Source organism: Polypterus senegalus, chromosome 11 (genome assembly GCF_016835505.1).
Source record: "Polypterus senegalus isolate Bchr_013 chromosome 11, ASM1683550v1, whole genome shotgun sequence".
NCBI lineage: Eukaryota > Metazoa > Chordata > Cladistia > Polypteriformes > Polypteridae > Polypterus > Polypterus senegalus.
This window is the reverse complement of record NC_053164.1, coordinates 154,395,436-155,485,435: the sequence shown is the minus strand read 5'-3', so window position 1 is coordinate 155,485,435 and position 1,090,000 is coordinate 154,395,436. Positions and strand designations below refer to the sequence as shown.

The 1,090,000-nt window shown below is 38.4% G+C and overlaps 3 protein-coding genes across 8 annotated transcripts in view; 2 read left to right on the top strand and 1 right to left on the bottom strand.

Moving 5' to 3' along the window:
* The window catches only part of ptn (pleiotrophin), a 347,933-nt gene extending 15,835 nt beyond the window's left edge, over positions 1-332,098 (top strand). Inside the window, exons 2-5 of the mRNA XM_039769955.1 lie at positions 192,475-192,575; positions 237,584-237,757; positions 253,803-253,964; positions 331,842-332,098. Of these exons, the coding sequence (XP_039625889.1) occupies positions 192,475-192,575; positions 237,584-237,757; positions 253,803-253,964; positions 331,842-331,897 (493 nt within the window). The 3' untranslated portion in view covers positions 331,898-332,098. The remainder of the gene's footprint in view (positions 1-192,474; positions 192,576-237,583; positions 237,758-253,802; positions 253,965-331,841) is intronic.
* Positions 332,099-390,016: 57,918 nt separating this feature from the next.
* Positions 390,017-1,046,177, bottom strand: chrm2a (cholinergic receptor, muscarinic 2a). 6 transcript variants are annotated; one of them, XM_039769949.1, is made up of 6 exons: positions 1,045,816-1,046,177; positions 858,840-858,954; positions 783,138-783,226; positions 571,473-571,523; positions 508,784-508,827; positions 390,017-399,631 (listed from the first exon to the last, which is right to left on the bottom strand). In XM_039769949.1, the coding sequence occupies exon 6, from the start codon at positions 399,569-399,571 to the stop codon at positions 398,090-398,092; it is 1,482 nt and encodes a 493-aa protein (XP_039625883.1). In that variant the 5' UTR covers positions 399,572-399,631; positions 508,784-508,827; positions 571,473-571,523; positions 783,138-783,226; positions 858,840-858,954; positions 1,045,816-1,046,177; the 3' UTR covers positions 390,017-398,089. The 6 variants fall into 6 exon arrangements, with proteins under 6 accessions (XP_039625883.1, XP_039625884.1, XP_039625885.1 ...); XM_039769950.1 differs by lacking the exon at positions 1,045,816-1,046,177 and adding an exon at positions 1,042,036-1,042,136; XM_039769951.1 differs by lacking the exon at positions 508,784-508,827.
* A 35,798-nt stretch (positions 1,046,178-1,081,975) lies between these two features.
* On the top strand, positions 1,081,976-1,082,284 carry LOC120538623 (uncharacterized mitochondrial protein AtMg00860-like). The gene has a single exon (XM_039768010.1). It carries the CDS (start codon positions 1,081,976-1,081,978, stop codon positions 1,082,282-1,082,284), a length of 309 nt encoding a protein of 102 aa, XP_039623944.1.
* The last annotated feature ends 7,716 nt before the right edge of the window (positions 1,082,285-1,090,000 follow it).

Sequence of the window (1,090,000 nt, the reverse complement as noted above, 5' to 3'; positions counted from 1 at the left end):
AGGGAAGCTAAATGGGGCCCCATAGGCAAGTGTATTCAAAATGGAGTCACACAGCCCTCCCTTAGATCAAAAATGAGTTGGAAGGAGGAAGGAATCCTTGAGTAAATATTATTGACCTCAGCAGTGGCTTAAATAGACAAAGTTTGCAAAGGGAGCTGTGGAGAATGAAAGGCATGCTCAAACTTCACTGATGCTGGCAACACTGGAGCCCAATAAAGATAAACTGAATCCTTCAAGGGCTGACTTAAGATAGAAAATCAGGGGGAAGCACTGGTAAAAAGCTTGATGTTTTCTGGATATATGTGTGCTCTGTGTTTTGTTTTCTTATAGATATTTTGGTTTGATATTTAGTCTTATCTCTTTTATATCATCATGTCAAATCTCTCTTTTGGAATAATGTCCTTCTAACAATAACTGTAATGACATCTGGGTTCCTAACAGGGAGTTGTAGCCTTGTGTCCTTCTAGCAAAATTAGTTCTTCTCTGGCCTCAGCAGCTTGAAACTACTTTATGGCCAGGGCTAATCTGAGTATAGAATGGAGAAGAGAGTTGGGGCAAAAGTTCAACTGGAGAGAAAAATATAGGAAGGTGAGAAAAGGAGGGCTTGATGCTAGTTTGGTGGGCAAATAAGTGAATCATCCCATATACAAACAGGGAACAAGAGCCATTGAGATCAACCAAAAGAGGCATTCATATTACACCTATGTTCTCCCTTCCCTGTGCATGAGATAAAGTAATTTGTATTTTCTATTAAGCAAAATGAAGTAAAGTCTTTTAATACATTCTTGTTTACCTTAGCATTAGTGAGGTGAGATGTGTTGCATTTTTGCTAGACACAATTTTTCAGATTTTCACTATATTCATACATGTGACAATACTACAGAACTATTACTACTTCTGTTAAACTCTCCCATTGTGAGATGCATACATCATTGTATGTCATCTCTTTTGGCTCTGGTAGTTCCTCATTGGAACTTTAAGTAAAGGAATGGCATCCTTTAATTGAAAACAAATGGCAAAAGCTTTATGAACTTCAAGTTTCTGACTCCATGACTATGGACCTAAAGATACCTGTTTAATGTGCACACTTTAATGAATCCCCACTTATTAAACATTGCTAATTTCAGTATTGCAAATTCAAACCTTCACTACTTTTTTTATATATATATATATATAATTTTCTTATTTTATTTTTACAAGAGGAAACTGTTTGATGCTTCTGTCATTTACTTGGTGTACCATATAATCAGACAATATCTTTGGATTTGAAAAAGGTACTGCCCTCGTTAATACAATATTTTGGGATGAAGTGGCTATCCATCAGTCTGATTGAGGCCAATTCCTTCCCCGTATAGATCAGCACAAAAGTTCTAGGGGCAAGTAATCCCATGATGAAAAGAAATTCCTGAAAAGCACAGGATGCTACTGCTGCCTTCCAGGCTGAAAAGGATTACAAAGCTATTTCTATTGGTCTGTGGGAATTTAGCAAGGCAGGAACCCCTCTTTAGTTAAAGAAAAAAAAGTGAAGTGGAAACATCAGATTTGCTAAATTGCTCTTCCAGACTTGTGAAATAATGTCTTTAGGTCCAAGGAACTATAATCTATCTATCTATCTATCTATCTATCTATCTATCTATCTATCTATCTATCTATCTATCTATCTATCTATCTATCTGTCTGTCTGTCTGTCTGTCTGTCTGTCTGTCTGTCTGTCTGTCTGTCTGTCTGTAAGGAAGTTAAGAAAATGGATAGATGGATGAATGCCTGAATGTAGCAGATCATGTTTTATTTATTTTGGCAGATGGGAAAAATGGCTAGGAAACAAACTAAATAAACTACAAATATAACAGGAATGAAACGAAGAAGGTTTAAGGGGCAAAACAAAAGAATACTTAAGAAACAGAACAAAAATCAATTGCTAAATACAAGAGAGAATCCATTTACTAAGCCCTTAACTACTAAATGCTACAAAACTTTACATTATAAAACATTATGCTAAAATCAAAAAGTCAAAAAAGCAAGAGCTAAAGTCAAAACTGTCATCAAGAAAAGAGTTCAAACAAAATTCTCTCTCATGAATCGCCATTTATTTTTATTTAAAGGGGAACAGACAACAAAGCTCATGTGGGAGCTTTGAAAAAAAATTACGGTGTGGAATGAAGCTGCCATTTTCATATAAATAACCTTCCAGTATGTGATGTTTCACTTGTGATGGTATTTGCTCAGTGTTTCATGTCTATTTATTTATAGTTTATTGTTGTACTCTAAAACTTGCCAGACACCACTGTGAGGCTTGCATTTTAGCTTTGCCAGCAGGGTTGTATTTTAAAAGTGAGACATTACGGTAGTTGAGTTGTGCTCTATTATTTATGAGGCACTGTTTATTGTTTGGTTTATTCTTAATACCACACTCACTCTATGCTGTAACACTTACACTAATTAGTGATAAACACAATTTATTAATTGACTTTAAAAGACTGCTGATTTAATTCAAATAGCTTGATTTACTTAGTGCTGATGAATGAAGTAACACTTGATAAATAAAGAAGGTTTTGAATTGAATTTGTACTGCATATTGTAAGCTTATTTGGAGCAGCATATCAGTATAGACTACTTTTAACGATAATTTATCCCCTAAATAGTGCCTGATAAGTTTTTTTGTGATTTTTTTTTTGTGTGGAATCACTTGACTCTTTGTGGGGTTCTTTACTGTGTGCTTTTGATGGTGTATTTTCTCTCACTTGTGAATTCTTCTTGTCTTTTACTTTCTACATACCTTATGTTTTTTTTTTTAAGTATGTCCAGTTAATATTATTTTTGTGTTCTATTCCATTTCTGAAATCTATCACCTGTTCACGTTTGGAGTTGATATGTAGAGTTTTTGAAAAATGTCATATTTGAATTTTTCGGTAATTGACAAATATAAAAATAGACAATAACAGACAATATAAAAACTGAAATTGTAAGCATTCTCTTTGCATTTGGTTGCAACTTTAATTTTGTCTAAAAAGAACTTTTACTATTTGTGGTGAAAGTCTCAACATGCTTTGAACTTGGTTGCTGAGTCTTATGTGTTGAAGCATGAGTTAGTCTGGATGTGTTCATGAAGGTACCCTGTGGTAGACTGGAATCCTTCACAAGGCTGGTTGATACTTGCCAAGTTCCTGGACAGAAAAAAGTGGTTTGAAAAATGGATGAATGCATAAGAATTAGACTTTAGTTGTTGTGCTTTTGTTTTGCTTAACATACCTTATCCTTATTAAACCCCCTCAATCCAGGTTATGTTTACAGGGTGGACAAAAGTCTGTCTTAGCACTGCTAAGCAAAAGCAGCCTGGCTCCAAACCAAAATGGCTATGTCTGAAATACTAGCTGGGGCATGGTATAATAGAGACCCAGCAACTAACAGTATGCTCAACAACGAGGGTTTGTAGGTTGTTTGGGGAACACATGATGAATTTGAACTCGCTAGTTATGCTAAACATCATTCTACAGTACATTGAAAACTGCCCCAAGGTACTTGTCAAGTACAGAGATTTATCATAGTTTTTTTTTTTTTTTCTTTTATTAAATTAGAGCAGTTACATTGTTAGTGACTTCTCAGGTTCGCAGGGGATACCAAAAATTCTGCAGTCCACCTTGATATCTTAAAAAAACAGAGCATACTACCTACAAAAACAAATGTTTGAGAAACACTTGTTCAAAATAGCAGCTGCAACCAGTTCTGCTGAACACTGCTCTGTTAAGGCTATTAAAAATGCAATTTAATTTCCCTGAAGAAGCATTCAACACTGGAGCTGGAGCAAGTTTACTTTCTTTTGTAATGGACTCTCCTTGTCCTGGATTCATCTCATGGTGAATACTTAAGGCATTGCTCTTCAATGCTCAATACTGAAATACTTTTACTTGGGGCAAATGTCATTACTAGCCATGCCTAGAGTTTTGATTCCAGACATGGGGGTAATTAGATGTATCTTTGGTTAATATTGCTATTTGATTTTTCAAAGTGAGTTTGGCTTCACTTTCTCTGCACGTAAAAACAGAAAGTCACACTAGGTGTCTTATATGAAGATCTTCTTTATCTTCTTTTCCTTTTAATGTTTTCTTCATAGGGATAAATTGATAGACACCTTCATGACAATGAGTACACTTAAAATAAATGGTACCTTCAGACATGGTTTTGTGCTGGTTTTATAAGACAATGTACCAACACATAGTGTTACCATAAATCACATAAATTGTACTAATTTACTATACCTGATTTACCATAATTATGCTACAAAGATCATTCAAATTAAGCTGAAATTAGCAAAGATGCAAACAATTATTTAGAATGGGACTATATGTAGATCATTAAAAGAGCATATAATGAAATTTTAAAACTAAATGTGCATTTTACATTGGAGCATGTTTTCAACATACAGTATTATATTTATGTCCATTTTGTAAAAAAATAAATGACTCAATATTATCTTTAAATCATATTCCCTGACATTACACCTGAGCATAATTCAAGCTATAAAAACAATGCTAAAAGCAGTAGTCCTGGGCATTGCCCAGCCAACGTTATAGCTGCGTCTTCTCCTTTCACCTGTAGACATGACTAGTAATAACAGTGTCTTGTCAGAAACGTTTTTAGCAGCCCAAGTGTTGCATGCTCTTGACAGTGATATGAGCAGAGATGTTGAGGAAACTCTCATCACCATTGATGCCAAAGTGAATCTGTCTTCAGTCAGTGAAATTGAAACAAACAGTGAAACCGAAAGTGAGACAGGTGAATCTGAAAGTGATGCTCGCTCGGTATTTGTATCATTATACTTTTTATACTTCTCACTACATACATAAAGTGTTTTGCACATTTTACAGTAAAAACAATTTTAAAAAAACACTTTTTACATGCTTTTTTAAGAAAAAATGTAACTTGTTGTTGATCCACAGATCATTTGCAAAAACTAAACATAATTTCTTTTAATAAACAAGCAAAGAAGTCTGATCTTTGGCATTATATGTAATAGTGCACTACTGCAAAGTCTTTATAATGTGACATTTTGATCTCCACACATACTGTAAGCTTTTACAGAAGATTAACCATTCTTGCAAGACAATACTCTGGATGCATCCATATTGTATCAGTATCAGAAGTACTGGGCTCAGTATCACCCAGTATTGGATCAAAAAGAAAATCAGCAGTATTGCCCATCACTTGTTTCAAAGCTAAAATTTAGAAGATGTGCTAAATACAGTTTTGCACACACTGATTGGGACATAGGTTCTATCCTAGATCAAGTACTGCACTGATAATGTCACTGTAGAGAATTTTACCCATGTCTTCCCCAACCAGAAACCCAGCAAGGTTGGGATCTCCTCTAAGACAGTTACACAGCCTTCAGATCAGGTGATGGTGCTCTGTATAGTGCTGCTAGAGCCGAGCTGAAGAGAGGAATAGAAGAAGCTAAGGCAATCTATAAGAGGAGAATAGAAGTCCATCTCTCAGAAGAATACCCTCGGCATGTGTGGCAGGGAATACTGGACATCATCAGCTACAGGGGCTGCAATACCCTTGGAGGCCTTGCTGGCAGAGGAAGTGAAGTACTTCTTTGTGCGTTTTGAGATGATACATCAAAACACAGTCGCATTCTCTCTGCCCTCCCCCCTTAGATTCTAGCACCCAGACATTTACTTTACAGGAGCATAATATTGGGTGGGTGCTAAAGTGAGTGAACCTGAGGAAGGCTGCAGGTCCCAATGGGATATCTGGAAAGGTGCTAAAAGAGTGTACTGACTAGCTATCACACATTTTAACTAGTATCTTCAATCACTCCCAAAGACAAATCGTCATTCCACTCTATTTGAAGTCACCCACCATCATTCCTGTACCCACAAAAATCAGCCAACAACAGTCTCAATGACTTGCCCAAAAGTACTTATGTCTCACATTGTGAAATGCTACAAGAGATTGGTTTCACTCTACATCAAACCCTGTCTCACTCCCACATTTGATAAACATCACTTAGCATACAGAGCAAACTGGTCCACTGATGATGCCATAGCCACACCTCTCCACACTGCACTGACCGATTTGGAACACTGGGAGAGCTGTATGTTAGGATACTTTTTTACCTGAATCTTTGCTTTTAATACTATAATTCTATTCCATTAAGTAAACTGTCTGACCTAGGTTTCCCCCGACTCTTCTGCACATAAGGACTTTCATATCAATCGCCCTCAGACAGTGAAACTTGGCCTCCACTTTTCCTCAACTCATTTGTTCAGCACCGGCTCTCCACAAAGCTGTGTGCTTAGTCCATTGAGGGTTGATTTGTTTCCAACCAAGTCTTGTAAAACTTGACTTATTTGTACAGCACTGCATGTTTCTCTAAGCTAAGCAAACAGAACAAAGGAATTATTTATATACAGTATACACTCTTTATGCAGACAGTAGGTGGTGTAAAGTTTCTTTTTTTTTTAATTTGTTTTCCTCTTAAACTCTACTGGCCCCTTGGTAGTTCAACTAATACATATTAACATACATATGTGAATTGTAAAAAAAAAAACTGTGTGACCAGGGGCCTCATGTATAAACGGTGCGTACGCACAGAAATGTTGCATAAGAACGTTTCCACGTTCAAATCGTGATGTATAAAACCTAAACTTGCCGTAAAGCCATGCATTTTTCCACAGTACCTCATACCCTGTCGTACACAAGTTCTCCGCTCGGTTTTGCAGACTGGCAGCACCCAGCGTCAAAGCAGTACTACTGTCCCTTTTTGGTTATCCTTTATTTCTTAGAAGCACATTCCTGACGCGGCTTTATAAATACACCGAAACTAACCGCATATTGTTTATTAGTGTAATACATCTGATTGTAATTAACCTGTAACAATATAATACTCCAAGGAATAGCCATAGTATTCCAAATATCATAGCCGATTTAGTGTTGTTACTGTTACTGCACCTTCTTTTTCTGCTTTCAGCTGCTTCCGTTAGCGGTTGCCACAGCGGATCATCTTTTTCCATATTACTCTCACTGCACCACTCGGAGTATTTACAGTATATCACTGTATCTGAGTGGTGAATCACAGCAGCAGCTGATTGGAAAGAGAATTCTCGGGATACAGCATGAAGCACACGCTGCCTCAGCCACAGCAAAACGCCTCAGAGTCTTTCCTGTAAGGACCTCGTAATTCAAAAACAGTTTCATCCCAAGAACTTTAAACACAGTCAAGCAGTCCATCAAGTGCTCCTTGTAGAACTGTTTGTACTTATAAGTACAATTACCTCACTGTAAACTTGCACTTCCGTTATAATATTGCACAACCTGTGTCACTTTATAAAGCACATATTTACATACGATGACGATATCATTTTTAAGATGAAATGTAGCAAAATATGTTGATTATATTATACCAGATAAAACTAACTTAATTTAAATAATATGTATTGTGACTAATTAAACATGTGAGGACACGGTGCCGCAGCGCAGATTGATCTTGATTGATTGCTGTATGCTGGAAGGATAGATGGATAGAATAATTAAACACGTACTATTAAGATATTTCAGTGTTTCTTAAAAGTTTTGAAGAGTCGTCGTTGTAAGCTTACAGATGGCTTAACGTCTATTACAGAGCTGATTGTGTGGCAATTGGGTATTTGGGAAAAGAAAAGTAATGACATGAATTGAAGGTTAGTACGTTTGAAAGAGACAGTACTGCCATCATGTTCCCATGTTTAATAACATGCTTTCATTCCTATCATCATGAAAAAGATATCACGTATACATCTCAGTATTTTAATTATTCAGACAGCTGTAATATCACGAATGTAATGGATTCTGTGTCCTGTCGGAGGAAGAGAAAGCCGGTTTAAGAACCACATAGTGATTCACACACAGAGCACAAAGAAGATCAAATACAAAACAAAGCATTTAACGTGTTACTTTAGTTACGATGGGATTTGAGAAACTAGTAAATTAATCGATTTTAAGATGTTAATGATGTTCTACTTTAATGACAAAATAAACTACATGATTAAAGTGAAAATTTCAAGATTAAAGCTGACAGTTCCTGCTTTTTTCCCCAATGTGTGGCAAATTTTTTTTCGCTGTATCCTAATAAGCTTACATACAACACTCAGACGTTGGGCTACGACTAGCCTTTTCATGGCGACTTGGATATGTGACAACTTCTTTTTTATTTCGGGTACTGTGTGACTTGGTGGACTTGAGCTTTCGAGTTCTTCTTTTCTGTCACTCGATCGACTTCCTTTTGTTGATTATACCACTGTTTAAACCAACAAATAGTACGTTTTTCCTTGCCTCCACTTGGTATTCGCTGAAATTCTTATATTTTCCCCCGTGCTTTTCCCTTTGTCTTTTCACAGAAGGCTGAGCTTAAGGGCTATTTATATTGATTTGCACATTCATAGAAGCGTAATTCTGGGAGGATTTGGGGCAGGACAGAAGGCACGTGCACGAGCGTTACTTTCCTCCCTGACCAGGATTTATGCAGCGGAAGAAGTTGGAGTACGCACAAATTCCTGCATCTGCGTAAGCACATTTCAGCTTTTGTGCTTATGTCATGTTATAGTGCGAATTCTACACATGGCGTTATGCATAAGGTCCCTGGTGATCTCTTCTTGTAAAATACATGATTTCTTAAAGTAGGCATTTACATCCTACAAAAGCATGACTACAAGTAATGTTTATATTGGGTCAGCTAATAAAAACATAGTAATATAAATAGTAGTAATAATAAAATGCATATAATACAGATTGCAGCTCTTCAAAATTTTCTCTGACTACTCAGTTTTTTCCCCACATGCAAAAGATGTGCATATTACAGCAATTTTAAATTGGCTACATGTCAGTGTGAGTATAGGTGTGATTGTACTGTAAATACACCAAGCAATGCTGCAAGGTCAGGCTCCAGACCATGTAAAACTGAATTGTATTAAGTATGTTTATGAATGTTTTGTTCTAAAAAGAATGTCAGACATTATAAAAAAAGCCTTTTATGCCTTATAAGATAACAAACATGCTAAGTGGAATCTTTGAATTGGAGACTGATGATAAAGCTAGTAGATTCTTTCACATTGCCGTCTTCAGCCAGAATTTCCTAGGCACACACAAAGTCAGCAACTTAATATACTGTCCATTATTGTAAAAACATTGTTTATTGGTTTACTTTTTAAAAAGAACTTTTGAAAAAGGTAATTAAAAGAGCAAGTACTATGTCCTCCTGCTGCTTCCATTGTTGCTGTGATTTAACATCTGACTACCCTCCTGGTGAAATAATTCCTTCAGCAATTCAGCCTTTGGACATTTTGATACTAACTAAGTTGTGAAGCTATGATGGGAAGGGCTGTGAATATGAACACTTAGAAGAGTGTGGCCAATTTGTTTTAAGTTAAATTAGAATGTTTTTTTGAAACATTCAAGTAGCTTGACCTTTCATAGGTAATTGTGACTTTTGTGTGTATGAAAGGATTAAGTTCTTACTCAAGAATGCCAGTTAAAAGAAACATCTTAAGGGTTTACGTATACTCTGCAAAAGAAGTTTCCATTGTGAAGTAAGCATATACTCTCTTAATATGTTCTTCATACGGCATACAATATAACTTATTTTAATAATGTAGCTTTTTACTTTCTGTCTTGTCTGTGCTGTCTGCCATCTCAAACCCAATCAAAGAATGCCTCACCCTCTATGTCTGTAGAGTTGACCTGCTGACGTGGGTATCACCTGCCTTACATGTCTCCTTGCTGCTCTTAGTGTGCAGTTCCTGCGTGGAAACAATTTTTACTTCTGCTGTTCCTGATCCTGATTGTGATCCCAATATTTCATCTGACATTCTAGTTTTTGACACTTTAGTTTCTGTACCCAAATTCTGATTGCTCATTTTTGCATTTGTAACATTCATCAGAGCAACTTTCTGGAAATGAACTCTGTTTTGTGCTGGTTTTTGACACTTACAGTAAGTACTTTTCCTCTGCTACTCAATGAAAATATCAACAATCCATCCATCATAAAGGAAAAAATACTGTATGTTTTAATTTTTATATATCTAGCTGGATCATAACTTATGCACTACAGAATTGTGTCCAATTGGACTAACATAGCATATACATATTGTGTATATCTGCCAAACCCATTTCAGTAAATATACCTATTATTTTTACTTTGTAAATTTCAGATGCACATCAGGGTAATGTTGACAGAAGCACAACTACCAATCTATAATAATACTGTAATAATAATACTATAATAATATAATAATACTAATAATAATACTGTATCTTTACTACTAATCTACAGTAGGTCAAAGTATTTTCTGGTTCAAATTTAATTTTCAATTTAAAAGAAGATCGGTCCCCACACTAATCCCTGTGGAGTCCACACCATAATCTTACCATACATGCTATTCCATGTCAATTACTGTATGTATTGATTTATATATCACACCCTGAATACCTAACTGTTTTAGAGGGATAATGAGCCTTGGATGGAATATCTATTCAAAAACCTTAAGAAAGTACAAGTAAATTATGTTTCAAATGTTTTACTTGGTTCCTCAAAACTGGAATCTATAGTAGAATGTTATTAAATTGGGATCTTCCATGCTCAAATTCCTACTGATGGCGCCCTAACATAACCCCAGAAACTTACTGGTTTCATTACAATTTACAATTTAACTGGCTTAAAATAACCAGGATTGATGTGATCTCCTTTTTTATATATAGTTATGCTGCTTGCAAGCTCCTATGCTTTAGAAATATTCTTAATTTTCAATGACCTTTGAATAATAGTGCAATGGTGTGTGGTGATTGACAACATTAACCCAAAGAATTTTACCTGGGTAGGAAAACCTCCTCTTGTGAAGTTTCAGGAGGAATGATCTTTTGGTTTCCTTCCTTCCTGCTCAAATTTTCAAGACAGCGCATAAACAACTCAGAAGAGCCCAGCAGATCCATTTTATGGTCTTTGCTGAGCTAGACTATACGTTTTCTGCTTGCCACATTTTTGACACCAATGTAATGCAGCACAAAAATTTTTTTTTGTTCACTTCATTGCTGTTTTTATTAGCTGACAGTCCTTAGACTTTTGCCACACTACGTTTCAGAGTGAGGTTTTTCCTGTTAAACCTTTCATTCTTGATTGTAAAACTACAAAACACAATACAAAGGGTGCTTTCAGTACAATGTTCACACCAAACAATCAATCAATACAGAAATGCATTTAGAAACTTAATTAATTGTAGCAGATACACTTCTTAACTAACATTCATAAAATAAATATTTAAAAGAGAAACTTACAGGCATATCTTTGCCAAGGCTTAACGTGAAAGAACTAGTGTCATGAACAGCGTTCAGAACTTAACTACACTGCTTTTATAAGAAAGGTGAACTGAACAACTTGACAACGTCAATACTTAAAATGATCGCTAGGTGCAAACCTTAAAATAAAGTGTGAACAGAATAAAGTTGGTTACAGACAGAGTGTGGCAGGCTCTTCTTTTTTATAGGCTTTCCTGTGGATGGTTCTGAAGTTGCTCATTTGAATAATGGAATGTTGGGTCATACTACTGCTATTCAGTACCGATGTCATCCCCAGCTGATACAAAAGTCAGAACCATTACAATATGGGTTTTTTTTTTTTTGCATAATACATACGTATTTTGAGGTTTCTGAGATAAATGTTGTCATTTTTTCATCCTCTTCAGAGCAACACAAATTATGTAGACATGCTGGTTCATTGTCAATATGTATTATTAAACGCTGGTATTCTTGGTTCATTTACCTACCCCTTGACCTTCCTCTTACTGCTAAAATACTGACATAAAGTTTTAGGGTTTGCTTTTTCGTTATTATAAATATTGTTTTCTAGCTGAACTTTGGCTTTCCTTATTTTCATTTAAACTGTTACTCTCATGAAATCATAGGTCTTAAGGCAACCACTGTTATTATTTTTCTCTTACAATGGACAACTGCAGCAATAAAGAAAAGTGTTCTTACAGGTAGCCTTGTGAGAGTTACATTTAGGGATATTGAGATTTAGACAGGAAGATCAACAAGTGTGTACACTGGGACGTAAAAATTAACAACATTCATATTAAAATGTATCTAAGGTATATTTTGATTTCACTTGAAATGTTACTCACTAGCAACATTCAATCAACCGCACCTCTAAAATGCCATTACAGATTAAGAGACTTTTGTAATTTCATTTAATTATTTATTATTTACTAACTCAAATGACAATTGGTTTTGTTAATACAGTAGATATTTGTTAAAACTTATAAGGTACTTACTGTATATTTTATGAAAATTATATCAATACCTTGTGCAGTAAAGAAAAAATAAAAAGGCAATATTTAGTCAATATCAGAATTCAAATATTTTTGCTTGTGTATGCTTATAAAGTGTGATGGGGCACCCAGTTCAGGACAAAATGTCAATCAGAAAGGTGAGCTCCAAGGCAGCTGCATAGTCACTCAAGGCCTTATGAAGCCTTAAAAGATATGCAATGGAAGGAACCACACAAGTTTTCTAGCCAGTACAATGTTTAAATCACTGTTAAGGTGCAGTTTAGAAATTATTAGAACATTAGAACAATCTAGACAAGAACAGGCCATTCAGCCCAACAAAACTTGCCAGTCCTATCAACTTATTTCTTCCAAAAAAACATCAAGTCAAGTTTTGAAAGTCCCTAAAGTCATACTGTCTACCACACTGCTTGGTAGATTATTCCAAGTAGAAGAACTTACCCCTTAGCAAGTTTCCAACTGTGTCCCCGTGTTCTTGATTGACTAATTTTAAAATAACATAATAATCTATCCTCATAATTCATCCCCTGTAGCCCTTGAATCGGCCTAGTTACTCTTCTCTGGTCCTTTTCTAGCACTGATATGTCCTTTTTGTAGCCTGGGGACCAAAACTGCAAACAGTACTTCAGATGAGGCCCCATCAGTGTGTTATAAAGCTTGAGTATAACTTCCTTGGACTTGTACTCCACAAATCATGCTATATAACCTAACATTTTGTTTGCCTTCTTAATGGCTTCTGAACACTGTTGGGAAGTCGATAATTTAGAGTTCACTATGACAACTAAATCCTTCCCAAAAGGTGTGCTCTCGACTTTCTGACTGCCCATTGTGTATTCAAACCTAACATTTTTCTTCCTATGTGTAATACTGTACATTTATTGACATTAAATTTCATCTGCTACAGATCTGCCGAACCCTCCATGCCAAGTCCTTCTGTAATAATGTAACAGATTCCAAATTACCTGCTAATCCACCTAGCTTGGTATAATCAGCAAACTTAACCAGCTTGTTACTTATATGCCTATCTAAATCATTTATATATATTAAAAATTGCAGTGGTCCAGTACTGCCACCTGTGGAACAGCACTCTTAACATCAGCCAATTTTGAGGTTCCTCACACCATCACCCTCTGCTTCTTGTGGCTGAGCCAATTCTGCACCCATCTAAAAACATCACTCTGAACTCCCACTTCTTTTAGTTTGATGCCCAACTTCTCATGTGGCACCTTATCAAATGTTTTCTGAAAGTCAATATAAAGTATATCATATGCTCCACTTTGATCATACCCTTTTGTTGCCTCCTCATAGAATTCCAGCATGATAGTTAAATATCACCTCCCTCTTCTGAACCCATGCTGACTGTTCCAAACAAACTCATGTTCTTGCCAAGCGTTGCTCAATCTTATCTTTAATAAATCCATTAATTTTCCTGTGATGCATGTTACATGTTATTGCAGGAGCTCCAGCTTATGTAAATAGAAGGAACAACCAGGTACAAAATATGTAGTATTCCTCATGACACTTTGAGGTAATAAAAGAAGTTGCAATACCTGCTAGACACAGAGATCCTAGAAGCTTTTCTATGAGACTATGCTGTCCCTTTGATCACTGGTTCCCAAACTCGGTTCCGAGAGGCTGCGGGGGCTGCAGGTTTTTCTTCCAAACCAACTACTGTTTTTAATTGGACTCTTAGCTTAATTAAGTGAGCTGTTATTTCCTAGTTTCTGTGTTTTAGGGTCAAAGAAGAAATTACAAAAGTAAGTGTATAACTACATTTTAATAAAAATTAACCAGGTATAAGTGGATAATGCATTTTTTACTCATTGCTTATGTTCATTTCTAATTTCCCTTTATTGATTAATTAGTGGGTCTGATGCTGACGTATTTGTAACTTTTCATCATTTAATGTTGTTCACCCAGGTGTCTGCTTTACTTGTTTTTAATTGTCACAATTAGGATACAATGAAGGGTGCAGACTGTACAGAATAAGGGAAAAATAATAGGAAAACAACAAAAGCAGCTAAGCATTTAAAGCTATAGAAAATAATAGAATTTTTTTTTTAATTTTATTAATTTTATTGCAACCATTCCATACAAATCAATCAATTTTTACAAAAAGTAGAATTAAGAACAAGTCGACCCCCACCCCTGAAAAAATAGAAATATTTCTAAATGTCTTATAATGTGAAAATCATACTGCTGTGCTTTCCTGAATGTGGAGTAAGAGAAGATAAATAAACAACCATCTAACTATCCATTCATCCATTTTCCAACCCATTGAATCCAAACACAGGGTCACAGGGGTCTGCTGGAGCCAATTCCAGCCAACACAGGGCGCAAGGCAGGAACCAATCCCAGCCAACACAGGGCGCAAGGCAGAAACCAATCCCAGGCAGGGAGCCAACCCACCACAGGACACACACCCCAAGCACACACTAGGGACAAATTAGAATCACCAATCCACCTAACCTGCAGGTCTTTGGACTGTGGGAGGAAACCGGAGTATCCAGAGGAAACCCACGCAGACACGGGGAGAACATGCAAACTCAGGGAGGGCCCGGGAAGCAAACCCGGGTCATCTAACTGCAGGGCAGCAGCGCTACCACTGCGCCAACCACCATCTAACTAAATGAGATCAATTATTATCATTTATTGTGAAGCTGGTTGGAACAAAAACCTGCAGCCACAGAGGTCCTCAGTATTGAGTTTGGAAACTACTGCTTTAGAGATTACGGACAGTTATAAAGCTGCCATTGAGTTCTGGCCCTTGAAGATGAAGAGGATAAGTTAAGGTGCAGAGACACCAGGAATCTCTAGGCAAAACTTTAGCCTGGTGGTCCAGTTACAAATAGGAGAGGCTCCAGACCTAGAAGTAATTCTGACTGGGATCAATAGTGGCAATGGGAGGTGATAAAAAGTTAACTTTGGTCTAGAAAACATAGAGCTCGAGGTCAGTAGGACAGGTGTTGACAAGAGCTTGAATAGTTGGAGGAAGAGAGGCCACGGGTTTTGGAAAGAGAGAGAGAGAGAGCGGCAGAGAGTGTACTATGGGAGGTGATAGCAGTGTGAAGAATATGCAAAGTAGGAAGGGCACCAGCCACCCTCTGATTAAAAGAGTGATTCACCTAGCTCAGAAAGGCCACAGATGTGCAAAAACTTGATATTTTATTAATTGTGTACTTCATTTTCTCTTCTGTTTGAACTGTGTTTTCTTGCCATAAAATAATTACTTTAATAATTAATAGGTATTTTGAATACTTTAGCATTATTTTAGATTTGAGAGCTCCCTCGTCTTTTGCAAGAGATAAAAACAGGGTCCAGAAGGAGAGAGACAGATTATGGTATGAGAAAAAAAGTCATCAATATTCCACTAAATATTCCTAATGTAATAAATGGACCCAATGTGAGAGAGGCCGAACCTTGTAATAATTTACAGGTGACTAAAAGGTAAGAGACTCAAAATTATTTAAGGACTCCATTCTGTTTAAGAGAACAAAAAAGATCAAGGTTGTAGTGGGTCTGTGTGTCTTCAGGCAGCACTGTGTTCTGGAAGACATTGGATTTTCTAGGGCTGTCTTTATTTGCAAACTGATTCTGGTCCTTTTCTAAAAAGTAATCTGATGTGAGGCTTAAAATTTACTTCTTATGAAACTTCCACCAAGTCTAAGTTAATGATGTGAGTAAAGATATTGAGGAGACATAAAACTTTTTCATTGTTGGCTGACTGGTGTTTCATTTTGCACAGATGCACAAGCCATCCTATCATTAAAACAGGCACAAGAGCTAACCCTATTTACATGCTGTTTCCTTTACTTTGGTACCATTTCCATTAAATTCACCATTCTTAATATAAAATAGACATTTGTTAGTTTTGTTGCAGGTTACAATAAGTCATTCTGTCACAATATTATCTCTTAAAGTCATTGTAATCTGTTTTTATGTATTAACAGTAGTAATTTGATCTCCAGTATGTCAAAATAACTGATTTAAATAGGGTGTTACCACAATATGAACAAATATAACTGCCCCCCCCCTTGTTAGTTTAACGCTTTGACTGATTAACATCAATAAAAATACATTTACTTTCTGTATATAGTAAGTTTAATATATTGAATGCAACTCAAAGTTAATCATTTTAAAATATATTTGATTACTAAGGGGTTCGCCCCTGCTCGCTTCACTTGCCACCCCCCCGGCCTGCCGCTGCTTGCTGCTGCTGCTGTGTCGCATGAGCTGCATCTCGTGCAGCGCTTCAAAAATTTAAAAGCTTGTAAAGTAACTGTCATTTTATCTCACTGCCTTATCTCTACAACGTTCTACTTCGTCATCTACTGTTTGTCTTTTATTTCCGGCCTCAGACAAGGTTAAATCTCTTGGCACAAAGTCTCGTCTCACGGGACGTGAGTTCTTGATATGTTTTAGTTTATAATTTAAAAACGGAATAAGAATCTGACAATCTAACAACATCACATTAAAGTTTGATAGATTCTGAAAAGAATGATATCAAACATATATATATATGTAGGTTAAAAAATAAGCTTGATTTCAAGCGTGACAAAAAACATCACATACAATCATTGCACAGAATCACGGTGGTTAGCATTTTATATATATAGAGTAGATGAAAAATAAATGACATGCCCATGAAATGCATTTTTAAAATAACAATAAAGTATTTACAAATACCATATGCAGAGAAACTCAAAAGTTATTTAAATGAAGGTGTGACTTATTATTACTTTATTATTTTACAATAGCTATGTCCAGATGGCAAAAGAGAAGAAGAAAACAAAACCTCCAGGAAACTCTAAGATTCTGATGAAAATTTATCTTTGGGATCCTGTTGTTTCTAGTATTTTTTTTAATATACAAAGACTGACTGAATCAAGTCAAATGGCAAACCTTTATTATAACTCCCATCCCCCGGACATTTCTATATTGCCTATGCCACCATCTATCATAGAATTTAGGATGTCTGGCGATCTTTATGTCACTGTAGAAGAATTACTGTTTGTCTCAAGTTAATGACACTATCCATAGGACTGGTGAAAAACTTCAAAAATGATGCTGTGGCACATATTGCCGAAATAGGATACCAAGAAAGTAAAAGAAAAGGGAAGAGAAGTAAAAGAAATGATGATCATGTTAGCTGCCATAAATGATACTATACTGTACATTTGAATGCAAGCAATCTATAAGCTAAAATCATTTCAGCATGCATGTCAAACTATTTTCAGCTCAACAAGAGCTAATTATACCTGCAACAATATCAAAGGGAAAGAAGCATTATGATAAAAAAATAGGATTAATTTGTTCAACAGGTCCACTTCATTGCGTGATCCCCTTACTCAAAATGCAATAGTATAACACACCACTTTACATGCTAGTAGTGGTTTTACACATTTGTATTTGACACATGGTCACAATATGAGGATTCCATTTATTTTCTCAGAACTACAGTTGTATCACATGTAGTGCTACAAGTAACGTGATAATATCAGCACTAGACTGATGGAGTGGTGCAGCAGTTGCACTGTTGCCGTGTACTAAGGAGATCAGGGTTTGCATCATAGGTCCTCCCTGCGTGGAGTTTGCATGTTCTCCCCTATGTCTGAGTGGATTTCCTTCCACAGTCCAAAGACATGCAGGTTAGGTGTATTGGCAGTAATAGCATTGCCCCTAGTGTGTAGCTGGTGTGTTTTTTTTTCCTGTGATTGAATGGCATCTGCCCAGGGTTTAGTTCTGCCTCATGCCCTGTGCTAGCTGGGATAGGCTCCAGCAGCCCCCGTGACCTTATTCAGGTCTAAGCAGATTCAGGGCCGGTGTCACCATTAAGGTGAATTAAGAATTTGCCTAAGGCAGGGGTCCCCAACTCTGGTACTGGAGGACCCCAGTAACTGCAAGTTTCCTTCCTAACCCTTTTCTTAATTAGTGACCTGGTTTTGCTGTTTAGACCAGGACTAGACTGCTGGGATATTGTTTTAAAATAGGCATCATGTGCAATGGATTTGTTCTTATCTGCTGTGTAAAAATGCACTGTCCATGTTTAAGCTCAGCTCGCTGTAGGCAAACTGCATTCCCTTTAATTGATTAAAGAATTGAAAATAATTCTAGTTTTTCTTACTAGGTCAAGTCAAGTGTTAATATTTAAATATGCATGAGACTTGCGTCTACATGTGGAGCACCATGAAATGGCAATTTAATTAAAACCTAGACTAATATTACGTTTATACCAGCACCAAATCTGTGTAAGTAAAGGCAGTAGCAGTATAAACATGGAATTAGTTTTATTAGTTTACCCCAGAAGTGAAATTAAATATGCCTTCCCCATGTAACTTGGCAACCTGTATGTCCCTTTGTCTATTCATCAATCGTAGTTTGTTACTGGAAAAAGGTGATGATATTCCTCAGATACAACTGACATAGAATGAAATGGAAAGATCATGTCTTTTCAAAAATCTGATGTAAGCACCTGCCTATAGAGAACTGGAAGTTTTCATATCCACATAGGATGCTGTCTACTTTTCTCCTATTTAACTTAGACTGTTCATCTCATATATTTTTAAAAGTGTGAAAAAAATATGTAAAGATTAAAAATGATTAAAATTTTTTATCTGAAGTGTTACCAAAGACATGTTTGTGTTATTTCCTTTTTTATCCTATTTTTTTCTTTTCCTATTTCTTTACCTCCCTGAAATGTATCAATCCGTTGGTCCAGCTGGGCTCACTTAAGAGGTTGCTTAGCAATGTGAGGCCCACATTTAGAAAGTAGCAACTCTACAGTGCAGACTGCTAGATGTTTTCTTCCATTCAATTTTGTGACTAGCACTCTCTGTAAACAAGAATTTTTAGTTTTAATCAAGGTTATATCTCTCAGCAGCGGGTGCTCTGACAGACCTGCCTGGTCCTTTAATGTTGGAGAAAATATCTTTCAGTAGAATTAGATGGCAGCTTGCATTCATAGTGACATAAGAAGCTGAACTCCACTTTTTGTAAATATCTAAAAAACTTAATTAACCTGTCTGTTTCCTCAAGATTTAAAGCTTTTAAGATTTAGAGTGTGTTCCCACATAATTAATTAACATAAAACCATTATATTTATAGATTTTTGATTTGAAACGTTTTTAGTCTGTGAAGTTTTGTCTTCACACAGCACCAGCAGACAAAGTAGGAGGGACAGGAAATCCAAATTAAAAAAAAAAAAAAGATGGCAGCATGATGTGTTTTAATTTATTGATTTATTTATTTGTTTGTTTGTTTGTTTTTAAGCTAATTATCATCACCTTAAAAATTCTCTCAGTTTTGTAGAGGTCTAGGATTGTTTTATAAAGAATCTGCTGTGTGATTATTGTACATGGCCTGCCTTATTACTGGGTTTTTTCTCTTAGCATTTATGTAACATATTTTTTTGCTCTTTTCTTTTTTTTTTGGGGTGGTTGCTATGCATGTTTCAATTGCCTAAGAATGAATGGCACCATAATATAGTGATAGGTAGTATACTTATGGGCACTGGCATTTTGCAAAATGTTTTTGTACGGTTTCTGTTCTCATTGCTATCCTGTGACAATTGGTAGTTACAGCTCATAATGCCATCATCTCAACATTCTAGAGCATTGAGCAATTCCTAGATGTCCAAGCTTCGAGACTGAAACAACAAAAATGTTTGAAGTGATAGTTAATATGTGTAATTCACTTTATGTTGAAAATCTCATTCATGTGATTTGATTTTATTCTTGAAATTGCATACGGGGCTTAATTGTCCTCCTTAATAAAAGGACAAGTGTCTGTGTGTGTGTATAATCCAGTTACTATATCTCTGCTATATGCTATTTGTTATGGGATTCATAAAAGCAGTGCTAATGTTTGTGATATATCTGTTGGAATGAAAAATGTAATGCAGTTTATTACTACATGTATTACAAACTGCATTCCAGTAGAAGGTGCACTGCAAATGTTAACACTAAATATGCTGAGGATTATGTTGATTACTTAGATTTCAATCCATCTTAGATGGAGTAGCATGCTAGTGTTGGTATATTTTGACTACAGTTATTACTTCTGCTAGAATTTATGATTTTGAATTTGTTCTCATTTATGTCCATCTTATACTGCAGTATTTCTTCTGCCACCTTTTCACCAAGGCAGAAGAGGCCTAACAGACAGAGAGGACATCACAACTAGCAATGGAGAGTTAAGTCAACATACCAGTGAAGGAAGATGAGAAATGTTTTGGATGGTAATTACTAAACACCTCCAAAGTAATTTCAATGTGGAATCAGAATGAAAGTGCAAGTTTGCCATTTTTAAAGCAGTCTGGACATATTCCTTCAGGACTATATAGGGCAGGTGCCCTGGTAGCTTTATATGGCTGCTATTCTAAGTTCTAGCCAGGAGTCCTTTTTGCTAAAGAAGGGCTGTTCCTGATATGAATAGTGAATTTTGGATTTGGCTAGAAGTAACATGGGACAATTTAGAATTATTAATTAACCTAACACACATGTCTTTGGGAGTGAAAGGAGAACCGGAGTGCCTCAAGCAAAATCCATGTAAACATAAAGAGAGTATTTAAAACCAATACAGAAATTGATCAACTGCAGAACTGGAATCCATGATACCAGAGTCATGAGGCAGAAATGCTAACTGTTGCACCACCATAACACCCACACAAATAAACAATGTCTTGTGTATAACAAATCAGAATCAGAATTCACTTTATTGTCCAAGTACACTAATGAGCACTAGGAATTTGTCTTGATAGTATTGATGCAACAAACAAGGACAAAACAAACAACAATAGATAAATAAAAGAAGGTAAAATATAAAATGATAAAATATGATGCAGCATGCAAGGACAAAAATAAAGAGACAGTAGGATTAAAATGTAGCCTATTGTGTAGGTATACATAGATACTGATTAGAAGCTCAGACCTGATTAGTAAGAATAACTTCACTTGGAAGAAAACTGTTTAGATGATGTGTTGTTTTAGCTTTATCTGTAAGATGTTTGCCGGAGGGAAGTTCTTTGGAATAGGTGAGGCCTTGGGTGAGTTGGATCAGCACTGATCTTTGCAGCCCACTTCCTTACCCTGGGTTCATTGGATATCAGGTAAGTTACAGCCTATGATCTTTTCACAGGCTTTGATGATGTACTGCAGATTGGCCTTAGCCTGAACAGAGGCAGCAAAAAACCAGACAGTTATAGATGAGGTCAGAATGGACTTGACTATGTAGAATAAGACCGATATTGCTTGAGGGAGATTGTATTTCCTCAGCTGATGTAAAAAGAACATTCTCTGATGGGCTTTCTTAATAATGCATATGATGTTATTGCCCTACTTACGGTTCTGTGACAGCACAGTGCCCAGAAACGTAAATGATTCTGTCATCCCAATGGCTGAGCCATTATAGCAAGTGAAAAGTGAAAAGGTGACTGTTTCCTGAAAGCAATGATCATCTGCTGAGTTTTTTTTTAATGTTAAGGACCAAATTATTATGGCTGCACCCCACTGTCAGATTTTTCACCTCGTATCTGTATATAGAGTCATCATTGTTTGAAATGAGGCCTATTAGTGCGATGTTATCTGAAAATTTAAGAAGTTTGACAGACAAATTGCCAGAGGTACAGTTATTTTTATATAGTGAGAACAGTGAGGAAAAGACACAATCCATGTAGCGCATCAGTACTAAGGGATAATGACTCGGGCATGCTCAACCACACATACTTTTTACTATCTGTAAGAAAGTCTGTGATCCAATGGCAGATTGAACTGGTCAGGTTTGGGTGAGTCCTCTATACACTCTTAGTTATTAGTTTTGACCACATAACTGGGTGCCACATTAGTACAGAGCACAGAGAAAATCTGCAAACTACATACAGACAATGATCAGGCTGGGATTTAAACCTCAGTTTCTTAAATTGTGAGGCAGTTGCACAAACTACTGCATGAACCACATCTCAGTGGTCAGTCAGAGGTCTTTTTATATTATTTTATGATATATTAACTAATGTATTACATATGTAGTCTAGCACATTTTGTTTTGTTGTTACCGTTTTATTGTTCACTGATGTTAACAGTGTTGACGTTTATCTATCAATTTATCTTTTCAACCTCAAAAATGTTTTTTAAAGGAATTGTTCTTGCTTTTTAAAAACCATTGACATGGCAACTTCAGTTGTCTTAATAAAATAATGAATAAGTGGTTGCCATATACAGTATACTGTATATTGTATAAAATGTAACATTCTCATTTATGAAAATTGTTCATCAATATAGTAGATTATCGTAAAATTTCACATCATTCAATCGCTAAGTGTTGTGTGACTCATAGGTATAAGAATGGGTTGCTAGGAGCACAGCACCCAAAGACTGTGTTTGGTTATTTTACAAAGATGAATCAAAATCACTTAAATGTAGTTTAAATATATAATCAGCTGAAGGTTTTTTTTAATTGTACTGTGATGGATAGAACATTTTTTTTAATGATGTTAAATGTACATACATTTGAGCATCAGCTAATCCAGACCCTGTTATGGCATCATAGCACAATATTAAAGTTGTCTCATCATAGTAGACCTAAAAAAATGGCTACTGTGAAGAAGCACATTTAAGGTTTTATTCATTTTTTATTCACAAATATTGTTAATAATTTTTAAACCAGTTAAATGTATTCAGAATTGACATAATAATACAGAGGACTACTTTTTTTGCATGTGTATTGCTTCAAAACTGTTATTTCCAGATAATGCTTAATGTTGTAGCCAACACAAACTTGATCCATCTATAAGAGCAGTTTACATTTATGTAAATATTTTCAGTAGCAGTTCTTTTTTGTTTTTTTTTTTTTGTTTCTAAATGCTGAATGTGAGTTGATTCTTTTTATTCTGAACAAAGGTCTCTTGCTTTAAATACTTGCCTTTGAATAATTTAGATTTCTTTTGGATAAATTATGTCTATTTGCCAGCTTCTTGATCTTTACTAGCCAGGTGCACTTGTTCTTGGCAAGCTTGATGTACTCACATTAACCAGTGAATGCTAAACTCACATCTAAAGTTCCATCTGTTAATATATATCAGCCTTTGGGTGTTGGTGGAGTTAGATTGCAACAAGCTTTATTGTTTTTTTATGATCCATCTTCTTAATGTTAGTCCTTAACCAGCCAACTACCTCAAAACTTTATGCTACAAAGGGTATGGCTAAGGTGTTGATAGCTGCTATTTTATTCCTTGAACTCAGCTCTATTTTAATTATTTGACAGAGTTATTGATAGTACACTCTTACAATGTTCTCTGTCATCTGGGTGATTTAATTACTATGACTCTCCTCTACACCAAGGTACTTTATAGTGTTTGTCGGCATCAAATTAACCACTCAGGATTACTTCTTGAATCTTTCATGATGTTCTTTTTGGCCCTAGTTAGGTCTTCTTGCAGAGCAGTAAATTGCTTAAACCAGAAGGTTTGAAGTTTATCTAACCCAGGGGATTACAGGTTGTGAGTCTGCTTTATGAATTCAGCAATCTGTTTAATTGTGAAGTCTGATCATGCATCTGTCAAAATATCCTCATGGTCCCTTCTCTACTGGTTAATCTTTTATGAACAATTTTATCTTTAAGGATTCTATGTCACAAGTTCTTTACTTTTTTATGTCAATATGTTCATCATTCATATAACAATAAAACCTTTTACCATCATCATCGAGGAGCTTGTTTAGATGGTGGTGATTACTCCTCTTAATATACTGTCTTAGCTTCAGAGCTTTTGCCTGGAGTTTCATTTGAATATTAAGTTTCATTTCATCAGTTTTCTTATCTGCTTTGTATTTCTTCAGTTTGTTGCTGGCCTTCAAGTGGACTTTTACTAGATTACTAGACCTTTCCTGTGTAATCCAATCATCTTCTAAATGATCTTTTTCCATGCAGGCTCTTTGTGGACAGACAATAATGGTGTTTTCTCCGTGACCTCACCAGCTATGGCGGCAGCAGGTGCTCATTGATTACAGTGAGGTTTAGACAGTTGGCTTGTGCCATATTCACTAGTGCAACATTTGCTATAGGAATTGTTACACAGATCTCATGAGTCTAACTTTTTGACTTTGTTATACACTTTTGCTGTAAGTCTTCATTTCATTTATGATTGCTTTACCCCTACTCTATGTACATTTCCTATGCTTCTTTATCATTGAGAGATGAAGATGCCACTACCTCTTTGGCATAAGCATAATAATAGCACCTCATCCTCATATTGTTCGATTAAGCACTGTTGTTTTGTTTTCTTTTGAATTGACTTTTACAATTTTGGTGTTGGATCAGACAGGCCAAGGTTAGAAACAGTCTGAATTTGGGTACAATCTGATTGTTTTTAAACATTTTGTTGGTGGATGAAGGAATTGTGAGATAATGACCTATGATACCTTGTTTTGTTCCTTGCCACACAGTTTAGTGTCCACGCCAACCATCCCATGGCATTCTATGGGGTGCTGCCAAGCCTCCACTCCTTTGACTAATGCTGTCATACCCCGGCCTTGGAGTAAGTTCGTTGCTCCTGCTCTAAGACTCAGCAGGAGCATTCCTCAGCCCCCTTGAGCACCAGCCACATGCTTCTCTCTCGGGGCTCATGTCCATGTCCACTTGCTCCCTCCCATCTTGCACCAGTTCTGTTTTGCTCCTGCCATCTTTCTCTTTCTCATGTAACCTCCATTCTTTCTCTTCTGCCACTATTTCTTCTGTTTTCCTTTTACAGTCCTCATTCTGCCATGCAGGATTTCCTTATATTGCTGCCTAAGTGGGCACAGTTGCGAGGAGCCGCTTCCTCCGCTGCACCAATGAGGCACCTGACTGATCCACCCACCTCTGCAAATCTGCACATGTATGCAGCATGATCAGCCAACACCTCAACTAACCGCGGAGCCTGATTTTTTGGGGCGTTATTATTTATTTAAAATTAGCACCACGGACCACTCATCACACTGTATTGAATGTAATTTTATTTTACAAATTATAAATCCTTTTTGTTTTCTAATTAGTTTGCTGAATTAGTTTAACCCCTAAGGGGTTGTTGCCATTATTTCACCTAAATTACATACCCAAAAATAAAGACTCATTATTCTGCTTATTTAATAAAGAAGCTCCAGAGGGTAAGAAGAGTGAGTATAACACTGCAAATTCTTAAAAGATAATCATACAAATTTCATGTCTTACTGCACGTGAAACATACAGTCCCCATGTACTCTGACAGAAGCTTTGTGCATAACATTGCATAAAGTTGAGCAATCGAACATTAATTTATTTGCTGCTTTTTATTTGCAGCTGTGACATGTAATATGAAAGGCCAATCACAGACACCTATACATCATTGGAATCCTTGAAAATCAGCTATCCAAAGGTAATGAGTCTTTCACTATATGTGGCTCAGCAAGCATTCATTTTTATTTAATATTTTTTCAGTTTGTTATATACTTTAATAAAGTTTTCATAAAGTATGTAGATCCCAGTCAAAATTTCTTGTATGTTTTTAACCATTTTTTTTATTTTTGCAATACATTTTTTTGTGCTATTTATTAAAATTTGACAAATTCTTCATTTATGTAGTTTTTGGTATTACACTTGGTGAAAAGCACTATACAAAAATAAACTGAATTCAGTGTAGCTATGTAAGTTCAATATACAGATATCTCATCAAATGTCAATCTTCTTCATTTAGCCCTTTTATCTCTATATATAATCTTCATTTGGATCTTGATCTTTGTTTGTCCGCGAATAAATTAGAAGAAGAAGCACTAGATGGCAGTAGAGAGACAGCTAAAACATAGGCATTGCATTAAGAATCTCCTCCAGGCTTAGACTACTGCAGACTGTAGTACCCCAGTCACACCTCAAAACACAGACATTCAAACTAAACAAATTGTTGTGCTTTAAATTAACTAAAGAGATCTTCATTTAGATCTTGATCTTTGTCCATGAATTCCACGCATGCGTAGACCACTTTCCAGTTTAGTACGTCGTTGTTACTCACGGATATCAACAATATGCCGGAATAGCAAAAGGGGTGGTGGACAGTGTTACGCTGGTTAGCTCCTGAGGCCTGGTTAGAGAATGAGATTGCCGAAGATAAAAGGTACATGCCTACGTAATATATGAATGAAAGAAAGACAGTGGGTAAAATGAATGACAACGTAACAGCACGTTCTGGAAATTATTATTGTTACATTGTAGCCGGTGAGTGCTGCGCGTCTCACAGTTGTACAATGGCTTGCTCACATGTCAGTGAAGTGATCTCTATTTATGCTTTAAAGAGCCTGGATACCTATGTGTTCCCCTTTTATAACCATTGCTCCGTGTATATTGCCTTACTCTTTGGATTACCACAAAGCAACCTGCGAGATTGAAGAAAGGTTGAGAAGACATCGTGAGAGGAAACGATAGTGTCATGAAAACGAGACGGACTGTGAACGGACAGAAGCAGAAATGCTCCTACACCACCACATAATTACTATTCGGACAGTGATTCCGAGTAGGCCGTTCTTATCGAATCAATGTCCAAGGGTTTTCTTTTGTAATTTTGTTTCCCTTATAAAAAATCATAATGCTGTGCGATGAAGGGCCTAGTTCATGACTGGCAGCCACGTTTAAACAGGGAGCCCCTCACAGACAACTTTAACACGCACAACGTAGTTGGGCGCACATGGCTAGTTTTAAATATATCACTAAGGATATATCTGGTCTACAGAAAGCTTACCATTCATAAAATCCTGTACATCCTGGCAAAACCCTGGGTGAAAATCATGATAGGTAGAGGGGTGTGAGATGAGGATGGATAAGAACAGAATTGAGGACAACTAGCCACCAAGCCTGGTTATTAAATAAGAATAAAGAAGAAGGAGATAGGTAATAATTAGTGGATAGACTATAAATACCCTTTGTCTGTGTGACTTTTCTTTGAATATTTTAGTTACCTTTTATATCTCAAACATTATTACTGTATAATAATTTGTTTGGCAATTCTAAAACTGCCTATTATGAGCAGTAGTAGTTGAAGTATTTGCAGAGTTATTGTCATGTTTACAGAGTAAAGCAAAATTTGCACTTACACACATCAACATGCAACCTGAATTAATGAACAATGGCATGGACTGGCATCCTATCCAGAATTTTTACACAGAAATCTTCTATGGCTCCCGACAATCCTCAAATAAAAATACTGGATTTAGAATAAGATTGATGGAAATAATGATTAGTGACAAGTAAAGAAAAAATTGCATTTACCAACGTTGCTTTAAATGTTGTAAATCAATGCAGCATAACATTAACTGTGCATGAGGTAGTGTACAGTGAAAAATCAGCACGTGCTGGCAACTCATTTATTATTTTAATGTAATTGGAAACCCAGGATGTTATAAATTAAGAAGTACTGAAGAAATGCTAATCATATGCTTTGTAAAAAGCTTTCTGGTTTAGTGAAACCAAATATTACAGATTAATTTTGCTCACAAAATGAGCAAATGCATAGACCACATCATGTTTTGCTTTTCATCTTCATTAACAGGGATTTTGACTTTTTTGGAGTTTCTCACAACACAAAAGATATTACAGACATTGTTATCAGTAACTCAAATTTCAATCCTAACTAAGCAAAAAGTATAAAAAACTTTAATTTATGTGTCGTATTTCAGCTTTCACAGCATGCACTGCTCCTGTTCAGCATGTCAACACTTTAGGCTAGAAGCAAAGGCCTATTACCTGAAAAGTTTGAAGTATCGCCTGGACAGCTGGTAACTAATAAATGTAATGCCTTGACAGGTGTCAGTGTGAACAAGCTGTGGCACTGTTACTCTTCTCCACCATTTATTCCCTCTTCTTTTGTGACTTTCCTAGTTTCATGCTTGATTGTGCTCCACTCCAACTCGTCAATAATAGAATGAAGGCATATATTCATTTTACAGGTCTAGCCTTGTAAAACTACAATAAGATCTAACCGTTTGAAAGTGAGTAATAAAAAGGGAGTCTATCATTGTACAGTGGTATAAGGCTCTAGATAATAAAAAAACACTGGACCAGAAACCAGTTCATAAAAAGGCATCCTCACTTACAAACTAACCCTCACTCAATGAGGGAACATTTTGAGCAGATAATCAATTTATCATATAATTTGGTCAGATATGCTTGTAAAACCAAAATTTGAAGAGAAAAAATTATGCAGACTTAGACAGAACATAAAAACACCTAATAGAAAGTGACTAAACTATCATCCAAGAATGAGATTACCTAGAGGGCAATTCTGGCCAAGTCAGGTGTCAGAATAGCACACAAACCCACAAACAGTCTGCGCACAGTCCTCTTTAATGCTAAAAAGAAGAAATCAACAGCAGAAACATGAAATGCAGTGTACAGCATTCCATGCAGTTCGTGCTCAGCGGTATACATTGGACAAACTTCAAAAAAGAATCGCAACACGTATACAGGAACACCCCAACGCTGTCAGAAGATAGGACTCACTATCATTGATCTATACACATACTAAATCAACAGGGCATACATTTAATTGGGAAAATGTACAAGTAAAATTTAAAGCCAATACTAAAAGTGCTAGAGAGCTGGCTGAATCCTGGTTATCAAATGAGAACGCCATCAACAGACACTTAGACATAAATCCAGCATATGCAAACTTAAGAAGAACTTATTCATAATAAACAAGACTTTACACCCAATTACCCCAAACCTTAGCCACCCCTGACCTCCACGTAATTTATTGTTATATATTGCCTTTGATTCTTGTAAGTCTAAGCATTATCCTCTGATGAAGACCCCTGGTAGGGTTTGAAAGCTCAGGAATAAAAACTACTTTATGATACGTGATTCATTCTCTCCCTTTGTAAACGGTAATGCGTAAGGTGTGACTGAAGTCTGATTGGTGACTACTTTTTCTAGTATTTTAGAGAGAAAGGGTACATTTGAAATAAGTTTATAATTATTTAGTATTTGTGGGTCTAGGTCTGACTTTTTAAGTAATGGTTTAATGACTGACACTTTTAGTGCATCAGGTACTGTGCCATGCAATAATGAACTATTGGTAATGTTTAGAATAGGCCCCGCAAAAACATCCATTGCACTTTTTACTAGTTTTGTTGGCACTGGTTTTATTTTAGAAATTAAATTTAAGACTTCTTGCTCAGTTATAGGATTAAAATTACTAAAGTGCTGAATGCAATGTGAGGCAGGGTCTGCTAAGCTAGTATACGGTTTGTACAGTGATGCTGAAAAAGTTCAAAAAGTCTTTACTGCTAATATCTGTTGATATTTGCACTGTATATCTGAATTCCCATTTGTTAATTTAGCAACTGTTCTAAACAGTACCTAAGAATTTTTATTATTGCTATCTATTATTGTAGAATAGCATTCTGAGCGAGCTTTAAAGAGAGCTTTAATACTCTCTGTACATGCAATTTGAAAGACATGTAGCTTTGTTGTTTTCCATTCGCACTCCAGTTTTTGACGCTCTAATGTAAGAGCTTGAGTGTTTTCATTAATCCAGGGAGAGTTTCTGCATGCTTTGATCACTTTTGTTTTAAGGGGAGCCACTGTGTCCAGAGCATCTCTCAAGGTCACATTATAATGTGATGTTAGCTGATCTAAATTGTTTTCCATGTTTACACTTGACTTACTCAAAGTATCTATAAATTTTGAAGCAGAATTACAATCTAGATGTCGCATTGTCTTTGTTTTAATCTGTGAGTGCCTTGACAAGGGATGACTAAATCGAATGTAATTAAGTAGTGATTGGAAATAACTTCAAAAAATAAAGTAAAATTTACATTTTAATTTCAACTTTGTAAGTTATAATTAAATCTAATGTGAGGTTATGATTATGAGTTGGACCTTTGACAATCTGACAAAATCCTACTGAATTTAACAAATAAATTAAACATTTGCTTAAAAGTGTCAGTTTCCACATCAGTGTGTACATTAAAATCCCCCATCAGTAATACGTGATCATAATTTATAGCCAAATCAGATAGAAGGTTGCTAAATTCAGTCATGAACAATGAATATGACCCTGGTGGTCTGTAGACTAGCACTATAATTGTGTTGGAATCTGTTTTAATATTTAAAATGAATGCCTCAAAGGATGTAAAGTTGCCTACATTTTTAGACGTGATTTGCATTTTGTTGCAATGAATTATTCTAAGACCTCCTCCATGACCATAATCTCTAGACTAGGGGCACCTCAGCTAGGGGAACAGTGTCACATTTACTAAGCCAGGTTTCAGTGAGAAGACACAGAGCAGATTTTGTACTTAATATAATATCATTTACCTAAACAGCTTTACTGCCAAGAGAGCGAATGTTCAATAAGCAGCATTTAAAAGTGCATGCTTCTTTCTGAACTGGTGATATATTTTTTGTTTTAATTTGAAGTAAATTTCTATTACAGATGCCTCTGGTGGAGGGTCTGGTTTTATCCCTTGGTCTAATTATACACCTTATTTTTTGGTTATCAAGTAATTTAAGGTTTGCATCAAGACTAAATTTACTGGATGCCCCACAACAGGGATTATGGATAACAGCTTCAGGAAAGTAACAGGTGGGGTAAACAACAGATCACGTGACTGTGGATAGTGCACTAATCAGTCAACCAGGCAGTTTTGCTGTCATATTTTGGGGTAATAAGATCCCTTCCAGTTAGAATGAAGACCATCTCTTTTGAAAAATCCAGGCCTTTCCCAAAAATCATCCCAATTACTCACAAAAGCTATGCTTTTATTTGCACACCAGGGGCCTCATGTATAAATGGTGTGTACGCACAGAAATGTGGCGTAAGAACTTTTCCATGTTCAAATCGCGATGTATAAAACCTACACTTGGCATAAATCCACAAACTGCGATGTATAAAACCTACACTTGGCATAAATCCACAAACTTTTACACGGTACCTCATACCTTGTCGTACGCAAGTTCTCCGCTCGGTTTCGCAGACTGGCGGCACCCAGCGTCAAAGCAGTGCTACTGTTCCTATGTGGTTGCACCTTATTTTCCTTTATAAATACTTATAAATGCTTTATAAATACACTGAAACTAACCACGTATTGTTTATTAGTGTAATGCATCTGATTGTAATTAACCTGTAACAATATAATGGTCCAGGGAATAGCCATAGTATTCCAAATACCATAACTGCTTTAGCGTTGTTACTCTAACTGCACCTTCTTCTTCTTCTTTCAGCTGTTCCCATTAGGAGTTGCCTCTTTTTCTATATTACTCTCACTGCACCACTCGGAGTATTTATATAACTGTATCTGAGTGTGAATCACAGCAGCAGCTGATCGGAAAGAGAATTATTGGTATACAGTATCAAGCACACGCTACCTCAGCCACGGCAAAATTATTCAAAGCCTTTCCTGTACGGACCTCGCGGTTCAAAAACAGTTTCATCCTAAGAACTTTAAACGCACTTAATCGATTGCTCCTTGTAGAACTGTTAGTACTTATAAGTACAATCACCCCACTGTAAACTTGCACTACAGTTATAATATTACACAACCTGAGCCACTTTATAAAGCGTGTATTTACATATGATGACAATATCATTTTTAAGATGAAATGCAGCAAAATATGTTTATTATATTATACAGATAAAACTTCACTGGGACAGTCGTGAAGGATAGAATAATTAAACATGTACTACGAAGATATTTCAATGTTCCTTAAACGTTTTGAAGAATCGGCACTCTAAGCTTACAGATGGCTTAACGTCTATTACAAAGCTGATTATGTGGCAATCGGTTACTTGGAGAAAGAAAAACAAGGACTGCAGGGACAGCTACGCCAATATATATTGAATATAAAACAGAAAGAGAAAATAACAACACAGATAAAAATGCAGCGTCAAATTTCAGCAAAAGTTAAATGCTTGTGTCATGGACGTGGCCATTTTTATTTCCGGCACTGTGCAATTTTGTGAACGCTATGTCACTCGATTAACTTCCTTTTGTTGATTATACCACGGTTTAATTAAACAAATAGCATGTTTTTCCTTTGCCTCCACTTGTTATTCGCTGAAATTCTTATATTTTCCCCCGTGCTTTTCCCATTGTCTTTTCACAGAAGGCTGAGCTTAAGGGCGATTTATATTGATTTGTATATTCAAAGAGGCGTAATTCTGGGAGGAGTTGGGGCGTTACATAAAGCGCGTGCACGAGCATTACTTTTCACGCTAATCGGGATTCATGTAGCGGAATAACGTGGAAGTTGGAGTACGCACAGATTCCTGCATCTGGATTTTTCTGTGCGTAAGCATATTTCAGCTTTTGTGCTTACACCATGTTATAGTGCGAATTCTACGCACAGCGTTATACATGAGGCCCCTGGTTTCTAGCCAGCAGTGAAGGGAATGCAATCTGATATAAATCAAATCCCCTCTATATAAACTTGGTAAGGGGCCAGATACAACTAAATTACGACATTTTCTTTTAGCTTTGGTACATAGAGAGATGAAGTTCCTCTTTAATATCTCAGATTGCTGTAAATAAATATTAGTGCCAACATGCAGCAATAAGAAAGATACTTCATCGTCAGCGACACGGTCCAATTCAGCCTCTATGTCAGAAATCTTGGCCCCCGCGAGGCATTTAACATTAACTGCTGGTTTAACATAGTTTGGAATTCTAACATTCTGCTCTATGGAATCGCCATTTATGAACACTTTCTTATTCTTAGTTTCCACACGCGCGCTGCGAAGTGCTAAGAATCTGTTCTTGGTCCAGATTGGTGACTTGGGTGCCGAGGGACTGAATTTTGGCTTCTTAAACCCCTGTCTTACTGTTACCCATTCACCCTGTGGCTGAAATGGTGCTGCTGACTTTGGCCACGCACTGACTACAGTGGGACCTGGAGAGACTGAATTGTCTAAACAAAAAAAATCGATCAAATTTTTGGTTTGTCTGATTACTATCAGGTTCTTTACGTGATCCTCTAATTTACATATTTTTCAGACCAACTTTAAATTAACTAAACACTTTTGGCAGATGAAGCTGTCTACACTGTCAGCTGTAAAACCTGAACTGTACATGCTGCAGAACACGCAACATATAAACGTGCCCTCAATGGGCAGAGAGCAGATAGAACTTACGTTTAGAGCTGATATCATCTTTTCCATTTTTGTAGTAACTTCAGCTCTTTCCACGTTCAGCTTAATCACCAAGAGACCATCAGCTTTAACTTTCCACCACCCACTGAGCGATCGACTTTGATTTCTCATGGCAGTTAGTTCTCCTTCGTTAGCTGTCAGCTTTACTTCAGTTGAACTTACTCGGGTGTTTGCGAAGGACTACGTGCCTGTGGGAGACACTGCTGCTCTGTGCTTCCACTGCTGACGCTCGCTGCTACTCTGAAGAGTTGTGGCCTGAAAGAGAGAGAAACAATATGTAGACAATATCTTACCAGTGATATATATCATAATGTTTTTTGTTTATCTTATTGATTTTCAGAACTGTATTACAATCAATACATTCCAAGTAAGTAAGAGATAAAGTACTCCATAACTGTACCCTTTTTGTACACATCTGGGGCCTCATGCATAACACCGTGTAGAATTCGCACTATAACAAACGCACAAAAAATTCCAGATGCATAAATCTGTGCAAATGCCAGCTTCCACGTTCTTCCGCTACATAAATCTTGGTCAGTGTGAAAATTAACATACATGCACGTGCCTGCTGCCCCACCCCAACTCCTCCCAGAATTACGCCTCTTTGAATATGCAAATCAATATAAGTAGCCCTTAAGCTCAGTGGTCTGTGAAAAGGCAATGGCAAAAGCGCAAAGGAAAATAGAATTTCAGCGAATACCAAGTGGAGGCAAGGAAAAACGTACTATTTGTTGGTTTAAACAGTGGTATAAACAACAAAAGGAAGTTGATCGAGTGACATAGCGTGTTGGAGAAGCTCAAAAACTCAAGTTCACAAAGTCGCACAGTGCCCGAAATAAAAGAGAAGTTGTCAGATATCAAAGTCACCGTGAAAAGGCGAATTGTAGCCCTCTGTCTGAGTGTCATATGAAAGTTTATTAGGGTACAGAGAAAAAAAAAGGCACACAATGGGAAAAAGCATGAAATGTCAACTTTAATCTCAAAATTTCCACTTTAATCATGTAGTTTATTTTGTCACTAAAGTAGAGCATCATAAACTTCACCTTAAAATAGTTTAATTTGATAGTTTCTCAAATCCCATCATAACTAAAGTAGCACGTGCTTTGTTTTGTTTTTGATCTTCTATGTGCTCTATGTGTGTGAATCACTATGTGCTTCTTAAACTGGCTTTCTCTTCCTTCAACAGGACACAGAGTCCATTACATTCGTGATATTACAGCTCTCTGAATAATTAAAATACTGAGATGTATACGTGATATGATTTTCATGATGATAGGAGTTAAAACATGTTATTAAACATGAGAACATGGTGGCACAATGATTGTTCATGACTCACGGAAGATGCTTGCTGCGCCTTGCGCAATCTTTGATGAAATACTTTATTGTAGCAGTACTGTCTCTTTTAAACATGCTAACCTCCAGTTCCTGTCCTTACTTTTCTTTCTCCAAATACCCAAACACCATACAATCAGCTCTGTAATAGACTTTAAGCCATCTGTAAGCTTATAATGCAGATTCTTCAGAACTTCTAAGGAACATTGAAATATCTTTGTAGTATGTGTTTAATTATTCTGTCCATCTATCCTTCCAGTGTTGCTTCAGCACCAGCAAGAATACAGTGCGAGGCAGGAACAATCCGTGAACAGAGTGCCAGTGGCTCGCTAGCAATGTGGCACTGTGTCCTCACATGTTTAATTAACAATATAGATTATTTAAATGAAGTTAAACTTTTATATGTATAATATAATAAACATATTTTGCTGCATTTCGTCTTAAAAATAATATTGTCATCGTATGTAAATATGTGCTTTATAAAGTGGCTCAGGTTGTGCAATATTATAACTGTATCGCAAGTGAGGTAATTGTACTTATAAGTACAAAGCGTTCTACAAGGAGCACTTGATGGACTGATTGAGTGCGTTTAGAGTTCTTGGGATGAAACTGTTTCTGAACCGATTGGAAAGGCTCTGAAGCGTTTGCCATATGAGAGCAGTTCAATAGACAGCATGGCTGAGGCAGCATATGCTTGATGCTGTATACCGATAATTCTCTTTCCAATCAGCTGCTGTACAGTTGTGATTCACACTCAGATACAGTTAAATAAATACTCAGAGTGGTGCAATGAGAGTAATATGGAAAAAAATGATCTGATGTAGCAACCCCTAATGGAAGCAGCTAAAAGAAGAAGAAGAAGGTGCAGTGAGAGTAACAACACTAAAGCAGTTATGGTATTTGGAATAGTTTGATCATTCTGTGGACCATTATATTGTTACAGGTTAATTACAGTCAGATGCATTAAACTAATAAACAATATGCTGTTAATTTCAGTGTATTTATAAAGCTATGTCAGGGATGTGGGTCTAAAAAACAAAGGGTAACCCCATAGGAACAGTAGCACTGCTTTGATGCTGGGTGCCGCCAGTCTGCAAAACCGAGTGCAGAACTTGCGTACGACAGGGAATGAGCTACCGTGGAAATGTGCATGGCTTTACGGCAAGTTTTGGTTTTACACATCACAATTTGAATGTGGAAACATTCTTACGTAACATTTTTGTGGATTTAGTAATCAATAAAATATGTTGAAATTTACTATAGGTTATGAATGGTGAATGGTGTATCATGTTCAATTAATCAAAATACACTATTGTTAAATAGCTGCCAGTCTTTGAAACAGTTACCTGTAACATTTTATTTTTTTTTTAAGTAAAACAGGAAATCCCACACTGTGTTATCATATGGTGTCTAGGATTTATGCAGTTGATCAATATACAACAGAATATTAGCAATATAAACATATCACATTAAAATGTTGTGTAGTATGCCCCATCCTGTATTACACTATAATAGTCCCTAAACTTCTGTCTGATAAATAAACAAATAATTTATTTCAATATGATCTGAAAAGGGAGATTTCCCCTGTAGCCCAGTGAAGCAGATCCCCAATGACATTGCTCACAAGTAGGGCCTTGATCTGTTATGGATAGTCAGAGTCATAAGAAATGTGTATGATATACAGTTTTGAGCTGAGATTGCCAGTTTCTCACACTGGAAAGAAAATCACATTTTATCTAGAGTTGACATTCCTTATCTGAAAATCTAAACAGTTATATTTCCAACACTGTGCAATTATACCAACATATAGCTTATAGATACTAACTCCATTTACTATGCAATACTTTGCACTTTTTTATGTTATATTTTGTTGTTGGAGCAAGTAAAGGGATAAATGAAGTTCGTTCGTTCGTTCGTTCGTTCGTTCGTTCGTTCGTTCTATCTATCTATCTATCTATCTATCTATCTATCTATCTATCTATCTATCTATCTATCTATCTATCTAGGCTACGGAGTTTGGTTATGTTTTATCTGGCAAACAATGAAAGGTTACATCTGAGGCAAAATTTTTCAAATATATTGTATATATGCAAATCACTGATGATGCTAAATATAAATGTTTTTCACGTATTATTTTTGGTCCTAATGTAAGCTATCCATAAGAGTAGTTAATAAAATATTTTAACACATTCCATTATGTTGATAAACTTGAACAGATCTTCAAATTGTTGTATAATTTTGAATTTATATATTAGGTTTTATATTTTCCAACTCATAAATTTCAAAAGCACACTTTAAACAAAAACCTAGGTGTGAGTACTTCTGTGAGGCCTAGAAACAAAAATCATCCTGACCCAAAACATAAAAAGCAGGCTTCTAAAAAATATCAGAATAGAGGAAGAGGAGGGAACCATTTAAAATCCTGCCCAAAGAATAAAATAGAGTTCCCTCACAAAGAAGATTTGCTAGCATAGGCAAGCCTTAGAGAAAACAAACCCAATTATGAAATCCAAAAATAAACAACCAAGCAGAAAAGCAAAAAGCTCTGAAGTCAGAATAATTAAGAAAATGTAAGTACTTTCAAAAATATTCAAAATATAAAAATCCAAGAATTAGCTGATTAAATATAAGAAAGAGCTAAAGGTTGTGGGCAATCCCACAGCTGTAGCATTAGGAGGCCATGTCATCTAAGGCTCAACATAAAGAGGATAGTGTAAATAAAACAAAGAACAATAACTAAGAAACTACTTCTGGTAATAAATCATCAAAGCCCTAGAAATAGAAAAAATATAAATAAAAGAAAAACAAACAGAATTTACAAAATAATGTTTAAAAGACAACAAAGAGTAAATAAAAAGATAAGAAACTTGTACCAGGAAGAAACCCTGGTAACAGCATAAATGTTGTGATTGCGGCCCACAAAATGGCCGAAAGTGTTAGGTCCCTAAAATATAACCACCAAGCAAGCCAAAATCCTAAATAGCCTACCGAGATAATGTACATTCTAAAGCTGCCTAATTTCATACTTTACAGGGTAGCTTCAGCCTATTTTGAACCAAATGGGGTTGGCTTCAAAAGTTGAAAAAAATATATGCACAATCCCAGAATAATCAAAATGCCCTTGTGGTGTAGTGGGTCCACAGCTCAAGTCTAAAAGGACACTTTTTAAGTAAATAATTGTCGCTCTCGCGGCTTAGAGAGATGGAGTGATTGTGTGGCCAAAGTGGTTCCTGGGGTGCTTCCTGATGCAGATGATTCTCGCTTAAGTGCACAGGTGAGGAGTCGTCCGCATCTGTAATTTTTGCCAGGAGCCGCTGATTGCTACACTCTGATCCACGTCCTCGTGATATTTAATAGATGCGCGAGGCGGCTAGAGAGGGAAAACAGGAAAGAATGGGAGGTTAATGAAGAAGGAAGCAGGAAGGCGAAAGCCAGTGCGGGAGAGAGAGCAGGCTCAAGAGTTTAATGCAGCTGATAGAAAGCCCCGAGTGAGGTGTTTGGCCAGCATTCAAGGGCTGATGGTTGTGGTTGCTCCTGCTGAGCGATTGTTTGGAGCAGGACTGACCGGGAGAAAGGTTGGTTCGTCACCGCAGTGAAGGAAGAGGATTCGAGGAGGCTTTGGGCTTGTTGAGCCCCAGCATGGGTGCCCTGGTTGCTGGGGAAGGAAACCCAAGTCTCGGTCCGGCTGTAGCCTGACGTAGCCGGGGATCGGAGGGCTCCTGGACCAGTAAAGGGGGAGCTGCATTTTACTGGTAAGGTGACTCCCCTGTTGCGGAGCCTGTAGGGGAGAAACAGGGGAGACGCCAGTAGATAGATAGATAGATAGATAGATAGATACTTTATTAATAGACGAATACACTTGGCTTTGTATATAAACAGACTGCTTCCAGCCATTGTTTTAACCTCCACAATTCACGCTTTTTTATGGATTATTTATTTAAGGAACTGTGATGCACTGCACTTTAATTTAAACACTGTTTTGAGTTTTGTTGTTTTAATAAAAGCACTTTGCACTTTTTGCACCATCCCCTTGCTTTGTTGTGCCTCACTGCCTAGCTCATCGGTGTCATTACCGACGGTGTTGGGTTCAAGAGCTCCCAGAAGCCAAATGGAAACATGGAGTAGAACCACAGCCGTTACAGGGGACTTGACTGTTGTAAACCCCAGATTTGTAGAGAGATAGGCAATGAAAGGACTAGTTTTGTTATCCGTCATCACCTGAGAAATTCCATAAGGCAAGGGGCCACCAGTTAATCAGGTGTATGAGAAATACTATGTAACTAAGTGCTTTTCTGTAAAAATATTCTGTACTTGTAATTTTATTTTTTTATACCAAGGGATAATATTATTTGCAGGTAGTGTGTTGCAGTGGTTAAGGCTTTGGGCCTACTACTGACACTGTGTGACCATGAGCAAGTCAATTCACCTGCTTTTGGTCCAATTGGAAAACAAAAGAAATGTAACCAAATATATATTAAACATTGTAAGCTGCCTTGAATAAAGGCACCAGTCAAATAATAAGGAATAATATTACTATTAGGTCACTGGAGCTGCCTGCTCTTGAACACCCAACATACAATTGTCCAGGAGTAAAACGTTCCTCTATTAGATTGAAGCCTGCTTTTTCCTTGTGACTTGGCTTTTATTGATGATCACTGTAAAAGCAAAATATTAAATATGTCACTGAAAATGTCATCTAATTGGTTTCCATAGGTTTTTTACAAAATGCTCTGAACGATTTGTGGACATTAACTAATTTAAAAGTGGTTCTCACAGAAACTAAAGGACAAATCAAAAAATATTTAGATGATCAGGAAGGGAACATGCAGATGAAGCTGGATTACATTTTACTTTGTAGTCTGTAAGCATGCCTAAACTTTGTTACAGCTGCTAAATTCCACCTCTAGTGTACTCCTGTACTAACCTCAGCTTAGTCACTTGCTTTACTGAGTGCATATCTCCATTTTCTGTATGTTTCCATGTCAACATTTCAATATGCACTGCTTCATGTCTTCAGTAAATTTGTGATATTACTATCAGTAAATTTTTTTATTTTCATAGATTAACAGCCATCAACACATTTTTCATGAATCTTGTTACAATGTCTACATACGCATCCAAATCTGATGAGGATTCTATAAATATGTCCCAGTTTACACACATTCAAAGCAGTCTTACAGCTTATCCTGTGCTTCTTTAGTCTAGCATTGTGCCACTTGTATTGTTCAACTTTCAGTCTCTGCTTGTAAACTGGCAGCAGAGCACTGAAAAGTGAATTGACCTTCTGAAATGTGGGTACTGTGGAAGTAACAAGCACCTTTTTTGCAGTGACCCAAAGCATTACTACTACATTCCTTAGGGTTGCTTTGTTGAAGTCCCAAGCAACAATAAATAATTCCCCAGCATGTAAATGCTCATATTTTGTGGTAGTAGTGTACAGATTATTCAACATACTGTTTATGTTGCCTGCAGAGGAAAATAAACAGCACTCAGAAAAACACCCTCATAAGGAAAAACAGGCAACACTGAATAATAAATATTCCTGATCAGGTGAGCAATTTTAGAGAAAATTTTAGCACTCATGCACCATATATTGTTCACCAAAAAATACATTGCATCTCCTTTGCTTTTACTTGACAGTTCATTTCTATTGCATAAGCCCGTTTCCATGCTCAAATCGCGATGTATAAAACCTAAATTTGCTGTAAAGCCACACAAATTTTCACACCAGCTAAATGCTTGGCGAACGCAAGTTCTCCGCTCGGTTTTGCAAACTGGCAGCACCCAGCGTCAAAGCAGTGCTTTTGTTGCAGTGTGATTTCCCTTTCTTTTTTAGATCCACATCCCTGAAGTGGCTTTATCAAATGTACTGAAATTAACCGTATATTATTTATTAGTTTAAGGAATCTGATTGTAATTAACCTGTAACAATATAATGGTCCACAGAATGGCCAAACTATTCCAAATACCATAGCTGCGTTGTGATAAACATTATATACACAAACATATTTGGTCTGAACACACACCACAATGACTTAAAAGGAAGAAATATTGAATAAAAGAACCCTTTTAGCATTTCTTGAACCCCTTCTACTGAGTAATTAATTTGCTGAAAAGTACTCAGTGTTAGTGTGTCAGGGAGAGGATGTGCAGAACTGTTCATAATGGCACTCAGTTTTGTTTCAATTCTCTCTTTTGCTACTACCTTCAAGGGGGTACAGTGTGCATCCCATAATTGAGCCTGTCCTTTTAATTAGCTTGTTGTTTCGGTGGGACTCTTTTAACGTCATGTTACCAGACCAGCATACCACAGTGCAGAAGATCACACTGACCATCACAGAGGTATAAAAGATGTAAAGTGTATTTAGCCATGTACTTCAGCAGTGCCCAGTAATACCCTGTGATTGTGACTCCTGTACAACCTTTTAGCTGCTCAAACTGCAAAGACTTGTGACTTTCATATAAATCCTTGATATAGCATGTGACACAATTGCTCCATGTTTAAGTAATATGTAAGGATTATAGGACCTTGCTGATTGATGTCTCTTAACCCTGTTGTCATCAGTTATTTTTAGAAGTTTGTGGTCTGATGCAATCCATTTTGAAATATAGTGGTAGTTAATGCTTAGTTTGATTTAGTTTTCTTCATGGATATCATTCGAGTTTTACATTAATGGATTTTAGTCTGCCACTGATTTTGCCATTTTGTGCAATACACCTATAATTCAAAGTAAATGCTTAATTACAGCAGACTATAAACACATACGGCATATACCATACAATATGTCTAGGCCAGAGATTTTCAGCCCTTTTTCTTAGTGTAGTACCTCCAAGAATTTAAATACAATAGTTTGAAGTACTGTACTATCATTTTCTTACAGTCTTAAATTTTAAGTACTGAACTCTTATTAGGAACAACTAAAAATGATATTTCTTCACGCCTCTGCCTAGTATTACACATAGGGGTTTTAACAAGTGATTATGGATTGTTTTCTGTGTGGTTGTGCAAGTCTTTAAGTTTTTCTTATGCACATCAATGATCATTTTAATTAATTCCTTTTTAATGTAAGAACAGTTGCATGGTTTGAGAAGGAGTAAAATTTAGCCTAAAATTTCTAAATTATTAGTTTACAAAAATTTTATACTCACATATGAATCCAAAACAAATGAAGCAGAAAAATAACTGAAGTTATATATAAGTTCAGTTCATAAAAACAGGAAAATAACTATTAATTATAAAAGAGTTTCTCAGTTTTTATATGGTCATTATTAATATTGGATTTTATTTTAGATAACTTCCAGCACAGTTCTGCTTCTAACTTAATTTAGCCAGATCCTAAATTTATTGACCAATTCTTGGCTACTCTGTCTGAAACAATAGTGTTCCACTGCTGATTAATATTAATACAGTGATCCCCGGCTATATTGCGGTTCAGCTGTCGCGCCCCCGCTACATTATGGATTTATTAATATTATTATTATTATTACTAGGGGGCTCTGCCCCCTGCTCGCTTTGCTTGCCCACCCCCAGGTTTGGTTTACCGGATAAACAATTTAAAGAGATTATTTTCATGGGAATTGTTACATATGCATTATTTTCATTTTTACTTTAAAACTTTTGTAATAACAATATTTGTCCTTTATTTTGTAATGTTTAGTCTGGCGTGTCTCGCCATAGAAATAATAGTGTGGCGCACTTTGGTTTGAACCTGAGAGGGACAAGGTCCACAGACGGTCTAGACATGTCTGAAAAGGATATGACTACCTGGAGAAGCTGGCATAAAAGTAACCCAGTGATCACCATGTTAGAGCACTTTGGATACAGTATGTCTCCCGGCTGCTAGACTTTGTCTGCCCTGTGTGTATGGTTGATATGGTGGATAGCGGGCATACAAGTCACCTCTGAGGCAGAGAAGAGTGGGCAAAGGGGCGAAGCAGCTGGGAGATACCACCAAAATGCTCACTAAGTGCAACCTCTGCAAATGCTCTGATCTCTGAGCTCTTTTCTACTGGCTTCTCTGGTGGTCCAGCCACTTTGGGCAGTTGAGCAAATGTATAAAAAATATACTGTGTTATGTGTTTGTGGTTAGGATTTTGGTTACATAAAGTATGCCACTATAGAAAAAAGGTTGGGAAACACTGATCTAGACAATAACATAAGGCTAAATTCTTTTGGCAGGCTTAGTGAAATGACTCAATTTAGGCAGAAGCTAACTGAGAAATTTTCAGGCCTAAAAGAAAGGAGGGCAAAGTTTATGTTCAAGGAAATATAGGTATCCAGATCATAAATAAGATTTAGGTTAAACTTTTCCTGTGGGTGTAGTACAAAACAGGTTGAGGAGTGACTTATGTTTTAAGATGTGGAGGGGTCTATGGATCTTACAATGTGAATTTGTGCCCAGATGAGGTAAGCCTGCAAATTTGCATAGGACTGGGCAGACTGGCATAACGTGTAGAATAAAATCAGGGTCAGAATGACTCTGTGGATGTGCTAAATGATAAACTGGGATGCTGGACTTGAGAACATATCAGAGAACCAGTGATTGTATGATGTGGATTTATAGAATACAGAAGAAATGGCCAAGACTCTATTCGAACTCTATTATACCAGTGGCAGAATAAGATTGAACTTATTCTATTGGATGTGTTATAGGACAGATGGGAGTCCACGTTATTAGAAGATTACAGAGGTGGAGGTGCGGACATTATGGTGTGGGTTTTAGCTGAATGGGGAACTGGGCAAATTGGCAGAAAATTTGACAAGGCTGAGGGAGTCCTGTGTATGAACAGTTTGGGTCTTTAAGCTAGACTGGGTAAGGTTATGAGAGCATTTGGTATATAAAGCTGGTATAATTTGCATAACACAGATAAGAAATGTATTAGGTTGCACCAATCAACATGCACACCCTAAAACATTATAGATCTAAAGATCCCAAAATAGTTAGATATATTAAAAGTCTTTGCAAACATCTAATTATTAAATAAGAAACTCTTACTATTTTGTTTTTAATTTTATTTATTTTATTTTATTTTTACTACAGTAAAAAGTTGAAATGTCATATGATCTCATAATTTCCATGGTAAAACGTGTTGAAAATAGTTGGTACAGAAAGTCTTAGATGCACAGGAAAGGGACACTTAAAAACATAGACTCGCACAAGATTTTCAAAAAACAATTTGCATAAAATAGAATAAAGTAAAAAGTAGAAAAATATAATAAGTACACAGAAATAAAGCCAACTAAATTTTATAAATTTCAGCGCCTATAAAAATTTTCAGCTGGGACAAAATTTTATTTTGCAAACTGCCAGTTCGTTACACGAATGAGAACAACTAATGATATGTACCACACAAAAAGAAAATTCACTTGTTGGTTATCAAATATCAAAGCAAGGCCAGTGTTTAACTAAGCAATTTACAGGTAACTCTTCTATATGAAGTCTGCTGCAATGCTGTCTTACAGGAGGATACTGTGCATAGGCCCATAGATTCACATATCAGCTCTTTCCTTGTGTGCAGCAATTGTGTGCTTCTGTATGCAGTGATGACATGCTGTAGATTTCCAGGGGGGATGGTTGCTGGGTGTTTAGTGACATGTTGGCAGCAGGTAATGTTCTGACTCAAACATATTACTTGAAATTTTATCTTTATTCATTCATCCATCCATCCATCCATTATACAGACCACTACATCCCAACTACAGAGTCACGGGGGTCTGCTGTAGCCAATCCCAGCCAATACAGGGCGCAAGGCAGGAAACAAACCCCGGGCAGGGCACACACACACAGACCCACACAAAAGGGGCAATTTCGGATCGCCAATGCACCTAACCTACATGTCTTTGGACTGTGGGAGGAAACCAGAGCACCCTGAGGAAACCCACACAGACATGGGGAGAACATGCAAACTCTACGCAGGGAGGACGGGAAGTGAACCCAGGTCTCCTAACTGCGATGCAGCAGCACTACCACTGCGCCACCATTTACTAATTCATGTATTTATTCATTTTCTCTGACTTACTAATTCCAACTTTGTGCCACAGAGGAACAGAGTCCATCTTGACAATATTGGAACAAATCTTTTTTTAAAAATTAATTAATGTGCTCACAAGTTTCAACATTTAGTAAGGCTGGTATACAAAATTAACTCATTAGGTCACAACAGTAAATTATCATGTTTGCATTTAAAGTTACAAATTTATAACTGAGTTCATTTAACTTAGATGGGCTTGTCTTACTAGAACCACCACTGGTCAAATATAGTACTGTATTTATTTAATAATTTTTCTCTAAATAAACTTCATATGTTGATCTTCAGGTTAATAGACAGTATATGACAATTCAGTCTGTGGGATTTATTCATTTATAAGTTCTTGACTATGAAGATTTAACTATTGCACTACTGTACCTCTCCGTAGTGAAATGCTATATTAGAAGTAAATCTCTTTTCAAATGATCTGTTTGCACAAATGTTTATAGTATGGTGGGTTTTTTTTTTTTCATTATATATATGAATTATAGCATTTATTAAAAACAATTATGCAAAAGACCTACAACTTAAAAATGTTAATTTTATTTAAAAAGTACACTCATTCATTATGTACTAACAACAACATAATACATGATTACAAGCATCCAATTTCACTTTTTAATGAAAGAGAACAAGTTTTTAATTTTTTTTTCAAGACTCAATTGGGGAAAAAGGCATAATCTTTTCAGTGACCCTAACCACCCTCTCCCCCACCTGCTCATCACCTCTATCACAGAGGTTACCATGGAAATAAAATGCTGCTGTGAAAAAATGTAGTCATCCCACCTCCGCTTCTTTCAGTAAAATCTGGACTCGAGTGAATGAAGCTCATTCATTAAAAAATAGAATGAAGGGGTAGAAAGGCATTCTGAAAATAGGACTGACCAGGGGAAAAAAGGCAGCATAAAGAATATAATTCTGTTTTAGTATGATGTAGATGTTATGAGGTAGGAACTCTTTAGTCTATTGATCTGTGTCCCTACAGGTACCACATAGTGTTACATTTTCACTCACACACCAATTAAACTTTACAGGAATTTAATTGGAACTCTCTGAACGCAGTTGACACTTTAGACTATACCAGAAGTAGAAGCTGCTTTCTTTTATTGTGTAAGTACACATTTTTATTTATGTTTGTGTGTGTGTGTGTGCATGTGCATACACAGTATATACATACATACACACACACACACACAAGCAAAAAATTGCTTAGAAAAACACTACATTGATATCTTTAACTATAGTGTGTTTCAGAGCTGCAATGGTTGAAATTGTCACATTTAGATATACTCTATATTTCGTTTTGGTCTTTTCTGTTTTCACTTAACACTTTGTCTATACTAAATATGTTTGAGAATGATCTAAAATGATTCCAATTAAAGCAGTGTGTATTGTTTTAAACCACATTCCATGTTCTTTATATTGTAAACCCAGAGTGCAATATGTTATCACAGAAATTAAATGAAAACACAAGACACAAATACAAATTTGAGTACGAAGCAGTGTTCAATATGCACAAAGAAATAAAACATATACTGCACTGTAATATGTACATTTTGCTACTGATCCTGTTTTTTACTTCACTCTTGAACCTGAGATCCTGGATTTGCTGTTGTTTCACATTAAAACTGTTAAATATTAATCGCAACAAACAAGAGCTGGTTTGCTTGCTGATTAAACATAATGGGAAGTAACTGTTATATTTCCGATTGTCCTTTTAATTACATAAGAGCTTTAAAATCAACACTTCACAAAGCATTTTCAGTGTCTTTTGGAGAATGTTACCATGACACAGAATTCCTAGCATAAAGGCAAAATGAAAAATAAGTATTAAGTTTTATAAGTATTATGCCTTCCAAACTATGTATTTATGGTACTATGTGTGACGAAAACCTTTCTAATGTTTATGCAAAAATTACTCTTAAAAAGTTTCCAATTGTATCTTTTTGTTCTTGTAGAATTCATTTTAGTCTTGATCCACTGTACTTATTCCCTTCATAATTTTAAATTTTTTGATTGCGTCTACTCTTAATCTCCTTTTGCTGAAACTGAAAAGGCTCAGCTCTTTTAATCTTTCCCCATAACTCATCCTCTGTCACCTTGTAATTAGCCAAATTACTCTCTTCTGGTCTTTTTCTAGTGCTGCTACTGTATGTCCTTTTAGTAGCCTGGAAAACAAAACTGCACACAGTACAACAGATGAGGTCTAATCACTGCATTATAAAGCTAGACCATAGCCTCCTTTAACTAGTACTCTACATATTGTGCTATATAACCTAACATTCTTTTCAATCATTCTCTCAATCAACCCCCACAGGAAAGCCAGATTGCCTAACTGGCAAGCTTCACAGGGGTAGGTGTGAAGGTGTTTTCTGCCCCATTGCTCTGAAGTATAGCTGTTTGGAACTGGCTTGTATCAGAAACCTTTAAGTACCATGACGCCCTATTAGCTGTAGGGGTTGGACAGAAAACCTATCAATTTGCTTGCTTTACCTCCCTCTCTCTATCTTACCAAATTGATGAAAGACCATCTCATGCCATGAACTGAAAAGGACAACACAATGAAGAGCACAGCTTGGCAGTCATATTGAGACAAGCATGCGGCATCTTCTGAAGAAAGCTGGCCACAAAAGGATGCCTTAACTAGAGACATTTAGTAACTAACAAGTCTGTGTGCCGCCTGAAACTACACATCAACATTTATCAGGTTGTTTGGTTGCCAATATTCAAATGTACTTGAGGCATTCTGACAAAGGCTACATATTAATAATACAAAAGGGGAAAGTAGAGTAAAATATTACTCTACCGAGACAAGAATGTATTGTATCTGGTCCATTTTGGTTTGTAATAATATTGTGTAATATGTCTAAATTGTGAGATTGAGGGTGTTATAGTAGGGACCCAGGTTGGAGTGGCAGTGGAGGACCCCATTCTTATGATGGCATGACAAAAGGTAATATTACTCCCACGTTGCCTAGTACATTGAAAATAGACATGTCGTCAATGATGTTTCTTTTTCTTCTGACTTTTACGAAGTTAAACCTTGCCTCGTCAATGTACATAAACTCTTGCGGGATTTCTTCACCATCCTTTTGCAAATGTCTCTGAAATACAATAAAAGACATTGTGTAGTTCAATATTGGTCTACTAAGCAGTAAATGTACATGTAATAAAGTTATTTGTAAAGTGCACAATACTATAATAAAGTGAACAGTACTTTCCTCCACTTACTCATGCCATAGATCTTTCTTCTTGTTTGAGTTTCTTTCAAACAGCATTCAATAAAGTTGTTTCATTTGAACTTGATGTTTTTAAGTATTCGGTCAGCACTGACACAGAGACCTGTTGGATGTAATTGAAAATTGTCATTGATTTTGTTGGTTTGAATCTCTCTAAATGTTATTGCGGCCAAATCCACATTTATAATTACTGTCTCTTACTCTTGAGTGAATTTGGGGCTCCTTCGTCCTTGGCATTCTCAACCCTCAATCCTAAGTGGACCAATAAAATACATGTAGGCTACTGTAAAATATCACAGGAATGGGATACCAAAAAGTGCTGATGTAGTACATACAATAAGCTACTGATTTACTGTAGACAAAAGACATATTTTTCACCTTTCACCTTTTTCACCTGTTCTTGATGAAATGTCAATTACTGGTGCTACTGTATATCTGCTGAGATATGGCTGAACTTTTAGTCCCTTCTCCTTCATTGTTAGTATGTGGTTTATCACATAGTCGATTAGGGTAGCGTGAATTTAATTTGATAAATTTATTGTTCTTCCTTCTTGCATGTATCCTCCCCCTCTTCCAGGTGGTCCTCTAACTCGTTCTTGGCCTTCTCCTCCATCTCCATTACACAGCCTTTCTTTCTGTTCTAAGTAAGAAACAGGTGAAATACAGTAAAATTAGGGTAGAAGTTTTGGTATTTCATTTATTTACACTTCTGTGTAGCAATGTAAGCAAAACATTTTGTTGTGAACATCCAGACCAACAGGTGGCATGCCTCTTTTCCCTCTGAAATGTGCAAATGACTGAAGCCACTGTTGATTTCTACACATGAGGCAGTACTCTTTGCCCAGCCTTTCTCTGGGACAGACCATGGATGAACAAGAGTCAACAAGAGTTGCTCTCAATTTATTTGGGAGATGTTTTGAGCACCTTCTACCACTGCTTACTCTTATTCCCCTATCTTCACACACTCCTCTACTTACTTGCACTCTACTACCTGCCCATTCTCCCCTACCAGCACCCACTCCTCTATCTGCCCCTTCTTCTCTACCATATATTCTGCTTTGTAAACTCAGCTAATCTCTGCTTCTCCCTAGTACTGTAGTATGTTGTTTTTCTTTGCCATTGCTTCAGCACTCCCACCACACACATCTTAGATACAAATTTTCTACACTTGTCTCCTTTTTTAGCAAGTAGCAAGCTTACAATTAGGTGAACTAATTGGCGAACAGCATTTGTTTAACTGAGTAATTAGATAAATGATCTGATGGCAGTCTCTCAAGAAATGATAATATGATTTGACATGATGAAATGATGCAATTGAGAGTTGTGCGCAAAGATTAGAAGTTTTCCATGTGTTTTTAGATCATTGTTTGTATTTTTGTTTTTTTAATCCAACAATATTTTACCATTGATTTAGTGTAACTTCTTATTAGTTTACACTACTATTTTAAGTGTTTTGAGACCATGTATATTTGTTCTGAAAAATATTTTAAGTAGATTGAGAAAAACTGTAAGCCCCAACTAGTTCATAGGTGTGGTCTTTGAAAGCCAGTGCTTTGAAATGGTAAGGAGTGATATACTTCTGTATCTAATGTATACAATTCTGTTTAGTATTTTGCAAATAACTGTTGTCAGAAACTCCACACAGAGTCATAGCAAGGTTTGGGGCAGCCACCCATATATTTGGTATTCTGGATGCAAACTCGAAAATGTTATACAAAACAGAAATCAGGGAATAAGGGAAAGGTGGAGGTTTTTAAAGGGGAAGATAGGAAGTGAAATCAGAGGGGTCAGGCTCATAAGGGTCTTCAGCCATAGGCTTGAACCCGGACGTGACATTAAAGGGGCCGGAGCCAACAAGGTCTTCCTCTATAGGCTTGGACCCAGAAGTGACATCAACAAGGCCAGGTGAGATCTCCCGTGGATGGTCTGCAGGAAAGCGAGGAAAAGAATCATTGCACTCTGCCACATCCTGGTCTAACTTGGAATTGCCCTTACTCAAGCCCTTTAGCTGCCTCACATGCACACGTGTGTGACAATGCCCCCCCTCAGCCCAGACCCATCAGGTCAGGCAACCCTAACCGAGTGGTTGTGTACCCGAGAAAGAGCATCGGCGTTGGCGTGGAGAGAGCCCAGACGATGAACGAGCAAAAACTTGTAAGGCTGTAGGTCAAGAAACCACCGGGTGACCCGTGGATTTGACTCCTTGTGCAGACCTTTCACTGTAAAGGTGCATGGTCCGTGACAGGGATGAATTCCTGGCCCAACAGGTAGTACCTCAGTTACGTAATCACCCATTTAATCGCCAAAGCCTCCCTCTCCACCGCCGCATTCCTGGTCTCTCGTTCCAATGGTTTCCGGCTCAGGAACATGATGGGGTGTTCTACACCATCGATGCTTTGTCTCAGCACGGCCCCCAAGTGTCCGTCTGGAGGATGACAGGTAAAGAAAAGTTTAGCTTTTCAGTCCATACCTCAAAGTTTAGGGCCCTCTTCTTTGTCAAATCAGTCAAGGGCTCTCTCTGAGAACCGGGGCACAAACCAACGGTAGTACCCCATCAACCTGAGAAAGGCTTGGACCTACTGCTTGGTTCACAGATGGGGCCATTTCAAAAAGGCATCCACTTTGGAGCACTGTGGCTTCATGGTACCCCGACCCACCAGGTAGCCTAAATACTTGGCTTCGCTCAATCCAAAGAAACATTTCTTGGGATTAATCTGAAGTCCAGCCTCACCAAGTGTCCACAATACCACTTTTACCTGCTGTAGGTGTTCCGCCCATGTGCTGAAATAGATGACCACGTCATCCAGGTAGGCAGCACTGTATGAGTTATGAGGCCTGAGCACTTTGTCCACCAGACGCTGGAAGGTTGCCCCGTGTAACACAAATGGAAGGACAAGATACTGACAGTGTTAAAGGAACCTGCCAGTACTCCTTTGTCATGTCCAGTGTGGTCAAATACTGAGCTTTTCCAAGCCTCTCAAGGAGGTTGTCCACTCGTGGCATTGGATAGGCATCAAATTGGGAGCTTAGCGACCAAGACAATGGGACTGGACCAGGGACTATGACTTTCCTCAATTTACTCTTAGTTCCAGCATGTGCTTGATCTCAAGCTCCACTTCAGCTCTTTTTGCCTTGGGAAGACGATATGGACGTTCTCGGACTATAACCCCGCGGTCTGTCACAATGTCATGCTCAATCAGAGAGGTCCTTTAGGGGTTTTCACTCACTACCTCATTTGATATTTGGACTTCAGTCTTCACACATTATACTCTTCATGTCAAAATTTTGTTGTTAGTTCAAAAACATGAAAAAAGTATGTCATTTAGGTATGTGTCCAACATTTCTTGCATTTCCTGTCAATCTACATTTACACAAAACAGACAACAAATGTATGTGTTCCAAATATCAATATATTATTTACCCTATACAGCTCCAGGTACCTCACTCCCACATAATTAAGGCTTGAGCAGGGAGAGCTTTTTGCTGTTTCTGCGGCATGGGTGTGGGATTGAGTGGGGTGGGATAGCAGGCTGCTTATGCATATTTTCACATTTACAAAACAAAAGACACTGAACCCTTCATCTCACTTTAGCTGGAAGAATTAACATTGTTAAGATGGATATCCTTCCTAAACTTCTCTTTTTATTTCAAAACATTCCAATATACATCAATAGATCATTTTTTAGGAAATTAGATTCAACCATAACCTTGTTTATTTGGAATTCAAAACATCCACGTATCCAAAGGTTGAACCTACAAAGACCTACGGTGGCATGGTTCTACCTAACATTCAATTTTATTACTGGGCAGCAAACATACAAGCTATAAAAACCTGGACATTGACACAAATACATGAATAAAAACAGGCTTGGTCCACAATAGAAATAAAATCCTACAGTACTTCCTTATATCTTTGCTTTGTACCCCAATAAATACAAGTTATTGCTAAAATTCTAATAATCCAATTGTGCTTCACTAACTCAGAATATGGAACCAATGTAGGAAGTATTTTAAGACAAAGAAGCTTTTATCTCTGGCACCTCCGTATGATAACCACCTTTTCTAACCTCTCAAACATATGCAGTTTTTAATGCCTGGAAAACATTCTGGATTAAATCACTTAGAGATCTGTACATAGACAACATCTTTGCATCCTATGAACAATTACACTCCAAATTTAACTTTCCAGCAACACATTTCTTTCATCCATCTATTATCCAACCCGCTATATCCTAACTTCAGGGTCACGGGGGTCCACTGAAGCCAAACCCAGCCAACACAGGGCGCAAGGCATGAAACAAACCCCAGTCAGGGTTCCAGACCACACGCGCACACACACACACCAATCACACACTAGGGACAATTTAAATTCGCCAATGCACCTAACCTGCATGTCTTTGGACTGTGGGAGGAAACCGGAGTACCCGGACAAAACCCATGCAGACACAGGAAGAACATGCAAACTCCACGCAGAGAGGACCCGGGAAGCAAACCCGGGTCTCCTAACTGTGAGACAGCAGCACTACCCACTGTGCCACCCCACATTTCTTTCACTACTTTCAAATTCGAAACGTTGTTAAACAGAACCTGCCTAATTTTCCTCACCTCCCAGCTACCTCTATGCCAGAAAAAATATTGCTCAGTCTCGAGGACTCAGACAGCATTGCCATAATATATTTACAGTTACAGTATGTTTTACAGTCCCTCCCTTTCAAAGATCCAAGAGAACAGTGGGAAAATGATCTCTTACTCAACATTTCAGAAAAGGAATGGAAAGCAGCAATGCGCAGAATTTATTTGAGCTCCATATGCGCAAAGCATAGAATTATTCAACTCAAAATTACATATTGAGCACATCTCTCTCATTTAAAATTGTCCAAAATGTTTCCAGGGCAAGATCCAATCTGCGAATGCTGCAATCAAGTTCCGGCTTCATTGGGCCGTATATTTTGGTTCTGCACCGAATTACCATCATTCTGGACCAAAACCTTTAAATGCCTTTCAGACAACCTTGGTGTCACAATCCCTCCTAACCAACTAACAGCTGTGTTTGGTGTACTCCCAGATGGGTTTAAAGTGGAGAAGGACAAACAAACTGTAACTGCCTTTACTACACTACTGGCGCGTAGACTTATCTTGCTCAATTGGAAGAATCCTAACTCACCTATTCTAAGTCAGTGGGTAACTGATGTTATACTATTTAAAACTGGAAAAAATGAAATTTGCACATAGAGGATCTGTACAAAACATTTTTAAAACCTGGCAGGATCTAATCAATAACATTTTAGAATAAGCATTTAAATTGAGGAAGCATTTACTCCATTTATCTTCATTCATTTATTAATGTATCTATTCACTTATCTTTACTAGCATAAAGTTTTACACTGCTGGCCTAGCTCTCTTTCTCAGGGGTGGGGGTTGATTTGTTTAGAAACTTTTTTATTTATGGTTTTATTTATTTTGTAAGACTTGAGTTATGTGTATGGAATGTTTGTGTTATGTATATGGGAAAAAAAATTGTCATGGAGAGGTGCAAAGGGATTTAAGGTGGCCCGGGATTGCAAGTTTTTTCATAGGCTTCAGGAATGCTAGTGTTCATATCCTATACTAAACTGCCATTAGAGTCATATCATTAGAGTTATTCCTTTTGAATCATAGATGACTTGCATCTTGTCTTGCCGGGTGACACGCCCACAAAGAAGTGCAAATGGCAACAGTGACTAAACTCCCTTCCCCTTCCCCATTCCTGTGTCCAACTCAGGAATTTTGAGCTAAGTGCCATCATAGATTTCCAAAGATAAATTGTAGACCTATACCTGTAGACATTTTTTTCAGTTTTGAAGCTTAGCTATTTAAATTTGAGTTTGGCAGTCCTGTACTGTGTGCATCCAGGAATTTGCAGATTTCTTATCTTTTAATGGTGTCACACTTTGATAGACTACTGATTCTGGGGGATTTAAATATTCATGTCTGTTGTCCAACAAAACTTTTGGTTAAAGACATTTTAGGTCTGTTGAACTCCTTTAATTTAGCCTAAGTGGTTTCAAGTCCCACACATCAGAAAGGTCATGTGTTGGACTTAGTTCTTACTCTTGGCCTTTGTGTAAATAATGTGGAGATATTTTCTGACCAATATCTCTACATTATTTACACAAAGGCCAAGAGTAAGAACTAAGTCCAACACATTGAATTCAAATTCTTGTGCCTGCCCAGGAATTTCTCATAACACCAGTGTTACTTATGTTCAATAAATGCTGAATTTGCACTACAGTTTACTGATACCTTTTTAAACATTCACTTACCTGTGGTGATAGAAGCCCTCTCTGGGTGTTCTGATGCTCATAGCGTGGTTAGGCCCCTAGAGTTGACTTGTGAGCATTTACTGGACCAGATTGCACCCTTTAAAGGAGAGCCAGGGTTAAGGTCAGAGTACGGATCTGGCTAAATGATATTACTCATGCTAACAAGGTAGGAATGCGGTCATGGTGAGCACTGTGAAATTCTGAAATCTCGCTTGATGCTGTACCAAGAGGTGAGAGCAACAAAATCAAATTATCAATCGGATTTAATTACAAATGCTGCCTTGAGACCTAGAGTGCTTTTTAACACCATCAACACTTTCTTCAACCCACAGGACAGCAGCTTTCCTGTGAGTTTGCCAAAGACATACAAGTTATTCCTACACTTCTTTATAAATAAAATCCAGGCTATTCGGTCTGGCATTATCCGGCCAGCTGCAGATCATAGTGCGTGGATTTCATCTTCCCTTGGGATAGTGCATAGCCGGCTATCCTGTCAATGTTTTACCTGCACACCCATTTAAAGATTCTTTTGAAGTAATTAGTTCACTTGTTTTTGCCATAATTAAAACATTTTTAAAAATGAGGGAAATGCCTGACAACTTCAAGCATGCAATCTTTCAGTGACTACTAAAGAAACCTATTATGGATTCCTCAATGCTTTCAAATAGGCCTATCTGTAAGCTCCCCTTCCTGTCCAAAATTATGGAAAATGTGGTTTATGTGCAATTACTGTCATATTTAGAGGAAAAAAAATCAATGTGATGTATTTCAGTCTGATTTTTCTTTTTAAAAAAAATTCATAATACAGAATTTGTTTTGTTGAAGGTGACTATTAATATTTTATTAACCTTGTGTTCTTGTACTATTTTAGTACTGCTGGAACTTAGTGTGGCTTTTGATACGGTGGACCATGGGGTTCTTTTAAACTGGCATGAGTGTGAAGTCTTCATTCAAGGATGTGCCCTGAAATGGTTTGTGTCTTACTTAAAAGTTAGATCTATGTTGGTTAATGTAGTGGATGACTTTTTCCAGCTAGCTGCCCTCATATGAAGGAGTACCACAAGGCTCTATTCTGCCCCCTTATTATTTGCCTTATATCTGCACCGTTTGGGGTCCATATTTCAAAAACACAATTATCATTGTTATGCTGATGATATCCAGCTTTATCCTAAAGTGAATTGATGATATTAAACTTTGAATGGTCTAAAATAAAAAAAAAAAACTAGAGGTTATTATCTTTGGCTCTACTTCTGTCCCTAATGAAAGTGTCACTCACCTAGGCTCAATGACAGCAAAAATTCATAATGATGTCATGAACTTGGGTATCATCTTCAAGTCGTCACTATGTTTTGACAAACAAATCTACATGGTATGTGATAGAAAACCGGGGTGTTAGCAAGCCCCAACCCCTAACATGAACACACAATCACAGTCCCGGGTTCAAATAAAGGTTGATTTATTCACCTTAATTCTTCCAACTAGTAAGAAAAGCAAAAAAAAACAAGTTTTCTTTCTCCACAATTCACACTACAACAGTTTCTCTCACCACCGCACTGCCCTCCTCCAGTCAAGTGTTGCCTCTGTACCTCCCATCTTTGACTCGCCTGGATAAGGCAGTGCAGTCCCTTTTATTACAGACCGGGCTGTACTTCTCGTGCCAGGGCAAATGCCCAATGAAAGCACTTCCAGGTCATGGAAGTCCATTACAACAGGGAGCTTGTCTCCCTGCAGTGCCGTCTCATAGCACCCAGTGACCCTAGAAGGGCTGCCCTGACGGACCACATTTCCTGACATGCACTGCTGGCTTCCCACTGGGCACGGACATCCGGGTCTGCTGCCATCTAGTGTGCTGGGGGAGAAAAAAGCCCCCAACGGCATCTTTCTATTCAGTGGGCTGTCTGTCCGTGTCTTCTGGTCCTTCCTTCTGGGTCTGATCCCTTTATCCTCCCTGGCTGGGATGTCCATCTGCCTGTTAGGAGCCTCCCTTCTGGGTAAGGAACTATCCCCTCTTCTGGCCAGAATGCCCATCCAGCCCCTGTGGCATCTACAGGTGGTAAAGTCCAGCTTTTACCAACTAAGGCAAGTCTCAAAATTAAAAAACTTTTCTTACACAGAAGGATTTGGAAATGGTGAATCATGCTTTTATTACATCTCGGCCAGATTATTGCAATTCCCTATATGTGGGACTGCCCATATCTGCCGTGTTGCTCCTTCAACATCTTCAAAATGCAGTAGCTAGGTTTCTAACCAGCCCTAGAAAAATAGTGCATATCTCATCTGTAGTGCCCTTTCTGTCTGGCTACTAGTGAGATTTCAGATTGATTTAAAAATTTTAGTGTGTTTTTAAGACCTTGCATGGTTAGTATCAGAATACATCAGCAATCTCCTTCATCCCCTCTCGAGAATGAGGCCTTAGAGGTCATCTGCTCAAGTACTCCTTGCAGTTCAATGATCACTGTTTAAGTCTAGGGGTGAAAGGGCTTTTTCAGTTGTTGCTCCTAGGCTTTGGAACTATCTGCTGCTCTGCATCAGATCTCCTTCTGTTGAGGTTTTTAAGACTCGTTAAAAACCAATAAGTAAATAAAACTTAGATCATTGCACTCGCAGAGTTTCACTCTTGGGGCACACGTTAGCACTGGCAATGCATGGCATGGAACTGCCTCATTCCATTGTTTGAAGCGGCTCAAAGCACAGACAGACATTCTGTTTTATTCCAATTTATCTGTACAGAAATGTTCATTAAGAAAAAAGAAACACCTTGGGGGAAGAACCCCTTTAAGGCTTGTTTTGATTTTGCTGCAAGGCACATGGCTAATTTACGTGCATAATTGGCCCTGTGGTGTTGTGTGTCATTGCATAGGAATCAGTATTGTATTTCCACTGACAGAAATTGTTATATTCTCATTATGGTCAGCTAATGTACACGTTCAATGAAAATACTGCTAAGTTGTTTATTTATTTAAAAAAACATGCTGGTGGAATTCCAAACGTTTTTCTTAACCTTTGAGGCTTTGGGCCCCATTTTTACCTTTTGAAGTTCACTGACAACACACATACAGCAATCAAAGAGCTGGGATTGTTTGGGGTTGAAACAACCACCAGTGTAAGAGTGGGGTTTCCCCTTGGTAAAATTACAGTAGTGAAATTAGAGAGAGGGAAAATATTGCACAACATTCTTAAGAGCCATACAGCTTTTCTTTATTTCTTGAGACCCTGTGATATGCGTAGCTATGTTTGCAACAATTTGATACTAAGCATATGTGAAACGCCTGTGCATGGTTGCTACAGCTCTGTGATGTTATAATGGCCTTGCAAAGTACCATGGTTGTGCTTGGAAAATATGTTCACGAGTCCTGCATGACCAACACAGATTCTGTCCTTGTTCTGGAACAATGGACACAGATATACAGATATTTGAAGAGTCATGAGGTTCATTATGTGATTACCAATTCCATGTACATGTACTTTTGTGGATTTGGAAAAACTTACAGCTGTGTATCAAGTAGTGATTTATGAGAGACATTTTTGAAAAGTATAGGGGTTTATGTGTTGTTGCTGTGTAACATTAGTCCCTGTATTTACAAAGCAAGTGTTTGCATATTTTGTATTAAATGTGACCCAACCAAAACCTTAAGTTGCTACATAGGTTTTCTGGTACTGTACTCTGTGACAGAGTAAGGAACTGAGAAATATGGATGGACCTTAGAGTACAACTCTGCTCCTCCAGATTGAGGTGAAGTACTTGGAATGGTTTGGGAATGCAGTTAAGATTTGTAAGATTTGACATTTTATTGGAATAAGCATAATAACCATTATGGTTATGCTATTCTCAGTTGCTTAAGTGTATTAAGGTACAATCATGTCTCTGTGGCTAAGGATCAGTGCTGGTGTCTGGAAGGTTGCTGGTTCAAATCCTGTTATTGCTAGAAGGGATCCTACTCTGTTGGTCCCTTGAGTAACACCCTTAACCTTAAAATTGCTCTGGATGTTGTACGATGGCAAACCAGATGCTTGAACCCCCAAAGGTTAGGCAAAAAGACAATTTCCCCTTGTGGATTAACAAAGTATATCAAAATCAAATACTGTATATCTCAGCCTTCTGTAGCCTACACAGTATTTAACTCATTAATGGCATCAGATATTTGGAAATTTAGACATCTCTATGTTGATAATTTATGTGCATCATTCGAATAATCAAAGTTCAAATGTATTCTTCTAGTAAAAGTCACGCATTTTGTGAAAATAAACTTGCCTAACTTTACTATTCCTCCATCTGCCTGTGCATTTGAATCTCTATCAACTAGTGATAATTAAGCATTGGGGTCTCTGAATTAAGAGCAGGTGGGAAGCTGTCTTACGCAAAAATTAAGTAGTAAAGTCATTTGAATAATTTAACATATAGTTAAAATGATTATAGCAATCACAACTTAGTTATCATCATCAAATTCACATCACATTTTTCATGACATAATCAATGCAATTTCTTATTTAGAAATTTTGTTTTCTTTCGTCCAGGAGTCACTAGCCTGTTTACAGGTTTTTAGGCAGGACCTTGGTCCTTGCAGTGTTTTTGGCATATCTTTGCTAATGTGTGTTCATGCCTTGGAGCTTGAAGGATAGAGCCCTTTTAAGTGACACAGTGGCTATTTTTTTTTCTCTAATGCAAATTAAAAGGGGTGCCAATATGTACACTTTATTTTGGAGTAGATATCATGAATCACATTGATTACTCATTTACAATTTGATTTAGTGATTTGCCCATTCAACTGTTCAAATCCATTGTCCTAGGCAGGTGACTGCTGTCAACCTTGGGAGGGATCCTAGCTTGGAATAGTCAAATCATAGCTATATTTCCTTTAAATTATTGAAAAACCATTAAAATGGGTTAAGACATTGGTCAAGCATGTCATAATAAAATGAATAATCATGAACTGGCGTTTTGGAGTAGGAGATCTGTGAAAACACAAGCACATTTTTCAAGAGCACTGCTGCCTGAGGGAGCCTTGCAGCAGTTTTAAAAGTACAGTTTGCAAACAGAAAACTAAGCAGATTTTCTAAATATAAAAAAAAATCTGAAAGACAGTGTAGGTTGGCATGCTTTTTGCCGTTGTCTGAAAAAGATTCTGTTATTTGGTGCTCAATATACTCTTAAACATTGGACCTATTTAACAATTTTTTATTGAAAACTTTATTTTATATTTCAGATACAATATATGTTAGAATGATATGTAAGTTAAAGAGACAGTGCTTGGATTAAGCAGTTTTGGAAAAAGACTATATATATAAAAATATATATAACTGGGTAAATAGAAAATTAGTAGAGGATGAATGGTTTCAGCAAATCTTTATCTCACCTTTAATGAAATACTTGATTTAAGAATTATTTTAGGACACTATGGACTTTGTGATGTATTATTTATGTGATCTGCTGGAACAGTTTGTGAAGGAGCAGTTGCTATGTATTTTTTTTCATCTATCTTGTAGAACACTAGAGTAATAACATTGTTTTGGCATAGTTCTTCTGGTATTACAAGGCAGGGATATCTTTCATGGCTAGGGACAGTGCCTAGCAGGTTCTTACATAGCTTTTGCTGGACCTCATGCTAGTGTGAGGGAAGGATCAATACCTGGGACAGTATGGCTTCCCATGTATGAATATCTGATATCTGGGCTCAAAATCAATTCACCTTTAATAAGTCAGTGGGTAACTGATATAATCTGTTAAAAACTCTTTAAACATATGGAAATCTCACTAGAATAAGTATTTATACTGGGGGAAAGGACATTCTCTTTTCTCTGTTGTTTTTTTTGTCCATGCTGTTGGTTTGCCTCTCTTCATGGGTTGGGGTATAATTCTATTCTATTAAGTTTGATTTGATTGTATGGAATGTTTTTATCTTCATTTTATGAGTTTGACTTGACTGTTAGCAATTATATTTTACTCCAAAACCTCAAAAAAAGTAATTATTTTATTCAATCTACTAATGAATGTAGCTGCATTTTATTGTCACTCTTATTTTTGAATATGACTCATTGTTCCAAAATATTAACAAAATTGTGATAATTCACATAACGTTATTTTAAATGCTCCAACTTTCAAATCAGTTAACCAAGTCCCTGACCTGTGTGTATGTATGTATGTATGTATGTATGTATGTATGTATGTATGTATGTATATATATATATATATATATATATATATATATATATATACACACACCTATCTACATTATATATACACACACATACATACATACACACACACATATATATAATTTGTGTGTGTGTATGTATGTATGTGCATGTATACTGTATATGATGTAGATAGGTATGTATATATATATATATATATATATATGTATATGTAGATATGTATATATGTATATATATATGTAGATATGTATGTGTATGTATGACTAAAACCGATTATAACAGCAGCAATCCAAGCTGTGAGAAAACACTAAAAAGGAGGCATGTCAGACATCGTGGTACATTTTCTGAGGCAGCTATACGAAAACAAGTTCATGACGCTGCGGCCAAATACACAAAACAATTACTTTGACAATCATGTTACGTTATTTTCAAAATGTTTCCTATTCTTTTTCTTTACTTCTTTAACACAGTACTTCTCTGCTGCGAACCGCGGGTATTTTGCTATCTATATATATACACACACATATACATATACAAACATATATATATATACCCTTTGGGGTGCGAGCAGCTGTTGCTGGGGGTGCCAGAATCTATTGAGGAAGAAAAATGATAAACATTATTTGTACAAAATTTTAATTTATCTATCCATTCCTAAATAATTAAATGGGCAGGCTATTTTGTATCAGTGCAATACGCTGCTTGTTAAAACGGATGACTCCTGCTCTTATGTGCACTTAGTGCTGTGTGGGTATTATGAACTATCGTATCTGTTCAAGTTCTATTTAAGTTTTAAATATAAGTAATTTTTATTTAGTCGACAGAAATATGTTTGGTAGGAATGTAAGTTAAATTTAACCTCATATTTTTTCATACTTCTTCTCAAACTAAGGGTTGAGCGCTGATTTATATATATAGAATATTTAGAAATAGTTTTACTGTCAAATAATGCAAACAATACGCGGCACGTGTTTCACCCTAATTCTGGGCTCATCAGGCGTACACACTCACTGCACCCCTTGTCGGGAATCGAACCTCGGACGTCAGCGCTAGAGGCGAAGCCTCTCGTGTTGTGCCACGGCATGTGGTTCGTTTATTTGACAGTATGTAGATCAGGAGAGATATACAGTATATGTATATATATATATATATATATATATATATATATATATATTGTCACAGACAACTGGGGTTCTGACCCAGCAGGGACGTCTAAATGGACCGGAAGGTCATAAGAATAGCTTCCGGGCCACAAGGGGGCAAACGCCCTGGAGCAGGAGAGGACCACGGGAAAGGAGAAAAAAGGGTTCTGGACTGTTTGGACCCGTGGCCACCGCCAGGGGGCATCTTAAGCCTCCTAGAACCTGGGAGAAAATTACTTCCGCCACACTTGGCAAGATGGCGGAGGAACCTGCCAGGGATGCCCGGAGTGCTCCCGGGGCAAAGGGCAACACTTCTGCCACACCATCAATAATAACTCATAAACTTGCAATATTATTTAGGAAAATCGCAACATTTTACTCACCAAAAATTCGGATTATTTGTAAACAAAATCCATCCTCCTCTCTTTTCTCAAAAACAGTTCAATTACTCTGTCATACAGATTATCCGAGCGCTTCAGTTCCATTAAAAAATCCCTTTCTATTGCATTCGAAGCTAATGCTGAAAGGCAAACCCGCCCTATGGTATTACTGGCATAAGTTTGAATTCGCTTTAGGGCTGAAAATGTCTGCTCGACAGAAGTAGTGTACACGGGAATGCTCACCGCCAAATATACCAATGTGAGCAGCTGCCCCATGCTCTCATTTAGATTTTTCTGATGAAGGAAGTCAAGGAGATCAGTAGGAGATTTTCCTAAAAAATCATCCATGGCATACATTACATTCAGTTCGGTTTTTAACCAAGACAGATCAAAAAGTGCTCCGTGGCTCTTGTGTTAAACTGGAGAAGGCTGCATGCGTGAAATTTTTCTTGTATTCCCGAAACTTCTGGGGCTCGAGGAGCATGACAAACATCAGGTTTTCGTGGTCTTGAAATGTGGTCTGTGTCTGGCAAATAATATTGTCCAGAATCCTGCCATGGAGTTGACCGTAGTGCACGCGATGATCTTTTACTTGGAGCGTTTGCAGTGTGTTCAGTGGCCTCATAGAGTTCCTCATATCGGCTTCTATCCAATTAATGGGTCTGAATACGGTGACGTTGCCACACGCCTGACACCAGCTCAAAATCTGATTGGTTGAAGCAACAGGTTAATCGACATTTATTCTGTGTTAGAGTGCCTACACAATGGATTGTGAAAGCCTCTCTTCCTGGCAACAAATGATGGCTGAAATTTGATTGGTTGAATGCCTTAATATGAAACTCCGCCTCCCACGGCTATCGAGCTGCAGTATATTACAGTACAGTATATGGACGAAAATATGTTCCAGTTATGACCATTACGTGTAGAATTTCGAAATTAAACCTGCCCAACTTTTGTAAGTAAGCTGTAAGGAATGAGCCTGCCAAATTTCAGCCTTCTACCTACACGGGATGTTGGAGAATTAGTGATGAGTGAGTGAGTGAGTGAGTGAGTGAGTCAGTCAGTCAGTCAGTCAGTCAGTCAGTGAGGGCTTTGCCTTTTATTAGTATAGATGTGAGCTCCTAGATGCTTACTGTATATTTTGCCTCCTAAAGTCCAATGTCATTTCTTCAGTCTTGTTGACATTCAGCAATAGATCTACAATGATGCTGATGTCATTTCACCAATTTAATGATTGTCATCCTCCCCAGATAGGTGTCCTATTACCATAGTATTATCAGCATACTTGATTATGAAACAATTATCATTGTTGTGTCTCTGATCAATGGTATAAAATAAACAATAAAGTTGCTGATCCTATAAACCTAAATTCATCAAAATAAAATCGAGTTAAGGTATGAAGATCCCTAAAGTTATACTCTATACCATACTGCTTGGTAATTTTATTTAATTTGTCTATAGGTCTATTTTTTGGGGAAAAGAAAGTGTAATGTTTGTGGAAAATTAGCTTTCTGAACTGTGTCTTGGTATTCTTGTTGAAGAACTTGTTTTAAATTAACAATTGTACTAATTCCCTTCATAATTTAAACTTTTGAATCACATTACTTTTTAATCTCTACTCATACCTCATTGTTCTGGCATTAGTCTAGTCACGTTTCTTTTTTATAATATGCTGGCTAAAAATGTACACAGTATTTTGCATGACAACTCTCTAGTCAGTTATAGAGCTTAAACATAACTCTCCAAAAATGAAAATAGAATAAGTAGTAAAAAGAATGGAACACAATGTTGAGTTGCTCGTTTGTATCACTGAGTGATTCAGAAATTATCCTGAAACATAAACAAATAGTAGATAATATGTAAGGTAATAGACAATGTAGTTCCTGTACACTTCTTTTTGCACAGTAATCAAAAATTATCCTGATAAAGCAGAGTTTCTGTAATTAAATATTTTTACTACATATTCCAAGCATTTCTTTGTTATGGAGCTGTGGGCTTTTGGGCTATTGTTGTTTGGACTGTACAGCTTGAAAAATCTGAGACTGGGGTAATGACTGACTGTTTTCAAAGATAACATATACAATACCACACCTTTGGAACAATTTAGAGAAAACATGGGGAGAGCTGAAACAACTTCAAAAGTCACCATAATATGCCATATGGATGCACTGCTTTGTTTGCTTTGACCCGGTGGACATTGGCCTTATCTGTTAATTTTCAATTATGAAATATTTGGTTTGAAAAAATGTTATTTAGTTAATTAGTGAAGAGCTGGATGCCGATCATTCCTTTTTATTATTTTTTTAAGTACTGTGGGAAACAGCCCAGACACAGACAGGCAGACACCGATGGTTTACACCCAAACACACGTTTATTATACATAACTTCTATTTACAAGTGTCCCGCACACAACCCAGTGCCAATGCACCAATCAACCTTAAGTCCAGGCCTCTATCACAATGCCCTTCTCTCTTCCTGACCGTCTACAATCCTCTATTCCAGGTTTCGTGCTCTTCCACCCGACTCCAGCTATCGAATAGAGGGAGGCGGCCCCTTTTATGTTTACCCGGACATGCTCCAGGTGCCTCCCGATGAACTTGTTGCCATCCAGGGCTTTTCAGGCATCCCGGTGCCCCCGGTGGTGACCACGGACCCCTGTAGGGTTGAGCTTCCATACTCTGTTCCCATGGTCCCCATACCAACCAGGGTGGCTGCCCCCTCGTGGTCCGGAGGAGCCATAACCCATCTTCTGGTCCTTCCGGGGGTCCCAGCTGGGTACCGCCCCCAGCCGCTCGCCACAGTACCTAATCCAGTAATATATTTTAGACAATTCCAGAACTACTTTTGAGTGTTGTCATTTGTAATGTTTTTTAACTCATATCTCATTTGGACTATGAACTTATTCTTCTTTTTAAAACTCGCTGCTTTCTAACTTATTATCCTGGAGAGAAAGCTGCTTTACTAAAGGAAGTGATTTAATATCCTTGGTTATTAATGGCATACTATTTTGGTGATCTTCGGTAGTTTTCTCCATAGTGGTCGCTGACTGACATAAATTCAAATACCTACTGACAGTATAAAAGGCATCATTTATTGACTGAAGATGTCAGCAATTCCCAAAAATTACAGAATCACACTCTTAACTCTGCTATATTGTCAATGCTTCAGTTCTATTACGGCTGTTATTGTTCTCGTTGCAGTTTCTGCTTGCATTTTGGTACTAAGTAGTTGGCTACTCTGTAGTGGGATTTTTAGGGCCCAGTGGTATTCCCATCACATTTGACCATGCAGTGAATTAAAAAAACATTCAATAGTTAAATTATGCACCATAATTACACTAAAAGTAAATTCTAGCCCTACTAATCAATCTCACATGCACATCTTAATGTGTCTTGCAATCAAGTGTTGAGAAATGAATAAAAGATGTAAGTATACATTTAGTTTTAATCATGTTAAAATGTATTAAGTTTACTACAAATGTTTTTAACATTCGCAGAGTGTTTGCACATAGCTGTCATTATTGCCTCACTGCCTCAGGGTTTACATGTTCTCCTCATGCATTTTTGGATTGATTGGTGTCAATGAGTGTGCTTAACTGTGTGTGATTAATGTTTTAACACTAAATACTAGAAATCTGTCAGTAATACTTATCAATTAACAAAATAAATGTAACCCTTCATGTGCTGTGAAATAAGTAACATCTATCCCCTTTTTCCATCGCTGTCCAAAGCCCCCAAATATTCATGAAATGAACATGTGCCGGTCTACCACCAGATCCCATTGTTTCAAAATATCTATTTGCAAAAAACTGAATTAAAACTAAAAAATGATTTATAAATTTCTCTTACTGGATTGCATGCAGCATACTCTTTTCTGATTGGCTGTGCAGTTTTGCCTGCAATGTACTAGTGTACCATTTACTACATTTGCTTTTTACATTACACCCAGTACTGTTGCAGTATTCACTAGCTCCCTGTGGCCCTAAACCAGTCTGATTAAATTTAGCCCTCCGTAAATGCAGCATTAAACATATAATATCTTCTCAATTCTTGTCTGCTTAACCTTTTTCTCACTGCCCCTAGACTATGAGACATGTGCATATATGATATTGCACCGAACACAGATGGCAACATCTTTGTGAAACAGCACAATATTTTTTTTTCCAAATACAGTGAATAATGTTCCATTAATATCATATGAATCTATCTGCTTATTAATATCCATGTGTAATCCATTATCTGTAATATCTGCACACACAACGCTGATGACATTTTCTCTTCCGTACTGTGATCCCCAGGATTAAAAGTAATAAAGTCACAAAAGACATTCAGAAGACACAACAGTCCTATGACAACATTTGAACACCTCTCAATCCACAAAATGGTGACAAGAAATAATGTCAATCATATTTTCCTTGCAGGAATGCTTGAAAATGCAGGCAAACATTTAAAATTGGCAAAAATGCTTAAAAATGCTTGCAATATGGCACTAAAAATGTAAAAAATGCCAGACTAATGGTGGAAGTTAACAATGTTCAAGTTTGAATGGGCCCCTAAAGAGCCAACAGCATGGCTGGAATCCTGTGCGTTTCTCACAAGATAGGGATTTCGCAGGTACTATAATTGTAATCAGGCAAGTCCAAAGATGTATATGTCAGGTTATGTTAGGTTAACTGGAGATTGTATCTCAATCCAGTAGGGTTTGTGCATAAGTGCACCCTACAATGGACTGGTGCCCTCTCACTTAACTGTTAGCTCTTACCTTGTGCCTGGTAGTGCTGGTACCAGGTTTGGCCCCCAGTTACTGTCCTTTGACTTAATTGGGTTTGTTTCATTATGTCAAAATTGTATGTCAATACGTATTTTCTTTCATTCATCCCTATTTTATAATGTGGAATACCTGTGGAAATTCTCCCTGTCTTTCTGCCAAATTCATACAAAATATCTTCAAATATTTCAGTCCTTTATTGCAGGCTCACTTAAATGTATGGTATTCATACACATAGAAGGTTAAATGAGGGGGTCACACAGAATACTAAATGGCTGTAAAAGTCTAAATTACTATTGCTGAAAAGGTACCTTAGAATCAACGGCACATTCAAAAAATCATATGCAAAGAGTGAAAGCTCTGAGTAATTTCTGAACAGTCAAAGGACAGCAAGAAAAAAGGTCACATTACAGTATGACAGCTAAAAGTCAGACAGAGAAAAAGAGAGAGAAGACAGGTGGTAGAGGACAGCATCAGGCAAGCAGCCTGTGGAGGGGGTGCCAGGTTGTATTGACTTGCTGCATCTACAAAATGATGATCACAAATCAGACTGAAAGTAAGTCAAAAAATAGTATATATACTGCTATAATTATTAATTTAGTTCAAGAGTGACTGCTGGAGATTTGAGCAATGAGCAATACTTCTCAAAGTCTGGGTATAAACAGACTTCATCAATGTTGCATACGCTAAGCCACAAGGCAGAGTTACTTCCATTGCATCAGAAGGAAACATCCTCGCCTGTACATCAGAAACTGGCAAAATACATTTGCTGTTTGCAGAGGGTGTGCCCCTTGTTTTCTGTTGTTGATGGTAAGTGCACACAGTACAAGCTTTATACGTAAATATATTTTGTTGTAATTCTTCTCTTTATGATATCTCAGCCTGTTTAGTACATTCCAAATAGTTATTCTAGAACGTAGTCATTAAAGAGCTGGCATATGTACTACATGGCATGAGCTGGAAGTTCAGGAATATTAAGAAAACAGTATAGCACTTCCTTAGCAGAAGAGAAAGATAAACCATTTTAACTCTGTATTGCATTCTGAATCAATCAATACAGCCACATTTATTTTTAAGAACAGCTGCTTTGTCTGAGAACTTTAGGAACAAAGACACTGTGGCATTATCATCTAAGATGCAGGATGAAGATAAAAATGAGACACTCAAGAGATTCAAAGTTGCTCTATCATTTTCATCCTCTGTTTACAGATTCCTGACATGAGCTGTTCGTCAACTAAGACAGCAGAAGGTGGTACATAACTAGCCAAACCTTGTAAAGTAAAATACAAAAAGTGGCTAGGCAGCTCAGCTTACCCATACTATAATTCACGTAACTGTAACTCATTTAAATATTTAGGACCATCAAATGGGTTTCTGTCCCTCAGCCTTTTGTTTCTTAAATTTTCTAGAGGTAATGTTGGTCTCCTATGAAATGTGCTGTGGGTTGCAACACTAAAATATTATGTGCACTGATGCAGCTTTATCTGTTTGCAGGTCCCTCTTCAGGGTATGAAGACCAAAATGCATTATGACATTCAAAACAATCTCAACTCAAAGTACTAAGCGTTTGAATTGAATAATAAAAACTTCACAGATGTCATTCCTTTTGTTATTTAAGTTAATGACTGGGGTAAATGGACCACTTTCTTTGTAGTCTGTGATTTGTGTAAAGCATTTACCTCACATAAATGAGTAACAAATCCAAATGCCTATTACAGGCTGAGATGATCAATATCACTTACCTATACTAGTCATTCTGAATCATACCACATAATTCACTGGTAGAAATTAAGAGGAATTGCATTATTCACACAAGGAGTTCTGAGAATGTGGAAAAAAAAAATACTGAGATGACACAGATAAATCTTGACAACTTTTAAAAAGTATCTGGGTGAGATACTGAGACAACTTAGCTACTGGCTAACCAAATGAGCTTGATGGACTCAACAATTTCCTCTTATTTGTCATACTTCTTTTACTCTAAACTTCTCTAAAAAAATATGTTAATATTCCTTAGTGTAAACCACTTGTTTATATTGCATTAAACCACTTACCAATATTATAATGAATTTATAAAGTATGCTGTGACAGACAGCAGGGATGAGCTGATATCCCGGCTGGGATAAATTCTGTTTTCTTACCTGGCAGGGAGGACAGTGTTTTGGATGGTCTGGGAGGGACAACTGCCTAAGAGTACATGCTCCCCCAACATGTTGGGTGGCAACATTCCTTGGCCAGTATGGCCATTCATGTTCCTGCAGGCCATGCTGGAAGCTGCAGTCCCATGGGATAGCCCTTGTGGACTCTATGTGTGCCAACAGGGAGAGCTGTTGGGGAGGGCTGTCCCTGCTTTCAGGGATTTTTGCCTGACCCAGGAATACTTCCTCTGTGACACACTTGAACATAAAAGGGGACTCTCCATCCACCCAGGATTCATAGTCAGGATAGGAATTAAACATGGCTTGCCTGGATAAGGATAGAAAAGGAACAGAGAAGAAAAGAAGAGGAAGAAATGTAGCTTATTGTTAGTCCTATGAAAATGTTTAAAAAAAATAAATAAATAATAAATAAATAAAAACGGTCATTTTGAATCTAGGACTGTATTTGGTGTAATTGTGTCAAAGGTTTGGGGGTCTGTAATGCACCCTAGTGGCCACAACACATATTCATTAATTTTCATACTTGCTACTCCAGTCCAAGGGTATGTTGTTTCAGGCCCTGCTCTAGAAAAATTTGGTGTAATCCATGAACCAATTTTTGAGTTGCCAATTACCTTAGCACACATCTTTTTGTACTGTAGGAATTAAAGTATCACGAGAAAAGCAAATAAGGACATGGAGACTGCTATCATGGTTGGGTGAGATTTAAGCTCAATACGCAGGATTTATAAAGCAAAACGTTAAACCTTGGGTCACTGTGTGGTAGCAAGTGTTATTGTATGTAAAAATACTGGCAGTTTGTCCAGTCTTTGAGGTATGGCTATGATCTGTGAGGGTGTGGTTTTTTGTAATGGATGATTCATTGTTTATTTGATAAGATCAGAGGTACAGAAGTGTATGATGGAAGATACATTGCTGTTATGATCAGAATTATAAGAGGAAGTTTATGAAATATCACTAATTTTTGGAAAGGTGAACATAAAAATTATAAGTCTGGGACAGTGTCTATTGTGTTGCTGAAATGAAGCTGTGTAACTAAGCAAAAAACAGCATATTTCTACCTGATTAAGTATGTAGTATTATGATAAAAAAATACACCATTTGAATAGTAGAGGCCCATTAATCTTCAAATATAGTATATAATAGAATATATAATAGAAGATGATTTTGTGTCATTGCACTCAGTCCTGATTACAACATCTCCAGCATAATTCAACTGGAGAGAATAATGCAGACTTTTAAAAGAAATCACAGACTTCTTACAACTGACATTAAAAAAAAAAAAATACCTAAAATGTTCCAGTCAAAAAAAAAAAGGAAATGTAACCAATTGTATCTAAAATGTTCTAAGTTGCCTTAGATAAAGGCATCAGACAAATATGTAAATAATAAATATGACAATAGCAATTAAACAACAATTGAAGTATTTGTTTTAATTTAACAGAGCTGTTGTACTTTTTTCACCAAAGGTTGGGAAAAAGGAAGTTTTATTTTTTATTAATAGGGTACTGTTGTTTTAAAAGAAATCAAATCTGAGGGAGCTAGCACCTCCTGCTGGATATACTGTGTCACCATCATTCAAACATTACTCTTTGCAATGATTCATTCAGACAAAATGAAGCTTCCTAAATTGAGGATCAGATTTCCATATTGTCTCAAAGGTTAATTGACATAATTAAATCCGTTGTGTATTTCTTACAGCATGTAAACTGGAAAAAATCATGATTAGGATAAAACTCATTCATGCTTGTTTTTGGGAAACTTCTGAGGTAATGCAGATGTGTTTGCAACAGTTTGCAACATGGCAGTCCCTATCTTATTTAGTGGGGTTATTTATTTATGGGGTGTTGGATTCTTCCAACACATACTACTAAGAAAATTAAGGATTGATATTTGTAAATTTAAAAGGAGAAATGAAAATGTTGAGTTTCTAGTTTCCCATATTGCTACAATATTTTCCAACCCTTTTCATTCTGATCACGCTTATTTAATGTTTCTGGTTACTGATTTTGCAATTTCAAGTCCCTAATACTCTTTCTACTAATTAGTGGTTAGATTCATTGGTTACACTTCATGGACTTTTCTACAAGTGAATGGTGGGGCTTATGAGAATGTCTGAAAGATTGCTGCTGGCATGATGGTGTTTTGTGTGTTGTACTAGGGTTGTGACAAACAAATGTGATTAGCCAAAATGTGGTTCATTTGCATGTTTAATTGTTTTGCTTTCCTGACAAACTGAGGAGCCCATCTATCTAGGAGAGTATTAAAGTAGAAAAAGTGTCAGTTCAGATATCTGATCTGGGTACCCACTGCATCTTTTTTTGGATATGTATTGGACACAATCATTTAGAACAGGGGTGCCCAAACTTTTTCCTTTGAAGGGCCAAAAATCAAACTTGACTGAGGTGCCGTGGGCCAAAAGTAAATTTTGCATCATATATCAAACTGCATTACATTAAAGTTGCTATGGTTTCCCCTTATTTATTTCATAATATTTAAAATAAATATAAAACAACTTTAATCTGATTAACTAATGCAATTTTATTTGTAAAGTTTTGCATTTTAATGAACTTATTACAATAAAAACAAACAATCTGCAAGTGTTCAATGTACAATACAGTTCAATGCCAGACACACTAGTCAAGCTGTAAGCAATAATAAATCCATTCGGTTGCAATGTCCGTGACCTAATGAGAGATATGAAACTGGTCCTTATTTTTCAGAAGTTTTTCAAGATTGGGCTGTAGCTGACTTACAGACAAAGACAAGATATTTTGTAGGTGAGAGTCAGTTAGTTTGCTTCTGAGTTTACTCTTGTTCAAGTTCATCAGACTGAAAGTCTGCTCGCAGAGGTAGGTACTGCCAAACAGAGACAGCATCACTTGTGCCTGCTTGCACATCTTTGGGGACCTGTTTGCTGGGACACATTTGTAGAAGTCTGTCAAAGGAAGAGATGTGAACTTGTGTTTCAGTTCTGAATCACACTGAAGATCAATTAGTTCCATCTGAAGATCATCTCCGACTGCATCCACACTGATGGTGAAGGGTTGAGCAAACAACTCAAAGTCAGCAGTGTTGTGTCTGAAGTCCTCAAAGCAACTGTCAAACTCCTGGATAAGGTTGCTGAGAACAGCATCATATTCATGGACCTTCTCTTTCACCAGGCCTACCTCTCCAAGACAGGGAAAATGGGCTAAATTTCCTGCATGTGGGGTGAGAAACAGAACAGTGTGAGGTTGGAAGTGAAACGAGCAAAGCAGGCATGTAAAACAGAGGAAGAAAAAAATAGAATAAATAACTAAAAAAAGGAGGAAATTATTATTTCATGACAATTTAAGAAACAAGCTAATTTTAAGCAAATTTTATCAGCTTGAAGTACAACAAAAACACAAATGCTGACATGACTGATTATAAATGCAAACTCCACATATAATTCTAAATATAATTACTAATAATATAATTATAATTGCACATAAAATTTCCTGAATATTATAACTGTAAATGTTACGGTTACCTGCTGAGAGATGTCTTTTGAGCAGCAGTAGTTTTTGTTTGAAGGCTCTGACGTGATCAAAAAGCTGGGTGATAATTTGGTCCTTTCCCTGGAGCTGAACATTCAAAACATTGAGCATCTCTGTTACATCCACAAGGAAAGCCAGGTCAGAGAGCCATTTCTTATCAGTGGGCACTTGAATATTACCATCCTTGCTTTCCTGAAAAACTCTGATCTCATTACGCAGATCAAAAAATCTCCGGAGAACTTTTCCTCTGCTGAGCCATCTGACCTCCTGGTGGTACAACACATCACCATATTGCGCATCCATCTCTTCCATCAGTGCCTTGAACTGTCAGTGAGAAAGCGCCTTGGAGCGTATATTGTTAACAATTTTGACGACGTCACGCATCACATCCACAAGCCCGACAGATTTAGCACATAGTTGTTCTTGATTTAAAATGCAGTGGTACTTAACAACTTTTCCTCCACATTCACTGACTTTCTGAGACACTAATGTAGCAAGGCCAGATTTCCTCCCTACCATTGCCGGCGCTCCGTCAGTTGTAATGCTAGCCATCTTCTCCCACTTTAATTCATTTTTTTCCAACACTCTCTCAACAGCAAAAAAGAGATCTTGTCCTTTAGTAGTACCAGAAAGGGTCTCAATGCCAGCCAGCTCTTGTGTGACTTCAAAAGTTTCATTTACTCCACGCAAAAACACCAACAGCTGTGCGGAATCGGATATGTCGGTGCTCTCGTCGCAGGCTATTGAATAGGCAGAGAACGCACTTGACTTTGTCTTGATTTGCTCGCCAATGTCTTGAGCCCTGTCCTCTATGCGTCGGGTGACAGTATTTCTTGACAGGCTAATTTGTGAGAACATTCGTACCTGAGAAGGACAAACTGCTTCTGCAGCCACTGCAAAACATTCCTTGATGAACTCTCCAGTAGCGAAGGCTCTTCCACTTTTAGCAATTAGAGCGGAAATCTAATAACTGGCCCGTGTGCTGCTTTCTTGTGCTGTTAAAGGACGTAGCAGCACGCTCTGTTCGAATCGAAGTTTAGCAAGCAGCTCGTTTGCAAACTAGACATACTGCCTTTGATTTGACTTCAGTGAATAAAAACTCGTCTTGCCAAACTTTTTTAAAATTTCTCTTGTCTGTGTGCCACCGCCTTGATTTCTCCATTATTGCGTTTGTTAATTTGTTGACGTTAATTGACGTGGAGTGTCGCAAATCAAATTAATTTACATTTAATTTAAACATTTAATATCAGTTTACTCTTTTGTAGTTCAACAATAAAACAAACAAAAATGTTATGTCAAACTACAAATGACGATCTGTGTCGAAGGCATCATCCCCCTCTTGGATGGTGTGGTGGGCCAAATCAAACATTACCATGGGCCAACTTTGGCCCGCGGGCCCTAGTTTGGGCATCTCTGATTTAGAAGAAGACCCTGTCTGCCTACATCTTTTGGTCAAGGGGCATCATTAGCATTTTTAATCAGTTCCAAAAAATGTCAGTTTCTCAGCTCTCCCATTCACTCAGGCATCAGAAACAACAAGAAAATACTACTGTGGGTGAGATTTTCTGGTTGTCAGCATTAGACCATTCAGTTTAATAAATCTTCAAGAAAGGTTTCCTGCTGAATGTGTGTAATCAATACCTTTTAAATTTAGACTTCACCTTTGATTATGATTTTTTTCCAGTGTTCAGTGCTTTTTCTTGACAGGTTGGGTGATCATTTGTGGTGACATTTGCAAGTTTGCAAGTTTGCACCATTAAAGCCTATCTATTTGTTATGCCTTTCATGGATTTTCAGGGCACAGAATTATGTGTAATGTCAGAGTTATCATTAATTTCACAGTTTTTGTATCTGTTTTAAACCTTCTTTCAAATACTTGGATTGGTGCATATTAATTCAGCATGAGCAGGAACACTTAATAAAACTAAATAAAAAGAAAATCAAGTGACGGTGAGATATGAAGAAGGCAGATTTGCCAGCGTTTGTGTGTCAGATCCCTGGGTGGGCGGTAGTATGTATCGTGATACCTTTACAAGTATCATAAATTACACCAGCTGTTACAGACTAAAATCAAATGTATGTTTTTATTCTAAAATAGTAAGAATAAGAGCAGTTCACTTCTCAAAAAGGAGTCGTGTGGGATCAAACTCATGACCTTTTGCTTACCAGTCAGAAGTTGATACCATTAAGCCACCAAGGCAGTTGTAGTAAATGCGTGTAAATTTGGCATGCTAACGCTGCTTTTTTTCTGCAGTTATATTTTTGAATAAAAGCACACTTGTTCTGTTATATTTGTGCCTTTTGTGAAAGTGTTTCTTTGATATTTGAACTTCCGGCTTCATACATTATATAGTTTATGCCATTACTAGTCATTTACTACTAGAATACGAAAAATGTTTCTGTTTTAAAAATGTGTTTACACAGATTGCTGTAGAAACGGAACACACATGAAATGCGTGTGTTCCAAATAACGATCCATTATTTCCACCCTAAAACTGCACTTCACTCCCAGATAATCAATCAAAGCATGAGCTGGGAGAAGTTTGTGCACGTTCTAAGTGGGTGGGGGGGATGGAATAGCTGGCTGCTTGCAGATTGTCTTTATCGGCACATTTAGAGGACAAAAGACACTGGTGGAGAGGTGCAGACAGATTTAAGAAGCGATTTAAGGTGGGACGGATCTACGAGTTTTTTCGCAGGCTCTGGTAATTCTAGTGTTAAGGAAGTCAATCTCTATTTGCTTAAAAATATATGTGTTATCAGGTTTGCAGTTTTATTGACCTCCTGTTCATTTTCAAATGTGTTTAAACTACTTAAAACTTAAACTACTTCATGCCTGGATATGTCTAGGAACAATGTGTCATGTGAAGAGGTAGCTATGCACCTTTGGTTTAGCAGAAGGCAGCAGAACGTTATGTTAAACATGAGGTTCCCATGGCTTATATCTCTATATATAAGTGTGAGATCACAGTAGATCCTAACACATCTGGCGTCCTAAACATACAAATGACAATGAAGCCAATAAAGAACAGAGAAAAAGAGAAAGAGTTTTGTCCTTGGAGGAATTGTGAAATGTTTTCTGTAGATGAGAAGGAAATGGTGACCAAGAAGATGCCAGCGACTCTTTTCTGCATAGAGTGAAAAAGAGAGACCATGCAAATCCAATAAACCACCATTAAACCTCAATTTCCAGAGTGTAGTAGGAGAGAGGTTAAAGCTAGAGCAACAGTGGGTTCTGCTGCACAAGGAAGGGAAGAGATATAGTATATAGTATGCACTGCAGATAAGTTACTTTAAGAGGTAATAAGGTCCCAGGAATGAAGGACCACTGGACAACACTAAAGGGCAATCTAGTCTGATGTTTCTCCTAACAAAGACAGCTGTTCTTGATGGGGAATTGAGCCTGCTATGGCAATTAAAGTAACCTTACAGTATGACAGCCAGATGTAAACTATTTGAAGGAGACTCCTTGGCTGGAGATGGAGTTTAGAGTCTTGACAGAAATAGAGAGTGAGAGAGGAAGAAGGAGGGAGGATGCTATTAATGGCAAATTGAAGGTGAAAAAGTAAATGAGCCATCACTTTGGGCATCAAGGATTTTATTTATTCAGGCCATGTGACATAGTGTCATGGGCATTGAACTTTAAAGCATAGCACACTATTTAAATCTCTTCCTCTGACAAACTGCATGTAATCTGAATTTGATTTCACCTTAAAATGTTAACATAAACAATTCAGTAATAGCTGTAATGTTACAACATGCTTTCATCATAGGGAAGGTACTTTATACATTAAAAAAGTAATTTCTTTAACTGCTCATTTGTGCTTTGTGCTCTGGATGTAGAGAAACAGATTACAATATCCTACCTACACCATACCCTATATATGTGAAGTTTGAGTATACCTTCCATACACACCCCAGAACTGTATGGAATTTCTTCAGGTATTCCAGTTTTCTCTTAAACAGCAACTGCATGCAAGGTTTGTTAACAACGGTAAATTGGCAGAGTGTGGATAACATGTTCTCTCCAGTGGACAGGTGTTGCTTTATGTCTTGTCCAGACACTAAACAGAACATAAATCCTTACCTTATTAATGAACTAGACTAAACTGAATAATTTGACATGTCAATAATACCATCAGCTACATGTCTCTTTTCTTGTAAAAGCTACTTGTAAATTGTGTATCACTATAATTTGACATGTCAATAATACCATCAGATGTCTCTTTTCTTGTAAAAGCTACTTGTAAATTGTGTATCACTGTTATTGTGACCCATATTTTTACTTCAAAATGCCTAAAAACCAAAGTTCACAATAATGATGGTTATAACCACCAAAATAAAATCTCATTTGCAGGTTTATTTAACATTATATCACAAATATCATACAGAAAATATATTTTTTAGCTAACCTAACACAAAAACTAAATCAAAATTATTTGTAATATAAATGTTAGTAAAAAAACTTGAATGTTGTGCCTAAATTTAAAATACCTATTGCTGTGAAAACTAGACTATTTTATTTGTAAATTGACAATAGCACCAGTAGAGGGCAAGCATAACTTGCCTGTAATTGCAGAGGGAATCACCATTTTCTTTTATAGACAGTTCCTTTGTGCTAACATTAAATGAGGATGGCACCAGCATATGAAGCTGCTTGCATTTTTACGTCATTTTCAATGCTTCTTCACTCAAATGTTAAGCTTTGTAATTATATCTAAATACAGCCTTAGGATCTGAAAAACAGTATAAATGTGAACTGATTGTCTTGAGAAGGAGAACATTTGCAGTGCTATGCTTTTAAAGTGCAGGAACAGGTAAACAAGAAAGAAAATACAGCAAGCTTCTTATGGTCAGATTAGATGAAACAAAAACAGGCAGCAGTTGGACTGGGTCCAATCACTCTGGAGTGAAACTGAGTTAAATTTAATGGCTTCTTGGAATTAAAGAAAACATGTATGCATAGCATAGAACTGCATTTTATCTCTGTAATTTATGTAACAAATATATTTTTAGAATTTCCTAAGGTTGGTCTGCAGAGGAAATAGAGAAGGGGTTAAAGAATGCTGCCACCCCCTAGTAATGCACGTAATTATGACCATTTAAGCCGGTCAGCTGCTTCTAATGCGCATGTGTGTACAAATATATATGTAATATATTTGCTCTATATATTGTATATACCACACTCCTAATGCAATAAACAGCAAAACATAAACCAATATTTAGATTTTTATTTTTTTCTACATTTCCTGACTCCTTCCCTAAGCCTTCCTGAAACTGTAATCTTCTCTCAGTCCTGATGTTGTTATCTGGGGTGGCAAAGGGCATTAATTTATTAATTTTGCTTTGCTCTGCTTTTATGTTTGCTGTCTTCTTTAGAACTGCGTGAGCTATTCAAAGAAACAAATGAATGGGAGCCTTTGAGTGCAAGTGCTGGACCCCTTTATTAATTATAATGTTTGTTTTCCTGCCAATTCAATTTTGGAAAATAACACGCAAGCTTATTCAGTTATGTATATCCATTTGTATAATTAATGGATTGTGTCTGCTGCATGCCCTAATATTATGATGCTGCAATCTGTCTGTTCCTAGACCTTTGGATGTAGAAATATGAAAATATTTCAGTTATGAATTATTATGGGGGATAACTTAAGGCAAGTATAATGTATATCCTTTTGTGCAACTTAAACTCTTTCATTGGTAATAGAGTACCTGTTGCCACTTTTTGTACCAGTGATTCACCATCATACTACATTTGCTGCCTCAACACAAGTCTGATGTGTTATGTGTTTGGTTTCTATTCCACAAAATGCCACCAAATGGCTCATATTTTCTGAATACAAAGGCTTGACTAGCTTTACCTTTGTTATTATTATGTTTCCCATCAGGTCAAACTTGCTTTTCACCAATCATACACAGAACGTGATAGACTTCTATAATGGCACAATCCTCAGTCATGAAACATCCTTAAATTAATAGATTTTTAGATATTTCATTTTTGGCAAAGTTGCACAAATATATAATTTGTATGAACTTTATGGGGAAATCAAGGTCTTTATTTTTTAGCATTTTCTTTACTATGAGGAAGGTTACATTATAGTTTTACTGATTAATACAAAATAACTCAAATGCTATAATAAAGTCAGGACTTCGCCAAGGTGATAATTCATTTGTGGGATCTAGGATTGCAGAAACTCCTAATCCACTAGGCAGAGTTCCACAAGCAAGACACTAAGAAGTCCTTATATCATTCCTCACTCAAGCTGCCTTTGTAAAGAGAAAAGTGTTTTTTTTATCTATTACTAATTGAACTTATCATATAAAGTGTGCAGTTCCCTATTGCTTATATCACTTAATCTAAACTAATCATAGGAACACTGTACAGCCAATGCTACTTCAAAGTCATGAGACCCTAAAACAACTGAGCTAGCATTCTGCTGAACAAAACAAAAGTCTAGAGTGTTGGTAAACATGTCTCAGGTAGCAAGCAATGGTGCACAAATAATGATCTGAAATATTGGCAGGTTAAAGAAGTAATTTTATATGGATCCAGATGTTCTGTTGTAGTACTACACAAATGTTCTACTATTCACATTTAAAAAAAATAAACACAAACTTGAATCTTTTGCTCACATGGTCTGCTAACAAACCTGTATAAATATCATAGTGACCTCTCCATAATGGGTTCAGAAAGGAAGACATAGCAGGACAAAAGTGATTGTAGAACAGTTTACTCATAAGTAGAATACATGAATGTAAAACAAAACTGAAGAAAATTTAACTGGAACTGTTATAATTATCTCTAAATCTGTCATTGTTGTGGCCCTGAGAGACACCCTAAAAGAAAACTCCAGTTGCCTACACATAATCCTCCCTCCCCTTCACGTCACCTTTATATACCACACCTTCTCATTGTTCCCATCTCCTCCGTTTAAGGTACCACGTCTTTTTTTCCTTCTAGTGTATTATTTTGCTGATGGCAGTCCTCCTTGCTGCTGTCTGCCCTTACCGTTAGATCTGGCAGTCCCTCAGCCGCAAGGCTTCACCCATGCTGGGATGCTACAATATGAAAGCTATCGATCTTACATAGTCGGCTGTTATTTTAACCAAATGAATGTTTATTATTGTACCTATAGTGGGTGGAGTGATTGTTTTAACACTAGAATTCCTGAAGCCCAAAAAAAAAACTCGTAATCCCAGCTCACCTTAAATCCCATCACACCTCTCCATCAGCATGTTTTGTTTGGTAAATGTGTCAATAAACACAAACAGCAAGCAGCCTGTTGTCTCATCCCTTGCCTTGATGAAGCTTAGCTCAGGTACCAGCTTCTCACAGCTCAAGCCAAGGCACCTTCTCTGCATGTGAGATCTGGAGTTGTATAGGGTAAACAATACAGTATATCATTTTTCGAATACATGCATTTCATGTGTGTTCCATGTCTACAAAGATCTGGGTAAGTGTAGGATGAAAGGAAACAAAAGAAATGCTGAACACATACATTTAGGTCCCACTTACATTTGGACCCTATTTAATAAGTCACTTGACACACACACATTAGCATTAGCTATGCTCAACTCATATTCTGTTCTTTCCTAAAGCATCACAATAAATACTCATACACATACCAGCAGCATTTTATTCTTGAAAGAAATGGTGTCCTTTGTATTTTATAATTATCAAAAGAAGAAGAAAGGAAAAATGTTTTCCATATTTATAAAAAGTTTTATCAGCAAGAGTGGAGACATTTCCATTATACCAAATATTATACATATTCAAAAAAGTCCTATTTTAACCCAAATTATCTCAGAGCTATAGAAATTGATATATTTCTAATTTTGTGTGCACAATATATTTACCAGTATATTTCAGATAAAGTAGTCCTACTCACACATTATCTCTCAAACATCCATCCATCCATTTCCCAACCCATTGAATCCGAACACAGGGTCACGGGGGTCTGCTGGAGCCAATCCCAGCCAATACAGGCGCAAGGCAGGAACCAATCCCGGGCAGAGCACCAACCCACCGCAGGACACACACACCCAACACACACTAGGGACAATTTAGAATCCCCAATCCACCTAACCTGCATATCTTTGGACCAGTGGCGTAGTGTGGGGCGCCCACCTGGGGCGGAGGAAAATTTCACTGCCCCTTATTTAGGTATTTCAATTTAAGAAGACTAAAGAGTTCAAGACTAAAATGTACAGTAACTCTTTGCCGCCCCCAAAACGCTACGCCACTGCTTTGGATTGTGGGAGGAAACCCACGCAGATACAGGGAGAACATGTAAACCCCATGCAGGGAGGACTGGGAAGCGAACCTGGGTCTCCTAACTGTGAGACAGCAGCGCTACCACTGCACCACCGTGCCGCCCTTCTCTCAAACATAATTTGTCATTTTCAGACACAGTGAGCATTCTTCTCATGCATTTAATCACTCACAACATTTTCCCTGAAACATGCTTGATGAATTTGACTGCTGTTCCTCTCAGGGCAGTCACACTGCCAATGTCTATATCTTCTACAGGCATAACACTTATTTCTCCCACGTCTTCCACCACAACTTCAGCCACATCCAGACTGTTTTCCCGAGTAATAAGCCATCTGTGTCACTAATAACGTAGCCTAATGTATGCTGCCTTTCTAACTTAGATTTTAATGAAGCCATCTCCTTTTGTTTTTCCCCTTACCTCCGTTAAACTAGAATATCATTCATTATTTACTGAGACCTTTTACTATTTCCACTCAATATCATAGTCGCAATAATCACCCAATTCTATCTACTGTCTATCTACTTATATGTCTATTTACTTACATACTATGACAAGAAACAAATCAATTTATGAATTTAAAAAAGTAAACAAGTTAACTGCCTCTACCTTCACACTCGGCTCTCACTCATTTTACTGGTCTGGACAAAGAAACACACAAACAAGACCATCCAGCTCAGCTGTACACAGCTCTGATCTCCGAATCAAGGAAACTTTATTGGAAAACCAAGTTGAAGACAACAAAGAAGAATCTTCTGTGGCAATCCGATTTTGCAACAACAAGGAAATTATCCAACAAGCAGGAAAACCATGCGTCAAGAAACTACAATCACAAAGTGTCTAACCAATTCGGCTCTCAGTCCCAAGAAAGTCTACACACACACACACACAGAAAGCCTACAAACTCTATATATTCTCTTTTTACCTTAAATCACACTTATTCTACTGCTTGCAACCTAAAACAGAATTTCCAGCATTATCATAAAAAACACCTGCTGTTGAAATATCACAAAGAACACCTGCTATTTTCCCTAGAAAACCTGCATGGCCACCTTTATCAGCATTACACTCTACTAGGACCTTTTGCCAAACTGGGAGATCTGGGCCAGCTCCTCCGCCATGCGTCTTGACTCTGCTGGTGATGGAGGAGACTTCTTCCTTTGTCCTTAACTATTCTTACACTGCTGGTGAACTAATCAGCCACGGTGTCCAATCCCTAACCTAAATACAGTAAAACAATCCTGTTTTAATCGCTTGGGGATGAACATGCCTTATGAATGATGAGCAAAAACTGAGAAGTGATGTTCAATAAGATACTACTGATACATGACATGAAAAATGAGAATGTACTAAATGACTAAAGATGCATGATATGAAGTAATACTGATATGTGATTATTATTAATAAAAGAATAAAAAAGTGATGTCCTAAAATGAACACCATACTAGTATTCTAAATTCTACACTAGTTCAGTCCATAGTTTTAGGCCTTTTGTCATATGCTAAAAAACTGAAAACAGAAAGACAAAAATTAGCTTATATTTAAGTGAAAATAACTGGTATGTCATTTATGCTATTCTGTTCAATATTTTCAAATGAACTGAAGTATACGAAAAAAAAAAAACATCAGAATTACATAAGATCAAAATTACATTACATCAAAATTGGCCCAAGTGAACACATTATGATTTACTTTATGCCTTCTAACAGCCTGTATTTCTTTTGGCCTTCTGCCATTGCATGGCTTACTTTAAAGTTACTGGATATGGCACTCATTGCATGTGTTGGGTTCCTTGCCCTGTAACATCCTGATAGAATCTCTACTTTCTCCCAAAGCCTAATCTCTCTCTCTCATTCATGTGTCTCATACTTCAGGAATAACTGCCACATGTCCTCCCATACTGGTATGCAGAGATTATCTCTCATTATCAGTGTAATGCTTCCTCCATCTCTTCTGAAAGTTTTCTTTGGGACAGCCCCCGGCCTTTTGCTAATTTATTGGAGATCTGTATATAGTGTTTAACTTTAATCACCCTATGGTGGATTGCATTAGTTTCTTTCTTTCTTCACACAGTGAGTCAAAGAAGAACAGAATATTTGCCACTTCAAGATTAGTTCAGAAGATAAATAGATAGTGTTTGAGCAATACAATCAGAACATCAGAATAATCAACAATGCTTAAGGCACAGAAACTAGATGAAGCAGTAATCCTTCTGATAGCAAGCAATATGGCAAGCTTTAGGCTCAGGTGAAACATTCATTTTTTTTTATGGATGCAATCAAAGTGGGCTATATAGAAATATGCGAAACAAATGTTTGCATTAAACATGACTAAATAAAATTAGGTGAAGATGTGAATCTTTAGATTTGAAATATCCATCTTCCTTAACCCTTTCTAACCAGTATCATGCACATGCAATATAAGTATTTTAAAAAGCGTTTCAAGAAGAAATGTTTTGCCTGAATTGGCTCTGGCACTTTACTGTAATTGCCTTTAGAAAACGGATACATGTATGAATTATGATGCCATGAAATTCAAGTTTTTGAATTCTCTTTCTCACACTGTGAATCCTGCAATGCCAAATGTATGTTTGTCAGGGAAAGTGCATAGACATGGGCTTTATCTTAACCCTACCATTTTTTTGTTTTTACTTTGGATTTTTTGGTCTGGATATTCTGATTTTTGGCATATCCCACATGGCATCCTGCCTATTTATTGTTCACATCAGTGGCGGTCATAATATTATCAATCATAGAAAACTTCATTCATCACAAGGTCATTGTATTTGTCTTAATGTGCTTGACTGTTTCTCTTTTAGGCCTAGCCTCTGTTAGCCTGTTCATATACTATATAAATCTATAATCTCTCTACTTATTTCTATTAAAAATTGTTGAAATATTTTGGCTAGTGACCCATAACTCGCAAATCTTTTATCAATTCATAAGAAGCTTATTATCTGTCCTGTCTGATGGATATTCACTGTGTTTTAGTCCACAGTGATGTATTCCATTTGATGACTCATCCATGTTTTCATTCTATTTTCAGAAGCATTTTAGGTCACTGTTGCTACGAAAGCCAAATATTATTTTGGGCCTTCTAACATCAGTTTTGATTTGTTTTTGTGTGACAATAAAACGTCTCATTACAATTTTAGATAGATTGTGCATATTTAAATACAGCTGGAAGTATTTTCTTAAGTGTCCAGAAAACTGTCACATCACAGCAAATTTTAACCTACTCTGTGTTTTGAAGTTAAAAAAGCTACATCCGTACTTGAAGCTCTCCAAACATTGTCACTTCCTATTTCTACCCATCTACATGGGATTTTTACCCATTTTGAGGTGTGAAACACATGTGCATTATATCAGTTGTCAGTGCTAAACTAGCCCAGGGCAGGTAACTGTAGGTGTTTGTGGTTTTGCCCTGTGATGTACTGGGAACTCATACAGGGTTAGTTCCCATCTTGCATCATAAATAGTCAGAATAGATAGTTGCATGTAACCCTGAACTACCAAACAGATTGCTGGGTAAGTTAACAGTCAACTCTAGAAGTGACACGATAATGCAGTAGATGATGCCATTGCCTCACAGCTTTAGAATCCTAGTTTAGAATTACAATCCTGTTACTGTCAGTGTGGAGATAACACATTCTCTTCACATCTGTTTTTGATTTTGTTATGGTGTATAGTAAGCAGGGTGGCGCAGTGGTAGAGCTGCTGCCTTGCAGTAAGGAGACCTGGGTTTGCTTCCCAGGTCCTCCCTGTGTGGAGTTTGCATGTTCTCCCCGTGTCTGTGAGGGTTTCCTCCCACAGTCTAATGACATGCAGGTTAGGTGCATTGGTGATTCTAAATTGTCCCTAGTGAGTGCTTGGTGTGTGTGTGTGTGTACCCTGAGGTGGGCTGGTGTCCTGCCCAGGGTTTGTTCCTGCCTTACACCCTGTGCTTGCTGGGATTGGCTCCAGCATACCCCGGTGACCCTGTGTTAGGATATAGCGGGTTGGACAATGACTAACTGACTAACTGTATAGTAGGCATTAATGACTTAATTATAATATTCTGCATGATAATTTTTGCTTACCTAAGCAATATTATATGAAGCAGATTTTTTTTAAGTATGTTTTTTTTAAGTGATTACATCTCTTGAATGTTGTTGGGAATAATGCCTCCTTGACCCTGGCCATGAAAAGCAGAAAGGTGATGTTCAATACATTGCAGTTGTACATGAAGAATCAAAAATATCAAACAAACAAACATTTCTTAGTATTTTATCCGTTTTATTAAAAATTTTAAAGTCTGTAATATTATGGTAGCTTTTAGGTGGCCTGTTTGATATAATTCTTAATGTTAATATATGAGTAATTGTGGATTTTTATTTTCACAAGTATTGTGTTTTAAAATCTCAAGTACTATGCCCCATTAATGTAACTGTTATTAATTGAATTTGATGTATCCCTGAACATAGCACCAGTCCATCACTCAGTGTCTACCCATCAATAATTGAATTACAGTTTTATTTAGGTTTATAGATTCATTATTTTCATGAGTACAAAGTAAAGTGACATTCTTGGATGTGCCAATGAAAATGTAACATTTTGCCACTCTCTAGCTTATCCTGAGAGCTTGGGGAGGCAAGAACCAAACCTGGTCAAGATGTTAGTTCATTGCAGGTAGGGGTGTATGATATTGGCAAAAAATTATATCTTGAAATTTTCTGGGACTTTGATAACAATAATTAGACAACAATTTGCATCTTTCAAAAATATGTTTTTAAAGGTCTTTTTTGATCTAGCTTGGTAATGATAGTAGAATATTAATTGTAGCTTACAAATGAGATTAAGTGAAACAACAGTAAAGAAAAACAGGTCTAATTTATTAACTTAAAGCTTAAGTAAAATAATACAAAAACATTAAAATCACCAGTCAAAATATTGCTGAGATCAAACACTGCAAGGATGAGTAAACCATTTCAAAGTGGCCTATAGGATTTACACAAAACAATTGTACAAAGACTAACAAAACTATTTTAACGAGAGCATTTTATACAGGCACTTACCCTTAATGTAATCAAGATATGAATCTTGGGAATAATATAATAATCATAATTGAAATACAGGGCATGGATATTACGGCCTGGATAAACATAAATTGCTCTACTGTATGGTGAATTGTGCACAATAAAAGCAAGAACAAAAATCTAACACACTGTACTATAGTGTAAAAATCCAAAGTTCTATCAAATACTGCACAGCAAAAAAAAAACTATAGCATTTGTAAACAAGTTCTGTCATATATTGCATAAACATACAAAAAAAAAAACAAACCTATGACATTTTCAAACAAATTACTACCTTCAACTTCTGTCCAATATTGCACAAAGACATCAGAAAAAATTAAACAATTGTAAAATTCTACTGAGGAAATTTCAAGTAGGCTGACTGAAGCACCAGTTTGTCCACAGCATCCGGCTTCAGAGCAGCACTGTTAAATGTGACAACATTATCTCCAATACTGAAAACCCTCTCAGAAGGGCTGCTTGAGACATGGATGCAGAGGTACTTTTCTTGCAGTTTTCCAAAATTTACGGTAAATGTACATCTTGTGTTTTCCCCAACTGAAGAGAATTTACATCACTGTCCACCTCAGGTATCACCAAGTACCTCTTGGATCTCTTTTTTAATAGCATTGTGCAAAGACACACCTTCTCTGAATTTCAATGTTTTTTTAAATAGCTGCTAAAAGACTTTTCTGTTTTTTGCTCCCTCCCTTGTGTCTTCACCTGCTCCAACTTCTGCAGCCATAGAGGCGGGATGGGGAAGGATGAAGAGGCCGGGATTTGTATGAGTTTTAAATAATTAAAGAAAAATAAAGTGCTTAGACATCTTGCGAAACAAAACACGCCTGATAGGCATAGAAATAGAAATAATCTGTTCAAATGAATTATGTAATTTGTTTGAAATGATTCATTCAAGCAGATTTTTTTTTTGGCTGACACCTATGGGGCTCCGTACTAGATCAGGTTTTAGATGGTGAGTCAAGTTAGTTGTTGAGCTATCCTTATTAGCAAATGATTTCTAACATAATTTGTAGATTACTGTCTTTTAAGCAACACCATTCTTTTCAAAGCCAAACCACCTCCAAATGGTTAAAGATGATCCACGTCTTGCAATTAAATCTAACAACGTAGATTGCAAAGTTGTTTATCTCTAGGCAGCTACACTAGCTTCACTTGGGGTGCAAGGACCATGCATGCATGCACAGTAGTCTATCTGGTTAGGTTACATGAGACAGTGAACGTGTGGATTCCCAAGGCATGTTTTTGATTCTTTTTTGCAAAGTGAGTGACATACTTGATAATTTCAGCTTGCCCTTCATTAGAACAATTAAGATATTATTGTAGACAATACATATCGCACACTCCTACAAGGGCTCCTACACCCATTATAATTTACATTAATCCATAATAATTTCACTAACTGCCCTAAAATGCAAGTCTTTGCAATGTGAAAGAAAAATCAGAATACCCTGAATGGGGAAAAGAAGTTCTATAGTAAGACACACTCAAGTACACATACACACATTCTCACTGGGCTTGTTCACAATTGCCATTAGTCACATGTCTTTGGAATGTAGCAGTTCAACCTAAGTACCTGATGAAAAACCCATGTAGACACATGGGCAAAGTGCAGTTTTCAGCCAGACAGGAACTGGACCAGAAAATATAGCATGTCACTGATTTTTAAAAGTTTCCTGACTGCTAAAAGTCCAATTTTATATTATAAGATACCATTTTATTTTTTAAAAGTTTACTTGAAAAGCTTAAAGTAGAAATTTATTAATGTAGAAAATAAATTGAAACTAGTTGTGAGATATAAATGATTATGTTGGTAACCCTAAGGCGCATAAGATGCATGTTTACTAGTAAAAATTTCAAGATACATTGTTAGTCGCAAAACGTAATTATGAAATGGAATAATTTAATGAACAAAGTGTAATTTATATATACAGTATAAAAGTCAATGTATGTGTAACGGCCAACCCCTTACCCAGTCAGCAGCTACACTACCAAGACCTGTGGCCTAACCTATAAATACCAAGTCCCCCCCAACCTTGGACAAGGGAGGGCAGAGACTGGCCACATGAATAGTGTCTAGCTTGGTGTTAGTGCTAATACCCCTTTGAACCTGGAAATTAACGGGACCTGTTTGAGAAATGATTTGGACTGGACCTAACCATTTAGGCGCTAGGTTGGCGGAGAACCGTTTGCAGGCATCCGAGAGATGGTGAGCTCTAATACAGACCAAATCACCTGACTGAAAGTGCGCTTCCTTACTCCGGGCATTATACAACTTGGCATGTCTGGATGTCGAACTCACCAACCTTTGTTGGATTCACCGCCGCAATTCCTCAAACTTAAATAAATTATTGTAGCTGTTGGTTTCTGGACTAGGGGCTCTGGGAAGGAGTTGATCAAGCAGGCCCTTCAGCGCGGGGAGCCATTTATCCCAATCCTGATGGCGTTCACCCACATATCATGTTCAGTTTTCGGTTCACTCACTCTGTCATGTTGGCCTGGGGATGGTAAGCTGTTGTCAGGCTTTTCTTCACTCCCCAGGCTGTGTAAAGTTCATCTAATACAGAGCTTGTGATCTGTGGACCCCAGTATGAACGGTTTTCCTCGAGCTGGTAACTGGAAATGGCCCCATCAGGTCAACTCCCAAAGTCTCTCCCGGTCCATCAGAGATTGTCGATTGTAAAAATCTTGCTGGTTTACCAGGTGGGTTTTTGAGCTGCAAGCACGTTAAGCACTTCTTCACATGGTGGCAAACGTTTTTCCAGACAGACGGCCACCATGCAACCCCCAGGATCTTCAACAAAGTTTTTGTCCTTCCAAGGTGACCACCTAAAGGACTGTCATGACAATAGCTCAGGAAGTCGGGGATGAGCCCTTCTTGGGACCACTAGTTGGTGTTGTAGACCCCCAAGGGAGGATAGAGTGATCCTGTACAGAACCCCCTGGAAGTCCACGAAGTGTACCCAGTCGGTGCGCTGCTGCTCCAGTCCCTACCTGATGTTCTGGCAGAATGGACTGGTAACTTGTGTTTCATCCAGGTCTTGAAGGCTTCTCGGCAGAGGGCGGACCATCTTCTTTGCCTCTGCCAAACACACCATCCTTGGTGGCTCTGATGCCCTGGACAGAGCATCAGGCACGATAATGCCACAGCCCTTCCGATAGGTCACCTTGAAAGTAAAGTTCTGGAGTACCCAAGTACCCGAGGTCTTCGGGTCATTAAATACCCAGGTCAGAGCGTGATGGTTTGTGTACACTTCAAACTCAACCCCCTCCAGATAGTGTCTCCTTTTTCCACAGCCCACAACACTCCTTTTCAGCTGTTGAATAATTCAGCTCAGTGCCGTGCAATCCTCGAGACGCATATGCAATGCCATGTTCAGACTGTAGGATTTTTTGAGTGAGCACAGTGCCAAGCCCCAGGTTGCTGGCATCAGTTTGTACCTGTAAAGTGAGCTGAGGATCTGGCTGGGCCATAACTGGCAGCTTTTGAAGATGGCTCTTTAGTTGCTCGACCGCGTCCTGGCACTCCATTGTCCACTCCCATGCGACATCTTTTTTCCTTAAATAGTTCAAGGGAGGCGCTATATCAGCCATCCTGGGGATGAACTTGTGATACCACCCCACTAACCCAAGGAAACGTTGCAATGATTTCAAATCCGTGGGTGTGGGATAGTCCCGGATGGCTAAGGTCTTCTCGGGGTCTACAGCGACCCCCTCCGATGAAAGAATGTGCCCGAGGAAGCGGATGTGGGGTTTAATAAAGGTACATTTCTTTGTGTTCAGTGTGAGGTGCGCTTGATGAAATCGTTGGAAGATGGTGTCCAAGTCCTGGAGATGTTCTTTAATAGAAGGGGAGTAAAAAATGATGTCATCAATATAAACAAAGCAGATCTTGCCTATCAAACCCCTCAGTACTTGTTCCATGAGCCGCTGGAAGGTGGCCCCAGCATTTTTAAGCCCAAAAGGCATGACTTTGAATTGGGACAAGCCTTCGGGGGTGATGACTGCCGTCTTCTTCTTACTCCCCTCATCCATCGCCACCTGCCAGTAGCTACTGCAGAGGTCCAGTGTGCTGAAAACTACAGCTCCATGCAGTGACTCCAGAATCTCATGAACCTGGGGCATGGGATATGCGTCCAGGCTCGTCTTCCCGTTAACCCTCCTGTAGTCCACATAGAAACGATAGGAGTCATCAGTTTTCTTCACGAGGACTACAGGGGACGCCCAGGAGGAGAAAGATGGCTCGATTATTCCCTCGGCGAGCATTCGATCCAGATGTTCTTTAATTATGCCCTTCTTTAGTGGAGAAACGCGGTAGGCTCGGTGCCTTACTGGAATTTCGTACGAGGTGTGGATCACGTGGGTAACCCCACAGCCGAATCCTAATTTTTCAGTCCACAACTCAGCCCATTTCTTCAGCACCGGCCTCACCTCTTCAGGCTGTACCTCACTATACCTCAAGGGGACTTTGCCCAGGGCCCTGTGTTCAATCCCATCTGTCAATATGAACCGGACAGACGGGGCAGATGTTAAATTGTTTGACGGTTGGCTAATCCTCTTCCAAATGCTTTAACGTATTAAGGTGTGATGACTCCCCCACCACATCATCCACCTGCCACCCCCACAGCTTCACTAGGACGATCAGGAGGGTCATACTTGATTGCATGATGGCAAGATTGGCTTCCGACCGGCATGGTTTGGCTCACTGGAGTTTTAGGGGCTGTGTTTCTCGTGTACTGGCTTGTTCTTTGTTCCAGTACGTTTTGGAGTTTCCCCAGTCCCGTTCCACTTGCGAGTCCACTTTTACCAGGTCTTCCACCAACCCCACAACCCCCCTGAGACCCTCAGCTAACCATGGGTTACAGGCATTAAGGATGCGGCGGACCACCTCTTCTTTAGACATAGCTGGCTGCCACTTCAAATACAAAGCCCGATATTCATAGACGAAGTTCCGGATGGATTGCGAAGGCAGTTGCATGGATCGCAGCTTGTCCCCCAGTTGGATTCGTAGTCTTCCGGAAGAAAACCTGCAAGGAAAGATCGGTGAAAGGATCCCCAGTCTTCAATATTCTTCTTCGTTGTCAGCCACCAGCTTTGCACCAACCCCGAGAGGGAGTCCCATATCACCCCCATAAGCTCTTCTGATGTTAAAGGGTTAACAGCCAGATACGCCTCCCCTTCTTCCATAAAGTTGAGGACATCATCGATGTTATATTGAGCCCCCAACTTGGGAAAGGTGAGGTGCACCCCAGGGACGGAGGGCCGGTTGATGAATTCACAACCCCCCACAAGACCCGTATGGCGTAGAATGGCAGGGTGGCTGACGTAAATTCTGGAGACTTCTTCGGACCTTCCCCTGAAGAGATTCTTGCCAGCGTTGATCTCGCCTCTGGAGGCGCAATACAATTTCCCGCCCCAGGAGTTTAATTTGATCATTTATATATTCTTTTATTTCCTCCTGGGAGCTGCTGATCCGAGCCTACAAGGTATTTTCGCACCCGAGCGCACTTTCAGCATCCTCACGGACTTCCTCATCCAGCCGGGTGAGTTGTTGTGCTAGATCTTCCCATGGAGGCAAGACATCCTCCAGACATTCCTCTTCAGCTCCATGGTGATCTTCGAGGTACAGCGACTGCAATGAATCCACCACCTCCTGCACCACTGAATACGCCCTGACCATGACGTGCCGTGCCCCGGCTACTCCTTCCACACACCGCGGCGAAGCAATGGTGTCATCCTGCTCAGCACGTATTAAGGATATGTTGTTAATTGGGAAAATTTTTTAAAGGCAGACAGCGATGGTATTTTAAATATTCCTCAGAGAGGCCACCACTTATGTAACGGCTGACCCTAATGGCCTGGATGAATTACTGAGGCTAACTTATAAATACCAAGCCGTACCTCTAACAAATAATATTTTCCCCTCAATCGATGGTTTAAACATAAGCACACAAAAGCAGATATGTAAAAATAGGTGGATACATTTATTAAATTAAACACAATAACAAAAAATGCAAATTTCACACGTAGAAAATATATGTATAAATATGTATATCTCTCCACCAAAGCAGCAACGTGAAAACACCATATATACAATAACAAACCCTCCCTTGCACCTGTAACATAACAAACACAAAACACAAATAACAACAATGAATGAATACTGTAATGACAATGATCGTGAAGTTGAGTCCAGGTATATTACGGTCCTGAATACGGATGACTGATTAACAAAGAATGGATGTGTTTGAATCTCCCAAAAAATTGGAACAATCTCACTGTGTTTCCTCGGCGTATGGTGGATAATGAAGTTCAATCTCGGCGTTTCTGGTTGATGATTGAGCTGAAGTGAATCCGGCTGAATGAGAAACAAACTGGTTACAAATCGCGATGTGAAAAGTAGCAGGAAATGATGGTTTGTTGTCATTAAATGAAATCTCTGTCTTTCTCCTTCCTTCTCTTTCCTCTCCTTTTCTTCCTGATCGTTTAAATAGTAAAGAGACGGATGTAACTGAATGTGAACAGGTGCTTTCCATCCTGGTGTCTCTCACCCTAATCCATCCCCTCTGCACTTACGGGGACAACATTTACTGACATACACATAATGAACGACGATGAAAATAACACACATATCAAATACATTATTACTATGTAGGCCCACTACATATGTTTGTGTATGTATGTATGTTCCAGCATCACTTCCAAATGGCAGGAGCAATTTTCATGAAACTTGGTGCACATGTTTCTCATTGGTCGTAGAGATAGACAGTTCCGAGAATCAACTGGATGATTACATACATACAAGACCTCAAGACAAGCACATTAGTGAATCTTCATTGTTTTTTCATTTATTTTAATTTTTAAAGTTGTGTTTTTTTTTAAATTATATTTTTCTCAAAACGCTTTATTCTCCTCCCGGGCAACACCAGGTATCTCCGGCTAATGTTATTTAAAACATTGAGGAAGATGAAATGAAATAAGCACTTACAATCTGCCATATTTTTCCTCAAATTGTATTATTGTATGCAATACAAGATACAAATCTTCAATTCACCGCACAACTGTGTTTATGAACAAGCTAACATTGTTGAATTCCTGCATTTTTTGGGGCACTTTATTCCTGCAACTTTAGTGAGGCACTGTTTTATGAACTCACCGTCTGAGAATGTTTCCCATATCGGGCAGTGAGTTGTGCTACCTCATAACTGGCTAATGTGGCATTTTCTTGCGTTTTGTTAGCACGGAAAAAATACTGTTGTTGAGTTAGCAGACTACCTGCCATTTGCTTAACTTTCTGTTCTTGCCAGGTAGTATTTATTGTTTCATTTATTTCCATTTCTTAGATAAATTGCTCTGGAGGAATTTCATTTTCAAACATACAGTAATACACTTTTGAACTAGTAAAGGTCATGATGATTAAGGGTTTCATAGTGCAGCATAAGAAAGACAGGTATATCAATGACTACTCAAATTTTGACCCAGACAACATCAGTATAGAGTTTGCAAATTACTCCATGTCTGTGTCAGTTTCTCCTTCATAATTTGCTTTCCTTTCACATTCGCAAGGTTGCCACTTGTATGCAAGAGTTTTGTGTGCCATCTTAGATTTCTATCATCATTATGCTCCATCTGCCTGTGACCCTGTAATGGAGTTTGCAGATTAAGAAATTCAAAGGATGCACAGAAGAAGTAAATAAAACTAAGAAATGTTAAACACAGGGTCAGTCAATTTTAAAGGATCAATAATTTCTTTTATCTGATGGACATCATAATTTTGGGTTTTAAAGTCTGTAATTAGTCCATTTCAGAGGCTGAATATGACATGTGACGCTTTCATAAGTGATGACAGGTCCAGCATTATGAAAGTTCGTATTTTCAAGCCAAGAGTCAATTTTTCCTCCATTTGACATATTTTCTCTCAAAGCCAATGATGTCCACTGCCTTTGAACAATTAATGACATGTGTCCTTTACTGACTTTTTCCATTGTTTTGCCTTCAGTTTGCCCACTGACTCTCAGCTAGGAGAGGTGGACATCATAAATTTAGGCTTAATATAGATTGCTGCAGCTAGTGTTGGTGTGGTAGATGAGAAATCTGTTCAGACAATAGTGAGCATTTTTTGATAACACTGATCATTAGAAATGTCTGGAAATATAAATTAATAACTAAATGTGGTTACTCAGATCAGTAAAAGACAGTGGAAGTACAGACTGGATATTATTTTTCTCTGAATTTTCAGATTGTTGCTCTTAAAGAGCCCAGCTTTTTAAATTTTTCAAAGAATGCGGATGTTTATGTAAGGCTCGTATACCCAGTATACATGTGCTGAGTTGGAATCAGCATATACCAGTGTAGAGTTTACATTTACATTTCTCTTTCAGTTTTTGCCTTCTCTCTTATTCTTCTCTTGTCCCCAATATTAACCTAGTGTGAAAAATATACTGTAAGACTTTCTTTTGACACAATGGCAACCCAGCTGGCAGCTCCTTGTGATCCGAGAGTTAGATCAAGTGAGTCTAGAAAGTGAATGAATAAATGGAAACTGTGGTCAATCAGTTGGTAGTCTTCTACTGGGAAAACTGTGCTGTGGAGGGTGAATGTTTCAACAACAGATAATGTCTGTTCTTACTTGTTTAAGGTCAGGCTATTTTTTTCTGTATGGTGCAACAGTCATTGTTAGAACTTAATGATATATCTCCAGAATTAGTACTAAGAGAGTGCAATCAGTTGTACATTTCATGTTATCCCTTTAAAAACCTTAGTTTTTGTGTTCAAACCTGGAGCTCCCAGTTCTTCCTTAAGAGAAGAATGGTAATGTGTTAAATCATTCTAGAAAAAGTGTATGCCTTAACAATTTTCCTAGTTTTTATTTTACAGAACACGCCGTGGAATAGGAAAATTCACTGATAGGTTGCCACCAATTTGTTTAACTAGACTGCTGTGTTTGAATCCCATATAATGTGTGTATGTAGTCTGCATGTTCTATTTGTGTTTTTTTCCCTCTGTGTGATAACAATTTCCCTTTCACATCCCCAAAAATGTGCATGTTAAGTTAGATGTAGATTCTATATTTACTCCACCACACATCTTTGTGAGTGTGTTTGAATGCGCCCTTCCATTTGATGAACTGGTACTCGATGCTGCCTGGGCAGGTTGCAGACACCACAGACACTGAACTAGTAAAATTAGGTCTGAGAATACAAAATTACATTGCGTTATTTTAGAATGCATCACTTATTCATAGTCTATTTTGTAGACCCATTAAAGAGGTATGGTTAGCTGGGTCCTATGTTGGCCACAATGGGTGCAAGGCAGCACCCCAGACTATTTAGCGTCACCATTCAGTCTTGCATGCTTACTTTTGAGAGGCTGGAGGTAAGAAAATTTCTAGAGGAAAACCTACGTGATTGAAGTGAGAGAATGAGTAAACTGGCTTAGATTTGCTGCTTATGTACCACCCAGCAGAAATTAGCTGTTAATAAAACACTTATTGTCATTTAAAGATATTTCAAATCTTAAATTGTGTTTACAATTTCTTACAAGACACTTAATGTACAGGTGTTTCTAATCCCTGTCCTCAACTCTAATTATACATTCTGTATGTACAGGCCAAAGAAGCAATCAATAAACATCTCATAACAATCAGTACTTAAACATAGATGCAAGATATATTACTAAAAGAGCATTTACACAATACCCTGATGAGTTAAGAAACACTCTGACTGGAAAAAGCATGCAGGAACTGCAGGCAGCTTAACTGATCAGGGCAAATAACACAAATCCAAATCTCCAAACAGCTGGCAAAAAGCACTACATCTGTTACCTTACAAACAGAAAAATGCTTAACCTTCTTTGCATAATCCCACCTTTTTAAATATTCCGGTCAGCTGCTTGCCTGTTTTAACAGCCTGTTTTCTCCTTTCCAAATGGGACCGAGAGTTGCACTAAGCCCTTGTGTGCCAAAAGAAGAAGCAGCTCCTCTAACCAGTGCAGTGCTATACAGCCCCAAAAATAAACACAAATCAAGCACTGTAATTTTATCAGCTTATTTTATTTTGCACAAAAGACACATGATTAGATATTAAAACAACTACATCGACTCTAATCTTAGTCTACATAAAAAATGGTCTCAACTGTAAGAAGTTTAGAAAACAATGATGAGAAAAAAAAAAAAAAGTTATAACCAAGTGTAACAATATAAAGGCTTACCTGTAGCAGGGTGATATTTGTTTCTGCCATCAGAAAGGAGTCAATTATTTTAAACATTATATTCATGCTCTGTCCAACCATCTATTTACTAAACTCAATTTTCAATTGCAGCTTTTGGCACAAGGCAGATCGAATGTTATTTACAAACTAAGGTCATAAAGCTTATGAAGCAATTCGCCCAAAAAGAAGAAGTCTGCATTGTTAGCACCATTGCTTTGATCATGTACTGAAGTGACTTTAGCTGCTGGTGGAAGCTCCTGTTGGATTTTACGCAATTGTTGTTAGGGTACTGCCTTGCCCAGAAATGGCTCCATAAGCTTTATGACCTTAGTCTCAGAAAGTCTTTCTCCCGTGGGATGACTGGGATCTTTTCCTGAATAAGGAGATGCATTGTACATGTTCTTTGTCAGCACACCTGTGTTGATCAACCACAGGAAGCTCTGCAGTCCACTTGTGACTTTACGTTGTAGGAAGGTAAGTAAATAAATCAAAGTAAATAGGTAAATAACATTCGATCTGGCTTTTATATAAGTAACATATAAATGTTTTTTATATAAAGACCATCATAAAACATAATCATAAACAAGACTTTTCACGATACCTTGGTGAACTCTGTAGGCCCTGCTGTTTCGTTGAAGACATACGAATGGCAGATTCACTTGTAAGATGATGCCCAACCTCTTGCTGCATCGAAACGATGTGATCTTTCACCTTTATGCCTGGTGCAGCTGACTGGACGTTTCTTGCGGGGAGGGCTTCTGTTCTTTTTCTCCAATGTAGATCCCTTATCCTAATCTGAGTTCACCTCTGTTATAGCACGTCTTTATTTGAAAACAGTGTCAGATTGGCGACAACATGAACGTGACTGAGAGAATAAAAGTGAATAATAAAACAAAATGCTAACTTTTACAAGTACCATAAATTTACACTGGCTGTTACAGACTGAAATAAATCAAATGTATGTTTTTATTTTATAATAGTAATAATAATAGCTGCTCACAACTCAAAATAGTTAATGCTTGAAGAACATGGGATCAAAACTGCAACCTTTTAACTTGGAGACAGCAGTTCTTACCTCTGCACCAGCCAAACAGATATACATGTAAGTCTGCACGTGTCATACACTATCCCAATTTCTTTTACTTTGGTTAAATTCTGGAAAAAAGCACACATGCTTTGTTATATCTGTGTCTTTATGAAAGTGTTTATTTGATATTTGGACTTCAGTCTTCACAAATTATACAGTTCACACCAGCATTTTGCCAATTATTAGTAAAACATGAAAAAAGTTTCTGTTCTAGTTATGTGTTCAACATTTTTTGCCTCGCATTTCCAACATTTACACAGATTGTTGTAGACACGGAACACAAATGAAATGTATGTGTTCCAAATAATGATATATTATTTACCCAATGCAATTCAAGGCTCCTCATACCCACATAAATAGACTTGAGCTGGGAGAACTTTGTGTGCGACTAAAGCTGTGTTGGTGGGAGGATGGGATAGCAGGCTGCCTGCGGCAAGTGCAGATCAACACATTTGTAAAACAAAAGACGCTGATGAGGAGGTGTGAGAGAATTTAAGATGGCTTGGCATTATGAGTTTTTTCATAGGTTTTAGGGATTCTAGTGCTAAACCCTTCAAACAGTACTGGCTCTGTCAGGCAGCATATTATTTACTGTTAAAAATAATGGAATAGCAAGATACACAATACAATACAATTTATTTTTATATAGCCCAAAATCACACAAGAAGTGCCACAATGGGCTTTAACAGGCCCTGCCTTTTGACAGCCCCACGGCCCTGACACTCTAAGAAGATGAGGAAAAACTCCCAAAAAACACCTGTAGGGGAAAAAATGGAAGAAATCTTTGGAAAGGCAGTTCAAAGAGAAACCCCTTTCCAAGTAGGTTTGGCATGCAGTGGATGTCAAAAAAGGGGGTCAATACAATGCAATACACAGAACAAAACACAAGTAATCCTCAATACAATATAATAGTGCAATAGAAATCTTACAAGTATGGAGCAGAATTCAACAGTAGATGATACAACATAATGTGATTTGGATTTGTTCAGAGTCCTGGAGACCTTGGCTATCAAGCTGCCTCCCCCTATTGGCCATTCCACAGCTGAGTCAGTGCTGGGCCAGCCAATCCAATGAAAGAACCCTTCTACCTGATGATTCCTGTGTTCCTCCATCAGAGATGACTTTACCTTAGACAGACAAAACGACTTGGCAGGTTGGCAGTGGCACCAAGTGCCACATTTGAATACTGAGAAGAGAAACCGAATAAATAAGGGTTAGTAAGAAATTGTAACTATCATATTACTTATGTTTTAGTGATAATAACTAACAACAGAGATGCAGTCTGTACAGTTAATCAACAGCTCTAGTCAGGATATGCTAAACTGAAGTAGTGAGTCTTCAACTGGGATTTGAAAGCTAAGAGTGAAGGGGCATATTTTACAGTAGCAGGCAGACCATTCCACAGTTTAGGGAAACCTGTAAGTAAAAGCTTGACCTGCCACTGTTATTTTTATTATTCCTTGGAATCATAATCAGATTCGCATCTTGAGATGTTAATGTGTGCTCTGGTTTGTAAGTCATAAGTTCAGACAAGTAAGCCGGACTTTGGCCATTTGAGGCTTTCTTTATTAAAAAGAGGATTTTGAAATCTACCCTAAACGTAAACGTAATTAACGTAATTATTATAAGAACATTTTGGAATAACTGGAAGCTGCATAAAGAATGTTTGAACATCCAGTCACATGCTGGTGCTGGAAGGCAAGCTTGCGATCATTACTGTAAATGTGACATGGCCATTGACTTTCAGGTATTTAAAGTGAAATGGTCTGGCAACAAGATCAGCAACTGCAGTTGGCAAGTATGACTTATCCCGCAACTATAAGTTGCATAAGGTGACATCCGCTTTAACAAGTACATTTCTTTAATGTTAGAGGAACCTGGAGCCCCCATGAACCTCACTTAAACACAGGAAAACATGCAAACTCTTGTTTGGAGTCAAACATTGTCTCCTGGACATGAAAGAATGCAGTGCTCACCACCATGTGTGTGTCCTATCCCCACTATTATAACTACTTCAGGATGCAGATTTTTAATGTATAAGGGATAAATAACTCTATTATTAGTCATGCCCACCATCCTTAGATTACAAGCATCATGAGTGATGATACATTACGTGGGCTTGACTCCCCTGTCATCAAAATGTGTGTTTTTTTATTATTATTTTTATTAATTTTATTGCATTCCATACAAATCAATCAAGTTTTACATAAAGAAAATCTGAGTTAAGAACAAATCGATCCCCACCCCTAAGAGAGAGAGCAAGCCAAACAGCATGAAATTTAAGACCTATAAACATACCTAAATTAATAGATTCTCTGTGCTTTATGGGATTATTTTAAAATATTATTGATTAGATCCTGCCATGTTTTGAAAAAAGTCTCTATGGATCCTCTAACTGAGTATTTGATTTTTTCCAATTTCAAATAGTATAACACATCAGTTTCCCACTGACTTAAAAGAGGAGAGTTTGGGTTCTTCCAATTTATCAGGATAAGTCTGTGTGCTAAAAGTGTAGTGAATGCAATCACAGTTTGTTTGTCCTTCTCTTCTTTAAGCCCATCTGGAAGAACACCAAACAAGGTGTTCCCCTGTGTAAGAAGTCCTATCTAAAAGTGGATTTAGAACACAATTAAAGTCCCCAGCCATTATAACTTTATGAGTGTTCAGATTGGGAATGGATGCAAATAAATTTTGTATAAATTCCTTATCATCGACATTAGGTGCATAAACATTAATCAAGATCATTTTACAGTTAGATAAATCTCCCATGACCATTACATATCTCCCTTCAGGATCCAATACTACATCTGATGCTACAAATGGGACTGTTCTATGTATGAGAATTCCCACACCTCTAGTTTTCTTTGTAAAACTATAATGGAACATTTGGCCAGTCCAGTCTTTTTGCAGCCTTGACTAACTAGTAAGTGGGTCTGTAAAAAAAAAAATTTTTTTTATCACATGAATGAAGAGGAGGCTGACATTCAGAACAGGACCATTACAAACTCCTCTTCATTCACTGTGCTTTTTTTTTTATTGTTTCCAATCTTTAGAAACACAGAAATGCCACAATGCTTTCTTTGTCACAATTATTGATTGTGATATCTCTGGAAAAATATTTGCATTTTAAAGTAAAATAGCAACTCTAATATAGTACAGTGTGAGTGAGTGGATGTGCTCATGAGTGTATATGCAAATGACTGGCATCCCACTTGATGCCAGTTCAACATTGGGTTCAGTAGTCCCAAGATATGCCCATCATGTAAGTAAGGGTAGTGTAGATGAAATGTCTCTGGATAAAACAGTGTAACCAAGGCAGACTTATCCTGTCTAAGCTGTCAGTGGATGACCAATCAAATCAATGTAATTCAATTGTGATTGGCCTGAATTTTTTAAGAAATAGGTGAATTTGCCAGTCATATTCTAATTTACAATGAATGAAATGTATTTGAATACATTTTTATGTTTAGGCCTTCATGAAGACCTTATAAAATTCCCTTAAATTCCTTAGTTGAAGGTGAAAAGAGTTTTGCATTAGGGTTTTACATAGCAGGATTAGAAGGTGGTTCAGAAGTGGATTTTTACGAATTTATTAGCATAACCCTTCTTGGGGCTTGTTATAGCAAAAGTGAAGAACTTCCACATAACACTATATGATCACTTTATAATATGCAAAATGCAATTCAGTTAAAAGCACTATCATTAATGCATTCCAAACATTACTGTTTAAAATGCAACTACTGTATATTAAGTCATACAGTACACATCATCATTACTCAGTTAAGTGAGCTGTGTGTTTTAGAACATCTTTAACATATTCTTGCCAAACTCTGAAGAAGTTTTACATTGTTCTTCATAAGAGTAATTAGTCCATATTTTGCATTTATATAATGTAAGACATCACTTTCTGATTGTGAAGCATGAATTAATGTGTGTATGTTTCCAGTTCAATAAAATAAATTGATATAATGAATAATATCACTGTAGATTTTTTTGGCACAATGTTATCCCATATGATGTTACTTTAAAAAATTGTTACCAGAGTATTTTTCAAAACAAAATTAAAAACTGCCAGACAGAAATGCAAATGTATTTTCCTCAAAATAGTCTGGGTGTGTTGCTTTACCAAAACATTTGACCTACCAAGAAAAAAAGAAGAAATTTTAAATTAGTTAGCTGAGATAAATGTGTGCAATATATTTATATATTTATTTTACCTGAACTACACCATATTTTGCACATATTTAGGTAGAATTTATGTTTTGAATGGTTTAAATCCATTCCTTATACAGTATGTGGTTCTGAATTTACTGGTACCTTTCTCATCACTAAGTAAAATTATTTTAATGAATTTTTATTAAGTCCACTGACAGAGTGTAGGCTGCAGTGAAGGTTAATTCATGAGATTCAATGATCAGTGTATTCGGTTAACCTTGTCACTCATATACAATATACAGTACATATTTTTATATATGATTATTATTAACAGTATGTTAAGTGCTTGATTTTCCTTTTCATCATGCATTGCTTGCCTTTGTTTTCATTCTTGTGCTGTATAAATCTGTGAAAAACTGTTTCTTTGGCTCTGCCAGAAGAAAGGCAGAGAAAGTTGTTTGTTTTGCAGAGACGTCTAGAAAAGGGTGGGAAAACTTTTAATTTGATGCTGATTGATTTACAGTAGTATCTTAAAAATAACAAAAAAGTAATACCATGCCCTAGCATTTTGAAACCACACTACCATCGTACCTGAGGTACATTGAAGTAGCCCAGCCCTGGGACTTTGGAATTGCAGTCCTTTGTCATTTTCCACACTCTAAAATTTTTCACGCTCGTATAGCATGCAATGAAGTCAATAACCGTAGCGCAGAGTGCACCTCAGCTAACAGTTGTGCTCATCTCTGTCAACTTTTATCATGGGTCTTCCAACAGAGCGAGATTGTATTGTCGTATGCAAAAAGATTTCTTAATTTAAGCAAAGTATAAACTTATTACTTGCATAATGATTAATTTTTGCTGCTGTTTTGGTTATTTAAGTTAATATTAAACGCAGAGGTTTTAGTTTAAATTTTTTTCTCACTGCTTTATACACCTGGAGAAAAATGTACATATGTTTTAAGCTTCATCCTGAAATATAAATGAATGAATTTTATTATTTTTCTCTCAATCACATTAGTAATTTAATGAGTGCACAAATTCTAGTAACGATGAGCATAATCAGGGCGGACAGAATAAATTCTCTTCCCAACGTATACAGTGCTTTTCCCATATATGCCCTTGTCTCCTCATCCTCCCCATTTTCAAACTCCTGCTTCTACTATAATGCTTCCAGTTCTTTGCAGAGAAGATCACATTTTACTCAAAAGTGGACAAATATTCAACTAAAAGTTCTACATTAAGTATTTTTTCCAAGTCTTGGATGTTGTCTTGTTTGCCCTGTGAAGTTACAGAGAACATTAAACTAACAACACTCTACAATGGCATAATTGATGTTATACTGAAACTAACAGCTTGTGGGTAAGGAAAACGCTGAGAAATTCTGGTTTTGGGATGTCCTGATTCATTAATGCTATGTGTAGTGGCAGTGCTGTGCAGAAAGTTGAGGAGTGAATGAGGGAGCTCACAGATGTCAAAAGGAAGCGCTCCACTTGCATTGCTTACAGTCATTCTTTGTGAGGACAAGAATGAAGGATGTGTTGCTCTTGCTATAGAGAAACTGCTTCTGAGTGCCTTTGTAATCCAGATGTTACAGGTTCTTGGCTTGACACTGGCAGTTGCTACAGTGTGAATTGTGCAACCTGGAATCAACTATAGTGTAATTCCATGACAAAACACAATGCATCTTGGGTATTTTATATCATTGTGTAACAGAAAGGTGACTGTAAGGTGGCTGAGTTCCCTAAAGATCACTGAACAATACATCAGCTTGCAGCAACCAGTATTGAATTACATCTTTAATGACTGCATCTTCTTTGAATAGATTCAACTTGCACTTTTATCTGCAATGAAAACCATCAAAGAAGCGCAGATAACCTTAGCATTAGAGACTTTGCAACACATACAATTCAAATCCAGGATAACAAGTTTAAATATACCAGGATTTGCATAGTTTTCCTTGTTTTAGAGTTTAAGGAATGACACATTTTCTGCCATCTTGGCAAATAAACAATAATGGTATCTTAATATGCCACACAATATTGATTATTGGGGTTGAATCAGGTCATACATCAAGGATTGCAATGTACCACGAAACCCATGAGTTACTTTTAAATGGTATTATGAAAGGTGAATTTACTCCAGCCTATGTAGAGAAGTTGATTTGCCAATCATGTCTAAGGGAAAAATATAATTGGGGCTTATCAGTTCCTCAATGATTACATTTAATTTTGATTTTGCATAGGCAACAAATGGATAAACAAGATGAGTTTCAAATGTCTTTATTCAAACAACCAGCGTGCTTGAGACTTTGAAAGACAATGTGGTGGGACAAAGTATACTCGTTAAATTGCAAATTATTTGGACATCTGACACTATTTCAAGCCTTTTCCCCTGTAGTTACAGTAGGGTATTATTTTCAATACTCCTTTGATATGCTCACTAGTTCACAATATTTGCAAATTTTTAAGTAATGTCTGGGTAAATTATTTTTTAGGACACTTAAAAATACCTGTATTTTATTTTATTTTTATTTTTTGGTCTTTTATTGAATTTACTAAAAGCATATAACATTCCATACAATGAAGTCAAACGTAACAAAACTAAGGTCAAATTAACCCCCACCCATTAGAAAAAGAGGAAATGCCAACAACCAGAGTAAAACTACTGACAGGGTAGTAAAGAGAGAAGGGAGTCTTTTCCCCCAATATAAATGATTATTCTAAAATATTATTGATAAGTTCCTGCCAGGTTTTAAAAAAGCTTCCAACAGATCCTCTAATTGAGAATTAGATTTTTGCCAAATTTCAAAAGTATATAACATCAGTTACCCACTGACTAAAAAGAGGTGGGTTAGGATTCTTCCAGTTGAGCAAGACAAGTCTACATGCTAGTAGTGGAATAAAGGCAATTACAGTTTGTTTTTTCTTCACCATTTCAAGCCCATCTTGGAATACACCAAACACAGCTGTTAATGGGTTAGGAGTGATTGTGACACCTAGACTGTCTGATAGGCATATCAAAGTTTTTTTCTAGAATGATGTTAATTTGGTACATGCGCAAAAGACATGGCCTAGTGAAGCAGGAGCTCGATTGCAACATTCGGAGGTTGGATCTTGCCCTGGAAACATTTTGGACAATTTTAAGTGAGATAGATGTGCTCAATAAAAGAGTTGAATAATTGAATGCTTTGCACATATGGAGCTAGAATGAATTCTGTGTGTGGCTGCCTTCCATAGCCTTTTCCCACTGTTCTCTGTAATCTTTAAAAGGAAAGGACCTGAAAATGTTTTTATATATTATAGAAATTCTGCCTGAGTCCCAAGACTGATCAATATCTCTTCTGAAATTGAAATAAGTGGGAGGTGAGGTAAAAATTGGGCAGATTTTGTTTAGCAAAGTTTCTAATTTAGAGATACAGTCATATAAAAAAGTTTGGGAACCCCTCTAATTCTTTGGATTTTTTTCTATCATTGGATGAGCTTTCAAAGTAGCAACTTCCTTTTAATATATGACATGCCTTATGGAAACAGTAGTACTTCAGCAGTGACATTAAGTTTATTGGATTAACAGAAAATATACAATATGCATCATAACAAAATTAAACAGGTGCATAAATTTAGGCACCACTACAGATATTACATCAATATTTAGTTGAGCCTCCTTTTGCAAATATAACAGCCTCTAGACGCCTCCTATAGCCTTTGATGAGTGTCTGGATTCTGGATGGAGGTATTTTATACCATTCTTCCATACAAAATCTCTCAAGTTCAGTTAAATTTGATGGCTGCCGAGCATGAACAACCTGCTTCAAATCATCCCATAGATTTTCAATGACATTCAAGTCAGGGGACTGTGACGGCCATTCCAGAACATTGTACTTCTCACTGTAGATTTTGAACTGTGTTTTGGGAAATTGTCTTGTTGGAATATCCAACCTCTGCATAACTTCAACTTTGCGACTGATGCTTGAACATTATCCTGAAGAATTTGTTGATAGTGGGTTGAATTCATTCGACCCTTAACTTTAACAAGGGCCCCAGTCCCTGAACTAGCCACACAGCCCCACAGCATGATCGAACCTCCACCAAATTTGACACTAGGTAGCAGGTGTTTTTCTTGGAATGCGGTGTTCTTCTTACGCCATGCAAATCGCTTTTTATTATGACCAAATAATAAAATTTTTGTCTCATCAGTCCAAGGCATTTTGTTCCAAAATGAATCTGTCTTGTTTAAATGAGCATTTGCATACAACATTTGACTCTGTTTGTGGCGTGAGTGCAGAAAGGGCTTTTTTCTTATCACCCTGCCATACAGATGTTCTTTCTGCAAATTGCGCTGAATTGTAGAATGATGTACAGATACACCATCTGCAGCAAGATATTCTTGCAGGTCTTTGGAGGTGATCTGTGGGTTGTCTGTAACCATTCTCACAATCCTGCGCATATGCCGCTCCTATTTTTCTTGGCCAGCCAGACCTGGGTTTAACAGCAAATGTGCCTGTGGCCTAAAACATGACACTAAATAATCTTTGTTTTCAGATCTTGCTGTCACTCTTCAGAGGAGAATCAAAGGGAAGATACAACTTGCAACTGACCACCTTAAATACCTTGTCTCATGATTGGACACACCTGTCTATGACGTTCAAGTCTTAATGAGCTAATCCAACCAATTTGGTGTTGCAAGTAATCAATATTGAGCAGTTACATGCATTCAAATCAGCAAAATTACAAGGGGACCCAAATTTTTGCATTACCAGTTTTTCACATTTGATTTAATTTCATACAACTAAATACTGCTTCACTAAATATCTTTGTTCAGAAAACATCCCAGTACTCAGATGTTCCTAGGAAATGAAAGACATACCACTAGAGGTGCAAAGGATCACTGTTGATCCGTGATTCAAACCGATTCATGTCCATGGTTCGGTACGCACGTGATCCGAAGATCCGAGAAAAAAAAAGTTCCACTGTATTGTGCGCGTGTCTGTCGCGCACTCTCTCAACCTCTCTCGCGCTAACTCGGTAGCTCTCGTGCACTGAACTGCAATTAAACTTCTCTCACGCACTATCTCTCTAGCGCACTAACTCAACCCCTCCTGCGCATTTTCGCTCGACTTTTGTCCAGTGTGCCGCTTTATACGCGTGGTCATGGCCAGCGGTAGCAGTTCAAGCAGAGGAGCAGAGGAGCTCGACAAACCTCCAGCATAATTTAAGTCTCATGCGTGGGAGAATTTTGGCTTCCTTGTTAAATATGTTGATGGGAAAAGGGTGGTGGATAAAAGCCCTATGAGACTGGCAACACGTCGGGCATGGCCACTCATTTAAAACGACACCACCCTGATGTGACAGGACCCAAGACGATGGCTGCGCAACAACCAAAGATAGCCGCGGCATTAAAGCAGCCCTTTGCTGGCCAATCAGACCGGGCTAAAGCTATTACAAAAGCTATTGGGGTGTTTGTTGCTGCAGACATGAGGCCATATTCCGTTGTGCAAAACAAGGGGTTTAAACATATGATACACGTGCTTGAGCCATGCTATGATATTCCGTTGCACACTCACTTCAGTGACAATATCGTCCCAAGTATGTATGAGCAGGAAAAGTCAAAAGTTATGGCTGAACTGTCCCAGGCATCTTCTGTGGCCCTCACTATAGACGAGTGGACCTCCAGGGCAACAGAAAACTATGTGACCGTGACCGCTCATTACATCACAGCGGAGTGGGAGATACGAAGCCCTGTAGTGGCACTTCAGTGCCTATCGAGAGGGTGTTCTCAATAGCAGGGGACATAGTTACAGCAAAGAGATCTACACTTTCCCCAGAAAATGTAGACATCCTCATGTTTTTGAAAAAAAAAATTGAAATTATAAGCTCAGGTCTGCTTTGCTTTCTTTCTTCTTTTTTGATGATGTGGTCATAAGCTAATTTTTATTTCTCTCTCCATGTTCAAAGTAAGAAGCAATGATGCCTTAAATTGCATTTAAAGTTGTTTTTTTATTGTGTCCACATTAAAGGAAATAGTTATCATGCCCATTATTGCACCTTAATTTGTATTTATATAATTGAGTGGAATGATTCTTGAGTTGAATGTTTTTTAATAGGCAAAAAAAAACTTAACTAAATAAATGAGGAGTTAAATTTGTTGTCTTTTTTTTCTTGATGATCCAAAAATTGATCCAATCCGTGACTTAAAACCGTGATCCGATCCGAACCGTGAGTTTTTTGATCTGTTGTACCACTACATACCACTGTTATCTTTTTTTTTGAAAGTAAATTATTATGCAGGCTGAGAGGGGTTCCCAAACTTTTTCATATTACTGTAGTGGAAAAATTGTGTTGATGGGAGACTAAATTTGGAATGTAATTGTTCATAGGATGCAAAGACATTATATACAAATCTCTAAATGATTTAATCCCATTTGTTTTCGAAAAATTAAAAACTGTGTAAGTTCTAGAAGATGGAAAAAGCTGGTTATCATGTAGAAGTGCCACAAATAAAATATTCTCTAACTTGGAATGCCTCCTAAATTGGTTCCATATTCTGAGTGAATGAAGAACAATTGGGTTGTAGTATATTGACAATACCTTGTATTTACTGGTGTATAAAGCAAGGGATATAAAGAAGAAGGGTTTCATTTCTATTGCAGACCAAGCTAGTGTGTGTTCATCTATTTGTGTCAATGTCCAGGTTTTTATAGCTTGTATGTTTGCTGCCCAGTAATAAAACTGAAAATTAGGTAGAGTCATGCCGCCTTCTGATTTAGGTCATTGTAGGGTCGCCATTTGAATGCATGGGGTTTTCGAATTCCAAATAAATGAGGTTGTGATTTAATCTAATTTCTTACAAAAAGATTTGTTAATGTATATGGGAATGTTTTGAAATAGGAACAGAAGCTTAGGGAGGATATTCATCATGACAATGTTAATTCTCCCTGCTAAAGTAAGATGGAGGATAGACCATATATGCATGTCTTGTTTAATTTTGTCCATGCAAGCAGCAAAATTTTGTTGAAAAAGAGCTTTATATTTGCTTGTGATGTTGACCCATAGGTATTCAAACTGATCTGCACTTTCTCACTTCTTCTACAGTAGCTAGAGCTTTAGAGAGTATCTTAACATCATTATTCAGAAGTGAGATTGGTCTGCATGATGCACATTGTGATACATCCTTATTTTTCTTAGGGAAAATGGTAATTAATGCATGGCGAAAAGTTTGAGGTTGAATGTTTTTTTCTCTGGCTTGTCTAAATGTTGCTAGCAAGAGGAGAGCTAACTTAACTGAAAATATTTTATAAAATTCAGCAGGGTAGCCATCAATACCTGGGGCCTCATGCATAATGGCGTGCATAGAATTCACACTAAAACATGGCGTACAGACAAAAGCAGAAATGTTTGTATGCACAAAAAAATCCAGATGCAAAAATCTGTGCGAACGCCAACTTCCATATTCTTCCGCTCCATAAATCCCGGTCAGCGTGAAAAATAATGACCTGCTGCCACTCCCTAACTCTTTCCAGAATTATGCCTCTTTGAATATGCAAATCAATATAAATAGCCCTTAAGCTCAGCATTCTGTGAAACGGCAATAGCAAAAGCACTGGGGAAAATAGAAGAATTTCAGTGAATATCAAGTGGAGGCAAGGAAAAACATATTATTTGTTGGTTCAAACAGTGATATAAACAACAGGAAGTTGATCAAGTGACATAGAGTGTCGGAGAAACTCGAAAGCTCAAGTTCACAAAGTCGCACAGTGCCCGAATTCAAAAAGAAGTTGTCAGATATCAAAGTAGCTGTGAAAAGGTCGTAGCCCACCATCTAAGTGTCATATGAAAGCTTATTAGGGTACAGAGAAAAGAAAAAAAATTAGGGACACAGTGAGAAAAAGGCTCGAAATGTCAACTTTAATCTCAAAATTTCCACTTTAATCACGTAGTTTACAGAACATCATAAACTTCATCTTAAAATCATTTAATTTACTAGTTTCTCAAATCCCACCATAATTAAAGTAGCAAGTAAAAGCTTTGTTTTGTATGTGTTCTTCTATGTATGTGAATCACTATGTGCTTCTTAAATGGGCTTTCTCTTCCTCCGACAGGACACAGAATCCATTACATTCATGATATTACAGTTCTCTGAATAATTTAAATACTGAGATGTATACCTGATATCATTTCATTATTCATATCATATCAATTAAAGCATGTATTAAATGTGGGAACACGGAGACGCAGTGATAGTGACGAACAATCCAGAGATTGTTCCTGCCTCACGCAAGATGCTTGCTGCGCCGTGTGAAATCTTCAATGAAATAATTTATTGCAGCAGTACTGTCTCTTTCAAACATACTAACGAATTCCTGTCCTTTCTTTTCTTTCTCCAAGTACCCAATCGCCACACAATCAGCTTAGTAATAAAGTTAAGCCATCTGTAAGCTTAGAACTCTGATTCTTTAAAACTTTTAAGGAACATTGAAATATCTTCATAGTACATGTTTAATTATTCTATCCATCTATCCTTCCACTGTCACACCAGCCCCAGCAAGAATACAGCGCAAGACAGGAACAACAGGATTTAATTATTAAAAATATATTTAAGTGATCTTAACATTTTATCTGTATAATGTAATAAACATATTTTGCTGCATTTCATCTTAAAAATGATGTCATCCTATGTAAATACGTGCTTTATAAAGTGACGCAGGTTGTGCAATATTATATGTGTGTTGCGAGTTTACAGTGAGGTGATTGTACTTATAAGTACAAACAGTTCTACAAGGAGTAATTGATGGACTGATTGAGTGCGTTTATAGTTCTTGGGATGAAACTGTTTCTGAACCACGAGGTCAGAACAGGACAGGCTCTGAATTGTTTGCCGTATGGGAGCAGTTCCATAGGCAGTGCACATGGCTGGGGCAGCGTGTGCTTGATGCTGTATACCGATAATTCTGTTTCCAATCAGCTGCTGTAGAGCTGTGATTCCACACTTAGATACATTGATTTAAATACTCAGAGTGGTGCACTGAGAGTAATATGGAAAAGATGAACTGCTGTGACAACCCCTAACGGAAGCAGTTTAAAGAAGAAGGTGCAGTGAGAGTAATAACTCTAAAGCAGCTATGGTATTTGGAATAGTTTGGCCATTCCATTGACCATTATATTGTTACAAGTTAATTAGAATCAGATGCCTTAAACTAATAAACAGTACGTGGTTAATTTCAGTGTATATAATAAAGCCGCGTCAGGGATGTGAATCTAAAAAAGAAAGAGAAACCACACTTGAACAAAAGCACTGCTTTGATGCTGGGTGCCGCCAGTTGGCAAAACTGAGCGGAGAACTTGCGTATGCCACGGTATGAGCTAGCATGAAAATGTGCGTGGCTTTACGCTACTGTATGTTTAGGTTTTATACATTGCGACTTGAGCATGGAAATGAGAGTATGCAACATTTTTGTACGTATGCACCATTTATACATGAGGCCCCTGGTGCTTTCCCACTCTGACGTGAGTTTATTATGTCTAGTAATTCTGATAATGTCAGAGCTTTACAATTCTGCACTTAGAGTATCTAGCTGTGGTATCTGTAATGTATCAAAAAACACATTAGATTGTGTCCTGTGTTTTAACACTAGAATTACCAGAGCCTACGAAAAAACTCGTAGATCCGGCCCACTTTAAATCTGTTCACACCTCTCCGCCAGCGTCCTTTGTCCTATAAATGTGCTGATAAAGAGAAGCAGCAAGCAGCTAGCTATTCCATCCCCCCACCGACTTAGAACATGCACAAAGTTCTCCCAGCGCATGCCTTGATTGATTATCTGGGAGTGAAGTGGAGTTTTAGAGTGGAAATAATATATCGTTATTTGGAACACACGCATTTCATGTGTGTTCCATTTCTACAATAATCTGTGTAAACACATTTTTAAAACAGAAGTGTTTTTCATATTTTAGTAGTAAATGACAAAATCTAGGCATAAACTGTATAATGTATGAAGCCTGAAGTCCAAAGGTCAAATAAACACTTTCACAAAAGGTTCAAGGAAAAGACAACAGCTTCCGTGGCGTGGTGGTAAGATTTGCTGACTTGTAATCAAGAGTTCCCGTTTCAATCTTGACTCACTCCTATATTTGCTGTTTTCAGTAGTGAGCTGCTCTTATTGTTGATATTATACAGTACATGCATAGCACTTGACTTGCGTCTGTAACACACAGTGTACATTTATAGGACTTGTAAAAGTTACCTTTTGTTTCACTTTTATTCTCTCTAAATCACGATCACGATACATACTATAGCCCCCCCCCATGACGCTGTTAGTTTTTATTTGAAACTGGGAATAACTGGAGATTTGAGTGGTGTTTTGAGACAATAGAACTGGACATTCTCTCATCTGGAGGGATAAAAGCTGACACATAAGATGCTGGCGAGTCGGCCTTCTCCGTCTCTCACCGTCACCTTTTTTTTTATTCAGTTTTATTGAGTGTTCATGCTGAAACTATGAAAATACTATCTTGGCATTTAGACCTGTTAGGTGAGAGAATAGTTTCTTCCTCTTTAATTCGCAATTGAAACTTTGACATTCTAACTCACAAAGTTTATTGTTTGGTCATAGAGGCATTGTTTCTGATCTTTTGTTGCCATTTTTTAATCTTAAATTAAGGCTGTATATTATTATATATGATAGCTTTAAACTTAATTTCCAATATTGCAAGGGGTTATGGCTATGAAACCTACTTTTGGTGTTGGCACTTACAGTTGTGGGAATAAAAAGGGTAGATCAGAATTAGTTTGCTCTCTTTCTCTCCTCCCCCAAACCCCCCTGCCCCACCATTTTGCCTCACTAAGTGAGACTAGATCACACTTCACGAAGTCCCAGTTCTCTGAGATGCCTAGAGACACAGCATGTCCAAAACAAAACAAGCCCCCAAGCAGTGGTATAGAAAAAATAAAGTAGAGATATATATTGGCAGTACAGTCCAAGTAGTATATGCCTAGAATATATATCTTAAGCAGTCTTAAAAGAATAAACCCAGGGTATAATGCTAAGCAGTACCCACGGAGATGCAGATAACATATGATAGTACACTCCTAATACAATAAATTTAGGGTTTGATGTTAAACAGTCCCATGTTAAAAAGAAAAAAATATGCACATAATGTATATACATATACAGCTATAGTTATAATTGTAATTAATATGTTAAAGTAGCAGAAAAGGAAATAAAATGTATAATTTAATTACATATTTTATACATTTTGACAAAAGTCTCACTGCAAATAAGTCAAATTGCAGGTACTGTCATCTTTGCCATGCCAGGACTTGATGTGATTCATAATCATATTTCAAAAAGTGTTTGGATCAGTTTTTTTTAGCTCTTTTTCTGCTTCATCCAGAGAACCAGAATTATAAAACTTGCCTTGAATATCGACTCTCAATTTAACAGGATTGAAAAGGCTGTATCCGATTTTGGTTTTGCGTAAATGTTTAATGCTGTAAAATGCGGCACATTTACCAGCTGTTGAAGGTGAAAAATTATATTTTCAAATATAATCTCTTGATTCAGTCTGAGAAGAAACATCGGATTAACCTTTGATTGTAATTCATTGAAGCGTACAATGAACCTTCTAGGTTTTGAGGTGTTCGATCTCCATATGCGGTAAGCTGCTGATATCCCAGTGTCCTCTCCAATTATTTGAGAGAATAATTCAGTGATGAATTTCACTGGGTTTGTGCTTTCATGGTTTTCAGGGAGACCTTAAATTCTGATATTGTTTCTTCTATATCCGTCTTCCACTATAGCTATTCTGTCTCTAAGCACTTTACATTCAGATTTAGTAGCCATTGCTTTTTTGTCAGCAGCAGAAGCCATTTTTTCGACTATTTCAATACGTGTTGTGAACGTTTGTTTAATGTTTTCAAGCTGAGCATCGAGCTCTCTAAATTTATTTTCAGACTTACTCGCATTTTCCTTTATTTTTTTCTAGCATAGCTTTAAAGGTTGCCTCAAATAGTGATTACTTAAGCATTTCTCCAAGTCTTTAATATTCTGAAACAGCTTCTCATTTGTTTTGTTAATGTCCTTTATATCTTTACTTATATCATTTGTGATCTTCTTTATATTGCTCTTTATCTCATTTATGTCCTTCCTGAATGTGGTAGTTATTGTGGCGATTATTTCGGTAACCGTTACCTTCGGCTCGGACTGTTTGTTTTGGTTTTCTCTGTGCTCCGCAGGCAGCATGGAAAGTAAAGCCATTTTCAGTTCCAATGAACCTTCTGAAATTGACAAGGTCTCCTGGGCTGACTCACTTGCGTTTTGCTCCCACTTTCACTCTTGGATGGAGGCAATACTGCGGCATCAGGTCCCGGGTGATCCATTGTTTCGCCTATCTGTTACAAGTCTTGAACTTAATGCCTATTTACACTTTGATGAAGCTTTAGCTGTCTTTTCTGTTTCTTTCTGAGCAATTTTTCTGTCAGTCATGCTTATATATACAGTGGAACCTCAGTTTGCGAGCATAATTCGTTACGGAAACGTGCTCACAATCCAAAGCACTCGTATATCAAAGCGAATTTCCCCATAAGAAATAATGGAAACTCAGATGATTTGTTCCACAACCCAAAACTATTTATATAAAAATGATTAATACAAAATATAAAGTAAAATACATAATACAAATTAACCTGCACTTTACCTTTAAAAAGAATCATGGCTGGTGTGAGTTTCTAAACTCATGTGGGATTCCACCCAACGGGATGACACGCGGAAGAGCGTCCCAAAGCAATCGCAGTCTCCCAGCACTGTAGCAGTTCGCCGTATAAGCGCATCCAAAAAGATCGCAGACATGCTATAAGCGCATGTCGTCAATAGGTCATACAAGGAACATTATAAAGATCCCGCTAAAATAAATAACAGTGCTGTTGCTGTTTCAAGCTGAATAAAGCTGGTGTTAAAGTACTGAGACTCAGCTTTGTGTTTTGGGGAGCAAGATGGGGACTCGCACTTCACAGCGCACACACACACACAGTCACAATGCTGTAGTAAACAGTATACGCTCGTACGGATGTTGACTATATGAGTGAGGCACACAGACTCAGACGGAGAATAGGAGACGATTGCCAGAGAGAGAGAGAGAGAGACGGGCGAGCGAGAAGGACAGAGAGAGACGCGCTGGGCGAGCAAGCGAGATGAGAGAGAGAGAGAGACACGCTGGGTGAGCGAGCGAGATAAGGAGAGAGAGAGAGAGACGCGCTGGGTGAGTGAGCGAGATAAGGAGAGAGAGAGAAGAACCATCAGCTCAGTTGTGATCACATGACGCTCAACAGACAAAGTGTATCCATACTACTCGTATTGCAAGACATCACTTGTTTATCAAGTCAAAATTTATTAAAAATTTTTGCTCGTCTTGCAAAACACTCGTAAACCAAGTTACTCGTAAACCGAGGTTCCACTGTACTTGCATATGCTGTAATGAAGCCCCTCAGGTTGAGTAAATAGAGAATACCTCAGTTATTTTTTTTTTAAAAAAAAAGGAAAAATAACACCACTGTCGAGAGTTCCGTCTCAGACATCCATCTCTCGAAAAGGACAAGACCAAATTGAAAAATGCCTGTATTTTAGAGAATTTACCAAATAATGCAAATTTCACTTTTAGTTTAGGTTTTTAGGTGTACAGTGTTTCACATAATTTTAGTATTTTTTCATATTTATGAACTTGCAACAAAAGTTGAAGGTAGTTAAGTTTTATGAGGAAATTTTTCTCTGGTGATGCAGAATTTCCCTCCAGGTGTCAAAGTGGGTGTGGTCGCACCACCAGCAGTCCTTTCACTTGTGTTTTGCCCTGTTGTTTTCTTTTATTGTCATTACAGTAATCCCTCGCTATATCGCGCTTCGACTTTCGCGGCTTCACTCTATCGCGGATTTTAAATGTAAGCACATCTAAATATATATCACGGATTTTTCGCTGGTTCGTGGATTTCTACGGACAATGAGTCTTTTAACTTATGCTACACGCTTCCTCAGTTTGTTTGCCCTGTTGATTTCATACAATGGACGCTATTGGCAGATGGCTTAGAAGCTACCCAATCAGAGCATGTATTACATATTAACTAAAACTCCTCAATGCTATAAGATATGCATCCCGCGCGGAGCTTGATTGTTTGCTTGTCTCTGCCTCTATCTCACCCTCTCTGACATTCTCTGACCCTGACGGAGGGGCTGTGAGCAGAGGTGCTGTTTGCACAGAAGCTGTTTGCCTAGTGGATACGGACGCACCTCTAAGAAATGTGTCCAAAAAAAAAAGTGTCCAAAAGCACACTTATTGATTTTTTGATGGTTTGCTTTAATCTCTCTCTCTCTGACGTTCTCTGCGCCTGACGAAGGAGATGTGAGCAGAGGGGCTGTTTTCATAGAAGTTACTGACGCTCCTCTAAAAAATGCCGCGGCAAACTTAAAAGCACACGTATTGGTTTTTTGATTGTTTACATTTCTTTGCGAGCACTCTCTCTCTCTCTGAAATTCTCTGTTCCTGAAGTGAAGAAGATCTATTTGCATTATTTTAATTGTGATTGTCATCTCTGTCTTGTCATGGAGCACAGTTTAAACTTTTGACTAAAGGATGTTATTTCTTGTCTAGATGGCTCTAATAATGTTAACAGTGTGGGAGAGTTTATAAGGGCTTAAAATATATAAAAAATAACTACACAAACATATGGTTTCTACTTCGCGGATTTTCATCTATCGCAGGGGTTCTTGAATGCAACCCCCGCGATCGAGGAGGGATTACTGTAATTGCGCTTTCGTTTCATGAGTTAAATGAACACCAGAAATAGAACAGAGAGCCAAGTACTGATTTTTGCTGTAGTATTATTCTGGTTTGCCCTTGCAAACAACTCTTGTTATAGGCCATCATAAATACTGTTGTTTTTGTGTTATTAGCTTAATGTAAATTACAAATAGAGACCCATTCTTTTACTTATTACTGTGTGCCTGCTTTCAACATTCTAACAACTTTAGATCAGTAACTAAGGACAAAGGAAAGTAAAAAATGAAAGAGTTGAATGTTTTCAGTTTAAGCAAAAGGAGAAAAAAAAAGTGACAGGATCAAAGTGTTTAAAATTATTATAGGAATTAGTACAGTAGAAATTACTTTTCCTTCAGTTATACTCTTGAATAAAAGCACACTTATTTTGTTATATTTATATATTTTGTGAAAGAGTTTATTTGATATTTCTACTTCAGTCTTCACACATTATACACTTCATGTCAAAATGTTTTCATTAATACTATAACATGAAAAATGTTTCTGTTTTAGCTATGTGTTCAATATTTCTTGCTTCGCATTTCCTGTCATTCTACATTTACCCAGATCACTGTAAACAGAGAACACACGAAATGCACGTGTTTCAAGTAACGATATATTATTTACCCTAAACAACTTCAGGCACCTCACACCCAGTTAAACAGACTTGAACTTGGAGAACCTTTTTGCCCAACTTGAGCTGCGGTGGTGGGAGCATGGGATAGCAGGCTGCTTGCTTCTTGTGTTGATTGACACAACTGCAAAACAAAAGATGCTGATGGAGAGTTGCAAAGGAGTTTAAGGTGGCCCAGGGTTATGAGTTTTTTTCATAGGATTCAGGGATTCTAGTGTTAAGAAGTGCCTTTGTCTGTTATGATACCTTTCTGTCATTTTAACTATGGCATCATTATATGACATAACAATAGGAAATACAGTTTAGATAAGCATTGTGGTTTGTGGATATACAACATGTTAAAACGCTGTGGCTATTTTGTCATGGTATGTTTACGTTTTCAATTAGATAGTAATATTACATTTCTTTAGTTACAGTATTTGTTTAGACATACAGTCAAAAGGGGGAAGCTGTGTAGCATTCTCCCTGATTTTACTGATGTAGTTAGTAAGATTTGTTAAATTGTGTGTTTTGAGTGTGAAATGTACATCTCCTGTGGATTTTCATTATCAGCTTTTTTGAAGCAGTCTTTTTGATGAGGTGTGACACAGAGTGTTTTTCAAATGCATATTATGCAGTTCATATTTCTTTGAATATAGCTGCTAATTCTTTCAAGCGTACATTGACTCCTACACTATCATCGTAATGCTGAACAATAGAGAGCACACACAACACCGTGACAAATGTATTATTCAAGTTTACCATTTGTACATTGATGCTGTTGAATGCCAATTTTCCCTAGTAGTAGTTTGTTTATTTTTAGAACAGGTTATGTTTATTTTTAAAACGTGCCATGTACTCTCTGTAAATATGACATATATTCATCCATCCATCCATTATCCAACCCGCTATATCCTAAATACAAGGTCACGGGGCTCTGCTGGATCCAATCCCAGCCTACAGAGGGCACAAGGCAGGAAACAAACCCTGGGCAGGGCGCCAGTCCACCACAGGGCGCGCACACACACACACACACCAAGCACACACTAGGGACAATTTAGGATCGTCAATCCACCTAACCTGCATGTCTTTGGACTGTGGGAGGAAACCGGAGTACCCGGAGGAAACCCACGCAGACACGGGGAGAACATGCAAAATCCACGCAGGGAGGACCCGGGAAGCGAACCCGGGTCTCCTTACTGCGAGGCAGACATATATTTATGTCTAATATGTTTTCAAGTGTAGACAGTTCATCGACAGAAGCTTGCTGCTGTCTTTCGAAACAAGTTAACAAGAGCACCCCTGACCTTTCCAGTTCAAAGTAACTGCCCCTACTTTGTGCACCATCTTCATTATGTGTTAGATTGCTTTAGAAGTGTGACAATTGTTTCTACCCAGTTTTAAGCAAAATTCACTCAAGATTACCCCAACATATTATTATATATCATATGTCTGGCTTTAGAGAGACTAACTCTAATGTCTCCATGACTCAATTTGCATTAAATAAATAGAACATTGTGTAGATGTCATGCCCTTGTCTCATCTTATTGCATTTGTAACATTTGCAAAATATGATGTAGCTATATTCATCATTCTTCTCTTCTGGTAGTATTACATCCCTTGACTGAAACCACACAATTAAGAGCATATAGTACATTGTAATATAAAATAGAAAACTAAGAAGTGGAGTACTTGGAAATTCTAACAATACTTTTTTCTAGGTCAAGTGCACATAAAAAAGAACATCAGCTAATCCATCTCATTTGTTCTTTATGTGCAGTTTTGAATTAGATACCTCCACCACCCCAATAATCTGTTTCTGCACTTGCCCCAGCTATTTTTTGTATCGCAATGTCTGGTCTCCAGTTCAGATGCACCTTTCAGTCTTGTTCTCTGCTGTTTTTTTTATCCACTTCATATTTTAATTCTGTCCTTTTTTTCTTGTTTTGCTTATGTATGATTTATTTTACTTCTTAGTCAAGTCACACTGATATGTTGCCTTTCCCTTTAGCTCTTGCACACTCCAATGGGCCCAAAAGTGCACTGGTCTTTTAAAGAATGGCAACATGCCCCATTTCAAACCTAATACATAAAGTTTAACATATCTCCAGTTACCTAGCTGTAATATTGAATTCTCTTTTTTAACTATCAGGTAAGTGTGATTTTATATATCCTGAAAAATAACTGGGCTACTTCCATCCCTAAAAAAGAAATATATAAGTTGAGAATGAAATAATTAAAAATTGTAAATATAAAGCATAACAGTGAAGTGTATATCTTCAGTTTTTTATTCCTGTGCTAGATTCACTATGAATATTTATTATATTATCACATCCCTAGGTGTTCTCACAAGAGAAGACAAAGATTAATGTTCATGTTCTGGATTTGCATTGCTTTATAAAAGAAAAATTAATAATTCCTGGTTTTCAGAAAATGATTGATGAATTAAAAGAAGAAAGCCATTTAAATAAATAAAAATATTCAAATACCACAGGAAATTGGCTATATTGGCAAAAGGTCTAAATACAGGATTCCCTTGATGCCTACTTTACCATTTGTCAGTAGCTATACTTGCTGTAGTTGACAGAGCAGACCCTTGAAGGTTTGATATTACTTGAAATGTCAGTCTGTACAAAAGAAAGTATTCAAGGACAAAAAGTAAGGATCAATACTGTTGAAAAGTGCAAGCCGAGCAGCTGATTACTCTATAAATGAGCATTAACTATGGCAGGCTGTTAGATTTTGCATTCCTGCTTTATAATTGCCAAAATGGATTTGGGTTCTCCCCAGATATTACTGTAAATAAGGGAAGAGCAGCTAACAGGCTTTGTTTTAGTGCAATAAGTGTATGGCAGGATGCCTCATGATGCCTTCTGTTGTAACTGATTGCTGGCAGAAGATGCCCGTCAGTAAGTGTTCATTGTTTGCTTAAGATCACAAGTAGTCACTGAGAACCATTTAAAATGCGAATTGGTTATGCCAAAATGAAAACAAATGTTTTGTACGTGATTATTACAAAATAACAACTTAAGGATAGTAATGCATTTAATCGAAACTGAATTCATTTAAAGTGAAGCACAAACTGCATTAAAAATTATTTTATATGCATCAGGCAAAAGCCTGACTCACACAGTGACCGAGCTGCAGGCTATGGACGTATATATCTACTGTCGCAGATGATGCCCTTGTCCACCTCATGACCCTCAGCTACCACTCCAGACACCGGATAAAAGTCCAAGATTTCTTTATTAAATAACACTAACGTGCACAAAGCACCCTCCACACTACTCATAAACTAACTACTCACACTAATAAATCAACAATCCTCCACTCCCAGACGCGTTGCCCTCCTACCACCCAGCTCAGCTCGCCATCTGGGTGCTCCCTTAGTCCTTTTATACACCCTGACCCGGAGGTGTTCCTGCCCAATCAGTCTACAGTTCCTTATTCCTTCCGGGTCAGGGTAAACAGTCCTTTTCTTCAACCCGGGAGCACGTCGTTCCTTCCTGTCACGTGACCGTGACGTACTCCCGGGTTATAGGGCACATAAGAGCCCATGAGCCCCCCTACAGCGACTCCCTGTGGCCCCCAAGGTATCCAGCAGGGCTGTGTATAAACACTACATAGTCCATGAGGCCCTGCTGGAACTCGGGGCACGATCATGCTGTCGGGAGAGCTCCTCCTGGCGGCCTGGGGGTGAGGGCTGGAGTATGAAGCTGGCAGTCCTCCACAATACGTAAGTAGGAGTCAGTTGGGAACTCGCGTATCAAATTTCTTGAAGATGGGCCCATAAGTAACAAAGACCGTTGAAAAGTTCAATATGGCGGCCGACAGTGGCATCATACCACCAAAATAAGTACAGTAATCCCTCGCTATATCGCGCTTCGACTTTCGCGGCTTCACTCTATCGCGGATTTTATATTAAAGCATAATTAAATATATAACGCAGATTTTTCATTGCTTCGCAGGTTTTGCGGACAATGTGTCTTTTTACTTCCTGTACATGCTTCCTCAGTTGGTTTGCCCAGTTGATTTCATACAAGGGACGCTATTGGCGGATGACTGAGAAGCTAACCAATCAGAGCACGCAGTTAAGTTCCTGCGTGCTGAATGCAGTGTTAACCAGGAAGTCTCGTCTCGCTCATTCAGCATCAACGTGTTTCGGTGTGTAAAGAGTTGTGCTCTTTTGTGTTTATCTTTGTGCATAGTCAAGCCCTTCATTATGGCTCCAAAATGATCTGCTACTGCTTCAGAGGCCGTGCCCAAGCGCAAACGGAGGATGTTAACGATTGCCGAAAAGGTAAACGTTTTGGATTTGTTGAAGGCTACGATTATTTTTATTTAAAAAGTAGGAAAGGAATATAAGATCTACGGCCGCAGCGTCCTTTTAACCAGGGTGCAAAACGAGTTGTAAGTGGATGTAATAAGGCAGTAGTCTGGATGGAATCTGCTTTAGGGATTTGGATTGAAGACTGCCAGAAGAAGAACAACAGCAGTGCTACACAATTGCCTGAAGTGGCTCCTTTGGAAGAGCTGTAACGCTCTCCTTTGTTATGCAGTAAAATTAAACTCATTGTTATCGGACAAGTCATCGTGTCATTGTTGGTGAGTAACCATAATTAATTTTCTACTTACAGAACTTAGTACATGTACGTACGTTTAGTGTCACTGTATACACATTTACTGTATACAGTTTTTCTTGCATTGTACGTATTTATTGCTGGTGGCCTGTCTATCGTAATGGCTGTAACATTTGTGATATCGGAGACACTCAATATCTTTAAAATAATATTTAGGTTTTACTGTATATAAACAGTGTGTTTTCATACATAATTTCAATGAATCTTACCTAATATCTAAGAGAATACAAAGGGATTATGCTGTATAACTCTGCGGGGAATATTTATAAACAGTGTGGGAGAGTTTATAAGGGCTTAAAAATATAAAAATAACCATACAAACATATGGTTTCTACTTCGCGGATTTTCACCTATCGCGGGGGGGTCTGGAACGCAACCCCCGCGATCGAGGAGGGATTACTGTACATACATTGGTTTTGGTTAGTGCAGGGAAGCCGCCTACCAAATTTCGTGAAGATGGGGCCATAAATGAGAAAGTTCAACATGGCGGATGTTGTCGACTGTTATGACTGTTATGTGTAGAATTTCGAAATGAAACCTGCTTAACTTTTGTAAGTAAGCTGTAAGGAATGAGCCTGCCAAATTTCAGCCTTCTACCTACATGGGAAGTTGGAGAATTAGTGATTTTGGAAAGTTCAATATGGCGGCTGACAGTGGCATCATACCACTGAAATAAGTACGTACATCGGTTTTGGTTAGCGCAGGGAAGCCACCTATCAAATTTCGTGACAATGGGGCCATAAATAAGAAAGTTCAACATGGCGAACATTGTCAACCGTTATGACCGTTACGCGTAAAATTTCGAAATTAAACTGCTTAACATTTGCATGTAAGGTGTAAGGAATGAGCCTGCCAAATTTCAGCCTTCTACCTACACGGGAAGTTGGAGAATTAGTGACGTTGGAAAGTTCAATATGGCAGCTGACAGTGGCGTCATACTGCCGAAGTAAGTATGCACATTGATTTCGGTTAGCACAGGGAAGCCGCCTACCAAATTTCGTGAAGATGGGGCCATAAATAAAAAAGTTCAACATGCTGGACGTTGTTGACCATTATGACTGTTACACGTAGAATTTCGAAATGAAACCTTCTTAACTTTTGTAAGTAAGCTGTAAGGAATGAGCCTGCCAAATTTCAGCCTTCTACCTACACGAGAAGTTGAAGAATTAGTGTCATTGGAAAGTTCAATATGGCGGCTGACAGTGGCGTCATACCACCGAAATAAGTACGTACATTGGTTTCGGTTAGCGCAGGGAAGCCGCCTACCAAATTTCGTGAAGATGGGGCCATAAAATAAGAAAGTTCAACATGGCGGACGTTGTTCACCGTTATGTGTAGAATTTCGAAATGATGCCTGCTTAACTTTTATAAGTAATATGTAAGGAATAAGCCTGCCAAAATGTCAGCCTTCTACCTACACGAGAAGTTGGAGAATTAGTGATGAGTGAGTGAGTGAGTGAGTGAGGGCTTTGCCTTTTATTAGTATAGATATATATATATATATAATATTTCATTTTTACTTCCTTCAATCTAATAGATAGATCGATAGATAAATAATATTATGTATTTATGGCATATATTGTATGATGTAGTAAATTAAGCAATTAACGTTAAATCACAAGGCTGTCTATTCAGTTCTTTCCTCTACTTCAGTGTGTAACCTTACTTGTGTTCCATCTATAAAAATATCTCTAAACAGTTGCCTGGATGAATAAGGACTAATGGTCTCCCATGTTACACCATGGCATCAACCTGCACATCAAATGGTCTTTAGATCTATGAGACAACACAGTAACACTACCACTACTTGTACTACTGTTAATGCAGGAATGTAGAAATTATTCCAGCATCTTTGGTTGTCAATGAGGTGCAGAAGTTACTCCCAGACACTGGTTGAATGGGATACATGCCTCCATGTGTGTTGTTTTGCTGTAGTGTCAATATCAAGTAGCAATGTCTTCCCAGCATATCTTAACTAGAAAGTGGTAAGTATAGTATAGTTAATGGAAACATACATTATCAGTATTATGTTTTAGCTTACAAGGTTGCCATAAGACAAATATAAAGTATACTTAATATTACAATATTGCAACACACTGTGCCACATAGTTCTTATTATTAACTTATTTATAATTTATTATTCCTCATTATTACCATTATTTGTCTGTATTATGTAGGTATATTTAATTCATTATTTTATATACTTATTTATTTGAATTTTTTTGCAGTTTTGTAATATCTTGACAAGCATTTTGAGCTTCATGTTTTGCATAAAAATGTGCATACAAATAAACATTGTTGTTATTACTAATAAATGAATCACCATGCAAGTGATATTCACACTAACCACAAAAAATACTTTTGTATCTAATATTTTAAGTTATCTAAATAAACAGGACAAGTTGATCATGGTAGTTGTACAAACATTTTAATGAGTAAAAGTTCTTCTCCAGAGTAAGTAACAGCACGCAAGTCATGTTTGTTAGCATACTGTAAGTATGAGGCTTGTTATATTTACTTAACTTGTTACTTCATTCCTGAAATATTTTAATCTTGGCTAGTAGTTATGTTTTTTAATTGTGTGCTATATATTTTTGCGTAATATTTTTAGCTCATGCTTTTACATTTATTATTTACTTTTTATTTTTTAGATTTATTATTTATTTTGACTGTAAAAATTAAACATTGCTTGCTGAATGTATGTGTCCCATGAGATTCTGAAGTAAGATGGACTATTTACAAACAAACTAAAAAAAACTTTAAATACTTTTTCAATATATTTAGAGATAGCATTGTATCATTATTTGGTGCAACTCAGAAACTACTTTTGATTAAAATGTACAAATTATTATTTTTAACACTAGAATTACCAGAGCCTACGAAAAAACTCATAGAGTTGTCCCAACTTAAAATGCTTCGCACCTCTTCGTCAGCGTCTTTTCTCCTTTAAATGTGTTGATAAGTAGCAAATAGCAAGCAGCCTGCAATTACATCCCCCCACCCTGCACAGTTTTCTCAGCTCAAGTCTTTTTACCTGCATGTCAGTTTCTTAGAGTTGTATAGAGTGAGAAGTCAAGCAAAATGACACCTTTTATAAATACTATATCGTTATTTGGAACACTTGCATTTCATGTGTGTTCCGTGTCTACAACGATCTATGTAAACACATCGTTAAAACAGAAACATTTTTCATGTTTTAGTAATAACTGACAAAATGTAGAAATTAAGTGTATAATGTGTGAAGCCTCAATTCCAAATATCAAAGAAACACTTTCACAAAAGTTACAAATAGAACAAATGCGCTTCCATTCAAAAATATAACTATAGAAAAAGAACCCGCGTTACTTTTGACATAAGTTTGCTACGACAGATTCGGTGGGGCAACGGTATCAACTGTTGACTGGTAATCAAAGCTTCATGGGTTCGAGTCCATGATGAAAAGTGAGCTGCTTGTATTCTTACTATTTTAGAATAAAAACATACATTTGATTCTAGTCTGTAACAGCCAGTGTAATTTATGATACTTGTAAAGGTTAGCTTTGGTTTTTTTTTTCTATTCAGTTTTATTCTCTCAGCCGTGTTCACGATCCCAACTAAACCTACCCCGCATTTGACACTGCTGTTTTCACATAGACGTGCTATACCAGAGGTAAACTCAAATCATGACGGCGGTTCTACATCGCATCAAAAATGCACTTTTGTACTTTGTATATGTACATGGGAAGTTCTGCACTCTACTTGTGACCATAGTAAGTAAGTAAATAAATAAAGGTAAATGGGTAAATAACATTCAATCTGGCTGTACATGTACAAAGTACAGCTATGGCAAAAGTGCATTTTTGATCTGATGTAGAATAACTGCATAATTAAAAATTAATTTTTATACTTCTTTACACTAAATGCAGATCCTTCTCTTAGGGTGACTATAGAAATGCTATTTTATATTGTTCCACAGCGTTCTGGATTATAATAATTTTAATTTTTTCTTGCTGAAAGTCTAATGTACAAAAATATTGGTGATTCATGCTACTAGATGATCAATTCTATGGCTTCCCAAATTTCTGAAACACAATGGACACTTTAAGGAGAAAAAAAATTGATTTGATGTTCTATCATGTAATCTTTTGCTTTTAAAGTCGATATAACTAAAAGGGAATTCTTTTATTTACTATTTTAACTTGGTAAAATGTATTAGGAAAATAAAATATACATATAGTTGAGGGGATGTAGTGTATTTTTTGTTAATTGGGCAATCATGGGCAAATTGTTTTTTAAAGTTTATTAATATTTTAAAACTATTTATATTGTAAACAGTTACATCCAAGTTTGCCATGGAACTAAAAACACATAAATAAAAGTGGTCATTAATTTGCCTTCAGAATTAAAATGTAACAAACCCTGTCTTGTATTGTGCCCTTCTCCCCTTTTGAGCCCACCAATAGGTCTGTGTTTTGTCATTGGTAAATATTGAATATTGCTTCTAAGAAATCACTATATAATTTGTAATCAAACTTGACTTACAATTTCAATTTCTTTATTCATTTGCTAATAGCAAAGTGGTCTATGAACAGCATGGAACCCTAAACAGGAATTTCCTCCTCTGGAAATATTTCCTGTCCTTCCATCTGTTGAAATACTGTATAATGTCTGTAAATCAAATCTCATGTCTAAAATCCAGAAGGGATAAAATATAATCTGGTAATGTCCTAATACCTTCAGTGATGATGTCTTGGAGGTGTGCTATTTTTGACTAATTGTTTAAGTTTTTTTACAGAAAGCGTGTCAGTGTTGTCTGTAACAATAACTGTTATCAGTGCTGGTGCTCCTTCTTAAGACTGAAGGCAAAGTAATACTTAAATATGAGCTTCAGTAATAAACAGGCAAACAGATACTGCTGTAGTTTTGTTGTGTTTATAATAAACTGCATACTGATGATGTGTCTGCTAGTATCTGTCTATTCTATTACTGTACAAATGCTTTCCATTTTTACTAGCCTCAATCTCCTTTACATCTCAGTATTTTTCATCCTCGACATCATCTTTTGATCTTTGCTCTCTTTACTTCCCTTCAATTCTGATTACTTAGAGCCAGATTTGCTAATTAAGGCAGGTGCACCTAATTATAAGGCTGCTTCTCAGCCGGTCACAGTGTTATAATGAGGTCTTGTTTAGTCTGATTTGAAACTTCAACCAGCTGCATTCTGTCACACTTAGCTTGCTATTGCCAACTCACAATTAAGAGTAAATTAAAGTGATGTTAAATTAGCTAAAGGCAACTTTTTTGATTATGAATTTAGCGGACCATAGTTACCGAACGTGAACATGGAGTTTTTCTTTTTCATTCTCAAATGTGTGTAGGTCATATTTAAATGGTACCTTCTTATCTTTAAATGTACACAGAAACATACACAGTGGATTTGTGCTTTTGAAAGTTAAGGAGGCTAGTCTAAATAAACAATACATTTTAATGTAATCTACATACTCATATCAAACACTGTTAATAGAATTTACAAAATAAAAAATCTTGCATTCATGTACAGGCTGTAGTAAAATACTTAAAGACTTCATTGGAAAATGCTCACTTTAGTTATTTAAGTGTAGGAACACTGGACTGGACTCCCTCTTTTCCATAATTTTGTAGTTTTTCTGTGCCATCTGTTTTATTTTTATTTTTTTCTTTGCACAATTTCTTTCTTTTTCTTTCTTTCTTTCTTTCTTTCTTTCTTTCTTTCTTAATCTAATCTTTTACTGATCACATGGTAATGATCATATGCTGCATTCTGTAAAGACTTCTGTATATTCTCTATTGTACCCTTTAAATGCTGTGACCCTATGTATTTTCTTGTTCACTAGTGAGCCGATATAAAGAAAATTTAACAGTAGAGTTTGGAACCTTTTTGAATAAAATAAATAATACTTATTTTTCAAATAAAAAAAATTATTGCTTTTATAACTACTTGATGTAAATAGATTAATCTGCTATTTATTTTATAGTTTACTATTGTTCTTCTGACTTTTAAACACGACTAGTACAAAAAAAAAAAAAACAACAAAAATGGCATAGACCACATGTTGGTTAAGTTGATTGATGAGACTAAATTGAACTGATGTAAGTGAATGTGAATGTGTGCTTGAATGTGTATCTGACTGCACTAGTGGTCAATTCATATATTCAGACTGCAGAAATAGGTTCAAGAATAGCAATTCAATGATATCAAAATACTTGCTGTCTTCTGCATCCATGTGATTGTGGTGCTGAACCAAGAAGCATACTCTATAATTCACATGTTTGCACTTAGACCTAATGTTTTGCCTCTTATGTAACTGTTACCATGGAATACTATCAGATTCAAGCTTAAAACATTTTTTCATAGTTGCAGAGCAAATGTCTGGGACACAAAAATCAAATCAATCTTACAAATTTATTTGCATATCAGTGATTTCTGCTTTTCTTTTTAAATTTTATTAGATGTTTCAGGAGAACAACACATTATTTATGTAGTATCCATAAACAACCACAACCACAATTTTTTTTGTTGTAGCCATTTTCTTTATTCTTAATGTGTCCCAACTCTGAAGTTTCTTTGTACATGAGTCAATTATCAACAATCTTTACGTAATGAAAATGGCGGCAGTTTTATTGGAGATAAGAACTGTGTTTAAAAGAACAGTATATAAAAGTTTTTGTATATTTACATATGGGGACCATATACTAGAGGGAAAAACCAAGGATTCATTATATGTATAGCTTCCAGGAATGTAACCCATATGGAATTCAACAATGCATTTATAGTGAGCACTTTGCAAAATAATTAAAGGCAATTACAAAAATGTGTATTGATATCTTTGCCTTGAAAAATACAAAGAAGAAGCGGGACAAACATAACTTAGGCAGAGACCTCACTTTAAAGGGGCTTAATTTAATGGCATGTACTGTATACAAACGCAATTGTTGCATCACAAACATCTAAGGCTGGAGCTATACTTAATACTACAATTCAAGAAATTCATGTGTAAAAACTAGACAAAAAAAAACACCTTAATTGGGGGTTTAAATGTGAGTTGTTTTGCTTTCATTTAGCAAAAAAATCTGCCAGTGGGGTAAGCAAAGTTTACTTGACAAGATTTCTTAAAGTAAGGTAAGTAATCATAAATATAATTTTTTTGATAAGTCAATAATTCCTACAATAAGGAATACAAGATTTAATGTCATAAGTACTTTTCACTTGCTTAGGTTTCATTTTTTGCAGTGTATGCTGCTGCTACACAAGCAGTGTACTGGCTATACTTGCACACATACTTTAAGTAAGTCTGGAGGACTCCACCAGGTGACAGTGCAAGAAATCATCTATGAGGGGCCAAACAGGCCAAAAATTATATATTTTTGTACGAAAACTATTGGTTTACGTGTGAACATTATTGGTTAATGAATAATTACTATCGGTTTGCATGCATACTTAATTGGTTTGCGTGTGAACAATACTGGTTTCATTCATATGAACTATATTGATGCACGTGTGTATATCAGTGGTTATCTCGCATGCTATCAGTTTGCGTATGAACTATATTGGTTTGCACTCTGTGCCAGTCTAACAATGGATTTATGTATGCACTATATTGATTTCATGCATGTCTTATACTGGCTTCATGTGGGTAACATATCGGTTTTGCGCTTGAACTCTATTGGTTGTATGTGTGTACCATGTCGGTTTCTCATACGAAACATACTGGTTATGCAACTTTGTGTATGAACTATATCGGTTCTGTGTGCGAACTATATTGGTTGTTCACGTGATCTTCAGCGGAAATGGGAGGGGCAAGAAACAGGAACTCATGGGCCGGTAGAGTCATGGAGCCTGTAGTGAAGCTGACAGGAGACGGATCTGGGTTTAAACAGTGCAGTATTTTTTTCAGCACAGTAGGTTTGAGAAAGGACTTGGTGGTAATTATTACTATTTAATAGAATCTGCCTTTGAGTCTGTAATGAACTCAAACCTGAAGTTAAGTATGTATTTGGTCGTCTTTTTATTCGCTTCCAGCTACATGCTCGCTGGCAACCCACGACTATACTTTTTCACACAGCTTTTGCAAACTAGTTACTTATTCTAAAGACAAAATATTCTACATTTACGACTGACACCTTTATCCAGTATAACGTCTAGTTACTATTGGTTACATTTCTTATGCCCAACGATCCCGCACCGTGCCGTCTAGACAGGTGAAGTGACATGCTCATGGTCACACAGTGTTACTATAAGGACTTGAACCGACAAATGCAGGATTTAAAGGACAAAGCCCTTACCACAATGCCCCAATGCTTGCACATCTGCAACATGTATATTATTTGACATAATATAAACTTGTCCAGGACTGATTCCTTTGTTAAAGTTGAGTGTAACATTTTCAATCCATTCAAGTCCTAAATCTGGGATATTTATTCTTTCAAATAATGTATCAGTTTGCAGATTAATGTGCATGCTGTAGAATATTTTGCCTTGCTCTTAATATTGGAGAAGAAGCTGGTTTGTAAATAAGTAGCTAACTACAAGCATATGTGTAGCTAGGAGTGAATAAAAAGCCAGCTGAATGCGTACCTAACTTAAGTCCCGTCATCATTTCAGATGTTAAAAATAATCACCACCAAGCCCTTTCACAAACATTAAGTAGCATACAAAAGTATTCAATCCCCTTGAAAATCATAATTTTCTGCAAGACAAAAGATTTATACACATATTTATTAAATCAGTATTTTTCTTATTTTTCTAATTTTCTATAGACATTTAACTGAAGAAGAAAAACCCCAAAGTTAATGTTTGCATAGGTATTTAAACATATGTGTTGTACAAGCTCCATCTATACATTAATGACAAATTAATTACAAAGGTGACAGTCATAATTAAACATGATGAGGTGCTACTTGTGAGTCCTTTCTGCAGTATCTCTCTGGATATAAACAGCCCCCTTTGTAATCTTTGGTGGACAGTCACGGAAAATGAAAAAAAAGGAGCATTCTACTCATGTGAGAAACAAAGTTATTGAAATGCACAAGGCAGGAAATGGTTATAAAAATGTCAAAAGAGTTTGAATGTCCCATTGTGCACTGTTGGATTCATCACCAGAAAGTGGAAGGTTCATCAAAGTACACAGACTCTGACTAAAACAGGCTATCCCTCAAAACTCAACATCAGAGTGAGACATCAACTGGTGAGAGAGGCGACTAGAAATCCAACTGTCACTCTCAGACGTCTGCAATGTTCTTTAGCTGGAGTAAAGGTGCAGGGGTCCACAATTTCAAGAGTTCTCCATAAAACAGACCTCTATGGGAGGGCAGCATGAAAGAAGCCATTCCTTAAGAAGGTCCACATAAAAGAAAGTATGGTGTTTGCCACAAAGCATTAGCAAGACCCAGTTAAAATGTGGGAGAAGGTTTTATGGTCATATGAGACCAAAATAGAAGTTTTTGGTCAGACTTAAGAGGTATCTGAAGTGTAACACTAACATTGCCCAGGCCTCAAGAAACGACATTCCTACAGTGGAATATGGTGGTGGCAATCTCATGCTATGGGGATGTTTTTCATGTACTGGGTCTGAGAATCTTGTCAGAGTTGAAGGGACAATAGATGGACACAAATACTGCGCAATTTTGCAAGAGAACTTGTTCCAGTCTGCTATGAAAGCTTGGGAGAAGATTCATCTTTCAACATGATAATGACCCTACGCATTAGGCCAATGTGACACTGGGATAGCTAAAAAACAGAAAGCTGAATGTTTTGGAGTGGCAAAGCCAAAGCCCTAAGCTTAACCCTGTTGAGAATCTGTGGCACTATTTGAAAACTGCTGTTCAGAGGTGCCATCTCACCAACATAGAGGGTCTCTAGAAATCCTGCCAAGAAGAATAGGGCAGAATCACTCCTGAGCAATGTGCAGAACTGGGGCCTACTTACAAAAGAACGAAGGCTGTTACGGCAGCAAAAGGGTTCTTGACAAAGTATGAATGTGTTGGGCTTGAATACTTAATGCAAACACCATTTCTTCTTCAGTTAAATATCTACAGAAAATAGTTTATTTAGACTTTGGAAATGTATTGTTACAGCACAAGAGTTAACATTAAAAAGACTGAATGAATAAAAGTAGAAAAATCTTTGTCATACAGAAAATTAGGATGACTTTTAAAGTGATTGAATACTTTTACATATCACTGTATGTATGTGAAAGGGTTTGGCGGTTATTATTTTTAACAGTATTTTCCCTTAATTCTGAAATGATCATGGGGCTGAAGTTATGTGCACATTCTGCTGGCTTTTTATTCAATCGTAGATACACCCAGTATATGCTTTCAGTCAGCTACTTGCTACTTATACACACAGCTTTTGCACACCAGCTTCTTATTCTATATTTTAACAGCATGGCAAATATTCTACAATGTGTACATTAATCGGAATCATTACAAACTGATCCATTATTTGAAAAAATAAATATTTCACATTTTGTTTCTGCACAGGTCAAAAATGTTAAACACAACTTTAATTTAACAAAGGAATCTGTCTTGTCACAAAACTGTGAAAGTTAAGGTGGTCCAACGTGCTTTAACACTTTACAGTGCCAATTAAATATCTTTAATGGCTTGTTTGTATACCAAGTCTGTGGTCATGAACAGATGCAAAAGTTTGGCGAACTTTTTGGTCGTAAACCGATTTGTACGTGTTCCAAGACGTTCGTGAACCGAGGTTCCACTGTATGCAACATTTAGCTTTTCAAAGAATGGACACGAACATATTATGTCAAATAATATACATGTTGCAGATGTGCAAGCATTGGGGCATTGTGGTAAGGGCTTTGTCCTCTAAACCCTGCATTTGTCGGTTCAAGTCCTGATAGTGACACTGTGTGACCATGAGTATGTCTCTTCACCTGTCTAGGCGGCACGGTGCGGGATCGCTGGGCATAAGAAATGTAACCAGTAGTAAATAAATGTTATACTGGATAAAGGTGTCAGTCGTAAATGTAGAATATTTTGTCTTTAGAATAAGTAACTAGTTTGCAACAGCTGTGTGAAAAAGTATAGTCGTGGGTTGCCAGCGAGCATGTAGCTGGAAGCGAATAAAAAGACGACCAAATACATACTTAACTTCAGGTTTGAGTTCATTACAGACTCAAAGGCAGATTCTATTAAATAGTAATAATTACCACCAAGTCCTTTCTCAAACCTATTGTGCGGAAAAAAATACTGCACTGTTTAAACCCAGATCCGTCTCCTGTCAGCTTCACTACAGGCTCCATGACTCTACCGGCCCCTGAGTTCCTGTTTCTTGCCCCTCCCATTTCCACTGAAGATCACGTGAACAACCGATATAGTTCGCATGCAGACCGATATAGTTCATACACAAAGTTGCGATAGGGTGCGCACATATAACCAGTATGTTTCATACGAGAAACCGACATGGTACACACTGTGACAGTTCAGTCATCCACTTGAACCCTCAGACTAGATGCCAGACACCAGGTAAAAGTCCAATAATAATTTTTATTCAGACAAATACAGTGCACAAGCACCCTCCACTCCACAGTACTCTTATAATAAACCACAATACTAATAAACAATAATCATCCACTCTCCCAGACGCGTTGCCTCCATGCCACCCAGCTCAGCTCAACGACTGGGATCTCCTTTTCACAGTCCTTTTATATTCCCTGACCTGGAAGTATTTCCGATCCGTCAGTACACGTGACTTCCTATCACGTCAGATCAAAAGTCCTCTTCTTCATCCTGGAAGTGCGTCATTTCCCCTGTCACTGTGACTAAGATGTACTTCCGGGTTATAGGGCACGTAACAATCTCTGGACCTCCCTGCAGCCACCTCTAGGGGCCTCTGTGGTATCCAGCAGGTCTGTGGATGAAAACTCCAATGTCCACAAATCCCTGCTTGCATTCGGGGCACCTCCATGCTGCAGGGAGGGCTCTACCTGGCAGCCTGGGGGTATTGGCCAGGAAGACTGGCCGGCCATAGTCCACAACACATACAACCAATAGGGTTCAAGCGCAAAACCGATATGTTACCCACATGGAACCAGAATAAGACGTGCATGAAATCAATATAGTGCATACACAAATCCATCGTTAGACCGGCACAGAACGCAAACCAATAACATGCAAGCGTAAACCAATGCAGTTCACTCACAAACCAATAACAAACGTATTCAAACCACTGATACATGCAAATCAATATAGTTCATATGCAAACCAGTACTATGCATATACAAACAGATATAGTTCACGCACAAATCAATAATATACGGACACGAAGCAATATAGTTCATATGAATGAAACCAACATTGTTCACACACAAACCAATTAAGTATGCACGCAAACAGATAGTAATTATCCATTAACCAATAATGTTCACACGTAAACCAATAGTTTTCGTACCAAAATATATGATTTTTGGCCTGTTTGGCCCCTCATAATCATCACAGTAAGAAAGCAACATCCAGTTTTATTATGTTGTGAGTTGAGGGAAGAAAGATAAAAATTCTTTGCATTCTGATGTTGTTGTAAAGGAGCAAAAGAAAAAAAGACGGCACCGAAGATGGTATGTGAGACCTTTAAATGTATTTCATCATTACAATTTGGAATATGCAATGCTTGTATTACCTATGCAAGAAATGGATAAAGAAAAACATTATGTTCGCATGTCAGCATTTAAGTTTAGTCATTTGCTTCACTGCATTGAACCATTAATCAAACATCAAAGCATGCACATTTATCCTGTTTAGTTGCATTTGGACTTGCCATCACATGTTAATAGTAAACAATGATGCCGTCGCGTACCAAAGCTTGAACATACATGCCACCCATATTTTTGTTGGTACTACAACTTACATACACTTTCCATTAATTTCTGACAATGTGCTCAGAGGATGCTTTGGGAACACGTGTCAGCCATGATGCATGTGCATAAGTGTTCTGAGTGTAAAGTATTAACCAGCCATAAGACTGCAGCAAGTTGAGGCTGTAGAAACATTTACTTCCATGGTACCTTCTACATAAGATACTGTAACCATGGGTTACACAATAATAAGCTTTACCTAAGTTCAGAAAACAAATGTAAACAGGACTGGCAAATTTTCATTACACTTCAAATAATCAAAGCCCACTGTGTTCTCTACCTACCTCTACCCTCCTTTTAACATTGAACAGGTTTTTTAATCCTTCATTCATGCTATCACAAAGGTTTTAAATCATTGTGGTGACCTCAAAAACAGAATTGGTCCCCAATTCAATACATTTCCAAAGAGTGCAATGAAGTTCTCAGTAGGTCTACAGACTTAGTAGACGATAGCCTCTACAGCACTCTCCATATGACAGCTCAAACTGTCTTATTCCAGCAAATTCTAAATGCTATATGTTGGTCATATAATCACCAAGGGCCTCATGTATAACGCAATGCATAGAACTCATACTATAACATGAAGTAAGCACAAAAGCGGGAATCTGCATATGCACAGAAAGATCCAGATGTAGGAATCTGTGCGTACACAAACTTCCACATTCTTCCGCTACATAAATCCCGATCAGCATGAAAAGTAACGTTCATGCACGTGCCTGCTGTTTCGCCCCAACTCCTCCCAGAATATGCAAATCAATATAAATAGCCCTTAAGCTCAGCCTTCTGTGAAAAGGCAATGGGAAAAGCAGAGGATAAAATATAATCTAATATAAGAATTTCAGCGACTACCAAGTGGAGGCAAGGAAAAATGTACTATTTGTTTGCTCAAATAGTGGTATAGTCAACAGAAGGAAGTTGATCGAGTGACAGAGTGTCGGAGAAACTCGAACGCTCAAGTTCACAAAGTCGCAAAGTGCCCAAAATAAAAAAGAAGTTGTCACATATCAAAGTCGCCGTGAAAAGGCTCACCATCTGAGTGTCATATGAAAGCTTATTAGGGTACAGAGAAAAAAAAATAGGCACACAGTGGGGAAAAAAGCACGAAATGTCAACTTTAATTTCGAAATTTCCACTTTAATCACGTAGTTCATTTTGGCATTAAAATAGAACATCATAAACTGCATCTTAAAGTCGTTTAATTTACTAGTTTCCCAAATCCCATCATAACTAAAGTAGCACATTAAATACTTTGTTTTGTATTTGATTTTCTATGTTGTCTATGTGTGTGAATCACTACGTGCTTCCCCGCTTTCTCTTTCTCCTACAGGACACATAATCCATTACATTCAAAATTTTACAGCTCTCTGAATAATTAAAATACTGAGATGTATACGTGATATCTTTTTCATGATGATAGAAATGAAAGCATGTTATTAAACATGGGAACACGGTGGCACAGTGATTGTGCACGACCTTCAATGAAATTATTGCAGCAGCACTGTCTCTTTCAAACGTACTAACCTCCAATTCCTGTCCTTACTTTTCTTTGTCCAAATACCCAAATCGCCACACAATCAGCTCTGTAATAGACGTTAAGCCATCTTTAAGCTTAAAACAACAATTCTTCAAAACTTTTAAGGAACATTGAAATATCTTCATAGTACGTGTTTAATTATTCTATCCATCTATCCATCTAGGGTCGCGCCAGCCCAGCAAGAATACAGCACAAGGTAGGATCAATCCGTGAACTAGCTAGCGCTGCAGCACCGTGTCCTCACATGTTAAATAAATAACAATACAGATTATTTAAATGAAGTTACAGTTTTATCTGTATAATATAATCAATATATTTTGCTGCATTTCATCATCATTTGTAAACATGCATTTTATAAAGTGGCGCAGGTTGTGCAATATTAAAACTGTAGTGCAAGTTTACAGTGAGGTGATTATACTTATAAGTACAAACAATTCTACATGGTGCACTTGATGGACTGATTGACTGTGTTTAAAGTTCTTGGGATGAAAGTGTTTCTGAACATGAGGTCCTTACGGGCAAGTCTCTGAAGCGTTTTGCCATGGCTGAGGCAGCATGTGCTTGATGCTGTATCTCGATAATTCTCTTTCTTATCAGCTGCTGCTGTGATTCCCTACTCAGATACAGTGATATAAATACTCCGAGTGGTGCAGTGAGAGTAATATGGAAAAAGATGATCCGCTGTGGCAACCCTTAACAGGAGCAGCTGAAAGAAGAAAAAGAAGGTGCAGTGACAGTAACAACGCTAAAGCAGTTATCGTATTTGGAATACTATGGCTATTCCCTGGACCATTATATTGTTACAGGTTAATTACAATCAGATGCATTACACTAATAAACAATATGCAGTTAGTTTCAGTGTATTTATAAAGCCATGTCAGGAATCTGGATCTAAGACAGAAAGGGTAACCACACAGGAACAGTAGCACTGCTTTGACGCTGGGTGCTGCCAGTCTGCAAAACCGAGCGCAGAACTTGCGAACGACAGGGTATGAGGTACCGTGGAAATGTGCGTGGCTTTACGGCAAGTTTAGGTTTTATACTTCGCGATTTGAACGTGGAAACGTTTGTACGTAACATTTCTGTGCGTATGCACTGTTTATACATGTTGCCCCAAGTGCTCTTCACTAATGGGAACTCACACTTTCTAAAAAATAGGCTACTTTATCTACAGGCCAAATGTCTGCCCAAAAACACCCAACCACAATTCATGAGGTTTGAAACACTAGAGAAATATAGCTACTTTATCTTAAAAAAAAAAAAAAATTAGATGAGAAAGTACCATATCAACATAAACAAGAGTCACTTCAAAAACAGTAAGTTTCTTGCTTGTGGCTATGTTTTTATCACTGTTGGAGAAGCCAAGTTGTTTGGTTTGCAGAAAAGGTTCAGACCCCGGACGACTTGATGATTAAAACAAGACAGCACTGAGATATTAAACCATTGTGTTAGACAGACAGTCCATGAGGACAAAGCAGCAGCAACATCTCTCATCATTTTATTCCTAGGTTATTTACATAAAGTACTGCACTAAATGATGCAATTCAATAAACATCCTTTCTTCCCACCCTTACTTACTGTAACCATTATGTCTACATACTGTAAACATTTAAATAATACATCTCAGTAATGCACTAATTATTGAATATGTTTTCTGCTCATTACACTCTGTTGGACAATATGGAGATTTTAGCCTTTTTTCTAGGCTTTCAGTGGCATTCAAAGCTTTCTCTATTACCTGAACATACTTAACATACATTCCAAAAGTCAGAGGCCCCTCCTCCACATGCATTCAACAAGGACATTAAATTGGCTGTCTAAAAATACTGCAATTGCACCTTTACCCAAAATTTGGTCAGCTTGCTTTCTAATCTTCATCTGTTAATCATTGATGAAATGACATGCATGCAGACTTCAGCCACAGTAAAAGTTACCTACAAGGACATTTATCTTAATCACACAGGATGTACTCTTGATTACTCTAATGAATGCAGCTGAGCTGTCTATAAGCAGGCATTGCCTTGTTACTGGAAGCTGACTCTAATCCATTCAACAGAGCCTATACCTTCCCTTAAAAATTAAATGTCTCTAACTCTTCACTCTCTTTGGAAATAAGAAACTCCACCATTCTACTCTTTGGAACATGAAAGCACTCTTTGTGGGCTTGAAAGTTTAGTCTCCTTAGAGCTTTTTTTATCTGGATACTCTGAACACCTTGTAGGATCACTGGCTGTAAGATCCATTCCTCCATGCTTAACCTCTGTTGAAGTAACTGGAAGTAACTCCCAGTAATTATTCTGGGAGATCAATACTTTAAGAGGGAAATCTCAGGCCTTAAACATTTATGCCAGAGATTGTCATGCTTTTTCCTATAAAGATTGGAAAGAAAACACACTCAGAAAAGAGTCTAACACTTGAATTGAGCTGAGGAAGACAACTTCTTACAAAGATGATATATGCACTCCACCACAAATAAACTACTTAAAAAGGAGCCACAACACACATGTCCAGTTGGTATTATAACAGTTTTACCTGTGGAAAGATAGATTATAATGCTATGAAAGTAATATGTATCCACTTAAAGACATGCTTTCTCATGTGGAATTGTTAATGTTGTCGGGTATGGCTGGGGTGGCGACCCGGCTGGGACACCTAGGAAGACCGGAGAAGGGCTTGCGCCTTCCCCAGACCATGTGGGGGCGACCGCCCTGGTACCTTTGGGGGCCTGGGTACAGAGCTTTGAAGATCAACCCTGTAGGGGCCCGTGGTCACCGCCAGGGGGCACCTCTATGCCTTTGGAGCCCTGGACCTCAGCACTTCCGCCACACCTGAAGTGCTGGGGGGAAGAGGAGCAGGGACACCCGGAGTGCTTCCGAGGATGCAGCCGGCACTTCCGCCACACTGGGGCGTGTCAGTGGAAGATTGCCAGGACACACCTGGAGCACATCCGGGGGAGTATAAAAGGGGCCACCTCCCTTCATACAATGGCTAGAGTCGGGTGGAAGATGGATGAGGTCTGGAGGACAGACAAGGAGGCGGTCTGAAGGAAAAGGCATTGTGTTGTGGCCAGGACTTTTGGGGACTTTGGGGTTTGTGTGCTGCACTTGTAAATAGAAAGTATGGTGATTAAACGTGTTGTGGGTGATCCAAACGTGTCTGCCTGTCTGTGTCCAGGCCAGCTGCCACAATTTTTAACAAGTTTATGAATAACTGTGTCACATGAAACTTAAAATGTTTTGCAAGTTTTTGATTCATTTGAAAAAAAAAAGCTTTGAGTTGCAGCCTGTTTGTTTAGCCCTCTCTTACCATGGGTTAGCATTTGAGTGTGGGCAAGCTGATAATGGCATCATGCTATAATTTCAAAGGTGAAACACAAAAATTAAAAAAAACTTGTAAAATCATGAAACTTCAGAAAATCTATAAATTAATCTATTTTATCAGTCTTGTGTCATTTATGTCAACATATCAGCAAGTATCAGATTACATTAGATGATAAAATTAATTGTCCCCAGGGGGAAATTAAAATTTCATATATACAGTATAACAAAAATAAAGAACAAACCCCCAAATACACATAAGAATTTCTGGCTTGGGTAATAAGAGAGCTGATGAGGTGAAAAACAGGCAGGTACTGTAGGTGGCTGTAGGTGGCTCAGAAGTCAGACCTGCTCAGATTATACCACAGGTTTATATTTAAAGTCATTAATGTTTGAATAGAGCAGGTGCATCTTGTAGTCTTCATGAATGAAACATTCTGATAGAATGATGTGATAAGCATTCAGAATGATTCATTAACAACATATTGACACAGAATAATCATTTCTGTCGTTGCGTCAGAAAGAATGATGAGATTAACTTTTTTCCCTTGGCAGTAACTTGGGTGAACTCAGTCCACATTTTAATGTCTGGATCACATATTTAGTCTTAATTGTAATGTGCTCTTTTTTAACCTCTGCTTATTCTCATAAATCTGCTGTTCCCTGTTCCTTCCATTTTATCTGAGGAAACCTGTCAAGCATTAAAATAGTGTGTTAAAATAGAGCTGTAAGCCAGAATAAGATTTATTATTTCTTGGTTTTATTTTGGGGCAGCATGGTGGCGCAGTGGTAGCTCCGCTGCCTCGCAGTTAGGAGACCCGGGTCCTCCCTGCAAGGGTTTCCTCCCACAGTCCAATGACATGCAGGTTAGGTGCATTGGTGATTCTATATTATCCCGTGTGTGTTCCCTGTGGTGGGTTGGAGCCCTGCCCAGGGTTTGTTTCCTGCCTTGCGCAATGTGTTGGCTGGGTTTGGCTCCAGCAGACCCCCGTGACCCTGTAGTTAGGATATAACGGGTTGGATGAGGGATGTTTTTATTTTTGTACTTCTCCTCATGTGGCTCCTTCCCTTATGTTAATTTGGTAATCCTAGCATAAACACAATGTGACATTCCAACATGACAATCCTAGATGAGAGAACACAGCAGCAAATAGTTTAAATCAGCATTTATATGTGTCATTCTAAAATAATTTAAGAAATAACATTTAATATTGTCATTTTTTTAAGATGACCACAAAGTTCTCTGTACCTACCGCAGGCTATAGCAGACCAGTGTCAAAGGATCTTCTGTACAGGAAATTTTGCCATCTGTTCAGTTATTTCAAGTGGTGAAACAAACATTGAGAACCAGTAGCTTGATATCACTGTAACACAATTCTAATCAAAAAGAAAACTCTAGCTTCTCTAGCTTGTATCTTGTCTTATGCCGCATTATCCTATTGTGTTACGTTCTGCTTTAAATAGCAATCATTTTAAATAATTGTTTTTTCTTAATATCTATACTCATTTTTTTCTCTCCCTCTCTCTCTCACATTGTTATTTATTGTTAAATTTTGACTGGTTCTGATATTTTCAATTTGTAGTCATTAACTTTGCTTAACAGTAACACTGTAAATTGTTAATGCTGTTTTTATAAAAAAAAAAATTAAAAAAGTGGTGCAGAGTGAGTCCATTCTTCCTGAGTCCACCGTGTAGTACTCTGCAAACGAAGAAAACGTGTCAAACAGTTTCTCGATGCAGGCAAAAGCTACTGACTTTATTACGGAACGTGTTTAAACCATATACAGTACATAACTGTTGCCTTTTCATTAATACTCATCACCCCACCACCAGTGGCGTAGCTGGGGGGGCTGGCAAGGGGGGACATCTGTATCCAGGGGGCACCAAATTGATGTTACAAAATTTTAGAATGAAATGTTTTCCATTCTTAAATGCACTAAAAAGTAAATAAAAAACATTTGCATACTCAGTCCATCACTCCATCAGTATGAGGATATCTTTTTCCTATGTTTTTTTGTCTCTTTCTGATTTCAAAGCACATATTAGTTCTACAGTATATACCCAACAAACAATAATTTATCCCCTCCACTACTCTAACATGCTTGACTCCCACCCAGAAACATTTTTGACATTATTAAACATGAGGCATCAGTGTATCATTGTCTAAGTTGTAGCCATTGCCATTTCTGTGTGCCAAGTGATTTGTGTTTATGTGTTTGATAGAAAATTGATTGGGCTGCGGTGAAGTATTCTAGTAGATGGCTGCAAAAGTCTAGACATTTCCCTATCATATTTTCATATGAATAAAATGTAAGTAATGCAGTTTTTATAAATATATAATTATTTTGCTTTATAATTTGCTATATACTTTCTTTAAAATCATTTTTAAATGCGGAAAACGAATTTTTTCTTACAAAAACTAAGTGAAATCTTCAGTTGTCCCTGTGCGCTGAAAACCCTAGCTACGCCTGTGCCCACCACCTCCCACAATGCAATGTATGTGAATTGTGTTCTTACAGAGGTGCAGCACCTCCAGCTGCTATACAGGATTCAGAATTCACGAACATGGGCAACATTAACCTATTCACCCAGTCTGACTATGCATTGGCAGGGTTGTGACTGGACCTGGAGAACTAACATCTGCATGCCTAGTAGGTACAGGTGTGTTGGGGGAAGCAGAGGCTGTGAGGAGTCCTTAAGTGTGGGCTTGAGGCAATCTACTGAGACCGTCTGCTGTTTGCCACCAAAATCCAGCATGAATGTTTTGTCTCCGCATTCCTAGACTCAGAAAGGGCTATCATAAGGTGGTTTCAGTGGGCCGTGATGTACCTCGTGATGGACAAATGGGAACTTAGCTGATTGCAGGTGGCATGGGAACTACGGGTGAAGAGAGCTGTGCTGGGCAGAAGGTACTGGCTAGAAGGTGACTGCTGTGTCAGGGAATGTAGATTTGTGTCAGGATGCAGTCCAGGGGACAGAACTCTGAGAATTAAAGTCCTTGACACACTGCGAGGCTCACAAAACACCAGTTCAGCAGACGTGACCTGCAGATCCTCTTTCAAAGGTGTATGTAGCCCCAACAGCACCCAGCTGTCATTAGGAAGAGAAGCCTTGATGGCTGACTTTAACGACTGTTGAAATCACTCACAAAAGCTGTTAGCTTGGGGGTGGTAGGCAGTGATATGGTACAGTGTCATCCCAAAGCCCTGTGCAGCCCAGAGCTGTGAAGTGAACAGTGCACCTTAATCAGAAGTGATGTTGGAAGGAGTGCAAAACTGTAACCCAAGTGCTGATAGAAGCCCTTGCTACTTCTGCTGCAGTTGTACAGTAGACATCAAAAGTAAACTTCAGGCCAGTGAGCATGTGTGTAAAAACATGAAAAGGAAGAAGGAGGCCTATCAGTTTCATGTGAAATGGCAAGCAGGCACCAGGAAAGGTGTCAAAGGGGCTTTGTTCATGTCCGGGGGATTTTCAAGCAGACTCTCTACCCTGGATGCTGTGGAGCCGCTGAGAGCTGCAACAATGTAGTAGTACTTTGTGTCGTCTGCCATAACGTCCTGCAACGCAAACTGTGCCTCTGCTTGGTCGAACCATGCTATGGCTTGCTGTTGCCAAAACTCCGGTAACATTAAAACCACTGCATTTGTAAACATGTCTAACGTAACTCTGGAACTGTCCAAGAGTATTGGGGTCACAACTGTAGCACCCTGCTAGGGAAGAAAACACAACAGGCAATGTTTTTTTGATGCAGGCAAAATCTTCTGACTTTATTATTGAACTTGCTTAATCTATATGCATAACTGTTGCCTCTCCACTCATCACCCCGCCTCCTTCCACACTGCAGTGCATGTGAATTGTGTCTTTACAGAGGTGCAGCGCCTCCAGCTGTTACAACTGTATAAGAGTTTTTCCTTAAAGAGACGCAGGTTTAATTGGTTGGTGATACTAACTTGGCCTGATATGAATTTGAGTGTGTCACTTAATTGATGAGTAGTCTGTTCTCAAATGGTCCCAAGCTAGGCATCCAAACTGTACAAATAGGCATAAGGCCTGAGACCTTACAGTTTAAAAAAATATTATTGTTTCATATTACTCATATTATATTATTCTCATATTACTTATGCTTGAAAATGGCAGTAGCCAGGAGGGCCTAATACAAGTTCTAACCCTCTATCCTGTCAGTTTAAGGTTCCTGAGCAAAAGTACTGACAGAATGTAATGTCGAGACAGTGTAAAAATTCTGTGGCAGGCAACCAAGACGCTGTCTGATAGTAGTGACGTTTATAAGGTTACTGAATTCTCTGAGTTTCAGGAACACTGGAAACTGACATAGTGATATTTCAAAGAGAGATTTTGAGGTTAACCTTGCAGTGAGCTCATGAAATGATTTAAAGCAACCATGAGGCAAAGTCTCAGTCCTAAAAACAATAGGTTATGATCATGAGGATGTGTGACAAAGAGAGTAAGAGGTAGAAGAGGGGCAAAAAGAAATGTGCTCTTGTTGATACTTTGGGCCATTGGATGGGCCAATCCATCTAGTAGAGTGTGACTTCTATTTGGCCTTTTCCAATCCGTAATATAAAAATGGGTTTAAAAGTTAGGCTCAGCCAAGTAGGTTCTCTAATTACCCCAGGAAATTCCATAAATAATTCAGTATGCTAGCTTCTCCAATTCTTTGACAAAAATTCATGAAATGAAGCTAGTAGTTTGAGTTCTCAACTAAGTTCAGACAAGGATGACATTTTGTACCCAACTGATTAAGGGCACTAGTTATATGCTGGGCGATTAATTCTTAACTTAATGGGTATCTGTAAATGCACATGGCCAAAAAACTTATGATGTTACCTTTTGATGGTATATTTTAGACACATATGCAAAATAACACTTTAAAGCATGTTGTGAAAGTAATAGAGCCAAATGAATTAACCTCAAAAGTCTGCATTACCAATCACACAATCTCCGGATTCATTACCAACCTGGCCAAATCAATCAGATCCATCTTAAGTTTATCATTTCTGGATTGGTTATTGAAATTCCCCCACCTGGAAAATACAGGTAAAATTCCATTACAGCAAATATCATTACAACAAAGTATTTTTACAGTCCCAACAGTTTCTTCATAAACTTTAAAAATCTTGTTACTACAAAAAACATTCAGCAGATACTTTCATTACAACGAATTGCCCAAAAGACCTTCCCTGAATTAATCATTCACAGAGCAGGTAGTTCTGTGGTCGCAGCACAGTTGCACAATGTTCCCTGAACGTTGAAGTTTCTTCAAAACTTTCCCCGTACTGTTTTTTTTATTATTTTGCTGTGTTTGTTTTCTGTTTTTGTCAATGATACATTTTGCTTATTGCTCGTCAACATCTGAAAAACACCCATTGGAATTTAATTCATTGTCACCCTCCTATAGAAATGACAGGCACTAAAAAACAGTTCACATAAAAAAAAAACTTGAAATCGATTCTATCAAAAAATTTTCACCATGTAAACCTTCAAGAAAAAATGAAAAAATCTCAGGTTGAAAAAATCTCAGTGCAAACGTATGCAAATTGCTGCATTTGAAGATGCCAAAAAAACAGTTTTTATGTAGTTCAGTAATGCAATTGAAGAAACATTCCTATTAGTGGGTCACTCGTTCATGAAAAAGCAAAGTCACTGTCAATCTCCTTGGACCACGAAGATTTTACTGCCAGCTGGGGTGGGCTAATTCATTTTCGGGATCGTTTTGGAATTGCAGCCAAAGCAATCTGTGGAAATGAATCTGCAGTTCCAACTGAAAAAGCAAATGAATGCCGTGCAGGTGAAATCAGGAAAATCATTTCAGCTTGAAGACATCTACAATGCAGATAAGACTGGAATCTTCTACCAGCTGCTACTGCATTGCACTTTAGTACTCAAAGATGATCCATGCTGAGGAGGAAAAAAAAAATTAAATAAAGGTTGACAGCTCTACTTTGTTGCAATTCAACTGGCACCCAAAACATTATTCCTCTCAGCATTGGCAAGTCAACCAATCCTCTGTGTTTTAAGTGTGTTACATTCTTTCCATGTGAATATAAAGCAAACCAGCTTAGATGACTCAAGACAAATGGACAGCGTTGGGGCCAGGTCAGTGGCCAAGTTATACTGTTCCCTGCATTTATAATGTTCCTTGTGTCACGCATCGACGAAAAGCGCTTATAGTGCAATCTCGATCGGCTCAACACTGTGAGCCTGCGTTTGCCCCAGTAACGGACAAGCAATCTTCCACAGACACGGCAATCGCACTTCGGGGGGTCTCAAAATAGTTCAGAAACCTCACAATATGCACAAAAGGAATTGATAACTGCCCATAGCATGCTTCCACATTTAGATAATGTTCACGTTGAGTTCCTCCCACCCAATTGCAGGGCAGTGCTCCATTGAATTTTGGCATCATTCACACCCTGAAAGAGTATTATCGCAAGGAAATGCTGAGAAAAATTCTGGGCAGCATAACGTGAACATAAATGAACGTGAAAAAAGCTATTGAAATGATTGCAAATGCCTTAACAAATGCAAATGCAAGTTAAAGAAAGCATTATAACGACAAACACAGAATCTCATTACTGTGAAATTTTCATTACAACAAAATATTTTTTAGGTCCTTGGCACTTCGTTGTAACAGAATTTTACCTTATTAGTTAAAAGTTAAAAGCTATATAAATGTAAAGAATCTATATATATAATTCACTAAGGCAAGACACCCATGGAAAACACGGCGGAAGGGGCGTGGATTCACTAAGCCGCCGACAAGTAAGACACCTATGGCGCACGCAGGGAGGAGCCACGCCCTCCAACTCCAAGACCATTGGATATGACGACAACTCGCAGAACCACGCCCACCAACTCGGACATGACCACACAGAAAAACTGCCGTCATTTATATAGGTCTGTGGTAGATGCTACATGCATCTCCGAGCCATGTTGACTGTTCATTGAGGCATGTTTCTCGCGGAGGTGAATCGCCAAATGAAAAATGGTTTGCGAGGGGTATCCCATGGGATCCTTAAAACAATCCTTTACAACTGAGGTTAAAACACAATGAAGTAAGCAGTCTTTAAAAACCGAGTTTTCGGTTACAACGCACGACCGCGTGCACCATAGCAAACTGTTTTACACGCTACATACAGCATCCGCGACAAACATGCATCTTCTTCACTCACGGACAATTATATGTTGCTCTCTCCAGAGTTACATCTTTTCATTCACTTTATGTTGTAACCTTAAACCCTCCCTTTTTAGACAACTGTGTCTTTCCAGAAGTGTTCAACCATCAATAAATAATTATGCACCGTTTGTTATGCCGTGGGTTCACTATTGTGTTGTATTTTGCTCTCTCCAGAGTTCCATCTTTTCATTCACTTACTATTGTATTCTTACACCAACCTGTTTTAGACAACCGTGTCTTTCCAGAAGTGTTTAGCATTCAAGAAATAATTATGCATGAGATTGAGCGTGTGTTTACCCGGCGCAGAGAGGCGTGGGTAGGCTGTTGAACCTCATTCGGGCTGCAAACCATGGAATTCCCACTAAGTGTGACTCATACACTCCCACTGGTTACGTCCCTACCCTTTGTACACACCCCCCTCCCACCTCGATACTACCGTGGTCGGGTGTCTTCGTGGATTATATATAGAAAAGAAGCCAAAACTGCACAGAGCAATGAAACATCTGCGTGAGTCACATGCGCATCTGGACTGTGTAAAGACGACAACGACTCAAGTGACGAGTTGGAGGTGGGCACATGAGCGGTCAATGCCCACCTCCAATCAGTGCGATTGCGGTCCGACAGTTTTCAGTCACGGATGATTGTGTGTTGGCCTGACTAGTTATTATTATTATTTTAGTACTACGGGGCTTACCCACTGATCACTTTGCTCACCAACCCCAGCTTGCCTGTGTTACACACCAGCCACTTCGTGTCTCTGCAACTCGTGTTGTGAAGAGGGGAGCTGAACGCACCCCAAGGAGACGCAGTCGTTCCTCCAAAAACCCCTCTTAAACGGTGATACAATGGGAAACAAGTACAGTTTTGTTTTTACCTCCTCTGTGCTTGATCAGCTGCTGGCATGCTGCTGCTGCTGCTGCTGCTGCTGCCTTCTGATCTGCATCTCACGCGGCGCTTCAAACATTTAATAGCCTGTACAGCAGCTGTCCTACTCTTTGTCTTTTATTTCCAGGCCTGGTCATGGTTAAATCTGTTAGCACAAAGTCTCGTCTCACGGGATGTGAGTTCTTGATATTTTTTAGTTTATAATTTAAAAACAATAAGAATATGAAAATCTAACAACATCACATTAAAGCATGACATAAAAGTCATATAAAATCGTTGCACTTTTAGGCTTAGGATTTTATATATATAGAGTACATTAACACCTGTTTAGGAAACCATACAGAGGCAGCAGAGCTAAGTTTTGCTTTATTTACTTTGTGGTCTTCCATTTGAATTTCGGTTATTTTTTACATTGTATGGTACAAATTTATTGTATGTTATTTTATACTCTTGCAATTTATCTGTATTCTTTAAAATTTTGAATTCTTTATACTCTGTATATTGTTGAACTTTCACTAAATTGCTGCACAGTATTCCCTGCCATTAAGTTTGCAATACCATTCAAAGATCTGTTTTATGCACTTCTAGAAGAATAAAAAGTAAAGTACCACTTCTGATTAGCAGAAATACCCCAAACGTTGATAAAAATCTACACTGTACATGATACATGCAAAATTTGGATGACCTAAGTGAAAATATACTCAAGTTATCATGTTTACATACACACACATACAGAGACAGACACACTGACATAATTCCAAAATGGTATTTCTGGACTCAGGCAAGTCTAAAACATCTAGATTCACCAAAATCTCAACATCAAATTTTTGGATGATTACAACACTTTCCCTATACTTTATATATGAGAAAGTAAAAAAGAGGAAATATAAAATTGCAAATTGACTGATGGAGCCAAGCCACGATTTTATAGAAAGAATTTTTTTTTATTGCTAATTCAAATGCTATTTTTCAGATTGTGATGATAAGAGAATAGGATGGTTTTTTTAAATGACTAAAAAGTAATAAGTAATTTTTTTTGTTGTTGTTGTTGATAGACATTTATTTAAAGCCCTGTATACAGAGGTCAGAACTAATAATTTAATGCCTATAGAGAGTTAAGATTTTTAGCAGTTTTTATCTTAGATTGATTAATCTTTAAAGCATTACTCAATACCAATATTGGTGATGTCCTTTACTATAGAGTTCTGCTGCAATCTTTTTCACACCAGCACCACCAAGGACTGCATGTAGCATGTTCAAGAGTAAGCAGCTCAACTGAACTAGTGATATTAGCCCTTGGGTTAAAAAAATACAAATATTGTATAGAGAAAAGTATTTAGTTAGTTACATAGTACTTCCGATACATCCATTTAACCAATAGCATTATAACTGAGGCCCAGTGATTTAGAAAATTTTCTGGGCAAAATTGGTTAACACAGCTAATTATGCATATGGAAGTGACAAGCAAAAAAAAAAAGAGAAGCAACATAAAATTCTCAGACTGACTTAATCCATTTCAGGATGATGGGGTGTGGAAGCCCTTCCCCAGTGAGTGAAAATGTGGGGTAAACAATTTGACATTTCTTCTAGATCTTTTTAATGTGGCCCTTCTGTTCTAGTCCCTTATTAAATGTTCAAAGACTAGTCTCCATATTGAGATCAATTTGGAAAATATTTACAATACAATGTGTTCAAGAGTCATAGGAAGAAGAAACTGCATGCTACTGTAGTAAAAGGTTTCTACAAACACAAAAAATTCCTAATTTGATGGTACATGCATACAAATGTTGGCACATGCTTTCAAAGATGAGAGCTTTAAAGGTCATAAGGACTCACACGTGAAAGACACATATATAGTTGTTCATTTTTATTTTATTTTGAATATTGTATGTAAAAAGAGTAGCACAAATACATTTGACAAGATACATTTAATATGTAGATGTTATGTTTAAAAAGAAAATGCTCTTAGGCATCCACAGTGTAAAAAATGACTGACTACAGTAGTTATTTGCATAATTTTAAGAGCTTTTTACTCACTGTAATTAAATGCAGAAAGGATTAACTTTGCTTAGAGAAAAATAAAGAATAAGGAATATGGGTGTTTTTTAAAGTGCACCGCTGCCTCAAAAGTTCATGATGTATTAACCCATATACAATAAGCTTTATATTAAATTGATTTATTTATGTTTAATATTGAAGACATAAGGAAAAAATGGAAGAACACGTGTTTTTATTATAGCATGAAACATACATTTAGAACCTTTGAAAACTTCTTCATTTTGACAGCTTACATGGAATAACAGTTGCATTCTGAACTGTGAAGTGTATGTATTTGAAATATATAGTAGAGACATACTGTACCACAAACCAAAGTATTTTACATTTGATGATACAGAATATAATTTAGTTACAGAAATGCTCTACCTAGCACAGATAAAATAAAAAGTGTTCAATCATATATTTCAAGAGAGATTAAATTGCCATGCTCTAAACTAAAAGCCAAATACAAGTGCTTTTGAAGTTCAATGAGCATTTTAAGAATCTACAGCTTGAAAAGTTCCACATTTTTGATTGCTTATTTAAGTTTATGCTTTTAGGTGGCATATTTATTTAAAATAAAATGTCCAAATACTGTGTTATTTAATTTAAAAATTAAGTTGATCATATACATTAAGCATTATGTCAAACCATACATACAGTATGTACTAGCGACATGGTAGAACAGACGTTAGTGTTCAGATACAAGCACATTCACTGGCTGTGCCAGGTTTCTTCTGGATCATCAGTTTCCACCCAAAAGTAGAAAGAGGAAATTTATTACTTTTTACTGACTTTGTGTGAATGAACTAGTGCCGTGTGGTGCTGTGCAGTAGGTGTCCGTGGCAATACATGAGTCTTTAATAAAACCAGTGTACTCAGGCTCCATGTGTGTAGATACTGCAGTGGTAAAGTTCTGCAGCCACGGAATGGTTGATAAGGAGATTGCTTTAATTGTATTTGCACATGAATGTGCGTTCAGGAGAGACAGTTTCCTCATTGAAACCCTCTGAGGCATGATTGTTACTGGCCTAAGGCCTAGGGGAACCTGGCTAGGTACAAGCCACTGTTCCTACAGAGTGTAGCCACAGCAGTATGGTGCCAAAAGCAGAAAAGAAGCAGGCAGCAATTAATTCACTTTATTCTGATTTGGCCGGAGGTATATAACTACTTCAGTCTCTACCTAGATCAGCTTGACAATCGGTTAAAAATGGTATATAACAATTTCCTTTGCTTAACAATAGTGTAAACAATAGTATTGTTGCCTACTATCAAGAAGTACATATACCGCTGTATGCTCATTAGAGATCAATGTTCCTAGAACATGTCAAATTTTCAAACCAAGTAAATACAAACATTTTCTAATGAAGCAGGCAGTTCTGATATCACAATTACTGTATATTGATGAGATACCAATCAAAGAAGTTGGATCTTCAAAGCAGGTGACTCTTTTGTGAGACATTTGTCCTGTAGACAGCTACTGTACCAAGAATAAAATGTAGCAGAATTATTCAGGAAATTTGCCTTTTTACTTATCATCCCAGTCTCAAACAATGAGTACCTATTGCCACTTCATCTATTGGTTTTAACATTTGTTATTTCTATGTGTTTTTCCTAAAAGCAACATATAGAAGTGTCCTTTTCTTTAAAACACGATTTCTAGCCCATTACAGTCGCTCCCACTGAGCAAAACAGAGAAGCAGGGAATGAATGAAGGATCTTGTAGGGCCAACGTCAGGTGGGAGAATGAATGAGGTCTGGCTACAAGACTCCAGAAAGACGCTGAAGGATGGTGGAGAGGGAGGGACAGAAGCTGTTGGTGTCCCAGCCCAGCTGAAAGCCCAACAGGTGAGCGGGGAAGATATTGGGAGTAGGAAGCACTGAGCTGGCAGGAAAGTAAGAAGGAAAGAAAATGAAAATAGCTCTATAGTTTGAATCTTACTCTTTAACATAATGAAAGAACTTATTTACTGATTGTTTTTTTTTTCAACAAATGTGTTAATTTTATTGATGAATATTTACTTATGAAAGAGTGCACTGCATTTTGTTGTTGAACACTGGAAAATAAAATACACCGAGTATGTGTTGCACCACACTTATTATTTTATGTCCTCATTCATCCAAGTTCATTTTGGTCTATGACTATTGATGTCCCAATTTTTAGGAGGTAATGCCAACTGTGGAAAACCGGGGTATCACATGCTCCATTCTGGATTTATTGCTGTTTACATTTGATTTTTCAGATATTCTGTGGCCCTTTTACATTTCTGATGGAAAAGTGCTCAAATGGGGTTATTTTGCTTTTGTAAACATGCATATTTGCCCTTTGTCACGTTAATCATTTCCTGGTAAAACCTCAGTGACAATTTAAAGCAACTTAACCAGTTTCTTACTTTAAAAACTAATAATATATTCTCAAAACAGCTTATTTCAATTTAAGGTTACATAGAGTAAGAACCCATACCAGCAACACTGGGTGAAACAGTCCTCCAGTGCTAGTCCATAATACGGTCAACTCATAGTTTGGCAATTTGGATTTGCCAGTTACCCCAACCAACAAGTCTTCTGTGATGTTGGAGTAAACACCACATAGACCATGGGAAAATGTGTAAAGTCCACAAAAATGACAACTGGGCACAAGATTCAAATCCAGGCTGCTGAATTCATTAGACTATGAGGCTACCCACTGTGCTTCCATCTGTTATTAAAAAAAGTTAAAGCTGTAACATATCTTATAATAAAATAACAAAACCGTTTCACCTGAAACCATTCTTCTTAGGCAAAGTTTCTGTACATTGAGTGCCAAGAAAGCTGACCCCTGAAATGAATCATTCAGTGTTGTAAGACAAATCTGAAACTAATGAATTCAGATTGGCAAAAATGTAAGAAGTGCTTAATAACTGGGAATTAAATTTGGGTGCATAATTTATTATGACTTTCTAACACCATTCACATGCACAGTTTTTGTGATGTTGATAATTGATTACATGCATGGAAAATTTAACATAAATTGTCAATATAATGCTTTGCTTACTGCAGCCATCAATCAGGGAAAACCACTGAGAAAAACTATCACCCATCCCTCTTCTGCTACACAAAAATGTTCCTCCTCACACTGAAAAAATGTGGCTTCAAATAAATTTCACATCTCCCCTATCCTCCTGACCTGACCCTATTTATATACACACACACACACATTTCGGTGGCATGACACCACTATTGGCCGCCATATTGAACTTTCCAATGGTCTTTGTTACTTATGGGCCCATCTTCAAGAAATTTGGTATGCGGGATCCCAACCCTAACTGAATCCTAATTATGTACATATATATGTCCATAGCTTGCAGCTCGGTCACCGTGTGAGGTGCTGTTGGGTCCCCCATGCCAACGCCTCTCACGTTGTTGGCTGCTTGCCTATATAAGGCCGTCCGTCGCTCCGGTCTCTACATTCCCTTCCTTGCTTCGCCACTGGATTCATGTCTCCCTGCTGATAACTACAGCCTTTTTATTTAATCCACGTCTTCTCCGCTGTTTTATTTTTCGTTTATTACGATTATAGTTATTGTGTAGGTATTTTAGACTTCCTTTACATTGTTCAGGTACCCATTTCCTTTATCGTTCCAACCGTACCCCCATTAACATGTCTATCGAGGTGATCATCATCGATCAAAGAACTATAACTTACCGAGTGGTTTCGTTGCCCGGAGATGGCACCTGCCTTTTCAATTCTCTTTGTTACATATTGCACGGCCATATCAGGCTCACTCTTGATATCCGGAGGAACATTGTGTCTTATGTATTGAATGACTGGGACAGGTTCAAGGTGTGGACTGATGACGGTACAGGAGATAATTATACTACACAGGAGCACTAGAAGAGTGAAATGCTTAAGCCCTTCACCTATGGTTCTGCATGTGAGTTGATGGCTGCCACTGAATTGTTCGGTTGTCACTTTCAAGTGTACCGAAAAAGCCAAATATTTTACACCTTTGGACAACCGCCAATGCCTCTTAAACATCTTAGATTCACAGGTGACGATTTCAGTAGTGGACACTTTGATGTTTATGAATGTTTAAACTCTCAAAAGCTGGATGTGAAGTTATCGACGAAACTGGTTTTATGCTTACAATGCTTGACAGATGCCGAATGTCACTTCAACACAAGTCCTGCAAATACTGTCATAATTGAAACAAACCATGAAACTCAAACTGATTATGACAGCAGCAATCCAAGCTGTGAGATTTGAAACAAAATTACTTTTCACATGGCCAACTGTACGTTGCATGCTCAAGAGTAAGCTCAGCGCAGAGCTTGGTCATATTACAACCGGAGGGCTGAACTGACAATGTGGTATACAAAGAGATCCTTAACAAATAATTATTGGTATATTTTCCCTCAGTTTAAAAGGTTTAATTTTCTTCTTAATAAAAATTTTAATGCAGTACTTCGCCGCTGCGAAGTGCGGGTATTTTGCTAGTATATATATATATATATATATATATATATATATATATATATATATATATATATATATATATATATATTGTGACGGGTGGCTGGGATGCTGCTGCATATGTTCCAGTGGAGCAACCATAGGCAGCTCAATACCTCCCCCGGGATGCTTGGTGGCATCCTCCCTGGCCGACGGTGATTCCCCAACCTCACACATGGCTCCATAGGAGATGGAGTCCTTCACAGCCCGGTTGGGAGGTAGGGTGGCTGCTGAGGGGTGCTGTGTGGATTCCACAGCCCAGCTGGACAAATCATCGACCCCACCCGGAAATGCAATTGAGACCAGGTGGTCAAGCACCTGGGGCACTTCCGAGTGGGCTCTAAAAAAAGGGCCAGCCACCATTACTCAGTGGCCAGAGTCGGGAGGAGAGAACAAAGCTTCAAGAGGGGAATGGTGGTGCTAGAAAGGTATGTTACTTTGTGTGTTTTGTGCTTTATTTGAAGTGCTTTGGGACTGTGTATTGTCAGTGGGGTTCCCGGGGAAGACGTGCCCCACGGGTGAAGAAAAATAAAGTGTTTTACACGTGCCTCAGTGTGAGTCTGTGTAGGGTCGGGCGCCTATATAGTGCTTTTTATCACTATATATATATATATATATATATATATATATATATATATATATATATATACATATTTATACTGTGCATATATTGTGAAAACAAGGGGTGCCAGTGTACCCCAAACCCAAGACACAGTCACCTCCAACATGTTTTTAAAATAAAGAACCTCTACAAAATCTTTGCTCCAATTTTTATTCACAATTATAAACAATCACAAATATAAACAGTAATTCTTCCCCCTTACATCCTCCACTCAGTGTTGCCTGCTGCCTCCCAACACTGACTCCCTGATGTAAGACAGCGGGATCTCTTTTAAGCCGTACCTAGGAATGCTTCAATTGCAATGCCATGTCTCCCTGGAAGCACATCCAAGCTATAGAAAAAGGAGGGAGTTCCTATAGGGCTCAGACATGAACTCAAAAACAAATTATTTAAAAAGGAATTAAAATCACTTTCCTCCAACATATAGACTGCGCATCATCCAGCTAAGATGTCTAGCCCTTTGCATTCTGCTTTCACTGGCAATGTCAACGTCACTTCAGTATCTCACCACCTCATAGCCTTTGTGCTGGGGGGCTGGAAAATACAAAAGATGGTCCGACTCCATTTTTATGGAGTGAATTCGCGAGGGTCATCCTGACTCTTTTCAGGGACTTTACCTCTTCAATGTTACATATCTCATTTTTTTCCAGCTGAAGTGGTGATTTGTTGTCCCTCCTGCTTATCTTCCTGACCATACTGATCCCATACTTGATGCCAGTACTTTGGCCCTCTGTATTCTTTGTAATACATTCTCCCAGGCAGTGACCAGAGGTCACCCCTTTGGTTTCCCTTCTGCTGTCTTTTATGCTATATTTTCAGCCCATCACTGGAGTGATGTGGTCCTTCTTGTGTGGAATTACCGGTCTAGGTTTTGGCACCAATAAATTTGTTTTTCACAGGTCCCTTCCAACAGACATCCAGGAAGTCCTGCTTACTGTGCCAATTGTGACCACAAGGGGGTGCCTCCTTAAATCCTGCTTACACTCTGCAGTGAATGTAAGAAGATTTAAATACTTTTAAGCTGGACCCAGAAATGGTTCCAGAACTATGCTGTATCTCTCTGTAAGCACTTCCAGGCCATAGGAAAAAGTAGGGAGGTCCATCCCCGACAGCTCCCTTTATCGGTCCCCAGGGATCGCAACAGTGCTTCACTTCCAGACTCCAAGTCCCAAGAACCCCTGCAAGTGTCCTGACTTGGTTTACCATATGAGGACAACTGCTACCTAGCACATGAGGAACGGAACAATTCCAGATCCTCTACTCTTATCAGTCCATCCATTGAACCATTCCAGCCAGGTACAAATGTATTTCCTCATCCCACCAGACAATTTGCTCATGTCACTTCATTGGCCTCCCATTTGGGTAATGAAACATCCTCTGTCCCAGCGTATTGCCCCACATAGGTGGTAACAGTGCAGAGGCAGACACTCATCTATACTAATAAAAGGCAAAGCCCTGACTGACTGACTGACTGACTCACTGACTCATCACTAATTCTCCAACTTCCCGTGTAGGTAGAAGGCTGAAATTTGGCAGGCTCATTCCTTACAGCTTCCTTACAAAAGTTGGGCAGGTTTCATTTCGAAATTCTACGCATAATGGTCATAACTAGAAGCTATTTTTCTCTATTTACTGTAATGGAGTTGAGCTCAAAAGCCGTGGGGGGCGGAGTTTCGTGTGACATCATCACGCTTACCACATAATCACGCAGTACGTAGAAAACCAGGAAGAGCTCCAAAAAGCGCTGATGAAAACATGCATTACATAATTAAGAAGGCAGCGAAACAATTAGAAGTGAGCGAGTGACATATAAAACCATATTCAGCGGCTCACGTGAACTGACGCAGTGCGCAGACAAAAAGCAACAGTTCCAAAGAGTGCTGAACAAAAAACGAATTTCACTGCTACGCTCAAATAGAGAAACCACACCCCGTGGCGCAATAGTAGAGGCTTCGCCTCTAGCGCTGACGTCCGAGGTTCGATTCCCGAGAGAGGATGCACTGAGTATGTACGCACGCTTCCCGATTCATTTTAGCCTCGCATCCCCTTGGTTTGAGACGTATGAAAAATATGCGGTTAACACAGAAAGACAGATCACCAATTGAAGCTTTATGAATAATGGTTACTTTATTCGCAATCAATGATTGTTTTGGTAAAGCCATACTCAGTGTATTCATTAGATGAACGGTAAAAAAGTAAGAGCGAGGGGAAGGTAACTTATTGAGGCACGCAGGCAAAACCACAATAGCACGCAGGCTCGATGTACTGTAGTCTGATCTGAATTGCGCGATCACATTTGAAAAAATATATCTTTTCAAGTTCTATTTAGTCCATATGTGTCAAACTCAAGGCCCGCAGGCCACATCCGCCCGGCGTAATTATATCCGGCACGCAAGATCATTTTATATATTGTTGTTATTAATGGACCGGGGATATGAAGCGCTGGTAACACAATAAACTACAGATCCCATAATGCAGCGCTTCAGCTGCCTTGCCTAACACTTACGCGTTAATCAAGTCTAGCTTATGATGCTGCAAGTTATTGCGAAGCTAGCCCACACGATGCCAAGAGAAAAGGTGATTCTGAACATAGAGCCTTTAAAAACCGATGGGAGGCTGAGTATATGTTTACTGACATTGCCGGTAAACCCGTGTGTCTCATTTGTGGAGCTAATGTGGCTGTAATTACAGAATTTAATCTAAGATGGCACTATGAGACAAAACATCAAGATAACCTGAAAGACCTGAATGCAATGCACAAGATACAGAAAGCAGAAGAGTTAAAGAAGAATCTGACACTTCAGCAGACGTTTTTACCGTGCAAAATCACAAAGTGATTTCAAGTGAAGCTACTTTTATGGGAGACACAAATGCACCAGTGCAACTTGCCCCACTTTCCCTGTTGCCAAGTAATGTTGAACCAAGTCGGCACATAGGTGTTCCCAAATACGCACTTTGCTGATAAAATGAGCGCACTGCGCACTGAGTTCGCATGGCGCTTTGGTGACTTTGAAGAACAAAAAAAGAATTTTGAGTTGTTTCGCAACCCATTTGCCGTCGATGTGGAAACTGCACCTGTGCAGATTCAGATGGAGGTGATTGAGCTGCAGTGTAATGGCACACTGAAGGCAAAGTACGATACTGCACGGCCCGCACAGTTTATTCACTCCATTCCTGCACAAATGCTCCAGCTCCGTCTACATGCGGCTCGAACCTTGTGCATGTTTGGTAGCACATATCTGTGTGAGAAGCTCTTCTCAGTCATGAAGACTAACAAAACAGCACACAGGAGTCGCCTCACTGATGAGCACCTGCAGTCCATCCTGAGAATCTCCACAACACAGAACCTCACACCAAACAGAAACGAACTTGTTGCCAAAAAGATGCCAGGCGTCCAGCTCTGATAAAATGACATAAGAGCAAAGACAACTGAATGATTTGATTTGTTATTGCTGAAAAGAACAAATTTTATTTATATTTCCAGGTTTTGTTATGCACCATGTTCATATTTGAATTTGTATAATTTTGACAGGATATATTTTTATGGAGAGCAAAATCTTTTGGGATATTTAAAATTTAAGTTTATTTTTTATATAAAATTACATAAGGGTAAAGAAATTTGAATGTTTGTTCTTTTAATGTTTACTTTCTAACTTGTATAATTTAGACAGGATATATTTTTATGGAGAGCAAAATATTATAAGTTATTTAAGGTTTGAGTTGATTTATTCGAATAATATTCTGTCGACTAAATAAAAATTCCTTCTATTTAAAATTTAAATAGAACTTGAACAGATACGATAGTTCATAATATCCAGGCAGACTTGCACGTAAGAGCGGGAGTCATCTGTTTTAACAAACAGCATATTGCACTGATACGAAATAGCCTGCCCATTTAATTATTTAGGAATGGATAAATAAATTAAGATTTTGTACAAATAATGTTTTTCATTTTTCTTCCTTGATGGATTCTGCCCCCCCCAGCAACCGTTGCTTGCACTCCAAAGACTGTATATATGTGTGTGTATATATATATATATATATATATATATGTATGTATATATATATATATATGTATATATATATATATATATATATGTGTATGTGTGTATATGTATATATGTAGATATGTATGTATATATATGTTTATATGTGTGTGTGTGTGTGTGTATATGTATATATGTAGATATGTATGTATATATATATATATATTTATATATATATGTGTGTATGTATATTGTGGACGCGGCCTGGACACAGACAGGCAGACATGTTGTTCATCAAACCACCACACGTTTATTTACAATATGTACAACAATAGCAATGGTCACACAGACCCAGTTCAGTCCAAATAGTGCACAAACCCCAAACACACACAGTCCTGGCCACAATATGCCTTCTCTTCGGGCCGCCTCCACACTCTCCTCGTGCCTTGTCCTGCTTCCACCCGACTCCAGCGCTGAATGAATGGAGACGGCCCCTTTTAAACAGTCCTCGGATGAGCCCCAGGTGTTCCCGGCATTCCTCCTCTGGCCACGCCCCAGCGTGGCGGAAGTGCCTGCTGTCCTCTCGGCAGCTCTCCGGGTGCCGTCCTAAATCTTCCCCCCAGCACTTCCGCCACACCAGGCGCTGACCACGGGCCCCTACAGGGTGGAGCTTCCATGCCCTGTACCCGTGGCCCCCAGAGCAACCAGGAAGGCGGCCCCACGTGATCCAGGGTGGGCTTTGATCCTCTTCCGGTCCCTCATGGCGTCCCGACCGGGTCATTGCCCCTGGCATCCCTGACAATATATATATGTATTTGTGTTTATATATGTGTGTGTATGTATATTTATGTGTGTATATGTTAATATGTATATATTGTGGTCCCCGGCCGGGACGCCCAGGAAGACCGAAGGAGGACTTGTGCCTCCTCCAGACCGTGAGAGGGCGTCCGTCCTGGTTATGTAGGGGGCCTCGGGTAAAGGGCTTGGAAGCCCAGCCCTGTAGGGACCCGTGGCCACCACCAGGCGCTGCCCCGATGCCGGAGTATCCCGTGTGGAACCCGGTCGGGGCTGGAGCCCAGCCGGGATGCCCAGGAGGACCGGAGGAGGGCTTGTGCCTCCTCCAGACCACAAGGGGGCGATCGCCCTGGTTGAATTGGGGGCCACGGATAGAGGGCTTGGAAGCCCAGCCCTGTAGGGACCAGTGGACACCGCCAGGCGGCCCCCCGGTGCCTGAGGAATCCTGGAGCCCAGCACTTCCGCCACACCAGGAAGTGCTGGGGAGAAGAAGACAGGAGACACCTGGACGGCTTCCGGGTGCACAGCCGGCACTTCCGCCACACAGGGGTGTGTCCAAGAGGGAGTGCCAGGAAGCAGCTGGAGCCCATCCGGGTTCCCATATAAGGGGCCGCCTCCCTTCAGTCGATAGTGGATGTCGGGTGGAAGAGGACAGAGCTGGAGAGAGGACTGGAGGCGGTCGAGAGAGAGGCACAGTGACTGAGAGTGTGGCCTGGACTTTGGGGAATCGGTGCAAGAGGCACTGGGGTTTGAGCACGAATTGTATATAATATTGTAAATAAATAGTGTGTGGTGGAACTATGTTGTCCGTCTGCCTGTGTCCGGGCTCCAGTTCACAATATATATGTATATATATGTGGATGTATGTGTATATATGTATGTATATATATATATATATATATATATATATATATATATATATATATATATATATATATATTTATATATATATATATATATTTATATATATATATATATATATATATATATATATATGGCAGCAACACTCATCTCTCACAACAGTGACAAAACAATTACATTGACAATCATGTTACGTTATTTTCAAAATGTTTCCTTTTCTTTTTCATTACTTCTTTAACACAGTACTTCTCCGCTGCAAAGCCTGGGTATTTTGTTAGTAATCCATAATATAGGCACTGCAAAAAGAACAAAAACAGTTAAGGTGGGCATCAGGTGCTGTTGAAAACGATGCAGCTCCAATACCTTTTTGCATCAAGTGGGGCAGTATCTCTATCATTGCCCCTACTTATGACATATTTGTGAAGCATATATATACAGGGAGGTCCAGATATAATAATGCAGTTTTCATTACGCTATAACTTATTAAGTTTATTACATAGAGAATTCACCAAAAATTCTTTTTGTTGTCGATAGATGGCAGCACCTGCCCTGCATTCCAAAGTGGCGGGGAGACGGTTGTCAGTTGAACAGCAATTCTTTTGTCTTGTATTGTTTTCCTGCATTGCATTAAAAGTTGCATAATTAGATCTGGACCACCCTATATATATATATATATATAGTGGAAAACGCACCCCCAAACACAGACAGACTGACACCAGGATGTCTAAAGCTCACTCCTTTATTTTATTCTTTCAATGCACCACAATGCCTTCTCTCACCAACTCTCTTTTCTTTTCTTCTTCTTTCTTTCTTTCTCTTCTTTCTTTTCTCTCTCAACCTCCTTCCTCCTCCTCACAAGCTTTGTCTTCTTCCTCCCAACTCTGGCTCGTCTACTGGAAGGAGGTGGCCCCTTTTATCATGACCCGGATGACCCCCAGGTGCTCCCCTTGACGTCATTTCCTGGTGTGGCGGAAGTCTCAGGAAAGCACCTGGAAGCCCTCCGGGTGACCTTGGAATTACTTCCGACAGCACTTCCTGGTGTGGCGGAAGTGCTGTCATCCAAGCTTCTCTCACTGTCCGGGCACCCCCTGGTGGTGACCACGTCCTCTCATAAAGAGGGTCCGAGCTGTGTCCCTGTGCCCCCCAAATAGCCCCGGGCGGCTGCCCTCTAGTGGCCGAGGAAACGTATTGTCCAACTCGGGGACTATCCAGGCGTCCCGGCCAGGCAGTGTCCCCAGTCATCTGTGACAATATATATTATATATATATATATATATATATATATATATATATTGTGAACTTTGACCCGGACATCATATTGTCACCACACACTGTTTATTTACAACTATTATGTACAATAATTATGTGCACCACAAACCCCAGTGCCTCCAGCACCGATTCCCCCAATGTCCAGGCCACACAGTCCTGTGCCTCTCTTTCTCCTGGCCACCTCCAGTCCTCACTCCAGCTCTGTCCTCTTCCACCCGACTTCTGCTGCTGACTGGAGGGAGGCGGCCCCTTTTATAGGAACCCGGATGGGCTCCAGCTGCTTCCAGGCAATCAGTCCTAGCCACACCTCAGTGTGGCGGAAATGCCAGCTGCGCACCCGGAAGCCGTCCAGGTGTCCCCTGTCGTCTTCCCCCCCAGCACTTCCTGGTGTGGTGGAAGTGCTGGGCTCCAGGGTTCCTCAGGCACCTGGGCACCGCCTGGCGGTGGCCACGGGCCCCTACAGGGTTGGGCTTCCAACATAACCAGGACGGACGCCCCCTCGCAGTCTGGAGGAGGCACAAGCCCTCCTCTGGTCCTTCAGCCCCGACCGGGTTCCACACGGGATATTCCGGCATCGGGGCGCCGCCTGGCAGTGGCCACGGGTCCCTACAGGGCTGGGCTTCCAAGCCCTTTACCCGAGGCCCCCAACCTAACCAGGACGGATGCCCCCTCGCGGTCTGGAGGAGGCACACAGTATATATATACAGTAAGAACCAGTTCCAAGAATAACCAGAGAATAAAAAAGTTTTTTTTTTTTGTTTTATTTTGTAACATTTATAATTAAATACTTTTTATAACATTAATTATAGACTTTTGTGTTGCTAATATTGAGTTTTATTCTTAAATCATTCATGAATACATGACACTTTGTCTTGCCTTTGAACATCTAGCAAAATTTGGATTGTTTTGTATAAACTGATCCATAATTTCTGTAATAGTGGCTGAACTTTTTTTTAGAAAATCTGTTCCTTTTGTTCTTCATCTTCAGAAATGCTAATTGTCTGAGCACTTGCATTTTAGTTTCATTGCTGTTCTTCTCACTTTACTTTCTTTTTCTTTTCAACCACTCATTTTAAAACTAAAAAGGGATAATTATTATTTATTAGAGTTAAGCGGGGTCTTTATGTATATATATATATATATATATATATATATATATATATATATATATATATATATATATATATATATATATATATATATATATATATATATATATATATACATACAGTGCATCTGGAAAGTATTCACAGCACATCACTTTTTACACATTTTGTTATGTTACAGCCTTATTTAAAAATCGATTAAATTCATTTTTTTCCTCAGAATTCTACACACAACACCAATGACAACGTGAAAAAAGTTTACTTGAGATTTTTGCAAATTTATTAAAAATAAAAAATTGAGAAATCACATGTACATAAGTATTCACAGCCTTTGCCATGAAGCTCAAAATTGAGCTCATGTGCATCCTGTTTCCCCTAATCATCGTTGAGATGTTTCTGCAGCTTAATTTGAGTCCACCTGTGGTAAATTCAGTTGATTAGACATGATTTGGAAAGGCACACGCCTGTCTATATAAGGTCCCACAGTTGACAGTTCATGTCAGAGCACAAACCAAGCATGAAGTCAAAGGAATTGTCTGTAGACCTCTGAGACAGGATTGTCTTGAGGCACAAATCTGGGGAAGGTTACAGAAAAATTTCTGCTGCTTTGAAGGTCCCAATGAGCACAGTGGCCTCCATCATCCGTAAGTGGAAGAAGTTCAAAACCACCAGGACTCTTCCTAGAGCTGGCCAGCCAGCTAAACTCAGCGATCGGGGGAGAAGGGCCTTAGTCAGGGAGGTGACCAAGAACCCGATGGTCACTCTGTCAGAGCTTCAGAGGTCCTCTGTGGAGAGAGGAGAACCTTCCAGAAGGACAACCATCTCTGCAGCAATCCACCAATCAGGCCTGTATGGTAGAGTGGCCAGACTGAAGCCACTCCTTAGTAAAAGGCACATTGCAGCCTACCTGGAGTTTGCCAAAAGGCACCTGAAGGACTCTCAGACCATGAGAGACAAAATTCTCTGGTCTGATGAGACAAAGATTGAACTCTTTGGTGTGAATGCCAGGCATCACGTTTGGATGAAACTAGGCACCGCTCATCACCAGGCCAATACCCTCCCTACAGTGAAGCATGGTGGTGGCAGCATCATGCTGTGGGGATGTTTTACAGCAGCAGGAACTGGGAGACTAGTCAGGATAAAGGGAAAGATGACTGCAGCAATGTACAGAGACATCCTGGATAAAAAACTGCACACACTTGACCTCGGACTTGGGCAACAGTTCATCTTTCAGCAGGACGACCCTAAGCACACAGCCAAGATATCAAAAGAGTGGCTTCAGGGCAACTCTGTGAATGTCCTTGAGTGGCCCTGCCAGAGCCCGGACTTGAATCCGATTGAACATCTCTGGAGAAATCATAAAATGACTGTACACCGACACTTCCCATCCAACCTGATGGAGCTTGAGAGGTGCTGCAAAGAGGAATGGGCGAAACTGGCCAAGGATAGGTGTGCCAAGTTTGTGGCATCATATTCAAAAAGACTTGAGGCTGTAATTGCTGCCAAAAGTGCATCGACAAAGTATTGAGCAAAGGCTGTGAATACTTATGTACATGTGATTTCTCAGCTTTTTATTTTTAATAAAGTTGCAAAAACCTCAAGTAAACCTTTTTTCACATTGTCAATATGGGGTGTTATGCGTAGAATTCTGAGGAAAAAAATTAATTTAATCCATTTTGGAATAAGGCTGTAACATAACAAAATGTGGAAGAAGTGATGCGCTGTGAATACTTTCCGGATGCACTGTATATATTTATGTATGCATATATGTATGTATATTGTGACGGACAGCCGGGACCCCTCTGCTGCATATGTCCCGGGGGAGCCACCATGGACCGTGTAATACCTTCCCCGGGGCGCCTGGGGGCAGTCTCCCTGGCCGTGGGTCCTTCCTCAGTCTCCCCCGTGGCTTCATAGGACATGGAGTCCACCACAACCCGGTTGGGAGATGGGGTGGCCGCTAGGGGGTGCTGTGGAGAGCCAGCCGCCTCATCGGACGACTTGCCAGCCCCACCCGGAGGTGAAATTAAGGCCAGCTGGTCAGGCACCTGGAGCACTTCCAGGTAGGCTTTAAAGCAGGCAACCTCCCTCCATTCGGGGCCAGAATCGGGAGGAAGAGGACGAGGTTGCCTGGGAGGAGTGGTGGTGGCAGAGAGGGTTGTGAAGAATTGTGCTTTGTGCTTTGGAACTGTGTTGGGCCTGTGGGACACGGGGAAGACATGCCCCTCGGCTGAAGGAACAAAGAATAAAGCCTGTGTGTTTTATACACGTGCCTCTGCATGGTCTGTGCCAGCGCCTTTTTTACAATATATATATATATATATATATATATATATATATATATATATATATTGTCACAAACTTGCACAAGAGCCATAGCGAGGTTTGGCCCAACCACCCATATATTGTTTTCCTGGCTGCTAAATTGCAATACAAATGATAGCACTGATGTACACAAACAAGAGTCCAAAACAGAACTGAGGGAATAGGGAAAAGGTGGAGGCTTTTAAAGGTCAGTATAGGAAGTGATGTCAAAGGGGCCAGGCAGAATTTCCTGTTAGTGGTCTGTAGAAAGCGAGAAAAACAATCAGGGCATTCTGCCACATCCCGGTCTGATTCGGAATTGCCCTCATTCAAGCCGTTTAGCTGCCTCCCATGCACACGTGTGTGACAATATATAATTATATGTACTGTTAATATATATGTATATGTGTGTGTATGTGTATATATATATGTATGTATATGTGTGTGTGTGTATATACAGTATATATCTATATATACATGTCTGTGTGTTTTTTTAATTTACAAACCTACATGCTCCAGGCCACTTATTACTTTTAGGTCAATAGCTCATTACAGAAATAAAGTTTCCCACAAGCTGAATTATTTTCTCTCTATATATATATTTTATGAAACTTCTCATTTTCAAATGTGACGACCCCTCCAAGCAACTATTATCTTTACTATGTCTGTAGACATTCTGCAGTATATTCACCTTTCCCACAGACATTAACTGTCAGTTTAAATATATTACTTGGGTGCAGGAATTCTAATTTAATGTCTTCCAATTCTTTATCTCTAGTTTGAGGTTATACACTTCCTGAAGAAAAAATAAATACACAGCAGGTTGAATAAACAAACAAATTTTACCTCACATGCTGAGCATACAGAAAACAGCTGACAGCAATAGCAGAAAACAAACTTGGCAAGCTGACTTAGTGTGGCTTAGCATATTAATGCTGTAAAACATGCCCATAGCTATATTCTACTAAAACTGATCACAGGTGAATTTATATAGATGTCCTCTAGTGAAGCAGTCACTCATGGTATAAAGTTAATGTAATTGTTTTAAAGTAAATGTGATTGTTTGTTTTGCTTTTTATATTATACTTACACCGTGATATGCTGAAGGTCACCAATTTCAAATGAAGTCTACCGTAGTGAATTGTCTTTTGATTGTCCAACATTTTCAATTGCAAGAAATATACAAGGAAATGTCAGCATCATAGGCATATTATATTTATTGACTAGATATTGTATGAAGATAATTTAAATGTTACACACCTTAAGCTAATTGCTGAACTGTTACATTTTTGAATGTTATTTAATTAGAGGCTAGAAGAGATGTTTAAGTGTTTTATCAATAATCTGAAATGAATGCAACCCACCTTGAACAGCTCTCCTCCATACATTCTTTTGAACACACTCTCTTTCTATCCTCAATAATATTTTTTGAGCTCCATAACACACACACACACACACACATCATAGCAAAGTAACCTTTTCAAAACTGCCTAATTAAATTAAGGATCTCCATTATTTATGAGCTATCCTGATAGCACTGGGCATAAGGCATGAATCTAGTACTGACTGGGAGTGAGTTTATTACAAGGCTCACTCACAGAAACATCCACACAGACCCAGTTTAAAGCTGCAAACTAATGTGACATATATGTTTTGGCAGTGGCATTTCACACCTAGGCCTTTAGTAGTGCTCCGTCTGAATCAACCCGCCCCTCAAAAACTAATTTATGGTTATTAAAACCATCTTAATATGCAGAAATACAATATAAAGAGCCGTTGAATCGCAGATAGATAACTCCTGTAGCCACAATAAATGCCTTTATTGAATAGACAAACCAGGGGTGAGCATGTTCCTTTCTACTGCAGCTACAGCCGCAATACACATAAAAAACATCAATAATAACTCATAAACTTGCAATATTATTTAGGAAAATCGCAACATTTTACCCACGAAAAATTTGGATTATTTGTAAACATAATCCATCCTCCTCTCTTTCCTCAAAAACAGTTCAATTACTCTGTCATACAGATTATGCGTGCGCTTCAGTTCCATCAAAAAGTCCCTTTCTATCGCGATCGAAGCTAATGCTGAAAGTCGAACCTGCCCTGTCGTATTTCTGGCATGAGTTTTAATTCGCTTTAGGGCCGAAAATGTCCACTCGCCAGAAGCAGTGGACACAGGAATGGTCATCGCCAAACATACCAATGTGTACAGCTGCGCCATGCTCTCATTCAGATTTTTCTGATGAAGGAAGTTAAGGAGATCAGTGGGAGATTTTCCTGCAAAATCATCCATGGTATACATTATAGTCAGTTCTGTTTTTAGCCGAGACAGATCAAAAAGTGCTCCGTGGCTCTGTGTTAAACTGGAGAAGGCTGCATGCGGGAATTTTTTCTTGTATTCCAAAAACTTCTGGGGGTTGAGGAGTGTGGCAAACATTAGTTTTTCGTGGTCTTGAAATCTGGTCTGTGTCTGGCAAATAATATTGTCCAGAATCCTGCAATGGAGGATCTTGCGCTTGACCTCTTCGTGCCCTTGGAGCGCCTGCAGTGCGTTCAGTGGCCTCGTAGAGTTCCTCATATCGGCTTCTATCTCGCTCAACGCTGTCACAGAACTCCTTTACCCTAGCCAGACAAAACAGCACATCCAGTTTTTTGTCCTGTAGTATTGAGAAGAGCACGTCTGAATACTCAAAAATGCAATTGAATGTGTGAAGCAAAAAACAAAACTCAAAATCATCCAGTCGTGCTTTAAATCCATCAGCACAGCGCACTGTGTCCTCATCATACTCATCATGATGCTCCAGAATGTTATGAAACAGTTCCTTTAGTGCATCTCTCAAAGACCATATTGACCACTCTGGATGTGTATTGCCACCGTGTTGGTGCCACACGAGGAAGACGCCGCTGGCAGATTTCATCCAGTAGTTTTGCGTGTGCCGAGGCGATCTAGAAAAAAATGCAGCAAGGCCATTGAGGTGGCCGAAAAAGATCTTGCATTCTTTAAGCTTTGAGGCCCCTTGATTCAGTACTAAATTGAGCCGATGTGCATAGCAGTGTATGAATAAAGGCAAAGGTGCTCTCTCTTTAACTTTAGCCTGCACCCCATTTAATCCAGAAGACATGACCGCTGAGCCGTCAAAACACTGTGCCACAACTTTACCCAGACATTCATTTTCCAACAAAAATCTGATGATAAGACCTGCAATGTCATCAGCTCGCTTCTCACTGGTAACATCTTCAAATCTGACAAATCGCTCCTTGACACCTATGCCCGTTATGTAACGCAGGACCAGTGCTAGCTGCGCTCTGTTACTCACGTTTGTCGTCTCATCCACCATAATAGAGAGAAACTGTGCTTTTTTAACGCCACTTCTTATCTCTTCTCCCATCACTTCAGCAATAGCAGTGATCGGGTTGTTTTGTATTTTATCCGACGTCCCACTAAACACTTTATTGGTGCACAGGTGGTAATGTAAATCCGTGTTGTTCTCAGCAATGAGCTCCACATAGTTCCCTCTGTTATTGGATCCCACGCTTTCATCATGTCCCCGAAATGAAAGTTCCTGTTTGCCCAAAAAAAATGACTCAGTCTTTTTAAGATTTCTCTGTTTTTCTTCACCTTTTCGTTTTGGAGCTCCGTTTCCCTGCGCACTTGCTCGTTCAGCTTTAGATCCACTCTGGTTTCCCCAAAAGTTTTGGAAAGCGCTGTTGCTTGTAACAAAATATCTATTACACCATCCTATCCAATCAATGGGTCCGAATACGGTGACGTTGCCGTACGCCTGCTAGTGGGCCCTACTGACACCAACTCAAAATCTGATTGGTTGAAGCAACAGTTTAATCGACATTTATTTTGTGTTAGAGGGCCTGCAGAACAGATTGTGAAGGCCTCTGGGGAGACTGACTTTGACTCTGCCTGGCAACAAATGATGGCTGAAATGTGATTGGTTAAATGCTTTAATACAAAAATACATGTCTGGAAGCAGCACAACCATCGGAAAAGCTATGAAAGGAAGCGGACAGACTATTTGGAATTATTTAACAAGTATTCATGGACAAAATATAATTAACATCAGTTTGTGATTCAGATATTTTTTTAGGCCAGCAGAGAAGGCCTTGCAGGCCCTGACAGCCCACCACTGTGTTTTGGGCTGCAAGAGGCAAGCCCAGAGAGTTTTAGCAATGCAAAGAGTTATTGCATGAAAATGGATTAATATCAAAGCAAGACTAGGAGATGGAATAGTTAAAAGAGACAGGCAGAATATAAATCAAGAAGAGTAAGAAATACTGGGAAGACAGTCAGAAAATGATAATCAAAGCCAAAAACATAAAATGCAGAAAATCACATTCAAACATTATTTGAAGCAAAAGCAAAAACATGCTGCCTAGTATAAGTTGCAACTAAAATCTGTATCACTAAAGTGGTTGTTTTTAGTAGATAATCCCAGAGCTTAGACATGAAGCAGTGGGCACCAGGATTTTTATAGGGGAAGCAAAATGTTGATGACAGACCACATGACTAGCAATGGAGACTGTTGACACAAAAAATATGGTGACACTCAAGGAGTCAGCTTACAAATTGTATTGCAAAGTGAAAAAATAGTAAAAATGCAGATAATGGTAGAAATCATTAATTTAATATGGTGATGAAATCACATCACCATTATGGCACAAAAAATAAATAGCAAAAAATAGAAAGAATTCAAAAATAGTTTAATAAAATAGAGTACATGGTATAAAATCCATGTAAATAGAAGATTTTATGAAAACTATACACAGACGTTGATTCAAAACAGGACTTTAAGCCATTGTATTGGATCCATGAGGCAATAGTGCTAAGCACACAAAAACAGATCATGACTATGAAAGTATGCCAGTAGCTCTTCTTTTAAACTATAAAGATACTATACATTTTCTTCATTTCTACTTTAACCACTGGATAGAGTTGGTTAAAAGCTAAAGGTTAGCTGGGAATCTCCTTGTACAGTACATACTACAGAACCTGAAGCATAATGTAAGTGATGTGTTTATTGCTGTATGGTACAGATACCTACATAGGACACTCAAAAAATTATTTTGCAAAAATTATCACTTTATTTCTTAAAATGCATTGTGTTATTTTGTAAATACACCAGCTGCTTGCTGTCACTTTTCTGAGACATCTATAAAAAGGTTTAACACATACAGTATGTAGCAATCCATTTAGAGGCAAAATTCAATCCTAATAGTCCTGAGTGTGAGACAATCACAGGGTAGTGAGAGAACATGCAAACAACAAAGAAACAGTGACCAGGTTGAGATGTGAACCCAGGCTTCAGGACCAGTGATGCGGCAGTGGTAACCACTGCACAAACCACATTTCAATGGTTAATCAGTCAGTGGTCTTTCTATCCTTGTATCGGTTTTACAGACTAATGTATTGCATATGTGTATTTCTTAGGTCACACATATTATTATATGTTCCAATAGCTTTTGCTATTTGCTAATGATGTCAATAGCAGTAAATCTTCCCTCTAACCATCCATCCATTTACCTTCCCAGCCTTGAATGTCTATTTTTGCAAAGAATTTTTATTGTTTCTTTTAGAAGGTTTTAACATTGCAATTTGAACTGTGTTAATAAAGTGCAGAATACCTTCTTGCTATATATAGAACCCACTCTATCGTGGAAGCTGAAGCCTATCCCAGCAAGAAAGGTAGGAACAACACCCTTGACAGGGTGCCAGTCCATTGCAAAGTGAGCACACAAAGATTAGGGCCAATATAGCAAAAAAAAACCCACACAGACAATGGGATAACATGCAGGATTCACTCAAAATTCTTCACATATCATTCAGTCAAAAGCAATATGCAATTTATAGGCATGAAAGGCACTTATGGCTGGTAATGTTTTTAAAATTATTCAAAATCATTTATAAATGGTTTAAAACTACATCCCATTAAAATTACTTAAAACTGTGCAATGGGGTGCAGGTATTATCTTAAAAGGTTAACAGGCAATGATGTGAGCAACAGGCAATTACAGCTGTTTTGATATCATAGCTCAAAAGCACAGTTGCCTCATCAAATAATTGGATTGCTGAATCCTGCAGCAAACGTAGACAAAAAATATTTGGTGGATTTTTTTTTTAAATTGGCTATTCCTTTGAAGGTTTGACACTAGATGGATGAATGATCCGCTAATGCCTCTTGGACATGTTCTCTTTCGTGGGCTTAATAAATTCCATAGTAAGATTCTGCTTTGTGTCCAATGCTTCCAGTGTAAAGAACAATGCAGAGTAAAGTAGTGTTTTCTGAATTTAAGTGGAAATAAATTTCAGTCTTTCACATTTCACTGTCACATTAATAATGTAACAGAAGATGTATTCACTGCTGTATTTTATTAATAATAATCTTTTTTTCCCAGAGATTTGTAGTTGCACAGTGATTTACACTGCTGCTTCATGGAGCCAGTGACCTGGATTTACATGTGTTTGGATGTTTTTCGTATGTCTGCATAGGCTTTATTTGGCATACCCCAGTTTCCTTTTCACATGCTTAATATGAGCATTCTAGGTTAACTGAGTTTCAAACATAGCACATGTAGGTATGTGCATGAGTGTACCCTGAAACAGACTAACACGTCATACAGAGCTGGTTCTTGTATTGCCTCTGTAGCTGCCAGGATATGCTCCAGCCAATAGCCTTAAACTGGTTTAATTATATTTGAGAAAATTATGGCATGCCCCTACCCTAATCCTATCTCCACCCCAACAACATTTGTCTAACTAAATTATCAAATATGGCTAGTACATTGCAATGGTCAGTGATTCCAAAGTTGTAAAGAAGGAAGAATTACAGTTCTGGGGATACTCAAATATCACTAACAATGAAATGAAAATGTTTTATGTGATGTGAGTTGTTTACAGTTCTGGTCAGTTCAATGAATTGTCTTTATACCTTTCAGTACAATGAGAAATGTTTCTCACAAATCTCACTAGTGAAGAAAAAGGAAGCAACAATACAAAACATTGACCAAATGCAAAGTAAGCACAGTTTACTAAAAAGAGCAATAAGTATAAATAAATGAATGAATGAATGAATGAATGAAAAATTAATGTACTTTCGAAATTAAAATATACATAAATAAAAATTTCCATCTTAAAAATGTTAGGAAATTAAGGCGCTTTCTAAATAAACAGGATTTGGAGAAATTAATTCATGCAAACTGTTCTTTATACAGCCTCCAGTTAATCCGAAATGCGGCTGCAAGAATTACACTGGCTCCCGGTTAAGTTAAGGGCTGATTTCAAAATCCTCCTTTTAACATATAAAGCATTAAATGGCCAAGGTCCGGCTAACTTGTCTGAACTTATCATGACTTACAAACCTGAGCGCACATTAAGATCTCAAGATACCGGTCTGCTTAGGATTCCAAGAATTAATAAAATAACAGTGGGAGGTCGAGCTTTTAGTTACAGGGCCCTAAACTGTGGAATGGTCTTCCTGCTTCTATAAGAGATGCCCCTTCAGTCTCAGCCTTTAAATCCCGGCTGAAGACTCACTACTTCAGTTTAGCATATCCTGACTAGAGCTGCTGATTAACTGTACATACTGCATCTCTGTTGTTAGTCATTAGCACTAAAACATAAGTAACATGCTAGTTAGAATTGAATACTAACCTTCACCTATTCTGTTTCTGTTCTCGGTACCCAAATGTGGCAATTGGTGCCATGGCCCACCTGCCAAGTTGTTTGACTACCTATGGTAAAGTCATCCCTGATGGCGGATCACAGGAATCATGGGAAAGAGGGGTCCTTTCATCGGAGCAACGTTTCAGCCATGGAATGGCCAAATGGGGAGGCAGCTTGATGGATGAGGTCTCCAGGACTCTAAAAATATCCAAATCTTATTATGTGATATCATTTACTGTTATATTCTGCTCCGTTCTTCTAAAATGTTTATTATTATGCTGTATTAAGGATTTGTTCTGTGTATTGTATTGTATTGACCCCCTTCTTTTGACACCCACTGCACGCCCAACCTACCTGGAAAGGGGTCTCTCTTTGAACTGCCTTTCCCAAGGTTTCTTCCATTTTCCCTACAAGGTTTTTTGGGAGTTTTTCCTTGTCTTCTAAGAGAGTCAAGGCTGGGGGGCTGTCAAGAGGCAGGGCCTGTTAAAGCCCATTGCGGCACTTCCTGTGTGATTTTGGGCTATACAAAAATAAACTGTATTGTATTGTATTGTAGATGTAAACATACAAACTGAAATATTGCAAATACTGTGGTAAATGGGAAATTACTAGTGCTGATACTTAAATAATGGAGTCCTGGTCATAGGTCAAGCATATGTTGGAAGTTAACAACGTAATGGCCAACGTGTAGAAGCTGTTTGAGAGGCTGGGGGTATAAAACTGAATGATACCATACCGTCTGCTGGATAACAGTGGGACAAATGTTTGTCTCAGCTTGAGAATATTAAATTCCTGATTCTGTCTTTGAACAGTGTGCATGTTTGGTTAACTGGCAACTCTAAATTGACATTCGAATGAATAAATGCAGCTATGTGAGTGAGTATGTCCTGCAATAGACTGGAACCCCAGGATTAATTTGTGCCTTGTGCCTAACACTGGGATAGACTTCAGCCCCTATTATGATAATATAAACTTAAAACCTAAATAGGGAATTCTGAAGTTGTAAGATTTGATATTCTGTTATACTGAGCATTTGATGACATTATTAACTTAAAATGTTAACTTAAAAAAATCATTTTCTTTCCAGTGGAGTTGTTTCATCTAAAGTCTACCTTGCACAAGAGTTATTTATCAGCTGGTCTCTTTTATTAGTAGTAGCTCCATTGTTTAGGTGTAAGTTTTGACAAATTCATGAAAATCAAATCTCCTGTTAACATAATAACTGACATGCAGCCATGTGACAACAGACCAGGAAAAGAAAACAGAACAAGAGTAGGCAACATTCCTGGAGAAAATAACAGTTTTCTGCAACAAGCAAAACCATAAATATCAGACCCCTGGAATCTGCAGGAGCGTCTTTTCAGAAACTGTTATTTGTAGACACTATCTTTACCGTAGATTCTAGAAATTAATGCACAATTCAGGTTTTCTTTTTAAATCCATTTATTGTCTTTTTATATCGGCACTTCATTTAGATCCAATCATAAGGGAAAAACATAGAATGAATTGAGGGTGTTTTTCTCACTCTTTTATTTGTGTAACATTAATGTAGTATTTAGTTGCTAAGAGGTAGGGCCTAACAAGTAGAAAAGTAAAAACACATCTCCCGAAACATCTAAAACTGGTTTAGTTCACTTTGCATTTTTAGAATTAGATTAGTAACAAAATTGAATTTCACAATAAACATACCTCTCATTTCGGTTATCATAATCATCTTCTATGTGCCTTTTTGCTGTCTGTACAATAGAAAATAATTAGTTTTACCACAAAAATTAAATTACATTGGATAAAACCAGCAATGTTGAGGAGAAGACTCGATTTATTTTTCTTCAAGTAAGAAGAGATTAAAGCTGCAAGCTGTGTAGGTTAATGAGGATCAGGCAGTCAGCGGGTGTTTCAGTAGAGTGCAAGCATAGTGAAGACAGGATATGCATGAGCAAAAATAAAAAGTACTAAGCACAAAACACAACTGAAGCCTGAAAAGGATGGCTAGTTTTGGAAACATACAAATTCCAAAGCAAAAGACTTGTTAGATAAAACAACTTTTATAAGATTTCTTTTCTCTTTGCTGCTTTTTTTGGCCTCTTGACAGCAATGAAATGTCTTCTTGCATGCATTCCTTTAGAAAATAATTTAGAATAGACAAGAATAGCACACAATCAGAGTCCTGGAATTTTCTGGCACATCTTTGCAGCAATGCTGCTTAAGAGCACTACTTAAACTGCAGGAATGCAAGTACGATTCTGATTTTTCTTTTTTAATACAATCGAATTCTTGCCAGTCTTGGAATCATAAACAGTCAGGAACAAAGGGTTTGCTAGAAAGAACAAATTAAAAAAAGACTCTATAGCCTTTTTTTCTTGTTCACAGCTTATCTGGCTATTTGGCAGCAATTAAATCTTTTCTTGTATGCATCAGTGTAGCACAGCCACATTATTTTCACTCACATTTATGTTATTCTATCGACATGAATTCTGCTTATATGTGCTTTCTCTGTCTCATTACTTCTTAAATAATGCATGGAATTCACTAATCCCACTAGTCTTCTAAACCAATGAGGCACAACTTTCAGGCAAAATCTAGTTATAGCCATATTTGAAAGGGAAAAAGAAGAATAGGAAGGCAGGAAAATCAGGATAGAGTGCGGTGAGTCCGTTATCTGGATTACAACCATAATGAGGGACAAAGCGGACAAGATTAAAATCAGAACTATTACTTTAAAGGCCCCTGACTCCTCAGTTTGCTGTTTATGTGATCTGATGACATCTTTAAAAATGCTGGCAAATAACTGGTTTTCCTGTTTAATGGGCAAATAAATTTTTTCTGCATTTTGCATTCGGAATTTTGCAGGCATACCATTATAATTCAAGTTCAGTGACTATACTTATTGTATTTACGGCCTTCTTTGTGATGGTGATGGGAAGCATTTTCTTTTGTAAATGTTAAAATAAGATTAAAGAACAAGTGAGAAATTCCTAAGTTACACATTAAAAAGATCAGTATTATGATTACAAGAGCAACAAAATTAATTTCTGATATAATTTATAACTAAAAACCTAGAAGGCCAAACACTACAGAAAAAACACAAAATTCAACCATAATGCAAAAGGTGAAAAACTACAAGAACATGCAAATAAAAATGAATATTTCTTTAAATACAATGCCTAAAGATTCTTAGGGTATGAGCAGGCAAGAGTTTAATCTGCAGCTATAAGATGATGTCTGAACTATGCCACTGGTCATTGCGCTCTCTTTTGGACTATCCCTGCTAAGTAACTGTCAGATAATAGATCTAAGTCAGGTCTCAGTGAGATAAGCAATGGGAAGGAGGCCTGCGCACTGTTAAATGGCTCAACAGTTATTAAGTCATCATCATTAGAAAAGTTCAAGTAGTGGTTTTTGCCAACTTATGCGTAAATTTCTAGCCTAAAAAGCACGGAGTAAGTGTCATAAAAGGAACCTGTTATGATTATCCCCAAGATGGAAAGGCCAACACTATTAAAAAAACAAGCTTCTAACACATTTAATTAATTACTAAATTTAACAGAGATATTAAAGAAATAAATCAAGAAACAAAAAAAAAAAATTCAACAAATAGATTTTTAAAAAGAAATTGAAAAGTTTCTCAAAGAGAAACAAACAACATTAAGATTAACAAATACATACTGTATGGTGTGAATTATAAGTGAAAAAAATCAACTCACAAATCAACAAGCATACAAAACAAAATATAGAAATGACAATGGTAAAGGATTGTGCAAAAAAACTAAAAATACAAAATAGCATGGGACTGGCACTGTGGACCAAGGTTATTATAGTTTTGCCTTTTTATATTAGCTTTTATTTCTATATTTTTTTCTGACCTTACTTGGAAATTCAGTTTAGTTTTAGTTTAGTTTTTATTTCACAAAGGTATTTCTATTTTATTTATATACAGTGGTGTGAAAAACTATTTGCCCCCTTCCTGATTTCTTATTCTTTTGCATGTTTGTCACACAAAATGTTTCTGATCATCAAACACATTTAACCATTAGTCAAATATAACACAAGTAAACACAAAATGCAGTTTTTAAATGATGGTTTCTATTATTTAGGGAGAAAAAAAATCTAAACCTACATGGCCCTGTGTGAAAACGTAATTGCCCCCTTGTTAAAAAATAACCTAACTGTGGTGTATCACACCTGAGTTCAATTTCCGTAGCCACCCCCAGGCCTGATTACTTCCACACCTGTTTCAATAAAGAAATCACTTAAATAGGAGCTGCCTGACACAGAGAAGTAGACCAAAAGCACCTCAAAAGCTAGACATCATGCCAAGATCCAAAGAAATTCAGGGACAAATGAGAACAGAAGTAATTGAGATCTATCAGTCTGGTAAAGGTTATAAAGCCATTTCTAAAGCTTTGGGACTCCAGCAAACCACAGTGAGAGCCATTATCCACAAATGGCAAAAACATGGAACAGTGGTGAACCTTCCCAGGAGTGGCCGGCCGACCAAAATTACCCCAAGAGCGCAGAGACGACTCATCCGAGAGGTCACAAAAGACCCCAGGACAACGTCTAAAGAACTGCAGGCCTCACTTGCCTCAATTAAGGTCAGTGTTCACGACTCCACCATAAGAAAGAGACTGGGCAAAACGGCCTGCATGGCAGATTTCCAAGACGCAAACCACTGTTAAGCAAAAAGAACATTAGGGCTCGTCTCAATTTTGCTAAGAAACATCTCAATGATTGCCAAGACTTTTGGGAAAATACCTTGTGGACTGATGAGACAAAAGTTGAACTTTTTGGAAGGCAAATGTCCAGTTACATCTGGCGTAAAAGGAACACAGCATTTCAGAAAAAGAACATCATACCAACAGTAAAATATGGTGGTGGTAGTGTGATGGTCTGGGGTTGTTTTGCTGCTTCAGGACCTGGAAGACTTGCTGTGATAGATGGAACCATGAATTCTACTGTCTACCAAAAAATCCTGAAGGAGAATGTCCGCCATCTGTTCGTCAACTCAAGCTGAAGCGATCTTGGGTGCTGCAACAGGACAATGACCCACAACACACCAGCAAATCCACCTCTGAATGGCTGAAGAAAAACAAAATGAAGACTTTGGAGTGGCCTAGTCAAAGTCCTGACCTGAATCCAATTGAGATGCTATGGCATAACCTTAAAAAGGCGGTTCATGCTAGAAAACCCTCAAATAAAGCTGAATTACAACAATTCTGCAAAGATGAGTGGGCCAAAATTCCTCCAGAGCGCTGTAAAAGACTCATTGCAAGTTATCGCAAATGCTTGATTGCAGTTATTGCTGCTAAGGGTGGCCCAACCAGTTATTAGGTTCAGGGGGCAATTACTTTTTCACACAGGGCCATGTAGGTTTGGATTTTTTTCTCCCTAAATAATAAAACCATCATTTAAAAACTGCATTTTGTGTTTACTTGTGTTATATTTGACTAATGGTTAAATGTGTTTGATGATCAGAAACATTTTGTGTGACAAACATGCAAAAGAATAAGAAATCAGGAAGGGGGCAAATAGTTTTTCACACCACTGTATACTGTATATTAGTTTTTAGTAATTATGGCATGGAGCTCCTACGGAGTTACTCTTGTGTCACAATCAGACAGAACTGCACACTTAACAGATTTGGATATGAATTTAATGTTAGTAGAAGCTTACTACACTGCCTGGTTTACAATCTGGTTTTGTTTTTGTCTAATAAAAACAAACAATCAAAACTAGACACTGAATATGAACAATTTTACACAATTTTATAATTTTAAAAATATTTTCTCATGAAAATCACAAGGGCTTAGGAAGAACTGGACTCTTAGGCTTGAGTCAGCTAGCTAGTATTGAGGGAAACAAAGAACATCAAGCATGTAGTGTCAAGGTTAGGGGTGGTGAATCTTGAATAGCCCACCATAAGGACTACAATTCTCATCATACAACTGATCGAGGGCATCATCATTAGTATGAACAAAGTTTTCTATTGACCAAACCACAATCTTAAAGACAACGGGTATGTACGGCATGTTGTACTCGTCTAATCTTGGTAACAGTTTCATTGTCTCGCTAAGTTACGGCTTTTGTCTAAGAATATATCTTTTTGTCTCATTGTTGGTTGTGCTTAGCTTTGTTGAATTTTAAAATGAAAAATTTCCCTGTTTATTTATTTATTTCAGCAATGGCTAGTACTTTGGCTAGTACTAAATTTCATTATATGTTTGCTTTATCCATTCATCCGAGTCACAGGGGTCTGCTGGAGCCAATCCCAGCCAACACAGGGTGCAAGGCAGGAAACAAACCCCGAGCAGGGTGCCAGCCCACCGCAGTTTTTGCTTTATCGTGTTTAATAATTTAATTACATTACTGTTAATCTTTCTCAGTTGGTTAAGGCATGGTCAAGTAAGCTTTTAGCCATTGCAAAGAAAAAATTGACCTTGTGTAATAACTGTCTCACTGAGCTTATAGAGTGGAGTTGTTACCTGGGTGCTCATCAAGTTAAAGAACCTTACAAATATAAATGTTCTTATTTAAATAAATGCTTGCTCAGCAACCTAAAGAATGACCACCACACATGACCAAAAGATTTGAGCAGTTATGTGTTTGTATAAACACATGTTTTTATCCCATTCTAAATATCAGGAATTTATAAATGGGAGAATATAAGCATAAGAATTTCTTGAATGGATATTTTTCAACAATACACAAATAAAGAAATGTACAATTTTTAAGTATTAGACCACAATATACGAATAACTGTTTGGTTATATGTGTTGTGAAATAAGGCAGGGTTGTCCTTGCTCTCAATTGAACTTGTGCAACAAGTAGAAGTAAAAGAGCATGGATAACATAATGTGGAAAGGGTGAACATTTATAACTTTATTTATGGAAGGAATAATAGTCATGCATGTGGTAAACTGGAAAAGGACATGAAGAGTTAAACTTCCTTTTCCTTTACAATATTTTAATTGTAATAAAGAAAAAATATGTTGGGATAAGCTTTTTGATATCATGCAAAAAATAAGTACATCAAATATAATTAGCTGTTTAACAACTGATGTGTAGCTGCAAAGCTTTGCTTTGTTAGGATGTTCTTTTGCAATCTGATGCAGGTTCAGTGCCTATTTACTGTTACTGTGTAATGTTTTGTATATTCTTTCCATATTTGCTTTTGTTGGTGGATTAATTGACATGTAAAAATTAGTATGGTGTGAAGGTGCCCTTCATTAAAGTGGTTTTGCGGCCCCTTTCCTGTATTTCATGCTGCTCCTGCAATAGACTGTTGTGCTTTGAGACCTTCAAATGGAAATAACAGAACAAGAAACTGAATGTGCTTTTATGATACTTAGACATTAATACGAAGCAAATTATTTAGTATGATGGTTTTAGGAAAATAAATAATATATTGTAAGTAATGTATAAATAATATGTTATGTTATTTTTTAATGCATTTGGAAGAAAAAGGATTTTTTGAGGTGCAACAAATGATGGACATTGTATCTAAATGTGTGGTTTAGAGTTCTCTTTGGGGATATTTTGAAAATATGTATGTTAGTGTGTGAATATTTCTAGATGTTAAAAAAACGTGATAATCGTAGAATTAAGATGACAACAATAGGCATATTATAGAGGTTTTTCAGAAGACAGAATTTCCATAATTTCAGTAAAAGATTTAGTAAGAGAAAAATTCCAAAAAGAAGAATCCAAAAAAAAAATACTGAGAGGCCATCCAAAAGTACCTTATTAGAAGAACATTTATCAGACACATGTATAAAATATAACATGTTTATGTGATTTTTGTTGTCATGCTTTAAATCTTGCATATTTTCACACCTACATACAGTGATCCCTCGCTATATCGTGCTGCGACTTTCGCGGCTTCACTCCATTGCAGATTTTAAATGTAAGCATATCTAAATATATATCACAGATTTTTCGCTGGTTCTCAGATTTCTGCGGACAATGGGTCTTTTAATTTATGGTACATGCTTCCTCAGTTTGTTTGCCCAGTTGATTTCATAAAAGGGACGCTATTGGCTGATGGCTAAGAAGCTACCCAATCAGAGGACGTATTACATATTAAATAAAACTCCTCAATGATATACGATATGCTTCCCGTGCGGTGCTTCGCACACTTCAAAGCTCTAACAGCCCGTATTGATTTTTGATTGTTTGATTTTCTCTGTCTCTCTCACTCTATCTGACATTCTCTGCTCCTGATGGATGGGGTGTGAGCAGAGGGGCTGTTTGCACAGTGGCTGTTTGCTTAGAAGATACGGACGCTCCTGTAAAAAATGCTGAAAGACTACCTTCACATTGATCGCTTTATCGCGGTGCTTCCCATACTTAAAAGCCAAAAAGCCCTATTGATTTTTGCTTGTTTACTTTTCTCTCCCTCTCTGACATTCTCTGCTCCTGACGAACACTCCTTTGAAGAGGAAGATATGTTTGCATTCTTTTAATTGTGAGAAAGAACTGTCATCTCTGTTTTATCATGGAGCACAGTTTAAACTTTTGACTAGAGGGTGTTATTTCATGTCTTGAGGGCTCTAATAATGTTAAAAAACGTATTTAGAAGGTCGTAAACAGGTTTTCTATGCTCTAACTGCGAAAATATTAGATTCATAAATAAAGAATCCTACTTCATGGAAATTAATTTATTTTTCTGGAGCAGATTAACCGCGATAAATGAGGGTTTACTGTATAACTGTGCAGAGAATATTTATAAACAGTGTGGGAGAGTTTCTAAGGGCTTAAAATATATAAAAATAACCATACAAACATATGGTTTCTACTTTGCGGATTTTCACCTATCGCGGAGGGTTCTGGAACGCAACCCCCGCAATCGAGGAGGGATTACTGTATATGTTTGGTATCATTCTTTTCAGAATTTATTGAACTTTAATGTGATGTTGTTAGATTTTCAGATTCTTATTACAATTTTAAATTATAAACTAAAATATCAAGAAAGTCGTGGGGCAGCCTATTAGGCCGCAACTGACACAGGGCACAAAGCACCAAATAGCACAAAGTCACAGTCCTTTCTTTTCCTCGCTTCTCTTTTCTTTTGCTGCCTTCACCCCTCCCTCACAAGCTCTGTACTCTGCCACCCGACTCCGGCTCCCTGAGTGGAGTGAGGGGGCTCCTTTTATAATGCACCCGGATGACCTTGCTGCAGCAGCTCCTGGTGTGGCGGAAGTGCTGCATGGGCACCCGAAAGCATTCCGGGTGTACCTGGTTCATGTTCCAGCAGCACTTCCTGGTGTGGCAGAAGTGCTGCAGTCCATGGCTGTGGAACCATCCAGGCACCCTTTGGTCTGCACATGACAATGGGATGCTAGGGGCAATGACAGAAGGTCACACTGAAATGATATCTATCGAGGCAATTATATATTCAGTTCAATTCAGTTTTTTTTTTGTGTACCATTTTTCACTGAGTGCTGGCTCAGAGTGCTGTAATAAGTTCTCAGGCAAAATGCAAGTATAAGTTTTATAAATTACTAAATACAGAGTTAGTACAAATAAACACAGAGATTTTGTTAAAATACGCAGAAAACTAAATAGAAACTAATGCACATGGAAGCCAACAATATCTGTTCTTTAATTAATTGTTGAATTATGGCCTATTGACAACTAGTTGCATAACTGGTTTAATACTACAATTAGGTATTCAAAATTCTGGATATGTTAAAAGAATAGTGAAGGAGTTTATTGAATTTTTTTGATGAAAAATGTTTGCACAGTTTCTTTTGACTACAGATTTTTGAGTTAGAATTTTGGCTTAGAATCTTTTTGGTCTTGTGGTACTGACTCTAATCTGCACTCAAAACAGCACGTTTAACACATTGGAAACATTCCTTTGAGATTATCGTCCATGTTGACTTGATTGCAAGCCATTAAGTTCAATAGATTTTTCAGCTCCACATTCATGCAATAAGTCACCTATTCTACCACATCCCACAAGTACTGTATTGGATTCAGATCTGGTGACTAGGAAGGCCACTGAAGAACACTGTTTGTCATGTTCATGAAATAAGTTTGAGACAACTTTTGCTTTGTGACATGTTGTGTTATGCTGGAAGTGCCAGTTACAAAATTTGTAAATTGTGGTCATGATGGGATGCACATGTAAATAACAATACAGTACTCAAATAAGCCGTGGCATTCAAGCAATGACTGATTGTTACTAATAGATTCAAAGCTGGCCAAGAAAACATTCCCTTCACCCATACACCACCACCAACAGCTTAGACTGCTGACGCAAGGCAGGCTGGGTGCTTGGAATCATGCTGTTGCAACCAAATTCTGACCCTACGATCTGTGTGCTTCAGCAGAAATTAAAATTTATCTGACCATCATATGTTTTTCTAGTTTTCAGCTGTCCACTTTTGGTAAGCCAGGGCACACTGCATCCTCAGCTTTTTGTTCTTGATAGTCAGGAGTATAACCTTACATGTTCTTCTGCTTTTGTAGCGAATCCGCCTCAAGATTCAATGTGTTGTGAATTATGAGCTGCTTTTCTGCTCACCACAGTAAATACAGTAGTGGTTATCTGACTTACCATAATTTTTCTGTCGGTGTGAAACAGTGTGGCCATTCTCCTCTGACCTCTGTGATAAACAAGTGACTTTTGCCCAACGGGCAGCTACTAACTAACTTGAAGATTTTTGTTTATCACATCATTCTAAGTAAATTCTACAGACAGTTGTAAATGAAAATCCCAGGAGATTGGCAATTGCAGAAATACTCAAACCAGCCCAAGAATTATGCCAATGTTGAAATCACTGAGATTACCTTTTTTCTGGAAACTGGGGTTTGATTTGAACATTCCCTAAAGTTTCTAACCTGTATTGGCATGATTTTATGTATTGTGCTGATGTCACATGATTGGCTGCTCAGATGACTGTATCGATAATTCACTCAATAATAATTCACTCAGTGACTGCATGTCATATATATATATATATATACATACAAAATATATATATATACAAATATATATATATATATTTGTGTACCTATTGCTGTGATTAAAAATCTAGTTTTGTATTATACTTCATATGTACTATAATACCTTTACCTTAGTGATTGATCTTCTCTTACTATGGCTTGGCTTTGGCTATGTTTGACTACCCTTTTGTAACATTCCTTAAAAGCACTCAAGTTAGAGTGTCCTTCAGGACTTGTATGAAAAAAGTCCAACAGACACAACAGTTGCCTACCATTTTATTTTTACTTTTATGCCTAAGATATTTGTGTCATTGGTGTTCATTATTTTTTCATGTTTTGTCCTGTCTTACCTTGGCCACTTCTAAGTTAGGTTTTAAATTTCAGCTTGTTTCTCTCTAGTCAAACTATAACTATGACAATTGTTTAATTAATAATTTAATTGGAACACGTGGCTGACGTGTGCTTTGCAAATGTTAGAGCCTGTTGAGAGTTTTTGTTGTGTCCTGTGCTGTGAGATTTACATAAAAAAATAAATTTTGCTCTTAAAAGTTGGGTTTTGGTTGCCGGTAAGGAACCGTGTGGGAATTTTTAAAGCTTTTTTCCCTTTAGAAGGTTTTTTTTTGCTTTTTTTCACCTGCACAGGAGCAAAAGTAGCTGTGTGTTTAGAGGTGCGCTTGGAAAAATTACTTGTATATGTGCTTGTTCTTGTCATCTGTATTTGAACTGGCATCGAGGAGGCAGGGTAGAAAGCAACAATAACTGATATTGGCATTTGTAAGCAAATAACTACATCATCGTAACAGCGATTCCTTAGTTTAAAGGAAAAGAAAAAAAAGAGATGACGGCTGACTTCAAAGAAGCAAAGGGGATGGCTCAGCAGTGCTCAGGTAAACGGCCATCGTTAAGATGCCAATCAGGCACAAGGGGCTGTAGGAGCAGATAAGGTAGTAAAGTTTTATATATTTGTTTATTTTAGATTGAATAGTCCTTAGCGGTCCATAGGTAGAACAGTTAAGCAGGCAACAGCGTAAGGCCGGGTTTATATTTCACATGACGTGACGCATGCTGCAGTGGACGCTCCTGCTGGGCAAGTGTTTTACTGTTTATATTTGCGAGCGTACTTTACGGAAATCTGGAGGAATCCACCAGGTGGCAGTGCGAGATATCATCACGGTGAGAACAGGTTTGGCTTCACTGTTTTGTGAATTGCCTGGAACACCCATTAAATTCCAATAACACCTGACCGCAATATCTCTGAAAAGGATGTTTAATGATTAAATCCATCAATCCAGGGATTTGTCCATTCCAGCAAGCACTGGGAACGAGGCTGAAACAATCCCTGGATGGGCATCAGCTCATCGCAAGGTGAATACAAGCACTCACATACACTAGCATCATTTTAGTGTCACCAAATATGCATATCTTTGGAAGGAAACAGAAGCACACTGTGGAAACCCAGAAAGAAAATATGCAAACTTTGGGCAGGGAATACCAGCGACGTGACTCCCTGCGAGACCGCAGTGCTACTGCTCTGCCACTGTGTCACCCCCATGTGTGTAATTATTAACAGCATCCATCCATCCATTTTCTAACCCGCTGAATCCGAATAGGGTCACGGGGGTCTGCTGGAGCCAATCCCAGCCAACACAGGGCACAAGGCAGGAACCAATCCTGGGCAGGGTCCCAACCCACCGCAGGACACACACATACACACCCACGCACCAAGCACACACTAGGGCCAATGTAGAATCACCAATCCACCTAACCTGCATGTCTTTGGATTGTGGGAGGAAACCGGAGCGCCTGGAGAAAACCCACGCAGACACAGGGAGAACATGCAAACTCCACGCAGGGAGGACCCGGGAAGTGAACCCGGGTCTCCTAACTGCGAGGCAGCAGTGCTACCACTGCGCCACCATGCCACCCACTTATTAAAGTGATATCAAATATAAATCTTAGGATTCTAAATGTGCAGAGAGTTGGAATATCATACATTTAATGTGTTCTGTGTGGCGATCTATTGCTGTTTGCGGCTGCTGTCAGGTCCAGAGGAAGCCTTAGAAAAAAAAGACGGCAGAAGACGGTATGTGAGACTTTTAAAATGTATTGTGTCATTATGATCGGGAATGTGACGCTTGAATATAAAAGCACCATGAATGCATTTGCACGTTGGCATTTTACTTCACCACATCGAACCATTCATCAAAGATCGAAACACGCACATCGATCTTGTAGGATCTGCAAACTGGTTTTCTGTCACATGTAGATAGTAACCAGAGACTCTGATGTCACATTCCAACTTTTATCACACTGTGCCCCATGACTTTTTGATGGTACGGCAACTCGGCACGCGTCACGTTAATTTCTGAGGACCTGCTCAGAGGACAAGTCAAATGAACGCTGGGAACGTGTGGCAGCCATGATGCGGCACGTACACGTTATTTGCGTGAAGTATAAACAATCCCTAAGGGTTCATTAATATGAGGGAATACAAACAGTGCGAGTCGTAGAGCTTATAAGTAAGAGGAGCGCAAAGTTAGGAGGAGAGACAGAGAAAGGTAAAGTCAATCTCCTGGAAGGACAAACAGCAGGCACCTGAGAAGGAGAACAGTACAGGAGGTTAAGGGGAAAATGTGTAAAATAGCTGTAGAATTCTCAGTGTTACCATTTAAGTTGAATCATTTAATTTTAAGAAAAAAAACGTTAAGGCAGTTTAATCCCAAATCAAATTTTAATAATGAGGCTAGTACAATAATCCTGTTGGATGCTGGACTTTTTAGATGATGGTTTGGAAGAGCCAGTTGTCTATGAGGGCTACATCTGCAGGAGATGCCAGCTGATCCAGCACCTTGAGCTCAGGGTCGCTGAACTGGAGGGGGAGCTGGCTGACCTGCGTTGTAATAAAGAATTGGCAGAGCTGGCCCAGGTGTCCTTTAGAGCAGGGGTTGCCAAGTCTGGTCCTGGAGGACCACCGTGGCTACAGGTTTTCTTCTTAACCCTTTTTTTTAACGAGTGCCCTGTTTGCGCTGCTAATTAACTTCTTGTAAATTAATTTTAATTGAATTGATTTTTTAAGATTTGCTCCCCTGAATTTCTTCATTTATTTCCTTAAATGGCACCCAAACAGACATGAAATGTGAAGTGAGTGAGTCAACAGAAGACCAACTAAGTGAGGGTGTCAAACTTCAACCAATTTCACTCCAACCAGCTGCTTAATGAGGTGCCAATTCTTAATAAGGAGGCTGAGTCTTCAAGAGCAAGTCAAATATAATTAGTTCAATAGAAGTTAATTAGCAGCAAAAACAGGTCACTCATTAAGAAAAGTTATAGAATGAAAACCTGGAGTCACGGTGGTCCTCCAGGACCGGAGTTGGTGACTCCTGCTCTAAAGGACACCTGGGCCAGGTCCACCAAGAGATTCCAGACAAGACCGGTAGAAATAGGTGGGTCATGGTTGCAAGGTGTAACATAAAGGGTGTACACTGTCCGAGGGCATCAACCCCAGAATTAGAAGAGTCAAACCGTTATCATCTGTGGTGGGCTGGCGCCCCGCCTGGTGTTTGTTTCCTGCCTTGCACCCTGTATTGGCTGGGATTGGCTCTAGCAGACCCCCGTGACCCTGCAGTTAGGATATAGCGGGTTGGATAACGGATGGGTGGATGAAACCGTTATCATGTCTTTGTAGAGCTGTGTCTCTGATAATTCTGAGGTGATAGGCAGGGATGAGGAGCCCCAACGTGCCACCTCAAAACCAGTTCCCAAAAAGAGAGAGGTAGTGATAGGGGACTCAATCTTTAGAGGGATTAAAGCGCAGGTGTGCTCCAGAGAGAGAGAGTCTCGCACGGTGTGTTGCCTTCCAGGTGCACAGGTGGGTGACCTCTCTGGAAGGGTAGATAGGCTCTTGGCCAGAGCGGGGATGGTTCCAGTTGTCATTGTCCATGTTGGAACAAATGACATACATAAGGGTAGTCTGTCAGTTCTGCGATCCAAATTTAAAGAGTTAGGTGCCAAGCTGAAGGGCAGAACTTACAAGGTAGTCTTCTCCGAAGTTCTGCCTGTGCCACGTGCCAGTCCAGGTAAGACTGAGGAGATTAGAAGGCTTAACACATGGCTCAAATATTGGTGCAGGGTAGAAGGGTATAGGTTTATGGGGCATTGAGACTCCTTTTAGAACAGATGGGACCTGTTCCGCCATGACGGGTTACATTTGAACTGGAGGGGCACCAATGTATTGGGGAGGAGTATGAGCAGGCTAGTTGAGGATTGTTTAAAATAGGGAACGTTCAGGGAGTTTAGGACAGGCAAGGTTTAGGTCAATGCATGTAGAAATAAAAATGTGTAGTAATGAATATTCTAAGCAAACATTTAAATGTAGAAGGAATAACAAAGATGGGGATGAGTGTAACATAGGGGGATACACATTTTTAGGAAGGATAGACAGAACCGAAAAGTAGGTGAGGTTAGTGTTTATGCCAAACAAAATTTAAATGTAAATCCTCTTCATTTACATGATGAGCCCCATCTTAGTGAGGACATGTGGCTTCGCCTGGGAAATATTAGGGAAAGAGTAGTGTGTTATAGAACATCCAATTCAGACAGTAATTTCAACACACATCTATTAAGTAATATCAAAAAGGCAAGTTTACAGGGAGATATTATAGCCATGGGGGATAACCTTGCAGATGGAGGAGCAAAAGAGCAGAGTTTTCAGAAGTAATCAGTGACTGTTTTTTAACACAGCATGTTAAAGCACCAACACAGGGTGAAGCCTTCTGGATTTAGTATTTTGTAATAATCAGGATAGAATTGAGGGTGTAGAGGTGATTGAACCACTAGGGTCGTGACCATAATATAATACAATTCTCAGTATTTTGTAAGAGTGCAAATGCAAAGACTAAATTGTTAAGTTGAACTTTGGTAGGGCAAATTTTGACCATATGCAACAAAGTCTAAGTAGGATACACTGGGATAAGCTTTTAAGTGTGGAAACAGTCGGGGAGCAGTGGAACAGGTTTAAAAATGTTTTACATGTAATGCAGGACAGATACATACCAAAAATTAGGGGAGGCAGGAACAATCTGTGGACAGGACGCCAGCTCGTCACTATCACTGCGCCACCGTGTTCCCATGTTTCTTTTCTCTGTACCCTAATACTCTTCCATATGACACTCAGACAGTGGCTACAACTCACCTTTTCACACCAACTTTGATATCTGACCACTTCTTATTTATTTCAGACTCTTTGTGACTTTCTGAACTTGAACTTTCGAGTTTCTCCACCACTCTGTCACTCAATCAGCTTCCTTTTGTTGATTATATCACTACTTAAACCAACAAATAGTACTTTTTCCCTTGCCTCTACCTGGTATTCACTGAAATTCTTCTCTTTCCCCCTTGCTTTTGCCATTGCCAAGGGCTATTTATATTGATTTGCATATTCAATTCTGGGAGGAGTTGGGGAGTAGCAGCAGGCACGTGCATTTGCGTTACTTTTCACACTGACCGGCATTTATGGAGCGGAAGAACGTGGAAGTTGGTTTTCGCCCAGATTTATGCATCTGAATTTTTTCCGCTTTTGTCTGTACACCATGTTTTAGTGTGAATTCAACGCACGGCGTTATGTATGAGGCCCCAGGACAAGATAATATTTACCCTTGAGTTCTTATGGTGGCTACTGAGTACATATATAATAAACCCTTCACAGATATTTTTAGGAAGTCACTGCGCACTGCAGAGATTCCGAAAGACTGGAAAATGGAAAATATCATCCCATTATATAAAAAGGGTGACAGGGCAGATCCAAGCAACTACAGTATAGGCCAGTAAGTTTAACATGCATAACAGGAAAATTAATAGAAGGAATTATTAAGGACAAGATTGAGCAATACCTGGCAAGGACAGGAGTTATTCTGAACAGTCAGCATGGGTTCAAAAGAGGGAGGTTGTGTTTTACTAACATGCTGGATTTCTATGAGAAGGCAACAAAAGAATACGATCAAAGTGGAGCATATGATATTATTTATCTTGACTTTCAGAAAGCATTTGATAAGGTGCCACATGCAAAGTTGGGCATCAAATTAAAAGAAGCAGGAGTTCAGGGTGATGTTTTAGATGGGTGCAGAATTGAGAAGGATTTAGGAATCATAATGGACTCTAAGCTATCGACTTCCTGACAGTGTTGAGAAGCCATTAAGAAGGCTAACACAATATTAGGTTACATAGCACAAGTCTAAGGAGGTTATGCTCAACCTTTATAATGCACTGGTGAGGTCTAATCTTGAGTACTGTGTGCAGTTTTGGTCTCCAGGCTACAAAATGGACATAGCAGCGCTAGAAAAGGTCCAGAGAAGAGTAACTAGGCTGATTCCTGGGCTACAGGGGTTGAATTATGAGGAAAGATCTGAGTGTATACAGTTTAAGCAAAAGAAGATGAAGAGGTGACATGATTGAAGTGTTTAAAATTATGAAGGGAATTAGAACAGTGGATCAAAACTGTTATTTTAAAATGAGTTCATCAAGAACATGGGGACACAGTTGGAAACTTGTTAAGGGTAAATTTCGCACAAACATTAGAAATTTTTGCTTTACACAAAGCACGATAGACACTTGCAATAAGCTACCAAGAGGTGTGGTAGACAGTAAGACTTTAGGGACTTTCAAAACTCGACTTGATGTTTTTTTGGAAGAAATAAGTGGATAGGACTGATGAGCTTTGATGGGCTGAATGGCCTGTTCTCGTCTAGAGTGTTCTAATGTTCTAATAATGTGACTTTGAAGCTGTGAAGCATGTCCATAGACTGTATGGACATGGGGAGACTATGAGCCCCCCTGGGGTATGGCATAACATAAAAGGAGCCGCCTTCCTCAATTCAGAGATCCAGAGTCAGGAGGAGGACTAAGCTTGCATGAGGAACAGAAGAAAAGGCAGAAAGACAACATAGTTACGGAGTATTGCTGTATGCTATTTGCTGTGTTGTGGTTGTGGCATGGGAAACACTTGCTAGAGTTTCCCACAATAAAAAGCCATTGTCGTTTTACTTGTGTTCGAGAACTTTGTGTCAGGTTTTGGTGAATTACAGTGCCCCCACAAGTAGCATAGACAGCAGGATTCCTGGCCTTCTAGTGTCAGTGACCTGTTTTTAAATAGTCTTGTGGCCAGAACACAAGAACACTCCAATACCAAATTCACCAAAGAACTGCTTCCATCTGCTATGGGAAAGAACAGGTCTAGGCAGACCGCAAAAACATCGGGGGTCCAAGCACACTGTATTCCTGTTGGCAAGGAAGCCAACTCGGGAAGAGAAGATGCCAGATGGTGAGACAAACACTGGATGATGGAGTTCGGACAGGGGTATTTGCCAGACCCGGGTTCAACATGTCCTGGCAATGTCTGACATCTTTTGCATCCTCATACCTCCTAAATGGTGAATACCCAGTCACAGGCTGAAGCACATCACAGGGCGATACAACAACAGATAGAGCTCTGTCTCTCCAACAATGAGGACTTCAACCTGTTGTTTCCCAAGGAGGGTCACATAACCTACCCTGAAGAACAGGAGGAAGCCTGGAGTATAGTGTGGCCCTTGTATTGCCTGGTTCCTCACCTGAAAGAAGGAAATCAGCAAAAGGGAAAAGTGGTGCAGGCCTCTAAACCTAGGTAGATTCTGCGGTACAGGTAAGTGTGTCCTGTACTGTACACAAGAAAGTGACGCAGAGAAAAAGGACTCTGGATATTATCACTGAAGGATATCAAGTAGCCTTGATCCCAACAACCGTTAGATGCATGGGCCTCCTGTTAGGGATGCCCTGGTGGAGGAGAAAGGCCCAGGGCTAGACGAATAGGACCTGTTTATCGGTTCTGGCATCTGGCCTGTCCAGCCTCCCACCAAATGGTCACATAGAAGGGGAAGGCGTCCAAGCAGTACTGAGTCTCTTTTTATCTGATAGAGACTGCCGTCGAAACCCAGAGCAGAAAGGAGATCTGTGAGAGAAAGAGCAGGTCTTCTAACACTGTTGTGCATGAACCCTTGTGCTCAAGTATGTCGGATGACCACGCTCTGTTGACATGGAGAGACAAGCCAAACTTGGCCGAGAGTGAGGAGAGTTAGGGATTCCCATTCTGCTTTCACACTTGCAGGGCACGTGTTTCAAGAGGGGAATGATGGTTATATGAGTGCCGTTGGTCGGAACATGGCTGGAGACACTACCCGTATTTTGAAAAGAAAGACGATGGAAAGCGACATCATTTTAGTGTCTCCGCGTCAGCCAATTGTTTTTATATTTCAGGAGGGAGCCATGAACTGGTCAATGCCAACAGCCCCACTTGGAGAAGGACAGCCCTCACAGGATGGAATGCCTCACCCAACATGGCTTACCTGAGGGAGGGGCTGTGCGAAGGAGGCCGCCTGAGACACCCACAACATGGAAGGACAAGGGGAGAGAGCTTATACAGGGCTTTGTCTCTCTCAGTGCACTAGATGGCAGCCTCTTTGGCCACGGCATTGCCATGGATTCTGACAGGGCACCTTGGAAATTGGAGTTTGTCGTTTTGAGTCTTGTTGGATTCTGTGGGTGCTGCCAGGGGTTCTGAAGGGACTGGTGAGCCCTACTTTGTCAGGGTCTGAAATCACATGGAAGTGCTTCCAAGCCATAGCTTCAGGACTCTTGATGTACTTCTGGAGATTACATAAAAGGAGCTGCGTGCCTTAACTCTGAGAGCCAAAGTTGGGAGGAAGGTAAAGCTTTTGTGAGGGGGCAGAGGAAAAGGCAGAAGGAGAGAAGATGACAGAATTACAGAGCATTGCTCCACTGTATTTGCTGTATTATGGTAGTTGCATGGGAAAAGTTTGCCTGGAAAGAATTTTCCACAATAAAATGCCTTGGGTTACTGAAGCATTTCTGTCCGAGCCTTTGTGCCGGGTGTTTAGAGAGCTAAAGCACCCACTGTTTGCTACAAGGCATGTAACTAAAAAGGTGGAGACTTACAGAATCACTTCTTTACAGATGTTTATATTTAATGTATAAAGATCTGGAGAATTTAATTTTTGAGTCTTTTGTGCTTATTTAGAAAAGCCTCAAAATACATTAGTTGTTAATGCTTCAAATTATAAAAATGTCAAAAAGAGGATGAACATGACTTAGTCATTATATTGTAAACTTAATTTCAAACATACTGTAATTCATATTAAAACAGAGTAATGTTTTGTTAAGATATTGAATCTTTCTATCTTTTACAGGATGCAACAGATGCCTCAACAGTGTGTCATGGGTACTCTTGTTGTTGCTTTGCTAATTCTGTCAACTGTGGCAGCAGAAGCAGACAAAACAGAAAAGCAAGGTGAGCTAAATGTTTTTTATTGGACTCTATCTATCTATCTATCTATCTATCTATCTATCTATCTATCTATCTATCTATCTATCTATCTATCTCCAATACTGTATATATATGATGTCAGCAGTTCTTACCGCTGTGGCACCCAAGATGTCATATCTGCTTTGTACCCTAACCCGATTTCTTTTTCTTCAGTTATATTCTTGAATAAAATCGCACTTGTTTTGTTACACATGTACCTTTTATGAAAGTTCTTATTTGATATTTGAAATTGTCTTCCCACATTATTCACTCCATGTCAAAATTTTGTTGTTAGTACTATAACATGAAAAAAGTTAGTCTTTTAGGTATTTGATCAACATTTCTTGCGTTTCTTGCATTTCCTGTCATCCTTCACTTACCCAGATCATTGTAGACATGGAACACACGTGAAAGACATGTGTTCCAAATAATGATACATTATCTACCATATGCATCTCCAGGACCTTACACGCAGATAAAGGAGACTTGAGCTGGGTGAACTTTTTGCCCGAGATGAGCTGTGGCGGTGGAGGGATGGGATAGCAGGCTGCTTGCTGCTTGTGCTCATTGACAAATTTACAAATCAAAAGACACTGATTGGGAGGTGCGAAGAGATTTAAGGTGGGCCAGGATTATGAGTTTTTTCGTAGGCTTCAGGGGTTATAGTGTTAAATCAAAGCTGGCCAACTGACTGAGCAATTGTGGTAAGAGAGGTGACCAAGTAGTCAATGGTCTCTCTGGCTGAATAGATTATCGGGATACAGCATCTAGCACACACTGTCTCAGCCATGCACACAGTCTGTTTGAACTGTTCCCCCATACAGTGCTGCAAATGCTTCAGAGCCTTTCCTGTAGGGACCTCACACTTCAGAAACAGTTTCACCCCAAGAGCTCGAAACACACTCAATCAGTCCATCAAGTGTTCCTAATAGAACTGTTTGTACTTATAAGTACAATTTCCTCACTGTAAACTTGCGATACAGTTATAATATTGCACAACCTGAGTCACTTTATAAAGCACATATTTACATATGAAGACGACTGGCTTCTAAGTTTGTTATGATTTCCAAGCACTATCTTCTTGGAGCTCTTGATATAATTTTTAAGATGAAATGCAGTAAAGCATGTGTATTACATTATACAGATAAGTTTTAAACTTCATTAAAATAATTTATATTGTTATTAATTAAACATGTGAGGATACGGTGGACAGCTGCAGTGACGAGCTGGCGCCCATTCAGGGATTGTTCCTGCCACGCACTGTATGCTTCCTGGGATTGGCGCAACCCTGGATGGATAGATGGATGGAATAATTAAACATGTACTACAAAGATATTTAAATGTTCCATAAAAATTTTGAAGAATCGCCGTTCTAAGCTTACAGATGGCTTGGCATGTATTACAGAGCTGACCGTGTGGCGATTGGTTACTTGGAGAAAGAAAAGGAAGGACAGGAATTGGGGGTTAGTATGTTTGAGAGAGACAGTACTGCTGCAATAAATTATTTCATCGAAATATGCAAGCATCTTGCAGGAGGCAGGGCACCAGCTCATCGCTAATACTGTGCCACCGTGTCCCCATGTTTAATACATGCTTTAATCCCCATCATTATGAAAATGATATCAAGTATACATCTTTAATATTTAAATTTTTCAGAGAGCTGTAATATCATGAATGTAATGTATTCTGTGTTCCCGTTTAAGAAGGACTTAGTGATTTACACACATAGACTACATAAAAGAACATATACAATACGAAGCATTTAACGTGCTGCTTTAGTTATGATGGGATTTAAGAAACTAGTAAATTAAACGATTTTAAGATAAAGTTTATGACGTTCTGCTTTAATGACAAAGTAAACTGCATGATTAAAGTGGATATTTTGAAATTAAAGTTGACATTTGGGACTTTTTTTCAGCTGTGTCCCTATTTTGTTTTTCTTTTCTCTGTACGCTAATACGTTTCCATATGACACTCAGAAGGTGGGTTACGACTTGCCTTTTCACGGCGACTTTGATATCTGACCACTTCTTATTTATTTCGGGCACTTTGCGACTTTCTGAACTTGAACTTTTGAATTTTTCCACCACTCTGTTACTTGATCAACTTCCTTTTGTTGTTTATATCACTGCTTAAACCAACAAATAGTACATTTTTCCTTGCTTCTACTTGGTATTCACTGGAATTCTTCTTTTTCCCCCATGCTTTTGCCATTGTCTTTTTATAAAACGCCAAATATACAGGGCTGTTTATTTTGATTTGCATATTCAAAGAGGTGAAATTCTGGGAGGGGCAGAAGGCGCATGCATGAGCATTACATTTCACACAGACTAGAATTTATGTAGTGAAAGAACATGGAAGTTCGCATATGGACAGATTTGTGTATCTGAATTTTTTTGTGCATACGCACATTTCCGCTTTAATCCGTACACCATGTTTTAGTGTGAATTCTACACACGGCATTATGCATGAGGCCCCAGAACAGTGTATAGATAATGCAATTTTCAATACATTTTTAGAACTGTCGGCAGACCACTAATAATTTGTTAAAAATTTCGTTAAAATTTCATGAATTTGTTATAGTTAGAATAAAACAAATAATTTATATATATATATGTATATACAACCCCAATTCCAATCAAGTTGGGACGTTGTGTAAAACGTAAATAAAAACAGAATACAATGATTTGCAAATCCTTTTCAACCTATATTTAATTGAATACACTACGAAGACAAGATATGTAATGTTCAAACTGATAAACTTTATTGTTGTTTTGCAAATCTTCACTCATTTTAAATTTGATGCCTGCAACATGTTCCAAAAAAGCTGGGACAGGGGCAGCAAAAGACTGGGAAAGTTGAGGAATGTTCAAAAAACACCTGTTTTGAACTTTCCACAAGTGAACAGGTCAATTGGAAACAGGTGTTTGTCATGATTGGGTATAAAAGGCTCAGTAGTTCACAAGCAAGGATGGGGCGAGGTTCACCACTTTGTGAACAACTGCGTGGGCAAATAGTCCAGCAGTTTAAGAACAACGTTTCTCAACGTACAATTGCAAGGAATCTAGGGATTTCATCATCTACTGTCCATAATATCATCAAAAGATTCAGAGAATCTGGAGAAATCTCTGCACATAAGCGGCAAGGCCGAATACCAACACTGGATGTCCGTGACCTTCGTTCCCTCAGGCGGCACTGCATTAAAAACCAACATCATTCTGTAAAGGATATTGCCACGTGGGCTCAGGAATACTTCAGAAAACCGTTGTCAGTTAACACAGTTCGTTGCTACATCTACAAGTGCAAGTTAAAACTCTACCATGCAAAGTGAAAGCCATATATCAACAACACCCAGAAACACCGCTGGCTTCTCTGGGCCCAAGCTCATCTGAGATGGACTGATGCAAAGTGGAAAAGTGTGCTGTGGTCTGACAAATCCACATTTCAAATTGTTTTTGGAAATCATGGACGTCGTATCCTCCGGGCCAAAGAGGAAAAGGACCATCTGGATTGTTATCAGCGCAAAGTTCAAAAGCCAGCATCTGTGATAGTATGAGGGTGTGTTAGTGCCCATGGCATGGGTAACTTGCACATCTGTGAAGGCACCATTAATTGTGAAAGGTACATACAGGTTTTGGAGCAACATATGCTGCCATCCAAGTAACGACTTTTTCAGGGACGTCCCTGCTTATTTTAGCAGGACAATGTGAAGCCACATTCTGCATGTATTACAACAGTGTGGCTTCGTAGTAAACGAGTGCAGGTACTAGACTGACCTGCCTGCAGTCCAGACCTGTCTCCCATTGAAAATGTCTGGCGCATTATGAAGCGCAAAATACAACAACGGAGACCCCGGAGTGTTGAGCAACTGAAGTTGTACATCAAGCAAGAATGGGAAAGATTTCCACCTACACAGCTTCAACAATTAGTGTCCTCAGTTCCCAAACGCTTATTGAGTGTTGTTAAAAGGAAAGGTGATATAACACAGTGGTAAACATGCCCCTGTCCCAGCTTTTTTGGAATGTGTTGCAGGCATCAAATTAAAAATGAGTGAAGATCTGCAAAACAACAATAAAGTTTATCAATTTGATTATTCAATATCTTATCTTTGTAGTATATTCAATCGAACATAGGTTGAAAAGGATTTGCAAATCATTGTATTCTGTTTTTATTTACGTTTTACACAATGTCCCAACTTGATTGGAATTGGGATTGTATATATACATATGTATGTATATATATTGTGAGCTGGCGGGCTGATCGCACCCCTAGAGATTACAGATGCTTCTGGGAAAACCCCTGAAAATGTTGACAGACTACCTTCTCATTGCTCCTTACCTTATTTGTGCTCTGTCACATAACAAACCTCTCACGTGGTACTCCGCATACTTAAAAGCATGTACAGCACCTGTCAGTTTTGGAATTGATTGTTTGCTTTTTTCTCTTTCTCTCTCTCTCTCTGACATTCTCTGCTCCTGGCGAACATGTCATCTCTGACTTGTCATGGAGCATGTTTAAACTTTTGAAAAAGAGACAAATGTTTGTTTGCAGTGTTTGAATAAAGTTCGTTTTCTACAACTCCTGTGTTTTTGTGCAAATCTGTGACCCAAGCGTGACAAGTGGTACCAGGAGTGGTGGCACAGATGGATGCCGAGGAGTTATTTCAAATTGCTCAGAATGTCCCACTTCCTCACGATCTGGATGATGATCTGGTTCCTCCTCAGAATGTCCCGGTTCCACACGATCAGGTAGATGATCTGGTTCCTCCTCTTCCTGAAAATTCTAAGAATGTGCTGACGAAGATGGGTCCTTCCAATAACCCAGAGATGTTTCTTTTAGCTTTTGAGCAAGTGGCGACTTTGTTGGGATGGGACAAACGAAACTGGGCCGTTATCATCACCCCTTTTTTGTCTGGGGATGCCTTACTTTCCTTTTGGAATGTGCCTTGTGGTATGCTCGGCGATTATGATTTCCTGAAGCGGCAGGTTGTTTTACGTAAGACTACAAGCTTTTTGGCTAAAGGTTTTGCACTTAATGACCAGAGAATAAACATGGACGGTCCCATCCATGCACAAATACAAGATTTGATTCATATTGAGGGAGACGAGATGGAATGAGTTGTGGAAAAAGTTGTCATGAATATTGTACTGGCCGGGATACCTGCAGTTCTCCGAGATGAGTTTCTTCATCTCTTCGTCTTTAACAATTGTGGCCAAACGCTTAGAATGTTCTCAGACCGTTTGGAGAAAAAGTGGTCGATTTGGTGCTCTGTATGCTGTTTTACAACCTACGAGAGAGCGCCCAGGGAATACTCGTCGCTTTGACCAGAGGATAGAACATCAATGGGCTTCTGGACCTGACAATCAGATGTCATCAGAAAGGCCTCCAGGGGATCCAGTTATTAATGTCAATAGCACATTTAAAACAACATAGGAATGCTGTGGCCAAAGTACTTAACAATAATAGAATAAAAGAAAACATACAAATAACATAAATAGAAATAAAATATATGAACATAAATAAAATAAATAATAAATAGAAGTAATGTTATATAATCACAATGAGGAAACCATCAGTATTACTGAAGGTCACGGAATGCAAGTAAACAGAAATGAGTCTTTAATCTTGTTTTGAACAATTCAATTGTAGACGACTCCTTTATGTGATGAGGTAAAGAGTTCCACAGGTGAGGAGCAGCAGCTGCAAAAGCCCTGTCCCCCTTAGTTTTACACTTGGTACAAGGGACAACAATAGACAACTGACGAGAAGATCTAAGCACTCTGGATGGCTGGTGTAAAACACACAATTCAGATAAATAGGCAGGAGCAAACCCATGTAAAGGTTTACAAACTAGCAACAAGATTTTAAAATCAATTTGAAAACTGACAGGCAGCCAGTGTAAAGAAGCTAAAATTGGAGAAACAGAGTCATACTTTCTTGCCCCAACCAGAAAGTGAGCAGCAGCATTCTGGACCAACTATAACCTGTGTATCAGGGATTTGCTAATCCCAGAATACAGCGAGTTGCAGTAATCAAGGCGAGAAAAAATAAAAACATGAGAAGCGTTCTCAAGATCCCTAGAAGATAAAAAAGACTTGATCTTACCTAATAGACAAAGCTGGAAAAAGCAACTCTTGACTACAGAATTTACTTGTTTCTCAAAAGAGAGGTTACTGTCAAAAATAACACCTAGATTGCAGACTTGAGGCTTGAAAAAGAGCCAAGAAGTCCAAGACCAATTTGGGCTTTAGCTGATGGACCCACGATAAGCACCTCCATTTTATTTTGATTCAGATCAAGAAAATTATTAGTCATCCAGGATCTTAGTTCAAAAAGACAGTTGTGCAGTTGATTTATTGCAGTGGAAAGAAATGTTAAATTTCCTAAAAATAGATCCAATAGAATGATGGTATATACAGAATAAAATAGGACCCAAAATGGATCCCTGAGGAACACCATATTTAAGAGGAGCAGTAGACAAAAAGAGGAATTTAAAGTCACTGAAAAGTGTCTACCAGTTAAATATGGCCTGGCCCAGTTAAAGCCCAACAAAATGTTCAAGCCGCAACAGCAATTTCTCATGGTCAATAGTGTCAAAGGCAGCGGACAGGTCAAGGAGGAGAAGGACTGCAGCATCACCTGAGTCAGTAATAATAGAGATGTCATTGAATACTTTCAGGAGGGCTGTTTCAACACCTTGAAAACGCCTAAAGCCAGATTGGTAGATCTGAAATAAATTATTGAAGTTAAAATGATCAACCAATTGATTATAAACAACTCTTTCTAGAATTTTAGCCAGAATTGGCAGTTGGGAAATTGGGCGAAAATTGCCTAAAACTCCAGGATCTAATTCTGCCTTTTTTGGACAGGGACGCTCTGCAGCATGTTTAAAAAATGAGGGCACAACCCCTGCAATAACAGAATCATTGATAATGGCTAGTAAAGATGGGCCCAAAACATTAAAGGCTTCCACTCCAATAGGTGGTACTATATCAAGGGGGCTGGGAGCTGATTTAAGGGTGTCAATAGTTCTTTTTAACTGTGAAAGTGAGACAAGATCAAAAGATTCTAAGACAATGCTCTGTTTAACAGTGGGAAGTTCATAGCCAGTTTGAACAATGCCACAGCGGATAGTTTCAAATTTGCTGACAAAGAATGAAAAAAACTGCTCACATGAATGAACAGTGCAATTTAATCCCATCACAGAATGAGGGTGAATAGCCACATTAATTGAATTAAATAAGACCCTAGGATTCTTAGAATGATGGGATACTAAATCAGCAAAGAAATCTTGTTTAGTTTTCTTAACTGCAGCCTAGAGGTTGAATAGAGAAGTCCTAAAAATCTTTTTAGAAACAGTCCATCTTTTTTCCAACGCTGTTCCGCAGCTCGACAGGCGCGGCACAGCGATCATGTAGTTTCATGTAGCCAGGGAGCAGGTCTTCCCTTATTACTGTGTATCTTGAGCGGAGCAATTGAGTCTAAAACCGTTTTACAAGAAGAATTAAATTTTAAGACAGAATCATCGATGCCATCATTTTTGACATGCACATCAAAGCCAGAGAATATGGTTTTAAAATCTGATATAGCGAGAGCAGTGTGGGGGACAGCTAGTAGTCAGGACATCAACAGTAATATTCAAATCCATCACTATAGAAAAGGGATCAGTGAAAGAAACATCGCATAAATCAATATTATTAACTGAAATATCACGAGTAAGAACGAGATCAAGGATGTGACCGAGAGAGTGAGTTGGCATATTAAAATGCTGGATAAAATCAAATGAGTCTAATAGTGATAAAGAGTCATTAACCAAAGGTTTGAAGTGACATGAATGTTACACTATGTTATACTAATAAAAGGCAAAGCCCTCACTGACTGACTGACTGACTCACTCACTCATCACTAATTCTCCAACTTCCCATATAGGTGGAAGGCTGAAATTTGGCAGGCTCATTGCTTACAACTTACTTACAAAAGTTAGGCAGGTTTCATTTCAAAATTCTACACGTAATGGTCATAACTGGAACATATTTTTTCGTCCATATACTGTAATAGACTGCAGCTAGATGGCCATGGGAGGCGGAGTTTCGTCTTGTGTCTCGCATCATCATGCCTCCCACGTAATTGAGTGCCTGCCCATATAAGGCTGTAGCAGTGCTACCATTGGTTAGAACTGCATCTCCCAGCAGTCCTTGCAGGGCTGTTGGGGGCAAAGGTGGCCAGAGGGGTTCAAAAGGAGGGCAGGGGACGAAGAGGAAAAAAGTTTTGTTTTGGTCGTTTGCTGCTTGTATTTATCTGTGGAACTGCCTGTCGTTTTCCTGCTTTACATCTTCGTGTCCTGGATTGTGTTGTTTGTTGGGGTCTGGAATCAATCGTCTACCTGTTTACTGTTACTGAGGACGTTGTCTGGATTATTTGGTTTTCAGGGAACAAGGAGCGCTCCTGAACCATTCATCTGTCAACTTACTTCAGCAACTACCGGTTCCCTCGCTTCATTCAAATCACTGGACATAACTTCACCGCTATTATTTCATACATGGACTTTACTGCGTGTTTGTCATGTTTATCTGTTAATTGTAATATCGCCGAAGGGATCAGGGGTGGTATTATTGTTTTCATTTAGTAATTTAATTTCATTATACTTTTTTGTCGTTTAAGTTCCCAGTGCGTTTTCTTTGTCTCTGTAGTGTGTGTGGGTGTGTGTCGTGCCAAGGCTGGGGTTGTCCCTGGTAATCCTCATATAAAATAAATAAATCACCGTCTTTCTCGACGGTGTGAATCTTAGCGGCTTCCGACCGCTACAGATTTTGGTGAGCCGGGTAGGAGCAAGGGTTATTTACGACACCTTCTAGTGCGACTTCACTACACTCTTTCAGAAGCATGTCTGTTGTAAGCGCAGTGCAGGGCGAGGAACTTGAACTTAGTGAACCGCTGGTTGATGTGCGTCCGCTGCCTAGGCGCGCCACGTTACGGTCAGAGCCCTCTCGAGGAGGAGTTGAGCCTGCTGGATACCCTGTGTGTCTCCAGTCCGGAGCAGCCCGAGATCGGCGAGGACAGCTTCTGCAAGACCTGACGCGCGCCTAGAACAGCTTGAGACGCTGGTTGATGACATCGCCCGCAGTTTTCTAAATCGTGATGAAACTGTCCATGATCTTATCGATGCCACGGCCGCCCGAGTTTCCGGAGAGGCGGTTGTGAGGGTGCAGCGTCTGGAGCAGTCCTTCGTGAAGTGTGTGCAGCGCCTGGAAGCCAATATGAGAGAGGAGATCAGGAGGCAGGTGCAAGAGAGCTGGCGTGCCGCCACGCAGCCACTGGGGCAGTCGACTCCTGTAGCGGGAGTGAGGAACGACTGGGGACAGTCGGCCTTGTCCGTTGCGGTACCGCGGATGGAGTTTCCAAAGCTGGCCCTCAGTGTGCACCCACGGGCATTGTCGACTTTGTAGAGGAGGTCGACATGTTCGTGGAGCTGCATCCTCTGAGTGGAGCCGAGCTGCGGGGATTCCTGAACACGGCACTCAGCGGGCCGGCACGCTCTTGGTGGTTTGCTGAGCGGCACAAATACAACTCCTGGGCGGAGTTTCCGCTGCTTTCCTGAATGCGTTCCTCTCTGACGAATACCAGGCGCTGTTGGAAGAAAAGCTCCGGACCTTTGTGCAAAAACCATCGCAGAGCCTCCGGGACTTTGTCTTTGAATTCCGTGCGTTGTGTCTGAAGTGGCGATCTGACATGCGTGAGGAAGAGATATTGCGACGTGTCCTTGATGCATGTGACCCTCGGGTGGCTGCTACTCTGAGGGGGGTCGTGAAATCGGTCGATGAGTTGGTGAAGGTGGGGTCCCGAGTGGAAAAGGATTGGGCGGCTATCGGGCTGAGTGGGTCTCGAAGGGTCCCACGCCTCGAGATGTCCCCTGTCCGAAACCACGAGGGAAAGCCCCAGTGGATCCCCGGCCGATCTCACCTTGGTGCAAGCCACCTTGCCCTCTTAGTGGTGCCCATACAAGTGCGGGTGTCACTGGAGAGGCAGTCGTAGATACAGGGAGCACTTATACCCTTATGAAATACAGCTTGTGGGAAAAGCTTAAAGTGCCTCATGAGCAGTTAAGGGAAAGTGCAAAAGTAAAATTCTTTCTTGCGGATGGAAGGGCACACGGGGCAAAGGGCAGGGTTCCCATGAGGTTCTGCTTACATGAGACACACTGGGAGACAGAAGTTTACATCCTGGAAGATGACCATCTGTCAATGCCCTTGTTACTGGGAATGGACTCTCTGGTGTCGGTAGGTCTTACCATCCATCTGTCGCGGCTGGAGTATGAGTTGCCGGGGGGTGGAGTCCATCGGTTTGGGACGAAGGCTCAAAGTAATCTGGTTTGGCCTAACTTGTGTTATTACCTCGCACAGTTGGTGGACGAGCCCAGCCCAGTAGAGAAGGCTATTCTTGAACAGCCGGAGCTTGTTCAGCCGCTGCTTAGGAGGTGGCACTCTGTGTGGACGGACAAATTGGGTCGGACTGAGGTGGTGTGTCACCACATTCACACAGTCGACCCTGTCCCTGTTCGCACAGAGCTTACAGAGTGTCGCCTCTGAAAAGAGGAATAATCAAGGAGTGGGTCGACCAGATGTTGGCGGATGGGGTCATTGAGCCTTCCACCTCGCCTTGGGCTAGCCCTGCGGTGCTCGCTCAGAAGGCCGACGGGACCTACCGATTCTGTGTTGACTATCGGGAGCTGAACAAGAAGACCTTAGATGACGCTTACCCCATGCCCCTCATTCATGACATCTTGGAGTCTTTGCATGGGGCAGTGGTTTTCAGCTCCCTTGATCTGAAGTCCGGTATTGGCAGGTGAGGATGGGGAAGAGTAGTATGGAGAAGACTGCCGTCATCACCCGAGGGGTTGTTCCAGTTTCGGGTGATGCCCTTTGGACTTAAAACGCTGGGGCGCCATTCCAACGGCTTATGGAGCAGGTCCTCCGGGACTCATTGGAAAGACCTGTTTCGTGTATATTGATGACATCATCGTATTCTCCCCATCTGTCTCACAACATCTGAAGGACCTTGATCACATCTTCCAGCGACTGCAGAAGGCTCATCTGACACTCAACACCGCAAGTGTAGATTTCTACAGGACCATCTAAACTTCCTCGCCATTTGGTGTCGGCAGACGGGTCCGGTAGACCCAAAGAAAATTAAGTCCATCTTGGACTACCCAGCCCCAGGAGGTAAAAGTCTCCAGCGCTTCCTGGGGATGGTTGGGTGGTTCCACAAATTTGTGCATGGGTTTGCCGACATCGCTGCCCCTTTGTTCCAGCTGCTGAGGAAGGGATCCCCCTGGGAGTGGTCACCAACGTGCCAGGACTCCTTTGAAAGACTTAAACAGGCATTGATATCACCTCCAGTCCTGGCACAGCCTGATCCCAAATTAACCTTTCAGGTCCACACAGACGCAAGTGACCTCGGACTCGGCGCCGTTCTTGCTCAAACTAACCAAGGAGAAGAGAGAGTGGTGGCCTATGCTTCACGGTCACTGAAGGGCCGAGTATAATTATTCCACCACCGAGAAGGAATGCCTCGCTGTCGTGTGGGCGTGGAAAAGTGGCGCCACTTCCTGGAGGGACATCCTTTGAAGTCTACACCGACCATAGGGCTCTGACCTGGGCATTCAATTGCCCAAGACCACGCCTAGGCTAACAAGGTGGGTTTTGCGCCTCCAACAGTTCACGCTCAGGGTGTGCTATCGGAAGGGTTGTGCTAATGTGGTGCCCGATGCCTTATCCCGGTGCACGAGCCCGCACCGATGGTATGTGCGGTATCGGTCTCTAACCCTTGGCCTGATCTTCCCCTGAACATGCAGGAAATTGTTCACTCTCAAGCAGCCAGTCCTGTGTGTCAGGGGTTGAGAGAGGGCTCAGGGGGGAGGTCTGACCGCATACATTATAGGGAACTTCAAGGGGCACTCTATCGCTGTGTTCCAACAAAAGACCGGGTTACCATTATCAGTTGGTAGTGCCCGAGACATACGTGCCCAAGTTCCTACAGTATTACCATGACAGCCCGATCGGTGGTCACCTTGGACGTACTAAGACACTGTTTAAAGTCTTGGAGGTGGCATGGTGGCCGACGATACGCAAAGACGTCTGGTCCCATGTCCAGACTTGTACCACCTGTCAGCAATACAAAACCCCACCTGGTCTCCCCTCAGGTCAACTCCAGCCAGTAACCATCACTACCCCGGGGGAGAGCCTAGGCGTGGACCTAATGGGACCATTACCCACTAGTAAGGACCGGAAGACCTACCTGATGGTGGTTGTGGACTATTTTACCCGATGGGTGGAGCTATTCCCATGGCTAATGCCACAGCCAAGAAGATATGTTCCACCCTGAAGGATGAGATCTTTACCCGATGGGGGTGCCAAGAACATCATCTCAGACCGGGGCCCGCAGTTTACCAGCTCAGAGGCGAAGAATTTTGGAAGCAATGGGGGTGGTGCACCTGAAGACAACAGCGTACCATCCCCAATCTAATCGCACTGAGCGGGTGAACGGGACCTGAAGACAATGATTGCATCCTTCGTCGGAGACCATCATCAGGATTGGACAAAGTGGCTGCCTGAGCTGCGGTTCGCATTGAACACGGCGGTGCACGAGGTTACTGGTGAGACCCCTGCATTGTTAGCTTTAGGCAGACAGCTAAACGGTCCACTAGAGAGGGTAATTAATCATAAACCACCCAATCCAGACACCTCAATACATGATCATTTGCAAACACTACAACTTATCACACAACAGGTAAAGGAGAGGATGGTGAGGTCCCAGTCCAGACAATCTCAGTCGCACAACCGGAGACATAAGCCTGTGCAATTCTCAGTTGGGGAGAAAGTCTGATCAGGACTCATCCCTCTCCAAAGCCTCCGATAAATTCACAGCTAAACTGGCTCAAGTGGTTCGCCCGCAACTATAGTCCAAAAGAAAGGACCAGTGACCTATGCAGTAGAGTGGGGATTGCCGGGGACGAAGAAAGTAGACACTGTTAACATCGCTAACCTCAAGCCTTGGTTCGGCCGTACACCATGGCCTGGGGAGGGGGATTGTAGCAGTGCTACCATTGGTTTGAACTGCATCTCCCAGCAGTCCTTGCAGGGCTGTTGGGGGCAAAGGTGGCCAGAGGGGTTCAAAAGGAGGGCAGGGGACGAAGAGGAAAAAGTTTTGTTTTGGTCGTTTGCTGCTTGTATTTATCTGTGGAACTGCCTGTCGTTTTCCTGCTTTACATCTTCGTGTCCTGGATTGTGTTGTTTGTTGGGGTCTGGAATCATTCGTCTACCTGTTTACTGTTACTGAGGACGTTGTCTGGATTATTTGGTTTTCACGGAAGAAGGAGCGCTCCTGAACCATTCATCTGTCAACTTACTTCAGCAACTACCGGTAGGACTGTGTTTTTCCATTTCCCTCGCTTCATTCAAATCACTGGACATAACTTCACCGCTATTATTTCATAAATGGACTTTACTGCGTGTTTGTCATGTTTATCTGTTAATTGTAATATCGCCGAAGGGATCAGGGGTGGTATTATTGTTTTCATTTAGTAATTTAATTTCATTATACTTTTTTGTCGTTTAAGTTCCCAGTGCGTTTTCTTTGTCTCTGTAGTGTGTGTGGGTGTGTGTCGTGCCAAGGCTGGGGTTGTCCCTGGTAATCCTCATATAAAATAAATAAATCACCGTCTTTCTCGACGGTGTGAATCTTAGCGGCTTCCGACCGCTACAAGGCCGTCCCTTAGTGGCAATCCAATAGAAACACTCTGCCACTAAATATTCAGACGAAGATGAGATAATCAGGGTGGTGTTTGACACAAACTCAGCGAAACTGCGAGAGAAACTTTTAAGTGCCAGGTCTTAGCTAACATTAAATAAAGCCGTGGACATTGCGAGATTGCACGAGATAGCACAGGCACAGCTCAGAAGCTTTGATGCATGTACTCCGAGTGGCTCACGTGAACTGACTATGAACGCAGTAAGCAGAGAACAAGCAACACCTCTAAAGAGCGTGGAGACTTTTGATCACGTGAACGTGTCTGCAAAAAGTGGCGTTTCCTGCACTGCAAAAATACTATAAAAGTCGAGCAGTGCCTTTGAGACACTGACTGCGCTTCTGCCTGAAGTGAAAGTAAACACTTTTAATTTTTTCCTCCGTCCCCTGAGCTATAGTCCAGACCCAGACAACTGCAAACACAGGATTCCATTTCTAGACCGCGGCAAACTAATATTAAGGCGCTTCGCACTTTCTTTTGCACGTATACGATTATGAGGTCGTCAGGTCGGATTATGAAGACACGCACAGAAGTGGAGGACAGACAGTGCCATCCTGGCCAGTCAAGGGCAGGGCCGTCTCTCCAGTCTACACGAGACCCGCCGCGACGCTCATATCGTCAGCGAAGACGTCTCTCTACACTATATAAAACAAAAAGGCAAGTTTCCTTTCTTTACACCTTTTTTCCTTTTATCCCAAACAAAAACCTTTCTCTCTTAATGCTACAGAGGACACAAAACAAATTTTCTTTAATTGCTGGTAATGCCGGCAAGGCACATTACCAGAGGCAGAAATTTGAACGTTCACATAGAAAATGTAATTTCTATACCACAGCCGTTGTGTAGCACCTTTCAAAAGGGGATTTACTACCGAGAGATGATCCAAATACATTTTAGCTGCTGTTAGTACTACTTACCTGTTGTGTTATACCGTCTTTAAAATGTAGTTTACCCGAAACCACTCCAGTAGTGCTCAATGTATCTTTACTTCTTAAAACGTTAATGTTTTACTATTTAATAACATTTATTTTTTTTCCCTTGCACTCAGTGACCAAAGCCAATGGGTAATCAGCTATATTATATAATATACTAGCAAAATACCCGCGCTTCGCAGCAGAGAAGTACTGTGTTAAAGAAGTAATGAAAAAGAAAAGGAAACATTTTTTGAAAATAATGTAACATGATTGTCAATGTTATTGTTTTGTCACTGTTATGAGTGTTGCTGTCATATACCTGTATATATATATATATATATATATACACACACACATATAAACATATATACACACACAGACATATAAACATATATATATATATATATATATATATATATATATATTAGCAAAATACCCGCGCTTCAAAGCGGCAAAGTACTGCCTAAAATTTTTATTAAGAAGAAAATTAAACCTTTTTAAACTGAAGGAAAATATACCAATAATTATTTGTTAAGGATCTCTTTGTATACCACATTGTGAGTTTGGCCCTCCGGTTGTAATATGACCAAGCTGTGTGCTGAGCTTACTCTTGAGCATGCAACGTACAGTTGGCCATGTGAACAGTAATCTTGTTTCAAATCTCACAGCTTGGATTGCTGCTGTCCATTTGAGTTTCATGGTTTGTTTCAATTACGACAGTATTTGTAGGACTTGTGTTGAAGAGGCATTCGGCATCTGTCAAGCATTGTAAGTATACAACCGGTTTCATCGATAACTTCACATCCAGCTTTTGAGAGTTTAAACATTCATAAACATCAAAGTGTCCAATACTGAAATCATCACCTGTCAATCTAAGATGTTTAAGAGGCATTGGCGGTAGTCCAAAGGTGTAAAATATTTGGCCATTTCGGTACACTTGAAAGCGACAACCGAACAATTCACCGGCAGCCATCAACTCACATGCAGAACCATAGGTGAAGGGCTTAAGCATTTCACGCTTCTAGTGCTCCTGTGTAGAATAATTATCTCCTGTACCGTCATCAGTCCACACCTTGAACCTGTCCCAGTCATTCAATACATAAGATACAATGTTCCTCCGGATATCAAGAGTGAGCCTGATATGGCCGTGCAATATGTAACAAAGAGAATGGAAAAGGTAGGTGCCATCTCCGGGCATGGAAACCACTCGGTAAGTGACAGTTCTTTGATCGATGGTGATCACCTCGATAGACATGTTAATGGGGGTACGGTTGGAATGATAAAGGAAATGGGTACCTGAACAATGTAAAGTAAGTCTAAAATACCTACACAATAACTATAATCATAATAAATGAACAATAAAACAGTGGAAAAGCCGTGGATTAAATAAAAAGGCTGTAGTTATCACAAGGGAGACGTGAATCCTGTGGCGAAGCAAGGAAGGGAATGTAGAGACTGGAGCGACAAACGGCCTTATATAGGCAGGCAGCCAACAACATGGGAGGCATTAGGATGGGGGACCCAACGCCGCCTCACACTGTGACTGAACTGCAGGCTATGGACATATATATGTACGCAAGTAGGATTCACTTAGCGTTGGGAACCCGCGTACTAAATTTCTTGAAGATGGGCCCATAAGTAACCATTGAAAAGTTCAATATGGCGGCCGACAGTGGCATCATACCACCGAAATAAGTACCAAATTTCCAAGTACCAAAGCTGTAAGAAATGATCCTGCCAAATTTCAGCCTTCTACCTACACGGGAAGTTGGAGAATTAGTGATGTTGGAAAGTTCAATATGGCGGCCGACAGTGGTGTCATACCACCGAAATAAGTACGTACGTCGGTTTCGGTTACCGCAGGGAAGCCGCCTACCAAATTTTGTGAAGATGGGGTCAGCCTTCTACCTACACGGGAAGTTGGAGAATTAGTGACGTTGGAAAGTTCAATATGGCGCCGACAGTGGCGTCATACCATCGAAATAAGTACGTACATCGGTTTCGGTTAGCGCAGGGAAGCCGCCTACCAAATTTCGTGAAGATGGGGCCCATAATAAGAAAGTTCAATATGGCGGATGTTGTCGACTGTTATCGACCGTTATGGGTAGGATTTTCTAAATGAAATCTGCTTAACTTTTGTAAGTAAGCTGTAAGGAATAAGCCTGCCAAATTTCAGCCTTCTACCTACACGGGAAGTTGGAGAATTAGTGATGAGTGAGTGAGTGAGTGAGTGAGTGAGTGAGTGAGTGAGTGAGTGAGTGAGGGCTTTGCCTTTTATTAGTATAGATACACACACATACATACACACACACACATATGTATAATGTGTGTGTATGTATGTATGTATGTATGTGTGTGCATATATAATAGATATGTACAATTATATATATATATAATGTAGATAGGTGTGTATATACTGTATATATGTACTAGCAAAATACCCGCGCTTCGCAGCGGAGAAGTAGTGTGTTAAATAAGTATTGAAAAAGAAAAGGAAACATTTTAATAATAACGTAACATGATTGACAATGTAATTGTGTTGTCATTGTCATGAGTGTTGCTGGCATATACTGTATATCTATATATATATATATATATATATATATCTATACTAATAAAAGGCAAAGCCCTCACTCACTCACTCACTCACTGACTCACTCACTCACTCACTCACTGACTCATCACTAATTCTCCAACTTCCCGTGTGGGTGGAAGGCTGAAATTTGGCAGGTTCATTCCTAACAGCTTCCTTACAAAAGTTGGGCAGATTTTATATCGAAATTCTACGCGTAATGGTCATAACTGGAAGCAGTTTTTCTCCATTTTACTGTAATGGAGATGAGCTTCAACGCCGTGGGGCGGAGTTTCGTGTGACATCATCACGCCTCCCACGTAATCACGCAGTACATAGAAAACCAGGAAGACCTCAAAAACCGCTGAAGAAAACATGCATTATATAATTGAGAAGGCAGCGAAACAATAAGAAGCGAGCGAGTGACATATACAACCATATTCATCAGTTCTGCTACTTCGGAAACAAAACACGATGTAAACCTACACTTTAAATTAAGTTCATAGACAGGCTGCCACTGGCGTTTGTAATTTAGTGCCTGCCCATATAAGGTCGTCCAGCGGCAGTCCAATAGCAAACTGCCACGGGTAAATATTCACGGGTGAAGGACTGTGCTTATGGAGAGGAAGATGAGATGGTCAGGGTGGTGTTTGGTACAAACTCAGCGAAACTGCGAGAGAAAGTTTTAAGTGCCAGGACTAAGGTAACATTAAATACAGCCATGGACATAGCACGAGATGGCACCAGCACAGCTGGAAACCTTCGATGCATGTACACCGAGCGGCTCACATGAACTGACGCAGTGCACAGATAAAAAGCAACAGTTTCAAAGAGCTGAACAAAACCGAATTACACAATTGAAAAGGCAGCAAAAAATATGAAGCGTCTGATACATACAAACATATTCATAAATCCAACTACTGCGGAAACAAAGCACACGTTGGAAAAGTCAATGTCCCGCTAGAGGAAGACAGTGTAAAAACCCGTGCATGCAGTGTGTCAGGTCTCAGATAAAGAAGAAGACGAGCTGTTTATTGATGCAGTAAGAAACGAATCGATGAAAGAAACCTGTCATCTTTACAACGATTGACAAACACGGAATGTAACTTGAACACAACACATCCTACAAATACGAACCTGATTGAAAGAAATAATGATAATCAAATCCTTGATGACAGTAACACTCACAAAACAAATACTGTATATTGACAGTCATGTTACGTTATTTTTAAAATGTTCCCTTTTCTTTTTCTAGCTTTTTTAACACACTACTTCTCCGCTGCAATACGCGGGTATATATATATATATGTATATATATATATATCCCGATCTACATACTCGAATCATGGATACTTTATTCGCCATCAATGATTGTTTTGGTAAAGCCATACTCAGTGTATTCATTAGATGAACGGTAAAAAAGTAAGAGCGAGGGAGGATGACTCATTGAGGCATGCAGGCTGTAGTGCGCGTCAACTCTATCTGAATTGCGCGATCACATTTGAAAAAATCTATCTTTTCAAGTTCTATTTAGCTAGCTCACATGATGCTGAAGAGAAAAGTTGATTCTGAAAATAGAGCCTTTAAAAACCGATGGGAGGCTGAGTATATGTTTACTGAACCCGTGTGTCTCATTTGTGGAGCTAATGTGGCTGTAATTACAGAATTTAATCTAAGACGGCACTATGAGACAAAACATCAGGGTAACCTGAATGCAATGCAGAAGATACAGAAAGCAGCATAATTAAATAAGAATCTGACACTTCAGCGGACGTTTTAACCCGTGCACAATCACAAAGTGATTTCAAGTGAAGCTGCTTTTATGGGAGAAACAAATGCACCAGTGCAACTTTCCCCACTTTCCCTGTTGCCAAGTAATGTTAAACCAAGTCGTCACTACGGTGTTCCCAAATACGCACTTTGCTGATAAACTGAGCGCACTGCGGTTTGAGGTTTGAGTTGATTTATTCACGAATAATATGCCTGTCTGTTTTTACCATTCCTACCAAAGATATTTCTGTCGACTAAATAAAAATTCCTTCTATTTAAAATTTAAATAGAACTTGAACAAATACGATAGTTCATAATATCCACGCAGACTTGCACGTAAGAGCGGGAGTCATCCGTTTTAACAAGCAGCGTATTGCACTGATACGAAATAGCTGTGTGTGTATATATGTAGATATGTATGTATATGTATATATATGTTTATATATGTGTGTGTGTGTATGTATTTATATATATATATGTATTTGTGTGTATATATGTGTGTGTATGTGTGTATGTATTTTTGTGTGTGTGTATATGTATGTGTATATATGTAGATATATATATGTATGTATATATGTGTATATGTATAGATATGTATATATATATATATATATATATATGTTTATGTGTGTGTGTGTAAATATATATATATATATATATATATATATATATATATTGTGAACTTTGCCCGGACACAGACAGGCGGACATGTTGTTAATATACCACCACACGTTTATTTACAATATTTACACAATAATAATGGTCACTCAGACCCAGTCCAAAGACCATAAAGTGCACAAACCCCAAAATGACACTCAGTCCTGGCCACAATGCCTTCTTCTCGGGCCGCCTCCACTCTCTTCTGCCTCGTCCTTCTTCCATCCGACTCTCGCCCCGAATGAATGGAGACGGCCCCTTTTATAGAGGACCCGGATGAGCCCCAGGTGTTCCCGGCAATCTTCTTCTGGCCACGCCCAAGTGTGGCGGAAGTGCCGGCTGTCCTCCCGGCTGCTCTCCGGCGCCGTCATAATCTTCCCCAGCACTTCCTGGTGTGGCGGGAGTGCTGGGGAAACAAGTCCCAAGGCATTGGGGCGCCTCCTGGCGGTGACCACGGGCCCCTACAGGAAGGGCTTCCATGCCCTCGACCCGTGGCCCCCAAAGCAACCCGGAAGGCAAACCCCACGTGGTCCAGGCAGGGCTCTGACCCTCTTCCGGTCCCTCCTGGCGTCCCGGCGGGTCATGGCCCCTGGCATCCCTGACAGTGCCCCACAGCCAGCGAAGACCACTCGTGGGTAAGAGCGACCCGTCGCGAGGGCAGCAGAGCCCCAAACGGGTCCCACTCGAGGATAGCCGGGTCCGCCCCGCACTCCTAGCAGGGACAGGGCGGAGACACAATCTGAGCACCAACCCATGGTGCATCCCTGTGCCTCGCACAGGTTGTGCTCCCCCCTTTTACCGGCACCCCGGGGCCTCCTCGGTCGGCACCCCCTCCGAGACCTCCACGCCCCTTTGTTCCGAGCCATTCGTTCCCCCGTAGGCTCCTCCAGCTGTGAGCGCGCACCTGCACACCGGCAGAGAGATCATTCCACAGACGGCCCGACATCAGAGGGCTGTTCCTCCACGAAGGGGCTCCTTCAGCTCGCCCGGGGTCCGTCCCTACAAAAGAGAACACAGGGCAGAACCGCTGCCAAAGCACCCAGCTCGTGCCATGCACGGGCAGCGTTCCCCCCTCCAATCACCCCGGCACTTGCCTGATCGGCACCCTCTCCGCGGCTTCCGTGTCCCTCTCGATGATGGAGCCGTCGGCACCGCCTGCTCTCTCTCTGCCTGCTTCAGGGATTCCCTCTGCTCCCTCAGAGGGCAGCCAGCCGTACGCGTGCACCCAGCAACGCGTCTCACCATATTGGAGGAGGCGGCACCCAGCCGCTTAATCCTCCCTTCGCTTTCGGACGCCTTGACGGTATGCGACTCCGTATTAACCAACACGAGCCCCTGTGCCGTCTGCGTCCCCATCATATCGGAGGAATCGGCACCCAGCCCTTTATTCCTCTGTTCACTCTGGGACGCCATGACGGTTTGAGACTCCTTATGGAAGAAAAGTGCGCCTCTGTCCCGCTCTGCCCCTATAGTGCGGCGCAAGACCGCAGCCACTCGGGCGGAGGCGCTAGGACCCGGGCACTTAGCAGCCCGTGTCCATTCAGCGCCCTCTCGACTCCCCGCCACGCGCCACAGCCCGCGGCGCCGCACTCCCTGTCGGAGGGCTGCTTACTCGAACTAATCGTTATCATCACAGCCTTTTCAACAGACCCTCCCGCATGCTGTATGGAGTCGGCTGTACTCACCGTCTCCGCTGTACCTCTCCGGCTGGAGATTCCAGCGTCGCGCCATCCCGTTGTTGATTGAAATGTTCTCAGCACCGCGAACGCCTTCCTCTCCAGTTCCAGCACCTCAGCCCGGAGGGCACATAGCATCTGTAACACACGCTGCTCTGTGGGCTGAAGGGACAACCCCAGCTCCGCCAGAGCAGCCGGCAAAGACAGGAAGTTAACCGACGCGGAGCCTACCTGTCTGTCAGCCTCCGACGCCGGCCACTTCCTGTGGGCCTTTTCCTCCGGCCCAATCGGGTCTCCCCCCTGCCCGTGATGGACATTCCTTGGTCCCGCCTCTCTACAGTCATCGGCGGGGACACAAGACACACCGTCCCAATCGCGTGCCTTTCAGGGGAGGGACTTCTGTTCCGCGGCCATCTTGGCTCCCTTTCTGTGGCGTCGACGTGCCTGCCGGCAGCCTTGCTGTTGCCAGCGCCTCTCGAGCTGCAGCGTCTCCTCCTCCGCAGCCCTCGCGGCTGCCGCTGTGCTGCCGGAGCCCCGCGCGACCAGCATGCGCCTGCCACTGACGTGGATCCGGGAAGTCCCTGTCTGCAATAAAGAAAACATGCCCGCCCCCATGGGCCGCTGCCGCTAGGCAGGGAACTCACCTCCCGACTCGTCAAACCGAGGACACCTCCTCGGCGTGGCCTTTCTTGACGCCATGCCGTCCCGGGCGCCTCCAGCAACGGCGCGCTCGTTGGAGACCGCTGCACTTGTTGTAGGCACGCCGCCCGCCCGCATCAGGGAAATATGGCCTTCCTGCGGACCCCTGGCGGTCCGTGGGGTTTCTTTACCCCCGGGGCTGTGTGCACGCAGCACCAGCTGTACGCGGGTGGGGTCCCTGCTGCACCGGGCCGTCCACAACAATATTTTTTTGATCAGGTCTCCGCCTTGAAACAGGCGGAGCATCCTGCCGACTACGCCAGATGTGAACTTTGCCCGGACACAGACAGGCGGACATGTTGTTAATATACCACCACACGTTTATTTACAATATTTACACAATAATAATGGTCACTCAGACCCAGTCCAAAGTCCATAAAGTGCACAAACCCCAAAATGACACTCCTTCTCGGGCCGCCTCCACTCTCTTCTGCCTCGTCCTTCTTCCACCCGATTCTCGCCCCGAATGAATGGAGACGGCCCCTTTTATAGAGGACCCGGATGAGCCCCAGGTGTTCCCGCAATCTTCTTCTGGCCACGCCAAGTGTGGCGGAAGTGCCGGCTGCTCTCCGGCCGCCATAAATCTTCCCCAGCACTTCCTGGTGTGGCGGTAGTGCTGGGGAAACAAGTCCCCAAGGCATTGGGGCGCCTCCTGGCGGTGACCACGGGCCCCTACAGGGAAGGGCTTCCATGCCCTCGACCCGTGGCCCCCAAAGCAACCCGGAAGGCAAACCCCACGTGGTCCAGGCAGGGCTCTGACCCTCTTCCAGTCCCTCCTGGCGTCCCGGCCGGGTCATGGCCCCTGGCATCCTTGACAATATATATATATATATATATATATATATATATATGACAACAACACTCATCACTCACAACAGTGACAAAACAATTACATTGACAATCATGTTACGTTATTTTCAAAATGTTTCCTTTTCTTTTCATTGCTTCTTTAACACACTACTTCTCCAAGGCGCTTAGGTATTTTGCTAGTATATATATATATATATATATATATATATATATATATATATATATATATATAAACACACACACATATAAACATATATATACACATACAGTATATATATATATATACATATACATACATATATACAGATATATATATACACACATACATATATATACATATATATATATAGCAAAATACACGTGCTTGGCAGTGGAGAAGTAAAAAGAAAAGAAACATTTTAATAATAACGTAATAACGCAAAAATATAGAATTGTAAAACAAGACTAGTTTACAAGACTGAGTCCAAATCAGAACTGAAATCCAGAGGAGGGGAGTGAGGTTTTATAGGAAGTCTTGGGGGAAGTGACATTGTCCTCGGGGCTGGAAGAGGAAGTGACATCTTCAGAGTTGAGGGAGTACCCAGGAAAGGTCTGCAGGCAAAAGACAGTCAATGCACCCCGCCACGCACTGTTCAGGTGAGTCATTACCATTCTATAAGCCCTTTAGCTGCCTCCTACTTACACCTGTGTGACAGTATATATGTATATGTATATATGTGTATTTATGTGTTTATACATATGTATATATATGTATATATGTGTATATATACAGGAACAATTCCGTTACAACGAACTGCTAGGGACCTAAAAAATATTTTGTGAGATTCTGTATTTGTTACTATAGTGCTTTCTTTAACTTGCGTCCAGGGATTTGCAATCATTTCAATAGCTTCTTTCGTGTCAATTTTAATCTTCTCCTGCCTACAAGTTATGCTGACGAGAATTTTTCTCAGCAATTCCTTGCTATAATTCACTTTCAGGGTGCGAATGATGCCCAAATCCAATGGCTGAAGCAATGCTGTGCAATTGGGTGGGAGAAATTCAATGCAAACATTATCTAAATGTAGAAGCATGTTGTGGGCAGCACAGTTATCAATTAGGAGTCGAATCATCCTTTTCTTCTTCATATTGTGAGATTTTTGAACTCTTTTGAGACCCCCCCACTCCCCATCCAACGGGAACGACACGCTGAAGTGCATCCCGAAGCGTGATTGCAGCGTCTGTGGGAGATTGTCTGTTGCCAGGGCAGGACAATATCAGGCTCATAGCGCTGCAGTGAAGCGACACAGGACAAAATCAATCAAGATCGGGGTCGCACTATAAGTTCCTGACTTGCACCCTAAAACATGAGGCTTAGTCTCAGTACTTTAGCAAAACCAGCTTTATTCAGCTTGAAACAGGAACAGCACAGTTATTTATTGTAGCCTGATCTGCCACTCTGCTATACACAGACACAGCAATCAGGCAGGGTTGTTGCCAGGTCAGTAACCAAGTAATCCTATTATCTGCATTTACAATGTACGTGCTTCTAACCTTGCATCACCCATCGAGATCTTTTCTGTTTACTTTGGCAGAGAGACGCAGCATAGCTGTGAGCCTGCTGTTGCCCCGTACAGACATGGAGATCGCACTTCGGGATGCTCTTCAGCGTGCTGTCTAGTTGGGGGAGGTCCCAAGAGAGTTTACAAACCTCACATATTCTTGAATGAGTGCTGAATTAATAGGAATGTTTCTTGAATGAGCATCACTGAACCACATAAAAACTGCTTTTTCGATGTCTTCAAATGCAGCAGTTCACATACGTTTGCAACCCGAGATTTTTCTTCTTTTTTTGCTTGGTCTTTCAAGAAAGATGACAGTGTCGATGGCAAAATTCCAAATTCACTGGCAACGTCTTTTTTCTTTTTGCTGCAATCGAAAGCTGCAAAAATGTAAAGTTTTTTTTTTCTAATATGAACTGTTATCATTTTTTTTGTGTCTGCTGTTTCTATAGGAGGGTGACAATGAGTTAAATTCCAATGGATGTTTTTCAAATGTTGACGAACAAAAAGTAAAAGGTATCACTGAAAACCACAGGAAACAAAAAAGCAAAAAAAAAACCAGTATGAGGAAAGTTCGAAGAAAAAAAAACAAATTACAGTGTTTTTATTTGGGGATGCTCTGTGGATGATTCATTCAGGCATTTCAAGGTTTTTTGTGCACTTCGTTGTAATGAAAGTATCTGCTGAATGTACTTCGTAGTAACGAGATTTGTATAAACTCATGTCATATGGGGAAGCTGTGAGAACCATAAAAATACTTTGTTGTAATGAAAATTTCGTTGTAACGGAATTTTACCTGTATATATATATACTGTGTATATACAGTGGTGTGAAAAACTATTTGCCCCCTTCCTGATTTCTTATTCTTTTGCATGTTTGGTAAACAAAATGTTTCTGATCATCAAACACATTTAACCATTAGTCAAATATAACACCAGTAAACACAAAATGCAGTTTTTAAATGATGTTTTTTATTATTTAGGGGCAAAAAAAATCCAAACCTACATGGCCCTGTGTGAAAAAGTGATGTTTATGAATGTTTAAACTCTCAAAAGCTGGATGTGAAGTTATCGATGAAACCGGTTGTATACTTACAACACTTGACAGATGCCAAATGTCTCTTCAACACAAGTCCTACAAATACTGTTGTAATTGAAACAAACCATGAAACTCAAACCGATTATGACAGCAGCAATCCAAGCTGTGAGATTTGAAACAAGATTACTGTTCACATGGCCAACTGTACGTTGCATGCTCAAGAGTAAGTTCAGCGCACAGCTTGGTCATATTATAACCGGAGGGCCGAACTCACAATGTGGTATACAAAGAGATCCTTAACAAATAATTATTGGTATATTTTCCCTCAGTTTAAAAAGGTTTAATTTTCTTCTTAATAAAAATTTTAAGGCAGTACTTCGCCGCTGCGAAGCGCGGGTATTTTGCTAATATATATATATATATATATGTATATGTGTGTTTGTGTGTATATATATATATATGTGTATATATATGTTTATATGCGTGTGTGTATATATGTTTATATGTGTGTGTATATATATATATATATATATGACAGCAACACTCATAACAGTGACAAAGCCATAACATTGACAATTATGTTACGTTATTTTCAAAATGTTTCCTTTTCTTTTTCATTACTTCTTTAACACTACTCTCACATGTAAGGGGTATTTTAATAGTATATATATATACATGTGTGTATATATATGTGTGTGTTATCCAACCCACTATATCCTAACCACAGGGCCACGGGGGTCAATTTTAACCAACACAGGGCGCAAGGCATGAAACAAACCCTGGGCAGGGCACTAGCCCACCGCAGGTGTGTATATATATATATATATATATATATATATATATATATATATATATTTATACTAGGGGGCTCCACCCACTCCCTATACCCTGGTTCCCCTACTGTGCTATGTGCCATTGTGAAGGGGGAGGGGCTGAACACACCCCAAGGAGACTAGAAACTATTATTTCTCTAGAAGCAAAACTTTACATTTAAATCCATCAGCATAATTAAAATTCTATATATAGTTTTTTTTATATATATCTAATAAAATACCACACATAACATTAATTAGCTTTTCTTTTTAATGTCTGAGTAACTGCAATTATTTGTGGTGTAGGTGGTTTACCCTGATGACTGACCACGCTCCACTCCAGTGTGTCTACATACAGAAAGATTTGCATTCCCAGCTCTCATGTATTGTAGTTCATTAGCTTGCAGACATTTGATTTTGATGTCCACCATCGACCCTTTTCTGTGCACATCAACGCTGATGTCCTGTTGAGGCTGACCAAGCCCAACTTCAACTGTTGGTGTGCACAAAGTTTAATATATAAAGTATATGTTGTCAGAAACTCCACTCTGAGTCATAGGGTTTGGGGCAGCCACCCATATATTTGGTATTCTGGCTGCAAAGTTGCGAAAATGTAAACAGCACTGAACAGCACTAATGCACACAAAACCAAATCCAAAACAGAACTGAGGGAATAGGGAAAAGGTGGAGGCTTTTAAAGGGAAAAATAGGAAGTGAGGTCAGAGGGGTCCGACTCATAAGGGTCTTCAACCATAGGCTCAGACTCGGAAGTGACGTCAAGAGGGCCAGGTGGGATCTCCCGTGAATGGTCTGCAGGAAATGGAGAAAAAGAGTCAGTGCACTCTGCCACATCCCGGTCTGATTCTGAATTGCCCTTACTCAAACCCTTTAGCTGCCTCCCATGCGCATGTGCGTGACAATGTACATATGTGCATGTGTGAGTGTCAGATTGCTCATAAAAGTGCTCACCATGAGCAGTAAACAAAAAATAGTGTTCTAAGTAATTATTTTATGCAATACTTGTGGCAGTCTTTAATAGAATGAAATTGTGTGTCTGGAGGTAGTGGTTCAAAGCAGACAGGAAAGCAAAAGAAAGTACCATTGTAAACAATTTTTATTTATAATCTATACTAATAAAAGACAAAGCCCTCACTGACTGACTGACTGACTCACTCACTCACTGACTCATCACTAATTCTCCAACTTCCCGTGTAGGTGGAAGGCTGAAATTTGGCAGGCTCATTCCTTACGCTTACTTACAAAAGTTAGGCAGGTTTCATTTCGAAATTCTATGCATAACGGTCATAACTGGAACCTATTTTCGTCCATATATACGGCCATAGCCATAGCCTGCAGCTCATTCGCCATGTGAGGCGGAGTTGCATCCCGCATCATCACGCCTCCCACGTAATTGAGTGCCTGCCCATATAAGGTAAATATTCGCGGGTGAAGGACTGTGCTTAGCATATTCATGAGTTCAGCTACTGCGGAAACCCTCTGACACTGAACAAGCCTTTGTACACATATCAATAGGAAAGCAAAAATGCACTAAATATAGGCGAAAAGAATAGTATACTGTGAATTTGGTGGAAAAGATCTGTCCAACATGGACAACTGAAAATAGTGACCAAAAGAAGAAAATTAGCATTTGAGGATCAAAAGGGATGACCTGTCTGGTAACAAGCCAAATCTAAAAATAAAAAGCAACAAAACCAAAATGTTCAGTCAAAATAATAAAACATAAATTAACATTTTTGTCTTTCCCTGTAACCCAGTTTTCTTTTTGTTGTGAATCTAAAGTATGCACACAGTAGTATGTGTACTGCCATATATCATACTGACAGCATGATAACATCAAGTTGATGTTTCCAGAAAAAAATCCCATGACTGGCAAGAGATGCATTTGCTGCCATGTTAGAACAGAGAAGAGTAGTACCCATGAACAAAAGGCAGTACAAAATGGTGTTGCAGTGATGTTAGAAAACTATAACAACAAAAAGGTATAACAATAAAAAATATTAATTTGAAATTTTTTAAAATTATAAATCTGCTGGAGCCAAAATTAATTACGACACATCCAAATTGAAGGAGTTTTAGACAGCAGCACACTATTTAGTAAATCTTTGAGATTGTTACAAACGGTCATAGTTGATTATAATTCAGAACAAGAAGGTAGAGTAGAATCTGAAGAAACATGACAGCTTTAGATTAGTGAAGTTCATTTTGCTGACAGGCATATTATAAGCTATAATGGGCTTATTATAACAGTTACTTACCACAGCCTGCATTGATGTCTGAGACATTTTTATACCATTGGTTGATTATATACAAAGATATGCTTTAAGTAAATAAGACTAACCCCCAAAACCCCTACATTTCCAACACCCATCTTACTTACCTTACATGTACATCCCTCTCTTTGATTACCTTGGTTGCAGAAGTTCTAAAAATTAAGTGTTGACACAATTTGTTTATATAAAATTACTCCAGATATTTTTAAATTGTAGCTATTTTTCAGTTATTTATGTTTTAAAATGTAAGAAGTAATAAAGTATCAATGTGTGGTTTCCATTGTGGCCTTGTTATCTTTTTAGTGACATACCTGTCAGGCTGCACTCAACTGCTAATTTCCTATCTTGAAAGCCTTTTGTCAGTATGAAAGAGGATGACTAAAGAAAATATGGCAGGCTTTTGTGGGAATAAGTACGTTGTCTTTGTTAATTTATTTTAAGTGATTCATATTTTAATTATTTTTTAATTAGGATGTCACCTTTTGATACTTTGTTAGCAGCAGAGTAAATACAGTAAATTGCATTATTAGTACATTTTGAATCATTCAAAAATGAATATAAAATTACAGTAAAATGATTACAACTTCGACTTACACATACAAAAGTGATTTGAGATATCAACACAGTTTCTTGAGAGACAATAGTGTATGTCAAAAAGTAAGACGTAACCATTTCACAGAAATTCTGCTGTCTTGTTAGCAACCACATTTAACTGGTACTTGTTTTAATTGTATTTAATTTCTTTAATATCATGGTGGTGCAGTGACCTGAGATGAAGACTGGACTCCTTTGGTACTGTGTCTCTTGGGAGAATCCTTGGGTATCACTGGTTTGACTTTGTATCAAATGAGCAGTTGCTCATGGAGTCCCGAATGAGGCAAATTACCTGCATTGTGAGGGAGCGTCAGTTATGGCACTACAGCCATGTGGCACGATTCCCCGAGGGTGATCTAGCTCGCAGGATCCTCATTGTTGAGGACCCAAGTAGCTGGATCAGGTCAAAGGGATGCCCACATAACACCTGGCTGCGGCAGATAGTGGGTCATTCCCAGAGGGTGGGACTAGTACAAGTGTCTGCCTGGGGGGGTTGCCAACCAGGATCCTGAGCTGTTTAGTCGTATGGTGGATGCAGCAACGCACTGTACCAGTGCATGCTCCCCAACCTTACGTAACACTGACTGTTTAGTCCCACTATCTCATGGATCAAGTAGCCAATCAATGTCTGTTTGGAGTCTGTACATTCTCCATCTGTCTGCATGGGTTATTACCATGTGCTTCACTTTTCCTCCCAAATTTCAAAGATTAGTGTCTTAGGGTTTTTGATGACTGCGGTGGGCTGGTGCCCTGCCCGGGGTTTGTTTCCTGCCTTGCGCCCTGGAATTGGCTCCAGCAGACCCTGTGACCCTGTAGTTAGTATATAGTGGGTTGGATAATGGATGGATGGATGGTTGTTGATAATTCTAAATTGGCCCTAAGAGTGAGCGCAAGACACTGGTTTCCCATTAGACTGCTGCTGTACATGGGGTGGCTGTTGTTTTGAGTTGGAGTCTGAAACATGGCAATAAGGGGATAATGTCTCCAAAATAATTTCAAAAGCAGGCCAGGACCATCACTGGCCTGCCCAGCAAAATGCTCAAAAGAGTAAAAATGATGTACTTAAAAGGGCAAGCTGTAGTAAGTTCAATACAAAATTCTATTGCTGTAATCCAAGAAAAAAAGCAGAAAAATCTCAAACACTCATAAATTGAAAGAAATAAAACAGCACTCACAATCTCCACACGATCTCAGTGCTCATCTCCTGGGTTTCTATGTCTGGTCGGCATATAGAGACAGAAGGATGACCCAGTAGCAGTGACTGCAGGTTGGACCCACCCTTTGGATCTCCATTCTCAAAGTACAGGGAATGGCTATATGAGTTGTTTTGTCTTGATAGAGTAATATATTACTATACTTTCCCCTTTTGTATTATTAATATGTAGCCTTTGTCAGAATGCCTCAAATCTCACAGACTTACCATTGTTTATTAGGTATTAGACCATATACTGTAACTTGTCCCCACCTTCCCTTCTACATTTATAACCTCAGGCAATTAGTTGTAGTAAAAGACAAGCAGGAGTTAAGTTACAATTTAAATAAAGTATTATTGATAATATTCATAAATAATAAAAATATGCAAAGTATATTTGAATATTGGCAACCATACAACCTGATAAATATTGATGTGTAGTTTCAGGTGGCACACAGACTTGTTAGTTATTTAAAATGTCTCTAGTTAAGTCCTCATTTTTGGTCAGCTTTCTTCAGAACAGGCCGCATGCCTGTCTCAATTTGGCTGCCAAGCTGTGCTCTTCATTGTGTTGTCCAAACCCTACATCCAATAGGGCATCATGGGACTTACAGTGGGATGCAAAAGTTTGAGCAACCTTGTTAATAGTCATTATTTTCCTGTATAAATCGTTGGTTGTTACGATAAAAAATGTCAGTTAAATATATCATATAGGAGACACACACAGTGATATTTGAGAAGTGAAATGAAATTTATTGGATTTACAGAAAGTGTGCAATAATTGTTCAAACAAAATCAGGCAGGTGCATACATTTGGGCACCACAAAAAAGAAATGAAATCAATATTTAGTAGATCCGCCTTTTGCAGAAATTACAGCCTCTAAACGCTTCCTGTAGGTTCCAATGAGAGTCTGGATTGTGGTTGAAGGTATTTTGGACCATTCTTCTTTACAAAACATCTCTAGTTCATTCAGGTTTGATGGCTTCCGAGCATGGACAGCTCTCTTTAACTCACACCACAGATTTTCAATTATATTCAGGTCTGGGGACTCAGATGGCCATTCCAGAATGTTGTACTTGTTCCTCTGCATGAATGCCTTAGTGGATTTTGAGCAGTGTTTCGGGTCGTTGTCTTGTTGAAAGATCAAGCCCCGGTGCAGCTTCAGCTTTGTCACTGATTCCTGGACATTGGTCTCCAGAATCTGCTGATACTGAGTGGAATCCATGTGTCCCTCAACTTTGACAAGATTCCCAGTCCCTGCACTGGCCACACAGCCCACAGCATGATGGAACCACCACCATATTTTACTGTAGGTAGCAGGTGTTTTTCTTGGAATGCTTGTTCTTTTTCCTCCATGCATAACGCCCCTTGTTATGCCCAAATAACTCAATTTTAGTTTCATTAGCCCACAGCACCTTATTCCAAAATGAAGCTGGCTTGTCCAAATGTGCTTGAGCATACCTCAAGCGGCTCTGTTTGTGCTGTGGGCGGAGAAAAGGCTTCCTCTGCATCACTCTCGCATACAGCATCTCCTTGTGTAAAGTGCGCCGAATGGTTGAACAATGCACAGTGACTCCATCTGCTGCAAGATGATGTTGTAGGTCTTTGGTGCTGGTCTGTGGGTTGACTCTGACTGTTCTCACCATTTGTCGCTTCTGTCTATCCGAAATCTTTCTTGGTCTGCCACTTCGAGCCTTAACTTGAACTGAGCCTGTGGTCTTCCATTTCCTCAATATGTTCCTAACTGTGGAAACAGACAGCTTAAATCTCTGGGACAGCTTTCTGTATCCTTCACCTAAACCATGATGGTGAACAATCTTTGTCTTCAGGTCATTTGAGAGTTGTTTTGTGACCCCCATGTTGCTACTCTTTAGATAAAATTAAAGGAGGAGGGAAACTTACAATTGACCCCTTTAAATACTCTTTCTCATTATATGATTCACCTGTGTATGTAGGTCAGGTGTCACTGAGCTTACCAAGATAATTTGAGTTCCAATAATTAGTTCTAAAAGTTTTGGAATCAATACAATGACAACGGTGCCCAAATTTATGCACCTGCCTGATTTTGTTTGATCAATTATTGCACACTTTCTGTAAATCCAATAAACTTCATTTCACTTCTCAAATATCACTGTGTGTGTCTCCTATATGATATATTTAACTGACATTTTTTATCGTAACAACCAGCGATTTATACAGGAAAATAAAGACTAACTTTTGCATCCCACTGTAATGGCTTCTGATACAAGCCAATTCCAAACAGGCATACTTCAGACTAATGGGGCACAGAATACCTTTCACACCTGCCCCCAAAACCATTTGTTAAGGTAAAGCTTGCTAGCTAGGCAGTTCGCCTCCATGCGGGGGTTGACTGAAAAAGTCCTGCAGAGAATCACTTGCCAAACTTGTCTGAGGCACTTCCGCCAACCCTGTCATAAAATTACAAAGAGACTTAGTCCATTGCTGTCCTTGTCAGTGATAGACATTATTGTTATAAGTGTCAAATAAAGACATAAAAAATATTTCTCAACTTATATACAAAATTTCATACCACAACATGAGTCCAGCTGCACAACTCAGTAGGTCCATGTTTCAGTAGCTTTTCTGGACGGCCAATTGGATTGCAGGTTTTTGTCACTTGGCTTACTTGACTTAAGTCAGATAACCCTTCCAAAACCTTAATCTTAACAACCATTTTACCAGTTTGTATCACCGATTTATAACGTAAAGAGACAATCTCCTCAATTGAGTGGTGCTAGTGAGGTCCGAAGGTAGAATTTATTGGGAATGGCAGCACTACATGTAAAGATAAAGTACCTAAATGTTAAATCATAAAAAAAAGAAATTTCATTAGAATTTGTAAAATAATAATTCAAAAATAACAAAAACAACAGAAAAATAGAAAATAAATACAAGCTAGGGAAATATCTGTAAAGAAAAAGACCATTGTTAATTTTATAATAGTAGTGCAGTTATAATGCTGTTTCTTTTAATACTAAGATTACGAAGCACAGTATTTTTATTTGACCAAATGCTATGGTACCTCTTCATTTTCATTACAATCAAAATATACATTACATTAGTGGCAAAGTCCTATTCTATCCTATTTTGAAATCAAACTCTTCTTTAATTATGCTTTTTGTTCTAAAGTATTGTGCTTAGTCTATGATTTAAATATGAATCTGTAGGATGAATTACACAAAATGTATCATCTGCTGTTTACATTTTACATACTGTCACTATTATATATTTTTTTAATTAATATGGTAACCGGTGTAATAAAGCTGCACAGGAGATTGCTGTTGTTGCACAACTTATATTTTTCACTTCAGTCCTGTAACAAATGGTGACCTATGTATGATCACCTCAACTCCTTGGTTATGAGAAACACCTCCAAAGCAACAACAACAGAAGATTCTGCATTCTTTTATGACTAGTCTAGTGTGTCTTCCCTTATTTCTCACAAACTCTGTATGTATCTTTAATCACGTCTCACTCATGTTTCTCTTCAATAATGCATCCACTCATTCTTCCCCCTTTTGAAAGCTGTTCCTGTCATTCATAGTGTCCACCCCTTCTGAGTGAAGATGTCCTTAACATTAGAATCCATAAGGCCTGTGAAAAAACTCATAATCCTGGGCCACCTTACATTTCTTCTCACCTCTCCTCATCAGCGTCTTTTGTTTTGCAAGCATGTTGATCAGCACAAACAGCTTGCATCCCATCCCCCAAACCAACGGAGCTGAGTCCGTCACAAAATTCTCAGAGCTCAGGTCTCTTCATATGGCAGTGAGTGCCTGGATGTGTATATTGTAAATAGTATATCATTATTTGGAATACATACATTTCATTTGTGTTCTGTGTCTACAATGATTTGTGTAAGTGTAGGATGAAAAGAAATGTGAGGCAAACAATGCTGAACACATACCTAAAGCAGACACAAAAATGCTGGTGAATCATGTCTTCTTGGTATCTTGTCGTCACTTAAATTTTTTGTTATTCAGTTTTATTCTTGAATAAATGCACACTTGTTTCTTTATATCTTTGTGAAAGTGCTTATTTTATGTTTCTGTAATGAGATTTAATCTGTCTCTGCCTCTTTCATGCGCACACACACACATTCATACATGAAAAAATCACTATTTGAAAATGCTATGATATTTGAACAGGAATTGTCATTTTTGTGGGTTTTTTTTCCGAACACCAACATTTGTATTTTTGCTTCTGTCCCTTCAGCAATATCTTTTACAGGTAGCAAAACCTTATACAGTGATCCCTCGCTATATCGCACGTCGACTTTTGTGGCTTCACTCTATCGCGGATTTTAAATGTAAGCATATCTAAATATATATCATGGATTTTTCACTGGTTCACGTATTTTTGCGGACAATGGGTCTTTTAATTTATTGTACATGCTTCCTCAGTTGCTTGGCCCAGTTGATTTCATAAAAGGGACGCTATTGCAAGATGGCTGAGAAGCTACCCAATCAGAGCACGTATTACATATTAAATAAAACTCCTCAATGATATACGATATGCTTCCCGTGCGGTGCTTCGCATACTTGAAAGCCCAAACAGCAGGTATTGATTTTTGATTGTTTGCTTGTCTCTGTCTCTCTCTCTCTGACATTCTCTGCTCCTGACAGAGGGGGTGTGAGCAGAGGGGCTGTTCGCACACTGGCCTAGAAGATACGGATGCTCCTCTAAAAAATGCTGAAAGACTACCTTCACATTGTTGCCTTCCTTGTAGCTGCTTTGTCTGGCGGTGCCTCGCATACTTAAAAGCCCAAACAGTCCTATTGATTTTTGATTGTTTGCTTTTCTCTCTCTCTCTCTCTGACATTCTCTGCTCCTGATGCGCACTCCTTTGAAGAGGAAGATATGTTTGCATTCTTTTAATTGTGAGATGGAACCGTCATCTCTGTCTTGTCATGGAGCACAGTTTAACCTTTTGACTAAAGGGTGTTACTTCATGTCTAGAGGGCTCTAATAATGTTAGAAAATGTATTTAGAAGGTCGTAAACAGGTTTTCTATGCTCTAACTGCGAAAATATTCGATTTATAAATAAAGAATCCTACTTCGCGGAAATTCATTAATCACAGCAGAGTCTGGAATGGATTAACCGCGATACACAAGGGTTGACTCCTCCCAAAGACACTAGAGGGCACAACACTAAGCAAGTGTCAGATATACCTAACCTTCTACCTGTAAAGGCCACAGAAGGTTGACTGGAGATTTCCATGTGTACCACGTCTTAGCAATATCCATCACGTCATCTTGGTCTGTTCAGAAGAACTAGAACTTTCAAAAGTAAACACTGCCAAGAGGCCGTGTGGCAGCACATGTTTTAAGAGTGAAATGAATGGAAGCATGTAACTTTCTTTAAAAAAGCAGTGCAAATATTGCTTAAAAGACATGGGTCTCATGTATAAATTTAGTTTATTCTTGTAAGGTAAAAATGGTGTATGCCTAAAAAAAAATTGGTTTATGAAATTGTATGTACACCATATATCACACCAAATTCCTTTAGGGTCATTACATGTCAAATCAACCGATTTTCCAGAAATCCTACGCACTTCAATCACAAAAAATTTTAAAATAAATACCATTTCTACCAATTTTATCTAGGAGACACCCTATAAATTTATTTTGATGTAAGAACAATACTTTCCAAGTTACAGTCAATTTTATGAGCGCAGAGGGGTGTCAAATCTGTCACAGCTTTATTTTTTCATCAATTTCACAAGAATATATCTCAATAACAAAGCCACCTAACATCTTAAAATTTTGCATACTGGTACCTTTTTAGGTATAGTATGTAACAAAATCAATATGTTTGGTCCAGATGACACCACTTAGTAAGACCTTCAAAAAATGGAAAAAAAATTTTTTACACCTTTGTCTTTACCATGTTTAGGCTTTCAGAAAGCATACTTCTAACTTTTGGGGTCTAATTGTCTGACCAGCTTAATGCACTGTGGTAAGGTACAGACATTTTTAAAGTTAATTTTCCTATATCCTACATGGTCCCTTCTTTCTCAAAAAACAACTCTTTCTCTTCTTATGTCAATCTTTCATTTTTTTATTTTCATTGTAAACGTGGGTCAAATTCACCATTTGTCAGTAATTATATTCTTCATCACTAACGTGGGTATTGGATTAATGGAAAAAAAGGAATCACCAACGGCACATTAACCATAAGACATGACAAGAGCTACTTGATTTATCATTAAATACAACACTAGTGATTATGAAATGTTAACATCTTGCAGCAGGAGGAATGTGACCCATTTTATTGCTGTTTCATTCAAAGTGCAGAGTGTAGGGCAGCTTTGATTTTGAGATCAAGATGGTCCTGACTCCCACGGACAGTTGTAGGTGCACTTATCAGTGCAATGACACACTGTAATAGCACCCAACAAACATTTTCTCGAGGTGGCCAATGGAAAGACCATACAAGATAGTTTGGAGGCATGAAACAATTTTATCATATATGCACCCAACATAGCTTCCAAAGGAGACTGGTCTGATGTGAGGGATGCTTCTGATCCATCAGGAGTGTGATCATGAGAGGGCAGGATCTCAGCTGCTGATTCAGTGGTGAATATTTAGACAATCAATTGACTGTCTTCACCAGACAACTGGCTGATTTTGATTTTTCTGTAGGGATGTAACAGTGATATTCTTGAGTACCAAGTACTCTTTCAGCCATGAAAAGTCACATTCTCTGTTTAGCATCATGAGAAAGGATATAGACATTTAATATGAAAAAAAGTTTGACATTTTTGATAACTTAATGATTGAAATCTCAATGATTAACATCTAATCAAAAAATCTTAAGTCTGTTTTGGTTACAAATATGTGTTTCTGAGGTCTAAACATAGCTACGCCAATAATTCTAATTAAATTTTGGTCAATTTCAAGGGGCTGCTTTGACCATGCAGGGTCATGTGGACCAAATGTTTAAATTTTTTCCCATATTATACCAATTAATGTACCAACGTGCAAAGTCTAAGCCTGCTCACTGGTTTACTTCTTCAGCTATGACTTGTGAAATCTGATGAAAAAATGAGGCCGGATAAAATCGACAACCTCTCGGTAAACTGGCTGCATCTGGAAAGTATTGATCTTGAATCAAACAAATTTTACAGGGTGTCTTTTGACTAACATGGGTAAACCTGGTAATTTTTCCACAATTTGCTTGAGTCTGAAAGGCATGGGCCATTGATTGATTTACTATAGAATGACCCTTTATAAATTTTAAAACATTTCAAAGATATGCATTTGTGTATGTGCTGTTAGACATTCCCTGTCATCTCCTGTTAGTAATCAGGAGTAAATGTATGTCTTAAAATCATTTGAATATTCATGATGTAATCACCACATACATTTTGCCTTGTTTCTGAGTAATGTTACTACAAACTATGGGAGAGCACAGAAAATGAGCATTCATTGAATATGAACTTGAGGAGTTACTGACTGAAATGGAGAACTACAGAACTGCAAAAAACATTGTTTATGGTGGTCTCTATGCAGGAATCACAAATATGAAAAAAAAAGATTGGGACCAAGTGACAGCAGTTGAGTGGAGACAAAGCAAAAGTAATATGCCATCATTTAGTGCCTAGACTTCCACCAGTATACAGCAGAACATTCTTATTGAACTTGTAACGATAAAAAATTGCCAAATAAATGTCATCTTTACAATACATAAAAGTGCCTTTACATTCAGCATACAACATTCAAAGGTCTTTGAATTGGTATTGCATTGATGGACCTGGGTCATACTTGTGCTCATCTCAGCCCATGTCAGTTAGGAGATGCAGTTCATGCTTCTGTACTATATTTTACAGTGCTGCAAAAGCCATCACAATGCGACAAACCTTAGTGGAACTGTAGAGCACTGTGTCATCCAAAGAGTTGCCACTATCACCTGAAAGAAGAATTACACACATTGTCTATAATGTACTAAAAGTAATTGCAGTCCTACTTGCCTAAAAGTCAACCATCACACGTAACATGATATTTTTGATATCCACTGTAGTAACTTTGTCTCAAAAAGGCAAGAAACCATGGTTTGATGACAAAATGTATGTGAAAAACTTAAAGCCTTAAAAATTCTTACTTCTTACCTGGAATGCTCCGAATACTTTTCTAAATTAAATAACAAGAATAGAAACATCCCTTGCCTTCTGTTAAGAGCAATGTGAAGCAATATGTCATATAAAATTCATTTTCAAATAAAAAACATCAGTTCCATTATTTTACTGGTCAGCTAGACAGCATTAAAATGAAGATCAAAACAATTATCCAAAGAAATTATTTCAAGGTTAAATTCATTGTGTGCACTGCTTTAGATAGATAGATAGATAGATACTTTATTAATCCCAAGGGGAAATTCACATAATCCAGCAGCAGTATACTGATACAAAGAAACAATATTAAATTAAATAGTAATAAAAATGAAAAGAATTAAAATAAAATTAATGTTCGCATTTACTCCCCCGGGTGGAATTGAAGAGTCACATAGTGTGGGGGAGGAACGATCTCTTTAGTCTGTCAGTGAAGCAGGACAGTGACAAAAGTCTGTCACTGAAGCTACTCCTCTGTCTGGAGATGACACTGTTAAGTGGATGCAGTGGATTCTTCATGATTGACAGGAGTTTGCTTAGTGCCCGTCGCTCTGCCACAGATGTTAAACTGTCCAACTTTAATCCTACAATGGAGCCTGCCTTCTTAACAAGTTTGTCCAGGCGTGAGGCGTCTTTCATCTTTATGCTGATTTAACTTGGTAAATTAAAGTTTTCTCCTAATTTTACAATGCATCCAAGTATCTCAAATTTATGTAAAACTCAAACACCACTTAGAAGCTGGACAAATGGCCAGATTATATCAATGTGCAGATTTGAAGCCTGAAAACTAGGGAGGTTTCTGAAGTGTGGCAGCTGCCATTTCATTTTTATTCTTGTTGTGTGTAAATAATAGAATTCTTATTGGTACCACTTTAAAAAACACTTTTTGATGTTTTTAAAGAAATAGAAAATAACACAGTTTGTAATAATTATTACAGGGTTTGCATATTCCCTGCTTGCATATGAGGATATATTGGTGTCAGTGAGTGTGCATAACTGTGTATGATTACCTGTTTTAAATGTGTCAGTAATACTTCTCAAACACCAAAAAAGTTTAGTCCTTTATAAGTTGTGAAGTAAATTACATTATTCCAAAATATCTATAGTAAATAGCTGGATAAAATCTAAACTGATATTTTTATTTATAGATTTATGTTACTGGATTAAAAGCAGCCCTTACAAGCAGCACTTTTATGAAAAAACAAAAAATATTGGAAAATAACATAAAAATGATTGCAAAACAGTGCAATTCTTTTGCAAAATAATAATCATTTTTTTCATCAGACACAGCCACAGTATCTTTTATAACTTTATCTTTTTAAAGGCCTAACAAATTGATCAAAGCCTGGAAGAGTAGGTAGAAGAGTTTTTTTTTTTTTTTTTTTTGAAATGTTACTAATTTTACTGCAATCATTCCATACAAATCAATCAATTTTCACAAAAAGTAGGATTAAGAACAAGTCAACCCCCACTTCTGAGAGAGAGAGAGTGCATGGCCAACGGAGTAAAACTTAAGGCTTGTAAACATACCTAAATTGCTGAGTTTGATAAGTCAAAAGAGATGAATGGAGAAGAAAAAGAAATACAGAAATAATTGCTTCCTATGTGCTTTAAGAGCTTATTCTAAAATATTACTGATTAGATCCTGCCATGTTTTGAAAAAATCCTGTACAGATCCTCTAACTGAGTATTTGATTTTTTCCAATTTCAAATAGTATAAAACATCGGTTTCCCACTGACTTAAAAGAGGAGAGTTAGGATTCTTCCAGTTTAGCAAAATAAGTCTGCGTACCAAAAGTGTAGTGAATGCAATCACAGTTTGTTTGTCCTTCTCCACTTTAAACCCATCTGGAAGAACCCCAAACACAGCTGTTAATGGGTTAGGAGAGATTGTGAGACCAAGGCTGTCTGAAAGATAATTAAAAATTTTGGTCCAGAATGATGTTAATTTGGTGCAGGCCCAAAACATGTGACCCAGTGAGGCTGGGACTTGATTGCAGCGTTCAGGGTTGGATCTTGCCCTGAAAACATTTAAGAGAGTTTTAGGCAAGACAGATGTGCTCGATATATAATTTTGAGTTGAATAATTGTATGCTTTGCATATGGAGCTCGAGTGAATTCTCTGCATTGCTATTTTCCACTCCTTTTCTGATATATTAATTGAGAGATCTTTTTCCCAGTGTCCTCTTGGATCTTTGAAAGGGAGGGACTGTAAAATAATTTTATATATTGCAGAGATGGTGTCTGAGTCCTTGAAATTGAGCAATATTTTTCCAGCATGGATGAGGGTGCAAGATGAGGAAAATCAGGCAGGTTCTGTTTAACAAAGTTCCTAATTTGAAGATAGTGAAAGAAATGTGTAGCTGGAATGTTAAATTTGGAATGTAATTGTTCATAGGATGCAAAGATGTTGTCTATATAAAGATCTCTAAGCAAGTTAATCCCAAATTTTTCCAGATATTAAAACTGCATATGTTTGCGAAGGTTGAAAGAGGTGGTTCTCTTGCAGAGGTGCCACAGATAAAAGCTTCTCCATCTTAAAATGCTTTCTACATTGGTTCCATATTCTGAGTGAGTGAAGCACAATTGGGTTATTAGTATATTGCCGATAACTTGCATTTATTGGGGCACAGAGCAGGGAATATAAAGAAGTACTGCAGGATTTTACTTCTATTGCGGACCAGCCTGTGTATGTTCATCTATTTGTGTCCAGGTTTTATAGCTTGTATGTTTGCTGCCCAGTAATAAAACTGGAAGTTAGGTAGAGCCATGCCACCTTCTGCCTTTTGTCTTTGTAGGGTCGCTCTTTGGATACGTGGATGTTTTGAGTTCCAAATAAATGAGGTTATTGTTGAATCTAATTGCTTAAAAATGATTTATTGATGTATATTGGAATGTTTTGAAATAAAAAGGAGCTTAGGAAGAATATTCATCTTAACAGTGTTAATTCTTCCAGCTAGAGTGAGATGAAGGGTTGACCATCTACGCAAGTCCTGCTTAATTTTTCCATGCAGACGGCAAATTTTGTTGATAAAGAGCTTTATGTTTACTTGTGATGTTTACCCTAGGTATTTAAACTGTTCTGCAATGATAAAAGGTAGGGTGTCTAATCTAATATTATATGCTTGAGAATTCACTGGAAAGAGTACACTTTTATTCAGATTAATTCTGAGACCAGAGATCTTTTGAAATTCTGTGAGTGCTGTTAAGACTGCAGGCACAGAATTTTGTGGTCTGATATATACAGTACCATATCATCTGCATATAGAGAAATTTTCTGTTCCAGTCCTTCTCTGATAATCCCCTTTATCTGATCAGCATTTCGACAGTGTATTGCCAGTGGTTCAATGGCGATTGCAAACAGCAGCGGTGAGAAGGGACATCCTTGTCTGGTACCACATTCTAGTTTAAAGTAGTCTGAACAAATGTTGTTGATACAAATTGAAGCTTCTGGATTGGTATACAGTAGTTTGATCCATGCACAAATGTTGGGCCGAACCTAAATTTCTCCAATGTAGTAAAAAGGTATTTCCATTCAATCATGTCAAATGCTTTTTCTGCATCCAATGATAATAATATTTCTGGGGTGTTTGACTTAGTTGGTGAGTATATTACATTAAACAGGCGTAGAAGATTTGAAGATAAGTGTCGACCCTTGATAAATCCAGTTTGATCTTGTGATATTACCGAAGGCAGCACTTTCTCCATCCTTCTAGCTATGATTATTGAGAGTATTTTAACGTCATTATTCAAAAGTGAAATTGGTCTGTATGATACACATTGTAATAAGTCCTTATTTTGTTTAGGAAAAATGGTGATTAATGCTTGGTGAAAAGTTTGAGGAAGAGTTTGATTGTCTCTGGCTTCTGTAAATGTTGCTAATAGGAGGGGAGCTAGCTGAGCTGAGAATTTCTTATAAAATTCTGCAGGGTAGCCATCAGGGCCTGCTGCTTTCCCACCTTGAAGTGACTTTATAGCATCTAGTAATTCTGATAATGCCAGAGGTTTATCTCCTCCGCACTAAAAATGTCTATTTGTAGTATCTGTAATGTATCCAGAAATGCATTAGATTGTGTGTTGTCTTCTTTAAACTCAGTAGAATATAAGGATTTATAGTAATCTCTAAATGTGTGCATTATATTTTTGTGGTCGATGATTTTGTCTCCGTTTGTGTTGGTGATTACTGGGATTGTGTTGTGGACTTCTTGCTTGTGAATTTGTTGAGCTAAAAGCTTATTAGCTTTCTCTCCGTGTTCATAGTAATGATGTCTGGATTTATAAATTAGTTGTTCAGTTTCTTTAGTTGTCAAGAGGTTTAGTTCTGAATGCAGAGCCTGCCTTTTCCTATGTAGAGCCTCGCTTGGAAGCCTGGCATGTTCTTCATCTATTCTAGTAATTTCGCTTTTTAGCTCTGCTACTTTCTTGGTTTCTAATTTATTTCTGTGGGAAAGATATGAGATAATCTGTCCTCTTAAGAAGGCCTTAAGAGTTTCCCAGAGTATTCCTGCAGAAATCTCTGAGGATGTATTTGTCTCTAGGAAGAAACTGATTTGTTTGGATATAAATTCTGTACAATTCTCGTCTGCTAATAGAAGTGGGTTGAGACACCATCTGTGAGGTGAGTGTGTGGGGCATAGTAACTTTAGCTCCAAGATCAGAGGTGCATGGTTAGAATTAACAATAGCATCATATTTGCAAGATATAATCGTAGGCAAGAAATTATCTATAAAAAAAATAATCAATTCTTGAGTAACAATGATGTACTGGTGAGTAGAAAGAATATGTTCTTGAGTTTGGATTTAAAAACCTCCAGGGGTCTGATAAGTTGTGATCAGTTATAAACTTTGTAATTATCTTTGCAGTGTTAGATGTCATCCCCCTGTGATAGAAGTCCTATCTAAGAGTGGATTTAAAACACAATTAAAGTCCCCAGCCATTATAATTTTATGAGTGTTCAGATTGGGAATGGATGCAAATAAATTTTGTATAAATTCCTTATCATCAACATTAGGTGCATAAGCATTTATCAAAATCATTTTACAGTTAGATAAGTTACCCATGACCATCACATATCTCCCTTCAGGATCCAATACTACATCTGATGCTACAAATGAGACTGTTCTATGTATGAGAATTCCCACACCTCTAGTTTTCTTTGTAAAGCTAGAATGGAACATTTGGCCAGTCCAGTCCTTTTGCAGCCAGAACTGATCCTTGCTTAGTAAGTGGGTCTCCTGTAAAAATACTATTTTAGCGTTTAAACCTGTTAGGTGAGAGACTACTTTCTTTCTCTTTAATTCGTGATTCAGGCCTTTAACATTCCAGCTCACAAAGTTAACTGTCCCATCATGGAGACATTGATTCTGAATTTTTGATGTCATTTTATAGTCTTAACTGGAAGTGAGACAGCTTTAACCTTAATTTCCTATTTCCCAAGAGTTATTGCCATGCAGCCTATTGTTACATTGGTAGTTATAATTATAAAGATTAAAAGGATAAATTAGATATAGATATAGCCTGCTCTCTTCCCCCCCCCTCCCATTTTGCTTCCCTACATGAGGCTTGACCCCACTTCACGTAGTCCCAGTCGTCTGACATACCCAGAGACAGAGCACGTCCAAAGCAAAACAAGCCCCCATGCAGCGGCGTTTTAGGATTAAAAAATAGAGATATCTATTACCAATATAGTCTAAATACTATATGCCTAAAATATAATCATTAACAAACTATGAACTTAAAAATATACAATCTTCAGGAATCTTAATGTATTAAGATAATAAACTCAGATAATAAACCCGGGGAATGGTGTTAGAAAGTGGTCCAGAAAAAGCATAGTAAGTCTTAATGCAATAATAAAAATAACAATAAACCAAGGGTATGATGTTAAACAGTCTCCTTTAGGGTAGAGAAAAAAATAAATAAATAAGATAAAAAAATAAAAAAAAAGAATTAAGCACAAACGTCTATAACTGTAATTAAGGTAGAAGAGTAAATCAAGCATATCCTCTGTTTCCTGAATTCATATTTGAAGATAACCATAACATGTAAAACAGTGTGGCTGTGTAACAGGTCTTTTGTATAGTACAGAAAGTCACTGGAATTGTCAGGCTATTCATCCACCATATTTACATCATATGTGTCCTTGCAGAAGTTACCATCTTTAATAAAGATTGAAGGCCTCCTAGCTATTACCTTTTCACACTCCTATAATTTGTAAAAAGAAACTGCAGAAGTACAGTAGAAAACAAACACTGTTATTTACTCTATTGTATCCTGCATTTACAGTATATTATCCTAAAACATCTTTCCTACACTGGCCATAAGGAAAATAAGCAATCCACAGTAGTCAGCAGGACTAAGTTTAGAAAACCTAAATAAAAAATAATTTAACTTAAACAGAAATGTCTTTGAATATGACTTACTACTCTGTTTTGAATAATGTAATTTCTGTTAGATTTATGAGAAAGACAACTTTTACTTTTATTTTCCAGGAAAAAAGGAAAGAAAGTCTGATTGTAGTGAATGGCAATGGAGTGTCTGTGTGGCTATCGATGGGGACTGCGGTCCGGGAACAAGGGAGGGAACTCGAACAGGAGCTGAGTGCAAGCAAACCATTAAAACCCAGAAATGCAAGATTCCATGCAACTGGAAGAAGCAGTTTGGAGGTGAGTTGTATAAGTTCTAAGGTATAAGGCAAGATGGATCAAAAATATTAATTTCTTTTAGGTTAGATACATTTTCTTTTTGCAGTGTATGGCAGGCTATTACTGGCACTTTACCCATATGTGCTATTCACTATCTTTTTTACATTTATGTACTATTTTTCACTCACTTTCTAATACTTTATTTGGAATTTTATATTTCTTCTGTGCCAATTAAACATTTATTATAGCTGTCAAATAAAAAAGGTGAACTTTGCTCCACTGCCAAATATACATAAAAAAAATTCACAAATAAAAGATAACATTTTAAAAGGGTTTCAGATAATTTCATGCTATTAGGCCTTCACCCCTTCCTATAGGTATTCACTGTTTTCTTGTCAGTTAGGCATCCAGATTTAGGTGAGCAAAACAGAAACCTAGAAGCGAGGGTGGTCTGGAAAATCAGTCACCAGGCAAAACAATTCAAAAAGACAAAGGTCATAACTGAAAGCATTTAAAGTTCAAAAACATAATGGGTTTTAAGGCTTAAGAAAAAACAGACATGAGAAACTTCAAGTTACTTTTAAGGTAGAATTCAAGTAAGAAAAGAATACAAATGTTTATTTAAATATATTGCTAAGTTGTGCCTAAGAAGCCTTAGATTACAGGTATGTAATTACAATGATCAGGCAATTCTGGCAAGCATAAGTACAATCTGCAATATGCTATATAGTTACTGAATAAAATATGCAAAGAAAATCTTTGGGCTTTGGAAAAAGACTATGCAAACATAGTAAAAATATCTAATTCTCTATAGTAGACATCCAAAAACTTTCCCTTGACAAATTACATTTTGTTTTAAAATAAATTTTTCTTCTAGCCTTTTTTATACTACTTGATGTTCATTTTCCTAAAAATGAACAATAGCACAGCAAGGCTGATAATCTTTATATCACTGAGAAAATGAATATGGTTTTGTGGATGTTTGAGATGGAGAAATTCAATTAAGACATTAGGAAAACAATGTCTTTATCTAGTCATTTAGAGGTATGGAGTCTTTAGTGACCACATTTAAAGTTTAAAACATTGCCCATCATAAATGTCAGTGCCTCATTTTGTTGTAAAATCAAATAAAGAGCTTCGGCAGCAGGGACAAGACTACTCACTACCTACCCTCTTGTTCATCTCATAGCAACTTGACTTCCCATGAATATAGCTAAAATTTTATTTTGTATGCTTTTACTTTTAATATAACATAGTACTGTACAACATTCCCAAACCTGCTTTATCTAAATAGTGGGACACAAAGCACTGAGGTGTATTTTACCAATATAAAGGTGCAAGGCATGAATCAGCCTTGGATGTTGTATCAGTTTGTCATAGGGTTTGTCTTTTCAAGAGTATGCACACTTGGAAATTCTTTGTGGGAGGGGAAAAAATGACTATACAAGTAAAACCTGTGTAGACTCAGGAAAAATATGCAGAATCCACTTAGGCAGTGGCTGGTGTGGTATTTGAACCCAGGATATTGGATATATGAGACAATAGCAATAATCAATATTCCCAAGGCATTTGAGGCATTTTTTAAAACCATATTACAAAAAACTAAATTTCACAGATTGACCTAACAACAATGTATCTGCAGACCTTGATTAATTTATTAGTTTCAGTTTGGTTGTGCGGTTTGTCTTTGTCTGTCACTATGTAATAATTGACTTCAGTTTTAAGTGCGGACCATCATGATACATTACTGTTATTTATTTTGTGATCTAAAAAAAAGCACAATTATGGTAAATTGTTATTTTTTCAACCATTATTTTATTTTATCACAATGATAATGTGCTCCTCATGGCAAAAAGAAACTTATGTGGTGTTTAGAGTTTTTGTTTTTTAACAAGCTTTTCAGAACTACCAGCCTTTCTGTGTGACATTTCTACTTGTCATTTTGTTTTTGTTTTGACTTACTGGCTTTTTCTGATCATTGTTATCTTCTGACCATGCTGTTTGCTCTCCCCGTCTCCTGGTCTATTACAAACTATTTCATTCTGCCTTTTTTAATCTGTGGCATAGTACTTCAACATCACTACTTGCTAGAGTGACTGTTTAATAGGTAAACTGTATTTTCCTTACCTTTTTCTTTTCTTTCTTCTTGCAAAATAATGTTAGTGCATCAGACAATGGCAGAATTACCTTTCTTCTTTGTCATGTTTCTGTTGTGACCTAGGAGTCCCAAGAACTAAAAAGATTCAAATCACTTTAAATAATGCTAACTAGAGTAGGATATCACCATCAAATTCTGGCTAGTAATAAGGCCAAGCATCAAATCTTTATAAAATAAAAACTCTATTCTCTATAAATGCTTCTCAATAACAAAGCTCTGTGGAGCACCAGGAGCAAAGGAATTGCCCAAAAACACTAAGGTAATCCAATGCAAACAAAGTCCCAACCAATACAGCAATCCAAAAACATAACCAAATACAGAACATAGAGGTCAAAATTCAAAAACATACCAAAGGCATAAGCACAGCAAAAACACAATTAATTCATCAACTCCAGAGTGCATTCACAATGAACCGCCAAGTGGGGGTTAGGTGGTGTGGGGCGGAACTGGGCATGGAGTTTACTGCCGGCCAGGTTTAGAAGTGTAACAATAGTGTAAGAATGCAGATTCATAGTAGTTTAAATTCCAGTACAAAGTTAAAGTGCAAAACGTTTATGCTTGCCTTAATGCTAAAAATATCAAAATAAAACAATGTGAGTTGGAGTTGTGAAGATCACAATTACATTATAGCAATAACAAAAATATGGCTAAATAACAAAGATAAGGATGAGTACAGCATAGTTGATTACACATTTTTAGAAAGGATAGATGAAAGAAAAGGAGGGGTTCCCTTTTATGTAAAGGAATTTAAAATGCACATCTTTTCTACATTTCAATGCTGAACTACATCTTAGTGAGGATGTCTGGATTCAGCTGGAAAGCATTAAGAAGAGAAGGCTTACTTCTGAAGTGTGCTACAGATACTCCAATGCAGACAGTAATTTCAATATGTATTTAAATATATTAAGAAGACAGGTTTTGAGGGGGGTAATATAGTCATTTGGGACTTTACTCAGATATTAATTGAATTAATCTTGCAAATACCAGAGTATAAATGATGAACCACTAGGGTCAAATGACCATAACATTATACAAATTCTCAGTGATTTAGCAGAGCATGGATAAAAATACTAGAAATATGAATCATAACTTTATTAGGCAAAGTCTGAACAGGTGCAGCAAATATCTAAAGGGGATAAACTTATAATCTTTTAAGTGTGGAGATACATACTGTATAATTCTAGATAGGTACATGTAAAATTGGAATTAGCAGGAAATTAATATATAATATTAATTAATATTATATATTAATATATATATATATATATATATATATATATATATATATATATATATATATATATATATATATATATGGTGTGTTAATAGGGAAAATGAAAAAGAAGCTCACAAGGAAAAAGCAGCTTTATGAAGTAGTATATAAGGCTAGGAACTCCAATGCTAACATTATGAGAGCAAATGGGTAAATATTAAGAAGACTGTTATGAAAGCTAAAAGGCAGTTGTAGAGAAATATTGCAGATGAGTCAGAAAATGGCCCAAAGAGATTCTTTCAGTATTTCCGTAGGAAAGAACAGTCAAGGAGAAGGTGAAGTGTATTAGGGAATAGTAAAAGAATTAAAATATACAGATAGTAAAATGTGACTTCTTTCAGGGATTCATTTAAGATCAGAACAGCTATTAAACCTTTCCCAGCATGTATTATATTGCACAAGCTTGTGAAATTTAGAGGGGAACTTTAGAACAAATGATTTTCTTCTATTTGAATTAATATATCTGCTATTTCATATAACCTTGACTCAAATTAGACATGGCTATGGCTATGATTATCTTAAAATTATATAGTTCAAGGTAAAATTAGGTGAAAGTAGATTATTTCATGTGAAATAGTATAATTTTAAAATATAAACATGTTAAATTTGAAAGGTTTCCTTTCACCAAGCCATATAGATTCACATATTTCATTTCAATTGCTTCATTATATATCTGGAAACAATGAATACAAGACATGGATGTAAAATCAATATAATATTTCCTTTTAGTTGTTCATATAAATAAGTTCTTTTTAAATTTCATAATATATGGAATTAAGTACATTTTTATTTGAAATATACAAATGGCTTCATTTCATCCAGAGATATGAGACTGATGGAGGCTTGACAAACCTTTGAATGGTGTAGCAAGTGTGTGGTAGGATTTTTCTGGCATGATTCACATATTTCACAGCTTTGGCCTTTAAAGGAACAGGATGAGCTGCGTTCCAAGGCTGAAGCTATCAAAACATTTGCTGAAGTTTACTATTAGCTTGTCAACATAGTCAAAAAAAGCAGACCCATCTCTCTTACCTGGAATCTGTTCCTTCACTGATTGGAATTGTGCACAGTCTTTCTGCAGGTCTCCATTGAACACCAAGTTTCTTCTGGAAGGTTCAGACAGCTGTCATCAGGTCACAAACTGAATTGTCCTTGCCCTCTAGGTTTAGATTCTGTTCACTCAGGTGCAAAGTGATATCAGCCAAAAAAGACACAATATCTATCTTTTTCCCCACCTCCAAAAATGTGAAAATTGTGTTGCCTTCTTGCTCTTCAGCTGTGCCAAGAAAGTTGCAATTTCCATTCTGGTGGATCAGAAGTACTCCAACATTTTGCCTTTGCTGAGTCATCTTACATTGTTTTGCCACAGAAGATCATCAGCATTTGCATCCATTTCCCTGAGCAATTCCCTGAGCATGCAATACAGATGGGAAGAAGATGCCCTGAGAAAGTTTATCATTCTCATCATTGTGTTCATCAACTTAGCATACTTGTCTGACAGGGTGAAGCATAGGAGTGTTTGATTATTTTTGTAATGGTAAGAAATGAGCTCAGGATTGTCCTCTTTCATTCATGTCACAGCTCCCTCTGCCTTCCTGTCATGGCAGGGCCTCCATCTGTGGTTATTGAAACCACTTGTTTTGGCTCTATTCCTCTCTTTGCTAATATTTTTATGGCCAGGTAGATGTTCTGTCCTCTTGTACTGGTCTGAAGGGATGTGACACCCAACAGGTCTTCACAGACCTCTTTCTTCTCCTTGTTGAATAATCTTACATAAACTGACAACTAAGCATTGGTTGCCACATCTACAGCTAAGTCTACACATAGTGCATTTTGAATTGCTTCATCCAGCTGTTCTAACACATTCTGCACTAATATTTCTGTTTTTCATGTGGCTGTTGATGTTGAAATGGGGATTTGGTTGATCTTTTCAAATAACTCTTGTTTTTGTTTCCCCTCCAGTAAGGTTTCAGCCACTGCCCCCATGCATCTGAATACTTTCTGCATCCACTGCACATACAAATTCTGTGGTTTAATTTTATGTCACATTGTAATTCAATTTCACTGGTAGTGATTGTAAGTAAATCATATGTTTCCAGCTGCATGGAAGTACAGAAGATACTTCTACATAATTTAAACAGCTTCATGATAAATAAAACTTGCCACAAAATGTTTACTGTTTATTACGTGTAAATTCAAGATTTTTTCATTGTAATATACTTCACTTTACAAAATTTCCTCCTTTATCTACTAGAGAGAAACAACTATTAATTAGCCCTTCAGATAGTAGTGACATTTCATAATCAAATCAGTCTCTACCAGGATGCACATCGTTAGATTCCTTAAAAATCTAAAAAACAGATCTTACATTTACAATCACAGGTAATAGTGGAAATACAGTCTCTAAAGAATACATTCCTCTCCATCTTGTGCTAAGATTGATTAATCTGATTTAAAATTGTACATGAGCTCTAAGTTTTTACAGATTCTTGAAGTTTGTGTTTAACACTCAGTTTCAAAAATTATTCTAATGCTGCTCACTCACTGCCTGTTTGTTCTCAGGTGTAATAACCTTTTTTTTTCTTCTTTACAATATTTTAGGGGTATGCTGAGTTGTTGAAAAAATAAAGTCCACTCAATCAAATCAATTTAACAATTTTACAAAATATGGCAGTATCTATTGGAAACACCTTTTTTTAGCCAAAACATTAATTTTATCTACAGATTATGGACATTTTTAATCAGTTCTTTGTTCCTGAATACAGTGGCAAAAAAGATTGAAAAGAAGATAAAAATGCATAAAATATTAACTGCATACTGCAATGTATAGCTCTTCTTTAAAAAACTCAATAAGGACAATATAAATAAAAAAAAATGAGTAGAGTGTGACATCGGAAATTACATCCATTCATTTTCCAGACACACTTACTCAAATATAACATCATAAGGAGCCTGAATCTTTTAATTTCATCATTGGAAATGGTGTGGTGGGTCATAGCCACGATAAACATAAAAAGTTGCTGATGAGGTTTAATGAGTAAGGAGTGTTGACAATATCTACACTGCTTAAATCTAGGGTCCTTTGTGGAGGCTATATGTTCTTCCCAGGTTCAGATTTTTTATTCTTATTTTCTTGCACTCTGATCTACAACTTGATGTAGCATTAACAATTTCCTGCTTATAGTGAGGCTGCTGTTGGTCTGACATGTTTGAAACATGTCAGATGAAACATTTCTGCACAAGGAGCAGATTAAAACAGAGAACTAATTGTCATAAATAATAATTATCAGTAATTATACATGTTGGCAATGATCACTTTCATTGATTAGTTGATTACATGGTCAAATAGAGTATGTTGTACTATGTTGTATTGAGTCACTGCTTCATTCAGTAGTGAACACATTTGAAAAAAGGTATGCAAGTGCTAGAAAAGACGGTGTGACCTAAGACTTCCAGAGTTTGGGAGCACTTTACTCTGAATTTAGAAAAACATGTTGTGAGTTGCAAAATGTGTACTTTGGCACGAGATCACAATGGACATGCACAAGCATTTGAATAGGAAACATACCATTACTGGCTCTGTGGAAGAGGAAGACTTGCTGTCATCCCAGTAGGCGAAATGTTACTTCAGTGTTTTGTGATTCAGATACATGGACACAGTGTTTACTAGGCTAGGCATAAAGACATGACTTTCGGTTTGAGGTAAGGAATAATTTGAGTCATAATCCAGCCCTCTACAATGCAAATACAACGCCAGCAAACACAACAGAATTTCATGATAGGCAACTAAAAAAATATGTGTCATTTGCTACCAGCTAATAAACAATTAGATTTTCACTTACCATATTTGGGTGTTTTGTTGGTTTTTTTTTTGATACAGTCACTTTCGTAAATTATAGGGCTGCATTACATGTTTGCATACATGTGCAATGTTAATGTTTATGTTAACAAAAAAGTACATGAAAAAACAAAGTCCTTGTCCAAGCAGAAAACTTTATTTCAGTCTTGTATACAAAGGAAATCAAAAACTCAGCAAGAGTGCATTGTTGAATCCCACAACAGATCAGCCATGACTGAAAGGTTTATCTCTCATTCCAAATTAAAAGACAGGCGCAGGGTGGAAACGAGAAAGTTCCAGGCCAAGTGGCTATTGGACTTCAACTGCTTTTATAGAACATGGAGGAAGATGTAATAAAGTGCAAGCACAGCTGCAACAAGTCTAGTTTAGACAGTAAAACAGATTTTGTGGCAGGATCACACAGTTTCACATGTGAAAATCTAACAGCACACTCCCAAAAGCAAATGACATGCAGCAGGCTATGACAGTTATTGGCTGCAAGCAAATATGCGAAAGAATCTCTTGTGGTAAAAGGTTTCCAGATACAAAAAAGACAAATGATACTGCAAAAAGGTATGTACTTTCAGTTATAAACTCTGCATATTATATAACAAAGGCAGAACTAAGTTTCACACATGTGAAACCACTTGTTTTGCTGGAAATGGAAAATAGTCTGGACATTTCCCCCAAAATATGCTGTTTGTTGTGATGAACTAATTTCAAACATTTCTGCAGACTTACAAAAAAAAAGAGAAACTAATTAAGTCATGGTTGCATGATGGTAGATTCTTCTGTGCTGGAATATTGTGGTGGTCAGATATTTACATGATGCTTTGCCAATAAACTATCACTTTCACAGAAAATGAAAAAAAAAAATTCATTCTTAATTTTGAAGTATGTGTTTAGTGTGATTCTGAATACATAAGCCAAATTAAGCTTAAAATAATTATTAAGTTGCAGCCCTAGTCCAAAGAAGTCACCAGCTTTACCTTGAGATTTCAAAATGGAAATTGTAACTCTCCTCAGATACTTCTTTCAAAAATTTCACGTTTAAGAATTTAAACTACAATTAGTTTCAGTCACTCCACATCCAACAACTAAAAAGAGGACATTAACAATGCTGTTTTTACATCACTTGAATTGGAATATGCTTTCTGTGAAAGTTATTTGGTCACCACCAGCCTATTTAGTCTACATTTTTAACTACATGACATTTTAAAGAACTAATATAAAGAATATATTTAATGTAGTCTAATAATACATACTGGATAATTCCATGCTCTTTTCACTTTTATTTTTAGTATAACTCACTGTCACAAAAATATTTAATAAACAAAAATTTGACAACTGGCTATTTAATTAAGTAACCAAAAACATAAATGCTCTAACTTTCAAGTCAGTTTAAACACTTGAATGTTACACTATGTGTACATTTTCCACTTACCTATATTGTGGACTCTCATATTATTCTATAATAATTTTTTTGTGTGTTTGAATATTCTTAAGTTACAGATTCAAAGCCCAGTAACATAAACTACAGGAGACTCGATATTTTCTGTGTTATATTATAATAAAGTTTGCTACAGAAGCAAAAACAAATTTTCTTTTCATCACTGAAAACTAAAATGCAAAAATATTTGAGTCTTACTAATAGTAAAAATGTATACAGTATATATATGTGTGTGTGTGTGTGTGTGTGTGTGTGTGTGTGTGTGTATATGTATGTACATATATACATATATATTTTTTTACAAACCATTGCATACTTAAACATAACTGCTGCTTCACAGCGCCCGCAAAAACTTTCAATTTTAACCCATGTCAGTGTTATTCTCACCATTATTGTACAGATGTTCTTTTACTTACCAAAGGCTGCTATGATAGATTAATTGGCAACACTGAATTGGCCTGTTTTGAGTGAGTAGATGGGTTGACTGCAATGGACTGGGGCATCATCTATGGTTTGTTACTGCATTGCACTTGATGCTGCCAGGAAAACGCTGCCACCCTGTCATAAAATAATCAGGTTTGCAGAATGAATGTAATATGCATTGAGCAGCAGGGTTAAAATAGATCAAAAACAGGTGTTCATTTGCAAAAATTATGGCAAATATAAAATAATTACCAGATTCTGTGTTCTGTTTGCTACAATCAGCACGAAACAACATGTACTTTTTCAATTTAGGTCACTGAGCTTATAAGTGCTGACTTTAGAAATCCTAAGTAATGGTGAACTCACAGACAGCATCTTATTTGTGCATTTTTTCTCATTCCTCATTGAAAATACTTGCAGTTTTTTTTCCCATTTAAAACACAGAAAAGAAACAAAATTAGATTTATCATGATTGTTTATACAGCTTGGATTGTTTACAATGCAATTTACACAACCACCATCTCAATCATCTCAGTCAATTGTAGCCTGATTTTAGGATAAATCCCTCTATCAAATTTCTTGTTAAACTCTGTTCACAATAAACAGATTATAATCTTACAGCCTCTCTTGAAAGCTCCTCTTAATGATGTTGAGCTTTAAAACAATATACACATGAAAGAAATAGTATCAGAATTTCACTCTCCAGTTAGGTGGAGTCCATTTAATATTAAAAAAAAAATATTGAACCCAGTGTTAAAATTCTTGCTTATAACAGAATCACATGGAAAATATGTCTTGAAAGTGAAATAAGATGTAAAATGCAGATCATATTTACAGTGAATACTAAACAAATGTTTCCAAGAAGTGCTAATGTAATTGATTTGAATATTGGTGCATTTTGTAGCTTCTGCAAAAAGATTAATACCATATTGTGTTATTCTGGCCAAACAGTTTTGTGACTGAGGGAGCCCTAATTTTGCTATATGGAGATTAGGCCAGAACTCCTAACAACCCCATGTGTTCCTGCATTACCTAAGCCCTCAGCTACCTGTACAGAGCTGGGCTTCTCGGATATTTAGGTGATGAAACACGGAACTGGTGAAAGTTATTATTCAGAACTCACTTTTTTGCATTTAACCAAAAAAAAATGTAAAGTTTTCTGATTACACAAATAAAAATAGTTTAAAGAGTGCATCCTTCATGATATTAATTGAAATGCTCTTTTGATGGATCAAGAGAATGTGTATCATTCTCAGTCTTGGTTTAACAACAAATGGCAGACCAGAGACTGTAGAATATGCAACAGCATACTTACTAGGAGGCTTTAGGTGATGGTCCATTAACTCAGGTTACTATGAATGCCCAACAGGCAGCACACAAGATGGTGTATCATTAGACCCATGCTTCACACAGCCCTAGTGAATGAGATGAGTGCTTTTGACCTTTGGAGGGAATGTTTGCATGCTGTTACTACTAATGCTATGCAATTGTCCAGTAAACAAGCACTGGAGATCAAATACTTCTTCCCCAGGAATAGGTCTGTCCTCTGAGGCAGAGAATAACTTTTTGTGCGTTGTTTCTATTTGGCTTTATCTTGACAGGTCTGCATATTAGTCATATGGTATCATTACAGAGAAGCACATTCTAGCAATCATAACATTTTTAAAAAATTAAGTAAATTACTTGATTGCTTATGGTGTAACTGAGTTAAATGTTTTGTGTAAAATCCCAGTTTCCTTATTTCTTAGCATATTTTCATCTATATAACTTAAGATGTTGGTAGCTCTTATTAACTTTCTGCTAATTTCAAATGCTCAATACCTATTTACTAATTTGAAATTTCAATTAAATTTAGTAAAGCTCACACTAAAATATGCTATATCATTTTAATCCTTAACAATCCAATCATGGTACTAGCCATGTTGATAATTGCATAAAGCATCATGGAATGTAATAATAGACCTGAAAAGCTTTGGAGCAGTGCATAAACATGATGTTTAATCTTACTTTGGGGAGTCAGTGCCACTTGGACAAAATAAGTTCACTTACATTCCTTTTTATAGCATAAAGTTACCCTCAATTGCAGTCAAGCATACATTTTACTACAAATTTCATTTGCCTAAGTCAAAAAAATTGTCAACCATTCTTTGTTACTAAATGACTGATGTATAGCATATTTCCACTTGATATTATCTATAGCAACAGAAGTCAGCTTGCAGACAACTGTACCTCTCAGCAATAGAACACATCTTATATTTAACAACTTCAAAATTATTCTTACACTACAAAAGAAGATGTACATTAAAAATAGCTGAAACTAAACACAGACTGCACCTCAGGAATACAATACAATAGTACAAACTACAGAGTAGAATGCAGGGATAGATTATGTCGCTCACTAAATACAGAACTATCACATATGAGCAAACAAATTTGTTCAGAGTCCTGGATACTTCAGCCTAAAAGCTGCCTCCCCACTACTGGCCATTCCACAGCTGAGTCAGTGCTGGGATGGCCAATCTGATGAAGAACCCCTCTGACCAATGATTCCAGTGCTCCTTTATCAGAGATGATTCTTCCATAGGCAGGCAAACAACCTGGCAGTTGAGTAGTGGCACCAAGTACCACATGTGAGTGCTGAGAAGAGAAACAGATTGGGCAAGCATTAGTAACAGATTATAAATATTATATTACTGATGTTTTACTGCCAGTGATTAACAGAAGAGATACAGTGTGCACAGCTAATCAACAGCTAAATTGTTAAACTGAAGTAGTGTGTCTTCAGCCAGGATTTAAGAGCTGAGACTGAAGGGGCACCTCTTATAGTAGCAGGCAGACCATCCCATAGCTTCTGGGCCCTGCAATTAAAAGCTCAACCTCCCACTGTTGTTTGAAATTTGAAATGGGTGTATAATTAAGTGTATGTGGGTCTAGGATCTGATATTTTAAGTAATGGTTTGGTGATTGACAATTTTAGCGCATCAGGTACTGTGCCATACAATAATGAACTATTGGTAATGCTAAGAATAGGCACTGCAAGAACATCCATTGCACTTTTTACTAGTTTTGTTGGCACTGGATCCAAGGAACGAATAGCAGGTTTCATTTTAGAAATTAAAGTTAAGAGTTCCTGCTCTGTTACAGGATGGAAATTTCTAAAGTGTTGAATGCAAGGCTAGACAGGGTTTGCAAAGTTAGATTGATGTTTGCACTGTGGTGCTGAGATCTGGAATCTTTTATTGTTGATTTTCTCATTAAAGAAGATCATAAAGTCTACACTGCTAATGTCTCTTGGTATTTTGCACTATAGTTCTGAATTCCCATTTGTTAAATTAGCCACTGTCCTAAAAAGTAGACAAAGATTATTAGGATATTATTATTGTTATCTATTATTTTAGAATAGTTGTCTGAGTGAGCTGTAGAGAGATTTTCTTTTATATTTTAACACTCTGTGTCCATGCAATTGAAAAGACCTGGAGCTTTATTGTTCTCCATCTACACTCTAGTTTTCAACACCATAATTTAAGAGTTCAAGTGCTCTCATTAAACCAGAGTGAGTTTCTATGTGCTTTGATCACTTTTATTTTAAGGGAAGCCAGTGCGTCTAAAGCATCTCTCATGGTCATATTATAATTAGCTGATCTTAATTATTTTCCATGATTACACTTGACTTATTCAAAATATCTGTAAATTGTGAAGTAGAATTACAATCTAATCATTATGTATTTGTTTTAATCTGTGAATGTATTGTTAAGAGCAGAACCAAATCAGATATGCTAACCTAGAGATTATTCTTTGTTTCCTATATATAGGCATAGCTATATGCATGCAAAAATGCAAGAATAGGCTATATGCAAAAGTTGACTGTGACTGTGATTGCATTGATGTGTAGAAATGAACTACCACCAATCAATACTTTATTAGTAATGCCATACTTCGTAATATAAAAGCTAGATAAAGGAAAGTGCCAACTATTGGCTACTTATGCTGAAACAAGAGGTTCATGAAAATTGTGATACTTGGCAATATCAAAAGAACTTTTCTGTTGTGGCCATCCATATTGTGCCTGGCTAAATGAATTTATTATTTAAACTTGTCCACATAGCCCAAGACCTCTTAGCTGTAATGTTAAAGATAAGTTTGGGCACCCATTGCTTATGATAACTCCCAAAAAAGAAAGAGTGCAAGAAAGACACTAACACAAGCATCTGACACATATTACAGGTTTTCAGAACAAATAAGTCAACACTGCAAAAATCATCTTCAACTACTCAGCCATCACTACTCCAAAAATTTGTTCAGACGGATTGCTGCCCCAGTCATAGCACCAGATGTCATTCCTTCATTCTTACTCTTTTTCTTCCAGTACTTTCTTCTTTCATTTATACCCCTCTCAACTCCCAATAAGGAATGGAACAGTTACTGTTTGTTTAATAATATACTGTGGTGAAATTATAGCCATATTTATACAGTAGTTAAACTGAAACCAGCATGTGTTTGCTTGTTGCTTGCAAAAAAACTGAATTACTGCAAAAAGAGAAAAGAAGCTGCTAAAAACCTAATATTAAACTACAAAGTGTAAAGTGTGTATCAAATATAAATCTGTAACATTTCTGGTTTTCCAGAGAGGCTGTATTCATACAATCAGACCATCCCAAATGCATGAGTTAATCACTGGAGATTTATGGAAAAACTCTCAGTGAAGGGTGCATTTGGACAGACAATAGCTTTGAAACAACCATTAAATGTAAATGTATTGTGTTAATTCTTTATGTATATTAGCTGAACATTCAGAAGTGAGTACAGGTTTTTTCTCAGTGTAAAACTCTCATACATTTTAGATATCTTTAATTTTTCATCCGTCCAAGTAGAACAGGATCCACTGATATGGTGGAAGAGGATATACATCAGAGCTACCTCACCTTGCCAAGCATGCCAGGAAGCTCTCAATAAGAGGGACTCCTTAGTGCCAATTGGCACATTGTCTCCCAACACAAGCCACGCATTAAACCAGACAAAGTAAATACATTGACTTTTTACATTTCAATTTACAATAAAGGAAACTGAATACATATAGGAGATAATGGCTGGAAGCACTTTTATTTCTTTATGAAGAGATGTAAATCCCTGCTGCTCTTTTGATTTGTTTATATTTGTGATCTTTTAATGGTGCGGTGGACTGGCACCCTGCCCAGGGTTTGTTTCCTGCCTTGCGCCCTGTGTTGGCTGGGATTGGCTCCAGCAGAACCCCCGTGACCCTGTAGTTAGGATTTAGCGAGTTGGATAATGGATGGATGGGTGGATCTTTTAATGGGGTTAGAGGTTGTATGTTTTAGTGGTTTATGTAGGGGGTTAGATATTGGTAAAATTTATGGTTTATATCAAATTATAGCATCTGACATTAAAATAACAGGTTTAAAATATCTAAGACAGTTAACGCTTGTTTTTTCAATGACAATATTTTAGTGTTCTTTTTCAATATAAAATGTGGCAAAGTAATTTCAATGTACATCAGTGTTTTCTTGTAAAAGCACATTTTAAAAATGCTGTGGTAATACTGAAAAACCTCATCATTTGGGTCATTATAATATTGATGTGAAATGTTAATATCATCCCTTCCCTACTATCAAACCATTATTAAATCTGTGCAGAAAATAAGACTGAACACTGGGTTTTAAAAGCTCTTAAAAGGGATAGTACCCTGTGTCTAGCCATCTTGAAAAAATGCTGCATCTTTTAATTACTTGGCATTCAGTATGATTAATTTAGTTTGACTTTAAAATAATACCTTTATTTGTGGCAATAATACTTCTGTTGCACAAACAAAACACCAATTATTTGAAGTTAATTTATTTCAATTTCAATTGAACCTTATTTGTTAGAAAAGTTACAGTAGAATTACTGTTAATTGCATTACAATATAAATTCAGTTTGAAATACTGTAGTTACTTTTCACATATTACTTAAAATGCAACACTTGAATTTTTTGCAGATAACCATAGAATATCTATTGTAATAAAAACCTTTAAAAAAGAATTAATAATATTTTCTAACATTTTGTATTGTTTATTAAAACTATATACATAGATCAAAAATAAACATTTGCAGTCTTTATGTTCCCTTGGGAATAAGCTTAAAATGTTTAATGCTTAAACTCATAAATAAAAATAAATGTTTAATACAGTATGCATTTGACATGTTTTTTTTAACATTTTATAAAAAAAACCTTTACATTTGCAGAACTGGGTCAAGTGTTTAAAAGCAAATTATATTTTTTGTTGCAGCCTTTTGTGGTTATAGTTTGAAGAAAATGAAATGTTTTATTTTCATTGTTTAATAATGCTGGTTTTTTTTCTAAAACTTACATGAATATATCCAAGTTCCTATGGTTCTGTTAAAGGAAGATATATATAATATATGTATTTGGGTCGTGTCAAAAATGACATTGAAAACCCATAATGGCACTGCCAATTCATCATTTATTGTTGGCAGCCACAGAATAGAGACTACATGGCAAATGTCCAAACACAGAGAAGTTTGTGAGGATCCTAATTATACTGATTTTACACTCAATAAAAGGTATATGCTTTTTTCCTATTGTGTAATTACCTCCTTCAGCCAGTTTTATCCTCAACTACACCTTGTGTCTTTAGTTGACAAGAAGAGCTCCGGGCATGAAAAAGCAGACAGTAAAAATATAAATTTGAATAGAAATGCTCTTATTTCTTATAATAATGGCAGTCAGTTTAGTTTTGCAATATTGTTAACGGTGATTTGGTAGCTTAAATAAAAGTGTCATGATACAAACTTTTGGTAACAACAAAAGAAAGAAAAATCCTAAAATCTGAATGGTTACATATATATATATTATTTTTGTTAATTTGAAAAAAATATCTGGACTAAAATGTTACCTTTCAAAAACAGGAGAATGCAAGTATGATTTCCAGTCCTGGGGAGATTGTGATATGACTACAGGGAAGAAGAATCGAACTGGAACTTTAAAGAGAGCCCTAATGGATGCCACCTGTCCAGAGAGTGTCAGTGTCACTAAATCCTGTGGTAAAATATCCAAGGCAAAATCTCAAGGTCAGTAAACAAGTGTAGTGAAATAGTTATTAATTTACTAAAAGAAATGATCCATTAATCCAAATGATGGTTAAGGTGACAGTTATATGTTGTTGCATTATTGTTAAATGTTTTTATATAAAGAAAAGTAAAACAATCTCTTTGACATAAAAAAATAGAAACTATTGAACTCGTCAGAAAAATAAAATGAAATGTAGAGATGTCAGGTAATTAAAGGAACTACTCTGTGCATCTCTCTCCTAGGTGGTTTCTTTTTGCAGATATGCTAGCATTGCTTGTGCATTAACAGCGGGAGGAGTAGAAGGGATACTGTTTTGCCGATGTTAGCGGCTAAGCGACTTTGTCTTTCTTCTGAGGTTTTGTTTCTTGACGTGCTGGTTCCAGTTGTGTTATTAGTGGCTAAGCGAGTTTTCTGTTTCCTCAGAGGTGGAGCCCTTACCCCGACTCAACCACTCACTTACGGGCCAGACAGACAGACACACATACACTTCAACGCGTTATATATAAGCCACTTTGTGTGTGTGTATATATGTATGTATGTATGTTTGTATGTATGTATATATATTGTCACAGCTGGATGGAGGTGGTACCCAGCCGGGACACCTGAGAAGACAGGAGGAGGGCTGGTGCCTCCTCCAGACCTCGAGGGGGCGACCGCCTTGGAGGCCTCAGGTAAAGAGGTGGGAAGCTCGACCCTGTAGGGACCCAGGGTTACCGCCAGGGGGACCCCAATACCTAGAAGACCCTAGATCTCAGCACTTCCGCCACACCAGGAAGTGCTGGGGGGAAGAGAAAGTAGGGACACCCGGAGTGCTTCTGGAGAGTCACTGGGGCGTGTTGGTGGGAGATTGCCGGGAACACACCTGGAGCACATCCGGGTGCTTATTTAAAGGGGCCGCCTCCCTCCAGTCGATGACAAGAGTCCAGTGGAAGAGTGGCAACGTCTGGAGGAGGCAGGAGGCGGTCAGAAGAAAAGAGAAAGAGAGAAAAAAGAAGAAGAAGAAAGAGAAGGTATTGGATTGGCCAGGACTGAGGGGTATTGGGGGGTTGGTGAGCTGGACTGTATAAGAAATGGAAAATAAACGTGTGGTTGTGGGTGACATTAACGTGTCTGCCTGTCTGTGTCCGGGGCGAGGTTCACAATATATATATATATATATATATATATATATGTATATATATATATATATATATATATCTCTATATATATATATATATATATATATATATATATATATATATATATATATATATATAAAACTGCTCAAAAAATTAAAGGAACACTTTGAAAACACATCAGATCTCAATGGGAAAAAGAAATCCTCCTGGATATCTTTACTGATATAGACTGGGTAATGTGTTAGGAACGAAAGGATGCCACATCGTTTGATGGAAATGAAAATGATCAACCTACAGAGCCCTGAATTCAAAGACGCCCCAAAAATCAAAGTGAAAAATTATGTGGCAGGCTAGTCCATTTTGCCAAAATTTAATTGCGGCAACTCAAAATTGTACGTAGTAGTTTGTATGGCCCCTGTGTTCTTGTATACATGCCTGACAACATCGGTGCATGCTCCTAATGAGACGACAGATGGTGTTGTGGGAGATCTCCTCCCAGATCTCGACCAGGGCATCACTGAGCTCCTGGACAGTCTGAGGTGTAACCTGGTGGCATTGGATGGACCAAAACATAATGTCCCAAAGGTGTTCTATTGGATTTAGGTCAGGAAAGTGTGGTGGCCAGTCAATGGTATCAATTCCTTCATCCTCCAGGAACTGCCTGCATACTCTCACCACATGAGGCCAGGAATTGTCATACACCAGGAGCAACTGCACCAGCATAGGGTCTGACAATGGGTCCAAGGATTTCATCCTGATACCTAATGGCAGCCAAGGTGCCTTTGTCAAACCTGTAGCGGTCTGTGTGACCCTCCATGGATATGCCTCCCCAGACAATCATTAGCCCACCACCAAAGTGCTCATGATGAATGATGTTACAGGCAGCATAATGTTCTCCATGGCTTCTCCAGACCCTTTCACTTCTGTCACGTGCTCAGTGTGAACCTTCTCTCATCTGTGAAAAGCACAGGGCACCAGTGGTGCATCTGCCAATTCGGGTATTCTATGGCGAATGCTAATTGAGCTGCATGCTGCTGGGCAGTGAGCTCAGGGCCCATTAGAGGACATGGGGCCCTTGGGTCACCCTCATGAAGTCTTTCTGGTTGTTTGGTCAGAGACATTCACACCAGTGGCCTGTTGGAGGTCATTTTGTAGGGCTCTGACAGTGCTCCTCCTTTCCCAAAGGAGCAGATACCGGTCCTGCTAATGGGTTAAGAACCTTCTATGGCCCTGTCTAGCTCTTCTACAGTAACTGCTTGTCTCCTGGAATCTCCTCCATGCCCTTGAGACTGTCCTAGAAGACACAGCAAACCTTCTGGCAATGGTACATATTGATGTGCCATTCTGGAGAAGTTGGACTATCTGTGCAAATTCTGTAGGGTCCAGGTATCACCTCATGGTACCAGTAGTGACACTGACTGTAGCCAAATGTGAAACTAGTGAAAAACAGTCATAAAAGATGAGGAGGGAAAAATGTCAGTGGCCTCCACCTGTTAAACTATTCCTGTTTTGGGGGTCCATCTCATTGTTGCCCCTCTACTGCACCTGTTGTTAATTTCATTAACACCAAAGCAGCTGAAACTGATTAACAACCTCCTCTGCTACTTAACTGACCAGATCAGTATCCCAGAAATTTCATTGACTTGATGCTATACTCTCATTAAAAAGTGTTCCTTTAATTTTTTTGAGCAGTATATATACAGTGGAACCTCTAGATACGATCACCTCTATATACGAGAAATTCAAGATAAGTGGAAAGTATGAGCGAAAAATTCGGATCTAAATACGAGCATTGGCTCCCGGAACGAGCCACGAGCCAGGCTGTGGTTATGCGTGACGCATTTCCCGATCCGCCTCGACTCGGGGATTCACCTAAGCTGATGCTGCCAGCCCGTCAGCTCACTCAGTGTTCCTTGTTCTCCCGTAGCGTGAGGATCTACACGTTCATGCGCTTGTGATTTCACTGTTTCGCTGTAGCAGTTCGCTGTTTAAGCGTATCCAAAAATATCGCGGACATGCAGACGGAGAATTGGAGACGATTGCCCTCAAGAGGAGAGAGAGAGAGAGAGAGAGAGAGAGACACACGCGTGCGCAAGCAATCGAGAGATAAGGAGAAAGAGAGGCACGCGCGCGAGCGAGAGAGAGAGAGAGATAAGGAGAAAGAGATGCGCATGAGAGAGAAGAACCATCAGCTCAGTTATGCTCACATGACGCTCAGCAGACAAGGTGTATCCATACTACTTATATTGCAAGACATCAATCATTTTATCAAGTCAAAATTAATTAAAAAACTTAGCTTGTCTTGCAAAACACTCGTAAACCAAGTTACTTGCAAACCGAGGTTCCACTTGTACTGTATATATTATTTAGCAATGTTATTTGTTAGGAAAATTGATTTTTATGCTGATATTTTTGGGGGTGCGGAACAGATTAACTGGATTTCCATTATTTTAAATGGGGAAATTTGTTCTAGATATGAGAAATTCGCTATACAAGCTCAGTGCTGGAATGAATTAAACTCGTATCTCGAGGTTTCACTGTATATATATATACATACATGTATATATACATAGTATATATGTGTGTGTGTGTTATGAAATGAATAGACTTGACACACTCAGAAAGGTTTGGGGCAGCTACCCATATATTCCCCCTGGCTGCAAAATGTTTTTTCACTCATGTGCATTCATTTAAATTCTCCACTGAACTGACTGGTGGAGGAAAGATGGCGGCTTTAAAATCCGAAAGGAGGAAGTGATATCATCTGGCCGGAACCGGAAGTGTCATTGAATCAGGCAGGTTTTCCCATTTTTGCCCTGCAGAGATAACAGAGGTAGGTTTAGTGCACCCTGCCACTCTCTGGCCTGGCGGGTAATAACCTTCACTTTGTCCACTCAGCTCATTCCTAGTTGCAGGTGTTTCCCAGTGTATGTATATACTGTATATATATATATATATATATATATATATATATATATATGTGTGTGTGTATATATGTGTGTGTGTGTGTGTGTGTGTGTATATATATATAAAAATATGTGTGTGTGCGTTTATATATACAGTGGAACCTTGGTTTGCAAGCATAATTCGTTCCGGAAACATGCTCGCAATCAAAATTATTCGTATATCAAAGTGACTTTCCCCATAAAAAATAATGGAAACTCCAATGATTCGTTCCACAACCCAAAACTATTCATTTAAAAATAATTAATAGAAAATATAAAGTAAAAATACATAAAACAAATTAACCTGCACTTTACCTTTGAAAAGCATCATGTCTTGTGTGAGTGAGTTTCTAAACTCTTTTGGGATTCCACCCAATGGGATGACACACGGAAGAGCGTCCCATAGCAACCCGAGGCTCCCAGTGCTGTAGCAGTTCACCGTAAAAGCAAATCCAAAAAGATCGTGGACATGCTATAAGTGCCTGCCGTTGATGGGTGATACAAGGAACATTATAAACGAGCCGGGCACAGTATTACTTGGCCACTAATCTGTGCATGACCCTGCCTGACTGCTGTGTCTGTGTATAGAAGAGTGGCAGATCCTGCTACAATAAATAACCAGTGCTGTTCCTGTTTCAAGCTGATTAAAAGCTGGTGTCGCTAAAGTACTGAGACTCAGCTTTGGTTTTTGGGGTGCAAGACAGAGACTCACACGTTACAACACACATATGTGGTCACAATGCTGTAGTAAACAGTATACACACGTACGGATGTTGACCATATGAGTGAGGCACGGCGAGTGATGATCACACGCAATCCTGCAGCGAGACAGAGAGAGAAGAACCATCAGTTCAGTTGTGATAACGTGACGCTTGGCAGACAAAGTGTGTAAGTACTACTCGCATTTCAAGACCTCACTCGTTTATCAAGTCAAAATTTATTAAAAAGTTTAGCTCATCTTGCAAGACACTCACTCACCAAGGTTCCACTGTATTACATAATATACTGTCAAATAATGCAAAGAGTACGTGACACGTGTTTCGCTCTTATTTGGGCTCATCAGGCATACACACTACACTGCCTCCCTCACCGGGATCGAACATCGGACGTCAGCGGCAAAGCCTCTTTATGCTGTGCCACAGCGTGTGGTTAGTTTATTTGAAAGCCTGGAGATCGGAGTAATTACATTCATAGCATTCGTAATCTGAGTCACAATCTGATTGTATGGGTGGTTACCTACCAGGTAACGCATGTGGTTGATCTGCCATACGGCAAACATCCGCCACAGGCCCTCTCAGTTGTAATCAGATCGGCACTCAGACTGTGAATGCTATATATATTGTGGAGGACTGCCGGCTTCGTGTTCTAGTCCTCACCCCCAGGCCGCCAGGAGGAGCTCTCCCGACAGCATGATCGTGCCCCGAGGTCCAGCAGGGCCTCATGGACTATGTAGTGTTTATACACAGCCCTGCTGAATACCTTGGGGGCCACAGGGAGTCGTTGTAGGGGGGCTTGTGGGCTCTTATGTGCCTTATGACCCGGGAGTGCGTTACGGTCACGTGACAGGAAGAAACGACGTGCTCCTGGGTTGAAGAAAAGGACTGTTTACCCTGACCCGGAAGGAATAAGGGACTGTGGTCTGATTGGGCAGGAACACCTCCGGGTCAGGGGCTATAAAAGGACTATGGGCCAGTCCAGACACTGAGCTGAGCTGGGAGGTAGAGGGGCGAAGTGTCTGGGCGAGGAGGAGAGATTATTGTGGTAGCTATTGAGTGTGTGAGTAGTGTGCTTTGTGCACATTGTTGCTAATTAATAAAGAGCCTGGGACTTTTACCTGGTGTCTAGCGTGGTACCTGAGGGTTCAAGGGAGCACTAGCGCCCCCCTACTGCCTCAATATATATATATACACCTGTATATATATATATATATATATATATATATATATATATATATATATATATATGTGTGTGTGTACCAGTTATTGTGCACTGCACAATGACGTGCAGTGAATACACTTGATTTGAGCATTCATAGTTTTCATACTTTCTCTGTACATTTAGCATTCGTTTGCTCAGAGGTTGATGTGCTTGCTGATTCCTGAGCAGCTGTTCTTTTCTCCACCCTAGCGGCCCGCTTCTTCTCTTCTTTTGTCTGCATCTTTTCATGTTAAAACTGATTAAGTCAGTGTTTGTGTTGCAGTTACTTAGTATATTTTCTTTAATTTTTCACTTAAGCTGGCACTTAAGTCTTCAATATGCCTCAAGAATGATTTAAGATATGAAGAGGTAGGGGAAGACGGCGAAGGTGCTAAGGATGAGAATGGTGCCCTTACGCATGCACCACATGGCCGCCCTGCTGGCCCCTGCTGAGAGTTGATTCTACAATAAAATAAAAGAAAAAGAAAAAGAAGAATAACCTTGGAGGTCAATCATCATCCTGAAAGCAGATAGTAGACATCAAATAGTATATGTGTACCAAATTTCAGGGCAATAGGTAAAACGGTTTGCGAGCTACAGGTGATTTAAAATCCTGGACAGACAAATGAACAGCCACGGTAGCGTATTATATATAAAGATATATATACAGTATATGTGTGTGTGTGTGTGTATAAACTGCTCAAAAAAATTAAAGGAAAACATTGAAAACACATCAGATCTCAATGGGAAAAAAATCATGCTGGATATCTATACTGATATGAACTGAGTAATGTGTTAGGAATGAAAGGATGCCACATTGTTTGATGGGAATGAAAATTATCAACCTACAGAGGGCTGAATTGAAAGACACCCCGAAAAGCAAATTGAAAAAATGATGTGGCAGGCTAGTCCATTTTGCCAAAATTTCAATGCAGCAAGTCCAAATCATACTCAGTAGTTTATATGGCCCCCACTTGCTTGTATGCATGCCTAACAATGTCAGGCCATGCTTCTAATGAGACAACAGATGATGTCCTGGGGGATCTCCTCCCAGATCTGAACCAGGGCATCACTGAGCTCCTGGACAGTCTGCGGTGCAACCCAGTGACGTCGGGTGGACCGAAACATAATGTCCCAGAGGTGTTCTATTGAATTTTAGACCAGACAAGCGAGGGGACCTGTCAATGGTTTCAATTCATTCATCCTCCAGGAACTGCCTGCATACTCTCACCACATGAGGTCCAGCATTGTCGTACACCAGGAGGAACCCAGGGCCCACTGCACCAGAATAGGGTCTGACAACGGGTCCAAGGATTTCATCCCGATACCTATTGGCGGTCAAGGTGCCATTGTCTAGCCTTTAGAGGTCTGTGTGTCCCTCCATGGAAATTCCTCCCCAGATTTTCACTGACTAACCACCAAACCAGTCATGCTGAACGATGTTACATGCAGCATAACATTCTCCACGGCTTCTCCAGACCCTTTCACGTCTGTCATATGTGCTCAGGATGAACCTGCTCTCAGGTGTGAAAAGCACTGGGCGCCAGTGTTGGACCTGCCAATTCTGGTGTTCTATGGCAAATGCCAATCAAGCTTCACGATGCCAGGCAGTGAGCACAGGGCCCAGTAGTGGAAATCGGGCACTCAGGCCACCCTCATGAAGTCTGTTTCTGATTGTTTGGTCAAAGACATTCACACCAGTGGCCTGCTGGAGGTCATTTTGTAGGGCTCTGGCAGTGCTTTTTCTTCCTTGCCCAAAGGAGCAGATACCGGTTCTGCTGATGGCCCTGTTAAGCTCTCCTAGATTAACTGCCTGTCACCTGGAATCTCCTCCATGCCCTTGAGACTGTACTGGGAGACGCAGCAAATCTTCTAGCAATGGCACATATAGATGTGCCATCCAGGAGAACTTGGACTACCTGTGCAACCTCAGTAGTGTCCAGGTATCATCTCATGCTACCAGTAGTGGCACTGCCCATAGCCAAATGCAAAAGTAGTGAATAAAACAGTCAGAAAAGATGAGGAGGAAAAAATGTCAGTGGCCTCCACCTGTTAAACCTGTGTGTGTGTATATATTGTGGTATACAGTGATCCCTCGCTATATATGGCTTCACTCCATTGCAGATTTTAAATGTAAGCATTTCTAAATATATATCATGGATTTTTCGCTGGTTCACGGATTTCTGTGGACAATGGGTCTTTTAATTTATGGTACATGCTTCCTCAGTTTGTTGGCCCAGTTGATTTCATACAATGGACGCTATTGGCGGATGGCTTAGAAGCTACCCAATCAGAGCATGGATTATGTATTAAATAAAACTCCTCAATGATATACGATATGCTTCCCGCGCGGTGCTTGATTGTTTGCTTTTCTCTGTCTCTCTCACTCTTTCTGCCTGACGGAGGAGGTGTGAGCAGAGGGGCTGTTTGCACAGAGGCTGTTTGCCTAGAGGATACGGACGCTCCTCTAAAAAATGCCGCTTTATTGCGGTGCTTCGGCATACTTAAAACCGCAAAAGCACTATTGATTTTTTGATTGTTTGCTTTTCTCTTGCTCTCTCTCATTCTGACATTCTCTGATTCTGACACGCATTCTTTGAAGAGGAAAATATGTTTGCATTCTTTTAATTCTGCCTCGTCATGGAGCACAGTTTAAACCTTTGACTAAAGGGTGTTATTTCATGTCTAGAGGGCTCTAATAATGTTAACAGTGTGGGAGAGTTTATAAGGGCTTAAAATATATAAAAATAACCATACAAACATGGTTTCTACTTCGCAAATTTTCATCTATCGCGGGGGGTTCTGGAACGCAACCCCCGCGATCAAGGAGGGATTACTATATGGCTGGCAGTTCATCCCGGCCAATACCCCCAAGCCGCCAGATGGAGCCATCCCTGCAACATGGAGGGGCCCCGAATTCCAGCAGGGAATCATGAAACTTGGAGTCTGTCATCACAGCCCTGCTGGATAACGTGGGGGCCGCCAGGGGATGCTGCAGGGAGGCCCAGGGACATATATTTTCCACATAACTCGGAAGTACGTCCTAGTCACGGGGACAGAGGAAATGACGTACTGCCAGGATGAAGAAAAAAGAAGACTTTTTACCTGACCCGGAAGTGCTGGGGAATCACATGGACTGAGGGATCTGAAGCACTTCAGGGTTAATAGATATATTAGGACTGCGGGAAACCCTAGCAGGTTGAGCTGAGTTGGGAGGAAGGTACATGTGATGCCTCAGTTTTTTTTATTTTTAATACATTTGCAAAAACCTCAAGTAAACTTTTTTCATGTTGTTATTATGGGCTGTTGTGTGAGGAATTCTGAAGAAAAAAATGAATTTAATCCATTTTGGAATAAGGCTGTAACATAACAAAATGTGGAAAAAGTGATGCATTGTGAATACTTTCCGGATGCATTATATATACAGTATATATATATATATATATATATATATATATATGTGTGTGTATACTGTATATTTATATGTGTATATGCACACGGATTAATCCGAGGACCAGCATTCGCTAGTGACTGCAATAGAGCTTGAACCTGCCATAGGTGATGCTTCCAGGTGCTGGAATAGACGACAACATCATCTAACTAAGGCAGCATTATATGAATTATGAAGACGGAATTCTTTATCGCCCAGATGTTGGAAGGTCACTGGTGCCCCATGTACTGTCCGCTAGGGGTACTAAGCGCTGTATTTTCTTTTGCGGAGTCCATTAAGGGAATGTGCCAATACCCTATTCTCATATCACTCAAGCAGGTCATCCATTTGCTTATGCATTGTTTATGCATCGAATTGGGAAACTTGGTTAAGCAGATGGAAGTCGTTGGAAAACCTCCAACTTTTGTCAGGCTTTCCGACCAATATGATAGGACTAGACCAAGGACTATAACTTTCTTCTATTATACCTAGATACTGCATTCATTTGATCTCCAACTCCACTTCTGCCTTTTTTGCCTCAGGAAGACAATATGGGCGTTCTCGGACTATTACCTGGTTTTCTTCGCAGTGTCATGTGCAACCAGGGAGGTTCATCCGGTTTGTTCACTTACTACCTCTGGGACAGACAATATAAGTGCCTTGAGGTCCTGTCATTGTAGGTGAGTCAGATTATCACCAAAGTTAAGGGTTAATTTGTGAGCGAAAAGTGAGCGGGGCTGTCTGGAGGAGGGATCGAGTTCCCTTTCCTTCCACAGTTTCAGCAAATTCAGGTGGTAAATCTGCTTGCTGGGTTGACGATTTGGTTGTTTAACCAAATAATCGACCAGCCCCTTCCTCTTCTTAATTTCATATGGGCCTTGCCAATGCGCCATTAATTTGAAATGTGAGTTAGGAACTAAAACCATGACATGATCTTCCAGGCAGAACTCCCAAAAAAACGTACCATGGTTATAACAACAGACCTGGGCTGCTTACGCCTTCTCCATGTGAGACTTCAGAATGGGTCTAGTTTTGGCAAATCTATTGCGCAACTGTGCGATATACTCAAGTATATTTGTAGAAGGTAGTGCCTCCTCTTACTAACCCTCTTTTAAGATATCCAATATACAGTACCTCAGGGTTGTCATCCATATAATAATTCAAAGGGTGAGAACCCCGTAGAGGCTTGTGGGACCTCCTGATATGCAAAAAGGATGAGGGGAAGGAGCTGATCTCAGTTCCTTCCATCCTCATTGACTACCTTGCGTAGCATCTCTTTCAGAGTTTGATTAAACCTCTCTACTAGACCATCGGTTTGAGGATGATATACCAAGGTCTTTAAATGTTTTATTTTCATAATTTTGCCATCTTCCTGAACGTCTCATAAGTAAAAGGTGTCCCTTGATCCATCAGGATCTCTTTAAGGATGCCTACTCGCACAAAGTTCCCTACCAGTTCCCATGCAATAGCTTTTTGATGTTGATGAGTGCAACGGAACAGCTTCAGGATATCGGGTAGCATAATCTACCAGGATCATGATATATGTATATCCCCTGGCTGAGGACTCTAGAGGTCCAACCAGGTCAACCTCTCAAATGGGACGTCAATTAAGGGTAATGGAACTAGAGGAGCATGGTCCCTCCTAGGAATTGGCTGCAATGGACGTTCTAGACAGGTCATGCAAAAGCACCAGACCTCCTCATTAATTATAGGACAAAAAAATCAGAGCTTAATTCACTCTAGCGTTTTCTTGGGGACCAGATGGGCTCCCATGAGGTGGGTATGATTTAGTTTGCAGACTTGATGCCGGTAAGTCCATAATACTAATAACAGTGACTTCATCTCCCACTTGTGTTCTGCCACCTGATATTAAAGGTCTTTATTTAATACAAAGTGTGGACCATGTGGCATAGGATGTATTGTGAGTTGATCATCTATCAGACTAAATGCATTCTTTGCAAACTTAAGGGAGTCATCATTCTACTACTCCCTTTAAAATGAAGCTGGCGTCTGCCTAAATTGAAACTGCAGATGTGTGAGAGGGTCGGATTTGACCTCATAGGGTGTGGTTTCATCCCGGGTCGACACAGTGCTTGGTGATGATGTATCATGCTGCGACATCCCGGGTGTCTCCACGTTATTGTTAGAAACCAAACTCCATCTGTCTTCCAGCTGGGTACACGGCGTGGAGGTAAATGAGGATGCTGGCTCTGCGTCCATGATTAGACCTAGTGTTTGAGTGAGAGTAGTAAGTGTTATGCCATGATTAATATCCTATCAATCTCTGCCTAGTATCATGGGGAAAGAAAGATTTTTCATCACCACTACTACCACATTTTTTAAAACGTCATCACGGCAGATTTATTATTCCAGAAATCTCCATGAATACAGGTTAGATGGGTCTTATCTTTTATCCATTGTTGCAGCACCACTAAATGGCGAGTAACAATAGATATGTTACTGCCCGAGTCAAATAAAGAGGTGATATTATGACCTTTAACCAGCGCCTCTCTCGAGTGTGAAAAGGCCAGAGGAGTAGCGAGTGCATACTGCCCCTTCCCTCCGTATTACTCCGCAGACCCCTTTGTCACCTTGCGGAGCCCTTCACCGTGCATCAGGTTCCACCAGAGAATACGTTGCATTGTACCAATAGGACTCAATGTTAGGGACACAAGCTCATCCAGGTTCACACAAGTTCCGTTCTGGATCTCTCAAGCAGGTTTCCACTCTTAACTGATCTATTTTTTCCACTAGGGAGAACATATCGATATGTCCCCAGGCTTGTTTTTATTGGGCAGAGCACGGAGCAGCAAGGCACATGCTACGTGTTCCACTATTTGGAAGGTAGTATTTCCCATAATAAGTCCCCAATGCGCTCCCAGATGAACCTGGCTCTATCCTCTTTCTACATGCCCAGGTGCCTTTAGAAGGTTGGTGGGTCATTTCCACCTGCAGCTGAAGTCACTTCAGTACACATGTGGTTTGTCAACATGCCCGTGTCAATCAAACAAAAGAAGCTCTGCAGTCTACTTGTGACTTTACACTGTAGGAAAATAAGTAACTAAATCAAGATAAATAACATTCGATCTGGCATTTATATAAGTAACATATAAATGTTTTTATGTAAAGACCATCTCAAAACATAATATCAAACTGGACTTTGCACGATACCTTGGCAAGCTCTGGTGAAACTGTGTTGTTCTTATGTGTGAGTGGACATTTCTTGCAGGGCGGGCTTCTGTTCTTTCTCTGACGTAGAACCCTCATCCTCATCTGAGTTCACCTCTGTTATAACTTGTCTTTATTTGAAAACAGCAGTGTCAGATTGGGGGGGGGTAGCACGAATGCGACTGAGAGAATAAAACTGAATAAAAAAAAAACACGCTAACCTTTACAAGTACCATACATTTACACCAGCTGTTACAAACTCAACTTAAATGTGTGTTTTTATTGTATAATAGTAACAATAACGGCAGCTCACTACTCAAAATGTTTATTTTGTGACGTGGCAAAGCTCGAACCCGTGACCGGTTGACTATGAGTCAGTTCTTACTGCTGTACTTCCAAAGCAGTCATGACAGTAAAGTGCACTAACCCAATTTCTTTTTCTTTGGTTATAGTCTTGAATAAAAGTGCACTTATTTTGTTATACTTGTGCCTTTTGTGAAAGTGCCTATTTGATATTTGGACTTCAGTCTTCACACATTATACTGTACATTTCATATCAAAATTTTGTCATTAGTACTAAAACATGAAAAAAGTTTGTGTTCAACATTTTGTCATCTTTGTAGACTGGGAACACACATGAAATGCATGTGTTCCAAATAACAGATAGATACTTTATTAATTCCAAGGGGGAAATTCACATACTCCAGAAGCAGCATACTGATAAAGAACAATATTAAATTAAAGAGTGATAACAATGAAGGTATAACAGACAGACAATAATTTTGTATAATATTAACGTTTACCCCCCGGGTGGAATTGAAGAGTCGCATAGTGTGGGGGAGGAACAATCTCCTCAGTCTGTCAGTGAAGTAGGACAGTGACAGCAGTCTGTTGCTGAAGCTGCTCCTCTGTTTGGAGATGATCCATTTCAATGGATGCAGTGGATTTTCCATTATTGACAGGAGCCTGTTCAGTGCATGTCGCTGTGCCCTGGATGTCAAACTGTCCAGCTCCGGGCCTACAATAAAGCCTGCCTTCCTCACCAGTTTGTCCAGGCTTGAGTCATCCCTTTATGCTGCCTCCCCAGCACACCACCGCGTAGAAGAGGGTGCTCGCCACAACCATCTGATAAAACATCTGCAGCATCTTATTTCAGATGTTGAAAGACGCCAGCCTTCTAAGGAAGTATAGTCAGCTCTGTCCTTTCTTACACAGAGCATCAGTATTTTCACTCCAGTCCAATTTATCATCCAGCTGCACTCCCAGGTATTTATAGGTCTGCACCCTCTGAACACAGTCACCTCTGATGATCACATGGTCCATGAGGGGCCTGGGCTTCCTAAAATCCACCACCAGCTCCTTGGTTTTGCTGGTGTTCAGTTGTAGGTGGTTTGAGTCGCACCATTTAACAAAATCCTTGATTAGTTTCATATACTCCTCCTCCTGCTCATTCCTGCAGCAGCCCACAATAGCAGTGTCGTCTGCAAACTTTTGCACATGGCAGGACTCCGATGTATATAGGCTGAACAGGACCGGAGAAAGTACAGTCCCCTGCGGCACTCCTGTGTTGCTGACCACAATGTCAGACCTGCAGTTCCCGAGATGCACATACTGAGGTCTGTCTTTAAGATAGTCCACGATCCATGCTACCAGGTATGAATCTACTCCCATCTCTGTCAGCTTGTCCCTAAGGAGCAGAGGTTAGATGGTGTTGAAGGCGCTACAGAAGTCCAGAAACATAATTCTTACAGCACCACTGCTTCTGTCCAAGTGAGAGAGGGATCGGTGTAGCATATAGATGATGGCATCCTTCACTCCCACCTTCTCCTGGTATGTGAACTGCCGAGGGTTGATGGCGTGGCGGACCTGTGGCCTCAGGTGGTGAAGTAGAAGCCGCTCCATGGTCTTCACCACATGTGACGTCAGAGCGACAGCCCGGAAGTCGTTCAGCTCACTAGGATGTGATAACATTGGGACTGGGGTGATGCAAGATGTTTTCCAAAGCCTTTGGACTCTCCCCTGTTCCAGGCTCAGGTTGAAGATGAGCTGTAGAGGACTCCCCAGCTCCAACGCACAGGCCTTTAGCAGTCGTGGCGATACTCCATCTGGACCAGCTTCTTTGCTGGCACAAAGTCTCCTCAGCTCTCTGCTTACCTGGGCTGCTTTAATTGTGGGTTAGGGGAAACTCTCTCCTATGCTGGTATCAGCAGAAGGATGGGTGAAGGGTGCAATACTCCGAGGTGAGAGTGGGTTAGGGTAGTCAAACCTGTTGAAGAAGTTGTTCATCTGGTTTTCTCTCTCCTTGTCTCTCTCAATGGTGGCACACTGCTTCGAGCTGCAGCCAGTGATGATCTTCATCACATCCCACACTTCCTTCATGCTGTTACTCTGCAACTTCTGCTCCAGCTTTCTCCTGTACTGCTCCTTCACCGCCCTGAGTTGGACTCGGAGTTCCTTCTGCACACACTTGAGCTCATGCTGATCACCACCTTTAAAAGCCCTTTTCTTCTGGTTCAAAAGGCCCTTGATGTCACTTGTAATCCATGGCTTGTTGTTAGCATAGCAGCGTACTGTTCTTACTGGAACTACAATGTCCATACAGAAGTTGATGTAATGAGTAGTGCAGTCAACAACCTCATCATTGTTCTCACTATGTGATCCCTGCAGGATATCCCAGTCCGTAGTTGCAAAGCAGTCTCTCAGAGCCTGCTCTGCCTCAAGAGACCACTTCATGAATGAGCGTGTGGTTGTAGGTGGCACCCTCACTCTTGGTTTGTAGTGAGGCTGAAGCAGAACCAGGTTATGATCTGCTTTCCCAAGCGCAGGCAGCGGAGTGGCGCTGTATGCGTCTTTAACGTTTGCATACAGTAGGTCGATAGTCCTATTCCCCGGGTGTTACAATCCACATACTGGGAGAAGGCAGGTAATGTTTTGCCCAGTGTCACATGGTTAAAGGCTCCAGAGATTAGCATAAGTGCCTCAGGGTGCTGTGTTTGTAATTTAGCAACAGCGGAATGGATTATGTCACCCGCTATCTCCACGTCCGCCCAAGGAGGGATGTAAACAATAACAACCATAATGTGTCCAAACTCTCTGGGCAAGTAGTAGGGATGCAGACTTATGGCCAACAGTTCGATGTCCCTGCAACAAGTGGAGACTTTAACGTTTACATGTTCAGAGTAGCACCACCTTGTATTGACATAGAGAGCGACTCCTCCTCCTTTCTGCTTCCCGAAGGTACTTGCGTCTCTGTCCGCTCTAACTGTGCTAAACCTGAGTAGCTCCACATTAGCATCTGGGATGTTAGTTGTTAGCCATGTTTCAGTAAAACACAGCAAACTGCATTCTCTGTAGGTCCTGACATTTTTCACCAACGCAGCCAGTTTGTCGGTCTTATTTGGTAGTGAGTTCATATTTCCCAGGATCACAGAAGGCACCAAAGGTTTGTAGCGCCACTTTCTCGCTAGACACTTGGCTTTTATCTTAGCGCCAGCTCTGCTGCCACGATACCGCCTTCTTACCTTGTCAGGTAAATAGGGAACCACACCAGCGTGGGCATTTGTTCTCAGTGCTTGAAGTTGACTACTTGAATAGACGAGTTTAAAAAAGTTTAAAACGTGTAAAAATCCATGTCCAAGTAGTAAAAAGTAGTAAAAAGTGCCCAGGGAACGAGTCTACATAAAAGAAAGTGGTAGGAGTGATCAGTAAAATAGATAGAAAGATAAAGTCATACACGGAGCTGCTGGAATGGCTGCCACTCGTGGCGGCGCCTGCTCATATATTATTTACACTATACAGCTCCCAGATAAACAAGGCTTGAGCGGGGAGAGCTTTTTGCTGTTTTTGCAGTGGTGGGAGGACGGGATAGTAGGTTGCTTGCGCTCACTCTCCTGTCCGCTCTCCCTCAAACTGCAGCTGCACCAGTCACGGCTTCCAAGCCATGACTGAACCAGCTTGATGAATAAGACTTTGTGTTTTTTTGCCCTAGAGAGGGGAACTGGGCTGCCACGTTTGTCAGTTGCAACCTGTGTGCTTATCTGCTGATTATAATCCCCTTCAAATAAAAGTCTTGTCTCTGTGTGTGTGTTGCTGCTTTGCATTACAAACCCTATTTGGAGTTTGTATGTTCTCCCTTTTTCTGCATTGGTTTGCCCCAGTTTCTTCCCATTTCCCAAAGACGCACAAGTTAGGTCAATTGCTGTTGCTAAATTGTGTATAACTTGATGAATGTATTTCAAATAAATTAACACAGAATCAGGTACATAGGTTCCTAGGTTTTAAATGCTGTTTTCTGATTTTGTTTACATTAAAATCATCTAGCACCCTTGCATTTGCTACAGAATAATTTGTGCCTTTCGTCTGTTTATAAATGTAAATAATATATGTACATTTAAACATATTAAGTCAACCTATTTATTACTAAGGTGTTTAATATAATTGGATTTTTATTATTTTAATTGCTTAAGTCAATTATAAAGTCTGAGTTTGTATTATGCACAGCAGAGTCATTAAATTAACAATGAACTGCTATTCCTTTTTGAGAAAAATTATGATGTATTAATTCAAAAACAATATTGTTAATGGTTGCTTAATGTTCTTGCTTTGCAATTACTTTTAAAGTATGTATCATTTTGTCATATTTCAAACAAAATCTTTAAATACAACAGTTAATTCTGAATAAAAAATGTATTATTATTATTATTATTATTATTATTATTATTATTATTATTATTATTATTATATTTGAATAAATTAGCTGCATAGACCAAATAACTGCTGCCTAGTGAGCAGGCTGGTTGTGAAAAATAACAGAAACACACAGTGTTAATTTAAGTTTTTTAATGTTTGTATTGTTTAAAATATAAAACTTGTGAATTTAAAGTACCTTGATGGATGGGCAGAACTGAACAGAGCTGCTTTCTATATTCAGCCTAATGTTACATTAACTAGTGCTGGGAAATTGAATACATTTTGTTTCAAGGTCATTTTGACATTTTGGAAGGTTTTGCACATCATAAAATCTGCCTGTATGGTTAAAAGCTATTGTTCCTATTTAGTGTTTTTAGTTTTGGTTCCTTATATTCTTGATCTTCTAGTTTTGACTATTGCTGCAGTCAGGGTCCATCTTCTGGTCCCTTTTTTTAGTTTTAAAAAGCAAAAACTTTATTTGGGTCACAGCATAAGTAAACTGCTATCTCCTCTTTCTGGCATTACAAAGTAGGTGAGAAAAAATTAGAATTTTTTTCTCCTCTGCATATCTGTAAAGAGGCACAATTAGGCCATGAGTGTCGTGATAATGAATTATCCTTTTATAATTGCAATTACTGCAGTGGGCTGGTGCCCTGCTCGGGGTTTGTTTTCTGCCTTGTGCCCTGTGTTGGCTGGGATTGGCTCCGGCAGACCCCCGTGACCCTGTAGTTAGGATATATCGCGGGTTGGATAATGGATGGATGGATGAATTGCAAATAAGCAAATATGCAACAACAGACTTTGTGTATAGTGAGAACTTTCTGTACTTTTTCCCAGAGTGTATAAGGTTACTTTTTTTTCTTACTATAAACAAAATATGTATTAAATGGAGCCATTTATTCAAAATTAGCTTTTATCTGTAATCATGTAAACATTTACTGATAATAATTTGCAATAAAAGAGGAAATCAGGAAGGGAAAATTACTTGTTTATGGCATTATAAATAGATTCAAACACGTTTTTTACAAGAAACAAAACAGAAAAAAATTCTCAAAGGATACCAAAGTAGTCTTAAACCACTTTACATCTTAAGCTGTTGTAAAACCAAGACAAATTCCTGGCAACTTTGCTGCTTAGCAATAAAACTCAATTTATTCATTCATTAATGTCAAAAATATCATTCTCTATAACTTCTGTGTTCCTGGACAGATTTTTATGTTCACCTTTATGCTCTGAAATATAGGGTAATAAATCACTGTCTTAATGCTACAATCACAATGTCTGCATGATTCCAGAGCTGGCAAAGTTTGATTTTTTTAACGTGTAAGCAAATAAGCAAATTAAGCTTACAAGGTAGTCCTTGATAAAGCCTCCCACATTTTTTCATATCACATTTTCTCTTGATTGGTCTTTGGTACTGATCCTTCCATGTAAAAGCATAATAGAGTAGTTTCTTAAGAACACTTTTTGTTGTTTGTTTGTTTGTTGTTTATCCATTAGGACAGGGGTGCCCAATACATCGATCGCGATCGACCAGTAGATCGGAAAGGTAGTGCAGGTAGATCTTGTTGCATTCAAAAAAATTTTTTTTTAAATGTTAGTCCATCATATAGCCTCCCTGTGGCATTTGCCACTTGATTGACATACAGGGCAGCCAGTCTGAGATCTCTTTTTTTCTAACACAGTGGTCATCCCGCATGCACGATCAAACGCACAAGCTACTGCAAAACTCCAGCTATCTAAGTGATCTAGTTAGCCTTCCAATTTTTATCGACTAAAGAAAGGATTTAAAAAAAAAATTGTTGGTTATGGGCTGGATGGGGAATTGGAAGAGGATTTTTTTCTCTCACAATGTCACAATCGAAGTGCATTTGTCTAATCTGTCAATTTATCATTGCTATTCTAAAGAAGGAAAATGTGGAAAGGCACTTTTGAACTTTTCATAAAAACTATGAAACTGACTCCCTTCCGAAAAGCGATCTGAGAAAGAAAAAGGAGAGGGAACTAAAATCGCAGTTAATTGGACAGACGTCATATTTCACTCGGCTGAATTCAAAAGAAAAGGCAGACACACCGAAGCATTGTTCCAGGTGAGTCACTCGATCATTAAGCATAAGAAGTTCTTCCAAGATGGAGAGATGATAAAAGATGCCTTTTTTGAGGCAGATGGCTAGGGAGAAATTCCTGCTGAAATTTCAAGAATCCTGGCTGGAGAAAAAAGAGTTTTTCCATGTTATTAAACATGTAGAATACAAGCAACTTAATAATGATCAATGGCCTTATTGGCATTTTTTTTCCGATCTGACCAACATGTTGAATGAGCTTAATTTACAGCTGCAAGGAAAAGAGAAAACCATGGTCAATATGATTAGTTCAGTTAAGGCTTTCAAATGAAAAATGCAACATCTATCCTCAAAGCTGCAGCGCTTTGATTTGGGGAACATCCAAAACCTTGTGTCAGAGCTAGAGATACAATGGAAAGTGTGTGCACAAATTGACAGAATCCACTACACAGAGCAGATTGAAAATTGACTGTCAGACTTTATCTAATGGAAAAAAGTATTGATTCGAGTGTTGCCCAATGTAGCGGAGTAAGAGTAGCGTTTCTTCTTCACAAATGTACTCAAGTAAAAGTAAAAAGCATGGTGCAGTAGAACTACCCTTAGTAGTACAATTTTTTAAAAAAGTTACTCAAGTAAATGTAACTCGTTACTACCCACCTCTGATACTCAGTATATATATATATAAAGTTGGGCAGGTTTCATTTCGAAATTCTACGCGTAATGGTCATAACTGGAAGGTATTTTTCTCCATTTACTGTAATGGAGTTGAGCTCGAAAGCCGTGGGGGGCGGAGTTTCGTGTAACATCATCACGCCTCCCACGTAACCACGTGAACTGACTGTCAACGCAGTGCGTAGAAAACCAGAAAGACCTCCAAAAAGCGCTGAAGAAAACATGCATTATATAATTGAGAAGGCAGCGAAACAATAAGATGCGAGCGAGTGACATATACTACCATATTCATGAGTGCTGCTACTTCAGAAAGAAAGCACGGTGTAAACCTAAACTTTAAATTAAGTTCATAGACAGGCTGCCGCTGGCGTTTCTCATGCCCACGGGTAATGCGGGATACAAGTTTAATGAGAGGACGCAGGATATAAACAAGAGTATTGATCACTTTGTAACTAAGTTAAAATTGCAGGTGAAGGGGTGTGCTTATGCAAATTCCGAGACTGTGTTTGTGGGGGATTGACAGTTAAGGGGGGAGTCACGCCATCATCTCCCCTCCCATTTACCTAATTTTGCTCTGAGCTGAGCTTCGCGGCTAACGCCGTCTTTCGAAGCAACTTCGTCAGACTGCCACCAAATACTCACAGAAAAATCCACAAGTTAATACACACGCTGTCTCTAGAGTTTCTCCACACTGAATCCTCCAGGCACTACTTACAAAAGGTTACATTGACAATAGTGTTACGTTATTTTTAAAATCTTTCCTTTTCTTAGCACAAGCACAGCTGAGAAGCTTTGATGCATGTGCTCCATAACGCGTTAAAAATAATGCATTTAATCACACTTTGCATTACAAGCAAAGGGGAACTTATGTCAATGCATGATTTCCTGGTACACCGATTACTTTGATCAGCGCATCCCTATTCATTTTACCCTCGTACCCCCTTGGTTTGAGAAGAATTATGAAAAAATATGAGGTTAACACAGAAAAACAGATCACCAATTCAAGCTTTATGAATAATCGATTCGCCATCAATAATTGTTTTGGTAAAGCCATACTCAGTGTAATCCTCCTTCCATTTTATAATTTTTCTGCCACTAGCCATGATTAAATGAACGGTAAAAAAGTAAGAGCGAAGCGAGGGTGACTTATTCCGGCAGGCATATATATGACAGCAACACTCATGACAATGTCAATCATGTTACGTTATTATTAAAATGTTTACTTTTCTTTTTCATTACTTCTTTAACACACTACTTCTCCGCTGCGAGTTTACTTGTGTTATATTTGACTAATGGTTAAATGTGTTTGATGATCAGAAACCTTTTGTGTGACAAACATGCAAAAGAATAAGAAATCAGGAAGGGGGCAAATAGTTTTTCACACCACTGTATGTATATATGTATATATATGTGAAGATATATATATATATATATATGTATATGTAGACTCAAACCGATTATGACCGCAGCAATCCAAGCTGTGAGAAAACACTAAAATAGAGGCGTGTCAGATGTCGTGGTACATTTTCTGATGCAGCTAGACGAAAACAACTTCATGACGCTGCCGCCAAATACACAAAACAATTGCTTTGACAATCATGTTATTTTATTTTTAAAATGTTTCCTTTTCTTTTTCATAACTTCTTTAACACACGACATCGCTGCGAAGCGCGGGTATTTTGCTATATATATATATATCACAGCGACACTCATATCAATGACAAAACAATTACATTAACAATCATGTTACGTTATTTTTAAAATTTCTTCTTTTCTTTTTCATACCTTCTTTAACACACTACTTCTCCGCTGCGAAGCGCGGGTATAAGCTAGTATATATATCATTTTTAATGTAGGTAGTTCATTTTGACCTGGTCATTTTAAAAGAAGCTCGCAAGCCGAAAAAGTGTGGGCACCCCTGCATTAGGACTTATTTTCTAAATAAATACTTGGTATGAACAATCAGTATGTTTGTTTTTTTTCTTCTAATATGCATCTGAAAAGGGAGCTAAAAATAAAATTTTCTTTGGTATGCATTTAGTCATTATATAGCTAAGATCATGGAGATGATTTTCACACAGATATTTATAGTTGTAATTCTCAGAAACTACTCTTAGACTTGTTTAGTGACAGGCAAATTAATCTTATTATACTAATATTAACTGAAAGTTAAATGCCATTCACAGCTACCAAGCACATACTAATTGTTTAAGGAATTCACTTGGACTCAAACACAGTAAAGAAACAAGCCAAATGCATAAACTCACATGAGATAAGGTAAAAAGGGCAGGTCATGTCTCCTTCAAATAAGAAACTGATAGACACTGACAGACAACTTCTTGTCTTCACAGTGAAAGGGTCATTGCCATTTTTTTCAACTATTACCTTGAAGTTATTTTTTTGTTTACTCAGTCAATTCCATCCTCTTTTTTTTCTAGGATTGATTTCATTTTTTTATTTTTAGTTTAGTAAAGTGATAGATAAATGAGGGCGGCACGGTGGCGCAGTGGTAGCGCTGCTGCCTCGCAGTTAGGAGACCCGGGTTCGCTTCCCAGATCCTCCCTGCGTGGAGTTTGCATGTTCTCCACGTGTCTGCGTGGGTTTCCTCCAGGCACTCCGGTTTCCTCCCGCAATCCAAAGACATGCAGGTTAGGTGGATTGGTGATTCTAAACTGGCCCTAGTGTGTGCTGTTTGTGTCCTGCGGTGGGTTGGCACCGTGCCCAGGATTGGTTCCTGCCTTGTGCCCTGTGTTGGCTGGGATTGGCTCCAGCAGACCCCCGTGACCCTGTATTCGGATTCAGCGGGTTCAAAAATGGATGGATAGATAAATGAGCAAGCTTTCAATTCTAACTGATTATTTGTCTTTTTCTGCTTACAGAGTTAATAGTGTGTTCAGGATAGACAAAGTCTACTACCTGTATGTGCATGACTTTGACTATGTTCATGTGTTGAATCTTACGAGATGCAGTTGTAATAGAAAACTGTTTTTTCAAATATAGCTCCCATGTATTGAATAGTGAAGTTGGCTTGAATGGCACAGTGGAGCTGCACTGTGCAGTGAACTTCAGAATGCATGGAGAATTTTATGATATTATCTTTTCCAGTAAGTACTTATAAACTTGAAAAATGAGTTATTTTTCTTTAATCGAATTAAAAGTACAAAAGATAATATAAACATAAGAAAAGTGCTGCCTTTCTAGGCCTTACTAATTAGGCTTGAACCCAATGTTGATACTAGATTGACTTGCCCACTTTTCTACCTCTCACTGTACCTAATCACTCTTTTCTCACCTCCCATCTCTGTCTTTTGTTCTAATGATTTTGGCTTTTTTTCTCCTAGCAGTGACCCTTAGCCTGGTTTCTGCTTACAACTTTAGACTCAGTTGGTTCTCTGTGCTAAGGTTGCTTTAAAATGTATCCTGCAGTTACTACCAGTCAGTCCATAAAAATACCTGAGAGGATCAGGCACAGTATTTATTTACAGACTTGGACAAAAACTATCTCTCTTTTATACTGATGACCCTAACTGCTGAACAACTGGGAGCAGCAGTTATAACTGAGATTATCACTACTAGTTGTTAGCTATCTTACATTAATATGCTGAGTTGCAGTCTCCAAGCTGATATGGGTTTCTTTGTACTGTGATGCTCTTGCATGGACTATTCTTCTGCCAGCTGGTCAGTGTTTCACAATATATATGTAATGTATTCTGAGTAAATTAGTCAGATCTTGGTGATACCTGTAAAAAATTCAGACATCCCACCCCATTATGTAAGAACACAAGTTCTTTAATCACATACTTCAACAATTAAACATACATATTTGGTTAGGAGACTCAGTAACTAATAGCTACAGTATATCTTGGTATAGTGAGAGGTAGAAAAGTGGGCAACTCACTCTAATGGGGACATTGGGTTCAAGCCTGCTTAGTAAAGCAGAGAAAGGCAGCACTTTTCTTATATTTATAATATCTTCTGTACTTTTAATTTTGCAATCTCTTTGTGTACTGTTTTTTGTATTTGAGACTTCCTAGAAATTATTCTGGTTGAAGAGAGACACAATAAGGGAACCTTCTCCTGTTAATATATGGTAATAGATAACACAGGCAACTTTACTCAAACACAAAATTGTGTGTTAGTACAACTAATAATTATGATGGCAGATAAAAGTAAAGTTTACCTTAAAATGTCAAACAAATGATTGTAGCTTTCCATTCACAAAATAACTAACCAGTAGACATCCAAGTAGTCATATATACTTGTTTTTTTTTAATTGAAAATATTGAAGGTTTTCAATGTTCAGCTTAGTGGCAAGTTCTAAAGGGTGGCCCACAAAAAGTGGCTCGACTCCACTGAGACGACTGCATTAAAAACAAAAAGAAGTTTACTTTAAAATTCCAAACAAATGATTGTAACATTATGTGGTGAAGAGAAAAATTATCAAATTTGGTGCTCACATTTACAGAAGATGCTGAAAGTGATCTCCTTGTGCGTCAATACATCTCTACAAGGCAGGCGACATGACCGCAGCCACCTATTGGGCGGCAGATGAGACGGAAGTCGTCCCTTTGATTACTGTGAAAAGAAGTGTACTGAAGATACTTAAAGGCAAAATCAATTTGAGAACATTATGCTCATCAAACTCAAATGTGAGTTATGAAGGAGTATACATGTGAACAACAATACACTAGCATCTCTAGAGATACAACTTTTGAACACTTGAACTTGATGTGCAAATGTGGTGCTTCAAGGTAGCCATTCATCTTCCTGCAGCATTGCACATTGCCTGGTTGCACAAACTAATAGGTCCAGAGACCCTATTTGTGTCATGTTCTGACAACAAAGGAAATGTTATCATATGTCAGTATTTATGTCATATCCTTGCATATTCAGGCAATCTTTCAGTACAACCATTAAACAGAAACTAAATAGTGTACATTATTTGCAACATACATTGCTATCACATTTGGAAATTTATTTTTCAAGTCTTATATGTCTTCCTTAAGTACATCTGGTGAGAATTTTTATGTTTTTGTTACTAAAAGAGCTGATTTGATTCCATTTGGCATGAAGTCATGAGCGGCTGTTTGTTTGCAAGAGTCAGTAAGGCATTCCTAAATCAGTCTATTTATGCGACAATATTTTTACAGGGTGTAATTTGCACAAGCTGACTGCCAAGATGTTCAGAATATTGACTCTCTTAATAACAATAACTAGAGCTGTTTAACAGTCATCTAAATAAATCAGCCACCCCCCTTTCAGGGTGTCATGAACCTGATGTGTTGTTGGGCCAAGTGAGTCCAAAGAGTATTCCATATTTTGAATAACCAAGAGTAATCAGAATACAGGCAAGGGACTGAGAAGCTTCGGGCACCATTTCCATGTTTAAGGCTATTGAGCTTCAGCAATTTAATGTCTGTCTGTTTCAAAGCAACAGATTTTAGATGGCACCTAAAAAAGAAACCAGCTTTAGACTACCTGAAACTTATTTAAATTAAAAAAAACAACATTTAGCCCTCATTAAACAGAAGCTTAACAATAATTGTTTGAACAACTTATCAACAGAAATTGCGACACCTGTGCAAACTGTATACTTCAATTTGCAAGGCTTAATTTACTTTAATTGCTGCAGAACATCTGTAGGTTGTAACCTATTAATTGTTCCCTGAAGAAGGCCCATTAGTAATATTCTGAAATTTTCTTTTTTCAGTTTTTCATAACATAAACTTTAAATTTATGACAGTTTACTGTTTACCTTTTTACCATTTTAGGTCATTCACTGCATTACAACTAATTAAATTTGAAGAGAAACTTAACCTGAGGTGTTATAACATTTTTGATAGTGTATGTATAGAAATATTTGCTCTTGTGATTGACAGCAACTTTACAGTCTCTGGACTTCTCAGTATGGCTAGCAATTGTCTACAATTTAAAATAAGCAAAACCAAGGAACTGGCTATTGACTTTTGACTCATGAAAGAGCCTCCATATCCAGTCACTATTCACAGAGTGGATGCTAAGGTTGTGTATTGCTACAAGTACTTGGTAGTCCACATGAGTGTCAGGCCAGGCTGGTCATGTAGCATAGAGGAACTATGTTATAAAGGCAGAGCAGACTGTTTTTTCTTAAGAGACTGCATTCCTTTAATTTGGGCAGCAACATCCTTTACATATGCCTCAACAACTCCGTTATAGTATATAAGATGACTTAATGAAGAAGCTCCTTTATAAGAGCAGACTCAATTATGGGACATACCCAGGAACCCTTGTTGGTAGTAGCAAAGTAGTAGATGAAATCAAAAATGAATGCTAATATGAAAAATTCTAACACTGACTACTTTCACCCATTGAATTATTCAGTAGGAATGTGTCAAGAAATGCTGCTGGGGATCCTTCATACCTACGAGAATTTGCATTTGTAATGCCTGTGGTATAGCAGGTCTGCGGCTTAGAAGAAAATGCCAACTTTTAAATAAATAATAGCCGCACTTTCGGCTTAAAGAGGGGGCATGGTAGTAGTGTGGCCATAGTGGTTCTCGGGCACGATGCGGGGCTTGGGTGTTTCCACATTGAAGTGCGCAGGTGTGGGATCGCCCATGTCTGTGATTGATGCTGGGAGCTGCTAATTGCCACACCTGTGCCATGTCCCCATTATATATAGTAGGAGCGCAGGTGTGCAGAGAGAAGGAAAAGATCGAAAAAGAGAATGGAGTTAGAGGAGGAAGAAGAGGAAGCTGAAAGCCGGCGCATATGTGACTGAGCGAGCAGGAAGAGCAAGCTCACTGGTAGCGGAAGGCAGCTGGGAAGTCAGCCCTAGCGGAGTGTTTGGCCGGCACCCAGGGCAGACGGATTGGGTCACTCCTGCTGAGTTTTGCAGAGGAGCCAGAGTGACCACGATCAAGGTCGGCTTCCTGCATGGACAGGTGGAAGTCCTAGTGTGAGCGCCCTGGTTGCTGGGGAAACCTGAGTCTCGGTCTGCCAGGGTCCAAAAGGCTACAAAGACCATTAGGAGAAGTCAGCTGCAGGTAGGGCAACTCCCCTGGTACAGGGCCCAGATGGGAGAAGCAGGGGAGCTGCCAGCCAGTATTTCAACCTCGGTTTTAAAGGATTTATTTATTAAATCTTAACCTCCACATTTCAACCTGTTTTAATGGATTATTTATTTATTGACTTTTGATTGCACTACACTTTATTTGAACACTTTGGATTTGTTTTGTTGGTTTTAAATAAAAGCACTGTTTGCATTTTGCACCTTTCCCCTTGCTTCGTTTGCTGTCCAGCTCATCTGGTTACCTTACCAACAGTGTTGGGTTCAAGGGCTTCCAAAAGGGAGGTGAGAGCATGAAGAAGAACTGGCATCGTCACAGTGCCTCACTATGATTGTGACTGCATTTTTATCTTTAGCCAAGTCAGAACAGTTCTTTCATTATTCTTTTTTTCTTTTCATTTATTATGGAATTTATTTGAGATGGGGTTGTTGTTTGTCTTAATATAATATTCTTTATTTATTGATTTATTGAGATTCTTTAAAAAGTCACATTTTCTCATGGGGACAAATAAAGTTCTGTCTTTCTATCTATGCATCTGTCTAAGGCAAGGGTGGATGGTGTCAGTCCAGAAGGGTCACAGTGGCTGCAGATTTTTTCTTTCAAGCCAGTTTTTTAATGAGAAGTCAATTATTGCTGATGAAGCACTTATTGCTGACGTAATATTTTGATGGCACATTTTAGTGGACTCACTTGTTAAGGTTCTCCACCCTTAATAGCTTCTTTCAGTCTTGAACAGATGCTTTCACAGTTTTAATAGCTGTTTATTAGCAATAAAATGCAAGTGGCAAAGGAGCCAGCAGTTCTCCATCTAACATTTTTCCATTTATACCTGTGTGGATTCATCACAGACTATTTGGTTTAAAAAAACACTTAAGAGAAAAATGTGACAGACTGAAAATGATATGTTTTAGGTTGCAAATCATTTGGATGATATGCTTGGAAAGGAAAAATTCCACGCTATATGCTCCTAACATTGTAGACTAACAAGCCATAGAATTAAACAAGGTCTGAGACTGGCAGAGATTAGTTCCTAATTAAGCAATTGGGTTGGAATGAAAGTCTGAAGCCACTGCGACCCTATAGGACCGACGTTGCCCAATGGTCTAAGGCCTCATCTGAAGTAGAAGTGTTACTAAAAAGCTGCTGTAAAATGTGTACAGCAGGAACAGATTCCATTTTTTTAAAATAGGGAAGTATTCCAATGGTTCAAAATTTAAAAAAAAAAATTCTTGAAATGCTTCTGTTTAAAAATTGGGGCACAAGATCCATCTACACTTAGTGTTATACCTAACAATTAAACATTCAAATTATTAATGCAAACTGTAACTTTTCTCTCAACTCATCAAAATTTTTACATAACTTGTATAATACGTTCTGTATGTTGAAAGTGATCTCCTTGTGTGTCAATACATCTTTACAAGGTGGGCGACACAACTGCAGCCACTTATTGGGCGGCAGATAAGACAGAAGTTGTCCCTTTGATTACTGTAAAAAGAAGTGTACTGAAGATACTTAAAGGCAAAATCAATTTGAGAACATTATGCTCATCAAACCCAAATGTGAGCTATGAAGGAGTATACATGTGAACAACAAGACACTAGCACCTCTAGAGATAAAATTTTTGAACACTTGAACTTGATGTGCAAATGTGGTGCTTCAAGGTAGCCATTCATCTTCCTGCTGCATTGCACATTGCCTGGTTGCACAAACTATTAGACTAGATGGGAAGCATTTGTAAACTGCCATCTTCTTGTCTCTCTACAGATGTTCTATGGTGTTTAAATCTGGGCTTTAGCTAGGCTACTCAAGGACAGTTAGAGACTTGTCCCAAAGCCACTCCACCATTGCCTTGAGTGTATGCTTAGCATCATTGTCATGCTGAAAGTTACATCATCACTTCAGTCTGAGTTTGTGTGTACTCTGGAGCAGGTTTTCTTCAAGGACCTCTCTGTGTTTTACTGCATCCATCCTTCCTTAAATTCTGACCAGTCTCACTGTTCCTGTCGCCGATAAGCACCCCCTATTAAATGATTATGCCACCATCATACTTTACTGTAGGGATACTATTACGCAGGTGATGACCAGTGCCTTGTCTTTGCCAGACATATTGCTTTGAGTTCTGCCTAAATAGTTCCAGTTTTGTCTCACCAGATCAGACAATCTTTTTTCCTCATGCTCTCAGAGTCCTTTAAATGCCATCATATGACTTTTCCTCAGGAGTGCCATTTAATGAATAGTGCCTAATTGAGTCCTTAACTGCTGAGATGATTGTCCTTCCAGCAGGTTCTCCCATCTCAGCAAAGGACTTCTGAAGCTGTTAGAGTGACCTTTAGTTTCTTGTTCACCTCCCAGACCAAGGACCTTCTTTCCTGGTTAGTCAGTTTGGCTAAATGGACAACTCCAGTAAGACTCCTGGTGGTTACAGACTTGTTACAATTTTAAAATTCACTATTTAGAAATTGTTTTATACCATTTCCCTGATTTATGCCTCATCCAATTTAATGTCAAGTTCAGCAGAGAGTTCCTTGGGCTTCATGGTTTGACTTTTGTCCTAACATACAGTATGAATTGTGGGTCCTTATAAAAATGTGTGTACCTGTATAGATCTTACTGATTCATGCCTTTAGAATTTAAAATTAAAAAGCTATCTTCAAAGTTCCATGAAAGTCCATAGAAAGATGCACTTTCAGAGACAAAATGTATTATTTATCTACAGTCTAAATTAGAGATGGATAAAATAAAAATATCAACATTCAGACTCAAATAATATGTCTTACTTTTATGTAACTGACTGCTTAAATTTTATTGAAAAACTAGATAATGTTCAACATTGATTAGTGCATTTGTAAGGCTGTAATCGACAATCCGTCTTTAGTCAGATTAGTTGCCTTAACAATGTTTTGCTATTACATTCTTTTTGTGTTTGAATACATATACAACTGTGGAAAAAAAAGTGTCTGATAATTACAGACTAATATGTCTTAACTTCTGTACCATAAAAAAATTAAAGAATGTTTAATAAGAAATAAATTAGAAGAGTACCGATATGAAAATAGTAGCTCTCTATTATAAAAAAAATCTTGGAAGGAAGAAGACGAGATGTGATTTTCTCGGAAAGACACTTATACGTCCCACCAGCAGGACAAAGAGTAGATGACAAAGTAGAATGTCGTAAAGAATTAAAAAATGTTGGCACAGTACACATGAAGAGCCAGGTTAGAGATAATGGAATTACGAAAATTTCAAAATTTTAAAAAAAGAATAGGAACGATTGTATTAGCGCAAACAAACAGAAATTATTACACAGTGAAATAATGGAATAGCAAAAAGAGCCAATATATTGTTTGGATTTAAAGTTTAAGTCAGAGATTTGTAGATCGTCTAATTCGTGTTGGCATCAGGGAAAAAATGTAGTGTTTCTTTCCAATGAAGAGGCATATCCGCGAGAATTAAGATTCCAAAAACATTGCCGCGGTACACATATAGAGCAGGTTAGAGATACGAAAATTTGAAAATATCAAAAAAAGGAGAGTAAAGATCACATTAGCGCAATCAAGCGGAAATTATTACTGGGTGAAATAACAGAACAGCGAAAAGAGATCAAATATACTGTTCAGATTTAAACTTGTTTTAAGTTGGAGACTTGTAGATTGTCTAATTCATGTTTCCAGTGAGAAGTAAAAGATTACAAAAATGTTGGTGTAGTATTTAGTCCCATGAGACAGAGACTTTGAACGTGAGATTCTTTCAAGACACACTCTACTTACAACTATTTTCAAACAAGACCACGGTCATCTAACCTCTCAGTTGTATGAATGCTTTCGTCAGACACAGTTCCTGTGCTCTCAGCTCTTAGTAATGTGAATGCTTTTGGCAGACACACTTCCTGCATTCTCAACTGTTATAGATTTTACCAGGACAATAATTTTATCCGTTCGAGATGACACGTCAACGACAAAGCGAAGAAGAAAGAGCAGGGGCAAACATTCGAGAAAGTAATTTTATTTATTAGAAAGAAAGAAATGATATTCACTCACAGGCAGTTATACATTGCATTGTGATGATGCAAGCCCAAACACTAAATCAAAATTCAATGCGATCTTAAAGAAAAGTTCCAAATATTGTTTTTACTAAACTTTTAAGGAAAAACTGAAAATAATGCATGTGTAACAATTCCCATGAAAATAACAATATCTTTAAATTGTATATCTAGTAAACCAAACCCAGGGGTGGGTGAGCGAAGGGAGCAGGGGGTAGAGCCCTCTACTACTAAATAAAAGCCAGGATGAATCTATGAGATGAAGATCCTACCAATCCAATCTTTTAGATTTTTTTAAACAGGGAACTGGAATAGATGTTAAAAACAAAAAGCCATTAAAATGATCACACACTAAATATTCATTTTGACCCTAGTAGTTGTAGGTATCAGAATTAACCTATTAAACTGCATCTCAAGTTAGTTAACCGATAGGAGACAAAGTTCAGCTAAGAGAGGAATGCTCCCTGTGGAGCCAGGTCATCAGTGGTGTCTCCTTGGGCCATAACTTGCTCTGATTTATGTTAATGACATTGATTCTTGTATAGTTAGTAAACTGGTGAAATTTGCAGATGACACTAAAATTGGAGTAATAGCAGACACTATGAAGATAGCAAAAAAAATTCAAAAAGACATGGACAATCTTTAGAACTGGGCAAACACTAGGAAAATGCAGTTTGAGGTAGAAAAGTGCAAAATGCTACACATGAACACGAGAAACATCAATTATAAATAAAAGTTGGCAGTTACTGTCCAAAGGAAGCAATCTCTGAAAAGGATTGACTGGTTTATGTGGACACAATATCTTCACCATCAAAGCAATATACAGAAGCAATTAAAATGGCAAAAAATGTTAGATTACACCATAAAACATGTTGAATATAAATCGAGGTATGTTATGCTTTGACTATATGATACACTAGTGAGACCACATCTGGAGTACTGTGTGCAGTTCTAGTCACCACAGTATAAGAAAGACATAGCAGCATTTGAAACTGTGCAGAGGAGAGGAATACCAACTGAAATTTTGTGCAAAGGAGATTACATGGAGACCTAATCCAGATCTTTAAAATCCTCAAAAGCATTGATGGAGTAGATTCAGCAAAATTCTTTCATCTTAAGGTGGAATAACCTACTAAGGGACACCAGTGGAAGTTAAGGGGAAGTGCATTTAAAGCTAAAGCCAGGAAGCACTTTTTTACAAAAAGAAATGTGGGAATCTGAAAGAAACTACCAAGACATGTAATTCAAGCAGAAAGCTTGACATCCTTTGAGAACAGTCTGGATGAGATATTGGGACATCTTAGCTAATAACTAAACAAATGAGCTTGATGGACTGAGTTTTCTTCTCTTGTTTGTCAAATTCCTTATGTTTTTATGTTCAGAGTGACTACATTGTACAGGTGATTCCAATATATTGTTAGAACATTAAAACAATTTAGACGAGCACAGGCCATTCAGAAACAACAAAATTCAATGTTCCTGTCCACTTAATTCTTCTAAAATAACTGTTCTTTTTTGAAAGTTCCTAAAGTTATACTGTCTATCACACTACTTGGTAGCTCATTCCATGTGTCTATGGTTCTCTGTGTAAAAAAGAAAGCCTCCTAATGTTTGTGTGAATTTTACCTTTAACAAGTTTCCAACGGTGTTCCCATGTTCTTGTTGAAATCATTTTAAAATAACATTCTCAATCCACTAAACTGTACTAATTCCCATTGTAATTTAAACACTTCAATCATGTCTCCTCCTCTTAATCTTCTTTTGATTAGACTGAAAAGGCTTGGTTCTTTTAATCTTTTCTTATAATGTATCTTCTGTATAGAATCAGCCTAGTCGCTCTTCTGTACAGTTTTTCTACCATTGCTATGTTCCTTTTTGTAACCTGAAAAACAAAAGTGTATGCAGCATTCCAAATGAGGCCTCACCAGTTCCTCATAGTGTTCTACTATTAATACAGTGAACTCTTTGGTTTGTTTGAATTTCATACAAAATACTTTGTACCAAATAAAAACATTCTTTATGATTTAACAGAAATGTTTGTTAAACCCTACATGTAATCATTTCTTTAAATATAGTGTTTTGTCATGTGCTAAGTGTATTCAGGCTAAAAATACTTCCAGCAGTATAATTAAAAAACAGAACAATGTACACAATGTAAAAAAGCTAAGTAGCCTTATTTAATCACATTCTTTTGCATTTGTTGTTTAAAAAATACATTTACACTCCTTTTAATTAAGTTGCTTGTAGATTGTTTTTTTGAGTATTGTTCTGTGTTTATAATTTTCATACATTATTCATAAAAATAATTTCATTAATATATTCAGCTTTACCAGATCAAGGCTGAGCAGTATTGGTCCTGGAGGGCCATAGTGGCTGCAGGTTTTTTTTTTCCAACCCAGTTTCATAATTAGAAGTCAGTTATTAACGACAAAGCACTTACTGCTTCAGTGACATTTTGATGCTTCATTTTAGTGGTATTACTTGTTAAGGTTCCACACCCTTAATTGCTTATTTCAGCCTTAAACAGCTTCATTTACTGTTTTAATGGCTGTTTATCAGCAATAAGATGAAAATGAGAAAGACGTCAGCAGTTCTCCATCTAACTTGTTTCCATTTACACCTATGTGAATTCAAAATTATTCATTTTAGGCTTCAAATCATTTGGATGATATCCTTGGAAAGGAAAAAGCTATTCTACAAGAACCTAACTTTGCAGATTAGCAATCCATAAAATCAAGTAAGGTCTGAGATTGGCAAGCATTTGTTTACAATTACGCAGTTGGGTTGAAATGAAAACATGCAGCCACTGCAGTCCTCCAGGACAGATGTTACCCACTTATGTTAAGTTAAGGTCTTTGCTGATCTTCTTCACGCATGAGATTGGAACTCATTTTTGCTAATCTGTGACCATGTCTTGTATATTGTTTGTGGTTTTTGTTCCTTCTTCATCATTTGTTGTTTTAGGCATGATGGTGCAGTGGTTAGCATTAACATTGATTGCAGGTAGGACGCAAGGACATTGTTAAAGAAACAAAATTAACAGTGTGTAGCATGATATATCTGTATCTGAAATCATTAAGTAAGTTTTTACTCAGGAAATGTTTTAAAGATCATAGTGCATAGATCATTCAAAGAGAAAGCATACAGGGATGCGTGCAAATGGTTGTCTGAAATGTTTTGTTGTGTATGCAAATGCAAAGTGAGAATATGCAGCATAAAATAGAGATTGCCTGAAGGGTAACTCCACGTTTATGATTAATAATTAGCTGATAGTAGAACTGCTAGCATTTATACAGGGTTCCTCCTCTGGCTGGGGTTAAAATTCTTTTAAAATTCTTTTTTTGTCTTTTTTATACATTTTTTGATTTACTTGAGTATTTTACTATTGCTTTTGTTAAGTATTTCATTATTATTTCTATTTTATGTATCTCTCTTCATGTCTTTGTTATATGTGTAAGCAGGAGTTCATATCAGGAAATTTCAATAAAGTTCATTGATAGATTGTTTAAGGGAGGAGAAATTTGGTGGGTGGAGTAGAGAGAGATAAAGATAGAAAAAAAACTCAGAAGTGTTTTTTGTGTAGCTCAGTGCCGTATGTCCACAGTTGTGTTCTTAAAGAAATAAATATAACTGGCAAATAGTCCACAAAACTGGGGTGACCATCTCTTTGTGCCTTTCCACACATCGAAGACTCAGTCGGCTACGCTACCGAGGTCGCCCGCAAGACAAGAAGAACCGACGCCGAATTCTGGTAAGGAGAGTAGCGGATTCTTAACACCCGCTCTTACACTGCTTTCCTCAAAATGGTGATCCCGGCTCTCGGCAACATCGAAGCCGCTCCCCAACCTCTCAGCATCCAAGGGTGTACCGTTCCCGAACAGATAACCATGATAATTTTTCTCCCTCCAAGTACTTTTATGATAATTCACTTGTCCGCTCTCCTTCAGGTGAGCGCAGAGCCCATGCTGCAATACATTCGTCTAACTCTGATTATAGTGACAGACCCCATAGAGCTCCTTCCCCATCCACAGGTCCCCTCTACAGACAAAAATGACCCTCCTGTCATCTTTAAGCTCCAGGATTTGTCAAAACCCCAGACTAAACCAAAAGTTATTCATTACAATCGACTGAAGCCATATGTTACAAAACCTCATCATGAGGTTTCTCATCATCACCCAAACTTTGTTTCACCTCCACCTTTAAACAACTTATCAGGTCTTATTCCAAGTCATGTACCACCAGCTGTACCTTCAGTTCCTACACAGCTTCAATCACAAGTACAATTGCCTGATCCTACTGTTGCAAGCCAGGGCTGTACTTCCTCTACAACAAACCCAATCCCCACACCACCCAGTTCACCCAGGAATGACATAAGTTTAGGTAGCCCAGGATCATCAGCTTCTTCTCCTTGTGTTAATGACTTGCCTCCATGTCAGAGGAACATGCCTGCAAGATTTAAGGACTTTGTGTTATATTAAGTTGTTTTATTGTTAGTATTGTTTTGATTAGAGCTAAATGCTCACTGGACGTATGCTAAATCTGCACACTGTTTATGTGCAAGCATTACTTGCTGATGTTTTGTTAGAACACTCTTCTTATTTTATGGGGAAATCTGCCTTTAATTAATTATTACTGTTTAATTACTGTTTAGGTAAGGTCTGATTGTGGTTCACCTACATTGTTGTTGCTTTTACTATATTTCTGAAAAATGTTACTGAAATGAGGACATTTCTTATGGGGTAAGGGAGTAATGTAAGCAGGAGTTCATATCAGGAAATTTCAATAAAGTTAATTGATAGATTGTTTAAGGGAGGAGAAATTTGGTGGGTGGAGTAGAGAGAGATAAAGATAGAAAAAAAACTCAGAAGTGGTTTTTGTGTAGCTCAGTGCGGTATGTCCACAGTTGTGTTTTTAAAGAAATAAATATAGCTGGCAAATAGTCCACAAAACTGGGGTGACCATCTCTTTGTGCCTTTCCACACATCGAAGACTCAGTCAGCTATGCTACCGAGGTCGCCCGCAAGACAAGAAGAACCGGCCTTGAATTCTGGTAAGGAGAGTAGCGGATTCTTAACACCCGCTCTTACACATGCTTTGTGTTTTGCCCTATACCTGTAAAGTTGGGGGTAACCCACAATTCCTTGCAGTTTATTCGAATATGTTTGGGAGTGATGAGTTTCTTATGCTTTATGATTTACATGTGTTTTAATATTTGCTGGAATTTTGACTAATGTTTGGGTTTCATATTGTAACATTGTTCGCCTTGGATTGCCTTTACTAGAAACTCCTTTATTCCAGTTTGTGCTTCACAGAGATTCACTATTTGAAAGTCTTTTTGAAAATAAATCTTTTATTTTATATAAATCTTTTGTTGCCCTTATTACTAGTCAGGGTGTGACAGTAATATCCACTTCCATTCTTTGGAACTCTGAAGCATATAATAATTGCCTGCTTTACGCAGCCTTCTGGCCACAATTTACATGTTTTGTGTCTTAGGTAAGAAATATAGCATTTTGTCACATGGCAGATGGTAACTGCCATTTTTCCCAAATTGTGAAGGAAGAGAGTTTTGTCAGAGGATGGGTGCTGTTTTTGCAGAGGAAGGAAAGAGAATGGAGTTTTGTCTGAGGGAGGAGGATGTTTTGAAATGGGCATTGTATTGCAAATTAAAGTACAAAAATAAAACTAAAACAATAATATTTCACATATTTATTTTTATTGAATTTACTTAAATCAAATAACATTCCATACAAACAAGTCAACTTTACAAAACTAGGTTTGAAACAAATCAACCCCCATCCCTGAGAAAGAGAGCTTGGCCAACAGAATAAAACTTTAATAGTAGGATAAATAAATAGAATAAAAAAGGGAAGAAAATCTGCTTCCATATATCACATATTACATCGCATAGTTATAAAGCCACTTCAAGTCAAAATGGAAGGTTACTAGTTTTTAAAGCATACATCTTTTGTAACTCACTAGCAATACATAATATGACTTTGCCATTATTATTCATGATAGTGACAACATCCCATGGGATTATTGTGAGCATATAAATTGCTGGAGATGAGAATGCATTGTTGACAAACAAAAAGACCAAACAAAAATGATCAAGTGCCACCTAACTGCCCAATTTTCAACTGATTTTGCTGTTGAATACTTTCATGAAAAGAATTGAAATTTTATCCACCAAGGATACTTAACTGTCTTGGATCGTCAGGAAACCGATATCTAATTTTTTTTAAATGAACTGGGAGATCGTACAAAGGGCAAAAACTAAACAAAGCAAGATCAATTAGGAAAAACACAGCTTTCTCTGTAATTAAATGATTTATCTGTATATCAGTTAAAGCTTGGAGCAACGGCTGATCTTTTATTCCATGGCGAACTTCAAGTTGATGAACTTAAAATCACACCCCTAGAAATGTGGGATGCGACCCTAACAATTAACAGTTCCTCAAAATGGCATCTAATACAGAAAAACAAACAAGACCCTAAAATTCAGCCTTGTTCATGACATAAACATTGGCAATGTGACCATAATTAACCAAGAGGTAATAGCCTTGACTCCCAGGTTGAACCATGGTCACAAGTTATTGTATCCAGTCAGGAAGCATGGTGAACCAAAGTACCATTGTAAACAATAGGTGGGAATGGATCACACGATGAACCAATCCCAGTCACATGCTTTTCAGGTCACATGACACTTCAGCGCAAAAAAGTAAACAAACTAAAAAATGACAAATACATCAACACCCTACTTACATTGGGAAAGTAGGTACAGTAGCAATATGTTTTTACAGTATGCTTTAATGTTTTGTTTTATATAATACCTTTCATAGCAAGCTCCATATGAGAATGTTACATATGTATCTTATGCAGTAGATTAAATTCTTTGCATACAGTTTCTTAACTTCTCTATTTAGAGAACATATTCTATTAATTTAGTTAGTAAATATCCTTTATTTAGACCAAATAGAATTTCTGTAATATCAAATAGGTCAAATGAAAATAAACAATACAAGATAAAAAGAAATCTTTGTATTTCCCTAATAATTATGTGAAACGATTAACATTTTACATTTTTCTTGAGTGACTCTGTCATGCTTTAATAATAAAATGCTCAGCTTTAATAATTTTGCATAAATGTTGCATTTTGCAAAAGGTTAAAAAAGAAAACTACTTAAAAGTCTGGGGTTGTCATTACTACTTTTTACACAATGTTGTACAAATTGGAACGCCAGCTGGCCTCTGACCATGAAGCACACTAATGCTTAATTTTAATATATTACAAAAAGGTGCTGAATCATTTGGGCAGAGGATGATTATTCTGCAACAGTAAATGCTGTAATTATAAGAAGATAATGAAACAAAATTAAAATAAAAAGACTGTGCTATAAATAGCTTTTCAATATTTACCCCCTACCTGTCATGATTTCCTTCATGACAATTATGCCTTCTTAGCCTGTCATAACCCTTATTTTACAGTCATGCTCATTACTACCTGCCAGATATGAATATGGCATTTGTTAAAAAAAAATTATAGTAACAATTTTACCATGACAGTACAAGTGAATGTTAATATACTGTAAAACTCTTAACCTCAATGTTAATAAGCATCTTGTAATATTCAATATACATTTACAGGTATATTCAACAAGATTTACAGAACGAAGTACATGAATGTCAGCAATCAAAAGACTTCTCCGTTTTATTTCTCCCAGTTAAAATAAACTGCCTGTTTTGTTGATGCTTTGTTTGACAAAGAATCAATTAATAAAGATACTTGGTATGAATATGAAAACAAAAATAAGTAATCCATAACAATGGTAAATTTATGGGTGCTAAGTATAGTCTTACAATTTTATTAACCTCAACAAGTTGCTGTACTTAATCTCTTGCTATATTAAAGCCTAAATATAGGCATAAGCAGTCTTTCATGTTAATATTAGTTTATTATGTTAGCTATTTTTCATTTCATTTGGACATATTTTTGTACTTTGTGCTATATCCCCTCTAAATTTTATGTACCCTTACAGTTCTGTCATTCAAACATTTCTTTCTCTACAAAATAAGAAGTCAAGCAAAATGACACCTTTAATTGGGTAACTAAAGAGATTACAATATGCAAGCTTCCTTATATACACAGTTTCCTTTTATACTATAATGTAATTTAATAATGTAGGGCAAACTGTCCTCTTCAATAGCATATTAATAATTCAACATACACATACATAATCACACATGTATAGTTAAATAATCTATACTAATAAAAGGCAAAGCCCTCACTGAATGACTCACTCACTGACTCACTGACTCACTCACTCATCACTAATTCTCCAACTTCCCGTGTAGGTAGAAGGCTGAATTTTGGCAGGCTTATTCCTTAAAGCTTACTTACACAAGTTAAGCAGGTTTCATTTCGAAATTTTACACATAATGGTCGACAACGTCCGCCATGTTGAACTTTCTTATTTATGGCCCCATCTTCACAAAACTTGGTAGGCGGCTTCCCTGCGCGAACCGAAACTGATGTACAGTACATACTTATTTCAATGGTATAACGCCACTATCGGCCGCCATATTGAACTTTCCAACGTCACTAATTCTCCAACTTCCCGTGTAGGTAGAAGGCTGACCCCATCTTCACAAAATTTGGTAGGCGGCTTCCCTGCGCTAACCAAAACCAATGTACGTACTTATTTCGGTGGTATGATGCCACTGTTGGCCGCCATATTGAACTTTCCAATGTCACTAATTCTCCAACTTCCCGTGTAGGTAGAAGGCTGAAATTTGACAGGCTCCTTCCTTACAGCTTACTGACAAATATTAAGCAGGTTTCATTTCGAAATTCTACACATAACGGTCATAGCGGTCGATAACGTCCGCCATGTTGAACTTTCTTATTTATGGCCCCATCTTCAAAAAATTTGGTAGGCAGCTTCCCTGACTGAAACCAATGTACATACTTATTTCGGTGGTACGATGCCAATGTCGGCCACCATATTGAACTTTTCAACGATCTTTGTTACTTATGGGCCCATCTTCAAGAAATTTAGTACGCGGGTTCCCAACGCTAACTGAATCCTACTTGCGTACATATATACGTCCATAGCCTGCAGCTCGGTCACCGTGTGAGGCTCTGTTGGGTCCTCCATCCCAACGCCTCCCACATTGTTGGCTGCCTGCTTATATAAGGCTGTCCATCGCTCCAGCCTCTACATTCCCTTTCTTGCTTCGCCTGAGGATTCACGTCTCCCTGCTGATAACTACAGCCTTTTTATTTAATCTACGGCTTCTCCGCTGTTTTATTGTTTATTATGATTATAGTTATTGTGTAGGTATTTTAGACTTACTTTACATTGTTCAGGTACCCATTTCCTTTATCATTCCAACCATACCCCCATTAACATTTCTATAGAGGTGATCACCATCGATCAAAGAACTGCCACTTACCGAATGGTTTCCATGCCCGGAGATGGCACCTGCCTTTTCCATTCTCTTTGTTACATATTGCACAGCCATATCAGGCTCACTCTTGATATCCGGCGGAACATTGTGTCTTATGTATTGAATGACTGGGAAAGGTTCAAGGTATGGACTGATGACGGTACAGGAGATAATTATACTACACAGGAGCACTATAAGAATGAAATGCTTAAGCCCTTCACCTATGGTTCTGCATGTGAGTTGATGGCTGCCACTGAATTGTTTGGTTGTCACTTTCATAGCCAAATATTTTACACCTTTCAAAAACCGCCAATGCCTCTTAAACATCTTAGATTCACAGGTGACGATTTCAGTAGTGGACACTTTGATGTTTATGAATATTTAAACTCTCAAAAGCTGGATGTGAAGTTATCGATGAAACCGGTTGTATAATGCTTGACAGATGCCGAATGTCTCTTCAACACAAGTCCTGCAAATACTGTCGTAATTGAAACAAACCATGAAACTTAAACCGATTATGACAGCAGCAATCCAAGCTGTGAGATTTGAAACAAGATTACTGTTCACATGGCCAACTGTACGTTGCATGCTCAAGAGTAAGCTCAGCGCACAGCTTGGTCATATTACAACTGGAGGGCCGAACTGACAATGTGGTATACAAAGAGATCCTTAACAAATAATTATTGGTATATTTTCCCTCAGTTTAAAAAGGTTTAATTTTCTTCTTAATAAAAATTTTAAGGCAGTAGCGCGGGTATTTTGCTAATCAATAATAAAGTGATTAATTTAAATGTAAAGTCGATAGCTATAGCACTGTGTAATTTGATTGACTGATGCTATGTCAGTAACCATTGAAATCGTCTTTCCCTCTAAAATGTCATTCCAGGACCAAGGTTAGTAGCATTCAGTATTGTCTTGAAGAGTTATAGCAGAATATTGAAACTGTGATCACTAACAGTTATTATTGGTAATTTTTTTAAAATTAAAGTTTAATATTTAGTGAACAAAGCTTCAGTATGAACAGCCTAAGAACAGTGAAGATATGCTAGGCTAAAATATGAATTTAGGAAGCTGAGACCTAACATTACTGTCATGTATTGAGATGAAGAGGTTATGCATATTTTATGTTTTATTATTGTTTTTGTTTATTTTGATAGATAGATAGATAGATAGATAGATAGATAGATAGATAGATAGATAGATACTTTATTAATCCCAAGGGGAAGTTCATAATTTGAGTTATTTTTTATGACTTTGTTATTTGTATTGGTTGTATATGTATTGGTGTGTATGTTTCATGTGTTTTGTTTGTGGAACTCCAAGAGACAGGCCACCTGTCCATCTCTATTTAGGAACTTCCCCCTGCTCTAAAAAAGCTATGGAGGCAGGCAGTTTAGTGCAATTCATTTGTTATTGTGAAGTCTATTGGAGTTGTAGATGTCATAATTAATATAAAGAAGTACAGCAGAAATGGATGAATTGCACATTGTTTAAACTACTGTCAAAAGTAGAATTTAATTTAAATTTATTTCACAACAGTGTGAGTGCTTCCGGGTGCAAGGGCAGCACTTCCACCACACCAGGAGGTGCTGCCGGAAGAGTGTCATCAGGCACCTGGAGCACATCCAGGTGGAAATAAAAGGGGCCGCCTCACTACAATCAGGGAGCTAGAGTCAGCCGCCGGATGAAGCTGTCGTGAGAAGAAGAAAGGCGGCCCACAGACATTGAAAGGCCCGAGTATGGGTGTTGGGGTGTTGTTGACACTGTGTGTGTGTGGGACTGGTGACTTGAGGGACATGAGTTTAATAAAACGTGTGTGTTTTAAGAACTGCTGGTGTCCGTCTGGTTGTGTCCGGGCTGATTATCTCACACCGTAAATATTGAACATAATTTCGAACCTCTGTTGTTGGACTGTTCTGCATGTCTCTTAAATGATGAGAAACATCAGTCTTTTGTTTTGTGCTATGACCAATAATATCTTGGGATTACTTGGAATTTGATATTTGTGGAAAAATATGTGTAACTACAGTTCAGTTTTGAGGCTTTAATGCTAAACTCCACCTCACTACATACATTTAAATTCTGTCTAAGCCACTTGTTCTGTAAATAAATTGTCAACTATCATTATAACAGATACTGTAAACAAGTTTGCATCAGCTGAGTTTTGGGAATGATATCTAACACATTGGGACAGCAGGGGAACATCCTTAAACTAATCAGAAAGTGGAATACCAGGCTGAAGGATGACATTTGAGTATACTTGACTGAACTCTGAGATTTTGAGGACACATGCCATTTAACCCTGTTGCATACTCAAGCTTTTCATTATGTCACTATTGCCATCTTCCCAGCTTCTTTTTTGATAAGTCATAAATTAAAGTTACCATTGAATGAGCTAGCACCAAACTTAAAACCAGGGAATAGATCCTGGAAAACTTAAAAAATCTTAACATTACAAAGGTATTGCAAGAACAGGCCATTCAGCTCAACTAGCTACAAACCCTTTTCAGTTTAATTTCTCTAAAATCATACTCCACAATCTCCAATATCAGCTCAAGTTTTGAAGTTTCCCAAAGTACTACTATTAATCACACTACATAGTAACAAGTATATAAACATGCATTTATTAAATTAATCAAATGATGCCTGAGAGACAAGTACAGTTATAATAATTAGTACCAATTACTGAGAAATCATCTCTAGATCAAGCAAAAATGCCAGAGGAAAGCAGTAAGCAGAGACTGTTTTTTGTCATATACAGCAAATTAATTTCTTAAGTCCTCCTCCTCACAAATATTAGTGCTGTGTGTATTTTTTAAAAAGTTACACATAGAGGGGAAACAATCATGTGTACAAGTAGAATAGTAAATAAATTGCTATTATATGATCATGTATTTTTTAATTTTTACATTTTTATATCAAAAACTGAAGCATTTCTCCTGTCTTACATTAGCAATTATACATCAATTAATATTGAATTTGATCTTCAAATATTTATTGAATTGCTCTGAATTTTTTTGATGCATCATTATTTTCTCTTAAAAACTGTGTATGCTTCACAATACATACGAGTAAGGATAAAAGAAATCGTGAAGCAATTAAGTGTTCAGCTACAAACAGCCTTCCATTACCATTCACCTGCAGAGATTCTGTGAAGTTGCACTAATAGATCTCATATAAACAAATAACTCCACAGTCTTCCAGCATTAACCAGTTTCATTTCATATGTGAGTGCTAGATTGTGGCCTTAGTTGTTCTCATAAACTCTTTTACATTGTGCATTCACTTTGTTATACAGATCTGTTCTACCTTAATTGACTTCTCAATCTGTTTTATATGTGTGGACAATGTTATTTAAATTATGCAGGCAGGTACCAGTGGATTGTTTGTGTATGTAATTAAAATGGAGAAGGGATGACATTAAAGATAAGATGTAACTTTGAACAAGGCAGAATAGTGAGTACTAGACAAGTATTTTCATGACTAATATTGTTGTTGGTGTATCAAGAATGTAAAACCAATCCAAACAATTTCTTCAGTGGTCATATGTTTTTACAAAGACTGCTGATGGAAGGAGTTGACAGAGGTTGATGTGACTTGTATGAGTAAACTAACAGTTTAGGATAGCTGTGGTGGGACGAGTGGCATTTCAGAAAACACATCTTATATATAATAGGTATAGCACATGACCCACATTGGTAGGAATCATAAATGTGCAATTGTAGTGAACTAATTTACTGATTTGTACCCTGAAAGACTGTAAAAATACCTCCTTACTTCCTGACTATTCATGCTTAACTGTAGACCATGACATTGGAAAAACACATACACCCTTTGATCTTGTCCGTCAGATGTAAAAAATGCAGTCAGGTTATGGCACCATAATGATATAGGGTGTGTTTTTAATGGCATACATCAAATCCTTTGATATGAAAAGCGGTATTTTTTAATTGCCAAAGAAATTTTATGGCTTGATCTGCTTTCAAATATATTTTTCTGGCTTCTTTTTGACACTTCTTTTTTCTATTTAGAGTTTTATCTATGAAATTATTTTCTGGTTTTAATTTCTGTTCTTCTTTTATTTTAAGTATTCTAAAAATATTTTCATTTCAGTCTGCAAGTGTTTCTCATGGATGCCACCATTTACCCAGTATTGTTGTAGCAGTTGTTAATGGCATTGCTGTACAGTTAGGTCCATTTGAACAGTGATACAGTTTTCATAATTTTTGCTCTGTGTATCACCACAATGGATTTGACGTGATGTAATCAAGATGTGATTGACTTGTAGTATTGCAGTTTCAATAGACCAATATTTAACATTTATGATTTATTGGCTTATTTTAAGTACATTTTCTTTGCAAATGTACATAATGCTCTAAGATTATTATTGGAAAATGCTATTTATTAAAATAAACCAGTTTTATTTTTTTAGAGTTAAAGTAAAAATAATAATATTACATTGGTAACCACACGTGTGTCTCATTGAACACAATGACACCATTTTATGTATTATGCAGTCATGATAGCTTTACTCTTGATTATGTCTGGAATGAATGGACATTTATATTGTTTTTCTTTTTAAAATCCTGTTTATGATAGTTACAGTTGTGGCAGTGTTTGGACAATAAAGTTATTTGCATTTTGAAACACCAAATGTTTGTGATGAAGGCAAGTTTCTGTTTCTTTGGAAATATAAGCAAACATACACAACATCAGCAATAATAAATAACTTTTAGTGTTATTTAAAATTTCACAAACACAAGTTATCATTGGCATGTTCTTAATATGTTTTGTATCTATCTCTCTTTGTCATACAAGTCTCATAATACACAGGCCCTGTTATTTTACTGGACACTTTCTGAGCCTACTTGAATACATAATGATTTTCACCTCGGTACTAAACTTAATAAACACATTTCCACATAAATTAGGAGCTTTTTCTTTTTTTCCTGATAAGTAAAATCTGAAATACAATATTTATGTGTCGTACTGTCCAAAATGTCAGTTTAAAATACTAACAGCTTCCTCTTAAGCACTTTGTCTCCCTCCTCTACTGCACATACATGTTTCAGTGATTTCTTGAATACTGCACACTAGAGTTCATTTTAATTCTAGGCAACATGCTGGTTGTCAAGCTGTGAGAAGCTCGATTAATCTCCATTCAGCTCAGATGGCAGAGTGCAGGACAGTGATAAAAACACAGCGCTTTGGCTGCCTCATTTCAATATAGGCATTGATCTAATTGCTTGGCCAGCCAACAGAAAAAATGAAAATAATATTTCTCTAATCTTAATCTTATTCTTTGGATCAAAACTGGGAATGTGAAAAACTTTGTTTCCCAGGGAATGGAAGCTAAAATTTTGTATGAAAATAATTTTTATTGAAAAGTATTATTGATTTAGTTTTTGTGTTAGTTGCTGCAAAGAAGTTGATTGTTAATAAAAGGCAGCACATAGGATTGCTTCAACGTATTTACATTTTTCTGTTAAGTGGCCATTTTGAGATTGAAACCAAGCTCTAAGTTAGGGTAGGTAAGGTTATCATGCGTCATTTTTAACTTATGCATACTTATGCATCCTATTTGTTGTCAAAATTTGCAAAAAAAAAAAAAAATCAGTATCTCCATGTTTCACTTACCTTTAGTGACAATCAATTAATTTGAAATTTGCAATAGCACTAATAAAATGAAAATTATTATTTCTAGGGTAAAACTATGGGAAAGTGGTACTGCGTCCTCAGAGCTTCAGGGCATGGGGTACGAATTTATAAATTAGTCTAAACTTGTTTCTTATATCTGCATGGGTCTTCTTTGGATGTTTAGGTTTTCTCCTGCCTCTCATAGATGTGCAGGTTAGACTGACTGGCAGCTGTAAAGCATTTCACTAAGCACTTTTGACATTCTCTCCCCATATTAGATGTTGTTTGCTAGTTGCATACAAATAAATTTTACTATACACTTTTACATTAACACAAATGAAGCAGGACCAGAGTGGCTAATCGGGAGAAACGGGAAAATTCCAGGTGGGCCGGATGGGTTTATGGGCCACGAGGGCCAGTGTTAAATTAGAATCAACATACATGTCACATACTATGCTGCACCTACTGCTTCTGCACTCACAGGTACAGCCAGCCAACACTCACTGTGTAACCTGCTTTAACATATGCCATGTGACCACAACCAGCCAATCACACAGAGGCTGGTGTGTAGGGCTGATTGCCTATTATCCAGAGCCTTATAGTAGAGAGGATCTGCAGTTACGTTCCTCTGCGAGACGCCCGAGCGTAAATGGATGGTAAAAAAAGCAAATGTGGTGCGAAAAGGTGAGAATTAAAAACCGAAAGGCACTTGAAAATGATGTGGCTAAATGCACCAAATTGAGTGGCTTTTTAATTACAAACCCTCAGTTTGAGAGCAAAAGTCTAAGTGGAGACGGTGAAAAAAGTAAGTCAATCAATCAATCAACATTTATTTATATAGCACATATTCATACAAAAAAATGTAGCTCAAAGTGCTTTACAAAATGAATAGAAAAATAGAAGACACAATAAAAAATAAACATAAGTCAACATTAATTAACATAGAATAAGAGTAAGGTCCGATGGCCAGGGTGGACAGAAAAAACAAAAAAAAAAACTCCAAAAGCTGGAGAAAAAAATAAAATCTGTAGGGGTTCCAGACCAAGAGACCGCCCAGTCCCCTCTGGGCATTCTACCTAACATAAATCATCATATTTTCATGGAAGGACCTGATGATGATGGTCACATAGACTTCTGGCTTTCAGTCCATCATTGTTGGAGCATCATGATGCTTTGAGTAGGTGGTGGTGGCGCAGGCCGCCACCACAAAGAAACCGGAAAAAGAAACTGCGAATGTGCAAAGCATTAGTTCGTATCACACAGACTACGTTATATTCCATAAATAATTTACATGATTCATAAACTTAAACAGCAATTTGCTGGCAGTGATGTATTTTATTTAGAGCACTACTTATTGTGACACTGATGCCACCTAAATGAGACACTTTTGTGGACTCCTAGCCCCTCAGCAGCAGCCCCCATCCCAATTTGTTGCTGGTGATACTGAAAAGCCAGAACCAAGTAGAAGCCATAAAGCCTTCATTTCAAAGGGAGCAGGTAGGATTACTTTCTGAGTGAACATTAGGATGAAGTTTATAATGCATTATACTGTATGCTGTAATATTTGCCTATATAAAAAGTGCCCAGAGATTATGAATGATTTGGCATCACAAATCAATCTGCTTTGACCTGATCAGAAAAACTTTCTAATTAAGGTCGATTTAGGCTAAAAATGTTTACAGTTTTTATGTGCCATCAGAAGCCGAGCCCGGAGGGGGTAGGCCTAGTGTGTCCACAGAAAGTGCCTGTGACTGTCACTGTAAAGGGTTTAGGTGAGCTCATTTTAGGTTGGATTAGTTCAGTTTCACTATAACCACCTTTTATGCCTCATATTACTACAGAGTATGTATACATTTTTTACATGTTAAATTTGTAAATACACAAAATCCACTACTGAAAGTGAGTAGAAGGAAAATAAGACTGTTTTTTTCAGTGAGAAAAATCTTAATTGTTTTGTTAAAAACATGTTCCATGTCAATCTTGCTAAAGCCTTACTGAATGTTGTTTTTTATTGTAATTGGACATGGAGGCACATATAAAATGAAAGACTTTTTATTTTTCTTCAGCTGGAGGGCAGGTCTTCCCCGTAATCCCTCCAGCCATAACACAGTCCCAAGCACTGAAACAAAACCACAAAACACTCTCTTCTTCCACCACCACTTCTCCTCCACAGCTTTGTCCTCCTTCCACCCGACTCTGGGACCTGAGTAGTGGCTGCAGGCTCTTTTTGTAGCCCTCCCAGAAGTGCTCCAGGTGGTAATTGGCCTAATTAGGCTGCACTTCCGTGTGTGGCTGCATTCCAGCCCACAGAGGCTCATTAAGCCATGCAGCTCCTCCGGGTGGCCACGGAGCCCAACAGGTCTGAGTCCTGAAGTCCCACACCTGTGGCCCCGATGTAACCCAGGAGGGCTGCCACCATGCCTTCCAGTGGACGTAGAGTGCATCCTATGGCTGCTCCCCTGGATCCAGTGTTGAAGGGGCGTCCTGGCCAGGCATGGGACCCGGCCGCCCGTCATAGCAGGTACAGATGAGTCTCATAGGGATAGGGATACTGAGGGAAGTGTGAATAAAAGAGAAGAGTCTACTCAGGGGGAGATTAAACAGGCCACAGCAACTCAGCAGCAGAAATTTGAAGATGAGACTGTTGATAACTTTGATTACTTTGCTCATCCTCAGTTACAGGATATAAATGCATTTTTTTTATTTCATCCACATCAATCACCAAATTGTTCTACAGTGATCCCTCCTCAATCGCGGGGGTTGCGCTCCAGAACCCCCCGCGAAAGGTAAAAATCCGTGAAGTAAAAAACATATGTTTATAAGGTTATTTTTATATATTTTAAGCACTTATAAACTCTCCCACACTCTTATAAACATTTTCCATACAATTATACAGTATAAACCCTTTATACTTTCTTGGATATTAGGTAAGATTCATTAAAATTATGTATGTAAACACACTGTTTATATACTACTAGCAGAATACCCACTCTTCGCAGCGGAGAAGTAGTGTGTTAAAGAAGTTATGAAAAAGAAAAGAAAAATTTTTAAAATAACGTAACATGATTGTTAATGTAATTGTTTTTTTCATTGATATGAGTGTTGTTGTCATATTTATATATATATATATATATATCTATATCTGTATTTATATATATATATATATATATATATATATAGCAAAATACCCGCTTGGCAGCGGAGAAGTAAAAAGAAAAGGAAACATTTTAATAATAACGTAACATGATTGACCATGTAATTTTTTTGTCATTGTCATGAAGTGTTGCTAGCATATATATATATATATATTGTGGTCCCTGGCCGACGCACAGGAGGACGAGAGGAGGGCTTGTGCCTTCTCCAGACCGCGAGGGGGCGTCCGTCCTGGTTATGTTGGGGGCCTCGGGTAAAGGGCTTGGAAGCCCAGCCCTGTAGGGGCCCGTGGCCACCGCCAGGCGGCGCCCCAGTGCCTTATTATCCCGGGAGCCCGGCACTTCCTGGTGTGGCGGGAAGACGACAGGGGACACCCGGACGGCTTCCGGGTGCGCAGCTGGCACTTCCGCCACACGGGGGTGTGTCCGCGGGAGATTGCCTGGAAGCAGCTGGAGCCCATCCAGGTTCCTATAAAAGGGGCCGCCTCCCTCCAGTCAGCAGTGGAAATCGGGTGGAAGAGGACGGAGCTGGAGTGAGGACTGGAGGCGGCCAGGAGGAAAAGAGGCACAGGACTGTGTGGCCTGGACATTGGAGGAATCGGTGCAAGAGGCACTGGGGTTTCTATTGATTGAAACGACTCTGAACTTAACTAAGTTAACAAAAACTTATTCAGAAAAATAAATTAAAAAAACACTGTTCGGTTAATGTTTTGAAAATGATGCATGTGCCCTGCCCAGGATTGGTTCCTGCCTTGCGCCCAGTGTTGGCTGGAATTGGCTCCAGCAGACCCCCGTGACCCTGTGGTTGGATTCAACGGGTTGGGAAATGGATGGATATTCCAGTGCTGACTTTGTATATTCCGACGCTGACTTTATATATTGAAGTTTTGACTTTATATATTGCAGCGCTTACTTTATATATTCCGACGCTGACTTTATATATTCAAGATTTGACTTTATATATTTGGGAATGACTTTATATAATCAAGTTTCGACTTTATATATTCTGGAATGACTTTATATATACAAGTTTTGACTTTATATAGTTAAATGTAGTCATCATTGCATAACTTTTTCTTTACCATAGAAATTTAAAGACTAAATTCAACTTCCATTCCTAACAAAGATATTTCTGGCGACTAAATAGAACCTACTTATATCCAAATTCGAGCTATTGAGCCTGCCTGCCTGAATAAGTCACCCTCGCTTCGCTCTTACTTTTTTACCGTTCATTTAATCATGGCTAGTGGCGGAAAAATTATAAAATGGAAGGAGGATTACACTGAGTATGGCTTTACCAAAACAATTATTGATGGCGAATCGATTATTCATAAAGCTTCAATTGGTGATCTGTTTTTCTGTGTTAACCTCATATTTTTTCATACTTCTTCTCAAACCAAGGGGGTGCGAGGGTAAAATAAATCGGGAAGCGCTGATCAATGTAATCGGTGTACCAGGAAATCATGCATTGACAGAAGTTCCCCTTTGCTTGTAATGCAAAGTGTGATCAAATGTGTGATTTTTTAACGCTTTATGGAGCACATGCATCGAAGCTTCTCAGCTGTGCTTGTGCTAAGAAAAGGAAACATTTTAAAAATAACGTAACACAATTGTCAATGTAACCTTTTGTAAGTAGTGCCTGGAGGATTCAGTGTGGAGAAACTGTAGAGACAGCGTGTGTATTAACTTGTGGATTTTTCTGTGTGTATTTGGTGGCAGCGTCACAAAGTCACTTCCGTAACACTTCGATAGCAGCGGAGCTCAGCTCAGAGCAAAATGAGGTGAATGGGAGGGGGGATGATGAAGTGACTCCTTCACCCACCTTAACTGTCAATCTCCCACAAACACAGTCTCTCGGAATTTGCATAAGCATAGCCCTGCACCAGCAATTTTAACTTAGTTACAAAGTGATCAAAACTCTTGTTTATATCCTGCTTCCTCTCATTAAACTTGTATCCCGCATTATCCGTGGGCATGACAAACGCCAGCGGCAGCCTGTCTATGAATTTAATTTAAAGTTTAGGTTTACACCGTGCTTGTTTCCGAAGTAGCAGCACTCATGAATATGGTTGTATATGTCACTCGCTCGCTTCTTATTGTTTCGCTGCCTTCTCAATTATATAATGCATGTTTTCTTCAGCGCTTTTTGGAGCTCTTCCTGATTTTCTATGTACTGCGTTGACAGTCAGTTCACGTGATTACGTGGGAGGCGTGATGATGTCACACGAAACTCCGCCCCCATGGCTTTTGAGCTCAACTCCATTACAGTATATGGAGAAAAATAGCTTCCAGTTATGACCATTACACATAGAATTTCTAAATAAAACCAGCCCAGCTTTTGTAAGGAAGCTGTAAGGAATGAGCCTGCCAAATTTCAGCCTTCTACCTACACGGGAAGTTGGAGAATTAGTGATGAGTCAGTGAGTCAGTCAGTGAGTGAGTGAGTCAGTGAGGGCTTTGCCTTTTATTAGTATAGATGCACAAACATACCTATAGTATATCATTGAGGAATTTTTTTTCAATACGTAATACAGTTTTAAACACATTGTAATAATACATATTTTAACAAAAATAATTTTATATTTACTGTATATAAAGTAATGCACTCGTTTTACTTACTTACCCAGTTATATTAGATATATTAAGCAGAAGCAGTAGCAGGAGCAGATCATTTTGGAGACATAACGAAGGGCTTGACTACACACAAAGATAAACACAAAAGAGCACAAACGTTAACTCTTTACACAGCGAAATACGTTGATGCTGAATGAGCGAGACGAGACTTCCTGGTTAACGCACCGCAATCAAATTCGGCGCTCCGTCGCTGAGCCAATCAGCACACAGGAACTTAACTGCGTGCTCTGATTGGGTAGCTTCTCATCCATCTGCCAATAGCATCCCTTCTATGAAATCAACTGGGAAAACCAACTGAGGAAGCATGCACCAGAAATAAAAGGACCCATGGTCCGCAGAAATCCATGAATCAGCGAAAAATCTGTGATATATATTTAGATATGATTACATATAAAATCCGCAATAGAGTGAAGCCGCGAACGTCAAAGTGCAATATAGAGAGGGATTACTGTATACCAAAAATTTACAACAGAGAAGATGGAACCAACCGTAAATGGTTGACTTTCTGTGAAAAAAATCAGCCTCTCTACTGTACTGTATGTCTGGCATTTGCTCCTTTTTCTAGTGATAGCCCTTTCATAAAGGGAGGCACCAAAGAATAGAGTAGCATGAAAAAAGTAAGATACACAAAGATAGTGCAGATGCCTACTTTCTGAAATACAAATGCCAGATGTCAGAAGCCAATTGATCAGCAACCAAATATCATTACTCGTTGAACAAGTTAAAAAGAAATGTCAGGTGATGGAGCGTGTAGTTGATGTTATAAAAGTTATTGGCAAATGTGGCCTTAGCTTCAGAGGTGATAAAGAAGATCCTGCATATAGCTTAGAAAACATTGCTGTTAACCTTGGAAATGTCCTTGAACTGATTTTGCTATTAAGCAAAAATGACATTTGCCTTCAGCAGCATATAAATGCCTGCATAGAAAGTAGCAAAAAGCAGCACAAAACTGGCATAAAGGACAGAGGCTCTTTAGTTACCCTGCTGTCTAAGGACATGTTCAGCAAAGATGTGGATGTAATCAGTCAACTCATAAAGAGAACAATAGCAGAGGAAGTTAGACACGCTGGCATGTTTTCTGTTCAGATAGACACAACGCAGGATATCAGCTCTAAAGATCAGTGCTCTATCATATTTAAATATGTAACGGATGTCATCCATGAAAGACTGATTGAGATATTGGACTGTGAGTCATCTGCAGGGCAGCATTTTGCAGAAAAAAGCGCAGGAGAAGCTCAATATTGACATCAGCACATGTGTAGGCAATTCAACAGATGGTGCAGCTAATATGCAGGGTCAGTATCAGGGGTTTTCTGCACTTCTCTCTGAGCTGTCTCCTTCTTAAATTCATGTATGGTGTTATGCACATCTTTTAAATCTTGTCCTTGCAGACACAACAGGTAGTGTTGTGGAAAGTGCCTCCCTCTTCTCATTGTTTATGAAATAGCAGTTTTCTTGAGTGAGTCATACAATCGCATGCAGAAATGGGAACTGATGAGTCAGGACACACACCACAAAAGACTTTGCCCAATAGGGCACACAAGGTGGTGGGCTAAGGGTCAGGCACTAAGCAAAGTATTTGGGTTGTTTGGGAATCCTCAGAGAGCCTTTTTTTGAAGGGGTTTTTTAATTTACACACCATTGTAGAGGACAGTGCACAAAAGCCAACTGTCAGGGCCAAAGCAAAGGGATTCATAGGAGGCCTTCTGAAGTATAAAACAGTGCTCACTGCTCAAATTTTCCTACGCATTTTTGAACAGACATCTCCTTTATCAAAATACTTACAAACAAATGGAATGGATATCATCACAGCTCAACGGCTGGTTGCAGGGACAGAGGACAGTCTCAGGATGCTAGGGACTTTGAAGGAGTTAAGTGTGCAGCTGATAAGTTTGTGCAGTGGGCTAACAGAAAGCTGCAGGAGGAAGAAAAGTGTGAGCTGGTGGTGCATACTGCCCTTTCTGAGTGAAGGGTTGGAAAAAAGAAAAAAATGCCAGGGAAGCTTGCAGAAGATGAGCCATTAGCATCAGCTATCACTTACTTCACTGTTAATGTACACAATATCATTTTAGACATAGTGACTGACAATATCCATAGAATGTTTTCTGCTAATGCAAAACTTGGTTCAGATTATGCCCTCTGGATCCTAGAAACTTTGCTCATGTGAGAGAAAATGGGCTTCCGAGTTCAACTCTGGAAGAAATAAGCAAATGTCTGCTTATGTTTGACAGCAGAGATACAGTTGGCACATTATGTGGTGAACTGTGCATCCTTGCATTCCAGTGGGAGAAGTTAAAGATGTCCCCCATGCTGTGTTACATTGTCACACAGCCAGTGAAATGTCACAAGAAAGTCAGGAGGATCTTTCCACAGAACAGCAAGATGCTGAATTAGAAAACAAAACCTGTAAAAACTGCACCATTTGTGTGTATCTCATTCTCTCCCACTACAATCTTCTAACTGATGCATACCATGTGATTGGACTGGCCTACAAGTTGTTATTAACACTGTCCATCACACAAGTAGCCTGTGAGAGAAGCTTCTTAACAGTAAAGTTGATAAAAAACAGGCTCAGAAGCACTTTAGCCCAAAAGAACATGGAATCATAGATGCTCATGCGCACTGAGAAAGAAATCCTCATGTCTTTGGACAATGATGTAATTATAAACAAGGTTGCAGAAACCAGTTCACTGCTCAGGCATTCATTAATCCTTTAAAGTTAGCCATGTGTTCACGAAGATACAGAGGAAAAACATTTTACAAGAAAGTTGCACTGAATAGCAAACAAGCAAAGAACAGTGCAAATCTTTTTGTTTTATTTGATCTATTTGTGGTTAAGGGTTGGATATTTAGAAATGTAAAACACAGAAGGAAGAAATTTATGTTGTCATTTTAGACATTGTTTTTGACAATGTGTCATTGCATCATTGTGTGACTCATTTGCTTACTTGTGAAAATAAATCAGAATTTGTGAAGTATTATTTTCTTTAAATGGTAAGTGATATTTAAGAAAAGTATTGCTAGAGAGAATAATGTAGTGTTTATATATATATATATATATATATATATATATATATACAGTATATATATAGGAACAACCTCAGAGATCTCTGTCCAGAAGGGCGCAGTCCAGGAACAGCTAAGATACTGCAAAGAACCCTCAAGCTCCCAGGAGGACCGGAGCTTGAAGTGAACATGAAACCACCCATGTGAAAGAAAGAGTGAGCTGAGAGATTTAAAAATAATATGTGGGTGTATACTGTATATAGTGGGCTGGTCTGAGGCATGAAACACCCGGGCTGAAAATAAGCTCCACTCCGGCCCTGCCCTGAAGCCTACAAAAAAACTCATAATCTTGGGCCACCTTGAATTCCTTCATACCTCTGTAGTTGTGTCTTTTTTTTTGTGAATATGTCAATCAGCACAAGCAGCAAGCAGCCTATTATCCCATCCCCCCACCACCACAGCTCAAGTTGTAGAAAAATGTCTTTTAGTTCAAGTGTGTTTATCTGGGTGTGAGGTGCCTGGAGTTGTATAGGGTAAATAATATATCGTTATTAGGAATAGGAATGTTTGCTCCAACAGTCTAAAGCAGGGGTTCTCAACGTTGGTCCTGGGGACCCCTGTCGCTGCAGGTTTTTGTTCCAACCAGCGTCTGTTTTTTATTTATTTTTTAATTTTTTTTATTAATTTTATTGCAATCCATACAAAGCAATCAAGTTTTTACAAAAAGACAAATTGAGCTAAGAACAGATCGATCCCCACCCCTGAGAGAGAGAGCAAGCCAAACGGCGTAAAATTTAAGGCTTGTAAACATACCTAAATTAATAAATTCTCTGTGCTTTATGGACTTATTTTAAAATATTACTGATTAGATCCTGCCATGTTTTAAAAAAAGTCTGTACGGCTCCTCTAACTGAGTATTTGATTTTTTCCAATTTCAAATAGTATAACACATCGGTTTCCCACTGACTTAAAAGAGGAGAGTTTGGGTTCTTTCAGTTTATCAGAATAAGTCTGCGTGCCAACAGTGTAGTGAATGCAATCACAATTTGTTTGTCTTTCTCCACTTTAAGCCCCTCTGGAAGAACACCAAACACAGCTGTTAATGGGTTAGGAGGGATTGTGAGTCCAAGGCTGTCTGAGAGGTAATTAAAAATTTTTGTCCAGAATAATGTTAATTTGGTGCAGGCCCAGAACATGTGACCCAGTGAGGCTGGGACTTGGTTGCAACGTTCGCAGGTTGGATCATGCCCTGGAAACATTTTGGAGAGTTTTAGTCGAGACAGATGTGCTCGATATATAATTTTAAGTTGTATAATTGTATGCTTTGCGATATGGAGCTTGAGTGAATTCTCTGCATTGCTACTTTCCACTCCTTTTCTGATATATTAATTGAGAGATCTTTTTCCCAGTGTCCTCTTGGATCTTTGAAAGGGAGGGATTGTAAAATGATTTTATATATTGTAGAGATGGAGTCTAAGTCCTTGAGATTGAGCAATATTTTTTCCAGCATGGATGAGGGTGCAAGATGAGGAAAATCCTGTTTTTAATTGAACTCCTGGGCTAATTAAGTGAACTGATAATTCCCAAGTTCTGTGTTTAAGGAACAATATATTAATTAGAAAACTAAGTTTGCTAAAAAAAATAATATTAAAATGTATGAAGCAGTTATACAGGAATAATGTATTTTTTTCTTTTTAACAGTATTTTCATCTTGATTTTCATTCTACTTTTCTAGGTGTTCTAATTGTTTAATTAATCCATTATTTACTAATTAGTGGGTCTGACTGTAAAGTAGCTGCAGCCTTTGATTATTCAGTGTTGTTTGCCTGGGTGTCTGCTCTGCTCGTTTTAAGTTGTCATTATTAAGATACAATGAAGGGGGAAAAACTGCACGGAGAAAGGGCAAAGTAAAATGAAATCAACAGAAGAGAGTTAAGCAGTTAAATCTACAGCAAAAGCAGAAAAAATTATAAAAGGCTTATAAATGTAAAAATCATGCTGCTATGCTTTTCTGAATGTCGAATAAAAGAAAAAAAAATACCAGCTAATTAAATGAGATCAGTGTTATCAGGTGTTGTCACTGATTAGGAATCTGGTTGGAACAAAAACCTGCAGCCACAGGGGGTCCCCAGGACTGATGTTGAGAAACCCTGGTCTAAAGGCATGCAGGTTAGGTGAATTAGAGATCGTAAATTGGCCCTAGTGTGTGACTGGGGTGTGTGTGTGTTTTTACTCTGAGATGGACTGGCACCCTGCTCAGAGTTTGTTCCTGCCCTGCACCCTACACTAATGGGGAATAGGCTCCAGCAGACCGCTGTGACCCTGTTTAGGCCTAAGCGGGTTAGAAAATGACAGACTGCCTGACAATAAATAGGTGGATTTGTGGAGTCAGCAAAATAATTTTAGATGGTGCTGTGGGCAGCTGAAGTTTAATGTGACTAAATTTAACAGTTTACCCATAGGAAGGAACAATATTATGTATAATAATATCATTAGGAGCCTGAAACTTTAAACTACAGATATGTGTTCCCACAAAAATTTTTCGGGCAGGATCAGGACTGAGGAATAAGGTGCAGGACTGAAATTAAATCAGTCTTTAAATATATTTTGTTTTTCCCTTTCAGCCACCATTTTAAGCACTATGTACCAACACAGCACATAGACAATGGAACATAGTAGGTACATATTAGGTACTCTTCCTAGGTTAGACGTAAACTGCATGATAGTGGAAGGCAATTGAAAGGGGCATTGCCTGTCTTGAACAAGCTCTTAAAAGTGATTTTATATCCATTAAAATGACAAAAGGAAAATGTTATGTATGACAGTTAATTTACATTCTATTTAATAAGTGTGGAAACCAGCTGTTTCTTGTTGCAATGGACGTTTAACACTGCATTATCACATTTCAGGCACCACTTGCCATAGCATGAACTAAATGATCATTCACTACAATCAAAAAAGTGGCAGATGACTGCAAACATCTAAATATAACTGTATTTGTTAGAATATCTGACCATATGACACAATCTTTGGCAAAAGTGTTATTGAATTTACAACAATCACAATTGATACATGCATGCATTTCTGAGGGGGTTCCACTGGATTTGTGGGACCCAACTCAATTATTTGAAGTACTGTGTATAATTTTAGTGATGCTTGTTGGAGTAAGGGTAATGTGTGCTTAAGTGGGTGGAGTAGAAATAAACCTTTAGAATGCGTTTAGGAGGTATGTTAACATATCATTGGAGGTTTATTGAATCGCTCTTTGTCTCATCCCTCACCTGGGACCAGTTTGCCTTGGGTGGCCCTACCAGGGGCATAAAGCCCCGGACAACATAGCTCCTAGGATCATTGGGACACGCAAACCTCTCCACCACTATAAGGTGACTGTTCACCCATGGGGCTCGGCCGGGCACAGCCCGAAGAGGTAACGTGGGTCCTCCTCCCCATGGGCTCACCACCTATGGGAGGGGCCAAGGAGGTTGGGTGCAGTGTGAGTTGGGTGGTGGCCGAAGGCGGGGACCTTGGCCGTTTGATCCTCGGCTACAGAAACTGGCTCTTGGGACGTGGAATGTCACCTCTCTGAAGGGGAAGGAGCCTGAGCTAGTGCGTGAGGTCGAGAGGTTCCGGCTAGATATAGTCGGACTCACCTCGACGCACAGCTTGGACTCTGGAACCAATCTCCTTGAGAGGGGCTGGACTCTCTACCACTCTGGAGTTGCCCCCGGTGAGAGGCGCCGAGCAGGTGTGGGCATACTTATTGCCCCGACTGGAGCCTGTGCATTGGGGTTTACCCGGGGAGAGGGTGGCCTCCCTCCGCCGGGTGGGGAAGGGTCCTGACTGTTGTTTGTGCGTATGCGCCCGAACAGCAGTTTGGAGTATCCACCCTTTTTGGAGTCTCTGGAGGGTTGCTAGAGGGCATACCTTCTGGGGATTCCCTCGTTTTGCTGGGAGACTTCAATGCTCACGTGGGCAATGACAGTGAGACCTGGAAGGGCGTGATTGGGAGGAATGGCCCCGATCTGAACCCGAGCGGTGTTTTGTTATTGGACTTCTGTGCTCGTCACGGATTGTCCATAACGAACACCATGTTCAAGCATAAGGGTGTTCATATGTGCACTTGGCACCAGGACACCCTAGGCCTCAGGTCGATGATCGACTTTGTGGTGTGTCGTGGACTTGCGGCCATATGTCTTGGACACCTGGGTGAAGAGAGGGGCGGAGCTGTCAACTGATCACCACCTGGTGGTGAGTTGGCTTCGATGGTGGGGGAGATGCGGTCAGACCTGGTAGGCCCAAGCGTGTTGTGAGGGTCTGCTGGGAGCGGCTGGCAGAGTCCCCTGTCAGAAGTAGCTTCAACTCCCACCTCGGCAGAACTTCAACCCGTCCCGAGGGAGGTGGGGACATTGAGTCGAATGGGCCATGTTCCGTGCCTCTATTGTTGAGGCGGCTGACGGAGCTGTGGCCGCAAGGTGGTGGTGCCTGTCGTGGCGGCAATCCCGAACCCGTTGGTGGACACGGCGGTGAGGGATGCCGTCAAGCTGAAGAAGGAGTCCTATAGGACTTTTTGTCCTGTGGGTCTCTGGAGGCAGCTGATAGGTACCGGCAGGCCAAGCGGACGCGGCTTCGTTGTTGCTGAGGCAAAACTTCGGGCATGGGAGGAGTTTGGAGGCCATGGAGAGCGACTTTGGACGGCCGAGGAGATTCTGGTCCACCGTCCGGCATCTCAGGAGGGAAGCAGTGCAGTGTCAACACCGTATATGGTGGGGATGGTGCGCTGCTGACCTCGACTGTGGGTCGGTGGGGGGAGTACTTCGAAGACCTCCTCAATCCCACTAACATGCTTTCCAATGAGGAAGCAGAGCCTGGGGACTCTGAGGTGGGCTCTCCCATCTCTGGGACTGAAGTCACCGAGGTGGTTAAAAAACTCCTTGGTGGTAGGGCCCGGGGTGGATGAGATCGCCGGAGTTCCTTAAGGCTCTGGATGTTGTAGGACTGTCTTGGTTGACACGTCTCTGCAACATCGCATGGACATCGGGACAGTGCCTCTGGATTGGCAGACCGGGGTGGTGGTCCCCTCTTTAAAAGGGGACGGAGGGTGTGTTCCAACTATAGAGGGATCACACTCCTCAGCCTCCCTGGAAAAGTCTATTCGGGGGTTCTGGAGAGGAGGGTCCGTTGGATAGTCGAACCTCGGATTCAGGAGGAACAGTGTGGTTTTAGTCCTGGTGGGGAACAGTGGACCAGCTCTTCACCCTTAGCAGAGTCCTGGAGGGTGCATGGGAGTTTGCCCGACCGGTCTACATGTGTTTTGTGGACTTGGAAAGGCATTGACCGTGTCCCTCGGGAATCCTGTGGGGGTGCTCGGGAGTATGGGGTACGGACCCCTGATAAGAGCTGTTGGTCTCTGTACAACCGGTGTCAGAGCTTGGTCCGCATTGCTGGCAGTAAGTCGAGCCCGTTTCCAGTGAGAGTTGGACTCTGCCAGGGCTGCCCTTTGTCACCGATTCTGTTCATAACTTTTATGGACAGAATTTCTAAGCAACCAGGGTGTTGAAGGGGTCGGTTTGGTGGACTCAGGATTGGGTCACTGCTTTTGCAGATGATGTTGTCCTGTTTGCTTCATCAGGCCGTGATCTTCAGCTCTCTCTGGATCGGTTCGCAGCTGAGTGTGAAGCGGCTGGGATGAGAATCAGCACCTCCAAATCCGAGAGCATGGTCCTCAGCCGGAAAAGGGTGGAGTGCCCTCTCAGGGTTGGGGAGAGATCCTGCCCCAAGTGGAGGAGTTCAAGTATCTCGGGGTCTTGTTCACGAGTGAGGGAAGAATGGAGCGTGAGATCAACAGGCGGATCGGTGCGGCATCCGCAGTGATGCGGCTCTGCATCGGTCTGTCGTGGTGAAAAAGGAGCTGAGCCGTAAGGCAAAGCTCTCAATTTACCAGTCGATCTACGCTCCTACTCTCACCTATGGTCATGAGCTATGGGTAGTGACCGAAAGAACGAGATCGCGAATACAAGCGGCTGAAATGAGTTTCCTCCGCAGGGTGTCTGGGCTTTCCCTTAAAGATAGGGTGAGAAGCTCAGTCATCCGGGAGGGGCTCAGAGTAGAGCAGCTGCTCCTCCGCATCGAGAGGAGTCAGATGAGGTGGCTCGGGCATCTGATCAGGATGCCTCCTGGACGCCTCCCTGGTGAGGTGTTCGGGCACGTCCAACGGGAGGAGGCCCCGGGGAAGACCCAGGACACGCTGGAGGGACTATGTCTCCCGGCTGGCCTGGGAGCATGGGATTCTCCGGAAGAGCTGGAAGAAGTGGCGGGGAGGGAAGTCTGGGCCTCTCTGCTTAAGGTGCTGCCCCCGCGACCCGACCTCGGATAAGCGAAAGAGGATGGATGGATGGATGGATGTTAACATATCACCCAAATACAGGTCTCTTCATAAACCATGTAGGAATCTTAGTCAACTCATCATTGTTCTCATCAATTTAGTCAGTGTAAAAATCAATTAAGAATAACAGAATACTAGGTTACATGGCACACAGTGTGAAAAAAGGTGCAATCCTCGTGAGAGGCCTCATCTGTAATACTGTGCAGTAGAAGTGTATTGGGTAGTAGCATTTTGAGAACCTACAAAACAGAAACGTGATATTTTGAAAAAAATGGATTGTTCTTGTTAGGACTTTTATGTTCCTCTTTATTAATAAATTTCTTTATTTCCAAAACTGGTTACACTGCTAACTAGTAGCACTAACTGTGCTTGTAAACACTAACTGAATACAACATCTTTTAATCAGAAAAATTATCAGGCATAGCTAAATGGGTGACTGAATAAACTGAGAATCTGTGTTTTAGGCTTAATTCATTTTGAAGTTTGAAGACTCTATGTTAAAAGAAAGAAACATAAATTAAAAAGTACAGAAAAATAAAAAGGAGCCAATTCAATTAGCGTCATTCACTTACACATAATACTCCTTGAAATGAAAAGTACTGAACTAAAGCTAACTTTTTCCATACTTCCATCTTGTCACAGCATGCATCATGATAACAGAAGCTGTCACCAACTAGACAAAAATAAAAGGTCTTCAGCGAGTTTTCCTTACCCATTTACTTCTTTAAAAATTTCTAGGTAAAGCTTCAACAACATTACTTGCAATTTATTTCAAAGCTAAGCCACATTCCTATTTTAAGTAGTGTCTCTGTTTTCAATCCGTTTAGTTTCCACAAGTGTTCTTAAATCTGTACTTTTCCATTGATCTGAAATGTAATTTGTCACTTAAGGATTTTATAAGCACCTGCTTCTGGTCTTCTCTGCTAAAGCCTACAGAGATTTAAATCCCTTAATATCATTTTAGTTTAACTTAATGTAATATAGCACTTCTTGGAACAGATTTATTGGAACTCACATGAGAGGTATAATCTTACAAATGTGTTTTTCTTAAAATATACACAAAACCAAGGGATAATCACAGTGAATGCTCAGAGGTCTACGAGATGGTGCTTGCTGTGAAAGGTTCTGTATAAATATTAAAATTTGAAGGCAACTTTTAATAGAAGTTGAACATGTAAATTAAAAAAAATTAATAAGGTTTTATCATTACAGTATAGCTTACAAAATCACAACATACAATAAAGAAAGTATAACAAGTGATAAAGTAAAAATGCAGTTTTTAATTACCAAAACATTTAGCAAGAATATTTTTGAATAGCACTTGTCACAGTTGGCAAAGCTTATTTAAAAACACATTTCCACTAACAATAAAATATTGAATTAATGAAACATATTTAATTATGGTTTGTCAAAAGACAGATGATTATATTTCTAAATGACATTAGTGCAAAGTGTTCTAGCCAAAACAATGACTTTTTAAAATGTATTCTCTCAAATAAGACCTCATTAGAAAGAAAAGCAAGCCGTTCAGATGCACAAAGCAGAGTTGAATCTAAGATACTACTCTGAAACTATGCATAATAAAATCAATAATTTGGAATATAACACAATGTAATATTCTCACACAAATATATTCTTAAACATAATATTATCTTAATCCAATTCAGAGTGCCAAAACTGAACAGAGATAAGTACTAAACAACAAAATACACTTTGCAATCAGCAACTGTCTTAACACTAGAATCCCTGAAGCCTATGAAAAAACTTGTTATCCTGGGCTATCTTAAATTACTTTGCACCTCTCCATTTTGTTTTGCAAATATGTCAATCAGCACATGCAGCAAGCAGACTGCTATCCCATTCCCCCCCCATACTGCAGTACAATTCGGACAAAAAGTTCTCCTAGCTCAAGTCTGTTTATCTTGGTATGAGGTGCTTGGAGTTGTATAGGGTAAATAATATATACATGTTCTTCATATAAAGACCATCAAGACACATAACCACAAACAGAACTTTGCACGGTACCTTGGCGAGCTCTGTTCCATTGAAGGACATGCGTGTGGAAGATTCGCTTACAGGATGATGGCCACCATGTTGCTTCATCCAAATGATGCCATCTTTCATCTTTATGCCTGGTGCAGCGGCGTTGTTCTTATGTGTGAGTGGACATTTCTTGTGGGGTGAGTTTCTGTTCTTTCTCCGATGTAGAACCCTCATCCTCATCTGAGTTCACCTCTGTTAAAGCACATGTTTATTTGAAAACAGCAGTGTCAGATCGGTTTGGTTGTGAACGTGACTGAGATAATTATATTGAATTATATAAAAAAAACAAAAAAAAAACTGCTAACCTTTACTAGTAGTACAAATTTACACTGGCTGTTACAGACAAATCAAATGTATGTTTTTGTTCTACTGTATATTGGTAACAATAAGAGCAGCTCAAAACACTAATTGTAGGAAGCACAAGGAATCAAACCCACGACCTCTTGATTACTGCTGCACCACCCAAGCAGTCATGTCAGCGTTGTACCCTAACCTGATTTCTTTTTATTCAGTTATTGGAAAGAGCAGCAGCTCGAGTTTGAACTCCTCCCTAATGTAAGTGCTTCTCATATTATCTCTAAGGATTAGACCGGACACTCTACAAAGGAAACTAATTTCTGCTTCTTGTATCCATGATCTACTTCTTTCACTCACTACCCACAGCTCGAGATCATAGATGAGGGTAGAAACATAAATCCACCAACTCCCTCTTCACCCCAACTGACAACGTCCTCATGACTTTGGATGCTGCACCAATCTATCTGTCAAGCTCCTTTTCCCTTCTTCCCTCATTTGTGAGAAAACCCTGAGATACTTGAACTCCACTGTTTGAGGCAGCACCTCATTGCCAACCTGCAGAGGGCACTCCACACTTTTCTGGATGAGAACCATGACTTTGGACTTGGTGATGCTGATTCTCATCCCAGTCGCTTCACACTTGCTGGAAAAACTACAAGTGCATGTCTGAGGTAAAAGCCCAGTGAAGCCAGCATGACCACATCATCTACAAAAGGCAGAGATGCAATCCTGTGGCAACCAAAATGGAAACCCTCCACACATTGGCTTCACCTAGAAGTTCTGTCCATAAAAATTATGAACAGAATCAGTGACAAAGGCCAGCCCTGGAGAAGTCCCACTTATACTGTGAATGAGTCTAATTTATTTACTCCAGGCAGTGTGAACCAAGCTTTCAGTCCAGTTGTACAGGAAACAAATAGCCCACAACAGATCACCTGGTACCCCAAACACCTAAAGCAACCCTCACAGGACACCAGGGGAGCATTCATATGCCTTTTCCAAGTCCACAAAGCACATGTAGATTAGTTAGGGATACTCCCATGAACCCTCCAGAATTCATGTGAGGATAAAATCCTATTTCAGTGTTCCCCAACCTCAACAAAATCCAAATTGCTCCTCTTAAATCAAAAGCTCGACCAAGAGCTGGATCCTCCTTTCTAGAACCCTGGTATAGGACTTCCCAGGAAGTTTTGGAAAGAATATCCTAATTACCCTATCCTGAAAAAGGTCCCAACGTCATCAGCAGACAAGGAGGTTTGGGGATGAAGTGGAGGAGGATTAAGAAGTGAAACGAATGCAGATAACAGTGTGTGTTGGTAGTGTTGTTAATTCTAGTCTGATAGAACTTTATCTTAGCAATGATGATGGCAGCAGTAAAGGATACAAGAAGGGATTGATACCTAGCCAGATCTGTCTGAGCCTTTGACAGGAAGGGCTTTCGCCTACAGGCCTGGAAAATAGAGGACAAACATTGTCAAGTCAGGAGGAAGGAGTTGAGAATAAGGTATCTATGGCAATGCTGGTGTCAAGAATGGACAAGTGGTCAGGAAGAGGGAGAGAAGAGGAGATTATGGAACAGAAATGAATGGGACAGAGGGAGCAGAGGTGATGGAAGAAGGATACAGTGGGAGAAGGAGAAGAGTGAGGTGAGGTAAGCATCCGAGAAAACTGAATGAAAAAGTAGTCAGACGTGTGTAGAGGAGTGACAGTTGTGTGAGAGGACTAGGTCAAGCAGATTGCCTGCCTTGTGAGTCGGTGGGGTTGGGTGCTATGTGATGTTGAAGGAGGAAAGAAGAATGCAAAAGTCATCAGCAGGAGGGCTGTCCAGGTGTGTGTTTAGGTCCCCAAAATTGGGAAGTAGTCTGCTGTCATCTGGGTGGGAAGTTAGCAATCCATCCAGGTCATCAAGAAAGATCCTGGGTAAACATGGAGGGTGATAAACAATAACAATGGTCATGTTAATTGGGAAGAAGACAGTAGTAGCATGATATTCAAAAGTAGTGAAATTACATACATTAACCAGAGAGGTGAATTTCCAGCTTTTAGATATAAGAATACCTGACCCCTACACCCCTACCAGTGGAGCAGCAGGAGTGAGAGAAGTTGAAAGCAGAGGAAAGTACTGTCGGTGTCACCATGTTTTCTGGTCAAATCTATGTCTCTGTCATAGATTTGGCAAAACCTGGAGTGTGCTTTGTTGACCAGAGACTAGCAATTCTACAAGTCAAAGAAGAGGCGAGTGTCTGAATTTGCAGCTTAACGCAATGGAAGGAGGTTTTTTGGGTTTCTCCCTGTCCTGCTAAAGTGGCGAAAGAAACATCTTGTGTTCATAACAGGAATGTATATTTGACACATGTTGAAGATGGCATTGTCAGGAAAACAAAAAAAACAGTACCTAGGTCAAGCAGGAGTGTCCATCACCATTCCCACAGCACCGTCTAGAAGCAGCCTGCATTCAACTTGTATAGTGAACTGTCTTGAAATGAAAGGGCATTCTCTCCCTCAGCACAGGAGGCTTCAGTCATTTGTTGTGTGTCAGGGTGGTGCATATTGACTTTTGCGTTTGGATTTTAATTAATGTTATTTAACTTTTTTAATCTGGTCTTTGCCTCATTCGTCTACACCACTGGTCTTGGTAATGAACTTCAAGATGCACAAGAGGAATCATGTTGGGGTCCTTGGAACATGGGACATCACATATCCTTTGATAATTGAATAAATAAATATTAATCTGGCATCACCACTACATCATCAATGAACCATCAATCAGCTCTTACCTAAAGTTACATTCAAATTAAGATAATGTGTCCTGAAGGCCCGAATATCATTGTACATAACTCCAGCCTTTAAATATATTAAACAAGAAACATTAATGACTATTTGGCCATTAAGATTCCCTTTGTTCAGTCTTGATATCATTATGCCTCTAATTTCTGGCACCTGCCATTTTCTTTTTAGGCTTACTGTGTTTGTAGCCTATGGGTTTGCTTTACCAATGCCAATTTGCTTTTGTACCAATACAGTTTTATTCCAGCTCTCTCCATCTACAGTATATCTATAAGTTAGTGCATTTTTCAATCATTTCTAATTACTGATCTCTTAAATTTGCAGTCATTTTAGTAAACACTACAACCAAATTTCCCTAGTCACCATTATTAACAGAAAGTCTTGATCCCAGAATTGACTGTTACTACCTTGTGTGTAGGCACAAGGCCTATTCTTCAGAGATCATTGGTTTCACTTCCATGCCAGTCCCCCAACACAATTCTATAGTGTGGTTTAAAAAATGTAGTACATGTGCTTTCAAGATTTTCAGGTTATTGAGTTCCCTCTTTAATCAAAAATTGATGAATTAGTGCAAGTTGTTCGTATGATTATACATTACTTATTGTGCTACCCATCTAAGCTGGGTTGAAATCTAAGTTAAGTAATCAATGTAGATCTCAGAGTATTCATCAGTAATGTTTGCAATGTACCATTGGAATGTATTTTATAATGCATGTAAACAATAAAATGCATTGCACTTTCCCTTCCAACAGTCTGTAATTCATAGACATCACACGTTTGGATCATGCCAAGCTAGACAGAGAATATGTGACCTGCGCACAAGTGATGAAAATTGCATGTTTGTGTAACTTCGTTTACTTGACAGTCATCATCATTTTAATTTATATAATTCCTGCAGAACCTTCCTTTTAACCATAGTGTAACCAAGTTTATCACCCTTACAGTTGCTGTAGCCTGATAACTTTCATTACCAGCACATGGAATGTATGTAGTAATGAAATGCATTGCATTTGTCATTCCAACAGATGGCGCATCACAAACATTACTTTTACACTTCCCATGCCCATGACTTAACACCTGGACGGACACACAGATACACGCAGACACTTGCCATTTTATTAAGGTAGATATGGAACATATTGCTTGAAAGGTTGCAATTAAATACATTTACTAGTATTTTTTATAACTGTTTGTTTTTCAATTTTTTTTTCTTACAATGCATTGCTTAGATTAAAATTAACCAGGAAAAATGGGTCCTGATGATACATTGTTGACTACAAGTGCTTGAAGAATATCACTTAATAATAATAAGTAATAATAATAAGTAATAGGTGGTTGATGCACTAGATCACTAGTTTAGTTCTCACTGTCTTGACATCTTTTAGTCCCATAGCGGAAATTAAAGAAAAACAATCTATCAATCAATTTTCCAACTTGCTTATCCATTATAGAGTCAGTTTATAATTGTGAATTCTCAACAATACACTCCTTAAACTTTGTGAAAGATATATTTCTTGGAATTATAATCCTAATTTATGGAAATGTCTGTCATTCAAGATATTGCACTACTGAAAACGATTCATTAACATGATCGAAAAGTGACCTTTCTTCTTGCGTGTACAGTATGTTACCCCTTCTTACCAGTTAAAGCAGACTGTTGTCACTACATAAATAATGCAAGTACTCACTACAAGCAATGCATTTTTTCTTGTGAAGCTGAGAAACTGTTAGATGGTAGGGATTGCTGTACATTAAAGCAATTTCACATAACAACTTGCTAATAACCAAATCTTAAACATGCAGGACAGAAGTTTTTTTTACCCCTAGTTCTAGTTTTCCTCAACACAGTTTTACACTTATTGCGATGCCTATACTAGCATTTTCTTTCATATTCATGTATATACTGAATGGTGTCATAGACTAAAGTTTCCAGTTTTTGCTGAACTATTGTCAGTGCCAAATTCAAAATGTTCTTTTACTACATCTGCTGTTCACTGCACTTCTGCATATTCTGAACAAAGGGCAGATGGTCAGAGTGAAGTGACTCTTTAAAAATAGCATCCTTGTGGACTTGTTATCTGTATGATGACATAAGTTAAGCTTAACCAGTGGCATTAATTAAGACATTTCCATTAGGACTGTGGTGGGCTGGTGCCCTGCCCGGGGTTTGTTTCCTGCCTTGCGCCCTGTGTTGGCTGGGATTGGCTCCAGCAGACCCCCGTGACCCTGTAGTTAGGATATAGTGGGTTGGATAATGGATGGATGGATGGATTTCCATTAGAATGAATTCTAAATATACAGTAGAGCAGGAAATTAAATGAGCTATAAAATTTCAAAGACGGCTCTCAGAACATTTGGGAAAAGGTAACAAAAGTAAAACAGAAACAAGCCTAGTTTTGTCTGGATCCTGGCTCTAGTAGAAAAGAGACACTGATAATGAAAAAAATATTTTCCTACAGGTCTGTCATCAAAGAACAGATGAAAGAATTAGCCAAACTGAACAACATGAGAGCTTTTATATTGTGATTATGTGTGATTACAAAGTATGCATTTTGTAAAGTATCAGTCCATAATGAATTTCTGAATAATGTCTAAACTAGTTACAGTATCTCTAACTACACACAAGTAAAGTAATAGTGAATAATAAGTTGTCTTGAACACTTGAAAAAAGTATCTCAAATCTAGCCAGATGACTTGCTTCATTGTGCACTCCAGTTTTCTAGTGAATCCAGGCTGTGAATTTATGCTCAGTTATAAATGAAGAAAATATATGAAACACATACACAAGTATAAAAGTCTGCTCCTGTGTAGCCAGCATGAAAGATTATTAGAAACTGATTTATTTTCTACTCATCTTCAATCTGTGCTGCAGAGTGAGGATCTCATATAGCAGCTTTAGTTTGAATCAATCAGCCCACAGTCTGATAGTGACCTAATGTGAATTCTATTTATTGGGAAATTATTCTATCTTCAAAAGTTCCAATATTTTTCACTAAAGTGGCAATGAATTAAAAGTTAATGTTTTACATATCATAAAAAGAGCCTCCCATAAAAACAGCCTTTTAGGATCCTTTGTATGATAAAATTAAATATTAGCAGCAAATGTAGAAAGCTCTAGAGATTATTCATTAAGGTAATCTGAAGTTAATTGTAACCAGGAAAGCATGAATCATTAGGACATTGTCAATCTAACATTTCTGTGGACATGCAGCTCTTTAACTGGAAAACCTATTGGTATAAATGGAAGCAGTTTTAAGACCTGCAAATAAATTAATTTTCCCAGGAGAACTTTTAGTGTTAAGCTTGATTCACTCTGAATGACTTACAGTAAATGTCTTAATTGATTTTTCTTGAATAAACAAATCTAATGATAATTATGGTTTGTTTTCTCTTGGTACAGAGCTCTCTTGAGAGATTTAAGATTACAGTGCATTAACAGCTTTACTATGCCAGATCTAAGCACATATTAAACATTAGTTAGTGTCATTGGAGCTTTGCATGCATTTTGTTTGCAGCCTTTTTTTAAGTAAGAGTAGTGTGCATTAAGAGTGTTGTGCAATGCAGTGTTACATGATGTGTTTAAATACCCCCATGTTCTAATGTTTTCTTTTTTTTCTTTTTAACTACACAAAAAAGGCACACTATTATTATTGGGTATTGAGAAACTTGCATGAGTGCATGTAAGTGTTCTTTGTGATGGAAGGGCACCCCATTCTTCAGTCTATAATATATCATCAGTTCATTCATTTAATTCAGGTCTGGTTGGCTCTGGAGCCTTCCTCTGCAGCTCTGAATGAAAGAGTGGAGACATTCATGCACACACTTACAGTATGCATGCCCACTCATACAACACTCATACAAGACCAGTTCAGAGTTGTCAATGAACCTTACATGTATGGACTGCAGAACCATTTATTACCATGATACTGCAATGTAGGTCTCTAAATATATGATAAATAATGAATTCTATCAAATTTAAAAATATATATTCTGTAAAAATGTAATATACATGTGGTGCAGGGGAGTAGGAAATTTTGTAACTAGGTGTTGGAGACCCTGGGGCATTGGCAGTTGTTTGGGATCAATGCGACCTCGTTTAGAACCCCTTGCCATTAGTTATAATGGAGCAGTGGAGTGGTGCACAAAAAGCATTCACTGTGAAAGCCTTTTACAAGAATGATGATAGTGTGACTGCTGTGCTAAGGGAATTTCGGCATCATTACCAGTTAGGACGTCTTGATCATGTACTATCTGCTCATCCGATTACAACATGGGTGAGTAATTTCGAAGAAACTGGTTCAGCCTTAAAAAGGAAGTCCCCAGGTAGAGCCACGTCACATATTGCCCAACAATCGATAGCAGCTATTCAACGATTGCTTGGAAGGTGTGTCATTTCACGCAACTGTGACATTCCATGGTCTCCGAGATCCCCAGATCTCACTGTTTGTGATTTTTTTTTCAATGGGGACATCTTAAAAGCCAAGTGTACCGCACACTTCCTGCAACCATTGCTGAACTAAAAAGGAGGATTGAAGAGGAAATCGCTGGCATTCCTCTTGACATGTTACATTGAGCAATGCACAATATCCACAACAGAATGTGTACGGAGAAATTAATGACACCTTCATGATGTTTTCTTCAAAACATAAAAAGAATATTGAATGAATATTGATTACCGCCATTAATTGCATATCCTGTACAATACATTTCATCATTAAATGTATTTTGTATTGAACATAAATTGAAAATTTCCTGTTTCTCTGCACCACCCTGTTTTATTATCAACAATAACTCTGACAAAAATGTAAGCAAACTGTTAATTACTTTATTTTGACCACCAACATAACTAAAAGTCTGCCACTGAATGAGAGTCCTTGAAGCATGGTATCATACAAAGTGTAGGCTTAGAAGCATGTGGGCCACAAGTATAACACATTTCTTTGCACTGTTCATGCTTGATGCACACAACCCACCTGGTAGTTGATAACTGCACTCTGTGGGAGGCAGAATGTGTGTGTGGTCTGTGTGGTGACAGTCAAGACTAGTCGAGACCTTGTAATGAAGAAATGCCTTCAGGGCAGCTATCTGCATTAGTATCAGTCCCTACAAGTTCCACATCATCCAATTAATTCACACTATCTTGATTACTGTCATTATCATCAAAATATTAATCTTGCAACAAATCTAGTTGTTTCAAAACATCAGCAGCTTTATACCTTTTTCGCAATGACATAATTACGGACTGTCCACTTATAGCACTGTTTTCCACATGTTGCAGCTTCTATAGTGAATGAGTTATATCATATGTTGTGCCTTGACAGGCTCAATGAGATACGACTTACTGTAACTTGTACCTTGTACCTTGTATTCAAAGTGTTAAGATGATGTGATGGACTAGAGTACCTGGAAGAAAACCAATGCAGACACAGGCCCAAAATAAACACTTCACAGACAGTGACAAGTCAAGGATTTGAAACCAACCTTCTCAAACTAAGAGGAAGCAGCCCTTAGTAAAGCAGTATCAATCAATCAATCAATCAATCAATCAACATTTATTTATATAGCACATATTCATACAAAAAAATGTAGCTCAAAGTGCTTTACAAAATGAATAGAAAAATAGAAGACACAATAAAAAATAAACATAGGTCAACATTAATTAACATAGAATAAGTAAGGTCCGATGGCCAGGGTGGACAGAAAAAACAAAAAAAAAACTCCAAAGGCTAGAGAAAAAAAATAAAATCTGTAGGGGTTCCAGACCACGAGACCGCCCAGTCCCCTCTGGGCAATCTACCTAACATAAGTCAAACAGTCCTCTTTGTATTTAGGGTTTTCATGGAAGGACCTGATGATGATGGTCACGTAGATTCCTGGCTTTCAGTTCATCAATGTTGGTGCATCATGATGCTTTGAGTAGGTGGTGGTAGCGCAGGCCGCCACCACAAAGAAAACGGAAAAAGAAACAGAAGAGAGAGTTGGGGTCAGTACGGATTTTAGTGTCTGTTTGGAGTGCCTATCATAGATTTCATAGGACATCGCAGTTCAAAAGAGGGTGTGATTCTTTTGCCTTCCAAAATTTCTGCTGTCACCGATTTTCCACAACCCCGCACCATACGCACCCTCCACGCATTCTTGGGCATGGTCAGTCTCTACCACCGCTTTATTCCTTGGACAGCACTCATTATGCAACCTTTATATGAGGCACTACAGAACCAGTCCACGAAATCCCCTGTCACATGGTCTAGACAACAAACGTGCTTTAGCTGACGCAGCCATGCTTGCACACCCGCTGCCTGACGGTCCACTTGCTCTTACAACTGACACATCAGACCATGCAGTGGGTGCAGTGTTTGAACAGTGGGCTGATGAAGCATGGCAGCCATTAGTGTTTTTCAGCAGACATTTACAGCGCAATGAACGCAAGTATAGCACTTTTGACCGGGAAATACTGAGCTTGTACTTGGCCATTCGATATTGTCGACCACAAACCACTTGTTCTCACAATGTTCAGGGTCACTGAGCCGTGGTCTGCCCGACAGCAATGACACTTGACTTACATATCAGAGTTCACAACAGACATCCAGCATGTCGAAGGTAAGAAGAATGTGGTGGCTAACTGTCTCTCTCAGCCCGCATTAGCAACCATACACATTGGAATTGACTACTCCTAGCTGGCAGCTGACCAAGCTGAGGACCCAGAGGTCCAAGCTCTTCACTTGGCAGAAACTGGTCTGCAGTTGTCAGAGGTGCAGTTAGATGGCAGTGCTGCGAAGCTCCTGTGTGACACCAGCACAGGTTATCCATGCCCAATTGCCCCCAGCAACTGGAGTTGGTGCATATTTGACACCATACACAGTCCCTCACATCCAGGATGAAAGGCATCCCAACGTTTGGTGGCAAGCAAATTTGTTTGGCAGGGCTTCGAAAGAGATGTTTGTAGCTGGCAGCGGCTTGTGTTGCATGTGAAAAGGCTAAAATACATTGCCTTTATCAACACTTGGGGCTTGCTTGGTTCGGCACGCCATCCCACATCACATCCGACCGAGATGCACAGTTCACTTCATAGTTCACGGCTCTGGGCTGCAATGGCACAAGACCTTGGGATGACCCTATACCACACCACTGCCTACCACCCCCGAGCTAACGGCCTTTGTGAGTGATTTCACCGGTCGCTTAAGTCAGCCCTCAAGGCCTCCATTACCAACGACAGCTGAGTCGACCATTTGCCGTGGGTGCTGTTGGGGTTACGTATGACTCCAAAAGAGGATCTGTAGGTCTCATCCACTGAACTGGTGTTTGGCCAACCTCTCCATATACCCAGGGGTTTATCCTTCAGAGTTCTGCTCCCTAGACTGCATCCCAACACCAATATAGACTCCCAGAACACAGCAGTCACCATCCAGCCGGTACCTCCTGCCCAGCATGGCTCTTCTCATTCCTGGTTTCCATGCCACCTACAATCAGCAAAGTTTGTGCTTGTCCGGCACGAGGCACATCACAACCCACTGAACCCACCTTATGATGGCACTTTGTGAGTTATGGAATGTGAAAACAAAAAGCTCATTCTTGACATCGGTGGCAAATGGCAGACAGTTTCAGTGGATCGCCTCAAGCCTGTACACACAGTTTTTTTGACTCTTTTCCAGCTACTGTTGGTGACCTGGCACCTGCTTCCCCTAACACACCTGCACCTACTGGGCATTCAGATGTTAGTTCTCCAGGTCTGATCACAACCCCACCTAATCGCACTCGGACAGGGCGCATAGTGTGCACCCCAACAAAGTTGCATATGAATTCTGGGGGGACCTGTGTAGCAGCTGGAAGCGCTGTGCCTCTGAAGACACAATTCACATGCACTTCAGTGTGGGAGGAGGTGGGGTAATGAGGGAATAGGCAACAGTTGTATATAGTTAAAGCATGTTCAATAAACAATCAGTAGTTTTTGCCTGCATTAAGAAAATGTCTGACGTTCTTTCTTCACTGGGCACTACAATCTGTTGATTGCCTGTTGCACTTTTATAATGACTTCAGTTTTTATGCAGTTGCATCAGTTGCCTTGGATGTGATGGCAGTTGCTAGAAGTGAACAAACTTAAATGTAATTATAGCTGCATTTATATTATAATATTTCCACATTTCTGCAGCTGTTGCAAAGGTTCAGGCATTCAGTATGTTACATGCACCAAAAAACAATTCCGAAGTCCAAGCATTTTCATTTAAAAGTTTAAGTGAAATTCAAAGCAAAGCCAGATTGCACAAGAAGAGAAAATTTTATAACCACAAAAAGTAAAACTTTTTGCTTGTGATGTTTCTGTCTAAGGCTTAGATCTTTTAGTTACAATTCTGTAATTCTTTATTTCTTTTATTCTAGGGCATATTGTATAATATATAGTCAGACAACAGTATGCCCACATACCTTTCAATTTGCAAGCAATCTAACCTATCTTCCTAAATGTTAAGATCAGAATTTAGGCTGTGTCAAAAATGTTCCATTAACATTTTTGCAACATTTTACTAGGAATAAGATCTAGGGATAAAATCTATTCTTCTATTCTTGATGTTGCTATGTAAAAATAACTTTCTATTCTAGTTAAGAAAATACTTAAGTGAATTAACGTTTTTACATTGACTATTTTATAAAGTGAAAAGTTTGCTTATTGATCTTTTCCAGCCCTTGATAAAAGGAATGGCTAATACTGCACATTTTAAAAACAAAAATCTTCCCTTTAAAAATGTCAGGTACTAATCCTTGATTGTTAACAACAAATGTTCCTAGCAATACAATTAAAAATTATCTTTATTCAATTAAACACTACCAAAATCTACTGTTTCATTTTATGTACCAATTCATTTGGGCTCAGTACCAGTCATGTAGAGATATTGCTAAAGGCAGTTTGCATAACCTACAAATGAAATGAACTGATCGTACCAGCCACACACACCTGCAGGAAGAGAGTGAAAACACCCACCAAACATAAGGGCCTACATCATCATAGAGTGTTCTTTAGAGTGAGCCTGCCAGATCACTTATAACAGTGTCCTATTTGCTGAAAGGCTGGCAGCATTCATGACTTGTTGCAGCTAGCATAAGAGGCACTAGCAACTCAAACACTCTTAAAAATAAATGTGCCATATTGGTTCTTCAGAGTGATGCCACAGAGCAGGCCTATTCAAATGGCAGCCCACAAGCCACATGCAGCCTAGAAGCAACCTCTAAGTGGTCCAGACTGTAGTCCTGCCAGGGCACCAGACCAATTAAAATGATTGCAAATATGACCAAAAATAGGTTTGGCGGTTATCATTTTTACTTAGTTTGCCAGGTGGTGAATGAAATCATTGAAACTTCAGACTTTTACATTGTAACAGATGCAAATGGCCATTTTGTGACAGATGGGCAACCCTTAGCATTTATATACTGCTGAAAAAAATAAGGAAACACTTAATTATCACATTGTAACACCAAGTCAGTTAAGCTTTAGGTATATCAGTCTGTCAAGTTAGGAGGCATAAGCGATTGTGAATCAACTTCACCTGCTTTGGTGCAAGTGAAAGTAAAAACGGGTGCACTAGTGAAGCAACAGCAAGACAAATTTCAAAAAGGGAATAGTTTTGCAGGTGGTGGCCACAGACAATTGCTTTCCCTTTATGCTTCCTGACTTATTCTTCTCTAGTTTTGCTAGTGCCCTTATCACTACTGGTAGCATGAGGCAGTACCTCCAGCCGACTCAGGTTACACAAGTAGTCCAGCTCCCCCAGGATGGGACATCCATACATACTGTTGCAAGAAGGTTTGCTCTGTTTCCCAGCATAGTCTCAAAAGCATGGAGGAGATATCTGGAAATGGGCTGCTACACAAGGAGAGCTGGACAGGACCATTGCAGGGTGTCAACCCAGCAGCAGGACAGGTATCTGCTTCTTTGGGCAAGGAGAAACAGAAGAAGCCCTGCCACAACCCTATAAAATAACCTCCAGCTCTTCTGGTGTGCATGTTTCTGACCAAACTGTGAAGATGGCATGAGGGTCTGACATCCTCTAGTGGGACCTGTGCTCACATCCTATCACTGTGCAGCTTGACTGGCATTCATCAGAGAATACCTCAATTGCCAGCTCCACCATTGGCACCTCAGATGAGAGCAAGTTCACCCTGAGCACATGTGACAGACGTTAAAGAGTTTGGGAATGGCAGGTGAACGTTATGCAGTCTGCAACATCATCCAGCATGACCAGTTTGGCAGTGGTTAAGTGATGGTCTCAGAAGGCATATCCTTGGAGGGTCACCAAGATTTCCATGTGCTAGGCAATGGTACCCTGACTGCTATTAGGTACCAGGATGAGATCCTCGGAGCCACTGTCAGACCTTATGGTGGTGCAGTGGGCCCTGATTTCCTCCTGGTGCAGGACAGTGCCCAACCTCACGTGGCCAGAGTGTGTTGGTAGTTCCTGAATGACAAAGGCATTGAAGCCAATGATGAGCCCACATGTTCCCCAGACCTGAATCCAATTGAGAACCTCTGGGATGTTGTGTATTATTGCATGTAATGCTTCCAGGAGTTGACTGATGCCCTGATCCAGGTCTGGGAGGAGATCCCTGGATACCATCCGCTGTCTCATCAGGAGCATGCCCAGACATTGTCGGAGTGCATAGAGGTTCATAGAGACATACCGCACTACTGAGTCACATTATGAGTTTCTCTGATTAATTCATGCATATTGGATCAGCCTGTGATTTGATTTTTGGAGTTATGTTGAATTCAGCCCTTAGTGGGTTGGCAATTTTCCATTCCTTCCATTTACTGTGGTTACATCATTTTGTTATAAACGAATTGTTATCAACAGTAAATTTATATTTATTTAGCTCATCAAGATCCGATGTGTGATTTAAGTGTTCCCTTAATTCTTTTGAGTAATGTACATATGGGAATTTCTTTTCCTCAAAGTGTGCTTTTGTCCACAAGATTTTAAAAGAAGCATTAAAGGAGGCTTTTATTCCATACAGTTGCTGTACAATTTCTCATTTGTTCTTGGTTGCTGAAGATAGCAAGTATAACCTTATATACCCCTTTGATATTAGTATCTGTTCATCAAATGCATATTGTAATCTTTAATAAATGCAATCCAAAGATTTTTAGAGCAACTTTAAAAATAATGTTTCTGTTAATGTTGCCTGAAGTTTATATTTATGTATTTGTCCAATGCCTTTATCTCAAGTAACGTACAACATTTGAGATACAATTGGTCACATTTCTTTTCTTTCTCCAATTAGAGCACAGGCAGCTGAATTGACTTGCTTAGGGTCACACAATGTCAGGGTTTGAAGTCTAAAGCCTTAACCACTACACCACACTGCCTGCCAACATTCAGTATGTTTCACTCTTATATCTCTCTTTTTTTTTTAGAATCCAAGAAACCAAAAAGGGAGGGAAAGAAGAAGGACAAAGCTCCTGTGGAATAACATAGTAATCACTTAGCTGGTTTGGCCATGTCTGCTTGTGCTGTCCTGATTAATCTTTCATATGGATTACTGTATGGTATTTTGTAGGTTTTGTTTCCCTTAGATTAAATAGGGATAGGTATGCACTTAAAAGAAAAAAGGTAAAAGTTAGTAATTCATTTTAAATACTTATACTATTGTATATTTTAAATACTGATAATATTATCTAGGGTTTTGAAAAAAAAAATAAAGAAGATGAATGGTTTACATTTTGTTAGTATATTTTTCTGTTTACAGTATCTATGTAAAAAATAAATAACAATGATTTATGGTAACCGTACTTTAGATTTATAACATTATACAACTTTGAGTTCAATTTTGTTATTGAGAAAGCATTGCTTACTCTTTGTTTCTGTTTCACATTCAGGTTCAGATCTTTTTTCTACTCTGCCTAAAAATGTTATGTTTAAACATGGTGAAACTATCTCATATAGTGTCCTTTTTCTCCTGTTAGTTTTAACTTTTTACAACATGCTAAGAGTTTATGAATTCTTTGAATGTTTTTATCAGTAACATAACAGGAAGTACAATTTTCTGATGCACTATGGAGTTAGTTATGTTCAAATAAACTTTCTTTTTGAGTCCTTAAGCTGTGTTAGTGTTTTTATTTACAACTGGAGGAATGTGGGAGTACTGAGTGGAATCCTGACCCACCACCTGTGTAGAGATTGCAAATTTTACTAATTTCTATGGTGATTTTCCTCCCAAATGACAAAGTCATGTTGTTATATAATTGGAGAATCTAAATTGTCCAGGTATTATGCATGCAAGTATGCCCTTGATGGAATAGCACCCAATTCAAAGGTAGGTTCCCATCCTGCACCCAATTTTCCTGGGGCATCATTTGGATTTATATGTCCCTATAATTGAAATAAATTGGGTTTAGCAAATAATTAATGGAAATATATATTCAAGTTTTAAAATGCAGACATCCTACCTCTCCCAGAAGTTCTGTGAGTCTCCTGCCTATTGATAGCGGCTCCGGAATATACAGTATATTGTAACGCCCACAACCAGTGAGGGAAGAACAACACCAGCATACATTTCAGGAATTTGTAATCACTGATGAGTTAACCTCTCACTGTTCTAGCTGTGGGAGATGCCTCAACTTTTGCAATGAAATTGGACTCATTTAACTAAAATCTGAGTGTTCAGAGGATCTGTACAAGTTCATTCAGACAGAAAACAGACCATTCTGTCTTTTTGTTAACAAAAGCAACAATAATCATGTGTAAGAAGGAATGTACTATTTCAGCCAGGTACTATAACAAAACACAAGGTAATTTAACAGTTGGGTTTGTAGTCATGCCAGTGTGCAATGATGCCAAAGATAAAAACATATTCAGCAGTATTCCATCATCCACACATGGAAAAAGGCCTTGAATAGTCTATCACTTCAACCAATGACCAGCCTTTATTTTTATACAGTGGTGCTAATAAGTTTACATACCCTGGCAGAATTTGTGAAATATTGGCTAATGTTTACAAAATGTAAGAAATCATGCAGAAAGCTTTCCTTTTAATTAGGGAGTATGCTCAGGTGAAGCAATGTATTATTACATTATTGTGTGTGCCCTTTTTTTTAATTATAATGATTACCGAAATCAACCAAATGGGCCTGATCAAAAGAAATGTTGGGGCTGAAAATATACACATAGGTTGACACATACAGGTTCAAAATAAACGTAATTAAAGAAGAGTGTCCACACCGGTAACTTCTTGGATTGCAATTAGTGTCTATGTATAAGTCAATTCAAATTCATGCAGAGCTGCACTGACTTTGCTGGATACTGAGCCATGTCAAAAGCAAAAGAGCTATCTGAGGACACGTCAGAAAAGGTTATTGAATTGTATAAATCAGGAAAGGATATAAAAAAGATATCCAGCATTCTGAAATTGCCTGTCAGTAGTGTTCAAACTCTAATAAAAAAGTGGAAAATTAGGGGTTCTGTTGTTACCAAGCCATGGTCAGGTACACCAATCAAGATTTTAGCCAAAACTGCCAGGATCATTTCTTGATTCGTCAAAAAAATCACAAGCCACTTCAGCTGACATAAAGGCTTCTCTGCAAAAAAGTGGTATTGCTCTTTCAAGATACACAATAGAGAAGTACTTGAACAATAATGGGCTGCACGGTTGAGATGCAAGAAAAAAGCCTTTATTGTACCAACATCATAAAACAGCCCGCTTACAATATGCCAAACAGCATTCTAGACAAGCCTCAGAACTGCTGGAACCACATCCTTTGAGGTGATAAGACAAAAATTTAACTTTATGGTCACAACCATAAACATAAGGTCCATGACAAAAAGTACACCATCCCTCCTATGAGGCATGGAGGTGGATCTCTGCTGTTCTGGTGGTGTGTGAGCTTACAGCGACACAGGTAACTTAGTGAAAATTGATGGCAAGATGAATGTAGCATGTTACCGGAAAATATTGGAGGACAAGTTGCATTCCTTAGTCTGAAGCTGCGTATGGGACACACTTGGATCTTCCAACATGAACATGATTCAAAACACATGGCCAAGTTGACCCTTCGGTGTCTACAGCAGAAAAGAGTGAAGGTGCTGAAGTGGCCATCACTGTCTCCTGACCTCAGTTTCATTGAGCCGCTTTGGTGAGATCTCAAATGTGTAGTTCATGCAAGACAGCCCAAGAATTTATTGGACATTGAGGCTTTTCTCCAAGAAGAATGGACAGCTTTACCTCCTGAGAAAATCAAGGGCCTTATCCACAACTATCACAAAACACTGCATGACATGCTAATGGGGGTACTACAAAGTTTTAAGAAATAAGGGAAATTAAACTTTTGAAAAGGGACCATGTCATCATTATCCTTTTACTATGTTTTGTTTAATGGTTGTGCTATTCTTTGATGAGTTAGTTTCATTTGGATTCCATTAGGCCTAAAGGTAAATGAAATCTGTTTTGCATGGTCAATCATGTTTTCAGTAAAGTATGGTACACATCTTACAATTTCTGCCAGGGTAGTAAATATATGTGCACAACTGTGTTTTGAGTCAAACAGTGAGAATCAGAAGTCATCTCATATTCAGAAAAGGCTGAAAGACCCACAAATGGAAATACCATAAGGTCACATAATGTTTTGACAAATTCTATTTCATTTTTCAAAATAAAACAGCTATCCTCCAATTCGATCAAAGTGTAGGAGAGCTCCTGCATGACATACAATGCAAATTTATTGAGCCAAAGGTATTGAGAGAATAGAACAGAACATTCATGAGTTATATGTGAGCAACCCTGAAATTCACTGCCCAGATGAAGAACATTTTATTGGGTACCTGTAAAGAAGCACAAGCGATATCCTGTTACAAGACAAAGCAGATATTCAAAGTTGACCAAATATGCTATGTCAGGAGTTTTAAAAACATTTTTAGGAAGTTCCAAATTAGAGACCAAATTTTGAAAAATTTGTCAGTGGTCAATACAAAAAGCCAATCTGAGGAGAATCCAGATCAGATTTTGACTTGTGATCAAGGCAGATGTCAGGAAGCAGCTCCACTTGGAAGTTCTTGATTCTGTCTGAAAACTAACCTTGAAAGACTGGTACCAAACTAAAAAAATGTTTGCCAGTTGAGGAGTTCTGGGGTAAGCTGTCCAAAGTAAAATCTAGAAGCACAGGGCAGTTGAGATTCAAAGAGGTCTGCCAGTTTTATGAAGCTGCTTTTAGTGCTGTCAAATTCTATTTGTGGTGTAGAAATGGTATTCAGCACAGTGCATCAAAGTCTGGTATGAGGTTGAGACTTCTGGCAAAATGCTCAAAATCTGCCAGGTTTTTAAGGTACCCTCACCATGAAAGCAATTCTATACCTCAATTTCTAAGCTCAGGAATGTATTATAGGGTGGCACGGTGGCACAGTGGGTAGCGCTTCTGCCTCACAGTTAGGAGACCTGGGTTTGCTTCCCGGGTCCTCCGTGCGTGGAGTTTGCATGTTCTCTCTGTGTCTGCATGGGTTTCCTCCAGGTACTCCGGTTTCCTCCCACAGTCCAAAGACATGCAGGTTAGGTGCATTGCTGATTCTAAATTGTCCCTAGTGTGTGTGTGTGCATACCCTGCGGTGGGCTGGCATGCCACCTGGGGTTTGTTTCCTGCTTTGCACCCTGTATTGGCTGGGTCCAGCAGACCCCCATGACCCTGTAGTTAGGATTTAGCGGGTTGGACAATGGATGGATGGAATGTATTATAAATTGTAATGCAGGTGATTTTTTTTCCCAGAGCTCTCTGCTCGTGTTCTAACATTAATTAAAGCACCCTTAGCTATTTTGACCCCAACTGTTTTCTAATAAGGAACACGGGACTTAACTGTCCATAGTGGGAGCCATGTCCTGGTGGTTTGGGGAGATCCTTTCTGTCTCTGTTTCATCTCTCCAATCCTCTATAGCAGTCTACTACTGTTTGTAAGAATGTTGTCAAAATATTTAAGATAAAGGAGAGAAGGACATGAAAATACTCAATCAGAAGTAAGTAACATTGTTGCCAGAAAAAGGGGAGAAATTCAGAAAAGCTGTTTGTCAAAACCCAGATTTTATATATAGGGTGGTCCAGATCAGTGGCGACTGCTCTAAGACTACAAGGGAAGCTCCGCTTCCTCTACTATGTTAGAAAATAAATGCTCATATATGCACTGGCGTATTTATATTGGTTTTAATAAAAGTGCACTAGAATGCGTTCAACTTTATGACTAGCTCGTTAGAATCAGGTATTTATTGTAGATTGTTTGACATGATTTTCTTGTCATACATTTCCGTTGAGCACAGCGTGTTAAATCCTCCTGAGGCCCAGCTTCACTGGAGCTCTATGAGCAAGGACAGATGAGCTTTTTTCACTGCAGAAAAGCTGGACAGTAATTGGATAAATGCAGCAAAATCGTTACTTCCAGGAAATCTCAGCTTCTCTGGGAGTGAATGGAACAGTGGGTGGGCCAGGAAGCTGGGCTGCTGCATTATGATTGGAGGAGCTGTTTAAAGGGCGGAACCCCTTTTTTGATTGAAAGCATGTCTTAAGTTTACATCAGCACTACAGAGATTCGAGTTCAGTCCCATGCGGATTAGCAGATGAAGTCGTACAACAAACTGCTGCACTCTGTATTGTTAGCTGGTGATATAAACCATTTTTGTTTGTACAAATCATTCTTTAAATAATAAAAAAAAAACATATTATAGTGTTCTTGACTTTGCTCCTTGTTTCAGCATTGTAAAGTTAGTTCGTTCATATAAGTAGCTCGTGGAAGGGGAAACTAGCCAGCTAGCAAGCTGTGCATAATGGCAGACGGTGCTAATATTGTTGACCTGCTTTTGGCAAAACCATTTAGTAGTCTTCCTTACGAGGAGAGACTCAGAATTAAACGGCAGGGCAGACCAACGCCCAAGATTGATCTGGTGCAAAAATCAGGAAAAAATAACAGGTCTTTTCAGCTCTCCTGGTATGACAAGGTGAACTGGAAGACTGGAAGTGCTGTGACAAAGAAAATGTAATGCTGGCCATGCCTCTTGACGAAACCTTCTCAGGGAATGGGATGTGTTTGGTCAAACGTGGGTTTTGGGGATCTGGGTAACTTTGACAGGGCATACAAAAGGCATGAAAAGTGCAAAGAACATGTGAGTTCATGTGCAAGGTTAAGTTGTCTGGGCAGGGTCAGGGTTAAACTTGCAATCAATGAAGGCCTTCGCATTCAGGTGGCAAAACATAATGAAACAGTAAAAAAAAAAAACAGGGCCTTCCTCAACCGTCTAATTGATGTGACTTCCTTGCATGGCCTTCAGGACCTGGCATTCAGGGGGCATGATGAGAGTAGTGAATCAGGAAATAAGGGGAATTACAGGGAATTTACAGAAACATTAGCTAAATATGACTCTGTCTTGGCCACACAATTTCAGTCATCAGCTGTGTTTTCTGGTATGTCCCACTCAATCCAAAATGACTTGATCTCTGCTCTCGCAGCCACTGTTTCTGATCATATAAAAGGTGAAATTCAGACTGCTCCTTTTTTGCATGGCAGGTGGATGAAGCAACTGACATATCTTGCCATGCCCAACTGTCTGTCATTGTTAGATATGTGGATAGTGCAGGTAAAATTCAAGAGTGCTTCATTGGATTTTTGGATGTGTCAGGGGGTCAAGATGCTCAGTCTGTGTTTGACGTTTTAAACGAGAACACGCAGGGCTACAGTTTTAGAGAAAAACTTGTGGCACAAACCTTCGATGGGGCTGCTGTCTTTGCTTCATCTCTCAATGGCCTACAGGCCAAAGTTAAAGTAATAGCCCCTAGTGCAGTGTTTGTGCATTGCTATGCACACAGACTGAACCTGGTGTTGTCCCAGGGTGCTAAATGCTTGCTTGAGTCAAGAATATTTTGTGGATCTCTCTCTGGGTTCACCACATTTTTTTCAAAGTCCACAAAAAGGATGTCTTTTCTTGAGTCTGCAAGGTCTTCAAGATTGCCCAGAAACACTCCTACTCGATGGAATTTCACATCACGGATAGTGAGCACTGTGGCAAACAATTATGATGGCCTCCTGCAGACTTTTGACAAGATTACCCATGATGAGAGCATTGATGATGACACATTAGATGCTGCCAAAGGCTTCATAATGAAACTGGAGGATTTTGAGTTTGTGTTCATGTTGTACACATATGAACAAATATTCTCTGAGACAGATGTTGTCTTTGATATTGTCCAGCAAAGGGCTATGGATGTTCTTTACTGCAAAAAAAGAACTGGGCCTCTCCTTGCTTTTGTCAAGGAGAAGAGGTCAGAGGAGGCTTATCAGGCAGTTTATGCAAAAGCAGCAAATCTCACATCAGACCCTCGAGATGAACCTATTAGAAAGTCTCAATTACAGGATCCCCAGGACCGCTACAGAAATTTGTACATGGCTATCCTAGACAATCTCATGGAGCAGATTTCTCAGCGTTTTTCAAATTTGGAAAAAATGAGCTTCTTAGAGTTAGTCAATCCAGGGAAATTTGATGAAATGAGACAAGTGTTTCCAGAGGAGTCATTTAAAAGTGTGCTGAAAAGTTATGGCGTTTTCTTTGACTCAGGGAGACTGAGATCTGAACTTCAAGTACTATATTCAGATCATGACTTACAGGGGAGCAGGGGTAAGCTGTGTGATTTCTTGGTGTTTTTTAAAGACATGGAGTTGGATAGTGCAATGCCTCAGCTATACAAGCTGTTGTCGTTAGTGGCAACAATTGTACATCAGCAGGTGTAGAGAGGAGCTTCTCCTGTTTAAAACACGTCAAGTCATACACCTGCAACACGATGGGCCAAGATCATTTGAGCAACCTTGCTCTCCTGGCCATTGAGAGGAAACTGGTTAAGTCCCTGGAAAAGCCAGCCAATTGGTACGACAGGGTCTCAGACCATTTTCTGCAAAAGGAACGGAGGGCAGAATTTACGTACAAATAACATAATGAATTTTATGATGAAGGCCTAATATGAGCTTCCCCTGTTTCAAAAGCTAGCAGCCGCCACTGGTCCAGATCTAATTATGCAATTTTCATTACACTATAACTTATTAAGTTTATTACATAGAAAATCACCCAAAAAATCCCAGACCATTGAGAAGTGTGTGAACTGACAACATGAAGAATCGTCTTTGTGCAAAACTGGAATCATCCCCGCATAAATCAAAGTCATCCAGACGATCTGGATCTGCATAATTAGATCTGGATCACCCTGTAGAAACAAAGGTTGTTTATTTATTGAAACAACCCAAAGGTAAAATGCCAAACTTACTATCCTGTCATCTTAAATATCTGCAAGGAGGTGATGTCACGAACAGTTATTGATTCATTTGAAAGTACATGAACATTAACAAGTACATTAATCAACAATATGCTGTATTGTTGTCTTTATGAGCAAAAACAGATTTCTGACACTCTTAAGGGCCCATTCACACCTAAGCATTTTTCTAGCATTTTAGCACAAGACTAGACCTCTCCTAAACCACTTGAAAGATTATTTCTCATTATTTTCATGTTTTAGCAGCGAGTGGTTTAAAAAACTTCTTTATGCACCAGTTTTCAAACATTTTTTGCCAAATACTCCTTTGAAAGCAATGGTAAGACTCATAAAATGCTGGTGAAAGAAAACGAAAGAACATTTTGAAAGTGTTTTTACAGGATGTCAAAGGAGTGGTAGTGTCATCGTGCTATTGAGCTATTGAGGGAGAGGTCAAGTGCACACATACCTTCTAATCAAGTGACAAGAGGTATACATTTAGTTTTTTTTTTGTTTTGTTTTATTTTCCAAAACTAGAACATTACAGTGGTATTCAACTTATCAAACATGTCAACAATAACATACCAGATATAAGTATTTACTGCAAATTAATTACAATGAAAGCAAAATAAAAATAACCATACACAATAAAAACTACAGCAGAAAAAAAGAGAAAAAGTAAAAAAGTTTCAAACCCCCTACCCATCCCTTTTTTAGAAACGAAAAAGAGAGACTCACAAAACAAAACCCCTTTATATTTTTTTATTTATGAGTCAATAGAACAGTTAATGACATAACAGAGTAAATCACAGTCCCAACATGCTTATTCTAAAATAGTATTAATGAATTCTTATAATATATTAAAAAAAGTTTTGGACATATTCTGTAAGAAAGAATTTGTTTTTCTTGTAGTTTTATATAATATGGGATATCACTTACCCACTGCGTTATAGATGGTAAGTTGGGATTCTTCTAGTAAACATAATAAGTCTTTGTTCTAGTAGTGTGGTATAGTCTATTACAACCAGTTTCTCCCTATACGTTTTAGTGCCATCAGGGAGCACATCAAATATTGCTGTTAATTATTTTTGAAGTGATTATAACACCAAAGCTGTTTCAGAAGTTTGTAAAGGTTTTAGACCAAAATTATGTTAATTTACTTTATTCCCAAAACATGTGGTATAGTGATGTTGAAGCTGGTTGGCAGGGCTTGACGGTTGGGTCTTATCCTGTATACATTTTGGGAAGTTTTCAGGGAGACACATGTGACTGATGCAAGACTTTTAGTTGAGTCATGGAATGCTTTGCACATATAGAATAGGAATGTATTTTATGCATGACCCTGTCCAATTCAGGGTAAATATTCATAAGATGCAAATACCTTTTCCATATAAGGATCTTTAAGTGTCTTAATCCCTAGCTGGTTTTCATGTGTTAAATACTGAGCACATCAAAAAGGGTTGAAACAGATTATTATTGTGTATAGGAGCAACATATAAGAGCTACTCTGTCTTGAAAAGTGTCTTGCATTGGTTCCATATTTTAAGCAATTAGTGGACAAATGGTTTACTGGTATACTGATAATGTTTAGTATTGAGTAGAGCACAAAGTAGGGCATACAAAGAAGATTTAGATCAGGAATTATTTCTAATTGCAAGGCGGGCCAGTGTGAATTTATGAGTTTCGGCTGATTTCCAAAGTTTAATTTTGTGTATTTCTGCTTTTGTGTCCAGTGGTAAAATTGAAAGTTAAACAGTGTAATGCCACCTTTTGTTTTTGATTTTTGTATAGAGTCGCCTTTTCAGTGTGTGGACATTTCAAATTCCAGACGAACGTTGTTATAATTGAGAAAAGAGTAAAGAATGATTTATTTATGTACAGTATATAAGAATATTCTGGAAAAAATATTGCAGCTTAAGAAAGATGTTCATTTTGACAGTGTTAATTCTCTTTACTAAGGTAAAATAGAAGATGGACCATCTGTTAACACCTTATTTGAATTTATTCATGTTACTGTACATCTAAAATTTTATTGTAAAAAATCTTCATATTCAATTTAAACTGTTTTGATACAATGAACAGAGAGCTAGAGAATTCAATGGGAAAAGCACACTTTTGTTTAGATTAATTTTAAATGCAGAGATCTTAGGAAATTCTTTTAACATGTTCAAAACTTATAGAAAAAATGATTGTGAATCAGATATATAAAGCAACATATTGTCTGCACATAGTCAAATTTTCTATTTGAGTCCTTCTCTGATAATCCTTTTTATCACTGGTCTCTTCCAAAGAGGAATAGCCAGTGGTTCAATGGCTAAAAACAAAAGTATTGGTGAAAGTAGTGCACGCTACTTGAATACCCCTTTCTATTCTGAAGTATTCAGAGTTTGCATTATTAATGCATACTGAACCTTCTGGACTGGTATATAGTTTTAATCCATGCAGATATATTTGGACCAAACCTGAATCTGTGCATTGTAGTAAATAGATAATCACATTCAGCTCTATGAAAGGCATTTTCTGCATTCTGGTAAGTCGGCTTTTGTGGATATTACCAAGGAAAGCACTTTCTCAGCACTACATTCTAGGACTTTTGCTAGTTGCACATTGTAATAAGTCTTTATTTTTCTTTGAAAAACATTATTAATGCTGGGTGGAATAATTGGGACAAAATTTTGATTTCTTTAGCTTCTATAAACATTGCTAACAATAAAGGAGTCAGTTTAGTTGAGAATTATTTATAACATTCCAGTGGGTAGCCATCTGGGCCTGCAGTTTCCTCATTTTAAAAAGAGGAGTGATAGAACCCCGTATTTGCTAAAGTGCCAGTGGTTTTTCAAGTTCTTCTACACTGAAAATACTGAGCTGTGGTATTTGTATTTTATCAAAAAATACTTATCTTGTGTCTTATCTTCTTTAACCTGAGAGGAGTGTAAGGACATATGGTACACCTTAAATATGTCCGTTATCTCTTTATCTTCCCTGATTTTATTACCAGCTGGGTTGGTTGTTTTATATATAGTATTATGAACGTCCTGTTTATGGATTTGTTGAGCTAGAATCTTGTTAGTGTGGTTGGATATGACAACAGAGTCATATTTACAAAATTTGATAGCACAAAGCTATTATTGATGAAGAAGTGATTAATGCATCAGTAACTGAGATGCACAGGTGGGAAGATAGAATATTTTCTTGAATTTGGATGCAAAAATCTTAATGGATCATATAAATTGTGATCTGAAAACAATCATGAATTTATCTTTGCAGTTTTAAATGTTGCAGTCACTGTTGTTGGGGACCTATCCAAGTCTGGATTTAAAACACAATTAAAATCCTCAGCCATTATAATTTTATTAGTGCACATATTAGAAAACAGTACACAAACCTTTTAGCATAAATTCCCTGTTTTCCACATTAGCCACATACATGTTTTCAGGATTACTTTAGTGTTGAATAGATTCCCTACGACCATGACATGACACCCTTCTGGATTGGGTACTACTTTTGTTGCTACACGTGGGTTTGTTTTATCAATGCAAATTCCCACACCTCTGGTTTTTTTATTAAAGCTGTAATAAAATATTTGGCAGATCAAATCTCTTTTCAGTCTAAGTGATATATTTGACTCCTGTAAAAACACTATCTTGGCCTTTAAGCCGTGAGGTGGAGAATGCTTTTTTCTCTTTAGGTCATGATTGAGACCTTTGATATTCTAGTGTACAAAATTCAATGATTAATCATAGAAATACTGCTTCATTTTGTGACCTTGAGTAAGAGCAATAACTTTTTTCAGAATTCAACTTTACCACCATTTTCAAATATTTGGTGCCAGCAGTTGCAGTTAGTGGTCTAGCACATGCATACTAGCACTTAACACCCTGGGGATGCAAGAAATACAGAATTAATACCTTGCATCAAAATGAATATTGATATTGAAAACAAAAGTGCTTGTTGATATATTGTATATTAAATACCTTATGTAGTGTTTTTGATTCTACTTTGATTTTTTTTTCTCCTTCCTTATAGTGTTGTGGAAAAAATAGAAGAAAAAACTCCTGCATGCAGAAGTTTTCAAGTGTTTTCAACCAAACACTTGTTGATTGAAATCAATGGTAATGATCATAAAACACTAGTAAAAGAAAAAAAAAACTGAATTTTGAAAGAATTTTTGCAGGAAGTCACATGAGTGAAACAGTTCTTTAAAATGCATAAAACAAAAATGCCAGTGTCATTGTGTAGACATGTGTTTTGCTCATCTAGTAACAGTTATTGAAGAGGGAGGTCAACTGTGTGTGTACCTTCCAATTAAGTGACAGGAATTAAACAAAAACTGTAGGTAAAAATTTAGTTTTAATTAAGTTAAAGTTTAGCACAGATGTTTTAACAAATATGCAGAGCTGGCATTTCTTGCTTAACAGCACTAACTGTATGGGCTTTGATGTTCTTTCTGCCTGTGAATTTCTTGGATTGATCAGTATTAGTGAGTGAGTTTCACTGACTGCTTTAACTGCTTTAACAGTGAATATCAGTGGTAGTTTGTAATGGCACAACCCCCCACCCCCCAATATTTTAGAAACTATACTTAATTAGCAAATGAAATAAATTTTAATTATTTCATTAATTTATTAATGAAATAAATTTGTTTATTAGCATAACGTATCTTCTGTCAGCACATTTCAACATCCTTTACAAATTGGTTCTGACTAAACGTAACTACAAATGATTAAGCGTGACTTTAAGGAGATGGTAACTTTAAGCGGAACTTCAGAAATCAAAGAAAATTCGGTTATTTCTTTAATGAAAACCCCCTTCATAAATCATTCACTTGAATAAAAAGAGAAGATAAAGGACCTTGGACTGGGCCAAACTGACTTAAGAATTCTTATAAGTACAGAAAGGGCAGGTCTTTGTGTGTATTATTGGCAAGGAGATCAGTTCCTGAGATTTTTAAATTCCTGAGTTTTTAATGCTGCATTAGTGAACTACTTCAAACCATGCATTAAAACGGTTTAGAACACTGTGGTGCCTAAACCTGAAATGTAACAATTGTTGCCTTGATAACAAAGGACTTTCTTTTACTAGGCATTCTACAGCTCCTGCACCAATAAGCAAAATATCCATGATGAGTAATCACAGAAGCAATTTAATGCTGTGCAAAATAATGTTATTTATTTCATCAAATAGAAACTAAATATTATTAAATACAAACAAGTAAAAGTATCTGCATACAGCCTGACAAAAGACTTTAGATTTTGTGATATATGTGGTTTGTTATTCCTGCAAGCATTTCAAAATCAGTCTTTGATGCTCAATAAATGGAAATCTAAAATCCTCTGAGAACTATTACCAGTATATCACAATTATATGTATGCCTGATCTGATATAGTAACTGTACATGTTTATGTAATTCATAGTGCACTATCTATCTATCTATCTATCTATCTATCTATCTATCTATCTATCTATCTATCTATCTATCTATCTATCTATCTATCTATCTATCTATCTATCTATCATCATGAATAATCCACTGCATCCACTTAACAGTGTCATCTCCAGGCAGAGGAGTAGCTTCAGTGACAGACTTTTGTCACTGTCCTGTTCCACTGACAGACTAAAGAGATCGTTCCTCCCCCACACTATGCGACTCTTCAATTCCACCCGGGGGAGTAATTGCGAACATTAATTTTATTTTAATTCTTTTCATTTTTATTACTATTTAATTTAATATTGTTTCTTTGTATCAGTATACTGCTGCTGGATTATGTGAATATCCCCTTGGGATTAATAAAGTATCTATCTATCTATCTATCTATCTATCTATCTATCTATCTATCTATCTATTTATCTATCTATCTATCTATCTATCTATCTATCTATCTATCTATCTATCTATAATAGGCCTACTGTTTGTTAAGGTCATGCAGGTTGAGAAGGTTGCTTGAGAGAGAAAAAAATTCACTCGACAGTTTTGTTTATTGTAGGCTACTATTGGTGTCTGTAGTTTGACAGACAGCTATCACACCAGTTAATTTTTTTTTTGCATCATTGTAAGGGCATACTTTTAGTTTTCCTCTTATAATAGACAAGGATGATACAATTTTTACTTATCTGGGTCTTTGAATTTGTGTGTGTGCCTCTTCCAACATTGTGTGCATTACTGAGCAGGGTTTTATTAGAGGATTCCCCTCATTCAGTGGCATCATATTGCAGTGACAGCACTAGGCTTTTTTTTGTGAAATAATGAAATGATTTTTTTTTTCATAAACCACTACTTACATCCATACATGCTTATTGAAACCCCCATCTAAACCTTTGCTGCAGAAAAGGGTGAGCCCAATATGCATGCTCACCACTAGAGAGGAGATGTAATTAAAGGTACTTCTGCTCACATTTGATGGTATAATGGACCATTGGTTTATTAAAGTGTAGATGAAGGTATTTGTGAAGAAGAAATGCTACTCTTACTCCGCTACATTGGGCAACACTCAAATCGTTACTTTTTTCCATTAGATATGCTATATTTTTGCCAGGAAGAAGCCGCTAGTGGATCTACTTCATGATTGTTTCACCATTCAGGCGTAGCATTAATAATAACAAGACTCCGTTTCACCAATCAGACATAGCAACAATAACAACAACAGCAACATTTAATTATATAGCACATTTTCAAACAAAAAGTAGCTCAAAGTGCTTTATATAATGAAGAATAGAAAAATAAAAGACACAGTAAGAAAATAAAATAAGTCAACATTAATTAACACAGAATAAGAGTAAGGTCCAATGGCCAGGGTGGACAGAAAAAAAAAAAAACTACAGACGGCTGGAGAAAAAAATAAAATCTGTAGGGATTCCAGACCATTAGACTGCTCAGACCCCTCTGGGGATTCTACCTAACATAAATGAAACAGTCCTTCTTGGATTTAGGGTTCTCACGGAAGGACTTGATGATGATGGTCACGTAAACTTCTGGCTTTTAATCCATCCATCATTGTTGGAGCATCATGATGCTTTGAGTAGGTGGTGGTGGCGCAGACCGGAAAAAGAAACAGAAGAGAAAGTAGGGGTCAGTACGGATTTTAGAGCCACAATGAATAGTTATTATGATGAATTGAACATACAGAGTATCAGGATTAAATTTAAGTGGAGTTATAAAAAGGCCATGTTAAAATAATGTGTTTTCAGCAGTGTTTTAAAGTGCTCTACTGTGTTAGCTTGGCGAATTCCTATTGGCAGGCTATTCCAGATTTTAGGTGCATAGCAGCAGAAGGCCGCCTCACCACTTCTTTTAAGCTTTGTTCTTGGAATTCTAAGGAGACACTCATTTGAGGATCTAAGGTTACGATTTGGAATATAAGGTGTCAGACATTCCGATATATAAGATGGGGCGAGATTATTTAAGGCTTTATAAACCATAAGCAGAATTTTAAAGTCAATCCTGAATGACACAGGTAACCAGTGTAGTGACATCAAAACTGGAGAAATGTGTTTGGATTTTCTTTTCCTAGTTAGGATTCTAGCAGCTGCATTCTGCACTAGTTGCAAACGATTTATGTCTTTTTTAGGTAGTTCTGAGAGTTCTAATAGCCTCATTGTATCCATTATTGCCAATCACTAAGATTTCAGTTTTCTCTTTATTTAACTTGAGAAAGTTACTATTCATCCATTCTGAGATACAAGTCAGACATTGTGTTAGTGAATCAAGAGAATCGGGGTCATCAGGTGCTATTGATAAGTACAGCTGTGTGTCATCAGCATAGCTGTGGTAGCTCACGTTGTGCCCTGAGATAATCTGACCTAACGGAAGCATGTAGATTGAGAATAACAGCGGACCCAGGATAGAGCCTTGTGGAACACCATATCGGATATCATGTGTCTTCGAGTTGTAATTCCCACAACTAACAAAGAATTTTTTCCCTGTCAGGTAGGATTTAAACCAATTTAAGACACTGCCAGAGAGGCCCACCCATTGACTAAGGCGATTTCTAAGAATATTATGATCAATGGTGTCAAATGCAGCACTCAGATCTAAGAGGATGAGAACAGATAAATGGCCTCTGTCTGCATTCACCCGCAAATCATTTACTACTTTAACGAGTGCAGTTTCTGTGCTGTGATTTGTTCTAAAACCAGACTGAAATTTATCAAGAATAGCATGTTTATTGAGGTGGTCATTTAACTGCATAATGACTGCATTCTCTAGAACTTTACTTAAGAAAGGCGGGTTAAAGATGGGTCTAATACTTTCAAGAGCCGAAGGGTCGAGATTATGTTTCTTAAGTAGGGTTTAACTACAGCAGTCTTAAGACAGTCTGGGAAGACCCCGTATCTAATGATGAATTTACTATGTCAAGAACATTATCAATTAGCACCCTGATACTTCTTTGAAATAATTTGTTGGTATTGGGTCAAGGATGCAGGTGGAGGGTTTTAATTGAGATATTATTTTTTGTAAATCAGGTAAATCTATCCTAGTGAAAGAGTTTAATTTGTTTATAACAGAATGCTGGGGTTTAGGGGATCCTTAGTGTTGGGGAGATATACTATGTTATTTCTAATATCATTAATTTTTTGATTGAAAAATACAGCGATAGCCTCACAGGTTTTACTGGAAGTACTTAGGAGGCATTCCTTTGAGTTACCTGGGTTTAGTAGATGATCAATTGTAGAAAATAAGACTCTGGGATTACTAGCATTGTTATTTATAATCTTAGAGAAATAGCAGCGACTCTCAAGACGGACAGTGTTATTGTATTCTGTTATTTTAACTTTTAATATTTCATAGTGGATAGTTAGTTTAGTCTTCCTCCATTTACGCTCAGCTCTACGGCATGTTCTCTTTAAATCAGACACTCTTTGGGTCTTCCATGGTATAACAATGCTAGAAGATTTTTTAACTGTCTTTTCAGGTGCAACTATGTCAACAGCAGCTCTCACTTTAGTATTAAATCTTTCCACCTTACTATTTACATTATCCTCGCTATTATAGTTGGCACTATAAACGGACTGATTGCTTAGAATGTTTGTAAGTTTTAAAGCTGCTGCCGAATCAAAGAAGTGTTTTTTAACAATATGCTTCTCATGGGTGTTTTTTATCATTATTTCTATATTAAAAAGTAGAAGAAAATGGTCTGATAGACCAATATCAATGATCTGCTTTATATCAACTTTCAGTCCTTTAGTAATCACTAAGTCTAACGTATGACCTGCTTTATGTGTAGGCTGATTAACGAGCTGTCTCAAATCAAAAGAATCCAGGAGGTTCATAAATTCTTTTACTTTTAGGTCACACTGATTATCTATATGAAAATTAAAGTCGCCAACTATTAGGAGTGTGTCATAGTTAGTAATTAAAATTGACATTAAGTCAGAGAATTCCTCAAAAAAAGACACGTTGAATTTTGGAGGTCTATACACGGATAATACTAGAACTTGAGAATCTCCATGGATAACAACTGTGAGATACTCAAAGGACTTGAACTTACCAAAACTGACATCTTTACATTTTAACCGGCTCGAGTAAATGTTTGCCAAGCCGCCCCCCCTTTTTCCCTGGCGGTCTGCACGAGTAAAACTGTAATCCGGAGGCGCAGATTCGATTAAAACAGCCGTGCCGTCTGAGTTAAGCCACGTTTCACTTAGTGCAATAAAATCTATTTTTTTATCACTAATAAGATCGTTGATAAAAAACGTTTTGTTAGTTAAAGCTCTAACATTTAATAGTGCCATATTTAATGTTTCAGATGAGCAGAGATGAATACTATATGCGTTATTGATATTTGGAATAGGAACTAAATTATTTTTATTAGCGCTGCTCTGTGTGTATTTTATGTTTAATCTGTGATCTGTTTTTATAGTTTTAATACATTGTTCCTTAAATCGTTTACAGCAGCATGCAAAACAACTGCTCCAACTGCCCTCTCCTTGTGCTTCTCGTAGATTGCGGGCACACGTCTCATCACATCTCGGACACGAGCACAGGGAAAACAAGAAACAAACGATTTTCCATTAGGGCATGCGATATTAAGGTTTCTAACAATAGAATCACCTACCACTATTACATCACCAAGGGCTGAAGGCGAACTGGGGACGCGGAGAGGGTCGAACCGGTTCTGAGTTAGGACGCTCGCCTGTGCCGATGGAGGTGCTCTGGCTTTGAACCCCTGCCTGCATAGCTAAAATCTACCAAGGTCATCAGACGTGTCGCTCCTACGAGACGTGGGGGTGAGGTCGGCACAACGCGGGGTTGATGTTATACTGATTACAGATGGCGAGAATGGTTTATCCAATAGCCGGGCCTTCAGATCTCTAAGGTATCTCCGTCGGGACAGGAGTTTCTGAATCTGTTCGTCGAGTGCCTGGAGTTCATCTACTATGACTGCAACGCGATTTACCCCACTGTTGGCCATTGTCTGCTTCTGCTTTGTGCCCTAGGAGGAATGAGAGAGAGAGAGAGGTTAGACAGATAGAACATCACAAGACTCCGTTTCACCAATCAGATGTAGCAACAATAATCACATGGCTCCGTTTCACAAATCAGACGTAGCCATGCAGTCACATGACCACACACAAACTGTGGCGGCATAGCGGCACAAACTCCTCACAGAAAGTGGACAGGGAAAGAAAAAATACAAGTGGAACCTACATTTGCGAGCATAATTCGTTCCGGAAACGTGCTCGCAATCCAAAGCACTCATATTTCAAAGCAAATTTTCCCATAAGAAATAATGGAAACTCAGAGGATTCATTCCACAACCAAAAACTATACATATAAAAATGATTAATACAAAATATAAAGTAAAAATACATAAAAAAAATTAACCTGCACTTTACCTTTGAAAAGAATCAGGGCTGGCGTGAGTGAGTTTCTAAACTCTTGTGGGATTTGACCCAACAGAACGACATGCGGAAGAACGTCCCGAAGCAAACGCAGGTACCTAGCACTGCAGCAGTTCGCAGTAAAAGTGAATCTGAATAGATTGCGGTCATGCTATAAGCACCTGCCGTTGATGAGTGATACAAGGAACATTATAAATGCTCAGGGCACAGTATTACTTGACCACTAACCTGGGCATGACCCTGCCTGACTGCTGTGTCTGTGTATAGGAGACTGGCAGATCCCTCTACAATAAATAATCACGCTGTTCCTGTTTCAAGCTGAATAAAGATGTTGTCGCTAAAGTATTGAGACTCAGCTTCGTGTTTTGGGGTGCAAGATGGGGTCTCACAGACACGTGGTCACAATGCTGTAGTAAATAGTATACGCTCATACGGATGTTGACTATGTGAGTGAGGCACGCCGACTGACAATTGCCCACAATCCCGTAGCGAGAGAGAGAAGAACCATCAGCTCAGTTGTGATCACATGACACTCGGCTGACCAAGCGTATACGGACTACTCGTATTGCAAGACCTTTTCCTCGTTTATCAAGTCAAAATTTATTAAAAATTTTAGCTCATCTTGCAATGCACTCACAAACCAAGTTACTCGCAATCCAAGGTTCCACTGTACATGAAAAATGAGAGCCAACTCCTGCTAACCAACACTTCACTGAGTGAAGAACAAGCACATTTTAACCAAACATGCACAGACACAGACAGTCAAGGTAAAGTGAGACTTCTCAAGGTAAAGTGAGACTTCTTGTACATGCACAAGCTGCCTTGTTCTAATGTTATTTTCTATCAGCTGTGCTATTTGGAGGGCAAGCGCATATGCAGTACTATACTGTCAGTGTACAGTATATCTTGTCATTGTAAGTAGTTTGCACTGTTCAAACATACATGTTACCTACTGTAGGTATTGGCTTCAAAAGCTTTGTTGTGAAAAACTGAGATTTGAACTTTGTGTTATTTGTGCATCTTTATTTTGTAAAGATGGTATTTATTTTTACTTATTTTTTATTATTTAGAAATAGCAGAATTTGCACTTTATATTTTTGTCTGTCTTATTACATTTCTAAATAATAAATCATTTATTATGATCAAACAGTTACTCAGTACTTGAGTAGTCTTTTCGCCAAATACTTTTTTACTCTTACTTGAGTAATTTTCTGGATGACTCCTTTTTACTTCTACTTGAGTAAAATTATTTTGAAGTAAGATACTCTTACTTGAGTACAATTTTTGGCTCTTCTACCCACCTCTGGTTGTATATTCCCACTCAGCAACTGTTATGTGCTTGCACTCATGCTTTCTTCTTTTATTTGTGACTCCTGCAGAGAGACCAACAAAAAGAATGTGTCTGTAGTTCCCCACTACAGTCAGTAATACCTCAAATTCACATTAATTGAAATTTAGTTTCCTCTGTTCTCCCACAGTTTGTAGAAAAGATACTCAGCAACATGAAGAAATTTATATGACTACTATATTTTGAATATTCAAATAAGTCATTTTTTTAGGCCATACATAGCTATGGGCAGGTGGTAATGGGGAGTGCAGAAGCACATAGTTTTAAGTTGATCTGAAATTTTTAAAGGAACTTGGCTTGGAACATGGCATATGTACGGTTTTCTGAATATCTTTTTTGTGTGTACACATTTTTTGCCCTTTGTATTTAAGCAAAATGTTTGTGTAAAATCTGAGCAATGTTTTATAACTAAGGCCCAGATGGTTGTAAAACTCTCACTCAGTATATGTCTGCATATATAAAACATGAACTCATTCTCTTACGTTTACCCTCGAGTCCTCTTTTTCTCACTGTGTTCCTGTCTTTCAGGAAAAGAGCATACTCTCTGTTAAAGAAGAATATTCAGGTTATGTGTAAATAGTAATAAAACAGTTTAATCTATTCATAGAGCATTTAAAATAAAATAGTAGGAAAATAGTTGGCATGGAAACAAGTTCAATTAATTATACCAAAGTAGAAAAAAACATGATAAACTGAGAAGTGACCAGGAATGTGACAATTTCACATTTATGCTGGACTACAAGAATGATCTAATAAGTACATTTTGTTTACAATGTAAGTTTTCTTTAAATAGGTAAAATTCCATAAAATTTTATTTAGGCCTTCTTTGAAAGTTATCATGGTTTGGTATCAACACCAGGACTTAAAGGTTTGTTCTTTATTACAAATAACCATAATGTGATTTGCTTTTGAAAATTTGATATTCTTTCAAAATATACAGTCTTTGAAGGCTTATCATAATAGGACAAATATCACAAAAATACTTGTGGCCCTTATTTAATCTGGGGGCTGCCTCTTGTGCCACATGGAAGATATTGCCCCTCTACCAGTCCTTCCATTCTCCAGGTGTCCTGGTGGGACAAGGTCCCCAGTCGTCAGCCATACTGTGAAATTGAAATAACATCAAATTATTTCAAAACAATGTCATGACTAACAGAAGGAAGTACACAACCAGTAGGAGCAATGGTAGAGCAAATTATATCAATTTTGCTGACAAAGAATGAAAAAAACTGCTCAAATAAAAAAATTTATTATTCAATCCTGTCTCTTAATGGGAGTAAAAAGCTGCATTCATTGCATTATATAAGACACTGAGTTTTTTTAGAATGAGAGGAATCATGTTTACATTTCATAACTACTTCCTGGAAGTTAAAAAGAGAAATCAGCTTAGATACAGTCAGCCTGTCGTTCTTCCCCCATCGTTCAGCAATCCTACAGATGTGGTGCAGCTGCCTTCTGGCATCATTAAGTCATGAAGCAGGTCTTCCATATTTAAAGTGAATTCTGAGGGAAGCAATTGAGTCTAAAACCATTTTACATGATGAATTTAAAGCTAAGACAATCATCAATACTATCTCACTGGCCTTGTAGATCAAAACTGGAAAACATGATTTTAAAAACAGATGTAACAGAAGAATTTAAAAAGCGAGAATAGCGTGGAGCATAGCATGCAGTAGCAACATCAACAGTAATATTCAAATCCATCATTAGAGAAAAATGATCAGTAAAAGGATCAGGAATACCACGTGTAAGAAACAGTTATGTGTGTGTTTTAGTTTTGAGATAACATTTTCATATTATGAATCTTCTGCGGTGGGCTGGCACTCTGGCCCAGGGTTTGTTTCCTGCCTTGCGTCCTGTGTTGGCTGGGATTGGCTCCAGCAGAACCCCTGTAATTAGGATATAACAGGTTGAATAATGGATGGATGGATATTATGAATCTTTGTATTTTATTTTTTCATTTTGCCTTTTTAAATATTTAGACTTTTGCTACATTAATTATTTTAGAATTACTTAACTGGCTTAATAAAATGTATTCAATATTACCCATTCCCCATTTTGGGAATAAAACCATAATACAAACAGCGGAGTTGTTATAGACATGTAGGGTGAAGAGAACCATTGTGAGTGAAATTGACCAGGAGATGAAGGCAAAAAATCATCAAAAGACAAAGCGAAAGTCAGAATACTGAAGGAAAAAAAAACATTGAGGAAATAGGAACCAAAGTGGCAAAAACAAAGATGCAGCTGAATTCAAAAAGATCAAAACTTATGCTAAAGTAAATAAAGAGTATTCATAATTAGCAAAGGATACTTGAGCATGCAAACTCCAATTTATTTATAGGATATATAATAGGGAAACTAAAGAAAGTAATATTAAACAATTTTAGGTTTCAAATTTAAAAGCATAACAAAACCCAGGATTATGTTGTAGCTAAATCCTTTTCTGAACTTTTTTTTTTTGGGGTCCAAGACAATTTCCTATAAAACTAGTGTTTAAAAAAACCTCAAAGTCAATTTTAGCTGCAAAATTCATTACAGCCAAGTCATTTTTCATGAAACAAAACATCAAAACACATTTCTTCTTGCTTTGGCACAAAAATCTTGATTCTGGAACTCTGATGAACATCCAGTTAGATTGCAGATTTATGTCATTTGGTTTACTTCTCGGTCATTATTTTCTTGCAATGGAGCAAAGCTATAGACTGTAAATGTGATGGATCGATCTGGGGCAGAATAACTGTAAATCAAATTCGACTTCAGCTCTGTTTGCGGAATTCTGGAAGTCCGCAACTAGACTCTGTCACTTATTTCAGGGTTCCACGAGGAGCAGTTTGACTTTGATCAGCACAATGACCAGATGGGGGATTCATGTTTGGCTTGTCCTTCAGCAAAGTGCTGACTGCTGAGCTTCTATCATGTTTATGCTGCTCAACCAGTTTCCAACATGTTTTATACATTTGTCAAGATTTTACATGTGAACTACTGGACCCCATAATCTTTCATTTATTTTTTTGTTGCATTTGAATGTGTCTTTGAATTTTGTGCTTGCAAACATATGCATCCATCAATTCTTATTTTTGAATATGACCATAATTTCCTCAAATATTCTTTTTATGAAAAAATTTTCCAGGTTGAAAAAAAATGGGTGACTCATAAAATAGCAAACAGCAAAAATTTATATTTCAGAAAAACTTGGAATTTATCTCTGACATTGATGCTGGCAGAAAGAAAAAAATATTGCCTTCGAGTTCAGCATTCTGCAGTCAACTTTGTCTACTGTACTGAGAAAACATGCTGTATTCCGATTCCATCATAAAAAATTCCAGTTATAAGAATTAATTTTTCAGTCTGGAGAATCTGTATACTATAGGCATCCAAAAACATCTGAAAGAAGCAGTCCTAGATAACACTTCATTTGCAAAGTTCTGAGTTATATGTGAGGTGAACATTTAGGAAAAGGAAGATATATCATTAACCCTTCAACTTTCTGACCTCATTTTGTCACCTGCACAGTATTGCACAGCCAATTCTATGTAGCTTGGGTGCAAAGACATGATGTCATTCTATCACTCACACACCTTTGGTCAATTTTAAGTCCCAAATAATCAAACTTCAATTTTACTGTTCCATGTCCACAGTACAATGGAATTCTTGGTACTCCATATTAGCCCAATGATCAGCAGGCATGCAACTGAACCTGATTTCTACTTGAACATCTTTTGAATGGCGTACATGTTTTCTGATAGAAGATACAGTGGTAAGAATGGGAAGTTACAGAAGTCTCCCTGAAATCAGTGTCTCCATAACACATAACTGACACATAATCTTCTGTGTATTGCTGCCTGTTTGCGAATATTTCCATTAGTGACACTGTCAGTCTGAAAAATTATCAGCAAATTGTTTAACTTTATAGCTAAGATTTTGTTTCAAGGAGAATCCCCACTTTTCCCTGTAATTTTTCACATGACGAATGACCTCCCCTCACTCTGAAATCAACACAATAAGGTACTTACTTAAATTGTAATTTCCTGTTTTTATGAATGGGACCCCGTCCCTTCTTTAACATTAGAATTACCAAAGCCTACGAAAAGACTCGTAAACCTGGCACACCTTAAATCCATTCGCACCTCTCCGTCAATATCTTTTGTGTTGTAAATGTGCCGATAAGCACAATCAGCAAGAAGCCTGCTATCCCATCCTCCCACTGCTGCAGAAACGTCAAAAACCTTTCCTAGCTCAAGCCTTGTTTATGTGGGAGTGAGGTACCTAGAGCTGTATAGGTATAATATATCGTTATTTGGAACACATGCATTTCATGTGTGTTACAAAGATCTATGGAAGTGTAGGATGACAGGAAATGTAAGAGATGTTGAACACATCCCTAAAAGACAAACCTTTTTCCTGTTTTAGTACTAACAACAAAATGTAGACATGAAGTGTATAATGTGTGAAGACTGAAGTCCAAATATCAAATAAGCACTTTCACAAAAGGTACAAGTGTAATAAAACAAGTGTGCTTTTATTCACAGCTGGGGTCTATGTAGGTTCCTCAGTATGTGAGGCATGAATTACATATACCAGCTAAAAATGCACACCTCAGTGTGCTTTTACATATATTTTATTTCTGTAAAAAATGCTACTTACTGTATATAAAAATATAACCCAGTTAATTATTTTTATTAACAGAGGAAAATTAATTTAAATCCATTCAAAATTGTGAGTAAGAAAATGTGACAGCAAAATAAAGTTTTTACAAACCAGTGCTGTAGATTCTGTTTTGTTGAAATTAATTTTTGGCATTTTGCTCCAACATAAGCCACACAGCAAATTTATTTGCTCTCACTTCCAAGCTGTCACTGCCAATAAGCAATGCTTTACTGTGAGGGTGCATCTGGTCCCTAAAATGCTTTTGTAAAATGGATTGGTAAAAAGTGTTTTATGCTGCATTTTTCTTTGCCTGGAATTCGTCCAACATACTAAGTGCCCTAAACTTTTATATAAAATCAATTGTGCCATCATTTACTATAGTGGAAACTTGGTCAGCTGGCAAGAGGATGTACAGATGCGGCATGAGAATTGCAAAAGACAGAACAGGCAAAAAGCACAGGGGGCTGAAAGAAAGTTAAACTGATAATCTGAGAGATTTGCTTCATGGCAGTGTAAACAGAGACAGGCCACTAGGGAGCAGGGGGTCATATACTGTATTATCATAGGTTTTATGGCCGGGGGAGATACCATAGTAGAGAGATCAAAGCCATGGGGCACTGGTAGAAGGCTGGCACATCACCCCCAGGCTAGCAACCCAGACACTGCCTGTCACATTTGATCTTTAGCAAACCCATTTAGTTTTCTAAACTTTAGATCTCTCTATGAACTGGGTTCTTTTTATCTGAACGCAGTGATCCTGCAGCTCAAGTGATTCTACAGTTTGTCTCAGAAGTAACCCTGAAGGAGCTTAACGGCCAGACATGGACTGTGGAAAGCATCTCCAGTAGTGGGGGTCTGAGAAGGTTGAAGTGCAGTGCTCCGATATACAGCACCAGTGACAGTATTAGCTAATGTTACAAAGATGACTCAAAGGTGATTCATTCAAAGTTGATTTAAAATTGCTATATATTATGGCAATATTAGCATCAGACTCTAAAATTATAATTGCCTTTTCATAAAATGAATTTGCATAAATATCTATCAACATCGAACGTTAGAACTTACTAATTACCTTTAATCACTCCAAAACAAAATCTACAGTCATTCTCTTTCTACAATTTGCTGAACAAGATCAACTTGGAATATGGTTCAGAAAAAAAGGTGTTTCCTTCTGTTTCATGGTGGTTTATTTCCATTTCCATAATTTGGATTTTTTTTGTGTATTATGTCAGTATTGAACTTATCATGATCCTGACACACCATAAAAACCACATAACACTGAATGCTCACTGGGATCGCAAACTTAGTAAATGTTCACAAAATCTATGGCTATGACCTCACCTTGGTGCCATAAAAAAGCAATAGTTTTAAAATAACCTCTTAAAGCTTAAATTTGAATTATGTCTAGGGAGGTTAGCAAATGTTATTTTACAGTGTACATAAAAGTTGAACTTCTGAGCCCAATTTAATTATTGCCAACAGATTTACTGAAGATTCAAGAGCTTTAGAAACTATCATTAAGTATGGACTCTATCCAATGACTAAACTTAACACTTCCTTTACAGTCATTCAATTACAGTCGAAATTAAAACATGTAAAGGGTAAAATCACAGGCATCCAACTGTATGCTGTGTGAGATATGGCCAGCCATTCATCCCGGCCAATACCCCCAGGCCGCCAGATGGAACCCTCCTTGCAGCATAGAGGTGCCCCGAATGCTAGCAGGGAATTATGGACAGTGGGATTATAATGTACAGCCCTGCTGGATACCAAGGGGGCCACCAGAAGTTGCTGCAGGGAGACCCAGGGATTTATATTTCCCATATAGCCCGGAAGTATTTCCAAGTCACGGGAACGAAAGAAATTATATACTTCCGGGCTGAAGAAAAATAGAAGTTTTTACCTGACCCAGAAGTGTTGGATAATCACATGGACTGAGGGCTCAGAAACACTTCCGGGTCGAGGACTATAAAGGACTGTGGGAGATCCCAGACAGACGAGCTGAGTTGGGAGACAGGGTGGCTAAGCGTCTGGGAGTGGAGGATTGTGATTTGATTATTGGAGAATTGATTTGATTATTATTTATGAGAAATGTGGAGAGGAGCGTGCTTTGTGCACATTATTATTGTAATAAATAATTATTTGGACTTTTATCTGGTGTCTGACGAGTTGCCTGAGGGTTCAAGGGGTCAAGAGGACCTCAATCTGTCACAGCTGAAAAACCACAAGCTGGAATTATCTGAGAATTGAGCAGCTCTCGCCAGCCTCTTGGCTATCAGAGTCCATTATAAAATTACATGACAGCTGGCTTCAGCAGGCAAGAGTTCTGTGGAATGAGATCTCCTTTATTTATATTGTAGAAAAAGGAGAACTTTGATCTAATATAATCTAGAGGGTAGAAATCGACATCTTAGTTAAAGAAAGAAACTTATCCTTCAACAGGTCAAAAAATAAAAAAAACCTTTCAGTCAGAAATCAGGAAGAAGAAAGGCTTGTCCATCTGCATCATTTATTACCCCTGCTGCACCATGCTGAGGCTCACAGCAGTCTGTTACAGCATGATGAGAACAGTCCCAGAAACAAAGGATTGAAGCTCATTTTATAAACTATTCAATTTATATACACTGTCAATCAATGCATACCCTTTACTCTGATTGGTTAAAAGACATGAGGTGTTTAGCATAGAGCACAACCAGCCTAAATAAAAGTCTTTCTCCATTATATCCTTGCTTTTCAGTATCTCTTAGTTTAGATATTATGAAGAAATCTCTGTGTATGTGACGTGTTGGATGTGGAAATCCGTTGTACTGGATATTCATTTATCCACTACCTTGTGCTACTGGCTTATTTTTTGTGGAATTTCAAGATTTTTTATCCTCCATTACAGTGGAACCTCGGTTCACGAACGTCTCGGTAAACGGACAACTCGGTTCACGACCAAAAAGTTCACCAAACTTTTGCCTCGGTTCACGACCACACACTCGGTATACGAACAAGCCAGTTTCCCTTTCGGTTTGTGCGCGCCGATGATTTCCGCACGTGTTGCATTGTTCTCGGTCAGACGAACCTGCCTGCCTGCATGTGCGTGCCTGCCTGCTGCTGAGAGAGAGGGGGAAGGGTGCGTGATGCTGAGAAAGGGGGTTGCGTGCTGCAGAGAGAGAGAGAGAGCGAGCCTGCCCTGCCTGCTGGTTCATACGTGCTGATTGCTGTATTTGAGCACGTGTTGAGCCGCTCCCTGTTCATTGTTCTCAGTCAGATGTGTGTGCTTTACCTGTGATCTCTTTGTGGTCTACAGTATTTCGTGTGCTTTTGCAGTTAACCATGGCATCTAAGCAAGTGAAGAGTGGTGAGAAGAAAGTTTTGAAGAAAATTGAAATCGAAGTAAAGAAAGAAATTATTGAAAAGTTTGAGCATGGCGTTCATGTTACTGATCTTGCCGCCGAGTACAAGAAGTCAAAATCTATGATTTCGACTATTCTAAAGCAGAAACAATCTATTAAAGCAGCTGATGTTGCAAAAGGAGTTACAGCGTTAACCAGGCAGAGGCTTCAAGTGCTGGAAGAGGTGGAAAAACTGTTTACCAGTTTACTCATTTACCAATTTGAGAACCCTCGTGCTTTCAAGCAGCACAATGTAAACAAAGCCAGACTGCCAGTAATGTGGAGGGCAAGCACGAAGGGTTGGGTCACAAGGACTTTGTTTTTGGAATGGCTGCATTAGGCTTTCGCTCCCACCAGCTAAACAGCTAAAAACACCGGAAACCCAAAAAATCACAAGAGAGAAAACATCTGAAGGAAAACATCCCTCCATCGCGGAACCAGACTCTTCCTCAAGACTGTAACCTCCTCTCCACCCAGTTCCTCCTCACTTCATGCCAGAACTCGACTCATGCAAGGATAGTTTTCTTGGTAATTATAGTTTTTCAAAAGTTAATTTTTCAGTTCGTAGCATAAATTGTTGCAATGTTACTTTTATCTTTTTTCAAATGTTCTTGTTTTTTTCCCTGTGCTTAAAACTCATTAAAAAAAAGTGTTTACAGCGATCGGGCTGTAAGGCTATTAGCATAGAACTCCTGCAATGTTACTTTTTTGGTTGCTTGTGGTTGGTTTTTAAATTAAAGTTCGGATTTGTTCCCCTCTGTTCTGAGAGAGACAGAGCGCGAGCGAGCGTGTGCTGCTGACAGAGGGGGAGGGTGCGTGCTGTAGAGAGAGAGACAGAGAGAGCAAACAAACCTGCTCGTGTAGCTGAGCAGGCAGCCTGGGTGTTTTGTGTCAGTGTTATTCAATGTTTTTACATTAGTTTACTATTACACTGTGCATTCTATGGTGTAATTAACTATATTTGTGCTTAATCTTTATATATATTTACATATATATTTACATACAGTTCGTACGGTCTGGAACGGATTAATTGTATTTACATACAATCCTATGGGGGAAATTGCTTCAGTTCACGACCGAGGTTCCACTGTATTAAGTTGAACAGAGATAAAATTATTGGTGATTTTAATATTCACATTGATTGTACTTCATGTACCGTGGCTTTGGAATTTACGAACATCACTGAATGTTTTAATCTCATTCAACATGTCTCAGGTCCTACCTATCGTGGAGGGCACACATTGGACTTCTTCTTAAAGGCATTACTGTATGTGATGTAAACGTTAATTGCCATAAGTGTATATTATTTGATTTGTATTTTAATTTGGAGCTGGCACCTGTTGTTCATGCGAGGCATACTCGCTTCATTAATGATTAAGTGATTTGTCAATTTGCTCTTATGTCTGGTGAATTTGATTCTGGCAATGATGATAATGTGGAGCTAACAGTACAATCTGTTAATGAGCACTGTACTGATATTTTGGACATAATTGCACCTATTAAAGTTAGACGACATTCTGTTATTCATTCTGCCCCTTGGATGAATGATCTTAGTGCGGCCTTCAGCACAGTGGACCATCAGGTTTTAATTAATAAGTTAGAACAATGTGTGGGGGTTTCTATTTCTGTATTGGACTGGTTCTCCTCGTATCTTACTAACAGGAGATTCTTGGTTGGTGCTGCATACTTACTTACTGCTCCTTTGACTTGTGGAATACCGCTGGGTTCGGTTCTTAGACTGGTATTGTTTTCTTTTGTGATGGATGGCCGGCCGTTTATCCCGGCAAATACCCCCAAGCCGCCAGCTGGAGCCCTCCTTGCAGTATGGAGGTCCCCAGAAGACAGGATGCCATGGGGGCCACTAGGGGACGCTGCAGGGAGGAATAATGGATATTTTCCCTATGCCCCGGAAGCACACGTGGACAAGAGGAATGACGTGCTTCCGGGGTGAGGAAAAGAACTTGTACCTGACCCGGAAGGGATTGAGAGTCACATGGACTGGGGAAGGAGAACACTTCCGGGTCAGGAGATATAAAAGGACTGTGGGAGCTCAGAGATGGCGAGCTGAGCTGGGTAGAAGGGTGGCAACGCCTCTGGGAGAGGAGGAATTGTTTATTGTAGTTATTGTGGTTATTGTATGAGTATTGTGGAGGAGAGGGTGCTTTGTGCACTCTGGCAATTTAATAAAGTCAACAATTGGACTTTTACCTGGTGTCTGGAGTTGTGGACAGGGGTTGAAGGGAGCGAGAGTGCCCCCTATTTACCACAGTGGCATAGTCGGCAGGGTACTCCAGCGTCTATAGCGGAGGACCTGTATTTAAAATTTTTGTGGGCAGAGAACCCCGAGAAGACAACACCTTCAGGAATCACCACAGCATCGCCAGAACAAAAAAATCCAAGTCCAAAATGGGGAAGAGAAAGGGCAAGGAAAGCGACAACGCCAGCGGGAGAGCCTTGGGTGCAATGGCCGATGCTCGGGAGGAGTCACGGAGCAGCCTTACAAGTCAGGAGAAACCTCCAGGAACCAATGATCGCTCTGAGGTACGTGCCGGGAACGATATAGAAAACTAGTTTATTATTATTCACTTTGTTCCGTGTATGTACCTCGGAGGTGATCACCTGGAGGCTCCGAGGGAAAAAGGAGACTGCCCCGAAGACGACAGCCTGCTCCTGTCGAAGCCAGAGCACCTAGGAGATGACTTCTGCATGACGGTAGCCGACAAGGGACACAACAGCGATCCCGGTGCTTGCTGGGAAGGAGGAAGTCCGCATCCCACTGTTTGTGCCTTCGAACCCGAAGTAAAGGACTTGGACATTCCGAAGGGGAAGGGGGAGGCGAGCGAGGCACCGCTCATCCCGCAAAAAGGTAAGGAGGGTTGGGAAATGGCTGATCGGGATGTCAAAAAAGTATTAATAAAGACAGACCGCAGTTCGCCGAAGGAGGCAACCCGATCCTCAGAAAACTCCAAGTCCCAGATGCCTCTGCGAGACACTCCAGAGCACGTGCCAGAAGTGGACGTGTTCATTGGCTCCCGGTCGGCAGGTAAGACGAACAAGGAAGTAAGTCTCCTGCCAGCTGAAGTAAACATTAATATGGACTTACGGGAACTCGAACGGTTAGTCGAACCCGTAAACAGTTTCTTACAGGTCCTGAAGACAACTGAAAAGATAATTGAGGAGTTGGGAGCAGCAGCCAGAGAACCGTTAGAGAAGGTGAGGGCATATGTGCGGCGATTTGGTGGGGAGCCTCCCAAGATGACGAATGGCGGCGGTACAGGTGAGCCAAGCCGGTACCGTAAAACAAGTAATAGGGACACAGTGTAATCTGGGCCCACTTGTAATGAGTAGTGGGTGCCAATACACTGCATACCCTACAAAGAAGATTGCTACGATGACTGACTGGTCGGAGGAAGGAACGGCAGCTGGATAGTGCTGGCTACTGGAGTGAGGCGGTCCTAAAGATGCCGCCACCGGTCTTTTGTAAAACTAGAGGGGTGCAGACAGTGAAGGGTCTCTCTTTCTCTAATAGAGAGACTCAGACTGTAGACAAGCCCCAGAACAAACAGGAGATCCCGAAAATAAAGTGGGGGTCTCCTATTAAGAAAGAAATAAAAGAGAAAGCACCGTTAGAGGCAGCAGGGGTTTCTCTCCCAGCAAGAAAAGGGGCGGACCTAACGTTTCCTAATTGTTTTCAGTCCCGCAGGGGGAGAATACCAGGAGGACAGAGGCAGTGTTACGGGTGCCGAAGGTTGGGCCATATTTGGCGAAACTGTCCTTGGAGAGAGGGAAACAAGCTGTCAATGTGGACTAATATTCCCCCTAGATTCTCCAGGGAACGAGATGTTTGGATCAATCAAGTCTCAACCGGAACGTCCTCTTGGAGGAAGACTTCCCTCTCGGGGCAGGCTGCTCCGAATTATAATTCGTCGCTGGGAGGGCAATACTGTGATGGATGGCCGGCCGTTTATCCCGGCCAATACCCCCAAGCCACCAGGTGGAGCCCTCCTTGCAGTATGGAGGTCCCCAGAAGACCAGCAGGGCATCATGGACAATGTAGTTTTTATGCGCAGCCCTGCTGAATGCCATGGGGGCCACTAGGGAACGCTGCAGGGAGGAATAATGAATATTTTCCCTACGCCCCGGAAGTACACGTGGACAAGAGGAATGACGTGCTTCCGGGGTGAGGAAAAGAACTTGTACCTGACCCGGAAGGGATTGAGAGTCACATGGACTGGGGATGGAGAACACTTCCGGGTCAGGAGATATAAAAGGACTGTGGGAGCTCCCAGACAGGGAGCTGAGCTGGGTGGAAGGGTGGCAACACATCTGGGAGTGGAGGAATTGTTTATTGTAGTTATTGTGGTTATTGTATGAGTATTGTGGTGGAGAGGGTGCTTTGTGCACTGTGGCAATTTAATAAAGTCAACAATTGGACTTTTACCTGGTGTCTGGAGTCGTGGACAGGGGTTCAAGGGAGCGAGAGCGCCCCCTATCTACCACACCTTATACAACCTTCCTTTGTTTCAAATTATAAGTTCTTTTAAGTGCATCTCATATTACCTTTATGCAGATGATATAGAGCTTTATATCACATTTAACCTAATCAAATTGGAAGATTTTCTGGTTTAGTTGGTTGCTTGTCACAGATTAATATTTGGTTTTGTAATAACTATTTGCAGTTGAACTCAGGTAAAACTGAGGTTCTAATTGTTCCCCAACTGGGTTATTTTTGATCAGTGTTTAAACCTACATTCTCATGTAAGTCTGTTAGCCGCTCTTGTTTCTTTCATTTAAGACACCTTTCTAAATTGAAGACCGAATTTTCAAGAGCAGAATTGGAGATGCTTGTACATGCATTTATCTCTTTTTGTCTTGACTACTGTAATGACCTGTATACTGGTCTGAATAAATCCTATCTTTCTTGGCTACACTTGTGGCCCGGAAGCAACCTCTGAGTGGCTCAGCCTGTGACCCTGCTAGACTCCAGACTTCAATTAAAATGATCGCAAATGTGACCAAAAATAGGTTTGACGGTTATCATTTCTACTTAGTTTGCCAGTGGTGAACGAAATCATTGAAACTTTAAACTATTATTATAGATTATAAATAATTATTATTATTATTATAAAGCGCCATTTATTGTTGAGTGTATGTGACATTACCATATATGTCGGTACAAGTCTCCCCCTTGCATATATTCCTGAGCGGCATAAATCCTGGTTTAGATTCTGTGCTGGGTGAGAGGGAGTCACGGTCAAAATGACATCAGAGGTGGAAACATGCGCAGGAAAATATTTCTAAGTGCATGGTGCAGCTGAGGGGATGGCCAAGAATTTCATACTATAGGCTGGTTATGCTTGTGCTGGAAAATTAATCATTTTGTGTGATGTGAATGTCAACGATCGCTTTTTGTTCGTGCATCTTTGCATGCTGTCTCTCTTTTGATTTAATGCATACCTCATGCAGAATGCTGGCCTGTCAGTAAAAATGTACGAGCAGTCGCCAGAACGGGCATATACAGCAACAAGATAAAAGTCTGCGTTTTAAGGTTGTAGGTCTATTACTGTCGCTTTACTGGGCTGCTCTTTGATTGACGGCTAACAGCAGTGTTGTCACTCTGACTTTTATGAAAAATATAGACCATGTTACCACATAAACACAGAAAAACATAGACATGTTTAATAAGGTATACAAAGAATTTTCTAATTAAATACAACTGCAGCACATGTCTGCCAAATAAATCTAAGTGTCAAAAAAACTATATCATAATCCTGATAAGCAGGAAATGTCAAACTCAAGCATGGGAGCAGAACATTAAACAGTACTCGTCCTCACTCAAATCCTGTTTGTACTTTTTCGGTTTCTCACAACATCGCTTATGGCACTTTCCTTTTTTTTTTTGTCCTTGATGACAGATTTTGGTGGTTTCCAAGTGTAGCAGTTTATTTAATGACAACCTCTTATGCTATCAGCACATAACTGACTGACATTAAGGCATATGCACTATGCAGAATGTGATGTCCAAGCACATATCACCAATCACAATCCCCAAGTTAATTTGGTTATGCACAGACTAGTAATTACATTTTAGAGATGCGCAGAGTTGATAGGTTTTTGTTAAGATGTACAAAACAATACATTTATGTACACAAAAAACTGGAGTTCAGGAATTGTGCTAAAAGAAATACATGATTGTGATGAAAAAGCATAGATTCAGGAGAACAGAAAAACATAGATATAGGTGGAGAAACATAGGGGGGGTAACACTGGTGGAAAGTAAACGTTGTTAAAATGATGTTGAAAAATGCCACTTCATTAGTTATTACTTAAGTTGTTCTGGTGTGTGCAAAATATGTTCTGTTACCAATAAATTCTTCAATGGGAGCTCATCAACAAAGAAACATGGAAAATAAAATTTAGTAAAAAAAGTAATAATAGTAATAATTCAAATTAATAATTCATTACTTGACACCCAAGAACTCTACAAAACCATTTTAAGGTAAATGTACTAATCCACTTTCACGCCATACGTACAGCCTTGCTCTTAAACATTTATTCAGATAGTTTTTTTTCTGGGGAAAAAAAACATTTCACGGGAAAGGAGTTGTTGTTGAACTGAAATTTAACCTCTGTCATATGAGTGATTAAAACCGTGTGAATGAAATAGTTTAAGTTCCCCTTTAAATTGGGGGAGGATCTCATATTTCAAAAGGGAAAACAAATGTTATTGCTAATACAGTGCACTTGTTTTGATTTTTATGCACTTTGAGATGTGCCTGGGTCAGATGTGAGCAAAATATTTATTTTTAATTTCAAAAGTGGAAAAAAAAGTATTGCTACTACTTCAGATTCTGTTCAGTTATTGCTTTTTGTTATTTTTTTATACATTTTTTTTATGTGCCTGCGTAAGATGTGACTAAATTTAAAAGGGAAACAATGAATTGACATTACTTGTTTTAAAATACATTCGTGTTGATTTAAAAAATGTCATTACCTGCAGCTTACCAGTCCCTCATAAGGTCTGGTCCAACTAAATTTATTGGTGTGAAAATCTGGCCCAAATGAATTTGTAATTGAATAGCCCTGTTCTTGACTTTTAACTCGATAGAGTCAGAGGGAGCATATTACTCCCATCTTGTATGAATAACACTAACTTCCAGTTTATCATAGATTACCCTTAAAATTTTTCCAGCTTACCTATAGAGCTCTCTGTGGACAAGCCCCTGAGTGTATCACTGGCCTTCTGCACTGCCATACAGCCTTTTGGGCACTTAGGTCTGAGCAACAGGCCTCTTAGTCATCCCTCATACCCATCTTAAGTTAAATGAGGTTTGTGCTTTTCAGTCTGTTGTGGCAAGGCTTTGGAATGGTCTTCCACTAGTGCTGCACACGGCTGAATCACTTGAATTTTTAATATGAGCTTAAGACATTTTTTGTTAAACCAGGATTTTGAGTCAGTTCAGTAGTCTCTGCTTGGACTTTTAGTTTATTTTTGTTTTGTTCCTATTATTTTATTTTATTTCTTCTTTTCTGTTTTTCTTGTAATGTTTGGATGGCACTTTTATGTGTTTTATTGTAGTACAGTGTGACATTCATGTCTCTGGTGACTCTTCTTATGAAGTCAGCGGACAGATTGGGGGAGCATGGAGGGTCATGTGGTCACTGCAAAGGGATGTGTGGCACTCCCGATATCTTTGCAAAAGGATGACATTCCAAGACTTTGTCTGTTTTTCTATATGGTTGCAAGATTGGAACACTATCCAGTGACCTGAGACAAAGACTGGACTCCTTCAGTACTGTGTCTCCATGTGTACTGCTGGTTTGACTTTGTGTCGAATGAGTGGTTGCTCACATAGTCCCAAATGAGGCATATTGTGAGAGGGAGAGTCAGTTACAGCACTATGGCCATGTGGCGCAATTCCCCATGGTTGATCCAGCTTGCAGGATCCTCATTGCTGAGGACCAAAGCGGCTCCAACAGGCCAAGGGGATACCCATATAACACCTGGTTGTGGAGATAGATGGTCATTTGTGGGGGTGGGACTGGACCGCATGTCTCCCTGAAGAGGTTGTCAACCAGGATCTCTAGCTGTTTCGTCATGTGATAGGTGCAGCAACACGCTATACACAGATATCTGCTGATCTCTTAATCATACATTTGGTGTATTACATCAACCTGCTCCTGGTACATTCTTGTCTTTGTTGTTCACTTGACCTTTATCTGGTTTCCTGATATGCGTGAACAGGTTTTTGACATTTATTAACCCTTTTATACTTCCAAGATGGATGCTATATTTTAATATGGAAAGCATATCAAAACACTTTATCCTAAATCACTATGTAACCCTTAAGTCTATTTTTTCTTCTACACTGTTCAATAATTATTTCCTGGTAAAATATCTCAGAAAACTAGATTTAGAAAATGAGGAGGGCTAGGTAAAGATGCATCTCTTAAATTATGCAGTACAAAGGCTAACAACTTAACATGACATGAAATGCTATAATTCCATCCCAAGGTTTAAGCCTATTGAGAGATGATATGTTATCATAGAAAGCATAAATGATGTAATTATCAGATAAGAGAAACAGTTTGGAATTGTCTTTAGATGTCATACTAGTTCAGCATCTCCTGTCCAAACCAGACTTTTATATTAATTAACCCGTTTGTGTGGTAGACATTACCATGAAGGATATTTAACACAAGTCTGGCCCTGGCCAATACACTCTAAAATGATATGAAGCTGAAATGGACTCATCTATCTTATTGGCAGACAAGTGCAAAACCTGTGCTGTTAGGCATGGAAGAAACTAAATTTTAATCTGATTACATTATAATGTGAAGGGTTTTAACTATGAACTGATAGGAAAAAACAACTTAAAACAATTTTTCCAGGGGTTAGATTTATAAAACACACAAGAAAAGACCTAATGTGTATATTCAACTTTTCATGTAAAATCCAGGATTTATTCAAGAAAACTTGATGAGAATATATTTATGGCAACTCTGATCCATCCATATACAACATTTCAGAGAACGTGGGAAATCCAGTCAAACCAGCTAAATGATAACTGACATGCATAATAATTCATACCATTGAACTGTTCTTATCATGTTTACTGATGTGACAAACATATTACACCTCAAAAGTGATGAATATGATATATTCTGGATTCAGAATGGCGGTGCACATGGACACAGCGACTCTTGGATCTGTTTTGGTGCTTGGTTGTGTCAATATAGGTGTATGTAGAAGTCTGCATAATTATACAGACTTGCATAATATTGTATTATAATGCCATATGGACAGTACAAGCAGTTACCAGCAGATTCACAACATACTGCAGGATATACCAAGGCCTCCAGGGGCTCCTTGGATTGTCATCGGGTCCGAAAGGTAGCACAGGTAGCATTGGGAGTGCAGGTACAAGTGAGGATGCCAGGCCGGCCTACTAGTTAGAATAAAAAAGCAGCTGCATAAGCCCCAGCTACTGAGCATCTTCCTCACAAACGCAAGATCCATCATCCACAAATTAGACAATCTGAAATTACTAATGGCTTCAAAATTCTATGTTTGTGAATTCTGTGTGTTGATCATCATGGAAACTTGGCTGCACCTGTTTATCCAGGACACTGTAGTTTAGCTTGCAGGTTGTACCATTTATGGCTTGGACAAGAACAAAGACTCCAGCAAAAAAACAGTCATGAAATGTTTTGAAACACTTACTGCTCAGCACATTAAAGCCAGCCTCCATCCCACATTCAACCCTAAGTTTGCTTGTAGATCAAATAGATGTACAAAAGATGCTATCAGTACAGCCCTCCATACAGTGAAGAGTCATCTGGGACCTATGTAAGGATGGCATTTGTCAAATATAATGCCGCATTTAATACAGTCATCCCCAGCATACTAATCAACAAGCTGCATAACCTGAACTTTCCCCCTCCTTCTGTGCTTAGATAAAGAATTTCCAATCATTATCAGGTACACTGATGACTCCACAGTGATAGGTCTCATAACCAGTGACAGTGAGCCAGCATACAGGGACGAGGTGCAGAAAACTAATTGTGGTGCTCCAGGAACAATCTCTCACTTAAAACCTGTAAAACTAAATACAATACAATGCAATTTATTTTTGTATAGCCCAGAATCACACAAGAAGTGTCACAATGGGCTTTAACAGGCCCTGCCTCTTGACAGCGCCCCCAGCCTTGACTCTCTAAGAAGACAAGGAAAAACTCCCAAAAAAACCCTTGTAGGGGAAAATAGGAAGAAACCTTGGGAAAGGCAGTTCAAAATGAGACCCCTTTCCAGGTAGGTTGGGCCCGCAGTGGGTGTCAAAAAGAAGGGGGTCAATATAATACAATACACAGAACGGAACAAATCCTCAATACAGTATAAAAATAAAAATTTTACAAGTACGGAGCAGAATTTAACCGTACAGCTGAAACAGTGCTGGGCCAGCCAATCCAATGAAAGGACCCATCTACCCCATGATTCCTGCGATCCTCCATCAGGGATGACTTTACCTTAGGCAGGCAAAACAACTTGGCAGATGGGCCGTGGCACCAAGTGCCACATTTGAGTACAGAGAACAGAAACAGAATAGGTGAGAATTAGTAACAAACTAGCAAAATACCTGCGCTTCGCAGCGGCGAAGTACTGCCTTAAAATTTTTATTAAGAAGAAAAGTAAACCTTTTTAAACTGAGGGAAAATATACCAATAATTATTTGTTAAGGATCTCTTTGTATACCACATTGTGAGTTCGGCCCACCGGTTGTAATATGACCAAGCTGTGCGCTGAGCTTACTCTTGAGCATGCAACATACAGTTGGCCATGTGAACAGTAATCTTGTTTCAAATCTCACAGCTTGGATTGCTGCTGTCATAATCGGTTTGAGTTTCATGGTTTGTTTCAATTACGACAGTATTTGTAGGACTTGTGTTGAAGAGACATTTGGCATCTGTCAAGCGTTGTAAGTATACAACCGGTTTCATCGATAACTTCACATCCAGCTTTTGAGAGTTTAAACATTCATAAACATCAAAGTGTCCACTACTGAAATCGTCACCTGTGAATCTAAGATGTTTAAGAGGCATTGGCAGTTGTTGAAAGGTGTAAAATATTTGGCCATTTCGGTACACTTGAAAGCGACAACCGAACAATTCAGCGGCAGCCATCAATTCACATGCAGAACCATAGGTGAAGGGCTTAAGCATTTCACTCTTATAGTGCTCCTGTGTAGTATAATTATCTCCTGTACCGTCATCAGTCCACACCTTGAACCTGTCCCAGTCATTCAATACATAAGACACAATGTTCCTCCGGATATCAAGAGTGAGCCTGATATGGCCGTGCAATATGTAACAAAGAGAATGGAAAAGGTAGGTGCCATCTCCGGGCATGGAAACCACTCAGTAAGTGACAGTTCTTTGATCAATGGTGATCACCTCGATAGACATGTTAATGGGGGTACGGTTGGAAAGATAAAGGAAATGGGTACCTGAACAACGTAAAGTAAGTCTAAAATACCTACCCAATAACTATAATCGTAATAAATGAACAATAAAACAGTGGCGAAGCCGTGGATTAAATAAAAAGGCTGTAGTTATCAGCAGGGAGATGTGAATCCCGTGGCGTAGCAAGAAAGGGAATGTAGAGACTGGAGTGACGGACGGCCTTATATAGGCAGGCAGCCAACGACGTGGTAGGCGTTGGGATGGGGGACCCAACGCCACCTCACACAGCTGCAGGCTATGGACGTATATATGTATATAAGTAGGATTCAGTTAGTGTTGGGAACCCGCGTACCAAATTTCTTGAAGATGGGCCCATAAGTAACAAAGACTGTTGAAAAGTTCAATATGGCGGCCGACATTGGCATCATACCACCGAAATAAGTACCTACATTGGTTTCAGTTAGCGCAGGGAAGCCGCCTACCAAATTTCGTGAAGATGGGGCCATAAATAAGAAAGTTCAACATGGTGAACATTGTTGATCGTTATGATCGTTACGCGTATAATTTCGAAATGAAAGTTTTGTAAGTAAGCTGTAAGGAATGAGCCTGCCAAATTTCAGCCTTCTACCTACATGGGAAGTTGGAGAATTAGTGACGTTGGAAAGTTCACTATGGCAGCTGACAGTGGCGTCATACCATCGAAATAAGTACGTACATCGGTTTCGGTTAGTGCAGGGAAGCCACCTACCAAATTCCGTGAAGATGGGGCAATAAATAAGAAAGTTCAACATGGTGGACGTTGTCGACCGTTATGACCGTTACGTGTAGAACTTCGAAATGAAACCTGCTTAAATTTTGTAAGTAAGCTGTAAGGAATAAGCCTGCCAAATTTCAGCCTTCTACCTACACGGGAAGTTGGAGAATTAGTGATGAGAGAGTCAGTGAGTGAGTGAGTGAGTCAGTGAGGGCTTTGCCTTTTATTAGTATAGATTATAAGTATCATGTTACTTATGTTTTAGTGCTAATGACTAACAACAAAGATGCAGTCTGTACAATTAATCAGCAGCTCTAGTCAGGATATGCTAAACTGAAGTATTGAGTCTTCAGCCGGGATTTAAAAGCTGAGACTGAAGGGGCATCTCTTATAGTAGCAGGCAGACCATTCCACAGTTTAAGGGCAATGTAACTAAAAGCTTGACCTAAAGAGGTGGTCAATGACTTCTGGAGGCACAGAGCAGAGCCAGCCCCAATATACTTTATATCAATGGGGACCTGGTGGAGAGGGTCACCTCCTTTAAGTTCCCAGGAACTTATATTTCTCAGGACCTGTCCTAGACAGCAAATTCTCTGGTGGTGGTCAAAAGGTCCAAGCAATGACTGCATTTCTTGTGACTTCTCTGGGAATTGGAAATGAAGGGGAAGCTGCTGTTGACCTTCTACTGCTCAACCATCGAGAGAGTTTTAACATAATGTATTTGAATATGGTATTCTGGCTATACAGCAGCAGACCAGAAAGCTCTGCAGAAGGTAATGTCCACGGCAGAGAAAATCATTGGCTGCTCCCTGTCCTCCCTGCAAAATACCTCCTTGATCCCTACCCACCTACTGATATGTATTATTTATGACATGAACAAACAGGTGCACATATTTTCTAACAAAATCTTTTAATGATATAAATATTTACATTAGTGCCCCCCGGCCAGATTTCTCTGAGCACCCAGGTGATCTGATTACAAATACCATTCACACGTCGAAATCAGAGATCAATAGCAGTACACCAGCATAATGCCTCACTGTGACTGCCAAATCAGATTTTTTTCTTTCCTTTTAATGTTCTTCCTTTTTAGTTCTCCTGGTGTGTGTTTAGACTACAGTGCGTGTTTGTGTGTATATACATGTCTACTTATGTATTTATTTATTTAAAAAGCTCCTGTATTAAGTCAAATTTCCCCCTGGGGACAAATAAAGTTCTTTTTTTATATCTATCCAAATAGATGTGCCTACTCATGCCACTGATCTGAGGTGCAAAGTTATTTGAATAAGTATCTGTGAAAATGCACCTGACTTTAAGACTTGTAAAATAAGGATCAAATATTCAGTTCAAAATATTACTTGGTGATGCTTTGGGCTTCCCAGGTCAACATGTTAAAACTGATACTGGTGTAGTCTCCTATATCTCACACTAGCTCATTTGCCTTGTGATTGTGTTCTCTGATACAACATATAGATCTGAAATCTGTTGTACTTTTAAACCGCATAAAAGAAAGTTTTCTTTTGACTCAGCTGGAATGTCAAAGGATGTGTGTCCAGGGCAGGTGAATTTTCCCCTTAACTATCATGAAGTGTGTTGCCTCAGTTCTTCGATGTTTTCAAAAATACTATTATCAATATCATAGTCTGAAAGGGCCTTCAACATTTCTTTTGATTAATCTTCATTTTTCTCTCTGAAATACATGATAACTTCTACAGAATCTATTTCATTGGCAGTAGTAAGCATTTTTCTAATTAATTCTTGTGCTATCTCATTTACTACCATCTCCCACAATGACATATTGAATTAGGCATGAGCAATCACCAGAAAATGAATCACCAATCAAAAAAATCAAATGTGCTAGAGCCCACCTTCTCATCTTTGATGATTGAAAGTGACAGCTTTATTTCAAGCTGTATTTCATGATGCATTTGGAGGAATATTACAAATAAAATAAATAAGCAAACAAAAAACACATCTTGGGACACTATTTATTGATGATCACATTTCACACAGTTTTTATTTATTGGTAATTAATTTTGTCCAAAATGATCAGTGACAAGTCAGAAACCAGATCAATTCTAATTTTAAATAAAACAAGTAACAAGTAAGCAAGTTCAGAAAAAAACCAAAAAGCAATACGGAGCTTCTGAAAAAAGGCTGCTGCATGCAAAACACCCGGAAGTAGATTTTATTGCTACTGTTATAATTACTGTTATCATCATTATTACATTAAGCATTTATGTGTGTTCTTTATCTCTGACTCTACCTTGGTCTCGAACTACAAGTAAGGTGTGATCAGTGGACTAAGTTGAAGACTTCACCTTGCAACAAAGCTTTTTTTAGATTACTTGTCTTTCAGAATGACATTATCTAAGCATCAAAAATTGTTTGGGCATGCACTATTAAATTTGATGAAAATTACACTTGTTCCTAAAATGTTATATTCTAAGTTTTATTTTTGTTAAATAATATTCATCGGTTTATGGGATCATTATTGTCATGTGTACAAAGAACAGCAAAATTGTTACTTGCATTTGCTAATCAACATGCAACACATCCTGTCTCTAGTGCCATAATTAATGAGTATACAGTAAGTAGGTACTTTACCTTGACACTTCTGTTTTTCTAAAACACATTTGTTATAATAAACTATTAAAAAATGTAATGAGGATAGAGGAGTCAAACAAATTTATTAACAACAGAATTGCCAAAGCTTACGAAAAAACTCATAATTGCATCCCACCTTAAATCTCTTTGCATTTCTCTGTCAGCATTTTTGTCTTGTAAATTTGTCCATCAACACAAGCACCAAGCAGCCTGCTATCCCATCCCCCCACCACCACAGAAAGGGCAAAAATTTCTCTCTGGGAGTGAGGTACCTCGAGTTGTATAGGGAAATAATATAATGTTAGATTGTTGTAGACACGGAGCACACATGCAATGCATGTGTTCCAAATAACGATAGATTATTTCCCTATACAACTCTAGATACCTCACTCCCAGATAATCAAGGCATAAGCTGGGGGAACTTTTTGCCCTTTCTACGGCAGTGGGGGGATGGGATAATAGGCTGCTTGTGTTGAACGACACATTTACAAGACAAAAGACGCTGACAAAGAGGTGTGAAGGGATTTAAGGTGGACTGGAATTACAAGTTTTTTTGTAGGCTTTGGTCATTTTAGTGTTAATACTGTTGATATACAGTAGTTTTTTTTTTTTGCCATATGCATTATACTGTTCTGTCTGGAGACACTTTTTATCATATATGCACATACCTGTATTATAATTCTCAGTTTGAAAGAAATATGCCATACACATAAAGAAATAATTCACAAAAACATGCAGTTCAGCTCACTAGAGCTCATCAAAAACCTTTACTCAACTTTTTCAAAATACTGTTAAGTCATGACATGATGTCTTAAAAGTCACCACTTTCACTACTCCAAAACATCTTCCGTTTATCCAGCATTTATTGGGTAAGGAAATACTTTTTTTTATACATTACTGTGAAACTCATCCTTAACCAAATTCCCATTTGCCTCTCTTTTCTCATTGAAGAGCTCATTTTAAAGCAACATGTGTCTTTTTGTGGTGTAGAGGGCTCATACACTAGTCTGAGTATCTACTAATATTTTACTCAGGCAGAAGAATCAAGTGAATGTATATTAAGTTTAAGAATATTTTATTAAAGAGTAACAATGCTGAATCATAAAGAGATCATGCTACAGAATGAAACCTCTGGCCAAAGGGACATCAAACTTAACACTAGAATTACCAGAGCCAACTTGTAAATCCGGCCGACCTTAAATGCCTTCGCACCTCTCCGTCAGCGTCTTTTATCTTCTTAATGCGTCGATAAGCCCAAGCAGCAAGCAGACTGTTATACCATCCCCCCACCGCCTCAGAACGAGCAAGAAGTTCTCCCAGTTCCTGCCTTGATTGATTATCTAAAAGTGAGCTACCCAGAATTGTAAGGGGAAATAATTTGATGTGTGTTTTGTGACTACGACAATCTATGAAAACACATTGTTAAAACAGAAACATTTTTCATGTCTTAATAAAAAATGACAAAATGTAGACATGAACTGTATAATGCAGGGGTGGGCAAAGTCATTCCTGGAGGGCCGCAGTGGCTCCAGGTTTTTGTTCCAACCCAGTTACTTAATCAGAAGCACTTATTGCTCAAGTAACGCTTCTCCATTTTAGTTGTCTCGCTCATTAAGATTTTGAACCCTTATTGCCTATTTTAATCTTAAACAGCTGTATTCTTGGTTTTTAATTGCTCCTTATTAGCAATAAGATGCAAATGACAAAAGAAACCAGCATTTCTCCATTTAACTTGTTTCCATTTACACCTGTGAGTATTTAATGTGCACTATTCGGTTTAATTAAATACTTAGAAGGAAAGTGAAGAGAAAAAAGTAAATGGCTGAGAATTACTCCTCAATTTTAGACTTCAAATAATTTGGACGATATCCTTAGAAAGGAAAAAAAATCTAGGATAAGAGAATGACCTGGCAGATTTAAAGCATTAACATGTCATGAAATTAAATTATTGGCAATGATTATTTTCTAATTAAGCAACTGGGTTGGAACAAAAACCTGCAGCCACTGCGGCCCTCCAGGACTGACTTTGCCCACCCCTGGTATAATAAGTGAAGGCTGATGGTGAAATATCAAATAATCACTTTCACGAAAAGTGCAAGTACAATACGACAGCTTATGTAGTGCAGTGGTTAGAATTGCCAACTTAGAATCCGGAGGTTATGCTTTCGAAACCACATCCCCCACAAATTTACCATTTTGAGTACTGAGCTGCTTTTATTATTAATATTAAACAATAAAAATGCACATTTGATTTGTGTCTGTAACAGCCGGTGTAAATTTATAGAACTATATAGTTAGCTTTTTTTTCACTTTTACTGTCTAAGTCACGATCACGATACAACATCCCAAACACCATCCCCCCCTAGGAGGGATAAAAGCTGACACACAAATGCTGGTGAATCTGCCTGTTTCGCCTCTCACTGTCACTTGAAATTTTTTTTTTATTCAATTTTATTGAGTGTTCCTGGTCACCTGAATTAGTATGCACCTTATGGTCCATGATGTCAAAGCCACATTGACAAAAAAAACAGAGACATAGATATATATGATATTTGGAATAACTCATTTTATGACCTGTATAGTATATTTTGGAAAACATTATGGCACTGATGCAACATTATTCATATTCATTCGCATGCCTTCTTGCACTTGTAATCAGTGACTGTAGTTTTTTTTTTTCGATCTTGCTCATGGATTCTCTGCATTTTGGTGCATGGTACTGTTTCTTTTGTACTCCAGGACATGCAGAGAAAAGAATAGTACAGAGAGGTCAGTTCAGCGCTATATGCAAATATCAGATTCAAATGTTAACAGTTCCCACACACCCAAGGACCGTCCTTTCTACATTTACGACGTGTACCTGTTGCAATGTACACACTTCTCTATGTGCTGTGGTTACTATTACACTGAAGGGGCTGGGAAAGCGGAGGTCTTGAAGCAGAAGCTTGTTGATGTTGCATCTTCTTTTGCTTTTTCCTTCGCTTTTTCTTGCAAGAAACGACTATAAAGTTCCTCTGCAAGGTGAGCCATGAACACTCTTCTTTTCTCAGAGGCCCCCGTGCATGCCTTGTACAGTACATGTGCGTTGATTGGTGCCAAGTCAAGCGTGTTATAGCACAAGCAACCGGCTACCTGTGTGCTCCTTCTCACACTGAATAAGACTTCTGTTGCACAATGTCAACGCAGCACCAGAAAAAAAGAAATATATGTGACATTTTGAAGAAATCATTTTATGACCTGAATAGTACCAATCAGAAAACATCATCGCACTAATGCGATATTATTTGAAAACAAACAGCATCAGATCGGTTGTGAATTTATACTGACGCTGTTAGTTTGAGTCAGATCAGAAGGGGGGTTAGAGCATGAACGTGACTGAGAGAATAAAACTGAAAAAAAGCTAACTTTTAGAAATACCATAAATTTACAGCTGATAAAGACGTGGTATAACAAACACACTCCAGAATAATACAGAGGGGATGGATCCGTGTTATATAAAATCATCACAATTATTCCCAGTCAAGTACACGTCTTTATCTGAAAAAAGCGTCAGATCGGGGGTTGGGGCAGGAAGGTGTTGTAGGGGGGTGAACGCGAGTGAGAGATTAAAACGGAAACAAAAACTCTAACTTTGACAAGTACTATAAATTTACAGCGGCTGTTACAGACACAAATCAAATGTAAGTTTTTATTGTATAATATTACCAATAACAGCAGCTTTCTACTCAAAACAGGTAACTTGAGAAGCTGCCAGCATCAAACCCAGAAGCTCTTAATTGGGAGTCAGCAGTTCTTAGCATTGCACCACGCAAGCTGTCGTATCAACCGCCTACTGTAACCTGCTTTCTTTTTTCTTTGGTTATATTCTTGAATAAAAGTGGACTTGTTTTGTTATACTTGTACCTTTTGTGAAAATGTTTATTTGATATTTGGACTACAGGCTTCACACCTTATACACATGTCGTAAATGCAGGAAGGACGGTCCTTGGGTGTGTGTGAGAACTGTTAACATTTGAATCTGATGATTGAATATAGTGCGGAACTGAACTCTCTGTACTATTCTGTCCTCTGCATCTCCTGGAGTTCAAAAGAAATACCACCATGCAGCAACATGAGAACACTGGCCAAGATCGGGGAAAAAAAAAACAAATGCGGTCACTGACTAGAACCGCATGAAGGTATGTGAATGAATATAATATTGCATTAGTGCAACAATGTTTTCCAAAATGTACAATACAGGTCATAAAATTAATTATTCCAGATATCATATATACCTAAGTCTCTCTTTTTTTGTCAGTGTGGCTTTGACATCATGGATCAGAAGGTGCATACTAAGTCAGTGTGAGCAGGAACACTAAAGAATAAAACTTAATAAAAAAAATTCACATTCACAGTCATTCTCAGTCACGCACACCACTCACATCCACGTACACAGTTTTCCCAGTCCCAGTCTCATTCGTGCACAAGATCTGATACAGTTTTCTAATAAAGAGTGGGTGTAACAAAGCAAGGTTGTTTGTTATATTACGTCTTTCTCTGAAAACGGCATCAGATCGGTTCTGGTGGTTTGTGGAAGGTTGAATGTGAGTGAGAGAATAAAACTGAAAAAAAACCCCACTAATTTTGACAAGTACTATAAATTTACAGATGCAAATCAAATGTATGTTTTTATTGTATGATATTAACAATAAGAGCAGCTCACTACTCAAAATGGTAAATTTGAGAAGCAACTGATATCAAAACAATGACCTCTTGATTGGAAGGCAGCAGTTCTTAGCATTGCACCACGGAAGCTGTCGTATCAACCGCCTACCATAACCTGCTTTCTTTTTTCTTTGGTTAAACTCTTAAATAAAAGTGCACTTGTTTTGTTATACTTGTACCTTTTGTAAAAGTGTTTATTTCATATTTGTATTTCAGGCTTCACACATTATACATTTCATGTCTACATTTTGTCAATTATTACTAAAACATGAAAAACGTTTTTGAGTTAACGTTTTTACATAGATTGTTGTTGACACAGAACACACATGAAATGTATGTATTCCCAATAACTATGTACTATTTTACCCTATAAAGCTCCAGCACTTCACTCGAAGATAAACAATGAGCACGGAGAAACTTCTTTGTGAATTGAACTGCGGTGGTGGGTGGGGGGATGGGATACCAGGCTGCTTGCTGCTTATCGACACATTTACAGGACAAAAGACGCTGACAGAGAGGTGAGAAAGTATTTAAGGTGGGCCGGATTTACGAGTTTTCTTGTAGGCTCTGTTAAGGCGTCTTTACCATTCTGGACCAAGTAATGATCTGATCATCTCCAAAAACTTATTGCATATCTCAGCACTTGACTAGTTCCTGTTTTGCAGTTCTTTGTTTCAATTGTTACTTTAGTTTATTTACTGAAACTGATTTACTTTTTTTTTTTTTTTTACATTTGTCTATCTGTAGCTTTATGGAAGTACTGCAAGTTCTGTTATTTCACAATTGTTTATCAATATCAGACAGAGACTTTACAACTGAGACAAATAAAAACACAGTTAAAACAATTCCAAGTACTTTATTGTTTAATTTTAATCAATTTAATTTTTCTAAAGAATATGGCACCACATATACACCAAATGTAGCCTCTAGTACAAGACCTAAAACAGGCCAATGAATTCAGTATGAAGAAAACATTTCAAGAAGTAAACAATTTTGTACCCCTAATCCAAAGAATACATTAGAATTTTATAACTAACATTTAGATAGCTAATAGGTACATTTATTTACACTCTAATCAAACTTTCATAAGTAGTAAAATGTTAGTTTTTCAAGTGCCATTTATAAACACAAGCCACGATTAATGACTGTACAATGAATTGTGTCAAAGACAATTGTACCATAGACGGAACAGCAAAACATTTACAGTAGATAAGGAAGATCTCTGAAAGAGAAAAAAATAATAAACTGATAGTTTTCCTAATTAAATCTTGTGCTGTTGCAGAAGTACATAATGTGCCGAAAATGTATACACATTTGTATTATAAAAGAGATCTATTCTAAGACAAATTTTACTAAGCATTTGTTCTCACAGCTAGAACAATGTGTTCAACAGAAGCTTATGGATGAAGAAAATAAATGCATTGCATTTCATTAAGAGCTACAACATCATAATTTTTTTGCCTTCCACAATAAAGAAAAAGGTTTCCTTATCACATTTTATTTTCCATACTGAACAATGGAAAAATGGATTGCTAATTCATGTAAAATCAGCATTCTCCCAGTCTGAGGTTTCCATGCATGAGTAAGTAACATTGCTTTAATTCTCAAGCAGAAACATTCATATTTATTCTTTCTGACCCAGACACTATTCTGAGTGACGCTCTAGTGATTACTAGATTTTTATATTTTAGATTAGTAGATACTTAGATTTACATTTAAAAGAGAAATTCTCTTTCCCAAAGGCAAATCCTTTGCTCACAGCATATTTTGTGAATAATTTTGCCTAAGGGTTTCACAGTATAAATGTGTCTAGTGAGGACAATCATGATGAACTCTGTTATCAAAGAAATAAATGTCTTCCTTTTCTGCTTTGATTCTGAAGTTGGATTGTGCCTCAGAGGATAGAAGGTGTTTTAATCATGATGATACAAGATGGTAGTAAAAAGGTAGAAAGTTATACCATATAGAAGTAATGAGATTGTCTTCTGAAAAATATTTCATTCATCTTTATACGGAGATGCTTAGCAAAGCTTTCTGTCAGTGACAAAGTCTAGAGATTTTTTGAAAATCTTAAATATTTTGCTATGTTTTGGTCTTATGCTGATTATGTGATGTACATTTTAAATAAAATAATGGCACCCTTTGGGGTTTTAAAAAGTGAATCAGAGGTCTGCAAGATTACTGGTAGCTCATAAATGACATCCAGTCATTTAGTGTATTATCCTCTTGCTAAACCTCAGGGTGACAAGGAGCTTGCGCCTATCCTAGAAGCAGTTCAAGTTTAAAGTACTGGATTAGTAATGTACAATATGGGACTTGATATTTTCTGTGTAATAAAATAACGCACCAGACAAAATATCATGTTATGGTGAAATTTTCAAATTAATGACTTGAATGACTGTTTATAGTAACTTTAGAAAATGCCTTTAGGAATTAATTTAATATACTACATTTATTTATAGAAATCAAATATTATTAAGTGGTTTACAGCACTTGATTTCTCATTATGTGTAGGGAAGACAATAGTTTCCAGCAGTATATTTTGATGAATCCTTCCAAAAGTGAATTCCATCCTTGGTCACTTGGAGCAGACAGCTGCATTGCATGCTAAAGTAAGTGCTGTGAAGTTTCTGTTATACATATGTTTAAAAAAGTAAATTGTTGCTGATATTTTACATGACTATATGAAACTATATCATTCTTTAATTATGAAATACATTTAAGTTAGCTAAAAGAAATACTTTTGAAAATAAATATAAATCAAGAATGGATGATTATCTTACCCTAATATACACATTTTGACCAACTCATTTTATGTTCTTTAAGTCAAATTTAACAAAAAACAAACAAATAAATAGTGGTATCAATGGCCTAGAAAAGGCAATTCCCTGTCATGATGGGTTTACCCAGTTACAGAAGATTTTGAATCTTTGAATTTTCTCCTTATTGTACAGTTAGCATAAAATTAAAATTCTAGCAGTTCTTTAATTTATTTGCAGAAAACTTCCAATTTCAGTTTATTTTTGTATAGTGCTCTTTTCCAGAGTACATGTTTAGAGCACTTGAACAAGACATACACACTGTTCATATAAACATACATACAGTTGAAATCAAGTCTACACACATTTAAAGTGTCAGCTTTAAATAATGTACTCATGTCAGACTGTCTTAATATTTATGGGCATCTTATAATTATCAATATTTAAGAGATTGATTTTCTTTTATTAATTTATGTATTTTGTATTCTTATCTGTTTTACTTTTGTGGAAATTGCAATTGACTATATATTTTAACATAAGATATGAAAAAATTGAAATGTGTTTTCCTTGAATGTGACATTTTTTCCGCTACATCCCTTAAGTAAAATCCATGTGCATTATGAATAACTTATGAAATAAAATTGCAAGCACTGTTTTGTTTCATATATATCATACACACACATTTTGTATATATTTATATACAGTACATATAACATTTTATTAACAACTTTATAGTAGGTCCACTTTTTTCCCCAGTATCTTTCAAGGTGACTTTAGACAGTGATTTTCATGCTTTTCTTTAAAAATGTCTTTTTTTTTTCTTTTCAAGAAATTGCATTGTGAAGAAAACTCCTTTTAATGTATTCACAGAAGGCCAAGACACCAAAAGGTTTTGCTGTACTCTACTTCTACAAATCATGAGTATACATAACTTTTTGACTCCAACAATACATATTCAAATGAATGACTGAAACTTAGGATTTCTGCTGTTATTTATTGATTTCCTTGCTGAGACCACCAGTTATTTCCATAGTACTTTTGAAATTCAACATCACACACATTTTACCAGTTGAACTGAGGCCAAAACCTAGACAGTTTACACAGAGTCTACATGGACTCACTACATTTCATGCATCCATTTTACAAGTAAATCTACAATTATTGATTTAGATATATCCATTTCTATTGCTTTTAACATACAATTTAACAGGAAATATAAAACATATTTAATGTTGGTAGAAGTAGCATAAAACTACATAAAAAATTTGCAAACATAATATTTTTATCCACACAAATCAATTAAATAATGAAAGCAGCAACATCCATTTCCAATGAATAACATCTGCGGTTTTCTTGCTACAGTTATACTTTAGTGTATTATGAAAAACACACCTAAGAGTATGTTTTTATTTTTATAATGAAACTCTGTAAGTCCTGAGCTTATTCAGTGATATAGTATTAGCTTGGTTTTGCAGTTATATACCTCAATGAAAGCAGTCAGCTCTTAATCTTTGTCAGGGAGACAAATCACAGTTCAGTTTTAATACACACAGGTTTAGATGCACATTGTCTCTCTTATTTTCAGTTCCACTTATGTGTGGATTTCAATGGCCATTAATGTGCATTCAGCTTTTTAATTGGTCATATTACTTTCTTTCATAAAACAAACAAACTCAAAACATTTACTGGAATGAAATGATTTTGAAGATGTGTTGAAATATTTTCCTTTTCCTTTGAATATGTTCTAATATTGACAATATTTTTTTCAGTGATTACAACCCACAAAACCTCTCCAAGTTTAGCCTTTTCCTTCTAGACAGTCTTTTAAGATTATTTACTTGAATTTTACAAGATGTTTAGTGATGTTGTTAGAATATACAAATGATAGCTTACTTTTTTTAGAAATGTTTGTTTCTGTCTAGACTACCTTGGATTTTGAATGTTTTACCCAAAAGATGCAATGAGCTTTAAAGGGTTAATAATTAGTAGTTGATTTCAAATATATTTTTGACACTTTTGTTGATATGCTCTAATCATTTTTGTCAGGGGAGTACTAGACTAGCTGTTGAGCAGCCCTCTTGTAAGTCAAGCAATCAAAAAGATAAAGTACAGTATAGTATAATGTTTTATCCAATCTGAATGAATTTAACAGAATTTAAAGCACTCAGTGCTACATTAGCAAATAATAAAAATGTTAACCTCACTTAGTATCACATACTCTTATTTAGGAAATCACATCCATCCTGAATTGTAAACATCAAGCATTATAAAATGGTCCAACACCATCAGCAAGTAATATCAAACAAAGATGTGGACAAATATCACCATTAATGCCTTTTGAATTATTAACGAGAAAACAATAGCCTTAATCATAGTTTTGTAACTACAACTATTATTCTAATTTTCCACACAAATATCATTCTGCCATTTTTACGCATGACGATAACTGATATACCCAGTTTACTTTAGTAAACTGGAAGAGATTCAGTTTGATCCCATATGTATAGGAAGTTACATCTTAATTAATAATGGGAGTTTTAGTGTTATTTTTAATAAACATGCCTCTTGGATATTTCTTATTGCTCTGTTTTAATGGGTTTTAAGTAAATAAGAATTCATGTACTCTTGAGATCTGAACTGCAATGGCGAATTTCATTATACACGTGTGTCAAAGTTTTTTGTGAAATGCAAAGATGTTACAATAAAATATTAAGACTATGAAGGGTAAAACTTGACTTCTTAAATATGTAGTTGAAGAACTGTTGCTTTGCATGTCTGTGTGTACTTACTGTAAATAAATAAAGGACAGAAGATTTGTTTAGCATGATTTTAGAGGCCCTTGAAAAGACACTTAAGTTAGATCTCATAAAAGCAGATTTAAGTGGACTGAAACTTTTTTACAAACATCTTCTGAAAACACTCCCTCTTTTGCTTTAATGCCACAAAAATCACTGTTAAATAAAAAATATATTAATTACCACATCCTAAATAAACTGCAGTTCCCAAAAATGATTCTGCACTGATAAATCTGTAATGTTGTTATGTAGTAATTGTATACTGTTTACAGCTTTTGAAAAAATCTTAAAAGTGTGAGAAATCTGATGTATGTGCTCCAAAGCAACTAAATGCATCTATGGAAAGGGTGCTCAGGTTTAATGTTGGAGGGCTGTAGTTGCTGAAGGTTTCCATTTCAACCCAATTGCTTAATCAGAAGTCAGTCTTCACCAGTAACACATATTATTTAATTTTGTCAGTGTTTTCATTCTAGTACATCATGTCATTCTTATATTCTTTTTCTTGTCTGAGAATATCATTTAAATGATTTTGCCTTGAGCATTTTAGCAATTCTCACCTTTTTACCTTTATTCTTCCATTTCTTTACAAATATTTTATTAAAACAGTTACCTCATGAAGTTAGAGTGTGAGGTGCTCTTTTTTGTAACTTTGTCTTTTTTTTCATTTCCATCCATTTGTTAATTGGAAGAAGTCTGGCAAACCAAGAATGCAACTTTTTATGACAGACAAAAGAAGCAATTGAAAGTTGGAACAATAATTGCCACCTTAATAGGAAATTGTTTGAGCATAAACCTGCAATACTGCAGCCTTACATGGCTGAAATGCAGCACTGAACAAAGTCAATTGACTGTGGCTCCATTTACACTCTTGGGGTACTATGAAGTTGGTATTTGAGCTTTTTTAAATAATACAGAACTCTTACCAAATAGTTCCATAGAACAACCATTGAATCACAAATTAAAGGATTCCTCCATTGTTGGGCTTACCACGGTCCTCTGCAATACAAAAACTATTTGCATTTTAACATGAACTTAATCAGCAAAAAAAAAAAAAAAACAGTATGAATGAAGAGATTGTTATTCATGGTACAGTGTACTGACCATTATAAACCAAAAATATATGCAAAGGTCAGCACTGCAATTGACTATTAATAAAAACGACTAAAACCACATATAAAATTGCATAGAAAGAAATAAGGAATATTGCTTCTTTTTTGGAAGTAAAATAAAAATTGACATTTATTTTCCTATCAAGCTACTGGATACTGCAGATCAAACCAATGGAAGTTGACAAGGTCAGAAAAAAATTTGAAAAATTATTCCAGTTTTCAAAATTGGGGATAAAGTACACCCACATAAATATTTGATTCTTAATTAAAACTGAAAGAAGTTGGATAATAATCATTAAGGATAATTTAACTACTGTCAGAACAGCAAACAAATCAGAGGACTAAAGGTTTAGTGTGACGTGTTCTTTGCAAAGTGAAGAGAACTTCACAGATGCTAACAAAACATCAGACGCCACTAAAAAAGAATGGTATATTGATTTCTATGCTTTTATTTTGCACTTGCCTCAATATCACTAAAACTGTTTGTCAGATATAATGTTAATGGGTAAAGTAATATTTAATATTTTTTCTTATTTAATCTTGCCTTTGCGTGAAACGTCTTGATAGGTAAGTCATGGTGTGTTCATTGAACAATTATGTCAGTATAAATTTGTACTAGGGTGTTGTAGTGTTAGCCATTATGAATGTAGTGACAAGTCAAGTAAAATTACACCTTTTACTGGCTAACTAAAAAGATTACAATATGCAAGCTTTCAAGGCAACTCAGGCTCCTTTTCCTCACACCAATGTAAATTGAGATATTTGCTTGAGGGGACTTTTAAAAAGTGTTTTTACGTATCCTTATGTTTGATTCAACAATATAATGATATATGCAGACTACATACTGTATGCACAAGACAGATTATCACCAAAGAGGTAGATATTGTACATTACTATATAGAACCAACAAGGCATGCAATACTCATTGTCTAAAATGATATTAGACAGTTCAATTCTATTTTTAAACAAAAAATCTCACACTCGTGTTTGCCCTAGTTATCTCTAGTACTTCAACCCCAATTCTGGTTGCTGTCACCTTATGGAGCACCTTTCCTCTTCTGTTTTGTTTTTGTGCCAGATGCAGAAGTGGTCCTCCTATTTAGAACTTATAATATCAACAGTACAGCCTTCCTGACTAAACAAATGCTGTCAACGATCATTTGCAATACAAACCAAGCAAAAACAGAGTATTGTTAACTTGAGGTCATAACAAACTGCATTCTTTTATTTAACATTGCTGGTTTGAAATTCAAAATATATTGTAAGGGTTTGGATAAAACTGTACAAGGCAACATGTGAAAATAAAGGAATAGATCTGATTTTGCAGGAAGATTTGTCATTTTAAAGTGTTTTTAGCAAGTGCAAATTTGGAATTACAAGTTTAATAGAGTTAGTATTTAAGGTTGTATGTTCATTTCTTAATATTTTTGGAAGATTACATGAATTTGGACTATTTCTGAATTCTGTATTTTTGTTTAAAAATCTAAACATTAATATTATTGTAATTAATTGATCATTTATTTTCTGTGTGAACCTGAATTGCTACAGAAAAACCTGTAATAAGCAAAAAAAAAAAAAAAAACTGCCCATCTGTTTTTAAAATCTCTTTGTCCAGTTCTGGATCGCAGGAGTCATGGGCATGTACTAACAATATGGTTTCACTTTTGGTAACCAGAATTTTGTCCTTACACAAGGAGATGTTCCATTTCAAGCTCTTTATAAAACACTGTCATTACTATAACAAAAATAATTCTCATGACAAAGTATCATAGTTAGGAACAGATTATCATAGGCCACGTATCACTGTGTTATGGCTGCCTTTCTAGAACCTTTTATCAAAGCTAAAGCAATCAACAATGTTTAAGGTGGGTATATAATAATGTACCAAAATGGAAACCAGATGACTATTTTTTAATATTCTAAAAAGGGGAAAAAAGCCAAATAATGGTTTTAATTAAGCAAGGATTTCAATTAAAAGTGAGGGAAACCTCTATTTAAATGCCCAAATGGAATAAAAATGTGCTGAGACTGCAAAGTGTTGTGGTGTCTGATGCCAATCAAAAATTACTGAAATTCTGTTTGTAATATTTATGTCTCCTTTTCTCCATTATTTAATAAAAAACTTGCAAATTATTTAAAGCCAATGTTGGGTGATCATATTTTCCGTTTTTTTTTATTTTGCCTCATTTGACAGGTTTCTTTCTTTTCCTATGGTACTGTTTCTTACAAGTCTAACCATACATTCTCTGCTTCTTTGAGCAGATGTACACATCCCCAAACCGATGGACATATTAATTGATTCTTATTCCAGTTTAATTATTTTCATCAGCATTAGAAATTAGGCTTTTGGAAAGACACATTGAAGCCTTCTAGTTCATAGAATGTCAAATGTTTTCAAATATTTGTCTTTAGCCAGGAAAGCAGATGTATATGCATTTACATTTTCAGAATTAAACTACTGGAAATAATGCTTAGTCTATCCATCCATCCATCCATTTTCCAACCTGCTGAATCCGAACACAGTGTCACAGTGTCAATCCCAGCCAAACACAGGGCACAAGGCAGTCTACTTACTGAAAAATGTATTAAGTAAAAAAAAAAATAGAATTATAGTGAAATATATGAAAACTGCCTATCACAACTACCAATAACCTTTACACCCTGTGTAAAAAATGCCCTTTTACTTCAAATTTCTTACTTTAAATAAACAAATGCTGTAAAATATTGCTTTTAAATTTCTGAAATTGTTTGTTCAAATTGAAAATTCTAATCCCCTTTGTAGGCAGTAACACTAACTGTAAAGCTCTAGAGTGCAGATATACCTATGACATTCAATGGAGAAACATTAATGCTTTAACATTTGCACAATTAATTAACAAAACTATAAAAGTTTTCTGTCAGCTTTTACCGAAGCATTTCTTGCTAAAATATTTAAAAGAATTTGATTTATTTTTTCCATTGTCATTTGCAACTTTATTGCCTTTTTTAAAGAACACCTATTACAATAATATTTTGCTTTCCTTTAATGACAACTTTTCCTTTACTTTATGTCAAACCTTATGTTAAGAAAAAAAGTTGCTATTCTTTACTACAGTATTTTAATATAAACAGGTTTGGCTTTTTTGGGCTGATTTTCTTAAAATGTTATCTATAAGGTACCTGTGATGAAAAATATTTTCTGGTCCCACAATTGTTAGGTGCCAAAGCTGCAGTATAACCCTTGACTGGATCAGTTCAGATTTCTCAACATAACTGCATGTTCTTAGAAAGTGAGAGAAAAACAAAAGTTCCCAGAGAAAACTATGGGTGTATGCAGAGAATGTGCAAACTCCATACAATTTTCAATCAAGCAGAATTGAAACTGAATCGACGTTCAGCCACGGAGAAGTAGCAATACTATCTGTTGTGCTATGCATTTCAGGCTTATACAGTATTTCACTAATTGACACTTCTGGCTAGAATAAAGTATGATCGGTTCCTTTGAATATTTTTGTATTTATAAATCTGTTTCGTACTTTGTTTCATTCAATAAACAGTTCCGGTATATAAATTTCCTACCTTACTTTTGCAGCTGTTCCTAAATAAAACAAAAATGGATTCAATAAACTGCTCAGTTTGATTATGTTGCTTCTAACAGCTGAGAATTCTACAGCAATACACAGTTAAAATATCAAAGAGTTACTTAAACTAATTAAAATCACTTAAAAATCACTGAATACTTTCATTACAGAATGCTTAATATTGTACATATTGAGACAAATTGTGGTCACTCTGAAGTAATGATTTCAATATCTAGACATGTAAATCTATATTATATAATGTTTCCATGATTTTATTATAGCAAACAACTTATTTTTCTTTTATATATTTTATTCACAATAGATATCTAGAATAACAATATTTATAATGGTTGAATTAAAGAAGTTTTTAAATCTAACTAGGAAAAAGGTTACACAGACATTTACATTATATTACAAACTAAGTGGTGTGCTTTCTTTTGGGAATTTATTTGCAACTATATTGCAAACATCTGAAGTAGGGTGTTGGTAAAAACACTAATCAAAAACATTTTGATCTACTGAGTTAAGTGCAAACTGTGAAATTGCACAATCACAAATATTTTTTTCATTTTACTAATGAAAATGTAAAGCTTATATGATGCAATTTTAGAATAGCAACAGAAAGAAATGTTGTTCCAAATTTGGATGAAATATACCATTTTTGAGTCCAGTAGATCTTAGAACTAAAGCAGTTATGATATAGATACCGCTAGCCCCTGTCCCCTTAAAGAGGCAACTTGGTGAATGCATTACATTAAATTTTAAGAAATAAAAGTCATACAATTAGATTAAATATTTACAAGTAAAAGTGATGTGTTTTCAATGAAATGATATATAAATATATGTAATTCCTTTAAGATGAAATTGAGTGTAACAAGCATTTATACAAAATGTATATTATTTACCTGCATCCTCATTTATGACAGTCTTTGTAGGAAGTTTAATACATATTACAACAAAACAAAGACTTTGATATGTAGAGCAATATTTAACACCATTTATTTCGCTCCACTATCCACCAAGTTTAGAAAAATATTTTGTTGAATATTTATATTGTTACACATAGACAGGTTATATTTGTTAGTTAAGTAATAATACTGTCTTTTTTAAAAATATATGACAAAATACAACAGACTACATTGAGTTTGGGGCTGACAACATAAACATCAAGTCAAATGAAGTAAAAACTGCTAATTATTTATCCCTTTGTGTCCCTCACATTCTTAATAAAGATATGGGAGGTTCAGAGAAACACTGCCATAGGAGGAGTAGTGGAGAGGGTGGATTTTACAACATGGTGCCACAGTAGCAAGTATTTCTACCACCTACAGAGTTATGGTACTATACATGTCTTGCATTGCAGTGTCTTACATGATGGACAAATGACTTGAGTTGGGACTAAATTTATGGCCTTGAGAACAAAGTATGTCCTAACTGCGTCGCTACTGGTTGAAATAATGCAAAGACCAGTGCAATCCTGACAACAACTGCCAAGACTGGCTTTCATGGTGTGCAGCAACATTACTCTGCTGCTTTTTAGGGCCAGCTTGACCGTTTTCTGATACATCACTGATTGTTTGACCTGCATGCCTATGCATATTTATCAACAGAGTAATGACATGACTGTTATGGAACAACATTGTCTCAAGTCCACTGATGTGCATGAGCTAGTGTGGTAAACTTGGAAATAGCACTTGAAATCAGATCCACCCTGTCTGTAGTGGAGCAGTTGTGCAATGTGTAGTGTGTCATAGTTGCTTCTATCACTTGCATTCCATTCTGAATTACTAAATTGCTTATTTGCAAAGGATTTGATAAGTTTCCTAAGTCACGTCACCATTTATGTTCACTGATTTTCATGCAATGTGGACCATGTAATCTAGTGAAGTTTTTTCTTCAATAAAAACTTAGAAACAACAAGAACCTCAAACACATTTAGTGACTAAATACCTATATAATTTCACATTTTATTTTATTGCAACCTAATTGCATGTGTAAATGTGTTTGTCCAGTGGGAACGTATTATAGCTTTATAAAGAAATTGAAAAAAAAAAAAGTCTATGCTTCAAGATAAACTTGCACTCTATCCAGATGGCTATGTGCTATTTAGAGTAAGGGTTAATCTGATAGCAGTCAATCCACTTTAATACGTAGTTTGACCAGGGTATGTAACCTGATGAGCAGTCTGTTTATGTTTCATATTCTTGCATGCTTTAAGCTGTAAGTTAATAGTTAAATAAAATGAGAGAAAGTGGCATTTTCCAGTTTGCTTACGTTTTGTTTTATTTTAAACTGAAGCTCTGTATATTTAATAGGATACTGTATGAACTGAAGAAGTCTCTCTCAGCTTAGCACAGTAAATAGAATGGCAAAACCTTTGCACGTAGCAGTTCAATTGCTGAAATTGGACGTAGCACAGAATCATGTGCAAGTGAATAAATGAACAACATTCATATACTTTGAATGAAAAAATGCACATGGGAAATTTGGAGTTATGTTATACCTTTACAGAAATATTTCACTCAAAAATGTAACGAGCTGATTGTATCTCTATGAATATCTGTCTGCATTCATATGACAAACTTTTCATCAGTATATTGCAAAACAGACAAATGAAAAGTTCTTGTTCTGATAATCGTGCATATATTGTTTGTAGAATCTTAACAGCTATGTTAGCAAGGATTTCTTAGCTCCAAAACTTAAATTCAAATAGATTTTCTGACACAAGTGATTTTCCTTTTACAGAAACCAGCCTACATTTTTCATGGAAATAAAATGTTTTTTTAAATTTTTGAATATTTGACTTGAGCAAAATGGTGAATGAACCTACTGTGTAAAACACTGTTCATATATTGCTGTGCATTCACTCGAAGACACAATATATTTACTGTGTGAATCAATGCTATTGAGAGAGTTTCATTATGCCTCCTTCTATATGTTATATTTCAGATTTTCTTCACTAATGAATCTTTCCAGAACAGATTCTGGATTCCAATTGAATCTTCTTGGTGGTGTATAGAATACTGTACCAACATATCTGACATACATATAGATAGCAATGGAAATGATCAAAATAAATGATTATCAGATATTCATATGCAGGAATTCTGTTCTCCTGGAATCTTGCTTCATTAATCCACAGGTAATTCAACTAAAGTACTTTATTTTAATGCAGTTACTCCTGTTTTACCAGCAAAATCCATAAATGAACTGCTGGATTAAGGTCTATTGATTAGGAAGACTATTGAAGCTGTTTAGCATTGTTTTCTTATTCCATTTAATACTTGTGATCAACATGCCCTGAGATTTAGAGCTCTGTTGTCTTGGAAGACTTGCCACCAAGCAGACAGGAAGAAACTGTTTAATCAAAGAGCACAACATTTTTCATAGAAAGGTAACAAAGCACATTGTTTCTGCTTGGCATTCTAATGGAATTTACAGATTTAGTCCATACTGTAAAAATGATTCCAATCTCAAAACAGTAACTGCTGAAGCAAAAATCAAATGTGCATACACTGCCTTGGAGTCTGGCCAAACTGTCAGATATCCACTCCTCCAGAACATGATGAAAAATGGTTCTCCACATCACATCAAACGTCTTTGCTGCAAGGTATTGATTGCACGACCCAGCTGTTATCCATTCCTGTAGATTTTGCTTCTGATGACTTTGATATCACAGAGTGGCATTAGCCCAAGCTGCACTCTATACATCTGGTGTGAAGTCCATAGATTCTCTTTTGTTTTTGGAGTGCCATATGGATTAATGCCTGTGCAGCAAAACTTTGAATACGCACATTTGCCAACTGCTGTTTTTAATAAGATTATTCTTTTTCTCCTTAGTCTGAAATCATCTTTGGAATGTTTTTTCATCATAAACTGTATTATTTACCTTTTAACCCTTATCTGAGAAGTGTCTGCCAGATACACATCGTCTATAATGCTGAGGTTCTCAGTTGTAGCCATGTTGACTCATGCAAGTAGCCTAAAATGCCTAACAAAATGTATAAACTTCTAACAAGAGTTTTGCATATTTTGCTCAACAGCGCCTTATGTATAGTTACCATAAACTTTGCATAAACTTTGTATGCGCTTTGTTCTCTAACTTTTCCATTTGCTCAACCTAAAAATGGACATAATAACAATAAAATCCAACTGCAGCTGCTAAAATGTGATATTTCTTATGAGGACATTTAAATGGTGAACAGAGGTTCATTAATAGAGATGAATTACCTGTATACAGTGTGCACCATCCAATTCTGATTTGCTTTTTGCAATATACCTGACATCAGTAACAATTAGTTGTCAAACTTTGAAATTACTTTGTTTCTTCTAAAAGAATTGGATTTTCAAAGGGGAAATATCAAGAAAGAAGTAAATCACACCACTCTCCGCTTGTTTTAGGAGTAAATACTCCTAAACCAAGCATACAGAATGCTTTTCTTCTGGATATCCCAATGCACAAAAGGCCTGCAATTCTCTCACCTCCATTCAGCAAATGTGTACTGGCACTCCAATTTATTTCATAATGAACTATGGGAACAAGTGCAGAACTCCTAGACTGGTTATGAAAAAAGGATGCAATAAACCAAAAACACAGAAAAAGACTTAGGTTTGCTTGGATGGACTACCCACCATTTTAAAGATATATTGCTTTTTGGGTACTCCTTTTTTAACTTTATAAGATTTTAATATTCATTAAAGCTATGGTCATTCTACAGCTAATTTAAAAAAAAAATATTTAAAAAAGATTGCTATAACTGAAATATAGAAAAATTCTTAAATATGCTTGTGTCTTCTGGTGCTGTGAAAACATGTTTCTATTAGTTAGGGCTCATAAGACTGAAATACTGTTTAAGAAAAATAAAGTAGTTGCATTTGTGCCATTCTACTAGTATTCTGACAAATTGTAAGTTGCACTTTTGGAAAACCATAAGCCAACTTTTACTGTTTTTTTCAGGGTGAAATGTCAAAACTACTTGAAGAGCAAGTAGCAATTAAGTAAACCGTCAAGTAACATATTGGTGATTTGTAATGGATGAAAATAGATACTAATGACTGGAAGCAACCTGCTAGGGTTTTCTGGGTGTATAAAAAGAAAAATTGTGGGTAAATTCTGCTTCCTAGCATATTTAAATCACTTATACTGCAAATTAATGCACACAAATTGACTGTAAAAATATTTTGAAAACAGAATAGAAGTTACCTTTCAGAGAGTAAAGTAACATTTTTGGGCCAAAACCAAAGATTGCTACAAAGTTACATGATAAGCATATAATTTATTAACAATTTTTAAGTGATAGTAAAGCAATATACATAAATGTGTAGAGTGTGTATCAAAAATCTGCACACCTTTATTGAAACCTCAGATTTTGTTGATGTAAAGTCTGAACTTTATTGATCACCAAAGTCAGTAGATTTTTATGTTAAAAGAGCACTTCAGATTATTGTCATGACTGCCTGTTTCACTTTTGCTTTCTGGTTGAGGGCACCATGTATGCACCAAAATATCATGATATTAATAGTAATTAATTTTCACTTCTTTATCCTGAATACAGCCCCTTTCCCTGTTGATGAGAAACAGACAAATAAAAGGATGCTACAACCTTAAAGCCATGTGCTCTTTAGTGTCTCTGTCAAGAAAATAGGTTTCCTGCGAGTTTAATAAACTTGGTGTGTTTTCTTGGAAATTTTAAAAGGGTTTTGCTTTTTTTGGTGATAACTTGTTTCCACACTACAGCTGAGAATTATAGAGAATACACTAAATGGTTATAATATATAGGTTGTGGTCACTTAATGTCATAGAATTCATGATCTTTTTAAACGTACTAATGGCCCATCTGTGGACTCCAGGATGAGCTTTCATTTCATCTGGTTTAACAACTTTAAAGTATATTCTGATATTTGTAATGTCCTTGTGGTATAATTTTTTCCTCTGTTACTTAATGATGATGTTTTTAATTTTCCCTGATACATGTAGTGCCTTTGAATTATTCTTTTAATACCTCTCCTGATCTTTACATTTCATCAGTAAAATCCTGTGAATCTTTGCTTAGCACCCTGTAACCACAGACATCACTGCATAATGCAAGCCCACAAATTCTACAGTAACAGTTTATTTTATTCAGGACTAATAATAAAGTATTGATCGATCTATCTATCTATCTATCTATCTATCTATCTATCTATCTATGAATCACTTCAGTTGATGTCTGGGAAAGGCAAATTACTGGCATCCGTGACTGGTTAAATTTGAACACAATTCTAATCATGATTATAAAGAGTGTTCACATGATCCAATTCTTGCTCATTTAAATATTATTGAATTTAAAATGTTTGAAGGTGAAAAAGGACTGCCATGAGTCAAGCTGATTTCAGCCATTACATCACAAAAAACTGAAATTCCAATAAGCACGTGGTATTCACTGTAAATGACTGCCAGTGTCACAATATTTGTAGTCCTGATCAAAATTGATATTTCTGAATTTTAAAAGTAAAATGGTAACTTTTATTATTAGTAAAAGAACGATAAAAGGAAATGTGAACTGTAAATTACATTTGGTTGATGTTCATTTTTTGAATTGTACATTTATTTCAGATTGTAGGATTACTATTTAAAGATATTCAAAGCTGCAGGAAGCAAATTCTCTTTACAACTTTTATACATTTTTTTACAAGTATTGGGAAGATTTGTTTTCAAAAAACTAAAACTATTATGTAGAAACTGGTGAGAATATCAGTAAGCTAGAAATTAGTAGGTAATAATCAGAAAACTAAGATTAAAAAAAATCTAAACTGACAGCAAGATAGAGAGAGATTGAATAATGGTGAAGTAGCAGCCTTGACCTAACAACGGTTTAAATATGCAAGCAGCAAATGTTTATGTTCATAATAACTTTGAAAAATAAATTGATTATTGATGATTTTTTCTCCTTGTTCACAATATCCAGGTACAAATAAGATACACCTGGATACATCCTCAATAGTTTCCTTCTTTGTAGGTTTACCACCCTAACAGGTGTTCAGGTGACCAGATTAACGGTGAAGTTTGAAAATTGTGCAGCACCTCAAAACTCCTGCTCCAAAAAATATCATATGGCAACACATTTAAGCTTTCATATTACCAGTTACTTCATTTTCCACCATTAAGATTAGTTCGGTTTACTAGGTAGGCATACATACCAAGCGTAATGTTTACTTGGTGCAGGAGGAAACTGTGTATACATAAGGATGTAAAACGTTTCACATAATATGCTTCGTATTTCTTTGTTCACTCCACGATAAATAATCCTTCACAATAAATAATAACTTGTATATGCTTACATACTAGGAAGGATAGATAGATAGATAGATAGATAGATAGATAGATAGATAGATAGATAGATAGATAGATAATCTATTAGCCCTATTGTCCCTTTTTGATTGATACTTAAACTTGTGAAAAATAAGCAAGACTGTTGTAATAAAGATCCATTAAAAATATGCACCTGCTATTGGTTCCATCTGGGTGCACTATCTTAAGCTTAATTTTACAGAAAATACTCATAAAATTTACCTAATCTTATCCACTTACTTGGTTTGTTTCAAGGACTGGAACTTGGGAATTTGGAGTTATAGGTTTCTGTATTATTAATATTTTTTTCATACTGTAATTCAATATACTGTAAGTGTACTAAAAACATTTAAAGTACTTTTAATTATTTACTTGCCTTAAAAGGAAAGACAGCATTAAAGGGAATTTTGTTTTGCTGTATCAATTCTGACTGCTTGCTTATTTACTGCATGTATTTAGGTATATTACAAGATTCTTGTTTTATGTATTATTAATTAGTATACACCAGATGGTTATATATTTGTATGTACAGTACACCTATGTATTCATTGATACCCATCAAATGTAATAATTCCTTTTAGTATGTGTCTAATTTTTATGTAGTGTAAATATTTAAATTTGAGCATTCTGTGAATATTACATTTTAGAGTGAGTGTGTGTGTGTGCGCAAGCATTTTTTATTTTATATATTCTGAAAAAAATTTTCCCAATGTTTACATGATCTTTTTCTGAACTATGTGAGGAAAAAGTCAAATTTTTTTCTATTCAATCATTAGATAATGAGTTTCATCTTACTAGATATTCTTATGTATTAATACTTGGTAAGAGTCAGTGTGAAGTCCCAAGATGATTAGCAGGTTTTAAAACAATTTTGACTGTTTAGATGTAATCTTAAAGATAAATTTGTATCATCCTTATTTTCATTAATATAAATTATCTGTAAAACACATGGTTCCAGTTTTCATTTTGCTTGTGAATACTTTAAATTGCCTTAAATAGCAGAGAATATATTTTCCTTATTATAACAATTTCTGTTCTTTGTATCAGTATAAAGTGCTAGACAGTTACTTTTTATTAAAAAAAATCATCAAAATATGCTAAATTCCTATCTGGCAGCTCCGATGTTCTTATACTGGCAGAGTAGGAGATGTTTAAAGGTCTTTTTAAATGTTGCATTACACAGGGCATAGCAGGCTGGATTAATGGTGCTATTGATGTAACACAACCAGTAGCCAATGGTCCAAACGGTGTTGGGTACACAACTAGAACAGAAGGTGTTGATAAGCACCATCACATTGTAGGGTGTCCAGGTTACAATAAATGCTAACAAAATAGCAAGTATGGTCCTTGTTACTTTTTTCTCCCTGGATGGGGGATTCTTTTTTTTCTTCGGGGGTTGCTTAGTTATTTTCACAATCTTACGAGCTACTAAATTTTGTTTCTCTGCTCCAGGGACAATCTCTATTGTGGTATTAGTTGGACAACAGTCTCCTTTTGGAGATTTGGTAACAATTTTAATACAAGTGAGCTTTGAGCCTTCTGCCTTTGCTCTGTGTCGTGTAGGTTGCTGACTTGGAACGCAGGATGTTTCTTTGAGATCAACTACCATCTCTTCATCTTTTGCATTAGTAGGAACAACACTGAGAGAAGTAGAGTCATTTGAGCTCTCCTTTTCCTCATTCTGAGAACAGTTTTGCATACTTTTATTACCACTTTCTCCTTCAGCCGAAGATGGGGCTTTGCCATTCTGTAACTTGTTCTGATGCTGACTTAAGAGGTGCTGGTTCTGATTCAGATTTGAACCTTGTTCTTCTTCTTCAGCACTCACATTATTGTTGTCTGGTTTTACAATCTGGCCTCTTACTAGACTGGGAGAAATGGGGTCCTGATTGGAAGAAGGTTTCCTGTGATCCTTTTTGATGCGACTCTTACTTGCCCTAGAGATCTGCCAATAAAGGACCATCATAATGATAACTGGCAAGTAAAATGCTGCTATTGCAGTCCCAAAGGTAACAGCTGCATTGGAAAAAAATTGGATGTAGCACTCCTTTTCAGGCACAGTCCGGCCTCCCACTATGAACTGCCAAAACAGGATTGCTGGTGCCCACAGGATAAATGACAAGACCCAAGCAGCTGCAATCATCATGCCAGCCATTTTGGTGGTCCGCTTAACTGGATAGCTAAGTGGTTTGGTGACACAGAAGTATCGGTCAAAGCTGATAATTAGCAGATTCATTACAGAAGCATTGCTGACGACATAATCCAAGGCAAGCCACAGGTCACAAACAACAGGTCCCAAAGGCCAGTATCCGATGACAGTGTAAACTGTATACAAGTTCATGGAGCAAACACCGATAATTAGGTCTGCACATGCCAAACTGAAAAGAAAGTAATTATTTACTGTCTGTAGGTTCCTATTGACCTTAATGGAAACCATGACCAGAATGTTACCAATTACTGTGACCAGGCTCAGTGATCCAGCAACAAGAACAATAAATACAACCTCCACTGTCTTGTAGGGACTGTCCTGAAGGTTAAGACTTGTCACATTTCCACCAGAGGAATTAGAATAGGTGGAGTTATCCATTTGCAGTTTGTTTAACTGTGGATTGATTTTCTGGAAGCTGATATCTGGAACTGTCTATGCCTATAGGAACAAAAGAAAATGTTATTGAACTTAATATATAACAATTAACAAGACATAGACTTAAAATGTATTAGTTTTGCTAAGATAGGCATTTTTGGCAAACATTTTTTTCATTAAAAAGCTTTTAGATTAACTCATTTGGTACAAGTACTAAATTGTAAAGCCCATGGGTGTACAACACATCATAGAGTTGGTACATCTGATTTAACCTTCAATACCTGTGCTAATTGGCTGTCAGTAAGTAACATTTCATATCCAGTGTACATTATTTTGAAAAGGTCTTTCCTTAATCTTAAGCAGTTTTTCAAACCCCGTGTTAAATACAGTAGAGATAGCTCAGCTTTTAGCAGGAATAATCACTGACATTCAAATCAAAAAGTTAGGTAAATAATTATGTTTAAAGTTTTTTGTTTAAGGATTTCAGAATTGGACTACTGAAATCCACCCAGATGCAGATGGAAAAATCTGTATCAAAAGTTTTTGGTAGGAACTGGAGAAGGCTATCTGACAGGAAAAAGCAAGGCTATAGAACATTGAACCCCAGTGAATGTGGCAGGTCCTGCAACATATTATCTTTAAAGAAAATGGCGAAGTAATTTTGGACTCATTGCTAAATGAGATACAAGCCAAATTAAGAGCTGAAAGTCTCAGAGTGGTGGGTTTTGAGCTACAATATGTGTTGTGTTCAACATGTGAGAAGTTAAAACCTACAAACCATAAGGTTCAGTTAATCGTGGTCAAACTTCTCTGCACTTATTTTTATAGTGTGGTAACTAGACCTAAATACAGAATTATAGATACAGGCTCACTAATGCATTATAAACATTTTTGTTCAATAGTTGGACAAATTACGTCATACTTACAACCTTTGGAAGCAAGTCCCATGATACACATGCAGAGCAGGTTAGAGATAATGCAAGTATGAAAATTTTAAAGTCTCAAAAAAATGAGAGTAAAGATCTCATTAGCAAAAATAAATGAAAATATTACTTGGTGAAATAGCAGACCAGTGAAAAGAGATTGCATAGTGTTTGAGGATGTCTGGGGGACAAGAGAGACAAAGCAGTGAGATAAAAGGACAGGTGCTGTACAGGCTTTTAAACGTTCAAAATGCAGATCATGTAGCCTAGCAGCAGCAAGCCAGCAGCTGATTGAGCAAAGAGGAGGTAAGAAAAAAAAACTGTTATTAGTTTCCCATTATATCACCATTTAAGATGGGTTTCGGAGCAGTGACTGTGTCTCCTTGGAATGCATTCAGTTCAGCCCACCTCTTCACAACATTCGGTGAGAAAGGTTAGGCGAGTGAAGTGCAAATCACGCAGCACGGCACAGCAGCAAGCCATCCGCTAATCAAGCAAAAAAAAAAAAAGTATTTGTTTCCTATTGTATCACTGTTTAAGAGGGGTTGTAGAGGGGCGGCTGCGTCTCCTTCGGGTGCATTCAGACACCCTCTTCACAACAGCATTTAGCTCTGGATTGGTTGGCGGCTTAGCCAAGCGAAGTGCAGAAGTGCAGATCATGTGGCCTGGCAGCAGCAGCAAGCCAGCAGCTGATTGAGCAAAGAGAGGGAGTGGTTGTCGAGCGAAGTGAGCATGGGGTGAAGCCACCTAGTTGTTACATATTAATATCTTACTTAACTTCTTAACACTAGAATTACCAGAGCCTACAAAAAACCTTGTAGATCCGGCCCACCTTAAATCCATTCTCGCCTCTCCGCCAGCGTCCTTTGTCCTGTAAATGTGCCGATAAAGACAAGCAGCAAGCTTAGAACCCCACCGACTTAGAACGTGCACGAACTTCTACAAGCTCATGCCTTGATTATCTGGGAGTGAAGTGGAGTTTTAGAGTGGAAATGATAGATTGTTATTTGAAACACACGCATTTCATGTGCGTTCTGTTTCTACAATAATCTGTGTAAACACATTTTTAAAACAGAAACGTTTTTCATATTTTAGTAGTAAATGACAAAATGTAGGCATAAACTGTACAATGTATGGAGCCTGAAGTCCAAAGATCAAATAAACACATTCACAAAAGGTTCAAGGAAAAGATAACAGGTTCCGTGGCGTATTGGTAAGATTTGCTGACTTGTAATCAAAGGGGCACTGGTTCAATCCCCACTGTCTCCTATATTCACCGTTTTCAGTAGTGAGCTGCTCTTATTGTTAATATTATACAGTACACATATACACTTGGTTTCCATCTGTAAGACACGGTGTACATTTATAGGACTTGTAAAAGTTACCCATTTTTTTCACTTTTATTCTCTCTAATTCACGATCACGAAATTGCGATACATACTAACCCAGGGATCTGACACTGTTAGTTTTTATTTGAAACTGGGAATAACTAGAGATGTGAGTGGTGTTTTGAGACAATGGAACTGGACATTCTCTCATCTGGAGGGATAAAAGCTGACACACAGACGCTGGCGAATCTGCCTTCTTCGTCTCTCACCATCACTTGTTTTTTTTTTATTCAGTTTTAGTGAGTGCTCCTGCTCACACTGAATTAGTATGCACCTTTTGGTCTATGATTTCCAAAAAAAAAAAAAAAAAAAAAAAAACAGAGACATAGGTATATATGATACTAGCAAAATACCCGCGCTTCGCAGTGGAGAAGTAGTATGTTAAAGAAGTAATGAAAAAGAAAAGGACACATTTTGAAAATAACGTAACATGATTGTCAATGTAATTGTTTTGTCACTGTTGTGAGTGATGAGTTTTGCTGTCAGTTATATATATACTGCTCAAAAGAATTAAAGGAACACTTTTTAATCAGAGTATAGCATAAAGTCAATGAAACTTATGAGATAATAATCTGGTCAGTTAAGTAGCAGAGGGGGTTGTTAATCAGTTTCAGCTGCTGTGGTGTTAATGAAATTAACAACAGATGCACTAGAGGGGCAACAATGAGATGACCCCCAAAACAGGAATGGTTTAACAGGTGGAGGCCACTGACAATTTCCCTCCTCATCTTTTCTGACTGTTTTCTGACAGTGTCACTACTGGTAGCATGAGGCGATACCTGGACCCTACAGAGGTTGTACAGGTAGTCCAACTTCTCCAGGATGGCACATCAATACGTATCATTGCCAGAAAGTTTGCTGTGTCTCCCTGCACAGTCTCAAGGGCATGGAGGAGATTCTAGGAGACAAGCAGTTACTCTAGGAGAGCTGGAGAGGGCCATAAAAGGTCCATAACCCATCAGCAGGACCAGTATCTGCTCCTTTGGGCAAGGAGGAACAGGAGGAGCACTGCCAGAGCCCTACAAAATGACTTTCAGCAGGCCACTGGTGTGAATGTCTCTGACCAAACAACCAGAAAGAATTCATGAGGGTGACCCAAGGGCCCCATGTCCTCTAATGGGCCCTCAGCTCACTGCCCAGCAGCATGCAGCTCGATTGGCATTCGCCATAAAATGCCAGAATTGGCAGATGCACCACTGGTGCCCTGTGCTTTTTACAGATGAGAGCAGGTTCACCCTGAGCACGTGACAGAAGTGAAAGGGTCTGGAGAAGCCATGGAGAACATTATGCTGCCTGTAACATCATTCAGCATGAGCAGTTTGGTGGTGGGTTAATGATTGTCTGGGGAGGCATATCCATGGAGGGTCACACAGACCGCTACAGGCTTGACAAAGGCACCTTGGCTGCCATTAGGTATCAGGATGAAATCCTTGGACCCATTGTCAGACCCTATGCTGGTACAGTGGCTCCTGGTGCACAACAATTCCTGGCCTTATGTGGTGACAGTATGCAGGCAGTTCCTGGAGGATGAAGGAATTGATACCATTGACTGGCCACCACACTTTCCTGACCTAAATCCAATAGAACACCTCTGGGACATTATGTTTTGGTCCATCCAATGACACCAGGTTGCACCTCAGACTGTCCAGGAGCTCAGTGATGCCCTGGTCCAGATCTGGGAGGAGATCCCCCACAACACCATCTGTCATCTCATTAGAAGCATACACCAATGTTGTCAGGCATGTATACAAGAACACAGGGGCCATACAAAGTGCTGCGTACAATTTTGAGTTGCTGCAATTAAATTTTGGCAAAATGGACTAGCCTGCCACATAATTTTTTCACTCTAATTTTTGGGGCGTCTTTGAATTCAGGGCTCTGTAGGTTGATCATTTTCATTTCCATCAAACAATGTGGCATCCTTTCGTTACTAACACATTACCCAGTCTATATCAGTATAGATATCCAGGAGGATTTCTTTTTCCCATTGAGATCTGATGTCTTTTGAAAGTGTTCCTTTAATTTTTTTGAGCAGTTTATATACAGTATATATATATATATATATATATATATATATACAGTAATCACTCGCTATATCGCGCTTCGACTTTCGGCTTCACTCTATCGGATTTTAAATGTAAGCACATCTAAATATATATCACGGATTTTTCGCTGGTTCGCCGCTTTCTGTGGACAATGGGTCTTTTAATTTAGGTTACATGCTTCCTCAGTTTGATTGCCCAGTTGATTTCATACAAGGGACGCTATTGGCGGATGGCTTAGAAGCTACCCAATCAGAGCATGTATTACATATTAACTAAAACTCCTCAATGCTAAAAGATATGCTTCCCGCGTGGCGCTTGTTTTGTTTGCTCCTCTCTGTCTCTCATTCTCTCTGCCTGACGGAGGGGGTGTGAGCAGAGGGGGCTTTTTACACAGTGGCTGTTTGCCTAGAAGATAGGACGCTCCTCTACAAAATGCCGCTTTATCGCGGTGCTTCTGTATATTTAAAAGTATGTATTGATTTTTTGTTTGCTTTTCTTAGCGAGTGCTCTCTCTAACATTATCTGCTCTTCATGATGCTCCTTTGAAGATAAGATATGTTTGCATTCTTTTAATTGTGAGAAAGAACTGCCATCTCTGTCTTGTAATGAAGCACAGTTTAAACGTTTGACTAAAGGGTGTTATTTCATGTCTAGATGGCTCTAATAATGTTAACAGTGTGGGAGAGTTTATAAGGGCTTAAAATATATAAAAATAACCATACAAACATATGGTTTCTACTTCGCGGAAATTCATTTATCGCGGCAGAGTCTGGAACGGATTAACTGCGATAAACGAGGGTTGACTGTATATATATATTGTAGCGACCCGTGGTTGAGTCTTAAAGTTTTCTAGCCGTACTCAGCCGTGCACTTCCACCAAGCTGGTCGGCCAGCGGAATGCCAGCGCCATGCACACAGCTTTACCTAGCTCATTAAGCCAGCGAGCACTCGTGTCCCATACACCGCACGACTCCGAGTATCTCGGCAATCATTGCTTAGATGAAATCTTAGCAATACACAGCTCTGTCCTGTTGTATCTCTTTATTAAGCAGATAGTCAGAAAAACAAAGCTCCATCTCATTGCATAGCCATTGCCAGGGTCATTAACGAAGCCACCTTTCTCATTGATGGTAACTATTTACAATTTAGTAACCCCGGACGGCAATAACCCAAACCCATCCCACCAGTTGAACACAAACACATACAACAATTACAACAGGAACAATAATTCGATTACCTTGCTAATTTAACACAACAGTAAACTTTACATAAATTACCCACAATGCATCATGCCGCCAGCACTGGCTGCCGGGTCACTACACAATATACATACACACACACATATAAACATATATATACATATCCATACATATCTACATATACACACATACATATACACACACACACACATACATATATATATACAGTATAGATATAAATATATAGATATATATATATATACATATATATATATATATATATATATATATATATATATATATAGTGATATGTGGCCGGCTTATCATCCCGGCCAATACCTCCAGGCTGCCAGATGGAGCCCTCCCTGCAGTACGGAGGTGCCCCGAAGATCAGCAGGGAGTCATGGGACATGGAGTTTTCGTACAAGACCCTGCTGGATACCTCAGGGGCTGCAAGAGGGAGCTGCAGGGAGGAACAAAGACCTCTTCATGCCCTATGACCCGGAAGTACATCATAGGAAGAGCGACGGGCTTCCGGGGTGAAAAGAAAAGACTTGTACCTGACCCGGAAGTGATTAAGAATCACATGGACTGGGGATTGGGAACACTTCCGGGTCAGGGAATATAAAAGGACTGTGGGAGCTCCCAGACGGCGAGCTGAGCTGGGTGGAAGGGTGGCAACGCGTCTGGGAGCTGGAGGATTGGTTTATTGTGTTTATTATTGTAGTTATTGTTATTATATGAGTATTGTGGTGGAGAGTGTGCTTTGTGCACTGTGGCAACAAAATAAAGTCAACAATTGGACTTTTACCTGGTGTTTGGAGTCGTGGACAGGGGTTCAAGGGAGCGAGAGCACCCCCTATCTACCACAATATATATATATATATATACCGTATACACTCTTTGGGGTGTGAGCAACTGTTGCTGGGGGTGCCAGAATCCATCAAGGAAGAAAAATGAAAAACATTATTTGTACAAAATCTTAATTTATTTATCCATTTCTAAATAATTAAATGGGCAGTCTATTTCGTATCAGTGCAATATTCTGTTTTTTAAAACGGATGACTCCCGCTCTTACGTGCAAGTCTGCGTGGATATTATGAACTATCATATCTGTTCAAGTTCTATTTAAATTTTAAATAGAAGGAATTTTTATTTAGTCAACAGAAATATCTTTGGTAGGAATGTAAGTTAAATGTAGGCATCATTGCATACATTTTTCTTCACCATACAAATGTAAAGAGTAAATTCTTACATTCCTTACATTCCAACCAAAGATATTTGTGTCGACTAAATAGAACTTGAAAATATATATTTTTTCGAATGTGATCGCGCAACTCAGATCGAGTTATCGCGCACCGACGCATCGAGCCCGCGTGCTATTGTGGTTTCGCCTGCGTGCCTCAATAAGTCACCCTCCCCTCGCTCTTACTTTTTTACCGTTCATCTAATGAATACACTGAGCATGGCTTTACCAAAACAATCATTGATGGCGAATTAAGTATCCATTATTCATAAAGCTTCAATTGGTGATCTGTCTTTCTGCGTTAACCGCATATTTTTTTCATACGTCTCAAACCAAGGGGATGCGAGGGTAAAATGAATCGGGAAGCGCGTACATACTCAGTGCACCCCCTCTCGGGAATCGGACGTCGGCACTAGAAACCATTGCTCCACGGCGTGTGGTTTATATATATACATATATATATATATATATATATATATATATATATATATATATATATATATACCCGCTTAGCAGCGGAGAAATAGTGTGTTAAAGAAGTGATGAAAAAGAAAAGGGAACATTTTAAAAATAACGTAACATGATTGTCAATATACAGTAATTGTTTTATGAGTGTTGCTGTCATCAAGAATTTGATTATCATTGTTTCTTTCAATCAGGTTCGTATTTGTAGGATGTGTTGTGTTCAAGTTACATTCCGTGTTTGTCAATCGTTGTAAAGATAACAGGTTTCATTCATCGATTCGTTTCTTACGTCATCAATAAACAGCTCGTCTTCCTCTTTATCTGAGATGTGACACACTGCATGCACAGGGTTTTTTTTACACTGTCTTCCTTTAGCGTGACATTGACTTTTTCCACTGTGTGCTTTGTTTCCGCAGTAGCTGCACTTATGAATATGCTTGTATGTATCACACGCTTCATATTTTTTTGCTGCCTTCTCAATTGTGTAATTCGGTTTTTGTTCAGCACTCTTTGGAACTGTTGCTTTTTGTCTGTGCACTGCGTCATTTCACGTGAGCCGCTCGGTGTACATGCATCGAAGGTTCCCAGCTGTGTTGGTGCCATCTCGTGCGATGTCTACGGCTGTATTTAAGGTTAGCTAAGACCCAGCACTTAAAAGTTTCTCTCGCAGTTTCGCTGAGTTTGTGCCAAACACCACCCTGACCATCTCATCTTCCTCTGCATAAGCACAGTCCTTCACCCGTGAATATTTAGCGGCAATGTTTCTATTGGATTGCCGCTGACGGACGACCTTATATGGGCAGGCGTAACTCCGCCTCCCACAGGCATCGAGCAGAAGTCTATTATAGTATATGGACGAAAAAATAGGTTCCAGTTATGACCATTACGCGTAGAATTTCGAAATGAAACATGCCCAACTTTTGTAAGTAAGCTGTAAGGAATGAGCCTGCCAAATATCAGCCTTCTACCTACACGGGAAGTTGGAGAATTAGTGATGAGTCAGTGAGTCAGTCAGTGAGTCAGTGAGGGCTTTGCCTTTTATTAGTATAGATTTGGAATTATTCGTTTTATGACCTGTATAGTAAATTTCGGAAAACTTTCTGGCACGGATGCAACATTATTCATATTCATTTGCATAACATCTTGCGGTTTGTAATCAGTGACCAAGTGTTTTTTTTTCCCCGATCTTGCCAGTCCCCACATGTTGCTGGATGCTGTTTCTTTTTTATTCCAGAACATGCAGATGAAATAATAGTACAGAGCAGTACTGAAAACATCATTGCCAGCATAAACTCACACCTGATCTGACGCTGTACGTTTTCACGTAATATTGCATCAGTGCGATGATGTTTTCACATATATTGTCTCTTTCTTTCAGGTGTGTAATAGAAACCACAGCACAGTATGAAGTGTGTACATTGTAACAGGTACACACGTTGTAAATGTAGGAAGGACGATCCTTGTGTGTATGTGAACTGTTAACATTTGAATCTGATGATTGCATATAGCGCTGAATTTACTGCTCTGTGCTATTCTTTCCTCTGCATGTTCTGGAGTACAAAAGAAACAGCATACAGCAACATGTTGGGACTGGCAAGATCGGGAAAAAAAAATACTCAGTCACAGATTACAAACCGCAAAATGTTATGTGAATGAATATGAATAATGCTGCATCCGTACCACAAAGTTTTCCGAAATTTACTATACAGGTCATAAAATGAATAAATCCAAATATCATATATACCTATGTCTCTGTTTTTTTTTTGTTTTTTATTTGACATCATAGACCATAAGGTGCATACTAATTCAGCGTAATTCAGGTTTTAAAATAAGCCTGATTTAAAGCATGTTTAAAGCAGTTTTGACTTTATATATTCGGGAATGACTTTATATATACAAGTTTTGACTTTATATAGTTAAATTTAGTCATCATTGCATAACTTTTTCTTTATCATAGAAATTTAAAGACTAAATTCAACTTCCATTCCTACCAAAGATATTGCTGGCGACTAAATAGAACCTACTTATATCCAAATTCGAGCTATTGAGCTGTCGCCTGCCTGCCTGAATAAGTCACCCTCGCTTCGCTTTTACTTTTTTACCGTTCATTTAATCATGGCTAGTGGCGGAAAAATTATAAAATGGAAGGAGGATTACACAGAGTATGGCTTTACCAAAACAATTATTGATGGCGAATCGATTATTCATAAAGCTTCAATTGGTGATTTGTTTTTCTGTGTTAACCTCATATTTATTCATACTTCTTCTCAAACCAAGGGGGTGTGAGGGTAAAATGAATCGGGGAAGCGCTGATCAATGTAATCGGTGTACCAGGAAATCATGCATTGACAGAAGTCCCCCTTTGCTTGGAATTGAAAGTGTGATTAAATGTGTGATTTTTTAACGCGTTATGGAGCACATGCATCGAAGCTTCTCAGCTGTGCTTGTGCTAAGAAAAGGAAACATTTTAAAAATAACGTAACCCGATTGTCAATGTAACCTTTTGTAAGTAGTGCCTGGAGGAATCAGTGTGGAGAAACTCTAGTGACAGCGTGTGTTTTAACTTGTGGATTTTTCTGTGAGTATTTGGTAGCAGCGTCACAAAGTCAGTTCCATAAGACTTCGTTAGCTGCGGAGCTCAGCTCAGAGCGAAATGAGGTGAATGGGAGGGGAGATGATGACGTGACTCCCCAACCCACCTTAACTGTCAATCCCCCACAAACACAGTTTCTTGGAATTTGCATAAGCACAGCCCTTCACCTGCAATTTTAACTTAGTTACAAAGTGATCAAAACTCTTGTTTATATCCTGCGTCCTCTCATTAAACTTGTATCCCACATTACTCGTGGGCATGACAAACGCCAGCGGCAGCCTGTCTATGAACTTAATTTAAACTTTAGGTTTACACCGTGCTTTGTTTCCGAAATAGCAGCACTCATGAATATGGTTGTATATGTCACTCGCTCACGCCTCCCTTGGAGGTTTGTTTAGTTCTGGATGTGCTCTGTGCCTAGGCATGTCAGAGGAGTGGGACTTTGTGAACTGTGGTCTTGTCTCACTTGGGGAGGCAAAATGGGGGGTGGGGGGTTTGGAGGAGAAGAGAAAGAGAGCAAGCTATTTTTGATCTATCCTTTTCATCCCCATAATTGTAAGTGCCAACACAACAATAGGCTTCATAGCCATAACTCCTTGCAATATTGGAAATTAAGGTTAAAGCTATCATATGTAATACTGTACAACCTTAATTTAAGACTACAAAATTACAGCAAAAGTTCAGAAGCATTGTATCCATGACCAAACAGTTACCTTTGTGAGCTGGAATGTTAAAGGTTTCAATCACAAATTAAAGAGAAAGAAAATATTCACTTACATAACAGGTCTAAATGCCAAGATAGTATTTATACAGGAGACTCACTTAATTAACAAGGATCAGTTTAGGCTGCACAGAGTCTGAACTGGCCAAATATTCTATTCCAGCTTTACAAAGAAATCTAGAGGTGTGGGAATTCTTATAAATAGAACAATCTCATTTGTAGTATCAGATGTAGCCTTTGATCCTGAAGGGAGATATGTGATTATCATGGGCAATTTATTTAACTGTAAAGTGATTTTGATAAATATCTACGCACCCAATGTGGATGATAGGTACTACATCCAAAACATATTTGCAACCATTCCTAATGTGAACACTCATAAAATTATAATGGCTGGGGACTTTAATTGTGTTTTAAATCCAGACCTAGATAGATCTCCTGCTAGAGGGGTGATGAAATCTAACACTGGAAAAACAATTACACAGTTTGCAACTGACCACAACTTATCAGACCCTTGGTGATTTCCAAACACAAAATCAATAGCATATTCCTTCTATTCACCACTGCTGCACAAGAATGATTTGTTTATAGATAAGAATTTTTTGCCTACAATTAAATCTTATTGTTATCTCCGACCACGCCTCTTTGATCATGGAGCGCACATCACTTTGCCTCACATACTCATCTTGCAGATGGCATCTTAACCCACTTTTATTATCAGACAAGAACTATATAGAATTTATATCAAAACAAATTGATTTTTTTAGAGACAAATACAGCTTCAGAGGTTTCTGTAGGAATACTCTGGGAAACTCTGAAGACTTTCTTAAGCGGACAATTATCTCATATCTTTTCCACAAAAATAAATTGGAAACCAAGAAGGCATTAGAGCTAATCAGTGAAATTACCAAATTACCATAGATCAAGAACATTTCAGGTGTCCAAATGAGGCACTTCATAGGAAAAGACAGGCTCTGCATTCAGAACTCAACCTCTTGACAACTAAAGAAACAGAAAAATTAACTTATAAATCAAGACATCAATATTATGAACATGGAGAGCAAGCTAAGTTTGCAATGCAATCCCAGCAATTACCAACAAAGACGGAAACAAAATCATTGACCATAAAAATATAATGCACACATTTAGAGACTACTACAAGTCCTTATATTCTGCTCAGTTTAAAGAAGACAAGATACAACCTAATGTGATTTTGGATGCATTACAGAAATATCAGAATTACTAGATGCTATAAACTCACTTCAGAGTGGGAAAGCAGCAGGTCCTGATGACTGCCTTGCTGAATTTTATAAAAAATTCTTAATTAAATTAGCTCCCCTTTTATTAGCAACAATTACAGAAGCTAGAGACTATAAAATTCTACCTCAAACTTTTCGCTAAGCATTAATTAACATCTTTCCTAATCAAAATAAAGACTTATTACAATGTACATCATACAGACCAATCTCACTTCTGAATAATAATGTTAAGATACTTTCCGAAATCCTAGCTAGAAGGATTGAGAAAGTGCCTCCTTTGGTAATATCACAAGACCAACTGGATTTATTAAAGGCAGACCCTTGGCTTCCAATCTTCGATACCTGTTTAATATAACATATTCACCCACAAAGTCTAATAACCCTGGAGATATTATTACCGTTTAATGCAGAAAAAGCATTTGACCTGGTTGAATTGAACTACCTTTTCACTACATTGGAGAAATTAGGGTTTGACCATAATATATGTGCATGGATTAAATTATTGTATACCAGTCCTGAAGCTTCAGTTTGTGTTAACAACATTATTTCAGACTACTTCAAACTAGAATGTGGTACTAGACAAGGATGCCCTTTGTCACCATTGCTTTTTGCAATCGCCTAGAGCCACTGGCAGTTCACTGCCGAAATGCTTATGAAATAAAGGGGATTATCAGAGAAGGAAGTGAACAGAAAATTTCACTATATGCAGATGATATGGTACTATATATATCAGATCACTAGCAGAATTTCAAAAGATTTCTGGTCTCAGAATTAATTTGAATAAAAGTGTGTTCTTTCCAGTGAACTCTCAAGCACACTATATTAGATTGGACACCTTCCCTTCTATCATCGCAGATCAGTTTAAATACCTAGGAGTAAACATCACAAGTAAACATAAAGCTCTTTATCAACAAAATTTTGCTGTCTGCATGGAAAAAATTAAGCAAATCTTGCATAGATGGACCCTTCATCTCTACCCTTCATCTCACTTTAGCTGGAAGAATTAACACTGTCAACGTAATTTCAAGGTGTTTCTGTTCCTATTTCTAAACATCCCCATATACATTAACAAATCCTCTTTTAAGAAATTAGATTCAATCATAACCTAATTTATTTGAATATCGAAAAATCCACACATTTAAAAACAACTCTAGAACAATCTAACTTTCAATTTTATTACTGGGCAGCAAATATAAAAGCCCGTATTTTGATACAAAAAATACATACACAGGCTTGGTCTGCAATAGAAATAAAATCTGCAGTGCTTCTTTATATTCCTTGCTTTGTACCCCAATAAGTACAAGCTGTTACCAATATACTAACAACCCAATTGTGCTTCATTCACTCAAAATATGGAACTAATGTAGGAAAGTACTTTAAAATAGAGAAGTTTTTATCTGTGTTATCATAAATTTTAATGTCTGGAAATCATTTGGCATTAAATCACTTAGAGATCTATACATAGACAATGTCTTTGCATCCAACGAACAATTACACTCCAAATTTGACTTTCCAGGAACACATTTCTTTCACTACCTCCAAATTAAAAACTTTGTTAAACAAAGCTTGTCCAATTTTCTTCACCTCCCACCAGCCTCTATCCATCCATCCATCATTATCTAACTCGCTATATCCTAACTACAGGGTCATGGTGGTCTGCTGTTGCCAATCCCAGCCAACACAGGGCGCAAGGCAGTAAGCACATCCCAGGCAGGGTGCCAGACAACTGCAGGCTATGCACACACCAACACACACCAACACACACTAGGGGCAATTTAGAATCGCCAATGAATCTAACCTGTATGTCTTTGGACTGTGGGAGGAAACTGGAGCACCCAGAGGAAACCCACGCAGACACAGGGAGAACATGCAAACTCCACACAGGGAGGGAGGTCTTCTAACTGCGAGGCAGCAGTGCTACCCACTGCGCCACCATGCCAATAATATTGATAAGTCTTGAGGAATCAGGCAGCATTTCTGTAATTTATAAAAACTTTTTAAAGTCCCTCCCTCTCAACGATTCCAAAATACAGTGGGAAAAGGACCTCTTCCTTAACATTTCAGGAAAGGAGCAGAAGGCAGCCATGCACAGAATTCACTTTAGCTCCATATGCACAAAGCATGATATGATATATTAAAATGACATATCGAGCGCATCTGTCTAATTTAAAATTGTGCAAAATGTTTCTAGGGTAAGATCCAACCTGCGAACATTGCAGTCAAGTTCTAGCCTTTTTAGTCCATATGTTTTGGATGTGCACCAAATTAACATCATTTTGGACCAAAATCATTAAATGCCTTTCAGACAGCCTTGGAGTCACAATTCCTCCTTATCCACTAATAGCTGTGTTTGGTGTACTTCCAGATGGACTTAAAGTGGAGAAGGACAAACAAACTGTAATTGCCTTTACTTCATTTATTGGCACGTAGACTTATCTTGGTCAACTGGAAGAATCCTAACCCTTTTTTTATGTCAGTAGGGAATTGATATCTTATATTATCTGAAATTGGAAAAAAACCTAATTCTCACTTAGAGGAGCTGTACAAAACATTTTCAAAACCCGGCAGGATCTAATCAATAACATTTTAGAATAAGCATTTAAATTGAGGAAGCAGATTCTCTTCCCTTTTTCTTCTGTATCTATTTATTTATTTACTTATTTTTCCTACTATTAAAATTTTACTCTGTTGGCCTAGCTCTCTTTCTCATGGGTGAGGGTTGATTTGTTTCGAACCTAGTTTTGTAAAACTTAACTTGCTTGTATGGAATGTTATTTGATTTTAATAAAATCAATAATAAAAAAAAAAGTCCAAAATATTTCCAGGGCAAGATCCAACTTGCAAACATTGCAATCAAGCTCCAGCTTCACTAGGTTATATGTTTTGGGTGTGTACCAAATTAACATCTTTCTGGACAAAAATCATTAAATGCCTATCAGACAGCCTTGGTGTTACAGTCCCTCCTAACCCATTAATAGCTGTGTTTGGTGTACTCCCAGATGGGCTTAAAGTGGAGAAGGACAAACAAACTGTACAGTGGTACCTCTGGTCACAACCATAATTCATTCCAAAACTCTGGATGCAACCCGAACGTAAGTTCCCCTTAAGATTGTATGTAAATAAAATTAATCTGTTCCAGACCGTACAAACTGTGTGTAAATATTTTTTTAAGCACAAAAATAGTTCATTATACCTTAGAATGCACAGTGTAATAGTAAACTAAATGTAAAAATATTGAATAACACTGAGAAAACCTTGAACAACTGAGAAAACTAACATTGCAGGAGTTTGTGCTAGACCAAGTTTGTATAAAACCCTTAAGAACTGCTTGCGGTAAACACTTTTGTTTATGAGTTGTAAACACAGGGAAAAAAAATAAAGTTTGAAAAATCCTTAATTCATACAAAAACTAACCCTAAACAACCAAGAAAACTAACTTTGCATGAGTTAAGTTCTGGCATAAAGGAAGTAAGGAGGAAGCTGGGTGGAGAGGAGGTTACAGTTTTGAGGGAGAGTCTGGCTCCGTGACGGAGGGACTTTTTCCTTCAGGTGTTTTCTCCCTTGTGATTTCTTCTATTTTAGGGTTTCTGGTGTTTTCAGCTGTTTAGCTGGTAGACCGGACTTCACGAAATAGCGGTCTAATGTGACTTGCCTTTTCCTGCACATTAAAACTTTTCGGAAATGCGAGATGACATGGTTGTTCATCATGTTTATCACTCATTCATTGACCACTTTGTCTGGGTAGTTCTTCTCGAAAAAATCCTGGCACTCGTTCCATTTTTCCATGACGGATTTTATTGTATCAGTTCTTATGCTGCTCCTGCTGGAGTTCAGCGAGTTTCTTTGTCATCAGCTACTCCTTGTCATCCAGGACCACGGAAAATAGGAAATCATTGGCTTGACAAACCGGAAGGGAAACTGGCCAGCCAGTGTTTTTGTTCGCCACCAGAGCATGTGGTCGTGAACAGATGCAAAATTTTAGCTAACTTTTTGATCATAACCTGATTTGTGCATGTTTGGAAACATTTGTGACCAGAGGTTCTACTGTAATTGCCTTTACTTCACTACTGACACGTAAACTTTTCTTACTAAACTGGAAGAATCCTAACCCACCTCTTGTAAGTCAGTTGGTAACTGATGTTATATACTATTTCAAATTGGAACAAATCTAATTCTCACTTTGAGGATCTGTTCAAGACTTTTTTTTTTAAAAAAATGGTAGGACCTAATCAATAATATTTTAGAATAAGCATTTATATTGGGGGAAAAAGATTCCTTTCTCTCTTTACTTTTCTCTCTTTTATTCTGGCTGTTGGCCTTCCTCTCTTTCTCATGGGTGGGGATTGATTTGAATTTAGGTCTGTTAAGTTTTGACTTGATTGTATAAAACTTTTTTTTTTATATACATTCAATAAAAGATAAAAAAAAAAACATGGCCTGCTTTTGGTAATGTCAGGGATGTATAAAGCAATGGAGGCTCAAAAACCCACTACTGTTTTCTGGAAAAAAAGTGTTCACAAAGAATGACAATATAAAAAATCAGAAATCTGGGAAATAATTAGCAATGTTATATAGAATAATGGTTATTATAAGCAATTTCTGGGAATATGAAGTGAACTAATTTGCTAACTAGAAAGCTGACAAAAAGGTTAAATGTAAAGATACAAAGTCTTTAATAATACTACAATATGATTTATTCTAAATATAAATGTATACTTATTACAGAAGCTGAGACTAAAGGACTTCACATTTCAAGTATATGGAAAATAGCATATAAATATTTATTTTTTTATTTTATAAACCCAACAATATTTATACAACCTTGAGGAGAATGGTTTTGACATTTTGCTGATGTATCCAGAACCATGTCGGCGCAGAAATTAAGCCATATTTAATGGATGAACTTTTTGAAAATAAGCAAATGACCAAAGTTGTACAACACCTGCCAAGCTGTAAAAAGACTTTTCTACTTTTACTGAAAGTGAACCAGGATTCTCTCCATGATCACATGCATCACCATCAGCTGTTTATATCTGGAAATGCGAGCCAGTATTAAAGTAACACACTCCTCTCTGGAACGTAATTCCTTGCACAGTTGGAGCAAGGTGTTTGAATTAGAAAACAGATGGATATATACCAGGTGAGTGTACGCTGTCCTATATACAGTGTTCTCTTTTTAAGTGCCTGATAAAAACAAGAATAGTTTGTGAAAAACTGGAATTTAAACTACAATGTTTTGGGTACAACCCTCAATTGGGACTGTCTTTTTGATCCTGAGCAAGGTATTTAACATGCTTGTGTTGCAAATGTTAAGATAAAGTGAAAACCGTTACAACAAAAACTGATTTTGTAAGTCAGCTTTGATAAAGATGTCTAAACCCAGTAAAAGCGTAACTCTTCTGCAACTGATATAACTTTCAGTAACTTTGTTTCTCAGGCATGGTGTGTTGCTTAAAACCTTTCAGCCAATTTCACATTGATATTTAAGTGACATTTAGATTCAACAGGGCTGGCAGCAATAATGCTTGGGTGTGTCTGGTCTAATTTAACCTGTTGTAAATCATTTAAATTTGGTTCATTGGTTAATTTAGTAACTAATGAGACAATTACCTTTCCTGTGACTCATATAGGTGATGGTGAACTTTTTTTCCTTTAACAACTCAAATTAGCATTTAAAAATGTTATTGTGTTTACCCAGGTGGTCTTTTGTATTATACTACATTTGTTTGGAAATGAGCAAAAATCAAGTAAAGCAGGAAGGGGCAAATATTTTTTCATGGTACTGTACATAATACTAAAACTAATTATTCATATGAATTGCAAGTAAATACAAATCTAATATCTGATTTGTAACAGCTGAAAGGATCAGCTTCTTCTGCTGTATTTAACAAAGCCTTAAAAATAAAAATAACAGTCCATAAAGTCAGTTAACTGTGCAGTACTGCACAAACTGTGGTTTCTAGTTGACACTGTAATCCTTAATCTTATTTTATTGGTCAATTCTCAAATTATCTAAACTGACAGACACATTTTCGCCAATTATTTTATCATTTGAGACTGTCCTGTCCATTTCTAGTTCAAATCTTTTTTTAGGTCACATTTTTGCCAGTGGGCCAGGGTGGTTTGTTTTTTTAACAAATTGTGGAAAGAGGTTAGTTTACATTATGTATCAAAACAATGTAAAGAAAAAATAATTAATTATTTAAACATTGTTTTAAATGTTTATTTTTGTTTAAACTATTCTGATGTATGCAACTGTTGTACTAAATTAAGCACAAGGTAAAATGTGCTGAACTAAAACCTTCTAGGCAGCTCTTTACTAAAGTTTGAATGGGGTGTAGATTATATGTCATACTTTGATTTTAATATTCATTATTCACACATCCTTAGTTACTAGTGAAGTACCATTAAAGTTAATGATGCTACACTGGGCTTTTAATCTTACCTAGAGTGGCTTCCCTTAAGACTGGCTTAAAACTTAAGGGTGTGCAATGATAATTACATACTGTCTTTTCTTGGTCAGCATAATCAAGCAGTCTTCATGCACTTCATTGGCCTGAAAGTATACTGAAAATTGCTTTCTCTACAACCACATAGTGATTTAAGCAAATCAGTTTTCTCAGGCAGGCAAGCCTTCAATGCAGGTGCACAAAGGTTATTTCATTTTAGATCACATTTAATCATATTTAAATATTTAATTATAATAAAGGAATACAATATTGTATAATCAACTAAAACATATTTTGGAAAAAATCAGTCTTCTATATTCAGGTTTAGATTAAAAAATCAAGAATTAAATGTGCAAAAAAAGTAATATATATTTAAGAACATCTAAAACATTAGTGATTGGGTTATTAGGCTTTGAATAACTAAAAAACATAATTTATTTGTGGGAACTTTATTTTAAAGTGGTCATCTGTTCTTCAACAAAAGAATGTTGAAATGTCACATTGTCATTGATTAAGCTTAACCATAACTTCAATTTTGCCTGTGCCAAAGAAAACAAAAGTGGAATGTCTGAATGACTATAGGCCTGTGGCACTCACACCACACTTGAACAGGTGCTTTCAGAGACTGGTACTGGGATACATTAAAAAGAATATTCCAGATACTCATAATTACCTCCAGTTTGCATATCACAATCAGTCCATAGGGGATGCCATATACTTCAACTTCGTACCATCCTGGCAATATTAAAACAGATTCCAACACAGTTGTACTGCTAGGCTACAGACCACTAAGGCCATATTCATTGTTCATGAATGAAATTGGTAACCTTTTATCTGATTTGGCTATAAATTATGATCATGTAGCATTGATGGGGGATTTTAATGTATACATTGATGTGGAAACTGACACATGTTTTACCTATTTGTTAAATTCAGTAGGATTTTTCCAGATTGTCGAAGGTCCAACTCATAATTAACACATTAGATTTAATTATAACTTACAAAGTTGAAATTCTAAATTTAAATATTACTCCATTAAATTATTTCCGATCACTACTTAATTACGTTTGATTTGGTTCTTCCCTTACCAATACACTCACAGATTAAAACAAAGAGTGTGTAACATCTAGACTGTAATTCTGCTTCAAACTTTATAGATACTTTGAGTAAGTCAAGTGTAATTGTGGAAACCCATTTAGATCAGCTAACATCAAATGTAAACATGAAGAACAATTTAGATCTGCTAACATCACATTATAATATGACCTTGGTAGATGCTCTGGACACAGTGGCTCCCCTTAAAACAAAAGTGATCAAAGCACATAAAAACTCTCCCCGGTTTAATGAAAACACTCAAGCTCTAAAATTATAGTGTCAAAAACTGGAGTGGAGATGGAGAACAACAAAGCTACATGTCTTTCAAATTACATGGACAGAGACTGTTAAAAAATATAAAAAAGCTCGCTCAGATTACTATTTTAAAATAAAAGATAGCAATAATAAAAATCCTCGGGTACTGTTTAGAACAGTGGCTAATGTAACAAAAGGGAGTTCAGATCAACAGTTCAAAATACCAGCAGGTATTAACAGTACAGACTTTATGAAGTTCTTTTATGAGAAAATTAAAAAATTAAAATCCCAGATCTCAGCATTATAGTGCAAACTGCATACTAGCTTGGCAGACCCCGTCTCACATTGCATTCAACACTTTAGAAAGGATAATCCTGTAAATGAGCAGAAAGTCTTCACTTTAATTTCAAAAATGAAACCTACTACTTGTTCCATAAATCCGGTGCCAACAAAAGTAGTGTGACAGATAGGGGGCGCTATCGCTCCCTTGAAAACCTGTCCAAGACTCCAGACACCAGATAAAAGTCCAAAAGTTGACTTTATTGTCACAGCACAGTGCACAAAGCACCATCTCCTCCACAACACTCATTCAATTCACCAATACAATAACAATAAACTCTCCACCACTCCCAGACGTGTTGCCCTCCTACCACCCAGCTCAGCTCCCCGTCTGGGAGCTCCCACAATCCTTGTATATTCCCTGACACGGAAGTGTTCCAATCCCAGTCCATGTGATCTTCTATCACTTCCGGGTCAGATAAAAAGTCCTTTTCTTTACCCCGGAAGCACGTCATTTCCCTTGTCCATGTGACTCGGACGTACTTCCGGGGTGTAAGGCAAATAACCATTGTTCCTCCCTGCAGCGTCTCCTAGTGGCCTCCATGGTATCCAGCAGGGCTGTGTATAAAGACTCCAATGTCCATGATGCCCTGCTGGTCTTCGGGGGACCTCCATACTGCAGGGAGGGCTCCACCTGGCGGCTTGGGGGTATTGGCCGGGATGAATGGCCGGCCATATACTACAGTACTCCTCCCCCAGTGACGAATTATAATTCGAAGCAGCCTGCCCTGCGATGGAAGTCTTTCTCCAAGAGGACAGGTCGAGCCTTGACTAATCCTTATATCTTGTTCCCTGGAGAATCTAGGGGGAATATTAGTCCAATTCAAAAGCTTGTCCCCCTCTCTCCAAGAACAGTTTTGCCAAATGTGGCCGAAACTTCGGCATCCGTAGCACTGCCTCCATCCTCCTGTTATTCTCCCCCTGCGGGAGTGAAAACAATTGGAAAATGTTAGGTCCGCCCCTTTTCTTGCTGGGAAAGAAACCCCTAACGGTTCTTTCTCGCCTTTTTCTTTCTTGTCAGGAGACCCCCATTTTATTTTTGGGAACTCCTGTTTGCTTTAGGGGTTTTTCACAGTCTGAGCCTCTTTATTTAATATAAAGAGACACTTTCCTGTCTTCACCCCTCTAGACTTATTTTTTAAATGGCTTCGGGTCTTTAGGACCGACTCACTCCGAAAGCCAGCACTATCCAGCTGCTCCGGATTGATCGGCCCTTCCCCTGACCACTCGGTTAACGCTTCGGCCTCCCTTGTAGGGCATGCCGTGTTTTGGCACCCGCTATTCATTAAAAGCGGGCCCAGATCACACTGCGTCCCTATTTCATTATTTACGGTACCGGCTTTACTCACCTGTACCGCCACATCATGTACTACAGGAGGCTCCCGTCCGATTCTCTGTAAGTACTTTGTTACCTTTCAGATGGGCGCCTCAGCCATTTCTCCCAGATCCTCGACGATCTTTTTAATGGCTGCAAGCATCTGGAAAACACCTTGCACAGGCTCGATTAGTTCTTCGAGTTCCCGCACGTCAAAAGATTTAATTAATTCGGCCGGAGGTATACTCACTTCCTCGTTCTTCATACCTACCGGCCAGGAGCCAATGAGCCCGTCCGCTGTCAGCACGTGCTCTGACTGGTCTCGTGGAGCCTTCTGGGAAATGTAGTTTTTTGGACTTGAGGGCCGGGTTGCCTTCTTCGGCGGACTGCAGTCTGTTTTTATTAATTTGTTAACAGCCCGATCAGCCATTTCCCGGCCCTCGTTACCTTCGTGCGGGGTGAGCGGTGCTTCGCTCACCTCCCCCTTCCCCTTCGTAATGTCCAAGTCCGTATCTTCGGCAACGAAGGCGCAAACAGCGGGATGCGGACCTCCTCCTTGCCAGAAAACACAGAGGTTGATCTCGTGTCCCTCGCCAGCCGCCGACATGCGGAAGTCTTCTCCCATGCTCTCTGGCTCGAACAGGAGTGTGCCATTGTCTTCGAGTAAGTCTCCTTTTTCCCGCGGAGCCTCCAGGTGATCATCTCCGAGGTACATGCATGGGACAAAGTGTGTAATTTTAAACGAGTTATCGATGATGTTGCCGGCACGTACCTCAGAGCGATCATTGGTCCCTGGATGTTTCTCCAGACTTGTGAGGCCGCTCCATGACTCCTCCCGAGCATCGACCATTATGAGCATGGCTTTCCCGCTGGCGATACTGCTCTTCTTTCCCATACTGGACTTGTTGATAGTTGGTTCTGGCGCTGTTGCTGCATGTCCGTATGTCGTCTTCAGGGGCTTCTCTGTACACAGAAATTTTTGATACAGGTCCTCTGCAATAGACGCAACAGAATCCTGCCGACTACGCCACTGTGACAGATAGGGGGCGCTATCGCTCCCTTGAACACCCCTGTCCAAGACTCCAGACACCAGATAAAAGTCCAAAAGTTGACTTTATTTTCACAGTAAAGTTCACAAAGCACCCTCTCCTCCACAATACTCATTCAATTAACCAATACAATAACAATAAACCATGTGATCTCCTATCACTTAAAAAGTCCTTTTCTCCACCCCGGAAGCACATCATTCCCCTTGTCTATGTGACTCGGATGTACTTCTGGGGTGTAAGGCAATAACCATCGTTCCTCCCTGCAGCGTCTCCTAGTGGCCCCCATGGTATCCAGCAGGGCTGTGTATAAAAACTCCAATGTCCATGATGCCCTGCTGGTCTTCGGGGGACCTCCATACTGCAGGGAGGGCTCCACCTGGCGGCTTGGGGGTATTGGCCGGGATGAATGGCCGGCCATACACCATACTAGTAAAAAGTGCAATGGATGTTCTTTCAGCTTCAATTCTTAACATTACTAATAGTTCATTATTGTATGGCACAGTACCTGATGCACAAAACATGTCAGTCATCAATACTCACTACTTAATAATTGTAGACCAATTTCAAATGTACTCTTTCTCTCTAAAATACTTGAAAAATTTGTTGCCAATCAGCTTCAGTCACACCTTACGCATCACAATTTACTTGAGAAATTCCAGTCTGTTTTCCACACTGGTCACAGTACAGAAACGACACTAAGACTTGTTATAAACAACATTCTGATATCCTCTGATGACGGAAGCTCCACTGTAATTATGTTATTAGATCATTACACACAGAAGTGAAATATGGTGTCCTGCAAGGCTTAATACTGGGACCTTTATTGTTTTCACTTTACATGCTCCACTGAGATCTATCATTAGAAAACATCATGTTAATTTTTACTCGTACGCAGATGACATCCAGTTAAACCTTTCGTTTAGACCAAATGAAGTTTCTCCAATGTTGTCTTTAATTAGTTGTTTTGGTGAATTAAAGGAGCGGATAAAAACTACTTGTCTTTAAAAACTTATAAAACAGTGATGTTAATTATTGGACGGAATGATGCTGATCACAATATTTTGTCAACATTTAACTCAGTTGAAATCACCATCAATTTTACTGAATCGGTGCGCAATCTAGGAGTTATTTTTGACTATAGCATGTCATTTAAATTGCACATTACAAAGTTATCTACATCATGTTTCTTCCATCTTAAAAATGTTGGGAAATTAAGGTGTTTTTTAAATAAGCAGGATTCTGAGAAATTAATTTATGCATTTATTTCTAGTAGGATTGACTACTGCAATGTGGTGTTCACTGGATGTGTAAACTGTTCTTTATACAGCCTCCAGTTAATCCAAAATGCTGCTGCAAAAATTATTAGAAGAACAAGAATATATGAACACATTGCAATGGCTCCCGGTTAAATTTAGGGCAGATTTCAAAATCCTCCTTTTAACATATAAGGCCTTAAATAGCCAAGGTCCAGTTGACTTGTCTGAACCTATCATGACTTACAAATCAGAACGCACATTAAGGACTCAAGATGCCGGTCTGCTTATGATTGCAAGGATTAATAAAATAACAGTGGGAGGTCGAGCTTTTAGTTACAGGGCCCCTAAACTGTGCAATGGTCTGCCTGCTACTATAAGAGATGCCTTTTCGGTCTCAGCATATCCTGACTATAGCTGCTGATTAACTATACAGGCTTCATCTCTGTTGTTAGTTATTAGCACTAAAACATAAATAATATTATAGTTATAATTTGTTACTAACTCTTACCTATTCTGTTTCTCTTCTTGGTACTCAAATGTGCCACTGGAGCCACTGACAACCTGTCAAGTTGTTTTGCCTGCCTAAAGTAAAGTCATCTCTGATGGAGGATCACAGAAATCATCAGGTAGAGGGGTTCTTTCATCGGATTGGCTGGCCGAACACTGATTCAGCTGTGGAATGGCCAATAAGGGGAGGCAGCTTAATGGCCAAGGTCTCCAGGATTCTGAACACATCTGAATCATAATATGTGATATCATCTACTGTTCAATCCTGTACTTGTAAGAGTCTATTGCACTATTCTATTGTATTGAGGATTACTTGTGTTCTGATCTGTGTATTGTATTGTATTGTATTTACCGTTTTTTGACATCCACTGCACGCCCAACCTACCTGGAAAGGGGACTCTCTTTGAACTGCCTTTCCCAAAGTTTCTTCCATTTTTTTCCCTACGAGGATTTTTTTGGCAGTTTCTCCTTGTCTTTTTAGAGAGTCAAGGCTGGGGAGCTGTCAAAAGGCAGGGTTTGGTGGCATTTCTTGTGTGATTTTGGGCTATATAAAAATAAATTGTATTGTATGATATGGTATTGTACCTCAATAATAAAAAGTGTTATCACAGAGTCCTGTTTATAGACTACGGCTTAGCATTTAACACTGTTTCACCAGCAAAACTGACTATCAGACTCCTCAATTTAGGACTCCACCCTGTGCAATTGGATTTTAGACTTCTTAACCAACATAACTCAGCATGTGCAGACTGGTAGCCTTACATCCTCCATATTGCCCCTCAACACAGGCACTCCACCTGTTACTGTACTGATTCCACCTTTTGTAATGTTTGTTCTCCTTTGACTTTGTGGCCAGCCTCAGCTCCAATTCCATAATTAAATGGTGGTGATATAGGCTTCATCACAAACAATGATGAGACAGCTTACAGAGAACCGTTCCACTTGATGACTCAGTAGTGGCAGGACAGCAGTCTTATCCTTAATGTCAGCAAAATTAAGGGGTTGTTCAAAGACTTCTGAAAGTAGAAGACAGACTAGACTTCCATCTGCATGAAAAGTGGTGTTGTCTGAAGGATGAATAGCTTTAAATATCTTGAAGTGACTATCACTAATGAATGGGCACAATATTTTTGTTAACAACGCTTACAAATGTTTCTACTTCACTCAGTATCTGAGGAAAGATGGTAATTTTTCATATATCCTTGCTAATTCCTTTACGTATACAGTAGTCTATTCACACTGGCTGCATCATATCCTTGTATGCCATCTGCTCATCTCACACTGAAAAGTGTGGTGAATGCAGCACGGAATATTAGCTGAACAGTCAATCATAGAACAAAGACAGATAATATTTGCAAACACATGTCATATTGTATATAATTGTATGTATAGATGTTTCATGCTATGTATTTGTTGTATGTGTCTTTTGTTGGTATTGTTTTATTGTCAACTGTTTTAAGGAGAGGTGGCACAGTGGCGCAGTGGTAGCACTGCTGCCTAGTAGTAAGGAGACCTGGGTTCGCTTCCCAGTTCCTCCCTGTGTGGAGTTTGTATATTCTCCCTGTGTCTGCGTGGGTTTCCTCCCACAGTCCAAAGACATGCAGGTTAGGTGCATTGGCAATCCTAAATTGTCCCTAGTGTGTGTGTGCTCTGCGGTGAGCTGGTGCCCTGCCCAGGGATTTGCTCCTGCCTTGCACCCGGTGTTGGCTGGGATTGGCTCCAGCAGACCTCCGTGACCCTGTGTTAGGATATAGTGGGTTGGGGTAATGACTAACTGACTATTTTAAGGAGACAAGCTAGTGTTTTGTTGTATTGAGTACACGTGACAATAAACTAAACTTAAAATAACCGAAAAAAAACACAAAATGCAAAATTTAATTATTTTATATTTTAATTTTGATAGACTGAAACAAAGAACAAATTAATTTTTATCTTCATTATACATTTATACTTGCTTTTGACTGAACAGTACTGTTGCTGCCTCACAGCCCTAGAGACCTAGGTTCAATTCTTAGTCTGATCACTATGCATTTACAACTTGCATATTGCACTGAGGCGGCACGGTGGCGCAGTGGTAGTGCTGCTGCCTCACTGTTAGGAGACCCGGGTTCATTTACTGGGTCCTCCCTGTGTGGAGTTTGCATGTTCTCCACATGTCTGTGTGGGTTTCCTCCGGGTACTCCGGTTTCCTCCCACAGTCCAAAGACCTACAGGTTAGGTGCATTGGCAATTCTAAATTGTCCTTGGTATGTGTGTGTGCCCTGCAGTGGGCTGGTGCCCTGCCCGGGGTTTGTTTACTGCCCTGCGCCCTGTGTTGGCTGGGATTGGCTCCAGCAGACCCTCATGACCCTGTAGTTAGGATATAGTGGGATGGATATTGTACTGAGGATTCCTTGTGTTTTGTTCTGTGTATTCTATTGTATCAATATTAATGTTCTCCAAATGTTCATTCCAGTGTCAGCATACTTTCCAGTGACATATAAGTTAACAGGCTAAGCTATGATGATACCATTCAAACAATTCCTACCTTATATCCAAAATTTCTGTTATTGGCTACATAATACTGTTTGACTGCTTAGAAGATTGATACATTTTGTAAAACATAATTATTGAGATAATTTAAGATGACATTATGTTCAATTATTTTGAATAGCATTATAAAGGCTGAAGAGAACAAGTTCCAGCTTCTAGTATCAGCATTTAGTTGAATGAGAGAAATTAGATATTTGTTGTAATTTTGTAGTTCAGTCAAGCAGTGAACATTATCATATTGTTTGGATGTTGGAATATCTACAATTTAATATAAAGTAAAATAGTTTTGAATAAAGAAGAGAAATACAAAACAGAAAATCAGACAGACATGTAATCTCTGGACAGGGTATACCTTTAAAAGCTTTTTGATAGGGTAAGGTTAAGTACATGTTGGGGAGCATGCACTGGTAGAGCACATTGTTGCACCCACCACAAAATAGCTCAGGATCCTGGTTGGCAACACTCGAGGCACAAACACACTGTCTAGTCACAACATCTGGAAATGACCATCATTCGGCCACAGCCAGGTGCTATGTGGTCATCCTATTGGTCTGGTCCAGCAGCCTGGGACATCAACAATAAGGATGCTCTGAGCCAGATCAACCCTTGAGGAATCGTGCCACATAGCTGTAGTGCAGTAACTGACACTCCCTCCCAATGCAGGTACTGTGCCTCATTTGTTCTCCGTGAGCAACCACTGAAAGGATTTCCGGAAGAGACAACAGTACCGAAGGAGGAAGAGTAAAAGCGAGAGTAACACTTTCAATAAATGAAATTGAAGATTTATACCTGCGATGAACAGAACATCTGCACAAGAAAGAAATGTATATTTTACGATGAAGAGAGCAGGTTGTTATTTTATAAGAGCATGTGGGAACATTACACACTTTCATACAAATAGCTAGCAAAAATTAAGGAATAGTAAGTATAAAAGTTAGTTTGCTGGGTGTACACTGACAAATGAAGAAAGAAGAACATTCTACCTTATTTCCTATGATTTGCAAATTAAGTAAAATTTAAAAAGCATTGTAATACAACATGCATATGTATTGTACCGGGACATGTTCCAAGTGTCAGTGACCCTTAATTGGATATAATAGTTGAATAAATGGATGGATGGATATATTCTAATCTGTAAGCACGAAGATTGGTGTCCTCCACTTTTAAACTGACTAAAGGACAGGCAGATTTCTAGTGGCAGGAGGAACTTTGAAATTTATTTGCAACACAAATAATGACTCTGAAACTACAGTGTCATATTTTTTACAAATACATTTCATTAAGAATTGTTGCATTTAACAATTCAATAAATCGTCAGAAAAATTTTCATTCACTACATAATAATATATCACATGAAAACAAATGTATATAGGGTAAAAACTCCTCTATACTTTGCTATCTATATAGCTCAAAATACATCAGTAAATAAACCAATGTACTATGTTATATTCATTAAAAACTGCACACTTAAAGTCTTTGTTTATTAATATACCAAACATTTCTGAACTACACACGGTTTAGTTCAAGTAAGAAGTTAGATCCGACTTGCACATTTGTAAATTGTCTGCTTTATTTTAACTTGTATTGCAGTATCATCTGGGTAGAGTAAGCAGATGTGAGAAAATCCTGTACCTTCATGCTTTCACATACATAACATAGAAAAACACTTTTCCATTGTATGTGTCATTAACAAAATGTCTTCTTGCAGAAATGATGCCAGGGAAAAATTTGTAAGGAGGGGATGTGTGAAATTCTGAGGAGAGGTGTTGACATTTTGGTCAATCTGGAGCCACTATAATTATTGTTTTGAAACTTTATTATGACTAAAAGTGAAAGTAAAGAGTGACTTACAAAATACTCAGTACCAAAATTTGATACTACAAAATCAGTTAGATCTTTTATTCAAGTTAATTGATATTTCATTACCTTATTAATAATCTCTGCTCAAACAAAATATAGCTTAATGACATTTTTTACATCTAACATTCATGTTCCTTCACAGATGTTTTAGACAACGTGTTTATAAGAGTTAATGCAAGATAAATGCACTATAAGTGGAATATATACAACTATTGTAATTAGCCTTGAATGACTTACTAAATAAATAATAAAGAGAATTAAAATACAATCACCAGTACTGTGCTATACCCCATAACTGATACAAGAATGTATTACTGCAGGAATGCTGGAAAACTATGAAATCTGCTGTTTTTATTCCCACTTCCAGCCCTGAAATATGAAACTGAGTTAGTTTGAATTGGATAGACAAGATGGTGTGAATTAGGGGTTAGTGTAAATATCAGACCACTGACTGAATTCAACTCAATTTAAGCAAACAAAAGTGTTCAAAAATCCCTTTGTTCAAAAGTTTGCCCACTTTAGCTCCCATGGCATTAGGCCTGCCTTATTAGAAAGCTGTTCATTACCAGAGCTCCAGCTGAAACAATCAGAAAGTAAACTTGACAAGAAACCACAGTACTGGCAATATATCTTTTAGGTATTTTACTCTACTCTTTCAAAAACACACTATCACTATTTCATTCTCAGTATATTTCAATTGTTTTTTTCTAACATTTCTTATTAAGAATGCAGCAGCTCCTGATTTTTGTGGAGTGGTTGTAGATATAATAATATCTGAGCTGGCAAGTAATTCAAGATTTTATGTAGCTCAACTTGCCTGTAAAGATTAAAATTAAGTACAGTGTAATATAGTAAGGCAAGCCATGAAGAGTATTAAAAATTGAACATAATTTTAAAAAAGTGTGAATTTTTTTTGATGTTTCTGGTTTTATTGGTTTCAACCTCTTTATTACAATCAAGGAACAGAAAAGAAGTCAAATCCTGAACAAAAAATGTGACCTGTAAATTTATTAAGTAGCTTAGTTTAATGGAAAAAAATCATGAAACCATAGTGTATGAGCAGGAATTGCCTTCCCTTTTAAAACTAGGAATGAAGCCTCTCTTTAATATCAAAATACTACACAGAAATCCAAAAATGACATAATTTAAAACATAATAAAATTCTATATGTAAGAAATGTGTGTCCACTTTCTTTTGAAAATTGTATTAAAAAGGTCAAATCATGCATTAGAGTTTAAGAACATGTTTAGTGCTTTGAATAGTTTGAAAAAGCACTATATAAATATAATGAATTATTCTTCTTATTATTACATACAGTGCCTTATAGAAAGCAGCAGGAAGATATTTGAGCCATTATTATATCCTCTAGCACAGCTGCACTGAATTATGGAGACTATGTTAAACATGCTATGAATTAGCAATAACCATGTGTGCAATTAAAGGTGCTTCATTTAATATCGCAAAAAATGTTGGAAGACTAGAACAACATTTGCAATCAGTGAGCATCCTATAGGTATTTTTTCTGGGATACTAAGAAACTGAATGGTGGCAGCTGGGAGCTCCCATTCAATAATAGAGAAGAAGGTGAAGTAAAGGAAAACTAGGGGTTCCCTGTGTCTTTAATATGATGTTGTGGTTACAGGGCTTCCAGAAGGTATTCTTAATGGTGGAAGTATTTACAGGGATGAACCCAGAGGTGACCCTTGCTTTATATTCTTTCAGCCAGACCTCAGGCAAGCTTGAAGTCAGGAGGACAGTTGGTAGGGAGAGCTTCAACCTGGTGTCAGAACTTCAAAAGACTGGAGGAGTTCATACAAGAGCTAAAAGACAGAGGAGTTTTGTGTAGTACAAGGAAGACAAGTGAACTAGCCAGAGCCTGAAAAAAATCAGGGGCAGCCTTGTTTAGAAAGGCCAAAAGAGGCAGCAAGGTTTATTATTTCCATGTTTACCATTTATTTATTTACTTACTTTACACTTCCCTAAATACAAATATGCTTTTTTACATTCTTTAGCCTTCTTGGAGTTTATTCAAAGCTATATAGAGTAGGTATTCACTGTGCATATATTGCTCTTTTTATATTTCTTTCTGGCTGCATGCATTTGTTATCAGTTAGATCACATTTTAAAATCCCATTTATAAAAATAAATTCTTTTAAATTGAATTGATCTAACAAAATGAATCCTACAGAGCAGCCTTTCATCACTCTGCCTGCTGGAACCTTGCACATCTCTTATACACCTAAGGCTTGAGGTAGATGAGCAAATAGCAGGAATGTCCATCAATTTCATAAAGGAAAGGAGTTAAAGAGATGATATCTCACCTATAATATGGCTACAAGAATAAACACAAACTATAAAGTGTGTTACAGAGCTGTAATTTCTAACATATCAAAAAAGGCCTTGAGTTGGGGAAGCTTCCTTGAATGGTTAATTATGTTTAAAAAAAAAACATTCCATAAGAAAAAAAATCAATAGCTATTTTTTTTGCTTCCATATTTGAATGTGGGATAATTACAGTTGGAAAACAGGTCAGCTGTTTTAAATTACAATAGAAAGAAAAGTATGTAATTATAAATAGGTATGCTATGATTAGACCAGTAATGGCGCAAGCATGTGTTTAATGGTGTGAGCACACCATCAGGAACTAAAAAAAAGGTTATGACACAGTTTTCAAAAAGACACGACTTCACGGCTCTGCCAGTCGCGTATGGGTCAGCGAATGTACAATTTAAACATATTGTTATTTTCATGGGAACTGTTATATATGCATAATAGAACTATTTTAAATTACAGAAAGTAATTAACCATAGTAAAAAATAGTCAACGTCACTAACATTGAAAGAAAATGTATATGCTTTTGCATTTATGTCATTTTTATTAAGTTTGAAATAAGCCATTTTTTTTCGGTACCTGTAGGGCTTGTGCTTCTTCGCCTTCTTTAAGTTGAATCATATTCTAACCTGTTAAATGACTTGGTAATAATTCAACAGAATGACTTCGACCGTGCATTGGCAATTCCATTAAATGCCACCGCTTTCCATTTAAACTGACGTACCGAGTATCTAAATATGCTTGAACTTCGTTCCTGAGACTGTTCTTTCGATAAAGTTACACATACTCTATCATGCCCTTTATGAATGTACTTGTAGATGTACTTAATACTCATAACTGAAGCACAATGCTCGACATAAATATGACCATCGAATCATTTCAGCAAATATGGGTTATACGGTACATATGGGTTATATGGTACAATCATTGAATTATCAATCATCACAATTTTAACAACTTTCTTTCCGTGATAAGTGTGTTTTTCGTGGCGATTATCTCTGTGTCGATAATCAGGAAAGCCAGCCTTAGTCATATCTGTTGAATTAACGAAATCTTTAGGAAATTTCTTTAAACACTTTTTCTTGGAGTCCCAACATACTGAATCTTTTAATTGTGGTCCGTGAGACATGTGTTTAATGACTTTGTACCATAATTAGGAATGACAGAAAATGAGAAACAGCTTTTTTTCTTCACGTGCTGAAATCACTCGCTCCATTTTTTTCTTTTATATCCTGTTTCAAGCAATTCTAAAATGCACCTTTTTTAACATTTTTACAACTGTGAAATCATGTTGCAATAACAATGACGTTCTACAATTGATCTAAAAATACCAACTAACTTGCACGAGGCCAATGCTTTCTGTGGGCAGGTTTGCAGTTTGTTCCAGCAATGCCATGTTACAGCAATGGATAACAAAGTGGCGGTAATGTACAAAGGGATATGAATAATGAAAGAAGCTAAAACAAAATAAACGATAAAGTTAAAACAACTTATTAGGCATTGTCTGATCCACAGTACAAATGCACAAAAGCAACTATTTTCAGTGGTTTTCAGTGGTTTGGCGCTGTAATAAACTTCATATGTATGTACAACTGAAATGTGCAACTGAGAATTTAGACCAGCTCTTCCAGGTTGAAAGATTTAAGACATCTTTTCAGAACTGCATTTTAAAGTTTAGGTTTGTAATTACAGATGCAAAATTATGCATTAGTAATCTATATGAACATCAATTTACAGTGTAAAATTAGGCAATATGCATAGCCTAATGTTCCTTTGCTATAAAAGTATTGAGCTCACAAAAGTAACACCACCCCTGTATAAATTTAGAAAGAGAAGCAAAGTAGGTAAAGTATGTGAATTCAAAGACTGTCTTTTTAAATGGCACACTTTAAAAGTGCGAGTTTCTTCAGACATCTGACAATATATTTAAAGTAATGCATATGTGGATCCCTATTAAACATATAAAAAGATATTTCATTTTAATTATTCTTTTTGTTGAATATCATTTTTTAAAGCCAGCACAGTATTCATTTGCTCGAAAAAAGACAACTATTGTATTTTTTATAATGTAGCTAGCAAGTGCTATACTAAAGAGTATGGATTTGAGTTTGGAGTAAATTTCAGTACTTAGAGCATGTGTTTCATTGCACTGTGCATTTCAGTACAGAGTGTATACGTTTCATTATAGAGTATGCACATTTAAGAATTAATTATACTGAACCTAATACATAAACACATAAAGGAGTGTTAAGTTTTGATACTAAAACATGAGCAAAAGAATCTCCCATTTCATACCATGTAATCAAATGAAGGCAAGATAGAGAGACAGAACTGTGGGAATGATTGATTGCAAAGGAAAGCCATAGAATGTGTGTCATTCTAAGCTTAAATATATTATAAATATGTGCTATATTGATATTACATATAAATGTGTTAAATTTTAAATAGGTAGCTTAATTTTCTTGATATGCTTAAATTTCTTTTTTTTTCCACCCTCAAGAAGAAGGAACTCAAAATTGATGGTCTTTTATAACTGATTCTTTCGTAGAAGGTAGGGTATTATTATTCTGGACCTCTACTTTTGGATTATTCACTTCATTCTTTGATAACAGTTGTCATGGTGTGAGACAAACAAGAGGAAGGCAATTGAGGAGTTGATGGGAAAATCAGGGACTGATTCTGGGACTATGCAAGTATACACACTGTGGGGAGTCAGCCCTGGCACAGACAGGCAGACACCAGCAGTTCCAAAAACACACGTTTTATTTACACTATGTACAATCCTTTACACAACACAGCTCCCCCTGCACCAAACACCTTTAAGTCCAGGCCTCTCCACAGTCCTTCCTTCACCGCCTCCACTCCATCTCCTCTGAGCTTCGTCCTCCTCCTCCCGACTCCGGCTGTATCTTTTATGTCCACCTGGATGTGCTCCAGGTGCCCTCTGATGAGCTTGTGTGGTGGAAGTGCCGCATGAGCACCTGGAAGCACTCCGGGTGTCCCCGGTATTCCTTCGTGCTGACGTCCAGGACTTAACAATCGTCCTGGCGCCCCCTGGCAGTGGCCAGGGGCCCCTATAGGGTTAAGCTTTCATGCTCAATTCCCGTGACCCCCGTACAAGCTAGGGCAGCTGCCCTCTCGTGGTCCGGGGGAGGTATAGTCCCTCTTCCGGCCCTTCCAGGTGTCCCGGCTGGGCACAGTTCCCAGCTGCCCGCCACAACACATACACCCTTTCTAGAAGCAGGGCATCTTTTGCTGTGTCATCAAAGAATGGTGGCCTGGCCTCTTCAAGAATCAACAAGTACCCATTTGCACATGGTAGTGTTTGACTGAAAATGTGGTGTTGTATTGAAAAACTTTGTAAATTGAGTTTGTAATTTTTTATTTTTTAGTTTTTATAGAGTTCAAGAGGATAACATGTGTCAACATTAAAACTGCTTTCTTGCCATCTCTTGATATGCATGCCACCACCCTAATTAAAAGGTATTGTGCAAAGGCTGGAGACCTTGCAGAGGAAATGCTATGTCTCTTACAAAAACTTGATGAACAGGTAAGTAGATATTAAACTCATTGTTGACTGTCTGAAAGAATAGTATTCAGTTCAAAACTGTTGGAGATTTAAGTAAAATTACATGTACAGTGAATACTGAGCACTTAGAACGCTTTTGAGAAGCAGAGTAATCATAGAGCCTAAGGAATAAGATCAAATTCTGTATGAGAAATGCATGTAATAACATGCTAATTGAAAATCTAATGGTTCTTCTATCTTGCAGACAACATATACAATATCTCATAGTAGGGCTACAGCTACATAGGTCTTGTGATTGTATCTTAGGGAGCATGAATGTATTACAAAGACCTGTTTCGTGAGTTTTCAGCAATATTACTTTGATTCCCCATAAAACTTGTTAAATTATTAAATGAGGGTATCCAACTCTGATCCTGGAGGACTACAGTGGCTGCAGGTTTTCATTCTTACTATATTTTCATTAATGACCAGTTTTTGCTGCTAAATAACTTCTTTTGCATTCATTTTAATTGACTCGCTATTTAAGATTAAGATCCCTTAATTGTTTTTTATTTCCTTAATCAGTAGACAAATAATAATGACACAAAATGGGCCAATACATGCATCAAATAACCTGAGCCCATCATGCAATATCTGAAAATAAAAAAGAAGATAAAGGGTTGAGTAATGTTGATCTGCTTGGGTCCACAAAACATTTTGACAGTTATCTTAGAAAAAAGAAAAATGCAAAGTTTTGAAAATGTCTGCTGTGGTAGAATGAGAGCACCAATAAACAAAGAAATTATTTATTAACAACAATAATTGGCATCTAATTAAGAAACTGCTAAGTGTGGAACTGGTTGGAGTCTGAGGATCCGACTGAGCTGGTCATCTATTGGCTTGCTTCATGTCTCATTTTTGTTTGGCTACTATTTAAGGGAAAAATACAATTCAGAAGAATGAACCATAAAAAAAAACAAGGCAAGGAGAAACTGGTCACTAATTAAGAAAAGGGTTAGTTTGAAAATCTGCAGCCACAATAGTTCTCCAGGAACAGTAGAAACCTAACCTCACAGCATTGACTATTATTGGATGGCATAAACATAAAGGATATTATCTACTTATGATCATACAGCAGGTTCCTTGAATTCTATCGTTGCAACAGCAGACTTTAATTTCAGCAAGGGTGTGTAGAATTTTGATATCCTTAGTGTTTTGATGTTAATAACTCTGTCTAATGAACACTGAACTAAATTACCAATAGCACTGAAATAGGTGAGGAAAGGCCTCGTTACAGTAACATTTTGAGAAAGGGCGATTTTGAGGTGAGGACTTTTTAATGTCAAGATCTTACTTAAAACTGTGTTGTTGCACACACCCAGTCTTACAAACATTATTGATTTTCAAATATAGGTTACCATTTCATTAAATGATCTTGTCTCTTTGTTTTTAAACCTAGAATACTGACCCAGAGAGTTCCTACACTAGAGGAGTTAACATAAGCATTCTTGAAGTGATGGAGGGTGACAACACACCATCACAGACATGTGTCAACTTGGCCATTATATTGGAGGAAATGGTGGTCATTGAAGACCTTTGGGATTTGCCCAGTGCAAGAGTGATAAAAATGCAGTGCAAGTTGGAGAGTGCAAGGCAGGTATAACAGTCAATTACATTGTATAGTGTTAATGTACGTTCACCAGTTTGTCCAGGTGTGAGGTGTCCGTCCTTCTTCTTTATGCTGCCTCCCCAGCACACCACCGTGTAGAAGAGGGCGCTCGCCACCACTGTCTGTTAGAACATCTGAAGCATCTTATTGCAGATGTTGAAGGACGCCAGCCTTCTAAGGAAATATAGTCAACATTGTCCTCTCTTGCACAGAGCATCAGTATTGACAGTCAAGTCCAATTTATCATCCAGCTGCACTCCCAGGTATTAATAGGTCTGCACCCTCTGCACAGTCACCTCTGATAATCACTGGGTCCATGACGAGCCTGGGCCTTCTAAAATCCACCACCATCTCCTTGGTTTTGCTGGTGTTCAGCTGTAGGTGGTTTGAGTCACACCATTTAACAAAGACTTTGATTAAGTTCTGTGACAGATACGGGGCGCTGTCGTCCCCTTGAATCCTCGGACCAGACACCAGACACACAGATAAAAGTTCAAATAAATTTATTTTTATAATAATACTGTGCACAAAGCACCCTCCACTCCACTATACTCATAAACACAATAATCTAATACAATAATCAAATCCTCCACTCCCAGACGCGTTGTCACCCTTCCTCCCAACTCAGCTCAACCTGCTGGGGTTTCCCATAATCCTTTTATAGTCCTTGACCCGGAAGTGCTTTTGATCCCCCAGTCCATGTAATTTCCCATCACTTCCGAGTCAGGAGAAAACTTCTCTTTTTCTTCAGCCCAGGAGTACTTTATTTCTTCTGTCCTCATGACTGTGAAGTACTGTACTTCAGGGATATACGGAACAAACAAGTCCTTGAGCCTCCCTGCAGCGTCCTCTAGCGGCCCCCACGGTATCCAGCAGGACTGTGAAGAAAAACTCCAAAGTCCATGATGCCCTGCTGGTATTCGGGGCATCTCCACATTGCAGGGAGGGCTCCACCTAGCGGCTTGGAGGTATTGGCCATGGTATAAGCTGCCAGCCATAGTCCACAGTTCCTATACTCCTCTTCCTGCCCACTCCTGATGCAGCCCACAATATCAGTGTCATCTGTAAATGTTTGCACATGGCAGGACTCTAAATTGTATTGGAAGCCTGATGTATATAGGCTGAACAGGACCGGAGAAAGCACAGTTTGACCAAAATGTCAGACCTGCAGTTCCCGAGACGCACATACTGAGGTCTGTCTGTAAGATAGTCCACTATCCATGCCACCAGGTATGAATCTACTCCCGTCTCTGTCAGCTTGTCCCTAAGGAGCCGAGGTTGAATGGTGTTGAAGGCTCTAGAAAAGTCCAGGAACATAATTCTTACTGCACGACTGCCTCTGTCCAAGTGGGAGAGGGATGAGTGTAGCATGTAGATGATGGCATTCTCCACTCCCACCCTCTCCTGGTATGCGAACTGCAGAACATCACATGTGATGTCAGGTAGACAGGCCTGAAGTCATTCAGCTCACCAGGACGTGATACCTTTGGGACTGGGGTGATACAAGATGTTTTCCAAAGCCTTGGGACTCTCCCCTGTTCCAGGCTCAGGTTGAAGATGCACTGTTGAGGGCTCCACAACTCCATGCACAGGCCTTCAGCAGTCATGGCAATACTCTATCTGGACCCACTGCTTTGCTGGCATGAAGGCTCCTCAGCTCTTCACTTCCCTGGGCTGCTGTAATTGTGGGTGGGGGTATCAGCAGAAGGATAGGTGGAGGGTGCAGTACTCTGAGGTGAGGGTGAGAATGGGTTAGGGTGGTCAAACCTGCTAAAAAATCTGTTCATCAGGTTTTCTTTCTCCACATCTCTCTCGATGGAGGCACCCCGCTTTGAGCTGCAGCCAGTGATGATCTTTATCCCATCCCACACTTCATTCATGCTCTTATTCTGCAACTTTTGCTCCAGCTGCTGTCACTGTCCTGCTCGACTGACAGACTGAGGAGATCCTTCCTCCCCCACACTATGCGACTCTTCAGTTCCACCCGGGGGGTAAACGTTAACATTATACAAAGTTATTGTCTGTTTTACCTGCATTTCTTATCACTCTTTAATTTAATATTGTTTTTATCAGTATGCTGCTGATGGAGTACAGTATGTGAATTTCCCCTTGGGATTAATAAAGTATCTATCTATCTATCTATCTATCTATCTATCTAATAAAATAAAAAATGAGTAAAAATAAATCACATCTTTACAAAATAAAGATGCACAAATAACACAAAGTTCCAAATCTCAGTTTTTTACAACAAAGCTTTTGAAGCCGATACCTACAGTAGGTAACATGAATGTTTGAACAGTGCAAACTACTTACAGTGGTGAAATATCCTGTACACTGACAGTATAATATTGCATATGCACTTTGTGGTGTAGAGGGTCCACGGCATCAAAAAAAAAAAAAGGCCATTTTCAAATCCATAAAGCTGTGTCACTCTCCGTGGGCACAACTGCATGACTGCAGGGAGTTAATGAGGTAGTTGGAGTGAGTTGCACCTGCACGTGCGGGTCTGATCGTTCTCAATTGCTTTATTAGCTTCCTGCAGTGTGTGATTAAGGCCCATGGAGACGAGAGTGTACATATACAGGTCAGCACAAAAAAGAAGGGGGAAGCAAAGAAAAGGAGAAAAGACATGAAAGGCAGGCTTCTTGCAGTGAAGCTGTGACCGTTTAGCAGTGAACAGGAGCCCCGCATGATTAAAAAGTCTCTCACAGGCTGCAAGACGCAGGAAGTTTGTGTGTGGTCATGTGACTGCATGGCTACATCTGATTGGTGAAACAGTCATGCGCTAGATCTACTGGCAACTTCTCTCTTGCAAAAATATAGTTTAATGTATAAATGGAAAAAAGTAACGAGTCGAGTGTTGCCCAATGTAGCGGAGTAAGAGTAGCATTTCTTCTTCACAAATGTACTCAAGTAAAAGTTTTTACTTTTTAGTATGGTGCAGTAAAACTACTCTTAGCAGTACAATTTTTTTAAAAAGTTACTCAAGTTAATGTAATGGAGTAAATGTAACTCGTTACTGCCCATCTCTGCTTATAACAAAGTTAAACAATATTGGTTTTCTTTTAATACAAGCACATGGTTCATAGTACATTACAACCAAAGTACCTAATGTATTAACCTTAATATGAATAATTTCTATTAACCAAACACCTTGCCTAAAGAAGGGGCCTGAGTTGCCTCGAAAGCTTGCATATTGTAATCGTTTTAGTTAGCCAATGAAAGGTGTCATTTTGCTTGACTTTTCACCATAAACCACACACAATAACTGAACTGAATACATCTTCAATACTTAACATAACTAAATAATAATAACTATTCTTTTCCAAGGAACCAGTAAACACTGCTGAGGGTAATATTATATCAGCCTAGGGGCTACTTAAATTTAATTACAAGGCAAACTGAAAAGAAAGCCAGCAAATTACTGTATGAAATTTAAACTTAAGGAAGGATAGTGTTAGAAGGAAAACAGCACTGAAGAAATGACTGCAAACTGATGGCTACAGAAGAACCTCACTGTCAAAGTTAGCCAGAGAGAAGACTAATGAAATGGCATACCATATTTTAGCCACTGTTAGAGTGGGCCAATGACACATATATGCAATGGATTAATTGTTTTTAATTGAAAAATGTGTTTTGTGCTTGCTTGTTTTGTAATGTTGCTATCTGAAAAACAGGTTGGGCATTTCAGTATTATTTAAATGTTCAAAGTAGGGGTATCAAAAGACAGCTGTTGTGGAAGGGAAGATGCACTTAATTTCTGATTTCCACAAAAATTAAGTATACTGTATCAGCATACCATTATATACAATAATTTGGAGGAACAAATAAGTACAGTAAAATAATTTTCTTAAGTTGTAGCAACAACAACAGCAACATTTATTTATATAGCATGTTTTCATATAAATGATGTACTTTAAAGTGCTTTACAAGATGAAGAAAGAAAATGAAAAAATATAAAAATAAAATTACTAAGTAACAAACAATAAAGTAAGGTCAGATGGCCAGGGAGGACAGAAAAAAACAAAGAAAAACTCCAGACAGCTGGAGAAAAAAACAAAATCTACAGGGGCTCCGAGACCACCACAGAATATCAGTGTTACACTAAAATGAAGCTATGAGAAAGCCATGTTAAAATAATGGGGTTTTAGCAGTTTTTTAAAGTGCTCCATTGTATTAGCCTGGCAAATTTCTATCAGTAAGCTATTTCAGATTTTAGGTGCATAACAGGAGATGGTTGCCTCAACACTTGTTTTAAGTTTAGCTCTTAGAATTTGAAGATCTAAGGTTACGATTTGGAGTGTAAGGTGAATGGCATTCTGAGATATAGGAAGGAGCGTGATTATTTAAGGCTTTGTAAACCAAAATCAGTACTTTAAAGTGAATTCTAAATGGCATGGGTAACCAAGGTAATGACATCAAAACTGGAGAGATGTGCTCAGATTTTCTTTTCCTAGTTAAGATTCTGGCAGCTGCATTCTGCACAAGTTGCAATCATTTGATGTTTTTTTTGGGTAGTCCTGAGTGGAGTGCGTTGCAGTTAAGATCAGTGAATTAAAAAACATAGTAGAACTTAATTCTATTAATTATATATCTATACTAATAAAAGGCAAAGTCCTCACTGACTGACTGACTGACTGACTCACTCACTCACTCATCACTAATTCTCCAACTTCCCATGTAGGTAGAAGGCTGAAATTTGGCAGGCTCATTCCCTACAGCTTACTTACAAAAGTTGGGCAGGTTTCATTTCAAAATTCTACGAGTAATGGTCATAACTGGAACATATTTTCATCCATATACTGTACTGTAATAGACTGCAGCTCAATAGCCGTGGGAGGCGGAGTTTCGTATTAAAGCATTTAACCAATCACATTTCAGCCATCATTTGTTGCCAGGCAGAGAGAATAGACTGCAGCTCGATAGCCGTGGGAGGCGGAGTTTTGTATTAAAGCATTTAACCAATCACATTTCATCCATCATTTGTTGCCAGGCAGAGAGGCTTTCACAATCCGTTGAGTAGGCACTCTAACACAGAATAAATATCGATTAACCTGTTGCTTCAACCAATCAGATTTTGAGTTGGTGTCAGTCGGGCCCTCTAGCAGGTGTGTGGCAACGTCACTGTATTCAGACCCATTGATTGGATAGAAGCCGATATGAGGAACTCTATGAGGCCACTGAACGCACCGCAAAACGCTCCGAGCGAAAGATCGTCGTGCGCACTACAGCCAACTCCATGGCAGGATTCTGGACAATATTATTTGCCAGACACAGACCAGATTTCAAGACCACGAAAACCTGATGTTTGTCACGCTCCTCAAGCCCCAGAAGTTTCGGGAATACAAGAAAAATTTCACTCATGTAGCCTTCTTCAGTTTAACACAAGAGCCACAGAGTGATCTGTCTCGGCTAAAAACAGAACTTACTGTAATGTATGCCATGGATGATTTTTAAGGGAAATCTCCCACTGATCTCCTTGACTTCCTTCATCAGAAAAATCTGAATGAGAGCATGGGGCAGCTGTTCACATTGGTATATTTGGCGGTAAGCATTCCCGTGTACACTGCTTCTGTCGAGCAGACATTTTCAGCCCTAAAGCGAATTAAAACTTATGCCAGAAATATGTGACGATGTGGGTTCTGGCTCCACACTCCCATAGCTGTTCGGGAGCCCTTCAACCCAACACCGTTGGTAATGTTACCGATTGAGCTAGTCAGTGGAGGCAATAAACATCTAAGCAAGGGGATGGTTGAAAGTGAAACAGTGCTTTTATTAAAAGAAACAAAACAGTGTTCAATAAATAAAGTGCAGTTCTTTCATAATTCCATAAATAATCCCATAAAAGAAATGTGGAGGTTAAAACCATTAGAAAAACAATCCTTTTAAAACGAGGTTAAAACGATCAGGAAGTAGTCTTAAAAACAAACAATTGACAAACCCGGTGCCTTCATTTAAAACTAGCGTCCCTCTTGCTTCACCCATCAGTGCCCGGCAACAAGGGAGACACTCACTCTGCAGATGACCTTCTTACTACTACTGCTACTGCTGCTGTCAGTTGCCTCACCGGTCCTTGGCTCCGGTTGGCTCCTCCGGACAGCGACTTGGGAATCCCTTAACGGCCAAGGCTCTCACGTTAGGGACACCGCGTCCCAAGTCCCGACTCCCGCGGAGAGTCCTGCACCTTCCCAGTCACTCCCGCCCTACAAAACAATCTTCTGCGGGGGCGACCACAACCACTTCTCCCGGGTGTTGGCCAAACACCTAGGCTGCCTTCAGCTGCCTGCGAGCATTCGCTCGCTTCCTCCTGCACTGACTTGCTCGCCTGCTTACTCCTTCCCTCTAACCTCCGTTCTCTTCCTTCTCCTTCGTTTTATTTTTCCTCCCCCTTTTTCTTTCCTTTCTCTCCCGACCGACTCGCGCTTCTTTTTAAATGTAGAGGGACCATGACAGCTGTAACCTATTAGCCACAGGAGCAATCACGGATGTGGGCAATTCCTCACCTGTGCACTCGGTGAGAAACGCCCACACCCCGAGCGTCCCGCGGCTCGCCATGGCCCAACGCCCTCTCGCTATGCCGCCGCGAGAGTGGGGATTATTTATTTAAAAATAAATGGTCTTTGCTCAGTGAGCTGTGGACCCGCTATACCACAAAATACCATAGGGCAGGTTCGCCTTTCAGCATTAGCTTCGAATGCGATAGAAAGGGATGTTTTGATGGAACTGAAGCGCACAGATAATCCGTACCACAGAGTAATTAAGCTGTTTTTGAGGAAAGAGAGGAGTATGGATTTTGTTTACAAATAATCCGAATTTTTGGTAAGTAAAATGTATCCTAAATAATATTGCAAGTTTATGAGTTATTATTGATGTTTTTTATGTGATGTCGCAGCTGTGGCTGCAGTAGAAAGGAACTTGTTCACCCCAGTTTGTCTATTCAATAAAGGCATTTATTGTGGCTATATATATATATACAGTATATCCAGATCTACATACTGTCAAATAAACGAACCACACAGCGTGGCACAACACGAGAGGCTTCGCCTCTAGCGCTGACGTCCGAGGTTCGATTCCCGACAGGGGGTGCAGTGAGTGTGTACGCCTGATGAGCCCAGAATTAGGGCGAAACACGTGCCGCGTATTGTTTGCATTATTTGAAAGTAAAACTATTTCAGTATATTCAATATATAAAAATCAGCGCTTCCCGATTCATTTTACGCTCACACCCCCTTAGTTTGAGAAGAAGTATGAAAAAATATGAGGTTAATGCAAAAAAACAGATCACCAATTGAAGCTAATTAATGGATACTATATTTGCCATCAATAATTGTTTTGGTAAAGCCTTACTCAGTGTAATCCTCCTTCCATTTTCTAATTTTTTCGCAACAACCCATGATTAAATGAACGGTAAAAAAGAGCGAAGCGAGGGTCACTTCTTGAGGCAGGCGACAGCTCAATAGCTTGCAGGCTCGATGTGGTGCACGTCAAGTCGCTCTACAATGCGCGATCAGATTCGAAAAAATATATCTTTTCAAGTTCTATTTGGATATAAGTAGGTTCTATTTAGTTGACAGAAATATCTTTGGTAGGTATGTGAGTTGAATTTAGTCTTTAAATTTCTATGGTGAAGGAAAATGTATGCAATGATGACTAAATTTAACTTACATTCCTACCAAACATATTTCTGTCAACTAAATAAAAATTACTTATATTTAAAATTTAAATCGAACTTGAACAGATACGATAGTTCATAATATCCACACAGCACTAAGTGCACATAAGAGCAGGAGTCATCCGTTTTAACAAGCAGCGTATTGCACTGATACGAAATAGCCTGTCCATTTAATTATTTAGGAATGGATAGATAAATTTAAATTTTGTACAAATAATGTTTTTCAATTTTCTTCCTCGATGGATTCTGGCACCCCCAGCACCAGCTGCTCGCACCCCAAAGGGTATATACTGTACACTCACCTAAAGGATTATTAGGAACACCATACTAATACGGTGTTTGACCCCCTTTCGCCTTCAGAACTGCCTTAATTCTACGTGGCATTGATTCAACAAGGTGCTGAAAGCATTCTTTAGAAATGTTGGCCCATATTGATAGGATAGCATCTTGCAGTTGATGGAGATTTGTGGGATGCACATCCAGGGCACGAAGCTCCCGTTCCACCACATCCCACAGATGCTCTATTGGGTTGAGATCTGGTGACTGTGGGGCCATTTTAGTACAGTGAACTCATTGTCATGTTCAAGAAACCAATTTGAAATGATTCAAGCTTTGTGACATGGTGCATTATCCTGCTGGAAGTAGCCATCAGAGGATGGGTACATGGTGGTCATGAAGGGATGGACATGGTCAGAAACAATGCTCAGGTAGCCCCTGGCATTTAAATGATGCCCAATTGGCACTAAGGGGCCTAAAGTGTTCCAAGAAAACATTCCCCACACCATTACACCACCACCACCAGCCTGCACAGTGGTAACAAGGCATGATGGATCCATGTTCTCATTCTGTTTACACCAAATTCTGACTCTACCATTTGAATGTCTCAACAGAAATCGAGACTCATCAGGCCAGGCAACATTTTTCCAGTCTTCAACTGTCCAATTTTGGTGAGCTCGTGCAAATTGTAGCCTCCTATTTGTAGTGGAGATGAGTGGTACCTGGTGGGGTCTTCTGCTGTTATAGCCCATCCGCCTCAAGGTTGTGCGTGTTGTGGCTTCACAAATGCTTTGCTGCATACCTCGGTTGTAACGAGTGGTTATTTCAGTCAAAGTTGCTCTTCTATCAGCTTGAATCAGTCGGCCCATTCTCCTCTGACCTCTAGCATCAACAAGGCATTTTCTCCCACAGGACTGCCGCATACTGGATGTTTTTCCCTTTTCACACCATTCTTTGTAAACCCTAGAAATGGTTGTGCGTGAAAATCCCAGTAACAGCAGATTGTAAAATACTCAGACCGGCCCATCTGGCACCAACAACCATGCCACGCTCAAAATTGCTTAAATCATCTTTCTTTCCCATTCTGACATTCAGTTTTTCAGTTTGGAGTTCAGGAGATTGTCTTGACCAGGACCACACCCCTAAATGCATTAAAGAAACTGCCATGTGATTGGCTGATTAGATATTTGCATTAATGAGAAATTGAACAGGTGTTCCTAATAATCCTTTAGGTAAGTGTATATGTATGTGTGTGTATATATATATATATATATATATATATATATATTGTGAACGGCACCCGGGCACAGACAGGCGGACATGTTGTTTTCCAAACCACCACACGTTTATTTACAGAATATTTACAACACTAAGGTCACCAAGACCCCCAAATAATGGTCACAAAGACCCAGTCACGTGCACAAACCCCAAATAGTCAAAAGTCCTGGCCACAATGCCTTTCTTCGGGCCGCCTCCACTCTCCTCTGCTTCGTCCTCCTTCCACCCGACTCCAGCCCTGAATGAAGGGAGACGGCCCCTTTTATGGAGGACCCGGATGAGCCCCAGGTGTTCCCGGCAATCTTCTGGCCACGCCCAAGTGTGGCGGAAATGCCGGCTGTCCTCCCGGCTGCTCTCCGGGCGCCGTCATAAATCTTCCCCCCAGCACTTCCTGGTGTGGCAGGAGTGCTGGGGAAACAAGTCCCCAAGGCATTGGGGCGCCTCCTGGCGGTGGCCACGGGCCCCTACAGGGAAGAGCTTCCAAGCCCTTGACCCGTGGCTCCCAAAGCAACCCGGAAGGCGAACCCCACGTGGTCCAGGCAGGGCTCTGACCCTCTTCCGGTCCCTCCTGGCGTCCCGGCCGGGTCATAGCCCCTGGCATCCCTGACAGTGCCCCACAGCCAGCGAAGACCACTCGTGGGTAAGAGCGACCCGTCCGCGAGGGCAGCAGAGCCCCGAAACGGGTCCCACTCGAGGATAGCCGGGGTCCGGCCCCGCACTCCTAGCAGGGACAGGGGCGGAGACACAATCTGCGCACCAACCCATGGTGCATCCTGTGCCTCGCACAGGTTGTGCTCCCCCCTTTTACCGGCACCCCGGGGCCTCCTCGGTAGGCACCCCCTCCGGGACCTCCACGCCCCTTTGTTCTGAGCCACTCGTTCCCCCGTTGGCTCCTCCAGCTGCGAGCGCACCTGCGCACCGACAGAGATCCATCTGCAGGCGGCCCGACATCAGAGGGCTGTTCCGCCACGAAGGGGTTCCTTCAACTCGCCCGGGGTCCGTCCCTACAAAAGAGAACACAGGGGCAGAACCGCTGCCAAAGCACCCAGCTCGTGCCACGCACGGGCAGCGTTCCCCCTCCAACCGGCACCCCGGCACTTGCCTGATCGGCACCCTCTCCGCGGCTTCCGTGTCCCTCTCGACGATGGAGTCGCCGGCGCCGCCGCTCTCTCTCCGCCCGGCCTCAGGGATTCCCTCTGCTCTCCCAGAGGGCAGCCAGCCACACGCAGCGTGCACCCAGCAACGCTCTCACCTTATCGGAGGAATCGGCACCCAGCCTCTTAATCCTCCCTTTACTTTCGGACGCCTTGACGATATGCGGCTCCGTATTACTCAACACGAGCCCCTTTCCGTCTGCGTCCGTAACATATCGGAGGAATCGGCACCCAGCCTATTATTCCTCCCTTCACTCTGGGACGCCATGACGGTTTGAGACTCCTTATGGAATAAAAGGCGCCTCTGTCCCGTCTGCGTCCCTATAGTCGAGCAAGACCGCAGCCGACTTCGGGCGGGGCGCTAGGACCCGGGCACTTAGCAGCCCGTGTCCTTCAGCGTCCTCTCGGACTCCCCTCGCCAGCGCATGCAGTCCGCGGCGCCGCACTCCTGTCGGAGGGCTGCTTACTCGGAACTGCTCATTGTCTTCACAGCCTTTTTCAGCAGACCCTCCCATATGCTTTACGGAGTCGGCTGTACTCACCGTCTCCGCTGTACCTCTCCGGCTGGAGATTCCAGCGTCGCGCCGTCCCGTCGTCGATAGAAACGTTCTCAGCGCCGCGCCTTCCTCTCCAGTACCAGCACTTCAGCCCGGAGGGCACATAGCACCTGTAACACACGCTGCCCGGCGGGCTGAAGGGACGCCTCCAGCTCCGCCAAAGCAGCCGGCAAAGACAGGAAGTTAACCGGCGCGGAGCCTACCTGACTGTCGGCCTCCGGCGCCGGCCACTTCCTGTGGGCCTTCTCCTCCGGCCCAATCGGGTCTCCCCCCTGCCCGTGATGGACATTCCTGGTCCCGCCTCTCTACAGTCATCGGCGGCACGCAAGACACACCGTCCCAATCGCGTGCCTGTCAGGGGAGGGACTTCCGTCCGCGCCATCTTGGCTCCCTTTCTGCGGCGGCGACGCTTGCCGGCAGCCTTGCTGTTGCCAGCGCCTCTCGAGCTGCAGCGTCTCCTCCTTCGCAGCCCTCGCGGCTGCCGCTGTGCTGCGGAGCCCGCAAACCAGCATGCGCCCGCCACGGACGCGGATCCTGGAGGTCCCTGCCTGGAAAACAAAATACACGCCCGGCCCCCAAGGGCCGGCTGCCGATAGGCAGGGAACTCACCTCCCAGGTCCCGTCAAACCGAGGAAACGTCCTCGGCGTGGCCTCTCCGGACGCCATGCCGTCCCGGGCGCCTCCAGCAACGGCGCGCTCGTTGGAGACCGCTGCACTCTTCCAATGCACGCCGCCCGCCCACTTCAGGGAATAACGGCCCTCCTGCGGACCCCTGGCGGTCCGTGGGGTTCCTTTACCCCGCGGGGCTGTGTGCACGCAGCACCCGCGGTGCGTGGGTGGGGTCCCCTGCTGCACGGGCCGTCCACAACAATATTTTTTTGTACAGGTCTCCGCCTTGTAACAGGCGGAGCATCCTGCCGACTTCGCCAGATGTGAACGGCACCCGGGCACAGACAGGCGGACATGTTGTTTTCCAAACCACCACACGTTTATTTACAGAATATTTACAACACTAAGGTCACCAAGACCCCAAATAATGGTCACAAAGACCCAGTCACGTGCACAAACCCCAAATAGTCAAAAGTCCTGGCCACAATGCCTTTCTTCGGGCCGCCTCCACTCTCCTCTGCTTCGTCCTCCTTCCACCCGACTCCAGCCCTGAATGAAGGGAGACGGCCCCTTTTATGGAGGACCGGATGAGCCCCAGGTGTTCCCGGCAATCTTCTGCCACGCCCAAGTGTGGCGGAAATGCCGGCTGTCCTCCCGGCTGCTCTCCGGGCGCCGTCATAAATCTTCCCCCCAGCACTTCCTGGTGTGGCAGGAGTGCTGGGGAAACAAGTCCCCAAGGCATTGGGGCGCCTCCTGGCGGTGGCCACGGGCCCCTACAGGGAAGAGCTTCCAAGCCCTTGACCCGTGGCTCCCAAAGCAACCCGGAAGGCGAACCCCCGTGGTCCAGGCAGGGCTCTGACCCTCTTCCGGTCCCTCCTGGCGTCCCGGCCGGGTCATAGCCCCTGGCATCCCTGACAATATATATATATATATATATATAGATGTAGATATATATAGAGATATAGATATAAATATAGATGTAATGTGTGTGTGTGTGTGTATGTGTATATATATATATATATATATATATATATATATATAGATATATAGATATATATAGATATAGATATATATAGATATAGATATTAGATATATAGATATAGTTAAATATATATATATAGATAGATACAGATATATATAATATGTGTGTGTGTATGTATATATATATATATATATATAAAATATGACAGCAACACTCATAACAGTGACAAAACAATTACATTGACAATCATGTTACGTTATTTTCAAAATGTTCCCTTTTTCTTTTTCATTACTTCTTTAACACACTACTTCTCCGCTGCAAAGCGCGGGTATTTTGCTAGTTTTTATATATACTATATATAATACTGTATATTATACAGTATATACTATATACATTATACAGTATATACTATATATAACTATATATATATATATATATGTATAATGTATTATATTGCATTATAATTTAACAGCTAGGTTGATGCCTACAATATTTTTAGCAATTGTTTCAGTTTTTCAATTAAAACACATACAATAAGTGATCATTTCAACTTAAATTCGAGGTACCTAAAGAAAGCAGACAACTGGTACTTAAACTGGCTCAGTTAACTCTAATAGCAGCAAAATAGGCAGTGCTTCCTCCACGTGGATCGATTGTCCTAGATTTAAAGTCCTACCACAGCTCAAAATACATTCTGGTTAGGATGACTGGTCATTCCAAATTGATTGTGTGTGAGTGTGTGATTCAAGTTCACCATTACTCTGAACTACATTAAATAGGTCAGAGAAAACTATATGGCTGAAATCATAGTTTTCTTCATTGCTATTGTTTACACAACAGCTCATGCATTGTTGCTATGATCATGGTTACAATAACTTATTTTTTGAGTTTTCACCATGTGAAATGTGAATGTGAACATAAGCATGATGTCAGTTGTGGAGAAAAGTTTGATGCAGTACTATGATTCAAGCAATTTTGTAAATGTATTTTTTGCAGGTTGTGCTTCAATATGTTGTTACATATTGCAAACAAAATTGTCTTGGGATACAGAAATTTGGTAAGATAAGTAAACAGGCCTGATAGAAAATTTATAGAGGCAGATTGAAAAGCTGTTGGTGGGCCTCTGATACAAAGAAGAAAACATTTATTTTTACCTGTGTCACACATGTATGAATAGGAGGCAGCTGAAGGGCTTAACGACTGGTAGTAACATATCTGCCCGAGGGGCGGCGCGGTGCACTGACTCTTTTTCTAAGTCTCCTGCAGACCTTTCCTGGGAAATCCCACCAAGCGCCGCTACCTCAGCAGGGGACACATCGCTTCCAGTCCCGGCCCAAGGACGGCATAATTTCCGGTCCCGGCCCAGAGGACGACATAATTTCCGGCCCCGAGGATGGCATCACTTCCCCCAGACTCCCTATAAAACCTCGCTCCTTTCCTCTGGATTTTAGTTCTGTTTTGGGCTCTCTCTTGTAAACACTACTCGCTCTAAAACCATTTTGCTTTTGCAGCCAGGAACACATTATACAGGTGGCTGCCCCAAACCTTTGCAATGTCTGGAGTCCTTCCTTGTTACACCTCATTGGCTGAGTCTAGAAAATAGGCCTCAAAAAGGCATTTTGCATACAGGCAAACTCTGACCTTTTCTGAAAACACCACCACAATCCCCATAAGCATAACTGTAGATGTGACTTAAAAGGACAAATAACTACCCAGGTGCTCTTAATTCCCATGTGCACAGCAGTTCATTGACATTACAAAAAACTCTATTGCTTCTGCCTAATGAGCTGGGAAACTTTCAACCAAAAATCTAAAGCTCTCAACTAGATGTATGTCTTTGATCCTAAAATTGTTTTTATTTGAGGCACCTGTTAACAATATATGCACAATCATTGCCCCACAACACCTATTCCTTTATTCTTGCATTATATTGAATTTCAATAGTGCCAAAAGCTAATAAACTTTTTCTCTCAGGAAATGTTTAATATTGCACCTCTATCATTAGGCTGTCCTTCTATTAAGCAATTTCTTTCCTGAGTAACAACCAAGTAAAAACTGTACTGTGTACAAGTGACAATAATGATCCCATAAACGAATTAGAAACCACTATCAAGTGGTGTGCATCCAGAATTGTCTAAATTCTTCAAGTTATTGAATCAACAGTTACTGGAATCATTTTAGGGCTATGCTGACTTCCAGATTGCTCCTCCAAACTTCCATGCTGTTTCTAAAAATTTTTCATTTATGTTGTAATCAGTTCCACTTCATTGAAAAGGTGATCTATTGGATTGCAATATGGAGATTTTCATGTCATTGGAGTAAACTGAAGTCATGGTCACGTTCATTGAACCAACATGAAATGACTCTGGAAATTTGCATTTGAAAACATGCCCATAAAGGGATGCACATGCTTAGCTCAACAACAATAATTTGATACAGTGTTGACTTTAAATGATGCTCATCTTGTATTGTACCAGGAAAACATTCTCTAAACCATTGCATCACCACAAACAGCCTGTATTGTAGACACAGGGCAGTACAAAATTCTGATGCTCTCAAGTGATAATATTCAGTCATCTACCTTTAGTGATGTGTAATCACTGTAGCCTCATTTTCATGTTCTTATTTGGCACAGAATGAACTTGGAAACTGGAACAGATAAGCAACAGTAGTATTCAAAGATGGTCTGCACACCACTGTGGTAAAACGTTATTCTCCAACTACCTGTAGATTTAGCACCAACAATTACACCACAGGCAAAGTTGCTAATATTACACATCTTGTGCAATCCAATATTTGGGCAAAGAACACCTAAATGTCATGATTATGTCTACATGCTACATATGCTCAGTTATAGCCATGGTCAACTAATTGGCTGGTCAACCTGTTTTGCATCAACTAACTGGTGTACCTAGGAAAGTGGGTATTATGCATACATATTAATACTTAGTATATCCAAAAATTGAAATATAAATATACAGTGGTGTGAAAAACTATTTGCCCCCTTCCTGATTTCTTATTCGTTTGCATGTTTGTCACACAAAATGTTTCTGATCATCAAACACATTTAACCATTAGTCAAATATAACACAAGTAAACACAAAATGCAGTTTTAAATGATGGGTTTTATTATTTAGGGAGGAAAAAATCCAAACCTACATGGCCCTGTGTGAAAAGTAATTGCCCCCTTGTTAAAAAATAACCTAACTGTGGTGTATCACACCTGAGTTCAATTTTCGTAGCCACCCCCAGGCCTGATTACTGCCACACCTGTTTCAATCAAGAAATCACTTCAATAGGAGCTGCCTGACACAGAGAAGTAGACCAAAAGCACCTCAAAAGCTAGACATCATGCCAAGATCCAAAGAAATTCAGGAACAAATGAGAACAGAAGTAATTGAGATCTATCAGTCTGGTAAAGGATATAAAGCCATTTCTAAAGCTTTGGGACTCCAGCGAACCACAGTGAGAGCCATTATCCACAAATGGCAAAAACATGGAACAGTGGTGAACCTTCCCAGGAGTGGCCGGCCGACCAAAATTACCCCAAGAGCGCAGAGACGACTCATCTGAGAGGTCACAAAAGACCCCAGGACAACATCTAAAGAACTGTAGGCCTCACTTGCCTCTATTAAGGTCAGTGTTCACGACTTCACCATAAGAAAGAGACTGGGCAAAAACGGCCTGCATGGCAGATTTCCAAGACTCAAACCACTGTTAAGCAAAAGAACATTAGGGCTCGTCTCAATTTTGCTAAGAAACATCTCAATGATTGCCAAGACTTTTGGGAAAATACCTTGTGGACTGATGAGACAAAAGTTGAACTTTTGGAAGGCAAATGTCCGTTACATCTGGCGTAAAAGGAACACAGCATTTCAGAAAAAGAACATCGTACCAACAGTAAAATATGGTGGTGGTAGTGTGATAGTCTGGGGTTGTTTTGCTGCTTCAGGACCTGGAAGGCTTGCTGTGATAAATGGAACCATGAATTCTACTGTCTACCAAAAAATCCTGAAGGAGAATGTCCGGCCATCTGTTCGTCAACTCAAGCTGAAGCGATCTTGGGTGCTGCAACAGGACAATGACCCAAAACACACCAGCAAATCCACCTCTGAATGGCTGAAGAAAAACAAAATGAAGACTTTGGAGTGGCCTAGTCAAAGTCCTGACCTGAATCCAATTGAGATGCTATGGCATGACCTTAAAAAGGCGGTTTATGCTAGAAAACTCTCAAATAAAGCTGAATTACAACAATTCTGCAAAGATGAGTGGGCCAAAATTCCTCCAGAGCGCTGCAAAAGACTCATTGCAAGTTATCGCAAACGCTTGATTGCAGTTATTGCTGCTAAGGGTGGCCCAACCAGTTATTAGGTTCAGGGGGCAATTACTTTTTCACACAGGGCCATGTAGGTTTGGATTTTTTCTCCCTAAATAATAAAAACCATCATTTAAAAACTGCATTTTGTGTTTACTTGTGTTATATTTGACTAATGGTTAAATGTGTTTGATGATCAGAAACATTTTGTGTGACAAACATAAAAAAGAATAAGAAATCAGGAAGGGGGCAAATAGTTTTTCACACCACTGTATACACGTGTGTGTATATATACACACATTGACCCACAAACACATAGTGGAGGTCTTTAATGTCATTGAATAGACAACTAATTTGTAACTGAAGATCTTCTCTTGGGTACAATCAATGGGTCATTTTATTTAGTACTAGCAAAATACCCGTGCTTCGCAGCGGTGAAATACTGTCTGAATATTTTTATTAATAAAAAAGTAAACATTTTTAGACTGAACGAAAATATGTAAAAAATTAATTGTTAAGGATCTCTCTGTATACCACGTTGTCAGTTCGGCCCTCTGGTTGTTAATGACTAAGCTGTGTGCTGAGCTCACTCTTGAGAATGCAACATACAGTTGGCCATGTGAAAAGCAATCCCGCCTCAAATCAATGCCAACCTTTTGTAGTGTTTGTCCCTGAGACTTATTAATTGTCATTGCGAAGCAGAGCCTTACTGGAAATTGAACGCATTTGAATTGAAATGGGAGATTAGATGGTATAACGGGGATGCGAGGAATAAAAACTGTGTCACCTGAGGCACTGCCAGTAAATATAGTTGCTTCAATTAGGTTGTTTTGTAGAGATGTGACCTGAAGTCTTGTGCCGTTACAAAGTTTCGGTGGTTGTAAGTTTCTGCTTCTTTGGCAAAGGTCGTAAACGAAAGAAGACACCGCAGTGAACACGGAAGAGAACCCGTGGATTTAATAAAACCTACACAATAACTGTAACAATCGTAAAAAATGAACAATAAAATAGAAGAGAACCCGTGAATTAAATAAAAAGGTTGCTTCGTTGGTGAAGGAAGGTAAAAGGACTTTCTTATATGTCGTTCGTTTTTAAAACAGTGCAGAAGCTGTGAGAAAGCTGCTTCCTTGGCGAAGCTCGTAAACGAAAGAAGACACCGCAGTGAACACAGAAGAGAACCCGTGGATTAAATAAAACCTACACAATAACTATAAAAATCGCAATAAATGAACAATGAAACAGCGGAGAACCCGTGGATTAAATAAAAAGGCTGCTTCGTTGGCGAAGCAAGGAAAAAGGACTTTTTTATATATCGTTCGTTTATAAAACAGTGCAGAAGATCTGAGAAAGCTGCTTCCTTCGCAAAGTAAGGAAACGACGTAAGAGACGGCGGGGACGCGGTAAGTGTTCGGCAAGGCAGCTGAAGCGCTGCATTATGGGATCTGTAGTTTATTGTGTTACCAGTGCTTCATATCCCTGGGCCATTAATAACAATAATACAGTATATAAAATGATCTTTGGGGCCGGATATAATTACACGCAGGGCCGGATGTTGCCTGCGGGCCTTGAGTTTGACATATATGGAGTAAATAGAACTTGAAAAGATATATTTTTTCGTACATCAAGCCCGCGTGCTATTGTGGTTTTGCTTGCATGCCTCAATAAGTCATCCTCCCCTCGCTCTTACTTTTTTACCGTTCATCTAATGAATACACTGAGTATGGCTTTACCAAAACAATCATTGATGGTGAATAAAGTATCCATTATTCGAGTATGTAGATCGGGGTATATATATACATATATATATACCCGCGTATCGCAGCGGAGACGTAGTGTGTTAAAGAAGCTATTAAAAAGAAAAGGGAACATTTTAAAAATAACGTAACATGACTGTCAATATACAGTAATTGTTTTGTGAGTTTTTCTGAGTGTTGCTGTCATCAAGGATTTGATTATCATTATTTCTTTCAATTAGGTCCGTATTTGTAGGATGTGTTGTGTTCAAGTTACATTCCGTGTTTGTCAATCGTTGTAAAGATTACAGGTTTCATTCATCGATTCGTTTCTTACTGCATCAATAAACAGCCTTTAGCGGGACATTGACTTTTTCCACCGTGTGCTTTGTTTCCACAGTAGCTGCATTTATGAATATGCTTGTATGTATCAGACGCTTCATATTTTTTTGCTGCCTTTTCAATTGTGTAATTCATTTTTTGTTCAGCGCTCTTTGGAACTGTTGCTTTTGTCTGTGCACTGCGTCAGTTCACGTGAGCCGCTCGGTGTACATGCATCGAAGTTTCCCAGCTGTGCTGGTGCCATGTCGTGCTATGTCCATGGCTGTATCTAATGTTACCGAAGTCCCGGCACTTAAAACTTTCTCTCGCAGTTTCGCTGAGTTTGTGCCAAACACCACCCTGACCATCTCATCTTCCTCTGCATAAGCACAGTCCTTCACCCGTGAATATTTACCCGTGCCAGTTTGCTATTGGATTGCCGCTGACCAACAGCCTTATATGGGCAGGCACTAAATTACAAACGCCAGCGGCAGCCTGTCTATGAACTTAATTTAAAGTTTAGGTTTACATCGTGCTTTGTTTCCGAAGTAGCAGAACTCATGAATATGGTTGTATATGTCACTCGCTCGCTTCTTATTGTTTCGCTGCCTTCTCAATTATATAATGCATGTTTTCTTCAGCGCTTTTTGGGCCTCTTCCTGGTTTTCTACGTACTGCGTGATTACGTGGAAGGCGTGATGATGTCACACGAAACTACGCCCCCACGGGTTTCAAGCTCATCTCCATTACAGTAAATGGAGAAAAACAGCTTCCAGTTATGACCATTACGCATAGAATTTCGAAATGAAACCTGCCCAACTTTTGTAAGGAAGCTGTAAGGAATAACCCTACCAAATTTCAGCCTTCTACCTACACGGGAAGTTGGAGAATTAGTGATGAGTCAGTCATTCAGTCAGTCAGTCAGTGAGTCAGTGAGGGCTTTGCCGTTTATTAGTATAGATCTACTGCAGTATTGCAACTAGAATATTTTAAATTTTATTATTTTTATAAGAGCATTGGTTTTTGCACCTGTTTTGCACCTAATGCTGGAGGAATAGGTGGTAGCCACCTACAAACATTTCTGTTCAGTGTTATAAACATGAACAGCGGCAAGTTATACAAAAATGTATCTCTCTAGAAATTCCATTGAATAGAGAACAATGAGATTCTAATATGCTAAATGCTAAATAGTAAAACTATGTTGATCATTTTGAAAATAAATAGTGTAAATAGTAGGGGGCACCATCAAGCTCCTGATCGCCAGCCATAAACAACCAAATACAATTCTGGCTGCAAATGTAAGGATTTTTAATCCAGATAGCTCAATACAATTAACACTAGAAAAGCCTACAAAAAAAACTTGTAATCCTAGGCCACCTTAAATTCCCTTCCACATCCTCATCAGCTTCTATTGTTTTGCAAATGTGTCGATCAGCTCCAGCAGCAGGCAGCCTGCTATCCCATCCCCCACCAACGCAGCTTTAGTCGTATATCAGGTTCTCCCAGCTCAAGTCTGTTTATCTGGGTGTGAGGTGCCTATTTGTATAGATTTGTATAGGGTAAATAATATATTGTTATTTGGAATACATACATTTCATGTGTGTTCCATGTCTACAACGATCTGTATTAATGTAGGATGATGGGAAATGCGAGGCAAGAAATGTTGAACACATACAGTGCATCCGGAAAGTATTCACAGCGCATCACTTTTTCCACATTTTGTTATGTTACAGCCTTATTCCAAAATGGATTCAATTCATTTTTTTCCTCAGAATTCTACACACAACACCCCATAATGACAATGTGAGAAAAGGCAAGAATTGAGGCTTTTGCAAATTTATTAAAAATAAAAATGTTGAGAAAGCACATGTACATAAGTATTCACAGCCTTTGCCATGAAGCTCAAAATTGAGCTCAGGTGCATCCTGTTTCCCTTGATCATCCTTGAGATGTTTCTGCAGCTTAACTGGAGTCCACCTGTGGTAAATTCAGTTGATTGGACATGATTTGGAAAGGCACACACCTGTCTATATAAGGTCCCACAGTTGACAGTTCATGTCAGAGCACAAACCAAACATGAACTCAAAGGAATTGTCTGTAGACCTCCGAGACAGGATTCTCTCGAGGCACAAATCTGGGGAAGGTTACAGAAAACTTTCTGCTGCTTTGAAGGTCCCAATGAGCACAGTGGCCTCCATCATCAGTAAGCGGAAGAAGTTCGAAGCCACCAGCACTCTTCCTAGAGCTGGCTGGCCATTTAAACTGAGCGATCGGTGGAGAAGGGCTTTAGTCAGGGAGGTGACCAAGAACCCGATGTTCACTCTGTCAGAACTCCAGAGGTCCTCTGTGGAAAGAGGAGAACCTTCCAGAAGGACAACTATATCTGCAGCAATCCACCAATCAGGCCTGTATGGTAGAGTGGCCAGATGGAAGTCATTCCTTAGTAAAAGGGACATGGCAGCACTCCTGGAGTTTGCCAAAAGGCACCTGAAGGACTCTCAGACCATGAGAAACAAAATTCTCTGGTCTGATGAGATAAAGATTGAAATCTTTGGTGTGAATGCCAGGCGTCATGTTTGGAGGAAACCAGGCACCGTTCATCACCAGGCCAATACCATCCCTACAGTAAAGCATGGTGGTGGCAGCATCATGCTGTGGGGATGTTTATCAGTGGCAGAAACTGGGAGACTAGTCAGGATTAAGGAAAAGATGACTGCCACAATGTATAGAGACATATTGGATGAAAACCTGCTCCAGAGCGCTTTTGACCTCAGACTGGGGCGACGGTTCATCTTTCAGCAGGACAATGACCCTAAGCACACAGCCAAGATATCAAAAGAGTGGCTTCAGGACAACTCTGTGAATGTCCTTGAGTGGCCAGCCAGAACCCAGACTTGAATCAGATTGAACATCTCTAGAGAGATCTTAAAATGGCTGTGCACCGATGCTTCCCATCCAATCTGATGGAGCTTGAGAGGTGCTGCAAAGAGGAATGGGTGAAACTGGCCAAGGATAGGTGTGCCAAGCTTGTGGCATCGTATTCAAAAAGACTTGAGGCTGTAATTGCTGCCAAAGGTGCATCGACAAAGTATTGAGCAAAGGCTGTGAATACTTATGTACATGTGCTTTCTCAGTTTTTAATATTTTTAATAAATTTGCAAAAACCGTGTCATTATGAGGTGTTGTGTGTAGAATTCTGAGGAAAAAAATTTATTTAATCCATTTTGGAATAAGGCTGTAACATAACAAAAAGTGGAAAAAGTGATGCGCTGTGAATACTTTCCGGATGCACTGTAACTTGAAGAGAAACTTTTTTCATTTTCTGCTAATAATTGGCAAAATGCGGATGTGAAGTGTATAATGTGTGAAGACTGAAGACCAAATATCAAATAAACGTTTTCACTAAAGACAGATATAACAAAACAAGTGCGCTTTTTTCCTCAAATTTAATCAAAGTATAAGAAATTGGGATAGGGTACAACACACACTCAAGTCAAGATGTTGCGGGTTCAATCCCGTTCCTTCACGCATTAACTGTTTTGAGTAGTGAGTGGTTATTATTATTACTATTACAGAATAAAAACATACATTTGATTTATTTGAGTCTGTAACAGCAGGTTTGCCATAGTTAGCATTTTGTTTTATTGGTCACTTTTATTCTCTCAGTCATGTTCACGCTCAAACCAATCTGACACTGTTAGTTTTCAAAGAGAACAGAAGCCCTCCCCACAAGAAACATCTACTCATACATAACTCCATTTCCCATGCAACCCTGCAGGTATCGTAATTGAGTTTAGCCCTGAGGAACACTGCCTGCCGTGTTGGTGGAATGACCTACTCATGTCCATTTTCGTGCTCCTTCCATTATGGCTACCTGGCTGGATATGAAACCTTCCTTTATCACAGCCAGGATTCCTGTACTTCCTCCTAGGCACCCACAATAGATAGAATTATATTGTCCTTGACAGTGCTTGAAGTGGAAGTAAATTACTGATGGTACTCTATTTCTGGTAAAACAATGACAGTTCATATCAAATAGCTGGAGTGGGGAAGGTCTCCCTTGAAGACTCCTGCAGAAGTGACGATACTCACTGGTAAGCTAAGCAAAGCTGGTGATACCATAACACTTAGATCACTGCGTTGTTGCAATGCAATTTAAATTGATTATAGACATGTGGGCATCTCTCATGAAAATTAAAGAAGCAATGGCATTGTTGAAATTGGAAGAGGTACCAGTACTGCACAGAGGTAAGTAAACTGAACACTTCAATCTCTTGTCATTGATGCAAAACCTCCACTCCTTTTCAATTTATACTACAGTAGATATCAGTCAACTCAATGTTAACGTATCATCTCTTAAAACATACAAAAAATTTTGGATAGTTCCATAATGCATAATTTATTATGTATCACAAAGTTAAGCAAACTGGTGAAACAAACAAGCCAGTCTCTGTAAAGTATAGATTTTTTATTAGTCATGACAGTTGTTCCCGTACACAATCAGTTTAATACCAATTTAATATTGGTAGAACTTTGGTATTGAATTAGTTATGGCACAATTTCCTACATACTTAACAACTTTGAGGAAATCATGTTTGTACATTTCTTCTGGTGTCTGTGTATGTTTTCTTCCAACATTTAAGGAATGTGTATTTAAATGGTAGCACTAATTAAACTCAAATATATTACAATAATCCTTAAAAACTAAAATAAATAAAGTTTGTGTAGAGGGTTGCATTAGCTTTTCTGAGGTTGCTTCTTTTAATATTGATATAAATGTCTAAACTACCACGATGAGAAGAAAAGCTTCTTTATTTTAATGTAGTTTCAAGCCTGAAATGAACCTGATCTCTTCAGTAGTCTATTATAAAACAAAATTTTTCAATTTTAGCTACCTTTAGTCTTTTAAAACCTTGATAGTGCCTAAAGAAAAATATTTAAAAGACATGCATTTCTTTCAATTTAGGTAAAAGCAGCAGTCTGTTTAACTGGGGTGCTTTTATTGCAAAAATAGATTCAATTAGTCCTGGAATCAATTAAATATAATCTACTTAAAAGTACATATAGCCCTGATGCACAGGAAAAAATAAATACATTGCAACAATTCCCACACTGTAGGCATAAAGTTGCTTCTAAGAAATGAAGCAAATTTTACTTGATATTTAGTTTGAGAATTAGGCTTAAGAAGAAAAATAGTAACAGGAAACAGGAATGTTCAAGACGTTCTGTCTGATCAGAGTAAAACATGTTCAGGTCTATTCTGAATCCACTGTATGAGTTTGTTTACATTCATCTATCTAGCTGTTGCTTTTCCATTAGCAATACTGGAGTTGCTTCACTTTTAAATGGGTGAGGCATTTGCTATGTGTTCGTAATAGGAAACAGAGCACTTACATGACTAATTATTGCTAAATTCCTTGAGAAAAACAGAGAGTCAATTGCCATTGTGAAAAGCAATAATATAATTGCCAGATGAATGCTGACATGGCCAGTACATAAAGGTTTGTTGCTTTGGTTGCTCCATTCCATCAAAACAGCCTTTAATGATCATAATGTGCACTTTAAACAAAGCAAATTTAAAAAAAAACTTTCACATGATAGCTTGAGGAGATAAAATTTTATGGAAACCTTTTTTGGCATACAACAGTGTGATTATTAAAGATTATATAAATATACCACTTTAAAATCCTTTTGTAATTATAGGCATGCAGGTTTCAAGGATTGATGAACTTTGTGCAATTGAGTAGCTCATTTTATGAGAATGAGAGGCCTCATTTATACAAACATATGCAGATTGATCTTAAATAAGGAACCACTTGCACATTCACAAGGTTCCAACAATTTATGAAATATCTGTACACACACTAATCCTTCCCACTCATGTCTGTATGTAAAAATCATATTCAAGTTGTATACATGCATTCAAATGACCATATTGTCTCCACACAATGATTGATTTATTTAATATAGTAAGATTTAATGCCAAATAAACAGCAAAATATATATATACAGTATATATATTTTTCTATTCAAATGGCAAATAAACACCAAACTGCTGACAAAGGCTTTTATGAATAACTCTTGGTAGGTGAATATAGCTTATGAGCAACTCAGCATCATGAGTCTAATTGAACTCTGAAAATAAGCTCTTTGGTAATGCAATGTTGGCAAAGCCGTCAAAAAGACCAACTACAGCCACAGCTCTTTACTCTTCAAAATGTTCTGTCTATATGCATAGTGAACACACTTGCCTTATTACTGATTAACATTGCTAAATCTGTGAGGTGAATTTTATATTTCAATTGAAATATTTTTGATATAATAAGACACAGCCAGTGGGACTTTTGTTATGGTACACAGAAAAAACAGCACACAGGCACAATTTAACATTATATATTGTTATTTAAAATAAGTAGAATTTAACTACGTTTCTATTGTTTTCTCTGAATGGATCTTTCTGCATTCCAGTTCTTTCTGGGTTTCAGATATATTTTAGTGTCTCATTTCAAAAGGCTGTTGTTTTTTGTTTTTTTTTTTATAGTTTTTCACACTTGATTTAAGATGGACTCAATGATTTATGTTTATTTGTTTGCTATTGACTTCATATAAATTTTACCATCACAAATAGTTTCCTGTTTGGGGGAAAAGTGAGCCTATGCATGTATGTAAGTTTGCAGGCATCCTTTTCTGTTTTTATATGCATAACAACTTTTCAATACAAAGTTTTATGTGTACGAGTTTGTGCATTGATTTTCATGCAAGACCAAATTCATGGAACTTAAGATGTAATCTGTTTATATGATGATTTTATAAAGGGAGACCACAGCTCCTTAAGATCTGATGCGACTTCATTCACTTAATACTACTTCTACCTTTAGGAATTACTTTCCCTGACATTTTCCAATTCCTTCATCTGTATTGTTTTGTGTGAAAAAAAGCAGTTCAATTGGAAAGGAAGTCTTGATTGCTCTAGCCAAACATATTTCTCTCCATTATAAAAAAAAATCTTCCGACGAGACATGATCTTTGGAAGAGATATCTTTTGAAGAGAGACAGAAGGACACTTTCACGTCCTGCGAGACAAAAGGACAAGTGCAGATCACAAGGCACGGCAGCAACCCAGCAGCTGATCGAGCAAAGAAGAGGTAAAAAACAACTGTTATTTATTTCCCATTGTATCACCATTTAAGAAGGGTTTTGGAGGAGCGACCGAATCTCATGGTAGTGTGTTCAGCCCACCTTATTACACACAACATTATGTAGCGCTTGCAGGGTTGGTGGGGGGTGAAGAGGTAGGTGAGCGAACTGCAGATCACGTGGCATGGCAGCTGCAGCAAGACAGCAGCTGATCGGGCAAAGAGGAGGTTAAAAAAAACTGTGTTTGTTTCCCATTGTATCACCATTTAAGAGGGGTTTCTGAGGAGTGACTGTGTCTCCTTAGGGTGCATTCAGACACCCTCTTCACAATGGTGCCTCGTGCTGGTGGGGTTTTGGGAGTGAAGCGAATGATAAAAATAACTCAGAATGGCAGGACTCCTGAGACAGATATGATTCAAGACTCTGACAATTAACACTGAGTTTAGAAATGAAAAGAATGACAGTCATCTGTAGATTTTTGAAAGCAAATCTTTTCTTTATCTGGAAGATATAGTAGCTGCATTTGCTGTAGCCAAAGCCTGCAAAAGCTGAAGTCGAAAATTACAGTAATACCAGTATGATTTTTTTGTTTTATTTTCACTTCTATTATGTGCCCGTATGTATTTTTTTTATATTTTTCAAGTGCAATTTTTTAATTTGAATAGCAATTTGCACCACAAATTTTGCATTTCATTTATTTTACTTATTTAGATTATTAAATTGTACTTTAATCTATTCTTGTTTCTATATTTTCTCTATAAATGTATTCATTTTGGGTTTTTTTTATTTATACAAACACTTTTTTTAATAAAATAAATGGATTTGTCTTTATTGAATTTTTCCTGTTGATCTTATTAAATTCGATATTGCACTAAAATAAAGACAACACATTTTTACCATGTCGGGACTCTGAAGAAGATAATTGAAGGGCCCAATGAAGTTTTTTTGCCTAAGGCACCAGAGTCCCCAGAATTGCCTCTGCTACACTGAGGTACTTTAATAAAGTGGAATTTCACATGATTGTAAATATAAGCAAATTTTGCTGTATCTTATAATGTGTGCTATTGTAAAATTACCACCATTCATTCATTCTTATAGCCACTAAATCCAGTTGAGGGTTGCAGAGGGCTAGAGACTTTCCCAGGCAACTAAAATTGCTCAAAAACTGCTGTATGGAACAGTTTTCTAAACTATTTGCAGCTAAAGTGATTAGCTGTGAATTGTGTTGTCATTGAAAACAATGGCAATTTAACTTTACAAGTGGTTTAGGCATGTTCTAGTGAAGCTTTACGATGCTTAGAAAACACTTAGGTATGAATGGGCTGCCTGTTAATAAAATGTATAATTATCCTAATTTTTAGATATATCACACATGCACAGACAAGTTGAAAATGTTGTGTGTGTCGTGGTACATATAAATTTGACTCAATAAAAATTAATGCTGCCTTATGGGCTAACTGCATAATTGATACACTTTCTGGTAGTTTAAAAGAAATGCAAACTTTGCATAATATAAGGATAAAGAAAAAAGTGATTTAATTTAAACAACAGGCAAATTTTATAAAATTCTGCCAATTTTAATATCATCAGTACATAGGAACATCTCATGGGAATGCACCATCCTTAAATTAAAACAGTTTATATCAGTTGCTTTAATTTTAAAATTAACAAAATCTTGAATAGTAACGCTTGTAGTACATTAACAGTCTTCATTTTAAACCTGTGGTTTTTTTTAATCCCTAACATGGAAGCCCCTTGGCTCATTAAACAATGGTAAGAATTTCTTTGAAAAATCATTTGAATTAAGCTTTTCTCTACATATATACTGTATTAGAAAATGTTTTCATAATGAGTGACTATGTTCTCTTTGCCAGCTGAGTGAATAACAGAACTAATCTTTAATTCATACATTTAAAACTACCAATGAAAGTGGGCCGTCTAACTACAAAAAGCTCAGACATGTTAGCATTAAATGAATTTGCTTTACTATCAACAAAACCTTTTTTAATTAAATGATAGAATTGTTGATATGAGTGCCTGCTTACTGCTATGCTGTTAAGATTCTCCCTGACAGAAAAGAGATTAAACCACATTGTAAATGAAAAATACTGCATCATAATTTTTAATCTTTTCACTGATTCAGACAAATGTGAATTGGTTCTTTCATACTCCATGCAACCAATGATAGAATTACTGTTGAAATAAAAACTATGTAAGGCAAAGGGCTTAAAAAGGAAGCTCAGGACACAGTGAGCATTGATTTGAGCCATAAAAAAGATACATTACAAGGTTAAATGGAAACAATTATGCAATATAATTTTGAAGCATTGAAGAGCTGAAGCAATACTTGGATCTATCGACTTGACTGCAATTTGTAAAATTACTATTTTTTAAAAATAAGCCTGCACTGACTAACATTAACTAACAGGGTGTCTTTAAAATAAATATGGCATGAAGAATAAACAACATCACATGAATGATTAAAAAAAAGCTTTTCCAGGTGTATAGAGAGGTACAAAGATGCTTTAAGAAGGGGAATGTTGCTAGGAAGAAGTAAATCCATGGCATTTTTAATGAATAGTGCATATCAATTGAAGAAATATAGTTTTACCTTATATACATTAATATTTGCTGCTTTGTGCACATACAAACTGTGTATTTAGCAGAAATAGTCCACTGATATACAGTGTATTAGTCAGAGAGAGAAAGAATTCAGTAAAATGGTAACCTCACTATAAACCTCATCTAAAGAGAAACAGAGTTTTAAAAAATGAGAGTACAAAATCTTTTACATTATTTCAGCATGATTCCCCATTTCTTTGCAAAAGCAAAGTATAGTTAAACAGTGAGCCATAACACCAAAACAAACATGCAATAGCTGCCTTATAGATGCATGAATTGCTTATAACCTCTACTTTCATTACAAAATAAAGACAGTTTTAAACTATACAAAAGAAAACACAGTGCACGGTCAACTTTATAAAAACATTTTGCACATTGGCAATAGTAATAATATGAGACTACTCAAATTCAGAGTGACTATATTAGCCACAAGCCCTACTGTTAGCATAGGTTGCATGCTATAATGATAATAGGGCCATTATTAGCTTATATGAAGGTGTCTAAATCATTTGCTTGGTATTTCTGAGGTTTAGATTTTCTATATTATTCTTAGTTTGTTTTTTAATGATTTAATAATATCTGTGTAAATGGTTTTTCCTGAACAGTGTCTATTGCAAACCAACCAACTGATAGGTTCCAAAATGTATATAAGCAGGGGTGCACATAACATATTTGGTCTTGTTCTCAGGGGAGAACCGGGGGTTGTTGCTTGGTCCTCATTTTTTTAAAATAAAATTTTTCCATGACCCACCTCACAGGATGAAGGGATAGAGGGATACATGGATAACCAGACATCACATGTACTTTAATTTCAACTGAGAATGAATAAAACCAGTACAACAAAATATTTGTTCTTTAAAGCCCCGTAGTATGTAGCTTTGTAATGAAATGACTGCTTTTCAAACACTGAAAACCAAATGAAATGAAAGCTTTTTAAGCACTGACAACAGCTATTTAAAAGCACTGAAAGTTATCTTAAGTCAAAGGTCTCTGTTGTGAACTTAGACAACAGGATGTGCATTAGAGATGAGAGGTGAGAGTCTGATAGGCAGGATCTGTACTTGTTTTTTATTATATTCAGATATGAAAATCCCCTCTCACGTGCAGCACTGCTCAAGCACAGTGTAAGGGACAACAGAAGGACTTTCTGAATGTTTGAGCAACTGCCTGGATTGCTTGTCTTCACTACATTCACCAGGTCATGCACAGAGGAGGCTGCCAAACATTTTCCTGCTTGCTTTAAATGCCGCTTTGTGAAAGGTCAACAAAAAAACGTTACTCAGTGCTTGATGCTGTTCTTCAGTCAGCTTTTCTTGCCATCTGGGCCTCTCGTCCTGGCTGTGCATGTTATCAACCACTTGCACTACTTTCTGGTGCTCTCTACTATTTGTATGCCTATCAAAATCTAGTAGGATTTTCACGGCATAGTTTGCACTACATTTCAGTGCGGGCATCATTTGTTTGAAGCCAGCTGACCTCCTGCAGCCATTTTTCTGAGAACACATGCTTCTTTTGCGGTTCAGGTTCAACCTGGCATTTCTTTAGAGGTGGAGGAGCACCAAAGTAATTGCTTAATGGAGCCTGCTTCTTGGACATTTTGATGAATGAAGAATGAAAAAAGCTGTGGCTCATACTACAGTCCAATGTTTAGCACATATCTTTCCTAAAATCTTAGGTACGCAAACGCGCGTTACAACATTAGATTTGACACGCATTGTTTATTTTGATAACGCATGCATACCTGCGCACCACTTATTTGGAATCCTGAATACATGGACAGATAATATACATGCATGTATACAGTCTAATGTCAATGTTACCTAATTCAAAGTCACAACTGGGGAAGCAGGGTATGTTATTGAAATTGCTTATCCTGGAACTGTCAGGTACATAACACAGGGCACCAGTTTGTCACAAGGCACCCACTCACTCACTCACACTGAGAAAAAAACTGTTACCACGTAGATGTTTGGGAATGTGGGTTAAATTCTGGAGCACTTGAATTAAGCAGTTGTGCATTGGCTCAGTTTATTTATGAAATTACAAGCAATGTAGGATTAAGAAAAATCACTCTGGAAAATGTAACAGTAACAGCCACAGCATCAGTTGCTCAGTTGTGAGAACTGTTTCAATTTTCAAAATAGCTGAGAACTGGAGTGTTTTTACATTAACTAAAACTATATCATTTTGCCTTTGTATTTAGACCCATTTCAAACAGCATGATGCCTGTCGATAACCCACCTTTTTGGCTAACAATTCAATCAAACACTTATGCTTTCAGACCCCTTTCGGCTTTTTTTCTTGCCTTATTAAAATTAAAATCTCAGACATTGCGCCTTGGTCCATTATCTCTTATGCACTGAATGGATTACGCTGCAGTTGTGACCCGCTGGGCTGGCTACTTTGAGCAGTTGTTTAAAGCTAATCCTCTAGCTAGGACATTGGATATCTCTGGGTCCACAGTCCTTGAGGCTGATCCTCCAATTAGCTGTGAACCACCCAATCTCACTGAGATTGCACAGGTGGTGAACCAGCTGAGGGAGGGAAAGGCTGCAGGGATATGTGGTATCTGGGGTTAACTTCTTCAGGCTGGTGGCAAGGCTGTCATCCTGGCATTGCAAGCAATCTTTGCTTCCATTTGGGAGACAGGCATCATCCCAACTGACTGGAAAACGGGACTTGTTGTTCCTATCTGGCAAGGGAAGGACGATCGCCTGGATTGCGTAACTACAGGGGGATAACACTGCTCTCTGTGCCTCTGGTCCTTGCTAGGGTCATCCTCAATAGGATCCGTGATCACTTGCTCACCGACCAGCGAACACAACAGTCTGGTTTTATGACTAAGAAGTCAACCATCCTGGCACTGAGAGTTCTCATGGAGCACAAACGTGAATATCGGCAGAGTTTCTTTGCAGCCTTTGTCGATTTTCGTAAAGCGTTTGACTCAGTTGATCAAGCTGTCCTGTGGGACATCCTGAGGGTTCGCGGGATTCCCTTGAGGTTGCTGGATATCATGGCCGGCCTGCACACTGGTATTGTGAGTACTGTGCAAAGTGGAGGCAGAACCTCTGCGTTTTTCCCAGTTGATTCTGGGGTTCGTCAGGGGTGTGTTCTTGCCCCTACTCTGTTCAATGCTTGTATGGACTGGGTGTTGGGCAAGGTTGTGGGGTCCAGCGGCTGTGGGGCATCTGTTGGTGAAGAAAGATTCACGGATCTTGACTTTGCTGACGATCCTGTGATCTTCGTGGAGTCAATGGAGGCTCTGATCGGGGCGCTTGAAAGACTGAGTGAGGAGTCTGAGTGTCTGGGCTTGCGAGTGTCCTGGATAAAAACCAAGATTCAGGTTTTTAATGACCTCTTGGGCACAGCCATCAGCAGTGTGTCTGTTTGCGGAGAGAGTGTTGACCTTGTCGAGAGGTTTATTTACCTTGGCAGTGACTCTTCCTATGAAGTCAGTAGACAGTTTGGGAGAGCAAGTGGGGGGGGGGGGAATCAGGAGGTCTCTGGAAAGGGGTGTGTGGCACTCCCGATATCTATGTAAAAGGACAAAGGTCCAAGTCTTTAAAGTCCTGGTGCTTCCTGTCTTGCTATATGGTTGCAAGACATGGACAATATCCAGTGACCTGAGACAAAGATTGGACTCCTTTGGTACTGTGTCTCTCCGGAAAATTATTGGGTACCGTTGGTTTGAATTTGTGCCGAATGAGCAGTTGCTCATGGAGTCCCGAATGAGGCACATTACCTGCATTGTGAGGGAGCATCAGTCATGGCACTACGGCCATGTGGTCCATTTCCCTCCTCAAGATCCTCATTGCTGGGGACCCGAGCGGCTGGACCAGGTCAAGGGGTCGCCCACGTAAAATCTGGCTGCAACAGATAGAGGGTGATTTCCAGATGGTGGGACTGGACTGTGTGTTTGCCTGGGGGGTTTCCAACCATCGTGTAGTGGGTGCGGCAGCGTACTTAACCAGTGCATGCTCCCCAACTTGAACTTAAACTGAACATCTAACATACCACTGAAAAAACAGCTGAACCTGTGCCCATCCTGTCAATACCATCTTCTGATTTTGGTGTGGTCCAAGTAAGACATCTATGAATTGAGACATTTTTGATAACTATTGTCTTTAAATTTCTAATGGTCCATTTGTGATATTGTTCCTTCTTCATTCTTCTTTCATCTCCAGCTAAGATATGTCCTTAAAGCCTAAAAAAAATCTTTTCTGCAAGTTTCATTTAAGATTTTATAATTTTAACACCACCAAATGGAGTTTGGAAGCAGTGGTGTCAGTACTCAGGAATCATGGGCAGCACAATGGATAGCAGTGCTCCATCAACAGATTCAGTGTCCTAGTTTCAAATATCCTATCTTTGCTTTGTCTCTGTGGAGTGTGAACATTGTCCTCATTTATGTATGGGTTTTCAACCCACATTCCAATTAAAATTTAGAGTTGTTGACTCTGATTCGGCCTCTTCTATATAGGATTGCTTACCCTTTTTGTAAAGCCTTAATGCAACACTCTAACTAAAACTACATATTTAATAAAAAAAAGGTCTTTTCCCTGTAGTGCTAGGCAGTGGCTCTTAATGGGTTTTAGAGCTGTATCAGAGGTGCAAGTCCTAATTGTTGCAACTTTGATGGCCCTTACTTCAGTCTACTAAGTAAGCCATAATAGCTTAGCTTTGCATTGACTATGTATTTAAAAATCTGGATGCAGTTAACTCAGGATAAAATCATTTTTGTCACTGTTCCAGTAAGATCCAGTTTTATTTGACAAATTAATGGAACTATTGATACTATACTGATTGTTTGTTTACTCTTGTTACTGCTAGTATATAATATTATCTGATGAAAAATATTTTAAATTAACCATTAACAATATTTAAGTGGTCATATCTCCACATATAAAGTAAGCAACATGTGCAATATTTTGATTTCTGAGTATATTTACAGATAAAAATTTCACATTTCAGAACATGCAAGTAACTGATTATGTAATTCTTACTATTTTATTTTGTTGATTCAGTTTATCTAAAATGTTTCCTTCTTCATTTGAAATTTAAATACATTTTGTATGTAAAAAATAACTAATACATTAAAAAGAAAAAGTTATTAGATAAACCAATAATAAGATCACTACACTCCAAGTCTTGCACAGTCCTTTAATGACTGAGCTGTCATTTACTAAAGAGCAACATGGTCCTACTCCTTCTACTTAGGAAAAAGGGTTGGAGGGAAAATTGTCATCTGCCTTTCCTTTCACATCTCAGTATTAAATGGCTAAGAGTTACATTTTGTTTGAAAATGTACTAGCAATTAATTTCAAGTGTAAACCTTTGTGAAATTCAGTTTTACATCTGTCAAACAAAAATTACATGTAAAATAAATTTACCTATAACATACTGTAAGTGCTTTAGTTTTGGCATTGCTGGGGTTTTTATTATTATTATTATTATGTTGTTCCTTAGGTCTTTAAACATACCAAATGTACACTGGCTATTACAGCATCAAGCTCCACTTATGTTACTCCACAGTCTCTCCTCACTACATCACCCTCTTGCCAGCAGGGCACGTTTAGCAAGGAGCAGGATCAAACATCCTTCCACCCACTCTCACTGCCAGACTCAAATCTAATAGTAAAGGCTTCCTACCGTGGCAGCTGGCTTGAGCAAGCTTTGTTTAATAATGTTCTCCTGTTAATATTGCTGTCATGCTGGTGCCAAGATGAATATAAATCACAGAGTAGAGGAAATGCATAAAAAATGTTTTTCCCCAATATGATTCATTCACCTAATGCATAATAAAATATCTGTGAATCTACATATGCCAAATACATAAAACAGACCCAGACTTCTTAATGAAACTAAACATTTCGAATTTTCAGGCATACTGACCAGTGCATAACTACAGATATAGAAAGGATATTAATTTGTAGGCAATTTTTATTTATTGACTCTTTTGCAGCATGTACCCTCACAAACTGCTTTGCAGTGCAAACAAGATCACTTTACAGTTTCAAGTACACATATTTCAATTTCAGTTTTATGATATCTGTGATGCATTTAATTTTGTGTCATTATGTGACCATAACCAAGTCACTTCACCTACATGTGCTCCAATTGGAAAAATGAAAGAAATATAACCATATAACCAACATTTCTTAAATTTCCTAACTCACCTTGAAAAAAGGCATAGGCCAAAAAATATCTTTTATATATATATATATATATATATATATATATATATATATATATATATATATATAAACTGCTCAAAAAAATTAAAGGAACACTTTGAAAACACATCAGATCTCAATGGGAAAAAGAAATCCTCCTGGATATCTACAGTATACTGATATAGACTGGGTAATGTGTTAGGAACGAAAGGATGCCACATCGTTTGATGGAAATGAAAATGATCAACCTACAGAGCCCTGAATTCAAAGACGCCCCAAAAATCAGAGTGAAAAATTATGTGGCAGGCTAGTCCATTTTGCCAAAATTTAATTGCAGCAACTCAAAATTGTACGCAGCACTTTGTATGGCCCCTGTGTTCTTGTATACATGCCTGACAACATCGGTGCATGCTTCTAATGAGATGACAGATGGTGTTGTGGGGGATCTCCTCCCAGATCTGGACCAGGGCATCACTGAGCTCCTGGACAGTCTGAGGTGCAACCTGGTGGCATTGGATGGACCAAAACATAATGTCATGTCCCAGAGGTGTTCTATTGGATTTAGGTCAGGAAAGTGTGGTGGCCAGTCAATGGTATCAATTCCTTCATCCTCCAGGAACTGCCTGCATACTCTCACCACATGAGGCCAGGAATTGTCGTGCACCAGGAGCCACTGTACCAGCATAGGGTCTGACAATGGGTCCAAGGATTTCATCCTGATACCTAATGGCAGCCAAGGTGCCTTTGTCAAGCCTGTAGCGGTCTGTGTGACCCTCCATGGATATGCCTCCCCAGACAATCATTAACCCACCACCAAACTGCTCATGCTGAATGATGTTACAGGCAGCATAATGTTCTCCATGGCTTCTCCAGACCCTTTCACTTCTGTCACGTGCTCAGGGTGAACCTGCTCTCATCTGTAAAAAGCACAGGGCACCAGTGGTGCATCTGCCAATTTTGGTATTCTATGGCGAATGCCAATCGAGCTGCATGCTGCTGGGCAGTGAGCTCAGGGCCCATTAGAGGACATGGGGCCCTTGGGTCACCCTCATGAAGTCTTTCTGGTTGTTTGGTCAGAGACATTCACACCAGTGGCCTGCTGGAGGTCATTTTGTAGGGCTCTGGCAGTGCTCATCCTGTTCCTCCTTGCCCAAAGAGCAGATACTGGTCCTGCTGATGGGTTATGGACCTTCTATGGCCCTCTCCAGCTCTCCTAGAGTAACTGCTTGTCTCCTAGAATCTCCTCCATGCCCTTGAGACTGTGCAGGGAGACACAGCAAACCTTCTGGCAATGACACATATTGATGTGCCATCCTGGAGAAGTTGGACTACCTGTGCAACCTCTGTAGGGTCCAGGTATCGCCTCATGCTACCAGTAGTGACACTGACTGTAGCCAAATGCAAAACTAGTGAAGAAACAGTCAGAAAAGATGAGGAGGGAAAAATGTCAGTGGCCTCCACCTGTTAAACCATTCCTGTTTTGGGGTCATCTCATTGTTGCCCCTCTAGTGCATCTGTTGTTAATTTCATTAACACCACCGCAGCTGAAACTGATTAACAACTCCCTCTGCTACTTAACTGACCAGATTAATATCCCATAAGTTACATTGACTTTATGCTATACTCTGATTAAAAAGTGTTCCTTTAATTCTTTTGAGCAGTATATATATATATATATATATATATATATATATATATATATATATATATATATAAAAATAAATTTGAATAATGCACATTTACTTAACTTTTGACTTTTGCTATTTTTGGTTTACTGTATTATTTTTCTTGATTATTACATTTAGTTATTTGCTTGAATGTCTTGTTGTTTATAATCTCTACCAAGCATCTACATTTTCATGCATTTTTGTTACTCTAGTTCTTGTTAATACACATTTCTGTTTTTCTTTTTCTTTATTGCTTACCTATATTTTTCAGTTTAATAAATTAAGGTGGGAGTATTTAGGATGGGGTAAGAACAAGTTCTCATACGTACTGTATATGTTGTTTTATGAAATGCATTTCAAATCTCAAGCATTAAGTCACTAAAATGTAAAAGACATGCCTCATCGATAACTGTTACAAAAATGATACCTTTTTTCTATCCATAGTAATTATTGACCCAGGGCTGTGTTAAATATACAGAAAGCAAACCAACAAACATTGTGCATTTAATACATGCACAATTTAATTTTATGAGTTTATGGACGTTTAACTGTTATTTTGACAAAACAGGTTTACTTTCATCTTACCAATCAAGATCTTTTAGATTTGATTTAGCTGTCCCTTATCAAACCTTCCTGAATTGGCAAAAACAAAGAAGGAAGTGTTGATGTTGTATAACAACAGTTGTCTCACAATTCAGGGAGGAAGTATTAACAAAGAAAACTCCTTTAAAAGAAAAAAAGGCACAGCAGTTCAAAAAATACTTCTGTAAATGGATGTTACAAAAGCTACAATTTATTCCAGGCAATTGGGCCCGAAAGAGGACTTTTGGAGACATTCAGGGCAAAATGGTTGATAATTTTTGTAAGTATTTCAGAGGCAGACAACCATAGCCATGAAGGTGTAAATTAGATTACTTGACCTTGAGCTAATGATTACTGGATAAAATAGAAAAGAACAAAAGAAAGAACACAGATCTATTTTGTAATCAAATTCACAGAATGTGCCCTGAGAGAAAGAAGCACAAAATATGAATGTGATAACACAGATGCACTCTTTCAGTTACCATGAACTTATTCAACACATTTATCAACATGATGAAGGTAGCAATAGGTGAAAAATTACAGTATAAAAGGGACTTTTAAGAATACTACCATAATGGCATCTTCTTAATTAAGGCACACTTTTGCATTTTTATATATTTTCTGCCACTGTATAGTGCATAATGTTCAAATAATCCATGGCAGAAAGCAACAGACTGACACCTAAAAAAATATCACTTATTACTTGTTTTGTGCGATGAGGAAAGCTAGAACTACATCTGGATAAATAAAAACAGCATATTTATCTCTCACATCAGTTTTGTAATATACAGTAAAAGCTGCAACATCTGAAACTTGGCACATTTTTTGCTAGATCAAGCCTTATAAGAAGATAGAAAAGACCTCTAATTTATGATATCCTACTATCATGAGTGGTTTGTCAATAATACAGTATATGTGACTTTCTTCAGGCTCTTTCTCCATCAGACAATTTGCATAATCTCCGTGTGTGTGTGTGTGTTTTTTTTTGTGGGTACTGACATCTAAAATATCTGTGTTATGGCAGCTCTAAATTGTCATGGTATGAGCTACTGAGGTGTGTGACCTCTGATGCGTTGAGTTTGTTCTTGCCTTGTGTCCATTGTTTCCTCAGCTCCAGTGACACTAAACCGGATTAATGAACTAAACTAAATTCTGAATATTAATTTAGTCTACCATGAATTACAGAAAAACTGGATTGAAAAAATAACTGACAACTTCTAAAGTGGCAACCATAGAATGTAATTTATTAACATTTTTTGCAGATTTGTTAATAGTGTCATCTTCAGAGTTAAAAAATAATTATGGGCTTTTCAAAAAATAACATGACATTCTCAAACCTATTTTTTCTAATTTAGGTATCACCACTACTCAGCCACTAACTGTAAAGCTTACATTTAAATCTATGCTGCTTATACTTTTCTCCACAAAACATTGTTACCTGTTGCAAAGACTTTTAGGTAAGAAATGAAGGATAACCCAAGCAATTCCTGGGACAGAATATAAGGTTATGGTGCATTTTAAAATGGAAATATCTACATAACACAAAACATTTAGAAGCTTTCATAATGTGAAACCTTGAAACTTTGAAGCCTTAAGATATCCCTAGCTCTGCATTTCTCCCATGATAATCCTGTAGGTAGAAGCAAGCCTAGGTATCCTATGACTGAATTAATGAAGCAATGAAACACACTTGACTAATCGCAAACACCTGTGACACCAGCTGCCCCAAATATTATGAAGCCCTGAAATGGGGTACCTGTATAGAAAAAGTGTTGCTATTTCTACATGGTGTGACCGAAATATATGCAAATACCCATACATTAAACTGTATAATAAGCACTTTAATCACATCTGAGTGATTTGTAATCTTCTGTGCTTTTCGAATTAAAGAACAATTTTTCAACAACTACAGAATTACTGAAAACAATGTTATTGGTCAATTTATGCACTTTTAGGAATACTTTTACCGTAGAGTCACAATTAGGGTCTATAATAGATTTGCCTTTTCTCCATGACAAGAAAAGTGTGCTTTAAGGCATCCTCACAATTACTCCTTGACCGTCTAAGTGAAAACAGTTTCCAAAGAGGAGAACGACTACACCTAAAAGTGGCAGAATAATTAATCTTAAACCTGAACAGCAGAAAAAATGTTTCTATAAATCAGGTTAAAGCTCATTAGGGTGACATTTTATTGCTTTACCAGTTAATTGACAAACACGCTAAACAGATAAAAGCTTGTGAAATATTGTGAAAAGCAATAAATATTGGAAAACCTACTGTAATACAAACAAGTAGGAGAAATATTTGAGAAATACTTCCCATTAATTTACACATAGTACTGCTCCAAAAAACCAATGAAGGTGCAGAATATACATATATATGTGTTTAACATAAAATGAAAGAAATACAGTAAGAATTAGATCTAAAGATTTCCAAAACAGCAAATGTTAGCTGAACAAAAAATATTTATGTTCAGATAAATTTAATGAAACTTTATTTTTAGTCACATTTTTTAAAATGCAATATTTTGACATTAAATAAAACTTTTCATTGAACATGAATCTTAAGATTTTTTTTTTTTTTTGCATAAGGCTGTATAACTGCATATTATTAAGATAACCTGTGTACCAATGTGCCATCTATCTTACCAATATATATATATATTTCAAAGTGCAACAATGCCTTTATCAGTAGCAGTGTACCTTAGAATCAACTTGACAACATCATGGTACAGTAAATCCTGCACAAAAAGTTCTTCAACTTTCAAACTTTAACAGACCTGAATAAAAGTACAGGGTGGTCCAGATCTAATTATGCAACTTTCATTACTCTATAACTTATTAAGTTTATTACATAGAGAATTCACAAAAATAATTTTTGTTGCCGATAGATGGCAGCACCTGCCCTGCATTCCAAAATGGCGGGGAGACGGTTGTCAGTCGAACAGCAATTCTTTTGTCGTGTATTGTTTTCCTGTATTGCATTAAAAGTTGCATAATTAGATCTGGACCAACCTATATATATATCTGTGCGGAGTAACTTATTTTCTAATATATGGTGCACACCTCATGCTCAAGATAGTAGAGTACAAAACAAAGTTTTAATCAGAACTCTGTACTGTATATGCTACGGAATGCATAAAGTCAAGGCTGCTATTGTTGACTAATAAATATTTTTATTTAAATAGAGCTATTTAAGTAGTGCCAGTGTCCAGTGATATGGCTGTGTGTGTAGGTGTTGCTTCAACAGCTGTTTGTAATATTTTTTAAAGTAAAACACAGTTCTGTATTAGAACTTTATTACTTTTGGTGTAAAGCTATATTTGTAAAATTATCTATTAATTAATTCTCATTAATTTACACATAGCATTGCTCCAAGAAATCATGGATTCTGCTCTAACATTGTGTATAATATAAAAATGAAAGAAAATAAACATTTTGTGGTTTTAAATTAAAAAATCTATTTTTGTCCAGACATATCCTAAACTTGAATTATCTGTTACTGAAAACAAGGCCTAAAATATAAAAAAAATAAACCCTTACCGTGGTGCATTGACTAATGTTGAAGGAAATTTGTTACATTTGCATACTCTTTAACTAGCCAAATCACTTTGCATCTTTTCTCGTGCTATTTTTCTTCATGCTAATGAGAAGTTCTTTTTGGATCTGCATGTTTATTTCAATAAGGTCAGTACATTTGACAATAATTATCCTATAAACCATTCATCAGCTAGCAGACTAACCAAAAGTTCATTGCAACACAGATGAATAGGAGAATCTCAAACACTAATGATTCTTCCACAGAGCCAACAGACATATACGCCTGGGCCAATTCTGAAGTTAGGCAAGTTGCTACTCACAAAATACATTTCATGTAATGATACCACATAGGGCCTTTTTTATTGTACATATTACAAAATCCGCTTAAAACCATTTTGTAGGAGAATTATAGAAGTGTTCTCATAACATAAGATTATGGGACAAAAAGTGGTGGTGATATGGGCTGTACTGATGAATTTTCCTAGCTGGTTTTAACATCAACTACTAAATCTGACTGCAAAGCTTACCAAATATAAGCCTTCAGGGAGCAGAAATCATGATAAAATAGACTTTAACCTATTTAGAGACCTCATTGCTATATTTATCAAACTCCTTTAATGGAGTTTACGTAGTCTCCCTGTGTATGCGTGGGTTTCTTCCCACTGTCCAAAGACATGCATGTTAAATGAATTGGTGGAGCTAAATTGGCCATAGTAAGTGTATACAGTATGTTTGCTCTGTGATGAACTGGCAGCCTGTCCAGGGTTTGTTCCTGCCTTGAGTCCTACACTAGCTTGGGTAGGCTCCAGACCCGACTACCTTGTCAGAATTGAGCGGGTTATAAGATGACATGACATGATTTTGTCTGAACACTAGCATTTCTTATCAAAGTAGAAAAATATTTTTTAAACATCTTAACTGGAAGAGTAATATGGAATTGGCAATTTAAATAAATTAAGCCTTAATTATCTTTTATGATTACATAATGTACTGGTTTATTAGCAACAGATTGGAACTGGAAAGTTTTTGCTCAAAATATGCTATCAGTAAGCAGCATATTGTTAACTGATTGCTAGCTGGAAGGTATCCACATCTGGCACCAAAACAAATTTAAAAAAATGTCTGTAGTGCTGCTTTCTTGGATCTATTCAAAGATCTAGTGCTACTGAGCTTGTATATAAAAATGTGTGCATATGATAAAACTGAACATTCCTTTGTGTTTTATAGAACGATTTTGTAAGCTGCCTCCTCTAAGTGCATAAGTTCAACTGTTAATTAAGGAGTGCTTAAAGTTGCCAAAACATGTTTCAATCACTGCTAAATAAATTATATTTTCCCAGTCATCATGGGTTACCTTTAAACAGTCCTTGAAACGCAAGGAAAGTGCATGCAATCAGATGGGTTTCATTAAAAATAACCGGCAAATAGAAACGGCCAAGAGAAACCCAATTGGTGTAACTTAAGGATCTCAATATTGCATACATGTATACACGGATGCTACTAAAAGTATCAGTATAATCTACGTTCTTTGAAAACATCTTCATGAACTTAACTTGTTCAGTTGCTACTTTTCAGCAAGAGGCTTTTTACTACATGACAGCATTTCTCTTAACAGATATGTATTTTTACATCAAAATAGAAAATAGTCGTTACAAAAATTAAACTTGTGACTCATTCAGAATTATATTATTAATAACTAATAATTTCAAATTGATGGTATTTTCATTCTTGTCTTTTTTGTTCAGCTGATTAGTCACAGGGGTTGAGGAGCGAAATGATAGGCTACCACCAGAGGTGGATCTACCATCAGGGCATCCAGATGTGCACCCAAGGTGATGATGAATCCAAATCGTAGAAGGGGATCCCTCCCCAAACCCCTGTGCTCGACAACATGATCAAATGTCTGTGGAGTGAAATAAAGAATGGGAACATCCACGCAGCAAGAGACAAATGCATGCCCATGTGCTGAATTGAACTGTAAGATCAACTCTGTGTTAAAGAGCGCTAAATTGCACAGGGGCCAGTGGGGGTTTTTATCTGGCCTTGGCTACGGTATAAACAATAATCTAGCAATGCTGTAATAATAATAATAATAATCCTTGATGAGCAGTAGAATAACAATAAACACAGCATCAAGACTGCAATTTTAGGCTCTTGATGGTGTGGGACTGATCTTACAAGCAGCTTTGCAGAGTGTAAGTTTGGAAAATTTGATTCTACATCATCTGCGATTTGATGACATTTTATTTGTTCTTGGCATTCTTTGACGATCTCCATGGCCAGACTAGAGCTGAAAAAACTCTAACATCATGCTTTGATTGAATGGTGAATTTTGGCGCCTTTGCATAAATTATAGATTACATGGTGCTATATGCCTATATGCATTGGGTGAAAAACAGATTTTATGCAACAGCTGCAAATTCAATAGCTCATTATGGTAAGTCAGTGGAATAATTCTAAACAGATACTGCTGCAGAACAAAGACATTATGGTTTTATCTTTACGTGTGAACATGAGAAAGGAGCCACTCTGTAAGACCTTCTTAAAAAATAGACATGCGAAGCACGCCATTTGAGAAAACATGTAGTAATTGGGCTGTAATAACAGGCTCTTTATTTTTCTTCTCAAAATTTTCAGAAGAGAAGAAGAACTTCCTTTGCTTAACAATACATTTAAAACATGGGTATTTTTCCAGCATAAAAGAAAACGTACAGTGACAGTGACAACATTATCATAATCTTGGCATGCAGCAACCATTACCACCAACCCCCACATATAAACTTAAAAATGAATTCAGGTCCCAGAAATAAAGCGACTAGCCTAATCCTAATATAATTAAAGCATTTATTAAATCAAAGTATAATGGTTGCATTAAATATATCTCAATGACTCCAGTTTGTCATATTTCACAAAATATGCAATCTCATCATCAAATCAGTATGCAATCCACAGTATACTTTGTATTAAATCAGCCTTTAAGAATGCAGACAAAGACTACACCTCCAGGCCCACTACTGTGTTGATCACTGAATTTTATTTTACCGCATCTGTGCTTCACATGCTACACCAGTCCGAGGATTTTTATTATTGGTGTTGCTCCTATTGTTTACTTATGTTATAGTCTCTAATTTGACCCCCTCGACCATATTTATGATTAGTCTGTGCTATTTTACTTTATTTTTAAGTCCATCGCATGACAGAACCTGTTTGTTTGTTAAGGGACAAAAGGCAACCTCCATTCCATATTTATGTTAAAAGCCGTGTTAAGCCACATAGCATGACTTTCATTGAAACTACAATAATAATCATGAATGGAAAGAAATAACTAAAAAAATATTCACAATAAGATGGGAGAGAGCCTTTTAATTTAGTACTTGTCTTAGTAGAAGTAGACTACACTGAAGAGCTTATAAACTTTACACAGAGAACGACTGCACTTGGGGTACAAATGTCAAAACACAAGTGTGTCTTTTTCATTTTCCATTATGTCTGCTGTGTAGATAATATGCAAGTAGAGCTGCAAATTGATGGTGACTTGTCAACTCAGTTCTTAATGTGTACCTGACCATTTGCAATTTGATGCAAAATTGTAACAGCAGCTGTGGCCTGTTCAAAAACTGTTATTTTGCAAATAAATGAACAAATCTACCTCCATAAACAAAACCTCAATAGGCTGCAAAAAAACACAGGTTTTCAAACAGGGTGACCGAAGTTGCCCTACAGAGACTGATGTTCTTTATATATGATGTCAGATTTTAAATATTGTTTTTAAAATTATCTTATGTAGTTTTCAAATAAGTATAAATAAAAAGTATGACTAAAAAACTTCTAAGTCAAACTTCTGAGACTAAGAAATCAAAAAAAATGAAGAAAATATAATTTATTTATTCTAAATACATTCACTTAGTTTACAGTGTAACATTATAATACAAGTATCATTTGTCTAAATGTAACAAGTTTATTACAGGGGTTCCCAAACTTTAATAAACCAAGGCCCCCAAAAATGTTTTACCATCTGGTCCCACTAATATAAACCCAACATGGAAAAGTAAAGCACAGTCTTGGATCTCAATCACTGATAGTAGTAACACAGCATGATTTGGGATAACAGAAGACCTAACAAAAATCAAATTAAATGCTTAACTATAATCCACTACTGGCACACATGTGCTCAGATGTTGTTGGATATTTCTAGGCAAGTGGTTCTCTGACCTTTTTCTAGGCATACCCACTTCAAGAATTGAATGTTTTGAAATAGTTTGTTTGGTCTTAAATTTTCAAGTACTAAACCCTGACTAGGCACAATTAATTCTTCCATCCCTAATATTGGATCTTAGCAAATGATTACAGATAGTTTGTCTAGCTGCGGGTGTGTGTCTTATTTTATCTGTTGTAATACAAATGCTTTTTAAATAAATTATTTTTATGTAAGAACAGTAGTATGGTTTGATAATGATTAAACAATTGAAAGTCTAAGATTTTCATATTTTTACTACACAGAAATTATACAGTGAATTCTGATCAAAAGTAGTATTTATAATTTACATACTACTTCAGGTCAAAAAAAAAGAGCAAAATAACTCAAAGTCAAAGTGCAAGTTGAGTCTGCTTCTTGGCTATACCCTTCCTTTTCCTTTATTGCTTTTGTAACACTAGAATCCCTAAAGCCTATGAAAAAAACTCATAATCCCAGGCCACCTTAAATTCCTTCACACCTCTCCATTAGCGTCTTTTGTCTTGTAAATGTGTCAATCAGTACAAGCAGCCTGCTATCCCATCCTCCCACTGCCTTAGCACAACTCGGGCAAAAAGTTCTCCCAGCTCAAGTCTGTTTATCTGGTTGAGAGGAGCCTGGAGTTGTATAGGGTAAATAATATATTGTTATTTGGAACACATGCATTTCATGTGTGTTCTGTGCCTACAATGATTTCTCTTAAAGTAAGGAATGTTGAACACATACCTAAAACAGAAACGTTTTTCATGTTATAGTACTAATGACAAGTGTATAATGTGTGAAGACTGAAATCAAAATATCAAATAAACACTTTCACAAAAGGTACAAGTATAGCAAAATAAGTTTCTTTTTAAGCTTTTATTCAAGAGTACAATCAATCAAAATAAATTGGGTTAAGGTACAATACTGACACAACTGCTCGGGTGGTGCAGCGGTAAGAAATGCTGACTCATAATCAAGAGGTTGCCAGTTTGATTCCGGGTGCTTCTAAGAATTACTGTTTTGAGTAGTGAGCTGCTCTTATTGTTACTATAATAGAATAAAAACATACATTTGATTTGACTCTGTAACAGCTGTTGTAAATTTATGGTATTTGTAAAGGTTAGTGTCACACTCCCCCTGATCTGACACTGCTGTTTTTCAAACAAAGACATGCTATAATAGAGGTGAACTTCTTTTTAGATTTTATTGATTTATATAACATTCCATACCAATAAGTCAAGTTTTACAAGACTTGGTTTAAAACAAATCAACCCCCCACTCACAAGAAAAAGAGCTAGGCCAGCAGAGTAAAACTTTAAGCTAGTAAAAATAAGTACACGTGTAATGCTACTTCACTACACAAATGACTTTAGCTGCAGGTGGAAGCTCCTATCACAACATTTGTTACAGCCAACAGTTGTTACAGTTCTGACTTTGTCCAGAAATGGCTCCATAAGCTTTATGACCTTACTCTCTGAAAATCTTTCTCCTGTGCGACGACTGAGATCTTTTCCTGAATAAAGAGTGGCAAATGTATGAAACAGTGGAATTCAGTTGTATACATTTTTATTGAATATTATGCACAGTTTTGATGCCATTTTATGGTTTTCTCTTGTAATGTGCCATTGAATGTCTTGAAAGGCAAATTAAATAAAATTTATTATTATCATTTGCATTTTCTAATAAAATAAATTTATGTTCAGTTTTCTTTGTGAGCATGTAAGCCTAAAAGTGCACATCACTTTAACAAGCTACAGAATAATACCATTTTGAAATGAATAAAAGTTTAAAGGGTGTTCAACTTAAACTCCATAATTTAAAAAAATGATCGATGAGGCTTCACTGGAGTTTGGGTGTGTTCTATACTGCCAGAACGCCATTTAAACCTTTGATTGCTCAACATGGTGGGTTTTCAACCTAGTGAAGCCACCTTATTGATAATTTCTGAAACATGACGGCAGGGTCTCGCAAGATAACACAGTTATCCTCAGTCATTCTGCCTATCTGTATCTTTATTATTTTTATTTATTATTGTTATAATTATTTATTATTAGAGATAAGAAAAAAGCACATTGCTCAGATAAAAGCCTACAAAGACACTGGAAGAGACATTTGTTAAAGACAACACATGAAAACAATTTTTATTTACAAAGATAAAAAGTTTAACCTCCCATCAAGGAAATTGATTACTATTAACGTTTTACTGCTTGGTTAATGAAATCAGTTTATTAACCAAAATTTTATATGAATTATTGAAAGCATAAAGTTACACATTTTACAATTAGGAAATTTAACTGTATAAATGAATTTCTCAAGATTTAATTTACAGTTATATATATGACTAACAGCAGGAGGCATAGCTGAGCCACAAACTAAAGACTCTAACACAGTCCTGGGTTCAAATAAAGGGATTTGTTTGTTAAACACAGTACCTTCAAAAATGAACAAGATCCACTTCTACAACCACAGATGACTCCTGCAGTTAAGTGTCGGTCTCTGCCTCCTGAACTCTGACTCACCAGCATGTCTGGTCCTTGTCCACATGTCTGTTAATGGCGTTTTCATTGGATACCCACTTTTCATCCAGTTCTCTGGCACTTTTAGTATTAGCCTTGAATTTTACTTGCACTGTGTCCCATTTAAATGTTTATCTGGTTGAACTTGTATGTGCATAAATCAGAGACTGTGGGTCCTTCCCATTGCAAGCATTGCAATGTTCCTGTATATGTGTTGCGAGTGTTTTTGATGTATGTCCCACATATACAGATTCATGCATATACAGACATGAATCATATGGTATACTGTAAACTGTGTTCTGTGTCTCTGCTGCCGATTTCCTACTCTTAGCATTGAAAAGGACTGTGCACAGAATGTTTGTAGGGGTGTGAGCTATTTTGATGCCTTATCTAAAGTGGATAGATGCTGTACCTTCTGATGCCCATTATTGATAAAAAAAAGTGTGTGCCAGGAGGGATGAGAGGGTCAGGTTAGAGTCTCCTGTGTAACCATTGTTTCATGAATGTCTTTGGGTAGTTGGAAAAGATAACACCTTTCATTCTTTTTAGTCTCCTTGGTATTACAATGGGTGTGAACTGTTCGGAATAGTGTCTTAACACAGCTCCATTTTATGCAATAATGGGTTTATTTAATTTTCTATAGTAAACTGGATTGCATTGATGTAGTTGTGGAAATAGTTCAGCAGGTCACTTTTTAATATGACAAATATGTTATCAACATAGCATATCCAAAGTTTAGGTGTGAACTGAGTTAGACTTATGCTTTCAAATCATTTTATTACCAGTTCAGGTAAGAGTCCTGATAATGGAGATCCCATTGGCTGTCCGTGAAACTCACAGCAAAGAAAAGTTTTTCTTCCTTCATAACTGCATCTGGCATGATACAACTCCAAGATGCCTATGATTTAAACCACCAACGAACACTATGAAGATGGCATTCATCAACAATTCACAATACACATTCTATATGAGCTTATTCACACTTTTTACTTAGTACTTCACTGAAAAGTTTGGGTAGCTATTACAGCATGAAGTCTTCTTGATTATGATACAACAAGCTTTTTACACCTTGATTTGGGAATTTTCTGTTGTTCTTCTCTGCAGATCCTTTCACCCTATGTCAGGTTGGATGGAGACTATCAGTGGGCATATATTTTCTCCAGCCATGTTTGATTGGGAAAAAGTCTGGACAGCTCAAAGACATTCCCAAGGTTGTCCCTAAGCCACTCCTGCAGTGTCTTTTGCTTTGAGTCACTGCCTTGTTGGAAGGTGAACTTTCTGTTCAGTATAAGGTCCAGTGCATTCTAGAGCAGTTTTTCATTAAGGATATCTCTGTACAGTGCTCTGTTCAGCTTTAACTCAACCATTGCTAGTCTCCCAGTCCTTCTTCTCCAGTTGTTCAGTTTGGCCAGGCTGCCAGCTCTAGGAAGGATGAAGTTTATTCAGCGATGATCAACACAATGGGATGAACCAGAGCCAGATTTTAAGTATCACAGAAAAGAGTCTGTATACTTGTGTCAACATGATACTTCAGTATTTTTATTTTTAACAAATTGGCGCAAAATAATAATAATAATAATAAAAATAATAAATAATAATTCCTAAAATCATATTTCACTTTGTACTTTTGGAGTGTTGAGTGTTGCTTGATGATGAAAACAATTTAAACAATTTTAGCATAAGCCTGCAACATATCAAAATGTGAAAAAGGGATGTTTGAGTACTTTCTGAAGGCACTGCATCTGTACCCAGACACATACATATATATGTTGCATGCTAAGTGTACCTTTTATTTATTCATTTGAAATTCTATTTTGTCAACAGTTTTTATAAGACATAAAAGCAAGAATTTTATTGCACTATGCACACATAATAATATACTTAACTTCAATTAAAGCACACCCCACAACTAGTACCCACATGGGTTACAAAGGAGGGTAGTCTAGTACTTCTTCCTAGTTGTAAATTCAGATGTGCTTCTGTCAGAAAATGGGTCCACAATGAGTCTTTTCTTTTGCATGTTATTTGCCCCTGGCTCTTCCTATCCGGGGACAGAAGGGGAACTTTAACGATGACATCACTCAAATAATGTGTTACTCTAGTTTAGAGCACTTTTTATATTTTGTGTTTTTAATTTTTTTTTTCTTATGATTGATTTTTTGAGTATTCTATTATTGTCTTTGTACAGATCTTCCCTTTTGATCCTCAGTTTTGGATTCCCGCTTTAACTTTATTCTTTAGGATTTTTTTAAGTGTTAGTTCTATCAGCTCATTTAAGACGGCCTGCCTGTTCTTTCATATATAACTTATTTTCTTAGCATTTGTTAGGTCTGTTTCCATGTCAGCTTGTTCACAAGTTCACTTTAACCATGGTGTATGCTACTAGTATAGAAAAGATGGTGAAAAATGTACCCTTAGGCCCCCTTCTCAGTTCAGAGATGCTTGTTCCTTTTTTATGTAAATGGCCTCCTTGACTCCTAAGGATACAACTTTCACCATCCTACAATGCGGTGATTGCAGCCATTCCCCAACTCTCTGTGAATGGTACTCATGGCCATTGATCAATGGACAATTTGCATATCATTGATCACACGGCCCATTGTTAGTTAATGGTGCTAGTTCGATCATTCGGCCAAGGTACTGTTTATAAGGTTGGAGAAACCTGCAGCCAACTGGGACTGAGGAAGTCACTTAGATGAGTGATGAAACATATAAAAAAAAAACTAAATCCAGATGAACAGAATCAACTTTCTAGAATTTCCTTACCTGGATTATTGAGTATGCATAGAGACATGGTTATGTACCACTAGACCACGCCTACATTGACAGTCAGTGAAAGCTCTCAATGGAACCTTTTGTGACATTGTAAGTAAACCATAAAGGTGAACTGCACAGAGTGAGATTAAGAGATGGAAGAGCAGTTATGACTGGCAAGTAATTTTTTGAGTCTGTGATTCTAAAGAATATTTGAGATCCAGACAAATGGTCAAAACCAGAAGTTCTCAGAAAATCCAAAATGACTAGATTCCAAAATAAAAAATGAAAAGACAGGAAGGAACTTTTACAGGTGTAGAATTCTCATTGTTACAATAAAAAAAAGTATTTGCTAGTTTCCGTTTTATTTCTCTCTCATGCCATCACATGTCTGCATCACAATTATCACAGCTCAGCCCCAGATATGGAAGTATATGGGTAATGGCATACTGCACAGAAAAGGTGGGGCCTGGGATGGAGTTCAGACTCCATTCTGGACAAAAAAACCTCTGTAAGCTCATGCTTTTCAAACCAAACTTACTACAGCCAGGATGACTGTTTGTACTATAACAACAAAGGCCTATGCACTGTTTAGGTTCAGATCTGGTTAGTGTCCTCTTCTGGAGTCATTTTTTATATAACAAACATCCTGAAAAGCTATATAGTTGGTTTTCTTATAGTTCCCTCCTACTGGTAAGAATGCGTATCTTGCTGAAATGGAAGAATGTAATCTTTAGAGAGTTAGGATACTTAAATTTATGTAATTTTTTTCTCTACTCCAAACATGAGTACTCACAAGTTTATAATTGTCAGTGATTTTGATTGCTTTTTAACCCATTCATGGATTGTTGTCAAGTTTCAAATTGATTTATTCATCTATTTTCCAACCCAAAGTACTCAGGCTAAGACACAGATTTCTTTAGAGCAAGGCAGCACCCAGTTTCAAATAGTACACCAGTCCATTGCTGAGCACACTCCTGCACACATCCCCACTCATTCTTATTAGATAATTTGTAAAGCAAACTCTTAAGTGTAGTTTGTGAAAGGAAAAATATCTTCAGAGATAGAACAATATGCAAATACACAAAGATGTTAAACAAACTAGGATTTGAGGTAAATCAACTGAAGTTGTGACACAGTTATCACTATAGGCCACCATGCTATCCTTGTTCCATGTCTTGTGAACTAATTCAAGACTACTTAAAAAATCATACAAATGGAGTTTTCCACCTACATTTGCATTCACACTGCAGTGGGTTGGCGCCCTGCCCGGGATTGGTTCCTGCCTTGCGCCCTGTGTTGGCTGGGATTGGCTCCAGCAGACCCCCGTGACCCTGTGTTCGGATTCAACTTACATTCGCATTTTTTCCTATTTTATATACTATATTTTCCTATTTTTTACTCATGAATTGGCTGTGCTCTTATTGGAAGTACTAATATGATTAATATTGTTATGACAATTATATTGCCATCAACAGTCATTTAATTATGAAGATATTGTAATATCTGATTGTGCTCTACTTTGCATTGGACAAGATATTCTAGATTAACATTTCCAGGTGTGGACAATGGTGCTGCAAATTACCCTCTGTTTGGAGATGACAACTTTGTAAATACTTGTCTGATTATTGTTATTGTGCCTGAAATTCATGCAAAAGTTGAAGAATGCTCCTAAATCAAAATATGAATAACAATAAAAAGGAAAGTTCTACAGAAGGAAGAGAGAGAGGTATTACGGTCATGAGAAATACCAAAGCCTAGCAGAAAGAGAAGCGAGGAAATTGACATATAACCTCTTAGGATCAGGTCTGCTTTATCTATTAGCAAGACTAAGACTATGTACATTTTACTTTGAGGAATGTGAAGAAATACTTTTTTTTATTGAAAATGTTGGATATCTCATGCAGGTATCAACATCTTCCCTTGTAAATGCTATAATGAGCTCCTATGTCAAAGTGATAAACTTCACTGAAGCAAAAGAAATAAAATAAAATTACTAATCAGTTTGAGCATCTTTGGATTAATATTTTAGTTTATCAGTATTCTTTATGCTGTTAACTAGATGAAAGTCATGGAGAGCTTGAACATTTTCCAGCAGCAAAGGGCGTAAAGCAGAACTCCCTCCTGAAGGGATACCAGATCATTACAGGACATAATCAGACATAGCCTCACACTCACACATACCAGAAGCAATTTTATTATGTAAATCACTTGCATTTACCTAGTACTGTTCAATGTATACTGAATACAGACTGCAAATGTTTCCAGAATCATAAGCTATAGACAAAATTGTACTGAAAGCACAGATATTACTATAGTACTCTTTCAAAAGATAATAAATATTGACAAAAAAGAATGCAGTATCATTTGTTTTCAGAAAATTACTGAATGCTGATCTTGCACATGCCTCAGAAGTTTTATTTTATGGACATTATGAAATAATTTTATAATTTTTATACTATTTGAAATAGCATTTACATTACTGTAAATACCATATAATTTTTTCTTTCAACTATTCTGTTGTATTGTGCTAATAGTTACACTGCATTACATTTTTTTCAGGTTACAAGTTTCATAGTAACTATAGTACATGACACTGTGATACACTAAAATAATTGTTTTAATTTGTGATGTAATTTTTAAGTTATTTTAATTTTGAATCAAAACTTAAGAGCTTTCAAAGTAAGTGGTGTGTATACATGAAATGTTTAGGTTAGAGGCAATAACTAACTGTGAAAGCAATAAACAAAGAGAGCAACAAAACAAAATAAAGTTAGTCAACAAACATTGTCATGAAAAAGTAAGGTTAGCAATGTTGTTTCCATGAATTTTTTCTTAATGAAATATATATTTTAACTTAACCTTCAAAACAAAAAAATGTTATTTAAATAATAACATGATCACTACTGTTTACAGATTTTTTATTAATTAATTGCTTGTATTATTAATTCAACAGCTAATAAGCAAATTGCCCCCCAAAAAAGATCAGCCTCAAAAACATTACAACGATTCACAGGAAACATGACATTATCAAGATAAAAACCTAAATTCTTATTATCAAAACATACTGATATTAATAAGTACAAAAATATTCCTACCTGTAAATGTGAAAAGGCTAAATTAAGCATTTTAGCAAGCATTAAGTTCAATAATTCTTACTGAGAAAATTTGCATCCTGGTAATATTAAAATGCCTCACTGCTTGGAACTCAGCTGGAATCCCAGGTAAAAATCAGTTTAAACAGATGTACAGTATATGATCTAAAGACTTTAATCGTGTTTTAAAGGCACACTCATTCAGTATTCAGAGAGGAACCCAAAAGTGAGAAATGACTGTGTGAGTACTGGATACAAGTCAGCTATGCAAATATTTAGCATATTCTGTGATATTTTGAGACATGTTTGTGTGACCTTTTTTTCTTGAAGTTAAAAGAGAATTTTGCTTATGACTTTAGGAAAGATTAGCCAGAATTTCTACATATAGTAAGAAGGCATAATTGAATATATTTTCTGTTTATTCTTACTCATATTTGAATGAGTATAAGGAAAATAGCACCCTTGTGTGAAATTCCAGCAAACTGCTGTTTTCCCAACCAGAAGAGAGCACCAGCAAATCACAATGAATCTTTGTTAATACAGTACATCTAATGCAACTACTAAATATTGCATTTTATTTGCATGATATTTCTGATGCATCTGAAAGGTAGTAAAAGTTGTGCATGGATTAAGATTTAATAAAAGATGACATTTTCACTCAGTACTACATAAGTGTATACTGTACTACCATAATCTGCCATCCACAAAAACATTTTTGACATACACAGTAAATGATAAAACATACAGCCAGGTCCATAAGTATTTGGACATTGACACAAATTTTATAATTTTGGCTCTGCACACCACCACAATGGATTTCAAAGAAGATGTGACTGAAGCATAGAGTTTCAGCTTTAATTCAAGGGGTTTAACAAAAATATAGTATAAGCTGTTCAGAAAAGACAGACATTTTCATATATGGTCCCCTTTTTACAAGAAATCAAGGGTATTTGAAGAAACTAAAAGTCATAAATATAATGATCATTTTCAATATTTGGTTGAAAATCCTTTACATTCAATGGCTGCCTGAAGTCTGGAAGCCATGCCTATCTCTAAGTGATGGGTTTCCACCCCAGCGATACCTTTGACAGGCCTTTACTACAGCTGTCTTCAGTTGCTGCTTGTTTATTAGACTTGAATATAAAACTAATTGCAGAAAGTGAAATGCACATACATTTGGGTTGAGGTCAGTTGATTGACTTGGCCTTTGAAGAATATTCCACTACCATGTGTTGAAGAGCACTCAGTTTGCTTTTGTTGTATGTTTTGCCATAAATCTGCCTCCATGTTTCACAGATGATGTAGTATTCATTGAATCATGAGCCATTTCTTCTCTTCACCATACTCTTCTCTTTCCAACATTCTGGTATATGTTGATCTTAGTTTCCTTCGACCAAAGAAAATTGTTCCAGAACTGGACAAACTTTTAAAATTGTATTCTGGTAAACTGTGATCTGTCCTTCCTATGCTTAAAGTTTACCAGTGATTTGCACCTTGTGGATAACCTTCTGGGTTTTTTTTTTTTTTAACTTTTGATGTGTTCTCCTGATTGTAGACTTTGGCAATGATAAGTCGATCTCCCAGAAAGTGTTCTTGGTGTGGCTAAATATTGTGAAGGTGTTCTTCTTCACCAAGGACAGAATTCTGCAATCATCAAGCACAGTTGTCGTCTGTGGCTTTCCAGAACTTCTTTTGTTGTTGAGTTCACTAGTGTGTTCTTTCCTTTTAAGAATGTACCATATGGTAGATTTTACCATTCCTTGTGTTTCTGCTAGCTCTCTAAAGGGTTTGTTTTGTTTTCTCAGCCTAATGATGGACTGGTTTTACTTGCATGGACAGCTCTTTGGACCTCATATTGAGTGTTTACAATGACAGCTTACAAATGCAAATTCCAAACTTGGAATCAATTCCAGACCTTTTATCTGCTTAATAGTTAATGAAATATTGAGGGAACAGCTTGTCACTCAAATATCCATATACTTTAAGCACCTGGAAATAGGAGTTCCAGGCAGAAAAATAGCTTTCATTCCTAAATGACACATACAATATTTTTGTGAAACCCCTTAAATTAAATCTGAAACTCTATATTTCAATCACATAATGATTGCTTTATTTCAAACCCATTGTGTTGGCATACAGAGCCAAAATAATAAAAAAATGTGCCACTGTCCAAATACTTATGGACCTGAAGTTTAAACATACACAGCTGCCTTGTTCACAGTTGGTATGTGAAAAGGTATGTATGGTATGTCTTTTTTGGCATAAAAAGACAAAACCACTTACATTTTTTTATAATACTGATGTTTCTTCCAGAATAATTGCTACATGATTATATTCATGAAGGCTGTGTGGCTTTTCTCTGTATTGTACGTTAAATCCAATTGAACCATCTCAATGTTGGCAAATTCTGGACAATGAGTGCAGCCTGAGATTCCAATAGGATATTAACAAAAGAAATGTGATATATTTAGTATTAGAGCAACAGAAAGGTGTAACAGGGAGGAGCTGGATATACTAAAAAGATATAACAATTATGATAAAATCAAAATCATTGTCAACCGTGATTAATTGAACTCCACTGGGTAAAAGGTACTGAGAAACCCTTGACAGGGAAACCAGTCCATCACAAAGCCCACTGAATTTGGACTTGCTGATGAGCCAACACACTCATCTTTGGGAATGTGTGGGAAAAGTCTAAGTACTAAAATTAAAACCTATGCAGATATAGTGAGTACATGCAGATTTCACTTAGACAACCACATGGGGCTGATTCCATGAGGATCCATGAGGTAGCAGTGCTAAAATGGGCACACTATGGCCCACCCATATTCACGTAAGATATTCATGTTAATATACCAATTCTGCCAACTCATGTTAGATGGAAGAGGAACAAGATCTTGTTTAACATGCTCAGGAATGCCTTCTACCTGGCAATAATAGAATACCAAGGTTAAAGCTATTTCATGAAACACACTACTTTTACTTAAGATTACAAAATGTCACAAAGCGTTAAGAAGCAGTGTCCCTCACACCAAACAGAACTTTGTAAGTTATAATGTCTAATGTCTCAATCACGATCTAAAGAGAACCAAAATACTAAGACAGTATTTTTACAGGAAACTCACTTAGTAAGTAAGGATCAGTTTCAGATGCAAACAGATTGGATTGGCCAAATCTTTCACTCCAGCTATAGAAAGAAAACTAAAGGTGTGGGAATCTTAATACATAAAACAACGTTATTTGCGGTATCACAGATAGTATCTGATCCTGAAGGGACGATGTCATGGTGATGTGTAATTTACTTAAATCTAAAGTAATTTTGATAAATTTCTATGCAACTAATGTGGATGAATAGAAATTTCATCCAAAACATATTTGCATCTATTCCCAAAATGAATACTCATAAAATTATAATCGCGGGAAATATTGTGTTTTAAATCCAGATCTGGATAAGTCTTAGACAACAGTGATGAAAACATCTAATACTACAAAAATAATCACACAGTTTGGGTTGTGTTATCTCTGATCACACTCCTCTGATCTTGGAGTTTGAATTACTATGCTTCACACACACACCCATTTCATAGCTGGTTTCATAATAACTTCATTAACATATAAGAACATTACAGAATTCACCTCTAAGCAAATTACAGGTAAAATTCCGTTACAATTAATATCTTTACAACGAAAATTTCATTACAATGAAGTATTTTATGGTCCCGACAGTTTCCCCATATGACACGAGTCTAGAAATCTCGCTACTATGAAGTACATTCAGCAGATACTTTCATTACAACAAAGTGCCCAAAAGATCTTGCAATGTCTGAATGAATCATCTACAGAGCAATTAATTCTGAGGCCGCAGCTGAATTGTGCACAATGATCCCCCAAACAGAAACATTGTAATGATTCGGTTCATGATTGATAACTGTGCTGCCCACAACATGCTTCTACATTTAAATAATGTTTGCATTGAATTTCTCCCACCCAATTACACAGCAGTGATTCAGCCATTGGATTTGGGCATCATTCATATCCTGAAAGTGTATTATCGCAAGGAAATGCAAAGACAAATTCTTATCAGCATAACTTGTAGGCAGGAGGAGATTAAAATTAATGTGAAGGAAGCTATTGAAATGATTGCAAACGCCTGGAGGCAAGTTAAAGGAAGCACTATAGTAACAAATACAGAATCTCAATACAATTAAATTTTCGTTACTACAAAATATTTTTTAGGTCCCTGGGAGTTCGTTGTAACAGCATTATACCTCTATATTTTAGAGACAAATGCATCCTCATCCTATTCTGCAGGAATACTCTGGGAAACTGTCTGTTTTTTTAAGAGGACAGATTAGTTCATACTTTATCCATAAAAATAATTTGGACACTAAGAAGGAATCAGAGTTATTAGCTAAATTACCAGAATAGATCAAGAATACACCAAGTGTCCAAATGAGGCATTTTATAGAAAAAGGCAGGTTTCACAATAGGTATTTAACCCCTTGACAAAAAACAAACTGGACAACCTATCTTTAAATTGTAACATCATTACTATGAACACAGAGAGAAGGCTAATATGATCTAAGCTCAATAAATTCACAAGCAGGAAGTTTGCAACACAATAACAAATTACCAACACTGATAGAGAAAAAAATCATTGACAATAAAAAAATATAGCACACACATTTAGAAAGTACTATAAGTCCTTATTTTACACAGTCTAAAGAAGATATGGCCCAATCTAATAAGTTTTTTTTAATGCATTATAGATACCACAGCTAGATACTCTTAGTGTAGGGCAGGGGTGACGAACTCCAGGCCTGGAGTGGTGCAGTGGCTACAGGTTTTCATTCTAACCCTTTTCCTAATCAGTGACTAGTTTTCACTGCTAATTAACTTTTTCCCCATCACTTTAATAGCCCTGTTAGAAGAGTTCAGCCCTCTGAATTGATTCCTTTCTTCATTAAATGATAGCCAAGCAGAAATGAGATGTGACTAACTAAACTGGGGCTTCAAACTCCAACCAATTTTACTCCAATCACTTTCTTAATGAGAAGCCAATTCTTGCTGTTAATTAAACCTCTTATTTAATTCCATGGCTTGTTGCTGCTCTCATTCTGCCACAGCACACATTTCAAAAACTGTTGTTTTTTTGTTCTTTCTAAGAGCACCGTCAAAATGTTTTGGTGACCAGAGAGATCAACCTTACCAAGACCATCATCTCTCTTTAATTTCAGATATTGTGTAATGGGCATCTGGTGGCTTGTTTTGTGTCTAATTATTGTTATGGCTGCTAATTAAAGAAAAATAAACTATGGGGCTTAAGTCAAATTAATTAAAAGAAGTAATCAGCAGCAAAAACTGGTCACTAATTAAGAAGATAGTAAGAAATGAAAACCTGCCGCCACTGCGGCACTCTAGGCTTGGAGTTCGCCACCCCTGGTGTAGGGGAACTGAATAAACTTCTTACACTCTCAGAATTACTAAACTCACTCTAAAGTGGGAAGGCAGTAGGCCCTGGTGGCTACCCAATGGAATTTTATAAACATTTTTCAAATAAGTTACATCCACTACAGTATTATTAGCAGCATTTATAGATGCTAGAGACAAAATTCTACCTGAAATTTTTCACCAAAAATTAACTACTATCTTCCCAAAGAAAAATAAGGACTTTTACAACGTGCATCACACAGACCAATTTCACTTCTAAATAACAATATTGAGATACTCTCCAAAGCTCTAGATAGAAAGATTGAGAAAGTGCTTCCTTCTGTAATATCACAAGACCAAACCAGATTTATTAAAGGCAGACACTTAGCTTTGAATCTTCAACAGCACAGACATAAAAAAAAATATCTAATATTATGTAGCCCTGTTACACACTGGCAGCTCAAGATCTTTCCCTTAATAGTTATAAGTACGTTAATTCTTCCTGCACCAACAGAAATTGTTTGACAATTTTGATAATGGTGAAAATAATGATGAAGATTGTGAAATAATGTATGCCTTGGAGTAAGAACAATTACATCTTAATGCTGTGCCTACAAAAATATTCACTCCCTTGGAAGTTTATATTTTTTAATAATATACAACATTGAATCATAACCCAGCCGCAGGGGATGCACAAACCAGTGTGTTTCTTCATGCTGGTTAAATGGAGAGGTTTGCGTCAGGAAGGACATTTGGTGTACAATTGTGCCAGATCAACATGCGGGAAACAGATTTCCATAACGGATCGGCCCCCACCAATACTGTTAGCCAACAGGGTGCTGGTGGAAATGTGGCTACTGTTGGCCGAAGAAGAAGAAGAACAGGGGGGAGACATGTCGGAAAGAGGAGAGGAGGAAGGTAAAGAGAATGAAACTGAGGGTAAAAACTTTTAATGTTGGCAGCATGACTGGTAAGGGTAGAGAGTTAGACAATATAATAGAGAGAAGAAAGGATGATATATTGTGCATGCAAGAGACTAAATGGAAGGGAGTAAGGCCCGGTGGATCGGAGGTGGATTCAAATTGTTCTATCATGTAATGGATGGGAGGGGAAGTGGGGTTGGGGTTATTCTGAAGGAACAGTATGTCAAGAGAGTTTTGGAAGTGAAAAGAGTGTCAGACAGAGTAATGATTATGAAGCTGGAACTTGGAGGTGTGATGATAAATGTTATTATTGCATATGTCCCTAAGTTGGGTGTAGGATGGATGAGAAAGAAGAGTTTTGAAGTGAGGGACAAAAAGCGGTGATTGAAGTAGATTTCAATGGAGATGTTGGTGAAGGAAACAGAGGAGATGAGGAGGTGATGGGTAGGTATGATGTAAAGGAAAGGAATGAAGAAGTGGATTTTGCAAAAAGAATGGGAATGGCAGTGGTGAATGCGTATTTTAAGAAGAGATGCACACAGGTAGATTATATCCAATGCAGCAGAGTCAATCTGAAGGAGAGTAAAGACTGCAAAGTGGTGGTAGGGGAAAGTATAGTTAGACAGCATAGGATGGTGGTCTGTAGGATGACTTTGTAGATCAAGCAGAAGAGGAGAATGACGGCAGAGCCAAGGATCATATGGTGGATGCTGAAAAAGAAAGACTGCAAGGTTGAGTTTAGGGAGGAGGTAAGACAGGCACTGGGTGGGAATGAAGAGTTACCAGACAGCTGGGCAACTACAGCAGAAATTGTAAGGATGACAGTTAGAAGGGTGCTTGACATGATATCTGGACAAAGGAAGGAGGAAAAGGAAACCAGGTGGTGGAATGCGGAAGTCCAGGGGCCTCATGCATAACGCCGCGGAAAGAATTTGCACTATAACATGATGTAAGCACAAAAGCCAAAATGTGCTTATGCAGAGAAAAATCTAGAAGCAGGAATCTGTGCGTACTCCAACTTCCATGTTTTTCTGCTCCATAAATCCCGGTCAGCATGAAAAGTAATGCTCGTGCACGTGCCTTCTGTCCCGCCCAACTCCTCCCAGAATTACGCCTCTTTGAATATGCAAATCAATATAAATTGCCCTTAAGCTCAGCCTTCTGTGAAAACACAATGGGAAAACCATGGGGGAAAATATAAGAATTTCAGCGAATACCAAGTGGAGGCAAAGGAAAAGCATGCTATTTGTTGGTTTGAACAGTGGTATAAAGAACAAAAGGAAGTTGATCGAGTGACATAGCGTGTCGGAGAAACTCGAAAGCCCACATTCACAAAGTTGCACAGTGCCAAAATAAAAAAGAAGTCACATATCAAAGTTCACAGTGAAAAGGCGAGTTGTAGCCCACCGTCTGAGCTTATTAGGGTACAGACAAAAAAATAGGCACACAGTGCGGAAAAAAGCACAAAATGTCAGCTTTAATCTCGAAATTTCCACTTTAATCATGTAGTTTATTTTGTCATTAAAGTAGAACATCATAAACTTCATCTTAAAATCATTTAATTTACTAGTTTCTCAAATCGCATCGTAACTAAAGTAGCATGTTAAATGCTTTGTTTTGTATTTGATCTTCAATGTGCTCTATGTGTGAACCACTACGTGCTTCTGTTCTTTCTCTTTCTCCGACAGGACACAGAATCCATTACATTCGTGATATTACAGCTCTCTGAATAATTAAAATACTGAGATGTATACACGGTATCATTTTCATGATGATTGGAATGAAAGCATGTTATTAAACATGGGAACATGATGGCGCAGTGATTGTTCATGTCTCACACAAGATGCTGCTGTGCCATGCGTGACCTTCGATGAAATAATTTATTGTAGCAGTACTGTCTCTTTCAAATTTACTAACGTTCAATTCATGTCCTTACTTTTTTTTCTCCAAATACCCAATCGCCACACAATCAGCTCTGTAATAGACGTTAAGCCATCTGTAAGCTTACAACGACAATTCTTCAAAACTTTTAAGGAACATTGAAATATCTTCATAGTACGTGTTTAATTATTCTATCCTTCTCTCCTTCCAGTGTCGCGCCAGCCTCAGCAAATATACAGTGCAAGGCAGGAACAATACGTGAACTTGCTAGCGCTGTGGCACCGTGTCCTCACATGTTTAATTATTAACAACTAGCAAAATAACCGCGCTTCACAGCGGAGAAGTAGTGTGTTAAAGAAGTAATGAAAAAAAAAAAAGAAAAAATAATAACGTAACATGATTGACAATGTAATTGTTTTGTCATTGTCATGAGTGTTGCTGGCATATATATATATATATATATATATATATATATATACATACATACATATCTACATATATAAACACACAAATATACATACACATATATATATCTCTATCTATCTATCTATCTATCTATCTATCTATCTATCTATCTATATCTATATATCTATCTGTCTATATAATCTATATATCTATATCTATCTATCTATATATCTACTGTATCTATCTATATATGTATATCTATACAGTGGAACCTCGGTTCATGAACGTCTTGGTACACGTACAACTCGGTTCACGACCAAAAAGTTCGGCAAACTTTTGCCTCGGTTCACGACCACACACTCGGTATACGAACAAGCCAGTTTCCTGCCTGCCTTCCTGCACGTGCCTGCCTGCCTGCCTTCCTGCAAGTGCCTGCCTGCCTTCCTGCACGTGCGTGCCTGCCTTCCTGCTATTTAAGCACGTGTTGAGCCGCTCCTTGTTCATTGTTCTAAGTCAGACGTGCGTGCTTTACCTGTGATATCTTTGCGCTCTATATTTCGTTGGCTTTTGCAGTTAACCATGGCTTCTAAGCAAGTGATGAGTGGTGAGAAGAAACTTTTGCAGAAAATTGAAATCGAAGTGAAGAAAGAAATTATTGAAAAGTTTGAGCGTGGTGTTCGTGTTACTGATCTTACTGATCTACGATTTTGACTATTCTAAAGCAAAAAGAATCTATTAAAGCAGCTGATATTGCAAAAGGCGTTACAGCGTTAACCAGGCAGAGGCCTCAAGTGCTGGAAGAGGTGGAAAAACTGTTGCTAGTGTGGCTGAACGAGAAGCAACTTGCAGGGGATGGCATAAGTGAGGCGATGTTATGCGAGAAAGCCAGGAAGATTCATGGCGATTTGCTGCAAAACTATCCTTCTACGAGAGCCGGAAGTGGGGAATTTAAAGTCAGTAGAGGATGGTTTGAAAAGTTTTGCAAAAGAAGTGGCATTCATAGTGTGGTAAGGCATGGAGAGGCTGCTAGTTCCGACGCTGAAGTTGCGAAAGAATTTGTGAAAATTTTCACAAAATTAGTGGAGGAAGAAGGCTACATCCCGCAACAAGTCTTCAACTGTGACGAGACCGGATTGTTCTGGAAGAGGATGCCGAGGAGGACCTACATTACCCAGGAAGAGAAGGCTATGCCTGGCCATAAACTAATGAAGGACAGGTTAACTGTTTTGCTGTGTGCTAACACTAGTGGCGACGTAAAAATCAAGCCGCTACTCGTTTACCAATTTGAGAACCCTCGTGCTTTCAAACAGCAAAATGTAAATAAAGCCAGACTGCCTGTGATGTGGAGGGCAAACATAAAGGGGTGGGTCACAAGAACCTTGTTTTTGGAATGGCTGCACGAGGCTTTCACTCCCACAGTGAAGCGATATCTTGAAGAGAATAACCTGCCTAAAAATGCCTTCTTCTAATGGACAATGCACTGGCACACCCTCCAAATTTGGTTGACGATATGGTCGAGGAGTACGAATTTATTAAGGTCATGTTCCTCCCCCCCAACATGACTCCTCTTCTGCAGCCCATGGACCAGCATGTTATTTCAAATTTCAAGAAACTGTACACCAAAGGACTATTCACCAGGTGTTTTAATGTGACAGAGGACACGTCTTTGACCCTGAAAGAGTTCTGGAAGAGCCATTTTAATATCGTTCATTGCATCGGCCTCATTGATAAAGCCTGGGAAGACATCACACACCGCGCTGGTGTGGCGGAAGTGCTGGGCTCCAGGTTTCTTCAGGCACCGGGGCGCCGCCTGGCCCCCAATACAACCAGGGCGGTCATCCCCTCGCGGTCTGGAGGAGGTACATATACATATATATATACAGTAATTCCTTGTATTTTTGCTTCTGTCCCTTCAGCAATATCTTTTACAGGTAGCAAAACCTTATACAGTGATCCCTCGCTATATCGCGCTTCGACTTTCGCGGCTTCACTCTATCGCGGATTTTATATGAAAGCATAACTAAATATATAGCGGATTTTTCGCTGCTTCGCGGGTTCTGCGGACAATGTGTCTTTTTACTCACTGTACATGCTTCCTCAGTTGGTTTGCCCAGTTGATTTCATACAAGGGACGCTATTGGCGGATGACTGAGAAGCTAACCAATCAGAGCACGCAGTTAAGTTCTCCTGACTGAGAAGCTAACAAATAAGAGCACGCAGTTAAGTTCCTGCCTGTTGAATGCAGTGTTAACCAGGAAGTCTCGTCTCGCTCATTCAGCATCAACGTGTTTCACTGTGTAAAGAGTTGTGCTCTTTTGTGTTTATCTTTGTGCATAGTCAAGCCCTTCATTATGGCTCCAAAACGATCTGCTACTGCTTCAGGGGCCGTGCCCAAGCAAAGCGGAAGATGTTAACGATTGCGAAAAGGTAAGCGTTTTGGATTTGTTGAAGGCTACGATTCTTTTTATTTAAAAGTAGGAAAGGAATATAAGATCTACAGCCGCAGTGTCCTTTTAACCAGGGTGCAAAACGAGTTGTAAGTGGATGTAATAAGGCAGTAGTCTGGATGGAATCTACTTTAGGGATTTGGATTGAAGACTGCCAGAAGAAGAACAACGGCAGTGCTACACAATTGCCTGAAGAGGCTCCTTTGGAAGAACTGTAACGCTCTCCTTTGTTGTGCAGTAAAATTAAACTCATTGTTATCGGACAAGTCATTGTGTCATTGTTGGTGAGTAACCATAATTAATTTTCTACTTACAGTACTTAGTACATGTATATACGTTTAGTGTCACTGTACACACATTTACTGTATACTATTTTTCTTGCATTGTACATATTTATTGCCGGTGGCCTGTCTATCGTAATGGCTGTAACATATGTGATATCGGAGACACTCAATATCTTTAAAATAATATTTAGGTTTTACTGTATATAAACAGTGTGTTTATATACATAATTTCAATGAATCTTACCTAATATCTAAGAGAATACAAAGGGATTATGCTGTATAACTCTGCGGGAATATTTATAAACAGTGTGGGAGAGTTTTTAAGGGCTTAAAATATATAAAAATAACCATAAAAACATATGGTTTCTACTTTGCGGATTTTCACCTATCGCGGGGGGGTCTGGAACACAACCCCCGCGATCGAGGAGGGATTACTATATATATATAAACTCAGCAAAAAAAGAAACGTCCCCTGACTTTCAACTGTTTTTACTTTCAGTAAACGTAATGTGTAAATATTTGTATGAACACTAAAAGAGTCAACACCATAAGACATAACTAAAAAGGTTTCACAATGTGTCCCTGAATGAAGGGAGGCTCAAAATCAAAAGTACCAGTCAGTATCTGGTGTGGCCACCAGCTGCTTGAAGTACTGCAGTTCATCTCCTCCTCATGGACTGTACCAGATTTGTCCGTTCTTGCTGTGAGATGTTACCCCACTCTTCCACCAAGGCACCTGCAAGTTCCTGGACATTTCTGGGGGGAATGGCCCTAGCCCTCACCCTGCGATCCAACAGGTCCCAGGCGTGCTCAATTCCTTCGACGATAAACACAAATCCGTCCATCACCCCTGGTGAGACAAAACCGTGACTCATCAGTGAAGAACACTTTTTGCCACTCCTGTCTGGTCCAGCGAAGGTGGGTTTGTGCCCATAGGCGGTGTTGTTGCTGGTGATGTCTGGTAAGGACCTGCCTTACAACAGGCCTACAAGCCCTCAGTCCAGCCTCTCTCAGCCTATTGCGGACAGTCTGAGCACTGATGGAGGGATTGTGTGTTCCTGGTGTGACTCGGGCAGTTGTTGTGGCCATCCTGTACCTGTCACGCAGGTGTGATATTCGGATGTACCGATCCTGTGCAGGTGTTGTTACACGTGGTCTTCCACTGCGAGGATGATCAGCTGTCCTTCTTGTCTCCCTGTAGCGCTGTCTTTGGCGTCTCACAGTGCGGACATGGCAATTTATTGCCCTAGCCACATCAGCAGTCCTCATGCCTCCCTGCAGCATGCCTTATGCACGTTCACGCAGATGAGCAGGGACCCTGGGCATCTTTCTTTGGGTGTTTTTCACAGTTGGTAGACAAGCCTCTTTAGTGTCCTGCGTTTTTAAAACTGTGACCTTAAATGCCTACTTTCTGTAAGCTGTTAAGGTCTTAACGACCATTCCACAGGTGCATGTTAATTAATTGATTATGGTTAATTGAACATGCATGGAAAACATTGTTTAAACCCTTTACAATGAAGATCTGTAAAGTTATTTGGATTTTTAAAACATTATTGTTGAAATACACAGTCCTGAAAAAGGGACGTTTCTTTTTTTGCTGAGTATATATATATCTCCTTTGGGTGCGAGCAGCTGTTGCTGGGGGTGCCAAAATCCATCGAGGAAGAAAAATTAAAAACATTATTGTACACAATCTTATCTATCGATTCCTAAATAATTAAATGGGCAGGCTATTTCGTATCAGTAAAATACGCTGCTTGTTAAAACGGATCACTCCTGCTCTTACGTGCACTTAGTGCTGCGTGGGTATTATGAACTATCGTATCTGTTCAAGTTCTATTTAAATTTTAAATATAAGTAATTTTTATTTGGGTGACAGAAATATGTTTAGTAGGAATGTAAGTTAAATTTAGTCATCATTGCATACATTTTTCTTCACCATAGAAATTTAAAGACTAAATTCAACTTCCATTCCTACCAAAAATATTTCTGGAGACTAAATAGAACCTACTTATATCCAAATTCGAGCTATTGAGCTGTCGCCTGCCTGCCTAAATAAGTCACCCTCGCTTCGCTCTTACTTTTTTACTGTTCATTTAATCATGGCTAGTCCCAGAAAAATTATAAAATGAAAGGAGGATTACACTGAGTATGGCTTTACCAAAACAATTATTGATGGCGAATCAAGTATCCATTATTCATAAAGCTTCAATTGGTGATCTGTTTTTCTGCGTTAACCTCATATTTTTTCATATTTCTTCTCAAACCAAGGGGATGCGAGGGTAAAATGAATTGGGAAGCGCTGATATGCATATATTGAATATATTGAAATAGTTTTACTGTCAAATAATGCAAAAAGTATGCGTCACGTGTTTCGTACACAGTCACTGCACCCCTTCTCGGGAATCGAACCTCAGATGTCAGCACTAGAGGCGAAGCCTCTCATGTTGTGCCATGGTGTGTAGTTCGTTTATTTGACAGTGTATTGATCGGGGTGTGTGTGTATATATATATATATATATATATATATATATATATATATATATATATATATATATATATATATATATATATATACTTTTGAGAATGCAACGTATAGTTTTGTCCAGGAGGAAAACCTTTTGTAGGGTGTGTCCCTGAGACTTATTAATTGTCATCGTAAAGCAGAGCCTTACTGGAAATTTGAGGCATTTCAATTGAAATTTGGGATTTCAGAGGGTATAACGGTGATGCCAGGAATACATTCAGAGTGTGGCGCTCTTGTGTAGCTGCCTTCACACAGCTTCTCTGCTGCTTTATAAACGAATGCCATATAAGGCCATCATTTCTCCTTGCTTTGCAGTTCTGTACTGTTTTATTGTTCATTTATTACGATTCTTATAGTTATTGTGTAGCTATTCGAGACTTACTTTACTGTTCAAGTACCCATTTCCATTATTTAATCCGCGGCTTGTACATTATTTTTTGCTTGTTTATTACGATTATATAGATATTTATTGATTCCCTTCTTTAGCTGACTGCCTGCTCATATAAGACGCTCCGCTGGTTTTTTGTAAAACAGCCTTTACACAGCTTCTCCGCTGTTTTATTAACGAACGACATATAAAGCCATCACCTTGTCAATTGTGTAATGCGTTTTTTGAACAGGTTTGATGCATGGAAGTGATCACTCGTACTGTGTTCAGTCAGTTCACGTGAGCTGCTCTCTTGTGTGATGTTGCGATGTCCACGGCTTTATTTAATGTTAGCTAAGACCCGGCACTTAAAAGTTTCTCGCTACAGCAATTTTAACTCCGTTACAAAGTGATCCAAAGTCTCGTTTATACCTCGTGTCTTCTCATTAAACTTTGATCTCGCGAATAAAGTATTTGGCGTTTTTCTTCAGCGCTCTTTGGGAGCTCTTCCTTCTTTTCTACGTACTGCGGTCACAGTCAGTTCATGCGATTACGTGGGAGGCATGATGATGTCACACGCAGCTCCTCCCCCACGGCCGTCGAGCTAACATCCATTACAGTATATGGAGAAAAATAGGTTCCAGTTATGACCATTACGCATAGAATTTCGAAATGAAACCTGCCCAACTTTTGTAAGTAAGCTGTAAGGAATGAGCCTGCTAAATTGCAGCCTTCTACCTACACGGGAAGTTGGAGAATTAGTGATGAGTGAGTCAGTGAGTGAGTCAGTGAGGGCTTTGCCTTTTATTAGTATAGATGCAGATTATTTAAATGAAGTTAAAGTTTTATCTGTATAATATAATCAACATATTTTGCTGCATTTCATCTTACAAATGATACCGTCATCATATGTAAATACGCGCTTAACTGTAGTGCAAGTTTACAGTGGGGTAATTGTACTTATAAGTACAAACAGTTCTACAAGGAGCAATTGATTAAGTTCATTTATAGTTCTTGGGATGAAACTGTTTCTGAACCATGAAGTCCATACAGGACAGGCTTTAAAACGTTTTGCTGTGCTGTAATACCGATAATTCTCATTCCGATCAGCTGCTGCTGTGATTCCCCACTCAGATACAGTGATATAAATACTCCGAGTGGTGCAGTGAGAGTAATATGGAAAAAGATGATCTGCTGTGGCAACCCTTAAAGGGAGCAGCTGAAAGAAGAAAAAGAAGAAGAAGATCGTGCAGTGAGAGTAACAACGCTAAAGCAGTTATGGTATTCAGAATACTGTGACTATTCCCTGGACCATTATATTGTTACAAGTTAATTATAATCAGATGCATTACAGTAATGAACAATATGCAGTTAGTTTCAGTGTATTTCTGAATATTAGTTTCTGTGTAATCACACAGGAACAGTAGCACTGCTTTGACGCTGGGTGCCTCCAGTCTCCAAAACTGAGCGGAGAACTTGCATACGACAAGGAATGAGGTACCGTGGAAAAGTGTGTGGCTTTACACCAAGTGTAGGTTTTATACATCACGATTTGAACGTGGAAACGTTCTTACGCAACATTTCTGTGCTTAAGCACTGTTTATGCATGAGGCCCCAGGAGTGTATACAGAGAAAGAGGATGACAAAGAAGAACTGAGATAGTAAGAGAGATGCAGAAAGTAGACAAGAGTACAAGCAGATAAGGCGCAAGGTGAAGACAGAGGTGGCGAAGGCTAAATAAAAGGCATAGGATGAGTTGCATGAGAGGTTGGACACTAAAGAGGGAGAAAAGGACATACATGTACAGATTGGTTAGACAGTGGGACTGAGCTGGGAAATATGTGCAGTAGGTTAGGGTCATAAAGGATAAAGATGGAAACATACTCACAAATGAGGAGGGTGTGTTGAGAAGATGGAAAGAGTACTTTCAGAGGCTGATGAATGATGAGAATGAGAGAGAGAGAAGGTTGGATGATGTGGAGATAGTGAATCAGTAAGCGCAGTGGAGGTTTTAACCCGATTGTTTTATGGAATCTGGGAATGTGAGAGGATGCCTGAGGAGTGGAGAAGAAGTGTACCGGTGCTAGTTTTTAAGAATAAGGGGGACATGCAGAGCTGTAGTAACTATAAGGGAATAAAATTCATAAGCCACAGCATGAAGTTAAGGGAAAGAGTAGTGGAAGCTAGGTTAAGAATGGAGGTGATGATTAGTGAGCAGCAATATGGTTCCATGCGAAGAAAGGGCACCACAGATGCAATGTTTAATCTGAGGGTGTTGATGGGGAAGTATAGAGAAGGCCAGAAAGAGTTGCATTGTGTCTTTGTGGGCCTAGAGAAAGCATATGACAGGGTGCCTTGAGAGGAGTTGTGGTATTGTTTGAGGAAGTCGGGAGTGGCAGATAAGTATGCAAGAGTCGTACGATATGTACGAGGGAAATGTGACACTGGTGAGGTCTGCAGTAGGAATGACAGATACATTCAACATGGAGGTGGGATTACATCAGGAATCAGATCTGGGCCCTTATTTGCAATGGTGATAGACAGGTTGACAGATGAGATTAGACAGGAGTCCCCTTGGACTATGATGTTTGCGGATGACATTGTGATCTGTAGCAAAAGTAGGGAGCAGGTCGAGGAGAACCTGGAGAGGTGGAAATATGCTCTAGAGAAGAGAGGAATTAAGGTCATTAGGAACAAGACGGAATACATGTGTGTGAATGAGAGGAAGGTCAGTGGAATGGCAAGAATGCAGGGAGTAGAGCTGGTGAAGGTGGATGAGTTTAAATACAACAATATAGAGTAAAAGGGATTGTGGAAGAGAGGTGAACAAGAGAGTGCAGGCAGGGTGGAATGGGGGGAGAAGAGTGTCAGGAGTAATTTGTGACAGATCAACAAGAGTGAAAGGGAAGGTCTACAGGATGGTAGTGAGGCCAGCTATGTTATATGGGTTAGAGATGGTGGCACTGACCAGAAAGCAGGAGACAGAGCTGGAGGTGGCAGAGTTAAAGATGCTAAGATTTGTATTGGGTGTGACAAGGATGGACAGGATTAGAAATGATACATTAGAGGGTCAACTCAAGTTAGATGGTTGGGAGCCAAAGTCAGAGAGGTGAGATTGCATTGGTTTGAACATGTGCAGAGGAGAGATGCTGAGTATATTGGGAGACGGATGCTAAGAATAGAGCTGCCAGGCAAGAGGAAAAGAGGAAGGCCTAAAAGAAGGTTTATAGATGTGGTGAGTGATGACATTCAGGTGATGAGTGTGACAGAGCAAGATGTAGAGGACAAGAAGATATGGAACAAGAGGACCTGCTGTGGCAACCCCTAATGGGAGCAGCCGAAAGAAGAAGAAGATACAATATTGAATCATAGTGGATTTAATTTGTTTTTTTTTGAAAGTCAACAACAGAAGAAGACTTTAATGTCAATGTGGAAACAGGTCTTTGTAATTTTATCTAAATTACCAATATAAAACACAAAATACTTGATCACATACTGTAAGTTTTCACCCCCTTCAAGTTAGTATTTAGCAGATGCATCTCTGGCAGCAGTGGCAGAATTAAGTCTGTTTGAATAGGTCTCACCATAGGACTTCCAGGGACTACAACAAAGAAGTTTTCCTACAGCATGATGCTACTAACACAGTTAATTCATGGTGGAAATGGTATGTTTTTTGATAATGTATAGTGTTTCAGTTACATGAAACATGGCATTTAGTCTGATGGCCAAAAATCCAAGTTTGACCTTAAAGTATAGAACCTTCTACAAGCTGACCTCAAAGTTTCTCTTGTGGCTTCTGGCAGACTCTACCTGAAATGTCATGTGTCTTTTTTTAATCTAATCAGTGGCTTTCTCTTTGCTACTTGACCATAAATCTGTGACTGGTGAAGCACTTGATCAAACCAGATCACTCAGTATTTGTGGATGGCCTACTCTAGTTAGATTTACAGCTCTGACATACTACTTCCACTTATTAATGTTTGATTTACTGTAACTGTGCCCTAAGGGATATTCAGTGACTTGGATATTTTCTTGCATCCATCTCCTGACTTTTGTTATTCCAACACCTTTGAGCACAATGCGATTCTGAGAAAAGCACAATTCACAATGGCTACAATGATGCCACAGAATATCAGGAGATCCATTTACCTATGACTATATCTCCAGTAAACACCAGTCATACTTATATATATATATATATATATATATATATATATATATATATATATATATATATATATATATATATATATATATACACATCTTTATTTTTAGAAAATCATTCCTTGCACAGTTTTCACAATTGGATTAAATTAACTGAACTCTATGTCCATTTTCCAGGAGTATTTTTTTCATGAGCTTTGCTAGGAATGCAAATATCCCCTTGGGGATTAATAAAACATATTGCAAATGTAAATTTGCCTAACACATTAAAGATAATGAGCAACACAAATGAGATATTTAGAGCTGGAATTTCAGAACTGTAAAGGAAGCTGCAGATGAAGGTAATGGAAATGTACATTGAAACATAATGCAAAAACAATTGGAAGTAGATATATGGGGCATTTAAAGAAAGCCATTTGTATATGAAAAAAAAAGTACTGTATGCAATGTGGGTAAGCAGTACATAATAAGAAATGACTTTACTATTTTAATGAAAGAGCTTTTTGAAATTCACTTGTTACAGGAATAGGATTGGTTATTCATATAACAGCACTAAATACTTTTGCTAGTAGAACATGCATTTCAAATTGTAAAGCATTTTATTATGTTTTGTTAGGACATACTGTTAATAAATACTATATATAGAATTAATAATTCACAAAATCTTTATTATGGTTTGAAAAGGATGATCATCAAAATGTATGAATATTTAAACAAAGGATACTGAACACACAGTGGTAATGTTCTAACATTTATAGTAAAGAAAGTGTAACCAAGAAACCATGCAATAACAGTAGTATCTCTTTCTTTTTTTAAAAAAATGGACAAATGCCACTATATTTTATTTCATGCTTATTTCCACATTGATCATTTTAAAATTTGACTTTATTGTAAAACAGCTCCTTTCAAAAGCCAACATCTTTCTAGTAGAAAAGAATTTGTTTATCCAAAACATTTTTTCACTCAAAAGATGATGCTGCACTAAAATCAGAGTTAGTTTCCACAAAACATGCTCACTAAGGAGATTAAACAATACATTTGCTTATTTATATTTGAATATTGATTCAGAGACTTTATAAAATGTCCTACTTTAGTCAACTGGGCAAATCAGTCCAAGGAGAGAAAAGGAGCTTGAGTGTTTCATAGTTCAGTGCTACTTCTAATAAATAGTATGATGAAAAAAATATTCAATTGTATTTCTCTTGATACTTCTTTCCTGTAGTTATTGAATATGGTGCACTGGCAAAATGCATAACACATACCAATCCAATTAAGTGACAAAATGTTTAGTGGACATCTATTAATTCCATGAAGACATGTATACTATTTCTTTTCAAATAAATTAGTATTTGTTTATAAGACATTATTGCATTACTAGATTTGAACTTCCTTGGTCAAATTTCACAATAGCAGAACAGGATCTTTATATGGATCATTTTTCTTTGTTTACCCCAGCCAAAACTAGGTTATAACCAAGGATACTTTTGTAAGTATATCATAGTAAGGACCCATTATTTGAGGTTACAAGCAAAAATATGAAAAATCAATTAGATGTGAATTCCTGTAAGAGACAAGATCTACTCACCCAGCAATACAGCAAAACAGTTAATGCTGAATAGACTTACTCTTCTGTAAGGTGAATAAAGAAAGAGTAAGTCAGTCCAAATGTCCAAATCAAGACAAGTGTTAACATACTTCAAAATTTTAAAGTGGTTGAATCAATCACCCTGAAAGCCTAGCTCTTTAGAATCTCACATTCTTAAGTTCTGTCATTTTGTTGACAGTGTGCCAACTTCAGTTTCTTCAACAGCTTTATAGTAACATACATTTCTCTTTTACTGACCTTATTTTATGTACTTTAATCTCATAAAAAAATTCTCAGATCTTATGTTTACAATGCAAACTTCTTCAACTGCATACACACTTTGATCTGCCAAGGCTCATTTCCTATTTTTTTTAACTTTCAGAAAGTGTCTGAGGTCTTTTAATGTCATTATCAGTCAAATTTAGAAAAAATTGCAGTCTAAATTAGTCACACAATACACGTAATATTGTGCTCACTACATCTGGTATTCAAAAACTACAAACTTCTTATGGCATCAATGACATCTACATTTTTTATTGATCTCACTTGGAAACCAGAGTTACAATATCATATACAAATGCAACTATCTAAAAACCAATTAAATTGACAAAAACTATAATGTCCACACAGTAGACATTTTTTCCAGTCATGTAGGTATTCTTTCAGCATGTACTGTAGTAGCTTCAATAATAATTCAATAATAATAATAACTAGCCGAAGCCGGTGTAAGAATAGGAAGGGAAAATGGTGAGAAAGGAATCCAGTATAACAAAGGCTTACGAAAACACTGTCGCAGTATAACGAAAATAGCAAGAAGCAAAACCAATGGCAATGGTCGAGAGAGTACCCTTCCTGTAGCAGGCTACGGAAAACATAGACATATATAGATAGACACTGCATTCACTGTGTTGCCCAGTCGACACGATAAGTCAGCGCGTCCGCCCTATTGCGAGTGTTAAAAGTGCCATTTAAACTAATACAGGTAGACGTGGAAACCGGGTTTTCTGATGAAAAAACAACAACGTTTTAAACAGTATCGTTTACATACAACAGATTTTGGCGAATCGTTTACATGCAATTATTTATATCCATTTATACACTAATAATGGCAATTATTAAATAATAATAATAATAATTATTATTATTATTAAATTATTCCTCCTGTATAAGTAACATTTCTTGGACTGCTTTCTTCCATCTTCGAAACATTTCTAGACTTCTTCCTGTTCTCACGCAACACAGTACTGAAGTATTGGTTAATGCCCGAGTCACCTCACGTATAGATTACTGTAATGCTATTCTATCTGTCATCCCACAAAAATGTATCCATCGCTTACAATTTATTCAAAGTTCTGCTGCCAGGATAATAACCTGCTGTTCTAAATCCACTGAACATACTACACCTATTCTCTCTCAACTTCATTGGCTCCCTGTTAACTACAGAATACAATACTAAATACTGCTATTAACACTCAAAGCTCTCCACAACCTCACTGATCTCCTACAGACTGACACTCGTCTCACTCACTCTGATTTTCATCTGCAGCTGTACTTTCTGTACCACACATCAAACTCTGTGCTATGGGAGCTTGAGCGTCTCTCATAGTGCTCCTCAAGTCGGGAATTCTCTTCTCTCTCATATACATCAGCTTGATTTAATAACACATTTTAAAACTAACCTCTAAACTTATCTTTTCAAACTAGCATACCAATTGTGAATTTTGCACTGTTACTGCCAGTTATCTTTGTTTGTTTGCTAATTATTGCTGTTTGATCAAGAGCGACAGTGGACGCGGAAGTAGGATTAGAGATGGCAGGTGGGGCTCTGTCGTGCGTATCCTATGGTCTTAGAGTTGGTGGGTCGGGGCTCTGTGAGTTGGTGATCGTGGCTCTCTGTCTTGAGTGCAGTGTAAAGTTAGCGTGGCTCAGAAGTGCATGTGAACTTTTGCACAGATGAAAGCGACTGAGGCTGTGTTTGATGAGTTGTTGTGTGCCTTGAGAGTCACGCTGGACGTTGGTGTGCGTGGCTCTGTCGTGCGTATCCCATGAGGTTGTAGGAGGGTTAGAGTTGGTGGCCGGGGTTCTGTCGAGCGTATCCCATGGTCTTAGAGTTGGCGAGCGGGGCTCTGTCTTTCTTGTGCTCACTATCTTGCATGCCCTCAGTGTCTTGCTTGCGCTCAGTGTCTTGTGTGCTCTTAGTGAATTATATATATAGATAATAACAATAATAATTCAGATTTCTGCTGCTCGTTTACTTACACACACTAAAAAATCTCTTGCATCACTCCTGTCCACTATGATTTGCATTGGTTACCAGGTTCTTCAAGAATCAAATATAAAATTATTTTTCTCACCTTTAAAGCTATTTATGGTTTAGCCCCTCATTATCTGTCTGAGCTGCTGCTTCCTTACATTCCTGCTCATGCATTAAGATCATTGGACGCTAACTTACTCACTTTACCTAAATACAGGTTAGATAGATAGATAGATAGATAGATAGATAGATAGATAGATAGATAGATAGATAGATAGATAGATAGATAGATAGATAGATAGATAATTTATTAATCCCAAGGTTAGTAACTATGGGTGGCAAAGCGTTCAGTGTGATAGCCACTAAAATTTGGAATGCTCTTCCTCTCAGCCTTTGCGAGGAAAAATCTATTATTAATTTAAAACTTCTGTTAAAAACAAATCCTTTCAATGAGTATTATTCATTTTCTTGTATGTAATTTCTACTGTCTTGTTAATGTGTTTATTGAATTATAAAGTGTCCTTGAGTGTATGAAAGGTGCTACATAAATAAAACTTATTATTATAACAAGGCTATTCAACTTAGTTTATAGGACACCAAGTACCTACAGGTTTTTATTGCATCTAGTCTGAATCAGTCTCAGTTAAAAAAAAATGGAGTGTAAAACTCAATATAGGGTACATTTTCAAATAACAAGCTGCGTAGAGGTGCTGCCAAGTAGATGATATCTGTTTCAGTGTTAATTTCCTACAGATTGGAAAAAAACAGGAATACACTATTAAGTCAACTTTGGGATATAAGCCCACAATTGTGCGCACAATGATGCACAATTAAGACTACAAAACAACAGAATTTAAAAATTAAAAATAAACAAAGATAAGCGGTTATAATATAAAATAAAGCTGTTCAAGTACTACATATACTCAGCTGAGCAGTATTATCAGATTTACAAATATCTTTGTACATTGTCTTTCATGGATTTTTCACAAAATAATGTTAATGTGCTCTAAATCTGCAAATTTCCAAATGTCAAGCCAGAGTATTGAAATTAGAAAATCTTTGATGAAAAAAAAGACTATTTAATCCAACAAAGTGAATCAATTCTATCTCTCCACAAAAATATGTGATTTTTGAAGGACCCCAAATCCCAAGATTCTACCTCTCAACTCGGTAACTTATTCCATGTGTCTGTGGTTCTCTGTGTGAAGAAACACTTTCCAGCCTTAGTGCAACATTTACCCTTAACACTAGAATTACCAAGGCCTACGAATAAACTTGTAATCCTGGCCCACCTTAAATCCCTTAGCACCTTTCCGTCAGTGTCTTTTGTGTCGATCAGCAAAAGCAGCACGCATCCTGCTATCCCATCCCCCCACCAACACAGAAAGGGCACAAAGTTTCTTCACAGTGTCATCTGTCTTGAATCGACGACCACCCAGATGTTTTTTAACAGTCCAAAATGATGGAAATCACATGGTGGTAAATCTGGTGAATAAGGAGGATGTGGCAATACCTCAAACTTCAGTTTCTCCAGACCAACCTTGGTTTTCTTAGCAGTGTGTGAGTGGGCATTGTCTTGCAGCAAAAGGACTCCTTAACATAGTAGTCCCTGCGATTGGATCAAATAGCAGGGTTCATACTGGTCTCCAGCAAGTCACAGTAACTTACACCAGTGACTGTAGAACCCCTCGGCATGCAGTGTTCGACAATAACTCGGATGCACCTTTTATTCTGCTAGAATCTTGGCACTTCCAGGCAGGTGGCGCAAGTGCATTGAGAAAGATGGAGACTACATTGAGAAATGACATTATCAATTTTGTTAAGGTTCATTCCATTTTCTAATAAATCCCATTTTCTAACTTTAGCTTGACTCTCCCTTTTTAACTTTAAGCTACAATCTTCTGAGTTCACCTGTTTATTTGTTTTAACACTTTATTAGATGTTCTGATGTTGTCTTGTCCTAAACTTCTTGCTCACATCCTCACCTACTTTAAACAATTCTTGACTAACCTATTCTAATGCCTCACCAATATATTGACTCCCCTCTAGTTTAAATGTAACCCATCCAAGTGGAACATGTCCAATCTGTTCCACAAGGGCTCTTGCAACAGATAGGTAGGGGTTGGCTGCAGTCAAACTCTCAAACATGCTAGGATAAACTTATAATCCTGATTTATATTAAGCAATGTTATACTAGACAGCAATTGGATTGTAGCAGATAAAGCTGCTGCCTATAATCCCTTGGTACCTGATTTGATCGATACTGATACGTTAGTTGTTGATTATAAATTGTCCTAGTCAGCAGATGTGCATTACAAGTTTCCACTGCAATCAGATGACTGTTCTAACCAGTATAGGTGTCTTCTGCTGGTGCCTGTGCTTTCACTGGTGGTTCTGGCAATATCTTAACACTGCACAGAAAGAACGGAGTTTGGAAAAGGTTGGATGACATTCCATGCTAAAAGGACTCTTTTACAGTGGACCTTAAATCATATAAAACTGCATTCAGATGGATCTGTCATCACTAATTTTACTCATTTTCAATAATGACCTGTAATTACAGTTTACATTATTTTTTACAATTATTGTTTATCTGTATTTTATATTAAAGGCTCTTTATGTAGTGGATGACACACAGCCTTGCTGCTTTAAGAAGACAGACTGAACAACGCTGTCAGTTACACTTTTATTTCCACTTTTCCAAATTTTAGGATCCACGTCTGAACTTCATTTAAAGTGTTAAAAAATATTGGTTTACTTTGTTACCTACAGTAATGCTTTACATTTCTGTTTTTGAATACTAGTCTCACATTTTTGCTATTAAATAAAGTAAGTTGGTGTTATGAATGAGACCTGTCTAAGTGAGCCTATTCTGTCCCAGAAAAAGCAAAGATAAATGAGCAACCTGAAGGTAGATATAAAAAAGAAACAGTGCAAGGATTTGCAGTAGCATTTCCTGTACATTCCACACCAGCAAGACAGTAAATCTTCTTTAAGCTTATGTACACAGTAAGGATGTGTTAAGGGATATTTGGATGCAAACTACCTTGGGAAACAGAATTAATGCACAAGGACTGTACCCCAACCTATGTCTGGTACACAGAAGAAAAGTTTGTGACACTGTCCTGTAGCCACTGTTGTGCTGGCAGCTGTTACAAGGTAGTAAGTGGTATTCTTAAGAAAAGAAAAAAGAAATCCATGTATGGCAGCAGATGTTTGACAATATTAGGTGGCAGCACTCTTTTGCAACTCTAGACCTTTTAATGTGACTTGATCCAAACCTTGTGCCTTTCAACAGGCTAATCACATTAGCACTATAGGAAAATAACAACAGATGGTTTCAGCATTAACCCTACTGAAAGGGTAGGTACTGGAGAAGAAAATTAAGTAGACTGAAAATACAATTTTTAGGAGGTGAGTTAATTATACATATACACAAGACCTAGTACCTGGCAACATGCCTGCCTATTATGGGCTGGAAATCAATTAAAAAATTAGTTGCATCATTATATGTATTTAATCACAATTAATCGTATCAAACATTAAAACATGTAATCATAAAGTACTTAAATCATGAAGTAAATACACCCAGAATTATAATATAAAATAATGTAGAATCAACACAAAGAAATTAAAAAAAATGTAATGGCATAGCTTACACTTAAACAATGACATTAAACCTGAACTTTTAACAAAATACTACTTGGGCAAGAACACCCTGAATTTGAATACCTCCCTTAAGTTGAAAAGAAGATAATAAGAAAACGAGGCCATGCATTAAGCGCCAACAAAAATAACAACAAAAAAAATCTTGAGTTAATTCTCAAGTTGGCATAGTACATAAGACATATATGTCAAAGTATATCTAAACAACCAAATCAACCTTAAATTTTGAATACACTGCTAAAGACTGATTTACTTGAAAGTATAAACATCTCCTAAATGGGCACACCTTAAAATTGTGTTAAAATTGTGCAACTATGACCCTGAATTGTTTATCATCAACAAATTGATAATTATAGTCTTCACAAGTGTTTTTCAACTGGTGCATTATGGTAATAATAGTGCTGTGTCACTGGATCACTCTTGTGCAGAAACAGCACTTAGAGTGCACTGTAGCAAACAGGATACATGTCGGGGATCCAGCTGCCAGGGTGCGTGTTCACCAGCGACTCTTGAAGAACTGAGAGACAGTGGGCATACGAGTGCTCACTGAGTGCTGCATCTGTAAGCAGCAATCTCCAAAGCAAATTTTTTGATGGTGTCTCCGTTAGTCAAGACCCTTCGGACAGTTAGGCATGTGTATGACATTTAATGTTTTTGTAGTTGGTAGAATCGTGGTGTGCCTTGGGATTTTTTAGGTTAAAAAAGGTCTGCCACCACAGTAAAAAGGTTGAAAAACACAGCTTTACACCTTTGCTTCTGGCACACGAAAAGATATCCTCTTGCCTAAAAACTGACACTGTATTACTTGAGTGATTATGTTGCATTTTTTACTGAAATTAGCGAAGGTACTGAAAACTGGAATGTCGTAGAATTTTGTCATTCTGTTAGTCATTCTGGCAGTCATCACTGCAAGCTACTTGACAGATGGGCAAGTTAAATACAGAAATACTAGAAAATATTTTGGTTTTAGTGATACTCAAAGATAACATGTGTGGTATGACATTGATGTGGTCCTCTTAAAGTAACGTGAAATGAGTGTGGGGGGAGGGGATTGTGCAATTTTTTTACCTTCTCAATTTTTCTCTGGCATTGCACTAGGACTGCCATAGCCCACCCCTAGCATCTATGTCGGTATTTATAAATCAAGACAATAAACACCAGTATGAGGCAATCACATCATTGCCTGCACTGGATGCAACAGTATTTTAACACGGTAAACCTGAGACGTTAATCTCAAAAATTAATGTGTTATCTTTCCCAGGCCTATAATGTTTGTACAAATGTAGATTCTAATATCTCAAGGGCATGGCAATTCTTGAGAATACATAGTTAAGACAGAAAAATAAATAAGACAGTGACAACACAAAATTTTTATGAATTACTGTCTACATATAAATTCACAGGAATAGCTGTTCTGTTTAAATATGAAAAAACAAAAGCGGATAGCTCAAAATACAACGTGGCCACTCAGAAGTTTTTTTTTTTTAAAAGATTACAGTTTATTCATTTTCCCTGTATGCTTAGCTTTACGCTTACTTGTAAAACTTGCTTCTGGAACAGTAAGAATTGTGTATTTGGGTAACCTATTTAACTGAAGGGAACATCATTATTTGCCATACATAGGGCTACATTCACTAAACCCAAGTCAGGAACATGTCTTGTGAAATAAGTTGATTAGCATGCATTGTAACGTTTTAACTCCTCTGTCTTCCTAGTATAAAGCCTGTACTAGATGGGCACTCACCACAGAGGTGCTTCCTAGCAGTGCAGCAGGTCATTGATAGTTTCAATCCATCAGATTAAGCTACAGGATGTTTACAAAGTCCTATGGGATGCCAGAACAAGCAGTTGTGAAAAAAAACTGACTCTTCACCATCGATGTGCTATTTATTTGAAGCCTGACTTTCTGAAATTTTCAACATATCTTCTAAACCGTTAAAGAAAATTCAATTTAAATAATACCAATTTTTAAAATGTGTTGGTTTTGATAAAATTTACCTAAAATTTTTGTTTTGAAAGATAGTGAAAAAAGCTCATAGCTTAATTTATCAAAACTTCACAACTTAATTAGTGGCATATTTCAATGACTTGTCTTCTTAAAAACAATTCTTTATGGATCTTTTGCCATTTCTGTGGAATAAAATTTTATCATATCCACAATTATGTTATAAGAACTCCAATAATACTCATAATTACATCCTTGCACGTTTTGCAATTACCATAACACCATCTAGATGTCATCAATCAAATTTAGACATTTCTATAAATAGTGAAGAAATAAAGAGGAAAACATACAATGGAGAAAATAAAGTGCTTCAGTCATTGGTGTGATAATTTAATTTTCTGTTTTACTCCTTTCATTTTCAAAAGCACCCGAATGCAGGCATTCTGTAATTGTTGTTGTGTAAAAATGGATAATCCTTTTCTAATTTACTCATGTATTTAACAAAGCAGATTCATTAATGGACAACTTAAGGGTTTACTTTTTACCAAAAAGTACATGAATAATTCTTCTGTTAAAGCATATGCTCTCATGACTCTGTTGCTTTTGACCTTTTTATTTGTTAATGTTCTAAGTGCACTTTTTCCCCCCTGGAACTGACTTGTTCAGTACAGGTTGCAGAAGCATCACTCACTAGCAAGTGCAAGCTTTTCCAGGGCACATACTGTAAATACACACACTTCCACTGTCACATATGCAGGGTCATCAACTTGATATTTATACATAAACCATTTTTTTTACCTTTAGAATGGATGAATAAAAGCAAATTTAGCAACAGAAAAAAGTATAGATGGCAGGACATTTAATTGTAAAAATCATCTTGACCTTGGACTGTGGAACAAAACTGGAGGCCTCAAAGGTTTGGTCATTTCGAAATGTGGGTGGCATTTGTAAGCCCATTTCTTGGGTAAACCAACAAAGGTATCCTTCTGTATACTTTTGTGAACATCAAAAAAAATTAATTATGAAAATTTCCTTCTCTAGCAATATGCTAAAAGGTTCACTGTAGCTTTTTAAATTCCCATAAACCTGGATAAGAAAAACTTTCAAATCATTTATCACCAGAACTTTGTGTATGGTCTGTTTATTTGTGTAGCAAGGGTGTTGTCCTTTTTCAAGCATTCATTCCTTCCTTGTTTCTGAGGCTGGTTTCAGTTAGCTAGAAACTCAAATGAAGTTCTAAGATGAGAGGCTCATAAAATGGTGTTTGATGTTCTCTCCTTTGCTGTGAGCTGGGTTTATGTTTCATTTGTCCGATATCGGACAAGGCAGACATTAGTGAGTTAATAACAATTGCTTTTTTGCACAGTTCTGTAGTAACATGAAGATCCTATATTTTAAAAGATATACATTAATATGTAGTGTGAGAACTGAATCAGCATCCCAGTCAAGATGGACTCTGCCCGCTTGTTTGGCCAGGACACTATTATAAATAAAAGTCAGTAAGGGTTTAATTTTAAAACACTTGTTAAATTCACAGGCAATCATGGCACAATCTCACATCTGTTACAATGGACTGGACAAATTATTCAATGTTAAACAGGCACTGTAAATAGTTAAACTGCATTGTGTCCCTTATTTTACAAGCATTCAATGAAAAAGGACTTTTGTGTTTAAATGTTTTTAATAAACAACTAAGTTGAGAGAGAGAGTAGCGCTGAGGGTGGATTTACTGAATGGATTACCTGTGATTCTTCACTTAAAATGAACTAGCAGGTAGTTTGGATAATGGGGGTTCAACAGAGTTTGCTGTAGTGAAAATTAGGCATTCATAGAAAAAATAAACTGAAAATAGCCTGCATGATTCTCATGAATTACCCTTACATTCTGCATAAATCTACTCTCTATATATAAAATCCTAAGCATAAAAATGCAACGATTCAATAGCTTATTTAGTCTCTTATAAATATTCATCGAGCATAGTGGACCTCAGTTTAATAGGAATACTCCAATCGGTAAGAGAGTAAATATTTTTTTTCATGATTTTTACTCCGTTAAATAATAATTTTTCTTTTACATATTTATAGAATTTAGTGATTTTGACTCCAATAAATAATAATTTTTCCTTTGTACATTTACAGATTTTACTAATATTCTGGCTGCAACTGGGGGTTGGGGGCCAAAGGCGCCAGGGGGCTTGGTCCTCCTAGTGATACTAATACTGTATATTAATGAACTCTAATGGGTCGATAGCATTGCATTATTTAGTGTATTACATGAATGAAAAAAGTTGCATTTTTGATAAATATGTAAGTGATAATTTCTCATTATTTTCATTGCAGAAATGCAAGTCAGTCTGAAAATAAAATTGACATCTTTAATCAAGCATTGTTTATGACTGTGTTACAAGGCTTTGCCCTGGAAAATTCAAAGGACAATGGGGCTTAGTTAAACTGCCATCAGTTAATCAGATGTATCAGAAGTATTATGTAACCAAGTACTTTTATGCATACTGTAGTGATCTCTTAGGTTCGTAGTTTAATCAATACACAGGATTTAAAGATATACTAACTTTTTAATAGACAGACTTTATAGACATTTATTGTACATGTTCTACTCGTTCTTTTATCCACACCCACTCTTCTTCTAGCATCCGCATACAAAGGCATTACTAATCATTCTGTAAGTATCCCTTAATAGACCTTGCTAATCAACTATCATTACATCTTCCTCTCTTAAAGAGAAGTAAGGCAGTACTTTTAAGCTTAGTAATGTTATACATTTCAAATACTACTTTGATAATTTTTATCACTTCAAACAACTGAACTATCCAGAACATTTCAGGTATACACCCAACATTCAAACTATGTATAAAAAGCACAACTGTTAAAGGAATTCAGCATTTCTTAATTGATAATGTTCCTTTCATCCTCAACATGTCTCAATGAGTCGTTCTGGTGGTTTTACTTGACGTGTTGATCTTCTGGTTAATCGTGTTTGCAGTTGAGATGTTCTTTCCTGATGTATACTTGTTTTCTCGTTAATATTTGTTTCGCTGGTGTTAGTGTTCTGATTAGAGGTTATTGGTCCTTTGATGTCTCTACGGTTTCTTCTTAGAACAGCTCCTTCATCTGTCTGTATATTGTATGATCTTGGCTGTGTCTGTTCTAATACAGTTCCTGTTTGTGTCCATGTGCTGTATTTATCCTTGCATTTTACAATATCACCAGGTTGGAGTTCAGGTAATTCACAGGTACCTCTGTCAAAATAGAACTTTTGTTTTTCTTTCTGTTGTTCCTTGTACTTCTTCACTTTCTCCCCTTCTTTTGTTCTTAGCAGGTTCTCATCAATGGGTAAATTTGTTCTTAATCTCCTGCCCATGAGTAGCTGTGCTGGAGAATAACCAGAATCTAGGGGTGTTGAACGATATGCAAGAAGACTTGTAGAAACCACACCCACTATCTTTGGCCTTCTGCATCAGCCGCTTCACTATTTGCACTGACTTCTCAACCACTCCATTTGACTGAGGAAAATGTGGGCTTGCAGTATTATGAACAATGTTCCAGTCTTTACAGAATGTTTTAAACTTCTCATTAGCAAACTGTGGTCCATCATCACTAAACACCTCATTTGGTATGCTATGTCTTGAGAATATGGACTTCATGCATGTTATCACAGTATCTGCAATGGTACAGCTCAGTTTGCATACTTCAGGGTAAAGAGAATAATAGTCTGTCACAATTAGATAATCTGCTCCATTACATGCAAAAAGATCAACTCCCACCTTCTGATATGGTCTTGCTGGTGTATCATGTGGTTTCAGTGGTTCTGCTGGGTTACGTACTTGATACTTCTGACACGTGTCACAAGTGGATACCTCTTCTGTCACATTATGATTAATTAATCATGGGCCAATACATCACTTCGCGTGCTCTCTTTTTACATTTCTCAATACCCATATGTCCTTCATGAATCTTTTTCAACATTCCTTTTCTCAAGCTCTTTGGTATAACTATTTTACTTCCTTTAAAGATTATATCATAAACGACTGTTAATTCAGCTCTGTAGCTCCAATACTCTGTTATATCTGATGAACAGTTCTGTTTCTCATATGGCCATCCATTCAGTATTATCTGTTTCAATTTGTTTAAAGTTACATCTTTATTAGTCTCAGTTCATATGATGTCCATCTTTGCATCTGAAACTGGTACTGATTCTGTTATCATATCAATATATGCTTTAACATCTACTTCTGTTTTAGAGCTCAAAGATACCTTTGGGTCAACTGCTCTGGAGTGTCAGCTGTGTACATCATTTTTCCAGGTGTATATGTCACCTTCAGAGTATAGCGTTGCAGCTTAATCATCATTCTTTGAATTCTCAGAGGACAGTCTTGGAGTGGCTTTTGGAATAATGAAAGTAATGGTTTATGATCTGTCTCCACAACAATTTCCTGTCCTGACACAAACTGATGAAATCTGTCACAAGCATAGGATATGCTGAGCAATTCTTTTTCAATTTGTGCATAACGTGTTTCAGGATCTGTCATGGATCTAGATGCATACGCCACCGGTTGCCAATTATCACCATGTTTTTGTAAAAGAACTGCCCCAAGTCCACTCTGTGATGCATCTAATGAGATCTTTATTTGCCTTAAGGGATCATAAAACTTAAGTACTGGTTCTTCTGTTAGCTGCTTTTTTAGTTGATTCTATGCATTCTCTTGTTCATGATTCCATTCCCATTCTGTATTCTTTTTTATTAATCTTCGGAGTGGCGCTATCTTCTCTGACAGGTTAGGTATGAACTTGCCCACATAATTTACCATTCCATTAAACCTCTGAACATCTTTCTTACACTGTGGCCTGGGCATATTTACTATAGCTGAAATCTTTTTTGGGTCAGGCTTAATGCCTTCACTGCTAATGATGTCACCAACAAATGTTAATTCGCTTACTCCAATTTGGCACTTCTCTTTGTTCAATTTTAAATTTGCTTTTCTTGTTGCTTCTAAAACCTTTCTCAGTCTGCAATCATGTTCTTTCTTTGAGTTTCCCCATATAATTATGTCGTCCATAGATGTGTCTACCCCATCCAGGTGCTCATAAATCATGTGTACTGTTTTATGGTACACCTCAGGTGCTGAGGCAATGCCATATGGCAATCTGAGGAATCTGTATCTGCCATAGGGGGTGTTAAATGTGCACAATTTTGAACTTGGTTCATCCAATTTCAACTGCCAGAATCCTGAGGATGCATCCAACTTACTGAAGTATCTGTCATTTGCGAACTGTGACATTATTTCTTCTCGTGTTGGTAATTTGAAGTGCTCCCTTTTGATTGCTCGATTCAAGTTTCTTGGGTCTAGGCATATCCTCAGGTTTCCATTCTTTTTGTCCACAATAACTAAAGAATTCACCCACACAGTTGGTTCATCTATCTTCTTTATTACATTCAGTTTTTCCATTCGATCCAACTCTGCTTTCAGTTGATTCTGGAGAGCAAATGGCACTTTTCTACATGGATGAACAACTGGTGATATGCTTTTATCAATCTGTATTGTGTGTTCTCCTGGCAAACAACCTAGTCCTTGGAACAAGTCACTATATTCTTCCATCAACTCTTTATAGTCTGTTTCTTCTTGATCTTCTATAGCCAGAACACATTTTACTAGGTTCAGTCTTTCACATGCTGACAAGCCCAAAATTGCCTTCAAATCTTTTTGCACCACCATAAAATATAGAGTGTACTCTCTATTTTTGTATGTCACTTTAGCACTGCACTTTCCTTTCACTGGTATGTCTGCACCTCCATATGTTGTCACTTTCACTTTTGTTAGAAACAGCTTTGGTTTGGGGTTTAAGCTTTTGAAATCCGACTCAGAAATAATATTTATTTGTGCACCTGTATCTAGTTTAAACTTAATACATTTCCCATTCACTTTCAATGAGAGTGTCCATTCACTTTTCTGTTCTGTTTTCCCTGATTGTGCATCAACATAAAATTCTGCTGTCTTGTTTTCTTGGAGTGTATCAACTTTTCTGTGTGGATTGCTTTGACTCTTACAGCAGCGCGCAAAATGATTGTTTTTGTTGCATTTGTTGCAAGTCTTTCCATATGCTGGGCATTTTCTTGGCAGATGCTGCATACCACATCGTCTGCATAATTGCTTCTGATAACTTCCTGACTCATTTTTATTTTTAACTGCCTCTTTGTCTTTTTTCACATCTGCGCTCTTTTTCTTTGATTCAAGTGCGTCTCGCTTTTTTAATGCATCCACAGAGCAGGTACCATCACTAACAAGTTCTTTAGCCTGTGTTTTAAGCGTCTCTGCTGCTCTACACAACGCTATGGCTTTATCCAGGTCTAGATCTTGCTCTCATAGCAGTCTCTCTCAGAGAGCATTATCTGGGATCCCACACACAATCCGATCTTTTGTCAGCGAGTCTGTTAGCCCTGCGAATTCACAAGTCTTGCTTCTATTATGCAATTCCGTCACATACTGGTCTATTGTTTCGCCACTTTTCTGGAAACATGTAAAAAACTTGTGCCGCTCAAACGTCACATTGCGCTTTGGGTTGCAATACGCTTCGAACTTTTCAACGATTTTGTTCAATTTCATAATGTCTTCATCTTCTTCAAACTGAAAATTGTTATACACCTCTAGCGCCTCTTTGCCAATTACATGTAGAAGCATAGACGCTTTCATTTTTTCACTTTTCCTATCTGCTTCAATCGCAGCAAGATACAACTCGAATCTCTGTTTAAATCTTTTCCAATTTTCATCTACATTTCCTGTTAACTGGAGATTTGGTGGGGGCTGTAATCCTGCCATTTTTTTTTTCAATGCTCTTTTGTTAGAACGTCTTAGCGCTTTCTGAACACGTTTTTCAGGTTACTCACAGACACAAGACTCGTTCAAAAGCTGAACCTCTTCTTCACATTCCTCTTCCAATCCACCACTTCTGACACCATGTAGTGATCTCTTAGGTTCGTAGTTTAATCAATACACAGGATTGAAAGATATAATAACTTTTTAATAGACAGACTTTATAGACATTTATTGTACATGTTCTACTCGTTCTTTTGTCCACGCCCACTCTTCTTCTAGCATCCGCATACAAAGGCATTACTAATCATTCTGTAAGTATCCCTTAATAGACCTTACTAATCAACTATCATTACACATACAACATTTTTTTTAAACTAAAGACTAATAGTATTGGCAGGCAGTGTGGTATAGTAGTTAAAGCTTTGGACCAAGGACTTCAGACCATGAGATTGTTGGTTTTAATCCTGCTATCCACACTGTGTGACCATGAGCAAGACACCTTTCCTATGCTCCAACTGGAAAAAAAAAACAAAAAAAATGTAACCAATTGTATCTAAAAATGTAGTAGAATACCTTGGATAAAGGCATCAGTCAAATAATAAGTAATGATAATATTATTATGTCACTGGGGTGGCTTACTCTAGAATATGCTGTACAGAATTGTGCATGTGTAAAACATTCCTGCATTAATTTAATTTCTGCTTTTCCTCCTGACTTGGCTTTTGCTGATGGTCATTTCAAATCACATATTTACAGGACATTTTCAATTAAAACAGGTATTCGCTACAAATAAAGTGGCATTTGATGGTAATGGGTATTAGATTAAATTAGATAAACTTAGATACATTATCTAATTGTAATTCTCTATTTTAAAAATGAATATACAGGGACATCTACCATGAGCATTTTGCACAGTACTTACTGTATATAGTTAAACTGAAATATCTTAAAATGTTCTTATTATATTAGCTTATAGATTGACAGAGATCTAAAACAGAATAATTACATTATGACAGTAAAATGCATGACAAAGACTATTTTTCTTAATTTTAATTTTCTTCATTTTCAAGCTGGTCCACTGTACTCTTTCTCAGTAGTGTGTGTAATTGACAAGAAAAAGAATGAACTAAAGCCATCAGTGGCAGATTGATTAAATTCTTTCTTGCATATCAATTCTGATTAGACTAAGATTGATGCTAATAACTCAAACTGTTTTAGCTAACTGCGAAAATAGGAAAAATGGATATAATCACCAGTAAATTAAGTTGTTAGTTGTGTCAAGCTAAGGGTGGAGCTGAAATTATAAAGTTACTCATGTTTTTAATTCCTAGTTAGCTGACAATTTAGAATAATATTAATTTAATGTGTACTACTCTGTACTGAAGACATCAGTTTATTGTAAACCAGTAATAAACTGCATGTCCTTGAATGTACCCTTGGATGGATTAATAAAGCATCCACAGCTGTTATAGCCTGGGTCATTTCATATTATGTCACCAGCAATTGATCTGAGTTAACACACAATATGTGATGCATTTTTGTCAAATATTGTCATTTTATCACAATATTAATAAAAAAGATGAAAAATTCTTAATACACCATGAAACTCATTTACTGGAGCTGGAGAGGGCATGAGAAAGTATTTAATAAAATAATCTGGGCATTTCAGTATTCTGACCCTGTCCACTAAGAATTATATGATATGAAAACTAAAACCTGGGAATAAAGTGAAAGTGATGTGAAAGACTTTTACGAAAAATGTTATACATACCGATGTTAATCAAACAACAAGGGACATTAAGGGAAACTAGCAACTATTCAGTGAGCCTTTGCTACTTTAGAGTGAGAAAATCAAGTGTCAAAGAAGTAGTTAACAGGCTGTGATTTCTAAAGGAAATTAAAGTTTAGGGAAAAAATACCATTAATAAGATACTTAAAGTTTTAACCAGACATTAAGGAATATATTTTATAAAATATGCCAAATGACAAAATACTATAAATAACACAATCATTTGGCATTTTATATAGCAACCATTTACAATAAAAATATGACAAAAAAGTTAATGTAATGACCAGCATTGGGATGTGGTTTTCTCACCAACAGTGCAATTTGCTGCCAAAGGTTTTATTACTAGCCAACCCGCGGCGTACCATATGCCGCATAATCAGGCTGGTTTTTTAATGATTTTTAAGCACGGGAGAACATTAACATTTGAAAAATCGGTAATGTAATAAATCAGCAAGAAAAGCAATGTTGTAATAATGTACGCAACGAACAAACACATAATCGTCCGTGACTGAAAACTGTACCATCGTACCTTCTCCTCTCAGACGGAGGGATGGGGGTGGACGGCACTCAGGCGCGGAGGGTGGAATGGGAGGAGAGGAGAAGGACGTCCATTCCGCTCCCTCCGTCATGCTAGTCTGCTGATTTCTCCTTCAGTATGTACTGCCTGCTCATGTGCCCACCTCCAACTCGTCACTTGAGTCATTGTCGTCTTTGCACAGTCCAGATGCACCTGTGACTCATGTGGACTTTTCATTGCTCTGTGCAGTTTTGGCTGCTTTTCTATATATAATCCACCAAGACAACCGACCACGGTAGTAGCGAGGTGGGACGGGGGTGTGTACAAAGGGTAGGGACGTAAGCAGTGGGAGCGTATGAGTCGCACTTAGTGGGAATTCCACGGTTTGCAGCCCGAATGGGGTTCAACGGCTTACCCACGCCTCTCTGCGCCGGTAGACATATGCTCAATCTCATACATAATTATGTATTGAATGCTAAACACTTCTGGAAAGACACAGTTGTCTAAAATGGGTTGGTGTGAGAACACCGATCTCTTTTGTCCCTCCTCTGATTCTCTTGTTCCATCTTCCAGAGGATTGTTGAAATAAGGAGTGTTGGTGGGCAGGGAAACGTCTTCCGTGTTCCTGCAGGAGCATCTAAAAAGACGCATGTTTGTCGCAGATGCGAATTGCTGTATGTAGCATGTAAAACAGTTTGTTGTGGTGCATGCAGTCGTGCGTCGTAACCGAAAACTCGGTTTTTAAAGACTGCTTACTTCATTGTGTTTGTAAAGGATTGTTTTAAGGATCCCATTAGATACCCCTCGCAAACCTTTTTACATGCTGCAAATGGCAATTCACCTCCGCGAGAAACATTCCTCTATGAACAGACAACGTGGCTCGGAGGTGCATGTGGCCTCTACAACAGACAAATATAAATGACGCCGTTTTTTCTGTGTCATTGTGTCCGAGTTGGTGGGCGTGGCTCTGCGAGTTGTCATATCCAATGGCCTTGGAGTTGGTGGGCGTGGCTCCTTCCTGCGTGCGCCATAGGTGTCTTACTTGTCGGCGGCTTAGTGAATCCACGCCCCTTCCAGTGTGCTTTTCATGGGTGTCTTGCTTTAGTGAATTATATATATAGATACTTAAAACTGTGCATGAATTTCCCAATGATAATAGGGAGCCAACTTCTGCTCATTGTTGGCCACTCATAATATGTGCATTGGCATTGGCACATATTTTTATATTATTACATCATCATCATTTTAGAAGGTATAATAATGCAGTGTTTAGTGCTGATCCTTCAGAGACTACATATCTTGGCTTTGAATACCAATGTTGGTCAATGTTTATATAGAGTTTTTATGTTCTTCTCATGCACACATCAGTTTTCCTCCAGGCACTTGAATTTCCCCTCTCACATCCCTGCTATGCCCGGCGATGCTGGGATAAAGGCTGACCCTCCTGTGATCCTTAATTTGATTAGGTAGTGTGGACTTGGCCCGGACACAGACAGGCGGACATGTCGTTTCTCAACCACCACACATTTATTTACAATATTTACAATGGTCACACAGACCCAATTCAGTGCACAATCCCCAAATACACAGTCCTGGCCACAAATGCCTCTCTTCGGGCCGCCTCCACACCTCCTCTGTGCTTCGTCCTGCCTCCTCCTGACTCTAGCGCTTAATGAATGGAGATGGCCCCTTTTATACAGTTCCCGGATGAGCACCAGGTGTTCCCGGCATTCCTCCCTTGGCCATGCCCCAGCGTGGCGGAAGTGCCGGCTGTCCTCCCGGCAGCTCTCCGGGTGTCTCCCAAAGTCTTCCCCCCAGCACTTCCGCCACACCAGGTCCCCAAGGCATTGGGGCGCCTCCTGGCGGTGACCATGGGCCCCTACAGGGTAGGGCTTCCATGCCCTCAACCCGTGGCCCCCAGAACAACCAGGAAGGCAGCCCCCACGTGATCCAGGGTGGGCTTTGACCCTCTTCTGGTCCCTTACAGTGTCCCGGCCGGGTTGTTGACCCTGGCATCCCTGACAGTAGGTTTGAGTATCTTATATTAGTATACTAGCAAAATACCTGCGCTTCGCAGCAGAAAAGTAGTGTGTTAAAGAAGTAATGAAAAAGAAAAGGAAACATTTTAATAATAATGTAACATGATTGACAATGTAATTGTGTTGTCATTGTCATGAGTGTTGCTGGCATATATATATATATATACACACACACACACACATATAAACATATATATACACATATACAAATATAGACATATATACATATATACACACATATATATATATTGTCACAGGCGGTTGGGGGTGGAGCCCAGCCAGGACGCCCAGGAGGATCGGAGGAGGGCTTGTACCTCCTCCAGACCGTGAGGGGTCGACCGCCCTGGTTGTTTTGGGGGCCACGGGTAGACGGCTTGGAAGCCCAGCCTTGTAGGGGCCCGTGGCCACTGCCAGGCGGTGCCCCAGTGCCTGAATAGGACCAGGAACACCCGGAGGACTTCCGGCTACACAGTTGGTGCTTCCGCCACACGGGGGTGAGTCGGCGGAAGCTCCTCAGGAAGCACCTGGAGCCCATCCGGGCATACATAGGGGCCGCCTCCCTCCAGTCGACGGCAGAAGTCGGGTGGAGGAGGACGGAGCTGGAGGGAGGACTAGAGGCGGCCAGGAGAAAGGCACTGGAACTGTGTGGCTTGGACATTGGGGGAATCGGTGCTGGAGGCGCTGGGGTCTGTGAGTGCACAAAAACTTGTAAATATTATAAATAAACGTGTGTTGGGTGAACATAAGATGTCCGTCTGTCTGTGTCCGGGCCAGCGTCCACAATATATATACAAACATACATGTATATATACATATACATATATACAAATACATATATATATACATATATATACACACACACACATATATATATATATATACACATATATATATACATATTTACATATATACTGTATGTACACATATATATATATATACAAAATTACATATATATTAGGGTTGGCACTCGATTAAAAAAATTAATGTAATTAATTAGAGGCTGTGTAATAATTAATCTTGATTAATCGTATGTAATCACACATGAAAATTTGCCCCAAATCGCAATTTTTTTTTTTTAATTTAAAAGGGTTTTAGTGGGCGACAGAATCAAATAATAGACATAGACATGAATATTGTCAACTCAAGCTCTTTTAATTTCTTAAAAAAGATGCTTTTAAACTGCATTTCAATTCAAAACAGAAACAAAAATATCATCCCTGGCTAATATTGGGCAGACTTAAAAATAAAGTGGTAGTTTAAGTACCATAAGTACATTTTCAGAATGGTATTGTCTTTAAATAATAATAACCAAAATTTCAACATAAAGTGCAGTTTTTCTTCTTAAAAAAATAAGTCAGAAACATAAAAGGTAATTTGACCAGCTTACTCTTTAAACTCTGAGTAACATTAGCCAAAATTATTTTGTACATTAGACTAAAACAGTGTGTTCATTGAACATTTTGTAATTAGATGTAATTAGAATTACTAACGGTCACGGAAGTCCAATGATCCCCAGTAAGAGCCACAAAGTCCGCTTTCTATAATGCATCTAATTTTGCTTGCTTTTCAGTGTGCACAAAACCATGCTTTTATCAAGGCTTCCGTCGGGTAGTCTTTTGAAATGAAATTTTCCTCCAATCAGTCGTAGGAACGCGCTTTATTCCGACTCTAACATTTTTGTAGCTGTGATGTGTGCATCAATGTAATCGATGTACAGGGCCGCTGCTGGCCAAATGGGTGCCCTAAGCAGAAATGTACTTTTGTGCCCCCTCCCCCAAATATTACGGAAGTAAAAATAAAATAATAAAAAAAACACCTACTATAGGGGCCAAAATAGAACTTTATTCAAATAAAAGTAAATACATGTATGTATCATTTATAAATTACAATTGTAGCTCTACAGCAAAAAATACAAATTAAAGTTACACTTTTAATAAAACATTTATAATAAATAAAATAAACAATAATAAACTGAAATAAAATCAACACTATCATCTGCTGGAGCTTTCCAAAGTTAAAAATTTACAAAGGTACACTTCTGCTTTTTCTTGAGGCAAAGTCATAAATGAGCTCTTCATATGATAAAGCCTTTGCTAATTCAGAGTTGATGCTGACAATTGCCAGACCACTCATGCGCTCTTGTGCCATAGATGAGCGCAAGTACGTTTTGATGAGCTTCATTTTAGAAAAAGTTTGCTCAGCAGAGGCAACAGTTACAGGGAGCTTCACTGCTATGCGCAGAGCAATCCAGAGATTTGGGTACATGCACGGGCTTCATCTTGGGCTTTTTTTTCTTTCGTTTCTCGGCGCCGGACTGTTGATGTCTCTTTCCAGGAGCAGGCATATTGTTCAATTATTATCATTTTTGGCCAAATAGGCAGCCGTAACAGAGGTGAGGGTGCGCGCGTCATCACGTGTGCTTAGCCTACTCTGCGTTCACCGTAAAATCCAATATATATGTTTATATTTTTGTTTATTTGTATATGTATATTATTAATGTTAATTTATTATTATAATATATAAAAACGATTTTTTGAGCAGGTGGGATGGTGCCCCCCTGAGAGTTGGTGTCCTACGCAGACTGCGTACTCTGCGTATAGGGAGCGGCGGTACTGTCGATGTACCAGGAAATCATGCATTGACAAAAGTTCCCCTTTGCTTGGAATTGAAAGTGTGATTAAATTGCTACAGCAATTTTAACTCTGTTACAAAGTGATCCAAAGTCTCGTTTATACCTCGTGTCTTCTCAGTAAACTTGTATGTCGCGAATACCGTCATTCGTTGGCGGGAGTGTGTCTATAAAGTTAATGTAAACTTACGGTTCACGACATGCTTTGTTTCTGCAGTAGCTGCACTTATGAATATGCATTGGCCTCGCTCACTGAGTGCAAGGGAAAAAAATAAAATGTAGTCTATAAGTTATTAAAAGTAAAACATTAACGTTTTGTTCAGTTTCTTGCTACAGCAATTCTAACTCCGTTACAAAGTGATCCAAAGTCTTGTTTATACCTCGTGTCTGCTCAGTAAACTTGTATCTCGCGAATACCATCATTCGCCGTAGGCATGACAAACGGCAGCGGGAGTGTGTCTATAAACTTAATGTAAACTTACGGTTCACGCCGTGCTTTGTTTCCGCAGTAGCTGTACTTATGAATATGCTTGTATTTATGAATATGCTTGTATGCATCACTTGCTTCATAATCTTTTTCTGCCTTCTCAATTGTGAAATGGCATTTTTTGTTCAGCGCTGTTTGGAGGTCTTCCTTGTTCTCTACGTACTTACGTGATGATGTCACACCAAACTCCGCCTCCCCCACGGCCATCCAGCTCAACTCCATTACATTATATGGAGAAAAATAGTTTCCAGTTATGACCATTACGCATAGAATTTCGAAATGAAACCTGCCCAACTTTTGTAAGTAAGCTGTAAGGAATGAGCCTGCCAAATTGCAGCCTTCTACCCACACGGGAACTTGGAGAATTAGTGATGAGTCAGTGAGTGAATCAGTCAGGAGAATTAGTGAGTGAGTCAGTCAGTGAGTCAGTCAGTCAGTCAAGCTTTATGCCAAATATTGCTCTTTTTGATGCAATGTACTGTATCCATGACAGAAAGCCATTATAAGCCATGAGATTTTCATTGATGCTGACATTGTGGTCCAGAATATAAACGCTCTGAAATTTTACTACAATCGCCTGGTATATCTCTCAAATTTTCTTCATTTTGAGTACTGGATGGGTATTCTCATCAAAGTCTTCATTGTTGGTAAAGTGCTGATATTTCATAATTAGTGAAAATCTACAAAGAATGTCAGAACTGGCAGCACTTTTACAGCCCAAGTGATTCTCAGCTATAATACTTACGCAAGATGCATCTGTACAGTTGCCCGAGTGACACTCGGGACTAACGCTTGTAGCACTGTTTTCGCAGCCCCAGTAATGCTGGGGTGTAATGCTAAGGAGGTTAAACAATACACTAAAGCAGAACCACACTCCTGCTCACTGAATTTATTGGGTCCTTATAATATAAACAGGAATAAGAACAAAAACTTAATTTTGATTGGATGGAAGAGTTTAGAAATAAAGAGAAAAAAGATTAGGGTGTACCTAACATTAGAGCATTCCAGGTGTGCGTCCTGGAGCCGTAATGGCATGGTGGGGCCTTTTAACCAACAAACTCATTGAAACAATGGAGTATCTGTGGGCCAAAATGATCAAGGGGGACCCTCCCCACCACTTATCTGTGTGCCAAGATGTCCAAGGTGGGCAAACAAGCCTAGTGCTGAAATCAAGTATGAGAAATACCACGCTGTATTAAACAACCCAGTTTCAGCTTATTACATTGTTAAAAGAATGATCAACTGTATGTTAAGGAGCCAAGTCTTCCAGGGGCCTGTAGCAGTCTTAATCCAGCCTTGACAAAGACTGTTTATATGTCTAGTAGTTCTTCCCTGTAGTGACTGCTAACATTTCCTCAATGGTAGTAACTGAAAGACATGGCTGCCCGGATGAAAACTGTCTTTGATTATATTTCCAGCATGTTTCTTGGTCTGTGAAGTATACAGGATATAAATGGATTTCAATTCCTGGTCTACAATCTTTACTACAATCCGAACAAACTGCAGTCCATGCTTCAAATGAGCAGACATATTGCCATAAAATGAGAAATAACAGCTCTATAAAACTGTATCAGCATTGATTGGGACAGGTTACACCTTTGAAGTTGATGTAGATAAAACATCCAATGCTGAGCTTTTTTGGAAAGAACTGTTAAGTTTTTACCCCAGTACTGACACCAAGAGATAGTTGTATCAAGAAATGTAAATGATTCCACCCCATTCACAGTGATATCATGTATAACTAGGTGTGTAGTGTTTACTGAAATCCACAATCATTTCTGTTTTCAGGGAATTCTTGTTAAGAATTCTTGTTAAAATTGATGTGGGTGCACCAACTGGCCAGCAGTTCTACCCTATTGCTATATGGAACCTTATCCCTGTCTAATTAGGCAATCAGAGTGGAGCCATCAGCAAAATTCAGGGGTTTAACTGATGGGTCACTGAAGGTGCAGTTTGCATACTGAAAGAAAAGGACAGAAGGCGCGAACACAGACCTGAGGGGTCCTTGTGCTCAGAGTCAATGACCCTAACTCTTATTTTACAATCTTCAATGTTTCACAAAGTCAGCGATCCAAAGATATATGACATAGCCCACATTCATACTGAGACGTTTGTTAGGGAGAAGCTCTGATATGGGTTTGTTAAATTCAGAACTGAAATCCACAAATATGGTTGTGGCATAAGTAGTTGGAAAGTCAGTAATGTAAATACATAATTTTGTGAAAGTAGACATAGCCACTTCGACGTGTATTTTTTGGTCTCTCTTCACACCACCACGCATTGTTGTTTCTAATCATTGATGTGGGATGTAGTCTACACTGTAAGTAAAGCCAAAACTGAACAATATGCCATATTCATTACACTCCACTTCCTTTTACAACCCATTGTCACTGTGGTTCTTTTGAAAGGGCTTAAAAGTCTAGATTTGAATTTGTATCAATAATAATATACATACAAAACACAGTATCAGTAACTTCAAGCCATTTTAGAGTGCTGTAATTTTGCAAACTCAGCTCATTACAACAACCCTTTCCTCTGAACTTTTTAAAACACCTTATAACCTAGGTTTTAAGTTGGTTTGGCTCTATTATACATGCTAAATTTTACCAAGATTGACTCTGCAGTTTGAGTTTTATAATGAAATTCTTGAAATCACATATAGTCTTTATTTTAAGCTGGACCAACAACCAAGTAGTGTCCTTGCAAAAAGTCCAGAAAATTGGTTTAGCAGTTTTGTGTGATTAGCGAACAGACAGTTGGAATGTGGTCCAAGGGCTGAAATGAGGTCCTTAGTGTGCAGATAAATACTATCAAAAGAAGCCTATTAAATTCAAAAGACAAAGGTATTAGGATTTCAGTTATATAGATTATAGTTAAGGGTGAATGATGGTACACTGACAAATACCATTTTATAAAGAGGTAAGGATACTTTGAGAACAGGATCTATACAAAGTACATTATCTCAAGCAATGCAGGAATATGCTTGGAAAATTCTTTGTTATAAAACATTCTTTTTTTATCACAGCACTGGAGAAATGGCAATTTGTTGCATGCTTGTCAAACATGTGAATAACAATTTCACTGTACTCTGTATACATGACAGTCCTACTACTAACACTTTCATTGTAAACAATTAGTCAGCTAATGGGTTTAAGTTTGTAAATAAATCTTGCTTAACTGAATTTCTTTATCTATGCTTAGTGAAAGCTATTTGTTTCTTTTACAGATATTTTTCCTGCAAACATACTAACATTCATTCTTATATTAAAGATATAAGCATTCTACTACTTGTAGCAACTAGGGGGCAGATCAGCACCCCAAACCCATGACACAATTACCACAAACACAGTGCTGGCTTCAATCCCAGTTCTTTTACTTAACCACCAAAGTGTACCTTGTACAGGTTTCTTCACCACACTGCCACAAAGGGTTCCAATACTCAACAGTACAGCACGGCACTTTCTTTAGCCCTATTGTCTTTTATCTGCTCCACTCCATCCAGGAGAGTGTTGCCCGTCTCCTTTCACAACTTTTACTCCCTAAACTGAGTGAAAGCTCTCTTAACTTTAGACTCAGAAGTGTTTCTAGTGCTTAATCTATTGCCTCCTGGAAGCACTTCTGGGTCAGGCAGGAGCATAACAGTCCCTATATCATCACTAATTGAGAGCTCCCCTTAACAGTTCCCAAACAACCCTAGGTCTGCTAAGTTGGACTACAGGTTTCCTTCAAGTCACAATGGAAGGATTCTCTGCTCTTTATATGGCTCTTTGAGGTGGCTCATTATAGTTAAAAGGACGTCATGCCTTTTGCTGCAATCTGTTGGAAAAGCATGTGTGACTGTGCAAAGTTATCTCTTTTATAGGCACTCCTGCTATTGATGCAATGCCATCTCAATCTTTTGGTGACTCATCCTTGGCTGATGCAACTTGCTCAGCATCATTGCAATAAAGTGACATTCGATCAAGCTTGGCTCCTCGTGCGAAACTTACAGAGGCACAAGTACAGCATGTCAATTATTACTCATCAGTGATCTAAGAAGCACTATCAGTGTACTCTAAGATGAAATTGAAAAAGCACTGATGAGAAAACTAACAGCAAACAACCTCCAGGTTTGGTAATTGAACCTACAAGGCTTAACCTTTAAAACCTCATGCCATGACACTTCAAAGACATACTAAGTAGTACTTACAAATCAATCGTAGCCTTAAGTTCTTCAAACAACAGGCCATTCTCAATAAAGTGAAAATTTTGCTCAGAAATCTGACTCAAGCTCTGTGTGTACCAATGTGTAGCAGTTTGTAAAGAAGAGCTGTTACATATGCAATGTATTTCCTTCCATTTATGCACAGCTGTGACATGTAGTATAAATGACCAACCATAGACAACCAGATATCACTAGAATGCTCTGAACATTGTCTATCCAATGGTAATAGGTCTTTCACTGTATGCGGCTCGATGTAGGTGGAATGTTTAATGAAAACACATTATCTCAGCTGCAACACTCTGCTCTCCTCGGGGTATATGTGTGCAAATCTCATATTTTAATGATGAAAGAGCAGACAATATGGAAACTTTTGATTTATTTAAAAACAGACACCTTTGTGTATGTAAAAAATAGGTTTATTATTTTTGAATGACTTGTGGGTTTTTTGCAATGTACGCCAAAAACTTTGAAATATGGCGGTGTCAAATTGGCAGGACACTGCATGCAGAAGTGTTTAAATTAATATGAGCCTTGCAAAGCCACTAAGTAGGCTTATTAATAATTCTATATTATTTTTCTTAGTTTTTTGATATGACATCCATGGAATTTTTTTTAAGTGTTTAAATGCACTTTAGTTTTTTGACTATGGTCTTTTCTGTCTTCCTTAGCTTAACTTCACAAATTGACTCTTTGTCATTGTAGCAGCTAGAGGCTTTACACTGCTGTAAGGACATAATTCACACACACTGCTATGTGGGAGGTGGGGTAATGAGTTGAGAAGCAACAGTTGTGTGTATAGTTTAGTCACATTCAATAAAACTCAGTTTTATTTTGCTTGCATCAATGTTTCCATGGCGTGTTTTCTTTCCTTGAAGGGTGTTTTACTGGTGACCCCAATGCTATTGGACAGTTCCAGAGTTACTCTAGATTTGTCTACCAATGGGGTACTATTTAAGTTGCTGGAGTTTTGGGAACAATAAGCCACGGTGTGGTTTGCCCAAGTGGAGGCACAGTTCACATTGTGGGACATTACGGCAGATCACACAACATACTGTTAAGTTGTTGCAGCTATCAGAAGCTTCACGGTTTCCAGGGTGGCAAATCTGCTTGAAAAACCCCTGGATACAAACAAAGTATGTAACCTTAAAGGTGTACCTTTAAGAAATGTATTGCCTCATGGAGTCAGAGTGGCCACAGTGACTGCTATCAATGCTGGGCCTTGGAGAAGCGAAACGCTCTGCTTTGATGGATCACGTTAGCTTTGCTAGGCAGCCATAAGCCCCATTTCATATTTAGAAAACTGCTTCTGCAAAAACTGCTGGAACAAATGTGCAATGCCTGGCTAATATGTTCGTTGTTGACGAACATGGGTTGATTATCAGTCCTGCTAAATGTCTGTTTGGAGTGCCTGTCCTTCCAAAGTCTCTGCTTTCACCAGTTTTCCAAAACCCTGGACTATAAGCATCCACCTAGCATTCTTGGGCATTGTCATCATTTACCACCACCATTCCTCAAGCAGCACTCACTAACACAAACTTTATACAAGGCACTTAAGGGGCCAGTCCACAAAGTCCACAGTCATGTGGTCCAAAGAATCAGATGAGGCATTCATGAACACCAAACACTCTTTAGCTGAAGTGGCCATGCATGCACACCCCCAGCCCGATGCTCTACTTGCTTTTACAACTGACACTTGAAGTGTTTGAACAGTGGGACTGATGATGCTTGGCAGCCACTGGCATTTTTGAGGGCAGACATTTATGGCTCAGTGAATGCAAATACAGCACCCTTGACCATGAACTACCAAGTTTGTATCTAGCTATTTGACATTTCTGCTTCTTGCCTCCCATGCTGCAGTTCATGTGGATTATGTTCTTATAGCAGTGCAGAGCCTCCAGCCACTACACAGGCATTGTTAACTTGGTTGGGGCACACACTACACATCCACTCCGAGTGTGGTTAGGCAGGGTTGTGCCTAGACCTGAAAAACTAACATCCGCATACTCAGTAGGCACAGGTGTGTCAGGGGAAACCAGTGCAGAGTCAACCAACTGCAGACAGAAAAGAGTTAAAAACCTGAGACAAATCGATGAGTCACATTTAATAAAATTCAGTAGTCTTTTGCCTGCATCAAAAAAACATTGCCTGGCACATTTTCTTTCCTCGCAGGGAGGTATACCATATTATTAATCTGAAAAATTTTATCTTTCTACAGCACAAAAACTAATACAATATGTGAATATCTACCTTCTGTACTGTAGAGTTAAAAAACTGATATACCTTTTAGAAGCAAGGCTCTAATTATGAACTTATCTGCTTTGCATCTTTATCACAGAAGGCAAGTGTCCAGGAGCAGTGCATCCGGAAACAGATACATGTGTGCACTCAAGCACAAACAAATTCAATTGCACAGTTGTTGGGAAACAGAGGGAGGGAGTGAGTGAGTGAGCACCTACTTCTACAAGAGAGTGCCATCCTGGAAATAATGTCCGTTTCTAATTCAAGCTTGATATTCTAGGCAGCTTCTGGTCTATCAAAGATAGAGAGATAGTACCAACCACGCCAAACACAAGAATTACACAAAAGAAGAAACAACTTCTGACTTGGCTATTGGTAAGGGAACAGTCATACTGAGGAAATTATATGGTGTATTGGATGCTGAAATTGTGAAAAGGATGGTGAAAGGGGTTGGTCAGAATGTACTGAAGGGCCTAGGCCAAAAAGTAACACACTTGGTTCTATAAAAGATACCTAACCTCTAAGCTAGTTGTTTTTAGTGTTCATAATATACACAGTGGAAATTTGAATATCATTTCTTTCCAAGAACCACAGCCTCATTTTATTATCAACCTCGTTTATACTTTAAGTTGAAAGATGGAGCGGTGGGGGTTAGAGAAAAAAACAACATCCAGGATGCCAATGAGACTTAGGTATCCCAAAAGAATAAAATTACAAAGTACAGATAAGTGATATCATCTAAGAAACCCAAAGTATACAGACTTTCAATAAATTTACCAGAACAGTAGTGTTACATCTAAAGGATACAAGTAATTACATTAAAATATTTTAAACATTTATTCAAATTATGTAGTAAGCACATCGCACTACCCAGCAACAGCCTGAGAGTTCTTAACAGTAAAGCTGTAATAGTGGTCAAATGCATGAAGGCCATTTCTAGCAATGAAAAGAAATGCATATAAAATACAGACATTGCATTGATCAGCTGCATTAAAACTAAGAGTTAAAACTACTTTCCTACATACTCCATGGAAAAAACATTTTCATTTTGATTTATTGCATGCTTATCTTTGCATACTGTAGTCCTGAAGTTAGTATGATGCTTTTAGTACTTTATAATCCCAGGCATCATGATTAGACTACTTTAGCTGAATTACTCAAATACTGGTAGACATTTCTAAATTAATAAACTTAATCAGACAAGTTTTGCTTCTTACTGATGTGTTTCTCTTTTTTTCACTGATATCTACAGTATATTTAAATATTTATACAAATGATTTTATGAATTCTCATGAAAAACAGCATGCTTAGTTGTTATGCTTTCAAACAGGCACCTTAAAAACTATTGGTATGTCTACCTTTCAAAGAGGTACGGTAGCTATATACTCTCAAATGGTGCCGGGAGAGTGGTGACATCCATCCATCCATCCATTTTCTAACCCGCTGTATCCGAATACAGGGGCACGGGGGTCTGCTGGAGCCAATCCCAGCCAACACAGGGCACAAGGCAGGAACCAATCCTGGGCAGGGTGCCAACCCACCACAGGACACACACAAACACACCCACACACTAGGGCCAATTTAGAATCGCCAAGCCACCTAACCTGCATGTCTTTGGATTGTGGGAGGAAACCGGAGCGCCCGGAGGAAACCTACGCAGACACGGGTAGAACATGCAAACTCCACGCAGGGAGGACACGGGAAGCGAACCCAGGTCTCCTAACTGCGAGGCAGCAGCGCTACCACTGCGCCACCGTGCCGCCCGAGTGGTGACATGTTAGTGTAATTATTGTCATACAGTAAGTACAGAGTACAGTGAAATTCTATGACCAGGAATAAATATTGTATGCACTGTCTTACCTATTGAATGTAATGTCACATTATTTTGTACATGTTGTTCTAGAGTACTATACTACTGCAACATAATTTTCTATCCATCTCTTTTTGAACCAACATAATTAAGTTCAGGGTCATGAAGGCTAGAGTCTTTGTCAGTTGCAATAGACAAGGACCTAATCCTAGAGGGGGCATTAATGCATCAGAGGCACACTCTCATACACACACAAATACTTTAAAATGGTGTCAATCTATAGTCCCCAGCACACATTTTTTGAATCTAGGAGGAAACTAGTGCAAAATAGATGGAGACATTGCAAGGGCATGCAGATCCACATAGAGTAAGAAGCAGATGAGGATTCAAATAGAGAACTATCATTGCTATAACGTAGCGTCACAAGCTGCAATACCTTTACGTGTGGACTGAGTCAATTGTGCAGAAAAAAAAGTGTAGAGGATACGATGGGCAACCCCAGGGACTGCGCACCATGTTGTACTCTATAATCAGAGGAAGAGTTTGAGCATTAGTAAATACAAGTCCCAGGAGAAAGCTGGGAATACATAAAAAACTTCCTGTCCCAATGACGGCACAGTTAAAGAGGACAGTCCTTTCTGAGCTTTTGATCCAGATACAATTTAAAGGATGAACTCCAGTTAAGGGATATAGTTCAATTTTAAAGCTGGCCAGGGAAGGCAATCTTCAGAGAATGGGGCCCATGCTGTGTTTGCTGCACTTATAGGGTACACATATTGTTTACTAGGGCTAACAGATTTGCAAAGTTTTCAGAAAACATCACTGATACCTGGGAGAAGCCAAAGATTTGTTAAAAAACTATTAATTTTTTCTTGAATTAAACTGTTGTAATGGCTGGGAAGGAAGGCTTTTCTGGGAGATTCAGTGTTCCTACAAGGCATATAAGTAAAAACTAAGAGTTCAGTTATGATATTGTAAAAGTACATCATGTTTAATATTTTCAGTTTTTTGTTTAACTGCTTAATGGTTGAGCAGGTTGGTGTAGCACGTGTTTATTTTGACAACTCACTGATCAACTAATAGAGTTGAGTTACAGCTACATGCTGGTCACTCAAATTTGCAATAAAAGGTATGTACCATTCTTTGGTTATGAAGTTTGTCCAGCTACATTGGTTTCTCTGCCATTGCAAACTTATCTTCTAACTGCTGCTGTAGATACATAGAGAACTCTAAGTATTCCCAAAATGACGAGATATTTTGCTTGAACTTGTTAAACTAAATTTACAGATTATTCATTGAATTATGAATAATATATAAAATTATTTTCTACTAAGTGCAACATTTTTGACATTAATGGTTTAGGTATTATACTATTCTCTATAAAATGTACTACATAAATTTAAAACAAAATCTAACTTTTACAAAGAGTTATTAAACTATTAATAAAAAATGAGAAGCAAAGAATATTTTACCTGTTTGTTCTTACTGGCTTCACTCAGAAACCTCTAGAAGCTTCAGTTATGTTTTAGCATCTAATCACTCATCTCATATACTTTGGCATCTAGTCTTTAACTAATTTTTCTTTTTGGATGGAAATTTTATCCAGTTAGCCAGCTATCAAATTATTCCATCCCTACAGAGTCTGTAAGTTCCTATGGGCTTTATATCTGACTCTGTTGCCATCCAATTATTGCCAACAAAATCCCCTTTGGAATTAATTTTATTCTGCAGGACTGACAGATCGGTATGTCAAAACACTCAGACTTTAGGACTGAAATAAATGAGCATTCATCAGCTCAAGTAAACATCACTGTAAATACTCCTACACTGCCTCACTCTAAAACATTTCAGGAATTGTTATTCTGAAGTGTCTCCTTATTTTTTGTTCTTTTGAGTGTTTCAGTGCAGTGAATCAATTTTGATATTGAACTACTCTTTTGCTTCCTCTATAGTCTTTTCCAGTGAATCCATTCACTAGTTCTTCACATTTTCACTATCTGTTCTTTTTTCTTTTTATGATTAGCGGTCTTTAGTGTTTCAAACCTTGTACTTAAATGTCCCACATCCATGGACAGGGAACTGTAAAGGGGGATAAAATTCTGGGAGAAAGTACTCCCCAACTCTCTCTCATGATATTCTGCCTCATCCCCAAAGTAGTATGCATTAAATTAATTTCTAAGACTACAGTGGATATGCTTCTGTTTGTATCTGTGCTCATGAAGTGGGCCTTGTATTGGACAGACACGACATCTGTAGTCTCCCCACTATACACCTCCTTATACGTAAATAGATAGATAGATAGATAGATAGATAGATAGATAGATAGATAGATAGATAGATAGATAGATAGATAGATAGATAGATAGATAGATAGATAGATAGATACTTTATTAATCCCAAGGGGAAATTCACATACTCCAGCAGCAGCATACTGATAAAAAACAATATTAAATTAATGAGTGATAAAAATGCAGGTATAACAGACAATAACTGTCACATAGTGTGGGGGAGGGACAATCTCCGATCAGTGGAGCAGGACAGTAACCAGGTTTCCATCCAAGGAGTTTTTGCGAAAAAATATTTAGCGCTTCAAATTTTAGCTGATGGAAATGCTAATTATCGATAAAATGTTGTACATGTCGACATAATATTTTTCCGTTTAACTTTAGCACATAAATTCCATATCGATACTTCAGATGTCGTAAAAACTACATTGGAAACACTTTTTGTCGGAAAAAAGGGGCTTTAACGCAAATAAATGTGTCACATGATACATTTTCATCACATGCAATCAAAACGAGAATAGCGGAGTGGTTCGCATGGTCTGATGAAGAGACTCGTTATTTCTCGTGATGAGCCAATGCAGTAGCGGATAGGCTGGGTCTCCTGCTACTAAAAAGGGTACCTGAACTCCCTCCACATCAACTGCAGCCTGGGGGTGTCTCTCAGGATGTCTAAATAATACAAAAACCGCAAAGGTAATTTACTGTGCCAGCCAAAATATTTAATAAACCGTGTGTTTCATTATCTAAACATTTTTTTTCTTATTATTAAATGGCAGATTGTTTTAGCATATATGAGAAATTCTCTCATTAATATTAACTTTAGTTTTTTTTGATTAAACATCGTTATTTTGTATTAATTCAAATTTCAGTTTTAATTAAAAACCTTAAGGGAAGCAGGTTACAGTACTAATTCAGTTGTTATCGCACTGAGAAGGGATGTTGAAAGGTAGGCTCACCTGTACAGATCCGATGCTGCAAACACAGCTGCATCTTGGGCACTTCCAGGAGTGCCAATGCAAATGTCTCATTTCATGTACCTGTCATCAACAAGGGCCTGGAGAACAATAGGTGGCCACCCTTTGCGATTAATGTAATCGCGGTAGCCTTCCGTCGGGGGAAGAATAGGCACATGCGTGCCATCCAGCGCACCGTAAATCTGTGGCACAAGATGCACCAAGGAATTACGATATGCAATTTCATTGGCCTCCGCTACAGTCGGAAGTCTGATATAACGCCGCATTCATTTTTCTTTAATAGCGGTGCACACAGCATATACACATCGATGGACGGTAGTTTTACTAACCCCGAAAGTTTCTCCAACTACTCTATACTCGGCGCAGGTTGCCAGCTTGTAAAGGGCGATGGCAATCCGCTTTTGGGTTGGAACCGGTGGTCGGTGACAGGACTGATGAATCCACACAACATCTCAAACATCGGCCGTGTCATTCTAAAATATTGCAGCCAGAGATTTTCTGTGAAGTGTCTCCCCACCACCTCCTTCAGGAAGGTCTTATTCTGTCGTCTCTCCCATACCCGCACTGGGGTACTTTCTTTGAGCTCTAGGGCTATCAGACAAGCAACTGCTTCATTCTGCTGTCGTCTTCGGATATTATGTACAATTCCAATTATTTGTGAAACTGAAATAACAGTAAGCTGGCAAATAAAAAAAAAAACTGTCTGAATAATCTCTCAATTTCTTTGTTTAGTGGAGGGGGTGTAACATGGAAAACAAAAGGTAGATAATTTGCAACATACACAAAATTATGTATGGAAACGGCTCAAGGGCAGATTTTTTTTCGCGATACAACAAAACTTATGTGACAGTTCGTTTTGGAGGGAATGACGTCATCACACACACCATTTTATCGATAAAAAGCCAGCTGGATGGAAACAGGCTGGAGACAGCAAATTTCACACATTTTTTTTACGTATATTCTGCTTGTCGATAACAAAACGTGGCAAAAAACTGGATGGAAACTTGGCTATTGACAGCAGTCTATCGCTGAAGCTGCTCCTCTGTCTGGTGATGTTACTGTTCAGTGGATGCAGTGGATTCTCCTTGATTGACAGGAGCCTGCTCAGCGCCCATCACTCTGCCTTGGATGTCAAACTGTCCAGCTCCGTGCCTACAATAGAGCCTGCCTTCCTCACCAGTGTGTCCAGGCGTGAGGCATCCCTCTTCTTTATGCTGCCTCCCCAGCACACCACCGCGTAGAAGAGAGCACTCGCCACAACTGTCTGGTAGAACATCTGCAGCATCTTATTGGAGATGTTGAAAGACGCCAGCCTTCTAAGGAAGTATTATATTATATTGCAGTTTTACCTCAAGAAATGTACTCTGTATTAATATACAGTAGATCTGATACATTTGTTAATAATATTAACACAATTAATGATCACCAGCAGCCATACCACCTGCACTTCAGAACTGGTTGTAGTAGCACTACAACTTAAAAGACTCCACTTCCCAGCTGTACTGAAGGTATTGCCCTGACTGGACATTTGAAGAGAACGCATGGGCTGCTGGGAATAAAAAGGGCCGGCAAGAATCTTAAAAAGCTGGGTAAGCAGCAAGGGAAGGGTTGTTTGTATTTCTGTTCACCCGTTTGTCACATCTAACATAACCCCTATGGAATATCATGTATACCCTGGATCATCAACCTGTAAGGATGTATGGACAGTCTCGTACCTGCCTGTTGGGTGAGTAGTGTTGGACTGGTCATCGTGCTTTATCAGAGGGAGCACTCCCCAAATCTCACCCCTCGCCGCTTCAGAACTACCAGTAGGACTGTTTATTACGTTACTTACAGAAAGCTGTTCCCGGGATCATCATTTTTTCCTCCATACCACTTCTTTTATTACTGCTGCATTGGGATTGATTCATGGACATTGTTGGTATTTACTGTTGTGCAGTGGTGTAGTTGTGGCTGGAGAAGTGGGTATACTGTAAATTTAGCCCTCAAATATTTTAGCAGCCTACACAGCAAAAGAAAAAAGTGCCCGTTATTAATAGTGACAATCTTACATATTTAGTTCCCATTGGAAAGGGACAGTACTATTTACATCTGCTGCCTGACTTCATTCACTTCAAGGATCATTATGAGATCAACAAACCAGAGAAGCAGATTTTGCAGATCTGTCTGGTTCATAGATTACAGAGTGATTCAAATGCATAATGCATACATTTTCTTAGTCCATTGGGAAAGTAGATTCTTTTGTAAACAAATGTCTTAGAATATCTAATCTGCAACAGATAGTGAAGGCCGGTGAGTGGCACAATTATAAAATTAAAATGATTAGTCAGTGGCAGTATGTGAAAATTACTGGTGGTACAGAGGCCCGTTTCATTAATAGTACAACCGCAATTACAATGAAGTTGGGACGTTGTGTAAAATGTAAATAAAAACAGAATACAATGATCTGCAAATCCCTTTCAACCTATATTGAATACAATTGAATACACCACAAAGACAAGATATTAAATGTTCAAACTGATAAACTTTATTGTTGTTTTTCAAATCTTCACTCACTTTGAATTTGATGCCTGCAACATGTTCCAAAAAAGCTGGGACGGGGCATGTTTACCACTGTGTTATATCACCTTTCCTTTTAACAACACTCAATAAGCGTTTGGGAACTGAGGACAATAATTGTTGAAGCTGTGTAGGTGGGATTCTTTCCCATTCTTGCTTGATGTACAACTTCAGTTGCTTAACAGTCTGGGGTCTCCGTTGTCGTATTTTGCGCTTCTTAATGCGTCACACATTTCCAATGGGAGGTAGGTCTGGACTGCATGCAGGCCAGTCTAGTACCCACACTTTTTTACTACGAAGCCACGCTGTTGTAATACATGCAGAATGTGGCTTCGCATTGTCCTGCTGAAATAAGCAGGGACGTCCCTGAAAAAGACGTTGCTTGGATGGCAGCATATGTTGCTCCAAAACCTGTATGTACCTTTCAGCATTAATGGTGCCTTCACAGATGTGCAAGTTACCCATGCCATGGGCACTAACAAACCCCCATACCATCACAGTTGCTGGCTTTTGAACTTTGCGCTGATAACAATCCGGATGGTCCTTTTCCTCTTTGGCCCGGAAGACACAACGTCCATGATTTCCAAAAACAATTTGAAATGTGGACTCGTCAGACCACAGCACACTTTTCCACTTTGCGTCAGTCCATCTCAGATAAGCTTGGGCCCAGAGAAGCCAGGGGCATTTCTGGGTGTTGCTGATATATGGCTTTTGCTTTGCATGGTAGAGTTTTAACTTGAACTTGTAGATGTAGCGACGAACTGTATTAACTGACAATGGTTTTCTGAAGTATTCCTGAGCCCACGTGGTAATATCCTTTACAGAATGATGTCAGTTTTTAATGCAATGCCGCCTGGGGGATCAAAAGTCACGGGCACCCAGTGCTGGTATTCGGCCTTGCCGCTTATGTGCAGAGATTTCTCCAGATTTTCTGAATCTTTTGAAGATATTATGAACAGTAGATGATGAAATCCCTAGATTCCTTGCAATTGTACGTTGAGAAACGTTGTTCTTACACTGCTGGACTATTTGCCCACGCAGTTGTTCACAAAGTGGTGAACCTCGCCCCATTCTTGCTTGTGAACGACTGAGCCTTTTGGGGATGCTCCTTTTATACCCAATCATGACAAACATCAGTTTCCAATTAACCTGTTCACCCGTAGAATGTTCAAAACAGATGTTTTTTGAACATTCCTCAACTTACCCAGTCTTTTGCTGCCCCGTCCCAGCTCTTTTTGGAATGTGTTTCAGGCATCAAATTCAAAATAAGTGAAGATTTGCAAAACAACAATAAAGTTTATCAGTTTGAACATTAGATATCTTGTCTTTGTAGTGTATTCAATTGAATATAGGTTGAAAAGGATTTGCAAATCATTGTATTCTGTTTTTATTTATGTTTTACGCAACGTCCCAACTTCATTGGAATTGGGGTTGTAGATACATTTAACATGAAGTCAACGCTTTTTCAGTCAGAGATACATTTATTTTTACAAAATTTAAACAGCTGATTTTCAAAATAAAATACAGGTACTTGGATTTGACCATTTGAATATTCACTAACTATGATAACAGAGAGCAATAACAACTAATGTACTTTTTCATACTTTGGCAATGCATCCTTGCTTTAATGTCCAGGCCGTTTGGACACTGGCTAGTGCTCGGAAAAAACAGTGTAAGTGTAATGTTATAAACTCTCCCAAACACCTGTTAAACTGTCTATACTCAAAAATAAGCACTGATGTGAAAGTCAGGTTGAAATATGTGTGTTTTAAAATGCAACCAAACGGAACTTGTTGACAGCTAGCAGCTTTGATGCTAATGAAAGTCAGGAAAGCTAACTCAACACTAGCCACAGCATGAGCAAATTGGAACAACAAAAAATAAACAAAAAAGCTGCTAGTTAATGCTGTAGAAACGCTGTATTAACATACTTTACAAATCTTGCTATTATAAAGTACTCAGCATGGTTGACGTGTTCTTCCATTGAATTTGCAACGTCGATCGGAGATTTAGCGCCTCCACCGTCAGCACCCCCTCCTACTGGGGTTGGGGACTGAGAGGCTGTGGGCTGTGGCTACCTGTCCGGCTGGATAGTAGCAGTAATGTAGCTTCATGAGGTCATTTGTTCTGAAAGCTAATTTTTGTTTGTATGTTTCGATTCATTTTCACTATTAACTTTTCACATGAGGACATATTTTGGTGTGTAACAGGATATTTTTCTCGGTTTAGCAAAGGAACGGCTTGTGCCGCCGTACTCTGCCTCTGAATGGCATAATCCATTTGCCCTAACCAATCGTTAGTTCTCCCAAAACGTAACCAAAACAGACACCAATGGCAGAAAAAAACTGACGTGCCTGCAGCACATAAATGTGTATCAGCGTGTCAGTATGGATGTAGACTGTCACAGTGTGCGGACTGAAAAGCGGCATATACCCGCGTATACCTTGTATTACACTGCAGCGTATACCCGTAACAGGGGGATTTAGAAGTGGGTATATGCTGTGATGACCTAATAAGAAGTGGGTATACACCATATACCTGCGTATACCCTGGACTACACTACTGCTGTTGTGTGTTGTATTTGTTATCGTCATAGGTGAAGGTTATCTGATTATTTGTTTTTCCTATTTACTTTCCATTTAATATTTTATTCATTCATTTATTTGACTTATTGGATTTCGTGTTTCTGTCTGTGAGTGAGTGTGGGTTGGGCCAAGGCTGGGTGTGTTCCTGGAATCCCCACCAAAAGAATAAAATCGCTGTTAGTTCGATGGTGTGAATCTGAGCGGCACTGGACTGTTAGAAGGTAATTTACCAGAAGCTAATCACGTTTCGTCTGGAAATTATATTATTGGCTAGACAGCATAAAGATCATTATGAGCTCTTCCTCATCATCCGAGTTTATGTAGTGAAGTCAATGAGTTTAGTGCTTTATTTTGATATTTTCCTTGTACAAACAAATTTTTGATTACAATTTACAATTCTGATTTTTTGCTTAATGATAGTGTGTTTGGACGGCACAGTGGCGCAGTGGGTAGTGCTGCTGCCTCGCAGTAAGGAGACCTCAGTTCGCATCCCGGGTCCTCCCTGCGTGGAGTTTGCATGTTCTCCCTTTGTCTGCGTGGGTTTCCTCCGGGTGCTCCGGTTTCCTCCAGCAGTCCAAAGACATGCAGGTTAGGTGCATTGATGACCCTAAATTGTCCCTAGTGTGTGTTTGGTGTGTGTATGTTTGTCCTGCGGTGGGTTGGCACCCTGCCCAGGACTGGTTCCTGCCTTACGCCCTGTGTTGGCTGGGATTGGCTCCAGCAAACCCCTCTGACCATGTGTTCGGATTCAGCGGGTTGGAAAATGGTTGGTTGGTTGATAGTGTGTTTTGCTTTCTGGTTAGAAATCATTGCCAAGTTCATATTTTATCTTTTGGCCCCATGTTAGATCATTTCTGCCTGTTTCTTGGTGGCAAAACAGCCCTTTTTTAGGTTTACAGCTGCTGGCATTTTTCTACTATTTCCAAAAAGGTGAAAGACTCAACATTTTACATATAAGTGCTTGGCTACAGTAGTCAGAATAAAAACTTGGGTCCCTGGAATGTGGAGCACTTGTCTAATTGCTGCATCTTTGTTAAGAGCTACAAAAAATCCAGTAAAATCATAAGTCCATTTAGAGAAAATGCATGTTCTCTAGTCCATCCAGAATCTACATACGGGAGAAGTGTTTTGAATAAACAACTAAACTAGGCCCCTGTGCCTCCTTCTTTGAGCCTATATTTTTTTTCAGTTGTTCCAAAAGGATAAGCAAGCACACCTTCTTCCATGAGCACATACTTAGAAGGTGCAAGACACCTGTAAGGTACAGGCTTTTTGCTGTAGTTTCTTACCAGGCTTCTATAGTTCTTTAGAAAAATGTGTGATAAGAGCACCAAACTGTTAAGTAGCGCAAAAGGATTGCTTCCTCATGAATCCAGCCTTCCAATATTTAAATCATCTGCCAAATTGTTCTCTCAATTTAGTCTGCACAATCTCCTTGCTTCTGAATGAATTTGTATATTTTGATTTTTCAGCCACATTCCAAATTTGCATGAGTTTTTTTTTGGTTTCAAAGCTGATCTGACTTGAATAAGCATGCAAGTTTATGAATATGTACTGCAAATACTGGCTCCCCATCCATGTTTTTTTCCCCCTCTCCGTGTACTCAGATTAGCTGGGATGATGTGCTGTATTGTATTGTTTGCTTGGTGATTTGTATCACATTTCATTATGGTAGGCACTTCAGAAAATAAAGGTTCATTTATAGTAAATATAAGTAATACAGATGTTAAAAGGGCAAATAAACTTTTTGTTTTATGTGAAAGTATTCGAACAGACAAATAAATATTAATAAGGGATGAACTCCCTTAAATGCCCCAATATAATTCACACAATATGAAGTGACATGCTCACATAATGTAAATTACACACAAAATAATCCTGATTTCACGTTTGTAATCAATTTTCCAAATTTTTTTTGGAAATGTACCCCATGTTCCATCTTCTGGTAAAAGCTGTTGAAACAAATTACAACAAAAAATAGCATTTTGTCTTTCTGGATTTTTCCATGGTTGTCCATCTTCCTTCACAGTTCCTCACACCTTATCAAACTACTGGAACTATACACCAATGATTAATGATTGTATAATATTATTCGTCTTTGGACCATTGAATTTTGATATGTACATTCTCTAGTCAATATACTTTTCAATCCATCCATCTATATATTTTAAAGCCTGCTAAATCCTGTCAACATTAAATAGTAACCCAACCTGGAAAAGAACCAATACATTGCAAAGCACTTTCCTTTCCCCCTTACTCAAAATTGGATCTCCAACTAAATTAACACATATTTTGGAGGTGGGAAGATAACTGTCAAAGAGTCTTTAGTATAAAACCAAGTATTAATAAACACTTGTCAAAAATAACAGCTAGGATAATTAAGTGGCAGGATAAGATTTTTCTTCAGTATTCATGTTATACTGTCTTTTTCATTTGCCTCTTCTCTATAGCCAGCAGTATTTTCTTCTGTGCTGTGTAATGATACATATTAAGACAGTTCAAATGTAAAGTTAAATGCATAATTGTTTAAAATGTATTTGTTTATATACTTTGTAAGTTATTATTGAATCATCTTCTCAGTACTCTAAGACTAGCTTCTTAATAAAAATAAAATTATTGTGTTTGAACAGTGCCCAGAGGTTAACAACAAGGAGTTTGTCTGTTGTCCCTGTCTATAGATGTGCTTTTGTCTGGTACTTCAGTTTACCTCCCACATCCCTAAAGATTCCCTTGTTTTGCATATAAGTAAATCCGAATTGGCCCGTTTAAGTGTGAATATGGTTGTGTACATTAAAAGACAATGTGCAATGGACTGGAGCTATGACCAGGCCTGTTTCCTGTTCTGGACCCATGGCTGCCAGGATGGGCTTCAGCCTCTGTAACCTTGAATTGAATTAAGACAGTTTTAACATATTATGTTATGTTGGATTGCCTTACTTTCCTTCAACGTATAGCTGAAATTGATGCATATCACTGTAAAATCAACAGAGTATCTTGTTCAATCGTCTCTGTGAGAAAACAAGTGTTGGAAGGACATACTGTATGCTTAAGTATACTACTATTAGACCTCATTTTTTCATCTTAATATCAAAAAAGGAAATGTAGATGGAAATAACCAATCTTTAAGGTCAATGAAGTCACATTATTGCTGTGATGAAAAATCTGATAGTATAAGATTTACAAATGTTAAAAAAAGTCAAGAAATGTTTTAAGGTGCTGAGATCATTTCTATAACTCAAGCTGAGAAAAATAATGCTTGCAAAGGTAAATCAATAATTATTTAAAGGATTCCCTGCCTCTATCAATCCATTTCCTAAACATGAACTAGAATTGCAAAGGACAGTACATCACAAAATATTTATACTTTTGCTAAAATGTCAAAATTAAAAAACAAATACTATTGGTAGGTAATAGTATTTAATGTATAAAAGCCTTGAAATTATATGCATGATAAAGATATAAAGCATTGCTAAGAAATTTAACTCAGATAATTCAAGATGAACCATGACCTTTGTTACATGCCCTTTGCAGCTTTGTAAGTCAGAACTTCATTAAAATATAAAGAATAATTATCCATCCATTATCCAACTCACTATATCCTAACTACAGGGTCACGGGGGTCTGCTGGAGCCAATCCCAGCCAACACAGGGCGCAATGCAGGAAACAAACCCCGGGCAGGGTGCCAGCCCACCGTAGAAGAGTAATTATGCTTTACTGTCTTTGTTTTTTTTTATGCTGGTTCCTCAATTATGCCAATTTATGTAATTTTTTATGGTGTGATGCATGGCCAGTGTTTAAGTCTGGCCGGGACCTCCCTCTACAGAGAAAAGAAAGAAGGGCAGCCTTTTCAGGGCACTGCATCCTCGGGGACGCTAGATGACAGCTCCCCTGGACAGAAATGGTTCCCCGGATTTCCTCAGGGCAGCATGGGACATGGAGTCCATTTCTTCATCCCTGTTGGATGCCAGGGGCGCGGCCAGGGGGAGCTCACTGAGAACCTGGGGACTATTATTGCTAAACCAACCCGGAAGTACTTCAAAATCACGAGGACGAAAGCCCGCAGTACGGAGGATGTAGTGTTTGACCCGGAGAAGGAATCCTTCCGGGTCATGACCTATTTAATAGACGATTGGAAACCCAGCAGATTAAGCCGGAGTTGGGAGGGAGTGTGGCTAAGATATTTGATGACAAACATCATTCTTCTTCCTTAAAGAATCTATCTAGTCAAAGTTAGGAGTGACCACATTCTCATATTTGTAATGGTAAACGAACAAATGAGACACAAATTCAGTTTACCATTGTGGCAGATGGCTGGGGGTCCTGCCCAGCTGGGACGCCTGGAGGGACCATGAGAGGAGCAATACTTTACCCAGGCCACGAGAGGGCAGCCACCCTGATATGCGTGGCTCATTCCGGTTGGGGCATGTGGTCACCACCAGGGGACGCCCGGATAATTAGGAGACCTGGAAGGCAGCGCTTTTACCACACCAGGAAGGGCTGCCAGAAGAAGAGTCCAGGTATGCCCGGAGTGCTTCCAGGTGCAAGAGCAGCACTTCTGCCACACCAGGCCGCCTCACTCTATTCAGGGCCGGAGTCGGGTAGAAGTGGACAGAGCTTGAAAGAGAGGAGTTGGAGGCGGCTGAAGAGAGAGAAGGAGGTCTAAAGGACTGTTTTAGTGGTGATTACTGCACTGTTTGTGGTGTTGGGAAAGGGGTTGTAAATAAACGTGTGTGATCTGAGACATTCTGTGTCTGCTTGTCTGTGTCCAGGTCCGAGATCTCCACACCATCCATGTTGGTTGCCTAATGACTTTAAATATAAGGGCTTTTTTCTTTTATGTCAGTACACAACCTGAACAATGAAAATGTCAGTTTGACTTATAATGCTGCCATATATCACTTTAGTACACAAAATGCAGACAGCAGACTGACACTCAAAGTAAAGGGTCACAAACAATTTAAATGGGAAAATAGCAAAAATAAACAGTTTTTTCAATGACATTGACCAAACTTTTTAAATTATTTAATCTATTAATTTTCAAACCTATTTACCCATTGCACTTCAGGGCCATGGGGACATAGTGCCTATTATGTAATATTTAATGTTAATATTAATATTTAATAGTTGGCACCATCCTGTTATAATAGATCAAGTATCATTAATCTTTGCTCACTGCAACTTTCTTAAGAAGTAAAATATTGTTTTTGTCACTGTTAAAAATATAGGATTTCCACATATATAAAGAATGTTTTATTTAACAAACGATCACACATACAGATTGATTTAATGTTTTGTACTTTCTTCTAAATAAATGTAGTTCAAAACACATTCATTAAAAAAACTTAGAATATTATGGTATTTATTCTTTCTGTAGTGGTATGTTTTAGATATTTATAGCAGCTTTTTCAATGGGCATTAAGTCAGAATAGTTAAAGTAACTCATTAAATAATTTACTTTTTAAAAGTTTGCCATTACATTTCTATTTACTAAATAGTCTGCTCAGCTTGCTTGAAACACATTAAAAAAAACTAGATGTTCAGCTAGATATTTTAAATGACTTTTACATTCAAATTTGCTGTTGCTCAAATATTTATGCTTATGCAATATGTAATTCCTGTTGAAACGAGTTGCTTTCATGCTAAATGCCTGCAGGGGTCACTGGAGCTATTTTCAACAAAATCAGCACTCCTGGAGACTTCTGCCATTGTGGTGTCATTGAAGTTAAGCAGATACTTTGTTAGTTTTGATTAGATTAGAAACCGCTCAATATCCTCTTTGTTAAACACAACTGGTCACACTAAAACTGCAGCGCTTTTCTGGCACACTTGTTTTAAATAGATATGCATGCATCATTAAAAGCAAAATTAATCAAGTGGTCAGATAACAGGATGTATGACGACAGGATATATCTCCTGTACAAGGCAGACAATTGAATCACGTCTTTTTTTAAAATGGTGTGCTATTTTAAGTTTACTGTTCAGTCTTGTAGAACTGTCAGTATATTTTAGATCTGAATATATCTATTCAGATTTCATTTATAAACTAGTATCATTACTTGGAGTTGGAACTTAAAGTTGTAGAGTACCATAATGAGACTTGCCAATTTTTTTTTCTACCTTTATCAGCTTAGGTTTTTATTTAATCACTTGTTCAGATCACAGTCCTAAGGATGATTCACAAACTAAATAACTTTGGTACCTGAATAAACTTTTATAAATTTATTAATGTAACAGATTCTAAAGTTTAATTAAGGGTTTGAAATGCCAAAAAACTAAATCACTAAACACATATAAAATATCATTTACAAAGCTATATTTCTTCTTTGGTTTCCCCATGCAACTGGGAAATAAAATCTGAATGGTTAATGCAAAGCATAATGTCTGTGATGAGGAATTACTGAAAACCAAAATAAGCAAACAGCATTAATTATGTATGCACTGGTCTCAAAGATTAATCATAAGCATGGCCTTACTGGTTTAATGTTGTATTGATAATGCATTTTGTTTTACATAACAGCAAGATGAAAATAATTATTTGAATCACAACAGTCTTAAAGCATGTTCTATTCACTATTTTATTCACTTATTCAAATGTCAGTTTTTACTTGCTATATGTTACAACTTTCTTAGGACTCTTAATAACACAGGAAAATAAAAAAAGAAAATAAAACTAGTATAAAAATGAATAAAAAGTGAAACACTAATCATAAAAGTACCATAACAACAACCAGTTTATTAAAAAAAACCACATGTAGCAAATGAAGCATAATAAGATTTACAATTTATGTGTAGAATTCACAGAAACTAAAGGGCTTTATCATGACATGTAATAAAATGCTTGAGTGTAAAACTAGCTTTAGGTGGATTTAGTGGTACTACCTCCCAGACTTTTTTTTTTTGGGAGAGAAACAGGCTTTTTATGTAAAGATTTGAAGTTAATCGTTACAATTGATGGCCATTTTCTTTTTCTTTCTTTCTTTCTTTTTTTATTAATTTTCAAATTGTCTGTCACTTTTGCATAGTTATTTTATGAGACACTATCTTTGAATCTTGCAGTCCACAGTGTTCTTTTTCTCAGCAATGCAAAACCATTTTGTACTTTACTCTTTTTTTATAATAAAAATTTATTATGAATATGTGCAAAACCACCGTCACATAGGCTGTAACTTTTGCCTTTAATTTGATCAAATATAGAATATGTGCTTGGGTGCACATTAACTTGTCATTGGGGTCACTAAGAAAGCTGCCTTTTGTCTCAGTCATTTGTTATTTAGTTGTACCGAGATTCAAGAAATTCTAAGGAGAGATTTAAAGTATACCCTTTTACACTAATATGTTGCTTTATATATTTGACTAGGACATATCACTTTGACATGTGCTGAAAAAAAAGAATATGTTTGAGAACTCTGGCTTTAAAATCAAAATAGCCAAAAGCATATTAGCATGTTTTTGCATGCAACTGGGCTTTCGTTTCTTTTCAGGACCCTATTATAAGGCAAACCCACAAGTTATTTGCATCTTTCGTTATATAATATATATATATATTTATATACTGTATAACCTCTTACTACATGCAAGGGTGGCTTTAAACGACAAAGTTATATTTCCTAACTTTCCAGTTTTGTATGTCAGCTCATAAAAAAGTAATACATATAGTATTGAAAATAATAGAATCTATACTAATAAAAGGCAAAGCCCTCACTCACTCACTCACTCATCACTAATTCTCCAACCTCCCGTGTAGGTAGAAGGCTGAAATTTGGCAGTCTTATTCCTTACAGCTTACTTACAAAAGTTAAGCAGGTCTCATTTCGAAATTCTACACGTAACGGTCATAACCCACGATAACGGTCGACAACGTCCGCCATGTTGAACTTTCTTATTTATGGCCCCATCTTCACGAAATTTGGTAGGCGGCTTCCCTGCGCTAACTGAAACCGATGTACGTACTTATTTCGGTGGGAAGATGCCACTGTCAGCTGCCATATTGAACTTTCCAACGTCACTAATTCTCCAACTTCCCGTGTAGATAGAAAGCTGAAATTTGGCATGCTCATTCCTTACAGCTTACTTACAAAAGTTAAGCAGGTTTTATTTCGAAATTCTACACATAACGGTCATAATGGTTGACAACGTTCGCCATGTTGAACTTTCTTTTTTATTGGCCCCATCTTCACGAAATTTGGTAGGTGGCTTCCCTGCACTAACCAAAACCGATGTACGAACAGTACAGGCCAAAAGTTTGGACACACCTCCTCATTCAATGTGTTTTCTTTATTTTCATGACCATTTACATTGGTAGATTATCACTGATGGCATATGATGCCACTGTCGGCCACCATATTGAACTTTTCAACGGTCTTTGTTACTTATGGGCCCATCTTCAAGAAATTTGGTATGCGGGTTCCCAACACTAACTGAATCCTACTTACGTACATATATACGTCCATAGCCTGCAGCTCGGTCACAGTGTGAGGCGGCGTTGGGTCCCCCATCCCAATATATGCCTATATAAGGCTGTCCGTCGCTCCAGTCTCTACATTCCCTTCCTTGCTTCACCACGGGATTCACGTCTCCCTGCTGATAACTACAGCCTTTTTATTTAATCCACGGCTTCTCCGTTGTTTTATTGTTAATTTATTACGATTATAGTTATTGTGTAGATATTTTAGACTTACTTTACATTGTTCAGGTACCCATTTCCTTTATCGTTCCAACCGTACCCCCATTAACATGTCTATCGAGGTGATCACCATCGATCAAAGAACTGTCACTTATCAAGTGGCTTCCATGCCAGGAGATGGCACCTGCCTTTTCCATTCTCTTTGTTACATATTGCACGGCCATATCAGGCTCACTCTTGATATCCGGAGGAACATTGTGTCTTATGTATTGAATGACTGGGACAGGTTCAAGGTGTGGACTGATGACGGTACAGGAGGTAATTATACTACACAGGAGCACTAGAAGAGTGAAATGCTTAAGCCCTTCACCTATGCATCTGCATGTGAGTTGATGGCTGCCGCTGAATTGTTCGGTTGTTGCTTTCAAGTGTACCGAAATGGCCAAATATTTTACACCTTTCGACAACCGCCAATGCCTCTTAAACATCTTAGATTGACAGGTGACGATTTCAGTAGTAGACACTTTGATGTTTATGAATGTTTAAACTCTCAAAAGCTGGATGTGAAGTTATCAATGAAACCGGTTGTGTTCTTACAACGCTTGACAGATGCCGAATGTCACTTCAACACAAGTCCTACAAATACTGTCGTACTTGAAACAAACCATGAAACTCAAAACGATTATGACAGCAGCAATCCAAGCTGTGAGATTTGAAACAAGATTACTATTTACATGGCCAACTGTACGTAGCATGCTCAAGAGTAAGCTCAGCGCACAGCTTAGTCATATTACAACCGAGGGCCGAACTGACAATGTGGTATACAAAGAGTTCCATAACAAATAATTATTGGTATATTTTCCCTCAGTTTAAAAAGGTTTAATTTTCTTCTTAATAAAAATTTTAAGGCAGTACTTCGCCGCTGCGAAGCGGGTATTTTGCTAGTACTATATAAAAGCAACATTGCTTGTAACAAATTTATAAACTATACTAGTATTTCCACAATAGTATCAAAAGTAATACTCTTTGATAATCTGACACTGCATTGGGAACAGAACCTGTGGTTTGATTGTCAGAAAATAAATGGAATTCTACCACAGACAGAAAACATTCTACTTCAACCAGTATGAAAAACAGTTTAGCAGATTTCAAAGTTGAACATCACATAAACCCCTTCATGGCTCAATTACCCACACTCTACCTCAGCTTTGATGCTAGTTGTAAATGAGTAGTTTTAGTGACCACTTCATTTGGCTTTATGTTACAGTTACTTGCCCAGGTTTCATCATACAAAATTGCTGTCTACCCACTAAACAGTACTGAGGTACCAAAGACCTTAACCTTTAAACAGCCCTTTATACCAAATTAATCACAACTACTTTTAACCATTCTAGATAGATAGATAGATAGATAGATAGATAGATAGATAGATAGATAGATAGATAGATAGATAGATAGATAGATAGATAGATAGATAGATAGATAGATAGATAGATAGATACTTTATTAATCCTAAGGAGAAATTCACATAATCCAGCAGCAGTATACTGATACAAAAAAACAATATTAAATTAAATAGTAATAAAAAAAGCATGTAAAAGCAGACAATAACTTTGAGTAATGTTAGCATTTACTCCCACGGGTGGAATTGAAGAGTCGTATAGTGTGGGGGAGGAACGATCTCCTCAGTCTGTCAGTGGAGCAAGACAGTGACAAAAGTCTGTCACTGAAGCTACTCCTCTGTCTGGAGATGACACTGTTAAGTGGATGCAGTGGATTCTGCATGATTGACAGGAGTTTGCTTAATGTCCATCACTCTTCCACAGATGTTAAACTGTCCAACTTTGCTCCTACAATAGAGCCTGCCTTCTTAACAAGTTTGTCCAGGCGTGAGGCACCCTTCATCTTTATGCTGCCTCTCCAGCACACCACTGCGTAGAAGAGGGCACTCGCCACAACTGTCTGGTAGAACATCTGCAGCATCTTATTGCAGATGTTGAAGGATGCCAACCTTCTAAGAAAGTATAGTCGCTCTGACCTTTCTTACACAGAGCATCAGTATTGGCAGTCCAGTCCAATTTGTCATCCAGCTGCACTCCCAGATATTTATAGGTCTGCACCCTCTGCACACAGTCACCTCTGATGATCACAGGGTCCATGAGGGGCCTGGGCCTCCTAAAATCCACCACCAGCTCCTTGGTCTTGCTGGTGTTAAGGTGTAAGTGGTTTGAGTCGCACCATTTAACAAAGTCTTTGATTAGCTTCCTGTACTCCTCCTGCCCACTCCTGATGCAGCCCACAATAGCAGTGTCATCAGCAAACTTTTGCATGTGGCAGGACTCCAAGTCGTATTGGAAGTCTGATGTATATAGGCTGAACAGGACCGAGAAAGTACAGTCCCCTGCGGCGCTCCTGTGTTGCTGACCACAATGTCAGACCTGCAGTTCCCAAGACGCACATATTGAGGTCTGTCTGTAAGATAGTCCATGATCCATGCCACCAGGTGTGAGTCTACTCCCATCTCAGTCAGCTTGTCTCTAAGGAGCAGAGGTTGGATGGTGTTGAAGGCGCTAGAGAAGTCCAAAACATAATTCTTACAGCACCACTGCCTCTGTCCAAGTGGGAGAGGGATTGGTGTAGCATATAGATGATGGCATCCTTCGCTCCTACCTTCTCCTGGTATGCGAACTGCAGAGGGTCGAGCGTGTGGCGGATCTATAGCCTCAGGTGGTGAAGAAGCAGCCGCTCCATGGTCTTCATCAGATGTGACGTCAGAGCAACAGGCCGGAAGTCATTCAGCTCACTAGGACGTGATACCTTTGGGACTGGGGTGATACAAGATGTTTTCCAAAGCCTTGGGACTCTCCCTTGTTCCAGGCTCAGGTTGAAGATGCGCTGTAGAGGACTCCCAGTTCCAACACACAGGCCTTCAGCAGTCGTGGCATACACCATCTGGACCCGCTGCTTTGCTGGCACAAAGTCTTCAGCTCTCTGCTCACCTGGGCTGCTGTAATTGTGGGTGGGGATGTCTCACCTATGCTGGTATCAGCAGAAGGATGGTTGGAGGATGCAGTACTCCGAGGTGTGAGTGGGTTAGGGTGATCAAACCTATTAAAGAAGTTGTTCATTTGGTTTGCTCTCTCCACGTCTGTCTCAATGGTGGCACCCCGCTTGAGCTGCAGCCAGTGATAATCTTCATCCCATCCCACACTTCCTTCATGCTGTTATTCTGCAACTTCTGCTCCAGCTTTCTCCTGTACTGCTCTTTCGCCGCCCTAAGCTGGATTCAGAGTTCCTTCTGCTTGAGCTCATGCTGATCACCGTCTTTAAAAGCCCTTTTCTTCTGGTTCAAAAGGCCTTTGATGTCACTTGTAATCCATGGCTTGTTGTTAGCATAGCAGCGTACTGTTCTTACTGGAACTACAATGTCCATACAGAAGTTGATGTAATCAGTTGTGCATTCAACAGCCTCTTCAATGTTCTCACTATGTGACCCAGATATCCCAGTCTGTAGTTCCAAAGCAGTCTCTCAGAGCCTGCTCTGCCTCAGGGACCACTTCCTGAATGAGTGTGGTTGTAGGTAGCGCCTTCACTCTTGGTTTGTAGTGAGGCTGAAGCAGAACCAGGTTATGATCTGCTTTCCCAAGCGCAGGCAGCGGGGCGGCGCTGTATGCGTCTTTAACGTTTGCATACAGTAGGTCGATAGTCCTATTTCCCCGGGTGTTACAATCCACATACTGGGAGAAGGCAGGTAATGTTTTGTCCAGCGTTACATGGTTAAAATCACCAGAGATTAGCACAAGTGCCTCAGGGTAACTTAGCAACTGTGGAATGGATGATGTCACTCGCTATCTCCGCGTTCGCTTGAGGGGGGATGTAAACAATAACAACAATCACGTGTCCAAACTCTCTGGGCAAGTAATAGGGATGCAGACTTACGGCCAACAGTTCGATGTCCCTGCAGCAAGTGGAGATTTTAACGTTTACATGTCCTGAGTTGCACCACTTTGTATTGACATAGAGAGCGAGTCCTCCTCCTTTCTTCTTCCCGCAGGTACTTGTGTCTCTGTCCGCTCTAACTGTGCTAAACCCGGGTAGCTCCACGTTAGCATCTGGGATGGTAGTTGTTAGCCACGTTTCACTAAAACACAGCAAGCTGCATTCTCTGTAGGTTCTGACATTTTTCACCAGCACAGCCAGTTTTATTTGGTAGTGAGTTCACATTTCCAAGGATCACAGAAGGCACTGACGGTTTATAACGCCATTTTCTCTCAAGTTGTCTGGCTTTTATCTTATCTTTTATCTTTGCGCCGGCTCGGCTGCCCCGATATCTTCTTCTTACATCGTCAGGCAAATAAGGAACCACACCAGCACGAGCATTTCTTCTCAGTGCTTTAAGTTGACAAACTTTGTTACACTATTCATTCATCATCTCACTTTATTCATAATTACACTGAGAAAGAGATGTGCCACATATACAAATTAAAGATAAATAAATAAAAAAAATTTGATAAGGAAGAACAACTCAGAAATTAAGCACATTGTCTGGTCATTATAAATACTGTCATCAACTGGCCTTCTTCAAAGCAAAACCTGAGCCCCGAGTAAAGGGCAAAAAAGGCAAAGAAAATTCTAGAAATTATGTTGAACTACTCTGTTTTATAATCATTTTTTCCTTTCACAAACATTTAATATGCATTTAATATACATTTCAGATTCTTATTTTAGTGGGACGTGCATATGAATATTTTACAATTGATATTTACATTGCAGTGCATAAACTCATTATAAGTGTAATAAAGACTTTAAAAAAGTAACAGCGAAACAAAATAAGCTTCAAAAATATTTTATAGCATCTTTCATATGCTCAATGTGCTTATTATTATCATAATTATTATATATATAATTAAGATATTGTAAGATTTTAGGTGGCACTGTTGTCCCTTTAAACCCAACAGACAAACGCTCTGAACACAGGGTAAAGGTACCAAGAGGATTTTTAATTATTTTCTTTACCTCCAACATTACTCCCCAAGCACCACAGCCACAATAAACAATTAAAAGAACACAATACTCTCAATTCTCTTTCTCCTCCACACCTCCTAGCAAGCTCTGTCCTACACCTCCCGACTCCGGCTCCCTTGCTGGGTTCACAGTAGTCCTTTATATAGTCTTTGACCCGGAAGTGCTTCTCCTATGTGACTTGCCAGCACTTCCAGGTCAAATGGAGAATCCCATTTCTTTAATCAGCCCAGAAGTACTTCAGGGCTTCCATTTTTGTAATCCATTAGTACTTACAGGCTAGGTGAGAATTAATTCTCCCTTCATCTTCCTACAGCGTCCCCTGGTGGCACCCACAGTACCCAGCAGGGCTGTGTTGTCAAACTCCATGTCCGATAGTGCCCTGCAGGAATCCAGGGCACCACTGCAGTCCAGGGAAGCTGCCATCTAGCGTTTTGGGAGAGGCAGTGTCCTTGAAAACCTGCCTTCCCCCATCCTTCCACCTCAAGGGCGTCCCAGCTGGGTTGAGCTGCCGATTGTCTCTTACAACATATATTTTAATTATTACATTGTTATAATTATTATTTAGTCATTATTCAGTTACTACAGATTAATAAGGATTACTGTACAGAAACCTAGCTTCATTTAATATGTTATTATTCAATCATAGCTTTTTCAGTTAATATTTTTAGATTTAGTATTTTTTATTAATATTACTATTATTGCTAGTAATATTTATTAATATTTGTGTGTAATATGTGACAAGAAGACGAGTTGGTGAAAATAGGTTTAAGTTTTTAAAATTATGAGTGCAAGCAGATTAAAAGTATTTATCAGGGTCTCACTGACCTTGCAGCCTTGTGGAATAAAGTCTGATTCATTTGCTACAAAACCACAATCTTAGCTATATACAAAGTAAATTAATATCATATGAAATCTTGTCTCTACCACATAACCCTTATAGAACCTCTTGTCATTCTTCGTTATCGGCCGATTTATTACTGCCTATGTACTGTCACACAAGTGATCATTATTCCACTCTAAAATTTCTCATCATTTAAAACATCACAGAAGAAAATGGAAAACTCGCCATTTTCTTTCAGAGTCATTTGAACTCAGAGAGGAGGCATTGAAGACAATCTGCTTGAGGGGTTGGATGGCATTGGATATGTAGTGGAGGCAAGAGAGAAGAAAAGGAGAGAAGTGTGAACAGATAAACCTCTAAATAATGATGTTTAAAGTAGGTCTCTACACTGCTAATTGGCAAAAAAAAAAAAAAAAATGGCAATTGTCAACACATAACATTCACCTTCAAAGACCAGTTTTGTTAAGAAAATGTATATTTCTTTAACGATTTTTTTTTCTAATACCTTAGTTTGAGTTATATTTGGAGCGTAGTATCATAAGTATATTTAGTTTTTTTAAGGTATTTTATTCAGCTCTGTAGTACTTTATTCTGTTTTTTGTGTAAAAAAGAACTAATATGTCTCACAAAGCTTCCCAAAAGAAAACAATCCTTAACTGATTGTCGTACGGTAGCTCTGAACCACACATTGAAAAAAAAATTAAGGGATAACATTTTTCTCGTATGTATGTGAAAATATCTCGTATGTATGGGAGACTTTCACATATGTACTAGATTTTTTCACATACGTATGAGATAAAGTTAGATTTAAAAAATTACAAAAGTGTGCTTTGGGGCTACCTATTTTTTTTTTTTATCAGCATTTCTACATTGTACTATTACAATTAACAAAATGTATAGATTCTAAATATTCAGAGAATATGCCAGGGGACTATAGTCATATATAATTGTACACATACATCATGATTGACAGCTGGTGGTTCAGTCTGGTCGGGATGTCCCTGAAAGAAAAGAATTTAGGAAGGCAGCCTTTTCAGGGCACTGCATCCCCCGTGACGCTAGGTGGCAGCTCCCCTGGATGGCAATGGTTCCCCGGATTCCCTCAAACCATCCTGGGATGTGGAGTCCATTTCCTCAGCCCTGTTGGGTGCCGTGGATGCTGCCAGGGGGAGCTCACAAAAAACCTGGGGACTACTACTGTTACGACAACCCGGAAGTACTTCGTAGTCACGAGGACAGAAGCCCGCAGTACTTCTGGGCTACTTGAGAACTAATTATGTGTTGTTTGACCCGGAAGAAGAGGAGGAACACTTCCGGGTCGAGGACTATATAAAGGACTGGTCGAAACCAAACAAAGAGCCTGAGTTGGGTGGTTGGGGGACGAAGCTGCTGGGAGCGGAGGATTGTATTGTGATTATTGTTGTATTATTATTATTATTGGTGAATTGTGGAGTTTGATGCTGACAACCAAGACAAGGTATGTTCCGGGGAAGGGATCAAAAAAATCTTTAAAATAACCCACTTTGTCCCATGCTCATACCTCGTAGACAGCGTGCATCCGGAGTTCGTAATAAAGACAAAGAATCATCTTGAAGATGGTTGTGCACTCTCTGAGGGGACTACAAACACAGAAGACTTCCGCATGCGGTTGGCCAGCAAAAGACACGTGACCAGCCCCGAAGCATCACAGGATAGAGAAGGTCAACAGCGGCCCGTAGGCTGGAGTAAAGACACCCCAACGGACGCAGATTTTCCAAAAAGGGAGGGGAAGGTGGACAAACCATCGCACACCATAAAAGAAGGTAAGGAGTTTAGGGGAGTGATTAATTGATCCGCCAAAAAAAATGAGACAGGCGGACTGCTGTCGACCTAAAGCTAGTCTCCGAAACTCCACTTCCCAAAAGGCAGTGCGAGGCCCAACTGCGCAGGCGCAGGAGATGCTTGTCAGCTTGAGGCTGGAGGGCGGGGCTTTTGAATGTCCGAGCTTGCCTCCAGCCGATTAAAAAAATTACTTTTATGTGCGGGAGCTGGAAAAGGTAATCCAGCCTGTAAAAAGCCTTTTCCAGGTCATCACCTTGATGAAGAAGATCATCGAGGAATTGAGAGTAACTACCAAGGCACCTTTAAGGCAGGTGGATGAACATTTATGCTGCTTCAGATGGGAGCTTTCACAGATGACAGATTCGGCGGTACAGGTGGGTGCAACCGATACCATACATAAAGTCCAGACTCAGATGACAAGGGCAGCGCAATTGTGTAGTTTCGGCTGCCAAGTAATCTTAAGTCCCACAGTTGATATGGGGGTGATGACCAAGTGTCCGGTGGAAGAAGAGGGGCCATCAGAGCAGTGGGAAAGTGCTGACTTCTGGGTGGTCCTGAACCTTAAGACATTGGGACCAGTCTCACAAAAATCTAAAGGGGTGCAGACAGTAAAGGGTTTCTCTCTTACTCATAGGGAGACCCAAACTGTGAGCAAGCTCCAGAAAGAAAAGGAGTACCCGCAGGAAAAGCAGGGAACTCCTGACAAAATAGAGTGTGTGTGGAGGGGACGCTCTCCACGTGGGTGGGGAGATAGTCCGCCTTCAGCTGGACAAAAGTCAAAATTTGTTAAAATATATCTATGATGAAGTGTCCAATCAAATATTTATTTTGATGCCCACTTAAATTGTACAGCAGGAAGAGTTTTTGGAATTAGTAGCTGTTTAATAAACTTGTTGTTAAACTTTTTCTGTTATAATGGCCCCATTTACAGAAATTGTTCCAGGGACCTTATGTGATGGGTGACTATTATTTAAGCATATATCCTCATTAGGGTGCATATACCCTCATTATCTATGATAATTATATCTATGCAAATCAAGATTAACAAAACTAGGTGTGAAACAAATCAACGCCCACCCATGAAAAAGAGAGCTATGTCCTTCTCCACTTTAAGCCTGTAGCGGATGCCACTTGTGCTGTTTTTCTGTGGGCTGTTTACTGCCTCTTTGGGTGCATTGCAGGGAAGAAGGATGCTTTAAATACACCTTTAAGGGGGAGGTCAGGGCGGTTGGTGTTGAAAACTTAAAAACAGGAAAAGAAGGGGAGAAAGGGAGACATCTTGTGGTGGAGCAAAGAGAAGTGACAAGGTAGCAACAAGTAAATTATCTACTGGAACAAGTTCTTTTTTTTGAAGACTCAGCGACACAAGGGAGATGCGTCTCTGAAGACAGACTCTTTTTCTTTGATTTCTCTGACGAATATCTTGGACCGGTAGGATTAAACTTTGTTGTTATCGGCACGACGGTCGGCGTTTTCCAGTAGGGTTTCTCTTTGTCCTGAACAATAAGGACAGTAAACCCATTTGGACAGACTGGTTTCTCTTATTTATGAACATTGCGCGTTTAAACCAGAGAGGGGGTTTTTGATTGCTATGTATTTATCTGTTTGTTTGTTTTTCTTTATATATGTAAAATAATATATGTGTTATTCTTTTGCTTCTTCTTTATTTGGTGATATGGCTTGTTGTTAATGCTAAGCTGGAACTGGTGGTGGGGGTCAATAAAAGGACGAGTGTTGGTCACGTTGCCGATAGATTTTAGATATTGAACTGCTTTATGCTAGCAGTTTTCTAATCGTGCTGTAACTCGGGGTTTAGTTGTTCGCCCGGGGTTAGCAGTACAAGCCCATCTGGGAGTACACCAAACACAGCTGTTAATCGGTTAGGAGGGACTGTGACACGCAAATTATCTGAGAGGCATTTAAAAAAATTTGTCCGGAATGATGTTAATTTAGTGCATGCCCAAAACATATGGCCCAGTGAGGCTGGAATTTGATTGCAATGTTCACAGATTTGATCTTGCCCGGGACACATTTTGGACAATTTTAAACGAGTTGAATAATTGTATGCGGGTGGCACGGTGGTGCAGTGGTAGCGCTGCTGCCTCGCAGTAAGGAGACCTGGGATCACTTCCCGGGTCCTCCCTGCGTGGGGTTTGCATGTTCTCCCTGTGTCTGCATGGGTTTCCTCCGGGCGCTCCGGTTTCCTCCCACAGTCCAAAGACATGCAGGTTAGGTGGACTGGCGATTCTAAATTGGCCCTAGTGTGTGTTTGTGTGTACCCTGCGGTGGGTTGGCACTCTGCCCGGGATTAGTTCCTGCCTTGTGCCCTGTGTTGGCTGGGATTGGCTCCTGTGACCCTGTGTTCGGATTTAGCAGGTTGGAAAAAGAATGGATGGATAATTGTATGCTTTGCGCACATGGAGCTTGAATGAATTCTGTGCATTTCTACCTTCCACTTGTTTTCTGAGATGTTGAGTGACGGATCCTTTTCCCACTCTACTCTGGGATCTTTGAATGGGAGGGACTTTAAAATGTTTTTATATATTAAGGAAATGCTGTCTGAGTTCTCAAAGAATGATCAGTATTTCTTCCGGAATAGAGGTAGGTGGGAGGTGAGAGAAATTGGGTTGGTTTTGTTTAACAAAGTTTCTAATTTGAAGGTTGTGAAAGAAATGTGTTGCTGGAAAGTTAAATTTAGAGTGTAATTGTTTGTAGGATGCAGACTTTGTCTATGTACAGATCTCTAAGTGATTTAATCCTGAATGTATTCCAGATATGAAAAACTGCATACATTTGAGAGCGTGGAAAAAGGTGGTTCTCGTGCAGAAATGCCACATATAAAAGCTTCTCTTTCTTAAAATACTTCCTACATTGGTTCCATATTCTGGGTGAGTGAAGCACTATAGGGTTGTTAGTATATTGGCGATGACTTGTACTTATTGGGATACAAGGCAAGGAATATAAAGAAATACTGGAATATTTTATTTCTATTGCGGACCAAGCTTGTTTCTGTTCATTTATTTGAAATATTTTTTAATAACATTAAATGCTTTATGCACTCCACTGGCATTTTCCATTGAGCTTTTTATTGAGTTAAATAACTTTATTGGTTTACCTTGATTGACCACCAAGCTAAGAGTTTGAGTGGTAAGGAGGAAAAACGGGCAACCTTGACGAATTCCTCTGGGAAAATCAAATCGTGGGGAGGTTCCATGAGAAAATGTAATTGAACTGTTACTTCCCTTAATCTGTCATAACTGCATTTACAAAACAAGAATTAAATCAAACTTAGGGTTTCATTATATTCAATCAATTTAGAAATAACAATCTTTAAGGAAATGTGGCTGACATTCATGAACAAGATCATTTATCCTACATTTCAATCTTTTAGCGAATACAGAGGCCAATATCTTATAATCATTGTTCAAAAGCATTACAGGATGCCAATCATCCAAAATTAAAACATCTTTATTAGGCTTAGGAATTAAGGTAATGCCTTGTTTCATTGAATTAGGTAATTGGTCCTTTTCAAAACCTTTTTCATTCTATAAAAATCTGAGGTTAAGCTATCATTGTGAGAGTGCACCATATATATTCAGATGAGCACCAAATACCATCGTGTGAGACCACACATCATTTTCTGAAAGCAAGATACAACCTATTTTCAGTTAATGGCCTGGGAAGAGCTCAGTAGGGAAATTACAAAATTAAACAACAGATGTCAACTCTGACATGTGACCCAAGAGACACAGCCCATTTCTTGTTCCAGTCATAGCCATTTGCAACTGTTTGATTTCGACTTTGAAGTGCTTAGCAACTATCTTGCACCCATCTTAAGCCCATTGTCTGGCAAAATACCTTTTGCTAATCTTAATTTTTAAATATTTTCTGACCCTTGCTTGTTCTTTCAATGTACTGCCCAACAATTTTGTCAAATTTCACATTGTTTGGATTTTACCTTGAAGCATTATTATTGAGTTGACCTCAGCTTCTACTTGTGTTTGTTTAAAATTTTCTGGTCAGTTACAGATTTTTATGTCACTTTCACAATGTCTTCAGTTCTCAGTCTCTAACATTAACATATTCTTTGATAATCCTTAAATACTACTATAATATAATCACTATAAATAACAACTCACAGAACCCTAAGTGGTGAATATGGTTGAAGAGTGGCCATAGTGTGAAAAACTACTTTAACATGCAACATATTATATATACAGTAATTAGTTGGTGTGTCTAGCACAAATTAACAAGATTCAGATTTGTTAAACACAATGAAAGTGTAAGAAGTAACAAATAAAATTATGCTGACCATGGTGTAACCAGCAGGAACACAAGTAATTAAATAAATATAAATCAGAAGTATATATGCAAAAGAATCTAGGAAACCAGCATTCCATTCATTAACACTAGAATCCCTGAAGCCTACGAAAAAACTTGTAATTCCGGGCGACCTTAAGTTCCTTAGCACCTATCTATCAGCGTCTTGTGTTTTGTAAATGTGTCGATCAGAGCAAGCAGCCTGCTATCTCATATCCCCCACCCCCCAAAACACAACTAAACTTGGACAAAAAGTTCTCCCAGCTTAAGTCTTGTTTATCTGGGTGCGAGGTGCATGGAATTATATAGGGTAAATAATATATTGTTAATTGGAACACATGCATTTTATGTGTGTTCTGTGTCTACAATGATCAATGTAAATGTAGGATGACAGGAAATGTGAGAAATGCAAGAAATGTTGGACACATAAGGTACACATATAACAAAACAAGTGTGCTTTTATTTAAAGATATAACCAAAGGTACAACACTGATATGAAATGTTTTAGTGGTATAGCAGTAAGAGCTGCTGACTCATAATCATGAGGTTGCGAGTTCAAGCCTGGCAGCTTCCTAGAATTACTATTTAGAGTAGTGAGCTAATCTTATACAATAAAAACACACATTTGATTTGAGTCTGTAACAGCCATTGTAAATTGATGATAGATAGATAGATAGATAGATAGATAGATAGATAGATAGATAGATAGATAGATAGATAGATAGATAGATAGATAGATAGATAGATAGATAGATAGATAGATAGATAGATAGATAGATAGATAGATAGATAGATACTTTATTAATCCAAAGGGGAAATTCACATAATCCAGCAGCAGTAAACTGATACAAAAAACAATATTAAATTAAAGAGTAATAAAAATGCATGTAAAAGCAGACAATAACTTTGAGTAATGCCAGCATTTATTCCCCCGGGTGGAATTGAAGAGTCACATAGTGTGGGGGAGGAACGATCTCCTCAGTTTGTCAGTGAAGTAAGTTGATGGTACTTGTAAAGGTTAGTGTTTTTTTTTTTTTTTTTTTCCAGTTTCATTCTATCAGTCATGTTCATGCGCCACCTGCTGTTTTCAAATTAAGACGTGCTATAATAGAGGTGACCTCAGATGAAGATGAGAGTTCTACATTGGAGAAAGAGAACAGAAGCCCTCCCCGCAAGATATGTTCACTCACACATAAGAATAATGCAGATGCACAGCGTAAAGGTGAAAGATGGCACCATCTGGATGCAGAAAGAGGTCGGGCGTCGTCCAGCCTGTGGATATTATTGGTCAATCAAAAATTACTGTATATGTCACTTATATAAAATCCACATCAAATGTTGTTTCCCTATTTAACTTGATTTATTTACTTTTCTTCCTACAGTGTAAAGTCACAAGTAGACTGCACAGCTTCCTGTGTTTCATTGACATGGGCATGCTGCTTGTGCTGATCGACACATTTGCAAAATAAAAGACACTACTGGAAAGATGCGAAGGAATTTAAGGTGTCCTGGAATTACAAGTTTTTTCATAGGCTTCAGGGATTCTAGTGTTAAAGGATAATGTATACTTCAGGGAAGTTTCTAAAGTGAGAGGCAAAGGACCTGAGAATACCCTTGCACAGACACAAATACACACACAGAGAGGAGAGAGAGAAAGGTGCACATTGGTGAGAAATAAAAGACACAGGGCAGCGGCACCTTAGATAAGCAGGATTAAACAGACCATCATCACAATACGGGTTCTTTAAAAGAAACTAAGAAAGAAAAAAAAGATCGTTTCTATCCTCTGTTTTTTCATTTCTAACATATGTCTCCTCCCCATCCCCTGCCAATGTGCGAGTGGCAAGCCAAGAGAAAGAAGTTACTAGGCAAATTGTGGACAAACAGGACTGAGTTTGGAAGTTTTTTATCTTTGTTGATGCGGAGATCCAGAGAAGTGGAAATGTTATAGCAATTTAAGCAGGGATAGACAAATCAAATACTAAAAGTTTTTGAATTAACTGGATGATACTGAGTTACAAAAATACATTTGTTAAACATAGTGGTTGAATTTTTCGGCTTAATGAACTCTTATGTAGATTTTATTGAATGCTTTATGTAAATAGTTGCTGTGTACCAAACACCAAAATACTGTATATACATTGTATTTTTTCCTGTTAACAAATTTGTTGGAAATTACATGCCATTTAGTCAAACTAAATATAATAGCGGCTTCTAGAGATGGATAACATTAACAGTGGACATTAAGAAGCACATCCTAAAATTTAAAAGGAACAGGACAATGCCATACACCAAATTTCTTACATTTTTTATAGTATAGTTCAGATTATTTTGGGAGTCACGATTCAACCACTTTATGAACGAACAACATTCGACCATAAGATTAAAGTCTTTTAATACACTTTTGTATCTGAAAAGTCACAATGAAGCTGCATTTCTGCTATATTAAGACGTGCCTAGAATGATATTCAAACCCACACCACTAGCACTAACGTAGTGCATTGTGTTTGGAAGTTGTTAACGTAATCATATTCTCAGTAATTATCACAGCTAACGCTTCATTGAGAGATGTCTTTATGGCAGCCTGCAGAATCACAAGACTTAATATATTAAAAATATTAATATATTAAAACAAAAATGAAAATATTATTGTACTTTCTCTAAACATGATAGCATATTGTTCAGTTGCTGGCATGAAGAGGTATGCTTTTCTCAATATTTTCCATTTATCAAACCTGCTTTCTGCATTACGGTTATACATAAAGCTGAAGTTATTCTAGGCTGTACCTTGACGAATATATTGACAAGGTTTAGAAAATTTACCAGATGTTCACATATCTCTCATTGTATTCAGTATATAATGACTTTGGATTGGTCTTTTTGGTTGTTCTTATTTAAAACCATAGGCCAAGTCTGGAAACAAACCTCAAAATAGTCTTAACAACACAAAGTTAAACCAGTCATATAAATGACCAAAATAAATAAGCAAATAAAATGATCATGTACTTATATGTTGTAAGGAAGAAAACTGATAATAAAATTTGTAAAGTATGATTTCATATATTACAAAAAACATTTATGTTATCTTTTACAGATGATCTCAATATGTAAAATTACACATATAATTTATTGACTTATGCTCATTAATTTACTCTACTACTGGCAAATTTAAAAAAGAAATACATTCTGTATACTCATGTGGTATTTGCTGAGGCACCAAAAAATAATAATAAATCAGAAGTGCTGACCTTTAGTGAGCAATGTCTTTTGTTTCCTTTGCCTTTCCCTTTGTGTTCCTCCTGTAAAACAGTAGGTATATTAGTCACTTAGGTTATCCCATTCATATTACCACCATTTGTTAATAATACTACACTATGAAGAGAATGTTTAAGCTTTATTTTAATCCTCTGTTAGGAAGTTAATTACATACAGTAATTGTGAAACATCTCTAAACAGCATTAAAGAACAAAAAAAAAACCAAAAAACTTTCAAATCAATAGCCACAGTCTAGAAATAATGTCATTACATAATTCTACTGGAACATGGTTCATCACTAAATATGAATTTTTTGTGGAAAATGTGTTCAGCATACTAGATTGAATGTATATCATGACCTTATAGATATCTTTCTAGTAATCAGTCACCATCAAGAAGTAAAATTTGCCATTTATAATTGTGGTTTAAAATACTTATTGTTTCCATGGTTATATTTCAAACCAAATGGTCCTACACTTTCAGTGAGATACTATATAGGAGAATCACCTTGGATAGAAAATGGAATTCACCTTTAACATGATCAAATGGTGTATGAACCGCTCAGTTTGACTACATGTAGTTGACAAACAATGCCTTTTAACCCCTTATAACATTCATTGGAGGTATCACTGCAACAGAAAAGGCATGGCTATACTCTTCTTTCACTATGACATCAGGAGAAAGCTCTCATAATATAAATTCATGTTCATTTATCCCTGGATGCACCCAACTGTCCTTTCAATTTTGTTCTATCCACTTCTCAACATTTATGTGTCACTTTGGTTAAATTATCTGGTAAATGAATATGTACAGACATGGTCCACATAAAACCATCTCTTACTGTGGTTGCAATAATTAATATTTCCTTGGTTACATGCTTCTGGTACGATCACATTTAACCACTTTGTCAAAACTAGGGTTACAGAATTTAACAATTATGTAAATTTTATGAAATCATTGTTGTACTATAAATCTATAACTTTAAGAAACCCATCTTTCTAAACCATACAATGTACTCTTGACAGTTGATCTCATTAACTTCTGAATTAAAGTGAAGAAGGCTGGAGCTTACCTCAGAGTTCCTAAAATTAATACAGAAAAGGAAATCTTATGAGGAGCTGTCTGTTAGATAGCTCTAATATTTATAACTAATGGTCATTTTTTTTAAATTTCACTTACCCCTACAGACCAAATGCTGCTTCAATTATATATCATATCCTTTCAATAGTGTGGTTTGTTCTAAGCATAATAATGAAACATATTAACCTGATTTAATTACTCAATACCAATAAAAAGCCAACATATTTTCTCCCCACCAAGAGAAAAATCAGTTTGTTTACCCCGCCCTTTCCGGGTAATTTAGCACTGCTTTGCAATCAGACAATCAGATGCAGTCACATCACATTTTTTCAGTACATTTACACAATAGCAAGACATTTTGTTATAAATATGAATGATTCAGAGATGCAGACGAGGTCTTTATTATATAATGATATATGCCACTCACTAGGCACTTTATTAGGTACACCTTGCTAATACCAGGTTGGGCCCCCTTTTGCAATCATGAATGTTTTAATTCTTCATGGCATAGATTCAGCATGGTGTTGGAAACATTTCTCAGAGATTTTGGTCTATATTGACATGAACGCATCATGCAATTGCTGCAGATTTGTCGGCTGCACATCCATGCTGTGAATCTGCCATTCCACAATATCCAAAGGTGCTCTGTTGGCTTGAGATCAGGCAACCGTGGAGACCATTGGAGTACAGGGAAATCATTGTCATGTCCAAGAAACCAGTTTGAGATGATTTGAGCTTTGTGACATAGTATGTTACCCTGGTGGAAGTAGCCATCACAAGATGTGTACAATGCAGTCATAAAGGGGTGGACAGGGTTAGCAACAATGCTCATATAGGCTGTGGCATTTAAACAAAGCTGATTTGGAACTAAGGGGCCCAAATGGTCCAAGAAAATATCCCCCAAACAATTACACCACCATCAGCAGCCTGAGTCTTTGAAACAAGGCAGGATGGATCCATGTTTTCATGTTGTTGACACCAAATTTGGACCCTACCATCCAAATGTCGCAGAAGAAATCTAGACTCACCAGACCAGGCAATGATTTTCCAGTTTTCTATTGTCCAATGTTGGCGAGCCCATGCAAATTGTAGCCTCTGTTGCCTGTTCTTAGCTGACAGGAGTGGCACCTGGTGTTGTTCCGTGCTGCTGTAGCCAATCTGCTTCAGTGTTTGATGTGTTGTGCATTCAGAGATTCTCTTCTGCATACCTCGGTTGTAACAAATGGTTATTTGGGTTACTGTTGTCTTTCTATGAGCTCAAACCAGTCTAGCCATTCTCTTCTGACCTCTGGCATCAACAAGGCATTTTTTCCCACAGAACTGCCACTCACCGGAAATTCACACTTTTTGAACCATTCTCTATAAACCTTAGAGATGGTTGTGCATGAAAATCACAGTAGAAATACTCAGACCAGCCCATCTAGCACTAACAACAATGCTATGTTCAAAGTCATTTAAATCACCTTTCTTCCCCATTCTAATGCTCAGTATGAACTTCAGCAGGTCATCTTCACAATGTCTATATGCCTAAATGCATTGGGTGTGATTAACCAAGTAGATATTTGCGTTAACAAGCAGTTGAACAGGTGTGCCTAATAAAGTGGCTGGTGAGTGAGTGAGAGTGTATATATTTAAACATACACACGCACACACATATATATATATATTTTGTGACAGATGGCCAGGGCTCTTTCCTGGCCCAGGATGCATACATAAAGAAAAGATCAGGGGAGCAAGTGTGTCCCCTGGTGGCCACTATATAAATACACACATATACACACTCTATATATGCAGTATATACTAGCCATCCCCCGCCCCCCTACCCGCAGCCTGAGGAGTCTCTCTCAGAATCACGCTAATAAATCGGTACCGCAAGCAAACTATGATACTTAGCGCAATGGGAGAGTCGCAAAATCAATGGAATGTTCAAGCAAATTATAAAAAAAAAAACAGATCTACTGTAAATCAGTTCAGTAGTTTTCTAATGAAAAGCGGACAGACATATAAGCGGGCCTAAAAAACTATAAGAAATTACACGATTGGATCACAAAATTTTTAAAACCGTTTCTTACCGAGCACCTATGGGCCAACGGTAACCTAAATTCCAAATTTCAAGTCCCAAGCCCTCATGGTTTGGGAGATTTCATGATGAGTGAGTCAGTGGTAGTTGGCTTCTATATATATATATATATATATATATATATATATATATATATATATATATATATATATATATATATATATATATATATATAAGCCAACTACCACTGACTCACTCATCATGAATATATATATAAAATGAATCACGTATCAAAGTAGTTTTTTATTCCTGAGCTTTCATTTTCTCCCTTTGTGGATCTCCAGCTACAAATATGCAGCTATATATATATATATATATATATATATATATATATATATATATATATATATATATATATATATATATATATATATATATATATGGCCCGGCCGGGCTGGAGCCCGCCGGGACGCCAGGAGGGCGTGAGGAGGGCTTGTGCCTCCTCCAGACCGCGAGGGGGCGTCCGTCCTGGTTTTGTTGGGGGCCACGGGTTGAGGGCATGGAAGCCCTTGCCTGTAGGGGCCCGTGGTCACCGCCAGGCGGCGCCCCGATGCCGGTTTATCCCGTCGCGGTTGCGGTTGGGGCTGGAGCCCGCCGGGGCGCTTGGAGGACCGGAGGAGGGCGAGTGCCTCCTCCAGACAGAGTGGGGCGTCCGTCCTGGTTAGGCAAGGGCCTCAGGTACAGGGCTTTGAAGCCCAGCCCTGTAGGGACCCGTGGCCACCGCCAGGCGGCGCCCCGGTGCCTGATTATCCCGGGAACCCGACACTCCCGCCACACCAGGAAGTGCCGGGGGGAAGACTTTGTGTGGCACCCGGAGAGCTGCCAGGAAGACAGCCGATACTTCCGCCACGCTTGGGCGTGGCTAGAGCGGAAACACCTGGGGCTCATCCGGGGCCTTATTTAAGGGGCCGCCTCCCTCCAGTCATTGGTGGAAGTCGGGTGGAAGTGGACTGAGCAGGAGAGCGGGCAGGAGGCGGCCAGGACAAAGGGACAGAGACTGTGGGCCCTGGACTTTGGGGATTCGTGCAAGAGGCACTGGGGTTCGTGAGTGCACGTGATTATGGACATTGTTGTAAATAGTGTAAATAAACGGTGTGTGGGTGCAAAAATGATGTCCGTCTGTCTGTGCCGGGGCCAGCGTTCACAGTGGCGTAGTCGGCAGGATGATCCGTCTGGTACAAGACGGGGACCTGCTTTGTTAATAACAAATATGTCTGTGAACGGCCCGGCGCAGCAGCGGACCCCACACTCGGGCCGCGGGTGCGGCCCGTGCACGGCCAGCGAGCGTTCGCCCAGAAACCGCCTCCGGACAGCGGAATGGCTTTCCCCGAGTGCGGAGGAGAACTCGACATCGCCGGAGCGCAGCGGGCTCCAGTCGCGCTGTCGGGGCGGACAGCCAGGCGGCGTTGCCGCTGAAGGCCACGCCGAGGCATGACGGGATTCGGGAGGTGAGTGCCCTGCCCTGCAATCATCGGCCCTTCGGGGTCGGACTTACCTTTGTTTCGACAGGGAGGGGCGAACGGATCCGCGTCCGTGGCGAGGCACGCCGGCCACGGGCTGTCGGCAGCGCGGCGACGGAGGCAGCGAAGAGGGCTGCGGATTGAGCCGCTGCGGCTCAGGAATCGCCGCAGTCACAACGCTGGCGAAGAGCACGCCTCCGCGACTCGGAGCAGGGGAGGCAAGATGGCGCGGGCGGATGTCCCGCCCGCTGACAGGCACGGGATTGGCGGTGTGTCTTGCGTGCCCGCCGATGATTGGATAGAGGCGGGCCCAAGGAATGCCAGTCTCGTGCCAAACCGAGACCCGATTGGGCCAGAGGGAGTGGCCCAGAGGAGGCAGGCGCGCGTGGGGCTGATGGACAGGGAAGCCCACCGGCGTCTGTCTCTCTCTCTCACCAGCGGCTCGGCGTCGCCGGAGGAGTCCCTTCGCCCGCCAAGCCGTCTTTGAGGAGTTGCTGCGTGTTCTAGTCGCTCAGTGCGAGCAGCTGATGGAGAAGGCGGTCGCGTCGGGAGTGACACCGCGTGAGACGGAGGAACGGGCGTGGCGCTGGAACCGGAGGCAGGCAGAACACGGCGGGAGTGGTGAGTGTTGCCGTTCCCGTAAAGCAAGTGGGGGGGTTCGCCGAACATGGCCGTGACTGTTTACAGGACGAGCGGCTCCGAGTAGGCAACCTCCCAACAGCGGATGCGGCGGTGCAGACAGCTAGCGAGGCGAGGAGCTCGAACACGCAAGGGCGGGTAGGATCGGGGCTGCTGAGTGCCCTGGGTCCTAGCGCCCTGCGCTTCAAGCCTGCAGCTGTCTCCTGTCGCTCTGCCTGGACGCAGACGGGGCTGGATTTGAGCTTTTGCTGTGCTCAGACCCAGACCGTCAGCGCGTCAAGAAAGAAGGAGGAACGAAGGGTGAATGCCGGTTCCTCCGATAGGAGAGGACGCGGCGCTGGGTGCGCGCGTCCGGAGAAGGGCCGTCCTCTGGATGGGCTGAGGAGATCCCCGGGCGGCTGGACGAGCTGCCTGCGAGAGCGGTGCCGAGGCCGACGAGCGGACGGGCATGGAACCTGCGGCGGAGGACTTCAGCAGGCAAGTTGGGGCTGTCGGAGGGGCAGGAGCACGGTCGATACGGAGACCGGCGGGCGCCGGGATGAGTGTCCTCGCTGTGCTTCTGGCCCTCTTTTCTTTATTTTACAGGCCCGAAGCCCGGCGGCGCTGAGGCCGGCGCCGACGGGACCTGCCCGCCTGGAACGGGCCGCTCCGCGGGAGTGCTCCACGCCGGGAGGCCTACTGTGACCCCGCTGGGGGGAACGGCGGCGGCGAGAGCGGCGCAGACCACAGGGGGACGTTTGCGCGGCGAGGGTGCCGAAGGCAGATGTCCCAGGGTGCCGTGTTGGACCCTGGGGACATAGTAGGACCCTCGCTGGGGACGTGCTGCCCTTTCGGGTTGTGCCGTTCGGACCCACGTGTCCTCGCTAGCGGTGGGCACTGTGGCCCGGCCGGGCTGGAGCCGGCCGGGGCGCCAGGAGGACGTGAGGAGGGCTTGTGCCTCCTCCAGACCGCGAGGGGGCGTCCGTCCTGGTTTTGTTGGGGGCCACGGGTTGAGGGCATGGAAGCCCTTGCCTGTAGGGGCCCGTGGTCACCGCCAGGCGGCGCCCCGATGCCGGTTTATCCCGTGCGGTTGCCGGTTGGGGCTGGAGCCCGGCCGGGGCGCTTGGAGGACCGGAGGAGGGCGAGTGCCTCCTCCAGACAGAGTGGGGGCGTCCGTCCTGGTTAGGCAGGGGCCTCAGGTACAGGGCTTTGAAGCCCAGCCCTGTAGGGACCCGTGGCCACCGCCAGGCGGCGCCCGGTGCCTGATTATCCCGGGAACCCGACACTCCCGCCACACCAGGAAGTGCCGGGGGGAAGACTTTGTGTGGCACCCGGAGAGCTGCCAGGAAGACAGCCGATACTTCCGCCACGCTTGGGCGTGGCTAGAGACGGAAACACCTGGGGCTCATCCGGGGCCTTATTTAAGGGGCCGCCTCCCTCCAGTCATTGGTGGAAGTCGGGTGGAAGTGGACTGAGCAGGAGAGCGGACAGGAGGCGGCCAGGACAAAGGCACAGAGACTGTGGGCCCTGGACTTTGGGGGATTCGGTGCAAGAGGCACTGGGGTTCGTGAGTGCACGTGATTATGGACATTGTTGTAAATAGTGTAAATAAACGTGTGTGGGTGCAAAAATGATGTCCGTCTGTCTGTGCCGGGGCCAGCGTTCACAATATATATATATATATATATATATATATATATATATATATATATATGAGGGGATACCAAAAATAACAAGAATTGAAAAAAAAATTGTTTTAATAATTTTTACTTACTGTAACTTTAGTCTCCTTCAAAGTACTCTCCATGTGAATGCATGCACTTGTCCCAACTGTTTTCCGACTGGTGGAAAAATTTTTGGAATTGCTGAAGAGGAACATTGTCCAATGCCTGCAGCGATTTTTATTTGACTTCCTCCATGGTACAATAATGCTTTGCTTTGAGTTCTTTTTTCATATGCGGGAACAGGAAAAAGTCACACAGAGCAAGATCAGGCAAGTAGGGAAGGTGGCAAGAATTCCAAGACACACAAGTCAATTCAGAAATCTCTTCAATAGTCCAACGACGATCTCAGTAAATTACATTGTGAACTTTTTCAAGATTTTCGTCATTCCTAATTGTGGAAAGGTTGGGCAGATCTTGGTTGGTCTTCAAGTGAAATTTCCCCTCATTTGAAACAGGAAAACCACTCATAGACCTGTATTTTACTTAAAGCTTCCTATTTAAAAGCAGTTTCAAGCATCACTAGGATTTCAGCAGCTGTTTTATCTAAGAACTTCAGATTCCGGTTATTTTTGGGTACCCCCTCATATATATATTGTAACAAAAGGCGCTATATAGGCACCTGACCCGACACAGCTGGACACGGAGGCACATATAAAATAAAAAGACTTTTATTTTTCTTCAGCTGGAGGGCACGTCTTCCCCATGTCCTCCAGTCACAACACAGTCCCAAAACACCAACACACCACACACTTTCTTCTCCTGCACCACTTCTCCTCCCAGGCAACCTCGTCCTCCTCCACCTGACTCTGGCCGCTGAGTGGTGGCTGCTGGCCCCTTTTATTGGGCACCTACAAGTGCTCCAGGTGCTTGAATGCTGACATCTTGCTGCAGTTCCGGGTGTGGCGAAACTAGTTCCCAGAAGGGTCCAGCAGCTCCTGCTGCAGCACCTCCTGGCAACACCTGCAGAACCCAACAGGGTTTCACAAAATTCCAACCCCCATGAAGCCCTGGGGGAGTCCGAGTCACTGCTGCAACCCAGGGAGGCTGCCATCTAGCATCCGGGGGAGAAGTTTTGTTTCCCATGCTTGCTCCCCTGGCACATATGCTGCAGGGGCATCCCGGCCGGGCATGGGCCCCAGCCATCCATCACTATATATAAGAAAAACGGTTAAAGATTTTCATGCTGAAAAATGGATGGTTAGACACATTTTTCGGCTCTATATCGTTCATCAAGTGTTGCCTTGATATACTGTACCTTACATGTTTACTGTATATAATTTGCCACATTTTCATGTTGTAGTTCATTTTATAATTTAAATAAACATAAATGCAAATTTTACATGTGGAAAAACTAAGATCAATACTACATTTATCTCTCTCACACATAGCTAAAATTAGAATCAGGTGCAAATGATCAGCACATAAGTAGAGAGGATCTTGTCTTGTCTTAAACCTTAGACATTTAGTTTGGTTTGATCTTTTTTTGTCCAGTAAAAATAAATAAATAAATAAAAGAGGGAAATAATTTTTTGCCTTCAGCTTATCTAAAATATACTTCTAGCTGATCTATAAGAACGAATGAGTTCCTGTTGCAAACATGTACCAGTACTGAAAAAACATTCAGATTGCATCCACAGCGAGCTGGCATGACAACTATTTGTTACACAATATTTTAAACTGATAAAATATACATTTTGAAACACTTTCTCACATTCTTATTTTTTATATTATTACACGACTGTACATTTAATATGGTATGAGACATTTATATACTAGTTTAAAATCTTATTAGATTTTTGCTTCCCAACTGTAAAACCTTTTTCACACTCTATATCAACAACTTAAAATAAAATTTTGATCTAGAATTTTGTTACTTCCCAAAACTGTTTTATTTGACCATCTTTTTCATGACATTTGTGAAAATACTTTGTGGCAAAGTATTTACTTAACTCTTCAAAAATATATTTTCAAACTATAGATCAAACCTACACAAAAATAAAATAAGGCTTTCCCTGACAGAGGGTGAGGCAGATTGGCATAGCATTAAAATACCTCATTCAGAGCCTGGCGACACATACCTCTCAATTCTTCTTTGATATTACATTCTGTTCCTACAGTTAGCCCAGCTATTCTGCATTTGGCACTGTTTTTGCAGTCTGTATAAATTTAATATTGTAACATTTTAAGTAATTTACATCTCAACAAATTAACAATTAGACCCTTAATTTCTCCAATAAAAATAAATATTATACACAAAAGACCAACAGACTGATATGGCAGTAACTTAAGCACAAACATTTTGATTTCAATCTCAGTCATATATATCTTTTTAATTCTGTTGTTGCCACTAATGACTCCCCCTCTCTGTCTACTCCTTGTTCTGTTCAAGGCTTCATTAATGTTTAAGTATTACATATTGCAAAATTGCAATAGATTAATAAAATGATAAATGTTATAATGCCTATGTTAATAATGATGAAAAATAAAAGGACAATAATAGGAAATACAACATTTTGCCCAATGAACCTTCATTAATGTTATTTTCAAAACAAAGTAAGGTTTGGTGCAATGTTGACTTCCAGATACCAGGAGAACTACTTTATGTATTTGTTTGATGCTTTTGTATTATATTTTTTTCATTTTTTCATTTTTATTACTATTTAATTTAATATTGTTTGTTTGTATCAGTATACTGCTGCTGGATTATGTGAATTTCCCCTTGGGATTAATAAAGTATCTATCTATTGTCAGGGATGCCAGGGGCCATGACCCGGCCGGGACGACGGGAAGGACCGGATGTGGGTCTGCACCCACCCTGGATCACGTGGGGGTTGCCTTCCGGGTTGCTTTGGGGGGCACGGGTACAGGGCATGGAAGCTCCATCCTGTAGGGGCCCGTGGTCACCGCCAGGAGGCACCCCAATGCCTTGGGGACCTGTTACCCCAGCACTTCCGCCACACCAGGAAGTGCTGGGGGGAAGATTTATGACGGTGCCCAGGGAGCAGCCGGGAAGGAGGAATGCCGGGAACACCTGGTGCTCATCCGGGAACCATATAAGAGGGGCCGTCTCCATTCATTCGAGGCTGGAGTTGGGAGGTGGAAGGATGAAGCACAGAGGAGCTATGGAGGCGGCCCGAAGACAAGGCATTGTGAGGCCAGGATTGTGTTTGGGGTGTTTGTGCACGTGACTGGGGTCTGAGTGACCTTTGAACTGGGGGTCTTTGTGACCAGTTATTGTAAATATTGTGTAAATAAACGTGTGGTGGTGATTTATAACATGTCCGCCTGTCTGTGTCCGGGCCAGGTTCACACTATCTAGCTATGTATCAATCTATCTATTAAGTGCTACCAATGAAAGTCTTATCAGTCAGGTAAGTCAGTCACTTTGATGAAACCACTAAGGTCACAGGTTAAACCTCTTTTCATTTTGGAGATTCATTCCGGTCTTTCTGGGTTTACAGCATACTTACACTATATGCAAAAGGGTGTTGTGTAATCAGCAGCCATTTTGCAGAAGTTCCATTGTCTGTTTTTCTGTTTAATTCTGAACATTTTTACTAGTTACTAGTTTTGATTGTGATTAAAGCTAAACTTGCTACTGGCTTGCCCCTGATAGTAGTCACTAGAAATCTAATAAATGGATGTTATATTTACAGATGATCTGCAGTTAATGCAAACCCAGGCTTCCACTCATCTAAACTGCCTTTGAACATGCTGCAAATTTAGGAAGAGCAAAAAAGAAACCCTGAAGGGTACCTTAAGTTTGCAGCTGGAAATTCAAGAGACAGTAAGAAAATAAAATCAGGGTGTACTTTTTTCTGTAATCAGCTATTTTAACTGTCTTTTTTTATTGGTTTCATTTGTGATTATGCATCGATGTACTGTCTTTTTGAAAGTGAGTATGTTCCGTGTTCTTTGTTGGTGGGGCCACATGTCAATCACTATTTTGGAACTGCACCCAACTCTATAAAAGCTATGGAGTTAGGCAGTACATGTGGGTATGATTATGACCGTTACTGTGAGTATTTGTTTCTATTTATGGATTTATGATTATTTTGCTCTAAGGATTCTATTTACTGGATTGTGTTTGTTTTTTTTTTTTGGATTTGTTTGTTGTGGATTGCCATTTTGGCATTTCATTTATGCCTCTGTTTGCTCTGCAAAGCTTTTTACTATATTTTGTTGTGAATTTTGTAAATAAAATATTATTTTTATAAGATTGTTTTATTGACCCATCTTAAGCAAAATCTGAGGATTATGGTAAACAGCTTTTGATGGGGTATTAGGGAATTTCAAGACAATGAAGGATATTATGGGGCTTGTATCCTGTATGCCTAACAGGGGCAGGTTTATTCCAGGCAGGCAGTGGTGGCCTGGCCATTGAAGCCTTTATGGGGCATTAATGAGGTCTCACACCTTTTTTTTTTTATTTATGGTGGCTGCAGTTCACGACACCTGGAGGCTTAAATGTCTTTGAATGACTGCTTCCTCTGGACATACTTGGAAATGTGCTAGGCACATGGGGATAATGTTGAGGGACTCTACCACTGCATCTTAGACTATATGAACTCTGCTTGCTTTAAAAACAATTCCAAATGTCTCCTGAATGGGGGAAAAAAACGCACAAACATTCAAATCAAGTGACAAAGATGTGGCTCTGAAGGGCATAGAGTGAATGCTGAAAAAAGAAAAAAAAGCTGAGTGAAGGAAAGGAACTATATAAAGCTAAAATTTAAAACAAACTCAAGTAGAATAACATGAAAGATGTCTGAAATGGGCTGGGCATATTTACTGGACTCAAGCAATTCACAGCTAAGATCATAGAAGATAGATTTTTCCTCTCACTGTCACCTTCTTTCAGTGACCCACACCACCAATTACTACTATTTCAACTTAAATGAGCAGTCAAGAGTTCACCTCTAACCATTATTATAGGCTGTCCATAACTAATGACTCAATAAGGAGACAACTGAGGAAGCTGCACACAGGAAAAGCCACAGGATCAGATGGAGCCCATCCTCAAATTCTTAAGGCCTGTACTCGCCAACCTAGTGGTACCTGTCATCTGTTCAGTTTGTCATTAGGACTGCAAAAAGTTCCTCTTTCAAAGAAGGCAGGAGCTTCTTTGCCTAATGATTACAGACTACTTCTTTTAATGCTACTTCTAGTAAATATTTTGATGAAGTGACTAGACTTGTGAAAGTTTGACAATAACTTGACAAAAAATTTGATTACCTTATATACTTGCATTTAAGTTCTCCCACTAAGTCAGGGCTTGATTTCACCATATAATTTCCAGTATTTTATAATGTCGGTTGTATAAGTCGAATGCGGAAAACTCACACTATTGACCTAAGAGATTATGATATGCTAACGCCCACCTGATAGAGTAACCACGGAGCACACTTTTTTTTTCCTATTTATTGTGCCTACATGACCACGAAATACCCAAACTATTCCAAAGAGATGACTGCACTAATGGTGTGTTTTTTGTATCCTCACACCCTCATACACCTTTATTGAAGAGTCTATTATTATGATTGATTTTTCAGGTTTCAAAACCCGACTTATATGTGAGCATATACAGTAACTTTATTTTCTTTTTAAAATTTTTGCTACTACAACTATAATATGTCTAGTGATATTATAATAATGTACAAACAAATGATGATGATGAAAATGAACATGAATGAATTTTCAGAACATAAATAAATACTTTATAAAAATAAATCCATACTGGGGATGATTGTAGGTTCCTGATGCCTGCAATTTTTGGCCACTTTACTGAATGGAATAGTTCAGCTACTACATACATTTCTTGTCATTCACCTGTTTGTTCTCCTCACAGTAACCTTCTGTGGCCAGCAATGCCTAACAGAGATCCACTCCCACTCTCTCTGTTTGTGTAAACTCAAAGGGGGACATAAAGCACCCACAGATGCAAGCTACTTTACAAACCATTTTGAGATATTTGCATACAAAATTTTGAATTCAAACAATAAAATAGTTACCTGATAATGATTATGTATTCTTCATGACAGACCTAGATGTGGACTGGCTGGGGTGTGCAGGGTTATAATTAATATGACATAAATGTAAACACACAAGTATCTAATTACTTTATAGCTCTTAAAGTAGGGGCCAAGGTTGAATTTCTGCCAGGCTCTTGGCAGGAGTCCCCCAACCCCATGATTACAAATACACAGTACACATAGCTGGAATATACTCTCAATGAAAAAGCCCTGAAATCCGTAATGCATTTTGGAGAGGATCGTCTGTCTTCAGTATTGAACTTTTTTAAATAAGAATATTCAAGATTCCTTTATCCTAGAATATATAAATGTATGCACTACTTTCACTGTATTGAGAAAATGAAAAAATATACTTTTATACTGTATTTCCTCTTTACAGGATAACACTGTATTTCCTAATAAGACACATAAATGATTATTGATACCTGTTGTGAAACATAGGGTTTTAAGAAGTTCTTCAAAGGACAGAGCTCTGCTTTGTCTTCCAAAATGAAAAATTTGGCTTCTGTGTTTTTATATGCACATGTGGAGGTTGGTCAAAGGTGAATGTTATATTAGGCATGGATAATTTAGGGAATGTTCCTTTACTAGTTATTCACACACAGAGTGAGGTTGTGCTCTGCTTCACATTTGCTGTAAGTATCGAAGCTAAGATTCACAGTTTGTGGTTCAAATCTTGGCCTAGTCAAGTTTACACAGTTATATGACCACATTTATTCATTATTAGACGAATAGATGGATGTACATAGTGCAGATAGAAAAAGAACTGAGGGCCATGAAATGCTACTTTTTTTTTTTTTTTTAAACCGAGTGTATTTGCCATCTTATTGAATGTTCCATTTGCCTGTTTTCATAAATGTAAGGAATGGGTAGGACACTTCAGAATGGGTGGTTTCTATCAGAGCAGGGCTATACAAAAAATGACATATGCAAATAAGAGTGATTCGATACTGTGCACTTAAAGCATTTCTTTTAGCATATTTTTACAGACAGGTGGTTTCAGCTATTCTAGGTAATTCTGTTGGAGGGACTTTTACTTTTGAATATAACTGAAACTGAAGTATTTTTTTTTTTTTACTTATGAAGATTGTTTTTAAAGGGAAGTAAAATAAAACAAAGTTTTATTTTCTGGAGATGTAATATTTTAACAAAGGAGTACATTTGGCATAAATTGCCATAAGCATATATTCTACTTTACTTTTTTGTTGCAATTCCAATCAACTGTTTGCAAGATTACATGTACTACCTATTGATTATTGTTGAGATATTGTGGAATTGACTAATACAAGTAAGCAAGCAATGATTGTTAACCTCCAATTACTTTGAGTATATGAACAATACAGATAAAATACAGATACCTGTCAGTACTGACTGAAAAAATTTCAAACCTGAAAAAAATGAATAAGCTTGTAGTTTATATATTGTGTTTATCTACTAGGACTTCCCATAACTTCCAGTTCTGATGATACACTTCATAAATCTTACAAAATCATTTAAAGCCTGCATTATACTGTGTCTTAAAGACAGGAATTTCTGGGATACATATTATATATATCATTTATTAGGGTATTTCTTATATATGAACATTGCTAAATAAAGAAAAATATTTCAGGAAAGAAATATTTTTCTATTTATATAAATATATGAAAATGTGTTTATTTTAAGTAACCTTAATAATGACACTTACAAAAGTTATATTATCAATACAACAAAAAATACACCTGCTCACAGCATAAATAAAAATAAAGGTTTTTGCAATAAGGTGTATTGACTAGCTAAAAAATAGATTACAAGAGTAAACAAATAATAGGATACTTGCATGTCTGTGATTTTTTTTTTTAGTGTAGTGCCCCTGGATGTTGAAAGAAACCACAATAATCTATCTAATGGGAATAGTACCGTTAAGATTCATACCTAGTTTCACAGAGTAGATAGGTAATTTGTACTCTGTACTTGTCCAAGTTTATGGAAGGTCTTTATTCCCTATTGGTTTAAAGATTATGAAGTCCTGCTCTTTGTGCTTATTGATGGAAAGCTTGCAGGGATATATTTCACGGTGTTCAATCAATCTTATGCTTTCCCATGGTAGACAGGCAGTGATTTCTGCTTGATCAGGCTTGATCTTTACAAAGTACTTAGGCATGCAGCCTGCATGTACTTGACACAAAGACTGGAATACAAGAACTGAAGTTTAGTTCATTCTTTAAAAATATCACCCTTCCTATTTTATGATGTCATCATTACCTAGAATAATGTAAACTGGACTAGCTCTCATGAGAAATGACCAGCATATTATGTATAAATTAAATTTTAGATTCTTTCAATCAATAAAGTGTAAATTCTATACACTTAAATAAATCCTATCAATAAAGTGAACACTTATCCAGTATCACTACCCTCAAGTGCAAGGTCGAATTTATATTTGTTTTACTCTAAATGAAGCAAAAATAACATATCATAAATAACAATAAATAACATATCATAAATATGAATATCCACTAGTATAAGCCAGTTAACACAGGTTTAAAATTACAGGAGGTAAATTGTGCTCAGTATCTTTTGCTATTGTAGGCTATGTGAAGGGGACCATAAAGGTGAAGTACATCTAGTTTACTATATGAACCGAAAAATACTTGAACTAAGAGATAAACTATGAAATAATTCTTGTAGCATGTACAACTCAAATTATGTTTTGCCAATATACAGAATGGCATATCTTAAAGCATTGGGCACATTAAAAATAAATAAATATTACAGAAACCATCAGAGAACACATGGAAAAGCAAGATAAGGTGGGTCTTAAGTATTATTGAAATTGAATGGAAAGCAACTGCTGATATTGTTCACACTGACATAAAAGATTGTTTCTCCATTGACCTTTCCTTGTGTCATGCATCCTCTGGAGAATCCAACAGTTATTCAGTCGGCTTATCCTGACTACTTCAAAATTGTCTTTTGAATTAATACAATATCAACAAATCTTAGATTATTTTTTTCCTAAAAAAGCCAAATTAACTTATTTTCAGTACCTAGATGGAGGTATGCATTTCTCTCCAATAGGTAAAAATTAAGTAGTTTTAGTACTAGAAAACAATATTGAGGGGAAAAAATAGAGCTACAGAGACTGCTGCACATTGTGTCTAAAAAAATGTAAAACTTAAATAAATAAAATAAATAAACATTTAAACATTAGCATTAGTGTGTTCAACTGATTAAAAATAATTTAAAAAATGAATGGGATTCTGGGGTAATATTGCATACTGCATGGAGTACAAGTTAAGATGCGTTATGCTTATGCTGCACTTGTAATACATAGCATTTAGCGAGTGTCATTGCAAAGGTGTAATGGTGCTATAAAATGTCAAAAGAACAAGAGTATAAATTATTGGCAAAGAGTTAAGTCTAAGCAAACTGATAGTAAAAGGATATGTTTTTTCCCACAATTATGTAAACGTTGATTTGCTCTAGAAACATTGGCAGTCTATGGGGTACCACAAAAATGATACATATGCCTAAAAACTTACTGAGTACTGTGCATTCCCTTTAAAGTGGCAAAGGTTAGCTTCAGAAAACATCTTTCATGTTTTAGTTTCATATGTATTAAATGAATTTGGAATATCACAGCTATCTTACGTTGGAGAAGAATATGTACATGTCCATTTCTATGTTCACTGAGAATGCTGCTGGTGGCATTTTCATGTGAACAGAATATTACTAAAACATCACCTTTTGGATGACTTTTCAGCTAAAATAGTTTGAATATGCATATCAAGAAACTGGGATGTGAAAATAAAAAATTGAACGTCTATAGTTACATTAAATGCTCTCTTACATATGCACAGACACTTTCTAATTCTCACTATGTGTTTATGTAGCTTATCTCACAATAACATGCAAAATATCAATATCTTAAAAAAAATCTTTTATGTGAAGTGTTTAAACAAAGCTTAACCAACACAAGAGAGAATTTAGTCATTGACAGACAACTAGTCAATCATTGGACCCACTACCATACAAGGTAAATTTTGTGGCTCTAATCATCATAACAATATGTCTTAAAAATAGTGTGAGAAAACTGACTGTCCTTAGAAAAAAAAATAACAAAACGCAAATTCTGCACAAAAGGCAACAGGACCAAAAGCACAAATGGGTCACAGAAATGTGAAACAGCAATGTTAGCTGCTGTGTCATCATAATGCCAGAATAGAGAGAGGTTAGGAGTATGCGCTGATACAGCACATTGCCATACCCACCACATGACAAACCAACTCAGGATTCCAGATTAGGACCCGAGTGTAGCCATGCACCACACAAGCTAAGATGGAGTGGAACCAGTGTGAGGTTTTTTATGGTGGCCGGAGTGCTAATTCTGCCACCAACCCCCAGGATTTTCCGTGCAGGTTGGAGAGCCTACAATCAGGGCTGGATGCAGATTAACATCATACCCAGGACGGTTAAGGGCCTTGCTCAAGGACCCAATGAAGTAGAGTCACTTTTGGCATTTACGGAATTCGAATCGGCAACCTTTCAATTACAAGTGCAAATCCCTAACCTCATAGCCACCACTCCAATTAGAATAGAAAACAAGTTAAATTTTATATCTGTCCTTAATATCTGCAATTTATTATGTTTACAGTTTGCTGCCACAGTAATTTACTTTCTTTGATATATCACGTTAAGATATGCTAAAGTAAAAAAAATATGCGAGTCTTAACAGAAATTACAGTTTCTAACTTTCTCATAACATCAGCAAAACTCTAAGTAGTTGGCATCCTTACTGTATATTTTAGATCTGTTACAGACAAAGATTACATTCCACCTGCTAAATAGTAATGAACACATCTAAGACCCTCACAAAGTGTGATAGCCTTTCCAAATTTTCTTTATGAATTCTAAACCACCATTGTATCCTTTATTAATGAAGCAATTTCTGCCTGGATTTTTCGTACATATTTTGTTCCTGAAGAATTGCTGATTTATAGAGTTAAACATATAAATTCATTTAATGGTGATATTTCACGGTTATTATTAGTGTTGAATGACATGCAGCTGGTTTCACATAAACAGACAAGTGATTTAATTTAGAATAATTATTATGTGGAAGCAGGGATGATAAACTGTGAGAGTGCTATACCCATTGTCATTGTTACCGCTCAAGGATTTTTCCATAATATCCTATGCGCTTTAAATTAATTTGTGTCATAACTTTTAAGAATATTTTTGTTTAGTCAGGGTTTTGCAGACTTAAGAACAGGGCACAATTTCCTCATTTTACAAATATCTAGTTTTACAAAATTGCAAGAATGACAAGAGTTACAAGTACTTAAACAAAAAGTAGTGAAACATTTTTACTTTACTGTGTTGTCAAAATAAATCCCACTTCAAAATATCATAATAATTAATATGTAACATAAAGAAACCAGTAATCATTCCCCAGAAGCCCACAAGCATCCAAATTAACCAATAAATGTTTTTGTACAATGAGCGCAAGGTCAAGATGTTAAGTTCATACACCACACAAATTGTGGAAAAGTCTGGAAATCTGAAAGATGTGGTCATGAGATATAAACCATTTATTACAAAGAAATGGAGACAGTTTAAAACTGAAAAAAAAAAAAATTGAAAATGTTACGTTTGATATGCAGATCTGTTTCACAATTAAAACATGAACATTTAACATTGTAATTTGATCACCCAAGAAATGTTAAAAAACTATAAATTTAGTTTTATTTAAAAATTCAAGCAATATTACAGAAAAAAGCTATTAAAAGCACAAAAAACTATACAGAAATAAGTATGGCAGCAATGGGTGCCTGCCAACCCAAAACCAAGTATTAATTCACATATACAGTATTCTCAAGGTAAATGTCTGTTAATAAAAAGTAAATAAAAAGTCTTTCATATATTAAAATATTTTAAATATTTCAAGTCAGTGCTGAAACCCCACAAGAATGGAAATATCATCAATACACCTTTTGAACACTTTTGCCACACCAGAGTTTTTAAAAAGCTCTTTCACTAGTAAGTTTGGGTGTACAGAATTTTCATATTAATTTTCAAATTTGTTTTCAGTTAATTCTCGGCTAGTACCACATAATTCCAAATCAATGATAAGAATGCATTTCAAAATCTCTAAAGTTGTGCATCACTATAATTGTGTTTTAAAAAACACATTTAAATGATCATGTATTAATTTCAAATACCTGTATCCTAATTTTTTAATGTTTAAATTTTGGCTTGAAAAATACAAATAATATGTAGTACATTAAAACTTGTTTGTCTACTTTAACATGAAAAAAGGAGATGCAGTGGTACTAGGTGTTCCCTGCATAAAGTGTGCACATCCATTTGGTTTCCTCTGGGCGCTGTACTTTTTACCTGATGCTTGTTGGGATAAGTGCCATGTTTCCTGTTAAGGATAAGTGGGTTTGGAAAATTAATTGATAGAAAAAAGAAACCACATTATAGACTATTTTTGCAATTTGTGGTAATAATTTTACATATTTAAAACCTCTTTTTATCAAAATAAATATACAGAATTATAATTGGGCTTTGTAAATATAAATATATTTTTAATATTCTTAAATAGATGTATTATACATTTATATTAATACATTGGCAAAACTTTTTAATATATGAAAAATGTTAAAAATTTAAGTGTTTGGGAGAGAGTTTGGAAAAGTTACTTCTACTTATACTTGTTATTGTATTCAAACTAGCATCAGAGGGGCAGGGAAGTAAGTAAGTAAGTAAATAACCAGTGGTGTAGCGACTAATAGTTATAAGTAAAAGAAACAATGATTCCTTAGTGGGGTAAAAAAAGACAGTGGCTGACTTAAAAGTGGTAAAGTATATAAGTAGGAGGTAAGCATTAAGATGCCAAGGAAAGCAGAGCAGATAAGAAGATGACAGTGTAAGGCTTAATTAATACAAAAGGAATAAAAATGGTGCAAGTGGAGAACTTTTAAGTAAGGAAAAAAGCAGTGCAAATTTAGGAGAGCAGATAGAATAAAGTTAACCTCATAGAAAAACAAATTGCAGGCAGTCGATGAGGAGAATATTACAGGAGCTGAAGAGCTTAAAAAAATTTTTTTTAACCTTTTAAGGTAGAATAATTTACTTTTAATAATAAAAAAACCCTTCAAAAACAAGCCATTTCAGTAATCCAAAATCAAATTTTAACAATGAGGACAGAGTAATGCAAGACCTGTTGGATGTTGGACTTTTTAGAGGACAGCTTGGAGGAGCCAATCTTCTATTGGGGCTACATCTGCAGGAGATGACAGCTGATCCAGCAGCTCAAGCTCAGGGTCACTGAACTGGACAAGGATTTGGCTGTCCTGCATTGTACTGTAGTAGAGATTTGGCGGACCTGGCACAGATGTCCTTTAAAGAGACAGTGTACACCCCAAAGGTAGTGTAGGAGGAGATTGCAGACCAGACAGATAATAACAGGTGGATCACGGTCATAGGGTGCAGGGTAAAGGGTTCTCACTTTTCGGGGGCATCAACCACAAAATTGGAAGTATGAAACCATTTTCAGGTCCTTGTGGTGCTGGATGGTGTCTCTGAAAATTCCAAGGTAATAGGCAAGCACGAGGAGCCCCAGTGGGCCATCTCAAAAACAGTTCCTAGAAATAGAGAGGTGGTGATTGTTGGGGACTGTTGGTGGAGATTGTAGCAAGATTTGCTCTAGATACAGTCTCACATGTTGTGTTGCACAGGTGAGAGACCTCCCTGGAAAAGTGGATATGCTGTTGGCCAGAGCAGGGCTGAATCCAACGGTCACTGTCCATGTTGGAGCAAATGACATATGTAAGGGTTGTCTGTGAGTTCTGTGATCCAAATTTAAAGAGTTCGGTGCTGGCCAGAGAAGTAGAACTGACAAGATAGACTTCTCCGACTTTCTACCCCTGCCTCACTCCAGTCCTGGTAAGACTGTGGAGATTACAAGGCTCAACATAAGGTTCAAATCTTCGAGTAGGGTAGAAGCGTACAGGTTTATGGGGCATTGGGATGCCTTTTGGAACAGATAAGACCTGTTCCACTGCAATGGAGGGGCACCAATGTGTTCAGGAAGCATATGAGTTGGTTAGTTGAAAATTGTTTAAACCAGGGGTAAGGGGTGATAGGGAGTTTAGGACAAGCCAAGTTTAAAACTGTGCATGAACGAGTAAACAGTGTAAAACTAAAAATGCATAGCAATGTAAATTGTAACCCAACATTTAAATGCAAAAGTAAAAGGAGTAACACATTGAAAATAGCTTGTCTTAATGGTAGAAGTATCAAAAATAAAACAAGTGACTAGTAGTTGTATGTAGCGGAGCATAATTATGATAAACAGCAGTAATAGAAACCGATCTAAATAACAAAGATGGGAATGAGTATAACAGAGGGATACACATTTTGTTTTAGGACAGAACAGAAAAGGAGGTGGGTTTGCTGTTTTTGAAAACAGAATTTAAAAGCCCCATCTGTGGCTTCATCAGGAAAGCATTAGGGAAGAAGGCCTTATTTTAGGAATATGTTATAGCCAGCCCAATGAAGACAATTTTAATGCACATCTTTTTGTTAATATAAAAAAGGCAGGATTACAGTGAGATACAGTGGGATGCATAAGTTTGGGCAACCTTGTTAATAGTCATTATTTTCCTGTATAAATCGTTGGTTGTTACGATAAAAAATGTCAGTTAAATATATCATATAGGAGACACACACAGTGATATTTGAGAAGTGAAATGAAGTTTATTGGATTTACAGAAAGTGTGCAATAATTGTTCAAACAAAATCAGGCAGGTGCATAAATTTGGGCACCGTTGTCATTTTATTGATTTCAAAACTTTTAGAACTAATTATTGGAACTCAAATTGGCTTGGTAAGCTCAGTGACCCCTGACCTACATACACAGGTGAATCCTATAATGAGAAAGAGTATTTAAGGGGGTCAATTGTAAGTTTCCCTCCTCTTTTAATTTTCTCTGAAGAGTAGCAACATGGGGGTCACAAAACAACTCTCAAATGACCTGAAGACAAAGATTGTTCACCATCATGGTTTAGGGGAAGGATACAGAAAGCTGTCCTAGAGATTTAAGCTGTCTGTTTCCACAGTTAGTAACATATTGAGGAAATGGAAGACCACAGGCTCAGTTCAAGTTAAGGCTCGAAGTGGCAGACCAAGAAAGATTTCGGATAGACAGAAGCAACGAATGGTGAGAACAGTCAGAGTCAACCCACAGACCAGCACCAAAGACCTACAACATCATCTTGCAGCCGATGGAGTCACTGTGCATCGTTCAACCATTCGGCGCACTTTACACAAGGAGATGCTGTATGCGAGAGTGATGCAGAGGAAGCCTTTTCTCCGCCCACAGCACAAACAGAGCCGCTTGAGGTATGCTCAAGCACATTTGGACAAGCCAGCTTCATTTTGGAATAAGGTGCTGTGGACTGATGAAACTAAAATTGAGTTATTTGGGCATAACAAGGGGCGTTATGCACGGAGGAAAAAGATCACAGCATTCCAAGAAAAACACCTGCTACCTACAGTAAAATATGGTGGTGGTTCCATCATGCTGTGGGGCTGTGTGGCCAGTGCAGGGACTGGGAATCTTGTCAAAGTTGAGGGACGCATGGATTCCACTCAGTATCAGCAGATTCTGGAGACCAATATCCAGGAATCAGTGACAAAGCTGAAGCTGCGCCGGGGCTGGATCATTCAACAAGACAACGACCCGAAACACTGCTCAAAATCCACTAAGGCATTCATGCAGAGGAACAAGTACAACGTTCTGGAATGGCCATCTCAGTCCCCTGACCTGAATATAATTGAAAATCTGTGGTGTGAGTTAAAGAGAGCTGTCCATGCTCGGAAGCCATCAAACCTGAATGAACTAGAGATGTTTTGTAAAGAGGAATGGTCCAAAATACCTTCAACCACAATCCAGACTCTCATTGGAACCTACAGGAAGCGTTTAGAGGCTGTAATTTCTGCAAAAGACGGATCTACTAAATATTGATTTCATTTCTTTTTTGTGGTGCCCAAATGTATGCACCTGCCTGATTTTGTTTGAACAATTATTGCACACTTTCTGTAAATCCAATAAACTTCATTTCACTTCTCAAATATCACTGTGTGTGTCTCCTATATGATATATTTAACTGACATTTGTTATCGTAACAACCAACGATTTATACAGGAAAATAATGACTATTAACAAGATTACCCAAACTTTTGCATCCCATGTATTATAGCCATGGGGGACTTTCACTACCCAAATATTAACTGGGATAGTCTTGATAACAGTGAAGCAGAAAAACAGGAGCTTTTAGAAGTAATCAGTGACTGTTTTTTTAGCATTGTTTGAATGTGGCATGAAGCCCGTCTGGATTTAGTATTTTGTAATAATCAGGATAGAATTGAAGGTGTAGAGGTGACTGAACCACTAGGATCAATTGGCCATAATATAAATACCGTTCTCAGTGTTTTGGAAGAGTGTGGATGCAAAGACTAAAACTGTTTAGTTTAACTTTAGTTGGGCATATTTTGAGCAGATGCAGGAAAGTCAAAGGAGGATAGACTGGGAAAAGCTTTTTAGTGCGGAGACAGTCGAAAATCATTGGAACATGTTTAAACATGCTTTGATGCAGGAAAGATATATACAGGTATATAACCTCCAACCTGTGACAGGGGATACTAAGGAGGTACAGAGTGATTTGAAAATTGTAGAGGGAGAAGAACTGCTCAGATTAAATAGGCTGAAATCAAACAAACCACCAGGACCAGATAATATTTACCCTCGAGTTCTTAAGGAGGTTAGCGATTCCATATACAGTATAAACCCTTAATGCATATTTTTTGGAAGTGCACACTGGGGAAATTCTGAAGGGCTGGAAAATGGCACATATTATCCCATTATATAAAAAGGGTAACTGGGCAGTAAGCTTAACATGCATCAGCGGTAAATTAATGGAAGAAATTAAGGATGAGATTAAGCAACACATGGCAAGAACAGCAGTTTTACTGAACATTCAGCATAGGTTCAGAAGAAGGAGATAATTTTTACCAACATGCTGGAATTTAATGAGGACGCAACAAAAGGTAAAAAAAAAATCAAAATGAGAGACTGGGCATCAAAAAAAAAGAAAAAAAGTTCAGCGTGTTTGTAGATGTGTACAGAATTGGCTCAGACACAGGAAGCAAAGGGTGATGGTGCGAGGAACCCTAACAGAATTGGCGGACATTAAGAGTGGTGCTCCAGAGGGGTCAGCGATGGGGCAGCTGCTATTTTTAATATTTATTATAATATAGGAATACAAGTAACAAGCTGGTTAAGTTTGCAGGTAATACCAGCTGAGTGGTGGCTCTGAGGCTAGGGATCTGCACTGGCAATCGGAAGGTTGCTGGTTCGAATCCCGTAAATGCCAAAGGGGACTCTGCTCTGTTGGGCCATTAAGCAAGGCCCTTAACCTGCAATTGCTGAGAAAAGCACTATATAAATGCAAAAATTTTAGGTAGATTGACAGATAAATCTGAATCAATGGAACTTGGACAGCATACAGGCTTTGGCATATTTGTGGCAGACAAAATTTAATGAAAGTAAATGCAAAGTATTACACATAGGAATTAAAAAGGTTAGGTTTAAATACACAATGGGAGGTATGAAAATTGAAAATAAACCTTATGAGAAGGATTTAGGAGTTGTAGTGTACTTGACACTATCAACTTCCAGACGGTATTCAAAAGCCATTAAGAATATTAAAAGAATGTTGGTGGTTATGTACAAGCTTTATAACTCATTAGTGAGTCTTCATCTGTAGTGCTATGTATTGACAGTGACTAGGCTGATTCCAGATTTACAGGGGATAAATTTTGATTAAGAAAGGAATTAGTACAGTGTATTGAGACTGTCATTTTAAAATGAGTTCATGAAGAAAATGGGGATATATTTGGGAACTTATTAAGAATAAATTTTGCCAAACCATGACTAGACTTGACATTTTCTTGGAAGAATTAAGTTGATTGGAATGGCAAGCTGTGTTTGGCTGAATGGCTTGTTCTTGTCTAGATTGTTGTAATGTTTTAATACAAGGAATATCTGAATTGACAATGTTTTGGTACTTAATAAAGCAATAGAAATTACTGTGATTTTAGGGGTATTTCAATTTTTTATTTTAATATGGGAAATGCATGCAATACCATATTTTTTAAGTTTAATACAGTGTATGTTTGGCACCAAAATACTGAGGGTTTGAAGTAAATGATCATTTAAAAAATTTAAAGTTGCTTGGTATGTTTTGTGATGAAACAGAACAAGAAACTGTAAGTAATGAAATAGCCAAACACAAAATTGGAATATATGAAAAAATTAAAAAGAAATGCTTAACTAAACAGCTCCTAATGTACAAAACAATGTGCACAAATTACAACTATTGTAAACATATTTTCTGTATTAATATAACATGAAGCATTTCATTAGTAATATCGGAAGATACTGGAGAAATTAAAAAAATAGAACACATCATATTGGGTTTTTTTTACTTTCACTAAGTCATATAATGCATCATGAAAACCACCTAAAAGCACCCAGGATATATATAGAGCACTAAAAGAATTGAAACAATCATACCAGGTTAATCATATTATCCAACCTAAACCCCATTGGAATTATTAATGTAAAGGATCTAGTTCAGTACTAATAACTTCAGGATAATAAAAAAGATAGCACATACAGTAACATTGGCTTTTATACCAGAAATAAATGTGCATGCTGTTCTAAACCAATTTAAAATATAAAGCAATTTCTTTAATATTTATTCTTGGTGAGCTTAAAAGAAAAACTGCAAGACTGCCCCCCAAGCCTCATACGACCACCGGCTCAGAGCAACTCATTTGAGTTCAGGCAGACAGCTCTAAAAGAAAAAATATTCTATCTTTTATCACCTAGCTTGGTCATTAGCCAAAAAGAGAACAGAAAAAACATAACAGTTCATTTTGAGGTCATACATAGATTAGGGTTGCATCTTAATTTATGACATACAGGAGTACAGTATACCAAATACAAGAACTGCCAGGTACTCACATTTTAAGAGATGTGCACACACAAAACCAATTTAAGCAGTTTTCTTAAAGTTCATTGCATTAGTTATAAAGAGATTACATTCTTATAGCTTTAATATCTTCATTAGATTATATCTGTTTGGTTAGATTAATAATCCTTATTTATTAATTCATAAATGACATTTTTGTCTTATATTTTTAAGCAAGAGTGAAGAAAACGATCACATTGATTTACAATATCACAGGGTGTTCTGTTAATATCAAAAGGTCAGCATTTTCTCATAAAAGAATGTAAGCCAGTTTCATATTGTGCATAAACTTAATTCCTTTCCTACCTAAATGAAGATCAAATCATATAGAAGTAACAATCATATAGCTCTCTGCAGCATGATTAATACAAAACACAGTCATTTGTATTTTGTGAGTTAAATACTTATAATCATCTGCAGTGGGCTGGCGCCCTACCTGGGGTCTATTTCCTGCCTTGAGCCCTGTGTTGGCTGGGATTGGCTCCAGCAGACCCCATGACCCTGTAGTTAGGACACAGCAGGTTGGATAATGGATGGATAGCTGGATACTTATAATCATTACAGTTAATAATGTTTTTTTCTGCTTTCTCAAAACAAAGACTGCAAAGGGCCATATGGAGGAAAAAAAAAAAAAAAAATCGGCAAACACTGAAAAATATGCCTGTCTTTCACAGGTTCTTTCTAGAGGATACTATTGAAATTGGCAGTAATTCAGGACTATGCACCAGCTGCAGAATACAGAAAATAAGATATTCCATTACAAAATGGAGTAGGCATTTGTGCAGTTGACCAGGTGTTGTAACAAAATAATCATTAAAGACTGGAATGCAACAGTTGGCACATAAAAGACATGGTCACATATGTTAAATCCTTGTTAATACTGTGGCCATGATAAACATATTCAACAAGAAAACCCTATACATGTGGGCATGGATTTCTTCTTTTGGGAAGACCATTAACATGATCACCTTGATGCCGATTGATTGTTACTGCAAAAGGGCAGTGACAAACTGCTGCAATATAGAGAACATACACTGATTTTTATGCTTCCCCAACAAAGTTGAGACTGTGCAGAAGGTCTATATCAATCAAGGTTGCATAATGAATATACTCCAACAATAACTGGAACAATAATGAATATACTCCAACAATAACTGGAACAATATACAAAACATACTGTATATGTTTTAAGGCTAAACTTAAAAGGGATCAAATGAGCAAATTTACAAAAGCCAAGTAGCTAAACAGTATAATCTGGATTCAAAGGAAGTAAAGGTCATTTATCATAAGATATGCAAATTATGACTGAATTGAGAAAATGGATTAATCATAACTGTCAGCATATTCATAGTAGACCGAAACATAACACAAGAATCGCAAAATATTCCATGAACAGAACCCAATGTGAAGGCAATGCACAGACTACAGTATAAAACAATACCAATGATGACCAAACCAATGTTCAAAGACCTTGAAGCAATAATGGTAGAAGTGATTGATGATTCATCTCTATAATTAGGTAACTGCATCCATACAAAAGTTACAAAATAATATGCCTCCAAGTCCTCTCTTATAGAGATAAAGGCAAATCCACAAAATGTAAAAATGTTTAGCAATCTATTAACTGTACACAACTAAGATTCTGTCAGGCACGTATAAAAATATAAATGATATAAAAATAACCTACTGCAGTATATAAGTACTTTGTTGAATTCCAAAATCTGTTTTCTATGCATTATGACTACAATATGGGCCACAGAAATTACGGAACTATTTCCAAGGTTCTGCCCATTTTGTACTACTATGTCATTTAAAATGTAGCAAACTTTGAACATTAGGATGCTAAACTTTACCTATTTTTCTTTGTAAAATTCTCTCAACTTAAATAAGATTTGTTGGTGGGGAGTAATTTTTAATGACAGCCACATAGTTTTGACCAGAAAATGGTCTTTTTTTCAAGATTTCCCCATGCAGCTCTGGGTCATTGTTCTGCTTGAAAATGAGACTTCACCTGACTCATAGCTTTTGAGCAGACTGCAACAAATTTTCCATTTCTATTTCCATTTTCCTTTCACAAACAGGGAAACATACCAAAACATTATGATGCACTACTATGATTCAAAGTACAGAAATTACTCAGAGAATGATGTTCGTTGATATTTTTCCAAAGCAACCAGTTTGGCAGCCATTCAGTTTTTTAGCTGACACCTAGAGCTTCTACTGGAAATATAGTAGTGGAGGTGGGCTCCTGCTTTTAATTGAAGTCACTGTATAAGTAGATGGATCTGCTGTGATTTTAGCTTGTTGAAACAGGAAAGAACAACAAATACCACACTGTACTTTTAAAGTCAAGGCTTTTAATTGTTTCTTTCTCAAATTGTTTCCTTTAATTTTTCCGCCATATTTTAATTTGATTATTAAAATGTTGATCTTAGCAATTCCTTCTGGAAAACAGCAATTAAATAACCATTTAAAGCTCTGTTACTAAACATATTTTACTGAAGTCACTGAATAAACAAGAAGGCACTATTTAAGAACAGAAGTAGCTCTCAATAGATTATCCTAACCTTCTCTTTAAAAATGAGTTATTTCTTATTGTAAATATATAGAAATGAATAAACAAAAAGGATGGGAATGTACCTGTCTCTACATATATTGGCCCATAATAATTTAAACAGCATTGAAATAATACTCCACCACCACCACTTTGACACTATCCTTGTTTTAAGAAAAAAAAAATTGAGTTTCAACAAATTGTTATTAAAAAAATACGCTTCTGATAAAACTAATAGTTATATGGTGGACACCATTTGCAAAGACTTTGCCTCACACCTATGAAAGCTACTGATAACTGATTTTACTACCAGTGGATAAATAATCAATATTTTTCATTTTGCTTACACTGATTAAAACAATACTGTTTTCTTTAATCTTTAAAATAGTCTGTATGGTATTATGCACCTATATCTAAGAAAAGCTAAAGTTGCAAAAAATGTATATAAAAAGTTATAAGTAAATTTTTTGTGGTTCTTACATTTTTTCCCTGAAAGGCAGAAGAAATGCCTGTGTTTAAAGTAATTAGGGAATTATAAATAATTAACTGTAATCAAAATTACCTATTCGGATATGTTCTGTGAACTTACATATAATGTCTACAGGAATATATGGCTCAAGTCCTCAGATATAGTATATACATTTGATTCCTTTTCTTTCATTTGCAATGCTTTTTTTCAAAAAAGATCCTAGTCATTTGGGGCTTTGGTATTTTATGTACCTGAAATTTAATGTTTAAAATATTCTGGCAGTAGCTTACATGATGCTGAAAAGAATATTGCAGTATGTGCACCTGTACAGAGCCAAGAATGTAAGTTTTAGTTGTCTTTTGAAATTATTTCAAATTTTCACTACTGTTTTGTAGGCTTTGGAAATATTATTAAGTGTAAAAGATACTGCATTATCTGTTTGAACTGGAAAAAATAAGTTTATGAAAGGGATTTTAATTAATTATAACAACATGAATAAAAACTTGTAAAATTGTGCATTTATCAATTAGCAGTTATTTGTTCATTTTTAATCAAATATATTTTTAATGATATTCTTAAGTATGTAATGTATATACAGTACTTCACAGATGTATATTACTGAATATTTAAGTAACAGTATAATATTAATATAAATATAAAAAATTGTAAATAAGAAAAAGCATGGAATTACATTTAGCCGGCATTCCTTACACCTAAAACTAGAAGATGTTAAAGGTATAAAGTAATAATGAAATTCTCCAATTCTTTGATCATATGTTATGTATTGTAATATACATATCTAAACAGAAACAATGTTATTTTATAGGTCTTTGATAACTTTGACATACATGGCATTTTAATTTGAAAATAATTTTCTAATTGGATCTAAAGATCTAACTAATTATAACACTGTTTCTGTCATTTATATTGATTTACAACATACTAGTTTCTGTTTTAACTGATTAATAATTGTTTTGCTGTTTAGCTTTGTAAATCAGCCTTGCAATTTATGACAAACTGCCACAAGATAACAAGTGTGTCAGTTATTCAATTATTTGATTTATTGCTTTAGGTTTTGAGAGTTTGCATCACCTGTGCCACTAATTAGGCACACAGCAAATAAAGGTTATTGAAAGTAGTTATGCCAATTCAGAAAATAAGATGCATAAAACTGCACTGAGAGATAACAAAAACGGAATTATGTTTCAGTTCATATAATGTGATCTTACTGACAGAAGGACTGTAGTATCTTTTTGTAGCAAACTTTAAAAGATTCCAAAAAATTTTTAAAAATCAATTACATCATAATGTGAAATATAACACAGGAGGACAGGGTTTATTCCTAATGCTCAAAGGGTAAGTAAACATGTTATCAGAAGTTTTGGATTTTCAAGTCAAGTTTATTAGAGTAAAATGCTAATGTACTGCATGCTGAAAAGGCCAGTCTTGCCCCAGGGAAGAGAAGTGTGCAAAAACTGATTTTTTTAAAATATTCAAATACAGATAATTTCAGATAAAGATATTTTAAATATAAGTAACTCATAAATTGTTTTTGTATCCAGCCAACAATCTAAATTGAAAATATATTAAAAGAAAGTTGGTTAATCTCCCATTGTTCGCTGGCCAAACACTGATCATGAAGTGTGCCCATATGTATCACTAGTATAGTGCTAAAAACTTTAAAAATATAGTTATATATTTAATAAATTAATATATGGTTTAATTAAAAGTTCCATTAACAATGAATCAACCACTGAAACCTACTGCAACAGCAGCTTAATCAAGGAAACCCCTTTGCACAGTGAGGAAACAAAATCTGAAATAAGTAAAAACTCAGTGAATACAATACATATCCATTTGTTGGGTTTTTTTGGACACCAAAAAGAGGAACCTTAGCAATTGTAGTTATTCTGCAGAAACAGTATGACAACCTCAGCACCTAATACCTTTTTCTGTGTATTTAGAACCTTCAGATTCTTGCATAGAATAAGCTCTGAATTAAATACCAGCCAAAAGACATTAAAGAGTGCCATTTTTGTAATTTTTTAAAGACTTGTAGCCTTTTACCTATGTAAATGGGTAAATCTGTTCCTGCATATATCTTTCTCATAAACCTGATCTCTATGTCTAAATATATATTCTGTGTCGTGACAGACAGTCTAAAGTGCTTTGTGGTGCTACATGTAGAACCAGCTGCTCTGAGTTAATAGAAACTTAAGATAAAGTTAAACTAAAAGTAATTGCCTGTGTACCAGGTATCAAAAATATCCAGAAATATAAATGGTAATACATTTATTATGGTATTACATTTACACTAGATCTTCAATTATATACACAATTATCCTCACAACCAAAAGCATAAAGAATTAATGGTTCACAGTCTTCATTCCATTCTAATTGTCTAATTAGATGGAGGTAATAGTTTATCCTGAGGCCTACACGGCGCGCAGAGTTATTTCACTGCCACATACACACACAGAAAAAGGGAATTTTGTGTTCTAGAGTTCACTTCTTATTTCAGTTTTACTTTCAGAAGACTGGCTGTACTGCAGTTAAACTCTTTCATAAAAACTTTCATATAAACTTTCACTGGAAGAATGTCATCAGTTAACTATTCTCGTTCGTTTTTTACCGAGGTCTCTTCTGCCAGTGCATCTTGTTTTCTAACAAAACTGAACACTACAAGGTAACTGACATTACAGGTCGTTTTCTGTCGCTGAGGTCTAGCACTAAAATTCTCCTCAGAGTAGATGAATGCTCAAGTATTTGTTGCAAGAAAATTATAGGCATTAGAGAGTCTGCTATGGAAAGCAGAAAATTAAATGAGGCCAAACTGATGCAGAGACTAGAGGTCAAGCGCTGACTTGGGAGTATAAACAAAGGAAATTTTGTCACTGCTGCCTTGAGTGAAATTTAAGTCCAATCTTTTAATAAATAGCTGGTGAATATGCTTGTTCATTATTGTTGGCAAAATTATAATTGCTCCACATTCTGAACTATTATATGTACAACAGGAGGGACACAAATTCCTAAAGAACCTTTTCTTTGCACATACCCGTTTTCAAATACATTCTTCTGACATCTTAATTCATGGTTCAAATAAAGACAGAGGAACAGAGTGCAAGTGCAGTTGCAGGGTGCTTCCTGAAGCTGAAGAAGGGGATACTAACTTATACAGCATCATGAGTAGGTTTAATGGACTTAGTACAGCAGATAATGTTACAAAATAAATTCCACACACAGACTATAACAGACGTGAAAAAGCACAAACATGCCAAAAAATATTGGACCGTTTGTATCTTGCAGGTGAAGGAAGCAGACAAATACTCCAGCAACTTCTCAAAGAACTTAATTACATAGTTATTAGAAATGCAGATTGCTGTACATGTAATATCCAAGATCCACTGAATTACTAAGTCAGCATCTTTGTAACATTCCATGTTGTTTCCCAGCCACTTTATTTAAGGCAAAGACACAATCACATACCCAGCACTCCTTGCTTATGAACCATAACAAGTTATGAACAAAAGTACAAAACATATCCTCACCCAGAAAAGACAAGGTGTGATAAAAACTTTACTTACAACTTTAATTGAAAATAGGATTGACTGTCATTCCCAGGTGCACCATGGTAATTATTCTACTTTAATATATAACTGTCTACAAATTCAGACACTGAGGACATTGTCTTTCACAAGGTGGGTTTCAATGAACTATCGCTACCTCTTCCAATGTGCTACTCGCAGAAAGCACTGTAGGAATAAGCTGCAGTTCAAAGTCACTGATCTGATTTGTAGTTAGTGTTAGTGTGTGCTTGTAAACTGCTACAATAGCTGATAGAGAAACAGCTACAAGTTGTCCTAGGAAATGACTGATCAACATGTCCATGTCAAACTAAAGCATGATCATTTAAAACCTTAAAAGAAATAGGTCCTGTTTGCCTAAAAATCATACCAGGAATCCATTTAAGCCCATCAGCATACTTCCTAAATAATACTTTTTGTTTAGGACTAAATATTCTAAATGTTGGCCTTACTGCTGTCCTAACAAATTGTTTCTCTTGCTGCTGATTCTTTGTTTTGTTTGTGTTGGTTTTAATAAGACCAAATAAGTGTGTAGTTGTCTTCTTTTCAATAAAAATGCAGGCAATAGTTTTGTTGTAGCATGTGGGGTTTTTCTATAGGAGAACAAGACAACAGAATTTTTTTTTAACAGGAATGTCTTTATTAGAACATTTTAATGCCTGCTTTAGCATCTGGAAAAATCATTCCGCAAGGCCATTTGTTGTGGGGTGTTAGGGCCGATTTATACTTCACGCTCAGAACGCATACGCGCCCGCATCATGGCTACCACGCGTTCCCAGCATTCATTTCACGCGTCCTCTGAGCAGGTCCTCAGAAATTAACGTGACGCGTGCGCGAGTTGCAGTACCAGCAAAAAGTCAGGGGACGCAGTGTGCTAAAAGTCGGAACGTGAAGTCAGAGTCTCTATTTACTATCTACATGTGACAGCAGCCTCTATGGAGATCTTTCGGGGATTGATGTGCGCGCTTTGCTGTTTGATGAATGGTTCAAAGTGGTGAAGCAAAATGCCGACATACAGATGCATTCGTGGTGCTTTTATATTCAAGCGTCGCATATTCCCAATCGTAATGACATGATACATTTTAAAAGTCTCACATACCATTTGTGCCGTCTATTTTTTATTTTTTTACCTGCTGTCAGGTCCAAGAAGCTCGTAGCGATTAAAAACTGAAATGACGTTTACGATGGTCTGCTTTAATAATAAAGTAAACTACGAGGTTAAAGTGGACATTTCGAGATTAAAGCCGAAATTCCATCCATCCATCCATCCTCTTCCGCTTATCCGAGGTCGGGTCGCGGGGGCAACAGCTTAAGCAGAGAGGCCCAGACTTCCCTCCCCGCCACTTCTTCCAGCTCTTCCGGAGAATCCCAATGCTTCCCAGGCCAGCTGGGAGACATAGTCCTTCCAGCGTGTCCTGGGTCTTCCCCGGGGCCTCCTCCCGGTTGGACGTGCCCGAACACCTCACCAGGGAGGCGTCCAGGAGGCATCCTGATCAGATGCCCGAGCCACCTCATCTGACTCCTCTCGATGCGGAGGAGCAGTGGCTCTACTCTGAGCCCCTCCCGGATGACTGAGCTTCTCACCCTATCTTTAAGGGAAAGCCCAGACACCCTGCGGAGGAAACTCATTTCAGCCGCTTGTATTCGCGATCTCGTTCTTTCGTCACTACCCATAGCTCATGACCATAGGTGAGGGTAGGAGCGTAGATCGACTGGTAAATTGAGAGCTTTGCCTTACGGCTCAGCTCCTTTTTCACCACGACAGACCGATGCAGAGCCCGCATCACTGCGGATGCCGCACCGATCCGCCTGTCGATCTCACGCCCATTCTTCCCTCACTCGTGAACAAGACCCCGAGATACTTGAACTCCTCCACTTGGGGCAGGATCTCTCCCCCAACCCTGAGAGGGCACTCCACCCTTTTCCGGCTGAGGACCATGCTCGGATTTGGAGGTGCTGATTCTCATCCCAGCCGCTTCACACTCAGCTGCGAACCGATCCAGAGAGAGCTGAAGATCACGGCCTGATGAAGCAAACAGGACAACATCATCTGCAAAAGCAGTGACCCAATCCTGAGTCCACCAAACCGACCCCTTCAACACCCTGGTTGCGCTTAGAAATTCTGTCCATAAAAGTTATGAACAGAATCGGTGACAAAGGGCAGCCCTGGCGGAGTCCAACTCTCACTGGAAACGGGCTCGACTTACTGCCGCAATGCGGACCAAGCTCTGACACCGTTGTACAGAGACCGAACAGCTCTTATCAGGGGTCCGTACCCCATACTCCCGAGCACCCCCACAGGATTCCCGAGGGACACGGTCAATGCCTTTCCAAGTCCACAAAACACATGTAGACCGGTCGGGCAAACTCCCATGCACCCTCCAGGACTCTGCTAAGGGTGAAGAGCTGGTCCACTGTTCCGCGACCAGGACGAAAACCACACTGTTCCTCCTGAATCCGAGGTTGACTATCCGACGGACCCTCCTCTCCAGAACCCCGAATAGACTTTTCCAGGGAGGCTGAGGAGTGTGATCCCTCTATAGTTGGAACACACCCTCCGTCCCCTTTTAAAGAGGGGACCACCACCCCGGTCTGCCAATCCAGAGGCACTGTCCCGATGTCCATGCGATGTTGCAGAGACGTGTCAACCAAGACAGTCCTACAACATCCAGAGCCTTAAGGAACTCCGGCGATCTCATCCACCCCGGGCCCTGCCACCAAGGAGTTTTTGACCACTTCGGTGACTTCAGTCCCAGAGATGGGAGAGCCCACCTCAGAGTCCCCAGGCTCTGCTTCCTCATTGGAAGGCATGTTAGTGGGATTGAGGAGGTCTTCAAGTACTCCTCCCATCACCCATAACGCCCGAAGTCGAGGTCAGCAGCGCACCATCCCCACCATATACGGTGTTGACACTGCACTGCTTCCCTCCTGAGACGCCGGACGGTGGACCAGAATCTCCTCGGCCGTCCAAAGTCGCTCTCCATGGCCTCTCAAACTCCTCCCATGCCCGAAGTTTTGCCTCAGCAACAACCGGCCGCTTCCGCTTGGCCTGCCGGTACCTATCAGCTGCCTCCAGAGACCCACAGGACAAAAAGTCCTATAGGACTCTTCTTCAGCTTGACGGCATCCCTCACCGCCGTGTCCACCAACGGGTTCGGGATTGCCGCCACGACAGGCACCACCACCTTGCGGCCACAGCTCCGTCAGCCGCCTCAACAATAGAGGCACGGAACATGGCCCATTCGACTCAATGTCCCCACCTCCCTCGGACGGGTTGAAGTTCTGCCGGAGGTGGGAGTTGAAGCTACTTCTGACAGGGGACTCTGCCAGCCGCTCCCAGCAGACCCTCACAACACGCTTGGGCCTACCAGGTCTGACCGCATCTTCCCCACCATCGGCCAACTCACCACCAGGTGGTGATCAGTTGACAGCTCCGCCCCTCTCTTCACCCGAAAGTGTCCAAGACATATGGCCGCAAGTCCACGACACCACCACAAAGTCGATCATCGACCTGAGGCCTAGGGTGTCCTGGTGCCAAGTGCACATATGAACACCCTTATGCTTGAACATGGTGTTCGTTATGGACAATCCATGACGAGCACAGAAGTCCAATAACAAAACACCCGGGTTCAGATCGGGGCCATTCCTCCCAATCACGCCCTTCCAGGTCTCACTGTCATTGCCCACGTGAGCATTGAAGTCTCCCAGCAAAACGAGGGAATCCCCAGAAGGTATGCCCTCTAGCAACCCTCCAGAGACTCCAAAAGGGTGGATACTCCAAACTGCTGTTCGCGCATATGCACAAACAACAGTCAGGACCCTTCCCCACCCGAAGGCGGAGGGAGGCCACCCTCTCGTCCACCGGGTAAACCCCAATGCACAGGCTCCGAGTCGGGGGGCAATAAGTATGCCCACACCTGCTCGGCGCCTCTCACCGGGGGCAACTCCAGAGTGGTAGAGAGTCCAGCCCCTCTCAAGGAGATTGGTTCCAGAGTCCAAGCTGTGCGTCGAGGTGAGTCCGACTATATCTAGCCGGAACCTCTCACCTCGCGCACTAGCTCAGGCTCCTTCCCTTCAGAGAGGTGACATTCCACGCCCCAAGAGCCAGTTTCTGTAGCCGAGGATCAGACCGCCAAGGTCCCGCCTCGCCACCACCCAACTCACACTGCACCCAACCTCCTTGGCCCCTCCCATAGGTGTTGAGCCCATGGGGAGGAGGACCCACGTTACCTCTTCGGCTGTGCCCGCCGAGCCCCATGGGTGCAGGCCCGCCACCAGGCGCCGCCATCGAGCCCCACCTCCAGGCCTGGCTCCAGAGGGGCCCGTGACCAGCGTCCGGCAAGGGAAAACGTTGTCCAAAGTTTTTGCTCTTCATTGGAGGTTTGTTGAACCGCTCTTTGTCTCATCCCTCACCTAGGACCAGTTTGCCTTGGTTGTTCTACCAGGCATAAAGCCCCGGACAACATAGCTCCTAGGATCATTGGGACACGCAAACCCCTCCACCACGATAAGGTGACGGTTCAAGGAAGAGTTAAAGCCGAAATTTCCACATTTAATCACAAAATACACGTTTTCACTGTGTCTTATTTTTTTCTCAGTGGCTCAAATACAGCGCTATACATTATGTTGCCGATGTGAACGCTAACTGAATACTACTTACGTACATATATACGTTCATAGCCTGCAGCTTGGTCACCGTTGTTGGATGCCTGCCTATATAAGGCCGTCCGTCTCTCTGGTCTCTACATTCCCTTCCTTGCTTCGCCACGGGATTCACGTCTCCCTACTGATAACTACAGCCTTTTTGTTTAATCCACGGCTTCTCCGCTGTTTTATTGTTTGTTTATTACAATTATAGTTATTGTGTAGGTATTTCAGACTTACTTTACATTTCTCAGGTACCCATTTCCTTTATCATTACAACCTCCATTACCATGTCTATCGAGGTGATCACCATCGATCAAAGAACTGTCACTTACCGAGTGGTTTCCATGCCTGAAGATGGCACCTACCTTTTCCATTCTCTTTGTTACATATTGCACGGCCATATCAGGCTCACTCTTGATATCCGGAGGAACATTGTATCTTATGTATTGAATGACTGGGACAGGTTCAAGGTGTGGACTGATGACGGTACAGGAGATAATTATACTACACAGGAGCACTAGAAGAGTGAAATACTTAAGCCCTTCACCTATGGTTCTGCATGTGAGTTGATGGCTGCCGCTGAATTGTTCGGTTGTCGCTTTCAAGTGTCCCGAAATGGCCAAATATTTTACACCTTTCGACAACCGCCAGTGCCTCTTAAACATCTTAGACTCACAGGTGACGATTTCAGTAGTGGACACTTTGATGTTTATGAATGTTTAAACTCCCAAAAGCTGGATGTGATTTTATCGATGAAACCGGTTGTGTGCTTACAATGCTTGACAGATGCCGAATGTCACTTAAACACAACAAATCCTGCAAATACAGTCGTAATTGAAACAAACCATGAAACTCAAACCGATTTTGACAGCAGCAATACAAGCTATGAGATTTGAGACAAGATTACTGTTCACATGGCCAACTGTAAGTTGCATGCTCAAGAGTAAGCTCAGCGCACAGCTTGGTCATGTTACAACCAGAGGGCCGAAATGAGAACATGGCATACAAAGAGATCCTTAACAAATAATTATTGGCATATTTTCTCTCAGTTTAAAAAGGTTTAATTTTCTTCTCAATAAAAATTTTAATGCAGTACTTAGCCACTGCGAAGCGCAGGTATTTTGCTATATATATATATATATATATATATATATATATATATATATATATATATATATATATATATATATATATATATATGACAGCAACACTCATAACAGTGGAAAAACAATTACATTGACAATCATGTTACGTTATTTTTAAAATGTTTCCTTTTCTTTTTCATAACTTCTTTAACACACTACTTCTCCGCTGCGAAGCGCGGGTATTTTGCTAGTTGAATATAAAAGCATGGTTTTCTGAATGTGGTGTTTGACAGAGTAAAGTTGAAGTAGCTGAGAAAAACCTGAAGACAACACTGTGGAATGAAAATGTAGCTGTGTTTACCCAAAATTAGCAAAGTTCAGCAGCTCTAGTTTGCAAATGGGATTCAGCAAAAGCTTGACACATTAAAATGATTCCACAAACAAAATATCTTCATTTTAAAAATGTAATAAAAAATTAAAGTAAAACAGTTCACACAAAATGAGAAAATTGATATAGCAAAAAAGGAAAAGTTATTGTTTAGCAGTTCTGTTTAAAGCTTATAAATCTTGTTTCATTTGTTTAAGTTTGCTTATACAGTTGAACCATTTCTAAACGTACAGAAAACTGTATGCCTATCCTATTTTCATGCTGTTAATGAGACTTTGAGACCCTGCTAGCACTGGGACCTATTCTAAAAAACAACTGACTGAATTAATACACTGTATCTTAGTTATAGCAAGAAAGTTCTATCTCATATTAACTTACAGGGGGTAAAAGGCTATACCATTGTCTATGACAATGAAAAAAATGATATTCTATTCAAATTAAGCAAACACTAATATGAGTTTAACTCAAAGCTTTAACTTTCTAAGACTGGCTGTTACATTTCCAGTCCCTAATTGGCTATGCAGAAGGAGAGATATCTGCTGTATTTTACTTCAATATTAGCCAACTAACTTTACTTTTACATTAACTATTGTTTTCAAGTCACTAGCAACAATACTGCATGCAAACATTTAAGAGTTTCTTAATTTAAACATTGGCTGTTTCTTGAAACAGGCACAGTTTATTCACTGGTCTATCCAGTGTGCTGGTTTTGGTCTGCAAATGAACTCTTCTGACTGCACCTTTCACATCTGGCATTGTCTTGATGACTCGACCCATTACCTTAGGAATTGCAGGATGCAGCATCTTCTACAATTAAAACAGCGCCCCCTGGTTCAAAATTTCTTCTTGGTGCAAGCTATTTTTGACATTCATAAAGTATTGGCAAATACTCTTTGAACCATCTTTTCCAATACAAACCATGTATTGAACTTGCTTCCAGCGTATTCAAGTGTACTGGTCATTTTTAGAAAAGAGTCCAGGAGGCATGTTGGGTTGTATTTTCAGTAACAGCAAGTGATTGGGTGTAAGTGGTTCCAAATCATTTGGGTCATTAGATGTCTTTGTGAAGGGTCTGTTATTGATAATTGATTTATCCTCACACATTACTGTTTGGAGACTTTTATCATCAAGTGCTTGTTGGTTGAGTATCATGCTGAGAATTTTACTGTACCCTGGGTTTCGACCAATCTGGCGATAACTGCATTTTTTTATTATGCACCATGGACATGGGATAATTTGCAGAAAGATATAAAATTAGATACATTTATATCCATTGATAAAGTTAAGGGCATCATAAAGAATGCAGTGAAGAAGACTTGGTTTTTCTTGAGAGGTCAGTGTGTTATGTACAGTATCTGTTTAATTGTGGATATTGTATTTTACAATATATATATGTTTACAGTGAATATTTGTTGTATATTAAATTGTAAATGTTGTAGTTTAACATGTTGTGAGTTTGTACAGCTGCTACATTGGCCAGGTCTCTCTTGTAAAAGAGATTTTAAAATCAATGGGACTCCTGTAATCAATCACAGGCAAAAAAGTAGGCATGAATAAAATAAAATTTCAAACCTAACATTTATACTTCTTATGTGTAATACTTTACATTTACTGATATTAAGTCATCTGCCACAAATCTGCCCAAGTCCCTCTGTAATGATTTAATGGTTTCCAGATTATTTGCCAATTCCCTTAGCTTGGTATAATCTGCAAACTTAACCACTTTGTTACTTGCACTCCTATCCAAATCATTTATATGATATAGCTCAAAGGAATGCCTTCTAAGTGCTTCCAGTGAAACCTGTGAGGCTGTCGCTGTATTTTTCAATCAAAAAATTAATGATATTAGAAATAACATAGTATATCTCCCCAACACTAAGGATCCCCCTAAACCCCAGCATCCTGTTATAATCAAATTAAACTCTTTCACTAGGATAGATTTACCTGATTTAAAGAAAATAATCTCTCAATTAAAACCCTCCACCTGCGTCCTTGATCCAATACCAACAAGGTTTTTCAAAGAAGTATCGGCGTACTAATTGATAATGTTCTTGACATAGTAAATTCGTCATTAGATACGGGGTCTTCCCAGACTGTCTTAAGACTGCTGTAGTTAAACCCCTACTTAAGAAACATAATCTCGACCCCTCAGCTCTTGAAAATTTTAGACCCATCTCTAACCTGCCTTTCTTAAGTAAAGTTCTGGAGAAGGCAGTCATTATGCAGTTAAATGACCACCTAAATAAACATGCTATTCTTGATAAATTTCAGTCGGTTTTAGAACAAATCACAGCACAGAAACTGCACTCGTTAAAGTAGTAAATGACTTGCGGGTAAATGCAGACAGAGGCCATTTATCTGTTCTCATCCTCTTAGATCTGAGTGCTGCATTTGACACCATTGATCACAACATTCTTAGAAATCGCCTTAGTCAATGGGTGGGCCTCTCTGGCAGTGTCTTAAATTGGTTTGAATCCTACCTGACAGGGAGAAAATATTTTGTTAGTTGTGGGAATTACAACTCGAAGACACATGATATCCGATATGGTGTTCCACAAGGCTCTATCCTGGGTCCGCTGTTATTCTCAATCTACATGCTTCCGTTAGGTCAGATTATCTCAGGGCACAACGTGAGCTACCACAGCTATGCTGATGACACACAGCTGTACTTATCAATAGCTCCTGATGACCCTGATTCTATTGATTCACTAACAGAATGTCTGACTAGTATCTCAGAATGGATGAATAGTAATTTTCTCAAGTTAAATAAAGAGAAAACTGAAATTTTAGTGATCAGCAATAATGGATACAATGAGGCTATTAGAAATAAACTGGATACATTAGGATTAAAAGTCAAGACGGAGGTAAAAAGCTTAGGGGTGATTGTTGACTGTAATCTGAATTTTAAATCACATATTAATCAGATCATTAGGACAGCATTTTTCACTTAAGAAACATAAGTAAAGTTAGACCTCTTATATCACTGAAAGATGCTGAGAAATTAGTTCACGCGCTTGTTTTCAGTCGACTAGATTACTGTAATGCACTCCTCTCTGGACTACCCAAAAAAGATATAAATCGTTTGCAACTAGTGCAGAATGCAGCTGCTAGAATCCTAACTAGGAAAAGAAAATCTGAGCACATCACACCAGTCTTAGCGTCACTACACTGGTTACCTGTGTTATTCAGGATTGACTTTAAAATTCTGCTTATGGTTTATAAAGCCTTAAATAATCTCGCCCCATCTTATATATCGGAATGTCTGACACCTTATATTCCAAATCGTAACCTCAGATCCTCAAATGAGTGTCTCCTTAGAATTCCAAGAACAAAACTTAAAAGAAGTGGTGAGGCGGCCTTCTGCTGTTATGCACCTAAAATCTGGAATAGCCTGCCAATAGGAATTCGCCAGGCTGATACAGTAGAGCACTTTAAAACACTGCTGAAAACACATTACTTTAACATGGCCTTTTATAACTTCATTTTAATCTTAATTTAACTTAATCCTGATACTCTGTATGTTCAATTCATCATAATAACTATTCATGGTGGCTCTAAAATCGGTACTGACCCCTACTCTCTTTTCTGTTTCTGTTTCCGGTTTCTTTGTGGTGGTGGCCTGTGCCACCTCCACCTACTCAAAGCTTCATGATGCTCCAACAATGATGGATGGATTAAAAGGAAGAAGTCTACGTGACCATCATCATCATCAAGCCCTTCCGTGAGAATCCTAAATTCAAAGAGGACTGTTTCATTTATGTTAGGTAGAATGCCCAGAGGGGACTGGGCGGTCTCATGGTCTGGAATCCCTACAGATTTTATTTTTTCTCCAGCCGCCTGGAGTTTTTTGTTTTCTGTCCCCTGGCCATTGAACCTTACTCTTATTCGATGTTAATGTTGATTTATTTTGTTTTATAATTGTGTCTTTCATTTTTCTATTCTTTAATATGTAAAGCACTTTGAGCTACTGTTTGTATAAAAATGTGCTATATAAATAAATGTTGTTGTTGTTATATATGTATATATTAAAAATTGTAGTGGCCCTAGCATTGTCCCCTGTGGAACACCACTCTTAACATCAGCTAATTCTGATAGGGAAACTCTCAACATAACCCTCTGCTTCTTTTGTCTGAGCCAATTTTGTACCAATCCACAAACCTCACCCTGAAATCCAACTTTTAGTTTGATGCCCAACCTCTCATGTGACATCTTACTAAATTCTTTATGAAAGTCAAGATAAATAATATCATTTGCTCAGTTTTGCTGAATGTTCAGTAAAACTTCTCTTCTTGCCATGTGTTGCTCAATCTTATCCTTAATTTTTCCCAATAATTTACCTGTGATGCATGTTTTACTTACTAGCCTATAGTTGCTTGGATTTGCCCAGTCACCCCTTTTATATAACAGGATAATATTTGTTATTTTACAATCCTTCAGAATTCCCCAAGTGTTCAGTGACTCCTAAAAATTTGTCAAGTGTTTATATATGTGCTCGCTAACCTTCTTAAGAATTCAAAGGTACATATTATTTGGTCCTGGTGATTTGTTTAATTTCAGCCTGTTTATTCTGAGCTTCACCCTCTACAATTTCCAAATCACTCAGTACCTCCTTAGTAGTCCCATTCACAGGTGTTAGGTTATCCACTTCCTCACATTTGAAGACCCAAGAAAAATGCAAGTTAAAAGCATCTGCCATTTCATTGTCTTTATTTTTCAATTCTCCTTTACTATGATGCACTTCACCCTCATTCTTGACTGTTCTTTTACCACTAAAATACTTTTGCCTTATCTGCTATATTCCTCTGTAAGCTGCCTTTAGCCACCCTAATATCCTTTTTAATGGTTGCCCTCATGATCTTATATGCCTTATACAGCTGTTTATTTCTTCTGCAGTTTCAACTCTTTAACCCACTGTGGAATATTTTAAAATTTCCTATTAATTCCAAATTTAGGTATATACCTATACCTCTGTGCTATATTCATTCCCTTGTTTTGGTATTTAGTCACATTTCTGTTATTGCTATATCATCATAATTATACTCTGCTACATACAACTCCAAGTTAATTGTTTTATTTTTGATACTTTTAGCATTAAGGCAAGCTATTTCTAATGTCTTACTAGTTTTACTGTTGCATTTAAATGTTGGGTTACATTATTGTGCATTTTTTTACACTATTGTTTGTTCCTCAATGTACAATTCTAGACCTGGCCTGTCCTAGACTCCCTGCCCCCATACACCTCAGTTTAAACAATCCTTGATTAACCTACTCATTACCCCTCCAGATCAGAAGTAGCCCATTGCAGTGGAACAGGTCCCATCTGTTCCAAAAGGATTCCCAATGCCCCATAAACCTAAACCCCTCCACGCTACATCAAGAGTTAAGCCACGTGCTAAGTCTTCTAATCTCCTCAATCTTACCTGGACTGGTGCATGGCACAGGCAGAATGTCAAAGAAGACTACCTTGTTAGTTCTGCTTCTCTGTCTGGTATCCTTTTAAATTTGGATTATAGAACTGAGGGACTGCCTATTATGTGACCCAGAGCTAGAAGCGCTAAATCAGCTGGCATCTCCTGCAGATGTACCCTCACAGAAGACTGGCTCATCTGACCCAACCCCTAAAAGTAAAAAAACATCTAACAGGACTTGCATTGCATTGGCCTCATTATTAAAATATGATTTGGGTTACTAAAACTGCTTAACTTTTTTGTATTAAATTTAAATCATTTAACTTAAATGGTAAAAATAAAAATTACATTAAAGAACTGCTAGTTATTTTACACCTTCTGACCCCTTAAGCTCCTGTAATATTTTCCCCCTTGACTGCCTGCTGCTTTTCCTTCTGTTTGTTGTAACTTTGCACTCCTCTTATTCTTTACTTAAAAGCTCCCCACTTACAATGTTTGTATTTCATCATAATAATGAACCCTTACACTGTCACCCTCTTAACTGTTCTTCTTTCCTAACTGCTAAGATGTGTTCAAACTTAAACTCACTTACTGAATATCTGCTGCTAGTTAATTACTTAAGGTCTTGTCTGCTCCTACAGCCGCTTGTACCTAATCTGTGTCTTAATGCTCAGTGCCTGCCTATTTATTCTGAACATGTGTAACTACCAAGAAAAATAAATTGATCTTTACATTGGTACAAGTTCATCAAACCTATCATAAAAACAGATTGATATTCTAACTTGTTTACAGTAAGAATATGAAAATTCTATTTATAAGCACACAGGTGTGTTAACAGATTTTCAGTTGCAGGTATAAGGCAAATTTGTAAATGAAGATTAAAATATTTTTATTATAAAAATTAGCAATGAACTTATAATCATAAAAGACATTTAATGCCACTACAACTAACATGTATTCTAGGAGTTGTACATATATTTCTGTAGATTAAAAAGCTATAGGCTATTAGAAAATATGCATAATTTTTTTACTGACCATGTAAGTTTTACAAAAATAAAATAAGTGCATGTAGTATTTTTAAAGTATTCTACACAGTCTTGGTGGGAGGAGCTTGCTCAAAAATACTATAGAGAATGGATGATGTTGTTCAGGATTCACCTGGAGTGAGGACACATGCTAAAAAGTTTACTTCAAAACATTAGACCTGGAATCTTAAACCTCCAAGAAGAAGTAGCATTTTACTTGAAACACATTTTTTGCTTGATGCTGAATCCAACCAATCAAGCTTCTGAAAATTAACATGGTAATTAATGTACATGCTGCTGATTTAGTATTGAGATGTGCCTTTTTTGACAGTTTTCTTAATGTACTAAGTGAGAAGCATGATAACCAAAATATTCATGTAACTTACCAGTGTGAGTTAATACCATTGATAAACTATATAGATAGATAGGATAGGCTAATTCAGTCATATTTAGTTATTTGTTTTGTATAAGGAAACCCTTGGATCATGCTTTCTCTCCTAACAAGGCTTAAAACATTAAAATAAACGCCTCATTGTGGACAATACGAGATACAGATAGAGAGATACTGACAGACAGAGAGACACACCACAATCTACACTGCTTAAGAGATCACTTTTCCTTACTTTTAAAAATATAATGCCAGAAATAGAATTACTCAAAATTCTGCATTGATTTAATACAGTGTAGTGAATTTCCCTAGCTGCTGTATGTCTTTGTTCTATGAATACCTACCTCTGAAACCATAGTCTATCATATCTCACTGGTATTTGCCTTAAAATTGGTACCAGTTTTGTCCTGGATCATTTTAATTCACACAGTGATACACAGGGGGAAACCTGCGGTTATGGACTGCCGAACTAAATGATAGCTGAGGAAATTAGCTTAAAACTGAGAGATTTAAGCGTGGATTATACCTGACAACAATAACTAACACAATACTAAATAAATGCTTAATAATATATACATATATTTTACTCATTATTGAATATAGCAGTTGTTTACACTGCATTGCTATTTAGAAATGTATGTTATGCTAGATGCTGTTTATATTATGTGTCAGTACTACCATTTTTCATTTTTCGATTTATTACTACATTTTCCCTGTTGGTAGGAGGGGTGGGACACTGATAGGATACATTACAAAAATAAATTCTAAAGTATCCTAACCCTGATGATTCTTATTAGTTTGCAGCAAGGTAATGACTTTGACATGGCTGGCCAGCTTCCAAGTTCCAGGGCGATTGACTTCTCCTTAGACTTACTTATAGAGAGATGAAGCTTTGCTTTGTTTTTCTATTTTTTTTTCTTCTCACACAAGGAAGCATTGTACAGTATATGAAACATTTCATGTATCAAATAACCAAATGCAAAAATATCTTACATAGGAATTAAAAAAAGACAGTTTAGTTTTAAACCTTGCTTTGCTTTAAATTGCTAAAAAAAAAAACCATTTTTTTCTTAGAATGACCTGAAAGTGCAGCAATCACATGTACCTGCCTCAATCACTTGCTTTCCATCATCGTTTTTAATTACCGATTTTCAATAGCTCAAAAAATACTGAAGCAAAGAATGACAGGATAAATGCTTGGCTGGCAGTGCTGCTATATTAGAAAACCAATGTAATGAAGATAAATAGGTCAATAGAGTTCATATTTTGACATTTAATACTAAATTAAATTGAATTCTAACACAAAACAACCCCTGCCCTAATTAAAGCTGCCTGGTTATATAATGGACCAGCATGATGTACTCAGCAGCAACAAAGACATTTGTTATTTGTCACAACCAAATGAAAACTCTTAATCAAACTAACATTCTCAAGAGGTTTTGCATTTGATTAAGGTTTTCTGCATGTGGCTGTTCAGCTAAAATTTGTGTACTGTTTCTAAGATAAACATAGATGGGTCATTTGAAAATGAAATGGTAATGTATGCATGTTTTTATTTCTGGAGCTTAAAAATATTAATTAACTTGATTTTTTAAAAATCAAGATTTACCTATTTTTATGATATGGATTTTGTTTAAATTATTGCAACTTTCAGGAAATATTAAGAAAAAATGAGGTACAGTTGAGATATAGAGAGCCTATTCAAAACAAAAACTGGTTCCTTATCTGTTGTGTTTACTAAATCATGTTGCGTACTATCCTTGCACTTTAACCTGAACTAAATAATGAAATAAATAAAATGGATGGATGAAAGCATCTGTACAAATATCCCAAATGGAGGATTTCTGCATTTCCTAAAATCACTTCTAGACCCGTGCTATTAGCATTATGTAGATGAGCAGGCTCCTCCTGCCATGGGTTGCTGCATGAGTCTCTATACAGTATGTATGTTGTATCACTACTTCAGCATTGTTCATATTTTTTCCTTCTCCACCACCTCCTTTACCAGTTTTCATGTTCTATCTATTCACTCTTCTTGCCCTCTTTCTGATTGTAGTGCTATTCAACACTTAAGGATTTTAAGTTTTTATACTGTTATTGTTCAAAACTGGTAGAAAGCATGTCAATTGAAAAAAATGTTTAGTAGATTACAATGATGTAATCTGTTTGTATCACTTTATTTGTTTTTCTCCACAGTCTCTTAGAGCCACAAATTCATCCTCATACACATACACACACACACTAACACCAGTTTACCTGTTAGAATAGACTATGCAGCAAGAAACCAAGGTAGAAAAAAGAAAACCCATGCTGAAGGCATCCCAGTCTAGAATTGTCAAGTGACAATATAAAATTACATATTCTTTCATTTTGTATATGCCTTTTTCCTGGTCAGTTTTCATTGAATCTGGAAAATGGAGGAGCCACAAAAAAGTACAGCTGCCAGCTTCTCATTAAACAGATTTTAAAATTTTCTTCTTAACTTCACAGTGCTTCCATATATCTGAGGAATATGATTGCCTATGACTTCCATTGTTGTTTTTGTAGAAAAAGTGGCTTTGCAAATGAATGCATTTAAATAAATCTTACTTTAATTTCTAGTTAACAATAACAATTACAAATACTGTATGACAGCATAAATTATAAAGTCATTATTAGCACCGAGAAGAAACTACTTAACACCACCAGAAAGCATACCCAAAATATTTGGTGCATTAAAAATCTGCGTAAATTACATGATAACAGTTCACATCCATAGCTGATATATTTTTTTATTCATCCTTTTGGGGTTAGTGCAGAAAATCACTTGGTAAGGACACAAGTTTAAAAAAAGATATCCACTTTAGAAATGTTCTCTGATAGTCTGTTTGAATTTCAGTGAGAGCGGAAATTTCAAATTAGCAAGACCAGCACCATGGAAACATCACAAATATGCCTATTTCAGTTGCTTTTATTTATTCATTTATTTCCATTAAATATGCTTCCCTGGATTAAGGTTGTGAGAACACTCTTATACAGCCTGGTTAGTTTAGCCTGGATTTTGGTTAGCATTCAAGTTTCAATGAAGCCATTGCAACGCACTACCTGCTTATATGGTGATGGCTGGAAATTTTCTATTCCCTGGAAATGTTGTGTACTGCAGAGATAACCTTCTCACTTGGCTGGAAAGCTTCTTACAGATTGTTTATGAAAACAACAAAATGGTTACTTGATCAGCTAAAGAGAAGATAAGCTGGGTTCTTGCATAAGAGGCATATTTGATAAGGATTTTTTTGCCACTTTTCTTGTTCTAAGTAATAGCATTAACACTGCTGACACATGCAAAATCAGCATGTTTAAATAATAAAAATAATGTTACAGCATTAACACATGATTAACATCCCTTAACCTCTAAAACAGAGAGTACAGACACTGAAGTGTAGGGGTATGGGGTTGGTGAGTGTATGTTGAGAGAAGGTTTACCAAAACAAATGTTTTAGACTTGTTTTGACTTTTTGCAAACATTTAAAGAATATTTGAATCCCAGTTTTTCTTTTGGAATCCCTAGAAATGCAGGCCTTTATCCCTCACACACAACATAAAACATCACTTATGCCAAGGTAACTAAGACTCGGAATAACAAGCCTGTATGTTTTTAGTCTGCGGAAGGAACCTTGCTTTAGTCAAGTAACACATTTAAAATACACACAGAGGGCACTACAGCTGACATTCAAACAGTGGATTTAAACGTTTTTAGTTGCGCCAAAGTTATTACACAATTTTTCTAGATAAAAATCACTCATTTCATTAAAATACTATATACTTTAAAATGTATTACAAATATCTTTATGCATACTGTATATACAGTACATGTCTAACCCAGCCACAGAGGATGCACAAACCAGTGTGTTTCTTTGTGCTGGTCCCAAGCCCTGATAAATACATCAGGAAGGACATCCGGTGTAAAAAGATTTGTGGAGTGAGTTGGATGAAGTGATGGACAGCGTAAACAGGGGAAAGAGAGTGGTGACTGGAGCGGATTTCAATGGACATGTTAGTGAAGGGAACAGAGGGGATGAGGAGGTGATGGGTAGGTATGGTGTAAAGGAGAGGAATAAAGGTTAGATGAAAGTCGATTTAGCAAAAAAGGATGAACATGGCTGTGGTGAATATGTATTTTAAGAAAAGGGAGGAACATAGGGTGACGTACAAGAATGGAGGAAGATGCACACAGGTACTGTAGATTATATCCTATACAGGATAGTAAATTTGAAGGAGAAAACTGCAACGTAGTGGCAGGGGACAGTGTAGTTAGGAAGCATAGGATGGTGGTCTGTATGATGACTGAGATCAAGAAGAGGAGTAGAGTGAAGGCACAGCCAAGGATAAAATGGTTGAAAAAGGAAGACTGTAAGGTTGAGCTCAGGGAGGAGGCAAGGCAGGCACTGGTTGGTAGTGAAGAGTTACCAGACAGCAGAAGAAGTAAGGGTGACAGCAAGAAGGGTGCTTGGTGTGACATCTCGACAGAGGAAGGAGGAAAAGGAAACCTGGTGGTGGAATGGGGAAGTACAGGAGAGTATACAAAGGAAGAAGTTGGCGAAGAAGTGGGAGAGTCAGAGAGAGGCAGAAGGTAGACAAGAGTACAAGGAGATAAGGCGTAAGGTGAACAGGGAGGTGGCGAAGGCTAAAGAAAAGGCATATGATGAGTTGTATAAGAGGTTGGACACTAAGGAGGGAGAAAGGGACCTGTACTGATTGGCTAGACAGAGGGACCAAGCTGGGAAAGATGTGCAACAGGTTAGGGTGATACAGGATAAAGATGGAAACATACAAGCGAGGAGGGTGTGTTGAGATGATGGAAAGAGTACTTTGAGAGGCTGATGAATGAGGAGAATGCCAGAGAGAGAGAGAAGGTTGGATGAAGTGGAGATAGTGAATCAGGAAGTGCAATGGATTAGCAAGGAGGAAGAGGATGAAAAATGGAAAGGCCATTGGTCTAGATGACATACCTGTGGAAGCAATGAGGTGTTTAGGAGACATGATAGTGGAGTGTTTAACCAGATTGTTTAATGGAATATTGGAAGGTGAAAGGATGCCTGAGGAGTAGAGAAGTGTACTGGTACCGATTTTTAAGAATAAGGGGGATGTGGGGTGTCACAGTGGGTAGCGCTGCTGCCTCGCAGTTAGAAAACCCGGGTTCACTTCCCGGGTCCTCCCTGCGTGGAGTTTGTATGTTCTCCCCGTGTCTGTGTGGGTTTCCTCCGGGTACTCCGGTTTCGTCCCACAGTCCAAAGACATGATTCTAAATTGTCCCTAGTGTGTGTGTGTGTGTGTGCACCCTGCGGTAGGCTAGCACCCTGCCCCAGGTTTGTTTCCTGCCTTGCTCCCTGTGTTGGCTGGGATTGACTCCAGCAGACCCCCGTGTCCCTGTAGTTAGGATATAGCGGGTTGGATAATGGATGGATGGAAGGGGGATGTGCAGAGCTGTAGTAACTACAGGGGGATACAATTGATGAGCCACAGCATTAAGTTTTGGGAAAGAGTAGTGAAAGCTAGGTTAAGAAGGGAGGTGATGATTAGTGAGCATCAGTATGGTTTCATGCCAGAAAAGAGCACCACAGATGTGATGTTTGCTCTGAGGGTGTTGATGGAGAAGTATAGAGAAGACCAGAAGGAGTTGCATTGTGTGTTTGTGGATGTGGAAAAAGCATATGACAGGGTGCCTTTAGAGGAGTTGTGGTATTGCATGAGGAAGTTCGGAGTGACAGAAAAGTATGTAAGAGTTGCACAGGATATGTACGAGGGAAGTGATGGCAGTGGTGAGGTCAGCAGTAGGAGTGACAGATGCATTCAACATAGAGGTGGGAAAACATCAGGGATCAGCTTTGAGCCCTTATTTGCAATGGTAATGGACAGGTTAACAGACGAGATTAGGCAGGAGTCCCTGTGGACTATATTTGCTGATGACATTGTGATATGTAGTAAGAGTAGGTATCAGTTGAGAAGACCCTGTAGAGGTGAAGATATGTTCTACAGAGGAGAAGAATGAAGGTCACTAAGAACAAAACCGAATACATGTGTATAAAAGAGGGGAAGGTCAGTGGAATGGTGAGGATGCAAGGAGTAGAGTCGGTGAAGGTGAATGAGTTTAAATACTTATGATCAACAGTGCAGAGTAACGAGGAATGTGGAAGAGAGGTGAAAAATAGAGCGTAGACAGGGTGGAATGGGTGGAGAAGAGTGTCAGGAGTAATTTGTGACAGATGGGTATCTGCAAGAGCGAAAGGGAAGGTCTGCAGAATCGTAGTGAGACCAGTTATGTTATATGGGTTGGAGACTGTGGCACTGACAAAAAAATTGGAGATACGGCTACAGGTGGCAGAGTTGAAGATGCTAAGATTTACATTGTGTATGATGAGGATGGATAGGATTACGAATGAGTACATAAGAGGGTCAGCTCAGGTTGGATGGTTTGGGGACAAAGTCAGAGAGGTGAGATTGCATTGGTTTGGACATATGCAGAGGAGAGATGCTGGGTATATTGGGAAAAGAATGATAAGAATAGAGCTGCCAGGCAAGATGGAAAGAGGAAGGCCTAAGAGAAGGTTTATGAATGTGATGAGAGAAGTCATGCAGGTTATGGGTGAAACAGAGCAAGATGCAGAGGACAGGAAGATATGGGAAAATGCTGTGCTGCTGTGGCAACCCCTAATGGGAACAAGCTGTATACAGTATATGCATGTCCGAATTGTGGAATAGTGACCGATGCTGTTCCTACACAGCTTCAAGTGCTTCGATTTACATTCAGATTAAATGACAGTAATATTATATTGCAAACCTAAGTTAACATCTTTGTTCACTAATAATTTACTAATATCAATTTGTATGTAAGACATTTGTTTACATTGAAAAATACATATTTCCTTTGCTGAAGAAAAAAAAAGGTTTTTTGGGAAGAGGGTATTCTAATAATAACATTGCTTATAAGCAAACTCTATTTAAATAGAGATCTATTACTTACCACTGTAGAAAATCAGAATTCTAATAAGTGAGTGTGTACTTTAATCCATTCTCCTTTGGATCAACATATTCACCCTTCTGTTTTAAAGAATTAGCACTTATGTACAACAGGCAGTGTGTAATAAGTGGCCAGGTTAGACTTAAACAGGTTATGTTTTAATACTAAAGGGTCAACTTACCTTATTTTGTGTTTAGTTCCTATTTTATATATTTCGAAGACTTTCTGTTCTGTACATAAACTTATTACAGATTATCTGAGTAGTGTATGTTTGCAGGATCACAACCATTCTGTTTCATTTCAGTTTTTGGAACAGCAATATAAAATTTTCTGACCTGAAATACAGTTTTGGAAATTGTATTACTTATCTCTAGTGGAGGGGACTATAATGTATTTTTAACACATAGACACTTTTTTGGATTTTTTAAGCTGAATAAGGTTGTTTTCTATAACTTGTCACCTGGCTCTTACTTGTTGTTTTTAGTCATTTCCAACCTCTGAAGGATATGGCCATTGTATATTTTCATTACTTACCAAGTCCCTATAAAATTGATTTTGCATCTTGTCAGACTAGCAGCATGAATTTGAAGCAGTTTTTCTCCTTGTTCAGAGGTAAACATCCTTGAAAGCATGGGCAACAGTAGCATGGAACTTTAAACCTATTGCTGCACATAGGAAAAGTTATCTCCATCTTAGTCATAATGCAACACCTACATACTGCACTGATATATAGTCAGGTAGAATCTTTTAAGCTGCTAGTGCCATCTGCTAAGGAAACCATTCTCTGACATTTTTCATTCCCGGGAATGAAACTGCTGTAATTCCCGGGAAAATAGGAACATCCAAGCTCGCATATATACTATGTAAAAGTGTAAAAATCGATCAAGAAATAACAGAGTTATAGTTGAAAATAATTAAGGTGGCGCAATTGCTGCAGCTTGCACTTCATCAGACAACAGCTTTAAACAGCAACTTGAAATTGCAATGCGTCAGTCTGTTGCATCGGCATTATCTTTGCCAAGAAACTTGCCATCACAGAATGATGACAAGAAACTGGATGCATCAGTAAAAGCTGAAATGGTGGTGTTTCAGAGCAACGGCAAGCGCGGACATTGTTTAGAACAAGTGTATTAGTATCTGATGATTGTGCTGCCTACTTCAGTGGAGGCAGAGCGTGCTTTCTCAGCAGCTAGCGTGCTTCTGTACGAAGGTGTGCTCTTGCCTAGATGAACACACGCTGGACACGTTAATAATAATAAATTACATTTATATAGCACTTTTCTCAGTACTCAAAGCGCTATCCACACTGGGAGAAACCGTACCCACCATCTTCCAGTCTCCTTACTGCAAGGAAGCAGCACTACCAGTGCGCCACCTGTGAGGACTTGTGCTTTCTACGCTTTTATTACCACAACTAAAGATAAATGTACTTATATGACACCATGAACTGCTTGTAGATAAGGTTAGTCTTTTATTTGTGTCAACATATTGCAGTAGTTTTATTAAAAATAAGTGTCAGTGGTTCTAAAACTGTTCACATGTGAGATGCCCGTGCACTGTGTCATCCCCGGGAGCCTGGAATTCCCGGGAATGAAATGCGGGATTCCTGAATTCCCAGGAATAAATAAACCCATCTGGGAATGAATTCCCTACCATCTGCATATGCATTTTTATGATAGAAATAAAATTAAAAAAAGGGTTTGATAATCCTAATAAACAGTGCCCAAAAGTGCACAATACTAGCATAGACCCATTTCAGGGAACAACTTAAAGAAAAACAAACCAACTTGTTATGTGCTGTAGTTAACATAGTGTGTTTTCTTTACTCATACAGTCAATTGCATGTTTGATCATTCACATTTAATAAAAGGAAGCATTTTTTCAATTCAGGTTTAAATGGTTAGACTACAGAAATCTCTGTAATATAAATTAACACAACATGACACAGTAGCAAAGAATTTTTAATGACTTACCCTTACAGTACTGCTTTAGATAAATTATATCACTAGACAACAAATACTTCTAAAATTTGTCTTCCAGAAAAGTTTTGGTGATTATGGTTTAAAGCTTCAAGCTAAACACAAATATAATTTCAGTTTGACTGTATCACAAAGGAATTTGGAGAAGCATAAAATTAACATTTGTTGAATTTATTATGTTTCATTGCTTGATGATGCTGACACATTGCATTAGTTCAGTTTAGCTAAAAATGTTTTGCTGCTGACTGTTGTTTGCACTCAGCATCTGATTCTCCCCCTTTCAGAGTTTAACAACAGTAGGCCAGGACTGATGGATTCTGTAACGATAGTTGATTAGTAAGGTCTAATAAGGCATACTTACAATATGACTAGTAAATGCCTGCAGATGCTGGCGCAATATATAGAATGGGTGTGGACTAAAGAACCTGTAGTAAAAGTAATGCTCCTAAGTACTATCTATTAAAAAGTCATTATCTCGTTCAATCCTGTGTAATGATTAAACTACGAACCTAACAAGATCACCACAGATTCCACTTGCCCCGATATAATTTTTCATCATTGCAATGTCCTGATAATAAAACCATTCACTACAGCATGGACATCTAAGTGAGATTATAGAAATTAATCTTTACCAAGATTTTGAACTTCATTCTTTTGTATGCTTGAAGTATGTTGTCAGATATCTGGAAATAGTTTGATGTTGTGTAGCTGGAAAAAAATAAATTCAACATTATCCTTTAGAATGCTTTCCGTGAGATTTTCTCTGGCTCCCCTAGCTGATTTTAAAATCGCTTATCATTGATATGTCTCATTTGTAGGCCAAAAAATGTCTTCCTTAATCTTGGTATAAGTTACTAGACAGACAGACATCAAGCCCAAGTGCGAGGTACGGTCTTTCGGAGACAGACCTGGAACAGGCAGGCGAATGCACAGACTTCCTAGGACCCCACTCCAGTGCAAATTCTCCAGTCGAGAGTGAAAATGGGAGTGAAAATGGGAGGGAAGGTGCAAGTGATGTAGGTCATGAGAGCTCGCCAATTCCAGTAGATCACTTGAAGCCAGAAATGGCCTTGCCGTCCGTGCTTTCATTCGTTCCTCGCGAGCCTGAAACATCGGCTGTAACCAGGAAAGCCGAAATGATTTTTCCATTTTCCTGCTCTGAAGGAAATGATCACAGCATCGGCCACAGCCATAAGTGAGCTTAAGAAAGATATTCAGAAAAATATGAAGAAAGATATTAAATAAACTGGAAATGCGTCTATACAATCGTTTTGACACAACCTTTAAAGGTATGCTGGGGAAAATTGAGGATCACATCCAAGAAAATCCGTCTAAACTGAAGAAACTTGCTGATCAGTTGGATAACGTTAAGCAGACATTCACAGCACGAACTGAAACAGTGGAACAACTGGCATCTAATGCCGATGGAAAAGCTACAGCTGCAAATTCTGAATGCAAGAAACTCGGAGACAGACTTGCTGCTATTGAAGATGGATGCAGGAGGAATAATATTAAAATCGAAGATCTACCTGAGAATCATGAAAGTCCAAACCCAGTGAAATTCGCAGTTGAACTTTTCTCTTAAATAGCTGGAGAAGAATTTAAATCAGATACCGAGATAGCAGCAGCTTATCGCATATGTGGATCAAATACCTTTAGACCTAGGTCTTTTATTGTCCACTCCGAGAGATTATTATTTAAGCTAGATGTGATGGGACATCTCAGACACAAACAAGAAATTATATTTGAAAATAACCACATTCATATTTTCACTGATTTCTCTCCTGCAACAGCTGCTAAACGTGCAGCCTTCTACAACATTAAACAGCGGTTACAGCAAGCCAATATCAAATACAGCCTATTGTATCCTGCCAAACTGAAAGTGGAATTGCATGGTCAATTCTATGTCTTCGCCAGCAAGGAAGAAGCAGAAAAGGAATTAAGGAAGCTGATCCTGACACTTTTTTGAAACACAATAGTGAGTCGATTCCTGTCATGGCATGGCAAATACTGTAGATATCACCTGCTGTCTGATCCACTTGTAATTATACGGGTATTATAATTATACATTCTTCATTATGTACATATTCATTATTCGGACACTTTCTGTTTATGTTTTACTTACAGTTATAGACGTGTGTGTGGAAGAAATTAATAATTTTTTTTTTTTACTGCCCTAAAGGAGACTGTTTAACATCATACCCTTGGCTTACTGTTACTGTTATTATTGCATTTGGATTTACTATATTTATCCTGGACCATTTTTTAACCCCATTCCCTGGGTTTACTATTATCTTAATACTTTAAGATTGCTGAAGATTATATTTTATGCTTATAGTTTGTTAATGATTATATTTAGGCATATAGTATTTAGACTTTATTGGCAATAGATATCTCTACTTTTAACCTTCAAGCGCTGCTGCTGGGGGGATTGTTTTGTATTGGAGGTGCTCTGTTTCTAGGTATGTCAGAGGACCTGGACTCTGAAGTGGGGTCCAGCCTCACGTGGGGAGGCAAAATGGGGGAGTTAAGGGAGGGAGAGAAAGATAGCAGGCTATATCTAATCTATCCTTTTAACCCTTATAATTATAACTATCAACGTAACAATAGGCTGCATGGCAATAGCTCGTGGGGAAATTGGAAATTAAGGTTAAAGCTGTCTCACTTCCAGTTAAGACTATAAAATGGCTTCACAATTCAGAATCAATGTCTCCATGATGGGACAGTTAACTTTGTGAGCTGGAATGTTAAAGGCCTGAATCATGAATTAAAGAGAAAGAAAGTATTCTCTCACCTAACTGGTTTAAAAGCTAAAATAGTATTTTTACAGGAGACCCACTTACTAAGCAAAGATCAGTTCCAGCTGCAAAAACACTGGACTGGCCAAATGTTCCATTCTAGCTTTACAAAGAAAACTAGGGGAATGGGAATTTTCATACATAGAACAGTCTCATTTGTAGCATTAGATGTAGTATCTGATCCTGAAGGGAGATATGTGATTGTCATGGGCAACTTATTTAATTGTAAAGTGATTTTGATAAATGTTTATACAGCTAATGTCGATAAGGACTAAATGCAAAATGTATTTACATCCATTCCCAATGTAAACCCTCATAAAATTATAATGGCTGGGGACTTTAATTGTGTTTTAAACCCACTCTTAGATAGGACTCCTGTCACAGGGGGGATGACATCTAACACAGCTAAGAAAATTACACAGTTTGTAACTGACCACAACTTATCAGACCCCTGGAGGTTTCTAAACCCAAACTCAAGAACATATTCATTCTACTCACCAGTACATCATTGCTACTCAAGAATTGATTATTTCTTTATAGATAATAATTTCTTGCCTACGATTAAATCTTGCAAGTACGACACTATTGTTATCTCCGACCATACGCCTCTGATCTTGGAGCTAAAGTCATTATACCCAACACTCTCACCTTGCAGATGGCGGCTTAAACCGCTTCTATTAGCAGACGAGAACTGTATAGAATTCATATCCAAACAAATCAGTTTCTTCCTAGAGACAAATAGATCCTCAGAGGTGTCTGCAGTAACACTCTGGGAAACTTTTAAGGCCTTCTTAAGGGGACAGATTATTTCATATCTTTCCAACAGTAATAAATTAGAAACCAAGAAAGTATCAGAGCTAAGAAGTGAAATTACTAAAATGAAGAACATGCCAGGCGTCCAAGCAAGGCTCTACATAGGAAAAGGCAGGCGCTGCATTCAGAATTCAACTTCCTGACAACTAAAGAAACTGAACAACTAATTTATAAATCAAGACATCACTACTATGAACATGGAGAGAAAGCTAATAAGCTTTTAGCTCAACAAATCCATAAGCAAGAAGTTCGCAATGCAACCCCAGTAATTACCAACATGAATGAAGATGAAATCATTGACCATAAAAACATAATGTACACATTTAGAGACTACTATAAATCGTTATATTCTACTGAGTTTAAAGAAGACAACACACAATCTAATGCATTTCTGGATACATTACAGATACCACAAATAGACACTTTTAGTGCGGAGGAACAGAAATACTAGATGCTATAAAGTCACTTCAAGGCGTGAAAGCAGCAGGCCGTGATGGCTACCCTGTAGAATTTTATAAGAAATTCTCCGCTCAGCTAGCTCCTCTTTTATTAGCAACATTTACAGAAGCTAGAGACAATCAAATTTTACCTCAAACTTTTCGTCAAGTATTAATCACTGTCTTTCCTAAACAAAATAAGGACTTACTACAATGTGCATCATACAGACCAATTTCACTTTTGAATAATGATGTTAAAATACTCTCAAAAATCATAGCTAGAAGGATGGAGAAAGTGCTGCCTTCGATAATATCACAAGATCAAACTGGATTGATCAAGGGTTGACACTTATCTTCCAATCTTCGATGCCTGTTTAAAGTAATATACTCACCAGTAAAGTCAAACATCCCAGAAATAATATCATTGGATGCAGAAAAAGCATTTGACATGATTGACTGAAAATACCTTTTCACTACATTAGAGTAATTTGGGTTTGGCCCGAACATTTGTGTATGGATCAAACTACTATATACCAATCCAGAAGCTTCAATCTGTATTAACAACATTTGCTCGGACTACTTTAAACTAGAACGTGGTACCAGACACATAAGGATGCCCCTTGTCACCACTGCTATTTGCAATCGCCATTTAACCACTGGCGGTTCACTGTCGAAATGCTTATCAGATAAAGGGGATTATCAGAGAGGGACTGGAACAGAACATTTCTCTATATGCAGATGATATGGTACTGTATATATCAGACCCACAAAATTCTGTGCCTGCAGTCTTAACAACACTCACAGAATTTCAAAAGATCTCTGGTCTCAGAATTAATAATAAAAGTGTACTCTTTCCAGTGAATTATCAAGCATATAATATTAGATTAGACACCCTACTTTGTTAAATAGAACCTGCCCGATTTTCCTCATCTTGCACCCTCCTCCACGCTGGGAGAAATATTGCTCAATTTCGAAGACTTTGACACCATCTTTGCAATATATAAAATTATTTTACAGTCCCTCCCTTTCAAAGATCCAAGAGGACACTGGGAAAAAAGTCTCTCAATTAATATATTAGAAAAGGAGTGGAAAATAGCAATGCAGAGCATTCACTCGAGCTCCATATTCACAAAGCATACAATTATTCAACTTAAAATTATATATCGAACACATCTGTCTTGCTTAAAACTGTCCAAAATGTTCCCAGGTCAAAATCCAACCTGCGAATGCTGCAATCAAGTCCCAGCTTCACCGGGTCACGTGTTCTGGGCCTGCACCAAATTAACATCATTTTGGACCAAAATTTTTAAGTGCCTTTCAGACAGCCTTGGTGTCACAATCCCTCCTAACCTATTAACAGCTGTGTTTGGTGTCCTTCCATATGGGTTTTAAGTGGAGAAGGACAAACAAACTGTGATTGCAGTAACTCCACTATTGGCACACAGACTTATCTTGCTAAACTGGAAGAATCCTAACTCTCCTCTTTTAAGTCAGTGGGAAACCGATGTTTTATACTGTTTGAAATTGGAAAAAATCACATTCTCAGTTAGAGGATCAGTACAGAATTTTTTCAAAACCTGTCAGGATCTAATCAATAATATTTTAGAATAAGCTCTTAAAGCACAGAGGAAGCAATTCTTTCAGCATTTCTTTTTCTTCTCCATCCATCTCTATTGCCCTTTTAAACTAATCAATTTAGGTATGTTTACAAGCTTTAAGTTCTATTCCGTTAGCTATGCTCTCTTTCTTAGGGGTGGGGGTTAAGTTGTTTTCATCCTATTTGTTTGTTTCTTTTTTTTTTTTTTGTAAAAATTGATTTATTTGTATGGAATTATTACAATAAAGTTAATAAAATAAAAAAAAAAATAAAAAAACTCCTGTAACCTGGACTAAAAGAAAAAGAGTAAGCGCCATACAGGTAGCTCCTGGGCTGACATTCAGACCTAGCATTTAGGGCCTGCTGTTTCAAAATATTATTAGTCTTTAGTGTGAATTTATTTTAGTCAACAACTTATGCTCTCCCCATTTTAATCATTTATTTTCATTTAGCTGTCATTATTGAGACTGAGTAGCAATAAGCTTTTCCTATACCATCATCAACCAAAGGACATTGGGTAAACAATGTTGAGGATTCTAGCTACAGGCTTTTGAAAAGTGTATGTTTAATGAAATTTAAAACAAATTTGTAACACAGCAAACATATACAGTTGTGTGAATATTTTCCTTAAACAGGACCATATTAACATTCTGAATGTAATGCAAACGTATCAATTTTAATATATTGAAAACAGCAACAAATGAACAGTTACTGAAGGAAACTATTCCCTTCTTCTAGATATACAGATCAGAAGCATGGACAGAAATTGATTTTTTTTTGATTGGCCTAAGCAAAAAAGGGTGGCCCAGGCTATAATTGACCATTCTAAAACAATTTACTATTCAGTTCCTCAAGCGATACAATAAAAATAAATTCAGAGGACCTTTATGACCTGAATTTTACTTTTGTTATGAGGGGATCCTTTCTAATATTAAAATATAGGGGTTGATTGACTTGGAGCACATTAAGACTTCATGATTATATCAGTTTTGAGTTTACAAAGAAAGATATGATCATCTTATTTATCTTACTATGTGTGCATACTAAATTTACTCATGGACATTTACTGTTCTGTAACTGGCAAATAAATATTGCTTAAAATCAATGCTAAAAAATAAAAATACAAACATTAATACTACACAAATAAATACTTTGATTCATGCAAGCTTTTCAAAGCTGCTTTTGAAATTGTGTTAGTCACCAAATCAGTTTGTCAGGTTTGTGACATTTGCTGTTGTGAAATTTATGTTTAAATCAATACACGGAGGAGGCATTAGGTGGGTAATATCACTAACTAAAGAGCAATTTTTAATGGTCAACTGAAACTTCCAATGGCACAACATTCTCCAGATTTCTGTCATCCTTACTTTATGACTTTTAGCATGAAGAAATTCATGTGGTCTGTTCTCTTTACAGGCTACACTGCAGCCATATTTTCTGGCAGTGTGATCAAAACTGCACACAGAATTCCAGAAGTTACCTTCCTTGTGCATCAGAAATTTGAAATACCTTTTCATTAATATTGTAAAATCTTGTTTCTGCATTTTGTCTAGTGCTGCTGAATAGGTACTGGTGTTTAGAACTAGATATGTACATTAGAAAATGGCAGAGTCCTTGAGTTATTTTAGTAATAGGTATGCTTCGTAGACTTCTCCATAGAAGGGGTGGACAAATGGAGGTGGTGCCAGTACAAAAGCATATAGCAATATAGCACAGAGAATAAGGGATGCAGTTTACTCAAGCAGGTGTGCAGAGCTACCTGCGTAATGTTGCTTTGTCAGTTTTAATCAAAAAGCACAGCTCCAAATATTCTTCTTCATCAGCTGCTTTTTACAAATCAGATGTTGATTTTTCGTATTGTACCTGCTGGCTCATTTGTAAGCTCTTAACTGTTCCTCTGGTCAGATAACTTCTATTACATACAGGTGTGGTTTGTTAATACTAAGCACTGCATTATAAAAAAAATATTCATCTTTATGCTTGTCTGTTGTGTTTGACAGACTAATGCACTGAAATATTTAGTTGCTGTATTGATCTTTTCAATCAAATTGTGTTAAAGACTGTATATATGTATGCATGTGTATTTACATATGCTGTGATAGGCGGTCAGGAACCCTGCCCCGCTGGGATGCCTGGAGGAAGGAGGAACCGGGAAAGTGGCACTTTTCCCTGGGCACCTGGATGGTCCTTGATGCCTGGGGGACAGTGCTTCTGGGACACCAGGATGTGCTGACAGACCAGGGATGGTTTATGCGTGAAGTGCTTCCAGGTGCAAGGACAGCACTTCCACCACATTGGGGAGTGCTGCCGGAATTTCATCGTCAGGCACCTGGAGCACATCCGGGACAAGATAAAAGGGGCCGCCTCACTCCATTAGGAGAGTCGAGTGGAAGAAGGATGGAGCTTGCGAGACAGAAGTGGAGGCAGCCAAAGGAACCAAGGACTGGACATTGTAAATAATTTATAAATATTTGTGTAAATAAATGTGTGTGTTGTGAACACTGCGTTATCATGTCTGTCTGTGGCCAGGTTACCTCTTACACTGGCATTCCAGATGGGACACTCTGCCTGGTGCAAGGCAGGGACCCATCTATAAGTAATTTGTAAGAGTAGCTAGTGCAGCAGCACAAGACACACACGGTTTTGGCACAGCGCGAAGAACGTGCACTCCCGTGACACACATGTTTGGGAAAGAAGAGCAGTCCTTTGGTTGGTCGCATTAGGACCCTGGCAACACCGTACCTCTAAATGGGCAAGAAGATGGCCAAGCACAGCCTGACGACACCGGGCGGCCCAAAAGAAGCCCATCACCGACGAAAGGATTGGCGGGCCTAAAGAACTGGCCAGGCCATGGAAGCTACCTCCAGACGAGAGGTTTCCAGAGGAAGGTACCGGACCCAGGCGAGGGTCATCCTGGGGCATGTATCACGTTTTTCCGGGTGCCTACCTTGTAGGGGGAAACCATCCAGAGGTGTTTGGCTGGCTGGAGGACATCGCTCCTGGAGCGAAGTCCGAGGAGGACTGGACCCCGCTGTTGCGGAGAAGATCCCAGTTTCTTAAGGAGAGCCTGGAGTCCCAGCCCATGGGGATTGGCCTGAGGGAGCAGGCTGCAGCGAAGGGCCTGGAGGTCCCTTGTTACGCAGGTAAGGGGGTGGAGGGTGTGTGCCGGGGCCCTGCACATAGCATAATGCGAGCAGGGGCGGTGAACCTTTTCCCCTTTTCAGGTCACTCGACTGAGTCAGCACAGGTAGTGCAGCGTCTGTGTGGCTCACAGCCAGCAGGTAAGGGCAATAGGTATGCGAGTCCCCTGCTGGATGACTTAATCTCTGTGCTTGCGGCCTTACAAGAGCCAGTCGTTTTCGCAGGTGATCCGTGGCCTCTGAGAGACCATCCAGAAGCTGGAGGAGAAGGCGATCGTGCCTCAGAAAACACTGCAAGAGTGGGTGGAGCAGGGCGGCACTGAATTCTCCAGCCGGAGAACTGTGGCGGTACAGGTAAGTGAGAACTGTACCATACGTGAAAGAAGACGTCTGAGCAAAGTGAGTCCAGTATTTTTTTTTTTCCGGTCACCAAATAGCCAAGCCTCCTACAGTGGATGCACAGCAAGTGGCTGATTGTGCTGTAGGGGCAAGTCCAGTACAGGGGTGTGTGAGGAGCCAGCTGGTGAGTGCTGGTTGCCGAAGCATACCACCGCTGGTCCACAGGGACGCAGACGGCGCAGGGTCTCTTTTTGTCCAATAAAGAGACAGAGACCGTCATTGCGTCCCAGAGTAGGAGGAGGAACTGGAGACAGAGGGCTGGTTCTCCTAATAAGGGGCAGGCTGGGCCCGTGCGCCCACCTGCTGTCGAGAGCCACTCTCTGCATCACTTGACAATTCCTGGATTGTAATGAATCAGTTCCATTTCAATTACATAATGCACAGCTGAATATCCATAAAAATGATTTTTCTCCTCAAATGAAACTTCTTAAAGGAGATACATGGCTCTAACTCAGTATTTAATCTGTACTACCAAACTCTCAAGTTAAGTATTATGAAAATTACTGCCAATTTTTCCATTTCAGTTTCTGAGACTTTCAGGATTTCAGGTGTAACCCCCTTGCACCACCAATCTTATCAGTAGGCAAAGGCCTGAGCTCTTTATAACGGTGTCGCCACCTCTATTGTTGGCAGGTTCACTATACCCCGGTAATACCCAATCCAAGCACTGTTACTCAGATATTGATAAAACAAAACTCTTTTTACTCAATTGGAACATGAACAGTTTTCCCAAAACTTAAGGTATTTACAAATATATACATACAATACATAAAACAAACACTAAATTATTTACATCTATACAATACATATATTATGTGTCTGAAACTACTGGTGAGCTCACCCAGGACTTATTTACACAGTCAGTAAATGTTACTCACTCCGTTGGGGGCCCCAGCCGTAGCTCGGGTGCTTAGTGGCCACACAAACAAAACAAGAACTGGCCCCTTCACTTGAAAGTTTATTCAAGCAGCATTAACACAAACAAACAAAATAAACACCGACCTTGTTTTATATCTTCCTCATTATCTCGGGTACCTCCTTTATGCTTCCGTCTCCCTGTTCTCAAACACCCTCTTTACTCGCTGATCGCCATTTCTGCATTTGTGTCCGACCTACCGGCTTTCCCTTTGATGTTTTAGCCGTGTGCTTAACTTAGTTCCTCTATCTGTCTTTCCTTCTTGTTTCAACGTTTTGCCTCAACAGCTCCTCTCTTTTCTCTTTCTGTCTTGTTTCAGCGTTTTGCCTCAACAGCGCCTCTCTTTTCTCTTTCTGTCTTGTTTCGGCGTGCTGCCTCAACAATCTCTCCTTTCAATCCCCACCCCTCTTCTTGGGCGACACATATATATATACTCCATGTTACCCAACCCTGACAACTGGTATCCCAATTCTTTCAATAACTTTATTTACAAAAAAAAAAAAAGTTATATTTTCATTTTGAAACCTGACCAGGTTACACAGGTTTATCAGGAAACTCTTATTATATTGCCATGAGAAACACAGCCTATGACCATGGCTACACTATGATATATAAATATTTGTATTTGTCATTCAAGTAAAGCATACAACTGACATTAATAATTACTGGAAGATGGCAATTTTTTCTCTTGATAATGAGATCAAGGAAAATTAAAATATGTACCTTCTACAATTTAAAAATCATAAAATGTTTTATTTGATTAAAATAATGTCCTACTAACAAAGAGGCATCCTTTAACATTAAAAACAAGAACCCAGCTTGTTACTGCATATAATGAAGCAACGAAATATTAAAGGTATTAAACTAAAAGCTTATAAGAAATGTTAAAGCTTTTTACATTTATAATATAAGATATTAAACTAAAATATGCAAACTGTTCTAAGAAATGTGCAACTCTAAAAAGATACTGCTATAAGTTTTGTTGAAAGATTTCCCTTAAACATTAAGTGCTCGTTTATCTTTTAAATATCATAAGAACCAAAATAAAATCAATAATCCAGGAAAAACTTTCTTTTACTAATGAAAGCCAGAACCATTTATATTCAGGTGGGTCTTATTAAAATTGGCAAAAACCTTTTGAAAAAGCCTATAGATTATATTACATTCAGGCAGATTTTGATAAACTTAGCAAAAACATTTGACACATTCTGAATAAAATATTGGTGCTGTTTGTCCCAAACACCATTCAGCAGGTTTGAAAACAAATAATAAACTAAAAAAGATAATGTTTAAAATTTGTAAGACAAGTTATTAAAATAAAACATGTGCCTTTCACTATTGCAAATAAATGGGATTTTTAATACTAGAATCCCTGAAGCCTACAAAAATATATGTAATACTGGGTCACCATAAATTCTCGTAATTCACATCTCATCATCAGCACCTTTGTTTTACAAATGTGTCAATCAGCATTAGTAGCAGGCAACCTGCTCATTCATCCCCCACTGATGTAGTGGAAGTCACTTTACCTTAGAGCGAGGTGTCAGGAATTGTATAGGGAAAATAATATATCGTTATTTGGAATAAATACATTTGATGTGTGTTCCGTGTCTACAATGATCTGTGTAAATGTAAGATGACAGGTAATACGAGGTAAGAAATGCTGAACCCATAGCTAAAACAGAAACTTTTTTCATGTTATAGTAATTGACAAAATGTTAACGTGAAGTGTATAATGTGAGGACTGAAGTCCAAATATCAAACAAATACTTTCACAAAAGGTATAACAAATCAAGTGTGCTTTTATTCAAGAATATAACCAAATAAAAAGAAATTGTTCATCTATACTAATAAAAGGCAAAGCCCTCACTGACTTACTCACTGACTGACTGACTGACTCACCACTAATTCTCCAACTTCCCGTGTAGGCAGATGGCTGAAATTTGGCAGACTCATTCCTTACAGCTTCCTTACAAAAGTTGGGCAGGTTTCATTTCGAAATTCTATTCTAATGGTCATAACTGGAAGCTATTTTTCTCCATATACTGTAATGGAGTTGAGCTCGAAAGCTGTGGGGCGGAGTTTCGTGTGACATCATCACGCCTCCCACGTAATTACGTGAACTGACTGTCAACGCAGTACGTAGAAAACCAGGAAGAGCTCCAAAAAGCGCTGAAGAAAACATGCATTATATAATTGAGAAGGCAGCGAAACAATAAGAAGCGAGCGAGTGACATATACAACCATATTCATGAGTGCTGCTACTTCGGAAACAAAGCACGGTGTAAACCTAAAGCTTAAATTAAGTTCATAGACAGGATGCCGCTGGCGTTTGTCATGCCCACGGGTAATGCGGGATACAAGTTTAATGAGAGGACGCAGGATATAAATGAGAGTTTTGATCACTTTGTAGCTAAGTTAAAATTGCATGTGAAGGGTATTCAGACCCATTGATTGGATAGAAGCCGATATGAGGAACTCTCCGAGGCCACTGCATCGCAAACGCTCCGAGCGAAAGATCGTCACATGCACTACGGCCAACTACATGGCAGGATATTATTTACCAGACACAGACCAGATTTCAAGACCACGAAAACCTGATGTTTGTCACGCTCCTCGAGCCTAAGAAGTTTAGGGAATAAAAGAGATATTTCAGGCAAGCAGCCTTCTCCACTTTAACACAAGAGCCATGGAGCGCTTTTTGATCTGTCTCGGCTAAAAACAGAACTGACTGTAATGTATCCCATGGATGATTTTGCAGGAAAATCTCCCACTGATCTCCTTGACTTCCTTCATCAGAAAAATCTGAATGAGAGCATGAGGCAGCTGTTCACATTGGTATATTTGGCGGTGAGCATTCCTGTGCACACTGCTTCTGTCGAGTGGAATTTTCAGCCCTAAAGCAAATTGAAACTTATGCCAGAAATACCATAGGGCGAGTTCGCCTTTCAGCATTAGCTTCGATGGCAGACACACGATGGCAGACACACAAATGCAGCTCAATCATTTCTTTTTGGTGTATTGTTGCAGTCTGTTTTATTCTAGAATCCAAGAGTAAAACTAAATAAAAACAATTGTTCAAATGACATGTCCATATGAATGTCTGTTTTACAAGTACCATCAATTTTAGACTCACATCAAATGCACGTTTTTGTTTTTTGATAATTGCAGCTTATTACTCAAAGTGATAAATACAGAAAGGACGTACGATTCGAACCTCTCACCTCACCATTGCTAAACGGTAGCTTATTCACTGCACCATCTATGTAAATATGTAATGGAGCTGCATTGCCACTGTGACAACTGGCTGAAAATGAAATGCGCAAAGAAATGCGAACATCTTTTACTTTGTACTGACCGATAGTTGGGCTTCAGCAACATGTCAATTGAGCAATTTTTTCTTTGGTTTTATTTTTGATAGAAAGTGAGGTTTTGATAGAACTGAAGCGCACGGATAATCCGTACGACAGAGTAATTGAACTGTTTTTGAGGAAAGAGAGAATGATGGATTTTGTTAACAAATAATCCAAATTTTTGTTGAGTAAAATGTTGCGATTTTCCTAAATATTGCAAGTCTATAAGTTATTATTGATGTTTTTTATGTGTGTTGCAGCTGTGGCTGCAGCAGTAGAAAGGAACTTGTTCATCCCTGGTTTGTCTATTCAATAAAGGCATTTATTGTGGCTACAGGAGTTATCTTTTTTATATATATATATATATATATATATATATATATATATATATATATATATATATATATATATATATATATATATATATATATATATACACACCCGATCTACATACTGTCAAATAAACGAACCACACGCCGTGGCGCAACATGAGAGGCTTTGCCTCTAGCGCTGACGTCCGAGGTTCGATTCCTGAGAGGGAGTGCAGTGAGTGTGTACACCTGATGAGCACAGAATTAGGGCGATACACTTGCTGCGTACTGTTTGCATTATTTGACAGTGAAACTATTTCAATATATTCAATATATATATATCAGCGCTTCATTTTACCCTCGCACCCCCTTGGTTTGAGAAGACATATGAAAAAATATGAGGTTAACGCAGAAAAACAGATCACCAATTGAAGCTTTATGAATAATGGATACTTTATTCGCCATCAATAATTGTTTTGGTAATGCCATACAAAGTGTAATCCTCCTTCCATTTTATAATTTTTCCGCGACTAGTAACGATTAAATGAACGGTAAAAAAGTAAAAGCGAAGCGAGGGTGACTTATTCAGGCAGGAAGGCGATAGCTCAATAGCTCGAATTTAGATATAAGTAGGTTCTATTTAGTCACCAGAAATATCTTTGGTAGGAATGGAAGTTGAATTTAGTCTTTAAATTTCTATGGTGAAGAAAAATGTATGCAATTATGACTAAATTTAACTTACATTCCTACTAAACATATTTCTGTCGACTAAAAATTATTTATATTTAAAATTTAAATAGAACTTGAACAGATACGATAGTTCATAATACCCACGCAGCACTAAGTGCACGTAAGAGCAGGAGTCATCCATTTTAACAAGCAGCGAAATAGCCTGCCCATTTAATTATTTAGAAATGGATATATAAATTAAGATTTTGTACAAATAATGTGTTAAATTTTTCTTCTTCGATGGATAACAGCTGCTCGCACCCCAAAGGAGATATATATACATTTGTATGTATATGTGTGTGTGTATATATGTAGATATATATATTTATACTGTATGACAGCAACACTCATAACAGTTACAAAACAATTACATTGATTACATTGATAATCATGTAACGTTATTTTCAAAATGTTTCCTTTTCTTTTTCATTACTTCTTTAACACTACACCGCTGCAAAGCGCGGGTATTTTGCTATATATGTATATGTGTGTATATATATATATATATATATATGTATATATATGCATATATATGTATATGTATGTATATATATATACATATATGCGTGTGTGTGCGTGTGTTCGCTCCCTTGAACCCCTGTCCACGACTCCAGACACCAGGTAAAAGTCCTCAAATCAACTTTACTTAAATGCCACAGTGCACAAAGCACCCACTCCTCCACCATACTCATAAACAATCACCAATAAACACAACAATACAATCCTACAGCTCCCAGACGCGTTGCCACCCTTCCACCCAGCTCAGCTCACCATCTGGGAGCTCCCACTGTCCTTTTATATCTCCTGACCCGGAAGTGTTCCTAATCCCCAGTCCATGTGATTCTCAATCACTTCCGGGTCAGGTAAAAGTTTTTTTCTTCAACCCGGAAGCCCGTCGCTCTTCCTATGATGAACTTCCGTGTCATAGGGCACGAAGAAGTCTTTGGTCCTCCCTGCAGCTCCCTCTTGTGGCCCCCATGGCATCCACCAGGGCTGTGCATAAAAACTCCATTGTCCATGATGCCCTGCTGGTCTTCTGGGGAACTCCATGCTGCAAGGAGGGCTCCACCTGGCGGCTTGGGGGTATTGGCCGGGATAAACGGCCGGCCATCCTCCACAATATATATATATATATATATATATATATATATATATATATATATATATATGTATGCCAGCAACACTCATGACAATGTCAAAACAATTACATTGTCAATCATGTTACGTTATTATTAAAATGTTTCCTTTTCTTTTTCATTACTTCTTTAACACACTACTTCTCCACTGCGAAGCGCGGGTATTTTGCTAGTTTTACATATTACTGGCAATGAATAAAAACTGAAGCCCACCTATAAATTGATAAGAGGTAGATATATCGGCTTGGCTGATGCAGAGGTAAGGACTGCTGCCTCATAAATCAAGAAGTTGCGGATTTGGTTCCAGGTGTTCCTCGTAGTTACCGTTTTGGATAGTGAGTTGCTATTATTGTTACTATAATATAATAAAAACACATTTGATTTGAGTCTGTAACACCTGGTGTAAAGTTATGGTACTTGTAAAAGTTAGCACTGAAGGGATAAAAGCAGACACACAAATGCAGCTCAATCATTTCTTTTTGGTGTATTGTTGCAGTCTGTTTTATTCTAGAATCCAAGAGTAAAACTGAATAAAAACAATTGTTCAAATGACATGTCCATATGAATGTCTGTTTTACAAGTACCATCAATTTTAGACTCACATCAAATGCACGTTTTTGTTTTTTGATAATTGCAGCTTATTACTCAAAGTGATAAATACAGAAAGGACGTACGATTCGAACCTCTCACCTCACCATTGCTAAACGGTAGCTTATTCACTGCACCATCTATGTAAATATGTAATGGAGCTGCATTGCCACTGTGACAACTGGCTGAAAATGAAATGCGCAAAGAAATGCGAACATCTTTTACTTTGTACTGACCGATAGTTGGGCTTCAGCAACATGTCAATTGAGCAATTTTTTCTTTGGTTTTATTTTTGAATAAAGGCAAACAGTGGAACCTCTGTTCACTACCATAATTAGTTCCAAAACTCTGGTCGTAAACCAATTTGGTCGTGAACTGAAGCAATTTCCACCATAGGATTGTGGGTAAATACAATTAATCTGTTCCAGACTGTACAAACTGTATGTAAATATATATTTTTTTAGTTTTTAAGCACAAATATATTTAATTATACCATAGAATGCACAGCGTAATAGTAAACTAAATGTAAAAACATTGAATAACACTGAGAAAACCTTGAACAACAGAGAAAACTAACACTGCAATAGCTTGTGCTATAGTGCTAGGAACCACTTGCTAAAAACACCTTTTTTAATGAGTTTTAAGCACGGGGAAAAAAATGAACATTTGAAAAATCCGTAATTTAATAAACCACCAAGAAAAGTTACATTGCCACAAAGAATGCTATGAACCGATTGCTGTAAACAGAACTAAAAACAAAAACAAGCCTTTTCTACCTTATGCGTCCAGCCTTCCCCCTCTTGCTGGCTCGCTCTCTCTTTCGCGAGCCTGGAGCACCTGTGTGTGTCTCTCTCTAGCGCGCTCCTGTGTGTGTGCCTCTCTCTAGCGCGCTCCTGTGTGTGTGCCTCTCTCTAGTGCGCGCCTGTGTGTGTGCCTCTCTCTTGCGCGCCTGTGTGTGTGTGTGTGTGTGTGTGTGTGTCTCTCTCTCTCCTACGCCTCTGTGTGTGTGTGTCTCTCTCGCATGCCTGTGTGTGTGTGTCACTCTCTCTCTCTCTTGCTCGCTCGTTAGCTGCAAAGTAAATGCACAGGGAGAGACTGTGTGGTCGTGAACCGAGGCAAAAGTTTGGCAAACTTTTTGGTCGTAAAACCGATTTGTACGTGTACCGAGACGTTCGTGAACCGAGGTTCCACTGTACTTGTTTTGTTGTGAAAATGTTATTTGGATATTTGGGCTTCAGTTTTCACACACCCTGTGTGTTCATGTCAGTGTTAAGGAGCTACGCACTTCTTGGCGTATGCCAGGGAAATTTAAGGTGGTCAGGGATAACGAAAAAAAATCATAAGCTTCAGGGATTCAGAGGAGTGTTAAAGACTAAAATGCAGATCTCCTAATGTTTCTATGAAATAGGTGAAAAATGAGATTAAGAAAAAATATTAAAATAAGCAACTACAACAATTTCTAAGAAACAGATTACATTTTAAAAGTCATAACATGAGTTATTAGATTAAAATAATCATCTCCTTCCAACAAATATAGGTGGCCTTTAAAGCTCATAAGGGAAACCTTCAGCTCTAAACATTAAGCACCCCAGCTCTTTGCAGGACATAACTAAGTGTGTACTACTATCTCTAACACGTGTGTACCTATTAAACTAAATTGAATTCACCATACTATTTAGATCGAAATACAGTAGACAAACAACTTTTAAAGATTGTAAGGAAAGTTATTAAAAAACACATAATTCTAAGAAATATGCAAGTCTTAAAATCTATTGCTTATTTATTTAAAAACTCTAAAGCAAATCACTGTACAAAGCACTTCAGCCTGGCAAGTGGCTTTTTTCATTTACATAGTGTGAGGACTCAGTCTTGTTTGTTTTTCAGAGCCGCCATCACCAGGATTACTGATGCAAATACTTCAAGATTCACCACAGCTCACATCACCCAGACTTCTTACACAAATATTCCAAGATTCTGAAATAATTTCTGCCCACATGAACTCTGACAAGCTGAAGATTGAAAGTGATCAAGCAGGATTTTCAAAGTATTTTCCCAGATCTTTATACCCCTTTATACTTATTTAGGAGAAAAAGTAATTTTGCTTTATGCTATTTTCATAAACCTATTCCACAATAAAGGCAAGTGGTAGCAGTAGCAATGGGAACAGCAGTGGTCATAATAATAAAAACAACATCACAGAAGTTAAAACAGAAAAAAGGCATTCAAGTGAGAGCTAAGGATCTGGGAGCAGTTCTCAAAATGTAACATTATTACATGATATGGTGAATGAACTTAGTTACTCTATTCGACCTCCAAAAATCATAATATTTTAATCAGCAAAACCAAAATATAACTTAAATGACTTCATATGCTATGTACTAAGTGTTGCTTCACCAGGGGCTTCATGCATAACTCAGTGCATAGAATTCACACTAAAACAGAGCGTACACCCAAAAAAATTCAGATGAACAAAACCATGTGTAAGCCAACTTCCACATTCTTCTGCTAAATAAAACCCGGTCAACGTGAAAATTGACGCTTGTGCACATGCCTGCCACCCCTCCCAGACTCCACCCAGAATTATGCCTCTTTGAATATGCAAATCAATATAAATATTTCCTTAAGTACAGCATTCTGTAAAAAGACAATGGCAAAAGCATGGGAAAAGAGAAGGATTTCAGCGAATGCCAAGTGAAGGTAATGAAAAATGTCCTATTTGTTGGTTTAAGCAGTTGTAGCTGAAGGAAGCAGGAAGCTGATCAAAGTTCAAAATTAGAAAGTCACACAGTGCCCAAAATAAAAAAAATTGAAAAGGCGAGTCGTAGCCCACTGTCTGAGTGTCATATGGAGGCTTATTAAGGTACAGAGAAAAAAAAAAAAATAGGGACACAGTGGCAAAAATATAGTTTATTTTGTCATTAAAGTAGAACGTCATAAACTTCATCTTAAAATCTTTTGATTTAATAGTTTACTAAAGTAGCACGTTAAATGCTTTGTATTCTATGTGTTCTTCTATGTACTCTATGTGTGTGAATTACTACTTGCTTATTATTAAACTGCTTTCTCTTACGCCGACAGGACACAGAATACATTACATTCATGATATTACAGCTCTCTGAACTATTTAAATACTAAGATGTATGCTTGATATCATTATTATGATGAAATTAATTAAAACGTATTAAACATGGGGCCACAGTGGCACAGGGGTAGCTAGAACCCTGTACAGATTGTTCTTGCCTCCCGCAAGATGCTTGTTGCACCATGCAACTCCCTCTATGAAATAATTTATTGCAGCAGTACTGTCTCTTTCAAATGTACTAACCATCAATTCCTGTCATTCCTTTTCTTTCTCCAAGTAACCAATCGCCACACTATCAGCTCTTTAATAAAAGTCAGAATGCCGATTCTTCAAAACTTTTGAGGAACAATAATATCTTCGCAGTACATGTTTAATTATTCCATCCATCTCTCTATCCAAGGTCACGCCAGTCCCAGCAAGTATATTGCGCGAGGCAGGAGGAATCCCTGAATGGGGCACCAGTTCATCTCTAGCGCTATCCACTGTATCGAGACATTTAATTAATAATAGTATACATTATTTAAATGAAGTTAAAAATGCATTTGTATAATGTAATATATATACTTTACTGCATTTCATCTTAAAAATGATATTAAGAGCTCCAAGAAGATAGCACCAGGAAATCTAAATTGACTTAGACATCATCATCTGTAAATAGGTACTCTATTCTGTTAAATTGAATTCCTTTACTGTTATTGTATGGTACAATGAGGTTCAATATGCAGGTCCTCCATAAACTTATTTTCCTATAAAATGGTAAAACAACAACAACAAAAACAATAGATTGTACTTAAAAGTACAAACAGTTCTACCAGGAGCACTTGATTAACTGGTTGAGTGTGTTTACAGCTCTTGGGATGAAACTGTTTCTGAACCATGAGATTAATACAGGAAAGTATATGAAGTGTTTGCTGATGGGAGATGTTCAAACTGTGCGTATGGCGGAGGCAGCGTGTGCTATATGCTGTTCCCCGACAATTCTCTCCGTACTTGGCACAATCTGCCATAGAGCTTTCCAATCAGCTGCTGTATAGCTGCGATTCCCCACTCAGATACAGTGGGTTAAAATACAGATGCACTGAGAGTAACAACACTAAAGCAGCTATGCTAGTAGGAATAGTTTGGCCATTCCGTGCATCATTATATTGTTACGGGTTGATTACAATCAGATGCCTTAAACTAAAAAATGATAGGTTAATTTCAGTGTATTTGATAAAGCCGAATCAGGGATGCCAATCGAATAAATAAAGGGAAACCACCCAGGAACAGAAGCACTGCTTTGACATTGGGTACCGCCAGTTTGCAAAACCAAGCTGAAAACTTGCGTACGCTACGGTTTGACCTAGTGTGAAAATGTGAGTGGCTTTATACCAAGTTTAGCTTTTATACATCTCAATGTGTGCGTGGAAATGGGCATACGCAACGTTTTTGTGCATACGCATACCGTTTATACATGAGGCCCCCGGTTACTGCTTCCATTAACTCTGACCAGCTTGACTGCCTTTTAAAAACCGTGCATACAGCAGCAACACAGGATGAATTGTTGACATTAAACACTTTGTTAGAAAGGGCTCACCGCTTTTTAACAGTAAATGCGAATGTTCAAAGGGATCATGGTTTAACAAACACGACAAGTTCCACCAGTGCTCATCCTTTTGTTCCAGTCATTAAAAAGACTACCACCACTGTCTCTGATTCAAATACCTCTTTAGTCACTCAGAGTATGGCTGTCTCAGCCTCATCTGTTTCTGACATACCTGTTTCAGGCTCCCCTGTTGCTGTTTTTGCACCCTAATCAGCCTCATCTGTTTCAGTCATGCCTGTTGTAGCTGGCCCCTTAGCCTCCTCTGCTTTTACCGTACCTTTTGTGGCTGGTCTCTCTAGTGTCTCTGGTGATAACAATCACAACATTTCTCAACAAATTCCATAGACTTTCATTTAATAATGCTGAAATATGATATCCTGTGTTAGGATATAGTGGGATGGATAATGAATGACTGACTGACTAAGATGCCCTTTAAATTTCACTGATGCCTATGAACTAGAATTTTACAAGGAGGTGTTTAATAGTATTCATGAGATACAATTAATTCTGAATTGTTTTTTCTGGTACTTTAAATCCAAATTATGTTGTTCAGTTAGAATTGTGTGCCAGATCCCTGCCTATTACTGTTTTATACAGATGGCTGGAGCAACTCTGATTGTAGAAGAGTTTCTTCAACAGAGAGAGAGAGAATCTTATTCAAAGTCATGCATGTATAATGCTTCTAAAATGCCAGTAATACACTCTCCACTGCATATCCACATCTCAAGGGTGGAGTTCATCAACAGCATCAAATTTCTTGGTGTTCATCTGTTGGAAAACCTCACCTGGTACCTCAACACCAGCTCCATAGCCAAGAAAGTCCAGAAGTTTTTTTACTTCCTGTAAAGGCTGAGAAAAGTCCATCTCCTACCACCCATGCTCACCACATTCTAAAGAGAGACTACTGAGAGCATCCTGAGCAGCTGCATCACGGTCTGGTCTGGGACTTGCATTGCCATGTCTCACAAGACCGTGTAGCAGATATTGAAGACAACTGAGAAGTTCATAATCTGTTCCCTCCACCATGGGCATGTACACCATATGCTGCATTCACGAAGCCACTAGCATTTTAGTGGACCCAACGCACCCCTCACAAACTATTCACTGTCTTGCCATCTAGAAAAAGGTACCAAAGCATTCGGGCTTTCAGTACCTGGATGTGAAATAGTTTCTTCCCTGAAGTCATAAGACTCCTTAACACTCAAGGACTAGACCAATTTCAGACACAAACACATTCCTTCTGAATTAGATAATGTCTTTACCTTTATTATTGTACTGTTACCTTCTTCATACTTCCAGTGTCAAGTTTACATCTGTTCCTTCTATTGAGATTGAAACATTTTGGTGCAACATTTTTTTGTACCTTTAGATACCATAAATGTATACTAATTAGAGCTGCATGGTCTTTGTTTGTACACTGTCTTTATTTGCACTGTCACAATCTGTCATAAAATGTATATTGTAATGTGTACATTTTTCTGTAGTCCTGTGTTCTATGCAGCATAGTGGTCCTGGGGGAATATTGTTTCATTTCACTATGTACTATGCTAACTATATAAGGTTTAAATGATAATAAAAGCTACTTGATTCGACAGATTGGTTGGTCACCTAATGGTGGTGTTAACAGCATTCACAAGGTCACCACTCTACTAAATCATAAATAATAAGTAAGAAAATGAGGCTTTTAATTATTTGTTATAGAGGCAGAGTGGTGGCTCTGATGCTAGAGATCTGCACTGGCAATTGGAAGGTTGCTGGTTCGAATCCTGTACAGTATATGCCAAAAGGGACTCTGCTCTGTTGGGCCCTTGAGCAAGGCCCTTATCCTACAATTGCTGAGCACTTTGAGTAGTGAGAAAAGCACTATATAAATGCATAGAATTCTTATAATTATGGGAATTGGCTCTGTTTTGCCTTATTTCTGTTTGCTTTAATGGATCCACAGTACAGACAAAACTCACAGTTATGCATGAATTAAGCAAACAACCTCCAGAGCGGGGCTAGACTATCTGACCATTAAAAAGTTTCTTTCACTGATGTTCATAAGTTTAAAAACTTACTAGATGTTAAAATTGCCATCTGGTACAGATGCTCAAAAAAATAGATTTTTAAAATTCCAAAGCTCTTGCGATAGGAAATCTTTAAACAATATTTATTTTTTTGCATGATAAAAACATAACCATGTTATGAATCTAAAGTGGCTTCTGTGCATTAAAATATTTATGTGACTATAAAATATTTTTGTGACTGATTCCGGAAGATATTTTCAAGTGTACTGATTGTTTTATAAAACACACCATTCCTATATTTAACAACAGACTAATATGGAAGCAACTAGCAATGGTTTAAAAATGTGTCCCCTGTTCTACAAGACTTACATAATGAAAGAGGACTCAAAACCCCACAAATGTCACCCTAAGGAATGTCACATTTATAAATCAAAAATTGAAAATAAGGCAGAAAAGCATCAATGCTTTATAGAAACCTATAGTGTGTTTTATGATTTTGAAATTTGGCAAGAATCAGGGGTATACATTCCAAATTATGTATACTGCATGTCCTTGTGTGGAAAATCTTGGTTCTGCAAAGGGGAAGAATGTGTACACCAGTTCTTCACCAGATACCACAGGCCCAAGTATGAAGACTATGCTTTCATAGCACATAATTCGAAAGGTTGCAATGGGTGCTTTTTAATGAAATATTTGATTGAAAATGGAGTGAGCCCTCAGGTTACCACTCATGGAAATAAACCAAATCTGTGAAGCAGATCAACTTATCAATTATATTTTATCGATTTGCCTAACCTCTTCCATATGAAGTTGAGTGCCATGCCTAAAGTCATGGGATTTGAAGATGAAACAGGATATTTCCCTAATTATTTCAATACGGCTGAAGACTAGGATTATATACATCAATCCTTATCCTCAGCCTGAATACTTATGCTGTGCAGAGCATGATGATGAAAGAAAAAGAGATTTCACCTGATAAGAGAGTATCAAACATGGCATTGGTACTTTTAAAGAGAAGATGGCTTTTTATTTACAAATGTAGAAATTCTTAGAACTGCCTGCTTCAAATTTAGCGACAAGGTCATCAAAATGGACAATATTGACCTATTTCAATGTATGGTCATGTTCAGGCAAAACTGTATGCCACCAAAATCAGTAGTCAGAAAAACTATTTAAATGCCTTTATTCAATGGCTAATGTACAGTAGCTCTCTGAAACAGAAACGCTGAATATTCAGTATGCCCTAAATCTCTGGGGTAAAGAAGGGTTCTATTTTTTTCATGGCTATGCAAGAGTTAATGAGGTTCCGACAGCCTTTGCGTTTGCTGGCTGCTTTTACCATGGCAGTCCAGAGTACTATGAATTAAATAGTACCAATTTCTTTAACTGGACTGACTTGTGCAATTTTGTATCAAGTTTATGCATAAATTGGAAATACTTCAGACCCAATTTAAGATCTGTGTGCGTGTAATCTGAGAGCACAGATGGGTGACAATGAAAAAACATGACCTTAGGCTGCAAACTTTGTTAAAACATTGTAATTTCCCTCAGAGTACAAAGCCACAGGATTCTTTGTTCGGTGACCATACCAATGTAATAAAATTGTACCTCAAAGCCGTAAGCAATGAACAGATTTACTATTATGATTTTACTAGACTGTAGCTGTTTGTTAATAAAACTAAAATGTAGCTAATTAGACATCCCATCATTATTTTCCAACAATTTGGGGATTTCAGGCAGTATTTTACCTTAATTAAAGCCATTGTTCACTCACCACATGGTCTCAGTTTTCCAGGTCTGTCTCTCAGGTTTTGTGGGAAATTAACATTCACAGAGACAGAAGCTCAGACTATACAGCATCATCACACAGAGGACGAGAGAGCTTTAATCGGTATTTGGTGCTGTGTGAAAATAGTGAAGGCTGTTCAGAAATGCTATAAAGTTTAAAATGGTAATGAAATTTAGTATTATCCCAAAAGTATTTCTGAACTATTCTCTGACTATATCAAGCTTCATCTAAAATGTAAACAGGAGGGTTCTGGTTATCCTGCCTGGTTCACTGATGAAGCTTCCAGAGAATGGTATATTAAAAAAATATCAGAAGGAAGGTGTACATTTGAATCACAATAACATTGCCATAAACCCAGTGAAGATACCGATTTCAAAGTTGTTTTTAAATTCTCTTTGGGGTAAATTTGGACAGAATCCCATTCATCTCAGCACTAGCCTAGTAAATAGAGAATAATTCCTGAAATATATTTTCTCCAAACAGTACAATGTTTTTTCTTTTGAATTTATTGACGATGAGGTTGCTCAAATTCAGTGGAGAAATGCCAATGAAAAATATACCACTCCTGGTGCTGTTAATGTTATCGCTGCTTTCACAACAGCCTATGCCCGGTTAGAGTTGTACAAGTTATTGGAGAGATTGGGAGAAAGGGTGTTGTACCATGACACATTTTTACTTCTCAGCCGGGCCAATAAAATCTTCCTCTGAGTGACTATTTAGGAGAGCTCACTAGTGATCTAGAGTTAAATCCTGGTAACTGCATTACAGAATTTGTTTTAGAAGGGCCAAAGACTTACGGGTATAAAACAGCTCAAGGTAAAATATGTATGAATGTGAAATCCATTACCATTAACAATGAAATGAGTAAAACTATAAACATTCAGTGACTAGTTCAGAATTTTGTAACATCTCACATTTATGTGCCTCTTCAAGAGTTATTGTTTCATTGCAATCAGATCTGCAAATATAAAAAATGCTTCACATTAGAAAATTGACCACTCAGAAAGAAATTTAGAGTGGTGTATAACAAGAGGGTCCTCCTCAAAAACTACACTGATGGGTGGATACTAAAATAGAGATTATGATATTAGACTTCAACATCTCCTTTGCTAAGATTATCTCAGGACCGTCCTGTTCTGGTAAATTGTACTATGTAAAATAAAATTATTGACAGAAATCTGTCTATTATATACTTGATTCAAAATGTATTCTTTTGGAGGAAGATAAACCAGATAAATAATCTTAAAGCCAATTATATTACCCTTTTTAAAAAACCTAGAGACGAATTGCAGATTACTACCTTGGCCTGTCAAATGTACCTGGGGTGTGTTAAGTTCTTTTTGGAAGCATTTGAGAATGGTACAAAGTTCCCATATGTTTATCTCTTAGTGGATTTAAAAGCTCAGACCCCTAATGAACTGCAATTAAGAACAAGTCTGTTTCCACCTGATTGGCCCATCGTGTACACCATGAAAAGATAAAAGAATCTGCTCCGGTCCAAAATATTTATATACTGTCAGCATGTAAGCAGAAATCTATAGCCTCTCAAAGCTGTACTCCACTGCTCACAGAAAATACCAGATAAATGCATCTTCTTATGATTTAATTAAAACTTTGTCCGAGATAGCTTGTAAGACTTTTAAAGGCCATAGTAGCAAATGTATCAAAAAAGTGTTAACTCAAATAATACTGAACTGCTGACTTGTAATAAAGAGGTCACCGGTTCGATCCTGGTTGCCTTGTAAATATATTGTTTTGAGAAGTGAGCTGCTCTTATTGTTAATATTATACAATAAAAACATACATTTGATTTGTGACTGTAACAGCCAGTGCAAATGTATAATACTTGTAAAAGTTCTTACCACTGCACCATGGAAGCTGTACCATTTGTGAAAGTGTGTATTTGATATTTGGACTTTAGCCTTCACACATTATACAGTTCAGTATTCTAAATGACGATATATTATTTATCCTCTACAACTCCAGGCAATTCACTCTAACATTAACACTGAACACTGAGAAACCTTCTTTGCAAATTGAACTGCAGCGGTGGGTGGGGGGATATGGTATAGCAGGCTAATTGCTGCTTGTGTTGATCAACACATTTACAAGACAAAAGATCCTGAAGGAGAGGTGTGAAGGGATGTAAGGTGGGCCAGGATTACGAGTTTTATCATAGGCTTTCGTAGCCGGTAATTCTAGTGTTAAGGGCCATAAAACATTCTTATCACCCTTTTTGACAGAACAATTCTTTCCTGCTACTGTCTTATTAACATAAACTAAGGTAGCGGAAAACAATTTCCATCAATTTGACCACTCATCTGTCAAAAACTATAATAAATTCATTACTTTTCTATTAGGCATTATGTCCATCCATCCATCTATTTTCCAACCCGCTGAATCCGAACACAGGGTCAAGGGGTCTGCTGGAGCCAATCCCAGCCAACACAGGGCACAAGGCAGGAACCAATCCCGGGCAGGGTGCCAGTCCAATGCAGGACACACACAAACACCAAGCACACACTAGGGCCAATTTAGAATCGCCAGACCACCTACCCTGCATGTCTTTGGACCATGGGAGGAAGTGGAGCGCCCGGAGAAAACCTACGCAGACACGGGGAGAACATGCAAACTCCACGCAGGGAGGACCTGGGAAGCGAATCTGGGTCTCCTAACTGAGAGGCAGCAGCGCTACCACTGCACCACCATGCCGCCTAGGCATTAAGTATATTATTAAAACAAGAAACCGTATTTTTAACAATATTTTTATTTAAACTATGTGGTGTTATGCAAGCAAGGCATATGTGCCAATGTGTGCCATTTAATTTTCTATCCAGTTTACATGAATAATTGTTAATCTTGGGGTGGTATCTATCTCTAACTTATGCAAAAAACTAATTAATTCCAACTTCATAAATTTGTCTTTGCTAATTTAACACCAAACCTATTAAGCAATAATATGAAAACTGACATAACTCCAAATGATAATTTCTTGTGCAAGTTTTGTTTTATATAAACATTTCATAATACTTAATCATAACTGTTGTGGTGTGAAATTTTGCATATAAGTTGATAAATATTTTGTATGTCTTTATTTGTAAGTTAGACAAACCAATGTAATATTAGTGTTACATTATTGATAATAACAGAAATGGTTTGTTGGTTAAGTACCCCTTCCCCCTTTTAGGAATGAGTCTCTTTGTTATTTTATGACAGGGTTGGGGGAAAGTGCTTAAAACAAGTTTGGTCACTGAGTCTCTGCAGGACTCTCAGTCAACCCCCACAGGAAAGCCAGACTGGTTTTACCTTAACAAATGGTTTTGGGGACAGGTGTGGGGGTATTCTGTCCCCTCATTGGTTTGGTTTGTATCAAAAGGCTTTAAGTGCCATGACGCCCTATTGGCTCTAGGGGTTGGACAGAAAATCTATAAATTTGCTTGCTTTGCCCCTCTCTCTCTCTTACTAAACTGGTGAAAGACCATCTCACACCATGAACTGAAAAGGACAACACAATGAAGAGCACAGATCAGCATTATTATTGAGACAGGCATGTGGCCTGTTCTGAAAAAAGCTGACCACAAATGATGCTTTAACTAGAGTATGTAACTAACAAGTCTGTGTGCCGCCTGAAACTACACATCACCATTTATCAGGTTGTATGGTTGCTAATATTCAAATGTTCATTGCATGTTGCTATTATTTATGAATAATATCAATAATACATTGTTTAAATTGTAACTTAACTCCTGCTTGTCTTTTACTACACCTAATTTCCTGAGGTTATACATTTAGAAGGGAAAGTGGGGAGAGGTTATATGGTACAATACTTTATAAACAGTGGTAAGTCTGTGAGATTTGAGGCATTCTGATAAAGGCTACATATTAATAATACAAAATGGGAAAGTAGAGTAATATATTACTCTATCAAGACAAAACAATAACATTGCATTTTTAAAGTATTCAGCTATCTGAAATTTACAAAATTAAAAAATATACTGCCTACTGACTTTCTAATCCATCTTGAAAACTTGAAAAAAAGCAAGTCTGCCTAATCTAATTCTTCACTACTACTATACATTTTTTGGTCCTAATAAACACCATGATTGAACACAACGTGACTCAGTGTTAAGACAAGTGGTGTGGTTTGTAATGCGTACAACCACCGCACCCACCAAATATTTTAATAATGCTACTTAAATCAGGTAATGTGAAATAATTATGAAATAAATTTATTTGCACAATAAGCCTGGTTTCAGTGCATGTCAACATCCATTAAAAATTTGTTCCAACTTGTATTTCTTTAATTCCTGTGTGAAATAAAAAAAAAACAGTTTGAATACCTATATTTCCAGAAGTGAAGGATGCCGGCCAAATGAGAGTTTATGCAAGACCTTGATCTTTTGCAAGCAGGTGACTTGAAGCTAATTGGTTGCTTTCAGATTTCTGCACCTCAGACACTCTCACATTTACTGGCAGAGAACTAGTATTGTTTTAAGTTTTTTTAATCTAATGTGATTGGACAATGTTAATGCACTGTGTCATGTTGACATCAGTGTTCACCCCTGCCATTAACATTATATATCTACAGATGAGCGAGTGTGACTTTGATGGCAACTTTGAGTGGAAATTCAAAAATTAAAAAAAAAATTTCAGTTATTTCTTTAATGAAATACCCCTTCATCTATCATTCACTTGAAGAAAAAAAGATTAAGGACCTTAAACTGGACCAACCTAATTTAAGAATTCAAGGATAAGCTTACACAGACTTTTTCTAGCTTTTGTTATGACAAACTGATTTGGCTAATTGGGTGTGGTGTAAGTAATGCCTCTTTTTATTTTCTCCATTTGCTGTTTCAAAGTTTTGGTACCAAAATGTCGTGTACAACAACAGAGGTACGAGGTCTAAAACATCTTTCTGAAAAATGCAAGCAGCATGAAAGTAGCCGCAGTCAGCTAGACAGTAGCATGAGGCTAATTTTTTTTTTTTTTGACAAGCTTAGTACTGCTGAAAAGCTAGATGAAGGTTACAGGACTGGCATTAGAAGGCACAACAAAGAAGTAACCAAAAATGAAACATCCTGTCCAGAATAATATAAGGAGATATACATGTGTTTGTGGTTAGAATAGTGGTGTGCCTTGAGATGGTTTTGGTTACAGAACATATGCCACTACAGGAAAAATAAGTTTGCAAAACACTGATCTAGACAATAGTATGCAACTCTTTTTTTGGGGGGCAGGTTTAGTCAAATTACTCAATTTAATCAGAAAGTAATTGAGAAATTGTCAGGAAAAAATGAAAGGAGGGCAAAATTTATTTTAAAGGAAATATAGGTGTCATGATCATAAAGGCAGAGTAAGATTTAGCTTTGACTTACCCTGTGGGTGTAGTACAAGATAGGTCAGGGGGCAAGTTATGTTATAAGATGGGGTCTGTGGGTCTTACAATGTTCATTTGTGCCCAGGTAAGGCAAGCCTGGCAAACATGCATAGGACTGGGCAGACTTCCAGCAAGTGTAGCATAAAATTAGAGTGTGAATGACTCTGTGGGTGTGGTAAATGATAAACTGGAATACAAGATTTCAGAAACTCAGAGGACCCGTGATTTTTTATATATATATATATATATATATATATATATATATATATATATATATATTGTCACACACGCGCATGGGAGGCAGCTAAAGGGCTTGAGTGAAGGCAGTTCGAGGCATGCGGGGTGTGGCAGAGTGCACTGACTCTTTTCTCCCTTGCCTGTAGACCATCCCGGGGATTTCACCTGGATCTCCTGACATCACTTCGGGACTGAGCCAATGGAAGTCGGCCACACCAGCTCCAGTCCCTCTGATGTCACCTCCGCTCTGAGCCAATGGTGGAAGACCACGTGCCAGATCCATACGACCTCACTTCCTGTCTCCCCTTTAAAACCTGCCCCTTTTCCTTTGTTTCTTTAGTCTTGTTTTGGACTCGGTTGTGTGCACTTCAGTGCTCTGTATTTTGTTAAAGAAAACGACTTTTGCAGCCAGGATACCACAATATACGGGTGGCTGCCCCAACTCTTTATCTGTCAATGTCTCGTTCTTGTGACAGTGGCGTAGCGGCAGGATGGAGAAGTCCCGGAGGAGAAGGGGACAGGACCTGCAATATACCCAGGTGGGAGCGCATCGGGCCGAGTATTCAGGCGGGAGGGTGCCCGTGGTTGGCGTGACCGGTGCGTGGCTCTCCGCTCCGGCACTCATAACTAGCCCATCTGGAGTGGCCAGGGAGTGTGCGGGTGGGGCTCACAGAATTGGGCTGCCCTGGAGGGGAGGCAAAGGGACTCAGTATGCTCTCTTGGGGGAGAGTGCCTGCCTCCCTGCGAAACCAAAGCCCCATTTACCACCTAGGGGTGCCCCAGACTGGCAGGTGAATAAAATAAAAATGGAGGTTGGACCCTGAGCGGCCAACCAACAAACAAGCCTGGTCCTTATGGGCAATGGTAGGGCATTGGCTACGGCCATTTGAAAACACGCCTACCAAATAATAGAGCAGGTAGCTTGCTATCTGCTCCTGGAAGCGCTTCCCGTGGCTTCACCCAGCCGGTTTGGGGCGCGGTTCAAGAACATGGCTGAGCTCATAGAGCTTATGGAGACGCAGAGGGCGGCCTCACACTCTAGGGGAGCAGAACCGTCCTCATGTCAAACTCAGCCGGGGTACGTTCCAAGACCTAGCCCCACCCTGTACAATCCGGAGCCCGTATTGGCGTCCTGGGCGCGGCGCAAACCGCTTGGAGGCAAGGAGGAATGCAGGTGGAGGGTGAGGAGGGTTGGTGTGCTCTGGCTAATCCGTTGGCGGTCCCACATACTGGCGTGGTGATCGCCAACGGACACAAGACCACAGGTTTGTTCGACTCGGCAGCAACATTTCAATTGTTGCCCGCCGCTTTGTGCAACCGCAACAGTGGCTAAATTTTAAGACCGGTATAACCTGTGTCCACGGAGACATCCGCTGGTACAGGTCCGCCGCTGTGTCATCAGTTACGGAGGGTCAGTTCAGTAAGCTCACCGTAGCCGTCCTACCTGATCCTCCACACCCGGTGATACTAGGGCGGGACTGGTCTAAAATCAAAAGCGGTGAGACACATACCACTCCCGGGGTTAATTTGGGCCTCGTTATGGACGGAGATAACCCGTCTCAAGCTGCCTCCACGCCGTGTAATCAGCCGGCAGAGAGAGACGCAGTCGCCCTGACTGACGTGGCAACTCGGGCCGTCGCGGGCTGACACGTCATCCACCAACTTCGCTGCGGAGCGGGAGAAAACCACGCCCATTGAGGTCGACGCTGACCCTCTCTCCGTGTTGCGGTTCCAATTTAAAGAAACGCCGGCTTCTTTTAGAAGGGAGCAATGGAATGATGACTCCCTGAAGTTTGTAAAAATGCAGTGGTCCTTGTCAATGGCCAGCGCACTAATCGTCGATGCCACAGGGCCCCTACTTTGTGCTAGATAATGACCTCCTTTACCGTGTAGCAATGCATGACGGGCAGGAGACGAGGCTGCTGCTAGTGCAGCGCACCTTCCGGGGCAGGTCTGTGAGCTAGCACACGCCCACCTCCTAGGTGGCCACCTGGGCACCGAAAAAACTCTGGAGCGGATCAAGCTCCGTTTCTACTGGCCAGGAATTAATGAGGAGGTTAGCTTTTGTGCTTCCTGCCCGGAGTGTCAACTGCGACAAATTCCTAGGAGGGACCGTGCTCCTCTCATTCCTATTCCACTGATTGACGTTCCCTTCCACAGAATCGGGGTCGACCTGGTGGGACCCTGGAGCCCTCAGCCCGAGGACACAAGTACATTTTAGTCCTCGTGGATTACGCTACGATACCCGAAGCTGTTTCGTTGCGCTCAGCTACCTCTAAAGCCATTGCACGGGAATTACTAGGGGTATTCGCGCACGTGGGGATCCCCAAAGAAGTCTTGACAGACCAGGGGACCCCTTCACCTCGGAAACGTTCAAGGAGACTGCCAGATTACTGAAAATAAAGCATTTAAAGACCTCGTGTATCATCCTCAAACCGACGGATTAGTAGAGAGGTTTAATCAAACTCTCAAGCAAATGCTGCGTAAGGTGGTCAGCGAGGATGGAAGGAACTGGGATCAGCTCCTCCCCCTCGTCCTTTTGCCTATCGGAAGTCCCACAAGCCTCCACGGGTTCTCCCCTTTGAACTACTATACGGGCGACAACCTCAGGGCATATTAGATATTTTGAAAGAAGGCTGGGAAGAAGAGGCTCTTCCCTCCACAAACATACTGGAGTATATCGCGCAGTTACGCGATAGATTTGGAAAAATTCGGCCTGTCCTTAAAAGTCACATGGAGGAGGCTCAAGCAGCACAGGCCTGGTACTACAACCGCGGCACGTCTCTTCGGGAGTTCCGCCCGGGAGATCGGGTCATGGTCCTAGTGCCTACCTCCCACTCTAAATTGCTTGCCCACTGGCAGGGCCCCTACGAAGTTAAGGAGAGGAAGGGACTGGTCGACTATTTGGTGAGTCAACCCAATCGTCGGCCAAAGGAGCGGGTTTATCATGTGAACCTGCTGAAACCGTGGAAGGACAGGGACCCCGATCCCTCCTCCGCCAGCCCCGCCACTCTTCGCTCACACACACGACCTTAACCGCACGGACTTAAGTCCCAGACAGCGGCAGGAGCTGGAAACAGTTATCCGGACCGTTCGGGAGGTAGTCAGTGAGAACCCGGAAGGACCTCTCTGATTGAGCACAACATCGTGACAGAGCCGGGGTTGTTGTCCGAGAACGCCCGTATCGCCTTCCCGAGGCAAAAAAGGCTGAAGTGGAGCTTGAGATCAAGCGCATGCTGGAGCTAGGTGTGATTGAGGAAAGTTATAGTCCCTGGTCCAGCCCCATTGTGCTCGTCGGTAAGCCTGACGGAAGTTGGAGGTTCTGCAATGACTTCCGTCGGCTTAATCAAGTCTCCCAATTTGATGCTTATCCAATGCCACGCGGGACGACCTCCTCGAGAGGCTTGGACAGGCTCAATACCTGACCACACTTGACATGACGAAAGGGTACTGGCAGGTTCCTTTAACGGACTCCGAAGGAAAAACGCGTTTAGTACCCCTAGCGGACACTGGCAGTATCGTGTCCTTCCATTTGGGTTACACGGGCTCCAGCAACCTTTCAGCGCCTGGTGGACAAAGTGCTTCGCCTCATAACTCATACAGTGCTGCCTACCTGGATGACGTGGTCATCTATTCCAGCACATGGAAGGAACACCTACAGCATGTCCAAGCGGTATTACGGACACTTGGTGAGGCGGGCTCGGATTAATCCCAGAAATGCTTCTTGGATTAAGCGAGGCCAAATATTTAGGCTACCTGGTGGGTCGGGTACCGTAAGGCCACAGTGCTCCAAAATTGATGCCATTCTGAAATGGCCCGTCCATGAACCAAGCGGCAGGTCCAAGCCTTTCGGTTAGCGGGTACTACCGCCGGTTTGTACCCGGTTTTCGGAGAGCGGCGCCTTGACTGATTTAACAAAGAAGAGGGCCCGAACATTGTGGTATGGACTGAAAAACAGGCGCTGCATTTGGTGACTTAAAGCAGGCCCTTACGCCCACACCTGTTTTGATGGCACCTAACTTTTCTTTGCCTTTCATCCTCCAGACGGACGCTTCGGACACAGGCCTGGGCGCCGTGCTGAGCCAAAGCGTCGATGGTGTGGAGCACCCCATCATGTTCCTGAGCCGGAAACTGTTGGACCGGGAGACCAGGTATGCTGCGGTGGAGAGGGAGGCTCTGGCGATTAAATGGGCGATTACTCAGCTGAGGTACTACCTGTTGGGCCGGGAATTCACCCTTGTCACGGACCATGCACCCCTACAGTGGATGGCCCTCCACAAGGAGTCGAATCCGCGGGTCACCCGGTGGTTTCTTGACCTGCAGCCGCAAGTTTTCGCTCGTTCATCGTCGGGCGCTCTCCACGCCAACGCTGATGCTCTTTCTCGGGTTCACGACCTCTCGGTTAGGGTCGCCCGACCCGCCGGGTCTGGGCTAAGGGGGCCTTGTCACACACGCGCATGGGAGGCAGCTAAAGGGCTTGAGTGAAGGCAGTTCGAGGCATGCCGGGTGTGGCAGAGTGCACTGACTCTTTTCTCCCTTGCCTGTAGACCATCCCCGGGGGATTTCACCTGGATCTCCTGACATCACTTCCGGGACTGAGCCAATGGAAGTCGGCCACACCAGCTCCAGTCCCTCTGATGTCACCTCCGGCTACGAGCCAATGGTGGAAGACCACGTGCCAGATCCATACGACCTCACTTCCTGTCTCCCCCTTTAAAACCTGCCCCTTTTCCTTTGTTTCTTTAGTCTTGTTTTGGACTCGGTTGTGTGCACTTCAGTGCTCTGTATTTTGTTAAAGAAAACGACTTTTGCAGCCAGGATACCACAATATACGGGTGGCTGCCCCAACTCTTTATCTGTCAATGTCTCGTTCTTGTGACAATATATACACACACAGTGATCCCTCGCTATATCGCGCTTTGACTTTCGGCGTCTTCACTCCATCGCTGATTTTAAATGTAAGCATATCTAAATATATATCACAGATTTTTCGCTGGTTCATGGATTTCATGACACTGGGTCTTTCAATTTATGGTACATGCTTCCTTAGTTTGTTTGCCCAGTTGATTTCATACAAGGGATGGCTGAGAAGCTACCCAATCAGAGCACATATTACATATTAAATAAAACTCCTCAATGATATACAATATGCTTCCCGCGCGGTGCTTCGCACACTTAAAAGCTCTAACAGCCCGTATTGATTTTTCATTGTTTGCTTTTCTGTTTCTCTCACTCTCTCTGACATTCTCTGCTCCTGACAGAGGGGGTGTGAGCAGAGAGGCTGTTTGCACAGTGGCTGTTTGCTTAGAAGATACGGATGCTGCTCTAAAAATTGCTGAAAGGCTACCTTCACATTGATCCCTTCATTGCGCTGCTTTATCGTGGTGCTTGCATACTTAAAAGAGCAACAGCCCTATTGATTTTTGATTGTTTACTTTACTCTCTCTCTGACATTCTCCTCTCCTGACGCGCACCTTGAAGAGGAAGATATGTTTGCAATCTTTTAATTGTGAGAAAGAACTGTCATCTCTGTCTTGTCATGGAGCACAGTTTAAACTTTTGACTAAAGGGTGTTATTTCATGTCTATAGGGCTCTAATAATGTTAAAAAACATATTTAGAAGGTCATAAACATGTTTTCAGTGCTCTAACTGCGAAAATATTAGATTTATAAATAAAGAATGGAACTTCGTGGAAATTCATTTATCTGTAACGTGGGTTTACTGTATAACTGTGCGGAGAATATTTATTAACAGTGTGGGAGAGTTTCTAAGAGCTTAAAATATATAAAAATAACCATAAAAACATATGGTTTCTACTTCGCGGGGGGGTTCTGGAACATAACCCCTGCGATCGAGGAGGGATTATTGTACATATATATATATGTATATATGTATATTGTAATTATGGATTTATGAGATACAGTGAATGTGGCCAATGACTGGGCACTCTCTTAGCAGAGGCAGAATAAGATTTCGATTGGACTTATACTATGGATGTGTTATAGGACAGACAGAAGTCCGTGTTACTGAAAGATTACGAAGGTGGGCTTGTGGACATTATAGTGTGGGTTTTGGCAAAATGGGGAACTAGGCAAGTTGGCAGAGGATTTGGCAATGTAGAGAGAAGTATAATTATAAAATGTGTGGCAGGTACACCTGTGCTTTTCCACATCTATAGGGCAAGTTATGGAAAGAATAAGGGGACTGTAAATGTCACACACTGAAGTTTTGGAACACAGTAGAAATGGGAAAGGTGGCATCAGATTGTGCAGCATGGTGTAAATTTTATAATACATTTTAGCCTGGATTTGTCCTATTAGTCTGGTACTGGACAGGCTAAGATGTGCATTTGATACTATAATGAGGACCATGACAGCATGTGGAATTGCCAGATAGATATGAAAGCCATGCTATAATAGATAAATGCTAAGTGTACTGTATAATAGACAAGTGTTGCTTCAGTTTGTCCCCCCCAAAGCTATACCCCCACCACATTTTTTTCAACACCCACCACTGGCCAAGACCTTTTGGGTACTTTCATCATAACTCCTTGCTGTACTCCTCCTTTGCTTTTATCTTTTATTGAAATTCTGCTATTTGTTCCATCAGCTCTTGCAAAACTGCAGGGTCTACAGAAGTGTCCAGTTTGTGAATTCTGACCACAGATTGTTGTTGCTATTCTTAGGATCCAGCTTATGTCCAGTAGGTTACCACCTACTAGGAAAATGAGCCTGGACTTGGCCAGTCTCCACAAGACCAGGCTGTTTCTAATGGGTTTGCATGGAGTTTGTGTGAGGAACTTGCAGATTTGGGTGCAACTGCTGATCCTAATGTGATGTGAGAGACCTTCCGTGACAAGACCCTGAAGGTTGCTGAGGGTTGTGTTGGTGTTACCGGTGTTCCCAGAAGGAGGTATTTCAAGTCACAGGGCATCCTGGATATCATCGAGAGGAGTCGCAGCGCACGGCTCAATGGCAACTCTGGTCTGTACCGGGAACTGAGAAGGACAGCTGTGAGGGCTATGAGGGCAGATAAAGAGGCATTTGTTAGAGGAATCTGTCAGCAAGTGACACACCATCTGTGGTCTAGCGACCCACGTCCTGCTTATAGAGGAATTGAAGCATTACGCACATCAGGATCTGTTCCTCAGAGAGTCGCAGTCAGGGCGGCTGATGGAACGGTCCTTACGGATGACACTGCAATTATGACTTGCTGCGCTGGCTACTTTGAGCAGTTGTTCAAAGCTGATCCTCTGGCTAGGAGGTTGGATATCTCTGGGTCCATGGTCCTTGAGGCTGATCCTCCAATTAGCTATGTGAACCACCCAGTCTCATTGAGATTGCACAGGTGGTGAAACAGCTGAGGGGAGGAAAGGCTGCTGAGATCTGTGGTATCTGGAGTGAACTTCTCCAGGCTGGTGGTAAGGTTGTCCTCCTGGGTTTGCAAGCAATCTTTGCTTCCATTTTGGAGACTGGCATCATCCCAACTGACTAAAAAATGGGACTTGTCGTCCCTATCTGGAAAGGGAAGGGTGATCACCTGGATTGCAGCAACTGCAGGGGGATAGCATTGCTCTCGGTGCCAGGTAAGGTCCTTGCTAGTGTCTTCCTCAATAGGATCCGTGATCACTTGATCACCTACCATCGACCGGAACAGTCTGGTTTTACACCTAAGAAGTCTACTATCGTCGCATCCTGGCACTGAGGGTTCTCATGGAGCGTAAACGCGAATATCTGCATAGTTTCTTTGCAGCCTTTGTCGATTTTTGTAAAGCGTTCCACTCAGTTGATCAAACTGCCCTGTGGGATATCCTGATGGTTCGCAGGATCGCCTCGAGGTTGCTGGATATCATGGGCGGCATGTACACTGGTACAGTGAGTGCTGTGCAGAGTGGAGGCAGAACCTCTGTGTTTTCCCCAGTTGATTCTGGGGTTTGTCAGGGGAGTGTTCTTGCTCCTATTCTGTTCAATGCTTGTATGGACTAGGTGTTGGGCAAGGTTGTGGGGTCCAGCGGCTGTGGGACATCTGTTGGTGAAGAAAGATTCAAGGATCTTGATTTTGTTGATGATGCTGTGATCTTTGTGGAGTCAATGGAGGCTCTGATCAGGGTGCTTGAGAGGCTGATCGAGGAGTTTGAGTGTCGGGGCTTGTGAGTGTCGTGGATAACAACCAAGATCCAGGCCTTTAATGACCTCTTGGGCACAGCCATCAGCAGCGTGTCTGTTTGCGGAGAGAGTGTCAACCTTGTTATGAGGTTTACTTACCTTGGCAGTGACATTCATGTGTCTGGTGACTTTTCCTATGAAGTCAGTAGACGGATTGAGACACCATGGGGGGTCATGAGGTCACTGGAAATGGGTGTGTGGCGCTCCCGATATCTATGCAAAAGGACAAAGGTCCAAGTCTTTAGAGTCCTGGTGTTTCCTGTCTTGCTGTATGGTTACTTGACATGCACACTATCCAGTGACTTGAGACTAAGACTGGATTCCTTTGGTACTGTGTCTCTCCAGAAAATCCTTGGGTACCATTGGTTTGACTTTGTGTCAAATGAGGGTTGCTCATGGAGTCCCGAATGAGGCACATTACCTGCATTGTGAGGGAGCATCAGTTATGGCGCTATGGCCATGTGGCATGTTTCCCCGAGATTGATCCAGCTCATAAAATGTTTGGGACCCGAGTGGGTGGACCAGGCGAAGGGGTTGCCCATGTAACACCTGGCTGCGGCAGATAGAGGGTCACTTCTGGAGGGTGGAACTGGACTGCGTGTCTGCCTGGGGGGTTGCCAATTGAGATCCTGAGTTGTTTGGTCGTGTAGTGGGTGCAGCATGCCAGTCCATGCTCGCCAACTTGACTTGTTTTTGCTGGACACTTAGACAAATTTATCAGTAAACCCCGAAGGTGGGTGTCAACATGCTACAGGAGTTGGTGACACACTTGCCTATATTATGAATCCATATGCCCTACACAGCAAAATAACATTAAGAGAAGAATAAGGGAAAAAAAATTAAAGGACTTATTTTTTAAGATTAAAAGGAAGGAGGACATAATTGCTGGTGTCTTTTTCCTTGTTTTTAAAGAAAAGGATCTAATGCTCTGCTCTGGAAACATTAGTGTTGGAACCTGTAGGTTTTGCTTGTTATTATTCCTGTGCAGTCTCACTGAATGGTTGCTGTATTGTTCCAAAACACCACCTACGAACCTTGTTTGTTCCTGTAAAGATGTGGATCCTGCGGAGCAGCTGCTATTAAGTCCTGTTAACAAGGCCAGATGTCTACAAGGGCTAAAGTTGGTCTGCTGTGATGAAAAAAAATGTTGTTCTTTGTTTTTCAAAGAAATATTCATGTTGCTACATTGGCTGATGGATTCTTCATTAACTGCTCATTTTCTCATAATTGTGAAAGTATCTCATTCCTTGGTTTAATCACCTACATCCTGTTATTTGAATTTACTCGCCTCCTGTGACCTACAAGTACTGAATGAGGACAGTGACTGGACAGCATCTGTAAACAAAATAACTAAATTTGGGCTGTTGGATAGAAAACATGTGAATTGTCATGTTATAATATTGACCATTCTTTTGCAATGGCCAGTCACGGCATTATAGATTCTATTTGCGTTGGTAGTGAAGCATATGAAAATGATGGTTTTGCATACAAGGCAAACTCTGATCCCACTTCTGAATGTTGAGCAGCAAGAGCTTTTGGCAACTTTTAAAGTGGCTCTCAAGGCAGATTTATCTTGTACAGATGATCCCTTACGTAATTTCTCTGTGTTCATAAGTGACAGCATGTTGGATGACAGGCTACTCATGTGGCCTAATGTCAGCTATGACAAACTACTAATTTTCTTTGCCCTTATTATATTTAATAATTTAAAAGCCTTATTTTAAAATTTACTGATTAATAAAACTTTTATTTGAAACACCTTACGGATATCAGATCTACAGTGAACAACAGTTTCAGTTTCTTATGTGCTTTCATTTTGACAATTACCTGTCACTTTTCACAGTAGTGAGTAATTCTGTTGTAAAAGAAAATAGTCCTCTACACTTTAGATACCTGAGCAGGATACCTGGAGTAAAGCCGAAAGCCGGCAAGGAGAAATAACCCGCTGTTTAATTACATTCAAGTGTAATTGTGGAAAACCATTTAGATCAGTTAACATCAAATGTAAACATCGAAAACAATTTAGATCAGCTAAGATAACATTATAATATGACCTTGAGAAATGCTCAGGACACAGTGGCTCCCCTTAAAACAAAAGTGATCCTGGTTTAATGAAAACACTCGAACTCTTAAATTAGAGTGTCGAAAACTGGAGCACAAGTGGAGAACAACAAAGCTACAGGTCTTTCAAATTTCACGGACAGAGAGTCTTAAAAAATATAAAAAAGCTCTCATTAAAGCTTGATCAGAATACTATTCTACAATAACAGATAGCAATAATAAAAATCCCTGGGTACTGTTTTAGTACAGTGGCTAAATTAACAAATGGGAATTCAGATCTATAGTGCAAAATACCAACAGATATTAGCAGTACAGACTTTATGAACTTCTTTAATGAGAAAATTAAAAACATAAGATCCCAGATCTCAGCATCACATTGCAAACCATATACTAGCCAGGCAGACCCTGTCTCACATTGCATTCAACACTTTAGAAATTTGAATCCTGTAGCTGAGCAATAAGTCTTGAGTTTAATTTCTTAAATGAAACTTACTACCTGTTCCCTAAATCTGGTGTTAACAAAATTAGTAAAATGTGCAATGGATGTTCTTGCAGCGCCTGTTCTTAGAATTATCAGTAGTTCATTATTGCATGGCACAGTACCTGAAGCAGTAAAAGTGTCAGCCATCAAACCATTACTTAAAAAGTCAGACCTAGACCCACATACACTTAATAATTATAGACCCATTTCAAATGTGCCCTTTCTCTCTAAAATACTTGAAAAAGTAGTCACTTCAGTCACACTTTTCACATCACAATTTACTTGAAAAATTCCAGTCTGGTTTCAGCACTGGTCATAGTGCAGAAATGGCACTAAAACGTGTTGTAAATAACATTCTAATATCCTCTGATGAAGAAACCCCCCTGTAATTATGTTGTTAGACGTAAGCACAGTGTTTGACACCACTGACCATTCTATTTTACTGCACAGCCTGGAAAGTGATGCTGGCCTTATAGGCACTGTCCTTGTCTAGTTTAGTTCTTATTTATCACATTGATTCCATTATGTACAGAAATGTGCTGACAGTACTCCATCATTATACACAGAAGTGAGATATGATGTCCCGCAAGGCTCAGTACTGGGACCTTTACTGTTTTCACTTTACATGCTTGTATTGGGACCTATCATTAGAAAACATAATGTTAATTTTCGCTCGTATGCAGATAACACCCATTTATACCTTTCTTTTAGATCAAATTAAGTTTCTCCAATGGTAGCTTTAATTAGTTGTGTTAGTGAAATAAAGGACTGGATAGATGAGAACTACTTGTCATTTAACACAGATAATACAGAGATGTTAATTATTGGAGGGAATGATGCTGATCACAACAATATTTTGTCATCATTTAACTCAATTGGAATCACCGTTAATTTTACTGAATCGGCCCACAATCTAGGAGTTATCCTTGACTCTAGCATGTCATTTAAAGCGCACATTACAAAGTTGTCTAAATCATGCTTCTTCCATCTTATAAATGTTGGGAAATTAGGGCGTTTTCTAAATAAGCAGGATTCTGAGAAATTAATTCATACATTTATTTTTAGTTGGATTGACTACTGCAATGCGGTGTTCACTGGATGTTCAAACTGTTCTTTATACAGCTTCCAGTTAATCCAAAATGCTGCTGAAAGAATTATTACAAGAACAAGAAAATAGAAACATATAACACCAGTTCTTAAATCCTTACACTGGCTCCTGGTTAAGTTTAGGGCAGATTTCAAAATCCTCCTTTTAACATATAAAGCCTTAAATGGCCAAGGTCCGGCTTACTTGTCTGAACTTATCATGACTTACTAACCAGAGCGCTCATTAAGATCTCAAGATGCCGGTCTGCTTATGATTATAAAGGAATAATAAAATAATAGTGGGAGGTCAAACTTTTAGTTACAGGGCCCTAAGCTGTGCAATGGACTGCCTGCTACTATAAGCCCATTCGGTCTCAGCTTTCAAATTATGGCTGAAGACTCACTATTTCAGTTTAGCATATCCTGACTAAAGCTGCTGATTAACTGTACAGACTGCATCTCTGTTGTTACTTATTAACACTAAAACATAAGTAATATGATAGTTATAATTTGTTACTAACCCATACCTATTGTGTTTCTTTTTTCGGTACTCAAATGTGGCACTTGGTGCCACTTCCCACCTGCCAAGTTGTTTTGCCTGCCTAAAGTATAGTCAACTCTGATGAAGGATCGCAGGAATCATCAGGTAGAGGGATTCTTTCATCAGATTGTCTATCCCAGCAATGACTCAGCTGTGGAATGGCCAATAAGGGGAGTCAGCTTGATGGCTGAGATCTCCAGGACTCTGAACAAATCCAAATCGTATTATGTGATATCATCTAGTGTTGAATTCTGCTCTGTACCTGTAAGATTTCTATTGCACTATTATATTGTATTGAGGATTACTTCTGTTCTGTGTATTGTAATTTATTTACCCCTTTTTTGCGACACCCACTGCACACCCATCCTACCTGGAAAGGGGTCCCTCTTTGAACTGCCTTTCCCAAGATTTCTTCAGTTTTTTTTTTCCTACAAGGGTTTTTTTGGGGGAGTTTTTCCTTGTCTTCTTAGACAGTCAAGACTGGGGGGCTGTCAAAAGTCAGGGACTGTTAAAGCCTATTGTGGCACTTATTGTGTGATTTTAGGCTATAAAAAAATAAACTGTATTGTATTGTATTGTAATATTGTTGTTGACAAATTTGATGGTCTGGAAAGATCATTTAACAATAAAGTGACACAAACTGGACCTCCTACAATTACTGAGATGGCCAAATTTTTTGCTGAACAATAGGTAACATTTATTAGTTGCTGGAAAGAAAGTGCCCAAAGTCTGCAGACTGGCAAAAACTAAACATATTAAAGTGTCTTCAATTTAATTTTTTAAATCTACTTTTGTTTTAATTTTTTCTTAGCTTTGCTTATCTGTCTCTTCTTTGGCCCTAAAGCTGCTGATTCCAACTCAGTAAAACTTGTTTGTCTCTGTTCTGTTGGTAGGGAAATCAACCTACAACCAGTCCGTAGGTGCATTCATTCTGTTCATGTACACAACAAATCAATTTTACCTGGAATCAGCTGTGCTCTTTTTCTACTTGCTACCAATTAGAAACGTTACTTCTTGGCTCTAGAGCAGTGTTTCCCAACCTCGGTCCTGGGGACCCCTTGTGGTTGCAGGTTTTTGTTCCAACCAGATTCTTAATCAGTGACAACACCTGATAACACTAATCTCATTTAATTAGCTGGTATTATTTTTCTTTTATTCTACATTCAGAAAAGCACAGCAGCATGATTTTTACATTTATAAGACATTTAGAAATATTTCTGCTTTTGCTATAGATTTAAATGCTTAACTCTCTTTTGTTGATTTCATTATATTTTGCCCTTTCTCTGTGCAGTTTTTCCCTTCGTTGTATCTTATTAATGACAATTAAAAATGAGCAGAGCAGACACGCTGGCAAACAACACTGAATAATCAAAGGCTGCAGCTACTTTAGCATCAGACCCATTAATTAGTAAATAATGGATTAATTAAACAATTAGAACACCTAGAAAAGTAGAATGAAAATCAAGATGAAAATATTGTTAAAAAGAAAAAAACACATTATTCCCATATAACTGCTTGGTACACTTTAATATATATGTTGTGATATGTGGCTGGCTTATCATCCCGGCCAATACCCCCAGGCCGCCAGATGGAGCTCTCCCTGCAGTACGGAGGTGCCCCGAAGACCAGCAGGGAGTCATGGAACATGAAGTTTTTGTACAAGACCCTGCTGGATACCTCAGGGGCCGCAAGAGGGAGCTGCAGGGAGGAATAAAGACTTCTTCGTGCCTTATGACTCCGAAGTTCGTCATAGGAAGAGCGACGGGCTTCCGGGGTGAAAAGAAAGGACTTGTACCTGACCCAGAAGTGATTAAGAATCACATGGGCTGGGGATTGGGAACACTTCCGTGTCAGGGAATATAAAAGGACTGTGGGAGCTCCCAGACGGCGAGCTGAGCTGGGTGGAAGGGTGGCAACGTGTCTGGGAGCTGGAGGATTGTTTATTGTGTATTATTGTTATTTACATGAGTATTGTGGTGGAGAGTGTGCTTTGTGCACTGTGGAAGAGTAATAAAGTCGATTTGAGGACTTTTACCTGGTGTCTGGAGTCGTGGACAGGGGTTCAAGTGAGCGAGAGCGCCCCCTATCTACCAAAGTGGCGTAGTCGGCAGGATACTCCAGCGTCTATTGCGGAGGACCTGAATCAAAATTTTCTCTGGTCAGTGAACCCCGAGAAGACAACAGCGTCAGGAATCACAACAGCATCGCCAAAACCCAAAAAGAATTCCAAGTCCAAAATGGGGAAGAGGAAGGGCAAGCAGATCGACAATGCCAGCGGAAGAGCCTTAGGTGCAATGGCCGACGCTCGGGAAGAGTCACGGCGCGGCCTTACAAGTCAGGAGAAACCTCCAGGGACCAGCGATCACTCTGAGGTACGTGCCGGAAACGTTATGGACAATCCATTTATAATTACTCACTTTGTTCCGTGCATGTACCTCGGAGATGATCCCCTGGAGGCTCCGCAAGAAAAAGGAAACTGCCCTACGAGATGACTTCCGCATGACGGCAGCTGATGAGGGACACGACAGCAAACCCGGCGCTTTCTGGGAAGGAGGAGGTCCGCGTCCCGCTGTTTGCGCCTTCGAGCCCGAAGGAATGGACTTGGTCTTTCCGAAGGGGAAGGGGGAGGCGAGCGAGGCATCGCTCACCCCACAAGAAGGTAAGGAGGGTCGGGAAATGGCTGTTTGGCATGTCAAAAAAGGAAATAAGACAGACCACAGTCTGCTGAAGGAAGCAATCCAATCCTCAACCTGTAACGAAGAGAACTCCATATCCCAGCAGCCTCCGCGAGACCAGTCAGAGCACGTGCCAGAAGCGGGCGTGCTCATTGGCTCCCGGCTGGAAAGTAACGCAAACAAGGAAGTGAGTGTTCTGCCGGCCGAGATAAATAATTGTATTAACTTGTGGGAACTCGAACACTTAGTCGAGCCCGTAAGTAGCTTTTTGCAGGTCCTGATGACCATAGAAAAGATCATCGGAGAATTGGGAGCTGCAGCCAGAGAGCCGTTGGAGAAGGTGAGGGCCTACGTGCGGCAATTTGGTGGGGAGCCTCCCGCAATGACAAATGCGACGGTACAGGTGAGTCAAGCCGGTATCGCAAAGAAAGTAACAGGGACGCAGTGTAGTTTTAATGTATAGCGGGTGCTAATACACGGCTTGCCCTACAAGTGAGGTCAGTACATTAACCGAGTGGTCGGCGGAAGGGCTAATCGATCCGGGGCAGCTAGACAGTGCTGACCCCCGGAGTGATGCAGCCCTAAAGACGCCGCCACCGGTCAATGGTAAAAGTAAAGGGGTGCAAACAGTAAAAGGGCTCTCTTCTCGCAATAGAGAGACCCAGACTGTAGACAAGCCCCAGATTAAACAGGAGGTCTCTAAGATTAAATAGAGGTCTCCTGACAATATGGAAAAGGGCCATAAGAGCGCAAAGGCGGCCAGGGAATTCTCCCCAATGGAAAAAGGGGCAGAGCCAGAGGTGCCCAGGTGCTTTGAGTCCCGCTGAGAAAGACTACCAAGGGGACCGCGGCTGTGTTATGAATGCCGCAGACCGGGACACGAGTGGAGAGGTTGTCCTAGGAGGGCAGAAAAACAAATTATTTATTCTTATACTGTTCCTCCTAGGTTCACACGGGAGTGTCGACTGCATCACCGGGACCGGTCTTTGGACGGACAGGACAGGACGCTAAAAACCAGGGTGTTTCACTGGGGGAGGAGTATTGTGATATGTGGCCGGCTTATCATCCCGGCCAATACCCCTAGGCCGCCAGATGGAGCCCTCCCTGAAGTACGGAGGTGCTCCGAAGACCGGCAGGGAGTCATGGGACATGGAGTTTTCGTACAAGACCCTGCTGGATACCTCAGGGGCCACAAGAGGGAGCTGCAGGGAGGAATAAAGACTTCTTCGTGCCCTATGACCCGGAAGTTCGTCATAGGAAGAGCGACGGGCTTCCAAGGTGAAAAGAAAGGACTTGTACCTGACCCGGAAGTGATTAAGAATCACATGGACTGGGGATTGGGAACACTTCCGGGTCAGGGAATATAAAAGGACTGTGGGAGCTCCCAGACAGCGAGCTGAGCTGGGTGGAAGGGTAGCAATGCATCTGGGAGCTGGAGGATTGTTTATTGTGTATTATTGTGATTTATATGAGTATTGTGGTGGAGAGTGTGCTTTGTGCACTGTGGAAGAGTAATAAAGTCGATTTGAGGACTTTTACCTGATGTCTGGAGTCGTGGACAGGGGTTCAAGGGAGCGAGAGCACCCCCTATCTACCACAATATATATATTGTCCTCCTGACCGCGAGGGGGCGTCCGTCCTGGTTATGTTGGGGGCCTTGGGTACAGGGCTTGGAAGCCCAGCCCTGTAGGGACCCGTGGCCACCGCCAGGCAGCGCCCAGGTGCCTGAGGAACCCTGGAGCCCAGCACTTCCGCCACACCAGGAAGTGCTGGGGGGAAGAGAACAGGGACACCCGGACGGCTTCCGGGTGCGCAGCCGGCACTTCCGCCACACTGGGGTGTGGCTACAACTGATTGCCGGGATGCAGCTGGAGCCCATCCGGGTTCCCATATAAGGGGCCGCCTCCCTTCAGTCGAGAGTGGATGTCGGGTGGAAGAGGACAGAGCTGGAGAGAGGACGGGAGGCGGCCAAGAGAGAGAGGCACAGTGACTAAGAGGCCTGGACTTTGGGGAATCGGTGCTGGAGGCACTGGGGTGTGAGTGCACAAAAAACTTGTAAATATTGTAAATAAACGGTGTGTGGTGGAACTATGTTGTCCGTCTGCCTGTGTCCGGGTCCAAGTTCACAATATATATAATATATACTGTATATATATTTACCAAACTTAGTTTTCTAATTTCTATATTGTTCCCAAAACACAGAAATTGGGAAATAACACATAACTTAATAAGCCCAGGAGTCCAATTAAAAACAGAATTTGGTTGGAACAAAAACCTGCAGCCACTGGGGCTCCCCAGGACCAAGGTTGGGAAACACTGGTCTAGAGCGAACAGCACTGTATTCATTGCGTTGATATTTCTCACACCCAGGATACTGAATTTCAATTTTCTGTTACAAATGAGAGGTATTTCCTTGTACTCTCTGTATACAGTCCCTTGATCTGCTATTTCACCCTAAAATTCTTTACATTTAGGATGATGTTTTCCTGTATCTTGGAGAAATCGAGCACAAGAAGTCTGAAAAGACTCTGTTCCAGATCTCAGTAAAGAAGTTGAGTGTAGGAAGCTGTGGTTAAAAGCTTGCCTACTACATCAGCGTCATAAACCTACAGAAAGATTCTCTGGCAAAGCCTGATGGTAAAGAAGGATATCAAACTAAAGAAAGGGGTCCTTCCATACAAGATTAGCTGAACAATTTCAGAGTTTTAACAAAGGGGTACCAGGAAACATTTACACACAAAACTAGATAAGTGTTACACCTATGGTTACTTACTCTTTTTCAAGACTGCACCAAAAAGTCAATTAGGTATTAAAAATACACTTGTTTTTCTAAGTGAAAATCAATCTAGTGAAGTCAGTCTAACTACAACAAACACCTTATTATGACAACTGAACATTTTCATTATATTTTCTTTTTTTACTAATAATCAAGTAAAATTATGCAACACAGTATAGTTAAGAAATACACATGCAATTGAATCTGCAGGTTAATGGACTTGATAAATGAATACTTTAGACATTTCTATGCTCTAATGAACAAAGTAGCCCAAAGTATTTTTGGCCTCTTTTAAGTTAAAAAATGTGAGCAAATTCAAACATATTTGGTGCTGAAAGATTATATTACATTTCTGGTATCAAACATTCAAGAGCCTGCTGAAAGTATGTGTCAGCTAATGCCTAAAATGAAATGTTAAGTGAAATGGCATTCTGTATTCACCGTGAGCCAGAGGAAGACACAAACCTGTCTTTGTGTTGAGGCTTGAACAAACCCTTCCCCATGGAATATCCCAAATAATGGGTTTTCCAACATACCTAGCTTGCACTTCTTAGGGTTGGCCATCGACCCCACCAGCCGTAAACTGTCAAGCACTGCACAAAGGTGGACAAGATGAGATTCCCAGTCGTTACTAAAAATTACTACACCCGCGTACATGGAATGGGGACACAGGATCTGGTCCATCATTCGCAGAATGGTCAACGGTACACCATGGAGACCAAAAGGGAGTGCCATAAATTCAAACAGCCAGTCCAGAGTGGCAAATGTGGTTTTCTTGCAACTAGACTCCTCCAAGGGAACCTGCTAATAACCCTTTGTGAGGTCTAGGGTGGAGATATATAAAGCCTGCCTGAGATTTTCCAACAGTTTGTCCACATGCGGCATCGGGTATGGATCAAACTTGGAAATCTTATTCAAATGCCTAAAATCAATACAGAAACGAACCATCCAGCTTTGAGACGAGTACAATTGGACTTCGTCATTTGCTTTTACTTGACCGAATAACACCCATATGAAGTATCTGATGGATTTCCTTGTGTATCACTTTCCTTGTTGCCTCTGGTAGGCCATACGGGGGCACCTGTATAGTAACACCACGAGGAGTGACAATCTTGTGTTCTGCAATTGTCATTCGGCCAGGCACTGCCGAAAATACATCCAAGTTCCCCCCAATCAGCGATAGCAATTTTGGGTGTCATTTAAATCATCCTCAATGATGACCTTGGTCTGGGGGACCAATGCGGCCATGACCAGGACTTTGTAATGGTTGTGTCACTCCTTTCAAAGATTAACATGCAAAATTTGTATGGGTTTCCATTGTCTGAGAATTCTGACTTTATAATTTACTGGGAACACATGCTTTTCTATCACTACCCACCCTTGCCATTTGACCCGAAATTTATATGGATCGGTTGGGATGAACATCAGCACGCGATCCCCCTTCTTAAATTTGCGGAATTTACGCATATTGTTATAATTGTGTTTTTCTGCCTCCTGCTCATGCTGCTGATGTTCCACCGCAACAGAGGACAATCTGGCAATCTGCCTTTGCAATGAAACGACTCAGTCGACAAACCTACAGAGTGTCTCGGGAGTCCCTGTCCATTCTTTCCGAAAAATGTCCAGCACTCCGCGTAGTTGGCGGCCAAGTGATAGTTCAAAAGGGCTCATCCCAATGGACGCTTGCAGGGCCTCACAGACAGCAAAACAGTAGGAAAGGCACTACTGTATCCCAAGAAGTTGGATCGTCATGGGGCACCCACTAAATCATCTGTTTTAGGGTTTTATCAAACCGTTCAGTCAAGCCATTCGTCTTAATCGTGCTTAATGTTGAAACTTTCACATAGCTGCTTCGTGATGCAAATCATAAATGATATGCCCTATGATCAGTAAGGATGTCGTGAGGGATACCAATATGTGTGAACATATCTGAGAGCGTTTCTGCAGTAGTCCGGACATCTGCCTGCCACAACACAGCTACTTTTGGGTATCTTGTGGTGTAATCGATTAACATGAGCATATACTGAAACCCACTTTTACTCCTGGGAAGCAGGCCAACAATATCTAATCCCACCCTCTCAAAGGGGAAGTCTAAAATAGGCATCTGTACAAGGCGTGCCCTGGCAGGTCTGTGAGCGGAAACTATTTGACAGTAGGGACAGGCCTTACAAAATTGCTCCACATCCCGGCCCATATTTACCCAATAAAAGTGTTTCGAAATGTGTTTCCTCATCTTTTCCGCACTGAGGTGACCCCCAAAACGTGACTGTGAGCAGTTTTTAAAACCTTCTCCTTATGCTCACTTAGTACTACCAACTGCTGGATATGTCCATCACCCATGCAATCACAAATCACCCAATACAGAAAACCATCCTTAAGTAAAAAATGTGGTGTTTTAAAATTTGGGTCCTCTCTCCAGAAAATCAGAGTCATTTGCAACATGGGCTTCTGTAAAAGCAAAATCCAAGTTGTTATCAGCTCATACGGGACGAACAAACTAGTCTCTGCTTTCTCTGTGTTTGACACAGAATTGCACTTGCCTCCCACTGCTACCATCTCCGATGCAGCATCACATTCACCTCTCACTGATATTTCATTTTTGTCTGGGTCTGTATTGAGTGTCCGGTCTGGGGATGCTTGTCTTGCAAGGGGTATGCCACAGCAAGTCACAGCAGACTATGCAGAGGTCGCTACCAGAGTCCAACAGTGCCGAGAATTCTCATCTGGCCAACGTAATAGAGACCTTAAAATTGTCCTCCTTTAACATGTTGGGGGAAACTTGCAAGCTGCATACCTGGGCTAGACCGATTGTCGTTGTTTGCACAGGTGGGAGGTGGCACTCCAGAGGCAGATGTCCCAGTTGATCACAGCAAAAGCAGCTGTGTTCAGTCCGCAGTATGGGGCTAACACTATGGCGTCTTCCACCTGTGGCCCCGGTAGGGTTGAGCATCCATGCTCATGACCCATGGCCTCATTGGAAACCAAGGGGGCTGCCCTCTGATGGCCTGGGGGAGAAACTGTCCTGAAAATACTCTCTTCCCCGCTGCTTTGATACTCTGGGTGTCCCAGCCATATATACACACACTCGCACATACAGTATATATAAATACTATAACATGGTTCTAAAATTTGAAGTATGACGTATATTCCCTTCTTTTAGTTAAATGGGAAAAATGCTATATAAATGGGTTCTTGACAGTGAAACATATATCTTTATCTTACCTTCATGACTTGCAGATAGCAAATGCTGGATATTTGACAAAGCCTCAGTATAATTTTTTTGGCATTTATTGAAAGGTTTTATTGAGTGAGAGAGCCATTGTTCACAGCAAGCATACAATTCTAACATGTATAAGTGAGATGGCAGAAGGTCTAAAAAGTTAATAAAATTAACTCAAAAGTATAAAGAAATGGTATAAAGACAGGGTCTAAACGTAGATCTGTAGAGTTTCACTATCTTTTGATTTTTCTCATTTGCTATTCTGCTCATATCTGAGTGCAAAGACATAAGCAACAGTCATGCAACATCTGTTTTCTTTAAGTTATGGAGTTCACAAAACCAGATATAAAGAAAAACAGCAATGTTTTTATAAAGAAAGAGAGAAAAACTTAATTTTATCAATTTTCTAAAACTGTGCCATCTATTACATCATCACTGACTAAATGCTGCATTTCCTGGCAGCATGAGTGCAATGCAGAAACCAAAACTGAATGGGGTGATAGGCTATGCAGAGCACACTGAAGTACACATGCACACATTGCCTTATAGTAATGTCAATTAATCAGGTAAAGGCGGTACTTTTTAGGATGATAAAGCAAATTTCATACTGACAATCACCAGTTCCATAACTGAATCCAGGTCTATGGACTAACAGTACAATCAAAAACTATTTTTCTTCCTTATTGGTAACATGTCAACATACAGTATTTACTTTTTGCCTCAGCAGTCACAACAAAGGTATCTGCATTATTATATATCTTTATTTACTAGTCAAAAACAACAAAGTGCATGTATAGCAAATACAGGAGACATTCCAGTCAAGTTCCTGTGGTAAACTGTGCAAAGACAGCACAAGAAAATAAGTTTTAATTATACAGTAATTTTGCTGCTCTGTGAACGGTTTGTGTTTCTGTAAGCTTTGCTTTATGACCAAACATTTTTTCTTATGAAAAGAATTTTATTAATAAAATTAAACAACATGTAGGCTGTAAGGAAGAATTTTGACTTCTCAAGTTGCATAAAACTATGTTGTTCTGTATATCTAAATGAAAGTTTTATATGTCTGCATTATACTTTTCCAAAAAATAACTTTTGTTAAGCATTTAATTTCATTTTCTGTTTTGGTTGCTTTGAAAATGTATGACATTACCAGTTTTAGTAATTATACATTCAAAAGGATGTAAAATACTGCCTAAATAATCTTGATAAACATATTTAATTTACTTTGCCTGTTGCAACTTAAACAGAATAACAAGAAGTTAAACAATGTACCAGATTCAATCTTTTTCACTACAGAGTCTTGCCATGTAGTTTTTTTGGACGGCATACCATTAAATGAAATAAATGCATAGCCATACACCACCTTGAACTGGCTGATGTATAAATTGTTCTAATCTAGCAGTCATTTTTATGCACAAAATTCAAAGAGGCCCTGTGCAAAATATATTAGAAACTATTTGGTTCATGCCTTAAACATGTTAAAATGCTAGTCAAAGACAGTTTCCTTCACATTTTCTACATAAAAACATCTGTTAGGATAAACCTGTGATATGAAGCCCCAGATGCATATAAGCTCGAAATGATTCCAAGAATCATGGAAAAATCTGTTTAGAATATGCATGCAGCTGACAGAGGAGATGCAACATTGGTTTTATTACACAAAGCAGGACTGAACAACTGTGAATGTGTACCTTTAAAGGGTTGACAAAGGAAAAAAAATTTGAAGTCTCTTCACATCAGTTTTTCAAAGTACTCTCTCAGTTGAAAGACTGGTATCCCTGAAGTTATCAGGCAACAAGTGAAGAGATGCATTTGAGAAAAATGTATTAGAATTCAGCTTAAACAAATATCAGTCATTCCTGTACTCCGGCGTCTAATAATGTCAGATCCTCATTTTGTGCTTAAAATTATCATGTTGCACTAGATAACATAAGGCACTGTGACAGAATGAAGCAATTACTCACTTTGTAATAAAAATGCCTTTTCAAGAGTTTAAGAATGCTCTTGGGCATTAGGTCAAGATAAGATGCAAAACTGACTCATTTCTAATTTTCCAGGATCCCAGTGGATTCATCCAGTGAGTATTCATGTCCTGCGTGCCAGGTTTATTCAACACAGCAAAAAAACACAATTACAGTATGACTAAAGTGTTTTATAATATCTATGTCAAGAAAACTTGAGACTTAAAGAAATTACACAAAGCAGCAGGCATATAACCCTGATGAGATGCACTTTTATTACTTACAAACTGATTGGTTTTTAGACAAAGATGAATCAGAATTAACTAACTATCAAAACAAATGAGCAGTCTCAGCTAAATTTTAGTTAAGGAACTCATACCAAGAATAAATTACACTCAGTACTTGTAGTGTAAATCAGTATTGTATTAATTGACATAGATAGCTTTTAGAAAGAAAGAAAAAAAATTTTTCAAGAAAACAAAATATAGTTTACCAAAACCATTGTGTTAGCTCAGCTGCTGCAACATCCACTCATCCATTATTAAATCTTTTAGTTCAGAGTCACTGCGTTGGACACCATCCTAGTAGCTTCAGGTGCCAGGCAGGTTCTGGTGGATCAGAGCGTCTTGTGGTCACCATTTATTCACTAGACACACAAACTGGAGGTTCACCCTGTATTTAAGACCTTATTTTTTTTTAAAAAGAAAACTATATTGCGTCTAACAACGTGAAAAATGAGTAGCATGTCCGTAGAGAAATCGGTGCATCTCTGACATCACTGCAAAGTCATGGGGGAATAATGTTTTGAAACATGTGTCTGTGTGCACCTGTACATGCACATTTCTCCCAGAGTAGGTTGGGTATTCAAGTGCTGAAGTGACTGTAAATTAGAAGTGCTTCCAAACTCTGAGTCATCAGGTACAATTAGGTTGTGTATAGCTGTGCTTCATAGTCTGTTTGCATCCAAGTGTTTGAGAGATCAGGAAAAGGACTTCAATTACTACAAAGTAAAAAGATCATCGTTCATTTACACAGAGAGACTAATAAGGTGCGCAGTGTTATTGAAATAGCATCACCAAAAGCATTTACCACCAAACAAAAAGTGCTATTTGACAAGATGATGATGCTGACAGTTTGTTCCACTAGATATTTTGGCATTGAATGAGCAATTGCATCTTCTGAAGTGTTTGGATCTATGTGATAAATATTTTATTTTCATTTACTTATACATTTGTGTTTTTAAAAATATTATACATGAATGCCATCCTCCCCTGGATGTGTGCAAAGGAGAGTGAACAGTGATGAATGACAGTGAGCCACAAAAGACATTCAATGCCAGAAACCAGTAATTCAGTATAATATATGCTTGAGAGAGGTTGATCTTTGACAAACATATTTAGTATGTAGTATTACACAAGCCCCATATAATTATAATATAGTATTGCACATTATTTGTATATTTTTGACATTGCTATCACAAGTTGTCTTATTCTTCTCAATGAGATCAGTAAAACAAAGGACAAAGAGCCAACGAAACACAAAAACCATATGGAGGACTCATTGGCTCCAATACATGGTGCGAGTCTGCAGAGTCCTCATACAAAGGCACACTTACATGTTTGCTGAATTTTCTACCATCACTACACCAGCACAAAGGCCACATGTGAAACTGTTTGGCAGTGTAAAGAATGTAATATTCCTCTTTGTCTCATCCTGGACAGAAACTGCTTTGAACAGTGGGATGTGTTGATAATTTTCCAGTTTTATAATATAAGAACTACATGCATAGAATCCATTGAGTTTTGAGTAAACAATGTTGAGTGATGTTGGAAAACATACTGAAGGCATGTCTTTGCAATTTTATTTCCCCAAAACTGCTGCATCTATCACTGTTTAGTATATTTTTTTTCAATTGGCTTCACAAATGTTTGGCTATTAATACTACATTTTTAGCTAAACCATAATGTAAACATGGTTGTGCTCATCATATGTGACAAGTGCAACTTCTGCTGGGGGAAAAGAAGATACAACACTCGGGGTAAAATTCCAATTTCATGGAATAAACAGGCAGGCTTCAAAAACACTAAAGAATGGCTTAGATCTTACAGGCTTAACACATTTTTTACAATGAAGCATGCCCTTGGAACACAAATTTGTTTTCTTAAAGGCCACCGCCATTATGAGAAGTATTTATGAACAGCTGCTATGGTCTTGCTAGGTATGGACATCTAGAAGTGTGTGGTAATTAACCTAGAAAGGTTGTGTCAGTCACTTCTTGTTTGTCTTTGATTGGATTCAATGCAAAAGACTTGCGTTCATCTCATGGTTGTTTGAGTTCCTCTTTATGAATAATTTTGACCTACTTTTTGACTACAATTTACAGTTAACATTATTGGCTCTGCTTACATATTCCTTTTAATTTTTTGATTAACAAACCTTCTTACACCGATTCCTGATTACGATTCTTGAAACATGCCCTGAACACCTTTTCTTACCTATTAGTGTTACTGGTTCTGAAACCTGGCTTAACATTTTTGACTTGATAAAATCTCCTGATTCAAATTCTAATTCCTTGTGTAGTCAATACAATTGCATGAGCAAAGAGTGTATTAGAGAGTAAATGAGTCATAAGAATTGCAGGGGTTTGCAAGATTACTATGGTGTAGTTTTAATTACTTTTTCAATAGACAGATTTCAGTATCTTATTTCAACCATGGGAGTATATTCGTTAAGGCAAATGACACAAAATTGTTGGTAGTGACCATCATCCACTGGGACAACAGGAGCAAACCTTCTCATCCCTATTAGTTAACAGTAGTGTAAGGTTAAATGTCTGAATACAAGTTTGCACTGTAATTATTCAAATATGTTTATGGGTAAACAGACACCACTTTTTGGTGTGTTCAGGATGAGGGGGGAGATGGGGAGTGTGTGAGCAGTGGCATTCAGTACACAAAGTCTAAGCTCAGTAGTTTGCAATTTAATCATTTAACTTAGTGCTATTTTCTCTCATAAAATGTGTAAAGTTCAAGATGATATTTGTATAGGATTTACACAAATAAAGAGATTAACTGACCTTCTAAAATGTTTTTCCAGACAAAAAACATAAATATAAGACTTCAGTTCATACCAAGATGAGCATCCTAAACCACCCACCAAACTAAGAAAAAAAAAGGAAAACAATCAACATAAGTTTCAGAAATCAAAGTCTATAAACATTCTCTACATACAAGAGTATATTTTAAATAGTAACAGAATAAAATTTTAAGAAAGCACATGGTATTTTGGAACAGTTTGCATGTGTCTTAAAACATTTGTGACTGACTCAAATGAATAGTTTCTTTAGTCATACAATAAGTATATAGTTTGCTATCCAATAAACATTAGTTGGTTGGCATATGTAAAATAATCAAAGTGCTTGGGTTGGCGTTTGTTTGTGGCAATATGTGATGTTGTTCAAACTCTGACAAGATTGACTTTACGCAGGTTGCAGATGGTGATAACGGATGATTTTTTGGTGTGAAACTTTTTTTTTAATTTTAAAATGTGTGTTTGTACGGATGCCCTGAAAATGCGCTGTGAAAAAACTGATGGGATAACCCTTATCTCATACGTACAGGATACTTTCATGTACATATGTGATCCCTTCACTTATGTACAAGATAGAAAGTTAGAATAAAAAAATTACAGAAGTACACTTTAAGGCTACCTAATTACCACTTTAAACGTCTCTTCCATCTTATATTGAGGTGATATAAAAAGTAGATGGGTGGGCTTTTAAAGGTGTGTGGGATGGTTTAGGTATGTACTTCATGTTTACAGTTATCAGTTTGCACACACGTATTGACACGGTGTATTTTTTTTCTGGGAAACATCTGGGGCCTCATGTATAACGCCGTGCGTAGAACTCGCACTATAACATAGCGTAAGCACAAAAGCCGAAATGTGCTTACGCACAGAAAAATTCAGATGCAGGAATCTATGCGTACTCCAACTTCCACGTTCTTCCGCTACATAAATCCCGATCAGCGTGAAAAATAACGCTTGTGCACCCGCTTTATGTAACGCCCCAACCCCTCCCAGAATTACGCCTCTTTGAATATGCAAATCAATATAAATCGCCCTAAAGCTCAGCCTTTTGTGAAAAGACAATGGGAAAAGCACGGGGGAAAATATAAGAATTTCAGCGAATACTAAGTGGAGGCAAAGGAAAAACATACTATTTGTTCAAATAAACCGTGGTATAATCAACAAAAGGAAGTTGATCGAGTGACATAGCGTGTTGGAGAAACTTAAAAGCTCACGTTCACAAAATCGCAGTGTGCCGGAAATAAAAAAGACATCACATATCAAAGTCGCCGTGAAAAGGCGAGTTGTAGTCCACTGTCTGAGTGTCATATGAAAGATTATTAGGGTACAGAGAAAAAAAGGCACACAGTGGGGAAAAAGCACGAAATGTCCACTTCAATCTTGACATTTCCACTTTAATCACGTAGTTTATTTTGTCATTAAAGTAGAACATCATAAACTTCATCTTAAAATCGTTTAATTAACCAGTTTCTCAAATCACATCATAATTAAAGTAGCACGTTAAATGCTTTGTTTTGTATTTGATCTTCTATGTGCCTATGTGTGTGAATCACTACTTGTTTCTTAAACCTGCTCTCTTCCTCCAGCTGGACACAGAATCCATTACATTCGTGATATTACAGCTCTCTGAATAACTAAAATACTGAGATGTATACGTGATATCATTTTTATGATGATAGGAGTTAAAGCACGTTATTAAACATGTTTTTCACTTCGATTAAATAATTTATTGCAGCAGTACTCAGGGGCAGCTCTAGGCTTGTGGTGGCACTGGGCAGAGGAAGAATCGGTTGCTCCTTCACCCGCCAATGTCAATATGGTATCTTATGCACGGTGGATGGCCATGTCCGTTGCAGACACTGCATAGCCGCCTCGTGCTCATGACACAAGCATTTAACTTTTGCCGAAATTTGTCGCTGCGTTTTAGCTCTGTTGTTATTTTCTCTTTCTGTTTTATATTCAATATATATTGGCTTAGCCACCATTGCAGTCCTTGCTTTTCTTTCCCCAAATACCAAACCAAATCTCCACACAATCAGCTCTGTAATAGAAGTTAAGCCATCTGTAAGCTTAGCGCCGATTCTACAAAACATTTAAGGAACATTGAAATATCTTCATGGTACATGTTTAATTATTCTATCCTTCACGACACTCCCAGTGAAGAATATAGATTATTTAAATGAAGTTAAAGTTTTATCTGTATATATCTGTATAATTTAATAAACATATGTTGCTGCATTTCACCTTAAAAATGATATCGTCATCATATGTAAATACGCACTTTATAAAGTGGCTCAGGTTGTGCGATATTATAACTATAGTACAAGTTTACAGTGGGGTGATTGTACTTATAAGTACAAACAGTTCTACAAGGTGCAATTGATTGAGTGCGTTTAAAGTTCTTGGGATGAAACTGTTTCTGAACCGCGAGGTCCATACAGGAAAGGCTTTAAAACGTTTTGCAGTGGCTGAGACAGCATGTCCATGAAACTACATACCGATAATTCTCTTTCCGATCAGCTGCTGCTGTGATTCACACTCAGATACAGTGATATAAATACTCCGAGTGGTGCAGTGAGAGTAATATGGAAAAAGATGATCTGCTGTGGCAACTCCTAACGGGAGGAGCTGAAAGAAGAAGAAGAAGGAGAAGTGAGAGTAACAACGCTAAAGCAGTTATGTTATTTGGAATGCTATGGCTATTCCCTGGACCATTATATTGTTACAAGTTAATTACAATCAGATGCATTACACTAATAAACAATATGCGGTTAGTTTCAGTGTATTTATAAAGCCGCGTCAGGAAAATAAAGAGTAACCACACAGGAACAGTAGCACTGCTTTGACGCTGGGTGCCGCCAGTCTGCAAAACCGAGCGGAGAACTTGCGTACGACAACGTATGAGGTACCGTGGAAAAGTGCGTGGCTTTACGCAAAGTGTAGGTTTTATACATTGCGATTTGAACGTGGAAAAGTCCTTACGCAACATTTCTGTGTGTACGCACCATTTATACATGATGCCCCTGGTGCATACATCTTACTATTTCGTGCCCACCGCATATCATAACCTGCGCACTGGGGGCCTCATGTGTAATGCCGTGCGTAGAATTCACACTATAACATGACGTAAGCACAAAAGCCGAAATGTGCTTACGCACAGAAAATTCCAGATTCAGGAATCTGTGCGTACTCCAACTTCCGTGTTCTTCTGCTCCACAAATCCCAATCAGTGTGAAAACTAATGCACATGCACGCACCTTCTGTCCCGTCCCGTCTCCTCCCAGAATTACACTTTGAATATGCAAATCAATATAAATAGACCTTAAGCTCAGCGTTCTGTGCAAAGGCAATGGCAAAAGCTAAAGGGAAAATATAAGAATTTCAGCGAATACCAAGTGGAGGCAAAGAAAAACATACTATCTGTTGGTTTATACAGTGGTATAATCAACAAAAAGAAGTTGATCGAGTGACATAGTGTGGTGGAGAAACAAGCTCAAGTGCACATAGTCGCACAGTGCCCGACATAAAAAAGAAGTTGTCACATATGAAAGTCGTTGTGAAAAGGTGAGTCGTAGCCCATCGTCTGAGTGTCATATGGAAGCTTATTAGGGTACAGTGAGAATAACAGGCACAGAGTAGGAAAAAAGCACGAAATGTTAACTTCAACCTCGAAATATCCACTTTAATCATGGAGTTTATTTTGTCATTAAAGTAGAACATAAACTTTATCTTAAAATCATTTAATTTACTAGTTTCTCAAATCCCACCATAATTAAAGTAGCATGTTAAATGCTTTGTTTTGTATTTGATCTTCAATGTTCTGTATGTGTGTGAATCACTACGTGCTTCCGTTCTTTCTCTTTCTCCGACAGGACACAGAATCCATTACATTCGTGATGTTACAGCTCTCTGAATAATTAAAATATGAGATGTATACGTGATATCATTCAATGATGATTGGTATGAAAGCATGCTATTAAGAACACGATGGTGCAATGATTGTTCATGTCTCATACAAGATGCTGCTGTGCCATGCGCGACCTTCGATAAAATAATTTATTGTAGCAGTACTGTCTCTTTCAAACGTACTAACCTTCAATTCTTGTCCTTACTTTTCTTTCCCCAAATACCCAATCGCCACACAATCAGCTCTGTAATAGACGTTAAGCCATCTGTAATCTTACAACGACGATTCTTCAAAACATTTAAGGAACAATGAAATATCTTCATAGTACGTGTTTAATTATTCTATCCATCTATCCTTCCAGTGTCGCGCCAGTCTAAGCAAATATACAGCACAAGGCAGGAACAATACGTGAACATGCAAGCGCTGCGGCACCGTGTCCTCACATGTTTAATTATTAACAATACAGATTATTTAAATGAAGTTAAAGTTTTATCTGTATAATATAATCAGCATATTTGCTGCATTTCATCTTACAAATGATACCGTCATCATACAAAGTATGTAAATATGCGCTTTATAAAGTGGCGCAGGTTGTGTAATATTATAATTGTGTTGCAAGTTTATAGTGGGGTAATTCTACTTATAAGTACAAACAGTTCTACAAGGAGCAATTGATTGAGTGCGTTTATAGTTCTTTGGATGAAACTGTTTCTGAACCGCGAGGTCCATACAGGAAAGGCTTTGAAACGTTTTGCTATGGCTGAGGCAGCGTGGGCTTGATGCTGTATACCGATAATTCTCTTTCCGATCAGCTGTTGCTGTGATTCCCCACTCAGATACAGTGATATAAATACTCCGAGTGGTGCAGTGAGAGTAATATGGAAAAAGATGATCCACTGTGGCAACCCTTAAAGGGAGCAGCTGAAAGAAGAAAAAGAAGAAGAAGAAGAAGGTGCAGTGAGAGTAACAACGCTAAAGCAGTTATGGTATTTGGAATAGTATGGCTATTCCCTGGACCATTATATTGTTACAAGTTAATTACAATAAGATGCATTACACTAATAAACAATATGCGGTTAGTTTCAGTGTATTTATAAAGCCGCGTCAGGAAAATAAAGAGTAACCACACAGGAACAGTAGCACTGCATTGACGCTGGGTGCTACCAGTCTGCAAAACCGAGCGGAGAACTTGCGTACGACAAGGTATGAGGTGCTTTGAGCTCACACCAGCTAATATTTCATATACGCCACATACATTCAAAATGAGCATCAAATACCATCGTGTACAACTGTATATCATTTTCTGGAAATATGGCATACCACTTAACAGTTTGATGTTTTACTCACAAAGTTACTGTACATTCCACAGAAATTGATATTGGCACATTTATAAAAGTAGGCTATATATTCAAGTCCAGGTCATTGGATCCACGAAGCAACAGCACTAATCACCACACTAATGTGAAGTGAAAGAAAATTACATTAGTTGGCTAACTACTCACATCTACTTACTAGCTCATAGCCAGCTTCTTATTCAAAAAAGTTGCAAAAAGAATTTATTTCACATATTAGTCTAAAGCAGGTTCACTAATTTACTTCTCTTTTAAACTTGGCACACTTGCTTATCTATATCAGTGGACTGTGGTATTTAACATGCATTCAAATTGTTAAATGAAAAATAGGCCACATCAATTCTATTTTCTGACAAAAGATATACTCTTGTTAAAATGCCAAACTTGATTATCCTAGTCAAATCCAATGATAAACTTGGCACACTGGGGCATCCTTGCACTGTGCAAAACTAACTGCATGGAGTAAAATTATGTTACGGCCATTTTTATGTTTTTGATTAGTTGGATACATAAGTTAAATTGCAGCTGATTCTTGCTTAGCCCAAACTGTAGGCACACTTGATATATTAATTGGCTAATTAATTAACTAATTAATTAACTAATTAGTTAATTATTTAACTAATTAATTAATTATCTTATCATATTTAGTTATTGTTTTGGCAAATGTTGTTTGGCAAATTTGGCAGAAGTGTTCTATGGTAAGCATGCTTTTACACCTAGGACAAAGGAGTCTTATGATGAAGATAGCCAAGCTTCATGAAAAAACCCTTTGCTGATACATTGTTATGGTGTTAAAAAGCTGTGTGCACTCTGTGGCAAACTGCAGTATTTCACTTTGTTAATGGTTACTGTCTCATTATTTATTTATGACCTTTTTGAGAGCCTTGTTCCTTATGAGTTACAATTGTGCTTGGAGCATTTGATCAAGAAGAAGTACAGATATTTGGCTGAATTGAATGATTTAATCAGATGTTTTCCATATAAGTGGACTGATAAGAGTAACTGACCAGGTTAAGTTTCATTTTATTTTGCTACCCATAGGACTATTGGTGGAAAAGCACATGAAAACTAAACACTTTTAAGATTATTGCCACTAATGAATGGACCCCAAATTCCCACTACTGAGTCAGGATGGCTGGTATTAATGGATTTAAAAGACATTGTAGAGCTGGTTTTGTCTCCTGTCTATTCTGAGGAATCCATCTGTTTCCTGGATTGTAAAATACCAGAATATTACCATATTTCTATCAATGTTTTCTCCAAGGAATGTTTAATTTCAAACATTTTTTAGAACATTGCCTTGACATGAAAAAAGCCTTTGGGCCTCTTGTTTCACTGAGAACAAAGCACTCTGAAGCTAAACATTGCTAATTTAAAAAAATTGTAAGACGTAAGTAATTTCAAGAATGTCTTGTCACTGTCAGTGAAGCAGCAAATGATAATATCTTATTACTTTCACAAGTTAATAATACTAAAACCAGCTAGAGTATACAAAGATTTGTTAGGTCTCAATTGGGGGTAGTTCAGAGAATTGTACAATCATCACCTTCCTTTCTGATGATTTAACCCTCTCCATTTGTGAGACCAAGAAAAGAATGATTTTGGTTGCATTTTCCCTTTGGTTGTACACCCTAAGTCCCAGTATCACCATCACAAGGTTCAATAACCATTGTCACAAGAGGCAGATGATGGTATTTCTAAAGTCCATTCAGAATTGGTAGCACAAGGTGCAATAGTTGAAATCTCCTATTCTATAGTAAATTCTTCCCATTCTTCCAATTAAAAAAGCGGATGGCTCATGGAGGTTTATCCAGGACTTGTGGGGGGGGGGTGGTTCACCCTACAGCTCAATTTGTACCCAATCTCGCAATTATCCTCTCCACCATCCCTTCCCTCTGCAAACTGATTCTCTATTATTGACTTAGCTAATCATTATTTTTCTCTATTCCTGTTCACCCTGACTCTCAGTATTGGTTTACCTTTCACCTTTCGAGGCAAATGCTGGACATGGACTAAGTCCCCTAGTGTGTAAATGCTACTGCTTGAACAACAAGAACTTGTCAACATACATTCTTTGGCTGCATATAAGGTAAAAGGAAAGCACATGGTTATGCTAAACCAATATATTAATTTGTCTTCCTAGGGATATATGCTGGAAAAAATGATTTGATTGAATAGGTGCACAAAGCATGCTATATTAAATAGTTTACTTATTATAAGTATACAATTCATGTGTGTACATTTTGTCACTTATGAGTAATTTGTTATATTTTTTCAGTTTCCTGCATTTAGAGGGAATGTCTCTGTCTGCACGTCTAAGAATAATTCTTTCAAATCATATTAGAAAATTAACATTGCCTTCTGGGATTCCACCGACAGTAGAAAATTTTGTGCTGCAATTCAAGAGGCCTTTGATATGTAAGGGGACTTTGTCCTACAGTACATGGATACCAAATTTGAAGGCCAGTTCTTTACTTTATTGGTAACTGATCAAATTCAAGACAAGGACACAATAAAAGTTGTTCATGTTGCACACACATCTGCCTATTTTGTATGCATGTCTCTAGCCCCTTTACTATATGATGCTGGTTTTACTACATCACATAGTTCCTCTACAAATAGAGTCCCCTGATAGGAATTATGAAAGATCTGTTCCTTGGCCATCTGAGTTTATAGTCCCTTGGTTTTCCTTTAACAGCTAGTCCTGGAGACAGCTAACAAAAATCATCCAAAGGATAGCACCACTTCACATTTCTCAAATTGTTAAGTCCATTATTCTTGATAAGCTGGCAGAAAGTATCAGGAATCAGAGAGAGAGAGAGAGAGAGAGATAGAGAGATAGAGAGATAGATAATCCCAAGGGGAAATTCATATACTCCAGCAGCAGCATACTGATAAAAAACAATTTTAAATTAATGAGTGAATGCAGACAAAAGGTAAAACAGACAATAAATTTGTATAATGTTAACGTTTACCCCTCTCCACGGGTGGAACTAAAGAGTCGCATAGTGCGGGGGAGGAACGATCTCCTCAGTCTGTCAGTGGAGGAGGACAGTGACAGCAGTCTGTCTCTGAAGCTGCTCCTCTGTCTGGAGATAATACTGTTCAGAGGATGCAGTGGATTCTCCATGATTGACAGGAGCTTGCTTGGCGCCCGTCGCTCTGCAATAGATGTCAAACTGTCCAGCTCCATGCCTACAACAGAGCCTGCCTTCCTCACCAGTTTGTCAAGGCGTGAGGCTTCCTACTTCTTTATGCTGTCTCCCCAGTACACCACCGCATAGAAGAGGGCACTCGCCACAACTGTCTGATAGAACATCTGCAGCATCTTATTGCAGATGTTGAAGGATGCCAGTCTTCTAAGGAAGTATAGTTGGCTCTGTCCTTTCTTGCACAGAACAGTCCAGTCCAATTTATCATCCAGCTGCACTCCCAGGTATTTATAGGTCTGCACCCTCTGCACACAGTCGCCTCTGATAATCACAGGGTCCAGGAGGGGCCTGGGACTCCTAAAATCCACCACCAGCTCCCTGGTTTAGTTACAATTTGCTTTCCTCATATCATGGTGCCTCAGTTTGTCATTTTTATTATTGGTGTAACTTGTATGATATACACAGAACTTGATATTTTGTTACAATTTGTGATATCCATGACAATGGGTCTATTATTTAGTGTTTAATTTTTTTTGTAGAATTTTGAGCCATTAGAGTCTCCTGCAGGGAACATTGCAATGGGAATATAAGAGGTGACTGTCCCTTCAAGACTGCTATGCCAATGTAGTAAATGTTGTAATTGCAGCAAGTGTGGTGTAGTGGTTAAGGCTTTGGACTTCAAACCCTGGGGCTGTGGATTAAAATCGTGCTACAGACACTGTGTGTCCATGAGCAAGTCTCTTGACCTGCCTGTGCTCCAACTGGAAAACCAAAAGAAATGTAACCAATTGTATCATACATTTTGTAAATTGTCTTGGATAAAGGTGTCAGCCAAATAAATAAATGTACATTGTCCTTAAAGAGGAGGTTGTTATGGATAACTTCACAATGAAACTTCACAAATGCATTTACAATCTTCTTTGGCCTACTTCATGCTCTTAACATGGGCTATCACAAGAACCTTACATACACATTTGAGGTGGTCCAGAAAGTATTATTGTAGTTTGGAAAGGACTGCACTGCTAGAGTGCAATTTGTAAAACAACAAACAATTGCACATGTCATACGAATTTCTGTGTTTTACTTCTAGCCAGTTTTGGGCAAGTATTTTTGAAATGGAAAAAAAAAAATTAAATCTCTACTCACCATTTTCAGATGTTTAAGTAAATGCAATTGACTGTTAAATGGTCTATTTATTTATTTGATTTATTAGTTTTAAGAATAAGTCTATAAATCTTGATTCCAAGAGGTTGAATTCCCATTATTGTTTGGTAATGACGTTGAGTAAGACAAGATAACTGCCAACATTTTTACTGCTGTTATATACAATATTATGTATGGTAAATTCAGTGCAGCTGTTTGACATAATTGAGTTAAAATATCGTTCACTTGTACTGTCACTATTATACTGCACTTATACTAAGCAGCTTAGAAACACAGTATGTTGTAGCTGCGAAGTTATAATTGTTGCTAATACTTTAATGTGTTAAAGAATTTCATTTTTGTCTTGCATTGTTCATTAAATGCTGTGTTTTATTCATTACATTAAGACAAGAAGAAAGATGCTTGGTTTTCTCCAAAAGCACCTATAGCGATCAATTGCACATGCATCTACCTGTCATTTAGTACTTAAAGACCTCTAGTAAAACAAAAACACCCCTGTCATGTATAGACTTTTGAGTCTCCAGATTTGTTCTGATGGCACGGTTTGGCAGTTATGATCACAATCTTGGTGATATGCATATTCATTTTCTCAACTTGCTCTGTAGGAATTTTACCAGTGGTTGGATTAGGGGTTGTTTTGGGGTTTTAGGGCTATTGTCTACATAGGGAAATTTTCCAATGGAGAAAAACAGTACTGTACATTATGTGCATGCAGCATGTCACATTTTTAAAAAACACACTGTGCTCTTCTGCAACACTGTGAAAGAGTATATATAGAACTGATTTTACTGATGTTTAACAGAATATATACATTACATACATGTTGAAAAGAAATTGGCAAACACAAAATTGTGAACAAGGCTTTAGGGAGCTGTAAGAGTTTGTTAAACTGATAGTAACTAAGTATTTTCTTAGTTATGTTAAAATGTTTGCCTAAATATATTAGAGCATAGACAATGGGAGTTTCTATTGTGACCCCAGCAACCTAAACAATAAATGGAATATTCTAATTATTTCTTGTCACTGTGACTAAAGACTACATATTAGTCCCAGTTTATAATCTGCCTTGCAGTTGGTGAGGCATGGAGAGCTTTGTATTGAACATACCGTACATACTTACAGAATGTACTGAATGTATTAAGTGAAGCCATTGAGAAATAAATGAAGTATAGAAACCATCTGAAGTTTTACAAGGCAGACTGTTGAAGAAACCACTTTTCTCTTTGTGCATTCTATTTGTTGTGTGTAATAATTTTTTTTTCTGAACTGTTATGATTTGTCCGTATTAAATTTTCACTAAATCTTTTTAAAACAAACTTTATTGGACTGAAAAATGTATTAGGCGTTTAACTCATGATGGATCCTACTCTTGCCAAATCAGTAGCTGCTTGATTTTAGGAACCTAGAAAAGATGCAGCTGCAGTAGCAATATTCCTTATTTTCCACCCCAAAAAAACCCGTAAAACCTCCAAAAAAAATGAGCGAGTTTCACATTTTATTGCCTGCTAAACATATTTTAGTGTCAGTTTCACCAAAAAGGTATGCAAATCAAAACTTGCCTGTATTGCCCTTTACAGGAAGCAGTAAATCATTGAAAGTAAGAAGGAAAGATAACTACCTTCCATCTTCTGATTCACAACAAGGACCTGCCTCACACTATACAGGTTATAAAGGCTGCTCCACTAAACTCCGGAATCACCCACCATTCTCTATCACCTGTTTCCCAATCTGAAGGTATTCTTCCAATGGGCTTACTAAGCCAAAGATAAACATGTAAGTCAACTAAAGCATGTGTGGTTACATAAACCAGACAAAACATATTTGATGCACAGAACAACTTCAAGAATAAGATAACAAGTATATTAGTGCTCACAGAGGCTATGTTGAAAAGTAAAAGTTTGGTGTTACTGGTGTTTCCTTTAATGGGTCAGGTTAAAAACCATTGACTATCCCTCAGGAATGTATATTTTTAAATATCATATCCATCCCAAATAAGCAAGACTTCAAAAATAGAGGATGGAATGACGGGAAAATGCATTTAATACAACACATAATGCAAAAATAAAGGGTAAAATTAAAACTCTACTATACAAGAAAATCAAAAACAAAAAATGAAATAAAAATCTTTCAGGGGGCAGACTAGTACAATGATTAGCACTTTGCACTCTTTTCTATACCCATTCTGATAGATAAATTCTGCATGACTAGTGCTACTCAGTAGCACAAATACTTGGGTCATAATAGAGGTAAACAGCACTTTGAAACGAGGTTTGGCTTAGATCTCATGGTCTTACCTGACATACTGTATTCCATTGTGACCAAATTCCTGGTTATACTTCTAACATACTTAGGTTTTTCTTTAGAAATGTCTTGATGAATTACTTAATTCTGCCCTCTGGCATCATTATGTTTGTGGGCTAATGGTGACAGCACCAAGCAATTTAGTTCATTTAGAATATTCAGCTAGAAGATGAATGAATACATCAGTGTAGTGCAGTACAAGAGTTTACATTGCTCAAAAGTTTTTTTTTTTTTTTTACTATTTTCCACTGTGTTCCTTAGCAGCTGGGAAGAAACACTGTTTAGTATATCCACTTATCCCCTCTGCTTGAAGTAAATCATTGACCTACTTGGATTCCTCGGTCATCTCTGCATTTATAACACCTATTGGCGTTTTACCTGCTCTTTTACACTTTCTACAGTAGCTACAATAGCAGACGTAAGCAAAACAGAGAATATTGTTTGTAAATCAGTTTCTCAGGGCATTGAGTTACAATAGGTGTACGGAATAATCAAGGGTCCACAAATTCATGTAATTTAAACAAACATTTCAAGGACAGGAAGCTGAAACAATCTGGAAAGTGGAAGAAGAAAAAACAGCACTGTACTACAGTACAGTAAGTAAAAGCAGACAGAAAAGGATTTAACCTATAGCAAAGTGATAACTACTAAAAGTACAAAATGTAAACTTCATATATATAGTGTCTGCATTCGTTTTTCACAATGAATGTGATAGTTTCTGTATATCATATTAGCAATACCAGTTGCCACGAGCTTGCAGTGTAAAACTAAGCAAAAGCTCTGCTGTTTAAATACAATTGTCCATATTATGAAAGTGAAATTAAAGGTCTTTTTCCATTCTGGTGAAAATTTTTAAACCCCTCTAACACAGAAGGATTAAATCTCACAGCCTTTAAGGTACAAGTGGTAAAACCTCATGAGCATGCAGACACCACTGCCAGCTCCATTTCCAATGGACGTCTTGATTTGCCAGTAATTAACTGGTTACATCACATACTCTCATCCATGCCATTTATAAGTGGCATCTAAGTTTGAGAATAATTTATTTTTCTAGTAGTTTTCAAGACTGTTCATTAAGTCCTTTGTAAGGCCAATTGCTAAACTGTTCAGGGAATTAAATTGAAAGTATTTCTCAAAAGATACTTTAAAAGTTTAAATATAAAGTTTGACTGAAACTTATGCTGTTTGTATGATGACACCACGTGTGCAAATGCTAGCTCTTCGTGTGACAAATGAATAGCCATGTCCTCAATATAATGAATGCAAAATAAAATAAGTTTTGTTTCCAGAGTTCATGCTGTGAGCAGATGTAAAACTGACTCTTACCACAAGATAGATCAGGCAGGGTCATTCAGTTAGGGTACATTGCCAAGATAATGTTATTTAAATCTTGTCACATTTTTCCCTTGCATGGATCTTTTTGCAGGGAAAGAGATGAGGCCACAGGACATTCCATATAGCCATTTCAGCCTAATCCAGCTAAACTATATGGGCAGCCATACCACAAGTTGTTTATTGATAAGCATCTTTCCAGGAATAATTGAAGAGGTGAGTCCTACAGTCTGTTTTTAGCAATACTAATTTGGATAACTAGTTGGGCTGTTATCATATACCTGCTTCTGAAGAGGGATTCTGCCAAGAGCATGGTAGTAATGTTTGTAAAATCATGAGGTCCTTGTCTCAGCCTGAAATGTATGGGTTAAAATTACTATAGATTGACAGGGGGTTTGCATTAGTTTCTCACAGTCCTTGAATCAGGGTCCAAATTGTGACTAGGTAGCTTTCTGAGTATGTGTCTGCTCTTCCAATGGCTATGTTTACTTACAGAAAAGGTAGACAACAAATATGAAAATAAATTATCACTTAATAATACAACTAGAGTACCTGTGACGTTTTATCAACCTGGTAGTTTTTCTTTTGACTATTGTACCAAAAAAAGTGACTGGAAGAAGTTCTTTAAGTGATTAAAAAAAAGCTACAAAACTGGGTAAAAAGTTGTCAAATTTTCTATGCAATGATGAATTCAATGACAACAGCAGAAACACTGTTGTGGGTGCCATTGTGAGGCATCTAAACACATCTTTTGGCCTGTAATACAACAGTCAACATATTATGAATAAAAATTGACTATGTTTTTCACTCTTGGCTTGAAAGGAAACTGTCACTCTTGTGTTTTGATCAAACAATACAAACTTTATCAGGAAGAAAATACAGTGAAACCATCAAGTTTTATTTATATATATATATTTTTTGTTTTTCAGTTTATTATTTTGCTCTTTTTGGTATTCTAATGCCAAGAAGGCAATGACTACTGTTTAGTACTTTGGCAATTTTTTTTGTTTTTTGTTTAATGTTTGGCTGTTGTATCTTTTCACTAGCTTACCTTCTCATAAATTCACACACAGTATTATTTTTGCTTTGGCTTTTACCACTGGTCTGTTTCTAAGTGTCTAAAATGTAACACAAATTATTTTCTTCTTCTATACCTTAATGCTAGATAGGATTTACTATATAAGCAAAAAGCATACTAAGTTCATAGTTTAACAATAGAAATCCTGAAGCCTACAAAAAAACTCATAATCCAGGCCCACCTTAAATCCCTTTGCACCTCCACCATCAGCATCTTTTGTTTAGTAAATACGTTGATCAGCACAAGCAGCAAGCAGCCTGCTGTCCCATCCCCCACCTTGACGGTGCTCAGCTCGCGGGCAAAAAGGTCTACCAGCTCAAGCTAAGGGTCCTTATCTGTGTGTGGGGTACCTGGAGTTGTATAGGGCAAATAATACAGTATATCGTTATATTGTTATTTGGATTACATGCATTTCATGTGTGTTCCATGTCTACAAAGATCTGGGTGAGGGTAGAATGAAAAGAAATGTGAGAGATGCAAGAAATGCTGAACACATACCTAAAGCAGAAACTTTTTCCATGTTATACTAATAATGACGAGAAGTGTATAATATGTGAAGACTTTAGTCCAAATATCAAATAAACATGTGTGCTTTTATTCTCTTTGAGTTGATGGCATTTGTCTCCATTCTTTTCATAAGAGCAGTGCTGTGGCTGATGCCTGCTCAGAACTATTTGTTGTAGCAGCTATCAGACTGGACAAAGACAGGACTGTAGCAACAGACTGCTTCTTCACAGCACTTTCATTGGCTAATAGACTGCTCTGCAGCACAACACATACAAACATAAGTAAAATGGGACTTCCACCTGCAGTGAAAGTCACTTTAGTACGCGAGCAATTCACCACACTAGTGTTCAGATCTGACAGCGCAGTGCTGACAGTGTATATGCCTTTTCTTTTGCTTTCACCACCTCTCTCTTCACCTTGTGCCTTATCTTCTTGTACTCTTGTCTACTTTCTGCACATCTGACTATCCCACTTTTTTTTCACCATCGTCTTCCTCTGTATACTCTCCTATACTTCCCCATTCCACTACCAGGTTTCCTATTCCTCCTTTCTCTCTCCAGATGTCACACCAAGCACCCTTCTTGCTGTCACCTTTAATACTTCTGCTGTTGTTGCCCAGCTGTCTGGTAACTCTTCACGGTCACCCAGTGCCTGTCTTGCCTCCTCCCTAAACTCAACCTTGCAGTCTTCCCTTTTCAACTTCCAGCATTTGATCTCCAACATCATCCTACACACCACCATCCTATGCTGTCTAACTACACTTTACCCTGCCATAATTTTGCAGTCTTTAATCTCCATTAGATTGACTCTTCTGCATAGGATATAATCTACCCGTGTGCATCTTTCTCCACTCTTGTATGTCACTCTATGTTCCTCCTACTTCTTAAAATACATATTCACCACAGCCATGCACATTCATTTCACAAAATCCACTATCATCTGACCTTATTCATTCCTCTCCTTGACACCATACCTACCCAACACCTCCTTGTCTCCTCTGTTCCCTTCACCAACAAGTCCATCCAGTCTATTGCACAGCCAACTTGCAGGGCATATGCACAAACAAAATTCATCATCACACCTCCAATTTCCGAATTCATAATCTGTCTGACACTCTTTTTCACTTTCAAAACACTCTTGACATACTATTCCTTCAGAATAACTCCTACCCCATTTTTCCTCCCATCCACACTATGATAGAACAATTTGAATCCACCTCTGATCCATCTGGCCTTACTCCCCTTCCATTTTGTCTCTTGCACACACAATATATCAGCGTTCTTTCTCCTCATCATATCGGCTAACTCTCTCCCCTTACCAGTCATACTAACATTCAAAGTTCCTACCTTCAGTTCCACTCTCTCTAGCTTCCTCCTCTCCTCTTTCCTCCAGACATGTCTCCTCCCTCTTCTTCTCCTTCTGCCAGCAGTAGCCCAATTTCTGCCAGCACCCTGTTGGCTAACAGTACTGGTGGCAATCATTGTTAACCCGGGACTCGAGTGATCCGGTATGGAAATCTGTATTGTTGTCTGCATGTTGACCTGGCTGTCTCAAATGTCTTTACATAATATATTTTTATATCCAATTTCCTAATGCTATAAATAAATGTCAAATATAGATAATTGATAAAAATAAAACCAAAAGAAGTTCTGTGGTAAGAAATAGATTTTGATCTGGAATTTGTTCATAAATTCATAGTCAGTCAGACAAACCACTTTTATTTCTTGTTTAGCAAATGCAGGAAGTATGTTTCTTGTGTATACTCTGAATCATAAAAAAAGGAGATGTTGGCTTCTTGGGGGTGTGTACATCCAGAATTTTGTGGGTAATACGTGGAGTGCAAGTTTGTCAAGTAAAGCTTGCAAAGGTGAGTTCTGGGCACTCTCCTTCCTTGCTAGTGTCTGGGATGAACCACCATTCAACCATGATTGACACAGAAGAGACCCAGATGCTATCTAGGGAATTTAATTTTGGCGAATGTACTGTCTCACTCAGGCCTCATTTGCCATGCCAAAGAAAAAGAAGGTTATTTCATCCAACACAGGGCAACAGAGAAGAGGGAAAAAACACTCTGGTATATAGAGATACTGAGAAAAAAAATTAACCTTTGTCTTTTCAAGTGCCATTAGAAGTTAAAGTCTAGATGACCTAGGCCTATTGGATATTGATCATCTGTTCAAATATACCTTATTATTAAATTACTTTAATATTTTGGGTCCTTAGCTGCTTCCAATAATCTGAAAAGGTAGTCTAATCAGCACTTAACAGCTGTTTTATACAGTTTTAATAGCATTGTTTACCTAAGTTCAGAGATAACACCTCATCATCTGCCTCTTTTCAATATTTAAATTTACTACTGAATAATTTAAATTGGTACTCTGAAAAATATATTTTCCCGGCTTCTTATTAAAAACTCTAAAACTAATTCATTATAAAAAAGCACATGTTTATCTTTAAGTTTTCTTCTTTGCTTAATGATTTCTTTGTTATATTAATTCATTTCTTTAGTCCATGGGGGTTAAATCTCATAACTTCATTTTTACAAAATAGATAAGTTTAGCAGTCACAATTCATTGATTTCTTCATCATTTCATGTTTTTTTTTAATGTGAATTTAGTTTCAGTACTCAGTGGATTGAAGATGTGAAAGTAAGATGCTTTTTCCAATCTTTTATCAAATGAGACCATTTGAGTCTACACATACAATTCCCTTTGAAATTGCAATGAAGTTAAATCTTGCAGAAGAGGACCAGAAACTGCACACTTCATTCAGATTAGCATATTTTAAGGCTTTAAATATCCTTTTCAAGTAGAACTGAATTTCTTGGGTATCACGTGTATATAATTTATGTGGAAACACAATATAAACGGATTTCAATACTTAAAATACAGATAGCCTTTACATAAATAATTTCTAGGATATCCATTTGTCTTATATTGACCCTACTCAAAGTTGACATGGTAACATTTACCATTATGCAGTGACTTTAAAGTTGACTCAAATTAAAATGAGTACGTCTATGGGGTGTATCCATCTGTTTAAAATAAAATTAACAATTTTGTCGGATGTCATAATAACTTAGTTCATTTATGGGTAACACTTTACATTAAGTGTTCATAATTACACAGTAACTACTATGTAATTAACTGTATAAGTACAGTGTAACTATGAGTTATTACTCCATACTTACTGTGTAATACAAATTAACGTTATAGTTAATTACTCAGTTGTCATTGTTATTCCACAGTTGATATAATTACAATGTAACACTTTATCGCTGATCCAAAAACAAGTGTTCTTACATACTTACATTGTATCTGTATTTTCAAAATGTAATAAAAACATTAGGGCATGTAACTACAATGATGTAACAGATGTTCGATGGTCTGGGCACTTGTAATGGAGAATTCCAGTGATAACTGCATAGGTTTTCGATGATATTTCAAGATATTTTTTAATGGTGAAAACACCTTTGCAAAATGCTTTTTCTGAAAATCTAGAGGGGCACCTCCTTGACATGTTTTGCTTTAACAAGCATTTGTCACATTCTTGTAGTTGTGTTACACTATTTATTGTTGAATTTTTTGGGCTATTATTATACCCATCCCTAATATAATACTTCTAAACTTGCATCATTCAATGAAGGTACACAGGGCCGCAGAGCCATTCCAAGCATCACTGAGCACAAGGCAGGAAACAGCCCAGGATGGGGAGCCATCCCATTGCAAGGCCCACTGACAAACATAACAGCAGTCATGCTCTCACACATATGGTCACGGAACCCAACCTACATGTCCCTGGGTTGTGGCAGTAAAACCCCTTAAGAACACATAGGGAGACATGGGTAGAACGTACAAATTTTACACACATATCTCCAGACAGAATTCCATCTCAGGATAATGGATCTGTGAGGCAAAAGCGTTAACCATTTTGCAAAGGTGTTTTCACCATTTAAAACAGATCTTGAAATATCATCAAAAACCTATGCAGTTATCACTGCCATTCTCCATTACAATTGCCCAGACCATTGAACATCTGTTACATAGTTGTAGTTGCATACCCTGATGTTTTATTACATTTTGAAAATACATAAACAAAGTTAAAAACATTCTGACACCAATTATTTTCACAATGTTGTGTACTTTCTGCTCTTACAGTACAAATAAAAAAAATAAAGATAAAAAGAAACTTAAAAAATTAAATTAAATTCAAACACATCAGCTTGTTTGTTTTAAGCAGTTTGCCAAAATGAAAGTGTACATTATTAATCTTTGCTACAGGTAAAATACAACTTCACAATAGCTAGCTATGATGTGGCTATGTCACAACCATTTTTCAATCTTTGGATCATGCATTGAACACCCTTACACTGTGTGAGGTAATACACAGATTTCTACATTTCCCAACCACTCCACATGAGTAATGTTAAAGCAAGCTGCATTCATGCATATCACTGGTTTTCCTGAAGCTGATGTTGTGACTGACGGCTCTCACATGGATGGGTAAAGGAGAATGTCATATAGGTATGCTGATATTTGTATTCCAGAAACCCCTAGAGCATGTTCGTTACATTTTACAAGCCTCTGAAAGTTTAAGAAGGCAAGCAGAGATTCACAGGGCACTGGATAAATACAGCCTCACAGAGGAGAAGGGGAGATCATGGACAGAGACATGACATGGAAGAGAATGCAACTTCAGTGACAGTGCAGGAATAGACATGGGAAGTTTCAGTATAAGTATTACTTTTTTCCCACTGCCATAAAATTGGAAAAATGGTTCTTCTAAAAGTATGGATGTGGATCATTAATTGTTAAACATGCCCGTTATCAGGCTGTACTCTGATTTGGTGTGTGTCTTGGTCTTTCTGTTTCAGTGGTTTGTGTTGTTGCAAATGGCCTGGTTCAATGCCAGACTCTAGAGTACTTTATAAGAGTGGTATAAACCTTTAATTTGAACATAATTACATTAATATTCGGTTTTGTGGTAAAGCTTTAGCATTAGTATCAGAACACTACAAAATTTCATCATGATTTCCAAGTAAACTACAAATCTCCTTCATGAACATCATTTTGCTTCTTGGGGTGCTGTAGAATCATAATGCTATTCAATCTGAAATATGAACTTCTACTGCAGGCTGGAACTAAGTGTAGGAAACTTTATGAATACTTCATGTCCTACTTTGGGCTAAGACAACTTCTTATCCATGTCAAACTTTTGTTGCAGTTACTAAGAGTAATTCTAACAGACTTGTTAAACACTGGCACTAGTCCCAATATCCCCCTTAATGTATGTGCTTCATTCAGAATATACTGCACTTAGAATTACTGAATTGATTTTGTTTACTCATTCAAATACATGTGTAGCGGGTGCTTAGTGGGTGAGGAGGGCAAAACAACACTTTCTTGCCACCACAACAATCACCACTCACCACGCAAGCGTTTTATAATTTTACTCTAGGTTTGGTTAAAGGAGGCATGAAAGACAGAGCAACAAATATGCATAAAAAATAATTGTCAGATTTATTAAACCAATAACAAAATAAAAAAACAAAGATAGTGATCTTTTAAAAAAAATGAGAAATATATATATATATATATATATATATATATATATATATATATATATATATATATATATATATATATATATATATATATATATATATATATATACATATACATATATATACATATACATATACATATACATATACATATACATATATATATATATATATATATATATATATATATATATATATATATACTAGCAAAATACCAAGCTTAGAGAGAAGTAGTGTGTTAGAGAAGCAATGAAAAGAAAAGGAAACATTTTGAAAATAACGTAACCTGATTGTCAATGTAATTGTTTTGTCACTGTTGTGAGTGATGAGTGTTGTCATATATATATATATATATATATATCTATACTAATAAAAGGCAAAGCCCTCACTCACTCACTCACTGACTCACTGACTCATCACTAATTCTCCAACTTCCCGTGTGGGTGGAAGGCTGAAATTTGGCAGGTTCATTCCTTACAGCTTCCTTACAAAAGTTGGGCAGGTTTTATATCGAAATTCTACGCGTAATGGTCATAACTGGAAGCAGTTTTTCCCCATTTACTGTAATGGAGATGAGCTTCAACGCCGTGGGGGCGGAGTTTCGTGTGACATCATCACGCCTCCCACGTAATCACGCAGTACATAGAAAACCAGGAAGACCTCAAAAAGCGCTGAAGAAAACATGCATTATATAATTGAGAATGCAGCTAAACAATAAGAAGCGAGCGAGTGACATATGCAACCATATTGATGAGTTCTGCTACTTCGGAAACAAAGTACGGTGTAAACCTACACTTTAAATTAAGTTCATAGACAGGCTGCCGCTGGAGTTTGTAATTTAGTGCCTGCCCATATAAGGCCGTCCGTCAGCGGCAATCCAATAGCAAACTACCACTAAATATTCACGGGTCTGTGCTTATGGAGAGGAAGATGAGATAGTCAGGGTGGTGTTTGACACAAACTCAGCGAAACTGCGAGAGAAAGTTTTAAGTGCCAGGACTAAGGTAACATTAAATACAGCCACGGACTCAGCACGAGATGGCACCAGCACAGCTGGGAACCTTCGATGCATGTACACCGAAGCGGCTCACGTGAACTGACGCAGTGCACAGCCAAAAGCAACAGTTCCAAAGAGCTGAACAAAACCGAATTACACAATTGAAAAGGCAGCAAAAAATATGAAGCGTCTCATACATACAAGCATATTCATAAATCCAACTACTGCGGAAACAAAGCACACGTTGGAAAAAGTCAATGTCCCGCTAAAGGAAGACAGTGTAAAAACCCGTGCATGCAGTGTGTCAGGTCTCAGATAAAGAAGAAGACGAGCTGTTTATTGATGCAGTAAGAAACGAATCGATGAATGAAACCTGTCCTCTTTACAACGATTGACAAACACGGAATGTAACTCGAACACAACACATCCTACAAATACGAACCTGATTGAAAGAAATAATGATAATCAAATCCTTGATGACAGCAACACTCAGTAACACTCACAAAACAAATACTGTATATTGACAGTCATGTTACGTTATTTTTAAAATGTTCCCTTTTCTTTTTCTACCTTTTTAACACACTACTTCTCCGCTGCGATACGCTGGTATATATATATATATATATGTATATATATATATATATATATATATATATATATATATATATATATATATATATATATATATATATATATATATATATATATATATATATATATATATATATATATATATATATATATATATATATATATATGTATATATATATATATATATAACCCGATCTACATACTCGAATAATGGATACTTTATTCGCCATCAGTGATTGTTTTGGTAAAGCCATACTCAGTGTATTCATTAGATGAACGGTAAAAAAGTAAGGGCAAGGGGAGGATGACTTATTGAGGCATGCAGGCTGTAGTCTTGGCGTCAACTCTATCTGAATTGCGCGATCACATTTGAAAAATATATCTTTTCAAGTTCTATTTAGTCCATATGTGTCAAACTCAAGGGCGCGGGCCACATCCGCCCGGGCGTGTAATTATATCCGCGCGAGATCATTTTATACACTGTATTATTGTTATTAAAACCCGGGTATATGAAGCGCTGGTAACACAATAAACTACAGATCCCATAATGCAGCGCTTCAGCTGCCTTGCCGAACAGTTACCGCGTTAATCAAGTCTACCTTAAGATGCTGCAAGTTATTGCGAAGCTAGCTCACATGATGCTGAAGAGAAAAGTTGATTCTGAAAATAGAGCCTTTAAAAACCGATGGGAGGCTGAGTATATGTTTACTGAACCCGTGTGTCTCATTTGTGGAGCTAATGTGGCTATAATTACAGAATTTAATCTAAGACGGCACTATAAAACAAAACATCAGGGTAACCTGAAAGACCTGAATGCAATGCAGAAGATACAGAAAGCAGAAGAATTAAATAAGAATCTGACACTTCAGCGGACGTTTTTACCCGTGCACAATCACAAAGTGATTTCAAGTGAAGCTGCTTTTATGGGAGACACAAATGGACCAGTGCACCTTGCCCCACTTTCCCTGTTGCCAAGTAATGTTAAACCAAGTCGTCACTACGGTGTTCCCAGATACGCACTTTGCTGATAAACTGAGCGCACTGAGTTTGCACGGCGCTTTGGTGACTTGAAGAACAAAAAAAGTCCGTCTACATGCGGCTCGAACCTTGTGCATGTTTGGTAGCACATATCTGTGTGAGAAGCTCTTCTCAGTGATAAAGACTAACAAAACAGCAAACAGGAGTCGCCTCACTGATGAGCACCTGCAATCCATCCTGAGAATCTCCACAACACAGAACCTCACACCAAACAGAAACGAACTTGTGGCCAAAAAAAGATGCCAGGCGTCCAGCTCTAAAATGACATATGAGCAAAGACAACTGAATGATTTGATTTGTTATTGCTGAAAGGAACACATTTTATTTATATTTCCAGGTTTTGTTATGCAGCATGTTCATATTTGAATTTGTATAATTTTGACAGGATATATTTTTATGGAGAGCAAAATCTTTTGGGATATTTAAAATCTAAGTTTATTTTTATAAAATATAAAATTACATAAGAGTAAAGAAATTTGAATGTTTGTTCTTTTAACGTTTACTTTATTTCTAACTTGTATAATTTAGACAGGATATATTTTTATGGAGAGCAAAATATTATAAGTTGTTTAAGGTTTGAGTTGATTTATTCAGGAATAATATTCCTGTCTGTTTTTACCATTCCTACCAAAGATATTTCTGTCGACTAAATAAAAATTCCTTCTATTTAAAATTTAAATAGAACTTGAACAAATACGATAGTTCATAATATCCACGCAGACTTGCACGTAAGAGCGGGTGTCATCCGTTTTAACAAACAGCGTATTGCACTGATATGAAATAGCTGTGTGTGTATATATGTAGATATGTATGTATATGTATATATATGTTTATATATGTGTGTGTGTATGTATATATATATATATCTGTATTTGTGTGTGTGTGTGTAAATATATATATATATATGTTTGTGTGTGTGTGTAAATATATATATATATATATGTTTGTGTGTGTGTGTAAATATATATATATATATATGTTTGTGTGTGTGTAAATATATATATATATATATATGTTTGTGTGTGTGTGTAAATATATATATGACAGCAACACTCATCGCTCACAACAGTGACAAAACAATTACATTGACAATCATGTTACGTTATTTTCAAAATGTTTCCTTTTCTTTTTCATTGCTTCATTAACACACTACTTCTCCGCTGCGAAGCGCGGGTATTTTGCTAGTGTATATATATACACATATATACACATATACACATATATATACATACATATATACATATATATATATATATATACATATACATATACATATACATATACATATACATATACATTGTAAACGCTGGCCCCAGCACAGACAGACGGACATCATTTTTCAAACCACACACTATTTATTATATACAGTATTTACAGTTCGTGCTCACGTGCACCCCCAGTGCCTTCTCGCACCGAATTCCCCAAAGTCCAGGCCCACAGTCCTTTGTGCCTTCCTGGCCGCCTCCAGTCCTTCCTTCCGCTCAGTCCACATCCTGCCGACTACGCCACTGTAAACGCAGGCCCCCTGCCTAACCAGGACGGACGCCCCCACTCCGTCCTGGAGGAGGCACTCGCCCTCCTCTTGTCCTCCAAGGCGTCCCGGCCGGGCTCCAGCCCCAGCCGCGGACCGTACGGGGTAAACCGGCATCGGAGCGCCGCCTGGCAGTGACCACGGGCCCCTACAGGGCTGGGCTTCCACGCCCTTGACCCGTGGTCCCCAACAGAACCAGGACGGACACCCCCTCGCGGTGTGGAGGAGGTACAAGCCCTCCTCTCGTCCTCCAAGGCGTCCCGGCCGGGCTCCAGCTCCGGCCGGCGACTGCATGGGATCAACCGGCCGAAAGGGCAACATGTCCCCGGAGAGGGTCCTACTATGTCCCCAGGGTCCATCACGGCACCCTGGGACATCTTTCTTCGGCACCCCGCCGGCGCAAATGTGCCCCTCTGGCTCGCGCCGCTCTCGCCCCCGTTGTCCCCCCCAGCTGGGTCACTATTGGCCTCCCGGCGTGGAGCTCTCCGCAGAGCGCCCGTTTCAGGAGGGCAGGTCCCTGACGACGTCGTCCTCAGCGCTCGTCGGGGCTTCGGACCTGTGGAAAAGGAAAAAGAGGGCCAGAAGCACTGCCAGGACACTCACCCCGAGCGCCCTGCCGGTCTCCGTACCCGCAGTGCTCCTGCCCCCTTCCGACAGCCCCCGACTTGCCTGCTGAAGTCCTCCGCCGCTGGTTCCGTGCCCGTCCGCTCGTCCGCTGCACCGCTCTCACAGGCAGGTCGCCCAGCCGCCCAAGGGACTTCCTCTGCCGCACAGAGGACAGCCTTTCTCGGACGCGCACCCAGCGCGCGTCCTCTCCTATCGGAGGAACCGGCATGCACCCTTCGGTTCCTCCTTTTCTTGGACGCCCTGACGGTCTGGGTCTGAGCACAGCAAAAGCTCAAACCCGCTCCGTCTGCGTCCAGGCAGAGCGACAGGAGACTGCTGCGGGCTTGGAGCGCAGGGCGCTAGGACCCAGGGCACTCAGCAGCCCCGATCCTACCAGCCCCTGCGTGTTCGATCTCCCAGCCTCTTCAGCCGCCTGCACCGCCGCGTCCGCTGTCGGGAAGTTGCCTACTCGGAGCTGATCGTTCCATAAAAGGTCACAGCCTTGTTCGGCAAACTCCCTCCTTTGCTTTACGGGAACGGCAACACTCACCATTCCCGCTGTATTCTGCCTGCCTCCGGTTCCAGTGCCGCGCCGATCCTCCGTCTCACGCGGCGTCTCTCCCGACGCGACCGCCTTTCCCGTCAGCTGCTCACACTGAGCGGCGAGAACACGTAGCAACTCCTCTAAAGACGGCTTGGCGGGCCAAAGGGACTCCTCCGACACGCGCCGAGCCGCTGGTGGAGAGAGAGAGACAGACGTCGGTGGGCTTACCTGTTCATCAGCTCCACGCGACGCCTGCCTCCTCTGGGCCACTCCCTCTGGCCCAATCGGGTTCTTCTCTGACACGAGACTGGCATTCCTTGGGCCCGCCTCTATCCAATCATCGGCGGGCACACAAGACACACCGCCAATCCCGTGCCTGTCAGCGGGCGGGACCTCCGGCCCGCGGCCATCTTGTCTCCCCTGTTCTGGCTGCGAAGACGTGCCTCTTCGCCGCACCGCAGCTGCGGCTTCGATTTCGCGGCCTCCTCAGCGGCCGTCGCCGCTGCCGACAGCCCGTGGCCCGGCGTGCTCCTGCCACAGACGCGGATCCGGTTCGTCCCTCCCTGCGGAGAACAAGGTACATCCAACCCGCAGGGCAGGGTACTCACCTCCCGAATCCCGTCGTGCCGAGGCCCCTGCCTCGGTGTGGCCTTCAGCGGCAACGCCGCCTGGCTGTCCGTCTCAACAGCGCTCTCGAGCCCGCTGCGCCCAGCGAGGCCCGTTCCTCCTCCGCACCCGGGGATGGCCTCTCTTCAGTCCGGCGGCGGTTTCCGGGGTAAAACGCTCCCGCGGGGCCGTGCACGGGCCGCTCCCGCGGCCAGTGTGTGGGGTCCGCTGCTGCGCCGGGCCGTTCACAGACATTCTTGATTTTGATGCAGGTCCCCGCCTTGAACCAGGCGGAGCATCCTGCCGACTACGCCACTGTAAACGCTGGCCCCAGCACAGACAGACGGACATCATTTTTCAAACCACACACTATTTATTATATACAGTATTTACAGTTCGTGCTCACGTGCACCCCCAGTGCCTTCGACCATTTCCCCAAAGTCCAGGCCCACAGTCCTTTGTGCCTTCCTGGCCGCCTCCAGTCCTTCCTTCCGCTCAGTCCACTTCCTCCCGACTTCCACCACTCACTGGAGGGAGGCGGCCCCTTATATAACGCCCCCGGATGAGCCCCAGGTGTTTCCGGCATCTGCTCCTTGCCACGCCCCAGCGTGCGGAGTGTCGGCTGCCATCCTGGCAGCTCTCGGGCCCCACATAAAGTCTTCCCCCCGGCACTTCCTGGTGTGGCGGAAGTACCGGGCTCCCGGGATAATTAGGCACTGGGGCGCCGCCTGGCGGTGGCCACGGGTCCCTGCAGGGCTGGGCTTCCATGCCCTGTACCCGAGGCCCCCTGCCTAACCAGGACGGACGCCCCCACTCCGTCTGGAGGAGGCACAAGCCCTCCTCTCGTCCTCCAAGGCGTCACGGCCGGGCTCCAGCTCCGGCCGGCGACTGCATGGGATCAACCGGCATCGGGGCGCCGCCTGGCGGTAACCACGGGCCCCTACAGGGTAGGGCTTCCACGCCCTTGACCCGTGGTCCCCAACAAAACCAGGACGGACGCCCCCTCGCGGTGTGGAGGAGGCACAAGCCCTCCTCTCGTCCTCCTGGGGACCACAACATATACATACACATATACACACACACACAAACATATATATATATACATATCTATACATATACACATATACATACATATATATCTACATATATACACACACATATATACACACATATACATACATACACACACATATATACACACAAATACATATATATATATACATACATACACATACACATATATAAACATATATATACAAATACATACATATCTACATATATACACACACAGCTATTTCGTATCAGTGCAATACGCTGTTTGTTAAAACGGTTGACTCCCGCTCTTACGTGCAATAACAAATCAAATCATTCAGTTGTCTTTGCTCATATGTCATTTTAGAGCTGGACGCCTGGCATCTTTTTTTGGCCACAAGTTCGTTTCTGTTTGGTGTGAGGTTCTGTGTTGTGGAGATTCTCAGGATGGATTGCAGGTGCTCATCAGTGAGGCAACTCCTGTGTGCTGTTTTGTTAGTCTTTATCACTGAGAAGAGCTTCTCACACAGATATGTGCTACCAAACATGCACAAGGTTCGAGCCGCATGTAGACGGACTTTTTTTGTTCTTCAAAGTCACCAAAGCGCCGTGCAAACTCAGTGCGCAATAACTCTAGTAAGCAGTAAGTGTTCGGCAAGGCAGCTGAAGCGCTGCATTATGGGATCTGTAGTTTATTGTGTTACCAGCGCTTCATATACCCGGGCTTTAATAACAATAATACAGTATATAAAATGATCTCGGGCCGGATATAATTACACGCGGTCGGATGTGGCCCGCGCCCTTGAGTTTGACACATATGGACTAAATAGAACTTGAAAAGATATATTTTTTCAAATGTGATCGCAATTCAGATAGAGTTGACGCCAGACTACAGCCTGCATGCGTCAATGAGTCATCCTCCCCTCGCTCTTACTTTTTTACCGTTCATCTAATGAATACACTGAGTATGGCTTTACCAAAACAATCATTGATGGCGAATAAAGTATCCATTATTCGAGTATGTATATATATATACCCGCGTATCGCAGCGGAGAAGTAGTGTGTTAAAAAAGCTAGAAAAAGAAAAGGGAACATTTTAAAAATAACGTAACATGACTGTCAATATACAGTATTTGTTTTGTGAGTGTTACTGAGTGTTGCTGTCATCAAGGATTTGATTATCATTATTTCTTTCAATCAGGTTCGTATTTGTAGGATGTGTTGTGTTCAAGTTACATTCCGTGTTTGTCAATCGTTGTAAAGATGACAGGTTTCATTCATCGATTCGTTTCTTACTGCATCAATAAACAGCTCGTCTTCTTCTTTATCTGAGACCTGACACACTGCATGCACGGGGTTTTTTTACACTGTCTTCCTTTAGCGGGACATTGACTTTTTCCACCGTGTGCTTTGTTTCCACAGTAGCTGCATTTATGAATATGCTTATCAGACGCTAATATTTTTTGCTGCCTTTTCAATTGTGTAATTCGGTTTTTGTTCAGCGCTCTTTGGAACTGTTGCTTTTTATCTGTGCACTGCGTCAGTTCACGTGAGCCACTCGCTGTACATGCATCAAAGGTTCCCAGCTGTGCTGGTGCCATCTCGTGCTATGTCCATAGCTTTATTTAATGTTACCTTAGTCCTGGCACTTAAAACTTTCTCTCGCAGTTTCGCTGAGTTTGTGTCAAACACCACCCTGACCATCTCATCTTCCTCTCCATAAGCACAGTCCTTCACCCGTGAATATTTACCCGTGGCAGTTTGCTATTGGATTGCCGCTGACGGACGGCCTTATATGGGCAGGCACTAAATTACAAACGCCAGCGGCAGCCTGTCTATGAAGTGTAGGTTTACATCGTGCTTTGTTTCCGAAGTAGCAGAACTCATGAATATGGTTGTATATGTCACTTCGCTCGCTTCTTATTGTTTCGCTGCCTTCTCAATTATATAATGCATGTTTTCTTGATCGCTTTTTTGAGGTCTTCCTGGTTTTCTATGTACTGCGTGATTACGTGGGAGGCGTGATGATGTCACACGAAACTCCGCCCCCACGGCGTTGAAGCTCATCTCCATTACAGTAAATGGAGAAAAACTGCTTCCAGTTATGACCATTACGCGTAGAATTTCGATATAAAACCTGCCCAACTTTTGTAAGGAAGCTGTAAGGAATGAACCTGCCAAATTTCAGCCTTCCACCCACACGGGAAGTTGGAGAATTAGTGATAAGTCAGTGAGTGAGTGAGTGAGTCAGTGAGTGAGTGAGTGAGGGCTTTGCCTTTTATTAGTATAGATATATATATATTACATCCATTAAACAAGAGTCCAAAACCATTTAACAACAATTAACCAGCTAAAGAATTCAATGTTCTCTCTTATCTGTTCTCAGATGAGATGCATAATTCGCTGTCATGAAAGTTCTAGGACAAAGACATGAAATCAATGTGCGCAATGAAAGCAGCATTCGATTCCAGTGAGCTGGCCTGCCATCCAATTCAAATCCAGGGGCAAGAAAAAAAACAATCTGCAGTATAATTACAAAATCAGTTCTTTTTTCTAACATTAATGAGATCTCCGTTATATTTCCATTCTAATTTCTAATAAATCCACAGATATGCATAAACTTATATGCACAATTAAAATAGTTGTACTATATTCACTCGTCATGAAAATATGAAAAAATGTCTTAATGAAGTGGAAAAAAAAAGTTTATTTCAAATATAATACAGTCTCTTTTCCACAAAGGAGAACAACAGAATTAACTATCCTCTCAAGTTGGAGAATACAGCATAAAATTTTCAAAACCACCAAATGCTATTTACTCCAACTGTTTTTTTTTTTTTTAGTAAGATATTAATACAGTTACACAATAAATTACATATAACACAACACACACACCAGGTGCCATGTGGCTTTCATTAAACAGTTTTTTTTTTACTCACCAGAGTTTCTGAGAAAAAAAATCAAAGAAAGCAGAAACTATTAATTATCATGGAGCTGAAATCCTAACATATAAACTCTAACTATATCCCCACTTATTGTATTCAATTCTAACTTGCAAAAAAAAAAAAAAAAATGTAACTCTTTATTTCTTTATAAGTTTCCTTCTCTAGCGACTGCTATACAAAAATATATATAAATATATATATATATAAAGTGGGTTATACAAGGTTGCAGGTCCTATACTGCCAGCATCAGGAAAAAGGTTAAATCAAAGCCTGGGAAAATTCTGGAGGGAAAGAAAATACAGCTTTGTGTTCCAGTGTCTTGTTCCAAAGCAAATTTTGTTTTCACATTATTTAGTTCCTTCAAAATGTCTTTGTTTGAGTCTATAATTGCTGACCTTTATTGGATTTTCTTGCTATTCAAAGAGATGAAACACATGCCATGTTTTACATAAAGGAGCTTGGATAATGTGCTAATTCCATGCTGGTCAAAACACCTCAACCCTAGATACTGTGCAGAACTAAACACTGTATCCTTGTACAGAGCAAAACAAGCCACTGCAGATTTTCATTTAATCTAAAGATCATAAACCATTATATGCTTCATTCATCAATACTCCCTGGTTACTTGAATTGCTGTCATAGAATCCAGAGAGAAGTCTACAAGACTTTTGATTAAACATTGTGCGTCCCCAAGCATTGTGCCCCCATACCTCACATCCTTTAAGCCTTCACTTTTCTTTAACTAATCTAAAATGACAAGCAAGTACATGAACCCATATGCTAGGTTCAACAGATTCAAATGCTGTTCTCTGTAGTTTCTTGCTTAATCTGTCTCTTGAAACAAAAACCTCTCATATTAGGAGCAGCAACCAAGAAAGAAGCAAAAAGCAATACTGTTTTTTTTTTTGCCTCCAACATTGTTCATTCAGTTCAAATGCAGAGCTGTTTGTATGGAGTAGGTCATTATCATTAATGAAAACTATACTCAAAACAACGGGAAAAGCATTTCACCAAACAAAATAGAACCTAAACTAGAACCTGAGAGAAAAATGAAACTGAAATTAAAATTGCATATTCTGAAATCAACTTAACATGGGTAGAACCATGTTTTTTTTTTTTATTTAAATAAACCAATTAAAAGCCGTCTAATTTTGACAAATGTTCCTTTGTACTGCCGGATTAGCAGGAATGCACAACTTTAAATTTCACCACACAATCCAATGAAAATTTATAAAACATGGGGCAACACCACACAGTTCAATTCGTTAAACATGACAATGAAAACCCATAGGCAAATTCTTTGAAAACTGACATTAAATTACTCTAATAAGAGGTAAAATGTGTAAGAAAATTACGGATTTATTTTAACTTCCTCAAAGCTTCAGGGATATACTGATCAGGCCAGGCTAATATCCTACTCCCCTTGGGGGTAAAAATAATTTTGAATTATATTTTTCTGAAAGGCAGCAGCCCTTCACAGATGCTCCACAGTGTATGTTCTGTGTTTTTTTTTTTAAACTTGTTTTACTAGTTTTGATCAATTTTAAGATTAGATTTGATCAGTCTTCTGTCTTGTCACTGATAATAGCTGCTAAATTATAAATGGATTTAAAATTTACCAATAACCTGCTGCTGTATTTGCAAACTCAACTGCCGGCTCATTTTAACTACTCTTTTGACAAGCAGTGAACTCTGGAGAAGTCACAAGGAGAGGAAACAGCAACTGAAGGCTACCTTACACTTGCAACCCCTGAAATATAAGACACACTAAGAAACTAAAAGTACATTATATTAAATATTCCATAATCAGCTACTAGCAATGTGATGTCAAGCTCCTAGGAAGATTCACTTCACTATACCCACAGGAGTTGCCTGACCAAACAAGGAGAGAGCAGAGAGCTGCAAAAAGAATAAAAGAAACACGGAAAGGATACAGAACTGGTTTGCCATCCATTTCAATTGGCAACGTTCAACCGCTCTCAAAAAGGTTTGGATTAACCATCTACTTTTATAGTGGGTCACGGTATGTGTGAGTACTGTGACATTTTCTTAATTATGGGGAGTTTGCTGAAATATGGGGCAATTTTAATGCTGGACAAATTTCATCTTACTGGAGCATACAAAGACCCAATGCAACGTAGAAAAGACACAGGAGGAGTTCTGCTCAAATAAGGAATGATCTAAAAGTGAGCATATCACAGTTAAAACTAAAGTTTATAACCCAGATATTGAAATTTTTTTGCCCAGGGAGGTTAGTTACATGATCCTTATTAATGTTTATATTTCTCCCTTTTTAAATGGGAACTCGGCAACAGAAGTGATTCACTCTGTTACCAACACTCTAACGATCATTCAGATGATGGTTATAATATGTGGTGACTTCAAACATTACAGAGAACAATGTCAAAATTTCATCAGTTTGTGTCACATTCCACTTGAGGTAATAAAAAGCTGGACCTACTCTACTCATATCTTAAGGATGACATTAAATGCCAACCTGTGAAACCTTTGGTAGATCTAACAAATCTTACTTCGACCTACTAGCCTTTTATTAGACAGCAAACTGTTTCCACCAGAAAAGTGAGAAAGATGGACCCTGGAAGCTGAAACGTTTCTTAATGACTACTCCCAAAGGACAAACTAGAAGGTGATCTGAGAGTCACATAGGGATGATAGATGGACTGCATCACAAACTGTATTAACTTCTGCATCTGCAGTATTCTATCCTTACAAGCAGTGTGCAGCTTTCCAAAAAACAAACCCTGGATTACTAAAAAGAAACGTCTACTGAATGAAAGAAAGAGAGAATTCAAATATGGTGATAAACAGGCATTAAAAGTTTATATAGAGAATGCGGAGTGAAGGGAAGAAATCTTACAGAGCTAAAATAGAATAACACGGAAGATGTTTGGAATGGATTGGGTATTATTACTATCCTCAAGCAAGGACATGTTGCTGGAAGGGAATATGGACAATGCTAACACAATAAATGGATTTTGTAATAGATTTTCCCTCCTTCCACCACCACCACCTTCTTCCAATTACCAGTTCCCTCACTCTTTCTCTACTGCATCAAGAACTCCTACCTATCATCATCACTCTGGGCTGTAAATAACTAGATGACCAAGACAACTGAGGAGGCTACACACAAGAAAAGCCACAGAACCAGATGGAGTCAGTTCCAGTTCTTAAGGCCTGAGTTGTACAAGCTGTACTATATGAGCTGAGCTGTTCCTGTACTATATGGGTTCTCTTTTGAAATATCACTTAGACCCACTGCAGTTAGTCTATTGACTAAGACTAGAGTTAAATATGCAATTACTGTATCTGTTCCACAAGGCTACTCTCTCATTTGGGAAAAATCTAGCAGCTTTGTGAGGATTATGTGTTTTTGATTTCTCCAGTTAATACAACCCAGGCATTCCTGTTAATATGCAGATAGACAAGCCTATAGTGTCCTGGATAATGGACAGTCAGGAAGAAGCTGTGAAGCTCAAGGACTATGTTTCTAATATAGACATGAACAACACTGAATCACCACAAGGAACAGTCCTGTCTCCAGTTCTCTTCATCCTGTACACATTTGACTATAAATATAACAGCAGATCACTGGCAGAAATTCCCAGATTATTGTGCACTAATGGGGGAATGAGACAAGAGTACAGGAGTCAGGTGGAGAACTGTTTATTGGTGCAGAAAGAATTGTCTGCAGTGTTACATTAGCATAGCATAGTGGTTAAGGTGTTGGACTTCAAACCTTGAGGCATGGGTTAAAATCCCACTAGTGACACTGTGTGACCATGAGCAAGTCCCTTGATCTGCCTGTGCTCCAACTGGAAAACCAAAAAAAATGTACCCTATTGCATCATAAATGCGGTAAGTTGCATTGGATAAAAACATCAGCCAAATAAGTAAATGTAAACTACGCAATGCTGAGTATTTCTGGCAAGTTATATACAACACAAAATCTGTCCAAAGAAACTTTTATCAGCTCACAATGTTTAACTAGTTATTATAGAGTTACCTGCACTATAGCTTAGTCTTGCCCATCTGTGGTCACTTCCAGTTAATCTCTAGTATTATTTCTGGGGATCAGAATTTCTGTCTGTGGATAAAGACATGCTAGGAGATCCCACTGTGGTTACTGGTGTCCTTACATCCCAATACTTATGTAACCCTTAATAAGCAAGGTCTTCAAGGCAACTTTTATTCTGCCTGCTTTATCTTTTGTACAGTAGCACTCATCTGTTCCAGGAGGGATATCTCTACTTCTGTAAACCAGCCTGGAAACTTCAAGCTGCCATTTAACTATTCCTACATTGTTCCTCTACAACTTTTTGATGGCCAGTACAATTTTCTATGCTGTGGTGTGCTGGGCTGGTAACATTACTTCAAGAGTGGCCTAGCAAATTAACAAGCTAATTAAAAGGGCAGGCTCAGTTATGGGACACACTCTGGACCCCCTGAAGGTTGTAGCAAAGCAGTGTGCCATTATGAAGAATACTGCACATCCTCTCTCTGACACACTAACACTGAATACTTTCAGGCAACAAATTATTCAACAGAAGTGTATCAAGTAATGTTACTGCATAATGACTCATTGTGACTATAGTCATTCTGGTGTGTGTTTGGACCATAGTGTGGGTGTATATGCATTTATTTATCTAGGTGTATCTATTTAAATAGTTTCTGTAAAAAAAAAAAAAAAATTCCCTGGGGACACAAAGCTCTGTCTATATGTTCATTGACCTGGCCTGTAGAAACAAAGGAATATATTGCTCCTAGACAGCAGTTCATTCTCTCTGAAACAAAAGACTTTGTAATGTAGGTTTCTACAAAACAGCAGGGCACACTATGTCCTGGTTTTCCTCTCAATCTTAGGAGAGGCTTTATATTTTCATTCTTAGTGCCAGCACAGCAGCTGGTAACCTAATTACTGGGTGAAACAACACAATATTTGCATAAACTGCTGGTTCTGTATGTATTTATTTTTAAAAATCAGGAGGTAAAATCTAAAATCTGCATGCAAGAAAAATGAACAGAATTGAAGGTTTCTGTGAAAAATGTGAAAGTCCAACCCTAGTGAAACTCATAGCTGAACTATTCTCTAATATAACTAGAGAGGACTTCTAATTGAACACAGTGATCTCAGCAGCTTACCATATAAGTGGATGGAATGCCTCAAAACAGAGAAGCCTGTTTCAGCTACAGGTTAAAGAAAACTTGATGTTGCTTCTCAGTCTGAAAGAAGACATATATGAAAAATAACCATATTTATATTTTCCCAGATTTCTCTCCTTCAACAGTTGCTAAACACACTGCATTCTACAGCATTAAACACCACTTATACAAAGCCAAAATCGGATGCAGCCTCTTATTTCCTGCCAAATTGAAAGTGGTTTTTGAAGATAATTTTTACATTTTTAGTTCCCTGAATAAGAAGATTGATCCAAACATCCTTTTGAAACATGATCATGAGACATATGTCCTGGCAAGGCAAAAAAGAGTCTGCTTGCAACTTGGTCCATTTGTAATGCAGCATTTGCCATAACTATACATTCTATTTACTTTTTGGACCCTTTTTTGGTTAAACTACAATTATTATACTGTATTTTCAATAGTAATTATACTGTAATTTAAAAAACATCATACCATTGGCTTATTGTATCGGGAATGTACTATCATACATTATCTCAGTCTACATGGGAACTGTTTAACATCATTCCCTCGGTTTATTGTATTGGGACTGTACTATCATAAGACCTCAATTTTAATCTTTTCTACACTGCTGCTGGGAGGTTAATTTTGTTTTGGCAGACGACTTGGATTACAGTATATGAAGTGGGGTCTAGCCTCACTTGGGGGAGGCAATATAGGTTTTGGGCGATTAGAATAGAAAGAGAGCAGTGTTATTTCTTATTTATCTTTTCTACCCCGGTAACATAGCCATAACACCTGCCAATATGAAATCTAGGTTAAAGCTATCATATGTAACAATATCCTACATTAAGACCACACAATATCAACAAATTTTCAGAAGCAATGTCTCTTTGATCAAATAGTGAACTTTGCAAGATGGAATGTCAAAGGTCTCAGTCATGAATTCAAGATGGGGGGAAAAAAAGTATTTTCTCACCCATCAGGTCTAAATGCCAAGATAGTATTTTACAGGAGACTCTCCTACTAAGCAAAGACCAGTTTCGGTTGCTAAGGAATTGGATTGGCCAAATTTTTCAATCCAACTATACAAAGAAAACTAGGAGTGTGGGAATCTTGATACACAGAGCAATTCCATTTATAGTATCAGACATAGTATTTGATTCTGAAAGGCAAGGTGTCATGGTGATGGGTAATTTATTTAATACTAAAGTGACTTTGATAAATATCTATGCACCAGACGTAGATAACAGAGATTTATTACAAAAAGTATTTGCATCAATTCTCAATGTGAAGATTCATAAAATCATTAAGGTCGGAGCAAGGTTATTATAGTTTTGCCTTTTTATATTAGTTTTTATTTCTATATTTTTTCTGACCTTACTTTGAAATTCAGTTTAGTTTTAGTTTTCCTTAACCGTGTATTTTTAGTTTTAATTTAGTTTTTATTTCTCAAATATTCTTATATCTATTAGTTTCAGTTTTAGTTTTAGCACTTAAGGCATGGAGCTCTGGAGGGTTTTAGTTTTGTGTCACAGTCTGACAGAACTGTACACTTAATGGATTTGGATATGAGTTTAATGTTAGTGAAAGCTCACTACACTATCTGGTTTTGTTTTTGTCTGATAAAAACAAGCATAATCAAAACCAGATACTGAATGTGAACAATTGTACACAATTTTATAATCTTTAAAATATTTTCTATGTCATTTGTTCTGAACAAATCTACACTGACTGTTGGCAATTTTTATCTTTTCCTTTTATTGCTCAGAATGTGCCAGTTTGTAATGAAATATAGGTGGATTTTAAGGTTTGAGGGTTTTTTAACTTGAAATGTCTACAGCACACAACATATTCTGCTCCAAGATAATGTGCCTTCAATATTGCATTCAAAAATCTCCCATACTGGGCTTTATTTTCTTCCAGCCATACTGACCTCTAATTCCATCTCAGGCACATACAATTCATAGACAGCATTTTGCCACTGGCAAGCCTAAAAAGATATCAAAAATCAGAAAACGTTCTACTGTGTTCTGGCAGGTGTGATCACGAAAATCACGGGGGCTTAGGAAGAACATGACTCTTAGGTTTGAATCAGTATGCAGACCCCACCTAGCTATATTGAGGGAAACACAGAAAAACAAGCATGTAGTGTCAAGGTTAGGGGTAGTGAGACTTGAATAGTCCATGCATATGAACAGTAAACCCTTAATAAGTAGAATAAGATCAGGTAATAGGTGTACGGACAGCCACAAAACGAAAGAGACAGCATCTGAGATTAAGAACAATATATACATTATCTAAACCTGTTTATCCAGAGCAGGATCACAGGAATCCTGGAGCCTACCCCAGCAGGTTTGGACGCATGGCAGGAAAAATCGGTGGTATGCAATATATATGACATGGCTGATGTTAAGAACAAAAAGAATGATATTTCAACTATCTATTGATGAGAAAGAGAAAAACATTAAAAAAGGGGACACACATTTTAAAATATAATTCTGCTACTGGATTATTTTCACAAAATCAGGTATTTTAAGCTGTGGATATGAACTAAAATAGGTAAATTAATAAATATAGAATAAATAGAAAAACACTGTAGTATGTTTAGTTTTTTATCACTTGGCAGACTCTCTTCGCCTACCTACCTGTAGTTCAGTAGAGGCATTGCCAACTCAGGAATTTGCAAAGTTTGTATCGCTTTGTTGTTAAACGTCATTTTCAAATCAGAAATGATTGGTCATTACCAGTATGATGATCTTGTATGATGACCTAGTCAGTCTCTCAATCAATGTCATTAATATTTACAAAAATCATGAGAGGTCTCCCCTAGACTTTCTTGTATACTCAGATATGGGGATGGTTATTTGAGGAGTAAACCGCAAGACAATGATTATATTTTTATATTAATTACATTAAAGAACCATCAACAACAAGTCAAATCAAATGAATAATATATTGAACAATTATTACTAAAAGTAAAGTTGAATAAATCAGACTACAGCTGCATGAATAAAAAAAAAAATCGAGTATGTGTTCAGGTAAACTACCATTTCCGGTTGATGGATTTGGCCCAAAAGTTAATACAGATAAACAATTTTGGTGTAACAACCACATGCTGGATTTCATCCATCTCTCTTATGTTTCTGAGTTATCGTGCACACACACAGATAATTCCAACTCTAAATGTCTAAAACATCAACATTCATCAAAATCTCAATGTCAGTTTTTTTTCATGATTTGTATAAGAGAAAGTAAAAACAATTTCTACTTGTGTGAAGTGGTAAGTGAATTACTGTCAACAAAAAGCAGTCACCTAAGAAATAAACTGAAATGTTACTCACTCATGATTTTTCTGTCCATACATTAAAGGTTTTGTTGACCAGCACATTCCGATTTCAGCCGTTTGAATTATATCTTGATATACAGCAAGCACAAAGAAAGGCAGCACATAAATCACTTTCTATTTCACACAGTTTACCTGCCCATATTCAGCTTGCTCTGTCACCGCAAATGCTGTGTGAACACCCACCGTCTGTCACCAGCCGCCATTCACTGGATGAATATACGTGGATGGCTTGTGGTGGATGACTTTCTCTGTTAGAGTTAAAAGTTAAAAGGGTTAAAGACTAACAGCAAGAATATTCATTAAAAAATTAAATCTAAAAATAATTTTAGTAAATTATTATTTTATTTCAGTTAGTTTTTCCAGCTACTTTAATAGTTTTGTTTAGTTTTTCATTTCAGTTTTGTTCATTATTTTATTTCAGTTTATGAAAATGTTTTTTAATAATAGTTTCAGTTTTGATTTGAGTTTTCGTTAACTATAATAACCTTGAATCAGAGACTTTAATTGTGTTTTACATCCAGACAATAGGTCTTCAGCTACAGTGGTGATGACATCTAATACTGCAAAAATAACTACACAGTTTGTAATGGCCTATGGAGATATTCAAATTCAAATTAAAGAGCATACTCCTTCACACCATTACATCATTGTTACTCAATAATTGATTTCTTCATAGATAACCATCAAATCTTGTAAATACAACACTATTGTTATCTCTGACCATGCCACTATGCTCTTGGAGCTTAAATCACTATGCACTACACACTCTTATTGTAGCTGGTGTCTTAACCCCCTGTCATTAGTTGATGAGAACTGTACAAAATTTAAATCCAAGCACAAATGCACCCTCAGAGGTCTAAGCAGGAATACTCTGAAGGCTTTTCTAAGAGGACAGATTATTTCAATAGCTTTCTCACAAAAATAAATTGGAAACAAAGAAGTCATCAGAGTTAATCAGTGAAATTACCAGTATAGATTAAGAATATGCCAGGTCTACAAATGAGGAACTTTATAGGAAAAGCCAGGGTTTGCGATCAGTATTTAACCTCTTAACAATTAAAAAAATGGAACAACTCATCTTTAAATCATGACATCATTACTATGAACATAGCAAGAAGGCTAATAAGATCTTAACTCAAAAAATCCACAAGCAGAAAGTCCACAATGCAATAACAGTAGTTACCAACACAGTGTTATAATAAGTTTGTTATAATATTAAGAATTGTGTCACTGTATCTGTTTTAGATCTTTTTAATGTATTTTCATTCTTTTTCTGTGTACTATGCCATGAAGAGCTGAGCCAGATTTAGCACAGAGTGTCAGCAGTCAGAATTGCTGGGCCAAGCAAAGCAAAAAGACAGACAGGGACAGCTGTTGTCAGCCCTAAAAGGACTAAGTGTTATTTGACCTGCCTGTTTGATGCTTAGCACAAGTTTGTCTACCTTCTTTGGTAATTGTACTGGGGATTTGGTCATGTGTACACAATATAAAAGAGGCTGGCACCTTGCCAGCCTTTGAGGACCTGAGTGAGTGGAAGTGATGGACTTAAAAGCCACCTCCGTTGTGACAGAAAAAAGCAGTTTCTACACGACCGAATCCCCGAAAGCAAAAGAAACTAAAAAGACCTCTTCGGTGAAAGATGAAACTAGCTGGTCTTCCTTGTCTGTACAGCAATGTAAGCCGCATTAAATAAGCTAAGTATATTCTGTCTTTTCTGTGACTTTGTCGCCGCCTATCGCTGAAAAGAGGGATATCGCCTTTATAATTTATAATTATTTCAATAAAGGTTTATTAAAACGCCGCAATATAAAAGAACATATTTCCAAGGAGCTAACACTCCCATCGGAAACACACAGACAGAGACAAAATCATTGACCATAAAAAAATATAACACACATATTTAGAGAGTACACAATCTAATGAGTTTTTTTTTTTTTTTTTTTTACCACCGCTAGAGGAACTGGAAAAACCTCTCAAACTCTGAGAATTACTAGATGCTATAAACCTACTTCAAAGTGGGAAAACCAACCGATGGCTACCCAGTTGAATTTTTTATAAAAAAAAAAAAACTTTAAAGTAAGTTAGCTCCACTATTATTAGCAACATTCCAAGAAGCTAGAGACAATAACATTCTACCTCAAACCTTTAACCGAAGACAATAAATACTGTCTTTAAGAAAAATAAGGACTTGCTGCAACTTGCATCATTCAGACTAATCTCACTTCTGTATAATGATGTTAAGATACTCTCCAAAGTTAAAGCTAGAAGGATTGAGAAAGTGCTTCCTTTGGTAGTATCACAAGATCAAACTGGATTTATTAAAATGCAAGGCAATTAGCTTCTAATCTTCCTGGCTCGTTGAATGTAATATATTCACCCATTAAATCTAACACCACAGAGATCTTATTATCTTTGGATACAAAAAAGTATTCAATATGGCTGAATGAGACTACCTATTAACTACAGTAATATATGGGCATGGATCAAACTACTCTATACTACTTCAGAAGGTTCAGTTTGTATTGACAATATTATTTTAGACTACTTCAAACTAGCACATGGTGCTCAAAAAGGATGCCCCCTATCACTATGACTCTATGCAACTGCCGCTGAGATTTTGGCTGTTTATTTCTGAAATACATCAGATACAGAGAAGGATTAGAACAGAAAATATCACTATATGCAGACAATATGGTTATAGTTATATATATATATATATATATATATATATATATATATATATATAATATATATCTATCAGACACATGAAATTCTGTTCCAGCGATCCTAAAAGCACTAGTGGATTTTACAAGATATTTGGACTCAAAATCAGTTTGAACAAAAGTGTACTTTTACCAGTGAACTCTCTAGCACATACTATTTGACTGGACACCTTCCCATTCATCTTAAACGATCAGTTTAAATATTTTGGTGAAAATATCAAAGGTAAACATAAAGCTGTTTTTTCAAAATAATGTTTGCATGGAAAAAATTAAACAAGACATGAATAGATGGCCAACCCCCCATCTCACATTAGCATGGAGAATCACTGGCAAGATGAAAATCCTTCCCCTTTATTTCAAAGCATCTCCATATACTGTATATTAACAAATCATTTAAGCAATTATATTCAATTATAACCTCATTTATTTCAAATTCGAAACATCCAAGCATCCAAGGGGCAACTCTACAACTATCTAAAAGCAGAAGGGTGCATGGCACTACCCAACTTTTAATTTTATGACTGGTCGGCAAATATGCAAATCATAAAGACATGGATATTGACACAAATCGATGAACACACACAAGCCTGGTGTGCAATAGAATTAAAATTCTTGATATTCCCTGCTTTGTACTTAAGTAAATACAAATTACCGTCAATAAACTAATATTCCAATTGCCCTACACTCACTCAGACTATGGAACCAATGCAGGAAGCACTTTAAGATAGAGAAGCTTTTATCTGTTGCACCTGTACATAACCACTCTTTTCCACCCTATCAAATATACACAGTATTTAATGTTTGGAAAATATCCAGAATTAAAACACCTAAGAATTGTACATAGATAATGTCTTTGCATCCTGAAAACAATTACACTTCAAATTTAACGTCTCATCAACACAATTCCACTACTTTCAAATTCAAAACTTTGCTAAACAGAACTTGACCAATTTTTACACCTCTACACTCATTCCTATTCCAGAGGAAATATTGATTAGTCTTGAAGACACAGATAGCATCTCTAATAATATATAAAAAAACATTTTAAAGTACCTTAAGTGAAAATATTTTTCACTTAATATTTCAGAAAATGAGTGGAAGGCAGCCATGCAGAAAATACACTCTAGAGTCATATGTGCAAATCATTCAACTTAATATATTTTTTATCAAGCATATTTATATCGTTTAAAATTGCCCAAAATGTATATAGGGCAAGGTTGAACCTGTGAACATTGCAATGTAGCTCCAGCCTCACTGACCACACTTATAACATCAATTTGGAAAAAACCTTTGAATACCTCTCAGACAGCCTGGGTGTCACAATCACTTCTAGCCCATTACCAGCTACAATTGGTGTACTCCCAGATGAGCTTAAACTGGAGAACAAACTTCCAAATGAGCAAGATAAGTCTATGTGCAAGTAATGAGGTAAAGGCAATTACAGAATCCCACTCCACCTCTTTTAAGTCAGATTTTCACTGAAATGATCTTTTCAACATTTTTCTAAAATAATGCAGGATAATATCAATGACATTTTAGAATAAGCATCTATATCGGGTAAAAGGATACTCTTCCTTTTTTGCCAATTTTAAGATTTGCTCTGGTTGTTGGCTCTCCTCTTTCTCTTGGATCAGGGTTGAATTTTGGCTTGTTATGTTGGAATTGATTGTATAGATTATTATTTGCTTGAAACAAAACCAATAAAATATGAAAAAGCTGGTTTACTGATTGACAGCTTTACAGCTGCATGCATAATATGAATAATTAATTGTAAAGAGCCTGTTAATTCCATAATTAGTTTATTCATTGTTCACTGGTGCCTTTGAATTCCAATTGAATTGTTTAATTTTTGTTGATCATGAGTTTTATGCGAAACACAGTTTGAGCACTTATTTTCAGAAATTTTCCTTCTGATATTTTGTATGGACAAAAAGTGGTTGAAGTACCTGTATACTGTATATTAAAACAAAAGGAGGTGCTTCAATCTTTCAGTCATGTAAAAGGATAACAAAATGACTCAATTGTTTAATCCAGACAATCAATTAAAAGCACTGTTTGTTGTGTAAAGAAGTGCTTCCTGGTTTCTGACATAAAATATGCCCCCATAAACAGTGCTCTTTTTTGTTCAAGAGTAAGTTTGATTTTTCTTTTTGAGTAGGATGTTCATCTTAATCCAGAGATTCACTTTACTGCTTTTTTTGTGCAAGATGCTTACTAATGTAGTAACTACACTAACCCTTACATTCTTTTACTTATAAACTATAGCTTTTGTGAATTGACTTATACTCTAGTATGACAATGTTGCATTACCATAAGCCACAACACCTGGCATTCTGTACTTATTACATATATTAAATTATGTTTTTAAAAGTGACTTCCACCTTGAAGATTGTCTGGGTCACTTAGAATTGCTTTTCCTGCCTTCTTAATATTAGTGTCATTTGCCAATTTCAAATCCTAACTTACATTTAGAATTAATGCATATTCTAAAATGCTATGTATTATTCTTATTGCTGATGCTTTTATCTCCAGGATTACTCATCAGTGCATACCTGTTTAAAATGTTATTTAAATATCTAAGTAAACTGTATTAGGCTTTTATTTAGTCTTTTGCTACTGTTGGGATTTTGTGTTTTGTAGGATTTTACTCTCCAAATACAAGGATGCTTATCATCTTGTGATCTTCAGGCTTATGTTTTGGTACAATTCCCAGAATTATATTACAGAGAAATGCAACTGATTTTAGTGGGCTTCAGTGACACCCTGTTGCACAAAATGTCATAACACTTGCATTCTAATAAATTAGAAGCCTCTTAAGCAAAACTAATGCTCATTTACCTTAAATGTTAGCAGGTCAGAAACTTTAAAGTACACCGTATGAAAACAGTGTAAGAGTCATAGTGACTATCTACAGTACATCCAGAAATGATGAAGAAAGCTAATATGGTATAAGATTATGCAGTATCACAAGGTGTGGAGTATACATCATGGGAGATTATGCTTAAATTACTTAACACATTAATGAGGCCTCACCTGGAGTACTGTGTTCAGCTTTGATATGCCTATTGCAAGACAGAGACATAGCAGTGCTAAATAAAGTTCAGAGAACAGTAACTAGTGGAACCTTTTCAGTTTGTTTAATCAAGAAGAAATTGAGAAGGGACATGAGTAAAGTGTTTAAAATTATAAAACAAATTAGTACAATAAAGCTCAGTTATTACTTTAACAGAAAAGTCTGCAACACAAGCATTGGAAAGGCGCTATATAAATAAAATGTATTGTTATTAACAACACAGGGATACAGTTGGAAAGCTAAGGACAGATTTTGGTAAATTTTAGAAAGCTTGTTAATACAAAGAACCATACAGTACATGGAATAAATTACCAAGCGGTGGAGAATAGGACTTTTTGGACCTTCAAATCTCAGTTTGAGGTTATGACGGACAATCTATGTGAAAAGAATGAACAAGCTAGTTCAGCTACATGGCCAGTACTTGCAACACTTTTTCCTAAAGTTCTAATGTTCTAATTGGGTGAAAACTTTCTTTACATGTTCTACAGGGCACATATTTAAGATGTAACTTTCGGCACAATTCAAAATAAATGCTGTAAACGAAAAAAAGATACATGGTTATACCGTCATTGTGGAAAATGCAACAGGACTGAACATTAGAACAATCAAGATGAGAACAGGCCATTCAGCCCAACAAAGCTTGCCTTTCCTAGCCACTTAATTCTACTAAAAAGACAGCAAGTCTAGATTTGAAATATCCTAAAGTCCTACTGTCTACTATACTACTTGATAGCTTACTCCAACTGTCTATGGTTCTCTGTGTAATGAAAAACTTAATGTTTGTGTGAAATTTACCCTTAAATTTCCAACTGTTTACCCACCCCCACGTTCTTGATGAACTCAATTTAAAATAACAGTCTTGATCCACTCCAGGTGACTGCATATACCTATTGCAATTTATGATACAGAGCAAGGGTCATCAAGTAGATTGACCCTGAAAATCAAATGCTCAAGGCTTGGCACCAAAACAAATGCACACACACTTTTAAAGACTCACTACCTTGTTTACTCCTGGACACCCATTAATTCACTCAATTCATACATGTCAAAATGACATCTTTGCAAGATAAGAAATCATCAACCATATGTTGCACTGAATTATTCTGGTGTTATTATAATTCTAAATATTAGGCTGGGAATAACATTCAAAATTCTGAGGGTGCAATGATATGTTTATTGAAATAGAGCCATTGTAAATACCCATATCAAACATTACCTTTAGTCCCAGTAAAGAGTACAGCAACAACAAATACTCTATACCATCCCTAACTTTAATGTTATAAAATCAGTGTAATTCTCTTTGTAATTAACTGATTTTCATTCTATTAATAAACTCAGCTCAAGCTAAATGGAATATGATTATATCTTTCATTTCCTTCAGTAGATGCACTTTATAACTGATTTAGTTCATAGGGAACAATCTAATGTTCTGAAGTATTGACATGCACATGCAAGCAACCATATATAACCATTGAAAGGATTTAGTTTTTTAAAGGAGGCAAAGCCTGTTTTTTGTTTCAGAAGTTGACCAGTGATGTATTTAAACCTCTTCAGGCGAATGGCCTTCTTTATGAGCTCCCTTTACCATGTTGTCTGTCTTACAATTCTTTTCCAGTCCAACGTATAGCACTGTTCAGCACAGCAGCTTTTATGCTGCTCCACACTCCAAAATATTGGCCCCAATATGTTCCCATTTGGAACAAAGTCAAGTCAAGTGACTATCTCATGGTCACAATGTCAATAGCTGAATTTGAACTCAAAACGTCGGAGTTTGAAGTCTAAAACCTTGACCACTATACAACACTGCACTACCAGCACTAAAAGAACTTGTTGTGATGTTCTTGTATGCAATTTATTTTTGTTAAACATACAAAATATTTGTCCCCTCAGATATTAAGAGTGTTTCCCAGTGCATTCCTGTAGATCGTAAGAGATTTGTCACTCTATATGAAAACATCAATTGATGTAGAACTAAATATAGTCTTCTTCCACTATAATGGGTTTATCACAAATGTTATAATTTGGCAAGGATTTATCATTGTTGTCCTTAAGCAAACAGAATGGTCCTCTGTTAAATCTTTAAATGACAACTGAAAAAAATGAGTAATGTGATTTCATACCACTTTATTTATCATTAAATATCATTTTAATTATTGTATGCTATTTTTCCAAGATTATTATTATAAGGTATTGTTATAAAAATCATTAAATAGTGAAAATATATATATAGAGAGAAAAAATAAATAAATAAATAAAATAATCACGTGGGGGCTGCCACCCTGGTTGCTTTGGGGGCCATGGGTAGAGGGCTTGGAAGCCCAACCCTGTAGGGGCCCGTGGTCACCGCCAGGGGGCGCCCCAATGCCTTGGGAATCCTGAACCTCAGCACTTCCGCCACACCAGGAAGTGCTCTGGGGAAAGAGAAGCAGGGACACCCGGAGAGCTTCCGGCAGAACAACCGGCACTTCCGCCACACTGGGGCGTGTCAGTGGGAGATTGCCGGGGAGCACCTGGAGCACATCCGGGTGCGGATAAAAAGGGGCCGCCTCCCTTTATTCGAGGCTGGAGTCGGGTGGAAGTAGGATGAAGCAGGAGACGAGAGTGGAGGCGGCCCGAAGAGTGAAGGCGTTGTGTGCTGTTGGCCAGGACATTTTGGGGTTTGTGTGACACTTGAAAACTGTGTAAATATTGTAAATAAACGTGTGGTGGTGGAAAAACAACATGTCTGCCTGTCTGTGCCCGGGTAACGTCCACCATACACATACACATACACACATACACACATACATATATACACACACACATACATACTGTACATACATGGAGGAGATTCTAGGAGACAAGCAGTTACTCTAGGAGAGCTAGAGAGGGCCATAGAAGGTCCATAACCCATCAGCAGGACCAGTATCTGCTCCTTTGGGCAAGGAGGAACAGGATGAGCACTGCCAGAGCCCTACAAAATGACCTCCAGCAGGCCACTGGTGTGAATGTCTCTGACCAAACAACCAGAAAGACTTCATGAGGGTGACCCAAGGGCTCCATGTCCTCCAATGGGCCCTGAGCTCACTGCCCAGCAGCATGCAGCTCGATTGGCATTCGCCATAGAATACCAGAATTGGCAGATGCACCACTGGTGCCCTGTGCTTTTTATAGATGAGAGCAGGTTCACCCTGAGCACGTGACAGAAGTGAAAGGGTCTGGAGAAGCTATGGAGAACATTATGCTGCCTGTAACATCATTCAGCATGAGCTGTTTGGTGGTGGGTTAATGATTGTCTGGGGAGGCATATACATGGAGGTTCACACAGACCGCTACAGGCTTGACAAAGGCACCTTGGCTGCCATTATGTATCAGGTTGAAATCCTTGGACCCATTGTCAGACCCTATGCTGGTACAGTGGCTCCTGGTGCACGACAATTCCTGGCCTCATGTGGTGAGAGTATGCAGGCAGTTCCTGGAGGATGAAGGAATTGATACCATTGACTGGACACCACACTTTCCTGACCTAAATCCAATAGAACACCTCTGGGACAGTATGTTTTGGTCCATCCAATGCCACCAGGTTGCACCTCAGACTGTCCAGGAGCTCAGTTATGCCCTGGTCCAGGTGGGGGATCTCCTCCCAGACAACACCATCTGTCATCTCATTAGAAGCATGCACCGATGTTGTCAGGCATGTATACAAGAAAACAGGGGCCATACAAAGTGCTGCGTACAATTTTGAGTTGCTGCAATTAAATTTTGGCAAAATGGACTAGCCTGCCACAATTTTTTCACTCTGATTTTTGGGGCGTCTTTGAATTCAGGGCTCTGTAGGTTGATCATTTTCATTTCCATCAAACGATGTGGCATCCTTTCATTCCTAACACATTACCCAGTCTATATCAGTATAGATATCCAGGAGGATTTCTTTTTCCCATTGAGATCTGATGTGTTTTCAAAGTGTTCCTTTAATTTTTTTGAGCAGTGTATAAACCCTCATATTTAAACGTGCTAGCTCACTTGAGTTATACATATTTTCCTATATCGTAACTGGAAAAGTGTTTTATGGTTTCTGCAGGAAATTCAGGTAGTATGAAGTTGTGAGTTTGAATCCTAGAGGGAGAATGAACTACAGAAGCATTATTAAAAAACAAGATCTATTTTATTATTATCCTTTTCTACTGCTTGTAAGGAAGGGTTCAGTGGGATACAAAAAGGGAAACATTATAATTCATTCTGGGACTTTAACCCTCTATGCTGACAGGATAGGAAAACAATCAAGGACCATAGAAATTGCTATTCTGATCAAATAAAATCCGTAAATAATGCTGTTTTCTGGAGAATGGACACTTTATAGGCAACAGTGAGACACAGAGAAAGGCAGAAAAGAGGACACCATTGTTTTTGGGACATAGCTGAAACTAAGACTTGTCATACAACGAATAACATTAAACCAAAGTGCGAGCCAAACAAAAATCAGCCTCACTTCTTGCATCTTCTTGCCTTTCTTAGTATTTACATGTCTCTCTATATTTATATACACAATATACGCACAAAATATCCATTTATATATCATTTGCATATTATGTAATGTGGAGCCGACCCGGACACAGACAGGCGGACATGTTCTTAATCACCACCACACATTTATTATTTACAATATTTACAAATTATTAAAGTCACTCAGACTCAGTTCGTGCACAATTACCCCAACACACAGTCCTGGCCACACAAATGCCTCTACGGGCCGCCTCCACACTCTCTTCTGCCTCGTCCTGCTTCCACCCGACTCCAGCCTCGAATGAAGGGAGACGGCCCCTTTTATACACTCCCGGATGAGCCCCAGGTGGTTCCAGGCATTCCCTCGTTTGCCACGCCCCAGCGTGGCGGAAGTGCAGGCTGTTCTCCCGCCAACTCTCCGGGTGCCCTTCTAAATCTTCCCCCCAGCACTTCCTGGTGTGGCGGAAGTGCTGAGGTCACAAGTCCCCAAGGCATTGGGGCACCTCCTGGCGGTGACCACGGGCCCCTACAAGGTGGGGCTTTCATGCCCTGAACCCGTGGCCCCCAAAGCAACCAGGAAGGCGGCTCCCACGTGATCCCAGATGGGCACACACCCACTTCCAGTCCTCCAAGGCGTCCCGGCCGGGTCGTCACCCCTGGCATCCACGACACTAAATACTTGTACAAATACATATATACACATACATACACACACACACAAAAATAAAGTGTTCCTGAAAGTGCTGTACCACTATAACTTCTCACTTTGACATGCTATTTGGCCAATGACGATTTAAAATTGCCACAATGTGCTGTAATTAATTCCTGCTCTGTGAGATTAGCAGAAATTAAAACTGATACCTCTAGGGTATCATCCTGTAATATGTTCAATTTAGACATTGCTAGAACTAAAGTAAGCAAACAGCAACTTGCAGAAACTAATTAAAACACATTTTCTTCATGTTTTCTTACACAGTAGCAAAAAACTGCTCTCATCAAAACAGCACTGATAAAATTACAGCTTGCTATATCATAAGCTATATCAAAGCAGGTCAATTACTAGTAAACCATGGGATCTTCAAAATTTTAAGGTATTGTCATGTCTACTCACATAATTGGCAGAATGCATCCCCTGGAAATGAAGTTTCAATGCTCTGTACTGCACCATGTCTTAAACTGTTGGTACTATTATCAGGTGAGAATTGGAGTTCAGGCAAACATATTTTAGAGGCTTAGTTAGCTTGTATGAATTTCCCAGCTTTGAGGAATCAACTATGTCAGCACAATGCATGAATGAAAATATACATTTTTATGCAGAAAATGTAACAAGTTGAATATAGTGAAATCTGACACAGATATAGCAATAAATTAAAAGTAAAATAAATAAATTTCAGCAATGGTGCAATTTAAGCAATTTCTAACATTCAAGCAATGACAGTAGTAAAAATTCTACCAAAATAGTTAAACATTTCAACATTGCAAAAAAAAAGTAAGCCTATTAATGCCATTGGCATACTGTAGGTCCTTTAAGACAAGAATTGTCTATTAATCTTAAACATAGCAAAAAGTGCACAGAAAAACTCAAACAGTTTCCTGATTTTTCTTGCTCCCTAGATGTTAACATTTTGGGTCTCCCTTGATTACTGTTCTCTTAAGCTTGAAGTACACCATGCCCATGTAATAAAGAAATTAATCTTGTACTTAAACAAGCAGTATAAACAAAAAAGTGATAGCAACAGTAGCATTTCAGACCATCAATGCAGATTAATCTTTTTTGGGAAGAGTATTTAAGCACAAATTTATTAGAGAAGCAGATTCCTCTGTGACAAAAAACATTTCTATACATCTATAGCTGTAAAGGCCTTAAATTAATTTTGGTTCAGAAGCAGCTCTCATGCTCATCATAGCTGACTAAAAACAGTAGTTTCAAGACAGACCAAAATGCTTCTTAAGGAACAACAGAAATATACCCTCAAACCCTATTAAAGATTTTTGACACAGTGCTCTATAATTAAACTGCATCCTGCTCGTTCCTTGGCCTTTAGTTTATATTTTGCATATCTTCTTTATGTCTGTACCAGTAACAGCGCACTGCACAATAACATGCAGTGAATACACTTGACTTGAGCATTCATAGTTTTCATATTTCTTCTCTTCTTTCGTCGGCATCTTTTCACGTTAAAATTAATTAAGTCAGTGTTTGTGTTGTAATTACTTAGTACGTTTTCCTTAATTTTTCACTTAAGCTGGCACTTAAGTCTTCAATCTGCTTCAAGAATAATTTAAGATAAAGAGGTAGGGGAAGTGATGACAAAGGTGGTAGGGACGAGAATAACGCCCGTAAACATGCGCCACATGGCCGCCCTGCTGGCCGCTGCCAGGAGTTAATTCTACAATAAAACAAAATAAAAAGAGGAATAACCTTGGAGGTCAATCATCACTCCGAAAGTAGATAATAGACGTCACAAAGTATATGTGTACCAAATTTCAGCTCAATAGGTCAAATGGTTTGAGAGCTACAGGTGATTTAAAATCCTGGACAGACAAACGAACAGCCACAGTAGCGTATTATATATAAAGACGTGTGTATGTATGTGCTCTCTCTCTCTCTGTATATAATAATATACATGAATGAATAAATACAAAAATAAATAAATAAAAACCCCACAACTAAAACTTGCTTATGGGTCCCACCAGAAGTTGGAGAAGGGACTAACCTGACAGTTTTGAACTTAAAGTAATACAGTAGTCACTAAGCAATGCTGGACATGCAGTCTGACAATGTAATTTCCTTGTTAATGTGTAAAAGCCCTTGTGATTTGCCTCAGTTGTTGTTTAGAATCACAGACATATTTAGATCAGTATGTTAGCAGCTGTCCTTTAGGAATTGTGGGCTGTCTTTGATTCACCTAAAAGAAAAGTGGTAATTTATTGTCTATTGTCAAACAGAGTAAAATCAGACTATTCATCCATTTAAGAATGAGGGTTCAGAAAAGAAAGCCTCAAAAATGACTGATTTATACTGCCTTTACTAGATGACAAGAAATCAATGTTGGAAAATAAAAATCATTAGGGGTCACTAATGTAAATATTCATATTTAATAATACTGTCGACTAATTTAAATATTTAATCCATCCAACATTTTCATTTTGGAATTTGGGGGAAAATACACACACACACAATATTGTATAACATCAACATTGACAGTAACTGGAAATCCTTCTGTTGTAAAGCAATAGTTGTTATCACTATACTGTCCAAAAGAAGAATATTCAGAAAAAAAAAACTTATTGATATGTGGTGTATTTCTTTTTGTTTATATCAGACCTTTCGATAAGGCAATATATTGTACTCTATACTTTAAATGACATGAATGACAGTTCACTTTCTGTCTCACATTCACTGTTGGACTGTAAGAAAAGTCATCTAACCTTGTGACATTTTTAACTTAACCTTGTATTGCATGCCGTTTCTGTTAAATGGTATGTCAAGGTAGAACAGAATAGGCAGGTAATATTTGTTTCTCTACATTGTAAAAAATAACAGGAAAGGAAACTGTGTAATGTTTGTTTTTCTCAATGAATAGTTTTAGAAATGATGAAAAAGGGACACATTATGATTAGAATAACTGCTTGATTGCAAATGACTTAATTAGGCACAGACTATTAATATACTATATTACTATTTTGAAATTAGTCAAGCTTTATGTTGAATCCATGGACCGTGAAATGGGGCTGCCTATAGTGGGGGCTGGTGGTGTCTCACATAGATTACTGCAGGCCAGCACACACAGCGATATTCAGTAATGTTAAGATGAGTCAAAGGTGGATTAATTCAAAGTTAATTTAAATTTGCTACAACTTTAAATTTGCTACAAATCAAGATGCTGTGATAGCAATAGACTCTAAAATTAGACCGGTCTTCAAAAAATGGATATGAATAAATGTATAACAACAAGAAACAGTAAAGGTTACTAATTGTTTTTACTCACTAACACACACACCATCATATACCCATGTCCTTCTAACATCCTCTGGAAAAAAGTGACTCGGTATATCTTATAGAAAAATACGTGCATCATTCCAATTTTTTCTTAGCATTGCTATATTGCATAATGTCTTGTTTCCTTCATTTCTTCAGTAATGTTCTTATAATGTTTGCAAAGCAACATGCCACGAAAAGCCCGTAAGACTGTGTTTATTGGTATTGTAAACTTGTAATACAGTAATCCCTCCTCGATCGTGGGGGTTGCGTTCCAGAACCCCCCGCGATAGGTGAAAATCCGCGAAGTAGAAACCATATGTTTGTATGGTTATTTTTATATATTTTAAGCCCTTAGAAACTCTTCCACACTGTTTATAAATATTCTCCGCACAGTTATACAGTAAACCCTCGTTTATCGCGTTTAATCCGCTCCAGTCAGATCAATGAATTTCCACGAAGTAGGATTCTTTATTTATAAATCTAATATTTTTGCAGTTACAGCATTGAAAACCTGTTTACAACCTTCTAAATATGTATTTTAACATTAGAGCCCTCTAGACATGAAATAACACCCTTTAGTCAAAAGTTTAAACTGTGCTCCATGACAAGACAGAGATGGCAGTTCTTTCTCACAATTAAAAGAATACAAACATATTTTCCTCTTCAAGGTGCGCGTCAGGAGTAGAGAATGTCAGAGAGAGAGAGTAAAGTAAACAATCAAAAATCAATAGGGCTGTTGCGCTTTTAAATATGCAAGTACCGCGATAAAGCGGCCGCAATGAAGGGGTCAATGTGAAGGTAGCCTTTCAGCATTTTTTTAGAGGAGCGTCCGTATCTTCTAAGCAAACAGCCTCTGTGCAAACACCCTCTCTGCTCACACCCCCTCCATCAGGAGCAGAGACTGTCAGAGAGAGTGAGAGAGAGAGAGAAAAGCAAACAATCAAAAATCAATACAGGCTGTTAGAGCTTTGAATTGTGTGAAAAACCGCGTGGGAACCACATTGTATATCATTGAGGAGTTTTATTTAATATGTAATATGTGCTCTGATTGGGTAGCTTCTCAGCCATCCGCCAATAGCATCAACTGGGCAAACAAACTGAGGAAGCATGTAGTGTACCATAAATTAAAACACCCATTGTCCGCAGAAATCCGCGAACCAGCGAAAAATCTGTGATATATTGTGAGCTGGAGGGCTGATCACACCCCAAATAGAGACAGACACGCCTGGGAAAACCACAAACCTTGAAACACTGACTACCCTTACATTGCTCCTTATCCTTGCACTATAACACGTAATACAAGCCTCGCGCAGTACTCCGCCAACTTAAAAGCCGTGCGCAGCGCCTGTCAGATTTGGTATTGATTTGTTTTGCTTTCTCTCTCTCTCAGACTGCCTCTGCTCCTGATGCGTATTCATTTGAAGAAGGAACTTACGAAACCCTTAATTGAAAGACGAAACTGTCATCTTTGTCAAGGAACAAGTTTGAAGAGACAAATGTTTGTTTGCAGTGTTTGAATAAAAATCCTTCTTGTTTCCACGATCTCAAGTGTGCAAATTTGTGACCCAAGCGTGACAATATATTTAGATACGCTTACATTTAAAATCCGTGATGGAGTGAAGCAGCGAAAGCCGAAGCTCGATATAGCGAGGGATTACTGTAGAGGTGTTTAATGGACCTAGCTTTTTAAAAAAAAAAAATGTGAGGCATTGCTTTGGTACAAATATGTCTAGTTGAAATTATCTTGTACGCTGTACAATGACATTCCTATTTGCCAAGACCAGAAATTATGCAGTCACCATTCTTTTTCAATGGAGTAATCTTGCTTGGTTATGTGAAATCTCATTTTCTGAAACAACTTTTCCTGGTTAGGGTCATGGTGTATGCAAAATATAGCAACACCAAAGATAACTGGAAGGGATGAGCAAAAGAGCCAAGTTACCCTTCATATACATTTTTAATCCTAAAATTAGTTTCACGTTCAATTCTGAAAAAATTCACTAAATTAAGGCTTTTGATGGAGTGGAAAAAAGAAACACTGCTCCTTAAAGGATAACTTCAGTATTTTGCAAGTCAAAGTCATTTTCTCACAAACATGGCATATAAATGCATTTGCAATGCAAAGTTGTGTTCTAACATTAAGCAGTCTTTATCTATACTAATAAAAGGCAAAGCCCTCACTGACTCACTCATTCACTCACTCACAGACTCATCACTAATTCTCCAACTTCCCGTGTGGGTGGAAGGCTGAAATTTGGCAGGCTCATTCCTTACAGCTTCCTTACAAAAGTTGGGCAGGTTTCATTTCGAAATTCTACGCGTAATGGTCATAACTGGAAGCTATTTTTCTCCATATACTGTAACGGAGTTGAGCTCGAAAGCCGTGGGGGGCGGAGTTGTGTGACATCATCACGCCTCCCACGTAATCACGTGAACTGACTGTCAACGCAGTACGTAGAAAACAAGGAAGAGCTCCAAAAAGCGCTGAAGAAAACATGCATTATATAATTGAGAAGGCAGCGAAACAATAAGAAGCGAGCGAGTGACATATACAACCATATTCATGAGTTCTGCTACTTCGGAAACAAAGCACGATGTAAACCTAAACTTTAAATTAAGTTCATAGACAGGCTGCCGCTGGCGTTTGTCATGCCCACGGGTAATGCGGGATACAAGTTTAATGAGAGGACGCAGGATATAAACGAGAGTTTTGATCACTTTGTAACTATTTGTAAATTGCAGGTGAAGGGCTGTGCATATGCAAATACCGAGAGACTGTGTTTGTGGGAGATTGACAGTTAAGGCGGGTGGGGGAGTCATGTCATCATCTCCCCTCCCATTCACCTCATTTCGCTCTGAGCTGAGAACCAGAACCGACTTTGTGATGCTGCCACCAAATACTCACAGAAAAATACACAAGTTAATACACACGCGGTCTCTAGAGTTTCTCCACACTGAATCCTCCAGGCACTACTTACAAAAGGTTACATTGACAATCGTGTTACGTTATTTTTAAAATGTTTCCTTTTCTTAGCACAAGCACAGCTGAGAAGCTTCGATGCATGTGCTCCATAACGCGTTAAAAAATAATGCATTTAATCACACTTTGCATTCCAAGCAAAGGGGAACTTCTGTCAATGCATGATTTCCTGGTACAGTGATTACATTGATCAGCGCTTCCCGATTCATTTTACCCTCGCACCCCCTTGGTTTGAGAAGAAGTATGAAAAAGTATGAGGTTAACACAGAAAAACAGATCACCAATTGAAGCTTTATGAATAATTGATACTTTATTCACCATCAATAATTGTTTTGGTAAAGACATACTCCGTGTAATCCTCCTTCCATTTTATAATTTTTCCGCCACTAGCCATGATTAAATGAACGGTAAAAAAGTAAGAGCGAAGCGAGGGTGACTTATTCAGGCAGGCAGGCGACACCTCAATAGCTCGAATTTGGATATAAGTAGGTTCTATTTAGTCGCCAGAAATATCTTTGGTAGGAATGGAAGTTGAATTTAGTCTTTAAATTTCTATGGTGAAGAAAAATTTATGCAATGATGACTAAATTTAACTATATAAAGTCAAAACTTGTATATATAAAGTCATTCCCGAATATATAAAGTCAAAACTTGATTATATAAAGTCACTGTCGGAATAAATCTTGGCATGATGTCTAGCTTTTGAGGTGCTTTTGGTCTACTTCTCTGTGTCAGGCAGCTCCTATTTAAGTGATTTCTTGATTGAAACAGGTGTGGCAGTAATCAGGCCTGGGGGTGGCTACGGAAATTGAACTCAGGTGTGATACACCATAGTTAGGTTATTTTTTAAAAGGGGGCAATTACTTTTTCACACAGGGCCATGTAGGTTTGTATTTTTTTTTCTCCCTAAATAATAAAAACCATCATTTAAAAACTGCATTTTGTGTTTACTTGTGTTATATTTGACTAATGGTTAAATGTGTTTGATGATCAGAAACATTTTGTGTGACAAACATGCAAAAGAATAAGAAATCAGGAAGGGGGCAAATAGTTGTTCACACCACTGTGTGTGTGTGTGTGTGTGTGTGTGTGTGTGTGTGTGTGTGTGTGTGTGTGTGTGTGTGTATATATATATATATATATGACAACAACACTCATATCAATGACAAAACAATTACATTAACAATCATGTTACGTTATTTTTAAAATTTTTACTTTTCTTTTTCATAACTTCTTTAACTCACTACTTCTCCGCTGCGAAGCGTGGGTATTCTGCTAGTACATTTATAAAAATACACAGTCCTGTAATAACGTAACATAACTATGGGACACTAAGCTCTAAGGAAAATAAAAGCCTAAAACTTATCGAACATGTCCTCTTTGAAGCAGCAAAAGTTTCAGTATCAGAAAACATGCCATCCTTGTTTCTGATGCAGGTTTGAGACAACAAAAGGGATCTGGAAATAATTTTATCACATATACCTGGTACTACATTTCTCAAGTTAAGGATATGTTTTCTGTTTGCTTATGTGATAGAAGTAGTGTTCCTGGGAGGAGTTCTTACATGACTACGGAAGTAAATCAACATGACACCAAGCTCATGGCATTAACAGTTTTCTATAATTTTGTGTCACTGGGGCGGTGAAAGATAAATGCTGATTTACTGCACACAGCTGGGATTCTTTTAAAATGGCTGAATCACATAAAATTGATGATTTGTGTGTAATCTCAGGTCATATATCAATGCATATTATGTTGCATTATTAAATGCAGTACAGACTACTGCACATATTGTTTTTTAAATTTATAGAAAATTCGTATCTTTAGATAGATTATCACAATTTTGCATAGTAAATGTATATGTACCATGTTTGTGAAGAAACGAATTTGATTTGAAAAATTACAAACTTACCTTAAAAGGGTATAGCAATGCTATACTCTAATTTTTCAAAAAATGTTCCAGATGAAAATAATCGGAAGCAGTCCTTTAGGAAAAGCATGGCTCAAAGCAACCCACAGCATGACAAAAAAGTTTACTGCTAGACAAAATCTATAAAAACAAATTGTTGTACAAAGTTGAGAAGAGAAAAAACCTTACCATTCTTCCAATTCAATCTTTTTATGCAGCACACTGATCCAGCAGGGTGTAACTTAAGCCCTGATTAGCACACTTCTACTGCCAGATGGGAATTTTAGTCCCCTTTATGACACAACTATAAGGTTGCATTTATTAGATGAAAATATAGGGAGGGAATACATTTTTCTACATATTTAACACCATTATTTATGGTTCAGTGGTGCAAATTAAACTGCTTGCTTAATGCCATTGTTTCATGATTCTGTTTGTGAAGTGAAACAAATTCTGCCACTCCAGAATTGTTGACTTATGACTAATATTAGGTTAAACATTAACCTAAAAACTCAGGTGATTACCCCATTGAATTAAACTTGTACTGCATTGTTATAATATTACCAATTATATATATTATCAATGAACACTAAAAAGACATTACAGTACTACATGCACTCAAGATGAATCTTATAAATCTATTACTCTTCATGACCACATATAGAATAAACAAACTCAGGAAATGAATTCAAAATATAAGGTAATTTTTTATTTTTTTTTCAGAGAAAGTATTTAACATGATTCTTTTCTTTTACTGCAGAATGTTTCACTCTTACGGTTTCAAATATTCAGTATGTCTATATGTCTCTATGCAAGTTGTGAATCAGCAGAGTAAACAGAAGTGGGCTGAGTACACAGCCCTCAGAGGTACCAGTGTGAAGATACTGGAGCTGACATGCTCAACGTAGACTCTCTGGGGTCTCTCTTTCAGGAAGTTTAGAATTCAGGATATGGAATATGGAATTATTGTAGGCTAGCACTACAGACTTCACTACAAGCTCATGAGGCATAATGGTGTGGAAATCTAAACTGAAGACAATAAAAGGCATTTGAGCACAAGTGACTCCTTTGTCCTGATGGGACAGGGCAAGATGAAGAACAGATGATATGGCATTTTCGGTGAAATGGTTTGAGTGATAAGTAAACTGAAGAAGGTTATATGAAGTGGGACGTCCGGCTTTCAAGTTGTCCAAGACTAGCCTCTTGAAGCACTTCATTACGACAGGTGTGAGTGATATTGGGTGATAATCATTGATGCAAGAGACAGAGCATTTCTTTGGAACGGGTGGTGATTGGTTGTGGTGGTTTTGATGCAGTTGGGGATGCCTGCCTGCCTGCCTCAGAGAAAATATAAAGCTGTCAGCTGGTTTGCACATTCCATGAGCAGTTAGTCAGATATGTTGTCCGGTCCAGCAGTGTTGTGTGGGATTACATTCAAAGTCCTCTTCATGTCAGCAGTGAACAAGCACAGTACTTGTTCTTCCTGAGAAAGAATGGACTTCCTCACCGCTTTTGTCGTTCAAGTTATCAGACTACATGCAGAATTTATTTAGAACATCTAGTGTGGAGGCATCAACACTGCAGAAAGATGCTGTTGTCTAATAGTCTGTGATGACCTATTCCCTGACACATGTGCCACATGTGTCTGGTATCCTCAAAGTGGCTTTGTATTTTCTTGCCCCACTCTCACTTAGCTGCTTTTATTGCCAAAAATGTGTTTGCCTTTGCTGTCCTGAGGGCTACCTTAGCACCTGATTTAAAGGCAGCATTATAAGCTTTTAACAGTGCACATACCTCTAGTGTCACCAACAATTTCTGATTTGTACATGTTCTGATGGTCTTTGAGACAGTGACTTCATCTATGCACTTTTTAATGAAGCCAGTGACAGATGATGCATACTTCTCTAAGTAGATCTGACAGCCATAGTTGACAGCTGCTTTAAACATGGCACAGACCATGTGATCAAAAAGGTCCTGCAGGGCTGAAACAGCTCCTTGGAAACACGGGTTTTAAAGTAACTGACTAACAAATGTGACAGGCGCCTGGTGTCCATGCCCAGCCGGGACGCCCCTGCACAATGTATTCAGGGGGAGCAGCCCTGGACAGTGCAATACCTCCCCCTGGACGCTAGATGGCCGCCCCCCTTAGCTGGTGTAGTGCCTCAGTTTCCCACAGGGCTCCCTGGGAATTGGAGTTGGGGGCAGCCCTGTTGGGTCTCGCAGGTACCACCAGGGGGTGCTGTGTTTTGGACTCCTGATGCCGTGTGGGCAACAGCTTCATCACACCTTGAAGTACCGCCGGATCTTGGTGATCAAACACCTGGAGCACTTCCAGGTGACCTATAAAAGGGAGCCAGCAACCACCACTCATCGGCTAGAGTCGGGTGGAGGAAGACAAGGTTGTGAGGGAGGAGTGGTGGTGCCAGAGAAGAGTGTTTGTGCTTGTGCTATACTGGTGTTTTGGACTGTGTTGTGGCTGCTTGGGGGGATGGGGGAGTATGGGGAAGACGTGCCCTCCAGCTGAAGAAGAATAAAAATCCTTTTATTTTACACATGCCTCTCGGGTCCAATCTGTGTTGGGTCAGACGCTATATAGTGCCTTTTACACAAAAGAATAAGGAACAAAAGGCATTTTTTTGACCCATTTAATTGTTTATACTTGCATTTCATGTTATTATTTATTTAGTGTCACATTTCACAGTACTTTATTTTCATTTTATTTATTTGTGTATTTATCCATGCATGCTTCTAAATTTTAAACCCACTTTATCCTGAGCAGAGACAGAGGCACAAGCTAGAAGCTGGAGCCTATCCCAAGAAGCATAAAGCTCTTTTCTTTCTTTTCTTTTGTATCATCCAATTAAAATATCACATAAATCTCATTCAATAGATTACAATCTGTCAACATTGCCAGTCAGTATGAACCATACACCCAACTCAGATATAACAAAGGCATCTGTCATGTCACAAAGCCATGAAAATGAGGGCTGCCCAACATCACCTAATGCTTTACAGTACCCATTAAACATCAGAGTACATGTTACTCATTAGATATGGCAGTGTGCCAAGTTTGTCATTGAGTTGGGCAAAACTGACCTGCCATTTAACAAAGGCACCTGTCTTGTTGTAAACCTTTGAAAATTAAGTTGGTCCAGTTTGTTGCAACTCCTTTGTATCCGATCAGGTGAAAATGTGGAAAACTATTTTTTTTTTTAATTAAAGGGCCCATTTTAGTTATGCACGTTAATATTTTTTTATGCTGCAGAATATTGACTGGCTCTTAACATTAAATAAGTGACTGCTTTGCAGAAGTAGTGTAAAGAAACTGGCTGTAAGCGAATAACTTCAGGCTCATGGTCATGATCGCCCTATGTCTCTGTTGGCTTTATGCCACACCACCCGAAGACTTGCAGGTGACGTAAATAAGAGTGTGCAATGGTGCACCCCTATGATGGATTAGCGTCACAGCCAGAGCAGATTGCCCACAGATGTTCACTAAATGCTGCTAGGGAAATCTCCTATCCCCAAGTCCTAAAGTTATATCACAAACATGCAACACCAAGGTGGCAATTAAACCGACAATCAAGGCTGCTTCGGACACCGATCTTACTCCATGCTGTCTCTCTCTCTCTCTCTATCTAGTGTAAAAACTTGAAGTGTGGTTGGCCAAATTTAAATATTCAGTATACAAAAATACAGCTTACGAACAGCTGCAAAACATGACATTCTGGGCAGATAATCTTAATTTTTCAAGTCAATACCTCATATTAATTTAACTGTGTTGCAATAGCAACTAAATCTTTCTGTTATAAAATAGAGATAATTATAGATTAATACATTAATTATTGTAATGTGTATAGAGTAATTCTTACTTGAAAGTACTAATCAACATGCACACAAACTGAAGTTGTCTCAAACTCTTAAAAGGTCACAATTGTTTAACATGAAAAGGAAATTAGACGGAATTGCTAAAACAGGTTTTCCTACAATGAGAGTTTGATAGCTATATGACTGAATTAACAGTGAATCTAACAATTAAATTTTTCAGCAAAGTAACTTTAAAACTTTCAAAAGTAGCAAAAGGGTTGTTTATAAACAGAGTATCCCTAAGTGGTTTATCAAATACATTTTCAATTCTGTCCATTGTTTTTGCCAGTGACTTAATGACTGATTGGGCATGGGGGAAAAAAACTATTTTGGTATAGACAGAATTAGCTTTGCCAAGAACAAGCATGAGCTAGCCAAAGATGAATACATAGTAATATTTGATGAAGGTTCTATAATCTTTGCATTATGCTAACAAAATATTTGGATGACTTAACGATATTTAAATATTTTACAAAATTGTAATGAGGGGCACAATTGGAAAAACAAGATGTTTGCTAATTTGTTCTTAAGGACATGCCAACATGAACCACCAATCACATACTTCATTTAAAGAACTGGAAGAAGCAGCCATACTATTTGCCAGCTTCTAGAAAGTGAATCTGCAAGCAGCAAATCCATGTTTGAGCATAATGAATTTGAGGTTTCATTTAGTTTCCTTTCCTGACATTTTTGTTGTTAAAGTATATCATTATATTGGTGTTAATACTAGATTAATTTATTGATAGAAATAAGAATATATCAGACTGGCCAACAAACCATTCTAACATGTAGCTTCTGTGAGTAATTCTCATACATTAATTATCAAGTGAGTGAATGCAGTAAATTGTCTAATATGCAAAACTGGAAATGTAAACATTGTATTATGCAGCATTGAAAACAAATCCACTAGTCACAGCACTGCAAAAAGCTGTAATTAACACTGACATCCTTGACATATCTTTTTAGAGTATCCATTTCAATCTAATCTTGAACCACAAATCTTAATTATTCAAAATTAAATGTATAATATAGTGTATGGTAATGAAAAAGGAAATAGAGCTATTATTACAAGGCATTTTAGAAAGTAAACAGTTGCATTAGGTTTTATATTTTCTTCCCCCCTGGAAAATCATTGTAGTTTTGTTAATAAGGAGGCAACTATGAGGTGGAAGCAGTAAATTCAGCTAATACAATTGTAGTGGTCATGGTGACACTAAGATTCACACTGTTTGGAGAACACACCCAGCCTTGACCCAGCATGCACAGACTCACACAGAGACACTGATAAGCAGCACAATGAATAGATAAATACTAAATATCTCAAATAATGAAAAGAACAAACTATATTACATAAAAAATGAGTACGCAAATGCCCTAACGAGTTCCTCATCGGTGATAACTGTTTATACACAATACACAGTAAACAATAAACAGTAACACCAAAGTCCTATATAGGTCAACATACCCAGGGTAGATGACTATGAATCTATGATATGAAAATCCATGCAAACAGCCCTCTGAAAGAAATGTAAAGGTTTGTCCTACCAGGTCCCCATTGCAGTGTGAGGATTTAAGGTGATTGGGAGTCCTCCAAAGACGAATCCACACTGACAAACAAGTGGAGGAAAGCACATACATTCAGACAAAACTGTAATCCAAGGTAGTGGTAGTTGTAATCCAATGGTGATTGTGATGAGTAGAAACAAAAACTCACAGAGGATCAATGTCTTCTTTGTGACTTTCTGGTTCCTTTTTAAAGGAGTCACCATAATTAACCTTCTCTCCAGCAATGACTTCTCCCTTCGACACCTACCTGGAGTCCCCACAATGAAATAAACAAACCACATTCTCCAGACGGTGTGAATCTTAGCATCCCAGGCTGTGACTGCTACAGGATTGTCTTTCACTACTAGAGGAAACTAAAGTGGTATTTAATTCTGATGAGGCACACTAATGAGACATTAAAATGAATACCCATCCATATATTTTAAATCATATGATGAGCATATAGACATTTTCTGTTATTTTTCCTACTCAGTTCACACCTTGATATTGTCTTCACAAATGTTTATTTTTAATTTGTATTTTAATTCACAGACTATCAACCAATATTTTATGGCTTCTTTTAGGTAATTCAGTTATTATTCTTCCAATGAACTGGCAAGTGTCATGAAAATTCTAGTGGGGCTGCCAGAATTGTACTATTTGTAAGAAAAATTGTCTAAAGTAAACATGAACTTAACTAACTAATAATATCTACCTGTCTAGTGACTAACAAAACTTGCAGGCACCTTTCACATCACTAAAGAAAAAAAACACACCCTAATGTAAGTGTTTGGTAGATCTCGCTTGACATCACATAATTTTGATACTCTACAATATTGTCATCATCCATCAAAGTACAGCCATATACAATTAAACACTATTAAAGAAAGTGAGCCTTGCAACCATCTACTGCTCAGGAAAAGCTATTGACTATGAACTGTCTAAATTGAAATGACAACACCTCAAGTTTAGAATTGAGGGGAAGAAAAATAATCTGCAATAACATGGACAGAACATAAAGACTATGTTCACTGCATGACACCCAACTGCACACAGTATGTCTAGTAATAGCATTAACTAATGTACGGCCAGGTGTTGATGGTTAGAGGGAGGAACTAGCAAACATCATAATGAATGGTTTGGCCTCAACGGAAAAAGCTGAAACTGTATGAGGAAATACACAAGTAAATATGTTTTTTTATTTTAATACAGACAATGACCTACAAGGCCCTTCGCTAAGCTGAAAAGTTCTAGTTGCATATCCATATGCCCACCAAAGACACTGTATAGTGAATACTGAAGGGCCAATTAGTCCAGATCCTCAGCCAGAAACAGGCTTGCAGAACCCACCAAAACAATTTCAAAAATTACAAGAAGCACTTGTTGTAGATAATTACATTGAGCATAAGATAGAAATTTAAGGGAAAAAAGATAGTATGCAGTACATAGCAGGACTTTGGGGAAAGCACCATCAGTTAGATATAATAGGATGAGATATAAGGAAAACTTTGTAGAGGAAGGGGTACATACCAGATATAATGTTTGCACATAAAAGAAAATGTAAAAGCAATCAAGTACAAGGGAGAAAGCAAAAGTGGGGAAGAAATGGAGGCTGTAAATGCGATGATCAGACACCTCAGGAACGAACAGAAGCAAGGTGTGGAAGGGAGAAAGTACATGCACCGAGAGAGGGGAATATTTTAAGCATTAAACTCATTAAATGTACTTTCAAGTGTGGAGATGCCTGACTTAAACCATGGACAGAAGGAGGTATGCTTGCATCCAAAATTCAACATGTCTTCGCGTTCTGAAGGATACAAGTAAAAATAACACAGAAAATAATAGGAGAGAAGAAGTAAAACTTTTTAGAAAAATCAAAATAGACTGGTCAATTGATGTTGGGGAGATCTGCGACACCCCGTGTAGTGGGAATTGGAATCACCAGCCTACACTCTAGGTGTCTAGTATGTGGGACCGAGCGTGACCAGGATGATGGTGTAAGACAGGGAGACACCGACACAAAAAGGGTTGGGATTTTTGAAAAATAAAGTGAGGTTTTATTTACAGGTGCACTTAAAGAAAATAATCAAAAAAATAATGTCCTGCGGGATTTATCTATACTAATAAAAGGCAAAGCCCTCACTCACTCACTCTCCAACTTCCCGTGTAGGTAGAAGGCTGAAATTTGGCAGGCTTATTCCTTACAGCTTACTTACAAAAGATAAGCAGGTTTAATTTCGAAATTCAACACGTAACAGTCATAACGGTCGACAATGTCCGCCATGTTGAACTTTCTTATTTATGGCCCCATCTTCACGAAATTTGGCAGGCGGCTTCCCTGCGCTATCCGAAACCGATGTACTTACTTATTTCAGTGGTATGATGCCACTGTCGGCTGCCATATTGAACTTTCCAACGTCACTAATTCTCCAACTTCCCGTGTAGGTAGAAGGCTGAAATTTGGCAGGCCCATTCCTTACAGCTTACTTACAAAAGTTAAGCAGGTTTCATTTCGAAATTCTATGCGTAACGGTCATAATGGTCAACAACGTCCGCCATGTTGAACTTTCTTATTCATGGCCCCATCTTCACGAAATTTGGTAGGCAGCTTTCCGGCGCTAACCGAAACCAATGTACTTACTTATTTCGGTGGTATGACGCCACTGTCAGTCGCCATATTGAACTTTCCAACGTCACTAATTCTCCAACTTCCCGTGTAGGTAGAAGGCTGAAATTTGGTACTTATTTCGGTGGTATGATGCCACTGTCTGCTGCCATATTAAACTTTTCAACGGTCTTTGTTACTTATGGGCCCATCTTCAAGAAATTTGGCACGCGGGTTCCCAATGCTAACTGAATCCTACTTACGTACATATATACGTCCATAGCTTGCAGCTCAGTCACCGTGTGAGGCTGCGTTGGGTCCCCCATCCCAACGCATCCCATGTTGTTGGCTGCCTGCCTATATAAGGCCGTCCGTCGCTCCGGTCTCTACATTCCCTTCCTTGCTTCGCCATGGGATTCACGTCTCTCTGCTGATAACTACAGCCTTTTTATTTAATCCACGGCTTCTCCGCTGTTTTATTGTTCATTTATTACAATTATAGTTATTGTTTTTTAGGTATTTTTTTGGTATTTTAGACTTACTTTACATTGCTCAGGTACCCATTTCCTTTATCATTCCAACCGTACCCCCATTAACATGTCTATCGAGGTGATCACTTACCGAGTGGTTTCCATGCCCGGAGATGGCACCTGCCTTTTCCATTCTCTTTGTTACATATTGCACGGCCATATCAGGCTCACTCTTGATATCCGGAGGAACATTGTGTCTTATGTATTGAATGACTGGGACAGGTTCAAGGTGTGGACTGATGGCGGTACAGGAGATAATTATACTACACAGGAGCACTAGAAGAGTGAAATGCTTAAGCCCTTCACCTATGGTTCTGCATGTGAGTTGATGGCTGCCGCTGAATTGTTCGGTTGTCGCTTTCAAGTGTACCGAAATGGCCAAATATTTTACACCATTCGACAACCGCCAATGCCTCTTAAACATCTTAGATTGACAGGTGACGATTTCAGTAGTGGACACTTTGATGTTTATGAATGTTTAAACTCTCAAAAGCTGGATGTGAAGTTATCAATGAAACTGGTTATATACTTACAACGCTTGACAGATGCCAAATGTCTCTTCAACACAAGTCCTACAAATACTGTCGTAATTGAAACAAACCATGAAACTCAAACCGATTTTGACAGCAGCAATCCAAGCTGTGAGATTTGAGGCAAGATTACTGTTCACATGGCCAACTGTACGTTGCATGCTCAAGAGTAAGATCAGCGCACAGCTTGGTCATATTACAACCGGAGGGCTGAACTCACAATGTGGTATACAAAGAGATCCTTAACAAATAATTATTGGTATATTTTCCCTCAGTTTAAAAGGTTTAATTTTCTTCTTAATAAAAATTTTAAGGCAGTACTTAGCTGCGAAGCGGTATTTTGCTAGTATGTATATATATATATATATATATATATATATATATATATATATATATATATATATATATATATATATATATATATATATATATATATATATATATATATATATATATATATATGTATATGTGTGTGTGTGTATATATATATGACAGCAGCAATCCAAGCTGTGAGAAAACAGTAAAAGGAGGCGTGTCAGGCGTGGTGGTACATTTTCTGATGCAGCTGCGAAAACAACTTGTGCGCTGCCGCCAAATACACAAAACAATTACTTTGACAATCATGTTACATTATTTTTAAAATGTTTCCTTTTCTTTTTCATAACTTCTTTAACACATGACATCGCTGTGAAGCGCGGGTATTTTGCTATATATATATTCTTATGAGTGTCGCAGATAGATAGATAGATAGGATAGATAGGATAGATATCACAGCGACACTCATAAGAATGACAAAACAATTACATTGACAATCATGTTACGTTATTTTCAAAATATTTCCTTTTCTTTTTCATTACTTCTTTAACACACTACTTCTCCGCTGTGAAGCGCGGGTATTTTGCTAGTATATATTAATACACAGTCCAATACCGCAAAGGACACTCAAAAGCAGTAATTAAATGGAGCCCAAAATGACTATATACAGTATTTATAGTGCTGCTTGAAAGTCCCAAAAGAAAAAGTAAAATACACAAAAACTAGTGAAATCCAAATATATACACAAAAACAAAATGTGAAGCTGTCCTCCACAGTGATCCAAGTCAGGAAGCTGCTCCTCCACCCAAAAATATTCAAAAATATAGAAAAAGTGTATATACAAAAATAAACAGTGCACCACTAACCACAACCCAATAAATACCTCCACCAAAGTTAATCAAGAGATATTTATATGAAAAAATATTTACAAAAACAATGCACAAGCCGTAATGCTGTTCTACCAGGTTCCTTTCTCTAAGAAGATCTATTCAGAAAGAACACCCCCCCGGCAATGATTCCCTTTTGTATTCACCGCCACTGCGCCGACCAATTAAACAGCCGTACGTCATCCCTCCTGGGGTACGCGATGACGTGAACGCATTTGCGAAAAGCGGCGTCTTCTAGCCCACATAATTACTATAAAAAGTCGAGCAGCCGGCGCGCGCGCGTATAGCTGTGCCGACTTCTGAGACGCCAACTGCACTTCTGCCTTAAGTTAAAGTAAGCACTTTCTCCATTTTTTTCTCCTTTCCCTGAGCTACAGCTCAGACAACTACGAATACGGGATCCCTATGCAAACCCGGGTTAAATAATATTAAGGCGCTTCACACTTTCTTTTACTCCTTTAGAGTTAATGAGGTCTCGGGAAACGCGTGCAGAAGTGGAGTAACGACAATGGCAAGGCTGTCTCTCCAGTCTACATGAGACCCGCTGTGACACTCCCCCAAAAGACGCTACTATCGTCAGCGAAGCCGTCTTTCTGCACTATATACTGTAAATGAAAAAGGCAAGTTTCCTTTCTTTATACCTTTTTTCCCTCAAACAAAAGCCTCCCTGTTTACACGGCAGAGGACGCTTAACTAATTTTATTTAATTAATGTTAATGCCAGTAGGGCACATTACCACAAGATCCACCTTGGCCCGAAGGTAAAGACATGATGCTTTCATTCAAAATCAGGAAGGGGGGCACCTCCTTGACTGACCTGTTCCAGATCAGAGTAGGATGTTTGATGGATGGGTTCTTATGGTTCTAGAGGAACAAAAAAATCATAAATCTAACAGTGATCATTAATTAGAAGGAAAAGCAAGTTAATTTAATAATTGTCAATCTGGACTTGCAGTGACAGAGGGAGTGAAAGATATAAGAAAGCAGTCAGTGTGATGAAAGGTGGATGGCAAAAAAAAAAAAGATTGGAATAGAACTGGAAAAAAAATCTACATTAATAGTAGGAAACCCTTCTTGGTTTTAACAGCCAAATCATACTAATAAATCACTCTCACAAAGCCAGAGGCCAGTAATTTACGGATTATGGAACTGGAAGCATAGCTGATGACCTAGTGTGATAGGCCATAAAATTGGCACAATGTAAACACAGATAATTTAATTCAGCCTAGATGCTTCTAATGAGAGTTTTCTGACTCTGTTTCCCAACATGGGATGGGGGTGCAACCAATAATAAAAATGAGAAATAGTTAGACAAGATTCACAGGAAAAACCACTAGAAAAAGTAATGCATAAAAATGCAGAATGCAACATCTTGCCCTGGCCCGGCATTAGTAGAAATAAATTGCTCAATCAGAGATGCTACTATAACTAAGTGACACATTTTGAGACATCGATAAAAGATATCGATACTTATGGAATCAGTGAGGACACAAACATGTGTAACAAAACACTCATGGACAGAGTAGGAGGATGGCATCAATAACAGCTTCAACTAGGAAGTGAGAAACAAAAATGTAATCTATGCCCTTAAAGTGAAGAGGGAAAAAATGAGCATTTCCTAAAAGAAGTATTAGATAAAATTATTTAACTGGATGATCAACTACTTTACATAAGTTTGTGAGAGGGTTGGTTGACATAGGGCAAGCACAAAAATGAATCCTTGCTTTCTCCCTCAAAGAAATAGTACAAACCGGATTCCAAAAAAGTTGGGACACTATACAAATCGTGAATAAAAACTGAATGCAATGATGTGGAGGTGCCAACTTCTAATATTTTATTCAGAATAGAACATAAATCATAGAAAAAAAGTTTAAACTGAGAAAATGTATCATTTTAAGGGAAAAATATGTTGATTCAGAATTTCATGGTGTCAACAAATCCCAAAAAAGTTGGGACAAGGCCATTTTCACCACTGTGTGGCATCTCCCCTTCTTCTTACAACACTCAACAGACGTCTGGGGACCGAGGAGACCAGTTTCTCAAGTTTAGAAATAGGAATGCTCTCCCATTCTTGTCTAATACAGGCCTCTAACTGTTCAATCGTCTTGGGCCTTCTTTGTCGCACCTTCCTCTTTATGATGCGCCAAATGTTCTCTATAGGTGAAAGATCTGGACTGCAGACTGGCCATTTCAGTACCCGGATCCTTCTCCTACGCAGCCATGATGTTGTGATTGATGCAGAATGTGGTCTGGCATTATCTTGTTGAAAAATGCAGGGTCTTCCCTGAAAGAGATGACGTCTGGATGGGAGCATATGTTGTTCTAGAACCTGAATATATTTTTCTGCATTGATGGTGCCTTTCCAGACATGCAAGCTGCCCATGCCACACGCACTCATGCAACCCCATACCATCAGAGATGCAGGCTTCTGAACTGAGCGTTGATAACAACTTGGGTTGTCCTTGTCCTCTTTGGTCCGGATGACATGGCGTCCCAGATTTCCAAAAGAACTTGAATCGTGACTCGTCTGACCACAGAACAGTCTTCCATTTTGCCACACTCCATTTTAAATGATCCCTGGCCCAGTGACAACGCCTGAGCTTGTGGATCTTGCTTAGAAATGGCTTCTTCTTTGCACTGTAGAGTTTCAGCTGGCAACGGCGGATGGCACGGTGGATTGTGTTCACTGACAATGGTTTCTGGAAGTATTCCTGAGCCCATTCTGTGATTTCCTTTACAGTAGCATTCCTGTTTGTGGTGCAGTGTCGTTTAAGGGCCCGGAGATCACGGGCATCCAGTATGGTTTTACGGCCTTGACCCTTACGCACAGAGATTGTTCCAGATTCTCAGAATCTTCGGATGATGTTATGCACAGTTGATGATGATAGATGCAAAGTCTTTGCAATTTTTCTCTGGGTAACACCTTTCTGATATTGCTCCACTATCTTTCTGCGCAACATTGTGGGAATTGGTGATCCTCTACCCATCTTGGCTTCTGAGAGACACTGCCACTCTGAGAAGCTCTTTTTTTACCCAATCATGTTGCCAATTGACCTAATTAGTGTTTATTGGTCTTCCAGCTCTTCGTTATGCTCAAATTTACTTTTTCCAGCCTCTTATTGCGACTTGTCCCAACTTTTTTGGGATTTGTTGACACCGTGAAATTTTGAATCAACATATTTTTCCTTTAAAATGATACATTTACTCGGATTAAACGTTTGATCTGTCATCTATGTTCTATTACAAATGAAATATTGACATTTGCCATCTCCACATCATTGCATTCAGTTTTTATTCACAATTTGTTTAGTGTCCCAACTTTTTTGGAATCTGGTTTGTACAAAACTATCATCAGAATCACATTCAGAGCCCAGTGTGAACTAAAGAGAGCTCTGGACATGCATAGCAGCTCCCCTTTCTGCAAAGCAGAAACTATGAGGTAGCATTTAGAAGTAACCCCCATGTTATCTCTCTTCAATAAATGAACCTCAATTAATCTCTAATATTCCATGAAGTTATAGTCAAATTAGCAATAGCCTAAAATAAAGGATGCAGAAAAACAAAAAGAAAAAAGTGCCATGCACATTGCTTCAGCAGCACATGCATGCCCCCTGTGGTGTGCCTCCTCCAGACCGCGAGGGGGCGTCTGTCCTGGTTATCTTGGGGGCCTCGGGTACAGGGCTTAGAAGCCCAACCCTGTAGGGACCCGAGGTCACCGCCAGGCGGCGCCCCGATGCCGGTTTATCCCGTGTGGTCCCTGGCCGGGGATGGAGCCCGGCCGGGACGCCCAGGAAGACCAGAGGAGGGCTTGTGCCTCCTCCAGACCGCAAGGGGGCGATCGCCCTGGTTGTATTGGGGGCCACGGGTAGAGGCCTTGGAAATAATAAATAAACGAGTGTGTGGGGAAAACAACGATGTCTGTCTGCCTGTGTCCGGGTTCAAGTTCACACTCCTAAAAGCAAGTATCAAGGAAACACACCAATCATAGCCCAATATTATGCAATGCAAGTTTACTACTCAAAATAAATATTCTATAATGAGCTAGTCACCAGGTTTTCTTATTGAAAAAGATAAAACAAATATTAGCTACTGTGCTATGCTACTTAAGCTTTAACACTAGAATTCCTGAAGCCTACAAAAAAACTTGTAATCCCGGCCCACCTTAAATCCCTTCACACCTATACACCCTGACACAATCAGTGTCTTTTGTTTTGTAAATGCATCAATTAGTTCAAGCAGCAAGCAGCCTTCTGTCCCATTCCCCACCATGATAGAGCTCAGCTCATGGAAAAAAAGTTCTCCCAACTCAAGCTAAGGCTGATTATCTGTTTGTGGGATGCCTGGAGTTGTATAGGGTAAATAATACAGTATATCATTATTTGGAATATATGCATGAAATGCTGAACAAACTCTATGCCATTTGAACATTTTTTTTCGATCTTGCCTGTACTCTGCTCTGTCTGCATTTTCAGTATCATGACCCATAACGTGGAGTACAGGCAAGATCTGCAATAGCATTTTCAAATGATTACATGATTGTGCGAGAGAGGCACAAACGGATTTGATCTCATTTAAGTGGATACTGGAATATAAAATAAACACTTTTGCAAAGGTATAACGAAACAATTGTGATTTTATCTATACTAATAAAAGGCAAAGCCCTCACTGACACACTCACTCAGTCACTGACTGACTCACTCACTCATCACTAATTCTCTAACTTCCCGTGTAGGTAGAAGGCTGAAATTTGGCAGGCCTTATCCTTACAGTTTACTTACAAAAGTTAAGCAGGATTCATTTTGAAATTCTGCACATAACAGTCATAATGGTCGGCAACGTCCGCCATGTTGAACTTTCTTATTTATGGCCCCATCCCTTATCCCCCTACCCAAATTTGGTAGGCGCCTTCGCTGCGCTAACCGAAACCGATGTACGTATTTATTTCGTTGGTATGACGCCACTGTCAGCCACCATATTGAACTTTCCAACGTCACTAATTCTCCAACTTCCCGTGTAGGTAAAAGGCTGAAATTTGGCAGGCTCATTCCTTATAGCTTACTTACAAAGGTTAAGCAGGTTTCATTTCGAAATTCAACGTATAACGGTCATAACGGTTGACAACGTTCGGCATGTTGAACTTTCTTATTTATGGCCCCATCTTCACGAAATTTGGTAGGTGGCTTCCCTGCGCTACCCGAAACCAATGTACGTACTTATTTCGGTGGTATGATGCCACTGTTGGCCGCCATATTGAACTTTTCAACTGTTTTTGTTACTTATGGGCCCATCTTCAAGAAATTTGGTACGCGGGTTCCCAACGCTAACTGAATCCTACTTATGTACATATATATGTCCATAGCCTGCAGCTCGGTCACCGTGTGAGGCGGCATTGGGTCCCCCATCCCAACGCCTCACACATTGTTGGCTGTCTGCCTATATAAGGCCGTCCGTCGCTCCTGTCTCTACATTCCCTTCCTTGCTTCGCCACGGGATTCACGTCTCCCTGCCGATAACTACAGCCTTTTTATTTAATCCACAGCTTCTCCGCTGTTTTATTGTTCATTTATTACGATTGTAGTTATTGTGTAGGTATTTTAGACTTACTTTACATTTCTCAGGTACCCATTTCCTTTATCATTCCAACCGTACCCCCATTAGCATGTCTATCGAGGTGATCACCATTGATCAAAGAACTGTCACTTACAGAGTGGTTTCCATGTCCGGAGATGGCACCTACCTTTTCCATTCTCTTTGTTACATATTGCACATCTATATCAGGCTCACTCTTGATATCTGGAGGAACATTGTGTCTTATGTATTGAATGACTGGGACAGGTTCAAGGTCTGGACTGATGACGGTACAGGAGATAATTATACTACACAGGAGCACTATAAGAGTGAAATGCTTAAGCCCTTCACCTATGGATCTGCATGTGAGTTGATGGCTGCCGCTGAATTGTTCGGTTGTCACTTTCAAGTGTACCGAAATGTCCAAATATTTTACACCTTTTGACACCGCCAATGCCTCTTGAACATCTTAGATTCACAGGTGATGATTTCAGTAGTGGACACTTTGATGTTTATGAATGTTTAAACTCTTAAAAGCTGGATGTGAAGTTATTGATGAAACTGGTTGTATACTTACAACGCTTGACAGATGCCGAATGTCTCTTCAACACAAGTCCTACAAATACTGTCGTAATTGAAACAAACCATGAAACTTAAACCGATTATGACAGCAGCAATCCAAGCTGTGAGATTTGAAACAAGATTACTGTTCACATGGCCAACTGTACGTTGCATGCTCAAGAGTAAGCTCAGCGCACAGCTGGGTCATATTACAACTGGAGGGCCAAACTCACAATGTGGTATACAAAGAGATCCTTAACAAATAATAATTGGTATATTTTCCCTCAGTTTAAAAAGGTTTAATTTTCTTCTTATTAAAATTTTTAAGGCAGTACTTCGCCTCTGCAAAGCGTGGGTATTTTGCTAGTTAAAGAATAAAGCTGAATAACAAAAAATTCAAATGACAACAAGATACTAAGAAGACATGATTCACCAGCGTTTGTGTGTCTGGTTCTACCCTTTCAGGGATATCTTTTACATGTTGCAAAACTTTACACTGTTACAGACTGAAATCAAAGGCTACTTCTTTTTGGGCACATACACCTTCAGCACAGTGCTGTCAAATCTAAACACTAGTGTGGCGAATTGCTCGCGTACTGAATGAAGTGACTCTAGCTGCAAGTTGAAGACCCATTTTACTTATGGTGCCAAGCAGAATTGTGTTGTGTTACAGCAGTATATTAGCCGGCGAAAGCGCTGTGACGAAGCTGTCTGCTCCTAGGGTCCTGCCTTTGTCCAGTCTGATAGCAGTCATGGGATATCATATCATTGATTGCCGGTACAACAAGAATATTTCTGAGCAGGTATCAGCCATAGTGGTCCTCTTGTGAAAAGAATCAAATGAAATTAATGTTTTTATTATATTGTAGAAATAATAAAAATAGTAGCAGCTCACTACTCAAAACACAGAGCACCCAGTCTCAAACCATGTTCATTCAGGTTAAAATACAGCAGTTCTTACCTCTACACCATTCAAGAGTTCATGTAAACTACCTGTCGATTAACATTTGAGCTTGAGTTTTTAACTCAATGACAGCCACATGTAAATCAATTGCTTTTTTTGTCCTTTATATTCTTGAATAAAAGTTTGTTTATTTGATATTTGGACTAAAGTCTTTACACATTATATACTTCTCATCATTATTAGTATAACATGGAAAAGGTTTCTGCTTTAGGTATGTGTTCAGCATTTCTTGCATTTCCTTTCATCCTACACTTACCCAGATCTTTGTAAACATGGAACACACATGAAATGCATGTATTTCAAATAAACAATATAGTTTATTATGCACCCTATACAACTCCAGGAACATCACTTGCATATAAGAAGCCTTGGCTTAAGCTGGGAGACCTTTTTGCCCGCGAGCTGAGCCCTGTCAAGTCAGGGGATGGGATAACAGTCTGCTTGCTGCTTATGCTAATCGACACATTTTCAAAACAAAAGACGCTGATGTTAGAGATGTGAAAGAATTTAAGGTGGGCCGGGATTAAGAGTTTTTTTTGTAGGCTTCAGAATTTCCAGTTTTAACAAACTTAACATATGTGTAGCATCTTCAGGTACGAAGAATGGCAACCCTTTCTGATAATTTCAAGGTTCTGAACATTGATACTACACATGGCACTAAAGCTTTAAGCATTGTAAGAGCCACAAAATGTATAAACTGTTTTAGTTGTAAAACCAGAAGAAAAAGGAAGCAAATGGAAATGTGACAAAAATAAATATGAAATGCTGTAAATTGAGGTGAAACATATTTAAATACTTTAAGTGAATATATTTAGTTATGGAGATAGCAGGTATTTTATAACCCAAAATTAGTGGTTGGTTTATTGTACTAGTATCAATCATACATTTTACTTATGTAGTGCAGGCTTATGGAATGCTATTCAATATAAAGAGTAGTTTGTAGAAAGTGAAGAATTGTTGGGGTCACATGCTTTTTTTTAAGGACATGGCCTGTTAACCTACCAGAAAAGGAGAAGTAGATAAGTAGATAAAAGGAAAATGTGTACAGTTTACATTGAGTCACTTGACATGACAATACATTTCCAAAGCAATCTACTGTGAAACTGATAAAGACGTCTATCTATTTTTCAGTAAGAAAAAATTTGGAGTCTTTTCAAATAGAAGCAAAATGTTAATTTTATTTTAAGTTATAACTGTTCTCTGTCAGAGGTGGCTGGGGTGGCGACCTGGCTGGGATGCCCAGAAGGACTGGAGGAGGGCTTGCGCCTTCCCCAGACCATCTGGGGGCGACCGCCCTGGTTCCTTTGGGGGTCACGGGTACAGAGCTTTGAAGCTCCACCCTGTAGGGGCCCGTGGTCGCTGCCAGGAGGTGTCCCCATGCCTTTGGAGCCCTGGACCTCAGCACTTCCGCCACACCAGGAAGTGCTGGGGGGAAGAGGAGCAGGGACACCCAGAGTGCTTCCAGGGATGCAGCCGGTACTTCCGCCACACGGGGGTGTGTCCGTGGAAGATTGCTGGAACCCACCTGGAGCACATCCGGATGATAAAAGGGGCCACCTCCCTTCATTCAGGGCGAGAGTCGGGAGTGGAGTGGACTGAGCTGGAGAAGAGAGAAGGAGGCAGTCTGAAGAAAGGCATTGTGTGGCCAGGACTCTGGGGACTTGTGGGGTTTGTGTGGCACTTTATGTACTGTATATAGTGTAAATAAACGTGTTTTTGGGTGACATGAACGTGTCTTCCTGTCTGTGTCCGGGCCAGTCTCCACATCTCTAATTAGTAAATGCCTTTACCCAAGGCATCTTACAAAAAAAGTAACCCAAAATAGGCAACATTTTTAATTACTGCAAAACAAAAAATTATTGGGAAGTTTCGGAACAAAATTCAAAGATAACCACAAGCATAGTATATGTCATAAGACTTTGGGTTAAATGAAAGTCTAGAATTCAAATAACAAAATTGTCTAAATTACTTATGTTAGTACAATGGAAGATATCTATGTATGGTTCATTTATTATGTTGTTTACAACGCAGCTTCTAAATGATCATAATATCAGGATTCAGAATAAAAAGACAGTCCATCTTGGATGCTGTCAGTCATTCTTTGTTCAACTCTATAGCTTTTGATTTTAAAATTAAAACTTGCATTTAGTCCTTTTTAAATAGAACCTTATTTACCCATTTCATCTTATTTTAGTAGTTTAATACATTAGACTACAGAAGCAATGCTGAAAAAGTTAAGGTATTGATGGTATAATTCTTTGGGGAGAATTAAAAGCTAATGTGGGCAATGAAGGAAATAATCAGTTAGTGAGATTGTAAATATTACAGTTAACAATTTTAAGGGCATGTTTGGTGCAAGGTAATTGTCAAATGGAAAAAAAAAACAGTAAAACTGTCAATTAGCATTTGGTTTTCATCTGCATATCAGACCTAACAAACCAAAATGGATAAATCTGATGAGAATGTCCTGCCTAGATGAGGTAACAGTAAAGGAAGCATCTAGTGTGGGTTTGGTTCCACACCAGAAAAAGCCACTAGAGGAAATGAAAATATGCTCAGTGACAAGGCTGTAGGTATGGATAAGATATAGAAAAAATGCAAGGTTTCAGATACTGTTTAAACACTCTCTTAATACTACATTGAAAGAGCAGAAAACTGACATAGAATAGGCAGACTAGGAATATTGTCTCCATTGTTCAGAAATTGGACAAAATGTATGTCCCACTTATTGAGGAATCATATACCTCAGGCTCTTTGAGTAAGCCTGTGCTGTGGTATTGGATCAGAGATTCTAGTCTGCTGCTGAAGCTCAGATCAAGAAGAAGCAATGCAAATTTCTCTTGTGGGGTGTTAATAACTTATCAACTGTTTATCATTGTGAAGAGACTGCATTTAAAGTGTGATGGGAGTTTACCAAAACTAAGATACATGAAGTAGGCTTATGAACAGCCATTGAAAGGATCTTAGTGAAAATACTTGAGAGGGTAGGATTCTGGGGCTGCTACTTCTGCTTTTTATGTGTTTTACCTGTTTTTGGACTTTTGAAGTGAGAGGTGTATTTATATATTTATATGTAAGCATAAAGCTCTAGCCATGCTATTGGACTGCATAAAAAAAAAAATAGACAAAGTCTGCTGGAAGAAGACCTAAAAATGTATGACAAAAAGAACTGGATCAGAAAATAGAGACTTTATGATGGTAAAGCAACAGTTGGGCAAGAGTACCATTTTGTAAGATTTTTTGAAATAACGGAAAAAGTCTACAACTTGAAATAGAATGTGTGTTTGATTTTTTTCTCCTGTAGTAAAAATTTCATAGCCACCTTAACAGAATTGGGGACACTATCCATTAAGAAATATACATATAATTATTATATTAAATGGAGAAATAACTATTTAATTCAAACATTTATCTTTGCAGTATACTATATTCTTCACGCACTTCGTTCCTTCGGCTTTTATTTTAATTAATGTCATAATGGCATCAACTGAGCATTTTTAAAGGGAAGATGAAAAGAGAAAAAAATGAAAATACAATAAACTGATAATGACAGCTAATGGGGGTACAGTCCATCTATCAATATTCAGCTCAGACTGATGTATTAGTTAGGACAGTAAAATAACTGAGAAAAAAAGGACATTAAAATAAAATTGCCCACATGAGCTTTTGCTTAATTTGTATTATTACTTTGAAAACCAGCAGCTTGAATAATTAAAAACTGATGAATTACTTGAATTTTGTCATCTTCTATGCCTTCAGCAAATATCTTCAGCACTTTACATGTTTACTTATTGTTTTGTTAGTTTTGCTTTTCTGTTAAAAGCCACAAGTGGTGGCAGATGTAGGTATGTAGATTATTCTTAGGCTTAGGTAGACTATGCTATCCCAGAGGGAAAATTTTTGCAGCAGGAAAGGAAATAAACAGAAGACATTATTACAGAGATCCAGGAGATAAAGACAACAAAATTTGACAACCAGTTATTGCATAAATACACACTCACGATCAATACAAAATGCAGAATTTGACTATTAGCGGCATCCCCACAAGTAACAGAATATAAAATGCTTATAGCTCTAGGAATAAAAGAGTTTTTAAATCTGTTACTATTTATATTTAGAAACCTAAATCTACAACCTGATGGCAACAGCTGAAATTTAGAGCAAAAAGTTTTATAACATAATGTAATATTGTTGCACAACTGTTCAAAGACAGATCAGTGTCATTTATAGTCTTTTTTGTGTATTTTATTTAGTTTTACATAACAATAGTTTGACTTTTTTCAACAATTATCAATTCTTTCAAGTCTAGAGAAAATGAAATCTTACACCTTTCATCATTATATCCACTCTGGTTTAATGTCACTTTCCCTGATTTTCACTATACATTTGATGGTTCTTTATTACTGTGTAAGTAATTACTTTAAATATTTTGATTTTTAATATCAAAATTCCTGGATTTCATTAAACTGTTCAGGTGTTCCATGCTTCTTCTTTTCCTTATAAGCAAAGGACTATTTTCATGCTGTTACTGACAACAGAATGATGAAATCTTTTAAAAATCTGAATTACCTGAAAAATCTTAATTTCAATTTTCCAGATTTGTGAACTCATTGCAATATACAGTATTTATTACTTACATATATAGGAGTCTCCATAAATAGTTGGCTTAATGGATTGTTGTTTATTACTGGTCTCTTGTTAAGAGTTCTGTATTGGCTGGGACAACATGGCATTTCACTGTTACTGAGCTACAATGAGATTCAATATGCAAATCCTCCATAAACTTATTTTCCTATAAAATAACAATAATAATAATTATACGATAAAAACAATGAAAAATATACAATATGAAAGCCCATTGAAAAAAATGATAGAATAAGGAAATATTGCCAGTGGAGGCAGTAGGTGCATGCAAGTTGATGCCTCTCCTCCCTCTTAAAATTTTTCTTTAACCTTGCACTTCTTTCATTTTCTTTTATTGTATGTATAATTCAATTGCCTTGAGTAGCTTTGATTTATGGATTTTTATTGACTCTGCCTTGACTGGGTTTACACCCTTGGGGAAAACTGAATCTTTCTGTAGTTCACTGGATGAGACTTTCTTTTGATTGCCCACTCCAGCCTGATGCTCCTTCATGAATGCTTGATCTAAGAACATTTTTTATCTGCACCTTAGAGATCTAGGAGCTGGAGATATTCTGTCTCCTTGATTACAATGGATATGTTGGATTGCTGTTAATTCCTTCGGTGCGTGTTTTGGCTGAGAATGACTAAGAAGTGATCTGATGTTTGCAGCCAACTGGCTTGTGGATTTGGGGCAATCGTTCCATTAATACCGAGTGCTATACTGTATGTATGTGGTTGTATGCTGGAATCACCATATTCTGTAAGTGGTCTTTTGTGTGGATCTTGAAATATCTTCTACTACGCTTCTGGAGTTTTTGCTACTTTACTATCATCACTTATCTGTGCCATCCAACCCCGCCCATCTTACCTTCTCTGCTGCTATTATCAAATAAGTATTGTTCTGTACTATGCTGAAATATTCTTGTGACAAACTCCTTCATATTAAACAGTTTGTTCTAGCAGGAGACAGAGCTGGAGGTAGCAGAGTTAAAGATGCCAAGATTTGCACTGGGTGTGACGAGGATGGATAGGATTAGAAATGAGTACATTAAAAGGGTCAGCTCAAGTTGGACGGTTGGGAGACAAAGTCAGAGAGGCGAGGTTGCGTTGGTTTGGACATGTGCAGAGTAGAGATGCTAGGTATATTGGGTGAAGGATGCTAAGAATAGAGCTGCCAGGTAACAGGAAAAGAGGAAGGCCTAAGCGAAGGTTTATGGATATGGTGAGAGAGGACATGCAGGTGATGGGTGTAACAGAACAAGATGCAGAGGACAGAAAGATATGGAAAAAGATGATCCGCTCTGGCAACCCCTAATGGGAGCAGCCGAAAGAAGAAGTAGTTCTGAGAAAGTGATCAGACTGGAATGTACTTAAAGAATCTGGCATTGTGCAGAGCCTGAAATATTTACATCATAGGTCAGGTTGTCATCACCACTGGGCTGCCAATGAGAAGTTTTCCGGCAGTTTTTGCACAGGAACACACTGACTTACTCATGTCTTAGGAAATAAGAGTGTCAGTGTGCCAAACTCTCAATATGTTAAAAATAAACTCTAACCTTGATGTGATATGCATAACAGAAACCTGGCAAAAACTGAATGACTTTATGTCTCTCACAGAGGCAACACCATCTGGATACATTTACTTTGCAGAGCCTTGCAGCTCAAGGCAAGGTGGAAGAGTTGTAGTAATTGCTAGATCAGAGATAAAATTGAAAAGAATCCCAATTGACTGTCTATGGTCTTTCAAGTGTCTGTCTCTTAAACTAATAACAATCTGGTCCTATCTTACTTATTGTTAATTGTCCTCCAAGATGCAATGGGTCTTTCTTATATGACCAGACTGATCTTTTAATCCACTTCAATTCTCTCTTCCAGAGAGCCATTATTCTTGCCGATTTCAACATCCATATTGAAATTCCTACGTGTTAATTAAGGAATGAACTCCTGTGCTTAACGGACTGTTTTGACTTGGTGCAACATGTTAACTATCCTATCCACTCTGATGGCCATATATTGGATCTGATCTGCACATCTGGTTTATCTGTCTGAACAGTTATAGCAATGATTTGGGACTATCTTATCATAACGCAGTACGTTTCACTGTCTCATTACCTCTCCCTCCTCTTATCTGTAAATGTCATTTATTTTAGAAACCCTAACTATCTGAACCTCTATCCTTTCTGGATCCATTTCTGATTTTTTTTTCTGTCTTCCCCTGTTCCATCAACGCTAGATAGTCTTGTTGACTACTATAACCCTATAAGCCCTTCATTCAACACTAGATAAAACAGTTCCATTAAAACATAACAAAGTTTCCTTTAAGTGTTTATCTCCATGGTATATAGTTCAGAATTATGGTCTACAAAAACAGCTGGCCAGCACCTTGAGAGAATGTCATGCAAGGTTTGCCTCAGTTTGCATATCCAGGCTTTTTCTGACCATCAAAGGGCTTATTGGAATGTACTAACTGCAATCAAAAACACACATTATGGCAGAATAATAGAAAGTGCCATGATAACCCTAGGGTTTTATTTTATGTAGTTAATCTTCTTAATCCTGCATCTAGCCCAGTTACTGAAGCCTTTGAAAAATTCCTACACGTATGCCGTAATAAAGATCTAAATAATTCAGCTAACATAACTAACATGTACTCCTTTTCTAATGCTGAGAAACCTGACCATACTTTTATCACATCACACATAGATTATTGTAATTCCCTATTAGCAGTTGAAATCTTATTTCATCAACAGATAAATTTAAAACTCTGCTGCAAGAGTCTTCACGTGAACCAGCAAGCACATCAGACCCGTCCCACTTCACCTTCACTTGTTCTGTCTTACAGGATAGAGTATAAAATTCTATTAACCTACAATGCTTTAAATGGCTTTGCTTCGGACTACATCAGTGACCTCCATTACCATGCTAGTGTTTTCCCACTAAGGTCCTCTGATTCTGGCAATCTTGTTGTGCCCCAGAACACCCTGTACTCTATGGGTAACACGGCCTTTAGCTGTATAGCACCCAGACTTTGGAATGACTTCCCAAATTTAGATCAGCTGACTCCATTAATTCTTTTAAAAAAAAACACTAAAACTCATCTGTTCAGGAATGCTTTCAGTTAACCTGACATTCTGCTCTTTCTTTCAGTTTACCTCTGTCCAGATACCCTGAGGTATCCCACATACAAGTCCATATTAAGGTCTTTCTGAACTTCTCTGTGGTGACATCCCAGGAAAGTAAGATAATTAATCTGTTTGTTGGGAAAACAAAAAATGTTTATGGCCATTTTAGGTAGAATCTTTGAAACTTGATCTTGGTAACCCTTGTCATGTGTTTTACCAGAAGAAACACGTTTTGTGCCTGAAACATGCCCCAGTGCCAGTGCTTTCTCAGATACGATCCTTGGTTAGTCTTTAGCACCTGTATGCAGTAAGCCTTTTTTTTTCTCTTCCCCTCCATTATACAATGGAAGTTTCCATATTTGTCATACAACATTAAATCACCGTGGATTTAATTTAGTTTGGCTTTTTGAGACTGATCAGAAGAAAAAGACTATTTAATGCCAAAGGGAAAACCATTTCCGTTGAGTGGTTTAAATTATTTACAAACTATCAAAATACCCTCGCTTCGCAGCAGAGAAGTAGTGTGTTAAAGAAGTTATGAAAAAGAAAAGGAAACATTTTAAAAATAACGTAACATGATTGTCAGTGTAATTGTTTTGTGACTGTTATGAGTGTTGCTGTCAGCAAGGATTTGATTATAATTATTTCTTTGAATCAGGTTTGTATTTGGAGGATGTGCTGTGTTCAAGTTACATTCCGTGTTTGTCAACCGTTGGTTTCATTCATCGAAATGTTCACTACCTAAATCGGTACTTGTGAATCTAAGATGTTTAACAGGCATTCCCGGTATTAAGTTGTGGATTTGCCTGCAAACATTTAGCGGCAGCATGTCTATGAACTTAATTTAAACTTAAGCTTTACACCTTGCTTTCCTATTGATATGTCTACAAAGGCTTGTTCAGCTTCAGAGAGTTGTTCCTTTCTTACTACATCAATAAACAGCTTGTCTTCCTCTTTATCTGAGACATCACACACTGCATACACGGGTTTACCTTTCCCAGTCCTGCAAAATTTAGCGAAGTGGTTCAATTTACCACATTTTTTACACTGTCTTCCTTTAGCTGGACATTGACTTTTTCCACCATGGGCTTTGTTTCCGCAGTAGCTGCACTTATGAATATGCTTGTATGCGTCACTCGCTTCATATTCTTTTGCTGCCTTCTCAATTGTGTAATGCGTTTTTTGTTCAGCGCTCTTTGGAGCTCCTACTTGTTGTCTGCGTACTGCGTTCACAGTCAGTTCACGTGAGCCGCTCGGAGTACATGCATCGAAGTTTCTCAGCTGTGCTTGCGCTATCTCGTGCGATCTTGCGATGTCCACAGCTTTATTTAATGTTAGCTCAGACCCGGCACTTAAAAGTTTCTGTCGCACTTTCGCTGAGTTTGTGCCAAACACTATTCTATCCCTGACCATCTCATCTTCGTTTGCATAAGCACAGTCCTTCACCGGCAATTTTAACTCCATTACAAAGTGATCAAAAGTCTCATTTATACCCTGCGTCTTCTCATTAAACTTGTATCTCGCAAATATCATATTCGTCTTAGGCATGACAAACACCTCAAAATGGTCATAGTAAGTTTTCAGTACCTTGGCTTCCTCCTGGGTGAGAGTCCATGTGTTAAAAATGTCTCTTCCTTTTTCCCCACTCCACAGGAGCAGGTAGCTGCATTACTCACTCTCGTTTTTGCCTGTTAGAGGGCCAGAAAACATCAGCTCCACGTGCTGTCGGAACTTTTTCCATTCTACCGGCAGGTTAGTCAATTTGTAGTGAGGGAACTCCAGCAAAATCCATGACTGTCCTCTATTCTGACACCATGTCTTGTTTTCACAAATTGTGAAAAATTAAATGATGGCGAGACTTTCTTTTAAAGTATGCAGGGGAACTTTATTTATTGCAGCTCTTACATTCACGGCATCCGTGCTCTAAATTAACTTTCATAATAATAACCTTGAGGTCCCTTTTTCTGGTGCCTTCCTGATGACATAGGTGCCTAAACCATTCCTGATAATACATTTCAATAACATATAAATATTACAGTGATCACCTCGATAGACATCTCACCACCCAAATCGCTACTCGTGAATCTAAGAAGTTTAACAGGCTTTACCGGTATTAACTATTTGATTTGCCTACGAATATTTAGCGGCAGCGTGTCTATTGGATTTCTGGTGACGGACGGCCTTATATGGGCAGGCAGTCAATTACGTGCGAGGCGTGGATAAGGGGGACGCAATATAGGCAAGCAGCCAACTATGTGGGAGGCATGATGATGGGGGACGCAACTCCGCCTCACACGGCAACCGAGCTGCAGGCTATGGCCGCATATATGTACATAAGTAGGAGTCAGTTATTACCGTTACGTGTAGAATTTCGAAATGAAACCTGCTTAACATTTGTAAGTAAGCTGTAAGGAATGAGCCTGCCAAATTTCAGCCTTTTACCTACACGGGAAGTTGGAGAATTAGTGATGAGTGAGTGAGTCAGTCAGTCAGTCAGTGAGGGCTTTGCCTTTTATTAGTAGGCTATAGATATAAAACACACAATTGATTTTATAATCATTCACATCCTAAATCGTCACTGGTGCAAACAATTGGTTTTGAAAATCCCTTAATTAGTCAATGGAGATCTTCTATCTGTAGTCAAGGGCTTTCAATTGACTGTACTATAAATGTACCTGTATCTTGGAAGGTCCATCTTGGTGGGGGTGTGAGCCATGGTCTTATCTAAACAATGAAGACAAAAAACACTCCAAGCCACTCTGTGAATAGTTAATTGAAAACTACCATTCAGGAGATGGACAAAAGAAAGTATTCAAGTCACTAAATATCCTTCGGTGTAAAGCAAAATCAATCGCTAAGAAATTGAAAAAGTATTACACTGTTATAAAATTGCCTAGAGCATGTCATTCACAAAAACAGAGTAATTGTGCAAGAAGACTAGTGGAGACCACCAAGAGGCCAATTATAAACTCTGAAGGGATTGCAAACTACATTGCCTGAGATTGAAGAGAAACTGCATACAAAATATGTTGTTGGGATGCTTCACCAGTAGCAACTTTTTGGAAGAGTGTCAAAAAAGACACTATTTATAAAAAAAAATGTTATCTCAGCTAGAGTTTGTCAAAAGGCACATGAGACTATGAAATCAGGTGAAACTTCATTCTGTGGTATGAAGAGACCAAAATTGTGATTTTTTTTGTCAATCAGACAAATCTCCCATCAGCAAAGCAAGATTCAGTCAAAAAAGTGAAAAAGAAAACACCTTTTAAACTAAATCTCTATAAACAAGAAAACCTCACAAAAGATGGATATGGGATTTTTGAGCTAAAGGAAGACCAAAAACACTCCATTATCAAAAACACCCCAACCCTACATGAAGCATGGTGGTGGCAGTGTGATGTGGAAATAATTCCTCGTAGCAGGCCCTTAAAGGCTTGTGGAGGTAGAGGGTAAAATAAATGCAAAAAATACACAGAATCCTGGAGGAAAATTTGATACAGTTTGCGAGAAACTATTGCCTTGGAAGATATAAGAATAAAAAAGAATAAAGCCAAAGCTACACAGTCATAGATTAAAACCAAAAAACATTATTGTCCTGGGGTCTCATTTATAACATTTTGTGTGGAATAGAGTGTGAAAGTTTGTGCACACAAAAAATCTGCTTCATAAAATCTGGCGCACACACATTTCTATGCAATTTACCCTGCATAAATCACGATCCTCTTGTAAATGTGTGTATGTGAATACGCCTCAAACTTTACCCACTTGTCACCCTAAAACAACCATATGGACTGTACCAACTAACTTCATACATATCCAGTTTCATTGCTGTGAAATTTCATTGGCTGTTAGAGCAGCCTCCCTTCTGATGCATCCAGACACCACTCCATGCATGTGAGGAATCCTGTGCTGCAATCTACAACTAAGTGTGCAAGAGCACAATTTCATCCCAAGAACTATAAACACACTCAATCAGTTTATCAGTTGGTCATGATAGAACTGTTTGTACTTGTAATTACATTTATCTCACTGTTAACTTTCACTACAACTGTAATATTGTACAACATGATACACTTTATGAATTAGTACAGATTGTGCAAATATATGTATGTATTGTACTTACTGTATGCTTTCATACTGTATATTTTTCATTGTTTTTGGGGATTATTCGCTGCTGGATTATGTGAATTATTGTATTTTATTATTTTATAGGACAATTCGTTTATGAAAGAGTTGCATATTGAATCTCATTGAACCATACTATGACAAAAATTCAATTCAGTGGAAGATAGCGTGTATATACAAATTACTAGGATGTATGCTTCATCATCAATTTTATGATCAAATGCATTAAAGTATGTAAATTACATTTTACAGAGATTGTTACATTTAATTAAAAAATATATGCTGTTAATTAAATGTGGGGACATGGTGAATCCATACTGCAACACACCTATCATAACAGGCAGACAGTGATCGCCCAACAGTATAAATTGCATTCATGATATTACAGCTTTATGAACATTTTAGAATACAAGAGATGCATACTTAACATCATTTTCATGATTAAATGCTTTTAAGCATGTATTAAACATGAAGGGTACAGTGGCACAGCAGTAGCAAATATGAATATGAATGTATTCTGTGTGGCAATCACTGCCTGTGCACTCCTGTTGGCGTAAGAGAAAGCCTGTTTAAGGTTGGGGCACACTAAGAATATTTTAATATGCTACTTTAGTTATGCTGAGGTTTGTGAAAATATAGTATATTGAAATTCAATTTTAAGATTAACTTTACAATGGTCTACTTTAACAAATTACACGATAAAAGTGGAAATTGAAATTAAATTCACCAAATAGTATGGTTTTTCCTTGTCTTCACTTCATGCAATCTTCATATAGGTTGATCAGATTTATGAGGAAGAAGAATTAGGAAAAAATGCAGTTTTCTTTGCAAATCTGACTAAAGGCTGTCATGGCTGATAAAGGTGGCACCGTTATATGATAAATTTATAGTACTTTTATAGACACTGTATTGTACGCATATGTATTTGTTTTGTACATGAAATGCTCTTCTTTCTCAGCCCTCATTATAGCTTTAAGTGGGTTGTTTTGTGTATTTCCAAATCGTATTATGTAATATCATCAACTGTTGAATTCTGCTCTGTACTTGCAATATTTCTATTGCACTGTTATATTGTATTGATGATTACTTGTGTTCTGTTCTGTTCTGGGTATTGTATTATATTTACCCATTTTGCTTTGACACCCACTGCACGCCCAACCTACCTGGAAAGGCTAGGGGGGCTGTCAAAAGGCAGGGCCTGTTAAAGCCCATTGCGGCACTTGTGTGATTTTGGGCTATACAAAAATAAATTGTATGGTATTGTATGTACTGTTACATGTGTTGGCACCAAGGGTGGAGTGGTCTTTGTTTAGTGTGCTTTGTCCTACATTTCATTCATGGTGACAAGTACAAATGCTGTTTCTGCCCTCTATGGATTTGTTAATTTATTTCAAATAATAATTGCACTTATTTTTTTGTCCCAACTTCCGCTACAGATATTCCTTTTTCAACTATCATGGTGTGCATACTATCCCCATCCCCCAAAATCTGAGTTTGTTTGATTCCATTTGTTTACTTTACTCTTCCACTTGAATTGCTGTTCTTTTCTCCTTGTAATCGTACTTATTCTAGACTGAGGGATTGGGAGCATGTGCTGATAGAGCATTGCCGCACCCACCACATGTTGAACCACCGTTGAGACAGTGTGAGGTTCTTTTGCCACCAGGACAAGATATATTTTTATATCTTAATTGCAAACAACATTTTTCTACTGGTATTTTAGAATTGGCTTTACTTTTATATATGGCAGAGTGGTGATCTAACTTTAACATGTCACTGCTTCCTTTGTGTGCTTTTGATATAATTCTTCTTTATTTAGAATCCAGAGCTCTGTATGAAAATTTCAATCTATGTTTGAAGATCACAAAATAAATTTCAGAATCCAATGGGGGTCCCGCATATGTATGGATGCCTATAAAAGGATCCATGTGTGATTTTTTTTTCTTTTTTTTACTACTGGAAATAAATTGGGCAAAGCCCATAAATTCACAGAAAAAATACAGGATTTAGAATTCCCCTTCATATCTTTTAAAGAAGCACATTCTTATATGGTAAACCCAAAATATGAAGTTAATGGTATCTAATACAACGTCTGAATTAAAAACTCAGTACACTAGGACTATATATGTTGTGCTGTTCCTAATAAATTGTTAGCTTTAAAGTTGCGGCAATATGAGACCGTTGCATCCATCCCAGCCATGGTCAACATTACTTTTAATTACTTTAACTTCCTTTAATTTTTTTTTAATTGATTTCAGTTCGAAGCAGATATTCCATATAGTCAAGTCAATCTTAACAAAGCAAACCAAGCATAATTCAATCCCCACCCAAAAGAAAGAGGAGAACCAGCACTACACTATAAAAGGAACAAAAAAGGAAGAGTATCCTCTTCCCCAAAATGGAAGCTTATTTAAAATATGTTGATTAGATCCTGCCATATTTTAAAGTTTTGAATGGATCCTCTAAATGAGAATTTGATTTTTTTTTTCAATTTCAGGCAGTACAGTCCATCAGATACCCACTGACTTAAAAGTGGTGGGGTGGGATTCTTACAGTTGAGAAAGATAAGTCTGTGTGCTAGTAGTGTAGCAAAGGCAATTACAGTTAGTTTGTCCCACCTTTAAGCCTGTCTGGGAGTACACAAAACACAGCTGTTAATGGGTTAGAAGTGACTGTGACACCAAGACTGTCTGATAGGCATGCAAAGATTTTTGTCCAAAATGTTGTTTATTGGCTGCGGTGGGCTGGCACCTTGCCCAGGGTTTGTTTCCTGCATTGCGCCCTGTGTTGGTTGGAATTGGCTCCAGCAGACCCCCGTGACCTTGTAGTTAGGATATAGCGGGTTGGATAATGGATGGATGGATTGATGTTGTTTATTTGTGCACACTTAGTGAGGCTGGAGCTAGATTTCAATGTTCACCGGTTAAATCTTGTCCTGGATAAATTTTTAACAATTTTAAATGAAAAAAATATGATTGATAAAAAGATTTTAAGTTGAATGATTGAATGCTTTGCACATATGGAGTTAGAGTGTATTCTGTACATGGCTGCCTTCCACTCCTTTTCTGAAATATTAAATGACAGATCCTTTCCCCAATGTACTCTGGGGTCTTTGAAAGGAAGGGACTTTAAAATATTTTTATAAATTGTAGAGATGCTATCTGAGACTTCAAAACTGATCAATATTTCTTCTGGAATAGAACAAGAGGTGAGGGAAATGGGACAGGTTCTGTTTAGCGTGGTTTCTAGCTTAAAAGTAGTGGAAGAATTGTGTTAATGAGAAGTTGAATTTGAAGTGTAATTGTTCAGAGGATGTGAAGACATTATCTATGCATAAGTCTCTCAATTGTTTAATTCCAGACATTTTCCAGACATTAAATAGTGTATAAGTTTGAGAAGGTGGAAAAAGATGGTTGTTATGTAGACGTGCAACAGATAAAAGCTTCCTTGTCTTAAAGCGCTTCCTATATTGGTTCCACATTCTGAGAGAATGAAGGGAAACTGGATTATTAGCGTATTGATGATAATTTGTATTAACTGGGGCACAGAGCAGGGAATATAAAGATGTACTGCAATATTTTATTTTTGTGTATATTCATTGATTTGTATTGAATTCCAGGGGCCTCATGCATAATGCTGTGCATAGAACTCACACTAAAACATGGCGTACGGACAAAAGTGGAAATGTGCATTCGCACAAAAAAATTCAGATGCACAAAACTGTGCATAAGCCAACTTCCATGCATTTCAGCTCCATAAATCCTAGTCAGTGTTTAAAGTAACACACATGCACGCACCTGCCGATCTGCCCTGACTCCTCCTAGAATTTTGCATATTTTAATAGTTAAATCGATATAAATCATCTTCCCGGTTCAGTGTTTGGTTAAAAGACAATGACAAAAGCAAAAAGGAAAAACTTACTATTTGTTAGCTTAAGCAGTTGTATAAACAAGAAAAGGAAGTTGATCAAGTGATACAAAGTGGTGGAGACACTCAAGTTCAAGTTCAAAAAGTTGCACAGTGCTCAAGTATCAAAATCGCTGTGAAAAGGCAACTCGTAGCCCACCGTCTGAGTGTCTTACAGAAGCATATTAGGGGACAGAGAAAAGAAAAAAAAAATAGGGACACCGTGGAGAAAAGGTCAATGTCCACTTTAATCTTGTAGTTTATTTTGTCATTAAAGTAGAACATCATAAACTTAATCTTAAAATCAATGTTAAAGTTACTAGAGTTTCTCCGATCCCATCGTAACTAACGTAGCATGTTAAATGCTTCGTATTGGATGTGTTCTTCTATGTGCTCTATGTGTGTGAATCACAGAATACATTACATTCATTATATTACAGCTCTCTGAACAATTTAAATACTAAGATGTATACTTGATATCATTTTCATGATGAAATGAATTAAAGCATGTATTAAACATGGGGACACGGTGGTGCAGTGGTAGTGATGATCTGAGGCCCCATCCAAAGATTGTTCCTGCCTCCCACATGATGCTCGCTGGGATGTGCATGACCCAGGATGAAAAAATTTAATGCAGCAGGACTGTCTCTTTCAAACGTACCAACCTCCAATTACTGTCCTTCCTTTTATTTCTCCACATAACCACTTGCGACACAATAAGCTCTTTAATAAATGTCAGACCATCTGTAAGCTTAGAATGTCGATTCTTCAAAACTTTTAAGGAACATTGAAATATCTTTGTAGTACATGTTTAATTATTTCATCCATCTATCCATACAGTCACAGCAAGCATACAGCGTTAGGCAAGACCAATCCCTGGACAGGGTGCCAGCTCATCGCTACCGCTGCACCACCATTTCCACATGTTTAATTATTAACAGCTTATATTTAAATGAAGTTAAAAATGTATCTGTATAATGTAATATACATACTTTAATGCATTTCATCTTAAAAATTATATCAAGAGCTCAAAGAAGATAGTTCCTGGTAATCTAAATAAACTTAGAAGCCAGTCATCATCATCTGTTAATACGTGCTGTCTTCTATTGAATTGATTTAAATTGAATTACTTTATTGTGGTTGTATGGTAAAGTGAGTTTCAATATGCAAATCCTCCATAAACTTATTTTCCTATAAAATAATAAAAATAACAATGATAATACGATAAACAATGAAAAATACACAATATGAAAGCATAAGTAAAGCATACATGTACATATAGTGCAGATGATTCATAAAGTGGCTCAGGTTATGCAATATTACAACTGTAATGCAACAACAACATTTACAACAACAACATTTATTTATAAAGCACATTTTCATACAAACAGTAGTTCAAAGTGCTTTACATAATAAAGAATAGAAAAATAAAAGACACAATAAGAAAACAAAATAAGTCAACATTAATTAACATAGAATAAGAGTAAGGTCCAATGGCCATGGGGGACAGAAAAACAGAAAAAAAAAAACTCCAGACAAGCTGGAGAAAAAAATAAAATCTGTAGGGATTCCAGACCATGAGACCGCCCAGTCCCCTCTGGGCATTCTACCTAACATAAATTTACAGTATGTAGCCCACCATCTGTTTTTCATATGAAAGCTTATTAGGGTACAGAGAAACAAAAATAGGCACACAGTATGAAAAAGCACAAAATGTCAACTTTAATTTCGAAATTTCAACTTTAATCACGTAGTTTATTTTGTCATTAAAGTAGAACATCATTTTAAAATCATTTAATTTACAAGTTTCTCAAATCCCATCGTAACTAAAGTAGCACGTTAAATACTTTATTTTGTATTTGATCTTCTATGTGCTTTATGTGTGTGAATCACTACATGCTTACCGGCTTTCTCTTCCTCCAACAGGACACAGAATCGATTACATTTGTAATATTACAACTCTCTGAATAATTAAAATACTGAGATGTATACTTGATATAATTTTCATGATGATAGGAGTTAAAGCATGTTATTAAACATGGGAACGCGGCACAGTGATTGTGCACGACCTTCGATGAAATAATTTACTGCAGCATTCCTGTCTCTTTCAAATGTACTAACCCCCAATTCCTGTCCTTCCTTTTCTTTCTCCAAATACCCAATTGCCACACAATCAGCACTCCAATAGACATTAAGCCATCTGTAAGCGTATAACGCTAATTCTTCAAAACTATTAAGGAACATTGAAATATCTTCATAGTAAATGTTTAATTTTTCTATCCTTCACGCCAGTCCCAGCAAAGCATGCAGTGCAAGGCAGGAACAATCCGTGAACGGAGTGCCAGATCCTTGCTACCGTAGCGACACCGTGTCCTTTAATTATTAACAATAAAGATTATTTAAATGAAGTTAAAGTTTTATCTGTATAATATAATAAACATATTTTGCTGCATTTTATCTTAAAAATGATATCGTCATCATATGTAAATACGTGCTTTATAAAGTGGCTCAGGTTCTGCAATATTATGACTGTAGTGCAAGTTTACAGTGAGGCGAATGTACTTATAACTACAAACAGTTCTACAAGGAGCAATTGATGGACTGATTGTTGCGTTTAGAGCTCTTGGGATGAAACTCTTTCTGAACCACGAGGTCCGTACAGTAATGGTTTTGAAGCGTTTGCCATGTGAGAAGCAGTTCAAATAGGAAGCATGACTGAGGCAGCATGTGCTTGATGCTGGATACCAATAATTCTCTTTCCGATCAGCTGCTCCGAGTGGAGCTAACGGGAGCAACTGAAAGAAGTAAAGGAAGGTGCAGTGAGAGTAACTATTTGGAATAGTTTGACCATTCCATGAACCATTATATTGTTACTGGCTAATTACAATCAGATGCATTAAACTAATAAACAATATGCGGTTAATTTCAGTGTATTTATAAAGCCGCGTCAGGGATGTGGATCTGTAAAAGAAAGATAAATCACACAGGAACAGTAGCACTGATTTGACGCTGGGTGCCGCCAGTCTGCAAAACCGAGTGGACAACTGGAGTACGCCAGGGTATTAGGTACCGAGGAAATGTGCGTGGCTTTACGCCAAGTTTAGGTTTTATACATCGTGATTTGAGTGTGGAAACATTCGTCCACAACATTTCTGTGCATACGCACTCTTTATACATGAGGCCACTGGTCCCTGGCTAAATGAAACTACGCAACCGCTACTCCGCGCCTGTCAAACTGCGGAACGGCGTTGGAAAAAAGATGGACTGATCGTTTCTAAACAGATTTTTAGGACTTCTCTATTCAACTTCCAGGTTGCAGTTAAGAAAGCTAAACATGATTTCTTCACATTCTAAGAATCCTAGGGTCTTATTTAATTCAATTAATGTGGCCATTCACCCTCATTCTGTGACGGAATTAAATAGTATGGTCTCATCCATTGCGAGAGATAGACATCTGAAGCAGAGCTCTGTTAGCAGCAGTATTCATTTTTATATAATTTCCTTATTAACCTGAGATATGCTGTATTTATCCAACCTGAGGGTTCTACTACAGTATATGCAAGCATATATAAACGTGGTCGGCAAGTAAGGGGCTCAGATGAAAAAAATGGAAAAAAAACTAAAGCTACATCCAAGCCCAGATCGACAAGTTCAAGGTACAGCCTTTCACAGACTGACCTGGAACAGATGGGTGAAAGCCCAGACTCCTCGGGACCACAGTCCGCTGCATCGTCTCCAGTTGAGAGCGAAATGGGGAGCGAATGTGCAAGTGACGCAGGTCACGATAGCTCGCCAATTGGAAAAGATCATTTGAAACTGGAAAAGGCCTTGCAGTCCGTGCTTTTGCATACTCGTGTGCGTGTGTGTTTCTCTCACGCGCATGTGTGTGCATGCACCTGTGTGTGTGTGTGTGTGTCTCTCTCTCTCTCTCTCTCTCGCTCGCGTGTGTCTGTCTGCGTCTCTCTCTCTCGCGCGCTCTCTCTCTCTCTTGCTGCACAGGGAATGCACAGGGAGAGACTGAACACATGCGGAAATCATCGGCGAGCACAAACCGTAAGGGAAACTGGCTAGTTTGTATACCTGTTGTATGGTCGTGAACAGATGCAAAAGTTTGGCGAACCATTCAAAGATCCAAGAGAACAATGGGAAAAAGATCTCTTAATCAATATATCAGAAAAGGTTTGGAAAGAAGCAATGCAGAGACTTCACTCGAGCGCCATATGCACAAAGTATACAATTATTCAACTCAAAATTATATATCGAGCACATCTGTCTCGGCTAAAACTGTCCAAAATGTTTCCAGGGCAAGATCCAATCTGTGAACGCTGCACTCAAGTCCCAGCCTCACTGGGTCACATGTTTTGGTTCTGCACCAAATTAACATAATTTTGGACCAAAATTTTTAAGTGCCTTGGTGTTACAATCCTCCTAACCCATTAACAGCTGTGTTTAGTGTTCTTCCAGATGGGTTTAAAGTGGAGAAGGACAAACTGTGATTGCATTCACTACACTTTTGTCACACAGACTTATTTTGCTAAACTGGCAGAATCCCAGTTTAACTCTCCCAGTTTGAACTCTCCTCTTTTAAGTCAGTGTGGGAAAAAGATGTTTTATACTATTTGAAACTGGAAAAAATCAAATATTCAGTTAGAGGATCTGTACAGAATTTTTTTCAAAACCTGGCAGGATCTAATCAATAATATTTTAGAATAAGCTCTTAAAGCTCAGAGGAAGCAATTATCTCCACATTTCTTTTTCTTCTCCATTCATTTCTATTGGCCTATTAAACTCATAAATTTAGGTATGTTTACAAGCCTTATGTTTTACCCTGTTGGCCATGCTCTTTCTCTCAGGGGTGGGGGTCGATGTGTTTTCAATCCTATTTTTTGTAAAAACTGATCGATTTGTATGGAATGATTGCAATAAAATTAAAAAAAAAATTTTAAAAATTGTACTGTTGTTTCATGTGAGCAGTTTCTTTCATTCTTTATCAGTAGAATTGATACAATCCGCTGTGGTATTGTTCCAACTGGCTATGAACTTCCTACTGTTAATCATGGCATTGTCTTGGAATCTTCCGATCTTGTCTCACTTTCACAGTTAAAAAGTACCATTGACACCCTTAAACCTACTCTCAGTTCTCTTGATATTGTACCACTATGCCTCTTATTGGGAGCCTTTGATGTTTTGGGTCCACCTTTACTAGCCATTATTAATGGTTCTATTAGTGAGGGTTTTGTGCCCTCATTTTTTAAACATGCTGCGGTGTGTCCCTGTCTAAAAAAGGCAGAATTAGATCCTGGAGTTTTAGCCAATTTTTGCCCGATTTCCCAATTACCATTTCTGGCTAAAATATTAGAAAGAATTATTTATAATCAATTGATTGATCACCTTAACTCCAATAATTTATTTGAGATCTACCAATCTGGCTTTAGGCGTTATCATGGTGTTGAGACAGCCCTCCTAAATGTATTCAATGACATCTCTATTATTACTGACTCAGGTGGTGCTCTAGTCCTTGTCCTCCTTGACCTGTCCACTGCCTTTGATACTGTTGACCATGAGATATTGCTGTTGTGGCTTGAACATCTTCTTGTGCTTAAAGGGGCTGCTCTTAACTGGTTCAGGTCATATCTAATTGGTAGACACTTTTCAGTGACTTTAAATTCCTCTTTTTCGCCTACTGCTCCTCTTAAATGTGGTGTTTCTCAGGAATCCATTTTGAGTCCTATTTTATTCTCTATATATATAGTACCTTCACCCTAGTGGAGCTATTTTTAGGAAATTTAATGTTTCTTTTCATTGCTATGCTGATGATACACAGGTTTATATTCCCATTTGCAACTCTGCAGTGAATCAACTGCACAACTGTCTTTTTGAACTAAGATCCTGGATGGCTAATAATTTTCTTGATCTGAGTCAAAATAAAACGGAGGTGCTTATAGAGAGTCTATCAGCTAAAGCCCAAATTGGTCTTGGACTTCTCGGCTCTTTCTCTGTCTTTTGCAAACCTCAAGTCCGCAATCGGTGTTATTTTTGACAGTAACCTCTCTTTTGAGAAACAGATTAATTCTGTAGTTAAGAGTTGCTTTTTCCAGCTTCGTCTTTTAAGTAAGATCACGCATTTTTTATCTTCTAGGGATCTTGAGAAAGCTACTCATGCTTATATCTTTTCTCCCCTGAAACTCGCTGTATTCTGGGATTAACAAATTTTGTACCTTTGTACCAAGTGTAAAACTAAGGGGGACAGATCTTTTACAGCTGCTGCTCCTCGCCTGTGGAACTCTTTACCTCATTACATAAAGGAGTTGTCTACAACTGAACTGTTAAAAACAAGATTAAAGACTCATTTCTATTCACTTGCTTTCCGTGACCTTCAGTAATACAGTAATACCTCCTCGATCGCGGGGGTTGCGTTCCAGAACCCCCCACGATAGGTGAAAATTTGCGAAGTAGAAACCATATGTTTGTATGGTTATTTTTATATACCTGTATATAAATATTCTCTGCACAGTTATACAGTAAACCCTCGTTTATCGTGGTTAATCCGCTCCAGACAGATAAATGAATTTCCACAAAGTAGGATTCTTTATTTATAAATCTAATATTTTCACAGTTAGAGCATAGAAAACCTGTTTACGACCTTCTAAATACATTTTTTAACATTATTAGAGCCCTCTAGACATAAAAGAACACCCTTTAGTCAAAAGTTTAAACTGTGCTCCATGACAAGACAGAGATGACAGTTCTTTCTCACAATTAAAAGAATGCAAACATATCTTCCTCTTCAAAGGAGTGCCGTCAGGAGCAGAGAATGTCAGAAAGAGAAAGAAATGTAAACAATCAAAAATCAATAGGGCTGTTGAGCTTTTAAGTATACGAAGCACCCGCGATAAAGCGGCCGCAATGAAGGGATCAATGTGAAGGTAGTCTTTCAGCATTTTTTACAGGAGCCTCCGTATCTTCTAAGCAAACAGCCTCTGTGCAAACAGCCCCTCTGCTCACACCCCCTCCGTCAGGAGCAGAGAATGTCAGAGAGAGTGAGAGAGACAGAGAAAAGCAAACAATCAAAAATCAATACGGGCTGTTAGAGCTTTGAAGTGTGGGAAGCACCGCGTGGGAAGGATATCGTATATCATTGAGGAGTTTTATTTAAAATGTAATACGTGCTTTGATTGGGTAGCTTCTCAGCCATCTGCCAGTAGCGTCCCTTGTATGAAATCAACTGGGCAAACAAACTTAAAAGACCAATTGTCTGCAGAAATCCGCGAACCAGTGAAAAATATAAATTTATATATAATATATATATTTAGATATGCTTACATTTAAAATTCACGATGGAGTGAAGCCTTTAAAGTCGAAGTGCGATATAGCGAGGGATCACTGTAATGATGGTTTCCTCATTGTGATTATGCAATCTTACTTCTATTTCTTATTTACAGTATATTATTTATGTTCTTTTACTTTATTTATATTTATGTTATTTATGTTAATTGTATGTTTTTTTCTTCTTTTATTGTAAAGCACTTTGGCCACAGCATTCCTATGTTGTTCTAAATGTGCTATATAAATAAATTGACATTGACATATAACGCGAGGCAGGAACAATACCTGGGTGGGGCACCAGCTCATCGCTACCGCTGCACCACTGTGCCTACATGTTTATTTACTAACAGTATGCATTATTTAAATGAAGTTAAAATGTATCTATGGATGTAATATACATATACTATAGATAATACAGATAGATCTAATACTTTAATGCATTTCATGTTAAAAATTATATCAAGAGCTCCAAGAAGATGGCTCTTGGAAATCTAAATCGACTTATAAGCCAGTCGTCATCATCTGTACAATAAATATGCGCTCTCTTAAATTGAATTCCTTTATTGTTATTGTATGGTACAATGAGATTCAATATACAAATCCTCAATAAACTTATTTTCCTATAAAATGATAAAATAACAATAATATGATAAAAACAATTAAAAATACACAATATGAAAGCATATGTACCATATACATGTACATATATAGTTCAGATGGTTCATGTATTTATAAGTACAAATAGTTCTTCCAGGAGAACTTGATGGACTAATTGAGTGCGTTTATAGGTCTTGGGATGAAACTGTTTCTGAACTGCGAGATTCATGCAGGAAAAGCTCAGAAGCGTTTGCCGAATGGAAGAAATACAAATAGACTGTGCACATGGGTGAGGCAGCAAGTGATGTACTAAAAGTAACAGCGCTAAAGCAGCAGTGGTATTTGGAACAGTTTGGCTATTCCATGGGCCATTATATTGTTACAGGATGATTACAGTTAGATGCCTTACATTTCTAAACAATATGCAGTTATTTTCAGTGTATTTGATAAAGCCTGGTCAGGGATGTGAATCTAAAAAATTAAGGGAAACCAAACATGAACAGCAGCACTGCTTTGATGCTGGGTGCCGCCAGTTTGCAAAACCAAGCCGAAAACTTGCGTACGCAATGGATTGAGCCAGCGTGAGAATGTATGTGGCTTTAAGCCAAGTTTAGTTTTATACCTCACGATGTCAGCGTGACCGTTTATACATGAGGCTCCTGATCAGTAGAGAGGCACTAGTATCTAACATAGATTTTGAGAGCTGTGTGATAAAAACATTACGTAGCAGGTGTTGAGACTTATACATACTGGATATGAAAAAGGGAGGTGGGTCCTTTAGTGATTTCTAACTGGTGACACAAAATTTAACCAAAATTGACCAAGCACTGGAAAATAAATCTCACTGACTTCATTAATTGTAGAAAACAATTATCAATGTGCGTAAAGTTTTATGACATACCTATATGACTATCAAAAGCTAGAGGAAAAATTAAACTGAAGGGAAAAAATTAAATTCAGAGAAAGAAATACTTAATATGGTACAGGCTAAGGAGCAAGATAATAACATTGAAAATCCAACATAGGAACCCTACTCCAAAAATATGAAATTAGGGTTAAATGCCAAGACGTTAAAATATGGCCCCACCAAGCTTCAGTTTACAGTCCATTTCCAAACATGTACTGTGATGTTTTGAATGAGCAGCAATAGTTTAGCCCAATTTTGGAATAACTTCACCTTCTACAATCTTTAACTGCACAACTTTAGTTTACAACATAAGAACATAAATGTATTATTAATACCCCGTCTCTAGAAGTTTACATACATCAAATGAGGTGTTGTCATGAGAGTTGATTCTGGTATACAATCTTGCTTCCACTAAACAGTAATCAGTGGACATTAGTCTTCAATTTGTTTTTATGCAGCAATGAAAGCTAGTGCTCCTTTGTATTGCCTGTTTGTTTCTCTTTTGGATTCAGTGTCTGATTTGTTGATTTACCATAAAACTCTTTATGTCTATAATGCAAATACTTCTGGCTTAGGAATGTGCAGGTCTTCCACCATTTTTACAAATGGGAAATTACAAGATATCTGATACATATAATAAAATAGCTTTTTCCTGTTGTTCAAGTTTGTCATTTAATGATCAAGATAAAGTAGCCTACAAAACCTTCATAATCCAATACAAATTGAACACTTCAACCCATTTCTCCACATTGTTTTGCTTAATTTGATTTGAAAATTCAATTTATTTTCACAAAACCAATAGAAAAAATTCTAAATACCTTTGAAGTAAATCACTTTTTGGTTTACAGAATTTCTTTAAGAATGGGGATTAACCAGCTCCTGGTCTACAGTTATTCATACATTCTACCTATTTCAAGAGAGAAGAAAGAGAGATTTAATAAAGTGTTTGAGCTTTTATTAATGGTTTTCATTTCTCCACCAATGATTTAAACTTAGAAAAACCTTCCTGAAAAGGGACCTAAAGAATCAATTAAACTGAGCACCCATTACATTTATAGATGTATAGCTGGGAATCTAGAATTTAACAAATAAGCAAGTGTTCATGCGAGGGAGGAAAACTATTAATTCAAGTGTTTTTATTAACAATTCCTAATTTACTGTATTAAAAAGTGCATCATTTTGCCTGTATTGTGTATACAGTACTTTCAAAAGCAGCCAATGAGTTCATATGCATAAATATATTTACACAGAACACCAAGTCAAATTTAAAATATAAAACATCTTTTAAAAAAAAAAAGTTGCAAGTAGCTATGATAAGATGGCTTGATAAAATATATTTTTTATTTTTAAGCTTTTGAAAACCTTAATTGACGAGCCTATACTGCCTTTATCAGGTTCCCCAAATGAATGGTTGACAATTTAAACTGTTAACACATTGTATTAAATAAAGTGTCTTGCTTGTGTTCAAGAGTGTCACTCTTTGGGATATGCCAGAACAAGAAATTGCGAAGATTAACTACATCATCTGATATATACTCCGATGATCGTTTCTGAGGAAAAGACAGTAGGAAGGTATCACTGTATTAAAGTCTGTTTTGCCACAATGTGCTGATGCTCTGTCGTCATTGTTCAACCATAGAACTATCACAAAACTAGCAAAACATTAGTTTTAATCTTAAGCTAAGTGATTATTTGCAAAATATAATTACTTCTAACAAAAAGGCTGTAGAGAAAGAGATCCGAACAGTGATATACTTATACTAATGTAGTATGCACCATTAAATAAAAATAAACTGCTTATATGAAAATCCTTAAAAGCCCAAATCCATGGCCTTTGTCTCTTCTCAAGCCATCTGCTTTGCTTAAATTATAGCAATTCAGCAAGTCCAGGCGAGACATCTGTATCATTAACTTTCTATGCTTATTCATATACTTGATCACCTTGACAGAGAGAACATTTACTTTTATTCACACTTTTCCTTTACTTATGATGAGACCACAAGAAAAGCCAGCTACTTGTCCAAATTTGTCTGAAGTAATTTCAGGATAGCTGTAAAAATAAGTGAAACTCGAACCTTTCCCACAATCCACCATTCTCTTTAATTAAAGAGAGCCAAGGCCTGAGTTATAGATCGTCATTATTTGCTCAAAAAATAGGAAAAATATATTGGTCACTTATGAGATGACTGATCATTAATGAAAAAAAAAAAAAAAAACCCTTGCGATTCAAGCAATGCATCTCTAGTTTACATAACTACAAAATAATGCTAATATAGTTATGTGTTATTTTTTGACCCACCTCTATACATTCAAAAAAGGTAACTTTAGTTTTGTATTTAACATTTGAAATCTTTTTTACTTTTGTGGTGTAAAAAAATAAAAAAAACAATGCATGCTGTCATAATAGATTATTGGAGACAAAGTATTTTCTTTCATATTAGTGTTTTGTTTTTTCAAGACCACTTTGTGTTTTCACAGATAATGTCTTATGATAGAAAGCATAGCTCACAATGGAATTGCAGGCAAGAAATGGTGACATGCAAGGCTTCAGAAACGAGAGACTAGCATGCAAAGGCAGAAGTGTGTGAAAGAAAATTTAACTGCTTGCGAGCTACTAAGGGTTAAAAGCTGACAAAGCTGTTTTCCTATAATGGCACTTTATTCATACAGCCATCTGTCATAAGACAGGGTTCAGTGAGCTGACCTAGGACAACTTCCTTTTTTAGGAACGTGTCTGTTAGACACAGGAAAGATGATCTTTCCTTTTTTAGTGCCCCATCTGACACGTACACAAAACAGAAACAGTTGGCCGATTACAAGATGAAATACTTGGGTAAACAACATTATGCTTTTTGATAAGTAAGGGGAAAGGTAGGGGGGAAGGAAAATAAAAAGCTGACTGAAAAGCAGAACTTCACTCTTCTGCCTTTCAACACATGAATCCATCTACTCACTGGTGCCTGAATAAAGACTGATTGATTGAACTATTCCTGTCTTCCTCAGGGGTTTCTTCCACAAGTGACATATTTCACCATGCCAGTGAAGAGCACTACCAAGTGGTGGTATGCCTTGGAAGTACTAAGGATAAGGGCATCCATGTGATAATGTGATATAGAGTGAGATACAGATGATCAAGACCAAGTTATGTTCCTCCAGAACACTGGAAGACGGGAGACTCAGCATTTCTCATAAATGTCCAGTTCTTTATAATGAAAAATAGCTAAGCAATTGAAGGTTGGATTGTGGTTAACAGATCAACTGAACAGCAGTTGGCAACACAGCATATTCCAGTTTACAGTCATCAGGGCATATTATAGCAGCATTGACTCCTTAGCAATTCAGGGCTTATTGTGTGGAAAGCATCACACTATCTTTGTGGGTACCACTGGGTGGCTGCAGAAGTCAACATAGTCTGTGGTGCAGTGACCGATTGCCTCTATATCATCATTTCCATGTGACTCGCACATCACTTCCAAATTGGTCATTTGGAACCAGTCATTCAGAGCAATTTCAGACTCCATGTTCTACTTACTCACTACTTTGGTCGTAACATATGGTTTATTTACATGTTGTAGATTGTACTTCGCTAATGTGAAGGATAATGCATCACACCACTCCTCTAGTAGTGAATGTACAAAACCGGTACAAGGCAGCAAGAACACAAACTATCACCACAGCTACAATGCTCTTTGGTGGGGAAAAAAGTAAGAGTCTCTCTTCCAAGAATGCTCTGTAAGACCTGATAGTTCAGGTATTACATGTTTCTCTTTCAGAACTTAAATCTTCAGCAAAGGACTGAGCACTAACTGCACACAAGGCCCAAAATGCAAATCAACGGCAAACAGGAAAGTGGTGAGTGTATGTTTTATTGCCTTAAGTAACCACCTGAATTGGGACTAGAGTGCAGCCATGCAACGGGTGACACTTCAGCACCACACTGGAAAAGTGTGAGGCAAGTTTTTTTAATTTAAAAAAAAAAAGTGGTTGGAGTAGCAATCTCTCCCCTTCCCCTCAAATTTTTCCTGCAAGTTTGTAGACTTGCTTGCAGGGCTGGATGCAGGTTAACATCATACCCAGGACAAAGCAATTGCAGGTTAAGGGCCTTGCTTAAGGACCCAATGGTGCAGAGTCACTTTCTGGCATTTATGGGATTCAAACCGGAAACCATTCAGTACAAATCCCCAGCCTCAGAACTAATTAGACTTTTGGTAAAGATTCCCATTAGATTTGCATCAATACAATTTGTTGTTGAATAAAAGGATATTTAAAAAAATAAAGTAATTATAAATAAGCACAAAAGATGGAATAAAAATACATATGTGGTAAATGTATTGATAGAGCCGTTATTTTAAAAGGTTTTCTGTTATGTGCAGGAGCTTAGTTTCTAAGGTGTGGCAAGCATTTCCACTGTTTTCTGTTTTCAAAGTTGTGCGATATCACATTTACAGTAGTTCTTTTTTGTTCTAATGCACAATCCAACAGCAAGTTTAGACATAAGCACTAGGCAGTGAGAAGGTTGTCTTGCTATTTGTTTACTTGTCAGGTACACATGAACTTGATAACATCTGTTATCCGGAAAATAGAAACCCTTTTGCTAGGTAAGTGTTTCAGTTTATCTTGGTACAGCAATTTATTATTAACACTAAGCCTTTGAAGTAGTAATCTTTAATTTGGTTCAAGTAAGTTGAGGAGTGTACTGATTTGTCTTTAACATGTGGTCCATTCTTCATGCCCAGGGGATGGGGTCTTCTTCTGCTCACTTTGGATAGTGGGCTCTTTCACATGTTCTCTACAACATGATGGGAAAAATACAGCAATAAAGCAACTAAAACAAATGCAAGAAATGTTTCTGGCCTCTGGCGACACTTCTTTACACAAATTCTGTAGCCACATAGCCACAGCCTGAATCTAGAAAGATTGAATCCTTCTGATGTTAAGTCCAATGAACAGAGTGATAAAGAAATGTAAACCTAGTTTTAAGAGAAGTTGTAGCTTTTGCTGATTAAATAAAGGTTCACCTCCAGGTAAATATTAAAGGTTGCTGGAGCGTGACCTTTCAGAGTAGGCAAAAGGTCAGCCTCTAAACACACAAGAAAAAAAAAACAAAAAAAAAACTTCTTAGCTGGGTCTTGTCTGCAAAGATGTCACTTTATCTTGAGTAACATTTTTCAGGCAACACATTCATGGTTGGCTAAAAATATATTTGGCAAGTGAGACTGTCACAGAACTATGCAATTGCAAGGAATAGCTTGCTGAACTGAAGCAGAGTGGTAAATTGTTACTCGATTTCTATGCTAGTCTGGTATTGTCCATAACCCCACCATACTAAGTACTGATGATTATGATTTACTGTATATTTTAGATTGTGCAACACTGAAGCTGATCTCAGTCTGGTGAGCTCTGAAAATTACATACAATACAGAACACGTAAATACATACCACTAGGTCATCTACTATGGTAGGGAGTCAAATTACATTGTGATCATGCATAACTCTGCTTGAAAGTCTGTATAATTCAGTCTTTTGCATTAATAAGATTAGAGTCCCCCCCATCTCTATATACAAATACTTTCCATAAAATGCACAAATGTACAATAGGCTTAAAACTAGTCAAATACTGTCACTCGTTTTTGCATAAACGCAAAATGAAAAAAGTCAATTGGCCAAACCCATTCTGTTACTATTTAGTTAAATACAAGACAGGGTTGAAAGGGTCTTCACTGATTTTTAGAAAATGCTTAATCATCACTTGCTACTTTAATAATTAATTTTCTCGATTGTAAAATAATCACAATGAAGCCATGACATTTGTGCATTACATAGATTCTGAGTTTGTAGGAAGTTACCAGATTTTATAATTAAATTGCCAATAACAGTTTAATTATTATTCATTTAAAATGTTAGGGTGTAGACGTGTCAAAGACAGGTCTAAGTATTAATGCATATAGTATATGAAAAATTCATAACAGTAGTGGGACAAGAAGATCAACATTAAAAGTGCAATATATTTATTGATCTTCCAGTAAGCACTCAATGATCAATTAATTTCTCAGACATTTAAAACTTTTTATTAAAGAATATCACAATGAAACTCTACAGTTGCAAAAGAATGGGAAGCTGTATTCACGATAGACGTTTTAGTCTATATTAACAGAAACCTGATACTCAGAAGAATATAACAAAGGTGAAAGGCATGTCTGTAGTAAGCCTCTAAAGTAAAATACAAAAGAAAATTAAAAAGAAAGAGACAGAGACAATGAAACACGTGATTTTGTGGTTTGGAGACATAATACAGATTGGGTGGATTAAGACATCACCTGCATAAATCATAGAATAGTTACAGTAAACACAGAATTGCATTCTAAAAACTTCTTAATTCAATATACAGTAGGTGATCAGGGATGACTGCCTACCACAGCCACATTAGACACAAAACAAGAGTCAATTCTGGATAAAGGGCTCACTTACAAAACATACCCAGTACCAATTTGGAAATGTCAGTTAACAGACATTTTTGTGTGAGTTTTTTTTTTTCTTGATACTTTGGCTTATCTTCCACATAATGGTGTTACAGAACATGCAAACATCATGCCATTTTAATAATATCAGGTATCAACTCAGAAAAAAGGTTGATTTATAAATGGCTTACATATGCAAAAAAAAAAGTCTTATTCTATGCAATTTAAAGTTCTGTTACTTATCCGAGAATGAGTGTTGATCTGCTGTACTTTACATGACTGATATATAAAAAAAAGCCTGAATATTGTATTAAATGTTTAAAAACACATAACTGATCAAAACGGCTATTTCAGCCTTGGGAGTCAGACTGGATTTACTGGAGGAAGTGGTAGAACTGAGATCACAGATGAAGTTGCTTACTATCCAGTACAATGACTTGCTGCTAAATGAGTTTTTTGGTTAAAGAATGGAGCACCTTCAGCAGACAGACAGACAATTCCACTGCTCCAAGGAGTGCTATGTGAGATTATTTCTACCTTGAGCCATAAGGCTCTATAAAGAGTCACCCCTTATCTGAGGCATTAAATGGCACTGAGATGGTCTAGCAGACATCTTATTAGAAAATGGTGCATTACATTGTGCCAATTTACTGAACCAGTGACTGACATCATGCACTGTGAAATTATAACTTACAAGCAAGTGCAATTCAAATCACATTAGTTCAAATTTTTAGAAAGTTTCACAGCCATTAGATAATGGTATTTGTTACTCCTGTAAGGTAACATGTAATATGACTTTCTTAGCTGTCTGTAATAACAGAAGGTTAACTACCCAGTTAGGAACATCATCTCTCAGATAGAAGCATGACAAGTTGGATTTGCTTTTGAATAGAACAATGGCATACAGTTCTTTTTTCTTATGCTCTGACAAATGTGCTGTAAGTGTAGGATAGGGATGTAAAGAAATGTAAGAAGATATGTAAAGCTTAACCCCAAACATCTTATGGAAGATCTTTCTGTTCTTTATAATATCAAAGTTTCCATCTGTTTTTGTGTGAACTGTCTTCCCATTGAATTTTACCACAACTTTAAAACAAAGATATTTGGACAGTGGAATTATTTTCACAAGTGCCATACCCATTGTCTGACTTTTTTGTGAGGCAAACTAAAGCTTCAGAACTTTCTAAACCTTAGACAAATACAGCTATTATTTGTGTCTTTGTCTGCTGCTGTAACTGAGTAGTTTTAAGTTTAATAAAGTCTCTATCTATTAATCAAGTGAAAGAGAAGGGCTACTGGCACAAAACAATTTAGAGTTAATATGCAAAAAATTTAAATTAATCATCAAACTAGACCAATAAACTTTAAACAGTCAGATCCTAAATAAATTTCTCTCCAAACCATTTTTTAATTTTCTTTTTTAGCTTTGCTGCCTTATGCTGCAGTTCATTTAAAGTTATTTTAATAAATATCTACACACCCAATGTGGATGACAGGGATTTGCACTCATTCCCAATGTGAACACTCATAAAACTATAATGGCTGGGGACTTTAATTGTGTTTTAAATCCAGACCTAGGTCTCCAGCCACAGGGGCGATGATATCTAACACTGCAAAAACAATTGCCTAGTTTGTAACTGATCACAACTTATCAGACCCCTGGGGCCTCATGCATAGAATTCACACTATAACATGGCGTATGGACGAAATCGGCAATGTGCTTATGCACAAAAAAATCCAGATGCATAAATCTGTGCGAATGTCAACTTCCACGTTCTTCAGCTACATAAATCCCAATCAGTGTGAAATGTAACGCACATGGACGCACCTCTCAGAATTACGCCTCTTTGAATATACAAATCAATATAAATAGCCCTTAAACTCAGAGTTCTGTAAAAAAGTAATGGCAAAAGCACTGGGGGAAATAGAAGAATTTCAGCGAATACCAAGTGGAGACAAGGAAAAACGTACTATTTGTTGGTTTAAATAGTGGTACAGTGGAACCTCGGTTCACAACCATAATTCGTTTCAAAACTCATAAACTGATTTGGTCGTGAACCGAAGCAATTTCCACCATAGAATTGTATGTAAATACAATTAATCCGTTTCAGACCATACAAACTGTATGTAAATATATATTTTTTTAGTTTTTAAGCACAAATATAGTTAATTATACCATAGAACGCACAGCGTAATAGTAAACTAAATGTAAAAACATTGAATAACACTGAGAAAACCTTGAACAACAGAGAAAACTAACACTGCAATAGTTCGCTAAAAACACTTTTTTTAATGAGTTTTAAGCACAGGGAAAAAAATGAACATTTGAAAAATCTGTAATTTAATAAACCACCAAGAAAAGTAACATTGCCACAATGCACGCTATGAACCGATCGCTGTAAACAAAACTGAAAACAAAAACAAGCCTTTTCTACCTTATTTGTCCAGCCCTCCCTCTCTCGCTCTCTGTCTCTCTCTCTCTTTCGTGTGTGCGTGTGTCTCTTTCGCGAGCCTGGAGCGGCTGTATGTGTGTGCCTCTGTCTCACGCACCTGTGTGTGTGCGTGCGTGCGTGCCTCTGTCTCGTGTGCCTGTATGTGTGTGTGCTTCTGTCTCGCATGCTGTGTGTGTGTGTGTCGCGCTCTCTCTCTCTCTCTTGCTCGCTCACTGCACAGGAAATGCACAGGGAGAGACTGAAAATGTACAAACCGAAAGGGAAACTGGCTTGTTCGCATACCGAGTGTGTAGTCGTGAACCGAGGCAAAAGTTTGACGAACTTTTTGGTCATAAACCGATTTGTACGTGTACCAAGACGTTCGTGAACCGAGGTTCCACTGTATGAACAACAAAAGGAAGTTGATCGAATGACATAGAGTGTCGGAGAAATTCGAAAGCTCAAGTTCACAAAGTTGCACAGTGCCCGAAATAAAAAAGAAGTTGCTAGATATCAAAGTCGCCGTGAGTGTCATATGAAAGCTTATTAGGGTACAGAAAAAAAAGGCACACAGTGGGGAAAAAAGCACAAAATTTCAACTTTAAACTCTAAATTTCCACTTTAATCCCGTAGTTTATTTTGTCATTAAATTAGAACATCATAAACTTCATCTTAAAATCATTTAATTTACTATCTTCTTAAATCCCATAGTAACTAAAGTAGCACGTTAAATGCTTTGTTTTGTATTTGATCTTCTATGTGCTCTATGTGTGTGAATCACTACGTGCTTTTTAAACGGACATTCTCTTCCTCTTACAGGACACAGAATCCATTAAATTCATGATATTACAGCTTTCTGAATAATTAAAATACTGAGATGTATACTTGATATCATTTTTATGATGATAGGAGTTAAAGCATTTTATTAAACATGGGAAAATGGTGGAGCAGTGATTGTTCGTGCCTCACACAAGATGCTTGCTGCGCCGTGCGTGACCTTCGATGAAATAATTTATTGCAGCAGTACTGTCTCTTTCAAACGTACTAACCTCCAATTCCTGTCCTTCCTTTTCTTTCTCCAAGTAACCAATCGCCACACAATCAGCTCTATAATAGACGTTAAGCCATCTGTAAGCTTAGAACACCGATTCTTTAAAACTTTTAAGGAACATTGAAATATCTTCATAGTACATGTTTAATTATTCCATCCATCAATCCTTCCCTTGTCACACCAGCCCCAGCAAGAATAAAGCGCAAGGCAGGAACAATCCGTGAATGGAGTGCCAGCTCCTCACTAGCGCTGTGGCACCATGTCCTCACATGTTTAATTATTAACAATATAGATTATTTAAATGGTGTTTAAATTTTATCTGTATAATGTAAAAAACATATTTTAGTGCATTTCATCTTAAAAGTGATATCATCATATGTAAATACACGCTTTATAAAGTAGCTCAGGTTGTGCAATATTATAACTGTATTGCAAGTTTACAGTGAGGTAATTGTACTTATAGGTACAAACAGTTCTATAAGGAGCACTTGATTGACTGATTGAGTGCATTTACTGCTCTTGGGATGAAACTGTTTCTAAACCGCAAAGTCCCTACAGGAAAGGCTTTGAAGTGTTTGCCGTATGAGAGCAGTTCAATAGACAGCATGGCTGAGGTAACGTGTGCTAGATGCTGTATACTGATAATTCTCTTTCCAGTCAGCTGTTGTAGAGCTGTGATTCCCCACTCAGATACAGTGATATGAATACTCCCAGTGGTGCAGTGAGAATATTATGGGAAAAAGATGTGGCAACCCCTAATGGGAGTAGCTGAAAGAAGAAGAAAAAAAAGGTGCAGTGAGAGTAACAACATTAAAGCAGCTATGGTATTTAGAATAGTTTGACCATTCTGTGGACCATTATATTGTTACAGGTTAGTTACAATCAGATGCATTAAACTAATAAGCAGTATGCAGTTAATTTCAGTGTACTTATAAAGCCACGTCAGGGATATGGATCTAAAAAAGAAAGGTAAACCACGCTTGGAACAGTAGCACTTTGCAAATCAGAGCAGAGAACTTGCATACGCCAGGGTTGGCACTACCGTGAAAATGTACGTGGCTTTACGCCAAGTTTAGGTTTTATACATCGTAATTTAAACGTGGAAACGTTCGTACGCAATATTTTTGTGCGTACGCACCGTTTATACATTAGGCCCCTGGAGATTTCTAAACCCAAACTTAAGAGCATATTCCTTTTACTCACCAGTGCATCACTGCTACACAAGAATTGATTATTTTTTTAATTAATAACAATTCCTTGCCTATGTCTAAATTTTGTGCGTGCAACGCTATTGCTATCTCCGACCATGCCCCTTTTATTAACAGATGAAAACTGTACAGAATTTATATCCAAGCAGATTGATTTTTTAGAGACATATACAGTACATCCTAGGAGGTTTCTGCAGAAATACTCTGGGAAACTCTGAAGGCTTTCTTAAGAGGACAGATTATCTCATATCTTTCCCACAAACAATATTGGAAACCAAGAAGGTATCAGAGCTAATCAGTGAAATTACCAGAATAGATCAATAGAATAGAGAACATGCCAGGTGTCCAAATGAAGCACTTCATAGGAAAAGACAGACTCTGCATTCAGAACTCAACCTGCTGGTAACTAAAGAAACAGAACAACTCAATTTGAAATCATGACATCATTACTATGACCATGGAGAGAAAGCTAATAAGATCTTAGCTCAACAAATTCACAAGTAGGAAGTTCACAATGCAATCCCAGCAATTACCAACACAGAGACAAAATCATTGACAATAAAAATATAATGCACACATTTAGAGACTACTATAAGTCCTTATATTCTACTTAGTTTAAAGAAGACAAGACACAACCTAATGCATTTCTGAATGCATTACAGATACCACAACTAGATACTTTCAGTGCAGAGGAATTGGATAAACCTCTGACACTATCAAAATTACTAGATGCTATAAACTCACTTTAGATTGGGAAAGCAGCAGGCCCTGATGGTTACCCAGCCGAATTTCATAAAAAATTTTCAATTAGGCTAGCTCCCCTTTTATTAGCAACATTTACAGAAGCTATAGACAATAAAATTCTACCTCTAACTTTTTGCCAGGCTTTAATTACTGTCTTTCCTAAGCAAAATAAGGACTTATTACAATGTGCATCATACAGATCAATCTCGTTTTTGAATAATGATGTTAAGAATGTCAGAACCTACAGAGAATGCAGCTTGCTGTGTTTAAGTGAAACGTGGCTAACGTCTCTCATCCCAGATGCTAACGTGGAGCTACCCGGGTTTAGCACAGTTAGAGCGGACAGAGACGCAAGTACCTGCGGAAAGAAGAAAGGAGGAGGACTCGCTCTCTATGTCAATACAAAGTGGTGCAACTCAGGACATGTAAACGTTAAAATCTCCACTTGCTGCAGGGACATCGAACTGTTGGCCGTAAGTCTGCGCCCCTATTACTTGCCCAGAGAGTTTGGACACGTGATTGCTGTTATTGTTTACATCCCCCCTCAAGCGAACTCGGAGATGGCGAGTGACATCATCCATTCCGCAGTTGCTAAGTTACAAACGCAGCACCCTGAGGCACTTGTGCTAATCACTGGAGACTTTAACCATGTAACGCTGGACAAAACATTACCTGCCTTCTCCCAGTATGTGGATTGTAACACTCGGGAAACAGGACTATCGACCTACTATATGCAAACGTTAAAGACGCATACAGCGCCACCCCGCTGCCTGCGCTTGGGAAAGCAGATCATAACCTGGTTCTGCTTCAGCCTCAATACAAACCAAGAGTGAGGCGCTACCTACAACTACACGTCATTCAGGAAGTGGTCCCCTGAGGCAGAGCAGGCTCTGAGAGACTGCTTTGGAACTACAGACTGGGATATATTGCTTGGGTCACATAGTGAGAACATTGAAGAGGCTGTTGAATGCACAACTGATTACATCAACTTCTGTATGGACATTGTAGTTCCAGTAAGAACAGTATGCTGCTATGCTAACAACAAGCCATGGGTTACAAGTGACATCAAGGGCCTTTTGAACCAGAAGAAAAGGGCTTTTAAAGGTGGTGATCAGCATGAGCTCAAGTGCGTGCAGAAGGAACTCCGAGTCCAGCTCAGGGCGGCGAAAGAGCAGTACAGGAGAAAGCTGGAGCAGAAGTTGCAGAACAACAGCATGAAGGAAGTGTGGGATGGGATGAAGATTATCACTGGCTGCAGCTCAAAGCGGGGTGCCGCCATCGAGACAGATGTGGAGAGAGCAAACCAAATGAACAACTTCTTTAATAGGTTTGATCACAGTAACCCACTCTCACCTCGAGTCCTGCATCCTCCAACCATCCTTCTGCTGATACCAGCATAGGTGAGACATCCCCACCCACAATTACAGCAGCCCATGTGAGCAGAGAGCTGAAAAGACTTTGTGCCAGCAAAGCAGCGGGTCCAGATGGTGTATCGCCACGACTGCTGAAGGCATGTGCGTTGGAACTGGGGAGTCCTCTACAGCGCATCTTCAACCTGAGCCTGGAACAGGGGAGAGTCCCAAGGCTTTGGAAAACATCTTGTATCACCCCTGTCCCAAAGGTATCACGTCCTAGTGAGCTGAATGACTTCCGGCCTGTTGCTCTGACGTCACATCTGATGAAGACCATGGAGCGGCTGCTGCTTCACCACCTGAGGCCACAGGTCCGCACACCCTCGACCCTCTGCAGTTCGCATACCAGGAGAAGGTGGGAGGGAGGATGCCATCATCTATATGCTACACGATCCCTCTCCCACCTGGACAGAGGCAGTGGTGCTGTAAGAATTATGTTTTGGACTTCTCTAGCGCCTTCAACACCATCCAACCTCTGCTCCTTAGACAAGCTGACTGAGATGGGAGTAGACTCACACCTGGTGGCATGGATTGTGGACTATCTTACAGACAGACCTCAATATGTGCGTCTTGGGAACTGCAGGTCTGACATTGTGTTCAGCAATACAGGGGCGCCGCAGGGACTGTACTTTCTCGGTCCTGTTCAATCTATATACATCAGACTTCCAATATGACTCGAGTCCTGCCACGTGCAAAGTTCACTGATGACACTGCTATTGTGGGCTGCATCAGGTGTGGGCAGGAGGAGGAGTACAGAAAGTTAATCAAAGACTTTGTTAAATGGTGCGACTCAAACCACTTACACCTTAACACCAGCAAGACCAAGGAGCTGGTGGTGGATTTTAGGAGGCCCAGGCCCCTCATGGACCCTGTGATCATCAGAGGTGACTGTGTGCAGAGGGTGCAGACCTTAAATATCTGGGAGTGCAGCTGGATGACAAATTGGACTGGACTGCCAATACTGATGCTCTATGTAAGAAAGGTCAGAGCAGACTATACTTTCTGAGAAGGTTGGCATCCTTCAACATCTGCAGTAAGATGCTGTAGATGTTCTACCAGACCGTTGTGGCGAGTGCCCTCTTCTACGCGGTGGTGTGCTGGGGTGGCAGCATAAAGATGAAAGACGCCTCACGCCTGGACAAACTTGTTAAGAAGGCAGGCTCTATTGTAGGAGTAAAGTTGGACAGTTTAACATCTGTGGCAGAGCGACGGGCACTAAGCAAACTCCTGTCAATCATGAATAATCCACTGCATCCACTTAACAGTGTCATCTCCAGGCAGAGGAGTAGCTTCAGTGACAGACTTTTGTCACTGTCCTGCTCCACTGACAGACTAAAGAGATCGTTCCTCCCCCACACTATGCGACTCTTCAATTCCACCCGGGGGAGTAAATGCTAACATTAATTTTATTTTAATTTTTTTCATTTTTATTACTATTTAATTTAAGATTGTTTCTTTGTATCAGTATACTGCTGCTGGATTATGTGAATTTCCCCTTTGGATTAATAAAGTATATTTCTATCTATCTATCTATCTATCTATCTATCTATCTATCTATCTATCTATCTATCTATCTATCTATCTATCTATCTATCTATCTATCTATCTATCTATCTATCTATCTATCTATCTATCGGTAATATCACAAGACCAAACTGGATTTATTTTAGGCAGACACTTGGCTTCCAATCTTCGACACCTGTTTAATGTAATATATTAACCCACCAAGTCTAACACCCTGGGGATATTAATATTTTTATTTGATATGCATTTGACATGGATGAATGAAACTATCTTTTTACCATATTGGAGAAATTTGGGTTAGGCTAGAACATTTGTGCATGGATCAAACTACTGTATACCAGTCCAGAAACTTTAGTTTGTATTAACAACATTAATTCAGACTGCTTCAAACTAGAATGTGGTACTAAACAAGGATGTCCTTTGTCACCACAGCTTTTTGTAATTGCAGTTAAGCCACTGGCAGTTCACTGTTGAAATGCTTATCAGATAAAGGAGATAATCAGAGAAGGACTTGAACAGAAAATTTTTCTATATGCAGATGATATGGTACTGTATATGTCTGATCGACAAAGTGGAAGCTGACACACAAACGTGGGTTTGAAGGTACATGTGCTGTACAAGGCATGGACGGGGTCCACTGAGAAAAGAAGAGTGTTCATGGATCACCTTGCAGAGGATCTTTATCATTGCTTCTTATAAGAAAAGGCGATGGAAAAAGAAAAGAGGATGCAACATCAACAAGCTTCCCTTCCAAGACCTCTGCATTCCCCAGGAAAGGAAGTTCAGTGTCAGGTGCTCCTTCAATGTTATAGGAACCCCAGCATAGTGAGACACATGATGTAAATGTAGGAAGGATGGTCTTTGTGTGGGAACTGTTAACATTTGAATTTGATGATTGAATATAGGGCAGAAGTGACCTCTCTGTACTGTTCTGTCCTTTGCATCACATGAAGTACAAAAGAAAAACACCACCATGCACCAAAATGTGGAGACTGGGCAAGATTGAGAAAAAAAACAACAAACGTGGTCACTGATTACAATTGCTGGAGCCAATCCCAGCCAACACAGGCAGGAACCAATCCCGGGCAGGGTGCCGACCCACCGCAGGACACACAAACACACCCACACACCAAGCACACACTAGGGCCAATTTAGAATTGCCAATCCACCTAACCAGCATGTCTTTGGACCGTGGGAGGAAACCGGAGCTGCAGGTAGGTGAATGAATATAATGTTGCATTAGTGCAACAATGTCTTCCAAAATGTACTATACAGGTCATAAAATGAATTATTCCAAATGTCATATACTGTATACCTATGTCTCTCTTTTTTGTCAGTACGGTTTTGACATCGTGGACCAGAAGGTGCATACTAATTCACATCCACAATCATTCTCAGTCACACACACCACTTACACCCACGTCCGCAGTTTTCCCAGCCACTGTCTTGTTCACTTAGAAGATATGACACTGTTTTCAAATAAAGAGGTGCGATTACAAAAGAAGTTTCTTATACCATGTCTTTATCTGAAAACAGCATCAGATCAGTGGTTTGGGGGGGCGGTTGTGGGAGCGTGAATGTGACTGAGAGTAAAACTGAAAAAAACACTAACTTTTACGAGTACTATAAATTTATACTGGCTGATAGAGATGCAAATGAAATGTATGTTTTTATTGGATAATATTAACAATAAGAGCACCTCACCACTCAAAATGGTAAATTTTGGAGGCAGCCAGTATCGAACCAGCAATCTTTTGATTAGAAGTCAGCAGTTCTTACCGCTGCAACACACAACCTGTCATATTAATATTGTACCCTAACCTACTTTCTTTTTCTTCGGTTATATTCTTGAATAAAAACACACTTGTTTTGTTATACTTGTACCTTTTGTGAAAGTGTTTATTTGATATTTGGACTTCAGGCTTCATACATTACACACTTCACGTCTACATTTTGTCATTTATTACTAAAACATGAAAAACATTTCTGTTTTAATGATGCGTTTACATAGATTGTTGTAGACACAGAACACACATGAAATGTTTGTATTCCATATGACAATATATTATTTACCCTCTACAACTACAGGCACGTCACTCCAAGATAAACACTGAGCACTGAGAACCTTCTTTGTGAATTGAGCTGCAGCAGAGGGTGGGGGGATGGGATAGCAGGCTGCTTACAGCTTGTGCCGATTGTCACATTTACAACACAAAAGACACTGATGGAGTGGTGCGAAGGAATTTAAGGTGGGGCCGGGATTACAAGTTTTTTGTAGGCTTCAGTAATTCTACTGTTAACATTGTCAAGATGAATATCCTTCCTAAGATTCTTTTTCTATTTCAAAACATTTCAGTTTATATTAATAAATCATTTCTTAAGAAATTGGATTCAATCATTTATTTGGAATTTAAGATAGGGGAGCTTTTGTCTGTGGCATCTCTGCATGAGAACCACCTTCTCAAATGTATGCAGTTTTGAATGTCTGGAACACATTCGGGATTAAATCACTTAGAGATCTGTACATAGACAACGTCTTCGCATCCTATGAACAATTTGCACCTCAAAACTTTTGCGTACCAACATTGATCAGCTCCAACATTAAATACACCTGCCTTATATTGTGTAGGTCCCCTTCGTATTGCCAAAACAGTTTTGAACTAGTAAGTCATGAACTCGACAAGACCACTGTGGTATCTGGCACAAAGATGTTAGCAGCAGATCTTTTAAGCCCTATATAAATGTTGAGGTGGGGCTCCAAGAATTAGACTTGTTTTTCTCAATACTTCCCACAGATGGCTTTGACAAGCTCAGATCTTGTTCTTAAACCATTCCTGAACAGTTTTTGCAGTGAGGCTAGGTGAATGCCAGGTGGTAATTGTCAAAGTAACATACAGAAGAATTCTAGAACTCAATGTTTCCCAGCAGAAGAATGCCCAGAGCTTCATTCTGCCCCTTAAAGCTTTCCTTTTTCATATAGTATATCCTGCTTGCATCTCTACCCCAGGGAAACAAACTACAGACACTCAGCTGTGCACATGATCTAAAAGAAAATCTGATTCATCAGATCAAGCCACCTTCTTCCACTGCTCTTTTATCTAGTTACAATGTTCACATGCCCATTGTAGGCCTTTTTGATGGTACACATGGATCAGCAAGGGCTCTAAGACTGATCTGTGACTATGCAGCTTCATAAATAGCAAGCTATGATGTATTGTGTGTTCCAACACCTTTCACTAATGGCCAGCATTAGTTTCTCAGCATTATATGCTGCAGTAGCTCTTCTGTGGGATCAGACCAGTTGGGCTAGCCTTCACTCTCCACATGCACCAATAAGCCTTGGACACCACTTTTGGTAGGTACTAACCATTGCATACCAAGAACAAACCCACAAGACCTATTAGAGATGAATTTAGTCATCTACCCATTATGATTTGGCACTTGTCAAAGTCAAGTGAGATAAGGAGAGAGAGAGAGAAAGACGCGCTGGGCGAGCGAGATAAGGAGAGAGAGAGAGACGCGCTGGGCGAGAGAGAGAGAAGAACCATCAGCTCAGTTGTGATCACATGACGCTCAGCAGACAAAGTGTATCCATACTACTCGTATTGCAAGACATCACTCGTTTATCAAGTCAAAATGTATTAAAAATTTTTGCTTGTCTTGCAAAACACTCGTAAACCGAGGTTCCACTGTATGTGTATATATATATATATATATATATATATATAGGAATGCAATGAAGGAACACTCTGACAAAAGAAATCAGATTTACTTTGAAAAGTTGAAAAGAAAAAAAAAGTTTAGACAATGACCCACACATTAGTGTGGAAAGGACTATAAAAATTACAGGAAACTATCCCCCCCATATTGCAGTAAATCACCAGCTAACTGACGAATTTAATGCTTTTTTACTGCAGGTTTGATAAGCCCCAGAATACAATGTACATTATTTCCAGCCTTCTCAGTGTACAGACTTAAGTATCTAAGAAGAGGATGTGTGTTGGTTCTTCAAAGGACAACACACTAAGAAAGCAACAGGTCCAGATGAGATCTTGTCCTCCTGTTTAAAAATCTGCGCTGATCAACTGGCCCCTGTCTTCACTCGGATTGTTAACAAATCATTAGTGTTGTGTGAAGTTCCCTTATGCGTCAAACAAGCCACTATCATACCAGTCCCCAAAAAAATCCAGATTAACAGAATTGAATGACTGATATCTATGGCCAAGAAGACCTTTGAGAGACTGATGTTAGCTCACCGGACATCACGGCTCACTTATTGGACCCCCTTCAATTTGTTTATGAAGAGAATCGGTCAGTGGATGACACATTTAACACAAGTCTGCACTACATCCTGCAACATCTTGGCAACCCAGGGACATATGCAAGAATTCTGTTTGGGGACTTCAGCTCTGTTATCAACACAATCCCGGAGCTCCTGCATTCAAAACTCACCAAGCTTTCTGACCCTGCCTCCACCTGTCTAGAGTTTAAAAGGTTGTCTTATCTCATTTTTTTCATCTAAATTGGTGGATAACAAACGTATCTTCTATAGCAGGGATCTATAACTCCAGTCCTGGAGGGCCACAGTGGCTACAGGGTTTCACTCTAACCCTTTACTTTACCAACTAAGTCACATCCTCAAACTCCAATTTCACTCCAACCAGTTGCTTAATTAGGTGCAGAGTCATGTTGGTAATGAAACCCATTCTTTAATTCCATGATTTGTTGCTGATCTCATTGAACAATAGCATACATTTTCAATATTGTTGATTTTTTCTTTACTTTTCTAAGAGCACTGCTAAAATGTTTTGGGGACCTGAGCAAATCAATATTCCTGAGACCTCCACCCTTTTTATTTTCAGATATTGTACGATGAATACCGTTTTCCTGTCATGTTTTGGTTCATTTTGTATCTTATTATTGTTTGGCTGCTAATTAAGGAAAAAGAAACAATTAAGGGGTCTGTGTCTTCAAGAGAAAGTCAATTAATTAATTCAAAAGAAGTTAACTAGAAGCAAGCACGGGTCACTAATTAAGAAAAGAGAATAAAATTCTGTAGAAACTGCAGTCCTCCAGGACTGGAGTTTGAGATCCCTGTTCTAAAGCATCTTTGATGTTTGATTTTGTCTCGTTTTGGTTTCGCTGACAAATGTGATGACTCTCAGTTTTGTAAGTTTTTCGAATTTGCATTTCTCCTGGTCCTTTTCAGGCTTTGAATCAAACTTGCAATTTAATGAAAATAACCAAGTTTCTTAAAATATGACTAACTGAATTAATGATTAATTGATTATCAAATCAGCTTTTACTGAAGTTATTTTATACACAATATATTGTCTCTCTGGGCCATATATACAGTAAATACCCCCAAATAAAATGTTATCCCTTAAAACACAACAGTAGGGCCAAAAATACACTAAAATATTTAACTCATATTACTATCACTATTACACTAAAACTCACTTTTGAAACTTTGATTCCATCCAAATCTATTACTTTAATTGCTTCTCCGTCTCCTGTCTGGTTATGCAGATAATTCTTTACTAATGAGCATACTAGCTATAAGTAGCTGCTGGCTTTCAATGATGTTTACCCTGGTAGATTACAATTAAGGGAGCAAACTGGTGAAATCCTATAAATGTAAATTTCACACTATGTTCACTTGAATTTAGGAAAGGAGAAGAAAAGACCAACTAATCAAATAAGATTAGCTACGGGACAAAATGAGTCACAGAGTGTGACAGCAGTGGTCAGAACAAAAAAAAAAAATCATAGCCACTGTGACCTTCCAGGATTGAACTGGAGGAAAAAAAATATTCCACTATCAAATATTTGTGATGGGGGTGGGATTGGAAATAAAGGATTAACAATTACTAATCTGTATCATTTCACAAATCAATTGGATGAATATTCTAACAAACAAGAAATTTACAGTATAAGAATAATTGGATGTGGGAGAATAAAAGCACTAACAAGCTATAAAATTTAACAAGTTCTGCCATTGAAATGAATTTGCTTCTAATTAAACAACGATTTATATCTGCTAGTACATTTCTGTATATACCTTTAATAATTTTAATTTGTTAAAAGACATGATCACAACTGAAATTGATGGCCCATACTGATGCATTGTACACATAAGGTTTGCAAAGCCTTGGAAAAAAAACCTAAGTAATGTGCAATCTGCAGAAGCCAAGCAAAAATACTCAAATAGACATTTAACTTGTGCTGTTGCCCAGGAGTTCTGTTACCAGATTTCTAAAATATTGTCCATGTTTAACAGCCGAAGGAGATGACAATGTTGTAAAATCTGTCTTTTTTCATCCAAAGTCCTGAACACAAAATTCAAAATCATCATGAAGGATGACAACTTGAGCTGCATGTCTAGCAGTTACAGAATATTCTGTTTTGGTCGATGCACTTTTAATTTCTTTTTGTTTTTGTAAATGGCACACTTCCTAATGATCTGTTCACAGAGTTGGAGTAACACCCAAAGTTCCACTTTCGGGGTGCTTCTGCCAAGGAAATCCAATGCTGATAAAATCAAAACACAAACTAATATTCGAAAAAAACAAGCATGAACAACACAGGCAACAGCTAACATTTTACACATTAACCTTCTACAGACTGTCCCATATTCAAATGGTAAAGACTTGGTTTCTTTAATTTCCTTTTAGATAATACATCTTTGCAACTTACTACACTTGTAACAACATCTGTTAAGGGCACCTTACAAGAGCTGGAATATTACATGCTTCATCAAGTAGCCTGTTAGACGTGAGCACCTGTATCAGGGCCTGGATTTGGCCAAATGTCATAGTTTTCCTACTCCAGATTATCAGAGCTGGTGCTATATTTATTAGCATTAAAAATGAAGGATATTTGATTTGCATTTGATACTTTGGCTGTGGCAGAACATTATCCATTTGCTTTGTATTCTCCTTCACTATTACATTTGTTGCAATAGTGTTAATAAGCCCTCAAAAAATTAGGTAGTATCAAGTGTCAGTTTATTTCAAGAAAAAAGAAGTTGCCTTCAGGAGCTCTGCAACAAATTCTTCTGTTTCTTTTAAATTCCACTACAGGGTAACTACATTTCATTTTCTATTCATTAACTTGTGTTTCAAGATGCATGGGTTCTGAAATTGACGTTATCGTATGACCTTTTCTCTAATATCCTGTCGATTATAGCATGCTAGACAAATAACCACTCTTTGAGTCCTGTCTGTTAAAACCTTAATTAGCCACCCTACCAAACTAAAGTCCAAATTAAAAACTTTAAGTCTCTTTGCAAGAAAGAAAATATTAAAAGCTGATGAGAAGTCTACAAATAAGATCTTGTGTAAATATTGATGCAACAGGAAAGCAAAGTGACAATGGTGTCCTCTGTACATTTATTAAACTGGTATGCAAACTGAAATGGAATTATTTAACCCTGAGCTTTCCCAGACAGCTTCCTCATTAAGCTTGTTTCAAATTATTTCATAGCCAATGATGTCAATGTCTAAAGTCACTTTGTTTTTAGATACTGGAATTAACGTAGTTTTGGAACCTTCTGCTGCTCTAGTTGAAACCAAAAAAGAAAGTAAAAAAATGGAAATTAATGATATTTTAACACATTATATTATGCTATAGCTTTTTTTTTCTGCTAAAACCATCTTGAGAATGTAATCCTAGTACATCAACATATTCATGCACATTCAGTTCAAAGATTCCTAAAATTTGACAACCTCTACAATCTATTAAGTAGACTGAGCTGGTCGTTGTGAGCATTATTTTCACCAAAAAAAAAATGTAAAAAAAATTTAATGAAGCTTTCACTATTAATAAGGATTCTGCATTCAAGCCTCTTAAATGATTATCTTGTTTCACCATGTTCCATCTCTGCCATTCTCCATCATTGAATGTTTAATAGCCTCTCTGATGAAACAGATTCTGTTGGTCACAAAAGTGTTTAATCATGTAATATCATATTTAATGTACTGTCCAGAAGATTAATTCCTTGGAGGATAACTGTTTCACGTTTCGTTGTTCTGTTTACTTTGACAGAGATGACTGGTGCAGTAAGTTCTTTTTGGCAAAGTGATTTGTTTGAGTGATGCCATGCTGCACTGGACAATTCTTCTATGATACAAAGCCCCATGCAATGTCAGTGGTAAAAGAGAACTATTGTGACGACTGCAAAATAAGAATTTATCAGCATCTCCTGAAGAATGTTTAACACTTAATAAATAAATAAACCCACTTACATACCTTCAGGGGCATTTCCTGTGTGAGGATGTAGATAAACAATCGCACATCGTAAAAGATGGGTTTCTTAAATTCCAAATGCAAAAATGTTTCAGAAAGTGTCTCTCGCTCTATAAGTATTTTCTTTTGCAAAGAAACTGACTTTGTTTTGTCTATTGGACACACTGTTTTGCTAGCAGCTGAGAAGCAGCTGTGAAATAAAAGTTTGATCCAAGTGGATGCAACTCTCTTCTTTTAATCCACTGTAATCCACATATATTATGAAGAGTGCATCCACTTCTTCTTGTTAAAAGGTGTCTCTTCCATCTTCTACTGTTTAAGTGATTAAAATACCCAGCTGGCTAAACAGGTAGCCCAAAGAGAAGTACACACATTTAATACCTCACTCAATCTTTGAAAAATTTCCATCTGACCAATAAAAGAAACATCAAAAGGTTTGCATGTTCTTTGGAAACTTTAAGTTTGTGAATAGCCACCACAGATTCTTCCCTAAATCTTATCAAAACATAAAGTACTATAATTGTTCATTGAAGATTCCTGATACAATAAGATATAAAGCTTCTTCATTGGGTAGTATAACCTATGATGTGGAATATACTCTGCTTTCCGTGCACAGCAGCCACAGTGCTGGGTTTTGTGACAACCATTCTCCACAATGGTTTTTTGGTGTCTGCATGTGAGCACTATTAATTTAGATGCCAACAGAACTAAGTGATAATCTAATAGAATCTCTGATTTGTTATCAGAGGCTTTAGTGTTGAATCAATAGATCGCTGATGCTTGCTACAGAAATGCGATTTACAATGTAGTTTTGATTGTTCAGCTATCATCCTCCTTGAGTTTGTGCGAGGTAGACTTCCTTAAAATGAAACATCTTCCAATCTTTTTATTTTTTATATCTTCTTTTTATACTAATATATCATGCAAAATTAACACATTGGGAAGCTCAACATTGCTCTCTTCTTCCAGTCTACAAATTCAACAGGGCATAGCTAGGAACCTTCATTTCTTGGCTTAAGGTAGAAAGAAAGATTTTCTTGCCTCGTGTACTCACTGTAGTGCAAAAACGTTGCCAAAAGGCAGTTCTCCAATAATCTGCAGATTTTACTTGACTCCACATGTGCAGATCCAATGGCAAGTATATTCTAACCATCTCAGGCCTCCGCATCCACAGGTTTCATGACAAAATGACTGAAAATCACTGGAAGACTTACTGGAGTGTAATTTTCATTATTGCTTTTATTAATTCAAGTAGTTCCACAATGATGGGGTTTTAGTGAGCACACAAGAGACATTTTATTTTCCACAAGCTTTTGATTAAGTTGGCCTTAGACAAATCCTTCATCACAAAAAACATTGAACCCTGGTCTTTCATCGTTTAGCAAGAAGTCACTGTGATTTTTCAAACAAAAACAAGGTGTCTGAAAAGCATCTTGTTTCATAGGGCCATATTTCTTTCCTAGAGCTTGTATTTTCTCTTCCCCAGCTAAAGGATATTTTTGTAACCAAACTGCTTTGAATTTGAATGTTCCTCTTTTCCTAGTGCTAATGTCGTGGGTATCTTTGTGAAATTGTAGTCCATTATCTCACTTGCTACTTCATGACATATTCCAGATTTATCTCACTGTCATCAGGTTGATGGAATTCAAAATGGTGGAACAGATTCAGATTTAAAAAAAAAAACAAAAAACAAGCAGTCTAGAAGTGTCTATAGAAACTTTGGTTCTTAGTGAGTGTGACAGGGAACCCCTCCAGTAAAATGATGGATAGTTTTTGCATTTTGCCATGTCTTTAGAAACATAATCCACATATGATGACATTTTGTTATGGCAGTTAATAACATTCTGAGTTCAGGCATGTTCATCACACTTTGTGAATGAAGGAGCTCTCTGCATCAACTTTGATCTGACAGAGAGCTAGAGTTAGTTTCTGTTCTCATGACTACAGAACTTGTGGTCCACACTTTTGACATATCCTATAATTCACAGCTACTTTGAGAAATGCTATCACTTGGCTTAACAAACACCTACATCTAGTTCCATTTGAACTCTAAGAATCCTCGATTAATTATTATAGTATGCATGAACTCACTAAAAAAATGTGTTTGTAACAACTCTTCTGTTTCTTTTTTTTTAACCTGATTTGGTAAAAGATAATAACTGAAACTAAACTCTTCAAACCTACCCAAAAACTTGCCAGATGCATATAACATTTCCTCTTTTACAATGGCTACATAATTTATCTTCCTTAAAACACTCAATAGCATTCTCTTTGCAAAGTAGCTGAGCCAGTTTTATTTTTTTTTTTTGAGTTGTAAAGGTTTTTAAAAGGCCTTCGTTAAGCTTGTAATGTGAGCTTGCGTGCCCTCTTGTGGTAATCCGGTAGCATACTACAATTCAATGGCATATCTTCAATATTTATCTCTGGAATATAGTCAGTGTGTAGGAATTGTTTATTATATGTGCTTTATAAAAATTTAGAACACACATGAAAAACCTCCCATTGTGCACCAATTTCTGATCAAATAGCTGTTCACTTTATTTAATGGCTTTGTTGTAAATAGATTTGGAGCTGGCGGGCCTATATTTTTACTGCTGACAATACTAATAAATTGCATTAATAATCCACACACTGTAAATGTGGACACATTTTTCCAGTCACATCTATTGGCTTGTCCTGTCTGATTTTCTGAGAACTGACATTTTCTACAATACAGCTATGTTAATATCTACCACTATACAATGCCCAATCTGAGTGAAAACATTGTTTGCTAAATACAATTAAAAATTGCAAATCTAGTTAATTATTACTCTGCAGTTTCCTTTGCACCACTATGTATAGTAAACATGGTCATCTTAGCAGTTCTTCGGTATACTTATTGGTATGCACATATATTGTTATCTGGTACCTCTGTACAACATTTACATTGCCAGCTGTTAAGTACTCACATCCAACCTGCAACTATGGGAGAAGCTGCTTTTACAACTCGACAACATCACTTTGTAAAAACACGTTAAGATCGCTTCAAAAGTCAATGCCTCAACTGTCTGCCCCACATACATTATGGAAGGTGCCTTCTAATAGGTAAGACTCTCTGGATATTCATTTGTAAGAATTGTCTACAGATAATGAGTCTTTGCTGGTGCAGCAAAGTCAGCCTTTTGATAAATGGCATTTTAAATGCTGTGGGACTTACAATGGCCAAAAACGAAGCAATGGTGAAAATACTATAAAATGTATTTCTCATCCAAACTTTGTCTCCAGAACCATCTCTTCCATGTTCTCAGCACTTACCACAGAACATTCACTGAATTATCGACTTTAGGGACTAAGTGCCATTTAATTAGAATGCATGACCAATCTACTGAAAAACAATAGCTACTATCCCCTTGTGATTGCCAAGGGTGCAAATGTCTGAATAGTCAAATAGATATTTACCATACTGAATATTTTTGCATATGCCTCTTTGGCTGTCTGCATTATAAAAAAAGTGTTGAATCACTTTTAATCTGATTAAGCATACATCATCATTGAACATATTATATAGTCTGTCCAAAAGCATGACACTTGTTTATTTTAAAACCCACATATTCAGTCCACAGTAACATAGGCCTACATATTAGTTTGGTTCTCATTCCTAGGCGCAGATGTAGCTGTCCGAATGCCTCTAAATCTTAGTATGACAGCACACTGTTTAATTGTGTGGGAAGTACAGCATTTCAGCTACTCCAGACTTGTCTTATACACCATAATAAAAGGAGAAGTGTCTGTCCATCCAGTTTCTATGTCTGTCATTTCAAAAGACAGCGCATCACTAACATTTGCAGTAATGCATTTTATTACTAGTCTCTTTATAAAGAGGTTGTGGCAGAGCTCCAATATAATGTCAGATATAGCCTTTAACGTGTGGTTGAAACGTCCAGGATTTCAAACCTATTCACTGCAAGGAACAAATCACATGGTCTGGTCATCTGCATTTTTCTCTGTGCAGTTACAAAATCTGAGCACCATGAACGACTCTTATAAACCTTCGGTTTCAGGCAAGGAGGTGTTTTTTTTTTCACAATCCTAAGGATAATTTGTCATTGCCCACAGTCATCAAAAATCTCTCAATATGTAACTTGTATCTCTGAAACGCCTTATACATCTTCAGATATGCCCAATGTATTTAGTACAGCTTTAATCTTTAAAATAACTACTATTAATTAAAAAAATATTCCGAAAGCTATGCAATACTTCAAAGCTATAATGGTTATTAAAGAACAATGTCACTATAAATGCCTTGAGATGGTTTATTTTACCTCCACTAAACAAAGAAATCTTAATTTGCAATTCTAGTGAAGACTTTGTTAGATGTTCAAGGTGAGATACCTCTAGCAGACAGCCGAAATCTGACAATGATGCTATTTTCAAAGTCTCCAAACTTTCATATGTCTACAAGCAGTCTTTCTTCTTTGAAATGACAGCTTATTATCTCAGATTTCTGAGAAAGTGGTTTGTCTTCACAGCTCCTTAGAACTGTTGATCCAGAAAGGAACACCTTGGAACTACAGTACAGCTTGTCAGAGAACAATACATACATCAAACCATCCGTTCATAACTTCTCCGTTCACCATCAGTTTAACCTTGCCGGTGCTGCCTTTGGTACCTCTGAAGCTCCTCCAACAAAAACAGAGAAAAAAGTCCTCACCTGGTAGCATGATAGTTTGAAAAGTCATTGCTTGGGCCTAAAGTATACTAAATCAAAGTGGTTCTATTCTGAAAAACATTACATTATTCACTTTCAGCAGTACATGTTAGGTGCCTACTTAACAATGTGATTAGATATTATCTACATGAAATTATCACAATCTAGGTGGTGTTGAAGTCTTGATTCCTGCATAGTGTTAGGAGAGTGTCTTGTGGTCTGGCATAGAATAAGGTATTGACTATTTTACCCAAGATTGTCAGTGCCTCTGGAAAAGAGAAAATGATAGAGAGAACATAAATTGTTAGTCCCGTAGCCTCTCCAGCTCTTAAAATGGCCTTCTCAACGTTCAGCATTTTCCAACTACACATAAGCTGAAATCAGCTAAATTTAAAATGAGGATCATAAAACTGAGACTGTAGGTCCAATCAGTTCACCACCCTAACATCCAAAAAACTAGCTTCTTTATCCATTAATATGCACTATACAAAATACAATAAGGAAATACATGTCTTGCAGGACCTACATTTTTATGCAAAATAACATTTAAGGATAAGTATTTGGAATATGTGATTACATTAAAAACACAAATCAATGACTAAGATACTGGAGAGTGTTCTACTTCAAAATTACTACATGTTCCTGACATTTTCACTTTAGCTGCAGTTGAGAAATGCAGCTTTAACCTGCGCAATACATTATCATGAATAGACTAGTACAGCAAAATCTTTGAAGGTTTCTTTAACTTACCCATGTGGCTAAAGAGCTTCTGCACAATTTTTAAGTGATAAATGAATTTATCTAAAAACTCTCAAAGTTTGGGGACTAGTATTGACTACAGTTTTTGTAACCTTCATTCCAAAAATACTTCTCCTTTGGGACAATATTATCATAGCTACATCAGATGATCTCTAAAAGCTCTTTGCTCAATATGGGAACAAACATTTCAGAAATACTGTACATATTATGCCATACAAATTCTGCTTTCAGCCCCTTGAAATCATGAAATAATAGAATAAACTTACAGATACTGACTGCATAGGGTAAGTGAAACACTGTATCAATAATGACAACAATGAACAACAAACAGTGCAAAATAAGGGCCACCACTAAGTATAAATTTGGTGCATAGATGTAAATTAACATCTATTTGACAGTCTTGCTAAATAATAAACAGTAGTTACGCTATCCATTATTTAACTATTAGACATCATCCTTTGGCATACTAGCTAATTCATACAGTATTAGTCCTCTGCTCTGGTTCCGAATCATTCTGTTTGGGCTTGTGCCGATTTGATACATCCTAAGCCAGCATAATTACATTACTGTCACTGTAAATGAATCTCCTTTATCAGAGTGATTGTGCCCTCTCTTTCAGTCTTTTCTTAGGATTTTTTAGCATTAAACGCTGCATCACCAGATTCTCTGGTTTTATTGCAGGTCATTAAACACCCTCAGATACACTTACAGTATATAGTCGATTTCCACCCAAGACAAAGCACATGGTTTCAAGGCTATTTTTTACTGTTGGTAAACATTCTTTCAATTACTTGTTCTTTTTAATACATATTAGATAAACACTATCAATAAATATCATAAATAATATAAATATAAATGTTTTATATATTGTTATTGTTTTACTTACTGTCTGTAACACTATGTTATTGTACCATGTTCTCCATCATTAGTGCAATTTTGATGCTTCTATACCAGTACAGTTAAATCACCAATAAATGTATTTGTAGTGTAAAGCATAATGAGAAAGGTGAACAGTTTTATTTAGACTTGTGCTCCTTGTCTTAAAGAGACTTTGTTTTAGACTGCCAGGATAACAACACAGATAGAATCAAGACAGTTAAAGATAATACTTCACAAATACAATTAATGCATTTTTTTCAGTGGGGAGATATTGGTGTTCAGGTCTTCAGTTTGTGAGGGTATTTCTCTCTTAACATGAGGAGGAATGGGTGAATGGTTGCTGGGCAACCATGTGCAATGGAGTTTAGCTCTGTAGCACAGTGTAATTAAAGGTTTGACTATTGGCAGGCTAAGCATGTCTGAGTGCTCTCTCACATAGCACTGCTCTCAGAACAGTCTCTTGTCTTGGACCTACACCCACTACAAAAATAACCTTTAATAGTTTAGGGCATCTCAGTAACTGGAGGGTGGGAGAAACTGAACAGCAAATTACAACGCTTATGTTTTTCTTGCTGTCAGCCTAAGAGAATAATACATCCATCAATCCATTTTCCAAATCAGTTTATTCCAAAATAAATTTTTAGAACCTGCAATCAAACTATCATCATAAGAATACTGAAACAGGCAGACAATGTGTAAAGTCTGTACAGACAGGAACGGAGTCAAAATTTAAAATGATGTCCATTAAATAGAGAGTAGCTCCAACCACTTCGTTGCCCAAATTATGTAATCCAAAATGTGGCTTCTTATACATAAATGTACACTATACAAAATACAGTAATAAATCACATTTCCAACAGGGCCTACATTTCATGCAAAACAGACTATTCATCCCAAAATAGTATTGGATTACATGACAAACCCTAATAAATGACCTAGGTACAGTACAGTAGAGTTTTCTGCTTCAAAATTACAAGACGACTACATGTTCCTGAAATTTTCACTTTAACTATGATAGTTGAGATGCAGCTTTTAACTGCACAATACATTAACACAGATAGGCTAGCACAATATGATATTTTAAGGTTTATTTCTCCCATGTGGCTAAGGAGCTTCTGAAGGTTTTTCAACAGATAATGTTTAGCTGTAGGTACTACAGAGCATTTTATATCAACATTTTAGCTACTACATGGTGCTCAGATCTTCATTTTAGCTGTAATTGTTGAGTGATGCAGTTTTAAACTGTACAATACTTTACAATGAACAGAATGTGTCCCAGTAGGTTGTTCTTAGATTTCCATGTGGCTAAAGAGCTTCTTCAGACTTTTCTAAAAACAGACTTTAAATTTTTATTAAAAAAAAAAAACACACACAACTCAGGTTTGAACACACTAGTGGTCACAATTGTGTAACTTTTTAATGCTCAATGTATTTGTGAAAATCATGGTTCTAAATTGTATTCTCATGCAAATTCCCAAGGCTTAAAGTGGATTTGGTCAAAACACCACTGAAAGCTTCATAGGAAGACATTAGAACAGCAAACTAACCAGGAAAGAAAGAGGGAAAGGTGTTCTTTCCAAGCACTTTGTTCTCCGAACTGTAATTGGACAATATGTACTTCATATTCATTAGATAAACTTTACGTAGAATGCCTCATGCTGCACCTGCATCCCTGCTCAGGATTAAGCTAGCTAGGAAAATGGTATGGTATCTTATGCTAATGAACATTATAATTTCTCCAATGAATATACTATTTTTGGCTCCTCCATAATTGCTGCACTAAACCAATAAAGAACACTATTTCAGGTAATTAAATACACAAAGACTTCAAATACATCAGAGATAAAATATTTTCAAGTATTCCTTAAATCCTTCTTTATTTCTCTTAATCCTTTATTTTTTCTATGTACACGGAAGAATATGGATTTCAAGAAAATTGTAACATTAATGCAATTTTAAAATATCACTGCATATAGGCCTATCTATATATGTATTAAATATAATTTTGTAGTTTTTTTTTAATTATGAGAATTTAATGTTCATGTCTTTGATCTCTATGTTCTCTAAATAACTAAACAAATATTTCTAGAGAGTGGTGACAAAACACTGGATAAGTTAAGGAGACTGGCATGATTTATTTACTTGATAAAACAGTAGGCTTACGTAAGGTAACATATCCTGCTGTTCCTCCAGATATTCGTCGTATTTGGTTTCAGAAGTAGTGTTCTAAAAATTAAAAAAATGAATAATTTGAAAATGCAAATGCTTTTATGTAGATGACATACACTGCTGTTTCAAACATATGAATGCTAAGAAACACCACAGGGTATTGCCAGCTCCATTACATTTTTATTGATCTTTCACTCAGTTAGGCTAAAGTTCATTTTCATATTTACCTCTCATGCCTTACTTTAAATAAAAGATGTATTGTGATACAATGTCTTTTTGACATTTCCCTTTGATGTGATTGCATCACAGTGTTAAAAGTTGCCCATGGATATTTTCTACTAACTTTAGAAAATTTCTCTACTATATGAATGGAAGACTATCAAGTGGAAAAAATGGATAGAAACATTAATAAACAATTACCGTAGATACTCGCGTATTAGTCGATCTCGCAGATAAGTCGAGTGTATTTTTAAGCCGAAAATTACGAAATTTGTTATAACCCGCGTATAAGTCGAAGGTAAAACTTGGGTTTTTTCATGGCTCGTTGTTTTAATAAGCACGGTCTTCTCACCAATACCGGCTAGAGTTTGATTCCCCAGCATATCAAATTTCATCTATGTTACCAATGTTACTGAGATCAAAGTCATGCCTTTGTCTTTACTTGATAATAAATTTATGAAAGGAACTGACCATTTCTTCTAGATAGAGAGAGAGACGGTGCGAGTGGGCGAACGAGCGCTTGCGGGCAGCTGTGTGGAAGCCTGGGTGCTAGGCCAGGTTTTTAAAGGATTATTTTTCTATTTTATTGATTTTTAAACCTCCATGTTTGCTTTATGGATTATTTATTTAATGAAGAGTTCTTTTGAATCACTGCACAGTTTACTTTGAACATTGATTTTGATTGACTGTTTTAAATAAAAGCACTGTGCCATTACCCAAATTCTATGGAAAATTGTGTTGCCCCGTGGATAAGTCGTCCCTGTTTTTTTGAATTAATTTTAAGGCATAAATTTTTCGACTTATACGCGAGTATCTACACTAAGTTGTTTAATGCAACAAGAACCAGTGTCTTTGAAATATATTAATATAAGCTTTCATAAAATCAATTTACCAGTTTGCTTTTCCAGTGCTGGAGCTATAACCCAGCAATCACAAAGGAAAATAAAATTACAAACCAATATTTACAAATTCAAAATGACCAATATGCAATTATATTTTATGCTTTGTTAGAAAAATTTTTTTAACATTAAAACATATGTAGCATTTACAAAAAGTACAAAGCATATATAAAGAATTCGGGGTGATCTTAGATGTTACCCTAAGACTATAAAATTTCTTCCTACATCGTAAGAATTTGCCTGATTAGTGGGTATTCATGAGTATACTTTGTTATAGACTTTCACCTCTGTGATGCCCCATATGCCCGAGGCTTGACACTGCTCACTTCTCAGGGCCTTGAGGATCACAACAGAAGATGCACCAGAGTGAGGGAAGAGAATAGACTTGCTTGGCAAAATAACCAGTTTATTATAAAAACTGAGAATTTAAAGTGTAAATGACATTGTGCAAAGCAGTGCATCTTCCATTAAGTAATATAAATAGTTCAATACATTTCTCTATTATATAAAAACATCCTGCGATGAGACAAGACTTTTTTGAAGAAATTTTTTCAAGTCCCGTGAGACTTTGGCCATGAGATCTTTTCAAGTCGTGCCCTCCTCTCAACCATATTCAATTACATACTAGTACTTCCACCTCTCATTCGTGTGAATGCTTTTGTCAGACACAGTTTCTGCTCTCTCAACTGTTATAAATTTGAATGTATTCTTCACTTTAAGTTCCCAATTAAAGAAGACGTATTATGTCCAAATCTTATTGAAGAATTTCATCACAAAGGTTTATCAACAGAAAAATGAGTGCACAGGCAATCCTAGCACCGAGAAACGATGAAGTCAAACGAATTAACGCCAAAAATGTTGATTGGTTACACGACAAATTGGTTAAATGCGTATCAATATACTATGCTGAAACAGTTATGGGATCGTGCAGAGCATGAAAACATCAACTTACAATATCCCAAAGAATATCTCCATCCATTAACACTGTCCGGTCTTTCACAGCTCAAATTACTGTAGAAAGAAGGATGTATCCAAGAAAGGTAATGTACTAAATCTTCCGCGGATAACATTAGACAACAAAGGAGATCTTGATATGCCATTCGTATTAAAACGTTAACAGTTTCTCATTAGAATAGCTTTTGCAAAGACAATTAACAAATCTCAGTGCCAAACATCCGTAAAAGTTGTTTTATTTAATAGAGAGAAAGAAACAAAATTCAATCGCGGACAGTTATACGTTGCGTTGTCATGCTGAAAGTCCAAACACAGAATCAAAATTCAATGCGATATTGACGAAAATTTTATTAACAAAATTGTTTTTACTGAAGTTTTACAGTAAAAGTGTAAGTTTAAAAAGTATTTACGTGTTAATTTCAAAGCCAAACAGAACAAAATCGTATTACTCAATGAATAACTCTAGAGCTACATGAAACATAATTTACTTTCAAATTATTACATTTTACTATTTTTAATATGCTTAATTACTTGCTGTAATGTAAAATATTTTGTTTTATTATACATATGTAATAATTCCCATGAAAATAAAAATCTGTTTAAATTGTACATCCGCATCCCCATACGCGAGTGACAGAACTGCAAAGAGGCTAGCGCATAGCACAAGCCCAGGGATTGGCGTGCGATGCAAACAGGGGGCGAAGCCCCCTAGTTATTCATAAAATCATGAAAAATCTAGATTTAAACCCTAGTGATGAGATGAGTGTAAACAGGGCCAAAGAAGGTGTAATATCAGTACATACTGTAAACACGGAAGGAGATCATTCATTAACCCTACACCCTTTTATTTAAACTGTTTAGATTTCAATCAGAAGAAAGTTTTACATCTGGCACTGTTGGAATAGTTAGTTATCTGCATTACAATGTAGGAATTGAAGTGTTCTGTAATGTCAAAAACCTTAATTAAGTAACTTTTATTTTTAAATTGTTGTGTGAAAATGCTTTATGGTTAACAAAAAAACTTAAACAACAACTTAAAATGGCACTCTGCATCAAATGACTAAATTCCCCACTTCTTATGGAATTATGCAGGACCTGGGTGACTGCATTTAAGAAAAGCTTTATACTTAATTTTCAGTATAAAATTAGAAATAGTTTCTAAACATCTGTGTAGACAACACCGCTTATTAGAATGAAACTTTAGATTGGGAAAAACCTTATGTATTTAAAAGGAGTGTTATTGCACCTAATGAAGTTAAATTTAACTCAATGGTCACTGAATAACTGTAATATACATACACTGAAGACCTAGTCATAAAAACAAAGATTCAGAGAAAAAAAGGCAGATCATCTCACCACAATAAATCAGTATTCACTTTGTTTTTAGTTGAAGTTGAAATTTGAATGGCCTCAAATTACTGCCACATACAGACTTAGCAAGTGCTTTGTAACTTACTCTATGTACTGTATTAATAGTCCATCCATCCAGTTTTTAACCCGCTGAATCCAAACACAGGGTCACGGGGGTCTGCTGGAGCCAATCCCAGCCAACACAGGGCACAAGGTAGGAACCAATCCTGGGCAGGGTGCCAACCCACCGCAGGACATACACAAACACACCAAGCACACACTAGGGCCAATTTAGAATCGCCAATCCACCTAACCTGCATGTCTTTGGACTGTGGGAGGAAACCCACGCAGACACGGAGAGAACATGCAAACTCCACGCAGGGAGGATACAAACCCGGGTCTCCTAACTGCGAGGCAGCAGCACTACCACTGCGCCACCGTGCTGCCCGTATTAATAGTCATATCATTAAAAAATAGAAACCTTTGCTTAAATCTGTATGTCTTCAAGTCAAAAAACAGATTTTAATGCAACAGCGGACACCAATGCACCCTCCTAATTCTCTGTATAAACGCTTCTGTTATATCATTTATAAACTGTTAGCTTAATCTTAAGAAATATAATATTCCTTTATAATGTAACTCATTTTACAATCCATAAATAAAATAGCTCTTCTCTAAACATCCACTAGCACTATGTGTGGAAAGCACAACTAAACACTGTATTCCTGATAAGGCTACAAATTATTTAGTTCGCTTATGTCTTGGGATGGCTCTGGTACTCACTGTGTGCGATGTAACCAAAGGTCTTAAAAGCCCCCGCTATCACCACTGTGCACTCTTTGCATAAACACAGAGATATTCACTAGTCTCTCTAAGCTATAAATGAGGGAGCACACATGTGTACTGGATCCACAGGTCATACATGGCAAAAATTAGTGCGCAAAGAAAAGTGAAAGGAATAGCTATCCATGTGTTTCTCTGCATAGAGAAAATGAAACTATATTCGCAAATTGTGCTTTTGCTTGTATATTTTACAGAACGTATCAGCAAGCAAGCCTAAACTGTAGAGGCAATGAACTACGAAAAGTTCAAAATGTGTCCTTGTTATTGTGGTGGAATGATCTTGGCGCTGGAGTAACTTGAATACAGTAAGCCTTTACAGCAATCCGGGTGTTCTCACGAAAGAGCTTTCACCAACTGCCACCTCTGACAGAAAGTGATAAATAATCTTAAAAAGTATGCAGAACAATGTCTTTTGGATGGCTAAGCCCTGTAGAAGTTACTACAGAGCTGACCAAACACAAGAAAAGAACCCAAGCATCTGCAATTGTTCTTTTCCCTATATGCCTGTAAAGTACGTTGGGTTAGTATTTGCTATACAAAGCAAATAAATAAAAATAAGGATTGCTTATTTTATATGCAACTGTTACATCATTTTAATTAACTTTGCATTACTATTTAAACAAAACATTATTAAAATGTCTTATACAATAGATAGAAATAGTGGTTTGTGTCAAATTTTAATGTTAAGCATTTTATATAAAATGTTACAGCTTGTCTTTTGTTGGGCAAATACAACACAGCAATGCAGACAAATTCACAAAGTTTACTGGACACTGAATTATTCAAGGTAAAAAAAATTTCAAAGAACAATTCTTTTCATAAGAAAACTGAGAATTATTTTTTTCCTGTACCTACATGTGGGAGGAGTTACAAATGGGACTAAATGTGCTGTAGGGTCAAACAACTTTAGACAAATAAAGTGAAGTGTCTGCTACTTTTCTACATTACAATTACATTTAAAGCATCAAAAGTATTAATGTTGTTTTACATTTGGTGAAGTACACAATATATACATAGGTTATTGTGACTTTTAAGCTGGAGTTAGAAAACAAATTCAATTACACTGGGAGATTGTAACTACTATAATGCTCACAAGCGCAAGCCATCATTTATGAGACAAATAAAGATAATGATGGTATTTTCTAAATATTGCTAAAAAAAAAACTAAACTGAATATAAAGTAAACCTACCAGTTTGAAAAATTATATATATCTTCATATCAAAGTTATATCTTCATATATGACTGTATTACTCAAGATGCTTCAGAAACAGAGCTTTACTTTTAAAACAGTGCAGGTAAAAACAAACAAGACCTGGGAAAAGTAAATAAGAATACCCATTTTATTTCTCTTCTGCATTTCAGCTCACAGTGGGGGAAAAAAAGACACTAACATTACTCTCACAAACATTCTTTGTATCCTTGTGTTAACATATAAATGTAAAATGCTCTCAATTGAAAGAGGTGTTCCCTATGTTAAGTGCTCGTGTGATTTTGGTGTACGGTGGTGCGCATGTGCATGTAAAAGACTTTTTTTTTCTTTTATGATAAAAAGGAGACTGCATGACCAGTGTATCTTGCCCTGGTCAAGAAGCTTCAGACAGTGTTGTTATTCTTCCGATATCAGTATATTACCCAGGCATACGCTGTTAATAGTTTTCTTGCCATCGCAAGGACATTTAGTCTACATGTCAACACCTTGTGCCCAACCAGTTTCAATGGGGAAAAGATCAGAATTAAGCTGCTTTTGACTACAGAGCCAGAGCTAAGCATTACTTCAGTCTGAGTTGATGAGGTCACACTTCTCTCAAAATACTGATTAACCCTAGCAGCATCTTTAGTAAGAATGTCTAATGACTTCAGGTTTACAGCTGCTTAATAAGGAAAAGAAAAGAATCAAATACAAATTGGTTTTCTGGATATGTTCACATTTGCTTCTCAAAAAAGATCAGTTTATTGATTTTCCAATGCAGACAATTATTGGAGTAACAATCTTGGCATCCAAAGAAGATTATAAGCATGGACACTTAATGACAGATTTGGGTATTTATTACCTTCTGTAGTTCAATTAAAATTTGTAATTTTCAGTTCTGTTTGTGTTATGTATTAATAGTCAATAGTAACCTATAATGATAAGCCTTTTTGATTTCAATTTCAAAACATTTCTTCTTAATCTGTATAATCTGCCTAAATAAAATATCAATGCTGATAGGACATAAAAAACATAAAAGAGATTTTTTAAAAATGACACAACTATCATTTTAAAAACAATTATAGAACCCATAAAATAACATTTATTTTCACCATGTTAAAATAACAAAGCATTTGTACAGCCAGTATTTTACTGACAAGATTAAGAAGGTTTGAGAGTATTGTGTTATATTAAATGTAGCAGAGTCTGATTCACTTGGCTCCAGGCCCACAAACCTAAATTGACATTAAAAAAAAAGGTTCACAACTATCTATATATATTATTCATACAATACCTGCCAAATACTACAAAGAGTACACAACATATTTCACCCTATTTAGGGCTCATCAGGTGTAAGGTTGATCAAGCACATCGACCTCTCACAGAAGTGGGAAAAAGATGAAGAGGAAGAAGAATACTTTACAGATAATGTAATTTTGTTAAAATTTCACTCTTTTTTAAATAGCTTGATATTTCAGTTTTAATTACAGTGAATATGAAACAATTTAATCAAGAACAAAATCAGTAGAACATCGTTCCTCCCCCACACTATGCGACACTTCAATTCCACCCGTGGGGGGTAAACGTTAATTTATACAAAATTATTGTCTGTCTGTTATACTTTCATTGTTATCACTCTTTAATTTAATATTGTTCTTTATCAGTATGCTATCTATCTATCTATCTATCTATCTATCTATCTATCATTGATTTATGTTTCATATTATTCTTTTAATTCTGTCATATTTCATGCTATTTTCTTATTATACTATGAATTATTCTACAACATATGCACAAGCAAACACTGTTTAATCAAAATCAAAAGCTCATTTGATCACTATTTGGAGTTAATTCACATAGCACAGTTACACACATTGTATCTTTGTGTACCTGGAGAAAGCATATGACCTGGTGCCACAAGAAGAATTGTGGTATTGTATGAGAAAGCTGGGAGTGGCAGAGAAGTATGTAAGAGTTGTACAGGATATGTACGAAGGAAGTGTGACAGTGGTGAGGTCTGCGGTAGGAGTAACAGATGCATTCAAGTTGGAGGTGGGATTATATCAGGGATCGGCTCTGAGCCTTTTCTTATTTGCAATGGTGATGGACAGGTTGACAGACGAGATTAGACAGGAGTCCCCGTGGACTATGATGTTTGCTGATGACATTTTGATCTGTAGCGATAGTAGGGAGCAGGTTGAGGAGACCCTGGAGAGGTGAAGATATGCTCTAGAGAGGAGAGGAATGAAGGTCAGTAGGAACAAGACAGAATACATGTGTGTAAATGAGAGGGAGGTCAGTAGAATGATGAGGATGCAGGGAGTAGAGTTGGCGAAGGTGGATGAGTTTAAATACTTGGGAACAACAGTACAAAGTAATGATGATTGTAGAAGGGAGGTGAAAAAGAAAGTGCAGCAGGGTGAAATGGGTGGATAAGAGTGACGGGTATCAGCAAGAGTGAAAGGGAAGGTCATTTTTCATTTTTATTACTATTAAATTTAATATTGTTTCTTTGTATCAGTATACTGCTGCTGGATTATGTGAATTTCCTCTTGGGATTAATAAAGTATCTATCTATCTATCTATCTATCTATCTATCTATCTATCTATCTATCTATCTATCTATCTATCTATCTATCTATCTATCTATCTATCTATCTATCTATCTATCTATCTATCTATCTATCTATCTATCTATCTATCTATCTATCTATCTATCTATCTATCTACAGGACGGTAGTGAGAACAGCTATGTTATATGGGTTGGAGATGTTGGCACTGACCAGAAAGCAGCAGAGCTGGAGGTGGCAGAGTTAAAGGTGCTAAGATTTGCACTGGGTGTGATGAGGATGGATAGGATTAGAAATGAGTACATTAGAGAGGCAGCTCAAGTTAGACGGTTGGGAAACAAAGTCAGGGAAGCGAGATTGCGTTGGTTTGGACATGTGCAGAGGAGAGGATGCTGGATATATTGGGAGAAGAATGCTAAGGATAGAGCTGCCAGGGAAGAGAAAAAGAGGAAGGCTTAAGCAAATGTTTATAGATGTGGTGAGAGAGGACATGCAGGAGATGGGTGTAACAGAACAAGATGCAGAGGACAGAAAGATATGGAAGAAGATGATCCGCTGTGGCAACCCCTAACGGGAGCAGCTGAAAGAAGAAGAACATCTTGGTATTGCAGCAGCAGGAATGTGACCCATTTCCTTTTTGTTTCAATTGAAGTGCAGACTGTGGGGCAGCTTTGTTGTTGAGATCAAGATGATACTGCTTTCCACAGACCATTGGAGGTGCACTAAGCAGTGCAATGGCACACTGTAACAGCACCCAACAAATCTCTAGGTGGCTAATGGAAAGTGCATGATAGCTTGGATGCATGAGACACATCAAGATTTCTGATTCCACTTCACTCTTATTGCGAATCACACCAATCCAACATGTTGCATCATACATGCACCCAACATAGCCTCCAATAGTACACTGGCCTAATGTAATGGACACATCTGATCCATCAGGAGTGTGATCGAAAAAGGGCAGGATCTTAGCTGCTGCTTCAATGGTGAATATCAATTGACTGTCTTCAGACACACAGCTGACCTTTGGCCGTGGAGAATCGCATTCTCTGCTCAGCAACATGAGATAGGACATAGCCATTTGATATGAAAAATGTTTGCCATTTTTGATAACTTTTACTGATTGAAAATTCATTTACTGTTTTTTACATATGGCACATTCAGCCTATGTCTAGAATGGAAAATAAACATAAAAGAATTCCACAAGAAAAGGTTTGCTTTGAGAATGAAGGAACAAAAAAAATGAAAAATATTTTTTAAATGATCTGAAAATTCTTTACATGCAATTAGGATGGTCTGAAAAAGAAAATGAAAATGATTTTTTAGATTTGAGAGGTCTGCTGTTCAAACCCTGATACAGTTTTCTGTTCATCACTTTTTCTGAAAGCCTATAATTTTGTTTGAATAAGGAAATAAAATCAAAAACCTGTGTTTGTTAAAAATGTGTTTGAGGTGTAAACATAGCTAAGCCAAAAACCTCATTAAATTTTGGTTGATTTCAAGGGGCTGCTTTGACCATGCAGGGTCATCTGGACCAAATGGTATAGTATGTGAAAAAATTTAAACAATGTACAGTACTAGCATGCAAAGTCTGAGCCTGCTTGGTGGTTTAGTTCTTGAGCTATGGGCTTGTGAAATTTAATGAAAAAATAAGGCTGGATAAATTCAAGACCCACTCCCCCCTCCCCACATTTAAACTGGCTGTATCTTGGAAAGTATTGATCATACATCAAAAATAATAATCTCCTGACTAATATGGGTACACTTGATGATTTTTTCAGAATTTTAATCTGAATTGTGTGAGATGTTGCTTGATTTGACGTAAATTGACTCTTTCTGATTTATACACAATACTGGGTAATTCAAATATTTTTAGTTTGACAATACAGTGTCACACACGTGCGCATGGGAGGCAGCTAAAGGGCTTGAGTGAAGGCAGTTCGGAGGCATGCCGGGGTGTGGCAGAGTGCACTGACTCTTTTTCTCCCTTGCCTGTAGACCATTCCCAGGGGATTCCACCTGGCTCTCCTGACATCACTTCCGGGACCGAGCCAGTGGAAGTCGACCACACCAGCTCCAGTCCCTCTGATGTCACGTCCGGCTATGATCCAATGGTGGAAGACCACGTGCTTGATCCATATGACCTCACTTCCTGTCTTCCCCTTTAAAACCTGGCCCTTTTCCCTTTTTCCTCAGTCTTGTTGTGGACTCAGTTGTATGCACTTCAGTGCTGATTATTTTGCTGAAACGACTTTTGCAGCCAGGATACCACATTACACGGGTGGCTGCCCCAAACCTTTATCTGTCCATGTCTCGTTCTTGTGACAACAGTTAAAGTGCATCCTGTGAACATCATTACATCAGATATAACCTTTTATTAAAGCATTAATTTTTTAAATACATACAAGCTAGCAACATTCCTAAAAGAATCACTAACCTTCCCTAACTACTGTAGAAAAACTATAATTAAAAAAATCTGGTCCTCCAATCGACTTTCTTGTACATGTACAGATTATATAATAATTGTCACTTTGTGAAACAAAACATGTACTTATTTAAATTTCAAGCTTGACATTTCTTTTACATAATTAGATACATTTCCAATTAAGTGTTATTTTGTGTTTGTACCATGTAATTTCTTTGCATTGCTGATAAGTTAAATAACAGTTAGAAAAACGTGCAATGTAGTTAAACTGTTACTAAATAAGATGAATAATTAGATATTCCCAAAATTATATCTTATTCTAGCCCTAACTCTTTCATTCTGTTTATATGAAAAATCAGAGTGTAAACGTGTATGCAACTGATTAATTTTCTTCTGCATTTGCGATGCTGTTTGGTTTTTAATTCTCATTTTCAAAAAAATAAATAAAAATACAATATGTAATAAAGTTCAGGCAATCCAAAAACTACGGAAACCAAGAAGAAATGTCAGTTAATTCACAAACGGTACAAAACTGATGAAAGTTCATAACATACAGCATATGAAATACAATTTGTGGAATTAAACGCAAGGACAAAGAAGTAAATGCATAAGACAAATCAAAGGTACGGTATGTAAATTTCAAAATTTTAAATTTTAAAACATGTCTATAATTTAAAAATGATGTCTTACCAGAAAAATTATAAAACAACTATTTCATTGACCATAATATGATTTCTTAAATTAGTTCAAGCAACCACCATAATTACCGATAGAACAAAGTCTAACAATGAAAAACAAACTTACCAACAGTGTTCATATTTAGCCAATCATACGTGATAAGTATTGAACACAAATACTAACACTAAATTGCATATGTTGACCAATGAATTAATAACCTTTTGTGGAAATTCAAAATCACCACAATGAAGAAAATGTCACAAACACTATTAAATCACTAGAAGTACTGTATTTTAAGCACAAAACTAAAAAAAGAAAATTTCAAAAAAACATAGCTCAAAACAATCGTGGAACACAATTTGTTTTAGGAAACACTGTAACAAATACCTAAATGTTGAAATATAATTGTTTTAACAGATAAACCTGCTTCACCAATAACAGAGAATCAACTGTGAAGAAAGCATATTGAAATGTTGCCAGTCAATCAAATTGGTGTGGTAAATTCTAGAAAATCTCTAGTTCCAGGTAAAAAAGGTAGACAAATTTGATGGCCCATAAAAACATCAATCCACCAAGGTAATTAACTTATTATACCATACCTCATGTATAAACGGTGCGTACACACAAAAATGTTACATAAGCCTGTTTCCACACTAACTTTGAGATGTATAAAAACTAAACACGGCGTAAAGTCACACCATCCTTTCCCTGTGCGTACACATAAATTTATGCTAGCACTGTTAGTTAGGGTCAGATCGGGGGTGAGAGTGTGAACGTGACTGAGAATAAAACTGAAAACAAAGCTAACTTTTACATGTACCATTAATTTACACCTGATCTGTCGCTGTTCATTTTCAAATAATATTGCATTTGTGCGATGATGTTTACTGATTGGTACTATTCAGATCATAAAATGATTTGTTCAAAATGTCACATGTATTTGTAGCTTTTTTTTGTGTGCCCGGTGTTGCATTGACATCATGGACCACAAGGCGTGAGTTTATTTATTGTGAGAAGGAGAACGCGGGTGGCAGGTTGCTGTGTGCTATAATATGCCTCACCTGGCAGCAATGAACGCACATGTACTATGCAAGGCATGCATGGGGCCCATTGAGAAAATAAGAGTGTTCCTTGCTCACCTTGCAGAGGAACTTTGTCATTGCTTCTTACAAGAAAAGGCGATGGAAAAAGAAAAAGAAGATGCAACATTGATAACTTTTTGTTCCAAGACTGCTGCTTCCCCCAGGAAAGCAAACTCAGTCAGTGTCAGGCTTCCTTTCAATGTAATAGGAACCAGAGCACAGAGAGAAGTGTGTACATTGCAACAAGTACATATGTCGTAAATGTAGGAAGGATGGTCCTTGGGTGGGTGGGAACTGTAAACATTTGAATCTGATGATTGCATACAGTGTGGAACTCACCTGCCTGTACTATTCTTTCCTCTGCATGTCCTGGAGTGCAAAAGAAACACCACCATGCACCAAAATGTGACGACTGGGGAAGATTGGAAAAAAAAAAATACAGTCACTAATTACAACCGCAAAAAGGCATGCGAATAAATATGAATAATGTTGCATCAGTGCCACAATGTTTTCAGAAATGTACTATACAGGTCATACAATTAATTATTTCAAATATCATATATACCTATGTCTCAGCATGAGCAGGAATACTTAACATTAAAACTGAATAAAAAAATTCAACTGACAGTGAGATACGAAGATGGCAGATTCACCAGCGTTTGTGTGTCAGCTTTTATCCCTCTAGATCACAGAATTTCTAGGTCCATTGTCTGAAAACACCACTCACATCTACAGTTATTCCCAGTTTCAGATAAAAACTAACAGCGTCAGATCTTTTGTATCGTGATCGTGAGTGAGAGACGAAAAAAAATAAAAACGGTAACTTTTATAAGTACTATAAATTTACACCGGCTGTTGGAGACACAAATCAAATTTATGTTTTTATTGTATAATAGTAACAATAAGAGCAGCTCACTACTCAAAATGGTAAATTTGTGCAGCACCCAGGATTGTTGTAGACTTGGAACACACATGAAATGTATGTGTTCCAAATAATGATCTATTATTTCCCCTCTAAAACTCCACCACTTCGATCCAAGATAATAAAGGCTTGACTTGGGGGAACTTCTTACCCATTCTACGGCGGTGGGGGGGATGGTATAGCAGGCTGCTTGCTGCTTTTGCTTATTGACACATTTACAACACAAAAGACGATGGTGGAGAGGAGCAAAAGGATTTAAAGTAGGCCGGATTTACTAGTTTTTTCATAAGCTTTGGTAATTCTAGTGTTAAACCCATAGCATGCAGGAAGATGAAGCATATGGACAACAGCAGCAAGTATATACCTGTTCTTCTCCTATCAGCAAAGAATAGCAAAATGAAGCTCCAGTGATCACTGATACTTACAGAGAGTCATAATTTGCTGTAAGTAATAGGTTACCATATAGGTTACCATAATTGTTGGTAATCCTATAAAGGTTTTGTAAACTTTAATAAAAATAAATGAGCCAAAATGAACTTTACAGTGAGTACATTCATGAATTTACTAAAGCTCTCTAGATGACACATCGAAAAACGTATATATAAAAAAAATGTTTAAACCTTTATTTAGATTATGCAGTCAAAAAACGATAGGTTGCTTATGCATCTTAATAAACCGAGATTGAAAAAGCATATAAGTACCTCATTCCGTTTATACTACTGGAATACATTATGCAATGCACAACTGATGCTGTTACTTCCAAACCTTCTGTAGACTACGGACTACTGAATAATTAATTGTTAACTGATTAATTACTGACAAGACCATGCTTTTACAGAATAATGTTACTTATGCTCTCCACACTCAATGATTAGTAAACTGGTTCACTGTCAAGTACTATTTAGGGTAGCTACCTAAATTATAAACCTCAACTGTGACTAGCATTGCAAGGGATTTAGATACAACTTGACTAAAAAAAATTTATCATTTTTGAGTTATGTGAATATATTTTTTCTAGCTTTATAACACTTACAAAGCATCAGTAAAGTGTTTATTCATCTGTGCAATGTGACCTTCTAACATAATTTTACTTTAGGGTAGTGTGAGGTGACTTAACTGAGACACATTCCTCTTGACAATACAAATTTAGAACATTAGAATAATCTAGACAAGAACGGGCCATTCAACTCAACCAAGCTGACCAGTCCTATCTACTTAATTCTTCTAAAAAAACACTAAGTCTAGTTTTGTAAATCACTAAAGTCCTACTGTCTATCACACTAATTGGTAGCTTATTCCAGGTGTCTATGGTACTCTGTGTAGTTTGTTTGAAATTTACCCTGTCACACATGTGCACATTGGAGGCCACTAAAGGGCTTGAATGAGGGAAATTCCGAATCTGACAGGGATGTGGCAGAGTGCACTGATTCTTTTTCTCGCTTTCCTGCAGACCATTCACGGGAAATTCCACGTGGCCCTGTTGACATCACTTCCGGGTCTGAACATGTAGATGAAGACCTTTCCGGTCCCGGCTCTCTTGATGTCCTATCCAGGCTCAAGCCTATGGTTTGAAGACCCTTCCAATCCCGGCCTTTCTGACATCACTTCCGATCCTGACCTTTAAAAGCCTCCACCTGTTCCCTATTCCCTCAGTTCTGTTTTTGACTCCTGATCTTATTAGTGATAAAAAAAAATAGATTTCATTGCACTAAGTGAAACGTGGCTTAACGCAGACGGCGCGGCTGTTTTAATCGAATCTGCGCCTCCGGATTACAGTTTTACTCGTGTAGACCGCCAGGGAAAAAGGGGGCGGTTTGGCAAACATTTAATCGAGCCGGTTAAAATGTAAAGATGTCAGTTTTGGTAAGTTCAAGTCCTTTGAGTATCTCGCCGTTGTTATTCATGGAGATTCTCAAGTTCTAGTATTATCCGTGTATAGACCTCCAAAATTCAACGCGTCTTTTTTTGAGGAATTCTCTGACTTAATGTCAATTTTAATTACTAACTATGACACACTCCTAATAGTTGGCGACTTTAATCTCCATATAGATAATCAGTGTGATCTAAAAGTAAAAGAATTTATGAACCTCCTGGATTCTTTTGATTTGAGACAACTCATAAATCAGCCTACACATAAAGCAGGTCATACGTTAGACTTAGTGATTACTAAAGGACTGAAAGTTGATATAAAACAGATCATTGATATTGGTCTATCAGACCATTTTCTTCTACTTTTAATATAGAAATAATGATAAAAACACTCATGAGAAGCATATTGTTAAAAAACGCTTCTTTGACTCAGCAGCAGCTTTAAAACTTACAAACATTCTAAGCAATCAGTCCGTTTATAGTGCCAACTATAATAGCGAGGATAATGTAAATAGTAAGGTGGAAAGATTTAATACTAAAGTGAGAGCTGCTGTTGACATAGTTGCACCTGAAAAGACAGTAAAAAATCTTCTAGCATTGTTATACCATGGAAGACCCAAAGAGTGTCTGATTTAAAGAGAACATGCCGTAGAGCTGAGCGTAAATGGAGGAAGACTAAACTAACTATCCACTATGAAATATTAAAAGTCAAAATAACAGAATACAATAACACTGTCCGTCTTGAGAGCGCTGCTATTTCTCTAAGATTATAAATAACAATGCTAGTAATCCCAGAGTCTTATTTTCTACAATTGATCGCCTACTAAACCCAGGTAACTCAAAGGAATGCCTCCTAAGTACTTCCAGTAAAACCTGTGAGGCTATCGCTGTATTTTCAATCAAAAATTAATGATATTAGAAATAACATAGTATATCCCTCCAACACTAAGGATCCTCCTAAACCCCAGCATCCTGTTATAAACAAATTAAACTCTTTCACTAGGATAGATTTACCTGATTTACAAAAAATAATATCTCAATTAAAACCCTCCACCTGCGTCCTTGACCCAATACCAACAAGGTTTTTCAAAGAAGTATCAGGCGCGCTAATTGATAATGTTCTTGACATAGTAAATTCGTCATTAGATACGGGGGTCTTCCCAGACTGTCTTAAGACTGCTGTAGTTAAACCCCTACTTAAGAAACATAATCTTGACCCTCGCTCTTGAAAATTTTAGACCCATCTCTAACCTGCCTTTCTTAAGTAAAGTTCTAGAGAAGGCAGTCATTATGCAGTTAAATGACCACCTCAATAAACATGCTATTCTTGATAAATTTCAGTCGGTTTTAGAACAAATCACAGCACAGAAACTGCACTCGTTAAAGTAGTAAATGACTTGCGGGTAAATGCAGACAGAGGCCATTTATCTGTTCTCATCCTCTTAGATCTGAGTGCTGCATTTGACACCATTGATCATAATATTCTTAGAAATCGCCTTAGTCAATGGGTGGGCCTCTCTGGCAGTGTCTTAAATTGGTTTGAATCCTACCTGACAGGGAGAAAATTTTTGTTAGTTGTGGTAATTACAACTCAAGACACATGATATCCGATATGGTGTTCCACAAGGCTCTATCCTGGGTCCGCTGTTATTCTCAATCTACATGCTTCCGTTAGGTCAGATTATCTCAGGGCACAACGTGAGCTACCACAGCTATGCTGATGACACACAGCTGTACTTATCAATAGCACCTGATGACCCGATTCTCTTGATTCACTAACACAATGTCTGACTTGTATCTCAGAATGGATGAATAGTAACTTTCTCAAGTTAAATAAAGAGAAAACTGAAATCTTAGTGATTGGCAATAATGGATACAATGAGGCTATTAGAAATAAACTGGATACATTAGGATTAAAAGTCAAGACGGAGGTAAAAGCTTAGGGGTAATTGTTGACTGTAATCTGAATTTTAAATGCATATTAATCAGATCACTAGGACAGCATTTTTCACTTAAGAAACATAGTAAAGTTAGACCTCTTATATCACTGAAAGATGCTGAGAAATTAGTTCACGCTTTGTTTTCAGTCGTCTAGATTACTGTACTGCTCTCAGGACTACCCAAAAAAGACATAAATCGTTTGCAACTAGTGCAGAATGCAGCTGCTAGAATCCTAACTAGGAAAAGAAAATCCGAACACATTTCTCCAGTTTTGATGTCACTACACTGGTTACCTGTGTCATTCAGGATTGACTTTAAAATTCTGCTTATGGTTTATAAAGCCTTAAATAATCTCGCCCCATCTTATATATCGGAATGTCTGACACCTTATATTCCAAATCGTAACCTCAGATCCTCAAATGAGTGTCTCCTTAGAATTCCAAGAACAAAACTTAAAAGAAGTGGTGAGGCTGCCTTCTGCTGCTATGCACCTAAAATCTGGAATAGCCTGCCAATAGGAATTCGCCAGGCTGATACAGTAGAGCACTTTAAAACACTGCTGAAAACACATTACTTTAACATGGCCTTTTATAACTTCATTTAACTTAATTTAACTTAATCCTGATACTCTGTATGTTCAATTCATCATAATAACTATTCATGGTGGCTCTAAAATCGTACTGACCCCTACTCTCTCTTCTGTTTCTTTTTTCCGGTTTCTTTGTGGTGTTGGTGGCCTGCGCCACCTCCACCTACTCAAAGCTTCATGATGCTCCAACAATGATGGATGGATTAAAAGGCAGAAGTCTACGTGACCATCATCATCATCAAGTCCTTCCGTGAGAACCCTAAATCCAAAGAGGACTGTTTCATTTATGTTAGGTAGAATGCCCAGAGGGGACTGGGCGGTCTCATGGTCTGGAATCCCTACAGATTTTATTTTTTCTCCAGCCGTCTGGAGTTTTTTGTTTTTCTGTACCCCCTGGCCATTGGACCTTACTCTTATTCTATGTTAATTAATGTTGACTTATTTTGTTTTCTTATTGTGTCTTTTATTTTTCTATTCTTTATTATGTAAAACACTTTGAGCTACTGTTTGTATGAAAATGTGCTATATAAATAAATGTTGTTGTTGTTGTTTGTGCATATCAGTTCTATCATTTATTTACAATTTGCAGCCAGGAAAATAATATATGGGTGGCTACCCCAAACCTTGCTATGGCTCTTTGTGGAGTTTATTGCAACCCACAACAAGTTTCCGACTGTATCCATGTGTTCTTGATAAACTAATTTTAAAATTAAAGCCTTAATCCACTGTATAAATTCCCTTCATAATTTTAAACACTTTCATAATGTTTCCTCTGGAATTGGCCTACTCGCTCTTCTCTAGAATTTTTCTGCTGTTGCTATATCCTTTTTGTAGCCCGGAGACCAAAACCTTACATAGTACTCCATATAAGGTTTCACTAGTTCATTATAGAGCTTGAGCATAACTCCTTGGACTTGTACTCTACACATCATGCTATATAGAAAAAACATTCTGTTAGTCTGCTTAGTCTTAGACTTCTGAAGACCGTCTGGAAGTTGAAGGTGCACTTTCTATTTTCAGACATCCTATTCTGTAATCAAACATAACATTTTATTTCCTTCATGTAATACTTTACATTTACTATCATTAAATTCCATCTGCCACAAATGTGCACAAACCTGTATGCTCTTTATTCCAGGTTATCTGCTAATCCAACTATCTCAGTATCATTTGCAAACTTAACCAGTTTGTTACTTATATTCCTATCCGAATCATTTATACATATTAAACATTAACCCCTGTGGAGTACAACTCTTAACATCGGCCAATTCTGATAATGTTGCTGACACACAACACTCTGCTTCTTGTGTCTTGTGTTTGAGCCAATTTTGCACATATTAACAAACATTGTTTGATGCCCAACCTCTCATCTGCCACCTTATAAAATTCTTTCTGAAAATCCAGACAAATATTATCATATTCTCCACATTCACCATATCCTTTTGTTGCTTCCTCATAGAATTCCAGAATATTGCCAAAAAGATGACCTCCCTCTTCTGAACCCATGCTGACTGTTCAGTAAAACTCCTGTTCTTGCCATGTGTTACTCAATGTTATCCTTAATAATTCCTTCCATTAATTTTCCTGTGATGCACGTTAAGCGTACTGGCCTGTAGTTGCTTCGGTCTGCCCAATCACTTTTTTTATATAACAGATAATATTTGCTATTTTACAGTCTTTCACAATTTCCCCTGTGTGCAGTAACTTCCTAAAAATATTTGTCAAAGGTTTATATACAGTATGTACTCGCTAACCTCCTTATGAACTTGAGGGTAAATATTATCTGGTCCTGGAGATTTGTTTGTTTTCAGCATATTTAATCTAAGCACTACTTCTCCCTCTACAATTTCCAAATCAGTACCTCCTTAATAGTCCTTTTTACCGCTGGGAGGTTATCTATTTAGTCATTTGTGAAGATCTCAGAAAAATGTAAATTTAGAGCATCTGCTATTTCACTGTTTGTATGTTTTTAATTCCCCATTACAATTCCTGATGCACTTCACCTCCTCCTTGACTGTTCTTTTACTACTAAAATACTGAGAAAATCACTTTGGTTCTTCTTTTGCCTTATCTGCTATATTCCTCTCTAACAGTCTTTTTGCCTCCCAAATATCCTTCTTAATGGTTGCCTCCATGTTCTCATATCCCCTTATACCCCCAATGATTCACATTGGAGTTATTAAAATTATGTGCCTTATACAGCTGTTTTTCCTTTCAGTGTGGAATGGAATTTAAAATCTATTGCTAGCTTTTGTATGAAAATCTGCATGTTCTCTGTGTGGCTAGGTATTATTATTAACAGAAGTGTGCTTCCAGCTGTGGACTGCAGCTCTCAGCCACTCCCCGGCTTGTCTCAACCAGTGTCTGGTTATTGTCCAAGTAAGATGCCAAACATATGACAAGTGGGGCGGAGACGGACAGGTGACTCCTCGAGCGGGATCGTCCAGAGGACCGGTAAAAGGACCGACTCCGGCCGGGTCGGAAGGAGCAGCTCCGGCAAAAGTTAGGACTGGCCTACCTCGGGCATATCCTGCGTGAGAAGTCCCTGGCCTCCTCTGACCGAATACGAAGGTCGAACCAACTGGGATTTCCCTAGCAGGTCACGAATTTCTTGGTGAGTAGACCGAGGGAGTCCGATTGAGTGAATGAAGTAGCTCAGGGATTTGACCGGTTTACGGGAAGTTAAGGAAAATAAATACTGTATCACTAACGTAGTGGATGGTAACTGGAAAATAGGGAATAATACTTTGGTCCCTCGGGGGACAGTGTAAGACACTACAAGTACGTTAGTAAGTTACTCCCTGGGAAGCGGAATAGAAAGGGGTGAGTGGCACACTCCTATTAAATAGGGGAATGGGAGTAAGAAAAGCATAGTATATGAATTGAGTGTCAGGGAATAACACTGAGTGGGTGGACAAGTTTTCTGTTCCTAACATCTGGTCATAATCCTGCTTCTATGGGCTGCTCTGTGGTGGAGACATGCACTAGCAGTTTGGCACATAGGAGGCGTCTGAGGAAGGAATTGGTGTTAAGCACATCTTGTATTCCGGACTGCACGCTGAATATTGTTGTACGATTCTGCTAAACAACGGACACGAAACCACTTGAGTACTAATCCGGGAGTGGGACAGGACTGGGAGCAGAACGCCGCGGGGACTGAATTGTTCTGCTGTGGTCCAGTGCCATTCATTATGGGAAAGCAAAATAGTAAAACGGTCAAAGAGACTCCTTTGGGAAATCAAAAGTCTCTGTTAGAAGGATTATTTTTGGAAAGTGTCTCGGACACGAGCTTTCACTCGGGTCCGAAAGGAGGTTCACCTAGGAAATTATTAGAAAAGAAAACCGGATTAGACTTTAAGAAAGCATGTAAAAAATGGAATAAACAGAGTGGTGGCAGATGGCCGATAGACGGGACTGGGGACATATCAGAAATACAAGAAATAAGGAAAATATTATGTAGAAATGCACAAGGATGTTGTATGTAGAAATGTACGAGGATGTTGTAACAAAGGTCCGTATAGAATAGACATGTTGTTTGATAGATGGGAATTGGTGATAAAGGATAGGACCTTGCAAGCGGCGCAGAAGCGTAACGAGCTGCTGGCTGCTGAGGTCAAAACACAGAAAGAAAAGGAAAAGTTATTGCTAGCGTTGCAGAAAACGAAGGTAGAGACAGAGCCCAAGCCTGAAAGTAAAAGAAAGAAGACCAAAAGAAAGACCCCCTATACCCCGTAATCTGTCCACCCCCTCCTTACCAAACTCCCCGATTCCACCTCCTGCACCCCCTCCTCCAACTGCACCCCTGTTAACAGACGAACCGTCTGGAGCAAGTTTTTACGATGAACAATATCATTATGACCCGTCCTCACATATTGACCCTGAGGAAGATGATTCAGATCATTCACAAGGTACTACTGGGTTGCAATGGCAGAAACCAGAAGAGTCATCTGTCTCCCAGCGCATGAGAAGTCAGACCCTCTGCTCTAAACCTATGGGCGGTTTTACTTCCCCCTTCGGCTCCCATAAACCTTCTGGCCCAACATTCTCTTGCCCCCTCATTGAAGTCCCCAACCCCCGACATGATCCCGCACAACCCCAGGCAATAATAATCCCACTACCGTAATGATTCACCGAAATTGGGACATTCAAGAATTAAAGGATGTGGTGTCTGAACTGCCCGACCCCAAAACAGTCAGTGGACTGAATTTTGTTCAACAGTTACAGCAGCTTGATGACATGTATAAACCAAATGCTGCAGAGTGGACACAGGTGCTCCGCCGAAATCTGGGCACCACGTGGGCAACTGTAAATCACAGTGATCTTAACGGTGCCCCTTGGCGTTGGAATGAAGCTCTTTCCCGAGGCCCTGGGAATGAAGGTCCTTTCCTCGGCCAGAAAGGAGCCCTAGCAGAAAAATATAAAAAGGGCACAGACTGGTCACGAATTTCAGCCGCTAAGCAGAAAAAAGACGAGACAGTGGATGAATGGGCTCACCGGATGCAAGATCTGATGGCTAATCACTCTGGGCTAGACAATGAAAACGATAGAACTCGTGCTGCAGTGCCTCCTTTTGTCTCGGGACTGAGAAGTGATATTCAGAGCAATGTTCGCATGTCTTGCATAGGCTGGGAAAGCGCTACATTCGAGGAAGTCAAGCATCATGCAGAGCATGCTGAGAGACAGACTAAATTAAAAGAGTCAGACACACAGACCAAACTGATAGCTGCACAAATAAATTACTATACTGGTGGAACTGACCCGGCTAGGGGGAGAGGACGCAGAAATTTCTTTGGAACACGAGGGCGTGGGAGAGGACGATGGTTCCAATTATCAAGCCCTAATAATCCTTTCGCTCAGATGCCTGACCCTTCGGAGCAGACGCCAGCGTCATATACCTGTTACGGCTGCAGTGAACTTGGACATTTCAGACGCAACTGCCCACACAAGCGCCCTCCGCCACCCCCTTTCCCTGAGCCCAATGACATTCCTTGGTCCTAGGAATTAGCAGGGACCACCAGCCACATTTTCCAGTTTCCTTTGCTTACTCGTCATGCCGATACTGATCCTTTATTGACTTTAATAGTAAATGGCAAAGAAACTGTCTTTCTTGTGGACACAGGAGCCACGCACTCCACTTTATCGCTGTTGGGGGTCCCTGCCTCGAAAAGACACTGTGAAGGTTCTCACTGCTTCAGCACACACGCTACTAGTTTCAAAGCCTCTGCAAGTGCAACTCAGCACCGACAGCTCTCCATTAACTCATCGTTTCCTGTTAAATCATTTGTGCCCTGTGAACTTGCTGGGAAGGGATCTTATGACTAAGTTGTCAGTCTCAATTTCTTTAACTAAACAAGGATTTTACTGCTCCATTCCTAAGCTCCTATGCCAAACTACACACCCCAAGCCCTCTTTTGCTGCATGGACCCTTGACATCTCCCCACACACCCTCCTCTTGAAAGCCCTTCTTTCTTTCCCCTCATGCCTATTTCCCCACTTCCAAGTCCCGATATTTCCCGGCTGAAGTAGACACTCCTTGGTTAGAATCTTTTCTTTCCTCCAGCACATGCCCTGCACATTCCATGTATTTTTGTTTCATCTACTAAAGCTGCTGCGTCAGTTCAACTCACATATTCACAAAGTATTTTCTATCTAGGTGGTTCAGTGCCCCATGTCTCTCTATCTAAATCTGACACCGTTCACTGGGTTGAAATTGGGGACTGGGTTGAAAAATGTCTAAATAGAACTGATTGGCTGTACGTTGCGCCAGGTATTTTTGACACCTCAGACCATCTAGTTACTAAAGTATTAATTCAGATTGATCTGCCAGTCGTTCGTTCCCTGTGTCACCCGTCTCTCTCTTTATGTTCACTGCAAACTGATAGCATTCCATGGCTCTCTTCGATTCCTGATACACTGTGGTCTCAAGGGAAAAATGATTTTGGCAGAATAGCAAATTGTGAACCTCTAGTAATCTTTCCAAAATCCTCCTTCCGTCCTCGCGTGCGCAATATCCTCTCTCCCGAGGCTGAACTCGGAATTGCTGCTGTACATAAAGATCTCGTTGAAAGGGGGGCTATAATTCCTATTAAATATTCTCCTGTAAACTCTCCTATCTTGCCAGTAAAGAAAGCTGATGGCTCTTGGCGCTTTGTCCAAGACCTCAGACAAGTCAATTCTGCTATCTTTCCTAGAGCACCGATTGTGCCTAATCCTTCCACTATTCTGTCTACAATCCCTCCATCTGCACATTATTTCTCAGTTATTGACTTAGCAAATGCTTTCTTTTCTATTCCTGTACATTCTGATTCTCAGTTTTGGTTTGCTTTTACTTTTCAAAACCGCCGTTGGACATGGACCGTTATGCCACAAGGTTATACAGAGGCTCCTTGTGTATACGGCCAAACGCTTGCTCAAAACCTGGAAGGCTTCTGGCCTGACGGGAAGTGCATTGATACAGTACGTCGACGATTTATTACTCTGTAGTGAAACAGAGAAAGCATGCACACAAGATACGGAATTATTGCTCAAGTATCTTGCAGAAAATGGGCACAAGGTTTCTAAGGCCAAGCTGCAGCTAGTTCAAACCACTGTCAAATATTTGGGGCATGACATCACTTGTGGTACCAGAGCTCTGTCAAAAGACCGCATAACCACTATTCAAAACCTGCCCAGACCGGTCACAAAACAACAGGTTATGTCTGTATTGGGCATTTTAGGTTACTGTCGACAATGGATTTTAAATTTTTCTGAAAGAGCACAGCCTTTGCAAAGTCTAGCTAACACTGCTGACCTTCCTCTTCCTGGCCGCATACAGTGGAATGAGCAGGCTGAGAAGGCTCTGTGTGATTTAAAAAGTGCACTACTCTCTGCGCCAGCATTAGAGCTCCTTGACTATTCTCGTCCATTCACTTTGTTCGTGGACGAAAAGGGGGGATATATGAGTGTAGTACTAACACAGCTCCATGGAGAAAAACAAAGGCCAATAGCCTATTTTTCGAAAAAAATTGGATCCAGTGGCTAAGGGACTTCCAACCTGTCTCAGAGCAGTAGCAGCCACAACAGAAGCCGTGCTAGCCAGTACAGATATAGTGCTCATGAGCCCCCTAACAGTAAAGGTGCCTCACGCTGTACACTCCATTTTAGTACAGGCCAAAACTTCACATCTCACTACTGCTAGGGCAATACACTATCAAAACGTACTCTGTACTTTGTCTAATGTCACAATTGAACCATTTATACAGATTCCAGGTATGCTTTTGGAGTCTGCCATGATCATGGAGCATTGTGGAAATTAAGGGGATTTAAAACCAGTACTGGTAAGCCCATCCAACATCAGAAATTAGTTGAATCCCTCCTTGAAGCTATAGTAAAACCATCAAGACTGGCAATAGTTAAATGCCAGGCCCACACTGGGAAACAAGATCCTGTCAGCAAAGGAAACGACCTGGCTGATTACTTTGCTAAACAGGCTGCCTACAATAACACACCAATTTTTTTATTTCAACAGAAAGATGACAAAGACGCTGATAATCAAATAATCTCTTTACAGAGTGCAGCCACGGACAGAGAAAAGAGAAAATGGTCCGAAGAAGGATCCCTCTCTGATGGGGTCTGGACTCACAAGCAAAATAACAAACCTTTCCTTCCAAAAGCTTCTTTTCCAGGTATGGCAAAAATCGCACATGGCCTGGACCACGCCGGAAAGGATGCCATGATTCAAGATGTCGAGAGACATTGGGAAGCCGTAGGCTTCTCTACGTATGCAGAGCAATTCTGCAGACACTGTGCACTATGTCAAAACTTTAACGTAGGTAAAGGAACTCAGGTAAGTCCCGCCATCACACCTAACCCAATGGGTCCATACAAACATCTTCAAATGGACTTCATTGAACTAACACTATCTAAAGGGTACCGATACTGCTTGGTAATTGTCGATGTGTTCTCCCGATGGGTGGAAGCTTTCCCTTCCAAACATGCAGATGCAAAAACTGTGGCAAAAGCCTTGATAAAAGAAATCATTCCAAGATGGGGAATACCACAAAAATTGCAGACTGATAATGGTACCCATTTTGTGAACTCTGTAATAAATAAATTGACCACTTGGCTTCAGATAAATGTGCATCACTATTGCAAGTACCACCCTCAAAGCGGAGGTATAGTAGAAAGGTGCAATGGCATCCTGAAATCTAAATTGGCTAAGATCTGTGAGCAGACGAATTTAATCTGGCCTGACGCTTTACCTCTGGCCTTAATGGGATTGAGAGGGAGGACACACTGGCAGTTGGGACTGTCGCCTTTTGAAATTCTGACCGGACGACCCATGCCTGTTGGCATGGTCATTGGCAATGTCAATCTGCATACTGTGGACAATGATTTTCTTTCCAGTCTTACAGGTCTCCGAGCATCCCTGAAGGAGGTCCACGAGCAGGTTAACCAGGCTTGGCGAACGGGAACCTGGATACTGGTCAGAGACACCCAAAGGAAGCACTGGCATCAACCTCGCTGGAGGGGACCATTCCAAGTGCTGCTATCCACACCTCACGCCGTTAAAGTCAAAGGACTTCCCGCCTGGATTCATGCGTCGCATTGCAAAAAATGGCATTCATAGCTTTGCTAGTCCTAATCTTTTTTATCCATCTGACTTTAGGACAAGGACAAACAGGTGGTGACCATCGGGCTCACCAATTGAAGCAAATACATGGGGACTTCCCCACGTTAACTTTCCAAATAGGGAAAACTGCCTCGTTCCAGATTGACTTTTGTTCCATTGCTCCCTGTGGGTCCAGTGGACAATACAAATGGAGAATGTCTGAAAAATATGTTTGTGTGACCCGACCCAGGTACAAAACTGATTTGAATTCCTCCTCCAGTCTATCTGAATGTTCAAGCTGGAGTGATGTGTTTGCAAACACTGGCGACCAGGACTGGGGGTATAATCCGTGGTAAGCCCAGGAACATGATTTAAAAACAAAGGTTTTCTATGAATAGTTTATATCCACTTTTGGCTCTTGGGGCCAATGGTTCTAATCCATTTTTGTTTCCCTTTTAGTTGCTTTAATTGTTATTCTTTTGATTTGCTGTTGTCTTATTCCGTTAATCCGTTATTTTATCCAGAAGTTCTTCACTGCCTCAATAACTAAAGCTTATTTCCTCCACACAGAACGCATGCATCTTCTTTCCCAGGCCCAATTCTCTTCCCAGTCTTCTTTCGACCTGGACTGTTTAGCTTAAACTCTCTTATTATTTAAACTTTTAAGTTTAAAAAGGGGGGAATGTGGAATGGAATTTAAAATCTATTGCTAGCTTCTGTATGAAAATCTGCATGTTCTCTGTTTGGCTAGGTATTATTATTAACAGAAGTGTGCTTCCAGCTGTGGACTGCAGCTCTCAGCCACTCCCCGGCTTGTCTCAAGCAGTGTCTGGTTATTGTCCAAGTAAGATGCCAAACATATGACAAGTTTTCTGATAAGCTTCATTCCAAATATAAGACTAGAATTTATGCTTCCCATTGTAATCAGCAAAATTTTGTAAAGAATGTTCTATGGCCTTGGATGGAACTGCTCTATTTTTTTTCTAACCATTCTCTTTGAAGATTTTGTTATAAATGCAGCTGAACCCCCCTTGTCGGGGGCCTTCCTTGCATTTTCTCTCTGTAAGGAAAAGCCACTCTGCTCACCAAGAAGTCAGAAATAAAAGATTCTGCTTATTAGAATTGGTGTCTGCCTGCTATTTGTTTGAACCTTCATCCACAGCAGCTTCTTTTTTAACTCTTTATTAATCCACAGCAGAGTTTTTAAAAATTTCCTGTTAATTCCAAATTCAGGTACTGTATGTACGTGTCCTGCATTACATGTGCTCCTTGACTGTTCACACACTTAAAAACTTATCCCAGTATATCCACCTTTGACTTTACTGCATCTGCTCAAAATTTGCTCTATTAAAGTTAAACTTTACATCCACAATCTTCCAAAACACTGAGAATTCTATGATATTATGGTCCCTTGACTCTAGTGGTTCAATCATTTCTACACCCTCAGTTCTGTCCTGATTATTACAAAATACAAAATCCAGAATACTTCTAAACACTCCTGCTCTTGTGCTTTGCCATTTGAAAGGTTATCCCAGTTAATATTCAGGTAGTTAAAGTTCCCCATGACTATAATACCCCCTGTAAACATGCCTTTTTAATATTACTAAAAATATGTGCATTGAAATTACTGTTTGCATTGGGTGATCAATAACATTACGGTCTGCACAGGGCAGTCAATAACACACTCCTAAAATAATACCTCTTTTCCTAATGCTTTCCAGGCGAAGCCACATATCCTTACTGATGGGGCTCATTGTTCAAGTGAAGAGGACTCGCATGTAAATTCTGTTTGACATAAATGGCATCCCCACCTTCTTTTCTGTTCTATCTGTATTTTCTAAGACATGTTTATATATATGTATATATTATACTCATCTCCATCTTTGTTATTTAGCCAGGTTTCCATTATTGCAATAATATAATAATTATGCTCCTTTGCTCACTTTATTTTTGTTACTTCTAGCATTAAGCCAAGCTATTTTTAATCTGTTACTACTTTTACATTTAAACATTGTGTTAGAATTTAAATTACTATTCCTTTTTATTTTTACACAATAGTTTGTTCCTCCATGTACAGTTCTAAACCTAGCCCGTCATAAACTCCCTAAAAATACCCAAGTTTAAACAATCCTCAACTAACCTACTCCTACACTTCTCCAAAAAACTGGTGTCTCTCTGGCTCAGATGTAACCCATCATGGCGGAACAGGTCCCATTTGTTCCAAAAAGGCATCCTAATGCACCATAAATTAGTACCCTTCAATTCTACACCAAGATTTGAGCCACATGTTAAGCCTTGTAATATCCTCAATCTTTCCTGTGCTGGAGCGTGGCATGAACAGAACTTTGGAGAAGGACTACCTTGTCAGTTCTGCTCCTTAGCCTGGCACTTAACTCTTCAAATTTGAATTACAGAACTGACAGACTACCCTTATGTATGACATTTGTTCCAACAGGAACAATGACAACTGGATCCACCTCCACTCTGGCCAAGAGCCTATCAAACTTTTCTGGGAGGTCTCCCACCTGTGTAATCAGAAGGCAACACAGAGTGTTAGACTGTCTGTCTATGAAGCAAACCTGTGCTTCAATCCCATTAACGATTGAGTCCCCAACTATCATTACTTCCCTTTTTCTGGGAACTGTTTTTGAAGTGGCTCGTTGGGGCTCCTCATGCCTAAAGCTATAAGGCAGCAGTGATAACCATTGCCAATGAAAAGAAAAATCTACAAATAGACTCACAATCTATAACAGTATTCTAGGTATCGTTTTTAAAATGTATGTCAAATAAGTGTGACTGTAGTTAGATTTTGTTATGTTCAATGAAAACCTGAAAACAAGTCTTATTTTTATCCAAAGCAATGTTTTATTCATCTTTTGAGTGAAAATAAAAACTTGATCACAACCTACATTTCACCTGTATACCAAAACTGAACTTAATTTGAAAATGCAAACACTGATTGCAGTAGTAACAATAATCATGCAGATAGAAATTATATATGAGAAAGATGATTTAAACATCAGTGTACAGAGAAATATGCTTTTTATTATGACCATTCATTTTAGAAAAGAGAACATCGGAATGTGGAATGAGCTCCATAAGTCCAAAGATATACTTAGACAGAAAACTGATTTACTATTAAAGCACAAGAGGCAGATGCTAGTTTAACACATGAAGTGTGTTGTAGAACTGTACTCTGAGACATGGAAACTGAGTAATTAAAAACATAGAGGGATTTGAAATGTTGTTAATCCATTTAGAAAAAATGAACATAAGGTTCACAGAGTGAAATATTAAGTGATGTCAGATTAACCTTTAAAACATGTTGATTGTAAAGCAATAAAATAGGGAAAGCTTGGTAATCATTATAGTAAATAAGTGCAATATCCCTATAGCACAGTAACATTTGGAATCCTCTTATCCCTTCTGGCCATAGGCTATATTCAGATACAGTACTTTGGTCCCCCATTCAGAAAATGCCAAAGATATTTTTTTTGTTTAAGTGATGACTCTATATTGACCCTTAGGAGTGTGTGTGACTAGAAGTATTAGGGTGTTCAGGTGTCCAACTATGGGCTGTTAATCTGTCTAGACTTAGCTTCTGCTTTCATCCCAATAAACCACATATCTGAGATCAGATACCGGCTGCTTGCACATGTGATACTGAACTTCATTTGAATTCTGATATCCAATATATTTAACAGTTAGAATGGATTTTCCCATAAAAAGTTAGATAGCTTTATTACGTCATTTTTGTGTATCATGCAACATATCATGCAGCATGTTAGCACGTATTAACATAGGATGACGATATTATTTTTAAGATGAAATGCAGCAAAATATGTTTATTATATTATACAGATAAAACTTTAACTACATGGTGCCACAGTGCTAGCGAGCCGCTGATGCTCCATTCACGGATTGTTCCTGTCTCACACGGTATTCTTGCTGGTGCTGATGCGACACTGGAAGGATAGATGGATAGAATAATTAAACACCTACTACGAAGATATTTCAATGTTCCTTAAAAGTTTTGAAGAACCGGCATTCTAAGCTTACAGATGGCTTAACATCTATTACAGAGCTGATTGTGTGGCGATTGGGTATTTGGAGAAAGAAAAGTAAGGACAGGAATTGGGGGTTAGTACGTTCGAAAGAGACAGTACTGCCACGATAAAGTATTTCATCAAAGGTAGCACACGGCGCAGCAAGCATCTTGCGTGAGACATGAACAGTCACTGCTTTAATTCCTATCATCATAAAAATAATATCACGTATACATCTCAGTATCTATATATATAATTCACTAAGGGCACGCACGACAGTGAGCACAAGACAGAGAGCCACGCCCGCCACCTCACAGAGCCCCGGCCACCAACTCTAAGACCATGGGATATGCACGACAGAGCCCTGCCCACCAACTTTAACCCTCCTCCCGCGTCATGGGATACGCACGACAGAGCCCTGCCGGCCAACTCTAACTCTCCTGCTGTGTCCACCCGTGCTCTCGAGGCATGCGTACAGCCTCAGTCGCTTTCGTCTCTGCTACAGTCCATATGAACCTCAGAGCCACGTTGACTTTTCATTGTTCTTTTCGATACCGGCTGCTTTTCTATAAATATAATCGACCAAGTCGCCCGACCATGCGGTACGCAGGACAGAGCCCCACCCGCCCACTCTAACCCTCCTCTCGCGTCATTGGGAACGCACGACAGAGCCCCGCCCACCCACTCCAACCCTCCTTTCACATCATGGGGAACGCACAACAGAGCCCCGCTCGCCATCTCTAATCCTCCTTCCATGTCCACCGTTGCTCTCCAGGCTAAACAGAAGGCTAAATCAAACAGCAATAATTAGCAAACAAAGATAACTGGCAGTAACAGTGCAAAATTCACAATTGGTATGCCAGTTTGAAAAGTATAAGTTTTGAGGGTAGTTTTAAAATGTGTTATTGAATCGAGCTGATGTATATGAGAGAGAAGAGAATTGAGGAGCACTATGAGAGACGCTCGAGCTCCTATAGCACAGAGTTTGATGTGTGGTACAGAAAGTACAGCTGCAGATGAGAATCAGAGTGAGTGAGACGAGTGTCAGTCTGTAGGAGATCAGTGAGGTTGTGGAGAGCTTTGAGTGTTAATAGCAGTATTTAGTATTGTATTCTGTAGTTAACAGGGAGCCAGTGAAGTTGAGAGAGAACAGGTGTAGTATGTTCAGTGGATTTAGAACAGCAAGTTATTATCCTGGAAGCAGAATTTTGAATACTCGGGCATTAACCAATACTTAAGTACTGTGTTGCGTAAGAAAAGGACGAAGTCTAGAAATGTTTCAGAGATGGAAGAAAGCAGTACGAGAAATGTTACTTATACAGGAGGAATTATTTAATAATAATAATTATTATTATTATTATTTAATAATTGCCATTATTAGTGTATAAATGGATATAAATAATTGCATGTAAACGATTTGCCAAAGTCTGTTGTATGTAAACGATACTGTTTAAAATGTTATTCTTTTTTCATCAGAAAACCCGGTTTCCATGTCTACCTGTATTAGTTTAAATGGCACTTTTACCACTCGCAATAGTGCGGATGCGCTGACTTCTCATGTCGACTGGGCAACAAAGTGAATGCATCTATCTGGGCATCTATCTATATATGTCTATGTTTTCCGTAGCCTGCTACAGGAAGGTACTCTCTTGACCTTTGGCATTTGTTTTGCTCCTTGCTATTTTATACGGTAGTTTCCTAAGCCTTTTTTATACTGAATTCCTTTCTAACCATTTTCCGTTCCTATTCTTACACCTCCATATGTTACGGCGGGCTTTGGTTAGTTTTAATTATTCAGAGAGCTGTAATATCACAAATGTAATGGATTCTATGTCCCATCAGAGGAAGAGAAAGCCCAGAAGCACGTAGTGATTCACACACATAGAGCACATAGAAGATCAAATACAAAACAAAGCATTTAACGTGCTACTTTAGTTACAATGGGATTGAGAAACTAGCAAATTAAACGATTTTAAGATTAAGTTTATGATATTTTACTGTAACGACAAAATAAACTACGTGATTAAAGTGGAAATTTAGGGATTAAAGTTGGCATTGCATGCTTTTTCCCCACTGTGTGCCTTTTTTTTTTTTCTCTGTACCCTAATAAGCCTTCATATTGTCACGCTTGGGTCACAGATTTGCAGAGAAACACAGGAGGTTGTAGAAAACAGGAACTTTATTCAAACACTTCAAACAAGCATTTGTCTCTTTTTTCAAAAGTTTAAACATGCTCCATGACAAGTCAGAGATAACAGTTCCGACAGGAGCAGAGAATGTCAGAGAGAGACAGAGAGAAGCAAAACAATCAATTCCAAAACTGACAGGTGCTATACTCTGCTATGCAGAGTACCGTGTGAGAGGTTTGTCACGTAAAAAAAGTGCAAATAAGGTAAGGAGCAATGTGAAGGTAGTCTGTCAATGTTTTCAGGGGTTTTCCCAGGAGTGTCTGTAATCTCTAGGGTTGCAATCAGCCCCCCAGCTCACACCCCCTCCCTCAGCTTTATTTACATTTGTGTGAATCAAGCGATTATCCAAACCAGGTTCAAACAGGCGTGACAATATGTCTGCATTAACGTGCTCAGAGCCAGATCGATGCCTGACTGTAAAGCTGTAAGGTTGTAAGTGCAAAAACCATCTCATGATACAAGAGTTTGTACTGTATCTTTCTGACAGTATAACCATTGAAGTGGAGCATGATCAGTCACTAATGTGAAATTTCGACCCCATAACTAATACCGAAGCGCTTCAACAGCCCATTTAATCGCCAAGCATTCTTTCTCAATAGTCAAATAATTGCGTTCCCTAGGAAGCAATTTCCTACTCAAATATGTGATAGGGTGCTCTTCTCCATCAAACCCCTGGGACAGGATGGCGCCTACACCAAATGCACTTGCGTCCGTCTGTAGGACAAAATCCTTAGAGAAATCAGGATTCCACAAAACCGGATAAGAAGACAAAGCAGTTTTCAAATCACAAAAGGAACGTTCACAAATTTCTGTCCATACAATAGGGTGGTTTTTCCTGCCTCCACTAAGTTCTGAAAGAGGAGCAGCCCTATTTGCAAAGTCAGGGATGAATCTTCTGTAATAACCAGCAAGCCCCAGAAAAGCGTACCTGTTTCTGCGTTTTTGGCTGGGGGTAAGCAAGCATCTCTTCCACTTTTCTTAACTGTGGCCAAAGTAAACCCCTGCCAATGGAATAACCTAAATACTGAGTTTCAGACATACCCAATTTACACTTCTTAGGGTTAGCAGTCAAGCCAGCCTGTCTCCTTCAAGGACAGCCTGAAAACATTTTAAATGTGAATGCCAATTATTGCTGAAAATTACGACATCATCAAGGTATGCCCCGGAATATTCAGAATGAGGACGCAAGATCTGATCCATCATATGCTGGAAAGTTTGAGGTGCCCCATGAAGACCAAACGGGAGTCTCGTAAAGTCAAAGAGTCCGTCAGGAGTCGCAAACGCTGTTTTCTCACAACAGTCTGCCTCTAGAGGCACCTGCCAATAACCTTTTGTGAGATCTAGCATGGAAATATAGGTCGCCTGACCCAGTTTTTCCAACAGCATGTTAACACGTGGCATTGAATAAGCATCAAATTTAGAGACCTTATTCAAGCGCCTGAAATCGATACAGAAGCGAACCGAACCGTCTCGCTTTGGGACTAATATGACCAGACTGCACCAGTCACTTTTACTTTCATGAATTACACCTAATGCTGCATCTTCCTGACTTCTTTGCACACAATATTTCGTCGTGCTTCCAGGATCCAAAATGGCCGCATCTGTACCCTAACACCGGGTTCAGTAGTGATTTTATGTTCTGCAAGGTTAGTCACACCTGGCAAGTCTGAAAAGACATCAGTGTTCCGTTCTATCAAAGATAACAATTCTGTCTTTTGTGAGTCAGTCAAATCGTTACCAATGGCAACATCGGTCTGAGAAACAGCAGCCAAGGAAGTGTAAACCCCCTGCCGGTCATGCCATTCCTTCAAGAGATAATCATGTAAAATCTGGAATGGTTTGCGCCGGCCTAGTATTCTAACCTTGTAATTTACCGGTCCCATACACTCCTCAATAATGGCAGGGCCCTGCCATTTAGCTAGGAATTTGTGCAGGTATTAGTACCAAAACACGATCACCAGGTTTGAATTCACGGAGCTTACAGCGCCTATCGTAAAGACGTTTCTGAGTTTCCTGCTCACGTTACTGATGCGCCACAGAAATAGAAGAAAGCTTAGAAATTCTGTCTTGCAACGAAACTACCCAATCTACAAAGCTTGGTCCAAGAGCTGTTGTCTTGTTTCCTATCCATTCCTAACATACAACATCCAGGATGTCTCACAGGCGCCTGCCAAATAACAACTCGAATGGACTCAAGCCAGTGGACGCCTGTGGTGATTCCCGCACTGCGAACATAACAAAAGGCAGGACAGAGTCCCAGGATGTGGAATCATTATGAGCGACTCGCCTGATCATCTGTTTTAACATCTTATTAAATCGTTCAATCAAACCATTCATCTGTGGATGGTAAACAGTGGTACTCAATTTCTTAATAGCAAAGCTGTCACACAATTGTTTCATCACACGAAAAGTAAAAGGTATGCCCTGATCAGTTAAAATTTCTCTAGGGATGCCAATACGAGTAAAAATCTCACATAGAGCTTTGGCTACAGTGGAGGAGTTGGCCTTTTTCAAAGCAGCCACCTCTGGATATCGTGTTGCATAGTCTACCAACACCAGCATATATTGATACTTATTTTATATCTTAGGTGAAGGGCCTACAATATCTAATCCCATCCGCTGAAAGGGGACTTCCAAAATAGGCATAGGACAAAGGGGAACCCAATGAGGTTTATACAGTAAGTGGAGATGATCTGGCAGTCAGGACATGAAGTACAGAACCGTTCAACATCTTTTCCCATATTCAGCCAATAAAATTGTTTTCATAACCGATCTCTGGTCTTATCAGCCCCCAGGTGCCCTCTCAAGATGTGAGAGTGGGCCAGCTGCAAAAGAATTTCCCTATGTACTTCAGGAACAACTAGTTGTTCAATAAATTCCCCCATTAAATGATCTGAAATCACTCTGAAAAGGCAACCGTCTTTTTCTAGAAAGTTTGGAGTTTTCAAGCCCCGGGATTTACGCTCTTGGTAACAGAAGTCATTAGCTGAGCAAGCCTGTTTAAATGCATTATCCAAATGAGCTATCAGCATGCTGCAAGCGCACAAAATCCGACTGCTCATTTGTACTCGGTTTGAGATCGAGGGCATTTGCAATCTGAGAAGATGTAGAAGGGCCTCCTTGCCACTCTAGGAAATAGGGGGGATATCTCCCTCAGTCTCACTGGAGAGATTGGGTTCAAGATCTAGTTGGGGCTTGTCAGATGCGGCTCGGGGTGGAGCCTAGCCGGGAAACCCAGGAGGACCGGAGGAGGGTGTGTGCCTCCTCCAGACCACGAGGGGGCAACCGCCCTGGCTGTGTTGGGGGCCAGGCGGTGCCCCGGTGCCTGAAGAACCCTGAAGTGCTGGAGGGAAGAGGACTGGGAACACCCGGATGGCTTCCGGGTGCGCAGCCAGCACACAGGGGCGTGTCCACGGGGGATTGCCGGGGAAGCAATCGGGTTGAAGAGGACAGAGCTCGAAGAGAAGAGTGGAGGCGGCCAGAAGGAAGGCACAAAGGACTGTGAGGCCTGGACTTTGGGGGATCGGTGCTGGAGGCACTAGGCTGAGCACGACAATACTGTAAATATTGTATATATTAAATGAGTGTGATGGGTGCTAAACTGTTGTCCATCTGTCTGTGTCCGGGTCCAGTTCCACAGGCTCTAGATTTTCCCTGACCACCACCAGGCCTTATTCTTCTAACCCCCCAACTAAGCTCAACAGGAGACTCGACGACTGGTGCCTGACATTCAGTAATTAGTCTAGGAAAAAGGGCATTCCTTTTGCATATCAGTAATGGCCAGGGGCAGGAGTCCGAAACGGCAGACTAAACTTTAAAGTGACAACGTTTATAAGTCAAAGGAAGAAGCAATGTCTGATAGTCTTTAACATCTCCATGTACACAATGTATTTTAACACTCAGTGTTACTAAGGCATCCGTTGTCAAGACAGTCCCATCTGACAGCACAAAGGTCACTGCCTGAGTCCAATAATGCCGAGATCTTGTGGCACCCCAACATTACCAAGATCAATAAGCCATCTTTTTTTTCAGATCAATAGGGAATACGGGAGCATCAAACCTCAGCCAATCCAATTTCCATCATTTGAGCTGGAGACAGGCGACATTCCTTTGCCAAGTGACTGGGTTGATCACACCGGAAACATCTTTGTTCAGCGCCACTAGCGAAATATTCGTGGCGATAATAATAATACATTTTATTCATACAAGGCGCCTTTCAGAGAACTCAAGGAAACCGAACAAACAACAAAACACAATTATAAACAACTTAAAACATCAGAAAATCTAAAAATTAAAACCAAACAAAACCACTATAATTAGGAGGAAGAAGAAAAAGCCATTTTAAACAAATGTGTTTTAAGTTTACATTTGAAAGATGAATATGATTTGATATTTCGGAGATCTGCAGGTAATGAGTTCCAGTGCTTGGGAGCAGAACGGCTGAAAGCTCTGCTCCCCATGGTGGTTAGACGGGAGGGAGGAACGGTCAGATGGGTGGAGGGAGAGGATCTAAGGTTACGGGATGGAATGGCAACACGTAGAAGGTCAGACAGATATGGAGGTGCGAGGTTATGGATGGCCTTAAAAGTTAGTAGCAGAATCTTAAAATCAATACGAAACTTGTTCGGGAGCCAATGAAGCTGCTGCAAGACCGGAGTAATATGGTGAAAAGATGGGATTCCAGTGATGATACGTGCTGCAGAATTCTGGACTAACTGAAGCTTGTGAAGAGATTTATTAGGGAGACCAAAGAGGAGTGAATTGCAGTAGTCCAGCCGAGAAGTGACAAGACTATGAACAAGAATGGCAGTAGTATGAGGAGTGAGGGAGGGATGAATGCGATTAATATTACGTAAGTGGAAGTAAGCAGACCGGGTGATGTTATTAATGTGACATTGGAAAGATAGAGTACTGTCGAGGATGACACCCAGACTCTTGACCTGAGATGATGGGTTAAAAAACAGAGTTATCAATAATAAAAGAAAGATTATTGGTTTTGGATAATGATGATTTTGAACCAATGAGGAGAACCTCAGTTTTGTCACTGTTTAATTTAAGAAAATTTGAAGAGAACCAGGATTTAATTTCAGAAATGCAATCAATAAGTGAGGGTGGTGGAAAAGAGGAGGTGGGTTTACCAGCAAGGTAGAGCTGGGTGTCATCAGCATAACAGTGAAAATTAATGTTATATTTGCGAAAAATATTGCCAAGGGAAGAAGGTAAATAATAAAGAAGAGGCCCCAGGACAGAGCCTTGGGGCACACCAGAAGTAACAGCGGTGGGTTGGGATGTGAAAGTTTTAAGCTGTATGAACTGAGTGCGGCCTGAAAGGTAAGATCTAAACCAATCAAGTGGAGTGTGAGTAATGCCAATCAAAGATAATCTATTAAGGAGAGTGGTATGACAAATAGTATCAAAGGCCGCACTCAGATCAAGAAGGATGAGAATAGTGATTAGACCAGAATCAGCAGCCATAAGGAGGTCATTAGTAATTTTAACAAGTGCTGTTTCTGTACTATGAAGGGGGCGAAAACCAGACTGGAACTTCTCATATAGATTATTGTGAGACAAGTGGGTGTGAAGTTGGATAGCTACTATTTTTTCAAGAATTTTGGAGATAAAGGGCAAGTTAGAAATGGGGCGAAAATTATTGAAATTAGTAGGATCACAACCAGGTTTTTAATATTGGGGTTATAGCAGCAGTTTTGAAAGATGAGGGAATAATACCAGTAGTAAGAGAAGAGTGAATGATGGCAGAAATAAGAGGGACTAGAGAGGGAGGCAGGCTTTAACCAAAACTGTAGGCAGGGGGTCCAGCTGACAAGTAGATGACTTGGATTTGCAGATGAGATCTGAGATTTCAGAGGAAGTGGGAAGCTGGAAAGAAGAGAAAGAGTGAATAGGTGAGTGTAGTTCAGAAGAAATACAGAAAGGATCTGGACCAAGGTGCTGATGTATCTTTTGGATTTTCTCATTGAAAAAGACATAAGAGAATTACAGAAGGCAGTTGAGTGAAGGTGAGATGGTAAAGAGTCTGGAGGTTGTGTAACATTATTAAGTAAAGAAAACAAAGACTTGGTGTTACCTGTATTACTAGTAATTAACTGAGTGTAATAATTAGATTTGGTTTGAGCTATACAATCCTTGTAATAGAGTAGATGATTTTATACATCTCTTTGTGGACAAAGAGTCTGGTTTTTTTAAACAACCTTTCAAGTTGCCTGCCTTTAGCTTTCAGAAGCCGAAGTTCAGGCGTAAACCAGGGGGCAGAAAAGGAAAAAGAAACAGATCTGGTTTTAGCGGAGCCAGAGAATTAAGAATACCATTAAGACAAGTGTCATAATATGAGACCAGTTCTATGGGAGAGGATAAATTATAAAAGTCCATTTGCGAATCAATTCTAGAAGACAGCAAATTCAAGTTGATATTCTTAATGTTACGAAAGGCTATGAGACGTGGAAGCTTAGGAACAGAAAAGGTAAGTTTAGCGTTGAATGAGAGGAGAAAGTGGTCGGTTATAGTGAGTTCATCTGCTGTAAGATCAAAAGGAACAACACCAGAGCAGCAAATCAGGTCCAAGATATGTCCTTTACAATGGGTAGGAACATCAGTGTGCTGCAGGTATCCAAACCTCTCAGGCAAGATAAAAGTCTCTAGTGAGAGGGATATTGATATTGTCCAGATGTATATTAAAATCCCCCAGCAGAATTATATTTGGAGTAATTACAGATAGATTGGTAAGGAAGGTAGCAAGATCGTTCAAAAAATTGTTGTTAGACTTAGGAGGACGGTAGACAGTTGCAATGATGGTTGGAACTGGCCCAGACAGTTGACACACAGTCGATTCAAAAGAGCTAACAGCAGGAGCATGCAACGGCAGGACTTTCCACTTCTCGCGATAAATTATCGCAACACTTCCTCCACGGCCAGATGCACGGGGTTGACAAGTGTAAACAAACCCCGGGGGGGTGCATTCATTAAGTTGTGAAAAGTCTTGAGGTTGCTGCCAAGTCTCAGTTAAACAGAGAAAGTCAAACTTACGGTCAATGAGGAGATCCTGAATGAGATGTCCCTTGCTCGTAAGTGAGCGGATGTTCAATAGACCAAAGCTGACAATGTTGCTGTCGCATTTGACAGTGGTGTTAGTCGACCGAGCTAAGCTGGCCAACACGCTATGGTCAGCGTTCCTATCTGTGTTATGTGGAGGGTGCCGAAAATCAGACCAAAAAGAGTTAATTCCTTTCAAGGCGTCCGTTCGGAATCTCCGGCGGGACCCACGATGGATGTATCTCTGACGAGGGAGAAGTATGACGTCCGGGTCGAAATATAGCACCAACAGCAAAGGCACAGACTGGAGAAGACGCAGTCGAAGCAGCTCAGCACCTGGGTACTGGAGGAGGCCAGTCGCAGGTTGAATAACGTGCGACAGAAGACTCCAAACAAACAACCAAGCAAAAATCCTACCAGTCCACATTGTAGGCAAGGAGGCCGCAAGCAGCTCAGACGTGCAGAGAATAAACCGGTAAGTTTCAAACGAAACGGAGGTTAGGCTGAAGCTAAATGCAGACACAGTATATAGTATATAGCATATATAGCCACGCAGAGACGTCAGCAATATGGCAAAAGAAATACCATCAAAATCACTAGTCTTAGCAAAATCAATATTCTAGTTACCGGCGAGCAGCGGCGACCAGTCCCGCCAGCGTTCACTCAACCGGAAGTCTCAATTAGAATGAGAAGGATGTCCATGGCCGATGTCCATGGCCTCGGCCTCCTCCTGCCTCTCCAGATGCGGGCACTTCATCATTAACTGCATTCCCAGGAGGCCTTCCTGATGACATCCGATTGTCAGGTCTTGAAGCCTGTCGATGTTCCAGTCTTCGGTCAAAGCAATGAGATTGCCCTGGGCTCTCTCTCACAGTTTGTAACACAGCATACGGGGCACCAAATTCACTGCTTTTTCTCCAAGCGGTCTGAGAACCTTCTAAGCGTTTGGCCACAATCATTAATGATTCAACATCATAATGAAGAAACTAATCTCGGAGAACTGCGGGTATCCCGGCCAGTACAATATCCCATGACAAGCTTTTCTACAACCCGCTCCATCTCGTCCCCCTCAAACCAGCAATGTACTTTATGAATCAAATCTTGTATTTGCACACGGATGGGATCGTCCATATTCAGTTTCCAGTCATTAAGTGCAAAACCTTTAGACAAAAAAGTTGTAGTCTTACACAACACAACTTGCTTCAGGAAATCATAATCGCTGAACTTATCGCAAGGCACATTCCTTAAGAAAAGTAAGGCATCCCCAGACAAAAAAGGGGTGATGATAACAGCCCAGTGTCGTTTGTCCCATCCCAACACAGTCGCCACTTGCTCAAAAGCCAAAAGAAACATCTCTTGGTCATCGGAAGGAGCCATCTTCATCAGCAAATTCTTAGAATTTTCAGGAAGTGGAGGCAGAGGAATATTCTGCTGATTATTATGAGGTGGGACATTCTGATGAGGAATAGAATCATCCTCCGGATCGTAAGGAAGCGGAACCTTCTGAAAGATTTGAAATAACTCCTCAGCATCCATCTGTGCAACCACTCCTGGTACCACTTGTCACGCTTGGGTCACAGATTTGCACAGAAACACAGGAGGTTGTAGAAAACAGGAACTTTATTCAAATACTGCAAAAAAACATTTGTCTCTTTTTTCAAAAGTTTAAACGTGCTCCATGACAAGTCAGAGATGACAGTTTCACCAGGAGCATTGAATGTCAGAGAGAGAGAGAGAGAAGCAAAACTATCAATTCCAAAACTGACAGGTTCTGTACATGCTTTTAAATATGTGAAGTCCCGCGCAAGAGGTTTGTCATGTGACAGAGCGGAAATAAGGAGCAATGTGAAGGTAGTCTGTCAGCGTTTTCAGGGGTTTTCCCAGGAGTGTCTGTAATCTCTAGGGGTGTGATCAGCCCCCCAGCTCACAATATGACACTCAGATGGTGGGCTAAAACTAGCCTTTTCACGGCAACTTTGATATCTGACAACTTCTTTTTTTTTTGGGGAACTGTGTGACTTTGTGAACATGAGCTTTGAAGTTTCTCCGACACGCTATCCTTGATCAACTTCCTTTTGTTGTTTATACCACTGTTTAAACCAACAAATAGTACGTTTTTCTTTGCCTCCACTTGGTATTTGCTGAAATTCTTCTATTTTTCCCCTTGCTTTTTCCATTGCCTTTTTACAGAAGGCTGAGCTTAAGGGCTATTTATATTGATTTGCATATTCAAAAAGGCATAATTCTGGGAGGAGATGGAATGGGACAGCAGGCACGTGCACGTGCATTACTTTTCACGCTGACCAGGATTTATGTAGCAGAAGAACGTGAAAGCTGGCGTACGCACAGATTTATGCATCTGGATTTTTTTGTGCGTAAGTATATTTACGCTTTTGTCCGTACGCCATGTTATAGTGTGAATTCTACGCACGGCATTATACATGAGGCCCCAGTTGTTTACTATCATGATTTGAATATTGAGACCTGGTAGTATAAAAATGGTCATTTTATGTATTGAACAGAACAAATGGAACTCGTTCTACTAAACATGTAGAATGAGATCATCAGTTGATGGCTGCTGTCTAAAAACATTTACCATGTTTAAATTTTGTTATGAAAATGTAATAATTATGTTCCCAGAAGAAAAATATTTATTTTCATTAGACATGGAGAATTGTATTTAATGTTGGTATATACAGGTCATTGCATTCTATTTTTAGTTACATTTTACAGTGTCCCAACTTTTTTGGAATTGGGGGAGGGGTATTATTTAAGATTTTGAAATTGGAGTTGGGCTAATTATTTAAGAGTATTTCTTGCATCACAACATTTTACAAGTAAGCTGAATGAATTCCATTCATACATTTTCTTTCTCTGTCCAAGTATGGAAATGATTCATGAAACCTGAGGTATCTGGTGCATTTCTGACTTCTGCACTTGGCCTTTACTTGCATTCCAGAGGACTATGTTCAGCTCTGTTGTCTGCTATTTTTATGTATTTGATTAAAATCTGCTTTCTTTTTGTAAGCAATTTTAGCTGCTAGTTTTTGAATAATAAGTAAAATTCTAGTAAATTGTAATGCTCAACAAAAATTTCAATAAGTTTTAATGTTAACTATTCCCTTTTGTGAGGAGCTAGAAAGTTATTTGGAAGAAAGAAAAAAAACAGTAAAAAGAAATGGAACTGCATTTAACAATACTGCAGGTTACACTGTCAATTGTTGAAAATAAGAAAATTAAGATACAAAATTTGAATTTTATTGCATCCCTATATTAAGTATGTTAACAAGAAGAATGATAACATGATGATTCAGAAATCCTCCTGCACTATTGAAATAAGTTTCTCACTCTCTTTAATTCATATATCTAATGTTACTTGTAATGTTTCCACAAAATATCCATCCCTGAAAAAATTGCATCCAGAAGCAATAATGAAGTAATCCAAGAAAGTTCAAAAATATTAACATGTAATAAACTTGAACTTAAATCAAAAGGAAATGTTATGAATGCCATGTCAAAGGCTTTCAACAAAATTAGCATCACTTCCAAAAAAAAAAAAAAATGCACTGCTGAAAATACAAATGATTGTTTTAAATGGGTTCAGCTGTCTGATCGTCATGTTGTTTCTTACCAGCATTAACAGATGAAATGAAACATTTATTCCTATTACAGAGCTCCATTTGGAAAAAAAATCAAAGATTTAGATGAATTTGATTTAGTCTGAAATCCTTTAGATTTTGACTCTAAGGGCATTCAAAAAAAATTGGAGCAAGTATTATACTATGGGATATTCTGTAGTGGAGTTTTAACCTGCAAAAAATTGTTAAGCTGTTAACTGGTCATTTTTTTAACTTTTATTCAGGTAAAACTTGTAGAGCATATACAACAATAAATAACGTCAAAGTCAATCTGGAAAAACACCAGAGAATTTTAGAAAATATCACTATATTTTTGATGAACTGCTTTAATTTAGAAGAAGTGATTAATTGAGGACCGAGAAGAAAGTCAGAAATGAAAGATCAGAATGTTTCTAGGTGCAGTAGTAGTACTGCAGGAATTGATTGAAAGTAGTGTTGGTTAATGTTTTTTTAAAAACTCAAAATACCCTATTTGAATAGTGATGAATAAATGGGTGTGGTAAATTAATGGATTAAATAGTTGAGAGGAAACAAAATAAAATATTCTTTATTTTGTACTTTTCTGCAGTGAGCTCTCCTGAACGATACAGAACTCTTGGTCTTCTCATATACCTTTTACAAACTGAGCCCTGATGGGTTAAGTAACTTGTTTAAGTTCTTACAGTTGGTGGTAGGAATTAAATGTGACTCTTTGGAAAAAACATAATAATTTACACTGAAGATTTTTTTTAATTGTTTCTTGTTCTCAAAAATTGTCTTCCACTTCTGTTTAACAAGTTAGGATGAAAATGGATGAAGAAGTTAAAAGATGTTATTCATGTTATTGTTATAAGCATTCAGAAGCTCAGTTTCAGCATTATGTAGGTAAATTAGTAATTGCCTCTATTTATGCTGATGTTGCTCGTCTTTTTAATAGTTGTAAAATTTTCTGATTGATTTCTAGAGGAAAGGTTTAAAGATTATGTGAAAACAAAAAAGGGAAAACAGGAAGTACAGAAATGGACAAAATTATCACAATTTTAAGTACTGTTTCCTTTATCTGAAGATTATCAATTTCTAAAAGTATAGCTTTGAAATCCACTGAGTGGAATGTCAGACTATTCTTTATACTAGCAACATGTTAAATATAGCTCCTTGCTTCATGATAAATTTCAGCTATACACGCATGATGTTTCTGCTTTTCATTTGAAGTCAGACACTTGTGTGTGCAAAGACAGAGAGAAATAATAAGCCTATAATATAGATTTTTTTTGCATAGAAATTTATTCTAGCACCATAGTTAATCAAACCCAAGCAAATGCAAAAATATGCAAGATTAAGCAAAACAGAAGCTTAAAAAGACATGTTGCTATAATCAAATCTTCCCTCACACAATCAGTTAATAGTGAAAAAGTGCACAAGTATTAAGATAATCTGAAAATCCAATACCTTCAAAATTACAGCTCATTAATTCTTGTTGAATACATAGCAGTATACCATAGGTACATGAAATTATACAAGAACTTTGCTCTGCTTCCTAAAAATAGCATTCAGTGTCCATCCATCCATCCATTTTCCAACCCGTTGAATCTGAACACAGGGTCACGGGGGTCGGTTGGAGCCAATCCCAGCCAACACAGGGCACAAAGCAGGAACCAATCCAGGGCAGGGCGCCAACCAACTGCAGAGCATTCAGTGTACCAAAGCAAATAAGGTACCATTCATTTAATTTCCTTAACCAATTACCATATTTCAAGGTCAGGTAGAAGCACAGAATATAGGGGGCAGTCAATAGAACACCAGTTCATTGTGAAGTGAAATCATTCAATTTCAAATTCAAATTTGTGTCACATATATAGAATAAAACATGCAAAATGACATCACTGTCTAGCACAATGATCAAAAAGTATAAGTCAAATGTGGACCTTACCTTGAAAGTCTGAATATTTCCTTTCCCAAATGGCACTTAACAAATGAAACAGTCAACAAATGTCCACAATGCGTAAATTTTGAAATGCCAATTAGTCTAGCAGCATTTTCTTGGCCTGTGGAAGAAAAAAAACACATGGATATGTGGAAACAAACCGACCCTACACAATGTGTCCCAGAAGTGCTGTAAGGTGAATATAAAATCTGTTATGTTACTGTTTGATCAATAAACAGCTCTTATACAAAAATGGCATTTCTGCTGGCTTAAAGGTATGTTGCTTTTTTTAGGCATAGAAAAACATACACTAGATTAAATAAAGGTTAAAGTTAAATATTAAAAATTACCACAAAAATATGTAAATAAATTTCAATTTTGGAAGTAACAGATGTGCTGAAAGAATTTTACCTGCAGTCTAAAGATATGAGGTCAATGGCAGTGCTGGAAATACTGTCCTAAAGTCTTGTCTCTATGAGGAAATGGAGTCTTGGTAGAAATGGGAAGTGGGATGCAAAATTCCAAATCCACTTTATTCAAGCAAATTGAAATACAGCCGTGAATGACAGAAAGGAGAGCTTTTATATCATTGCCAAAAAGAGGTCTATTAACTAGAGTATTATTTCATAACATTTGATGTTCAGGTTCCTCTTTTTTGCTTCTGGTGATATTAAAATCAGCTATCTTCAACTTATGACATGCTCATCACCCCCAGATGATTTGTGCCTGGTGATGCCGTTTTTCTGGCAACTGCAGTCTTGCTGGTCTAATGGGGTTTTATTCAGACTCAGTCATTGAATCTCTCACGTATTTAAGTTTTTTTCCATTTGCTAGCTTTGTTAATGCCTTAGCTTAATCTAGCATTTCTGTGTTATTTGATCCTGAAGTTCATTTTGTCTAACAATTTCACTTTTTTTAAGCCTGCTTGAAATTTTACATCAATACTTGTATTTTTTTAAATTGTAACTTCATCTTCTTTTTGTATTTGCTTAATTTTTCTACTTGAATAGTGATATTTTTATATTTTTATCATTATATGATCTTACTGTGTCTTCATCAGACATGTCAGAAGCAAAATAGTGGCGATTATTGAATATTGAGGTTTCCCAAGTATAAGATTTTTTTTCCTTATTACATGGACTCTCACCTAGGAGGAAGCCTAGGTACTGAAAACTTACTATGACCGTTTTGAGGCATTTGTCATGCCTAAGACGAATATGATATTCGCGAGATACAAGTTTAAGGAGAAGATGCAGGGTATAAATGAGACTTTTGATCACTTTGTAACGGAGTTAAAATTGCTGGTGAAGGACTGTGCGTATGCAAATGAAGATGAGGTGGTCAGGAATAGAATAGTGTTTGGCACAAACTCAGCGAAAGTGCGACAGAAACTTTTAAGTGCCGGGTCTGAGCTAACATTAAATAAAGCTGTGGACATCGCAAGATCGCATGAGATAGCACAAACACAGTTGAGGACCTTCGATGCATGTACTCTGAGCAGCTCATGTGAACTGACTGTGAACGCAGTACGCAGACAAGAAGCAAGAGCTCCAAAGAGCGCTGAACAAAACATGCATTACACAATTGAGAAGGCAGCAAAAGAATATGAAGCGAGTGACGCATACAAGCATATTCATAAGTGCAGCTACTTCGGAAACAAACCACACGGTGGAAAATGTCAATGTCCAGCTAAAGTTTGCAGGACTGGGAAAGGTAAACCCGTACATGCAGTGTGTGATGTCTCAGATAAAGAGGAAGACGAGCTGTTTATTGATTCAGTAAGAAAAGAACAACCCTCTGAAGCTGAAAAAGCCTTTGTAGACATATCACTAGGAAAGCAAGGTGTAAAGCTTAAGTTTAAATTAAGTTCATAGACACGTTGCCGCTAAATGTTTGCAGGCAAATCAACAACTTAATATCGGGAATGCCTGTTAAACATCTAAGATTTGCGAGTACTAATTCGATGAATTAAACCTGTTATCTTTACAATGGTTGACAAACACGGAATGTAACTTGAACACAACACATCCTCCAAATACAAACCTGATTCAAAGAAATAATGCTAATCAAATCCTTGATGACAGCAACACTCATAACTGTAACAAAACAATTACATTGACAATCATGTTACGTTATTTTTTAAATTCTTTTCTTTTTCATAACTTCTTTAACACACTACTTCTCCACTGCAAAGCGTGGGTATTTTGCTAGTTGTAAATATCATTGTAAAAATACAGTAGCTAATTTGTGATTTGGGAAAAAAAACACATGATCATAAGAAACAATTTTAGTCTGCCAAGGTTGTTTGGTTGGATAATAGTTCAATTGTAACTAATTTTACGAAAGCTAATAGATGTTTTTCTAGTTTAAAGATTTTTTTTTAGTTTTTAAATGTATTTTTTATGTTTTTAATTTATTAGGCCACTCCAAAGTCTTCATTTTGTTTTTCTTCAGCCATTCAGAGGTGGATTTGCTGGTGTGTTTTGGGTCATTGTCCTGTTGCAGCACCCAAGATCGCTTCAGCTTGAGTTGAGTTACAATTAGTTACAATTGAACTATTATCCAACCAAACAACCTTGGCAGACTAAAATTGTTTCTTATGATCATGTGTTTTTTTTCCCAAATCACAAATTAGCTACAGTGGTGTGAAAAACTATTTGCCCCCTTCCCGATTTCTTATTCTTTATTTAGTTGTAGTTTTTCAGCAATGAGCTTTAGGTTTGTCAGATTTTATTACTTTGTATTACACACCAGAATTGTCCACAAAGTCATAGTTTTGCAGGTGTAAAAATAATTTGTTTTTTAATTGTCAAATAGTATACTGTTCATAATATACAGTTTTACTGTATTTGATTGATAGAACACAGTTTTCTCCTAATAATGTGATAGTTTGAGGTTTAAAGTATTCTAAAAAATGCTAAAATCAAAAGAAAGTGTAATCTGATGTCTTATGCTACTTCAACCTGAAGCTAATCTAGAGAACAGCATGTACATTGATATGTCACATGACTTGAACTTGTGAAAATTTTGCTAAGGGGCTAATAACATCTCAATTTAGAATACCACATTCTCTAAGTAAGAGGGAAACAAGGCTATCCTGTTGGACTAGGTAGACAAAATTGGTTCTCATTTTTAAGCTTATTATATATACACTATTATGTGATAAGGCCTGAAGCAGGGGTGGACAACTGCGATTCTGGAGCGCCTCAGTCACAGCAGGTTTTTTTCAACTAAAATGAAGCAGAAAAATGTCACTTAAATAATAAGCACTTTATCAGGAATGAATGATTTCTCATGAAGCAATTGGGTTGGAACAAAAACTTGAAGTCAATTCCGCCCACCAGGACCATCGTTCCTCAGCCCTGGTTTAAAGGATCTGTGTCTTAAATTGAAAAAAAATAAAATGAAGTTAATTAGTAGTAAAAACTAGTCATAAATAGAGAATTTAGAGTTAAAACCTGTAGCCACTGTGGCTCTCTAGGATCGAATTTTTCCACCCCTGGCCTAAAGGGTAGATGGAGTTATAAGACAAATACTGCATTATACAGTATACTAGCTCAGACAATTTCAGTATAAACTCTGAATGGTTTATGAGTTCTGTATATGAAGTGAAAACTTATGTACATCTACCTAAAAATGATTTGATTATGCATTTGTTCTCGACCAGCCTCTATTCCTGAGGTATAGTATCAAAAGTGCGGTATGTGAATGGATGCTTATATTAGTGCAGTGCTGTGGTTATTGTAAATTAACTGGTGGTGGCAAACTACTCTGATAGCTTATTGAATTAAAGAAATACTAGCTAGTTGGGCAATGTCATATGCCTAAACTCACAGCTAATGGTATATCTTAAAGCAATCAGATGAACTGAAAAGAAAAATAGTTCTCTCCACTTTCTCCAACTACTCCATCCTATTTCCACTTTACATTCACCTTCCCTCATCAAATGAGACACTGGCTCAGCATTTTAGTGTTTCTCTGCTCTAACTTATACTGCATCAAGGTATCGTTGCAGAAGGTGAGAAAGAGTCAATAGGAGGAACAATAATTTGAACATTAAAAGCAATATTACAATATTATGAGAATTAATAAAAAAAATCTCAAACTCTGTAAAGAGCAAACCTAAGGATATGTTATTCTAAAAGATAATACAAAAAGTGATATAACTATTTAGAGAAAATGCTTTTACAAAAGTTATTTGGCATTAAGGAGAAAAGAAAACGAAAATCATGCACACACAACCACACAAAAGTAAAAAACTAACCTGTAGATATATATTATACATAAACATTATAAGTGTGTGGCATTTGTTGCTGACCCACCCTACAGAAGTGATACTGCTAAATTATTAAATAAATTAAGGAAACAAAAGATGAAAACATATCCCCTTTAAATTACAATAAAAATGTATTTGTTATAATGCACACATGCAAATTTTAAATTAAATCACATTCACAAACAGCATGGCCACAAAGAAAGCATACGCATTTTAATGAATCACATTTTTTATCTTGTTCCAATAAGCAGGATGTCAAAACAGTGTTGCTTGCTTTGCATTATGAGTTAAATATTTGAATTAGTGTGAGAGTTGTGAGAATGCATTTGCTTTGGGGGTCATGAAGGACGTGACTTTGTAGCCCTAAAGGTAGCCTCACATTTATATCCCATAACAATTTGTAATGGGTTTTACACAAAAGGCATCTGACAAAGAGTACCAGAACACGGACAGGAACATCACCAATATGTTTGCAAATAACCAACATAGATAGATAGATAGATAGATAGATAGATAGATAGATAGATAGATAGATAGATAGATAGATAGATAGATAGATAGATAGATAGATAGATAGATAGATAGATAGATAGATAGGATACTTTATTAATCCAGATGGAAATTTAGGTACCAGTAGCCAAGAATTATACCAAGTTAAATACAAACATTTAAGTTTACATTATACAAATAACAAATGCTATGCAGTGTGAAAGACACCGTGTAAAAGACACTGTGTCAGCTCCGACACAGACGAACAGGCAGACACCTGTGTCCAAAACACACACACGCTTATTTTCTTCCCAATCTTTAGCACAACAAAATGCACAGACCCACAATGCTCAGTCCTTTCTCAGCTTCTCTCTTTATTGCCACCTCTACTCCTCTCCTCCCAAGCTTCATCCTCTGCCTCCCAACTCCGGCACTCTGAATGGAGTGAGGCAACCTCTTTTATACTGCACCTGGAAGTGCTCCAGGTGCTCCCTGATTATCTTATGGCAGCACTTCTGGGTATGGTGGAAATGCTGCAGACCCAGGCTCCGGAGTTGTCCAGGCATCCCCTGTCGGTGGCCTAGGGCCCTAGCAGGGTTGAGGGGGGCTGCCCTCTTGTCTCTCAGGGGCGGTACTGCAGTTAACATGTCCTCTTCCCTGGTCCTCTTCTCAGCGGGGTGTCCCAACCGGGCAAGGATCCCGGTCGTCTGTCACAACAGATAATGCAATCACAAGCTGGTGCATACATTTAATGCCAGTGCAATGGGAACTGTGCAAATAAAACTATGCTACCAAAGTGGCAGATGGCACATGATATTAAAGTGGCAGACACTAAACTGACATGAATATTAAAGTAAAATTAAATAAAATAAAGTGACATAGCTTAAGCTGACAAGTAACATGTTTAAAGTGACATGTTCTAAAAAAGTAGTGAGCAAGAAATGAGATATCAGATGTAGTGCATAGATAATACAGCTAATATGGCTTATAGGCAGAGAGGTAACATCAGGCTCAGAGCTTAACCACCCCTCGCCCCTAATGGGAGGAGTTAAAGAGTCTAATGGCTCTAGGGACAAAAGATCTTTTGTACCTGTCCGTATTGCAGTTCTGTGATAGCAGCCTACCACTAAACAAATACTTCTGCTTAATTATGGTGGTGTTTTGTATGTTCATTATAGATAGCAGTTTGCATAATGTCCTCCTCTCTGCAACTGTCACCAGAGAGTCCATTTCCATACCAACCACAGATCCAGCTTGCCTGATCAGCTTGTTAATACATTCAGCATCTATCTTTTTCAAGCTATACCCCAGCACACCACAGCATAGGAAATAGTACTGTCAACCACCAACTGATAAAATAACTGCAGGAGATTCTTACATATGTTAAAGGAGTCCAACCTCCTCAAAAAAAGAGCCATCTTTGCCTCTTTCTGAACAAAGCCTTTATGTTCTCTGACCAGTCCAGTCTGTCCTTCAGCTGCACTCCAAGCTATTTATAGGTCTTGACCCACTCCACATCCATCCCTTCAATGGAGACAGCTCTCAGTAGTGGTCTAGACCTACAGTAGTCCACAAACATCTCCTTGGTTTTGGAAATGTTCAACAGCAGTTGGTTTGACTGACATCATCCCACAAAGTCATTCACCAGACACCTATACTTCTCCTCCTGTCCACTCATGACATACCCCATAATAGCAAAGTCATCTGAGAACTTCTGCATATGGCATATCCCTGAGTTTTGATTAAAGTTCAATCTGTACAGGGTAAAGAGAAATGGGGAAAGAACAGTCCCCTGTGGAGCTCCTGTGGTACTGATTACAGTATGTGATGTGCAGTTCCACAGTCTGACAAACTGAGGTCTACCAGTGAGGTAATCTGTAAACCAGTTCACCAGTTGTGAGTCCACTCTAAACCTGTACAGTTTGTCCATCAGTAGGATGGGCAGAATGGTGTTGAATGTGCTGTAAAAGTCAAAGAACATGATCCTAACAGCACTACATCCTTTGTTCAGATGCAAGTGGGTCTGGTAGAGAAGGCAGAGAATGGCATCATCCACACCCACCTTCTCTTGATAGGCAAACTGCAGGAGGTCTAGTGTGTGATTCACCTTTAGTCTGAGGAGATGAAGCAGTAGTCTTTCCAGGGTCTTTATAATATGGGATGTTAAGGCCACAGACCTAAAGTCATGGAGTTCATTGGATCACACTTTCTTGAGAACCGATATGAGACATGAGGTCTTCCACAGTGTAGGGACCCTCCCTAATTACAGGCTTAAGCTAAAGAAGTGCTGAAGTGGTTCTGCCCATTCATCAGCACAGGCCCTTAGAGGTTTGGGGCACACTTTATCTGGACTAGCTCCCATCCTAGGATGTAGACTCTTCAGATTTCCTCTAACCTGATCAGCTGTGATGGTGTGAGAAACAGGGGGTGGAAAAACAGGGGGGCTGTTAGCACCTTCTGACATACTGCAATGTTGGTGGGTGTAGAGGAATGCATGATCTGTGCTAGCAGCTTGGTGGTGGAGTGGATGAGCAGCTCTGAGGGAAAGGGTGGTGGTCAGTGAGTTAGTGGCAGTTAAGGCAGGGTTCTCAAACCAGTTGTAGAAGAGATTAAACTCATTCACTCTCTCCACCTGGTCCTCTGCTGGTCAGCTGTTCCTTTGCTTGTAGTCTATGATGGTCTTTATACCATCCCACACCTCTCTGTTGTTATTTTGCTACAACTTGGACTCTACCTTCTTCCTGTAGGACTCCTTAGCATTTCTTAGTCAAACCTTAAGTTCTTTCTGTACATTCCTCAGCTCTGCCTGGTCCTTGGTTTTGAAAACTGTCTTCTTCTTGTTAAGAAGGCTCTTAATATCACTGGTAATCTAAGGCTTATTATTAGCAAAGCAGTGTACAGTTTTAGCACAGACAACAGTGTCCATACAGAAGTTTAGACAGTCTGTCACACAGTTTGTATTCCCCTCAATATCCTCTCCATGTGGTTCCTGTAGAACACCCCAGTCAGTTGACTGAAAACGGTCACCAAGAGAATTTCCAGCTTTAGGAGATCATTTACTCAAGGATTGCGTAGTTGTGGGTTGTCTTGGAACTAGACGATTGTACTGATGCTGTAGGTAAACAAGATTATGATCAGATTTACTGAGTTGGGGGAGGGGGGTATCATGGTAAGCATCCTTCACATTTGGATACAGACGGTCATTTGTCTTGTTCTTTCTGGTAGGACAATGAACATACTGAAAGAAGGATGTTAGAGTCGAGTCCAGTGTAATGTGATTGAAGATGCCAGAAATGGCAATGAAAGACTCTGGGCGTTGCATCTGGAGCCTCACAATTGTTGCGACTATGACGTCACATGCGGTCCCTGCGTCTGTCCCTGGATGAACATAAACAACTACAATGGCATGGGAAAACTCCCTGGACATGTCATATGGATGGACACTCACCGCTAACAGTTTAATGTCCCAACAGTAGATTATTTTCTTAACTGTTACATGTCCTGGGTTACACCATCTGATGTTAATAAACAGTACAAGTCCCCCCCCTGTTGGCTCTTTAGATTGTGAACCCTAGAATGTCCACGATAGCATTGGGAATGTTGCTGGTCAGACACAACAAACTGCACTCACAATAGACCCAATGGTTTTTAATTAGTTCTGCTAGCTTATCCGTCTTCTTGACCCTTGAGGTTATAGTCCCCATTGCCACCAATGGAAAATATCGTTTATATTGCATCCCCGATACCTGTGTCTCAGTTCTTCCAGAATGCTCTGCACTCCGCCAGTGCATCTCTTAGTTCTGAGTGCGAGCAGCTCTTCCTTCATGTAAACATAGTTCCTGATGCTCAATTTCATTGTAAAAAGATCTGCATCCATAATAAACTTAAACAAAAGCACTACACACAGTAAACAGTCAAGGTAAAACTATATGCTATAAGTAAACAAAAGAAAGAAAAGCATAATAAAGTAGGCGGTGCTACTGATTAGGTTGCCACTTGCGTCGGCGCCTGATCATCATTCACAGCAATTTGATAAAGTAATGCACAAGACTGAATGCCGCGGTTGATTATTGGGTGGGTCCATCTATGTTGGGCTTTATCTATACTAATAAAAAGCAAGCCCTCACTGACTGACTCACTCACTCACTCGTCACTAATTCTCCAACTTCCCGTGTAGGTAGGCAGCCTCATTCCTTACAGCTTACTTACAAAAGTTAGGCAGGTTTCATTTCGAAGTTCTACACGTAATGATCTTAACTGGAACCTACTTATGTACATATATACCGGCCATAGCCTGCAGCTCGGTTGCCGTGTGAGACGGAGTTGCGTCCCTAATCGTCACACTTCCCATGTAATTGAGTGCCTGCCCACATAAGGCCGTCCATCAGCGGCAATCCAATAGAAACACTCTACTTCTAAATATTCGTGGGTGAAGGACTGTAGCAAGTGACGCATACAAGCATATTCATAAGTGCAGCTACTGCAGAAACAAAGCACAGTGTAAACCTTAAGTTTAAATTAAGTTCACAGACACGCTGCCGCTGGCGTTTGTCATGCCTACGACGAATACGATATTCGTGAGATACAAGTTTAATGAGAAGACACATTGCCGGGTCAGAGCTAATATCGCAACATCGCACGAGATAGCACAATCACAGCTGAGAATCTTCGATGCACGTACTCCGAGCAGCTCACGTGAACTGACTGTGAATGCAGTACGCAGACAGAAAGCAACAGCTCCAAAGAGCGCTGAACAAAAAACGCACTACACAATTGAGATGGCAGCAAAAGAATATGAAGTGAGTGGCGCATACAAGCATATTCAAAAGTGCAGCTACTGCGGAAACAAAGCACACGGTGGAAAAAGTCAATGTCCAGCTAAGGGAAGACAGTGTAAAAAAAACCTGTGCATGCAGTGTGTGATTTCTCAAATAAAGAGGAAGACGAGCTGTTTATTGATGCAGTAAGAAAGGAATCGATGAATGAAACCTGTTATCTTTACAACGGTTGACAAACACAGAATGTAACTTGAACACAACACATCCTCCAAATACGAACCTGATTAAAAGAAATAATGATAATCAAATCCTTGATGACAGCAACATTCATAACAGTCACAAAACAATTACATTGACAATCATGTTACGTTATTTTTAAAATGTTTCCTTTTCTTTTTCATTACTTCTTTAACACACTACTTCTCAGCTGCGAAGCGCGGGTATTTTGCTAGTAATACTATAAATAAGAATAATTTCCTTATATAATAGTACATTAACATATTTAACACAATTGCTATTCCATGTTTCTAAACATTTTTAAGTTGAGAAGGCTGTAGAAGGTGGACAATCAGTAATGAGAACTGATCAGTTCTAAAAAAATTTTTGTTAACCAAAAAGATGTTTGCCTTTTATATTCAAAGTAGAAACTTGTTGCTGATAGACAATCAGGTCAGGTCAGGTTGGGGAGCATGCACTGGTACAGCGCGTTGCCACACCCACCACACAGTGAAACAGCGGCCCAGTCCCACACTCCGGAAATGACCATCTATCTGCCGCAGCCAAGTGTTACGTGGGCATTCCCCTTGGCCAGGTCCAGCCACTCGGGTCCTCACAATGCAGGTAATGTGCCTCATTCGGGACTCCGTGAGAAACCAGTCATTCAACACAAAGTCAAACCAGTGGTACCCAATAATTCTCCAAAGAGACACAGTATCAAAGGAGTCCAGTCTTCGTCTCAGGTCACTGGATAGTGTCCATGTCTCATAGCCATATATAGGAAGTACCAGGACTCTAAAGACTTGGACCTTCATGCTTTTGCATAGATATTGGGAGTGCCACACACCCCTCCCCAGTGACCTCATGACCCCCCATGCTCTCCCAATCCATCTGATTTTATAGGAAGAATCACCAGAGACATGAATGTCATTGCCAAGGTAAGTAAACCTCTCGACAAGGTCAACACTCTCAATATAGACAGTCACACTGTTGATGGCTGGGCCTAAGAGGTCAGTAAAGGCCCAGATCTTGGTATTTATCCAGGACACTCGCAAGCCCAGACACTCAGACTCCTCACTCAGTCTCTCAAGAGCCCCGATCAGAGCCTCCATGGACTCCACGAAGATCACAGAATCATCAATAAAGTTGAAGATCACTGAATCTCTCTTCACCAAGAGATGCCTCACAGCTGTTGGACCCCATTACCTTGCCCAACAGCCAGTCCATGCAAGCATGGAACACAGTCGGAGTAATAACACATCCCTAATGAACCCCAGAATCAACTGGGAAAAACGCAGAGGTACAGGCCAGCCATGATATCCAGCAACCGAAATCTCAGGATGTCCCACAGGGCAGCTCGATCAACTGAGTCAAACACTTTACAAAAATCAACAAAGGCTGCAAAGAAGCTCTGCCAATAATCATGTTTGCGCTCCATGAGAACCCTCACTGCCTGAATGCGGTATTCTTCTTAGGAATAAAGCCAGATTGCTCCAGTCACTGGTAGGTGATCAAGTGATCATGGATCCTATTGAGGATGACCCTAGCAAGGACCTTACCTGACACCGAGAGCAGTGTTATCCACCTGCAGTTGCCGCAATCTAGGCGATCACCATAACAACAAATCCTGTTTTCCAGTCAGTTGGGATGATAGATAGGCAATCAGAAGAACAAAGAGGGAAAATTAGAAACTCAGAGCAGAACATAAGAACTTACATAAAGAAGGCAAAAATGGGAAGATGGGACCGAACCAAAACAAATTTTTAAAAAAATTATTAGTTTTGAGGGGGGCATCAGTGGCAGTAGGGGTCAGGAACAAATCAGCCTTCATGGAGTTAGATCTAACCTGTGGATATTTAATAAAAATAAATTGTTGGTTGGGATTTTGGAACAGTATAATGCTGTTCCATTTGTTGGAGCCAAAGTTTGAAATTTCAAATAACCAATCTCAAATGCGAGCAAGGCTACTTGTTTACAGTGCACCCAGAATCCTATCTCGCTTAAAGTCAGAAACACAAATCAGACCAAATCGGTAGTACAATGATGTACTTTCATCAAAAATGTCCTCATTTTAGGATGAGGGTGGGTCTGAAATCGTAACTCCACCCATGTATGTGCACAGCAATCCCCCTGAGTTCCGTCTCTGCCTTGTCCTGCAACCTGCAGCAAGGGCTAATTGCTTTCATCAGGTGATGAAGATGATGACACCCTCCCTGCAGCTCTGTAGCCTCCAAGATTTAAAAAAAGTAAGATGCCCTGTCAGTTTTAACTGTTAAGAACAAAATATTTAACATGTCATATGTTTCATTTCTATTTGTTTTTACCTGGAATAGTTCATAACAAAGATATCATCACAAAACTTGCTAACTTGTCATTTTTAACAATTGTATCAATTGTTAAGGGATGTTAACTAGCGAGCTGGCACGGCTAATGATGATGTCATCAGGCTGGGTCAGCACGGGCTTGCTTCGGTGTATTTGTTGCAGCAGTTTATAACACGACCAGCTTTGAACTAATTGCCCGACTACTGTTGTTATTAACTTGTGAAACATGGTGTCAGAAGTTTAACCATGGCTCCGAAGATTAAAAAAACGCACCGCTTTTCTTTTGCATCCTAAACACAGACAAGGGCTGCGCCGCTTCAAATCAATTCAAGTTAGTAGTCGCAGATATCCGCGGATATGGCAACACACATTCCGCCTCCTACTGCATTGAAAATGAGTGGCGACCTGGGCACAAACTGGGATGTTTTCAGGTAAGAGTTTGAAGATTATGCCATTGCTATCGAGCTTAATAGGAAGGACGCCGCAATTGAAGCGGCTATGTTGCGGAGTATCAGACATGTGCAGACATGTGTACAAGTACAACTTGAACCTTTCAACAGCGGACCAGTCCAATGTAACGGCTATTCTAAATGCACTGGAGGGACACTTTAAACCTACAAAGAACGTGATTTATGAACGCTATGTATTTGGGAGTTGCAAGCAGGAGGAAGGGGAGCCATTTGACAGTTTTCTTACACTGTTAAAAGAAAAATCCGCCACCTGTGAGTATGGAGCATTAAGAGACAAATTTGTTCGCGATAAAATTGTGCTAGGTATAGCAAATGAAGCAACCCGCAGACGGTTATTACGAGAGAGAGATCTCACCCTGGCCATGGTCGTGGAGACATGTCGATCAGCAGAGCTCACTGACATGAGACTTAGGTCGATGGAGTTGGATAAACCTTCCATGGATAGTGTTAATGCCACCTCGAAGCGAATTACTAGGAGGTCACCACCCATCACCGCAGCAAAGCAGGCAAGTCAGTTTTCCGGTTCAGATACAGATCGACCGACATGCAAAATTCAGATTTAAAGTCTGGGACTTCGTCAACTTTCAGTCAATCGGAAGGAAATGGCAAGGCAGAGCAACACAAGGAGGAGGAGCAGTCATCTCCTGCAATAGCAACAACACCCTCTGTTCACGACTCCTGTGCTGATGTTAGTGATGCCACCCCTGCACAACATACCACCATCATCTCACGCTTTGGTCGGGTGTCCAGGCCTCCCAACAGACTCAATTTGTGATGTACCCCTTGTTCTTGAAGTTGTTTCTCAGTAATTTGTTTTGTTCCTACTCATGTGTTATTGTTGCTATTAGGCCTACCTTGTTTAAAAAAAAAAATAAATAATAAATAATAATAATAGCTTTACTTGGCATCAATGGTAATTCTAGTTATACACTTGATGGCCAATTTCGTTCAGAAGGGAAAGATGTTAAGGGATGTTAACTAGCGGGCTGGCGCGGCTAATGATGATGTCATCAGGTTGGGTCAGCACAGGCTTGCTTTGGTGTATTTGTTGCAGCAGTTTATAACACAACCAGCTTTGAACTAATTGCCCGACTACTGTCGTTATTAACTTGTGAAACTTCAATCAGGGCCATAAAAATACAGTATATTTTTTTAACATCAAATTAATGCTTTATGCAATGTTACTATGGAGCCATCATGAAAAAAAAAAAACATGATTTTTTAAAAAATTTATAATATGATCATACAGACAAATGCGCAACATTGCTCTACTCATAAGCAGCAAAAGAAAGCAAGAATTTTTACATTGCTGTTTATTATTGCACTACAGATGTATTTTTACAGTAGTTTCCAAAAAGATTCCAATTAAGTGTACAGCTGCATGAGTATACTTGTAGCAATAAAAAATTTATAATACTTGTGGAGGTTCCAAATCCATGAATATTTTTGACAGTATGTTTTATCAGATCTTTTTTTTTTCAAATTATATTACAATAATTTCAAACTCAAATAATAACATTTAATGCACAATGTAATTTTATTGGCTCTGGCCTCTGCAAATTAAAAAAAATTACCTAGGCTGGATTAATATATATGTTTATGTTTTTAATATATTATGCTGCTGAGGACAGACAAAGAGTGCTGAGGAAAGAGAACATGCTATCTGTATATGTAGGGTGTCTATGTAGGGGCAATTCTTAATGGCTTGCTTTTACTTTGTAGTATTTATAGGCACATCACATTTCTTTGTCACTTCTAAAAGAATATTCATGAATTCAGAAGTATAGAATTTGGTATAGGACAATTAACATTTCAAAGAGATCTTCATATATAGCCTAAAAATGCAATATACTTATGAAGCTGAATTATCATCTACAGGCTTCAACTTTTTCCATTGTGTTTCTCTTTCTCTCTAGAGTTTTTGTTTGCTGCGTTATGCTGTGTTGTAACCGCACATGTTTCCAGAAACCTCTTACCAACTATGGGTCCTGTCATATATAGTAATTAAAAGGAACACAGTGTATTCACCGAGGTCCTCATGTATAAACGGTGCATACGCAGAAAAATGTTGCGTATGCCCATTTCCACAGTCACATCGCAATGTATAAAAACTAAACTTGGTGTAAAGCCACGCGCATTTTCACACTAGCTCAATCCCTGGCATATGCAAGTTCTCTGCTCGGTTTTGCAAACTGGCAGCAGCCAGCGTCAAAGCAGTGCTTTTGTTTCAGTGTGGTTACCCTTTCTTTTTTAAATCCATATCCTGACATGGCTTTATCAAATACACTGAAATTAACCGCATAGTCTTAATTAGTTTAATGCATCTGATTATAATTAACCTGTAACAATATAATGGTCAAAGGAATGGCCAAACTACCAAATACCATAGCTGCTTTAGCGTTGTTCCTCTTACTGCACCACTGTATCTGACTGTGGAATCACAGCTTTCAAGCAGCTGATTGGAAAGAGAATTATCGGGATACAGCATCAAACACACGCTGCCTCAGCTATGCGCTATTTGAACTGCACCCATACTGCAAACGCTTCAAAGCCTTTCCTGTAGAGACTTCGCGGTTTAGAAACAGTTTCATCCCAAGAATTATAAATGCACTCAATCAGTCCATCAAGTACTCCTTATAGAACTGTTTGTACCTATAAGTACAATTACCTCACTGTAAACTTGTGATACAGTTATAATATTGCACAACCTGAGCTACTTTATTAAGCGCGTATTTACATATGATGATATCATTTTTAAGATGAAATGCAGCAAAATATGTTTTTTACATTATACAGATAAAATTTTAACATCATTTAAATAATGTATATTGTTAATAATTAAACATGTGAGGACACGGTGTCGCAGTGCTAGTGACGAGCTGGTGACTTGTTCAGGGATTGTTCCTGCCTTGTGCTGTATTCTTGCTGGGGCTGTCGTGACACTGGATGGATAGATGGATAGAATAATTAAACATGTACTATGAAGATATTTCAATGTTCTTTAAAAGTTCTAAAGAATCAGCATTCTAAGCTTACAGAGGCTTGACATCTATAGAGCTGATTGTGTGAAGGTTAGTACGTTTGAAAGAGACAGTACTGCTGCAATAAATTATTTCATCGAAGGTCACCCACGGTGCAGCAAGCATCATGCGTGAGGCAGGAACAATCTCTGGACGGGGCGCCATTTCATCACTATCACTGCGCCACCGTGTTCCCATGTTTAATAACATCCTTTAATTCCCATCATCATGAAAATTATATCAAGTATACTTCTCAGTATTTAATTTATTCAGAGAGCTGTAATATCATGAATATAATGGATTCTGTGTCCTGGAGTAAGAGAAAGCTCATTTAAGAAGCACGCATAGTGATTCAAACACATAGAGCACATAGAACTATACATACAATACAAATCATTTAACGTGCTACTTTAGTTACGATGGGATTTGAGAAACTAGTAAATTAAATGATTTTAAGATAAAGTTTATGATGCTCTTCTTTAATGCCAAAATAAACTACGTGATTAAAGTGGAAATTTCGAGATTAAAGTTGACATTTCGTGCTTTTTTTGCCACTGTGTGCCTATTTTTTGGCTTTTCTCTGTACCCTAATAAGCTTTCATATGACTCTCAGATGGTGGGCTACGACTCGCCTTTTCACGGCAACTTTGATATCTGACAACTTCTTTTTTATTTCGGGCACTGTGCGACTTTGTGAACTTGAACTTTCAAGACACTTTATGTCACTCGATCAACTTCCCTTTGTTGTTTATACCACTGTTTAAACCAACAAACAGTATGTTTTTCCTTGCCTCCACTTGGTATTCGCTGAAATTCTTCTATTTTCCCCATGATACAGAGGCCTATCTTACAGACAATGCACTTCAAAAAAAAACCTTACAGGACTTTCTCTAGTGATTGTTATCTTATCTCTACATTTTATTAGTTCATTGTTCTCTTCTTTCAGGGTTAATTCATCTCAGGTGTATTCATTTTGCTAACGTTTGAACAAAAAGGTTGTTATGATGAAAGAAAAAAATCACCTTGCTGTCCCAATGTAAGCAAGAGTATTTTTCAGTTTCTTTGTTACACCTTGCCTGATGAAGGTGCCTTAGCTACCTCGAAAGCTTGCATTTGTAATCTATTTAGTTAGCCAATAAAAGGTGTAATTTCACCCTACTTTCTCCCCCATGATTTTGCCATTGTCTTTTCACAGAAAGCTGAGCTTAAGGGCTATTTATATTGATTTGCATATTCAAAGAGGTGTAATTCTGGGAGGAGTTGGGGAGTGGCAGCAGGCAAATGCATTACTTTTCACACTGACTGGGATTTATGCAGCGGAAGAACGTAGAAGTTGACGTACGCATAGATTCATGCATCTGGATTTTTTTGTGTGTACGCACATTTCCGCTTTTGTCCGTATGCCATGTTTTAGTGTGAACTCTACGCACGGTGTTATGCACGAGGCCCCAAGTGTTTTACAGCAACTTCGGGGAAGTGATTAAAGGATGGACTAAAGGTGGGGCAAGTATAAAAAGGGAAGAACATGTTGTTACGCCGCATTTGGCTCACAATCGAGTGCATGTATTATAATGTATTGCAGTTTGCTATTAAAAGGTTATTGAAGTTCATCGAAGTCTCCATGGACATTTCACAGGCTCACTGACTGCATAAAAATGAAAATATCCAGTTGAACCAGAGTATGTTCAGATTTGTTATATTAATAGGTTAAATAATTATGAAATTAGACATTCTCTACTTTTGTTTAGAATTTCATACAATTTTACTTACATTTTTACTTTTTTATTCATTGCCAGTGAGTTTACTCATCAGTAATTAACTAATTACATTGTTTTCATTATATTATTTTAATGTTAAAATCTAGAATTAACCCATGTTCTTAATATGCAGTTATGCTTTAGTCAGTAATATTCCTCTGTCCATCCATTTTTTAACCCACTTTTCCAAAACAGTAATCTTTGGTAATGGATAATTTAGAGTTGAAAACACACGAGTCGTCTTCAAACGCATTTTGTTGGATGAAGAATTACATTTTTTTACTAATGTATGAATATATAAATCAAAACCTCACTACTTACAAGTTGCCCTGCCAAGTGTCTGCCACTGAGTATTACTTAAAAATTACCCACAAAGAGGTCATTCACTGCTTTTTAGGAGATTTCTAAAATACTACTTGCATTACTTGGCTTTGCTTTGGAAGTTTCATAAGACAGTGAATGCCAGTTATAGTGCTGTCTGCTAATCTGGTGTATTAGGAGTACTATGTATCTAAGTGCTTTTATTTTTTTATTTTGCCAGTGGCCAATATTATTGGTATAGTGGTTAAAACTTTGGACCTGGTACTTCAAACTCTGAGCCTGTGAATTCAAATCCAGCTACTGACACTTTGTGATCATGAGCAAGTCACTTCACCTGCCAGTGCCTTCATTTGGAAAAACAAAAGTAATGTAACCAACTATATCTCAAATGTTGTAAGTTTCCTTGGATAAATGCATCAATCAAGTAATAATAATATTAGGTAACTGGAGCTGCATGGCCTTTTAGTCTATTCTGCTGCATCCTTCATTCCATCATGCTGACAATGCAACACAGAGCATGTTAATTATCATAGTATTTGTAAATATAAACAAATAAAAAAATACATGTTGGCTAATTTTATTTTTCTATAATGTCATCAAAGTTCAATAAAATCTGATTTGTGAGGTACTTGGTTTATCTATTATAGGGGCTTTTACCCCCAATTATTGACATATTGAAATGTCCATTTTTAGCAGATACCTACTGATCTAGATGTGTCATACTGCCAAATTCCAGTATTTTTTCTCAAATTAGGAAATCATGTTTTGGTTGATGAGTGAGTGAGTGAGTCCCAGGGCTTCAGCGGCTCACCACAAAAAAGCAAATCATAGCTGATCGCGGTCGCGCTATAAGAGCTGTCATTGAAGGGTCATATGCAAGGAACATTATAAATACAGAGAACAGTATTACTTTGCCACTAACCTGGCCACAACCCTGCCCGGATTGCTGTGTCTGTGTATGGGAGAGTGATAGGTTTGCTGTGTCTCCCAGCACAGTCTCAAGGGCATGGAGGAGATTCCAGGAGACAGGCAGTTACTCTAGAAGAGTTGGACAGGGCCACCTTCCTCTTGTGTTAGGGTCAGCACCGACCCGTTTTACTTTTTAAATGCATAAAACTACGACCAAATTTTGTTTATTGCATCAAGGCTTTTTGACTTTGTCAGGAATCTATATTTAATTAAAATAAAACCAAAAAAAAATTGTACTAAATTATAAAATGCTCTGGTGAAAATTATTACCTTTGTGTTGGTGTTATAATTTAAGGTTATAAAACAATTGTTAGGGTCAAAACAAAAATCATAAACACACTTTGAGGGGCTTCTCTCTTTGCCTGTGTGTCTCCTTACCTGAACAAACAAAACAAACGAGAGAAAAATCTGACAAGCTTGCTCCCATCAGGGATGTCTGGGAAAGGTGGGTGCAGCTCCTTCCACTGATGTTCAACCCAGGGCCAGAGGTAGTAGATGAACTGAACTTTTCCGTGGAAAATGCCCTTTCCAGCAGTACATGCCTAGTAAGCCAGGGAAATACGGCATAAAAATTTGGGCAGCCTGTGATGCAAAAACCAGCTATGCATAGAATCTGCAGATTTACACAGGCAAACATGCAAGTGGCATTTCTGAGAAAAATCAAGGAAAACGTGTAGTCCTCGATATGACTATGGGACTGCGGGGTCACAATATCACATGTGACAATTTCTTTACCAGCTATGACCTTGGACAAGAACTTCTCAGGTGGAAACTTACCATGGTGGGCACAGTAAAAAAAATAAACCTGAGCTGCCTGCCGAAATTTTGCAGGTGAAGGACAGGGCTCCACTTTCTTCAAAATTTGCTTTTACAGACACCACCACGGTTGTTTCATATTGTCCAAAAAAACACTGGTGTGTCATCAGCAAGTGACAAAAAGCCCATAATTATCTTGGACTACAATAAAAACAAAGGTGGAGTGGACAACCTGGACAAGCTGACTACCACCTACACTTGCCAGAGAATGACCAGGGGCCTCATGTATAAACGGTGCGTACGCACAGAAAAGTTGCGTAAGAACTTTTCCACGTTCAAATCGCGATGTATAAAACCTACACTTGGCGTAAAGTCACGCACTTTTCCACGGTACCTCATGCCTTGTCGTACGCAAGTTCTCCGCTCGGTTTTGCAAACTGGCGGCACCCAGCGTCAAAGCAATGCTACTGTTCCTGTGTGATTACTCATTATTTTCATGACGCGGCTTTATAAATACACAGAAACTAACCGCATATTGTTTATTAGTGTAATGCATCTGATTGTAATTAACTCGTAACAATATAATGGTCCAGGGAACAGCCATAGTATTCCAAATACCATAACTGCTCTCATTTCTTCTTCTTTCAGCTCCTCCCGTTAGGAGTTGCCACAGCGGATCATCTTCTTCAATATTTCTCTCACTGCACCACTCAGAGTATTTATATCACTGTATCTGAGTGTGAATCACAGCAGCAGCTGATCGGAAAGAGAATTATCGGTATACAGCCTTAAAGACACGCTGTCTCAGCCACGGCAAAACGTTTTAAAGCCTTTCCTGTACGGACCTCGCTTTTCAGAAACAGTTTAATCCCAAGAACTTTAAATGCACTCAATCAATTGCTCCTTGTAGAACGGTTTGTACTTATAAGTACAATCACCCCACTGTAAACTTGCACTACAGTTATAATATCTCACAACTTGGGCCACTTTATAAAGCGCGTATTTACATATGATGACGATATCATTTTTAAGGTGAAATGCAGCAAAATATGTTTGTTAAATTATACACATAAAACTTTAACTTCATTTAAATAATCTATATTCTTCACTGGGAGTGTCGTGAAGGATAGAATAATTAAACATGTACTACGAAGATATTTCAATGTTCTTTAAACGTTTTGAAGAATCGGCGCTAAGCTTACAGATGGCTTAACGTCTATTACAGAGCTGATTGTATGGCGATCGGTTACTTGGGGAAAGAAAAGCACTGACTGCAGTGACGGCTACGCCAATATATATTGAATATAAAACAGAAAGAGAAAATAACAACACAGCTAAAAACGCAGCGACAAATTTCGACAATAAATTATTTCATCGAAGTGAAACACATGTTTAATAATGTGCTTTAACTCCTATCATCATGAAAATGACATCACGTATACATCTCAGTATTTTAGTTATTCAGAGAGCTGTAATATCACGAATGTAATGGATTCTGTCTGCAGTTGGAGGAAGAGAGCCAGTTTAAGAAGCAAGTAGTGATTCACACACATAGAGCACATACGAGTAGAAGATCAAATACAAAACAAAGCATTTAACGTGCTACTTTAATTACGATGTGATTTGAGAAACTGGTTAATTAAACGATTTTAAGATGAAGTATATAATGTTCTACTAAATGACAAAATAAACTACGTGATTAAAGTGGAAATGTCGAGATTGAAGTTGACATTTTGTGCTTTTTCCCCACAGTGTGCCTTTTTTCTCTGTACCCTAATAAACTTTCATATGACACTCAGACAGTGGGCTTACAACTCTTCTTTTCACAGCGACTTTGATATGTGACTTCTTTTTTATTTCCGGCACTGTGCGATTTTGTGAATGTGAGCTTTAAAGTTTCTCCAACACGCTATGTCACTCGATCAACTTCCTTTTGTTGATTATACCACGGTTTATTTGAACAAATAGTATGTTTTTCCTTTGCCTCCACTTGGTATTCGCTGAAATTCTTATATTTTCCCTGTGCTTTTCCCATTGTCTTTTCACAGAAGGCTGCGCTTAAGGGCGATTTATATTCATTTGCATATTCAAAGAGGCGTAATTCTGGGAGGATTTGGGGCGTTACATAATGCGTGTGCACGAGCGTTAGTTTTCACGCTGATCGGGATTAATGTAACGGAAGAACGTGGAAGTTGGAGTACGCACAGATTCCTGCATCTGGATTTTTCTGTGCGTAAGCACATTTCGGCTTTTGTGCTTACGCCATGTTATAGTGTGAGTTCTACGCACGGCGTTATACATGAGGCCCTAGGAGATGGCCAATGGTTGTGTTTTATAACATTCTAGATGAGTCTGTATACAATGCATTTGTGTTGTGGACCCACATTCACCTAGGGTGGAACTCAACCAGAAAAAACAAGCGGAGAATGTTTCTTGAGGAGTTAGGAAGTTCTCTTTTCAAGGCACACATTTAGTGAAGGGAACGGGTGCCCCGGCACCCAGCCACTGCAGCCTTGGTCAGACAGCTGCAGAGCTCACATAGCACTCCTTCCACACCATCAGCAACACAAAGAGCATCAGTGCCAGCATCCTCTTCGGCCAGCACTGCCTCAACATCAACCTACACAGCGACACCCACAACCCCACTGAGGCCACCTGATTCTAAAAGAAAGAGGTGTCAGGTCTGCCCTAGCAATAAAGACAGAAAGACAAACGTACTCTGCGTCTACTGCAAAAAATATATTTGCAAAGGACACACTAAAAGTGTCACTTTTTGCCACACATGCATCTAAATGCACATGCATGTTCTTGCACACAAAGACATTTTTTGGAACTAGTGCTTAATTTCTATTGGTTTGATTTGCTTGATTGTTCGTTGTTTGTTTGACCATGCAAATCCACATTTTGAGATTTACTTGTTTAGCTTTCCATTTATATTAAAGTTATTTTTGAAAATACTTTTTTGCCTTTTTCTTTGAAATAAATATATATGGGTCAAATTTGACCCGTAACACCATAGATGTTACTATAGTAATTAATATTATAATAAAAAATATATATAACAAATTTATTTAAGAGATGTGTTCTAATACCCCTCAGTAATAGTCAGGTAACATAACAACCTTTTATTTATTTAAATAATTCTCTTGAGGTTCATTTAATCATTTTTTAAAATTGAAAACGAGAGGTATGCTGTTAAAGTAAAAGCTCATGAGGTTACAGCAAAAATATTAAAAACATTCTTTTAATGGACAACAAAGCATAAGAAAGTAACCAAGAGGTAAGGAAAAAAAACTGGATGATACAGTAAATAATTGTTTTGAGGGTAATATGGCTGATTAAAGACACGGGTCAAAACCGACCCGTTAACATAAGAGATAGTAACAGAAAGTTAACATAAGAGGAAGGTTAACCCTTCAACAGGACCAGTATCTGCTCCTTTGGGCAATGAGGAACAGGATGAGCACCGCCAGAGCCCTACAAAATGACCTCCAGCAGGCCACTGGTGTGAATGACTCTGACCAAACAATCAGAAACAGATTTCATGAGGGTGGCCTGAAGGCCCGACGTCCTCTAGTGGGCCCTGTGCACTTATTGTCAGGCATGCATACAAGCACAGGGGGGCCATACAAAGTAATGAGTACAATTTGCTGCAATGAAATTTCAGCAAAATGGACTAGCCTGCCGCATCATTTTTTCACTTTGATTTTTGGGGTGTATTTGAATTAAGCCCTCTGTAGGTTGATCATTTTCATTTCCATCAAATGATGTGGCATCCTTTTGTTCCTAACACATTACCCAGTCCATATCAGTACAGATATCCAACATGATTGTTTTTCCCATTGAGATCTGATGTGTTATCAAAGTGTTTCTTTAATTTTTTTGAGCAGTTTATTTATATATGATATTTTGATAAAAATATTGTCTGCACTGCACTCCCATTTTAACCTATTGTAGCTTTCTGAGTGGGATAGAAGATGACTTTCCCTTGCTCTTAATTTAAATAATTTCCTTAATTGTGTTTATTATTATTAATAATAATAATTATTATTATTATTATTCACATTTATGTAGCGTGGGGTGGACTGGTGCCCTGCCCGGGGTGTGTTTCCTGCCTTGCACCCTGTGTTGGCTGGGACTGGCTCCAGCAGACCCCCGTGACCCTACAGTTAGGATATAGCAGGTTGGATAATGGATGGATGGACATTTATGTAGCCTGTTCTCACTACCTAAACCGCTTCATTTGCTTTCTGTGTTAAATCTAATTATAGTTTACATACTGGATCGTTACATAGGGAAGGTTGGCGGTTTGAACCCCGTAAATGGCAATTGGGACTCCGCTCTGTTGGGCCCTTGAGCAAGGCCCTTAACCTGCAATTGCTGAGTGCTTTGAGTAGTGAGACAAGCACTATATAAATGCAAAGAATTATTATTATTTATTATTATTAACCTTCCATGAGTAGAAATACCTTGATATATACTAGAATAAAGAAGGCTACATGTACATTTTTTAGATAAGCTTAAGTTGTCATTTGGCATTGCCTTAAATGCACTTGGGCTCCACCTACTGTTAAGGTTACATATGACATCGCTAAAAAACTGAAGTATGCATGTGACCTATGTTAGCCGTGTAATGGACAATATCTTATGTTTAATTTATGTTATTCAAACAGAAATTGCTCTTTTTAACTGTGTGTTTAATGAAGATTGACAGTTCTTCTATATGAAACTTATAAGGTACAGTAATCCCTCCTCAATCGCGGGGGTTGCGTTCCAGACCCCCCCACGATAGATGAAAATCCCCGAAATAGAAACCATATGTTTGTATAGTTATTTTTATATATTTTAAGCCCTTATAAACTCTCCCACACTGTTAACATTATTAGAGCCCTCTAGACATGAAATAACACCCTTTAGTCAAAAGTTTAAACTGTGCTCCATGACAAGACAGAGATGACAGTTCTTTCTCACAATTAAAAGAATGCAAATAGATCTTTTCTTCAAAGGAGTGTCTGCATCAGGAGCAGAGAATTTAAGAGAGAGAGCGAGCGCTCGCAAAGAAAAGCAAACAATCAAAAAATCAATATGTGTCCTTTTAAGGTTGCCGAAGCACCGCAATAAAGCGGCATTTTTTAGAGGAGCATTAGTATCTTCTAAGCAAACAGCTCCTGTGCAAACAGCCCCTCTGCTCACATCTCCTCCGTCAGGCACAGAGAACATCAGAGAGAGAGAGCGAGATTAAAGCAACAATCAAAAAATCAATACGTGTGCTTTTGTGTTTTTAAATATGCCGAGCACCGCAATAAAGCGACATTTTTTAGAGGAGCGTCAGTATCTTTTAAGCAAACAGCCTCTGTGCAAACAGCACCTCTGCTCACACCCCCTCCATCAGGCGCAGAGAATGTCAGAGAGGGTGAGAGAGGCAGAGACAAGCAAACAATCAAGCACCGCGCGGGAAGCATATTTTATAGCATTGAGGAGGTTTAGTTAATATGTAATACATGCTCTGATTGGGTAGCTTCTAAGCCATCTGCCAATAGCGTCCCTTGTATGAAATCAACTGGGCAAACAAACTGAGGAAGCATGTACCATAAATTAAAAGACGCATTGTCCGCAGAAATCCGCAAACCAGCGAAAAATCTGTGATATATATTTAGATATGCTTACATTTAAAATCCGCGATAGAGTGAAGCCGCGAAAGTTGAAGCGCGATATAGCGAGGGATTACTGTATAGTAATTTACTGTTATTGCATTACAGTTTGCAGAACAGAATACATAACATGCAAACTCTACACAGAAGGTGACCAGATCAGATAAGAAATCAAACAGTATAGTATATGGCTAATACTCTTTGCTACTCTACCATCAAATGTAAAGTATATGTGGAAGTGTTTTGAAATATATTGTTAAAACAAATAAACATCATCAGGCTTTAAGTTTAATCCAAAATTATTCCAAATACAGATTTTTGAAACTGCAGTCTTTTGGCTGTCAATATTCTTTCAAGCTAAATTGTTATATGAACTGACCTATAACACCTTTCACAGAACCGTTCATAAGTATAATATAACATGTTTAAACTAGTTGTGTAATGTCCTATTTTTCTAAAACAAAATAAATGCTTAAAATATGTACTGTTGTGATAAGTGGGACCTGTCAATCACAATTATGTCATTAGAAAGCCTGGTGTTTCGTTGTAATTTGGGAATACCTAATCAGCATATTCATTGTTTTGATGGGCTAAAAATCTAGGCTAAGGCTGTCTCATCAGAACATTGATACTATAGCTGCAGTGCTGCTTTCCATCTTGGGATGTGAATCAATAAGGTGTTTTCTGAATTCTCCTGTAAAACAGAGTAAATCTTGTTTCTTCCATAATGTTGGTGCCAGAATGGGATTACCAACCTCTATTCTGTAAACAAAGCTCATGTGGGAAGGCATGACAGCAAAGATTGTCAAGATTGTCATTACAGCCTGTAAAATAAAAGATAAAAAGTCATTTTAAATTCCCACTTTGAAAAAGACAGGGAACCTCCAAGCTTGAACATGTTTCAGGGAGCAGAAAACGGATTTGGACTTCATCACTAGACTGGACCTAGCTAGAATCAGATCTTGTACTTTGGAGTATTGTGACCTTAAAAGATTAGATAACAGAAGGAATGCTGGTCTGAAACATGCATAATGAATCTGGCTCCAAACAAATTACTTTCATAAGATCAATACAAAACCAGCACACTAGGAGAAAGACCAAACTTGAATAAGTGCCATTCATAGTGTGAGACCTGCTGTTTTAAATCCATGCATGCTATCTAGCAAAAATGAAGAATAGAAGAAACCGGCAAAATAAAGAACTACATTAGGACACAACAAAAGCTAATACAATAAGATATATAAAAGACAAAATGAAAAGACTAATTTCAGTGAGAAATGTTATTAATTGTATAACTGTATAATAAATTGTGAGGCAAGTACGAACAATAGCAGACTGCATGTGTGATATTTTGTGTTTACAAATATTTAATTAAGATTTGATAGGATGAGCAATTGTGGTGATGATTTTAATATTAAATAATTATAGTTAAAAATGTATGCAGTGGTTTCAGTAAGTATTCAGAACTTATTGTGTAGTAGTTTTTAATTTTAAATGGATATATTTGCCAATTGTTTCCCTTTAATCGAGACAAAATAACACATAATGATAAAGGGAAAACATGTTTTCGGAAAGGCTAGCAAATATATTAAAACTCAAAAGCTGAAATCTCTCAGTTACATAAGTAGAAGCTACTTTGGCAGCATTTGCAGCTTCTTGGGTAAGTCTCTACAAACTTTGCATACCTCGATTTGGGCCGTTTATCCCATCCTTTTCCTATTCCTGGAAGTTCCACTCAAGCTTCATTAGATTCAATGGGATGTATCTGTAAACTGTTCTCTTCACATCCCTTCAAACATGTTCTATAGAGTTTAGGTATGGGTTTTGGCTGGGCCACTGAAGGAAAGTCAGGGAGTAGTCTTATTGCAGTGTTGTCTTGGCTGTCTGCTTCAAATCGTTCTGGTGCAGGTTATCTTCAAGGACCTCTCTGTACTTGACTGCATTCATCCTTTACTTAACTCTCCCTGTCCCTGCCGCTGAGAAGCACCTTCATAGCATGATGTTCCTATCACCATGTTTCATCATAGAGTTTGCACTAGGGAGGTAATGAGCAGTGCCTCATTTTCGCTAGACATAATTCTTGGAGTTCTGCTCAAACCTTCCAATTTTTGTCTCATCAAACAAGAGAATATTTTTCTTCATGCTCTCAGAGTCCAACCAGGCTGTCATTTGCCTTTTACTCAAGAGTGTCTTCCATCTAGTCACTCTACCATTAACATCTGACTGATGCAGTGCCACTGAAAATAGCTGTCCTTCTGACAGGTTCTCCCATCTCAGAAGAGGAATTTTGAAGCTCAGTTAGGTCTTTGGGTTCTAAGTCACCTCCCTGATCAAGACAATTCTAGCCCAGTTAATTAATTTTGCTAGACTTCCAAACCTGTTTTAATTTCACAATTACTAAGCCCACTGAGCTGATGGGAACATGCAAAGCTTTAGAAGTTGTTGTATATCCATGCCCTGATCTATACCTCTTTACAATTTTATTGAAGCAGTCAACAGAGTTCCTTGGACTTTATGGCTATTTTATTGTCCTAAGATGCAGTGTGAATTGTGGGACCTTATATACCCATACACATAGGTGTATGCCTTTCTAAACTATGTCCTATAAATTCAATTTGCTACAGGTGGATTCCAATCAAGGAAACAGGATTCAACTGAACACAATTTGAAGTGCCACAGTAAAGGGTCTGAATACTTAACAGAATTCAGTTTTTCATTTTTAATACATTTGCAAACCTTTCTGAAAAAAAGTTTTTACTTTGTCCTTAAGAGTTACTGATTGCAGATCAATGGGAAAAAAATCTCTTTAAAATTACATCTACAATACAATAAAGTGTGCAGAAAATGAAGGTGTCTGAATTCCTCCTGCATCCATTGTATTAAGTTTACAGTTACTATATCTGAAATACAGTAAAGGTGATTTAAACTTATTCTATTATGCAGAAAGTTTGGGAGTACAGAAACAATCACAGCCCTCCATGCATGCAGTACATGCATATACAGTACACTATATATATAGCCAAACATGAGTTGCACAAGAGACTGGAAGGCAAAACCTGGTTTCCAATGAAAAATAACTTTATTGTTTAACAGACAGTAACAGGTTTAAGCTTTATTCAAAATTGGAGCTTTTACTTCAGCACACAAGATTTGAGCAGCAATGAAGGCAATCGTCCTGCTTTAGCTCAGTTCTTCAGATTAACAGAACACAAAAAGCCTTCCTTCTCAAGCGGGTTCAGTGGCTGAGAAACATTGGCTGGGGCTGACGGAGTCTAGAGAAGAAAGGAAAGGAGAGACCCTAAAGGGCAGGTGGGAGCTCAATTTTAAATTTTCTAAACATTATGCAACAAGCATGTTTACACGGTAAGTGTGCAGCTGAGCTGTAGAGAGCAAGTTAAGAATATGCTTGTTACCCATTGAAATACCATCAAACAGGGAGTTTCCGAAGAACAGTTGTGCTAGTATAATAGAGTGTCAGCATTGTGATGATGTGGATTCACTGCATGCTCCCATCATTCATCTGGGAGCCCTTGAACCCTGCAACATTGGTAATACTACCGATGAGCTTGGCAGTGAGGCACAACAATGGAGCAAAGGGATGGTGCAAAAGTGCAAAGTGCTTTTATTTAAAAACAGCAAACAAAAACACAGTGTCAAAATAAATAGTGCAGTGATTTAGAAATCCTCAAATAAATAATCCAATAAAATGGATGAAAGGTGGAGGTAAAAAAACATAAAAAAATCCATTAAAACGACGAGGTTAAAATAATACTGGAACCAGTCCCTTGAAACACAAAGCCCGGTGTCTTCTTTTACCTGCCGGTTCCCCTGCTTCTCCCATCTGGGCCCCGCAGCAGGAGAGTCGCCATACCTGCAGCTGACCTTCTTCTCCTACACAACTGATCTGGTGGCCTTCCGATCCCTGGCTCTGGTTCAGCTCACCTAGTTCGAGACTTGGGCTCCCCAGAGACCAGGACACTCACACTGGGGCTTCTCTTCCCAATCTCTGACTCCCGATGCCTGCATTCGCTGCGACGAGTCAACTTTCTCCCGGTCACTCCTGCTTCAAACAATCACTCAGCAGGAACGACCACTGCCATCGGCTCCCAGGTGCTGGACAAACACCTCACTCGGGCTCGCCTCTCCCAGCTGCTCATATACAGAGCGAGCCTGCACTTGCTCGCTCTCCTTCTTTCTCTCTATTGGCTTTCTCCCTCCTGCTTCCTGCCTTCTTCTCTGCAACCTCCGTCTTTCTTTTTTTTCTTTTTTCTCTCATTTAGCCACCTCGCACTTCTATTTATGAAGAGGACGTGGCAGCTGTGGCAAATCAGCAGCCCCGAGAACAATCACGGATGCGGGCGATTTCTCACCTGTGCACTTAGGTGAGAAACACCCACATCACGAATCATCCCAGGAAAAGCTTCAGCCACACAACCACCACTCCCCCTCGCTAAGCCGCGAGTGCGATTATTTATTTCAAACTGGCCTTCCTGATGGGAGCTGTGGACACGCAACACCACAAGCATGCAGCTGTTATTTGTGGTCAGGACAAATGCACAGCAGGCCACCTACCGCTCTGTCAGAAACAGCAAATAGGCGGTAATAGCAGTCACTATATATATATATATATATATATATATATATATATATATATATATATATATATATATATATATATATATATATATAGTACATCCGGAAAGTATTCACAGCGCATCACTATTTTTTCCACATTTTGTTATGTTACAGCCTTATTCCAAAATGGATTAAATTCTTTTTATTCTTCAGAATTCTACACACAACACCCCATAATGACAATGTGAAAAAAGTTTACTTGAGGTTTTTGCATATTTATTAAAAATAAAAAAAACTGAGAAATCACATGTACATAAGTATTCACAGCCTTTGCTCAATACTTTGTTGATGCACCTTTGGCAGCAATTATAGTCTCAAGTCTTTTTGAATATGATGCCACAAGCTTGGCACACCTATCCTTGGCCAGTTTTACCCATTCCTCTTTGCAGCACCTCTCAAGCTCCATCAGGTTGGATGGGAAGCATCGGTGCACAGCCATTTTAAGATCTCTCCAGAGATGTTCAATCAGATTTAAGTCTGGGCTCTGGCTAGGCCATTCAAGGACATTCACAGGAGTTGTCCTGAAGCCACTCCTTTGATATCTTGGCTGTGTGCTTAGGGTCGTTGTCCCGCTGAAAGAGGAACAGCCGCCCCAGTCTGAGGTCAAGAGCGCTCTGGAGCAGGTTTTCATCCAGGATGTCTCTGTACATTGCTGCAGTCATCTTTCCCTTTATCCTGACTAGTCTCCCAGTTCCTGCCACTGATAAACATCCCCACAGCATGATGCTGCCACCACCATGCTTCACTGTTGGAATGGTATTGGCCTGGTGATGAGCGGTGCCTGGTTTCCTCCAAACGTGACGCCTGGCATTCACACCAAAGAGTTCAACCTTTGTCTCATCAGACCAGAGAATTTTGTTTCTCATGGTCTGAGAATCCTTCAGGTGCCTTTTGGAAAACTCCAGGTGGGCTGCCATGTGCCTGTTACTAAGGAGTGGCTTCCGTTTGGCCACTCTACCATATAGGCCTGATTGGTGGATTGCTGCAGAGATGGTTGTCCTTCTGGAAGGTTCTCCTCTCTCCACAGAGGAACTCTGGAGCTCTGACTAAGGCCCTTCTCCCCCGATCGCTCAGTTTAGATGGCCGGCCAGCTCTAGGAAGAGTCCTGGTGGTTTTGAACTTCTTCCACTTACGGATGATGGAGGCCACTGTGCTCATTGGGACCTTCAAAGCAGTAGACATTTTTCTGTAACCTTCCCCAGATTTGTGCCTCGAGACAATCCTGTCTCGGAGGTCTGCAGACAATTCCTTTGACTTCATGCTTGGTTTGTGCTCAGAAATGAACTGTCAACTGTGGGACCTTATATAGACATGTGTGTGCCTTTCCAAATCATGTCCAATCAACTGAATTTATCACAGGTGGACTCCAATTAAGCTGCAGAAACATCTCAAAGGATGATCAGGGGAAACAGGATGCACCTGAGCTCAATTCTGAGGAAAAAAATGAATTTAATCCATTTTGGAATAAGGCTGTAACATAACAAAATGTGGAAAAAGTGATGCGCTGTGAATACTTTCCGGATGCACTATATATACTGTGTATATATATATATATATATATATATATATATATATATATATATATATATATATATATAACTAAATTAAAATAAAGAAATTCAATGCCCCAACTGGGTGGAAAAAAAACAAAAGTGCCCAGTCATTGATTTGTTTGTAAAGGATAACAGAAACCCAAGAAAAGGATGTCAGTGTTAAAACTTACAGAAGCTATGAACTACAGAATGAAAAAAGTTATGGGATAGCCAATATCTTATACATATGCTGTATGTACGTGAAACTATCTCGCAAATGCATAAAATTGTCCTGTACAAGATGCGTACAGGATTATCTCGCAAATACATGATTCAATTAAATTGTTGAAGGCATTCCTTTTTTCTTTCAAAATTTTTTGCGAAAATTTCCACATTTTGCAAATCCCTGTTTACCAAATTCCCTGTTGGACACTTATATGCATTCAGACTTAATAATTCCACATTGGGTTATCACTTTTCTTTAATTTGCCCACAACAAGGAGTCAGAAGTTAGCACAATAAGGTGTGAGCCACTACTGGCTTTCAAAAAAAAAAAAAAAATAATGTGTTAAATAGGAGGGGGTGCAACAATAATCTGAAATGAACAAGGCAAATGAAGAACACTGGGAGAAAAATAAGTGAAGCAAGAGAGTAAGAACACAGCCCAAAAACAGGCAATATTTAGGGTATAATTTAACAAACATAGGCTAAAAGAGTAAAGCTTAGTGGAGGTCATTAACCAAAAGTAAGAGATCAACTGAATGAGGATATTATTATTGTGCAAAAGGAAACAAAACTGAAGAAACCTAATAACAGTGCCCATTATAAGTGACACAAAACAACCTCCCACCTCCCTTTAATAGCAAGGCAAATTAACCTGAAAAGGCCAAAGGTGATGGCTGACTAATTGTTATTCCCTTTAATGGCTAATGGGGGATCTAGTCAGAACAGCCCTGTAATCATACTCTATGAACTACAGAGGTGATGGAATGCCTGTACAGATGTAGTTGTGAACCATTCTGTAGAAATCACTCAAATATTCTGCCAAACTGTACTGTTTCTTCAATTTGAGTTTTTTACAAAATACAGTACGGTTTTTCTGCTACATTACTATTTTCACCAAATCAGGTTTTGTTGATGAAAGTCGCAGTTTATTTCACTGGTCTTTGTGGATTGCTTTTGTTTTGATGAACGTAAGCTGGGTGACTCTTATTATAACTTTTGTTTTGCTATTTTACCTATGTATGAGTTGGTCTCGTCCGATGCAACAGATGGACTTCTGAAGTGGAGCTCCGCTAGCAGCGGTGTTATTTTTCATATTATTTGCTTATTATCCTGAGATATCCTGTATCTATTCAACCCAATGAGACTGCTACAGTATATATGTAAGCATACATAAACATGGCCAGCAAGAAAGGTGTTCCGAAAGAATTGATAACTAAAGCTGCACCCAAGCTATCCCTAGCTCAAGATACGGCCTTTCAGAGAGAGACTTGGATCAGCTGGGCGAAAGTACAGACTCTTTGGGACCAAAGTCCGCTACATCGTTGCCAGCTGAGAGTGAAAAGGGGAGTGAATGTACGATCATGAGTGCAGATCTCGATAGCTCGCCAATCGGAGAAGAACACCTGAAACTGGAAAAGGCCTTACAGTCCGCGATCTCAGTTACTCCACGCGAGCCGGGAATAGCAGGGACACTGGCTACAGTAGGGCTTGACGCTTTACCTACAGTACAAGAAAGCACAATTGAAATGACTAAACTGCAGGTGATGTTCGCTGAGCTCATACAAGATATAAAGAAAACCGAGAAGGCAAATGAAAAAGCAAGGGCAAAGAAACATGAGAGACTGAAACAGAAGTTGCAACAAGCAAACGAAACGCAGTGGCTGATGCTGCAACAGGCAAATGAAAGGCTGAGACAAGAAATCCAAGTGGAGATGCGACAGATGCTGGGTAAAATTGAAACGCTTAATGATCAATTGGAGGATCTCAAGGAGACATTCACGACTAGGATTGAATTAGCCAAAAATTAAGCTACCAGTGCTGAAGAAAAAGCAGAAAATGTCAGCTCCGAATGCAAAAACTCGGAGACAGATTGGCTGCTTTGGAAGATGGGAGTAGAAGGTATAATGTCAGAATTGAAGGTCTGCCTGAGAATCGAGAAAGTTCAAACCCTGTGCAATTCGCAGCTGAACTTTTTTCTAAAATAATCGGGGATGACTTTAAAGCAGAATCTGAGATAGCAGCGCTTACGCGCGCGCGATCAAACACCGTTAGACCCAGACCAAGATCTTTTATAGTTCGTTTTGAACGATTATCATTTAAGCTAGAGGTGATGGCACTCCTCAGAAACAAGGAAGATATTATATATGAAAATAACCACATTTGTATCTTCCCTGACTTCTCTCCAGCAACAGCTACTAAACGCAGCCTTCTACAACATTAAACAGCGGTTACGGCAAGCCAGCGTCAAATACAGCCTCTTGTATCCGGCAAAACTAAAAGTGGAATGGCAGGGTCAATTCTATGTCTTCGCTAGCAAGGAAGAAGCAGAAAAGGAATTAAGAAAGCTGATCCCGGACTATTCTGATACATAATAGTGAGTCATGGCGGTTAATGATAAAGCAAGGATTAATAATCTACTGTCTGATCTATTCGTTTTAAAATACGGGTTTTTATCAGCATATATTCTCATATATTCTCATTATTACTTAGTATTACTAGGGCGCTATCTGTTTATGTTTTATTGTGCTTAATTACTTTTTCTTTTTTTTTTTTTTTTTCTAATTATTTCATCTCTACCCTAAACGAGACTGTTCAATATCATACCCTTGGTTTATTGTTATTGCTATTACTGCATTAAGACTTGTTATGCTTATTCTGGACACATTTTAACACCATCACCGGGTTTATTATCTGGGTGTATCGTCTTAATGCACTAAAATTGCTGAAGACTATATATATATTTTAAGTGCAAAATTTTTTTTTTTCTTTTTCTAAGACTATATTGGTAATAGATATCTCTATCTTTTAACCCTAACGCCACTGCATTGGGGCTTGTTTTGCTTTGGACGTGCTCTGTCTCTGGGTATGTCAGAGGACTGGGACTGTGTGAAGTGGGTTTTAGCCTCACTTGGGGAGGCAAAAAGGAGGGTGGGGGTTAAGGGGGGAGAGAAAGAGAGCAGGCTTGATCTATACCTAATCTATCCTATTAATCTTTATAATTATAACTACCAACGTAATAATAAGCTGCATGGCAACAACTCTAGGGGAAATAGGAAATTAAGACCAAGCTGTCTCACTTCCAGTTAAGACTATAAAATGACATCAAAAACTCAGAATCAGTGTCTCCATGATGGGACAGTTAACTTGTAAGCTGGAATGTTAAAGGCCTGAATCACGAATTAAAGAGAAAGAAAGTACTCTCTCACCTAACAGGTCTAAATGCTAAAATAGTATTTTTACAGGAGACCCACTTACTAAGCAAGGATCAGTTCCGGCTGCAAAAAGACTGGACTGGCCAAATGTTCCATTCTAGTTTTACAAAGAAAACTAGAGGGTGGGAATTCTCATACATAGAACAGTACCATTTGTAGCATCAGATGTAGTATTGGATCCTGAAGGGAGATATGTAATGGTCATGGGAGACTTATCTAACTGTAAAATGATTTTGATAAATGTTTATGCACCTAATGTTGATGATAAGGAATTTATACAAAATTTATTTGCATCCATTCCCAATCTGAACACTCATAAAGTTATAATGGCTGGGGACTTTAATTGTGTTCTAAATCCACTTTTAGATAGGACTTCCTCCCCAGGGGAAGGCATCTAACACCAAAAGATAATTACAAAGTTTATAACTGATCACAACTTATCAGACCCTGGAGGTTTTAAACCCAAATTCAAGAACATATTCTTTCTACTCACCAGTACATCATTGCTACTCAAGGATTGATTACTTCTTTATAGACAATAACTTCTTGCCTATGATTAAATCTTGCAAATACGATGCTATTGTTATTTCTGACCATGCACCTATGATCTTGGAGCTAAAATTACTAAGCCCCATACACTCACCCGCAGATGGCGCCTCAACCCGCTTCTATTAGCTGACGAGAATTGTACGAATTTATATCCAAACAAATCAAATTCTTTCTAGAGACAAATACATCCCCGAGATCTCTGCAGGAATACTCTGGGAAACTCTTAAGGCCTTCTTAAGAGGTCAGATTATCTCATATCTTTCCCACAGAAATAAATCCAAAGCCAAGAAAGTAGCAGAGATAAAAAGCGAAATTACTAAAATAGATGAAGAACACGCCAGACTACCAAGCGAGACTCTACATAGGCGAAGGCAGGCTCTACATTCAGAATTAAACCTCTTGACAACTAAAGAAACTGAACAACTAATCTACAAATCCAGACATCATTATTATGAACATGGAGAGAAAGCTAATAAGCTTTTAGCTCAACAAATTCACAAGCAAGAAGTGCGCAACGCAATCTCGGTAATCACCAACACGAATGGAGATAAAATCATCGAACACAAAAATATAATGCACACTTTCAGAGACTACTATAAATCCCTATATACTACTGAGTTTAAAGAAGACAATACAATCTAATGCATTTCTGGATACATTACAGATACCACAAATAGACGCTTTTAGTGTGGAGGAACTTGATAAACCTCTGGCGTTATCAGAATTACTAGATGCTATAAAGTCACTCCAAGGCGGAAAGCAGCAGGCCCTGATGGCTACCCTGCAGAATTTTACAAGAAATTCTCCGCTCAGCTAGCTTCCCTCCTATTAGCAACATTTACAGAAGGCAGAGATAACCAATCTCTTCCTCAAACCTTTCGCCAAGCACTAATCACTGTTTTTCTAAAACAAAATAAGGACTTACTACAATGTGCATCATACAGACCAATTTCACTTCTGAATAACAACGTTAAAATACTCTCTAAAATCATAGCTAGAAGGATGGAGAAAGTGCTCCCCTCAGTAATATCACAAGACCAAACTGGATTTATTAGGGGTCGACACTTATCTTCAAATCTTCGACGCCTGTTTAATGTAATATACTCACCAACTAAATCAAACACCCCAGAAATATTATTATCATTGGATGCAGAAAAAGCATTCGACATGATTGAATGGAAATACCTTTTTACTACATTGGAGAAGTTTGGGTTTGGCCCGAACATTTGTGCATGGATTAAATTAATCTGAATAAAAGTGTCCTCTTTCCAATGAATTCTCAAGCATATAATATTAGATTAGATACCCTACCTTTTATCATTGCGGAACAGTTTAAATACCTAGGGGTAAACATTACAAGTAAACATAAAGCTCTATATCAAAAAAATTTCACCGTCTGCATGGAAAAAATTAAACAAGACTTGCATAGATGGTCAACCCTTCATTTCACACTAGCTAGAAGAATTAACACTGTTAAGATGAATATTCTTCCTAAGCTCCTTTTTTATTTCAAAACATTCCAATATACATTAATAAATCATTCTTTAGGCAATTAGATTCAACAATAACCTAATTTATTTGGAATTCAAAACATCCACGCATCAAAAGAGCGACCCTACAAAGACAAAAGGCAGAAGGCGGCATGGCTCTACCTAACTTCCAGTTTTATTACTGGGTAGCAAATTTACAGGCGATAAGAACCTGGACACAAATAGAAGAACATACACAGGCCTGGACCGCAATAGAAGTAAAATCTTGCAGTACTTCTTTGTATTCCTTGCTCTGTGCTCCAATAAATACACGTTATCGGCAATATACAAATAACCCAATTGTGCTCCACTCACTTAGAATTTGGAACCAATGTAGAAAGCATTTTAAGACGGAGAAGCTTCTATCTATGTCACCTCTGCAAAAGAACCATCTCTTTCAACCTTCACAAACACATGCAGTTTTTAATATCTGGAAAAAATTTGGAATTAACTTGCTTAGAGATCTTTATATAGACAACGTCTTTGCATCCTATGAACAATTAAATTCCAAGTTTAACATTCCAGCTGCACATTTCTTTCACTATCTTCAAATCAGGAACTTTGTTAAACAGAACCTTCCAGATTTTCCTCATCTTGCACCCTCATCCATGCTGGAAAAAATATTGCTCAATCTCAAGGACTTAGACTCCATCTCTACAATATATAAAATCATTTTACAATCCCTCCTTTCAAAGATCCAAGAGGACACTGGGAAAAAGATCTCTCAATTAATTTATCAGAAAAGGGGTGGAAAGTAGCAATGCAGAGAATTCACTCAAGCTCCATATGCGCAAAGCATACAATTATACAACTCAAAATTATATATTGAGCACATCTGTCTCGACTAAAACTCTCCAAAATGTTTTCAGGGCATGATCCAACCTGCGAACGTTGCAACCAAGTCCCAGCCTCACTGGGTCACATGTTCTGGGCCTGCACCAAATTAACATTATTCTGGACAAAACTTTTTAATTACCTCTCAGACAGCCTTGGACTCACAATCCCTCCTAACCCCTTAACAGCTGTGTTTGGTTTTCTTCCAGATGGGTTTAAGGCGGAGAAAGACAAACAAATTGTGATTGCATCCACTACACTTTTGGCACGCAGACTTATTCTGATAAACTGGAAGAACCCAAACTCTCCTCTTTTAAGTCAGTGGGAAACTGATGTGTTATATAATTTGAAATTGGAAAAAATCAAATACTCAGTTAGAGGATCCGTACAGACTTTTTTCAAAACATGGCAGGATCTAATCAGTAATATTTTAAAATAAGTTCATGAAGCACAGAGAACTTATTAATTTAGGTATGTTTACAAGCCTTAAATTTTACGCTGTTTGGCTTGCTCTCTCTCTCAGGGGTGGGGATCGATCTGTTCTTTAACTCAATTTTTCTTTTTGTAAAAACTTGATTGCTTTGTATGGATTGCAATAAAATTAATAAAATTTAAAAAAATTACCTATATATATACAATTGAAGCTCTGAGTTTGGTAATTGATAAAACCATCAACTAACCGAACAACTATTACCACACAGTTGATAACTATGACTTAAAGGAAAAAATTAAAAAACGTGGACACTAAATAGAAAAAATGCCTAAAGCTGTATCTGTTATTATTATGAGATGCTTGCAGAAAAGTGTTGTATGTCCCTTTAAATAATAGTAAAAAACACTAATTATGTCTGAAATAGTATATATTTAATAAAAATATTATTAGTTTTAAAAAATTACCATATCTGTCTATCATGATGGATGTGAATGGCAAAACTAGATGGAAATGAGAAATATTAAAGTCAGTCAGACCTCTACTTTTACCTATTTTGTATTTTGCAGCCAGGTCAGTATATTGATTCAGCCAGAGCTCAGTAAATGTCTGAAAATTAGTTTCCCTTTTTGTCAGCTTTTCCTGTTATTGAATGCACTCAGAGAGTCGAATACAGCCATTAATCACCAAGCCTTCTTTAGACTACTGAACAGAATGAAAGATAACTTGTAGCCCTCAAGTGTCATCCTACCCCCTCCATCTGTCTGCTTGTTACTTTCATTCTTTCTTTTAAATTCAATTCAATATATGTTAACATATTCCACATAAAAGCTGAAAAAAGCAGCAATTTAATTTCTTCAGAAAAACAACAACATGGTAAGAGGCACAACACATTTGTATTCATTATCTGAACTTGATTATTCCAATCGATTTAAGTGTGCAGACTCCAAACAGAGATTACTGGGTTGGGATTAAGAAACCATGTCATTAAAAATATTTTTTAAATTGTTCTAACATGTGGCAAAACCAAAGGATGCTTGAACCCTGTAATGGTGGGGCCTGTATGGAAAAACTTAATGGTTAGAGAGGTGGATTTTTGACCATATGACAGTGAAAAAGCAGAATGCAGGTTTGATAAGAAAGGCAGAGGAATAAGAGAGGAAGGAAAATAAAGAAGCAGTGTGCTAGAAAAGATTTTCAAAGCAAGTTAAATACAATGCAGCAGTCTTCATGATAGGAAATGATCCATAATTTAGCATTAACAGCTTTGGGCTGAAAAAATCTTTTGAAATGTTTAATTGGAATGGAAGTAAAAGTAAATTTGTGGTATGTGTTTTTTGTATCTCAGACATTACTTTTATTAGATTATTTTATTTAGATTATTTATTATATAGAAGAGCAACCAGAAACATACATTTTCCTTTATAACATGTAACCTCAGTGAGAACTTGACAGGAAATTATTCACTGGATGGACAATGTCCTTGTCAATTCTAAAAAGGCACCCTCTGGTTGCTGTGGCGAGCAAATGTGCTAAAGTTTAACATGCTGTAAATAGTTATAAATGATTTGCTTGTCACTGTGCAATGATTCTTCATTAGATTAAACATGGTTGTCTAATGCATTCCTGAGAACAAGGTTAAGTTCAGTCTTTTATGGAAACACAGCATTAAAAATTTTCCAAGTTTTCATTAAAAATGTGGTTAGATCCTAATTTGTTACAGCCTGACAGACTGCAAATTGTTTTTATTTATTTAAATATTATTAAGAATAAAGCATGTTACTTGTGCAAAAATCAAAAGAGGTTTAAGGTTGCAACAGAAATGTTTTGAATTAGGGGTGGCACAGTGGCAGAACTGCAGCCTAGCAGAAAGAAGACCAAAGTTCATGTCCTGGGTTCTTCCTGTGTTTTCAAGTCTAAATGTTGGTTTAACTTTTTATGTTTAATATGTTTGATCTTGTGTATTGTTATATTTTATTTTTTGTACTAAGTTTATATTCAATGGCTGTATTGTTTGTCGATGCATTTTTAATGTTATGTTGAATTGAATTGTGAATTGCTTTGGACTTACACCATGAAGCATTTCACTATGGGAATTTGCACTGTGGTGATCTGTAAATAAACCTACGATGTCTGGCTCAGAATCGAGTGCTTTGCAGAGTGAGCTCATCAGTCAGCTGCACAAAACCTGTAACTGAACAATGTAGCTGCTACAAATTGAATGTCATTAATCCATGCTGATATCCTAATTTAAGGCTGCATTGGCCAGAAACTTTACCTACAGCATTACAGGAAGAAATCTACTAAAGTCAGGGCACAATAAAAAATGTACAATCTCCAATTATCCTAATGCAAATGACTTTAAGATATGAAAAGAAATCAGTGTACCCAGAAAAACACCATCAAAGACAAAGGGAAAATATGCAGACTCTGCATGGAGAGTGATTCAAACCCAGTCCCAGTTAGCAATAGCACTAACCTCTATACTGCACTGCCATCTAACTACTGAATACTGTGACATAAAAACTTCTAAAAATGCTGTATGTTAATTATTACAATTAATCAAGCACAAATACATGACATTAACAAAAACTGTTACACCTAATTTCATAGCCAAATGTCAGCTGCCATGTCTCAAGGGTAAAACTTAGCTCACTGATATTCAGTTAGTATCCCAGGTGCAGTTAGTTTATTATTTGCATGCACTCCCTGTGTCATTGTGAGTTTTCTCCAGGTGTACTGCTTTTTCCCATATCTCAGAAATATGCATTCATTATAGATTGCAGCAAATTGAAACTGGCTATGCAGTAATGGTTGTTTGTGCCCTTTGACAAACTGGTATGCCATTTAGCCATGGACGGCTTCTCTGAAACACCAATTATTAATCCAGAAATACAGTAAGTGAGAATTTCAAGAAATTAAAACATGTGAACATGTCTTGGTTTAGGGAAGAAGGGTTAGATATACTGTACATGTAACATAATAAGTGTAAAGTCCGGGCATGGAACAGTTCAGTGGGAAAGCAATGAAATATTGAAAAGACATCTAAGAGGGTATAGTAATTGAGTACTATTTAAACTAGGAAATACTCAAAGATATTACATGTTCTGATAATGCAGAGAAAAGTAATATTTGCAAATGTGGGAAAAATGTAAACATGAAAAAACAAACAAAAAAAAATAATAAAAACAGCTATCAAAAGAAATGGTAAAAATAGAGATAGCACATTAATGTGACACTTTCTAAATAAGAGAAACCTGGCTAAATGCAATCAATAATAATGAATATAAAGCATAAAGAAATCTATTCTCAAAAGGCATTGTTGGGAACATAAAACACACACGTATTATAAATTACATTTTAAGTAGTAATTAATGACACTTTCCACATGAGTCTGCATATTCTTATTCCATAAGCCTGTTTTCTTTGTCTGTAAAATAATGAGTGTTTTGCAAAGGTGAACCTTAATTGTGAAAAGTGTCATGAAAAATGTATGTGTAGCCCATCTGATTTGGAGGGCTGTCATAATCTGTTAATTAACAGATCTGTATTCCACATGAATAAGAGACCAGCAGCTAGCGAATGTGTAAGTTAATGTCATTCAGGAGAATAAAACATATCTGGTTGGTCAGTGGGGCAGTGGTATCCAATTGCCTACCATGTTGGGTTGACTTCGTAGAATGCTGCTAAGCCTGGGAATGGAGAGAGGAGGAAAAAAAAAAACATGAGCGTGCATGCAAATGGAGGATGGGACATTCCTAAAAGAAACTAAAGAAAGGAATAGAAATAGGAAATATAAGTTAGTTTTTTTTGCCTAACTGTTTAAACCTGGACAGCATTGTATTGGCAGCCACATCTAAGTTATTAGATAAGTAACTTGCTGAGGTTCACAGAATGTACAGTTTACATTTATTCGGTAGGACACAATGTGTGTGGTTTGTTTGCTATTGTTTACAATATTGAAAAGCCAGGTACAAGAGAAGACACCACAGTTGCCAAGTTTGGAATAAACAGTTACCTGCTCGCAAATTAAACTTTTCACCGGGGAGACAGCAAATTAATCACTCCACATGCGGAAGGTGATATTGCGAAATTCTGGGTCTCAGCAAATTATATGACAAAGGCATTCAGCTGGAGTGGGTATCAGACAATTGACTAAGGTAACCATTGCTTTTCTTTTATTTTTGCTCACTGGAGTGAAGGGGCCCTTTGGTTTTTTTGGCCAATAGTTCACAAGCAACAGATACTGGCCGGCAACAGGTAACATGGATGCTTGCGTCTGTGTGGGCCCATACACTGGTGACTTATTAATTAAATTCCTGACTGTGATTTAAGGTGGAAATTTAAGTTATATAAATTGCAAGAGTTTCAGATTAAATTACCTGACCTAGCTCTGGAATTGTTATCTTTACTGAATTTTGTCTTAGTACTTGTTAAGAATAGTTGACTAGGTTTTATATGTATTGATAGATTTAGTATGAATATTTTTTGTGAGTTTAAATAGTCATAAAGTTAACACACATCTGTATTTTTGCTATTATTATTGTTTTTATTGCTTAAAATGTTGTTTCATTTATTCAGTAAATGTTCTAATTTAAGTGCATTTGTATTCTCTGTCTTTGTTATTAACTTATAATTAAGTTTGTTTGGTTTGTAGTTAACTGTGCAAGTTTAAATAGTTTTTGCATAAGACAATAAGACTTTGCATTTTCAGTTAAACCTTTTAAACTCTAAGTGGCCCAGTACAGGGCCAACACGAGTTCAAAGAATCATTTAAAAAACACTTTTTGCCACATCATATAGACGAACTATGCCACACAATAACACAAACTCATTTGAAAGCCATAGTTGTCTACTACACACTCATAGTGATCACATAGTTACAGCATGTACAGTTGACATTTAATCTGGCATGAAATCTATACATGTGCTGTGTAATACATCATAGCCAATAAAAATTAAAACCAGCCTTGTAATTATTTTGAACAAGGAATACCCAAGTGTCAAAAAGTCAAGTCAATCGAAAAGTCTAGCAGATTTCTAAAGAGGCCTTCAACTGTTGTTTTGACTGAGCAAACAAATGCCACAGGCCAAAAACTGGTAAAACCATCACACCATTCATGTGATTTTCACATGTTTGTGCATATAACTCCACAAACCAGTATCAAATATATACAAGTAACATATCAGTACTTACAGCAGATTTTCCTGATCAAAACAAGGCCTTACACATGTCTGTGTATTGAAGCAGTTGCAAGTTATCCGAAATATTGCAGCAATTTTGTGGAAGTTACTGGTACGTACTATCTGGCATTTCAGGTGGGGGTGGCTCTGGCTAAGTGGGTCATACCATCTCAAACATCACACCTTTGGATAGCTGAGACTGTGACATTTTGAACAACACCCAATACGGCCATGTTCAATCAAGTTCCCATCTCTTCCTGTAAGGTGGAATTTTCGTTTGTTGTCGCATATCACTTCACAAAGCAACAGTGAATATACACATGTCATATATCTGAAATGTTCTAACGAATAATGCAAGCCCAAGTATGTCAACGTGCGATGAAGTGTTTGTGAGATATATGCCTTAAAAGAGCATGTAGGCAAAGGAGATTGGCATCAAGGAGCTGGCATTTCTGTGTGGGTGACCCTGGCTCAGTGGATTATGCCATCACAAGCTTTATACCATTTTATAGCACTGACTAAGATGTTTCCAACAATATATAACATGCCAATGTTTGAAATAAGGAATATGCTAAAAGTGAACAAAATAAACAAAAATGTGATTTTTTTTGGTGTGTAGGTGTGTGTATGTGTATGTGAGGAATTATATTTTATATTTTATTTTAGTTATATAAATTTTACATTAATTATGTTTATATTTTGGGCATTTCTGCCTGAAAAGGTTCTGGAAGAGGGAGGGGTATCCATGGTGCCAAATCCACTAACCATTTATTTCTTTGTATAATGAACATGAACCTTTTCACAGGTACAGTTGACATGTCTGAGAAAACCTTAGAGGTGGAAAAACTCACTTGGCATTGCTTGAACTTGAATTATACTGTATTTTATAGCAAAAATGTAGAAAAAATTACAGCTTCTCCCAATGCTTTTTTGCTATTTTGGTACCAGTTTAAATTTGACATAAACATATTCTTTCCCATTTGAGAAGTCATATGTCAAGTGAAAAAATGATTGTCCTTCATTTATTTATTGGATAATAAGGCTTTATTATGGTGTTCTCCCCTCAGGTGGAAATTGCTAAAAAATATCTTCAGGAGGCAAGGGGTACATGCTTTTAAAATATGAAATGACTTTAAAATTTTAATATGTACTTTTGTTTTCAAGTTTTGTCCAGTGTGAAGATTTTAAAAATCTTTTGCCAAATTTCACAATGTTGATGTCAACCTTCGAATTACCAATATCAAATTTTAAACCTTGATGTCAATTTCTGAAAACCTGATATCACACTTTACAAAGTTGATAACAAATTTCAAAATATTGATATCAAAATTAAAAACGAGGATAATGAACTCCACATCTCATGTAACACTGAAAGACTAATCTGCTCTTCTTTTAATTACTGCTTGATATGAATTTAAGTTGATATCTAACTTCAAAAGGTCAACATTACATTTTTAAATGGTAAAATGGTAAATTTCCAAAAATGTATCAAATTTGTAAAAGCTGATATCAAATAGTAATCTCAGGGCTAGTGTGTTAAATAATGCCACCTAAAGTAAGGTAAGTGCAACCCACCAATCCCCTCAATGTATCCTTAGTAGGTACTAAATGATACTAGTAATTCAGATACAATCTTATTGGTATACAGACTGTGTGATATTGTGTATTCTTGGAGCATCTGACAAAAAATAAATGTCAGTCCTCAGCTCTCGCAAGGGTTGCATTCTTTGTAAATATAGCAAAAGTTGAAGATGTGAATGTTAGCCAATACTCTGATCTTAAGGGAAATAGGGGGTTAGGTTCCAGTGACCACCAAAAACTATAATCTTGTTAGAGATGTACAATCAATCAGATGCTGACAGCTTGGTGAAAAGAACATCTCTTTATTTTTTGGTTACTTCGGTGCAGCACACAGCATAATTGAAAGTGAAGTTCCTACCACTTCACTACCCCTTTTAGCTAACTTCTATGCATTTTAAAATAAATCCTCTTGTACCAAAATCTCTATACTCTTAACCCATAATTATAAATCCAGTCTTTCAGGTGCTCTGGAATCCCTTACTGAAAGAGTAACCATCTCAGTTACTTCTAAGAAAACCTCTTTCAGCTTAATCCAAATATGATCTTGGTAGCATGAGCTGATCTCAAGTGCACACTTGGAGCTTCCTCTGTGGTGATCCCCACTTTCTGTCCTGAAGTGAGTTGTGAAAGTGGTGTAGAGCGATCTCGCTGATTATAGTGGCCTGCCGGCTTACTCCACTTCCTCATCTCTTTTTTGAAAAGCTGACAGATTTGGCCATTTAGAATTCAACTTGGAAATAGATTGGGTTACTGAAGTATGAAGGTTTCTACCCATTAGTAACTATGCAGGAGAGAATCCATGCTCTAATGGAGTAGATCAGTATGCAAGCAGGGTTCTGCTTTGATCCTTGTCCCTTTTCTATAAGTTTTTAATTATTTGTACTGCACATTCAGCTTCCCCATTTGCTTGAGGATAATGATGGCTGCTTGTGACATGTGTGAACCTACTCTCATTTGCAAAAGTTTTGAAGGCTTCTGACGAGAACTGTAGCTCTTTGTTGGAGACCACAGTATCGGAGTCTCATATCTGGTAAATGCTTGTTTGATAGCTTGTACTGTACAGTCTATGTGAACCTAAGTTCATCCACCTCCATATATCTTGAGGAGTAATCCACAATCAGTATATAAATCTTCTTTAACCACTCAAATTGATCCATCCGTACCTTTTGCCATGGGTGTTCTGGGACCTTGGTAGGCACTAATAGTTTACTATACTGAGATCTGTATTTCAGACAGATCTCACATCCACAACTTGACCTATCTACAAGCCACCAAACTGACTTGCAGGCTCTGGCTCTGTATTTTGAAATTCCTTGATGTCCTCCATGTAGTTTCTGTAGTATTTTAGCTCTTAAAGATGTTTGTATCACTAGTCTTTCTCCTTTCATTATAAGGTCCCTGGTGATATTTAGATATGCTTTTATCTGCCAGTGGTTAGCGCTGCTGCCTTGCAGTTAGGAGACCCAGGTTTGCTTCCCGGGTCCTCCCTGCGTGGAGTTTGCATGTTCTCCTTGTGTCTGTGTGGGTTTCCTCCGGGTACTCCAGTTTCCTCCCACAGTCCAAAGACATGCAGGCTAGGTGCATAGGTGATTCTAAATTGTCCCTAGTGTGGGCTTAATGTGTGTACGTGTGTGTGTGTGTGCCCTGTGGTGGGCCGGCGCCCTGCCCGGGGTTTGTTTCCTGCCTGGCGCCCTGTGTTGGCTGGGATTGGCTCCAGCAGACCCCCATGACCCTGTAGTTTGGATATAGTGGGTAGGATAATGGATGGATGGATGTTTGTTGTTAAATTGCACTGGAAATCTTTAACAAAAAATACAAATAGTGTTTGTTGGGTGCCTAGGCTAACTTTGCTGGACTTACGAACAAATTGGACTTGCGAATGAGCTTTCAGAACGGACGTTATTTGCATGTAGGAGACTTACTGTACAGGAGCACACCCTCACCTATAGATCAGGGCAAATCCTAAATTCTATTTAAAAAATAAAATAAAATAAAAAAGATTACCATTTCCCAGACTTGCAACTCTATTTTTTTCCTGTTCTGCACATAGTCATGTTGAAAAAGAAGATAAAAAAAATTTTGCAGATACCTGAAGTCTTGAAAATTAAATGCATAAATCTTGTGGATTGACTGAATATTTTTTTGAAAAAAAATGTGATAAATTGTTTTAAAAAAATAAAACACAAAATAGGCATTGGAAACAATACAAATATATAATACAAAACTGAATTTGAAATTTATGGTGTTCTATTAGGTCACATCTGTCAGATTAATCAATTGGTATTAATTTTGCAGATGCAGGGTTGATGTTGGTACACAGTCATATTGGATTTGAATCACGTGCAAAACTAATTTGAACTGTTGTACAATAATATTGAGAGCCAAACCATATAATTGAGACACTTTAAACTAATGTATCCTTACTAAGCTGTAGCAACATACAGAATCAAATGTTAACAGTATGGGCTTCTTAACTTATTTTTACCATGGCTTCTTTTATTTAACATTGTTCAGGGATTGTACCCCCAACCTCCTGCCCCTCCTCACATTTCCAAACACACACACCCATTTAATGATATGTAAAAATTAGGAAAATGAATGCTAATACCATGTACTGGCATGTGGCTTCGAAACGTTCCTGAACCTTATTGATTTTTGTCATTGCAGATTGCATTATGTGAAATTTGAAACAATTTTTAAAGGTAGTATTTAAATAAGACTCTGGATGTGTATATAATTTTAAAGGTTTGCACTTTTTTTATTATTACTTGTAATGTTAGAAAAAAAGGTTACTTGAACATGCCTCCCTTCCCAGTATGCCACTTGAAATGATCACCTTGTCGCCTCTATCCACATGCTGTCCCTGAGTAAAGTTTAACTCACTGAAGTCAAATTTTGAAATACTGAAATGTCAGTTTGGAAAGAAGTTGATATCTGCGTTCCAAAACTACACAATCATCCAATTTGTTCATTTTATAGAATGAAATTCTCATTCAATAGCTCATAGAACCACAACAGAGTCTAGCTATAACAGGGCCTGCAATCAATTTTTATTTTAAACTGTTAATTTAATAATGAACACTGCATGGAGCTGAACAGTGGGTGCTATCTGCAAGGAACATGTATTGTACGTGGAAAGTATGGAGGACACAGACAAAAAGAAAAGAAACATCAATGTTTGTGAATGCAGATCAGCAGAAAAACAAAAAGCACTGTATTACATGTTATTTGTAGTTCTAGATTTTTTTTTGTATCATATCAGTTTGATCCAAGAGGAACTAAATCCATGTGCTGATGTGCACCTTTGGCAGATACAACCACCGCTGGGCTTACAGCTTGTTCAGCAACAGAACAAACGTACAGCATTGCATTGTATAGAAAGAATTTGTGCTTGCCCTATTCTGTCGTGTATGTACCCTCACACATATTTGTTGTGAATCAAAAATACTGTACATTTTATTTGCACTGTACTCAAGTATCCATGAAAACCCAAAGTCCCCTGTTGAATTTGTTTTAGCACTGACCCTGATTGCCACTTTCAACAACTATGGAATTTGACCAAAAAATTAGTATCTAGAAACACAGTAACAGTACATACTTTTTGTGAAATATTACACATAAGTTTCCTTGGAAGTCCAGTCTTATTTCAGCAAAGGCAGTTTGTAATTCAAGTGCATCTAAATGGATGAGTCTTTATATAATCTAATGCTCACTTCACGTTTTAGCTGCTTGTCATGCAATAGAAAGTATACGCACTTCCGCTGATCAGCATTTATACACTTACTGTATTGTCTTTCGATACGACTGTTATAAATTGGCTCAAAAAGCTAGCTAGACCATACTTATCTGCTGTTAGTACTCACATGGACATATGTGCCCACTTTTGTTACAGTGCATGTTTATTATTTACTACTGAATGTGTTCAGCATGTGTCAACTTTTGTTGGTCTTTTAAGGTGGTGAAATCTCTTCAAAGTGCCCAAGATTTGGCTTCACATGAACTAACCAGTAGGCAGAAGTAGAAATACTATTACTATATGCATACTGTACACTACACTCTCCTCCAAACCATCTGGTTTCAAAATTATGAAAGGTATTCATACTCAGCCAGCGTAATAAGATACCCACCTTCAATCGTTTTTGATTTGTTTTTATATGGTACATTGTAGGAGACACACAGGATGGATGAGCACCCTGGCCAGGAGTCCAGAGGCTCCCTTATCCTTCCCTTATGGAGACAAGCTATATGCAGAACTGCTGGTTCTTTTGCCCTTTGCATCTTATTGCAAATAATGAACAATTAACACAATGAATACAGCTGTTTAATACTAAAATATGCAATTAAGGGTTCAAAATTTTAACAAGCGAGACATCTAAAATGAAGCAGAAAAATGTCACTTGAGTAATAAGTGCTTCATCAGCAATGAATGATTTCTCATGAAGCAATTGGGTTGGAACAAAAACCTGAAGCTACTGTGGCCTTCCAGGACCGATGTTACTCAGCCCCGATTTAAAGGGGCTGAGTCTTAAATTGCAAATATATTAGCTGAAGTTAATTAGTTGCAAAAACTAGTCACTAATTAAGAAAATAGTTAGAATGAAAACCTGTAGCCACTGTGGCTTTCCAGGATTGAAGTTGGCCACCCCTAGTCTAAAGCGTCATCCACTACACCACGCTGCCTGCCTAACTAAATGATCAGACTTTGTTATTGCTTATGGCTGTGTACTACTATTACTACTACTAATAATAATAACAATAATTTATTTTATTTATAGGCACCTTTCAAGGCACACAAGGACACATTACAGAGCACATTATTAACAACAGTCAGAACATGAAATTAATAAAATATTACAGTACAATAAAACCAGAATAAATACAACAATAAAATTGAATTAAAATTTATCAGCTAAAATTATCAGACAGAATAAGGCAGCTTAAAAAGATGTGTTCTAAGATGAGATTTAAAGGTAGGAAGAAAGTTTATATTACGAATGTCTTGTGGGAGAGAGTTCCAGAGGCGAGGGGCCACTCGACTGAAAGTTCTAAACCCCATGGTAGTCAAGCGAGCAGGAGTTATAATAAGATTGATAGAGGAAGAAGATCTAAGAATACGAGAAGGAATGGAGATGTGAAGAAGATCAGAAAGATAAAGAGGTGCCAGATTATGAAGGGTTTTGTAAGTAATAAGCAGAATCTTAAAATCAATGTGATATTTAATAGGGAGCCAGTGAAGCTGTTGAAGGACAGGAGTAATGTGTTCTATGGAAGGGGTTCTGGTAATAATATGAGCTGCAGCATTCTAAACCAATTGCAATTTGTAAAGGAGTTTGTGAAGAAGACCAGAAAGGATAGAATTACAGTACAATAATAATTATGAGATGTAACCAGAGCATGAATAAGAATAGCAGTGCTGGTAACTGAAAGAGATGGACATAAATGGCTGATATTACATGGATGGAAATATGCAGACCGAGTAAAATTATATGTGCCTTGAATTTTTAGGTACTATGGAGAATAACACCTAAGCTCTTAACCTGGGAGGAAGAAAAGATTAGAGAATTATCAATAGTCAATTAAATATTATCATACTATAATACTAATGCAGAATTATTACTCTCATACCATTCAAATATGCATCTTACATTCTTTCAGTGTTTTCTTCACATTTTAGGTCCAATGCTAAGAAATATAATTTTAGCTTGTAAAACCAATAATTAACATAAATGTTTCTGTGTCAATACATTTTCAGGAATGAAATATATTATTTTAGCTTCCCAGATAACTGTATATGTCTCATTAGAGAAATTTATTTAAATGTTCTCTGCCCTTGAATTGAACTTGTATGCTATGATGAAAAAGGCTTGGGTATATCTTGTAGAGATGCTGTTATGACTGGTTGTCAATAATCATTGTTTTTTTTTACTGTTATTCATTTATTTGAATACCTGAGATTGGCTTATCTGATCTACTCTTATATTTAATACATGTTATGGGTTGATTCTCACTGAGCTTTTGATTTTATTTTCTTTTTATTAGCAGAGAATTTTATGCATCCATGTATTTGTCAAGCCTGGTGACGTGTAGTAGCTGAAGGTCAAAGTATAACTGCACAGGAGGCAAGGAGCATATGATATCACCAATGTGTAATTTTAAACTTGAAATATACAGCAATAATTTTGAACAAATACACACACATTGATTTTTACACTGATTTAATCCATCTGTCTGGAGCATGTTTTAACAGTATGTGCAATTAGGGAATTTACACTGGAGTACCAGCTCATACTCACTCTCTTTCACACAGGATCATTATGGAGATGCCAGACAACTTCACACAAACATCTTTGGGATGTAGCAGTAGCTGTTTTGAACTGAGGAAAAACCCACATATACACATGGAGAATATGCAAAACCCACACAGACAACAAGTCAGGATGAGACTTAATCCCCATCATTTGGGACTGTGTGACAGCTGTACAAAACAGCATGTCACTATGCCACCATTAACTGCCCCAAGCAGTTAGCATCACCATTATATACAGAAGTAGAGTTAAGCTTATATGCTCAAAGAACTATCATGTGCCTGAAACTATTTCAGGATATACCTAGTCTATTGGCATGGAGCATTCTTTAAATGATGAAAAAGCCCATTTTCTATCAATAGATGTACCTAATTTTGGGATGTCATAAATCTCATTTAAATCAAAATAGAAAACATATTACTTCAGTATATATTAGTCTCATTAGAGCTGTTGATGCAGCTGTTCATATTGGATTATAGTCTCTTCCTTGAGTTTAATTATGGTAGTCATCCTCATTTATACACTAAATAAGTGATCTTTCTTTTCATTGGAATGAATCTCCAAAGTTGATGAAGACAACAGCATAACCACAAACAGATCCAATCAGATTAAAGGACAAACTTAAAATAAACCAAAATGTCTATTATACTGAAAATATATAATACAATCTGATAAACTGATAATGATAAAATACAAAGCTAAATTATTGCACAATTTATAGTAATAAAGTGTGCTAATACTTGTCTAGATAGTAATGTAAAATATTCTAATTCGCTTTGATATTTTAATCCATTATCCTCTGTGCTTAAATTCTGTGCCTCTGGATGTGAATGCTTAGACTATTCCAGTTGTAAGCAATGTGCTTCTAAAACAGCTGCTACTTAACAAAAGACATATATTATTTTTTCCATAGTTATATGGCTAGGGCCCTGCGTGTAGGTTTATGGTTGAAAAATGGAATTTCATTCCAAAAGGAGAGGGATCTCAGGCTTGGAAAGGCAAATCCTTTCCAGATACTTTGAACAGACAATTGCTAGAAATCAGTTGGCATCAAGTCAGCATCCATAATTTGTTTGTGATACTTTGAAGAGACAGAAGGGATTGAAGGATGTATTAGAACGCCAAGACCTTCTGACACAGGGTTTTCTGTGCTCCTCCAACTGCACTTTTTATTCTGGGGATGTTCAGGAAGTAAGCCCTAGGTGGGGTTTTAAACACCACCTTGGTCGTTAGAATTTGGAATTTGGATGAAAAAAAGAAATAGTTTCCTGATGGGACAGTCTAGAGACAGGATAAGGTGTGAGAAAAAATGAATATAGTTTAAGTATATAGTTACATGCCAGGCGAATATAAAGGCACGATTACAGGCCTGGTATTTTTTCGAGTTTGAAATTCCTTAGTTATCTCCCTCATAATTTCCTAATAAGCCCTTCCTTTGTACTTCTTTACTTCTCTGGCTATATTTTACACTATGATAAGTAAGCAAAGTTGTTCCCCATTTCCTCTGTCTTATTCTGGCCCATGAATCAAATGGGAACAAATATTACCTTTTTCTTGCAGATGGTTTTGTGTTTGACTGAGACACTTACTAGTTTTTTGTCTGCTGTGGTACCTCTTGGTGGGATCTCTCTCAAAGGGTCTGTCCTAGTTCATGAATGCATTAGCATATAACTCTTAAGCTTTTCTTAAGTGTCAGTTCTCCTGATGATCTTACCTTTTACTTATGCATGGTCTGTAATTCCCAACTTCTTATGTTACCCTTGCTGTCTGTTCCTTCACAATTATGGCTTCAGTTTTTGGTAACTTTGATATTTTGTTATCACCAATATTGTTTCTGTGAAGAGTAAAAAGTGGCAAAAGATACAAAATATTGTTTAATACTAATGGTAGATGACAAGAAAAATGATAAGCGGTAGTGTGCTAAAATTGACACTGTACTCTGCACTTATCTCCGCTATCTGTGTTGTGCTGTTCTTTCACTGTGGTACAAGCTCAGCTTCACCATTTAGTAAATGTGGCGCATTGCTCTTTTTTTTGGTTAAGTTGGTTAAGAGGGCAACATCATAAGGGTTTATTAATTCAAAGGAATACAAACTGTGAGAGTCGAGAGGTTTTAAGCGGAATAAGAGGAGTGAAAGTTAGGAGAACAGACAGAGACAAGTTAACCTCATAGAAGGACAAACAGCAGGTAGTCGATGGAGAAAATATTATAGGAAGTTAAGAGGTCAGAAGGTATAAAATAACTGCAGCAGTTCTGTAATCAATTTCTTTTAAGCTTAAATGTTTTTTACTTTTGCCATTTAAGTTAAATCATTTAATTTTAATGAAAAAAAAACCTTTAAAAACAAGCAGTTTTAGTAATCAAAGCTTTGAGTCACATTTTAATAATGAAACTAGTGCAATGAAAGTACTGTTGGATGCTGGACTTTTTAGTGAATGGCTTGGAAGAGCCAGTCTTCAATGATGGCTACAGTACATCTGCAGGAGAAGCCAGCTGATCCAGCACCTTGAGCCGAGGGTCGCTGAACTGGAGAAGGATTTGGTTGGCCTGCGCTGTAGTAGAGAAATGGCGGACCTGTCCCAGGTGTCCTTCAGAGAGATAGTGTGCAACCCTAATGTGGTACTGGAGGGGACTCCAAACCAAACAGGTAGAGAAGGGTGGGTCACAGTCACAAGGTAAAGGGTGCATACTGTCCGGGAGAATCAAAACCAGAACTGGAGGTGTCAAACCATTTTCAATTCCTTGTTGAGCTGGATGGAATTTCTGAAGATTCTGAGATGGTAGGCCCACTGGACCACCTCAAAACCAGTTCCCAGAAAGGGAGAGATAGTGATAGTTGAGGACTCGATCATTAGGGGGGAATGAACTGCAGGTTTGCTCCAGAGAAGGAGAGTCTTGCATGGTGGATTACCTGCTTGATGGCTGTTGGCCAGAACGAGGATGAATCCAGCAGTCACTGTCCATGTTGAAACAAATTACATACATAAGGGTTGTCTGTCAGTTTTGCAATCCAAATTTAAAGAGTTAGGTACCAGACTAATGAACAGAAATTACAAGGTAGTTTTCCCTGAAGTTCTGACTGTGCCACATGCCAGTCCAGGTAAGATTGAGCAGATCAGAAGGCGTAACATGTGGCTCAAATCTTGGTGTAGAGTAGAAGAATATAGATTTATGGGGCATTGGTACTCCTTTTGGAACATATGGTACCTGTTTCACTGTGAAGGGTTACATCTGAACCAGAGGGGCACCAATGTGTTGGGGAGATGTATGATTAGGTTAGTTGGGCATTGTTTAAACCAGAGAATGGTTTGAAGAGATTAGGATAGGCTGGGTTTAGAACTATACATGAAGAAACAAACAATAGTGTAAAACTAAAAATGCATAGTAATGTAAATTCTAACCAAATGTTTAAAAGAAAAAGTAAAATAAATAACACATTAAGAATAGCTTGTCTTAATGCTAGAAGTATTAAAAATAAAACAAGTGAGCTGGAGTTGTATGTAGCACAGAATAATTATGATACAGGTTTTTGTTGACTTATGCGTATTATGACTGCTACCACGTCTCATGGCCAAACGATAGTTTTCACAATGCCAGCTCTGTATACTGTGACTCATTCACCTTAATCTCAGTTCATTACCTAAAGTGGTTTCGACTATGTTCACTTACATCCATCCATCATCCAACCCATTGTATCCTAACTACAGGGTTATGGGGGTCTGCTGGAGCCGATCCCAGCCAACACAGGGCATAAGGCAGGAAGCAAACCCCGGGTAGGGACCCAGCCCACTGCAGGGCCCACCCACACACCAAGCACACACTAGGGACAATTTAGAATCGCCAATGCACCTAACCTGCATGTCTTTGGACTGTGGGAGAAAACCGGAGTACCCAGAGGAAACCCACAAAGACACGGGGAGAACATGCAACTTCCACACAGGGAGGACCTAGGAAGCAAACCCGAGTCTCCTAACTGCGAGGCAGCAGCGCTACCACTGCACCACCATGCTGCCTGTTCACTTACATTTGTCTTAAAATTACAGGAAAAAAGGCAATTTATCTCAACACAAAAATGAAGGTGATCAAGAAGTATGAGGAAAGAAAGAAAGTGAATGTGATCAAATGTGACTTTATGTAATCCCATTGTGCTGTGGTTTGGCTTTGAATTCAGTTATCCGCCAAAGCTTCTGCATAGTGACTCACAATGTGCTGCTTTGTGCAAACTTCCGCAAAGGGGTAATAGAACCACACTGAACTCCCTTATCTGTTAATGTTTATTATTAACAGGCTGAAATGTTAAAAGAGAAAGCATATATGTGCTCAAATTCTGCTAGTACCTAGTACTCCTCCTCTGGTCCATCAGAACTGAACATGGTTGTAAGTCGACGACTACCTATCAATAACAGAAACCTGGCAAAATAACAAAGATGGGGATGAGTATAATATAGACGGACATCTATTTTTTAGGAAGGAAACACAGAACAGAAAAAGAAGTTGGGTTGCTGTTTATGCCAAACAGAATTTAAATTCAAGTCCTCTTCAGCTGAACGATGAGACCCATCTTAGTGAGGACATGTGGTTTTATCTGGAAAGCACCTGGGCAAGGGGCCTTATTTTAGGATTCTATTATAGAACACCCAATGCAGACAATAACTTCAATGCACATACTTTTGGTAATATTAAAAGTCAAGTTTACAGGTTTGCGTTTGCTGCACTGTACTGTGCCCTATCCCCTTACCTTAAGTCTCTGGTTCTCAGCGGATATTGAACTTCACTGGTCATCCATTGTTTTTGGCTGTAGTAGACCTTTATGTGTTTATCCATCATAACAGTATCAGTACATTACTTAATATAGACTAGAACAGCTTCTGTGAGTTCTAATTGTTCAAATATGGACCATTCCGTGTATGCAAAATAGTCCTACAGCTGCAAGAGGACTCCCTCAGGTCAGGTTTTAATAGTTTAGTTTTCAATGGAGGGTTTGTTTTCTTCCTGTGGAGAATGCATGCTGGAATGAGAAGCAGTGGGAGATGCTTTAAGTTGGAATAAACACGGCCCAGTGTATTATTTCTCCTGGTGGGACACTGTACATATTGCACAAATTTGGGGAACACAGTCTTTTGGCATGCTTGATTAAAATCACCAGCTACAGTGTGTAAACTGTCAGGATAAGCCTGTTGGTCTTGTTGATCATATGATGAGAGCTAAGCTAATTTTAGTGTTGGTTGGGAAATAAACAGCAGTAATGATCAGTACTTACAGCTTCCTTGGCAGATAGAAAGGTCTCCATTAAACTGCTATTGCTTACAAATCAAGAGAGTTGTTTTATGTAAAAAATGTTATTCTTTATGCACCAGTCAATGTTTATATGCATGCAAATCCCTCCACTTTTCTTCTTGATGGAGTCTGTTCCTGTCAAAGTGGTGAATGGTATGGCCTGCCAGCTGTCCTACATTGTCTGGGATAAGCAGGTGCAGCCAGGTTTCCATAACAATCATTCAACAAGCATTCACGAATATAGAAGTTTGCAGCTGTCAATAATTATAGATTGTTTAATTTGTGGATGATGGATCTGGTGCTTGTGGGAAAGATGCTTGGCATCAGAGGTTTATTTGGCTGCTTCCTTAGCCTTACCAGTAGGACCACCCAGCATCCTCACTTCTGATTGTGCTCCCAAAGCCGTCTCCACCACCTCTAGGACCCAATAACAATCCAAGGAGCTCCTGCAAGTCTCATTATATCCTGTGGTATGTTATGAGTCTGCTGGAAACTGCTTCTAATGTCCAAAATTCCCATATGTCATCATATTCCAATATTAAGCAAGTCCTTATGACTATACAGATTCATTTTAACACATACTGCACATATTATATACACACATATTAGCACAACCAAGCACAGAGACAGACAGCCATAAGTCGTTGCATCCATGTAGCAAAGAAATAAAGCAAGGATGCTGTTTGTTGATTATAGCACAGCGTTTTAATACAATCATCCCTAGTATACTAATCAACAAGCTACATCACCCAAACTTTTCCCCCTCTGTCAGTGCTTGCATAAGGGATTTTCTCATTAAGTTTGCTGATGACTCCACTGCAGTAAGACTTGTAACCAGTGATGATGGGTAAGCACACAGGAGTGACATGCAGATGCTGTCATTGTGGTGCTCCAAGAACAATCTCTCACTCAACACCCATAAAACTAAAGAGTTGGTTATTGACTTCAGGAGCCACAGAGCAGAGCATGCCCCACTCCACATCAAAAGGGACTTAGTGGAAAGGGCCACCTCGTTTAGGTTCCTAGGTACTTGCATCTCTAAGGACCTGTCCTAGACAGCAAAAACTCTGGCGGTGGTCGATTAGTCTCAGCAGTGACTGCATTTCCTGAGACTTCTCCAGAAAGTGGAACAGAAAGGCAAGCTGCTGGTGATCTTCTGCCACACAGCCATTGGGAGTGTTCTAGCATTTGTACAGCATGGGAAAGGAAAGCTCTACAGAGGGTAATATTCACGGCAGAGAAAATCATTGGTTGCTCTCTGCCCTCTCTGGAAGATTTCTCCAGTGCCCAAAGCCTGTGCAAGGCCAGGAAAATCACTAATGAGACCCTTCCCATCCTGGCTACTAATTGTTTGCACTACTGCCCTCCGGCAGGTGGTATAGGTGCATTAAATGTAGAACAAAAAGACTTGTAGATAGCTTTTATATTTGTCAGAATGTTCAGTTTAAAAGCTCATAGAACTGTTGTAATTTATTTCCAGTATGTGTGTTGATTACTTCAGTGGATAATAAATTATGTTCCTTATTTATGTATGGTACTTTTTATGGGATGTGTGTTTGTTTTACTTGCACCATTTACAGGTGTAGCTTTTACAATTTCCTTGTACTTATATAATGACAATAATAAAAGGTTTCTATTCTTTATATAAACTCTTTCACACATACTGTATTTTTAGCAACTCACTTCGCTCTGGGGAAATTCCAAATAACCGGAAAATTGCAAATATTATCCCATTACATATAAAGGGTGACCGTGTAGATTCAAGCAACTGGTTAATCTGCATCACATGTAAATTAATGGAAGAAATTATTAAGGATAACATTGAGCAAAACATGGCAAAAACAGGAGCTTTACTGATCAGTCAGCATGGGTTCAGAAGAGGGAGGTCAAGTTTTAACAACATGCTGGAATACTATGAGGAAACAACAAAAGGACATGATTAAAGTGGAGCATATGACAGCATTTATCTTGACTTTCAGAAAGCATTTGATAAGGTGCCACATGAAAGGTTATGCATACAGACTTAAAGAAGTGGGAGTTCAGGGTATTGTTTGTAGATGTATGCAAAATTGGCTCAGATACAGTAAGCTGAGGGTTATAGTGCAAGGAGCCTTATCAGAATTGGATGACATTAAAAATTGTATTCCAGAGGGGTCAGCGTTAGGGCCGCTGCTATTTTTGATATATATATAAATGATTTAGATAGGGATATAAGCAACAAGCTGATTAAGTTTGCAAATGACACCAAAATTGGTGAATTGGCAGATAAATCTAAGGGACTTGTATAGCATACAGGCTTAGGTAGATTTGTGGCTGATGAAATTTAATGAAAGTAAATGTTAAGTATTATACATAGAAAGTAAAAATGTTAAGTTTGAATAGACATCGGGATGTCTGAAAATTGAAAGTACATCTTATGAGAAGTATTTAGGAGTTGTAGTGGACTCAACACTATCAAATTCCAGACAGTATTCAAAAGCATTTAAGAATGCTAACAGAATGTTAGGTTATATAGCACAATGTGTAGAGTACAAGTCCAAGGTGGTTATGCACAAGTTTTATAACTCACTAGTAAATCTACATCTGTAGTACTGCATACAGTTTTGGTCTCCAGGTTACAAAAATTACATAGCAGCACTAGAAAAAGTCCAGAGAAGAGTGACTTAGGGTGATTCTAGTGTTACAGGGAATGAATTATGAGGAAAGAGTTAAAGAGCTGAGCTGTTTCAGTTTATGTAAAAGAAGGTTAAGAGGAGACATGATTGAAGTATTTAAAATTATGAAGGGAATTAGTTCAGTCAATTGAGACTGTTATTTTAAAATAAGTTCAATAAGAACATGGAGACACAGTTGGAAACATGTTAAGTGTACATTTTGCAGAAACATTAGGAAGGTAGCTTTAGTTCTTCAAAAGAATTAAACAGGATGATCCCTCACTCATTGACAAAAATTTATATTAAATGTGCTCACATAGCACCCCCTGTACGGTGTTAGTATACAGCAGTAAAAACAATCTAATTTAAATAGATAATGCTAATGCTAGTTATTCATTCTTTTAGTGTAAACTAAATTCTTCAATTTTTTTCACTGACTAAATCTTGAAATAAAAGCTTTCAAATAATATATTAAAACCATAAGGGTGTAGGATATGGCAACTTTATTTTGATAACATTTATTCAAAGGTCAGTATATTGAAAGTTTCATGACACTGCAAAAAAGGAGTAAGAGAAGTTGTATGTGTGGCAGAGGTTATATTTTGTATACTTACACCAAGTTAGCAATAGTACACAGGATCATTTTAGGGGGTTTTGAAATGACACTTGTTTTCTGATGATGTTCTTCATGGCATAGATATAAATTTGAGATGTAAAGTCTAAGTCAAAGTTGTTTGTTTTTTGCAAGCCTGAATATTGAGGCACATGTCGTTTTTCAAATTTTATTGCTTTAAAATTTGTCAAAACAAATCTGTATGCTTGAGTGTGAATTCAAACAAATAACTGGTGGTATCTGATCTAAAAGCAAAGCATACATAAAAGTGGCATGCCCGTTGAGTTCCATGCAATGGGCAGAAATTATAAGCTACAATGTTTTAATCATTTTCTATTCAAAATACCACTTCATTAAGATTGGACTAATATATTATTTTCGACCTACAACTTTCTTATTACTATTTGTGACAGTGCTGGTCAGCCCCATGCTACCGGGTCCTTCCAAGGAGACTCTTTCTCAATTCTTTATTCCCCAACACCTTGGCTCATCCCATGCATGCAGGAACCTCTTAAACCCACAACCATCAGTAACTTAACCAGGAATTGCCAGGCAAATGAGGAAACATACACCACCATAGCAAGGGGTAGGTGCATACATTTGCAAAAGTGCTTTTATTAAAATAATTCAAAACAAATCAGTGTCCAAAAGTGCAGTGCAAAAGTTCAAATAATAAACTAACAAGGCAATAAAAAGTGAAGGTGGAGGTTAAAAACAATCTATTAAATAATGCAATGAAAGTGAGGTTAAAATTACTTGGCAGGAAGCTGTCCATAAAAACATGAACCCTGGTGCAACCCTTTAAAAACTGACATCTCCTTAGCGTAACCCTACACTGGTCCTTCCAGCCAAGGAGGCTCCTAGCTGGCAGTTCAGCCAACCATCTATGCTGCTCTTAAGCTTGTGTGGCTGCTGCTGTCTGTGGCCCCAGCAGAGCATTATGCCAAGCTTATGACTCCTGCTGCCAGACTTGTGTCTCTGCAGTCCATGGCTCCCATGTAGGACACCTCACTGAGCCTTCCAATACCTCTGCAGCTCCAACTCCCTTTATCCGTGCCTTATGCCGAGTTGCTCCAACCGAGCAGCGCGTCACTCACTCCATCTCCCTGATTGCCCAACTGAAGTGACCTCCTTCAGCCCCCTGAGCATCAGTCATATGCTCTTTCAAGGGACGTCCTCCTAGCTGCCTGCCTTAACTCTCTTGCTCATTCAAATGTACCAGCTTTCTCTGTCGCCATCTGCAGGTGTGTCTTGCTCCAGTTACTTCACCAACCTCCTGAAGCTGTGCAAGCATACACACCAATGTAGATCGAGCCGGCAAATTATTTATTTATTTTAAACTGTCTCCTAATTTTTAAGCCATGGACCTGCTATACCACGCTATTAAAAACTGATTATACAATTATGATATTGCCCCTTTTCTTTAAAATCCGCATAATACAGTATGCTCTGATTATGTAATGCACTACTGAGACTACATCTGAAGTATCATGTACAGTTCTGGTCTCCATATTACATAAGAGACATAACTGCATCAAGTGCAACCAGTTGCCTCCCAGAACTTAAAGACATGGCATACTCTGACAGACTCGGAGAATTTGTTCAGGTTGAGCAGGTTTAGTGGGGACCTAATGCATGTCTTTAAAATTGTCAAAGACAAAAATGCAGCAGAAGTCTTTCAAATATGGGTGAACCACATACTCGAGGACGCCACAGGAAATTAAGGGGAAGAGCATACAAGACTGAAGCCAGAAAGTGCTTATTCATGAAGAGAGTTGTGGGAATCTGGAACAAACTAATGACAAATGTCATTGAAGCAGAAAACTTGCTAACCTTTAAGAGGTATCTGGATAACATACTGGGTCAGCATAACTATTAGCTAAAAGAACAAGCTTGGTGGACAGAGTGATCTCCTCACATTTGTCAGATTTCTTATGTTCTAGTTCAGGGTCACAGGGGAGCTAGTACCTATATGAACTCCATAACAAGCTTTGATGATTCTAGACACATACAGGGAAGTAGTCAATTGCAAGACACACTCATACTTAACATAAATATCACTTGGATTTGGGAAGAAAATCTTTTTTAAAAAAGAATGCTTTAGTCTAGCATTGTACAATTGTTGCATAATTTTGTCTCTTTCATTAATTTAATTTGATTTCTTACATGTTGTCTGGCAAAGCTATTCACTAATCAGAAATTAGTTCATTGCTGCAAATGAGTACAAAGATGATGAGGAGTATGTATCACCTATGTACAGGGGCCATCCTAGCCTATTTGGTGCCCTGGACGAACACTCCCTCTGGCGCAACCCCCAGCGTTCTAATAAACAAAGAAAAAATACAGTACAATAAAACAAACTATTGGAAATATAATGTCTAACAGAGACAAAATCAAATTTTACATTTATACAACCAACCAACCAACCATTTTCTAACCCGCTGAATCCGAACACAGGGTCACGGGGGTCTGCTGGAGCCAATCCCAGCCAACACAGGGCACAAGGCAGGAAACAATCCTGTGCAGGGTGCCAACCCACCGCAGTACATTTATACAGCACCAAAATATTTCGTTATATTGTAAATAATTTTCACTTTAGTACCATCTTCAGTCATCAGTTCACCAGGTCACTAACAACTACATAAACCTTTTCTCTCAGAGCTGCAGTCAGTTTATTATTTCGGGTTAACTTTTCCCGCCTACCACTCTCCACTACGCGAGTCATTTGCATTAGTAAGTTAGCACGCAAACATATATATCCATACAAAAAACTCTTACTAACTCAAATCATTTTATCAACATGTTCAAAATCTCATTGACGATATTTGACCATTTTAAAGCCTGTAATGTGCACTCCAATTACAGTAATTGTGACATAATGGCCTTGGATTGACAATATTATGAATGAAATATGCTTTATTTGGAAGCACCCTGCCCCCCTCCCCTTTCGACAGGTTGTGTGTGAGACTTCAGCACAGCAGCAAGCAGGTGCACCGAAGGCCCTCACGCTCACTTCCCGCATATATGGCTGTGATAGAATTTAGAAAGCACATCGGTGCAAATTATAAGTCTATATCATAATGTCTGGTGCTTTTGTGTTTGTTTGTTTTTATTTTGTTTTATTTTGCGAGCTGGTTATTAGATGCTGCACCAGCCAGCCAGAGAATCCCCCACTGCCCCGCCCCTCTCTTCCCTTTTCTGCAAGCAGCAAGCACACCTTGCAAATGGTGGGTGCCCTTAATCCCCGCAATGGGCAATAGAAAACCAATTGGTGCCCATGCAATCCCAAAAATGCACTGGCATGATGTCGGGGCAGCTTGGGGGTGGGCAAAAATTAAAAAAAAATTTTTGCTGATGCCCAAGATGCCGCCCCCACCACGATGCCGCCCAGGGCAACGGCACATGTCGTCCGTATCAAAAACCACCACTGCCAGTGTATGTTGGTCAACTGTTGTCTTTTATACACCTGCAGCTGACGCAGTATACTGCATAGTTACATTGAAGTAAATAGCACTCTCTTTACTTTTCTGGAAATCTTACCAGTTTTGTTTTAAATAAAAATATACCCTTGTAAAACTTATTTTTTCTATGCAATATTAAATTCATTATTGGTTCACTACTTGAAGTTGTACTGACACACATAAATACAAATGCTGTATCCTTCTATATAAAAGCGGTCGGGATTGTCCTTTCACACACGCAATGCACGATGGGATTTGTAGTTTCGTTTTTCCAGGTAAAAGATGATTTTCTACTCCAGACTGTGCAATATCTTCTTCTTTCTTACTATATAAAAGCGGTCAGGATTGTCCTTCCGTCCCGTGAGTGGAAAGTGTAGCAGTATTCCGCTTATCACAGACTTACTACTTGCAGCTTGTGGTACAAAGCGACATGATGTGAGCAGAGTTCTGGTGCTCCCATCGTTCCCTTGCTTTTGTGCATGATGCGCTGGAAAAATAGACAAAAAGTTTCCATATACCTGTGCTGCTTGTGGGAGCCTGGAATAACAAGTATGTTTTTCGCACTGCGACACATGTCATAAATATGAAAAGCAGCCAATTTAAAGGCAGCGAGTTTGAAATGCTTTGGATTATTAAAGAATTTTCCTCACTGTTGTTCTAGTCAAGCAATTGAGCACAGCTAAATTATATAGTATATTTTAAATTCCAGTTTACACCTAGCCCTGTGTTTCTGATACACAGTAATTAAGCAGCTTTCTGAAGGTAATCATTTGTAGTATTTTTGCTCATTAGGTAGTTTGGATCTTTATTACTATTGTCACACATGTGTGTTTAGGAGGCAGCCAACAAGTGTGATACTATAAGGGATAAAGGATTGATTGAACGTACTAATTCGTCTCTCTCTTCATCAACAGAACAAAAGGAGATAAACCATAACTCCATATTCCAGCAAAGACGTCACTTACGGTTCTCCCGAGATGACCTCACTTTCCAGCTCCGCCATGATGACGTCATTTCCAGGTCCCTCCATGATGATGATGACACTTCCGTCCATTTGAGATGACGTCACTTCCGGCCTGCCAAAATAATGTCACTTCTGGTCCTCAATGATGATGTCACTTCTTTCTATCTGCTTGTGAAGTCACTTCCTGTTAAGCTCATTTCCTGCCACAATTTTGTATAAAAACCCATTGTGTTTAAACTGCATCTGTCCAGGAGATTATACAGGATCATTCTCCAACTCTTTGCAAGACTTTGTGAGTTGTTATATCACAATTGGCATAGATAATTGTACCAGTAAAAGATGTCTGAGGAACAGGATCTTTCCACTGTCCTTTCAACCATCATGACTGAGCTCCAGACCCTAAAACTCCAGATAAGTGAGACGAGGACTCAACTGGTGGAGTTGGAAGCCCGGGCAGCAGCGGCGGTAAAGACAGAGACTGCTTGGTCATTGCCCCTTCAGCTGACTTATTTAACTGAGGGGGACAACATAGAATCTTACTTTCTCACTTTTGAAAGAACCGCCTAACGTAATATCTGGCTGAGGTAGGAGTGGGCCTACATTCTGGAACACTACTTGAAAGGGGAAGTTTGAGGAGCAGGCCGCTAATTATGACATCCTAAAAGAGGAGGTGTAGAAATGCTACAGCGTCTCAGTGGCACAGCATACAAAAGAATGGCGGGAGTGGAGATTCGATCCAGAAAGAGCCATTAGCACTCAGGCTTTTGAGGTCTGGGGAAAAGTCGGGTGCTGGCTAAGGCCAGACATTAACAACTCTCAAAATATGATCGAACTCCTGGCCTGCGAAACTTTCATAAAAGGCCTCCTTGAGCAACTCGCCCAGCAGATCCACAAGCACAAGTACACCTCCATGGATGCTCTGATTAAACTGGTCGAGTATCACTTGGGGGTTTGTAAATTGGACGGGTCCAAATGGACCTCTCGTCTACCCATTCAGGTTCATGTACCTACTCCTGAGCCCACCTGACAAACCACAGAAGCTCCAGTCCGATAAAAGGAAAAAACATTTAAACTCCCCCGCTGTTTCAAGTGTTGGGGGATTAGACATATCTTCCCCCCTTGCCCAACAACGTAGTCCATGGATTGTTTACTCGCCAAGGGAGAGAGGTACTGTGCTATAGAATTAACCCTTTGTCTCTCCCATATACAGGAGTAGTAAGTGTTAATGGCTATAAAGTAACCGCTATGTTTGATTCTGGCAGTAACATTTTTATTGTTGCTTACTGTTATGTTTTACCAAAACAGTGGTTAAAAACAAAGACAAAGACCAATCTTAGATGTATCCAAAGGGAAACCCGTTATTATAGCTCTGTCTCCTGTATCATCTCGGTAGAAAACAATATTAAAAACTTGGTTGTAGCGGTATTACCCGATCCACCTTATCCAGTGATCTTGGGGTGGGACTGATCTGACAGAAACAGCAGTATTAACACTACTACTCCAACTAATAAAGTGGGATTGTTAATGGATAAAGACAGTCTGGCTGCTTCCATGCCACGTACGATGGCAATTAGGACCCATGCGGACACACAATGTGACAGTGTTGACGATGCCCATTGAGGTCGCTAGAGATCCTATTCAGGACTTAAAACACTCAATTTAAATTAACGCAGTCCTCTTAAACAGGTGCAATGGAATGATGATTCCTTAAAATTTGCTAGAAATGCAGTGGTTTTAGTCAATGGAGAAATGTCCCATGATTCCAATCCATTAATGCCCTACTTTGTGATTGAAAATGATCTCTTGTATCGAGTGGCAGAACATAAGGGTGAGGTCAGGACATTGCTATTAATTTACCTACTGGTGGCAGGTATGCAAATTAGCACATGCCCACCTCTTAGGTGCCAACTTGGGCACTGAAAAAGCATTAGAACGAATTAAGTTCAAATTTTATTGGCCAGGAATAAATGAGGAGGTTTCTGCACTTCTTGTCCGGAGTGTCAGCTTCGTCAGATTCCTAGGAAGGATCGTGCTCCGCTTATTCCTATTTCCTTGATCAATATTCCCTTTAAACAGGTTGGTATTAACTTAGTAGGACCCTTAGAACCCTCCTTACGTGGTCATAAATATATTTTGGTTATGGTAGCCACTCAATTTCCAGAGGCTGTTCCTTTACGCTCAGCGACTTCTAAAATAATCGCACGGGAATTGGTAGAGGTATTCACCCATGTTGGGATCCCCAAGGAGGGTCTCACTGACCAAGGAACTCCCTTCACTTTAGAAACATTCAGAGAAGTTGCTAAGTTACTGCAAATTAAACATCTAAAAACATTGGTCTATCACCATCAAACAGATGGCCAGGAAGAACGATTTAATCAGACTTTGAAAAAGATGTTATGTAAGGTAGTTAGTAAAGATGGGAGAAACTGGGATCAGTTACTTCCTCTTGTGCTGTTTGCCTATAGAGAAGTACCTCAGACCTCGATGGGCTTTTCTCCTTTTGAATTATTATATGTTAGACAATCCCAAAGTCTATTGGAAATGTTAAAAGAAGGCTGGGAAGAACAGGTCCTTTCCTCTTCTAATATTTTATAAAAAATCATATGGAAAAAGTTCAAGCAGTGCAGGCATGATATTATAATCGAAACACCACTCTCTGGGAATTCCACGCGGGGGATCATGTTATGGTGCTGGTTCCCACTTCCTATTCTAAATTATTGGCTCATTGGCAAGGCCCTTACGAAATTAAGGAAAGAAAAGGACTCATTGACTATTTGGTGAAACAACCCAATTGTCGACTGAGTGAACAAGTTTATCATATTAATTTGCTGAAACTGTGGAAGGACAGAGACACTGATTTCTCCTCCAGACACCTTAATTTCAGACCAGATTTGTCATGGAAACAACAATAGGCTCTAGAGACTGCCATCTTGTCGATCCCAGAAGTGGTAAGCGAGCAACCAGGTCAGTTACCCTGATTGAATATGGCATCATTACTGACCCGAGAGTGATTGTTAGAGAACGCCCATATCGTCTTCCTGAGGCAAAGAAAGCGGAAGTGGAGTTGCAAAGTATAAGTACTGTATGTTATAGACATTATATGGGGTCATTCCCCAACTTTTTGCAAGACTTTGTGAGTCGTTATATCACACTATTTAAACTGAGCTGTGTTTATATTCTGTTTTTTTGTGTTGACATATTGATTTTTTTTAGTAATATGTTGTTGCTTTTCCATATTTATGGAAAATATATTTTTAAATACATGCATATATGTTTACTTTTTCTTTCAAAGAACTAGATTATTTATTTCATTCCTAGGCATTACTTGAATATTAAAACATGCATTGTATGGTTATTAAATGCCCTTTTAAAATAAGAATTGAGTCCAGTATTTTGGAAGATATGGGTAAACAACTGGTAATTAAATTGACCTTAGTAAGTCTACACCCATTTTATCGTTCTGAATATTTGTGACTATACATTTGGATAAATGCCTTAAGCTTTTTCTATCCTAGTTTCTTCATATACCGGATTATATTTGTATAAGGCGTGAAGGAAAAACACAGAAAGCAAATAGGATCTAAGTATATGCTCCTTTTCTTGAAAATGAATTTAAGATAAACAATCAACATGTATAAATACAGCATAAACATTATATGTATATATGTATATAAATGGTGGCAAATATTCCACATATTTTAAATATTTACACTCTGTGAAAAATGCAACCAGTAAATTGAAAATACAATTGAATGTACAGTTAGGAAATATAACACTGCTAGTCTTTGCAGTGAGAAAAAAGCAACATAATTAAACCTGCAATGAATAATTTAGTAGAAAGACATTTAAAATTTAATATCCTGCTTCAAGACTAAGCACAGTGGGAAAATTCTTTGGAAAACTAGCAAAAGGGACTGTCATAAAATACTTCGTATTGTCAAGACTTAATTAGGGCTTGAATAATGGAAATAGAAGTTTGGAAAATATTGATAAGCACTCAGCTTGGTCATTAATCTTCAATTAGATTCTTTAGTACATAAAGCTAATGCTTAACATACACAACAGTGTTTGTACAGCTGGCTTAAAAGTGAACAAAGTGAATATCTGATATTATTAAAAGCAACCTGTTATATAAGACCCTTAAGAAAAAAGCCTGAGTACTATAAAAAATGTGATTAATGTTTCAAATTTAAAATGTTTTTAAATGAGGTAACAACTTTGATTATATTCACATTGTTTAAAGCATCATAAGGCTACACAGGTTGAGTTAATAAACCTTTTATGTACAGTATGTCAAGAGGTAATGTATTTTAAGTGAGCAAAGACAGGTTTGCTTTTAGAGTGGAGATTTATAACATTTTAACATTTTCTATTTGATTCATCATTGTGTGCACTGGAGAAGAACTCCTAATTCAGTATTTCAGTTTGAAGTTCAGAGACACTAAAATGAGAATAAATGTGCTGAAACTAAATAATTGGCATAATCCTTGACAAACTTCCAAAAAAGCTAATGAAATATACACCTTGAAACTTGTACTTTCATTGGTAACAGTAGCCAAGACCAGCCTGAATGAGAGACATAATTTATAACTAGCAATGTACTGTAACTCCAAGAAAGACGTATTTCCACAATGCCATGATTTTACATTCATGAAATAAAATTGTGACTTAAAAATTGTTGACAACATAGTTTTTCATACTGATAGAGGACAGCATATGATTATAGTCCTAAACAAGGACAATGACAAAGATTAATTTAGCATATCCATCTGAGTAAAATTTGACAAGAATAACTTGTCTTGGAAAGGTTTTGAAGACAGTATGTTGTCCATTTAAATTATGCATTCTTTTTAACAAAATTAGGTCAGCTCTTCACCATATTTGCAGCTCTTGAGGAAATGTATATTCTAATCTGTTTTATTTTTTTTATTTATGGTTATTATGGCCAGAGTACTACAAATTTGAATACTTCAGTGTGTCCTCCAGATGATTCACAACAGCATAAACCATACTATAGTTTGATTGAAAAAAATATCAGTTTATTGGAGGGCTTGGAAAACTGTGGCTCATGCATTGCAGATAGTTTTTTGCTGTCTGACTTGCTGTCAGTACACTATGGTGATTAAATGTTTTTAAAATGCCTACATAACACACATGTATGAGGGAAACACCTGGAATGAAATCAGATCTCTTTCATCATCTACACTGTAGTAAGTCCCATTCAATTTTCTGTGCCTCTCTGTTTCGATGATGTTGGAAAAAGTTAGTGACTGAAAGACATTGTAGCCTATTCTGGCTCAGCTTAAAGAGACTGTGTGAGATGATGTGTTTTGTTTGCTACATTATCAATGACTAAATTGTCTTAATTCTACTGTATGATCATATTTAGGAGTAATATGAGACTTTCGATGGGAATTTCCAAATAATGAATTGTGATAGAATAAACCTTTTCATATTTATGTACAATGCACTTATTTTATGAAAGGAAATCGCCACTTAGGTTATCTTTTGTAAAATCATGTCTGGCAAAATTTAATAACTAGTCTAATATGAACATAGTTTTTCCTTTAAAGTATGAAATCAGTAAACCCAAGAGATATCATTAATGCAATGTCTGCCGCTGGCTATTTCCCAGATTATATCTTACAATTTTTGAACTGATGAATACATTATCATAGTTTTCAATCCTTTACTTGTACACTTTTACTTCCATTAAATCTCGTATTGTTTGTTTTGTACAATCATCTCTTTATTGTACTTAGAAGCTGTCATGGATATCTTCTTCACTAGGCCATCTAAGCAGAAAAAATGGCCTCAACATAATGCATACCAATATTTTCCAAATTTCTATTTCCACCCCACAAACAATGACTTCAGTACTCCACATTAGAACATCATTTTTTAAATGCTTTTAGCAGAACCATTAGCCAGTTCCTATTTGTTAACTTTACTTTATCGATGTTTTGCATATGAAAAAAATCTTCTCTCATTAATTGTAAATCTTAAAATAATAAGGGAACTATCATTAAATATGTCTTAATTATACACTTTAAAATTTTTAAATGATTTGTTTACGCAGATGTAATAAGAATAAAGAGAGTGAAGCCAACTCATTTTAATTTAGCACTGGAAATTTTGTAATTTATACAAAGTAAGTTGGGTTTTAAAACTCATTATCTCTATGCATGTACATTACAGGGGTAGAAAAAGCCCAATTTCGGTATAACAGCATTAAGTGCAAGACCACTGCAGGACACATTCACATACTATAAACACCCACACTCACTCATTCACACCAAAGCCATTTAGATCTCCCCATTGACCTAATCTGCACATTTCCTTAACATTATTAGAAAATGCCATTAAAAACCTAGGCATGGACAGAATATAAAATCCCTATATGGAAAGAAAATGTGCTAGATATTAAAGCTTTTCTCTTCAACCTGTCATGTAATAGATTTAGCCACTATATCATCATGTTGTCGAGTTTTAAGAACTAATTATGGAAATATAATAAATAGTTTAAACATGCAAAGACAGTTGTATAACTGACAATAATTAGAACAAAATTCACAGGACATGAAGACATAAAGAACCAGCTCCAGCCTAGAAAGACAAGCTGGGAAAGTGAGTTCCTTAGTAGAGCACATTTAAATGTGCTTTGGTAGAGTAGAAATTTGTTTTATGAGTATTGCTGTTGTTCCAACTATTATGATTTTTTAAAATGTTTTGCCTGTACTTGGGTTTCATTTACTGGATTATTGCATTGGAGTTTGGTAACTGTGTATTCACGTCTGAGCAAATCTTTTTTCTTTTTTGATATGGTTAATATTTTGGTACCTTACAATATGTATGTTATGTAGAAAAGCTGGTTAGGATTCAGGCTTGGTATATAAATACATTTTGTAGGTCTCACACCTCTGCCATTTTTGTGTGCTTTGAATCGTAACAGAGAGTCAAAAATATTTAAAGAAACCAGGAAGCAAAATTCAAAGAGTTGTATCAGAAATCAAAAAAATAAACACAAGAATATTCAATGGTACTGAACAGAAGCCAGGAAAGGTGCCATTTACAAAGTTAAAGTTACATAATGCTCAAGTGGCATGATTTGAGCTCCCTCATTTAATGTACCCTGTACCCCATCATACATAATAAACATTGCACAGAAACAGGTAAAAGAGGAGCCAAAAGGAAAATGGCAGATTAAAAAAGGCCTAGGGTAAGCACCCCTACCAATACCTAACATAAAGGAAAAGTAAGAAGCTCTGACCCAGTCATCCCAATTGGACTTTGACTTGAACATTCTAAAATGCAGGATTTGTTCTGTTTAAATCGTTATGTTGTTGATTACTTCTCTGTTTGAAGTAGATGTCAAGGCTGCATAATCCATTTTCAGATTACAGACTGATATCTTGACATTCTATTGAAGATTCAATTGGAAGTTCATTGTTGCTTTTAATGGCTGCAGCTCATCCAAGCCCTAAGGTTTCAAAGGAACAATACACCATCCCTATTTATGCTTTAAAGAGCCTGGATACCTATGTGCCCCCTTTTATAACCATTGCCCCGTGTATATTGCCTTACTCTTTGGATTGCTACAAAGCAACCTGTGAGATTGGAGAAAGGTTGAGAAGACATCATGAGAGGAAACAATAACGTCATGAAAACGAGACGGACTGTGAACGGACAGAAGCAGAAATGCTCCCACACCACCACATAATTACTATTCGGACAGTGATTCAGAGTAGGCCGTTCCTATCGAATCAATGTCCAAGGGTTTTCTTTTGTAATTTTGTTTCCCTTATAAAAAATCATAATGCTGAGCGGCGAAAGGCCCAGTTCACTACTGGCAGCTGCGTTTAAACAGGGAGCCCTTCACAGATAACTTTAACACACGCAATGTAGTTGGGTGCACATGGCTAGTTAGTATTGAAAAATGTATTTGTTGTTTATTTTTGTTAGTTCATTTAAACCTGACTGGATATATCCATGAAAATGCAAAGATCATGCATTTTAATATTTCTTATGCCCTCCAGTCAATCAGTTGGGGGCCACAAAGCATATTAGTAGTGTATGTGAGTCTTTTTTTGAGATTTCAAAAAGGGTTTTCAGAGAAGCAATAGCTATTGATGTGCAATGGAAATTATTTGTCATGGGTCACAGGCATTTCAAATATGCCCTGTAGAATTTTAAAACATTTTCAGTGTTAAAGTACTATTAAAAGATTTCTCAAGGATATTTTCATAACAGAGGCAACAGATTTTGTTTGACTGGGAATAGTACTTTAGGGAATAAAGATCTGTCAGTAAATACCATATTTAAAACTTAAAAAATCTATACCATTGCTTTTAAAACAGCTGCGGGATACAACAATGCCTCAGAGAACAAGCATTAGTTTTTTACCAGTAACAGTCTAAAGTTATTAAATATTCCCTGAAAAACATTTAACATGTTCAGAAAAAAATATAAGTGAAAATCTACTAAAATATCATAGCTTTGTAAATGAGTTATATCTTTTATGATGTATACACTGTGTATTGACATTATGTTGTGAAAAATGCTTATCCTATCTTGTTTTCTGAATTATTATATATTATTTATAATGAACGTTGTCAGATCTTTATCCAAAAACTATTACCATTAAAAATTAATCTAACTGAAAAAAATAAGACAATCTGACATGCACATAACCATTGAAATAATAACACCCAATTCCTAATATGAAAAGAATTTTACTTTGAACTCAAAAGCTGGTTATGCCACCTTTAGCTGCACTAACTACAACACGATGTTTCACTTTGGTATTGCTCAGTGTCACACAATGCATTGGAGGATTTGTTGACTCACTTAACTTTGCAAATCTACTTCTTTAGAGTACCATTTATGAGTTTTTTTTAACACAAAAATGCAACAAAATCACATGCCACAAAGACACCACCTCCAGTGTATACCTGAGCCCCATCTAAACTTACATACTCATGTACCTTTGTGTTATTCTTGAAGACTGATTTTAAAGAACTAGTTGAAAATAGCCATTATTAACTCCCTTCAGGATATTAAACATTTCTTTTATGTTACCTCTTACTTCCTGTAAATGTAAGTTCAACCTTTCCTCACATTTAATACTTTGCAAGTCTAGAATAATAACAGCAGCATTTCTTCAGATTTTCACTAGAGCAACTGTGTTCTTTTACTATGAAAAACAAAACTACACACACTATCACAAATATCTTTTATTTTGTTTAAGGTAAACTGTAGTGATTTTTTTTTAACTGAAGGACATCTGTTAATCAGCTTTATTTAGTCCAGCATGCCAATTTAACTAGTTTGTTACTTACAGTTTATCTTAATCCTTTATGTAAATTAACAATAATAGCGCCAGCATTGATCCCTGCAGAATTAAAATTGTGAACTAATGTGATTGAAAAAAGTTCCACTGCCAGTAAGTTATTCTCTGCAGTTCATGTTTCTGCAGTCAGGGTTATAGACAAAGAAGTACCAATGAAGCATGCAGCACAGAAAATGAGTTATTGCCAGAGTGCTTAGCTTTTTCTTTTTCTAGGAATAGTCTAATAGATGTGTTCAGCTTGTGCAGGTTATCCTTTAAGTCACAACCTGTGTAGTATAAACATTGATACTGTATGAAGTTTTAATATAATATTAATGATAGTAAAAAAAGAAGCTCAAACAGAATGAAAGAGCATGATCAGAAAGTAAAATGAAAATTAGACAATCCCCATCAGCCACCAAATCCGAAGTACAATGCACAGTAATATCCAGTTGTGGGAAAGTATATTATGCTGTTCAATACTGCAAAGCACTTGTATCAAAATTGTAGTTATTTAAAATCAAGCCTCCACATACAGTATAAGTTTAGAAATAGTTCTAGCATGTTAATTTGCAGTAGAGGGAACCTGTTACACCATTGAAATCAATATGTATTTACTGTATGGGCCTCCTGGTCAATCAAATGACACATAATCTTTCAAGTTCAAGTTTATTGTCATGTGTACACAGTGTAAAGAAATTCTTACTTGCTTGTTTCTTCAGAATAGTTGAGAATAATAGAAGATCTTTCTATAAAATGCCAAGTTATTGGATCCTCAGCTCTGCCTGACTGGGTCTTTGACCAGCTGTGGTTCCAGACCTCACTTACACTGTTAAAGTAATCATATTACTGTTCTTAAGCTGCACTATTGGACTGCTTGGTATCATTTTACTCTGCTTTAACACTTTGAAATTACAGCACGCGTAAAAAGAACTTCAAGTTATGGTAAATCCTACCAGTTGTAACATTATAATTGGTTTTCTGATTAACATTGTTGTACTATAAAAAAAATCATATAATTATAAATGACAATTTAGAAATGATCCAGCTTGTTCTTTGGTAATTTTGGTAATGTTTTTTTATTGATTAGCACTGGAATTCACATAAATTTAATTTTCAAAAGGTACTGTATCTGAATTGGATAGGTCTTGATAGTTTGTAGAAATAAGTATGCTTAAGTTTTATTATATTAAACAGGCATGAAATAGATTATGATCTCAATTCTTATTTTGTATTCTTACAGTTTTACTAATTCTGACTGCATTACAATTACTGTTAAAAGGAAAAATATTGTAGCACAGAATGTGCCAAAATATGTCTGTGTGCCTAGGGTCTGAACAAACACAATGTCCAGTCCAACATAATGCTTTCATGCAATTACAAATATCTTTGATATTGGCAATATATTTTCAGAAGGTAGGAATATATAAAGAGCATAACGATTTCCCATTAAATGATCTCTCTCGCCTACACAGCTTAACTAAATTTCTATAAAGGACCCTTAACCAAAGTTCACCTCCTTACTTAAGTGCAACTAGATTGTTAAAAGATGTCATATTGCTTTTTATGGGATTTAATCCAGACTATTCATGGTTTAATTCAAAATTACAAACTTAGTAACCAGTTAAAAGTGAGAGACTTCTGGACACTTCCTCCTTACTTCACTGGATAGTCAGCAGGAGCTCATTCATCTTTTGGTGTTCCTGGTGTTTGTTTAAGGAAACAAGAACCCACACTTCTGCTCTTTTAATGTCAAACAGAAATTTTAAATCTGTCAAACAGTTCTACAGAAATAGAAATATTCCAATTCCAAAACCAATATTCCCACTCCCAGTTTTCTTTGTATAGCTGGAGTGAAAACTTGGCCACTCCAATCCCTTTGCAGCTGAAACTGGTCCTAGTTTATTAGTTGAATCTCCTGTAAAAATACTATATTTGCATTTAAACCTGTTAATTGATTGACTACTTTATTTCTCTTTAATTCATGATTGAGACCTTTGACATTTCATCTTACAAATTTCACTGTTTGGTCATAAAAACATTGCTTCTAAACTTTTGTTGACATTTTGTAGCCTTAAGTTAAGCTATTGCATTTTTACATTTGATAGAATTGACCTAGATTTCATAATATTGTCAGGTGTTATGGCTGTGAAGCCTATTGTTGTCTTGGCATTCATGGTTGTTGGGGTAGAAAGGATAAGTAAGGAAGATATGGAATAAGATGATCCGCTGTGGCAACCCCTAACAGGAGCAGCTGAAGAAGAAGAGGGGTAGAAAGGATAATTAAGAACTAGCAAAGCTCTTTTTCTCTCTTCCCAACCACCATCCCACCCCATTTTGCTTCCCTGAGAGAGGCATACCACACTTCACGAAATCCCAGTCCTCTGACATGCCATGAGAGACAGAGCATGTCCAGAATAAAATAAAACAAGCAGCGGCCATGTAGAAAAGGTTAAAATTGCATCATCTTGAAAGGACTGTCCCAATACAATAAACCTAGGGAATGATGTTAAACAGTTCCCATGGAGACTGAAATAACATATAATAATACAGTAAAACAAGGATATGAAGTGAAAAACACACTATAAATAGCTAGTTACTTTGTAGTTGTCAAAAAGTACATGTATTCATTGAAAAAAAATTCAGTATTGTATAATAATTGAAGTTTAAAAAAGGGAAAGGTAGCCAAAAAGGAAATAGAATATGTAGTTGCAACAAACATTATGGAATGGAATTTGGAAGTTGCAAGGAAAATCTTCTTTGTGTTTTCAGAATACAGTATGACTCATGATTGTGGTTCAAACAGATGTCTGGTGCATTCTGCTTAGCTCTTTTTCTGATTCATTTGGAGAGCTAAAATTATAAAAGTGACTTTCAATATTTACTTTTAATTTGGCAGGGAACAAGAGGCTGTCTCTGATATCAGCAATGCGTAGACACTGTTTAATACTGTGCGTTTAGCAGCTGTTGCAGGGGAGGAATCTGGGAAAATATGAATGTGGTATATATAATCTCTTCGTTCTGTCTGAGAAGGGACATGAAATTTTGTTTGGCCTGTGGTTTTTGCGAAATGGACAATATAGATTCTCGGTTTTGAGTACTGTATTTCAATTCACGTATACGGTAGGCAGCTGAGATCTCACTATCTGATTTGAACTCCACTCCAGCTATTTTAGAGAATAGTTCAGCCATGAATTTCACTGGGTTTGGACTTTCAAATTTTTAATGGAGCTCTTCAATTCTATTTTTTTCATTCTACTTCTATCATCCAGTGCAGCCAGTTTGTCAGCAAGCACTTTGCATTCTGATTTTGCAGCCGTTGCCTTTTCGTCAGTGGCGGATGTCAATTGTTCAAATATTTCAATATGAGTTGTAAGCATTAGCTTAACATCTTCAACCTGAATAGTACTCTTAATTTTCCTGTATTTTTTCATCATTTTTTCCTGGAATTTCTTTAAAGGGTTTAGTAAACATATTACTTAAACATTTTCCAGGTGTTTTATACCTTGATGCTGTTTCTCATTCTTCTTGATAAGGTCTATTATTTCTTTATATTCTTCTTTATATAGCTATTTATATCATTTATGTCCCCACCATCATTTTCTTCAGCACAAAATCTGCATTTCGGTCTTCTCTGCACTCCGTAGGTAGAGTTGTGATTCTGGCTGGGGATTGATGCTGATTGAGGGAGGGGTCCATCCATCCATATTCTAACCCGCTGAATCCGAACACAGGGTCACAGGGGTCTGCTGGAGCCAATCCCAGCCAACACAGGGCACAAGGCAGGATCCAATCCTGGGCAGGGTGCCAACCCACCGCAGTGAGGGAGGGGTATTAGCTGCAATTGATAGCAGGGATACAAGGGCCATACTCAATTCCAGTAATCCTTCTGAAATCGACAAATCCTCCTTATCTGCCTCACTTGCAGTTTAGCTTAATAAATCCACAAGCATGAAGTCTGCAATGCAGTATAGACAGGCATACAATCATAGACCAGAGGCTGGCAACCTTTCAGCTGTGTCGTGCTGAACCTATATTACAATTTTATTTCACATGCTGACATTATACCAATTTTGTTATATATAATATCACAATACTTTTGTAGCCTATTATAACGGGATCTTATATTAGTGGTCATTCAATATTTTAAAATACATAGGATCATATGTGAAAAGAATGTTTTATCAAATTTTAATTTTCAACACATTTATTAAAAATAGTAATACAAATTATAAATTACATTTTTTTCAATACAAAATACATAGTTTGAATAAGAAAAAATATTTAAAACTTTAATATGATTAATCATTCTTTATTATTAATCAGAGCTATTATTCCATTAATATGAAGCAATTATATAACTACTGTACATTCGGTGGCTTTATTTTTGGTTCCAATTATTTGACTAAAATAAGTAGTTTGTTTCTTAAAGCCAGAAACAGCCCTTTTTGTAACTTTACTGTTCACATCAGACTTTTTAAATATGGACTGATGTTTAGTTTGATAATGTCTTTGTACACTTGAGGTACAATACATGACACTTTTACAGCATAACGCACACACAGCACAATCCTTTTGTTGTACAAATCCATATTCATCCATCCAAGAGACTTGAAAAGAGCGAACATCAAGTTTTTGTCTTTTATGAGTCATTTTAGGGCAGTATATTACTTAACAATAACAAGAGGTTTGTTTTAACATACCATAGCCTACACTGAACACATAGTTTCCCTTTACATTTGAGTCACATGTGCAAAACGTAGGTGTGGACGCAGAGCATGAACGCATGTGCTGTGATTAAAATATAATGAGGTTTGTTTTAACATACCACGGCCTGCACTGAACACATGGTTTCCATCTACATGTGACTTGCATTTACAAAACATAAGTGACAGCATGAACGTATGTGCTGTAATTAAAACATAATTTTTTAGTATATTTCAATTCAATCAGAGTGCCATTGAAAATCCTTCCGCGTGTCACACTTGGCACGTGTGTGTAGGTTGTCGACCCCTGTCATAGACCATTAAAATATAACCCACGCATTTAAAAAGTACTATAAATCCTTGTATTTTACTCAGTCTAAAGAAGGCAAGACAATCTAATAAGTTCTTTGACTCATTATAGATACCACAGCTCGATACTCTGTGCTGTGCAACTGGATAAACCTGGGACACTCTCAGAATTACTAGGCTCTATAAATTCACTTTAAAGTTTGAAAACAGCTGGCCCCGATGGCTACCCGGTGAATTTAAAAAAGATTTCAACTAAGTTAGCTCCAATGTAATTAGCAATGTTTACAGAAGCTAAAGACAAAAAAAATCTACCTCAAACTTTTCACCAAACATTAATTTCAATCTTTCCTAAGAAAAATAAGGACTTATTCCAATGTGCATCATACAGACCAATCTCATTATTTAATAATAATGTTAAGATATTCCACAAAGTTCCAGCTAGAAAGACTGAGAAAGGGCTTCCTTCTTTAACATCACATGACCAAACCAGATTTATTAAATGCAGACATTTAGCTTCTCATTTTGGACGTTTGTTTGATATAATATATTCACCCAATCTAAAATCTTGTTGGGCATCATTATCTAGTATATACATGGAGAACTGTTGTAACTCCTGCTGCGCATACCACCATTCACCGCCCCAGTCATTGCCAGGGCAGATTTTGGGGGGTTTAGTCCTTTCCAATAACTAAGGCATTTTCTTCTCAAATTTTATTTTCTTAATACTGTATACAGTGATTGAAGCTGTCTCATTTTAACTAAATCACCTTATTAACAATTATACTATCCATTGTTTAAAATTATTGTTCAAGATGAATATTGGTCTAAAAATAACTTCAGAGCATTCTTTTTTTTCTCTTTGATACTTAAATTGCAAGCAGTACCTAGTCAATATCTTCTGGTTCATAACATTGCCCTGCCTACTGGACAGATTTGTTAATTAGTTACTGTGGTGGGTAATTATACCATTTAGACATCTGAAATTTTAATGGCTTTATTTGTTTAGATTACAAAGAAATGGAAAACATGTATCCAACATCTGGCATCATGTAGAAAATGTATCATATTAGTTAACCAGCAAGGCTGATTCCCAAATTCTTCAACCCTCTTCAACTGGATTTTGAACTTCCTAACCAGCAGACCTCAGCATGTGCACATTGCTAGCATAATAGTGTTCATGCAGATCCTCAGCACAGGCACTTCACAGGGCAGTATGCTGAGCTCCGTTCTCTTTAGATTTTTCACCTATAACTGTGTGGCCAGACATAAGTACAGATCCATCATTAAACTTACTAAAGATACCATAATAATAAAAAATGATAAGGCAGCTTACAGGGCAAAGATTTATTTGCTGACATGGTGGTGCCAGGACAACAATCTCCTTCTTAATATCAGTAAAACCAAGAATCTGGACATTGGCTTCAGGAAGCAAAAGGCAGACCTCACTTCCATCTACATTAGATGGGAAGCTATTGAAAAGATGATCAGCTTTAAATTTCTTAAAGTGAATATCCCGATGAACTAATCTGAGTAAACACATTTTACCTTTAGTAAAGAAGGTTCACCCATGCCTCTATTTCCTCAAACGTGAGGAAAGCACATCTGTTTGATCGACACGGCATGCTGACAGAGTACATGTGTACTGAAGTGACTTTAGCTGCAGGTGGAAGCTCCATGCAACTGTTGTTATGATTCTGCCTTTGTCCAGAAATGGTTTCATACAGTGCATCCGGAAAGTATTCACAGCGCATCACTTTTTCCACATTTTTTTATGTTACAGCCTTGTCCCAAAATGGATTAAATTAATTTTTTTCCATGCACTGTAAGCTTTTTGAACTAAGTCTCAGAAAGTCTTTCTCCCGTGGGGTGACTGGGATCTTTTCCTGAATAAGATCAAACACAGTTGCGTAGGGTGTGACAGGAGCTTCCACTAGCAGCTAAAGTCACTTAAGTACACATGTACTGTGTCAGCGCGCGTGTGTTGATCAAACAGAGGAAGCTCTGCAGTTTACTTGTGACTTTACGGTGTAGGAAGATACATAAATAAATCAAAGTAAATAACATTCAATCTGACTTTTAAATAAGTAACATATAAATATAAAGACCATCACAAAACATAATCACAAACTGGACTTTGCACAATACCATGGCGAGTTCTGTAAGCCATGCTGTTTCGTTGAAGGACAGATGTGGGGCAGACTGACTGGCAGGATGACACCCAACCTATTGTTACATCCAAATGGTGTCATCTTTCGCCTTTGCGCCTGGTGTAGCTGCGTTGTTCTTATATGTGACTGAACGTTTCTTGCAGGGAGGGCTTCTGTTCTCTTTTTCTGATGTAGAACCCTCATCCTCATCTTTGTTCACCTATTACAGCATGTCTTTATTTGAAAACAGCACTGTCAGATCGGGGGAGTGTAAACATGACTGAAAAAATAAAATTGAATAAAAACAAAAAAAAAAATGCTAACCTTTGCAATTACCAAACATTTACACAGACTGTTGCAGACTCAAATTAAATGTATGTTTTTATTGTATAATAGTAACAACAAGAGCAGCTCACTACTCAAACCATTCATTTTGAGACGTGGCAAAGCTCGAACCCATGGCCTCTTGATTATGAGTCAGCAGATCTTACCCTGGTACTACCAAAGCAGTCGTGACAATGAAGTACACTAACCAATTTCTTTTTCTTCGGTTATAGTCTTCAATTAAAGTACACTTGTTTTGTTATACTTTTACCTTTTGTGAAAGTGTTTATTTGACATTTAGACTGCAGTCTTCACACATTATACACAACATGAAAAAAGTTTGTCTTTTAGGTATGTGTTCAACATTTCTTACATTTCCTGTCATCCTAAATTTACATAGATCTTTGTAGACACAGAACACACATGAGATGCATATGTTCCAAATAACAATATATTATTTACCCTATATAGCTCCGGGCACCTCACTCCCAGATTAACAAGGCTTGAGCTGGGAGAACTTTTTGCCCATTCTGCAGCTGTGGGGTTTGTTTTAGCAGCCTGCTTGCTGCTTGTGCTTATCCTCACATTTATAACACAGAAGACGCTGACGGAAATGTGCAAACGGATTTAAGGTGGGCCGGATTTACGAGTTTTTTTGTAGGCTTTGGTAATTCTAGTGTTAAAAAGTATTATTCACCAAACACATGTGACAGTTAATTTACCTTCTATAGCTTGATTTTAGAAAAGATGAAAAGCAAACATTAGAAAAAAATAAAGTATTAATATAAACCAAAAAACATCCGGCTCTTTCCAGCAATGACCAATTAAATCTTATTATATACAGTTGCATTATCTTTAAAACAAACTAATTTACTAAAATCACAATGTAAAAGAATATATGCAGAATTTTAGTTCCTGTTGTATATAATTGAACAATTGTTAATTAGCTCACCTCTCATATATTCACTGAGGTAACTTTCCTGTAGCTCTGTACAGGAAAATAATTTTGTTTAGTTCTCTTTTTAAAAGAAACAATTTGATTCTAAAAGTTGTTTGATACGCATAAAGCTATTATAAAAAATATTTTTACATCTTTTTATTGTTGAATTAAGCAAATGCATTTAGTCCATATACCAGCGTTTCTCAACCTTTCAGTATTTGTGACCCGAGTTTTCATAACAGTTTTAATCGCTCCCCCCTAACATTTTTTTTAAATGTAGATGCATATTTTATTATACCTACTTAACTTTTATCGACATTTATCTAACTCTATATTTATTGTTCTGGTATCAGAATGTAGTTTAAGTTAATTTGTTTTGGTTTCAACAGATGTTTTTTTCATATTTTTGAGTCTTGGTTTTTTTTTTCACATTTTAATGCCCCCCTAGGGGGCCCGCCCCACAGGTTCAGAACCAGTGCCATATACTAACAAAGTGTTTAGCCTGAGGGGACCTGAGTTGAATCCTGGCTCAGTCCCAATATGTACGCTTTTTGTGCATTCTGCCCTTGTCTGTGTGGATTTATTCTTATCATATCCCAAAGATGTGAATGCGAAGTGCTGTGACATCTGTGAATTGGTCAAGTGTAAGTAAATGTGTCCTGTGGCCGACCAGCAACATTTTTTCCTATTGCTACCAAGACATTTTCTGATTCTGCATTGGAATAAGCAGGTTAAAGAGACTGGACACAGCTATTTATTTTGGTAGCATTCAGGATTTCTACATCTCGTGACTTACTAAACTTTCTTCATCGGGTTTAGCCTGTTGCAGAGATGGATTTTGGAATTTTGGGATGGATTTAGGGATTTTGTCCTACACTCTCTAGTGCCAATTGGCACCCACCCAAATGTAGATAAAAAAAATTAACCTATTGTGCACTTCATTGACATATGGGATAAAAAACCCAAACAAATTCAGATGAAGTAGCAAAATTTAGTACTGGTCCAAAAAATTGTATGGTATCTTTCATTCAACTTGGATGCAGATATAGAAAAGTTGCTAAAATTGTCTCTGAGTAAGCATAAACCTTTCAGAAAAGGGCAGAACCTAATAACCAAATTCATTATAAATGTCTACTTTATAGTGGCAGAAACACTCTGTATAGTAATCACAAAACAGTATCTTTAAGAGCATTTTCCCTGTCAGAAATGACTATTTTATGACAGAGCACTCCTCCTCAGTATTGCATTGTGGCAGCTAAGTTGGAAGTAGAATATTCAACAAAGCTTCACGTTATCTTGGAACTACAATATTAATTGATGACACAAAGCGTACGGATCGCTTATAGCATATTCTCAGTAGAATGATAAATACAATAAGTTTTATGTTGTCTGAATCCCCATCTGTATTACATTTATTAAATTTGCTGCTGAAACAGTACCAAATGATCCAAGTGAATTACGGTTTCTTATAACATGCATCTGCATTATTCCTTTACCAAGCTGTAACAACACTACTTGGAAAGGAAGGAAAGGTCACACTTCAGCTAAGCTGCACTTAGTTTCCCATATTTCAGACTACTGAAGACTGTGATCCTGCTCTTTCAACTCTGAAAAAGTAAAATAAGAAAAGATTTTTCAATTTACATTCTCAGTGAAACATAGAAACCCAAGTGAAAAAATACACATAATTGTATTTATAAGGTGAAAGACACTGATTTATATGTAGTGCTCTTGCTAGTCTGCAAAGAGAAGGCTTTATTTTTACTTTGCTGCTTGCATAGTTTAGTGAACTCTGGTAGATTTTATAGAGAATTTGATAAAGACTTTATCACCTCAAGAAACATGAGGAAAATTAATAAGTTCAATGATTATTAGTTATCCCATTCTTTAGATATTGGTGCACATGTGCGATTTTTCAGATCATTCTGGATAGGCTGGTGCGGGAAGATCACTTGACTGCATCAAAAAAAGTATTTAATAAACCACAATATTTATACTTTAATTAAATAACTGTTCTTTGTCATATTTGGTGCTACCTCCCTGATAGATCCAATTAACTGAGCGGGCAAAGATGAAAATCTCCAGATGCTACAAAGCAGGGTATTCTGTGTTTCCAGGAGAGCACTGGCAGATGGACACACCCCTGGAGGGAACTGGTAGATAGCAAGTAGTAGCTCTTCTCTGTAAGGTTGTCTCAAAGGGACAGCACATCTATTTGGTAGCAGGAGTCATATAAAAGACAGACTCCAAAAGTGGACTTCAGAAAGTCTACAAAAGACAGGTCAAAGGAGTACTGTTTATCAAGGAGGCAAAAGTCCTAATTAGTGAACCAGAACACAGAAAGCTTTGAAAAGTGAATAATAATTAAGACTTAACCATATCTTTTATGATTTTATCTATAGCTCTGACAACTAAGACATAATTGGTGTAATAGTATAACGTTTCTGTTTGGTTGAACCATATGCACATCTACTATATATAGCGCCCTCCATAATGTTTGGGACAACACATTTTTCCTTGATTTACACCTCTGGTCCACAGTTTAAAAATACAAATCAAACAATTTTGATATGATGAAAGTGCAAATTGCAGGCTTTAATTTAAAGGTATTACATAACATTTTGGTAACACTATATAGAAATGATTACACTTTTTCTACATGGTCCCACATTTTTCTACATGGTCTGGGTTTCCATATGCATATTTCCATATTTACCTCACACAAGCACAATTGTAAACATTCCTCTTTACCTTCATCTTATGGTCTGTTTTTTCTCAAACTGACCTTTCTTCCTCCTTTCAGGCAAAGAGATCCTTTTAAGCCTGAATCACTTTTGAAGATGGTATTTTTCAGGTAAAACACCTAGAGCCATAGTCTCAGTGTTCCCCAGACCACACTAAGCATTCCAGCAACCTCTTTGGCCCTTCTGTACTACTTTGTAGACGTTTCAGGTTATTCTGCACAACTCTGAATAACATATGCATACAGGGGATTATAAGATGAATGGAATTCGATGAATGGAATTCGTGGAATGGAAGTGGACAATGATAAGCTGACCATTATATGAGAGATATTTTCAAGTGAAAACAAGAAGTACACAATTGAACAATGATGAGTAATTCATATAAAGATAACTCTGCAACTGTCCTAAGGGACAGCATGCTAACCTATTCCACTTCAGAATTGATTTACATTTGTGAGAGCCTGACTTAACCACAGCCATTGTTTTTGTCAAAAAGCATATATCAAAAGCCAGCAGTAGTACAGATCGGTCATTCTACGCAATTCTCAAAATACTGATGTTAGCTACCTCAACCATAATGACCTGATGAAGCAGCAGTTATGTGTTGATACAGTTCAGATTGCTTATAAACTGCTCTATCCATCAATGTATTACAGAGTGTAATGAGCATGTTGTGTCAACAATATGCCATATAAGCAAGCTTGAAATAGTGGCAGCTTGCCTAAGGATAAAATATCACTTGTATTGTGTTTTTTATTTAATGATTCTATCATTTTTAATGTGAATGACAATCACTCACTCACAATACATTTTTTTAATATTGTTTATTTTTGGTACCCTTGAAGACACGTGGCATTGTTAAAACAGGACAAAACACAAGCAGAATGTTATAAATCAACTGCCACCAGTCATGTAACTTATTTCTCCAGGTTTCTGGGTTCCTCTTAAATCTTGGCATGCCTTGTATCTTTGAAGGGAAGAGACTAAAAATTAGGAAATAATTTCCGAATCCTAAGCACTATTACCCAAAACCAAGTGTAACACAATACATACTAATTTAAATTGCTTTATTTATTTTTTTCTACCTACAAGCAGAGTTGTAAAATGTAAAACTCCAGTTCATTCACACTTGTAAAAGTTCTGAGTAGAGCATGTGGTAATCTTTTTTGGAAGATATTAATTAAACTGCTTTTAACTCACAACTGCTCCATTTTTATATATATTAAAAAGTTTAATTTCAAGGAAGGGATGTATGCTGGAAGCCGTAAGAGGTCTATATTGGTATTTATAAGTACTGCATGTAGAGTGATGCTGGTCCTGGATTCAAATGCCTTGCATCCGGTCTGTGTGAAGTTTGCATATTTCCCCCTTTGCCTGAATTGGTGTCTGGTATACAGTATACTCTAACATCTTCTCCTTTCACATAAACATGCAGATTTATTCATTCCCAAATATGTACCATATCAAATGTGACACAACACACAAAAAGGCACGCCAGACTGAACACATCATCAGTTTTGGTCAGCCAAGTAAAACTGAATTTACTATGTATGGGATCCTCTGATAACTACACAAAATATGTACTTTTGACCCCAGTGAGAGGGAACTATCATGTACTTGGATATTAATCCTTTTCTCAAAGTAAAAAAGTGGATGATGGGGGTTCCCTACTAACAGGAAAACTGCTGAAAATGGCAAAATTGGTAACTTTGTTAATATGAAGGTATAGGTGTACGGGCCTACAACATTAACGCAACAGATTAACTAAGTGTTTTTTTAGATTCTGTAAGGGGCAGGTAACAGCATCTGGCACAACACAAATGCCTACATGAAAAGAGAAGTAAATGAAAGCTTCTGTTTGCTTTTTGTCATTTTGCATTAACTCTGCAACTCTTGTCCCCTCAACTGAGCTGTTTTGAACCTCACAGGAAAGACAATTATAAACTACACTTCTGTGTTCAGGAGCTTCAATGTAAAATTACTAGAGCCTCAAAACTTTAGCACCCTACATCAGATGAACTTTAATATAATTTTATGTGGCCAGTCATAAATGATATTATACAGTAGGACAGCTACCCTGTGTGTCAAGGCTTCATTGTATGATCTAGTGACAAAGGAACACAATCTAGACTTCCTGGGTCCCTCATTGTGCAATGCCCAGTAAACTCCACATTCTTGCCAGTCTAGTAGACAAGCTACTGAGATCCATCCTTTTCTTGATCTGAAACATACATGCCACCATGTAATACATATTCTTTTGTCAGTCTTCTGTTAAGTGAAATACTGTATTTTGGGGATAGTGAGGATTTGAGGGTTAGGACTGAGTCTTATAAATCTTTCCTTCTCCTAATTTGAGATCAGACATTTTCCTTCTCTTCACAAGAGTGTTGCAAATTGATGAAAGGTGATCAAAAGTCCCAAATAGTTAATCTTGTCTAAAATAAATTGTAAATTTCATATTTTGCTTGTAAAATAGCTTTCACTAATACCTTCTTGAAAATGTAGGTAGTTATCAGAACAATGTAGAAAAATAAATGTTCTTGTTTCACTCTAAAGTATGAGCACATCTGGTGTTCAGAAGAACAGCTATTCATATACTATCTTGCTTTCATGATACAATTAGATTTAAAGTGCAGCTTATGGTGTTCCAACCTGATATTTTGTTGATATATAATAATTTTTTGCAATATATGCAACATCTAGGTTTGTAGCCTTTTGTAGTTTTTAAGTTTCGTAATTTCTTTCCCATGCTTCTTTGGGACATGATATATTCCTGTCCCAGACATAAGGAGCATGAACTCACAGGTAAGCTGCTTAAGACTTGATCATTACATTAGTCTGTTCTCCATCAAAACATTTACTGGTGACTGTTCTGGGAACACCTTGCTTATCTATTTCCATTTCATTATTTCACCACAGGTACTTTGTTTTGTCCTGACAGCTACTAGCAAGGTCACTGGGGACTTTAAAGGCTTGCAGCTCCTGCTTATGGACTGAATTCCTCTTCAATTATCTGCCCCAGTTTCTGTGGTTTGTGAGAACCTGAGACTTTATTCATCTTTTACTTGTAGCTTGTGGTCATTGGCTAAACCCCAATCACAAACTATTCAGTAGTTAAAGCAGAAAACTTAAAGCCTTTTAGAAAATAATCTGAATAAAATATTGGAGCAAGTTATCTACTAGCAAAACTAACAAACTTCTCATTTGTCAGACTTCTTATGTTTTTAATCATCACCTGCATTTCATCCAAAAGACACAGAGCAGGAACTGTGAAAATAACATGCATTCATATAATATATATAGCACTCAGATCAGAACATACAACTACTACCCCTGAAGGATGAGGACATTATTTATCATTGAGGAAGCAAAGCAAATTGCACTTAAAGAATGAGACACAATTTCAATATACAGCAAGCTAACTGATGCTTGCAAGAGGCATTCAAAAATGGTTATCTTTTATAGCTCCATGGAATTCGGCACAAATACCTGGATGCCTAAAATTGTAATCAAACAAAAATCTATGCTTTAGAATTATTTGATTCTCTTTTGTTTATTATTTTAGAGACAAGTTTAGATTTTGTTAGAATGGCAATAAATTGTATATTAATTTAATGTTAAACTTCTAAAAATCCTCTCAGTTAACAAATTTACAAATTATTTCAAAAACAGCTTAAATTCAAAAGATTCCAAAGAAAATATTTTAAAAGAAATGCTTTGATTCATTACAAACAGTGTCTGCCTTCCTAATATGAAAAGGTAAGTAGATTCAGTTTTTTTTTCAGATCATCTCTCTGTAGCTGTGGAGAACCCCAAGGATATGGCACAACCCTGAGGCATATTGCAGGACTATATTCTTAGGCTTTCAAACAACAGCAAGGTAATGAGCCCTATCCTTAGGTGTTTTTGTGCTTATGTAACAAACAAGCCTGTTAATGCCCCCAGTGTCAAAAACCAAAATATAAATTCCTCTGTTTGAATTTTAAAAACACCATAGCAAAACCTGTATTCCAAGTAAAAGTCTAAAAAATTCCTACTGTGTGCAAATACAGCAATACAGTACATTAGGTAGCACTACTGCCTTACTGCTTCAGGAATATGGGCTTGAATCTCAGGTCAGTTATCATACATACAGTGTTAGTGATTTTCCCTGTGTCTTCTTATTTTTCCCTGTTTCTTCTATTTTTTGACACATACAGTATATAGTACATTGTATGTTGATAAGCAGCTATAATTTGTTACTGTATAAATAAATATGGGTGTGTGTGAGTTAGCTTATTTCTTGTAATGAATGATTAAAAAATATCACATTTATTTGTTCTCATAATTCTGCCATTGATTTACATATGTTAAGAAGCACTATTCTATTATGTGATCTCTTTATGGTTTTCCACTAGAATATCCAGATGCATGTGGATTATATCATACCAGTAACGGCGCACTGCACAATAATGTGCAGTGAAAACACTTGACTTGGACATTCATAGTTTTCATACTCTTTCTCTGTATGTTCAGCATTCGTTTGCTCAGAGGTTCATAAAAAGAGGAATAACCTTGGAGGTCAATCTTCACCCATTAGCAGATAGTAGATGTCACATAGTATAATGTGTACCAAATTTCAGGTCAATAGGTTAAATGGTTTTTTGTGAGCTACAGGTGATTTTAAATTCTGGACAGACAAATGGACAGCCACGGTAGCATATTACTGTATATAAAAAGATTGTAAAGGACAACAACAAGGTATCAAAGCTCTGAGAGAGCAAAGCAGGTCTAAATCTTCTACCACCTTGTTCAATTAAATGCTCTTCAGGTAAAGAGAAGTATTTGGTCTTTGGTCTTCACTAACCGTTAATTTTTACTTGATGGATAAAGCCATATGAGTGGCATGATGTTACAGTAATTAGCACAATGCACCACAGATTCAATAGACTGAATTTAAATCCTCGCCTAGCACTGCTAGTCTGGTATCGGTGCATTCTGTCAATATCTGTTTAACTTTTAAAATCTGGGTACCGTATGTATTCTGATTTCTGCTCAGAACACCAAAATGTGTGGATTATGTTGACTTTCAACTTTATATTTCTTTTGTAAAAATAAGTGTGCTCAGTGATGGACTTTCACGCCATCTGGGTTTGCTGTTCCTTGGATAGGCTGTGGCTCTCTGTAATCTTACAATGTGAAAAGCAGGAACAGCAATTGATTGATGGGTGGCAAATTAGTGTTATATAAGATCTAAAAGTGGAAGCTTAGATAGATAGATAGATAGATAGATAGATAGATAGATAGATAGATAGATAGATAGATAGATAGATAGATAGATAGATAGATAGATAGATAGATAGATAGATAGATACTTTATTAATCCCAAGGGGAAATTCACATACTCCACCAGCAGCATACTAATAAAAAACAATATTAAAGTAAAGAGTGATAAAAATGCAGGTATAACAGACAATAACTTTGTATAATGTTAACGTTTACCCCCCCATGGATGGAATTGAAGAGTCGCATAGTGTGGGGGAGGAATGATCTCCCCAGTCTGTCAGTGGAGCAGGACAGTGACAGCAGTCAATCGCTGAAGCTGCTCCTCTGTCTGGTGATGATACTGTTCAGTGGATGCAGTGGATTCTCCTTGATTGACAGGAGCCTGCTCATTGCCCGTCGCTCTGCCACAGATGTCAAACTGTCCAGCTCCATGCCTACAACAGAGGCTGCCTTCCTCACCAGTTTGTCCAGGCGTGAGTCATCCCTGTTCTTTATGATGCCTAACCCAGCACATCACCACATAGAAGAGGGCGCTCGCCACAACTGTCTGATAGAACATCTGCAGCATCTTATTGCAGATGTTGAAGGACGCCAGTCTTCTCAGGAAGTATAGTCGGCTCTGTTCTCTCTTGCACAAAGCATCAGTATTGGCAGTCCAGTCCAATTTATCATCCAGCTGCACTACATATATTCTCAAATGTACATTTTAATATTGAATGAGCAATTCAGTGATTAAGGTATAGCACCTTAAAGTAAATATTAGTGCATGTTTGATATAACCATATCACATAGGTACTAATCATAAATCAGTCCATGCTTTTGCAACATGATGACCAGAGGGGCTTAATTATCAATGTTACACAACTTTGCTTAGTCAAAATGAAAATTCCTCACAATTCTCCACCCTGGTACCTTACAGAATTAAGGTAACAATGGTCAAATTTATCACTAAAAATCAATTCATTTTAATTAGGTGTTATATATGTCCATTATATATGTTACATAATATTATATATGTCCATGGGATAGGCTCTTGTCTGTAACAATTCTGACGGGAATTAAGCATGTTTAAGAATGTTTTCTTCTTTTTGCATACTGAAGTTAGCCCATAACCATGACCTATGCTCTGGGCCATAACGCTGCCAGTGTACAAGAAGAATGCCATCACAACTCGGTGATGAGAGTCCAAGACATGTTACATGTTAAACTTATACTTAACGTCAACTTGAACAGGTGGACTGGGTTGAGAATACGAATACAAAGTACAACCCCAATTCCAGTGAAGTTGGGACGTTGTGTAAAACGTAAATAAAAACAGAATACAATGATTTGCAAATCCTTTTCAACCAATATTCAATTGAATATACTACAAAGACAAGATATCGAATGTTCAAACTGATAAATTTTATTGTTGTTTTGCAAATCTTCGCTCATTTCGAATTTGATCCCTGCAACACGTTCCAAAAAAGCTGGGACAGGGGCATGTTTACCACTGTGTTATATCACCTTTCCTTTTAACAACACTCAATAAGCGTTTGGGAACTGAGGACACTAATTGTTGAAGCTGTGTAGGTGGAATTCTTTCCCTTTCTTGCTTGATGTACAATTTCAGTTGCTCAACAGTCTGGGGTCTCCGTTGTCGTATTTTGCGCTTCATAATGCGCCACACATTTTCAATGGGAGACAAGTCTGGACTGCAGGCATTCCAGTCTAGTACCCGCACTCTTTTACGACAAAGCCACGCTGTTGTAACACATGCAGAATGTGGCTTTACATTGTCCAGCTGAAATAAGCAGGGACGTCCATGAAAAAGACGTTGTTTAGATGGCAGCATATGTTGCTCCAAAACCTGCATGTACCTTTGAGCATTAATGGTGCCTTCACAGATGTGCAAGTTACCCATGCCATGGGCACTAACACACCCCCATACCATCACAAATGTTTGCTTTTGAACTTTGCGCTGATAACAATCTGGATGGCCCTTTTCCTCTTTGGCCTAGAGGACACGACGTCCATGATTTCCAAAACCAATTTGAAATGTGGACTCGTCAGACCACAGCACACTTTTCCACTTTGCGTTAGTCCATCTCAGATGAGCTTGGGTCCAGAGAAGCCGGCAGCATTTCTGGGTTTTGTTGATATATGGCTTTTGCTTTGCATGGTAGAGTTTTAACTTGCACTTGTAGACGTAGCGACGAACTGTGTTAACTGACAATGGTTTTCTGAAGTATTCCTGAGTCCACGTGGCAATATCCTTTACAGAATGATGTCGGTTTTTAATGCAGTGCTGCCTGAGGAATCGAAGGTCACAGGCATCCAGTGTTGGTAATCGGCCTTGCCGCTTACATGCAGAGATTTCTTCAGATTCTCTGAATCTTTTGATGATATTATGGACAGTAGATGATGAAATCCCTAGATTCCTTGCAATTGTACGTTGAGAGACGTTGTTCTTAAACTGCTGGACTATTTGCCCACGCAGTTGTTCACAAAATGGTTTACCTCATCCTATCCTTGCTTGTGAACGACTGAGCCTTTTGGGGATACTTCTTTTATACCCAATCATGACAAACACCTGTTTCCAATTAACCTGTTCACCTGTGGAATGTTCAAAACAGGTGTCTTTTGAACATCCCTCAACTTTCCCAGTCTTTTGCTGCCCCTGTCCCAGCTTTTTTGGAACGTGTTGCAGGCATCAAATTCAAAATGAGTGAAGATTTGCAAAACAACAATAAAGTTTATCAGTTTGAACATTAGATAGCTTGTCTTCGTAGTATATTCAATTGAATATAGGTTGAAAAGGATTTGCAAATCATTGTGTTCAATTTTTATTTACGTTTTACACAATGTCTCAACTTCATTGGAATTGGGGTTGTAAAAGAGTATACCAGTTTTAGACAAGAAACATGAAATGTGGGATGAAAATGAAAATGAGATGGCAGAGTCAGCCTGTAAGAGCCCGGACCTAACTAGGTAACAACAGAGTAACAATAGAATAAGGAGTAATACAGTGAAGAGTCATTTTCCAGGACGGAACCTTAGCCGAATGTCTTGGGTAGTGAACCACACCTTCTGCCCTGACCTAAACTTTGGGATGCTTTCTGTGTACAATCAACAAAGCACTTGGTAGAAGGTTTTGCTTTCTTCATGTTCTCCCAGAATATAATCCAAGTGAAACATAGCCTAGCAAGATTCTCCATCAAGCAAAGGGGAGATGAGGATGTAGAAGGCAGGTCAAACACCGATTTAAAACCATTGTAACAGCTACAATGAATGGCCTGACAACTCATTGAAATAAAGGGATTAGTCCTATTCTGTTTTCCTGTCAGGGAGAAAAAAATAATGGATGGACTGGGGGAAGCTGCCCACCAGAAACAGTTCATCCCCAAGTGTCATATGTGGCTTTCAGTTTAGAAATCCACAGGTTTGCATGGGACTTGTAATTCCGGATGGCAGCCCTGTTTGGATCCTTGGGTGTTACCAGAGAGAGCTGCTGGAGGAAGACCTCCCTGTATTGTGTAGCTTATGCATATTCCAGAAATGCTTCCTTGATGTGGGAATTACAACTTGAAGACACATGATATCCGATATGGTGTTCCACAAGGCTCTATCCTGGGTCCGCTGTTATTCTCAATCTACATGCTTCTGTTAGGTCAGATTATCTCAGGGCACAACCTGAGCTACCACAGCTATGCTGATGACACACAGCTGTACTTATCAATAGCTCCTGATGATCCTGATTCTATTGATTCACTAACACAATGTCTGACTTGTATCTCAGAATGGATGAATAGTAATTTTCTCAAGTTAAATAAAGAGAAAACTGAAATCTTAGTGATCAGCAATAATGGATACAATGAGGCTATTAGAAATAAACTGGATACATTAGGATTAAAAGTCAAGACGGAGGTAAAAAGTTTAGGGGTAATTGTTGACTGTAATCTGAATTTTAAGTCACATATTAATCAGATCATTAGGACAGCATTTTTTCACTTAAGAAACATAAGTAAAGTTAGACCGCTTATATCACTGAAAGATGCTGAGAAATTAGTTCACGCGTTTGTTTTCAGTCGACTAGATTACTGTAACGCACTCCTCTCAGGACTACCCAAAAAAGATATAAATCGTTTGCAACTAGTGCAGAATGCAGCTGCTAGAATCCTAACTAGGAAAAGAAAATCCAAACACATCACACCAGTCTTAGCGTCACTACACTGGTTACCTGTGTCATTCAGAATTGACTTTAAAATTCTGCTTATGGTTTATAAAGCCTTAAATAATCTCGCCCCATCTTATATATCGGAATGTCTGACACCTTATATTCCAAATCGTAACCTCAGACCCTCAAATGAGTGTCTCCTTAGAATTCCAAGAACAAAACTTAAAAGAAGTGGTGAGGCGGCCTTCTGCTGTTATGCTCCTAAAATCTGGAATAGCCTGCCAATAGGAATTCGCCAGGCTGATACAGTAGAGCACTTTAAAACACTGCTGAAAACACATTACTTTAACATGGCCTTTTTATAACTTCATTTTAATCTTAATTTAACTTAATCCTGATACTCTATATGTTCAATTTCCTCAAAATAACTATTCATGGTGGCTCTAAAATCGGTACTGACCCCTACTCTCTTTTCTGTTTCTGTTTCCGGTGACCGGTGGCCTGCGCCACCACCACCTACTCAAAGCTTCATGATGCTCCAACAATGATGGACGGATTAAAAGGCAGAAGTCTACGTGACCATCATCATCATCAAGCCCTTCCGTGAGAATCCTAAATCCAAAGAGGACTGTTTCATTTATGTTAGGTAGAATGCCCAGAGGGGACTGGGCGGTCTCATGGTCTGGAATCCCTACAGATTTTATTTTTTCTCCAGCCGTCTGGAGTTTTTTTGTTTTTTCTGTCCCCCCTGGCCATAGAACCTTACTCTTATTCGATGTTAATTAATGTTGATTTATTTTGTTTTATAATTGTGTCTTTCATTTTTCTATTCTTTAATATGTAAAGCACTTTGAGCTACTGTTTGTATGAAAATGTGCTATATAAATAAATGTTGTTGTTGTTGTTGTTCCTTTGTCAAGTACTCCTATATCTGATATATAAAGCAGAGTCGATGTATGTTTGTTTATCCGTCATACAAATCTGCACCGGGTGTCCGATTGCCACCAAACTGGGCATGGGGCTCCTTTGTGACCAGGAGGAGGTCATGGGGTATGTTTGGTTGAGAAAAATGTTCGGGGTGAAGCGCAGGGCACCTTTTCACAGACAGTTCCGCACATGTCTCCATACTGCCAACAGGATAAGGGCTGCTGATGCAGGACCGGATGAATCATCTCATGAAAGGGAAACCAACAGGAGAAGGGCTGCTAATGCAAAACTGGATGAAACATCTAAAGAAAGGGAAGGGAGGCTGTAGTCAATGTATGTTTGTTTGTCCGCCATACAAATCTGCACCGGTGTCCTATTGCCACCAAACTGGGCATGAGGCTCCTTTGTGACAAGGAGGTCATGGGGTATGTTTGGTTGGGAAAAATGTCTGATGCAAGAGCGGATGAAACATCTCATGAAAGGGAAACCAGGCTGTCTACCAACAGGCGAAGGGCTGCTGATGCAACACGTGGACAAATGCAGCACGATTTAAAAAAATATGGCTTTCACATATAACTGATAGGTTGCATATCATGAACATCTTGTCGCTGTTATTGGCCAAATGGATCATATTTGTGTTCATTGTAGAGCTCTAAAATGGAAAGGAGAGTCACCGGGATTGTGTTGCTCAAATGGGAAGGTGAAACTGCAATCTCTACTTCGTGCACCTGAAACTCTACACTATTTGATGTCAGGATCAACACCAATTTCAAAGCATTTCTTGAACAACATCAGCAAGTACAATTCCTGTTTTCAAATGACTTCTTTTGGTACATCTAAACAAATACGAGAGGACAGGTTCATGCCCACATTCAAAGTGCAAGGTCAAGTTTACCATACAATAGAATCATTACTTCCATTAACTGATGGGACAATCAAGTTCCTTCAGATCTACTTCATGGGGGATATTTCCACAACAGCACATCATAGACACAGCAGAATACCGAACGTGAGACTGGACATTGTGATGGATTTAGAACGCATACAGAGAACAACGCATACAGGTAGGTCCATAAATATTTGGACAAACACAACGTTTTTCTAATTTTGGTTCTGTACATTACCACAATGAATTTTAAATTAAACAACTCAGATGCAGTTGAAGTGCAGACTTTTAGTTTTAATTGAGTGGGTTGAACAAAACGATTGCATAAAATGTGAGGCAACTAAAGCATTTTTTAACACAATCCCTTCATTTCAGGGGCTCAAAAGTAATTGGACAAATTAAATAACTGGAAATAAAATGTTCATTTCTAATACTTGGTTGAAAACCCTTTGCTGGCAATGACAGCCTGAAGTCTTGAACTCATGGACATCACCAGATGCTGGGTTTCCTCCTTTTTAATGCTCTGCCAGGCCTTAACTGCAGTGGCTTTCAGTTGCTGTTTGTTTGTGGGCCTTTCTGTCCAAAGTTTAGTCTTCAACAAGTGAAATGTATGCTCAATTGGGTTAAGATCGGGAGACTGACTTGGCCATTCAAGAATTTTCCACTTCTTTGCTTTAATAAACTCCTGGGTTGCTTCGGCTGTATGTTTTGGGTCATTGTCCATCTGTATCATGAAATGCCGCCCAATCAATTTGACTGCATTTAGCTGGATTTGAGCAGACAGTATGTCTCTGAACACCTCAGAATTCATTCAGCTGCTTCTGTCCTGTGTCACATCATCAATAAACACTAGTGTCCCAGTGCCACTGGCAGCCATGCACGCCCAAGCCATCACACTGCCTCCACAGTGTTTTACAGATGATGTGGTATGCTTTGGATAATGAGCTGTTCCACGCCTTCTCCATACTTTTTTCTTGCCATCATTCTGGTAGAGGTTGATCTTGGTTTCATCTGTCCAAAAATGTTTTTCCAGAACTGTGCTGGCTTTTTTAGATGTTCTTTAGCAAAGTCCAATCTAGCCTTTCTATTCTTGAGGCTTATGAGTGGCTTGCACCTTGCAGTGCACCCTCTGTATTTACTTTCATGCAGTCTTCTCTTTATGGTAGACTTGGATATCAATACGCCTACCCCCTGGAGAGTGTTGTTCACTTGGTTGGCTGTTGTGAAGGGGTTTCTCTTCACCATGGAAATGATTCTGCGATCATCCACCACTGTTGTCTTCCGTGGACGTCCAGGTCTTTTTGTGTTGCTGAGTTCACCAGTGCTTGCTTTCTTTCTCAGGATGTACCAAACTGTAGATTTTGCCACTCGTAATATTGTAGCAATTTCATGGATGGGTTTTTTCTGTTTTTGCAGGTTAAGGATGGCTTCTTTCACCTGCATGGAGACTCCTTTGACTGCATGTTGTCTGTTCGCAGCAAAATCCTTCACATGCAAGCACCACACCTCAAATCAACTCCAGGCCATTTATCTGCTTAATTGATAATGACATAACGGCGGACGTGCCCACACCTGCCCATGAAATAGCCTTTGAGTCAATTGTCCAATTACTTTTGAAATGAAGGGATTGTGTTAAAAAAATGCTTTAGTTGCCTAACATTTTTATGCAATCGTTTTGTTCAACCCACTGAATTAAAGGTGAAAGTATGCACTTCAACTGCATCTAAGTTGTTTCATTTAAAATTCGATGTGGTAATGTACAGAACCAAAATTAGAAAAAAGTTGTCTCTGTCCAAATATTTATGGACCTAACTGTATGTCACCCTTTCCAAAGGCTCTGGAATAACCACTTCTATTACCTATTACAATAAAATGTGAATCAGAAAAATGTTTGTTCTATTTCTATGTTGTGTTTGTTTCATTTGATAAATTCATTAAAGTAATCCCTCGCTATATCGCGCTTTGACTTTCGCGGCTTCACTCTATCGCGGATTTTAAATGTAAGCATATCTAAATATATATCACGGATTTTTCGCTGGTTCGCGGATTTCTGCGGACAATGGGTCTTTTAATTTATGGTAAATGCTTCCTCATTTTGTTTGCCCAGTTTATTTTATACAAGGGACGCTATTGGCAGATGGCTCAGAAGCTACCCAATCAGAGCATGTATTACATATTAACTAAAACTCCTCAATGCTATAAGATATACTTCCCGTGTGGTGCTCGATTGTTTGCTTGTCTCTGCCTCTATCACCCCCTCTCTGACATTCCCTGCGCCTGACGGAGGGGGTGATTTTATTTTACTGCAACACCATTTTGTTTTGTTTAGGGAGGATTGGGATTTGTTTGCTAGCACAAAACCAACATAATGGTTTAAAAGCCAGTCTCACACAAACATGTACTGTCCAGGTTTGGGGATAACCATAAAGCTTTCTGAGCAACTTTTTGCAAGTGATTTTCAGGCAATTGGTTTTCTTTTCTTTGTCCTTCTTTCTCCCGATTCGGACTTACCTTAATGTAGCAAGGTGGTTCCTTTTTACTTGGACCTTTGATTACTTGCAGTGCCAGGACATAGCCCAACAGAAGTGTTTCAGAAATTGGAAGTCCCAGAAAGCTTCTAGCAGCACTCCACTGGTGGAACCCAGGAACCCCAACAAGGATGATCTACAGCACTACAACTCCCGGTACACCCTGTGGGTGTCTATTGGTGTACAAGCCTCCTGAGTTACTGCAATCTAGCAGTTCAGGGGAGTATGTAGCCTGAATAATCCCCCTGTCCTTCCTTCAAGCTGGCCTCCTGGCCAGGTATTGTTCCTCCATCTATTCTTGCCAGGATGCCAGCATACTTATTCTTTGGATACCATCTAATGCCCAGACCCTTGTCTAGGCAGCCAGCCTTTCCATGTCTATTTGCCACCTGAGCCTGTATATATATATATATATATATATATATATATATATATATATATATATATATATATATATTGTCAAAGACAGCCGGGGTCCTTGTCTAGCCGGGACCCATATGATTATCTACCTGGACTTATGCACTAAAGTGAGAAGCTCTGAAATTCCAGCAGACTGGCCCCAAAATAACTAACCTTTTATGAAAAATCATGATAACTGGATGTAATTCTTTTCAGCTTCCAATGGCATAAAAGGAAAAAATTGATAATAATACGGTAAGATTGTTTCCAAAGCTGCTTTTTGTTTTTGTGCAGCAATCATAAGTCTTTTTGATAAATTTTTACATTAACATCTTTTTAAATTTTTTGTAAAGCACCTCACTTTGATCGCGATCATGCACTGTTTCAGCAGACCATGTGGCGACTGAGCTGCACCTTGTTTTACTGCTTGTTTTTGACACCTATGTAAGAATTCTTACTTTGTATGGCATGGTGGTTCAGTGACTAGTGCTGGTACATTATGGTCTAAACAACTCTGTTTCTTTCCTCAGCCAACAAAAAGAAACCTGCCCTTGTTCCTGCTGTATCAGTGACTCTTGTGTAGTGATGGTGATGTGCTGCTTTCACAGTGACTTGTTTCAAGAAATGTACTCATAATTAGAAATCCAATTTAATTGCTGTTTTACTCTAATGTGTGTATGTTTTGTCCCATGTCAAGTCAAATACATTTTATTTAAAGAGCACATTTAAAGCCACAGCTTCCATATATAGAACATTAAATATATAATTTAAAAATAAACAAGATAAAACAAATTTGGATTTAAATGTGACCAAAGTTGGGGCAAGCCCAATATAAAGGGATACACTATTCCAAAACTTAGGAGCAGAATGGCAAAGGTACAGTCCTCTCTGAGCTCAAGACTAGATTTCAGCACGGCCAGTAACTTCTGGTCAGAGCTCCTAAGTGATCATGAGGGAGAATTAATGTGAAACAGATCAGTAAGATAAGAGCAAAAAACAATATTTTATAATCAACCCTGTAATGAATAGGAAACCAGTGAAGTGAAACTAAAATTGGTGTGATGTGATTTTGTTTTCATGTGCCTCTTAGGAGACTGCCACTGCCTTCAGGACTAATTGTGGATGAGCAAGGGGAAACCAGTTGACTCCAGTGTATAAGGAGTGGCAATAGTCAATCTGAGAAGACACAAAGGCATACATTAATCTTTCAAAATCAGCTGCAGAAAGAAAAGGCTAGACTTTAATTAATGCCCTAAGATGATAGAAGCACGCTTTAACAATTGAGTTATTTTTTATTTTGTATATGAGGATATTTTCAAAAATGACACGAAAATTATTTTGCATTGGATATACAGTGGCAGTGTCATGCTGACGGTGTATGCACCCAAAATGAATAAGCCTTTGATTTCAGTCTGTAGCAGCCAGAGTAAAATTTTGCTACCTGTAAAATATATTGTTGAAGGGTTATAAGCAAACACACAAACTCTGGTGAATCATGTCTTCTTGGTATATTGTTATCACTTGAATATTTTGTTATTCAGTTTTATTCTTGAAAAAAGCACACTTGTTTCATTACACCGTTGCAAAAGTGTTTATTTTATATTCCAGTAACCACTTGAATGAGATTAAATCTGTCTCTACATCTCTCACGCATGCACACAAACATTCATACATGAAAACGTCACTATTTGAAAACTCTATGCCATTTGAACATGAGTTGTCATTTGGATGTTTTTTTTTTTTTATCCATCTTGCCTGTACTCCGCATTACGGTGCATGCTAGTGAAAATGCAGAGAGACTTCTTCTTTTTGTGCACATTCACCATCAGCATGTCACTGTCAGATCCAAACACTAGTGTGGTGACTTGCTTGCGTACTGAAGTGACTTTAGCTGCAGGTGGAAGTCCCATTTTACTTGTGGTGCCAAGCACAGTTACGTTGCGGTGCAGTAGTCTATTACAATACAATACAATACAATTTATTTTTGTATAACCCAAAATCACACAAGAAGTGCCGCAATGGGCTTTAACAGGCCCTGCCTCTTGACAGCCCCCCAGCCTTAACTCTCTGAGAAGACAAAGAAAAACTCACAAAAAAACCCTTGTAGGGAAAAAATGGAAGAACCATTGGGAAAGGCAGTTCAAAGAGAGACCTCTTTCCAGGTAGGTTGGGCGTGCAGTGGGTGTCAAAAAGAAGGGGGTCAATACAATACAATAAACAGAACAGAACAAATCCTCAATACGGTATAAAAATAAAAGTTTCACAAGTACGGAGCAGAATTTGACAGTAGATGATATCAGATAATATGATTTAGATTTGTTTAGAGTCCTGGAGACCTCAGCTATCAAGCTGCCTCCCTCATTTGGCCATTCCACAGCTGAAACAGCGCTGGGCCAGCCAATCCAATGAAAGGACCCCTCTACCCCATGATTCCTGTGATCCTCCATCAGGGATGACTTTACCTTAGGCAGGAAAAACAACTTGGCAGGTGGGCCGTGGCACCAAGTGCCACATTTGAGTATAGAGAAGAGAAACAAAATAGGTGAGGGTTAGTAACAAATTATAACGAACATGTTACTTATGTTTTAGTGCTAATGACTAACAACAGAGATACAGTCTGTACAACTAATCAGCAGCTCTAGTCAGGATATGCTAAACTGAAGTAGTGAGTCTTCAGCCAGGATTTAAAAGCTGAGACCGAAGGGGCATCTCTTATAGTAGCAGGCAGACTATTCCACAGTTTAGGGGCCCTGTAAATAAAAGCTTGACCTCCCTCTGTTATTTTATTAATCCTTGGAATCATAAGAAGACCGGCATCTTGAGATCTTAATGTGCGCTCTGGTTTGTAAGTCATGATAAGTTGATACAAGTAAGCCGGACCTCAGCCATTTAATGCTTTAAAGGAATGTTAAATGTTAAAAGGAGGATTATGAAATCTGCCAAAAAACTTAACCGGGAGCCAGTGTAACGATTTAAGAACTGGAGTTATTTGTTCATATTTTCTTGTTCTTGTAATAATTCTTGCAGCAGCATTTCATATTAACTGGAGGCTGTATAAAGAACAGTTTGAACATCCCGTGAACACTGCATTGCAGTAGTCAATCCTACTATAAATAAACGCATGAATTAATATCTCAGAACCTGTTTATTTAGAAAGCACCTTACTTTCCCAACATTTTTAAGATGGAAGAAATATGAATTGGACAGCTTTGTAATATGCGCTTTAAATAACATGCTAGAGTCAAAGATAACTCCTAGATTGTGGGTGATTCAGTAAAATTAATGGTGATTCCAACTAAGTTAAATGATGACAAAATATTGATGTGATCAGCGTCATTCCCTCCAACAATGAACCTCTCTGTTTTATCTGTGTTTAAAGACAAGTAGTTCTCATCCATCCATTCCTTTAATTCACTAACACAACTAATTAAAAGCAATATCGGAGAAATTTCATTTGATCTAATTGAAATGTTGATCTGAGTGTCATCTGCATACGTGTGAAAATTAACATTATGTTTCCTAATGATAGATCCCAGTGGAAGCATGTAAAGTGAAAACAGTAAAGGTCCCAGTACTGAGCCCTGCGAGCAGCATATCTCACTTCTGTGTATAATGATGGAGTACTGTCAGCACATTTCTGTATATATTAGAATCGATTTGATATTAGCCACTGAAAGTTGTGAAGAAGCTGTCTGTTGTTACGGTCCTGCCTTTGTCTAGTCTGATAACAGTCACGGGACATTGTATCTTTGATTGCCGGTACAACAAATAGTCCTGAGCAGAATCAAGCACAGTACCAACTCGGATCATCACTGCTCTTGTGAAAAGAATGGAGATAAATGGTATCAACTCAGAGAGGGAGAGGCAAGTTTGTTGTACAATATGAACATCACTGAGAGAATAAAACTAAATAATAAATAAAAAGTGCCAACTTTTACAAGTCGACAACATTTACACCTGGTGTTTCAGACTCAAATTAAATGTATGTTTTTATTATATTATCATAATAATAATAGCAGCTCACTACTCAAAACGCGGAGTGCCGGGACTCGCACCTGCAACCTTTCGGTCAGAAGGCAGCAGCTCATACATTTACACCATCCAGGAATATGTATTTTCTTTCTGTTGAATGGCATTTGAGTCTGGGTTTGTAACTTTTTGACAGCAACATGTAAATTGGATTATTTTTTTTATTTTGGTTATATTCTTGAATAAAAGCGTACGTGTTTATTTGATAAACACACATTATACACTTCACGTCATTATTAGTACATGTAAAAATATATACACTGCTTTAGGTATGTGTTCAGCATCTTTTGCATTTCTCGCATTTCCTTTCATCCTACATTTACCCAGATCTTTGTAGACCTTGAACACACATGGAATGCATGTATTCCAAATAATGATATACTTAATTATTTACCCAATACAACTCCAAGCATATCAATCACACACATATTAGGCACCTTGGCTTGAGCTGGAAGAACTTTTTGCCTGAGTTTAGCTCCGTTAAGGGGGGTGGAGGGGGCGGAGAGGTGGGATACCAGGCTGCTTGTGCTGATTGACACATTTACAAAACAAAAGATGCTGATGGAGAGGTGGAAGGATTATGAGTTTTTTCGTAAGGTTCTGGGATTGTACTGTTAACTTGCTTGTTAAAGTCCATTATAAGACCAATTCAAATAATGCTGAAAACCCACATTCTCTTTCACATTTCAGTCAGTTAAAAGTGCAATTCTTTTGAACCAACTGTTTCTAATATATGATCACCTAATTCTGTCATTTTGCTTCCATTAATTTTTCATTTCTTGTAAAGACATTTCTTCTTTTGTTTCCTATGTGGTATTGAATAATCTTGCATTTTACCTCATCACTTTGAATTGTGTTTTATTTGCTTTGTGAAGTGTTGTGTACTTTTGTGATCTATGAAAGGGACTAACTGATTGATCTTATTGGTTTTGCTTTTTGGTGTCTTATTTTTACTGTTAAATAACCTGCTAAGACAAAACAAGAAATGATCAGCTAAGAATTCATTTACTTCTAAAAGATTCAGGAAGATTATTAGCACTGGGTAAGGGTTTGAAGGTCATTTCATTATGTTTTTAAGTACAGATTAGATTGCTGCATTGATTTCAGTAATTTTAAGATTAATTTTAGTAATCTTTGTTTTTACCCTTTCAATCTTATGACAGAATCACTTACTCCTTGAAGCAGTTCAGGTGGATAAAGTTTAAGCTGCAGTTCTTTTTATATTCTTTCATTTAAAACTACAGAATGAGCTCCAGCATAAAGAAAGCATGAATGCAGCAGCATTTAAGTTTTCTTCTCATTCAGTATTACTATATTTCCTGGTAGAACACATTATACTGCAGATGTCTTCATAATCAACATTTCTGCTTATTCAGCATTAGATGCAATAAAATAAAGCTTTCACTGCAAAAAATAACCAAAAAAACTGATTCTCCATCTGGCTTCATGGTTTCATATATAATATTGATCCACACTGCATACAGTGTGGCTTAAAAGAGATTAAAATTTAACAGTTTCACATATTTAGACATCTGTGACGTTCAATCAGATCTTATAACATAATAATAGTGGAAAAATGTTGAAGAATAAATAACAAATAACTTGTTTATTAGTTTATATGTTTATATATGTCATTGAATTTAAGAATTGCATTACAATAAGTAAATTAGAAGTTGGTAAAAACATACAATACTACATCTAATTCAAATGAGATCACATACTTTTCTCCCCTACACATCCAGAGACCAGAGAAAGAAGAATGCTGTATTTTATGTTAAAAGTACGAAAGTATCCAATATTTTAGTAACAGGTCAACATAGTCAGTGAATTGACAGTAACAAAATTCTTGCCTTTTTCCATTGTTTTAGGGTAAGAGGGCTAGTATTCATCTAGATGAGGAAGACAAGACAGCATTCTAGCTTTGCAATGGCCTCATAATGACCCAGATACATTTTGTAAAGTCTGAGTTGAGAAACATGTGAATGATGTACAATTTTGGGTTGAATTAGGTGATGTTTCACACGTACAGCTGAAATGCTTTTATATTAAGGTCTGAGTACCATTTACTGACTGAAAATCTCATTGACAGTTAATGAAATTCAATTAATTCAGTAACTGGTGACAATACCTCTAGCAAGAAAAACCTTAATTAAATATCTTGTGCAAGGGTTTTCTTTCACATTGCCTGAGTAATTGTGGCCCATTCTTCTTAGCAGAATTCTGTGGTGTTTGACTGCTTTTTTATCACTACTCCTTAGACAGCTAAACCGCTCCAGTGTCAGCTTTCTTGCTACAGTATGCCAAGCCCAGTTTAAGCAACTGGCAGAGAAAACTCATTCAGCTTTGCTGCTTCGCACCCTAGATCTGCCTGTGTGACTCCATCAGTCATATCACTTGAAAATACATACTAATGTTCACTTTGGATTTTTGTGTTGTACTTGAATATTTAGCATTGCTTTTGCAAAAACAAAAAACAACATAATTCACTTTTTATCATTATAGATATTCCTACCTTGAAGTAAAATCAAGCAGAATGAATGGAAAATATAAGTTAAATTATTTTATATTACCACTCCCAGTAATGTACCCTGCTCTGCTTAGTCTAATTCCACCTTATGTTACCTTTGCTGACCTCTTTATCACGAAAGTTAATAAAAAAAAGTACTCATTTTTTTCTTCTTTTTTTCTTCCTTTTTTACAAAATGGCTCTATAAAAGTACAATATACTAAAAGGTATTTATGGAGAAAATATTAATTTGAATCTAATTAAATATTAAGCACTCACCAAAATAATTTCACTTTAATGCATACAATGACTATAATCTTTGTTTATTGGAATGGGTATATATCATGTAATTTAAGAAATAAACAAGAGAAAAGGTTACATCTACTGAGCATTCCTTGTCATTTTAAAATGTTTACATCTCTAGTTTCTGAACTTAACCCAGAGGTCTAATGAAATGAGCAAAAAATGTACTTGTAATCCTGGGCCACCTTAAATTCCTTCGCACATCTCCATTAGCGTCTTTTGTTTTGTAAATGTGTTGATCAGCAAGTAGCAATTAGCCTGCTATCCCATCCCCCCACTGCCACAGATTTACTTTAGCTCAAGTCTATTTATCTCAGTGTGAGCTGCCTGGAGATGTATAGGGTAAATATTATATTGTTATTTGGAACACATACATTTCATGTGCATTCTATGTCTACAACGATCTGATTAAATGTATAGTAGGATGACAAGAAATGCAAGGCAAGAAATGTTGAACACATACCTGAAACAGAAAGTTTTTTGCATGTCATATTACTAATGACAACATTTTGAATGGCAAGGCTATTCCAAATATTGCAGCGGCTTTAGCGTAGTTTCTCTCAGTGCACACCACTCAGTGTATTCTAACCCATTGTATCTGTGTGCGGATTGTGTCAAAAGCGTAAAGGATTATCGAGATACAGCTTCCAGCCTCAGGAAGACCACCAGCATCTGCATGAATTCCATTAAGTCATGTGCTCAATCTATTTGAACTTCTCCTAGCAAACGCTTCAGAGCCTTTCCTGCACGGACCTCGAGGATCAGATACAGCTTCGTCCCAAGAGCTATAAACGCACTCAATCAGTCAGTTATATGTACATGTATATTGTACTTATGCTTTCATACTGTATATTTTTCATTTTTTTATCTTATTATTATTATTATTATTATGATTATTATTGTTATTTCATCATTTTATAGGAAAATAAGCTTATGGAGAATTTGCATACTGAATCTCATATCATACAATGATAATAAAGGAATTCAATTCAATTTGACAGAAGAGAGCATGTATTTACAGATGATGATGACTGGCTGCTAAATAGATTTAGCTTTCCAAGAGCTATCCTCTTGGAGCTCTGTGCTGTTAGAATATTACAATGTATACTTGATATCATTTTCAACATGAAATGCATTAAAGTATGTATATTACATTATACAGATAAACTGTTAATTTAAATTAGGTATATTGTTAATTATTAAACATATGGGGACACAGTGGCACAGCAGTAGTAATTAGCTGGTGCCCCATCCAGGGATTGTTCCTGCATCGCCCAGCATGCCTGCCGGGACTGGCGTGACTCTATATGAATAGATGGATGAAATAATTAAACATGTATTAAAAAGATTATTCAATGTTCCTTAAAAGTTTTGGAGAATCAGAATTCTAAGTTTGACATTTAATTTAGAACTTATACTGTGGTGATTGGTTATGTGGAGAAAGAAAATGAAAGGAAAGGAATTGGGGGTTTGCCAGAGACAGTACTGCTGCAATAAATTATTTTATCGAGGCATCTTGCGGGAGGCAAGAACCATCCTTGGACAGGACGCCAGCTCATCGCTAACACTGCCCCACCATGCCCACATGTTTAATACATGCTTTACATGTATTTCATAATGAAAGTGATATTAAGTATACATTTTAGTATTCTAAAATGTTCAGAGAGCTGTAATATCATGAATGTAATGTATTTTGTGTGGAGATCTGTGCCTGCACGTTCCTGTCATGGAGAGAAAACCTGTTTAAGAGCATATAGTGATTCACACAGATAGAACACACAGAATATGAAGCATTTAATGAGCTACTTTAGTTATGATGGGATTTGAGAAACTAAAGTATATTAAACATTGTTTTTAAGATTTAAAGACAATATAAGCTATGACATTAAAATGGAAATTTTGAGATTAAAGTCGACATTTCAACCTTTTTTTCACCTTGTCCCTATTTGTTTTTTCTCTGTACCCTAATATGCTTCCGTATAACAGTCAGACAGTGGGCCACAACTCACCTTTTCACAGCAACTTTGATATCTGTCCACTTTTTTTTTTTATTCCGGGCAGTGTGCAACCTTCTGAACACAAACTTTCAAATGCTAATACCTGTAACATATTCCTGGATGAAGTAGATGTATGAGCTGCTGCCTTATAACTGAAAGGTGGCTGGTTTGAGTCCCAGAACTCCGGGTTTTGAGTAGTGACCTGCTAATATTATTATTACTATAATATTATAAAAATATACATTTGATTTGAGTCTGTATCACCCAGTGTAAATTTTGGATACTTGTAATAGTTAGTGCTTTTTTGCAGTTTTATTCTCTCAGTGACGTTCATGTGGTACAACAAACTTGCCTCTCCCTCTCAGCAACATGTAAATTACTTTTTTTTTTTTTTTTTTACTTACGCTTACCCAGATCTTAGTAGACATAGAACACACATGAAATGCATGTATTCCAAATAACAATATGCTTTATTTACCCTATACAATTCCAGATTTCACACGCAGATAAGGAGCCTTGGCTTGAGGTGAGAGAACTTTTTGCCCGAGTTGAGCTCTGTCAAGAGGGGAATGGGGCAGCAGGCTGCTTACTGCTTTTGCTGATCGACACATTTACAAATCTTATACAGGTTTTTATCAATCCCAACATTTACACCACTGTCTTGATTCCCTAATCTTGCCAGAAACTCCTGTCTGAAAATCTGTATCTTGTCAGGTGTTCTTGTTGATTTTTTGTGTATCAGTATATGGGGAATACCATTTGGTGCCTCAACCCTGTATCTTTGTGCTTTCTATTACACTTTGTTTATTGATTTTTTTCAGTTTCTCAGTTTCTTATTCCTTTCTTTTATTAGTATTATTGGATATTTTGTTTTTGTTTTTTTTTCTAGATATTTTGCATTTTGATATTTTAAAATTCTTTTGTAATGTTTACTGAAGTAAATTAATAAAAAATGAATGTTGGGCCGGGGAAAATACTTGTTTATTTTGGCTTTTTATTTTTGTGATAAATCTTTCTCCTTATTTACTGATAAGTCTAAAGTTTGTATTCTATTCCATTCCTCAAGAAATAGCTTTTGAAAGACATAATTCTTTGTTGGCTAATCATCCAGATATAATAAACCCATCTGTCCATTTTCTAAACAATATTCATGAAATGCTAGTAACTCTAGTGTAGCAGGTATTAAAACATTTCATCATCATCGTGAGTATAAGCATCTGTATTGTCTTTTTCTTTGATCAGTTTCTAGTGCCAATCTGTATGTATTCAATATAAAAGATATACAGTATATTAAATAGAATACCCAAGTAACTTAAGAAAAGGCAGTCAGTCAGTTAGTCATTCTACAACCCGCTATATCTTAACACAGGGTCATAGGAGTCTTCTGGAGCCAATCCCAGCCAGCACATGGCGCAAGGCAGGAGCAAACTCCAGGCAGGGTGCTAGCCTACCGCAGGGCACACACACACACCCACACCAAGCACACACTAGGGACAATCTAGGATCACCAATGCACCTAACCTGCATGTCTTTGGACTGCGGGAGGAAACCGGAGCACCCGGAGGAAATCCACACAGACACTTGGGAGAACAGCAGAGGCAGCAGTAGCTTAATCCAAGTGTCTATGGTTCGGTGTGAATAGAAAAATATCCTGATGTTTGTGGGAAATTTGTGATTTGTGCTGGCACCCAAAGATCACAGCAGGGCTGCCCTACTGCACTACAAGTTCCATGGTTAATGGCTGACATCAGAAGCCCAGCGATACAGTCATCTAGCATTTGGGGGAGGCATATAGTTTTGAAACAAAGCCTCCCTCCATCGTTCTGTCACATTGGCCTCCCAGACAGTTAATAGGAAGGAACCAATCCTGGCTGGGACGCCCATCCATGTAAATGATCCTTTACACCTTATTAATGGCTTCTGAGCACTGTCTGGAAGTTGATATTGTTGAGTCAACTACGACTCCTAAATCCTTCTCATAAGGTGTACTTTGATTTTCAGACATCCCATTGTATATTCAAACCTAATACTTTTACTTCCTACTTATAATACTTTATATTTACTGACATTAAATTTAATCTGTTACAACTCTACAGAGGCCTATATACTGTCCAAGTCACTCTGTAATGATTCAATGGATTTCAGTTTATCTGCCAATCCACCTATTTTGGTATCATCTTCAAGCTTAACCAGCTGGTTTCTCATATTCCTATCCAAGTCATTTATATATATTCAAAACAGCAGTGGCCGTAGCACTGACCCCTATGGAACATGCCTAATGTCAGCCAATTCTGATAGGGTTCCTTGCACCATAACCCTCTGCTTTCTGTATCTGAGACAACTTTGCATGCATCTACAAACATCACCCTGAACTCCCATGTCTTTCCATTTGATGCCCAACCTCTCATGTGACATCGTATCAAAAACTTTTTGAATGTCCAGATAATAATATCATATGCTCTACTTTGATCATACCCTTTTGTTGCTTCCTCATAGAATTCTACCATGATAGTAAAGCATGACCTCCCTCTTCTGAACCCATGCTGACTGTTCAGTAAAACTCCTGTTCTTGCCATGTGTTGCACAATCTTATCTTTAATAATCCTTCTGTTAATTTTCCTGTTGTGCATGTTAAGCTTTCAGTCCTCTAGTTGTTTGGATCTGCCCAATCACCTTTTTTATATAATGGGATAATATTTGACATTTTTCAGTCCTGTAGAATTTCTCCTGTGTGCAATGACTTCCTAAATATATGCATCGGGGGCTAATATAAGTTCTTGATAATCTACTCTTTAAGAATTTAAGGGTAAATATTATCTGGTCCTGGAGATTTGCTTGATTTCATCTTATTTAATCTAAGCATTACTTCTTCCTCTACAATTTCTAAATCACTCAGTACCTCCTTAGTGGTCCCTTTTACCACTGGCAGATTATCCACTTAGAAAACTGAGAGTTTAGAGCAGCTGTTACTTCACTATTTCTAACTTTTAATTTGCTATTCTTGATGCACTCCTCCTTGAACATTCTTTTACAACTAAAATATTGAATGTATCTCTTTGGGTCGTCTTTCCCCTTATCTGCTATATTTCTGTCCAGCTGTTTTTTAGCCTTCCTAATATCCTTCTCAATGGTTGAACTCATGTTCGCATACTCCCTGTGATTCACAGTTGAGTTATTAGTCTCATACACATTATACAACTGTTTTTTTTCCTAGGGCAGCTTCTTTTTTAATTCTACCCTGATTAAAACAAAATACTAAATATACACAGGCTTTATCTCTTGTTGGTGCTTTAACATACTGCACTAAAAAACAGTCACTATTTATTTTTATGTCTAAAAAATCTTGTTCTTGTGCTCCACTGTTTACAAGGTTATTCCAGTTAATATTCAGATAGTTAAAGTCCCCTGTGACTATAATATGTCCCTGCAAACTTGCATTTTAAATATTACTAAAAAAGATATGCATTAAAATTATTGTCTGCATAGAGCAGACTATAACACATTCCTAAAATAAAACCTCTTTCTGTAGTGCTTTCCAGACAAAGCCAAATGTCCTCACTAAAAAGGGGTTCATCAACCAAATGCATTTAAATTCTGTTTGACATAAGCAGCAACCCCGCCTTTTCTTTTCTGTTCTTTCTATCATTCCTAAAAATTGTGTATCCCACTATGTTACACTCTTCCCCATCTTTGTTATTTAGCCAGGACTCTGTTACTGCTATAATATCATGACTATGCTCCATTACATACAACTCCAACTTTCTGGTTTTATTTGTAATACATATAGCATTAAGGCAAGCTATTTACTCTTTTTTTTTTGCATTTAAACATTGGGTTAGAATTTACATTAGTATGCATTTTTGTTTTACACTATTGTTTGTTCCTTCATGTACAGTTCTAAACCTGATCTGTCTTAAACCCTTTGCCCTCCATACCTTAGTTTAAACAATCCTCGACTAAGCTACTCATACACCTCCCTAACACATTGGTGCCCATCCAGTTCAGATGTAACCTATTGCAGCAGAACAGGTCCCATCTATTCCAAAAGGAGTCCCGTTGCCCAATAAACCCATACCCTTCTTATCGTACACCAAGATTTGTGCCATGTGTTAAGCCTTCTAGTATCCATAGTCTTACCTCATCTGACATATGTCATGAACAGAACTTTGGAGAAGATTTCTTTGTCAATTCTACTCCTCAGTCTGGCACCTAACTCTAAATTTGTATTGCAGAAATGACAGACTATCCTTACGTATCCTTATGGCATCTCAGGACGTGTGCTGAAAGACTGTGCAGACCAACTGTCTGGGGTCTTCACCAGGATATTCAACCAGTCTCTGTCTCAGTCCACTGTGCCATCCTGCCTGAAATCCTCTATCATAGTGCCTGTGGCCAAGAAACAGACCATCACCAGTCTTAATGACTACAGGCCAGTTGCACTGACCCCTGTGGTTATGAAGTGCTTTGAGAAGCTCATCAGGAACCACATCATGTCATTCATTCTTCCCATGCTTGATCCGCACCAGTTTGCCTACAGAGTAGAGGTCTATGGAGGATGCTGTGGCCACTGTTCTCCATGCTGTTCTGTCCCATCTGGAGCATCAGGGGAACTACACACGGCTGCTCTTCATAGACTTCAGCGCTGCCTTTAATACCATCTTACCCCACAGACTGGTGACTAAACTGTCAGACATAGGACTTCCACATTCCACCTGCGTTTGGATCAAGGACTTCCTGAGTGTTTGCACTCAGAGGGTTAGAGTGGGCCCCTACTTCTCCACACCCATCAGCCCTCAGCACTGGCTCCCCACAGGGCTGTGTGCTGAGCCCCCTGCTCTATACGCTCTACACCCATGATTGCATTCCTGCCCACCACAGTAACACCATTGTTAAGTTCACTGACATTACCACGGTAGTAGAGCTCATCTCTGGGGGGATGAGTCCGCCTACAGGGATGAAGTGGAGCGGCTAACAACGTGGTGTAGGAATAACAATTAATATAACCAAGACAAAAGAGCTCATCGTGGACTTCAGGAAGAAGGCAGACAACATCCAACTACTCATCATCAACGGGGACTGTGTGGAGAGGGTCTCAGACTTCTGCTTCTTGGGAGTCACCATTAGGGAGGACTTGACCTGGGGAACACACACTGTTGAGGTAGTGAAGAAGGCCCAAAAGCAACTCTACTTCCTGAGGGTTCTCAGGAAGAACATCCCTGAGAAACTGCTGGTTTCCTTTTATCGCTGCACACTAGACAGTATCATGGCCTACTGTCTCCAGCTGCACAGTAGCACAGAGGAAAGAGCTCCACAGGGTCATTAAGGTCACCCAGCGGATAGTCGGCCGTCCTCTCCCCTCACTAGAAGAACTACATAGTTCCTGTTCTTCAGGACCCATCAGACCCAGGTCATGCATTGTTTGAACGCCTGCTTTCGGGCAGACATTTCAGATCCATAAAGACTAAACCAAATAGACTGAGAAACAGTTTCTATCCTTCAGCCATTACCATGCTGAATGCTGCTAAGTGGTCAATCTGACCTAGTGCACCTTCATGTTTACAATACAATACACTCTCATGTTTACAATACAGCTCTAAGTTAGCATTGGATAAGGGACAAGTGCAATATAATGTATGTATGAGTGGAAAACATTGTTCTGCTGTTATGCACTATTTTGGTACTTATTTTATTCCCTTTTTATTTTAATTTTAACTTGAGTAATTGTGTTTTGTTTTGTTTTTATTTTATTTTTTGCACTGGAAAATTGCACCTAAAATTTCATTGTACAATGTCTCATTGCTACAATGACAATAAAGATTTTGATTTGATTTGATTTGTTCCAACATGGCCAATGCCCACTATGCTTACACCTGCTCTGGCCAAGAGTCTATCAACAATTCCAGGAAGATCTCCTACATATGTATCCGGAAGGCAACACATCGTGTGAAACTTTCTTTCTCTGGAGCAAATTTGCATTTCAATCCCTCTAATGACTGAGTCCCCAACTATCACTATCTCTCTCTTTCTGGGAACTAGTTTTGAGGTGGCCCGTTGGGACTCCTTATTCCTGCCTACTACCTCAGAATCTTCATAGACACCATCCAGCTCACCAAGAACCTGAAAACGGATAGACACTTTCAATTCTGGAGTTAATGTCCTAGCTCATTGTGCACCCTTTACATTGCGCCTTGTGACTGTGACCCACCTGTCTCTACATGTCTGGTCCGTAATTTCTTCCTGCGCCATCTCAGTACCTCCCTAAAGGACATGTGGGCCACGTCTGCCAATTCTCTACTACAAAGCAGGGCAGCTAGCTCAAAATGCTGTATCAGCTGGAAACTCCTGTAGATTTAGGCCCTTATTGAAGATTGGCTCCTCCAAGTCGTCCTCTGAAAAGTCCAACATCCAACAGGACTTGCATTGCACTGTTCTAATAATTAAAATTATACTTTAGAATACTAAACTGCTCAACTTTTGTTTTTATTAAAATTAAATGATTTAACTTGATTGGTAAAACTTAAAAAAAGGCAAAAAAAAAAATACATTAAAGAACTTCTAGTTATTTTACAGTTTCTGACCCCTTAAAATCATGTAATATTCCCCCCATCAACTGCCTGCTGTTTGTTCTTCTATGAGGTTAATCTTTACATTTCTTTGTCTGGTCTCCTAACTTTTTCTTATTTTCTTATTTTTACTGAAAAGCTCTCCGCTTGCACCATTTTTATTCCTTTGTATTAATGAACCCCTACGGAGTCACCTTCTTAACGGGTGTACTTTCCTGACCACTAAGAACTGTTCAATCTAGAAAAACTTGTTTACTAAATATCCACTGCTATTTAATTTCTTACTGTCTTGTCCACTCCTATAGCCGCTTGTGCATAATCGGCATCTTAATGGTAGCCCCCAGCCTATGTATCACAGAGTCCTTCTCTTTATTGCTTTGAAGTAAGCTGCTGTTTTTTTTTCTCAGTAAGGAACCATTATTTCTGTCACTTATAACCATTCATTCCAATATCACCAGTGATTTGCTAACAGAGATGCTGGTGTCAGCTACTCCTGCTTACTGCCCTGCCTTACCAATGCTAGTTTGAATACAAATAACAAGTACAAGTAACTTTTCCAAATGTTCCCCCAAACACTCAGCTGCCTTTGCTCCTGTGCTGGTGGAAAAAAACCCTTCTAAAGGGAAAAAAAAAACTTTAAAAAATTCTACATGGCTTCTTAGAAGCAACCAAAACACGAAGTTTTTAGGAGGAATTGTATTTTTAATTAACTGTCACACCACATAAAACACAAAAACTCTCAGCTTCTTGTCTTTCATTTGCAAGGATCATGTCAGCACGTCTTAGTCTTCAATCAATAACTCTCAGTAAGTTTCTTACTTGACAGTGGTATACTGTTGGTGTTCTACAGTAGCTGTACCATATAGTCCATAGTAAGATGTTATTGATGCACTTAGACTTTCATTATCCAGAGATTAGTCAGTTAAGCCTTATTTTATATAGCATCCTTCAAGAAGCACTCCATTATATGGTGTTTTACAGAGTGAAAGACAATACATTGCATTCTAAAGTGTTCAAAACATAATATACTAATGGGTCATAAAACGTAAAAGATTCTACTTCATTATTAGTAGAGTTGCAAGTGCATACCCAGCATCAGTTTTGCATGGAGATTAGAGAACACCTGAGATAGCACATTATGGATGGAGTGACCTATGAGTGAATGCAACTCACTTGCAATATTTTTACAGACATGACAGACCTGACAATGTGTGCAAAAATAAGACTGAACAGTTAATTTTCTTTATGTATATATATGCATCTGCCAACAAATCATGTACAGTATGTGATTCAATATTTGTGATTTTGTGTGGTTATAATTCAGTGTATGTGTCAGTATTTTAATATAGCTGTACTTAAGTCATATTTTTTCTCATAGTCACCTCATTTAAATTTAACTGCCATGCTGCATTCGCTCTTCCATTTTCACAAAGAAATCCTACAATTTATTATCGCATTTACTTTCATTGTCGGTTCTGCAGTGTCTAGAAAGCTTTGCAAGGTGATGTCAGAGGGGATTCCTGACAACTACGGTCTTCGCTCATTGTTTGATCACTCTGTCCACTATGTGCCACTTCATATGTTCTCCCTTCCTCATATCAAATTCATGCTGGCTGTTTACTTTGTGCGGCATGGTGTGTGAAAAACATTATGTTGCCATTTCAAGTGAGTTTATAGTAATTTTCTACCTAACTGAATTAACTGGAGTGCTGTGATTCTTCTTCGCACATTGAAATAATTCGATTGATTGTAAGTGTAACATTTTCTCATTGAGTGTTTTATACTTGTCTGCTGAAGAAAGACAGCAATCTGGAAAACAATGTTCGGTAATGTTAATAACAGCGGCCAGATAGTAGTTAGTGATGTAAAATGGATATGCAAATACAGTAAAGTGCAAGTTAGAGGAGAGAGACACACCTGGATACCAACATTCAAAGGTGTTGCTTGTGCCTGTCTTTTGTGTAAACAAAAAAAAGGAAAATATCATCAATCATGTTTTCTGAATACATTTCCAGTGTTGCAACAACTTGGGCATTTGAAGTGCTGCAGTTCAGGGAAAGTCAAGTAAGTATAGGAGTATGGCATGCACACTGATGAAATAATTAAGTATTTAAAAGCAACAACAATTGACATAAGGCTGAGTAAAACTCTGTTGATATAAGACAGGAGGAAAATATCAAAGTTTGTTTAGATTGTTGTCTAAGATTATGAATTCCAGTTTAACCTTTGTTATGTTTGAAACATTTTATTGGGATTTGATCAGTTATCATGAAAAGACAGACATGCTGGTTAGATTTGGGGACTATGAAGTGGCAATATGCTCCAAGAATTCATTGTATAGGTATATGGTGAAGTTATCAGAAGATGATGTATGAGACTGTGCTATCCTTCTTGTAAAGTGGGCAGCTGGGGAACTGCCTTGGATACAGGACCCTTTAAAGGAAATAGAGCTCATGGGGATTTAGGTGCACTAGACATTGTAAAATGGAGTTTTAACATGATGTCACTGAAACAAATGTAAGGGTGCCCTAAGCCTGGAAGTGACTCAATTATGAAGTTTTGAATAACCTCAGTAGCCCTGGCAGATTAGATAAGTAGGGAAAACAATTAATTATCCTGAGGAAAAAATATTAGGGCATGGAGCTAGTGACAGAAAAATAGAGGGTGAGTGAAATGAGAGCTAAAATGAGTAGTTGATGCAATAATTTGGTAATATTTGGTATTTTTCTTTGTATGGAGTTGTGCCACAAGGAAGGCAATGTATGATGCATACTCCATAAAAACTAACTTTGTAATTCCAATTAGTTAAATTAAAATACCAAATTCTTATTATAGACCACACAATCTTTCTGAGATATTGTTAAAACTACAACATCAGTTGCTGTTGAAGTCTTAAATAATAAGACTCCAAAAAAACAATTTTGTAGGCTGCTACTTTTACATATGCAATAAACACAATTAAAGCACAATGCAGTTGTCAACACAAGGACTATATGGCATCTTCCTGGCTTCAGAGACATGATGTGCAGATTGTCTGTGTTCAGGTTCACATGTATTAATATAACAATAAACATAAAATATACAATTATTCTGGTTTATCCATCCATTTTCAAACCCGCTGAATCCGAATACAGGGTCACGGGGGTCTGCTGGAGCCAATCCCAGCCAACACAGGGCACAAGGCAGGAACCAATCCTGGGCATGATGCCAACCCACCGCAGTATTCTGGTTTATGAAAGAACAAAATATTTTTTGCCTGGGTTATCTCTTAATTAAACATTCTTTTTTTCTAAATCACACCACATACAGAACACTTCATCACAAGACACTATGATTATAGTGAATTTAGCAGTAGCTTAACCTAATTATTGGAGCATGGTTCAATCAGCCATCACAGGGATGAGATGGAAAGAATTGTTTGAACTCAATATAAACCACTAGCTAACTTGATATAATTATGGAAATTGACATGGACCAGATTTTTTTAAAATTTCGCCACCAGCACACTTATTTATGTATGTATATGTATGTGTGTGTGTGTGTACATATATCTATATATAAACACGCATGTTTTTATTTACAGCTTCCTGCACACAGCACAGTGCACCAAACAGCCCAAACTCACAGTCCTTTTCTTCCTCATTATTTTCTTTTTCCTTTGCCGCCTCCACTCCTCTCCTGCTCTGGCTCAATGAATATATATATATATATATATATATATATATATATATATATATATATATATATATATATATATATATATATATATATATATATATATAACGATTAAATCTATAATCGAAATTAATTGCATATTAATTAAAATTTTATGTATTTAAGGTACATGACAATGCCAATAAGTCTAGCATTTTGATTGGTTCTATCAATAATGTTGTCCTTAAAATGATATGAAGAAAAGTAGACATTATATTATGTTTTGACTATTTAGTCAGTTGGTTAAGCACACCGATTTATTCAAACTGGTAGGTTCAAGAATGCTATTTTTATTAACAACAGATACAGAAAACAAATGTTCACAAAGGACAGTAGTGGTCAGGGATGTGGGGATGCTAAATATTTTCTAACCAACTTATCAGGGACACACAAAGAAATGGGATAAACATGCAACCACCAGGAAGGTAACATGCAGGACACAAATCTCGGTTCTTACTAGAATGTAGCAGCGGTACCACCGCGCCACAGTGCCACCCTAATCTTTTAAGCGTCAGATCACGCTATTAAATGTATTATTAAAAAGAGAGTGTAGCCCTTCAATCATCTACTGTATTTTGAGAGAAAGGGAAACTTTAAAAAACATTTTTCTGCACCTAATTATTTTAACAATTTCTGATAACTCTGTTTTTTGTCCAGGAGATCCGTGAATGACAGCTTTATAAGTCGCCCAAAGCTCTTGTTATACCATGTACATTAAGAAGAGGCATCAGAGGCAACAGAGTTTACCATTTGATCAAAACCATCACCTTTGTATGCTTCACTATCACTACTACAGGAGTCTACTGTATAATGTAGCCACTGGCCATTTATGAAGAACTGTCATTAACATGACAAACTGCTTTCTGCTTCATGCATGTCTTGCTCTGGAAGCCCATATTCTATCCATCCTTCTGCTGCAAATGCAAAGTCAACTGCTGCCATTTTTTGCATATGAGTAAACTTGGGGAAGCCGGTGTACGTGAAACTAGTAGTGGACAAGTGATCTCAGGGACAAAGGTAGTGATATCAAAGAAGACAACATCAGCCAGTGCAGAGGCAACAATAGTGTAGTGAAAGGGGTACCAGATTCAGTATCTCCAACTATTTTCTAGTGTTGTCAAGTTACTCAGATTTAAATAACAAATTTAAATGTTGCCATAAAAAATGTTTTAATCATGTCAATCAACATTTCTAATAGATATATATTGTCACACACATGCGCATAGGTGACTGTTTGCAGGCTCAAATATAAGTGTTTCTCTGCCGAACCAGGGGTTGGCACTGTCCTCTGGTGCTTCTCCCTTTTCTCCCTTTGCAGACCATCAGAAGAACCCACCTCCTAATGATGTAATCTCCACCTCCCAGGAAGTTGCAGGTACAGATGGGCAAATACAGGATCCAATTTGCTAAGGCTGGGGCACGGGCACCGGTGCATCTAACAATCCAGCAGGATTGTTCACAGAAACCATCCCAGGTACTGTTAACATTACAAGATAATGATGCCATTGAGTCTTATTTCCTGATATGTGAACATACAGCTGTGCATCACCATTGGGAGGTAGCAGAATGGGAAAACACATTGGCACCATTCCTGAAAGGTGTAGCGTAGAGGACCTATTATGACCTCGGGGAGCAAGACACTGCCCACTATGACACCATAAAAGCCAAGGTGATACGGCTGTGCAGAGAGTGGAGGTTTGACCCAGAGCCGCCCTACTTCCCACAAGCATTTGATTTATGGGCAAGGTGGGGCAATGGCTACAGCCAGATATATACATAATTCTAAACAGGTCGTAGTACAAGTGATTTTTTTGGTTAATACCCTACCCAAATTCCTTGGCCAGCTGCTCCGCCAACAAGCGTTAAAAATATGGTTGTGCTAATCGATACCCTTGAGTGACATCAGTTGGTGTTGCATTCAGAAAAGTCCTCCTCTTTATCAAGCCCACATGGGACTTGCAACCCATCATGAGCCCTCCTGGTGCGACAAAGAATGCGCAGCAAGGACTAAGGAGATGTACACACTCCCCAACGCAGTTTCAAGTGCAGGGAACCTGAACATACCATCCTGAATTGCCTTCCACTCGGGGAGCTGACAGATTGCAGCAAAGTGAAAGGAGAAAATTATTGTTTTTGCTAACATCTTGTCTCTTCCTTGTATGTGCTGTTGGTTAATGGGTACAGGATTGTGGCACTTATGTATTCTGGCAGCAACAATTCTATTGTTGCTCTCCATTTTGTGCTACCACAACAGTGGCAAAGCGGAAGGACTAGTCTAACCTTTATCCATGCAGAAAGTCAGTGGTATCGGCCTACCACTTAATTCCTCCACTATGACAGTACCTTAAGAGTGCTGCAGGTGGCAATGCTCTGAAATCCACCATATCCAGTAATAACGAGGCGAGACTGGTCCGTCAACAAATGCAGTGTGACACAGACCAATCTGGTAAAATGTTTGGGTCTAGTTATGGACGGAGGTAATCTGTACCAAACCATCTCCACGCCATGTACCCAGTATATATATACATATATATATACAGTAATCCCTCCTCGATCGCAGGGGTTGCATTCCAGAACACCCCGCGATAGGTGAAAATCCGCGAAGTAGAAACCATATGTTTGTATGGTTATTTTTATATATTTTAAGCTCTTAGAAACTCTCCCACACTGTTTATAAATATTCTCCACACAGTTATACAGTAAACCCTTGTTTATAGCGGTTGATCCACTCCAGACAGATAAATGAATTTCCAAGAAGTAGGATTCTTTATTTATAAATCTAATATTTTCGCAGTTAGAGCATTAAAAACCTGTTTACGACCTTCTAAATACGTTTTTTAACATTATTAGAGCCCTCTAGACATGAAATAACACCCTTTAGTCAAAGGTTTAAACTGTGCTCCATGACAAGACAGAGATGACAGTTCTTTCTCACAATTAAAAGAATGCAAACATATCTTCCTCTTCAAGGTGCGCATCAGGAACGGAGAATGTCAGAGAGAGAGAGTAAAGTAAACAATCAAAAATCAATAGGGCTGTTGTGCTTTTAAGTATGCAAGCACCGCGATAAAGTGGCGCAATGAAGGGATTAATATGAAGGTAGCCTTTCAGCATTTTTTTACAGGCGCGTCCATATCTTCTAAGGAAACAGCCACTCTGCAAACAGCCCCTCTGCTCACACCCCCTCCGTCAGGAGCAGATAATGGGGCCAATCATATGCCTCCCTGAAGGTATTGCATGATGGATAAGTATCTGCCTGTATTTCTCAGAGAAAGTGAAAGAGACAGAAAAAAGCAAACAATGAAAAATCAATACGGGCTGTTAGAGCGAAGCAGCACGCGGGAAGCATATCGTATATCATTGAGGAGTTTTATTTAATATGTAATACGTGCTGATTGGGTAGCTTCTCAGCCATCCGCCAATAGCGTCTCTTGTATGAAATTAACTGGGCAAACAAACTGAGGAAGCATGTAACATAAATTGAAAGACCCATTGTCCGCAGAAATCCGCGAACCAGTGAAAAATCTGTGATACATATTTAGATATGCTTACATTTAAAATCCGCGATTGAGTGAAGCCACAAAAGTCGAAGCGCGATATAGCGAGGAATCACTGTATATATATATATATATTGTGACAGATTAGGGTTTTCTCGCTCCCTTGTACCCTCAGACCACACGTCAGACACCAGGTAAAAGACCAAATAATTATTATTTATTATAATAATGTGCACAAAGCACGCTCCTCTCCACAATTCTCCAATAAACAATAAACGGATCACAATAACATTCCTCCTCTCCCAGACGCTTAGCCACCCTGACTCCCAACTCAGCTCGTCCGTCTGGGATTTCCCACAGTCCTTTATACTCCTTGATCCGGAAGCGTTTCATCCTCTCTGTCCATGTGACCTGAAACACTTCCGGGTCAGATAAAAATCCTTCTTTTCTTCACCCAGGAAGCACATCGTTCCCTTTGTCCACGTGAATATGACGTACTTCCTGGGCGTAAGGCAAATAGTCTCTGGGCATCCCTGCAGTGACTCCTGGTGGCCCCCATGGTATCCAGCAGGGCTGTGCATTAAAAGTCCATTGTCCCTGATGGCATTCGGGGCACCTCTATGCTGCAAGGAGGGCTCCATCTGGTGGCCTGGGGGTATTGGCTGGGTTGAACGGCCGGCCATGTACCACAATATATACTGTGTATATATATATATATATATATATATATATATATATATATATATATATATATATATATATATATATACTGTATATATATGTGTGTGTGTGTATATATATATATATACAGATGTATATGTACTGTATACACTCTAAGACAGTGTTTGTTGTGCTGTATATATAAAATCTTTAGGAAAGAAACAGTTTTAATTCCTTGAGATGCAAAGTAAGAAAAAGACAGACTTTTACTAAAATATATTTTTAATTACTCTAAACCCATTTAGGTATATGATGTTTAATTATTCTAAAATAACATATCTTTTTGGCGCAGACTTAAGCAAATTTCCGGTTGCAGTTATTTAAATGAGTTGTCACCCATTACAAAATTACCTTAAAAATGTACCATTTTATACATTATGTATGATACATCTGCAGTGAAAAATTACCAGGCTTTTCTAATCAAATTGTTAATCATGGCAAGACATTATCAGGGCACTATTTAAATTTTATTTTAGAATGGCAGTGTTGCCCTTTAGCATAATGTAGGAATAAATGGGCCTAGTACTGACATATGGCATGATACAGTAATCATATAAATTTATTTTATTCTCAATTGAGGGTCAATGGAATTTTAGCATTGAGAGTAGCATAGCGATTGTGGTTTGGTTTGTTCCAACAGATGCTTGTGGGCTTGTAAAAATGAGGCAAGCCAGACAAGGAAGCCTTTATTAATCAAGAGAGGGAGCCAGAGGCTTTCTGAGATATCGCCCATCAATCACACTGTCAATGCTGCTGATGAGAGTAAACCTTCATTCCCTGCTTCTAGCCGAGGGAAGCCTCCGCCTCTAGGGAGTGGAAACTTCCATCATTTGACAAGGTTGTAGAGACTTACTGTATGACATGTATTAGGAAGTTAAAAGGATTTCCTCATTCATATTCCTTATGTCTTCAGATCACACATTCTGTTTAAACTGAGCTTTCATTTGCTTTTTGTTTCTATTTCAAAGAACCATCAGCATATGCCATGTATAAGAGTTAAGGTTTTTAGCAAATTTATTAAAAATAAAAAACTGAAATATCCAACGGGCTAAAGTATTCAGACGGTTTATTCATTACTTAATTAAATCACCTTTGGCATCCTAGAATATGAAATGACAAGTTTCACAAGCTTTAATTTGGAGATTTTTCTGCCATTCTTTTCTGCAGATCCCCTCAGGATCCATTGGGTTAAATGGTAAGACTGTTAGTTGGCAGATACAATACAATACAATACAATTTATTGTTATATAGCCCAAAATCACACAAGAAATGCTGCAATGGGCTTTAACATGCACTGCCTTTTGACAGCCCCCCAGCCTTGACTCTTTAAGAAGACAAAGAAAAACACCCAGATACACCCAAACAGTTGAATTTTGTTTTCATCACACTGTTGTTTCTCACAGTCTGAGAGTCCCTTAGGTGTTTTTTTGTAAACTTCAAGTGGGCTTTCATGTGTCTTTTACCAGGGAGGGACTTCTGTCCAAATAGTCTGCCATAAAGCCCTGAATGGTTGAGTACTGTAGTGATGTTTATTAATCTGGAAGTTTCTCCGGACTTTACATAGGTTCTCTGGAGCTCAGACAGAGTGACCATTGGGTTCTTGGTCACCTCTTATACCAAGACCCTTACCCCCGCTTTCTCATTTTGTCTGGGCAGCTAACTCTAGGAAGAGTCATGGTTGTTCAAGGTTTCTTCCATTTCAGAATTATGTTACATTATGAAGCAGTCCCCTTTTTGTGTTAAAATCAACCATTCCACAAATCATTTTGGGTATGCCCTGGTTAAAGCAATACTCCTCAAATTGATTGGGTAAAGAAAGACATTATTAAGTGGGACACATGTACCCATTCTAATACCTTACTTTTCAATTTGTGGAGATGTAATATCTCATCTCCCAACCCCATCAAGGTATTCTTGTAGAATCGGATGCCCCATCTTGAGCTTGCTCAACCAATTTCTCTAAATTTTCTAGAAATGTAGTTAATATCATGCCCAATATTCTAGAATTGAAAAAAAAAATACATGATTATGTAGGGACATGTGAAACTTGCTGTAGAGCTAAGCCTACTCAGGAATTCCATATTGGGTTACTAAACACTATTTCAGTCTCTAGTCAGAACCCTTGTGGATTTGTTATGAATATATTCATGCTCCTTACTTATTGACTAGATTTCTTGCTCACTTTCCATGGAAACCAGGTAGATGTGTTCAGAGTCTATGCCTTAAAAAGGGGGCCAAATTGTGATTGCTGTTCATTCATTTTTTAAAAGGAGTTTATGGGACTTTTTGTGGCTATTCTGAGGTTTCTGAGATTGAGAAATATGATTCAAACATTTCACCCTTAGTTCCAAGCAGTTGTCATTTTTTGTTGTCTTTTTGGCACACCAGTTTGAATATTGATGGCAGTGTCATTTTGTGATTTTCACATCCTGTTATATTATGAAGTGCTTTGGAATCTGTGTTTAGATACATTTAAAGACTTAATGTGTACTTCTCTGTATTTCTCGGTTTTCTGACTTACATTCAATCTTAAGTTTGATTCTTGTCTCCCATTTCTGGATTGGCAAAATATTGATTTTTCTCTGTTTTGTTCCTGTTTCATCTTTTGATCCAGAAAATAAATATTCAGTCTGCTTTGGCAGAACATTAAATGCATTAGCTTATTCACAAACCAGGCAAATGAAGATTAATTTTTATATTAAATTAGTATAATATATACAGTAGACTCATATATTTTATAAGCTCATTATTATTGTGTGTATAGAGCAGGGTAAAATTCCTACTTGCAGATATTATTCAAAATACAACAATTTTGCTACTGTCTGGTGCAATGATTAATGTGCATAACCCTTACCTCAAACCTCCTTACCTCACTTATCTTAAAAACTATAATTACTTTATTTTGAAACTCCTGTCTTACTTACCTGAAAAACTTAGCTGTACAGAAGCTAAAACAAGTATGTTGTTGCTGTAAATAGGGCTGTTGAGAAGTAAGCACTTCCAGAAGGTACATTTTGCTCCCAAAAAGCTTTGTGTTTTGGATGTTGCTGAGGAACCATTTGGGAGCTTATAAAGGCTTTTTTTCTCTTTAGAATTAAAAGCAGTGGAGTGGTTGGGGGGGCAAATGGAAAAGCTACTTGTTAATTGTATTCTTGTTCAAGGTATGATGCTAAACTGCATCTGGCCCTGAAAGTGGTCCTCCAACTTGCAGGGAAATCATGGGAGTTGGTGGCAGGATTGGCACTCCAGCCATGTAAAAAAAACTTCACACAGCTCTGTGATGAGAGACAGGACTCCTTTCTGCTTTCCGTGGGAGTAGTTCTGCTGCTGCCCATTATTTCAGGGATGAGGGCAAGCCCTCGAGAGCCTCTTCCCAGGAAGAGTCTAAACTGTCAGAGAGCCAGTGAGGTCAGGCCTGTTGGGTATTGGAAATGGTGTGGTGCTGAGGCATCACCCACTCCACAGCAGCACTTAGGTACCAATCTGAGGGAGCCCCTCCAGGTAGGCATGTGGAATGTCTTGTCTCTCCGGAATGATGATCATTTTCCTTTGCTGTCAGAGGAGCTTCGTAAACTCTGTATTTCAGTTGCGGCACTCTCTGAGATGCGCAGACTTGGGACTTGCCAGATCTCTGTAGGTGGGAGAACCTTATATTGGTCTAGTCACTCTGATGGCAGTCATACTCAGGTAGTAGCTGTTGCTCTGGTGGATCGACTCCTTCCAATGGTGTCCGATGTCACTCCTTTCAACGAGTGTATTATGATACTCAGATTAAGGCACTCGCTGGGTGTCTTGTCTTTTGTCTCAGTTTATGCTCCGAACTCGGTGAGTGATTTTTGGTGAGGGAGACATTTTATTCGCAACTTTGCTTGGTGGTTGATGGGTGCCCACGAGGTGACATTTCTCTAGTCATGGCTGACTTCAATGCGACCACTGTCACTGACAGGGCTGTCTATGAGGATTGAGTCGGTCCCCATGGGCCTGGCAACTGTGATGAAAGTGGCTCCATGTTCTTTGATTTTGCAAAAAGTCAGGGGCTGCGGAGTATTGGATCCTGGTTCTACCATCCTGAGCCACATCGTTGGATTTGGTACTCTAATACTGGTGGAGCGGTGAAGTAGATTGATCAATTCCTCGTGGGAAGGCACTGGAGGCTTCTAAAAACCTACAGGGTCCACAGAAGTGCTCAGTTTTTAAATTTGGACCACAGACTTGTTGTTGCTACTCTGAAGATCTAGGTTAGGTCTAGTAGGCTACCAGACTCCAAGATCAGGCTGTTTCTAACAAGTCTGTACACAATTTGTGTGAGGAACTTACAGACTAGGGTGTGACTGTTGATCCTAATGTGATGTGGGAGACTTTCCAGGACAAGCCCCAGTTGGTGTTAACCGAACTGAGTAGGATGGCTGTGATGTCTCTTAGGGCAGATAAGGAGGTATTTGTTAGTGAAATCTGTGAGTAAGTGACACAGAATTTGTGGGCTAACGACCCACTCCCACTTACAGTGGAATCGAAGCATTATGCACATCCAAATCTCATTATTCGGAGAGTAACTCAGGGTGGCTGATGGAATGGTCCTTATGGATGATACTGCAATTGTGACCCACTGGGCTGGCTGCTTTGAGCAGCTGTTTAAAGCTGTTCCTCTGGCTAGGATGTTAGATACAGTATCTCTGGGTCCATGGTTCTTGATGCTAATCCTCCAATTAGCTGTGAACCACCCAGTCTCACTGAGATTGCACAGGTGGTGAACCAGCTGAGGGTAGGGAAGGCTGCAGGGATCTGTAGTATCCAGGGTGAACTTCTCAAGGCTGGTGATAAGACTGTCCTCCTGGCATTGCAAGCAATCTTTGCTTCCATTTGAGAGACTGACTGGAAAATGGAACTTCTCATCCCTATCTGGAAAGGGTAGGCTGACCACCTGGATTGTGGCAACTACAGGGGGATAATGCTGCTTTCAGTGCCGGGTAAGGTCCTTGTTAGAGTCATCCTCAATAGCATCTGTGATCACTTGCTCACCTACCAGAGACTGAAGCAGTCTGGTTTTATGCCTAAGAAGTCTACCATTGAGTGCATTGAGGATTCTCATGGAACATAAATGCGAATATCAGCAGAGTTTCTTTGCAGCTTTTGTCAATTTTCATAAAACATTTGACTCAGCTGATCTAGCTGCCCTGTGGGATTTCCAGAGGCTTCGTGGGATCACCTCATAGTTGCTGGATATCATGGCTGGCCCGTACACTGCCATGTACGGTGAGCGGTGTGCACAGTGGCGGCAGGAACCTCTGCGTTTTTCCCAGATGATTCTGGGGTTTGTCAAAGATGTGTTCTTGCTTCTACTCTGTTCAATGTTTGCATGGACTGGGTGTTGGGCAGGGTCTTGGCGTCCAGCAGCTATGTGGCATCTGTTGGTGAAGAGAGATTCTCTAATCTTTGACTTTGCCGATGATGCTGTGATCTCAGCGGAGTCAATTGAGGCTTGATTGGGGCTCTCGAAAGATTGAGTGAGGATTCTGAGTGTCTGGGCTTGGGAGTGTCCTAGATAAAAACCAAGATCCAGGCCTTTAATGACCTCTTAGGCACAGCCACCTGCAGAGAGAGTGTTGACCTTGTTGAGAGGTTTACTTACCTAGGCTGCGACATTCACGTCTTGGTGACTCTTCCTTTGCAAGTCAGTAGACGGATTGGGAGAGAATGGGGGGTCATGATGTTGCTGGAAAGGGTATGTGTGGTGCTCCTGATATCTTTGTAAAAGGATGAAGGGAGTCTTGGTGCTTCCTGCTTTGCTATATAGTTGTGAGACATGGACACTATCCAGTGACCTGAGATGAAGACTGGACTCCTTTGGTACTGTGTCTCTTTGGAAAATCTCTGGGTATCGCTGGTTTGACTTTGTGTCAAATGAGTGGTTGATCATGGAGTCTCGAATGAGGGACATTACAGTTACAATTACGGCACTACAGCCACGTGGCGCAATTCCTTGAGGGTGATCCTGCTCACAGGATCCTCATTGTTGAGGACCCGAGTGGCTGGACCAGGCCAAGGGGACATCCACATAACACCTGGCTGTAGCAGATAGATGTTTTTTTCCAGAAGGTGGGGCTGGACAGCATCTCTGGCTGTGGGTTTGCTAACCGGACTGCGAGTTGTTTCATCATGTGATGGGTGCGGCAACATGTTGTATTTTTTTATTATCTTATTAAGTAACAAAAACAACGATTACTTAGTGGGGAAAAAAAGGTAGTGTCTGACTTTAAAGCGGTAAAGAGAAGGGCTTAGTGGTAAGTCGGCAGGCGGCTAGAGTAAATGCGCCAAGACAGTATGATGTGTGGGTCACAGACTTGCACAAGAGAGAAGGAGGTGAGTCCAGTTTTCCGAACATATCAACTTTATTGTTGTGAAGACAGGGCCATTTTCAATGCATTTATTCAAACGGGTGCTGTCAATGCAACATACAAATAGTGACAATGACATTGTCCTGCATTCACTCCTTTCACAGACCAGAAGAACAAATAGCCATTCAACACAAGAGGAGAGCACAAAGCCAGGCCAGCAACCAGTTTTAAATGTTTCTTGCATCAACCATAGAGTGACAGACACATACACGGTGATCCTGCGAACTTGCAGTTGCACTGTAGAGGACAAGTGATCCCTCCATGCATTAACAGAGTTCTGATGCACAGTGCAGTTGGGGTTGCTGGAGTCTGAAAATCTCACAACTGTAAGAAACTAGCACAGGATACTCAATAAGTGGGGTTTTCTAGATTGAACAGTTCTTAACAGTCAGAAAAGTAGAGCAGTTAAGAGGGTGACAGTGTACGTGTTCAGTAATACACAGGAATACAAATGGTGCAAGTGGAGAGCTTTTAAGCAAGGAATAAGAGGAGTACAAAGTTAGTGAGAGCAGATAAAGAAAAAGAATGGTAGCCTCAAAGAAGGCCAAACAGCAGGCAGCCTAGGGAAAGAACACGAGTTAAAGGAGCTTTAGGAGTCAGAAGGTGTAAAATAACTAGCAGTTCTTTAATCCATTTTTTTGCCTTTAAAATTTTTTAGTTTTATCATTTATGTTAAATCATTTAATTTTAATAATAAAAAAGACTTTTAAAACAACCAGTTTTAGAATTCCAAAGTCAAACTTTAATAATGAGGCCAGTGCAATGCAAGTCCTGTTGGATGTTGGCGATTTTAAAGGATGACTTGGAGGAGGCAGTCGTCAATGAAGGCTACATCTGCAGGAGATGCCAGCTGATTCAGCACCTTGAGCTGAGAGTCGCTGAACTGGAGGAGGAGTTGGATGGCCTGCCTTGTAGTAAAAAATCAGCAGACCCTAAGGTGGCAGGGGAAGTGATTACAGACAAGATAGGTAGAGATAGGTGCTGAAGGCAAAGGATACACACCATCCAGGGGCATCAACCCCATAATTGGATGTCTCAAACCTTTCTCAGGTCCTTGTGGAGCATTTTCCTTCCTCTGGGTGGTAACAGGGACTACTACTAAGTTGGCACTGAATGAGTTGAAAATTGAGAAGTACAGCTTAGATTAAATAAAACAAATCTCCAGGACGAGATAAGATGTACCCTTGAATTCTCAAGAAGGTTAGCAATATATAAACCTTTGATGTGTATTTTCAGGAATTCACTGCACAATAGGGAAATTACAAAGGACTGGAAAACAACATATATTATTCTGTTATAGGAAAAGGGTGACTGGGCAGATCCAAGCAAGTATAGGCCAGTAAGTTTAACGTTCACCACAGGCAAACTAATGTAAGGAATTATTAACACTAGAATCCCTGAAGCCTACTAAAAAACTCATAATCCTGGGCCCTTTAAATTCCTTTGCACCTCTCCATTAGCATATTTTGTTTTGTAAATGTGTCAATCAGCACAAGCAGCAAGCAGGATGCTGTCCCATCCCCTCCCAGTGCTGCAGTGAACTCAGGCAAAAAGTTCTCTCAGCTCAAGTCCAGGCTTCAGGGATTCTAGTGTTAAGGATAAGTTTGTGCAACACCTGGCAAGAAGAAGAACTTTACTTAACAGTCATAATAGGCTTAGAAAAGTGAGGACATGTTGTTACCTGAGAGGTCAGGAATCAAACTAAAGGAAGTGAGTTCAGGGAGCTCTTTGTAGTTGTTACAGAATTGGCTCAGACAAAGGAAACAGAGCGCTATGAGGTGAGGAACCCTATTTGAACTGGCCAACAATAAGAGTGGTGTTCCACAGGGTCAATGCTAGGGCAGCTGCTATTTTAAATATATATAAATGATTTGGATAGGGATACAAGTAACTATCTGGTTAAATTTGCAGATGATACCAATCTAGGTGGATTAGCAGAAAATAGAGAATCTGCTAAATTGCTACAGGGGTACTTGGACAGCATACAGGCTTGGGCAGATTTGTGGCAGATTAAATTTAATGTAGGCAAATGTAAAGTATTACACAAAGGAAGTAGAAATGTTAGGTTTGAGTACACAATGGGAGGTCTGAAAATTGAAGATACGCATAAGAAGGATTTAGGGGACGACACTATCAACTTCCAGTTAGTGTTCAGAAGTCATTAAAAAGGCAGAATCAGAACGTTAGTGTCATGATTTAGGTTGAAATTTGAGGCTTTATAGCCTTTTCCTTTTATGGAGGCCATTTTGTATACCTTTGTCAGGATCATTCCCACATATCTAGGGACATGGTCTCTGGGGTTGTGACTATAAATTAATCAGCAGGTGGGATCAAATGTCAGGCTTTTGCACTGAGCCGTGACACATCTGCAGATAAAACCTTATTTATATTTTTGAATTCTCATTGTGATTATTTCTTGTGTCTTGTTATTGTTATTGACTGATTTTTGCCTCTCCTCTGGGTTTTATTTTAATTTTTTTATTTTGTCTTTTGCTTGCATCTCCCAGTTTATTCAAGAAACTAGTTATCTTTTTTCCTGCCAAGCCAGGACAGTTAGGTTATATAACATGATAGTATGTGTAGAGTACAAATCCAACGAGAATAACCTTTAAGCTAATAAAGCACTGGTGAGTTGAGGTCTGGAATACTGTGTACGGTTTTGGTCTGCAGGTTACAAAAAGGACATAGCAGTGCTAGAAAACATCGAGAGAAGAGAGACTAGGCTGATTCCAGGGCAACAGGGGATAAAATATGAGGAAAAATGAAAAGAGCTGAGCTTTTTCAATTTTAGCAAAAGAAGATTACACTTGTGAAGGGAATTAGTAGAGTGGATTGAGACTTATTTGAAAATGAGTTCATCAAGAACACAAGGACAGAGTTGGAAAGGGTAAATTTCGCACAAGCATTAGGAAGTTTTTCTTTACACAGAGAACCATACACACATGGAAGTAAATATAAAGAATTCTAGAGCAAATATAACTTTCAGTGAAGAACTACAGTATACAGTTAAACTAAAAACATAAAACTGCGAAACACTTTGGAAACTTTAGCATAGTGCTCCCCTGTGCAGCACTAAAATGACTTTCTAAATTCATTGAGTGATCATTTTGCCTCTGTTTGCTTTGAAGTTGATAACTCCACAAACCATTCATTCTATCAATCTCCAAACTCATACCATTATGAGCATACTATGTAGCATACCAATGTACTGAAGTGGATAAAGTTTTATCTTGGTTATAAAATAGCAGTCTGTCACTCTTAACAAGCTTTCCATTTTTTGCTGACCCTTTTATGTATAAAAGACAAAAAAGAAAAACATCTGTAATCACACAGGATACTCTATTTTGAAGCATTTTTTGAGCAGGAGAGGAAGCTATAAATAACACTAAAAGCATACTACTTTTTCTTTGCCAAAGATGGAAAATAGTGGGACTGATTACTCATGCATTTTACAGATTTTGCAATATGGAAAGGTTTCATGATGCTCTTTATGATGGTAGGAGAAGATGTACTGGTGTGTCATTTGTGTGGGTGATAATATGACTGGCAAGTTGATAAGAAGATAACAGCAACTAAAATACATGGTAAAGTACAGAATCTCTTGGAAGGCTTCCTTAAACAGCTGCAATTAGGTGATGGCCATATTTGGATGAAAATGAAAAAAAATCATCTCTCTCCTTCTTTTTCTTTTTTCATTTTTCCATTGAGTGAGAATATATATTGTCTGGAGTACTGTGTATAATACTGTATCATAAAAAATGACAGAAAGTGGTACAAGGTACCATAAATTACTCATTTTATCCCCAACACAGAAGCAAAGAGATGGGCATTACACATTATTAAACATTTTTTTAATATAATAGTGGTAATGCTGAAAGTAAAAATACAAAATAAAAAATATCTAACTTGCCAAGCAGAATTACAGTAGTGCAGCTTTCAGGTTCATGAGCTAATATTCATGAAGAATTTTCTTTCTTCTTTACATGCACTTTATCAGAGCACTCTTTGCCCTCACTCTTTTCTTTTTCCATTCTTCTATTGTCTGGTCATTTTTCTTCTTCCTCTCGATAAGCTTTTGCTCTTCCTTGTACTCCAAAGTAAAATGCACAGGTGAAGGGTAAACAACGTTCCTAAAAGGAGTTACCCTAAAAGTAATGTTTTACTTGTTTTTTATGCCAACAATCAGTCAATCAGTTGGTGCATTACCACCTGATCACATCAAGCACTTTGTGGATTTGCTGGACGTTTAAAAGCCAAGCATCGGGGGCTTCATGTATAAACGGTGCATACGTACAGAAATATTGGGTAAGAACTTTTCCACGATTAAATTGCGATGTATAAAACCTACACTTGGCGTAAAGCCACGCACTTTTCCACGGTACCTCATACCTTGTCGTACGCAAGTTCTCCACTCGGTTTTGCAGACTGGCGGCACCCAGCGTCAAAGCAGTGCTACTGTTCCTGTGTGGTTACACCTTATTTTCCTGATGCGGCTTTATAAATACACTGAAACTAACCGCATATTGTTTATTGTTGTAACGCATCTGATTGTAATTAACTTGTAACAATATAATGGTCCAGGGAATAGCCATAGTATTCCAAATACCATAACTGCTTTAGCGTTGTTACTCTCACTTCTCCTTCTTCTTCTTCTTCTTCTTCTTTCAGCTCCTCCCGTTAGGAGTTGCCACAGCGGATCATCTTTTTCCATATTACTCTCACTGCACCACTCGGAGTATTTATATCACTGTATCTGAGTGTGAATCACAGCAGCAGCTGATCGGAAAGAGAATTATCGGTATACAGCTTCAAGGACACGCTGTCTCAGCCACAGCAAAACGTTTTAAAGCCTTTCCTGTACGGACCTCGCGGTTCAGAAACAGTTTCATCCCAAGAATTTTAAATGCACTCAATCAATTGCACCTTGTAGAACTGTTTGTACTTATAAGTACAATCACCCCACTGTAAACTTGCACTATAATATCGCACAACCTGAGCCACTTTATAAAGCGCGTATTTACATATGATGACGATATAATTTTTAAGGTGAAATGCAGCAAAACATGTTTATTAAATTATACAGATAAAGCTTTAACTTCATTTAAATAATCTATATTCTTCACTGGGAGTGTCGTGAAGGATAGAATAATTAACATGTACTATGAAGATATTTCATTGGTCCTTAAACATTTTGAAGAATCGGCGCTAAGCTTACAGATGGCTTAACTTCTATTACAGAGCTGATTGTGTGGCGATCAGTTACTTGGGGAAAGAAAAGCAAGGACTGCAGTGGCGGCTACGCCAATATATATTGAATACAAAACAGAAAGAGAAAATAACAACACAGCTAAAAACGCATTGACAAATTTCGGCAAAAGTTAACTGCTTGTGTCATGAGCACGAGCCGGCTATGCAGTGTCTGCAATGGACGCGGCTATCCACCGTGCATAAGATCTTCCTCTGCCCAGTGCCACCACAAGTCTAGAGCCGGCCCTGAGTACTGCTGCAATAAATTATTTCATCGAAGTGAAACACATGTTTAATAATATGCTTTAACTCCTATCATCATAAAAATGATATCACATATACATCTCAGTATTTTAGTTATTCAGAGAGCTGTAATATCACAAATGTAATGGATTCTGTGTCCAGTTAGAGGAAGAGAGTCGGTTTAAGAAGCAAGTAGTGATTCACACACATAGAGCACATAGAAGATCAAATACAAAACAAAGCATTTAACGTGCTACTTTAATTACGATGTGATTTGAGAAACTGGTTAATTAAACGATTTTTAGATGAAGTTTATGATGTTCTACTTTAATGACAAAATAAACTACGTGATTAAAGTGGAAATGTCGAGATTGAAGTTGACATTTTGTGCTTTTTCCCCACTTTGTGCCTTTTTTTCTCTGTACCCTAATAAGCTTTCATATGACACTCAGACAGCGGGCTACAACTCGTCTTTTCATGGCGACTTTGATATGTGACTTCTTTTTTATTTCCAGCACTATGCGATTTTGTGAACGTGAGCTTTCAAGTTTCTCCAACACGCTATGTCACTCGATCAACTTCCTTTTGTTGATTATACCACGGTTTATTTGAACAAATAGTATGTTTTTCCTTTGCCTCCACTTGGTATTCGCTGAAATTCTTATATTTTTCCCGTGCTTTTCCCATTGTCTTTTCACAGAAGGCTGAGCTTAATGGCGATTTATATTGATTTGCATATTCAACGAGGCGTAATTCTGAGAGTAGTTGGGGTGTTACAAAAAGCGCGTGCACGAGTGTTACTTTTCACGCTGATCGGGATTTATGTAGCAGAAGAACGTGGAAGTTGGAGTACGTACAGATTCCTGCATCTGGATTTTTCTGTGCGTAAGCACATTTCGGCTTTTGTGCTTACGCCATGTTATAGTGCGAGTTCTACGCACCGCGTTATACATGAGGCCCCAAGGCTTTCTTTGATATGTTGGTTGCAGTAAGTGGAAGCCATAAAATACACACAACTATATATCATGCTCCAACAGATCTGATGGCAGAAGTGGCAACAGCAAAGTTTAATTTTTGAATTAGTTGACGACTTTTCCATTTTTTTGCCCACTATGGTCCCATGTCACTAGCTTGTAGGTTTTATTTCAAGTTTACTTACATGTCTGAGACCAAGAGTTCCCCTTTTTCCTACCAAGTCATCAGGTTCTCCTGAAAAATTCCCAACATACATATGGAAACTGATACACAAAAGTTTTTGTTGACTGTATACATTTTATTTGAATTTAAGTGCTCACATTTAAGAATATTAAGAATACAAGTATAAAAATACAACAAAATATTTGGCTCACAAAAGAATGTATAATTAAAAATGCATGTTATAGAAGCAGCTTAGTATTATTTATTATTATTACAAAATGTACTGGAAGTTAGACTTTGTATGTGAGAATTACCCAAGCTGTAAGATAAATGAAAACCATTTCTAAATTTATGGCTTGTTTACAGTCCAATAATATTGGTATTTTTTAGGACTGTTTGTCCCCAGTTACATTTAAGTTCTCATAAGTTATATGCTTCCGGTATATTAATGGTAATTATGCCTCGTCTAAATCAAAAAGGCAGGATTTCTTTATTATTAGTTGGACCTTCATGATGAGACTTGACTATTTTCATGTTTATAAAAAAGTAGGCCTTAATTTGGGGTTTCAGCTCTATGAATAGCATTTGTGTTTTGCTTGATTTCCTCGATTTATGTTTGTCAAATCTAGGATTTGCTGTAGTACTAGACCTAATTCATCTGGGGTAGGTATACCGTCTGTTGGGGTCACCTGCCTTCTTGTTTCTGTAGTATTTGTGGATAGAAACCACTTGAGTATTTTATAATCTGTGAGATGTCAGCATATATCTCAGAAGATTGCTTTTACCTCACTTCCTTTCCTTATAATCTATTTAGATTTTAAGGTATTTGGTTGTATTAAAGAAAAAAACACCAAATTGCACTTTAAACACTAGTGCTATGAAACAAACCTCAGCAGAATTCCCATCTATAGTCATATTTTTTTCTTGAACTCTTTTCTTTTACTGGGTACATGTAAATGTTTTTTTTTTTACTACAGGAAAGTCAAATACTATTAAAGCATGAATTAAGTAAGCAATACAATTTGTTAAAATGGTTACTATATCTTGACAACAGAATGGCTGGCAAAACTGCAACACTGCACATTGCTGGGTTCAAGTGAAATGTCAGGCACTGGCTTATGTGCAACTTTTAGGTCATGTAGATTTTCTGTGAATACAGATTAGGTTGACTAATGGCAGTAATGAGCTGTAGTTGGGGCAGAGAGTATAAATGCATTCTTCAATGGAGCCTTTCAGGGTACTCATAGGCCATGAATCTTTCAACTGTGCCCAATCCAAATTGGATTCAGCAAATGGATGGAGGAATGTTACTATATGCTACTCAATTAAAAAATATATTATCACTGTTTTTTGAAATTATCCTTTTTCTTTTCTTCTTATTTTACTTAGGAAATTAGCTGTTTTTTTATTACTTTCTTTTTCTCTATGTTCTCAGGAGATTCTCTTAGACATAATGTGTGATTTCTAATTTAAAAGATTTTAGCAGGCCTATATACATAATTACATCAAGAGATCCAAGTCTTTTGTCCTATGTGTGTGAGGTTTATTGAAATATCATACTGTAAAAGATTTCAGATCAAAATATTAAAATGCATTGGACTTGCGATCAAATCCATATTAATGAATGTCCTTGGCTTTTGGCCAAGGCAATGCTAGCACTGCAGGGTGTATTGTTATTGTCATTATGCTCGCTAATATGCAAATATGCAGTGAATGGTGTTGCCAAAACGATTTCAGTTAAATGTGATATAGAGGAGATGAAATATTACATTAATCTGTTCATGTTAAAGATTCATTTACATACTTTTTGCTCCTTAGTGGAGCAGCAAATTATTTGTTGTTTCCTAAGATATTTCTTGTCTGAAAATGAAAAGTACTAGTAATAATTATTATAATAAGAAGGCATACTTGCAATCTGATTCTATAAATAAATATCACTAACAAAAAGACAAACAGGAAAAATTATCTTTCAATTAAATAAATGAAAAGGAATACAGTAGTGATGTAAATACATAGGTGAAGTGATCAATGAAGTTTCTCTATGATCTGTATTAGGGCATATATTCTTGTAATGTAGATTCAGATATAAAGAGTAAACTTTGAGTTTTAGACATGATATTAAAAATGAAAAGACCAAAACAAACACTGAAGGCAATAAAATAACATGAAACTGTAAACACTAACAAAAATGGCTAAACATCCATTTTCCAACCTGTTGAATCCGAACACAAGGTCACAGGGGTCTGCTGGAGCCAATCCCAGCTAACACAGGGTGCAAGGCAGGAAACAATCTTGGGCAGGGTGCCAACCTACCGCAGGACACACACACCCACACTAGGGACAATTTAGAATCACCAGTCCACCTAACCTGCATGTCTTTGGACTGTGGGAGGAAACCCACGCAGACACAGGGAGAACATGCAAGCTCCATGCAGGGAGTACCTGGGAAGCGAACCCAGGTCTCCTAACTGTGAGGCAGCAGCGCTAACACTGATCAAAAACGCAATATGAAAAACTACGAATTACCAAAAGTTTTCTTTTGAAAATGATTTACGAATTATTTATTACGTGTTTCATTCCTCAGACAACTCGTAGATGCAATTAGAAAGAATAGTATAATGTGAAACTGATAAAATAAATAAAATATATCAACAACAAATAATAAACTGTCAGATAACACTCAAATAATAAAATGTTTAAATTTCTCCAAACACTAGTAAGAAATCACTTGCACAACAGTGTTCATATCTGGTTCACAAATTTAAAAAATACAATATACCTCTCTACTAGAATCTGTGCAGAGAGGAGAAACCAGATAATTCCCGACAATAAGAATATACAGTAATCTGGGTAACTAAGGTAATTCAGTCTTCAGCACAGAAGTCTTTAAAATACCTGACACAAACTTACATTAACCGGAAAAGGGAGAAAACTGGAATCACCTTTATGCATTTAAAGTAACGTTGAGCTGTGAAGTTGAAACACATATCCTTCCAATTTTTAGGATCTGATTAGATTATGTAACAGAACAACAATGCTATGAACTAAGCAAATAAGCTAGAAAGAGTCCTTGGCCTTTATCCATTTGTAAACTTCCTATGACCACAGGATTCAGAGTGGGTCTGAGGCATACTTGCATAGTACATGAGGTGTTTGCCAGGCTGAGCAGAGTTCATCAATACTGTTATGTTATCATTGTAACCTTGAAAGTTATTTTCAGGTTTTTATTAAAAGACTATACAAAATGACAAAAACACTAGAGCAGGGGTGCCCAAGACATCAATCACAATTGACTGGTAGATCACAAAGGTAGTGCAGGTAGATTGTGCTGCATTCAAAAAAAAAAAAATAAATAAATGTTAGTCTATCATATATCCTCTCTATGGCATTTGCCACTTGATTGACATACAGGGCGGCCAGTCTGAGATCTCTTTTCTTCTAACACACTGGTCATCCCGCATGCACGATCAAACGCGCGAGCTACTGCAAAACTAGTTAGCCTTCCAATTTATATCGACTAAAGGAGGGATTAAAATGTTCGAGGAGGGTATGGGCTGGATGTGGAATTGGATTTTTTTTTTCTCACAATGTCACAATCGAAGTGCTTTTGTCTGATCTGTCAATCTATCATTGCTATTCCATCCATCCATTATCTAACCCACTATATCCTAAATGCAGGGTCATGGGGGTCTGCTGGAGCCAAACCCAGCCAACACAGGGCGCAAGGGAGCAAACAAACTCCAGGCACGGCACCAGCCCACTGCAGGGCACACACACACCAGGGACAATTTAGAATTGCCAATGCGCCTAACCTGCACGTCTTTGGACTGCGGGAGGAAACCGGAGTACCCAGAGGAAACCCACGCAGACACAGGGAAAACATGCAAACTCCACGCAGGGAGGACCCGGGAAGCGAACCTGGGTCTCCTAACTGCGAGGCAGCAGCGCTACCTACTGCACCACCATGCCACCCCTCATTGCTATTCCAAAGAAGGAAAATTTGGAAAGGCACTTTCGAACTGTTCATAAAAGCTATGAAACTGACTTCCTTACAAAAAGCGATGTAAGAAATAGAAAGGAGAGGGAACTAAAATCACAGTTAATCAGACAGCCGTCATTTTTCACTTGGCTGAATTCAAAAGCAATTCAAGGCAGACACACCGAAGCATCGTTCCGGGTGAGTCATTCAACCATTAAGCATAAGAAGTCCTTCCAAGAGCTACCTCTTTGACTGCATTATTCGGCTCTACTTGTTTATGCGAGTCAGCCTTTACCCACATGAAGATTATTAAATCCAAATACTGTAGTGACCATAAATGTATTGAATTGTTATTGTGCCATAAAGGTTATTCAGTTATGCAGGTACAACAACATATATTTTATGTATAAAGAATACTCAGTATATATATATATATATATATATACTAGCAAAATACCCGCGCTTCACAGCGGAGAAGTAGTGTGTTAAAGAAGCAATGAAAAGAAAAGGAAACATTTTGAAAATAACGTAACATGATTGTCAATGTAATTGTTTTGTCACTGTTGTGAGTGATGAGTGTTGTTGTCATATATATATATTTACACACACACATAAACATATATATATACATATCTATACATATACACATATATACATACATATATATCTACATATATACACATACATATACATACACACATACATACATACACACACATATATACACACAAATACATATATATATATACATACACACACACACACATATATAAACATATATACATATACATATATATCTACATATGTACACACACAGCTATTTCGTATCAGTGCAATACGCTGTTTGTTAAAACGGATAACTCCCGCTCTTATGTGCAAGTCTGCGTGGATATTATGAACTATCGTATTTGTTCAAGTTCTATTTAAATTTTAAATAGAAGGAATTTTTATTTAGTCGACAGAAATATCTTTGGTAGGAATGGTAAAAACAGACAGGAATATTATTCCTGAATAAATCAACTCAAACCTTAAACAACTTATAATATTTTGCTCTCCATAAAAATATATCCTGTCTAAATTATACAAGTTAGAAATAAAGTAAACATTAAAAGAACAAACATTCAAATTTCTTTACTCTTATGTAATTTTATATAAAAAATAAACTTAGATTTTAAATATCCCAAAAGATTTTGCTCTCCATAAAAATATATCCTGTCAAAATTATACAAATTCAAATATGAACATGCTGCATAACAAACCTGGAAATATAAATAAAATGTGTTCCTCTCAGCAATAACAAATCAAATCATTCAGTTGTCTTTGCTCATATGTCATTTTAGAGCTGGGCGCCTGGCATCTTTTTTTGGCCACAAGTTCGTTTCTGTTTGCTGTGAGGTTCTGTGTTGTGGAGATTCTCAGGATGGATTGCAGGTGCTCATCAGTGAGGCGACTCCTGTGTGCTGTTTTGTTAGTCTTTATCACTGAGAAGAGCTTCTCACACAGATATGTGCTACCAAACATGCACAAGGTTCGAGCCGCATGTAGACGGACTTTTTGTTCTTCAAAGTCACCAAAGCGCCGTGCAAACTCAGTGCGCTCAGTTTATCATCAAAGTGCGTATTTGGGAACACCGTAGTGACGACTTGGTTTAACATTACTTGGCAACAGGGAAAGAGGGGAAAGTTGCACTGTTGCATTTGTGTCTCTCATAAAAGCAGCTTCACTTGAAATCACTTTGTGATTGTGCACAGGTAAAAACGTCCGCTTAAGTGTCAGATTCTTATTTAATTATTCTGCTTTCTGTATCTTCTGCATTGCATTCAGGTTACCCTGATGTTTTGTCTCATAGTGCCGTCTTAGATTAAATTCTGTAATTACAGCCACATTAGCTCCACAAATGAGACACACGGGTTCAGTAAACATATACTCAGCCTCCCATCGCTTTTAAAGGCTCTATTTTCAGAATGAACTTTTCTCTCCAGCATCGCGTGAGCTAGCTTCGCAATAAGTGTTCGGCAAGGCAGCTGAAGCGCTGCATTATGGGATCTGTAGTTTATTGTGTTACCAGCGCTTCATATACCTGGGCCATTAATAACAATAATACAGTATATAAAATGATCTCGGGCGGATATAATTACACGCCGTGCGGATGTGGCCCGTGGCCCTTGAGTTTGACAAATATGGACTAAATAGAACTTGAAAAGATATATTTTTTGAAATGTGATCACGCAATTCAGATAGAGTTGACGCGCACTACAGCCTGCATCCTCCCTCGCTCTTACTTTTTACCGTTCATCTAATGAATACACTGAGTATGGCTTTACCAAAACAATCATTGATGGCGAATAAAGTATCCATTATTCGAGTATGTAGATCGAATATATATATATATATATATATATATATATATATATATATATATATATATATATATATATATATATATATATATATATATATATATATATATATACCAGCGTATCAGCGAGAAGTAGTGTGTTAAAAAGCTAGAAAAGAAAAGGGAACATTTTAAAAATAACGTAACATGACTGTCAATATACAGTATTTGTTTTGTGAGTGTTACTGAGTGTTGCTGTCATCAAGGATTTGATTATCATTATTTCTTTCAATCAGGCTCGTATTTGTAGGATGTGTTGTGTTCAAGTTACATTCCGTGTTTGTCAATCGTTGTAAAGATGACAGGTTTCTTTCATCGATTCGTTTCTTACTGCATCAATAAATAGCTCGTCTTCTTCTTTATCTGAGACCTGACACACTGAATGCACGTTTTTTTTGTTTTTTTTTTACACTGTCTTCCTTTAGCGGGACATTGACTTTTCCACTGTGTGCTTTGTTTCCGCAGTAGCTGGATTTATGAATATGCTTATCAGACGCTTCATATTTTTTGCTGCCTTTTCAATTGTGTAATTCGGTTTTTGTTCAGCGCTCTTTGGAACTGTTGCTTTTTATCTGTGCACTCGTCAGTTCACGTGAGCGCTCGGTGTACATGCATCGAAGGTTCCCAGCTGTGCTGGTGCCATCTCGTGCTATGTCCATGGCTGTATTTAATGTTACCTTAGTCCTGGCACTTAAAACTTTCTCTCGCAGTTTCGCTGAGTTTGTGTCAAACACCACCCTGACCATCTCATCTTCCTCTCCATAAACACAGTCCTTCACCCGTGAATATTTACCCGTGGCAGTTTGCTATTGGATTGCCGCTTATGGACGGCCTTATATGGGCAGGCACTAAATTACAAACGCCAGCGGCAGCTTGTCTATGAACTTAATTTAAAGTGTAGGTTTACATCGTGCTTTGTTTCCGAAGTAGCAGAACTCATCAATATAGTTGTATATGTCACTCACTTGCTTCTTATTGTTTCGCTGCCTTCTCAATTATATAATGCATGTTTTCTTCAGTGCTTTTTGGAGGTCTTCCTGATTTTCTACGTACTGCGTGATTACGTGGGAGGCGTGATGATGTCACACGAAACTCCGCCCCCACGGCGTTAAAGCTCATCTCCATTACAGTAAATGGAGAAAAAGTGCTTCCAGTTATGACCATTACGCGTAGAATTTCGATATAAAACCTGCCCAACTTTTGTAAGGAGGCTGTAAGGAATGAACCTGCCAAATTTCAGCCTTCCACCCACACAGGAAGTTGGAGAATTAGTGATGAGTGAGTGAGTGAGTGAGTGAGTGAGTGAGTGAGTGAGGGCTTTACCTTTTATTAGTATATATATATATATATATATATATAGCATTTTTAATGTAGGCAAATCATTTCGACCTGGTCATTTTAAAAGTAGCTTGCAAGCCGAAAAAGTGTGGGCACCCCTGCACTAGAGTAAATGAAGGATGCATATTATAGTGTCTTGAATGGAGATGGGATTGAGATAACTAAGCAAATAACATCCTTTATTGGTTGCCATTCCCAACAGATGAGATTTCAGTTACTTTAAGAAACAGCTGGTTATTAGAGCATCATCAGCCAGGGATATCTGTGGACAAAAGCTTGACTGACCACTCACTCTCTTTCCCTCTTTCAGGCACCAGCTCTTTGGAGCAGCAGCGAGTGGAAGCACAGAGCAGTGACGTCTCCCACAGACACATAGCCCTTTGCAAACACCCGAGTAAGTTCAACTGGAGTAAAGCCGACAGCCAACCAGAAGAAATAACTGTTAGTGATAAATCGAAGTTGATCGCTCAGCAAGTGTTGGAAATTTAAAGCCGACGGTCTTTAAGTGATTCAGCTGAATGCAAAAAGCACCGAAAGCACTGAAATTACTGCAAAAACGGAGAAGATGATATCAGAGCTAAACATAAGTTCTATCAGCTCTCTGCCCGTTGAGGGCACATTTATATGTTGTGTGTCCTGCGGAATGTACAGTTCAGGTTTTCCGGCCGACAATGTAGACAGATTCACCTGCCAAAAGTGTTAATTTAGAGTTGGTCTGGAAAATATGCAAATTGGGGGACTGCGTAAGGAACCTGATAGCAATTAGGCAAATCGAAAATTGGATTGACTCGGTTTGTTTAGACAATTCAGCTAACTTCTGATTCAGCTTTAGTCTCTCCAGGTCCCACTGTAGTCATTGCACGGACGAAATCAGCAGCACCAATTCAATCAGTATCCAGGTCACCAATTTGGACCCAGAACAGTGGATACTGAGAATAAGAAAGTGCTCATAATTGGTGATTCCATAGTGTGGAATGCTAGAATTCCAAACTATGATAAACCAGCAGTTAATGTTAAATGCCTTGCAGGGGCCAAGATTTCTGACATAGAGGCTGCACTGGATTGTGTTGCCGACGATGAAGTATCTACCTTATTGCTGCCTGTCAGCACTAATGATATTTATTTACAGCAATCTGAGGTATTAAAGTGGACCTTCATGTCTCTATGGACCAAAGCTAAAAGAAAATGTTGGAATTTAGTTGGATCTGGCCCCTTATATAGAGGGGATGTGATTTATAGAAGATTGCATTCCCTTCACTGCTGGCAAGAAACCTGGTGTGCAAATAAAAGCATAGGATGATTTTTGGGAAAGGTCTGAATTTTTCAAAAGAGATGGTCTTCAACCTAACTGGATCTTACAGTATGAATCATTATCCCAAAATATGGCAGCAAAACTGCCTGGCTGACTGATTAGAGCACTATCCAGCCACAGTCATGTGATTTTAAGTCATAGGCTGTTGTTTATCCCACCTGTTACTTTCCTGAAGCTGTTACCCATAATCCCTGTTGTGGGGCATCCAGTACATTTAGTCAAGATACAGACCATAACTTACTAGATAACCAAAAAATAAGGTGTAAAATTAGACCAAGAGATAAAACCAGACACTCCACCAGGGGAACCTGTATTAGAAATTCACTTCAAATTAAAACAAAAAATAGATCACCAGTTCAGAAAAAAGCATGTAGTTTTAAAGGTTGCTTATTGAACATTCACTCTCTTGGAAGTAAAGCTGTTTTGGTAAATGATATTATATTAAGTACAAAATCTGATCAGTTTCTTCTCACTGAAATCTGGCTTAAATCTGACACCATTCCCCTAGCTGTGGCGTCACCAGATAGATAGTCGTTCCATTGTGACAAAATAGAAATCACCTCTAAAAATTTAGGCAATTTCAGATCCTTTGAGGTATTCACAATTGTGGTGCTAGTCCACAGACCACCAGGGCCATATTCATTGTTCATGGCTGAATTTAGCAACCTATTATCTGATATTGCTATAAATTATGATCACGTAGTATTGATGGGGGAGTTTAATGTACACATTGATGTGCAAACTGCCACTTTTAGCAAATGCTTTACTTATTTGTTAAATTCAGTAGGATTTTGTCAGATTGTCAAAGGTCCAACTCATAATCATAACTACACATTAGATTTAATAATAACTTACAAAGTTGAAATTCAAAATTTAAATATTACTCCATTAAATGAAGTTATTTCTGATCACTACTTAATTATGTTTGATTTAGTCCTGTCGTTATCAATACGCTCATAGATTAAAACAACAAAACAGTGTGACATCCATCCATCCATTATCCAACCCGCTATATCCTAGGAGCCAATCCCAGCCAACACCGCGCAAGGCAGGAAACAAACCCCGGGCAGGGCACCAGCCCACCGTAGACAGTGTGACATCTAGATTGTAATTCTGCTGCAAAATTTATAGATACTTTGGGTAAGTCGAGTGCAATTGTGGAAAACCATTTAGATCAGTTAACATCAAATGTAAACATGGAAAACAATTTAGATCAGCTAAAATCACATTATAATGTGACCTTGAGATATGCTCTGGATGCAGTGGCTCCCCTTAAAACAAAAGTAATCAAAGCACATAGAAGCTCTCCCTGGTTTAATGAGAACACTCAACCTCTTAAATTAGAGTGTCGAAAACTGGAGTGCAGATGGAGAACAACAACGCTGCATGTTTTTCAAATGGTATGGACAAAGAGTGTTAAAAAATTTAAAAACGCTCTCTTTAAAGCTCGCTCAGAATACTACTCTACAATAACAGATAGCAATAATAAAAATCCTCAGGTACTGTTTAGAACAGTGGCTAAATTAACAAATGGGAATTCAGATCCACATTGCAAAATACCAACAGATATTAGCAGTACAGACTTTATGAACTTTTTAAATGAGAAAATTAAAAATATAACATCCCAGATCTCAGCATCACAGTGCAGATCACGTAGCTTGACAGACCCTGTCTCACTTTGCATTCAGCATTTTAGAAATTTTAATCCTGTAATTAAGCAGGAAGTCTTAACTTTAATTTTTAAAATGAAACCTACTACTTTTTTCCTAGATCCAGTGCCAACAACACTAATAAAAGGTACAATGTGTGTTCTTGCAGTGCCTATTCTTAGCATTATCAATAGTTCAATATTGCATGTCACAGTACCTGATGCACTAAAAGTGTCAGTCATTAAACCATTACTTAAAAAGTCAGACCTATACCCAAACATTCTTAAAAACTATAGACCCATTTCAAAATCTCCAAAATACTAGAAAAAGTAGTCGCCAATCAGCTTCAGTCACACCTTACGCATTACAATTTATTGGAGAAATTCCAGTATCTGCTTTCCTCACTAGTCATAGTACAGACACAGCACTGACATGTGTTGTAAATGAAATTCTGATATCCTTTGATGAAGGAATCTCCACTGTAATTATGTTGTTAGACTTAAGGGCAGTATTTGACACTATTGACCATTCTATTATACTGCACAGGCTAGAAAATGATGTTGGGCTTACAGGCACTGTGCTTGCTTGGTTTAGTTCTTATTTATCAAATCGATTCCAATATGTTCAGAAATATGCTGACAGTACTCCATCATTATACACAGAAGTAAGATATGGTGTTCCACAGGGCTCAGTATTGGGACCTTTACTCTTTTCACTTTACATGCTTCCACTGGGATATATCATTAGGAAACATAATGTTAATTTTCACTCCATTAATTTTACTGAATCAGCCCACAATCTAGGAGTTATCTTTGACTCTAGCATGTCATTTAAAAGGCATATTACAAAGTTGTCCAAATCATGTTTCTTCCATCTTAAAAATGTTCTCTTTGAAATGCCTTTCCCAAGGCTTCTTCCATTTTTTCCCTACTAGGGTTTTTTTTTTTGGAGTTTTTCCTTGTCTTCTTAGAGAGTCAAAGCTGATTTTGGGCTATACAAAAATAAATTGTATTGTATTGTATTTTATTGCAAATCTGGATCCTTTGATAGCAAACGTTAATCTAAAGTCAGAGAAAGAAGTTTTAAATAGAAGAGTCTGATAAAAAATTAACAGATTCAGATATTAATAACAACTGCATTAGTGATACATAAAAAACTTGCTACACTTATTTTATAAATGCACTTTTGTGGGCAATGTGATGTAAAGAACTTTAGATTTTGTGCACTGAGAGATGTCATCCTTTATCTTGTTTTAAACAAGGGGAACAATAACATTTGTGGCATACACCCAAATAATTCAACATGCCTAAATCTTGTTTTCCACAGTAAAGGGTTTCAATTGCCATGTTACATGTGCATTTGACTTCCTGCAGTGTAAATTAATTATATTACTTTGAAAGTAAGGTAAATGCCAATAAATACGAAGCAAGACTGAGTGAAACATTGCTATTTTGATGATAGTAGAGTTTTCCAATGTACGTAGAATGACCCATTCAAGGTACATAATTGGTCCATTATTCATTTAAATATCAACAATTTAAATCATATTCCATGGCTGTCCCTGCCACTATATCTCAACCCAATTAAAGGCTTATGGTAAATTGTAATGCAGTACTTTAAACAATGCTTTTTGGCACTATCAATAAACAATAAATGATGGAATTTCCCATAGATGGATGCTGTTGCATTCCATCAACACAATCCAGGTAAAAGTTGTTCATTCTTTTTGTGGATATGATTATTCTATTACAGAATTAAAGAACACCAACATTTATTGCCAAACATATAACAAAATTTTTGTATTCATTAGCAACATCTTCAGAAATGTATAATGCAACCTGGAATATAATTATGCTTTTGTGGTCCATAGTAGAAACAGGCAACCTAGTCAACTTAATTCCTGAATATAGAATCTTGTTAATTATTAAGGTCTGTTTAAGAATTTACCACAATTTAATGAAGGCTATGAACAAAAAAATACAAAACTTCATCAATGTGTGTAATTGCCACCACTTGTGGAAAATGTTATTCATATTTGTTTCATTTCAGAAACATTAAGGAAAAGCCACATAATGAATCTCAATAACAGAGATCAGACAGAATTAAAAGCTATATAATAAAAAAAAAGCAGTGGACATTTACAATCTTCCATTTTAAAGTAGCCAATAGAGGATAGCGGAACATGGGGAACAGTGGACTATTTTTTAAGGCATGTTTGTGTATAATGCTACTCACCTATTGTCATTGTCACTTAGAAAGAATTGGCCTATTTCCAAAATTATCTATTTAAATTAAAGACATCCATTACTGATTAATTTACTATTCAAATTTACCTTCAGCGAAGTTAATTCAACTTGTATATTCGTCTTTGCTGTTCCTGATTGCAGAGCAGATCGGCAGTACAAGTTATTGAAATGCCTGCGTGGAGTTTGCATGTTCTCCCCGTGTCTGCGTGGGTTTCCTCCGGGTGCTCCGGTTTCCTCCCACAGTCCAAAGACATGCAGGTTAGGTGCATTGGCAATCCTAAATTGTCCCTAGTGTGTCCTTGGTGTGTGGGTGTGTGTGCCCTGTGGTGTGCTGGCACCCTGCCCGCGGTTTGTTTCCTGCCTTGTGGCTTGTGTTGGCTGAGATTGGCTTCAGCAGACCCCCGTGACCCTATAACTAGGATATAGCAGGAGTGAGTTGAATGAAGTGAGCGACAGAAAGTGGTGATTGGAGCGGATTTCAGTGGACATGTTGGTGAAGTGAACAGAGGAGACGAGGAGGGGATGGGTAGGTATGGTATCAAGGAGAGGAATGATGAAGGTCAGATGATACAGAGCTAGGAAAGATGTGTAACAGGTTAGGGTGATAAAGGATAAAGATAGAAATATACTCACAAGTGAGGAGGGTCTGTTGAGAAGATGCAAAGAGTACTTTGAGAGGTTGATTAATGAGGAGAATGAGAGAGAGAGAAGTTTGGATGATGCATAGATAGTGAATCAGGAAGTGCAATGGATTAGCAAGGAGGAAGTAAGAACTATGAAGAGGATGAAGAATGGAAAGGCCCTTGGTCCAGATGATATACCTGTGGGAGCATGGAGGTGTTTAGGAGAGATGGCAGTGAAGTTTTTAATCAGATTGTTTAATGGAATCTTGGAGAGTGAGAGGATGCCTGAAGAGTGGAGTGTACTGGTATTTTTAAGAATAAGGGGGATGTACAGATCTGTAATAACTACAGGGGGATACAATTGATGAGCCACAACATGAAGTTATGGGAAAGAGTAATGGAACCTTGGTTAAGAAGGGAGGTGATGATTAGTGAGCAGCAGTATTGTTTCATGCCAAGAAAGAGCACCACAGATGCAATATTTGGTCTGAGGGTGTTGCTGGAGAAGTATAATTCCAAAATATTTGTCAATTTCCTTTTGGGGATTAATAAAGTATCTATCTATCTATCTATCTATCTATCTATCTATCTATCTATCTATCTATCTATCTATCTATCTATCTATTGAGAAGGCCAAAAGAAGTTGCATTGCGTCTTTGTGGACCTGGAGAAAGCATATGACAAGATGCCTTGAGAGGAGTTATGGAACTGTATGAGGAAGTTGGGAGTGGCAGAAAAGTATGTAAGAGTTGTACAGGATATGTACAAAAGAAGTGTGACAGTGGTGAGGTCTGCGGTAGGAGTGATGGATGCATTCAATGTAGAGGTAGGATTACATCCATAAATTGCTCTGAGCCCTTTCGTATTTGCAATGGTGATGGACAGGTTGACAGATTAGACAGGAGTCCCTGTGGACTATAATGTTTGCTGATGACATTGTGATCTGTAGGTGGTGATATGCTCTAGAGAGGAGAGGAATGACGGTCAGTAGGAACAAGAGAGAATACATGTGAATGATAGGGAGGTTAGTGGAATGGTGAGGCAGGGAGTAGAGTTGGTGAAGGTGAATGAGTTTAAATACTTGGAATCAACAGTACAGAGTAACGGGCATTGTGGAAAAGAAGTGAAAAAGAGAGTGCAGGCAGGAAGGAATGGGCGGTGAAGAGTGTCAGGAGTAATTTGTGACAGATGGATATCAGAAAGAGTGAAAGGGAAGGTCTACAGGTAGTGAGACCAGCTATGTTATATGGGTTGGAGATGGTTGTGCTGACCAGAAAGCAGGAGACAGAGCTGGAGGTGGCAGAGTTAAAGATGCTAAGATTTGCATTGGGTGTGATGAGGATGGACAGGATTAGAAATTAGTACATTAGAGGGTCGGCTCAGGTTGGACAGCTGGGAGACAAAGTCAGAGAGGTGAGATTGTGTTGGTTTGGACATGTGCAGAGGAGAGGTGCTGGGTATATTTGGAGAAGGATGTTAAGGATAGAGCTGTCACGCAAGAGGAAAATAGGAAAGCCTAAGAGAAGGTTTATGGATGTGGTAAGAGAGGACATTCAGGTGATGGGTGTAACAGAGTAAGATGCAGAGGACAGGAAGATATTGAAAAAGATGATCCGCTGTGGAAACCCCTAATGGGAGCAGCCGAAAGAGGAAGACTTTAACATGACCTAAATAACTAGCAAATGGCTCTTACACTTCATAATAATAAAAAGTTAGAAAAGTAAGAAATGCAACCAAGGAAATCAGAAAGTCACTTATCCTCTCTAGAAATTAATAAAAAACCACACTCGTTAAGTGTGACTCTCTAAGCCACTATGCATAGAGTTAATGAACATGTACTCAGTGCTTATATTACACTCAAATCTCTAGAACAACATTCCAAGCTCTCTGAACACACCTAAATGTAACACCGTATGTATATTTTCTGGTTTAATTGTACCATTAACTTGTTATATAGGAAGGTATATGGATTCTCTGACAAAGGTCCCTGGGTTAGTGTATGGTAGTTTGTAAAATGAAGCTTGCTTTATTGATTGTCTATATATTGTGACACCCCAGCCGCCCCGACACCCCCTCAACAAACCCCCCCAAAACCCTAACTGTGTTGTGTGTTAAAACTCTGTTAATACAGGCAGAAACTGCTTGTCTGCTGCCAGTGCAACTGCAGATTTGTAGACTCACCATGTAACATGCCTGTCGCTCAATGGTTGATGTGGGGAACAATTAAAACTGACCACTGATCTGGCCTTACTCTTCTTTCTGTCTTCTCTCATATAGAATGAGGTAGCTCCAACCACTGATCCGCAGCCACTGAACCTACCTGACAAGAGAGGCAATCTGTTCTTCTAAACAAAGAAGGGAGCTATTAAAGGGCGACCAACAACGTCACTGCTTGATTGTGATTTTGTGTGAGCTGAAGTGACAGCTCAAATCTGAATAAAGGCTAAGACTGTTCACTAATATAAAGCTGATTTTCTCGGAAGCCTAGACTCACCTCCTTCTCTCTTGTGAAAGTCAGTGACCCACACATCACAATATACAGAATACACAGTACTTTATAATGAAAAATCTGCATATGTTGCATACTTTAGCTATATTTGTATAGGTTTCCTTAGGGATGCAAGTTTCTGTAGTGTATCCAGTGCAGTAAAGAGCACTGGAAACAGTGAATTTGAAAGTAAAGAGTGATGCAGAAGAGGTGGTAGTTTTAAGATGGCAGACATGTAAGAAACAGTTCTACCAGTTTGTTCAATATACTCCTATACACAATCCTTTTATTATTATAACAACAGCTTCCTCCTGTAGTTCTTAATTGTTCCAATCAGACCAAGTGTTTCCCTTACATTTTTTCCAATGTCACCAATAATATCAGGCAGGTGACTTTTTTGTTGCTGCCAAATTTAATAATAATAATAATAATAATGCATTTTATTTATATAGTGCCTCTCCTATGTTAAGCTCCTTAACATTCTGATAGGGACATTTCATGGATGAATCTATGTATGCTATAGGTCACTGACTTGCACAAGGGAGAAGGAGGTGAGTCTAAGAAAATCAGCTTTATTGTTGTGAAGATAAGAACATTCTTACACAGTTTATTCAAAAGGGAGCTTTCACATCAATACACACAAACACAGCAAGTAAGCAGTAATATTGTCAGTCATCCTGCATTTGCTCCCTTCATCAGATTAAAGGAACCGATAGCCTCATTCATCAAGCTGGTTCATTCTGGAGGAAAGACGACAAAAAGTGAGCACACGACTAGGTCAGCAGCCGATTTTAAATGCTCCCCGCATTAACTATTGGGTGTTAGTTATAGTGATATGTGGTGGGCCTGTGAATTTGCAGTTGAACCTGCGGTTGACAACCAATTTATGCATATTTCAGCACACAGCATACTTGAGCTCCCTTTGGAGGGTGCTGAGGTCTAAAAATTTCACAATATTTAACAAATAACTGTAGTAAAAAGAAAAATGTATTTTTCGTTTTTTTAGAAAATTGAAATTCACAATACAAAGAACATTTGTATTTGTTAAATTTCATCAATGTTATAGTCAACTGATTAAACATAATGAATTGTTACCAAGCATCTAGACATATAAGTATATTGGAATCATTGCTTGATATTTACACAAAATAATTACATGAGCTTAATAATAATTACATAATCTGATATGATGAGCATTAACCTTGGAAAATTGGAAACAGTCTGATTATACTCAAAAAAGATCAGCTGTATCTCACAGAACTAATAAACCTGCATGATCTCAGAAATTTAGCAATTATTTTGTAACAGAAGGAATGCAACACTCAGGTGAAATGCTCTTCTAATGCAATGATATTGGATAGGGTGGGATTTTACCTTAAACCCATTATTCTTGGGTTATCTTTTACTTCCAAGTGATATTGCTGCAAATAAATTGATAAGTTCATGAAAGAATAATATTTAGTAACTTTTCCTGGATTTTATATGATAAAAAGTGAAAGGAAGACTAAATGAGGAACATTACACAAAGTTTACAAAATAAGATTTCAAAATAGAAGATAAAGATGTTTTCCATTGCATGATTTTCAAAGCTAATGTAATAAGAGTGATTTGACTGATTGATTTTATATACAGTACTAACAGGCACTGATTACAATACTAATAACAGGATTTGATGATGCAGATCAGATTACCATTTTACCAATTAGTTGTGCACACCAGCAATCAACCAAGATTATATAAACTTTAAATGATTAAAATAGATTAAAAGAGTATCTAAAATTAATGCCACATGTAATTTTTTTTTCACAATTTAATTAACCTATACCATGACTACAAAGGTTGCATTTAACCAAAGCCAAACATAGTTACAAAGATACTCATCCAGTACTTTTGTTGTCAGTAAAATGTTGTTCATTCTATTTGCCAAGAGAACTTAGCTATTATAGTAGCTGCTGTGTACAAACTTTCAAATAATAACACTACAATTGCTTTGAGCTCTCTGCTAACTGCCATTAGCAAACAACTGAATGCCCACCCAGACAGAATAGCAGGTGATTTTAACCAGGCAAATTTAAAGGCTGTGCTGAGAAGAACAAACACACTTGACTATGTGTAACTTCTATTAGTAACTTCAAGCATGGGTTTAAAGCAGACCTGGGCATTGTACTACCTGTGGGCCGAATGCGGCCTATGGTCTGTTCCCATGGAAGCTGCAGACAGCAAGTACTTGCCTGGGTTATTAAATTAAAATACAGATTATAAAACAATAGTGAGGCGGATCATTGATGGAGACAAGTTTGCATACAGGGAGGAGGTATGAAGACTGGCAGACTTGCATAAAGAATAACTTAACACCCCAAAAAAACTAAAGAACTGATTACTGATTTCAGGGAAAGCAGGATGACCATTGACCACTACATATAAACAGTGGCAAAGTTTAGAGAGTCTCTATTTTTAGGTCCTTAGACAGATCTTGGAAGATTTAACAAAGATAATAAACACAAACTCAGTGGTTAAAAAGCACATCAGTGACTTTACTTCCTGACAAAGCTCAGGAAGTTTAACCTGTCACAAAAGCTTCTAGTGTCATTCTGTCTTTGTTCCATTGAGAGTGTCCTGACTCATGGCATATTCATGTGGTACAGCATCAGCTTAGCAGCTGAAAAAAGTCTCTGCAGAGAATCATAAAAACAGCACAGAAAATTACTAATACTCCTTTGCCTACCTTGGAAGTCATCTACATCTCTTGATGTCCATCATAAAGCACTTGTATCACTTGTAACACCCAGCACACAAAATTTTTCAACTTCTCCTCTCATAGAAGAGATATACTGTAGGTCCATTAGAGTGTGGACCATAAGACTGATGAAAAGTTTCTATCCCAATGTGATTACTACATTAAATTCTGTGCTGAAATACCTTATAGACATACTGTAATTGTGAAATATCATATTCATGATTATTTTTTATTATCTTATCTTCTGAAATATTAAAAAAATATGTTGCATATGCTGACAGTTGGGTAATGTGTAAACTGTATATGTGAAAATATTACATATTAGATGTGTTTTTTTAAACATACTTTTGAGCATCGTTTCAGGTAGTGTACCAGAATCTCATTGTATGTATTATGCAATGACAACAAAGGAATCTTATCTTGTGTATATCATTTTTTAGATTTGTTACATTTCAGAAATGTTTCAGAGTTACAGATGATTTAATGTCATAATACAGACAGATTAGCCCTTTATCTCAAATGCTACTAAACTTTGCTTAGCCAAGAATCATATCTTAAATATAAATTGCATCTGAAGTGGACTTCAAAAGTAATTTCTATTCATATTTGATTATTTTTTATCCTTTGTCTCTTTTAATAAATCTGCAATTGAAATCTAATTTCTTCATTAAGCAAAATATTACAGACATGCTAGTACAAGTGCAGGCACATTTTTTTTTTGTCCAGTTAAGTGCCAGAGATGCCATCTATTAACTTAGATGATATATTGGGGCTCCAGTAGTCCTAGAGATGACACTAATGAGATCTTCTATCTTCTGATTTTCTTAATGTTTTGTTTGACATTGAGAGGCAGTGTGACCAATTGGAAGCCTGGCTGCCAAGCAATTTTTCATCAGATATTTTGTATTGTTTAACCAGGATACACACCTTTACAAAACTGTGCACTATTTTACAAAGCACTCCATTTCCAATCAGCAGAATTTTATATACAGGCAATGTATAAGATATGCATTTCTTTTAAAGTATGCTATAATTTGACATTCTTCACCTTAGGTGTTTTATTAAAATCATTTTATATATATATATATATATATATATTGTCAGGGATGCCAGGGGCAACGACCTGGCCGGGACTCCGTGAGTGACCGATGTGGGTCTGCGCCCACCCTGGATCACATGGGGGCCGACTTCCTGGTTGTTTTGGGGACCACGGGTTAAGGGCATGAAAGCCCCACCCTGCAGGGGCCCGTGGTCATCGCCAGGAGGCGCCCCAATGCCTTGGGGACATGTTCTCTCAGCACTTCCGCCACACCAGGAAGTGCTGGGGGGAAGATAAGGAAGGACACCCGGAGAGCTGCCGGGAGAACAGCTGGCACTTCCGCCACGCTGGGGCGTGGCCAACATGGGAATGCCGGAAGCCACCTGGAGCTCATCCGGGAGAGAATAAAAGTGGCCGTCTCCCTTCATTCGAGGCTAGAGTTGGGTGGAAGAGGACAAGGCAAGAGAAGAGAGTGGAGGCGGCCCGAAGAAAGGCATTAGAGTGGCCAGGACTGAGTGTTGGGGTGTTTTGTGCACGGAACTGGGTCTGAGTGACCATCTATTTATTTGTAAATATTGTAAATAAAACGTGTGGTGGTGAGTAACAACATGTCCGCCTGTCTGTGTCGGGTCGGCTCCACCATATATATATATATATATATATATATATATACAGTGGAACCCCGAGATATGAGTTTAATTCGTTCCAGCACTGAGCTTGTATAGTGAATTTTTCGTATCTAGAACAAACTTCCCCATTGAAAATAATGGAAATCCAGTTAATCCGTTCCGCACCCCCAAAAATATCAACATAAAATCAATTTTCCTAACAAATAACACTGATAAATAATATATTCAAGTGGAACCTCAGTTTGCAAGTAACTTGGTTTACGAGTGTTTTGCAAGACGAGCTAAATTTTTAAATTAATTTTGACTTGATAAAACGAGCGATGTCTTGCAATACAAGTAGTATGGATACACTTTGTCTGCTGAGCGTTATGTGAGCATAACCGAGCTGATGTTGCTTCTCTCTCATGCGCATCTCTCTCTCCTTATCTCTCGCTCACGCACGCGTCTCTCTCTCTCTCTCTCCTTATCTCTCTCGCTCGCTCGCGCCTCTCTCTCTCCTTATCTCGATGGCTTGCGCGCCTCTCTCTCTCTCTCTCTCTCTCTCTCTCTCTCTTGAGGGCAATCGTCTCCTATTCTCCGTCTGCATGTCCGCGATATTTTTGGATACACTTATACAGTGAACTGCTACAGCAAAACAATGAAATCACAAGCGCACAAACGCGTAGATCCTCACGCTACGGGAGAACAAGGAACACTGAGTGAGCTGACGGCCTGGCATCGTCAGCTTGGGTGAATCCCCGAGTCGAGGTGGATTGGGAAACGTGTCACGCATAACCACAGCCTGGCTCGTGGCTCGTTACGCGAGTCAATGCTCGTATTTAGATCCAAATTTTTCGCTCCTACTTTCCTCTTATCTTGAATTTCTCGTATACAGAGGTGATCGTATCTAGAGGTTCCACTGTATATATATATACTAGCAGAATAATCGCGCTTCGCAGCGGAGTAGTAGTGTGTTAAAGAAGTTATGAAAAAGAAAAGGAAAAATTTTAAAAATAACATAACATGATTGTTAATGTAATTGTTTTGTCATTGATATGAGTGTTGTTGTCATATCTATATATATATACATATATACAGTATATATATCTATATATATATATACAGTACATATACATATATATGCATATATATACATATACATATATATATACATATACACATATATACATATATATATATACATATACATATATAGCAAAATACCCGCGCTTTGCAGCGGAGAAGTAGTGTGTTAAAGAAGTAATGAAAAAGAAAAGGAAACATTTTAATAATAACGTAACATGATTGACAATGTAATTGTTTTGTCATTGTCATGAGTGTTGCTGGCATATATATATATATATATATATATACAGTATATATATATATATATATATATATATATATATATATATATATATCTATCTATCTATATATGTATATCTATATCTATATATCTATCTACAGTATATGTATATATCCATCTATCTATATAATCTATATATCTATATCTATCTATCTATATATGTATATTTATATCTATATATATATATCTATATATAGCTGTTGCTGGGGGTGCCACAATCCATTGAGGAAGAAAAATTAAAAACTTATTTGTACAAAATCTTAATTTATCTATCCATTTCTAAATAATTAAATGGGCAGGCTATTTCTTATCAGTGCAATATGCTGCTTCTTAAAACGGATGACTCCTAAGCTTACGTGCACTTAGTGCTGCGTGGGTATTATGAACTATCATATTTGTTCAAGTTCTATTTAAATTTTAAATATAAGTAATTTTTATTTGGTCAACAGAAATATGTTTAGTAGGAATGAAAGTTAAATTTAATCATCATTGCATAAATTTTTCTTCACCATAGAAATTTAAAGACTAAATCCAACTTCCATTCCTACCAAAGATATTTCTGGAGACTAAATAGAACCTACTTATATCCAAATTCGAGCTATTGAGTTGTCGCCTGCCTGCCTGAATAAGTTACCCTCACTTCGCTCTTATTTTTTTACCGTTCATTTAATCATGGCTAGTCGCGGAAAAAATTATAACATGGAAGGAGGATTACACCGAGTATGGCTTTACCAAAACAATTATTAATGGCGAATAAAGTATCTATTATTCATACTTCTTCCCAAACTAAGGGAAAGAGTACGCGGCACATGCTTTGCCCTAATTCTGGGCTCATCAGGCAGTACACACTCACTGCACCCATTCTCACGAATCAAACCTCAGACGTCAGCGCTAAAGGCGAAGCCTCTCATGTTGCGGTAGGGTGTGTGGTTCATTTATTTGACAGTATGTAGATCGGGGTGTGTATATATATATATATATATATATATATATATATATATATATATATATATATATATACAGTGGTGTTAAAAACTATTTGCCCCCTTCCTGATTTCTTATTCTTTTGCATGTTTGTCACACAAACTGTTTCTGATCATCAAACACATTTAACCATTAGTCAAATATAACACAAGTAAACACAAAATGCAGTTTTTAAATGATGGTTTTTATTATTTATGGAGAAAAAAAATCCAAACCTACATGGCCCTGTGTGAAAAAGTAATTGCCCCCTTGTTAAAAAATAACCTAACTGTGGTGTATCACACCTGAGTTCAATTTCCATAGCCACCACCGGGCCTGATTACTGCCACACCTGTTTCAATTAAGAAATCACTTAAATAGGAGCTGCCTGACACAGAGAAGTAGACCAAAAGCACCTCAAAAGCTAGACATCATGCCAAGATCCAAAGAAATTCAGGAACAAATGAGAACAGAAGTAATTGAGATCTATCAGTCTGGTAAAGGTTATAAAGCCATTTCTAAAGCTTTGGGACTCCAGCGAACCACAGTGAGAGCCATTATCCACAAATGGCAAAAACATGGAACAGTGGTGAACTTTCCCAGGAGTGGCCGGCCGACCAAAAGTACCCCAAGAGCGCAGAGACGACTCATCCGAGAGGTCACAAAAGACCCCAGGACAACGTCTAAAGAACTGCAGGCCTCACTTGCCTCAATTAAGGTCAGTGTTCACGACTCCACCATAAGAAAGAGACTGGGCAAAACTGGCCTGCATGGCAGATTTCCAAGACGCAAACCACTGTTAAGCAAAAAGAACATTAGGGCTCGTCTCAATTTTGCTAAGAAACATCTCAATGATTGCCAAGACTTTTGGGAAAATACCTTGTGGACTGATGAGACAAAAGTTGAACTTTTGGAAGGCAAATGTCCCGTTACATCTGGCGTAAAAGGAACACAGCATTTCAGAAAAAGAACATCATACCAACAGTAAAATATGGTGGTGGTAGTGTGATGGTCTGGGGTTGTTTGCTGCTTCAGGACCTGGAAGGCTTGCTGTGATAGATGGAACCATGAATTCTACTGTCTACCAAAAAATCCTGAAGGAGAATGTCCGGCCATCTGTTCGTCAACTCAAGCTGAAGCGATCTTGGGTGCTGCAACAGGACAATGACCCAAAACACACCAGCAAATCCACCTCTGAATGGCTGAAGAAAAACAAAATGAAGACTTTGGAGTGGCCTAGTCAAAGTCCTGACCTGAATCCAATTGAGATGCTATGGCATGACCTTAAAAAGGCGGTTCATGCTAGAAAACCCTCAAATAAAGCTGAATTACAACAATTCTGCAAAGATGAGTGGGCCAAAATTCCTCCAGAGCGCTGTAAAACTCTCATTGCAAGTTATCGCAAACACTTGATTGCAGTTATTGCTGCTAAGGGTGGCCCAACCAGTTATTAGGTTCAGGGAGCAATTACTTTTTCACACAGGGCCATGTAGCTTTGGATTTTTTTTTCTCCCTAAATAATAAAAACCATCATTTAAAAACTACATTTTGTGTTTACTTGTGTTATATTTGACTAATGGTTAAATGTGTTTGATGATCAGAAACATTGTGTGTGACAAACATGTAAAAGAGTAAGAAATCAGGAAGGGGGCAAATAGTTTTTCACACCACTGTATATATATATATATATTACCTTTGAGAATGCAACATATAGTTTTGTCCAGGAGGAAAGCAATGTTGCCTCAAATCAATGGCAACCTTTTGTAGGGTATGTCTCTGAGACTTATTAATTGTCATTGCGAAGCAGAGCCTTACTGGAAATTTCAGGCATTTCAATTGAAATTGGAGATCAGAGGATATAATGGTGATGCTATCAATACATTCAGATTGTGGCGCTGTGCTGTTTTTTTGTGTAGCTGCCTTCACACAGCCTCTCCGCTGCTTTATAAATGAACGCCATATAAAGCCATCACCTTGTCAATTGTGTAATGCGTTTTTTGAACAGGTTTGATGCATGGAAGTGATCACTCGTACTGCTTTCAGTAAGTTCACGTGAGCTGCTCTCTTGTGTGATGTTGCGATGTCCACAGCTTAATTTAATGGTAGCTAAGATCCGGCACTTAAAAGTTTCTGGCTGCACTCCGGTTGTAATATGACGAAGCTGCGCGAGCTCACTTTTGAAAATTCAAGTATAGTTGTCCAGGAGAAAAGCAATCTTGCCTGAAATCAATGGCATCGTTTTGTAGGGTCTGTCCCTGAGACTTATTACTTGTCATCGCGCAGCAGAGCCTTACTGGAAATTGGAGGCATCTGAATTGAAATGGGAGATCAGAGGGTATAAAGGGGACGCGAGGAATACATTGAGTGTGGAGAAACTCTAGAGACAGGGTGTGTATTAACTTGTGGATTTTTCTGTGAGTATTGTGTGACAGAGTTGCTTCGGAAGAGGGCGTTAGCCGCAGAGCTCAGCTCAGAGCGAAATGAGGTGAATGGGAGGGGAGATGATGACGTGACTCCTCCACCCGCCTTAACTGTCAATCCCCCACAAATACAGTCTCTCGGAATTTGCATAAGCACAGCCCTTCACCTGCAATTTTAACTTAGTTACAAAGTGATCAAAACTCTCCTTTATATCCTGCGTCCTCTCATTAAACTTGTATCCCGCATTACCCGTGGGCATGACAAATGCCAGCGGCAGCTTGTCTATGAACTTAATTTAAACTTTAGGTTTACACCTTGCTTTGTTTCCGAAGTAGCAGCACTAATGAATATGGTTGTAAATGTCAGTCGCTCACTTCTTATTGTTTCGCTGCCTTCTCAATTATATAATGCATGTTTTCTTCAGCGCTTTTTAGAGCTCTTCCTGGTTTTCTACATACTGCGTTGATAGTCAGTTCACTTGATTACTTGGGAGGCGTAATGATGTCACACGAAACTCCGCCCCCACGGCTATCCAGCTCAACTCCATTACAGTATATGGAGAAAAATACCTTCCAGTTATGACCATTACGCGTAGAATTTTGAAATGAAACCTGCCCAACTTTTGTAAGTAAGCTGTAAGGAATGAGTCTGCCAAATTTCAGCCTTCTACCTACATGGAAAGTTGGAGAATTAGTGATGATTCAGTGAGTGAGGGCTTTTCCTTTTATTAGTATATATATATATATATATATATATATATATATATATATATATATATATATATATAGTGCATCCAGAAAGTATTCACAGCGCATCACTTTTTCCACATTTTGTTATGTTACAGCCTTATTCCAAAATGGATTAAATTCATTTTTCCTCAGAATTCTACGCACAACACCCCATAATGACAACGTGAAAAAAGATTACTTGAGGTTTTTGCAAATTTATTAAAAATAAAAAAAATTGAGAAAGCACATTGGCAGCAATTACAGCCTCAAGTCTTTTTGAATATGATGCCACAAGCTCGGCACACCTATCCTTAGCCAGTTTCACCCATTCCTCTTTGCAGCACCTCTCAAGCTCCATCAGGTTGGATGGGAAGCGTTGGTGCACAGCCATTTTAAGATCTCTCCAGAGATGTTCAATCGGATTCAGGTTTAGGCTCTGGCTGGGCCACTCAAGGACATTCACAGAGTTGTCCTGAAGCCACTCCTTTGATATCTTGGCTGTGTGCTTAGGGTCGTTGTCCTGCTGAAAGATGAACCGTCGCACCAGTCTGAGGTCAAGAGCGCTCTGGAGCAGGTTTTCATCCAGGATGTCTCTGTAAATTGCTGCACTCATCTTTCCCTTTATCCTGACTAGTCTCCCAGTTCCTGCCACTGATAAACATCCCCACAGTATGATGCTGCCACCACCATGCTTCACTGTAGGGTTGGTATTGGCCTGGTGATGAGTGGTGCCTGGTTTCCTCCAAGGGTGACACCTGGCATTCACACCAAAGAGTTCAATCTTTGTCTCATCAGACCAGAGAATTTTGTTTCTCATGGTCTGAGAGTCCTTCAGGTGTCTTTTGGCAAACTTCAGGCGGGCTGCCATGTGCCTTTTACTAAGGAATGGCTTCCGTCTGGCCACTCTATCATACAGGCCTGAGTGGTGGATTGCTGCAGAGATGGAGAGTTCTCCTCTCTTCTGGAAAGTTCTCCTCTCTCCACAGAGGACCTCTGGAGCTCTGACAGAGTGACCACCAGGTTCTTGCTCACCTCCCTGATTAAGGCCCTTCTCCCCCGATCGCTCAGTTTATATGGCCGGCCAGCTCCAGGAAGAGTCCTGGGGGTTTCAAACTTCTTCCACTGATGGATGATGGAGGCCACTGTGCTCATTGGGACCTTCAAAGCAGCAGAAATCTTTTCTGTAACCTTCCCCAGATTTGTGCCTCGAGACAATCCTGTCTTAGAGGTCTACAGACAATTCCTTTGACTTCATGCTTGGTTTGTGCTCTGACATGATCTGTCAACTGTGGGACCTTATATAGACAGGCGTGTGCCTTTCCAAATCATGTCCAATCAACTGAATTTACCACAGGTGGACTCCAATTAAGCTGCAGAAACATCTCAAGGATGATCAGGGGAAACAGGATGCACCTGAGCTCAATTTTGAGCTATATGGCAAAGGTTGTGAATACTTATGTACTTTTTAATTAAATTAAATTTAAATTTGCAAAAATCTCAAGTAAACTTTTTTCACATTGTCATTATGGGGTGTTGTGCGTAGAATTCTGAGGAAAAAAATGAATTTAATCCATTTTGGAATAAGGCTGTAACATAACAAAATGTAGAAAAAATGATGCGCTGTGAATACTTTCCGGATGCACTGTATGCTCTTCTATTACTGCTGGCCCTTGCCATTTAGCCTGAAATTTATGTGGATTGGACGGGATCAACACCAGCACATAATCCCCTTTCTTAAACTTATGGATTTTACTCGTCTTGTCATAATGATGTTTTTGTGCCTCGTGCTTGTGCTGGTGCTGCTGATGTTCCACTGCAATAGAGGAAAATCTGGTAATCTGCTCTTGCAGTGAAATGATTTAGTCAACAAATCTCCCTCCATGGGGAGGCATCGGTACAAGGGGTGCCCTGGCGGGTCTGTGAGCGGAAACTATTTGACAAATGAGAGAAGCCTAACAGAATTGCTCCACATTCTGGCCCATGTTCACTCAATAAAACCGTTTTTGAAATACATTCTCTTGTCTTTTCTGCACCTAGGTGAACCCCAAAAATGTGACTGTGAGCAATTTTTAAAACCTTCTCCTTATGCCCACTTGGCAGCACCAGTTGCTCGATACGCCCATTGACCATGCAATCAGAAATCACCTGATACAGGAAACCATCCTTAAGTAAAAAATGTGATGTTTTAAAGTTTGGGTCCTCTCTCTCCAGATACTAAGAGTTATTTGGGATATGGGCTTATTTGAATGTGAATTCCAAGGTGCTATCGGCTCACTGCAAATGAACAAACTCTGAATGGTAGCCGCTGGTTCCCCTGTGTCTGATACAGAACCGTGCTCACCTCCCATTGCTACTTCATTTTCGTGTGGGTCCATACTGGGTGTTCAGTCTGGGGAAGCTGTTGGTGCTAACAACAGTGTGGAAAAGTCTGCCAGCTTTCCCTGGTCATCACTTGAGGATTCATCCCCCACCCCACTGGACGACTCCAGTTTAATTTCAAACCCAGTTCCTTGACTGACATTGTCAGCAGCAAGCCCCTGTTTATCCACTCTATCCACTGCATGGGGAGGCACTCTGCAGGTGGCTAAGACCCATGGAAAGAGGGCATTTCTCTTACCTATTAAGAGTGGCCAAAGTGAGGTGTCAGATATGGCAGCCCAAACCTTAAAGTTCTTCCCTTTAAATTGCAGAGGGAGTAATATAGTCTCATATGTTTTAATGCCACATGGATGCAGTGGATGTGCACTTTCTTTGTAGTTTTATAAGGGGTATGCTGGAGTGAGTCACGGCAGAGGTTTCTACCAGAGTCCAACAGTGCCACAACTTCCCACCTGGCCATCATAATAGAGACCTTAAAATTATCCTCTTTTAACATCTCAGGGGACACTTGAGAACCTCATACCTTGGCCAGACCGATGGTCATGGTTTGTGCAGGTGGGAAATGGCACTCCCGAGTCAGATGTCCCAGTTGATTACAGCAATAGCAGCTGTGTTCAGTCCGCACTATGGTGTTCCCATGATGGCATCTTCCACTTGTGATGCTGGTGACCCTAGGAGTCTGTGCCAGCTGGTTTGAAGTTGTGGTCATGTCTGGGTACACTTGTTGTTTCCAGGTGACTTGTGTGCCCTCCAGTCTGTGGGTCCGATTTAACAGTGAGTGAAAGTCATTCCGGAGTATCTCATTCTAAAAGTACTCATCTATCCCTGACAGGAGTGCGTCAGTAGTGAGCTTCTCCACAATGCGCTCAAAAGTGTCCCCACAGATCCAGTTTTAAATCAGGTCCACTATGTCCTGGATCTGTCCTCATATAGAGCACTCTGGGTCAATGTGCCACAGACAAAACTGGCGTCCCTTGATCACTGAGCTCATAGCCATGCAGAAAGGGATCTGTTGCTTCAGAAGTCATAATCACTGAGCCTTTCAGGAGGGTGATTTCTGTCCCAGCGCATCAATGTTGCCATACATTCAAAGCAGAATAGGAAGCACTTTGGGTCGTCCGAGGGAGCCATCTACACCAGGACATATCTGGGGAGCGTGAAGACAGGAGAGCCCACAGGAGCCTCATTTTCCTCCACTGGAATCGGGATATCATATGTTTTTTGGGGTTCCATTGGTGCATGACCCCCACTCCTGGTACCACGTGAAGCATGTGTCTCTGTCTTGCACCCCAAAATACGAGGAAGAGTCTCAGTACTTTAGCAAAACCAGCTTTATTCAACTTGAAACAGGATCAGCATGTAAGTTATTGTAGCAGGATCTACCACTCTCCTATACACAGACACAGCAAACAGGCAGAGTCGAGGCCAGGTTAGTGGTCAAGTAATTCTGTTCCCTGTATTTATAATGCTCCTTGCATCACCCGTTGACGACAGGTGCTTACAGAGTGACTGCAATTGGCTTGGAATTGCTTCTGCCGTGTTATGCCGCAGTTGCCTTGGTGACGGCAGCCTTCCACAGACGCGGTAACTGTGCTTTGGTGTATCGTCCCATTGTGGGGGGGTCCCAACAGAGTTTTAAAACCTCACAATATATATAAAGTTAATATAACGTTTATTCCCTCTCTTCATTTCTGTAAAAATATTTCATTTTAAAAAGGTAGAAGTGAACAATTCCAGTGATGCTTTTTTCACTTTTATATAAAGAAAATATGATGAAAGCAAATGTACTGTATATTCATAACAAAAAGGAAAAAAATCCTTTTTTTTCTTAGCACTCAGTCCCTGTCTGTGCTACAGGGAGCAGGAATTATTCCTCAGACATGATGTTGCAAACAAATATAAGCATATGCACAAAAAGAAGTGCAGTTTAAAATTTTCAGTTGTGCTGACAGTTTCGGGGGTATAAAAATCAGTTTTGCTACATTTGAATGAGTGTGGATGTGTGTGCCCTATCCAGGGTTGGTTCCTGTCCCACTCCCAGTGCTACCAGGATAAGGTCCTATTCTCTACAACCCACAACTTGATTAAGCGGATTTTAAAAATAGATAGACTGAAGAAATAATGAAAGAAGAAAAGGCATTCCTCAATTCATCAATTATGTAATTGCTGTTTAGAATCAATGATGCAAGCTCAGTGCTGTGCTAACATTACAAATTCTGACACTGTGCTGACCAGAAGCCAAATAAGTGAAGTAATCAATATGTAATATAAACTGAAGGAAATCAATCAAATAATTAATCAATCAATTATGTGATTAAGTATATAATAGCTAAAAATGAATCAATAATAATATTAATCAGGTGTCATGTTTCAGCCTGCATTTTCCCCCGGCCAGTGTTCAAAGTTGTGTTTCAGGCCTGTATGGCTTAATTTTGTATTATTTATTTGTATTAATGTTTCTTTTGTTTATTAAGTACCTTCTTCTGTGTTTGTGTTGGGAAAGGGGTGTGGCCTAGGTAATATCCCTTGTGCTTTGTGGGTGGCTGCCCAAGGGTCTAGGGCCACCTTCCAATCACCACGAGAACCAATCCTCCAACCTATTTAAGGGAGGGCCTCATATAGTTCCTAGCAGTTCACTGAATGCGCTAGGGAGTAGAGATTTTTTGTGAGTTTCAATGCTATTGCTGTTGTTTTCTGGATTTTTGACCATGTGCTTTATTTTTCAACTTTGTCTTTGGATTTTGTTCTGGGACTGTGATGACTGATTTTTTGAACCTCTGCTCTGTTTTTGACCACACTTCTAGATTCTGTATTGGGACTTTGCTGTGTATTACCTTGACTCAGCGTTTCTCAACCTTCAAGTATTTGCAAACCGAGTTTTCATAACAGTTTTAATCGTGCCCCCCCTAACATTTTTTTGAAATGTAGATGCATATTTTATTATACCTACTTAACTTTTATCGACATTTATCTAACTCTATATTTATTGTTCTAGTATCAGAATGTAGTTTAAGTTAATTTGTTTTGGTTTCAACACATTTTTTTTCATACTTGTGATTCTTGTTTTCTTTATTTCACATCTTCACCCCTTTTTGTTACTTCGCGCCCCCCTAAGGGGCCCACAGGTTGAGAACCACTGCCTTGACTTTCTGGCAATTCCTTTGTCATCTTAGGAACTTTAGGGCCTGCACAGCCTTTTATACTATACCATTTACTATAAGGATTTGTCTCTGCCCTTTTGGTATCTAGTCGGAGTATATGACAGTGTTTTCCCCTTCAAGTGGGCAACTTTGGAAAATGTTTTGGTACTTGTGTTTTTGGGACTCCCAAGATAACGACATCAGGTTTCTGTTCTGCACTATTTTTTTAGCTTGTTATGATGTTTTTTGGGAAAATGGATCCTCTAGTTTCTATTGTAAAACATGCAATAGATATACAGTAGCTGTTAAAAACAATCCTAGGTAAATTACACTGCTTTTTTTTTGTAAGGTCATAATAAAAGAAAGTGTAAATAGTTCTTGTGGGTTGCAGGTCATCCATCCTCTGATGTCTGGTTTATATAAAATACTTATTTGTTTCCATTACACAGCATTTTCAGAACCTTTTCATTTGTCTAGTACTGGACCCCTCCTACTCCTGTGTTCACTTATTCCACAGCAGCAACATGAAGTGCAAGACTTTTGACAAGGTATCAGCCAAATAAATTCATGTAATATAACCGATACTATACAAGGTGTCAGTTTTTCACAGGGCTTACTAAAGCACACATGAAGCTAAATTATAGTTGTCAATGACTTTCCCATGAGGGAGGAGAACTGCAATACTGGGAAAAAAACCCACAAGAAAAATCAACATGGTGTCATTGAACAGAATATTTCCTTTTTAGGTAGCTTCTTCTTATTATTTTGGATAAAATTTAATTTCACAAAAATAATGTACACATGTAGAACCACAACAACCTGAATATCTCTAAATAATTAATGTCTCACCACTATGAAGTTCAAATGAAATCTGCAGCATTTGATTGCAATGAATTGAATAAAATCTTTTTTGCTAGACCTAGCCAAGTTAACGTACTGCTGTTATGCACAAAGCCATTATCATGTGTGGACGCTAGAGGTCGCTGTTGCCCCATTAAATCCAGCAAACAGACGCCCAGGACACACGTGTAAAAGCACCAAGAAGATTTCTTTAATATTTTTCTTCAGATGTAGTGCACAAAGCACCGCACACTCCACAATTCTCCAATGATAATTAATAATCACAATACAATAAAAAATCCTCCACTCCCAAGACCTAAGTCACCCAACCTCCCAACTCTGGCTCTCCTTGCTGTGTCTTGACCAGTCCTTTAAATAGTCCATGACCTGGAAGTACTCCATCTCTTCCAGGTCAATGAGACATCCTCATTTTTCAAATAGCCCAGAAGTACTACGGGCTTCTGTCCTCATGACTTTGAAGTACTTCCGGGTTGTAGTAATAATATAAATCCCCAGGTTCTTTGTGAGCTCCCCCTGGCGGCATCCACAGCACCCAACAAGGCTGAGGAAATGGACTCCATGTCCCAGGATGCCCTGAGGAATTTTCTGTTCCATGCACCAACTATGGGATAGCTCAAATACATTTTTTTTAGAGAAAATTTATTTTTTTATTGTGAGTGTTACTCAATAACAAAATGCATGTAATAAGTATATTAAAATAACACCTTGATTTTACATTGGTGTCACCGACAAATCTACCTATTTTCACTGTGGCAGTCAATGTGTTAAAGGATTAGTTTTTGGGAAAGTAGAGTTATTTTGTTTGTTGTGGCTTGCATTTTTAAGTACACCTTTTCAAATTCATTCTTTTTTATATATACTGTATATATTTTATACATATATTAATACTGGACAGCGATTAAAATTTTAAATTTTGATTAATCACAGACAATCACAACAATCACATTGTTATGTGCAAAATTCCATAATTAACTCAAAGTAGTGTATTGCATGTATTTGGTTTGCAAACACTTTAAACAAATAAGGTACTTTTTAACAACAGTATTCCCTTTACATAGTAGCAGTTGAAATATTTCTTGTAAATCTCAACTTAAACATTAATGTAATCAAGTCAAGTATAAAACCAAAACTATTTGCCACTGCCAGGGCATCAACATTTTATCTAGTTTGTTATAGAAATAGAGTCCTGAGTCACAATCATAACATTATAACAGGCACCTTCTGAGTAATAGCAAGTTAACATTTCTAAATCTGTTTTCTTTTTTATCTGAACAGATACCAGCAGAAACATTTTCTTTTATCAGGGAGAAGCATAAACAGTCTATGTTCAATAGCAATTCTTTGAGGGCTAATATTTTTTTCAAAAATACTCAGTTTTCTGAAAAGTGCACAAAGCTATGGTTTCACACATAAATCAACATAAAAAGTCTGTTGCTGCCTGTTGTGCCTGTTGTCAGCACCTTGCAGGGGCGGCTCTACAGCAGCAGGAATGCACAGTGGGCTGGCTGCCTGGCTGTCTTTGTAAGACAAGTGCTCGGGGGTGGCAGTTGCAGTGAGACGCAATATGGCTTGTACCTCCTGTCATCGTAAGTGCCTGTCCTCCTAGGTGAACGTTACCATAGGTGCATCAGCTACATGAATGTGTTCAGCACCACGATCAGCTGGGGACCGATCAGCTGATGCCGGTAGCTCACTTTTATTTTTGATCTGCATCTCCAGATCACTTGACGGGTTCACTGTGGTGCAAGTAAGTGTGTGGCAAAATGACTGCAATCATAAAGAAAGACACAAAAGATATTTGTCCCGTGAGCACTGTTTATAATGCAGCTATTGTCAATCATGTGAGGAGAAATGTGAAAGTCACTAAGTTTTGCACTGTAGTAGCCTACAATAACACAAAGGGAGTGTCGTTGTCTGGATCAAGCACTGACATTCTACCCTCTTAAGCTCAAGCAAAAACATTATTATGAAAAAAGTGTGCAAAGGAACATGCTTCTTCTGTCCCGAATGCAACATCGGGCTGTGCATTGGTGGGTGTTTCAAAACATGTCACTTAAAGTATATGTACTAAATCTGTACCAGTACAGCAATGAACACTATGCATACCTTTCTTGCTGTGATTACGTTAATGTATTGGCATTAACATTTTTTTGTTACACCTAATAACTTTTTTTTTTTTTAAATTAATGTATTTTTTACTTGTTTTTCCAGGGTTAAGTATAATATATATTATATATAATATAATATATATATATATTTATATATATATATTAAGTTCTGTTCTTGGAGCAGAGGTTTTACAGTTACCCTCTTCCTTTTTTGAGTTGTGTTAAAATTTGAAAAGACCACCCGTTTTTTTGGGGCCTCTACTGGCTAGAAGCCTACTTTCTAAGTTTATGGGATGAGACTTATTTTGATTTCTCTCCGTCAATTTGAATTTCATGAGCTTACAAAATGCAAAACAGAAATGAGGAAGATATATAGTCGCTACTCTTCCAGGACAACTTATTTAATTTTCTTTTTGTCTTTATGCAATAATTTGATTGATTGTGTAAATGCTTCCAAAATGAGCATTCAAATATGTGTTCATACCTAATACTCCAGTTATTTTTGTTGAGAGGCCCTTTGTCGTAAAAACATTTTAGACTCTGGTACATCTACCACTAATGTACAAATGCAGTTAATTAAATTAAATATGATTAACTAGTTAAGCGGGGACTTTGCTTATGATAAGTGTTATCTTTCATGTTTAAGAGCACATTATGGAAATTATCTGCAGTATACTACCAATATCCACTGAAGCTGCACTAGCTGCCCTAAAGCAAGGACAAATAATGGACCCTTTCTATTATCCATTGAGCGTTTGTTTAAATAGTGTGCAATATTTACTTCCCTGTTGCATGACATTCCTGGATTGTTTAAAGCAATCTGGATACCAAGACAAATACAGTCACACATGGATTCCCAGTTTTTAAGGCTATTGGATCACTTTAATTTACTGAAATTCACTTTCCAGTGTCACCTTCTTTCCCTTTTCATTTCCTTGACTCTCACGTATTTCATAGTTTCACTCATTGTTCTCTAGCCTGTTCTTGTTGCAGAAGTTTCCTTTCTTTTGAACTTTTTATCTGCACAGAGGGTATTTGTATTTCAGATTTTATTCACTGCTTGGATTTGCGGATGATTATTGCAGGCCCATTAACGCCCACCCTAGGTTTTATAGCTATACTGCTGTGGAACTTAAGAGACACAGTGCACTGCTGGTATGAGACCTGCCAATGTCATTCAAAAGTATATGGTGGCTCCATTATTAGCCATTTAGTTGTCTGTCAACTCATAACTCTCAGGCCCACTCACTAAACACCATGGCTCCACATATTTTGAGCCACACATCATTTTTATTTTCCTGTTGCCACAACTATGGTAATACTTTCTTTAAAAAATGGAACAATCTGAAGGTCAGAAAAAGCATTTTGACCTAAATGTCAATCTATCTAGGGCATTCTGTAGTGTGAAAATCAAACTAAATATTCTTATAGAGTAAATTACGTAAACGTCTAAATGTCTGTATTAAGAAATACTAAAATATCAAACCTTTAGCGGGACCACGAATCCTATGGACTGTAAAGGTTTCAGAATGTGATGTTATCCTTAGTGTATATTGACATGGCAGCATAGTGATCATTGTTGCTGTTACTAGGTCTGGCCTGTCCATAAAGGTCATTGCCTAGAGCAGCAATTCGATAAGGGCAGCCAGATTTACTAAGTAGCCTTGCACCCTGTTGGAATCCTTTCCAAATGAATGACTGTAAACTATTATGTGATTTAACTAGAACTGGATGCCTTGCACATTATCCTACCAAACTTTCTCTAATCATGTTGAATGGCTATGGGTTGTTTCCTGGCCCTGGCACCAATTCCGATAGCTTGGTTAGGGATTGTCAGTCAGCAGCAAACTGCAGTATGTTGAAACAACCAAACGTGTCAAAAAGAGAAGACTATCAGAAAAGCGGACACTCCAAAAAGAAACGCCAGGTACTTTAGCTTTCTCTTTCATCATGTGTGTGTGTCAAGTTGGCTATCAAATCTAAAGTCACAAAGACTTCAGGAGACTCAGTAAAGGTTTGAATTGCACAGTGGTTAATCTTTCTTCCTCATACCTCCAGGCTTCTGGGTCCTAATCCCAGCCTGGTTACTGCCTGGGTGACGATTGTACATTCTTCATCTACATCCTAAATCAACTGAAACCACTAGGGACTGTTTTATTTGCTTTGGTATATTTTCTTTAACTTAAATAACATCAAACTTTTTCCACTAAATGGGTTGTCTATATAAAATGTAGATACATACTATATATATTTATTTATATATATATTAATTAGATCTGATTATTCTATTGTCAACCTTAATATATAATTGTGAAAATATTTTAATCAGAAAACTTTTTTTCTGATAAAAGTGAAGGTTTGTTTTGCACTTTAGTGGTTACATTTTGTTTAACAATACCTGTTTGATTTTGTATTTAATTTACTTACATTTATTAGAAATTACCATAGTATTAATTAATGATAAGAAACCAAGGAAATGTGGCATATCTTTGTTTTTACTGATTAATCTGTGGAAAGCACCTTGAGTTGCATGTAAATGTACGAAATAAAGTTATTATTTTTATTACTATATCTACGTATTTTTTTGCTCTTCATCCGTTATCTCAAAGGCACTCATTTTAGGCTATTGCTTATTTTCACTTGTTGCCACATGCATGAATGTTTTATGTAGTGAACTGTACCCCTTCCAGAGTTGAATACTCCCTTGCATGTAACACTGCTAGACTCCAATCCGCTATGATCCAGAATCTAGATAGATTTGAGAATTTACTATCTACTATGTAATGTTATATATTACATTGTAATACATATAATATACACTTTAGCAATTATACTGTACAATACCTATCATATTTATTGACTATATCATAAAATGTTTCTTTCTGTGTGTGTTTGTCTGATCCCTCCATGCAAACAGGCTGGTCAGCTTGGTTTTGGTAAATCAGTGTTAGGAATGATGACACAATATGTTAGAAGCGCAAAGTTCAGTTCCTGATTGTGACAATTTTTTATTTCTACAAAAAAGGATTTAAAATGGAGTATTTCACCAGCAGGAAACCAAATAGCATACCAAGTGGTACAACCCTAATCGTTTTCAGAAATGGGGAGTATTTGCAAGAATACAAATAATGTTTTCACAGTACATAATGGGGGCCCATCTGCCATTGGTGGTAGTGAAAAAGTGGACAGGCGTTAGAGCAAGACACCCTTAAAGGAGTCTGATAAGCAAGCTTTACAGGAATACAATCGAGAGAGGGAGCACTTGGCAAGAAAGATTGAGACACACAAATATATAGACAAAAGGTGTTAGAGGAATGCTGAAAATACACTTAGGGCAATATATATCAAATCTCAAATATTTTATAATTTATTCTACTACCAGCCTTCAACAAATAACATAGACTAATACAGAATATAACATGTTATATATTGTATACATGATATTATGCCTATGTCCTTGCTCCCCAAAGCATTTAACTTCAATTTTTGAAACTTCATATAGAACTTCCATTGAAATAACATTCTTTATGACCTCTTGAGTCAACACTTGCTGGATTCTAGCAGACCCACATATTTATATTTCTTTTTGAAGAGCACTTATAGGATCAAGGGTTACCCTTAAAGATTTGATCACCACATTGTGTTGATGGATCCAGTTAGCAAACCATTTTTTTTGTTCACTAGATGCTATAACTGTGTGAATAATGTTTTATCCAACTGTCCTTAGCTTAATAAATCTGCCATTAACGTATATTGTCACTTTTAGGAGCTTTAATAACCTAATTTAAAAATACCACGAACTACAGATGTTTATTACATGTAGATACTTCACAGTGGTTTTCTTTGGCTGCATTTTATTTTATGATCTGTTTCTAACTGTATACAATACTGTGAGCTTGTCTATGGTGTATATAAAAAAATATTGAATTGTGTCTGTGTGTATTAGACTTGTCTCTTTACTTCACTGGGAGCTGACATAATGCAATCCTTCCCCTAAAACCAGATAGCTTTGTGTTTTGTCCATTCTGCCATTCAGAGTACGATATTTAATGGAGAAGGAAAAAAATTGGCTATCCCCATGGGCCTCTATGTCTCCCTGTGATGGTAATCCTCCACTATTCCCATAGAGTGTTATTTGGGCCCATAAAGTACACAGGGGCCTACTAACTATAAGCCATGTATGCTCATATCAACTGCAAAATGTACTCTGTTCCTTGAGGTTTCCTGAGAATACTTGAAAAGCTTCACATATCCCCAATGGCAAAAGAAAGAACTGCTTTTCTTGGTTTCTTTTATCTCAGGACAAATAACACTGGTCTGCCAAAAAAATCTTTTTTTTTTCACTCTGGTCAAGAACTTCTAGTGTTCTTTATACATTTGAGGGTGCTGAATTCAAATCTGGAAAAATAGTATTTCTATGACATCCAATTCTTGAAAGAAAGTTTAAAATGAAAAAATAAAAAACTATTTTAGAGACAAAATGCAACATATTTTTAAAATTAAGCATTTAGATTGGAAAACATTACATATTACACATATAATTGTTTACAATCAAATTTTTACTTACAAAAAATAGTCACTTGGATTTTTTTGTCCTCTTATAATTCTATTTTGGTGTCTGCTAACACTGACTTACTCTGCTGTCCACTGTAACATCTCTCCATTTGAGTGATGTCCTGGTGGAACATTCTCCATGTTCATCAGAGATCACACCCATGGAAAAAGTCAAAATGAGAGTGTAGGAAATGGATTTTTAAAGATATGTTGCACTCAAATGCTAGGTATGAAGACAGAGGTTTCTTAACTAGTTCTTCACAATTTTCTACCATTGTATTCCCAAGAAACTTATAAAGGAAAACTGTGCATTCTTTTACAGATAGCTTACCTGTTACCTGGTCAATACAACAGACAGATCAAACCAACCTTAGATATATCTGTAAAAAACATTGAAATAACAACTTTCTCTTTTTTGGACAATAAAAAGGCATCTTTCTAACCTTCTGAATATACATTCTTGCCAATTTTGAAGGAATAACTAGAGAAAAAAAGTGATTGAAAGCAAAAGGATTGTAACAAACACTTGATTTTGGGTTGTTTCCACCTCAGCTAACATTAAGAATAAGGAAGACTGCCATGTTTAGCTCAAAATATACTTCAAATAATATTCTGAGCATTAAAATACTTATGCTATGAAAAAAATGAGCAAACACATATGCACTCACTTTCCAAGCATGCATGCAATTGTTATTAAAATTAATTTGTTATCCATTACTTTACTGGAGCAGTCACAGGACTTTCAGTAGGGTTTTACAATGTCAGATGTGATTCCTGTAATTTTATATGGAATAAACCCTTGATGAGGTTTAGTGGCTGCCCATGCCTGCGACCCACAGAGCTTAGAGTTAAAAGGTCACTTGTGGCAAAGGCTCAATTGACAGAGAGAGGTAGAGCATGCAAAGATGGATGAGACAGAAGAGGAAAAAGATTAAATGTAAATGCATTTCGTGCTGGAGGAACTTTCATTTATTACTTGGCATTTCCCCTTTGGTCCCACCTTTTTTTGTGTTAAAAGGTTAATATAAAACCATTTTTATGTACTTAAAGTCTGATTTATATCCTACATACATGTACCATATACATTTATTTGATTTTAAATTAGATGAGGCAATTTCTTTGAATATTTTAGTAAAATTTAAATACATTTAAAATCTGTATTTTTTAAACAACACCCCCAATTCAAGTAATAGAAAATACTTAGGAACCAAAATGTTACATACTGGCTACAATATTATACATTACTATTTAAATTGAATCCAACCATTACGTTTACACAGGAATTATCTCAAAAGTATAATTCAAAATCTCAAACCTGAGTAATCCCGACATTGCAAATTACACATTATTATAGATGTCTCAGAGGACAAAGCCAGACACTATACTAAAATTATTTCTAGTACAAATGTCAAAATGTAGTATTTTAGCTGCTCTTCCAGCAGGATACCTTTTTTCTGTTACACAACATCCTTCCCAAAGGATAAGCCAAATCTGATAAAAATACAATGCCGACCATTAAATGATCACTGAGTAACAAAAGCACATTAACTCTATGAGGGCTGAATATTTTTTCCAAAAAACAATGGTTTCACTCAGAAATCAACATAAAACATCTGTTGCTGCATGTCTGTGGCTGCCAGTTTGTCAAGAATGTGTGGCAGGCTTGCTGTCAGGCTGTCTTCGTGTCACGGCCACAGTGCATTACAATCTACTTTCTACCTGTTATCATTGTTAAGTGTAAGTCCTCCCTGGCGAACATCGTCAGTACCACAACTAGCTAGGGACCGATCAGCTGAAGCTGGAACCTCATTTTTGCCGTTGTGTGCGCCCTGCTACTCACGCAGCGCAGGGTATCTCTGTCAAACCAATGAATCTAACTTTCTTTCTAGCAACGAGAGTCCAACTAAAATGTAATGGTTGGTTCAATCACAGTTTACAGTCGATTACCTTTGTTAACTCCTCCTTTTCACAAAAGTCGACATCAGCCCTGAAAGAGTTAATGACCAAAAATAAGCCTTAATTTGAGCTGTTTCTTTTTTAATTTCACTTATAATTTTAATGAATTAAATGAGATGACATAATATATATTAACATATCAGAGAAATACTGAGCCCCCCTCAAGGCATTACTTTTTTCATCCATCCATCCATTATCCAACCCACTATATCCTAACTACAGGGTCACGGGGGTCTGCTGGAGCCAATCCCAGCCAACACAGGGTGCAAGGCAGGAAACAACCCCTGGGCAGGGCACCAGCCCATCACAGGCATAACTTTTTTCTGATAAGTTATTCAGTAAAGCTGGTGAATATTTCATGTAGGAAACTTCCAATTACCACAAAACAATACTAAATAGTAGGAAACTTTGTAAAGCTGTGAAATGCTATATCACACCCCACATGGCTGTTACGTTGTTTCAATACTGCAGACATTTGCAGTAAACAGGCTGAAGTAAAGATAACAGCAAATAAGAAGTTCCTTTTTTCAGAGTTAGTTACTTAAACCAGGATCTCCTTTATGGAATTGTATATAACAAAATAATTATTTAAATGGACTGTAAAATGAACAAATGGGTTGCGTTATTTTACAAATGTCAGAAAAGTATAAATGCATAGATTTGGAAATAGATTTAATTGGAGCTTCTTCCACTGTAGAATTAAAAAAAAGTCACCTTTATGCACTAGATATATTTTCAAAGTAAAATATGATATAGGCTTTATCTAACCAGTAAGGAAGTAATGAATATATCATTCCTTAATGGTCAACTGAAGCCTGTAAAATATGTGTACTTATATAAAATTCCAAATAGCCTTGGATCTGTAACAAATTGGCACCAGAGCAGCTAATAAGCAAAATCAATAACTTCTGTTAAACAAACAATTAAGTATCACCAAAGGAATAAATAAATAAAAATGCCAGCTTGCCTAATTTAGACAACAAAAATTATTATTTTTTTCCTGTTCATATGAAATCTTTATTTCATCATTATTTGCTTAGTATTGGCTGCTCTACAGGCCACCAGGGAACTCTTGGTTCTGTGTTCCACCTTAACTGCTATTTTAGCTTATGGGAAACAACTATTTATTATATTTATTATTATTTTTTCTTGTTCACAGGTCAACCTTAAAGTCCCACAGACCCAGGCAACCCTATCTCCTGGAAATACATTTAACCCATAATCCACCACTCTCTTGTTTATATACTGCCAATCCTGTATCAACTGTCATGGCCCCAGCTGCCAATAACAGACCTATTGTTCACAAGTAAAAAACTAATTTTCTCAGAGCTTACACGCACAACAATGATGGACTGTGCCACCTCTTGACATTCTCTTTTCTAGGCTGGAAACAAAATCTTTGTTTAGCCAAAGACTTTCCTTGTTACTCTAAAACTGGTGTCTTATCATTGTAATTTAAGTGAGTCATTAATTTTTAATTTATTTAAGGAGCATTACTAATAGCAGTGTCAAAACCAATAATGATTACATTACAACGAATACACAACTTTACCATAAGCACACTTAGAGAACCCGTAGGTTTCAAACAGTGTCTGGATATAAAAGTTATATTAAAGAAAAAAAAGATTAAAACCTCAGTAAAATATACAAACAGGGTATAGTGAAAAGCACTGCCACCTCACAGCTACAATGTCTCATCTTCAAACTCCAGTCAAAGGCACTATCTGTGTGCAGGTTGAGGTTTTCTGCAAGTACCCTGGTTTCTTCCAAATCTCAAAGCCAGATCTATCAGATTTGTTGGCGTCTTGAAACTTGTCTAATTTCAGTAAGTGTACTCTGTGATATCAAAGATGGCTCTGGCCCTGTTCTCAGTTCCTCAAACCCCTTCATTAAACTTAGAAGTTTTAAAAATGAATGAATGGGAAAAAAATTATGCGATACCCTTCTTAAGTACTTAACCATGCTAATACTTGCAAGGCTAATAGCAGGGCATCTTCTAGATCTTGGTTAAAGCAGCCTATGTAAAATATTTAAAAATGGTTAATATTTGTGGATATTTCCATTTTAAAGGCATTTTCAAAAGAAAATATTTTAGATTTGTCCATAATAGTGTAGTGTGAAAGGAAAATGAACTGCAGGTCTTTATACCCCTAGAATTATGGCAATGCACAGTAAATATAAGAAAATTTACTAATTCCAATACAGGGAAAACTCAAAGTAACAAAAGTATGTAACTAAAAAAATACTGTAAACACCGTAATTGTATTGTGTCTTACCAATTTACTCACCTAACAAACTGCCCAAAAGTACTATTAATACTCTTTTTATTGGCCCTTGCATCTTATTCTCCTGCAGTGAACCTGTGTGGAACCTTTTCTTAAGACTCTACATTCATCTTACCTCTGACCTCTGATTTTGGTAATTTTTGGTAAACATTTGGTAATGTTTTCGGCTAAATCCCTGAATGACTTACAAGGTCAGGTGTGTCCTGCTTTGCTTACAAAGACACCAGACTACTTCTCTCCTTAATGAACCTTGCTGCCCCCAAACCCTAAGCAGTCCACTTATCTTGCACCCTGAGCCCTAAATAATCCATAAAGAGACTCCAAGTAAGATTCTGACAGTTTTTTGTTTAGCTGCCTTACCCATGACCATTTCTAGTGGTGACTCCCCCCTATCCCTTCAAGGCCTCTCATTCTCACCTCAGTGTGTCATCAGCAGGTTATGTGAAATCTTGTATACTATGTGAATCTGTTAAGGTTATTCCCAGGCTGCCTTTCTCTCTTCTCACTCTTCCTTCCTCTTTTCTATCCCTCCCTTGCTCAGGTGGTGCAGGAGGTTTCAGTTTCAGAGCAGCACAAATGACACTGTCCATGATATGCTGGCATCAGAAAGTATTCTGCCAATGACAGTATGATTCTCTCTCTATTGCCTTTAGTAGAGTGTTATCTGGGTCTATACCTGCCCCCAGGCCATATGACTGGCTTCCTTATACTTATCAACCTCTTACATTTCATTTCTGTTTACATTCACATTTATTTGCTTAGCAGATGACTTTATCCTAAGAAACTAGCAAATGAGGTCAACATATTCAACTGAACATCAGTCTGGGGTACTGTTTGGGAGCAGGTTTTACAAGTCATGGTTACAAAACTGATTATCACAAGTAAGAATTCAAAATTCAAGCTATTTACAATTTCTAAGTTACACATCTTAATAGTTAATTTCAGCTGAGCAGGAAACCACCAAAAACAGGAGTCTTCAAATGCTTCTTAAACACATTGAGGGAGTCAGCATTTTGAACAGAGGGGGGCAGTTTGTTCCACCAGGCAAGCATAACACATGAAGAGTTTGGATTGATATTTGATACCACACAGAGGTGACATCACCAGACACCATTCAATAGCAGATCTGACTGTTTGAGAAGAAGCATAAGACCTCGGTAGTATCTCCATATATATATATAGGTGCTGTGATCATTTGATTACTCTGTAAGCAAGCAGCAGACCTGACTGTTTGAGAAGAAGCATAAGACCTCGGTAGTATCTCCATATATATATATAGGTGCTGTGATCATTTCATTACTCTGTAAGCAAGCATCAATGATTTCAACTTAATATGTGCCACTACAGAAAGCTAATGTAGTGATCTGAAAAGTGAAGTGACATGTGCCCACTTCTGCTGGTTAGACACCAGATGTGCCGCTGCATTCTGAATCATCTGCAGCTGCTTGGTGACACATTCCACTGCTCTTACCAGCAGAGTGTTGCAATAGTCCAGACATGGCAAGACCAAACCCTGGAGCCGGAGTTGTGCTGCATAATATGTCAGATATGTTCTGACCTTGCAGATATTGCTATCTAGAGATCCCTCACAATGAACACTACCCTAATAAAGCTGGTTAAAACATTTTATATTTTTAGTTTAAATTGCTCAGTCAATTTTGTAACCCACTTTTCCAGTTCTGGGTCTTGTGGGAGCCAGTGTCTATTCTGGCCCTATTGAGCAAAGAGAGGAAAACAGCCCTGGAAAGGTTGCCAATCCATCATATGGCACATGCACCAAACATTAGTACTGGACCAATTCAGATTCACCAGTTCTTTGGAAGATTAAGAAATTCAGACATTGGCGGAATATACACATTATTGAGTATTTACTAATTTAATGGTGGTTACTGACCCTGAGAATGTACAAAGCTAAACTAATGAGAGTCCTAAAATGAAAACACAGTGCAGAGATTTTTTTTTAGTTTTAGAATATATTAAATTAAACCTAATTGAAACAAACCTAAAATGCAATTTGAGATATTGAAAATGAAAACTCAGACTACTGCATACATTGCTCTAATTTCTATATTTCAGATTACTTATAAAGCAAAACAGACAGAACCATAAAGCTAGTGGAACAAATGCTGTTTAAAACCATGTACCTAATCCTGGTTTTATGTACCCATCACTACACAAGTCAAAAACATCTTGGTGATTAAAAGAAAAGTTTAACAATAAGACAATTACATTTTCACAGTTTTTGCTCACATGCCATTTTTCAAAGTAAAGATTACCACTGGCATAAAGGATAAATATATTTGCTCGGTTTAAAACTTCTACAGGCTTTTAAGTTCCAATGACAAATCAGGGATAGCCACATCATTAGTATGCTGTATTGAATGCAATGAAGAACACCACTAATACCAACTTCACTTCATAAAGCTATTGCTGTTAACCAAAAAAATGACTACGCCAAGGTTCATATAATTTTTGAGGCTTCACAGACTGGCTGTGCAGAAACAGTAATATAGAAAAAATGGGAAAAATGTATTGGGTTTGTACAGCGTAAACTGCTGCCCAATATAACATAACAGGGAAAATTACCTAATCCCAACACTATCAGCCAAATGCTCAAATGATTGTGCTCTTTAACCACAATGTATCTCCGCTTTAGCTGCCGAGTACATTTATTATTTGACAGCTGTTCAATTCACACAATAACACTCTGTGGAAGCAACTGACATTCTGTTAATATCTATAAATATTTTTCTCACTAAAAAGAAAGAAATATAAGATGTTATTCAGTATATAATAAATTGTCAGTTTTAGCCAAAAATGTTTATTTACTTCTCTTGTTAATTCTATAGATTTTTAGTTTATTTTTATTACCTCAACATACATTTTATTGACAGACCACTTAATAGAATACTAAACATTAACCACACCTGCACTGCTTATACAATATTAATCTAAGTGTTATGTATATTCTTCTTAACTATTATATGCTATATTGTTTACCAAAATTGTTCCTTAAACATGGAAATAAAATGAAAGTATGTATTCTGAAGTGCAAGCCCAGTCTAAATTCTTTAAATTAAATTTTAAAAATCTCATTTTATTTTATATGTTCATTTTTTACTTTCACTATTTTCTTTGAAAGATAGAAAATATTATCTTGAGTTAGATGGGAATTTGCCAATAGTGAACATTTTTTCTGTTTTAAAGTTACAAGGTACTACAAGCTATGGACAATACACTGGAAATTGAAGCATCAATCTTCACTGCAAGAATACATCAAAGCCAGCAGTATCTCTAAATGAAAACTTTACCTTATTTTGTTGGGGACAATGACAACTATGATTACTCTATTTAATGACGTTTGCTATTGTTTATTCTTCAATTTTTCACATACTTGAGCATTTTTGTGAATATTCTGAAATATGCCCCACCCCACAAAACAGAGTACATCTCAATAACTGAAATCTAGCAGGCAACTTTCCCTTTATTTTTATATCAGGCACACTATACAGTATTTAAAGACAATTATTAAATATATACTCATTTTCATAATTTAAGTGTGATGTGATGCATGCTTTCAAAAACATTGCAATGAAATCAACAAATAAATAAAGCAAATACTGGAGTTTATTGATTTGCTTACAATAAGGATGAAAAGGAATAGAAGTGTGATAGCCATTAATCTTCATCTGATGACTTTCATGTGTTTTTGTGATTACTTTTATCAGTAGTAAGATTATTATTATTAGTAGTAGTAGTAGTAGTAGTAGTAGTACTACTACTGTAATAATATTAATCAATTTTCCAAATCCACCTAACCCAAATTCATTGTTGCCAAGTTTGATATTTTATTACCAGTGGCAGCAGTACTATTGGTTATTGATGATCTAAAAAGATATACAAAGGTGTAATCACGTCCTGAGGTATAAAGACATCTCTAAAAGATCTTTATATTAGATAGATAACCCCACCATATTCAATTATTGACTTCACCAGGATGTTTTAGGCAAAAATTGCCACAGACAAAGATAACCCGGGGAGTTGTTTATCTGCTTTAACTTGATTGTCAGTTTTTAACCTTATATGCACCAACTCCATTTGAATAGGAACCGCAGAAAATGTGGATAAAATTCAAATTGAGAACGGAAAGAGAGCAATTAGCGTTTAAATTTGTGTAAACATTATGTAATCTTTGACTAAAAGGCATATTTTAAACTCATAAGCATTTTTTTCGAGTATTCCTTTTTGAACTTTTTCTTGATAATCTGTAGAAAGTCTGTGATGTCACCGTCATCAAAAACAAGCAAAAGAAGTAAATGGTTCTTATCTTACGCCATTTGATTTGAAACTAAAAAAGCGCAAGGTGTCTTGCATTGTTTTCCTGCCACACATGTGGGCAGTATTCTAGAAATGTTATTGGAATTGCCTATTTCGCAATCATATTCAATAGTACACAGCGAAAAGCGTCATTTCCCGGTTCCAATCAGCCTTTCTTTAGACGCAGTTTTTGTGCAATGTAGACTCCGTTTTGCCCCTTTAAAATATGAATATTTGCGTGGAAAGAATTTAAATGACTCCGGGATTGAAGCAGATGAATAACCGTGGCGCATGCACATTCACAAAGACATGTTTGCAGAATAATGGCACTGAGTGATAACCACTTTCAGGCTGTTCATAACAAACCGACCAGAGATCAGTTCGGATGGGCACTCAAAAATATTTCAGGCAATATACGCGCGCACACACGCGCGATCTTTAATAAGTTCAGCAGGTGCTGGACCTCTCTCTCCACGTTTCCAACTCTGCCTTCATCAGTTATCTGGCTAGCTATCAATTAAACGAATGTAAGCAATAACATCACATGCTTGACATGCTCGTTTTTTGAAAGGCTTTCTGTAAGTAACCACATAGAATATAGATACTACCAAAAATGCGTAACGATACAACCGTTCAATTCCCTTTGGACTTGTAATGTATAGGAAGCTAATATTTTCAGATTACCTGATTGGAAGCCGGAAAACCGTACATCCTCCAGCGAAGATCGTTTAAAGAATCAAATAAATCAGACCTCTTCGGTTGATCGGTGTTCACCTCCTTTTTTCATTTCTATCTCGTAGACCATTACACTTGGGACTGTTAAAACTGTTCAGCCGCAACAATGAAAGAGGGAGAGAAGAATCGAAGGGGAGGGGTCTCGAGCGGGATGGGTTCTCCGTAGTTTTTAAAAAGCATTTAAGTACGTAGTAGCAGTTCTCGGGTTCCAAGAGAGTCTACCTGTCACATCCTGGTCGCCCCTCCACACTGATCACTTGCCCGCCCCCTAGGAAAGGCCAAGTTGAGATGCTTTCTGATACGTATTAGCGAGGTACAATAAAATGATGGCAGTGGTATAGGAATGCGACAGATTGCGAATGCGTCCGTATCCATACGTCTCCCTTCCCAGCAAAATTAGGAAATCGGGCACGTCTTTACTGTCTTGAAGTATAAACGTCAAGACCCTTGATGCTTTTACCCCCGCCTTTTCCCACTATATCTAAAACACATTTGCAGAGCAGTAAAATGTAATTAATTTACATGCCAGAATTATCGAAATGATTCAAAACATAAAATATGTCTGAATGAATGCTGGGCAATCCTCTTTAAAACAGTGATGGCAGAATATAACTAAATAAATACAATGGTGATTTCTAAGATGGCATATTTTGTAATATGTATTATTGATAAATCTTCCTTAGAACCCCTTCAAAAGGATGTTGTCATGTTGGGTATAGCTATTCAGTTATTCCACTCTTTACAGTCGACTGGTGAACTGAAAAATATCACGGCGTTTGCCTTTTTATTCACCGTTTTAATCCGCAGCCTGTGACTCCCATCCTCTTCTATGCAACATTCTGTTCAACACCCGTGGCCAGATCTCTGGCTACCTGTAGAAATTATGTCACGCACACACAAACACGCACGCACGCGCACACTCGCGCGCGGCAACTCTCTAAAACACACATAATACTGTCACGTTTTAGCTGTCGAGCGTCTCCATTTCTAACCATTTCCTTTTTTCACTGCTATGTGCTGCTGATCCATGAATTGAGGTGGATATTTCTAAAAGCCTCATATTTTCCCTCTATTGATTATCGAGGCTTGTCAAAATATTTGACACTGGTGAGATTTTATTTGTCCTTTTTTATTTTGGCTTCACAGCGTAAGCAGGTATACTCGGTTGGAAACCAGCAATGTCAGTTGTCCAACAGACAGCCTGCTTTTACTGAATACAGAATTTACTGTATGTTTAATACAAATGGTTAATAGCTAATAACGTTTGATTTGTTTTACTGACGTGTGAAGTTTTCTACCATTCAGGAAAGTGTTAATTCGTGGCAATTAAAAATTCCTTGTTTTTCTGCTTTTCTATATGTTCGTTTTTGTTCAATTTTTGTTCGGGGATCTACATGATGGCCGTTTTGAAAGTAATAACGAATGTGAAGAGTATGTTCTGTGTATGTGGGAATATCAGTGAGCGAGAGTGCCATGAAATGCGCTGCGTCACGTCCAGGGCTGGTTCTTGCCTTGCTCAAGAAGCTTCCTGGATAAGTTCAACTCCTGGGATTCTGCACTGGATAAACCCATTTTATACAATGCGTTTAGTGCAAAAAGTAATACTACACTATACTGCATAGGCGTCCCGGTATTTCCTAACATTTTGTATTAGGTGGTATTCTGTAACGCGAGTCTGCATGCATGAATGAAGTTAGCAAATGCATATATGCTTTCTATTATCATTTATAATCTCACCAAATGCAGGGCCTGTGTGGCCTCCAGGCTTCTAAAGACGTACTAGTTATGTAGAGTGGAGACTCAGAATTGGTTCGGACTCACAAAGGGTGCCAAGCGATGGACTGACGTCAGTTGCTATTGGGATTGCTAAAATATTAAGATCTGTTACAGCTTAATAGTACAGTCTTTCATAATTTCACTTAACACAAATAATCACGCAGCCCAGTTTTGAATTGGTATTAAAATATGGGATTTATATAAGTTATTTGTAATGATCAGTAAAAAAAACACACTTTTTTATACATACCAAAAAGCAGAATCTTTCTTGCATGTAACAGAAAATGCATTATACATTTTGTATAAGTGTCACAAACTATTAACTAGTGCGGTAACTCTTACCAGTTCTAGAATAAAATGCCGGCTAAATCATTGCAACATTGGCACTGCATGTTAACATCAAATATTTAGATGTGTATCCAAATGTGTCTTGATTATGGTCAGTATTTTATTCTTTTATGCGAAAAGCTTCTCAGATTGAACATTAAGAACATTACAATCTGCCCTGTTCCTTATTTTTTGAGGAACAAATCAAACAAGATGTTATCATCAACAGATGGCACATTTTAGAGAAATGAACCTCATCAATCAGCTGTGTGGGCGTTCGGTATGAAAGCGTTTGCGTTGAACACGCGTAGTATGCCCGTTTACAAGGTATAATGATGTGTGAAATACATAAACATTGAAATCCACTTAGCTTACTGTAGGGAAAGAGGTACAAAGGCTTCAGTATAGTAACGTAAAATGAGGGATTAAGATCTAAACATAAATTGTTTATGCAGTTATGTCAACAGGTTCTGTACAATGGAGTTGAGAAATGTAAATGAAACGGGACTGTATTACGCATACCCAGTTTAATTTTCGACAAGTAAGATTAGCAAATAATTTTATTTCCGTATTTCAGTTTGCAGTTTTCTTTTTAAACAGAACAGATAAACTTGCATGTGGTATGACATATCTGTTTAGAGAATGTGCAAATGGGTGATGTGCATAATGTTCTAAGAATTATTTACCTCACAACTGCCTTATATACCGATCATAGCTGATATTCCTTATTGGACGCGTATGTCCAGTTTCTAAGTTTTTGCTGCGTTTTTTTGTTTCCTTACAGTGCTTACTTTTCCTGTACCGTTATTTTTACAGACCTGCGCATTCAAGCCTGCAGACTCTTATCACTGAATGCCTCATGGAATTCGTTTCTCTAAACCAGATAAGAGCAACAAAGCTGGTGATAATGCCCTGCCAAATATTAGACGTCTCGCTTGGACAAAAAATATCTGCCCTACATGCTTTGGGAAGCACACACACACTGACTTTAATCATTTGGCTAAAGATGTATTAAGCGTATTTTTAGGATATCGTTGCACACATGTCTCTCTGCACGGCGAAATGAACTGTCTAAAATTGTCAATGACTGAAAATTAAACGGGGGTTTCCTTCTCAGCATACAGGAGATATAGTGCGCTCGCCTAGGCATACACTTCCGCAAGGGTTTATCATTTACTTTTTTGTTGAAATCTATTCATGATGCATGCTAATCACTGACTCATATTACATGTGGTTTATTATATACAGATGTGTTAGGTAACATCTGTACATGGTAAAATGTCGTTTGTATTCCCTATATCACACATTTATCATCTGAAATACATAACGCCGTGGCTTTACATCAACAGAAATGAATATTTTAAGCAATGCAGTCTCGCCAATCCTTTTCACAAAATGAGCAATATTGTTTGCAAATCCCAAAGCATCAGTTGACCCTCCCGACTCCCCCCCGCTTCCCACTCTCCTTACACATACGTGCCCGTAAACACACAAACACACAGCAGCGATCAAGTGCTGCCTGTTTCAAAGGGGGAAAAGGCTGTTGATTCTTATTTCGATTGAGACGTGTTCTTAAAAACGATAAAAATCATAACATCTTGAAACTAAAATGACATAAAAAAGTACCTGTGTTAAGCGTGTGTTGCTCAATTGTCTTCAGATTCGCGTCATTTGCTTGTATGCATTGGATAGGTTTCCTTCTGTGGAAAATCTTTTTTTTAATAATTCTTTTGTATAACACACTGGGGAGGCGCGGAGCTGTTTCGGTGTTTTTTCCAGACAAGCAATCGCGAATGCTGGCAGTCTTGAAGCATGGTGCATTTTAAATGCATTTCTCAAAGAGGGTTAAAGATCGCAAAACGCCTCATTCATAGCTTATTGATAAGTCTGTTTCGTGTAACAGTTCGACGTCTTGAGCGCTTATCACCAGCTGGTGCCAGCAGAAATCCTTCTAATTTATGCAATCGTCTCGCTAAAACTGAAAATTCATTTTACTTCTTTCTCTCTCCCTCACAGATTTGCTTCTCAATGGCTAAATTCGAGCAACATTATATATTTGCATCTCTCCTCGAGTGGTAGGGCAAAGGTGGGGCGGGGGTGGGCGGGGGGTTTGGGTTGTGCTTTTGTGGTAGGAGAAGAGGTGCTGTGGATAGTAAGGGGCTGGGGTTTTGCCTTATGCTTCATGATTAATGTTGCTGTCTGTGATGTTTTTGGTAGAAGAAACAAGTCACGGAGCGAATGCGGAAACACTATATATCACATCTTATCTTCCTGTCTCCAACTTACGCCACAAGAATCACCGTCAATGTTCTCATTTTCGCCCTTATTCTGTACAGTGAAATAGGAGTTGGTTCGTTTTGTCGAATTATTTTTCTTACTCACTTAAAGTCAGCGGAATAGAAGACTTCAAATAGTTGGAATGTGCACGTCTATATAGAATGACATATTGAATCGTACAATAATAATCCAGTCATCTATTCATATAACCTGCTCTATATGTAACAATAGACTGGGCGCATGGGAGGAATAAACTATGGACGGGATGCGTACACAAACGCTTACCTGGAATTTCTGATCATCTTAATACAAACAATTGTGGAATGTGGAAAGAAATTCAGAAAGGCTGGGAAATGCCCAGGTGCGTACCCGGATTTGTACCTAGGTCATTGAGGCAGTGCTTTTCACACCTGTTATTATGGCTACTTTAGCAAAATTTCGGTGGGCCCGAAAGCCTTCAACCAATATATGAACGGTTGAAAATGTCTTTCATATATGTACTTTTTTAGATGACTCGCTCAGGTTCACCAGACAAGTCTGTGGCAAGAACTGAAAATGCGATATTGTGGTTTGAAGTTCAACTACCTAACTACTATTTCAAGTTGCCAACCAAAATAAACATAAACAGGAGTCATTGTTTAGAACTTGAAATTCTCAAAATGTGTAACAAGTCAATACAAAATAAATTACATTTTTATAAGACTAAGTATTTTCTTTACCACCTCTCATCGTCTCGAGTTTCTATTACATATCAAAACCAAACGTGCGGTTTCAGAACGCTGGAAAGCTCCCAACTAGCATTGCAGACGCCTACTTTTTATTTTGCTTGGATTACCTTTCTCCTGGCTTCAGTGTTAGACGATGGAAACCGAGAATAAGGTAGATTATTTATTACTAAATCGCCATCATAAGAGAGGTTGCAAGTTAATCATTCTTAAATAGTAATTTTGACACTCCGAGGATTAAGGGATTTTAGCCTTCTGACCAGACTGTGCGCTCTCTTAACTGAGAAAGGTTCATTTCTGTCGACAGATGCTGTGCTACTACACCGATATCAAACAACTTAACTCCCGCTCAGAGAACAATCATTTGCACTTACACTTAGTCATTTAACTTTTATCTTGCAGGCTAGTCACTGGCCTTAGTTTTCTTTTAAGCAGAGTCAGTTTTCATTTTAAAAATAATTCAACACTTGTGTTATGTTATAAGTACACCTGTTTTAGCAGTAACCTTGATAAGCTGTAGCAAATGCTATTATGTATGTATCCTTTGATGCTATCTAAAAAGTATTTTTAATGTCAATTAACTTCCATCCATCCATTATCCAATCTGTTTTATCCTAACTACAGGGTCACAGGGTTCTTCTGGAATGGATTTAGTATTATATAAAAATTCCACTTAATAGTCTAAAAATTAAATAAAATAATGGGTTTTCCTTGGGCCATTGAGAGCTATATAATTGCACAATTACTTGCACTTTTTCTTAAATTGATACATTAAGTAAACCAAAAAAGCTCAAAAATGATTATATTTATTTTTGTAGCACCTCTTACACTAACCATTAATACAACATGTTTTACAAAGAAAATGATAGCATATCAGAGAAAACTTTATTGTAGTGACAGAACATGACATTATTATAATTATAATAATATAATTATTATTTTGTCTAAGGTATATCCATGCATTCAGCTATGCATTTTTAAATTATTTTTTCCTGGTCACAGTACCAGGGATAGACATAACCTAAGCATAAATTAACATTAGAATGTCACTGGATTTTGAGTGTTAAGTTTTAGGTCCCATGAGAAATCCATGTAAACACTAGGGACAAAATTGAAATTCTTCATATAGGCCATCCTAATTCAATGTTGGACTTGCAGTCAAGCGATAGTAATATTTTAGTATGCATTCTAAAGAATTAAATGAATTAATTTAATGCTTGAACTTTACCCAATTATTATTTTAAAAAGTCTAGTCTATTATGTGATTTTGCAGCATGCAGCTTTTGGAACATCAATATATCTCATTAAATAAAATGATTTTCAATTGTTACTTTTTCATATTAATGATTTTGGGTTTCTGTCAGCTCTACAAAGACTTATAACACTAACACATTTTGATTAGTATGTAAAATTTGTCAAAGTTTTCATCTGCTGAGACAGATTTATATTTTAAGAGTTCACTTTTTTATATGTCAGCATTGATACAGAGCCCTCATTTATTCAATTTGTGACCTTACTCTTTCTTATATATGCTTACATCAACCCAGAGCTAATTCAGACAGATACACAGAGAATATCATCACATGCCTTGAATGTGGTCTCCACCATTTGAAAGGTACCATCCAGAATTGTGTGCTTACGAAAAATAAATAGAAAATACAATGGCCTAACAGTGTGCATTTGGGCAGTGAAAGGAAGCCAAAGACCATAGAGGAAGCCCCAAAAAACCCAAGTTTGAAAATACAAATTTCACACTGAAAGTACCCTATCTGGTAACAGTCTGGGGTTCAAGCTCTTTGAAGCAGGACTGTTCCATCCTTGTGTTGCCATGGAACACAATTTGGGATTCTGAGCTGGTAGCTGCTATTACCTGGCACAAGTAATAACATGATTGCTGTTACAATGAATAATAAAGACAATATGAGACAATATGAAAAATGAGGGTTTAGCCACTTACCTTACCAACAGACCAGCCACCTCATACAGCACCACAATGTCTGTCAAAGTTACTTTCCCTTAGGATAAATGAATCACAGGTCGACCTAGGCCACAGAAGCACAATGTTTGTCAGTCTTGTCTTGGAATAACAGACCACCTGTGTGTTAATGGAATGAAATTGCTCACGTGTAACAAAAGCAGCTTAATTCTTGTAGGCATCCTTATTACTCTATGAACACAGCAAATTGTTTGACACTGCTGCAAATTGTCTTTTTATGTTGGTAAAAACCTGTTATGTTTTATGTATGGGCACACATACCATACAAAAACTGAATGTAGCACCTTGATGGTTGGTTAATTGCTTTCAGCACAGCTGGCATAATGGAGTGAAGCTTGACTGAGATATTCCTGACTGGTGAGCTAATTCCCTTAGAAGGAAAAGCAAGAAACCGATAAAAACTGACCAAAAACCAAGAAAATTTTTCAGTGCAAATATGCAGCATTGGCCCTTTAAAAGGGACTAAAATACACTGTACATTGCATTCATCACTTTTGAGGTTTAATATGTTTGTCATATCAATGCACATTATAATAATGGCACAGTGATATTAAATAATATATTTATGAGTCACCGTTTAGCTGGTTTGGCTGCATTTTCCTACTTCATCATGCGTGATATCATTTACAAGTTTCTCCGAAATGTTGTCTATGCATAGGTTACAGTTGCCCCGAATATATGCATGTCCTCTTGTCAGGTGTTCTTTTAATAATTCTAACATTTGTTGTGTACACACATTTCAAACCACTTTTTTGTGCATATACAAGCTTTACAAATGAGGCCCCTGTAGCAAAGAGACTGCTGTGATAACTACTCTACCATCCTGCACAGATCATCAATTGCAAAACAATCAACAGGTCAGGTCCAGTGGGAGAGCATGCACTGGTACAGCACCCACCATATGACAAAACAGCTCGGGATCCTGGTTGGCAACCCCCCAGGCAGACCCTCCAGTCCAGTCCCACCATCCAGAAGTGACCCTCTATCTGCTGCAGCCAAGTGTTACACGGGTGTTCCCTTGGCCTGGGTGAGCCACTCAGGTCCTCAACAATGAGGATCCTGTGAGCTGGATCACCCTCATGGAATCGCACTACATGGCCGTAGTGCTGTAACTGACACTCCCTCATAATGTAGTAATGTGCCTCATTTGGGACTCCATGAGCAACCGCTCATTCGACACAAAGTCAAACCAGTGGTACCCAAGGATTCTCCGAAGGCACACAGTACAGAAAAAGTCCAGTCTTCGTCTCAGGTCACTGGATAGCAAACATGCTTTGCAACCATATAGCAAGACAGGAAGCACCAGAACTCTAAGACTTGGACCTTCATCCTTTTACATAGATATCGGGAGCGCCCAGTGACCTCATGACGCCCCATGCTCTCCCAGTCCATCTACTGACTTCAAAGGAAGAGTTCAGCAGAGACATGAACATCACTGCCGACATAAGTAAAACTCTCTTTACAGACAGACACACTACTGATGGCTGTGCCTAAGAGGTCATTAAAGGCCTGGATCTTGGTTTTTATCCAGGACACTCAAAAGCCCAGACACTCAGACTCCTTGCTCAGTCTCTTGAGAGCCCTGATAAGAGCCTCCATTGACTCTTGAAGATCACAGCATCTTTAGCAAAGTCAAAATCAGTGAATCTTTCTTTGCCAACAGATATCCCACAGCTGCTGGACCCCAAGACCTTGCCCAACACACAGTCCATGCAAGCATTGAACAGAGTAGTAGCAAAAACACACCCCTGATGAACCCCAGAATCAACTGGGAAAGGTTTTGGAGGTTCTTCCTCCACTCTGCACAGCATTCACAGTACTAGTGTACAGTCCGGCCATGATGTACAGCAACCTTAAGGGGATCCCAAAAAGTCTGAGGATATCCCACAGGGCAGCTCGATTAACTGAGTCAAATGCTTTACAAAAACCAAAAAATGCTGCAAAGAAACTCTGCCAACATTTTCGCTTGCGCTACATGAAAACCTTCAGTGCCAGGATACGGTCAATGGTAGACTTCTTAGGCGTAAAAAAAGACTGCTCTGGTCATTGGTAGGTGAGCAAGTAATCACAGTATTGAGAACAACACTAGCAAGGACCTTTCCTGGCTCTGAGAGCAGTGTTATCCCCCTGTAGTTGCTGCAATGCAGGCGATCACCCTTCCCTTTCCAGATAGGGATGACAAGTCCCATTTTCCTGTCAGTTGAGATGATGCTAGTCTCCCAAATGGAAGCAAAGATTGTTTGCAATGTCAGGAGGACAGCCTTACCACCAAACTGGAGAAATTCACCCCAGATACCACTCAGCTGGTCCACCAGCTGTGCAAATTAGAAGATCAGCCTCAAAAACCATGGACCCATAGATATCTAATGCCCTAGCCGGAGGATCTCGTCACCTTTAAACAGCTGGTCGAAGTAGCCAGCTCAGCGGGTCACAACTGCAGTGTATTCCGTAAAGACCATTCCATTAGCCATCCTGACTGCGACTCTCCGAGGAACAGATTTGAATGTGCCTAATGCTTCAATTCCTCTGTAAGTAGGACATGGGTCACTAGACCATAGATGGTGTGTCACTTGCCTCCACAAACTGTGTGCAAACTCATCAGAAACAGCCTGATCTTGGAGTCTGTACAGGTCCAGCCTCATTTTCCTAAAAGGTGGTAACCTACTGGACCTAAGCTGAATCTTTAGAGTAGCAACAACAAGCCTCTGGTCAGAATTCACAAACTAGATACTTCTGTGGAACCTGCAGTTTTGTAAGAGCCTCCAGTGTCTACCCACGTGGATGTGAATGATCTGCTTCACCACACCACCAGTATTGGAGTACCAAGTCCAACAAATCAGCTAAGGGCACTGGAACCAGGATCCAGCAATTCACAGCTCCTGACCTTTTATAAAGTCAATGAACATGGAGCCACTTTCACCACAGTCACCAGACCCATGAGGACCAAGACAATCCATAAAGCCAGCCCTGCAAGTTCCAGTGGTTGCAATGAAGTCACCCATGACCAAAGGAGTGTCACCTCTTAGGCACCCATCAACCACTGAGTGAAGTTGCAAATAAAATGCCTCCCTCACCGAGACATCTCTCACCATGGTAGGAGCATACACTGAGACAACAGAGAAGATACCCAGAGAGTTCCATAATCTAAGTCTCATAATACACTTGTTGAAAAGAGAGACATCAGACACCACTGGAAGAAGCCAATCCGCTACATCAACAGCTACTCCCTGAGTATGACAGCCATCAGAGCGACCACACCAATAAAAGGTGTACCCACCTACAGAGATCTGGCCAGTCCTAGTACTGCCACTGAAATGTGGAGTTTATGCTGCTCCTCTGACAGCAGAGGAAGATGATCATCATGCTGGAGAGACAAGACATTCCATGCACCTACTCAGATTGGTAGCCCCAAATTGGGACCTGAGTGCTGCCGTTCTGCAAGCAATGCCTCAGCACCACACCAATACTGATCTCCGAAAAGCCTGACGCCATTGGCTTTCCGACAGTTTTGACTCTTTTAGGGATGGGGCTTCCGAGGGCTTTCCCCAAACCCCTTCATAATGCAAGCAGCCTTCCTATGGGCGGCTGCAACAGAGCTACTCCTGCAGAGAACAGAAAGGAGTCCTTTCTGTCATCTCAGAGCTGTGTGAAGTTTTTTTGTGGTAGCTGGTGTGCCAATCCTGCCACCAACCCCCACGATTTCCCTGCAGGTTGGAAGCCGGATGCAGTTTAACATCATACCCAGGAGATATCAACCACTATAGAAAATCAATCAAACATTATATTACCAAAATAAACTAATAAAGGTCAATGTTAGAATAGTATCTGAAGGTAGAAATACAAAATTACAGAATGTGAATCCTAAAACACAAAAAAAGAAAGAAAAACAGTTTCAACACTTTTTGTGTACTGTAAAAGTTGACAAACTAAACTAAGCTAGCCTATCAGTTTCCCATTAACCCTTCTAATACTCAAACACACACAGAACTATTTATGAAAGTATCCAGTAAAGACAGTAAATGAGACAGCTATATGATAAACTAAATATACAAAAAGTGACTAATGGTAATGCATTAGGCACTGCCATACCAGTAACTGTAGCATGAGTAAGAAATACTAATATGATAGATCTTGGAGCTTGTTTTAAATGCATAGAATAATAAAAAATACTGCATATTCATTGTTAACTAATTTAAGAGCTCCATCTCCCAAAAGAAAAGGTTTATGAAAGATAATTTTACCAAATGTTATAAGCTTGAATGAAAGATTATTAATTTATTTCTAAAATTAACTGGAAGTAAGTTGTAAGAATTTCAATAACTGAAGTTTTGAGATTATACAACCCCATTCTTTTCCTAATACATTGCTTATATTGTAGACATATTTTGGAGGCAAGAAAGGTTTGGATTGACTAAAAATAAAGTATTACAGAAATGTACATTGATATTTGTTATGCATGATAGAAATGGTAAGTCACAAAAGCAGAAAAAGTAGAAAAAAGAATAAGGTTGGGAGAATAAAGTCTTTCAATAAGCTTTTCTGAAATAGGAGTCTTTAAGCATGATAAAACATATTTCAAAATTTCAACAAATGAACCAAGTGTTTAATTATAAAAAAAGCCAAATATGTAGTTGGAGTAACTAAACCTGGATTAATACCTTTTGAAATTTTTACAGAGCAAATTTATTCACCGTCGGGCGCATCATGTGTTTAGCACCAATACACTAGGCTATATGGCTGAAAACAAATTCCATTCCCTAAATCTATATGGCCATATCCATAACTAAACAAATTGGAAAATGTAGACATGGCATAACATTCAGCTAAATTCAAGGACTATGCAGGCACTGAGTTCAGTAAGTCTAGAACCATCTAATTAAAAAAAACTTAAAATTAATACCTTTTTAATTATTTGCTTAGTAATTTTCATGAGGGGGAAGTTGCAAAACTATTCAGTTATGACAAATGGTAGGGAATAACAGAAGTGAAAGGCAAAAATCATTATAGTGACTATTATGGATACCAGTTGAATGTGGCACTCTGAAGTTAAATTATAGGTGAACAGATTTTCAAAGTCCCAAACTGGAATACTTGCGTAGCATACATGCCCACACATAAAGCCCACCCTCATTTTTTTAATGGCTGCATTATCTCACGATCATTAGAGACAGATCAGAGCATGAACAAATGAACATATAGGAGTCCACAAAGTGCTTGAAGTAGAAACAAATAAATTCTATTTTATTTTAATCTTTTTGACAAATGGACTTTTTCAAATAGAGAATGTCTTTGTGGACTGGGGATTCAAGGTTCCCTGATGGGGTTTTCAGTAGCTTGATCACTTAACAATGACAGAAAAGCTGTTTGCTTCCAGGTTTACTAGCAGTAGAGCTCTGCAGACAAGTCAAAATTCATAGCCAGCTTTTTGCAAACCACTAATGGGTAATACTATAATATACTTACCATGCCTGCCTTTTCACAGACCAGTGCCAGTTCATGGGAAACACAGGCTTAAAGTATTGGGAGGAGTGAAATGCTAGTGCACTTCAAGGGAAAACTTCATAAAGCTGAAACAAATAAATGATGGAGAGGTTCACACAAACATAGCTGGATTTGCAGATGCCAGATTGACCACTGACCCAGTCACCCGTGCAAGCAGCAATTAACTTTGTACCTGCATATGCAGTCTGCTGGTGTTTCATTAACTTGTATTGAGGATCTCTTCGCGGCCAGTAGTGGCTATCTCGGGTGAAAGAAAGGAAAATATGCTAAATTTACAAACTGATGCAACTCCTGTTCAGATAAAATTGAAACAGTAGTACTAATTTGCAGTTTAAATGTCATGGAATGTTTCTCTATTTCAAGATAGATAAGTCTGCAAATTCACCAATGCTTTTCAATGGTAAATTATGAAATTTCAAAGCTTTGCACAGGGCGATCTGTTCAAGACATCACAATGAAAATTGAACTGTCTTGACAAACGTCCTTGAAGAATAAGTTTGCCACATGTCAGCAAAATTGTACCACTGGGTGCTAAACTATTTCATGCAGACAAATGGATAGACATGCATTGACTATTGCAATAGGTGCTTTGTATATTATATGTGAATGCACCTAAAATGGGTCGTACCAATAAGAAAATAAAGAACCCAATAAAGGCAGCAAATAAATAATAAAAATAATATCAAAATTAAAACAAAGAGTTGATAAATTGAAAGTAATAATACCAGCTTAGTTCTGGAGTGTATTCCTAAGAGTAATAATGGTTGCATTGTTTTTTTATCTCTCCTGTGTAGTACTAAATCTTAGTTGTACAGTATTTAAAAATTTACAAAAGGAAATCTTTTAAAGTAAAAAATAAAAACACTCCTAGTGATCATATTATAACAATCAATTGAGAATTCTGAACACAGAGGTCATTGAAATATCTGCATACAGGGATTATGCCATAATACATTACAGATGAGAAAATCCATAAAAAGCAATTGATCAATTATACAGTACATTCAAAAAGCATAGTTTAATTTTGAATGGATGCAGGAATGAGTTAAAGAAAAATCCTGAGATACAGTACAGTCTTATATGATGGATGATTGCAGATCAGTGCAATAGATTTAAAATAACATTTCAAACACACATAATACTGTAATAGATTAAATAACATATTTCCTCAGAAAATCATTGTATTAATGAAAAGCAAAATTAACTCTGTAACTTTTAACACTTGTTAAAATGAAATAAAAGAGCACTGAAAATAAGGCTTATGAACACATGTTAGTAAACTGAAAATGAAAATTCCAAAAGACAATACCATGTAAATCATACTTTACATTTAATATTATATGTAGCATACTAAATAATTTGAAATAATTTAGAATAATGTGCTACTAAGATGAAAAATGCTTAAAACAAACAAATTGCTTGGATCATTAAGACTACATTCCCCAAAGCAATTAGTGATTTTATATACAAATCCTTTAATGAATTTTTGTTTGAGGTCACTCTAAATAGTGGACATACTGAATTTATTTAAACTTTATTCATGAATTGAGAAGTATATATATATATATATATATCTGTGGTGGGTTGGCACCCTGCCCAGGATTGGATCCTGCCTTGTGCCCTGTGTTGGCTGCGATTGGCTCCAGCAGACCCCCGTGACCCTGTATTCGGATTCAGCGGGTTAGACAATGGATGGATATATATATATATATATATATATATATATATATATATATATACAAAGTATATATATTTATATATATATATACAAAGTATATATATTTATATATATATATATATATATATATATATCATTGTATCATAGTTGACTTGCAGGAGTGATTTATTCACGTTAATAATCCGAGGCAGAGGCTGCAGGGGAGGGGGAAGTGTGATAACAGGTGTGAGGAGCCGGGTGGGGCCCACCTCACTCATGTACCAGCCTCCATTCAAATCAATCTACCTGTCTCCACGTTTTGGAGTGTACCTTGCCTCCACTTAGAAAGCAATACCTGTTTGATTATTGATTTTTAAAGTTTGTTCTGTTTCACTACTACTATCTATCTATATCATGGGTGTAAAACTCCAGTCCTGGAGGGCCGCAGTTTCAGGTTTTCATTCTAACCATTTTATTCATTAGTGACCAGTTTTTGCTGCTAATTAACTTTTCATAAAACTTTTGAAGAGCCGGTGTTCTAAACTTACAGATGGTTTGGAAACTATAACAGAGCTGATTGTGTGGCGATTGATTACTTGGAGAAAGAAAAGGAAGGACAGGAATTGGGGGTTAGTACATTTGAAAGAAACAGTACTACTGCAGTAAATTATTTCATTAAACGTTGCGCACTGTGGAGCAAAGCATCTTACAGGAGCTAGGAACAATCTCTGGACTGGGCACCAGTTCATCGCTAATACTGCGCCACTGTGTTTCAATGTTTAATACATGCTTTAATTCCTATCATTATGAAAATTATATCAAGTATACATCTTAATATTTAAATTGTTCAGAGAGCCATAATATCATGAATGTAAAGTATTCTGTGTCCAGTCGGCAGAAGACAAAGCCCATTTAAGTAGCATGTGGTAATTCACAAATATAGAGCACATAAAGGAACTAATAGAAAAGATAGACAAAATAAACTAAATGATTAAAGTGGAAATTTTGAGATTAAGTTGACATTTTGACCTTTTTTTCCACTGTGTCCCAATTTTTTTTTCTCTGTACCCTAATACACTTCCATATGATACTCAGATGGTGGGCTACAACTCGCCTTTTCATGGTGACTTTGGTATCTGAGAACTTTTCAAGTGCTAAGTCCACTAAGTCCTCCTTACATATATATATATATAGAGAAAAAAAGAGAGATGCTTTGGTTGCCTCTTTATGATCTAAGCTGAGGGCTGACGAATCCTTCAATTTGCAGGGGTGTTTTCCTACAGTTTTATAGGATTTTTATACTTAGGAATTCAAAATTCTCCCTTCTCCAGACAAAAAGTTCTTTTCACTGATGCATCTACTTGTTCACTTTCTTCTTCTTCCCAAAATAAACTAAATGATTAAAGTGGAAAGTTGACATTTGGACATTTTTTTCAACCGTGTCCCTAGTTTGTTTTTCTTTTCTCTGTACCCTAATAAACTTCCATATGACACTCAGACGGTGGGCTATGACTTGCCTTTTCACAGAGACTTTGATATCTGACCACTTCTTATTTATTTCAGCACTTTGCGACTTTCTGAACTTGAACTTTCGAGTTTCTCTGCCTCTCTGTTACTCAATCAATTTCCTTTTGTTGTTTATATCACTGCTTAAACCAACAAATAGTAAGTTTTTCCTTGCCTCCACTTGGTAGTCGTTGAAATCCTTATTTTTCCCCTGTGCTTTTGCCATTGTCTTTTCACAGAACGCAAAACATAAGGGGATATTTATATTGATTTGCATACTCAAAGAGGTGTAATTCTGGAAGGAGTCTGGGAGGGGCGACAGGCACATGCACGAAAGTTACATTTCACACAGACTGGGATTTATATAGCGAAGAATGTGGAAGTTGGGGTACACATAGATTTATGAATCTGTTTTTTTTTTTGTGCATACGCACATTTCTGCTTTTGTCCGTACGCCATGTTTTAGTGTGAATTCTACACACAGCATTATGCATGAGACCCCTGGAGTTCGACACCCTTGATCTCTATCTATCAATCTATTAATCTATCTACATTTTAAAATAAATATTTTAAAATGTGTGATTCATTGCACTTACATTCTACTGTATAACACTCTTGTGAGTCTGCATCTGGGTTATTGTGTGCATATTTGGCCTATAAATTAGAAAAAAAAAATCTGTTACCACTACAGAAAGCTCAGAGAAGAGAGGCTATGGAGTTCAGGGTTTGGGATATGACAAACGATTGGATGAGTTAAAAAACATTACCACAAGACAAGAAATTTTAAAGAAAATTATAACAGAAATAAATTTGTTAATTTAAAATGCCTCTTTAACAAGGACACAATAGTCACGTGTAAAATGTGGTAAATTAAAACACTGTTTAAGACTGTCTGTCTTCTTCTCCTCATAACCTTTTTTAGGTAGCATGTATACATTTTACAGATTTTCAGAAAACATTTATCAGAGTGGATTAAGACTGAAGGCTATGCAAGACAAAAAGGCACTCCTTACAGAAAAAGAAAATCTATAACAATTGATTACGTGGGGACAATAAAAAAACAACAACAACATTTATTTATATAGCATATTTTCATACAAAAAAAATGTAGCTCAAAGTGCTTTACATAATGAAGAATATAAAAATAAGAGACACAGTAAGAAAATAAAATAAGTCAACATTAATTAACATAGAATAAGAGTAAGGTCCAATGGCCAGGGGGGACAGAAAAAAAAAAAAACTCCAGACAGCCGGAGAAAAAAAATGAAATCTGCAGGGATTCCAGGTCATGAGACTGCCCAGTCCCCTCTGGGCAATCTACCTAACATAAATGAAACAGTCCTCTTTGTATTTATGGTTTTCATGGAAGGATTTGATGATGATGATGATGATGATCATCATGTGGACTTCTGGCTTTTAGTCCATCAATGCTGGGGCATCATGGTGCTTTGAGTAGGTTGGTGGTGGTGCAACCGGAAAAAGAAACAGAAGAGAGAGTAGGGGTCAGTACGGATTTTAGAGCCACCATGAATAGTTATTATGATGAATTGAACATATAGAGTATCAGGATTAAGATAAAGTGAAGTTATAAAAAGGCCATGTTAAAGTAATGTGTTTTCAGCAGTATTTTAAAGTGCTCTACTGTATCAGCCCGGCGAATTCCTATTGGCAGGCTATTCCAGATTTTAGGTGCATAACAGCAGAAGGCCGCCTCACCACTTCTTTTAAGTTTAGCTTTTGGAATTCTAAGGAGACACTCATTTGAAGATCTAAGGTTACGATTTGGAATATAGAGTGTCAGACAGTCCAATATATAAGATGGAGCGAGATTATTTAAGGCTTTGTAAACTATAAGCAGAATTTTAAAGTCAATCCTGAATGACACAGGTAACCAGTGTAGCGACATCAAAACAGGAGAAATGTGTTCGGATTTTCTTTTCCTAGTTAGGATTTTAGCAGCTGCATTCTGCACCCGATGCAAATGATTTATGTCTTTTTTGGGTAGTCCTGAGAGCAGTGCGTTACAGTAATCTAATCGACTAAAACAAAAGCGTGAATTAATTTCTGAGCATCTTTCAATGATATAAGAGGTCTAACTTTACTTATGTTTCTTAGGTGAAAAAATGCTGTCCTAGTGGTCTGATGAATACAGTGGTGTGAAAAACTATTTGCTCCCTTCCTGATTTCTTATTCTTTTGCATGTTTGTCACACAAAATGTTTTTGATCATCAAACACATTTAACCATTAGTCAAATATAACACAAGTAAACACAAAATGCAGTTTTTAAATGATGGTTTTTATTATTTAGGGAGAAAAAAAATCCAAACCTACATGGCCCTGTGTGAAAAAGTAATTGCCCCCTTGTTTAAAAATAACCTAACTGTGGTGTATCACACCTGAGTTCAATTTCCGTAGCCACCCCCAGGCCTGATTACTGCCACACCTGTTTCAATTAAGAAATCACTTAAATAGGAGCTGCCTGACACAGAGAAGTAGACCAAAAGCACCTCAAAAGCTAGACATCATGCCAAGATCCAAAGAAATTCAGGAACAGAAGTAATTGAGATCTATCAGTCTGGTAAAGGTTATAAAGACATTTCTAAAGCTTTGGGACTCCAGCGAACCTCAGTGAGAGCCATTATCCAAAAATGGCAAAAACATGGAACAGTGGTGAACCTTCCCAGGAGTGGCTGGCCGACCAAAATTACCCCAAGAGCGCAGAGACGACTCATCCGAGAGGTCACAAAGACCCCAGGACAACGTCTAAAGAACTGCAGGCCTCACTTGCCTCAATTAAGGTCAGTGTTCACGACTCCACCATAAGAAAGAGACTGGGCAAAAACGGCCTGCATGGCAGATTTCCAAGACGCAAACCACTGTTAAGCAAAATGAACATTAGGGCTCGTCTCAATTTTGCTAAGAAACATCTCAATGATTGCCAAGACTTTTGGGAAAATACCTTGTGGACTGATAAGCCAAAAGTTGAACTTTTTGGAAGGCAAATGTCCCGTTACATCTGGCGTAAAAGGAACACAGCATTTCAGAAAAAGAACATCATACCAACAGTAAAATATGGTGGTGGTAGTGTGATGGTCTGGGGTTGTTTTGCTGCTTTAGGACCTGGAAGGCTTGCTGTGATAGATGGAACCATGAATTCTACTGTCTACCAAAAAATCCTGAAGGAGAATGTCCGGCCATCTGTTCGTCAACTCAAGCTGAAGTGATCTTGGGTGCTGCAACAGGACAATGACCCAAAACACACCAGCAAATCCACCTCTGAATGGCTGAAGAAAAACAAAATGAAGACTTTGGAGTGGCCTAGTCAAAGTCCTGACCTGAATCCAATTGAGATGCTATGGCATGACCATCAAAAGGCGGTTCTTGCTAGAAAACCCTCAAATAAAACTGAATTACAACAATTCTGCAAAGATGAGTGGGCCAAAATTCCTCCAGAGCGCTGTAAAAGACTCATTGCAAGTTATCGCAAACGCTTAATTGCAGTTATTGCTGCTAAGGGTGGCCCAACCAGTTATTAGGTTCAGGGGGCAATTACTTTTTCACACTGGGCCATGTAGGTTTGGATTTTTTTTTCTCCCTAAATAATAAAAACCATCATTTAAAACTGCATTTTGTGTTTACTTGTGTTATATTTGACTAATGGTTAAATGTGTTTGATGATCAGAAACATTTTGTGTGACAAACATGCAAAAGAATAAGAAATCAGGAAGGGGGCAAATAGTTTTTCACACCACTGTATGTGATTTAAAATTCAGGTTACAGTCAACGGTTACCCCTAAGTTTTTTACCTCCATCTTAATTTCTAATCCTAATCCAAGTTTATTTCTGATAACCTCACTGAATCCGTTTTTGCCAATCAATACAATTTCAGTTTTCTCTTTATTTAACTTGAGAAACTTACTATTCATCCATTCAGAAATACCAGTAAGACATTGTGTTATTGATTCAAGAGAGTCGGTGTCATCAGGTGCTACTGATAAGTACAGTTGTGTGTCATCAGCATAGCTGTGGTAGCTCACGTTGTAACTTGAGATAATCTGACCTAACGGGAGCATATAGATTGAGAAAAGAAGCGGACCTAGGATAGAGCCTTGTGGAACCCCATATAGAATATCATGCGTCTTTGAGTTGTGATTACCACAACTAACAAAGAATTTTCTCCCTGCTAGGTAAGATTCAAACCAATTTAAGACATTTCCAGAGAGGCCCACCCATTGACTAAGGCGATTTCTAAGAATATTGTGATCAATGGTATCAAACGCGGCACTCAGATCTAAGAGGATGAGAAGAGAACAGATAAATGGCCTCTGTCTGCATTTACCCGCAAGTCATTTACTACTTTAACGAGTGCAGTTTCTGTACTGTGATTAGTTCTAAAACCTGACTGAAATTTATCTAGAATAGCATGTTTACTTAAGTGGTCGTTTAACTGCATAATTACTGCCTTCTCTAGAATTTTACTTAAGAAGGGCAGGTTAGATATGGGTCTAAAATTTTCAAAAGCAGAGGGGTCAAGATTATTATTATAAGATTATTAGACTACAGTATGTGAAGTAGAATTAAAAGTGTGAAGATATTAGAGAACTCTTTATCGCCAACATGAAGGAATAAAGGTAGATGACAAATGAAGAAAATCCTGAGATTTACAGGACAAATGACTTTTAAAATGGTTTACATTAGTTGTTATGTGCATATATTTTATGTGTCTGCTAAGAAAACAAATTAAAATAATTACAAAAGTAGGGTGAGGATCACACAATCCAGCCACTGGGGATGCACAAACCAGTGTGTTTCTTTGTGCCGGTTTCAAGTCCAGATAAATGTGGAGGGTTACGTCAGGAAGGGCATCTGTTGTAAAATTTTGTCAGATCAACATGCGGACAAGAATACAGATTTCCATACTGGGTCAGTTGACTCCCAGGTTAACAATGACTGCCACCAGTACTGTTAGCCAACAGAGTGCTGATGGAATTTGGGGTTCTGTTGACTGAAGAAGAAGAAGAGGAGGGAGACGTGTCTGGAGGAAAGAGGATAGGAGGAAGGTAAAGAGAGTGGAAATGAGGGTAGAAACATTGAATGTTGACAGTATGACTGATAGGGGGAGAGAGTTAGCTGATATGATTTAGAAAAGGAAGGTTGATATATTGTTGCGTGCAAAAGACTAAGTGGAAGGGGAGTAAGGCCAGGTGGATTGAATTTGTTCTATCACAGCATGGATGGGAGGAGAAATGGGGTAGGAGTTATTCTAAAGGAACAGTATGTCAAGAGTGTTTTGGAAGTGAAAAGAGTGTCAGACAGAATGATATTTATGAAGCTGGAAATTGGAGGTGTGATGATGAATGTTGTTAGTGCATATGCCCTGCAAATTGGGTGTGTGGTGGATGAGAAAGAAGATTTCTGGAGTGACTTGAATGAAGTGATGGACACTGTACCCATGGGACAGAGAGTGGTGATTGCAACAGATTTCAATGGGCATGCTGAAGAAGAGAACAGGGGAGATGAGGAAGTGATGGATAGGTATGAGGTCAAGGAGAGGAATGACGAAGGTCAGATGATAGTGGATTTTGCAAAAAGGATGGACATTGCTGTGGTGAATCCGTATTTTAAGAACAGGGAAGAACATAGGGTGACATACAAGAGTGGAGGATGATGCACAAAGGGTAAATTATATCCTATGCAGGAGGTTCAATCTGAAGGAAATTGAAGACTGCAAAGTAGTGGTAGGGGAAAGTGTAGTTAGGCAGCATAGGATGGTGGTCTGTAGGATGACGTTGGAGATCAAGAAGAGGAGGAGAGTGAGGGCAGAGCTAAGGATCAAATTGTGGAAGTTGGAAAAGGAACACTGCAAAGTTGAGTTTAGGGAGGATATAAGACAGGTACTGGGTGGCAGTGAAGAGTTACCAGACAGCTGGGAAACTAAATTCAAAGTAGTAAGGGTGACAGCAAGAAGGGTGCTTGGCATAACATTTGGACAGAGGAAGGAGAAAAAGGAAACCTGGTGGTGGAATGGGGAAGTACAGGGTAGTATACAGAGGAAGAGGTTGATGAAGAAGAAGTGGGATAGTCAGAGAGATGCAGAAAGTAGACAAGTGTACAAGGTGATAAGGCATAAGGTGAAGAGAGAGGTGGCAAAGGCACAAAGATAAAAGATAAGATAAAAGCCAAGCAGCTTGCGAGAAAATGGCATTATAAACCATCAGTGCCTTATGTGATCCTTGGAAATGTAAACTCACTACCAAATAAGATCGACAAACTGGCTGTGCTGGTGAAAAATGTCAGAGCCTACAGAGAATGCAGCTTGCTGTGTTATAGTGAAACGTGGCTAACAACTACCATCCCAGATGCTAACGTGGAGCTACCCGGGTTTAGCACAGTTAGAGCAGACAGAGACGCAAATACCTGTGGGAAGCGGAAAGGAGGAGGACTCGCTCTCTATGTGAATACAAGATGGTGCAACTCTGGACATATAAGCGTTAAAATCTCCAATTGCTGCAGGGACATTGAACTGTTGGCCGTAAGTCTGTGTCCCTATTGCTTGCCAAGAGAGTTTGGACACGTGATTGTTGTTATTGTTTACATCCCCCCTCGAGTGAACACGGAGATAGCGAGTGACATCATCCATTCCGCAGTTGCTAAGTTACAAACGCAGCACCCTGAGGTGCTTGTGATAATTGCTGGGGACTTTAACCATGTAATGCTGGATAAAACATTGCCTGCGTTCTTCCAGTATGTGGACTGTAACACCCGGGGAAATAGGACTATTGACCTACTGTATGCAAATGTTAAAGACGCATACAGCGCCACCCCGCTGCCTGCGCTTGGGAAAGCAGATCATAACCTGGTTCTGCTTCAGCCTCACTACAAACCAAGAGTGAAGATGCTACCTACAACCACACGATCATTCAGGATGTGGTCCCCTGAGGCACAGCAGGCTCTGAGAGACTGCTTTGGAACTACAGACTGAGATATACTGCTGGGGTCACATAGTGAGAACATTGAAGAGGCTGCTTTGGAAGATGGAAGCAGAAGGAATAATGTCAGAATTGAAGGTCTGCCTGAGAATCGAGAAAGTCCAAACCCTGTGAAATTCGCAGCAGAACTTTTTTCTAAAATAATTGGGGAGGACTTTAAAGCAGATTCTGAGATAGCAACGGCTTATCGCGTATGCGGATCAAATACCGCTAGACCTAGATCTTTTATTATTCGCTTTGAAAGATTGTCATTTAAGCTAGAGATGATGACACTCCTCAGACACAAGCAAGAGATTATATATGAAAATAACCACATTCGTATCTTCCCTGACTTCTCTCCAGCAACAGCTACTAAACACGCAGCTTTCTACAACATTAAACAGCCATTGCGGCAAGCCAACGTCAAATAGCCTCTTATATTCGGCCAAACTGAAAGTGGAATTGCAGGGTCAATTCTATGTCTTCGCTAGCAAGGAAGAAGCAGAAAAGGAATTAAGAAAGCTGATCCCGGGACTATTCTGATATATAATAGTGAGTCATGGCCGTTAATGATATGGCAAGTATTAATAATCTACTGTCTGATCTATTTGTTTAAAATATGGGTTTTTATTATCATATATTCTCATTGTTACTCATTATTACTCTGGCGCTATCTGTTTATGTTTTATTGTGCTTAATTACTTTTTCTTTCTTTTTTTTCTTTCTTTTATTATCATCTAATTATTTTCTCTCTACCCTAAACAAGACTGTTCAACATCATACCCCTGGTTTATTGTTATTGCTATTATTGCCTTAAGACTTATTATGCTAATTCTGGACCACTTTCTAACACAATTCCCCGGGTTTATTATCCAGGTGTATTATCATAATACACTAAGATTACTGAAGATTATATATATTCTAAGTGCACAGGTTTTTAGGCTATATTAGTAATAGATATCTCTATTTAGATATATAGCTTCGTGACCTGAATCACAAATTTAAGAGAAAGAAAGTACTCTCTCACCTAACAGGTCTAAACGCTAAAATAGTATTTTTACAGGAGACCCATTTACTAAGCAAGGATCAGTTCCGGCTAGAAAAAGACTGGACTGGCCAAATGTTCCATTCTAGTTTTACAAAGAAAACTAGAGGTGTGGGAATTCTCATACATAGAACAGTCTCATTTGTAGCATCAGATGTAGTATTGGATCCTGAAGGGAGATATGTAATGGTCATGGGAGACTTATCTAACTGTAAAATGATTTTGATAAATGTTTATGCACCTAATGTTGATGATAAGGAATTTATACAAAATTTATTTGCATTCATTCTCAATCTGAACACTCATAAAATTATAATGGCTTAGGACTTTAATTGTGTTTTAAATCCACTCTTAGATAGGACTTCTTCCACAGGGGGAACGACATCTAACACTGCAAAGATAATTACAAAGTTTATAACTGATCACAACTTATCAGACCCCTGGAGGTTTTTAAACCCAAACTCAAGAACATATTCTTTCTACTCACCAGTACATCATTGCTACTCAAGGATTGATTATTTCTTTATAGATAATAACTTCTTGCCTATGATTAAATCTTGCAAATACGATGCTATTGTTATTTCTGACCACGCACCTATGATCTTGGAGCTAAAGTTACTAAGCCCCACACACTCACCTTGCAGATGGTGTCTCTACCCTCTTCTATTAGCAGACGAGAATTGTACAGAATTCATATCCAACCTAGAGACAAATACATCCTCATAGATTTCTGCAGGAATACTGTGGAAAACTCTTAAGGCCTTCTTAAGAGGACAGATTATCTCATATCTTTCCCACAGAAATAAATTAGAAACCAAGAAAGTAGCAGAGATAAAAAGCGAAATTACTAGAATAGATGAAGAACATGCCAGACTACCAAGCGAGACTCTACATAGGAAAAGGCAGGCTCTGCATTCAGAACTAAACCTCTTGACAACTAAAGAAACTGAACAACTAATTTATAAATCCAGACATCATTACTATGAACATGGAGAGAAAGCTAATAAGCTTTTAGCTCAACAAATTCACAAGCAAGAAGTGCAATGCAATCTCAGTAATCACCAACGTGAACGGAGATAAAATCATCGACCACAAAAATATAATGCACACTTTCAGAGACTACTATAAATCCCTATATACTACTGAGCTTAAAGAATAAAGAATACACAATCTAATGCATTTCTGGATACATTACAAATACCACAAATAGACACTTTTAGTGCGGAGGAACTTGTCTGGCATTATCAGAATTACTAGATGCTATAAAGTTGGGAAAGCAGCAGGCCCTGATGGCTACCCCGCAGAATTTTACAAGAAATTCTCTGCTCAGCTAACTCCCCTCCTATTAGCAACATTTACAGAAGCCAGAGATAACAAAACTCTTCCTCAAACTTTTTGCCAAGCACTAATCACCGTTTTTCCAAAACAAAATAAGGACTTATTACAATGTGCATCATACAGACCAATTTCACTTCTGAATAATGACATTAAAATACTCTCTAAAATCATAGCTAGAAAGATGGAGAAAGTGCTCCCCCTGGTAATATCACAAGAACAAACTGGATTTATCAGGGGCCGACACTTATCTTCAAATCTTCGATGCCTGTTTAATCTATACTGATAAAAGGCAAAGCCCTCACTGACTCTCATTCACTCACTCACTCATCACTAATTTTCCAACTTACCGTGTTATGAGTGTTGCTGTCATCAAGGATTTGATCATCATTATTTCTTTCAATCAGGTTTGTATTTGGAGGATGTGTTGTTTTCAAGTTACATTCCGTGTTTGTCAACCGTTGTAAAGATAACAGGTTTCATTTATCTTGTAATGCTCAGCCCTGCTGGATACTATGGAGGCCGACAGGAGTCGCTGCAGGGAGGCCCAGAGACTATTTGCCTTACACCCAGGAAGTATGTCATAGTCACATGGACAATGGGAACGATGTGCTTCCTGAGTGACGAAAAGAAGGATTTTTATCTGACCCGGAAGTGTTCCAGGTCACATGGACAGAGAAGGGGAAACGCTTCCAGGTCAAGGACTATAAAGGACTGTGGGAAATCCCAGACGGACGAGCTGAGTTGGGAGGCAGGGTGACTAAGCGTCTGGGAGTTTGGAGGATTGGATTATTGTATTGTATATTGAGATTATTGTATTGTATTGTTTATTTAGTATTTGGGAGTGTAGAGTGCTTTGTGCACATTAATATTATAATAAATAATAATTGGACTTTTTATCTGGTGTCTGACGTGTGGTCTGAGGGTACAAGGGTGCGAGAAAACCCTAATCTGTCACAATTAGCATAGTCTCGGCAGGATTCTCTGGCCGTCAGTTTGGCCTGAATTTAAAAATTTTATTGTGGACAGAATACCCCAAGAAGACAGCGTCAAGACACACAGAAAAATCGCCAACAACCCTATTTTCAAGTCCGTAATGGGGAAGAAGAAGACAAAGCAAAGTGCCAGCAACAGCGGAGGTCTAGCGCTCGACATTGCCTGAGCTCAAGACGAGCCATGAAGCGGCTACGCGTTTCGGACGTCTCCAATGAGGTATGTGCCGGGAATGTGCTTGACAATCTGAAGGCTGAAGCGCATTTAAGGAAAGTAAGTGAGTACCTGCGGCGGATCAGTTGGGAGCCTCCCGTATTATATGATTTGGTGGTACAGGCAGGTAATGCCAGTACCATATATAATGTAATAGGGACGCAGTGTGATCCGGGCCCACTTTTAATAAATAGCGGGTGCCAAGTGGGTGAGTGCCCTACAAGAGAGGCCGGAACATTTACAGAGTGGCCGGGGGAAGGGCCAGTTGAGCCGGAGCAGCTGGATGGTGCTGTCTCTTGGAGCGATTCGGTCCTAAAGACCCCGACCTGTGTTAATTTAAAGTCAAAGGGCGTGCAGACAGTGAAAGGGCTCTCTTTATCTAATAGAGAGACCCAAACTGTGGACAAGCCCCAGATTAAACAGGAGATCCCAAGAATAAAGAAGGGGTCTCCTGACAAAGTTGAGCAGCGAGCTGAAAGTTTAGAGGCAGCTGTGGAACCCTCCTCAGCGAGAAAAGGGGCGGAGACTGATTTCCCGGAGTGTTTTCAGCGTTGCAGATGGAGAATTCCGGGAGGACAGAGGCGGTGTTATGGATACCGACGGCCGGGACACATTTGGCAAAACTGTCCTTGGAGAACGGGGGATAAAGTGGATCACAGTTATGAAATTTCCCCTAGGTTCTCCAGGGACTACTTCAGAAAGCACAGCCAAGGTCCGACCAGAAGTCCTTCCTGGAGGAAGACGACCCTCGCGGGGCTGGACGCTCTAAACCACGGTTTTTCGCTGGAGGGGGAGTATATATATGTTTGTGTATATATATATATACGTGTATATGTATATATGTAGATATGTATGTATATATGTATATGTGTATATGTGTATATATGTTTATGTGTGTGTGTGTGTGTATATATATATATATATATATATATATATATATATATATATATATATATATAAAACAGCAACACTCATAAAAGTGGCAAAACAATTACATTGACAATCATGTTACATTATTTTTAAAATGTTTCCTTTTATTTTTCATTACTTCTTTAACACATTACTTCTCCGCTGCGAAGCGTGGGTATTTTGCTAGTGTAATATATTTACCAACTATATCAAACACCCCAGAAATATTATTATCATTGGATGATAAAAAAGAATTTGACATATTGAATGGAAATACCTTTTTACTACATTAGAGAAATTTGGGTTTGGCCCGAACATTTGTGCATGGATCAAATTACTGTATACTAACCCAGAAGCTTCAATTTATACCAACAACATTTGTTCAGACTACTTTAAACTAGAACGTGGTACTAGACAAGGATGCCCTTTGTCACCGCTACTGTTTGCACTTGCCATTGAAGCACTGGCAATACATTGTCGAAATACTGATCAGATAAAGGGGATTATCAGAGAAGGACTGGAGCAGAAAATGTCATTATATGCAGATGATATGGTACTGTATATATCAGACTGAGAAAATTCTGTGCCAGCAGTCTTAACAGTACTCACTGAATTTCAAAAGATCTCTGGTCTCAGAATTAATCTGAATTAAAGTGTACTCTTTCCAGTGAACTCTCAAGCATATAATATTAGATTAGACACCCTACCTTTTATCATTGCAGAACAGTTTAAATACCTAGGGGTAAACATCACAAGTAAACATAAAGCTCTTTATCAACGAAATTTCGCCGTCTGCATGGAAAAAATTAAGCAAGACTTGCATAGATGGTCAACCCTTCATCTCACACTAGCTGGAAGAATTAACACTGTCAAGATGAATATTCTTCCTAAGCTCCTTTTTTATTTCAAAACATTCCAATATACATACATTAATAAATCATTCTTTAAGCAATTAGATTCAACAATAACCTAATTTATTTGGAATTCAAAACATCCACGCTTCCAAAAAGCAACCCTACAAAGACAAAAGGCAGAAGGTGGCATGGTTCTACCTAACTTCCAGTTTTATTACTGGGCAGCAAATATACAGGTGATAAAAACCTGGACACAAACAGAAGAACATACACAGGCTTGGTCCGCAATACAAGAAAAATCCTGCAGTACTTCTTTGTATTTCCTGCTCTGTGCGCCAATAAACACATGTTATCGGCAATATACTAATAAACCAATTGTGCTTCACTCACTTAGAATATGGAACCTATGTAGAAAGCATTTTAAGACAGAGAAGCTTCTATCTGTGATCTTTCAATTAATATATCAGAAAAGGAGTGGAAAGTAGCAATGCAGAAAATTCACTCGAACTCCATATGCGCAAAGCATACGATTATACAACTCAAAATTATATATCGAGCACATCTGTCTCGTCTAAAACTCTCCAAAATGTTTCCAGGGCATGATCCAACCTGCGAACGCTGCAACCAAATCCCAGCCTCACTGAGTCACATGTTCTGGGCCTGCGCCAAATTAACATTATTCTGGACCAAAATTGATTTTGGACATCGATTTGTCCTTAACTCAATTTTTCTATTTGTAAAAACTTGATTGATTTGTATGGATTGCAATAAAATTAGTAAAACTTCAAAAAAAAAAAAAAAGAACAGAACAGTACGCTGCTATGCTAACAGCAAGCCATGGATTACAAGTGACATCAAGGGCCTTTTGAACCAGAAGAAAAGGGCTTTTAAAGGCGGTGATCAGCATGAGCTCAAGCTTGTGCAGAAGGAATTACGAGTCCAGCTCAGGGCGGCGAAGGAGCAGTACAGGAGAAAGCTGGAGAAGAAATTGCAGAATAACAGCATGAAGGAAGTGTGGGATGGGATGAAAATCATCACTGGCTGCAGCTCAAAGCAGGGTGCCACCATCGAGAGAGAAGTGGAGAAAGCAAACCAGATGAACAACTTCTTTAACAGGTTTGACCACCCTAACCCTCTCTCACCTCGGTGTACTTCATCCTCCAACCATCCTGCTGCTGATACCAGCATAGGTGCGACATCCCCACCCACAATCACAGCAGCACAAGTGAGCAGAGAGCTAAGGAGACTTCGTGCCAGCAAAGCAGCGGGTCCAGATGGTGTATCGCCACAACTGCTGAAGGCCTGTGCTTTGGAACTGGGGAGTCCTCTACAGCGCATCTTCAACCTGAGCCTGGAACAGGGGAGAGTCCCGAGGGTTTGGAAAACATCTTGTATCACCCCAGTCCCAAAGGTATCACGTCCTAGTGAGCTGAATGACTTCCGGCCTGTGGCTCTGACGTCACATGTATTGAAGACCATGGAGTGGCTGCTGCTTCACCATCTGAGGCCACAGGTCCGCCATGCCCTCGACCCTCTGCAGTTCGCATACCAGGAGGTGGGAGCGGAGGATGCCATCATTTATATGCTACACCGATCCTTCTCCCACCTGGACAGAGGCAGTGGTGCTGTAAGAATTATGTTTTTGGACTTCTCTAGATCCTTCAACACCATCTAACCTCTGCTCCTTAGGGACAAGCTGACTGAGATGGGAGTAGACTCACACCTGGTGGCATGGACCGTGGACGATCTTACAGACAGACCTCAGTATGTGCATCTTGGGAACTGCAGGTCTGACGTTGTGGTCAGCAACACAGGAGCATGGCAGTAGACTGTACTTTTTCCGGTCCTGTTCAGCCTATATACATCAGACTTCCAATACAATTTGGAGTCCTGCCACGTGCAAAAGTTCGCCTGAACACCAGCAAGACCAAGGAACTGGTGGTGGATTTTAGGAGGCCCTGGCCCCTCATAGACCCCATGATCATCAGAGGAGACTGTGTGCAGAGGGTACAGACCTATAAATACCTGGGAGTGCAGCAGGATGACAAATAGGACTGGACTGCCAATACTGATGCTCTGTGTAAGAAAGGTGAGAGCTGACTATAGTTTCTTAGAAGGTTGGCGTCCTTCAACATCTGCAATAAGATGCTGCAGATGTTCAACCAGACGGTTGTGGCGAGTGCCCTCTTCTACGCAGTGATGTGCTGGGGAGGCAGCATAAAGAAGAAGGATGTCTCATGCTTGCTATCTATCTATCTATTAATCTATCTATCTATCTAAAAAAAAGGCATATGATGAGTTATATGAGAGGTTGGACATTAAGGAGGGACAAAAGGACCTGTACCGACTGGCTAGACCGAGTGATTGAGCTGGGAAAGATGTGCAGTAGGTTAGAGTGATAAAGGGTAAAGATAGAAATGTGCTCACAAGTGAGGAGGGTGGGTTGAGCAGATGGAAATAGTATTTTGAGAGGCTGATGAATGAAGAGAATGAGTCAGAAAGAGAGAGAGAAGGTTGGATGATATGGCGATAGTGAATCAGGATGTGCAACTGATTAGCAAGGAGGAAGTAAGGACAGCTATGAAGAAAATGAGGGACGGAAAGGCCATTGTTCCAGATGACACACCTTTGGAAGCATGGAGGTGATTAGGAGAGATGACAGTGGAATTTTTAACCAGATTGTTTAATGGAATCTTGGAAAGTGAGAGGCTGCCTGAGGAAAAGAAGTGGTAACAATTTTTAAGAATAAGGGTGCTGTGCAGAGCTGTAGTAACTACAGGGGGATAAAACTGATGAGCCACAGCATGAAGTAATGGGAATGTATAGTGGAAGCTAGGTTAAGAAGGGAGGTGGTGATTAGTGAGCAGCAGTATGGTTACATGCCAGGAAAGAGCACCAGAGATGTAATGGTTGATCTGAGGATGTTGATGGAGAAGTATAGAGAAGGCCAGAAGGAGTTGCATTGCGTCTTTGTGGACCTGGAGAAAGCATATGACAGAGTGCCTCGAGAGAAGTTGTTGTATTGTATAAGAAGTTGGGAGTGTCAGAGAAGTATGTAAGAGTTTTACATGATTTGTCAAAGTCAAAGTGAACTTTATTGTCATCTCAACCATATACAAGTATACAGATAGACGAAATTACAAAACTCAGGGTCCACAGTTTAACAATATGACATGCAAATAATAAATTAAAAATAGAATTTAAATTTATATTTAAAATTAAAACACAAACAAGACATTGTGCAAAGACAAGACAAAGAAGTAGCAGCAATATTGACGCGTAGTTAGCAATATGAACATTGATGCAATGTATGGTATTTGCAATCTACTGTAGATACATAAATATAGTCAATAGATATGTAATATAGTAAATAAGTAATAAATGATACATATAGATAATACAGAAATTATCAACAGTCTGGCAGTTTTGGCTTTGATGCTGCAGTATCTTCTCTTGGATGGCAGAAGTGTGAAAAGTCCATGTGAGGGGTGTAAGGGGTCCTGCACAATGCTGCAGGCCTTGCGGACACTACGTTTGTAAAATATGTCCTGTAGTGAAGGAAGAGGCACCCCAATAATGTTCTCTGCTGTCTTCACTATCCTTTGCAGGCGCTTGCAGTCAGAGATGTTGCAGTTGCCATACCAGACAGTGATGCAGCTGGTCAAAACACTCTCAATGGTACCTTTGTAGAACATTGTGAGGATGGAAGGGGGAAGACTTGCTCGCTTCAGCCGCCTCAGGAAGTGTAGTCTTTGCTGGGCTTTCTTTATTAGTGATGAGGTGTTATGTGTCCACGTAAGTTCCCCAGTTATGTGCACACCATGGAACTCGGTACTCCTAACAGTCTCCACATCTAAACCGTTGATGCTGAGTGGGATGTGGGCAGGATGTGATTTTCTGAAGAGATAGATTGCTGTCTTCACACCATGCAGACAGTCGTTCCACCTTATCTCTGTATGCTGTTTCATCATTCCTGCTTATCAGTCCCAGCGTCTTATCATCCGCAAACTGGATGATGTGGTTGGTGTTGTGTGTGGTTGTGCAGTCGTGAGACAGCAAGGTAAACAGCAGTGGACTAAGCATGCAGCCCTGCGGCACTCCAGTGCTCAGTTTGATGTTGCTGGAAGTGTTGCAGCCCATCCAAATTGACTGGGGCCTCTCTGTCAAGAAGTCCAGGATCCAGTTGCAGATGGTGGTATTCAGGCCCATCCTGCACAGTTTTACAACCAGCTTTTGAAGGATGATTGTGTTGAAGGCAGAGCTAAAGTCTATGAATAGCATCCTGACATATGTGTCTTTTTTATCCAGATGTGTCAGGGAGAGGTGAAGGGCAGAGCATATGGCATCCTCAGTTGACCTGTTTGAGCGGTATGCAACCTGAAGCGGATCATGGGAGGCAGGGAGATTAGTCTTTATGTGTGACATGACTAACCTTTTGAAGCACTTCATTATTATTGGCGTGAGTGCAACTGGTCGATAGTCATTCAAGCATGTCACTGATGACGTCTTCGGCACTGGTATGATGGTGGTCGACTTGAAGCATGCTGGGACTGATGACTTGTTCAGAGATTTGTTGAAGATGTCTGTGAGGACACCAGCCAGTTGACTGGCACATTCTTTGAGCACACGACCAGGTATGTTGTCAGGTCCTGCAGCCTTGCATGTATTGACTCTGAATAGAGTTAAGTTATGGAGAGACAGAGTATCTGGTCAGTGGAGGGAGGTGTTGCTTTTCTCACAGGCTCTTTGTTCTGTGCCTCAAACCATGCAAAGAAATTGTTCAGCTCATCCAGAAAGGAGGCATTACCATCGCTACTGTGTGGGTTGGGCTTGTAGTTTGTAATTGTCTGAAGGCCCTGCCACATGCAACGTGTGTCTCTGGTGCTGCTGAATTGTTTGTTAATCCTCTGTGCGTATGCCCACTTAGCTTTCCTTATAGCGCGAGATAGGTTGGCTCTGATCACTCTGAGGGTGGCCTTGTCTCCAGATCTGAAGGCTGTATTTCTGATCTTGAGCAGCTTTTGCACTTCTCTTGTCATCCAAGGCTTTTGGTTGGCTCTTGTGGTAACATCCTTGATAACAGAAACATCCTGTATGCATTTGGAGATGTAGTCAGTCACAGAGTCTGTGTACTCCTCCAGACTTATGGAGTCACCATCCATAGCAGCCTCCCTGAAAATGTCCCAGTCTGTCAATTTGAAACAGTCTTGGAGAGCTGAAACAGCACCAACCTGCCACACTCTGATGTTCTTGCAGGCTGGTTTATTGTGCTTCAGCAGGGACTTGTATGCAGGAACCATAAAAAACCCTGATATAGTCTTAGTAGCTGAGGCGGGGGCAGGGTAGGGCCTTGTAGGCATCAGAAGCACTCGTGTACACATTGTCCAGGCAGCTTCCCCTCTAGAAGCAAAGTCTCCAGCAATAATGAAAAATGCCTCGGGGTACGTCGTTTGCAGTTTGCTGATGATCTTGTAGAGTTCTGCTAGCGCCTGGTTAGCATTTGCGCTAATTGGGAGGTAGACGGCAACCACCAGCACACAACTGTATTCCCTCGGCAGGTAGAAAGGCCGACACCTTACCGATAAAACTTCCATCAGCGGGGAGCAGTGTCACACAACTGAGGCAGAGTACACCACTCTCTGTTCACATAAACACACAGTCCTCCCCCGCGGGTCTTACCGGACAAAGAGGCATCTCTGTCTGCTCGGAAGATGGTCAGTCCATATAGCTGGATGGCCAAGTGTACAATGTTTTCATGGAGCCATGTCTCAGTGAAAAAAAAGATGCAATAGTCTCTCATTTACTGCTGCTTGGCCCGCTGCAACTTTATATAATCCAGCTTGTTGTCCAGCAATCGGACGTTCGCAGGCAGAATAGACGGTATCGCAGATCTGGTGGGGTTAGTTTTTAGCCTTGTGCTAATACTGCAGCATTTCCCTCGTTTCTGCTTCCGATCACTGTGCTTGCGTTTTTGCCAGCTCAGCTTCTCAGGCTGCCGAAGTAAGCAAAGGCTGCGGAGCACCTCTGTCACTTCACTGGATATTTCGGTGCTGTTTCTTCAGAAATCAAGCAGGATTTGCTGCTTATAAATGTATGCCTGCATACTACTATTGCTTAAATATACTTCTTTTCTTATACTAGTTGACAAAGACAAACAAAGATTAACACTAAACACTGTGGACTCGGGAGGTCTGTAAGCCGCAGCCTGCACAGGCACCATCATATGTACAAGGGAAGTGTGACAATGGTGAGATCTGCGGTAGGAGAGACAGATGCATTTAAGGTGGAGGTGGCATTACATCCGGAAATGGCTCTGAGCCCTTTCGTATTTTCAATGGTGATGGACAGGTTGTCATACGAGATTAAACAGGAGTCTCCATGGACTATGATGTTTGTTGATGACATTGTGAACTGTAGTGATAGTAGGGAGCAGGCTGAGGAGACACTGAAGAGGTAGAGATATGATCTACAGAGGACAGGAGTGAATAGCAGTATGAACAAGACACAATACATGTGTGTAAATGAGAGGGAGGTCAGTGGAATGGTGAGGATGCAGGGAGTAGAGTTGGCGAAGGTGGATAAGTTTAAATACCCAAATCCCAAATCAACAGTACGGGGTACCAGGGATTGTGGAAGAAAGGTGAAAAACAGTGCAGGCAGGATGGAATTGGTGAAGAAGAGGGTCAGGAGTAATTTGTGACAGATGGGCATTAGCAAGAATGAAAGGCAAGGTCTTCAGGACGGTAGTGAGACCAGCTATTTTATATGGATTGGGATTGAGGATTAGGAATTAGTTCATTAGAGGGTCAGCTCAGGTTGGATGGTTTGGAGACAAAATCAGAGAGGTGAGATTGCGTTGGGTTGGGCATGTGCAGACAAGAAATATATTGGGGATATTGGTAAAAGGATGCTAAGGATAGTGCTCCCAGGCAAAAGGAAAAGAGGAATGCCTGAGAAAAGTATTATGGATATGGTGAGAGGGGACATGCAGGTGATGGTGTAATGGAGCCAGATGCAGAGGAGAAGAAGATATGGAAAAAGATGATCTGCTGTGGCAACCCCTAATGGGAGCAGCTGAAAGTGAAAGAAGAAGAAAAAGATGATAATTAATTTTGCACGTGACTACAGTTGAATTAAGATGGTTCCACACAGCAATTACGTAAAAACACAGTCAAAAACATTATAAATTGACCTCAATTGACAGACTGTCTATATTTTCACTTGAGAAAAATTGTTTAAATTGATTAAAATTAAACAGTACTACCGTATTTACATGTGCACCACGCGCACATTTTTCCCCGAAAATTAGCATTAGAAAATCAGTTGTGCGTCATACACGAGGAAATGTAATTCTGTAATGTTTACTTCTTCTGCTTGGGCTCACTTGCTTTCTTGCACTCTCTCTCTTGTTCGCGCACTTGTGCTCTGTCTCTCTCTTTTACTCGCTTGCTCACACACTCTCGCTCTCTCTCTCTTTTTTGATCGTTTGCTCGCTCACTCTCTCTTTCTTGCTCGCGCAGTCGCGCTCTCTCTCTCTCGCTTGCTTGCTCACGCTCTCTCTCTCTCGCTTGCTTGCTTGCGCACTCATGCTCTCTCTCTTGCTCGTACACTCGCACTCTCTCTCTCTCTCGCTTGCTCGCGCTCTCTCTCACTCATTTGCTCTCACATTCGTGCTCTCTCTCTCGCTTGCTCACAAATTCGCGCTTTCTCTCTCTCTAAATGCTTCCTATACAATCACAACATGCGTCATACAAGGCGCAAAACGATTTTCACAATTGTAAAAATTAGGATGTGCGTCTTACATGAGGGCGCGTTGTACACAAGTAAATACGGTATTCGGAATTAATTAGTACATTTTATAGCTGTCTGTAGTAAGTCATAATGTATGCATACACCATGTAATTGTTTTGTTTTGATAGCAACTGCAGTTGTTGCATACACTCACTCCTCTGTGTTTTATAGCAGAAGGAAGAAATTAGTTTTGATTAAATTTTTTTTATATTCTTTATTTTTTTTATTTTCTTATTACATAAAGACAAAATAACAGGATATAAACAATAAACAAAAATACAATACAAAAGTATCCAAACATCCCTCTCCCACCCAGCCTCAGCTAAAGGATAAAAAAAAAACATTCAATAACTCACCGAAAAACAAGTCAAAGAGTTACAAAACAAGATTTACACAATTAAGCAGCAGCAGACCAGGTTTCAATTACATTACTTGAAGCACCATTAATCTATGCTTCAGTCAACTCCAAATGTATTAACTTATTCAAGGAGAACTACCAGGCCTAAAAAAAGAAAGATTTGAGGCAACAGAGGAATACTGCAAGAAAGAAAAGAAGGCAGTAGGTGACAAATGTGTGTCCAAAAGGAAAAGATAACAGGACAGCACCAGAACGTATCAAGCAAAGTGCCTGGTAATCTATGGGAACATACAGTAATTGACAGAGAAGCAGTGAGACCCATCAGATGCCACTTATGGGGAGTTGATAAAGTCTGTGTAGAATTCTGAACTGGGTGTGCTGATAGTTTGGGTTTCTAGAACAAAACCTTACATTTGAGAAAACAGTGTCCCATGGGAGGAGTGAGAAGTAAGGTCTCTGGACCAAAGAACGATCAAGGACAGAATTTTATAAGAAGCTTTGCAAGATAAAGAGTAGAGGGTAGAGACAGATTTTTTTCTGAGTGATTTAATAGGAGGGCAGTCAGAGAAAACCCACATATTCTGAACAAGGGAAATTAAAATGCACTTGTATAGACTGGAACGTCATAAGTCCTGAACTATTAAACAAATCTCCCAGCACTTTGATTCCCATATGCTGCCAAAAAGGAAATACACAGGGCTGGCACCTATTAAGAGAGCAGGATTATGAAATATGATATATTAGGTGATATGTCTGAAACTAAGGCAGTAATATCAGCTCCCAAATATCTTAGACTACTAGATACAGGGATGAGAAATGGCAGGGAGAACTGACAGCACATATCATTAAGGGGCAAGAGAGAAGATTTAGTCCAATTAATTTTGTAACTGAACAGGGCTTTGAGAGACATGAACAGTTCTAGTACGCAAGGAGTATCAGATGGGGCTTTATCTAGATAGAAAAGGATATCGTCAGCATACTGTATAAGGGTATTCTATTACTGGAATTTGAAACTGTAATGGGAGTTAAAAGCTGGGAATTACGGAACGCAATTGCAAGCAGTTCAACAGATAAGTTAAAGATTAAATGTGACAAAGGACAGCCTTGCCTAGCTGCCCTATAAATAGAGAAGAGATATGAGATATTTGAAATAGCCAAGAGAACCGTAGAGGGGGAAGAGTAAAGAGTCTCCATCACATTTACAAAACTTGGACCAAAGCCCATAATGTCCACAACTTGCCATAAGAATTGCTAATTGATGCAGTCGAAAGCCTTCTCAACATCAAGGGAAAGAAGCGCAGCAGGGCTAGAAAGGGAGGGAACTGAATCAATGACATGCAGAAGTCTTCTCATTTTATCAGAGGCTAGCCATGACTGTGTGAAACCAGACTGATCGCAATGAATTAATTTGCTAATGACTTTCTGTAAGCAGTGCACCAGAACTTTAGCTAATAGTTTTGAATCCAAGTTGCTGAGAGACAAAGGTCTGCAACTTTGGCACAGAATAGAATCGATACTGTAGTATATTGTAAGTCTGGACTTTTGGGGATTCCGTAGTAATAAGGGATTATGGGTATTAGAGAGCTATTAGGAAGTAGAGACTAATAATAAAGCTGTGTAACGTGTACTCTGGGAACAATCTTAGTAAAAGGACCTGTTAGTTAATACTTTGAACCTGTGTCCGTCTTCTTCCTTTGATAATTACAATATTATTGCCCATAGATATAACACTGGCGACGTGGATGCGATGAACTTAAAAGTGCACCTCTATTGCTACGCAGAGTGTAAAATAAGTTTTTTTTTTCCGCTGGAGAGGAAAGTGAAAAGCTGCAACTTTTTTTATTTTTTTTTTATTTCTGTGATAAAGTTCCTTCGCCATTCACTGAAGATAAGCACAAGGGATAAAATGGCAATGATAACAGGACATTTCGGGCCATTCGATGATTCAGTTGAGCAATGTAGCGCTTATACGGAGCAATTTAAGTTTTTTGTGAAAGCCAACGCCATTGACGATGACCTGAAAGTGCCAACATTTCTTAGCGTTATCAGGGCAAAGACATTTAGTCTACTGAGAAGTTTGGTACAGCCAGGAAAACCCGGTGACAAGTCATTTAATGATATTGTAAGGATCCTGGAATCACATTTTTCGCCTAAGCCATTATTAATAGCTGAAAGATTTAGGTTTCACAAACGGAACCAGGAAGAAGGTAAGTCTATTGCTCAATATGTAGCGGTGCTCAATAAACTTATAGAACATTGTGAATTTGGTGCTAATTTGGATGACGCTTTACGTGACAGGCTAGTGTGTGGATTAAGAAGTGAGGGCATTCAGAAGCAGTTACTCACTGAGGCCAACCTCACTTTGCAGAAAGCGATTGAGATAGCCATGTCTATGGAGCTGGCTGCTAAAGAAGCACAGCAGTTAGGGGCAGCTGCTAGAGTACACAGAGTTCAAGCAGACTCAAGCAAACAAAAAGGGGGCACCAAACAGTGTTAAAGATGTGGAAAGGTGGATCACCATCCAGCGAATTGCTGGGCAAAAGAACTCATATGCCATAGCTGTAAAAAAAAGGACACGTGGAGCGTGCATGTAAAGCAAAGAGAAAGGAAAGCACAGACAGGGGGGAAACTGGGAAAGATAAAAAGGCATCCTGGTCTTGTAAAAAGAAAACTTTGCACGTGGTACAGGAAGAAAATAAAACTGACAGTGAGACTAATTCTGACGCTGAGCAACTAATAAAAACACTGAATAAAAAAAGAGGCTCAGCAGCATATACTATTACTACCATGCTGGAAGGCCACCCTGTTAAAATTAAGGTGAATACTGGAGTAGTTGTCTCCCTAATATCAGAGAAACTGTTTAAGGAAAAATTAAATCACCTCCCACTGAAACACCCTAAGATCATAATAAAGACATACACTGGGGAGAGTGTGCCCATGTTGGGTAAAACAAAGGTTCAGGTTGATTTAAATTGGCAAAGAACCAATTTGCCCATATATATAGTAAAAGGGGATTATCCAGCTCTGATGGGCAGATCATGGCTTGAAAAAGTACAGTTGGATTGGACCAAGGTGAATGCTGTGTCTGTTGAACAGTCCAAGTTGAATTTGGTCCTGAGAAAGCACCAAGCTGTCTTCCAAGAGGAACTGGAGAGTATGACAGGGATTAAAGTGACACTTCGGATGCAACGAAAATTTTTGAAGGCAAGGAGTGTTCCTTACGCTTTAAGACCTAAGGCGGAGGCGGACATTGACCGGCTTGTCAAACTAGGAGTCCTAGAACCTGTTTCTCATTCTGAGTGGGCCACACCTGTGGTTCCAATGGTCAAGTCTGATGGATCTGTACGTTTATGTGGGGACTTTAATGTAATAGTTAACCCTGTACTCATAGCTGAGCAATACCCTCTTTCTGTGACTGAAGATATTTTTGCTGGATTAGCCAAGCATACTTGCAAATGCATGTAGATGAGGACTCACAAAAGTACCTCACCATAGCAACACATAAAGGGCTCTACCGTTATTGTCGCTTTCCTTTTGGAATAACTTCAGCACCAGCATTATTTCAGCGTGCCATGGATCAGATCCTTAGTGGATTACCAGGGGTACAGTGTTAACTGGATGACATCCTGGTCACAGGTCAAGATGAAAAGGAGCACATGGCTAATCTGGATAAAACCTTAAGCAGGCTAGAAAAGTATGGGCTGCGTGTAAACAAGGACAAATATGACTTTTTCAAAATGTCCGTGGAGTACCTAGGGCATGTTATTGATTCTGATGGGTTGCACATAGCTCCTTCAAAAGTGAAGGCAATAGTAGATGCCCCATCTCCAAGCAATGTCAGCCAACTGAGATCATTCTTGGGTCTCATGAACTATTATGGCCGTTTTATTCCACAGCTAGCAACGTTGTTGAAACCACTCCATGAGTTGCTATGTGAGAGTAGACCCTGGAAATGGTCACAGTAGTGTGAAACAGCATTTAGAAAAGCCAAGGCTGAGCTAGGGCTGATAAAAGGGTTTAAACACATTTTGACCCATCCTTACCAATTCAGTTAGCTTGTGATGCATCCCCTTATGGTGTTGGGGCTGTTGTGTTGTTTATTATGTCAACAGGTGAGGAGCGACCAATTGCATTTGCATCAAGAACATTGAATAAAACTGAAACAAAATATCCTCAAATTGAAAAAGAGGCTTTAAGCATCATTTTTGGAATAAAACAATTCCACACTTACCTGTTTGGTTGAAAATTTACCCTGCTAACAGATCACCGACCTCTCACATCTATTTTTGGCTCACATACTGGTGTGCCATCTATGGCAGCAAGTAGACTTCAGCGCTGGGCATTGCTCCTTGGGGCTCACAATTATGAGATCAAATACGTTCGGAGGCACATGGAAATGCAGATGGTCTGTCAAGACTTTCCCTACCTGAACAACCCAGAGAACAAGGGCAAAAGATTTTTTAGTTTAAGATGGTGGAAAATGCACCTATAACCACCCACCAGATTAAGCAAGAAACCAAGGGTGATTACACACTTTCAAAATTACTCGACTGCATTCTTAAAGGGCAGGTCCTTAGCAGCCTTAATGCACTGCCTGATGTTCAGCCTAACCTTTCATGGGGATGTGGGGCATGTGAGTAATTATACCACAAAGGTTGAGGAAACCCATTCTGGATGAGTTACATCTTGGACACTGTGGCATAGTCCGAATGAAAGAGCTAGCCCGGAGTTATTTTTGGTGGCCCGGAGTTGATCGTGATATTGAGGAAAAGGCAACTTCATGTTCATCATGTCAAGGCCTCAGAAATATGCCAAGTCCTTCACCATTGCATCCATGGGAATGGCCTCCAGTCCTTGGCAACGCGTTCATTTAGATTTTGCAGGACCTGTAGAGGGTGTTATGCTTCTGGTCGCAGTGGATGCACATTTTAAGTGGCCTGAGGTCACTATCATGCCCGCCATCACATCAGAAAAGACGATCCAAACCTTAAAAGAGATGTTTGCATGTTTTGGACTGCCAGAGCAGATCGTGAAGGATAATGGGTCTTCTTTTGTGTCCCAAGAAATGGGAGTATTCCTAAAAGGCAATGGTATTAAACATCTCCTATCCAGCCCTTATCATCCCTCTACTAATGGTCTGCCTGAAAGAATGGTGCAAACCCTTAAACATGCTCTTAAAGCATCCAAAAATGAACCACCTTTCAAGCAACATCTTTATATACATTTCTTCTTAAATATCGTAACACACCCCATGCAACAACAGGTATGTCACCAGCTGATCTGTTTCTGAGAACACGTCTTGATTTGTTGAGACCAGCTACCACTCAAATGAGAATTTATGATAAGCAGCACGTTCAAGTAAAACAACGTGCCAAGCGGGCTAAAGATCATGGGTTTTTCAGTGGAGATGCTGTCCTTGCTCGTAACTATTCCACCACTGAGAAATGGGTACCAGCAACCATTCTTCAAAAAACTGGACCTGTCTCTTATAAGGTATGCACATGAGACCGCCAGACATGGAGACGACATGTTGAACAGTTGTTACCCACTAGACATGATGAAGCAGCAGGTAGCACAGAAACATCTGAGAAACCAAGTTCTAGTGAGTTGACCTAAAGCCAGCCAGGGATACCACCTGAATCTCCTGTTTTAATTCCTGTTGATGCTGTCGTGCCAAGGTTACCTGAGGGTGCCTTAGGGTATGAACACACATCAGCTGTACGACGTAACCCTCGTAGAAGAAGGAAGCCTCCTGACCGTCTTAACTTATAAAAACTAAATGTATGTATATATACATGCATGTATATGTATACAGTGGTGTGAAAAACTATTTGCTCCCTTCCTGATTTCTTATTCTTTTGCATGTTTGTCACACAAAATGTTTTTGATCATCAAACACATTTAACCATTAGTCAAATATAACACAAGTAAACACAAAATGCAGTTTTTAAATGATGGTTTTTATTATTTAGGGAGAAAAAATCCAAACCTACATGGCCCTGTGTGAAAAAGTAATTGCCCCCTTGTTTAAAAATAACCTAACTGTGGTGTATCACACCTGAGTTCAATTTCCGTAGCCACCCCCAGGCCTGATTACTGCCACACCTGTTTCAATTAAGAAATCACTTAAATAGGAGCTGCCTGACACAGAGAAGTAGACCAAAAGCACCTCAAAAGCTAGACATCATGCCAAGATCCAAAGAAATTCAGGAACAGAAGTAATTGAGATCTATCAGTCTGGTAAAGGTTATAAAGACATTTCTAAAGCTTTGGGACTCCAGCGAACCTCAGTGAGAGCCATTATCCAATAATGGCAAAAACATGGAACAGTGGTGAACCTTCCCAGGAGTGGCTGGCCGACCAAAATTACCCCAAGAGCGCAGAGACGACTCATCCGAGAGGTCACAAAAGACCCCAGGACAACGTCTAAAGAACTGCAGGCCTCACTTGCCTCAATTAAGGTCAGTGTTCACGACTCCACCATAAGAAAGAGACTGGGCAAAAACGGCCTGCATGGCAGATTTCCAAGACGCAAACCACTGTTAAGCAAAAAGAACATTAGGGCTCGTCTCAATTTTGCTAAGAAACATCTCAATGATTGCCAAGACTTTTGGGAAAATACCTTGTGGACTGATGAGCCAAAAGTTGAACTTTTTGGAAGGCAAATGTCCCGTTACAACTGGCGTAAAAGGAACACAGCATTTCAGAAAAAGAACATCATACCAACAGTAAAATATGGTGGTGGTAGTGTGATGGTCTGGGGTTGTTTTGCTGCTTCAGGACCTGGAAGGCTTGCTGTGATAGATGGAACCATGAATTCTACTGTCTACCAAAAAATCCTGAAGGAGAATGTCCGGCCATCTGTTCGTCAACTCAAGCTGAAGTGATCTTGGGTGCTGCAACAGGACAATGACCCAAAACACACCAGCAAATCCACCTCTGAATGGCTGAAGAAAAACAAAATGAAGACTTTGAAGTGGCCTAGTCAAAGTCCTGACCTGAATCCAATTGAGATGCTATGGCATGACCTTCAAAAGGCGGTTCATGCTAGAAAACCCTCAAATAAAACTGAATTACAACAATTCTGCAAAGATGAGTGGGACAAAATTCCTCCAGAGCGCTGTAAAAGACTCATTGCAAGTTATCGCAAACGCTTGATTGCAGTTATTGCTGCTAAGGGTGGCCCAACCAGTTATTAGGTTCAGGGGGCAATTACTTTTTCACACTGGGCCATGTAGGTTTGGATTTTTTCTCCCTAAATAATAAAACCATCATTTAAAAACTGCATTTTGTGTTTACTTGTGTTATATTTGACTAATGGTTAAATGTGTTTGATGATCAGAAACATTTTGTGTGACAAACATGCAAAAGAATAAGAAATCAGGAAGGGGGCAAATAGTTTTTCACACCACTGTATGTAAATATAAAGGTACAGAATAATACCTTATGTTAGCTGGATGTAGATGTTGTTTAACCGCTCTCCTTTGTTAGAATGTAATTGCATTGACAACAGTATGTGTTCTGTTTCATGTTGATATTCCTGTTTCTAATAGCAGATGTTGTTTGTTATGTTAGCTGCATTTACAATTGTAAGGGGGAAGGAATATGTAGTATATGGTAAGTCTGGACTTTTGGGGATTCCGTAGTAATAAAGGCTTATGAGTATTAGAGAGCTATTAGGAAGTAGAGACTAATAAAGCTGTGTAACGTGTACTCTGGGAACGATCTTAGTAAAAGGACCTGTTAGTTACTACTTTGAACCTGTGTCCGTCTTCTTCCTTTTATAATTACAATATTATTGCCCATAGATATAACAGTTACCTTGCTTCAAAAGTAGAATAATAACTGCAATATTAATGTCAGAGTTTAAATGGCCAGAGGAGGTAGCTTCACTAATCACCCCATGGCCTGGAACCCCTGCAGATTTTATTTTTGTTTTTCTTCAGCCGTCTGGAGTTTCTTCATTATGTAATGCACTTTGAGCTTCTTTTTGTATGAAAATGTGCTATATAAATAAATGTTGTTGTTGTTATCTCTAAGGAGGAAAGGGATACATGTTTCCAGAATGTAGAAATGATATCAGGCAGGAGTCCATCCATTCCTGAGGCCTTGTCTGTGCTGATTAAGTCTAGCACCTCTTTAAGTTTAGTCAATGAGAAGGCAGCATCTAGAGGAGAAGCCTATTCTTTAGTTAGACTGGGGAATGGAAGTGTGTTAAGGAATGATTTTATATCTGAGGGAGTGGTACTAGAGTTGTCACCAAATAGTTTAAAGGAGTAGTAATTTAGCAATTATTAATTTATTATCTGGAGATCATTTGAAATCAAGCCAAATTTTCTGTGGATAGAAGGTATGGAGGCAAAGAAGGATTTATTCTTTGTGGGTGTGCTCTTTCTAAGGATGTGAGTTTTAACTTGAAGTATGTGGCAAATGTGAGGAAAAGGAGATAGTAAAGGCATGAATAAAACCTTTAATTGCCTCCTAGATGGCACCTGCATTATCTACAGAGCCAAAGTTAAAAACTCATCCAGTTTGACAGCAAGTTGTTCGTGAAACAATTTGTTTGTTCAGAATAGACATGCTGAATTTCCACCTTGGTGTGCAAGATGCTAAAAAAGTAAGGTTAAACTGCAAATTATTCAATCTGTGATGAGATATAGCAGAAGAGACCAATGAGGCATCGGAAACCAACGAAACAAGGTTACTGATATGAATATATAATCAATACGAGATTGCGAACTGTTAAGAGAAAAAAGGAAATTCTCTGACTGAAGGATTAAGTAACCTAAACAAATTTACTATGTTAAGATTGGCAGTAAAATTTTATAAAGAATATGTAGAATAAGGTGGCACTTGCCAACAGGTGGAGGTAATCTGTCTAACAATGGATATAGTGCTGCATTTGTGTCAATGCTGTTTCCGGCTGGGGAGTTTGTCCAGTGGTTTGGAAAGACCCAGTGCAGACTCCGCTCCCAGTACACATAAACCGGTGAAATAAGATACATAGAGAGTGTGCGAGATGCACAGAATTGGGCTGGTCCAGATGATTGAGGCAAAAGGGGCTTATTATGTTCTCTTGGAGGAAAATGCCCTCCTCCCCATCAAGGCAGAGCCCTTGGCTAAATGTCGGGGTGCCCCAGACCAGCAGGTGAGGAAAATAAAACAATGGAAGTTTGACCCAGAGCGCCCAGCCCCTAAACAGGGCTTCTCCCTATGGGCAAAGATGAAAAAACTGCTCTGAAAATAGTGGAGCAGGTTGCCTACTACATATTCTTAAATAGCCTTCCAGAATGCTTCACCCAACCGGTCTGGGGACAACACTTTCAAAACATGACAGAGTTCATGAAGCTTACAGAAACATCTAGGATAGCCTCTAAATCTGGGAAGGCAGAACCATGCCTTAGTCAAACCCAGATGGATTATGCCCCAAAACTTCAGTCCCTAACCCCTACTACAAACCGGAGCCGAATCTTCAGGAGCGCAACCCACTCGGGGATGAGGAGGAATGTAGTTGGTGGGGGAAGGAAGGGTGGTGTGCACTTACAAATTGCCTGGCAATCCCACATACAGGTGTGGTGATTGTAAATGGATTTAAAACCAAGGCCTTATTTGACGCTTCAGTAACATTTCTATTGTAGCTCGCCAATATATGCTACCGCAACAGTGACTAAAAGTTAAGACTAGTCTAACCTGAATCCATGGAGAAATTCGTTGGTACAGGTCCACCTCCTGTGTCATCAGTTGCAAAGGATCACTAAAAAAATGAACTGTTGCGGTCCTTCGCAATCCATCTCTCCTGGTGATATTAGGCTGGTCTAAAAGTAAAAGCGGTTTAGCACCTTCCACTCCTGAATCAAATTTAGGCCTAATTAATCAGCCAGCAGAGACAGAAGATGCATCCACTCAGTGTGACGTTGCTATTCCTGGGCCATTGCGGGCAGAAGTGTCATCAGCCACCGCTGCAGCGACACGAGAAGAACCCATGCCCCTTGAGATCAGCCCTAACCATCTCTCAATTTAACAATATCAATTTAGACAAACACCGGCTTCTTTTAAAAGGGAATAGCAGAATGACGATTCCCTTAAATTTGCAAAAAATGCAGTAGTACTTGTCAATGGTCAATGCTCTCATCAGCCCATACCACAAGGTCCTCACCTTGTCTTAGAAAACAAACTTTTTATCGGGTAGCGGAGCATTATAGGTAGATATGGAAGTTGTTGCTGATTCCACAAACTTACTGGTGGCAGGTCTATGAGTTAGTACACGTCCACCTCCTAGGAGGCCACTTGGTCACCAAGAAAACTTTGGAATGGATTAATCTTTGATTTTATTGCCTGGGAATTAATGAGGACGTTTGTCGCTTTTGCACATCCTCCCCAGAGTGTCAATTGTGACAAATTCCTAGGAGGGGCCATGCTCATCTCATTCCCATTCCCCTGATATGTGTCCCATTTGAAAGGATTGGGGTCAATTTAGTAGGACCCTGAGAACACTCAGCTAGAAGACACAAGTATATTTTAGTCCTTGTGAATTATGCCACCCGATATCCCGAAGCTGTTCCATTGCACTCAGCCACGTCTAAAGCCATTGCACGGGAACTGGTAGGGCTCTTTGCACGAGTCACATTCCTAAGGAAGTCCTGATGGACCAAGGGACGCCTTTCTACTTGGAGACGTTCAGAGAAACTGTCGTTACTTTAAATAAAGCACCTAAAGACCACAGTGTATCATTCTCAAACCGATGGTCTAGTGGAGAGGTTTAATTAGACTCTCAACCAAACGTTTTGCAAGGTGGTCAATGAGGATGAAAGGAATTGGGATCAGCTCCTCCTCCTCACCCTTTCTGCATATTGGGAAGTCCCACAAGCCTCTATGCACCTCTGTCCCCTTTCAAATTATTATACAATGAAAACCCCAGGGCATGTTGGATATTTTAAAAGAAGGATGGGAAGAACAGGCTCTTTCCTGTACCAATATATTAGAATATATTGTGCAATTATGTGATAAATTTGGAAAGATTCATCCCTTATTTAAAAGTCACATGGAAGAGGCACAAGCAGCAAAGGCCCAAAATTACGACCAAGGCACATCTCTCCGGGAATTCCATCTGGGAAATCAGGTCATGGTTCTGGTTCCTACCTCCAACTCTAAATTTTTAGCCCACTGGCAAGGCCCTTATGAACTCAAGTAGAGGAAAGATCTCACCGATTATTTTGTGAAACAACCCAATCATTAGCCAAGTGAGCGGGTCTATCATGTAAATCTGCTGAAGCCGTTGTTGTGCAGAGATCCTGATTCTTCTTCCAGTCAGCCCCACTCACTCTTTGCTCACAAAAATAACCTTAACTTCAGTGCGGATTTAAGTCCCAGACAAAGATGGGAGCTGGAAGCTGTTATCCTGTCTTTTCGCAGATGTAGTGAGTGAAACACCTGGAAGGACTTCTGATTGCACATGATATTGTGAAATAACCTGGGGTTATAGTTTGAGAACGCCTATATCGCCTTCCCGGGTCAAAATGAACTGAAGTGGAACTTGAGATCATGTGCATGCTGGAACTAGAAGTGACAGAGGACTGTCCAGTGCCTGGTGCATAAAGTACTCTGGCCTCATAACTTGTATAGTGCTGCCTACCTGGATGACATGGTTATCTATTCCAGCATGTTGGAGGAACACCTACAGC

What these genes read in the sequence shown, in the direction of transcription:
- chrm2a (XM_039769949.1), bottom strand. Translation starts at nt 399,571, where the DNA reads ATGGATAACTCCACCTATTCTAATTCCTCTGGTGGAAATGTGACAAGT.
- LOC120538623 (XM_039768010.1), top strand. Translation starts at nt 1,081,976, where the DNA reads ATGGCTAATCTGGATAAAACCTTAAGCAGGCTAGAAAAGTATGGGCTG.